The 1,153,433-nt window shown below is 40.9% G+C and overlaps 2 protein-coding genes across 8 annotated transcripts; one reads left to right on the top strand and one right to left on the bottom strand.

Moving 5' to 3' along the window:
* Nucleotides 1–85,927: 85,927 nt before the first annotated feature.
* On the top strand, nt 85,928–335,461 carry LOC132815792 (rho GTPase-activating protein 21-like). The gene is made up of 25 exons (XM_060825005.1): nt 85,928–86,315; nt 87,148–87,382; nt 195,443–195,622; nt 201,661–201,685; nt 233,045–233,137; nt 246,851–246,929; nt 251,126–251,180; nt 273,425–275,519; nt 293,838–293,996; nt 294,100–294,196; nt 294,290–294,329; nt 295,001–295,126; nt 300,820–301,116; nt 303,566–303,630; nt 304,428–304,564; nt 306,221–306,363; nt 311,910–312,065; nt 312,177–312,255; nt 316,849–316,922; nt 317,022–317,111; nt 318,904–319,029; nt 319,131–319,172; nt 321,932–322,037; nt 324,434–324,465; nt 332,705–335,461. Exons 2-25 carry the CDS (start codon nt 87,299–87,301, stop codon nt 334,499–334,501), a joined length of 6,177 nt encoding a protein of 2,058 aa, XP_060680988.1. The 5' UTR covers nt 85,928–86,315; nt 87,148–87,298; the 3' UTR covers nt 334,502–335,461.
* Nucleotides 335,462–367,059: 31,598 nt separating this feature from the next.
* si:ch211-285f17.1 (sickle tail protein) lies at nt 367,060–1,056,576 on the bottom strand. Of its 7 annotated transcripts, none has more exons than XM_060825000.1 (21): nt 1,056,332–1,056,576; nt 683,022–683,305; nt 559,924–560,119; nt 547,369–547,567; nt 515,787–515,883; nt 475,452–476,269; nt 466,731–466,829; nt 466,555–466,598; nt 459,650–459,816; nt 439,747–439,922; nt 419,362–419,492; nt 418,041–418,188; nt 408,949–409,495; nt 408,613–408,793; nt 404,956–405,113; nt 395,319–395,462; nt 381,317–381,433; nt 372,343–372,417; nt 370,484–372,205; nt 369,856–369,984; nt 367,060–369,139 (listed from the first exon to the last, which is right to left on the bottom strand). In XM_060825000.1, exons 1-21 carry the CDS (start codon nt 1,056,402–1,056,404, stop codon nt 368,636–368,638), a joined length of 6,009 nt encoding a protein of 2,002 aa, XP_060680983.1. In that variant the 5' UTR covers nt 1,056,405–1,056,576; the 3' UTR covers nt 367,060–368,635. The 7 variants fall into 7 exon arrangements, with proteins under 7 accessions (XP_060680983.1, XP_060680980.1, XP_060680982.1 ...); XM_060824997.1 differs by lacking the exon at nt 1,056,332–1,056,576 and adding an exon at nt 926,441–926,715; XM_060824999.1 differs by lacking the exon at nt 1,056,332–1,056,576 and adding an exon at nt 926,441–926,715 and having other exon boundaries at nt 372,343–372,414.
* Nucleotides 1,056,577–1,153,433: the final 96,857 nt, after the last annotated feature.

Below are 1,153,433 nucleotides of genomic sequence, written 5' to 3'. Positions count from 1 at the left end.
TGACAATCAATAACATGATCATTATTAGATACTTAATTTCAGGTTTGTTATTGAATTCAAATTCCACCATCTGCCATGGTTGGGATCCAAACCCAGGTCCCCAGAACATTACCTGGTCTACTGGATTAGTATTCTAGCAATAATGCCACCAAGTCATTGATCCCCATTAAGTTTAAAGCTGTGCTGACTAACGCACTCGTTTTGTCAGCACCAAATTATGTTAAGCCATTTACTGAATGTGTTTGCAAGAGATATCACTGTTGGGACAATATTATCACAGGACAATGAGATGGGAGACAAATAGTCAGTTTTCTTTCCTCACGGATTGAATGCATGTCAACGGAAATATTCTCAACTGTAGTAAAAAATACATTTGGCTGAATTTTCCCCAAATTTGGCTTAGTGTCAATTTTAGGGAGTTTCATGCAAGGTTTCTGCCTGTGAGCTCAAGTAGTTTTTCTTGCATAGTTTTACAATGCTCACTTCATTCCCAATGTACCATGGCTCCACTGTGCTACTCTTGCACTATCTTGTGCTCACCAGTCGTGGAAGTGTTCTCTGCTACAAAAGTGTTGTATTAACAGAGTTGCCGTTCTTCAGGCAATAAGAGTGTAAAGTTTCTTTGTGATCAGCTAGAACTATGCAGTCGCCACCCATAAGAACATTCCATGAAATGGCTTGTGTCATGAGCAGGTGTCATCTTCATTTTGACAGGCTTCCAGAAAGAGACAAAGTAAGGGAGACAAGAAAATAGAGTTTGTCTTGTGCAGCTATGATGGGCTGAATGGCCTCCTTTTGCACTGTAACAATTCTGTAATTGTTCGTGATCAAGAAACTAGTTGCAGAGAGGCAATAGCAAGATCAAGGGTGTGTTGAAAGATATCTCTATGGGAGTTTTAATGAATGGTAAAATTATCTGAGTACCAAAGGCCAATGAAATCAATGAGGAAAGAGAATTAAGGGCCAAGTAGACATTACTGAGGTGGAGAAAGTGAAGACTGCAGATCCTGGAGATCAGAGCTGAAATGTGTTGCTAAAAAAGCGCAGCAGGTCAGGTAGCATCCAAGGAGCAGGAGAATCGACGTTTCGGGCATGAGCCCTTCTGAAGATCCATTACTGAGGTGGAAAACTCATTGAATGTAGGCAAAGAAAAAATAATGGATATCTTGATCAGGAAACTGATATGGAAGAGCGCTCTCAGTTTCTACAATTATTTGATATTTTCTTTTACATGAAGAAAGTAACCAGTGATTGTTTTCCTGGATGGTTTCCCAACCTCCATCTTCTATCAACTTCAAATTATCTAACACATTGCTGCCTATCTTCTATACCTCCCAGTCCTAATTCAACTGTCACACCTAACCTCACTGTCTAATTAAGTATGCCAAACTTGTGCTTAAAATTCATCATTCATTTCCCTTCCCTATTTCTGCAGCACTCCCACACCCACAAAACTGCCTTTTCCACAGCTCGCTCCTCTCCCCCCTACACTCCCTTCCATCACACAAATTTGTCATTCCTCTGACTCCGGTTTCATACTTCAATCTATCGGCATCAGCTATTCTTTTAACTGCCTAAGTCCAACCCTCTGGAACTCTCTCTTTAAACACTTCTTCCATACTACATCCACTACTTCTTTCAGATCCTTCTTAAAACCTACTCTATTACCCGTAAAATCTCCTTCTTTTTGTAGGCATGCATTTTGTCTTGAAAAAGCTCAATGTAGCAGTTTGGTAGTTTTTTTTGTACAGATGTGCGTTGCTGCTGTAGGATCAGCAACAGAGTCTCATTAGATATCATAGAACATAGAACATAGAAAAATACAGCGCAGTACAGGCCCTTCGGCCCTTGATGTTGCACCGACCAAAGCCTACCTAACCTACACTAGCCCAATAACCTCCATATGCTTATCCAATGCCCGCTTAAATGACCATCAATCATCTGTATTTATAGAGAATGTACATTTTAGAGTCAGTTTTTGTGATGGTACAAGACCATTGACTTAGTTTCCATTAACAACAACATATTATAAGTTCCTACATCTTCATAGTTTCTGGTGAAGATGTACGGCAATAATAGCTAAAAACAGCAAAGGGTTCATTTTGTAAGGGAGCAGCTGAGAGTTTGAGAATTGGGTGTCTGCTGTGCATAACTGATTTGCAATGCACCCAATGTTTTAATGAAAGGGCAAGTAATTAGATTCTGCTACAGCCCCATGCATGGTTTCATTTTAGTATGAGAATGCTACTAATTGTAAGACTAGATTTTTGCATGCTTGGGCAAATTCTGTTCAAAATACAAACCTTGCCCATTAAAGTAAACACGGTTAACTACAAGATCAGACTCATAATAATTCTACATCATTTGCTCCATTCTAATTTTGCTAAATATTCCTGTAGTTTTGCATTCTTTTTCCACAGCTATTTTTTTTACTCTATCATTTTTGGTTCCTGTTGGTCTTCAATTGAATATATTTGTCCCTTCAAGAGAGTGAGATGGAGATAGGAGGAGCTCAAGAGGGCCAGGGGATTTTAAGAAACTGTGACCTACATTAATAAACCCCTCCACATGTACTTGGACAGACCATAGAACACTCTTCGATGAGATCCGCCTTTGCTGTCTGTGAACCTATAATAGACTGCCAAAGAGTTCTGCCATCTGCTGCACAATGACCTGCGAATGATTTTTGGATCAGAGACAACTCCTGCTGTGTAAGGTTTTCTGCAACATGAAGCTTTCATGCTAATGAAGCCTTTAAAGCCATCCAGAGACATGTGCCACAGCAGACAGTTTGCAATGTGAAGATGTATCAAGCAGGTGCTTAGTCCTATTTTTAAAAGTCAGGGCAACTTCTTCATCCCTTTTCCTGTGGAAAGGAAAGCCAGAGTTTCCAGGGATCTTAGTAAGGTGGGCAGGTGGAAAAAATTCTGTTTCTTGACAGTGGGTGAAATAATTGGTATGAAGTCCTCAGAACATTTCAGGAGGGTCGGGTTTCCTATTTGGCATTCATTGAAATGTTATGAATCCTAATTAACACCACAGTCTGCTGGAATTATGTTCATGGGTGCAATTTTGTTGGCCGAAAATGAGAAACACATGTATTCAGAAACTCAACTATATATTCAGATACCTGGCAGGGTCAGCAGCGTTCTCAGCTCCGGTGAGTAAATCATTAATCATTACTTGGCTCCTTCAAAAACAAACCATTTCATTGAGCAAACACTTCGAGTTTCAGGGCTGAAGGCAGTTGATGTTCAGCAGCTTATTAAAAGACACTTTCACATACAGTTTATTAGTGAAGACTTTTCATGTACAGCTGGTCATGAGATGACACATGCATAGGCTATCAAGTTATTGCAATGAGCTTATGACAGTGTTGGGTGTGAAGGCTCTCCATCTTCAACAGCTATTGAAAAAAAACAATAGAGAAAGCCATTTAAAGAATGTAGTTGTCAGGGGCCATGGAATGAATCTAAGGAATGGAAGTAACAAACTCTGTTTGAGAGGAGAGAGTGGAGGTAATAGGTGCAACACGGACAACAAAGAAGGTTAGCACGTCGGCCATTAGGAGAGGAGGATTGCGGAATGGGGTTATTCTTGTGGGGAACAAGAAAGACCAATGGACCAAATGATTTAGACAAGTTAAATGAATGGGCTGATACATGGCAGCTGCAGCATGATGTGTACAAATATGAAGTAATTATTTCAATGCATAAAAACCAAAATGGCGAAGTATTACTGAAATGGTGGTAGATTTGAAAATGTTGGCAACTGGGAGTCCTTGTGCACAGGTCATTGAATGAAAGTATGCTGGTGCAGCAAGCAGTCAAAAAAGCAAGAGGCATGAGTCCAGTAGTAAGGATGTCTTACTGCAGTTGCACAAGCCTTTTATGACCACATCTGAAGTACCTAAAACCACATGCAGTTTTACCTAAAAAGGGATATACTTTTAGTGGAGGGAGTGCTGTGAAGGTTCACCAGATGGATTCCTGGAGTAGGATTGTCATTTCAAGAAGGATTGGGTCAACATGGCCTAGATTCACTGGAGTTTAGAAGATTGAGAAGGGATCTCCTTGAAATGTTGACGATTCTAACAGGGCTGGCAAGGGAAATTACGGGAAATGGTAAAAGGACCAATATTAAGTGGGGAAATTGTGGAAGAGTGGAGGGGAAAAGACAAGGGCAATCACAGTAATGGGCACAGGATGGGACAATGGGTACGGTGGATTTGTATTCAAACAGATGAGGGTGAAGGGGAAATAATCAAAGGAACAGTGTACAAACACCATCTTTCCAAAGCTGAAATTCCAAATGATGGACTCTGTGAATTCGCAATATAAAAGGAAAGGGCTCTGGATTTGTATGCACCTGGTACTGCAAAGTGAACACGCACAAAAAAAGAGCAATTGAAACCGAAACTGAAATACAGATTAATTTCCTCACATTGAGACAAAGCTATCAATGCACATTAAAGACAAATAAAGTATAAAAGGTATACCATGTCCAGAAAACCAAAAGTCTTTTACCTTTCAAAAACAAAATTAGGCTTGACCATCTGTTGTGTTGGCGGGGTGTGGGTTAATCACATAGGAAAGTTGTAATCACAAATCCCCTTCATATGAAAGTCAGCAACATAGCAAATAAAACAATGATGTTTCCTGATCATTCCAATGTGCAAGGGCTGTATCAAATAAAGGGCAAATACATTTATATTATGCTATTAGGTTTGTATGAAAAACAATGTTAAGGTAAAGAGCATAACAATTTTTCATGTGGCAGCATCAGGAAGAGGGGAGAACCAATCATGAGTTATGGTAGTTGCACCTCTCCCGTACAACTGAGGGTAGGACAGGCTTTCGTCCAGGACAATGGCTGCCAAATAAAGGTCCAAATTTGCATTGAATATGTCAGAGATGCCAAATGGAAAACAAACATCTAATTCCTATCATGAATTCACAGATAAATAATTCCATGCCACACGTTTGAACTATGAATCCAACATTCTGGATTAGTGGTGCTGGAAGAGCACAGCAATTCATGCAGCATCCGAGGAGCAGTAAAATCGACGTTTCGGGCAAAAGCCCTTCATCAGGAATAAAGGCAGAGAGCCCGAAGAGTGAAGAGATAAGCTTGAGGAGGGTGGGGGTGTGGAGAAAGTAGCATAGAGTACAATAGATGAGTGGGGGTGGGGATGAAGGTGATAGGTCAGGGGAGGGTGGAGTAGATAGGTGGAAAAGAAAATAGCTAGGTAGGACAAGTCAAGGGGACAGTGCTGAGCTGGAAGTTTGGAACTAGGGTGAGGTGGGGGAAGGGGAAATGAGGAACTTGTTGAAATCCACATTGATGCCCCGGGGTTGAAGTGTTCCGAGGTGGAAGATGAGGCGTTCTTCCTCCAGGCATCTGGTGGTGAGGGTACAAGGGTGAAGGAGGCCCAGGACCACCATGTCGTCAGCAGAGTGGGAGGGGGAGTTGAAATGTTGGGCCACAGGGCGGTGTGGTTGATTTGTGCAGGTGTCCTGGAGATGTTCCCTAAAGCGCTCTGCTAGGAGGCATTCAGTCTTCCCAATGTAGAGGAGACCGCATCAGGAGCAACGAATACAATAAATGATATTGGTGAATGTGCAGGTAAAACTTTGATGGATGTGGAAGGCTCCTTTAGGGCCTTGGATGGAGGAGAGGGAGTAGGTGTGGGCGCAGGTTTTGCAATTCCTGCGGTGGCAGGGGAAGGTGCCAGGATGGGAGGGTGGGTTGTAGGGGCATAGACCTGACCAGGTAGTCACAGATGGAATGGTCTTTGCGGAAGGTGGAAAGGGATGGGGAGGGAACTATATCCCTGGTGGTGAGGTCTTTTTGGAAGTGGCAGAAATGTCGGCAGATGATTTGGTTTATGCAAAGGTTGGTAGGGTGGAAGGAGCACCAGGGCCATTCTGTCCTTGTTACGGTTGGAGGGGTGGGGTCTGAGGGCGGAGGTGTGGGATGTGGACGAGATGCATTGGAGGGCATCTTTAACCACGTGGGAAGGGAAATTGCGGTCTCTAAAGAAGGAAGCCAACTGGTGTGTTCTGTGGTAGAACTGGTCCTCCTGGGAGCAGATACGACAGAGGCTGAACAATTGGGAATACGGGATGGCATTTTTGCAAGAGGTAGGGTGGGAAAAGGTGTAATCAAGGTAACTGTGAGAATCGGTGGGTTTGTAAAAAAAAGTCAGTGTCAAGCTGGTCGTCATAAATGGAGATGGAGAGGTCCAGGAAGGGGAGGGAGGTGTCAGAGATGGTGACATCAGCGATGATGTGAGGGGCGGAAGTGATGTCACATGTGATGCATGAGGAATTGTAAGGGGCGGAAGTGTCTGTGGGAGTGGCCATGATGGGGCGGAAGTGACATCATCAATCAGCGTGCAGGTGGTAGCTGCACCAGCCACATGGCTAATGGCATCTGAGCAGTTCCAGAGGCCGGGGGAATCTTCTGGAATGTTTGAGGAGCGCTGGTTATGGAGGTGGGTAGATAAAAGTTTGTTGTACTTACAGTTTTTGATGTTTGAGATGGAGTTGAAATACTGTTTGTTGAGAGTATGAATTCTCCTGAGGATGCAGTACAGAAGGGGTCCTTTGCAATTCTGAGAGAGTGTGGCCCTCAGCTGAGGCAGGGCTGACTGTAGAGAGGTTAGGTGCCGGCGCATTGCTGCAAGCGTGGAGTGGAGGAGAACCGTTTCTGCTGTTTTTGAATCTGTAGTCTGTACGGAATCTAACAGCCCATCTAGTATTGCATATTCTAGTTATGGGTGAACAAGCAGCATGTGAAGAGAGGGATCTCAGTGATATGAAGCAACCTGCCTACAGAGAAAGGCTATACAAAAGACATTGCAACCACCTAAAGATGAATGAATGACAGTGCAGGAGATGCCACTGCAAGTCTAGGGACACTGTCGTCTATATCTGCCACTTTCTGCAGGAAGATCTTCAGCTTTTAGGTTTGATCACAGGCAATAATTCGTGGAGGCGTACATCTGCAATGCATGGAACTGTTATGACATGAACACTTTGCTCAACAGGCACGTTCATCAAATGAACTCTCCCCAACTCTGTTGTTCACAAGCCAGCCTTAGAGAAAACAAGGTGCACCTATAGTTAATATTGGTAATGAGCCCCAGACGGGTGGCGAACAGCGCAACAGTGCTGTATATCCATCCACTTTTAGTCTTGGATGCATAGATAAAGCACTTCAGCACTCACTGGTCAGTTATTTCCAGGATAGCCATTGTTTGCTGTACCGTGCACAATTTCACCCAATAACAGCGTAAGAATTTAGAAGAGGAGAGAATGGAGAAACCATCTGAAATGATTCCAGAGAGGCCAGTATCCCGTCACCAAGTCACCCTTTATTTACATATGGAGAATCCTTGACAGTGGTCCAGTTCCATCAGTGCCAACTCTGAGTGAACAGAACCTCTGTCATTCCTGTTTCTATCTGTCAGCCAGGGCTTCCTGATTAGACCAGGTTAACAGCTCCAATCAGGGAACTCATGTTCTATGAGGTCCACTTGGCTGACCTTGTTACAATCACCACATCCCTTCCCCTCTAAGTCCAGAGATGTAGGCCTGTTCTTTTTATTGTAGCCTCTCCTGGGGGCATGTTCACGGTGGGTCTAGTTCTGACTCACCTTCGGATATGGAAGGTGAGCTCAACTCTTGCACCGAGAATAAATTCATGCTTTTCGCCAGGCAGTAAAAGAATGCGATAGCCGCTGTATCCATCTCAGCCTCTGAGGTTTCTTCGACACCAGAGGGAGGGGGAGAGCCTGGGAGTTCCATCAGCCTTTCAGGCTGTTCTGAGGGGCTGGGTATGTTTTGCTCCTGCCTGGTTTGTGAGTTTGCAGCTTTCATGTGGTCCATGTGTTTGTTCAGGACCACTTCAGCAACCTGAACTTTGTAAGTCATGGCATCTGATCTTGTGTCTAACATGCAACTTACGTATGCTGGGCCATTTCCACCATTTTGGCACCAAATCTCATCCCCTGAAGTAAATTTTCTCGCTCACTTCGAGGAAGTATGTGGCTGGCACTGGCATTCCTGATGTCATTTCATCCTCACTTCCCAGGTCTCAGAAGATTGGATTTAACTTCGTGCAGAATCTTCTGCCCGTTAGCAATTTTGCTGGAGTTATCCCCGTAGTTGCATATGGGGCGGATCTCTAATCAAATAGGAACTGGAACATACTGGAATTTAGTCAAGCTGTAGCCTGTTTCCTTAAGCTTTTCTTCAAAGTTTGGACTGCTTTGTTTGCCAGACCATTGGATGATGGATGGTATGGAGCTGTCCTTATATGTCGAATGCCATTCAACTTTAGGAAACATTTGAATTCCCTGCTGGTAAACGATGGCCTGTTGTCTGTGACCAACACTTCCGGGAGTCCATGTATTGCAAAAGATGGTCGCAACTTTTCTAACATTGTCCCCATGTTTGATTAATTAACTCTCTGCACATCGAACCCCTTTGAGTGGACATCCACAATGACAAAGAAAGTTGAGCCGATGAAAGGTCCAGCATAGTCCAGCATTGCAATAAGTCCAGTGTTTACCCAAACATTCCCACGAATGTGGAGGAGCCGCTGGCAGTAATTTTGGTCCTTGTTGGCACTCTGGACACTGTCCCACCAACACACCTATATCTACATTCAATACTGGCCACCAGGCATAACTCCTCACAAACATCCTCATTTAGACACCACTGGGTAACCCGGGTGGGGTCCAGCCGGTATCTGGCAGTGGCCTTTGCCTGGGACAATGACTGTTGCTCTCCATAATATTATGCCATCCACTCTGGTGATCTGGCCTTGCTGGGTACAGAAAGATTTTAATTCTAGTTGTGATGGCCCTCTTGTTTCCCCCATTACCACCAACTGTCATAATTTTGCCAGAACCGGATCTTGTTGCTTCCACAGACGGTATTGTCAGCAGTAACCGGAAGGGTGTCCAGAAACCAGAATGGACTCTTCCAGTGGTGGCACCACTGATGGTATATCTGCCAATGGGATGTGGCTGAAGGCATCCGCATTTGTGACTTAACCTCCCAGACAGTGTTCCAACTTGTAATTGTACACACTGAGAATGAGAGCCTACTGCTGAATTTGACCTGAAGCTATGGGCAGCACAGCCTCCTTGCCTTGTCTTCTTTGAGTAGCCCTAGCAAGGATTTGGGGTCCATTATTATTACGAAATTACCATAACTTTATTGGTGGAACATTCTCGCACAAAGACGACCACCAAACCTTCCTTCCCAACATGAGTGTACTAATGCTCTGCATTAGTGAATGACCTAGATGCATAGCAATTGGGTGTTTGTCTCCACTGGGCCATTCTCTGTGTCAACATTACCCCAATTCCACAGGGGGAGGCTTTGCCTGTCAGCACCAGATCTCACTTAGTATCATAATGTGCCAACACCTTAGACGATGATAGCAATTTCTTCACTTATCTGAAGGCTACGTCTTGGCTACGAGACCATTTCCAAGGTTGACCCTTTTTCAAAAGCAGATGCAAGGGTACCAGGATGGAAGTCAGATTACATATGAATTTTTCCATAATAATTCACCAATTTCAGGAAAGACCTAAGCTTCAGTACAGACGTGGGAACCGAGGCACCATTGACCACCCTCCTCCACTGGGTGTTATCCAGTCTTGTTGACTCTATAGTCACACACCTGCCTTGGAAAAATGTCTAAGGACTATGTCCATGTTCTTTGAGCACTCTTTATTGGTGTAACCTGTTAATAGCACATCATCCAGATAAATGGTGACCTAAGGTAGATACTGTAAAATCTGCAGGTCCTTGGACTCCTCCATCGCCAGACCATAACAACACGACGGTTGGAAGAAGAGCGCCTCATCTTCCGCCTGGGAACCCTCCAACCACAAGGGATGAACTCAGATTTCTCCAGTTTCCTCATTTCCCCTCCCCCCACCTTGTCTCAGTCGAATCCCTCGAACTCAGCACCGCCTTCCTAACCTGCAATCTTCTTCCTGACCTCTCCACCCCCACCCCACTCCGGCCTATCACCCTCACCTTGACCTCCTTCCACCTATCACATCTCCATCACCCCTCCCCCAAGTCCCTCCTCCCTACCTTTTATCTTAGCCTGCTGGACACACTTTCCTCATTCCTGAAGAAGGGCTTATGCCCGAAACGTCGTACTTCCTGTTTCTTGGATGCTGCCTGACCTGCTGCGCTTTTCCAGCAATACATTTTCAGCACAGATACTGTAAAATGTTGTCCACTGTCCAATGAAAACTGGCACGGGCTGATGATACCCCAATGGCAATCACATGTATTGGTACAAACCCTTATGGGTATTAATTGTAGCATACAATTAGTGTATGAGGTCTAGCTTTGTGAAGGACAGTACACCCCCCCACCCCCATCCGCCAGCTTTATGTACAAGTCTGACAACGCAATGGATTGTGTATTTATCCAGCTGCAAGAAGTGGTTAATAGTTTGTTTAAGATCCCCATAAAGGCGAACTGATCCATTGAGCTTCACAATCAGTATGACCAGTGCTGACTATTCTGCAAACTGTATCTGTTTGATGATTCCTTTGCTTTCCAGCCTCCTCATCCCAGCCTCTACTTTTGCATTTGGCAGGCCTTGCAGAATCATGGAATTGTTTCTTCGTCAACATTCAAGTTGACCTTGGCTCATTTGATAGTCCCTGGACCTTCTGAAAAAGTCTGGATATTTAAATAGGACTTCAGTCGGGCAGCCATTTTCTAATTGAAAAATGTTCAGCCAATCAAGGTGAATTTTTCTCAACCAATTTCACCCCATCAGGCTTGAGCCTGAGCCTTTTACTATAATCAGTGGGAACTGAACCAGCTGCTTCTCACAAGAGACAGAACTGAGGTTGTACTCTTAAAGGTTTCCCAGTGTAGGTTCTCAGTCTAGCCGATAACTTACACAGACTTAAGGGTTGGAGTCCAGAGCAAATCTTGTTAAAGACTACAATCACTGATAAAGCCAGGCTGGTATCAGCCTCCATTAGAACTGGATGACCATTTAACCAGACGCTTAGTTTGACTGGTTCTGATTTGAATGTTGTGAAGTAATTTAACTGTTCCAAGCCAGATGTGTACTCATCTGGATTCAGGCCTATGAGTTCTTTTACTGAATTTAGTACTCATGGGACTCTTTTGTTCTCCTGAGTCTGCATACCAGAAGAAACTACAATGGCTTGCCGGTCCAGATCCTGAAGAAAATGTTAACTGTTTGGCCACGACTTGGCTTTGTTTTGGGGTTTAGCTGGGGGCTGACCTGGAGTCTCTCTGTTAAGGATATAACCTGAGTGAGGCTTTGCAATTGCCTCCACTCAAGTAGTGTTCCCCAAGCTCAGTCGGACAAGTGATGGTGTCCACTTCCATTGGTATACACTATAATTTATATGTTCCACTTGTTGCATTTTCTAAAGACAAAGCCAGTTGTAGTTGTAGGACCTGTTCAAAATCCAGTTGGGCTTCAGCTAGTAGATGCTTTTGCATATTTACATTATTAATCCTTCATACCAGAGAGTCTCTCAGTATCTCACTCAAGGTTAAATCAAAATCCCATGCTTCTGCCAGTCATCTTAATCTCATCAAAAATCCCAATATGGATTCCCCAGTTCTTGAACTGCTAAGTAAAACTGATAGCATATCAGATTTAGTGGTGGCTTGGGGTCATAATATTCCTTAACTAAATCCATCAACTCTCAAAAGGCTTTAGTGTCTGGTGCCTCAGGAAATGTTAGGGTCCTAATAACCAAAACAGCTGTCAGGAGAATTTCTCATCACTTTTCATCTGCCACAATGTCATTTGCCTAGAAAAACTAACATAGTCTTTCCACATACTGGGCCCAATCAAGCTTCCCAAATAACAGCATGATGTCAGAAATGTTTACCCCAATTCAATGAAGATTGTTGCATGCAAATTTCTGCAAGAGCATTTTTTTTCTCTCATCACCATTGAAACAACTCCACAGAGGCCCCCTGCTCGGACCAGGTTAACAGCCCCAATCAGGGAACTCATGTTCTATGATGTCCACCTGTCTCCTTAGAAAAAGAAGAAACAAACATTGAATTACCTGCATGGGGTGGCAGAGGGCTTCACCTCTGCACTACTTCTCTTAGTCCCTCAACTGCCTCTGAGCTTGCCTGGCATCCAGTCTTAGATGAATCATAACTTCCACTAACACAGCATGGAAAAACACAATTATTCTTCTTGACCCCTATCCTGGTCCTTATTCATAGTCTCAGATCCAGCCTATTTGCAGTCTTCTTGTCCTCCTCCTCAAAAGGAGATCTAAATCCTTTTCAATTACTTCTGTCTCTACATCACTGTCCTTCTACATAGAACACAGAACAGTACAGCATAAGAATAAGCCCTTTGACTCGCTATTTCTGCTAAATTAATCTCACCTGTAGATAGTCCATATCCATCTATTCCCTGCCTATACATGTGCCTGTCTAAATGTCTCTTAAATATTGCTATCTTATGCATTTCTACAACCTTCACTAGGAGCGCGTTCCAGGCATCTACCACCCAGTGTGTGAAAAACATACCTCGCACATCTCCTTTAAGCTTTCCCCCTCTCATGTTAAACTTATGCCCCCTAGTATTTGACATTTCCACCCTGGGAAAAAGAATCTAACTATCTTTCTTATCCATGTCTCTCATTATTTTATATATCTCAACTGGGTTGCCCCTCAGCCTCCAACTATCTAGTGAAAACAATGCCACCTCTCCTTACAGCCAATACAAACTAATCCAGATAACATCCTGGTAAAGCTCTTTCTCACCCTGTCCAAAACCTCCATATCCTTCTTATTATGTGGTGACCAGAACTGCATGCAGTACTCCAAATGTGGCCTCACTGAAACTTTATACAGCTCCAACATGACCTGCTATGTTTTAGCCTCAATGTTCCAACTGATGAAGCCAAACATGCTATACACCATCATCACCATGTCCATGCTATGGCATTTCCCCTGCTGAAGCCCTTATCATCATCATAAAACACAACTACTCAAATGTATTCTACTTTGGCTGTCCATCTTCCAATCTCCACAAATTTCAATTTGTTCAAAATTTTGCTAACCTATCCTGAACTAAGTCTTTCTCATCCATCATTCATCCACATGTTGACTGACATTTGTTCCCACCCTCAAAATATTAAATTTGACGTAATTATCCATGTCTTTAAATCATTCCATGATTATATCCTATTTTACAATCTCTTTCAGCCTTTTTCCTTTCTTCCAAACACAGTTCTAACTTTTTGTTCATTCTTTCTCCCTTCATCCTATCTTTTGTGATGTGGCTTCAGTCTCTGGAATTTATTCTTTAAACATCCTTGCATCTCCCCTTCTCTCTTATTCTTTGAAAAGAAATTCCTTCTTATTTATGCCTTGAAATAAGTTTTTGGCTCAGTGTCTTTTAATGATAATATGCAAAGTATCCTGGGGTTCTTTTCCATATTAGATATGCTTCATATATAGAAGATGTCATTTTGGAACAATTTTGGAAGGGTTCAGAGGTCTGACATTCTTCAAAAGTGCTTGAAAGCATCATAATTGTGCATGTGTTGTAGAATCACACATCAAAAATATGAGTTGTATTTCTATTGTATATTTTGTGAGTATTGGATTCACTGGTTTGAAGACTAGATTTTCACAATGATTTAATTATCACATCAAGATGACATTGAAGGAAGGAAGCAAACTGAGATACAAAACAAGAATGAATTAATAATATGAACTGAATATTGTAATTTTTATGTCAAATCTCCAATAGAATTGATCATAAGTATCATTTGAAGTAATGTTGTGTATTTTGTTAAATGCCTATTAATAGGCTCATTGAGTTCCTGCAGCAGAAACTTGAGACAGTAAATAACATTAAAGCTTGCATCAAGTATAACTGCTGGTGCCAAATGCGTATATTCACAACTATGTGCCTGACTGAAACAATTTTCTTCTTTTTAGCAATAATAACATTAAAAGTACAGATTCAAAAACATTAAAAGGAAAGAAAGGTGACATATAAACAATTGCTCCACCCTCTGAAATTCATGTCCATGTGATAGAGTGACTTTAAAAAAGAATTGGAGTGTGATATTGATGTAAGGATTTGCAAGATGTTTGATACTCCACTGTGAGCATTCCTATCAAACATAAAAATGATACGCAGCCAAAACATCTGCTATGTCTTCCAACTCATAGCTCGAACCTTGAGGAATCCTCATTCAGCTCCAGGTGGATGTTGAAAAAATATACAGATAGTCCTTGATTAATGCAAAAATAAGGTTCCTGAAAATCATTGCATTAATGAAAGCATATTACTTGAACACATATTCCCATAGAAACACATGTAAATGTTTGGATTATTTTCTCGGAACATCAAGCAATTACAATGTACAAGCAAAAGTTAATATAAAACACCAAAAAAGACATTAAAATATCCAAAAAGAATATTTTTCAATATTTCTTTTTTCAGGTACAGTATTACTTATTCAGAGGTGTAATGGTGTAGACAGTTTTTAAAATCTTACCCATTGAGGCATGCAATGGCAGAAACAAGCTGAATGATAGGAATTTGCTCAGGAATGCTGAGGTTTGGGCATACGTTTATTCCTTACTCTGCTGGGAATCAGCTAAGCGACACGTTATCATGAATTAGATGGCATTATTGGAATGAGGAGTAGTAGATAAAATACCATGTTATGGAGAAACCACATTAATTGAAACGACAGCAAACAATAACTACCTGTACACAAATCCCATAAGACTTTGTAATTTTAAGTTCAAGAAATATATCTTGACTACCACTACTTGAGCAAACAATTCTGCTCAATGATAAGAGTAGTATCCCGTACCTTTCCCTTATCTACGTCCATAGGCCTTTCAGTTATTGTGCAACTCTGGGCACTAGGTAATGGGAATTTATCATTTTCTATCAGCCAAGAACAAAGATTCCATTCTGGAAAAGAAAAAGTCCAGTTTTTGTCTATTTCCTCCCATGCAGCTTGCAAAAGCAAATGGAGCCTTTGAGGGGATTCCTTTCATTTCTTGAAAGAATAATTGCTGAAACAGGTCAAGGACCTTGGCTGATGCTGGCCCAGGATGAATGTACTCATGACTACTTTCCTTAAGCAGATTACTCCACATGACTCTCCCTCACCTCTCTCGTCCAGCTCTCTAATACAATCTTTTAAGGTACTGATGCTTTGATGGCAGCTTGGAATGAAGGAACTTATATTAACGTCCTTGACAGGGTGCTTCATGATGGCACAAGATCAAGTCCTCCATCTTGGACTTGGTTAGAGTTATGTGACCATTCCAAGGGATCCTGGTAGTCTTACCCAAACCTGCCTTCTTTCCAAGAATTCGCTGCATTTGATAAAATTGCAAATACAGCCCTTTCTTCCATATGGCAATACCAGAATTTCAAAACCAGATTTTGTGTTTCTTCTCTTCACTGACAGTCTGACAGGATTGTTGACAACTTCCCTGTTTTTTTCAAGGAGGTTTCATGGTTTGACTACTGTTTTTGATATGCTAATGACAGAGACTTGTGCAGACAGGGTATCATGTCATAATTTGCACAGGGCACGAAGCTTGGAAGCATATTGAACAGCAAGGAAGTTATCAATGGATGTCAAGAGGGGCTGGTGGAATCATTGGCACTTGGCAGATGATATTTCACATGGAGCAGAATGAGAAATGAAAGTAAATGCAAAATGGTGTAAAAGCAGATTTAGATGCATGCGGTTATGCACAATTCTTTGCAGGTGGAAGAATCTAACTTATAATTTAATAAAATAAATTAATTTTACAGTTTAAAAATCTGTTAATAAAATTTAAATAGCGGCGTAAAGTACAAATGCTAGGAAATTAAACTAAAAGATAGATAAATATTCAGGACCTGGTCAAGTGTATCCTAGAACTCTGTGAGAAGATAAGGAAATGATTGCTAGGCCTCTTGCTGAGATAACCATAGATGAGGTGCCATTAAGACTGAAAGTTGGCTAATGTGGTGCCATAACTTAAGAAAGGTTGTAAGGAAAGTCCAGGGAACTATTGACCAGTGAGGCTGACATTGTTGGTGGGTAAGTTGTTGGACAAAATCCTGAGGGACAGAATTTACATGTATTTGTAAAAGCAAGGACTGATTAGGGGTAGTCAACATGACTTTGTGCATGGGAAATCATGTCTCACAAACTTGTTCGAGTTTGTTGAAGAAGTAACAGAGGGTTGATGAGGGCGGAGTGGTGGACGTAATCTGTATGGACCTCAGTAAGACATTCGACAAGATTTGTCATAGTCGACAGGTTACCAAGGTTAGATCACATGGAATAGAGGGAGAACTAGCCAGTTGGATAGAGCACTGGCTCAAAGGTAGAATACAGAGGGTGGTGGTGGAAGGTTGCTTTTCAAAGTGGAGGCCTGTGACCAGTGGTGTGCTACAAGGATTGGTGCAGGATTTATTGATTTTCATCATTTATATAAATGATTTGGATATGAGATAGGAGGTATAGTTAGTAAGTTTGCAGATGACACCAAAATTGGAGGTGTTGTGGACAGCCAAGAAGGTTACCTCAGAGTACAACAGGACCTTGATCAAATGGGCCACTGGGCCAGCGAGTGGCAGATGGAGTTTTGTTTACATAATTGTGAGGTGCTGCATTTTGAAAAGGCAAATCAGTGCAGGACTTATACAATTAATGGTAAGATCCTAGAGAGTGTTGTTGAACAGAGAGACTTTGGAGTGCAGGTTCATAGTTCCTTGAAAGTAGAGTCGCAGGTAAATAGGATAGTGAAGAAGGTGTTTAGTATGCTTTCCTTTATTGGTCAGTGCATTGAGTATAGGAGTTGGGAGATCATGTTGCAGCTGTACAGGAAATTGGCTAGGTCACTATTGGAGTACTGTGTGCAATTCTGGGCTCCCTGCTATAGGAAGCATATTGTGAAACTTGAAAGGGTTCAGAAAAGATTTACAAAGATGTTGCCAGGGTTGGAGGGTTTGTGGTACAGGCTAAACAGGCTGGGGCTATTTCCCTTGGAGTGTCAGAGGCTGAGGTGTGACCTTATAGAGTTTTATAAAATCATTAGGGGCACGGATAGGGTAAATAGACAAGGTATTTTCCCAGTGGTGAAGGAATACAAAACTAGAGGGCATAGGTTTTAGGTGAGAGGGGAAAAATTTAAAAGGAATCTAAGGGGCAACCTTTTCATGCAGAGGGTGGTGCGTATATGGAATGAGCTGCCAAAGGACTTGGTGGAGGTTGGTACAATCACAACACTTAAAAGGCATCTGGATGGGTACATGAATATGAAGGCTTGAGAGGGGTATGGGCCAAAGGCTGGAAAAAGGGACTAGATTCATATAAGCTATTTGGTCAGCATGGATGAATTTGACCAAAGGGTCGGTTTCTTTCCTGTATATCTCTACAATTCTAAACCTATACTTATAAAATAATAGTGTATATAAAGAGAAACTGAGTTGCGAAATTGTGATGATTGGCAAAGAAACCAGAGGAAGGAAGAGGAAAATCTTTTTCACACAATGGATAATTAGGATTTGGAATGCAGATAGGTGGATTTAGATTCACTAATAGCCTTTGCAAGGAAAAGAGATAAATACTGAAGGAGAAAAACATTTAACCATTATGAGGAAAGTGCAGAGGGACTATGTGGATTACTCTTTCAAAGAGCTAATGGAGACTTGATGGGCTGAGTAGTATCCTGCTGAGCTGTACTGTTTATGAATCCAAGAGAAGGAAGATTTATCCGAAAAGCTGGGTGAGTTTAGGAGCAGACAACTGCTTCATTCAGCTAAAATTGACAGTGAGATTTAAATTTGGTTTCAGTTCACCAGCATAGAATTAGTTTCAGTGAGGTGACCTGCAAAAGAAAAATCCCCTCAGAACCCTGGGTTACCAACTGTAATGATTTACAAAGTGATTCGCAATTGTTTGATTAGGCTCTTAGAATGTGACTCCAAGTGCACAGTTTCCCAGGCTTCTTGGAACTCACATTTAAAGTTAAGACAGGAGGAGAGCAGGCACTAAGAGGCCTGAGCGATTGGCAGGGGGATAAAAATCCCCCATGGATTCACTATTCACTACCTTTTTTTAAATTATCCCATGGGACATGAGTATCGCTGGCTGGCCAGAATTGTCTGTACCTAATTGCCCTTGAGAAGGTAGTGGTGAGCTGCCTTCTTGAACTGTTGCAGTCCATGTACATTGACCCATAATTCTGTTTGGGAGGGAATTGCAGGATTTTGACCCGACAACAGTGAAGGAACAGCAATATATTTCCAAGTCAGGACGGTGAGTGGCTTGGAGAGGAACTTGCAGGGTGTGGTGTTTCCATGTATCTGCTGCCATTGTCCTTCTAGATTGAAGTGTTTGTCAATCTGGAAGGTGTTGTCTAAGAACTTTGGGAAAATTTTTGTAGTGCATCTTGTAGATCATATACACTGCCATTATTTTTCATGGAGGGAATGATTGCTTATGAATGTTGTATCAATCAAGCAGGCTGCTTTATTCTCAATGACATCAAGCTTCTTGAGTGTTGTTGGAGCTGCACTTATCCAGGCAAGTGGGCAGTACTCCATTACACTCCTGATTTGTGTCTTGTAGATGGTGGGCAGGCTTTTGCAAATCTTGAGGCGAGTTACTCGCTGCAGTTTTCCTAGCCTCTGATCTGCACTTGTAGCCAAAGTGTTATATGGTAAGTCCAGCTGAGCTTCTGGTCATTGGTAACCTCCAGGATGTTGAATGTCAAGGGGCAGTGGTTAGATTGTTTCTTATTGAAGATGGTCATTGCCTGGTATTTGTGTGGTGTGAACATTACTTGTCAGCCCAAGGCTAAACATTTTCCTAGTCTTGTTGTGTTTGAACTGTTTGTGTATCTGAGGAGTTGCAAATGGCACTGAACATTGCACAATCATCAGTGAACATTCCCATTTCTGACCTCATGATGTAAAGAAGATCATTGCTGAAGCAGCTGAAGATGGTGACCTAGAACACTACCCAAAAGAACTTGATTAGATTTCCTACAGTGTGGAAACAGGCCCTTCGGCCCAACCAGTCCACACCCACCCTCCAAGGAGTAACCCACCCAGACCCATTGCCCTCTGACTAATGCACCTAACACTATGGACAATTTAACATGGCCAATTCACCTGACCTGCACATCTTTGGATTATGGGAGGAAACTGGAGCACTGGAGGGAACCCACACAGACACAGGGAGAATGTGTAAACTCCATAGAGACTGTCACCTGAGGTTGGAATCAAACCTGGGACCCTGGTGCTGTGAGGCAGCAGTGCTAACCACTGTGCCATTGTGCTGCCCAACTTGTGCAGAAATATCCTGGAACCGAGATGACTGACCTTCAATGACCACATCATCTTCCTTTGTGGCAGGTATGATTCCAACCAGCAGAGATTTCACCCTCTATTCCCATTGATTCCAGTTTTGCTCGAGCTTCTTGATGCTGCATTCAGTTGAAATGTGGCTTTGATATCAAGGGCTGCCACTCTTACCTCGCCTTTGGAATTCAACTGTTTTCTCCATGTTTGAACTAAGGGTGTAATGGAGTTAGGGGTTAAGTGGCTGTGGCGAAACCCAAGATGGGTGTTGCTGAGCAGTTGCTGTCTGATAGGACTGTTGATCACTTCATCACTTCACTGATGATTGAGAATAGATTGATGTGGTGGTAATTGCTTGGGGTGGATTTGTCCTGCTTTTTAGTGTTCAGGACATACCTTGACAATTTTCCACATTGTCGGTTGATGCTAATGTTTGTAACAGTACTAGAAGAGTTCAGCTAGGGATGTGGCAGGTTCTGAAGCACATGTATTGCTGAAATGTCAGGGTCCATAGTCTTTGCAATATCCAGTGCCTCCAACCGTTTCTTAATATCATGTGGAGTGAATCGAATTGGTTGAAGACTGGCATCTGTGATGTGGGGGACTACTGGAGAAGGCTGAGATGGATCATACACACAGCAATTACAGCAGGAAATTGTTTCAAATGCTTTAGTCTTATCTTTTGCACTGATGAATTGGGCTCTCCCATCATTGAGGATGGGGATACTTGTGGAGCCTCCTCCTCCAATGAGTTGTTTAATTGAAAACCACCATTCACAATTGGATGTGGCAGGACTGCAGAGTTCAGTTCTGATCTGTTGGTTGTGGGATCATATAACTCTTTCCATCACTTGCTGCTTATGCAATTTGTCATGTAAGTATTCCTGTTTGGTAGCCTCACCAGGTTGACACCTCATTTTAGGTATCTTTGATGCTGCTCTTAAAATGCTGTCCTGAGTTCTCCATAGAACCAGGGTTTATTCCCTGGCTTGATGTTAATGGTTGAGTGGGGAAATACCAGGCCATTAGGTTGCAGATTATGTGAGAGTACAATTCTGCTGCTGTTGATGGCCCACAGTGCCTCATGGATGCCTAGTTTTGAATTGCTGGGTCTGTTTGATGTATGTCCCATTTAGCACAGTGACAGTACCACACAAAATGACAGATGCTGCCTGACCCGCTGTGCTTTTCTAACACTATTCTAATCTTGACTCCAATCTCCAGCATCTCCAGAACCCATTTCCACCTAGTATAACTGGAAGATGTTAAATTCATGCTTGTTACTAATGAAATGAAATGAGAGATTAGAAAATAGTGTTTTTATCTGCAAGGGAGTAAAGAAAGTCCTATCAGAAGCTAATAAGGTAATCTTGATGCTATGGTAATGGATTGAATAAGATTTGCTCATTTGTGAATGAGCACCAGAAAATGGCCATGATAGCTGTTGGTTTATAATAATGAATTGCTGACATCCTTTAGGGAAGGGTTTCAATGCCCATCTCTAATTGATTTTAGGTCATTAAGCATTTGTCTTGTTTTACACAGCCAATCTTTTAATTGACACCCAAAGACTACATTTTTTCAACTGCTATCCTTTATTTTGTTTCTATTGCTAGATCAAAATAATTTTTCACATAAGATGTACTAAATCAGAAAGCTATGGCATGACTGGGGGCAAGTTGCCACCCAGGTAAATAGTGCTGTGAGGAAGGCATATGGTGTACTGGGTTTTATTGGCAGAGGAATTGAGTTCCGGAGTCCTGAGGTCATGTTGCAGTTGTATAAGACTCTGGTGAGGCCTCATCTGGAGTATTGTGTGCAGTTTTGGTCGCCATACTATAGGAAGGATGTGGAAGCTTTAGAACGAGTGCAGAGGAGGTTTACCAGGATGTTGCCTGGAATGGTAGGAAAATCTTATGAGGAAAGGCTGAGGCACTTGGGGCTGTTCTCATTGGAGAAGAGAAGGTTTAGGGGAGATCTGATAGAAGTGTATAAGATGATTAGGGGTTTAGATAGGGTAGATACTAAGAACCTTTTACCGCTAATGGAGTCAGGTGTTACTAGGGGACATAGCTTTAAATTAAGGGGTGGTAGGTATAGGACAGATGTTAGGGGTAGATTCTTCACACAGCGGGTTGTGAGTTCATGGAATGCCCTGCCCGTATCAGTGGTGAACTCTCCTTCTTTATGGTCATTTAAGCGGGCATTGGATAGGCATTTGGAAGTTATTGGGCTAGTATAGGTTAGGTAGGATTCGGTCGGCGCAACATCGAGGGCCGAAGGGCCTGTACTGCGCTGTATCCTTCTATGTTCTATGTTCTATGTTCTAAGTTACAACTTGCAAAGAGAAAATCGATATGGCTTCCCCTTCCAATATCATGTGCTCATGTGATGCAGAAAAGCTCTTACTTTAGATATTGGTCAGTGCAGGTGCATTTATGAAGGAAGGACATTCAGACTAGCGACAGGAATGGCCCAAAGGTTCTATATACGAATCTGGTCATATGGTGTAGAGTAGTGATGTTGTGAATTTGAGAAAGGTAAGAGGTAAGAGTTTTATATTTTCAGAGTTAATCTTAAGGGTAGAATCTAGGATTGCTTACCTGCAATTTAGCATTTTACTTCAAGATCCTGTTATAAAGTCTCTTAAAGAATTGGGGCAGGAATAATCAAGCAACAAACATATCTGCTGCACAGCAGGGGACAGCAGCCAATTAAATGACTGGATTAACTGGCTTTTCTAACTGCATGTTAAGGGAGTGATTGGAATTCCAATAATTTAAAGTAGAGAAGTTAAATGCTCTGGTAGGGAGTCGTAACACTGTGAATTTGATGAAAGGGGAGTTCAGTGAACAGGGGAGGAAGACACTCTTTCCTTGTCTCCCTGTAAGTTCAGCTTCAAGGAGACCAAGAGTCAGATAGCTGCAAAAAGGGATGAGTTTGGAAATATTGAAGAGTGGCGTCACAGAGAAACCTCATCAAGTGGGACCAGGGGCCAGCATGGGAAGAGTAGGGTCTTGGTAAGTAAGAATAGGTCAATCTTTCTGCTGTCCAACATTTAAAGTAAAATTTAGTCTCAGGTATAATTTTACAATATAAGCAACAAAGTAAGACCCCTGATTTTCATTTCAGATTTGTTCGACTAAATATATGGAAAGAGAGTCATTTAAGGGAAAGTCATAACAAGACATCTCAGCCTGTCGTGGTGCTCCCCCTGTGCAATGTGGAAAGTCAGGGGCACTTCCAGTGGCCCGGGTCAACACAAATGCAGGAAGTATCTCCAATTCTGTGTCTTATGGTCTTGCTCTACAGCCACCTGATAAAGGAGCAGCGCTCCGAAAGCTAATGCTTCCAAATAAACCTGTTGGACTATAGCCTGGTGTTGTGTGATGTTTTACTTTGTCCTTCCCAGTCCAACGCTGGCTCATCCACATCATCTGTATTCTATGACCTGGCTAACGAAGGCAAACATCCCATACACCTTCACCATCCTGTCGACCTGTGCTAACACCATCAGGGATCTATTTACTTGACCCTTTGTTCCTCAGTATTTCCTATGGACCTAGTATTTTCTGTTATATCCTTCCAAAATGCATCACTTCATGCTTATTGGGATTAAATTCCATCTGCCATTGCTCTGTCCAATTTACCAGCTGATCAATATCAGACTGCAGCCTGAGACCATCCTCCTCACTATCAACAACAAGCACCAATTTTCATGCCACCTGCAAACGTGTTGATTATACCTTCTACATTCATATCCAAGTCATTAATGTAGATGGCCAAGGTTCCAGCCCCATGGTACACTGCTGGTCACAGGCTTCCGATCATAAAAACACCCTCCTCTGGTTGCCCTTTACCTTCTATGTGTATACCAATTTTGGATCCAGTTTGCCAACTTGCCTTAGATCCCATTGGCTCTTATCTTCTGGATAAGCCTTCCATGTGGGTCTTGTCAAAGGCTTTACTGAGGTTCATATAAACCACATTAACTGCACTACCCTTGCCCATATATTTAGGCACCTTTTCAAAACACAAAATTAAATTAGTCAGACAGGATCTCCCTATAAAATGTCTGTGCTGACTATCCCTGATCAATCCCTGCATTTGCAAGTGTTGAGTAGTCCTGTCCCTCAATAATTTTCCTACTACTGACATCAGGCTAACTGGTCTGTAACTGCCTGCCTATTCCTTCTGCCCTTCTTGAACAACGCAACTACATTAGCTATTCCTCCAGCCGATTGGCACTTCACCTGTGACCAGCAAAGTATTAAATACTTGCCTGGGCCCAAATAACCTCATCTCTTGCCTCTCATTACAGAATGGGATTCTTGGACAAAATAACACAACAAAAAAAGTAGCTCACCTGTGGTTAACAAAAGAAATGAAGGATCATGTCAGATCCAGAGATGTCATATAAAATTTCTAGGCAGCAGTTTAAAATTCTACAAAGGAAGACCTAGATGTTGATAAAGAGGGAAAAATAGAGTAAGAGAGTAAAGCTGCAGGGAAGTTTTAAGCAGACTATAAGAGTGTGTACGAATATATAAAAATAAATTAGTGCAGACAATTGTAAGTCATCAGAAACAGAAAAACAGAAAATAGAGAACAAGGAAATGTCATAGCAATTAAACAAATAAATACATGGCTGGAGAAACTCGCACCAGTGGAGAGAAAAGAGTTAATTTCTTCAGTCCTGTGACCCTTCTTTAGAACTCACTGTACTTGAAATATTAACTGTGCTTTCTCTCCACAGATGTTGCCATATCGGCTGAATTTCTCCAGCAATTACTGTTTTTGTTTGTTTCAGATTTCCAGAATCTACGGTTCTTAGTTTTATTTTCCCAATTAAACAATTACTTCATTTCTGACTTCCCGATGGAGACACAATAGCTTGCCAGAAATGCCAAGGATACGAGGATCTATTGGAAAGGAAAAATTGACAGACATTAACATTGGTTTTAGAAAGTGCTTAAGAAACTAATGAAAACTGATAACTCCACAGTCTGATAATCTGTATTGAGGGCAAAGTCTAAACGTGTGGTGCTGGGAAAGCATAGCCACTCAGGCAGCATCCGAGGAGTGGGAGAGTCAATGTTTCGAGCATAAGCTCTTCATCATGAATGTCAGTAGACTTCATGGTGGTTTTGGTAGGGGTGGTTCTGGCAGCAATCACGGAAGCTGTATAGTCAGCAATGGCTATTGTCTGTGGGGTGGCAGGGGGTGTAAGTGATGTTATCGTTTGCTGCGGTGGTGGTGGCTGGAGTGACCGTATGGTTAATGGTGACCAAGCAGTTCCAGAGGCTAGAAGAAGGTTCTGGGATGATCGAGGAATCCCGAGTTTGGAGTTAAGTACATGAAAGTTTGGTGTACATACATTCCTTGGTGTCTGATATGCTGGAGAAAAAGCGTTTGTTGAGTGTATGGATTCTTTTAAGGATGAAGAACAACAAAGGTCCTTTGCAGGTCTGGGAGAGTGTGGGCTGAGTTGGGGCAGGGCTGACTGCAAGGTGAGTAGGTGGCAGAGCATGGTTGCAAGCGTGGAGTGGAGGATCTGAGAGAGAACTGTTTTTGGAGGATTTGGATTTGTTGTAGGTAGTGGTTGTCTTAGTCAGGTCCAAATTGTGATATCTGAATGTAGCCTGGAGTCCATGCGGGATCAGTCAGTTCTGCAGACGGGTACTGAGGACGGAGATGCGGCTGTAGCAGCAGGTCTGCTTCAGGACGTGGCTGAAGAGCTTCAGGGCAGAAGAGATGACCTGGGGAGTGCAGTGCGAGGGAGACTCACTGACATCCTTGTAGAGGGAGGAGGAGAACTTTTCAAGGTGGGCAGCCTTGGAAGACATTTCACAATAAGGTTATAATCAACTAGGAGAAGGTGAAGACCTGCAGATGCTAGAGATCAGAGTCAAAAAGTGTGGTGCTGGAAAAGCACAGCCATCAGGCAGCATCCAAGGAGCAGAAGAGTTGACGTTTCAAGCATAATCTCTTCATCAGGAGAGCTTAGAAGCTCTTCCTGTTGAAGAGCTTGTGCTCAAAATGTTGACTCATCTGCTCCTTGGATGCTGCCTGACCTGCTGTACTTTACCAGCACCACATTTTTTAACTCTGATCTCTATCATCTGCAGGTCCTCACCTTCTCCTGTATTGAGGGCAATAAAGGCAGTGACCATGGAAATAGTGAACATGTTGATAATAAAAATTCTATGATTCTGGAACAGTCAAAGAAATTTGCAGGGTGACAAATGCAATATTACTATTTAAATAACAAGGAGAGAAGAAAACCAAGAATTATAGACCTGTTAAGCTAACATCAGTAGTAGGGATAACGTTGAAGACTATTATACACCATTTAATAACAGAATAGTTAGAAAATACCAATGGGATTACACAAAGTCAACATAGATTTGTGTGAGGGAAATCATGTTTGACAAATCTTCAAAGAGTATCTTGAGATTGTAATTTATGGAATAGATGAGGGAGAAACAGTGGATGTGATGTATTTGTACTTTCAGTAGGCTTTTGATAAAATGCCACATGAATTTATTGAGCAAAATAAAAGCACATGGGACTATTGGTAACAAATTGACACAATTGGTTAACAAACAGGAAAAAGTAGGAATAAAATGGGTCATTAATGGCAGTAACAAGTTGGATAATGCAGGGTTTAAACAGATAATACTTCCATTGACTGTAGGGTCCAGAACAAGGAGTCAAGTCCTTAGGATACACTGATACCAGTTTGAACTGAAAGGAGGACAAATTTGTTCATTGTGGGTGGTGAACTGTAGAACTCTCTTACCACAGATGGCTGTGGAGGTAATGTCATCGCATATACTTAAGATCAAAATAGATTTCTAGAAGATAGAGGAGACAAGGGGTAGGGAGAGAAGGGAATATGGTGTTGAAATAACAGTTCAGCCACGATATTATTGAATAACAGAGCATGGTCAATGGGCTGAATGGCCCAATCCTGCTTCTTTTTTCTATGTTTCTACTTTTTATGGAAACGTTTAACTTGGAGCAAATAAAGAGGACTCCTCATCCTAATACTGTCACTGAGTAAAGAGAACATTTTGGAGAAATTTGTTTCCTTGCTCAAAAAAAACATAAAATTTGTAAGAATAAATTACAGAACATTTTCACTTAAAGAATTACAGAAATTACAAAATTCAACTTGTCTCTATACAGCATGTTTCCCTCTTAAGTGGTTAAATACAACAGTAATAGTCTTAATATTTACAATATAAATTGTATGTTTCAAGGGCAACATATTTCAAATTGAAAATTACAGAACATGTAACAGAAATAAACTTTTCTCTGCACACCACGTTCTACTCTGAGCTGCCTCAATACAATTTCAAGGTGCTTGATATTCTTGATGCATACTTTTTGTTAAGCACACAGCCCAACACAAAGTATTCTACACAGTTTGCAATTGTACTACAATTGAAAAACATCAAATAGCAACCTTTCACCATTGCATGGCAGCTGCTGTGAGCTTTAGTGCATCCCTCGACAGATCACCCTGGCCTTTTGAATGTGCCAGTCTGCAATTCTGAGTTCAGTTGCACTGGATTACCAGTCTGTTTCATATAGTGTCATTTGTAAAATTAATGGTCCATCAGATACAACTAATTTGTGTGGCAATCACCCAACCTATCTCCTTTCAATTTGGAGACTGAAAATAGACTTTGTTGCAAGAACACAATAACAAACTTTTAGATAAGGAGGGAACAACAGTGCCCTCATCATTCGGGCCACCTTTGTGTGCAGCTGCTAGAGGCTGTGCACAGACCTTCAACATATGAACACCAAGTATCACCATTTGTTGAATCTCTACATGTTCCTTGTTTTGCTACCATTTGTTGTGAAATGGTCCTCTGTGCTGTACCACCTATTCCTCATGGTAAGTTTATGTTTGAACCACAAGTCCATAATGAACATGTTACAGAATTGCAGAATTGTTACTGTGCAGAAGGACGACATTTCACCCATCATGCTTGCACGAGCTTTCCAAATGAGCATCATTACCCAGTGGCAATCTCCTACCTTTTTTGCTATGCCTTTGTACAATGTTTCTATCCAAATAACGATCTGCAGCCCAACTGAATGTCTCAATTGAACATGCCTCCTCCACATTTACCAGCAGTGCATTCCATATTCTAATTACTTATTGCGTGGAATAGACCTTTTCTCACATCACCCTTGCTTCTTTTACACATAATTTTAAATCAATGCCCTCAAATTCTTGTCCCTTTCACAAGCGAGAACAGCTTCTCTATAATGCATGAGCCTCAACAGCAATAAGGCTGCTTAGTATAATCTTTTATGCAGCTCACTGGTCTTGGGGCATTTCCGCTGTAGCCTAGTACTTCTAACATAGCTTTACATGCAAAGGTTACTCTGGTTCAATCAAAGGGCTGAAACATTATCAAAAATAACTATCTAAAATTGAGAATGGTTGAGCAGTTCATGTGTCTTCCATATGTGTTTTGTTTCGAATGAAGCGTTATAGGGATGTGGTGGGAGATTGGTGTTGTTGTGCAGGAATCCCTGATCATCGAATGAAATGGTACAACAAGATCAGAGGTCCAGCAGGCTTATTCCTGCTCATCGGCTTGTGTTATATCATAGTGGCAATCGTGGTCCCATCCACCATTAAGAAGTTAGTGTCGTGTTAGAGTGGCCCAACGGTCTAAGATGCTGGTGGTATTCCTCTGCCTTTATTAGTTAGGCTGGTGGAAGCTGTGGATTTGGGAGGCACTGTTGAAGATGCCTTAGTGAAATTTCCTGGGCTTAAATGCTACATATTTGAAACAACGCTATGTATTAATGTGTCTTGTATAAGGGAATAGTGTTAGCCTATGCTGTACCTGTTGAAAACCTGGGGCTGGTGGGAAAAAAATCTCCAAAACCAAATTTCAGCTTTATTTCATTGCCATTGCACAGAAGTAGAATTTCTGTGTCCCATATTTGCTACATTATTTACAATGCTCAATTTCAGTTATCAGATATTTTAAATATTATAAATGCTGAAAACTATTTTGACACATCCAAAATTAAGTGTAATGATCAGGTTTCTTTGTTTTGTGAATTTACAAAATAAAGGCACAATTATCCATTATGAAATGCATTACTATTTTGAATTGTTTTCTTTGCTTTCTTGTTTAAACAGCAGAAGAAAAGATTTTCTGACTGCAGAACACAGGATTGTTGAAATCTGATGGAGTCAATGATGAATAAGAGGAAAGTAACAATGAAACAGAATGAGAAATGGAATTCTGATTAAAGAATATTAAGGTAATAATATTGCTTCCCCAGTGAAAAATTCTGCTGCTTTTTCTCAGACAATAAAGCGGTATTCAAAACTTTAGTCAGTAACCCAACTTACTTTGAAAGCTTTTTCCAAATAAGCATTGAGCAACAGGGCATACAGCAGACACAACACAGTTCAGGAGACAAAATAACTACAATACAATATTATATTTATGCTTGCAGTCATTAAGTTCAATGTCATTGTTGGGCGTCTGGTAATCATTTCAAGATCATATGTGGTCCCAAGATTTCAATATTTAAAATACCCAAAATTCAACTGCATATTTATGATCAGTTGTTTGATTTAATAATCCATATATTGCACAGAGCACAGGTGCAAAGTATTGATGTTCTGCTGTTTTAAAATTTTTACCAATGGCAAAGGTTAATTATCTTCTTGGCTATTTGCTAAGATTTAAGTTGCAACTAGGCCTTTGATGAGCATATATATGTATAAAGCTTCATTGTCCTGACCAAATAATACTGTGGAATTCACAGAATTACCCAACACAGTCAGCTCAGTATCAAAATTTAGAACAGGTATACCTACTTGTAATAAAGCAGAACCATTACTGGCAATAGTTTCAGTATATTATTCAATGTAAGCGTGATTGTATTAGATCTAAATCTCACTATAACGTAGCTTTGAATTTCCTTTTCAACAAGCCTTCAGTGAAAATTGTGGAATGCCATTATTTCAAGAGTCATGATAAATTTACAATGGGCAATCTGGGAAACCATAGTGAAATTCCAAGTGTCTATGTGAATATATTGATTCAGCAATCGAGGCTATGATGCTACAATGTAATATTCCCATAGGACTTTGTGCAACCTGCACGCTAAGCTAACTTATTCCTAGCTCAGTGAGGTTGTCCAAGTGGTATAGGAATGCATTTCTTATCGAGGTAGAAATTTCTGATTATCAAAGAACAGAACTTCTTCTGCAGAGCATTGCATGTTAAAGGGTCACTGTCCCTGTTTCTAATTAGTTTGCTTTCTGAGTGAAACAAATTTGCAAGGCCTACAATGGAGGATTGCAATGAATTCAGGCAGTACAGCCCCCTATTAAAAGTTGTAATTGTACCAGCCTCCCCGACTTAAAGAGAGTTTGAATATTCCCTCAGACGTTGTACAGTTATCGTGCAAATTACCGTGTTTAAAGGCAGAAATGATCAGGATATCTGACCACCACAGGCATACTCTGAATTCCTTCGGGAACTGCTTAGATACATCCACTTCAGTATGATTTCAATAGATAGACTGCAAAAAAAAAAGCAATTGGTGAGGTGTACCACAAGGGAGAAGAAACAAATAAGTTAAAAGATCTGAGACTCCAATTTGCATGAAATTCTCAGTTGTGGATTGAACAATTAAATACTTGCAATTGGATTGAAGATTGATTTCACACGACAAAATTGATTGAGTTTGTTTGAAAAAGTAATGAAGAAGATTGATGTGGGCAGACCAGTCGACGTGATCTATCTGGATTTCAGTAAGGCATTCGACAAGGTTCCTCATGGTAGATTGTTAGTAAGGTTAGATCACACAGAATAGAGGGAGAACTAGCTATTTGGATACAGAAATGGCTCAAGAGTAGAAGACAGAGGGTGGTGGTGGAGGATTGCTTTTCAAACTGGAGGCTTGTGACCAGTGGTGTGCCACAAGGATCAGTGCTGGGTTCACTGTTTTTCATGTTTATGTAAATGATTTGGATGTAAACATAGGAGGTATGGTTAGTAAGTTAGCAAATTACACTAAACTTGGAGGTGTAGTAAACAGAGAAGATGGTTACCTCAGAGTACAACAGGACCTTGATCAGATGGGCCAATGGGCCAAGGAGTGGCCGATGGAGTTTAATTTGGACAAATGTGAGGTGCTGGAAAGGCAAATCAAAGCATGACTTGTACACTTAATGGTAAGGACCTGGGAAGTGTTGCTGAACGAAGAGACCTGGGAGTGCAGATTCATAACTCCTTGAAAGTGAAGTTTCTGGTAGATAGGATAGTGAAGGAGGTGTTTGGTGTGCTTGCCTTTATTGGTTAGTGCATTGAGTATAGAAGTTAGGAAGTCATGTCGGGGCTTTACAGGACATTGGTTTGACCAATTTTGGAATACTGTGTTTAATTCTGGCCGCTATTGGAAGGATGTTGTGAAACTTAAAAGGGTTTGGAAAAGATTCACAAGCATGTTGCCAGGTTTGGAGGGTTTGTTGTATAGGGAGAAACTGAAGAGACTGGGGCTATTTTTCCTAAAGTATTGGAGGCTGAGGTGTGACTTTATACAGTCATGACGGGCAAGGATAGGGTAAATAGACAAGGTTTTTTTCCCTGGCATGGGGGAGTCTAAAGCTACAGGGCACAGGTTTAGGGTGAGAAGGAAAAGATTTAAAAGGGACCTAAGGGACAACTTCTTTACACAGAGGGTGGTGAATGTATGGAACAAGCTGCGAGAAGAAGTGTTGGAGGCTGGTACAATTACACATTTAAAAGGCATCAGGATGGGTATATGAATAGGAAGGCTTTAGAGGGATATGAGCCAAATGTTGGCAAATAAGACTAGATTAACATTGGATATCTAGTCAGCGTGGGCAAATTGGACCGATGGATCCGTTTCCTTGCTGTATATCTCTATGACTCTACGACTCTATGATGATCTGCAACTTGTGGTTCCCTAGTCATCTGATCTGTATCTGTGTGGGTTTCCTCCAGGTGCTCCAGTTTCCACCCACAGTCTAAAGAAGAGCAGGTTAGGTGGATTGGCCATGCTAAATTGTTCATAGTGTCCAGGGATGTACAGGCTAGGTGGATTAGCCATGGGAAATGCAGGGTTACAGGGATTATGTAGGGGGTTGGAGGTGCGTGGGATGCTCTTCGGTTGGGGCGGGAGGGTGAGCAAGGTGGACTCAATGAGCTAAATGGCCTGCTTCCACACTGCATGGATTCTATGATTCTATGATCCTGAAGGTACACTCAATGGTTTGGTCATGATAGATGGAGACAAGAATAATAACTCGCAATTGAATATTCTATCCATCTGATCTCCTCAAAGGGCCCTCAAATCGTCATATTGAAGAAAAGAGCAGTCAACCTGATCAAAATACAAAGTATTGACAATAACTAGGAGGCCACAGACAAAGATACAAGAGGTTATAGCTCTATCTTTAGGCGTTCATTTATCAAGGCGACAGGAAGATTGTTGATCAGTATGTGACCACATTGGTAGATTGAGTGAATCAAAGGTTGGATTGTCCTGGGCGTAAGAGATCCTGTCATGAAGGTGGAATATATACAGAAGCTCTAAGATATTTGACAGTCAGTATCTTTTTATTCACTTGTGGGACATGGACATCACTGGCTGGCCAACATTTTATTGCCCATGGAGAAAGTGAGGACTACAGATGCTGGAGACCAGAGTTGAAAAGTGTGGTGCTGGAAAAGCGCAGCAGGCCAGGCAGCATCCAAGGAACAGGAGAATCGATGTTTCAGGCATAAGCCCTTCTTCAGGAATCCTGAAGAAGGACTTATGCCCGAAACATCAATTCTCCTGCTCGTCAGATGCTGCCTGGCCTGCTACGCTTTTCCAGCACCACACTTTTCAATTTTATTGCCCATTCCTAGTTGTACCCGAGAAGTGTACTGCCTTCATGAACCACTGCAGTTCACATGCAGTAGGTTGAGCCACAATGCCCTTAAGGAGAGAATTCGAGGATTTTGATCGGGTGATAGTGAAAGATGTTGGGAAGGTGCTTGGCTTGGAGGAGAACTTGCAGTGGAAGGTGTTCCCATGTATCTGCTGCCCTTGTCCTTCTAGATGGAAATCGTCATGGGTTTGGAGAGTGTTGTCTAGGGATCTTTGGTGAGCTTGAGTGTGGGTGGCATGGTGGCACAGTGATTAGCACTGCTGCCTCACAGCGCCAGAGACCTGGGTTCAATTCCTGACTCAGGCGACTGACTGTATGGAGTTTGCACATTCTCCCCGTGTCTGCATGGGTTTCCTCTGGGTGCTCCGGTTTCCTCCCACAGTCCAAAAATGTGCAGGTTAGGTGAATTGGCCATGCTAAATTGCCCGTAGTGTTAGGTGGTAGGGGTCTGGGTGGGTTGCTCTTTGGTGGGTCGGTGTGGTCTTGTTGGGCCGAAGAGCCTGTTTCCACACTGTAAGTAATCTAATCTAAAGGGAGACCAAATGAGACTTTGTGTCAAGACATTTCAGGTCAGGCAAAGCAACATATTGGAAAAAAGGAAAGAAATATTTGCAGAGATGCCTGCAGAAAGAACAAAGCAAGAGGCAAGTGTGAATATTGTCGAGGACAGCACACAAAAGAAATGAAAACATGGACATTAATTTGCACATGAATTCTTCGCTAGAAAGACGGAAAGCAAGCTTAAAATGGTGCCTAATTTGACGATTCTGACAACACCATAAAACAATTTGGCAACATTAGATCTGAAGATGATAAAGCATTTCTGATTGTTAGAATTGTCCGTGGAGGGGAAGCATCACGTGAACATGATGTTTCATGTACACCTAGGTGGTTCAAGCACCATCATGAGCTTCATGGACCTGTGCAAAGTGGCTCCAAGTGTTGGCCAAAAAATGAAGTCTTCAAAAGTAGTGCTGAAACTATGTAATGGAGTGATCCTGATGCCGAGAACAAATGAAGCTGAGGGCCAAATACAATGGGAAGAATGACCATCTGGAGATCCATATGGTAAACATCAGGCAAAGTTCATTCATCTCAGCTGAAGGAAGTCTCAATCTTGGACTCAATCCTAAGCATGAGCTATGAAGCCATTGACTGCCAAGCAACCCTAGGAAAGTGCAAAGATATTTTAGCAGGTCTTGAACATCTTCCTGGTGATTATCATCTTGAATGTGTGAGACCAGCACAACATCTGAAAGAATGTTTCCAGCCTGAAGGAAAAGATAGAAGAACTGAAAAAGAATGAAATAATCAAAAAACTGACTTATTTTATAAGGTGATAGTGTGAAGGGATTAATGCTCATGTTACATTGGTTTCATTCATTTTACTGATGTCGCACACAGTCTGTGGGTGAAAAAGATAGAGTTACAGAGATGTACAGTATGGAAACAGATCCTTCGGTCCAACTCGTCCATGCTGACCAGTTATCCCAACCTAATATAATCCCATTTGCCAGCATTTCACTCATATCCCTATAAACCCTTCCTATTCATATACTCATCCAGATGCCTTTCAAATAATGCAATTGTACTAGCCTCTACTACTTCCGCTGGCAGCTCATTCCATACACGCACCACCCTCTGTGTGAAAAAGTTGCCCCTTAGGTCCCTTTTAGATCTTCCCCTCTCACCCTAAATCAATGCTATCTAGTTCTGGACTCCCCCACCCTAGAGAAAAGACTTTGTCTATTTATCCTATTCATGCTCCTCATGATTTTATGAGGTCACCTCTCAGCCTCCAACATTCTAGGGGAACAGCCCGAGTCTATTTAGCCTCTCCTTGTAGTTCAAATGCCCTCGCTTTCAGAGGAAGAAGATGCATTTGTACCATCGCCCTAAAGTTCTAGTAATTATGCCTCACCAAAAGTAGTTGTACTTATTGCTATCATGCTATAAAAATTATTGTCATCAAAGAATAGTGACTCTCTTGCAGATGTTCTTTAATAACGTGCCTTCTTACCTCTAACAACATAAAGGTCCAAGAAAACAGTGGATTTGTGACAGTGCACTACCTCAAACAATCCTTCCCTAAGTATCATATGCTAAGGAGTTAGGAACTAGTGCAAGGTACTGTATTATGGCTACTCCAAAAAGAATGTTCCTTAATTTGCAGAGATATATCATCCAGACATGATATACAAGCAAGAGAAATGAATTTGAAGTGCTGGCATGCTGTCAACTGCAGCACTAACACTAACTGTAAATGTCGATGATGCTAAGTCAGAGTGTGAAAACGTCGAGATTCAATTGGAAGCATTTTCAACATGCCGTTTAAATCTGTAGAGAAATTTAATCTGAAAATCTTCATTTGTTCAAATGAAACAAACTATGCAGCAAGAAGCAATAGTCTAAGTGTTGAAGGAAGTAGTGATAAAAAGATGGCATAAAAGCATCAAGAACACATCTGTCGCTATGAGAGTATATTGGACATCTGCAGGATTTGGGTGTCCCTAGAAAGGCCAGAATGTAATGCCCATCGCTATTTACACAGAGGGCAGTTAAGAGTTAACCACAGTACAATAGGTTTGGAGTGGCATGCCAGTCAGATTGGGTAAGGATGGCAGCTTTCTTCCCTAAAGGCTTGAGTGAACCAAATGGATTTTCCCTGATAATTAGCAACAATTTCATGGTGATCATGAGATTCTTAATTCCAGATTTTTATTGAATTCAAATTCCACAACTGCCATGGCAGGATTTGAACCAAGACCCCAGAACCATTACCTGGATGGTAATGATAATGATAATGTCACTAGGCCATCATCTCTCTCCCACCACCACCACCAAAGTGCTGTAGTTGCCAAATACAAGCAATACAATTAGGAACTACATCATACCATGCAGTGTTTGTAATGAGTATCAAGCTGAAGTGTGCTTATATCACATAACATTACAGACAGATCATATGTAGAACTTGAAGTCAGCATTTTCATACACACAGGAGAAATGGTTATCTCATCATTGTCAGTCACTAGTATTTTCTAATCTGCCAGTCTAACGATGATATAACACACCTCTGGAGCATTTGGGATTTGAAGCCAGATGTCCTAGCTCAGGGGTAGGGACATTACCACTGCAACACTAGAACCTTCACTGCTGACTATTATTCTGATGACTGGAAGTTAGAGCAGTTAACATCAATTATTACCAATAAGAGTGTTGAATGCCTGACAGTACACTTCAGTTATTACAATGTTCCAAACTTTGTAAAAGTGGCCCTGAATTCACAAGTGAAAATTTCAAACGCTTCATAAAAAATTGAAAAATTCAATACTGTATGATATCTCCACACTATTCCCCTTCGAACTGAAAGACAGAGACTGCAGTGAAGATCACCAAATTGATCAAAAATGAGTTGAACAAATATAGCACCAAATTGCCATAAGGCAATTCTTGAGTGGCAAAAGACAATTACTTAAGGCATGAAGAGTGGTTCAGTCCAAAGGTAAATATCACAGTGCATTCAAACTATTGTTCCAAAAGTGAAACACTACAAAATTCAGAAATAGTAACCAGTAATAGTAACAGAAATAATTAATGACAGACTTTAAGGTTTAAAACAAACCTTTCTTCCTGTAAGCTGATTTGAAATATAACATTTCAGCATTTTAAACAGTAGTCACTTATTTCCCTACTCCCTCTTTTGGTGGATTTGGACTATGTCAGGACTACAACAACATTGTTGTAAAGATGTATCAAAAGGAGGGTTTATTTCACACGTTCTTAGATTGTGAATGTGAATAATTTGCAATACAGCACATTTACAAACACACACAAAGAGAGATTGAATCAAAAAGTATAAAGAAATAATTAAATTGGGAACTTCTTAAGTACAAGACAAGTAAGGGATAAGAATTTATTAAAGCTCTTCCTTTAAGATGGAGTCCAAAAGTCCAAAGATTGAATTAATCACCTGCAATTACTTTATGGGAATGATTGATTGGCTAGCCAAGGGTTCAAAAGTCACAGATTTTTCACTTTAAAATTCCTTCAATGAACTTCTGAAGAATATTGTCGAAATGTAATTCTGGCTTTGCCGTTTTGATGAAAGAAAGTTGATACTTGGAAAGAGCACAAATACAAATTGTTGGCTGCTTCTTACAGGCCAGAGATATTTGCATTAATGCCTCTAATTAAGGGTTTTATATGATCAATAGATATTGTATGAAGCAGTACTGACCCTTTAAATCATTTCAAAACTATTTGGTTAAAAGGCAGTTGGGTTCAGCACTGTGTGTATCAGTGGTGTTAAAGCATTTACCATTTAGATAAATGTATACAATGCAAGTAAACAATTGTCTATGGCCCATCCCAGAGGTTAAGGTGGAGAGTCAATGATGCATTTGGGAGTAATGGTATCTTGCAATTCTATTGTGTAGGGATTTTTAGTTAGAGAGAATTGGTCCCTTTGCAGTTTATAATATAATTGCTAGCATTCTGATCCTAATAGGAGGTACATGAGATGTTGATTGTCCAACTGACTTTGATTTCTGAGAACCTTCTGGAATGTTGATGTTAAATCCAATCACAGGATTATGTTAGTCATATTATTTGGATGTTTAATTATATGTTAAAGACAGTTATGAAACATATATTGATATGTATTAAAATTGCTTTTTAAAAATCTATTCATGATATGAGTGAAAAAATCAGGATGAAATGATAGAAAGCCAATTCCTCATTAATAAACTGCAAAGTCATTGAGAGAGTTAAGCACTTCAATGCAAACATTCAATATTAGACATATCACATCTTGGAACTGCTATTATGCAGTTATGACCTCAATTATACATGATGAGGATGATTGACCAGACTATCTTTGCAACAATAAATACCGATGTACAACTGTGCCTACTCTGCAGGATGAGGAATACCATCTAATCACCAAATGACCATCAGTCCCAGAAGTCCAGCATTACTTAGTGACAGAAGTGGATCAGTGACAAAAGTTACTGTGGCAGCAGCACTTGTCAAGGGAATACCACTGGCTGGAGAAGGAAGATCACAATTGGAGTGGTACGAGAGAAACAACCAACAACAATGAATTCACATGCCACTTAAAGATGTACATGGTTGAAAATCTATGCATGCTGTACATCTGCAGATATTGTTTAAAGTAGAACAGATTAGTATTTAAATGCTGTTTTAATGAATTATAATATTCTTTGTAATAATGTATATTGAGTAACTTATAGAGTCATAGAGATGTACAGCATGGAAATAGACCCTTCGGTCCAACCTGTCCATGCTGACCAGATATCTCAACCCAATCTAGTCCCACCTGCCAGCACCTGGCCCATATCCCTCCAAACCCTTCCTATTCATACACACATCTAAATGCCTCTTAAGTGTTGCAATTGTACCAGTCTCCACTACACCATCCGGCAGCTCATTCCATATACATAACATCATCTGCATGAAAAAGTTGCCCCTTAGGTCTCTTTTATATCTTTCCCCTCTCACCCTAAACCTATGCCCTCTAGTTCTGGACTCCCCAACCCCAGAGAAAATACTTTGTCTATTTATTCTATCCATGCCCCTCATAATTTTATGAATCTCTATAAGGTCACCCCTCAGCCTCTGACACTCCAGGGAAAACAGCCCCAGCATGTTCAGCCTGTCCCTGTAGCTCAAACCCTCCAACCCTGGCAACGAGCTTGCAAATCTTTTCTGAACCCTTTCAAGTTTCACAACATCTTTCCATTAGGAAGGAGACCAGAATTGCGTGCAATATTCCAACGGTGGCCTAACCAATATCCTGTACAGCCGCAACATGACCTCCCAAATTCTGTACTTAATACTCTGACCAATAAAGGAAAGCATACCAAACGCCGCCTTCACTTTCCTACCTATACACTTTCAAGGAATTATGAACATGCACTCCAAGGTCTCTTTGTTCAGCAACACTCCCTAGGACCTTACCATTAAGTGTATAAGTCCTGCTAAGATTTGCTTTCCCAAAATGCAACACCTCGCATTTATCTGAATTAAAATCCATCTGCCACTTCTCAGCCCATTAGCCCATCTAGTCCAGATCCTGTTATAGTCTGAGGCAACCCTCTTCGCTGTCCACTACACCTCCAATTTTGGTGTCATCTGCAAACTTACTAACTATTTTTTATGCTCGCATCCAAATCATTTATGTAAATGACAAAAAGTAGAGGACCCAGCACCGATCCTTGTGGCACTCCACTGGTCACAGGCCTCCAGTCTGAAAAACAACCCTCCACCACCACCCTCTGTCTTCTACCTTTGAGCCAGTTCTGTACCCAAATGGCTAGTTCTCCCTGTATTCCATAAGATCTAACTTTTCTAATCAGTCTCCCAATGGGAACCTTGTCGAACGCCTTACTGAAGTCCATATAGATCACATCTACTGCTCTGCCCTCATCAACCTTCTTTGTTACCGCTTCAGAAAACTCAATCAAATTTGTGAGACATGATTTCCCATGCACAAAGCCATGTTGACTATCCTGAATCAGTCTTTGCCTTTCCAAATACATGTACATCCTGTCCCTCAGAATTCCCTCCAATAACTTGCCCACCACCGAGGTCAGGCTCACTGGTCTATAGTACCCTGGCTTGTCTTTACCACCCTTCTTAAACAGTGGCACCACGTTTGCCAACCTCCAGTCTTCCAGCACTTACCTGTGACTATCGATGATACAAATATCTCAGCAAGAGGCCCAGCAATCACTTCTCTCTCTTCCCACAGAGTTCTCGGGTACACCTGATCAGGTCCTAGGGATTATATCCACCTTTAACCGTTTCAAGACATCCAGCACTTCCTCCTCTGTAATTTGGACATTTTGCAAGATGTCATCATCTATTTCCCTACAGTCTATATCTTCCCTATGCTTTTCCACAGTAAATACTGATGCAAAATACTAATTTAGTATCACCCCCATTTTCTGCGGCTCCAAACAAAGGCTGCCTTGCTGATCTTTGAGGGGCCCTATTCTCTCCTCAGTTACTCTTTTGTCCTTAATATATGTGTAAAAACCTTTTGGATTCTCCTTAATTCTATTTGCCAAAGTTATCTCATGTCCCCTTTTTTCCCTTCTGATTTCCCTCTTAAGTGTACTCCTCCTTCCTTTATACTCTTCTAAGGATTCACTCGATCTATCCTGTCTATACCTGACATATGTTTCCTTCTTTTTCTTAACCAAACCCTCAATTTCTTTAGTCATCTAGCATTCCCTATAGCTACCAGCCTTCCCTTTCACCCTGACAGGAATATACTTTCTCTGGATTCTTGTTATCTCATTTCTGAAGGCTTCCCATTTTCCAGCCATCCCTTTACCTGCGAACATCTGCCTCCAATCAGCTTTTGAAAGTTCTTGCCTAATACTGTCAAAATTGGCCTTTCTCTAATTTAGAACTTCAACTTTTAGATCTGGTCTATCCTTTTCCATCACTATTTTAAAACTAATAGAATTATGGTTGCTGGCCCCAAAGTGCTCCCCCACTGACACCTCAGTCACCTGCCCTGCCTTATTTCCCAAGAGTAGGTCTAGTTTTGCGCCTTCTTTCGTCGGTACATCCACATCAGAAAATTGTCTTGTACACACTCAAGAAATTCCTCTCCATCTAAACCTTTAACACCCATGGCAGTCCCAGTCTATGTTTGGAAAGTTAAAATCCCCTACCATAATTATTCTATTATTCTTACAAATAGCTGAGATCTCCTTACAAGTTTGTTTCACAATTTCCTTCTGACTATGGGGGGGGGGGGGGGGGGGGGGGGGGGTCTATAATACAATCCCAAATAAGGTGATCATCCCTTTCTTATTTCTCAGTTCCACCCAAATAACTTCCCTGGATGTATTTCCAGGAATATCCTCCCTCAGCACAGCTGTAATGCTATCCCTTATCAAAAATACCACTCACCCTCCTCTCTTGCCTCCTTTTCTATCCTTCCTGTAGCATTTGTATCCTGGAACATTAAGCTGCCAGTCCTACCCATCCCTGATGAAGGGCTTATCCCCGAAACATTGATTCTCCTGCACCTCAGATGCTGCCTGACCTGCTGTGCTTTTCCAGCATCACCTCTCAACTTTGATCTCCAGCATCTGCAGTCCTCACTTTCTATTGGAAGAATCCCACTGTGAAGTAAGTCTGGGCCACAGTCCCCTTCACAGCCACTTGTTTACAAATTGCACATCTTTTGTGAAAAGCAGAATGATTAGTGAACTGGTTGTCTTGCCATAGTCAAGTGAACACTACCTCTGCTTTAAGTGTCTTTGTGTGCAATCTGAAGCAACGCACACTAATTGAAACATATGAGGCAGCCCTTTCTGCCAGTGGTCTTTTAGAAGCGTTTATCTTTTCTCCTCCTTAAGTTGGACAATGTGTATGTTTTTGCTTCATAATTGAAATGCTCACCAAACTTTGCAACCTCTTACAATTAGGCCTCTAGTCTCAATACAAGACATTGATTGTACTGCCAGTGGCTGTGAAGGGGACTGTGGCCCTGACTTACTTCGCAGTGGGATTCTTCCAGTAGAAAGTGAGGACTGCAGATGCTGGAGATCAAAGTTGAAAGCACAGCAGGTCAGGCAGCTTCTGAGGTGCAGGAGAATCAGTGTTTCAGGGATAAACCCTTCATCAGGAATGAGGGCTTAATCCTGATGAAGAGCTTACACCCAGAACGTTGATTCTTCTGCTCCTCAGATGCTGCCTGACCTGCTGTGCTTTTCCAGCACCACACTCTTGAGTGGGATTCTTCCACCCTACAAATGTTCTTTATCCATAAAAAAAATGTTAACGACTCTCCAATTAACCCATGGGATGAGTCAGAGAAAATTATTTCCAATAAATCACAGAGTCATTGAGTCATAGAGATGTACAGCATGGAAACGGACCTTTCAGTCCAACTCATCTATGCCGACCAGATATTCCAACCCAATCTAGTCCCACCTGCCAGTACCCAGCCCATATCCCTCCAAACCCTTCCTATTCATATATTCATCCATATGCCTCTTAAATGTGCAATTGTAGCAGCCTCCACCACTTCCTCTGGCAGCTCATTCCATACTTCCCTACCCTCTGCATGAAAACATTGCCCCTTAGGTCTCTTTTATATCTTTCCCCTCTCACCCTAAACCTATGCCCTGTAGTCCTGGGCTCCCCACCCCAGGGAAGTGACTTTGTCCATTTATCTTATCCATGACCCTCATGATTTTATAAACCTCTACAAGATCAGCCCTCAGCCTCTGACACTCCAGAGAAAACAGCCTTAGCCTATTCAGCCTTAGCCTATAGCTCAACTGCTCCAACCCTGACAACCTTGACCAAAATCCTGTACAGCCACAACATGACCTCCCAACTCCTATACTCAATACTCTGACCAATAAAAGAAAGCATACTAAACACCTTCTTCACTATCCTATCTACCTGTGACTCTACTTTCAAGGAGCTATGAGCCTGCACTCCAAGGTCTCTTTGTTCAGCAACACTTCCTAGAACCTTACCACTAAATGTATAAGTCCTGCTAAGATTTGCTTTCCCAAAATGCAGCACCCCATATTCAACTCCACCTGCCACTTCTCAGCCCATTGACCCATCTGATCAAGATCTCATTGTAGTCTGAGGTAACCTTCTTCACTGTCTACTTACACCTCCAATTTTGGTGTCATCTGCAAACTTATTAACTGTACCTCTTATGCTCACATCCAAATCATTTATATATATCTTGAAAAGTCTTTGTTTTTCAAGCTTTCAAGCAACACATGTAACATCTTCCATTTACAACTGCTGTATCCGTTGCTCTTTTTGCCAGCATTAGGACACTTATTGTTTGTTCTCTCTGACTAGAGAGAAGCAAATGCAGCATGCATGTGGTTTTGATAAATGACTTCCCAATGGTGCATCCAGTATATCTAAACACTGAGATGGAGCAAAGCCATAGAAAGTACCACTCATCAAAAGTATAGTTGTCTTATAACTATTGTAGACCCATTATGAAGGTGAGTGCACACTGTCCTGGCTGTCCTGGCTGCTTTAATTCTGCACCAATTCACTGTCCCTTGATTAGTTAAGTCAACTAGTCAAATCTGACAATGGCTGCTAGACAACAAAGACCATCCACCCGATGTTCATCACTCTGCTCTGCAAACCCAGGCACATGAGAGTATTGAGAGCTGTACTACAACACAAAGCATCATAGAGCAGTCCACTGAAACAATGATTCCATCCTAGCCTGCAGGTACTAGCTGCAGCATGTATCCCAATTCATGATAGTCTGTTGCACCCTCCACATTCTAGCCATCATGAGGACACAGCCCTTTTCACCAGGGATACAGTGAGATGTTAAAGAGCAGGAAGTGAAAGAAGAAAAGAAGGAGTGGCAAGAGGGGAAAGATGGAGGATGTGGGGAGGCAACCAGCATATCCTCTTACTGGCTAGGATATCCGCAAAAATCTCATTCTACCACAGAACCATTGAACACAAATCAGAATCCAAATGTACACTTTATTCTGTCATTGTTGTAGGCCATCATAATATCTTTGTGATCACAATTCTGAAAACAAGCATTCTGAAGCAGTTTTTAAAACAAGCCATCCAATATTCCATGCAAAGCTTTAACCAAGCATCTATGCATATTTCTTTAGTGTCTGCCTGCAGTGTGCCATTGCTCAGTGTGTCTAATGCTCCAATGCTGTTCTATCCCTTTGGCTGCAACATGAACAGTCACAGACTTTCAAAGGGGGAAGCTGCAGTTGGCCCTGAGCAGATAGTTGTAGTCTGAGGTATCAGATTAATGGACAAGAATAAAGACATTGGTAAAGTGGCACTGGTGAGAGCATTGGTTTTGCTAAGGGAAAAGACAACATGCTCATTTTCCACCAGTCACTGCCACTCTTTATAGGTGGCATCTCAGCAACACTGCAATCTGCGGGAGCACAGGTTACTGAAGGAATATGTATCAATGAATGTGGTGCAAGAAAACAATGTAATGCTGCACCCTCAGATCCCTTCTTACCCATCAGAAGTGAAAGACTGCCCTACAGCAACAGAAGCTTTCTATTCTTTTGGTAGGCTTCCATAGTGTTTGTTCCTTCCAAGCAGGAATCACCATAATTGATCAATGCATAAACAATTAAGTAAACAGGAACTTCATCCCTTAGTAATACCTAATGCTCCCTTGAGTCTGTTTCTGAGACTGTACACACTCATATCCAGACGTCTGCCTCACAGTGTGTGATGAAGCATCTGCCTTGCTGCCTTGTCATACTCAAGAGCTTTCCTTTCTTTGGGTGTCAGAATGGCTAGAAGTGGAACCCTGCCACTCATCTGGTTCTTTCCTTTGATATTATGGGCTCTATGTATCCTGAAGATAGAATGTACTCTTAGATGCCTGACAAGAACAGATATAATGTTTCAGTGGCTGGCTTCTAGTTATTGAATTTGGGGTTCTGGAATGCATGTGGCACTTGCCCACTCGGGAGTGGCTTAACAAGGATCTCCATGTCCTGTAACACACTTTTATTTTTTTCACAGGAAATGCTACAGTCTCACCCCATTGTCAATGACACAGTGACTCGCCTTCCCTAACAGTCATACCATCACAAGTATATGTGTTAACTCCCAAAGGACACAAGATGCGATACCACCTTGGGATAATGGAGAAGGATACTAACATGATGGCAGCACTACACCCAGGATCTTCAAAGAACTCCTTGGCTTCTGACCTCTGCTGTGACCTCTGTCCAGCTTGTTTGGTTATTCAGAGCGATCTCCTCTTTATATTGCTCAGCTAAAGGATTTTCTCCCTTGGCCAATTGTCCAAAAGAAATCATGCAGGGAGCTATCATTCAACTGTGACGCCATCAGAGATTTTTCTTCTGCCAGTTGAGAACTGCTTCATTCCTCAGTCTTTATTATGCTTTCTACGGTGACTTTTCCCCCCCTTTTCCCAATGACTGACCAAAGCTATTGGTTGAAGATCTGGAAAGACTTGACTGAAGCAGATGTGGAAGTTGGACAAGAAGTAGGCTCTTTTGATGTCTTTTCAGCTCACATCTCCAGCCAATGAATGGACATGGACATCCACCTGCCCGGTAGATGCTAGTTGATCAGCTGGTACAAGACTCTAGAGAGATCAAAAACTAGAATGGAATCATGACCCATTTCCGATCCTGCCTTCCTCATTCTGCTAATTCTTGAAATTGTTTGGCCTGGGAATAGAATTTGAAACTGCAACTTCCTGACTTTAAGGCATCAGTGCTACCAATTGATGCATGGTTGACATTTAAATAGAAACACACACAAATATAGTGCCACATTGAAACCAAAATAGGAGACTGGTGTCAGGAATAATATCGAGCCTGGTGTTGGAGGGAAATAAAGAATTTTACAAGGGGCTGATGGGTATGAGAACAGGTTTTTTTTGGAAATGAGTTGGTCATCTAGGTGATCAAGAAGCATAGACAGGTCTGACCGGCTATGTTTGAGGGACCCGAAAAACAAACACATTTTCAAACTGATATGAGATGCAGTAGCCAAACAAAACAGACCATTATGTTCCATCAATACTAATTTTATGCAAATGAGCAGTGCAAATAGATTGGACAGTTAGAATATATTTTTGATTTGATGTGGAACCAGTTTGAAAGAGCTGAATACAATTAAGAACAAAAATGTGGCCCTTGCTTCAAGACATCCAAAAATATGACTCATTGAATTTGGTGACTCACAAATTGAGCCGGTTATTTACTCAGCTGAGTCAGTAAGGCGTGCTCTCTGAATGTCTGGTTATGCTCATGTTATTTGTTCAGTATTGCAATGTAACAATTAAACAGTTCTGTATTATTTTAAAAATCATTTTTTTATTATGTAATTCAAAGAATTAGTACAAACACTAAGCTGCAGAACAGAATTCATGTAAGAATATGGAAGCAGACACAGCATCTTCTATTCAAATAAAATATTATTCTTGGAAGACAAGTCTTACATTTGAAAGGTTTATTAAATGTTTTTATTTTATTTGCCTCCAAAAGGTACTCACTAATATTGTATAAGTGATTTGTTTTTACTCTTTGTAGAGAAAGGATATCCTTTCAAAAATAGAGATTGCTGGAAGAGCTCAGCAGATCTGGCAGCATCTGTGGACAGAAATCACAGTTAACTCAGTTCTGAAGAAGGGTCAATTGACCCAAGATATTAACAATGATTTATCTCCACAGATACTGCCAGATCTGCTGTGCTTTTCCTGCAATCTCTATTTTTGTTTCTGATTTACAGCACCTGCAATTCATTTGATTTTGATTAAGGATATCCAATCACTGCCTAATTGTGGTTATTTTTTGCTTTACTCATTCAGCTATAAGCTGAATTCTAAAGGTAAGATGACAGTGATGGTCCTTAACATGTTCTTGCCCTACATTTGACTGTGTGTGGCAACAAGGGGACTGAGACAAACTAGAGTCCATGGAAATCAGGGGGAAATCTCTCCACTGGTTCGAGTCATACTTTGTATAAAGGAAGATAGCTGTGCCTATTGGAGGCTAGTCATATCAGTTCCAGTACATCTTTATAGAAGTTCCTTAAACTATATTTAATAAACAACCTGTTCAGAGATGTTATTTCACATCTCTGGAGCCGATGGAACTTGAACCTGGCTCTCCTGGGCTAGATGTAGGGACTCTACTAGTGGGCCACAAGAACCCTCCAGTTCCTCAGGCTAATGTCCAAGCCCCAAGCCCTCATTGACCTTCTTTCTATTCTAATATCAGAAACAGATATGTTCATTGATGATTGCACAATATTCAGCATCATTCATTATTCCTCAGATTCTGGAGCAGTCTATGTCCAAATTCAGCAAGACTTGGACGATATCTGGGGTCGGGGAATGACTGTCTCCAATAAGAGACAACCTAACCATTGATCCTTGACATTCAATGACATTACCATCACTGAAAGCCTCACCGTCAACATCCCGGTGGCAACCATTAACCAGAAACAGAACTGGACTGGACATACAAATGTTCTGGTTGCATAAGCAGAAACCTTGTAGTGAGCAATTTGCCTCCTGACTCCACCATCGAGAAGGCACATACTTTTTAAGCCTTCCTTCACTGGATATGGCTACCACTTTTGGGCCAGCATTTATTGCCCACGATTGCGATTTTGCCGAGAGGGGCAAGGGAGGAGCAAAGGACTTCTGGGAAGGTGAGTCTAACTGTTTAAAAACCTTACTTCAGGCTTTGGGGCCTCCATTTGCCGAGACATGCGAGGGAGGAGCGAAGGACTTCTGGGAAGTCATATATTTTTGTGGTTGTGTTACCCGAAATACAACTCGTGTAGTGTCTCCCACCCATCCTCCTCCTCTAAGCAAATAAAAAGGTTCTATGCACCAGGTTGGTAAGGTAAGGAGTTTATTTTTTATTCCTTATTTTTCAACAGTCTCTTTGGGAATTTAGAATAGTGGGAAAGGAGTTTAGGGCAGTTGAATATTCCTCCTGCAGAATGTGGGAGGTATAGTGTCCCTGCCGACTATATCTGCGGGAAGTGCACCCAACTCCAGCTCCTCGAAAACCGCATTAGGGAACTGGAGCTGGATGAACTTCGGATCATTCGGGAGGCAGAGGGGGTTATTAAGAGGAGTTACAGGGAGGTAGTCACTCCTCAGGTACAAGAGAAAGGCAGATGGGATACAGTCAGGGGATGGAAAGGGAACCGGCAGGCAGTGCAGGGATCCACTGTAGCCATTCCCCTCAACAATAAGTATACCGTTTTGGATACTGTTGGGGGGGGGGACTTACCAGGGGAAAGCAGTGGGACACAGAGCTCTGGCACAGAGTCTGTCCCTGCTGCTCAGAAGGGAAGGGGGAAGAGGAGTAGAGCAGTACTCATTGGGGACTCCATAGTTAGGGGGACAGATAGAAGGTTCTGTGGGGATGAGAGAGACTCATGAATGGTGTGTTGCCTCCCAGGTGCCAGGGTTCGTGATGTCTCTGATCGTGTTTTTGGGATCAGAGGGGGAGGGGGAGCAACCCCAAGTCGTGATCCACATAGGCACCAACGACATAGGTAGGAAGAGAGATGGGGATTTAAGGCAGAAATTCAGGGAGCTAGGATGGAAGCTTAGAGCTAGGACGAACAGAGTTGTTGTCTCTGGTTTGTTGCCTGTGCCATGTGCTAGTGAGGCGAGGAATAGGGAGAGAGAGGAGTTGAACACATGGCTACAGGGATGGTGCAGGAGGGAGGGTTTTGGATTCTTGGATAACTGGGGCTCTTTCTGGGGAAGGTGGGACCTCTACAAGCAGGATGGCCTTCATCTGAACCAGAGGGGTACCAATATCCTGGGGTGGCGGGGGGTGGAATTCGCTCAGGCTATTGGGGTGTGTTTAAACTAATCCAGCAGGGGAATGGGAACCAAAATTGTAGTTTGAGTATAGAAAAGGTTGAGAGTAGGGAGGTCCGAAATCAAGTTTCAGGGACGCAAGATGGCACCGGAAAGCAAGAAGTTGGTTTGTATCTACTTCAATGCCAAGAGCATCCGGAATAAGGTGGGTGAGCTTGCAGCATGGGTTGGTACCTGGGACTTCGATGTTGTGGCCATTTCAGAGACAAGGATAGAGCAGGGACAGGATTTAGATGTTTCAGTAAGAACAGAGAAGTTGGTAAAAGAGGGGAGGTGTGGCATTGTTGGTCAAGGACAGTATTACAGTTGCAGAACGGATGGTTGGGGACTTGTCAACTGAGGTGGTATGGGCTGAGGTTAGAAACAGGAAAGGAGAGGTCACTCTGTTGGAGTTTTCTATAGGCCTCCGAATAGATTAGACTTACAGTGTGGAAACAGGCCCTTCGGCCCAACAAGTCCACACCGACCCGCCGAAGCGAAACCCACCCATACCCCTACATTACCCCTTACCTAACACTACGGGCAATTTAGCATGGCCAATTCACCTCACCCGCACATCTTTGGACTGTGGGAGGAAACCGGAGCACCCGGAGGAAACCCACGCAGACACGGGGAGAACGTGCAAACTCCACACAGTCAGTCGCCTGAGTCGGGAATTGAACCCGGGTCTTCAGGCGCTGTGAGGCAGCAGTGCTAACCACTGTGCCACCGTGCCACCCACAAATAGTTCCAGAGATGTAGAGCTGCAAATGTGTTGCTGGTCAAAGCACAGCAGGTTAGGCAGCATCTCAGGAATAGAGAATTCGACGTTTCGAGCATAAGCCCTTCATCAGGAATAAGGAAAGGATAGCAAAGATGATTCTTGATAGGAGTGAGAGAGACAGGGGGACTTCAACTTTCCAAATATTGACTGGGAACACGATAGTACAAGTATATGGGTCAGTTTTTGTCCAGTGTGTGCAGGAGGGCTTCCTGACACAGTATGTATACAGGCCAACAAGGGGTGAAGCCACATTAGATTTGGTACTGGGTAATGAGCCCGGCCAGGTATTAGACTTGGAAGTAGGTGAACGCTTTGGTGATAGCGATCACAATTCTGTTATGTTTACTCTAGTGATAAAAAGGGATAGGTGTATACCACTGGGCAAGAGTTACAGCTGGGGGAAAGGAAATTAAGATGTGATTAGGCAAGATTTAGGAAGCATAGGATGGGGAAGGAATCTGCAGGGGATGGCCATGTTAGAAATGTGGAGCTTATTCAAGGAAAGGCTCTTGTGTGTCCTAGATAAGTATGCACCTGTCAGGCAGGGAGGAAGCTGTAGAGCGCTGGAGCCGTGGTTTATGAAGGAAGTGGAATCTCTGGTCAAGAGAAAGAAGAAGGCTTATGTTAGGATGAGATGTGAAGGCTCAGTTAGGGCGCTTGAGGGTTACGAGGTAACCAGGAAAGACCTAAAGAGAGAGCTCAGAAGAGCCAGGAGGAGACATGAGAAGTTGTTGGCACATAGGATCAGGGTAAACCCTAAGGCTTTCTATAGGTATTTAAGGAATAAAAGAATGACGAGAGTAAGATTAGGGCCTATCAAGCATAGTAATGGGAAGTTGTGTGTGGAGTCAGAGGAGATAGGGGAAGCACTAAATGAATATTTTTCGACAGTATTCACTCTAGAAAACGAGAATATTGTCGAGGAAAATATTGAGATACAGGCTACTAGACTAGGTGTGATTGAGGTTCACAAGGAAGAGGTATTAGAAATCCTGCAGAGTGTGAAAATAGAGAAGTCTCCTGGGCCGGATGGGATTTATCCTAGGGAGGAGATTGCCGAGCCTTTGGCATTGATTTTTAAATCGTCATTGTCTACAGGAATAGTGCCAGAAGACTGGAGGGTAGCAAATGTGGTTCCCCTGTTCAAGAAGGGGAGAAGCGACATCCCTGGTGATTATAGACCAGTGAGCCTTACTTCGGTTGTTGGTAAAGTGTTGGAAAAGGTTATAAGAGATAGGATTTATAATCATCTAGAAAAGAATAATTTGATTAGGGATAGTCAGCACAGTTTTGTGAAGAGTAGGTCATGCCTCACAAACCTTGTTGAGTTCTTTGAGAAGGTGACCAAACAGGTAGATGAGAGTAAACCGGTTGATGTGGTGTATATGGATTTCAGCAAGGCGTTCTATAAGGTTCCCCACAGTAGGCTATTGTGCAAAATGCAGAGGAATGGGATTGTGGGAGATATAGCAGTTTTGATCAGTAATTGGCTTGCTGAAAGAAGACAGAGGGTGGTGGTTGATGAAAAATGTTCATCCTGGAGTCCAGTTACTAGTGGTGTACCGCACGGGTCGGTGTTGGGCCCACTGCTGTTTGTCATTTTTATAAATGACCTGGATGAGGGCATGGAAGGGTGGGTTAGTAAATTTGCAGACGACACTTAGGTCAGTGGAGTTGTGGATAGTGATGAAGGATGTTGTAGGTTACAGAGAGACAAGGATAAGCTGCAGAGCTGGGCTGAGAGGTAGCAAATGGAGTTTAATGTGAACAAGTGTGAGGTGATTCACTTTGGTCAGAGTAACTGGAATGCAAAGTACTGGGCTAATGGTAAGATTCTTGATAGTGTAGATGAGCAGAGAGATCTCAGTGTCTATGTACACAGATCCTTGAAAGTTGCTACCCAGGTTGACAGGGTTGTTAAGAACGCATACAGTGTTTTAGCTTTTATTAATAGATGGATCGAGTTCTGGAACCATGAGGTTATGCTGCAGCTGTACAAAACTCTGGTGCGGCTGTAATTGGAGTATTGTGTACAGTTCTGGTTACGACATTATAAGAAGAATGTGGAAGCTTTGGAAAGGGTGCAGAGGAGATTTACTAGGATATTGCCTGGTATGGAGGGACGGTCTTTCGAGGAAAGCTGAGGAACTTAAGGCCTTTTTCGTTAGAGAGAAGAAGGTTGAGAGGTGACTTAATAGAGACATATAAGATAATCAGAGGATTAGATAGGTGGATAGGGAGAGCCTTTTTCCAAGAATGTTGTCGGCGAGCATGAGGGGGCATAGCTTTAAATTGAAGGGTGATAGATATAGGACAGATGTCAGAGGTAGTTTCTTTACTCAGAGAGTAGTAAGGATATGGAATGTTTTGCCTGCAACGAAAGTAGATTCGCCAACTTTAAGTACATTTAAGTCTCATTGGACCAGCATATGGACGTACATGGAATAGTGTAGGTTAGATGGGCTTCAGATTGGTATGACAGGTCGGTGCAACATCGAGGCCAAAGGGCCTGTACTGCGCTGTAATGTTCTATGTTCTATAAGGGCAGTTAAGAGTCTACACCACCACCACCATCTCCCACATACTCCCCACTTTTTAGGGATCAGTGCAACTCTGTGAAAACTTAAACTCCTTGACACCATCCAAGACAAAGTAGTTCACTTGATTGGCACAAGATCCACTCCCTTCATCACTGACACATTGTCGCAACACTGTATATGATCTATAAGGTGCGCTGCAGAAATTCACCACGGCTCCTTAGACAGCACCTTCAAAACCCATGACCATTACCATCTAGAAGAACATGGGCAGCAGTAACAAGGGAACACCACTGCCTGCAAGTTCCTTTCCAAAATGTGTAAATAGAAAGCTGTTCTTTCAGTGGCACTATCAAAATCCTGGAACTCTCTCTCTAATGACATTGTGAGAGTGTCTATATCAAAGGGACTGCATCTGTTCAAGAAGGCAACTCATTATTATTTTTTTGAAGAGCATCTAAGGATGGGCAATAAATGCTGGCCCAGCCAGCGAGGTCCACAAACCCTTTATGAATTTTCTGTCTAAAAATCTGTGTTGTTCAGTGTTGGCTGCAGGAGGAATGCTGGCAATGGCGTTGCAAGAAATCCTGCTCTTCATAAAATGGTACTTAGGCATTTTAACTAGCCATCTGACGAATTGTCCATGTAGGTACCAACAACATAGGTAGAAGGAGGGATAGGGATGTAAGGCAGGATTTCAGGGAGCTAGGGTGGAAGCTGAGAGCTAGAACAGAGTTGTTATCTCTGGTTTGTTACCCGAGCCATATGATAGCGAGGCAAGGAATAGGGAGAGATATCAGCTGAACACATGGCTGCAGGGATGGTGCAGGAGGGAGGGTTTCAGGTTCTTGGATAATTGAGGCTCATTCTGGGGAAGGTGGGACTTGTACAAACAGGATGGTCTTCACTTGAAACAGAGAGGTACTAATATCAGAGGTGGGAAATTTGCTAAACCTATTCGGGTAGGTTTAAACTAGCTCAGCAGTGGGATGGGAACCAGAGGTGTAGTTGCAGTGTACAGGAGGATGAGAGTAGGAAGGACAGGGACAGGATTTCAGGGTCACAGGAATGTGCTGGCAGACAGCGAAGTGGTTTGAAGTGTGTCTACTTCAATGCCAGAAGTATTTGAAATAAGGTAGATGAGCTTGCAGCATGGATAGATACCTGGGACTTCGATGTTGTGGCCATTGTGGAGATCGGAGAGGTGCTAAATGAATATTTCTCATCGGTTTTCACTCAGGAAAAGGAGAATATTGTAGAGGAGAAGAATGAGGTACGAAATTTTAGACCAGAAAGGATCGAGGTTAGTCACGAACAGGTATTATCAATTCTAGAAGGAGTGAAAGTAGACAAGTCCCCTGGGCTGGATGGAATTTGTCTGAGGATTCTCTGGGAAGCTAGGGAAGAGGTAGCAAGCCTTTGGCTTTGATATCTGAGTCATCATTGTCTACAGGTTTGGTACCAGAGGGCTAGTGGATTGCAAATGTTGTGCCCTTGTTCAAGAAGGGCAGTAGAGATGACCCAGGTAATTATAGACCAGTGAGCTTTACTTCTGTTGTAGACAAGGTTTTAGAAAGGATTATAAGAGATAAGATTTATAATCATCTAGCAAGCAACAATTTGATTTCAGATAGTCAATATGGTTTTGTCAAGGGCAGGTCGTGTCTCACAAACCTCATTGAGTTTTTTGAGAAGGTGACCAAGCATGTAGATGAGGGTAGGGCAGCTGATGTGGTATATATGGACTTCAGTAAAGTCTTTGGTAAGGTTCCACATGGTAGGCTGTTGGAGAAAATGCAGAGGCATGGAATTGAGGATGATTTAGCAGTTTGGAATAGAAACTGGCTTTCTGAAAGAAGGCAGCGAGTGGTGATTGATGGAAAATATTCAGCCTGGAGTCTGGTTACTAGTGGTGTGCCACAAGGATCGGTTTCGGGACCAATGCTGTTTGTCATTTTTATAAATGACTTAGACGCAGGCATATGTGGATGGATTAGTAAATTTGCAGGCGACACTAAAGTCAGTGGAGTAGTGGACAGTGTGGAAGAATGTTACAGGTTGCAGGGGGACTTGGATAAACTGCAGAATCGGGCTGACAGGTGGCAAATGGAGTTCAATGCAGCTAAATGTGAGGTGATGCACTTTGGGAAGATTAACAGGAAGACAAAGTACTGGGTCAATGGAAAGGTTCTTGGTAGTGTGGATGTGCAAAGGGATCTTGGAGTTCATGTACATAGATCACTGAAAGTTGCCACCCATGTGCTGTTAAGAAGGCATACGGTGTATTAGGCTTCATTCGTAGATGGATTGAGTTCTGGAGCCGCAATATCATGCTGCAACTATACAAAATGCTGGTGCAGTTCTGGTTGCCATATTTTGGGAAGGATGTGGGAGCATTGGAAAAGGTGCAGAGAAGATTTACCAGGATGTTGTCTGGTCTGGAGGGAAGGTTTTATGAGGAAAGGCTGAGAGACTTGAACCTGTTCTCATTGGCAAGAAGAAGGCTAAGAGGGGATTTGATAGAGACATACAAGATGATCAGAGGATTAGATAGGGTAGACAGTGAAAGTCTTTTTCCTAGGATGATGACGTCAGCTTGTACGAAGGGGCATAGCTACAAATTGAGGGGTGATAGATTAAAGACAGATGTCAGAGGCAGGTTCTTTATGCAGAGAGTGGTAAGGGTGTGGAATGCCCTACCTGCTAATGTAGTCAGCTCTGTCACATTAGGGAGATTTAAACAATCTTTAGATAAGCACATGGATGATTTTGGAATAGTGTTGGGGAATGAGCTGAGAATAGTTCATAGATCGACGCAACATTGAGGGCTAAATGGCCTTTCTACGCTGTATTATTCTATGTTCTATTCTACGAATGAAGAAAATGGTATGTTTAAATATTCCCAAAAAAAACACAAAATTGTGGATTCTGAAATTTGAAAAACAATGTGAAATTGCTGGAAATTCTCAGCTAGTCAGGTAACAATTGTGGTGAGGGAATCAGTTACCATTTCAAGTTGACAGCCTTCTGATGGAAGGTCATTGACTTAAATCATGAACTCTGTTTCTCCATCCACCAGAGCTGCTGAGTATTATATTTATACATCTCACCTGCTAACAATACACCACTCCCTAAATCCTGCAATGGATTTTCAGCCTGGGTTATGTCGTGAAGTTTGGAGTATAAAGATAAAGCCTGACTCAGATAAATTTGTTGCACAACAGCCACCAGACTGGCAATTTATTCCTTCTCAGTGAAATCCTATGTGACCAGCCTTCTTGAGTGATACAATATAAAACTGATGTAGGTTTTCCAGAAGTTGTGAGATCAAAATCTGCTGAGGTATTTGATGAAAAACAGTTCAATAAGTCTGGTATTTTGTGGTGTGACATCAGAAACGTTGGTTAAGAACACAGCTGACACCACAGCTTAGGATCAGCAAGTAGAATAGAATACAGAGGCAGAAGACATCATGTGTGTGGGACATTGACTGGGCAAGAAGAAAAAATAAGTTCATATGAAAGGAAACAAGTTTCATGAGTCAGGAACAGAATAAAGTAATAAATACACTAACTTTGTCTTGTGGCTCTGCCCCATACATAGGCAGTGAGTGGCCACGTAGAATCCCTACCATGTGGAAGCAGGTCATTCAGCCCATCAAGTCTACACCAACCATCTGAAGAGTACCCACCCAGCCTGTACATCCTTCGACACTATTGGCAATTAGCATGGCCAGTCCACCTAATCTGTACATCTTTGGGCTGTGAGAGGAAACCAGAGTACCCAGTGGAAACCTATGCAAACACAGAAAGAATGTGCAAACTCCACACACACACAGTCACCCAAGGCTGGAATTAAATCGAGTTCCCTGGTGCTGTGAGTCAGCAGTGCTAACCCCAGAGCAAAGCAACTACTCCTCTCAGTGTATTTTAATTAATCTGTTCAATGGCATTATTATTTGAAACAGATGAGACTTGAACCCATGTCTCCGAGCTCAGAGATAAGGACACTACCACAGTATCACCATAACCCTACTTAACTTCTCCTCTCCATGCATCCTCAACTAATGCACACTATTGGAATGCAATTAAACACACAATTAACATACAATTAACAGCAGAAGCCTAGAAAGAGTTCCTGAGTCCATTGACCACACATATATTAATTATGGGCAATTGCACCACCTTTTAGTAATTTGAAAAATCTTTTGTTGTGTTGTTGGTTGCACTTCAGCCCATGCTCCTGATCTTTGGGCATCCAGTGCCAGGGTGGGTGCAGGCAGATCAGAGGACCTTCTCATGACTCTGCTCCTGGGATTGGCCAAATTGGCTATTAGCAGGTCTAGGCAGTGGGCTGTGGAGGGCATCATAGCTACTGCGTGTCTGCCCCTCTTCCATGGGTTACATTCATGCCCGGGTGTCCTTGGAGAGGGAGCACGAGGTGTCCGCCAAGACTCTCGATGTCTTGAAAGAGAGGAGGGCACAGCAGTGAGAAAAGTGCTTTATCTCTCCCTCCAACTCCATTTTGATTCAGCCTACCCCCTCACCTTTGAGGGTCTGCATTGCCTTTTGTGTAAATTAATCAGTTGAAAAACACAAATGATTTACTAGTGGTGGTAAATAGGTGAAAAAAATAGCATGGGTGATTTGATGAGGGGGGTAATGATGAGTTCTGTGCAAGAGTACTTTGGGTATAAAGAAAGAAAGAAAAATGGTTCAGAGGAGAGTCTTTACTTATCATAGTAGGCTGAGGGAGCAAGATTTTACTATTACTGAATGCTGTAGCTGTTGATGCTAGCTCAATTGTTCATTTTAAATCTGAAATAGATTTTCTTTGTTAAACAAAAGTATTAACAAAGGCGTACAGAGTCAGATCACAGATCAGCAATGATCTCATTAAATGCCAGAACAGGATTGAGGTACTGAATGGCATACTCCTGTTCCTATGTGTGGATTTTAGGGAAATTTGCTGAGCGATTCAAAATGATGATGGCACTGGATATTTAGGGCAATTTATATTTAGGGCAATTATCTGAATCTGTTACATTAGGCAGATAAACTATAAAAAAAAGTTGTGTAAATGTAGAATCATTGACTTTTCAAATGGGCTGTCAGCTTGTGTAACAGGCGCAGATTTTGCTGCAAATATTTAAAATGGAATCAGACACATTTCCGGAGGAGGCTAACATAATTTCTCCAAGCTCTCAGCTAACCGTGCAATCTTGATACAACTACAAATCAAAAATGACAAAAATAACCATCAAAATCCTTGCAAACAGAAGGACCTGCAAGCAGCTCACATGTCTCCTATGTCCACTGATGGTGGATGGTCTCAATTCCCAACATCCCCAAATGCTGTAGGACCCTCCTTGGAAATGCAAGCTAAGTTTTATGTTTCTTTAATAGAATCAGTACAGTGTATTTCCTTCTATGGAATCCCTTTTGCCTTCATCCTCTTCTTCAACAGGGAAATAGAATTTCTAAAGAATGAATTGTCACTTACCTTAAACATAACATTGCTGTTGAAGTAACCTTTAATCTTCAATCAATAAGCAATAAAAGATTTGTAAGTTCATGAAAACACACTAAAAAACTTGTTTTGAACTGGGTGGTGCAGGGAGTTAGTGCATAGTCCTCTGTCCTTTGAGAGCCTGGCTAAAATCCAAATCAGACAAGGGTTGCAAGTTTTTTCTTTCCTTTAATTATTGCAGTGCTGAAGTGAACAGAAACTGGCCTACTTCAGTCAGGAATGATTCCACATCAGAAAAGTGCACTTCACATTCTATGAAAGTTAGCACTGCTGCACCATGTTTTTTGCAGAAACATTTACCACTCATTGTAGTATGTTACAACTGTAACTTTCAGGTATAACAGTCGGTCCACCTGATCTTTTTCATCGTGATCACAGAAGAACAACATACACCAGAACTACTGAAACATCAACGAAATGCAATTTTATTAGTGGATTTCATAAAACAAAGCTTATTGATTTTTTTGCATCATTAAAATGGCCTAATGAAAATAAATTTAATCCAGTACCTGCCACTCTGCAATACTGATGCTTGTGATGTATACATATTTTGAAAAAAAAAGTTATGCTGTCGAGCCTAATTATCCTATAATACAATGTAACTTAAGAATATGCAAAATCCTTTATTTATGCTAACTGACAGGTTTAATAAACTTCAGTACATAAAATTTAAAGACCATAAATATTATTAACATTATTTCAATTTTTAATGAATATTCTATGGGAATAGAATTGATATCTAGAAAGAGATTTATTCAGAAAATCAATAACTTGAAGATGACACAGCACCAATTGCAAAACATTACAAATCCTGAAAAATGACACCTGATATGAAACTTTTCTATCTTATGTCTTTCCAATTTTTTGAATTTCAAATTAGCTAGGCCAATGTTTATAATACACATTTTCTGAATAAGGTTTTCACTAATCACACCAAATTTATTATCATCCTTTTTATGACAGTGATATGCAATAAGCAATATAATATGTACTTGAAAACATTCACCAAAATTGTTTCCTCTTATTGATGTTATCAGTGGCCTTTTCAGTTGCTTTAAGATTTTGGGGGCGGAGGGAAGGGCTTTTTCTGTTAACTTAGTTGTGCTGTCACAAAAACGATTATCAGATCAATTGTTGTTTAAGGACCTTGCTATGCACAGCTTGGGTTCTGCTATGCTGTAATAATAACCACATAACAAAATTAGCGATGAAGTATTTTGGGATAACCTGAGCTTGTGAAAGGTACTATTTCTATGCAAAGTATTAACAGAAAAGTAGCCCATTCAGTCCATAAAGTTTATGAAGTGTTTATGCTCCATACAAACCAAGTCCAATCTTATGAAATTCTTCCTCCCTCAGGTGTAATCACCCCCAGCCTCACCATCCCTTTAAGATAATAAAGAAGCTAAAACATTATTTAAACTTGTTTTTTTTAAACAAACTTTATTGTCACTCATTACATAACTATGACAAAAATGAAACATTTTTATCTTGGAATTGGTTTGATACCGCAAGGTAGTGCATAGGGGATTAAAACTGACATCAAGAAATCTTATCAAATACTAACTTATGCAGTCATCCGTTAAAGAGTCAATTTGTCTGAGAAAGATCCAAGAGAAAGGTTCAGGAATTAATTCAAACATGAATCTCCTTGAAAGTTCGACAATATTTTTGTATTTTTAAGCTTATCAGTTTTGATTTAAGTTTACTCCATTCTGTCTTTTTCATGTGAGGGAGTCTGTTTGCACTATTCCAAGCAAGTTTGTCCACGGAGCTTTCACTGACAATGAGAAAAGAAAAGAGCCATTAAGTAAATGATTTCATAGTTCAGCACAGCAGTCGTGACCAATTTATTGTTTACTACGATGAGGAGCCAGTTACACTTCATAAGTATCACAAAAAATATGCACTTTCTTATTGTTACACTCCTTGCTTACTTATTGTTTAATAAATTTGTTTATTTATAAACCAAAGTCAGTGGCTGCTCAACTAACTTCAAGTCATAAGAAAAATGTGACTTAAAAAGAAACTGAAATAAACTGGCTTCTTTCTGTTCTTTCCCTGAGAATGCTATGACTTTATCTGTATGTTTTGCCAAGTGCCTGACAAAGAACTTCCACTGAGGTTGCACTGCCTCCTTGATATCATTCCAGAAGATCACAGAATTCTTTAGACATCATTCACTTTCTTCTCATGCTCAAACACGACTTTTGGACTTCTCACTGAAGAGGCAAAGATTCAGGAAATTTCAATCCAGTCAGTGTGGGCATATTCAAAGACAAAATTAATGATTGGAATGTACCATCTATTGCATTTCCTATAATTTGCTCTGTAACAACTTTGGGTGTGCGTTCGCCTGTATACTCCTGGTCTTCAGCATGGTTATAACCTGTGAATTGAGGGCAAGTATTGAAGAGCAGCAAGACTCTTCCAAGAGTTTACCATGACCATATCCATGCTGATCATGGCCAGGGCCCTTGGATAAATTCCACCTTCTCCCTTTGGTGGGTTGCTCTTCTGAAACAAGTGCTGATATTGAAATACCAGAATACTGGGACAAGTGGAAGCACAAAAGATGACCTGTTCAATTTTGATCCTCGATTCTTTTCATTTCAATGTAAGAATATAAGGTACAAGTATGAATATTGGCCAGTAAAATTAATGAATATCCAAGAATGTTTTGTCTCCACATTGAGAGCATGAGAATGACTAATGAAAGAGTTGGAAACGTACTTGGTAAATTGTGCCTGGATGCAGAAGATGTGGTCAGGGTTCTTACTGAGTTATTCACAAAGAATAACAGCATTGTACAGTGCAGAAGGAGACTGTTCAGCCCATCATGTCTGCACCAGCTGTTGGACATTTTGACTTAATGCCAAGTTCCTGACTTTTTCCCATAACCCTGCACTTTGTTTCTATTTCATGAATCATCAATGGCTCTCTCGAATGCTTCAGTTGAACATCTCTCCACTAAAGTTCCAGGGAGTATGTTGAAGATCCAGACCACTTGCCATGTGAAAAAGATTTTTATCACACTGCATTTGCTAATTTTGCAAAGCACTGGTTCACAATCCATTTACAAGTGGAAAAAGCTTTTCCCTCTTTCTATCTAATCTCCCACAGCAAGAAAAACTGTCCCAACTTCTTAAATGTAACTTCATACAAATTTCTCATTCTTGGAGGCCTTCTTTTAGACCTTTTTAGCACCATTTCCAATGCATTCACATCTTTCCTCAAGGCACACAGAACTGCACATAACTGTGGCTGAGGCTGAGGTCTAACCTATTTCCTATATAGGTTCAGCCTAACTTATTCTTGTACTCTATGCACTTATTAATGAAGCCTAGAGTACTGAATGCTTTATTAAAGCTCTCTAGCTGTCCTACCACCATTAATGACTGATATATAGATCCACTTATGTCTCACTGTTCCTGGACACCTTTAGAATAGGACCTTTCATTTTCTACTGTCTGTTTATGTTATTTGTACCAAGATATATCGTCTCACTCTTCTCTTCATTGAAGTTCATCTGTCATCTCTGCGTTCACTCACTATTGTTTCAACAACTTTTTGAAGTTTTATATTATCACTCGTTTACAATTCTTCTAAGTTTTGTTTTATCCACAAGCACTGGAACGTTTCCCCTGCACATTATCGCAATCATTTTTATATACATAGATACACACATATACATAAAAGGAATTACTAAGAGCCAATACAGACCGATGGGAAACTCCAATATAAATCTTCCTTCAGTCTGAAAATTACTCATTAACTATTACTGTCTATTACTCTATTATTTATATCCAGTCCCCCTTTTATTCCAAGGCCTATCACTTTCCTCATAAGTCTGTTGTGTGGTATTGTACCAAACACCCTTTGAAAGTGCAAGTACATTACATCAATAGCCATACTCTCATCAGCCCTCTTTGTTAGCTCTTCAAAAACTTGAACATACTTACATTCAACTTATCCAAACAAATCCATACAGATTCTTCATCCCAATAACCTCTTTGAGCCCTCCAACTTACCTAGACCTTTGCATTTATCCAACTCTGGCCAAACATGCATTTACCCACTCCCTTTACTCCACCATTGTCAGCAGGGCTTTAAACATCCATCTCTTGAGAATTGAAATTTCTTCACTAAATTCCTACAACATTCTCTCTCCTCCTTTAGGAATCTGCTTGGAACCTACGTCTTTCAGCAAAGTATTTGATCACTTCTCCTAAGTTCCCTTTCCAGTCTTGGGAACAATACTAAGTTGTTTGATTGGGAGGCTCAGATGTTTTACCACATTGCTACAAGATGCTACATAAATGCATTTGGTTGCTTCATGGCAACTGTCAAGTCTGTTGAAATTGGGCTGCAACTCCTTTTGATGATGGTGTCTTTACTTTGAACTACATGCAGCTCACCATCACTTTCTCCGGGGCAGTTTGGGTTGGGCAATTAATTCTAGCCTGGTCAACTTTTCTCACATTCCCACGAATGAGTAAGAAAAAATATTGTTTCATCTGCATACATGTGTAAACATGCAAACTGTGTAAATTCACTAACAATGAAAATGCAGCACGGATAACAGATCTAGACCACTTCCGGTGCTGTCAAATACAAACAGATATTTACCCAATGCCATGGAGCATTGAGATAAATTAACACTCTAACTGACCACCCTGGCATTCAAAGCTGATCGACTACAACACCCTGCATTGCAATATTCATTGTGCGTAAGTCTGGATATTGATAAGTATCAGTTGCTTTGTGTTTTTTTTTCAGAAGAGAGAAAGGGCAGCATGGTGGCTCAGTGGTTAACACTGTTATCTAAGAGCAGCAGGGACCTGGTTTTGATTCCAACCTCAGGTGCATGGAGTTTGCACATTCTCCCTGTGTCTGGGTTTCTTCTGGGTGTTCCGTTTTCCTTCCACAGTGCAAAGATGTGCAGATTAGGTGGATTGGTCATCCTAAATTGCTCATAGCATCTCGGGTTGTGTAGGCGAGGTGAGTTAGCTGTGGGTAGGTTGGGGGTAGGTCTAGGTGGGATGAGCTTCAGAGGGTCAGTGTGGACATGATGGGTTGAATGGTCTGCTTCCATACTGTAGGGAAACTATGAAATACTGTATTTTTAAAAATCAGAGAAATTTTGTATGAACGTGCTTATCCCAACAGAAATTTTTAGAATTAATTTACATTGCATCCTCATTATTCACCGATTTGCTGCCCCATTGCTCTGTATCTATACTCAGAGTCCATTCCATAAGTAAACTGAAAAGTCATATAATATTTACCACATTAATAAATAATAACATTTTCAAACATTTAATATACCGCTACTGGCTCAGCAATTGCTTTATTTCTAATGTTTTAGACCTATATTTAGTAAGTGGTAAAGCCTAATCCGCAATGGTTTACTTAATTTGAAACACGCATCATAATTGATTCTGGCTGTTGTGCGACCACTGAAAATATAATCAAGAGCTGAAAATCAGGCCACCTCCTTGTTATGTTTCCTTTCTCCTGTTTCCCCGCTCCAACAGCCAAAGCATTATAGTCCACTGTTTACATCTGCAGGATCATTATGATGTTTTGTTACTGTTAACAATTCTGGATAAAATGCCAAATGTTTTATGCCTCTTCCAATTAATTGAATTTCATTATTGTTGTTTATCCTCATACTCACAATACAAATACTGTAGATGTTAACAGATTTTAATCAAGTTGCAGAAATTTTGATTCATATAATTATCAAAATGAGAATAGCTTAGACATTATTAGTGACTGTGGCTGTACCACATTTTGTTTGGTTTCCCCATTAAAAGTAATTAAACAGGAGTACAGCAGTAATGTACTGATGAGACAGGATCTTGCTTTTCAGTACTGCAAGTTTAATTGTTGAGGTGGGTGAACCAGCCATTGTCTAGGTCAAACCGAGCTCAAACTGAGCCCAGAGTCTGGTTTGGCTTTCACAGTCGACACTTGTATTGAGCCAATTAAAAACAAAACAAAGAAAAGCAAATCCCTCTGGTAAAGAGGCTGTACTGAGACTCTGATTGGCATATTAAACCATGACTCATTCCTGGTGGGGAGAAAATATTAACTCTTTCAGAACTGCAGCACCACAACATTACAAAATGAAAAACAATTATTAAACTGCAAACAAATGGTGAGTCAAGGGCAGATTAAATAGGGAATCGATGACTGAACATACATAGGAGTGTATGAAAAAGATGGGAGAAAGCCAGGTGGAACATAAATGCATTTTTGATTCTTTTAATCATTTTGGGTGGAAGATATTATTGGAATTCATTTTTATTGATTTTTGACCAAGCTTGGTATTTTGGAGTTCTTTCAAATAGTTTTTAGAACTTGAATTTTATTCTCTATCAACAGATTTCTGACCACAGCATATTCTTTTTTAACTGAGAGGTAGGACCATATCAGTTCTAGATCTGTGTTGCTGTTGTCAGTAGACTTCAAGGCAACTGAACAACTTCATGCTTTGGTATCAATGCTACTACGTTAGTAAGTAATTAAACATACATCATGAACAGTGATGTTTGCCTTTAGAATCATCATTTTTAGATTGACATCCCACACATATAGGCAAGTCATACAATTTTAAAACTTCTTTATGAGCCTTCACTTGATAAGCTTCCTTCATCTGCCAGGGAGTGTAACACACTATTTGGCTAATCAATAAAGAGATATGTATCATGACCTAATATACTAACCATGCAGTTGCAGTTTGATTTGACTGTTCTGTATTTATGGTGCCTTTTTCTTAAGTGGATATTTGCCTGAGTGACTTTGAGCTCATGTCCATTGCCAATTTCAAAATAATGCTTATTCAGCTGTCATAGAGTCATAGGGTAATAGAGCTGGACAGCATGGAAACAGACCCTTTGATCTAACAGGTCCATGCCCAACAGATATCTTATATAAATCTAGTCCCATTTGCCAGAATTTAGCCCATATCCCTCTAAACCCTTTCTATTCATATACCCATCCAGATGCCCTTTAAATGTTGTAATCCTACCTGCCTCCACCACTTCCTCTGGCAACTCATTCATACACGCATATGGAATCCTCTGTTTGAAAAAGTTGTCCTTAGGTCCCTTTAAATCTTTTCCCTCCCACCATAAACCTTTACCATCCAGTTTTGGACCTCCCCATCCTAGGGAAAAGACCTTGTCTATTTACCATAGCCATGCTCCTCATAATTTTATAAACTTCTATAAGATCACCCCTCAGCTTCTGATGGTCCAGGGAAAATAGCTCCAGCCTATTAGTCTTATGGCATTATCCTTTCCTCATAATATGGACATTTTTCAAGATTTCACTATTTATTTTTCCACATTCTATATCTTCCATATCCTTCTCCACAGTAAACACTGATGCAAAATATTAGTTTTATTATCTCCCCCATTTCCTGTGGCTCCACGCATGGGCAGCCTTGCAGATCTTTAAGGGGTCCTATTACCTCTCTAGTTACCCTTTTGCCCTTAATGTATTTATAGAATCCCTTTGGATTCTCCTTAACCCAATTTGCCGAAGCAATTTCATGTCTCCTTTTGGCCCTCCTGATTTCCCTCTTAAGTATATTCCTACTGCTTTTATGCTCTTCTAGGGTTTCACTCAATCCCTGATATCTATATCTGACATATACTTCCTTCTTTTTCTTGACTAAAACCTCAATATCTTTAGTCATCCAGCATTCCCTACACCACCCAACTTTGTCCTTCACTCTAACAGGAACATTCTGTCTTTGGACATTCGTGATCTCATTTTTGAAGACTTCCCATTTTCCAGCCATCCCTTTACCTATGAACATCGACAGCCAATCAACGTTTTGAAAGTTCTTGACTCATACCATAATAATTGGCCTTTCTCCAATTTAGGACTTTAACTTTTAGATCCAGCCTGTCCTTTTCCATCACTATTTTAAAACTAATAGAATTATGGTTGCTGGCCCCAGAGTCCTCCCACACTGACACCTCAGTCATCTGCCCTGCCTTATTTCGCAAGAGTAGGTCAAGTTTTGCACCTTCTCTAGTAGGTACATCCACATACTGAGTCAGAAAATTTCCTTGTACACACCTAACAAATTCCTCTCCGTCTAAACCCTTAACACTATGGCTGTCTCAGTCGATGTTTGGAAGTTAAAATCCCATACCATAACCACCCTATTATTCTTACGGATGATTAAGTTCTCCTTTCAAATTAGTTTCTCAATTTCCCACTGACTATTGAAGGGTTTATAATACAATCCCAATAAGGTGAACCCTTTCTTATTTCTCAGTTCCACCCAAATAACTCTCCAGGACATATTCCCAAGAATATTCTTCCTAGGTACAGCAGTAATGTTATTCCTTATCAAAAATGACACTCCCCTTTCTCTCTTGCCCATCTTTCTATCCTCCTTATAGCTCTATACCCAGGAAAGCTAAACTGCCAGTCCTGTCCATCTCTGAGCCATGTCTCTGTGATTGCTATGATATCCCAATCCCAAGTTCCCAAACATGCCCTCAGTTCTTCTGCCTTCCCTGTAAGGCCTCTTGCATTGAAATAAATGCAGTTTAATTTATCAGTCCTACCTTATTCTCTGCTTTATTCCTGCCTGCCCTGACTGTTTGACTCGCTCCTTTTCCCAACTGTATCAGTCTCAAACTGATCACTTTCCTCATTATCTCCCTACATCCCACAACCCCAATTTACTAGTTTAAGTCCTCCCGATCAAATTTAGCAAATCTCCCTGCCAGTATATTAGTCCCCTTCCAATTCAGGTACAATCCATCCTTCTTACACAAGTTATTTCTACTCCAGAAGAGATCCAATGATCCAAAAATGTGAATCCTTCTACCCAGCAACAGCTCCTCATCCATGCTGTATCCTCCTATACCTACCTTCACTAGCTCACAGCACTGGGAGTAATTCAGATGTTACTATGCTTGAGGATTTCCTTTTTAAATTCCTGCCTAACTTCCTATATTCTCTCCTCAGAATTTCATCCTTACATTTTCCAATGTTGTTAGTTTCAATGTGTACAACAACCTCCTGCTGGTCCCTCTCACCTTTGAAAACATTCTTCAGCCTGGGTATCATTGATCTTGGAACTAGGGAGGCAACACACCATTTTGATATCTTGCTGTGGGCCAAAGAAATGTCTGTCTGTGCCTCTGACTGGAGAATCCCCATCACAATCAATCGCTCGGAATCTGGCATACTCAGTAGAGCCAGTCTCAGTACTAGAACTTGGCTGTTCATGCTACATTCCCCTGAGAGTCCATCACCCCCACACTTTCCAAAACAACATACATGTTTGAGATGGGGATAGCCACAGGAGACTCATGCCCTACCTGCCTCCCTCTCCTATCTTTCCTAGAGGTCACCCATCCACTTGACTGTATCTTCAAGTTATCTCCCTCAGGAGATAAGGAACAGCTGTTACAGCCACAATTTCTTCCGATCCTCTGTCTTGGATTATCTAGAATCCTATATCTGGGTCTGTTTCAGTGCAGTACATCTCTATGACTCTAAGTGAAATACATGTCCAGAATGCCTCATCATAAAGAGACCCTTGGTATAGACGTATAAATAGTCATTTTCAGACAATTGCTGGACCTACTCAAACCAAACTATCTTCACCTGTGACTTGTGAACATTCGTTCTTTCATGGATAAATATAAAGTCCGGTCTTGGCATTGATGAGAATCAGTATTTCCTCCCCACCCATCAATAAGAATTTTTTTCACATTCACATAGTATTTTAAATATTCACTAAGCTGAAAAACCTGATGTGAGTGACAAATAATTTTAAGACTTGAACTAGTAACTGATGGAATTAAAACTCACTATCCCTTGATTTAATCATCAAGAAAAAAATTAATATAAACCAAACAACTGCAGAGGCTGGAAACAAAAAAGAAAAACAGAAATTGCTAGAAAAACTCAGAAGGTCTGGCACCATCTGTGGAGAAATAGCAGAGTTAACATTCTGGGTCCAATGACTCCCCTTCAGAACTGTTAGTGGCTTGGAAAAGATGATTTTTGTGGTGAAGACAGGGGGTGGGGTGGGGAAAGAACAAGCAAATAAGTGGAGATGGAGCCCAGAGAGGGAGAAAGACAATTAGGCAGACAAAAGGATGGATAGTGGTAAGCCAGGAAGAAAGAAAAGCGAATAGAGGGAAATTTTGTCTCTTTTTAAGGAGTGTCCTGCCTGATTATCTGCAGAATGGTCAGTAACAAACGCCTGTCAACTTTGCCTACAGTAGCATAAAACTGTGTTGAAAATTTAAAGACTGAAACTGTGAGCCAGAGAGGGAAGGTTGTTGCCAAAAAATTCAAAAGGAAAATGTTTGTACAAATAACAAAAAGTTAAAATTTAAGTAGAAAATGAACTTTAAAATAACACAGAAGTAGAGGAGAAAATAACAAATTAAAGCTGATGAACTAGAAATAATATATTTTTATTTTTAGCCATCAACTTCGATATCTGCCTTTGTCTTACTCTAATCTTCTGTACCTGTGTATGTGGATAGCCTCTTTGTTTTCTTTGTTTCTCTTTTCCTTTCTCTTCAGATTTTGCAAACTCGGACATACACAGATGTTGCTGGCAAAGCATACAAACAAACATTGCTGGCAGATTTGTAACAAATCGCCTTGAGACGGAGTCAGTTTCTGTTACTGGGTTACACCACCAGAGTAAGCTAAAAAGTCTATTATGAATGTACACAATGGTTGACATTTAAAATGCATTCCAACATCAAATTAATGATAATTTTCAAAGAAAATATTATCTTTAACATTTTACAATCCTTCAGTTTTAAATTTGGTTTCATTGGACTTTTTCATACACATGGTACAAGACTCAGACATTGCATTTAAGTAATGACTTCAATGTTTTAAATGTTTCAAGTGGTTTCATGGAATCCCTATAGGCACAGCTGGATATCAAGTGACATAATGTACTAATAAGATCGATGACCAACTACTGGTTTAAAGAGATAGGCATTCAGGAGCTTGTTAAGGGAGAAAAGTGCTTTTGAAAGGTGGAAAGTTTTAGGGAGGGAAATATAGTTTCGGGCCTTACCAGCTGAAGAGATGATTTCCAATGTGGAGTGATTAAGATTATGTACGCACGAAGACAGGAACTCATGATATAAAGCTTGATTAAGCCATTGGTTCCTTGAACCTGCCCAGTCATTTAACAGGATCATGGCTGAAAATCTGAACATGCTCAAGAGCTCAGAATAAGGTAAGAATAGATGTTTCAAAATGATTTGGGATGTGCTGGAGAAGAAAACGGAGTGGAGAGGCAAAGCTATACAGACTCGGGGGGTGTAATTAGAAACTGGATGAGAATTTTAAAAGTACTGTACTGCTTGACTAGCAGATAGTAGATATCAGTAAATAGAAGAGTGAACAGAACTTCATGTGAGTTAGGACATGGGAAGTAGTTTTGGAGTACCTCAAGTTTATGGAATGTTAAATGTGGGTCAGCCAGCGGAGTGTTGAAATAGTCAGATCAAAAGTAAAAAAGCAATGATGGAGGTTTCAGCAACAGATGAGCTGAGGCAGAGAAGGGCAATGGTATGAAATGGGAGTAGGCAGTCTTATTGATGGCATGAATATGATCATGTCAGAAGTTCATCTCAGCCTCAAATATAACATCCATATTGCAAACAATCTGGTTCAACTTTTAGCAATTTCCAGAAAGAGACAAAAAAACCTGCAGAAATTGGAATCCAAGGTAGACAAGCAAAAGACTGGAAGAACACAGCAAGCCAGGCAGCATCAGGAGGTGGATAAGTCAACATTTCGGGTGTGACCCTTCTTCAGGACCGGGCCCCAGTCCTGAAGAAGGATTATACCCGAAATGTTGACTTCTTCACCTCCTGATGCTGCCTGGTTTGCTGTGTTCTTCCAGCCTCTTGCTTGTCAATCCAGAAAGAGACAGGCAGAGTCAGTAGCCAAGGAGAGGAGATTGTAGTGGGAACCACTGTCTTTGCTTTTCTCAACATTTAATAGGGGAGATTTCTGCTCGTGCAGAAGTGCATGTCACCTAAGAGATCTGATAATTTAACAACAGTAGAGGGGTTAAGAAGGGCAGTGATAATGTAGAACTGCACGTTGTCAGTTTACATGTGAAATAACACTGTGCTTTTGGGATGATGTCATCAAGGTGAGGTGGAAAATGTTTCCACCTTAAAAAAAAGGACAGGAAGTGATTTTTAATTTATGCAAACTTTTTTTATTTTCTGTATTTTATGCAATTCCTGCACATGCTCAATGTTTTGATTTTAGCACATTCATTGGCATGACACTAGGCTGGAAAGCTAAATTGTTGGGACAGATTGCATAAGCTAGACTTGTAAACCATCAAGAAAAGCATAACAAGTGCTTTAATAGGGTTATCAGAAAATACTTCTTTACAGAAAAATTTGTAGAAATCGGGAGCAATCCTCAGGCAGCTATTGGCTTTGATTGAAAATTTCAAAGCTGGGATTGGTGAAAGTGCAAGAGTATTAAAGATCACAGAACAAAAATGGGCAAATAGAATCAATGCACATTACAATCAGGATCAAAGTAAATGGCAAGCAGGCTCGAAGATTTGAGTAGTCTAGTTCTGTTCTAATGTAACCTAATTTCATGTCTGATAGAGATCATCCAAAAAATTATCATCTTAACATGACATTATTTCATATAGACAGTCAGAATAACTCAAATAGAGATGTGTTTTAAATGGATGTTTGAAAATCAGGTTTAATTTAATGATCTGGAGATTTGATGCTTCTGCCCTGTAAATTGCATGTGAGCGTGTATGACAGACTTTCAAAACAGCATGTACTTGGACATTCATGGCCAAATGATAAATCCTAAAGGAAAGTGTTCCACAATATGAATTGTTATTTTATTGACTGTATGTTGACAGAATTCTGAAAATAAAAAAAATCAAACCTAAAGCTTAAGTTTTACATTCTAGTCACATAAACCGCCTTTACAAACTGCAAGGCTAAAGATGTACAAATTGAAAGGATATCAGTGTTTTCACTAAGTACATGCACTACAGCTGTTTGAATTATACTGGATCAACTCTGTGTCACTTGACAACAGCTGCATGAACACTGAAGTCATCCACAATTTAAATCATGAGTGTGATGCCCTGTTCACAATGTCTTTTGCAAACTGGAGTTCTTCCCATTTCCTGCATAAGGCAATTTGTGAAGCACAGTATAAATATGTGGACTCTTCACAAAGCTGTCCAGAGTAATTTCTGTGAGACCTCTTTTTTTGCCTTAGTAGTTTACATATATGGGAGGAAATAAGATTCACTAAAACTGATTAATGCTCTTTGCATAGTTATTTGCAGCTGGATCGTTTACTTTCAAAATTGAATGTAGTTATTTAACTTTGTGCTTCTATATTATACCTGTACTCTAAGCAATAATATTAAATCATTACTATTAATAATTCTTTCAATACATTGAGTATGCAAGTTCAATTTTACTTTCTGCAATAAACCAAACAGTATGATTTTGGACAAGATGTGCGGTATCTTATGACCAGTCCCTGGGCAAGGTTCCCAAATTCCCTAACTGGTTTAGTATCTGGGTAAGGAGAGATGAACTGGTTCCCCTTTATTCACCCAGCTCCTCTGTTGGTTGCGACACGGTTAATTTAAGAAGGATACCTTGTAGTTACTTTTCTCCTTGACTATGTTCAAATTTGATATTCCAGAATTTCTGTCCAGAATTTATATTTGCAGTCACCTTGGCTGTATCCGTTCTCTTTCAAACACAGGTTTTGGAATTTAAAGGTAAATATGTCCATAGCTGATCCAGAATCATACAAGATGCATGAAATGGTTTATTCTCATTTCATTACAAAAAGAAAAGAAAAACAAAACATAAAATGGCAGACACACTCATTATTCATATTCATTCTCTTTGACTGGTCAATATTATTTCTTCAGTTCTGGACAGGGTGCCTACAGTTGTATTCAATTTCCGAGCAATGTGGGTGATTTTGACGTGATTGAAGGGATAAACCCCAATGGAATAAGCTGGCATTCTGGGTCTTAAACATTTCCACAAAAGTTATCACGCTATGCTCAGTATAGACTGGAGTCTCTCTGTATCCATTTTGCATTTTGAACATATATCACAAAGTGTTTGAGAGCCAGTAATAAACCAGGGGTTCTTTCTCTATTGTGGTATACGATCTCTAATTCTTGTTAAAGTTTCTGGTGTGATTATGCTGTCGCTTCAAAAAGGTTATTTTGTCCTTGGATTTATTTTCAAGAGAGGTCATAAAGGCAGAGGTGCCAAAATGTCTACTTTAACAATGGCAGGGGAGTGGCCAGCCTCCCAGTTCAGATTTTTTCTAGTTTAGTTTAATGGTAACAAGTGAGAAGCTACTAGTTTAGCTGTAGCAGGAGCTGCTGCAGTGCAAAAGTTTTCATGCTTCAGTAGGTGTTTCTTGACTGACTTTTCTCTCTGAAATCTCTCCTGCCTGCAAGAACCTGTATTTGAATTTACCTTTTGCCAAGGAATGTGTTTGTGGGATGTTATGGGAATTGGAACAGCTCCTTAGTTAAGTTGCTGTGTGGGGTCAGTTAAGCTTTCCAATGAGTAAGTTATTCTAAATTTGTCTTCTTATGTTTGTGTTTCAACAGTGGTGTTTAAATAAATTGTTTAGCTTAAAGCCCAGTGGTTTGACCAGGTGCATCAAAAATGGAATATCAGTCTCACATCTGCCTTTAAAATAAGAAAACGTTAAGGTCTGGGCTATCTTCTTAAAATATTTTGATGGGAGGTGGCCTAGTCAGTAACATTGGAGAAGCATCTGATTGGTGTTCCTGTTCTGGTTTTGTCTTCCTGAAGCTTTTTGGTAGTTCTGAGTCAATATTATCATTTTGTTTCTGTAGTTAGTTTGACAGCAGCACAGTTACTGTGCTGAAGTTTGGTAGAACCAGCAAATCCCTAGGAACCTCAGGATTTGTTGCTTTTTGAGGAAATGGCAAACTTGTGCTACTACCTCTAAACTTTGAAGACTTGGATAGAATTCAACTTGGATTAACTCAATGTTCGAGATAGGTCACTTGGGCCTCGGTGAACTTGCTGTTTGCATGTGTGACCACCAGGTCAGCTGACTATTTCTTTAAATGCGTCTCCCAAGTGTCACTGTACACTAGGGGGTCATGTAGGTACACAATATAATTATATAAGCCTGCCACTATCTGGTTCGTCAGCTTATGGAATATGGCTGGGATGGAAGCCAAATGCCATTACTTGACAGTGGTATAATCTGTCAGGAGTTATCAAGGCAAAGATTTGCTTTATGCATGCAGTCAAAGGAATCTGTCAGTTGCCCTTGAATAAACTACATTAGTAACATAGGCTAATCTACCTATCCTATCTATGTAGTCTTCCAGCTGGGGTTATCAGAAATTGGCCCAGGTCACTGCATTAACTTCATGGTCTTCATTGCAGAGCATTGTGGAGCCATCTGGCTTAGGCAAAAAATACAACCGTGGAGTTTCTGCTACTGATGCTCATCTCTATGAGGTGGTGTCCCAGCATGTAGTTAATATCCTTCTGGACCAGGCTTTTCTGGGCCCAGCCGATTTGGATATTGCCTTATGGGAGTAGCCCCTTTCGCATCTTGTTTCTGCGTAAGTCCTTAAATGCTGTGAGTAAATTGTTATGATGGCTCACTGCATCTAGGTAGGTGAATAAGAAGCCTCAGTTTGCTAGTATTTATCTATTAGTTAGTCATGTATTACAGAGCTCAATATAGGCCTCAACTACATCTCCTACCAATTTATTCCCATTGCTATCCTTGTCCACTAAGTCAGTGACAACATGATAGCTTATTGCATGGTTGAAATAGTGATCCTTATAATGTTGTCTCATGTTAACAAGACTGAGCCTTTGCAATTTTCCCTGTTTGGGGGAAGGGGTTTGCTGATTCATTCAGCTTCCAATAGCTGACAAAAGTGGGGCTGGGGTAGTCTGGAGGTCAGACCTCTATGTTGCAGAGTCCGAACCCCAGCTCTCCAATATCACATCCTATCTCCCCTTTGACCATGACTCCACCATGGCCCATCAGGCCAAAATCACTCACAATGTCTGTGATTTCATCACCTCCAGTGATCTTCTCTCCAATGCCTCCAACCTCATAATCCCCCAGCCCTGCAATATCCAGCCCTGCAATATCCCAAGATCCACAAGCATGTTCCCACCCCACCGAACTCATTTCTTCCTACCTTGACTCCATCCTCTCCCCCTTGGTCCAGATATTTCCCACCTACATCTGTGACATTAACCACACCCTCCACCTTTCCAGTAACTTCCAGTTCCCTGACCCCTAGTGCTTTATCTTCACTATGGATGTGCAGTCCTTTTACATATCCATACCCCACAAGGATGGCCCTCACCCTCTTCCTCTCCAACAGACCTATCCAGTCTCCCTCCACTAATGCTCTCCTCTGTCTCGCCGAATTAGTCCTCACCCTCAATAACGTTTCCTTCAACTCTTCCCATTTCCTTCAATACCAGGATGTGGCCATGGGCACTTGCATTGGCCCTAGCTATACCTGCTTCTATCTCCATTATGTCGAACAGTCCTTCTTCAGTACCTACACAGGCACTGTACCCCAAATCTTTGCCATTACATCAATGACTGTATTGGTACAGCATCTGCACTCGGGCTGAACTGGAGAAGTTCATTGACTTTGCCAACAACTTCCATTCTGCCCTTAAATTCACTCAGTCTAGCTTGAAAATCTCTCTCCCCTTTCTTGAGCTCTTCATTTTCATCTCCGGTTACAGTCTACAGACAGACATTTATTATAATCCACAGACTGCCATAACTACCAGGATTAGGCCTGATCCCACCCAATATGCTGCAAGAACTCCATCCTGTTTTCCCAAATCCTCTGCCTCCATTGCCATCTGTTCAGGCTAGGAGACATTCCACTGCCAAGCATCCCAGATATTCACCAATTTTGAACAACATGCTTTTCCCCCCTCTGTCATCCAGACAGCCCTCCACTGCACCTCCCTCTTTCCCAATTCCACTGCTCTAACCACCCCCTCCAAATGTAATAAAGGCAGAGTGTCCCTTGCCCTCACTTTTCACCCCACCAGTCTCCGCATCCAACGCATCATGCTTAAACACTTCTGCTAACTCCAACTAGACCCCACCACCAAGAACATCTTCCTCTCCCCACCCTTCTCTACCTTCCACAAGGACCATTCCTTTCACCAATCCTTGTTTGTGCCACTTTCTCCACCAACCACCCTTCACCCCCAAACCCCTTGGTACTTTCTCCTGCAACCATAAAAGATGCAAAACCTGCCCACACATCACCTCCCTCACCTCCACCCAGGGCCCCAAACAGTCCTTCCAGGTGATACAGAGATTCACCTGCCTCTCCTCCAACCTAGTTTACTGTATCCAGTGCTTTCGATGTGGTCTTCTCAAAATTAGGAAGACTAAACGTAAACTAAGGGCACATTTCGCTGAGCATCCCACCTGGGCCAGCAAGGGCAACCTGACCTCCTGGTCACCGCCCATTTAAGTTCACCTTCCTATTCCCTTTCCGATATGACCATCTTCAGCCTTCTCCATTGGCACAGCGAATCAGACTGCAAATTGGAGGAACAACACATCATCTTCCGCTTGGGCAGCCTTCAGCCCAGAGGACTCAATATTGTTCTCCATTTTCAAATAACCTCCCTTCACATCCCTCAGCTCCCTATCCAGCTCCTCCCCTCTCTTCCATTTCTTTGACTGACCCTTCCAGCCGCTGAAAATGTGTTGCTGGCAAAGCGCAGCAGGTCAGGCAGCATCCAAGGAGCAGGAGAGTCGACGTTTCAGGCATGAGCCCTTCTTCAGGAAGGGCTCATGCCCGAAACGCGACTGTCCTGCTCCTTGGATGCTGCCTGACCTGCTGCGCTTTTCCAGCAACACATTTTCAGCTCTGATCTCCAGCATCTGCAGTCCTCACTTTCTCCTTCCTTCCAGCCACCAACCAAATTCATTCCAAGCATCAACCAACCAGATCATACTCTCTACCTGTGTTCGCCTATCAATACCTCACCACTTCGCCCCCTCCCCACCCAAAACCCTCCCAACTCCCACATTTGTATTTGCAGCTCCCCTTACAACCACCCACCCCACCCCACTCCCCCAGGTCCTGAAGTAGGGTTGCACTCAAAAAGTTGACTTCTTCACCTCCTGATGCTGCCTGGCTTGCTTTGTTCTTCCAGTCTCCTGCTTGTCTACCTCCAATAGCAGTACTGCTTTTCTTTCCCATTCATCTTTTTCATTGTGTCATTTCCTATGAGAAACTCTGGCCCACTCTTCGTGGAAAACAGAACAAAGAACAGCACAGCACAGGAACAGGCCCTTCAGTCCGCCATGTCTGTGCTAATCATGATACCATTCTGAACTATCCCAGCTGCCTGCACATGGTCCGTATCCATCTATTCCTTGCTTGTTCATGTATCTGTCTTCAGTCAGCTCCAATACCTCAGATCATTACTAAAAAATCTCCGAGTACAAGTACAAGCACTGCAATAATTTCTCTTTTATCTCCTCCCCATCATACAGGCCTCCAAATTGTCCATATGTATGGGGAGTTGACCACATGGACCATCAAGTCTACTTCAAAATTCAATACATCATGGCTGATCAGATTGCTCCACATTACATCTACCTTGAAACCTTCATCCACTTATTATAAAAATATTCATTGACTCTGCCTCCATTGCCTTTTGAGGAAGAGTTCCAAAGTATCACCACTCTCCGTGTGAAAAGGTTTGTATTTATCTCTCCCCAAAATGGGCAAGTCCTTATTTTTATAAAATGAACTTTAGTTCTAAATTCTCTCACTAGGGCAGAATCATTTCTATATTTACCTTGTCAAGATCCCTTAGGATCTTATATGTTTTGAACAAGGGACCACTTGCCCCTCTAAACACCAACGGACATAAACCGAGCCTGCCCATTCCTCATTCAGCAACCTATCCATTCCTGGTATTAGTATACCTTCTCTGAACAGCTTCCAACACTTTGACATCCTTCTGTAAATACTATACTTTACACAGTATTCTACATGTGGTCTCACCATTGCCCTGCATAACAGAAGTATAACCTTCCAACTTTTGTATTCAAATCCCCTTGAAATAATATGTAATTCCAATAGCTTTCCTAATTACTTGCTGTACCTGCATACAAACCTTTTGCAAATCATGCATGATACCTAAATCCTTTTGCATTTCAGAGCTCTGCAATCTTTCACTATATAGATAATATGCCACTTTGTAACTAAACCTGCTGACAATTTCACATACTCCCATGTTGTATTCATTTTGCCAGATCTTTGCCCACTCACTTCGCCTATATATTTCCCTTTGTATCCACCTCGGGCCCTCTTCACAACTTACTCCAATTAAAAGAGGTTGCTAAGGCAACGCTATAGATCCTAGCTATGCCAATCTCTTTGTGAGATAAGTAGAACATTCCCTGTTCTATTATCCTTCTTTCATTTTGTGATTTAATCAGTCTAGTCTTCCACCCTATTAGAGACATTCCCTTTGAATCTTTTCTTCCCTTACCACTTCTGTACTGCTTAAAACAAATCTCTTGCGGCCATCAGCTTTAGAATTTTGGTTCTCTGTACACAAATGCTGCCTGACCCGCTGAGCGCTTCCAGCATTTTCTGCCTTCATTTCAGATGTCCAGTATCTGCATCACTTTGCTTCTTAATGTTATCCAAAGTGGGACATATTGTTTTTATGGGAGTCTGCTTCTACATGATTGTTATAAGACCTACTTGAATCAGAATTAACTGCAAAATTAATTCGAATCTGAGGAATGTGACAGGATGCTGTACAATTTTAAATATTTCTTTAATTATTTGCCAAGTATTGTGCAACTATAAAATAATAATTTCAAACAATTCTTCATTGTGAATTTGTGAATTAGTTAATAAAAGGGCCATTAATTTTAATAATAGTCAATATAGTAAATGACTAACTAAGCATAAAATATTCTTCTTTTGAGCTATAGCCATTCAATTGATTTGTAGAATGAAAAAAGGCAAGGGAGTGGAACTAGCTGAGTTGATCTCATGGAAACACATCAGTGATATGATGGGCTGAAAATCCACCTTCTCTGCTGCAACCATTCCATAATTCTATAATGCCCATGTAGTCCAATAATGCATATTGTAAATGTATCTGAGGTCCATGAGACAATGATTAGTAACAAGACAGTGTGATAAACAAGATTAAATTATTCATGAATCATAGATACAAAATAAAATCATTCAGGAAATTATTCTTTTTCAGCACATCTGTTTAGCAATGTTAATATGTTATTTTTTAATACAAATATCTGCATCATGCACAGGGTGGATGCTGTAGGATCTCATAATTCAATGTTTTCTTGTGAGGAAATGAGCAAAAAGCATATGTTTACGTCAATGAATTCTTAAGATGTCTCTGTGGAAACGAATGTGAAAAATCGCCATGTGTTGACTCCTTACTGAAACAAGAATTTCACAGCCAATCTGTAAGAACGTTTCACATCAACAATAAATATGAGATCATTTGTTTTTTTTAATAAGGGTAATTCCAAGATACATTCTCTCCCTTAACCAGACACAAGTTCTCGTGGAGCTGCTTCTATGTCAATGCTACGTCAAGTCAGGTGCTATGAAATGACCAGTGACGGCTCTCTGTGTGATTCCACTTCACCATAGTGACAAGCACCTGGTGTTGCTTGACATTTTCTCGCAATAACTGAGATCAAAAACTTCTACATTTTGATGCTCCAAGTTATTACATCACTGGCTTCGTTTTGTGAAAAATGGCAGTGATTCCATCTTGCCTGAAATATACGTTGTCATGAAATTAAGGGAAGAGAAACACTAATGTTAAATTGTGAAAAGAAGTAATTATCAGAGCAAATCAAGAAACAAAAAAAAAGACACTCATGGAATTTTGTTATAGGCAAAGTGATAATTATGTAGGAGAAAGTAAACATTGTCAAAATCAACACATCTATTGTAACTGAAAATTTCACAAAGATTTGTATTACGGTGACTAAGCATGAAGATTGGAGCTATGCTGCAGCTAGCTATTCAAAAAACTAAAAACTTATCACAAGAGAAAGCCTGTCAAAGTTAAAGTATAATGAATTAATTTTAAATATGAGGATTCGATTTATCTCCCTGGCTGTGAGGTACATACATATTGCAACAAATTGGTCTAAGAGATCAATTCAAATCACTAAAACAACACGTGAAGATTTGTACAGATATTTGTGAGAAATGCGTTCTAATTGTATTCCTTGACAAATAATATTCACTACGAATCTTATAAAAATATACAAATCACCCAATCTTAAAAGTTCACCCTCTCTTGATGTACAGAAGAGGCTGGAATGAAGGGAAATTATAAATTAAAACGAGGAAGAGATTTCCAAACCTATTTAGTGGTGGTAGATTTCTTGGCATGCAAAGCTTTCACTGTTGAGAGGCCAGATGTTTCATTAGCATATTTAAATCTGGCTTCCATAGTGAAATTCAGAACCTGATTAAAATCTAACAGTTGCCATATACAACCACATCCTGGTACCAGTCAGGAAACAGAGTAATTTAATGCTAAGGGCTCCTGTCATTATATTCAACAGAGACTTACTTTCGCCAGCATTTCATTGATTCACTTGCTGGCTCAAAATCCTGGATTTCTGTTCCTTATAGCATTGTAGTTGTACCTGCTCCAAACGGACCACAGTAGTTCTAGAAGGCAGTCGCCACCCCCTTCTCAAGGGTGATCAGGGATGAATGACAAATGCTGGCCTAGATACCAGTGCCCACACCCAGGTAATGAATAAAAAAATAAATAATTACTAGGTTTCCCTTGTCAAACACATGCTCCAATTCCCTCTCTGCAAGTATTAGGGTAGATTACTTTGTTTCTCTCTCTCCAAAAATGCTCCTTGGCTTGCATAGATTTTATCGTATTTTCTGCTTAATTTCAAATGTGCAGCATTTGTTTTTGTTAAAAAAAACTGCAGAACTGTACAAATGAAATTATTCTAAAAACTAATGCTGTTGTTGGAGGCCAATAATCTTAACCCTCGGATATTACTGTTGAAATTCTTTAGGCAAGTATTCTAGATATTTTTAATCAAATTGCTCAGATTTGTTATGACTTGAATGCAGGCCTTCCATCCCTGAGGCAGGGACTACCATTCTGCCACAAGAGTTCTTAGGTTAGTGTTGTAGGCCCATCCATCCTCAGTTGCTTCTTCATTAACCTTTCGCAATCAGAGGGTCAAAAGAGTGTTGTTTGCTGTTTATTGTATATAATGTATATATTGTTTACAGTATAAAATGTTATTGATTGCATAATGAGACATTCTACACACATATGAAACAAAACCTGGACCATACTGAGGCTCGGGCTATTAAAAGGCAAGTAACATATCATAGAATCCCTACAGAGTGGAAACAGGCCCTTCGGCCCAACACATCCACACCTACCCTTCGAAGAGTATCTCACCTGGACCCATTCAGCTCTCCTATTACTCTGCATTTACCCTGACTAATGCACCTAACCCATACATCCCTGAACACTATGGGCAATTTAGCATGGCCAATTTACCTAACCTGTACATCTTTGGACTGTGGGAGGAAACTGGAGCACCTGGAGGAAACCCACACAGACATGGGCAGAATGTGTGAACTCCCCACAGACAGTCGCCCGAAGGTGGAATTGAACCCGGATTCCTGGTGCTGTGAGGCAGCAGTGCTAACCACTGAGCCATTGGACCATCCTGTAATGCTGATGTAGGTTGCAGAGGAAAACAGAAATCAATGAAAGATGTTGATTGTCCATTATTGAATTACTACTGTAATATGGCTACATTCAGCCTTGTATAGTCTGCACTGGCTTTCTGCAAGAACCACTCAACCTGTTCCATCATTGAATTGAATTTATTATCACGTGTACTGTGGCACAGTGAAAAACTTCATCTTGTGAGCAATACAGGCAGATCACTGAGAAAAGGAGTATAGATAAGTAAATAATAGGTAAACAGCAGCAAAACAAAAACACAGGTACAAGCAAATGTTAAGAGTTTGTGAGCTCATTCAGTATCATAAGTCACTCCATCAGATGATGCAAAAGATCCCATGTAGTTTGGCCACTGTTTTAACCCTCAATCTGGTCACAAAACAAGATATATCCCACAAAAGTGCCAGATAATGACCACCTCAACAATAACAATTACTGAATTCCTAGCATCAATATCCTTTGTTACCATTGTCTAGAAACTTACCTGGACCAGCCATACCAAAGAGCATTACAAAGTGGATCAAGGTGCTGTGAATTCTTCAGACAATAATTCCCAGCCTAACTCCCCGAGCTCAAACTTCAAAACAAAAGGGGCAGACGTAAGATAGTTGTGAATAGAAAAGCTTTTTCATGCAGGAAGTGACTTAAGTCTGGAATGCACCACCTGAGAATGGTGGAGGAGGGTAAAATCAAAACGCCAAAGAGGGAATTAGATGATTATTTGAAAAAGAACATCATGCAGGGCAATGATGAGAAGACAGGGAAGGGGCACTATTGCTCCTTGGGGATCTGGCAGAGACATGATGGGCTGAATGGATTTTTTTTATTATAAAAGAATTCTGCAATTCAAGTTTGAAGACTTTTACTGTAACAAACTAAAAGGACTAGCAACTAAACACTATTTCAGTTGTCACTTCAGACAAAATACTTATAATCTAAACCACAAAGATCTCCATTTAATTTTTAAAATGACTGAAAATCACCAATGTTATTCTTACCATGTCCTCTTAAGTAGAACCTTCAGCTGTGGGGGTAGAGTCCTTGTGTATATTTAAGACTGAAATAGATAGATTCATGATCAGTCAGGGAATCAAAAGTTACAAGATAAGGCAGGAAAGTGGATGTGAGGAATGTTATCTGTACAGCCATGATCCTATTGAATAGCAGAGCAGATTCGAGGAGCTGACTGGCCTACTCCTGTTTCTTATGAATGAGTCCAAACCATTGTCAGCTCCCAATAGTTTGCTTACCTTTTCCTTTTGAGCCGAATAATTTCTTAAGCCCTCAACTGACTTTCATAACCAAAGCTACATAAATCTTCCAGGCTGTTAAGACCTTCATAAGATTGATCTCTTCAATTTGATCTTCGTTTCCCACTCACATTCTTCTGGACGCTTCTATCCATAAGACCATAGACATTTCTGCCAAAGTAGGCCATTCAGCCCATCGAACCTGCTCTGCTATTCAATGCTATTCATAGCTGACCCAATAAACAACAATTCAATTTGGCTGACTTTTCCCTATGATCCTTGATTTCCTTACAGATAAAAATGTCTCTCTCAGACTTGAATTTCATTATCAACCCAGCCACACCAGTCTTTTGCGGTAAACAATTCTGCAGAGAGAAATAAAATGTCCAGCATTACAGAACTAAAAGCTCAGAACAACAGACCACACTGACACCTCGTTTCCATTCCGCACTGGGCCGTGGCTCCAGATCATGCTGGGCCTCAGCTAGAGGATCTTGAGATGAGAAAATCACTTCAGACTATCATGCTGGGCCGAGAGAATGCCATGCCATGCCATGAGGACTGCTGTACCAGGTTGCGAGGTCGCCACACCAGGAGGCCACTGCATCAGGCCGGAAGACCGTTACACCACACTGAAAGGTGGCTGCACCAAGTCGCGAGGTTGCCATCCTATACCAGGAGGCCGCTACAGAAGGTCACCGTGCCACACCAGGAGGCCACTATGGGAGGTCACTACGCCACGTTGGCAGGCCGCTATGGGAGGTTACCACACCATGCCGAGAGTCACCAGAGGCTGGGAATTGCCACTGGAGGCCAGAAAAGAGAAGAAAAGGAACATTATGTGGAAACAAAGACAAGAAAAGAAGAACAGGCAGAACAGACAACATTCTGCTCCTACTACTATTGCCATCTTAGATCCAAGGCGTATTATATCTTTCCTTAGATAACAGGCCTGAAAATGTTGACAGTATTCCAGTTCTGGTCTGACTAGTGCCTCAAAGGTTTAAGCAAAACCTTCCTACTTTTATATTGCGTTCCCTTTTAAATAAAGGCCAACATTCTATTTATCTTCTCTATTACTGGCTAAACTTGGATGCTAGGTTTTTGTAATTCATGGACAAGGCCTCCCAATTCCTTCTGTCCTTTATCTTGCTGCAGACTTTCTTCATTTAAGTTATTTTCAGCTCCTTTATTCTTCCTGCCAAGGTGTACAATCTCAAACTTTCACACATTATTTCCATCTGCCAAGTTTTAGCTCAGTCATTTAATCTGTCTCTATCCCTTTGTAGACTCTTTCTGTCATCTTCAACACTTGCCTTCCCACTTACTTTCTGTTATCTGCAAACTTGGCTGTAATATATTCACTTTCCTTAAGCAAGTCATTGTACATTGTAAATAATTATGGCCCCAGAGCTGATTCCTGTGGTTAGGTAGAGGTTGCTATTCTGAAAATGCCATTATTGTCCTAAATCTCTGTCTTCTATTAACTAGCCAATTATTTATCCATCCTCTTTGGTCATTCTCACTCAGACTTATGTCTCTGAGTTTCAGTGATATTTTGTGAAATCCTGCAAACCAAAACATTGGCTTGCTATGGACTCTTTCTCTTCACAATACTCATCTCCATGGCAATGTGACTCACATTTTATTTAGTATCCAGATACAAATGCTAATTAACTAATCTCTTGAAACCCATATCAGATGTGTCAAAAAATCAGAAGTGAGTTTCAAGTATAACCATTTATAAAACCTGTCATTCCTAACAGCTTCCTGTGGAAAATGGAGTGACTGTGTACTCAAAGTTAAACCAGATTTTCTTGCAAATATGAAGGTCATACTTATTCCCAGTAAAACAATCGGAGGCCCCTTTTATCTTTGCCAATCAATCAGCCAACCTTGATGTCAGGCAAAATTCAGCCCAGTCCCATGAACCTCTTCTTTCCTTCATTACAGTCCAAAATATAACAAACTTAAACAGCAAATTTACAATAAATGCAAAAAGATATTTCAGCCTAACAACTCTTTCTATGGATTTGTATTTACAAACCACTTCATACAACTTAATTTCTTCAGTTCTGATTCTCAAATATAAATAAGTACAGGCTCAGAATAGCCACCCAAATAACTTTTTAGCCACTGCTTGCTGCACTACACTGATAAATAACCATTATGCACAGTAGACTAAACACAGAATGCACCACAGAAACTCATCAGGTCTGGCATCACCTGGGGAGAGAGAAGCAGAGCTAAACTTTGAGTCCAATAAAACTCTCTTTTGGAACTGAACAGAAGAAGGAAAATCATGAGTTTTATTTTGAAGTAAAAGGAAGTAAAGGAAGTAGAACTGAAGTGATGGTCTAAGGAAGCTTAGAGTGAGGGAGATTACAGATGCTGTCTGACCTGTTGAGTATTTCAAGAATTTTCTGCTGTTTTTAAAATGGATGTAAGTTTGCTTGCTGAGCTAGAAGTTTGGTTTTCAAATGTTTCATCAGTACACTAGGTAACATCATCAGTGACGGTCTGGTGAAGCACTGGTGTTAGTGTCCTACTTTCTATTTATGTATTTAGGTTGCCTTGAATGGATGTCATTTCTTGTGGTTGTGATTTGCTGTGATGTCATTTCCTGTTCTTTTTCTTAGAGGGTGATGAATAGAGTCCAAGTCGATGGGTTTGTTGATACGATGTGTCTGTTGATAGAGGTCTAGTTGGAATGCCATGCTTCTACGAATTCTCATGCATGTCTCTGTCTGGCTTGTCCTAGGATGGATGTGTTGTTCCAGTCGAAATGGTGTCCTTCCTCATCTGTGTGTAAGGATACTAGTGAAAGTGGGTCATGTCTTTTTGAGGCTTGTTTACGTTCATGTATCTGGTGGCTAGTTTTATGCTTGTTTGTCCAATGTTCTTGCAGTTCTTCCAAGGTATTTAGTAAATGACATTAGCTTTGCTTGTTGTCTGTATGGGTTATTTCAAGTTCATTAGCTGCTGCTTTAGTGTGTTGGTGTGTTTGTTGGCTACTATGATGCCAAGATGTCTGAGTAGTCATTTCCAAGATGTCTTTGATGTAGGGGAGAGTGACTAGGGTTTCTGTATGTGTTTTGTCAATTTTTTGGGTTTGTTGCTGAGCAATTGGCGGATTGGGTTCATTGGGTACCTGTTCATTTTGAATACACTGTATAGGTGATTTTCTTCTGCTCTTCATAGTTTCTCTGTGCTGCAGTGTGTGGTGGCTCATTGAAATAATGTTCTAATGCAGCTTCATTTGTGGGTTTTGGGATGATTACTTCTGTATTTCAGTATTTGTTCCGTATGTGGTGTTTTCCTGTAGACGCTGGTTTGAAGTTGCCCATTGACTGCTCTACTGTGTCATTTAGGAATGGGAGTTTGTTGTTGTTTTTCTCCTCTTTAATGAATTTTACGTCAGTAAGGATATTATTGATGTCTTGAAGGTTTCCTCTAACTTGTTTCGTTTAGTGATGACAAAGATATCATCCATGTAGCAGACCCAAAGTTTGGATTGGATGGTTGGCAGAGCTGTTTGTTCAAGTCTCTGCATTACCGCTTCTGCTAAGAACCCTGTTATCGGATATCCAATGAGTGTTCCATTGTTTTGTCTGTAGATTTTGTTATTAAAAGTGAAATGGATGTTAAGGCATAGGTCCATCAGCTTGACAATGTTGTCCTTGCGAATGATTCGGTGGTGTTTTGTGTATGTGTGTTTGCTTCAGCAGAGGCTCACTGATGATGTGATGAAGGGCTCTGGCCCGAAACGTTGAATTTCCTGTTCCTTGGATGCTGCCTAACCTGCTGTGCTTTAACCAGCAACACATTTTCAGCTCTGATGATGTTACCTATTATGGTGACAAAATGTCTGAAAATGAACTTTCCAACTCAGCAAGCAAACTTACATCCAGAACCTCAACATGAGCTACAAATCTTTTTAAAACTCGCTTTTTTAACAATGTCAGATTTCGAGACATTGTTTTGCTTCTGAAATCGGATGAAGCAGGCCCTTGGATTATGGAATGAATCCAAGGATGAAACATTGCAATTGTATGTAAGGAGTTAGTGAATGTGACAAATATCAAAGATTAGGAATAATTCTTTGAGAAATTAGGACTTGCACTCGATTAATACAGAGAAAGGTCACAACTCTGTAAAGAACTAGAAAGAGTTTCACGGCAAATTGTTCGAATAATAAGCATTTGTTGGAAGAAATCATTTTTTTCGGGAGATGCATAGCAAATAGAGGATTGAAAAATCGCTGAAAGGGGCAAAAACATAATAGTAATAATAGAGATGATGTAGTTCGACGGACGACTAGAAGATATCTCACCAAATAATGACTTTTAAATAATTGTGAGGGATGGTTTCGAGAATGAGCTTCACCAAGAATTACCGCCAGTACTTCAGGATCAATCGATTAAATGCTGCACAGCACTACCAAAGCTGCCTCTGTTCTGAACTATGATCGGATCGAAGTGATTAGGGAGAAGCTCTCTCTATATAAAATGTGGCGGGGCCTTTTCAAGCTGTGTAATAATTTTCCGAACACCGCAAACCACAAGTTCGACAACGGAAATAAGCGGTCAGCCAACTGGAATGACGGGCCAACAACCCCTGCGTTTCATTTCTGTGCAGTTTACATTCAATCGAAAACCATGGCATTGTACACATCCCACCACCCTCCTACAGCCTGTGTTGTTGTACCCTCGGCGTTTCCTATTTATTCCCATGAGAGAGTGTGATGTGATGGGGAGAGTAGACGCACTGGGAGGGTATAATTCTGCACCGGGCCACCGCAAGCGAACTTGCAAAGACTGGGATGCCGAAGCGGAGGAGCGCTCCCGCCGATGCTGCTCTCCTGGATGTAGCGGCCGTATGAATGGGGCTCGTGGGGAGAGCGGCAGCGCCGACGGCGATTGGCTAGAGGCGCCTCGGCTTGACGGGGGTGGGGGTAAGGAAAGCCGCTCGAGCTCATTTCCGATTGGTCAAGAGTTGGGAACGATTGCGTGAGGGGGCGGGGCAGGGTGCGCAGTGGATGTCACGTTCAGTCCGATTGGCGGAGAGACGCAGCCGTGATTGTAACCCGTCTCCGGATTGGTAAAGCGCTGCTGGCCGGCTGGAGGAGAGGTTGTATTCCCTGTCTCGGGTTTTCCATGTCTTCTCCCCCCACCCCCCTCCCTCTCTCTTCCTCCACCTCCACCTCCATTTTTCACGCGGCTTGTGCATTCGGAGAGAGAATTACGACGGGAGATAAAGGGAGAATGATGTTGGCAGAGGCAGTACCGGGCCGGGCTTCGGAGTCTGGTTAACCAGGCGCAGGAGCCGGTGGGACTCGAGGGAGCGGCGACTGACAACAATCGAGCGCGAGCGGGAGAAGGGGGAGAGAGAGAAACCAACCAACCCCCCCCCCCCCCCGAGGAGGAGAGAGACATGGCGGTGGCGGTGGCGGCCGAGCGCGGGGAGGGGTTGCTGCTGTTATTGTCGTTGTCGGAGAGAGTGCGGCCGAGACTGGGGGATAACAGCAGCCGGAGCCTCCGGGATTGAGGGAAAGCTAGGCCTCGGGTCGTTACCAGGTCTGTTTGAGGCATGCGAGGAACAGGGTCCGATATCTCTTGTTTTTTTTAAAAAAAACATCAGCCCGTTAACGGGGAGGGGCGGATGGCCGTGGTTTCTCCACTCCGTCCCTGTTGCTGACTGATGGGGAGGGAATTCTGCCCAGGCTGGGAGATGGCAGCCTGGTTCTCATTACTGTACGTGGGATCAGTTTATGTTTTTATTTTATCTTGGCGTTCTCTCCCCTTCTCCACCCCGCTTCCATACATAGTCGGTTACAGTGAGGAGGGATATAAGGAATAATTTTCACATCTCTCTTCACACACACTCCTCGCTCTGCCACTTGGGGTAATTCTATCAAACAGTGACACCCAGCCGCAAATTGTTAGTTGTCAGGAGCCATTCCCGGCACGTCGGGGAGCAGTGTTTAAAACGTGCCTCCGGACGGGCAGCTGTCCCGTCGTCTTCCTTTTTGAAACAGTTTTCCCCCGTTCCGGATATTTTATTTCAAGGTTTGTGCGAAGATTTTATTTCCTTTTTTTGTTGTTGTTTATCGGCTTTATCGGGATTGGATGAGGGGGAAAAAAAGAAAACTGAAATAAACTCGGCAGAGAGCAGGCTCCAGTGCAGATTGCATAGGAAAAGCGAAGTAAGAGGAAAATATTTTTCTCTGAAAACGGGCGTTTCCTTGTGTGATGGAAGGAGGTTGAAGCGCCTGTTGGGAGAATTGACTTGTGGTCTGTCGGTGCATTTTTTTTTGACCACTGTTTCAGGCGGGTTGATAATTTATATTATGGTACGAGTGCGATTTATTTATCGGAAACTGACGCGCTCTATTCATTTATTTCCCAGTTTCATTGAGACACGATGAAGAAGAACGGGTAGACCGGCAAGTGGTGGCTGCGGTGTTTTGTTTTGTTACTATTCATGACTGGATTTTTCAATGTACCGAATGGAGAGAGTAGTCTCCTGGTGTGGATTCGTTTTAAATTGAAATGAAATAATGGCGACACGAAGGACTTGTCCAAGTGAAGAGGAGGATGGAGATGCAAATGGGAAAATACATCCATCTGCTAGAAAGGATGAGGTACGTTTAAGACCAGAATCAGTCTCTTTAAAATAAAATCCAAGGAGGTTTAAACCTTTACATAACGCCGTGTACAAAGGGATCAGCAATTGATTTGTGGCTTTTGATTTATTGTCTGTCTTGCTGTATTGGGCGCAATGCCCGGTAGGCTCAACAGATTATACCTTAGAGGTTTAGTCAGGGCTTGTGTATTACAGCTTTAAGCTTTTCCATGTAAGTTGTCTCAGCTGTAGTTATGTACGAGGGTGATTTGCTGTCCTTGGATTCGTATTGCAGCAAATGCAAAAGCCCATCTTTCTGACTTCTGTTTTTAATTTAGCAATGTGAAAATTTAATTAAGTACTAACTATGAAGTGGTTTTAGGCTGATTCTGGTTTAGTTCTTTATAGAAAGGAAAGTTTGAATTATAACATGATTTATGTAAAGTCGTTGAACAAGTATGCTGTAATGTCTGGCAAATGAAATCGATGACATTTAAAGTTAAAGACACTTTTTTTGGTTGTTTTAATTCTTAAATGGTCCCAGAACCTGAAGATAATGCTTATTTATGTATACAAAAAGTAGTGTTCTGAGCAGTGTAGATGGTTCACTAAATGGGTTAATTATTTGTGGAGAAAATGGTACAGTAGGGTGTTACCTAGAGTCAAGTATTTTTTTACTTGGTGTAATGCTGGTTAGAAATTGGATCGTTGAGGGAATTCATTTATTGTAAAATTTCTGTTAAGATCAACCTTTGTGTTACAGCTGTGTATGATACAATGATCACCTGTATGTTCCAGAAAAGATTTCTGTTGTAATGCAAAGGTCAACTGCATCTCAGAATATACACAAGTGAAAAGCTTTCATCATTGCCATTTCATGAAATATAAATAAGACTGAAAAATGTTTGGTTTGAAAGTTACTACATCTGACTTTTGATCATGCTGTATTGTTGAAATGTTTTTAATGTAAGGTGTACATGTACTGTACTGGAAAAGTTTAATGTGTAGGTAGTGAAATGTGCCAAGTGTTTTGGTTTGGATATTTAATATTTGCTCAAAGTTTTTCTCAACTGCTTTATGAATATCCTACTTCAATTACTCAAGTAAGTAAGGCTCAAGTAAGTTCATGCACTGGTTGACGATATATAATTGGGAGATAGAGGACTGTGGATTCTGGAGACTCAGAATAGTTGATGGTCTGGAGACATACAGCATGGAAACAGACCCTTTGGTCCAACTCATCCACGCTGACCATATATCCCAACCTAATCTAGTCTCACTTGCCTGCACTTGGCCCATTATCCCTCTAAACCCTTCCTATTCATATACCTATTGAGATGCCTTTTAAATGTTGCAATTGTACTAACCTCCTGCACTTCCTCTGGTCGCTCATTCCATACCCGTACCACCCTCTGCTTGAAAAGGTTGCCCCTTAGGTCTCTTTTTACATCTTTCCCCTCTCTCACCCTAAACCTATGCCCTTTAGTTCTGGACTCCCCCACCCCAGGGGAAAGACCTTGTCTTATTTTTTTCTATCCATGCCCCTCATGATTTTATAAACCTCCCCAGCCTCTGACACTTCAGGCAAAGCAGCACCAGCCTATTCAACCTCTCCCATAGCTCAAATCCTCCAACCATAGCAACGTCCTTGTGGACTCTTTCAAGTTTCATAACATCCTTCCATTAGGAAGGAAACCAGGATTGCACACAGTATTCCAAAAGTGGCCTGACCAATGTCCTGTACAGCTGCAACATGACCTCCCAACTCCTATACTCAATACTCTGACCAATAAAGGAAACCATACCAAATGCTGCTGTCACTATCCTATCTACCAGTGATCCTACTTTCAAGGAGATGTGTAGCTGCACTCCAAGGTCTTTGTTTAGCAACATTTCCTAGGACCTGACCATTTAAGTGCATAAGTTCTGCTAAGATTTGCTTTCCCAAAATGCACCTCGCATTTTTTTCTAAACTCCGTCTGCTACTCCTCAGCCCATTGGCCCATCTGATCAAGATCCTGTTGTAATCTGAGGTAACCGTCTTCGATGTCCACTGCAGTTTCACTGCAAACTTACTCAAAGTAACTATACCTATTATGATCACATCCAAATCATTTACTAAACATAAATGACAAAAAGTAGAGGACCCAGCACAGATTCTTGTGGCACTCCACTGGTCACAGGCCTTCAGTGTAAACAACAACCCTCCACCACCACCCTCTGTCCTCTACCTTGGAGCCAGTTCTGTATCCACATGGCTAGTTCTGCCCTTATTCCATGAGATCTAACCTTGCCAACCATTCTCCCACGGGGAACTTTGTTAAACGCCTTGCTGAAGTCCATATAGATCATATCCACTGCTCTACCCTCGTCAATCCTCTTTGCCTTTCTTCAAAAAACTCAATCAACTTCATGACATGTGATTTCCCACGCACAAAGCCATGTTGACTATCCCTAATCAGTCTTTGCCTTTCCAAATATGTGTAAATCCTTTCCCTCCGGATTCCCTCCAATGAGTTGTCCACCACCGATGTCAAGTTCCCTGCTCTGTAGTTCCCTGCCTTGTCCTTACCTCCTCTTCTTAAATAGTGGTACCACATTAATCAACCGCCAGCCTTCCGGCACCTCATCTGTGACTATTGATAATACAAATATCTCAGCTAGGGGCCCAGCAGTCGCAGTATCCTACAGAATTCTCGGTGCACTTGATCAGGTCCTGGGGATTTATCCACCTTGATGCATTTCAAGGTATCCAGCACTTCCTCCTCTAATTTGGACACTTTCCAAGTTGGCATCATCTATGTGCCTACATTCTATATTTTCCGTATATTCTATATATTGTCCTTGTGGTGCTAGAAAAAGCACAGGTCAGGTAGTATCTGGGGAGCAGGAGGGTCGACATTTCAGGCAGGACCCTTCTGTAAGATTTGACTTTTATGGTTATCATTGGGAAAATGTAGAATATCAAAATCATAAAATCTGTAGTGTGGAAGGAGACCATTCAGCCCATCCATATTTCATTGACCCCCGAAGAGTATCCCATTTTGTTTTTAAATTATTCAATGAAATAAGACACGCTCTTCTCGTTCATTTTTAATGCAAGTGATATATTACATAAAGCTTTCTTGAAAGAACAAGAAATATAATCAGTTCACTCCAATTAATTATATTTTCCAGATTTAAAGTTATAAAATTGAGGTATAATCATATACCATTTGTGGATGAGGGTTTGAATTATTTAATAATATTGTTCCAATATTCAATTTTATATGTATTAGCTGCATATTTGCAATTATCCAAACACCAAAGTTTACAAAGTTTTAAGACCTACAGTTGTAAAACTGCAGCATGTAAAAGTTTTTGTGCTTAAAGCATGTAATGAAAGGTGGAGTTAAAGCAAATTATTGGGTGTGATGTCACTCTCTTGATTTTGTAGAGAACTCATGTTATCAAATAATTAGGTGGAATTACATGACTGAAATTTGAAGAGAAATGTTGTGGATGCTTAAAATGCTGGAAATACTCAAGACTAACAACCATCTATAGGTCAACTAAATATTTTCAGGTTGATATGATTTTTCTTTGAAATGTAGAGCTTAGTGGAAGTAGGCAGAGGGTGCCAATAGGGGCTGGAAACTTGTGTTCACCACCATGGTGCAGGTTCCCTTGCTGTTTTCATTGTACATTATTGACTGCTTTAGACACACTGTATGGTTTATTAGTAAGCTGACACAAATTAGCACTATTGTCAAAAGCGAGGGTAAAAACATTCAATTACACAAAGATTGACCGGCTAGTCAGGTGCGCAGAACAGTGGCTGATAGAGCCTGATCATGAGAAGTGTGAAGTGATATATTTTGGGAGAACCAACAAGGCAAGTGAATACATGAATTATGGAACTCTGAGTAGTACTGAGGGTCAGTGAGACCTTAGTGTGCATGTTCTTGGATCCATGAAAGGAATAGGACAGCTGGATATAGTGATAAAGAAGATTTAATGTGATTGTTTTGTTAGTTGTTGAATTGAATATAAGGGCCGGGAGGTTATAATGTGCTTGTATAGGACATGGGTTAGGCAACAACTGGAGTATTGTGTGCAGATCTGATCACCATACTATAGGAATAATGTAGTTACACTGGGATGGGTACCCAGCAGATTCATAGTGTTAGGAGAAAGTGAGGACTGCAGATGTTGGAAATCAGAACTTAAAAATGTTTTGCTGGAAAAGCGCAGCAGGTCAGGCAGCATCAAAGGAACAGGAGAATCGACATTTCGGGCATAAGCCCTTCTTCAGGAATGAGGAGAGTGTGCCAAGCAGGCTCAGGTAAAATGTAGGGAGGAGGGACTTGGGGGAGGGGCGTTGGGAATATGATAGGTGGAAGGAGGTTAAGGTGAGGGTGATAGGCCGGAGAGGGGGGTGGGTTCACGGTGGGTACAAGATTCGCAGTGTTGCCTGAGCTGGAGTGTTTCAGCTGTGAAGAGAGATTGCATAGGCTAGGCTTGTCCTTGGATCAGCGAAGGTTGAGGGTTGACCTGATAAGACTTGCAAAATTATACAAGGCCTAGCTATTGATGTTAGGAATAAACCTTTCACCTTAGAGAGGTCAGTTACAAGATGGAAAAGATTTCGAGTAAGGGGCTGGTGGTTTGAGATCCTTTACACCTACCAACTGCTGGGTATCTGGGGTACCCTGCGCCACAAAAGGAGCCATTACTACAGTTAAGCATTTAGATGAGTATGTGAAATGGCATAGCCTGCAAGGCTATGGATCAAGTGCGGTTGAGAAGGTGGATCCTGATGATTTTTGTGCATTATGATGGGCCGAAGGACCTGTTTCTTTGCTGTCGTGCTCTGAATCTATGACTCGTGATTTAAAGGAGCTTTTTTGTTCTGATAATTCGATTAAAAATGTATAAATCAGTATTGCTGAAATATTTTGCATAAAGTGCAATTCTGTTTCTGGTTACTATTTCCTCTTGTTTTTACAAAAAGTACATTTGAATCCCTTTGCATTCTGATTAGTGTCTAATTAATAGCTTGTGTAGCATTCACTCAAAAGAAATTGGTTGCTAAATATAATCTGGTAGTTTGAGAGATTGATTTTTTTTTGTTTTTCCCAAGATTTGGATTGCCAAACCATACAATAGAAACAATTTTTTGTCTGTTTTAAGATGTGCTTTTAAAATAATAACACTCAATAAGACTTGATTTGAAGTCTTGCATTTAGAAATTCATTAATCTGTGTCATTTGCTCATTAAAATTGATGAAGAGAAAATCTTTAGCTGGTGAGCATAGCAGAAGAGAACTTTATTGGCTAACTATTACTAACCTATATAGTGAGTAAAATTTATATACTTTAAAATTTGAAATATTCTTTAAAATTACCATAGGTACTATGCAGTCATAGCATAAACTGAATGTTGAGAGAATTTCAGCATCATAACCTGTTTGTGCATGGAGTTTATTATGAATAGTTTGGATGTAAGCATAATTTAAACACTTCATATGAAAGATCCACATCCTGCCTATGTTGTGAAATGAATTCCTTTTAAGGTATGTATTGTTTTGCTATCTATTTCATATTGAGGAACTCTCTCATGAAACCGAGCATGGAATCATTACGGTGCAGAAGGAGGCTGTTATGCCTGTGCTGGCTGTATTATCTAGTGCCAATCTCCTGCCTTTTCCTGTATCCCTGTGTGCCATACAATCCAAAAAAAACTAATATCCTTTTGAATGCTTCAATTGAACTTGCTTCGACCACATTTCCAGGCAATGCATTCCATATCCTAACAACTTGCTGTGTGAAAGTTTTTTGTTTACGCTAACCTTGCTTCATTTTCACATGACTCTTAAGTCTATGCATTCCATTCTTCTTTCCTTTTACAAGTAGAGACTGATTTGCTCTGTCTACCTCTCCATCTAGCCTGCTCATGATTTTGTAAACCACAATCAGATAATCAGATCTCCTCTCAGCAGCTTCTCCCCCCCCAGACAAGAGAGAACATCCCCAACCATTCTATGACTATTCTAGTGAACTGCTTCTGCTGTGACTCCAATACATTCAATTCTTTCTTATTAGTGGTGCCCACAATTGTACAATGCTCTAGCTAGATCTAGTTCTATGAAGTTGAATTGTTCATTTTTGATACTAAATGAAAAAACTAAACTGCAGATGCTGGAAATTCGTGACCAGACTCAAAACATTAACTCTGCTTTCTTTCCACAGATGGCAGACCTGAGTTTTTCCAGCAATTTCTGATTGTGTCCAGATTTGATCCTTGTAGAATGAGCAGCTGAAACACACTTACTCATCTTTATTGGAAATGAGATGGTTTGTTTGTATGAACTATGTAATCATTTTGAAGCTACCATTACTGAAGCAACAGTTGCGTAATTTATTTAGGCCAACGAGCTATTTTATGTCTGGAACTGAATAGGAGGATATGATTTGATGACAACTATATTTTTAAGTATCTTTGCTTCATGTGATGCTAATATTATCTGAAAAGTTACCTACTTTGCGTGCAGACTTTTAAATGGGGAATTGTCAGTCTGATTTTAGAAATCTAGTTGTTTGATATTGGCAAGTAATATTATTCTTATTTTCCTGTGACTAGCCCCTTTCTGAAAAGATAGTTTCAGAACTTAGAATATAGACTTCCATCAATACATTATTTAAGACTGTGTTTAATATGTGTATGGTAGTGTAGTGTTTATGCTACTGGACTAGTAATGTAGATGAAAGTGATTTCAGTCTTGCCATGCCAGTTTAAGAATTTGAATTCAGATTCTTTAGAAAAGAAAATTTGCAAAGCTCTTTTGGTAAAAGTGGTGATGAAGCTATCAGATGGCTTTAAACTTGCTAATGCTCTTTAGTGAAAGAAACTGGCTACCTTCATTTCATCTCGGCACTGTGATCCCAGGACCACAACAACATGGTCTTTTCATTGCCTTTAGAGGTGATCAGGCATGCTGATCATGTGCACCAAACCACTCCTGTTACTGGATTATAAAGGTTTAAGAAAACAATCCACTCAACACTCTCTCAGGATAGTTAGAGGTGGTCAATTAGTGTTGCTTTACCAGTGATGCTTAATTTCTCCATTTGCTTTTTCAGCTATATGGTGCATGACTACCCCACCACAATGGAGTGAATTTAATATCTGTAATTTTTCATCCCAGATGTTTGTGACAGTGGTTTAGATTCCAAAATTCACTGAACTGACATTTAGAATTCCAGGGTACTTTTAGAAAACAGTTTTGCAATACTGGATCTGTACTTTCAAAGTTGTAGGTAGTTGTCCCTTCCCTCTTCGAGCAAAGCTTGCATTTCTTCCATAGTGGATGAAACAGATGCACAGAGTTATGGAGTCATCAAGTCATAGATGTACAATATGGAAACAGATCCTTTGGTCCAACTCGTCCATGCTGACCAGATATCCTAAATTAATCCAGTACCATTTGCCAACACTTGGCCCATATCCCTCTTTAAACCCTTCCTATTCGTATACCCATCCAGATGTCTCTTAAATGTTGCAATTATACAACCTCTACTACTATCTCTGGCAGCTCATTCCATATATGCACTACCTTTTCTGTGAAAATGTTGCCTCTTGAATCGTTTTTCAGATCTTTGCCCCCTCATTCTGGACTCTACCATTGCAGGGGAAAGACCTTGTCTATTTACCCTATTCTTATAAATCTCTATAAGGTCACCCTTCAGCCTCTCACTCCAGGGAAAACAATCCCAGCCTTTCCCTATAGCGCAAACCCTCCAATCCTGGCAACATTCTTGTAAATCTTTTCTAATCACTTTCAAGTTTCACAATATCCTTCCTACAGGAAGGAGACCAGAATTGTACAAAATATTCCAAACGTGGCCTAACCAGTTTTCTATATAGTCGCAACATGACCTCCCAACTTCTATACTCTGTGCTCTGACCAATAAAGGGAAGCATACTAAACATAGTCTTCATTATCCTATCTAACAGCGACTTCATTTCCAAGGAACTATGAACCTGTGCTCCAAGGTCCCTTTCTGTTCAGCAATACTCCCCAGGACCTTACTGTTCTCCAGGAATGGCACAACTCTCCTGATGAAGTGGACATGAGATAAGCACAACCAAAATCTACAGGACAAAGTGAATGCTTCTGTTATTAAAGGAGATGTGTATCATCATGATATCTCTGTAGTGTTTATGGTCTCTAACTCTATCAAGTATTAAGTTATGAATACAAGCACTGTAATTTTGTTTAAACTGTACATGTTGGTACCTTGCTGTGGCTACTTGAAAAAATGCCCTTGAAAATTGCAATAGATGCAGCAACTCATTTATTAAAAGAACCACAACGGCTGATCCCATGTTACATGATCTTCAAGTTAATCCAAATGTGTCTTTTCACTACTTAAGTGCAATGCTGGTAAAGGAACAAGTGTTCCTAACTTATACTGTTACAATGAAAACATTTCCATTAGGAACTCAATACTGTATTGCTCAAAAAGGATTTGAATTATGTTGAAGATTTATAGTGCATGTGAATAATGCATAGAAAATAAGTCTCATGTATGCCATCCACCTTGTATTCTGGTTCTTGCCATTTTTGTGCTCTATTGTAACTGTCGTTGGTGTCTCCTGGTCTTGCTGCTTTACAAAATAAAGCATTCAGCCTATAGTGCAACATCTTCAATAGCGCTCACTCTGGATCTTAAAGCTTCCTACTCCCACGAGGTGTTCTTGTGACTTCAACCCCAACACGTTATTCGTTCCTTCATCAACCTCTTCCGCTGCACCATTCATAAGGGTGGTACACTGGCACAGTGGTTAGCACTGTTGCCTCGCAGTGCCAGAGACCCTGGTTTGATTCCAATCATGGGTGACTATCTGTGTGGAGTTTATATGTTCTCTCTACGTTAGTATGCATTCTCTCCGTGTGCTCCAGTTACCCCCACCTCAGTTCAAGATGTGCAGGTTAGGTGACTTGGCAATGCCAATTTGCACTGTGATGTTCAGGGATGTGCAGTGAGGTGGGTTAGCCATCATTAATGCGGGGATGTGGTGGGGATCTAGGTGGGCTATTTGGAGTGCTGAATGGCTTTTAGCTGCACTGCTGAGATTCTATAATTCTAATCTATTGGCATTAGTCGACTTATTCTTATTGATCTGTCATTCACTCTTGTTGCATTTTGTGCCAACTTCAGTTCTGCAACTTTGATACTTGAGCTTCATAACTGCTTTCCTATTTAAAAAAAAATGTTACTACATGTTGATGACTGAATAGAAGTGGGGACTGAACAGAATTGTGTGTGGTGCTGGAAAAGCACAGCAGGTCAGGCAGTATGTGAGGAGCAGAAGAAGTGGCATTTTGAACATAAGCTCTTCATCAGGAATGAACAGTTAAGTATCATAGAGCAAAATAGTAGATAATAGAGGGGCACACTCATTTGACAATGGTAATATGAGAGTTGAAGAGCAAGACAAAGGAGAGTCTGGCAATAGGAACTGTAGGAATTAGTTGGGTGACCCTGAAGGAAAATAACGAGTATTTGTGCAAGACATCTGAATTAGGGTGAAGTGGAAGATTTTAGAATCTGTAGTTGAACAGAGGGATGTTGAAGTCATGGAAATGAAAGGGATATGTTATCGAACCCTACATTGTGGAAACAGGCCATTCGGCCCCCTCCTGTCCACACTTTCCCTCACACAGCATCCCACTCACTTCCCTACCCTATCACTACAACACAACATTTCCCATGGCTAATCTACGAGCCTGCACATGCCTGGACACTATTGGCAATTTAACATGGTCAATCCACCCAACTTGCACATCTTTGGACTGGGAAGAAACCAGAGTCCCTGGAGGAAACCTGCGCAGACACAGAGAATGTGCAAACTTTATACAGTCTTCCGAGGGTAGAATTGAACTCAGATCTCTGGTGCTGCTAGACAGCAGTGCTAACCACCGAGTCGTCCTCTATGAAGGTTGCAAAGGCATTGTTGAGGAAATTGTAAATTAATCTAAGGTGCAAACCAAATGCTACTGAGAGATGTCCACAACACAAAAAAGCACAGAATTAAACCATGAAGAATTTCAAGTAATAAATGAAGCATATCAAATTTCCCATGAATATGTGCCAGAGGAATCGCTGAATGTCTTTGTATCTCTATCAATCATATGTTAAAGCTTTTGTTCGAATGGGCAGTTGTTAAGTAGCTCTCAATTATTTGGCTCATTCACTTTTTAGGGATAAATACTGCTTATGACATTTGGTGAAATGTTTGGATTGTTACTTAAATAAATTCAATCATATGTATACAAATATTTAAAATTTTAATGAACTGCTTGGAAAAGTGAAACAAGCAGACCAGTAAATGGATTTGGCAGAAAGGTGAGGTTTGGTGCAAAGCGGTCTGAATTAGTATGTTTTGGATAGAGAAAGAACAGTGCGGAGAAACCTTAAGATTAAAGAAATTGCAATCCAGGATTGCGGATAGACAAGTCTTCCAAAATTGGAATGCAGGCTTTTTTTAAACAAAGACTGGAATTCATTGTTTTCCTAATCCACTGAGTGCAGAAGAGGTGATCTTAAATTTGCTCACTGTGTTAATTAGGTTGTGGTTGATGTATTGTAAACAATTTGTAACACCTCATTGCATTGAGAATATTGAAACTTTAGAAATGACAATCTTATTATGAATAGTTACGATCATCTTTCACTAGCAGAGAAGACTAAGAAGGCGTCTTATAATGGTTCTCAAAATTGTGAAATATTTTGAGAAAGTAATCTCTCTCAGACGTTGTTTCTGATGTTTTGCAAGTTGCCAACACAAGACTTGGGACTGTCAGAAGAACAATGTAAATTGGGAATGATTTCATCCAGCTACTCATTTCAGCATGGACTAGAATAAACTTATTGCATTTAAAAAGGGCACTAGCATTTGTAAAAGAACAGCATGTCAAGGTGCAATGGAAATAGGACTAAAGGTCAGCACTGTTATGATAAGTCAAGTTGCCTGTTTCTTTAATATGACAATCCATCTTGCTGTTACTTTTGTGATGATCTGTATCTATTTACTTTCAATATATTCACTTCAAATCAAATTTAGTTTTTACTACGTAATGCTGCAGGTAACGTTTTAAAACAAAAATAGTTGTGCTAATCTGAGTACACAACTCTTAGCCATCCCTCATACACCTCTTCAATAGTTTGAAGCTAATCTTTGTAAGCAACATGCTTCATGTGATTTATTATGCAATTTTAATTTTGGGAAATAAACTGTAGAAAATGGGAGAAATGCAATTGAAGCGTATGAAAGCCTTTGGCATTTAAAGTAACATGACTCTGCTTTTGAAGAGGTTAACAGTTACAAAGGTAGAAAGGGAAGATTGAATTGAAGACTGTGTCCATATTGCTTGCAGTAATAATAGTCCACAGAGATTTTGTTTGCTTGGATTTAAAGACATTCAGTGAACATTGAAGGGCTAAAAATCACGTTGACTCTATCAAATCAAAGTTTGAATTGTAAATAAGTGATGTGTAACCTGACTTATCCTTAACCTGACCTTTAGATTAAGTCAGAGGAAGCTATGGAGGTGGGTGGAGCTAAGATACATTTCTATGGCTTCAGTGCATCTCTGTGTTCCTTGAATGGAATTTAGTTGCAATTTAAAACTGGAAGACTACAGAATTAGATTAGATAGGGTAGACAGTGAAAGATTGTTTCCTAGGATGATGACATCAGCTTGTTCGAGAGGGCACAACTACAAATTGAGGGGTTATGGATTTAAGACAGGTATTAGAGGCAAATTCTTTACGCAGAGAGTCGTAAGGGTGTGGAATGTCCTACCTGCTAAGGTAGTCAACTCAGCCACATTCGGGAGATTTAAACAATCCTTAGATAAGCACATGGATGATTTTGGGATAGTGTAGGGGACGAGCTGAGAATAGTTCACAGGTCGGCGCAACATCGAGGGCTGTAGGGCCTGTTCTGCGCTGTATTGTTCTATGTTCATGTTATAGAACATATGAATTAGCAACAAAAAGGCTATTTGGTCCTCCATGCCTGCTCCACCATTTAATACGATCATGGCCGATTTTGTTTGTGTTCCAAAGTCCACAATCTAAAGCCCCAATTATTTTTCTTCTTCCCTTGTCTTTACCAAGATTCTATCTACTCTTGCCTTCAGAAGGTCAAAGGCAAGGCGTAGGTGTAGGAAATGTTGGATGGCCAGAGAAATTGAGGTTTTGGTCAAGAAAAGGAAGGAAGTATTTGTCAGGTATATACAGCAGAGATCAAATGAATTCTTAGAATATAAAGGCAGTAAGAGGGAACTCTGTAGGGCCAAAAGAGGACATGAGATCACTTTGGCAAAAAGAGTTCAGGACAATCGAAGGGACTTTTATAAATATGTTAAGGATAAAAGGTAACTAGGGAGAGAATAGGACCTCCCTAAGATCTGCAAGGCAGCCTATGTGTGGAACTGCAGGAGATGGGGAGATATCATGGAGCATTTTGCATCAGTGTTTACTGTAGTGAAGGTAATGGAAGATATAAGATGTGGGGAAATATGTGGTGACATCTTGAAAAACCTCTATAATACAGAGGTGGTGGTGCTGGATGTCTTAAAGTGCACAAATGTGGATAAATCCCCAAGGCCACCTCGTGTCCCTGAACTCTGAGGAGTTAGGGAAGTGATTGCTAGGCCCCTTGCTGAGATATTTGGATCAGTGATAATCAGTTGAGGTGCTGGTAGACTGGAGGTAGGCAAACATGCTACTACTAAGCAAGATTGTAGGGAAAAGCCAGAAAGCTATAGACTGGCAAGCATGACATTGGTGGGCAAGTTGTTGGAGGGAATCCTGAGGGACAGGATTTACATGTACTGTATTTGGAAAGACCAAGACTGATTTGGGATAGTCAACATGGCTTTGTGTGTGGGAAATCATGTTTCACTCATTTGATTTTTGTTTTGAAAGAGTAATAAAGAGGATTGAGGGCAGAGCGGTGGATATGATCTTTATGGACTTTCAACAACGTTCCTTATGGTAGAGTGGTTAGCAAGGTTAGGTCATGTGGAATACAGGCAGAACTAGCCATTTGGATACAGAACTGGCTCAAAGATAGAAGACAGAGGGTGGTGGTGGTGATAGCGGGTTGAATTTCAGACTGGAGGCCTGTGACCAATGGTGTGCCGCAAGGATCGGTGCTGAGTGCATTGCTTTTTGTCATCTATATAAATGATTTGGATGTGAACATAGGAGGTATAGTTTATAAGTTTGCAGATGACACCAAAATTGGAAGTCTGTAGTGGACAGCAAAGAAGGTTACTTCAGAGTACAAGGGGATCTTGATCAAGTGGACCAATGGGCAGAGGAGTTGCAGATGGAGTTTAACTTGGATAAATGTGAGGTGCTGCCTTTTGGAAAGGTAAATCAGGGCAAAATTTATATACTTAATAGTAAGGTCCTTGGGACTGTTGTTGAACAGAAACATTGGAATGCAGGTTCATAGTTCCTTGGAAGTGGAGTTACAGGTAGATAGGATAGTGAAGAAGGCGTTTAGTATGCTTTCCTTTATTGGTCAGAACATTGAGTATAGGCATTGGGAGGTCATGTTTCAGCTATACAGGAAATTGGTTAGGCGATTTTTGGAATACTGTGTGCAATTCTGGTCTCCCTCCTATCAGAAGGGTGTTGTGAAACTTGAAAGGGTTCAGAAAAGATTTACAGGGATGTTGACAGGTTGTGAGCTGTAGGGAGAGGTTGAATAGACTTCGGCTGTTTTCCCTGGAGCGTCTGAGGCGGAGAGGTGACCTTTATAGAGGTTTATAAAATCATGAAGAGCATGGATAGGGTAAATAGACAAAGTCTTTTCCCTGGGATGGGGGAGTCCAGAACTAGAGGGCATCGTTTTAGTGAGAGAAGGGTAAGATAGAAAAGGGACCTAAGGGGCAATGTTTCCACACAGAGGGTGATGTGTGTATGGAATGAGCTGCCAGAGGAAATGGTGGAGGCTGGAACACTACCAGCATTTAAAATGCATCTGGATGGGTACATGAGTGAGAGGGGTTTGTCGGGATATGGACCAAGTGCTGGCAAATGGGACCAGATTAACCTAGGATATCTAGTCTGCATGGATGAGTTGAACTAGTCTGTTTCCATGCTCTACATCTCTAAGACTGTTCTAAAGCAGCACCCCCTAATTTAAAAAGTACTCCATTTTTCTGGACTCTGCCATAATAGTAGGATTAGTAGTGAAAGCAGAATTAGTGTAGGTTTGTCAGTGTAGATGCAGTGGACCAAAGAGCCTCTTCTGTACTGTATGATTGAGTAAGCATCCTGTCCAACCTGTTAAAACCAGAAACTTCAAAAACACCCCTTGCTCTTCTAAACTTCACTGAAAGTAATTTGAACTTATCCAGTGTTTCCTCATGAGGTAAGCTCCTTATTTCAGGTATCATGTAAAAAAAATCTTAAGGCAGAATAAATAGTTAAACAGAATCACTACAGCTGTTGGCAGACTGCAGTTAAAGGCTCAAGTCCCAGTAAGTGGCATCCTCATGCAATGGAAAAATATTAGAGCTAAAAAGATGCTCTCGCAGCCATAGTTCAGGTAATCTGACCAGTAGTCTTAAGGAAGTCTATCAGTAATATTTGCAGTTGGAAAAGCTGTGAGCCAAGAGGAACTCAGCAGCAACTTGGTGAAATTGTGCTGATAATTAAGGCATTTGGGAGCAGTCTTGAGTACTGGGGAATTTGGTCTCAAAAGAGATTGCACTACCAAAACCTACCAGTCTTTAAGTTGAACTTTTGGGATGTTTCAAGGCTAAAAGTTAGGAATTGGAAGCCCTTACAAGGAAGGTTTTTAATATTTGGTGATCCACTGTCCCTGACCAATTTTGGGATTTGTCTTAATCACATTGACCATTTAAGGTGCAGTCTCTGTGGTGGTTTCCACAGTTTGTCTGCTAACTCATTTGCCTCAAGCTGTAGTAATCAGGATTAATATAAACTGAACCATGATCAAACATGTTCAATATGTCTATGTACCATTGCCACTTATGATTGCAAACCATATGAGCTCTAAGTTCTAAGAAACTCTTAGCTAAATATCCAAATAAATTGAAACCAGAGAACTTGTTCTGAACTGCGCTGCACAACATAATTTGGCTTGCTCCAGGATGTCTTTAAACTGATCGTTACATTATTTGCCCAGTATTTCTATTATTTCTTATAATGAAATCGGTGTTTTATAACCTTTTTCATAATTCACTTTTTTATATGGGTTTGCGTTTTTGGAAGTTAAAGCTAAAATTGACAGAGAGAGCAGTTGTCCTGTCTTCAGCTCTTCAAACCCATTTATAGCTTTAGCTTTTCTAATTTTTATTTAAGAAAAAGTGGGCATTTTTTTGAATTGCTTTATTTGTGTTCTGGCAATTTAGTGGGGAGATGAAAGTAATGGTAAAGCCACTGGACCAGTAATCCAGAGCACAGGATAATGATCTGGGAACATGGGTTCCAATCCCACCATAGCAGCTGGTGAAATTTTAATTTAATAAATAACTAGAATTTAAAACTAGCCAATGACAACCATTTCATTATTGTCGACTTTTTAAAAAAAATTCACCTAGTTCACTATTGTATTTTATGGAAGGAAATTGTTGGTTTTATTCAATCATGGGAGATGGGCATTGTTTGCTGGCCAGCATTTTTGCCTGACCCAGTTGTCCTTGAAGTGAGCTGCCTCTTTGAACTGTTGCAATCCATGTGCTATAGATGGACCCACTTTGAGGGAATTCTAGAATTTTGACCCAATGACCATGAGGGAATGGCAATATAATTCCAATGTGTAGGTTTGCTCGCTGGACTGGAAGGTTCATTTCCGGACGTTTTGTTAACCTACTAGGTAACACCTTCAGTGGGCCTCCTGCAAAGCACTGTTGATAATTCCTGCTTTCTACTTTATATGTTTGGGTTTCTTTAGGGTGGTGACGTCATTTCCCGTTCTTTTTCTCAGGGGGTGGTAGATTAGGTCTAACTCGATGTGTTTCATAGAGTTCCGGTTGGAATGCCGTGCTTCTAGAAATTCTCGTGCATGTCTCTGTTTGGTTTGTCCGAGGATGTTGTCCCAGTTGAAGTGGTGTCCTTCCTCATCTGTATGTAAGGATATTAGTGAGAGAGGGTCATGTTGTTTTGTGGCTAGTTGATGTTCATGTATCCTGGTGGCTAGTTTTCTGCCTGCTTGTCCATGTAGTGTTTGTTACAGTCCTTGCATGGTATTTTATAAATGACATTTGGTTTTGCTTGTTATCTGTATGAGGTCTATCAAGTTCATTAGCAGCTGTTTTAGTGTGTTGGTAGGTTTGTGGGCTGCCATGATGCCCACAGTAGTCTGACGGTAATTTCTGAGATGTCTTTGATGTAGGGGAGAGTGGCTAGGGTTTCTGGACACACGTTTTCTGCTTGTTTGAATTTGTTGCTGAATAGGGTGATGAAACGTCTGGAAATGAATGTTTCAGCTCAGCGAGCAAACCTACGTGCAAAACCTTAACCTGAGCTACAGATCTTCTCAAAACTCGCAATATAATTCCAAGTTTGGATGATGAGTGGCTTGGAAGGGAACTTGCTGACAGTGATGTTCTGACATTAGCTGCTGTTCTTGTCCTTCTGAATGATAGTGGTTATGAGTTTGGAAGATGCAATCTAAAAATCTTTGAATCTCAGCAGTGCATCTTTTGGACAGTGCACACTGTTGCTACTGAGAGTCGGTGATGATGGGTGTGGATTCTTGTAGATGTTTTGCCAATTAGGCAGACTACTTTTTTCTGGATGGTGTTAAGCTTGGATGGTGTTGGTGCTGTGCCCATCTAATCAAGTGGCGAGTATTCCATCACACTCATGACTTGTGCCTTGTAAGTATGGACAGTCAGGTTTTATTCTCTGCAGTATTCCTAGCTTCAGTATTGCTAGGCTATTGAATGTCAAGGAGTGGTGGTTAGATTGTCCCTTTTTGAACATAATCTTTGCTTGGCATTTGTGGAATGAATGTTACTTGTTAGCCTGAGCTTGGATATCGCCCTGGCCTTGCTGCATTTAAGCCTCGATTGCTTCAGTATCTGAGGAGTCATGATGAGCATTGTTGATCACACACACAATATCATCACATCTGATCTTATGGTGAGGAGGTTATTGAAGCAGCTGAAGATGATGATTCAGCCTAGGACAATACCCTGAGGAATTCCTGCAGAGATGTTCTGGATCTGAGACGACTGACCTCCAACCACACCCCTCTTGCTACGTGCCAGGTATGACTTTAAATAGTGAAGAATTTGCCCCCTGCTTCCCACTGATTCCAGTTTTGTTAGGGCTCCTTGGTGTCATAGTTAGTCAAATGCAGCCTTTATGTTAAGTGCTGTCACACTGTCCTGACCTCTGGAATTCAGCTCTTTTGTCCATGTTTGAACCAAGGCTGTAATGAGGTCAGCAGCTATCATTGTTTTTAAACTACTGGAGGCGGCAGAGGCAAAGATGGAACATCAACTTGGCACTTCTGGCTGAAGATGGTTGCAAATGCTTTATCTTTGGTACTGAAGCCACCTCCTGGAGCGAGTTGATTAATTATGGTGTGGCAGGACTGCAGAGTTTAGATTTGATCAGTTGGTTTTGGGATCCTTTAATTGCCTGTCATTTGATGCTTATGCTTTTTGGCATATGAGTGGTCTTATTTAGTAGCTTCACCAAGATTACACTAATTTTAGGTATGTCAGGTACTGCTCCTGGTATGCCATTGAATGCAGTATTGATCCCTGGCTTGATAGTAATTGTTGAGTTGGGGTTATGCAGGACCGTGAGGTTGCAGATTGTGTTGGAGTACGATTCTGCTGTTGATGGCCCACAGGATCATCTGGTTGCCCTATCTTGAGTTGCTTGATTTTCCCATTTTAACACATGACCAGTGTTATCAGTATTGCTGTTGCCAAGCCACTTTTGGTGTTGGATGTTGAACCCCATCCTTGCCACCATCCATGCTTCCTCCAAGTGTAGTTCAATGTGGAAGGATACTGATACATCAGGAGATTTAATCTGATTCCTTGAGGAGACTTTATAGGGCATGGAGTTAATATTGAGCATTCCTAGGTATCTCCCTAGTGACTTTTTAACCACTGTGCCAAAACCTTTGCTGGGTCTTTACTACTTGTGGGACAAGAATATCAGTGATGGTAATGTCTGGGACATAACCATACTCATGGAACCGAACTTTGTGGATAGTATCAGGCTGTTGCTTGGCAGGTCTGTGAGAGAGCTGACCTGATGCAGTGGCATTTTCCTACCTCTGTCAAAAGGTCTAGGTTCAAGTCTCCTGTGTCCTTAAGGTGCCTTAATACTTCTGAGGTTGATTTCAAAACTAACTTCTTTTGATACGTGTAGCCTTGTCCTTAACTAAAGTCTGGTTGAAGATTTGTAGCAACTGTTCACATCAATTGACAAAACCCTAGCCAGAGAAACAATAGCCAACCTACTGGACATACATAACAGAACACAGGAGGCCGAACCTATCAACAAGGATGGCATACTTAAACTACTAGACCTGTGCCTCACCACACACTTTACATTCAACAATCAGATATACGAACAAATCAACGGAACACCCATGGGATCACCAATCTCGGGACTCATAGCAGAGGCAGTTATGCAAAGGTTAGAACATACAGCCCTACCACAAATCCAACCCAAACTCTGGATCAGATACGTAGATGACACCTTTGTAATCATCAAAAACACAGAAATAGAAAAAACACACCGAATCATCAACGCCACACTCACAGGAATACGATTCACGAGAGAAGAGGAAAAGGATAGCCAACTCCCATTCCTAGACATGTTAGTAGAGAGAACACCCAACGGAGAATTCACCACAAGGGTACACAGGAAACCAACACACACAGACCAAGTCCTAAACTATGAAAGTAACCACCCCAACACACACAAACGAAGCTGCATCAGGACACTATTCAAAAGAGCCACAACACACTGCAGTACACCAGAACTGCGAAAAGAGGAAGAGGAACACCTATACAAGGTATTCGCCAAAAACGGATACCCACGCAACTTTATCACCAGATGCCTAAAAGATAGACCACGGAACGAGGACATGCCACAACCAAAAGGACTAGCCACACTACCATACGTCAGGAGCATCTCAGAACTGACAGCCAGACTACTGCGACCCTTAGGACTCATAACAGCGCACAAGCCAACTTCCACACTCAGACAACAACTCACTAGAACAAAGGACCCAATAGCCAGCACGAGCCAAACTAATGTAGTTTATAAAATACCATGCAAGGACTGTACAAAACACTATATAGGACAAACAGGAAGACAGCTAACAATCCGCATCCATGAACACCAGCTAGCCACAAAACGACACGACCAGCTATCCCTAGTAGCCATACACTCAGACAACCAGGAGCATGAATTTGACTGGGAAAACACTACCATCATAGGACAAGCCAGACAGAGAACAGCCAGGGAATTCCTAGAGGCATGGCATTCATCCACAAACTCCATTAACAGACACACGGACCTGGACCCAATATACAAACCACTACAGCTGAAACTGACACCCGGAAACGGCAAGAACATCCATCAACAGACACATCGACCTGGACCCCACATACAAACTACTACAGCTGAAACTGACACCCGGAAGCGGCAAGAACAAACCACTATAAATACCGGAAGAAACATCGAAGCAGCGCTTCACAGGAGGCTCCAATAGCACTGATGATGTTCCCTAGCCAGGGAACGAAACGTTTGCAGCAAAAACTTCCAGCTCGGTGAACAGAACCACAACAACATGAATTTGATTGGGACAACACCACTATTATAGGACAGCCCAAACAGAGAACAGCCAGGGAATTCCTAGAGGCATGGCACTCATCCACAGATTCTATCAACAAACACATTGACCTGGACCCAATATACCAGCCACTGCAGCGGACAGCAACTGACAACCGGAAGTGGCAGAGACAAACCACTATAAATGCCGGAGGAAACATCACAGAAGTGCATCACAGGAGTCTCCCAAGCACTGAGGATGTCACCTAGACAGGGGACGAAACGTCTGCAGCAAAAACTTCCAGCTCGGCGAACAGAACCACAACATTGTCCTTAACTGGACACACTCTTTTTATTAATTTATTTTTTCTGACTTTGAGAACTGGTGCAGATGATGTGTGTTTTGCCCGACCTTTTAGATTCCTCTGAGTAGGGCTGAGTACAATATGGCCACTGATGCATCAAAGTTTCCAATGGAAGCAGTTGTAGATACATTCTCTAATGATTAGAGACTGGAGATGGTTGGTTCGGAGGGGACTGCATTTGAAAGGGCATCAAGGTGAATGTGCATTCAAGATTACTGCAGTTTAGATACATATTGTGATTTTCCATATACTTCACCTGAAATGGCTGCATGGCAAAGGTAATGCGCAGGCTTGTGGAATGAACATTAGCAGTTGGTTGACACTGTAGCCAGCTGCTTTCATATCCAGAGCTAATGCCTGTGTTCAAGCTTGTCTAACTACCATTCTGTTCTTTCCTGTCTCTCGTCTTGGTTTTGGTCAGATGTGCATCTCAGGCTCCCAAGTTGAAGCTGGGATATTCACGTTTCCATTTTAGTATTACTATACTGAGAAATGTCATAACACACTAAAACAATTATAGATCTATATCTAAAATTCACAAATAGTTGGAAGTTTTCTTATATCTTGTTAACCTTGCACATCAGTGTTTTGTAAATGTATTTATGGTGATGCTAGGGATGAACAACTTCAGAGGATAAGTGAGAAGTTGCTCTCTTTAGAGCAGGGAAGGTTATGGCTAGATTGAACACCTCTAATCAAAGTCATGAATATTGATTAGTAAATGAGGAGTGACTGCTTCTGATAGAAGATACTTCGGAGATGACGACAATGATAGAGTGTCAAGAAGGCATATGGTATGCTTGCCTTCATCAGACGGGATATTGAGTATAAGAGCTGGCAGGTAATGTTAAAATTGTTCAAGACTTTGGTTTGGCCGCATTTAGAATACTCACCACATTACGAAAAGGATGTGGACGGTTTAGAGAGGGTGCCAAGAAGGTTTCCGAAAATGTTGCCTGGTATGGAAGGTGCTAGCTATGAAGAGAGGTTGAGTAGGTTAGGATTGTTTTCATGGGAAAAAAGGAGATTTAGGGGGACCTGATTGAGCTCGACAAAATCATGAAGGGTATAGATAGGGTGGATAGAGATGAGCTTTTTCCCAGGGTGAGGGATTCAATAACGCGAGGTCACACGTTCAAGGTGAGAGGTGAAAAGTTTAAGGGGGATACATGTGGAAAATACTTTACACAGAATGTGGTAGGTGCCTGGAATGCGTTACCAGTAGATGCAGGCACAGTAAATTCATTTTAAGTTGCGTATGGACAGATGCATGAGTAGGTAGGGAGCAGAGGGATATACAGATGCTTAGGAGTTGGACTAGAGATTTAGACAACGGATTTGGATTCGCTCAGGCTTGGAGAGCCAAAAGGCCTGATCCTGGGCTGTAAAGTTTCTTTGTTCTCTGACAACAGATTTTGAGGTAATTGGTAGAGAACCTGAGAGTGGTAGATTTGTAGTTGCCTGGGAAAAACAGATACTGGATAAGGAGGGATTGAAATAAATAGTCTGAGTCCCAAGATAGGAATTCTCCACAGAAATTCTACAACTAGCCCTTTCGCATTAATGTTCGGATCCCGGCAAACTACATTTTAAACATTTTTTGCATTCTCAAGATTTGGATTTTAAAAAGAAACATTATCTCCTAACAACTGTGTGGTTAAGTTAGTGACACTGTTTTATGTTTGATTATAGTGTGGTATAATTCGGTCTGCAATTTGAGAGGGAGAATCTTGAATCAGATGTAACAGTATTACAATTGAGTTAAAGTAATCACAAAGACGTGAGGGAGGAGCTCGCCAGTATTGATTGGAACAGGATCCTAGTAGGGAAAATGGTGGAACAGCAGTGACGGGAGTTTCTGGGAGTAATTCAAGAGATACAGCAGAAGTTCATCCTAAGGAAGAAGAAAAATGCTAAGTGAAGGATGAGACAACCGTGGTCAGCAAAGGAATTCAGGGACAGCATAAAAGTAAGAGAAAGTATGCAAAGTCGTGAAGATCAATGCAAATCCTTTAAAAGCCAGCAGATGACAAGTAAAACAAAAAAGGAGAAGATGAAGTTAGGAGGGTAAACTAGCAAGTTGTATTTTAAAAAAAATTGCAAGAGATGCTTTAGATACATAAAAGGTGAGAGAGAGGCAAGAGTGGACATTGGACTGCTGGAAAGTGAGGCTGGAAAAGTAGTTATTGGAAACAACAAAATGTCAGAGGAATTGAATCAGAACTTTGCGTCAGTCTTCATGGTGGAAGACACCAGAAGCAGACTAGAATTAAGTGAGTCAGAGGTAGTCGGAGGTAGTAGTGACTACCACTAAAGAGAAAGCACTGGGGAAGATGGATAAATCATCCAGACTGGACTGACTGAACCCCCTGAGTTCTAAAAGTGATAGTTGAGGAAGTTGTGGAGGCGTCAGTTATGATCTTTTAGGAATCATTGGAGTCTGGCAGGACTGGAAAATGAGTCATGTAACACCCCTATTTAAGAAAGGAGGAGAGTAGAAGACAGAAAACTATTGACCTGTTAACGTTGTCTCACTTGTTAGTAAGTTTTGGAGTCCATTATTAAGGATGAGATTGTGGAGTATTTTACTGTGCATTTGGAGTGGTGCATGGTAAAAGAGGGCCAAGTGAGCATGACTTCATCAAGGGGAAGTCATGCATGACAAATGTTAGAATTCTTTGGGATAACGAGCAAGTTTAGATGAAGGAGAGCCAATGGGTGTGATCTATTTGGATTTCCAGAAGGCCTCTGACAAGGTGTCACACGAGACTGCTAAATAAGATAAGGGCCCATGTTAGGGGCAAGGCATTGATATAGGATTGACTCGCTGGTAGAGGGCAGAGCTTTGGGATAAAGGGTTTTTTTTCCAGAATAGGAACTGGTGGCAAGCAAAGTTTCACAGGGATTGGTTTTTGGACAGCAGCTATTGTACATTAATGATCTGCTCAAAGGAACTGAGGAGATTGTGGATATGTAGATGACACACTGATGAAATGACAGGCAGTATTGAAAAGGCAGGCAGGCTGCAGAAGGATTTAGACAGGCTAGGAGAATGGACAAAGTAGTGGCAGATGGAATGTAATGTGAGAAACTGGGGAAAGGAATCAGAAATCTGAAGCACAAAGTAACTTCATAGAATCATAGAATCCATGCAATGTAGGTAGAGGTCATATGGCTCAGTCTCCAGAGAGCATCCTATCCTAACCCTATAACCTCTCATTTGCCATATCTAATCCACCTAGCCCGCATAACCCTGGACACTTAACAGGCAATGCAGCATGGCCAATCCACCTAAGCTGTACGTCTTTGGACTGTGGGAGGAAACTGAAGCATCTGATGGAAACCCACATAGATACTAAGAGTGTGAAACTTCACACAGACGGTCACCTAAAGCTGTAATTGAACCCAGGCCTTAGTGCTGTCAGGCAGCAGTGCTTACCACTGTGCCACCCTGAGACTTAGGAGTCCAAGTTTAGGATTCTCTTCAGTTTAACATGCAGGTTCATTTGGCAGTTAGGAAGGCAAATGCAATGTTAGCATTCATTTCAAGAGGACTAGAATACAAGAGCAGAAATGTACTAGTAGAAGGGACCATGACCTCAGGAAACAGCTTCAGATGGCATTTCCTTTAGAACTGAGATGCGGAATTTCTTCAGCCAGAGGGTAGTGAATCTGTGGAACTCATTGCTGCAGAAGGCCAAATCATTGAGTGTATTTAAAACTGAGAGGTTCTTGGGTTGGTAAGGAATTAAAGGTTACTGGGAGAAAGTGGCATGATTGCATGACTGAGCTGACTTGGTGGCTCAAAGGCCTCATTCTGCTCCTATGATATGGTCATGGGTTGGGTACCCCCCCTCACCTATGTGCCCACTACTCCAGCAGTGGCTTTCTCTTGGGCTCTGATCGTTCTAGGCCAACAGGCTTATTTGAAATGGCGCACTTTCGGAGCCCCCACTCCTTCCTTCATGCAGCTAGTGAGAGAGAATACACTAAACACAATTTATAATAAAAGATCAAAGGGTCACACAACTTGTGCGAGTGTGTTGAACAAACCTAGATGGCTGTTATGTCCAATCAGTTAGAATGGAGGTGCAGGTTTTGATTTAACATGCAAATCCCTGCCCCAAGATAACTTAAGGTTTTATCAGAAGAAAAGTGACACCATAGGTCAAACATGCAGTTTAGGTGTGAGTCCATGTTTCAAGTCTGTTTGCATGTCACCCTGAAGCCACATCATGGCTCTGATACTCATGGCCATACACTTACTTTTCTCTCTTGAATTTGAATTGAAGTTTTGGGCTCCATCTCGTGGCGGAAGTCAATAAGTGCAGGTTGCCCTGCAGAGGCTCAGCTGCACAGCCTTAGATGGAGCCTGGTCAGTTTAACAGTCTGTAGAATATAACATTGGAACTATTTTTTATTTTGAAATGTTTTTTGTTTTAAGTTATTTCTTTTATCAATGCAGAAATGTAGACACGTAAAGTGTTGGTTGCACTAATTCATCTTGGAACATACAGGTCATAGAGTCATAGAGATGTACAGCATGGAAACAGGCTTTTCGGTCCAACCCATCCATGCCGACCAGATATCCCAACCCAATCTAGTTCCACCTGCCAGCACCCGGCCCATATCCCTCCAAACCCATCCTATTCGCATACCCATCCAAATGCCTCTTAAATGTTGCAATTGTACCAGTCTCCACCATATCCTCTGGCAGCTCATTCCATACCCGTACCACCCTCTGCGTGAAAAAGTTGCCCCTTAGGTCTCTTTTATATCTTTCCACTCTCACCCTAAACCTATGCCCTCTAGTTCTGGACTCCCCAACTCCAGGGAAAAGACTTTGTCTATTTATCCTATCCATGCCCCTCATAATTTTGTAAATCTCTATAAGGTCACCCCTCAGCCTCCGATGCTCCAGGGAAAATAGCCCCAGCATGTTCAGCCTCTCCCTGTAGCTCAGATCCTCCAACCCTGGCAACATCCTTGTAAATCTTTTCTGAATCCTTTCAAGTTTCACCACATCTTTCCGATAGGAAGGAGACCAGAATTGCACGCAATATTCCAACAGTGGCTTAACCAATGTCCTGTACAGCTGCAACATGACCTTCCAACTCCTCTACTCAATACTCTGACCAATAAAGGAAAGCATACCAAATGCCGCCTTTGCTATCCTATCTACCTGCGACTCCACTTTCAAGGAGCTATGAACCTCCACTCCTAGGTCTCTTTGTGCAGCAACACTCCCTAGGACCTTATTATTAAGTGTATAAGTCCTGCTAAGATTGCTTTACCAAAATGTAGCACCTCGCATTTATCTGAATTCCATCTGCCACTTCTCAGCACATTGGCCCATCTGGTCCAGATCCTGTTGTAATCTGAGGTAACCCTCATTTGCTGTCCACTGCACCTCCAATTTTGGTCTCATCTGCAAACTTACTAACTATCTTTTATGCTCGCATCCAAATCATTTATGTAAATGGCAAAAAGTAGAGGGCCCAGCACCGATCCTTGTGGCACTCCACTGGTCACAGGCCTCCAGTCTGAAAAACAACCCTCCACCACCACCCTCTGTCTTCTACCTTTGAGCCAGTTCTGTATCCAAATGGCCAGTTCTCCCTGTATTCCATGAGATCTAACCTTGCTAATCAGTCTCCCATGGGGAACCTTGTCGAATGTCTTACTGAAGTCCATATAGATCATATTTACTGCTCTGCCCTCATCAATCCTCTTTGTTACTTCTTCAAAAAACTCAATCAAGTTTGTGAGACATGATTTCCCACGCACAAAACCATGTTGACTATCCTGAATCAGTCCTTGCCTTTCCAAATGCACGTAGATCCTGTCCCTCCGGATTCCCTCCAACAACTTGCCCACCACCGAGGTCTGGCTCACCGGTCTGTAGTTCCCTGGCTTGTCTTTACTGCCCTTCTTAAACAGTGGCACCATGTTAGCCAACCTCTAGTATAATGTTTAATATTTTTCTCAGCTAACGAAAACTCTATGGCATTTATAACCAGCTTTAACATTGATTCCCATGGGAATCAGTGCTACATTAAGACTTTTCACTGAAAGTTGTTTTTATCAGGAATGCAGTCCCAACTTTGTGAGGTCACTCTGTTACCACGGAGGAAAAGTGTGATCTGGGAAAACTGTGTTTTATGCTTTCTTCACTTAGTTTATGTTACAATGTGGTGCAGGAAATCCCTGTTTTGTTTAACACCACTTGTATGCTTTTGGACTTTTTTCTTACTGAAATGTAACATGTTTCTATTGGTCCCAGTTAACTGAATAGCAATGCATCTCCTTATTGTCAGCTTCCACAACAGAATTGACCTACTGTTGTCGCATCTTGCTGGAGTAACATGCTGGAAATTTGAGGCCTGCTATTATCAGAGTCATCTCAAAAGTTAGATTTTTTTTAAAAGTATACAGAATTCTTAGATTCACTTCGATTTTTTTTCAGACCTAGTTTGATAGATGCCACAGGCCAGGTTTCTGGACTTTACAAGAAACACTTGCAAATAGTCAGACTGTAGCTACAGAAACTTTGAGTTCATTAATGTTTAAAACTCTAACCCCTTCAATCTCCTCCTTCTTCAATTCCCCCCACCTCGCAATCCGCATCCTGCATATTTTCCCACAGCTTGTCATGATCTAAAATAGTTCCTTATCATTTTCCCCCTTACACAGACTGACAAAAATGATGGTGATCTAGATGGAGTGAAAATTGGAAAAGCAATACAATTCTCATACTTTGTCCTCCTGACTGAAACATTTGCCCAGCCCTGCCTTAAAGCTGTAGAATCTAGGATGCCAACAGTCTGGTGTTGCAAAGTTCATGTGTATTGTAAGTTGGTTGCCTGTGTTGTAATTTTGGATGAAAATGCATTTTTATATATTCAGATGGTGTAAAATGTTTATTGAATGAGTGACACTGAATTAGCATTAATTTTATTCGCTTTTCTCACTTTTTTCCCACATTGAGCCTATTTTTACACTTACCAGGGCAAATATCGCACTTTTTTTTCCCCCCATATTTCCCCATATTTTATCGCTATCTAAATCATGCATAGCATAATACTGATTTCTTTTGTAAGTGCATGGTTGACTCATGGAAACTTTAACAATCCTGTAGCATCTTTTGTGTTCTCTCCCAGTTTTAATGACAGGCTTCCATTTAGTCCTAGCCATTTAATGAAGAAATTATCCCAACAGTGTATAGAGCTGCTAAAGATGTTGGTTATATTTAAAAATGAAATAATTGACTGTTTTCTTCAGAAGAAAATGTTGTAAGTGATAGTCAGGGTCTTGTAAACCTTTTATTCTGCCCCCATATAGCCTACAGGCTAACAGTGAGATGATGTGTCTATTTTCTTTTTTCCATGTCACAGCTGTAGAACAGTCATACAGTAAATCTGCCAGGGGAATAGTGAATGTGCATCTGTCCTTATATTATAGTTTTTGAGCCCTGAATTCATTTTATAGTATAACAGTGCAGCTGCATAATGTACCAATTTTTTTTTGTCAATCCCCTAAATGATATTCAGTGTAATAGACCAAAACAAATGCTCACTCCTTGTCTCGCAACCTTCTCTTGCTTTAGTTGACTATTATCATCCTTCACCGTGTCTCCACTGTTATCACTGCACTTAACCTGGTTCAATTCATAACTATCTAACACTGCCTGAGAATAACCGTAATGGCTTATCTTCCCGCTGTGTCAGTTATTTTTGGTTCCCCTCTCAATTTCTCCATGCTGTCCTTTGGTGGCATGAGAAAAAGGTATTTGTTTCCAAAGGTTTATAGACATCTCTTACCACATCCTTGGTCAGCTATTCCGATATCTCTAACTTAACAGATTGCCTACAACATCCAATACTGGAAGAGCGGAAATTCCCTGTAATTGTGAAAATCAAACCACTGTCTTCAGTTCCCAGGACAAACTCTGTTTTTCAGCCAATTGTTCAAGCTTATTTCACCTTACTGCCTTTCACATTCTGAACTTTATGATGCCTGAGCCCTTGTAGATCTCTTGCCCATATTGTTACTTAGAGTCAACCCCTGTGCCCAGTGACTTTATTGGTTGCTGGTCAAGCAAGTTCTTGATTTTTTACATTCTCATGATGGATTCCAAATCCTCATTATGGCATTGATTGTCCATATCTTTATAATCTCTCCCAGCCTTTGACTTTGAGATACTGTATTTACAGTAATTCAGACCTCTTGAGTATCCCTGATGTCAATTCTCAACATTGATCATCATGCTTTCAGCCCTAAGCCACTGAATTTCCTCCTTAAATCTCCCCTTCCCTTCCACTTTAAATTGTTTCTTTAAACTTGCCTATCTGACCAACCCTTAGTATTTGCTTTTGTGGCTTATTGTCTAATTTTGATTTGTAATGTTGGTGTGAAACAGCATGGGATCATTTTTTTATTCTGCTCCAGGTGATATCAGTGCATTGTTTCAAAACTAGTTCAATCTGCTTTATAACTGTGGTGTAAATATACAGATTCACATTGACTATGAAGTTCAAACTCAAATTTATCTAATTTGTTACTGTTGTGAAGCAAGTTAGGAAAATAACAGTATTCCTTCCAGCCTGAAAATACTTGTGTCACTAGTTGGAGCAATACTTCACCCTACAGCCCTTGCATGCTTGTAAGGAATGCAACTCATTTTCGTAATGAAAATTGTGCATTAAACAATATTTTAGCTCTTGCTTATCTTGCACTTCATAATGAGTGCTATGCACAGGAAACCCATGTAACAGTGCAGGATTATCTAATGACACACTTCCACTGGAATTGATTAATCAGTAAACATCTCCATTTATTTTGAGGTCCAGTATAATACAGATGTCACTGGGTGTAGTCAATAGTTGCATTGCAGCTGTGCAGTAGTTGGACCATTCGATCTTGGCAGGTTACCAGCCACAAAAAAACAACACTGAACGGAGGTTAGAGTATTGTACACTGTGTTCTATAGGAAGTCACAACACAGATTGAAAACTTAAAATGAATGAATCATTCCACAAATAAATGCAGCTTCTTTCTTAAACAACACATATACAAAAAACTACGGAGTGATGAAAAATTATGGATGTGAAAAGGTTGTTTCCTTTTGTGGGAAAATCTGGGACAGAGGATTACTGTTGAAAATAAGGTGTAGCACATTTTAGGCATGACAAATGTTTGGAACACCCTCCCTCAGATGTAAGAAGCAGAGCTTTTCAATATTTTTTAAGGTAGAATTCAATAGATTCTTGATGGACTAGGAGATGAAAGGTTCTTGATAGGCTATTCTCACATATCGACTCTGACTTTCGAGCACCTGCAGTCCTCACTATCTCCAAGTTGCTGAAAACCATACTGTGAAGCCTCTGCCAAGAATGCCCACCTTGAAGAGGTTTTCCTCCTCTCTCCGCAAAGGTCTCAGTGGGTCTCTCTTTCACTGTAATCCCCTGGTCATTTCCTCCACTTTGAAGCTCTTCCAACACATCCTGAAACAATCCCACTACTCCTCCTACCTGTATCCACTTATCACCATCCCACCTAATTTTCTCCCAGCCTCACCCCCTCTCTCTCTCTCTTAGCCCTCTTCCCCCTCCCCAGTGCTGATGAAGGGTTCTGACCTGAAACATTGACTCTCCTGCTCCTTTGATGCTGTGCTTTTTCCAGCTCCACACTTTATCAACTCTACTTTAACAACTGACCAACTCAATTGACAGTAAAAAGTGAGGTCTGCAGATGCTGGTGATCAGAACTGAAAAATGTGTTGCTGGTTAAAGCACAGCAGGTCAGGCAGCATCCAAGGAACAGGAAATTCGACGTTTCGGGCCAGAGCCTGATGAAGGATGAAGGGCTCTGGCCCAAAATGTTGAATTTCCTGTTCCTTGGATGCTGCCTTACCTGCTGTGCTTTAACCAGCAACACATTTTTCAACTCAATTGACAGAGCACTCAGTTGGTTAATCCAGTCCTGAATGTTAGCACTTCTGCAATCACTGTCTTCGGTCTTGCTGTACTTCATGGCCGCAATCACTGGCTTGGGTGTGATGACCCATAGATTTTGTCAGCTGATCCCACAAGGGCTTGCAACCCACAGTGTGAGAGCCCTGTTCGAGAGAGTGATAATGGGAGTTAACAGTAAAGTAATAAGGAAATGGTGGTAAAATGAACAAACACTTTGTTTCTGTCTTCAATACACAGGAAACAAAAACCTCCAGTAGTAGCTGTAAATTAGGAGACAAAAGGGAGAGGAGAACTTAACAAAATTACAATCAGAACGGAAGTAGTACTAAGCAAGCTGATGAAGCCGCAGGTTGATTAGTCTTTGGTGTAGATGGACTTCAACCTAGGGTCCTAAAAGATGTAGATCTGTTGGCTTTAATTTTCCAAAACTCCCTAGGTCCAGGAAATGTGGCACTGGGCAGTAGCCTCGGGCAATTCCAGCCTCAGGTGACTGTCTGTGTGGAGTTTGCACATTCTCCCCGTGTCTGCGTGGGTTTCCTCTGGGTGCTTCGATTTCCTCCCACAGTCCAAAGATGTGCAGGTCAGGTGAATTGGCCATGTTAAATTACCCATAGTGTTAGGTGCATCATTCAGAGGGAAATGGGTCTCGGTGGGTTACTTTTTGGAGATTCGGTGTGGACTGGTTGGGCTGAAGGGCCTGTTTCCACAATGTAGGGAATCTAATCTAATCTCAAGCAGGTGAACTTGAAACTTGGTCTCTGGCTCAGGTAGACGCATTACCACTGTCTACAAGAATCATACGAGTATGGGCAATGTTCTTCTACAATGGCCTCTGCAATGCCACATAGTCTGAGGTGAAAACCTAGCCACACAGTTTTGTCATCTTGGGTTTTTGGCAAAGCAATAATTTATGTTCTTCCCATAGGGTTTTTTGGCAGGTTAACGTAAGATGTGTATTGTGGCGATATGTTCCCAATCGGACTCTGTCTTCAGCATTATAATTGGTGACTTGTTGTCCAAAAGAATAGTACTTCAAAATAAATTCTGTTCCTAGTGAAGTCACAAAAACAGATAAGTCAGCCTTGTTTAGCAGGATGTTTACTTGCATATAGTGAGAGACGATTGCAATTTGAGTGAGTTTGAGTGTACCCATCCAGCAGAAAATGTCAGTGTCTGAGATTCTTCTCCGCTTGGAAGTTGGTAAGATATTGCTGACTGCCACCTTTAAATTGACTATTGAAAGCTGGCTGCTAAATCATTCTCTTGTATTGCTAGGGACATTTTTAAAGAGATGCACATTGGAACCAACATAATTGTGTTGGAACCTTTTTAGAGAAAGTTCACATCTTATTTAAAAACTGAAAGAACTGTGTATGCTGGGAGTCAGAAACTAACATTAATTGCTGGAAAAACTCAGGTCTGAAAGCATATGTGGAGAAAAAGCAGAGTTAACATTTCAGGTCCAGTGACCCTTGTAGCATTTATTTTGTCACTTGATTTATTCCTGGCATGAAGAGCTTATCTTGTGAATAAAGGTTGAATACTGCCTATGCCGATTGCAGATTAGAAGAATGAGAGATGATCTTATTGAAATGGATATGATCTTGAAGGGACCTTATCATCTACATACTTGTAGAATGTTTTCTTTAGCACGGGAAGGCTAGAACTAGACAAGCGGTCTTCCATTTATGTCAGCAGCAAGGACGGTTTTATCAGGATTGTTATTCAGTCGAATTCTTTTCCCCAGAAGGCAGTGGAGGGTGAGTCATTGAATTTATTCAAAGCTGACTTTGCCTTGTCTAATGACAATTCTATCCAGAATAATGGCGACAAGACATAAAAGTGGAGTTGAGAATAGAATCAGTCAGCCATGATGTGGTTGAAAAGGTGTTTTCAAAATTTAAACTGCCACCTCGTGCTTGTATGTTCTATATTCCGATGATGACATCAAAGTTTACTTGAACCTCGACAAGAATAGTAGTGTGGATTTTGCCAAGAGTATAAAGTGCAAAATGACAGTTAAAATTGTTTTGTGGGGCCAACCAAAGTAGGTGTGTCCCTTTGGTTCTTAGATGAAAACTAGCAGCCTGGACTGAAAAAAAGATACTGGGGATGCTGGAGACCTGAAGTAAAATCAAAGTACGAGAACGCTGGTCTATCACCTGAGCAGATGAAAACCGTTAACATTTCAAGCCAATTATGATTCTTGCTTGAACACCAAGCCTGACTTCTTCCCTTCTTTGAACTGCTCCTGGAACTCCCTTCACTACACTTGTCAGGGTCTACCATATGTTTTTCAAAGGCCAGCTGGTGCTGCTGCTTGGATGACAAATGGAAGTGTTTTGGGATTTAAAATAGAATGAGTTTTGAACAATGCCTGCTCCCGAGTGTTGCAAATCTAATTTGCGCTTTAAAAAATATTGAGGATTTGGTTGTTTTAATAAAAGCAACAACTTGTCAAAAGGCTGTGTCTCTCGTATGTATAGTGTGTGTGTGTGTATATATGTATGTGTGTGTATATATATATATAAAAAAAATAAAATATACTAAAGTGCTTCATGATCAATTACATACCTTTTTGAAATATTGCCTGTTATTACATTTCATAATTACAGTTGAGTCTACTTTACAAGCTATCAGCACACTCTTCTCATTCAGTTCAAATTATGGATTTTCTTTGAGATTTGGTACTCCCATTCTGTCATGATGAGTGGAAGATGAAAAGCTTCAACAGCATTTTTATTTCAGCGATGCTCAAGTCCTGTACAACCAGGCAACAACTTATATTTAAGGAGAAGTTGGACATATTTTTAATTTGGTAATAGGTTGAAGAGTTATGGGGAGAAGGCAGGAAAATGGTGAGAAGCATATCAGCCATGATCGAATGGTGGAGCAGACACAATGGGCCAAATGGCCTAATTCTGAGCACTTATTTCCTGAAATTGTAGCACAAACTACCACAAATAGCAATGTCTAGTGATATGGATTGAGAATAAATATTGACCAGATCACTAGAAAAACTCTCTGCTTTTGTTTTGAAAATCCTTTCAGTTCTATCATATCCATCTAAAAAAGTGAGGCCTCAGTTTAAACTACTTTCTGAAATATGCCATTTTGGAAAGCGTTAACAAATTTAGGACAATACCAATGAATTTTGCTTTGTGTGTTGAGCAGTATATAGTATGGATTTTCAAACAGTGAAAAGGAATCAAAAGCCCTAGAATCATGTTAGAAATCATGGGAAGAAACTTGTGGGGCATTCAGGGTCTTTCTGATGAAAGAGTTGTAATATAAGTAACCTTCCTCAAGCTGGGTTGTAAGCACCACCACTGCACCTATCACCATATTTGTTGATGGCTTAACTACCAAGTTGATGTAACAAACGGAATAAAATACAAATGAGTTGAATAGCTCGTTGTTAAGTTAGATAAATCAGGTAAAATTAAGTTTGGAATTTTTTGGAACAATATAAGTGACGAGCTGCATTCTCTCTAATTTTGTTCTTTCGCACCGACCCCCAATGACTCCTGAAACTGGAGTCAATGCTGGAAAGGTCATGGCACGCTAATCAGTGTGTTTTGATCCTCTGCGCAGCTTAGAATGTTAGTGGCAGGTAACATTCCTACGTCAAGCACCAGATAATAACCACTGACAGCAAGAGAATCTCACTATCATCTCTTGACATTTAGCATTACCATCACTGATTTTGCTATGATCAATATACTAAGATTAATATTGAGCATAAACTGAACCTGCCATATAAATACTGTGGCAACATGAGCAGGTCACACTAGGGATTCTTTGCAGAATAATTCAACTCCTGTCTCCCCAGCGCATGTCATAGTGTCCATCTACCTAGATATGTACAGTTCCAAGAATACTTGAGAAGCTTGGCAGTATTCCGGGCAGAGCAACCTGCTTGATTGGCACCTCATCCATCACTTTAAGTGTTTACTGTCTCCATGATCGAAACATTGGCAACAGTTCATACCATATTTGAGATGAATTGCAACAACTTACCAAGGCTTCTTTGACTATATCTTCCCATTCTGCAACCTCTGCTGCCTAAAGAACAAGGGCAGCAGAAGCACCTGCAGATTCCCCTCCAAGCTACACATCGTCCTGACCTAGAAATAATCTGTCAATCACCTGTGTCACTGAATCAAAAATTTGGAACTCTCTCCCTAGTAGTACTGTTATAACAGATGGACCATTGCATTTAAGGTTGGATTGCCGTCACTTTCTTGGGTAATTGGAGATAGGCAACGAATGCAGGCTTTGCTAGTGATGCCTGCAAACATGAAAGAACATTGGCACAGTAGTAGGCAATTCAGTTTGTTTGTTGGGTATACTCTGGCATGGAATATAGTCATGCCTAATGGAACACATCAGTGCTTTTTTATCCACACTATCCCCACAATCCTTTGTGCCATTGATATCAAACACTTATCAACCTTTATTTTAAATAATCTCTAAAACTGAGATTCCACAGCCCTCTGAGGTCAGGAATGCCATTGATTCACGAGTCTGAGTGTGTGAGACCACCTCTCATTCCTCAAAACTCTAGAGAATGCAGGTTCACTTTGTCCAATTTCTCTTCACAGGATAATCTAACCATCTTGCCTAAGTGAAGGAGACCAAACTGCACCCAGTTTCCATGTGAGATCTAACCAAGGTCTTATACAATTGAAACAAGACTTCAGTATTCCATGCTCAAAGCCTCTTGGGATAAATATTGTATTAGCCTCTTTAATAGCTTGCTGCACCTGCATGTTTGCCTTCATTGATTATTGACAAGGGCACTGAAATCCCTTTGTTCATCAACACTTTTCAACCTCTCACTCCATTTTTAAGAAATATCCTGCAGATCTGTTTTCTACCTAAGTGAGTAACCTCCCATTTTTCCACATGACATTCTATGTCTGCCATGTTCTTGCCCAACCACTAAGCCTGTCCAAACCTTCTTTGAAAACATTCTCCATTTTTCTCACAACACTGGTTTTTTGCTCAGCTTTGCATCATCTGCAAAGTTGGGATTACATTTGGACCCCATATCTAAATCATTGATTATAGGAAACAACTGAGGCCTAAGTGCCAATTTATTTCGTATGCCGTTAATCATCATCTGCCAATGGGAGAATGACCTATTAATTAAAAAGAACTTTTTTTTTAAAAAACCTTCCCCATGTTACCTGGAACACTCTTCAGCAAGAACCTGGGAAGCTAATCTCTCTTCTGGGATTTGAGACTTTCATATTCAAACAGTGTGGTCAGATGTTTTTACATCTATGATTGTAAATCAGTGTGGCAGTTTTTGAGTGCTTATTTTTGGTGATGTGCTACTACATTTGTATTAATTTGAAAATCACAAAGTGCTAAAACCTTGAAGGAGATCCTACTTTACTTGCTTTGGAAACTTCAGAGCTGCTGCCAACTCATTCTGAAGACATTGTCTGCATTGCTATCAATTGAGCTGGTCTGCAGTTACAGGGAGCCACATAAATGCATTCTGTCAGGTTTAAAGGGTAAAAACCTGAGATGAGTAGAAGTAGGTCAGTTGCTGCCTCTCCTCTACCCAAACCTCTCCTTCCCCCCAAAAAAAAACATGCAATCGTGGCTGGTCTAAACTTCACTTTCCTGCACTATTACTGCATGTTTAAATACTTAAAATGTCTGTCTTTGAATATACTGAATGACTGACAATTCAGTCCTTGGGGAGCTCTATACAATTGCTATCCTAGTCCTAAATAACTGATCCTTTGAGTCTCTGATCCCCTGCCCTAGAGTTCTAGGCTGAGCATCCCTGCAGCAATTACCTTATCAGACCTCTTGATCATTTTATATATTTCAATGTCATCACCCCTCACTCTTCAAAATCATAGGGAATATCGTTATTTTAAATTAACCTACTCAGACTTTTTGTGAATTACCTCTGGAGCAAGTGAGGAATAAACCCAGGCCTCTTGAGGCAGGCAAACTGTCAGTATGTCTCAAGACCCTAGTTTACCCAATCTCTGCTCATTGTGCAATCATCTTATAATAGGAATTGGTCTTTATATGAGCTCAAAGCTAGGTTAAGAACTCTTAGATTGGATACAGAACTGGCTCAAAGGTAGAAGACAGAGGGTGGTGGTGGAAAGTTGTTTTTCACACTGGAGACCTGTGACTAATGCAGTGCCACAAGGATCGATGCTGGGTCCTCTGCTTTTTGTCATTTATGTAAATGATTTGGATGCGAGCATAAGAGGTACAGTTAGTAAGTTTGCAGATGACACCAAAATTGGAGGTGTAGTGGACAGCGAATGAGGGTTACCTCAGATTTCAACAGGATCTTAACCAGATGGGCCAATGGGATGAGAAGTGGCAGATGGAGTTTAATTCAGATAAATGCAAGGTGCTGCATTTTGGGAAAGCAAATCTTAGCAGGACTTACACACTTAATGGGAAGGTCCTAGGGAGTGTTGCTGCACAAAGAGATCTTGGGTGTGCAGGTTCATAGCTCTTTGAAAGTGGAGTTGCAGGTAGATAGGATAGTGAAGAAGGTGTTTGGTATGCTTTCCTTTATTGGTCAGAGTATTGTACAGGAGTTGGGAGGTCATGTTGCGGCTATACAGGACATTGGTTAGGTCACTGTTGGAATATTGTGTGCAATTCTGGTTACCTTCCTTTCAGAAAGATGTTGTGAAACTTGAAAGAGTTCAGAAAAAATTCACAAGAATGTTGCCAGGGTTGGAGGATTTGAGCTACAGGGAGAGGCTGAACAGGCTGGGGCTGTTTTCCCTGGATCGTTGGAGACTGAGGGGTGACCTCATAGAAGTTTACAAAAACATGACGGGCATGGATAGGGTAAATAGGCAAAGTCTTTTCCCTGGGGTCAGGGAGTCCAGAACTAGAGGGCATAGGTTTAGAGTGAGAGAGGAAAGGTATAAAAGAGACTGAAGGGGCAACTTTTTCACACACAGGGTGGTACGTGAATGGAATGAACTGCCAGAGGAAGTAGTGGAGGCTGGTACAATTGCAACACTTAAAAGACATTTGGGTGGGTATATTAATAGGAAGGGTTTGGAGGGATATGGGCCGGGTGCTGGCAGGTGGGACAAGATTGGTTTGGGATATCTGGTCGGCATGGATGAGTTGGACCAGAGGGTCTGTTTCTATGCTGTACATCTCTGACTCCATAAGAAGATACTGTACATCAAGTGTGGTCTCGCTAAGGTCCTACGTCATTTCAATAAGTTTTCTTTACTCTTATGCTCCAATTCCCTGTTGTGATAAAGCATGACATACCGTTTGTCTTCCTAAATATTTCCTGTACCTGCATGTCTGAGATTCCAGGTCAATTAATACCTGCCTCCTTCAAAAGTATTCAGCTTCTCTGTCTTGTCTTTCAAAGTGAATAATTTCCAATAGTAGATGGAATATAATATAATTTGGAACTGTATTGTCATCTGTATCCTATTTTTGGTTCAGTTATAGAGTCACAGATGTACAGCATGGAAACAGACCCTTCGGTCCAACCCGTCCATCCCGAACAGATATCCCAACCCAATCTCGTCCCACCTGCCAGCACATGGCACATATCCCTCCAAACCCTTTCTGTTCGTATACCTATCCAAATGCCGCTTAAATGTTGCAATTGTACTAGCCTCCATCATATCCTCTGGCAGCTCATTCCATACACTTACCACCCTCTGCGTGAAAAAGTTGCCCCTTGGGTCTCTTTTATATCTTTCTTAACTCTCCCTCTAGTTCTGGACTCCCCCACCCCACCCCATCCTATCCAAGCCCCTCATAATTTTGTAAACCTCTAAGGTCACCCCTCAGCTTCCGACACTCCAGGGAAAACAGCCCTAGCCTGTTCAGCCTCTCCCTGTAGCTCAAATCCTCCAACCCTGGCAACATTCTTGTAAATCTTTTCTGAGCCCTTTCAAGTTTCACAACATCTTTCTGATAGGAAGGAGACCAGAGTTGCACACGTTATTCCAACAGTGGCCTAACCAATGTCCTGGACAGCTGCAACATGACCTCCCAACTCCTGTACTCAATACTCTGACCAATAAAGGAAAGCATACCAAATGTCACCTTCGCTATCCTAACTGCCTGCGACTCCACTTTCAAGGTGCTATGAACCTGCAGTCCAAGGTCTCTTTGTTCAGCAACACTCCCTCTGACTTACCATTTAAGTGTATAAGTCTTGTTAAGGTTTGCTTTCCCAAAATGCAGCACCTCGCATTTATCTGAATTAAAATCCATCTGCCACTTCTCAGTCCATTGGCCCATCTGGTCCAGATCCTGTTATAATCTGAGGTAACCGTCTTCTCTGTCCACTACACCTCCAATTTTGGTGTCATCTGCAAACTTACTAACTGTACCTCTTATGCTCGCATCCAAATCATTTATGTAAATGACAAAACGTAGAGTTCTTCGCACCGATCCTTGTGGCACTCCACTGGTCACAGGCCTACAGTCTGAAAAACAACCCTCCACCACCATCCTCTGTCTTTTACCTTTTGAGTCAGTTCTGTATCAAAGTGGCTAGTTCTCCCTGTATTCCATGAGATCTAACCTAATCTAATCAGTCTCCCATGGGGAACCTTGTCGAACGTCTTACTGAAGTCCATATAGATCATATCTACTGCTCTGCCTTCATCAATCATCTTTGTTACTTCTTCAAAAAATTCTCAATCAAGTTTGTGAGACATGATTTCCCATGCACAAAGCCATGTTGACTATCCCAAATCAGTCCTTGCCTTTACAAATAGATGTATATCCTGTCCCTCAGGATGCCCTCCAACAATTTGCCCACCACTGAGGTCAGACTCACTGGTCTATAGTTCCCTGGCTTGTCTTTACTGCCCTTCTTAAACAGTGTTTGCCAACCTCCAGTCTTCCGGCACCTCACCTGTGATGATCACTGATACAAATATCTCAGCAAGAGGCCCAGCAATCACTTCTCTAGCTTCCTACAGAGGTCACGGGTATGTCTGATCAGGTCCTGAGGATTTATCCACCTTTACCCGTTTCAAGACATCCAGCACTTCCTCCTCTGTAATCTGGACATTTTGCAAGATGTCACCATCTATTTCCTTACAGTCTATATCTTCCATATCCTTTTCCACAGTAAATACTGATGCAAAATATTCATTTAGTATCTCCCCCATTTTCTGTGGCTCCACATAAAAGGCCGCCTTGCTGATCTTTGAGGGGCCCTATTCCTTCCCTCGTTACCCTTTTGTCCTTAATTTATTTGTAAAAACCCTTTGGGTTCTCCTTAATTCTATTTGCCAAAGCTATCTCATGTTCCCTTTTTACCCTCCTGATTTCCCTCTTAAGTATACCCCTACTGCCTTTATACTCTTCTAAGGATTCACTCAATCTATGCTATCTATACCTGACATTAGATTAGATTACTTACAGTGTGGAAACAGGCCCTTCGGCCCAACAAGTCCACACCGACCCGCCGAAGCGCAACCCACCCATACCCCTACATATACCCCTGACCTAACACTACGGGCAATTCACCTGACCCGCACATCTTTGGACTGTGGGAGGAAACCGGAGCACCCGGAGGAAACCCACGCAGACATGGGGAGAACGTGCAAACTCCACACAGTCAGTCGCCTGAGGTGGGAATTGAACCCAGGTCCCTGGCGCTGTGAGGCAGCAGTGCTAACCACAGTGCCACCGTGCCGCCCCGACATATGTTTCCTTCTTTTGCTTAACCAAATCCTCAATTTCTTTAGTCATCCAGCATTTCCTATACCTTCCAGTCTTCCCTTTCACCTTACAAGAATATACTTTCTCTGGATTCTTGTTATCTCATTTCTGAAGGCTTTCCATTTTCCAGCCGTCCCTTTATCTGCGAACATCTGCTTCCAACCAACTTTCGAAAGTTCTTGCCTAATACTGTCAAAATTAGCCTTTCTTCAATTTAGAACTTCAACTTTTAGATCTGGTCCATCCTATTCCATCACTATTTTAAAACGAATAGAATTATGGTCGCTTGCCTCAAAGTGCTCCCCCACTGACACCTCAGTCACCCTTATTTCCCAAGAGTAGGTCAAGTTTTGCACTTTCTCTAGTAGATACACCCACATACTGAATCAGAAAATTGACATATTGAATCAGAAAAGTTACTAAATGATGCAATTACAATTTTATTTTTTTTGGCGACTTAAATGTCTGCAATATCTTTTGAGATTTCCTAACATGCTAGTCACAATTTTGATTTATTCAGTGTTACTTGGCTAGCACTTGTATAAATCTGCAAATGCATCAGTCCTATTAAATCAGGCACTAGAGAACTTGAGGAAGCACCATGGGGTGCCAGTCTACAGAAGTACATGATTCTGATAAAATTGACAGCTGCTTTATTGTCAAACTAGTTATTTAAAGCTAGTGTTGACTGTTAATTTGCATAACTTTGCATAAGATCAGCATAGCACTAGATGCACTGATTAAGTATGAAATAGTTTTACTCAATGAACAGATGGAAAGCCATTTTAATATTTATGAAATGAGGCTGCAAGGTATATGAAATTAGAAATTTGACATTGCTTGCTTTCAAATCTTTTGACATAAGTTAATTTCTGCTGATATGTCTCTGACTAGATTGAAAGCATGATTTATCCCACCTTTTTGAATGCTGAACATATTTTCTACTAACTTAATGTTATGCAATTGTGATTTTTATTTCCAAACTTATTTAAATTATTTTAGTATCCATTGAGTACAGTACCAATGATGAAATTACAATTGTAAGTTGTGACCAAGTGGAAAGTGTTAGGAAACGCTGCTGTTTTCTGCCTGCACTTGAGTAAAATTTTTTAAATGCATGTTTTGTGAATGTTCATTGTATGAATTTACGATTTCTGGTGACATGGAACAACTGGTAACGAAACTGGAATAGGTAGAGGGATTGAATGTACTATGTTGTAAAATTTCTAAAACTACAGGTTTTAATTGCAGATCTGTTTGAGTTTAAGAATCCGATTAAGGAGCAGCACGTTTTTAAAAAAAAAAGTGCCGCAAAAGCCCTGGTATAATTTTATTTAACGCGATTACATTTTTTATTTATTAAAGGATGTGCTGTTGTGAAAAACAAGTCTGCCAAGCCTTGATCAGAACCATCTTCCATTCCTAGCAGAATCGAGCTAACTCCGCTCTCTGGTAACAGCAATGCACTTTCTGCCATTTCTGTCTAACTAACATCAATACTTTAACTTGTTATCTAGAATATAGCAGATAAGATAAACAGGAATTCATTTGTTGGAAAAAGAGTGGATTTTGTCATCTTATCCCACTAGTCTCCTTACTAGTATTGTATAATCCATAGAGAATTTAAATCTCTTTAAAAACAGTGACAAATGTTCCAGAACCTCTTATCTGTAATACATTAGTCATTTTATACTCAGAACTTCACTTGTCTTTAAGAAATATTTATGGTCTAAACTAAGACAGCAAGCTTTTTTTTGTATTGTAGTTTTGATCAAATACTGCCTACTGCTATGTTTGGCGTCGTTTATCTGTTGCATGTATTTGGGTGTGGAGGGAAATGCTTTTATATCCAAAATCAAGATGAAGATAAATCTTCTGGGTTATGTTAAATGAAATTAATTATCTTGGGCATTGCAGTGTGAAAAATTGCCTAAGGCCAGTGGGCATTCTCACAGAACACTTCAGGGTTACTCGGAGAGTATTGATTTCATTTGTTTTGTCGGTTTCAAATTTCTTATTGCATTTTGTAGATTAGATTAGGTTACTTACAGTGTGGAAACAGGCCCTTCGGCCCAACAAGTCCACACCGACCCGCCGAAGCGCAACCCACCCATACCCCTACATTTACCCCATTATCTAATGCTACGGGATTTTGTTCAATACTGTAACAGTATGTAGTTTGAATTCAAACATAGATAATATTATGAAGTTGAAGTAGTTTTAGTGATGGAGAGAGAATGTTGGGTTGTAAACTCAGCTTGGGGTTAAATAGGCTGCACAAGTTGTGAATAGTCTGGCTCCACCTGAGCCTTAGGGGAATGGAATCACCAACCTGGGAAGGGATTTGTTGCAGTTGGGGAGGTTTAAGGAGAAAGCAATGGTCTTCCCTGTTTAGTTGAGCAGGATTTTGTTCATCGACTTCTGGACGTCTAGCAAAAAACCTCATTAGTCATCAAGAGACCTGGTGAAGAAGTAGAACTGGGTGTTGATTGATACTCATGTGGACCCAAGCTGAAGGCTTGCCCACCAGTAAAGGATCTAAAATCGGTGGTCAGGAGTCCGCATTGGGTGAGTCCAGATATCTGCGAGTGATGAGCCTGCCGCACATATTGAAGATGTGGGGAGGCCATAACAATGGGTTTGGCATGCAGCGAGAGAGAAGCATTGAAATGCTAATTAATTACTTAAAGCCACCTCAATTGGTGAAATATGTCATTCAGATGCCTAACACTAGAATCCCAAAGTGACTGTTGTACTTGGAACTTCGAATAATCTTAAAGGAGAGGCTCAGTGCTTTAGGCATGTCCTCAAATCATCCCTGAAGAGATCAGACAGTGCCACTAATTCATGGGAAACTCTGGCTTGGCTCCAAAATGGAGGTTTATGTGAGAAGGCATGAAACACACTGAGAGACTTGTTGCGAGACAAAGTTTGATAGGGAGCATGCAAACACCACATCTGTCTGACCTTAAATGCCATCTATCAAACATGTGATTGAGCTTGCAGATTGTGCATTGAAAGGATAAAATCTTGGAGAAAGGAAAGGAGGCAACAGAGGCAGCTGGTCAAATGATTTTGGCAAGTTATTGAAAGAATAACAATATTGTGCCAGGTCAGGGTGACGTGATCGTGTGCAGGAATTTTGGAGGATCGGGGGGCTTGAAGAGTTTTTAGAATTACAAAATGGCTGAGCCCATGGAGATGAGAAAACAAGGATGAGAATTTTTAAAACTAGATTGCTGCTTGCCTGTGAGCCTAAATCATCATATCGACAAAATATGACGTTGTGTCATTGAACTTGTATTCCAGAAACCTAGGTAATGCTCTGTGGAACTTTTTTAGGATGCTCCCATGACGGATGGTAGAATTTGATTTTAAAAATTATTTGAATAAAAAATTAGTGTGATCATTGGTCGTAAAAATCCATCTTGTTCACTAATGTCATTTTTTTTAAGGGAAGGAAATGTACCATCCTCGTGGTATGATTTACATGTGACTCTTAACTGTTCTCTAAAGTAGTCGAAAAAGACCATCCATTGTTTCTAACCACTAAGTGACTCAAACAAACTAGACAGACCACTTGGCATTGACTTAGCCACTGTAAATGACAATGGCAAACTTATCCATCAACACTGCAAAGTCCTCCTCGCTAACATCTGGGGCTCGTGCTAAAATTGGGAGAACTCCTCAAAGACCATTTGAGTAGTAGCCTGACATTGCAAGATATGATTTCATGAATATAACTGTTAGAATCAGCTACCAGAGCCAGTGGTGTGTCCTGCCTCACCAGTAGGACAGACCCCGCGGAGGTGGTGGCACAATGATATACAATCAGGAAGAAATTGCTTTGGAGTATTCAACATTAAGTTGGGGAATACAGATGAAATCACTGAATTGGAGTGCGATGATGAAGGTGGTGGTCTGTGAACTGATGAGCAATACCTCCAATGGCGGCACGGTGGCACAGTGGTTAGCACTGCTGCCTCACAGCGCCAGGGACCTGGGTTCAATTCCCGCCTCAGGCAGACTGTCTGTGTGGAGTTTGCACATTCTCCCCGTGTCTGCGTGGGTTTCCTCCGGGTGCTCCGGTTTCCTCCCACAGTCCAAAGATGTGCGGGTCAGGTGAATTGGCCATGCTAAATTGCCCATAGTGTTAGGTAAGGGGTATATGTAGGGGTATGGGTGGGTTGCGCTTCGGCGGGTCGGTGTGGACTTGTTGGGCCGAAGGGCCTGTTTCCACACTGTAAGTAATCTAAAAAAAAAACCTATAAAATGGTCTCCATTTGCCTGCCCCTTCAGTAATTATCTTTCAACCCTATTTTTTTCTAGGCTGCTGAAGGTTTTGTCCCTGTCCCAATCCAATGAAGTCTCATAACATCAGATCTGAAATAGGCAAGGAAACTTGCTGCAAACTGCAATGAATTGCATTGGTCTTGGGCGATAAAACAATACTCCTCGTGTCAGGCACTGCTTGGAGAAAGCACTGAGGGTGTAAAATGCCCATATTGTACTCTGAGGAAATTTAATGTTCTTAATAAAGAACAACTTGCCAATATCACTACTGACCAAGCGGTTGATTCTTAAATGACACATCTAGACTGGGTTTGCGTTTAGTAGTGGAGGAACCAATAACATGAATCTGCTTCAGTATATGAGGAGCTATTGATGCGATTGAACATTGTGCAATCATTGGTGAACAAACCTACTTTTGACTTTGATGGAGGGAAGATCATTGAAGCAGTTGAAGATACTTTGTTCAAGACACTACCCTGAAGACATTGAGCACTTGTTATCCTTGTGATATCTTTACCTCTGATCAAGTTGATTTTTCAAAAAAAAATTCCCTGAGAAATTTCTGCAGAGTTGTTTTGGAATTGATGGCCTTCAACAACCTTAACCATCATCATTGTGTTGGTTTTGATACCAACTGGCATGGAGTTTACGTCCAATTCCCATTTATTCTTAGAGTTATAGAATCATCGAGATGTACAGCATGGAAACAGACCCTTTGGGCCAACCCATTTGTCATGCTCAGACCCAATTGGTTTGCGAAATTGTCATCCCATAGCCCAAGCAAATTGCTCAGTATCCTTTCCCTGATGATTTGTAATTTTCCTGATTTCCTCTATTTCCTGACTGACATCTTGTTTTTGGGATGTTACATGTATCCTTCTATATAGTGAAGGCTGAAAGGGATGAAGCTCTGTATGAGGAAATTTCAGCAGATGGGCTGAAACAGATGAAGTTGAGAAATGTGACGGATGTGGGAATGGGTAGGTTTTTTTGTCATAAATCTGAAGTCAGGTGCTCATTTCAGGATCAATTGTGACACTAAAATTGCGAACAGATTGACTTAAATTTAGACTGTTATCAGTGAGAGAGATGGAGTCTCTCATCAGGGAATAGATTTTGGAGTAGAAGCTCTAAAGCAGTGGCTTCGGACTTCTCACTATTGATTTAATCCCCTTGATCGTTGACATTTAGAGATTTGAAAAACAGGAACATCAATGGAGGAGGATTAATTGGAGCCAGTTCTAGAATGGATGGATTAAGAATTAAAGAAAAACCAGCAAAAAAATTATTATTTCCAATTTTGAAAATTTTTCAGAATCTTGTGTATCCTGCAAAGTGACCCAATAATGTTATTTCCTGGGCTGGCAAGATTAAGCCATTGCATTTACAACTACCAAGATGTGGGCAGTTGAGGATAGATTTATACTGGACCAACTCATACCTACATCTTATCAGCAAGTTCTGGAGATTTGCTACTTATGCTTTATCTCCTTCCCTAAACTGCTTGACTTCCATTTGATCTGTATTGAGAACTTGCTATTATTACACAAGGTTTTAGCCGATTGTTTATAAACAGGCCTTAATTCTGTAGCATATCAAATCTAACTTTGGTTCTAATTTCAGCTGCAAAAAGTTGTAAACCTATTATTCCTTAGTTCTGTTTGAAGGATTTTTAAAAAATATTTTGCTGACTGCCAGTGCAGAGAGAGAGAGAGACCTTTTGTGGTTAACATGTTCTACTTGTGCAATAGTACCAAGGTGAAAGGTAAAATACTCTGGGGTAAGTCTGAAATAAAAGCAGAAAATCCTGAAAATATATACAAACATACAAAATAATATAGAAATGGGCCATTTGTCCCTTCAAACCTGTTTTGCTGTTCCAGAAGATTGTTGTCAATCTATTTGTTATAAATTTCCAGCTATTCCTGATGATCTTAGGTTCTCGTTATATAAGGGAATCTATCCATCTCCGCCTTTAAAAATATTTGGTAGCCCTCAACTGCATTTGTTTCTGAGCTGGTGTTCTGAAGTCATACTACCTTCTGAGAATAAAATCCGCCTCATCTGTCCTAAAACGGTGACCCAAAATTTAAGATGAAAACAAAAAAATGCTGGAAATCATGGCAGGTCAGGCAGCATCTATAGAGAGGGAGCAAGCTAAAGTTTGAGTCTAGACTCAAAATGTTAGCATGCTGTCTCTCCATGGATGTTGCCTGACCTGAGATTTCCAGTAATATTTTCGTTTTCAGTAAAGATTCATAAGTTCATAAGGGAGGAGCAGAATTGGCTATTTAGCCCATCGAATCTGCTCTGCCATTTGATCATGGCTGATATGCACCTCATCCCCATTTACCCACCTTCTCCCTGTAACCCTTCAACCTATTACCAATTAAAAATCTGTCTAACCCCTCCTTAAATTTACTGACCATCCCAGCACGCACCACACATTGGGGTAGCAAATTCCACAAATTGACAACCCTTTGGGAGAAGTAGTTTCTCCTCAGCCCTATTGAATTCGCTACCCTTTATCCTAAGACTATGACCTCTTTTCCTAGAATGTCTCACACGAGGAAGCATCTATTCCATGTCTATTTTCTCCAGATCTTTTATCATCTTGAATACCTCAATTTGATATCCCCTCATTCTTCTAAATTCCAGAGAGCATTGGCCTAAACTGTTCAATCTCTCTTAATGTGGCAAACTCCTCGTCTCTCGGATCAATCTAGTAAACTTACTCTAAACTGCCTGCAATGCCAGTAAACTTTCCCTCAAATAAGGAGACCTGAACTCCGCACAATACTGCAGGTGTGGTCTCGATTCCCAGATCTGGTCTGTATGTAACCATGTATCAGTAACCACAACCAAGTTGTACTCTTTGTTTTGTTTCTATTTGCACCATTAACTCATTAATTTTGTTTTGACTGTTTCATGCATTTAGATACAAAGGTTTTAAATTTGTTCCTGTAAATTTCCCTACTGTCTTATAATTCCTTGATGTATGAAGACATTCACCTGTTCTGTCCTCTACCTTTTTATTGTCTGGTAACCATCCGTCAGCAGGATACGGATTCCTAGTTCTGGACTACCAACCAGAGTAAACATCCTCTCCATATCAACTTTGCCAAGAGTATTAATGATCTTAATTAGGATCAAATCACTCTGCTGTTCTGAAATTTAGTGGAAAGAAGTCCAGTCGATCCAATTTTTCTTAAGATAATCCACTCAGTTTGTGTGTCAATCTAGTAAACCACCTCTGAACTGCTTCCAATGCATTTACATTCTTCCTTTAAATAAGGAGATCTAAAACTCTGCACAGAATTCTAGATGTGGTCTTACTAAAGACTTGTATTACTGAAGCATAAACATCCCTCTATTTATGTTCAATTCCTTCTGTAAGAAGGTAGCTTTCCTGATTCCTCTGTCCCTGCAGACCAATCTTTTGTGACTCATGCTTTAGAATACCTAGGTCCTTCTGCACCTTGGAATTCTGTAACAGTCGTCTGTTTAAATAGCGCTCTGCTTTTTCTTAGATTTCCCCCCAGAGTGAACAACTTCACATTTCCCATACACTTCATTCGTCATATTTTGGCCCACTCAGAACTGGCAGCGTCTGTGGACAGCATAACAACATTAACATTTCAGGTCTGTGACCTCTCGTCAGAACAGAATATTTCCAATTTTAGAGTCTTATTCAGGCACAAAAGTAGGTTTTTAAAGGAAAGAATGAAAAAAGATTTTAAATAGGCTGGAAAGCGAGAATGATTTAAATGACAAAAGGGATCATATTGTCATGCAAAATAGAATGATAATAGAAGAGACAAAATATCAGTCTAGTAGTACTTTAGGTCTTGCAGAAACATTGCCAGCACCTAAAGTAGGAACAAAAGTTGTGATAATGATCAGATATTATTGAAATTGATATTGGAGATTACTATAGTGCCCACTGACAAGATGAGCTTCATTGAAGGGCATAGGCTAAAGTCAGAATTTAATGACAAATAACTGACAGTTTAGATCACGTCTCTATTGTAAGTCAAACATGAAATGTCATCGGCCTGAAATAATAATGCTCTAAAGATTTCTGTCTGTTTCCAGAAGTTGTTTTTCAGTTTCCAGCATATGATTATTTTCCTTTGGTTCAATTAATCTTGCTTCTATAATCAGGGTCTGTTTGTTTCTCAAGCCATTGCAATCCCCAATCAGATTTATAAGCATGAGCATTGAGTCAGTAAGTCTGATCAGAGGTTAGGGACTTGTTATTCTCCATGTGATTTATTTTCCAGAGTGGATAAAGTCTGGAGCTTTGGCCAGGATTCCTTTCTTGTTGCTCAACTGTTGACACCAGTAGCTGCAATTTGACAACTCCTTCTGACTTTTCAACTGGTATCACAGTTGGTGAGATGGTAGGTGATAATATAACTCCCAGTTTTGGTAGATGTGCTGTAATCATTCTATGATCCTTTAGAGTCATAGACTTACACAGCACGGAAACAGAACCTTCAGTCCAACTCGTCCAATTCGACTGGATATCCTGAATTGATTTAGTCCTATTTGCCATCATTTGGTCCATTTCCCTCTTGAATCCTTCCTATTCATGTACCCAAACAGCTTTTAAAATGTTGCGATTGTACTAGCCTGCATGACTTCCTCTGGCAGCTCATTGCATACATGCACCATTTTCTGTGTGAAAAGTTGTCTCTTACATCCCTTTAAATCTTTGCCCCCTAGTTTTGGACTACCCTACCCTGGGAAAAAGACATTGGTACTCACCCTATTCATGCCCCTCATGACCTTTAAATCTCCACAAGGTCACCCCCTCAGCCTCTGACTGTTTTGGGGTTTAAAAAAAAGCCCCAGACTATTCAGCCTCTCCCTATTGCTCAACCCTCCAATCCCAGCGACATCCTTCTAAATCTTTTCTGCGCCTTTTCAAATGTAACAACATCTTTCCTATAGCAGGGGAATCAGAATTGTGCTGCAAGCAAAAATGTTGGAGATCACAGTGGGTCCGGCAGCATCTATGGAGAGAAAGCTAATGTTTCAAATTCAGATGGACCAATGGCTGAGGAGTGGCAGGTGGAGTTTAATTTAGATAAATATGAGGTGCTGCATTTTGAAAAAGCAAAGCAGGACTTGTGCACTAAATGGTAAGGTCCTGGGGAATGTTGCTGAACGAAGACCTTGGAGTGCAGGTTCAGAATTCCTTAAAAGTGGAGTTGCAGGTAGATAGGATAATGAAGAAGGCATTTGGTATGCTTTCCTTTATTGGTCAGTGTATTGAGTATAGGAGTTGGGAAGTTATGTTGTGACTGTACAGGATATTGATTAGGCCACTGTTGGAATAGTGTGTACTGTTCTGGTCTCCTTCCTATCGGAAAGATGTTGTGAAACTTGAAAGGGTTCTGAAAAGATTTACAAGGATGTTGCCTGGGTTGTAGGATTTGAGCTGCAGGGAGAGGCTGAATAGGCTGGGGCTGTTTTCCCTGGACTGTCTGAGGCTGAGGGGTGACCTTTTATAGAGAATTATAAAATCATGAGGGGCATGGATAGAATAAGGAGACAAGGTATTTTCCATGGGGTGGGCAGTCCAGAACTAGAGGATGTGGGTTTAGGATGAGAGGAAAAAGATTTAAAAGGGAACTAAGGGGCAACGTTTTCACGCAGAAGGTGGTGCGTGTATGGAATGAGCTGCCAGAGGTGGTGGAGGCTGGTACTATTACAGCATTTAAAAGGTATTTGAATAGGAAGGGTTGAGGGATATGTGCCAAGTGTTGGCAAATGGGACTAGATTAGGTTAGGATATCTGGTCGGCATAGACGAGTTGGATCGAGGAGTCTGAATCCATGCTGTACATCTCTATGACTCTGAAGAGTCAGAGTTGATGAAAAGTGAAGGAGACAGCATTTATACTATTGTGAATGGGTTGGTGTTGGTTGAAGTGCTAGGGGAGAAAGGGAACTGATAGTTAAGATTAAGTGATTGTTCTGCCATGCTCATACTCCAATGTTGCGTCTAACTGCCAGACATGTAAGAATAGACGGGCCCACTGAGGTGGAGGGAGGGGAGAGAGGGCATAGTGACAGAGAATATAACAAGCAAAGCTCAAAAGAAAGGGAAGGAATGTTTCCTAGTCTGAAGATATTGAACTCAATATTGAGCCCAGAAGGTTGTAAAGTGCCTAGTCTGAAGGTGAGATATTGCCCCTCCAACTTAACCTGTGATTTGCTGGAGCATGCAGAGAACAGACAAATGGGCATGTGAGCAAGATGTTGTTAAAATGACAGGCTGGGGGTCATGCTTGTGCAAGGACCTGAGGTGTTCCACAAAGTAGTCACCTGGTCAGTGTTTGGTTTCTCCAGTGTAAAATAGGTACAGTAGGTATAGTGAATACTGTACTCAAAATTGGAGAAGGACAGGTGAACTGCTGCTTTACGTGGAAAGATTGTTTAGGCCCATTAATGGTGAGTAGGGAGGAGAAAAGGGGCAGGTGTTGCATCTTCTGCAGTTATGTGGGAAGTTGCCTTGGGAAGGGAGGATGGTGTTGGTGGTCAAGGAATGGGGAGCAAACAATCCCTGAAAAATACAAACTGGGAGTAAGGGGAAGATGTGTTTGGTGATGGCGTTCTGCAGGTTTTTTTTGTTTTCAGTAAAGATTATGGGTGGCACAGTGGTTAGCACTGCTGCCTCTCAGTGCCAGAGACCTGGGTTCAATTCCTGACTCAGGCGACTGACTGTGTGGAGTTTGCACATTCTCCCCGTGTCTGCGTGGGTTTCCTCCGGGTGCTCCGGTTTCCTCCCACAGTCCAAAGATGTGCGGGTTAGGTGAATTGGCCATGCTAAATTGCCTGTAGTGTTAGGTAAAGAGGTAAATGTAGGGGAATGGGTGGATTGCTCTTCGGCGGGTTGGTGTGGACTTGTTGGGCTGAAGGGCCTGTTTCCACACTAAGTAATCTAATCTAATTCCAACATTTGCAGTAAATTGCTCCTACCAGAATTGAGCACACTATTCCAAAGGTGGCCTAACCTATGTCTTGTACAACTGCAGCATGACATTCCAACTTATGTACTATCTTATGCTTAAGTTATTTTGCCTTACAAAGTTCATCTATCAGAAGTTAGTTTTCTACTGTTGGGCGGACTCTATCGTGGAGCTGAATTAGGACTAGTATAAGAAGCAAGTTGAACTTTGTTTTCCCCCTTCTTTTGATGTGGATTTTGTTTCTCCACTCCCCCACTCCAAACAAAAAACGGTTGCGGTGACCAATTTTAACATGACCTGCAACAAGCTCCCTCTTTAGGGTTAAATGCAAAGTTATTTATCCATCCAGGTGCCTAATGGTTGCAAGATGCACCCAGACAGAAGCATACCAGAAAGAAGAAAAAAAGGCAATAGTACAATTAAGATTAAGTTAAACACTGAAGAACTCGATGTTTAGAGTATTAAATTGTCTGTCGGGGGAGTTTAATGTTTGGCAGTACAGAATTTCTCTGAAGTTGGTGACAACATAGCAAGATGTTTGAAGATAGGGGATCTGTCTGCTTTGTGGGTTTTTTCTTTAGAACTAGACTTTTGAGAAAGCTTGCTTGCACTTGAGGCAAGTTTAGCCTGGAAGAAAATGGGGTCAAAAAGTGTGGTGCTGGAAAAGCACAGCCAGTGAGGCAGCATCCAAGGAACAGGAGAGTTGGCGTTTTGAGCATAAGCTCTTCATCAGGAATGTGGGGGGCAGTCAAGGGGTCTGAGAGATAAATGGGATGGGTGTGGGGCTGGAGGGAAGGTAGCTGGGAATGCAATAGGTAGATGAAGGTAGGGTGTGATGGTGATGGGTTGGAGTGGAGAGTGGAGCGGACCGGTAGGAAGGACAATGGATGAGCAGGATAGTTCAAGAGGGTGATGCTGAGTTGGACCTAGGATAAGGTAGGGGGAAGGGAAATGAGAAAATTGGTAAAATCCACTTTGACCCCATGTGGTTGGAGGGTCCCCAGGCAAAAGATGAAGTGTTCTTCCTCCAGGCGTCAGGTGGCGAGAATTTGGTGGTGGAGGCCCAGGACTTGCATGTCCTTGGAGTGAGGGGGAGTTGAAATGTTCGGCTACAGGGCAGTGGGGTTGTTTAGTATGTGTCCCAGAGATATTCTTCGAAATGTTCTGTAATTTGGCGCCCTGTCTCCCCAGCGTTGAGGAGATCCTATCGAGAGCAACAAACACAGTAGATGAAGTGTTTGGAGGTGTAGGAAAATCTGATGTGGAAGGATCCTTTTGGGACCTTGGATGGAGGTGAGAGGGGAGGTTTTGCAAGGGAAGGTGCTGGGAGTGGAAGATGGGTTCATGGACCGAACAAGGGAGTTGCGGAGGAAATGGTCTCTGCGGAATATGGATGGGCTGGGGAGGGAAATCTATTTCTGGTGGTGGAGTCTCTTTGTAGGTGTTTAGCCTGGAGTCTGGCTGCTGTATTGCCACTTTGGTAATTAGACTGAGGCACAATTTCAGAAATGTATTATTAGAAGACGAGAGGAATTGTGGTCATGTCAGACCCTTGAAAAAGGCATTTTCATCTGTTGCTTTAGTTTGTAATTCTCTGACTAAGGATCTATTGTTTGCCTTCTGTCAACTGTTTCCACGTCTAAGTATAATGTGGTTCAACGATTCTCCTTTTTGTATCACTTGCTCATGGAACACTGATCCCTTTTCTTTTGTTTGTTGTCTGCAACACTCACACATTGAAAAGGTGTTAGATTCCAGAAGAAAGATGCCTTCTATTCACTCCCTCTAATTGCCGCTAAGCTTTCAGTTTAGCTACTTTGACGGTTTAGTTGGCTGGAATGAAATGCAGAGTGATGCCAACAGCATGAGTTCAATTCCTGCATTGTCTGAGGTTTCCCTGAAGGATTCTGCTGAGTCATTCCCTTTGCTTGAGGCTTGGTGATCCTTAGGTTAAACCACCACTGGTTTCTCTCTAATGAGAGCTGTCCTCTGGTCCATTAAAACTATGGCGACTTGACCTTACAACATGTCATTGGCGGTTTTTAAACCTTTTTTCTTGAGATTTATCAACCTGGCAATATGATAAATTGAGAAAAGTGCACAAAAAGCACTTACACATGAAATGAGGTGGAGGTGTCAATGCTGGACTGGGTCGACAAAGTCAGCAGTCACACGACACCAGATTATAGTCCAACAGGTGTATTTGAAATAACAAGCTGTCATGGGGCTGATGATAGAGCTGCGCTCTGAAAGCTTGTGATTTCAAATCAACCTGTTGGACTATAACCTGCTGTTGTGTAACTTCTGAATTTGTACACCTGCAGTGAGCATTTGGAAACTTTTAGATAAGGCCATAAAAAATAGGAACAAGATTAGCCATTTGGTGCCTCGAGCTTGTACTGCTTTTTGGTAGGATCACGGCTGATCTGACATTCTCACACCCACTTTCCTGCCCTTTTCTATGTATTCTTGAACCTCCTGATGACAAATCTACCTCTGCCTTAAATTTATACAAGGGCTCTGCCCCTACAGCTCCCTGTGGCAAGGAGTTCCAAACACTCCACTCTAGTGAAGAAATTCCTCCTTATCTGAGGAAAAAGCAGGTAGCTATAGGCTAAGTGGTCTAACATGTATTGCAGCAAAAAAATGTTGGAATGAAATATTAAGGAAGAGCAGAGAGGAGATAAAGGGGCAGGCATTGCAAGCACAAGAGTTGCATGGAAGGCTGGGAATTTTATCAGCAGTTATCATCGGTAATTGGCTTAGGTTTGGATTAGGAATTGGCTGGCTGGAAGGAGACAGAGGGTAGTAGTTGATGGATTATGTTCATCTTGGAGCGCAGTTACTAGCGGTGTACCACAAGGATCTGTTTTGGGACCATTGCTTTTTGTTATCTTTATAAATGATCTAGAGGAAGGACTTGAAAGCTGGGTAAGCAAGTTTGCGGATGACACGAAAGTCGGTGGAGTTGTGGATAGTGAGGAAGGAAGTGGTAGGTTACAGCGGGATATAGATAAGTTGCAGAGCTGGGCGGAAATGTGGCAAATGGAATTCAATGTAGCTAAGTGCGAAGTCGTTCACTTTGGTAGGAATAACAAGATGATGGATTACTGGGCTAATGGTAGGCTACTTGGTAGTGTGGATGAGCAGAGGGATCTTGGTGTCTATGTACACAGATCTCTGAAAGTTGCCACCCAGGTAAATAGTGCTGTGAGGAAGGCATATGGTGTACTGGGCTTTATTGGCAGAGGAATTGAGTTCCGGAGTCCTGAGGTCATGTTGCAGTTGTATAAGACTCTGGTGAGGCCTCATCTGGAGTATTGTGTGCAGTTTTGGTCGCCATACTATAGGAAGGATGTGGAAGCTTTAGAACGAGTGCAGAGGAGGTTTACCAGGATGTTGCCTGGAATGGTAGGAAAATCTTATGAGGAAAGGCTGAGGCACTTGGGGCTGTTCTCATTGGAGAAGAGAAGGTTTAGGGGAGATCTGATAGAAGTGTATAAGATGATTAGGGGTTTAGATAGGGTAGATACTAAGAACCTTTTACCGCTAATGGAGTCAGGTGTTACTAGGGGACATAGCTTTAAATTAAGGGGTGGTAGGTATAGGACAGATGTTAGGGGTAGATTCTTCACACAGCGGGTTGTGAGTTCATGGAATGCCCTGCCCGTATCAGTGGTGAACTCTCCTTCTTTATGTTCATTTAAGCGGGCATTGGATAGGCATTTGGAAGTTATTGGGCTAGTATAGGTTAGGTAGGACTCGGTCGGCGCAACATCGAGGGCCGAAGGGCCTGTACTGCGCTGTATCCTTCTATGTTCTATGTTCTAATGACAGCAATCATAAAGGTCCTTGAATAATTTTTTTTGTCGCTTTAGAAAATATTTGTGTGAAAAGTAAAATAGATTATCTTTTTCCTAGGGGTGAGATGACATGAGCACTTAGAATCCTTCTTGACAGTGACCTTCACCACTTAGATGAACAATGGCAGTAGAGTCGTGGGAACACTTTCACCATGTGAGCTTCCTCTTTTTAGCTTCTCATCACACTGACTCTGACTTAATACTATATTGCCATTCCAACACTGCTGAGCCAAAATCCTGGTTACTAGTTTTGGCCTTTCTAAATCAAGTTTATGAAGGGAGATTATAACTGCCTTCTTGAGAGTAGCTAGGGATGGGCAGCAGCAGTGAGGCTTACATTCCATTAAATAAGGGGAGATAAGAGTGTCTTTCTAAGGCATAGTAAAGTTGTGTTGTACGAAGAGTTTGAACAGATGAGTAACTTCAAAAGTACATTGTTCAGATATCTTCAGAGTTCAAAGTGCTAAGAATGCCAAGGCTGATCTATGACATAGCCACTACTATAAAGAAATATCATAACATGATGAGTTGATATGTATTATAGCTGCCAGCATAAACATTTATAATGGAAATATAACAAATTACGCCAGATTGTCAGTTTGCATTTTAAAGCCAGGCAGAGTTCTTGACTTACAGATTACTAGTTTTGGCCAAGCTTTGACTAGAATCCCTAAAGTGCAAAAAGAGGCCATTTGGCCCTTCAAGACTGCAGCGACCCTGTGAAGACTATTTCACCCAGAACCACACCGGAAGTCCAAATGAATGCTGAGGGCAAAAGGTCAAATCCCACCATGGCAAAGGGTGGAGTTTAAATTTAAGTTTAAAAAATATCTGGAAGTGAAAACTAGTTCCTATTATAGCAAAACCATCACTGATTTTTGTAAAAGCCAGTCTGATTCACTAATTTCCTTTTCTCAGATGAGGCTGCAAGGAGATCAAGACTGCGAACTAAATATCAAGAAGATGCAAACTATCAAAAGGATAGGCAGATGGGCAGGGGGACGAGGTTGCCTTGTTAGTAAGTAAATTGAATTGATAGTAAGAAGTGAGAATCAGAAGACATAGAATGTGTGGAGATAGAGTTGAGTAACCACAAAGGAGAAAAAAACTGAGAAAGTACAATCCTCCTAGCAGTCATCAAGATGTGGGGAAGAAAATCAGGAGATAGAAAAGGCACATAAGAGGCAATCTATGAGAGACAATACTTGTATCTGAATAAAATTTGAAAGAACTGTGAATGTGGGAAATCAGGAACAAAAGCAGAAGTTGCTGGAAAAGCTCAGCAGGTCTGGCAGCATCTGTGGAGAGAAATCAGAGTTAACGTTTTTGATCCAGTTATCTTTCCTCAGATCCTAGTAAGGTCATTCTGAATTGCCCAACAGCTCTTGAACCAGATTAAAACAGAAGTTGCTTTCCCTAAAACAACTTGATGGATATTTTTCTCTCCAGTTTGGAGAGTCTCCAATAAGCTTCTATTGGACACTATAAGAGGCACAAACTGGTTTAAAATCGTGGTTCTGGAAAGAATGTCCTGGTTAATTTTTAACTCCCTTCACAAGAATAGACTATAATCCATATACCACTAGTTTAAAATATAAACTCTTTTCAAAAATAAAAGTTAATTAGATTCTCTCATAGATCATGGCCTGGCACTTGTTAGTTGTCAGCCTAAGCTTGGATATTGTCCAAGTCTTTCTGCATTTGAAAATGGACTATTTCACTATCTGAGATGGGGTGAGTGGAACTGAATATTGTGCAGTCATCACTGAACGTCTCTATTTCTGACCTTGTGGTGAAGTAAAATTTGTTGGTGAAGCAGCTGAAATGATTAGCCCAAGGACACTATCCTGAGGAGTTCTTCCACGCTTGCCCTGGTACTGAGATGACTCACCTCTGACAACAACCATCTTTCTAAGTGGTAGGTATGACTTCAACCAACAAACAGATTCCTTCTGATTGCTATTGCCTCCATTTTTGATCAGGCAAAAGTGAGGATTGCTGATGCTGGAGATCAGAGTCAAGCTTAGAGCGATGCTGGAAAAGTACAACAGGGCAGGCAGCATCCGAGGAGCAGGAAAATTGATGTTTCGGATAAAAGCCCTTCATCAGGAATGAACTATCGATCAATCCATTTTTGATCAGGCTGCCCAATGCCACACTTGGTCAAATGCAATCTTTAGGTTAAGGGCAGTTGCTCTTGCCTCCCCTTGAGTTCTACACTTTGGTTTCTGTGTGAACCAAAGCTGTAATGAGACATTGGGTGAACAGATTATTTCCTAGGGAAGTGATGTTTGATAACACTGTTGATGACTCCTTCCATCACTTCCCTGGTGATTGAGAGCATAGAGATAGGGCCATATTTGGCTAGGTTGGATTTGACCCACTTCTTTTATGTGCAGGAGATACCTTGGCAATATTTCTTAGTAAGTGCCTCTGTTCTAGCTGTCCTGGAACAGGTTGATAAGGGTTCTGGCAAGTTCTGCAGCACAGGTCTTTGACACAGTTGCAGAATGTTGCCAGGGCCCAAAGCTTTTGTGGTATCCAGCACCTACAGCTGCTTCTTGATATTACATGGACTGAATAAAATTGGCTGAAGACTAGCATCTGATGCTGCAGATCTTCAGGGGAGGCTGAGATGGATTATCAACTCCTTTCTGGCTGAAGTTTTTTGGCACATGCTTTTATTTTGAACCTATGTGTTGGCACCTCAATTATTTGAGGAATGGGGAAATTTGTTGAACCTAATTCTCCAGAAGATTGTCGAATTATTAACAACTGTTCATGACTAGACGAGACAAGTCTGCAGAACTTCTGACCCATTGGTTGTGGAATTGTTTACTCTTGCCTATCAGTTGCTGCTTATGCTGTTTGACCTGCAAGAAATCCTGTGTTGTAGCTTCAGTGGTTGTCATTTTTTTGATATACCTGTTGTTACTCTTTACATGCTGTCCTTTGAACCATGGTTGATCCTCTAGCTTGATCATCATGGCAGAAGAGTGGTTGGTATACCATTCCATCAGGTTACAAATTGTATTTGATTGCGGTTTTTTGGCTCACATGTCTAAAGCATGCCGAGTCTTCAATTGCTAGATCTGTTCAAAGTTTATTCCATTTTAGCATGGTGGTAGTGTCACACAACATGGAGGGTATTGCAGTGTCAAGTTGGGATGTCACAAAGACTGTTTGTGAAGGTCACACTTATTTATGCTGTCACAGAAATATGCATGTGCCGTGGCCATGTTTATAAGAATGAAGTCATATCTTTTCCCCTCTCTCTCCATCACCATCTGATGCAGAAGCAGTCTAGCAGCTATTGTCTTTCGGCCTTTACTAGTTTGTTTAATGGTGCTGTTGATCCATTCTTGATGGGTATTGAAGTCCCCCCACTTCATTAGGATCATTCCGTGTACTTGCCAACCTCTTGTTCTTCTACCAACTTCTTTCAACATTGGAAGAGTTTTGAGTTTTTTTTCCCTCCTTTTTCTACCCCCACACTACCGCCTAACTGCGGTAGTGCTTATTATTTTTAACCCCAGCACCCATGGTGTGTGTGCGCAGGTGTGAGACACAGTGAGAGACAAGGTGTACAAATCTTTATTCAATTTCCACCACCAGGAAAAGTAGGAAAACACCCGAGTGGCCTGTGACAAGCAGTGCCCTTCACATCAAAGGACAATGCTGTGTGATCAAAACAGTGAAGGGGAGGGCAAGGACTAAATTAAAATAGCGTTGGAGGGGGAAATGATGCACTCCACTCCCTGTGGCGCCCACCTCTCCCTGAACAACTCCAGGGTGTTGGTGGACACCGCGTGCTCCTTCTCCAAGGACACCCGGGCCCTAACATAACCGCGGAAGAGGGGCAGGCAGTCGGCCCTTACGACCCCCTCCACGGCCCGCTGTCTGGACCTGTTTATGGCCAGTTTGGCCAGGCCCAGGAGCAGACCCACGAGGAGGTCTTCAGACCTGCCCTCCCTCCTCCGTACCAGAGTTTTGATTTATCAGTACGGAGGAGGGAGGGATGGTAATCAGTGGAAGATTTCCTTGACCATGTTTGACCTAATGCCATGGAACCTCTTCTGGACTGGGGTCAATATTGGAGATTTTCTAGGGCAGTCCCTTCTGAGTGTAGGTGATGATGCTGCCACCTCTGCTGTTACAACATGTCATACCAAGGATAGTGATGGCACTGTCTGGGGCATTGTTTGCAAGGATCAATTAATTAAGCATGATTATTAAGCTGTTGCTTGCCTAGCTTGAAAATGCTCTTCCAGTTGTGGCAAATCCAGATGTTAGTGAGGAGCTTTCGGTGCAGTCAACAGGGCTGAGTTAGCAGTTCTGGCAGATAGATCAGTGCGAGTTGACTTGTCTTGTTTTTAATGGCTTGATTCAACTTGAGTAGCTCTTACTTCAGACAGTGGTTGAGTCAAAACAAGTGCTGTGGACCTCAAGTCACCATAGACCAGACCAGGTAAGTTCACGGGACCCTTCAACCACCCTGCATCAACTTTGACTTCATTAGTTTCTGAATCTCTCTTATCCTCTCCTTATCCCAGATCCAACCCTCCGACTTGACACTGTCCTACCTACTCACTCCCACCCTCCCCTCTGACTTATCACAATTTCCCCCCACCTACATCTACCTATCACCTTCCCACCTTCCTTCCCCCAGCCCCACCCCATTCCCCCTATTTATCTCTCATCTCCCTTTCCCTCCACATTCTTGATGACAGGCTTATTTCCAAAATGGTGACTCATGCTTTTCGGATTCTGCCTGATCAGCTGTGCTTTTCCAGCACCACTGTATTCGACAAAGACACCAGCTTTCCCACTCGAAAGGGTGATAAATGGTAATAGTTTCATGGTAAGCATTAGATTTTTAATTCTAGATTTTAAAAATTCAAACTTCATCTGTCATGGATTCTAATCAGAACTGTCAGAGCGTTACCTGCAACAATACTGAAATACCACTGTATCTCCTTAAATAGACTAACAATAATTGTAAAAGGTCTTGCAACTAACACAGGTGATGTTACTATTAATATACGGATCCTGTCACATCTTTGTGAAGGTGACAGAATTCTTTGCAGTTTATGCAAAAAAAAGGTATACCCATTCATATCTACCTCATGCAGGAACCCATTTGCTGCAAACAAAAATAATATTGAAGCTTTGCATTTTTTTCAATATTGTGAAGAAAAGCTCCATTTTACCAAAGTATTTTGTTTTGCACTAATTAAGGCAATTTGCAGGAAAACCAGAATCAAGAGGGAAAAGATTAGTTGGCAAGTGGTCTCTGATGGAGGTGTTACTATGTAGAATCCACCGGGTAATGATGACTGACAGCTGCCAGGTTTTGTTTAAATTTTAAGCCAGCGGTTTGACCCTAATTGGTCAAGGCACTGCCATGAGAATTGAACCAGCGAATGACTCTCACTTAACTTGTTGAGCTGATCCACTGGCCAACCTGTGCTTGCAAAACCTGTAACATGTCTAACATTATATGTAATTCTTTGACTGGAAACACATCTTAGATACTGTGTGTGAAGAATTAACTATACCTTCTAGTAGCATACAAATACCACTCTGTCGAGGACTGTCAAAACCCATGATATATGTTACTCGAGGAATGCATCCAGTGAAAAAAGAACTACTTTTATCTTTGCTCAAAGCTTGCTCCCTTTTGACTAATTTTAAATCCAATTTGTTACCTTCCCCACTATATCTTCTAAAGTGCATACCATGTTTTCCTCTACTGTGGTGCCTTATTGATACTTTTCACCCTGCAATGCCTTCTCAAAGTAGAATGGGATTAATCATGATCAAAATCATAATTAACCTCCTTTTGGCCCAGCCTCCAGCAGCAGCAAAGTCTTGGTTTGATGCATAAAACAAGTACTATTATAGCAATCCCTGCCCTTTCCAGGAAAAGGTACCACTAATTTGCAGAGTACTTGCTGAAAATAGGAATTTGCTGAACCTGTTGATGCATGCAGGATGGTCACTTGAGTGAAGTCCATGAATCTCTCATTACCTAAGCTTACAAATGAGTGTAAATGAACATCTTCAGGAAATCAGGGTATAATATTTGAAGTAGCATATGGTGGATTTGGCAGTAATGCAGGAAGAGAGCAGAATTAAATGTGCTGTAAAACCTTGGTCTTTAGATTAGATTAGATTACTTACAGTGTGGAAACAGGCCCTTCGGCCCAACAAGTCCACACCGACCCGCCGAAGCGCAACCCACCCATACCCCTACATTTATCCCTTACCTAACACTACGGGCAATTTAGCATGGCCAATTCACCTGACCCGCACATCTTTGGACTGTGGGAGGAAACCGGAGCACCCGGAGGAAACCCACGCAGACACGGGGAGAACGTGCAAACTCCACACAGTCAGTCGCCTGAGTTTGGAATTGAACCCGGGTCTTAGGCGCTGTGAGGCAGCAGTGCTAACCACTGTGCCACCGTGCTGCCCACAAATGCCGTCTTATTGGTCAGTAATCTGTAGCGTCAATTTTAAATTAGCTTTTTCTGATTATTTATGTTTAAATGCACTTTGGAAAATCTAAAATATTTTTGTATGTTTCTTAAAGCATGTGATTATAGCAATTGATTCTAAGCATAATTGAAGACTTTATCCATGAAAGCTGATCAATTTTTTTTTAAATGCTAGATTACTTTTGTATTATGTTCAGTGTAAGACAATAGCTTATCCACAACTGTGTTTGTTTATTATTTCAATTAAATCTTATTCCTGCAGTGTGACAAAATTATAAACTTCTAGATTTTTGTGTCTGGGCACTTGACATTTTGCTTCAGTTTGAGTTCAGTATTAGTTTATGAGTTGCGGGCAGCAGTCAGGTGATGCACAGGGTCAGGAAATGGGTGGGGACAAAGGCTCTCTTTCAGTTAAGAATTTCATCACAGGACCGGCTCTGGTGCAGAGACGCAGACTGCAACAAGGACAAACATGGCCCAGTTCAGTGTGTTTGACTGTGTGATTAACCACAACTGGAGTTTGATTTGTAGCCTATATTGTGGCTGGAATACTCAGGTTTGTTAGTTTTATTTGTTTTGTGTTGTCAGTTTCATGGTAAGGAAATTCTGGTTCAGAAATGATGAGGGCTTTTTGCATAGAGCTGCAATATTCTGCATTGATTTGATGCACTTGCGCTGCCATGCACTGTTTTAAGCACAAGCATTTGCTCAAAGAATGTAATGAAAAGCATGTTTGTTACTGTGGAAATTAAAAAGGTCTAGATGAGCTTTGTGCTTTAAAAAAAATGGAAGTCCTTGATACATTGAATGGAATTGACAATGTTCTAGAGCTTAGTCCACCATTATTCTATTTGAAATACATATAGTACAATCTTTTTAATGATGAAGTGGGCAGTGATTTTCATGGTTACATTTACGGAGTCATTGAATATTTGTAATTAGGTCATCTTAAGTGATAAGCAATTTATCTTGTAAGTGTGGATGTTATATGAACGGACTTGTTCCAAATTTTAAGAAAGCTGTTAAATAATTTATCCCTCATTTTCTGAAGCAGTAATGTCTTTTATTCAGTCATGTGTATGGTTAACAGATCGTACATTTATTTACTTTGGGGTGGCATCGTGGCTCAGTGGTTAGTACCCCTGCCTCACAATGCCAGGGACCTGGGTTCGATTCTGGCGACTGTGTGGAGTTTGCATATTCTCTCCTGTCTGTGTGGGTTTCCTCCGGGTGCTCTGGTTTCCATCCGCAATCCAAAAATGTGCAGGTTATAGGTGAATTGCTCATGCTAAATTGCCCATTGTGTTAAGTGAAGGGTAAATGTAGGGGAATGGATCCGGATGGATTGCTCTTTAGAGGGTCGGTGCGGACTTATTGGGCTGACGGGCCTGTTTCCACATTAAGTAATCTAATCATTATTCAGAGGTAAATATAGGGTAGGGGAATGGATCTGGGTGGGTTACTCTTCAGATGGTCGGTGTGGACTTGTTGGGTCCACAATGTAGAGATTCTATAATTCTATGACCTGTGTGAATACGATGCTGGCATGGCAGAGCTTTGGAGTGAATTAGTAATCCAAGAGTATGCTTCCTGAAATACGTTCACATTCATGTTTATTTAAACGCTAACATTCTTGTTTGTATTAACTAGCATGTTCTGTAGAACGTATAGCTAGTTTTTATTCATCTGTTTTTGAGTAATGTAAATGAATTGGAAAGTGATCAAACAGGAAACACAATGTTTCCTATAAAACAACAAATGTGGGCAATTTGTTTTAAATATGCAATACCCTAAGCTTAAAATTCTTGCCTGAGTTGTGTGCAATTGGCCAGGGTGGCATGCTCATCCCTAATTAACCTTGAACTGAGTGGTTTGCTAGGTCACTTCAAAGCGCATTCAAGAGTCCTCGACATAGCTAGGGTTCTGAAGTCAGAGTCATAGAGATGTACAGCACGGAAACAGACCCTTCAGTCCAACTCATCCATGCTGACCAGATGTCCCAACCTAGTCTCGTCCCACTTATCAGCACCCGGCCCATGTCCCTCCAAAGCCTTCCTATTCACATACCCATCCAAATGCCTCTGAAATGTTGCAATTGTACCAGCCTCCACCATATCCTCTGGCATCTCATTCCATACCCGTACCACCCTCTGCGTGAAAAAATTGCCCCTTAGGTCTCTTTTATATCTTTCCCCCCTCACCCTAAACCTATGCCCTCTAGTTCTGGACAGAAAAGACTTTTTCTGTTTATTTTGTAAACCGATATTATGTCACCCCTCAGCCTCCGACTCTCCAGGGAACACAGCCCCAGCCTATTCAACCTCTTCCCTATAGCTCAAATCCTACAACCCTGGCAACATCCTTGTAAATCTTCTCTGAACGCTTTCAAGTTTCACAACATCTTTCTGATAGGAAGGAGACCAGAATTGCACGCAATATTCCAACAGTGGCCTAACCAGTATCCTGTACAGCCACAACGTGACCTCCCAACTCCTGTACTCAATACTCTGACTAATAAAGGAAAGCATACCAAACGCCGCCTTCACTATCCTATCTGCCTGCCACTCCACTTTCAAGGAGCTATGAACCTGCACTCCAAGGTCTCTTTGTTCAGCAACACTCCCTAGGACCATTAAGTGTATAAGCCCTGCTAAGATTTGCTTTCTCAAAATGCAGCACCTTGCATTTGTCTAAATTAAACTCCATCTGCCACTCCTCAACCCATTGCCCCATCTGATCAAGATCCTGTTGTAATTGGAGGTAACTTTTGCTGTCTACTACACCTCCAATTTTGGTGTCATCTGCAAACTTACTAACTGTGCCTCTTATGTAAACAATTTGGAGGTAAGTATAAGTGATGAAAAGTAGTGGACCCAACACCGATCCTTCTGGCACTCCACTGGTCACAGGCCTCCAGTCTGAAAAACAACCCTCCACCACCACCCTCTGCCTTCTACCTTTGAGCCAGTTCTGTACCCAATATGTAGATCAGATGAGTTGAAACAGCAGATTTCCTAATTTAAACTACATTAGTGGCCCAGTGTTTTGTTTCAGAGCACTGGATAGTTTCTTGGCCACCATTATGAAGTCTTAATTTCTATTCCGGTTTTTATTAATTCTGTTTAAAGTCCATCAGTTAGTGTGGTGCAATTTCAACCGGTATTCCCAGAGAGTTATGAACGGGTTGCTGGATTATTGATGCTGTTGCTATGCCACCATCTCCCCCATCGGAGAAGTTAGGACATATAACAATACAGCGCAGACAGGCCTTTCGACCCTCGATGTTGTGTCGACCTGTAAACTAATCTGAGCCCATCCCCCTACACCATCCATCGTCATCCATATGCTTATCCAAGGATTGTTTAAATGCCCCTAATGTAGCTGAGTTGACTACATTGGCAGGCAGGGCATTCCGTGCCCTTACTACTCTTGAGTAAAAAAACCTGCCTCTGACATCTGTCCTAAATCTATCACTCGTCGGTGTATAGCTATGCCTCCTCGTGCAAGCTGATGTAATCATCCTAGGGAAATGACTGTCACTGTTCACCCTATCCAATCTTCTGATCATCTTGTGTGTCTCTACTAAATCCCCCCTTAGCCTCCTTCTCTCCAGTAAGAGCAGATCTAAGTCCTTCAGCCTTTCTTCCTAAGACCTTCGCTCCAGACCAGGCATCATCCTAGTAAATCTCCTGTGCACCTTTTCCAATGTTTCCACATCCTTCCTGTAATGAGGCAAACAGAACTATACACAATATTCCAAGTGCAGCCGCACTTTGTATTGTTTTGTACAGTTGCAGCATGACATCATGGCTCTGGAACTCAATCCTTCTATCAATAAAACCTAACACACTGTATGCTGCCTTAATAGCACTATCAATCTGGGTGCCAACTTTCAGGGATCTATGTACATGGGCACTAAGATCCCTCTGCACATCCATACTACCAAGAATCTTGCCATTGACCCAATATTCTGCCTTCCTGTTATTCTTACCATCGTGGATCACCTCACATTTATCTGTATTGAACTCCATTTGCCACCTCTCAGCTCAATTCTGCAGTTTATCCAAGTCCCCTGTAACATACAACATTCTTCCACACTGTCTACCACTCCACCGACTTCTGTCATCTGCAAACTAATCCATCCATCTATACCTGCGTTGAAATAATTATATAAAAATGACCAACAGCAGTGGTCCCAAAGCAGATCCTTGTAGCACACCACTAGTAACCAGCACCAGGCTGCATATTTTCCATCAACCATCACTCGCTGCCTTCTTTCAGAAAGCCAGTTTCTAATCCAACTGCTAAATCGCCCTCAATCCCATACCTCTACATTTCCTCAAATAGTCTACCATGTGGAACTTTATCAAAGGCTTTACTGAAGTCCATGTACACCACGTCAACTGCCCTACCCTCATCCACATGCTTGGTCACTTTCTCAAAAAGCTGAGGTTTGTGAGACACTACCTACCCTTGACAAAACCATGTTGAATGTCTCCAATCAAATTGTTGCTTATCAAATTATTATAAATCCTATCTCTTATAATACTTTCCAAAACTTTTCCTACAACAGGCGTAAGGCTCACTGGTCCATATTTACCTGGGTTGTCTCTACTGCCCTTCTTGAACAAGGGCACAACATTTGCAATCCTCCTGTCGTCTGGTACTAAACCTGAAGACAATGACGACTAGAAGATCAAAGCCAAAGGCTTCACCATCTCCTTCCTAGCATCGCAGAGAATCCTCTGATAAATCCCATCTGGCCCAGAGGATTTATCTACTTTCACACCTTCTAGAATTGATGACACCTTCTCCTTACTAACCTCAATCCTTTAAAGTCCTTGTCTTGAGTGAAAACAGGTGAGAAATATTTGTTTAGCACCCCTCCAATTTCCAGAGTCCACACACAATTTCTCACTTCTGTCTTTGACTGGCTGTATTCCTGCCCTAGTCATCATTTTATTCTTCAATACTTGTAGAAAGCTTTAGGGTTGTCCTTAATTCTACCTGCTAAAAACTGCTCATGTCCCTTCTTTGCTCTTCTTACCTCTCTCTAAATCATAGCTAATCTATACCTCTCTATCGCCTCATCTGAACCATCTCGTCACAATGTCAGTAAGCCTCCCTCTTCCGCTTAACAACAGATACAATTTGTTTAGTCAAGCATGGTTACCTTGTCACTGCCTCCCTGCTTGACGAGGAGGGACACACAATATCTATCAAGAACACACAATATCTGTTCCTTAAACCAGCTCCACATTTTGATTGCCCCCATCCCCTGCATTTTGCTGCCTCATTTTATGCATCCTAAGATTGCCTAATCACATTTTGATTGCTCTTGCCCCATTGATAAGTCTTGTCCTGTCGCATGTACCTATTCCTCTCATTCGCTAAACTAAACGTAACTGAATAATGGTCACTCTCTCCAAAGTGCTCACCTACCATTAAATTTAGAACTGTCCAGAACTTTGAGAGGTCCTTATATACAAAATGAGTATCACTGAAGATATTGATTTATTCATTCACAGGTTGTGGGCATCACCAGCACAGACAGCCCAACTTTAAGGGTCAACCACGTTGCTGTGGGTCTGGAATCCCAAAGAACAAAAAACAGTACAGCACGGGAACAGGCCCTTTGGCCCACTGAACTGTGTCAACACATGCCTTTCTGGGCTCAAACCCCATTGTCTCTGCATGGTCCAAATTCTTCTTCTTCCTGCATATTCATGTAACTGTCAAGATGCCTCTTAAACATTTGAGATTACATTTGCTTTTACCATCACCTCTGGCAATACATTCCAGACACTTACTACCCTCTTTTTTAAAAAAAAAACTTGGTTCTCACATTTCCTTCAAACTTTTCTAACTACTTGCTGAGTGAAAAAGATTTTTCTCACATTGCCCTTGCTTCTTTTGCACATTGCCTTAACTCCAAGATCTCTGTCTTGTTTTTCTTTTACAAGCAAATCAGCTTCTACACATCTCCTCTATCCAGCCTCATCATTATTTTTTTTAAACCTGTAAAATATTCTCTTAGCCTTTTTCTGTCCAAGGTGAACAGTTCCAGTTTCCTCAATCTCCCCCCTCCCCCCAGATACGTTTAAAACATTAAAACAAAATTTGGATAAGCTCATGAATGGGAAAGGTTTGGAAGGATTTGGGTCAAGCGCAGGCAGGTGGGACCGGTTTAGTTTGGGAACATAGTCTGTGTGGTTTGGTTGGATAGAAGGTTTTGCTTCCGTGCTGTATGAGGTCAACATTACCTAATTTGACATGTACTCCATGTCCTTATTCGTAAAGCTGAGGACAATGAATGTTTGAGTAACTGCTGTCACCATTTATCCTCCCACCTTCAGTGATCTGTGCAATACAGGTCCAGATTCCCCTGCAGCTGTACCTCCCTTTTAGAACTATACCCTCTATTTTATATTATCCTTCCATGTTCTTCCTACCCATAGTGCATCACCTTGCACGTCTCTAGATTGAACCTTACCTGCCATCTATCTGCTCACTGCACCAACTTGTCAATGCCCTTTTTGTGTTCAGCACTCCTCCGTTGGTTATAATTTATAGGCTGTGCAGGTCCTTGGAGTGTCAGAGGCTGAGGGGTGACCTTTTATAGAGGTTTATAAAATCATGAGGGGCATGGATAGGCAATAAGACAAGGTCTTTTCCCTGGGCTGGAGGAGCCCACAATTAGGAGGCATAGGTTCAGGGTGGGAGGGGAAAGATTTAAAAGGGGCATATTTTTCGTGTAAGAGGGTGGTGCGTGGAATGAGCTGCCAGAGGAAGTGCTGGAGGCTGGTGCAATTACAACATTTAAAGTGCAGCTGGATAAGTATATGAATAGAAAGGGTTTAGAGAGATATGGGCCAAGTGCTGGCAAATTGGACTGGATTAATTTAGGATATTTGGTTGGCATGGACGAGTTGAATCAAAGGGTCTATTTCTGTGCTGTACGTTGTTAATGACTTTGAAATTGTCTCCTGAACACCAAAATGAAGATCATTTAGTGTCATAAGGATCCCAGTGCCAATCCCAGGATGCTCCATTACAAACTACTTCTGGCCCAAAAAAAATCCATTGAGCATTATTTTCTGTTTTCCATCACTCAGCCAATTTTGCACACATGTTCCTACAATTCCTTTTATACCATGAGCACTAACTTGCCTCAAGTTGGTTATGTGGTACTGTCATAAGTCTTCTGGACAAACAAAGGGTTTTTACAGTAAATGATGGCTACCACTGCTATGATCACAGAGTAGTTTCCCAGATTTATTAGTTTAATTTCCCTGCTGTAGTCATGGGAATTGAATTTATTTCCCCCAGAGCATTTGAAGTAACTCCAGAGGCTGATATCCCATCCCCAAGTCACACTTTATTTACACATGTCTCATTCAGAGTCAGGTACTAGTGTTAGTATCTCTGATACTAACCCTTTTTTAAATGTCACCTAGCGCTCCCTGATTGGAGCAGATTTACAGCTCCAATCTAGGAACTCATTGTCCAGCCGCTGACCTCATTAAGTCACTATAGCATTAACCTGGGATCTTGGTATTACTAGCCAACAGACCTGACGACTGCACTACCATTCACATTAAAAAAAAACTGTTGGGGCCATTATTTCGTATTTTTAATCATTTTTGGTTTGGAGCTGTGAAAAGTGAGCTGAAAGTAACCTTTGAACTGTGAGCAGCAGCTTGTTTTCCAGAAAGAGAACGAACAATCTGGTCAGGCCTGAAAGTTAATTGCAGATTGTTTCTTGTTGTAAAAAGTGCTCCGTGGATACTTCAGTTCCAAAAAGACCTTCTGCTCAAACAGATTGCACATTGAATGTAAACTGGCATCTCTTGGGGAACAGTCAGTCTGGCAAAGAGAAGCCAGCATTTGAACTGGTTTTTGGACTGTCTGGGTCAGGAGGATTGTGCCTGTGAAAGCTACGAGACAGAGAATTTATTGCTCCCTGGTTGTCCTCTCATCAATTTACATGTTCAGAGAATAGAATCTCAGTTATAAGAATTAAATTAATATTCTTTGGAGCCTACTGGAAGCTGGTTCATAAATCTGAGCCGGATATAATCCCATATACTGATGATGCCTATGTTCGAGACTGCTCAAGTGTACTGACGATCACATCTTGTTTATTTTCCCTTTGATTTCTTTCTTAACTATGTCTGTCTGTTCTTCTGTCTTTGTGAAAGAATGGGGTTTAGAATTAAAAAGGATTGAGTTTAAATTTTAAACGCGAACTAGAGTACATTGTGGTTTAACTTTGTTTTGCCAAAGCTACCGTATTACCAATAAACTGTTAAATCCTTTGCTTACACTATAAATCTGGTGTCTGGTATTGATTATTTACAAAGTCTGGTTATAAATAGTTGGGGTCAGTTTTGAGGATCATGGGATATTTTATTTCTACTGTATTGTGCATACAACGATAGGGAGGCTGACTTGATTTGGCCATCTGTCTCCATGGCATAACTCTGGGCATTTGAGTCGAAGACCTTTGAATGCAGACAACGAAGATTTGGATTTTAGTGGGTAATCTGATATTAGACTTATGATGTCACTGGTAATTTTTATAAGGTTCTTTGGACGTGTCAGAAGGTTCCCTGGTGCACTTGAACAGTATGAAGTTCCACCAGCAAAGTTAGGCAGCAGACTGGAAATGAAGTTGCCAGAGCAAACTTAGAAGGCAAACATTATAGATTTAATATCAGGGCAGTTGGGTCTAATAGAAATAGAGAGCCTAAATGGTGCTGGTTTGCATGGGGCCATAAGAAACATGAACAAGACTAGGCCATTAAGCCCCTTGAGCCTGCTCCAGCTTGCAATAGGATCATGGCTGATCCAACATTTTTCTGCCCTTTGCCCTTGATTCCACTACTGATCAAGAATTTATCCTTTAACCTGTGCTCAAAGCTCTCTATGGCAAGGATTCCAAAGACATTCAGCCCTTTTTGAGATGAGATTATGCCATATGGTCGTAGACTCTCCTTTGAGGGAAAACATCCTCTCAGCATTTACCCTGTCAACAATCTCCTGAAGAATCCTGTACATCTCAATGAGATCACCTCTTGTTCTTGTAAAATCTAGTGAGTAGAGTTCTAGCCTGTTTAATCTTTGCTCATAAGACAGTCTCTCCATTCCAGGGGTCATTCTAATGAACCTTCTCTGAACTTCCTCGAATGAAATGATAGCTTTCCTCATATAAGGCAACCAACACTGCTCTCAGTTCTCCAGATGTGGTCTCAGCAGCACATTTGCAGTGAGACTTCCCTACTCTAATACTTCTACCTCTTAAAGGCCACCATTTCATTAGCTTGCCTGATAATCCACTGTATGCTAGCTTTCTGTTTCATGCAGAAGTACCCCCAAATCCCTGTTCTGCAGCATTCTGAAGTTTTTTTCCCTCAATTTTTTTAAAAAACTCTGCTCTTTTTGTCCTCCCTTCGAAAATGAGCAACTTCACACTCACATTATACTCCATTTATAATTTTTTTTAACCCACTTTTGTCCATCTATACTTCCTGCTGCCCCAGGAAAGCATCATCAAAGACCCCTGGTTATACTGTCTTCTACCCTCTTGTGTTGGGCAGAAATATAGAATTTTGAATACACATTCAAACAGATTCAAGAACAGATTCTTCCCAGAGTTATCAGACTTTTGAACGGACGTCTCAAATGTTAATTCTGCCCGCTCTCGCGCCCGCTTTCTCTCCTTTTCGCTCTGTCTCCCTACCACCTCTGTGGCTGTAACTCTATTCTGCACTCAGTTCTGCTACTCTGATGTACTTTCTATGGTATGATTTATCTGTATGGCAGGCTAAACAACACTTTTTGTTTCACTGTACGTCATACTTGGGATAATAAATCAATGAATCATTCACTTAACCTCTCTTTGAACCGTTTACATCCTCTCTCAACTTGCCTTTGCATCTCTTTTTGTGTTGTCTGTAAATTTGGTTACACTCTGTTGCACTTTCTTCCTTCAAGACAGTAATAAATATTGTCAACTGTTGCAATCCTCACACTGGTCCCTATGGCACCCCACTGGTTACAGATGACCAACTTGAAAAATAACCCATTATTCTCTCTCACTGTTTCTTGCCCGTTAGTATATTGGCATGGATAGAGAATTGGCTATCTCCAGCACCACTGGCAATTATCGTGTGACCTCATCTTTTGGGAGGTACCTTGTTAAATACCTTCTGGAAGTCCAAATACAACTCATCTACTGTTTCCATCTATTCACTCTGTTTGAAACTTCCTCAAAGCTGTAATAAATTTACTAAACACAATTTTCCTTTTCTGAAGCCACAATGACTCTGCTTGGTTAGATTATGATTTTCCAAATGTGCCGCTATTACTTAAGAACTGATGCCAGTGTTTTTGCAACAATAGGTATTAGGCTGATCAGCTTAAATTACCTGATTTTTGCTTCCCTCTCTGTCTGAATAGGGGTATCACATTGTCAGTTTTTCAGTTCTCTGATACTTCTCTAGAATCCTAAGGATTTTGTAAAATTACTACCAGTGTATCCAGGGCGAGGGGGCATTATCAGCCTTTAGCTCCAGTTGTTTAGTTGACTACTATTAATCTAGTGATAATGATGCTCGATTTCTCCTCTGTGTTCTTTCGTATAAATGGAATATTCGTAGTACCTTCCACTGTAAAGACTAATGCAAGCAAACTTTAACTTCTATGCCATTTCCTTGTTCTTAATCAGAGTCCCCAGATTTGTTTTCTAAGGAACCTGTGTTAACTTTGACCTTGTGCTTCCTTTTAATGATTAGTCACTTATCAGTTTTTATATTCCTTGCAAGTTTTCTCTCATAGTTTATATTCTGTCTTTAGTATTCTTTAGTCTTCACTAGATTTTGAATTTATTCCAGTCTTCAGTGTTATCACTGACATTGGTCTCCATGAATGGTTTTTCTTTCAACTTAATACTCTCCATAACTTCCTGGGTTAGCCATGGTTTGTTTATCCCCCTCTCAGTCTGTCGTCTTTATTAGATTGTTTTTGATGAAAGTCATGAATTACCTCTTCAAATGTCTGCCATTGCTTGCTTACTGTCATTTCTAGTAACCTATCTGCCAAAACCACTTTAGCTAACTGTCTCCTCATTTCCTTTATTTCAGTTAAATGCTTATTTCCAGCCCAAATTTTTTACATGCAAACTGAATATTAAACAGAATTTAAGATTGTTGTGATCACTACCTCCTAGGGGATGTTTTATTTTAAGGTCACAAAATTAATCTGTCTCATTACCCATATGAAGATCCAAGATAGCTTGTCCCCTGACTGGCTTTATAAACCCCAGGAAGTTAACCCTAATGCACTGAATTTGTTATCATAAGTATCTAATTTGATAAGCCCAATCAGTGCAAAGATTAAACTCATCCATAATAACTATCCTCTTTTTATATGCTGCTATTATGCTTTCCTACAGTGTAGCTTGTGTTCTGGAATCTATAAACTTCTACCAAGAGGGGCATCTTTCCCTTGCTGTTTTTTATCCAAATTGACACTCAACCATTTGAGACGAAAGTGTGTGGGTGTGTCTCTTGCTCCCTCTCTCGCCCCCTTGCCCCCCTCCCTGTGTCTCCTATCTCTTATTTACAATGCTAACCCACTACCTTTCTCCTTCCCTGTTGTCCTTCCAAAAGTTCAAATATCCTTGAGTATTATTGTAGTAAATTACTGCAATGCTGTGATCTGTACTCAAAACAAAAATGCTTGAAATCAGTGGGTTACTGCAACCATTGCATAAATGCTGCTCTCTCCACACTTCATGTGAGCTCTGAAGAGTCATCTAGACTTGAAACGTTAGCTTGCTCACTCTCCGTGGATACAATCTGACGTGCTGTGATGCCTGAGTATTTATGTTTTGATTTCCTTGTAACAGTGTTTCTGTAATGGTTATGAGATCATATCAGTTTACCTCTATTTGCAGTATCAGTCCATCTTTCTTATTCTGAATGCTTTGTATGTTAAAGTACAGAACTTTTAAGTTTGATCTATTATCAAATTTCCTTCAACCTTTATGATTCTTTGTTGCAATATAACATGGATGTATTCTGTCTCTTCCTTTATTTTCTGGTAACAATCAACTCTGTGCCTAATACTCTTCCCTTCTTTAATTTTGAGTCAAATGAGTCTTGAGTTGCAGTTAAGGCAACTGGAATTGAGAAAATGGAATATTCCTCCCAAGGGAGGAAGAAGAACGTTCCAAAGTGTATTTGAACTTAGAAAACCAGAACCGGAGAGGAAATAGAGGAAAGGGAGGAAAGAAGAGAGCGGGAGAGGGAATTTAAATGACCACTGATACAACTAAAGTACGTGATTGGGACAATTTAAAGTAATGGGCTAGTCACAATTCATGGTTCACTCTTTAAGGTTGAACAAACTTTGCCAATATTAGAAGAGAAGGATGTGGAAGCATTTTTCATCATTTGAGAAGGTTGTAATCTAAATTTTCGTTGTATTTTTTTAAAAATACATTTATTCATTCATGTGATTATGTGCATCACTAGCTAGGTCAACGCTTATTATTCAGAGAGCAGTTAAGAGTCAACCACATTGCTTTGGGTTTGAAGTCACGTGTATGCCACAGCAGGTAAGGATTAAAGTTTCCTTTTCAAATGGGCAATAGTGAACCATTTTGGTTTTTACAACAACTGGTGGTGGTTTCATGAAAATTAGATTTTTATTCATTTTAAATTTCATCATCTGCCATGGTGGGATTCAAACCAGTGCTCATGGGTGTCTGGATTAATAGTCCAATGATAATGCCACTTGGCCACTGCCTTCCCATGTGGGTGGCCAAAAGCAGATTGGACTATGCCCATGCAAAAGCAATTGATTAGTACAGTATAAGATTTATGCATCTCCATCGGATAAAGGTTCGTACAGTAACAGCTTGCAAAACTAATGTTGAGTTTGAGAGAGTTAAAACAATTTTGATGGGATTGTTATGAACCAGGTCAGACCCTCGCAAAGCATTTTTAAGGAGGTAGCCCAGACCCTAACTTTTCTAGTTTTAGGTAGATGTAAGGTGGATATCCCAGGAGTGATGCAGCTGGTGAAACCACTTGGTTTCAAGTAAAATAGAATGTATTTACAAGCCACTGAATGAAACGCAAACAATAGAAAACAGAATTTAGAATACAATGATTTGAAAACCCAACTGACTCTCTCACAACTTAATGCTGTTCCAATTTCCTGCAACATCCCTTTAAACACATCCCTTGGCAAAAAAGGTAAATTCAGTCCCAGGTTCTTCCAAGAGAGATGTTAGAGAGAGGATCAGCCAGGGATCGTTTTCTTTTCGCTATAGCTGCCTCTCTGTACCCAGCACTTTGTAACTGTTAAAACTAAACCAAACTAGAAAACTCCCTGAACTGGGAAAACTGGCCACTCCTTTTTCATTGTGCAACTTTTTTTTTAAGAAATAAAAACCTAAAGGCCTTTTCCCTGATTGTTGCCTGAGGCAGTATCTGTTCCGTCCCTAAACCCAGACAAATCGGAACCGCTACCTTTTACAGCCCCTTTTTGGGGGAAAAAAAACAAGAAACATAACCTTGTCAAAGGAGCAGCATCGTCACAGATTGATGAAAGCAGCAAAAGCTGAAAATACATATGCTCTCAAACATAAATCTTTTAGAAGAATTTAAAATTTCCTTACTATCTGCAATAAGGACTCATGTAGAACAAAGAGTAGCAAGGGTACCAAAGCTACTGTACCTACTTTGAAACTTCTAATAGTTGCATGTTTATCTGTCCACTGTCACTTTGTTTTGGGAAGTTATCAGATATTCCTGTGTAATTCTGTACAGCTCCTGTTAACCTCTTGACAAATGTAGACACACACTTCAACATTGAAGATTCACTTTTCTGACTTAAGTTATCTCAAATCTGTTTTAATGATACCATTATTTCATGGAAATTAAACTAAAGTCAGTAGATTCATTTGTATAATCTCTGGTCACAATTTCAACAATTAATGAGCAGTTATAGATGAAGCATATAATTATGTAATCTACTTGGATGATATTGATATGGAAGGAATATTTAGAGCAATTAAGAAACTTGTTTATATTCCAATTGGCTTGGTTGGTATTCAATCTAGCAAAAAGTAAAATTACAGAAGGAAAGAAATACCATTCTTGGTCAAGCTGGAGGACAACAAGAGCTTCGGGCTTCCCCAATCTCGAAACAAAACAAGATGTAGATTTAATCAAAATTTATATCAAATTGTAGCACAATAGCCATACCCTTAGCCAACTTATTACTTGAACCAATGAAGAGGACGTAATCAACCGGATGCTAGGTCACCTTTGAAAAAGCTGAAAGCATTCTTAACGATCGAACGATTGAATGTTTTATTTTAGCTGCGTTGTAAAGCCAATGTTAGTGAGTCTGAATTTGTCTGTCTTGCTATGTAGTAACACTTCATATACTGTCGTGATCAGAACTGTATGCAGTACTCCCGTTGTGGTCTAATCAATATTTTGTGCAGTTGCAGCATAATTTCCTTCCACTTGCCTTTATTAGCTGAGGCATAGAGTATAAGTATGAATCTTTATTCTGTATTTCGGCTAATACAGTCAACTATTCCATATGCTGACTATAACCACCTCATCTGATTGCCCTGTTGCTTTCAACAATCTGTTGTTTTGCACATTAAGTCCCTCTCATCTTCATCCCTTCCATGGTCATACCAGTTTTGTTTCCTAAGTTTTCAAAGTTTATGTAATCAAAGTTTGGGAGAAGATTTATAGCTTGGATGCTCGTTGTTGTGGGTCTGTTTGCCGAGCTGGGAATTTGTGTTGCAGATGTTTCATCCCCTGTCTAGCTGGCATCCTCAGTGCTTGGGAGCCTCCTGTGAAGCGCTTCTGTGATGTTTCCTCCAGCATTTATAGTGATTTGTATCTGCCGCTTCCGGTTGTCAGTTCCAGCTGTCCACTGGGGTGGCCGGTATATTGGGTCCAGGTCGATGTGTTTGTTGATAGAATCTGTGGATGAGTGCCATGCCTCTAGGAATTCCATTGCTGTTCTCTGTTTGGCTTGTCCTATAATAGTAGTGTTGTCCCAGTCGAACTCATGTTGCTTGTCATCTGAGTGTGTGGCTACTAAGGAGAGTGTGTCTTACCGCAAATTCAACCCAAACTCTGGGTCAGATATGTAGATGATACCTTTGTAATCATTAAAAACACAGAAATAGAGAACACACACCGAATCATCAACGCCACACTCACAGGAATCCGATTCACTAGAGAGGAAGAAAAGGACAACCAACTCCCATTCCTAGACGTGATGGTACAGAGAACACCTAACGGAGAATTCACCACAAAGGTATACAAGAAAGCCACACACACAGACCAAGTCCTAAACTACGAAAGCAACCACCCCAACACACACAAAAGAAGTTGAATCAAGACACTGTTCAAAAGGGCCACAATACACTGCAGTACGCCAGAACTGCAAAAAGAGGAAGAAGAACACCTATACAACGTATTTGCCAAAAACGGATACCCGCGCAATTTCATCAACAGATGCCTAAGGGAAAGACAACGGAATGAGGACATCCGCCACCCAAAGGACTAGCCACACTGCCATACATCAAAAACATTTCTGAACTGACAGCCAGACTACTACGACCACTAGGACTCATAACAGCGCATAAACCAACAGCCACTCTCGGACAACTCACCAGGACGAAGGACCCAATACCCAACATGTGCAAAACCAATGTAATGTACAAAATCCCATGCAAGGACTGCACAAAACACTATATAGGACAAACAGGAAGACAGCTCACGATCCGCATCCATGAACACCAACTAGCCACAAAACGACATGACCAACTATCCTTAGTAGCCACACACTCAGATGTCAAGCAACATGAGTTCGACTGGGACAACACTACTATTATAGGACAAGCCAAACAGAGAACAGCCAGGGAATTCCTAGAGCATGACACTCATCCACAGATTCAATCAATAAGCACATCGACCTGGACCCAATATACCGTCTACTGCAACGGACAGCTGGAACTGATGACCGGAAGCGGCAGATACAAATCACAATAAATGCCAGAGGAAACTAAACAGAAGCACTTCACAGGAGGCTCCCAAGCACTGAGGATGTCAGCTAGACAGGGGACGAAACATCTGCAACACAAATTCCCAGCTTGGCGAACAGAACCACAACAGTTTATGTAATGGTTTTCAAAGACGCCCTTTCACTCATCAAACCCAAATGGCCATTAGATATCCCTCTGTTCTAATCACATTTTTTCTCACTTTTCTATGCTATGGCCTTTCAGTTGCTCATCTGTTTAGTTCTTAAATATCTTGAGAGCTCCTGCCTCTACCAACATTTTAGGCAGTGAGTTGCAGAAGCCCACAACATTCTGGGTGAACATTTCCCCTTCCCCCTCCCCCCCCCCCCCCCTCTCAAATATTGTGCAAACCTGCTGCTGCTTCCTATAAAACAATGTCCTACTTATTGACCCTGTTACTAACGGGAAAGTTTAGGACAGTGGGAACCAATATATGCCCCTTGCAGCTTTGCACACCCCAACATCCACCCTCTCCAGCCTCCATCAAGCTTTTTCTGTTCTAAGGAAACCAGCCCAAATCTAGTGTCATGGTGAATTGCACCAGCCCAAGGAACATCTTCTGCATCCTTGACCATCTGTCGTTGCTCACCTAAGTCTGTCTCTGCCAACCAGGCCACAATGGCCTATTGTTGGGCAGAGCTAGTAAGAAGTCACTTGATTCACTTTACTTTGAGTTAAGAGTTCAAAATGAAAATCTTAAACATGATAAAGGATGAAATGTTCGTGCTCAGGTTACAAGTATGCCTACATTTTGTATTCAGTAACTTAATCTGGGGTGTAGTTGATATTCCAGAAAAGTGGCTGTTGCTGCCTCGGAAATCTCAATCTCACCCTGACCCTTTGGGAGGACTTGGAGTGAGTTATTGATCTGTTTAATTGCTGTTTCATCATTGCTTTTTATGACTACAAGTATGAGTGTCAGAATTATATATACCTGTCCATGTGTGGTTAGTTGTACTTTATAGAGATTCATAATTGCTTTAGTCCTTTGGTAATGTTTTCCAAAATCTGGAGTGCTTTACCGAAGCAAAGCTCTATGGATATTGATTGAAAAACCCAAAATGCTGCAGATACTTGGCAGATGAGGTAGAACCCATGGAGGGAAACAGTTTCTGGGCTAGCCTTCATTGCACTTGAGAAGGAGGTGGAGAGCTGCCTCCTTTAACTAGTCTATTTGGTGTAGGTACAATGGCACCTTTTAGTGGCTGTTTCTTTTTTTCTAATCATTGATGGATGTGTGCTTTGCTGTCTGGTCCAGCATTTATTGCCATTTCTAGTTGCCCTTGAGAAGGTTAGTGGTGAGCTGTCTTCTTGAAATGCTGCAGTCCATTTAGTGTTGGTACATCCACGGTGCTATTAGGAAAGGAGTTCCAGGATATTGATCCAGCATCACGTTTGAGTTGGTTGTGTGGCTTGGAGAGGAACCTGCATCTAGACATGTCAGTGAAGTGAGTTGCTTTGTTATGAATGGTGTTAAACAGCTTAAATGTTTTTGGAGTTGTATAGTCCAAGCAAGTAGGGAGTACTCCGTCACACTTCTGACTTGTGCCTTGTAGGTGTTGGATAGGCTTTGTGGGGCATCAGGAGGTGAGTTACTTGCAGCAAGATTCCCAGCATCTGACTTGCTCCTGTCGCCCCAATATTTATTTGACAAGTTCAGTTCTGTTTCTCATCAGTGGTTGTCTCTGGGATGTTGATAAGAGGGGGATTCAGTGATCGTGATACTCTTTAATGTCAAGGGACAATGGTTGTATTCTCTTGTGCTATACAAGGAACATTACCAATGTTATTTGGCACTCGTTAGCCCAAGCCTGGAGATTGTCCAGGTCTTGTTACATTTGGCCTGAGACTGCATCAGCATCTGAGGATTTGTGAATGGTGCTGAACTTTCTGCAATCACCAGTGAATATGCCCATTTCTAACCATATGATGGAGAAGAAGTCATTCCTGAAACAAACTTTGGATGGGCCAAGGACATAATGCTGAGGAGCTTCTATAGAAATGTTCTGGAGCTAAGAGGATTGGTCTCCAGTAATCACAAACATCTTCCTTCATGCTAGATATGACTTCAACCAGTTTTTCCCTGATACCTGTTGACTCCAGTTTTGCTAGTGCTGCTTAATGCCACCTTGGTCAAATGTAGACTTGATGTTGAGGGACAGTCACTCATGTCACTTCTGAAATTCAGCTTCTGCATCCCCATTTGGACAAAGATTGTAATGAGGTCAGGAGTAAAGTTGCCCTTGTGGAAACTGGTCTCTAAACAAGTTATTGCTGAGTAATTGTTACACGTTGGAATTTTGATACCTTCCATCACTGATAATCGGGAGCACAGTGCACGGGGTGGTACTTGGGTGGGTTGAATTGTCTTGGATTTTGAGTACAGTTTTCCATTTGGCTGGTTAGGTGCTAGTATTATAGCTATTCTGGAAGCACTCAGCTAGTGATGCAGCAAGTTCAGGAGCACAGGTCTTCAGTATAATTGCCACAATGTTGTCACCTCTCTCAGCCTTTTGCAGTGATATCCAGTGATGTCTTGAATCCACAGTCCTTAGTGACCACTCCATCCCTTCCAAGTCGAGTGAAAACGAGCCAGTTCTCCAAAATCTACTTCAGTAAAATCCAACTTGAAAACAAAATCCAGTCTGTCCTTGTGCATCACCCAACAGAGAAATTTGATTTCTTGGATAAGGGCAATTAAATGCTTCACAAAACTGACAAGACATCCATCCTTCAGATGGAGGATGCCAGCACATCTGAGCATGCAGTGCAGAAGCTGCGAGTGCAAGCTAGATGAATGCAGCAAACTTTGCTGCTTCTGCTCCTGCTCTGCTGTTAAATGCAACAGAGCCAACTGGTTGTTATGATGTTTGCTTGATAAGTGAATCTTCATATACTTTAAATAGTCAAAAGAGAAGGTGATGCTCACATGGTTTATTGTCCACAGGAAGGCTACTGATAAAAAGCATACAGATTTCCTCTTCATTGTTGTTGACTACTTCACTTTTCATGCTCATGACTGGGGAGCTGATTGAATCTATTGGATCAGGTTGTGGAGGGGTGGGCGGTGGTCCGAAGGGGTGCTTTACTGTGAGTGGAGAAACTTTAGAGAAGATATTAGCTGCTGAAAGTATCTTTGCATTTCCCCTCTCATTCCTTCCTTGCCAAGGTTGTTATCAGTATGAAGACAGTCACACATTTAACTACACTAAATTGTTTGCCTATTTCAACACTCTTTGAATCTTTGAAGTCTGTTACTCTGTTCACTCTTTATGACATTATCAAGTTTTATACAATCCATGAACTTCTAAATTGTACTGTTTAAATAATTCAGTCAATTATAAATAAGAATCAACGGTCTTAAAATCAAACCTCTGGTACCCTATTCGGGTTATTCAAAAATTATTTTCCTTTGTTAAATTGAGACTTGGCTAATGTGAAAGTAGCCTGGCCTGCTGTGTTTTTCCAGCACCACATTTTTCAACTCTGGTACTCCAGCATCTGCAGTCCTCACTCTTTTCTAATGTGAAAGCTGTCAGGAAAAGTATTTCAAAAGTCTGGAACTGCAAGGAAACAACAATTTTTCCTGTGCTTTAGCAATTGAAGAGGCAGTTTCAATTCAAATTTAAATCTCAAATATTATTGGGAAACAAATGCTGATATTTTAAAATAGGTTCTCCAAATGAAACTTCCCAAATAAAACAGTTGGAACTAGTGTGGCAACTTTGGAAATTAACATTCCTTGAATTTGCAATATGAAGGGGGCCAATGAAGTCTTAACAATAGTTAACAGAATTAAAACAGCTCAACCTCAAGTTCTAATATTCTCTAAAGTCCTAACAAAACATCAAACTCCAAATGCACTACTGCATTAAAAACACAGAAACAAAGATATTTTAATACTATACTCTCATCTGGCTAAAACATGATCACTAACCCAGCTTTTCTTTTCAACAGGCATTGTAGAATTTCAAACAAATCAGGGGCTCAAGGAACTCAATCAATTTGTTTTAAGGTTACAAGTTTGATAATTTTAAAAAGAACATATTGTACAATTTCAATGTAAAAAACCGCCCCATTACATAGCCCACAAACCACATTTAATTGAGATTCTGATTCAAACAAGGCAAAACAGTTACTTCAAAGGGTTTTCTGAACCAGGATTTTAATAAACCAAAATTTTTCAACATCCCTCAGTATGGCACAATTTACACTGAACCTTTCCTTTTTCAACCCTGGTATTAGCACAACCTTAATTTCCGCATTTCTGGTTTTGTTTTTTGCATCCTCTCACTGAAATTATATTTAAAAGGAGAAAGGCCTCGCAGCGGACCACATTGCGCTGCAGTCCAAACCCCACACGCTCTCTCCTCTTCTTCCCCCCCCCCCCCCCCCCCCCCCCCCCCCCCGAAAAAAGACTCGCAGAGCCTCAAATTTCACCACTAGGGGACTTTAATCCCTTTCTCACTGAACTCCGCATGGGGGCTCGAACCCCAGTTTCTCAGTGTGTCAGGGGCTCGAACCTCAAGTCCCCCCCCCCCAAATGCAGTGCAGAGGACTGGAACCTTTGTTTGTCAGCGTGCTTATGAAACTGTGTCTCTCGACACAGCTAATTGCTGTTTGAGGAATCTGTAGTATAGGTAGCGATCGAATGAGGGGACTGTCTCTGGCACACAGGATTGTTGAGAGGGACCAAGGTTTAAAATCTTACCTCGTCAGTCCATCTGTCTCAAGATACCAATGTTCCTGGTGATCGCTAGTCTGATAGTCTGATCATAACTATCCATTTGGATTCTGCCATCTATGCCAATATTGCCATCCCATTCCCCACCTCAGTCGAAGCAAAACGCTCAGAGATACAGTATAGTTTTACCTCCTTCATCTTTATTCTGGGCCCAGGAGGGAGAGAGAATGATTGCCCATGCACACACGGTCATGAGTTCTTGGACTTCTCTCTCGAACAGCAGTATCTTAATGAATTATGTAGTCATTTTACAGGAAGGAACATCCCAATAAGGCAACACATTTTGATTGGGTGACCATTTATAATCAGTGAGTGTCCATAGTAAAGATTAATCCATCCGCTATACGATGAATAACTGGCTTCACATAATGAAAACTTTTCACCTTGTTAAACTGGCCTTACATAATGAATGCTTCCAATATTGTTAAATGACTCTGCATTATGAATGCTTTTCCAGTAGACTATCAAAGGTTATAGGCGAAGGCAGGGGAATAGGGTTGAGAAACATATCAGCCATGTTTGAATGCAGAGTGGACTCAATGGGCTGAATGGCAATTCTGTTCCCAAGACTTATGGTCTTATGGTGATGCTGGTGACCTCTGGAGGAGGCCAAAATAGACCATCCACTGGCTGAAGACCACTCTGACTGCTTCAGTCATATCTTTCCCATTGATGTGCTGGATTCTTCCATTATTAGAGAAGGGATGTTTGTGGAGCCACCTTCAGTGAGTTGTTTAATTGTCCAGTATTGATGCCAGATGTGGCTAGACTAGGGAAATTAAACCTCATCCCTTGGTTGTGGGATTGGTTGGTTCTGCTTATCACTTGCTTGTATTCTTTGGCAGGTGAACAGTCATGGTTTGTAGCTTCACCAGATTGACACCGCATTTTTAAGTATGTCTCATACTGCTGCTGCCATTTCCTTCTGCACTATTCATTGAGCTAGAGTTGATCCCCAGGTTTGATTGTAATGGTAGAGTAGAGATGGACAAAGAGGTTGTAAATTGTGTTGATCTGCAATTCTGCTGATTGTCCACGGCATCCCATGGACATCAAGTCTGAGTACTAAATCTGTTCAAAATCTGTCCAATTTAGCATGGTTATAGTATTACACAGCATGATAGAGGCTATTCTCAATGTGAACACCGGTCATCAACTGCACAAGGACTGTGAGACGGTCACTCTTACTGATGCTGACATGGATGGGTCCATCTGTTGCAAGCAGATGGATGAGGTTAAATGTGTTTTTTTCCTTTCTTGTTTCCTCACAATCTGCAGCAGACCCAGTCAAGCAGCTTAGACCTTTAGAATTTGACCAGGTCAGTTTGTTGTGACATTGGATAAACCCCTCTGCTGAATTAAACCTGCCACATAGAAAGGATTGGCCTCCTGCTGTAATCTTTAAAATTGGAGAGGCAAAGAACTATCCTAGAGGTCGCTATTTAAAGTAACAATTAACAACTTTAAGTCCAAAAGAGAATATTAAAACCAACAACTATTTACAACTCCTTTCTCTTCAACTTATCTATTCCTCCCACTCGACAATACTAGTCTGGTTAAAAAATCCCGATTGGGAGATCTAAGATGGCGGCGATCTGAGAAGATCACACTGCAGAGTTTCGCATCGCATCAGGAGCAGCACAGTCCTTTAACCTACCCAACCCAGGTCATCAGGATTTCTTGGGGCGTTGGAAAGTTTGTGGAGAACCAAGAAACATTTAAGAATTGACTTACCTGTATTTTCAGCTGTCCAGAAATGCCTAAAAAGGGAGGAGGAGCATCTGAGGCCAGGTCTGCAGCTCAGCCTGCAGCAGCCTCTGAGCCGATTACTCCAGGACCTGGTGAACCAGTTCTCGAAATCTCGCGAGATGCTGGGGAAACAGATTGAAAAGAAACTGGCTCCAGTCCCTCTCGTGCTGCAGAAGCACAAGCAGCAGCTGGGAGACCTGGAGAAGAGGACGGATGAGGTGGAGGCACAGGTTCACAGTGGTGGAAGCTGATGCCAGTTCATTCAAGGATGAGATCCAAGCCCTGAAGACACAGGTTCGTAATTTGCGTGACCAAGTGGATGATCTTGAAAACGGGCAGGAGAAAAAACATTCGGATCATCGGTCTGCCTGAGGGTAAGGAAGGTGAGTGGCCTGCAGAATTTGTTGAAGATTGGCTTCCGAAACTCCTTGACTTGGAGACTGACCTGAGAGCATACAAAGTTAGGTGGACAGGCAGGTAGTACTGAGGAAGTGGGGAGGCTGCAGAAGGATCTAGACAGTTTGGGAGAGTGGTCCAGGAAATGGCTGATGGAATTCAATGTGAGCAAATGCGAGGTCTTGAATTTTGGAAAAAAGAATAAAAGCATAGACTACTTTCTAAATGGTGAGAAAATTCGTAAAGTCAAAGTACAAAGGGATATGGGAGTGCTAGTCGAGGATTCTCTAAAGGTAAACATGCAGGTTGAGTCCGTGATTAAGAAAGTGAATGCAATGTTGTCATTTATCTCAAGAGGGTTGGAATATAAAAGCACCGTTGTGCCACTGAGACTTTATAAACCTCTGGTTAGGCCCCATTTGGAGTACTGCGTCCAGTTTTGGTCCCCACATCTCAGGAAGGACATATTGGCGCTGGAGCGTGTCCAGCGTAGATTCACACGGATGATCCCTGGAATGGTAGGTCTAACATACGAGGAACGGCTGAGGATCCTGGGATTGTATTCATTGGAGTTTAGAAGACTAAGGGGAGATTTAATAGAAACTTACAAGATAATACATGGCTTGGAAAGGGTGGACGCTAGGAAATTGTTTCCGTTAGGCGAGAAGACTAGGACCTGTGGACACAGCCTTGAAATTAGAGGGGGTAAATTCAGAACAGAAGTGCGGAGACATTTCTTCAGCCAGAGAGTGGTGGGCCTGTGGAATTCATTGCCGCAGAGTGCAGTGGAGGCCGGGACGTTAAATGTCTTCAAGGCAGCGATTGATAAATTCTTGATGTCACAAGGAATTGAGGGCTACGGGGAGAATGCTGGTAAGTGGAGTTGAAATGCCCATCAGCCATGATTGAATGACGGAGTGGACTCGATGGGCCGAATGGCCTTACTTCCACTCCTATGTCTTATGGTCTTATAGCGAGGGCTCCGCAGTGCGGAGGTCGGGTCTGGGTCAATGTCCTCGTCCTTTCCTGGTGCAGTTCTATCATTACTGAGATAAGGAGAGAGTCATGGAGGCTTCCAGACTCCAGGGGAAGGATCAAAGACCCTAATTTACAAGGGGTCTAAGATCATGTTTTTTTTCAGGACTTTTCAGCCGCGGTGATCCAGAAACGAAAATCGTATGATGGTTGTCAAGTGGAGACTGAAGGAGCTTGGGATATCCGGCAGTGCTTCGGATCACCTTAGATGGATCCATGAATCTCTTTGAAACATTGGAGAAGGCAAGAGACTTTATGGACAAGCTAACCTAATTTAAACAGTTATAATAATATGTACAAATATTGTTGCTTGGGAATGCGTTAATGTTTCTAAAAGAAATGGAGGAAATCCGGTTGGAGCTTTGTTTTTCCCCTTTTTTTTCCTGCATTGATGATAATTTGGTTCAAACTATGTCTGGCGGTGGTTAAGAGGTACATTTTAAATTTCTAAGTTAGGACATACCAAAGAATGGGTGGGGTCTTTATTCACCCTTTTTAAAAAAGAATGTTTTTTTATTCATATTGATATTCTATGGAGTGTTTATTCTTTTTAGCTTGTGCTTGCAATGCGGCTCTAGCTGGGAGAAGTGAAGGTGGTTGGGATAGTTAGATGCCTATTTATGGGCAGTTTGGGACAGGTAGTTGCCCTCTCCGGGCAGGGGTTAAGTTCCCCTACTCAGCGCTATTGGCGCTTTATATGTTGGTTTGTTTTCTGGTTTTTGTTTTTTATTTTTAATAATTTTGTACGTTTGTTAAATGTAGTGGTTTTAGTTTATGTAGTTTTCATATTTGGTGGGGCATGTGATACTAAGGTTCAACAATTTTGTGGTTCGGGTTCCTCCTCTCTGGAATTTAAATGTAATGGCAGAAGATTATGGCTAATGATTTGATTAAATGGTGTACCCGGAATATCAAAGGAAGTCACTCACCAGCTAAGAGGAAGAAGGTACTCTTGAGTTTTAGAAAGGAGAAGGAGGATATTGCTTTGTTACAGGATACACATTTAGCTGACGCGAAGCATCTGAAATTATAGCAGAATGGCTTTGACCGAGTTTATTTTTCATCATTTAATACCAGAAGTAGGGGAGTTGCTATATTGGTTAGGAAAGATCTCTCATTTAAATTGTTGGAATATGTTGAAGACACATACGGGAGGTTTGTAATTCCTAAAGCCTTGATAAATGGGGAAGAATATGATATTTTAAATGTTTATTGTCCTCCAGTTCATCCTGTTAAATTCTTGGTAGATGCTTTCCTAAACTGATAAGTCTCAAGTCTCGGCATATCGTTATAGGGGGAGATTTTAACTGCCTCATGGACCCCACAGTAGACAGGTTGTTTAAAGGTCCCTCGATACCCTCTGCACAAACTAAACAGTTATTGGGTTTGTGTGGGGAATTAGGGTTGATGGACATCTGGAGGTGTCTACAGGTAGGGGTTTCATGTTTTTCTCCAATCCGCATAGGTGTTACATGAGGATTGATTTTTTTCTGACCCTTGCGGTAACCCTGGATCTGGTGGCATCCTGTACGATTGGTAATATTGCCATCTCTGATCATGCTTCAGTGTATCTCATGGTTAAGATTAAGGATGTTACAGTGGATTCAAGGTATTGGCGAATGGACCCCTTTATTCTCATGGACAGTAAGTGTGTGGAGTATTTCTCTAGGGATCTTTGGGCATTCCTAGACATCAACATAGGCTTGTTTGATAGCTCATCTATTCTCTGGGAAACTGCCAAAGCTGATGCCAGGGGGGTAGTTATTTCATATTCCACCAGTAGGAAGCGGCAGAAGGGTGAGCAGCAACGTCTCCTTGAAGCACGGTTGAAGGTAGCCGAGAAGGCCTATTTTGACAGACCCTCGTTCGTCAAACCACAGAGGATTATGGCACTGCGGTCTGCACTAAATTCCGTGCTCACGCAGACAGCAAAGAAGGAGCTGGCTTTTGCAAAGCAAAGGTTATACGAGCATGGTGACAAGCCAGGCAAATATTTAGCATACCTTGCTAGAAAGAGAAGTGCCCCACAAACCATTACAGCGATTAGGGAAAGGTCTGGGAACCAAACATGTGATTCTAAAAAGATTAATGTGGGTTCCAGAGATTCTACTGTTATATCAGTCTGAGAATTGTGAGGAGGGGCAGGCCAAAATGGAATCCTTTTTTAGAGATCTGAAGCTCCTGGGTGTGACTTCTGAACAACAGTCCTTTCTCAATGCCCCATTATCAGAGCAAGGAGGGCAGGAAGCTGTGAGGCAGCTTCACAGTGGAAAGGTGCCCGGTCCTGATGGATTTTCCAGTGAATTCTATAAGGAATTTATAAGTATACTGTCAGGCCCGATATTGAATATGCTTAATGATTCATACAGTCATCATTGTCTCCCACAATCTCTGAGAGAGGCCAATATTTCACTTATCCTTAAAAAAAAGGAAGGATCCGGAAGACTGTGCTTCATACAAACCCATCTCACTCCCTCTCTAAGGCTCTTGCGTTAAGGATGGAGACTGTGTTACCCTCAATTATTAAAGAGGATCAGACTGGCTTCATAAAGGGTCGCAGATCCTCCAATAATGTTAGGAGGCTGCTTAACGTAATTCAAGCATGCCAACAGCAGTCAATACAGGGATTGGTGATTTCTTTAGATGCAGAGAAGGCATTTGACCGAGTTGAGTGGCTGTACCTTTTCTATACTTTAGACTGGTTTGGTCTGGGGGAAGTTTTCATAAGATGTGTAAAGGTTCTCTACAGTCTACCTCTCGTGGCAATCATTACCAACTGGGTACGATCAAGCAATTTTAATATTTCTAGGGGCAGCTGGCAGGGCTGTCCCCTTTCACCTTACTTTTTACGTTGGAGGTTGAACCGTTGGCAGAGGCCATACGTGGGGATCTCACTATATCGGCTCCAGAAGTGGGGTCAAAATTGCATAAGATCTCGCTGTATACAGATGATCCAGTAGTTGCCTGATACAATGCATTCACACATTTGGTGCTTTTTTCAGGGTATAAGATTAATTTTGCTAAATCAGAGGCTATGCCTATGGGTGGACTTATAAAAGAGTTGGCTTTTGAGGGTGACTATAGATTCCCATGTAGGTGGTCACAGGGGGTTTGTGCATTTGAGCATATTCATTACTCCAGTTCTGGCTTGGCTGTTCCAAGCCAATTTAACTCAGTTATTTGAAAAAATTAAACAAGATCTCCAAAGATAAGAGGCACATCTAGTCTCATGGTTGGGTCGGATAGCGCTTATTAGGATGAATATTCTCACTCGTTTGCTATGCCCTATATGGATGCTCTCCCTGATTTTCAATCAACAAACACTCAGGAGACTGAACGGTTGGTTCAGCTCCTTTATCTGGCACCGTAAACGGCCCATCATTAAATTAGGCAAACTGCAGTTGCCTCACAGATTGGGGGAGTTGACCTTCTGGACAGTAAAAATAACTAATTCATTTCGCTTTTGACCTACGTAAGTGATTGGGTTTGTGGGGACCGTCTTTCAATTTGGCTAGATATAGAAACCTCCCAGGCAAGGTGCCCCCTTACCAATTTGCTGGTTTTGGACAAGGTGAGTACAGTTAGGGAATATTGCCATACCCCAATAGTCATCAATACTGTTCAAGTATGGAAGGCAATTTGGCAGAGGGAAGGTAATATTGGCAAAACATTTTTTACGCCTTTAGTGGGTATGCCGGGTTTTCAACTGGGTATGATTCAGGATTTAAACGTTGGGCAGCTAGGGGTATAATAGAGACCTCTCATTTTTTTTCAAGTTAGGGATTTTATTCAAAAAAAGACCACTTTTGACCCATACAAATCTGACACCGAAAGAGGGGCACTAAGGGCTAAGAGTACACTCTCTGTCAGTACTTTATATCACCAATTGGGGGGTGCCACCTCAGATGAGTCTGATCGACTCTGCAAAATGTGGGAAAGAGAGCTGGGTGTTGAAGTCTCCTGAGAGGCATGGGGGGATATTTGGGAGAATGCAAGGAAGAAAGATATCAATTTGTAATAGGACCCATGCTTTACAGTTGAAGAGTCTCCACAGGGTCCACTTAGCCTCAGATCGTTTGTCAAAATTTAAACCAGGGATATCTTCAGCATGTCCCAAGGGCAAGGTCTGTACAGGCACTCTTACCCATTGTCTTTGGTCTTGTGACAGGCTTCAAACATTGGAGCACTGTGGTGGGTGCAATGGAGAGGATTTTAGGTGTAGGGGTGGAGAAGGGCCCTATTTCTCTTCTTTTGGGCCTACCCATTGTATTTCCTGCAGACGCGCACAAGAAAAAACTTTTTCAATATTCTTACGTTCTGTGCAAGGAAGAATATCTTGCTAGGTTGGATATCCGAAAAACCCCCAGGCCTGTTGAGTTGGCGGAAGATTGTTATGGAGTATATTCCCCTGTATTTTCTCACAAATATAGTACACCACAAAACTGAATTTTTACAAGACATGGCAACCCTTTTTGAAATATCTGGACACAAATTTATCTGCCACACTAACAAGGGCTTTTATATAGCCGTAACGATTGTGTTTCATGAGTCCAATATCCAGGGAGGAGGAACTGTGAATGTATGAGTGTTTTGTTTGGCTGGGCTAAGTTATTATCATTTATTTGTTTGTCGTTGGTTATTTATTTAATTAAATAGCTAGTTTAGGTTTTTTAATTTTATACTTCTCTATATACGTTGATACATTTGTATAGGAGGGTGGGTTGGGGAATTTTCTTTATTATTTGGGTTTAGTTTTGTACTATTTTTGTACTGCTTTGAATTGTATTGTTTTGTATTTGTTGTAATATTTAAAAAATCTATTTTTCTTAAGAAAAATATATTATTAAAAAAAATCCCAATTAAGATTTTAAAAAAATTCAACTTTCAAAACTAGTCAGCTGTCGAATCCTCTCTTTGTATCTTCCTCAGCAGGTTTTCCTCTGTCGCCTTTTCGATGCTCTGCCAAGCTAACTTCTTATAGACAGGTACCTTTCAGAGAGCTGTTCTGTTGGCAGTCTGAACTTGTTGGTGGCTTGGCAAGTTTCCTCCTAACTGTTCAAAATGTCGAGTTTTAAACCCCAAAACATTGGATCATTTAATTGGTTTTAATATGACCAAAATACGAAATTCAAATCTGATTGAATTTTGGCATCTTGGGCATAATTGTTAACTGGTCAAATTTGACTTTGTTTTTGTAACATTGCACTATTGGTTTCACAGTCAAATGTTGCATTTTAAATTCTTTGAGCACACTGTGTGCGTCTCTTAAAGGTACATTACACACCTACACCTTCATAACAAGTTGGGTCAGTGTTGATGCTTCCAACCCACTCTTGGTGTACACTGAAGGTTTTCCCCCCTTGACACCCTTGGTGCTTCTTCCAAGTGCATGGAGGAGAGCTAATCTATTGCGGAGAGGAGAGAGGAAGAGTGCTATATGATAACTGGCATATTATTTATCTTGATGCCATGAGACTTCATGGTGGCTTGTTAAGCACTCTTGGGGTAGCTTTTTCCAATTTGTCAGCCCTCTGCTGGGCTGCCAGTGGGATGTGACACCACCACGGATGGTGGGTGGTGTCAGTCATTAATTCTATGGGTATGACTTTCGAGCTGTTACTGTGAGACGGTTCTCTTAATTTTGGCATTAATCCCTAGATATTGGTAAAGAGGACTTGGCAGGGCTGACCGGCTTCATTTTGCTGTCGTCATTTCTGTGCCTTAGTCGATGCCAGCTGGCCCATTCAGTTTCCTTTTTTCTAGCAGTTGATGCAACTGACTGACTTGCTAGACTATTTCAGAGAGCAGTTAAGAGTCAACCACATTATGGTTCTGTAGTCAGATGTGGGTCACTCCGGGTAAGGGCATCTCCTTCCGTTAAGGCCATCAGTGAACCAGATGGGTTTTTATGACAATTGGTGATTAGTTTTGTGGTCGATAGTAGATTTTTAATTCCAGGCATTTTATGGAATTCAAATTTTACAATCTGGATTACTACCATGATACTACCACAAAACCACAATTTCCTTTTAATGGCAAGATCCTGGAAGTTGTGGATCAATTTCTGTATCTTGGGAGCCTTCTATCAGCAAAGGTAGACGCAAATGACAAAATTGATGACATTTAAGTGTGCCAGCTCAGCCTTTGACTGAGTAATGGAGAAAAGCTGTTTGAGTGCCATGATCTGAGCTTGTGGTTTACCAAAGAACAGTAATTCAGATGCTCCTATGTTTTTTGAATCTTGGATGACTAACAGCAGGAAGTACAAGTTGCACTGAAACAGCTAGTGCTTCTAAATAAACCTGTTGGCCTACAACCTACTGTTGTGATTTTTAACTTTGTCCACCCCACCCCAACCCAGCACCTCCAAATCATGGAAAAGTATCATCAGTAATGTCTCCAAGAACTTGCAAATGTGGCAAATAAGGTGCTCCAGCAGTAATGTCTTGTCATAAATCAAGTTTGAAAATGTGTTGCTGGAAAAGCGCAGCAGGTCAGGCAACATCCAAGGAGCAAGAGAATCGACATTTCAGGCATGAGCCCTTCTTCAGGAATGAGGAAAGTGCACTGAAGAAGGGCTCATGCCTGAAACATCGATTCTCTTGCTCCTTGGATGCTGCCTGACCTGCTTTGCTTTTCCAGCAACACATTTTCAGCTCTGATCACCAGCATCTGCAGTCCTCACTCCTAGAAGATTTTAACCTACTGTGAATCCTCTAGCAAGGATGCCTTCCTTGAAGAAGCTCTCTTCCTCCCTCTGGCGCTTTCCTCATTTCTGAAGAAGGGCTCATGCCCGAAACACATTTTCAGCCATAAATCAAGTTTCCCAACATAATGCTAACCATTCAAAATCAACTGTGCTGGATAGGACACATTATTGTGCCTGACACCAGATTCCTAAATGAATTGCTCTATTGGGGCTTGCTTGTGACAGGAAACTCTTTAAAGGACAGTAACTGTTTTTCAAACATACTTGAAACATGTCTCCTGACGCATTGCAGAGGCTCGCTTGTGACCAACTGAAGAGCAAAAATAAGCTGTTTTGGTAAAGCACTCAACATATTGAGAGGTTTCGTTGGAAGCGTGTGCAGCCAAAATTGAGGTACCAAAGGGAATATAAAAATCTATAAGTTGCATGACATATGGTAGAATTTGCAGATCAAGAATTACACTTAGCAGCCTCCGGTTGAACCTGAGTGAAATCAAGTCCCCCTCAATTGTTGTCACTTCCTACTTGTGACCTTTTATTGCACATCAATGCAATTCCATTTATAGGTATTGTTCACTTTTTTGATTTTGTACATTTTCATTCCACTGTGGAAGTTTTCCTGTACTCTTCTTTCGTCCCTTTACGAAATAATTGCTTGTGTGTGTGATGTGACAATGTATCAAAAGCCTTTCTGCCTTCATAGGCCTATTAACATTGACAAACTTTTTATTGTCAACGAGGTTGTCAGTTTTGGTTTTGAAGAGCTTCATTAAATTTGTTCAGCAAAAGTGAACTCTTTAAAACTCTGTGCGACGACTTATCTGTTCACTTTTTAATATACTTCATCTATCCTAGGTATGAGCTCATTATTAACCTACTGTTTTCTGGGTCATCCTGATGCTAGTTTTCATAAGCTTGGTTGAAATGTTATTTGTTTTCCAATCTTGGTTACTATTCTTCCTTCAATGTCTTAAAGTGGTGGCAAGAATGTTATTATTTTGGCATAATAGTTTGTGGTGTCCGAGCTATGGTGCTGCTTTGGGTACACTGTTAGATATGTAACACCTTTTGCCAACAATCAAACATGTTTGTCCAGATAAATCTTAAGAAAAGATGATTTACTTGTTTACTATTAGTGTTTTTATCATGGCATTCCTTAATTCTCATACAACTGTTCCATACATTCCTCATGACAAAAATATGCATGTCCTGTGACAAATCAAAAGTTTTCTGTCATCAGTGATTGAGATTTTCTTCATTTGAAGTCTGCCATTGTATTGACAAATGAGTAACATGAGAATAGTCAGGTGGATTTTGTTCAAATTGAACAAAATGATCCAAAATTATTTTAAAGTAAACATGCTGGTTCTGTAACTTTGTGCACCAACTATTGACATGTAATAGTAATTTTCAACAAAAATGTTTGCAGATCTTAACTTATGCGCGTTATTGTGTTAAACTGTTCAACATTCTGTGTTGAAAGACTAAGTGTCAGGAAGGAAATTTTGGGAAAAAAAATGCATGAAATTGAGTCATATGTATAGCTCAAGGTCATTCAACTGAACTGATGTATGCTAATATTATGTTCCACATAAAACTCCTCCTCCTAACCCTGTCAGCATCTCATTGCATTCCTTTTTATCATGGTGCTTATCTGCTGCCCCTTAAATACACCTGTGGGTGTGTCAACTGTTTCATGTTGTGACAAGCTCTGTAGTCTTGCTGCTGCTTGAGTCTTTCCTCAGTTCTTTCTTGGAAGTAGTGACTACCTTGTGTCTATGATGTCCAGTTTCACTTCACAAGTCACATAGTCACAATGAGTTAATTCCACTTGCCAAGTATCAATAATATATGTAAGTATACAGTGTCATATGGAATACCCTGTCAGTAGCCATTCTCAAATGCTTAACCCAAGTAGCTCCACTTCCTGATGAAGGGCTTTTGCCCGAAACGTCGATTTTCCTGCTCCTCGGACGCTGCCTGAACTGCTGTGCTTTTCCAGCACCACTCTCATCCACTTAACTTGAAAGTCAAGACAATTAAACCAGAAACATTTTTCAAATGTGAGTGACTTCAGCTGAATCAAAATACATCCCCAAATGCAACGAGAGTTAAATTTTATATCGTGCCTATAACCAGGGGAGCAGAATAACATTTTTCCCAATGTCCTTTATGCAGCGTTCCCTGCTTTTTGATTTTCATAAGCTGTTTTTCCGCTCACTCTAACTCATAGTCATAGAGATGTACAGCATGGAAACGGACCTTTTGGTCCAACCCGTCCATGCCGACCAGATATCCCAACACAATCCAGTTCCACTTGCCAGCACCCGGCCCATATCCCTCCAAACCTTTCCTATTCATATACCCATCCAATTGCCTCTTAAATGTTGCAATTATACCAGCCTCCACAACTTCCTCTGGTAGCTCATTTCATACATGTGCCACCCTCTGTGTGCGAAAAAGCTGCCCCTTCGGTGTCTCTCATATCTTTCCCCTCTCACCGTAAACCTGTGCCCTCTAGTTCTGGACTCCCCGACCCAAGGGAAAAGACTTCACCTATTTACCCTATCCATAATTTTGCAAACCTCTGTAAGGCAACTCCTCAGCCTCTGACACTCCTGGGAAAACATCCCCAGCCTGTTCAGCCTCTCCCTCAAATCCTCCAAACCTAGCAACATCCATGTAAATCTTTTCTGAATCCTTTCAAGTTTCATAACATCTTTCCGATAAGAAGGAGACCAGAATTGCACACAATATTCCAAAAATGGCCTAACCAATGTCCTGGACAGCCGCAACATAACCTCCCAACACCTCAATACTTTGACCAATAAAGGAAAGCATACCAAAAGCCCTCTTCGCTATCCTATTTACCTGCGACTCCACTTTTAAGGAGCTATGAATCTGCACTCCAAGGTCTCTTTGTTCAGCAACACCCTCTGACCTTATACACTAATGGTAAGTCTTGCTAAGATTCACTTTCCCAAAATGCAGCACCTCGTAGTTATCTAAATTAATCTCCATCTGCCACTTCTCAGCCCATTGGCCCATCTGATCAATATCCTGTTGTAATCTGAGGTAACCCTCTTTGCTGTCCACTACACCTCCAATTTTGGTGTTATCTGCAAACTTACTAACTGTACCTCTTATGCTCGCATCCAAATCATTTATATAAATGACAAAAAGTAGAGGACCCAGCATTAATCCTTGTGGCACTCCACTGGTGACAGGCCTCCAGTCTGAAAAACAACCCTCCACCGCCACCCTCTGTTTTCTACCTTTGAGCCAGTTCTGTATCCAGATGACTAGTTCTCCCTGTATTCAGTGAGATCTAACTTTGCTAATCAGTCTCCCATGGGGAACCTTGTCGGATGCCTTACTGAAGTCCATATAGATCACATCTACTGCTCTGCCCTCCTCAATCATCTTTGTTACTTCCTCAAAAAACTCAATCAAGTTTGTGAGACATGATTTCCCACACACACAGCCATGTTGACTATCCCTAATCTGTCCTTGCCTTTCCAAATACATGTACATCCTGTCCCTCAGGATTCCCTCCAACAACTTGCCCACTACTGAGATCAGGCTCACTGGTCTATAGTTCCCTAGCTTATCCTTACCACCCTTCTTAAACAGTGACACCATGTTAGCCAACCTCCAGTCTTCCGGCACCTCACCTGTGACTATCGATGATACAAATATCTCAGTAAGAGGCCCAGCAATCACTTTTCTGATTTCCCACAGAGTTCTAGGGTAGATCTGATCAGATCCTGGGGATTTATTCACCTTTACCCATTTCAAGACATCCAGCACCACCACCTCTTTAATATGGACATTCTGCACGATATCACCATCTATTTCTCTTCATTCTATATCTTCCATATCCTTTTCCACAGTAAATACTGATGCAAAATACTCACTTAGTATCTTAGCCCATTTTCTGTGGCTACACACAAAGGCCGCCTTGCTGATCTTTGAGGGGCCCTGTTCTCTCCCTAGTTACCCTTTTGTCCTTAATGTATTTGTAAAAAACTCTTTGGATTCTTCTTAATTCTATTTGCCAAAGCTATCTCATGTCCCCTTTTTGCCCTCCTGATTTCCCTCTTAAGTATACTCCTCCTTCCTTTATACTCTTCTAAGGATTCACTCGATCTATCCTGTCTATACCTGACATATGATTCCTCCTTTTTCTTAACCAAGCCCTCAATTTCTTCAGTCATCCAGCATTCCCTATAGCTACCAGCCTTCCCTTTCACCCGGACAGGAATATACTTTCTCTGGATTCTTGTTATCTCATTTCTGAAGGCTTCCCATTTTCCAGCCGTCCCTTTACCTGCGAACATCTGCCCCCAATCAGCTTTCGAAATTTCTTGCCTGATACCGTCAAAACACTGTCAAAATTGGCCTTTCTCCAATTTAGAACTTCAACTTTGAGATCTGATCTATCCTTTTCCATCATTATTTTAAATCTAATAGAATTATGGTCGCTGGCCCCAAAGTGCTCCCCCACTGACACCTCAGTCACCTGTCCTGCCTTATTTCCCAAGAGTAGGTCAAGTTTTGCACCTTCTCTAGTAGGTACATCCACATACTGAATCAGAAAATTTTTTTGGACACACTTAACAAATTCCTCTCCATCTAAACCCTTAACACTATGGCAGTCCCAGTCTCTTTGGAAAGTTAAAAATCCCCTACCATAACCACCCTGTTAATCTTACAGTTAACTGAGATCTCCTTACAAGTTTGTTTCTCAATTTCCCTCTGACCATTAGGGGATCTATAATACAACCCCAGTCAGGTGATCATCATCCCTTTCTTATTTCTCAGTTCCACCCAAATAACTTCCCTGGATGTATTTCCTGGAATATCCTTCTTCAGCACAGCTGTAATGCTCTCCCTTGTCAAAAATGCCACCGCCCCTCCTCTCTTGCCTCTCTTTCTATCCTTCCTTCATCTGTAAAGCAGTTAATTGTATTTTGTACCATACATACTCGTGTAAAAGTGAATTTTTTAAAGAGTATTTTAAGAGGTTCAATTTATAGGGTCGACTAATACACAGGTACTAGTTTTAAGGGCTCAAATTCATGCTGCAGTTTGAAATACCATGCTATTAGCAGAAGCTGATTTGATCACATAGCTCATCCCAGGTAAAGAAGAAAAACACAATGTGTTACGATAAAGGTAATTACTGGATAAAAGCAAGCGAAACAAGAATGAATTACTGGTAGTAAATTTTGTTTATATATATACTGGTACGAATATTTGACATGTCAAAGATTCATTGAACTCCTGCAAAATCACTGTTAGCAAGATCATGGCCTGGTACAATGGCACACTTAAAATGAAACATTTATTAAATTCTGAATGTGTAAGCATCCTGAACTTTCCTGACAAATTCTTCAGTTACCCTCCCATTTACACTTGTATGTGATGAACCTCGGCAACATTAACAAACTTGGCAAAGAATTGAAGATATGCGTAGCTAATATATCTCACTTTTATTCAGATGTAATGGTACAATTAGATTGATTAACTTTTCAACTTTAATAACTTTTGGGTGTATTGTGAACTGATAGACTTAGTACCAGTCTGAATGACTGAATCAAAACGTGCTGTAATAAACCAAATGGGCTAAGTAGAGTTATGAATGAATAGAGATGCAATCTAACAAACCAAGAGCAATGAGTAGAGTTACTGGTGTGAATGTGAGTATTTTTAAAGTGGGTTAATGGGAATGTGCAGTTTTCTTTGTAAGAGGTTTATAATGTGATTAGTAGGGTCGATTTTTGTGCATGATATATGGAAAATACAAGTTTGTTTGTTTGTTTGGACAAAAAATAAGGGGTTGACTTTACATGAGTATATACAGTATTTGTGTTCTAGATTTTCTCCTGTTTAGGTAAGAGGACAGTAGTACCAAAGACTCTGTATGCATTTTTAAAAAATCTAGTACAGGGAGACCTCGGTTATCAGAATATCAGATTATCGGATGGGGATCTCAAGGCCCCGATAGAAATATTACATCAAAAGCTGTTTCAACTCTGATCGAGTCTTTTGTTTAAAGTACAATGATTAAAAACGAACTTGGCGCACAGAATGCTGAGAACAATCCTGGACAGTCCAGACGCTGTCTCCAAGTGACTGACCACCTGTGTTCTCTCCTTTTTTTTCCTCTCCTCTGTCTCTTTCTGTCTGTCTGTCTCTCGGTCTGTCTGTCTCTTCGCACCCCACACATTCCACTCCAGCTGCTCGGTGGAGGGGGTCTGACGGTGGTTGTGGTTTGGGTGGGAGAGGACAGGGTTGGGGGGACGGGTGCTGAGCAGGGTCTCGCACACAATGTGCTGCTGCCTAGTCTCCTGAATGGAGAGCAGACTTCACAGAGAACTGAGTCTCAAAGGAAATGTGTTAACCAAATAGTAAATGGTGCCTGCCCATCTTGTTTGGATAATCAAGGTTCCTCTGTACTGTATGAGTTGCAAATGGTGCCAAACATGGAGGACGTAGAGAAATACAGCATTGAAATAAACCCTTTGGTCCAACTCGTCCGTGCCGACCAGATATCCTAACCTAACCTAGCCCCATTTGCTAGCACTTGGCCCATACCCCTCTCAGCCCTTCTTGTTCATAAACCCATTCAGATGCCCTTTAAATGCTGCAATTGTACCAGCCTCCAACACTTGTTCTGGCAGTTCATTCCATACATGCACTATCCTCTGCATGAAAAAATTGCCCCTTTGCGCGCGTTCACATTTTCCCCCTCTCATCCTAAACCTATGCCCTGTGGTTCTGGACTCCACCACCCTGGGAAATGACTTTGTCTATTTATCCTATGCATATCCCTCATGATTTCATGAACATCTATAATGTCACCCCTCAGCCTCTGATATTCCAGGGAAAACAGCCCCAGCCTGTTTAATTTCTCCCTGTAGCTCAAATCCTCCAACCTTGGCACCATCCTTATAAATCTTTTCTGAACCCTTTCAAGTTTCACAACAACCTTTCAATAGGAAGGAGACCAGAATTGTACGCAATATTCCAGTAGTGGCCTAACTCATGGCCTGTACAGCTGCAAAATGACATCCCAACTCCTATACTCAATACTCTGACCAATAAAGGAAAGCGTACCAAACACCACCTTCACTATCCTATCGACCTGCAACTCCACTTTCAAGGGTCTACGAGCCTTCTTCGTTTCAGACCTTAATGATGGAGGGAAGACTTCTGTTGAGACAGGTGCAGATGATTGAGTCCACTTCCACAGTTGCCTTGACTATACTTCCTCTCACCCTATTTCCTGCAAGGATTGCATTCCTTTCTCCCAGTTTCTTCTCCATTGTATTTATTCCAGTGATGCAACTTCCACAGGAAGCCTCAGACATGTTCTCTTTTTGCATCAGCCAAAAACCCCACCTCCATCCACTGGTTGAAATGGTCCTTAGCTGTGTCTAACTCATTTATTGCACTGCTGCCCTTATCCTGTTACATCCCTCGAGAATAAGGATGGGGCGCTCCTTGTCCATATTTTCCGCTCACCTGTCTCTGAAATCAAAGGGTCATCCTTGTCATTTCTGTCACCTGCAGGATGCCACCATTAAATAAATCTTCCTGTCTGCTTCCTTGTCGACGTCCTGTAGGGAGCATTCCTTCCGTGACACTCTGGCCCACTTCTCCATCAATGTTGAATGTATTTTCACCAAAATAGAGCTTTAGTTCAGCATTAGAGATGCAAAAGGCTTAGAGGGCTTATTTATTTCGATTATGGATGGATATCAAAGGCATGTTGAAGTAGTCTGTTTTTTTTTTGAAAACTTGATGGATTCTGTATCAGGAGTAATGTAACATGGCATCTAACTTTAATCTAACTCTGTGACTAACTGGCCAATATTTTGATCTTGTAACTCTGAAACTTTGCCAATTGATGGTCCCACAGAATAACCTGCTGCCCCATGTCTTTTGAGCACGGCCTGTAATGAATTAGTTAATGCACTATGATTGCAAAGAACACACAAACTCTCAGCAACAGTACATATTTAAAAGGATTAAAAGACTGGAACTGAAGTGTAATTGAAGACCATGGATGTATTTTGCCCTCTAATGGTGAAAAATGTATTAACTGATTTCTCTGTTGATTTTCAGTGCTATGACCTAAACTCTGTGCCATCCTAATATGTCTATAATCATAAGATGCAACTGAAATATATTTACCCAATTAATATCTATTTTTGTATTTCTGTAATAATTAGCTGATGTTTATGTGGTACCTTTCTCAATCTTGGGAGCTCCCAAAGCTGCTCATAGCCAATGAATAAATATTGAAGTACAATTCCTATTGTATTTGAGAAATCATGCATTCATTTTCTCCTGTTTGATACTCTCACTCCAGCAGAAATAACTGTGATTTATAATGAAAATAGAAGTTACTGGAGAAGCTCGGCAGCTTTGGCAGCATCTGTGAGGAGAATTCAAAGTTAATGTTTCTGGTCCAGTGATCCTCCTTCATTCACTAATTTATTTCTGATTATAATCAGTTTATTTAGATTCAAAAATAGGTTAGGAATAGAGCCTTCTATTTTCACTTTCATGGTGGGTATAACCCAAGCGCACACGGCTAGAAATTTTAACCTGGAAGCATTTGAAGTGCTCACCCGCTAGGAATTGATCATCGATTTCTAAGCTTAAGGTTACTAAAATCTAGATCAAATTACTACAAAAATAAAAACTTAGAATTTACAAACTTAATCAACTCGTGCTTATTCTCAAGATCTAGTACACTAGCAATTTGCATTGAAAATTTATCTAAATACTTGTTGTTGAATTCAAAGAGGGCAGATATGTTGACGATTACGCAGTGATTTATTTTTAGCACATCCCACACTTTTACCAGACCTTAGGGCTGATCTCAAAGGAGATGACTACACATCAGAACAATTATGGCTGAACACACTGGATTTGAGATAAGGCACAAATTTCTTAGCATATGTTCTGATAATTTCTGCAGCAGGTTACTTGCATCCAGAACCTCCTTAAGTCACATTCAGAGATCAGAAGTAATTTTACATAGAATTTTCTGCTAACACGCAGTGTATTTTACCAAGTGGATCGGATGAATTTATTTTTGAGCCTACATATTCGCAACCATATTGTATTCAAGTGATCCGAATATCTTTGTTTGTTTTTGATTAGCACCATTATGTTCAACTACATGGGTAACAACTTTTAGAAAGCTTAGGAAAGCTTTCTACTTCATTTAAAAGAACTTGCAATGCAGGTAGATATTTGTTTCTCACACAAGTGGCTTTCGTTTGGTTGCATTCTATACTGTACTAGCCAAAGAACATGATGAATGGTTTGACCTTGCATAGTACTGAGGATAGAAGGATTTTGGTGTACATGGTTCCTTGAAGACAACCGAATGACAAGTTCAACAAATAGTTATATTTGAAATTGTCTCTTTGATTTCAAGATGAAATTAAGTTATGAAGCGAAAGATAACTAACTAACATTTTCACTTGGATCTATAACCATGGTAATTTACATGGCCATAGCAATGAGCCTTGAGAAGGTAAGGGTCCAGTGAAAATGGTTGTAAATACTGCCAGAAAAAAATTGTCACGGGAATCTAAGAGAAAGACAGTAGAGAGATGGAGGCAGCTAGTTCTGCATCTGGAGTGTGTACAATGCAGTTTATTCGCTACAAGTTGTGAAGGTTGGGAGTCTGTACTCAAATTGAAGAGACAAAATTTGTGTGGGTTTAAAAGAGTTTGGAAGATCTACCCCCTCCTCTTCTCCATAACACAGCTAGGAGAAAGTTGCTTTGGAGATTAAGGGTTACCTGTTTGGGAAAAGAAAAAAAATCTGGTCACCAGGAGTCAAATGGGCCTTGGACTGATTCTTGATGAATAAAATGTTCAGTAAATTAAAGAATATCTGTGGCATTGGATTGTTAGTCATCACCATAGTTACATTGGCGATCTCTTCTGCTCAGAGCAGAAGAGCTATAGGGACAGGTTGAATAGGCCGGGGCTATTATCCCTGGAACATTGGAGGCTGAGGGATGAACATATAGAAATTTATAAAATCATGAGGGGTGCGGGTAGGGTGAATGGAGAGTAGAGGAATTCCAAAACAAGAAGGCAAAGGCTAAAGGTGAGAGGGAAAAAATATAAAAAGGACGTAAGGGGCAACCTTTTCACGCAGGGTGCTGTTTGTATGGGATAAGCTGCTAGAAGAAATGGTGGAGGTTGGTACACTTACAATACTTAAGACATCTGGATGGATAGATGAATAGGAAAGGTTTAGAGGGACATGGCCCAAATGCTGACAAATGAGACTTGAATTTCGGATATTAATTTATTGATTCCTTAATGTTGCTTATAGATTGTTATATTAAAGGTCCGTCTTGTGATCATTCCACACAGTCACTGGAAATTCAAGTAAAAGTTTTAAAATTACCAGACTTATAAGAAATTTGATTTGGCTTCCTCCAACATCTGTAATTGAGCTATTGAATATTAAGGGGAAAAAAGATCACAATATTAATCCATTCTTACCACCTGTTTACAATGTAGGCATAGTTAATTAAGCAGTTTTGTTATATTTCCTGTTATCACTTCCAATATCTCTTCAAAAACTACATTCTAGTATTTTCTCAGACTGCAATCACCAAAGATAAGTATAGTCCACTCGCTGCTTCAGTGACTGAGATTGGTTAAGCTGGCACACCAAATTCATTGATTTTGAATTGTAGAATCCCTATGGTGCAGGAAGAGGCCATTTGGCCCATTGAGATTGCATTGACCCTCAAAATGCATCCCACCCAGACCTATTCCTTGATCCTATCTCCACCTCGCCTACATATCCCTCGACACTACAGGGCAATTTAATGTGGCCAGGCCATCTAACCTGCACATCTTTGGACTGTGGGAGGGAGCCAGACCACCTGGAGGAAATCCACACAGACATGGGGAGAACATGCAAACTCCATGCACAGTCATCCAAGACTGGAATTGAAGTTGATGCCCTGGCACTGAGGCAGCAGTGTTAGCCGCTGAATCACTATGCTGCCTTTGGGACCATGAAATGCGCAAACCAGCTGCCAAATTTTCCTAGTTAGTTTTATTATATTTGGTTGATGCAAGAATAATCCTGCTTGGTGTGAGGAACTGCAAATTCTTGTCTGAAGTACAGTCTAATATTCTACATGAAATAACCTGACTGTACCTCTTAATGCACTGAACCTTTTTTATTGTAGGGGCAGGTTATGTTGAACATGGAGCGGGCATAACTTCTTCAGCCCAACATTTGGGAATATTTAAACTGTTGTCTAGGGCACAGGTACAAATGTTGCTGAACATTGCCAGAATTTTTGTTTTAGTTTGATTTTCAGCATCTCCAGTATTTTGCACTTCTGTAAATCGCCTTCACTGATTCAAGCCTGCATGGTATAAATATTTCACCTGTGTGCCTGTTTGAGTGTTATGCTTTGCTACAGGCTGGAAGTGCACTCTTTTAGAGGTAGTTCTGAGATTAATCCAAGCCAAATCATGTCTTGAGACATTTTAAGCTCTCATGTTTTTGATGGCTGTCTTTATTCCTACTGCAATGATCTCTAAGAGTTGGGCAAGAGCAAAACATGAAGCAAGTATACTGATCTGGACAAAGCCAGTCTAGTATTTGTTTATTGAGATAAGTGAATATTTTTAGTTTGCAAAGTATCTGCAATTCTGAACTATGAACCATGTTTTGGAGTTGACCTAATAGGACCCACTCCAGATCAAATTATTTGAAACGGTCTGTGTCGTGAGTGAACACTTCCACTCAATAAAATTTTCATCCGACGCTTGAAGAATGTTTTTGGTTTAATATCTATTTGACGCAAAATGTAACATTTTATGTTCTGTGTTCAAAAACATGCCTCCAGGGAGAGTATGAGTCCTGTCTTACCATCTTTAATAGCATTAACAGACGAAATGGTAGAGTATGACCTCCACATTTCTGCTATAAATCTGATATGAGGGATTTTTGATTTTGATGGTGTTTTTAGTTAGCAAAGTATCTGCAATTCTGAACTATGAACCATATTTTGGACTTGTTTGATTAGTTCACCACAGATGTTGGACTGCTTCTATCCATTTCATAGGTATCTCCCTGGTTTGACTTCTGCTAATGCCCTTTCCATGCACTTAATTAGGATATTGGCAAGGAAACCTGTATGTTAGTAAAGCTTTTGACAAGGTCCCATGGGAGACTGATTGAGAAGATTAAACTGCATTGAATTAAGGGAAACTTGATTAGTAATAAGACACAATGAATAGTGGTAGACGGCTGTTTGAGTGAAGGGAGGCCAATGTCCAGCAGTGCTCCCCAAACGTCAGTACTGGGATTCTTGTTTGTTACATACATAAATGAAAATGATGAAAGTGTGTAGGGGATTGGGTGGGGAGAGAGTATTAAGCAAATTTGCACACTTGGCTAAGATTGGTAGAGTGGTCAATAGGGAAGAAGTTATAGGCTAGAAGACGTTACAGATGGGTTGGACAGATGGGCAGACCAGTGGCAGCTGGTAATTAACCATGATATATGCAAGGTAATGCACTTTGGAAGAAGAAACAAGATGAGGGAATATTTTAATGAATGGCAGCACCCTGAGTAGCTTAGAGGAACAGCGGGATCTTGGGGTAATTATTCATAGTTCTCTGAAGAAGGCAAAGCAAATGAATAGGATAGTTAAGGCATATGCTTTCATTAGTTGTGGCATGGAATATAAGAGCAAGGTGGTAATGTTGGAGTTGTACACATTGGTTAGGCCACAACTGGAGTACAGTATGCAGTTCTGGTTATCGCAGTGGGTGGCACGGTGGCTCAGTGATTAGCACTGGTGCCTCATAGCACCAGAGACCCGGGTTCAATTCCCGCCTCAGGCAAGGGTTTCCTCCGGATGCTCTGGTTTCCAGTCATGAGAGGATATAGTTTTAGTATAAGGGGCAAGAGGTTCAGAGGGGATTTGGGCCAAACCTTTTTTCTCAGTGAGTGGTGGGAATCTGGCATGCACTGCCTGGAAAGGTAGTGAAGGCTGGAAACCTTATAATCATCATTAAAAATAAATGGATGAGCACTTCAAGTGTCATAACATTCAAGGATATGGGAAACCTGCAGGAAATTGGGATTAGTGCTGTTTCAGTGATAGTTTTGTTGGTGCTGACTCAATGGGCCAAAAAGTCTTTTCTGCATTCTCTGAATATGCCTATCTAATCTATGGACCTCATGGTCATTACCTATCGCAAGTTTTGGTTGATTAATTAGTACTCCTCCATGTTGAAAACCAGTTGGAGGATGCACCGAGAATGGCAAGCGCACAGAATGTAGTCTTGGCAGGGACATGGATATCTATCAATAGGTGTGCCTCAATAGCATCACTACTGATTCAGCTGGCTTCGTCCTAAAGGTCATAGCTGCTAGATTGGATCTGTGGCAGGTGATGAGAGAACCAACAAGAGAGTGGTTTTTTAAAAAAAAAACTGTGACCTGTTCTTGCCAGTTTACCTTTAGCAAAGTTCAGACAGTGTTGGTGAGGGTGACCACAGCCACATCTTAGTGGAGATGAAGTCCAACATTGAAGATATCCTCCGCTGTGTTGTGTGTGTCATTGTCACCCTGCTAAATGAGACAGATTTCAAACAGTTCCAGGAACTCAAACTGGTGAGGTGCTGCAGTCCGTCAGAAATTATATTCAACCAAAATCTTTAACCTCATAGTCTAGCATATCTGCCATTCTACCATTACCGTCAAGCCAGGCGATCAGCTGTGTTCAAATGAAGGGTACTAAAGAATATAGGCGAAAGTGAGGACTGCAGATGCAGGAGATCAGAGTCAAGATTAGACTGGTGCTGGAAACGCACAGCAGGTCAGGCAGCATCCGAGCAGCAGGAAGATCGATGTTTTGGGCAAAAGCCTGATGAAGGACTTTTGTCTGAAACGTTGATTTTCCTGCTTCTCGGATGCTGCCTGATCTGATGTGCTTTTCCATCACGGTAATCCTGAGTATTAAAGAATATGGCTGGAACAGCATCAACAATACTTAAAAATGAGCTGTTAATCAGGTGAAGCTATAACATATGGATTTCTTCATGCCAAACAACAGAATTAGCAAGAGAGACCTAAGCAAGCCCACATAAACCAATCAGATCTGAGTTCAGCAGTCCTTCTGCAATAAGTTTTGAATGGTGGTAGGCAATTTAACCAATTAACAAGACGGGAGAAATCACAAATTTCCCATCTTCATTGATGGAGAAGTTGAGCACATTAGTGCAAAAGACATGGCTGAAGACTTTACATCCCTCTTCTGCCAGAAGTGCCAAGTGGATGGTCAAGCTCAAGCTTTTCCCTGAGGTACCTTGCATTAAAAGTGTAAGTATGGAACCAATACATTTCACTCTGGTATCAAGAAAGAACTGAAGACTATTTGGATATTGCATATGCTGTGAGACCTGATTAATATTGAGGACCACTCAGCTCCTGACTCTCATTACAGCTTCATTCACATTAGCACAAGTGCTGATTTTCAGATGTGAGATAGAGTTGATAGCCCTTGTCATCAAACCATCATTTGACTTGAGAAAGGCATCAAGGTGGTCTTGCAAAACTGAAGTCTGTAGGAATTAGAGAAACTTGTTTGGAGTCATAGCTAGTACAAAGGAACATGGTAGTTGTTAGAAATCAGTCATCTCAGTCCCAGGCAGGATTTCCTCCAAGTGTTTTAGAATCAACTATCTTCAACTGTTCCATCAATGACCTTCCCTCCATCTGAATTCAGATCAGAATTAGGAATATTTGTTGAGAATTGCACAATGTTCATTATTATTTGTGACGATTCAGCTACTGAAGCAGTTTTGTGCACATGTGCAGCAAGATGTGGACAATATATAGGTTTGAGCTGACAAGTGACAAATAACATGAATTTCAAAACAAATTTGCTACAATCTCAGTTTAGGTTAGAATATCGGCATGAGGGATGAAAGGTGGTAAAATGGTGATGAAATATCAGCACTGTCCCCTTGACTTGTCCAGACATGTCCTACCTGCCTATCTCCTTTTCCACCTATCAACTCCACCCTCTCCTCCCTGACCTATAACCTTCATCCCCTCCCCCACTCACCTATTGTACTCTGTGCTCCTTTCTCCCCACCCTCCTCTAGCTTATCTCTCCACACTTCAGGCTCTCTGCCTTTATTCCTGATGAAAGGCTTTTGCCTGAAACGTCGATTTTGCTGCTCCTTGGATGCTGCCTGAACTGCTGTGCTCTTCCAGCACTACTAATCCAGAATCTGGTTTCCAGCATATACAGTCGTTGTTTTTACCTTGATGGTTGACTTTCAATTAAATCAATCAGCATTCTTCTCTCATGCAATATAAATACTGTTCATTTCCTCCTTTTTGTATTCTTGTCAAATGTCCTAATGAGTGCAAGGTTAAAAGTGTTTTTAAAATATTCATTTTCTTTTGTGAATATTCTTTTCTAGCTTTTGAGGAACAAATGAGAATTCTGGTAAACACCAGAGACTAGTATCCAGATCTGGAATAATCTGTGCAACACTTTTTGCTGTAAGGGAACCTTTTTTTAAAAAAAAGACTGCTGAATCTGCAATGGATGTGTACTTTTGGTAAAGAAGAGAAAGAAACTTATGTTCGGAAGGAAAGCTTCTTTACTGTAAATATTTTAATGATTCTTTATTTGTATTCGAGTAAAAATTGCTGTTGACAGATCTTAATTGTTTTCTTACCATAGGGAAAAAACAAGAAGAATGGAAGTCGGCAAGTTGACGCCATCTCTCCATTGGTGGAAGACATTTTCTCGTGGCCAGGCCCAAAAACTATTCGTCTACGACGAAATTCACAAGGCTTTGGATTTACGCTGAGGCACTTCATTGTCTATCCCCCAGAGTCTGCTGTGCATACCAATATAAAGGTTAGATACTTTAAAGTAATAAGCAGCTCTTAGTTACTTACCAAAACTATTTTGTTGAAAACTTGTATTTCCTTTTCATTTAGTATTTTAATTGAACAGAGTTATGTCAATAACTACAAATCTGATTAGAATTTTAAGTTGCTGTGGACAGCTTTTAAGCAACTTAATGTAATGTTTAAAATTGTGTTAACAAGTTGTATGCACTGAGATAGAAATGTAACGCAAGCTGTTTTTGGAATAGTCTGTAATGGTTGTAACAACAGTTGTATGCCAACCTGTGCTTCTACGTTGAAACTTTTTGTAATTTGTGGTTGTCTTAAATTAATCCTTCATTTAGCAATGAAGTGATGCTTGCATCTATAGCATTTCAAAGCTTTATTTAAATACATTAAACATTTTTGTGGTTCTTTAAAGTTTTTAAGGATTTTACTAATTGTGAAAAAAAATTCCGCTTTCTAATTGATGGTTTAGTTGTTTAAGTTCAGCCTCTTAAGTTGTGATACACTTCATTTAATATTCTGGCTTAAGTTAAGGTGTCAGTTGATTTTCTTTTCTGGTCTTAGTATTTGTAAAAACTGGCATCCATGGTAGGTGGTGCTCATGTTAATGAATCATTTCAGAATGTTTGATATGATCCTTCAATTCAACTACAATATATAGGTTATTGGAAAGTCCTTTGTTCTTTTAAATGTTCACAATTGTAGTTGTATTTTTGATTTCTGTTTTAGGTCTTGAGGTGTCAAAGCTGAGGGCTGAGTGCTTCAAATAGGAAAAGAATTGCTTCCTTAATAACGCAGCTGCTCAATTTTCTTTTAAAAGAGAAATGTCCTGAACTTGGGAACAAAATTATGCCATTTAGCACCTCCAGCTACAGTGGCTGTTGATTCTGTCGTAACTCTTCTGCAATTTAACCTGTTTTTGCCATATATACAATGATCCCTATAATTTATCCAAAGTTTTCATTCTGAATGAATAGATATCTTCTGAACTAGCATTAACTACCATTTCCAAAAGGGTGTTTAACTCTTATAGAATCATTTCTAAGTTTCCTCCTGAATAGTCTGGCTCTGATTTCCTTTGGATGATTCCTTTGTGGTTTAGATTCCCCAGCCACTTGAAATAGCTTCCCACTATGTACGTAATCTGTTGTTCTTAACAGATTAAGTTTCAGTTACAGTGGAACCTCGATTATCCAAATGTGATGGGCAGGCACTATTTCGTTTGGATAATCGATTATTGGGTTAATCGGTTAAATGCCTTTCCTCTGGGGCTTGGAGTTTTTAAAGTCTGCTCACCTTTCAGGAGGTAAGGCAGCATGACAGCGCGCAAGACCTCGCCCCAACACTGTCTGTCTGACACTGCCCCCAACCCCATCTGACACCCCCCCCCCCCCCCCCCGTCTCCACGCATTGCCCACCCCGCTATCAATCCTGTTTGACACCACCCCCGCCCTGTGCAACACTCCCCGCCCCCAACCCTGCCTGACACCACCCTGCCCCCAGACCTGTCTGACAGTGGCCCCCACATCATCCCCTGCCCCAATCCCGTCTTGACACTGGCCCTACCCTAGACCCCCCTGCCCCCAAGCATCATCCCACGCCCCCAAACACACCTGACACTGCGCCCCCAGCCCCGTCTGACACTGTGCCCCCCCCCCCGCAACCCTGCGCACACCCGGACACACTCTGGGGCAGCTGGACTGGACACCAACGACAAGACCACTGCAGTTGCGTTTGTGGGGTAAGTCTCCAAATAGCGCACACGCACAGCTATGCACGCACACAACTTTTTCCTGGAGCCTTTTGGCAGGTTTCGCGCTTGCCCTGTACAGGACAATGCTGGAGAGATTATTTGGGGAAGAGGGATTTAGGATACACCCCTCTGGAACTCCAGGGAAAGTGTGGGGAGAAAGAAGGTGGGAGGTCAGTCATTTGGAGACAGTGCCTGTTTAATCACTGTAAACAAAAGACGCGATGACTGTTGGAAACACGTCTTTGATGTAATGTTTCCATTGGGACCTAGAGATCATCTTCGGATAATCCGATTTTTGGATAATTGGTATTCGGATAATTGAGGTTCTTTTGTATGTGCAGTTGACTTTTTAACTGCTCTATGAAGTACTCTAGCAAGCCACTTTGTAACAAGTAATGTGAAGTCTAAAGAAAGGAATGAATCAGTTGGGCTGCCTGACATCAAATAACGCACTGGAAAGGAAACCCAAAATTCACAAACCCGACTGCCCCAGTCGACCCATCGTCTCAGCCCACTCCTGTCCCACTGAACCTATCTCTGGGCACCTTGAGACTGTCTTGTTCCCCTTGGTCCAGGAACTCCCAACATACATTCGAGGCACCACCCACGCTCTCCATCTGCTCCATGACTTTTGTTTCCCTAGCCCCCATGCCACATCATCTTCACCATGGACATCCAGTCACTGTACATATCCATCTGCCATGGTGAAGGCCTCCAAACCCTCTTTCTTCCTCTCCTGCTGACCCAACCAGTACCCCTCCACCGATACTCGATTGGCTGAACTAGTCCTCACCCTCAACAACTTCTCCTTTGAATCCTCCCACCCCCTGCAGACCAAAGGGGTAGCCATGGGCATCTGCATGGGGCCCAGCCTTGCCTGCGTCTTGGTCAGATGCATGGAATAGTCTTATCATCTGTGGTTACACTGGCACCATTCGCTACCTTTTCTTACAGTCATCAACATAGCTTATCAATGCCACCTCATGCTCACACGAGGTTGAACAGTTCATCAACCTCACAAAAACATTCTATCCTGATCCAAGTTCACCCGAACATCTTGGATACATCCCTCACCCCTCCGTCTCCATTTCCAGTGACCATCTCAACACTGACATCTACTTCAAACCCACTGACTCCCACAGTTGCATCCAACTTGACACTGCCCTCTTGAATTATCCCAACTGTCTGTCTTCCTTTCCATCTATCCGCTTCACCCTCCACTCCGATCTATCACCGTCACTCTCCATCTGCATCTACCTATCGCTTTCCAAGCTATCTTCCTACCCCCATCCCACTACATCACACATTCCTGATGAAGGGCTTATTCCCGAAATGTAGACTGTCGTGCTCATCCGATGCTGCCTGACCCACTTTTCGACTGGAAAAGAAATTGACAATGCATTGTCATTCTTACTAACATCTGGAGGCCAATGCTGAAATGAAGAGTGCTGTCTCACATGCTAATCAAGGAACAGTCTGCCATAATTGTACTCAGAATTGCAACATACTGTTTCATGGAGTAACATTTTGTATCACCATATTTGAGTTTGGTTGCTGAATCAGAAAGCCACCATGTTGAACACCACTTGAGGATGCACTGGAGACAGCAAGAATGCTTTGAGTGAGGAATCTTTTGACATTACCAGGAGTGGCTCAGCAGCATCCTATGGGCCAACGTGGTCAAATTCTAAAAAGGACATAGCTGTTATACTGGGTTTGCATCAGGGAACCATCAAGAGGGAAAGACACACTTGATCTATCCTCAACGGTCTGCCTCCTGCAGATGTCCCTTTTCACGACTGGATCAGTAAGAATGGCTGTTGCGCATCAGAGCCAAAGACCCATTTTCACTTTGAGGATATCATTGTCGTGCTAAATGGGATACACTTTGAACAGATCTAGTAGCTCATAACAGGGCAATCATGAGCTGCGGTGGGCCATTAGCAGTAGCAGAATCGTATTCCAACACAATTTGCCACAATCTTCAATTCACCAGCATCGTAGATGGTAATTTTCAACCAAATTCATTCAGTGATATCAAGAAATGACTGGAAGCAGTAGAGACTGCAAAGGCTAAGGGCCCTGACAAATGTCCTAAAGATTTATGCTTCAGAACTTGCTGCACCTTTGTAAAGCTGTTACCCAACAGCTGCAAGACTGGCATCTACCAGTGGAAATATGGAAAATTGTTCAGGTATCTCCTGTACGTGCAAATAGATCAAATCTGACCCAGCCAAATACTATCCTTTCCATATACTCCTCATTAGTAAGGTGATGGATGGTGTCATCAACAATACTATTAAATTCTATTTAGCAATTTCCTCTACCTGACACTTTGGGTTCCTCCAAGACCAATTAACTCTTAACCTCATTACAGCCTTGGATCAGACATGGACAAAAGAGCTGATTTTCAAAGATGTGATGGCTGTGACAGTCCATGACCATCAATGCTACATTTGATAGTTTGTGGCATCAAGGAATGCTTTGCAAAATTAAAGTCACCTGGAATCGTGAGTGGGAGAATGCGAGTTAACCTGGTACAAAGGTAGAAGTAGTTGTTGCAGGTCAGTCAACCAACTCTTGGACCTCTTGTCGGGAGTTCCTTAGGGGATTGTCATAAGGTCAAGCATCTTCAGCTGTTTCATTAATGAACTACTTTCTATTATAAGATCAGAAGTGGGGATATTTGCTGCTGATAGCACAATGTTAAGCATTATTAATATACTGAAGCAGTCCTTCCCCAAGAGCAGGGCACCCTAGACCACAACCAGGTTTGGATAAGCAAGTAACCTTCATGCCCCACAAGTGCCAAGCAATCACCATTTCCAACAAGAGAAAATCTAATCATCACCACCCCTTGATATTCAACAACATTACTATTTCTGAAGTCCCCACTGTCATCATCCTGGGTCAGACTGTTGATCAGTGGATGCACTGCAGAAATTCACCAAGCTCCTGCGATAGCATCTTTCAAACTCATGGCCACTACCATCTCGAAGGACGATGGGAGCAAATACATGACAACACCATAACTTGCGAGTTCTCCTCTCAGCCATTTGTCTTCCAGACTTGGAAATACATTGCAATAACCATCAGTTTTGCTAAGTCAATATCTTGAAATTTCATCCCTAATGACATACAATAAATGGATTGTAGCAATTCAATTGATCAGACCACCACCACCTCAAGGGAACTGGAGGTTGATCAACAAATGCTGGTCCAGCCGGCAACGTTGACATTCCATGAGTCACCAAAAATAAATGAAGAAAAATAGTGGGACGTGGTAAACAAAGCCACATATGGGAATTCCTAGAGGCCTGGCATTCAAACCGGATCTCATTAACAAGCATATTGATTTGGACCCCATTTACCAGAAAAGAACTGGAAGTGATATCACCCACCACAACAGACCAAGACAGATAAATAGCAAGTGGGACAGAATACCAGTGCTTTGTCGAAGGCTCGCTGTTACCTAAACGAAATTTCTGAGTACAAATCTACCAGCTCAGCAAGCAAGTTTACAACTAATAAATGGCTGTTAATTTCGAAGTTCTAATAAATACAACTTCATTTTATGTAATCTTGTCTTGTATTTTTAGCCTTGGAAGTCCATGTATCATTCTGTTTGTTCTGCTCTTTATTCCTTGCAAGGCTAATATATCTGTCCTAAGATATAGAACTCAGCTCTGCAGTGTTCAAATATGATGCAAAGTCCAGCAGCCCATAGCTCTATTGATTATTTTCAGTACAATTTCATAATGTCATAATGATTCTGTCTCTGGAACCCTGAGGTTCTTTGAGCCTCTATTGTTTCTAGCTTTTCAGCAATTATTAAATGAGCTGTTTATCCTTTTTAGGTCCAAAGTAGATTATCTCATTTGCTTACGTTAAAATTTATTGGTTTTTGTTCTTTCACTGAATCTATTAATAACACTTTTTTTTTGCGCCTCGTGACACTATGATTGGACCAAATCTTTCCAGAAGTTATGCTATTGCTGTTTGAGTTAGCTGATAATTGTTCGTAGAGTTCTAAGTAACTTGTCCTCTTGTATCACTTAATGATGAAGGTCATGACTTGTAGTTTATGCAAGTCTTCCATTTAAGGAATCTGAGGTATGAACTTGTGTGGGAAATCCTCGGAAACACACCAGGATAATTTTATGCTGTACTTTTTGGAGTACTAATTTATTGTTTTTGTGGGCTAATGGAAGTGTAATCTTGGCAGTTTGCTTACAGACATTACTGTTGTTCAATACTGTATAAATAATTGTAATTTTTTTTGTCAGGATGAAGAAAATGGAAATAAAGGGGGTGAGTATGGCTGATCTTATTCAGGTATAGTTTTGTAATCCCATTCATAGCATTATGCATTAGTTTTAACATGACTACTTCTGTTCTAAAATGCTGAAGTTTGTAAGAGAAGTCTGAATAAAACAAATGAATTCTAAATTGGTGTGTACTTAAGGCTGGCAGCGCGTGGATGAAAAAGTTCAATTAAATATGAAAGAAAGATTTTTAGTGTATTTATGAGAAATTTAGCATTTTATAGGACTAAGTAAAAAGTGAAAATGACTTGTGACAGTATGACTTCCGAGGAAAGTTTGCAAACGCCCAATGTCGTGTGTACTTATTATGTTGTCCCATGAAGTATTACACACAATTTCTAAGAGGTGTTTTTGACTTGTTCTAGTTGACTATTTTTTAACAACAGCCTCAAGTGAATGATATTTTAAAGATCCAAACAACATCCAACAAACCATTTTTTAAAGATATTTGATGCCCAAGAAACAAACCTCTGAGGAGTGCACTAATTAATGTTCAATTCCTGTTGCAATACATAGCTGTATAAAAAGCTTATTTAACATAAAACTAATTGTGCCTTCTGTTGCCCTAGCCCCCCCCACACGCACTCTAGACTTTGCTTCCCAATTACTTTTTAGGAATCTTAAATATTCATGTTAAAATTGGAGCACATTCAAAGTGACAGTTTTTAAATTGGCACTAAATTTTGCTGATCCCCCTAGTTGCTTTACTCTCGAACTGTATTGACAAATGTGTTGCTGGAAAAGCGCAGTAGGTCAGGCAGCATCCAAGGAGCAGGAGAATCGACGTTTCAGGCATAAGCCCTTCAGGAATGAGGAAGATGTGCCAAGCAGGCTAAGATAAAAGGAGTGGAGGAGAGACTTGGGGGAGGGGTGTTGGGAATGCTATAGGTGGAAGGAGGTTAAGGTGAGGGTGATAGGCCGGAGAGAGGATGGGGACGGAGAGGTCGGGAAGAAGATTGCAGGTCAAGAAGGCGGTGCTGAGTCCGAGGGTTGGGACTGAGATAAGGTGGGGGGGGGGAGGGGGAAATGAGGAAGCTGGAGAAATCTGCATTCATCCCTTGTGGTTGGAGGGTTCCTAGGCAGAAGATGAGGTGCTCTTCCTCCAGGTGTCGTGTTGCCATGGTCTGGTGATGGAGGAGGCCAAGGACTGCATGTCCTTGATGGAGTGGGAGGGGGAGTTAAAGTGTTGAGCCATGGGGCGGTTGGGTTGGTTGGTGCGGGTGAACCAGAGGTGTGCTCTGAAACGTTCCGCAAGTAGGCGGCCTGTCTCCCCAATGTAGTGGAGGCCACATCAGGTGCAGCGGATGCAGTAAATGATGTGTGTGGAGGTGCAGGTGAATTTGTGATGGATATGGAAGGAAGGAGGGGGGAGGTGTGGGCGCAAGTTTTGCATTTCTTATGTCAAGTCCACTCCCCCCCCCACCAACCCAACCTCCACTCCTGGCACCTTCCCCAGCAATCCCTCTCTCTAGAGCTGCATTATCCATATGCTTTAATCTAGTCTTGTTTTTAAGTTTCTACTTCAAGGATAGAAACTTTAAAACATGTCATCATTTCTGTATCTTGTTGCAATCCAGTTACCTCTGAAATCTGTTTTTCACGATGATTAACTACATTCATTGCCTCAATAAATATTCTCCATTCTCCCATTGATAGAATTAGTTGCACTCCGTATTGGGTCACTGGTCCAGTTTTGGCATCCAGCTCTGGACATTGGAATGGGCAATGACAGCCTTTTTTTTAAACAAAATGGTGGCGTTTCTATGAGGTGGAGGATGTTAATTTAACATCTGTCAGTCATTTTCCTGGGAGGATGGGAGGTGCAGCCAAAGATATTTGTTTTGTGGCTCTCGCTTGAACCTTTAGTTTTTGAGGAGTGAAATGTAAAATGCCTTCTGTTTTCAACTCCTAGCTTTTTGACTTTCAGTTAGCAAGAGTATCTCATCTGTTTGTTTAGAAATTGAGACTCTTTTATTCAAATAACTGGTTTAAAAAAAAACCTGGTGTTGTATGCTGTGTACATTAAATGCTGTTTCATTGCTGTTAACTCTTCACCATACTTCGGGATGAAGCAAAAAGCTAATAAATGATTTGGCAGTATTTCTTACGCTAGATATCTGAAACAGGGCGAATGCCAGCTCCGTGCAGTAACATCTATGGAGAAGACAGACCATTTCAGTATTTGAATCAGCCAATAAAGTTTGTGCTGCATTTTGTGAGCAGTCGGGTAGATTCTTTCTAAATGGATAAATCGAAAGGGACCAATGGATGGCACACTGGATCACCTAGGTTGCACTGTTGTCTCACCATGCCAGGGCCTTGAGTTCCATTCCAGCTTTGGCCGACTGTTTTATGGAGTTTGTGCATTCTCCCCATATCTGCGAGAGTTTCTTCCGGGCCCTCTGGTTTCCTTCCATAGCCTGCTCATCTTTGAACTAAGTGGATTGGCCATGGGAAGTGCAGGATTAGAGATAGGATAGAGTGCTGGGTGGGTTGATGTTTGGCGGGTCGGTGTGAACTTGATGGGCTGAATGGACTGTTTCCACACCATAGGGATTATTACATTTGTGATCTATATCTTGTAAAATCTTCTGCAAATGCAGGAAATCAAGTACATATTGAGAGCTCAATTTGCACTCCTTTTTAAGTTATACATCAAACTGACTTGAACATGTCTTGCTGCTATTTTTATTTTAGCTGGGCCAATATCTGAGAGCTTCCTACTTAACACCAAAGCAAGCCATTGTCAGAAGAACTGCAATGATTCAGTGAGAGAATCCCCCGAATTCAGAATGGGCATGAAACATTGCCTGACCAGTTATCTTGTCTGATATCTTGTAAATTGTTTTTTTAGATGAAGTTTGCATTTAGAAAAATGAAACTGCAGTAGTGACTTGGAAACAGGTGAACATTGCAATTTTTGTCTGCTGATGCCAAGCATCTCAGTGTTTGGTCAACTCCACAGATACAGTCTTCTGCAGTTATTCTGAAGTATAGTTTTAATTGCCATATACTGTGTATTTCCTCAGCTCTTTCTGATATGGTATAATTTGCAACTAATTGTTTTTTATGATTTTCAGATATTCCTATTATCGTGACTTGTTCTGTTTTATCATGGCTAAATAATGATATTAGGGCTCAGGAGCTCTAAATCAACCATGAATGGAGGAAAGGACTTGATCAAGATTGTCGATGCTTCACAAGTGTATGGATGATTTTTTTAATACATCCAGGGCTCTGTGTAGTAATTATTTCCTCCTTGCATTTGCTGCAACAATCTAAATCTGATGTACATAATATTCAAGTAACTGCCTCAAAACTCTCTTGAGTTAGAAAGTCATATCCTTTTTCATATGTTCCTAAAAAAAATGGCAAATCATAATTAAAGTGCCAAGCTTGAGGTCAAAGTGGGAAGCTACATTTTTTAAAAACAATTAATTCATGGGGTGAGGAGGTTGCTGGCTGAGCCAACAATTGGTGTGCATCCCAAGTTGCCCTAACATGCTAGGGTTAGAGCATGTGCAATGGGTAGACCTGCAATGCCATTAGGGTGAGAATTCCTGTATTTTGAGCCGAAAGAAGCAGAAGGAATGGTAATGTTTTCAAGTCACGATGTTAAGGGACTCTGAGGGCAACTTGCAATGGTAATTTCCCATGTATCTGCTGCCCTTGTCTGAGATGAAAGTAGCTGTAGACTTGAATGGTTAAGAGGCTTTGGTAAATTTCAGCAGCATCTACAAGATGCACTGCAACTGAGTGTTGGTGGTGAAGTAGTTGTTCATGGATGTGAGATTCTGTGGATGTTGGACTCTGGAATTCAGTCAAACAGGCTGTTTTACCCTGGATGTGTTAAACTTAAGTTTGTTGGAGCTGGGTTCATCCAGGTAAGTGGAATCTATTTCGTCGTACTCCTGACATGTCTTGTAGATAGTTGACAGGCTTTGGGGAGTCAGAAAGGGAGTTATTCACTGCAGCATTTCTAGCTTCTGACCTGCTATTGCAGCACTGCATTCATATGGTGAATCCAGTTGAGTTTCTGGTCAATGGTAATGCCCTGGATATCGACAATAGAAGATTCAGTGATAAGTAATGCCAATGAATGTCAAAATGCTATAGTTAGATAGTCTTTTACTGGTGATAGTCATCACTTGACATTTGTAAGGTGCAAATATTACTTAGTACATTTCAGACCAACCCTGAATCTTGTCCAGGTTTTGTTGCATTTGAACATGGACTCTTAGGAGCCACAAATGGTGCTGAACATTGTGCAATCATTGGTGGCCATTCCCAATTCTGACCTCTATGATGGAGGGAAGTTCATTGATGAGGCGGCTGAAGATGGTTAGGCTTAGAACACAACCATGAGGATTACCTGCAGAGAAGACCTGGAACTAAAATGATTGACGTCCAGCACCTTTAATCGTCTTCCTTTGTGCTAGGTCTGAATCCAACCAGTGGAGCATTGGACACTGATTGCATTGACTCCCGTTTTACTAGGGTTCCTCAATGCTAAACTCTGTCAAAAGTGGTCCTGTTGTTAAGGGCATTCATACTCGCGTCATCTCTGGAGTTCAGTTCTTTTGTCCATGTTTGAACCAAGACTCTGAGGTAAGGAGCACAGTAAGTTTTGCGAAGATTCGTGGCTCAGATTGAGGTTCTGGATGTAAGTTTGCTTGCTGAACTAGAAAGTTCCATTTCCAGACGTTTCTTCACCGTACTAGATAACATCTTCAGTGGGCCTCTGGGCGAAGCACTATTGATAATTCCTGTTTTCTGTTTATATATTTGAGTTTATTTGGCTTGGTGAGATCATTTCCAGTTCTTTTTCTCAGGGGGTGGTAGATGGGGTCTAGTTCAATATGTTTGTTGATAGAGTTCTGGTTGGAATGCCATGCTTCTAGGAATTCTCGTGCATGTCTCTGTTTGACTCGTCCTAGGATGGATGTGTTGTCCCAGTCGAAGTGGTGTCCTTCCTTATCTGTATGTAAGGATACTCCTAAGAGTAGGTCATGTCTTTTTGTGGCTAGTTGATGTTCATGTATTCTGGTGGCTAGTTTTCTACCTGTTTGTCCAATGTAGTGTTTATTACTGTCCTTGCACGGTAATTTGTAAATCACATTAGTTTTGCTTGTTGTCTATATAGGGTCTTTCAAGTTCATTAGGTGCTGTTTTAGTGTGGTGAGTTTGTGGGCTACCATGATGCCGAGGGGTCTCAGTCTGGCAGTCATTTCTAAGATGCCTTTGATGTAGGGGAGAATGACGAGGGTTTCTGGACGTGTTTTTTGTCTAGTATTCCCTGGTGGATCTCATTGGGGCTGGTGATCAAGTGCTACTTAACACCACTTTTGATGACACCTTTCGTCGTTATTGTAATGTTTCAGTCCAACTGGGCAATAACTGGCTGAGTTGGGTTTGTCCTGCTTTTGTGTACAGGACTTACCTGAAATGTTCCACATTGTTGGGTAGTTGTTAGTATTGTAACTGTATTAGAAGGGCTTAGCTAGGAGTATGGCAGCTTCTGGAGAAAATGTCTTCACTACTATTGCCAAAATGCTGTCAGAGCCCACAGCCTTTGCAATATCCAGTGCTTCAACTGTTTCTTGATATGTGTAGTAAATCAAATTAGATGAAGACTGGCATCTGTGATGCTGAGAAATGGATCATCCACTCATCGCTTGTGACTGAAGATTGTTGCCAATAATTCAGCCTTATCTTTTGCACAGATTTGCTGGGCTCTCCCATTGTTGAGGATGGGTATATATGTGGAGACGTCTCCTTCGTTAAGTTTAATTATCCACCATCATTCCATGACTAAATGTGGGAGGACTGCCAGTTGTGGAATTGCTGAACTCTGTCTATTGCTTGCTGTTTTTGCTGTTTAGGTTGCAAGGACAACTGTTTTATAGCTTCACCGGATTGACATCTCATTATTAGCCTCATCTTGCTGCTCCTGGCGTGCCCTCTTGCACTCTTTATTGAGCCAGGACTGATCCTCTAGTTTGGTGCTAATGGTAGAGTGGGAGATTGTGCTGCTGTGCAAATATTGATGCTGCTGATAGCCCACAGCATTTCATGGATGTCCAAAATTGAATGGCTGGATCTGTTTGAAGTCTGCCCCATAGAGCATGGTGATAATGCTGCACAACACATTTTCAATACAAAAGTGTGACTTTGTTTCCACAGAGACTATGTGATGGTCACTGTTAATTATGTCGTTATGGGCATTTGTGCCTGTGACAGGGTGATCAATAAGAATCAGTTCAAGAATGTTTCTTCCATCTTGGTTTCCTTACCACCTCCTGTAGACCCCATCTAACAGCAATATCCTTTCAAACCTGAACAGCTGTCAATAATGTTGCTTTTGAATGTTGGATGTTGAATTTCCCACCCAAAGTACATTCTATGCCCTGGCCACGCTCTGTGCTTCCTCCACATGGGTTCAGCATGAAGGAGTACCGATTCTTCAACTGAGGGAGGACAATATGTGGTAATCAGCAGATGGTTTCCTTGCCCATGCTTGACCAGGTGCAGTGAGACTTCATAATATCCAAGAGTCAATGCTGAGAACTCCCAAGGCAACACACACTCAACTGTATGTCACTGAGAGGCAGGACCTGTCCATGGATGATGCTGGTGACTCTGAGGCATTTTAAGGACTAATTGAATATTTCGATGTTGGGCTGTTGTGTGGTTACTCTTGTGAGACACCTTTTGGTATTAACCTTCAGGTATTACTAAGGACGGCTTTGGAGATGTGAGGTAAGAGTGACAGCCCTTGATATCAAGGCTGCATTTTACTGACCATGGCATTAAGAAGCCCTAGCAAAACTGGAACTGTGAAATGGGACAAACACTCTACTGGTTGGAGTAATGACTGATACATACCATTTATACTTGTGTATAGGTTGATCTCATGTACAGGTTGACCCCTTATTTTTGGCCAAAAGGTTTTTGGTATTTTTCATATACCCCATGCATAAGTCGACCCTAGTTTTTCAGGGGTCTCTTTCTGACCATACATGCAGCCTGGATGACTGGAATGAATTATTCACTGGTGCAACTGATTAGGGCAGTGAATTTGAAGGATTGTAATGGACTTTTGCATGTACCAGTAACTTTTGTTTAAGCAGCTATCCCATAATATTTGTGATCTACTGCGAGAAGAGTTATTTGCTGTGAATATCGTTTTTTTTTATGAAAAGTGTTTATCGTATATTATTAACGATTTCATGCAGTGGTCTTATAATAAAATACAATCAGAATTGTTTTTGTTTTTTTTTACTGCTGTGTTTTATTTCATGAATTGTGTGTTGCACAAATACCCCTGGTAGATGGCCTGACCACCTGTTGGTATGTCTGTTAACCTTTGTACATATGTGTAGCCATACATGGACTTTACATACTGGCAACTAGAATGCAGTATGACAGTACCGTTCTACTGTGGCAGAAAGAATGGAGATAATTATTTTGTAGATAAGTATTCAATAATGGCCATAATTCTTTTTCCTTTCACTGTTTACTTTATATAGTGATCTGGCTCTTGTATGTCCTTTTTGTTTTACTCATGCCAAGCATGAATTTCATCCCCTCAAAAACAATATTTGTGTATAAGTCGACCCCCTAATTTCAGCTTAAATAAATGATCTTCAAAACTCTCTCTATACATGAGTATATACAGTCAGATAATTATGGTTATTTGAAATCAGTCATTTCAGCTCCAGGTCATCTCTGCAGGACTTTCTTAGGGCAGTGTCCTTGGCCCAACCCTTTTCAGCAGCTTCATCAGTAACTTTTCCTTCATCATGTAAGAAGTGGGATATACGCCAATAATGGCAGAATGTTCAGCATCATTTGCGATGACTCAGATACTGAAACATTTTCCAGGACTCGTTGCAGTTTGAAAATGTCCAGACTTGGGCTGACAAGTGGTGGATAACATGCGCAGTACACAAATGCCAGGCTATGACCATTTCTGGTTGAGACAATCTAATTACTTCCCCATTGGCATTACTATTATTGGATTCTCCACTATTAACATCCTGGGGTTACCATTGAACAGAAATGCAACTTGACTAGCCACATAAACACAGTGGGTATGACAGCAGATCAGAGGCTAGAAATACTGCAATGAACAACTCACCACTTGACACCCTAAAGTCAGGGGTATGATGGAATACTCCTCACTTGCGTGATTGTGTGCAGCTGCAATAGCATTCAAGCTTGACACTATCCAGGACAAAGCAACCTGCTTGATTGACCCTATATTCACATGCATCCACTCCCTCCATCACTGGAGCTCAAAAGCATTGTGTACGATCTTCAAATGCATTGCAGAAGTTCACCAAAGATCCTTGAGCAGTACCTTCCAAGCTCATGACCACATCTGCCTAGAAGGACAAGGGCAGCAGATAGATGGGAACACCACCAGTTCTCCAAGTGACTCACCATCCTGATTAGGAAATACAATGCTGTTCTTTCACTGTCAGTAGGTCAAAATCTTGTAACTGCCTCCCTAAGGGCATTGAGTCTGACTGCAGCCAAGAAGGCAGTTCACTCTCTACCACTCCAAAGCAACTAGGGACAGGCATTAAATGCTGGCCCAGCTAGTGATGCTCATGCCCCACAAATGAATAAAACATGGGCTGGCTTTACACTGTTGTTTCTAGTGTCTTTGATGCCATGTGATGCACCAATAAACAATTAAATGTTGGGCATGTGGCAGTGTGATAGTACAGAGACACCTCTGGGTTCAGGTACATAATTCTTTGAAGTTTGCATCACGTAGAGATAAGGTGGTTAAGGCATTTACCATGCTTGCCTTCGTTGCTTAGACCTTTGAATATCGTAGTTGAGACATTATGTTGAGGTTGTACAAGATGTTGGTGAGGCCCCTTCAGGGGTACTTTGTTCAGTTCTGGTCACTGTCTGCTCTGCTATTCAATCATAGCTAATATGCTCCTCACCTCCATTTTCCTGTCTTCTGTCTATATCTCTTCAACCCATTATCAATTTCTTAAAAAAACTGACTTGACCCTCCTTCCCAGCATCCACCAGACTTAAGATGTTGCTGGGAATGGAGGATTTGAGTTAAAAGGAGAGGCTGGGACTACTTTCACTGGAAGATGGGAGGTTGAGAGGTGTACTTTTATAGAGGTTTATAAAGTAGTGAGTCGGATAGATAAGGTGAATAGCAGGTGTCTTTTCCCTAGGGTAGGGAAATTTCTAGACTAGGGGGCACATTTTAAGGTAATTGAGTGTGGCTCCTGTATGGGATGAACTTCCAAAGGAGATGGTGGATTCGTCTACAGTTACAATATTTAAAAGACATTTGGATAAGTACATGAGTAGGAAATGTTTGGAAGGATATGGGCCAAATGTAGGCAGTGGGTCTAGTTTATTTTGTGATTATGGTTGGCATGGACTAGTTGGATGAAACGGTCTGTTTCCATGCTGTTTGACTCTAAGACTTAGTGGCTGAGTGGCTTGCCATTTCAGAGGGCAGTTAAGGGTCACCCATATTGCCGTGGGTTTAGAGCCACGTGAGCTAGACAAGGCAGTTTCTTTCACTTAAAAAAAAATCAGGTAGGTGTCTTTGACAGTAAACTTGACCTACCCTTAAGAAATAAGACCGGGCAGGTGACTGAAGTGTCAGTGGAGGAGCACTTTGGAGCCAGTGACCATAATTCTATTAGTTATTAAAAGAGTGATAGAAAAGGATAGACCAGATCTAACAGTTGAAGTTCTAAATTGGAGGAAGGCTAGTTTTGATGGTATTAGGCAACAACTTTCAAAAGCTGATTGGGGGCAGATGTTCGTTGGTAAAGGGACAGCTGGAAACTGGAAGCCTTCAGAAATGAGATAACAAGTATCCAGAGACAGTATGTTCCTGTTAGGATGAAAGGAAAGGCTGGTAGGTGTGGGGAAATTGAAGGTTTTCTTAAGAAAAAGAAGGAAGCATATGTCAGGCATAGACGGAATAGATCGAGTGAATCCTCGGAGTATAAAGGCCGTAGGAGTATACTTAAGTGAGAAATCAGGAGGTCAAAAAATGGACTAACACAGCTTTGGCAAATAGAGTTAAAGAGAATCCAAAAGGATTTTATTAATGTATTAAGGACAAAAGGGTAATTAGGAAGAGAATAGGGCCCCTCAAAGATCAACAAGGCAGCCTGTGTGTGGAACAGTAGGAGATGGAGGAGGTACTAAATGAGTACTTTGCATCAGTGTGGAGAAGAGGATATGGACATACACTGTGGGGAAATAGATGGTGCCATCTTCAAAAATGTCCATATTACAGAGGAAGAGATATGGATATCGTAAAATGCATATAAGTGGATAAATCCCCAGGACCTGATCAGGTGTACCCTTGAACTCTGTGGGAAGCTAGGGAAGTGATTGCTGGGCCCCTTACTCAGATAGTTCTACATGTTATTTATATCATTGATAGTCACAAATGAGTTGCCAGAAGACTGGAGGTTGGCTAACATGGTGTCACTGTTTAGGGCGGCACGGTGGCACAGTGGTTAGCACTGCTGCCTCACAGTGCCAGGGACCTGGGTTCAATTCCCGCCCCAAGCGACTGACTGTGTGGAGTTTGCACATTCTCCCCGTGTCTGCGTGGGTTTCCTCCGGGTGCTCCGGTTTCCTCCCACAATCCAAAGATGTGCGGGTCAGGTGAATTGGCCATGCTAAATTGCCCGTAGTGTTAGGTGTAGGGGAGTGGGTCTGGGTGGGTTGCACTTCAGCAGGTTGGTGTGGACTTGTTGGGCTGAAGGGCCTGTTTCCATACTGTAAGTAATCTAATCTAATCTAAAAGGAAGTAAGGAAAAGCCAGGGAACTATAGACTGGTGAGCCTGACGTTGTGGGCAAGTTGTTGGGGGGAATCCTGAGGGACAGGATTTACATGTATTTGGAAAGGCAAGGACTTTGTGCGTGGGAAATCATGTCTCACAAACTTGATTGAGTTTCATTTAGAAGAAGTAATGAAGAGAATTGCTGAAGGCAGAATGGTGGACGTGATCTATGTGGACTTCAGTAAGGTGTTCGACAAGGTTCCCCATGGGAGACTGATGAGTAAGGTTAGTTCCCATGGAGTACAGGGAGCTCGAGCCATTTGGATACAGAACTAGCTGACGGGGTGGTGATGGAAGGTTGCTTCTCAGAATGGAGGCCTGTGACCAGTGGTGTGCCCCAAGGATCACTGCTGGTCCAATGCTTTTTCTCTTTTGTATAAATGATTTGTATGTGAACATAGGAGGTATAGTTAGCAAGTTTGCAAATGATACCAAATTGGGAGTTATAGCAGACAGCAAAGAAGGTTTCCTCAGTCCAACAGGATCCCGATCAGTGGCAGATGGTATTTAATTTTGATAAATGTGAGGAGCTGCATTTTCGAAAGGCAAATCAAAGCAGGACTTATACACTTAATAATAAGGTCTTGGGGAGTGTTGCTGAACAATAAGACCATGGAGTGTAAGTTCATAGTTCCTTGCAAGTGGAGTTCAGGTAGATAGGATAGTGAAGAAGGCGTTTGGTATGCTTTCCTTTATTTGACAGCGCATTGAGTATAGGAGTTGGGAGATCATGTTGCAGTTGTACAAGACGTTGGTTAGGCCACTTTTGGGATATTGTGTTAAATTCTGGTCTCCTTCCTATTGGAAAGATATTGTGAAACTTGAAAGGGTTCAGAAAAGACTAACCAAGTATGTGTCAGTGTTGGAGGGTTTGAGCTACAGGGAAAGGCTGAATAGGCAGGGATTGCTTTCCATGGAGTGCTGGAAGCTGAGGGGTGATGTTACCGAGGTTTATAAAATCCTGGGAGGTTATAATAGGATCAATAGACAAAATCTTTTCCCTGGAGTGGGAGAGTCCAGAACTAGAGGCATAGAATTAGGGTGAGAGGGGAAAGATATAAAAGAGACCTAAGGGGCAACCTTTTCATGCAGAGGGTGGTGCGTGTATGGAATGAGCTGCTAGAGGTGGTGATACACATTGGCACAATTACAGCATTTAAAAGGCATGTGAATGGGTAAATGAATAGGAAGGATTTAGAGGGATATGGGGGGGGGACATCCTCAATGGCGGTGATCTGAAACATCTGCTCTGCTGGGGTCTGCACCACAATGCAGGTGAAGTGGTGCTTTTGTTCTCCGCACTTCAATTATTTAGGAAAAATTCTAGAGTTAAACAGTTGTGAAATCATTATGGGGGTATGGGCCAAGTGCTAACAAATGGGATTAGATTAGGTTAGGACATCTGGTCGACATGGACGAATTGGACCCAAGGGTCTGTTTCCATAGTGTACATCTCTGTGGCTCTAATAGGATTAATCAACAAGGCAGCATTGGTCAGGGTTAGCACAGATTTGTTGGAGGGAGATCCTGTCTGACTAATTTAATTGAGTACTTTGAAAAGTTGAGGGTAGTGCACTTGCAGTGGTTTACGTGGATGTCAATAAGGCCTATGAAACGGTCCCACATGGAAGGCTGGTCCAGAAGGTAAGCACCCATGGGATCCAAGCATTGGCAAACTATCCAAAATTGACTCGCAAACAGGATGCGATATGAAATAGTAGAGGGTTCTTTTTTTATTAGAAACCTGTGACCAGTGATGTACCACAGGGATGATGCTGGGACCTTTTGCTGTTCGTCATGTACATTAGTGACTTAGATGTGAATGCAGAAGGTATAATTAATAAGTTTGCATATGACACAGGAATTGTTGATTATTGAGTAGGATGATCTCAGGCTGATATTGATCAACTGTTGAATTGGCGGATCTCTGACAGATGGAATTTCATCCTGATAGATGTGAGGTAATGTATTTTGGGAGGCCTTAAGGATTTACACATGGATGGAGGTCCTTTGGGCATACTGAAGAACAAAGGGACCTTAGTGTACAAGTCTATAGAGCTGTGATGTCAGCATATATTACTATGGTGGTGAAAGCATACATGTTGCTTGCCTTCATTGCCAGGTCACAGACTATAGGAGTAAGGCAGTCTTATTATGACTGTATAAAACATTGTTTAGACCACGATGTAATACTGTGCACGTTTCTGGATATCACACTATCAGAAAGACGTGATTGCACTGGAAAGGGTGCAGAAGAGATTCACTAGATGCTGCCTGGAATGCAACATCTCCATTATGAGGAGAACATGGGTAGACTGAGTTTGGGTTTGCTTTCCTGAAGCAGAGGATGCTGAGGGTGGCGGAGGCAGTGTCTGATTGAGGTATACAGAATTATGAAAGGCATAGATTGGGTAGATCGTGACAATTGTTTCGCCATGGCAGATGTGTCTAAGACCAGAAGGCGCATGTTAGGAGGTAAGTAGTTTAGAGGGGATATAAGGAACAATTATTTCACCCAGAGGGTGGTAGAAGTTTGGAATGCAGTGTCTACATGGGTGTTGGAGGCAGGTACTCCAGCAATATTTAAGAAGCATGTGGATGAGCACTTAAACTGCCAGGGCATAGTCGGCTAAGAACTAAGTGCAGGTAAATGTGACCAGTATAGTTTGGTGTTTGTTGGTAAGTATAGACATGGTAAGCTGAAGGACCTTTTTCTATGCTGTATGATTCTGACTGCATGAGCTAGTTCATCCTAGAAGTGGCTAAAATGTCAGTCTTACTCCTATTGCCTCTCAGTCAGAAGATTGTGCACTTAAGTCTTGTTCCATAGACTTAAACAATTACAGATAATCTACTTTTTATTTCAGTGCAGTGCTGATGGAATGTTGCATTGCCATGTGTTGTCTTTTAGATGAGGTATCAAAACCTCTGGTCTCATGTTTTCATCCTCATGAAAATGCAATTTTCTATCACTAGGTATTCTAATTTCAGCATGTTTTTGCACAATCTGTAAGATTATACAGAAATAAGTGCCATGTATAATTACATGAAATTCTTTTATAAAGGGTCTTTAAAACCACCACACCACTTGGTCACACGTCATTGTTGGAGTCAAAGTGTGGTGCTGGGAAAGCACAGCAGTTCAGGCAGCATTCGAGGAGCAGGAGAGTCGACGTTTTGGACATAAGCATTCATTAAGAATGTGGAGGGGGAAGGGGGCTGAGAGATAAATGGGGGGTGGGTGTAGGGTGGGGGCAAGCTAGATGGAATGGTGATAAGTGGATGCGGATGGGAGGTGATTGTGATAGGTTGGTGGGGAGGGTAAAGCGGATAAGTGGGAAGGAAGATGGATAGGTAGGTCAGGTCAAGAGGGAGGTGCTGATTTGGAGGGTTGAATCTGGGATGAGGTGGAGAGTGGGGAGATTTGGAAACTGGTGAAGTCAGTGTTGATGCTATGTGGTTGTCGGGTCCCAAGGCATATGATGAGATGCTCTTCCTCCAGTTGGCGGGTGGCTTTGATATAATGGTGGAGGGAAATACCCAGGATTTCCATGTCCTTTGGGGGGGGGGGGGCATTGAAGTGGTTGACCAATGTTTTGAAGATGTGGGTGTATTGTACCTTTTTTTTTAAGAGAGTTAAAAGCTAGCAGAACTACCTGACAGCACCAAGTGTTCTGAATAAGAGAATGCGACATGTGACCCAGCAGCTAGAGGAGCTGGTTGCCTGGAGACACACACATTTGAATTAGGTCAATTAAATTATACCCCCAAAAAAACCAAACTACAATCAAGTTTGAATTTAGTATATTGACAATATTAAAATCCGATGACACAATTCGATGCTTTGGGAGTATAAGACTGGGAAAAATTGAACAGTTGGGAGAGAGCTGCCAAAAGACCAACAGATGTATGCTTCTAATAAGAACTCCGAAATGTACCTATCTAGAGAAGGAGTTTGCACAGATGTTTTTTAAAAAAACATTGACACTGATTTGGAGAGCAAATCTACTAAGGAAGATGCAACAGCTGGCTGGTTTTGAAATTTGAATCTTTTTGGTAAATGTTACTTGGGGTTTTTATCAGATTAGTATTATAGAAAGGAAAGTAAAAGATAGGTTAGAGGAAGCAAGACTTAATTGTACTAATTTGCTGTCATTTGTTGAATAGTTGGATTATCTGTTACCTTGATAGTGACTATTACAGTTATCTGTAATTTGTGCAACTAAAGTTTATGAAATTTGAATTGATCCATCAGTGCCCAAAATGTATTGTTCAGTTTTAGTTTTTTGGGATGATTACACAGTCATTGTATCGAAGCATATGGAAGGGATTCTTGCTGCATGACAGTATATTCATGAGCTCCAACCTTTTAATAAAATTGTCCCATCAGGTTGTTTCATCTTCTCACAGGTAAAGGAAACTTTTTCACAAAAGAAAGAAAAAGGAGTCACAGGGGTTATTTCCTCTGCTGAAGGGTATGCAAGTACTGCATGAAGTAGAGAAATAAACTGCCCTTATGGGATTAATTTATCCTCCATATTCAAGCATATATCGTAACCAGTTTGGTTTGGCTTGTACTAGTTGGACCCACTAACAGCATCCATCCCTTGCAGCTCAAGTGACTTTTCAGTAAAGATGCTAGCTTAGGTTTATGTAGTGATGTCCTGGCTGATAAGCTGATTTTTGAAGGCACTTTAATGTATTTTTCCCTTAAAGTCTCACTTCTGTTTTAAGCACAGACCTGCTACAAGCCACAATCTTTTTTGTGCATGTTCATTTCGCAGGAAATTTAAATTCATCCTATTGTATTCTCTTGTGCTTTCGAAAATTATTACACTCTGCTAATTTGTAAGCATGTGGATAGTTTGGAAAGTAAACACAAACAAAGTTTTTGTGACAGCACAGATGGTTCATCACTTTGGTTCTGATTTAATTTTAAAAAGTTCAAATTGTTTGGAAGCAATATTTTTCTCTACACGTGTTGCTTGTGAAGCTACACAACTTGTTCAATTTGAATTGTTTTTGAGATTGCACTACAAAGCTGAAACACTAACCTGCTTATGTTCAAACTATAAAATTTTAACTAAAGTTTGCCTACTATTACCATTTAAATTTGAGTTGCAATTGACATGTAACTAATTTTTTTTTCCATCTGTTTCAATCATGTACTTGTGATGTGAGCTAAATAAGTTATACATTGGCAAAATAATATTGAGTAATTTATACAACAAGTGTGCAGAAGACATGGAGTTATGGAATTAAATAGAAGATATGCCTGTTAAAGATCCATTTTCCTGATTGGTTATAACTGAATGAGATTCAACAGGTGAAGTGAATGCTCTTAAATCATGGAACTTCATTGGTTTCATATTCCATGTAGTGATGTTAATAATCATGGAAAGAGCTCAAGAAACTTGTTTTGCTTTAATTTCCATAACTCCTCTTTCTAATTGACAGTAATGTGGGCGGCACGGTGGCACAGTGGTTAGCACTGCTGCCTCACAGCGCCTGTAGACCCGGGTTCAATTCCCGACTCAGGCGACTGACTGTGTGGAGTTTGCACGTTCTCCCCGTGTCTGCGTGGGTTTCCTCCGGGTGCTCCGGTTTCCTCCCACAGTCCAAAGATGTGCGGGTCAGGTGAATTGGCCAAGCTAAATTGCCCGTAGTGTTAGGTAAGGGGTAATGTAGGGGTATGGGTGGGTTTCGCTTCGGCGGGTCGGTGTGGACTTGTTGGGCCGAAGGGCCTGTTTCCACACTGTAAGTCTAATCTAATCTAATATGACTTTGAAAATCCAAAAATGTTTAATACTATATCAAGTTAAACCATGGCTGAACATAGAGATGCCAAGCCTATTGCTCTTTTTCTTTTTAATTTATTCTATTCATTGTGTATATTTATGTTGCATGTTTTCTTTTGCCTAACATATGTTAGTATGGTAAAAAAATCTTCTGTCAAAGAAGAAACCAGTCTCTCTCTCTCATTGGTTTTATTTACACTCTTCAGTATGTCTTAAGTGCAGACGCTATTATACAGAACAACCTTCCAAGGTGGAAGCTAGATATTAAATTGGTACCCTGCTACTCATCAAGAAGTCATTGGATCGACTGGCATGCAGGACTGATTTCTACCAGATATCTGGGAATCGCTGGGAGGCAGAAAGGCTGCCAAAATGATTCAAGAACGTGTATAAATGGAATTCATGGCAATTAAAAGATTGCAGCATCTTTGCATTTGCATGGATTTTAATGGCACACCTTCTGGATTTCCAAGTTTTAGTTGTACATGTGCAGATGCTGTCTGTATCATAATTATAGGAACTGTTTCACTACCATTACAACAGCAAAATCCAAGCTTGTGTAAAACGTTAAATAAATGTGAACAATCAAACCATGATGATGAGATTTAAGCTTTATAAAAGAGGATAGATGTGGACACATAACATTTTAATGAATGGACCGATCTGTCTGGGTGTTTAATATGAGGTGTCCAAGCATTTTATGGTGAAAATTTGCTCTCTGCCCCCAACTATCAATGCCACAACTCCATACCCAATCCATGAATTGGATAGGTTGTGGGCAAGTTAGAATCTCTTTTATTTTGTGATTGCAGCCCAGTTCAAACAAATGCACTCAAGATTTAGTGGTGGCTCATTTGTATACACGAGTGTCCTAGTCTTCACTGTCAGAACTTTGCATGCAGGTACTTTTTGTAGCACTTAACATCCTTATCACATGTGTGAGGATTTTTGTGCATTGAATTTTGCTAAGCTTAAATTTAACATCTCCAGCATGAATTTTCTGAAGCTCAGAAGCCTGAATTGTTGTTCAGATAGATATTTAAAGTTGTGATCCTGCCATCTAAATAAAATGCTCAGCAAAAGTTTGGAAAATTCCTGTGATTTTCAGAACTTTGGAGTAGTCCGTATGGAAGGCAAATTGAATGTTTTTAATACTACATTGGAAGAGAAGTACTCTCACTTTTGGAGCATCAATTACAAGCTGTGATATGATCAGGCGCTCAGGAGGGAGGTAGTCATTGCAGGGGATACTGCCTGCATTATAGGGTATAGCAACAAACGCTGAGCTTCTGCAGTTCCTGTAGAATACCCAATCCATTAGACCTGGTATTCAAAGATTATCAGTTGCTCTCAATTTAATTTTTTTTGGTTTCTTTTTGAGTGCTACCAGGGATTTATCATGGCATATGGAGGGCATTTGAAGGCTGTGGGTCTGTGCTCAGTGGAGTTTAGAAGGATGAGAGAGGAAATTCCATTGACATTTAAAGAATATTGAGAGGCCTGAATAGAGTGGACGTGGCGAAGATGTTTCCACGTGAGACTAGGACTCAAGGGCGCAGCCTCAAAGTGAAGGGATGACCCTTTAGAACTGAGATGAGAAGGAATTTCTTGAGCCAGAGGGAGGTGAATCTGTGGAACTCATTGCTGTAGAAGATTGTGGAGACCAAGTCATTGAGTGTAGTTAAGACAGAGCGAGGTTTTTGATTAGTAAAGGGATCAGAGGTTACAGGGACAAGGCAGGAGATTGGGTTGAGAAACACATCAGCCATTGAATCGTGGAGCAGACTTAGTCATAGAGATGTACAGCACGGAAACGGACCCTTTGGTCCAACTCGTCCAGGCCGACCAGATATCCCAAACCAATCTATTCCCATCTGCCTGCACCTGGCCCAAGTCCCTCCAAACCCTTCCTATTCATAATCTCATCCAGATCCCTTTTAAATGTTGCAATTGTACAAGCCTTCACCACTTCCTCTGGCAGCTCATTCCATATATGTACCACACTCTGCGTGAAAAAGTTGCTCCTTAAGTCTCTCTCATATTTTTTCCATCTCACCCTAAACCTGTGCCCTCTCGTTCTGGACTCCCACACCCCAGGGGAAAGACCTAATTTTGCTCCAGTATCTTATGGTTGCACATAAATGCATTAGACACTTACTGTAAGTTTTAAACTATATTTCAAGTCTCCGGTAATGAGTGGGAACTCTGATTCACCTTTCTAGGTGAGAAGCATCACCACACCTAGGTACAACCATAAGAAGAGGTTGAAGCAGCTATGGATCAGATTTCCTGGGAACTGTCATGAGGAACGACGTTTCGGGCATGAGCCCTTCTTCAGGAATATTCCTGAAGAAGGGCTCATGCCTGAAATGTCGACTCTCCTGTTCCTTGGATGCTGCCTGACCTGTGCTTTTCCAGTAACACATTTTCAGCTCTGATCTCCAGCATCTGCAGTCCTCATTTTCTCCTGACTGTCATGAGGGACTCATACTATGGTTGTGTAGCATTCTAAATTTTTCATTCCAGGAATTAAACGTGAGGATTGCCCTTGGAAAATGAGAAATATGCTCCCTTCCGATTGGTTCATAACACCTGTGAGGTGCCCTGCCACTGAGGCAAAGCAGTACCAAACAATCATCAGCAACATTGCAGAACAAGCTGTCAGCTTGGTGCAAATGTGCTTCTAGGGTTACCGTTTAGTCCTCACTAGTGAGGGTGCCAGGAGTCCTCATGATTTGCCACATCGTTCAGAAGGAAGGATTGTAGTTTGTGAAATTTGAATAGGGTCATCAGTTATCTTCAGAAGAAGAGGAACATGAAAATAGGGAACCTGTGAGATCAGCTATGTACATTGCTACGGTGGGTACCATATTACTGCAGAGATTCATAAATAAAATCATATGACTTGTCCCATCACCAGCATAAACCCACCATAATTGATTGCACTCAGCAGTCCTTTAGCCACACATTGTAGGCTGATGAATTCTCAATGAGTTTTTAATTTTTTTCCCATGGAATGTGGGTTTTGGTGATTATCTTTCACTCATTTTATATGAATACTGAGTAGATACTTGATGCAATATTTTGCAAGACATATAAATGATCTCACTGCACCATTTTTATGAAAAGGAACTTCAACAAAACATTGTCAAATTCCCAAGTGCATATCCTTGGTGAATTATCAGTTTTCTCTTCTACTTATCTCCTAAATTGTGTAACCCCTGTCGAGGTGAATGCCAGCTGCTCTCTTCCTCTTTCTGCTTCAACAACTGAAATTCTCAAGGACCTAGACCATGCAGGCTTTGGAGCCGCTGAGGGTCTTGAAAGATCACTAAATCTGAAGCAGTCGGTCAGTGAGAGAACTAATTGTATGTGGTCTTCAGTTGGGGTGAGAGATGGGGGCCATTTTGCATGTAGTCCCCACTTCCATGACCCCATTTCTGTCATTAACATCCTCCAAGTCTAGTGATAGTGCATCCTCCTGTAATGTAGCTTAATGGTTGTAACGCCATAAATAATGTATCTATAATCCTGTTTAAGAGGACCCGTTTTTGACATCCAAATTCTGCACAACCTGCAATCGCCTGCATGGATTTATTTGAGGACTGTGACTTAAGCTCCATGGGTATAGATTCTATGATAACTGTGAGGTCCTGAAAGTCAAAAGAAAGAAGTATAAATTAGTTGTAACGAAAACTACTGCCTTGATAATGTTCTGTATACTCATTGTTCAGTCATTGATATAGTGTGTTTAAGATTTATGTAGTTCTGACACCACCTGTGAACTGGTTGTCAGAATCTGGTTGTCATTTCTGATCTGTTCTTGATACAGGATAGGGTGACCAATCAGAAATGACAACCAAACTCCTATGACCAATGCGAGTCATGATCGCACACCAACAACATGCAGGACCAACATAATATAAAAATCCTGTGTAATGACTACAATAAACATTACATTGGACAGAGCGGCAGAAACGTAGCTTTCCAAATACATGAACAGAGCAGCAAAACGGCATGATCAACTCTCCTTCATCTCAATGCAATCAGACCAGGAAGGCCATCAATTTGACTGGGACAGTGTGACCATCCTAGGATAAGCTAACCAGAGACATGTGCAGGAATTCCTAGAGGCCTGGTTTTCAACTCTGGATACCATCAATAAGTATATAGAAGTAGACACCATATACAAACCACTGCAGAAAAAAACCAGAAATAACAACACCCATCTTAATGGACAGATCATATAAATATCAAGCAGAGTAGAACAGCAGTGCTTCATGAAAGTTGCACTGATGATATTGTCTAGTATGGTGACAAAAACGTCTGCTTGACAACCCACTAGCTTGGCAAGCAAATCACCAACCACACTAAACACCCAGGCGAAAGTGATGGTGGGCTGACTTTTTGAACTGTTTGGGAGTCCATAAGACATAGGAGTAGAAGTAAGGCCATTCGGCCCATTGAGTCCATGGGTGTGGGACACCCACAGTGCTGATAGGAAAGGAATTCTAGGATCTTGACCCAGTGGTAGTGGAAGATTGGCGTTATCGTTCAAATTGGGACGGTGTGTAGCTTGGAGACAATCTTGCAGTTGATTATGTTCCCATGTTTCTACTGCTCTCTTGTTTCTAGGTAGAGGTCGTAGATTTGGAAGGTATCGTTGAAGGATGCTTTTGAGAAAGACAGTTTCAAAGACGTATGAAACACAAAAGAAAACGTCTCCGTTCTGTCTTAAATGGGTTCCCTTGATTTTAATTCTGGCGCTAAATCTTCTCAGAAGAAGAAACATCATCTCCATGTCTCTTGTCAAGCCCCACACAATCTTGTGTTTCAATCAAATGACCTTGTACTCTTTTGAACTGATGGGCCAAGGAGTTGCAGATGTAGTTTAACCTAGATAAATGGGAGGTTCTACATTTTGGTAGGGCAAATCAGCATAGGACTTGTACACTTAATGGTAAGGTTCTGTGGAGTGTTACTGGACAAAAGGACCTTTAAGCACACGTTCATAGTGCCTTGAAAGTGGAGTCACAGTTGGACAAGGTACTTGCCTTTCTTGGTCAGTGTATTGAGTATAGGAGTTGGGAAGTCATGTTGCAGCTGTTCAAGACATTGGTTAGGCTACTTTTGGAATATTGCATTCAATTTTGGCCTCCTTGCTATAGAAAAGACATTGTGAAACTTGAAAAGGTTTAGAAAGGATTAACCGGGGAATGTTGCCAGGGTTGGAGATTTTGAGCCACAGTGAGATGCTGAATAGGCTGGGGCTATTTTGTCTGGCATGTTGGAGGCTGAGGGATGATCTTACGAAAGTGTGTAAAATCATGAGGGGCATGAATAGGGTGAATAGTCAAGGTCTTTTCCCCAGGGTTGTGAATTCCAAAGCTAGGGGGGATAGGTTTAGGGTGAAAAGAGAAAGATCTAAAAGGGTCCTAAGGGACAACTCTTTCATGCAGAAAGTGCTGCGTGTATAGAAAGAGCTGCCAGAGGACGTGGTGGAGATTGGTACAATTAAACATTTAAAAGGCACATGGATGAATACATGAAAAGGAAGGATTTAGAGTGATATGGGTCAACTGCTGGCAAACGGGACTAGATCCATATAGGATATCTGGTTGGCATGGATGAGTTCGATCGAAGGGTCTGTTTCCATGCTGTGCATCTCTATGGCTCTGTAACTTACTTTTCTACCTATCTTTGTGTCATCAGCAAATTTAGCAGCCTTGCCTTCCATCCCTTCAAGTTTATTTTTATAAATTATGTAAAATTGAGGCCCCAGCACTGATCCCCATATCCCTCTAAATCCTTCCTATTCATATACTCTTCCTATGCCTCTTAAATGTTGCAATTGTACCAATCTCCACCACTTCCTCTGGCAGCTCTTTCCATACATGCAGCACTTTCTGCATGAAAGAGTTGTCCCTTAGGTCCCTTTTAGATCTTTCCCTTCTCAACCTAAACTTATGCCTGCTAGTTTTGGAATTCACAACCCTGGGGAAAAGACCTTGACTATTCACCCTATCCATGCCCCCCATGATTTTATACACTTTCGTAAGATCATCCCTGAGCCTCCAACGTGCCAGGCAAAATAGCCCCAGCCTATTCAGCATCTCACTGTGGATCAAACTCTCCAACCCTGGCAACATCCTGGTTAATCTTTTCTAAAACCTTTCAAGTTTCAAAATGTCTTTTATACAGCAAGGAGGCCAAAATTGAATGCAATATTCCAAAAGTAGCCTAACCAATGTCCTGTACAGCTGCAACATGACTTCCCAACTCCTATACTCAATACACTGACCAATAAAGGCTAGTATCTTGTCCAACTGTGACTCCACTTTCAAGGCACTATGAGCCTGTGCTCCAAGGTCCCTTTGTTCAGTAATACTCCACAGAACCTTACCATTAAGTATACAAGTCCTGTGCTGATTTGCCCTCGCAAAAGACCCATCTATGTGTACTTTTTTTTACTGTTAGCCAGCCAATATACTACTAATATCAAAGATCAGTGCTGGGACCTCTGTTGTTTTTAATGTATATAACTGACTTGGATGAAATTATTGTTGGTCTGATTGGTAAGTTTGCAGACAATATGAAAATTGATGGCATTGTGGATAATGAAGGTTGTCAAAGGATGTAGCAGGATATCTATCAGTTAGAAAGTTGGATGGAGAAACAGCATAGAATTTAATTCAGACAAGTGTGAGTTGAAGCATTTTGGAAGGTCCAATGCAAGAGGAAAATGTACTATAAATGGACGTACCCTTAGGAGCATATACAGAGGAATCTTAGCCTGCAAGTTTATAGCTCCCTGAAAATGGCAACACAACTAGATAAGGTGGTAAAGAAGGCAAATGGCATACTTGCCTTTATCAGTCAGGACATTCAGTATAAAGTTTGGCAAGTCATGTTGCAGGTGTATAAAACTTTAGCTTGACCACATTTCAAATAGTGTGTGCAGTTTTGGTCTCTGGCCCAAATAGATTAAAAACTTTTGCTTAACAAAAGCTTATCTATCTCAAATTTAAAATTAACAACTGATCCAGCATCCGTTGCTGTTTATGGAGGAGAGTTCCAAACAACATCTACTCTTTGTGTAGAAGTGCTTCCTAACGTCTTTCCTGAGTGGTCTCTTCAATCAGTGGAATAGTTTTTAATTATTTCCTCTGTCTTTTCCTATTGATTTTCATGAAGACTTTGATCAGAACACCACTTAACCTTATAAATTCTGGAGAACACAGGCTTGATTTTTTAATCTCTCCTCATAATTTAAACCCTGTCAAATCCCTGTATCAGTCTTGGAAACCTATGTTGTACTCTCTCCAAGGCCAATCTATTCTGGATGTAGGTTTGCTCGCTGAGCTGAAAGGTTCATTTTCAGACGTTTCGTTACCTTACTAGGTAACATCTTCAATGGACCTCACACAAAACAATGCTGAAAATTCCTGCTTTCTATTTATAAGTTTGGATTTCTTTGGGTTGGTGATGTTATTTCCTGTGGTAAAGTCACTTCCTGTTTCTTTTCTCAGGCGGTGGTAGATGGAGCCCCCATTCTTCCTAAAGTGTAGTGCTGAGTTCTGCTCTCACTACTCCAAGTAAGATCTAACCAGTGTTTTTGATAACTGCAGCGTAACATCTGCACACTCAAGATATAAAGGCCAGTTTTCCATTAACTAGCTTGATTACTTTCTGTAGCTGTCCATGGCATTTTGAAGATCTAAGCCCCCAAGTCTGTTTGGACATCAACTATTTAACTTGGTAGCATCAAGAAAGTACCCTGATCTATACTTTTTCAGTCCAAATGAATAATCTCTCACTTGCTTACATTGTACTCCATAAACTACAGTTTACCTATTTACCTGGTCTATCAATATGCCCTTATATATTTATGCTATCATCTACATTGTTTACAATGCTGTCTAACTTGGTGTCATCAGCAAATTTGGATAGATACTTTTCTATGCCATTATCCACGTCATTCATAAATAATATGAATAATTGAGACCCTAACACAGATTCTTGTGGGACACCACTGGTCACATCCTGCCAATTTGCACACCTACCCATTATCCCTAACTTCTGCCTACCACTCGATCAATTTCCCAGCCATGTCAATAATTGGTGAGTTCTGTGAGCTTCTACCTTAGTTAGTAACTCTTTTGAGGGACTTTATATCGACTTGCAAAAGACATTTGATAAACAACGTCCATGGACATTCCCCTATCCACTACCATAGTCAACGCTTCAAAAATAAATTCAATGAGGCGTATTAGGCAAGTGCTGTTAACAAGGCATACGGTGTGTTGGGTTTTATTGATAGAGCGATTGAGTTCTGGGGCCATAACGTCATGCTGCAACTATACAAAACGCTAATGCAGCTGCACTTGGAATATTGTGTACAGTTCTGGTCGCCTCATTACAGGAAGGATGTGAAGCACTGGAAAAGTTGCAGAAGAGATTTACCAGGATGTTGCCTGGTCTGGAGGGATGGTCTTATGAGGAAAGGTTGAGAGACTTGCCTCTTTTTCTCATTGGAGAGACGGTGGCTAAGAGGGGATTTGATAGAGATGTACAAGATGATCAGAGGATTAGATAGGGTAGACAGTGAAAGTCTTTCCTAGGATGAGGGGGCATAACTACAAATTGAAGGGTAATAGATGTCAGAGGCAGGATCTTTACTGAGTGGTAAGGGCATGGAATGCCCTGCCTGCCAATATAATTAACTCAGCCAATTAGGGAGATTTAAACAGTCATTAGATAAGCACATGGATTATGATGGGATAGTGTAGGGGGACGAACTGAGAATAGGTTCACAGATCGGTGCAACAATGAGGCCTGAAGAGCCTGTTCTGCGCTATATTGTTCTATGTTCTATGCACCGTTCATGAATCCATGCTGACTCCCTGATCAACTGAAAGTTTGAGGTGTTCAGTTACCTCCCCTTCGATTATAGACTGCAACAATTTCCCTACCACAGATGTTAGGCTAACTGATCTGTAATTCCCTGGTTTTCATTTTTTTTGTCCCTTAAAGCAGAGTGACATGTAATTTTCTAATCCAGAGGGATGACACCTGTATCTAGGAAACTATAGATGCCTTAAGTATAATTTTCATTGTGCTCCCCTACTTCTTTTAACATCCTCAGAAGGAAACTGTCACATATTGGGAATTTATCTCTCTTGTTAGTCGGAGTAGCAACAGCATCAGCAGCAACAACAGAAAAGGAGAGGGGGTCAACAGCAGCAGTAATAGGATAAATACCTGAAGTGGTGGCCTAGGTCGAGGTCAGTCCACACAGTGACAGCAGCAATAACAAAAGTGCGCAAACTTTAGGGTGAACAGCAACAGCATTAGATAAATACCTGAGGAATAGAGGTCAGTCAAATTTGAGTGTGGATCTGAATCGAGGGGCGACAGCAAAGTGGCTTGACTGAAACCAAGTGTGCAGACAGTGAGCAGTGTCTGGAGAGAAACTACTGTTTGTAGTTGTGGCCTGCTAGTATTGGAGAGTGGGAGTGAGAGACCTGAGTTTGGTGACTGGGGGCATTATGTTGTGTAATCAATTTCTGGAATATTGTCTGTAGTTGATAAAGTAGATTTAGCTGAAAAATGTGTTGCTGGAAAAGCGCAGCAGGTCAGGCAGCATCCAAAGAGCAGAAGAATCGACGTTTCAGACATGAGCCCTTCTTCAGGAATGAGGAAAGTATGTCCAGCAGGCTAAGATAAAAGGTAGGGAGGAGGGTCTCCTCAATTTCCCCCCAGACGTGATCGATGATGCCCTCCACCGCATCTCCTCCACTTCCCGGTCCTCTGCCCTTGAGCCCCGCCCCTCTAGTCGCCATCAGGACAGAACCCCACTGGTCCTCACCTACCACCCCACCAACCTCCACATACATCGTATCACCCGTCGTCATTTCTGCCACCTCCAAACGGACTCCACCACCAGAGATATATTTCCCTCCCCTCCCCTATCAGCGTTCTGAAAAGACCACTCCCTTTGTGACTCCCTCGTCAGGTCCACACCCCCCACCAACCCAACCTCCACTCCCGGCATCTTCCCCTGCAACCACAAGAAATGCAAAACTTGCGCCCACACCTCCTCCTTTACTTCCCTCCAAGGCCCCTTCCATATCCGCCACAAATTCACCTGCACCTCCACACACATCATTTACTGCATCCGCTGCACCCGATGTGGCCTCCTCTATATTGGGGAGACAGGCTGCCTACTTGCGGAACGTTTCAGGGAACTCCTCTGGGACACCCGCGCCAACCAACCCAACCACCCCGTGGCTCAACACTTCAACTCCCCCTCCCACTCCACCAAGGACATGCAGGTCCTTGGACTCCTCCATCGCCAGACCATAGCAACACGACAGTTGGAGAAAGAGCGCCTCATCCTCTGCCTAGGAACCCTCCAACCACAAGGGATGAACCTAGATTTCTCCAATTTCCTCATTTTCCCCCCCCCACCTTGTCTCAGTCAAATCCCTCGAACTCAGCACCGCCTTCCTAACTGCAATCGTCTTCCTGACCTCTCCGCCCCCATCCCCACTCTGGCCTATCACCATTGCCTTGACCTCCTTCCACCTATCGCATTTCCAGTGCCCCTCCCCCAAGTCCCGCCTCCCTACCTTTTATCTTAGCCTGCTGGACACATTTTCCTCATTCCTGAAGAAGGGCTCAAGCCCGAAACGTCGATTCACCTGCTCTTTGGATGCTGCCTGACCTGCTGCGCTTTTCCAGCAACACATTTTTTAGCTCTGATCTCCGGCATCTGCAGTCCTCACTTTCTCATAGTAGATTTAGCTGATAAGGTTTGAAATGGCAGGAGCACTTGGCCTGTGGAATACCGTGGAATTAATTTAGAAAGACATCATGAATTGGCGCTGGTGGGCTGAAGGGCCAATTCCTATGCTGTACTGTTCTTTGTTCTTTGAATTGCATTGATTTCCTAATTCTTGATATTTTATCTATATTAATTTTATTCTTTCCCTGTTTCCAATACTTACTTTTCTTAGGGCTTCTGGCAAACTGTCCTCCTGTCCTACTGTAAATACTGAGGAAAAGTTATTCATCAAAGTAGTTTCCTACTTTTGTCTCCCTTTCTGAAAAAAGTGTTAGCAATACTATTTTAGAGTCATTGAGACATACAGCGCAGAAACAGGCCCTTCGGCCCAACTAGTCCCATTTGGCTACATTTAGCCCATATCCCTCCAAACCTTTCCGATTCATGTTCCTGCCCAAATGTCCTTTAAATATTATAATTGTACCTGCCTTTTCTGGCAGCTTGTTCCATGTACAGAGGAACCTCGATTTATCTGAAGGATACGGGCAAGGGGTATTTCATTCGGTTAATCGAATGCTGCACGACATAGTTTAGCCAAGCATTGGAACCTTGCGATCTTGACGGATAATCTGAAATTTGGATAATCGAATGCTGGATAATCAAAGTTCCTGTGTACACATTACCATCTGGGTGAAAAAGTTGCTCCTCAGGTCCCTTTTAAAATCTTTCCCCTCCTACCTTAAAGTCTATTCCTTATAGTGTTAACTCCCCTTCCTTGGTGAAAAGACCTTGGCTATTCACCTTATCTATGTCCCTCATGATTTTGCAAACCTTTTATAAGGTCACCCCTCAGCCTAAGCTCCAGAGAATAAAGTTCCAGCCTCTCCTTGTAACTCAAACCTTCCAGTATCAGTAACGTCATTGTAAATCTTTTTTCTTTCCACTTTAATAGCGATCTTGCTATATTAGGTCAACCAGAATTGTATGTAGGAATCCAAATGTGGCTTCACCAGAGTCTTGTACAGCTAGAACATGACTTTGCAACTCCTGTACTCATTGCTCTAACCGATAAAGGCAAGCATGCGAAACGCTACCTTCTCCAACCTGCCTACCTGTGATGCCACTTTCAAGGAACGATGTACCTGCATCCCAGGTCTGTCTGTTTGACAACATTCCCCAGAGTCCTACCATTAATTGTCCTCATTTGTCTTACCAAAGTGCAACACCTTGCATTTATCTGAATTGAACTGCATTTGCCATCCCACTGGCAACCTAATACTGTAGAACTGTTCCTGAATCTATAGTATGCTGTATGTTTCTGAAACATTTTGGAAGAAATAAAACCAATTCATGAACCACCTGACTTACTGACTCCTTTTAAGAGGTTCAGATGAAGTTCATCAGGACTCAGTGGCTTAGTTTGCAACTAGGACATTTTCCTCAGCACTACGTTCCTGTTGATTGCAATTTTCCAGAGTCTGTCACTTCCTCTTAGTTCATAATTTAACAGGTATTTCTGGGATTTTACTTGTACCTCTCGAGTGATGACTAATGCACAGCCCACATTCACCAAATCTGCTTCCAGCTCCTTTTCCACTAGTAATTCTCAGGCTCACTTTCCATAGGAAAAATACTCCTGGTGATAACTTTTAAAAAACATTTATAGACACACCACATTTCTAGTTAGCTTTCTCTCAAACTCTATTTTTCCTTCTTGATTAATCTTTTAGTCATTCTTTGTTCTTATATTTGTCCAATCTTTCTGACCTGTCACGTGTCTTTGCTTTTTAAGTTTGATTCTAATTTGATACAAATCTGATACTAGAAATTTCCTTGAATCTGAATTCTAGTTCTCAATCCTTGTACTAATGGGAATCGTTTCTATCTATATACTTTGCCCAGTGCCCTCATGATTTTAAATACCTCTGTCAGATCCCCACGACCTTATCCAAAGAAAACAATCCTGAACAAACCCCAACTTTTCTAATCTATGTAACTAGTCTCAAGGATGACAAACTTCATTCTCATGGATCGGTTCTGCACCCTGGCTCATGTCTATGTCTCCTTCCTAAAGTGTGCAGCCCAGAACTGGTCAGAATGTTACAGTTGAAACTGAACCAGTGTTTTATGCTAGTTGATTGTAACTTTTTTGCAGTTTGTAATTGATGCCTCTATTTATAGAGTCCAGCATCTTGTGTGTTTTATTAATCTCTCACTCAACCTCTCCAGCTAGCATCACTGGTTTGTGCACACCCTATCCCCATATCCTTCCTTTATGTTGTCTCTTTGTATTGTTCTTGTCATTGCAAGTTATTTTACACTTATGCATTTAATCATGCCCTTGTCCTCCTATTTCAGCAACTTGTCTGCATTTAAGTCCTACGCGGTCTTGTTGGTTACAATATTCTAAACTTTGTATTAGCAACAAATATTGAACTGTGCCCCATGTCTCTGGTTTCCTCCCACAATCTAAAGATGTGCAGGTTAGGTGGTTTGGCTGTGATAAGTCGACCATCATGTCCAGGGATGTGTAGACAGGTGGGTTAGCCATGGGGAATGCAGATTTATAGGGGTAGGGGTGGGTCTGAGTGGGATGCTCTTCATAGGGTTGGTATGCACTTGATTGGCTGAATGGCCTGCTTCCACACTGTAAGCACTCAGTGAAAAAAGACACTTGCTGTTAAGCAGTCTATTTTTACATTTGTGACTAACTTCCTCTCATGCATCAATTTATTTAACCTGATTAAACCTTTTTGTCATTCTTTTAGGGCTGAGATAAAGGAAAACTTTTCTCTTAAGGTTGTGTAATGATTTGGAGGTTCCGGTATTGGACTGGAGTGTGCAAAGTTAAAAATCACACAACACCAGATTATCGTCCAACAGGTTTATTCTGATGCATTAGCTTTTGGAGTATGAGAGTTTGGGTTACAATCTTATGAAGATGATGAAGGAGCAGCGCTCTGAAAGGTAGTGCTTCCAAAAAAATCTGTTGGACTACAACCTGGTGTTGTGAGATTTCTAAGGTTGTGTAATATTGCAATCATGTCTGTTGAGGTGGAGGTCACTAAATATTTTTAAGGGTAAGAGAGTGTCTAGTGAGGGCAGATGGTGGTTCTGTGGTAGTGCTTTTGGAGTAGTAATCTAGAGACCCAGACCAATGTACTGGGGATGTTAGTTCAAATCTTACCAAGGAATTTGAATTCAATAAAATTCTGAGCTGAAAATCTAGCTTGATATCAACCATGTAGCCACTGATGATTATTGTAAAACTCACCAAGTTCTTTAATATCCTTTTAGAGAAGGAAATTTCTTATTTTAGCCTGGTGTTGTCTATCTCAGACTGCAAAGCAATGGGCAGCATTGGGCAATAGGTGCTGGCTTGCAGCAGTACTGACGTCCCATAAATAAAAAGAAGTCAAAGGTAACCAAGGAGAGATGGGAATGTGGAATTCGGAACTTGTCTTATTATGGAGCAGGTTGAAGGACCAAATTGCTCACTTCTGGTTCTAATTCATATGTTGGGGTTGTTGTTGCAGGCATTGGAATATTTACAGTTTACCAAGAGCAAATAACTTGATAACATTGTTTTGCTGTGCGTGTTTCAACAGAATTATTTTTGGTGGGTTATTTTTGAACTCTATTAATCTGTAAACCTTAAATCCTCATCAAGCCAGAAAGCAGCTGATGTTCTGTGCCTGATAAGGTTTTGATTACTGTTATTTAATTATTCAGATGAATCCCCTTAACTTTGATGTTAGACGGAATTAAGTGGAATTTGTTTTGAATAGTCTTGATATTAATTAATTAATTAATAGTTTAAAAAAAAATTTTCAGCTTGAAAATTTCATAGTCTAGTGTGAAACAAGCTCTCTTAAATTGACTAATGAGCCTTCCTCTTTTTATACAGGACAAACTAGAGGCAAGCTGGAGCCCATGGACACCATCTTTGTTAAACAGGTTAAAGAAGGTGGACCAGCGCATGGAGCTGGATTATGTACAGGTACTAAGATATTTGTTTAAGAACACAGTTCATGAAATGAGTGTTATGTACTGGGCTTTTAGAAATGTTTAGTCAGTTTCATATTTAAAGGCGTAGCTAGGGCATACAGAATATGGAGTCATAGAGGTGTACAGCATGGAAACAGACCCTCCGGTCCAACCCGTCCGTGCCGACCAGATATCCCAACCCAATCGCCAGGACCCGGCCCATATCCCTCCAAACCCTTCCTATTCATATACCCATTCAAATGCCTTTTAAATGTTGCAATTGTACCAGCTTCCACCACTTCCTCTGGCCGTTCATTCCATACTTTGAGGAAGCATTGTGGCTCCTGTTCTGTTTTCCTAAGATCTATTCCCTGAACGACAGGTCATATCTAATGATACTGTAGTTGTGCTGGCTGTTGCACAAAGGTAGTCATGCAAAATTTATTTCCTCTACCTGAATGTCTTTTTAACCAAACTCTTACTATATATCAATCCACTTATTGCTTCTCACATTTTCAAGAGTACCATTTTCTGTTCCTGGAATTCATCATTTTTCATTGGGTTTGACATATCATTTGGCTTTTTAATGGCCTGAATCATAGAGCGAACAGTGTTCTGATGTAGGATGTGGGATTTAGGTTGTCACTGTTTCAACTCTGCACTCTGAAATTTGTAGTTTGCAAGAGGTATTTACATCAATGTTTGAGATTACTGTTTTTAAAAAAAAAGACTGGGGTACTGTGTTGCCCATTGTGGGGAACTGGTTGTGACCCCCTGTCAGTTCCAGGGGGGCTGCTCAATGAAATCCTTAGGCCCCCACTTTGCCTTCCTGGTAATGAGGTCCTTGCCAGTCACCATCCTGCCCTCTGAAAGTTACCAATGTTTCAGTTCCATTGTGTCAACACCTACAAAAGGTGTAGAGAAGACAGGATCATATCGTGAGTGGAGGCAATGTGTGAGGGAGGTTAGGTGGGTTAGAAGCAAAGGCTTTCAGCAGTGTTGGTAACAAGGAAACCTAGGTCAGTTCTTCTGCCCTCTGACTTAATCCCAGGGAAATTTTGTTGCTGATGAGACATTGTTTCAGGACCTCCTTCACAATTAAATGAGCCTCCCTGTCATGTCTCCTGCTCTGACAGGCTCCATTGAATCTAGCCCAATAGTTTGGAGCTTTCATAATTTCCCAAAACAGCTGAACTTGTTTTTTTTTTGAAAAACACACTTTTAAATTCAAGTTGCAATGAGTGTCCCTTGCATTTTTGCATTCCTTTAGAAATGTCTTTAAAATGCCCTGGACCTGACCAAGTTGAAATGAGTGTGATAAGTTTTTACTGATTGTGCCTCTTTGCAAGCATTTGAGGGAGTTTCCAGACAAAGATACTGTTGCAGGTTTCAAATTAATAAAGTGCATTAATTTTGTTCAGAAACTAACTGTACAGTAAAGTTAGGAGAATGATCCTAAAGGTTTTTTCAAAGTAATTTTCAGTGAGGGTATGCATTATCATGTTGCTTAGCATGATGCAGGGTGCAAGATGTATTTTTTTAAGAGGTCTTTGTGAGGCTTTTTCAAATGACATATTTTTGATTTCAGTAACTTAAGTTTTGACTATCAGAGTTTTTTCTTTCATTCTCACCTAATTTACTTGGTATGCAGTCACAGGTTAATACCCTCTGAATTTGTGATTACTTGTTAGATATTTGAAACATTGTTTGAATCATCTGTTCCAATCAAGTCTGTTTTGCCATTCACTTAGATCATGGCTGCTTATCTATGTTAATAACACTTTCCCTTAATTTTATTAATCTCAAGAAATCTATTGATTTCTGTCTTGAACAAGCTCAGTGCTTCAGCTTTATCACCATCTAGGATTCACCATTCTCCAAGTGAAGAAATTCATGTTCATCTCAGTCTTAATCTCAGAAAAAAAAGTATATCATTTATGTTCCCTGATTTTAGATTCGCCCGACAAGGGAAACATCGTATCAACATCCACCCTGTCATGGCCTATAAGAGTTCTGTTGGTTTGAATGAGTTACCCACCTTCTGTCTACCCACTTGGGGATGTAGACCCAGGATCCTTAAGCTCTCTTCATAAAACAATCTGGTGAATTTCTCTTATGTTCCCTAGATGACAGGTATATCCTTTCTTAAATAAGGGGACCAAAACCATAAGGAATGCAGCAGATGAGGTTTCAGCAATCTCTATATATAACTGCAGGAAGATATCTTCCTGCCTGTACTCAATCTCTTGGCAATGAAGGCCAGCATACCATATGCTAATTGTTTGCACCTCATGAACAAAGGCATCCAGGTCACTTTGGGCGCATACACTTCCTGACCTCTTGTCATTTTAGAAATATTCTGCTTTTCTGTTTTTTTTTCTACTAAAGTTCCATCTGTCAGGTGCTAGTCCATTCACTTAGCCTATCTGAGGTCTTCCTTAAAGTCTTCTTGCATCCTCCTCTAAACATGTGTTCTTACCCAGTTTGCTGTCACCGTCAAATTTGAAGCTAAAACAACTGGGCCTCATATCCAATTCATTTATATAGCTTGTGATTAACTGTAAACTTAGCAATTTTCCTTATGATATCCAACTTGTAATAGCTTGCTGTATTGAGTAATCAGTTTATTCCTTCTCTCTTCTTTCAGTCCATTAACCAATCCACAATAAAATAGAACAAAGAACTGTGGATGCTGAGGATCTGAAGCAGAAACAAAAATTGCTGGAGTTACTGTGCAGAGAAAGCAGTATTAATGTTTCAATTCCAATGACATTTCTGAAGAAGCTTTATTTGACTCAATATGTTAACTCTGTTTTCTCACCACAGATATTGCCAAAGTTTCTTCAGCAACTTCTCTGATTTTCTTTCAATCCATACTAGTATAGTTTTCCCAGTCCCATATACTCTAATTTTATTCACTGGGATCTCATCATTCCTGATGAAGGGCTTATGCCTGAAACATCGATTTTCCTGCTCCTCAAATGCTGCATGACCTGCTGTGCTTTTTCGGTGCCACATTCTTTGACTTTTATGAAAAGCCATCTGAAAAATCCAAATACACTGCATTCTTTTGTCAGCGTGACAGGTAGTATCCTAAAATGAAACTCCTATTGGGTTTTGCAACCATGATTTTCCCTTTTATAAGTCTGCTCAGTCTAACTTTGCAAACCTACTGTCTGGTTATCGCATTTTTTAATAATTGATTCTCACATTTTTCGAAGTGCTGATATCAAACTGACAGTCCTATTGTTCTTCACTCTCCTCTTTCTACTCTACAGTGGAATTCACTATCACAGAAAGTGGCTGAGGCAAAATCATTGTGTTTTTCAAGGACGCAGTATATACAGCTCTTGTGGCTAAAGGGACAAAGGGCTATGAGGAGGGCAGTATTAGGATATTGAGTTTGATTTTTCGCCATGAATGGCAGAGCAGGCTCAAGGGGTCAAGTGGTCTACTCTTGCTCCTATCCACTACATTATACATAAATAGTTACGTTTTCTTTCCACTTGCACTTCTCAGCCCCTAGGAAACATTCCAGAATGTAATGATTATTTGTTTGTTGTACAGAACTTGAATATTGCTTGAAGGAAAAAGCCACATCTTGTCACAACTTTACACCTTGCATTCATCAGGGCAATTTGCAAGACTTGCAAGATAAAGAATCACAACAATGTATCTGTTTTTAAGCAATGAGCTGAATAATTTTGAAAGCTAACAACCAATCCATATACCAGCTCTCCATCCACCACCTTCAGTGTTATAGGACTGAATTGGTCTAGTGGTTTTATCAACTTGGTTCAAGTACTCTTCATGAATATGAATTTCTTTTAATTTCTCAATTTCACAGCGCCTGTGTTTTTCTAGTATTTCTGAGATATTTCCTTTACCTTCTGTGAAAACAAAAGCAAAGTTACTGTTTAATGTAGTGTTTCATCAGTAGCGAATAGCCTACCAAGGAGATTAGTCCCAGTTCTAGTGAGATGCAGTTTGTCCATCGTGTACAGGTCCTACTTGCCCTTTAACTGGGCAGAAAACCTCACAAAAATTGCTCCACATTTATTCTTCAGCCACATGGTCAATCGCTGAGTTCTCCCATTTCTGTGCTCACTAGGCCATTAGACTAGAAGTAAAGATTAATGCTTTAGATATCCTGCTTTCATTCCTACCTACTCAAAATTAGCTTTTGGGGCCTCATTCAACTGATCACTCGATATTCACCAGGAGAATACCCAGCAGCAACTCTGAGGCATCCTTTGTTCCTATTTTCGCCAGGAAAGTAACAGACCATCTTGGAGTTATCGAGTCATTCAGCCTGAGAGTCTAAAAAGCTTGTCCATTCCCCTAACTAATGAATCCTCTATCATTACTCCACTTGTCTGTTTCTTTCTCCCTTCCTGTACAGCTGAGCAACTTGGCTTTGACTGCACTCCTCTGACATGACAAACCGCTGAGCAAGCATAAACTAACAGGATTTCTGCATCAGGACTGGCACATGGAGTTTATTTACATAAATGTAAGGTGCTGCATCTTAGAAAAGCAAATCAGGGCAGGACTTAGAGACTTAATGGGAACATCTTAGAAAGTGTTGCTGAACAAAGAGACCTTGGAGTACCGGCTCATTGTTCCTTGAAAGTGGAGTTGCAGGTAGGTAGATTAGTGAAGGAGGAGTTTGGTATGCTTACCTTTATTGGTAAGAGCATTGAGTATGGATGCTGCCTGAACTGCTTTGTGCTTACTTATCGAACGGCCACATGAACTATCAACAGTTGCCTCAGTTTTGAGTCAGTTTCTCTGTAGCTACCAGGACATATACTAATAGTAGGTAAGGCAGGTGAACTTAGGGCTTGGATTAGTATCTGTGAGTATGATGTTATGGCTATTACTGAGACTTGGTTGAGGGAAGGGCATGATTGGTAACTAAATATCCCAAGATATCGATGCTTCACGCTGGATCAAGAGGGAGGTAAAAGGGGTGGAGGAGTTACTGGTCAAAGAAGATATCACAGCTGTGCTGAAGGAGGGCATTATGGAGGACTCGAGCAGTGAGGCAATATGGGCAGAGCTTAGAAATAGGAAGGATGCGTTAACGATGTTGGGGCTGTACTACATGTCTCTGAATAGTGAATGTGAGATAGAGGTACAAATATGTAAACAGATCATGGAAAGATGGTAATGGGTGATTTTAATTTTCCCAACATTGATTGGGATTCACTTAGTGTTAGAGGTATGGATGGAGCAGAATTTGTAAAGAGCATCCAGAGGGTTTTCTAGACCAGTATGTAAATAGACCAACTTTGGAAGGGGCCATACTGGACCTGGTGTTGGGGAATTAGCACGCCAGGTGTTTGAAGTTACAGTCGGGGATTAATTTGGGAATAGTGACCACAATTTCATAAGTTTTAGATTGCTCACAGACAAAGCGAGAGTGGTCCGAAAGGAAGAGTGCTAAGTTGGGGAAGGCCAACTATACTCATATTCGGCAGGAGCTGGGGAATGTAGATTGGGAGCAGCTGTTGGAAGGGAAATCGACATTTGATATGTGGGAGTCTTTTAAACAGAGGTTGATTAGAGTTCAGACGAGATATGTTCCTGAGAAAATTTTTTTTATTTCAAAAATATACTTTATTCATAAAATATTTTGATGGTCTATACAGTTGGTCATGCCTTACATATGTAAACATTCCATTTCTTTGCATACAGAGATCAGAATTGATCATTTGTATATACAGGTCTGTACGTTTATCAATCATATGCCCATATATTTAGCTGAGGCGTCAGCAGAGCCCAAATGACTGTGTGGGCCCGCTGTTCTTAGGCAGGCAGATGTTACACGGTGGTCTTTCCCCACCGTGCCTTGGCAGCAGCTGCCCCAATTTTCAGCGCGTCCCTCAACACGTAGTCCGGGACCTTGGAATGTGCCAGTCTGCAACACTCAATCGGGGTCAACTCCTTCAGCTGGAAGATCAACAGGTTTTGGACCGCCCAAAGAGCGTCCTTCACCAAGCTGATGATCCTCCGGGCACAGTTGATGTTCGTCTCTGTGTACGTCCCGGGGAACAGACCGTATAGCACGGAGTCCCACGTTACGGTGCTGCTTGAGACGAACCTCAAAAAACACCACTGCATTCCTCTCCAGACTTCATCTGCATAGGCACGTTCCAGAAGGAAGTGTGTGACAGTCTCGTTCCCCCCGCAGCCGCTTCGAGGGCAGCGTGCGGTGCGGCTGAGAGTCTGGCCGTGCATAAAGGATCTCACAGGCAGATCCCTTCTCCCCACCAGCCAAGCCATGTCTTGGTGCTTGTTGGAAAGTTCTGGCAATGAGGCATTCTGCCAAGTGGCTTTGACAGTCTGCTCAGGGAACCGCTCGATAGGATCCGCCCTCTCCTTTTCCTGAAGGGTCTCAAGGACACTACGTACTGACCACTTCCTGATGGACTTGTGGTCAAAGGTGGTTTTCTTCATAAACCTCTCCACGAAGGACAGGTGATACGGAACGGTCCAACTACACAGAGTGTTCCACGGCAGCGAGGCCAGGCCCATCCTTTGCAACATCGGGGACAGGTAGAACCTCAGTACGTAGTGACACTTGGTGTTTGCGTACCGGGGATCAACGCACAGCTTGATGCAGCCACACACAAAGGTGGCCATCAGGGTGAAGGTGGCATTGGGTGTATTTTCTTCCCCGTTTCCCAAATCTTTATACACCGAGTCCCTTCGGACCCGGTCCATCTTTGATCTCCATGTAAATTAGAAGATAGCCCGGGTGACTGCAGTAGCACAGGTTCTGAAAGTAGACCAGATCTGTGCCACGTGTAACAGCAGTGACAGTGCCTCACACCTGATGACCAGGTTTTTTCCTGCGATGGAGAGCAAATGTAGCTTCCATCTGCCCAGTTTCTGCCTCATTTTGCTGATACACTCCTCCTAAGACTTGACGCACGCCCCAGCCCCTCCCGAACTAAATACCCAACACCTTCAGATGGTCGGCCCTGACAGTGAAGGGGATCACGGATTGGTCGGCACAGTTCCCAAAGAGCATGGCCTTGGTTTACCTTGGTCCCCTAGGCCCGTTCGAAATGGTCACATATGCACATGACTCTATGCACGGACAGCAGATCTGAGCAGAAAATGGCGACGTCATCCATGTACAGGGAGGCCTTAACCTGCAGGCCCCCGCTGCCAGGAATAGTCATCCCTCTCAGGCTCGCATCCTTCCTAATGGACTCGGCAAATGGCTTTATGCAGCACACAAACAAGGCAGGAGAGAGAGCACAGCCCTGCCTGACTCCAGATCTGACTGGGAAGCTATCTGATTCCCACCTATTGATTGAGACTGCGCTGACACTGTTGGTGTAGAGCAGTCTGATCCAGTTGCAGATTCCCTCCCCAAAGCCCATTTTGGAGAGAACATCTCTCATATACGTGTGTGATATCCTGTCAAAGGCTTTGTCCAGCCCCCTGTCCTGCACGTAGGCGATTGTATCCCTGAGGTGTGTGAGACTCTCAGTGATCTTCCTGCCCGGTACAGCACAGTTTGGTCAGGGTGAATCACCGACCCCAGAGCAGACCTGACCCGGTTGGTGATTACCTTTGACAAAATTTTATAATCCGCATTCAATAGTGAGATTGGTCTCCAATTTCTGAGTTCCTCCCTCTCCCCCTTCTTCTTGTAGATGAGGGTGATGATGCCTTTCCTCATGGATTCACTCATGCTACCTGCCAGAAGCATACTGACATAAACCTCCAGCAGTCCTAGCCAGTCAAGTCTCACAGAGCAGAATAGAGCTCGACCGGTAAGCCGTCGCTTCTGGGAGTTTTATTCTTTTCGAAGGACTCTAGGGCCTTGGTCAGTTCATCCAGAGATAGCGGCTGGTCCAGCCTCTTCCATGTTCTGTCGTCTAAGACCTCCGTGATAGAGGACAAGATCGACTGGGAGGTCGCGCTGTCGGTTGGCTTCGCGTCATACAGACTGGCATGGAAGGATTTGCTGATCCTCATGATGTTAGCCTGAGATGACTATATCGAGCCATCTTCTTCCTTCAGGCTGCTGAGCACGGAGCTCTCTTTGTGCACCTTCTGGAAGAAGAAAGGTGAGCACGTCTCGTCCTGCTCCACCGAGCGGACCCTGGACCGGAAGATTATCTTGGAGGCCTCTGAGGCAAAGAGCGAGGCTTGCTGGCCCTTCACCTCCTTGAGGTCCTCCGTGACATCGACCCCTATCGTCTGTAGCAGGAGCAGGTTCCGCATACTTTCCTGGAGCTGGGACAGTGTTCCCCGCCTCTCCTTCCTGTGAAAATTAGGAATAGAAATGGCAAGATTAGAGAGCCATGGATAATAGGTGAAATTGTGAGGCTAGGTAAGAGGAAGAAAGGATGCATACATAAGGTCTGGTGACCGAAGACAGATGAAGCTTTGGAAGAATAAAAGGAACATAGGACCAGTCTGAAATGAGGAATTAAGAGCGCTAAAAGTGATCATGAGATATCCTTAGCGAGCAGGGTTAAGGAAAACTCCAAAACCTTTTATTTATATGTAAGGAGCATGAGGGTAACTAAGGAAAGGATTGGCTCACTCAAGGACAAAGGAGGAAAGATCTGCGTGGAGTCAGAGAAATTGGGTGAGATTCTTAATGAGTACTTTGCATCGGTATTCACTGAAGAGAAGGGACCTGGCGGATGTTGAGGTGAGGGATAGATCTTTGATTGCTCTAGGTCAAGTTAACATAAGGAGGGAGGAAGTATTGGGTATTCTAAAAGGCATTAAGGTGAACAAGTCCCCAGGTCAGGATGGGATCTATCCCAGGTTACTGAGGGAAACGTGAGAGGAAATAGCTGGGGCTTTAACAGATATCTTCGCAGCATCCTTGAACACAGGGGAGGTCCCGGAGGACTGGAGAATAGTTAAAGTTGCCCCCTTGTTTAAGAACGGTAGCAGGGATGCTCCAAGTAATGGCAAACCTTGTAAGCCTGATGTCAGTGGTAGGGGAGCTGCAGGAGAAGATGCTGAGGGATAGGATCTATTCTCATTTGGAAGAAAATGGGCTAATCATTGATAGGAGCATGTTTTATTTTGCAGGGAAGGTGATGTTTTATAAACCTGATAGAATTCTTTGAAGAAGTGACAGTTGAGGGAAGAGATGTAGATATCATATATAAGTACTTTCAGTAAGGTGTTTGATAAGGTTTCCCATGATAGGCTGATGAAGGTGAAGTTGCATGTGTTCCAGCTAGAAGGATTGAGAACTGATTGAGCAACAGCAGACAGTAATAGTAGAAAGGAGTTTTTCATAAGGAGACCTGTGACCAGTGGTGTTCCACAGGGATCCGTACTGGCACCACTGTTGTTTGTGAGATACATAAATGGTTTGGAGGAAGGTGTAGGTTGCCTCATTAGCAAGTTTGCAGATGACACTAAGATTGGTGGAGTTGCAGATAGTGAAGGATACTGTCAGAGGATAGAGCAGTATATAGATTGGAGAGTTGGGCAGAGAAATGGCAAGTGGAGTTCAATCCAGACAAATGCAATGTGATACATTTTGGAAGATCCAATTCAAAAGTGAACTATACAGTAAATGGAAAATTCTTGGGGAAAATTGATGTACAGAGGGATCTGGGTGTTCAGGTCCATTGTTCCTGAAGATGGCATTGCAGATCAGTAGAGTGTTCAAGAAGGCATACGGCGTGCTTTCCTTCATCGGACTGGGTATTGAGTACAAGTATTGGCAGATCATGTTACTGTTGTATAGGAGTTTGGTTTGACCACATTTGGAATACTGCATACAGTTCTGGTTGCCACATTCTCCAAAGCATCCACATCCTTTTGATAGGGTGCAAGGAGATTCATCAGGACGTTGCCTGATATGGAGGGTGCTAGCTGTGAGGAGAGGTTGAGTAGATTAGGATTATTTTCATTAGAAAGACAGAGGTTGGTGGGGGGAACCTGATTGAGGCCTACAAAATCATGAGAGGTGTAGACAGGGTGGATAGCAAGAAGCTTTTTCCCCAGAGTGGAGGATTCAGTTACTAGGGGTCACAAGTTCAAAGTGAGCGGGGGAAGGTTTAGGGGAGATAAGTGTGGAAAATTCTTAACGCAGAGGGTGGTGGGTACCTGGAACATGTTTCCAGCGGGAGTGGTAGAGGCGGGAACCATAGTGCCATTTCAGATTTATCTAGACAGATACATGAATGGGTAGGGAGCAAACGGATACAGATTCTACAGAAAATAGGTGGCAGGTTGAGATAGAGGATCTGGATTAGTGCAGGCTTGGAGGGCCTAAAGGCCTGTTCCTGTGCTGTAATTTTCTTTGTTCTTTGATGCCCAAGTGGTCAGTTGAGGTGAGTGAGAAGGCTGTCTGCCAGTAGGTTTAAGGAAAAATTGTATGTTTACTTAAAATTCATTTACAGTATAAAGTACACTAGTGATGTGCATATCCCATATTACATTTCTATTACTTAGTGTGTGTTTTTACGTTGAACATGTGGATCTCTTGCTTATCTGGAATATTTGATCAACTGGCACGCTCCTGCTCCCACAGGTGCTGATAATAGGATATCTACTATATCTCTTTCCCTGTACATTAAGTTAAATTACCTTGTTTAAATTCAGTTGTAAGTTGTGAAACCTATGTTTGACTCTTAATTTATATTTAAAATGAAAAAGACTCACCAGAATTTACATTTGTCCTTAATTCACTGCTGATTTGAACTGCGGGTCACTTGGACATAAGTCTCCTGACCGTGCGTTAGTCTCCTTATTTTGAGGAACGATGTTCTGTTTGTGGAGAGTGTGCAACAAAAGTTTACCAGACTGATTCCTGGGAAGGCAGGACTGACGTATGAAGAGATACTGAATTGTTTAGGACTATATTCATTGAAGTTTAGAAAAATTAGGCGAAGTCTCATAGAAATCTGTAAAATTCTAACAGGACTAGACAAAGTAAATGCAGAAAGAATGTTCCTGATGACTTGGGAGTCAGAACCAAGGGTTACAGTCTAAGGACAGGGGTAGGCCATTTAGCCATTTGAGATGAGAAATATCTTCACCTCGGGAGTGGTGTGTCTGTGGAATTCTCTGCCAAAGAAGTTGGTTGAGGCCAAAACATTTAATGCTTTCAAGAAGCAATTAGGTATAGTTTTTAGGGCTAGGGAAATAAAGGGTTATGGGGAGAAAGCAGAAACAGAGTTCTGAGCTGGATGATCAATTTCGATAATATTGAATGGTGAAAGATAATTGAAGGGCTGAATAGCTTACTCCTCCTATTTTCTACATTACTATATGCTTTAACTGACTGCAGAGGAACCTCAATTATCCAGCATTCAGTTATCAGAATTTTAGGTTGTCCGAACAAGATCGTAAGGCCCCGATGCTTAGCTAAACTGTGTTATACTCATTTGGTTATCTGAACAAAATACTCGCTACCCTTGTTGTTTGGATAAATAAGGTTCCTCTGTACTTGGACTCAGAAGCAGAATTCATCAGTCTCCTTGACATTTAACAGTCCTCCATTAAACTTAAAGCCACACATTAGGAAAGCATTAATTTCTTAGACACTGAAATTGGCACAAGATAATAAATGCATAAATAAAATAATTGATGCACACTTCTGCACAGAATCACCATTCTTCTACAATCTGGCTGAAGTTAATGTGTTTCCATTATAATAGTACAGTGCCAGAAGATTTTAAACAGCCATTTAATGTGATTTTGATTGCACCTCAGATCTCAAACTCATTTTAGTACCATTCATTACACTTTTCCCAGTGTAGCTCCTGAACATGTGCAGACTAAACTGGGGCTTCCACATTCCGTTTCAAGTAATTCATAATGTCAGGAATTTTGTGATTTTTTAGCTCCTATTTATTCCTTTGACAGATTTAAAATGGTTTGTCATTTTTGCAGCCTCTCACTTCTTCCTCGCACTCTGCACATTCCCCAGTGTTCAGCCTTCCTTTTCTCTATCCTACTTTATTGACCCCTGGCAACCTCTTCCATCTGCTCTCCCCCCCCCACGACCCACGTTGCAGGCTTACTTTCTACACATCTCATGCAACCCTGTTCCTCACCACCATCAGTCCTCCATTTACTAGGAGCTTCCTTCTGTTTGAGGGAAAAAGTTCTCCCAAATGCAGCAGACAGTATACTCAGCTCAGGTAAAAGGTTTTCCAACCTTGGCTTTTACAACAATTGCTCCTTGGCAAAACTCTTTCCCAATTCACTCACTTGGGTACTTTCTTACAAACCATTTTAATTGTAGGCTTGCTCTTTCTTGCAATTGCTGCTGATAGGTTGGCTGAACAAGAGACATCCATGTATTAGCTGGAGGAAAGATTCCTCAGTGAATCTCCCTTCTACTTATGAAGGAGACTTTTCTCTGAATGTCCCCTTGATTGAATTTTCTCAAGTATTTTCAGTGCGTTCAGATCTGCCTGCTGTCATGTGTTTTCAGCCATGGTATGATGTATCATTTAATAACCCCTCATTTCCATTCACATGTTGGACCCATAACAGCTTTTGAGTGACATCTATGTCTGCTGACTATACTCATTGGAGCTATTGCTCCTCCACACTGACCAGATGACTGTGGACAAAAAAAAAATCAATTTTTAAGGATTACATTGTCCTAACTGTATTAGACTCACTATATTTCCAAGTCTTGAGATTGGCATCGCCTACCTTAACTGGTGATTTGACCAATTGCTGAATATTGCAGGGCCTCCAATTGACCAAACTGTATGTAAGTCACCCTGCCTGGCTTTTGGAGTCCTGAACTTTTTATATGCCAGGAATTATTAAAACTGTAGTGGTATGATTGAAGCATACTGTACTGGGTCCAGACTTGGACTGGCTCTGGAATCCAGTTCCCATCTCCTCCACAAATCCAGTACCATGTCTATAACATCAGGTTAACAGTAAAGATTGTTAAAGCAAACCATTCAACTTAGCTCGTGAATCTGTCAAAGCATTTATCCACCAATTGAGCAAAAGCTCTAATCTTGTTTGATAGTATTCTTGTCAAGTACTTTGGAGTGTTTAATTGCATTCAGTGCTATGTAAATGCAAGTTATTGTCACAAAATTTGCAAGTTGTTTTCCTATCCCTTATGAATGAAAAGAAAGTTGAAAGGTATAAAAAACAGACTTATGTGAAGAATAAACACCAGTATGAACTGTTGAATAAAATGGCCTATTTCCATGCAGTACCCCACTATATTTGGATCTAAAAATGTCAATTGTATTAATTATTAATATTAGTTATCCTGGATACCAGTCTAATGTTCTTGGAACTTGCATTTAAATTTCACATTGGAAAAATAGTGATTTTTAAATTCACTGAAAATCTAGAAGTAAAAGTTAGCTTAATGGCACCTATGATTGGCAAAACTCTTGTTACAAACCCATGCAATTCCTTGAGGGAAGGAGCTTCATGTGACTTCAGATCCATAGACATTTGGTTGAATCTTAGGTCAATGAAGGTTGATCAATAAATGCTGGTCGAGCACTGCTGCCAGAAATGTTGACATCACCTGAAAAAATAAAATAACCTGCTAGGTAAAACATAATTCTATCCATAGTGTTTGAAAATCAATGCAATAATTATTCAAACTGTTTTCACATATCTTCTAAGCAGTTATTCAGGCTGATTTCAAAAATTATGATTTGTTATAGCTTCTGGTGTTTTCATAATTGCATCAAATATTTGACCGATACTCTTTCTTTCTGTAAACCAGGTGATCGGATTGTCAAAGTAAACGGGGAAAGTATTATTGGAAAGACATATTCCCAAGTTATAGCCTTGATTCAAGACAGGTAGGAATTGTGTTTATTTTTGTAATTCAACATGCTTATCTCCATTGATAAAGCAGAAATCTCTAAAAAGATGAAATGTTCTACAGCTGTTGATGCTATTGCTACCAAATGAGCATACATCAGGGCCAGGTGTGTATGCGCTGGCAGCCACAGTCCAGGTCAAGTGCGCAAGTGCAACTGGTTCTGATGTCTTCCCAGTTGGTGACAAGAGTTGATATTTTTGTCAATAACTATGTTTAAACAGACCACCTGTAGGATTTTAATATTGCAGTAAAGAGACAAATTGTCAGTTGACAACAAGTACGAATGTAGATGCTATTTTCTTCAATTGCTCTTTCTTTTGAAATGTCCTTATGAGTGCAAGATAAACAGCGTCAACAAAATATCCTTTTCCAACATTACCCAAGTTCTTTACAACCTAACGATTATTGGGTTTAAGAGTATGATTTTATATTGAACTAGATTTAGTCCTTTAACTGTATAATAGTCGCAACAACTTATTCTATGCTTAGTGCAGCTGAACAGTTGGAGAGACATGAAAGTCTGTTCTAATAATAAAGACTATTTTCTGTAGGAGTTGATTGAATGTTATTTCTGCCAATGTGCATAAACTTCATAGCTTTCATAATGCTTGTAAATGATGTTCTGATGTCTTCAATCATAATATGTCAGAAACAAATTAGTGTTAGTGTTATTTCATAGCAATCTGAAATATGATTATTGCCATATTTTTGTTATGTATTAAAGTAAATGTGGTACCTCTTCAAAGTTTGCAGCAAAGTATGTTCTGAGTGGGTTAATGTCATAGATTGCATTAAGCTCCAACCCATGTAGTGGTGCCATACTGACTTGGGTGGGGAAGTTCCGTCACATAGGTTGTTACAGAATGAAGACCTATTTCCAAGGTCTCATAGAGTCACACGGCATGGAAACAGACCCTTTAATCCAACTCCTCTGCTTTGACCAGACCTTCTGATCTGCCTAGTCCCATTAGGCCCATACACTCTAAACTTTTCCTATTCGTATTCCTATCCATATACCTTGTAAATGTTGCAATTATGATTAGATTAGATTTCCTACAGTGTGAAAACAGGTCCTTCGGGCCAACAAGTCCACACCGACCCTTCGAAGAGCAACTCATCCGGACCCTTTCCTGTACGTTCACTCCTGACTAATGTATATGACACTACCGGCAATTTAGCATAGCCAATTCACCTAACCTGCACATCTTTGGACTATGGGAGGAAACCTGAGCACCTGGAGGAAACCCACGCAAACACGGGGAGAATGTGCAAACTCTACACAGACAGTTGCCCGAGGCGGGAATTGAACCCGGGTCCCTGGCGCTGTGAGGCAACAGTGCTAACCACTGAGTCACTGTGCCGCCCATCTCTGTCCAATCGTTCCACATATGTACCACGCTCTACGTGGAAAAGGTTACCCCTCAGGTCCTTCTTTAAATCTTTCCCCTTTTGCCTTAAACCTATGCCCTAGAGATTAGATTAAGGCTCCTTCACCCAAGGGAAAAGACTTGGCTAGTCACCCTATCCATGCCCCTCATGATTTTATAAATCTCTATAAGGTCACCCCTCAGCCTGCGATGTTCCAAGGGATAAAGCCCCATCTTATCAGCCTCTCATAGAACATAGAACATAGAAGGATACAGCGCAGTACAGGCCCTTCGGCCCTGATGTTGCGCCGACCGAATCCTACCTAACCTATACTAGCCCAATAACTTCCAAATGCCTATCCAATGCCCGCTTAAATGACCATAAAGAAGGAGAGTTCACCACTGATACGGGCAGGGCATTCCATGAACTCACAACCCGCTGTGTGAAGAATCTACCCCTAACATCTGTCCTATACCTACCACCCCTTAATTTAAAGCTATGTCCCCTAGTAACACCTGACTCCATTAGCGGTAAAAGATTCTTAGTATCTACCCTATCTAAACCCCTAATCATCTTATACACTTCTATCAGATCTCCCCTAAACCTTCTCTTCTCCAATGAGAACAGCCCCAAGCGCCTCAGCCTTTCCTCATAAGAGTCTTATACAACTGCAACATGACCTCAGGACTCCGGAACTCAATTCCTCTGCCAATAAAGCCCAGAAAGACACTTGGGGAAGTTTCACAGAGTTTAATGACAGAGAGCCGGGTTGTGGGTAAAGTTCACTCCACAAGGAGCCGAGAATCCAACAATACATTAAGGAATTTCATTAGCATTCCTGTAACTGACTAGTAATGGGTAGGTTCGCTAAACTGGAGACCCTAAACCCAGTTTCTCCCATAGGCCCCATAACTTTTATAACTCCCTATAACTCAAATCTGCCAGTCCTGATAATATCCTTGTAAATCTTTTTTGCACCTCTCAAACTTAACAGCACTGTTCCTGTAGAAGGGTGAACAGAATTCCTGATGAAGACCTTATGCTTGAGGCATCGACTGTCTTACTCCTCAGATGCTGCCTAACCGGCTGTGCTTTTCAGCACCACACATATTGATAGAAGTCCCTCCTTGTAGAAGGGTGAACAGAACTGTATGCAATATTCTAAAAGTGGCCTCACCAATGTCCTGTATAGCCACAACATGACATCCCAACTTCTTAAATTCTGTGCTGACCAATAAAGGCAAGCATACCAAATGTCACCTTCACCACCGTGATAACCTTTTGATTCCACTTTCAATAAACATTGCTGTTTATATTACTAATGTAATTTTCTATCATGCAATAAATGCATCTTCTTTAAGACTAGAGTCTCTTCTTATTAAGACTCACGTCTTTGTGATTTCATTGCCCAAAGTATTCTAGAGTGAAAGAAGATCTCAAAATATTATGAACGTTAAAAAATTAAAGTATAACTTTTATTAATTTGTTTACCTCAAATTTGTCTTTTTGGTATAATGTAACCTGACCTGACAATGGCTTCCATTGTTGCCCTCCATGGCAGAGGGAAACACGTGCTTTGTATCTAACTAGAAATGCTTAATATTTATTTTTTAATCCTAGGTCCTTTTTATCCTAGAAGTAAATTGATATTTTACAGCATCACTCTTTATAACTTTATACCTAGAACATCTTTTTAGAACTTTGAAAGCTTGGATTACACATTGTTTAAGTTTACAGTGTTGTCATTATTTCCAAACCTTGAAAAATACGCAACAAATAATTGGGCCCCTTCAATCTCTAACAACTAAAGAATCTAAATCAACATTTTGGCAGCAAAACAAAAGCAAAGTATTGTGAATGCTGCAGATATGAAATTTTAAAATAAAAGCTCTTCAGATGTGGTAGTATCTGTGGAGAGAGAAATAAAGTTAATGTTTTGAGTCCAGTGTGACTTTTCATAGAAATTGAGAGTTTATGCATTTGGGGTGAGTTGTATTTGGGGAAATCCAGTGAGGCAAGGGAATACATAATAAGTGGTAGAATACTAGGAAATGTAGAGCAACAGAGACCTTGGAGTCCATGTCCACAGACACTCATGCAGATGGCTGGATGGATAGATAAAGTGTTGAAGAAGGTAAATGTAATGCTTGCCTTCGTTATCTGAAGCTTAGCATACAGGATCAAAAAGGCTCCAGTGAAACTATATATGACATTAGTTAAGCCATAGGTGGAGGTTTGTTAATTTTAAGAAAGATTTGATAAGCTGGGGCTGATTCCTTTGAAACAGAGGAGGCTGAGGGAAAATCTGATCAACATATACAACATTGACACTAACTGGCATGGATAGTAAACCCCTCTCCCTTTGGTTTAGCACTGCCTCAGTACCGGCTGAGATTGCATTCATATCTCTGGAATGGGACATGAACCCATGGTACTTGAATTCAAAGCAGGTATGTGATACTCATTCAAATGTGATGCCCATTGAGATGTGACTGACCCCAATTAATGCCTTCATGTAGCTTTGTGATAGTGGCCTTAACTGTTTACTTCATGCTTCCATGACTAAGAGAGGAAGTCACGGTTGAATGAACATAAATGAATGAAAACTGTGTTTGTGTTCCTTCCCTCGAAGTAGGACATTTGCTTCTGAAAGGGCTCCATTTAGCAGCCCAGATGGGGAATGCCAGTTGTGAAGTTGGAAACAGAGACCTAGAATTAAATATCCACAAACTCATCTATTACGCTGCTTAACATTGACAGACAGAAGTAATGAATACAATAGTGTATCCTGTTTTTCTTTTACAGTGATTCTGTGCTAGAGCTTTGTGTTATGCCAAAAGATGAAGACATCCTGCAACTAGTAAGTTTACTGTTTAATTTGTTGCTCGCAAGCTGGATTTAATTGAGTTGAAATTACATTGTTTTACAGATTTCAGAATTAGCAGATTATTCAGATTTTTGGTCTAAACTGAGCTATTCCCAAGCTCAAGCTTAACATTCAATATTCATCTTTAGCTTTTTTATTATCTTTATTTGAACATCCAGAATCCAGCTTTATATTTCAATCATCTCAAAATGTCTTGTGAATAATGGGGAATTAGGAGGAATTGGGACTGGAGTAGATTTTCCTTTAGCTTGCTTCTGGTTGACTAAGAGCACCCTGATACATCTGTTTTCGGCTCTAGCGGTTAGATTTTCCATAATACTGAGAACCAGCAACAAATCTTTTCATTGGAGTGGAAGTAAGCCATTTATCCTTTCAGTCTGTTCTGCTATTCACTCATATCCCGGCTTGACCTATACCCTAATTGAAAATACCTACCTATTGAATCTTTGAATTTTGTTGTTAAAATTGACTGATTAAGAATTAGTTGTTTGCAATAAAGAATTGCAGATTTCAATCAGCCTTTTTGTGTGCAGAAGTGTTTTGTTGTTCATCCCCAAAAGGTTTAGGTCTGATGTTTCAACTATGCACTATTGTTTTAAACTCTCCAATCAACAGAATTAGCTTATTTATATCTGCTGTCTTTGATATTGTACAGACTTCGATCAAATCGTCCTTTAAACTTCTAAATTCCAGGAAATACAATCCAGGAAATGGGATCTTTACATAATTCTGGTAAATTGACTTTGCACTGCATCCAAGGCCAACTTACTTTTCCTGAGGTGCTCTGTGTAGTCTAACCATGGCTGCGTATTGCTGAGACATCTTTTACCTCATATTTTAGTCCACCAACCAGAAAGGCCAGAATTCCATAGCTATAGTTTTGTGCAGTCATCTTAATTTATTAATTGTCTCATTGTAATTTTGAACCTATTTACACTGTTTGCAGCGGCACCTTTTTTTATTCTTGTCAACCTTTGAGATGTGATTTTTCCATCTCGTTCGAGCTTCTAATAATTACACTGAATAGTTCACGCCCAATGCATGTTAGGCATCAAGTCACCGAGAACCATCCCTTAACCCTGTTTTCCAACTCTTGCTAAGTATCATTTCCATTTCCTAATTGATCATTTGCCTTCATTTCGATGAGATTTAGCTTTAATGGGCTGTTTCTTATGAGATACTTCATCAAAAACCACCCATGGATATTCCTTGATTCCTCTCTTTAGTCACTTCTTTATTAGGGATGATCTACTTTTTACAAACCTGTCCTGGCACTTGCTGATCAACCACCAATTTTTGAAGTGTTCAGTCAAACTATTCTTAATTGAAGACTTTGTTAATTTTCAAACAGTATATAAGGCTAACTGGTTTCTAGTTCACTGGTTATACTGCATCAGCTTGTGTACATCAGAGTGAGATGTGCTGTCTTCCATTCCAAAGATCAGTTGCCAAATTATAAGAAGTTTGGAATCTTCAAAACCTTTCTTTGAAACCTTAGTTCGGAAAGCATTTTGGCCCGAGGGAAGAATTTCTGTTTAATACCATTATTTTCTTTTGACATTGTTGATTTACGTATCTTAATTTTGTTGAGTATGTGTCTCTGATTCAATATTAATTGCCTTGGGTTGATGCAAAGTAATTATTCAACATAGCTGCCATTTCTCGATTTTGGTATATGACATCACCATATGACATCACTCTTTTCAAGGAATTCACTTTCCTCACAAGTACTTTTGTTGTTGTTAATGTAATTGTAACAAAAAATATTGATTCTAATACCCCATATTCTCTTGTAAATTTTTTAAGCTGTTTTGTCACCCTTTGTGGATCTTCCCTTTCACTAGGATCTGTTTTTATGCTCTGTTGTTTAGTTTTAAGTTGCTTTATCTCTTCAGTTATCTATCAATGGTTTTGAGGAGTAGATGAGTAGAACTCTTGCCCCTTTGAGATATTGTCCAATTTTATATACAGGTCATCCTGGTATAATGTATGTTTTGTTAACGTGAATTGGCTATAATTAGATTAGATTACTTACAGTGTGGAAACAGGCCCTTCGGCCCAACAAGTCCACACCGACCCGCCGAAGCGCAATCCACCCATACCCCTACATTTACCCCTTACCTAACACTATGGGCAATTTAGCATGGCCAATACACCTGACCCTGTGGGAGGAAACCGGAGCACCCGGAGGAAACCCACGCAGACACGGGGAGAACGTGCAAACTCCACACAGTCAGTCGCCTGAGTCGGGAATTGAACCCAGGTCCCTGGCGCTGTGAGGCAGCAGTGCTAACCACTGTGCCACCGTGCCGCCCTGATGCGATTGATGAATTGTGGACATTGTTTGGATAACGCAAGCGTTCTACTGATTGGGTATAGTGGTTTTCTGTGGTGGTTTTTGATGGAGCGAGGTTACAGAGGAATGTCATGTTATAGCACAACACCTTCATTCTTGAACACCTCCAATTGAATTGCCCAAATGCCAGTTATATTTTGAAATCCTAATCTTTTACATCTGCTTTACTTGGTAGTTTGTTACAAATAATAGAAATTTGTAGTATGGAAGCCAAGACTTCTGAGACTAAAATTCCTGAACACAAACAATAGTTTAAAATTTCCCATCTTGTATCTTCAGCTGTCCGTTTTCTGCCATTCTTGTTCCTTTTTTAAAAACAAAATGTAGAGTTTCTGCTGAATCCTTCTTTGTGGTTTTCATTTTTTTCTTGGATTCATGGACACAAAAATAAGTCTATTACCCTTTCCCTTTTAGTTTCTTCTCTGTATCTCCAAAGCAAGGCCGTCTTGGCATTGAATACTTCAAATATGCTGTGCACTGTATGGGTTCACAGGGACTTTCATTTGTTTGCTTATATACAACCTCTACAGAGGCTGTAGAGTCATAGTCATAGAATCCCTACAGTGTGGAAGCAATCCATTCAGCCCATTGAGCCGACATCAACCCTCTGAAGAGCACCCCACCCAGAACCACTTACATCTCTGTAACTCTGCATTTCTTATGGCTAATCCACAAATCCTATTAATCACCGCACACCATTGGGCGATATAGCTTAGTCAATGCACCTAACCTGCTCATCTTTGGACTGTAGGAGGGAATCAGAGCACCCAGAGGTAACCCACGCAGATGTGGGAAAAATGTATGAACTCCACACAGACCTGTGAGGCAGCAATGCTTACCACTGAGCCACTGTGCAGCGCAAAAAGATTAGATTAGATTACTTACAGTGTGGAAACAGGCCTTCGGCCCAACAAGTCCACACCGACCCTCCGAAGGGCAACCCATCCGGACCAATTCCCCTACATTTACTCCTTCACCTGCATGGCCAATTCACCTGACCCGCACATTTTTGGACTGTGGGAGGAAACCGGAGCACCCAGAGGAAACCCATGCAGGCATGGGGAGAATGTGCAAACTCCATACAGGCAGTCGCCTGAGTCGGGAATTGAACCTGGGTCTCAGGCTCCGTGAGGCAGCAGTGCTAACCACTGTGCCACCGTGCCGCCCATGCCAACCAATCCATGCCAAACATTCTCACTTGCTTGCCACTGACCCATATCCCTCAAAACCGTACCTATTTATTTACTGATCTAAGTATCTTTTAAACATTGTAACTGTGCCTGCATCTCCCACTTCCTCAGGAAGTTATTTCCACACACAAACCAGACTCTGTAAAATAATTGCCCCTCTTGTCTTTTTTAAATCTCTCCTCTCACTTTAAAAAATTTGCCCCCAATCATCAAATTCCGCATCCTAGGGAAAAGACACTTACCATTAACCCTATTTATACCTCTATAAAGTCAAACTCTCAACTTCCTATGCTTCAGTGAAAAAAAACTCCTAGCTTATCTAGCCTTTCTTTAAACTCAAACCTTCCATACCCAGCAACATCCTACTAAATCTCTTCTGAACCTTCTCTATCTTAATATCCTTTCTGTAACTGGTTGACCAGAACTGATCACTTCATCAGAAGAGACCTCACCAATGCCCTGTACAACCTCATCTCCTACACTCAAAGGACTGAGCGATGAAGGCAAGTGTGCTCATGCCTTTTTAACTGCCTTGTCTAAACATGATGTGAACTTCAAAGAATTAAGTACCTGAACCCCGAGGTGTCTCTGTTCTATAACCGAAGGGCCCCCATTAATTGTAAAAGTCCTGTTCCTGTTTGTTGTACCAAAATGCAATACCTTGCATTTATCCAGTTATCCTCAGTGAGTTTGTTTTCAAAATCGCTGTTGGATAATGTACTGATGAATTTACTGTATTTTTCATGATTGTCGCCAAGTCATCTTCCGTAATGTAATCCATAACTTGTCTATCTCCCTATCTCTTCTCCCCACCCCAAAAACAAAAAACACCTTGGTATAATTGAACAACTTCCTGGTCCTATCCCCCATATCCCTCTCCCTATCTAAATCCAATCTGTATTTAGAGTCATGGAGATGTACAGCATGGAAACAGATCCTTCGGTCCAACCCGTCCATGCCGACCAGATAGCCCAACCCAATCTAGTCCCACCTGCCAGCACCCGGCCCATATCCAAATGCCTTTTAAATGTTGCAATTGTACCAGCCTCCACCATTTCCTCTGACAGCTCATTCTACATGTACCACACTCTGTGTGAAAAAGTTGCCCCTTAGATCTCTTTTATATCTTTCCCACCTCACCCTAAACCTATGCCCTCTAGTTCTGGTCTCCCTGACCCCAGGGAAAAGACTGTCTATTTATTCTTTCCATGCCTCTCATTATTTTGTAAACCTCTATAAGGTCACCCCTCAGTCTCTGACCCTCCAGGGAAAATAGCCTCAGCCTGTTCAGCCTCTCCCTATAGCTCAAATCCTCCAACCCTGGCAACATCCTTGTAAATCTTTTCTGAATCCTTTCAAGTTTCACAACATCTTTTAGATAAGAAGGAGACCAGAATTGCACACAATATTCCAACAGTGGCGTAATTTATCTATTGTTTCCTGTTTTCTATTTCTCTCTCTTTTTTGGTAAAGGTATTAAATTGGTTATTTCCAATTCACTGAATTCTTTCAGAATCTAAGGAATTTTGCAAGATTGTAACCAATTGACTCAATTGTATCTGTGCTCATTTCTGTTAAAACTCTAGGATGTAGATCAGCTGGTCCTTGGGACTCTTTAGCCTTTAGGTCTGCTAATTTTGTTTGGCATTGTTTGCCTGGTGATGGTAATTGCTATCTCCCGTTCTCCTCTTGATTTTCAAGCATCATTGGGAAATTTTATGATTCTGGTATGGTAACCACAGACTCAAAATACCTGTTTAACACCTCCACTATTATCAATTGTTTGCTATTGTTAATTTCCCCAGACTCGCTCTTGAGAGAATCAACAGTAGTTTTAATTGCTAATTTCCTATTCAACTACTTGTGGAAACTCCTATTGTCTGTTTTTATATTATGAGCCGGCTTAGTCTCTTCTTATTTTCTCCCCTTTTTAGTCATCCTATACTCGTTCTTAAAATCTGTCCATTTATCTGACCGAGCGACTAATCCTTTCTGATTAGTACAATATTTCTTACGATTTGACGTTATCCCTTGTTTAGCCAGGCATGATGCATCCTTTTCAAAGAATCATTCTTTTTTGCGGGAATAAATCTTTGTGGGAAGTTATAGAATATTAAGTCTGCATTTCTACTGTCCTAATATTTCTGTTTTTCAGTTCACTTTAGTTAGCTCTGCCTCTTTGATGTCCTTATTAATTCAGGTTTCTTTGGATGCTTGATTATTTTCCTTGCTTTGATGCTTTCCACTGTTAGATGGCAATGTTATGGATTTATTTCTGTATAAATTTGCATTGCATTTGTCTTTTTTGAAATGTGAGGCTATAGTTCTTCAGTTAAGCCCAATAAATACTTCTGAGGATGAGTGTTATTTCATCGATCAATTCTTAATGGGTAGTTTTGAGAGAAGTTGCAAGCTTCTTATTATATAATCTTCCTGTTTATGTGAATTCATTGAGTGTTATATAGACATAATACAGCCATAAGATGTTCAAATAATGTACTCCTCCATAAGAACTGCATTCAGACAATGGTCACTAGAACCTTTGAATGAATTTACATCTTGATCCAGTTCAGTGTCAGCTTTTTAAATATGCAGATTGTGATATAATATGGGAGCAAGGAAATAAATTTTGAGACAAATAAGGAATAACAGTATGACTTCAGTATATAGATGCTAAAGTTTGTAAATTAATAGAAACCTCGAGGCTCAAATGCAATTTTGTGACCGTGCAAGCACAGCTAAAGTCTTAGTAAAGAACTGGAGCATTTTGGGCTTGAGAAGTAGAAGAATGCAACACAAGACCAAAGAAGTAATCATAAATTTGAACATAATGACATTCCTTTAGGTGCCCTATTATAGAAAGAGTGTCAAAATAAGAGAATATCTCTAAAGCTTTGACAAAGGCTCAAATCATGCATCTAAAGAAATTATTATTATTTCTCTATTTGTTTATGAATAATTTGATTTCCTCTTCAATTATTCAACATGATTGGTTTTTATTTAGTTTCTTTGCGGTTTTAGGTTGTAACTTTTCTCCTGCCTCTTATTTGTGTGTCTGATTTTTAATCCTTTTGGTTCTGTACCTGAGTGATTGTATATGGAGTCCAACTCGATGTATTTATTGACTGAGTTCCAGTTGGAGTGCCAGGCTTCACTCTGTTGTCTCTGTTTTGCCTGTGCTAGGAAGGTTACTTTGTCCCAGTTGAATTCGCTTCCTTCGTTGTCTGTGTGGTTGGATAGTACTGGTCATGTCTGACAGTGGTGAGCTGACGTTCGTGCACTTGTATAGTCCCCTTCCAGGACATATTAGTGGAATGCACACCTACCAGTGAACTCCAGACCAGTGTGTGCAGGAAGAATACCCATACAGATCCAATATTGAATTATATCCACAACCATCCTAAGACTGACAAATGATGCTGCATTTGAACACTGCAAGGACACACTGCAGTAACCCAGAACTCCAGAAGGCAGAACAGGAGCACCTATTCAAGGGATTTAAACAAAACAGGTACCCCAAGAGCACTATCCCCCAGTAGTTAGGTAATAAACCTCTAGAAGAAAACACTACACGACCAAACACAGAGACCATACCATACATCAAAGACCTATCAGAAATGACTACCTGACTACTCAGACTCCTAGGAATCTTAGTGGCCCATAAACCAGTAGACATCTTTCATCAGCTCCTTGCAAAGATTTAATTCTCGACACCCACATCCAGCATCCAAGCTACCCTCTAAGGAATGTGAAAAACCACTACATAGGAAAAATAGGAAGAAAACTGACCATACGAGTGCACAAAACAGATAACAAAGGGCATGAATTCAACTGGGACAATGTAACCATCCTAGCACAGTCAAAACAAAGACACCCAAGAGAATTCCTTGAAGCCTTGGCACTCCAACTGGAATTCAATCAATAAATACTGAACTGGACCCCATATACAAGCCACTCAGACACAGAACTGGAAGGACAAAAAAAAGATAATTACCAGCCGGGACAGACTGCCAATACTTTATCGAAGACACACTGACGATGTCACCCAGCGAGGCGACGAAACGTCTGCAGAAAAACACACCAGCTTGGCAAATGATTCTATGACCATATCCACAACTCGAGCTACAAGTCTTTTCCAAAACTTAAGAGTAACTGCTGTCTGCTGATGGTTTTGGATTTTTTTATTGGAAATATTATAGCAGCTGGTATGATTTATAAAACGAGCAGTAACACAGAGCTTGGAGATGTGGTATAATCTAGGTAATAGGGAGGCTGTGAAAGCTATGAAAATTTTGACTCCTCACAATTTGTCATAAATGAGCCATATTTTCTGGGTTAATGATTTAAAGCCACAGCACGCCAGGTTATGTTACAATGAGACTCAAAATAGTAAGTATTATGCTTGATACATAATTCTTAAGCTCACTGGCATCTTCCATAGAGAGTAGGTATATTTATAGCTTGCTGAATCCAGCAGCATCATGACAGAATATTCTGTCACTGTATGAATTAACCAGCTTGTGCTGTGATTCCTTTCATTTGGCTATTTACAGGTTGTAAAGACTTACAACAGTGGTAAGATTGCAAGAGGAATTTTTTTTAGTTTGTTAAATTTAAAGTTTTTTTAACATTGCAAGCATGTCTTGAATTGAAATAATGCCCTTGATGTTTCCTTTGAGCTGGTAAAAAGCAAATGGGTAGCTTTGAATGGTAAACCAGAATTTTAAAGTTCCTCTCACCAGAGGTGAGATGATAAAGAACTAGAAGACTGCAAATGTTGTCTCATTATTTAAGAGGAGGAGAGGAAAGGACAGTCCAGAAAGTTGTAGATTAATCAGTCTAGCATTGTTGGGGAAGTTATTACAAAGAGTTTGCAGAACAGTTTATATATGTATTTGGATAGACACTGACTAATTGGGGATAGTCAGCATTAATTTGTTAGAGCAAGGTTGTGTTTGACAAATTAGCAGGCTAGTCAAGAAAGCAAGAACCTATAGTATCCCAGGCAAAGTGGCACCAAGGTTCCAAAATTTCCTTTATGGTAGGAAACAGAGTAGAGAGATGTTTCTGTGACTGAAACTCTTTCCAGTGAAGTTCTACAGAGCTCTGTGCTGGGGTCCATATTGTCTGTGTGTAGATTAATAATTTGGACTTAAGGAGTATGATTAAGAAGTTTCTCAAAGATGTGCAGAGCAATGACAAATGGAATTCAACCTGGGAAAGGTTGATTCTAGAGATGAGTGTATTGTCTTATGAAGAGAGATTGACCAGTTTAGGCCTACACTTGGTAGAATTTAGGATGAGTGCAGATCTAATTGAGGCTACAGGCTGTTAAAGGGAATTGACAGCAGAGACATAGAGTGGATACTACTACTTGTGGGGCAGTCTAGAACAAAGAGAATATAGGTTAGAGGGTAGCAGATTTTAAACAGAAATAGGGCAAAATAAGTTGTCTCAAAGAGTCATAAATCTGTGAAATTCACTGCCTTCGAGTATAGTGGATGCTGGGACATAGAGTAAATTTAAGGAGGAGATAGATTTTTAATTAGTAATTGAAAGATTATTGAGAGTGGGCAAGAAAGTGGAGTTGAAGCTGAGATAAGACCAGCCATGATTGTATCAAATGGCAGAGCAGCTTTGAGGGCTGAATTGGCTACTTCTACTTCTGGTTTTTATGTCCTTGTGTAAAAGGAGAAGTTAATGCACCTGGGAAGGCTAATAGGGCAAGGGATTATACTTTGAACAGTTTGGACCCATGGAAGGATCTGATGACTTGAAAGACCTTGGTGTGAACATCTGGCAATCCCTGAAGGAAGCAGGGCAGGAAGACAAAGTGGTAATAAGACCAATTGGGTAATTGCCTTTATTAGTACAAGTGCAGGGAGGCTATGCTGAAATTATATATAATGTTGGTTGGGCCATGACTGAAATCCTGCAAGTTATTCTGGTTACCAAATTCAAGGAGGGATATGATTGCACGAGATTGGATGCAGAGTCAATTTACTCTGGCTGAGCAATGAGGAAAGACCAGACAACCTTGGAGAAGCAAAGTTTGAGAGGGGACCAGGTAGTGGTGTGTAAAATTGAGTGACATAACTGGGATGACTTTTTTTTAAAAAAGGCATTTTTCCATGAGTCCAGGAGTCATTAATCAGGTTGCATAGATTTAAGGTACGAGCTAGAAAGCTAAGAGTTCTCTTAGCCTTCTGTCTTTTGGTCTCCCTGCTAGAGGAAATCTGTTATTAAATTTGGAAGGGTTCAGAAAAGATTTGCTAGGATGTTGCCATGGTTGGATGGCTCAAACTGTAGGGAGAGGCTGACTGGCTGGGGCTGTTTGCCCTGGAGTTTTGGAGGCTGTGGGGTGACCTTATAGAGGCTTATTAAATCATGGGGGACATGGATAGGGTGAACAGTCCTGAGGTGCGAGATCCAAAACTAGAGGGCATAGGTTTAAGGTGAGAGCGGAAAGATTTAAAAAGGACCCAAAGGGCAACGTTTTCGCGCAGAGGGTGGTGCATGTATAGAATGAACTGCCAGAGGAAGTGCTAAAGGCTGGTATAATTGCAACATTTAAAAGTCATCTGGATGGGAATATGAATAAGAAGAGTTTGGAGAGATATGGACCGGGTGGTGACGGGTGGGACTAGATTGAGTTGAGATATCTGGTTGGCATGGACAGGTTGTGTGCTATACGTCTCTGAGACGCTGACTCTTACCTTAAATCAGTGCCCCTTGGTTGTTCACCCAGAGGGTGTTGGGAGCCTGAGATCACTCTCAAGTGTGCTTGAATCAGAAGCTGTCATAATATTTAAGCAATATTTAGGTATTCACTTGCGTTGCCATATCCTTTGGGCCTGTAGCCCAAGAATGGAAAAGGAAATTAGTGCAGTTAATCCTTGTTTACTGGCGCAAGCACAATGGGCTGAACGGCCCTCTTATGTACTGTAAATATCTAAATCTGAGCCTAATTTCATGAGGATGTTGGTTTTACATTTTTTTCAACAATCTTCTGGCCCAACAGCCATCCAAGTTGGGAGTTCTGGCATTGTGGGAACAGGGAGCTTATGGTTAAAGATATCAATTATAAAATGTGGATGAAACGGGATGGCGTATCAATTAGGATATGACGTTTGGTGGTTGGGATTAGGGGTAAATTTTCATAGTTTGGAATGGGGGCGGTGGGGGGAGCGGGAGAATGTTGTCTGATGGGGTCTGACAAGATTGACCTAGGCCTATGGGAAATAATTCTTGTCCTTCTGGTCCACAAACAGTGTGGTTTAGGCATTTGCCTGATGTTTTTGGCCTATGTTTCCTTTTCTTCTCTGCTGCAATTACTGAGTTTGAGGTTCGCGTTTCCAAACACACTTACAATGCAAATGCAGCTACCATTTTAAATAGATTTTAGTGACTATATCTAGAAGATATTAATTGCCTGTATTGAAACTGGAATTAGTTATGCTAGTGTAGGATTTGAGAGAAGGAATAGGCTTTTTGCTCCCTCCACATTGATGTCTAAACTTCACCACCTTGCTTGCATCTGTAACCCTACATTTCCCCCTGCCCCAATAATCAAACTTGAACATATTCAATGATCCAACATCTACTTCTCTTGGGATAATGAGTTGAAATTCCCCCTCATGTACATCTTTTTATTATGGAACAATACCTTCTAGTTCTAGGATCTCTGTAAGCAGAAACATCATCTCGGCATTTACCCTTTCAAGCTCCATCTGAATTTGATGTGTTTCAAAAAGGTTGAATTCTTGTACATTCCAATAAGTCATGGCTCAATCTTTCTTCATGAACTTACTCATTCATCCAGGAACAGCCTGGTGAACATTTCTGAATTGCCTTCAATGCAAAAGTATACCTGGAGTAAGAAGACCAAAACACTCTGCAGTAATCCAAGTGCAATCTCATGAATGCGCAGTACAGATTTAACAAGAATTTCTTGAAATTTACTCCACTTTTTTGCAATACATGCAAGTGTTCCATTTGCCTTCTAAATAAACTATGGTTTCTGCATGCTGATGATTTGTGATGCATGTTATGAGGAGACCCAAATCTCCCTTCATTTAAGTCTGCTATTCGAGTCTTCTGACCAAATTCACACTTCCTATATTATAATGGAATCTACCAAATTGTTGCTAAGTTATTTAAATCTTTATCCCCTTGCACACTTTAGTTTTCCTCAAACTTAGCTTTTCTACCTATTGTATTGTCAGTAAATTTGGTAACAATATAGAGTGCTCTTTTTAAAAAGACAATAATATAGTTTGTAAATAGTTCAGGACCCAGCTGAGCTAAAATTATCCATTTATCTCAACTTTGTTTTCTGTTGGTTTGTCATTCCTCTAGTTACGCTCATTATTGAGCATACTATGGCCTCTTGTGTAGTATCCTCCCTGATTATTACGTCCTCAAAATGCTGTAGTATTTTCTTTTCATAAACCATATTGGTGCTGCTTGATTTTTATCATTTTCTAAATTCATCTTGCTACTTCCTCCTTCATGCATTTCAACATTTTGGAACGGGAGTGACACGATGGCTCAGTGGTTAGCAATGCTGCCTCACAGTGCCAGGGACCCAGGTTTGAGTCCCACCTCATGTGACTATCTGTGTGGAGTTTGCACATTCTCCCCATGTCTGCGTGGGTTTCTTCCGGATGCCCCGGTTTCCTCCCACAATCCAAAGATGTGCAGGTCAGCTGAATTGGCCCATAGTGTTAGGTGCATTAATCAAGGGTAAATGTAGGGTAGGGTTAGGGGAATGAGTCTGGGTGGATTACTCTTCGGCGAGTCGGTGTGGACTTGTTGGGCAGAATGGCCTGTTTCCATACTGTAGGGAATTAGTCTAATCTAATTTTTCCAATGATGGAAAAGAGACCAAATGGTTATAGTTTCTTGATTTCTGCCCCTTCTCCTTTCTTAAATTGAAGTGTAACATTTACATTTTCCCAATCAGCTGAGACCTTTACAGAATCTAGGGAATTTTGGAAGATTATAATCAATTAGTTTTCTGTGCAAACACCTTGTTTAAGACCTTGGGTTGCAGGTCAATGTTTCCAGGGCACATGGCATTTTTTCCTCCAGTGATTAAATATTTAAAGTTATTTCTTTCCATTGCCTCTTGAATTTCTACAATGCTGGAAATACCTTTTGTTCTTTCTACCATGAAGATGTATATAAAATACTTGCTTAGTATGTCTGCTATTTTCTTGTTTTCCATTATGAATTCATCAGTCTCATCCTTTTAGGGTACCAAGATTTAATTTTTAGCTACTCTTTGTATATGCATGTGGAAACTTAGGCTGTTTTTATATTTTTTGCGAGTTTACTAATTTTAATTTTACTTTAAGACATCCTTTACTGTTTTCTAAAGACTTTCAGATATTCTACAATATTTGCAGTATTGTAATTTTTTTAAAAATTTGATTTCATCCTTAACTTCCTTAGTTGCCTCAGTGTTTCCATTTTAGAATCATAGAGCCTCCAGAGTGCAAAAAAAGGCCATTTGGCTCATCTAATCTGCACTAACCCTCCTCAAACTCTGTATTTACTGCGGCTACACCCTCCTTTCAAAATGGGATGCATATTCATTGAACATTATGAAATAAATCCTTAATTATCTGGCACCTATTATTTATCCATCTTGTGTTAGCCTCATTACCCAGTGAGTGCATTGTAGCAAGCTCAATCTTCTGTAATCTTATTTATTTTAAAACTAGCTATTTGGTATTACAGAATTTGAGTACTGTTGAATAAGGACAGATTTTTGTCAAAATGTTTCAGTGCAACTGTCTTTGCACTCAGGACATTTGCAAGAAATACCAATGTAAAGGAATAGCAATATTTCAGCTCTTTCAGCACAGCTGGAACATTGACAATTACCTGGTGATATGGAAAAATAGATTTGAAAGATGCTGTGTCAAAGGTTATTATGGAAAATAATAATTCATGGTATATGGGATAACACTTTAGTATGGATAAAAGATTGGCTGGCTGGCAGAAAATAGTGTATGCAAAAGGATCCTTGTCTGATTTCCGGTATATGTCGAGTGGAGTCCTGCAGGAGTTTACTGCGCCTCATTGTTCCACAATTAATGTCAATAACGTAAATGAGGACAATAAAAATATGACAGCTAAATTCGCAGATGATACACAAGTAGGAATGTATATTGTGAAAACATGAGTTTTCAGACATGTACAGAGGAATCCCGATTATCTGAACGAGATGGGCGGGCAATATTTCATTTGGATAATCGATTATTCGGTTAGTTAGAATCATAGAGATGTACAGCATGGAAACAGACCTTCAGTCCAACTCGTCCATGCCGACTAGACATTCCAACCCACTCTAGTCTCACGTGCCAGCAACTGACCCATATCCCTCCAAACCCTTCTTATTCATATATTCATCCAGATGCCTTTTAAATGCTGCAATTGTATCCGCCTCCACCACTTCCTCTGGTAGCTCATTCCATACATGTACCAACCTCTGCGTGAAAAAGTTGTCCCTTAGGTCTCTCTTATATCTTTCCCCTTTCACCCTAAACCTATGCCCTCTAGTTCTGGAGTCCCCCACCCCAGGGAATATTTATCTTATCCATGCCCCTCATAATTTCGTAAACCTCTGCAAGGTCACCCCTCAGCCTCCAGCACTCCAGGGAAAATAGCCCTAGCCTATTCAACCTCTCCCTACAGCTCAACTCCTCCAAACCTGGCAACATCCTTGTAAATCTTTTCTGAACCCTTTCAAGTTCACAACATCTTTCCAATAGGACGGAGACCAGAATTGCACACAATATTCCAACACTGGCCAATGCCCTGTACAGCCGCAAAATGACCTCCCAACTCCTGTACTCAATTCTCTGACCAGTAAAGGAAAGTATACCAAATGCCTTCTTCACTATCCTATCTACCTGCAACTCTACTTTCAAGGAGCTATGAATCTGGACTCCAAGGTCTCTTTGTTCAGCAACACTCCCTAGGACCTTACCATGAAGTGTATACGTCCTGCTCAGATTTGCTTTCCCAAAATGCAGCGCCTCACATTTATCTGAATTAAACTCCATATGCCACATCTCAGCCCATTTTCCCGTCTGATCAAGATCCTGTTGTAATCTGAGGTAACCTTCTTCGCTGTCCATTACAACTCCAATTTTGGTGTCATCTGCAAACTTACTAACTGTACCTTTAGTGCTCGCATCCAAATCATTTTATGTAAATGACAAAAAGTAGAGGACCCAGCACCGATCCTTGTGGCACTCCACTGGTCACAGGCCTCCAGTCTGAAAAACAACCCTCCACCATCACCCTCTGTCTTGTACCTTTGAGCCAGCTCTGTATCCAAATGGCGAGTTCTCCCTGTATTCCGTGAGATCTAACCTTGCTGAGCAGTCTCCCATGGGGAGCCTTGTCAAATACCTTACTGAAGTCCATCTAGATCACATCTACTGCCCTGCCCTCATCAATCTTCATTGTTACCACTTCAAAAAACTCAATCAAGTTTGTGAGACATGATTTCCCACGCACAAAGCCATGTTGACTATTCCTGATGAAGGGCTTTTGCCCGAAACGTCGATTTCGCTGCACTTCGGATGCTGCCTGACCTGCTGTGCTCTTCCAGCACCACTAATCCAGATAACCCTAATCAGTCCTTGCCTTTCCAAATACATTACATCCTGTCCCTCAGGATTCCCTCCAACAACTTGCCCACCACTGAGGTCAGACTCACCGGTCTATAGTTTCCTGGCTTGTCTTTACTGCCCTTCTTAAACAGTGGCACCACGTTTGCTAACCTCCAGTCTTCTGGCATCTCACCTGTGACTATCATGATACACATATCTCAGCAAGAGGCCCAGCAATCACTTCTCTAGCTTCCTACAGGGTTCTCAGGTACATCTGATCAGGTCCTGAGGATTTACCCACCTTTAACCGTTTCAAGACATCCAGCACTTCCTCCTCTGTAATCTGGACATTTTGCAAGATGTCACTATCTATTTCCCTACAGTCTGTACCTTCCATATCCTTTTCCACAGTAAATACTGATGCAAAATACTCTTTTTGTATCTCCCCCATTTTCTGCAGCTCCACATAAAGGCTGCCTTGCTGATCTTTGAGGGGCCCTATTCTTTCCCTCATTACCCTTTTGTCCTTAATATATTTGTAAGAACCCTTTGGATTCTCCTTAATTCTATTTGCCAAAGCTATCTCATGTCCCTGTTTTTCCCTCCTGATTTCCCTCGTAAGTATACTCCTACTTTCTTTATACTATTCTAAGGATTCACTCGATCTAACCTGTCTATACCTGACATATGTTTCCTTCTTTTTCTTAACCAAACCCTCAATTTCTTTAGTCATCCAGCATTCCCTAAACCTACCAGCCTTCCCTTTCACCCTGACAGGAATATACTTTCTCTGGATTCTTGTTATCTCATTTCTGAAGGCTTCCCATTTTCTAGCTGTGCCTTTATCTGTGAACATCTGCCTCTAGTCAGCTTTTGAAGGTTCTTGCCTAATACCATCAAAATTAGCCTTTCTCCAATTTAGAACTTCGACTTTTAGATTTGGTCTATCCTTTTCCATCACTATTTTAAAACAAATAGAATTATGGTCGCTGGCCTCACAGTGCTCCCCCACTGTCACCTCAGTCACCTGCACTGCCTTATTTCCCAAGGTCTATTTTCTCTGGTGTTTAGAAGAATGAAAGGAGGTCAAATGGAGGAATGTAAGGATACATAACATCAACTAGACAAGGTAATTTTAAAAAGGATGTTCCTGTTAGTGGGGCAATCTAGAACAAGAGATCATAATTTTAGGATAAGAGATAGCAGGTTTTAATCCTTTTTCTCAAAGCATCGTGAATCTATGGAATTCACTACTCCAGAGTATGGTAGATGCTGGGACATTGAATAAATTTAAGGAGATTGAAAATTTTTAATTCCAAATGGGATGAAGGGTTATGGAGGGTGGGCAGGAAAATGGAGTTGAAGCAGAGACTGTGACCAGGCATGATCAGATCCAAAGGTAGAGCATGGTCAAGGAGCTGAATCGCCTATTCCTGCTTCTAGTTCTTATGTTCGTATCTCATAACTTTGCTTTTTTGTCATGGATACTGCTGTACATTGCTAACTTTTTCATTTTATTTATTGCTGTACAATATTTGAGAGCCTGTTATAGACCGGTGAGCCTGACATCAGTGATGCACAAATTGTTGGAGGGAATCCTGAGGGATGTATATGTATTTGGAAAGGCTAGGATGATTAGGGATAGTTAACAGGGGAAATCATGTTTCATTAATTTGGTTGAGTTTTTGAAAGCAGTAACAAAGAATATTGATGAAGGTAGAGTGGTAGATGTGATAGACTGGTTAGCAAAGTTTGATCACATGGAATACCAGGAGAACTAGCCATTTGGATACAGAACTGGCTCGAAGGTAGAAGACACGGAGTGGTGATGAAGGGTTGCTTTCGGACTGAAGGACTGTAACCAGTGGTGTGCCACAAGGATCAGTGCTCAGTCCACTGCTTTTTGTCATTTATATAAATGACTTGGATGTGAGCATAGGAGGTATAGTTAGCAATTTTGCAGATGACACCAAAATTGGTAATGTAGTGGACACGAAGAAGGTTAGAGTTTTGAGAAGACTTGTAGCTCGGGTTGAGGTTCTAGATGGAGGTTTGCTCACTGAGCTGGAAGGTACATTTTCAAATGTTTTGTTACCACAATAGGTAAAATCTTCAGTAAGCTCCAGGATGAAGCACTGCTGGTGTTTCCTGCTTGCTATTCATCTGTTTGGATTTCCTTGGGTTGGCGATGTCATTTCCTGTGATGACATCATTTCCTGTTCTTTTTCTCAAAGGGTGGTAAATGGGATCAAGTCAATGTGTTTGTTGATAGAGTTCCAGTTGGAACCTTTCTAGAAATTCTCGTGCATGTTTAGTGCAACCCTAGCCGCTCCCCCCACATCAAAATCATTTTGGAAATGGCTGCCAGACTACTCAGACCCCTTGGCATCATGGTAGCCCACAAACCCACCAACACACTAAAATGGCAGCTAATGAACTTGAAAGACCCCGCACTGATAACAAGCAAAACTAATGTCATTTACAAAATACTGTGCAAGAACTGTAACAAACACTACATTGGGCAGACAGAAAACTAGCCACCAGGATAGATGAACATCAATTAGCCACAAAACGACATGAGCCTCTTTCACTAGTATCCTCACATACAGATGAAGAAGGACACTATTTTGACTGGGGCAACACATCCATCTAGGACAAGCCAGGGACACGCACAAGAATTCCTCAAAGCATGGCATTTCAACCGGAATTCTATCAACAAACACATTGACCTGGATCCCATTTACCACCCCCTAAGGAAAAAAACAGGAAATGACATCATCAACACAAGGAAACCAAACATATAAATAGAAAGCAGGACACACTTGCAGAGCTTTATCTGGAACTCACTGAAGATGTTACCTAATATGGTGACGAAATGTCTAGAAATGAATCTTCCAGCTTAGTGAGCAAACCTACATCCAGAGTAAAGAAGGTTACCTCAGAGTACAATGGGAACTTAATCAGATGGGCCAGCGGGTTGAGGAGTGGCAGATGGGGTTTAATTTATATAAATGTGAGGTGCTGCATTTTGGAAAGGCAAATTAAAGCAGGACTTTTACACTTAATGGTAAGATTCTGGAGAGTGTTGCTGAACAAAGACACCCTGGGAATGCAGGTTCGTAGTTCCTTGGAAGTGAAGTCGCAGGGAGATCGGATAGTGAAGAAGGCATTTGGTATGCTTTCCTTTATTGGCCAAGGCATTGAGTATCGTAGTTGGGAGGTCATGTTGCAGCTGTACAGGATGTTGGTTCGGCCACTTTTGGAATATTGTGTGCAGTTCTGGTCTCCCTGCTCTCGAAAGATGTTGTGAAACTTGAAAGGGTTCAGAAAAGATTGACAAAGGATTTTGCCTGGGTTGGAGATTTTGAGTTATAGGAAGAGGCTACGTAAGCTGGGGCTATTTTCCCTGGAGCTGAGAGGTTTATAAAATCATGAGGGGCATGGATAGGGTAAATAGACAAGGTGTTTTCCCTGAGGTGGGGGAATCTAAAACTAGCGGGAATAGGTTTAGGGTGAGGGGGAAAGATTTAAAAGGGACCTAAGGGGTAAATGTTTCACGTAGTGGGTGGTGCATATATGGAATGAGCTGCCAGAGGAAGTGGTGGAGGCTGGTACAATTACAGCAGTTAAAAGGTATGTGGATGAGTATATGAGTAGAGAGGGTTTAGAGGGATATGGGCCAAGTGCTGGCAAACGGGACGAGTTGGACCGAAGGGTCTGTTTCCGTGCTGTACATCTCCTATGGCTGTAAGTGATATGGTAGAAGTATGAGCAAAGTTGTATTTGATAGCCTCACCCAGTTTTGGAGATCCCTTAGATCCGTTGTCATGTCTACAGTGAGTGTGTTTTGGTTACTAACAAGCTTAAATGATGGTTGGGACATGTTTTTGGATGATATCTGTGCATGTTGGGATTTGAACAGGAAACTATGTAACCAGAAGCTATACCTCAAGTGAATTAAGAACGAAGTTTATTTTGTTCTTATGGTTGGACACAGTGATTTTATCAGTATATTTGCATATTAACATAGATCAAAGTAGGAATGCTCAAGTTTGTTTGAATTAACAAACCATTTGTTAACTCTTTGTAAATTTCATGTTTGATTTAAAATGATTAAGGTTTCCTGTGCAACAAAAAAAAATTTGGCAACAGTTTATCAAAGGAACCAAACCTTGAAACATAATGTAGATGAATGCTACTATTAGTTAGAGATTTTCCACTTCGTATTTCATATCCTGTTATTCTCTGAGAGACATATTCTTGCTTAATAATAAAGCAGTTTTACTTAATTTAGAAATGAAAAGGGTAAACATTTGAGATGTTTTGTCGAAATCCTGGAGATCAGAGCTGAAAAAGTGTTGCTGGAAAAGCGCAGCAGGTCAGGCAGCATCCAAGGAACAGGAGATTCGACGTTTCGGGCATAAGCCCTTCTTCAGGAAACCTTCTTCATTCCTGAAGAAGGACTTATGCCCGAAACGTCGAATCTCCTGTTCCTTGGATGCTGCCTGACCTGCTGCCCTTTTCCAGCAACACATTTTCAGCAACAAAAATATTTGGCACTTATAAGTAGTTTTGTAAATTATTCTGCAAGTGGAAATAAGATTTTAACCATTTAATTTATTCTGCAACCTTTGATCATCACTTTTTGAATGAACCCAGAGCATTTTAGCTGTATTAAGGCAGCCAGTAGCTTCATCTACAGTTTGGCTCAAGCAGATAGTGGCTTAGTGGTAACTGGACTAATAATCTAGAACACCAGTCTAATATTCTGAAGACATGAGTTTGTTGTAGACCAGATCAATCCCTCAAAATATGAAAAGATAGCCTAGACCCTAACTTGTTCTTATTTTAAAGGTAAGTGTCAGGAGCTGCATACCAGATGCAATTCGATTGATCAAGCTACCAGTTTTGAAACCAAATGCACATTATTCATACACTATAATTAAAGTACAACAAAAGAAAGATGAAATTAGAATGACTTCACTAGAAGACATAATAGAATAATGGATTATTTAATTATTAAATATTACTAAATATTTAATTACTATGTTCCAATATAATAACATCCCACAAATACATACTTGGTGAAGACAAATTCAGTAATAAATTATCTTACATGACATTCTACAACAGGAAGAGAACCCCCAGCTTTTAGCTGTAACAAGAAAATCAGCTTCAGGACCCCAGCAGCAACTACTACTGATGGCTGAAACTTAAAGAAAAAAAAGTCCTGATTCTGTGGGAGTATGACCTCACCCATTCAGGCTCCTATTGTTCCAACTTTTGCAAAAAAAAGGTCCAAGACTTCACAAGCTGTTGACTTTACTAGCTTTAGGAGCAGACTGCTCACTGCCTCTGTCTCAACCCAACCTTCCTTCAGTTAAGAAAAAAAAGTAGTACCAAACACACCACCTTAAAGGTACCAAACATACCACCTCCTGCTCCTTGGATGCTACCTGACCTGCTGTGCTTTTCCAGCACAGCACTCTGGACGCCTCCTTAAAGCCATAGAATTGTCAGATGTTTGGCTAACCGCTATCAATTGTCGCAAAACTTCGTCTTTCAGGGAAGGAAATCTGCTATCTCTACCTGGTTTTCCCTACATGTGTCTCCAGACCCACATTTGTAACTCCTAACTGTCCTCTGGCCAATCACAAATGAGCAATAAGTGTTGTCCTACCCCAAAAAAAACCCACTCCCCTGAAGGAATATTAAGAAAAAAACAAAACTTGTGTCCAAAGTTTAATACCTAACTTGCACTGGAGTTCTTTAAGTTGCTGACTTAAATTTAATAGTTTAGTATTTCATTAAGGGAGGGATTGAATCACAACGGTAACTTGGTTTCCCCTTTACAAGCATGCCACTGCCAATGGCAGAAATTTGTAATTCTGAGAAATCTTGTGACAACCGTTGTCCTGGTTGAAACAAAAGCAAGATAATGGGCTTTGTTAGTCTTAATAGAAAGTAGAGGGCCAATAATGCAAAGGTCAGCTTATTCAAATAAAACTCTATAATTCAGGTGCATAAATTTAGGAAACACCCTTTAACAAGTAGCATAATATATATTGATATTGGCTTCAAGCAAAAATCTATTGCATTCTTTTTTATTTTAAAAATAAAGCTTTAAGAATATTAATGAAAGTTGATAGGTAAAGAATAAAGGTATGATATCGAATAACGAGTTTGATTCCTGTAGTAGCGGAGCAATAAATATACCATATGTGGGATTCAAGAGGTCAGGATAAATTTATAATGATACCTTGCAGTTTAACTTCGGTAGCTTCAGGAATAAATTTAGGCTCTAATATTTACGAAGAGAAGGCAGTGTTCGATAATAGCTGAAGAACTCAAGTTTGTAGAAAACATCTTTGCTTTTTTGATCTGTTTTCTGGGCAGCTGCGTACACAATTGGGAATATTAGAAGGAATACTAGTTGTCAGGAATTTCTGCTTGGCTCCTTGAGTGGTTCTATGAAATGAAGAAGTTAAAGACTACAAACAGGAGGGCTGGGAGTTGTCACCAGTTAGTTTAGGGATTTGAGGGATGGCTTAAGGATTCCTTGAGGGATCTGTGAACTAGGAGGAGTACACTCCAAGGAGTGATCAAAGAGTTGCTGACCCTTAGAACCAGAGTCTACCACCGAAATTTCACTGCCGAATTTCTAAACCCTTGTAAAACCAGAGTAAATTTTAAATTGGAGCCCCTTGTTAATTGCTGTGGAATAATTGGCAGGTAACATAACCATATTTCACTTGACAAACTCTCCACCTGCAATAGGTTGAGGGCAAGGGTGGGTCAATATCAGTAATATTAGAGCTTAATACCTCAGGAAAGTGATAATCTCTGGCAGAATCGTATTAAGGGAACTAGGATGAATATAAATTTAATGCTTCATGTTCTTTAATTTGTGGGACATAAAACAGTTTGATAGCTGTTTCCATTATGATTCACTGTTTTCATTGGATCATGGTTGCTGAAATGAAATGGTGCCTGTTGTATTTGTTTATTTTCATAATGTATTATATATTTCATCCTTTTCAGGCATATTCCCAAGATGCCTACTTAAAAGGCAACGATCCATACACTGGCAATGCCCACAATATCCCTGAACCACCACCTGTTTGCTACCCTCGATTGAACAACTCCAGTTCACCTGGGGCTCAGCCCATGGAGGTTTCACCACCAGAGCCTTCTCGAGGGAGACAACAAATTAATAGGTCGGTACGAACCGTTGCTGCGTCCGATAGAGGATGTTGGACCGAAGTGCAAGTTCCATCTTCAGATATTGCAAAAACTAATACTGCTGTGTGTGTTTGCAATGAAACAGTAAGGACTGTTATTGTGCCTTCAGAGAGGGTTGCTGATTTTGCACCTGGTAGAATTAATCATTCAAGTCCAATTCTCAGAACAGAAGAAGTACATTATGGCTTTACTGACCATGCCATTGAGAAAGCAAGAACGAGGACAACCTCCTCTTCAGCTGTTTTAACTAGTAATACGATTCATCAAGTTACAAGTGGTAGGGTAAAAGACACTACAACAACTACCTCTACCACGAATGCTGGTAAACAGACAATCTATGGATCATATTCAGATGCTATTTGCAGTAAATCTACACCTCAAACCACAGACTCTTCGATCCCAAATCACCATTCACCTTCAACTGTTACTTCGCACCAAAATATAGACTGGCGTAATTATAAAACTTACAAAGAATATACAGAAAATAGACGTTTGCACATGTATGGTAGTAGGACAATACAGGAAAGATTAGATAGTTTGAGAGCAGCAGCTCAAAATTCAACAGATTATCAACAAACCTCTCCAACCTGCATAACAACTCCAGCAAGACGTCGGAGCACATCACATGATCGATCTTGCCAAGCTGCACCAATGAGATACCGTAGTGTGTCTCAGGAACGGTTAGGAGAATCTGTTCTAATGAAAAATTGGCCACGAAGTGCTTCACAGGATGCATTAACATCACCAGTAATTGGACCACAGAATCATAGGACACGGTCCTGTGACTATCTGGGAAAACAACCGGAAATGTTGGGCAGTCTACCTGCAGATATTGGAACAATAAATTCACACGATGCAGCTGAGAATGGGGTGCAGCGCATATTTAATCAAACAGCTAGAATTAATGAATTGGATAACAGGCTTTATTTACGTGAAGGATTCCGGCATCCTGCGAGACACGTTGGGCATTCAGCAACTCTCATATCTACCAGTAGTACGGCACAGTCTCAGAACAATAGTCTTCCTTCAAGTGTTCCCAGCACTGATGGTATAAAGGTGCGATCCAACGTTCGAAGCAGTGCACGTTCTAGTCCTGCCCTGCCAGTTTGGAAGGTTGCTACTGATATGAAACCTATTCCGCATTCAAGGGATCACCAGTCCATTTATACAGGGCAGCAACCTCTGGTTCCTTCTCAAGAAAAATCTTATTTACCAATGTCCTTTCAAACTACCCTGCCAAGTTCTTTGTTAACCACCACTGTCCCCTGTGCAACATCAGTTTTTTCTCCTACCCAAAGTATTGGTATTGATGCATTAAAAGATCCAAGAATGGTAAATCATAGTAATCTATGTGGCCAGCATTTGGAGTCGAGGACAAGAGCTGAAAGTGTGCCTGATCATACAGCAGAAATTGCTGTTGCTGTAAGATCAGCTTCATGTTCAGCACCGACATCTGCACAGCCTTTTGTGCAGACTAATAGGATATTAAAGGCTGCTGCTACCTCCAGTGTTACCAATGCATCAATTAGACAAAAGAATAAAGAATTGGAAAAACTGAAACCTGAAAGTAAACTAGAAGAGAAAGTTAAGTTAGATGAAGAGAATTGTCTAGAACAGATTGATCTTAGATCTGGACTTAAAGAACAGGATCCTTCAGACATAAAAGAGACTGTGATTTTGAGAGAAAAACTTGCCTCAAGTAAATTAGCACCACAACCACTAAGACATCAGTCATATATTTTAGCTGTAAACTCACCAGATACAGCAGCAGACCCGACCTGCTGGCTACCTAATGATACACGTCGCGAGGTAAATATTAAACGGATGGGTGATCAGAGGAAAGCATCAAGTTCAAGCCCACAGGATGACTCATTGGCCTCTATCCCCTTTATAGGTAAGATCAGAAACCGACTTTCTCGAATAAGTTAAATGTAAAAAGTTCATTCTACCAAAATATCAGAGCAATATTTCAGGAGAAAAATTAAAAATTGTACTTGTTTCATAATATTATTATGTGTAGAAATAATTTATTATAAAATAATCTTTCATACAAATCGTAATGATTTTGGCAGAAGTAACTTGAATATAATTTGCAATTTCAATACCTTGGTTTCTTTTTTTCATCTCACCTTGAATTGTTGCAAGTATTATAAGTTGTGATATTTTTGGGAAGGAATAATAGTGATTCTTCGTTCTTGTATAGCTTGAATGTTAAGCGCAAATGCTGCCCTAAATAAAAATATGGAAGTGAAAAAAATAAGTTTAACAGAAGATATTTTCATGTAGATTTATTGAGCTGGGAGTGTTTTCAGGTTTACTAAGCAGTACCAGAACGGAGCCTAGATGTGTATTAAGCATTTGTACTTTCCAGGAAACATGTTTTCTGCTAATTGCCTGTTGCAGCCATACAGTTGTACAGCATGGAAATAGATCCTTCGATCCAACTCATTCATATCCCAAATTAATCTAGTCCCGTTTGCCAGCATTTGATGCATGTCCCTTTAAACCCTTCCTATTCATATACCCATGCAGGTGCCTTTTAAATATTGTAATTGTACCAGCCTCCACCACTTACTCTGGCAGCTCATTTCACATGTGCACCACCCTCAGCATGAGAACGTTGCCCCTTAAGTCCCTTTTAAATCTTCCCCCCCCCACCTTAAACCTGTGCCCACCAGTTTTGGACTCCTCCACTCTTGCGGGGAGGGGGTACCTTGGCTATTCACCTTATCCATGCCCTTCATGATTTTATCAACCTCTATAAGGTCACTCCTTAGCCTCTGATCTCCAGGAAAAATAGCCCCAGCCTATTCAGCCTCTCTGTAAAGTTCAAATCCTGACAACAACACTGTAAATCTTTTCTGAGCCCTTACAGGTTTAAGAACATAGTTCCTACAGCAGGGAGACCAGAATTGCATACAGTATTCCAAAAGGGGCCTAATCAGTGTCCTGTAAAGTCACATTATGACATACCAACTCCAATGCACTGACCAATAAAGGCAAGTGTACCAAACACTGCCTTCACTATCCTGTCTACCTGCGATTCCACTTCCAAGAAACAATGAACCTTGCCCCCAAGGTCTCATTGTTTGGCAACACTCCCCAGGACCTTACCATTAAGTTTATAAGTCCTGCCCTGATTTGCCTTAACAAAGTACACCACCACCTATTTATCTGAATTAAACTCCACCTGCCATTCCTCGGCCCCTTTGCCAATCTGATCAAGGTTCCATTGTACTCCGAGGTAATCTTCACTGTCCACTACACCACCACTTTTGATGTCATCTGCAAACTTACCAACTATACCTTCTGTATTCACTTGCAAATCATTTATATGAATGACAAAAAGCAGTGAACCTAGCACCAGTTCTTCTCGCACAACGCTGATCACAGGCCTCCAGTCTGAAAAATAACCACAACCCTTCACCACCACCCTACCTTCAAGCCAATTTTGTATCCAAATGGTTAGCTCTTCCTGTATTCGATATGATCTAACCTTACTAACCAGTTTACCATGTAGAACCTTGTCAAACATCTTGCTGAAGTCCACCGAGAAAATGTCCACCTCTTTGCCTTCATCAATTAGATTAGATTACTTACAGTGTGGAAACAGGCCCTTCAGCCCAACAAGTCCACACCGACCCGCCGAAGCACAACCCACCCATACCCCTACATTTACCCCTTACCTAACACTATGGGCAATTTAGCATGGCCAATTCACCTGACCCGCACATCTTTGGACTGTGGGAGGAAACCGGAGGAAACCCATGCAGACACGGGGAGAACGTGCAAACTCCACACAGACAGTCGCCTGAGGCGGGAATTGAACCCAGGTCTCTGGCACTGTGAAGCAGCTGTGCTAGCCACCCTGTCGCCCACATGGTGGCATCAATCTTCTTTGTCACTTCCAAAAAAAACTTTAATGTTGGTGAGACATGATTCCAGTCTTATCACATCAAACTTGACTTATTCTTAAACAAGTGACCAAAAATTGTTTATTTTCTGGTAAGGTTCAAAACAATTCATAGATTTAAGTGCAAACTAGTTTGTTATAGCTTTATATCATAAGCTAATTGTTGTTATACATACTTAAATTGAGTGCCTGGTGAATTATTTTGATTCTTTGAACCCTTTGAATGTACATTACTGGTTTAATGCAATTAAATATTAGAACATGTCCAAGAAAACCATTAACTCAAAAGAAGTATTTCTACTGCCATTTTGCTATTAATGGATGCTTGCAGTACTTTTTAAGGAAGTGAAAGACAGTAATTAATTTTTTAACAAGTACACAAATGTCTAACCCAGAGATGTGGAAAATTTTAAAAACCAGCAAAGGATGACTGAAAGAAAAATGTGGAGGAAATTAAAATGAATGAGCTACTAGAAGATATAAAAAACAGATAATTATAACAGGGATATAAACAAGGAAAGGAGTACCTAAATGTTGGAGGATGAGATTAAAGCATGAAAAGAGGGAAACAAGGGCATGGCGAATTCTTTTGAAAAGTATTTTGCACCTATCGTTTTGGTGAAAGCATTCCAAGAGAGAGAAAATCAAAGGGCAGAAGGAGGGAGAAACTCTTAAAAGAAAATTTTATAAAATTTTCGAGGAAAACTGATGGTCTAAAAGCAGACAGGTGTCCTAAAATTGATTACTTGTATTCTAGGATCTTAAAGGGAGTGTCTGCAGAGATGGAGGATGCACTCCCTAGATTCTCTATTCAAGAAAATAGGGTGACAGCAAGCAATAAACAATAGGCATCTGCTACCCAAATTGATAAGTTATCTGATTGTCATCTATATTCTGTATACTCCATACCCTTAGATTCTTAACATACAAGGCAATCAACCTAACTCGACCTTAAAATGTTCAATGACCCTGCCTCTTCTACCCTCTGCAGAAGAGAACTCTACAGACGAGTGACTTTCCGAGAGAAAAGTTTTGTTTTTCCTCCCCTTAAATGGGATGCGCCTTGTTTTTAAATTCTCTTCTTGGTTCGAGTCTCTCCTGTAAGAAGAAACAGTATTTTAGTGTCATTCTGTCAAGTCCCCTCAGGGCCTTTAATGCTTCATCATATCACCTCTCATTTTTCTAAACCTCATTGGACATGTCCTTTCCTCATTAGACAACCCCTTCAAGCAATCAGTTGTAGACGTTATCTGTTTGCTTTTAATGCGGTTATATCCTTTCCTATGTAAGTAACTGAAAACTGTACACAGTACTTCAGATATCATCTCAGCAACATCTTGTACAACTATGGCAAGACTTCCCTGCTACTCTAAAGAAAAAAAACTGCAGATACTGGAAATCTGAAACAAAAACAGATTTGCTGGAGAAACACTGGTCTAGCAGCAGAAAACAACGTTCATGTTTAGGGTCCAGTGACCGTTCAGAACTTATCCTCTTTGCTCTGTTTCTGGTTAGTTAACTTTTTATCTATGCTAAAATGTTATCTCTACACCACAAGCTGTGATTCTTATGTAGGAATCTTAAAGCACCTTGTCAGATATCTTTCGGAAATTCAAATGCAGCACTTCTACAGGTTTTCTTTATCCACATTTTACATCACTGTTTGCTAGAGGATTGCAATGAATCAATCAAAATACGTTTTCCTCTTCACAAAATCATGTCACATCATAATGCAACACTGCAGTGGTTCAAGAAGATGTGTCCTTACCACTTTTCAAAGGCAATTAGAGATGAGCAACCCAGCAATGCTCTCATGACATTAAGAGAGCATTATATACTAGGTACAAAATATATATCAGTATCTTTAAGCAATCAATATCATAAATAATGGTCATATTTTATGCAAAAACCTTTTAACCTTCCAGTTAGTCATTCTAATCCTAATTCTGAATTTTTGAATTTTTTTTCATAACCCTTTTTAGCAATTTATCAATCAATGGAAACAGTTTTCCTTAGTAGACCTCAAGCTTTCTATAATATTGAGCACCTGTAGCAGTTTTTATTTTTAGTTTTAATTTGGTATAGTCTAATCCTTTACAATTCCATTATTTTGTCTGTAAAAATTTAATTATCTTTGAGCAAAGTACATAAAAATGTAAAAAATTAGAACTATGTTTTCAAATATCAAATGGAATATGCAACACTGAATTGAAAACATTCTTAGTTTAAAAACTGGCTGCATTCTTTGATGTTGTTTTGGCATGGCCCAGTACAATGTATTGATTTGCTCTGCAGCTGAATCCAGACAGTTTTCAGGAAGAACCAGGCCAGATCACAGAAACAAAGAGTCAGAATTTGCTATCAAGGTAACAGTAAGGCTACTTATGCTGCTGGTATTTGTGTAAATAATAAAGCAATTTCAAACCTGAGGAAGATGTAGTGTTAAATACAAATATCCTGTTCTTGCAGCCTGAGTTGCGCCATTCTACCCTGTCATTCACTTAAGAAAAATCAAGTCTTATTTTCCCTTCTCCCCTTTCAGATACAGTGCATTTTTGTTATTCATTCGTGGGACTTTAATGTTGCTACTGAACAGCATTTATTACCCGTTAAGTACCCTGTAAATACGCTGGGCAATTAGAAACGAAGGTCACCCAGAATAGCTCCAGAGCCAGTGATGCTCATTGGGCTTTGTATTGAGATCTGGGGACCTCATCTTGAACAGATGGTATAGAAAACATCTCCTTCACTGATATTTGCTACAATGTTCTACATGCCTGGTATTTCTCCATATTTGTCTGCTGAAGAGGAAAAAAAAGATGTGTACTAATAGCACCCTCATGGAGCAGTGGAAGCATCCTACCTTTTGTGTTCCATCTATTAGAGATTTTATTTTGTTCACTCGTGGGACTTGGATGTCATGGCTGGCTTGCTGGTAAATGGGACTTGATTAATTGAGGATATCTGGTTGGCATGGATGATTTAGACCAAAGGGTTGTTTTTTCTGTGCTGTACAACTCTCTATGACAGTATTTATTGTCATCCCTAATTGCCCTCGAAGGTGGTGGTGAGCTGCCTTCTTAAACTGCTTTAGTCCACATGCTGTGGTTTGATCCACAATGCCAGTAAGGAGAGAATTCCAGGATTTTGGACCCAGCAACAGTGAAGGAAAGGCTATCTATTTCCAGGTCAGGATGGTGAGTGGCTTGGAGGGGAATTTGGTTTTGTATCTGCTGCCTTTGTTTGACTAAATGGAAGTAGTCATTCGTGATAGTACACACCGTTGTTACAGAGCATTGATGGTGGAGGGAGTGAATGCTGTCATGTAGTGCCAATAAAGCAGGCTGATTTGCCCTCAGTGATGTCAAGCTTCTTGAGTGTTGTTGGAGCTGCACTCATCCAAGCAAATGGGATATTATTCCATCACACTCCTGACTTCTGCCTTGTTGATGATGGACAGGCTTTGGGGAGTCAGGAAGTGAGTTACTTGCCATAGTGTTCCATGTTCTGATCTGCTATTTATATGGCAAGTACGGTTGGTTTTACCATTGACCAGAAACTCAAGAATCTTGATTGTGGGAGATATTCAGTGATGGTCCATGGTTGGTGGAGGTCAGTCATCTTAGCTCTGGGACGTCTCTACAGGATTTCAACATGGTAGTGTCCTAGCTCCAACCATCTTTAGCTGCTTCAATGACCTTGCCTCAATAAAGTCAGAAGTGGGGATGTTCACAATGTTCATCACCATTTGTGGCTCCTCAAATACAGAAGCAGTCAATGTTCAAATGCAACAAGATCTGGACAACATCCAGGCTTGGGCTGACAAGTAACATTTACATCACACAAATGCCAAGCTATGACCATCTCCAATAAGAGAGAGTCTAACCACTGTCCCTTAGCATTCAGTGATGGTAAGAATCTCAGTTGTCAGTAAGAATGATAGGGTGGTAATGGTAGAGGAGTTTCACTTTTTAAATGTATGAAGGGTTTAGATGGAAGGGAATTTAAGTGTGCAAAAGGAAATTTTCTAATTCAGTATGTAGATATATCTAGAGCAAAATTTGATGTGCTCTTGGGAAATAAGGCAGGGCAGATGAAGTGTCAGTGGGGGAGCACTAGGACCAGAGACCATAATTCTATTAGTTTCAAAATAGTGATGGTAAAGGATAGACCAGATCTAAAAGTTGAAATTCCAAACTGGAGGACGGCCAATATTGACAGTATTAAGCAACAACTTCGTGGGCGGCACGGTGGCACAGTGGTTAGCACTGCTGCCTCACAGCGCCTGGAGACCCGGGTTCAATTCCCGACTCAGGCGACTGACTGTGTGGAGTTTGCACGTTCTCCCCGTGTCTGCGTGGGTTTCCTCCGGGTGCTCCGGTTTCCTCCCACAGTCCAAAGATGTGCGGGTCAGGTGAATTGGCCATTCTAAATTGCCCATAGGGGTAAGGGGTAAATGTAGGGGTATGGGTGGGTTGCGCTTCGGCGGGTCGGTGTGGACTTGTTGGGCCGAAGGGCCTGTTTCCACACTGTAAGTAATCTAATCTAAAACTTTCTAAAGTTGATTGGGGGCAGATGTTTGCAGGTCAGGGGACAGCTGGAAAATGGGAAGCCTTCAGAAGTGAGATGACGAGAGTCCAGAGACCGTATATACCTCGTATGAAGAGAGTAAAGGCTGGTAATGCTGGATGACTCGAGAAATTGAGGGTTTGATTAAGAAAAAGATCGAAGTATATGTCAAGTATCGACCGTAGAGATTGAGTAAATCCTTAAGAGTCTAAAGGCAGTAGGAGTATACTTAAGAGGGAAATCAGGAGGGCATAAAAATAACATGAGATAGCTTTGGCAAATAGGTTTAAGGAGAATCCAAGGGGATGTTATAAATACATTAAGGACAAAACGGTAACTAGGGAGAGAATGGGGCCCCCTCAAAGATCAGCAAGGCCGTGTGTTGAGCCGCAGGAGAATCGGGGAGATACTGAAGACGATTTTGCATCAGTGCTTACTGTGGAGAATGACATGGAAAATATAAAATGTGGGGAAATAGATGATGACCTGTTTGAGAGGTCATAGCACTGAAACAGATAAGTGAATAGTTTTAAGTATAGCCATGATGTAAAATCTACAATAGTGAGTAGAGTGGGTTCTTTCTTGATTATATGTTTTTACTGGGATCTGTCTCTTGATTAAATTTTAAAAATATAAACCATAAGTATTAAGTTAGTCTGGAGCAATGTTTTGTGGAGCAATAAGATGGTGCTGTTTTCTGGGTCTGTCGAATGATAGGAGTAAAATGGCCTTTAGGAGAGTGATCTGCTGCTGTTGTCGGATGTTGGCGTTTTGGGAGAGTTTAAGGGTTACTGAGGATTATATCTGCAATAAATGTCGTTTGTTGTAAATCCTGTCAAATCGAATGGATCTGTTGGAGCAACAGTTCGAGGTATTGAGGAGTTTTCAAGAGCTAGGGGGTGTGATGGCAGTTATAGGAAGGGAGAAAGGCTGCAGATACAGTTAGGTGGATGGGTTAACTCCAAGAAAGGTAGGAGAGGTAGGCAGGTAGTACAGGAGTCTTCTGTGGCTATCCCTGTTTCAAACAAGTATGCTGTATTGGAAAATGTAGAGGTGATGGACTTTAAGGGGAATGTAGCACAAACAGCCAAGTTTCTGGTATCAAGACTGGCTCTAATGAAATGAGGGACACATAGGGTTCATAGTGATCGATTGTGTTAGGGGGCTCACTGGTCAGAGAGACATTTCTGCGTCCAGCAGCGAAAAGGTGGAATGGTGTTGCCTCCCTCGTGCCAAGATCAAGGATGCCTCAGAGGGTGCAGAATATTCTCAAAGGGGAGAGGGACTGGCAGGAGGTCATTGGTACGAACAACATAGGAAGTGAGAAGGAGAAGATTCTGATGGGAGAATATATTAAGTTAGGCGGGACTTTAAAAAGGAGGCCCTCGTGGGTGATAATATCTGGATTACTCCCAGTGCTACTCCTGGTAGTAGTGAGGGTAGGAATAGGAGGATAGGGCAGATGAAGGCATGGCTGAAGAGCTGGTGTATGGTAGAAGGATTCACATTTTTGGACCATTGGAATCTCTCCTGGGGTAGAAGTGACCTGTACAAGAAGGGTGGATTTCACCTGAATTAGAAGGGGACTAATATACTGGTAGGAGATTTGCTAGAGCTGCTCATGAGGATTTAAACTAGTAAGTGGTGGGGGTGTGGATACACTGAGATACTGAGGAAGGAGATCAATCTGTGACTAATACAGTTAAGAAAAGCAGCGATTTATTTCAATGCAAGAGGCCTAACAGGGAAGGGAGATGAACTTGGCATGTTCGGAACATGGGACTGGGATATCATAGCAATTACATAGATTAGGTTATGATATCTGCTCGGCAGTGACGAATTGGACCAAAAGGTTTGTTTCCATGCTGTACATCTCTGCGTCTGACTCTATTCGAGTGACTTCTAGGCAGGAAAAGTGTCCAGAATAGAGAGATGTTTGTGCTAACTTATAGATTTACAGTAAACCCCAAATTAGGATGGTGTGTGGCTTGGAGTCACACTTGCTCTCAGTTGTGTTCATGTGCGCCTGTTAATCTTGCGTTTTCTGGTGGTAGAGGATTTGAAAAGTGCGTCAAAGGAGACTGGGGGAGTTAGTGCATTGCATATTTTAGATGTTGCACAGTGCTGTATTGTGCTTTGATGGCGAGTTGGGGAAGGGGAATGGTTAGCGGATAGGTGGAGATGGAAAACACCCGGAGGGAGAAGATGAAAGGAGTAGAAAATAGATTTCAGATAGCAGGCCAGCACAGGAGAAAAGTTGAATATGAGCTAAGGTTCGGAGAGAATGGGTAAGCTACATTGAAAGGAACCCATATAATGTTATAAATGGTGTACGAGCAGAAGCGAATGAGTGGCTGTGCTAAAAAGCTACTCGTGTCATGACAGGACTGGCTTATGGGGTGGATAAAAGACATAAAGGTATGGGATCAGACTCAAGTTATTGAACTCAGTGTTGAGTCCAAGAAGCTGCAGGGTCTTAGTGAGGAGATGTTCTTCGAGCTTGTGCTGAGACTTGCTAGAACACTGCAGCAGGCCTGTGATGCAACTGTTGGTGTGTTGAAGTGGCAAGTGGAAGTTATGTCTGTCTCTTGTGGGATAGGTATTCCAATCCTATTTGTGTCCCTCCCCACAACTTTTTCTCTGGTACATCATTGTCATAATCAGTGCTATTTCACGCTGTTGTTCTGAACTACAAGATTCCTCGCCTCTAATCTGCTCTTGGAGTCAACAGTTTCAGTTCAGTGATCCTCCTTCAGAACTGACTGTTTTGAGAAGAAATTTGAGAGCTTAGCTTCTTGGCAGCTGAAGACATCATCTCCAAAGGTGGAATACTTAAAAATTGGGGATATTGTAAAAGTCCAAATAACTGGGAGGGTTTTAAGGTTGGAGGTGATTACAGAAGTAAGGAGGGGGTGAGGCCTTGAAGCATGGATAATAATTCCTAACTGAGAACTAATATAGTTAAACTGACTGAACAAATTGGTTCAAAGTTGCTAACTATTAAGTTTAAGAATGTTTGTGAATGAATGGATTTTTTTTTGCCAGATGATAGTGGGATTCAGCAGTGTTTGAATACCTTTTCTATGCACAATGAAAATTAAAACTGATTGCTATCTAGGCAAAGTTCACTGTTGTATATGATATGCAGATTTTCTAAGTTTGGGTCATTAATTATTTTGTGATCTTACAAAACCAGTTTTATAATGTTAGACAATTAACAGATTCTTAATTATGGTAAGTTTCATGCATTGGTTTTGAATTTGCAGCATTATTTTACTTTACTTGTGAAAACTGTTTTGGTTCCATATATTTTATATGAATTGAACAAGCCCATATCTTAATATCATGTCATAATTTCTGCTTTTGTTTTGAATCTAATAAATTTCTTTTACTGTATTTTTTTTTGGAGGGGGGGATGTGATATTTTGAGAGTTCCTTAACTTCCATGTCACAAGCCATTCCAACCAGCAAGCCAGTGTGCCTTGCATCTGTGTTTTACTTAGTACCTCGTACACCAAGTATTGTTTAAAGGGTGAAGAGCTTTTGCCTCAATTTTGCAACTTACTGGATGTATCATGTACTCTCATGAACTAACATATAATCTCTGGTTTTAAACCAATGTGCCTAATATTTGACATGTTGGTTTCCTGTGCAAGATTGTTTGGTCAATTTGTAGGAAGTGAGATGTGAGAAAAAAACTAGGCAACAAAGAAGGTGAATTAAAGTTGGATTGTATTAAGAAAGAAATAATTCGGAAATGTTTGGATGAAAAGGGAGAAATGGAAAAATGTGCCAATTTAAAATTTAAACTTGTTGAAATTATAAAGAATTTGCTACTTTCTTGTATGAAATCCATCAGTTTAGATCACTTTTGGATCAGATTATTCTCGGCAGGGTCCAGGGAATTGGTGAAAACAATGAACAGGATGGGAGAAGTATAGAAAGGGTAAGACTCTTTCACCATTCCTTCCCCATTACTCCCCTGCTGTCACAACAACAACAGATGTACAGAGAATGAGAAAATTGGGAGTGATACTGTGTTGGAATTAGCAGCCAATTCTGGTAACTTGCAGGAAAAAATTGTAAAAAACTGGGATGAAGACTAGGAACAAGAATGGTAGGAAAAAAGTTGGTCATAAGGAGTTGAAACCAGCCAACAAATGGTCATAAATCATCACAAGAGACTATCTCATCCGAGGGGGTGATCTTTTAAGCATTGTGCGTTTGTCTGCTTTTTGAAAGTGTTATCCAATTAGTCCCATTCCTATGTTCTTTCACCACAGCATTGCCATTTTTTTCCTTTACAACTATGCATGTAGTTGTCTTCTGAAAGCTAACTATCATGCAAACCTTAATTGGTCCACCATTGCTGGTCTTGCCTTTAGCTGCATTGGAAAGGCAAAAACAGGTGAAGCTTGAGGTGGCTTCTGGAAATGCTTCGTGTTGGATTTATAAACTTTTTATTTTGGTTTTGGGCCTTAGATTAGATTCCCCACAATGTGGAAACTGGCCATTTGGGCCAACAAGTCCATACTGACCCTCCGAAGATAACCCACCCAGACCCATTTCCCCCTATCCTATATTTACTCCAGACTAATACATCTAACACAATGAACAACTTAGCATTCACCTTACCTGCAGGTTGCAGCATGTCCTTGGAACACAAAGGACTAGCCACACTACCATACATCAAGAGCTTTCCCGAACTGACAGCCAGACTACTGCAACCACTAGGACTCCTAACAGAACACAAACCAACAGCCACTCACTAGAATGAAGGACCCAATACCCAGCATGAGCAAAACCAATGTAGTGTACAAAATCCCATGCAAGGACTGCACAAAACACTACATAGGACAAACAGGAAGACAGCTAACAATCCGCATCCATGAACACCAACTAGCCACGAAACGACACGACCAGCTATCCTTAGTAGCCACACATGCAGATGACAAGCAACATGAGTTCGACTGGGACAACATTACTATTATAGGACAAGCCAAACCGAAAACAGCCAGGGAATTCCGAGAGGCATGGCACTCATCCACAGATTCAATCAATAAGCACATCGACCTGGACCAATATACCGGCTACTGCAGCGGACAGCTGGAACTGACAACTGGAAGCAGCAGAGACAAACTACTATGAATGCTGGAGGAAACATCACAGAAGTGCTTCACAGGAGGCTCCCAAGCACTGAGGATGTCACCTAGACAGGGGACAAAACGTCTGCAACACAAATGCCCAGCTCGGCGAACAGAACCACAACAAGCAAAACAGTTTAGTTCAACAACTATTTGAAAGCCTAACTGACACGATATCCCTCGCAACTTAACAAAGAGCTGTTCTGATTTCTCGCAACATCCCATAAACACACTGCCTTAGCAAAAAGGTAAATTCAAACACAGGTTCATACAGGAGCGGGAGATTACAGAGAGGATCCGCCAGGGATCATTGGCTAAAACATGGAACCTCTTTTTTTTTCCCCCAGCAGCTTCTTGGGGCCACCAGCTAAAAACTAAACCAAACTAGAAAAATCTCTGAACTGTGAGAACTGGTCACTCCCCTTTCATTGTACAAGTGCATTTTTTAAAGAAAACCTAAAAGCCCTTTTCCCTGATTGTTGCCTTAGGTTGTTTCTGTTAGCCAAAATCAAAATGGCCAAACCCAGACAAATAGGAACTTCAGTCTTTTATAAGCCCTTTTGAAAAACACCAAGGGCTACATAACTTTGTTAAAGGAGCAGCATCATCACAATAGTTCATTAGAAGTGGAGTTGTAGATAGATAGGATAGTGACGAAGGGATTTGGTACGCTTGCCTGCATTGGTCAGTGCATTGAGTATAGGAGTTAGAAGGTCATGTTGCGGTTGTCCAGGTCATTGGTTAGACTATTTTTGGAAAACTATGTTCATTTCTGCTCTCCCTGTTACCGGAAAGATATTGTGAAACTTGAAAGGATTCAGAAAATACCTACAAGGATGTTCTCAGGGTTGGAGGATTTGAGCTATAAGGGGAGGTTGAAAAGACTAGGGCTGTTATCCCTGGAGTGTCAGAAGATATGGGGTGACCTTTTATAGGGGTTTATAAAATCATAAGAGGCTTGGATAAGGTGAATAACCAAGGTCTTTTCCCTATGGTAGGAGATTCCAAAACTAGAGGTCATAGTTTAAGGGGAGAGGAGAAAGATTTAAGACAACCTTTTCATGCAGAGAGTGGTGCATGTATGGATTGAGTTGCCAAATAAGTTGGTGGAGATTGGTGCAATTACAACATTTAAAAGGCATCTGGATGGGCATGTGAATAAGAATGGTTTGGAGGAATATGGGCCAAATGCTGGCAATTGAGACTAGATTTAATTTAAGATATCTGGTCGGCATGGATGAACTGGATCAAAGGAACTGTTTCTATTGCTGTACATCTCCATGAGTCTGTGCTATTGTACAATATTTAGTGTAGTATTTTAAATTTGCATGTGGCCCCCAGCATGTGGGAAGCTCCAACCTTGATTCTCCATATTTTCCTGGGATTCAATATGTAATGCACTGTAGTGCATGGAATATGAAGTGAAACAACAACAATTTGTAATTTATTTCAAAGATAATGCCTGCCAGAGTTGCCAAAACCCATAGTTGTTATACACAGTGCTAAATTAAAATTTAAAAACAGGAATATTATGTTCATAAAGTATGGACCTCTTGTTACCTGCAAGTTTGTGCATGTTGTGCTATGGATCCAGAGAGCTACTCAAAACCATAATCATTGAAATATGTAGAAAGATGAGAAATTAATCTCAAGTGCAACATTTAATGAAGGGATTGGAACTTACTATATGACCTGTTGTGTTACAATCATGAGACATCAAGCTAGGACAAAATAATTCAGCTCATGAGTTTTTTCATGTAGCTGAAAAATATTGTGATGTAATTGTCATAAATAAAATTTATCATAATAATCCTAATATGGCCAAATATGTGTCTGCCCTTAATCATTCACTAGCAAGTAACCAGAAAACTAGCATGAGTTGAGAGAAATGGCTTCTGTTGCTGTTCTCATTAGTAGGTAGAACTGCTGTAATTAACATTTTAATGGTTTTACTGAAGGTTTCAGAGGAACATGATCAAGGAAACTTGGTAACTACAGTGTATACTAGTTGAAAAGCTGCTAGAGCTTCTGCACTGAAATATAAGCTAAGTCTGCCATTAGTTTGGTGCAAAATCAGAAAGTGCAGGGAAACCTCAGCATGTCTGGCAGCATCAATGGAGAGAAAGCAGAGTTAATGTTTTGGGTTCATTGACCCTTGTTTGGAACTGATTGTAGTTGAAAAACAGTTAATATAGATGCTAAAGTTTGGAGGGATTGGGGAAGGAGTAAATGGCAGTTGGAGAAGGAGCCCAGATAGGAAACAGTTGGGCACACAAAGGAATGGATAAATGGGAGAACAAATAGCTGCTAATTTGGACCATTAGAGGGTTGTGTATGGGAGCAGTCCATGTGATGACTGCCCTGTGTGTAGAGGTTTGGGTAAGGAGATGGGCAAAGGTGCTCGGGTGCCAAAATTATTAAACTCTGTATCAAGTCCAGAAGGTTGCACATTTCCCAATTAGAAAATAGGGTGGTATTCTCCAGCAGTGAAAATGGCTGCTAATGATCCTTTGGATGTAGATGTTGGTGGGATGGTAGGTGAGGATGAAGGGGACCCTACCTTCAGGAGGGAGGAGAACTGGTTTTTCTCCAGGAGTTTGGGAAAATTAGACAAATGTATGTAATATTTAAGTCAGGATAATTTTTAAATCTTGCGCATGTGGGAAATAGTTAAACCTTGTTTATGAACACATCTAGTACAGTCTGGCAGGAATGTCTGAAATCAAACTAAACTAGGGAATAAATAAGAGTTATGTGTTAATAAATAAATAATTGGATAATAACTGTGGGAGCAGGTGCCCAAGGGAACAAATAATTGTTCTCCCTAAATTCTTGTGCTCCCTAAATTCCACCAGCATGTGACGAGAGGGGAGAACACGGGAGATCTCAGTGGTAGATTACACAAACATCCCCAATGCATACAGGACAGAGACCCAGCTCCTCGGGCCATATCTCTGCTCTGCTAATCCCAGCATACAGACCACTAGTCAGTCATGTCAAACTGGTGAAACAGTGAAAACATGTCCAGCAGGGACCATTTCTGCTCTCCAAAACTGTTTTGAGCGCACTGACTGACGTATGTTCAAAAGCAGCAACCAATGGTGATGCCATCAACTCAGAGGAGTACACAGCAATGGTGATTTGCTACATTAGCAAGTGTATTGACGACATCACTGTGTCCAAGACAATCACTTCTCGCCCCAGCCAGAAGGCGTGGATGTGCGCTGCTGAGGACCCGTGATCCTGCCTTGAGAACAGATGACAAGGCAGGCCTAACAATAGCAAGGGCCAACCTGACCCAGGCCAGCAAAGAGGCAAAGCATGCACACATACAGAATGCACAGCCACTTTCAGGACAGCGCCGATACGCCGAGCATGGGGAAGAATATTCAGGCCATTACCAACCACAGAACAACATTGCGTGCTTGTGTTAGTGATGCCTCCCTCTTGGATGAGTTGAACAACTTTTATGCATGGTTTGAGGCATGAAACAATTTGGCAGCGGAGAAATCCATAACCCCTCCCAATGACCAGGTGCTGTGTCTTACCAGGGACGACATGATTAAAAACCCCTATGTTGCGTCAACCCATATAAGGCTGCTGGACCAGATAACAACCCTGGCAGAGTGCTTAGGACGCTTTGATGTAGTGGTGGATATTCTCACAGACAGCTTCATCATCTGATTAGTTTTGAGAGATTTGTAGCTCAGGTTGAGGCTCTGGATGTAGGTTTGCTCGTTGAGCTGGAAGGTTTGTTTTCAGACGTTTTGTCACCATACTAGGTAGCCTCTGGATGAAGTACTGGTAGTATGGCCCACTTTCTATTTGTGTTTAGGCTTCCTTGGGTTGGTGATATTACTTCCTGTGGTGACAAGTTTCCTCTGGTGATGTCATTTCCTGTTCTTTTTCTCAGGGGGTGGTAAATAGAATCTAAGTCAATGTGTTTGTTGATAGAGTTCTGGTTGGAATGCCATGCTTCTAGGAATTCTTGTGTGTCTCTCTGTTTGGTTTGTACTAAGATGGGTGTGTTGTCCCAGTCGAAGTGATGCCCTTCCTCATCTATATGTAAGGATACTAGTGAGAGTGGGTCATGTCTTTTTGTGGCTAGTTGACGTTCATGAACAGACACGCACAAGAAATCCTAGAAGCATGACTCCAACTGGAACTCTTATCAACAAACAGTGGGGCTGCTCAGTGGTTAGCACTGCTGCCTCACAGCACCGGGGATCCGGGTTCAATTCCCCCCGCAGGTGACATTCTCCCCTTGTTTGTGTGGGTTTCCTCCCGGTGCTCCGGGTTCCTCCCACAGACCAAAGATATACAGGTTAGGTGAATTGGCCATGCTAAATTGTCCGTCGTGTTAGGTGCATTAGTCAGGGGTAATTGTAGGGGAATGGGTCTGGGTGGGTTGCTCTTCGGAGGGTCGGTGTGGACTTGTTGGGCCGAAGGGCCTGTTTCCACGCTGTAGGGAATCTAATCTAAAAAAAAATCTTTTTTTAAAAAAAAAGCATTGGCTTGGATTTCATTTACCTCTGAAAGAAAGAACAGGAAATTATGTCACCAACCCAAGGAAGCCTAAACACGTAAATACAAAGCAGCTGATGTCACCATTGCTTCATCCAGAGGCTCACTGATGAGGTGATCCAGTATGGTGACGAAATGTTTGAAAACGAACCTTCCAGCTCAGTGAGCAAACCTGCATCTAGATCTTCAACATCTCCAACATGCTTCAAGGCTGCTACCATCATCCCCGTGCGGAAGAATTCTTCAGCGTCCTGTCTCAACAAATATCCCCCCTGTGGCACTTACGCCCATCATCATGAAGTGCTTTGAGAGGCTTGTAAGAGCCATGTTAAGACCCTACTGATCCCCTCACTGGACACCCTGAAGTTCGCATATCGATCACACTGCTCAGCAGATGATGCCATTTCCACCACCCTCCATCTGGCCCTCACCCATCGGGAGAAGGGCACCTACGTCAGACTACTGTTCATAAACTTCAGTTCTGCATTTAACACTATCATTCCTGAGTACCTAATTAGAAAGCTGCGTCTGCTATGCCTAAATACCTCCTTTTGTAACTGGATCCTGGAATTTCTGACTGGGATACTCCAGTCTGGATCGGGAGCAACATCTCGAATGCCATCACACTGAGCATGGGGAGCCCACCAGGGCTGTGTACTCAGTCCACTGCTGTTCACCCTGCTGACACGTGACTACAGTAATGCACAGATCAAATCACATCATCAGCAAACTTGATGATACGATTGTAGTGGGCCTCATCAGTAGGAACAGGGTCAAGATTATAGTGGTGCTGGAAAAGCACCGCAGGTCAGGCAGCATCCAAGGAGCAGGAAAATCGACGTTTTGGGCAAAAGCCCTTCATCAGGAATGAAGGGCTTTTGTCTGAAACATCGATTTTCCTGCTCCCTGGATTCTGCCTGATCTACTGTGCTTTTCCAGCACCACTCTGATCTTGACTCAAATCTCCAGCATCTGCAGTACCCATTTCCATCATCACTAGGAATGATGAGTCAGTATACAGAGAAGAGGTGCAGTGGCTAATGGACTGGTGCAGAGCCAACAACCTGTCTGAATGTGGACAAGACGAAAGAGATGGTTGTTGACTTCAGGAGGGCATGGAGCTGGACATCGATGGCTCCCCAGCGGAGATCGTGAAGAGCACCTAATTTCTTGGTGTACACCTGGCACAGAATCTCACCTGGAGCCTCAACACCAGCTCCATAGCCAAGAAAGCCCAGCAGTGTGTCTACTTTCTGTGCAGGCTGAGGAAAACTCACCTCCCTCCCCCAGCCTCACCAGGTTCTACAGAGGATTCGTTGAGAGTACCCTGAGTTGCTGCATCACTGCCTAGTTTGGGAATTGTACAGCCTTGGATTATAAGGCCCTATAACGGATAGTGAGGACAGCTGAGAAGATCATCAGGGTCTCTCTTCCATCCATTGCAGGCATTTACATCACACACTGCATCTGAATGTCTAAGAGAATTGTGGAATACCCCACACTCCCCTCATTCAAACTCCTCTTCCTTCTGCCATCTAGCAGGAGGTACCAGAGCATACGGTCTCTCACAGCCAGACTGTGCAGCAGTTTCTTTCCCCCCAAGCCATTAGGTTTCTTTAACACAGTATAATTGGACTCTTTCCCATCTGAAATTCTTTAGTGTTGCTGCTAGAAAAATGTCTATTATTCGTCATTCTTCTGTTACAGTGTAACTTGCATGTTTTGCACTTTAAGCCATGTACAAGTGTGTAGTTTGTACTGTCCATGTAGCACCCTCGGTAATGGGGGTAGAATTGTTGTATGTGGTAGAAATGACAAATAAAAGCTCCTCTATTCTACTTTCTACTTCAATCGGGCTTTTGGACCTCTGTGATTAAAAATTTAAGTTGAAATAAAACCAGAAAAGTTAAATCTTTGCATTTAGTACTTTTGTTGGCAAGTGTATATTCTTTACAAATCAATTTTGTAATACTTTATTTCTGGTAAATATGAAATAATGGTAAATATGTCTCTTTATGGTTAACAGTAGGGATTTAATGATTGACATTAATTTACTTCCTAGATGAACCCACGAGTCCTAGTGTTGATCATGAGTCTACCCACATTCCTGCATCTGCAGTAATTTCAGCCGGAATGTCTGAAATACTTGCAATAACTACAGTACCCGCTAGTCCTACTAAGCCATCCCCTCTTATTCGTCGTCAGTTATCACATGACCAAGGTAGGTGCTTAAGTACAAATTTGAACTTAACAATTCTAGTTTACATTCAATAGACTACATACCATGACTAACTTCTTATAATTAATAATGTAATAATCTTCAGATGCCATTAGAATATCTACTGAATCTCAGCCTTGTGCAAAAACTGAGCGATCAAAGTCATATGATGAAGGATTAGACAACTACAGAGAAGAAAAATTGTAAGTTGCTGATTTGCATGCTTTGTCTTTTATGCATATTAATTTTCTAATTAGCTATTTACTAGATTAATTAAAAATGTTCTTTTTCATTAGAAAATCAATGAAGCCAATGCCGAGCCTGCAAGGGATGAAGGTTTGTAACTTTTTTTGTGAAATAATGTACCTGTCATTCTTCTCAATCTCTCTTCCCAATTTGTTAACTACATAGGGAAGCTTCAATCTACATTCAGATCATCGGTACACTTGAAATTCAATTAGTAAGCAAATAAGACTTGTTTAAAGCAAGCTGACCTTTTTAAATTAATGTTTGTTAACTTTCTATTATTCTTTCAGCTTTTTATCCCTACTGGTCAGAATATTTCTTGGAATTAACTTTTATAAGTATATATGTAAATGATTACGCTTGGTATCTGATGTTTACAGTAACAAAGGCCTTTCAGAAAGTAAAACAAGGTTCAGTATCACAGTGGTGTCTATGTAGGCAGAATATAGCGCCACACTGTAGCAAGTGAATGCAATGCCAAACAATCTTTGCAATATTAATTTAGTAAAAACATTACTGTAGTGTGCTGGTATGTTCCTTGCATGGCTAATTCCAGCCAGTTTTGTTTTATAACTTGAGCTAAAAGTCTATCTGGAAGCATGATGTGCAGTTATTGTATTATTCTTTAAGTTTGAAACATATCTGCAGTAATGTTTGTGGTAAAGTGATTGTTGGACTCATGCTCTCTTTATCAATCCATTCAAAGTGATCTGTGAGATTTGCAGTGGAATGTGTTGCACTGTAACTCTGATTTTCTCTAGGCCCCAGACAGCCTGAAATTTTCGGTTGATGTGAGCCCAAGAAGGGACTCCTCATCAGACAGCTTTGGTGATGCTTCAAAGGAAGGATGGCTGCAGTTTCGTCAGATCCTTCCAGAAAAGGGAAAGGTAATAAATTTTAAGTGGTGCTCTTAGTTTTTTTAAAAAGTGATAAATTATTTAATGGTGTTCATAAAATCCTTTAATGTTAAAAACATTGGCTTAGCAATGTCATCTAGTGGGCACTTGTTCAGAGCTGTAAACAATTAACAGAAGAAAGTGTTGTTTACCAATTATACTGAATCCATCAATCATTTAACTTGTTTCAAAACATTGTGAATTATTCGTTCCATTTGAATGCTGATATTTTCAATTTAACATTAAAAACATTGTCAATATAGTGAGGTTTAGAATGGCCTTAGTCCCCAATGCCAAATATTGCAAAAATGTTCTATTTGCCTATTCCCCTTACCCTGTTTGCATATGAGCAATTTGCTTTGCAAAGGACCGAGAGTGTATTGAAGTGAGAGTCCATGTCAGAATAGTGTTGATCTCATCAGCAATTATGTAATTCAGAATGTTTGTTTTACTATGGGAAGCTGCGCACCATTCATGATGCAATTTCAGTGATTTTGTAAGGGCTGGTACATTTGAATTGATTCCTTTAGTTTAGAGTAGTTGGAGTAGGATCATTTCTTCTGCATGCTTGTGCAATTGTATGTATTTTTGGAGCTGTCCTATATTTGGAATAATTGTAGAATTGAAAGGGAGAAAGTTAATGCTGAAATACTTCTGTATTCTTTTATAAGTTTGCTTCTGGACACGGAGCACCTGTGAGGGCTATCTTTGCAAGTTGAGCTCATTTCAGTGCATTTCAAATCAGACTGTTAGAGTAGGACGATAGAGATAGTGGTTCTCAGCAGGTTGACTTATCCGCCTGAGATTTTTAGGGAGCAGTTCTCTTGCCTCAGCTCAATGAAGACGATCATTTGAGATATCCTCCATTCTTATCAGCAATTATGGCTACAATTTGCCAACTGTGGAATTGGGAATAATTCCGCAATTGATATGTTAATCTGCATGTCCTTGGCGAAGTGGAAGGGGGAGTTGGAAGTGTTCAGCCACAGAGCGGTAGGGTTGGTTGGTGCGGGTGTCCCAGAGATGTTCTCTGAAACGATCCGCAAGTTGGCATCCTGTCCCCCTGATGTAGAGGAGACCACATTGGGTGCAATGGATAAAGCAGATGACATTGGAGGTAAGCTAAATTTCTGTCGGATGTGGAAGGATCCTTTGTGGCCTTGAACGGAGGTGAGAGGCAAGGTGTGGGCGCAGGTTTTGCAGTTCCTGCGGTGGCAGGGTAAGGTACCTGAAATGGGATGTGGGCTTGACGGGGGGCATCTGTTCTGTCTTTTATGAGCGTGGCATAGTTAAGCGATATTCTATGTTGTCGAGTAAATGCCAAGTGTTATAGCCATAAAAGAATATCTCCTGCAGCACAAATCTTCAGTGTTACTCGGTGTTCTTAGTCTTTTATCTTCACCCCTTCCCCTTACACCTCCGTCACAATATTTTGTGCAAGCTGCCTTGTCAAAAGTATATTGCAGAGTATTCCACATTTATGGGTGGATGTGAAGAGAGGCCACTAAATCATGTAGTTTATCAGGTCACTGTCTTTTACTGCAGCAAATGTGGCAAAGTGCAATGTCAGAGTGGGGCTTCTGATCCACATCAGGAAGTACTTAAGATAGAATTGATTACGATGGCACAAACCATCATTTTAGAGATGGAAGACCAACAGTTTAATCTTCTCTTGTAGATATACAAATGGGATAAAATCTGTTTGTTCTGATTGGGTGGTTTCTTTCATTTTTTTGTATACACCTTTGTGACAAGCTTACATTACCATATTAAACATAATTTGCAACAATTCAGTTTTGTCTGTGAAAGCTTTAGTAAACTTTTTGAGGTAACTTCAGTAGATGAGTAGAATATTAGCATTACTTACATAGCATTTCACAATTCATTTAATTATAGTGTGGAAGCAGGCTAATTCAGCTCATAAAGTCCACACCACCCCTCTGAAGAGCATCCCACCCTCTATCCTATCCCTGTAACCCTGCATCTCTCATGGCTAATGCACCTAGCCTGCACATCCCTGAACACAATGGGCAGTTTAGCATGGCCAATTCACCTAACCTGCACATCTTTGGACTGTGTGAGGGAACTAGAGCACCTGGAGGAAACCCGCATAAACATGAGCAGAATGTGCAAATTCCACACAGACAGCCAACCAAGAATGGAATAGAACCTGTGTTCCTTGGGCTGTGAGGCAACAATGCAAGTTTCTTATTCAAAAAAAAAAATTAGCTATAATTGAAGTACTTGGAATTGAAGGCAAGAACTGACTTGATTGGAAAATGATGAGTGGAGGAAGTCTTAGTGTAGGGATAATATGTAGATACTCAAACTGTATCATTAGTGGTATCATAAGACGGTCTGTGTTTGGAGTCTCAACTGTTCAGCATATTTCTTTGCAACTTAGGTGATATAGAGAGCCAAATCTAAATTCGCAAATGGCACAAAGTTCAATGGTAAAACATAGCTGAAACAGAGAGAGTCAATACAGTGCAGGAAAAGGCTACTGGACAATAGACTTATCCTATTGTCCAGGCCCATTTTCTGTTCATTTTCATGGCATGATAATTATCAAAGGTCTTTTAGATGCTGCCCTGTATGTTTGGAGACCACACTGCAAGGGGGCACTTATCATATTTCAGATATACAATGCCCTAGTTGGATCAAACTTGAAAGCAATTGTGGGCACCACATGTTAAGAAGGATTTGTTGACCCTGATGGATGTAAGATTTACTGTTTGATAGTTAGACTCATAGTTAAGTTACAGTGCGAGATTGTGCAAACTAATATATTTTTCCTGGAATTTAGAAGGTTAATGGGTGATTTAATTGAAACTTTCAACATGTTCAGGGTTGAGATTGTTAGAGTAGAGAGAGAGAAATTGTTCTAAGTGCTGTGCAGTTTTAATGCTTTATTTTATTCTTTAAGACTGAGAACTAGCTCTTTCAGAAGTGAAATTAGAAAATTATTCTTGATGCAAATGGTGGTCGAAGTTTGGAACACACACTCAAAATCCTTAATTTTAAAACTTGAGGTTGATAGCCTTTTTATTAACCAAAGATGTTAAGGGAAAAGGGTCAAAGACAAATGGAGATGAGTTGCAGGTCAGCAATGATTATCATGATTGCCAGAAAAGTTGTGAGGGGCTAAATGGCTTATTCCTACTCCTTTTGTTCTTGCTGTATTTGGTCAAAGTGAAAATTTGTCAAATCACATAGCTTTTATGCTTAATCGTGCTTGCTAATTTTAGTTATTTCATGTGGAATTGCCATGATGCAATTTCATACTTAAATGGTTGTCTAATAATCCATTCATGTCCAAGCTACTGTTGAAAAGTATTTGGCAACCTTGTGAATAGATACCCCTTTTTCCATTTTGTCAGACATTGACCAATATAAATTTTAGTTTAAAGTTTGACTAATATTTCAATATAATCTAAACAAATGCAGTTCCTAAAAACTATAATGCATCAGTGTGTGTAATGTACATGAAATAGAAGTGAAATATATTTTTATTTTAGATTTTATTCATGAATAGTTACATTATTCTTTATTTCCTACAAATCTTGGGATTGTATCCTTATGATTGAGTATTAATTCCAAATTTCAGAAGCCAAATACAAACTATCATTGTTCATGATTTTCTTGCATGGTGGTAAAAGTCAAGGGGGAAACTGAACGCAATTGTTTGTTCAATTTGGAGCACTTAGATCAGGACTTTGTGGATGGTGGTCTTTCCTGTTCCACCAGCTGAAGAGTCAGTAAGGAATGTAACTCCATAACCCAAACTGGATCTGGGAATTCTATCCTACACTTAGATGCAAGACCTGCCTCAAACAAAAAGCAGCTAATCTGATTGACTAATAGCTCTGTGATTGCAGTACAAGTCATTACTAGGACTGGAAACAGCCCCAAGATTCTAAGCTCCTGAGTTTGAGACCAGGTAAGCATGGGGAAATCTCATGGTAGGAAGAGGTGGTGAGATTCGGGGGGTGGAGAAAGAGGAATTAAGCACTGTGAAACCACGATGACGGGGAAGGCACATCAGATGCTAGTTTTGGGGGGACATGGTTTATGTGGGTAAAACCCAGGTGGAAAGGGACCCTTAAGAAATGACCCCCAGTTCTTCCCATTCGGGACTTAAGTAGGGTGACATTTCTGGCTTCCTTCTTGCACTGAATTCTCCCTTCGCACTCAAAATTGAAGCTGGGCAGCAAGAGGCCTTGAGGGCTTCATTCAGGGTGAAGTGAGGGCAAGCTGCCTATGCTTTGTCTGCCTATATAGAATTATGAACAGGCTGAGGGCTAAAGCCACCACCATGTAGATAGGAAATCATAAAATTCTTCCCTTGTAAACTGTTCATGTAAATTTGCATTGTTTATTTATTTTGTAAGAAGCTTCTTGATGGAATGCCACAGGAATCAGTTCTGGGGCTACGCTTGGAAATGATTTTACTATTGCCAAGTTTGTGAATGTCAGTGATGAAGATGACAAGAGTCTACATAGGGATATAGACAGGTTAAGTGAGTGGGCATAAACTTGTTAGATGGAATATAATGTGCAAATATAAGAGGTTAGGCACTTTGAGAGAAAGACTGGAAGAGCTAGATGTTATCTAAATGAGGAAAGGGGGTCTTTATACATGAATCTCAAAGTTAACAACAGGTTCAGTTGGTAATCAAAAAGGCAAACAGAATATTGGATTTTATTTCAAAGGGAATGGAATATAAAAATACTGTTGCTAAAACTGTACTAGGCAGTAATCAGACCATGGAGCAGGAGAATAGAGGTTTTGGGCATGAGCCCTTCTTCAGGAATGAGGAAAGTGTGCCCAGCAAGCTAAGATAAAGATAAAAGGTAGTGAGACCTCCCTACTTTTTATCTTAGCCTGCTGGGCAAACTTTCCTCATTCCTGAAGAAGGGCTCATGCCCGAAACATTGATTCTCCTGCTCCTTGGATGCTGCCTGACTTGCGCTTTTCCAGCAACACATTTTCAGCTCTGATCTCCAGCATCTGCAGTCCTCACTTTCTCCTAGTAATCAGACCACATCTAGAATGCTGTGAACATTTTTAAAAATGTTAATAGGAAAGATATACTGAGGTGGGAGACAATCTAGAGAAGGTTTACGAAGTTGATTCCAGGCATGGAGGGATTTTCTTATGAAGAGCGGTTGAGAGATTGGGCATGTAGTCATTGCAGTTTCGAAGAATGAGAGGAAAGCTTATTGCAACATAAAATTCTTAGCTTGACTGGGTAGATGAGGATAATCATTTTGCCTTTTGGGTGCATTTAGAGCCAGAGGGTATAACCTCAGAATAAGAGGTCACCTGTTAAAGAAAGAGGTGACGAGGGCTGTAGAGGCTGGATCACTATGTATATTTTTAATTAGTAAGAAAATCAAGGATAATGGGGATGAGTCAGGAAAATGAAGTTGAGAATTATCAGATCAGTCATGATCTCATTGAATGATGGAGCAGACTTGATGGGCTGAATGGCCTACTTCTACATCTTATGGTCTTGTACTTGCTGGAGCTTTTCTAAGAAAACAAAAGTCAGGCTTAAACAAACCCACAGATTTTTTTCATTTATTTTTTCTGAAGGAATATAAAATGTTAAAATAATGTTTTACAAATGCAAAAGTAAAGTGATCAATTTCTATTGATTCTTCATTTTTAAATATTACAGCGTGTTGGTGGTAGCATTCGGCCATGGAAGCAAATGTATGTGGTTCTTCGAGGATCCTCCTTATTTCTGTACAAAGATAAAAAGGACAAGGTCGTTCATGCATCTTGCCCAAATGAAGAAGAACAACCAATCAGCATCAAAGCCTGCTTGATAGACATTTCCTATAGTGAAACCAAGCGCAAGCATGTATTTCGATTAACCACTTCTGAATGTGAATACCTCTTTCAGGCTGAAGATCGGGAAAATATGTTGGCATGGATTAAATCCATACAGGAAAACAGTAATCTAGATGATGAGGTAAGTGAATAGTGGAAAGTGGCAATTTAGTAAAAGAAAATGAGTAGCATTCTATTGCTGCATATCTAAATCTTCAAAAATAAGTATATGATGTCTAATTGTTTCAACTTTAATTTGTACTTTACATCAGAAGCAGCCATAATTTATTTAAATTTATGTAAAATGATGGCACTGAATAACAATCATTGTTTTAACTGGCAAGCAATGTTTCATAAAAGTCTATCAATGTAACTGGATGCAACATTTAGCTAAATTTTGTTGCAAATAAAGCTTCAATGCTTTATAATGTATTATAATTTTGAATTTTGTCAGTTTACAATATATTGTTTACTGTAGAATCATTATTATTTTGTTTCAGTCATTTTTAGACCAACATTATATAATTGAGTCCTTTCAACTGCCATGTTCAATTTCACCTTAGCTTAGTTGGTGATATTTTATCTTAAATCCACAACCACAGATACAATTCTCACTCCCAAGGTTTGGGTGTTAATTAGTTGGTCGTGAGATTGCACAACAATAAATGAAAAGACTGGACTTTGCAGGAGTGAGTCATTCGCTCATTGTAAATGAATTTCTTGTATGCCTAATTATACTTTCCCCTGGATCCTTGAGCAAAATGTATTTGCTGTTAGTTGCTGAAAGTGCAAGGCAATAACAGCACCAGAAGGACAACAAAGCGTCTGAGACTTTGATATATAGGTGAGGCAAAGCTGTATCTTATTAACCAATTGGATTTCAGGATCGAGAAATAAATAGAAAGAGTTGTTGGGAGGAGTGTGCATTAGGTTAATTCAATATTTAATTTGAGAGTGTGATAATCAAGAGATTTCTGTTCAAAATCAATGAATCAAAACAGAAATGGTTTGGAGGTACTGGTGTTGAACTGGACGGACAAAGTCAGAAGTCACATGACGCCAGGTTATAGTCCAACAGGTTTATTTGAAATTACAAGATTTGGAGCACTGCTCCTTCATCATGGTGTTGTATGACTTCTGACTGAAAACAAAGTTTGTAAAAGTAGGGAAGTATAAAAGGCACTAGTTTACTTTAAAAAATCTGGAATTTGAAGGTAGTCTCATTCATGGTGATCATGCCAATTGTCATTAATTTGTAATAAAAACATATCTATTTTGGTTTGGGGAAGGAAATCTGCCATCCTTACCCACATGTGACTCCAGAACCATGGCTGTATTTTTACTGTAGAATGCCTAGCTGGACACTTCAATCAAGGTCAGTCAGTGATGGCAACTAATGTTGACATTGCCAGTGACACCAATATCGAATGAGAAAATAAAAACAACTTAACTTTTGTCTATTTTCTACCCATGTAATGCTACGTATAAAGTGGTTTATCCTTTTTTGCTGTCAAAAATATCTTGCATTGTACTTGCATTATATTGTCATAGCTCCCTCAGTGGAAACAGTTGCTTTTATGTACTCTCTGAGCTTATATGGTTTGATTAAGACTCGAGATTAAAGCTGTTACTCCAAACTATGTAGAGTTTTAGGAATGTTGGGGACAATTGCAAGATCTTCGAGTAAAAAATGAGGTCTGCAGATGCTGGAGATCACAGCTGCAAATGTGTTGCTGGTCAAAGCACAGCAGGCCAGGCAGCATCTCAGGAATAGAGAATTCAACGTTTCGAGCATAAGCCCTTCATCAGGAATAAGAGAGAGTAGCCAAGCAGGCTAAGATAAAAGGTAGGGAGGAGGGATTAGGGGGAGGGGCGATGGAGGTGGGATAGGTGGAAGGAGGTCAAGGTGAGGGTGATAGGCCGGAGTGGGGTGGGGGCGGAGAGGTCAGGAAGAGGATTGCAGGTTAGGAGGGCGGTGCTGAGTTGAGGGAACCGACTGAGACAAGGTGGGGGGAGGGGAAATGAGGAAACTGGAGAAATCTGAATTCATACCTTGTGGTTGGAGGGTTCCCAGGCGGAAGATGAGGCGCTCCTCCTCCAGCCGTCGTGTTGTTATGTTCTGCCGGTGGAGGAGTCCAAGGACCTGCATGTCCTCGGTGGAGTGGGAGGGAGAGTTAAAGTGTTGAGCCACGGGGTGATTGGGTTGGTTGGTTCGGGCGGCCCGGAGGTGTTCTCTGAAGCGTTCCGCAAGTAAGCGGCCTGTCTCACCAATATAGAGGAGGCCACATCGGGTGCAGCGGATGCAATAGATGATGTGTGTGGAGGTACAGGTGAACTTGTGGCGGATATGGAAGGATCCCTTGGGGCCTTGGAGGGAAGTGAGTGTGGAGGTGTGGGCGCAAGTTTCGTCATTTTCCTTTAAAAATAAACCATGCAAGTGGAATTATCCTCTTTACAAGTCCTCATTTAGTAATGCACTCTCAAAAGAACTTGTCAATTATAATTTTTTATTACAACCTGTTGTATGCAATTTTAATGCACAAATGTCCATTTGCAGAAACAAAACAAACTTGCTTTGTTTTAACTTGTAGGACACAGGAGTTACAAGCAGAGATTTAATTAGCAGAAAAATTAAAGAATACAGTACCATGATGAAGTAAGTAGTATTGATATCCTTTGCTTAGACTGTGATTTCAGAGTGGACCAACACCCAACTTTAAGAAAAAATTCTAAGCAGATGGTACATCATATATTGTGCTTAGAGATCCAAATTTTCTCCTTTGGTGTTACGTATTCAATCGGGATTGTTGGGAACTAGTGAGAACTGTACTGTATTTATTGTTGACATTGATCTGAAATTCATTGAGCATGATATAGGGAAGGGAAGAAAATCTAATTTTGGTCTTAGTTTAGGAGTGTTTGAGTACGCAAGCAATAAATCTAATGAGTTTTGAGAAGATTTGTAGCTCAGGTTGAGGTTCTGGATGTACATTTGCTCACTGAGCTGGAAGGTTAGTTTTCAGACGTTTCATCACTATACTGGGTAACATAATCAATGAGCCTTTGGATGAATGACCTGTTTTCTGTTGTGTTTAGGTTTTCTTGGGTTGGTGATGTCATTTCCTGTGGTGATGTTACTTGGCATGGAAACAGCATGGCATTCCAACAGGAACTCTATCAACAAACACATTGACTTGGATCCCATTTACCACCCCGTGAGAAAAAGAAACAGAATGGCATCACCACCAGAAATGACATCACCAACCCAAGGAAGCCTAAACACATAAATAGAAGGCAGGCCATACCATCAGTGCTTCATCTGGAGGCTGACTGATGATGTAACCTAGTGTGGTGACGAAACGTCTGAAAATGAACCTTCCAGCTCAGTGAACAAACCTACATCCAGAATAAATCTAATAAAATGACCGTTAATTGGAATTTCTTTTGTTTCAGTACTTCTGGCAGTAAGACGGAACCATCTCCTAAAACACCTCGCCAGACACTCAGTATTAGACAGACCTTCTTGGGATCCAAAACTGATCCAAAGAGCCCACATTCTCCAAAGCAAGAGCTGGAAAGAAAACTTATAAGTAATACTTCATTGTGTAATCACAGCTGTTAAATACTGATTTCCTTTTAAAAAATTCTCTATTGTACATTCATTTAATTTAAGTTGGTGCTTAATAATAGATTGATTCTGATAAATTGGTCGAAATTAACTTGTCCATTTAACCTGTGCTATTCTATTAATATAGAACGTTGACATACATTTTATTATGTTTTTCTACTACTAACTCTTACTTGTTGTTATACTTTGCTTTTACATTGAGGTATTGCAGTAATATTAGCAAAAGATGTGTTAAGTACAACTTAAAAATTTGCAGTTGACACCTTGGTGGGAGGTTTAGTCACTGCAAAGGAAGAATATAACAAAATCCAGAGTGACATATTGCAGAATGGATATATATTTGGTCAGTGAATTTCAATATTATTAAACGTGAGATGGTATATTTATTCAGAATGGAGCGAGGCAACAAAAGGATCTCGGGATACAGCTAGTTGGTTTAATGTCTGTCATGGGGAAGTTAAGAGTCAATGATTAAGAAGCATATAACCAGGCATGGAGAAAAAAACTCTATAATCAGGAAGAATCAGCATGATTTTGGGAAAGTGAAATTATATTTAATAAATTTATTGGACGTCTTTGAAGGAGTAACATGGAGACATTATGTACTTGTGTGCCACAAAATGTTGTGCAAGGTAGGACCTTTTCACACTGTTTCAGAAGCTCCAAACCCCATTCAATCTTTCCTGTTTGTGATGCTGGTGTCCCCAAGGGAGAAAGATTCATGTTGGACTTGATATTAGCTCTTCAGAACAATTGAATGATACCTAGACTCAGTGGGATTTCTTTTGACAAGAAGGTTTTACAGACTAGGTTTGCCTCAGCTGGAGTTTAGAAGAGTGAAGGGTGACTTGATTGAAGTTGGGAGTCCTGGTGGATGTGAAAAGGATGTTTCCTCTTGTGGGTGTATCTAGAACTGAAACTGTTCAAAAAATTAAAGATTGCCTTTTTAGGACAGAAGAATTTATTGAGTGTTGTACAACTTTGGAATTCTGCCTCAGAAGACAGTGTCAGTGAATATTTTTAAGGCAGAAATAAATTGATTCTTAATAGGCAGAGGATTCAGATGTATCTGAAGTAGATGAGAATATAGAATTTGAAATACAAATCAACTGTGATCTTGTTGATTGGAGGAACAGACTTGAAGACTGAATGGTCTATTTCTGTACGGGAGACCAATAACTCATTAGTTAAAATTCAATACATTACTGGTTAAATGAAAATTTAGGTAAAGTTTTACAAGCCATACAACTGACTTAGTTGAGGTTGTGTTGTAGCACTTGCTGTGCATCACTTAGGAATCTTCACTGAAAAGGTTTTAAACCTTTCTGATGAACTAACAAGATGTACCAAATATGTTAATTCATCAACTAATAATGTGCGCGTGCAATTTAACCACTTTCTTGAAAGCACATTGATTATAAACATTTTTATTACCGCCAAGAGCATAGCTAGTATTATTACTGAAGTTATTTATTTTCATAAGGATCTAAACATAAATTAAACCCGCAATAATTATAGCCTATTGTCATTTTAGATAATTCCTGTTAATTTACAATTGTTGGCAAATAATCTTTTTTTTAATGTAATCATACCAATGGAAAATTGTTTTGCCATTCAGATGACACAAGTCCACCAAAAGACAAGGGAACATGGCGAAGAGGCATTCCTAGCATAATGAGGAAAACCTTTGAAAAGAAACCAGGTCCTGGTGTAACATTTGGTGTCAGGCTAGACGATTGTCCACCAGCTCTTCACAATAAGGTATACTGAGTCCAGTGAAGAATCATGAGATGTGCAAGTGCAACTTTAATTTGATTAAATGACTGAAGTAACAATATCTTAGTACAAAGGACATTATTTGTTTCATAGATCCTCTTGAAAATGGGATCACTAACATTTTGCTACCCCTATTTTGGGCATTTGAACTCCTTTTCAACCATAGAAAATTGTGAAACTCAAATTACTTAACACCCTTAGTTCCAACCTAAATCCACGAATGTCATTGTGGCTTTAGACCTCTCACATGCGTGCAATTTGTGCACACGCACACACATACATTTGTTCTCATAAATTTGCCGGTGCAATTATTCAGTCGTTTTAATCTCTTCCATTCCCCTTGAGAGAAGGAAGTAATTTAATCTACGCAGCTTGTTGCATCTTGCATCACAATTGCGCAAAGTGGGAAAATTTCAAGTGTTTTTCTATTGGATAGTTGCTTCTAATACTTTTACATTCATAGATGTCATCTGATTTATAGTCTATTTTCACTATTAATTTTTGGTGTGTTCTTCTACATTGGTGTGGTCTTCTGTCTTGGACTTTCCCTTCTTGATCCTAATATACAAATAATAACAATCCATTTTAACACTTCATATTTTCAGGACTAACTTTGCAACCTTCCATTTGCATTTCTTTTTTTCAAAGCTTCTTACTCCCACCCCCTCTTTGAGTTAGATTTTCAGATGGGTCTGCATTTGTCCAGGAGCGGGATTGGCGCATCAGTCTCTTGAGAGAGGGATTTCTAATTTGTAGCCTCCAAGGTATTACTTATTTGGGTGTCACTTGAAGCCTAGTCAAATGACACCAGCTGCAAGATCCTCTGTAGTCCTACTATGACAAGTTGATGTTGGATTTGGCAAATCAGAGATGTTTTGCTAGCATTGAATAGGTAAACTGCATCTAGACTGGAAAATCTATTGGAATAGTGGTGAATATTCTGTACTTGAATTAAGCTCAGCTGCGACTGTGGTCTGTCATTGTTGTGGCCCCATCAATGTGGCTTGGAACCCCCAGCAAGCGCCAGTGTAGTTATAGCACTGAATTGGAGCCTTAGGCAACATAAGTGTTTGCCCATTTTGGACTGGCAGCCAATTCTAATCTCTCAAATCTCCCTTCTTAAGTTCCCAAAATGCACCTCCTGGTGTTGTTTTTTCTCTCAATTTTCTTTGATCCTTCCTTACAGTCTTAATGGTATCTTGGAAACTATCTTCAGTTCTGATCCTTTATGCTGATTTTTTGTTTAAATGTGTTCCTAATTGGGAGACCTTTTTTACATTGACCTGGATCTTTTGAAGAGCAGCAATGATAGCTAGACTGCCACTGCACTTGAAAAGTTCCCTGATTTGAATCTGCTGCACATTTGTTTGGGGTAGGGTGGTCTTTTGAGCTCTTTGCACAAAAATTCGCAGCACATCATCCATTAGGAACTCCCTCAAAGTTTGGGGAGTATGAGATGGACCGTTCTTTCGTGGCATTGGATATTAAATAATAAGTTTAGATATCCAGTCTGAATGATAGTTGATGGATGAAGACAAGGATGGTGCAATTGAATGGAAATGGGCGTGATGAAGTCAGTTGTGTCGTTACCCATATATAAGATTAGATTTTGATCTAACATTTCCCATTGCCTATCGATTTAAGTACTACAGAACTGCCAGAGTTTCTTAATCTAATGCAGAGGAACCGGGGTACAGAGGATTTATCCCTCAAAGTTGAAACTTTCAGTGCACTTCCCAAGTATATCCATGCATCAGGATTTGGACCAAGTCCTAATGATTACCTTTGGTTGTACATCTGATCTGCAACCATCTAAGAGTTTCATTAAGATCTCGCTCCATATTTTTATTGCATTTTTAACCTGAAAACTGGCTCCCCAACTGCTACATCAATGACCTTTTCTCCATCATGAGGTTAGAAGTGGGATGTTTGCCAGTGTGGTGATGCTGCTCTTTTAACAAGATTGTGTTGTCCTTGATTTTTTTAAGAGAGATCGTAAAATACACAGAATCCAAAATGTCTTAAGTTTGAAGGGTTTTTGGGCCAGTTTCTTGATAGCTAAAAGATACTGCCTCAGGCAAAGGCTTTGAAGTTTAAAAAAAGCACTTTACAATGAAAGGAGAGTGTCCGGGTCTCTCTGCTCACCTTTCTCAGGTTTGATTTGGTTTTGGCAGTCTGGCTGTTTACTGAAAGCAGTCAGGCAGTTTTGAGACTGCTGATCCAAGAAACAGCTACACAGAAGAGGGTGTTCCACGCTGCCATCCCTGACATATCTCCTGCAAGATCCTGTGTTTGATTTTACCTTTTGTGCCAAGGGGTGTTTATGGGGATTGTTGCAAGTATTAGGAGCAGCATCATTAATCTGATTTAATCTGTTGGGTTTTCAGAAAAGATAAGTTACTCAATTATTCAGCTCAGCACCATTCTCATGACCTGTCCTATCTGCCAATCTTCCTTCCCACCTATCCGCTCCAACCTCTTCTCTGACCTATCACCTTCATCCTCACTCCCATCAAACTATTGTACTCTTTGCTACCTTCTCCCCAGCCACACACACCCTCCCATTTATCTCTCCACCCCGGAGGCTCCCTGCTTTCATTCCTGATGATGGGCTCTTGCTTGAAATGTCGATTTTCCTGCTCCTCAGATGCTACCTGACCTGCTATGCTTTTCCAGCACCACTCTAATCTAGATTCTGATCTCCAGCATCTGCAGTCCTCACTTTTGCTAAGTTATTTAGTATTCTGTCCTCTTTTGTCTCTGTTTCATTTGGTAATCTTGTAAATAAATTCTGTTTTGTTTAAAAGTATGGTTTGACCAGCTGCATCCCTCCTGAAATGTCCACTTACACCTGCTTAAAATAACTAGCAAAGTTAGGGTCTGGGCTACCTTCTTGAAATGTTTTGAGGGGGTCTGGCCTGTTCCATAACACTGATGATTGTACAATATTCAGCACCATTTCTGACTCCTTAGATACTGAAGCAGACCATGTTCAGATGCACCAAAATCTGGACAATATGCAAGTCTGGACTGAAAAGTGACATTTGTGCTGCACAAATGCTAGGCAGTGACCATTGTCAATAACAGACAATCTAACTACTGTCCCTTGACCCTCAATGGCATTACCATCACTGAATCCCCACATTCCATATCCTGAGGGTTACTATTGAACAGACGCTCTACTGGACTTGCCAAGTAAATACAGTGACAGTGTGTGATGGAATCCTCTCCACTTGACTGGCTGAGTGCAGCTCTAATAACACTCGAGAAGCTTGACATCATCCAGGACAAAGCAACCTGCTTAATTGTGTACTGTCCATAGAGTGTAGTGCTGAAATTTGCCAAAGATCCTTAGGTATTTAAGGAACAATGTGCTGACCTTGAACTTGACCCAGATACTAGGAAAGAAGAACTTTTTGTGTGAGGAACAGTTGAGGACTCTGGGTCTGTACTCAGTGGATTTTTGACGAAAGAGTGTGGGGGATCTCACTGAAACTTACAGAATGCTAAGAGGACTGGATAGAGTGAACACAGCTTCAAGAATGGCTCTTCAGAACTGAGATGGGGAGGAATTTCTTCAGCCAGAGAGTGATGAATCCGTGAAACTCATTGCTGCAGAAGGCTGTGGAGTTCATTCGGGTAGCTGACTCGATGGGCTGAATGGCCTTATACTGTTCCTGTATATTATGGTCTGAGACCTTCCAATCTCATATCCACTCCTCCCTAGAAAAATAAAGGCAATAGATATATGGAAACACCACCTGAAAGCTCTCTTCCAAGCCACTCATTATCCTGACTTGTAAATATATTGCCATTCCTTCACTGTCACTGGAATTCCCTCCCTAACAGAATTGTGGGTCTACCTACACTAAATGGACTTCAGTTCAAGAAGGCAGCCAACCACCACCTTCTCAAGGGTAACTACAGACTAGCAATAAATACTAGTCCAGTCAGTGATACCCACATCCCATGAGTGGATTAAATAAAAGGCTTCGTAATGTGAATTAACTTTATACAAAACAAAAGACTGTGGATAATGTGTGATAATCTAGTATGGTAATTATTTTTGATGGTCTTGATTCTGCCTTGGTTTTTCTATCAGAACTGACATCATTACCATTGACTTCAGGGTTTGGCAAAAAGATATTCTTGCACCACCTTGGAGTAATTATAAATTAAGAATAAATGTGCTTTTGCTAGCATCATGAACAGAAAAAGAAATTACAGATCGCCTAAGTATTGAATGAACCTTGGTAGTACAGAATTTGAGGACTGGCTTGGGGGATATGAACCATATTAACATTTTTAAAGACACTTATCAGGACAGAGCATGAGAATACCATTTTTCAGAGAGAATACAAGAGGTGCTGATTGGTTGGCAATATGGACTCTAACAAGCTCTGTGATATCGAATGGCTGTTATCTTAAGTTTTTTTTTAAATCAATAAAGGTGCAATGTTTGGGCATGTCCCTTCTCTTTGCAAAGGAAAGGACATGTAAATATGTGTTAGCGAGCCATGCTGAGAGCCTGACTGATAATCTTAAATTGATTGGTGTAATTCTCAGCATAGTTGAGATTGTTGAGCACGTCTTGACTAATTGTGGAATCATATCTCATGTTGGACATCACTTAGTCTTTTCATAGTAGTAATAGTAAGCAAGTACACAAAGTTTATTTTCAAATAATATTTTCCCACAAATGATTGGGTCTTGGACAAGAAGGCAAAGTCCTGGAATAAAGGGGCACCAATTTAAGACTGAGATGAGAAGTTTCTTCTCTGAGGATTGAGTCTTTGGAACTTCTTGCTGCAGAGAGCTGTGGGGGTGGAGTCCTTGCATATATTTAGAACTGCAATGTATTCTTGATCAGTCAATAAATGCGGATTATGGGAAAATGCATGAAAGCGGAAAGAGGAATATTGGATCCTATCAAAAGGGTAGAACAGGCTCTAGAGGCTGAACAGCCTACTCCTATTTCTAATTCTTACGGCCTTAAATTAATGTATTCTGCAATTTATGGTAAGTTAAAGTTGGTAAATTCTTTTCAGCAATATTCATACTTTAATATATGAAGAATTGTGGAAGTGAGCCACAGTGCAACTGAGTAGCACTGAAATGGTTTTAGATTAGATTAGATTACTTACAGTGTGGAAACAGGCCCTTCGGCCCAACAAGTCCACACCGACCTGCCGAAGCGCAACCCACCCATACCCCTACATTACCCCTTTACCTAACACTATGGGCAATTTGGAATGGCCAATTCACCTGACCTGCACATCTTTGGACTGTGGGAGGAAACCAGAGCACCCGGAGGAAACCCACGCAGACACAGGGAGAATGTGCAAACTCCACACAGTCAGTCGCCTGAGTCGGGAATTGAACCCGGGTCTCCGGCGCTGTGAGGCAGCAGTGCTAACCACTGTGCCACCGTGCCACCCACAAAAGCGTGTCAATTTGTTACTTGGACTAAATACAAATAGAAAAGTCGTGTGGCATCTTTATAAAAAATTATTTCATTTTTTGTTTTCTAGTATGTACCACTGATAGTTGAAGTTTGCTGCAATTTAGTTGAAGAGAAAGGACTTGAGTACACTGGAATCTACAGAGTCCCTGGAAATAATGCTGCTATCTCGAGCTTACAAGAGGAGCTGAACAAGGGAGTCACTGATATTGACCTTTTGGATGATGTAAGTTTTTTCAACACGTCTCTCTTGAATGCCTTTGGAAATATTTGTATTAATGTGTTTTAAAATTAACAGATATAAAATTGTTTCCATTTAAAATGTTTTAAAATACAGAAATGGCGTGATCTGAATGTTATCAGTAGTTTACTGAAATCTTTCTTCAGAAAACTTCCAGAGCCCCTCTTCACAAATGGTGAGTAAATCACTGACTGCTGTCATTTTTTCTTCTATTTTGATGTACAAGGATATTTCTTAGTCATAGAGGCTACATAGGAAAATTAAAATAAGATCCATGATCTTTCTTTTATGGATGACACCAAATTTGGTGGGAAAATGGACAGTGAAGAAGGTTATCTAAGATTACAAAAGAATCTTGATCAATTGGGCCAGTGGGAAATTTGGATAAATGCGAGGTATTGCGTTTTGTTAAAACAAACAAGGACAGGACTTGTACAGTTAATGGAAGTACCCTGAATAATGTTGTCAAATGGAGAAACCCAGGGGTTCAGGTGCATACTGTTACAACACGAAGGTCAAACCCCTTGGCTAATTAAAACAAAAACACCCAAGAAAGCTCTCCTTACTTAGTAATTTGCTAAAAGGGTGAGTGAAAAAAAACCTGATTTCCACAGGAAAAATAACAACAATTTCCACAGTAGTGATTTGATTAAATCAGTCACCATTTAAACATTTCTCCTCTCACCTTAATGATCTAAGCAATGAAGGCAAGCATGGTAAATGCTTTAACAACGTGTCTATCTGTGACGACACTTTCAAAGGACTATTGTTACAATGTTGTAAGAGTACTCTTAGGTGCCTTTTCAAAACTGAGAGATTGTGACAGCACGTGTCTGTGAGTAGCGAACAGGTGCAGAGTGCGTTGCAAATTGTTAATACGTAACAATCGGTTTGGGGTTATGTTTTGATGTTAATAGTCCATCACACTGCAATGGTAATGTTGGGCACAGTTTATATCAGGAAATTAAAGATGCAGTAACATGGGTCATACAGTAATGCTGGTTGTCTTCAGTTTGCATGATGACTGTTTTCGGGTTTTCCATAGCATGGTCTTCTGCAGTGCGATTTCTACAGCGGTTTCCCATAGCGCGAAGTTGCAGAGGAACACATCTGTTGCATTATAGCAGAACGAGCTGTACATTGTCTGCAATAGATGTCCATTCCACTATAGTACAGACACTCAAAAGGGAAAAGTAAGGAAACTGATCGAAGGAAATGGCAACCTGAGGATAGGGAGCAGGACAGACAAGCGTAGGAAGACAAGCAACTGATGAAACAAAATTTAGACTGAGATGATTCACAGTCAGCACTGGAGTGAGGCAGTCTGGGAAGAGATTGCCATGAAGCAGTCTGGGGAGGAGTATGTGCCACCTTCAGAATCAGTGTCCTGTTGCAGCATTGCAGTGAAGCAGTCCAGAAAGGGTTTTCTGGAGCAGCATTGCAGCTTAACAGTCTGGGAAGGGAGTGTCCAACAGTCAGCATTGCAGTCAAGCACTCTGGGAAGAGTATCCAACAGTAGATATCGTAGTGAAGCCAAAATTGAAATTGCTAGAAAAGCTCAGCAGGTCTGGCAGCATCTGTGGAAAGAAAGCAGAGTTAGCATTTTGGGTTCAGTGACCCCTCTTCAGAAGTCCAGAACTTGTAGTGAAGCAGTCTAGGAAGTGTCATTAAGTGATGCAGGGCAAGAAGAAGCAGCTGATTAGGTGAGACGTCTTTTATGTGCTGTAACCATTCCATGATTCCATTCAATGGCATTTACCCTCTTTATTTCCAGCGGTTATTTCAGTAATTGGTCATTAGGTGATCAAAACTCCTATTTCACCTCTACAATTTGAGGACACTTGATCTAATGCTGACGTGCAGTTCAGATAAAGATTTATTAATGATATAAATGCCCTTAGTTTTAAATTGTTGGGGATCTCCTTTTGAAGCTTTTCAAAGCGTCAGTTAATCAGCATGGATGCAAGCAGTTTTCCAAATGGGGATTAAGTAAAGTATTTCACAGGGACACCATAATGAAATACTATTGCTTTGGTGTTCTGCATGTGGAGGTCTGATAGGTACATTCAGTCACCATTAAAAGCTAACTTGACTATTATTAGTCTTCTCACTGGTGTTTGTTTAAGAAAAGTCATGAAGGGCCAATGGATTGAGGAGTGACATTCAGAGTTTAATTTAGGTAAATGTGAGGTGCTGCATTTTGGAAAGTCAAATCAGGGTAGGACTTATCCACTTAATGGTAAAGTCCTGAGGAACGTTGCAGAACAAAAAGAACTTAGAGTGGAGGTTCATGGTTCTTTGAAAGTGGAATTGCAGGTAAATAGGATAGTGAAGGAGGTGTTTAGTATGCTTTCCTTTATTGGTCGGAGCATTGAGTATAGGAGTCGGGAGGTCAAGTTGCGGATGTGCAGGACATTGGTTAGGCCAATTTTGGAATATTATGTGCAATCCTAGTTTCCATCCTATAGGAAGGATGTTGTGAAACTTGATTGGGTTCAGAAAGGATTTACACGGATGCTGCCAGGGTTGGACGGTTATAAGGAGAAGCTAAATAGGCTGGGGCTATTTTCCCTGGAGTGACAGAGGCTGAGGTGTGTCCTCATAGAGGTTTATAAAATCATGAGGGGGATGGATAGGGTAAATAGACAAGGTCTTTTCCCTGGGTTGTGGGAGTCCAGAACTAGAGGGCATAGATTTAGGGTGAGAGGGGAAAGATTTATAAGGGACCAAAGGGGCAACTTCTTCACACAGAGGCTGATGTATGTATAGAATGAGTTGCCAGAGGTACTGGTGGAGGCTGGTACAATTACAACATTTAAAAGGCATCTGGATGGGTGTATGAATAGGAAGGGTTGAGAGCGATATGGGCCAAATGCTGGCAAGTAGGACTAATTGAATTAAGGATGTCTGATTTGGCATGGGCCAGCTGGACTGTAGGGTGTGTTTCCGTGCTGTATATCTCTATGACTCTATATTAGGCTTAGAATTGCTGAAGGGGTGTCAGTGGCTGTGATATGTTTGAACCTTGAGAAAGCTTTTGATAATCTTCCATGACACATTTTGGCAAAATAAAACACATGGGAAGGAAGTTAATGTACTGGCATGGATTATAGATTGGTTAACTGACAGAAACAGTAAATTAAACAGGTCATCCTTCCTTGGCAGACTGTGACAAGACAAAATTATTGGTCAGTGTTGAATATCATAACAAGTACTTTGGCCTCAGCTGTTCATGTTCATTATATATATCAATGGATTTGATGTGGGGATTCAAGTCTCATTATCTCCAGAGGTGTATAATAATATCACTGAATAGGTATTTTAGAAAAATAGGTTAAATTAAAGAAAAAACTTGGATGTGAGGATTGACTTAGTGAGTAGGCAAGAACATGGCAGATGTAATAAAATGTGAGTTTATCACTTTTTGTTTGAAAAAGAGGTGTAAACCATTTTTCAAATAATAAGAGGTTAGAAAGTGTTGGTGTAGAAAGAGACCTAGGTTCTCCATCAGTGAGTAACTGAAAGTTAAAATGCAGGTGCAGCAGGCAGGTAGAACAGTATATTAGCCTTTATTGCACAGCAGTGACACAACCTACAGAAGTTTCTTGGGGGATAACTCTTTTAATGACCGAGTGCTTAATTTAGAGAACAGGAATGGAATAGAGGACTGGTTGCTGAAAGCCAACTCCTCCTCTGCCTATGCCTTCTCTACCTCTTCCCTCTTCCTCACACACACACACCCACACTCTCCTTGTCCCTTGGCAAGTGGGATATCTGCCCGTGGGTCTTGAATCCTGAGGGAGATCTGTTAGTTACCTGACAGCTGTATAGTCAAATCACACCTTTCCCTCCAGCACAAAATGGGTTCTGCAATCAATGAGCTGAGCTCTTGTCAATTACATTCAACACCTTCTACGCTGTTTAATAGCATCAAGTCTGTTTACTGGACTAGTAAGACATTTCTCTTTCCCTTTCTGTCTTTTCATATGTTTGTTTTCTACTACATTGTGTAGTTGTGCAAGTTTATCTGCAAATTTATAAGTAATGCACCACTATTTTATTCTCGTGTAATATTTGTCTTCATTTCACCTTAATAAAAACAAATGTTTTCATGGACGTCTTCTAATCAGAAATCTGTTGAAGAAATTTGATTTTTAGTGCTTAAGTTACCAAAAGCCCTATTTAATCAATTATTTTTGCAAAATAGCCATTAGGTTCAAGTAAAGCTCCTACTCTGAAACATATAATGCAGCATTTCAACTGAAGAATCATTCAAGTACTCTTTTACCTTCAAAATCCAATTAAATTATTGAACTTGCAATTTGAGCTTAATTTTAGTTCAGTGAATTGCTTTCTAAAGAAAATGTGTTGGGATTCATGACTCGGTGGAGCCAGTGTTGGACTGGGGTGGACAAAATTAAAAATGGCACAGTGCCAGGTTATAGCTCCTTCATCACCTGATGAAGGAGCGGTGCTCCAAGAGCTAGTGTTTCCAAATAAACCTGTTGGACTATAACCTGGTGTTGTGTGATTTTTAACTGTGATGGAATTGTTATTTCAACTGTGGAAAAATTGATCAAATGTGGTCCAGACTATTACGACCTTTCCCACAAATTCACAACAGGTGTGTAATTCCTATTTACTCTCGTCTGATGATTTCAAAATTGGAGAATTCTTCAAAGAATATGTATAGGCATTGTCTTTGGCACCACATTGCCTCAATTTTACTATATATTTATAATTGACACCCTCAAACAATCTATTACAGACAAATATGCTGACTTCATAGAAGCCAACAGAAAAGAGGATTCAGTGGACAGACTCAGGACCCTAAAAAAATTGGTAAATTCTCATTCATGACTGGTATTAAATTATATATATAATTAATATTAAACCTGTTGTCCATATCTCATTTTTTTATTGATGTTGAAATTATTTCAGATCCGAGATTTACCAGATCATCACTACGAAACATTAAAATTTCTTTCTGCACATCTGAAAACAGTAGCAGAAAACTCTGAAAAGAACAAGGTATCTCTTCAGATTCATCAATACATTGAATGTTTGTGTATATTTTTTAAAACGTGAAAATTAAAATGCGATTTCTGTTGCTTGAGAATTTAATTTGTAGCAATGATGGTCAACTTGTTGCCAGTGATTAGAATTCATTTTTTAAAAAGTTCTTTTTATTCGTTCAGTGGATATGGGCTTCACTGGTTATGTCAGCATTTATTGCCAATCCTTAATTAACTGAACTTGAGAAGTGGTGGTAAGCTGCCTTACATCTCTGTAGTGTATCTGGTATAGGTACACCCACAGTACTATTAAGAAGGGTACTCCATGAGTTTGATCCCGTATTAGCGAAGGAGTGGCAGTATATTTCTAATTCAGGATGGTCAGTGGCTTGGAGGAGAACTTACAGCATTGGTGGCATTCCAATGTATCAAACTTCCCTTGTTCTTTTTGGTGGTATTTGCCTTGGATTTTAAAGATTGTCTAAAGAGTTTTGGTAAATTTCTGCAGTTCATCCCGTGGGTGGTACACACTGCTGCTACTATGCATCAGTTGTGGAGGCAGTGAATGTTTGAGGATGTTAATCCAATTAGGCAAGCTATTTTGTTCTGGATGGTGTCAAACTTCTTGTGTTGTTGGAACTGCATTCATCCAGACACATTTCTAACTTCTGCCTTGTATATGATGGACAGGCTTTGAGGAGTCAAGAAGTAAGTTACTCACTGCAGAATTCTTAGCCTCCCAACTGCTCTTGTGGCCAAGGTATATATATGACCAGTCGCATTCAGTTTCTGGTCAATAGTAACCCCTGGGATATTGGTAGTAAAGGATTCAACAATGATAATACTATTGAAATCCATAGGGCAATGGTTAGATTATCTTTTGTTAGAGATGGTCATGTGCTAATGTTATATGCCATTTGTCAGTCCAGGCCTGGATACAATCCAGATCTTGCATTTGGGGTTGGACTTTTTCTGTACCTGATGAGTTGTGAATGGTGCTGAACATTGTGCAATCATTAGTAAACATCTCAATTTCCGATCTAATGATGGAGGGAAGTAATTGAAGGTGGTTGAACCTGGGTGACTACCCTAAGGAACTCCTGCAAAGATGCCCTCGAGCTGAGATGACTTCAACAATCATGACCATCTTCCATTGTGCTTAGTATGATTCTAACCATTGGGGAACTTGTCTCCGATACCCATTGACTTCAGTTTTGCAATGTCTCCTTAATGCCACATTATGTTAAATGCAGCCTTAATGTCAAGGGCCATCATTTTCACCTGTCCTCTGGAGCTCAATTCTTTTGTCAGTGTTTGAATTAAGCCATTGATGAAGTCAGGAGCTGAGTGATCCTTTCAGAACCCAAACTAAGCAATAGTTAACAGGTTATTGCTCGGCAAGTGCTGTTTGCTTGTACTATTGATGGCCCCTTCCATCAGTTTACTAATGTTTGAGAGCAGACTGAAGCTGTAATTGGCCTGATTAGATTTGTCCTGCTTTGTGTGCATACCTGCACAGCTTTGCATCTTGTGGGATAGATGTCAGGGTTGTAGGTGAAAGATGTGCTGATGAACAAATTAATATCTTGCAATGTAACTCATTTTAACCATGGCAAAATGTTATATTTAGATATGTAATTGTACTTCCTTGTTTCTAATGATGTTCCAAATTATGAAGTGCATACATTGTGATTTTCAACAAATCATTTATCATTAATTCAATGTGAAATTGGTGTGACATGATATTGTGCTGCAATGCTTTCATGTTGTTTGTTGCTTTGAAATATGTAAAAGTATTATGTCCTCAGATGGAGCCCAGAAATCTGGCCATTGTATTTGGTCCAACCCTCGTCAGAACATCAGAGGACAACATGATGCACATGGTTACTCATATGCCGGATCAGTACAAAATTGTGGAAACACTAATACAACATGTATGTTTATTTTATTTGTTTTACTAAATGTTATAATTGGACTTCTCAAGATTTTTTGAATTGGCAATTAAACTAAAACAAAAATTGGTTTCCCATTTCAGTATGACTGGTTTTTCACTGAAGAAGGTGATGAAAACGCAACCGTAAGTAGTAATAACTTCAAGGTATACCTAAAGATGTACAACTGAACAAATGGAACTGGTGTCAATCCCACTCAGTATCCTTATTTATAATAATGGTTTTAGTAACTCTTTTCCAGGTTTTTTTTGTTAGTGGTTTTTATTATAGATGAGTTTATTTTGTTCTTTTTAACACAGCACACTGTTATACTTGTGACAGCAAGCTAATAAAACTGAATTTCAATCAATGTAATGTTCCCTCAGTACCTATATTAAAAATATAAATGTTTTGATATTGAAATTGACTGGTTTGGAATATATGAGTCATTATAACTAAATCAAGTTTGGAAGTACAAGATCTATTAAAAATTCAAAGTTGCAGTGCTGCTGTTTGTAAATATAAAGGCAATATGAATAAAATGAAGATGTGCTAGACCAGTTAAGGGAGAAACTTGCAGCATTCATTGGTTTGGTTTCTAATTTTCCAAATTTGAATGAGCATTATTCAGAAAGATGATCATACTGGCCCTGAATATGCAATTTATACCTTAAATGCACATTGATACAATAGAACACTGATTTTGTGTACAGCAAAGGGATGAGGAAATTTTTATTAATATTATTTGAAATATTATATGCATTATATGAAATTACAAAGCCTAATAAAGCTAATAACTTCCTTTATATGAATAATAAATTGAGAGTTATGGGGTTATTAAAATCTGCTTGTTCTACTGTACATGTTCTCAACTGAAATCTAAATGAAATCCCTTGCTGCATCTTTTTAAGCCATGCTTTGATCTTTTCCCTGTCATCAGTATTAATTATCAATGTGTGATGCTTCACTGTGAGAGAAAAGTAAGCTTTTTATTAAACAGACTGTCATTATTTTGGAAGAATTACTTACAAACAATTGTGATTCATGACTTCAATTGAAGCAAAATGACTTGTACAAAATCTGAAAGCCAAAGGTTACAAGCATTATAAAACTTTGTTTCAAAGTGCCTCATTCTTATTGTGGTGGCAAAATCAGTAGCAAGTTAATAAGGAATGCAATCCTGGTGCTACTTGTGGCATCATTATCTAACATTGGCTACAAAGAAACATCATATAATTATAAACAACTGTTCTAATGCTTTTGGGGTGTGAGAGGATGGAGTAGAGAGATGTGGAAGGTAAGCCACCATCTTGAAAGTGAGTGCTTGATAATCAGCTCCACAGTTTAATAATCATTAAGTACCATGTTGGATCTGAAATCTTTCCCCAGACTGGAGAAAATTAGGAATTTATTGGTGAGACAGTTGAGAAATAGTGCATCAGGCCTTCCTTCTAGCTAATTTCCTGGAGGCTATGCTGTTCACAAAGCAGTTCACTGCAGCATTGTCACTATGCAAACTGTCAATCAATCTTGCATGTTAATAAATGTTATAAATGGTCTGCTGAAAAGACAGAGTTGTTTCCAGGATTAGAACCAGTCCTTAAAACTTGACAATTGGGATCACTGCTTTGATCTACATTAAATAGGTGAAAGAATTTAAAACTTGATACAGTGCACATCTGGGCTGGAGAAATTGTAATTTGCACAATATCAGTGCCAGATTTTTTCAAAAAAAAATTTAGAAACCGAAAGCATATCCAGTCCAAATTAGTAATTCCATACTAATTAAAGGTGCATTTGTGCATTTTCATGTACAATAAATTGATTTAGCAGCCATCTCAAAGCCCCCATTTCAAATTTGATATCTAAACTTGGATTAGAATGTATCTATTAACGTCATTGTTGCTAGAGAATGAGTTTGCAAGCTAGTGAGCAAGCATGTATAGTATATTTCAAAGCTTATTTTAGTTCCACCCCATTTCCCACAGCCATATTATCATCTTCGTGAAATTTGTTCAGAAATCTATATTTTCCATTTCATGTGTAAATGCTGTCATTAAGTAAAAAGTGAGGTCTGCAGATGCTGGAGATCAGAGCTGAAAACGTGTTGCTGGTTAAAGCACAGCAGGTTAGGCAGCATCCAAGGAACAGGAAATTCTACGTTTCGGGCCAGAGCCCTTCATCAGGAATGAGGAGAGTGTGCCAGGCCTGCCTGGCACACTCTCCTCATTCCTGATGAAGGGCTCTGGCCCGAAACGTCGAATTTCCTGTTCCTTGGATGCTGCCTAACCTGCTGTGCTTTAACCAGCAACACATTTTCAGCTCAGTAAATGCTGTCATTCCCTAGTATGGAGTTAAATAACATAACTGACATATTTATCTTTTCTGGTTTTAACTTCAGCACCGTTGTCAAAACCAAAGATGTTATGTTGCTAATTGGCCATGTGTTTCCGATTGGAAATCTTGTTTTGTCAGCATGCTATAAGTTTAGTTTTAGCATAGTAATGGAAATATCCTGTTTGTCAAAAGGGAGTGGGTGTTTGCAGAATTCAATACCAAATGCATTAGAAAATGCTAAATTTAATTTTGGAAAGTTGGCTTTTAGAAGACAAATGAAAGTGGACTTCTGATAATAAATACCCCAGAGGCCCTTCTCAGCTGTCAATTTACTTATTTGTGGAATAAACAATCACTTAAGGTTTAGTTATTGCTTTAAAAGACAAGCAACCTACCTTTTCGAACTTTGGCTGGGGTATTTCATTGATGGAGATGTACTAGCAAGTAACAATCTTACCATATTAACCAATGTAGAAGTTTAGTATTCATTTAGACTTGGGTTACTGGTGTGTTTTTTTTCCAGTAAAAGGAAAACAACTTTCTGATCTTCTTACTCTTGTGAATGTAGACACCAGTCCAGGAAGAAAGCACAGTTGATACACAGCCAGTGCCAAACATAGATCATTTGCTAACCAACATTGGGAGAACAGGAACTACTCCAGGAGATGTTTCAGGTAACTGCCTGAACAAGACACTACAGAGTCCGGTAACAGACAGTGTCATTGTTACTGACCAGCTTCCTACAGAAGTAGACAGTTCACGATTGAAATGCTTGTATTTGCCCATTCAAAGCTGCAAATACTTGTAGGGGGGGAAAAAAATTGCTGTATTTTGTGGAACAACTATAACCTCAAATGATTTACATAAGTGTTCTTCGTTATCCATGAATATAGTTTTTTGAAAGACAAAAGGTTTTTATAGTACTGTAACATTGATTTTCTATACATAAATCTATATAAATCTATAGTGAGCTATGCACATTTTTTAACCATAGGACTGAAATGTTTTCAGGAGTTGCAATTTCATTATGTACGTGGTGACACACTTTATTGGTCGTTATTGCAATGCTAACAGAAAAATTAGCTTTTCATTTGAAGTCTAAAAAGTACAGAGCTAAGACTTTGTGGCTGGATGGTTTTTTTTGTACTTTTGTCTAATCTTGTTTGTGGAACTGTGTGTGAATGTGTTGGACAGTAACACTTTTTTTTGTCATGTCCTGAGCTGAATTTAAATTATCATGTCAAATCTGCATTCTGTTATTTAATTTCCATTTGCCAGCCTGTCTTAACCTAACTGAATCAAATAACTCTTATTTTGGACTGATGATTTCACTGAGTTTACAGCAAGTGAAAACAAAACAATAGAAATCTAAAGCACTTTTAAATGAATATTATATTTATTTAATGCTGAAATGCACAGTGCAGTTGGAGTGAGAAAAGAGATGCTATATTTCAATCAAGCTATAAATGCAGTTGAAATATTTGATTCAAGTAATGTGATCCCAGCTGAGCTTTTATCAGAGAAATGTTAGATAATTTATATATGAAAATGTGCAAGTTTTGTGATCGTATTCTATAAATTGTTATTAAAATTGCACAATAATTTGTACTTTAGTGTGATACTTTTTAGTGTATGCTCTGCCATTTCTTTTTATCTTCTGACCTTGCTTTCAATATCATTAACCTAGGCCGGTTTGGAGGATGTTTTTGTCCATTAGTGTGACCTTGTCATCTACTCACTGTCGAACTTACTAACCCAGCATGTTCTTTTCCCAAACTTGTCAACTTTGTCACATAGCTCCTGTCTGAGTGTTAAAGGGTTTTTTCCAGCATTTACACAATACTGATCTTGAAACAGGCGAAGTTGGAGGAGTCTATCACACTGTGATGTCACTGATGGATTCTGTGATGTCACTGATGGACAGCTGGAACTGTAGGAAGGAGGAGGACTGTTGCCCTCATTGTAGCTGCCTAGTCTGCAGAAACCCCCGTTTCTTGTAAATGGAAAATTATCGTCTGTGATGTAAATTTGCTGTTACGATTATTTTAAAAAGACCAGTACTACTTTCTTAAAGTCTTTCTGCTGTTTCTTATCATTTCTGAAGCAGACCCTGAGGAGAAATAGCATGGTATGGTCTATTAGTTTTTATAGTCATGTAGCATAAACCATGTTTCAAAAGGGGTGTGGCTGGGGGCTTAGCTCTTAGTCTGTCTCACAGACTTGCAAAGTGAATTGCAGGAATAGTTTTAATCTATAGTTTTAAATATTGAAATAAATTGTCAAAAATAATTGGCATTTTGCTAGCCCCTTTCTGCCCCCTCTCATAATTTTATAGCCTCAGCTGTTGCCCCATAGTGAATCTCTTTTTGCAGCTTTCATTCTACATTTCATGCCCCTCTTATTAAATCCAAGTTAGATGCTCTTAGATGGATTATAAGTAATTCAATTGAATTTGTATGGAATAGTTCCATTATAACTAAAAAGGCCAGATGATTATTTTTGTGTTTGAGTTCTGTGCATTTTTGTTTACTCTGCAATTGTTTGCCTTACTTTTCTTTGATGTGTAATGGTCATATAGTATCTTTTCATGTGGCATTTTACAGTTGCAAACCCCTTAGACTGTTAACTGGTATTTGAGTAGACGTAATTCATAAAATATGAATTGAGGGGGTATGAGTGCATAATGCATATAACAATCATAATTAGTTTTTAATAAAATGAAAGAATGAGTTCTGCAAATGGATACAAAATAAATTGTTTAATATGTACTGATGTTTAATTAGTACTGATGATTAATTAGTATTTATCTTTTTTTAAAGAGAACAGGGTCCCTTTGCCATCCCTCTCATTGAGCTGGTTTTACCCACAATTTCACAGCATACTTTCATGGTGGTGGCTGTCTGTGCTGCTTTTCATCTCAGTGAGCTATAATTCTCCACTCTGTGCCCTTTTTTTCTATTGCAGTCATACAATTTTCTATGAATTATAATTTGCTCCATAATTGCAGTGAATATTTCTGTATTAGATTGTGTGTAACACAAAGTAACGTTATTTATCTTGTCTGTTTTAGATTCAGCCACTAGTGACTCAGCAAAATCTAAGGTGAGAAGTTTAACTGTATTGAACAAAGTAATAGAAACTAATTTGGTAATTAGCAGTTATTACAGCAGTGCACAACAAGAATGTGTGGCTACAATTTTTATTTCACAACTTGGGCATTTCTCTGAAATTTATTTATATGTACTGTGTCCCCAGAGGCAGGCGTTTAGCTCATTGCCTGCTGATAGTTAATCCTGAGCTGTTTTCTAAGTCATTCTCATAAGTGGTGGTTTATCATTGCCATCCACACTCTAAAGCAGGGAAGCAGGTCCCAGGTCTTCCTCTGCCAAAACAAGAATTGAATCTTTGTTGACATTATTTAACGGTGAGCAGTATGGTTCTCCAATGTCCAGGCCAAAGTTATTCACAGCCAACATCATTAACTCAGGCTATTAAGTCATTTCTATAGATTTTTGTAGAAATTCGTGCAGACATTTGCTCTTAAATTTTCCGGTTCTGTAATTGGGGCAAAACCTTGTTAAATGACTTAAGATATTGTAAAACATGTATGAAAATCATAGAATCCCTACTGTGCAGATCGAGACCATTCAGCCCATCGAGTCCGCACTGACCCTCTGAAGAGCATCCTATCTTATTCCCGCAGACTTTACACTTGCCATACTTGACCTACCTAGCCTGTACATCCCTGAACACAGTGGGACAATGTAGCATGGCCATTCTGCCTAACCTGCACATCCTTTGGCCTGTGGGAGGAAACTGGAGCTATTGAAGGGAACTGACGCAGACACCAACAGAATACGCAAATTCCACATAGACAGTTGTCCAAGGCTGGAATCAAAGCTGGGTTCCTGGCCCTGTGAGGCAGCAAGCTAACCACTGTCACCATGCTGTCCTTGAATAGTGGTATAAAAGCTTTTTTTGAAGAGTCATTTGAGGATTCAAAAATAACAATGTATTCTTTTCATCCAAATGTAGCCATTCGATTTCATATCCTTGCTCTTTAAAAGTCATTAGCAGTTGCTATTCTCTGGCATTGAATTCAAGGATGTAATGTAAATATTGTTCTTGACAACCGTTGATATTAGGGTTAGGTTCAGTATTATTAGGTTTTATGTCCACCCAGTGCCTGCATTTGAATTTGAATTTGATCTTTTGTTCCAGTAACACTAAGAAGTGACACAAACTGCTTATACAGGACTCTTTCTGATTATCCCTGCTGCCTAAAAATGGTCTGGGTTGAGAATGGACTGTTCCCAAGTTAGCCATTCAGTTTATCAGGCCTGATTTCAGTTAGAACAGAACTGATCTTGATTTCAACTCCATTAATATGTACCTTTGATATGTATTCCTTAATACCCTTACCTGATAAAGATCTGTCAACCAGAGTTCTGGAAACTTATTACTAAAAATCTACAATAGTTTGTAGATTTGCACAATCCTTTGCATGAGAAAGTATATCTAAGTAACCTAACACTTCCTGTGGATGTCTCCACCATAAGAAATAACTTTTGAATTGCTTTATTGTTTTGGTGTAGAGGTGTCGGTGTTGGACTGGGAAGGACTAAGTTAAAAATCTCACAACACCAGATTATAGTGCAACAGGTTTATTTGGAAGTACTAGCTTTCAGAGCGCTGCTCCTCCGTCAGGTAACTAGTGGGGCAGGATCATAAGACACAGAATTTATACCAAAAGATCACAGTATCATGCAATTAAAATGATATATTGAATAAACCTAGATTGCTGTTAAGTCTCTTATCTTTTAGCATGGGTTGCAGGTTTTGGTTCATTAATATGTAAATTCCAGAATTACATTTAAGTCACATTCTCAAGATAATTCTGGTTTTATAAAATAAAAAGTTGACATCTCAGCTCAGACAGGCTATTAAATGTGTGAGGTTAGAGTCTGTCTGTATCCCAATCTAGAGTCAGACTGGTTCTATTTCCAAAGTAGGAATTTATAAAACGTTATGTGAATTAACTGCCTGCAGGTTGTGTGCTGTTTGAGCAAAAATAGAGTGTATCTGCAAATACAATTCTGCAATTGCAGATTCACCTCATAGACTTGTGTGTGTGTGCGCGCACGCGCGTGCGTGCGGGATGGAGTATTAGCCTGTCTGGGTGTGTGTGTGTGTGTCTGAGAGAGACTGTGCATATGAAAGAGGGTCTGCGTAAGTGTGTGTGTAGTATAGTGGGGTCACCTGTAGTGTCATGAGCCCAAGGTCCTGATTGAGGCCACCCTCATGGGTACCAAACTTAGCCAAATTCAGTACTCATGAGGATGGCCTCAACCAAGACCTTGGGTTCATGTCACACTACAGCTTTGCCCCACTACACTATTTCCTCCCTCCCTCTGTCTTTCTCTCTGTCTCTCTGACATACGTATACATATGTTGCCTCTCAGATGTACAAACACGCCCTCTTGCAGGCTTATACTCTGTCACACTCTCATGTGCTCACGTAAGTGCACTCACGTGTGCACACACACTCTCTCTCTCTCTCTCTCCCCCCCACCCCCCATGCACGTGCACACAAGTCTGTGGGGTGAATTTGCATTTGCAGATACTTTCTATTTTTTGCACAAAAAGCACACAACCTACAAGCAGTCAATTCATATAACATTTATAAGTTCCTACTTTGGAAATAGAACTAGTCTGACTCAAGATTGGGATAGAGACAGACTCTAACCTCTAACCTCACACCTTTAATACGTTGTCTGAGCTGAGATGTCACTTTTATTATAAAACCTTAAGTTATCTCAAGAATGTGACTTAAAAGATGTTCTGGTATTTAATATCCTATTGAACCGGAACTTGCAATCCATTCTAAAAGATGAAAGGCTTAACAACGATGCAGGCTTATTCAGTATATCATTCTAATTGCATGACACCGATCTTTTGCTATAAATTCAGTGTCTTATGATCCTGCCCTACTAGCTACCTAATGAAGGAACAACGCTCTGAAAACTAGTACTTCCAAATAAACCTGTTGGATTATAAGCTGGTGTTGTGTGATTTTTAATTTTATTGTTTTAAACATCTTTATAATCTCGTGTCTATACTGAATGGACTGCAAACCAAGACTTATGCAGCCTGTCCTCCATATTTTAATCTTTTAAGCCTTGGCATATATCTCTTGAGTCCATGCTGCTTTCACTCCTGTTCTACAAGACCATACACCCTACTCCCCCAACTCCAATACCAGCCAGGTGTGACAGGCCACCTTGGCACTCAGTTGGGAACCTTCCTGCCTTGAGTCAGAACATTCTGTACACTAGTCATATGCTGGAGATTTGAGCACAACATGACACTTCAATTAAGTACTGTAGAAGGTGCAGACCTTTAGATGAGACTTCAAGCAAAAGCATCCTGTCAGGGAGAAATAAAACGTACCATGGCACAAATTGTAACTTTTTAATTTAATCTGTGTTTTTTATCAACTTGTTTAGAGATGTTATGACACACCTCTGCAGCAGGTCAGACTTGAACCTGGGCTTCTCGGTCCAGGGGTAAGGACACTTCTACCATGCCACAACGGTCCCTTCTCCACACTAATTTTTTATAATTTAATCTTTTTTTTTCTAATCAACCTGTTGAGAGACGTAACTACACACCTCCTGAAGCAGGTGAGTCGAACCCAGGACTCCTTGTCCAGGGATTGGCATGCTACCAGAGACTACCCCCTCCACTATTTAAAAGTTGAGGAAGCAAATTCTTCCAAGTGTCCTGGCAAATCCTTATTGCTCAATTAAGTCTTTTTTTTAAATATTTAGTCCTTAACATGTTGCTGTTTGTGGAGCTTGCTCTGTGGAGATTTGTTGCCATGTTTCTCATCCTAAAACAATGGCATGTCTACAAAAGTACTTAATTGGCAGTAAAACATATGGGAGCCTTAACATTATGAAAAGCACTATATAATGTAAGTTTCTTTTTTTTCTCTTTCCTGATCTCATGCTTGTTATTAATGTTAATAGCTCCCTCTGCCCAGCTGCTTGACTGCCTTCCTTACATGTCTGCCTTCATCCCAGGCAGTTCTTTTAGTTGCTTTGGATCAAGAACAGTATTAACTACCCATCCCTAATTGCTCTTTTGGAGGTGGGAGCAAGTCCCTTCTTGAACTGCAAGCTATGTGTAGGTTTACCCAGAATGCTGTTAAGAAATGCAAGGATTTGTACTAGTGTCAACAAGGTGATTTGATTCCAAGTCAGGATGGTGTGGGATGTGGAGTTGAAATTGTAGGTGGTTCTGTTCTAATATACCAGCTGCTTTCTAAGCCATAGAGGTTTGAATGATGATATCTTGCTTAGTTTCTTTCACGTCTGTTCAGTCATTTTAACAGTTCAGTGCAATTATCTCCCTTTCTTCTTCTCCTCCATCAACATTTCTGTCAATTATTTGGATGAAAGGATCAGAGTTATGGTTGCTAAATTTGCTGTTGACATAAATATAGGTGGGAAAGTAAGAGAGAAATACTGTGAATGTAAAAACAGGAAGTGCTTGAGAAGCTCACCAGGTCCTGTGGCATCTGTGGAGAGAGATGCAGGGTTAATGTTCAGAGTCTGATACGTCATTTGAAGAAATGTAAGTTATGAAGAAAACATGAGGCTACAAAAGGAGTGAACAAGTCGGGCTGGTGTGAGAAAATCTGTCCATTTTGACAGTAAAACAAAAATTATTTAAATTGAGTCATCTCCAGTACAGAGAGATCTGGGTTTCTTAGTGAATGAATCACAAAATGTTGCTATACAGGTATGGCAACAAATAACAAATAAATTCATCATTTATTATGAGGGGAATTGAGTACAAAATAGCAAGTTCACATTTTAGCTGTACAAGATATTGCTTTTTAATTTATTCATGGAATGTGGGCATCATTGGCTGGGCCAATATTTGTTTCCAAGCCAAGTGTCCATAACGTTACCCAAATTTTGAGTGTCACCCAAAATTTAGGGTACATAGGAACCTGTAGTCTGATTTGTATAATTTCCATTATTTAGCATCTATTTCTAATTAATCAGTGTAGAGATGTTGGTACATGTGTCTGGAGCAGGTGGGATTTGAAGCTGGGCCTCTTATACCAGAAGTAGGTACACTCTCATCTATGGTCATGTTACTTTACCATTAATGGTCTGCTGGTGTGGTGAGCAGCTGTCAATTGAAGTCAAGATTAGAATTGTGCTGAAAGAGCACAGCAGGTCAGGCAGCATCCGAGGAGCACAAAAATCGATGTTTCGGGCCGTAGCCCCCCTCAAGGAATGAGGCTGGGAGCCTCAGGGGTAGAGAGATAAATGGAAGGGGGTGGGGCTGGAGAGAAGGTAGCTGAGAGTGCAGTAGGTGGATGGAGGTGGGGGTAAAGGTGATGGAGAGAAGAGTAGAGCGAATAGGTGGGAAGGCAGATTGGCAGGTGGGACAGGTCGTGAGGGCAGTGCTGAGCTGGAAGGTTGGAACTGGGATAAGGTGGGTGGAAGGGAAATGAGGAAACTGGTAATGTCCACATTCTTGCCCAGAGGTTGAAGGATCCCGAGGCGGAAGATACGGCATTTTTCCTCGGGTGTCGGGTGGTGAGGGAGTGGCGATGGAGGAGGCCAAGGACCTACATGTCCTCTGCAGAATGGGAGGGGGAGTTGAAATATTCGGCCACGAGGTGGTGGGGTTGATTGGTGCGGGTGTCCCAGAGATGTTGTCTAAAGCGCTCTGCAATATTGTATCTGTTGCTCCCGATGCAGTCTCCTCTACATTGAAGAGACTGGATGCCTTCTTGCAGAGCACTTTCGAGAACATCTCCGGGACACCCACACAAATTGACCCCACCACCCCGTTGCTGAACATTTCAACTCTCCCTCCCACTCTGCCGAGGACATGCAGGACCTGGGCCGCCTCTATCGCCACTCCCTCACCACCCGATGTCTGGAGGAAGAACACCTTATCTTCTGCCTTGGGACCCTTCACCCCAGGGCATCAATGTAGACTTCACCAGTTTCCTCATTTCCCCTCCCCCTACCTTACCCCAGTTCCAACCTGCCAGCTCAGTGCCACCCTCATGACCTGTCCCACCTGTCTATTTTTCTTCCCACCTATCTTCTCACCCTCCTCTGACCTATCACCTTTACCCCCACCTCCATCCACCTATTGCACTTCCCAGTCCCACTCCCCTCCCATTTGTCTCTCTACCCCCAAGGCTCCAGCCTCATTCCTGATGAAGGGCTCCAGCCTGAAACGTTGATTTTCCTGTTCCTTGGATGCTGCCTGACCTTCTGCGCTTTTCCAGCAACACACACTCAGTCCTTATCTTAATACTCCATTCCCTTTGAAATAAAGGCACACATTTGATTTTCCTTCCCTATTAAACAGATGAACTTACATACTAGCATTTCTGTGTTTCATACACTGACATCTAAATCCTTCTGTGCTGCAGCTATGTGCAGTCTTTCTCCATTTAAATAGTTCTTCCTTGGCAAAGTGCATAACCTTACATTTTCTGATATTATGTTTCATCTGCCAAGTTTCTGTTAACCCATTTAACTTATCCTTATCCCTCTGCAGATTTGTGTCATCCTCACTACTTGACATACTACCTATTTTTGTCATCTAAAATATTGGCATTAGAGCATTCACTTCATCCATCCATAAATTATTGTAGCCCCAGTACTGACCTCTGTGGCACTTCTTTATCTCAACTTTGTCTTCCATAAGTTGGCCAGTCCTCTGTCTATGCTAATATACAATCCCAACACTGCAGCCTCTGATTAAGTAGTTAACTTATTTGTGGTACCTTATCAGAATCTTTTGGATATCCAAATATAATTGCATCTACTGGTTCTCTTTCATCCACCCTGCATTTTATCTCCTAAAGAATTAATATAAATGTCTTCGGTATGATTTCCCCTTCATGAAGTCATGCTGATTCTGCTTAATTATATTATGTGTTTCTAAATGCTCTGCTATTGCATCCTTTTTAATGGAATTAACAGTTTCCAAATGATAAATACGATTCCTGTTAACTGGACTAAATTTACCTTTTTTTTGTTTTGATACCTTTTTCGATAAGATGTTACATTATCTACATTATAATTTGCATCATTGTGTACATCCTAAACTCAAGTATAAATAGTGTGATCTGTAAGGGCCAATGCAGTCACGTAGGAGCCTCCAGATCATGTGCAAAATTTGAACGTGTTTGAACAATGCAGAAACTTGGATTGCAAACGCAAATCAAGTTGAGATGTTGCTTTTGCAAAACTACCTTTTGGCACCAGGTTACGAATTATTAAAGGGCTATCCAAAGCTAATGGGGAAATATCAAGCTTCCGAATTTGAAACATTTGCAATGTCATCTGTTTGTAACATGAGTCTGTAAAAGTTCCACAATTTTAAGTTATCTTCAAAGGTTTAAGTAAAATTGTTTTGCCTTAATCAGTTCATTTCTGTTCAATTGTAACTTTATTTGGAAAGGTATAATCCAGAGTGTGTAAGAATTAAATATTGGATTGTCAGGGATGACGTGGTGTAACTGTATCTTCTGCATCTATTTATAGTTGATCCCTGGAGCTAAATTTGGTCCAAATAACTGTCTTGTATATACTGTGACCGTTTCTATAAACCAAGAAACGCCGGAAAAGTGCTCTTGCTTCTTTCCTTCCTCTCTCCTCATCCTTTCATCCTTCCCTCTCCAAGCTCCAACATGTGGGCAGCACAGTGGTTAGCATTGCTGCCTCACAGCGCCAGAGACCCGGGTTCAATTTCCGCCTCAGGCCACTGACTGTGTGGAGTTTGCACGTTCTCCCTGTGTCTGCGTGGGTTTCCTCCCACAGTCACAAATATGTGTGGATCAGGTGAATTAGCCATGTTAAATTGCCCGTAGTGTTAGGTAAGATGCAAATGTGGGGGTATGGGTGGGTTGCGCTTCAGCGGGTCGGTGTGGACTTGTTGGGCCGAAGGGCCTGTTTCCACACTGTAAGTAATCTAATCTAATAACTGACTCTTCAGTTGCTGCTTCTGTCACTGGTGTATTCAAATTAAAAGAATTACACAACACTTAAAACAAAAAGTAGAAACTGGGGCTGGCTTCCATTGCATTCTTGCCTATCAGAGAATTCTAAATTGTGTTTTTTATTCAATGTGGCTGTTAGGACAATATTTATAACCATGGTTGTAATATGTTTGTAAAATGCCATTGTTTAGTATGCCTAACAGTGGAGAAAGGTTGATTAATAAATTTCAATTTTTGTCTCTCCTTGACCCCCCCACCCAACACCCAAAAAAAAACGGCCTTTCCATTTAACAGGGTTCTTGGGGATCCGGGAAGGATCAGTACAGCAGGGATTTGCTTGTGTCATCCATCTTTGCTGCAGCCAGCCGTAAAAGAAAGAAAAAGGATATAAAGCCACAACAAAGCAGTTCAGATGATGAATTGGAAAATGTATTTTCCAGGAAAGAAGTATCAAGCCATTCCAAAATTGCTGCAACTAAGAAACCAGGGAGTAAAGGAGGATCTGAAAATGAAATTGACTTTGCTGAACAGAAGGAAAAACAAAATGACTGGTACGTTGAGCAGCAAGAGAAAGACAGTAAAGATGATAAGAATCGGACCTTTTCTATGGCCTTGATTGAAAAGTATGGAATGAGAGAAGAAGTCACAGTAGATGAAACAAGCCCAAGAAAGCAAGACTTCCCAGCATACTGCCAAAAATGCACAGATTTGCCTAATGTTAGTTGTCTCAGTTCACAATTAATTTCAAGCACAATGCCTATTTCTACTGCTGAGGTTTCTGCCAGTAATATGAACTCTCACATTGATATGACTTTCTCAGCTTCCACAATCAGCAATTCATCTCTGGTCTCTCTGCAGCAAGCTTACTTAAGTAAGTCAAAGAAGTCAGAAGTCAAAAACATTGATGCAGCATCTGCGGATGTAAGTTCCATCACATCAGACTATTCCACAACTTCTTCTATAATGTACCTTCCAGGTATAGACTCCCACATACTGAATGCAGAAGTCCAGTCAGTGATAGAAAGCAAAGGTGATGAGGCTGACGATGAAAGAAGTGAACTTGTTAGTGAAGGACACCATGTAGAAACAGATAGTGATAGTGACTTTTCTGTTTTTGCTGCAAGTTGTGCACCTGAAAATGTTCTACATATAATGAAACATAATACAGCAATGAATATCAGGAGAAACTCTGAAGGAAGTGATAAGACTGGAACAGAAGAAAGTTCAACAACAGGGCTAGATGCTAGGACAACATTCAGTTCACATAAGCTAATTGAATGTGATACACTATCAAAGAAAAAGTCTCTTCGATTGAAGGGTGATAGCGAGGTAACAAGTGATACAAAGGAACAGAAAGAGTCAACTAGACCATACAAAATGTTTGATGTGATGAAGAAAGGGAAATCTACAAGCAGTCTGGCTTCATTCATAAAAAATGAACATGATAAGGTCGAGCCTGCTTGGAAGTTGAAAATCACAGAGCGTTTAAAACTACGGCTAAAGACCTCTGCAGATGACATGTTTGGGGTTGGCCTACAAAAGTCAAGCTCTTCAGAGACCAGTAAAAGAAAAAACATTAGACGAAGACACACCATGGGAGGAAATAGGGATTTTTCAGAGCTCAGTGTTCTAAATGCGTGGAAAGCACAAGAACAGTATTCTCAAAGTAGTGCAGTGAGTGGGGGGGATGAGTCACACTTATCAGCAGTGGACCGTCTGAAACCAAAATGCCAATCCCAGGATCTCTCGATTACAGAGTGGCTCGCACGTGAGCGCTTACGAACTAGCACGTCAGATTTGCACACAGAAAAGGCCTCTGAGCCAAGAACTGTGGACATTAATTTAGACAAAGGAACAAACTCAAAGTTGCATGCATCATCCAAAGAAGATGCAGGCAGCTGTAGTAGTTTGCCCCAGCTCAGCCAGCCTTCTCCTTCGGCATCATCGAGCCCACTACCTTCAATAGGCCAAGTGAACGGTGAAAGCCTCCAAAGCAAGGGAAAAAGCAATTTTAGTACAACTGTTGATGCTCATCCCCACAAAATATCCAGTAATCAAGTAGTCAAGTCTCGCTTCTATCAGTACTTGTAGGTCTGCAATTATTTATGTCTAGTGCTGCGAAAAATTGTACAGCAAATTGCTCATCAAACAGTATAGTGATTTTTTTATGACTCCTGTACATATTTCTCTACTTGAATTCTGAAATGGATGCTCTGCCTATAATACAGGCTGGTTTCTGTGCTGGATGCTGTGGAAGCTCTTTACAGCAGACACTGATGGCTAGAAAAATGATAAACTTTTGTATAAAATGAATTTATGAATTCAGTACAAAAGAGCATCAAGTGCTGAAACCTTCCAGTGTAAAGTTCCATAAACTACTCACAGCATGATCAGTAATTCCTACATTCATCCTACGTGCTCTACAATTGGATACTGCTGCATATATTTTACATCGGCTTATAAAGGCGAGCAAATCAAACATTTATTGGAACTTAATTGTTTGAACTTCAGTTGCTTAAGAAAGTGCCTCATCTCACAAAAGAAAATTGGTTTAGATAGGGTGCCATATTGTCTTTTAGTTCAAAAATACTAGAAATCTACTGTGAACAAATGAAGTTTTATCTATAAACAAGACAAAAAAAAATTAAGATAATTTTCCAGATTTTATTAACCGAACAAATAGAGCTTCCACATGATAGGCATTCCAATTGAATCTTAACATTTTTTTTAAAATCAGACTTTTAATACAGTCTTTGTATTGGACTTGAATTTTTAAAGTTTCTGTAAAGATACTTAAATGTGTATATAATTTCATGTGTAGCTTTTTCAAATTTGAGATTTGATAAAAGCTTTGTAACATAGGCATGTAGATAGTGGTCTCTGGAGAAACTGCTCCCTTGCTCATTTTTCATCATCTCCAAAGAGAGTCTTAACTGTGCATGAGAACTGTTTTCTCAGATTCAACATTGTATTTAGCCTGTGTACAGATAGAGACAAATGGTTTGTAAATGTCCCTGGAAGCACTGGAAATAAATTTTTTGTTTCTGTGGATTTGGTTTTATTGGATTCAGAAGCACACTTTCTTGTTTAATTTCTTATTGTTTGTCTTAATAGAACTTACTGGTCATTCCTGCTTTCTTCTTCTGATATAGGTTACTAAAATGGGTAATCATGTGGTAAAGTGTGAAACGATTTACTTTTGTAGGTAAAGGAATATAAAATATAGGGTACAATTCTAAAGTGGATGCAAGAACTGAGGATGGTACACGTGCCTATTTCATTGAGTATGACTCGAGGTTGAGAAAGTGTTTAACAAAGTATATGGTATCTTGGGCTTTGTCAGTCGGGGTATCGAATTCAAAAAGGTGAGGAAGTTGTGATCTGAAAAATTTTGTACAGTTCAGGGCACCATACTTCAGAAAGGATGTGAAAGTATGAAAGCGTGCAGAAATTAATCTCAAATTGCTCCAGTGGTGAGGAACTCCTATCTAACAATAGATAGAAGTTGAGGTTGTTCCTCTTGAAGAGAAGTTTGTGTGTATTTGGTAGAGGTATTCAAAATCGTGAGAACAGAGCAGGATAGAGAGGAATCATTGCCATTGGTGGTTGAATTGACGACCAGAGGATACGATTTAAGGTGATTTTCAAGAAGGAATGGTAACATGGGAGGAAGACTTTTAAGTAAAAAATGAGGTCTGCAGATGCTGGAGATCACAGCTGCAAATGTGTTGCTGGTCAAAGCACAGCAGGTTAGGCAGCATCTCAGGAATAGAGAATTCAACGTTTCGAGCATAAGCCCTTCATCAGGAATAAGAGAGAGAGAGCCAAGCAGGCTGAGATAAAAGGTAGGGAGGAGGGACTAGGGGGAGGGGCGATGGAGGTGGGATAGGTGGAAGGAGGTCAAGGTGAGGGTGATAGGCCGGAGTGGGGTGGGGGCGGAGAGGTCAGGAAGAGGATTGCAGGTTAGGAGGGCGGTGCTGAGTTGAGGGAACCGACTGAGACAAGGTGGGGGGAGGGGAAATGAGGAAGCTGGAGAAATCTGAATTCATACCTTGTGGTTGGAGGGTTCCCAGGCGGAAGATGAGGCGCTCCTCCTCCAGCCGTCGTGTAGTTGTGTTCTGCCGGTGGAGGAGTCCAAGGACCTGCATGTCCTCGGTGGAGTGGGAGGGGGAGTTAAAGTGTTGAGCCACGGGGTGATTGGGTTGGTTGGTTCGGGCGGCCCAGAGGTGTTCTCTGAAGCGTTCCGCAAGTAAGCGGCCTGTCTCACCAATATAGAGGAGGCCACATCGGGTGCAGCGGATGCAATAGATGATGTGTGTGGAGGTACAGGTGAACTTGTGGCGGATATGGAAGGATCCCTTGGGGCCTTGGAGGGAAGTGAGTGTGGAGGTGTGGGCGCAAGTTTTACATTTCCTGCGGTTGCAGGGGAAGGTGCCGGGGGTGGAGCATCCAGGACCTCATCACCTCAGGGGATCTCCCATCCACCGCCTCCAACCTCATAGTCCCACAACCCCGCACCGCCCGTTTCTACCTCCTGCCCAAAATCCACAAACCTGCCTGCCCCGGCCGACCCATTGTCTCAGCCTGCTCCTGCCCCACCGAACTCATCTCCCAATACCTCGACACGGTCCTGTCCCCTTTAGTCCAAGAACTCCCCACCTACGTTCGGGACACCACCCACGCACTCCACCTCCTCCAGGATTTTCGCTTCCCCGGTCCCCAACGCCTTATTTTCACTATGGACATCCAGTCCCTGTACACCTCCATCCCCCATCACGAAGGACTCAAAGCCCTCCGCTTCTTCCTTTCCCGCCGCACTAACCAGTACCCTTCCACTGACACCCTCCTTCGACTGACTGAACTGGTCCTCACCCTGAATAACTTCTCTTTTCAATCCTCCCACTTCCTCCAAACTAAAGGAGTTGCCATGGGCACCCGCATGGGCCCCAGCTATGCCTGCCTCTTCGTAGGATACGTGGAACAGTCCATCTTCCGCAACTACACTGGCACCACCCCCCACCTTTTCCTCCGCTACATCGATGACTGTATCGGCGCTGCCTCGTGCTCCCACGAGGAGGTTGAACAGTTCATCAACTTTACTAACACCTTCCATCCCGACCTGAAATTCACCTGGACTGTCTCAGACTCCTCCCTCCCCTTCCTAGACCTTTCCATTTCTATCTCGGGCGACCGACTCAACACAGACATCTATTATAAACCGACTGACTCCCACAGCTACCTGGACTACACCTCCTCCCACCCTGCCCCCTGTAAAAACGCCATCCCATATTCCCAATTCCTTCGTCTCCGCCGCATCTGCTCCCAGGAGGACCAATTCCAACACCGCACAACCCAGATGGCCTCCTTCTTCAAGGACCGCAGATTCCCCCCAGACGTGATCGACGATGCCCTCCACCGCATCTCCTCCACTTCCCGCTCCTCCGCCCTTGAGCCCCGCTCCTCCAACCGCCACCAAGACAGAACCCCACTGGTTCTCACCTACCACCCCACCAACCTGCGCATACAACGTATTATCCGCCGCCATTTCCGCCACCTCCAAACGGACCCCACCACCAAGGATATATTTCCCTCCCCTCCCCTATCAGCGTTCCGCAAGGACCACTCCCTTCGTGACTCCCTTGTCAGATCCACACCCCCCACCAACCCAACCTCCACCCCCGGCACCTTCCCCTGCAACCGCAGGAAATGTAAAACTTGCGCCCACACCTCCACACTCACTTCCCTCCAAGGCCCCAAGGGATCCTTCCATATCCGCCACAAGTTCACCTGTACCTCCACACACATCATCTATTGCATCCGCTGCACCCGATGTGGCCTCCTCTATATTGGTGAGACAGGCCGCTTACTTGCGGAACGCTTCAGAGAACACCTCTGGGCCGCCCGAACCAACCAACCCAATCACCCCGTGGCTCAACACTTTAACTCCCCCTCCCACTCCACCGAGGACATGCAGGTCCTTGGACTCCTCCACCGGCAGAACACAACTACACGACGGCTGGAGGAGGAGCGCCTCATCTTCCGCCTGGGAACCCTCCAACCACAAGGTATGAATTCAGATTTCTCCAGCTTCCTCATTTCCCCTCCCCCCACCTTGTCTCAGTCGGTTCCCTCAACTCAGCACCGCCCTCCTAACCTGCAATCCTCTTCCTGACCTCTCCGCCCCCACCCCACTCCGGCCTATCACCCTCACCTTGACCTCCTTCCACCTATCCCACCTCCATCGCCCCTCCCCCTAGTCCCTCCTCCCTACCTTTTATCTCAGCCTGCTTGGCTCTCTCTCTCTTATTCCTGATGAAGGGCTTATGCTCGAAACGTTGAATTCTCTATTCCTGAGATGCTGCCTAACCTGCTGTGCTTTGACCAGCAACACATTTGCAGCAGGAAGACTTTTAAGGCAATGAGTGGTTAGGATCTGGAATGCACTACCTGATAGTGTGGTGCAGCCATATTTTGAAGGAGAATTGGACCATTAACTGAAGAGGAAATTGTGCATTTCTCTCAAAATTGTGCATTCCTCATTCTCTTTCACAAACATGCATGTCTGCATAACTACACCAAGAGTAAATCACGAAACGTAATGTCATTGAGCACACTGCATCATAATGATTATTGACAGTGTAATAATACATAAGATCACCAATAACTTTCAGGAACATAAGGTGCCTCATGTGAGTAATATTGCACATTATAATGCAAATTTTGTCTCCTACTCATCTTAGGAAAAATTAAAAATGTAAAATTAAAACAGGAGGTTCTATAACACAGTAGTTTAATTATTCTCTTGTAGTCATGAAACACCAGAGAAGCTATTATTTAATAGTTTATTCAACCTAAAATTTCCCATGCGGGTTTTGGAAAGAAATTTGGCGTTTCCGGGTGTTATTGTCCCATCCCAAATAATTTTAACTGGTCCTGCCTGTTGCCTGTGAAAGGTTATCATTAGACTTGTATCATCAGCCTGATCACAATGGGAATTTTCTAATGGAACATTTTCCTCAACAGTAAACATGTTGGGATCTTTTATTACTATAATATTTAAATGAATGACCTGTCTGGACTTTTGAACATAAGCATTTCTATCCTTAAACTTGTCTGCCCATATCCTTTAAACATACATTAAAGCCTACTTCTTTGATCGTACATTAGTCACTTGTCCCAATATCACTACCAAAATTTCAGATTATTCCATTATAATGATCCTGTACAGCATTTTGGGACGTTTCACCACCTTCAAAAGTTGTATAAATGTAAGTTATTATTGAATTTTTTTTGCAGTTGTGTTAACAACATGAGAGGCAGTTAAGATGCTCTGGGTGTGGGACAAAATTTGAATAATTTTTCAACAGCGAGCTGCAGGAGGAGGCCTAACAGGCAATTGTGCCTCTGATGCAAATGATACTACAGGCCCAAAAACAGCAGTTTATATCGAGATTTTAACATAGTAAAACATTCTAAGGTGCTTCACAAGCATTGTCAAAATAAAATTTAACAGTAAGCCAAGTGAAATATTGGCGAAGCTGACTAAAAGCCGAGTGAAAGATGGGTTTTAAAAAGTGACCGACTTAAACCAGAGTAGGGATATGGAAGAGGTTTAGTTTTGCAATTCCAAAGTTTAAGGTCGAGGCAGCTGAAGGCATAGTTCATAATTCCTAATATGGGTGATATTTAGGAGGCTAGAGGAGGACCGATATCTCAGGGTTGTAAGGCTGGAGGAGGTTGGAGATTAAGGAGGTGACAAGGCCATTAAAGAATTTTAAAATGAATCAATATTTAAAATTGTTGCTTAATTTTGAACCAATGTAAATGACACTTTTCAACTATCTGATTGGAAACCAATTTCCTTTCTCAATTCTATGATAGTTGTTCTTGTCAAAAATCATCTTTTTAAGGCATTATCTTCCTCTTAAAACTGGCTGCTACCATCTTGCAAAATAGACAAAGCAACTTTGTCCTATGAATTTCAGTTCCTTGGAGCTTTTATTTTTCTCTCTCATTCTAAAGTCCCTGGTTTTGAGTTGTAACCTTGTAGCCCCATCCCTTTTATCTTTTCAAATTTTGGGTTTTGGTTCTCTTGGCTGTTCCTTGCCTCTTAGATCCTTCATTCTATCATTCAAGATTCAGTTGCCCATTACCTCAGCAGTAGTCTTCAAATCTAAATTTGTCCATATTTTAAATCCTATCCCTTGTGAACCCATTTCCTGACCAAACTGTTCCACCCTTCCTAAACTGTTGTTTCACGGCTTTTCTGTTCTGCATTATATTGTCATTAACATATCGTTCAAGACACTATTTGAAATTGTTTTTAAGTAATTGTATTCACCTCACCCACCCTTCCTCATAGAATTCCTGTTGTCCATTCTCTGCTACAGTTGTGGTCAAATGCTCAGCTGCCATACACTGCCCAAATATGAAGATTGACTAAAATATATAGTGTGGGCATCCATTTAAAGATAATCAATAAATGCTTGTGTTGCTCACATCTCCTGACTGAAAACTTTAAAAGTGGCACTTGTGGTTTAGGCCTATAATACTGAAGTAACCGTAGTAAGTTAGGGAAGGAGCTCCACAGCTACTAATACACCCTAACTTTAGCCCGTTATTCACAAAGGAGCTATTTCATAATGATAAAAATTTAATCAATACCCTGTGGGGTTAATGGTCTAGTCCCTCCTGTATTTTGAAAAGTCCAAAATCGTTCTCTCTCTCTCTCATTGAGCTGGTCTCAATGCACAGGGCTGTCTCAAGGGTTTCTGGAGAGCTAATCGATCGTTTGCACTTGTTGTCATTAGCACAGTGGAAGGGTCTAATAGTTTGCAGCAGCAGTAGATAAGATGGAACAGCCTCAAGTTGAGCAGCTGTGAGATGCTGATGAAGGGGCTAGGTCTGGTGAGAAGTAAAAGAAAACACACTTCAACCAACAGTCCCACTCCTTACACATTCCGTGTCCTTGAATCCATTTGCTAGCTTTCAAAAATAAGTTGGTTTCAGCTTTTGGCACGGTGATGTTAGAAACAGACCCAATGGCTATAGAAGCAATTGGCTGAAAGCATAAATAAAATATTGAAAAGTGACGTCTAGCAGACAAAGTAAAACAGTGGCCACGAGGGGAACCAAGATGGTGGTGTTCTGAGGTAGATCTGTCTTGCTGAGCTCTGCACCCAACCGAGCAGTAGTGATATTTTAACGCGCTTCCCCCACTCCCCCTCCCCATACACGTGCACACACTACGTTTTTTTGAAAAAAGTTGATATAAAACAGTTATGACACCGTTTAAATCCATTTGCAGTGGAGCCTTGATTGAGCAAGGTGGGCGGGGAGTTCAGGAGGCTGGAAACATGGTAATCCACGAGTGCGGGATGTTTAAGTGTCTCTAGATGATCTGGCAATTCACATCATGGTGCCAGTTAGCTGATTGAGTGCCAGTTATTGAACAACTCTTGGTTATCTGGCAGTGCATGTCATAATGCCATTTAACTGATAACTGAATGATGGGTTGCCTGGTGCTACTTTGGGCAGGGCCTTGGGACATTATTCAGATGGTCCAGGATTCGGATGGTTGATGTTCATATAGTAGAGGTTCTACTGTAAATCCTTTTTGAGCGAGCAGGGGTGACAAAAGGAAAGCATCTAACAACGGTTTTAAAAGGGAGAAGAACAGACAGAGGAAGCACATGGTGAGGACAGTGCAGAGGAGAGAGAGAGAGAGAGAACCTGCACAGTTATTGCCTTTGATGTTTGAATTCATGTATCGCTGGACATCGGAGTGCAATTGGGAAAATTAACAAACAGTGAAATTCACAACTGATCTTGGAGGAACTGTTGTGTGAAGTTCACAGCACAGAATCGTACATTTCTGGTCTCCTTCCGATCGGAAAGATGTTGTGAAACTTGAAAGGGTTCAGAACAAATTTACAAGGATGTTGCCAGGGTTGGGGGGCTTGAGCTATAGGGAGAGGCTGAACAGGCTGGGGCTGTTTTCCCTGGTTCGTCGGAGGCTGACGGCTGATCTTATAGAGGTTTACAAAATTATGAGGGGCACGGATAGGGTAAATAGGCACAGTCTTTTCCCTGGGGTTGGGGAGTCCAGAACTAGAGGGCATAGGTTTAGGGTGAGAGGGGAAAGATATAAAAGAGACCTAATGGGCAACCTTTTCACGCAGAGGGTGGTATGTGTATGGAATGAACTGCCAGAGGAAGTAGTGGAGGCTGGTACAATTGCAACATTTAAAAGGCATTTGGATGGGAATATGAATAGGAAGGGTTTGGAGGGATATGGGCCGGGTGTTGGCAGGTGAGACTAGATTGGGTTGGGATATCTGGTCGGCATGGATGGGTTGGACCGAAGGGTCTGTTTCCATGCTGTACATCTCTATGACTCATACAGCCAAGCCCCAAAACAAGGGACACTTGCCAAAGACATTGGGCAAACCCGCGACTGCGAATGCAGCAGCTGGTCTCTCGGCAGCTGAGGAAGAGGTACCTGCGCAGCGGAATGTCACTGAAGAACTCATGGCGATCTGAGGAATGATCAAGGAGTTGTTGGAAGACAATCGTACTCGGCTAGGGCTGATTTCAATCATGCTACAAAAGCATGAGAACAAGTTGAAGAGGTTGAATGGTGGGCCGCAACATCTGAGACAGAGGTCAAGTCCTTGGCATGGCAGATCAAGACCCTCACAAAACAGGTCTATGCCTTGACTACGCAGGTCGATGATTTGGAAAATCGAGGTCGGAGGAAAAGAATCTAGGTTGATGGGGTGTCTGAGGGAGTGGAAGGTGGGCAGCTAGCAAGCCTTTTTGAAGACTGACTGCCAGAGGTTCTTGGCTGTGATGCCGAGGCAGACCGGGTGAAGGTTGACAGAGCTCACCGGGTTATGGTGCACAGATCAGGTCTGGATCAGTGCCCTGGTCCTGGTACAATTTCAAAGTTACAGGAGCAAGCAGAGAGTCCTGGAATCTTCGTCATAGAGATTGAAACAAACCCTTCAGTCCAACCCGTCCATGCCGACCAGATATCCCAACCCAATCTAGTCCCACCTGCCAGCACCCGGCCCATATCCCTCCAAACCCTTCCTATTCATATACCCATCCAAATGCCTCCTAAAGGTTGCAATTGTACCAGCCTCCACTACTTCCTCTGGTAGCTCATTCCATAGGAGAAAGTGAGGACTGGAGATCAGAGCTGAAAAATGTGTTGCTGGAAAAGCGCAGCAGGTCAGGCAGCAGACAAGGAGCAGGAGAATCGACATTTCAGGCATAAGCCCTTCTTCAGGAATGAGGAGGGTGTGCCAAAAGGTAGGGAGGAGGGGCGTTGGGAATGCGATAGGTGGGAGGACATTAAGGTGAGGGTGATAGGCCGGAGAGGGGGTGGGGTCGGAGAGGTCGGGAAGAAGATTGCGGGTCAAGAAGGCGGTGCTGAGTCTGAGAGCTGGGACTGAGATAAGGTGGGGGGCGGGGGGAAAATGAAGCTGGAGAAATCTGCATTCATCCCTTGTGGTTGGAGGGTTCCTAGGTGCTTCCTAGGAAGATGAGGCGCTCTTCGTCCAGGCATCATGTAGCCATGGTCTGGCAATGGAGGAGGCCAAGGACTTGCATGTCCTTGGCGGAGTGAGAGGGGGAGTTAGTGTTCAGCCATGGGGCGGTTGGGTTGGTTGGTGCAGGTGTCCTAGAGGTGTTCTCTGAAATGTTCCGCAAGTCGGTGACCTGTCTCCCCAATGTAGAGGAGGCCACATCGGGTGCAGTGGATGCTTTGTTAAAAAGTTGCCCAGTAGGTCTCCTTTATACCTTTCCCCTCACCCTAGACCTGTGCCCTTTAGTTCTAGACTCCCCCACTCCAGTAAAAAGACTTTTGTTTATTTATCCTATCCATGCCCCTCATGACTTTATAAACCTCTTTAAGGTCACCCCTCAGCCTCCGCTCCAGGGAAAACAGGTCTAGCCTACTCAACCTCTCCCTATAGCTCAAATCATCCAATCCTGGCAACATCCTTCTAAATCTTTTCTGAATTCTTTCAAGTTTCACAACTCCTTTCCGATAGAAAAGAGACCAGAATTGCATGCAATATTCCAACAGTGGCCTAACCAGTGTCCTGTACAGCTGCAACATGACCTCCCAGCTCCTGTACTCTGACCAATAAAGGAAAGCATACCAAATGCCTTCTTCACTATTCTATCTACTTGCGATTCCACTTTCAAGGAGCTATAAACCTGCATTACAAGGTCTCTTTGTTCAGCAACACTCCCTAGGACCTTATCGTTAAGTATGTAAGTCCTGCTAAGATGGATGGGGAAAGATCCACAGGCCCTGATTTATCAGGGAACTAAGATAATGTTTTTTCCAGGATTTTTCTGCGGCAGCGATCCAATAAAGGAAATAATTTGATGAGGTCAAGAGAAAATTAAAGGACCTAGGTATTCAATATTCGATGAGATACCTAGAAGTGCTTTGTATTATTAACGAAGAGATGGAGTGATCGTTTGACTTCTTAGAACAAATTAAAAACTTCTCACACACTTTAAAATAATTTGGATGGATTTATAGACATGGAAAATGATTTTTTTTCTTTCTTGTTATGTTTCTTGTAATGTTACCCTTGAAGAAGCTGTTGGTGTGTTTATTTTCCTCGGATTAGAATTGGTGTTGGTATATAGCTGGGGGTGGGCAGAGTGGCCCACTGACCTCTACACCGCTGAAGCCAAACGCCAACTCGAGGACACCCCCTTGACCATGACCCCACCCCCCCAATCACCAAACCATCATCTCCCAGACCATACAGAATCTCATCACCTCAGGAGATCTCCCACCCACAGCTTCCAACCTCATAGTCCGGGAACCCCGCACTGCCGGTTCTATCTCCTTCCCAAGATCCACAAGCCTGACCACCCTGGCCGACCCATTGTCTCAGCATGCTCCTGCCCCACTGAACTCATCTCTACCTACCTCAAAACTGTCCTATCCCCCCTAGTCCAGGAACTCCCCACATACGTTCGAGACACCACCCACGCCCTCCACCTCCTCCAAGATTTCCATTTCCCCGGCCCCCAACGCCTCATCTTCACCATGGATATCCAATCTCTCTATATCTCCATCCGCCATGACCAGGGCCTCCAAGCCCTCCGTTTCTTCCTCTCCCGACGTCCCCAACAGTACCCTTCCACTGACATACACATTCATTTGGCTGAACTGGTCCTCACCCTCAACAATTTCTCCTTTGAATCCTCCCACATCCTGCAGCCCAAAGGGGTAGCCATGGGCACACGTATGGGCCCCAGCTATGCCTGTCTCCCTGTCGGCTACGTAGAACAGTCGATCTTCTGTAATTACACCGGCACCACTCCCCATCTCTTCCTCCGCTACATTGATGACTGCATTGGCACCACCTCGTGCTCCCGCGAGGAGGTTGAGCAATTCATCAACTTCACCAACACATTCCACCCTGACCTTAAATTTATCTGGACCATCTCTGACACCTCCCTCCCCTTCCTGGACCTCTCCATCTCCATTAATGATGACTGACTTGACACTGACATTTTTTACAAACCCACCAACTCCCACAGCTACCTGGATTACACCTCTTCCCACCCTACCTCTTGCAAAAATGCCATCCCATATTCCCAATTCCTCCGCCTCTGCCGTATCTGCTCCCAGGAGGACCAGTTCCACAGCAAAACACACCAGATGGCCTCCTCCTAGAGACCGCAATTTCCCTTCCCACGTGGTTAAAGATGCCTTCCAACACATCTCGTCCACATCCCGCACCTCTGCCCTCAGACCCCACCCCTCTAACCGCAACAAGGACAGAACGCTCCTGGTGCTCACCTTCCACCCTACCAACCTTTGCATAAACCAAATCATCCACCAACATTTCCTCCACTTCCAAAAAAGACCCCACCACCAGAGATATATTTCCCTCCCACCCCTTTCCGCCTTCAGCAAAGACCTTTCCCTCCTTGACTACCTGGTCAGGTCCACGCCCCCCTGCAACCCACCCTCCCATCCTGGCACCTTCCCCTGCCACCGCAGGAATGCAAAACCTGCGCCCCCACCACCTCCCTCACCTCCATCCAAGGCCCTAAAGGAGCCTTCCACCTCCATTAAAGTTTTACCTGCACATCCACTAATATCATTTATTGTATCCATTGCTCCCGATGCAATCTCCTCTACATTGGGGAGACTGGATGCCTCCTAGCAGAGCGCTTTAGGGAACATCTCCAGGACACCCGCACCAATCAACCACACAAACCCGTGGCCCAACGTTTCAACTCCCCCTCCCACTCTGCCAAGGACATGGAGGTCCTGGGCCTCCTTCAATGCCGCTCCCTCATCATCAGACGCCTGGAGGAAGAACGCCTCATCTTCTGCCTCGGAACACTTCAATCCCAGGGCATCAATGTGGACTTCAACAGTTTCCTCATTTCCGCTTCCCCCACCTCACCCTAGTTCCAAACTTCCAGCTCAGCACTGTCCCCATGACTTGTCCTACCTGTCTATCTTCTTTTCCACCTATCCGTTCCACCCTCCCCCGACCTATCACCTTCATCCCCTCCCCCACTCACCTATTGTGCTTTCTCCCCACCCCCACCCTCCTCTAGCTTATCTCTCTACACTTCAGGCTCTCTGCCTTTATTCCTGATGAAGGGCTTTTGTCCGAAATGTCGATTTTACTGCTCCTCAGATGCTGCCTGAACTGCTGTGCTCTTCCAGAGTGCTTATTTTGTCTGTTTCCTTCTATTGCTTGGGTCTGGGGTACGGCTTGAGCTGGATGGGGGAATGGAGATGTGTAAGCACCTTTTGTAGTTAGTTTAGTGCTCTGTTTTTTCATAAATAGACTTTGAGTCTTTTGTAAATGCCCAGCGTGCTATAAGTTGAATTCTTTCCTCTTGGCAGGTCAAAGGTGGTTGGAAAGGATCATGGCTAGCAATATTCTTAAATGGTGCACCTGAAATATTACAACAATCAATTCGCCAGTTAAAAGGGAAAAGTGCTGTCAAGCCTTAAAAAGGAATGCATGGACGTTACCCTGTTGCAGGAGACTCTCCTTAATAACAAGGAACACTTGAAGTTACAGCAGGGTGGGTTTGATCGGGTGTTTTTCTCGTCCTTTAACATGGGGGTGGGGGTGGGGGGGTTGCTGTATTCGTTGGGAAGATTCTTCCATTTAATATTTAATAGATTGTCTTAAAGATGATTATGGTCGGTTTGTTATTCTTGAGGCACTAATACATGGCGAGGTATATGGTCTTTCGAATGTCCTCTAACCCAACCTCTTAAATTTCTGACTGATGCACAACTAAGCTGATAGCCTTTGCATTGCGGGATATTATTATGGGGAGGGACTTTAATTGCCTTATGGATCCTGTGCTGGACAGAAGGCCCAAAGGCCCCCCAAAGCTTTTTCCACAATTTAAACAGTTGGGTGATCTATGTGTGGAACTGGGGTTGGTAGACCTTTGGAGATGTTTCCACCTTACAAGCAGGGACTTTTTGTTCTTTACCAATCCTCGTAAATGCCACAAGGATTTTTTTTCCCCGAACTCCTGCGGCTCTCCTGGATATGTTTGTATTTTGTTCGGTTGGAAATATTGCCATCCCTGATCACGCAGCAGTATATTTCGTGGTCGAGATTAAGGGGAATGCAATGAGCTCACGGTACTGGCGAAGGGATCCCTTCGTCCTCAACGACAGCATGTTCGGTGAGTACTTTTCTCGGGAATTTGAAGCAATTTTGGCCACCAACTTGGGTGCAGCTTGTAATCCGTCCATTCTTTGGGAGCCTGTTAAGGCTGATGCTAGAGGGATGATCATCTCATACTTGGCCAGTCAGAAGCAACAGAAGGGTAACTGTCTGCTCGAGGCACGAATGGAGGCAGCTGAGACAGAGGGCAGTCAGTGACTAAGCTGCAGTGGTTCACAGCCCTTTGATCCACCTTAAACTCCATGCTAATACATACAGCTAGGAAGGAACTTTCCTTTGCAAAGCAAAGATTGTTTGAGCATGATAGGCTGATAGGGTAAATATTTGGCATATCTGGTTAGGAAGAAGAATGCCTCCCAATCTGTTGCTTTTATAAGGGAAGGGTATGGGACTCTGCATTGTTCTTTTTAGCATTACAAGTAAGTGTTTCAGAGGTTCTATTCTGAACTGTATCAGTCTGAATATTAAAAATAGATGGGATAAAATTGAGTCTTTTTTTCAGGAACTTGGATCTTCCGGGGGTGTCTGCTGAGCAGGCATCTCTCTTTAGTGCTCCATTAACAGCACAAGAGATACAGGAGGCAGTGAGGCAACCTCAGAGTGGAAAGACACCCAGCCCTAATGATCTTCCCAGTGAGCTTTAGAAAGGATTTGTAAACATACTGTCAGGAATGATGCTAGACCAGTATAACTACTCATGTAGCCGTGACTGCCTCCCGCCATCCTTGAGAGAAGCTAATATTTCTCTTATCCTCAAGAAAGGGAAGGCCCCGGAGGACTATGCTTTTTATAGACCTATCTCACTCATAAATTCTGATTATAAAATTTTGTCTAAGACTTTGGCATTGAGATTGGAAAGTGTGTTGCCCTCTATTGTTAAAGAAGGTCAGACTGGCTTTATAGAGGGTTGCAGACAAGCAGTGGTTCACTGGTTAGCACTGCTGCCTCACAGCACTAGGGACCTGGGTTCAATTCCAGCCTCTGCTGACTGTGTGTGGAGTTTGCACATTCTCCCCGTGTCCGAGTTTCCTCCGAGTGCTCCAGTTTCCTCCCACCATCCAAAGATGTGCAGGTTAGGTGAATTGGCAATACTAAATTGCCCATAGTGTTCAGGTATGTGTAAGTTAGGAGCATTAGTCAGGGGTAAATATAGGATAGTAGGGGAATGGGTCTGGGTAGGTTAGTCTTCAGAGGGTTGGTGTGGGATTGTTGGGCCAAAAGGCCTGTTTCCATACTGTAGGGATTCTTTTAAAAAATCCTCTAATAACATTAGGTTGCTTAGCATGATTCTAGTGTGCCAGCAGTGACTGGTTCAAGGATTGGTGGTCTCCTTAGATGCATTTGATTGGGTGGAATGGCTGTATCTTTTTTTATACCCGAAAGTGCTTTGGCTTGGGTGAAACGTTTAGATTAGATTAGATTAGATTACTTACAATGTGGAAACAGGCCCTTCGGCCCAACAAGTCCACACCGACCCGCCGAAGCGCAACCCACCCATACCCCTACATATACCCCTTACCTAACACTACGGGCAATTTAGCATGGCCAATTCACCTGACCCGCACATCTTTGGACTGTGGGAGGAAACCGGAGCACCCGGAGGAAACCCAAGCAGACACGGGGAGAAGGTGCAAACTCCACACAGTCAGTCACCTGAGGCGGGAATTGAACCCAGGTCCTTGGCACTGTGAGGCAGCAGTGCTAACCACTGTGCCACCGTGCTGCCCATGGGTAATAGTTTGGCAGCAGTTCTCACCAATATATAAGGTCTGACAATTTTAGTGTTGGTAGGGGCAATTGGCAAGGCTGTCCCCTTTCACCTTTTGCTTTTCACATTGGTGATTGAGCTGTTGATGGAGCCATTCGTGAGGGCCCTAATATAGCTGCACCAAAGATGGGCTCGAAGGTGCATAAGGTTACATTATATGCAGATGACATTCTTGTTTTTCTCTTGAACCCACTGGTCTCGGTGCCCTGTTTGATACCCTGTATTAATTCATTTTGTTCTTTCTCAGGTTAGAAGATCAATTTTTCAAAGTTGGAGGCGACGCCTATGGGGGGTCTTGGGGGGGGAATACCTGATGTGGAAGGTGGGTTCCCTTTTAGGTGGGCACAGGGAGGTTTTCTTTACTTGGGCCTCTCATCCATATTTTGGTCAGTTATTCAAGGCTAATTTTGTTAATTTGTTTGATAAGATTAATCAAGACCTTCAAAGATGGGGGGTCCTTCTAGTATCGTGATGGGGTTGAGTCGCTCTTATCAAAATTAATGTTCTTCCTCGCTTATTGTACCCTTTGCAGATGCACCCTTTGCTCTATGTTAGGCAAGCATTCTGGAAACTGGCTGGTTTAGTTCTTTTATTTGACTACTATAAGCAACCCCTTATTAAGCTTGCGAAACTGTAGTTGCCCCAGGGATTGGGGGGGAGGTGGACCTCCCAGACATTAGAAGATTTTGACTGAGCTCATCCTATCTTTTGTAAATGACTGGGTCTGTAGGGACTTGATGTCGACATGGTTGGACATTGAGGTCTCCCAGACAAAGTGTCCTCTTATCAACCTATTGTTTTTACATAAAATGAGGACTGTTAAACATTGCGGTAACCCAGTAATTACTAATACTGTCACAGCATGGAGGGCAATGAGACAGATGGAGGGTACTATGTTTACAACATTTATTCTTACTCCCATAGTTGGCATGCTGGTTTAACCTTTGGGCAGATAGGGGAGTCTCTTGTTTGGGTGATCTGTTTGAGGGTGAAATGTTGATGTCATTTCATCAAATAACTCGGAAATATGAGTAGGAACTTTTTCCATTTCTTTCAGATTAGAGATTTTATCCGAAAGGAAACCATGCTGTTAACTGAGTGTTGTAGATCTAATAGGAAAAGAGGGTGCTTCAGGCTAAGAGCACTCCTTTAGTGGGTACTGTCTATCATTTGTTGGGGGGAGGTTCCTCGGGTGAGATCGAGTGTCCACATGAGGTCTGGGGGAAAGAGTTAGGAGTTGAGATCACTTTGGAAACACGGGAAGACACTTGGGAGAATGGGAGGAGGATTTCGATTATGTAATAGGACCCATGTTATGCAGGTAAAATTCTTCATAGGGCTCGTCTGGCCCCAAATAGCTTATGAAAGTTAAGCAGGGAGCATTTTCAATGAGTGAGAGTACCCATGTTTGTGGTCCTGGTACAGGCTCTGTGCATATTGGAGTACTGTGGCAGGAGTAATAGAGAGGATCTTGAGGACCAAAGTCAAGGTGGACCTGGTCTCTTTGCTCCTGGGTTTGCCGAATTTACCTCCCTTAAATGAACATGGGAAAAAGCTTTTTAACATTCTCACTTCTTGTACGAGGAAGAACATCCTGATGTGTTGGATGTCTGAGAACCCCCCCTGGGTCTGTCGAGGTAGCGTAAGTTAATTGTGGAATACATTCCTTTAGGCTTTCTGACAAATATGGTGCACCAGAAATCGGACAACTATACAAGACATGGCAGCCCTTTTTGAATTATTGGGAAGCAGATTTATCCGCTGTTTTGATTAGGACTGATGTTTTGGTCTGATAAACCTAATGTCATGAGGGGAAAATTTTCATACAAATGTGGGTTTAATAATTGATGGTCTCGAAGGTTGAGAGCTATGGTCTTGTTGCGCTGAATGATGTTATTTATTTATGGATTTGTAATAAGTGTAGTTTTGATTTCTTTTGTAGAGTAGTAGGTTTATTGTTTTTGATGTTATGCTATATTTTCATATTTTTGTAACGTTTTAATTTTGTAACAAAAAATTTTTCAATAAAAATGCTTTTTTTAAAAAAAAACAGTAGGCCACAAAAGTTGAAAAGTTCAGAAGTAACAGGGACCTAAAACAGAAAGATTTCTGATAGGAATTTGGAAATCAACCCATGAAACTTGTTCAAGGCTTGGGGCAAAGATATATTCCAGGTGAGGAAGAAGGACTTGAGGGAAGGGATAAATCATCATGGTAAAACAGGGAACTTAAGGGTAGCATATTGGGAAAAAAGTGGAAAAGATTAGTATTAAACCAGAGGATTGTGAAAGGTTAAAATTATAAAAGTGAATAATAAAATACAGGAAATAATAAGCTTTGAGGCTGAACTTGCAAGTTATATCAAGATGGATAACAAAACCTTATTAAAATTCATGAAACAGAAATGAGATTCCACATAGGTTCCTTAGAGACCAAAGCTGGGATAATAATGGGAAACTAGCAAAGTGCAAGCAGTTGAATAAGTACTTTGCATCAGTCTTCATAGCAGACAATGCTAGCATTCCAAATTTACTAAATTGTTCAAGGATGAGAGGAAATAAATATAACTGCCACCAGACAACAAGTGCAAAGAAAACAAAGGGACTAAAGACTGACATCCTATGGACCTAATAGGATGTAGCCGAGGATATTAAAGAAAGTAGTTACAGAGATGCTGGGATGCAGTGGTCCTTCACTGGAAAAGTCCCAGAGGATTGGAAAAACTTTATTCAAATAGGGAATTACCTGTAGGCCAGTTAGCTTAATGGCGGTTATTGGGAAAATGTTTGGCTCTTGTGGTGCAGTGTTTGAATCTGGAGGTCTGAGTTCAAGTCCCATCCTGCTCCAGAAATTTGTAATATCGCTAAGCAGGTTGATTTGAAAATATCTGGAGTCTAATATAAAGGACGTAATAGCTCAATTGACTGGATAGCTGCTTAACAATGCAGAGTGATAACAACAGCATATGTTCAGTTCCTGTGCCAGCTGATGTTACAATGAAGGTGAAGGTCTCTCCTTCTCAAGCTCTCCCCTATCTGAGGCATGGTGACCCTCAGGTTAAACCACCATCTCTCTTTAATAAGAGAGCAGCTTGATGGTTCCAGGATTGTGACTATTAATAGCACAAATATATATTAGAAATATATAATGTGATCAGAGGTTCAGCATGTCTTTGAGAATGGAAAATCTTGCTTGATGAATTTACTAGGATTCTTTGAGGTAACCAGCAGGATGCGAGGAGGTGATGACATAGTTGTATTAATACTACACTAATTATCTAGAGACCCAGATCATGATGTGGGGACCTGGGTTTGAATCCCACTAGTAGAATGGTAGAATTTAAATTCCAGATTTTTAAAAAATTGAATTAAGAGTCTAATTGTGACCACGAAACAGCCAATTATCAGGAAAAACCCATCTGTTTGACCAATATCCTTTTAGGGAAAGAAATTGGCCATCCTTACTTCATCTGGCCTACCTGTGACTCCAGACCCACAACAATATGGCTGACTCTTAAGTGGCCTCTGGGCAATTAGGGGTTCATAAGAAACGCTGGCTTAACCAGTGATGCCCACATCCCAAGGATGGAAAAAAGGGAAAGGGGAAGCTGTAGTTAAGTTTACTTGGATTTTCAGAAAGTGTTTTAAAAAGTATCACATATTAGGCTACTTAATACAATAATAGTCCATGGTTTTGGAGATAGCTAACCAATCCTCTAGTCATGCTTATATAATGACAGAAGACAGAGATGACATGGGGGTGTTGATGCATTTTCAAGATTGCAACAAGTAAGTAGCACACTGCTACCACCATAATTATTTACAATATATAATGACTTGGACAAGGTAAGTGAAGATACCATAGTCAATTTGGCAGATGACACAAAAAGGGATGGAAAGGCAAGTGATGAAGATACCAAGTCTGCAGAGAGATTAGATAGGTTAAGGGAGTGAACAGAAATCTGGCAGGTGGAATGTAATGTGAGATTATGCACTGTGGCAAGAAGAGTAAAGGCGGTGAATGTTATTTTAATAGAGAAAGAATGACAAATCTAGGAACAGTACACTTTGGAAGTCATTGTGCCCTGAAGTCACAAAAAAACCAACATCCAAGTTCAGCAGGTAATAAGGGAATGTTAGCCTGGATGTAAGCTTGCTCGCTGAGCTGGAAGGTTCGTTTTCAGACATTTCACCATCATACTAGGTCATATAGGCAGTGAGCCTCCGGCTGAAGCACTAGTGTTAGTGACCCACTTTGTCTGTTGGGTACAGCCAGGGAATTCCTAGAGGCATGGCACTCATCCACAGATTCAATCAATAAGCACATCGACCTGGACCCAATATACTGACCACTGCAACGGACAGCTGGAACTGACAACTAGAAACGGCAGATTCAAACCACTACAAATGGCAGAGGAAAGATCACAGAAGCGCTTCACAGGAGGCTCCCAAGCACTGAGGATGCCACCTAGACAGGGGACGAAACGTATGCAACACAAATTCCCAGCTCGGCGAACAGAACCATAACAACGAGCACCCGAGCTACAAATCTTCTCCCAAACTTTGGTGACGTTATTTCCTGTTATTTTTCTCAGAGGGTGGTAAATGGGGTCAGATGGGGTCAGAGTTCCAGTTGATATGCTATGCTTGTAGGAATTCTTGTGCGTGTCTGTTTGGCTTGTCCTAGGATGGATGTATTGTCCAAGTGAAAGTGGTGTTCTTCCACATCTGTACGTAAGGATACTAGTGAGAGTGGGTCGTCGTTTTCTGTGGCTCGTTTATGTTCATGTATCCTGGTGGCTAGTTTTCTGCCGGTTTGTCTAATGTAGTATTTGTTACAGTTCTTGCAAGGTATTTTGTGAATGATATTAGTTTTGCTCATTGTCTGTATAGGATCTTGCATATTCATTAGCTGCTGTTTTAGTGTGTTGATGAGTTTGTAGGCTACCATGATGCCAAGGGAGCTGAGTAGTCTGGCAGTCATTTCCAAGATGTCTTTGATGTAGGGGAGAGTGGCTAGGGATTCTGGACACATTTTGTCTGCTTGTTTGAGTTTATCACTGAGAAATCAGTAGACTGTTCATTGGGCACCCATTCTTTTTGTAAACACTGTATATGTGATTTGCCTCTGCTGTTAGCCTGTATTTCAAATGGAATGTAGTTGTAGAAAACAAAACTCCTTTTGTACTAAAGAAGGTACGAGTCAACCCACGGCTGGAATGCTGTGAATAATTTAGGACCTTTTCGAGAAGATACTGGGCTTGGAGGCAGTCCAGAGAATACTGATACCAGGTTGGTGGTCATACAAGGAGAAATTGTGTAGGTTGGGCCTGTATTTAACTGGAATCTAGAAGGATGTGAGGCAATCTTGTTGAAACATACAAATAAAACAGGGTGTGACCAGCAGGATTTGGAAATGTTATTTCTCTCCCTGTAGGGGAGTCTAGGACCAGAGGGCATAATCTTACAATAAAGGGTTACAGGTTTATAACAAGGAGTAATTTCCTCTGAGTTTTGTAAATCTGGGGAATTCTTTACCAGAGGGCTACTGAGGCAGAGATAGATTCTTTTAATCAGTAAGAGAATCAGAGGTTATTGGAAAAAAAGCAGGAAAGAGTTCAGGATTATCAGATCAGCTGGGACATTGGCCAAATCGGCTAGGTCAGTGATAGTTCGCCCACACTCAGGACATGAGGCACGGAGCATGCGAGAAAATTGGCAAGGAAGTTTCACTTTATGATAAGCTGATTTCTGTGGCTGGGTCATCCCCATAGCTCTGCGTCTGCGACTTATGGCAGAGGGAGAGGACTTGTTATATTCTTTAATAACTTGATCTGACTGTTCCCCCACCCACTTACCTGAAAGGCTTTGGAGCTTTAATCCTGTTAGCATTAAAAGAGGAGTCTGTCATGGTCTAACTTTTCTCATGCACGGTATGGTAATGACGACTGAATATTCTGAAACCCCTTCAATATAAGTAAGTGCAAGCATCACTGATGCAGTACTGACGCTTTTGCTAGAGTCGGCATAACCACTAGAGGGTGCACACGGCCCACAGCTAGAAATTAGCCGGCCTTGTATTTGCAACAAACCAAAATCTGTGCACTGTGAACCCACACAGAAACAGAAACAGAAACAGCTGGAAGAAACTGAATGCGAAATGTTACTTCTGCTTTCTCCTCCGTCAGATGCTACCAAACCTGTTAAGTTTCGTCAGCTATTTGTTTTTCTCTTTCCAGCATCCTCAGCCCTTCATGTTTTTTGCAGTGAACCCAAACCCACTCCAGACGCATGTAATATGACTGGTTTTTAAAAAATATTTTAATATCAACCAAAGAGTAACTATTTCATCTCAGGCTGGATGTGACATTTGGGGGTTGGGGGGGGTGGGGGGGGGGGGGGGGGGGGGGGTGGAGGTTAAGATCTGGCAGATACAGTGGCCAAATTGTTTCCATCTGAGTTATAAACATCATTTTATAAATGACCTGGAGGAGGAGCTAGAAGGTTGGGTGAGCAAGTTTGTGGATGATACGAAAGGTGGTGGAGTTGTTGACAGTGAGGAAGGATGTGGCAGGTTACAGCAGAATATAGATAAGCTGCAGAGCTGGGCAGAAAGGTGGCAAATGGAGTTCAATGTAGGTAAGTGTGAAGTGATTCACTTTGGTAAGAGTAACAAGAAGATGGGGTACTGGGCTAATGGTCGGATACTTGGTCGTGTGGATGAGCAGAGGGTGGATGTGTCCATGTACCCAGATCTCTGAAAGTTGCCACCCAGGTAAATAGTGCTGTGAAGAAGGCATATGGCGTACTGGCTTTTATTGGTAGAGGAATCGAGTTCCGGAGTCCTGAGGTCATGTTGCAGTTGTAAAAGACTCTGGTGTGGCCACATCTGGAGTATTCTGTGCAGTTTTGGTCGCCCTACTATAGGAAGGATGTGGTGGCACTGGAACGGGTGCAGAGGTGGTTTACCAGGATGTTGCCTGGTATGGTAAGAAGATTGTATGAGGAAAGGCTGAGACACTTGGGGCTGTTTTCATTGGAGAAAAGGTTTAGGGGTGACTTGATAGAGGTGTACAAGATGATTAGGGGTTTAGATAGGGTTGACCATGAGAACCTTTTTCCACTTATGGAGTCAGCTATTACGAGGGGGCATAGCTTTAAATTAAGGGGTGGTAGGTATAGGACAGATGTTAGGGGTAGATTCTTCACTCAGCGAGTCGTGAGTTCATGGAATGCCCTGCCAGTAGCAGTGGTGGACTCTCCCTCTTTATGGGCATTTAAACGGGCATTGGATAGGAATATGGAGGATAGTGGGCTAGTGTAGGTTAGGTGAGCTTGGATCGGCGCAACATCGAGGGCTGAAGGGCCTGTACTGCGCTGTATTTTTCTATGTTCTATCCTGTTCTTACAGCATGCAGGATTGGTGGCATGATGATTATATTATTGGTTATCTGAAAATAGGAGTTCAAAATCATCAGTATCTGGACTAAAAAATTCTTTTAATCAAATCAATACTGACCAAGTAACTGTCAGACTATCATAAATGGAGTGAACGTTCCCAAGGAGAATTATGTTTCAGTTGCACCAGTGAAGTCACATTTAAAAAAAACTTCAATGGGCAGAAATTAAACTCCGAAACCTCCAACAGTGCAAAAACAAATGTTAAGAGGATTATTTGATATTCTTAACTGAAACCAGTAAAGGGTATGATTATTTTGAAATGTCAACAATATGACTGTAAATAGCACATTTTTCATTTCATTTGTGAGAATGTGAAAGAAAAGCAAACAGTCTCTCCACAGTCTATCCACCAGCTGACTCAACCAATGAAAAAAAATCAAGCCCTTTCACAAACAAACAGCCACAACTTTATATCCTTTTACTCCTCCTGAAAAATCCCAAGAAACTTCAAAGAGATGTCATTAAAAAGCATATCAAGCAAGAAAAAAAACGATTAGACAATAGGTGCAGGAGTAGGCCATTCTGCCCTTCGAGCCTGCACCACCATTCAATATGATCATGGCTGATCATCCTCAATCAGTATCCTGTTCCTGCCTTATTTCCATAACCCTTGATTCCACTATCCTTGAGAGCTCTATCCATTTCTTTCTTAAACGAATCCAGAGACCGGGGCTCCACTGCCCTCTGGGGCAGAGCATCCCACCACACTCTGTGTGAAGAAGTTTCTTCTCATCTCTGCCCTAAATGGCCTACCCCTTATTTTTAAGCTGTGCCCTCTGGTTCAGGACTCACCCATCAGTAGAAACATGTTTCCTTCCTCCAGAGTGTCCAATCCTTTAATAATCTTATACGTCTCAATCAGATCCCCTCTCAGTCTTCTAAACTCAAGGGTATACAAGACCAGTCGCTCCAATCTTTCAACATAAGACAGTCCCGCCATTCCAGCAATTAATCTCATGAACCTACGCTGCACTCCCTCAATAGCCAGAATGTCTTTCCTCAAATTTGGAGACCAGAACTGCACACAATATTTCAGGTGTGGTCTCACCAGGGCCCTGTACAGCTGCAGAAGAACCTCTTTGCTTCTATCCTCAACCCCTGTTGTTATGAAAGGTCAGCATGCTATTAGCGTTCTTCACTACCTGCTGTACCTGCATGCCTGCTGTCATTGACTGGTGTACAAGAACACCCAGATCTCTTTGTACTGCCCCTTTACCTAACTTGACTCCATTTAGGTAGTAGTTTGCCTTCCTGTTCTTGCCACCAAAGTGGATAACCATACATTTATCCACATTAAACTGCACCTGCCATGCATCTGACCACTCACCTAACCTGTCCAGGTCACCCTGTAATCTCCTAATATCCTCCTCACATTTCACCCTGCTACCCAGCTGAGTATCATCAGCAAATTTGCTAATGTTACTATTAATACCATCTTCTATATAAATAATATATATTGTAAAAAGCTGCGGTCCCAGCACTGATCCCTGCAGTACCCCACTGGTCACTGCCTGCCATTCCAAAACGAGTTGTTTATCACTACTCTTGGTCTCCTGTCAGCCAATCAACTTTCAATCCAAGTTAGTACTTTGCACCCAATACCATGTGCCCTAATTTTGCTCACTAACCTCCTATGTGGGACTTTATCAAAAACTTTCTGAAAGTCCAGGTACACTACATCCACTGGATCTCCCTTGTCCATCTTCAGAGTTACATCCTCAAAAAATTCCAGAAGATTAGTCAAGCATGATTTCCCCTTCATAAATCCGTGCTGACTCTGACTTTTGATAAAGTCCCACAAAGGAGGTTAGTGAGCAAAATAAGGGCACATGGTATTGGGGGCAAAGTACTGCTATCCAGGTGTGTCATAATTTCATCCGTTATAATTGACTCCAGCATCCTTCCCTCCACTGCGGTCAGACTAACTGGTCTATAATTTCCTGCTTTCTCAAAAAGTGGTACAACATTAGCCAGCCTCCAATCTGCAGGAACTGATCCTGAACCTATCGAACTCTAGAAATCGTGGATGCATTGGTGATTATTTTCCAGAGCCACCTCTTTCAGTACTCTGGGATGTAGACCATCAGGCCCCGGGGACTTATCAACCTTCAGACCTAACAGTCTCTCCAATACCAATTCCTGGCAAATATAAATTCCCTTCAGCCACTGTTACCTCAGGGAGATTGCTTGTGTCTTCCCCAATGAACACAGATCTGAAGTACCAATTCAACTCTTCTGTCATTTCTTTGTTCCCCGTAATATATTCCCCTGTTTCTGTCTTCAAGGGCCCAATTTTAGTCTTAACCATTTTTTTGCCTTTCACATACCTAAAAAAGCTTTTACTATCCTCCTTTGAGGCATGCAGTTGGCTCTAACACTTGGCTGCATTGACCCTGAACACAACCATCATAAATGGCATTTGTGAATTAGGTGAGGTTTTAAGGGAATGCAATGTGAATAGATACGTCACTGAACCAAATAACTGGGCAGGTTATGTGCTTGCACTGTAATGTGTGGCAGTTTGTGGCCAATGAAACTGACCTCGGAAAGTATATTTGCAGATGCCCTCTCCATCTTAAATTTCTGCAAGTAGCATCAACAATGTCAAATGGATGCTTGCTGGCCTGTTGCCAGTACTTCTAAAGCACATTTGATCTGAAGCAATATTAGAGGGGTAGGCAGATAATTCAATTGCAAGGGGAAACAACAATTGGGTATAGTAGAAAAACAATCCTATTTGGACAGTATCAAGACCCAAGAACTGAAAAAAGTAAGAGGATCTCCAGAGACATTGAGCAACCTTTCCTGTGGACAACAGTACAATGAGAGTCCCGAGGCTCCACTTGCCAACAGCAGTACCAGAACTTTGGGGTGGATTACTCACAGGGTTGGGTGTTTGGGAGCCAGTTTTTGAGGGATGGTGCCTCTCTCCCAGATTGCGCCCTGATCCACTTCAGGGAGGCAGTCGCCATACATTGCAGGGTTGCATTTTCACCTCTGAAAAAATACTGCAAGCTGGTACCATTGTCCTTGACTGGTGTCTTAAATATCTAAATTGGCCACGCTGGTGTATATAGCCAACACACAGTACTACCCACCTGTGGTGAAAATGCTTCAGACTTTTGTTTGCTGCAGCTCACTGATTCTTTCCCAGCCATCCCTCTGCTACCACCTTCAACCTGCCTTCTGAAGGCTAGGAAAATTTAACCCTTAATAACCAAATTATTACTTGAACCATATGCAAACTTGGTAGGGAATATGGAGGTGAATAGAACATAGAAAAGCACAGCACAGGACAGACCCTTCAGCCTACGATGTGCTGAGGATTAATCCTAATGTAAAATAAAATAACCTAACCTACGCACCCCTTGATTCACTGCTGTCCATGTGCATGTCCAGCAGGCACTTAAATGTCCCTAATGACTGCTTCCACCACCACAGCTGGTAATGCATTCCATGCATTCACAACTCTGCATAAAGAATCTACCTCTATGCGTTCCTCCTAATATCTTAAAACTATGACCCCCTCATCCCAGTCAATCCTGCCCTTTTTGGGGGGGGGGGGTCTCTGGCTAATGACTCTATCCATGCCTCTCATTATCTTGTATTCCTCGATCAGGTCACCTCTCTGTAGTCACTTTTCAGATCCTCAATCCCTTTCCTGGCTATATCATTGCTGCCAATATGTACCACGATGTCTGGCTGCTCACCCTCCCCCTTCAGAATCTTATAAACCTGATCGGTGACATCCCAGAGGCAACATACCTTCCATGAGTCCCGTTCCTGACCACAAAGTCTCCTGTCAATCCATCTAACTATCGAGTCCCCTACCACTAGCGCTTTTCTATTCTCCCCGCTTCCCTTCTGAGCTGCAGTGCCAGACTCAGTGCCAGAGAGCTGACAACTATGATTTTCCCCTGTAGGCCGTCCCCACCAGCAGCATCCAAAACGGTACACTTATTGCTGAGGAGAACGGCCACAGGGGATCCCTGCCATATCTGTTGGTTCCCTTTCCTTCCCCTGACTGTAACCCAGCTGTCCTCATCCTATGTCCAGGGAGTGATCACCTCCCTTTACATCCTCAATTTTTTCCTCAGACACCCGCATGATCCGCAATTCATCCAGCTCCAGTTCCTAACACTGTTTTTGAGGAGCTGAAGTTGGGTGCACTTCCCGCAGATGTGGTCAGCAGAGACATGTGTCGTACCTCTCACCTCCCACATTCTGCAGGAGGAACATGCAACTGCCCTAACAGCCGTACCCTGCTAATCTGAAAGCCCACACAGGACGAAACAAGAGAAGGGGGGAAAAAAAAAAGAGAAAACCTGAAAACTTACCAAGTTTACAGACTCTTAGCAAGGTTAGAGGTGGTGGGTGGGAGGGAAGCCCTATCGTGTAGGATCTCAGGTTTAGATCTCACCCACTTAAAAACTTCCCAGCAACCCTTGTTTCTCTCCACCCTCTCTCCTCACTGCTCTGTTCAAAAATTTTGTTTTTTTAAACTCACCTTTCCAGTAGCTCTCCACTCCTCAGTCACACTTCTCAGTGAATGGAGGCCCCGACGCCAGAGGTAAGTATTTTAAACTGTTACACTCACCTTCCCAGCAGTCCTCCACTCCTCGCTCGCACTTCTCAGCAAATACATGACTGGAAATGGAAGTGAGAAAGAGAAGTTCCATTTCATGGGACATTGGCACCAGCAGTGGGACAGCAAGAAATTGGGAAGTGCTCAACCTGATCTACAGTAAGACCACAAGGTAAAGCTGGAGGCAGCAAGCAGAGGGACTCAGGTACTAAACATAGTAGAGACATGAAGCCAAATGTTTTTCATCTAGCACTCAGGAGTAAAACTCAAGAAAAAATCAAGGGTAGAAAGGAAGCAACAATTTGTACAGCACAAAAGGACATCACAATCGATTGAATAATGCTTGGCATGGAGAGCTGTAGAAACTCTTAATTGTATTATTTAACTAATAAAATTTAAACCAAGCAGGTTGGCTGATTGGTCAAGGCTTTATCATGGTGGTGCAGCAGAGATGGATAGTCTCCACACCTCCGATTGGTGAAAAGGGTGTCATGTGTGGACACATTCTTCGCCCAGGGCCCAGTGTGAAAGTAAATAGACCTTTTAGCACACATAAATGAATCACATTGCTAGCCTGACAATGTTAGAATTACACCAGAACAAAATTTTAAAAAGTCAAGATTACTTTGTAGGTATTATCCAACAGTTGAATCAAATCGTACAATAGATACAACTTTGTGTTTTGCAAGCAGAGATGGATTGAGCCCCATACTGTATATGAAAAGAAACTTGCTAATGTTTTTAAAGTTCAAATTCCACAAAATACATGAGGTACAAGAGGGTGGTGAGAAATTGGTTTTGGTGATGTTGTCCATGATAGACAGAGCTATGTGGTCATGCAATCAAAGGAGAAACCAAAGCTCTGTCATGTGGCCCATATTCAGTACTGAAATGTGGTGGACAAAGACCTAACCAGAGGAAAAGGCTCTACAAGTATTACAAACCTCAACAATGGATTAGGTCAGCACAAATACTGAAGCATTTGCAACTACCTTCTACCAGACCTAATAATCAATGATCCAGACACCTCCAGCATCACAAATTTGATTCACTCTGATATCATGAAATAGCTAATCCTACAAGATAGAGAAAAAGCTATAAGCTGTAGTACTGAAGGCCGGAACTCTAGAACTAGCCACACCACTATTCAATCTGTTCCAGTACAATTACAAAACTTGAATCAATAACAAAGGGAAACATTGATGAGATATGATCTGTCCACAGAAATCAACACAACATAATCCCATCAAAAGGATTCTGGGTAATCCAAGATGGAGGATGGGAAGAATTTCTGGCTGTAACAGCTGCTCCTTTATTGAGGTGCTCTCGGTGTTGGAGGTGATTTCCTTGAATTCCTGGAGCAGCAATTACTATTGTATATGGTGTTGCAATGTTTTGGAACTTTGTTGTTTGAATTTGTGTATTGCTGGACATCGGAGCGAGTCTAGTAAAAATAAAAAGTGACATTCAAAACTGATCTTGGAGGAACCGGTTTGGGAAAGGTCACAGCACAGAATCAGACAAGTGGATTTTAAGTGCAGCCTTAAAATAAGTCTGCACTAGTGAGTAGAGTAGGTTTTTTCTTGACTATGTTTTATTGATTTATGTCTCTTGATTAAACTTAAAATATAAGCCAGAAGTATTAATTTAACCTGGGGCAATGTTTTGCAGAGGAATAAGACAGTGCTATTTTCTGGGTCTGTAGATTGAAAGCAGCAAAAAATAGCCCTTAGTAGTGAGATGCTCTTTTTGTCAGATGTGGGAGTTTAGGGAGAGTTTATGGGTTACTAAGGATTATATCTACAATAAGTGCCATTGGTTGCGAATCCTACCAGATCGAATGGATCGGTTGGAGAGGCAATGAGGAATTTACAAGAGCAAAGGAATGTGATAGATGGCAGTTATAGGAAAGGGGAGGGTGGAGTCTCAGATAAAGTCACATAGATGGGTTAACTCCAGGAAAGGTAAAAGAGGTAGGCAGGAGTCTTCTGTGGGCAAGGAGATAGTGAGGAAAGATTCAATCGGACACTGGTACAGTTGAGAACAAAGGTGAGTCAACAGTCAGGGCAGGCAGGAACAAAACAGAGAACAAGGTAGCACTGCATTAAATTGCATTTATTTCAATGCAAAAGGTCCAAAAGGGAAGGCAGATAAACTCAGGAATGTTAGTCAGGAACATGGGACTGGGATATCATAGCAATTACAGAAACATGGCTCAGGGATGAACAGGACTGCCAGCTTAATGTTCCAGGATACAAATGCGACAGGAAGGACAGAAAGGGAGGCAAGAGAGGAGGGGGAGTGGCATTTTTGATAAGGGATAGCATTACAGCTGTACTGAGGGAGGATATTCCCAGAAATACATCCAGGGAAGTTATTTGGAACTGAGAACTGAGAAATAAGAAAGGGATGATCACCTTACTGGGAATGTATTATAGATCCCCTAATAGTCAGAGGGAAATTGAGAAATAAATTTGTAAGGAGATCTCAGCTATCTGTAAGAATAATAGGGTGGTTATGGTAGGGGATTTTAACTTTCCAAACATAGACTGGGACTGCCATAGTGTTAATGGTTTAGATGGACAGGAATTTGTTAAGTGTGTACAAGAAAAATTTCTGATTCAATATGTGGATGTGCTGACCAGAGAAGGTGCAAAACTTGTCCTACTCTTGGGAAATAAGGCAGGACAGGTGACTGAGGTGTCAGTGGGGGAACACTTTGGGCCAGCGAGCATAATTCTGTTAATTTTAAAATAGTGATGGAAAAGGACAGACCAGATCGAAAAGTTGAAGTTCTAAATTGGAGGAAGGCCAATTTTGATGGTAATGGGCAAGAACTTTCAAAAGCCGACTGGGGGCAGATGTTTGCAGGTAAAGGGATGGCTGGAAAATGGGAAGCCTTCAGAAATAAGATAATGAGAGTCCAGATAAAGTATATCCCTGTCAGGTTGAAAGGAAAGGCTGGTAGGTATAGGGAATGCTGGATGACTAAAGAAATTGAGGGTTTGGTTAAGAAAAAAAAAGGAAGCATATGTCAGGTACAGACAGGACAGATCGAGTGAATCCTTAGACGAGTATATAAACAGTACGAGTACACATAATAGAGAAATCAGGAGGGCAAAAATGGGACATGAGATAGCTTTGGCAAATAGAGTTAAGGAGAATCCAAAGGGTTTTTACAAATACAGTAAGATCAAAAGGGTAAGTAGGGAGAGAATAGGGCCCCTCAAAGACCAGCAAGGCGGCCTTTGAGTGGAGCCGCAGGAGATGGGGGAGATACTAAACGAGTATTTTGCATCAGTATTTAATGTGGAAAAGGAGAAGTGAGAAGTGGCAGATGGTGTTTAATTCAGATAAATGCAAGGTGCTGCATTTTGGGAAAGCAAATCAGAGCAGGACTTATACATTTAATGGTAAGGTCCTAGAGACTTGGAGTGCAGGTTCACAGCTCCTTGAAAGTGGAATCGCAGGTAGATAGGATAGTGAAGGCGGCGTTTGGTATGCTTTTCTTTATTGGTCAGAGTATTGAGTACAGGAGTTGGGAGGGTGGGTGAACTATGAAGAGGATGCAGAAATGCTTCAGTGTAATTTGAACAAGTTGAGTGAGTGGGCAAATGTATGGCTGATGATACATAACGTGGATAAAAGTGAGGCTATCCATTTTAGTTGCAAATTCAGGAAGGCAGATTCACAAGTAGTGGTGATAAGATTAGGAAAAAGGAAGGCTCAACAAGAGCTGCTTTTCTTGCATAACAGTTGGTGAAAGTCAGCAGGCATACGTAGCAGGTGAAGACAACAAACGGTATGTTGGCCTTTAGAGCAAGAGGATTCAAGTATAGGAATAGGCATACCTTGCTGCAATTTACAAGGCCCAGGTGAGACCACACCTAGAGTATTATGTGCAGCTTTGGGTTCCTTATCTGAGGAAAGATGTTTTGGCTATGGAGGAAGTACAACGAATGTTGCCAAACCGATTTCTGGAATGGCAGACTGTCGAATGAAGAGTGGCTGGATTGATTTGCACTATATTTACTGGAGCTGAGAAGATCAAGGAAGGATCTTAGAGAAGCCTATAAAATTCTAAAAAGACGCAACAGGGTAAATGCAGGAAGGATGTTTCCAATGGCCAGGGAATTCAGAATCGGGAGTTTCAGTTTAAGGATACAAGATAGACAATTTAGGACTGAGCTGAGTAAAAACTTCTTCACCCAGAGTGGTGAGCCTGTGGAATTCTCTAACACAAAGCAATTAAAGCCAAAACACAATGTTTTCAAGGAGGAGTTAATGAGAACAGGCCTTTTGGCCCAACCAGTCCACTGACCATCTGAAGAGTAACCCACCCAGACCCATTTTCCTCTGACTAATGCGTCTAACACTACGGGCAATTTAACATGGCCAATTCATCTGACCTGCATATCTTTGGACTGTGGGAGGAAACCAGAGCACCTGGAGGAAACCCACGCAGACACTGGGAGAATGTGCAAACTCCACACAGACAGTCACCCAAGGCTGGAATTGAGCCTGGCACCCTGGTGCTGTGAGGCAGCAGTGCTAACTGCTGAGCTACCATGCCGCCCCTTTTAATCTTTGATCCATTTACTTGATGAACCAAGAGGAGAAAGCAGGAACAGGGTACAGAGTTGGATGATCAGCCTTGGTTATATTGAATGGCAGACCAGGCTCGAAGGGCTGAAAGTCTACTCCCACTCCTATTTTCTAAGCTTGTGTTATTGATTTAAAGGATAATCAAACTTATTGGGATCAGTTTACTTCCATTAAAGTAAATTATCACTTTGTAATATACGTTATGGGTGCTTTCAAAGCCTTTCCAACAATAGCAGCGACATGTTGATGCTCTGTTGTATCTGTTGTTATGCATTTATAATTGGAAATCGATTTTCCCAAAAAGTGCTGAATATTCCCTTCCCAATTGTCAGATTCAATAGGATAGTAGTAGTATTTCTGGAGCAACTTGCCTAGTAAGTCACCTCAAACAAAAATACCAAAGCAGTCAGATGTAATAACGATTATCTTTTATCTGCTAACCACAAGCAACAATTATAACATCCTTCAAAAGGAAATTTGCTAAGTTTATTATTCATCAATAAAAGAAACAGAACTACAAGCATGCAGCCTTTTATTTCATTGCTTCTTCACAAGGCTAGAGTCTGCAGTTCACCACAATGCTATATTTTACAATATAATATGTTTTACAAATAACAAAACTTTGTACAAAAACCTCTGGATGTGCAAACATGCCCCATCTTATAGATCACATATACCCATTTGTTTCTTAAAATATATCTTCTAATAAAAAGGCATGCAAATAAACAAACTTTGGTACTAGAGTGAAAACTATAAGCATCCCTGCAGATTTATAAGCAGATATATGTGTGTATGTATATATTTATATATGTATAGCTCAATATACACACACACACACACACACACACACACACAAAATATACCAGTTTTACAACTCTCAGTGTGGGTTAACAATCCTTAATAAGCAACTGCAACTAACAAACTATCATTGACTTTCCTGAAAAATAGGCAAAATCAGTTTTAGAAAACAATTTTACAGCTAGATTTTAAAGACTATTAAATGGGGTAGAAAAACACAACTTTGGAGAAATTAGAAAGTAAAGTCAGTTATACATAAACATTGATGCAAAATAGGGAACAGTTTTTCACCCATCACTCTTAAAAAAGCAATAATTATGTCTTTATTATTTATTGAGGGAATGGCAGTACAGGAGAAAATATCTACAACAATACACTAGTCTCGCATTCATCCAAATCATGTGTGTAAACTGCATTACCTGCCCCTTTTCATTGCCATGTGAAACATTAATTATTTATAAGCACTTTCAATCATGGAAATTGCTGACTTATTTGGAATATTGATTACTTTTTTGCCTCAAGTGAAATGTGTGGCTAAGTATGGTTATTAAAAAATTGCAAAAGATCATACATTAAGCAACAGGCAGCTACTCTTGACCTAGTATTCTTAGCTGCAGAGGAAATGCAACTGCCAACGGTTAAGAAACAACCATTAAATAAAAGTGTTTATACCATATTAATATAGTGAGATATCCAATAACAAATATGTTGAGTAGGTATAATTCAGTGCAAACTATGTATGTGCAGTTACCTTTTCACCTTTAGACCTATACTGAATATCATCTTAAATCTGTTACAATTCTTCAGGTTTTTCCATCAATATTCTTGAGGTCTTGGTGTGGAATAGTTTATATATGTGAGTCTTGAGTCACCACCCCAAATGTTCATTATTCAAACTTTATAATAGTCAAAGCAATATCAACTGTGCAAATTGAAAAAGTACTCTGTATTCAAAACAATGTGTTTGAAATAATATTGCCAGCAGATGAATGCCTTCGCTATTAGGTTCATAATGTCTTAATGTGCAACTTTTTATTATACCACCTGATTTTAAATCTGATTAGGTAGAACAATTATTTACAAGAGAAACAATGCAGGTGTCCTTCACAATTCCTTGCATGATTTCAAGGAATATCAATTGGCATTTGCAGTGTACAAAGACCTGTTAATTCTGACTCTGCTGAATGCACACTGAGGAACTTTACAAAATCATAATGAAATTAGTAGCATCCTGCTGCAAATGATTGAAAACCAAAAGAAAATGAAAGATGGATGGGTTCCAACGTGCTGCCTCTATGCCGTTTCTTTGACAGCGGCCATGGTGAATTTGCTCTGGTTCACGTTCTGTTGCTTGTAGCTTGCGAAGCTAGCGGTATGGATTGTCCGGATGCTCTTTGCACCTTGAGTCAGTGAGGTGGGAGAAACTGGGGAGGTGGAAGGAGATGAAGATGATGGAGAGGGCCTACCATTTGGAGTGTGTAGCGGGAATGAAAGAGGTTGACCTCTGCCTGTTAAGGCAGAGTTCTGAGCATGAAGCTTAAGGGAGCCATTAGATGTAGAAGGGATATGGGACACAGATGGAATTTGAACGTTACGGCCAGCAGTTGGAGCGACAGAATTAGCAGTAGATAAGGGATATTTACTGGAAGTATTGAGATGGTTAGTGTTGTCATTGCTCGGACCAGGCACAGAGCTACTTTTCCCAGAGCTAGAAGATAGGGCAGGGATCTTAGAAGCAGGTAAAGTAGGAGAGGTAACCTTACTCTCCCCACCAGCTTTCTTAGCACTTCCATTAGCCTGCAAACAAAGATGGCAGGAGATAAAGTTTGTCAGAAAGCCAGCAACATTTTAACCATGGGGCCTCCACAATAACCCCAGGCAGACAAAAGAATTAACAGTGCAGAACCTTATTATCCTCGTGAGCCTTGCAGGAGTTTAACGGACCTGGTAAATCCCACAACATATAAATGTGGAAAGAAAGAAAATAAAAGAAAAAGTATGAATATTAAGGATTATTAAAACCATGCTTTTCTACTATTAGAATGCAGGCATGAAAAATGTCTAATTAACCAGTAATTCATACTCTAAATCATTCATTTGATATAAATTTCCACAGTAGTTAGTTCAGATGAGTCAGTACTGGTTATGGTCCGGTTAATTCAGCCATTCTAATTACATGCTCAAATCCTCTTAGAAAATAAATTGGAAACATTACAATAGCAAAATAGCAAGTTACTTGTTAAATAGTTTACTGCACAGAAGGATACAGACATACATCACCAAGAAGTTACTGACAGAGGAATGGGAAGGTACAGTATTACAACAATGACACAGAACATTTCACAGAGTTCAGCAGGATTAAGAAGCTGATACCAGGTCCGGGTTCATAATTTAATTCAACAATTGAAATGAGATATAACAACATGGAAATTTAATATCAACAGATATAATTAAATTGACAAGTATTATAATTGCTTCATTATTTTCTGGACAGATGTCTAGAATAAAACTACCTGTCGGAACTGTCGCTGGGGGTCCTGAAGCTTCTGTTTTGTCACCTTTTCGGTAGTTCCTTGTTGATGCCTTAGTTTTGATCCTACGGAAACTGGCATTCTGCTGCTTGGGGACATCAGGTGTGAACTCTGGAAGAAAGTTAAACATAATATTAAAATATGGCACAGTAGACTCTTACTTCTGTGAACTTTTATGAATCACAATGAGGATTAGCAGATGTCCAGAAGATCAGAAAACACAAAGATTGGTTATCTTGTAGTATCTACACTGATCACCATTATCCTGTTAGGAAAAACAATTTACCTTCACATGCACAGTGAACAGAGTTACAGTCCCCATCTCTACCAGATGTAAGCTTGATTAGAGGGTGCAGAGGCAGAAAACCAGAAGTTATTTTATAAGAAGCTTACATTACCTGAAGTTCAAACACCCAGTTAGACCAAAGCGTCAAAATACTTTGAAAAATCAACAAAAATCAAATTGCAATCAGATTAATTAATTAACAATAGCTTTTCCCAACACCACTGTCCACCAAACCATTAAACAGTTATGCTTCAGCTGTTAGATGCCAGAAAGTGAAGTCACATCACCCGCATGAAGCAGATAATAAAGAATGCGATAGGACACCTGTGGTTCACTGGTTTTTGTGGAGATTTTTGGAAGTAGTGGTGGTTTGGTCTTGGTGTTTTGAGGTGCCTTTGAAGAGGAAAGCAATAGTTGATCAGTAGATTTGATTTCATTCCATGACATAGCCCCTTGAGATAATTCAGAGCTTTGAGAAGGGCAGGTTGTGTAGTCTTCTTCCTGTTCTGCTATCTTTGGACTCATTTCACTGATTGTTGTTTCTAATTGTTTGATAGTTTGTTCAAGGCTGTCTAAGGTCTTGTAAGTATTCTTTCGAATCTGATCGGTTCTGAAAGAATTAGGTATCACATCAGTGGAGTTATGTTGCTTTGATTGCATGGTTTTGGTAGAGGTTTCATCTTTGCAATTTGCTTGTACAATCTCAAAGCGTTTAGCTTCTTTGTGCTGTTTCACTGTTCCATCAAGTTCTTCTTCATCTTCATAAACCACTACCTGCAGGGTTTTCTTCCCAGTCTTTGTACCAGTTTTAATAGCTTGGGTCAGAGCTGCAAGTTGTTTTTTAGGGAATTTGAATTTAAACTTCTTTTTGTTATCTGCCTTATTTGTAAGCAAACTTTCTGCACAATCTGATTTGGTGTCATCTCTTTCAATTGGATCAGATTTACTTTCTTTCGGTGCATTAATTTCAGCAGAACTACGTTGGATATCGTGGTCGTGACCACTGGATTTATTACATACTGAATTATTTGCCAAATCCAGAGTGGAAGAAATTCTGTTTGAATATAGTTCATCATTATCCATTCCAGATTCGGATAATGTTTTTGCATCACTGGAGTGTTCCGCAACTTCACTCTCCTCTTCTATTCTCTCTTCTGCCATCATCCTCTCTAAATCTTCATCACATTCCTCAAATACTGTTGACAATCTTTTGTAAGCTGATCGGATGTCCATTGGTTCATCAAAGATAATGATTACTGGCTTTTTGTCTGTGAAAAGCATGGAGTCTTCACACCCGGCCTCCTGACCTGCTGTCATTTCTCTATTTGCATCCACATTCAGAGTCTGTATATCTTCTCCTTTCTTATTCACTAGATCAATGACCTCTCCACTGGACAGAGCCTGGACCTCAGTGTTTGTAATCATAAATGCTATGTTATCACTTGATGGTGAATCTTCTCCAGAGGAACTTGAGGAATCAACATCTTCCAAATATCTGACAGTACCTTTGTTCTTTGGTCTCAATATCACCTGTTGGCTGTAACTTTCCTTCTGATAACTCGGGTCTGCAGATGGCATTTCCCATCCTTGGTGACCAAACTTATTAGAAACTGAATCATGCTGGTCCAGAGTTGTAGTGCAATGTTGTACCGCGGGTACTGTCATGTGTGTTCTCATAAGTGGGGAGAGAATGTTCTGTCCAACAACCTCCTCAGATGTTGAAATATTCACCTGTGGAGTGGACAGTTTGGTACATGGTGAAATAAAATGTTTGAGCTCACTTTCTGTTTTAAAATCTGTATCAGATTCTTTTTTTTCCGCAGCAGGCACGTACTCTCTCTGTGGAGTGGAATCTTGCTCCTTTACAACAGATTGATGAACACGCATTTTGTTTGGCATAGGTCTCTCTTCATTTTCTAGGCATTTTGATGTATCCTTTGGGTACGTTGAAGGAACATAAGTGTCATTGTGTGACTGCAACTCTATTTGAGAATGAACATTATGAAATATGAACACGTTGGAAGTCATCGGTGCATCATTAGGAATCTGAAAAAACAAAGAGAAAGTCTACAAATTCAAGAATATTTTGCATTTTCTTCCAATCAAAATAACTATGGAACATAAGAGATTAGTAATTTATAATATAAAAAATTTCTTAAGTATCACCATTTTAAGTTACTTACCACTGTAGAATCCAGCAGTGCCTGGTCTTCACTCTCTGTGGGTATGGCTTGTTCATCGACAATGCCTGATCTCTGCTAGGATATTTCATTTTAACAAGTTATTGCATAACAAATGCTCTGTACTTTAGACATTAACTGTACTTAAGCAATGCAGCTTACCTACAATTTAAGGTCTGCAATGCATATTGGACAGCCAGCCACTTATAACACACCTGTTGTGCTTCACACTAAATGCATTACATCACATAACTGAAAATCTCAAACCAACTAACAAAAATGGCATAGTGCCATTATTCTTTTAGGCATGCCAGAATAAGCATGTGAATTAAAATTGGTGTTGCAAAACAGGTATATCATAACTGAAAACCCCAAAATTATGTAAAGACTAGCAAAAATCAGTGATTACAGAATAAGCAAGTCTTTCATTAGCCACCGCAATCCAAAATCCAAACAGCCCTTAGCATTAGGTCTTTAATACAATGGCAGCACCAAATATCACCAGTAGTCAAAGCTCTGAAACCAAAACAATAATAGTAACACCTTGGTGCTCAACTACCAAGCTAACAGAAGCAAATAAAACAAACTTCCTTTAAAAGTTACATTTTGTAATAGGCCATCTTCATAGAAATTTGTATAGTACCACACACAGCAAGCCAAATATATGATGCAAGTTTGAAAAATTGTTAGACATCTGTGATAATACTTTAAAATAAAATTGAGTCCTTTAGTTTACAAATGTTTTCCTATTTAATATTGGTTAATCATTTTATCGTTATCTACATTACCTATCACCAGAAATGTAGACAGAAATCAGTAATCAGTAAATGCATTGGTAGACTAATCTAACACAGCTGATAGTTATTCTTCATTTTGGATGAATATCATTGAATTTTCTGTAACAAATCAATAAAACCTGGTTTTTAGGCACCCAAAATCCTGCCTTTGCATTTTCTATAGTGACTGCACGTCTTACAGCAGTAATTTTATACAGCAAACATAGAGGCTTGAATAGAAGCATCTTTTAATGTCATATATATGTATATAATAAAACATTAAAATACTTCAATTTATATTCCAGCATCTTATATAAAGTTTGTTCAAAATTGAAAACACAGATGTTTAAAAATACATTACAAATGCAAAATTCCACACTGAGATCAAACAAGCATCATTCTAAATGCCCATTATCTGAACTAACAAAACAACAAAGTTAAGGTTTTGTTTTGAATATAAATGTGTAGGCTTCCAGAATTAGATTCAGGAAGCTATTTTGTAATACAACTTGAACGCATGCTGTGCAATACAGCACTGTCATGTTCTTTCAGATAAGAGGCATTGCATTGAATTAGAAGCAATGATTATCACTAACTTCCCACAAATTGCAACAAGGAAGTATAAGAATCAAAAGTAATGTGTTTTTCTTAGATTAAAATTGAAACAGAGAAACCACAGACAATACCAGTTTTATAGTATAGTCTCCTATTGCATACTTCATTTAATTCATTCAGCATTTGTGCATGGTTTTACATTTTATGCAGTTAAAATTGAGCTAAAACACATTTTGATACACTAAGGTGTTTGATTTCTAGCATATTTACTTGTTTTATTTTGAAAATCTTCACTTTCTCATATTACTCTTCTGATTCGCATGAGACAATCAGCATTTTTTGCTAATGCCTGGAGTACAAGACTCCTCTACATCATTACCCATGATAGAGTGGTTCATATGAACATATTACTGTAGAATTTAAATTATATAAACTGAAATGTAAATCAGTTTTATGTACATTTTATCAACGTTCAAACTCATTTAATAATGAACGACTGGTGCCTCTATCTTTCAGTGTTTATAACAGACAAATTGGTTCAGAAAATAAGCAAACAAACTTTATTTAAAACGAGAAGGTTAATCTGATGTGCATTTCCAGTATAAATCTGGAGTGGACCACAAAAGAAGAGATTGCCTGATCAGCCAGAAAAATCAAGGTTGTTTCCAATATAAAATTACCCCCAATTCATACAGCTTCCTTGGGATTATAGGAAAAGAATTTCAAACTCTATAGCACATTGGCCAAAATAAGAATTTATTTTAGGAGCAGTTTAGTATGTTCTACCATTCTAAGGCATTAGAAAACAAAGGGCTAGTGCAATTAAATGTGCATGCTTGCAATGGAATGTGATTCACTGAGAAAACCAAAAGCAAAGATTGATGTTGATACTCAGCATTGCTCATTTTTTGATCCCACAAAATCTCAAAAGAGCACTGGCAATAAAGGTACAGTCAGCATGAGCAAATGAATTGTCTCAAAGAAGTATAATGATATTTTACACACCCTTAATTAAATCATCCATGTTGGAGATTGTCATAAGAATGCCTCAAAATATTTGCTTTTGTGTAACATTTAATCCTTGATGTGTATTATGGAATTAATATATCACAGTTATGATATTCAAGAAAATACTGCTTGCTTTGAAAACTGGATGCTTTGAACTCATGTAAACATTGTGCTCCATGATTGGAGCCACAGTATTCCAAGGGTTCAATAATGTACAATATTTCAAAGCAAAACAATGTCTTGGATGTTTTACTTGTAAATACCACATCTTTTACTATTTTTTACTTTGATTACTGATTGGTTTATGCAATCCGGTTGCAGATGCTAGAAGTGGTTAGCAAGGTGACAAGCCTCTAACTCCTGGGTGAAAGGGAGGACTGCAGATGCTGGAAACCAGAGTTTAGATTAGAGTGGTGCTGGAAAAGCACAGCAGGTCAGGCAGCATCCGAGGAGCAGGAAAATCGATGATTCGGGCAAAAGCCCTTCCTCAGGAATCTGGTTCCTGGGCAGGTGAGTAGCTTGTGTGTTTACAATACAGGGAGAGAAACCTTCAACTGCAAAGTCAAGTCTCTCTTTCTCTTCGACCTGGAAGGTATCTAGATATTCAATCCTGCCAATTGATACAAGAACAAAAGAACTAGGAGCAGGAGCAGGCAATTCAGCCACTCTAAACTGTTCCACTATTTACTGTGATCAGGGCTGACCTCCGGTTGGTCTCAACTCCATTTTTCTGACTGCTTCTCCTAACTATGCAATCCACTGCCAATTAAACTTTATTTATTATTCCACTATGGATGTTTTCATTTTTTTTAAATGCTCAAACAGCTCATTGATAAAGTAGAGTCACCACAGAGCAGTTGCTCTCTCATTACACAGAGATAACTGGTTGTGATTTAACCTGAACCAGTGTGAGAATTGAGCTCATGCTATTGATACCAGTCTGTATCTCAAACGAGCCAATATGACTGAATGGATCCCCATGCAGAGTTAACAATAAAAGGCTACATCCTTGCTGATGAGCTACAAATGAGGAAGACTAAAACTACTCACATGGAAAACCTTTAGTTGTTAGTATTTTATGCAATTTCACAGAAAGTGGTTTGAAGTAACTAATAATTGATTGCTAGAATAGAATGTAAGTACTGTTGAATAAATAAATTTTTTTGAAATTTTATGTTGTATACATCAGGAGAATTCATTGATATTTCTTATGAAAAGAGACCAGTGAGTTTTATATTCTAGGAGAAGAATGTTTTGATTAATGGCAAGTGGACTATTGGCAAAGGTCTTGCTATGGAGGATACATCACTTAGATGATGACTACAGTTAACTACCAAACTTTGTTCAAATTTAAACCTGGCACATTGGCTCTGATTGGTAAAAGGATTTAACCTACATGAAGGAATATTGGTGCAGTTGTTGGAAGTCAGTCATCTCAGCTCCAGTACCTCACTGGAGCAGTTCCTTAGAGTAATATCCTAGCCCCAACCATATTCAACTGCTTCATCGTTAACCTTCCCTCCATCATTAAGTTAAAAGTAGGGATATTTGTTGGTGATTCGACAAAATTCAGCTCACAACTCATGCTAAAAGAGTTAGTGTACAAATAGACAATATTCAAGCTTGAGCTAACGAGTAGTAACATTTGCACAACACCAGTGCCAAACAATGACTGTCTCCAAAAAGAGAATATCTAATCATCATTTCTTAAAATTCAATGGTATTGCCATTTCTGCATCCCCCCTCATCATTGGTTAATCATTGACCAAATATTGGACTGGACTAGCTATATACACTATGGTTAGAAAAGCTGAACAGAGGCTGAATCCTGCAGTAAGAATTCATTTCACGGCTTACAAAGGCCTGTCCACATCAATAAGGCACAAGTCAGGAGTGTGATGGAACATTCCCCACTTGCTTGGATTACAGCAGCTCCAACAACACTAAAGAAACTTATACTATCCAGGTCAATGCAGCCCATTTAACTGGCACTATATCCACAAATATCTAAACTCTATCACTCTACTCATTGTGAGTTCAGAACGATGCAAGGTGATTTAATTGAAACATATAGGATTTTCAAGGGGCTTGACAGGGTAAATGCCGAGAGGATGATTCCCTTCATGGGTGAGTCTAGGACCACAGAATATAGTCTCAGAAGGGGAGCCAATTTAAGACTGAAATGAGGAAAACTTTCTTCTCAGAGGATTCTCTCTCTTTGGAACTCCTTGGCACAGTGAGCCTTTAGGGTGGAGTCCCTCTGTATACTTAAGGCTTTGGTCATTAGATTTTTGGAGATCAGTGGAGGAATTAAGGGTTACAGGGAAAATGCAGGAAATGGATATGAAAAATGTCATCAGATCAGCTTTGATCCTATTTAATGGTGGAGCAGCTCAAGGAGCCAAATGGCCCACACCAGTTCCTTTATTGAAATAGTCTTATCCACATCCTTTGCTGTTATTAAGCATCAACTATAATATGTATTATCTAAAAGGTGCACTGCAGAAATTTACCAAACCCACGTCCACCATCTAAAAGGTGTCACGGTGGCTCAGCAGTTAGCACTGCTGCCTCATATTGCTAGAAATCAGGGTTCAGTTCATGCTTGGGCAGCTATGCGGAATCCAGTGTCTGCATGGGATTCTTTCGGGTGCTCCAGTTTCCTCCCACAGTCTAAAGACATGCAGCTTAATGGATTGACCATGCTAAAGTGCTCCACAGCACTGATTTGATTTGATTTGATTTCATTTGATTTGTTGTTGTCACTTGTACCCAAGCACAGTGAAAAGTTCTGTTTTGATAGCAGTACAGGCAGATCATAAAAAACAGGTACATATTGATCATAGGGTGCTTAGACTCAGCTGGGCCTACAAGGTTACGACTGCACAGGAGATACACAAAAGCAAGGTTTGAAATTAGAAAGTGTGTCCAGGTTAGTGCAGACAAGGTAGGTTAGCCAAGGGTAGAGGTGTTTGGGTCTGGGTGGGATGCTCTTCAGAGGATTGAAATGAACTTGACGGGCTGAATAGCCTCTTTCTACAATGTAGGGATTCTATGATTCTATTCTATTCTATGACAAGGACAGCAGATACATGGAAACACCACCTGCAAGTTCCCCTCCAAGCCACTTACCATTCTGATTTAGAAATAAATCACCATTTGTTTAGTGTTACTTGGTCAACATCCTGAAACTCCCAGAGTAGACCAGCACAAAATGGACACTAGCAGTTCAAGAAAGCAGTTCACCACTCCTTAATGGCAACTGGGAGTTGGCAATGCAGTGCCAGCCTATGATGCCCACATGCTGTGAATTATAGTTGAAAAAAGTTAATCAGAGATTGGCTGTCCCCTGTTTTGTGGAGCAGGAACAAACCAATGTGTGCTTGTCTTTTCTCCCTTCTGTCTACAGAGTAAACATTTTTAGCACACCCAATTTAAGACCTTCAGTCAGGCTCATAGTGTGGTGCACTTGCTTGTAGTGGAAGCTATTATATTAATTCACACAGTCCTCTCCTTTGCAGAGAGAAAGAAAAGGTCACACATTGTGAATATATTTCAACTCATCAAAACAGGGATTAGCCATTCCCTGATTCATTTCACCGGGTAACGCATTGACCAATTAAAGATAAGTCGTCTATGTGAATTCAAACCAAACTTGGCAATCTAACTGAAGCATTTTCCATGGCAATACCTCAGTTAGAGAGTCAATTTGCCAATTAGCTCTTTCTTCAAATACAATATCAACATATTGTTTTCTCTTTACTGAAAGCAACAATTGCTGGAGATAACAGTGGGTCAGACGGCATTCATGGACAGAGAGCAAGCTAATGCTTAGAGTCTAGACCTGTTATCAGAGCTGAAGGGAAGTGTGGAAGGGACAGCGTTTATGCTACAGTTTGAGGCAGGGATGGGAAGAGTGGTGTGACAATAGAGAATATGTAGGGTACTGCTGGAGAAGGGATGTCGATCATTTCAGATTAACTAGCTGGAATGTGAGAAATACAGACCAATTGTGTCTCCTGCCAGACTGGCAAGAACAGTAACTGGGCTGGGGGGAGGGGTGGACATGCTAATAAAGCTAAAAGTAAGAAATGGTTCACAATCTGAAGATGTTGAACTCAAAAATAAAAGTGAAGGTAGTAAAGTGCCTAGTCTAAAGATGAGATGTCGTTCCTTCAATTTGCGCTGTGTTTCACTGGAACACTGCAGAATGCAGTTGTGGGCAAGCGAGCAGGATGCTGTACTAAAATTACCAGTTATGAGAAGGCCGCTGTCATGTTTGTGTACAGACTGGAGATGTTTTGCTAAGCGGTCACCCAGTCGGCGTTTGGTTTCTCCAATGCAGAGTAGGCCACATAGGGTGCAGTGAATACAATGCACAAGATTGGAGTGCTGCTTCACCTGGAAAGGCTGTTGAGGCACTTGGATGGTGAGCAGGGAGGTGGTAAAGGGGCAGGAGGTTCATCTTATGCAGCTACATGGGAAGGTGAAGTGGAGAAGGAAAATGATGTTGGTGATTGTGGAATGGGCTTGGGTGTCCAGGAGGGAATGATCCCTGTAAAACGCAGACAGGGGGAGTGAGGGGAGGATGTGTTTAGTGGTGTCGTTGTACTGGAGTTGTCCAAAATGGTAGAAAATGATCCTTTGAACGCAGAGGCTGGTGTGATGAAAAGTGAGGACAAGAGGGACCTGATCATGGTGTTGTGAGTGATGGGAAGGGGAAAGGGTAGAAGCATGTTTGATAGATTGGATGTGGTCAACCACAGTGGGCAGGAAACTACAGTTATGGATGAAATAAGCCATGTCAGCAGCTCGGTTTTGGAAGGTGGCACCATCTAAACTGATGTGACACAGGCGAAGGAACTGGGAGAGTGGGATAGAATCCTTGCAGGATGTGGGTGGGAACAGTTGTAGTGAAGGTAGCTATGGGGGTCAGAGACTTTGTAGTGGATGGCAGTGGACAGATTATTCCCAAAAATGGACACAGAGAGGTCAAGAAAAGGAAGGGATGTGTCAGAAATGGACGATGTGAAAGTTATAGAGGGGTGGAAATTCGAGGCAAAATTAATGAAGTTTTCAAGGTCCTGGCAGAATCCATGTGGGTGCTCATAGCCACTTGTTTGACTTGGCAGAAGTGAGATGAATTAAAGGAGAAATTGTTCAGTGAGAGAATAAGTTTAGCCAGGCAGAGGAAAATAGTGGGGGATGGGCAGTGCTCAGGTCTCTGGTCAAGGAAGAAGCTGAGAGCCTGCAGATTGTCCTGGTGGGGGATGGAGGTATAGAGGGATTGGACATCCATGGTGAACAGGAAACAATTAGAGTCAGGGAAAGTAAATCGTCAATATGGTGGAGTGCCCATCGGAGGAATTGCAGATGTAGGTGGCCGAGGTCTGGACAAGTGGAGAGAGGATGGAGTCAAGTAAGGAGGAAATGAGCTCAGTGGTGCAGGAACAGGCTGATACAATGGGCCGACCAGTTGCAATCCAGTATGTGGATTTTGGGAAGGAAGTAGAAACCGGATTTTTGGGACTGGGTGACTACAAGGTTGGAGGCAATGGGAGCGAGATCTCTGGAGGTAATGAGGTCAATGACAGCCCTGACAACTTGGCTTGATGTTTGGAAGTGGGGTCATGGTCTGGGGGGGGAAGTGGGGGGGGGGGGGGGGTGAACAGTAGGAAGAAGCGTCTGAGTGTTGGTATTGACCCTCCGTTGGAAAAACATATACGTGCTAGACTACAACCGCACCACCTTTGTTGGGGGGTTTGATAACAAGGTTAGGGTTGGACCTAAGAGTGAAGTGCAGCAATTTCAGAAGGGGACAGGTTAGTCTGGGTGAGAGCAGCAGATAAATGATACAACCAATGCCACGTGAGCAGCTTTTAATGAAGAGGGATTGGTTATTTCTTGCAAATTGTCTAATGAGTAAAAGATGAACAGCTTCAACAGAAACAACTAAATGCATATTCAATAGTGTTGGACGTTTTTGGTACTCAATAAATTAATTCTATTTTAATAGACCTAGAGAAACTTCTACATTCCATTTTGCAATTACTGCACCGTTTCCTTTTTTTTTAAAAAGATGAAGGATGGGAGTAGAGAGCAATAAGACCGGGAGCTTCCTTGTCTTACCACCATAAGGGATTACAAGGCAAGTATAATCTGCTACTTACGTTTGTAACATAAATAAAATCAATGTAACTGATTGAAGGGAAGAAGGTGGAAGAGAGAAATGGGTTCATGCAATAGATTTTACTTCCCCAAACCCACAGAGCTGGGCTAACTTCTACCTTCTCAGCAGTATCATTTTCTGCCTCAATTTGGAAATTTGTTTCTCTGGCCAGTGTTCAGAATTAAAGTAAAGCATTTAAAATCATTTTATTTTAGTATTTAACTCAATTTTAAAAAGGAGAAAATTTTAATTAACACTTATTAGAAAAAAAATTATTATCTGGTAAAGGGTAGCATTACTCAGCATTGAAATGTACACAAATCACCTTAGAGCTTATTTAAAGCATATAGGAAAACATATAGGGTTCAAAGAATGTTAGAAATCAGAGCAGAGAGATGATATTTGATTAGTATTGAAGCAGAAGAGATTGGAGCACAGCAAGATCATAATCTGTAACCATTGATGTTACCTTCTTTTCTTTGGCTGATAAAGCTGTGGACCTTACATCTTTGGCTTGGATTTCAACTTTCGGTTGTTCAACAACTGTTTTTGAACTTACATCCATAACTGAACATTTCTGGAAAGCCTGAGAGATTAAAGTACATGATGTTAGCTAAAAATCATATCATTTTAGTGCAGAATCTAGGAATTTCACTACTGAAGCTCAGGCACACAAAAAAAATCAAAATCTGAGGTCAAATCCTTGCTGTGAGGTTAAAAGTTACACCCACTTCAAAACTTAATCAACAAGCACAGGGTACGTATCACCAATTCAACAACAGACTGCGCATCGTCAATGACCAAGTTTGTGAAAAGTTTAAATGCAAAGATAGCTGTTTTAAGTTTACTGAATACCAACAAAGTCTGCAAATGATGTCAGCTGTGGCTCAACTGGCAACACTCAGAAGATTGTGGCTTTAATGAAGTTCCTATACAGCAAATCAGTTCTCATTATTTGCAAGAGATAGAAGCAATGGACTTCAAAAGGTATCCCTCCTATGTTGTGCAAAAGACCAAAGCAGGTCAGATGAAACAAGAGGAACTTCAAAAATAAAGGTGGGGGGGGGGGGACCTTGGGGTTTGGGGCCAACATCCTGAGTACACAGATATGTGGGTAACAAATTAGCAAATAATGAGTACCTTAGCTATGGATAGATGACTGTATTGTTGGAGGTCACCTCCTTCAGTGAGATGTAAAACTGAGCCTCTGACTGTCCTTTCAAGTGGATGGAAAAATCCCTGTGACTTTTATCTCTACTTTCCTCTCTAGTATTTATCAGTTAACCAGCAACTCTAAAACAGATAAAGTGGCCATTACAGCATTGCTGTTTGGGAGCAGTTATGTCCACATTTGCTGATGTGATTCCTGCATTACAACAACCCTTCAAAAGTACTTTAAGCAAATGTATAGCACTTTGCAGTAACCTGATGTCATGATAGATACTATATAAATGCATTTTTTTCCCCAGAGATCAACTTCCAATTGGCAATTACTTTTAATAAAAAGGGAATGGAACACAAGCTTTGGGAAGGTTCACTGCTACCAGAGAGTGTGTTGTTGAGTAATGTGCAAGTTTTGGCTCTTCATTGGGGAAAAAATAAAACTGCTTTAGAAGGAGTTCAGAGAAAGCTCACTCAGATTGTTTCTGTGATGAAGGGTTTATATTTAGAAGAAAGGTTGAAACAGATTTGGCTAATATTTACTGGATGTGACTGTTGATCTTGTTGTAAACTAAAAGATCTTGAAGGTACTAGATAAAATGTATCCTAGAAGGATGCTTCCTCTTGTTGGGCACGTTAAAACAAGAGGACATAACATAAAAATGAAAGGTCTTACTCCAAAGTTCATTACATTTTGGAATGCTCTTCCTCAGAAAGTATTGGAGGCTGTGTCTTTAAATATATTCAAGGCAGAGTCAGATTTTTAATGGACAAGGGAGTCAATGTCTTTTGGGTGCAGACAGGAGAGAATGAGCGGAAACTAAAACCAGACCAGCCATGATCCTATTGAATGGTGGAGCAGGTCTGAACTACTCACATCCGTACAATTTACAACAGACAGCAGGGCAAATTTAAAGTTTGCCTCAAAACTACAATTTGTTTGAAAAAAAAACGGATATCACAAATTGGTGGAAAAGCTGTACAGGGCCCTGGTGAGACCACACCTGGAGTACTGTGTGCAGTTCTGGTCTCCAAATTTGAGGAAAGACATTCTGGCTATTGAGAGAGTGCAGCGTAGATTCACAAGGTCAATTCCTGGAATGGCGGGACTACCTTATGCTGAAAGACTGGAGCGACTGGGCTTGTATACACTTGAGTTAAGACGACTGAGAGGTGATCTGATTGAGGCATAAGATTATTAAAGGATTGGACACTCTGGAGGCAGGAAACATGTTTCCGCTGATGGGTGAGTGCCGAATCAGAGGACACAGCTTAAAAATAGGAGGTAGACCATTTAGGACAGAGATGAGGAGAAACTTCTTCACCCAGAGAGTGGTGGCTGTGTGCCATGCCCTGCCCCAGAGGGCAGTGGAGGCCCAGTCTCTGGATTAATTTAAGAAAGAGTTGGATAGAGCTCTCAATGATAGTGGAATCAAGGGTTATGGAGATAAGGCAGGAACAGGATACTGATTAAGGATGATCAGCCATGATCATATTGAATGGTGGTGCAGGCTCGAAGGGCAAAATGGCCTACTCCTGCACCTATTGTCTAAAAAAAAGTTACTAAACAGACAGGTTCGTCCTTTCATTCGTAGGATGTAGGCATTGCTGGCTGGGCCAGCATTTATCACCCACCCCTAGTTGGACTTGAGGTGGTAGTGATGAGCTGAGCTATCTTCTAGAGCCATTGCAGCTCATGACTGTAGTGGGTTGGAAAGGAGAAAGTTACCATTTATAGAATACACCAAGTTGCTGAACTAAGTACCAAACAATGTTAAATTCATGTAGGAGCGCTAAATGGGTCACCTTCTTACAACAGATTTGTACACAAATAGAATTTATGCATTAATGTTACATTCAGAACTTCACAAATTCTGTTAAACATTTTATTTTTTTAATGGTACAAAATGTACATAGGTGTAAAATGAGATACTTGGCAACAAGACCGAATAACAGTCTCTATAGTGAGGTAACCCTTTATGGCAACAAATAGAAATCACTCCACAATGATTCAACTCTGGTTCATTCATAATACTTCAAGCTTTTAGTGTCACAGACACTTGTAAATATTGTCCAATCTGTAAATGTTTGCAGCTATTCTAAATCAGCATACCCTCTGACTCATCTTGAACAACATTTTTTTTTAGATTAGATTAGATTACTTACAGTGTGGAAACAGGCCCTTCGGCCCAACAAGTCCACACCGACCCGCCGAAGCGTAACCCACCCATACCCCTACATTTACCCCCTACCTAACACTACGGGCAATTTAGCATGGCCAATTCACCTGACCCGCACATCTTTGAAATGTGGGAGGAAACCGGAGCACCCAGAGGAAACCCACGCAGACACGGGGAGAACGTGCAAACTCCACACAGTCAGTCGCCTGAGGCGGGAATTGAACCCGGATCTCTGGCACTGTGAGGCAGCAGTGCTAACCACTGTGCCACCCAAATATGGGATCACATTGAAAAGCACTGCACATAGGTTCGCTAACATCTCTCCCAAGCTGACCCCATTACTATGGGATCTGGAGAGTCGTCTTTGAATTCCACGTTTACATGTTCTATAGTATTTTCTACACAGGTAACAATTTAGCTTTAGATTAAAAAAAAATCACCTTACAAATTGAAATATAGATTAAATTTGTTCAGAATTATTCTTTTAGAAGTGAATAAGATTTCTGAAGTCCACTATGAACACATGTTGTTACCACATCTGATCAGGATACAAAAAAAATGTTGCCCTCTCCCTCACCCCTCACTTCATACCCATTGCCTGGAGCTCAAAAATTCCTCAAGTGCACAGATTGCCTTCTGTGCAGGACTTTTGTAAGCTCTTTAAGTTCAATAAAGAGAATTAAGTGTTTTTTAATATAAGCAGAGAATTAACTGAAACAAGTGTAGAGTCAGAGTCATACAGCACGGAAACAGACCCTTCGGTCCAACCAGTCCATGCCAACCAGAATCCCAAACTAAACAAGTCCCACTTGCCTGTGTTTGGCCCATGTCCCTCCAAATATTTCTTATTCATGTCTTTTAAACATTGCAACTGTACCCACATCCACCATTTCCTTTAAGTTCATTCCACATACAAACCACAGCGTAAAAACAAAATTGCCACTTACGTCTTTTTTAAAATCTTTCTCCTCTCACCTTAAACACATGCCCCCTAGTCTTGAAACACTCCAACCTTGGGAAAAGACACCTGCCATTAACCATCAACACCCCCCCGATTTATAAACCTCTATAAAAAGTGACCCCTCAAATCTCCTACGCTCCAGTGAAAAATGTCCTAGCCTATCCAGCGTTTGCCTATAACTCAAACCTTCCATTCCCAGCAATGTCTTGGTAAAATCTCTTCTGAACCCTCTCCAGCTTAACAACATCCTTCTTATAACAGAAAGACCAGAACTGGACATGTACTCCAGAAGAGGCCTCACTAACACCCTCTACAACCTCGACACAACAACCCAACTCCTATACTCTAAGGTCTGAGCAGTGAAGGCAGGCATGCTAAAACACCTTCTGCAATGCACCATGTACATGTGATACAAATTCTTTAAAGAATTATGTACCTGAACCTCTAGCTCTCTGTCCTACAAAATTACCCAAGGCAATACTTTTAAGTGTACAAATCCTGCATTTTCGTGTTTTCCAATTACCTCATATTTACTCAAATTAAAATCCATCTGCCACTCTTCAGCCTAATGATCCAATTGATTAAGATGTCTTCATAATCTTCAAAAACTTACTTCAATATCCACTACCATCAACCTTGGTGTCATCCGCAAACTTAATAACCACGCCTCCTATATTCTCACCTGAATCATTTACATAAATGACAAACAACAGCTGATCCGGTACTGATCCCAGTGAAATACCACTAGTCACAGGCCTCCAGTCTGAAAAACAACCCTCCAAGGCCATGCAATGACCTTGGTAAGTAGGGTTAAAGAGAATACCAAGGCATTCTATAGATACATTAAAAACAAGAGGATAACTGGGGGGAAGGTAGGACTACTCAAATGTAAAGGAGAGAACTTGTGCTTGGAGGCAGAGGACGTGGGTGAGATTCTAAAGGAGTACTTTGCATCGGTATTCACCCAGGAGAAAGACATGGCAGATTGAGAGATGTGTGTGGAGCATGCTAATATGCTTCGTAGATCAAGAAAAGAGGTATTGGCTCTCTTGAAAGGCATTAAAGGTGGATGAGCCCACACAGCCCACTGGTAACTACCCCAGGTTCTTGACAGAGGCAGGAGCGGAGATTGCTGGGGTCTCGACCAAGATCTTTAAATCCTCATTAACCACTGAAGGGACCTGGAGGACTGGCAAGTAGCTAATGTTGTACCTCTGTTCAAGAAGGGAAATAGAATAATCCAGGAAATTACAGACTAATGATCAGTGGTTGGGAAGCCATTTGAGAGGATTCTTAGGCATAGGATTTATGCACATTTGGAAAAGCTTGGCCTAATTAGAGAGTGTCAGCATGGCTTTGTGCAGGTCAGGTCATGTCTTACTAACTTGACTGTCACCTCCTCGAAAAATTCAAAGGTGATCAATGAGGGTAGAGCGGTGGAAGTTGCCTACATGGGGTTGAGCAAGGCTTTCAAGAAGGTCCCTCACGGTAGGCTCAGCACAAGATTAAGATGCATGGGATCCACAGTGTTTTGGCTGCGTGGATTCAGAATTGGCTTGCCCACAGAAGGCAGAAGGTTGTGGTGGGTGTTATTCAGGCTGGAGGTCTGTGACTAGTGGTGTTCCACAGGGGTAGATACTGGGACCTCTGCTGTTTGTGATATACATAAATGATTAAGATGAAAATGTAGATGGGTGGGTTAGTAAGTTTGCAGATGATACAAAAATTGGTGGAGTTGTGGATAATGTAGTAGGTTCTCAAAGGATACCGTGGGATATAGGCAGATATTGAGGTGCTACACTTTTGGGAGATCAAATGTCAAGGAAACATATACAGTTAATGGCAGGACTCTGAACAGCATTGATGTACAGAAGGATCTTGCGGTTGAAGTCCATAGCTCCCTGATAGTAACCACACAAGTAGATAAAGGTGGTAAAGAAGGCATAAGGCATGCTTGCTTTATTGGTCAGGAAATTGAGTACAAGAGTCAGGATGTCATGTAGCAGCTTTATGATACACTGGTTAGGCCACACTTGGGGTTCTGCATTCAATTCTAGTCACTACATTATAGGAAGGATATTGACGCTTTGGAAGAGGTGCAGAAGTGGTTTAGCAGGATGCTGTCTGGAGTAGAGGGTATGAGCTATAAGGAGAGGCTAGAAAAACTTGGGCTGGTTTTGCTTGAGCGGTGGAGTCTGAGGGGGAGACTTGATAAAAGTCCATAAAATTATGAGAAACATAGATAGATGGACGGTCAGAATCTTTTGTTAAAATCAGAGTTGAAATGTCAAATGCATTTAAAGGTTAGCAGGGAAAATTCAAAGGAGTCGCAAGGTGCACTTTTTTTTCACACTCAGGGTCTGATAAGACTCTGGAATGCATTGTCAGGGTGGTGATGGAGGCAGATACATTAAAAGGACTTTTAAATAAGCACATGAATATGCAAGATATGGAGAGATATGAATCAAGGACAGGCAGAAGGAATTTGTTTCATTTGGCATCATGTTCAGCACAACATTGATGAGCCCTTTCCTGTGCTGTACAGTTCTCTATTCTACATTCTATCACACTGTCTGATTTTGATTTGGAGATGCCGGTGTTGGACTGGGATGTACAAAGTTAAAAATCACAACACCAGATTATAGTCCAACAGGTTTAATTGGAAGCTCTGAAAGCTAGTGTGCTTTCAATGAAACCTGTTGGACTATAACCTGGTGTTGTGAGATTTTTAATTTTGTCTGATTTTGTTAAGCCAATTCTGCATCTAATTAGCAAACTCACCCTGAATCCCATGTGATCTAACTTTACTAATTAGTCTACCAATTAGTCATAGGTTTTACTAAAGTTCAAGTAAACAATGTCTACCGCTCTGACCTCAATCTTCTTGGCTAAGTGGGAGGGAAAAAATGCTAGAGTTTTTTAATATAATTTGGGGTGGCACAACAGCTCAGTGGTCAGCACTGCTGCCTCACAGCACAGGAGACTCTGGTTCAATTCCACCCTTAGGTGACTAAATGTATGGAATTTGCACATTCTGTGTCTGCATGGGTTTCCTCCGGTTACGCCAGTTTCCTCCCACAGTCCAAAGATGTGCAGGTTTGATGGATTGGCCATGCTAAATTGCCTATAGTGCCCTAGGTGAGTTAGCCATGAAAAAATGCAGCAGTAGAGGGATGGATCTGGGGTGGGATGCCCTTTAGAGGATCGGTGTGGACTCGATGGACTGAATGGCCTGCTTCCATACTGTAGGGATTCTATGATTTCTATGAAAGTAGAAAATAGCACTGCAGATGTAAGGCCTCATTTGTGCCACAAAAGGTAAATCCATTTCTGTATAGTTCAGGTTTTATGACAGTGAAAAATGTTAACTACGTGGATTATTTGAATGACACGGTCTTGTGAAAGTTTTTGGAAAACTTCACTATCTTCAAATAGGTTAGGTAAATTTAAATTGTTGTGCATTGTCCTTTGTCTGATTCTTCCAGATGTAATATGAAAGCTTCAAGTGTTAGTAGTTTGCAGATCAATCTTCTAAGACAATGTAAATTTATAATTAGTGAACACAAATTCAATATTCAGAGAAAAAGAATGAAAATTGAATTTAATACAAACAAAAATACCAACACAAAGCATAAGAAATGCAAATCTGACACACAAATCAGGAAAGCATTAGAAGTCATACATAGATTACAATCATACTGCACTGCATTTGGTGGAACTTCTAGAGAGGTTCCATCTAGGATTACAGTATTCTAATGAATAGCTACACTTCTCTTTGTGTTAGGGTTACTGCAAAAGTTTTTTCCCCAGCTGCCTGTGAGCACTTTAAATCAGTCTTGACAACACTTTTCACCAAAATGATACTATTTGAAAGGAAGGATTTTACTTTTAAGACAACGTGAATACAAAGGCTCCATTATCTTTGTTCATCCATCGAATTGTTGGAATCAAAGTCTGCACAGCTTCCAGTCAGTGATACTTTTGTCCAAGTGTTTTGCTTTGCATTTTGAACGACAGCCATTTTTATAACATCTTTTCTCCAATTTTTATATTTTGAAATAATTATATTCGTCTGTAGTTCATTTTTTTGCTCCAGTTTGATGATCATGTTATTAACCTCTGAATCGACAAGATCACTGGGTTAGCTGCCTAACCTGTTTCTGGGCATCATCCAAAGCGGCTTCAATATCAGTGCTCAGAATCAATGGCTGACTTCACTCCCTGTGGGCAAAGAATCTTTGTCTACTCAATGCCATCAAAAAGCACAGCTTCCTGGAAGAAATCCAAATCTGTGGAGATACTGGCACTCTCCCGTTAGAGTACCTGCGCATTTTAAATTAGATTAGATTCCCTACAGTGTGGAAACAGACCCTTCGGCCCAAAAAGCCCACACTGACCCTCTGAAGAGTAACCCACCCAGACCCATTCCCCTCTAACTAAATGAACCTAGTACTACTGACTTGTGTTTCTTGCCATTTCTAACTCTCCAGCTTCTGGTCATCTTGACAATTCGTCAACTATACAGATTGGTTTCAGTGACTTTTTTTTCAAACATGCATAATACGTTTCAACAGTTCATAAATTCAACCTTCATAGAAAAAAAAATTTTGCCAGAAGCAAGGCGTGGACTCATGTCACAACTTGGCAGGTTATACAACAAAACAAACTCTCACTGATCAAGAATATCATTTTTCAAAGCTCTCAAAGGCATCAATGCATAACCTGCATTTAAATTGTTTTTCAAAAGATATTTCTATATCCGCAAAATGGTAAAGTAATTATTTTATTAAGTAGGAGTTGAAAACCCTCTTTAATGACTTATTTTAGAACATTTAAGAGAATTTTGCAGTCTGGGTGAACTCCCCATACAGTCTGTGCAGACTTGCTTCTCAGTCTTACAAGAAACTTTTCATCACATCATTCACTGTTTTTGATTTTGGGATGAAATCAGAAATAAAACACACTTGTGTATATTCTAACCATAAATCCCAGTGTTGCTAAGTACTTCAAAAGGCATTAATAATGTGTATTGTTTGATATCTTCATCATATGTAGAAACGAGCAGCACAATGCTAATGAAATGCTACCAAGTCATTTATTAGATTAACTCAACCATAAGCATTCATTCCAGCTTCTCCATACACAGTGCAAAATAGCCAGTTGAGACTTTATTCACACCACAATTTGGCTTTCTTTACGAAAGCATTATGTACCTAGTACACTCAGACAGACAGGCATAACAATTTTGCCATCAAAGTAAAGAAAAGGGATACAACACAACAGGTGCTGCAAACTTCTTATTCACATCAGCCAATACACCAAAGACCCACTGCAGGTAAATTGGGCTGACAGGCATTTCACAATACAGCATTCAAATGGAGGTTCCAGCTTTCCTTGTCATGTTAAGCAGCAAACGGCACTTGTCAAGCAAATCGCAGCACATGTGCCAGGAAGAATAACGTGCAAAAAAAGTTTGTGAAAACATCCATGAATAATTCATAATGATGTTGCATCAAGTGTGATCAAGTAACCAGCTGACAAACAAGTTCTGATGTGGACATCCTTTCAAACACATAGCTAATACAATGCCCCCACTCTAAAGTTAGACTGTACCAAAACTACTCAATGTACTGACATTTCTTTGGAAGCACATTTAAACAGCACAATTCATCATTCACAAGCAGTTTGCTTTTCTCAAACTACCAGCGCAGTGTCTGACTGAACAAAGGAAGATACATTAATAAAAATTTGCAACTGAGGAATAACCAGTTTTTTTTTTAAATGTAATGTCTGTAAGTGAACATACTAGTTGCACTGGAGCTCCATTTTGAAATATACAAGACCAATCACATCACTCATGTCTCTTTCACAGGTTTCACAGTTTCTTCCCTCTTCTAGGAAAATGGAGCAGTTACAAAAGCTTTTCTTTTCCCTTTCCCATATTTTATCATTCTAAAACCTTACTAATACCTATTTTCATTATTGGACTGTCTATATTAGAAGATGGTTCTTTGAAACAGGCATACAGGATTTACAAATACAGGTCAGAAGCAAGGAAGTTACAATAAATGTTTTGTATAACACTTTCAGACTCAAATCGGCAGATTTTTTCTGACTCTGGGCATCAGTCGTTCAAAAGGGTGAGGCGACTTTAGGAAGTGTTCAGAGAGATTGATGGGAATGAAAGAAGGGGTGAGAGTGTGGGTACACAGCAAAGGCTGGGGCTGTTGTTTTGAGGAAAGAAGGTTGAGACAAGATTTGACAGATGTTCAAATTAATGGAGGTATCTAGATGAAATACACAAAGATAAACTGTCCCTACTGTCAGAAGGATCATAAAGACAGTGGAAATTGACTCAAGGTTAAGACCAACTTTTTTTAATGCAGAGAATCATTAGGTTCCAGAATATACTGCCTGCAAGCAAGGTGGAGGCAGTGTCAACTATACTTATCAAAGAGGAATGGGATCAGTTCCTGAAAAGGAAATTGTTGCAGGGATATCAGGAAAGGGTGAGGGAGTAAGATTGAGGTGCTTGTGCTGACGACCGTCTTAGACATGACAGGCCAATCAGTCTGCGTCGATGCTGTATCCCTTCAACAGTTCTACGTGACCTATTGTTTTGCTGTTAAACATATGATTTATATTGCAAAGAAAACTCAGCAATGATGGATTAGTTGTGCCTCAAAGTAGCAAAGCAATCACACCAGCATAGAAAGTCAGCATTCTAAGTTCATAAACATGACCAAAGACCCTTACTTGATGTTAGTGAAAGATTATTTGCGGCCAGCCCATTATTAACCTAACCCAAGATCCAAACTTGGCTGTCATCATGATTTGGAGATGCCGGTGTTGGACTGGGGTGTACAAAGTTAAATCACACAACACCAGGTTATAGTCCAACAGGTTTAATTGGAAGCACACTAGCTTTCGGAGCGTCGCTCCTTCATCAAGTGGTAGTGTGTTAGGATTGAGCCCTCCACTACCACCTGATGAAGGAGCGATGCTCCGAAAGCTAGTGTGCTTCCAATTAAACTTGTTGGACTATAACCTGGTGTTGTGTGATTTTTAACTTTGGCTGTCATCAGTAATTTATGATCAAAAGGGACCCCAGGATGCTACCCACTAATAGTTGTTTTGATGCCTTCAACAGCTCTGCTATTGGTTTATTACACTGCTGGTTTGCTTCTATACCCCTGATGAAGGGCTTATGCTCGAAACGTCGAATTCTCTATTCCTGAGATGCTGCCTGGCCTGCTGTGCTTTAACCAGCAACACATTTGCAGCTGCTTCTATACAGAGACTGCTTGGTGCACTTCAATTTGATACTTTGGCTGTTTCTGATCCTGAAGTCTTTAAAATTCAACACATCTACACAAAATCAAAGCAAATTATACAGGAGAATTCATGGTAAAGCACAACATTCCAGGGGCCACATATGACTCCATGTGTGTTCAAATTGATGCAGTTTAGCACTTAGTTGCCATTTATACACCCAGACAGCCGCTCTAATGTAAATGGCAATGAAATGTAGTGAATTACTGATGTGATCCCAAGAAGGTGATGTGCACATTTGGCAGCATTACCTCCTTTCTTTTCACAAAAGTGAGAAGAACAGGGTGTTAAAATGTTATGCCAACTATGTTTGTTAGCTGAGTCAGTTGAATGGTTTAACCTTCCTATCTAGCCTATCAATTTTATCCCAGTTACCACTGAATCCAATTTGCTAAAAATAAGCATGCCCATGTAAACTTATTTCTACTCTATTCTCTTGTTTTCAGTTAACTCCATTGCAATGGATTTGATTGTTCATCTATACATCAGAATAATTTCCACCACACTATGACCTGAGACACGACTGCAAAATAAAAACATTATCAGCTGCTGAAATAGCAATGTTACTTTAAATCTTCTAAAGACCCATCATGAAAAACAGTATAAATGATTTTATGCATAAATACAATGACAATGTTTTTCATTTTATTAATTTCAGGATAAGTTGCTTTTGTTTTGCCCCTTTGATCACCTCCATGGACCAACTGAGATCGATCACTTCTCAGCCTGTTGTCAATGCTATTCCCAAACTACCTGTATGAAAGCAACCTTCCCCAATTTCTTTTAGTGCTCTTTATTCCCACGTTTTGTCTCTTCTACCAGGTGCAGTCCACAATGCTAGAACTGACACTGGGAATTTGAAAACCTTCTGTCTAGCTTTGGATTTCGATTATGCAGCATCAGATTAGAACATAATTGCGCAGAACAGGGCCTTCGGCCAATCTGCAAAACCAATCTAAAAACCTCATCTAACCTACACTATTCCATGGTCATCCATATGCCTATCCGATGACCATTTAAATGTCCTTAAAGCTGGTGAGTCTACTACTGTTGGAGACAGGGCATTTTGTGTCCTTACTACTCAGAGTAACGAAACTACCACTGACATCTGTCCAATATCTATCACCCCTCAAATTAAAGCTAAGTCCCCTTGTGCTAGCCATCGCCATCTGAGGAAAAGTCTCTCACGGTCCACCATATTTAATTCCCTGATCATCTTGTATCCCTCTATTAAGTCACCTCTTAACCCTCTTCTAATGAAAACAGCCTCAAGTCCCTCAGCCTTTCCTCATAAGACCTTCCCTCCATACCAGGCAACATTCTGGTAAATTGTCTCTGTACTCTTTCCAAAGCTTCCACATCCTTCCTATAATGCGGTGACCAGAACTGTCTGAAATAATCCGAGTGTAACTGCACCAGAGTTTTGTACAGCTGCACCAGGACCTCATGGCTCCAAAACTCACTCTACCAATAAAAGTTAACAGACCATGTGCCTTCTTAACAACCATATCAACTTTCAGGGATCTATGCACATGGACTCCGAGATCTCTCTGCTCATCCACACTACCAAGAATCTTACCATTAGCCCAGTACTCTGTATTCCTGTTGCTCCTTCCAAAGTGAATCACCACGCTTTTCTACATTAAACTCCATTTGCCATCTCTCAGCCTAGCTGCGCAGCTTATCTAAATCCCTCTCGAGTCTGTAACATCCTTCAGCACTGTCCAAAACTTCACCGACCTTAGAGCCATCTGCAAATTTACTAACCTATCCTTCTACGTCCACATCCAGGTCATTTATAAAAGATGACAAACAGTGGACCCAAAACAGATCCTTGCAATACACCACTAGTAACTCAACTCCAGGATGAACATTTCACATCAACCACCACCCTGTCTACCTTCAGTTAGCCGATTTCTGATCCAAACTGCTAAATCTCCCTCAACCCCAATGCCTCTATTTTCTGCAATAACCTTACCAAACGTTTACTGAAATCCATATACACCACATCAACTACTTTAGCCTCATCCACTTGTTTGATCACCTTCTCTAAGGACTCAACAAGGTTTGAGAGGCATGACCTACCCTTCACAAAACTGTGTTAACTATCCTAATCAAATTATTCCTTTCTAGATGATTATAAATCCTCTAATAATCCTTTCCAAAACTTTGCCCACAACAGAAGTAAGGCTCACAGTTCTATAATTACCAGGACTGTCTGTATTCCCCTTCTTGAACAAAGTGACATTTGCTATCCTCCAGTCTTCTGGCATTATTCCTGTAGACAATTCCAACATAAAGAGCAAAACCAAAGGCTCTGCAAACTCCTTCGTAGCTTCCCAGAGAATGCTACGATAAATCCCATCTGACCCAGGGGACTTATCTATTTTCACACTTCCAGAATTGCTAACACTTCAATTCTGGAAGTGTGAAAATAGATACGTCCCCTGGGTCAGATGGGATTTATCCTAGGATTCTCTGGGAAGATACCTTATGAAACCTCAATCCAGTCTAGTCTAGTCTAGTCTAATAGCCTGTATCTCAGTATTCTCCTCAACAACATTGTCTTTTTCCTGTGAATACTGACAAGAAAAATATTCTTTTAATGCTTCTCCTATCTTTTCGGACTCCTAGACTTACAGTAATGTTTTCTAGCTAGTTGGTCTTATCATTAAATGTCTAAATTATCCATAATCTCAAATTCATCATTTGCATTGCAAAAAAGCTGAGTACTCCAGGAAAAATTTTAAGCAATTTGACAACAGCTGCACTAGTTTCTTAAACAGGTTACAAAAAGTTTTTGCACTGTTTTATTTCTACTGATAGTTATTATTTACCTGTAGTTCTGCCATTATCCGGTCTCCCTCATCCTCATCTTCCTTGACAGCAGAAGCTTCTACTGGGGCAGAAGTCAAAGCCAATTCTTTCACTTCCACGGGACTTCTTGGTGACTTCAGGGGTGCTGAACTATTCTCTTCAGGCTATCAAATAATAAAAATAACAATGTTCTATTGGAAATTGCCACATGCAACAATCTTACTCGAAGACATTAAGAATGACTGGAATGGAAAGTATCAGAGGTGCATGAGGTGTTGCTCTTCTGAAGTTAGATCTCAGGTTCACAGTACTGCAGCAAGTTGCAGGAGCTTTACTCTGCATCTAACTACACTCAACTCTGGATGTCTGAACTGGATGTGCTTACTCCAGTTCACCAGCTCCTACATATCTTTGCCTAATAGCACAAATTTCACAGCAGAAAACAAAAAGAACATTTCAAAATGAAAACACTTTCAATCATTTTTCACATTACCATATCTATGACAGTTCTATGGTACACTCCAAAAATTCAACAAATCTATATCCTGAACAAAACGCTGAAGTTAGAAAAAAATGGCCCAGAAACAGAAAATACTAGAAAGACTCAGCAGATCTGGCAGCATCTGTGAAGAGAGAAAAACAGTGATCATTTCAGGTCAATGGCCCTATATCAGTAGGTTGTAGTGTTGTGTCATCACCCTGGAATACTAACTTGGTTTTTTTCTCCACAGATGCTGCCAAATATACATTACTACAGAGGATGCTATAAACATTAGTCATAGAGGTAGTCAATGTTACCCCATTGCTTAAAAAAGATAACAAGGATAACCTTGAAATTACAAGACTTTGAGCCTCAGATCAGTGCCAAGAAATTATTGGAAAAGAGTCTCAGGGACGAGATCTATATGTATTTTGAAGTGAATGGACTTCTTAACAATAGACGGTATGGTTTTATATGAGAAAGGTCATACCTCACGAACATGATTGCGTTTTTTTGAGGTGACAACGATGATGATTGATGAAGGAAAAGCAGTTGTTGTTGTCTACATGGACTTTAGTAAAGCCTTCGACAAGGTCCCTCATGGCAGACTGCCACAAAAGGTAGCATAGTATCGGGGTGAGCTGGCAAAATGGATACAGAACTGGCTTAGCCATAGGAGACAGAGTGTAGTGGTGGAAGGATGCATTTTGGAATGGAGTGTTGTGACTAGTAGTGTCCCACAGGGATCAGTCCTGGGACCTTTACTGTTCATGGTCTACATAAATGATTTGGAGGAAAACAGTCTAATTAGTAAGTTTGCAGATGATACAAAGATTGAGGGAGTTGCAGATAGCAAAGAGGATTGTCAGAAGACAGATCAGTTGGAGGCCTGGCCACCAAAACAGCAGGTGAAGTTTAATCCAGACAAATGTGAGGTGATGCATTTTGGAAGTTCCAGTACAGGTGGAAATTATACAGCGAATGGCAGAACCCTTAGAGTACTGATATGCAGAGGGGAAAGGGCTGAAAATGTGTTGCTGGTTAAAGCACAGCAGGTCAGGCAGCATCCAAGAGCAGGAAATTCGACGTTTCGGGCCAGAGCCCGTATGCAGAGGGATCAGGCCGTGCAGGTCCACAGATCACTAAAGGTGGCAGCGTGGGTAGATATGATAGCAATAAAAGGGCTATGGCATGCTTGCCTTCATTGGCAGGGGCATTGAGAAGGATAGACAAGTTATGTTGCAGCTTCACAGAACTTTAATCAGGCCATACTTTGAATATTGTGTACCGTTCTGGTCACCATACTACCAGAAGGAATGTGGATACTTTGGAGAGGGTACAGAAAAAGGTTTGCCAGTATGTTGCCTGGTAGGAGGGATTTTAGCTATGAAGGAAGGTTGGATTAACTGGGTTTGCTTTCACTAGAATGCAGGAGGTTGAGAAGCAAAAAGACATGCAAGGCAGAGTGTGTCTGGAATTCACTGTCACAGGTGGAAGCATACACAAAGGCAGCATTTAAGAAACACCTGGACAAAAACATAAATAGGAAAGGAAGAGAGTGATATGGATCCTGCAAGTGAAGACAGTTTTAGTATGAAAGGGCAAAACGTGTTGGCGCAAGCTTAGAGGACTGAAGGGCCTACTCCTGTGCTATATTGTCCTTTGTTGGTAAATCACGAAGGAGGGAGAGGGGAGATAGGTGAAATTATAAAATCATTAGGGAAGTGATACTGAGCAAACAATGGAAGTGCAAACTGACAAATACCCAGGAGTGAGTGATTTTATCCTAGAGACTTAAGAGGGGTAGCTAATACAAAAGAAGATGTGTTGGTGTAAATCTTCCAAATATCACTAGATTTGGGAAACGTTTCATTATGCTGGTAAGTAGAAATATAAGGTAGCAATTTATGAAGGGAGGAAGACAGAAACTGCATATCCCTGTTAGTATGATGCTGTCATGAGGAAAGTATTAGAATAGATCATCTAGGAGTATATGGCTGGGCACATTAACAGAAAAACTCAAGTTAATCATGAAGGAGTCAGTATGGTTGAATGCAAGGGAAATCATGTTTAATTAATTCATTGGAGTTCTCAAAGAAGTAACTTGTGCTGTAGATAAAGGGGAACCACAAGACATATCGTACTTCGATTTCCGAATGTTTCCATCAATAGATATTATGGAAAGTGACAGCTCATTGTGTAGGTGGTAACATATTGACATGGAAAAAAGGTTTGTGTGTGGTGCTTGAAAAGCACAACTGGTCAGACTGCATCTGAGGAGCAGGAGAATTGACATTTCAGGCATAAGCCTTTCATCAGGAATGAGGCTTGTGGGCCGGGGGGCTGAGAGATAAATGGGGGTTGGGTGGGGGGGGGGGGGCGTGGGTTTGGGGGAAGAGGTAGCTCCGAATGCAATAGGTAGATAAAAGGGTGGGGGAGAAGGTGATTAGTCAGAGAGGAAAGTGGAGCGGATAGTTGGAAAGACGATGGACAGGTCAAGAGGGCAATGCCAAATTGGAGGCTTGGGACTGGGATAAGGTGGAGGGAGGGGAAATGAGGAAACTGATGAAATGCACATTAATCCCATGTGGTTGTAGGTTCTCAAGGCAGAAGATGAGGTATTCTTCCTCCAGGTGTCAGGTGGTTAGGGTTTGGCAATGGAGGTGGCCCAACATCTGCATGTCCTTGGTGGAGCAGGAGAGGGTGTTGAATTAGGAAAGTGAGCTATGAAAAGGATGTTAGGAGTCTTCAAGGTAATATAGAAGCTCACAGGATCCCTAGTGTGGAAGTAGGCCATTCAGCTCATTAAGGTGACTCAGTTGAAACACACAAGATCCTGGAGGGATCTGACCAGGCAGATATTGAAAAAGTGTGCTTCCTCTTGTGGGACTATCTAGAACTAGGAGTACTGGTTTAAAAATAGGGAGTTTCCCATTTAAGATAGAAGAAGAAATTTTATTTGCTTCCAGACAGATGAGTCTCTTTGAAATTTGCTTCTCCAAAAAGGGTAGTGGATGTAAAACTTTTAAACATTTTTAAAGCGGAGGTAAATAGATTCTTGATCACCATGTGGATAGAAAGATTATCAAGGGCATGCAGGAGTGTAGAATTGATGTTAAAATCAGACCAGCCATAATCGTATTGACTGGTGGAGCAGGTTTGAAGGGCTGAGTGGCCTATTCTTATATATGTTCACGTGTAGGCGAAATTTATAGTAGACAAAGATAGGTAAAAAAAATAATGTTGTGAGGCTACATGATGGGGATACAGATGGATATAGATAGGTTGGGTGAGTGGATGAAATCTGTCAGATGAAGTACAATGAGGAATATGGAGAGGAAAACTTTGGTAGAAAGAATTAAAAAATGTATTACTTCAACAGAGAATGACTGCAGAATTCTGAAGCGCAGAGGCATTTTAAATCTTTGTGTGCAGGAGACAATGTTAATCTGCAGGTACAGCACATAAGCAAGATGACTGATTGGATCAAGGGATCAAAGGTTATGGGGAGAATGCAGGACAATAGGATTGAAAAACCTATTAGCCATGGTCGAATGGTGGAGAATTCTTGGGCTGAATGGCCTAATTTCAGCTCCTATGATCTTATGTTAGCCTTTATTACGAGAGGAATTGAACAAAAATGAAAGGAAATTATGCTTCAGTTATACAGGGCATTGGTGGGAGCATATCTTGAATATGCTTCACAGGTGTGGCCTCCTTATTTGAAAGGTCTAAATGTAAGGGAGATGGCTCAGAGGTGGTTTACTAGATTAGTATCTCAAATAAGCAGATTGTCTTTAAGGAATAATTGGACAGACTGGGCCTGTTGTTACTGGAGTTCAGAAGAGAGCGAGCAACTTGAGTAAAGGATATTAACAGCTGTTACAAAGTTGACATAGAAAGGATGTTTTTTTTTAAGTACAGAATTAGGGAGCATTCTTTTAGGAGAGAGATGAGAATAACTTGGAACACTCTGCCTCAGGATAGAGTTGTGATGGGGTCACTGAATATTGCTCAGGCAAAGCTAGATGGTTTTGCATTAGGAAATGGAATCAAAGGCTATTGAGAATAGATGGGAAAATGGAATTCAAAACATAAACATGACCTTATTGAATGGCTGAGGGGCTCAAGGGATCAAATGGCCCACTTTTGCTCCTAATTTATATGTTTCAATGTTTTGAAATTAACTGGATCTCTGTACATTGAATGCAGATATTAAGCGAGAGCGCTAACCAACTGGTCTAAGGAGCAAGGTCTTGCATGATGGAAATACTCATGTCTTTCATTTTTGAATGCCATGGTTTTCAATCTAGTCCTGCTGTTTACATATTTGATGTGGTGTGATAAGTGAATAGATTCCTAAATCTGTAATGGAAAAACTGCCACTTCAATTTGGAAGTTACCCTTTTTGAGGCTGAGCATTCACATGACAGCTTGAGAAGGAATGAGACACACTAACAAATTTCCATTTCCCACAATTTTTCAGATCACTGTGAAATGCAATATTCACAATGAAAACCAGCTGTGCACAAAACTTTTTCAGTAAAACCACTTGGAAAAAGCTGAAGCAAAATTGATTTCGTTTGAGAGGAGAATCTGTTCGAACAGTTAGCCAACTTTGGATGTCAGTGTATAAAAAGTCAAAACTTTATATGCATAAGTGCAAGCCTCAGTGTTTGCATGTTAAGTGTATTGTGTAGTAACTGCACTATTATGGTTCCAGCTTTGGTTCACAAATTTGGTGAATTGCAAGCCCTGGTCAGCCATCTGTTTTGCTTTGTCATTCCCACTGGGTAGCTCCTTGGAACCTGGCCTTCTTATCCAGAGTTGATATTCTGTTTAATTTGATTATTTTAACTCTTGTTATCTTCAAGTTTTATGTTTCAAGTTCAACGTAACTCTTCTTTGGATCCCAATCTGAAGAAGAATCATATTTGACTTGAAACATTAACTCTGGGATGGATTTTAAGTAGTTTCGACCAGGATCTGGAAAGGTTAGAATTAGGGTTAGCCACATAGATTTTTCAGGACAAATTATGTTTAACTAATGGAGTTCTTTGATGAAGGTTAATATTTCAACCTACTGAAAATCCCTGCTTTCAATGAAAGAAAGAAAACTAGCATCAACTCAGAAGATATGATTCAACAACAAAAATAATCAGCTAATACATCAAGGCGTGCATGATAAAGAGTTTAATCTAACAAAGCGACATCTTGCCATGCTTCTGTTCAGCTAGGGATAGGAAAACCCAAAAAAAAAGTGTGCCCCAAATATGCAACCTGTTCGTTAAGATGGCGGTGGAATAGGACACGCCAGCCGGAGCTGGTCTGCTCCACCCATTCTTTTTCTTTATTTTCTCCCTCTCTCCTCTCGGACTCTGACACCCAGCCCCAGCTTCTGAAACAGGCTCGGCAATTGGCAGCCCAAAACAGTGATCACAGCAAATGGAGCCGGTCCACTGGTGACCAGCAGCCCGAGTGGGAACATTGCAATCAGAGCAAGGAGGCCAGAGCCAGCAGTAGTCAGTAGTCAGACCATGTGGAGGCCTCCCATGTTGGTCTGCAGCAGAGAGACATTGGAGAGACACTGATGTTTGTCTTTTTAATTTTGCTTCTTGTTTTTCTGATCCATATACTGTGCTTATACTGCGTATAGCTGTAACTTTTTTTTTCATTTTTCTATTCTGTAACTAAAGGTTGTATCTAAGATGGTGCTGCAGGTGGTGACTTATAAACTTTTCACTGTACTGAGTACGTGCCAATAAAGCAAATTCAATTCAATTCATTACATTAACGTGGTGTATAAGGATTTCCAAGAGGCATTCGAGAAGGTGCCACAATACAGACTTGTGGGCAAAGTTTGAGCTAAAAAATTTGGCAAATGGAATTGGCTGAGTGGCAGGAAACAGTAGTGGTGAACAGTTTTAGAATTTTAAACGTTTTAAAGGAGTTCCCCAGAATTAATGTTAGGAATTCAGTTCTTCCTCATAATATATTAAAGAGATTAATGAACAGTGCAAAATTTTAAGAATTTGTGGATGACATTTGGGATGGCACGGTGGCTCAGTGGTTAGCACTGCTATCTCACAACACCAAAGATCTGGGTTCGACTCCAGCCTTGGGTGACTGTATGCATGGAGTTTGCATATTTGCCTTGTGTGTTTGGATTTCCTCCCACAGGCCAAAGACATGCAGGTTAAGCAGATTGGCTATGCTAAGTTGTGCAGGCTGGCTGGATTGGAGTCATAGAGACGTCCAGCATGTAAACAGACCCTTTGGTTCAACCCATCTGTGCCGACCAGATATCCCAACCCAATCTAGTTCCACCTGCCAGCACCTGGCCCATATCCCTCCAAACCCTTCCTATTCATATACCCATCCAAATGCCTCTTAAATGTTGCAATTGTACCAGCCTCCACCACTTCCTCTGGCAGCTCATTCCATACACATACCACCCTCTGCGTGAAAAAGTTGCCCCTTAGGTCCCTTTTATATCTTTCCCCTCTCACCTTAAACCCCCTCTAGTTCTGGACTCCTCAACCCCAGGGAAAAGACTTTGCCTATTTAAAGTTTGAGAGAAGATTTGTAGCTCGGCTGCTCGTTGTTGTGGTTCTGTTTGCCGAGCTGGAAATTTGTGTTGCAGACGTTTCATTCCCTGTCTAGGTGATATCCTCAGTGCTTGAGAGCCTCCGTGAAGTGCTTCTGTGATGTTTCCTCTGGCATTTATAGTGATTCAGAGGTACGATACTTTGTCTCACTGTTTGTTGTGTCTCTTCTGTCAGTCCATTGTTCCGGAGTGTGCATTCTAGTGCTGCTAGGAAGTCTGCTGTCTTGGCGTCCCTGTGGTTGTAGTTGAGTCCCTTGGCCAGTATTGTTCATTCAGTGTCTATGAGCTATCTGTGGGAGAGGTTTCTAACCCAGGTGCGTGTTGTAGTGTCCTCTCTGTTGTGTGTTAGTTTGGCCTTTTTTTTCTTTTAGTGCTGTTGTTTTGCAGTGTGTGGTCCTGTTCTGTTCTATGGTGATGGCCTGTTCTATGGTCTGGGTCCATTCCCGATTGGTGGTTTATGAAATTAGCGATTTTTGGCGTGCAATTTCTTGTCTGTATTTGTGAAGTCTGTAGTGAGCGTCTGTAATCATTACCTGGATCATCCTGAATCTGTTCTGTCTGGCTTTGTCCCTGGCTTGTGGGTTGTTGACTGGTGGTCTGTATCTAAAAAATGGTGGAAGGATTCGATTCTTTCGGCATTCATGCAGGAACTGGGAGTTGTTTGTATCACTATAAATGCCGGAGGAAACATCACAGAAGCGCTTCACAGGAGGCTCCCAAGCACTGAGGATGTCACCTAGACAGGGGACGAAACGTCTGCAAGAACCACAACAGCTTTGTCTATTTATCCTATCTATGCCCCTCAGTTTTGTAAACCTCTGCAAGGTCACCCCTCAGCCTCCAACACTCCAGGGAAAACAGCCCCAGCATGTTCAGCCTCTCCCTATAGCTCAGATCCTCCAACCCTGGCAACATCCTTGTAAATCTTTTCTGAACCCTTTCAAGTTTCACAATATCTTTCCAATTGGAAGGAGACCAGAATTGCACGCAATATTCCAACAGTGGCCTAACCAATGTCCTGTACAGCCGCAACATGACCTCCCAACTCCTGTACTCAATGCTCTGACCAAAAAAGGAAAGCATACCAAACGCCTTCTTCACTATCCTATCTACCGGTGACTCCACTTTCAAAGAGCTATGAACCTGCACTCCAAGGTCTCTTTGTTCAGCAACACTCTCTAGGACCTTACCATTAAGTGTATAAGTCCTGCTAAGATTTGCTTTCCCAAAATGCAGCACCTTGCATTTATCCGAATTAAACTCCATCTGCCACTTCTCAGCCCATTGGCCCATCTGGTCCAGATCCTGTTGTAATCGGAGGTAACCCTCATTCGCTGACCACTACACCTCCAATTTTGGTGTCATCTGCAAACTTACTAACTGTACCTCTTATGCTCGCATCCAAATCATTTATATAAATGACATCATCCCATAATTAGCCATGGGAAACGCAGAGATACAGGGGAGGGGCTAGGTGGATGCTCTTCAGAGGGTCGGTGTGGACTTGATGGGCTGAAAGGCCTGCTTTCACATTGTAGGGATTCTAAAAATAAAGTGTTTCCCGAAAGAATGAAGTAGTTAGAAATTGTATCTTTTTCTTTATCAGTATTGTTTTTGATTTGTTTGATAGTAAATGTGACAAAAGTGGGCCTATTGTTCTTAAATACTGTTTGAGAGAAGTAGCACAGCCAGGACCATCTTCAATATTTAGAAACCATTAAGACTACTGGTAATTTATTAGTTGGGAAACTCTATATATAACTGTTGCTGAGACGTGTTGGATACGTTTATTTCCACACTTTAAAAATATTGGTATGCATTGTGGCACTGTACAGATGCTTAGGCAAGATGAGTGTGGTGCTGGAAAAGCACAGGAGGTCAGGCAGCAGGAAAATCGATGTTTCGGGCAGGAGCCCCTCATCAGGAGCCTTCCTGACTAAGGGCTCCTGCTCAAAATGTCGATTTTCCTGCTCCTCAGATGCTGCCTGACCTGCTGTGCTTTTTACAGCACCACTCTAATTTTGTCTCTGATCCCCAGCATCTACAGTCCTCACTTTCGCCTGTATAGGTACTTACACTTCCTAATAGAATGGTAGGGTGTTGCAGCTACATTACCTTCTCGAGATGGTTCTCAAATCCAGCTGGGGAGTGGAGAGAAATCTTTAAGCAAAGACTCCCACGAGGGAGCAAGAAATAGATTTTGTCAATACTTTCAGATGGCCTAATGGCCAACCAAAAGAAACAATGACTGAATTGAGAGCAGATTACTTGCAAATTCTGTATGAGAGAAAGATGAAACCACACAACAAAGGGGTTGAAAGTACATCTCTTCAGGTGTTACAGACTTAACAGGAGATAATTATAGTTCGTTTCGAGAGGTTCCCTGGAGTGAAAGACAGAAATATAATAGTTTGAGTCCTCATCTATGTGTGATATATAAACACTCAATAGAAGCATCTGTAATTGGATTGAGATTGCTTTCATGCATCAGGAATTTCCCCACCCTGTTCAATCTTTAATAAATAGTTCGATTCACAGAATTATTTGTTACCCAGAAGCAAATACCTACAGTAACAGGGTTGCCTTCTTTCCTGGCTGTAAATATAACTTCTCCTGATCTTGTAGTCGTCAGGCCAGAACCAGGTGGATAGAATCTGCGAGGGGGTGGAGGTGGTGGTGGAGATTTCATGGATTTCTCATTTCCTAGTTCAGGCAGTATTATCTCTTCTGCAAAAGACAACGCAGAAGGTGTCATTATACTAGATTCAAAATACTTCAAAATCAGTACTGACTGCAAATAGGCAGATTGACGTCAAGAATCATCATCCAGGGGTCAGACTAAAACAGGCTTAAATATTACCCTTTGTTGTTGTCAGGTCTTTAAAGACTTGGAAAATAAGCAGTGCTATCAGTATGTATCCTGTGCATCACCAGTTCTTGAGATTATTTCAAACCTTTATTTACTTCCAACTGAGGTAGATATTAAAGGAAAGTAGGGTAATTTTATTTAATGACACTTTATTACTTACAGCACAACTTGTTACTACTCTACTCGGGACCTTATCCTTTAATCAATTATTATTTCTGTGAACAGGTCAGTGACTTTGATGTTGACTATTCTTAGATTGTGTTCAGGAAAATTTCCTCCAGTCGAACAAAGGGGGCTAAGCAGATCAAAGTGTCAGTGGGGGATCAATGCAGAAACCGTAACCAATGAATCATAAGAAAAAGAAAAATGGGCAATGCAGAGTGAGTAGTAGTAATAGAATGGAGGCTCAGTGGTTAGCACTGCTGCCTCACAGCACCAGGGACCCGGATTTGATTCCACTCTTGGGCAACTGAGAATGTGTAAACTGCACACAGACAATGTCTGTGTAGAGTTTCTCTGGATGCTTCTGTTTTCTCCCACAGTTCCAAAGTGTGTAGCTGAGGTGGATTGGCCATGCTAAATTGCCCATAGTGTCCAGGGATGTGCAGACTCGGTTAGCTATGGGTAGTGAATTCTGGGTGGGATGCTCTTCAGAGGGTTGGTGTGGTCTCGATGGGTTGAGTGGCCCACTTCCATATTGTAGGGATTCTATGGAATGTAACTGGAGGAGAGCCAACTTCAGTAGGGCAAAAACAGTTAGATTAGATGGATTGGAGCCAAATGTTGACCAGAGATATGGTAGCTTATTAATGGGCTATCTTCAAAGAAGGCACAGTCAAAGAATACGCCCCCAAAATGAAGAGATAGGATAAACATATCACAAACTTTGCGGATGACAAACGAGTTAGAAATTAAGTAGAAAAATTACACTTACCACAGATGACAGGAACAAAATAGAATTGAGAACCAAGCTGAACACAATGCTCAGCAGGGAAGTGAGAAAACAAATAAGAGCAGCAAAGAGGGGTTTTGAATAAGACTGGCAGCCAGCAAAGGAGAATCCCAGTCTTTTTAGGCACATGAATAATGAAAAGATATATAAAAAAAGGAGCAATGCTGATTAGAGACCAAAAAGGAGATTTACACTTGCGGCTGAAGTATTAAATCAATATTTTGCATTGTTTTTAAACAAAGGAGCAGATGTTATCCAGGCCACAGCACTAAGGACAAAACTCAATCAGGTGAAGGGTTCAAAGCTGATAAGTAGAAAACATTAACTAAGTTGTTGGCACTTATAATTAACAAGATATCTTGCCCAGAGGAGATATGTCCAATTATCACATGGACATACTGTATATACTCAAGTGATAGTCAAATTTTTTTGACTTCTTTTTAAGGTTAAATTTGTGGGGTTGACGACTACATGGATCCTACTTTTGAGGGACTGAAATTCACGTCTGTCAAAATTCATATCATGTCATTAGCAGAAGCCCATTTGATCTCTAATAATAAAAAAACAAATTATGGTGTTCCACTCTGGGTTTTCAGAATTACAACAGCCAGCAGACTGGAAGACCAGGAGCGGATTGGAACAGAACAACCGGCAGACTGGGAAGCTGGAGTGAGATGTGATGGCCAGCAGACTGACTCAAACATTGATCTGTTATCTGTGAAGAACTAGGGTCAACCTTTACATGAGACATGGAAAATTCCAAATACAGGTAATGGCCAAAAATAAGGCGTCGACTTTTACATGAGATTGTGTATTACTTGAGTATATACAATATGAGTGTTATTTAGGGATCCAGCATGGATTTTTTTTCAAGCAAAATCTGGTTTATCCATTGGGAGTTCCATGAAGTGGGAAACAGAGGGTTGATGAAAATCATGCTGTTGATGGGATTAGCATGAACCTATAAAAGTCATACAATACAAAGCCACAAAAAAAGGGGTAAGTGAGCACTGCAGCTGCTGGAGATCAGGAGAGAGAGATAGAGAGAGAGATAGAGAGAGAGAGATAGAGAGAGAGAGATAGAGAGAGAGAGATAGAGAGAGAGAGATAGAGAGAGACACACACACACACACACACACACACACACACACACACACACACACACACACACACACACACACACACACACACACACACACACACACGAAAAGCACAGCAGGTCAAGCAGCATCCGAGGAACAGAATCATAGATGTTTCAGGCATAAGCCCTTCCTGATGAAGGGGTTATGCCTGAAACATCGATGCTCCTGTTCCTCAGATGCTGCTTTACTTGCTGTGCTTTTCCAGCGCAACAGCCTCGACAACGAAAGCCACACAAAAAACTCAAAAAGCAAAAGTTCATGTAATTAAATAACAAGATGGATGCAAAATTGACCGAATGATAGAAAACAGAATAGTAGATATTTTTCAGTCTGGAAGGAGGTTTGAGGCGGGGCTCCCCAAAGATAGATATTAGAAGCTTTGCTTTTCCCGTGATATATTAATTATCTAGATCGTGTGGAGGGGACAATTTCAAACTTAATGGATCATACAACATTTGGAAGCATTGTAAACTGAGCGGAGGATAGTATTAAACCTTTAAACAGAAAAGTATAACGTGATACATTTTAGTGCAAAGAATCTGGAGAGACAATATACAATAAAAGGCATAATTCAAAGGGTGTACAAAAGCAGAGAGACCCAAATGTATACGCGCATAAGTTATTAAACATGCAGGAGAACATTATAGAAAAGCATGTAGTAAACTCAGCTCTATTTATAGGGGTGTGGAGTCCAAGAGCAGGGATGCATTGCTGAAGCTCTACAAGATGTTAGTTGAATGGCTTTGTGTGCACAGGTCTGGGTATCACACTTTAAGAAGGATACAAATGTATTAGAGAGAGTGCAGAAAAGGTTTATGAGAATAGTTTCCAAGATGAGAAACTTCAGTTGAAGGGAGATTGGAGAAGTTAGACAGAGGAGACAGGGAGAGAAACGTTTCCTGCCAGTGAAATGATCAAGAGCAGGGGAAACAGATTTAAAGTGATTTGCGAAAGTAGTTAGTACAATGCAAGAAAACTTTATGTAATGACTGCTTCAGTTTTGGAATGTACTTCCTGGAATTGTGATGGAGCCAACTTCAATCAAGCATTCAGAAGGGAACTCAAATGATTACTTAAACATAAGTAAATGCATTGGGTTACAAGGAAAGGACAGGGAAACGTACTAAGATATGATGTACATATGGAGAGCTATTTCAGACACAATGGATTGAATGGCCTCTCCTACAACACAACAATTCTGAGATCAGCTAATTAAAACACCTCAATCTACATTTTTTTCAATCAAGATGTCAATCTGCATACCTGGCTGTTTGACCCCATCTGGTTCCTCTAGCTTTGTAATTGATTTCTGTTCAGGTTCTACTTCCAAGCTTGGAATTCCTTTCATCATGTTTGCCTGTGCCTCCTCTAGGAGTCGCTCAAATTCTTTTTCATCGTACTGATTCATATTTTGTCTTTTTTCTTCCCACTCTCTTTCTGCTGCCTATAGTCATAAGTAAAAATGTAGCTTCTGAGCTTTAAGTACAATTCAACTGGGTTAAGAATATACAATGATAAAGCAAAGGAAAAAAATGCAAAAAAGGTCCCACAAGGTGGAGGCCATTTAATAATCAATTCAGAAATTAATCACAAGAATACCTCTATGGTCATTTTCCGGTGAATGCCCTTTTTGGTACTTGCAGCATGAATTTCATCAATGAAGAGATTTTGACCAGAAGAAACTTGAGTAGTTGATGATGAGCTCTGAAACTGGTGACCTGGAGCACTTTGGATTGGAGGTATTCCATCTGTTGATTCTTGGGATCGTTTTGTCACAGCTGGAGAGGATTGAACCTGTTGAACGGTAACTGGTGCATTTTGGGATTGTTTGGGCATAATCAGAGGACCCTGGGTAGGGTGCAATAACACTGAGGAGTGATGAGATTGGTGAATTTGGACAGGAGAACTTTGAACCTGATGGACGACCATGTGTGACTCTGATTTCACCACAGAATTCTGCACCTCATGCAGTGATCCTGAGGGGCTTTGAGGCCCAGTTGCTTGTATGAAATTAGTATGCTCCTGAACTTGCAAGGGAGGATCTTTGGACATTTCGGACTCCGACACAGTGGTCACAGTTTCTGTGATGCTTTTCTGCAATGAAGGTTTGGATTCTGTTCCTCGCAAAAGGTCTTCAGTTACAAGTCTACGAACAAAGTGAAGCATTTTAAGACCTATGCATTTGGTTCAACGTACATTTACACAAAACAAATGAAAAAAAAGACAGACATTCTTAAAAGAATACTGTTGACTCCCTTAGGGTGCAACTTCAACATAATCATTTAAACAGTGAAGTGATATCTATTGTATTTCTTTCAACCCACCATAGGTATTGATGGACTAATACTTTACTCAGCATATGACAATTGCCAATGGTTGTGTTCAGTTGAACAACTCATTGAGGGAACAGGTTCTACAAACATCCTCATCTTAAATGATAGGAGTGCCCAGGACATCAGTGGAAATATCAAGGCTGAAGCATTTGTCAGGAAGATAAACCATCGTGGTCCTCAGCATTACAGATGCCAGTCTTCAGCTAATTTGATTCACTCCATGTGATGTCAAAAATGGCTGAAGTCTCCAGACACTGCAAAGCTACAGGCATGATAACATTCCAGTAACAGTATGCAGATTTGTACTGCTGAACTAGCTGCATCTCTCGTTAAACTGTTCCAGTTCTGATATGACATTAAACCTAACCAACAATGTGCAAAAGTGCCCAGATATGTCACGTCCATAAAAATCATGACAAATCCATACAGAATTACCATCCATCAGTCTGTTCTCAAACCTTAAAATGATGGAAGGTGTCATCAACAGAGCTATAAATGGTAGTTACACAGCAGTAATCTGCTCACTAAGGTTCAGTTTGGGTTCTGCCAGGGCCACTTGACTCCAGTCCAAATACTAATGCAAAAGCTGAACTCCCAGAGGGGAGATGAGAGTGAGTAGCCTTGACATCAGTGGATCATTTAACTAAATATGGCCACAGGACAGCCTGAGCAAAACTGAAGTCAATATGATGTGGGAGAAACTCCCCAATGTTTGAAGTTATATCTAGCACAATAAAGGATGACTATGGTTTTTGGACTTCAATCAAATCCACCCTGAAATCTAACTGCTTCCTCAGGGTAGTGGCTGAGGACATACATCTTCAAACACTTCATCAATTATCTTTCTTCCATCAGAAGTGGGGGTATTCTCTGACAATTGAATAAGTCTCAGCACCATACACCATTCCTCAGAAACTGAAGCACTCCATGACCACAAGCAGCAAGACTAGGACAACATTCAGGCTTGCACTGATAAGTGGCAAATAAGATTTGAGACACAAAAGTACCAGGCAATGACCATAATCAATAGGAGAGAATTTAATCATCTCCCCTCGACTCTCAATGGCATTACCATTACTGAATCCTCTCTGGTTAACATCCTGGGGGTTATCATTGATCAGAATCTGAACTGGACTAGTAACAAATTCTGTGGCTATAACAGGTTGGAGGCTGGGAATTGTGGGTCAAGTAATTCAACTCCTAGCTCCCCAAATTCTGTCCACCATCTTCAAAGAATAAGTCATGGAGTATGAAGGAATAGTCCATACTTGCCTTGATGAATGCAACCCTTCAGACTCAAGGTGGTCAACATGAGTATATTAACACACAAGAAAGAAAATCAAATTTGTAACCCAATGAGCCTAAACAGTACAGCATCTAACCAAGTTAGTGGCTGCAAAGAGGATGTGTTCCTCCACAAAATAGGCAAGAGGCTAATTTATGTAATACTCCAGGACTCACTCTTCAACGACCTGGTTTTTCATAGGAAACAACATAGAAAATGAACTTGCAACTAATGCAACGACTGTGTTTAGAAAACATTCAATACTTAGAATATAAAAAAAAGTGAGGAACTGTTGGGCGAAGTTCACAGCACAGAATCAGATAAGTTAATTGTTGTTTTAAGTGTGGCCTACAGAAAGTCTGCAGTAATGAATAGAGTGGGTTCTTTCTTGATTAAATGTTTTTGGAGATATGTTTCTTGATTAAACTTAAAAATATAAGCCATAAACTATTACTTTAACCTGGGGCAGTGTTTGTAGAGGAATAAGGGGTGTTATTTTCTGGGTCTGTAGATTGTGAAGGAGCAAAAATGGCCTTTAGTAGAGTGATGTGTGCTTCTTTTCAGATGTGGGAGTTTAAAGAGTGTTTAAGGGTTACTGCGGATTATATCTGCCATAAATGCTGTTGGTTGCTAATCTGATCAGATTGAATGGATTGGTTGGAGACACAGTTGGAAGCAATGAAGAATTTGCAACAGTATGTGATGGATGGCAGTTATAGGAAGAATGGGGGGGGGGGGGGGAAAGAGAGAGAAAGAGAGTCTTAGATACACTACATAGATGGGATAGCTCCAGGAAAGGTAAGAGAGGTAGGCACCTAGGGCAGCAACCTTTTGTGGCTATACCCATTTCAAACAGGTATGCTGTTTTGGAAAATGTATGGGGAGATGGATTCTCGGAAGGACGTAGCATGAACAGCCAAGTTTCTGGTATCGAAACTGGTTCTAATGCAACGAGGGGTACGTCAGGTTCCAAGAGAATTGTGTTAGGGGACGGTCTAGTCAGAGGTACAGACAGAAGTTTCTGTGGACAGCAGCGAAAAATCAGAATGGTATGTTGCTTCCCTGGTGCCAGTATCAAGGAGGTCTCAGAGTGGGTGCAGAATGTTCCCACGGGGGAGAGGGGCCAGCAAGAGGTCATTGTCCACATTGGAACCAACAACATAGGAAGGGAAAAAGGTTGAGATTCTGAAAGGAGATTACAGATTTAGGCAGGAATTTAAAAAGGAAGTCAAGAGTGGTAACATCTGGATTACTCCCAGTGCTACAAGCTAGTGAGGGCACGAATAGGAGGATAGAGCAGATGAATACATGGCTGAGGAGCTGGTATATGGGGGAAGGATTCACATTGTTGGATCAGTGGAATCTCTTTTGGGGTAGAAGTGACCTGTACAAGAAGGACAGATTGCACCTAAAGTGGAAGGGGACTAATATACTGGCAGGGAAATTTGCTAGAGCTGCTCAGGTGGATTTAAACTGGTAAGGTGGGCAGTGGGGGCGGGGTGGTTGGTTTGGGACCCAGGGAGATATTGAGGAAAGCGATCAATCCGACACTGGTACAGTTGAGAACAGAAGCAAGTCAAACAGTCAGGGCAGGCAAGGAATAGGTACGACTAATAAATTAAACTGCATTTATTTCAATGCAAAGGGAAGGCAGATGAGCTCCGGGCATGGTTAGGAACATGGGACTGGGATATCATGGCAATTACAGAAACATGGCTCAGGGATGGGCAGGACTGGCAGCTTAAATGTTCCAGGATGCAAATGCTACAGGAAGGATAGAAAGGGAGGCAAGAGAGGAGGGGAAGTGGCATTTTTGATAAGGGATAGCATTACAGCTGTGCTGAGGAAGGATATTCCTGGAAATACATCCAGGGAAGTTATTTGGGTGGAACTGAGAAATAAGAAAGGGATGATCACCTTATTGGCATTGTATTATAGACCCCCTAATAGTCAAAGGGAAATTGAGAAACAAACTTGTAAGGAGATCTCAGTTATCTATAAGAATAATAGAGTGGCTATGTTAGGGGATTTTAACTTTCCAAACATAGACTGGGACTGCCATAGTATTAAGGGTTTAGATGCAGGGGAGTTTCTTAAGTGCGTACAAGACAATTTTCTGATTCAGCATGCGGATGTACCTACTACAGAAGGTGCAAAACTTCACCTATGCTTGGGAAATAAGGCAGGATAGGTGACTGAGGTGTCAGTGGGGGAGCACTTTGGGGCCAGCGACCATAATTCTATTAGATTTAAAATAATGATGGAAAAGGATAGACCAGATCTGAAAGTTGAAGTTCTAAACTGGAGAAAAGCCAATTTTGACGGTATTAGGCAAGAACGTTTGAAAGCTGATTGGGGGCAGATGTTCGCAGGATGGCTGGAAAATGTGAAGCCTTCAGAAATGAGACGAGAGTCCAGAGAATGAATATTCCTATCAGGGTGAAAGCAAAGGCTGGTAGTGTAAGGAATGCTGGATGACTAAAGAAATTGAAGGCTTGGTTAAGAAAAAGAAGGAAGCACATGTAATGTATAGACAGGCTGGATCGAGAGAAAACTTAGAAGAGTATAAAGAAAGTAGGAGTACACTTAAGAGGAAAACCAGGAGGGCAAAATGGGGACATGAGATAGCTTTGGCAAATAAAATTGAGGAGAATCCAAAGGGTTTTTACAAATATATTAAGGACAAAAGGGTAACTAGGGAGAGAATAGGGCCCCTCAAAGATCAGCAAGGCGGCCTTTGTGTGGAGCCACAGGAGATGGGGGAGATACTAAATGAATATTTTGCATCAGTATTTACTGTGGAAAAGGATATGAAGATATAGACTGTAGGGAAATAGATGGTGTTATCTTGAAAAATGTCCATATTACAGAGGAGGAAGTGCTAGTTGTCTTGAAGTGCATCAAGATGGATAAATACCCAGGACCTGACCAGGTGTACCCTAAAAATCTGTGGGAAGCTAGAGAAGTGATTGCTGGGCCTCTTGCTGAGATATTTGTATTGTCGACAGTCACAGGTGAGGTGCTGGAAGACTAAGCTGGCTAACGTGGTGCCACTGTTTAAGAAAGGTGGTAAGGACAAGCCAGAGAACTATAGACCACTGATCCTGACGTCAGTGGTGGACAAGTTGTTGGAGGGAATCCTGAGGGACAGGATGTACATGTATTTGGAAAGGCAAGGACGGATTAGGGATAGTCAACATGGTTTTCTGCGTGGGAAATCATGTCTCACAAAGTTGACTGAGTTTTATTTGAAGTAGTAACAAAGAAGATTGATGAGGACAGAGTAGTGGACGTGATCTATATGGACTTGTGAGGCATTCGAAAAGGTTCCCCATGGGAGGCTGATTAGCAAGGTTAGATATCACAGAACGCAGGGAGAACTAGCCATTTGGATACAGAACTGGTTCAAAGGTAGAAGACAGAGGGTGGTGGTGGAGGGTTGTTTTTCAGACTGGAGGCCTCTGACCAGTGGAGTACCACAAGGATCGGTGCTGAGTCCTCTACCTTTTGTCATTTACAGAAATGATTTGGATGCGAACATGAGAGGTACACAGTAAGTTTGCAGATGACACCAAACTTGGAGGTGTAGTGAACAGCAAAGAGGGTACCTCAGATTACAACAGGATATTGATCAGATGGGCCAATGGGCTGAGAAATGGCAGATGGAGTTTAATTCAGATAAATGCAAGGTGCTGCATTTTGGGAAAGCAAATCTTAGCAGGACTTATACACTTAATGGTAAGGTCCTCAAGAGTGTTGCTGATCAAAGAGACCTTGGAGTACAGGTTAATTGCTCCTTGAAAGTGGAGTCGCAGGTAAATAGGATAGTGAAAGCGGCTTTTGGTATGCTTTCTTTCTTTGGTCAGAATATTGAGTACAGGAGTTGGGAGGTCATGTTGCAGCTGTACAGGACATTGGTTAGGCCGCTGTTGGAATATTGCATGCAATTTTGATCTCCCTCCTATAGAAAAGATGTTGAGAAACTTGAAAGGGTTCAGAAAAGATTTACAAGGATGTTGCCAGGGTTGGAAGATTTGAGCTATAGGGAGAGGCTTAACAGGCTGGGGCTGTTTCCCTGGACCGTCAGAGGCTGAGGGGTGACCTTATAGATGTTTAGGGTGAGAGGGGAAATATAAGAGACCTAAGGGGCAAATGTTTCACACAGAAGGTGGTACGTGTATGGAATGAGCTGCCAGACGAAGTGAAGGCTGGTACAATTGCAACATTTAAGAGGTATTTGGATGGGTAAATGAATAGGAAGGGTTTGGAGGGATATGGGCCAGGTGCTGGCAGGTGGGACTAGATTGGCTTGGGATATCTGATCCAACCCATCCATACTGACCAAAGGGTCTGTTTCCATGCTGTACATCTCTATGATTCTGTAACACCCATATAAGCTTCATAATCCTGTAGAGTAAGTAGTAAACTACCAGTCTGCTTCATTTCTGTAGTCAGTGTATGTACCTGCAAGTGGTCATAAGTGACTGAAGGGAGAGAGCAGATCACATGCATTAAACTATGGAAGATCATGATTCAAGTCTAAGGGAGTTGGGAGATGGGAAGATGGGAAGATGGGAAGATGGGAAGATGGGAAGATGGGAAGATGGGAAGATGGTATCAGTGCTGTCTACAAACTCAGGAGTGTTGGTAAAAGCTGTTCTGAAATCATTAGTGTTATTACTGTGCCTGTCTGAACTCATTAGCCTCCTCAATAATAACTCAATTAAGTTACAATTCTTAAGTGCTAGGATAGCGCGACCCTCAGACATCCTGACAAAGATTAGATCTACTGTTTCCAATACAGAGGAAATAGATGCACTCAGGGTTGCACAAATGTCTTGAAGATCTACTTTTAAGATTTGATGAAGAAATTCTATAGTCAAGTTTAAAAGCTGTATAACACAAGATCAGCATAAACACGTTCATGGCTATTAAAAGAGTATAAAGACTTAAGATGAGAAATAGCAGTTTTCATAAAGACCAGAAATAGGTAAATTCGAGGGAATTATTAGATGCTGGAGTTCGTGAGCAGGGTTGGGATCAAAGACTAGCTACATTTTTTAACACACAATACTCCTTCCAAAGTGAATCAGCTCACACTTTTCCACACTAAACTCATTTGCCATCTCAACCCAGGTCTGCAGCTTATCTTTGTCCCTCTGTAACCTGCAACATTTTTTGGCACTGTCCACAACTCCACCGACATTAGTGTCATCTGCAAATTTACTAACCTATCCTTTTACACCCTCATCCAGGTCATTTATGAAAATGACAAACAGTGGACCCAGAACAGATCCTTGCAATACACCACTAGTAACTGAACTCCAGGATGAACATTTCCCAACAACCACCACCCTCTGTCTTCTTTCAGCTAGCAAATTTCTGATCCAAACTGCTAAATCCCCCTCAATCCCATGCCTTTGTATTTTCTGCAATACGCTACCATGGGGAACCTCACCAAATGCTTTACTGAAATCCATATGCACCACAAAGGCTTTACCCTCATCTGCCTGTTTGCTCACCTTCTGAAAGAACTCAATAAGGTTTGAGAGGCACAATCTACCCTTCACAAAAGTGTTGACTACCCCTAATCAACTTATTCCTTTCTAGATGATGGTAAATCCTATCTCTTATAATATTTTCCAACAGTTTACCCACAACTGGAGTAAGGCTTACTGGTCTATAATTACCAGGGTTGTCTCTACTCCCCTTCTTGAATAAGGGAATATTTACTATCCTCCAGTCTTCTGGCACTACTCTTGTAGACAATGATGACAAAGATCAAAACCAAAGGTTCTGCAATCTCCTCCTTAGCTTCCCAGAGAATCCTTGGATAAATCCCATCCAGCCCAGGGGTATTAACTATTTTCACATTTTCCAGAATTGCTAATACCTCCTCATGAGCTTCAATCCCATCTAGTCTAATAGCCTGAATCTCAATTTCCTCCTCCACAACATTGTCAGTATTCGCACAGGAAAAAGACAAAAAAAATTCTTTAAGAACCTCACCTATCTCCTTGGACTCATTGGACAAAAACTGACCCATCTAAAAGTGCTCAAACTATTTCCAGTCAATATTTGGAAAGCTAAAGCCCTCATCACAACTACCCTGTACTTTCGCTCTAATCTAGAATCATCTTTGCAATCCCTTTCTCTACATCTCTGGAATTTTTCGGATGTCTACGGAAAACTTCCAGCAGGATGACCTCTCCTTTCCTGTTTCTAACCTCAGCCTATACTACCTCAGTAGAGTCGTCCTCAAACATCCTGTCACTGTAACATTGTCTTTGACTAATGCCATACCTCCCCCTCTTTTACCACCTTCCTTGTTCTTAGTTAAACATCTAAACCCCATAACCTGCAACAACCATTCCTGTCCCTGCTCTATCCACGTCTCCAAAACGGTCACAACATCCTTTTTGTGACAATGCACAAAAAAGTCATCAGAATATATATCATTCTTCGTAGCTAAGTCTTCACAATATAGAAGGACTCAAAAGACAACTAAACAGGGCAATCAATAGTCAAATAAAAGCAAAATGCTATGGATGCTGAAAAATCTAAAACAAAAGCAGAAAATATTCAAGATAAAAATTAGCAGCTCTGGCAGCATTTGTGAAGTGGAAAATGTTTCAAGTCTTCAGAACTAAACAGTGCAAGAAAATCGTGATTTTTATGCTGCTGACAGAGAGGGAGGAGCAGCAAGTGGAACAACTGGTGAGGGTACCCAGACCACAAGACAAGGGAGGTATTTATGATGGTAAAGGCAAGTTGCAGATGTAAAATAACTGTGTACAGGAGAATCTTCCACCTCCTATCTATTTTTCATCTCTCCCTCTATATTAACACAAGCTTTGCCTTTGGCTTTTGAGGTGGCACTGACTAGCTGCTCCTCAACTGCAGAAAAATTGCCATTTCCCAGTCCTCTTCAGATATGAAGCACTATATCAAAATGTTAATAAACAGCCTGTAATCAAATAGCAATATTTCTCGACAAATGAAAAATATTTTGTTAAACAACGATGACCACAATACAATAAATATAACAAAGATTTTGTTCTTTTAGCAGTTACCTTCTTAAACCTGTGAGCACCTCCGTCATACTTTTGACTCTCTTTAGTAGACTCTCCAACTTGTGAGGCTCTTCCTTTAAGAACTTCACTGCTTCTACCTCCACACGGAGTACTGCCCGCATTTTATTCTGTAAAGCTGGGAACTCGGCTGGAATAAAGACACAAGCCGAAACTTTCAAACTGTACGTACACAAGGAACATTTCTGGTACCTTACAAACCAAGAACAAGGTCAAAAGAATTCTTATTTGCAGCTGGTTTTCTGCCTTCCCAACATTAACAGTTGTCTTTACCCAACTATTCTGCCCAGAGCTTGTGGGCAGAATGACCTGTTTCTGTGCTCCAAGCACAATATAATAGTATCAGAGATGGTGCAGCTTATTGATAAAGCAGGATGCCAATAGCTACTTACCACTATTACTTTGGCAACAGCACAACAAAATATCACAAATGATATTTGATGAATCACAATGTTTTACAAATTTTGACAAGGTCCTTTTCGAATGCAAGTTGTATTTAGAAATAAAGGAGACAACACCAACAATGCAAGCAACTGTACATATTAGTGGGAAAAAAGTACAAAACAAACTCAAGAGTTTGCAGATACTGAACTCTATAATAAAAGCAAAGTGCTGCGGACACTCAGCAGGTCAGGAAGCTTCTGTTGAGAGAGTTAACATTTCAAGTCGAATCAGACAATACTTCAAATCCAGATTTGAAGAAGTAATACTCAACTTAAAGTGTTAATGGTTTCTCTCTGTATTGATGCTGCCAGACCTTGTTTCCCCAGAACTTTCTGTTTCTAAAAGAAACAAAAACAGTCATCTACCTAATAGAATTCTAAACAATTTAGGACATGAAACATGGTTAGAACTTGAATTTATAGAATACCTTTGACATAGAAAAACATCCCAATGAGTTTAATGAAAGCATAATTATAGGAGGCCAAATTGGTTCAGGGCTGTTTGTTAAGGATGCTGGAATTTTGGGAGTGGGTGGTTATCAGCAGTGGGACAAGATAGAAATTGAAATCCAACACATGAACCCTATGAAGCTGATGCATAACTACTACCAGTGCAGTGAAAGAAGTATAAAAGGGTTAAGAAAGAAGAATACTGTGGAGGTTGTTGTCCAGGAGGAAGGGAGTGGTGAAGCTATGAAATAATTGAAATACAAGGCTACTTTAAACACTTCTTGTGTTTTGGCAGAGATATTGGCAGATCAGGCATTGATGTAGGTCAGCAATGAACGGTGTGGTGGGTATGCATCATTTTACCTCGTTGCTTTTGTCAGCATTCCCAATGTTCTTATATAGTACCTTACCTTTTAGGCCTGCCAGACATTCTCCAACCTGACGCAGAGCAACTGCACCCTCCTCCACATCTTTTAATGTGATTGTTTGCTGGGTTGAAGAGGCATCCTTACTCAGGCCATCTATGGATTTCTCTAAACCACTGTACACACACACAAAAAAAAATTAGAGCAGTAATAATTCTGCTTTCCAACTTTTGATAGTGAAACTGCTTCGATGTTCTTGTTGCCCATGTGAAACATTTTCCCGCCATGTGCAGCAAGTCAGTGGTTTCATGGAATGTGAGAAAAAGTGGTGTGTTTTCAGAAGCCTTCAGGATAAAACCATTAAGGTTCCATGTTTAAAACACTACTTGGTCTGTTTTCTTCACAGACACTGCCTGACCACCTAAGTGCTGAGTACTTTGTGTTTTTGATTTTCAGCAGTTGTGGTTCTTTGCTATTGGTAAAGAGATTGACCATTCTGGCACTAAAGTCATTCGGAGGTAGGAGCATCTTGACCAACCACATAGAAGTATTTATAGGAATTTATAGGAACCAGAGTTAGCAACTTTGAGGGAGAAAATCCAAAGAGGAGAAAGTAAAATTTTTCATTGAACACAAGAGGGCAGCACCTGATCAGAAATAAATCTGAACTCAAATGGTGCATTTCAACATAAATAAGGAACAGGCAAACCCTGATGCAGACTAGCCCTAACTGCAAAGTCAACTTTAACCATTCTTAACTGTATAATTTGTTGGCTAAATTGATGCAGTGATTAGATAGTGAAATTTCCATCTACAGGAACTTTTTTTTTCCCTCAATTTGCTCATTATCACAACTAGTGGGCTCTGCCTTCAAACACAATGCTCTGATACCTGTTATTTGCTGAAGCTGGTTGATAACCAGTTCCTTCCAAGGGATATATTTCACTCAGTAGGCATTCCATTCTGTCAATTTTAATAAAGCATCACTCTGAGCAATGTCCCATCACATAGAGACAGCATTGATTTCTTTGGGAAAAGTCTTATTTGTAAGCATGACTGTCCTTCACTTACATCTGGCTCTAGCTCCATGTCAGTTGAACTTAATTAAAATTCTGCTCAGCTTGGAACTACTTCAAACAAGGTTATAATTTGCTTCATTTAGCACACACCTGTTATTTACAGCAGGATGGGAGGGTGAGGATTGGTACTTTAAGTTTATAATTCAATTTGTTTTAAAAGAGCTATATCGTTTACTTTAAGAGACAATTTTACGCATGGAGCTTATTCAACTGGAAATTGATCTACACAGCTAAGATAACATCACAGACATCCAGTTTGTCCCGAGTCCAATAACTTGAGTGAGGATTCTGGGCAAAGCAATTGGTCTCATCTCCCCTCTTGCCTTTTTTTCTGCTGCTCCCATTCCAGTCCCAAAGAGCAAAACACAACTCAGGTTGGGCTCCCTCTACTGGTCACTATACACAAACCCTGGTCAGAAAGTACATATAGGCACATGCAAAATATCTGAAAGGGCAGGCTAATGTCCATGCTGCTAGTCATTGTCAAAGCTCAAACATAAATAACTGCTTGCAGTTGGCAGTGGTGGGTGGAACACAACAATGAATCAATATTGTCAGAAGGAAATACTATCAAGAGTAAAAAGTACCTCTTATTTGTACTTGAATAGGTTTTATTAATTATATCAGCCGGAATAGGCCCAATATTTGCAACTACTAGTATTCATTTGTTCTTTCACGTGCTTGGTTAGTTTACATATAAAGTCTTCAAGCATAGAGAACACAATGTTTGTCGACACAGCAGCTTTATTCAATTAACGCTATAAAACAGAGACAGTGCTGTTATTAAAGCTCCCCTTAGTTCTACTTAGAAATCTCGACTTTGACAGCAAGGACAGAGTGAGCGGTACATTGATTGCAGGCCTCTTTCTGGTTGACTACGTTTCACAGGGTTATGCTCTGTGACCCAGGAACATTGGAAAAACATCCCAGGTCATTCTCTGGCAACAGAGTTTGTAAAACAGGCATTTGAGTCTGTCATTAGTGTCTGAAAAGGGCCCCAACATTGGTTTTAGCTAGTCTTTGAGAATGGAGGCTGCTGTTCATTGACTGTATCCAGACCCAGACCAGATAGAACGCTGCATCACTCAGATTTTACACAGATGCAGCCTGGTCAATGAAATGACAAGTTGCAAAAGGTTTCTTGTTAAAATCACAGAGCCAAATTGATCAGGAATGTCCCTCCTAATCCCAAAATGCTCCTCTTGCTAGTGAATGGACATGATCCCCAGCATTTACCAGAGAGCTGGCAAGCAGAGTGATCCAGAATTAACATGCTGCAAATGGTGCCAACAGTTTATCCAAATAAGTAAAATTCAAAAGGATCAATTTTACGTTGGCCTTGGGCTTCCCAGTTAGTTTTTGTGCTTTTTGTACAGCAACAATTCTGTGTGTTGGGGCAAAGAGGGTAGAATTTGAAATTTGCCCCAATCACCTTACCACGTACTCAAAAATGTCATGATAAAAAATACTCCAGTAAATACATTGTGTAAAAATGGTAGGGATAACATCAAAGCATACCAAGATTAGAGCACAAAGCATTCAGCTGGGAAGCCACACATTTTATTTGATGGAAAAAGTAGGCTTAAATCACAGATTTAGACTTGTAAAAAAAAATAACATTAGTTGAAATGCACCTCAGATTAGCAAAAGATTCCAAGCTCAAAATACAGGATAAGTGAACTGACTAAAGATCAAGAATGTATTTTTAATATAAAATCACATGAGATAAAAAAGTCCATTCATCTCATCCTAACTGACCCATACAGTAAGATCATAACATACCCTCTTTGCAGCATCCAATGGTTGCATTATTGCAGAGATACCCTCCAGAATGGCATGCATTTATCTCCACGTATTACCTGATGCAATGATTATGTTACGCCCGTATCATAAGTGGGACTGGATACTGTAGTACTAGTGAATTCAAAGACATTTACTACAACAGACACACAAGTGTCTGTACCAAGAATAAGTGATTATGTTTACAGCAGAGAAGCCACTTTCAAGCGAGAGTAACGTTTCAAATGATCAGAGGCAAGATGGATATGAGATATACAGGTCATATGCTATGACACATGAATGATACCTCTTAAAAGGTAGACTGACATTCTGACTGTAAGACACAACACAAGAGACCAAACTTGTGGAAATTAAGGACTGGATTTTCACAGCCCACTATAGCTTAGCAGACAGCCTCTAGACTTGGCTCAGTGGTAGGGACAAGGACTCCAAGCAAGCCCCACTGAACTTGTCTGGGATCAGGATCATTCATAAGGTTTGCTGCGTATGGTGACTTATGTTGGTTGCCAGGCTGTAAAATCATTTATATGTAGAAAACAAGAAAGGTTGGAGAAATGGTATCTTCATCTTGACATGCCACTTCTCTAGCTTTTTTTTAAAAAAATGAACATTACATTCTGCTGCTTCTGTCACACTGGAAGATCTGAGATTGCTCGATTCATGTCTGATTAATTTATTGAGTTCTTTTAAGAGAGTTTTAACCAGAGTAGATAAAGGGTAACCAGTAGATGTGTTGTCCTTAGACTTTCAGAAGGCATTTGCCAACGTATCTCACAAAAGGTCTGGTGATAAGAGAAGAGCCCATAAGGTTAAAAGTAGTAAATTGGCACGGATGGAGAATTGGCTAACAGGCAGGAATTAGAAAATGTGGACAAGAGCTTCTTTTTCAGGCTGGTGACCTGCAAGCAGTGGTGTTCCACAGATACCCATACCTGGCTTCAGCTACTTACAATAAATATTCATGACATGGAGACACGGAGTGGACACACTACAGCAAAATTTACAGACAATACTGAAACAAGTGGAAGGGCAAGCAATGAGGGGAATACCAACAGTTTACAGAAATACATTGATGGGTTAAATAAATGGACAACAGATTGGTAAATAATATGTATGGTGGGAAAATGCAAATTTGTTTATTGTGCGAGGCAGAACAAAAGAACAGAATATTATGTAAATGGAAAAAACTGCAAAAGGCTGCAGCATCAAAGACAGGAAGCTCGCACACGGGGGTAACAGGTAATCAGGAAGGCTGATGGAATATTGTTTGGAATGTAAGAGTTGAGAAGTTCAACTGTATAGAGTGCTGGTGAGACCACATTCAGACAACTGTGAGCAGTTTTCATTCCCTTATTTAAGGGAGGATAAAATTTCATTGGAGGCAGTTCAGAGAAGTTTAACTACAAAGATCTCCAATATGGAGGGATTATTCTACAAGCAAAACTAAAACAAAGACTAACGGGATTTTAACAAGAATGAAAGGTGATTTCATTAAGGCAGACAGGATTCTTAAGGGGCTTGATGCAAATGCTGAAAGGCTGTTTCATCTCATTCAGAATCTAGGACCAAGAGCACAGTGCCAGAATAAAGGGGCACCAATTTAAGACAAAATTATTCATTCACAGGATGTAGGCACGACAGGCCGGCATTTACTGCTGAACCTTAATTGCCCAGAGGGCAGTTAAAAATCAACCACATTGCTATGGATCCAGAATCACATAAGCCAGACCAGGTAAGGATGGCAGTTTCCTTCCCGACAATCTGTATTGGTTTCATCAGTGGACTGAAAATGTGTTGCTGGAAAAACACAGGTCAGGCAGCATCCAAGGAACAGGAGATTCGACGTTTCGGGCATAAGCCCTTCTTCAGGAATGCCTGAAATGTCGAATCTCCTGTTCCTTGGATGCTGCCTGACCTGCTGTGCTTTTCCAGCAACACATTTTCAGCTCTGATCTCCAGCATCTGCAGACCTCACTTTCTCCTTCATCAGTAGACTCTCAATTTAAAATTGAATCTAAATTTTATCTGCTAAGGTGTGATTCAAACCCAGGTCCCTGGATCATTAGTAAAAGATGGGGCAGAAGAGACGACCTGGGTGGGTTGCTATGTTTTGCACCGCTTGCAGTGGCAGTGGAAGGTACCAGGAAAAGAGGGTGAGTTGGTGGGGGACGTGAGCTAACAAGGGAGTGGCGGAGGGAATAGTCTTTCTGGAACTCAGATAGGGATGGGAAAGGAAATATATCCCTAGGGGTGGGGTCTGTTTACTGGTGGCAGAAATGGTGGAGGATGATGATGTAATGTATCCGGAGGTTGGTGGGGTGGAAGGTGAAGACCGGGGGGTTCTGACCTTGTTACAATTGGAGGAGTGGGGTTCAAGGGTGGAGGTGTGGAAAGTGAAGGAGATATACTGCAGGGCATTGACGACCATGTCGGATGGAAAGTTGTGGTCTTAGGAGGCGGCCACCATCTGGGGTGTTCTATGGTAGAGTTCATCCTCCGAGAGGCAGAGGAGTTGGGAATAAGGGATAGCATTTTTACAGGAGGCATGGTGGGAGGAGGTGCAGTCCAGGTAGCTGTAGGAATTGGTAGGTTTGAAGTAGATGTCCATATTGAGTCGATTGCCGGAAATGGAAACGGAGAGATCCAGGAAGGGGAGGGGAGTGTCTGAAATAGTCCAGGTGAACTGGAGGTCAGGATGGAAGGTGTTTATAAAGTTGATGAACTGTTTAACTTCCTCGTGGGAGCACGAGGCAGTGCCAATACTGTCATAGATGTAGGAGAGGAAAAGGCAGGTGTGGTGGTATAGCTGTGGAAGATGGACTGTTCCACATACCTGACGAACAGGGAGGCATAGCTGGGGCCCATGACTATCTCTTTGGTCTGGAGGAAGTGGGGGGATTCGAAGGAGAAAAATTGTTGGAGGGAGGGCCAGGTCTGCCAATCGAATGAGTGTATCATTGGAAGGATACTAGTTGGGTGGGCGGGATAGGAAGAAACAGTGGGCTGAGAGCCCTTCGTCATGGCGAACAAAGGTATACAGGGACTGGATGTCCATAGGGAAGAGGCATTGGGGGCCAGGGAAATGAAAGTCATGGAGGAACTGGAGGGCATGGGTGGTGTCCAAAACATGCATGGGGAGATCCTGGACAGTGTCAAGCTACGCAGAGGTAAGTTCACACGCTAAACAACCCCACTGCCCTGTGGCCAAACATGTCAACTCCCCTACCCACTCCACCAAGGACATTGCTGGGCCTCTTCCATCGCCATACTCTAGCCAGAATACTTCATCTTCTGCCTTGGGTAAAGAGATCCCCACAGCACCTTCGTAGCTGCTTTCCTTCATCCAACTGTTCCCGTCCAGGTTTAAATCGGTCCTGTGTCCAAAATAGTCAGGTATTGCATTGCTCTGCACTAGTGGAGACCTCCTGCCACAAATCAGGGGAAAAATGCAGAAAACAAGATCTATAACTAGGAGAATCATTATAAAGGCAAGTAACGGTACATTAGCAGGTTAAAGGATAATTCCAGCTAATTATTTTCAAGTATCATGATCACTGTTCATTTCTCATTGGAATCTCACTAGATTACTGCCTCACAAGCCTGCCAACAAGGAGACCTTCTTATAAATAGCTGCACTGCCAGTTACAGAACTAGAATGCTACAGCTAAATTATATTTTGAATGCATATAAATATTTGCAGAAAAGTGCATGTAAACAATGCAACAAAACACTTAACTTTAGTCAAATAATTACCCAGATTATTCTCAACAAGTGACCAACTCAGAACTACAAACTCCAATTTTGACAATGATGTGTATTGAACTGGGGATGGTCACTGTTACAATGCATTACTTGGTTCCTAATATTTTCCATGTTGCTGTGGGAAGTGATGAACACAAGTTTCCCTCCAGAGAGTGGAGAGCAAAGGCAGAGCTGTCCCAATCGCCAGTTAGTGGCACCATTCTTTTCTAAATTAATTGATCACTATTAGTACTTACGAGGTGAGGATATAAGATCATGGTGGCCTGGCCAGAGAACACCAAGTTAAGCTGGAATAAAGTATGTTCAACTGAATAAGTTTGGACTGTGGGAGGGAATAGAATACGTATAGGTTGGCACAAGATGCGACTAACCTACTGGGTAAAAATGGGTAAATGGGTAAAATCATAATTCTTCGAATAAAATGCCCGTGGATGTTAAAGTTTTTAAATTTAGACTTCCAAAAGTACTCATTTTATCTTCCAATTCAGCTGTTTAAAAGCAAGCAATAGGAGATATTTTTGAGAAAAGGCTAGAATCATTTCAGTTTAGTTGTATTTTTGCTCACAATTGTTGAATCATCTTTGGATATGCCTTTTGCATTTCTGGTTCCTCCTTTTCCCTCAAGAACACTTTTCAACTAATACTCCCACTAATGTCCTCCATTTGAGTGCTCATCTGCTGCATGCCTCACTGATGTCCAATTCAAAATGTTTTTCAACCCCAAATCCCACGTCTCTTGGATCTGTTACCTAATTGCCAGCATATGTTTATGTGCAGATTCCAGCTGTTCTCTTAACTGAGAAAGCTTTTTACATCAAAAGCATTCAGCCATCCCGTCATTGACACTGGAATGCACAAGTGGTTGCAAAAGTGAGAATAGTGTTAACATCTTCTATCAAGTAAAAACAGGGTAAAAGGCTGAGCCTAGTCATATGATGCTGAACAGGCTTGGCTCCCACTGGTCTCCTAAGTTCAACTTTCCTGGCTCCACCGAGTTCCCTTCTAAATACTCCCAAATTGCAAGCCACTATTTATACATTTAAAATGTGAGACATGGTAAAGTATAAAAGCATTTTACATTCATTTGTTTCTTGAGCTAAATAAAACTGAGACACTAATTGCAGTTAGGTTAAGATGTTGAGGAAAAAAAGGTTTTATTACAATTTTTATAAAAATCACTGAACAGAGTAAATTTTGTGCACTTGCATCCCAATTAGCTAAAGTCACTTATTTCTCTGCAGCTCCCAATTCTCCTCCTCCCTAAGAAACTCGACTGCACTATCTCCCTACATGGCAGCTGGACTGGCTACCTGATGGCAGTAGCTCACCATGTGTTTCTCTGGACATTCAGAGAACTTCACCTTCTCCATCACTTTCTGGCATGTTGCATGGATGCCCCATCCTCTTCCAGCCCTCATACCTGTAAGTCAGCATTGCCAAACCATCAACCTCACCACATTTTCATGGCTGCTTTCAGACCGACCTTTGCACTAAACTAGCCCAACAAGGCTTCACTTTGGAGCACCGGGACACTTACAATTTATATCCTTCTGCCAGGTTGCTTCGCTCACAAGTGCATCTCATTGTAACCATACTGACTGCATCAGATTCGTGTTTTTTGGAAACTACCAGCCTCTATGTCTTTGTATTATTTTTTAGTACAAACGGAAAGGCAGGCAACTTAGTACAATTTGGAATGCTGAACAGTCAAAAGGAAAAGGATATGCAGCTGTAGGGTTGTTGCAATATCAATTTCACATTTACAGGACTTGCCAGCAACTCACTTAGCAAAAGCACAGCATGTGTTTCAAACAGCTGCCCATGTCTGAAAGTCAATGATCAGTCCTTGGTGCAGTCAAGGTGCAACTAGTCAGTTAGATAAGGGGTACCATCACAGTCATTAAACTCCAGTCCAGAGTTCAGCTACAGTCAGTCCTGCAGGTCAGGTGCAATTGATCCCGGTGCTGTGGAGACATCAGTCAGGGTGTAAGGCAATGAAAACACTTTTTCCTGCAAAGAGATGCAATGGATGGAGGAGCAGTTAGTGGTGCTGATGAGCACAAGAGATAGTGAAACATCTCCACTGAGCAAGTAGGAAGTGCAGAGGCCAGGAACAATTTATTAATTGGGAAAATGAGGTTTGCAAGAGCCATTGAGCAGAGGTATGCATACAATAGTGAGAATATTGTTTGAGAGTCTTGGTGAGATGAATGGGCAGTGGCAAAGTTAGAGTGAGTGGGCACCTGACGAGAAGCTGGCAGCACTTACTGTTACAGGGGACTGAAGTTCTTAGACCTTCTCTCTGCAGGACACTGCCCTGACCTAGGCTGCCATCTTGGTCCAGACTAGCTAAGTCTGGTAGCATGGTCTCTTTCAACAACCAGTAGGAGAAGCAGCATCAGCACCTTCAGATCGGTGTTGGTGAGCTGAGGAGCTAACTTCTCTGTGCCATTTCCTTGGGGATAACAGTACAGGACCATAGCATGTGGGGCAATTCCTGGCTTGCAGTGTTTCAAGTGCTGCGGAGCTGGGGTGTTGGATGTGATGCCAGCAACATGAACATCACAAAGCCTGATCTTCTGCAAGCACTTCCATCTCTCGTGCCACACAATTCTGAGATATAGACATCGCACAGCACTGGTGCACAATGAGTTGAAGAATGAAGAATTGAATGAGAATAGATGGCATGGGTCATGAAAGACAGCTCACCATGAATTGCAATAAAAAGAACAGTTTGCCAGAATGAGAAAATGACACCGCCAGTTTGGAAATTATAAACTCAGAACAGAAGTTAGTGAACTCATATGGATTTTCAAACCCTCACTTCAATCAAACACTGTGTAAATCCATTTTCCAACACGATGCTGAAATAGATCAGGAAGGACTTTGGTTGAGGATATAATTTTCAGTGAATTAGCAAACCACATGTGAAACAGCTACTGAGTTCTCCACCTGGCATCAGTGCCACAGATGCAGAATCTATGTTCCTGAATTTTAGAGTGATACCTGCTGGAGTGCATTTGACATTTGTGTGTGCTTATTAATACTGGTTTGGGGTGGAAGTGGTGTTGATAGTGTTTGGGGTAGGTTGGGGGTGCTGGGTGGGGAGAGGTTAAGTATAGGATTGCACACAGTGGAGCCTGCCGTAGTGCAATAGTGTGCTAAAACAGTCTACGGTTCTTGTGAAAGAATGGTTGCTTGGGTGAACTTTGCCAATGACATAAATAGACCAGAGCAGGAAGTTTTTAGTAAATGAGAGAATAGGGAGAGGAAAATTAAAGGGAAATCGCATTAACACGTGAAAAGGATAAAAAGATGTGAAGAAATGGAGTTGTACCTTCATTAAGAAACTTGTACAAGAACTAAAGCAGAGGTGGTAAGAGTGAAGGATCAGATCAATGGAGTGCATCTCTCATAATTATGGTTTCTCAGGTACTCAGCACTAAAAAGAAAACAAGCCAGCCAGAACTGCATGACTCAACAAATACAGAAAGGGAGAGACTGACTGATGATATAAACTTCAATCTTAGTAGCTCACTTCAAAGCAAGATGGAACAAAACCAATTGGCAACACAGAACAAAGTCTGGGAAGTCTGCCGAACCTCCTGTGTATTAGCCACAGAAGGAAATACTGCACCACCCATCAAATGTTTGAGTGTGCAGCATTTTGAAAATTTTCATCAACATCCTGGCACATCCCACAACCTGAAGTCATTTTCATTGTTTCCGAAATAGACAAACAAACAATAGGCTTTACACAGCAGCTTTCTGTAAAATTGAGCTCTCATACATGGGCAACTTTTATAATCTCCAAAGTCTGGTGGTGAAGGATAGAATGGAAGCTAATCTTTATAAACACTAAGTATTTACATCAAGGAGAGGTAGACCTTACAAAAATTCCTACCCTAACTCACCAGTTTCAGCGTGTTTCTACTGGCTAAGTATAAGTGAAACCACAGTTAATGTCAACCGTCTGTATACAACTAAAAATTGACTCACTTGATTTCTAATATGCTCATTCTATTCCTAGAAAGATGGTTATGTTTAGCTTTCGCATTGATTTATTGTTGTCTTTGCATCAAAGTTTCTAAAATTACAAGAGTCGCTGTCAACTCCTACCCAAAACCCACTGTTGTCAGTGAAATTTTTAGTATAGTGAAGAGCTTTTGTTGACAATGCTATCTGTCTGTCTCCCCATTTCATCTGGTTTAGATTGGGGAAAGATTGGAATTCATATAATCTTGGGTCATTTTTTATTAAAATAAATTAGTGATTATACTAGGGCTTAGGGAGTACAACATTGGAATTTGCAGCAAAATAATTTGCATTTGGATAGAAGAGAAGGAGGATTGTTAGAGATTCCAGGAGAACATAGAAAGTGGAATGAGAAATGTGTTCCCGGAAATTTTAAAAAGGTACCAATTGATACAAAGGCAAGTCATAAAGTTAGACAAAATAGATACAAAGATAGAAAGACAAAGCAAAAATGATGTAATTATTAAAAACAAGTAATGGTAATTGAAAGGTGTAGACTACAGGAAAAACAGATTGAGGGATACTTACAAGAGGAAGCAAAAGACAGACATCATTTAGAAAAGAGATCCATACAAAAGATCATAAAATTTGAGATGCAAAAACAAACAAGTGTCAATTTTTAAAATTGAACCCTGATCTCCCATGAAGAGGTAGAATAATAAATGATTCCAAGAAAGCTGGATGTGCACTTGCAGGAAGAGTATGTACAGGGCTACAGATATCAGGCAGGACTGTAGTTTTAAAGAGACTGCTCAATGGAGAGAAATATTGACTTGCGTTAAGTGATCTCCTTCCAAGTGCACAACCAAAATTTCAAAACAAAGAAAAGATCTTCCGTTCATTCTTTGCAAGCATTGCACTGGGAGACATCTGTCTTCTTAAATGCTCAGCAACTTGCTGTTTCTTTTGCAAATTGTACAGTGCAAATTGAAACTGCAGCCATCCATTTAAATGAAGACGAGATTTCATTTCACTAAAGCATTTGTTTCAAGCCAGCAGTCAATCTATCACCTTTTTCTCATGTCCATATTTCATTGGGAGTCTTTTATGCCACAATGTGTGCATTCAGTGCCTCCAGTATGTGGCATCTCACCTAAAATAGATCTAACTCCTCTCACCACTGTCTCCACAAGTGCCAGTATTTCATTCACTAAAGTACTTTTAAACAGTCTCTTTACTATCCTAGCTTTTTAAGTTAAGGATAGCCTTTTGCGTTCTCACTCCCATCCAAAATATTGTGGAACCAGCTGCACTATGATATGCAACAGGAAGCATATGATGTATCATTAAAAATGATTAGACGCATATTTTTTGAGACTTCCAGGAGCAGGAAGGTAATGACACATTTCTGTAGATACCACCTTTTTAATGCTTGTTTACCCCGAAAATATTCTCTACTTTAGAGGATTTCATCATATTTAATACCAACACATCAAACTAGCAATTGGCCTGGTCAACAAATTCACACCCAATTGAATTGGCAAAAGTGTGCAATTGTTATCTTTTCCTTAAATGCAACAACATATTTCCATGATGATCTTGAATAACTAAATGGGTTAATACTGTTACAAACATTGTTGTAAAAATTTTCCAGATCTGATTAACTATATAAAGCTACAAATTTCAAAACACAAAAGCCTAACTTCAAAACTTAATTTTTGTTTTAATCTAAGATGACATTTTTCAAATTCCACAGAACCAGCCAATAAGTAATCTTCAGCATGCACCAGGCAGATGCCTGAAACTTTATTTCATGATACCAATTAAAACAAAAGTAGGATCTTTTGTTCATTAGACATGACCTTTTGTTTAAAGGCAATGCATTTCACTGAAAAATAACCTATTATCGAGACCACAGACCCATTTGTTATGTTTCAATTAATTTCCTTCTGCATCTGTTGCCTTTGTCAAGTTTTACAACAACTTCACTCTAAAATACTGTACAGAAATGCACCTTTGTTCATTGACCTGCATCCCCAAAAACACATGGTCAAGGGGCTGAAAAGATTTTTAAATTTACATTTTCAACAGTGGGAGAAGCTACTAAAATCTGCATCATTCAGTCACTGTTCAAACCACCTAATAACTAGCTTGGCTTTAGCCTTTTAAGTCCAATCTGAAAATACTTTGTCAGCACAAATTCATTGATGAAACATTATCCAGTAACTACGAATAAACATCAGACTCTCTCCAACCTTAACTCCCTTTGTTTCGCCTCTCAGTTTAACCTCAAGTTTGTTGAAGGCATTCTAAGTTTCATGGTTATGAAGACTTTGAACGCTAGTTCTGTTCTAAAACTTTACTGTGACCTTGTTGCTATCAATGAAATAAATTGATAATTGACATGATTCCTTTCAAAGACCATCATGAAATGACTTTCAGCTGTGCTGTTCATGACCACAATGTTCATATTTTCACACAAGACTCACCATGGGCTAATTTCTCGGTTATTATTCAGAAATTGCACCAGCACCCCAGGCTAAGATTTTGTTTGTAATGATCATTTTATTTTTGCTTTCATTACTGAAGATGCTTTTCCAGCAACAAACTCAACTCTGATCTCCAGCATCCACAGATCTCACTGTCTCTATACTGAAGATGGACCTGATGACCATATTTAGTCTATCAGATGCAGGATGAAAATATTCCCATTTTTGTATGACAACTTTCCACCCATTGTAAATACCTCATTGAGGTAATATGTCATTGGACCACTTACAAAGTTCACTGCACTGGGATTTGATACTACTTGTTTTATACAGATTTCACATTTCTTTTTTTAAAAAATCTCATTAGCCTCATACAATCTTAATGCATCACACCTGCATTTTCTATCAGGCTATTTAACTTTTGAAAGTGAGATATTAAGTAAGCTTTCATCATCAGTCAAGGAAAATTGTTTTTTCTAATTCTCTTGGAGATATGGAAAAACTGAGGATAATAGAAATAGAAATTGACAGAAAAGGAAGTTTGTTGGAATAGATATCATTAAAAAGATATATTCCTGGTAAAATAATTATTCACTTCAGTCCTCAGGGAACAAAGAGATACTTTGCAGTAACACAAGAAAGGAAGATTCAATAATAACGAGCTTTTAAAAATGCCCAGCGACTTAATGATGACAAAAATATTATGGACACAGATACACTGAATGAGAAAGAAAGCAACTTTAGCTGACTGACTGTTCCAAAAATGAATGCCTCATCATACTCCATATCAAGTCATAGAGCCATACAGATGTATAGCATGGAAACAGACCCTTTGGTCCAATTTGTTCACACCAACCAGATATCCTCAATTAATCTAATCTCATTTTCCAGCATTTGGCCCATATCCCTCTAAACACTTCCTTTTTTTGTACACCGATCCAGATGCCTTTTAAATGCTATAATTGAACCAGCCTCCACCACTTCCTCTGGTAGCTCATTCCATACATGCACCACCCTTTGTATGAAGATGTTGACCTGTAGGTCCCCTTTAAATCTTTGCCCCTCTCACCTTAAAGCTATTCCCTCTAGTTTTGGACTCCCCTATCTATGCCTCTCATGATTTTATAAACTTCTAAAGTCACTCCTCATCTTCCGATGCTCCAGGGAAAAGAGCTCCAGCCTATTCAGCCTCTCCCTATACTCTTGTTATAGCTCAAACCCTCCAGCCCTGGCAACATTCTCGTAAATTCTTGTGCCTTTATCAATATTCAACTTAACTCAACTCAGAAGAGACTATATTGTGACTTATAAAATGGCTAACACCAACTACTGTATATTACATGAAATTACAATGTTTTTTAGAAAAGTGTGCTATCAGAATACCAGAGCAAATAGTACTTTTATATTACTTACCTTGCAGTGATCTTTACAACATAAATCAAATCAACATCAGCATTGTAATCAATTTGCCCCACATACTGTTAATGTACAAGTATTATCCAGTACTACATAGTTAAAGTAGTTCACAAATAATATTCACCACAGGACTAAACTCATTATGACTCGTACAATTTGACCAGATTCATCATTATCTTCAACCACTTCCTCAGAATTCTTTTCCTGGATCTTTTCAAGGGTTTCTATTTGTTTGCTCTAGGCAAATCATTAGCTATTCTATGGACATTCCTGGGATTCATTTCACTTTTATTTTTGTTCCAGCTTTTCTTTCTGCTGCAACAGCCGATGAACTGAAGTTGCTTTCCTTCTCATTTTGTCTATCTCTGTCCATGACATTTTTTGCCATCATTAAGCAGCTGGCAATTTTAAAAGCTGGTAATTAGTGAGTCTTCCTTTCTTGTGTCACTGCAAAGTATCTCTGTATTCCACGAAGACTGAAGTGAATAATTATTTCCCCAGGAGTATTTTTTTAATGATATCTATTCCAACAAGCTCTCCTTTCCTGAGAACTGAAGCCAGTTCCAACCAGTTGCCTATCTCGTAAGTATTGTAGCAAATTCCAATAATTTAAATGCCAGTACCAAGTCATGGATCTCAAACTGAATTTAAAAAATAAACAAAATTCAATTTGATGCTCATTATATGTTCTTCTGTGGAATGGCCATGTTTCCAAAATCTATCAAATACTGATCATGCCTCATTCTCATTTAACAAATCATTCTTGTAGATTTCATCCATAACCCCTCATAAAAGGCCCTGATCTTAATTATTCACTTGACAGGCATCTGCCTCAAAAATACTTTATTTCCAATTTCTGATCAAAAAGTGACAATGTCAAAGTTGTAATGAATAAATAAAAAACATGGATGCTGAAGAAATCCTTTTTCTCTCCATAGATGTTGCCAAATCGGATATAACATTTTGAGTCCAATAACCTTTCATCATTTGTAGAGAGGTCACCCATGTTTCATACATACCTCATTTCTCCACTGGACTTATCTTACAGACTTGGAGAATATTGGACAGTAATCATGTCCAGACATTTTACACTGGCTTTAGCATTTTCATTTGCCAATAGGCAGGGCTCTCTTCTGCCATATTCTAAACCAGAAAATCAGGTGGTGCAGGATTGAATGAGAAGTGTTACACACATGAATTTTTTTTAAATAAACAGAGTAACACTGTATAAACATCCACTTCCAAACCCAAAAACTGATTTGTTTATTTCTATATTTGGGAGCATTAATTAATCCCACATTAATGTCTGCAATCTGTAAACAACTAAATACAATAAATAAATAAATAAATAAATAAATAAATAAATAATTAGTAGATACAATTAAATGGATAAGGAACAGAAGAGCAAAAATTGTGGATAAAAACAAAGTTACTTTAGAAATCTATTCATCTTTAACATTTCAGTTTTTGTTAAGTGCCATTGACAGCAAACATTAATACTAATTCTGTTTCCAAGGATCTGATACCTGCTGAGTATTTCCAGCATTACATTTTTATTCAAAACGGACCTATGGAATGTATGCTGAAGATACAAATTAAATCAGACTCCTGTTTGATGACCAGAGTTTTGATTTCTTTTTGCCATTTCAGAAGTAGCATGGGATCACTGAGCCCCAGCCTTTTAAGTAACTATGGTTTTGCAAAGGTGAGGCCCAAGTATACTTTCATATCTGGTCAATTCCAATACAGTAGCTTGGTCAACACATTGATAATGTTGATTATATTGATCAGTCTCTTCCCAACGTGGTTTCTTTGCGAGACTGGCGGAATAATGTTAGTAACAAAAGGTAGAATGTGACCAGAATGGGAGATAGACAATTCAGTTATATTCAAAACTCAAAAGCAACAAAATACGTGCTTTGAGCACGACTGAACAGGCATTTTAAGCCTCCAAATAAAGAGAGCATATTATATGTGACCCAGTAGGCACATGGATTACCAACAGGAAATCCCACAATCCCAGAAAAAAATAGATCAACATGCAAAAGATAATCTGAACAAGCAATAGAGATTCAATGTTATACAAGTTCTAAATAATAAATAATTAAAAACTGCTACTGAAGGCACTTTTTTCTTTGCCATTCCATCATCCACAATGACGCCTGCTGCTGATGCTGACCAGCTGATTGTGTCTCATAATCCCCACCCCCAGGAAAAGGCAGACATTTTGATTGATAACTGAATTCAAAACTTGGAGAAATCTTCACACATCACAGGAGTATGTCATTTAATAAAAATCAAGATTTAGCAACCATGGAAATGCTTAAATGCAACAAATAAATCAAGGTTCACTGATGTTTGGAGCTTCACAAGTCTGTCTTTGTTCAAGTCTAACATTTACACAGAATGTTCTTTTTTTTTTACATGCACTTCAATTAGAAGCACTTGCATAAATAGCTTTAGTTGATGTGAGTATAATAAGATTATTTGTCCGATGCAATAGAGGAAATGTAGATGGGTAAAGACCAATGCCACTGCTGCAAATCATCTTCTCCAAGTTATCGTGCTTAAAAAAAGTTACTAAAACACCACATTTCCTTTTTTGAAACTGACTTTCAATGGTTTTTAACAGCACCAAGTTATACCTAGAATTTAATAAAAAATAAAGCGAAAAGATGAACTCAATTATATTACTTTGGCACTGTTTGCATTGTTAGCAGCTTTGTGGGCAAAAGGTTTAAAACTTCAACACAAAAACAAGTCTAATTCATACAATACAATTCAGCACAGGAACAGGCCCTTTGGCCCACCAAGCCTGCACCGATTCCTTATCCTCATTTAAACCCACTATTTTTTGCCAATACATGGTATCTATCCAGCTGTTCGTCTCCCGTTCAGGTGTCTATCAAGACATGTTGCTAACGTACCTGCTGCCACCACCTTCATCTGCAGTACATTCCAGGCACCCACAAGCTTCTGTATGAAAACATTTACCCCTCTTAATTTGAACCTGTATTGTTTGGTAATTAACCTTCAGACCTTAGGAAAAAGCCTTGACTATCCACTGTACTTATGCCTCTCATAATTCTGTAGACTTACTATCAGGTCGCCCCTCAGCCTCCATCTTTCCATGGAAAACAACCCAAATTTAACCAGCCTCTACTCATAACTAAAGCTCTCTAGGCATAACCAAAGTTACCAGGCAATACCCTGGTAAACTGTGCCATCTCTGAAGCATCTATGTATTTCTGGTAGTGTGGTGACCAGAATTGCACAGTTTTTCAAATGTGGCCTAATTAAAGATTCATTTGGCTGTAACATAACTCAGCCAAAGTGAGGACTGCAGATGCTGGAAACCAGAGCTTAGATCAGAGCGATGCTGGAAAAGCACAGCAGGTCAGGTAGCATAAGAGGAGCAGGAAAATCTATGTTTCGGGCAAAAGCCCTCCATCTGAACCCTGAATCCATGCGACTCTACCATGAGGTACCTTATTAAGATGTCTTACTAAACTCCATGCAGACAATAGCCACTGTCCTTTCCTCAATCATTCTTGTCACCACCTCAAAACATTCAATCAAGTTGATGAGACATGACCTTCCTCACACAAACCCATGCTGCCTGTCACTAACAAGTCATTCTCTGGCCACTGTCCAGTCCTATGGAATCTTGCCTGAGGCCAAAGTGGGTGCAACGATATCTGTTAAGGCCCTAGCTGTTTCCTCCCTTGCCTCCCACAGTATCCTAGAATAATCCCATCTGGCCCTGGGGACTTGTCTACCTTAATACTTTCATGACACCCAACATTTCCTCTTTTGGTTATGACCACCAGCCCAAGTATTCTCACCTTTTCCTGACCTCATGTCTCTCTTTGATAAATACGGATGTAACACATTCATTAAGGATCTCACCCATTTCCTCTGGCTCCACACACAACCTCTTTCCTTTATCCAGAGTGGGCCTCCTCTTTCCCGAGCTACCCTCTTGCTCCTAAATAAACATATAAAATGCCTTGGGAATCTCCTTAACCCTGCCTGCCAAGGAATTTCACCCTCTTAATTCCCCATTTGAGCTCCTTCTGACCTTCTCTATATTCAAGGACTTGGTCTGTTTTTAGTTGTCTAGACCTTAGGTAGGTTTATTTTTGACTAAGCTGATAAATTTTCTGTGTCATCCAAGGTTCCCGAATCCTGTCACACCTGTCCTTCATTTTCACAGGAACATGCTTACCATGCACTCTAATCAACTGGACTTTAAAAGACTCTCACATGGCAGATGTGGATTTACCCTCAAACAGTTGCTCCCAATCCACATTCTCCAATTCTTGTGCAATTTCGTTATAGTTAGCCTTCCTCCAATTTAACATTTTCATCCAAGGTCCACTCTTGTCCTCATCTCCCCCAGACTTAGATCACGCCCCAGAGTTACATCTTTCCAGAAAAGTCTAGCCAATTATATCAGTCATTCTATCTTTTGATACATTCAATTAGCACCAAACACCCTGGTTAGATTTGTAAATAATACACCAGATAATATGGCTAGAAAACTATCACTGTAATATTCCATTGTTAAAGGCAGCCCTGCAGTTTTCATAACTACAAACAGCACTTGAGAAGAACAGTGAATCCATTGTGTTATAACAGGAAAATTTGCATCCTATTTCAAAGATACAAGGAAGCATATATGCATATGGATTAACATTTAGTATTTTCACCAAATCCAACTGTGCTCAGTAAATGTGAAATTGTTATTTTCAGCAACAAAATTCTGGCTTTGACTAAGATTAAGATCACTAAATTCTTGCAAAAACAATGCATGTGGCTTGTTTAGTTTTGAACAACTTCAATAGAAGGCAATATAAAGGTCACAACTACTTGAAGCCAATGATCTGAAGAGAAGTAATAATTTTCTTTGATGTCAAATATGTTACTCAAACTTTATGTTAACTAGGGAGTTTCAGTTTCAATCTCCTGTTCCCCCACCAACTGCTACATTTTCTTTTCTTTCTTGATTCCTACTAGAATAGGCCTCCTCAGTTTTCTGATTGCTACCTCAACAATGAAACATCAACCACAAAACTAAAAACTAAATCCAGAATCTTGGAGATTGGCTTAAAGTCAAACTCTAAGTATCACGAGGCTCGCAATTCTGCTGTTGGAGATGCTGGAGATGAAACACTAAACCTAAACAGTATCTGCTTTCCTGGGTTGATATAAAAGATCCCATTGAACTACTTCATACAATAGTGGAGCACTAATCCCTGATGCCTTGGTGAATATTTATTCCTTAATAAGCATCACAAAGATATATTAGCTGTCAGCATTAGGCTTTTATTTGTGGGAGATCACTGTGTGCAAATTAGCTGTTGCTTCTTACATTAGTGAAAACACTTCAAAAGTTCATTGTTGGCTGTAAACTGCTACAAGTCGTCATAAAAACTGCCAAATAAACACAAGCCTCTTTTTCTCTATTCCCATCTGAAATTGAAGCAGAGCCCAGATGTTCTTCAACTTAATTCAGGACAATAAGACCAGTCAAGGCATCCATATTCCGATCCCATTATCGAATCAGCTAATGAGGCACAGACCAGATATTGAACAGGACCGGAACCTCATCTTTTCCCCTTTTGCCTAGTTCGAGCTCCACAAGATTAGGTAGTTATTCACTGTCACTTGTCACTTCAATCTCAATTCCATTATAGCAATAACATATTCCTTCAAATGAAATTTAGGCATTCATGAATTTAAATCAAAAGTATAATCTCAAATTTGAAGCAAGAAACACCAACTCCCACATCTCCAAAACAATACAGGATAGGGTGCAAATAATTTAAAAACAAAGTTTAAAACAAAATGAGGGAACATCCTAAAACACAATGCAATTATAAATGACTGACAACAAGCTGACATACCATAGTTGCTGTACTATTTTCTCCTCATCAATCAAGTACTTCTGTCTCTCCTCTTCCACCATTATACGCTGTCGCTGTAGTGGATCCTCTGTTCTCTTCATTGCTTCAATAACTCTGCTGTTGATTTCAGACTCTGCTTTCTTGAACATTGCTCTGAGCGTCTCCTGGTTCTCGAGCTGTCAGCAGAAAAGAATTCAGTTCAATTTTCTCTGCCTGCCTAATATCACTGAAAATTAAATTGCTTTACTGCCCCTAGAAACCAATCCTAATGAGCACCCACTACAGTTGGATCTTCATTTGATTCACACTCTCAATTGAATTTGTATTTGACAATTCTACGAACTCAGAAGCCACATGGCCATTTCACTGGTAAGAACTGATTACTAGTCAGATTAGTTTACAAATGTCATGTCAGTAATTAAAGTTGACACCTATAATTCTGTTTCATTCAAGTATTGGAGTCCCCTGTCAAATTGATTAATTAGTCTTAGTTATTATAGGTGTACTGATGAGAGAGGAAGCCAATATTGGATTTGTAAAGACAACACTCATGGCGAAAACTGCTTTCCCAAACCCCAAGATCAGAAATTTAGTTTTCTCAAATTTTGCACAATTCCAGAAATCATTTGAGTATTTGCTTCACATGCAAGCACACCAACTGGCCACCTGTTAGCAAACAGGATTTTCATAAAATGAACGGGGAATATTTCTTATTCAGTTTTCTAAACAAACAGGAAAGATCACCAGACCTGAAACTTTAACACTGATTTCTCTTCACAGCTGCTGCATTTTTCCAGCAATTTCTGTTTATGATAAAACAGGTCTTTTTAAAATCAACCAAACAAGGATTGCTATAATGCGTATTATTTGAGACACACTGATTCAGCAAGTGAGAATATTTTAAAATGATAACTCAGTATTCAGGGCCTAGTGTACTGCAAAAGATACAAATCAGCAATGATTGTCATGGTTCACATGAATGGTTCATAAGTCTTACTTAATAGCATAGCATTTAGGGAACTCATCACAACATTTGACACTGACTAAAAATAAAAGAACAGCTTTTCCTATTGCTAGATATAATTTTAAATGCAGCACCATAAACCAAGCCAGAAAAGCATTAAATGTTATCTTAAAATAATTAACCTTTCATTATTAGTCTGAATGGCTACATGAGCCACAGTGCAGCCCCTCTGTTAATCTGATGATTAAGTAAAGGTGAAGGAACTGCAATATAAGAATTTTTAGAACAAGCAGAGGGGTTTATGTGATTTCAATGGCAGCTTACTTCCAGGAAGCCAGTGCAAAATCCCTCAAGCCAGAAAGAATCAACCCAGGCTGACACAAGCAAGCACATCAGCGAGACTTAGAGGTATTTATTTGGAAAATGAAATACTTGCGCAGGTACCTTTAGGTGTCACACCTGCCCATGGCATATTTTTAAAAGCTTATCTATGAAATTAAAGGTTTTCAAAATAGAATTATTCTTGAAAATATAATGAGACATTGAATCTCAGAGAAACCAGAAATGACAAGAAAATACCATGATTGGTTCAACTAATTACCATCCTTTCAGTTCCCAAATACTGCAAAAAGAGACCATTTGACCTTTCCAGTCTACATTGACCTGTCAAGGAGCATCCCATCCAGGCCCAGTCCCCACCTTATCCCCAGAATCCCACGTTTACCAAGGCTGAGCCTTTTAATCTGTCTAGAGGCAGTCGAAGAATACCACATGCTTGTGCTTTATGGCTTTCTTAATTTAAATGCGAGACATTTTTTAAGGGGTATTGTTTGGAAATTTGCTTGACAAAAAATGACTGGGTAATTGTGAATGAAGAGCATCGCTGTTGACTCCAAGATGATATTGATGGTTGATGGACTGGGCAGAAAAAGGGGCAAATAGAATTCAGTCTGGAGAAGTTTATTTGAGATGGCCAAAAACAAAACAAGGGAACACACAATCAAGGAAAGGGTTTGAGGGAGGTAGAAGAAGTGAGAGACAGTCAATATGCCCACCCTGAAGGTGGCAGGACAGGTAGGTAAGGTGGTAAAATGAGGTGCGTGAGATGCTTTACTTTATTGGGTGAACTATTGAACACAAAAGCAGGGATGTAATGTTGGAACGATATAAGACACTGGTTAAGCCACAGCTGGAATTGTGTTCATACTTTTGGTCACCTTACAGGAAGGATGTCATGGTCCTCTCTAGAGCAAAAGAGATTTACAAGAATGTTGACAATGTTTAAAAATTGCAGCTATAATGAGAGAGTGGATAGACCACGGTGATTTTCCTTAGAACCGAGGTGACCTAGGGTGACTTAATTGAGGTGGATAAAATACTGGAGGAGCTTAGAGTGGATGGGAAAGGTGACCTATGGTGGGGCAAAGATTTAAAACAGAAGGGAGTTGAAGATAAGCCTTCAGGAGGTTGGGAAGAGTCTGGAATTTGCTGTTCAGTTGATGGCTAAGTAGGAAACCCTGAGCTTATTTAAAAGGAACCTGGATCTGCACCTAAAACAATGTAAACTGCAAGGCAATGGTGCAGATCCTGATAAATTGGATTAGAACAGGTGGAAGTTTATTCAACCAGTACAGACACAACACATTTAATAGCCTCTTTCTGCACTGCAACTGTTTTATGGTTGGATTTCATTAAAAAAAAACTTTCCCCAAGTCACAATCAGCAGAAATAAACTGCAACTTTTCTAATGCTTTCTGCCAACTCCATTTTGAACAACAACAATATTAGGAGAGATTAATTGTGTTCTTTTCCTAAGTCATGGTTAACATTGTAATTCCATGTCATGCTTAATTATCCCATTTACAAGCCAAGGTTTCCATTGAAAATCTACAATTGAAATGAATTTTTAACTAACCATTGATCGACTTCAAGATTTGCTGCTATGCTGACTGAAGTGTATTCTAATTATTTGTTCCTGCAGATTGCAGTGTGAATCTGGCACTGAAGGATCAAGAAAAATAACATGCTGTTTGCCACAAATTTCACCACTGCAGCAATTTCCAGGTCAATGCATTCAAATTCCTACTGACATTAAAAAGCTACCATTCACAGAGTAACTTTTTTTAAAAAAATCAAATTGTTTAATATTTCAGCTAGCTGGCTCAGTTAAAAAGATCGAAATTAGAGCCAAATTGTCTTCATAACATTTTTCAACTGGTCTATGAACTGACCATTTTGTTACTGGTTGTCATTGAACATGTAACATTTGGAATCAGTATTTTGACAGGCTCTAGTGATTTTGCTCTTTTTTTGCAGCTTTTCTTTTCCTGTAATATACAAGTTACTTTTTCAGCTGTGCAAATGCATTTGTTTCAGCCTCTCATGTTTGAGTGCCTTTGGCATTTCCATAATTGCTGAGCCAAATCTTAATTAAGCTAATCCTCCTACAAATAGTATGGCATTTATTGTATTAAAATGTTGTTGTTCTGAGTGCTCGACAGTGGCAGAGAGACATATGGTACAGAAACAGACCCTTTGGCCCAACTCATCCATGCCAACCCATATCCTAAGTTAATCCACTCCCATTTGCCAGCATTTGGCCCATATCCCTCTAAACGCTTCCTATTTATATACCCATCCAGATGTCTTTTAAATGTTGTAATTATACTAGTCTCCATCATCTCACCTGGCAACTCATTCAATATGCACACCACTCTGTGCTCCTTAGTCCCTTTTAAATCTTTCCCCTCTCACATTAGACCTATGCCATCTAGTTCTGGACACACCCACCCCAGATGAAAAACTTGTCTGTTTACCCTATGCCCCTCATGATTTTATAAACCTCTCCAAAGTCACCCCTCACCCTCCAATGCTCCAGGGAAAACAGCCTCAGCCTCTCCCTATAGCTCCAACCCAGGCAACATCGTAGTAAATCCTTTCTAAACCCTTTCAGGTATCACAAAATCTTTCCGATAGGAGAAATACCAGAATTGCACACAATATTCCAAAAGTGGCCTAACCAATGTCCTGTACAGCTGCAACATGACCTTCCAATTCCTATATTCAATGCCCTGACCAAAAAAAGGCAAGCATACCAAACGCTTTCTTCACTATCCTATCTCCCTGCAACTTCACATTTAAGGAACTATGAACATGCACTCCAAGGTCACTTTGTTCAACAACACTCCCCAGGACCTGATCATTAATTGTATAAGGAGAAAACGAGGACTGCAGAGCAGAGTCGAGAGAGTGGTGCTGGAACAGCACAGCACGTCAGGGAGCACTCAAGGAGGAGAATCTACACTTTAGGTATAAGGCTTTCATCAGGAATGAGGCTTGTGGGCTGGGGAGGCTGAAAGATAAATGGGAGGAGGTGGAAAGGCAGTTGAGAATGCAATAGGTAGATGAAGGCGAGGAAAAAAGGTGATGGGGTGTGGAGCAGATAAATGGAAAAGGTGATGGACAGGTCAGGAGAGCGCTGTCAAGTTGCAGGCTTGGGGTTGGGGGTGGGAGGGAATGAGGAAGCTGTTGAAATACACGTTGATCCCGTGTGGCTGCTGGGTCCCAAGGCAGAACATGAGGCTTTCTTCATCCAGGCATTGGATGGTAACGGTTTGGTGGTGGCAGTGGTCTAGGACCTGCATGTCCTTGATGGAGTGGGAGGGAGAGTTGAAGTGTTCAACAACGGGGTGATGGGGTTACTTGGTGCAGGTGCCTCAGAGATGTTCTCTGAAACAATCTGCAAGAAGGCATCCTATCTCCCCGATGTTGAGACGACCACATTGGGAGCAACAGAAATAGTAGATGACATTGGTAGAGGTACAGGTACATTTCTGTTGGATGTGGAAGGATCCTTTGGGGCCTTGGACAGAGATAAGGGGAGTGGTGTGAGCGAAATATATCTCTGGTAGTGGGATCCGTTTGTAGGTGGTGGAAGTGGTGGAGGATGATGCGATGTTTACCTTTCCCTTCTATCTGTCCACCCCCCTCTCCGACCTATTACCTTCTCAGCTACCTACCCTCCCCCACCATCCACACACACAACCCCTGGCCCACAAGCCTCATTCCCGAGGAAGGGCTTATGCCGAAATGTCAATTCTCCTGCGCCTCAGATGTTGCCTGACCTGCTGTGCTTTTGCAGCACCACGCTCTCACCATTAAGTGTATAAGTCACTTGAAAGCATACAAGAAAAGCAGAATGGGTGAGCAAGTTGCGGAAAAAGAATACATGTGGGCTAGTTTGCGTTCCAAATGCTGTCAATTTATACTCTGAACTGAATCATAAATGAGAGTTTGACTGGAGTAAAACTAGATCAACACTCCAAAGTTCTGAGCTGATTGTTCAAATAGCTTAGACTTACAAATGAATCCAATCACCATTTGCCACATAAGTAGAGCATCGAGTTCCAAATGGGCTGTAATTGATACATGAGTTACACTCCTCGTGTATACTAACTGCAAGATAAATTCTCCGTTGATATGACAACTTGTTTACATATGTCCAAATAACAGCATCCACATGGAATGCCACCCATCTTTGAGAAATTTCACAGTTGGGTTGTCAAGGATAAAATGTACCTTAAACCCTTAAAATTGAGAGATCCAAGATGGCGGCGACTCAGCAAGTCTGAGTTTACAGTGCTCTTCCCAAAACCTGGGTAAAGTGAGTTACTCACCCCCACCACACTTACCAAACCACCCAAAAAAATTTTCTAACCTTAATTAGCTGTTTACTATTATATTTAAGCAGTTTAATATTAAGTGGATAATGAGTAAACCAAAGGGATCCCGCAGCTCTCAGAAAACAAAGACCCCTCCCCCACCCTCCTCTCCTCCTCCGGCTGCAGCTGATGTAAAAACAGGCCTTGAAGAGATGATTGCCAGGCTGGAAACGACACTCGTCAATTTCATTGTAGAATCCAGACAGAGATGGAATGCATTCGAAGAAAAGCTACAAAAGCACAGCCAGGCTCTCGAGGAATTGCAGGGCCGAGTGGAGGGGGCGGAGCTAAAGGCCACGACCTCCGAGGCTGCAGCACAAACAGCTGCAGAACAGGTGCGAGCTCTGGAGCAGAGAGTCCGGGCCTTTGAAATCTACATGGATGACCTGGATAATAGAAATCGGAGAAAGAATATCCGTCTTTTGGGCCTCCCTGAACAAGAAGAGAAGGGACAGTTAGTAGTATTTCTGGAGCGATGGCTGCCCCAGCTTTTAAACCTGGGGGCTGAAACTGACCGGGTAAGAGTGGAGTGGGCCTACCGGGTCGCAGTACGCGGATCTGGCCCAAACCAGCGCCCACGCCCGGTCCTGTTCCGGCTGCAGAGTTATAGGGAGAGGCAGATACTCCTGGACGCCTCCAGAAAGCTTGGAAAGGATCCTAAAGCTATGATTCATGAAGGATCCAAGATTATGTTATTTCAGGACTTCTCCCCGGCTTTGGCACGAAGGAGGAAGGCGTTTGATGAGGTGAAGAAATGTTTAAGGGACTTAAATATTCAATACACCTTACGCTACCCAGCGACGTTATGCTTTAACCACGAAGGATCCGAGTATAATTTTAGATCACCAGAAGAGGCTAAGGATCTTTTAGACTCGTTTAAATAAATCGTAAGAGACAATTTATGTTGGCTTGCCTCTTCCACACTCCGTGGGGAGAAATGGATACTTTACTCTACTTTACTTTTACTTCTGGGAGCAGGGTTGTCTTCCCTTGCTATTTTATGTTATTATACTTAACTGTAATTTGTTGGAGTTGTAATTTTATAGTTATGTGTGTTTGTACGTGGCATTGATGCTATCAGATATACTCAGGTATGGGTGGGGAGGGGTGGGGGTGGGGCGCTCACTGTTAACTCTAGCTCGGTATTATATCTAAATCCTATTAAGGAGCGCCCGGGTCAAGGGTGGGACACTGTTTGGGAGAGGATATGGTGGACCTTTAGAAAGGAAGTAAGGCCCCCTGAGAACAAGGGGGAGGATCTCCATTCAAACATGTTTTTTTTTGTTCTTATTGTTTGGAAATAGTTTCCTTTTTATTATACTGTTATGAGTGTATTAGAAAACATTTTCTCTTGTTTGAAGGATGTAAGTGACTCAACTATACACTCTGGATAATTGTGGATTAGATTAGTAGTTAACTGAGTTTCATTGTTTTTCTTTCTTCTTTAGTATCATTCCTTTGAATTTTGATGATTATATATTTAAGATCTATTTTTATATTAATGTTTGTGCTTGAAAGTTCTGTTTATTTTTGTAAATCTGTCAAAATATTAAATTTCTAATAAAAATATCTTTTAAAAAAACCCTTAAAATTGTGCAATTTTCAAGATTTGCTTTGCTCAAAACAAACCACATCTCCCAATTTGTCATGGAATGCTGTCACAATCTAAAATATAATACTGTCAGACTATCTCTCTCCAAGCATATTTAAAACGATGTACACATCAATTCTATTGTTAAAACAACCACCGACACAGGCTGCAGATGATGAAATACCATTCTCACACAAGCAAAGACTTCATTGCAAATTTCACATCTTGTATTACTCTACATTGAAACATGTTGCATTTCTAGTCAAGTAGAATCGAAAGCACCAATACAAGGTCATTAAATGTGTTCAGAAAAGTACTTGCAAAATCATTCTTGGCCCTAGTTAGCAGAGTTCTGTCTTAATAAAGATCTGGAATACTCAGGAACATGACTGACTCTACATTTTTTTTGCAAGGCTGTCATTACATGCTATCTGAATGCAAATCTCTCCAGTGGCTACCAGCTACAATTAACTGAATTAAGATTAGAAAAGACGAGATCTAATAGTTCAATTCCATTTCTCATCAATACAATGATTAAATTCACATGATTGTTAAACTCGGAATTTGGAAAGCATAACTTTATATTTGTGTAACTTTATATTTAACTTGGAATGATTGATTGCAAAACTTACTTCAATTTAGCCTTTGGTCCCACCGGAAATTGATCTTTAAATAAAACTTTTATGACAATATTGACGATGATTGTATTTATATAGCACCTTTAACATTATAAACTGCTCCACAGAGCTTTATAGAAGCAATTATCAAACATAATCTGACACCCAGCCACATAAGATAACAATAACGCAACAGTTGGCAGTAGTCTAGTCAGGAGCAGGTCTTTAGGAACTATTTTCATTTAAGGAAATGACAGGATCACTTGTAAGGGCAGCATGTATTGTCCATTTCTAATTGCTCACAAAGTGGTGGGAAGTTGGCTTCAAAAATTATTGCAGTCGAAGGGGTGTAAGTGCACCTAAAGGGCTATTAGACATAGAATTCCAGGATTTTGACCCAGAGATATTGAAGGACAGTAATACAGATTCAAGGCAGGATTTTGTCAGTTCAAGTGGAATTTGCATGGGCTTGTGTTTTCACACACTGCTTGCCCTTGTCCTTCTAGGTGATTTTTGGAAGTGCTGTTGAAAGAGTCTTGGTGAGTTGCTACAATGCACCTTGCAGATGGTACACACTACTGCCACTGTACATCAGTGTTGGGGGTAGTACATGTTAAAGATGGAGGATGAAGTGCCACAAAGCAAATTACTTTGGCCTGGATGGTATTGAGCATTGTTGAAGCTTCACTAATAAAAACCTGTGGAAAGTATTCAAATGCACTGTTTGTTTCAGCACCCAAGTGGTATGGAATGGTACTGATACTCCACATCAGCAAACATAATCAGTTAAGATAATATGTTGGAGAGATAGTCATTTATGAAGAGCCTTAAGATAATTCAGCCTGGGACACTATCCTCGGGTGAGATAGCCTCAGTGGTTGAAGGCCAATCATTTGCCTGTGCGCTAGGAATGATCTGCTAGATGGTACGATGATAAAACATGTTCCCAGAGTAGAATTTTGCTCAGTTCCTTGATAGCATGCCTGGTCAAACACTGCCTTCATATCAAAGGCAGTCACCTTTACCTGACCTCAGAATTCAATTCAACAACTGGCAAATGCCAGATGAATGCCTGAGTGCATGCTATTCTATAGCATTACTGATAGCATTTATTGCAATTCCTTATTGAGTTTGAATCGAGTGGCTGTCTGGGCCTTTTCAGAGGGCAGTTAAGAAGCAATCACATTTTTGTGGATTGAGTCATATGTAGATCAGACCAGGTAAGTACAGCAGATTTCCTTCCCTAAAAGGGCATTAATAACCAGATGAATTTATATGATAATGGTTAAATGATCATGATTTGGCCAACTTTTATTCCAGATTTTTAGAGTTCAATGTTTACCTCTCTGCCATGGTAGAATTTGAAACTACACCTTTAGAACATTAGTCTGGGTTTGGGGTTACTAGTACGGTGACAATACCGCTACACCATCACCTTCCTCCAAATGATTTTCCTGAACAGTGTCAATGCTAGTTTTAATAATGGAATAGTTTGTTTAATGGGGCAGCCAGAGATAGAGGCACTTAGGCAATGGTTTTCAGAACTTAGGCAGATGAAGACAACCACCAATGGCAGAGCGAATACAGGAATGAGTGAGAGCACACAACTGGAGGAATGTGAAGATGTTGCATGTTTGTAGAATTGAATCAGGTTGTAGATGGAAAGACAATGCCAAAGATAGAACAGAATACCAAGATGATTGTTTTTTAAAGCCATGTGTTGTCAGATCAGGACCCAATGTAAATCAGCAAGTACAGACACTTCTCAAAATAATACAATAGAAATTGTAATTCATTGGTTGTCATAATTGTTTGGGGTACACCAAGGACATGAAAGATGTTGAACAAGTATTATTCTCTACACAGCACATATTTTTCAAAACAGCTATTTCACTCCACATTTGTATGGTTTTGTTTAAAATTCTCTCATGGACCTGTGCATTTCTTGCCTATCTATAATTTCCCTTATGATGGTGATCAGCCTTAACTTCATTTTTCCTTGAAATTCCCTTGTAAGAATAGTTCTGTATTGATCAAAGGATAAACCTTTGACTTAAAAGGCAACCACTTTCAGATTTATAATTCAGCATTAATTGCACTGCACAACTCAAACAGGTTAAAGTTAATGAAGAATTATTGTGGTCATCATTTGCATCCTAATGCACATTATGAAAAGCTTGTCAAGGGTTGACATTCAATTAGGTTAGCAAATATGCCAAAGGATTGTTAACATTTATTACAACAGACAGCAAGGTGAATTAATGAACTGATCACAGTGTCAGTTGGTTATTGATTTCACAGTACAATTTAAAGTAATTAAAGAGCAGTATGTTGCAAAAAAGGATAAGGTCCTTAATTTTAACAACTGGCCAACATTTCACTACATGCGTTATCACCATTTCAGAATTATTCATAAGCAATTACTAAAAAGTTAACCAGCCATAGCCTGTAAGATCACAACAACCAAGGACAAAAAAAGACATGAAACCCAGACACAGTTGATTCAACAGCATGTGATGAGCTAAAAGTATTTTACTATTCATTCATATGCATTATTGCTTTGTTTTCACTAAAAATATTTACAATAGTACAGTACTCATACTCAGAAAACAATGCATTTGACCTTGCTATCTTACGACTTATCAGATTTTGCAGTCCAAACATGGCAGACATCATTGATTCATTCATACTAAACATAAAATTCCAGTTGAAGTATATAATCAAATGTAATGATTTCTCTCCTTTTTGACTCCAGTTTAAAGTTTAAGATTTTTCTAAGGAGTTTATAAAGAGTATAGGACTATGTTAACTTTGAATGCAACAAAATCATTTTAAACTGAAAGCCAGAGTGCTAATGGCAAGAAATTATTGCTGTATTTGAAAGTTGTTTCACCTGCCATAACATCCTTACAAATAGTTTATAACAACAACAAATCTCAGGTTGATCAATTTTCTTATTCTTCAATTAAGTGGCAAATTTGCATAATTGTCAAATCGATAACAAGTAAAATTATGTAACACATTTGTAAAACAATTACTTTTGTATTTTGATTTTCTCCAATCATCTTCTACCATTGAAATTTGAGATGAAGTCAATGCAACTAGTTTCCCTCCGCGTGCACCCAACTTCATTCCTATCACTCCTGAATTTTCATGCAGTTTTACTCTTTGCTGGACAGCCCAGTAATGCTTCATAGTTACAGTGTAATGCTTCTCATTTCCAACCTAAATTGCCTACCTTTTATTCGGAGACTGCAGCCTCCGTTCTAGAGACTCCACATCCACACCAGGGAAAACAACTTTCCAGCATCTATGCTGCACAGTCCTTGAAGATATTTGTTTGCTTCAATGGGATCACCTCATTCTTCTGAACTCAAAAAGAATATATAGGCCCTGTGTCGTGAAACTCTCAGAACAATCTCATCTTTGCAGGAATCAATTCAATTGTTGCTTTTTTTAAAATATAGACTGAAAGCCAAAATACAAAGGCTGTTCTGGAAATACAAAGACCATCACCCAAAAGGTTAATATCACTACAGATGCACCCTGACCGACTAAACATTACCAGTTCCTCCTCAAAATTGTTTCTTCGGAATTTTTGAAGTTTCTGTAGCATCAATTGCAGTGAATTGTAGAGGTGAAACAAGAGTTACTTACCTTGATGTCAAGGCAGCATTTGACTGGGTTTCACATGGCGATGCAGTGGTTAGCACCGCTGCCTCACAATGCCAGGAACCCAGGTTCAATTCCACCTTTGGGCAACTGTGTGGAGTTTGCACATTCTGTGTGTCTCTGTTTCTTCCAGGTGCTCCAGTTTTCTTCCACAGTCCAAAGATGTGCAGGTCAGGTTGATTGGCCATGCTAAATTGCACATAGTATCCAGAGGTGTGCAGGCTAGGTTGATTAGCCAGGAGAAATGCAGGGTTACAGGGAGAAGAGAGGGGTGCTGGGTAGGATGCTCTTCGGAGGATCAGTGTGGGTGGCACAGTGGTTAGCACTGCTGCCTCACAGCGCCAGAGACCCAGGTTCAATTCCCGCCTCAGGTGACTGTGTGGAGTTTGCACATTCTCCGTGTCTGCGTGGGTTTCCTCCGGGTGCTCCGGTTTCCTCCCACAGTCCAAAAATGTGCAGGTTAGGTGAATTGGCCATAGTGTTAGGTGCAGGGGTAAACATAAGGGAATGGGTCTGGGTGGGTGCACTTCGGTGGGTGGGTGTGGACTTATTGGGTCGAAGGGCCTGTTTCCACACTAAGTGATCTAATCTAATCAATGAGCTGAATGGCCTGCTTCCACACTGTAGGGATTCTATGAACTTCTATCATCTTTTTCACAGCTCAATTTCCTACTTATCTTTGTGCCAACAGAAAATTCAGCTACTATATTTTCATTTCATTCATCCAAACCATTTATCAATTGTAAAGAGTTGAGGCCTGAATATCAACCCCAGAGCCATGCCACTAGTGATATCCTGACAGGCTGAAAAAAGATCCATTTATTCCTACTCTCTGCTTCTAGTTAGCTAATCAGTCTTTTAACCATGTCAACAAATAGGGTAGGGTGGTGCGATGCTCCTCAGAGCACCGGTGTGGACTCAATGAGCTGAATGGCCTGCTTCCACACTATAAGGATTATATGATTCAAGCAGTCAGATCAAAACTGCAGTCAAATGTGAATCCAGGAGAAAGTAGTTTACTGGAGTCATAATCATCAGAAAAGTAGTTATGATTGGTGGAGGTCAATTATCTCAGCCCACCATATTGTTGCAGAGTTAGAAAAGTCATTACCCCAAGTAAAGATCTTCTGCTTCTTCATCAGTGGTCATCCCTCAATTGCACAATCCTAATTGAGGAGGAGAAAGTGAGGACTGCAGATGTTGGAGATCAGAGTCAAAACGTGTGATGCTTGAAAAGCACAGCCGGTCAGGCAGTATTTGAGGAGCAGGAGAATTGATGTTTCAAGCACAAGCTCATCAGGGATAGGTGCTGGCTGACTGGCTGTGCTTTTCCAGCACCACAATCCTAGTTGATATTTGCTAAATGATGCACAATGCTCAGTACCATTTACAACTCCTCTGACATTGAAGCAATTGTTCATACAAAGCAAAATGTTAAGCAATATTCAGACTTCAAATAACATTTGTGCCCAGGTAATGAATGTTTACAAGTCAGAATTTAACAATCTCTTTAATGATCAAGTACTTTATGGAATCCTTTACCACTAACATCCTGGGGTCACTGAAAACTAACTGGACCAACCAAATAAATACTGTGGCTACAGGAGCAAGTTATAGGTTGGAAAAATTTGTGGGGAGTACCTCCCCTCCTGCTCCCCAGTTCTTTACACCCTGTTCAAGACACAGATCAAGTCTTAATACAATACCCGCTACATTCTTGGGCAAATGTAGCTCCAACATTCAAGGAGCTTGACACCGCCCAAGATGAAGCAGTTCACTTCAAAAGCACACCATCCATTGCCTGCAATACTCACTTCCTTCACAACCAGCACAAAGCATCAGAACTTTTATCTACAGGTAAAGTTGCCATAGTTCCACTGTGTCATAGGGCAGCTCTCTCATTAGAGAGAAGTTGTAGTGGTTTAACCTGAGGGTCACTGCACCTCAGGAAAGGGGAAAAGTTGAGAAGGACCATTCTTCAGGATAACCTCACCTCGTGTGGGAATTAAACCCACACTGTTGTTTTCACTCTATCAAAAACCAGCTATTCAGACAACTGAGCTAACCTACCCCTAACATTATCTACAAGATACAATTTACCAAGCTTCCTTCACAGCACCTCCATCTTCCAAGCCTATGACCCTGATGGCTTTGTAGGACAGAGCAGCACCACATGGCAACACCACCATCTGCAAATTTCCTTCCAAGCCACACACCATCCTGACTTGGAACTATATTGCCATACTCTGGGTATCTCTACAACACCAAACTGTTGCATTTTGAGAAAGATCATTATCATCTTAAAGGTGGGCATAAAATGCTGGTCAGGCCAGAAACTGTCAAATCTTAAATAAAACAGGGAAAAATATCTAATCAAAGATAAATGTACAAAAGCATCCATATTAGAAAATATAAGATAAAGAATTAAACCATTCAGGGAGTTCTGAGTGATGCACTTTGCTTGCTTGAGAGCATTCATAGCACTTCAACTATTGCACAGAACCTCGTCACTCCTCCTCAATTATCCACAAAATCAGGAACCTACAGATGCATGCATGACTAACTTTGGCTAGTTGCAGTCAGGTATCTAACACAAAGTAAAGAACGTGTCAGCCTGGTTATCCACTTAAATGCTTTCCAATACTGCGCTGATCAGTCCAAAATATTCTAACAAGTTAAAACTCAGTGAAAATAACCATGGAAATGATCATTGTTGGCACTCAGGCCACTTGGCAACAGCAAGAAACAAGGTAAAAACAATGATTGCAGATGCTGGAAACCAGATTCTGGATCGGTGGTGCTGGAAGAGCACAGCAGTTCAGGCAGCACCCAACGAGCAGCGAAATTGACGTTTCGGGCAATAGCCCTTCAGCAAGAAACAAAACAGGAATGGTCTACCACAATTCTCATATTTCATCTTTCTTCCACAATCTAATGGTGATTGGCATGTTGCATATTTTGGTTTCAATATTCCAAGGAGTTAATGCATCATGTGTTGCGATACAATCCTCACTATTTAACTATTTCAATCTACATGGCTGTCTTAGCAGCACACATGTTGTGACTACGTGTAATACATAACAGACAATTAGGGACAGGATGTTTAATAGCCTATTCACTAGCCTTACAAAACTGATTCTAAACCTATCAAATTTAATGTTATTTAACTGCTTGAAATATCGAAATGCTGTTGATCAGGAAACACAGCTCATCAATGAGTGAGATGTTATTACTATACAAACAAACCAATGTGATTATGGTCTTAAGACTCCATACTACAAACCATATGTATGCTCTCTGGAATAATCGGATAGTTTGAGAATAGCTGTGATTTCAAACAAAAGCAGTAATGTTTCACCTGAGGAAGGAAATGAATTTTGCCACCATGAAACTGTACACTTACATATATTTAATGCTAGACAATTACAATTTGCTAATAACAGAGTGGTTAGGATCTGGAATGCACTGCTCAACAGTGTGATAGAATCATGTTCGTTGCAGACGTACAAAAGTTGAAAACAGAGACGGAAGAATGTGCAGAATTATGGCACCAAGCGAGTTGTTCATTCAGAGAACTGGTGCAGAAATGATAAGCTAAACAAGTCTGTGATTCTGAGACACTTTTCGCTAAATTTTCTACGAAGGATTTTGAGGGCGGCCTTTGATTGCAGAAGGAAAAGTGATCCACCACACAATACCTAGGCCTTGTGACAAATACCACCATTACTGACTTCCAGGATAGCCACTCAAATGTTACAAACAATGAATATCTATACACAGGCAAAAATACAAACAACTCAGTAAATCAAACAAAATGACAAGGAATAGAAAAATAGCAACATGACCTCCCAACTCCTGTACTCAATAATCTGACCAATACCAAACGCCTTCTTCACTATCCTATCTACCTGCAACTCCACTTTCAAGGAGTTATGAACCAGCATTCCAAGGTCTCTTTGTTCAGGAACACTCCCTAGGACCTTACCATTAAGTGTATAAGTCCTGCTAAGATTTGCTTTCCCAAAATGCAGCATCTCGCATTTATCTGAATTAAACTCCATCTGCCACTTCTCAGCCCATTGGCCCACCTGGTCCAGATCCTGTTGTAATCTGAGGTAACCCTCTTTGCTGTCCACTACACCTCCAATTTTGGTGTCATCTGCAAACTTATTAACTGTACCTCTTATGTTCACATCCAAATCATTTATGTAAATTACAAAAAAGTACAGAGCCCAGCACCGATCCTTGTGGCATTCCACTGGTCACAGGCCTCCAGTCTGAAAAACAAACCCCCACCACCACCCTCTGTCTTCTACCTTTGAGCCAGTTCTGTATCCAAATGACTAGTTCTCCCTGTATTCCATGAGATCTAACCTTGCTAATCAGTCCCCCACAGGGAACCTTGCCTTACTGAAGTCCATATAGATCACATCTACTGCTCTGCCTTCATCAATCTTCATTGTTACTTCTTCAAAAAACTCTATCAAGTTTGAGAGACATGATTTCCCATGCACAAAGCCATGTTGACTATCCCTAATCAGTCCTTGCCTTTCCAAATACATGTACATACTGTCCCTCAGGATTCCCTCCAACAACTTGCCCAGAGGTCAGGCTCACCAGTCTATAATTCCATGGCTTGTCTTTACCGCCCTTCTTAAACAACCTCCAGTCTTCCGGCACCTCACCTGCGACTATTAATGATACAAATATCTCAGCACGAGGCCCAGCAATCACTTCTCTAGCTTCCCACAGAGTTCTTGGGTACACCTGATCAGGTCCTGGGAATTTATCTACCTTTAACTGTTTCAAGACATCCAGCACTTCCTCCTCTGTAAGCTGCACATTTTGCAAGATGTCACCATCTATTTCCCTACAGTCTATATCTTCCATATCCTTTTCAACAGTAAATACTGATGCAAAATATTCATTTAGTATCTCCCCCATTTTCTGTGGCTCCACACAAAAGCCGCCTTGCTGATCTTTGAAGGGCCCTATTCTCTCCCTAGTTACCCTTTTGTCCTTAAAATATTTGTAAAAACCCTTTGGATTCTCCTTAATTCTATTTGCCAAAGCTATCTCATGTCCCCGTTTTGCCCTCCTGACTTCCCACTTCCTTTATACTCTAAGGATTCACTCGATCTATCCTTCCTTCCTTTTTCTTAACCAAGCCCTCAATTTCTTTAGTCACCCAGCATTCCCTATACCTACCAGCCTTCCCTTTCACCTGGACAGGAATATACTTTCTCTGGATTCCTGTTCTCATTTCTGCAGGCTTCCCATTTTCCAGCCATCCCTTTACCTGCGAACATTTACCTCCAATCAGCTTTTGAAAGTTCTTACCTAATACCATCAAAATTGGCCTTTTTTCAATTTAAAAATTCAACTTTTAGATCTGGTCTATCCTTTTCCATCACTATTTTAAAGCGAATAGAATTATGGTCGCTGGCCCCAAAGTGCTCTCCCACTGACACCTCAGTCACTTACGCTGTCTTATTTCCCAAGAGTAGGGCAAGTTTGGTTGAAAAATGTCGTGCTGGAAAAACACAGCAGGCCAGGCAGTATCCAAGGAGCAGGAGAATCGAGGTTTTGGGCATAAGCCCTTCTTCAGGAATCCTGGCGTGCAATTCTGGTCTCCTTCCTATTGGAAAGATGTTGTGAAACTTGAAAGGGTTCAGAAAAGATTTAAGGATGTTGCCAGGGTTGGAGGATCTGAGCTACAGGGAGAGGCTGAACAGTCTGGGGCTGTTTTCCCTGGAGTGTTGGAGGCCGAGGTGAGACCTTATAGAGGTTTACAAAATTATGAGGGGCATGAATAGGATAAATAGACAAAGTCTTTTCCCTAGGGTTGGGGAGTCCAGAACTAGAGGGCATAGGTTTAGGGTGATTAGATTAGATTAGACTTACAGTGTGGAAACAGGCCCTTCGGCCCAACAAGTCCACACCGACCCGCCGAAGCGCAACCCACCCATACCCCTACATTTACCCCTTACCTAACACTACGGGCAATTTAGCTTGGCCAATTCACCTGACCCGCACATCTTTGGACTGCGGGAGGAAACCGGAGCACCCGGAGGAAACCCACGCAGACACGGGGAGAACGTGCAAACTCCACACAGTCAGTCGCCAGTGAGGGGGGAAAGATATAAAAGATGCCCAAGGGGCAACTTTTTCATGCAGACAGTGGTACATGTATGGAATGAGCTGCCAGAGGATGTGGTGGAGGCTGGTACAATTGCAACATTTAGGAGGCATTTGGATGGGTACATGAATAGAAAGGGTGCGAAAGGATATGGGCCGGGTGCTGGCAGTTGAAACTAGATTGGGTGGTCGGCATGGACGGTTGGACCGAAGGGTCTGTTTCCATGCTGCACATCTCTATGATTCCAAGTCAAATCCAGAGACTTTTGCATAATTCCATTCCAGTAGAGCATGAAATAACCACATGATATCAGAAAGCAATTACATCACTACGACTTATTTCATATAATTTTTAATGCAAAGTCCGAGGAATTCAACAATAGGTCAGAATCTGCCTTTCAGGTGACTAACTACTTATTTCATACTGCCGGCTTGGTTTGGAATTAGGATAAATTACATAAATTTATCCTTTCAATTTAATCTCAAAAAGAAAATGGCAGAGGTATATTTTTTCTCAACAACTGCATTGAACAAGACTTTTTGTCCAATTTTAGTTTTAAGGAAATCCAAATAAATCCATGGATACAACAGCAAAAATATGGAGACACAGGCATTGGCTTCATGCTTACACCCATTCTAAAATAGCAGCAACTCATTTATATCATACCTTGATATAATGAAACATGCAAAGTTTTTTAACAGTAGCATTATACACTGAGCCCCTGAATATCAAGTTTAATCAAAGAGGTAGGTTATATTGAATGTTTTGAGTATATTGTTGGAGGCAATGGCATGGAAGGAATTGAAAATTGTAATAAGACTTTAAAATCAAGACGCTGCTCAACTAGAATAGAAGACGAGAAGAATAACCAGGTATGTATCGCAAGGGAAAGCATGTTTATCAAATTTATTGGCATGCTTTGAGGGAGAAAAGGTGTGCCGTGGGTAAAAAGGGAACTAATGGAGGTAGAGTGCTTCGACTTCCAGAAGACATCAGGTACCACAAAGGCTTATTGCAGAAAATAAACACAGTGTAAGGGTAACATATTATCAGATATAGGTGTCTGACTAGCTAACAAAACAGTAGTCATAAATAGGTCATTTACTTTGGTTGGCAAGACGTAACCAGTGACACACCACAAGAATCAGTGCGGAGGTCGGGCTTTTTTTTCTGTTTACAATTTATATAAACTTGGATGAGGGCTCTGAAGGTATGGCTACCAAATTTATTGGTGACAAAGATGGGTAGGAAAGTAAATCATTAAAAAGGATATAAGGTGGCTACAGATGGACATAGATTAGGTTAAAGGTGAGTGGGCAAAGTCCTGGCAAATGGAGTAGAATGTAGGACAATCTGAAATTGTCCCATTTTGGCAAAAAGCATAAACAAAATGTCTGAATAGTGAGACTGCAGAGCTCTGAGATGCAGAAGAATCTGGGTGTCCTGTTGCATATAATCATAAAAAGGTTAGTCTGTAGGTACAGCAGTAATTAGGAAGGCCTCATGGAATGTTATATTTTAGAATGGGAATAGAGAAGAAAAATATAGACCTTACATTCCAGTTACATGGGGCAGAGAGACTACATCTGGAGAATTGTGTATGGCATTGGTCTTAAGAGAAAGATATCACTGCATTGGAAGTAGTTCAGGGAGGATTTTCCACACTAATTAGAAAAGGTTGGAAAAGTCAGGCTTGAATCTGGAGTTTGAGAGAGTAAACATACACAATGCAGGTGCAGAAAGAATGTTTTCACTAATGAGAGAGAATAGAGCTAAGACACACTATTTAAAATTAAGGCGTCATCGATTTAAAAGAGAGAAGAAAGATTTCTCTCGAAAGGGTCATTAGGCCTTTGAAAACTCTCCCTCAAAAAGGTGATAGATGAAGAGCCTTTGAATATATTTACTGCAGCAGATAGTATTTCACCCGTCAAGAATCTATCTTGGATAGGCAAGAATGTGGTGTAATTGAATCAGGCATGATCTTATTGAATGGTGAAGCAGGCTCGAGGGACACACAGCCTACTTTTCTGCTTCATATGTTCGTATGTGATATTTCTAGCAAGCATATTGGGCACAAAATGCAGTACAATATACATTCTTAATATCAAAACCATAATTTCATTGCAACCAAAAAAAACAAAACTGTTAAACACGGTAGCATAGTAACATCTATTCACTTAGAAACTGAACAGATACCTGCGACTGTCTCAAATGTTGAAGCTGCTGCCGCAGATCAAAAATATTTCTCCGTAAATCAAACACATTGTTTTGAATTTGCTGCTGACATGACGGAGAAGGTTGGACAACACTGGAAGAATCTGAAGTAACCCCAGAGCTCTTCAGTGCTATTGCACTTGTTGCACCTGCAGTGAAGATCACCTCATTAGCATTAACAAACCTTTTCAGGAAAAGATTTAAGTATGGCTGTTAAGGATTACAAATTTGATTCATAAAAGAAATCATAACTGTCTAAAGGAACACATCCACTTGGATGCAAGTTCCAATTTATCATTAATCAAATATAAAATTAAATAATCAAAGCACAAACATCCCTTTAAATGTCAAATGTCTCACCAGACTACAGAACTAGGTCATAATTCAAATCGCTCAGTTAGAGTTGAGAGTGACATTTCGTAATGCAACCCATTAGGAGAGGACATTGCTTTATACCTTACATGGAATTACACCTAGTGACTGAAATAATTAGTACCCAAAATGTTACATTTGTAGATATTTTGAAGTAACAATTGGAATTACTTCAACACAGTAACATTCTGAACTAATCTCATGTGCTCAACATGATACTAAAAGATTTTATATGCCATCTAAGACTCGGAAATAATTTGTAAATCTTGCTCAAGCATGCAAGACTTAACCATGTCAGATTTTGGAAACAACTAAAATGGAAAATATATTTCATAATGATTTATGATTGGAGAATAATATCAAAATTAAAGCACCATCATCGCAAGCACTCTTCAATCAGTTTTACCGTTATATGATAATCATGTGAGGCACCTGAGCTTCAAACTAATCCAGGCAGAAAGTCATCGATCTCTTTCTAATGGCTGCTAAGATTCCCAAGGAAAATCAGTTTGGCCTAGAAACCCTTCATGAGCTCGAGCCCTCAGCTCAAAATACCCATAAGTCTAATATTATGTTACATTTAGTCTCATTGACAAATTTACAAGGCTGTTGAATCAGGAACTGAAAATACAACAATGACAGCAGAGCAAAATGAAACTGGATCTGGTTTATATTATCTCACATGATGTGATGGGGAGAACATTTGAGACATTAAAGTAGTCTCTCACTCGGGTAAACAGGACAGTCATGGAATCAGAGCTATACAGCCCAGAAACAGACCAACCCAGCCACACTGATCAGACATCCTAAATTAATCTAGTCCTATTTGCCAGAATATGGCACATGTCCCTCTAAACTCTTCCTACTCATGGACCCATTCAGATGCCTTTTAAATGTTGTAATTGTACCAGTCTCCATCACTTCCTCTGGGAGCTCATAATTTCACCAACTCTGTATGAAAACTTTGTCTCTTAGGATCATTTTAAATCTTTCCCCTCACCTTAGAACGATATCCTCTAGTTTTTGGTTCCCTTACGCTGGGAAAAAGACTTTGGCACTTCACTCTATCCACGCACCTCATGGTTTTATTAGGTCACCTCCTCAGTCTCAGTTGCTCCAGAGAAAAACAGCCCAACCTATACATCCTCTCCCTATTGCTCAAACCCTCCAACCCTGGCAACATCCTTGTAAATTTTTTCTGAACCCTATCAAGTTTCACAACAGCTTTCTTATATCAGGGCGACCAGAATTGAACACAGTATTTCAAAAATGGCCTAACCAATGTCCTAGACAGGCACAACATGACATCCCAACTCCTACACTCAAGTCACTGACCAATAAGGGCAAGTGCACCAAACACCTTCTTACCCTGAGTACCTGTGACTCCACTTCCAATGAACTCTCTTTGTTTGGCAACATTCCTCAGGACCCTACCATTAAGTATTTAAGTGCTGGCCTGATCTGCCTTTTCAAAATGCAACAGCTCACATTTATCTAAATTGCACTCCATCTGCCACTCCTTGGCCCATTTGATCAAGATCTTGCAGCTTTATCTTTTTAAAAGAATTGTCTTAAATACATAAAATACACCCACTTTAAGCCTCCACTCAGACTCAGATGAACTGCACAGAAAGAGACCCTTCAGTCCAACTTGTCCATGCCGACCAGATATTTAACCTAATCTAGTCCCATTTCCCAGCACTTGGCCCATATCCCTCTAAACCCTTCCTATTCATATACCTTCCTATTCAGATGCCTTTTAAATGTTGTAATTGTACCAGTCTCCACCACTTCCTCTGACAGCTCATTCCATACACACACCATTGTGTGTGAGAAAATGTTGCCCCTTAGGTCTCTTAAAATCTTTCCCCTCTCACTCTAAACCTCTGCTGTCCAGTTCTGGACTCTTCCATCCCAGGGAAAAGACCTTGTTTATTTATCTTAACCATGCCTCTCATGATTTTATAAATCTATAAAGGTCAGCCCTCAGCCTCCGACGCTCCAGAGAAAACAACCCCAGCCTATTCAGCCTCTCCCTATATCCCAAATCCTCCACCCCAGCAACATCCTCGTTAATCTTCTCTGAACTCTTTCAAGTTTCACAACATCCCTCTGATAAGAAGGAGACCAGAATTGCACACAATATTCCAAAAGTAGCCTAACTTTCACAATCTAATGGAACATACTTGTTTGCATTTATGATACACACTTCAAAGACCCACACCTCAAACTATCTGCTAGTCAGTAAATTAACAGCAAATCTTTTACTCATAATGCAGTGAATGGCAATGGTCACTTCTAAAAGGAGTATAAATGAATATACACAAACACAGAGAAACTGACACGTCCTCCCATTAGAGTAGGATTAGGAATAAATCAAAGAGGCATTTCAAAGGGATTTAGTAGGGCAAATAGGGAGCTGGGCAAAACCAAGTGATGAGTCAGTAATTGAAAGACAAATACAAAAATCATCATCCACAGAATGAAAGGGGAATTCAGCAGGATTTTATTTTATCTATGTTTGTACATGGACATCCTATTAGGAACAGTGGTGGAAGCAGAATACATATGACTTCTAAAAACAAGAATAATTTGATATTATAGAAAGAAAGAGATGCGTACAGGACTAAGTTGGTAACCTCACTCCTGACGGGCATGAATGGTGAAGTGATTTACCGCCTATACTGAACAATTCCATAATTACAAGAAAAACAGATTATTGAACCCATCAGATCTGTGCTGTATTTCCACCCCCCCCCCACCTCCCCAAACAATTGTTGTACTCTAATCGCAATTAAAAATATAAATAATGTTTCTTTGGTTTCCAAGTCCAGGTGAATTGTGGTAATAATAACTGAGAAAAATCTCAATCCAAGACCCCATTTAATTTTAAATCATGTCATTTTCACCTATATCTTTTGACTTTTGTTCTCCACTTATCTCCATATTCATGTGACCCTACATTAACTTCAATGCATCACTACGCCTGTTACAAGTCTCTCATTTGGGACATTAATAATTTTGAAAATACATCCACTACATTACCCTCAATTAGATTTCCTACACTATGAAAACTGGTAATTTAGCCCAACAAGTCCACAATGACCCTCCGAAGAGGGACCCGCCCAGACCCAATCCCCTACCCGATACTTATCCCTGACTAATGAACCTAACACTATGGGCAATTAAGCATGGGAAATTCACCTGACTTGTACATCTTTGGATCGTGGGAGGAAATCGGAACACCCAAAAGGAAAACCACACAGACATGGGGAGAATGTGCAAACTCCACACAGACAGACCCCCGAGGCAGAAATTGAACTGGGGTCCTGGTGCTGAGGCAGCAGTGCTAACCACTGAGCCACAGTGCCAAACACTGAGCCACAGTGCCACCCTGCATCTATCCTCTGTTAGAGTCAAAAGGTGTGGCACTGGAAAAGCACAGCAGGTCAGGCAGCAACTGAGGTGCAGGAGAAACAACATTTTGGGCACAAGCCCTTCATCAAGGCGGCTTTTGCAGAAACATCGACTCCCCTGCTCCTCGGATACTGCCTGACCTACTGTGCTTTTCCAGCACCACACTTTTTGACTCTAACTCTCCAGCATCCGCAGTCCTTACCTTCTCCTATGCCCACTGTTATTTCAACAATGAAACCTCAATAATGAGGCAATCTACCTCAGCAAAACACTGCATAACTCTACTTGAAGAAAAGAGTACTTGAACTAGTCTTTCACTGATCCAATTATTGTCCAATTGCCTGACTCTTTTACTCCATTTGTGGGGCCAAGGATCACCACGTCTCATGACAATGTTGTAGCTGCAGATTCTTAGTTTTCCCATGGGAATAAAGTTTACAAGTAAACATAAATCTATGGATCTTATTTACTAAATGTAAAGGATATTGGAAACTTAGCAACAAACACGTATACAAATAAATTAGCGTTCTTCCTATAAATAAATCAAAACAAAGTGCCAAGCACAACCAAACTTTGGACAATATTAAATACTTTCATCCCAAGCCAGAAAAACAAGACAGTAATTTATGTTGTACTTTATTACATTTTCAGTTACTGTCATCTGCATGTTTACTAATTGTGCTGCAGTGTCAAACAGGGTGAACAAACAATGACATTTTGGGCTGATTTCAATGTCATGGAAGTAACCTAGGCTTTGACCTGGTCAAATTCCGAGACACTTCAATAAAAACTGATGCTCAAATGAAGAAAAAAAAAGTAGTTTCACACAAACAGTGCAAAAGCATCTCTGCAACATACAATCTTGATTTTATTTTCTTTAAAACCTTGGAGGTAGCCCATTTCCAGGATGGGAAGTCTTGCAGAGATGCTTGAGACTGTTAGGGATGAGGGATAAAAAGGAATGAGGACAAAATTAGAACATGAGGTTTGCACTGACCTCGACGCCGCTGAAGCCAAATGCCAACTCGAGGACACTTCTTCCTACTGCCCCCTCGATCATGACCCCACCCCCCATCACCAAACCATTATCTCCCAGACCATACAGAACCTCATCACCTCATGAGATCTCCCACCCACAGCTTCTAACCTCATAGTCCGGGAACCCCCACACTGCCCGGTTCTACCTCCTTCCCAAGATCCACAAGCCTGACCACCCTGGCCGACCGATTGTCTCAGCATGCTCCTGCCCCACTGAACTCATCTCTACCTACCTCAACACTGTCCTATACCCCCCTAGTCCAGGAGCTCCCTACATACATTTGAGATACCACCCACACCCTCCACCTCCTTCAAGACTTCCGTTTCCCCAGCCCCCAATGCCTCATCTTCACCATGGATATCCAATCCCTCTGCACCTCCATCCGCATGACCAGGGCCTCCAAGCCCTCCGTTTTTTCCTCTCTAGACGTCCCCATACAGTACTCTTTCACCGACGCACTCATTCGTTTGGCCGAATTGGTCCTCACCCTTAATTTCTCCTTTGAATCCCCCCACTTCCTCCAGACCAAAGGGCACACGTATGGGCCCCAGCTATGCCTGTCTCTTTGTTGGCTACGTAGAACAGTAATTACACCGGCACCACTCCCCACCTGTTCCTCCGCTACATTGATGACTGCATTGACGCCACCTCGTGCTCCCGTGAGGAGGTTAAGCAATTCATCAACTTCACCAACACATTCCACCCTGACCTTAAATTTACCTGGACCATCTCTGACAACTCCCTCCCCTTCCTGCACCTCTCCATCTCCATTAATGACGACCGACTTGACACTGACATTTTTTACAAACCCACTGACTCCCACAGGTACCTGGATTACACCTCTTCCCACCCCACCTCTTGCAAAAATGCCATCCCGTATTGCCAATTCCTCTGCCATATCTGCTCAAAGGAGGACCAGTTCCACCAAAGAACACACCAGATGGCCTCCTTCTTTAGAGACCGCAATTTCCCTACCCACGTGGTTAAAGATGCCCTCCAACGCATCTCATCCACATCCTGCACCTCCACCCTCAGACCCCACCCCTCCAACTGTAACAAGGACAGAACGTCCCTGGTGCTCACCTTCCACCCTACAAACCCTCACATAAACCAAATCATCCGCCGACATTTCCACCACCTCCAAAAAGACCCCACCACCAGGGATATATTTCCCTCCCCACCCCTTTCCGCATTCCGCAAAGACTCCTGCTCCTATGTTCTATGGTTTTGATGGGTGTGTATATATTTTTCATTAAGCGACCAAATCTTTTTATATAGTTTACTTGCCCAACTGGAAGAACATACCTAACCTGCACAATTGTGCGTGATGTTTTGACAACTACTGTCAAGTTCACTCAGTTAGTTACACTTGAAATTCTTTTAGGATTTCAGCACAGAATTCAGCCTAACGCTTCAATACAATACCATGGGGAGTACCAGATTATTACATCAATAATTCTCAAATGTTTCATTAAACTAAAACCATGTCACCCAGCTCTGGAGATTTAGACAAAATAGTTGAATATTTCAGATATATTTGTACATGGGATGTGGATGTCACTGGAGAAGCCCTGGAGAGGGTGGTGATGAGCCAATTTCTTGGCCGCTTTGATCCAATAATAGCGAAGGAAGGATGATATAGTTCAAAGTCAAGATGGTGCGGCTTTAGAGGGGAACTTGCAAGAGATGATATTCCCACGTATCAATTGCCTTTGCCCAACTGGTAGTGCTTGCAGTTTGGAAAGCTCCAACAAGCTTTAATGACTTATTCGATGATTATGAACAAGTGTTAGAAGATAGTCCAATGACTGCTGTCAACCTGAAGTACTAACAATATTTCTCCCTGCTGCCAGTCCTATTCTGTATTTTCAGCATTTTCTGTTTTTGTTTGATCATGTTCATCGCCTGCATTAAAATTATTAGCTCTAAGTTTTAACCAGTCCTGCTTTCATTGGGATGCACAACAATGCATTTACTCATGTTGAACAATACCTATACAACATTACAAACATTTTTGAAAACGTGTAGCTTTAAATATTGCAGAATGAAGAAAAAATACCTTTTGCCTCAGAACTGCTAAGTGGTGTAGCTTTTATCTTCTCACTGAAACAGAAAAAGGGACACAAATTGATAGATCAGTTTTATTTTATGTCAACATACAATTGTCACAATTCTTTAAGGCGTGGGAATCATTACATAAACAGCAAAATGTACAAAATCACTCCATTTTCTTACCTAGGAACTTCTTTGGCATTATTACCCCCTTTGAAAAGCGCAGACTGAACAAGACCAGTCAAACTGGCAATCTGCTTCTCCATAGCCTTCATTCGCTCTCTAAAAAGAAAACCATGATATAGTTCAGCACTAACAGTACAACAGTTAAATAAGTATGATACCCATTTGAGACTACAGTCTATGAAAAGACCTATCCCACGAATATATATTTACATTACAATTTTGAATAAAACATTTGAGCAACAAGTTTAAATTATAAGTCATATTTTAAACATGATTCAGAATGATGTGATACCCTGAACAAGTAAAGCTCATAGGCTTTTGTTAAAATATATAAAGACAGTTAAGATGCAGACAATCGAGTAAATCCTCATTTATTATTTATTCATTCATTCACTGATTGAGAGTGGTATCAGTTAAGTCAACATTTATTGTCCATCCCTAATTACGCAGAGAGCAGTTAAGAGTCAACTGTGGATTTGAAGGCACATGCAAGTCAGACCAGAGAAGGATGACAACTTCCTTCCTGAAGAGCAGTAGTGACCAGATGGGTTTTTCTGACAATTGACAATGATTTCAAAGTCATTAGATTTTTAATTCCAGGTTTTTATTTTATTCAAATTCCACCATGAGGAGGGAGGGATTCAAATCCAGGTCCCTACAATATTATCTGGGGTCTGTGGGTTAATATCCAGTGGTAATGCAACTAGGCCATCACCTCCCATACCTCTAGCTGCCTTGAAGTTAGTAGCATTTCCCTTTTGAGTGCTGGTACTGATGGTATTAATATGATAGGTAGTGCTTGGAGCAAAAATAGATCTACAAGTCTAACTGGTTGATAAAAGCACTGAGTTTGTAACTTTGTTGAAAGAAGCAACTCAAACTATTCAGAGTATAAACAGTAGTCAGTTCATTGCATGAATATTTTAGCAAAATGTAGCAAAAATACATGAGGTAACTCAATTGGGAAAGCTGTTACATATATGACAGGCAACAGAAAGGAGAAAAAGGTTGAGCAGCAAAGGACAATCAATATTTAAACATAAAAATCTCTATGCAGGTGTTACTTCAAACAATGATAGTTGAAAAAAGTATTAGGATGATGGAGATGGGTCATAAGAAAATCCAATCACAGCTTGAAAGTAATAGGCCTTTCATACTTCTGAAATCATAATATAAATCAAGTCGATCCCAGGGAAATCCAATCATGTGGAAACAGCCCACCTGTGGGACATTGGTCTGATGGTTTATACTGTTTTATAATAGAATTTTGTACACTTTGGCTGGTCAAGATTAATTTTAACTCTGGGAAGTGATTTTGAGTGAGTTTAATGCCTTTGACAAATGGAGAAAATTGGTGGTTTACTGCAAGATGCAAAGATAATTGACAAATCCAGATTCTTTTATAGGCATTTATGCCAATAAACATTACGAAAAGATAAAGCAGGAACATCACCTGATTTGAAAGTGTGTGTTCATGTCTATAGTCTGCTCAATCAAAACCTTGGAACTGCCTCCCTAATGGCACTGAGAAGTATGCCTCCACCAAATGGATTGCAATTGTTCAAGTCAGCAACTCACCAACATCTCAAGGGCAACTGACAATGAATGCTGGCCCAGCCAGTGATACCCACATTCCACGAGTGAATTTAAAGAATCACATTTTCAAAAGAGCAGAAAAATTGAACATCCTACCCAGTTTTGTTTAATCTAATAACCAAGAATCAATACTTTTCTAATTTTGTTTTTAATTCATTCATGGGATGTTGGCATCACTGGCTAGACCAGCATTTATTGCCCATCCCTAATTGCCTGGGGCAATTAACTGGAAACCTCATAGCAGTGGGTCTGGAGTCCAATGCACAGCAGACTAGGTAAGGCAGGCAGTTATGGGTTTTTTGACAATCATATTATAGTCAGAATTAGACTCTTACTTCTGAATTTACTTTTGTTGAATACAAATTCACCATCTGCCATGTCTCTACAGTATTGCAAAAACAAATTGCTGGAAAAACTAAACAGGTCTGTGGAAAGAGCTGAAAAATGTGTTGCTGGAAAAGCGCAGCTGGTCAGGCAGCATCCAAGGAGCAGGAGAATCGACGTTTCGGGCATAAGCCTGAAGAAGGGCTTATGCCCAAAACGTCGATTCTCCTGCTCCTTGGATGCTGCCTGACCTGCTGCGCTTTTCCAGCAACACATTTTTCAGCTCTGATCTCCAGCATCTGCAGTCCTCACTTTCTCCTAGGTCTGTGGAAAGGAAACAAGCTTGTTGTTTAGAGTCCAGTGATGCTTCTTCAGAAGGAGAAAATGTTTTCCAAATCATCCTGCAGTGAGGGAGATAGAAATGTGCCTTTGCAGTAATACTCATTCTCTACATCTGACTGCTGACCACATAGTGGGAGCTCGATCTAAGTTGCCTCCATCAAAAACATCCAGGTAGCAGATAATTATTTTTGCACTCTATGCACTTAATCTAACTCCTTCCTACCAACTATGGTTGGATTAAACTCAAGGACCTTGTATCTGAATTACAATATACACCATCGCATATGATTGGTAATTGCCCAATGAACATTTATTGCTCACCAGACAGTGGTTTATGCAGAGACATGCTCACCACTTATTCACGTTCTCCATGTATGTCATGGATTATTAAAACTTTACTTCCTTGAACTAAAAGTTTATTTTCAAAAAAAGACTAAGATGAAAGTAAAGGATAAAACAAAATGCAATTTGGGAAACAAGACACACCCGTCATTTTAATACAGCTACGATTATACTGCACAAAACATAAAACTTGCCTGGTTCCTCCTATGGTTTGACTCATTATTGTGCTGACTTCAAGGTCAAGGAAAAGTTGATCAACTGAACAATCTTTTGGGTACTATTATTCTGGGTTGTCAGCATACCAAAACAAAGGTTATGACTCCTCAGATCACATTTACTAAACAAGAAAATAAAAGCTGATAGAGAATCAGAAATTGTTAATACAAAGTGAAGGAACTCAAATCCATTACAAATGGAAACAGAGTCAAATTTATCAAAGATGACAAAGAAAATTTAGTCTTAACTTGGGAATGAAGACTAATCATACATCTAAGTATGTTCCTCTTGACACTGCTGGGTGATAGTTTGGAGGTTTGGACCATGCCTCAACTATCAATGGTTCTGTTCCACAAATGCCAGAAGGTACAAGTCTAGAATGCAAAATAAGTCTGTTCAGTGATTTGGTATATTTTTCAAGTTATGGCTAAGGAGCAGAAAATTCCCTCATGGAATCTCACCATTAGATTGCATAAACTCAGCAAAAGAAGAAATGGAAGTGGAATGATAATGTCACTGGGATAGGATCAAGGCCCAGGCTAATTGATCTGGAAACATGCGTTTAAATCCCACAGCAGCTGATCGAATTGAAATTCAATTACTACAACCTAGAATTGAAAACAAGTCTCAATATCAGTGACCATGAGAATACTGTAAAGGAGGCGCTTGCGGTGTAGTGGTACTGACCCTCTCAGTCAGGAGGGTGAGGTTCAAGTCCCACCTGATAAGAGGAGTTATAACATCTCGCATTAGGTTGAATAAAAATAATCAAAGCTATCACTGACTTTTGTGAAAACCCGTCCACTTAATATCCATAAGGGAAGAAAAACTGACCTTATCTGGTTTAGCCTACACGCGATTCCATCTTCTTGAGTAATGTGGTTGACTAGTAAACTTTTGGCTGCCTTCTGCAAGTCAGCTAACTCAAAAGCAATTAAGGAAAGGTAACAAACATTGGGTCTTACCACTGATGTCTACATTCCATCCAAGAATAGAAGAAACAAACAAAAACCTGATACAACTCAGCATGTTAGTCTCATCAATAGCTTGCACTAAATCCCCTTTATACTACTGAAAGCTTCTTCACGTCCTTTAACTGGAACATTTATTTGAATTGGGACCAGTGTCATTGCCTTCTTTTACCTCAATCATTAGAACATATAATATTGCATTTATCACTTACATGTTGAGAAACACTCCGCAGTGTAGGGATTCTATTATATTGAAGACACAGTGACTGCATGGTGTGTAGACAAAGGAAGCCTCATGTTTGTACCCTGATCTTTGCTAAGTTATTTCATTTATTCTACAACAATGGTGATGGTGCTACCAATTGACTCAGTGTCCCTGAACTGTTGAATAAACAAAGGCAGGTAAGGTGGAGGAGGAATCAACGTGTTTCTGCTTGCTGAAATCCAATGATTGTGTTGGAGTGCATTGGTCTGTAACTCAGCTATGTACAGGATCAATTCACTGAAGCAACCATTGGGAAAACTTAAAAGATCTAGTTCAGTGAAGCTTGCAGCCCATCAAATCCAATGACTATATCATTTAAACAATTCATCAGTTGAGCACTTGCATGCAATTCTCCACATGATCGTCCAAGTTAAATTCAAGCATCTTTAAACCAAGAATTTGAAACAATACTAAAATAAAATCTTATGAGGCCATGAGTTCATCATTTATATTGCTGAATATTTTATACTTCATTCTCTCCTGAAGTATGCAAGAGATTTCCCAATTTATTTTAGTTTAGAAGATGCTGTTATGGATTTTCATATGGAAAAGTTTATAGCACACAAATACATTAAGTAGTTGAAGCAACATTGATAGAACATTTATACTGGCTAGACTGTCACTTATGATTAATGAGCTATTAAATGGCTTTCTTTCAGTGAACTTTTATGAGCATGGTTATTAATCTCCTGAGCTATTTTTGTGCATACTTGAAACTTGCCGTCACCATTATTTCTTTCAACAGACTTCAGAGAAGTAGGAACAGAGGTTTTTATGAACCTACACATTGCAGTATCAGCATTTAAATCTCAGCCAGCAGTGACTTACATTTGGCCTGAGTGTTTTCTTCCTAGTACAATATCAAGACACGAGAGAGAAAACAATTTATCAGCTTGGTAGATTTATCTTCATCCCTTTCTCCCTCACTAAGTGCATAGTTGCATTTAGAGATGTTAATGCTTTATTTACTGCATTTCATGAGGATAAATTTAGAGTTTGTCCAGAGTTAAATAAAGATGATGAACTCTGGGATATTGTTACAACACTAGTGTACATTCCCTCATAGCTACTAGCTCAACTACAGTAAACTTCATTTAAAGTTCCACGACTGCATGCAATTTTGATTTAATATTGTATCTTTTACGTTCCACATCCCCAATTCAGATCATATTCCCCTCTCAACATCTGCCGCTTCCAGGTTGTGTGCACATCATCAGGAATGATAGCAAGGTCAGACCAAATGATTACACCGGCAACACCAGGCCTTATGATTCAATTATGTAATCAAGGAACCTTCTGTTCTCAGAAAAAAAATTTCTGCAGGCAAGAAGTCTACCTCTTTGATTCACCCTTCTTCGCTGACACTGATTTGGATTGTGGGTTGCACACAGATGAAATGAATTTGCTTTCCTTGTCTCGGTGCTTGGTTGAGTGATAAATAACAGTACTTGTTTGCAGCAGGTGAACCACAGGAACCATTTTAAAGTAAGTGAGACAGCAGGAAAGACAGAGGAGGTATTTCAAAGCCCTAAACCAACACTTGATTTAGTGTTACAATTCCTTTTGAACAAAAGCCAAAAATGCCCAATGAACCAGGTGCTTCAAACAAAAAGATCAAGGAAAACCATCATCCTCTCAGTTTTAATATGTTTTGAAGCAGGAAAATGAATAGTTAACACACACTACCCCATGGAGAGTTAAAACAATCCATAGCAATATTCACAAAATCAAGAAAAGTGCCAAGTGTTATACCTTTTAAATGCTGGCAAGGTGAGTTGCCTATAAGCAGGAAGAATATCATGGCAAGATTCTTGGATTTTTGAATCAAAGATCAAAACAAGTGGCAGACTCTTTTTGATTTGATGGCCAAAAAAAAACTCACTTGAGGGCAACTATTAAAAGGTGGTTACATAACGAACAAATTTACAATGTTAACGAAACAGCCTTTTTTGGGAAACACATGTCACAGAGAATGGACATTTCACAAGAGGAGGCTAGGACCATAAGATACAGGAAGAGTAGAAGGTCATTTAGCCCATCACATCTGGTGTGCCATTCAATGAAATCATGCCTGATCTGATTGTCCCCAGCTCTGCTTGCCTAACTTTTCCCCACTACGCTCAATTCCTTTACTGATTAAAGATTTCTAACCTTAGCCTTGAAAATACTAATGCCCTAGCCTCTAAGTCCGCTGCAATAAAGAATTCCACAGAGCCACCACCATGTGAGAGGAGAAATCCTTCTTTATTTTGGTCATAAACGGGCAACCCCTTACTGAGATCTTGTCCTCTGATTCTAAATTCTCCCACAAGGGAAAACAACTGTTTTGCAACTATGTTAGGTCTCCTAAGCACTTTGTAAGCTTCAACAAGGTCACCTCTCATTCTTCTAACCACTAATTAGTTCAGGCCCAAACTACTAAACTTCGATAAGAACACCTAAATTACAAGGACACTCTCTCAAAAATGGTTCTCTTTCTTAAGGGAATATTGTGCCAAAGAAAATTTTGCCTTCAATAATTTGCTCCTATTGGATAATTGCAAAAATCACCCCATCAGAGATGTCTCTTAAAATAGTAAGTTCCTTCCATTCAATATGACTTAAGTCTTAAGTCTACAGTTCACGGATCAGAGAGCCTGAGCAGTATGCAAGGTCTACTACCTTTGATGAGAGGAGAGAACATACAGCAATGATGAGAATGCATGTCCAGGAATTTTGGCTTTGTTACAACATCCATAATGATGTTGCCAATTTCGCTAATTCTCGAGATTAAGTCACATAAAATGTGACTGAACGGCACATAGTAGAGATTGTAGCCAGAACATGCCAGTGGCCAAGAAGAATGTCATGATGCACTCTCCCTGAGGATAGCTACGTGTTGATGGTGCTGTTGAATCTACATGAAGAAAAATTACTGAAGAGTGACCGAAGTGTTTTCGTCACATGGTTCAAGTGGTTCAAGTGGTTGACAGGACCACCGCTGGTGGAGATCAATGGGCAGTTTGTTACCCCATCCAAAACCATTACACCAAGATAAAGTAAATAATACTTTATGGCAGAAATAAGTTAAATTGTTTGCTTAGCACTCTTGTCTATTAAAAGTAGTTAAAGGAAAAAGTACAAACTACCCAAACTGTACACAATGTGATCTAGTCAGTGTTCTGACTTTCAAAGTAATTACACGTCACAAAGTTTCACTGTACGTTATGATTTGGGTAAAGGTTCTTGGTAATTATTTGTTTCTTCTGATCTGGAAGATGAAGGTGTAATGCTACAATTAAACAATTTGGTGGTGATCAGAGACAGGACACAACACTAGGCACACATTCTACAATCAAAAGTTCCAATCTTAGTTTAATCAAGGTTTGACCAAAAATTTATTTATAATATTGGATAAGGCTAAAGATAACAGGAACTGATAAGAGGCTTTACATTGAGTTGTGGGTGGAATTACGCTCAGTCATTCAGGTCTGTTAGGAGTTAAAACTACAGGTAATCAGTAACTGCTGTTTCTACTAAATAAAGCATGCATTTGGACAAAATATTCAGAATTGGTCACAAATAATTCCAAATTAGGCAAACACTTGGCACAGACACTGGTGTATAAAGCAACCCAGAAAACCCCTGATTGTTGAGCAAAACTTTAAAGATTAACGCTGCAAGTACCCCATACGCCAGGAGGTATGGTAAAGACAGTCTAGCAGATTCCAGCCTGGCCAGCTGCCAACTCTCCCGGATAATAACATTTGGGGTTAGTTACAAAAATCAGGGTGGTGAAAGACAGTGGTTGAGATATCTCTGGCAGTTAAAAGTGTGTTTTTTTTAAAAAGAACTTAATAAATTAATTGCGTTTTATACAGATCTAAGTGTCTCTGCTATATCTTCGTGCATGTGTATACAGTTGTCCCTTAGAGACAGGCAACAATAAATAAACTCCGTGTTTTGCTTGCATTTTATAGTTAGTCAGGGATTTTAACAGAACTATTTGCGAATGTGTATTCCTAGATCCATTTGCCCTCCACCTTAGAAACTTATACAGCAAGGCATAGCCTTCTTTTCATCCCACTGAAATATATTATCCCACACTTGTTGACATTGAAATTCATTTGCCCATTCTGAACACTTACAAATATATTGCTTTTTGTTTCAGTTTTCCTCAATATTGACCAAGCCCCTCTAATTTGGTGTCATTCACAAATATTAAAACTATATTTATGAAACCCAAGTACAAATCATTTATGTAAAATTAGTCAAAATCACCAATCCATGCAAAATGCCGATTTTTAAAATCAATTCATCCATGGGATGTGGGCAATGCCAGCATTTACTTTTCATCTCTAGCTGTAGTCCATTTGATACAGATATATCCTATATTATATTTGCTAATTTGAGTAACTAATTTTAAACCCTTTTTTTTGTAACCGGCTTGCCAACTACTCTTTACACTGCAATTTCTCACCTTGATAACACAGTCAACTCAAGGGTCAGGATTACATTGCCATCATTTAGTCTGTGTCTTCTTGAATCACAGTAGTAAAGAAAAACTAACTTGTTTTGTTAATTTATTATTTCACAATACATCTGCAAGCATGAAATTTACCGAATCACAGCAGTCATCAGCTTGAACAGCTTATCTGCAATCATTTATCTGTTCCCCCTTACCTGGTTTCTGGGTCATTCGGTGTTGCAGAAGTGCTGCTGTACCCAGACATTTGCTTGTCACCTGAAAATGGGATGACGTCTGAAACAGAGGGCGAGGAAGCAGCACTCCTCGCCTTGATGGCTGCTGCTTCCATAGCTATGGATGTCCCAGAATCCTTCCTAAGGGAGCTCCGTATGGAAGAGGACCTATCAAGTTGAACAGGATGACTCAGATGGGAACTCTGTCCATGAATATCCATGATTCGCATTTCACTGATCTTCTGAGGAGAAGGTGGGGGTGTTTTGGAGACAATTGACGGAATATAACTGTCAGAATATTTTCTTGGCTTTATTCTATATAGCGACTGCTCCATTAGGTCAGCCTGCACATTGGTGCTTGGATATGTATTGCCAGACCTCAATGAAGAGCGGTGATATAGGATATGGTCTGGTACATCCCCAGGAATTCCAGTGCTGGATGAAGCAATACTCATTCGCCCATCAAGATACATATACGGATCAGCATACAGACCTTCATTTCTGAAAAGGGCAACATTTTTACTGCTTAAATCCTCATCTGGTTTTACATCTCTTCTTTCCAAGATGGCACTTGGGCTGGGGGAGATGGACCTTGATGGTGGCATATTGGACAGTCTGTCCCTGGGAACAGTGGCACTGCCTGGCATAGGTATGGTTCTCCCTCCATTATATGGAATTCTAGATGGAGATGGCGGCATTGATTGAGGTATTGGTGGTGAACTTGGTGGTCCATGAGGAAGAGGCACATGGTGTCGAAAGGATGGAGGGGCATCTTTTGTGTGAACCATTTCCCTTTGCATCTGAAATAAAAGAAAATACATAATTTAGCTTGAGATAAATCTTTCTTCCATTGTGTGGCAGGGAGATTTTATTCAAAAGAAGAGAGGTGTTGAAGGGTTATATGACACACAGCTATTCTTGTAACATACAGTATGAATGGATGCAGATTTGAAGCCTGGTCATATTTCAGTATGACCTGCAGCAAGCAGGATGCAACATTTACCTAGTTGCACAGCTGCCCAACATAATGTGAGAAAATTAAAGCAGAACATAGTAAGGAAATTTCTGAAGTAACAGGAAGTATCAGAAACATTTAAAAATATTTGTTAAACTGGCTATGGGCCTCAACCATTGATTGGGGACATCATGAACGTTGGAATACAAAGGGCATTAAAAACAAAATCCACACTGTCTAGTATCCTCAGCAACCCTGCACCAAATTCTCCCAGCCTCAAATTTTTTTCTCTAGTTCTTTTCCATCAAATACAATTTAATCAGATGCTACATCTCAAATTTCCATAACTGTCCAACTCTGGTACCTACCACAAAGGTTTTTCCCCTCCCCATGACCCAAACATTTACATGCACTGTCATTCATTTAGGTTTCTCTACATTACTGCTGCCACCAGGTTCCCTTCAGTGTTAGTGTGCCCAAACATCTTCCTACAATGTTGTTGAAACCCAGATCATCTAACATCCATCACTCCAATTTCCTGAGACATCACCTCCTTGCCTAATAAGATTTCACCTTCCACAAAAGAAAACAGCCATATCACAAAAGTCTTCTAGTAATACTTCAGATTCTGTCCCAGTGGTACTAAACGCTAAGCTCTCCTTACAAATCACACCCCAATGCCAACCTCACCCATCAGATTTGCTTAATTGCTCCAGAAGTCAATGCATATGTCAGTGATCAAATAGCAAATTCCTCAATTTCCTCCAATTTACTTGTGTGTTACAGCTTGTGGAAAACTTGAAGTAAACATGGGCTCCATGTTTGCTCATTCATAGTCATAGTCAATGGGGGAGGCAGCACAGGAGCTTCTTCAAATAGCAATCAGGAGCACATTTACAAGTTACCCAAAATCAAAATTATATGAGAAGATTCCCAAAAACTAAAGCAGCAACTCTAGAATCCTGCTTTTTAGCACTGAATTCACCTTTTCTAATACAGAGGAGCATATCAATGACGTTGTGACTTTAACAGCTTCTTGATATAAACTATCCTCTGATTCACTAAAATCACGTCAGGAAATTCCATAATAACTTAAAGCGTTTAATCCACATGACAAATTAACCATAATTCTTGTATCACAGTTCTTATGTATCATTCGTCTGTGATACTTTAAAAAAGTGTTGTTCGCTCATTGACACATGCTCCAGTTTTTTTCTAAAACGAGACGACAGGAAAACTTCATGGCAATTGAAGCACATACAAATACCTCAGCAAAAAGAAGGTGAACCATCAAGATTTACGGATTCATGGCTTAAAAAAATGTATTTCAATCCACCTTTTCCCCATTTCATTTTGTTAGCTACAGACTCAAATGACATTTTCTGACAACAGAACAACAGTAAACATATACATTTCAAATTAACATTATAGCATTTGCATGCCTTTGATCGTGTTGTACTTGGACGTGGGATAACTCAGCATTTTAAATAGCATTGTTTGCAATGTTAAGAATAATCAAATTTGTGAAAATTAATTCACAAGATGAACATGTAAAAATACAATGTTGCTTATATTTCCCTTTTTAGATAAGCAGGAGACTGGAAGAACACAGCAAGTCAGGTAGCATCAGGAGATGGAAAAGTTAACGTTTCAGTTGTAACCCTTTTCCAGGACTTGACCAGAATATTGACTTCTCCACCTTCTGATGCTGCCTGGCTTACTATGTTCTTCCAGTCTCCTGCTTGTCTACCTTGGATTCCAGCATCTGCAGTTTTTTGGTCTCTAACCTCATTCCCTTTTGGCAATAGTGAAAAGACCTCGTGTATGAACTATCATTCCCATGGGTATGTTCGACAGGTACAGGAGGCAGTTATGCCAAACAAGAAATATTAAATTTTGGCAAATTACAAATGATTACAGCCTACAGAAAATATATTCTTCTCCTAGCTTGGACGTTGAATTGCCTTCATGTTTTTAACAGTATTTGCATCTGTTTTAACAGATGCTTTCATAACCAGCCAGAATAGCTTTTTTGGTATTTTGATTTCAAAACCACTTCTGAACCCTTTTTAAGTCAGGGTTTAGCTCATTAACACAAAAGTAACTGATTCACAAAAGCACTGATGCTTTCATGTAGAATTGCAAAACAATGATTTACATACAGTTTTAATTACACAGTTGTACTATTTCATTGCACCAAATCTACAAAAGAACAGAAGAAAAACATTACATTGTATCATTAAAACTTAAAAGGTTATCAGGGCTTTGTGAAGCTTTAAGACCCGGTCTCTCAAGCTGAACAGGATATGCTTAAATCTAAATGAACCGAACATTTGAAAATGGTGATGTTACTTAAAGCTCATTACCAAATATAGAAATTATATTACTAAATCTTGTAATGATAGTCAAAGAAAGGAAACCACACTGATTATGTATATTGTTATTTTAACCTTTATAATTACATGAAATAGAATACCTGGCAGAAATTATATTGGAAGCTAGCTTAGTTATCCTGAATAATTTCATCAAGAACTTGTAAGCGTGTTAAATGACAGGTAGACTTAATGAAACTTAAATGTTCATATGATTCCAACTATTTTAATTGGTATTGACAGTCTAGGAAACTACTTCAACTGGTCAATTAATCAGATTCTGTAAGTGTCAAGATGCATTTGCATTCAAGGAAAGATAACAAGGAGGGGCAACATTAAGGCATGGGAAGGCTGATTCCTCAACACCTGTCACTTTGTTGACACTTACCTATAGTGAGCCAACCTGCCAGCTCAACACCTTCCTCATGATCGGTCCTACCTGCCAATCTTCCTTCCCACCTATCTGCTCCACCCTCCTCTCTGATCTATCATCTTCATCCCCACCTCCATCCATCTATTGCACTCTTAGTTACCTTCTCCCCAGCCCTACCTCTTTCCCATTTATCTCTCCTGATGAAGGGCTTTTGCCCAAAACATCGATTTTCCTGCTCTTTGGATGCTGCCTAGCCTGCTGTGCTTTTCCAGCACCACTCTAATCTAGACACTGATTCTAGCATCTACAGTTCTAATTTTTGCCTTTAGAGAGCTCCTCATGCCAGCTCATGATCCGGTGGGAGGGTCGATCATCACTTAAAGCATCTCCCTCAAAAATGTTCAAATAAATCAATGTGAAGAATTGCTCTTTGCCACTAATTTCTTAAAGTGCTTCATTAGTTAAGCACATTGGTAGGAACTCATGCCCAACACCATATTCTGTAGAACTGGACAAAATAAGTGTGTACAATTCTATGCAGATTGGCACAATTTGTGGGATAGAGAAGTATGTACAACCATTAGAATAGATACAAACATCTTCCCAATGTCAAGCTTAAGTCACATGAAATATGTGACGTTAAAGGCAGTGTGTATCACCACATGCATTTATAGACTATTCCAGCAAACAGTTGGTGATTGTAGTAAGCCTCAGCTTGTGATCATACACCTTGCTGTGCCCTGGAGTGCAGAAGTAAATTGTTTTCTCTGCTGCATACTAACCTCCTGTTGAATAAATACTTGCTCAAACCAAGATTTAAAGCCCGTTTTACACCCGGATGAGCTCATCAGATTACTTTGAATCAACAGTTAAGTTTCATGCTTAGTATCTTTCCTCAGTGGAAGAACAAAAACAAGCCTGTCACAGTTCAACAAACTAATTCTAGGAGCTTAGACATTCCACAGTGCTTTCTAGCCAATGTTATAATACACAAAGAAGCATCACAGCAAACACCCACAAGCTACAGTGCAACAATGATCAAACTGATTTCTTTTAAAGCACTAATGCTAATTAAAGATGATCATTGACTATGAAACTGGGCTCATTCCCTTGCATGTCTTTGAAGAACTGCCATGACATTCTTCACGTTGACACAAGTGGACCTAGGTTTGAAATTTCATCGGAGAGATGGCTCCTCTGACAGCGAAGCACCTAGCGCACATCAGTCCATACTTCTGTGCTCAATGTAACAAGACTTGAATGTGCAGACTTCGGACTCAGTTGAGGATGCAACCAACTGAACATCAACTAGTAGACAGAGTGCAGTAGTAATGTTGTACATATTTTTGGTAGTCAAAAAGTATAATGCAATTGTAAAACAAGATGTGCAGAGACCACAACGACATGGCTTTTACACTATGTTTGCTTTACTGGAAACCATTACCTAAGGGTTTTAACTATTGTTAAATTTAAAAGAATTGCTTAGTGTTATTTATTTTAAAATTTGTTGATACTGTGTAGGCAATACAAGCAAGGCCAGCGTCCATTGGAAGTCCAAGTCAAGATAGTGTGCAACTTCAAGGTGATGGTGTTCCCATGAATCAGTTTCCATTATTCTTCTGAGGGGGTAGAGGTCAAAGCTTGGAAGCTGCGGAAGGCAATTCCTGCAATGCATCTTCTAGGTGGCACACACAGCTGCCACTGTACCTCAGGAGGTAGAAGTGAATGTTGAAAGTGGCGTATTGAAGCATCAGTATTTCCCATTTATATGTAGAGTTCCAAAATAATAATTTGCATATAGTTTTAATTAAACAGCTGTACTATTGCACTACATCACAGCCCAAAATCTTCAAAAGAAGAGAGGAAAAAATATTACATAATACAATTAAAACTTAAGTTTTTTTATGGCTTTGTAAAAGAAACACAGTCGGTTGCACCCTGGATATTTCAAGCTGCACTCATGTAGACAAATGTAGAGTATTCTTTCACACTGCTGTCTTATGCCTTGTAGTTGGTGGACAGGCATTAGGGGAGACAGGTGGTGAGTTACTTGTTGCAGAACTTCTTGCCTCTGACCTGTTCCTTCTTGTAGTCAGTGCATTTATACGAGCGATCCAGTTCAGCTTCTGCTCAAATGGTAGGTCCCAGATTACTAATAGTGGGGGTTGCAGTACTGCTAATGCCAATGATAAGATTTTCTCTTGATGGAGACAGTCATGGTCAGACACTTGTGCAGCATGAATATTATTTGCTATTATCCAGATGTAGACTGATATTTTCTAGGTCTTGCTGCATATGGACATGAGCTATTTCAGTCTTTGAGAAGTAGTAAATAGTGCTGAAATAATACACAATCAGCAAATATTGATACTTCTGATCTTACGATGGAGGGAAGGTCATTGATGTAGCAGTTGAAGATGGTTGGGCCTAGGACACTACACTGAAACTCCTTGGACTAACATAATTAAACTCCAGCAGCCACAATCATCTTCCTGTCTCCAACCAGAAAGGATTTTCCACCCGATTCCTACCGACTCCGTCAGCTAGAGCTTCACCATGTCATACTGTCAAAAGTAAACTGGATATCAAAGCAACTCCTCTCTCATCTCAGGAATTCAGCTTTTTGTCCACAATTGGCTCAAAGCGCTAATGAGGGGACATGATGACTGGCCCTATCATGTTGATTCCAGGATAGATAGTAACCAAGTCATTGGGGATAGTTTCCTTGCTCTTCTTCAAAACAGTGCCCAAGAGTAGCAGCTAGGGTCTCAGTGTTATGTCTTATCTGAAAGAGTGCACCTCAGACACCCTGTGGATTGCACTGGGCCACAGAGGACACTTAAAAAGGATCAGTACTGTGAGTTGAACAATTACTTTCCAGAATTCAAATTTCTGTATTGGAAGAACATATTCATGGTGGAAGACATGGGCTCCTTCAACAGCACCTTCCAAATCCATGACCTCTACCACCTAGAACAAGGGCTGCAGATACATGGAAACACCGTCATCAGCTGTGAAGGAGAGGAACTCCAGCAGCAGCAGCAGCAGCAGCAATACCAGCACCAGTACACTACTCCACCCCAGCCCTGGGTATCCCATTAAGCGAGGAGCAGGTCCTCTGCTGAGTCACCCAGCCCGGACTCTCAGGTTGGGCTGAGGCTGCGGTTCTGCAGCTAGGTCCGGACACCTGAAGGAGCAGAAGCATCAGCGAAAGGGACAGACTGCGATTGGCAGCAACAGCTGGAGGACTGTTGAAGGGGAAAGAAGAGGTTTCTGTTGCCCTGCAATGAGGTGGCTTCCTGTAGCTGGAGTGGCAGTCTCATCCCAACTGCATCTTCAGGGTATCCCATCATTCTTTAAATCGGCTTTCCCCAAGCCCAGGAACTGTTAACTAAACAGTCATGAACTTGTCCTAATTTTACTCGTTTTCCATAATGTATGACTTCTGTCATTAATATAGGTGTCATGGTGTGACAACCTGAAAAATAGTGAAAAGTTTTATTTAAAATACATGTGACAATAAATTTCTATTCGATAATACCTGCAGGTTCTCCTCCAATACACATCTCGATTTAGAATCTTATTGTTCTTTCTCCATCACTGGGTCAAAATCCTGACACTTGCTTCTCAAATTGATCGAGGGGATATCCCTGCACCCCAGGACTATGGCAGTAATATGGGTAGAAAATACAAACCCTGAAATGATACCTACATCCCAAGTATCAATTTTTTAAAAAGTTATACAAAATTGATTGCCCATTTCCCTCATTATAATCTTTAAGAGCATTCCATCAGCCATAAAGTGGTTTTGGACATCCCAAGTTCATGAGTGATGCAAAATAAATACAAAGCTTTATTGATTTTTGGTCCATTACTCAGTAGAACAGTACAATGCTTATTAAATACCCTTAAAGTGAAGATATGTAAATTTCATATTGTTTAATATAAAATACCAACACTCAAAAAGAACACAAATTAACGTGCAAGTTGAGAGAGTGTGCAAAGATTGCAAAGTGATGGGAGAAAAGCTGGTCCATTTTTTTTTAAGAGCCTACTTGAGTGGATTGAGAATATCAATAGTTGGCAAACTTTGTGGTAGAGAATTCTGAGTTCCAGCCCTTTCAGTGAAGAATATTTTCCTCATCTCATTCCCAAATAGATACCACCATTACATTCGCGCCCCCCCCACCCCACCCACCATGCCATCTTTAAAATATAGCCAGATCTCTATGCTCCATCATCCTCTTCAGAACTGTATCTCTTATTTCGTATTTTTGCCCATGTTCTTCCTATCAAAACCCATCATAGTACACTCATTGGCATTGACGTTCATCTGCTACCTATCCACCCACTTCAAAAGTAGTTAGACAAGTTTGGAGGAATTCCACACTGTTCTTCTCTCAGTTTATAATGCTTCTAAGCTTTCTACCATTTAGAAACTTTGAAGTTGTTCCCTGCTTACCAAGATCTAGATCATTCATATAATCGCAGGAGTAGCAACAGATTCAATGCCACTCCCTGGGGAACTCCACTACAAACCTTTCTTCAGCTCAAAAAATATCCATTGGCCATTACTTGATTTCCTATTAATCAGCAAATCTTTTATTCATTTTGCAACTGTCCCTTTATTCCATGGCTTCTCATTTTTCTCACGTTTATGAAGGTGGAGAAGTGTACTGTACCTTTAAGAGTGTTAGAAGCTAGCAGAACTACCTGACAGCATCAAGTATTCTGAACTAGATACAATGTAACTTTTTGGTCCAGCAGCTAGTGTAGTTGGTTGCCTGGAGACAAAAATAAATTCTAATTCAATCACTTTAAATTGTACCCACAAAAATCCAAAACTCCAAATCAAGTTTTAATTTAGCATACTGACAATATTAAAAACCAATATCACAATTTGATGCTTTGGGAGAATTTAAATACCCTCCAACCCCACGATTGCTGTATTATCCATATTATATGTGCCCCTAATTTCCTGATAGTATCTGTGGTGTAGAACAGTACCTGTCACGAATATCTGAACAATAACCATCAGGTTCTGTCCCATTTTGATAAGTAGGAGAATCATTTTGATTGACACCTAATTTCCTGATCAAAGATCCTTTCTCCCCACTGTCATTATCCCATTCACTATCATTAAGTTCACCCATCATCCTTTTCCAGTTTGCCCATCTCTTCTAAAAAAAACCATTTACTTTCTGGAATATGCAATTCCTAAACTTGGTCACTCTGCAGCAAGTTCTCACAATGACTATTAGACCGAATTGATTCATTTCTAACAATTCTACCAATTACTAGAGAAGGTGCAAAACTTGACCCACTCTTGGGAAGTAAGGCAGGGCAGGTGACTGAGGTGGCAGTAGGGGCCAGTGACCATTATTTTAAATCTAATAGAACTATGATGGAAAAGATCTAAAAGTTGAAGTTCTAAATTGGAGAAAGACCAAGTATTAGGCAAGAACGTTTAAAAGCTGATTGGAGGCAGATGTTCACAGGTAAAAGGGATGTCTGGAAAATATGAAGCCTTCAGAAATGAGATAACAAGAATCCAGAGAAAGTATATTCCTATCAGGGTGAAAGGAAAGACTGGTAGGTATAGGGAATGTTGGATGACTAAAGAAATTGAGGGTTTGGTTAAGAAAAAGAACGTATATGTAAGGTATAGACAAGATAGATCGAGTGAATCCTTAGAACAGTATAAAGGAAGTGGGAGTATACTTAAGAGGGAATTCAGGAGGGCAAAATGGGGACATGAGATAGCTTTGGCAAATAGAATTAAGGAGAATCCAAAGGGTTTTTACAAATATATTAAGGACAAAAAGTGAACAAGGGAGAGAAGAGCGCCCCTCAAAGATCAGAAAGGCAGCCTTTGTGTGGAGCCGCAGAAAATGGGGGAAGATACTAAATGAGTATTTTGCATCAGTGTTTAGTTTGGAAAAGGATATGGAAAATATAGAATGTAGGGAAATAGATGGTGACATCTTGAAAAATGTCCATATTACAGAGGAGGAAGTACTGGATGTCTTGAAACACAAAAGGTGGATAAAACCCCAGAATCTGATCAGGTGTATCCTAGAACTCTGTGGGAAGTTAGAGAAGTGATTGCTGGGCCTCTTGCTGAGATATTTGTATCAAAGAATAGTCACATGTGAGGTGCCAGAAGACTGGAGGTTGGCAAACGTGGTGCCACTGTTTAAGAAGGGTAATAAAGTCAAGTCAGGGAACTATAGACCAGCGAGCCTGACCTCGGTTGTGGGCAAGTTGTTGGAGGTAATCCTGAGGGAACAGGACGTACATGCATTTGGAAAGGCAAGGGCTGAGTAGGGATAGTCAACACGGCTTTGTGCATGGGAACTCATGTCTCACAAACTTGATTGAGTTTTTTGAGGAAGTAACAAAGGATTGATGAGGGCAGAGCGGTAAATACGATCTATATGGACTATAGACAAGGTTCCCCATGGGAGCCTGATTAGCAAGGTTAGATCTCATGGAATACAGGGAGAAATAGCCGTTTGGATACAGAATTGGCTCAAAGTTAGAAAATAGAAGGTGGTGGAGGAGGGTTCTTTTTCAGACTGGAGGCCTGTAACCAGTGGAGTGCCACAAAGGATCGGTGCTGGGTCCTCTACTTTTTGCCATTTACACAAATGATTTGGATATGAGCATAAGAGGTACAGTTAGCAAGTTTGCAGATGACAACAAAATTGGAGGTGTAGTAGACAGCAAAGAGAGTGTTACCTCAGATTACAACAGGATCTTGACCAGATGGGCTGAGAAGTGGCAGATGGAGTTTAATTTAGATAATTGTGAGGTGCTGCATTTTGGGAAAGCAAATCTTAGCAGGACTTATACACTTAATGGTAAGGTCCTAGGGAGTGTTGCTGAACAGAGACCTTCGAGTGCAGGTTCATAGCTCCTTGACAGCAGAGTTGCAGATAGATAGGATAATGAAGACGGCATTTGGTATGCTTTCCTTTATTGGTCAGAGTATTGAGTGCAGGAGTTGGGAGGTCATGTTGCAGCTGTACAGGACATTGGTTAGGCCACTGTTGGAATATTGCATGCAATTCTGATCTCCTTCCTATCGGAAAGATGTTGTGAAACTTGAAAGAGTTCAGAAAGGATTTACAAGAATGTTACCAGGGTTGGAGGATTTGAGCAATAGGGAGAAGCTGAACAGACTGGGGCTGTTTTCCCTGGAACGTTGGAGGCCGAGGGGTGACCTTATAGAGGTTTACAAAATTATGAGGGGCATGAATAGGATAAATAGACAAAGTCTTTTTCCTGGGGTCGGGGAGTCCACAACTAGAGGGCATAGGGTTAGGGTGAGAGGGGAAAGATATAAAAGAGACCTACGGGGCAACTTTTTCACACAAAAGGGTGGTACATGTATGGAATGAGCTACCAGAGGATGTGGTGGAGACAGGTACAATTGCAACATTTAAAAAGCCATTTGGATGGGTATATGAGTAGGAAGGGTTTAGAGGAATATGGGCCAGGTGCTGGCAGGTGGGACTAGATGGAGTTGGGATATCTGTTTGGCATGGACAGGTTGGACCGAAGGTTCTGTTTCCAAGCTGTACATTTCTATGACTATGATACAATGCCTTAAGACTGGATGTTTCTCTAATTCTCCCTGACACTGTCTTAACTATTAAACAAAGAAAATGTACAGACCAGGAACAGGCCCTTTGGCCCTCCCAAGCTTGTGCCAATCCAAATCCAGTCTAAACCTACCGCCCAATTCCTAAGGATCTGTATCCCTCTGCTCCCCATTTACTCATGCATCTGTCTAGACGCACCTTAAATGAATCTGTTGTGCCTGCCTCTACTATCTCTGCTAGCAACATGTTCCAGGCACCTACCACCTTGTAAAGTACTTTCGCGTGTATCCCCCTTAAACTGGTCATCTCTCACCTTGAATAAGTGACCTCTCATTATTGAATTCCTCACTCAGGAAAAAGCTTCTCTCTATCCACCCTGTATATCCTTCATGATTTTGTAGACCTCAAATCAGGTTCCCCCCATCCCAACCTCCTCTTTTCTGATGAAAACAATCCTAACCTACTCAACCTCTCTTCATTGTTAGCATCTTCCATACTAGGCAACATCCTCATAAACCTTCTCTGCACCCTCTACCAAAATGATGTAGACGCTTTGGCAACGTGGTGACCAGAACTGTACACAGTATTCTAAATGCAACCAAACCAAAGTCTTGTACAATTTTAATATGACCTGCCAGCTCTTGTACTCAATACCCCGTCCGATGAAGGCAAGCATACCATATGCTTCCTTGACCAGTGTATCCACCTGCACAACCACCTTCAGGGGTACAATGGACCTGAACTCCCAGATCTCTCTGCTCATCAACTTATCCCAAGGATCTTCTGTCTACACTTTTTTGTTACACTCTCTGCCCCTTCCTGACTCTATTAGTACCCAAAGTATTGCTCTGTTTTAGAGCTTTGACATTTCCTTTAATTTTGAATTTTTTCCCGAATCTCCTTTAAAAAAGTTTAAAGCTGTGTCTTCCCTAGGAGGGGGCAAGGGGATCTTGGCTAAAAGTTACAGATCTGCATATTTCTCTTCTTTCAATTTTAACCTCTTTAATCCAAGAGTCTAAAGCGCTGGTTGGTAAAGGATTAGAAGACAACGTTGAGCTATTGACCAGAGCAGTTAGATGGAAGTAGAGAGACATCAATAAAAGTGATGCTGGGATTGGGCCTATCAAAAGATACAGGCCCAGTTATAAATCTCAGGGAAGGGAATTAAGAGTTTTTCTGATGTCCTGTATCTGGGAAATGTGAACTAGGTAGAGGAATACTTGTCCTATTGAGCAACATACAACATTCTCTTTCATGATTTACTCAAGATGAATATTGGGAAATTAATGAGTTTTTTTCCTATGACAACACCTCTACCACGCCATGCACCACCACACGCATAATCATGCGAACACACATACACACACAGTGTCAGAGGTTGTGTACACTTTAGGAGCTGGCTCTGAGCTAGCTGAATCAGTAATTTACTATGCACATGTAAAGAATGTTTGTATAGGATAAGCTGTATAGTCACTTGTTGATGAGGATATCAGCCTTTGTGGAGTTGTTTCACTTTCATAATGAATTGATCACGGATAGTGGTTATAAAAATGAGAAGGTGTGGAGGATTTTCTTGGCATTATTCCAAATTTTTCATCCAGTTCAAACTTGGGCACCTAAGGTACTCATGCCTACTGATGAATGGATCAGTCACTTAACATCACAGAAAACCCATTTTGTTAAGCAGTCACTTAAAATAACTGACATTTAGTGAAACCTTGCAACAACAGTAGTGGCCTCTGTACCTGGAAATTCATACAATCACATATGTTAATACATATTTCAGAAGGTATGTTTGGTTTAGAAGATGCTACTTTACAGCATCAGTTTTGCCACCGTTGTTGGGAGTTCTCCAGCACCAAGGTTCTTGCTGTAGGTTTTCCAATTCTCCACAGCATCTACGGGAATTACTACTGCCTGGTAACAGTGACCTTAATCCTGAATTTTAAATACACTTTTCCTCAGTTGGTCAAAGTTGTTCCATTGGAGATGATAATGAATTGTGTCATCTATATCTGCTTCTAAGGGGAACTCCCAAGGTATGGAAATTGGTCCATGCTTTCTTGAATATCATTTTAGATCGCAAATCAAAGGAAGACATGCTGAGCTCTGGGCTGAAAAATGCGTTGCTGGAAAAGTGCAGCAGGTCAGGCAACATCCAAGGAGCAGGAGAATTGATGTTTCGGGCACAAGCCCTTCTTCAGGAATCCATGTTGAGCTGTGGGAAATGGTTTGAAGAGCCCTTTTGTAAAAGGCTTATTTTTTTCACTTATCTTCGAGAAAGAGTTGCTAATGATCTGGAACTCTACTAGAAAGGATTGCAGCTTGCAGGTCATTTAGAAGACAGCCAAGTATAGGGAGGATATTTCACAAGTTCTCATGTTGACAGGGTCAAAGGCTTTCTTGAGGTTGTAAAAGCAAATATAGCAGTTTGTACAATTCCTTACACAATGTGAATTTACTGTGCAGCAACAATTGCGTTAATGGCATCTCTTGGACTGTGACTGCAACTCTGGAAGGACCTCTTCAGCCATTGGGATAAGGCAGTGGAGAGGATCTTCAATGATCTTCCCTCAACAGACAACAGGGTGATTTCTTTATTGTTACGATAACCATACTTGTCTCTTTTCTTGAATATAATCACAAATTACAGCTCCTCAAAATTCCTAGCAGGAGTTTCTTTACCCAGGTGAGGGACATGAGGTTGCGTCGCCCTACCCAGCGCATGCCTCTGCCAACACTTCAGCATTTTGACTATACCAATTGACACCTACTCAAACTCATGTATTATACCTCCCTAAATTTAGGGTCAATGAGACAAGGCATAGAAGATTTCTTTCCAGCATTCATTAAAACTAGAATGCAAAAAAAAAGGAAACTTGAAAAAGGGGCAGCGTTTTATCCATAGATTCTCTACAGAGTGGAAGCAGGCCATTTGGCCCATGTCCATACCAATCCTGCAAAAATGTATCCCATCCAAACCCACCCTATCCCTGTAACCCTGCACTTTCCTGGCTAACCCCCATATCTCTGGCCAATTTAGCATGGCCAATCCATCTAGCCTGCAGATCTTTGGACTGTGGGAGAAAACCGGAGAATTGGAAGAAACACACACACAGATACAGAGAATGTGTAAACTCTACACAGTTGACCAAGGCTAGCATCGAACCCAGGTCCTTGGCGCTGTGAGGCAGCAGTGCTAACCACTAACCCACCATGCTGCCCCAATGTATAGCATGAGAAGAGTATATTGATTGACTGGACAACTATTGCATGAAGATTCAACAAGAATAGTTAAAAAGTTCATTTCAGCTCTCAGACCAGACAGGTTTGGTCAGGCTATCACCATGAAATGCAAAGATTACTGTCTACAACAGCAGAGTTCTACTGCAGAGACTGTATAAGGCCTTGGTCAGAAACACTTTGGGCCCCATATCTAAACAATGATGGACTGGCACTGAAGGTTTACAGAAATGATCTTGAGAATTAACAGCTTGTATTAGGAGGAACACTTCCAGACCCTGGGTCTGTAATCGATGGAGTTTAGAAAGATATGGGGAGAGTCTCATGGAAACTGATAGGCCTGTATAGGATGTACATGGAGAAGATGTTTCCACTAGTAAGAGACTAGAATCAGAGGACATGGCCTTAGAGTGAAGGGACAAGCCTTTAGAAAAGAGGGGAGGAGGGATTTCTTCAGCAAGAGGATGGTTAATCTGTGGAACTCATTGTTTCCATAGCTTGCTGCGGCAAAATCATTGAGAGCGTTTAAAGCAAAGATAGATAGGTTCTTGTTTGGGAAGGATTACAGGAGAAGGCAGGGGAATACGTTGAAACATATCAATCATGATCAAATTGCAGTGAAGACTCAATGGGCTGAATGGCCTAATTCAGCTCATAGTTCTTATGGTCTTATTGCACAATGGTCTGGTTGAATATGAGCTGTACTCTACCTATTAGGAGCGAAGGAACATGCTGCTTGATTTGTCAGCTCCAGCCTACTGTTGGGACAGATGGCTTACATACCTGGAATCACATTGGTACACACTAATACGTAACATTGCTCACTGGTGTGGTAGGCAGATGTATTTTTGGGCTGAAGGCAGCTTCGTGCCAGTGGAAAATATCATTTGGATAGCCATTACACAGTAGCAACTTGAAACAGCTTCATTAACTCATGATTCAAAGTTTTGAGATCCATTGTCACACCAGTGTAACCTGAATAAAAACTGGGTACGTTCAGGTTCAAAAAGGTGCTTAAACCATACTTCTACATTTAAATCCTGCTTTACTCTAGTTTCAGATCCTTCACATTTCTCATGCAATCAGCAATCTGTGTACATACTAATACATCAGTGAGATAACAAGGTCTACATTACTCTCAAGTTCAAAACACCTGTTTTCAAAAGTAGCTTGGAGTCAAATGATTTAACCCATAACATGGAAGATTGACTGAATTCTTATTTCTTGGTCATAAATTACTGTCATAAATTAATTATAATCTTCAAAAGTAGTTTTTACAAAATGTTAAATCTTTAATATAAACACCAGCTATTAGTTTTGAAACAAGTTTGATGATTAAATGGAATACATAAATTATGCCAAAACACATGCAAATTCAAGTCCTTGTAAATGTGAAAGGATTTCAAACTAAATGCCAGTAGCTGGAAAGGTGAAGTTTTAGAAACCCACTGTGCCATAAAATGAGAAAAAAAAACCAGACTGAACCAAAAGGTGTGGGTTTTGGCAAAATTGCTTGTCTGTCTGAAGGCAGCAAATTTTGGCAAAAGCTGCAAAACGACAGCCAGAAAAATTAATGGAACTGGTCCAGCTTTATACTGCAGTGATAACTAGAATCACACCACAAAATATATTGTGACCTACAGTACATTCATTACCAGAAAGTTTTAATAAGCTTGTCACTCAATATGTCCTTGAACAAAAGAAGCAACCATGGCATAAGCAGGCAACTGTTAATACAAAACATGAACATACAGCAAGACTTATTGCTTTGACACTGTCAAATTTTGAAAGGTATCAAATGAAGAAATCTTTAAAACTATGCAAAACAATATTAGCTTCAATGTTTTCAGAGGGAGGAAGAGCCTGCCATAGCCTAATTAGTCCACATAGCTTTTTCTCCAAAGCCCTGCACGTTTATCTTTACTCTCAATTTATTTTCAAAATCACCAATAGTGTCAGTGAATTCCAGGTCATTACCAAACTCCCTCAAAATATATTAAGGTGGTAACTTAGGTCCTAATGTTTTCTTATTTTAAAAAGGTAAATGTAAGGCATAGCATTCCAGATGCAATTTGATTGTATAAATTCGAGTAATTTGGCCAAAGTTAAAAATCACAACACCAGGTTATAGTCCAACAGGTTTAACTGGAAGCCCACCAGCTTTTGGAGTGTCACTCCTTTATCAGGTGATACCCCAGTCCAACACCGGCATCTCCAAATCAAATTTATGCAAAACACTTTATTTTGTTAAAACACTGATAAAAATAACACTCCTTTAGAAGAATTAGCTTGGTTGTAACTATCAAAATGCTTAACACACGAATAATATATATTACATTAACTGTTCCAATGTAGTAACATCCCACAAACCAATATAGTAACACCCTTAGCAGAAGTAAATTCAGAAAAAGACATGTAATTCTATCAGCAGAAAGAGAATGCCAGCTTTTAGTTGTAACTCTTATATGGAATAAGAGTTTCCATATCCAACCTCAAGATCCCAGCAACTGCTGTAAGTTAAACTAAACATCCTAGTATTGTGGGAGTTTGATCCCACCCATTTAGGCTACTTCTATTGTTCCAACTTGAAAAAACCCAAGGCTCACAAGCTGCTTACATTTTTGGCTTGGAGCATACCACTTGTCACCTTAGTCTCAACCGTTCTTCATTTAAATAAAAAGGACAAAATATACCTCTTAAAGCCACAGTATCACAGTTGCACAAACAGGTTATTTTGCATTCCCCATATTAGAGGTGCATATTGCTGGCAAGTCCAGTAATTTTTGCCCAGCTAGAACTACCTCGAATCACATGACTTGCAAAATAGACAGCAATTAAGGGTCAACCTCATTGCCATGGATCTGTTTTCACATGGAGGCAAGACCAGATAAAAATATTAGATTTCCTTCCATAAAGTGAACTAAATTGTTTATGACCATTATTGAGCCTGGCTTTTAATTTCTGATTTTACTAAGTTCAAAATCTGCTGTGATGGAGCATGAGCCTATGGATCACTAGATATTACACGACATCACCAGCTTTCCTATTGCTCTTGCCCAAAACTTTAAACCCTGATGTCATACCACTAACTAATAGCAATAGTTTTTCTCTGCCATCTCAAGCTTCATAAATAAGCTTCAGCTCCAGTAAAAACAAAATTTTACTGGAATTTTGCTGCATTATATTAGCTATTGGCAAGGATATACGTGGAAGACTAGGCATAATATATGAAACTGAGTCACAGTGCCAGGCAGGAACAGAACATACATACACAGACAAAGGGAGGGGTCAGTGGGAAGTTAGGGAAGAGATTGCTGGGCTCCTTGCTGAGATATTTGTACATTTGATACTCACAGGTGAGGTGCCAGAAGATTGGTGGCTGGCTAACATGGTGCCACTATTTAAGAAAGGGTGGTAAGGACAAGCCAAGGAACTATAGTCCGGTAAGCCTCACATCAGTGGTGGACAAGTTGAAGGGAATCTTCAGGGACAGGATTCACATGGATTTGGAAAGGCAAAGGCTGAATAGGGTTAGGAGATAATGAGGACTGCAGATGCTGGAAATCAGAGTAGAGTGTGCTGTGGTCAGGCAGCATCAGAGGAGCAGAAGAATTGACATTTCAAACATAAGCTCTTCATCAGGAATCTAATGCCCTTTGTCTGATTCCTGATGAAGAGCTTATGCCTGAAGTACCGATTCTCCAGCTCCTCCAATGCTGCCTGACACTGAATGGGGATAGTCAACATGGCTTTGTGCGTGGGAAATCAAACTTGATTGAGTTTTTTGAAGAAGTAACAAAGAGGATTGATGAGGACAGAGCAGTAGACATGATCTACATGGACTTCGGTATCGCGTTCGACAAGGTTCCCCATGGGAGACTGGTGAGCAAGGTTAGATCTCATGGAATACAGGGAGAACTAGCCATTTGGATACAGAACTGGCTCAAAAAGGTAGAAGATGAAGGGTGGTGGCGGTGGTGGTGGTGAAGTTTTGCTTTTCAGACCGAGGCCTGTGACCAGTGGAGTGTCTCAAGGATCGGTGCTGGGTCCACTACTTTTCATTATTTATATAAATGACTTGGATGTGAACATAAGAGGTATAGTTAGTAAGTTTGCAGGTGACACCAAAATTGAAGGTGTAACGGACAGCGAAGGTTACCTCAGATTTCAACGGGATCTTGATCAGATGGGCCAATGAATTGAGGAGTGACAAATGGACGTTAATTTAGATAAATGAGGTGTTGCATTTTGGGAAAGCAAATCTTAGCAGGACTTATACACTTAATGGTAAGGTCCCAGGGTGTGTTGTTGTACAGAGACCTTGGAATGCAGGCTCATAGCTCCTTGAAAGTGGAGTCACAGGTAGATAGGATAGTGAAGGCGGCGTTTGGTATGCTTTCTCTTATTGGTCACAGTATTGAGTACAGGAATTGGGAGGTCATGTTGTGGCTGTACAGGACACTGGTTAGGCCACTTTTGGAATATTGCGTGCAATAATCGGAAAGATGTTGTGAAACTTGGAAGGGTTCAGAAAAGATTTATAAGCATGTTGCCAGGTTGGAGGATTTGAGCTATAGGGAGAGGTTGAGTAGACTTGGGCTGCTTTCCCTGGAGCATCAGAGGCTGAGGGGTGACTTTGTAGAGGTTTTATAAAATCATGAGAGGCATGGATAGGATAAATACACAAAGTCTTTTCCTTGGGGGGGCGGGGGGAAAGAGAGCAGAAAGAGAGAGAAAAAGAGTCAAGAACTAGAGTTCATTGATTTAAGGCAATAAGGAAAAGATATAAAATAGACCTAAGGGGCAAAGTTTTCACGCAGAGGGTGGTACATGTATGGCATGAGCTACCAGAGAAAATGGAGGCGGCTGGTACAATTACAACATTTAAAAGGCATCTGGATGTGTATATGAATAGGAAGGGTTTGGAGGGATATGGGCCGGGTGCTGACAGGTGGGACTAGATTGGGTTGGAATATCTGTTCGGCATGGACAAGTTGGACCGAAGGGCCTGTTTCCATGCTGTATATCTCTATGACTCTGACATGAAAGAAAGAAAGATGACTATGAGACAGAGAGAGGTGCAAGTAGGAGTGAATAAAAAAAAGGTCCAAAAGCAAAACAAAAAAGAGAGAAGATCTCTGGAATAGTGATGCCTGATATGGTCTCGCAAGATAAGTCTAACATGCCAGACCTTCAGCCCATCAAGCATCATAGTAATAATGTAAATGAAAAGGTGCTAACAGGTTTTCCAGAATTAAAACCAAAACTGCAATAATAAACCAGGTGGAAATAATAAACTTGCTTCCATTTGTGGATCTCTCAACCTTAAAAAAATGTCCAAAGCACTTTATGACCAATTAAGTGCTTTTAAAGTGTAGCCCTGTAGCAGAGACCTACACCACATTTTATTTAACACATTCAGACAATCAATCAATCAGTCTTAATCAAATTTAAGATATGCTAACACAATAGTTCAATTTCAGTCAGTGCAACTGGAGTTAAACTGTTAAATGTCAAATGAAGTGTGTATTTGTAGGGAAAGGTGGGTGGGGGGGGGGGTGGGAATCCATAGCAAAAGAAAATTCCTCGGTAATGTACTTAGTTTGCTATCTACATTATCATATTAATTCCTGGATTTTTGAGTGAGAAGGAACACGAGGAACTCTATCTGAAAACTCAAACTGTGAAAACTTAAAAAAGGTAGAATTGTTATCTCTGAATTTGCTGTTATTTCAGCAAAAAAAACTCTTTGATACTCTAGATGTATATTATGAGTCATACTTCAATGTTCTAATAAATTTGTGCATATTTTTGTGAGCACCTCAAAATCTCAAACCAAAAGATGCAAACCTCAAAACCGATGAACAGACAAATAAATCTATCCTACTTCCTGAAGTGCACTTATCCACTATTGCTGCTTATTTTGCAGTTCAGTATATTGGATTTTAAGCATTGTAGAACAATTCTAATACATCCTTCATTTATCAGCAAGAGACAGAGAGCGCGAGAGAGCAACAGGCAAGCACACAGTCACAGAGACAAAAAACATCTCCTTGACCTATCCACAATAGCTAGCTACTGTGTGCTAGCTGGCAGTACAAGATCAACTATTGGAATTTTTGCTGCATATTTCTTGCTTCAGTAAAACTAAAAGTGAGATTCAAAAGAACCACCAAACTGTTCAAATGTAATCTTGGATCAAAACATTGCAGTTACTGCTCCACGATCCCTTGTTCCAATCTCTAACAGTTTATTCCTCCCACATTTATTCCTCTATCTCCATGGTGATGGTGATTCATACCGAAAATGGTTTTACAAGTATTGACAACTGTTCCGCTCCTTTCCAAAGTAAACATTGTTCTAGTGTGAACGCATACACTAAAAGGTCACAAATGTATACCACCCACCCCAGCAATGGTCACTGGCCACACATCAAAAAGCAATGGCTGAGCAGATATGCCCCCCTCCAAAGCTCAGGGTCATGGAAGTCATTTGCAGCAAGTCATCTGTTGCTGCACAAAAAAAATAGCTAACTTAGAACAGACCAGAGTTCCATGCTGGGACACTTTGGCTTCTATAGCTTTATACTGTATTATTCACCACCCCCTCAAGGAAACCACAAGTACATTCAATAAAAGTTTTTGAATACTTACATTCTAGTGACCCTCATCTCAAAAATACATAATTTTTCAGCTTAAATTGAATTCCCATCATTTTGACAAGTGTACCTGGGGTTCTAATATGTATTGAAATCAAACTGATGTAGTACATTTATTCTCTAGCACTCTAAGTTAAGCTGATGAATTTAGTATTTATAAATCAGTGGCAATGTAATGAATCCATACACAATGTGGCTCGCTGCCTGCCAGAAATGCGGGCTTGGAAATTTGGACACTTGCCGCCCATGATTTTTCCATGTATTAATAGTACTACAAAAGTTGTACTTCCAGGTGTAATATCTGTAAAATAACTCCACCCCCCCCTTGAGTTGTGCTTTAAGGGTAAGAAACCTATGATCAGTAAAATTCATAACTAGCTTCAAAAAGTTTGATAGAAATGTGCACAGAAGAATTTTACTATAAAAAGACAAAAGCCGATACAAATGTAGATTTCAAAAGAAACAGATGGAATTCTCTCCCCAGAGACCAACAGATTCATAGCATGACTTAGTTTAGTGGATTGGACCATTCAAAACAAGTTAAGTTGCAAGAGAGGCAGTGCCAGATGAACTGCAATGAGCCAAGAATCCCCCAAACCAGACAAATGTTTGGTATTGGCTACACTTTAATTATAGTAAATATACCAAATTATAGAATTGAACAGGAAACTATTTAGCACTTTGTCATTCCAAAGTGAACAGATTTCAAGTGGCAAGCTAATAAGTAGGCTTTGGGGTACCAGTACAAAGATGATTGCTACAGGTGGCAATTAGGGGGATGCATGCCACTCTGCACTACTCGATTAAATAAAAAAAACTAGTAATATAAAAAAATAAAATTATCAGCTAACCATTCAACCCAACTAGTCCTTGCCAGTATGCACACTCCATTTAGCCCCACCCAGCTCTGGAGGCAAAACCTAGTTTCTTTTTTGTGTATGTATTTTTCCTATAAATCAGTATGCCATTGATCCTATCTATTCCTTGTGATGGTGATTTCCACATTTCAATCAGTCTTTGGGCAATTATTAATGGATTTATTAGTTATCAACTTATTATTTATGCCATCCACATAGACCCCCAGCACAGCCGTCCAAACTCAAGCCCTCTAGGCATAAACTCCAGCACTTTATTTGCATTTTCTAATGAGTTCATTAATCTATCTTGCTCGTTTATGATGTTTACATCTGAACCTTTTGATCTGTTGCACTCAGCACAGATAGGAGAAGAGTTGTCAAAAGGATGGATGGAGGGGTTTTGGCACAATAAACAAAACGTCCTTGTGGCTGTATGGCTGAGGTATTCTGCATCTGTCTTCCCTAGAAATAGGATTTTTACTGATGTAAAAGAAGAGGCAGAAGTGACACAGGATAAAGGCAAAAATGGATGAGAAGAGACACCTAAAAGGTTGATAATCCTCAAAGTTGAAAAGTTTCAACTGAATCATTTGAAGATTAAAAGATAAGAGAGTGTGTGGAAATTGCAGAAGTGCCAGCTACTATACTGCAATTCTCCTTGGATGTGGGGGTGGCGAAGGAGCATTGCAGAACTGCTTTGTCACACTTTTTATAAATAGCGGGTAAGGAGGATAAATCCAGCAGCAAAAAGGTGAGTAAAACTGCCATCATTGATCGGGAAATTCCGACAATAACCCAGAACAAAATTAATTCGTACTTATAAATGCATGAACCAAGAAATAAAAGTCAGTGTGGATTTATTAACAGGCAAATTATATTTGATTACCTTAACTATTCATTAAAAGAATGGAATCAAGTCAATCGATGACAGTGCAATTTATACAAAAGCAAATTACTTCAATTCTTGGAAATCCGTAACAAAAGCAGAAGAGGAGATAATGTTCCAGTGTTAATGACAATGTTACTGAATGGGAGACATGGCTGAAACACTAACATTGAATTTAGAGGGTGCTTGTGGTGCAGTGGTAGGATCCCTACCTCTGTGTCAGAAGGTTTGGGTTCTAGTCCCACCTACACAGGAAGTGTATTATAGCATATCGCAATAATGATAATCACAGAATCAGTACAGTGCACAAGAAGCCATTTGGCCCATCGTGCCTGCACCAGCTCTTTAAACAAGTATCATAATATCCTACCTTTTCCCTATATCCTTGCACACAAGAATAAGAATAGAAAATGCTGAACTCACTCAGGCAGCAAAGTGAACTAAGAAACAGAATTAATATTCTTGTTCAGAGACTTTTTAAAATCAGAATTATATTCATGCAGTCAATATTTTGGCTTTCACTTGATGGAAAATTTAACCCCCTAGTAGTGGAGAGTGAGTGGCTAAAATACAACACAGAGGCACTCCAAGAGATTGAAGTTATGACCACTCAATGGCAGGAACAATTTTGTTTTACTTCATTAGTGGAGTATTAACTGGACCAGCATTTATTGCCCACCATGATAGCCATTGAGATGATGATGGGAACTGACTTCTTGAACAATTGCATTTCTGCTGGTGTAGAAATAGCCACAGTGCTGTTAGAAAGGGAATTCCAGGATTCTAACCCAGCAACAATGAAGGAACTGCAAGATAGATGGGACGCCAATCCCGTAGACTGATTTGTTCTGGATAGCATCGAGTTTGACGTGTTACCCATCCAGACAAGTGGAGAGTTCCATCACAGGCACCTGCCTTGTAGGTGGATAGGCATAGGAGAGACAGGTTTCTCATTGCAGAATTCCCAACCTCTGACCAGCTGTTACAGTCATAGCATTCATGTGGTCAATGGTTACCACTAGGATGTTGATACCAGGTTTTACTATTGGATATGTAGAGGATAGTAACAGACTTCAGAAAACTGATAGATTGATGAAATGAGAAACCCTTGGCAGATGAAATTTCATGTAAGGAAGAATGCAGTGGCATTCAAAGTAAATGGTAACATTTCACAGGTATTCAAGAGGGGAGGAAGTTTCCATTTGTACACTGGTATTGTTAGGTCCCAGTGGCAAACCTGTTGTTATGTCTCAGTGAAAATGTCAGTGTTCCTTTAATGGATCTGTTCACAGTATCACGTTTGTCACATTTGAGTTGTGTGCATAAAAGATCAAACTCCATCTTAGCTTAGATCACTTGAAGCAAGACTCTAGAAATCACACTCCCTACTGTAACATAATAACCTATTAGATCAGACACTTATCAGAAGAATGTTTTGTACATTACAGCTGTAATAAATATCTGATGGATTTTTCAATTTCATGTTCACCATTATGTGGAGGTGTTGGACTGGGGTGGATAAGGTCAGAAGTCAGACGACACCAGGTTATAGGAGAAAGTGAGGTCTGCAGATCAGAGATGAAAATGTGTTGCTGGAAAAGCGCAGGTCAGGCAGCATCCAAGGAACAGGAAATTCGACGTTTCGGGCATAAGCCGAAGAAGGGCTTATGCCCGAAACGTCGAATTTCCTATTCCTTGGATGCTGCCTGACCTGTTGGGCTTTTCCAGCAACACATTTTCCACACCAGGCTATAGTCTTGCAGGTTTATTTAAAGCTTGTTAGACCATAAACCTGGTGTTGCATGATAAACTGAGTGTGTGGTTATGATGTTACAGGAAACAAAACAACCTCTACAACAGTTGTATGAATACTAGATATATAGAAGACAGTAAGAGACTTCAGGCAAACCATAGGTGGATCAGTGAAATGCAAAACACCAGGCAATAAAACTAAATGCAAAGTATGCAATGGCACTTTTAGGAGGAAGATAAGAATTCGATGATTCAAATTAAAGAATGTTTAAAAGAGAATACAAGAACTGAGGAATACTGTACTTAAGCATTAAAGCGACATATTAGCAAGGTTACTTAAAAAGCATCTGGGATTCTAACTTCTAATAAGAATGAAGAAAGTGAAAAATAAAGATTAGTTTATAGTGGAATAAGGTGTTCCTTTATAAGCAGCATATTCAAACGAGAATGTCAAAGTGTAAGAGATTGTTAAAAAGTTTGGAGTAGATTGGTAACAGGCACAAAAGAGTACAGCAGAGCACTTAAGGAGATTTGACAAAGATCTTCAAAAGCACTTTGATTTTTTTTTTAAAATCTACCGTTTCCAGGCGGAGGATCTTTGGTAACCCGAGGACACAGGATCAAGGTGACTGACAAAAAGAAAAAGAATCAGAAGCAACAAGTTTTTTTGTTTTATATAATAAACCTGGGTTTAGGAATGCACTGCCCGAAAGGTCACTGGGTACAAATTGAAATGTTACATTCAAAAACCAATTGGAAAAATATGAGAAAGCATCTTAAAATAAAGGGGCTATGGGGCAACAATGAGATTATTGGATGTAATTGGATAGTTTTCTGGAAAAGGTGGGATTGGCTGCGTCATTCTATGAGTCAACCACTGACCTTTAATTTCAGTTCACTGTTTTTGTCAGCTTGCCTTCATTATTGTTGTTGTCACCACCTAAATCCAATTGATTTAGCTTTGATCACAGTTTTACTATTTTGAAAAAATACTACTGTAGTCCCCTGTCGGTCAGGGGTTAGATAGTATATTTGGATGTCAAATAAAGCATCATTGTCTTGCCCCTTTTTTCTATCATATGATGAGGGCATTGATGGCTAGGCCAGCAGCCACTAGCCATCCTTAATTGCCCAAAGGGCAGTTAAGAGCCATCCACCCTGCTCTGGAAGTGGAATCTCAGTCCAGACTAAGCAAGCAAAGCAGATTTCCCTCCCTAAAAGACAGATGGGTATATCTTGCGTCAAGTATCAGATGGTCTCTGCACAGACAACAAGCTCAATCTTGAAATCACATCGGGTAAGATTGGTCAGTAGGGAAAAATAATAAAGAAAAGCTGTTTGTTAGCTCGTGCCACACCCGGAATAGAAATGTGTGGGTCAGTGTTGAATTGGGACTGCCTAAAATTACATTTCATGGGACTGTCACACAATTGCCATGCGAGTATGGGTTGTGGATTTGAATCCAAATTATACAGGTGAAAGCTTGGCCAATGCACTGCTCAGCTCATTAATAGCAATCTTTAGTGATTATTTTAATTAATTATTTTAAAACTGGCTTTGACCTATATCGATGATAATGTCTGTATTGTGTGTCATTAAATGCTTGCAACAGCTTTGGGCCTCCCTAGGGTCAAGTTAAAGCAGTATAAAAATGCAAATTCTCTCATTCACACATCACTGTGTTTAAGTCCAGAACACCAAATTAGTTCAATTCCACCTCTAAATCATTTCATCTATTTGTTGCCATGAAGTGCCATTCATTCCTGAGTATATTTGCAGTAAAATACTTAGCCAATTGCAGCCAGTTCCATATAAGCTGGTCTGACATGAAAGGTTGCACTGAGATTCAATACTTTGATGTTTATACAAGTCTTATCTTCTACATCTGGACTAAATTCCTATTGCCAAGAGTTGTAACTATAACATAGCAGCACTTTTGCACTGAAGGCTCACAGTCCAAATATTAAACTACATGTTATACATTCTGCATGCCCTGATTACATTTTAAACTTTTGAATATGGTGTTTCTCCCCCAGCATTACAAAAAAAAAGCATTTGGTTAGTCTAAAATTCTGTTCAAATTATGTCAAGCAACATTAAAATTCAACACAATTCCCAGACAATTTGCTGGCCAGCACTTTTAAAATCAAACACCACCACTACTGAGCAAATCCAACCAAAATCCAATTGAAAATACAACAGTAAATATATTAAAGAAAATCATACAGAATCCATTCCAGGGCACAGACAGATGTTTCCTTCAAGAAAATACTCTACTTCAATATTTGGTCGAGCAAATACACCAGGTTTTTCTGTCAAAGTCAATGCAAGTTTGTGTCAGTGTAGAACTTTTCATACCTCTGCTGTGTCAGGTGAAGTCACTTTTCCCATCCATAATAATAGTGTCATTTTAGTTTCATCAATGCTAGCTGGTAAGTCACATCTGTTCTGCCATCATACTTGTTGATTGTTAGAACACAAAATCAATGCAACAAATGAAAAGAAATAAGAATGCAAACTGATTAAAGGCTAGTTAAGTTTGACAAAAGCAATATAATGATTGAAAGGCGAAAGTGATGGAATTATTTAGAACCAAAAGTAATAACTGAAAAGGGAAGGACTGCAGGGAAAACAGAAGGAAGGGACAGTACAATGGCTCACAGTGCCTGGGACCTGGATTCAATTCCAGCTTTGAGCAACTGTTTGTGTGGAGCTTGCACATTCTGCTTGTGCAGGTTTCCTCCGGGTGCTCTGGTTTCCTCCCACATTCTGAAGATGTGCAGGTTAGGTGAATTGGCGATGCTAAATTGCCCAATGTGCAAACTTGGTGAATTACCCGTGGAAAATGTAGGGTTACGGAGATAAGATGGATCTGGGTGTGATGCTCTTCGCAGGTAGAGTGTGAACTCATAGGACATAGAACAATACAGCGCAGAACAGGCCCTTCGGCCCTCGATGTTGCGCCGACCTGTGAACTATTCTCAGCTCGTCCCACTACACTATCCCAAAATCAGCCATGTGTTATCTAAGGATTGTTTAAATCTCCCTAGTGAGGCTGAGATGGGTCAAACGATCTACTTCTACACTTTAGGGATTCCATGGTTATGAGAGAGGAGGAATGGAGATTGTGCAAAAAGGGGAGAGCAAGCCTGGAAATTTTCAGAGTCACTGTCTTAAAATATAGTCAAGTCTCATTTGCATTAAACTGAAATTCACTGGAAGTTTAAGTTTCTTCCACTGAGGAAGCTGTAATTAGTTAGTTAGCTAGTTTAATCCAATTTCCATTGCTTTTCTTCAAGGTTCAGGTAATTGGGAAAGCAGATAACATATGGTTATGGATTAAGAATTAGTTAACTGGCAGAAAACAAAATAGGAATAGAAAGGTCATTCTCAGGATGGCAGTCTATTAGTGGATACTGCAAGAATCAATCCTGTACCACATGATCATAATATACTGTTATTCAAGAAGGGAGCAAGAGATAAATAATGAAACTACAGACTGGTCAAGCCAACCTCAGCTTTGTGAAAACTATTGAAAGCAATTCTGAAGGACAGAATTAAGTTGCACTTGTAGATTCAGAGATTAATTAAGAAAAGTCAGTATGATTTTGTAACTTGATTGAATTTTTCGAAGAGGTGACCAGGAGTGTAGAGGAGGGCAATGCATTCGACAGTCTACTTGGATTTTAGCAAGGCTTTTGTTAAAGGTCTCACATGGGAGACTGATAAAGGTAAAAGCCCATGGGATCCAAGGAATTTTAGCTAATTGGATTCAGAATTGGTCGAGTGGCAGGAAGCAGAGAGTAATTGTCAAGAGCTATTTAGGTGACTGGATGTCTGTCTAGTGGGGTGCTGTAGAAATCAGTGTGGGGCCCCTTGGTGTTTGTCACTTATATGAAAACTTGAAACATAGGAGGGCTGATCAGCAGATTCACAAATTAGTTGGATGGCAAATAGTATGAAACATAACCTTAGATGACAGAAGCATATAGACAGATTGGGCAGATGGACTGATCAACAGCAAATGGAATTTAATCTGGATAAGAATGAGGTGATGCACTGGGCAGAACAATCAAGGCAAGGGAATACATGATGCACAATTGGATTCTGGAAAGCACCCAAGGATCAGAGGGAGCTTACTGATCCCTTAAGGTAGCAAGTCAGGTAGATAAAGTTGTCAAGGTGGCAAATGGGATACTTGCCTTTATTAGTCGAGACATAAATTGTGAAGAATTGAGACCCCAGTACCAATCCTTGCAGTACACCATTCATGACATTCTGCCAGACTGAAAAAGACCCACTTATTTCTATCCTCTGCTTCTAATTAGTCAACCAATTTCTATCCATGCTGGTGTGTCACCCTCAATATCATGAACTCTTTTTCTCGCCACAATTAACTTTGACGCAGCCCTTATCAAATGCCTCTCAAAATCTAAACACAACACATCTGCTGATTCTGCTTAACCTACAGTGAAACTTACTTCTTCAAAAGAACTCTAATAAATCAATTAAAACAGGATTTCCCCTTGACAAGGCACTGCTGAATAGCTTGATCTTATCCAATTATTCTGTTGTAATGACTTTAATAATAGCATCTTATGTTTTCCCTAACGTGGTATGTTGACCTTCATTGTAAGACAGCTTGAGTACATGAGCAAAGAGGTTTTGCTGCAATTATATACAGCCTTGGTACACGCTGTACCCAAAACATTGTACGTAGATTTATTTTCCCCTTATCGAAGGATGCACCTTACATACAGGAAGTGAATGTTCAGACTAATCCCTGGAATGGTGAGACTTCTTATGACAAGAGGCTGGGGGAAAAAAAAGAGCCTGTGTTTGCTAGAGCTTTGAAAAATAAAGGGAGGTGATCTCGTTGAAAGTTACAAAATTCTCACAAGCTATGACAGGTGATGTAGATAAGAATTTTCCCAATTGATGAAACACAACCAGAGGACATAGGCCCAAGATAAGGAGTAGGCCACACATAACTGAGGTGAGGAAAAATTTCTTCACGTAGAGTGGGGTATCTTTGAAATATCCACCTCAAATTTCAGACCATGCTTGAGACAGACATTTAACATATTTCTAAATACCTGTAACACCACAGATGTGGAGTTTGTGCTGAAAAGTGGAATTGAGGTAGATGATCAACTATGATCTAATTAAATGGCGGAACAGGTTCAACAGGGTAAATGGCCAACTCCTACTTTACTCCTCAAACTAGAGAAGATCTATAGTATACTGTAAATTGGGAAAGTGAAATCAGGGGAACATTCAAAAAAATTGTTGAACACTGGCCATCCAGAGCTGGTGGGAGCACAAACAATGATTTCACAAAGAAACTGGATGGGCACTTTAATAAACATATGCACAGGGCTACAGACATCAGGCAAGTGAATGCAAATGACTGGATTTCTCTATGACAACTGGCACAGACGCAACGGGATGCATGTCCTCTCGCCCTGCGGCAAGTGAGTCTAAGAGAAAGAAAACAGTAAATTGCTTCCAAAGATGGTATGAATACAGCAGAGGTTAGTACCTAATCAACCTGCAGAATCCTCCTCACTAACATCTGGGGGCTAGTGCCAAGCTTGAGAAAGCTATCTCTCAGACTAGTCAAGCAATAACCTGACATATTCATACTCATGGAATCACACCTTACAGACAATGTCCCAGATACCACTATTACCATCCTGACAATGTTCCAACAGAGTTCCAGGACAGATCCAGCAGAGGTGGCAGCTCAGTGGAATAAACAGGAGGGAGTTGTTCCTAGAGTCCTCCGCATTGAATCTGGACCTCATGGTTTGAGGTTAAACATGGGCGAGGAAACCTCCTGCTAATTACCAGTACTGTGCTCCCTCAGCTGATGAATCAGTACTCCTCCATGTGGAGGAAGCACTGAGGGTGGCAAGGGTGCAAAATGTACTCTGTATGGGGGATTTTAACGTCCATCACCAAGAGTGGCTCGGCAGCAGCATTACTGAGTGAGCTGGTTGGTTCCAAAGGACAGTGCAGACCCAATCTAGCAGCAGGTGGTGAGAGAAGCAAGAGGGAAAAAACATTTCACCTCATCCTTAACAATCTACCAGCTGAAGGTGCATGTTCCCATGACAGCAATGCTAAGAGTGAACACAGTACAGTCCTTGTGGAGATGAAGTCCTGTCTTTACAATGCTATATTGTGTGACATTCCCACTGTACTAAATATGACAGATGTCAAACAGATCTGGCACACAAAACTGTGTATCCAGGAGGCATTGTGGGCCACCAACAGCAGAATTGGACTCCAGCACAATCTGCAACCTTATGGCCCAGCATATCCCCCACTCAACCATTACCATCAAGCCAGGGAAACAACCCTAGTTTAACAGAGTGCAAGAGGGCAGGCCAGGCCAGAAGCAGCACAAGACATACCTGTGGATGAGGGGTCAATCTGGTGAAGCTACCCAACAGGATACCAAAACAGCATTAGCAACAACTGACAGACAGAGCTAAGTGATCCCATAACCAACAGATCAGATCTAAGCTCTGTAGTTCTGCCACATCCAGTCGTGAATGGTGGTAGACAATTAAACAACTCAGAGGCGGCGGCGGTTTCACAAACATCCTCATTGATGGAAAAGCCCAGCACATCAGTCCAAAAGATAATGCTGCAAATGCTTCAGCCATCTTCAGCCAGAAAGTGGATGATCCATCTCAGCATCCTCCAGTAGTCAAGTAAAAAGTGAGGTCTGCAGATGCTGGAGATCAGAGCTGAAAATGTGTTGCTGGTTAAAGCGCAGCAGGTCAGGCAGCATCTAAGGAACAGGAAATTCGACGTTTCGGGCAAAAGCCCTTCATCATTCCTGATGAAGGGCTTTTGCCCGAAACGTCGAATTTCCTGTTCCTTAGATGCTGCCTGACCTGCTGCGCTTTAACCAGCAACATATTTTCAGCATCCTCCAGTAGTCCCCAGCATTACAGATACCAGTCTTCAGCCAATTCAATTCACTCCACGTGTATCAAGGAATAACTGGAGACACCAGATACTGCAACGGCTACATTCCAGCAATAGAATTGAAGTCTTGTGCTCCAGAACTTGCTGCTCCCATAACCAAACTCTTCCAGTACAGTTACAATACTGAACTTTATCTGACTGTGGAAAATTTCTCAGGTATGTCATGTACATAAAAAGTAGGACAAATCCAATCCAGCCAATTATTGCTCCGTCTACTCTCAAAGTGATGGAAGGTGTCATCAATTGTGCTATCAAGCAGCACTGGCTCAACAATAAGCTGGTCAGTGATGCCCAGTTTACTTTCCACCAGGCCACTCAGCTCCTGATCACAGTACAGCCTTGGCTCAAACATTGGACAAAACAGCTGAATTCCAGAGGTGAGGTGAGAGTGACAGTCCTTGACATCAAGGCTGCATTTGACCAAGCGTGGCATCAAGGAGCCCTAGCAAGACTGGAATCAATGGGGTTCAGGGGCAAACTTTCTGCTGATTGGAGGCATGGCACATAGGAAGATAGCCGTGGTTTTTGAAAAGGAGTCATCTCAGCTCCAGGACATCTCTGCAGGAGTTCCTCAGGGTAATGTCCGAGGCCCAACAATGACCTTCTCTCCACCGTAAGGTGGGGATGTTTGCAGATGATTGCACAACAATGTTCAGTAGCATTCTTGGACTGCTTCAGTATCCAAGGAGTCATGTTCAAATGCATCAAGATCCGGACAATATCCAGGCTTGGGCTGATAGGTTGCAAGTAACTGTCAAACCACAAAAATGCCAGGCTAGAACCATGATCAGAGACTGAGACAATCTAACCACCACCTCTAGACATTCAATTATGTTACCATCACTGAATTCCCCACTATTAACATCCTGGTGATTACGGAAACGTAACTATGCCCGCAATATAAACAGTGGCTCCAAGAGCAGATCAGAGGCCAGGAATATTGTGGCAAGTAACTCTCCTCAAAGCCTGCCCACCATCAACAAGGCACAAGTCAGTAGTGTGATGGAATACTCCCATTTGCCTGAATGGGTGCAGCTCCAACAACAGAAGAAACTGGACACTATCCAGGACACAGCAGATAGTTTGATTGACACTGCATCCACAAGCATTTACTGCCTTCACCATGATACGCGGTAACACCCCAGCATGTACTACCTACAAGATGGACTGCAGAAAGCGCTTCACAGAAGGCTCCCAAGCACTGAGGATGTCACCGAGATAGGGACCGAAATGTCTGCAACACAAATTCCCAGCTCGGTGAACAGAACCACAACATTTACCAAAGATCCTCAGACACCACCTTCCAAACCCAGGACCACTTCCATCTAGAAGGACAAGGGCAGCAGATACATGGGAACATCACCTCCTTCAAGCTCCCCTCTAAGCCACTCACTATCCCGATTTGGATGTATATACGTCATACTTCTTTCACTGCCACTTTTGATCAAAATCCTGGAATTGGGGGCAATATGGATACATCTGCAATGTCTTCTTCCTCATTGCCCAGGTTCAGGATTTACTTTCCTGGCACTCTGGACATTGTTAAGACAGGTGCCCTCATACTCCCACAGAAACAGTTGCTATAATCTCCCAACAGACATTTAGTGAAGAAATGAAAATCTTACACAAAGTATTATTTAAAACAGAAGTTGTACAGATTCAGTTTAATTACAATATATTAATTATTAGTTAATTGCCTTCAAACATATCTTTTCCAAAAGCTTATTCACTGTGCACGGACACTACTCTATGTAACTTAGGGAAATCGCATGACAAGACAACTAGACTTTGATGAGAGCAGAAGGAGTTAATAATATCTGAACCTAAAACCAATTCTATTGGGCATGAAGGGATGAGGAATACAGAAGGGAGATTAACCATGATGAAACATACCTCATAACTCACAACAATGACCTACAAACATACTAGCTTATAACAGAATTGTGCCCTTATAAAAGAACACAAGTAGTAGGTGGAGTAGATCATACAGAGTCATACAGCATGTAAACAGACCTTCGGTCCAATTCATCCACACCGACCAGATGTCCCAACCCAATCTAGTTCCACCTGCCAGCACCCAGTCCATATCTCTCCAAACCCTTCCTCTTCATATACCCATCCACGTGCCTTTTAAATGCTACAATTAGAGCAGCCTCCACCACTTCTTCTGGCAGTTCATTTCATACACGTACCACCCTCTACGTAAAAATGTTGCCCCTCAGGTCTCTTATATCTTTCCCCTCTCACCCCAAACCTCTGCCCTCTAGTTCTGGACTCCCCCACCCCAGGGAAAAGACTTGTCTATTTATCTATCCATGTCCCTCATGATTTTATAAACCTCTATAAGGTCACCCCTCAGCCTCCGACACTCCAGGGAAAACAGCCCTAGCCTATTCAACCTCTCCCTATAGCTTAAATCCTCCAACCCTGACAACATCCTTGTAAATCTTTTCTGAACCCTTTCAAGTTTCACAACATCTTTCTGATAGGAAGGAGACCAGAATTGCATGAAATATTCCAACAGCGGCCTAACCAATGTCCTGTACAGCTGCAACGTGACCTCCCAACTCCTGTACTCAATACTCTGATCAATAAAGGAAAGCATACCAAGTGCCTTCTTCACTATCTTATCTACCTGCGACTCCACTTTCAAGGAGCTATGAACCTGCACTCCAAGGTCTCCTTATTCAGCAACACTCCCTAGACCTTTCCATTAAGTGTATAAGTCCTGTTAAGATTTGCTTTCCCAAAATGCAGCACCTCACATTTATCTGAATTAAACTCCATCTGTCACTTCTCAGCCCATTGGCCTGTTTGATCAAGGTCCCGTTGTAATCTGAGGTAACCTTCTTCACTGTCCACTACATCTCCAATTTTGGTGGCATTTGCAAACTTACTAATTATACTTACGCTTGCATCGAAATCATTCATATAAATAATGAAAAGTAGTGAACCCAGTACCAATCCTTATTGCACTCTACTGGTCACAGGCCTCCAGTCTGAAAAACAACCCTCTGTCTTCTACCTTTGAGCCAGTTCTGTAACCAACTGGCTAGTTCTCCCTGTATTCCAGGAGACCTAACATTGCTAATCAATCTCCCATGGGGAATCTTGTCAAACACCTTACTGAAGTCCATATAGATCACGTCTACCACTCTGCCCTAAATCCTCTGTTACTTCTTCAAAAAACTCAACTTTGAGACATGATTTCCCACGCACAAAGAAATATTGACTATCCCTAATCAGTCCTTGCTTTTCCAAATACATGTACATCCTGTCCCTCAGGATTCCCTCCAACAACTTGCCCACCACTGACGTCAAGCTCACTGGTCTATAGTTCCCTGGTTTGTCCTTACCACCCTTCTTAAACACTGGCACCACGTTAGCCAACCCACAGTCTTCCAGCACCTCACCTGTGACTATCTATGAAACAAATATCTCAGCAAGCGGCCTAGCAATCACACCCCTAGCTTCCCATTGAGTTCTAGGGTACATCTGATTAGGTCCTGGGGATTTATCCACTTTTGTGTTTCAAGACATCCAGCACTTCATCCTCTGTAATATGGACATTTTTCAAGATGTCACCATCTATTTCCCTACATTCTATATGTTCCATGTTCTTTTCCACAGTAAGTATGGATGAAAAATACTCATTTAGTATCGCTCCCATCTCTTGCAGCTCCATACAAAGGCCACCTTGCTGATCGTTGAGGGGCCCTATTCTCTCCCTAGTTATCCTTTGGTCTTTAATGTATTTGTAAAAACCCTTTGGATTCTCCTCAACTATTTGCCAAAGTGATCATCATTCTCCAATATTCAACACAATTATCGTTAATTGTGTACTCCAACGCCACTTTCTGGTCAGCTCCACATATGCCTCAATTCCCCAAGAGATCAAAATTCTGTCTATTTCAGCCTTAAATGCATTAATTGGAGGCAGTATGTGGTAAGGTTAATCTGCTGTGGATTTGGGTTTGAATCCTAATCTGCACGACACATGCCATTTGGCACATGGCTCCACTAATAAACAAATATGGTTTCCTTTGATGGTCAGCATTTTAATTTGGAACCCAACTCAAATTCTCAACCAGAGCATCATTGCTAGTTTGACATATATCAAGGTTGCCCACAGGGACCATTACAATTGGAATGGGACAGGGAGGATCCAGGCTCCTCTCCAGCCTGAAGCTCTAATTTTGGAACTGGACAGATGGTCACATTTACAGAGAACTGTACTCATCTCTCTGATCAAAATGTCTCCTAACGTTGTCACCTTCCTTTTCTGTCCCCTCAGTTGCAAAGAGTCTTCTACCTTGGTGTTCTGGTCAGTCATCTTTCCACCCAAAGATTCCCCTCATTCACAAAAGTAGCACACAGTGTGTGTGTACTGAATACAAATCGGGGATCGAGGTTCCTCTATCACTACATACAGAGGAACCTCGATTATCCGAATACTAATTATCCAAAAATCAGATTACCCAAATGAAACGTTACATCAAAGACGTGTTTCCAACAGTAATCGCATCTTTTGTTTACAGGGATTAAACAGGCACAGTCTCCAAATGACTGGCTGCCTGCCCTCCCTCTCTATCACACTTTCCCTGGGGTTCTACACAGGGGTGTATCCTAAACACCCCCCTTCCCCAGAAAATCTCTCCAACATTGGCTTGTACAGGGCAGAGGTGGAAACTGTCAAAATGTTGCAGTAAAATGTTATGTAGGGGGACTGTGGCTGTGTGCATGCACTATTTGGAGACTTACCCCACAAAGGCAGCAGCAGCAGTCTTGTTGGTGCCCAGTCCAGCTGCCCTAGAGAGGACACGGGTGTGTACAGGGTTGAGGGGTGCTGCTGCTACTCTCCTGGCTGGGGAGCAGACTTTAAAACTCGAGTCCCAGATGAAAAGCATTTAAATCGATTAACCAAATAATAGATTATCCAAATGAAACAGGGCCCGCCCAACATGTTCGGATAATCAAAGATCCCCCTGTACAGGTTTCCCAAGTTGGCATGGCTCAAATACTCCAGTCACTCACCACTGACCAACTCTGAAATTCTGAGTAACCTGAGGGGCTCAACTGTCCCTGGAACAACGTTTTCCAGTAACTCTAGTCATACCCAATGGCCAGTTAAATATGTATTTCAGACTCTAGCTCAGCAACTGAGCCAAAATTACAAAAGCTGCAGAACTTTAATGCAAATTTAATTGCAGTGCATTCCATGGATTCCCACATTCTGCAGTCACAGTACACCACCACTCCTGCCGGATTTCCCTAATCTTATTTAATTCACCATTTGTCACAAAAAACCTACACTTTACTGTATTGTATGAAAGTAGAAAATGCCCAAACACTGAGGTCTGGCAATATCGAGTGAGCTTTTCAACTCATGATTTTTCATAAAAGCTGGGAAGGGTAGAGTGATACACAGGAGGGTGAAAATGAGACAAGGAAAGTTTATCATAAGGCAGGACTTGAGATTTTAAATGATAAGACAACTGTCAAGGCAGAGGCAGGTGGGAGTAGCAATTAGATAAAGAAATAAAGTCAGATCCAGAGGACTTAGAAGTGACAGGATAATGAATAGCTGACAACTGAAAGCAAAACAAAGCATAATCAAGGTCGACACATGCAAAGACTACAGAACAAAATGGCGGCGTGAGAGTTATGCACAGATTATGTCTTCAATTTCTGGTCCAAAGGCAGTAACAGTGCCACATCAAAAGATGAGACCTGGCTCCCTCAGCTTGCAGATGTCACCTATCATTTTTCTAATGACTGTCCTTTCCTTTTCATTTTCTCTTTTCCACTCCCCATTTCACCTACTTCAAAATTTCTCATTACGAAAAGTCAAAACCCTTAACTCTTGAGAGAGAACTCGATACTGCCAGACCTTGAACTTCAAGTTTCCATTTTAAATTTCCAACTTTAAGCAGTCATTGCATTTTGCTTTCCTTTTTACTACAGACTGGCTTACTAATTAGTTATTAACTAGCCAAAAAAATTTCAATTTTAAAATATATCACAAGCCAAAGTAAACTTGCACAGTAAGCATCTAATTTACTCAAATTCTGAAAAAAGACTCTGCTTATGTTGCCAACTAGAACCTATCCCACTGTACGACAATGCATTTGAAATTTCACATGAAGAAATCAGTATGATGAAGAATAATTCTACACAGCGAGGATCAAATTGATATCAGATCTCCCTCAAGGACTTTGCAAGTTTAGCAAGATCACAGCTGAATCACAGACTGGGGAGGTCCATGTGTTGATTTATGCTGAGCTACTAAAATTCACTTGCTGCAAGATTACTGTGATTGGATTTTATTCTGCCACGGTCAAATACTATTTGCTGATGCCCTTGTGAAGCATCTCGCGATGTTTTACCAGGTCATAGATACTTGCATAAATGCACATGATTTTGAATAATGGAGCAAGAGAATTAAACAGACGACTATCTCAGTTAATATTCATTACCCAGGTCCAAATGCAAAAAATGGCCACTTGAGGGAAGCAAGAGAGCACAACTAGGTATGTTAGAGTTAATGTATTTAAAAAGGGCTAAAAATTGACAGAGTATTAATAAGAGTAAGAAAATCATTAGTCTAGATTCAACCTAGTACTGAATGTCTGCCAAATGAGACATCCTGCCAACAATGTTAGAATGTTAATACAATGTGATTTCCTCTCTTTCCCCCCCCCCCACCTTAAAAAGCAAGTCACCAAAAAGACAAACCAGGAACATTTCAAAGGAGCATAAAGTAATTTTACTTTCTCCTTGTCTCATTTAGTTCAACTTCTTCAACTGAGCGCATGGTCTGTTAAAGAACTCCTACATTATCTCTTCAAGGTATTTACATTGATGACAATCTTGCAAAAACAACAAATCAAAAATAACATCAACTATACCAGCTGAACATAAATTGAAAATATATCTCAAGTTTTAATTCGAGTTGTTAGTAAACTTCACAAGGCAAAGATTTCAGCATGAGAACCACATACAGATACCTTGACAAATTGTTGTTAGCCCGGATCAAAAGACATTCATGATGACTTTAATTTCTCTACAGACTCTTGTGCAGGTACTGCAACAATCCACTGCTACTGCCAAGCCAATGTCAATATAGAGACTATCATTCAAACAGATTTATTTAACCTTGCCACCCCCTCAAAACAGAAACATCAATTCGGTTTTCGACAACTGCCGATTTAATTTCATAACTGCACATACCTTCACTGACCGGCTCTTCTGGCTGCTAAATCTTCATTTTAAAATGGACTGCAGATGTAAAATGAAAAAAAGTGTTTGTTCTTTCACAACCAGATTGCGTAGGAACAGATTCCAACAATAACTTCTGGAATGTTCCTTTCAGAAAACACAATCAAGGTTGTGGTAAATGTGCAGAAAACTCACCTCTGAAGCCAGCCGATGAAAGCAGTTCACTGCTGCTTACCACATATGAATACAAACATGGAGCAAGAAGAAATGATATGTTTATGGTCTTGAAATAGCTACAAGACCACACCTAAAATCTATTGCTGAACACACATTTAAAAAAGCCAACGAGCTCTGACTGCTCCACATGTTTCTATCTGGCAAGGAGTATCAGTACATGCAATATCAGAGAACACAAGGGCATTTGTGAACTCAATACACACTGATGTAATCACTTCGGATTCTGATGAAAAGAAAACCTGCATACAGTGCTGCTGGATATATTAAAGGGGGCCTTTGGCTCTGCTTGTTAATTAATTTTGTTAAAATCAGTTAGCAAATTATATTTAATTTGTTAACAAAACAACCTTAATTGATTTTTATATGGAGAGAAATATTGACAAGTTCACATACACAAGTTACAAAACAGTTGTCAATTAGGCAAGCAAGATAAAACTAATTAATACATTGCCAGCTAACACTGCACTCTGGCAGCTACTACACAATGTCTGAAGATATATTGTTTGCCACATTAACTTACAGTACTGTTATTAACCTCAGTACTATTATCAAATTTCAGAAAAGTCTAGTGGAAATTACCCTTAAGGTTAAAAGTGGGCAGTGATTGCTAATGTTATTTGCTACACCTTGTCTAGAACAATTCAAACCTCTCACTGTCCTTACTTCCCCTTCACTGAACAGGTGGCTGACCTATCAACTAGTTTATGTAGTGCTTTGTAATGCTATGACTCACAGGACTAGGTGTTAGTGTAAAATCAGTGGCATTCAAAACTAGATAAACTTAAGGAAACTTCTTTTCATAAATGGCATAAACTAAAAAGATATGTCTCTCTAATAGCTCCACCAGTTAAAAAAGGAGTAGTTTACAAACCAGTTTGCTCTCAACAAAAAACCTGTTATCATTATCACAAAAGTGGAAACAGATGCAGTGGGAGTGAAGTTACACAATATCCAAAGGACGGAGAAAGACCAAAACTTGCAAAATGATATTTTTGCATTGCCCAGTCAACCATTCGCACATAAATACAATCTTGTGTGAACTTTTAGCCAGCTGAACTTCACACAAACATCCCAATGAGATCAGTCATGAAGTTTAAGCAAATATTTCTCTCTCAGGTGTACAAACACATTAGTTATATAACCACAATTGTACTTACCCTTACATCTCCATTGACAGCCCTCGAAGAATGATTCAAAGAAATATGGGCAGGATCCTTGTGGTAAACCTTTAAAAGCGCACGATCTTGAATGCTCCTAAAATCAAATACATCAATTATTATGGAAGATGACAGAAGATAGATTTCTGTCATTGAGTTTTAGGTTTTTGAAACAATTTCAATACAAAATGGATACCACAATAACATACTTCACTAATAAAATATTTTATTAGAAATCCACACTCTCTTGAGCTGTAGATAGAAAAATTCTACCTTAATACACTTCTCCACCCACCAGGTCACATGGGAATTATGACTAAACAGAGACTTAACAACACAGCAAGTAATTCCTGACTAGGTTCCAATGTCCACAATAAATAGACAGCAATAACCAGCAGACATAGTGCAATCCTTTGAGTAGCAATACACTTACCATTTTTTAACAATGCTTAAAAATGGCACAATGGCAAAAAGCAGCACCAGAAAACCAATAAGATTTGGATATTTGAGTGGAAACACACAGTAACTTTAAGGATAAGCATTCATTAAACAAAACAGGTGGGGATCTGACAAATTGCCCCAATCACCCACAGACTGCCCATTAGTATAACTTAATTGGTACATTTGTTAAATAATGCGAGTAGATAAAGTGGAAGAATTATTAGCAAAAAGTTATCCAAAATAAAAACCACCTCTAAAAGAACTGCAATTTTAGAAAAGAGTGGCAACTGTTAAACCAATCATGGGGTAATTGTTTGTGCAGAGCCATGAGCGCGCACACATTGACAGTGTACACCACTAGTATGGTCCTGCATGTGATTTTTTTTTTAAAAAACAGTACTCATCAAGTAGCTATCAATCTCCTTGGCTGTTGTTGTATTTGATTCAAGTTTTTTGCACCACCAGGTCACCATTACTAACCTTTGCACTCCCATATTAACATTGCACTAAAAAGAGAAAATGACTGCTATAAGATTTTCTTTTGAGGCAATCAACAGTCAGAAAATGCAACCTGAACAATTAAAGGAAATTCACTTGCTTACCCAAAATGGTAACTTTTTTAGCCTCTTGCTCATCAAGAAACCATGTACCTCTTCCTTAAAATTATCTAGCCGTAAAACTCCATTGCCATTTTAGGACACATTCCAAAGATCCATGACCTTCCAAAATAATTTCTCCTTCTCTCTTAAATTGGTGACCCCTTATTTTTAAATAATGATCTACAATTATAAACTCTCCCACAAGAGGAAACATCTTTTCCACATGCTTCCTGTCAATACTCTTCAGTATCTTATAAGTTTCGATCAAATTACCTCTCACCTGTTCTGAATTCCACAGATACGAGCCTGTCTACCTTTTTCTCATAAGGTAACCTGCCCTTTCCAGATATTAGCCAAGTAAACCTTCTCTGAACTGCCTTAATCCCTCCTTAAATAAGGAAACCAATGCTGTAAAAACATTCCAGACCTGACCTCATCGAATGTCCTGTATAAAAGAATAAACTTCCCACTTTTGTATTTAATTCTTCCTGTAATAACCGATAACATTTTATTAGCTTTCTTAACTACTTGCTGAACCTGCATACCATTCAAACATGAGGACATTCCTTACTCAGATCAGAGAGATTGGCAATATCCCACCATTTCATTAACATACTTTTTTTTTATTCTTCCTAGTAAAAATGGACTATTTCACAATTTCCCACATTCAATTCTATTTGCTACATCACTGCCCACGCACTTAATCTGTTATATCCCAACATATCCTCTTTATATCTTGTTCACAACTTACTTCTGTACCCATCTTTGTGTTAACAGGAAAGTTAGCAATCATACCCTCAGTCCTTTCATCCAAGTCATTCATATAAGTTGTATGAAGTGGAGGCCCCAGCACAGATCCCTGTGGCACAATTTTGTTCCATCATTTATGCCTACTGCTTCCTATTAGCTAGCCAGCCAATCAATCAAAGATCACTTCCCACCAAATTATAAACTTTCATTTCCTGCAATAACCTTTGATGTTTAACCATGTCAAATGACTTCTAGAAATCTATGTACAATATAACTGCTGGTTCTACTTTGGGCAGAGATTTTACTTAGAGCCATCGAGTTATATAGCATAGCAGACCCGACCAGCTACCCTAAACTAATCTAGTCCCGTTTGCCATCATTTGGCCCATATCCGTCTAAACCCTTCCTTTTCATGCACCCATACAGATGGCTTTCAAATGTCAGAACTATAAATCAAAAGAACTCCAGTAAATTGGTTTAACATTATTTCCCTTTCACAAAACCATACTGACTCTGCTAAATCAGATTGATTTTTTTTAAGTGCCTTGTTACAAAGGATTTGATATTAGCTTACTACATCTTCATGATAGAGATGGTAAGATAGCTGGCCTGCAGTTTCTAGCTTTGCCTCCATTCCTCTATGTTAAAAAGGAGTCCATTTTCTATTTCCAATCCAATGTAAACTGCCTCAAAATTAGAAATTTGACAAATTAAAATCAATGGAGAAATATTTACGTTTGTCACTTGTTTGAAGGTTGTAAGATGATATTCGTCAGGGCCATGGGACTTGTCCTCACAGCTCCAACAATTTGCATTGTACCACTTCTTTGGTGATAGATCTTATTGAATTGTGCCCTCCCTTCTAGTTCCTGACTTACAGGTATTTGAGATATCACTTATATTCTCTACGCAAAATACCTATTCACATGCCATCTCCTTACTTACATTATTAATCCCCAGACTCACTTGCAACACAATCACGCACACTTCAGTAGTCATTCTTTGCTTTTTAAAAAGTATATATCCCACTGAATCCCCTAACCTGCCCAATCATCTTGACACAATTATTTGGTTTTTCTTGCAGTTTAATATTATCTTCAATTTTACTAGTTTACCAAGGATGAAAAGTTCTCTTGATAGAATTTTTAAATCTCATTGCAAGGCATCCATTTGGGGTATTCTGAATTATCTTGTGAAATGTCAGCCAATGCATCATTGTGGATCCATCCATCACTTAACTTGCCAGTTCATTTTAGCACACACTAATTGTTCCTATTTAAACTTAAAACATCAGTTCTGTATTCACTGTTTGTTCTCTCAGGTTAAGTGTAAAATTCAATCTTTTATGATTATTGTTACTTAGGGCCTTAATGCCTTCATCAGAATATCTTTACCGTATCCAATCTCATTGACAATATCAGGTCTAGTACAGCGTTGGCTCCAGACAATGCTGCACCAAAAATCTGTCCAGTAAACATTTTATGAGCTCCCCATTTAGATTACCTTTGCCTTGTGATTTTTACTCTATTTGTAAAATAAAACCCCCAATGATTATCACCATAAAGTTCTGACAAGTTGCCATTATTTCTTTCTACACCATTCTACCCTGTCATTAATGTTAGGGGTCTGTACACCATTCTCATCAATGAAAAAGACAAGAAATCCTTATCTCAACCCTAACTGTTTCCACATCTTAGTATCCGGAACTTGGGTCACTCTTCACAACTGTGCGAATACCCTCAGAAAATACCAGAGCTATCCCCCAATTTTACATAGCACCCTATCCTTTCTAAATGTACCCTTCAATATTCAGGTCCCAATCTATGTTACCCTGCAGTCATGTCTCTAGTGCTGATCTTCCTTCCAGTCATTTGTACCAGTAAATGTTACCCCGTACAACATTGGGGGGGGGGGGGGGGGAAAGAGTGTTGGAGAAAGAGAATTAAATACTGATAATATGAAGTACAAAAAAAACTGATCTTTGATTCTGTGGGAGAAGACATCATGCAAATCTTCAAACGCACAACTGCATTGCAGGAATCTCACAGCTATATTATTATGTACATAGTTACTGAGTACATATAAGAGAGCTTTTAGTTGCGTCCCTGTAAACATCAACACTAGTGCAGCTTAAAGCAACCCAAAACATTTTAGATGGATTTAAAAACTTACCAAATTTGCCACAATACAGTCAACTGAAGCAGTCATCTGGGAAAGGCTTTAAAGCTTTAAACAGAAATCTGCCTTGAAGACCAACATGCCTGCTTGTGCATTTGCCACTGTACTTATCGGAGTGAATGATTCCCTTTTAAAGGTGGGTTGAACTTTCAGCAGTAATTACTTAAAAAGCAAGTGAAATGCAAAATTACAGGGTTGGCAAGCACATTCCTTCTCTACCCTTCAAGATGAATTATAGGATTGCTCTCAATTATCTGCCAGTCAGAACATGCAGTTGCCTACAGTAATAGTAAAAACCCAATCCTGCAAAGTACATACATTAACACATCAAAAGCACAAGTACAACTATATTCTGGCAGGAAATCAAAGGCAGATGCCACTTGCGAGAAATTGTTATGGATGAACTCAACCAGCACAGACAAAACAATCCTGCAAAATTCTACAAGTAAACGTGATGAAGCGAAAGTAGTAAGGTGAAGCACTGAGCAAAAGTCACGTTCAAACCCTGTGGTCTGATCATTTCAGCTGTAGCTGTAAGACATTTTAAAATTAAAATAATTTGCACCAATTTTTCAAAAAGAAAATCAGCTTCAGACAAAAATTAGAGCCATCCCTAAACTCAGTAGCCTTTACCTGCCTTTTAATCTGCTCAGGAACACCAAAGAGTTCCGGCTCATTACTTTCATTGGTAACTCCTGCAGTTACTAATCTGTAAACATTCGCATCAGACCAAGCTGTTCACACAGAAATTTATTTAGTTATCAGAGTATTGGGAAATAATATGAAAATAAAGTTGAGAGAAAATCTGAAGAATCAGAGTCATTGAGGTCTACAGCACATGGACATGTCTTTCGGCCAATTGAGTCTGCTTCAGTCAAAAAACTTAACAATTCTAATCCTTATTTTTCAGTGTTTGACTCATAGCCGTGTATGGCTTATACTGCAAACGTAAATCTAAATACTTTTAAAATGTTGAGAGTTTCTACAGCTACCAACCTTATAAACAACAAGTTCCAGATTCCCACCAACCTCTGCAGGAAAAATAATAGAAACATTGAAGATAGGAGCAGGAGGTGGCCATTTGGCCCTTTGGGCCTGTTCTGCCTTTCATCATGATAATGGCTGATGATCCAACTCAACAGCCAAACCCTGCTTTATCCCCATAACCTTTGAACTCATTCACTCCAAGTGCTATATACTTAGCTGCCTCTTGAATATATTCAATGTTTTGGCATCAACTATTTCCTGTGGTAATGAATTCCACAGGCTCACCACTCTTTGGCTGAAGAAATGCCTCCTCATTTCTGTCCTAAATGGCCCACCCCAAGTTCTCAGACTGTTACCCCTGGTTCTAGATGCACCCACCATCAGGAACATTTGCCCTGCATCTACCCTGTCCAGTCGTGCTAGAATTTTCTAAGTCTCGATGAGATCCCCCCTCAAGCATCTTGGTACGTGTGACAATAAATTCAATTTAATTCAATACAAAACTCCAACAAAAACAAATCTAATCTTGTCAATCTCTCCTCATATATCAGTCCTGTCATTCCCAGAATTAGAGTAAAAAGTGAGGTCTGCAGATGCTGGAGAGCAGAGCTGAAAATGTGTTGCTGGTTAAAAGCACAGCAGGTCAGGCAACATCCAAGGAACAGGAAATTCGATGTTTCGGGCCAGAGCCCTTCATCAGGAATGAGGAGAGGGTGCCAGGCAAGCTAAGATAAAAGGTAGGGAGGAGGGACTTGAGGGAGGGAAGATGGAGATGTGATAGGTGGAAGGAGGTCAAGGTGAGGGTGATAGGCCGGAGTGGGGTGGGGGCGGAGAGGTCAGGAAGAGGATTGCAGGTTAGGAGGGCGGTGCTGAGTTCAAGGGAATCAACTGAGACAAGGTGGGGGGAGGGGAAATGAGGAAACTGGAGAAATCTGAGTTCATCCCTTGTGGTTGGAGGGTTCCCAGGCGGAAGATGAGGCGCTCTTCCTCCAACCGTCGTGTTGTTATGTTCTGGCGATGGAGGAGTCCAAGGACCTGTATGTCTTCGGTGGAGGGAGAGTTGAAGTGTTGAGCCACGGGGTGGTTGGGTTGGTTGGTCCGGGCGTCCCAGAGGTGTTCCCTGAAACGTTTTGCAAGTAGGCGGCCTGTCTCCCCAATATAGAGGAGGCCACATCGGGTGCAGCGGATGCAATAGATGATGTGTGTGGAGGTGCAGGTGAATTTGTGGCGGATATGGAAGGATCCCTTGGGGCCTTGGAGAGAAGTAAGGGAGGAGGTGTGGGCGCAAGTTTTGCATTTCCTGCGGTTGCAGGGGAAGGTGACGGGAGTGGAGGTTGGGTTGATGGGGGGTGTGGACCTGATGAGGGAGTCACGAAGGGAGTGGTCTTTGCGGAACGCTGATATTCTATTCCCAGAATTAGCCTGGTAAACCTTTAATGCACTCCCTCCAGAACAAGAGCAACCTTTCTTAGAAAAGGTGACCAAAATTGCACATAATATTCCAGATGTGGCCTCACCAATGCCCTGAATACCTGCAACAACACATTGCTGCTCCTGTACTCAGAACCTCTCGTAATGAAGATCAACATACCATCTGCCATCCGTACTGCCTGCTGCATCTGCATGTTTACCCTCAGCGATTGGTGCACAAGGACACCCAGGTTCTGCTACACACTCCCCTCTCCCAATTTATAGCTATTCCGGTGATAATCTGCCTTGTTTTTGTTCCCAAAGTGAATAACCTCACATTTATTAAAAAACTTACACTGCATCTGCCATTGGGTTGCCCACACATCCAATCTGTCCAGATTATGCTGAAGCATCTGCGCATCCTCATCACAATTCACCCTCCCACTCAACTTAGTATCAGCTGCAAACTTTGAGAAGTTACATTTTGTTCCCACATCCAAATCATTAATATATATTGTGAATAGCTGGAGTCCCAGCACCGATCTCTGTGGCACCTTTCTAGTTACTGCCCGTCAATTTGAAAAGGACCCAGTAATTCTTAGCTGAAAATGTGTTGCTGGTCAAAGCACAGCAGGCCAGGCAGCATCTCAGGAATAGAGAATTCGACGTTTCGAGCATAAGCCCTTCATCAGGAATGATTCCTGATGAAGGGCTTATGCTCGAAACGTCGAATTCTCTATTCCTGAGATGCTGCCTGGCCTGCTGTGCTTTGACCAGCAACACATTTTCAGCTGTGATCTCCAGCATCTGCAGACCTCATTTTTTACCCAGTAATTCTTACTCAGTTTCCTCTCTGCCAACCAATTTCCTACCCTTCTTACTTGCCCCAATCCCATGTGCTTCAATCTTGCACAATAATCTCTTAGAATTCTCTATGTCCCCTGTAAACCTCCTGCCCTTTATCTTAAATCCATGCCTTTGGAGCGTATTGCTCATGCTCTGAACTCTGACCTGCAATACCTGGGTTCAAGTCCCATCTACTCTAGACATGTGTAATGACATTGCTGATCAGTTTTATTAGAAAATATCTCCCATATACTATCTTAACCTGTTCTGCTACCTTGGAGGAACTAGTGGACATGCTTACCAAGGTCTCTCCTAGGTGCTTCCTGACCTCACATGTATTTCCTTGCCTTGTTTGTCCTTCCAAGAACAACAGATTGAATTCCAATTTCTACTCATCAGTCCATCTGACCAGATGACTAGATCCTCCTGCGTAATTTAAGACAAACATCCTCCACTCTCCACCAAATTTCAGATCATCCGTGAACCTACTGTGACAGGCTCCCAGTCACAAAAACAGCCTCAACCATCACCCTCTGCTTCCCCAGTCAATTCTGGATCCAATCAGCTGGATTTCCTTGGATCGCATGGGCTCTTCCCTTCACTATCTTACTTCCATGTGGGACTTTAACAAGAACCTTGCTGAAGTCCAAGTAGACTACATTTGATGTGTCGCGCTCATCTGCACATCTGGTCATCTTTTCAAAAAAATTCAAATAACTTGGTCAGATAGGAACTCCCCTAAGCAAAACCAGCCAATGCTCCATCCACCCCTTCCCATGACTACCACCTCCCCAGTCTGACAGAGCCAACGGTAGCTGCATTGATCTATTCAGTCACCTATGGGCTCACACAGAGTGGAAGGGAGTCATCCACTTCTGCGAGGGACCACTGACGGTTCGTGATTGGTAAGGGGATGAAGTGTTATGGGGCGAGGCAGCAAAATAGGATCAAGAAACATATCAACCATGATCAAAACGGTGGAGCAGACTCAATTGGCCGAGTAGCCTAATTCTGCTCATATTTTTTTTTTTAAGTATAGTCTACCTATGCCCTCTGGTTCTACACATAATACTATGGTGATCCTAAATGGGCCCTACTCTATAACTAATCTAGTTATTCTCTTATTCTTAATGTTCTTCAAAATTAATTAGGATTTTCTTTTATTTTACCTTCCATTATTCTGTCATTCCCCTTTTCACGTTTTCTCTTGCACATTCTATATTACTCAAGGGCTTCTGCTGTTTGAAGCCCTCAGTATCTGCTATAAACCTTCCTTTTCATCTTTATCCAATCCTGTATATTCCTTGATATCTAGGGGTCACTGGATTTGCTAGCCCCACCTCCTTTTTATTCATTGGACCACGCTGACCCTGTCTCCTTATTTCATTCTGGACTGTGTCCTACTGTTCTGACACAGACTTATCCAAAAGTATCTGCTCCCAGTCCACTGTGGCCAAATCACACCTTATCAGCCTTCACCCAGTTTAGAACTTTGATTGCAGGCCCATCCTGGTCTTTCTGCATGATAATCTTAAATCTAACAGAGTTATGATCACTGTCTGCAAAATGCTTCCAGATTGATAATGTAACCAGGCAAGTGGTTGAAGTATCTAAAATTACCATGACTTTGTTGGACCTTATTTTAAAAAGCTCTCCTGGATACATTTTAAGCATTCTGGTCCCTCAACCTTTTACCCTGTGACTACCCCAGTTCATGTCAGCAAGGTTGAATTCCCTTACTACCTTATTACTTGTACACTTCTCAAATTTGGTTGCAGATCTGCACATCCCTCTCTTGGACTGCTAGAGCCTATATACACTCCCAGCAATGTAACTGCTCCTTTTTAAGATTAGGTTCTACCCATATGGTTTCATTTGAGAAGCTTTGAGAAATTATCCCTCATCACTGCTGTGATCAATTCGCTCATCAATATCGACATACCCTCTACTTTGAACTCCTTCCCTGTCATACCTGACAATCCTTTATCCTGAATATTGTGCGGCCAATTCCGCCCCTCTCTCAACCAGGTCTCAGGAGATAGCAATTACAACATACCAGCATGTTTTAAATAGTGTCTCATTTGCCTTTAAAACAAATGCAGCAAACCTTTTATTAACTGACACTTACAGAACCAGAAGTGTGCCATTTGATCAAATAATAAATCGAATCAGTCCATATAATCAATGGAAAACACACACTACATAATAGAAATGTAATGCAGAGTGTACATACACTAATATACTTTACTTGCAGGATAAATTACTTAAATAACAACGCAACTTTGTGTTAAATATTACCAGCAGAGAGCTTTCATACTTGCACCCTCAGCTGACTACTCAGACATCACGGAGTCTGCGATAATACAGTAAACCTCTGGTATTTCAGATATAATTTTTGTCAGTTTGAAGGATAATGACATGGATGTGAACATTGGAGGAATGATTAGTAAATCTGCATTATAGGAAGGACATCGAAGTTTTGGAAAGGGTTCAAAGGAGATTTACTAGGATGTTATCTGGTATGGACGGAAGGACTTATGAGGAAAGGCCGAGGGACTTTAGGCTGTTTCCGTTACAGAGGACTTTGCGATGTGACTTAATTTAGACAGAAACAACAATCAGAGGGTTAGATAGACAGTGAGAGCCTTTTTGCCATGGATGGTGATAGCCAGCATGAAGGGACGTAGCTTTAAATTGAGGGGTGGCAGATATAGGACAGATGTCAGAGGTAGTTTTCTTTACTCAAAAGGGGTGAGCAACAGTCGTAGACCCGCCAACTTTAAGGAAATGAAATAGTGCAGTTGAGATTGGCTTCAGTTTGGTTCCACAGACAACATAGAGGGCTGAAGGGCCTGCACTGCGCTGTAACGTTCTATGTTGTTTGTAGATGACACCAATATTGGTAGTATAGGGGGACGGCAAAGAAAGTTACCTCAAGGGTACAATAAGGCCTTGCTCAGATGGGCAAGTGGACTGAGGAGTGGCAGATGGAGTCCAGGGCATAGGTTTAAGGTGAGAGGGGAAAAGATTTAAAATGGACGTAAGGGGCAACATTTTCATGCAGAGGTTGGTGTGTATGGAATGAGCTTCCAAAGGAAGTGGAGGCTGGTACAATTACAACATTTAAAAAGCATCTCAATAGGTATATGTTTAGGAAGGGTTTAGATGGATATGGGCCAAGTGCTGTGCAAACAGGAATAGATTAACTTAGGATATCGGATCGGCATGAATGAGTTGGACCGAAGGGTCTGTTTCCATGCTGTATATCTGAGTCTATGAATGCAAGATGCTGCACTTTGGTAAGAAATCAGGGCAGGACTTATATACTTAATGGTAGGGTCCTGGGGATTGTTGCCAAACAAAAGGACTTTAGAGTACACATTCATAAGATTACTTACAGTGTGGAAACAGGCCCTTCGGCCCAACAAGTCCACAACGACCCACCGAAGCGTATACCACCCAGACCCATACTCCTACATTTACCCCTTCATCATGGCCAATTCACCTAACCTGCACATTTTTGGATTGTGGGAGGAAACCGGAGCACCGGAGGAAACCCACACTGACACGGGGAGAATGTGCAAACTCCACACAGTTCCTTGAAAGTAGAGTCGCAGGTAGATAGGATAATGAAGGCAGCATTTGGTAAGCTTGCCTTTATTGGTCAGTGCACTGGAGTATGAGAATTGGGATGTCATATTACAGCTGTACACGACATCAGTTAGGCCACTTTTGGAATACTGCGTGCAAGTCTGGTCTCCCTATGATAGAAAGGATGTTGTGAAAGTCAAAATGGTTCAGAAAAGGCTTAAGGACGTTGTCAGGGTAGGAGGATTTGAGCTATAGGAAGAGGTTGAGTAGGCTAGGGTTGTTTTCCCTGGAGCAGAGGCCGAGGGGTAATCTTGCTGAAGTTAATAAAATCATGAGGGGCTTGGATAGGGTAAATAACCAAAGTCTTTCACCCCAGGTAGTTTCAAGACTAGAGGGCATAATTTTAAGGTGTGAGGGAAAAGATTTAAAAGGGACCTAAGGGGCAACATCTTCACACAGACAGTGGTGCATGTATGGAATGAGCTCCCGGGGTGGTGGTAGAGGCTGGTATAACAACATTTAAAATGCATCTGGATGGGTATATGAATATTTTACTCAAATATTTGCAATTTTGCCCGCATTAAAAATGACACTACATTTCAGATAATTGCAGACCATTTTAGAAATGCCCCAAAAGGTAAGAAATAGTAAGTTTGACTTATTTCCCTACTTTTAGGATTGAAGATAATCCTCCTCAAAACCTGGTTAAGAGTCCACAATCATCCCTAATAGCAGAAAAATAAATCCCAAGTCAAACAGTTTACAGATGTTTCCATCGTTGTCAGTGGTTTCTTGACATATTAGGTACCATGACTCAAGTGTGCAAAACAGTGATGACCAGAACAATTCCTCAAGTTGCCCAGACAACAGTGGAAAAGTTTACTCTAATAAGCTCATTAGCAAATATGATCTCTGCCCCATTTCAGTCTCCTAACTTGAGGAGAAATATTCCAGCTGCAATCTCATGTTACCAGATCTTATAAATATTTAGATGTGAACATTATTCTTAATTGCTTTGTAAATTAGTACAAAGTATCCAGGCTAGATTTGACACAATTTATATTTAGCACACCTATGTTCAGGTAATGCAACTATTTATACAAATTCTAATCCACTTTACTGATTGCACCATCGCATCCCCTTCCCTCGCCACAATCCCAAACCAAACATTTAGGTTGATTTTCCCCTCAATCTCGTTTCTGTATTTCCCCAATACTCTCAATCTCACTATTCTACTGGACCTTGAACTGAGGTTCGAATCCTGTATCGTCTCCATCACTCAGACTGCTCACAGTTCTGTTTACCAAACAAACCATTAACATTAAGAAATTTGAATTTCTACTGAAGAGCTGAAAGGAAAACTCAAATTTGACATTAAAAGATGTCTACCATTAAAAAAAAGCAAACTTAAGGCAACATTAGCTAAACATTGCAGTAAGCAACTTACATTCTAAATTACAGAAACTACCCTATTTTTAAACATTGAAACTGATCAAAAATCTGCTGCTGCAGTTATACTTTACTTTCCTGCATGTCCTGGAAAGCAAATCTCAACTCTTCAGGTATTTTCCCCAATTCCTTAATCAGCCTGGCAACTCTTAAATCAGTGCTAGCTATCAGTGCAAGAAAAATGTTAAGATTCCTCCAAGTAGCTAAAGCTAGACAGATTTTCCAGTCTTTTTAATCTTCATAAACTTGACCACTTCAATCTGAGCATGCACTTCCATCCTCATGGTAAACCACAAAGACTGGCTGGCTCACTCTTCCCGAAAACCTGGAATACTGATAGGTCCATGAAATTCAATGATATCCTCTCAGAAGACTATGCAGTCCAACAGTATCTTACGTATGCCTCAATCTAGATTCTCCAAGAGAAACCATTTTCCACATTCGCCTGGTCAAGTCCCCTCAGGATCCTTCTGTTTCACTTATGTCATCTTCGACTCTAAGCTCCAGAGGACTAGGTATTTCCTCATCCCAGGTAATAGTATAGTAAATCTTCTGAATAGCTTCCAACACTTGTAAGAACTGTGCCCTGTACAGCACGATACTCTAGATGCAGTCTTACATCTGTATACCAACATCAACGAACTGACCACCTATCAAGGGCTGAGATGGCCTGGACACATCATCCGCTTGATGAACAAGAGACTCCCCAAGTTGGTGCTCTACTCCCCACTTCAAAATGGCATGTGAGCCCCAGATGGACAGAGGAAGTGCTTCAGTGATACCCTCAAGGTCTCACTGACAAAATGCAGCATGCCCAGAGACACCTAGAAATCACTGGTCCACGACCATCCAAAAGTAGAGCAGCATCTGGGAAGATATGAAGTATCTCAAGACATGCTGTTGACAAAAAGTGGAAGCCAGGTGTAAGTAACAGAAGGGGTACACAGCCACTCCAATGCTCCACCCACCCCTTCCCAACATCACCTGCCCCAAATATAACAGAGCCTACAGAAGCTGCATCGATATGTATAGCTACCGGTGGCCTCATCCTGAATTGAGAGAGTCATCGCCAATGAGAGGGGGACTGCTAATGACAACTGATTGTATAACTGAAGCATAACTCCCCATCCTTGCACTAACTCCCCTTACAATAAAAAAATTCAGTTAGTTTTCCTGATTACTTTCTATACTTGCATACAAGCCTATTAGAATACTTACACCCCTCTGCATTTCAGACTTCTGCAACCTCTCAACATTTAGATAATAGGCATCTTTATTATTCTTCCTTCCAAAATAAGTGATCTCCCATTTTTCTACACTGATCTCCATTTGCCAGATCTTTGTCTACCCAACCTATTGTTAAGATCTTTATTTTTATTTTTGGTTTGGAACTGTGAGCTGCAGTTGAAAATTGAACTTTTAACTTTGAGCAGCAACTTGCATTAAAAACAGAGCAAACAAACTGATGTTTGTTTATGAGAACTGGCCTGGAAAGATAATTGCAGGTTAATTATTGTCCGAAGAACACGACAAGCGTTTTGGCTGAGACGTTCCATACTCAGAGCTGGCAATGATTGGTCAATCAAGGTCAGGTTGGTGCTGGCCAGCCAACTACACAACATTAGTAGAAGAGAGGAAAAAGAAGAGAGTGAACCAGTTTGACTGCGATTTTGAAGCCATGAATGTGCTTTACAAAAGCTTCTCGATAGTTCTGCTGTGTTTTGCTCTCTATTTGGTTTTCACTGCAGTTGTCTACTCGTTAGTTGTTTGGATAAGAAAGTACCCCTCTAAGCAGTGGTGAATAATCCTGGAAAACTACAGTTTTGCATGAATTGACTTTGGAATTCAATCATAACCTAGAGTTTGAAATAAAACTACAGGAGAAACTCAGGTCTGGCAGCATCTGCGGAGAGAAAGCACAGTTAAGTTTTTGAGTTTAGTGACCCCTCTTCAGAACTCTAAGAAGGGTGACTGGACTCGAAATATCAACTGTGTCAGATGCATCAAGGTTCCCCACCAGTTTCTGGTTCTGTTACAGATCTTCAACATCTACTGTTCTTTATTCTACTTTAACACCTAGAGAGTGATTTACTGCAGAATTTGGATAGCATGTCATCAGAAAGCAGGTTAGTACATCTCCTCTAGTGAATGCTTCTAAAAATATTTACTATTTCAATTAATTAGTTTATTTAACTTATCCAAGTACTTTCACCTGCTTGCAGGAAGCAAACAGCAACTGCTTCATTACTTCACATTTATATTGTCTTTGATTTATTGGTTAAAAGTCGCATTTTACAGAAACTGGTGAAGGGAAATAAACTGGCTTCTTTCAGGGTCGAGGCATTTTGTTTTACCGCAAAGAACTAATGGAGCTTTTCTTTTCCAGAGGTCTGGTGGCTTCTGCGCAAACATCCATACTCACAAATGATTCAACTGTCTGGGAGGCAGAAGGCTTTTGTGTTTGATAAGTGGTCACCATAACAGATTAATCAGCTACATCTTGCCTGCCAAATCTTAACTTTGTATACACCTGCTAACTTCAGCACCATCTGCAGTCCTTCTCCCATAACTGCAGCAAGCAAAGGTCTGAACAGCATTTAAAAGTTAGGTCACTTGCTGCAGTTTTTAAAAAGCATGTCCAACAGCCCTTGGTTTTCAAAACAATTCTTTTCCCATTTCAATTCACAATCAAAAATAGACAATATTCAAAGTTATGGTCTTCATGACCTGTAATTTTAAAAAAAAGTCTAATAGTGACCATGTAACTATGTTAATTGTTGTAAATACGCATTTGATTCTCTAGTATCCTTCAGGGACGGAAATGTACTGTCCTTACCTAGTCTGGTCTGCAGACAACTCCAGACCCAATACCAAAAACCCTCTGAAATAGCCCAAACAAGCCACTGAGTTCAAGGGGCAATTAGAGAAAGGCAATGAATGTAGATCCGGTCATCAGTAGCCAAATCCATGAAGAAATATTGAAAACAACTGATCGCCCTAGACTGTCAACTTGATTCTCCTGTTAGGAGCACACTGCTTTTCTTATAAATTCAACTTTGGATATTTCTGACTGAAGACAAAAGCTAATCCAATGGCCTCAGAGCTGTTGTAAACTCAGTATTCATTTTCCATCCATTAGCACCATCGTATCCTGTCAGACATCTGACTGAAGTCACATGCCTTACTAGAAATGACATTTACGTCACTGTACTAAATGACTGACCCTTTTAAAAACAAAACAAAAATCACCTTCACAGTTGACCTAAACCTATCTGCTCATCTTTAACATCCAAATTATATACAAAATAAAGTTTTTATAGTTACTTCTACACTCAGCTATTCCACTGCTGGCTGACCTCCCACACATCACCTTCACACTTTGAAATCATTCAAAACTCTGCTCCTAGTATTGTAACTCACTGCAAGTCCTGTTTCCTTGTGGCTTTAGGGGTCTTCATTTAAAAATTCTTATTTTTGTTTTCAAATCCCTCCATGACATCGCTTGTTGCAATCTCTGCAGTCACATCGAAACTCAATATTCACCAAGGTATCTGCACTCTTCACTGTAACCCTGTGTGCATTTCCAGTGTAACCGCACACTAATGGTATCCACTCTGTTAGTTGCCCATGCGCTAAGCTCTGGAATTCCATGTCTACACCACTTTACTTGGTCTCATTTAAGATACTTCTTTCAACTAGCTTCTTGACCAAGCGACCAATATCATAAAGCTCAGGTGATGTCATGTTTTGTTTTACAATGCTTCTGAAAGGCATCATGGGATGTTTTATTACATTAAAAAAGTGCTATTCAAGTCACTGTTGTTATTGTTAACATCCAGGATCTTCTTGATACTTCTATCCTTACAAACCAGTTCAAACAGATCCTCTTATAGAGTCAGATGTACACCATGGAAACTGACCCTTTGGTCCAACCCATCCCTGTCGACCAGATATCCCAACCCAATCTAGTCCCACCTGCCAGCACCCGGCCCATATCCTTCCAAACCCTTCCTATTCATACACCCATCCAAATGCCTCTTAAATGTTACAATTGGACCAGCCTCCATCACTTCCTCTGGCAGCTCATTCAACACACATACTACCCTCTGCGTGAAAAAGTTGCCCCTTAGGTCTCTTTTATATCTTTCCTTTCTCACCCTAAACCTATGCCCTCTAGTTCTGGACTCCTCCACCCCAGGGAAAAGACTTCACCTATTTATCTTATCTATGCCCCTCAATTTTGTAAACCTCTATAAGGTCACCCCTCAGCCTCCGATGCTCCAGGGAAAACAGCCCCAGCCTGTTCAGCCTCTCCCTATAGCTCAGATCCTCCAACCCTGGCAACATCTTTGCAAATCTTTTCTGAACCCTTTCAAGTTTCACAACATCTTTCCGATAGGAAGGAGACCAGAATTGCATGCAATATTCCAACAGTGGCCTAACCAATGTCCTGTACAGCTGCAACATGACCTCCCAACTCCTGTACTCAATACTCTGACTGATAAAAGGAAAGCATAACAAACGCCTTCTTCACTATCCTATCTACCTGCGACTCCACTTTCAAGGAGCTATGAACCTGCACTCCAAGGTCTCTTTGTTCAGCAACACTCCCTTGGACTCCCTAAGTCCTGCTAAGATTTGCTTTCCCAAAATGCAGCACCTCACATTTATCGCTTTTATTTCTTCCCTCAAGATTCTATTTTGTTTACAATCAGCCTCATCATCCAATCCTTTCATTTCACTCCTTATCTCAGTCTGAAGAAAATGTTAATCAAACCTACTTATTCGTATTGGCAATTAAAAAAATTAATGGAGTAGACCCACTAGCCTGGGTTCACATTGCAGCAGGCAAAACAAACCCTTTCAGTCCAGTAGCAAACACTATCCAAAGAACTATACTGCACATCAGATCTGATTGTGGATAGTTTCAGAAACAATTTAAATCTTTGCTCATTAGCATAGCCATTGTATACTTATATGGAGATTAAGTCAATGTACAAGTGTTAAGGCTTACTGAAATTAGAGTACTTGCCAATTTACCCAGGCCCAAAAATTCAGGTACTTTCCAATTTACCCAGGCCCAAAACAGAATATCGCAAGTTCAAATTCCTCATCGTGTGATAACCTCACAGCACAACTGGTTATGTGCAAGCACGAAATCTCCAATACACCTTCTAAAAGGATAATATATTCAAGTAAAAAGCGAGGTCTGCAGATGCTGGAGATCAGATGAAGGGCTTTTGCCCGAAACGTCGAATTTCCTGTTCCTTGAATGCTGCCTGACCTGCTGCGCTTTAACCAGCGAACACATTTTCAGCTAGGATAATATATCCCAATGTACCTGGCTCAGAGTATGAGACTCAGTTATTCCTCACAGTTTGATTATAATTATTTTACTCAACATCACAGGCAACAGATTATTTCTCATCTGTAATGAGAAACCTTGGCTTCAGTTCAATTTCAGAAGAGTCACACAGTGCTCAATGAAATGATATTCAAGGCAAAGGACATCAAATCTGTTTAAATACGTCTATGCTTTTGAAATCCAGATATTTTCACATAAATAATGTAGAAATATTTAGGACTTTGTCACCTAAAAAGTTGACAAAATACTTTTAAGCTGTGAATATCTGACAGGATTCTAAACATTCAAATTATGATTAAAACAAACATTTTTTTGCAGAATGCATAGCTAGGTGTCCAGTGATTAGAATCTGTTTCATATAGGGTTGAGTAATGCTGTGTCACTTCATGACAAATAAACAGCCTTCTGATAGTCTTCCTATACGTTGTTCATAACATGCACAACTTACTTTAAAAACCTTAACGGACAGTATTGGATTTCACAATTTTTTATATTAAAGTAGCAAAAATTAATCTCAAATTTTCCTTTCTGGGTGGTCATGACTTAAACTAACCTCAATTATGCAAGGAGATAAAAAGAGGAAAAGAGTTTCCTACTGAGGAAAATTAATTCTTAGTTTTGGTCAAGTACATATCAGAATAGGCTTATGGTGTTTGTCTCTAATTTAAACTACTTATATCAATGATAGATGTTAAAAAGCAGATATTACATGTCACTGCAAATATAACTCCGGTCTACAAAGAGGGAGACAGAAATTAGGAAGCTACAGGATGGTTCATCTAACATTAGTCACAGGAAAATGCTGGAATCTATTCTTAAGGATGTTAAAGCAGGGATGCTTATTGAAACAAAATCAGGCAGAGTCAACATGGTTTTGTGAAAGGGAAATGGAACTTGACAAATTTATTAAGAGCACTTTGAAGTAGTTACAAGCAAAATGTAAAAATAGTGTACTTGAAGGCATTTGACTAGATGCCACACCAAACGTTAATTACTAACCAGAATAAGAGCTTTTGGTATAAAGGATAATGTTACCATGGAGAGAAGATTGACTCTTGTTTCTTGTTAGCTAACCAGGGTGTTAATTTGAGTCAGAATAAGTTGGCAAGATGTAATAAGTAGAATGCCACAGGCATCAGGGGATTCAACAATTTACAATCAACAGCATAGATAGGATAAGTACACAAATTCTTTTCCCTGGGGTTGAGAGTCCAGAACTAAGGGGCATTGATTTAGGGGGAAGAGGAGAAAAATATATAAAAGAGATCTAAGGGGTAACGTTTTCACACAGAGGGTGGTATGTGCATGGAATGAGCTGCCAGAGGAAGTGATGGAGGCTGGTATAATTTTAATATTTAAAAGGCATTCTGGATGGATATATGAATATGAAGGGCTTGGAGGGATACTGGCCAGATGCTGGCAGGTAGGACTAGATTGGGTTGGGATATCTGGTCAGCATGGACAAGTTGGACCGAAGGGTCTGCTTCCATGCTGTATATCTCTATGACTCTATAACTTTGTTGACTGAGTGGCAACTAAACTGGCTGATGTCAAAGTAGAAAAGTAAGTTGTGAAGAGGACATAAAGAGTCGATAAGGTGAGTTAGAAAGATTAAGTGAGTGAGCAAAGATTTGATAGTGAAGTAATATATGGGAAATGTGAACTTGTCTCACTTTGGCAGGAAGAATAGAAAAGAAAAATTAAATTTGGGAGATACTGCAGAACTGAGGTGCAAAGGGATCTGGATATCCTGGAGCATGAATCAGAAAAAGTAAGCATGCAGATGCAGCAAGTGATTTGGGAAGTTGCTAGTTATTACAAGGACAATTGGATACAAAAGTAGGATGCTGTACAGGGCAATGAAAACACAACTTGAATAACGTATACAATTTTGTTGCCTTATTTAAGAAAGGATATTTTTGCATTTGAAGCAGTGTGGAGAAGGCCCATTCCTGTTATGTGGGCAATGTTGGGCAGGTTGTGCTTCTATCCAGTGGAGCTCAGAAGAATGAGAAGTGATTTTATTGAAACGCACAAAATCCTGATGAGACTTCACATGGTAGATGCTGAAAAAATAATTTCCTATCTGGGTTGCCAGAACTAAGGGGGACAGTTTAAAAATAAGCAGAATCTCATTTAATACAGAGATGAGAATTTGTTTTTGAGGGAGCAGAGACTAGAAATTCTTTTTCCAAAGGATTAGTAGAAGGGCAGAGGATCGTTGAATATTTTAAGACAGTAGATAGATTTCCTAGTTAGTAGATTCTAGATTAGAGTGGTGCTGGAAGAGCACAGCAGTTTAGGCAGCATCCGAGGAGCAGGAAAATCGACATTTCAGGCAAAAGCCCTTTATCAGGGCTAGATTTCCTAGTTAATCAAAAATACAAGGATATTGAAGGTAGGCAACAAAGTGAAGGCGAGATCATCAGACCAACCATGACCTTGTCAAATAGCACAGTAATCTTGAAGGGCCAAATGATGAATTTTTGCCATTAACGTGTACATGTGTACAGGTTACATATTAAAACACAATGAATTGCCCAACCAGCCAGTTCAAATTCTCCAACATATTTTCTGAAAAAAAACTGCAATCCATTGTAAGCATGCATTCCTGTGTCTATAGAGTTAACCCTGTAAATTAGAAATACAGAGCAGATTAGAGGACACAATATGCATCAGAAGAGGTTCACTTAGTTGTCAAGAACATGAAGTTGGACATCCAAAACTTTGTTACAACTTGTGCAGCTTCTAGAGCTTGGCAATAGCATGGTGAGAAGCTGAAGGATTTGCAAATAGGAAACAGGAAATCTTTGAAAATAATTCAAGTGATTGAGAAGGATTGGATAAAGGTTGGAAAAATGGCTGCACCAGAGCAAAGAGTCTCAAGGCTTAGCAATACCTCCCGAAAGTAGGAGGTAGTCGTTTGGTTTTGTTACATTTTGCTGGGAATCTTGGAATTTGCCAAGACTGCAGCGCAGACAGTTTGTCAGTACTGTGAACACAGAAAAATGAGGTAAGTATTCCATGGGATCCAGCAGTAGTGATGGCCTAGTGATTTTATTGCTGGACTGTTAAATCCAGAGATCCAGCTAATATTCTAGGGATCCAGGTTTGAATTCTACCAAGACAAATGGTGGAACCTGAATTCAGTAAAAGTCTGGAATTAAGAGCCTAATGGTGACCATGAATCCATTGTCAATTGTTGGAGGTTCACTAATGTCTATTAGAAAAGGAAACTGCCATTCTTGCCTGGTCTGGGGTGCCTGTGACACCAGACCCACAGTAATTTGGTTAACACTTAACTAGCCTCTGGGCAGATAGGGCTGGGCAATAAATGCTGGCCGAGCCAGTGATCCCTTCATCATGTGAATGATTAAAGGAAAAGATCTAGGAACTTTGTAGGGGAATGAAGAGGAACAATTTCAAAACTGGACTTTTTTGTGAAAAATTGTATAAATAAATTATTTTGAAAGACACTACTAGGAATAGGGGACCAGAGTGTGGGATCACGGACAGCTTTCATAAAATAAAATACGTACACAACTCTAGCTCAAGCTATTCTTAAATCAGAAATGTTGCCTCAAAAAAAATTCTCAATTTCATCCTTGAAACAGTTTCTATCAAGTGCTGCAGAATGAAAGGGGAAAAGAGAGATGCCCAACTTCAGTGAAAGAATTTGTTTTGGAAGTTGCATTCCCTTTAGCAAGAAAACTTCATTAAGCTTAACAAACTTAGAAACAATCTGACAACCAAACAGAAAATATATTCATATTTTGTAGTAGTTTCTTTGAAATTACTTTACAGTTTTCCATTTTACTGGGAGGTCCAGGGATTCAAATGCAAAATTGTACTTAATAAAGTCCAGATTTTCTTTTTGAAAGGCTGATGCCTGAAGCTGAAAATTTAGGAGGATACTAAAAATAAACAAAAGAATTCCAAATATAAATACGACAATGATGTTGTGAAGAAATGTTTAATATGCAGTAATTAAGTATTACTTTGGACATTTTAAAGAATTTAACTAGGTAAAAACAAGACTGCAGATGCTGGAAACCAGATTCTGGATTAGTGGTGTTGGAAGAGCACAGCAGTTTAGGCAGCATCCGAGGAGCAGCGAAATCGACGTTTCGGGCAAAAGCCCTTGACCTCTTCATTTCCAACCGATTACCTGCCCTCAACCTCTTCATTACCAACTGCCACTGGGACATTAACCGCCTCAATCTGTCTACCTCCCTCGCCCACTCCAACCTCACACCCTCAACGTGCAGCCCTCCAATCCCAACCTCACCATCAAGCCAGCAGATAAAGGGGGCACAGTGGTAGTTTGGCGCACTGACCTCTACACCACTGAAGCCAAACGCCAACTCGAGGACACATCTTCCTACTGCTCCCTCGACCATGACCCCACCACCCCCCCCCCCACCCTCGCCATCACCGAACCATCATCTCCCAGACCATACAGAACCTCAACACCTCAGGAGATCTCCCACCCACAGCTTCCAACCTCAGTCCAGGAACCCCGCACTGCCCGGTTCTACCTCCTTCCCAAGATCCACAAGCCTGACCACCCTGGCCGACCCATTGTCTCAGCATGCTCCTGCCCCACTGAACTCATCTCTACCTATCTCGACACTGTCCTATCCCCCCCTAGTCCAGGAACTCCCCACATACGTTCGAGACACCACCTACGCCCTCCACCTCCTCCTAGACTTCCGTTTCCCCGGACCCAACGCCTCATCTTCACCATGGATATCCAATCCCTCTGCACCTCCATCTGCCATGACCAGGGCCTCCAAGCTCTCGTTTTTTTCCTCTCCAGACGTCCCCAGCAGTACCCTTCCACCGACATTCTCATTCGTTTGGCTGAACTGGTCCTCACCCTTAATTTCTCCTTTGAATCCTCCCACTTCCTCCAGACCAAAGGGGTAGCCATGGGCACACGTATGGGCCCCAGCTCTGCCTGTCTCTTTGTTGGCTACATAGAACAGTTGATCTTCCGTAATTACACCGGCACCTCTCCTCATTTCCTCTCCCGCTACATTGATGACTGCATTGGTGCCACCTCGTGCTCCCACGAGGAGGTTGAGCAATTCATCAACTTCACCAACACATTCCACCCTGACCTTAAATTTACCTGGACCATCTCTGACACCTCCCTCCCCTTCCTGGACCTTTCCATCTCCATTAATGACGACAGACTTGACAATAACTTTGTTTTTTTACAAACCCACCGACTCCCACAGCAACCTGGATTACACCTCTTCCCACCCTACCCCTTGCAAAAATGCCATCCCGTATTCCCAATTCCTCCGCCTCCACAGTATCTGCTCCCAGGAGGACCAGTTCCACCAAAGAACACACCAGATGGCCTCCTTCTTTAGAGACCGCAATTTCCCTTCCCACGTGGTTAAAGATGCCCTCCAAAGCATCTCGCCCACATCCCGCATCTCCGCCTTCAGACCCCACCCCTCCAACCGTAACAAGGACAGAACACCCTGGTTCTTACCTTCCACCCTACAAACCTTCGCATCAACCAAATCATCTGCTGTCATTTCCGCCACCTCCAAAAAGACCCCACCACCAGGGATCTATTTCCCTCCCCACCCCTTTCTGCCTTCCACAAAGATCGTTCCCTCCGTGACTACCTGGTCAGGTCCACGCCCCCCCCCACAACCCACCCTCCCATCCTGGCACCTTCCCTGCCACCGCAGGAACTGTAAAATCTGCACCCACACCTCCTCCCTCACCTCTATCCAAGGCCCTAAAGGAGCCTTCCACATCCATCAAATATATTTTACCTGCACATCCACTAATGTAATTTACTGTATCCATTGCTCCCGATGCAGTCTCCTCTACATTGGGGAGACTGGGCGCCTCCTAACAGAGCGCTTTAGGGAACATCTCCGGGACACCTGCACCAATCAACTATACCACCCCGTGGCCCCCTCCCACTCTGCTGAGGACATGGAGGTCCTGGGCCTCCTTCACCGCCGCTCCCTCACCACCAGACGCCTGGAGGAAGAACGCCTCATCTTCCGCCTCGGAACACTTCAACCCCAGGGCATCAATGTGGACTTCAACAGTTTCCTCATTTTCCCCTTCCCTCACCTCACCCTAGTTCCAAACTTCCAGCTCAGCAGTGTCCCCATGACTTGTCCGGACTTGTCCTACATGCCCATCTCCTTTTCCACCTATCCACTCCACCCTCTCCTCCCTGACCTATCACCTTCATCCCCTCCCCCACTGTACTCTATGCTACTCTCTCCCCACCCCCACCCTCCCCTAGCTTATCTCTCCACGCTTCAGGCTCTGTGCCTTCATTCCTGACAAAGGGCTTTTGCCCGAGACGTCGATTTCGCTGCTCCTTGGATGCTGCCTGAACTGCTGTGCTCTTCCAGCACCACTAATCCAGAATAGAGAATTTAACTGCTGAGGGGAAAACAATGAAGACAAAAGGCAGTTGTATGCACAATATGGTTCTTTCCTTTTGGATTCTAATTGGTCATTTGGATCTAATTATTTTCAGCTCTTAAGTGGCTTCTCAATGGCAATTTTTTTTAAAAGGCAGTTCTCACATTTGCAAACCACCTCTACCACTAATTGATTGGTGCTTTATTTTGAGCTGTGGGTAGAATAGCACAATAGAGAAATTGAAAACAACAAACTCTGCACTATATGCAAGTCTTCACATTGCATCAATTAACCTACCATGGAATTACACTAGGAGTCTTGGAACAAATCTGACTTTCAAAACAAGCAGAGTTAGAGATTAATTGGACAATGACAAGCACATGAATTTCAGAGATGATGATTTGAAGGTTGCAGCATAAGGAAGAGTACCTTTGAAGGATTTATTGGCGCAGCGGTAGTGCCCCTACCTCGGGTTCTGCTTCAGACACGTGTACTAACATCTCTGATCAGGCTAATTAGGTAATATCACCTAAGCCTTGAAGTCACTACTAATTGTCCTAGATTTTTAAACTCCTTTCATACAAGGAGTTGATTTTACTTATTCTACTACAGGACAAGTCTAAACAGGTAGTTTCCATTATAATAAAACAAACAATTGCACATGCCAGAGATCAGAAAACAAAAAAATAGAAATTGCTGGAGAAACTCAGAAGATCTAGCAGTGTCTGTGGACAGAAAACAGAATTAATAGAGGCCTTCTTCAGACCTAGAAGCAGCTTTAAAAAAAAAGGTGTTAAAAGGAGAAATAAGTCGAGACAGGGCAAGAACAAATGGTAGCCAGTCAACCTGGGAAGAAGAGAAACTAGATCGATGATAGTGGGGTGTATGAGTAATTGAAAATGGGTTGGGTACTTTGAAAGCAATCCATCCATGATGGGACCTAGGGTCATGGGTATAAGTCATAGACAATGAAGGGAGGGGGGCATTCATGCTCTAAAATTGTAAGGTCATGAAGCAAAGGATTACATGTTGGTCTTCCAGCTGCTCAGAAATACATTGAGAACATGCAAATATTACAGTTGCATCATCAAATACCCCAAGGTTCCCCTCATGAAAAAAAGATCTGATTAGAACTTGTGCTCAGCCTGGTAAGGAAGCAGGACATAAAGGCAATTGAAATGTAAAAAATTAAACAAAAAGTCAAAGGGACAAATATATAAACTAGTGAAAAGGTAAAAATTGCTTGATATCACAATATTCTTCTTTAGTCAACATGACTAGCATACACAACATGCATCCAACTGCAGTGATGTAGATTTGATAATACACCAAAGACCACAGGACCTTCATAAAAGAATGAATTTAGTTGGGCCAAATCGATATCCTTTTCTGTAACTTCATTAACACAAATAATTGAACACTTTGATGTATGTTGAAAGTCATTAAATAATTCACTACATTATTTTTCCCACTTATTTCAAAAGCCATCATGTACCGGAAGGTACTCAGAAGGATATCAGTAAATTCAAGTCATCTGTGACAAAAGTTGATAGAATTTTATAAAATGGGTAATACAAACAATGGTTTGTTGAGTAGCAATGTTTTGTGCTACTCTAGATGAATCATTTCATCAAAGAAAGCAAGATACAGTTATGCCTGCCAAAGCTGAAGAAATTCTAGGTGATGAATGATCAGACAAAATGATGAACTAGTCATTCCCAAATTGAAGCCCTGTGAATTCTGAAGTAAAAGAGAAGGGAATAGCATTGGCAGGTGAGAGTGTGGCAAGGGACAGCAGAGGTAAACAACAGTGATTGATTTTGTGGCAATGGAAGAGGTGAGGGAATAATGGAATAGCTGAAGTGTTGTTTTGAAAGGGTGGAAGAGGGGAGGAGGCGGGAGGAGATGGGGAAGAGCAAGCTAGGATTAAGAATTTATGAAAAACCAAAATGAATGCAGTTTATAACAATCCCCCATAGGTAGGCTTTCTCATGCATCAGGAACAAATCTCTAAGTAGGAACATACAATCACAAGTTTTCCATTGTTCATATTTAAAGAGTTCAGGAAGTGAGACAAAGTACATAGGAATAGCTTGAGGCTATAATCAATTCCTCATCCCTCTTGAAGGCAAGGGTGTGAGGAGATTTTAAGAGCTATGGCTGGTCTTAATTTACCAAGTTTGATCAACAACTTCGCACATGGGAACCAAAGGTCACGTAACACACTGTTGTGTGTCACATAGTTCTGGGTTTTATCAATTCATAAAAGTAACTAATTTGCATTTTTTTTGCACTCCATTTTGTCACACAGCAAAAGTCAGTACTAAACAGAACAGAATAATCTCAAAAAATTCCTATAGTCACGGATACACTTGACTTGTAGAATTCAATAACTCAAATAGTATATTTCCCTAACTAAGCAATTTAGGAATACAAAAATTCAAATCTTTTGTCATGTTTGTTAATTCTTCCTTTATATAGCTTTTTAATAGAAAACAGATGGCAGCACAGTTTCAATAAGATACCCAGGAAGCCACTGAAAGTATTTAGAATTCGCTGATCATGAGCGTGGGTGTGTTGTTATTCAAATAGACACACCTGAACAAGAAAAGTTTGCTGAAAGTATCCAATGTGTTTTACATGGAATCATAGAATTTTACAGTATAGAAGGACTGTCTGTATGAGCTCCTGGAAGTACTACCCAGCTAGTTCCATTCTCCAGTCTTATCTGTGGCCCTCTTAATCCAATACTTTCAAATATATATCCAGCTGTCTTCTGAAACCTCCTATGGAATCCACCTCTACCACTCTCCCATGTAGTGAAGTCGCCCGTAGCTCTCTTGCTGAATCTTGAAATTGTGACGTCTAGTCACTGACAATGAGTGGCATCAGAACTGTCAAAACTGTTCATAATTGTGAACATCTCAATAGGTCCCCTCTTAATCTTCTCCACTCCAAGGAAAATAAGCTCCATTTCTCTAATCTTTCCTTGTATCTAAAACCCCAAATTCCTGGCATCATTCCAGTAAGTTTCCTTTGCATTCTGCCCAGGTAGCATGGTGGTTCAGTGGTTAGCACTGCTGGCTCAGTGCCAGGGACACAGGTTCTATTCCCACCTCAGGCGATTATCTGTGTGGAGTTTGCACATTCTCAGTGTCTGCATGGGTTTCCTCTGGGTGCTCACATTTCCTCCCACAATCCAAATCTATGCAGGTTAGATGAAATGACCCTGCTAAATTGCCCATAGTGTTCAGGAATGTGTAGGTTAGGTGCATTAGTCAAGGGTTCTGTAGAGTAACGGGGAAGGGGTTTAGGTGGGATACTCTTCAAAAGTGTCAGTGTAGACTTGCTGGGCCGAAGAGAGAGTGTTTCCACACTGTAGGGGATTCTATACGTTCCTATTTAATGTAGGGATTCTTTAAGGCCTTTAATGTCCTTCCTTAAATAAGATACTGAGAACTGAACACAATACTCCAAATGTGATGTGACCAATGACTTGTAGAGGTGTGGTCTCACATCCTAGCTTTTGTACTTTCTAACCTATTCATAAAGCCAAGGATCTTACAAGCTTTCTTAACAACCATTCCCATTTGCCTGAGCACTTTCAGCGAATTATACACATGAACCCCACGGTCCCTCTGCTCCTGTACTCCCCTCAATTTTGTACAATTGAGCCTGTACTTTTAATCAAAATGCATTATCCCACATTTCTCTGCATTGAAATTCATCTGCCAGGTGTCTGCACATTTGGACAATTTGTCTAAGTCCCTCTGAAGGTGCTCAGCATCAGACTCACAATTCACTATTCTCCCTCGCTTAGTATCTTCTGAAAACAGAGATCTTAACCTTCAGTACCAATCTGATTACATTCCCTACAATGTGGAAACAGGCCCTTCGGCCCAACCAGTCCACACTGACCCATTTCCCTCTGACTGATGCACCGAACACTATGGGCAATTTAGCATGGCCAATTCACCTGACCTGCACATCTTTGGACTGAACAAACCAGAGCACCCGGAGGAAACCCACACAGACATGAGAACGCATCTGTGTGGAGTTTGCACAATCACCCAAGGGCTGAATCAAACCTGGAACCCTACCACTGTGCCACCGTGCCTTCTAACTTATAGAAAAATGCTGTAAACATTGGTTGGAAATGTGCTGAAGCCAGTGAGATTTGATGGATATCCCTATTCATTATACCACTACCTCTGAAAACCTCTAAAATATTAAGATGTTCAAAAATAGTTTCCATTACATGGAAAAATATTTATAACCTGCTGCGACTGTAACATTAACACCATATGAATGGTTTATTAGCAAGAGCACACTTTGTGTACACAACTTGGTCTGTGCTACACTAAAAGTCCTATACTTCAGCTGGAATCTCTACTGTTGGCCCAGATTCCAGGACCATCTGGAAGTGATGTTTGAAAGGGTTCCTACTTAAAACAAACTGTTGAATCAGATGAATATAAGGAGGCTTAGAGTGTTAAAGTATGTACTCTAGGGTGAATCTAGAGTTTCTGACTTCCGTTTGTTTACATGGGGTTTTATTTGTTTATTCTGCAATTCACAAGCATTCATCAAAGCTCTATTTATGAGGGGTTTGGTCTCTCACCCTTATGTCCAAATACATGCAGTGACTTGGACATGATGGTGGTCAGAGTGTATTTACATCTTAATGGAACTTTTACAAAAACAACTTGTGTTAACAGAGCACTCTGTACATCTTTACAAAGCAGTGAATAAGATGCAAGGAAAATAAATTTCCCCTTAGCTCCATTCTGCTGAGTAAAACAAAAGCTTAGCAAGCTTTTGAATTGTGTTTCTGTGCAGGGTACAAACACCAATGGTTGTGTAAACTTACAGGTCATACACACAGGAATGATTATGGTACTGAGAGGGGACAGGAAAATCATACTGATGCAGCAAAGCTTTTTATTAAAAAAGTGAAATGGAAGAAGGTTTTGAAAGTGAATTAGTAGTGGCATGCATTAAAGTCCTGGTGGCAATGCTGAAGAGATTGAACTCAAATGTGGCTAACTATTGAAAGAAGAAAGTTCTGTTCACAAAAGCTGTCAGAGATGCCTGAGATTCAGCAACATGTGCAAGTCCAGATAAGATTACAAGGTCAGGTGGTTGCTTAATCAAGAGCCAAATACAAGCAAACAGGAGCCATTGGGATATCTTCAGTGGGGCTACCCTGAACTGAAAACATCTTTACCTTCACCTGTAAATTCTGGACAGCTGTCCTCAAAATAGGCACCTAAAATTCTATAAACCCCGGTGCTGAACAATTGTAAACAGTAAAGGGAAGGAAGAGCACCCAAGACAGAGGGGGATGGAGGTGGGAGGAATGGGTAAAGGTCATCTTGGAGAATGAATAGCTGCTCATAGGGACCATTAGTACCTGACAGACAAATGAGTTGGTTATTGTAGCAGCCCATGTGATGCCCTCACTGCATAAAAGGTTTGAGGTAAGGACATGGGAGAAGGTGCTCAGGCCCCAAAATTAGGGAACTCTATATTGAATGTATCAAAGTGGCATGCCATACTGATTGGTGCTAGGCCCACTGCTTTTTGCCATTTATATTAGTGGTTTGGATCGGAATATAGGATGTACAGTTAGTATGCTTACAGATGACACCAAAATTGGCAGTGTAGTGGACAGTGAAGGAGGTTACCTCAGAGTAAAAATTAGAAGGGAAAATGGGTCAAGGATTGACAAAGGAGTTTAATTTAGCTAAACACGAGGTGCATGTTGGTATGGCAAATCAGGGCAGGACTTGTACACTTACTTTTAGGGTCCCAAGGAGAATTGACAAACAAGCGTTTGAGCTACAGGGAAAGACGGAATAGGCTGGGGCTGTTTTCCCCTGGAGCATAAGACAATGACGGGTGAGCTTATAATGGTTTAGAAGGTCATGAGGGGCATGGATAGGGTCAACAGCCAAGGTCTTTTCCCCAGATTAGGGCAGCCAAAACTAGATTTAAAGGTGAGAATGGAAAGATTTAAAAAGGGACCTAAGGAGCAATTTTTTCATGCAGATGGTGGCATGTATATTAAATGAGCCACCAAAGGAAGTGGAGGAGGCTGGTACAATTACAACATTTTAAAAAACATCTGGATGGCTACATGAATGGAAGGGTTTGGAGGAGCATGAACCAAATGGTACTCGACTAATTTAGGATATCTGGTCACCATGAAGGAGTTGGACCAAAGGATCTATGACTCAGTCATGAAGCCCTTAGGGTCCACAAGCAGAAAGTCTGATGCTGTTCTGCCAGCTTGCACTGGCTTTGCTGAAGCACTGCAGCAAGACCAAGTCAGAAATATTGGCAGGGAACAGAAAGTTCAGGGTCATTTTTGCTGACAGAACATAGGTACTCTGCAAAGTGGTCAGTCTATGTTTTGTTTCCCCAATGTAGAGGAGGCTACATTGTAAGCTGCGAATATAGAAGGTTAGATTGAATAAAGTGCAGGTAAACCATTGCTTCATCGGAAAGATGTGCCTGGGGCATTGGGTAGCAAGGAGTGAGCAAGTAAATGGGACCCCCAGGCCATGAAGATGAAGTCAAATATTTAAGCACTTTCTTTTTATTCTTTTATACTTGAAAATGGTGCCAGATTGTGGTGACAGAACACTCTTCTGCTTTATCGCCCTAGTCAAATGTAACAATCAATCATTCATTGATCCCCAACATTTTTAGGATGCTACTCTTGTACTCCATTGTGAAGCCAGAACCAAAATATGTATTTAAAAGTTGCCGGCATCACTTTTCTCCCCCATTGTAACTTCCCTGGTTCCTGACAGCAAGGTACCTGAATTGTGACTAGAGGTAGTACAGAAATATTGTCAATTTTAAAGACTAAGAAGATTTGTTTAATTCAATTGTTTACTGAGGGTCCTATGCAAACATAATCTATGATATCATAGGAATTCCAAAGTTTGGGACATTTATATTGATAATGTTTAAAAAAAAGGAAAATTATTGCCTCACTGTGCTAAAGCTGATTAAAGGCTTAGTTAAAACAGATTCCAAATGTAAACCATTGCAAACAAATCCCAGAAACTTCACATTCAGCCTCAAATTGTTACGTTTTCAAGCTATGCCAAAATCAGTTGATTCTGGTTTAGTGTCTTAAACTACAGGATCCACAAAAGGTTAACACTTCACCAAAGAAAAGGTACTTTGCAGCTTAATACAGTCGGGGGATACTTCGTCACAGTTAAATGCAAATAGACTTTGGCATTAGTTCTTTAAATTATGCTATGACAGCTCTGGAAACTTCAACTGAAATTTCTAAAAATAGGTCAGACCAGTTTGATCAAAATAAATTCCTACTTGTGTATCGAAAGTTTTCATATACATAGGAAAACTTCAATAATGATAAGCGAGACAACCGAAGCCAAGCGACAATAAAAATGCTTTTCCTAACATTCAGATGCTGCTTTCATGGCCTGAATAGCATACTTCAAAAGATTGCAGCATGTCTGGATGTGTATGTTGTATCCTCTGCAAACAAAAACATTTGACACCATTTGCTTACCTTAAATCAGATAGTTCATAGAAGACATTTCTGGCCTCATCCTTAATATATACAGCTACATTTTGAGATTCCAGCATTTTCATTGTGAGCTGCTTAGGGAAGGCACGTACGAAGAGTGCATGAACTGTATCCATAGTTGTGATTTCATTTGGCATTGCAAACTGTGTCACTTCATCTCCGAATTGAAGATACAGCACACCTAAAAACAAAAAGGTATTAATCATGTAGATTGAGTCAAAAATAGGTACATTTTAGTTGTTCAATTCCAGTACTGTTACAAGTGAACAGCAGTAAAAAAATAAATATTTCACAAACTGATGGTTCAGCCGTGGAGCTTAAAACACTGAACTGCACGAAAAGAAGACGACCCTAAATTCCAACTTGTAACCTACTCTTTTTCAGCCACAGTTTACATTTGAATTTCAATAGTTGGCTTTAATTTCCTTTAATAAAAAGTGAGGGAAGAGAATGGTCTATGAAGAATCCGGCTTTCAGTAGCTGTCCAATTAGCATGTGGACAGGGGACTTGCTTATCTAAAATGTTACATGCATTCAATATGATCTGGCAGATAGCAGCTGTCACATCTTAGATCTCACAAATGCAAGTGTGGCTAAGATACATGCTGTAAATCCAAAGACTATTTTAATTTCCTTCTCTGACAACTTTTAAACAAGAAACCTTTGAGTGAAACAAGATGCTGGAAATACTTAGCAAGTCTAGCAGCATCTGTGAAAAAGAGAAAGAGAGTTAACATTTCAGGTTGACTGCTGCATGAAATACAGAAATGAAAATACATATTTATGAGATAAACTGAAGCAGCCCATTCTGATACATAATGTGCACTGTGTGGACCATCAAGCAGTTCAGTCAGACTGCTCTGACATGCAGTCTCTTGATGGAGATGCAAGTATCTTATTAACTATTGCTTATGACATAAGCAAGCCTAAAAGTTTGTGCAAAATACTTTCATTTATCAACACGAGTTTCTTCTGCAGAGATGGATGTATGATTCATCGTCTACATTGACACTGAATAGCTCCCTATACTGAAACATAGGGAGGATGATAGGTGGCAGCCAAGTATAAACCATCAGTGGTTTAGAATCATAGAATCCTTACAATATGGAAGCTGGCCATTTGACCACACTGACCTTCCAAACAGCGTCCCAGCCAGACCCACCACTACCCTATTCCTTTAACCCTGCATTTCCTATGGCTAATTCACTAACCTATATGATCCTGGACATTATGGGCAGTTTAGCATAGTCAATCCACCTGACCTGCACATCTCTGAATTGTGGGAGGAATCCCATGCAGACAGATGAAAATGCAAGCTCAACACTGATAGTTCAGAGGCTGGAATGAAACCCATGACCCTGGTGCAGAAAGACAAAAGTGCTAACCACTGAAAGCAAGTATCTCAGAACCGGTCTGACCTGAAATCATATGATATTCTGATAAAAAGTTATCAACTTGTTTATCTTGCAATCACAGTGTGCTTACAAATTCCTGATTGAATTGGCTTGAACTAGTAAACTGGTTTAGTTGCTATTAAAACCAAGTGATTGCGCAATTTTCTTCTGCATCATCTAATGATTAACATAGATTTTTTTTATTCCGTAATTCTACACCCAATCTGACAATGCAGTAAAAAGGAGGTGTGTGGATAGTACTGCATCTTGAAGGAGCCAGATCTAAAATCTAGATATCCTCAGAGTTTCTAACTCTAATTCGATTAGATTAGATTACTTAGATGACTTACAGTGTGGAAACAAGCCCTTCGGCTCATCAAGTCCGCACCAACCCTCTGAAGAGCAACCTACCCAAACCCATTCCCCTGCATTTACCCCTTCACCTAACACTACAGGGCAATTTAGCATGGCCAATTCACCTAACCTGCACATTTTTGGACTGTGGGAGGAAACTGGAGCACCCGGAGGAAACCCACACAGAAATGGGGGAAGAGTGTGCAAACTCCACAGCCAGAGGTGGGAATTGAACCCGGGTCTCTGGCGCTGTGAGGCAGCAATGCTAACCATTGTGCTGCCCTACATCTTGCCTAACAGCCTCCATTCATTAGACTGCATGGTGGTTTTTCTCAAAACAGGAGACAAAGCAGGTGTCTCAGATCCTACAATTCCTCACTCGAAACATAAAAGAGAACAGTGACAGCAAAGCTAACTAATGGTGACCAAAGGTTTTGTTAGCTCACACAATAAAAAGGTGCCAATGGTGAGTTGCTGAGGATTGAATTTAGCTGTACTGTTGTGACACCATTCACTGATACAGGATGTAGTATGGCAGTCCCATGACTCTGCACTCAATACTGCAGCAGTCTTAGAGGACAGACATGTGTACATAGCCTCCTAGTTAACACTGTGTACACTCTTATTTTCAAATAAGATACAAATATCGTTCAACTAAAAATCACATAACTGGTAGTGTTAGCAGAGGAATCAGGTCATTTAGTCCAATTGGTCTTTGCTAGTTTTAATCATCAACATCAGCCACTTCCCAACCTGCTTGTCCTAACGTGATCAAAATACTCTCCAGTTTGTTTCTCCTTGTGTTGATCTCACTTCCCCTCAAGTGCATTCATGCTATTTGCTTTAACTACCCCAGGAAATTAGTAGGTTCCACATTTGAAGCACACTCTGAATAAAGGAGTCCATCCTGAATTCCTTACTGGATTCATCAGCAGCTGCCACCTTGATTCCTAGTTTGGACTCCCCACAAGTAGAAACATTTTCTCTACGTCCGCCATACCCTGTTACAACTGGATGAAGAGGGTGGAGTGAACTCGCTCTTCCTTTCAGAGAGCTGGAACAAAGGCTTATCTTCTTTTCTCACATGTGGTTATACCTCTCTCCAATTAAAACAATTAACTAAATGGTTCAGCAGCAGTAAGAAATCCATTACAAGGTTTTCTTGAAGAAAGGCCAGTTTTATTATCTGGTAACCCAGAACAAAATGTCATGCCACATACACAAATGCAGGTGCACAGTTAAAAAGGGATAGCGTCCAGTAAGGTTAAAGGAATGTACAGTTTAAAATCCCTAAGGCACCCTTGTGATGTCAGGTATTAACCCGAAACTACAAAAGCTTATTTAGTATTCTGGATCATCATCATCAGTGAGTGCTACAGTTACAGGAGCTTCAGTTCTACAATTACAAAAAGAACTTGCCTGCTCCGCCAAAAACAGTTCTTTGAAATACAAGTTTGTTTTTGTGCATTTCATCTGTGGAGGTTCTTTTTACAGTTTGATAATAGAACCTTGCTTACAATTCCAATATCTGAAAATTCCCATCAAGACATAAATCAAATAATGAGGCCATTCTTATTCCTGATTGAGAAGATTAGTTTTTGTGTCCTTAACTAAAATGTTGATTTTAGTTCAGATTGATTTCATGATGCTTGACTGACCTGTGGGATCAGGCAACTGCTATGGTCATTTCAAGTTGGTTTTGTCCCTTTCAAAAACCATGGCAGACTAAGTTTTTATAAAACATATGATCAAAAATCAAAAGATCTATTTTTATCATCGTGACAGTCTTAAACAATTCCAATAGGTCAATCTTGCCTGACAAGAATTACTTTGCTGTCCAGGTATTAAACTTATGAATTGTTTTGGTTATGTTTAGAAATTAACCCCAGTGCTTCTATTTCATCATCTGTATTAACCCATAATCTGAATAATTTATTTATCCATACCCTGGATCCTTCTGTTGCACTAGTTCACTTGTTTTTCAAAGACATTTCCTATTAGATCATTTTCTAAATTCTTGACTTTTGTTACAACTTCCTTAGTATTAACTAAACCTCAAATTTGGAAACTCGAGGTACTGATATAACAAATTATTGGTGACAGCAGTTACAATCCAAACACGTGCCAGATACCTCTGCTTTCTGCAGAAGAGAAAGAACCCTTTCTATTAGAAATCATCAAATATGTGAATGCAGGGAAAACATTAGTCATTTAATATTACACGCACACACTAAAGATGGTCTCTCAAGGGACTATTAAAAATCACCAAAACACAGCACACTTTAGGTGAAATTAATATTAAACAAACACCAAATAAATTGCTGTGATACTAGAAATTGAAAATAAAAATTCAAAACTTGTGAACTTGTCTGAGTCAAGCACCATCCATATAGAAAGAAAAATAAAGCTATAATTTTTGGTAAATAATTTTATTCTGTATTAGTATTTACGGGATGTGTCACCAGGAACTTACATAAGAATCAGGCAAAAGGTACGAGATGAATTGGTGCCAACTTGATAGTGGAGCTTTGCAACTTTTGCTGCAAAGGATTCATTTCAAAAATGCAGCCTACTGAAGCCAACTTATGGGCATATAATCAAGCATTGTTAGGTGCATTGTCTCAGATTTCTCTGGGTAGGCTGGCAAATGTTGCAGAAAATCCATTTCCTACTTGTATCAAGATATCTTACAAGCATAGAGACCATTCTGTCCAATGAAGTAATTTCAGATGGCTTTCATAGTGACTGTAAAAGCTCAGGGGAAAATTACTGTTGACAAGAGATTATAAAATGTCACCTCACTCCGGCATACTGCTTTCAAGCAAAACTGCAGCAGTGCTGGGGCCCAATCTCAGAAGTATGAACTTTCCACAGAAGAGGTACCTTGGACAGTTGTGCCTGGACAGAGTGCAGGGGGAAGTGTTCCCCAAATAGTTGCTGTGAATTTGCTTCTTGCACAATGGCCTCCACCTCCTCTCTCTTGTGGCAGCTGCATCTGCTCTATTCTTTACTGTTTCTGCTTGTCATCCAGCCCTCAAGATAACTTAATGAGACCACCCATGAGTCCAGTCAAAGTATTTATGAATCAGCAATCAACAATCCAACAATGCAGACAAATTGTACTTTCGAGAATGACAAAACACAATGCGATATCCAGAAATTAACCAGCAGTCTGAAAATGACAGGACAACTAAACCTTCCAGTTGTGCACATTTTAAATATCTCTAGTGACAAATTGCTCCTCCAGATGTCAGTGTGCAAGTTCAACATGGAATGAGGCTGGAAGAGACATTAAAATCAGGGTAGTTCCTGTGTACATGACATTCTATGTTTTGAATACAAATGCTACTGGAGAGACGCGATTCATTACGACGGATAACATCTTGCCAGCCAAAATGGACATGTTTCCTGCCCACCACATTTGAGGCAAGGGAATTCATCAGGTGCCCAAAACATGGATGCATCGCCTTGGAATTTCTAGGCCATTGTTCTGATCACCTGAGTGGTCTTCATTCCAGATTGTTGTGCAGTTTCACATTCTATATGGAAGGAACAAATGTACATGCCAATGGCAGGCTTCCAATTTGTACAGAGGGACATGAAAGTCTTTAATCAACTTAAATTAATTCCAGCTTATGGAATCTTCCTCTTCTGAATAACTCCCCAAAATAGTGCTCCCCCAAGTCATCGTCAAATCTTCATTATGTACATAGCAATACCAAAAAATGTAAAATATTTGGAGGAATTGAGAACAATTTGTTTGATGTGCAAGCATGATGTTGCTGTGAATAATAAGTGACAGTCTCTGGCTTTAGGCAGGCTTCCAAAAATGATAAGTACATTACTGAATTGCACACAATAACTAAAAATACCCAGTGGTCTACATAACTTACCTATACATCATAAAAGGCCAGAAGTGATGTTCACTGTTTGCAGAGTTATTTCTTTAGAACTTCTCAGATCATGAAGTAGTCCACATCTAAATACAGCGAGATCAGCATGAGCCTGCATTTAATCCAAATAAATGCAGAGAAATATCTGTGCATTGCTCTTCTCCAAAGAGATTAACAATTTCCCCTTGATATTTAATGCCACATTTATTTGTACTGTTAATGTTAAAAGGTGGCATCTCTTCATCTCCTCTGTCCAGGCCCCTTAATGATGTTTAATGCCTTTTTCGCCTCTCCGCCTCCTTCCCCCCCCAAGGAAAATACTGGCTTCTCCCAATTATCTTTGTAACAAAATTCCTAATCTTTGCAAACACTTTTTGAAGTGATTTTGCACTCTCTCCAAACCTTCATATCCTAACAAAATGCAGAAATCAGAGTTGGATATAATGCAAAAGAGGCTTAGAGTTTTATGCAAGTTCCGCATAACCTCCTTGTTCTTAAACTCCATTCCCATTAACCTTCCCATTACATACAGTTTATTAACTACTTTCCCAATTAGGCCTGCCACAAAATGGCTTGCCTATAGAGGGGGTCAATTTAGAATGGAAATTAGGAGATATTTCTTCAGCTAGAGAGTAGTGGACCTGTGGAATTCACTGCCACAGAACGCAGTGGGACGTTAAATGTCTTCAAGGCAGAGATAGATAAATTCTTGATCTCGCAAGGAATTAAGGGCTACAGGGAAAGTCCAGGTAAGTGGCGCTGAAATGCCCATTAGCCGTGATTAAATGGCAGAGTGGACTCGATGATCCAATAACCTTACGGTCTTATATACAATCAGGCCAGTGTTCTTGACCTGCTTTGGAGAACTGCACTCTTTAATATTGCCATTCAATTTTCTTTCAACCAAAATAAAGCATTTCATGTTACTTTGTATTGAACTTCATCAGCCAGCATCAAGTTAGTGGAATTTGTAGCATTTGAATTTGAAATGCAAAACCTGCGTTCACACCTCCCCTTTTACTTCCCTCCAAGGCCTCAAGGGATCCTTCCATATCTGCCACAAACTCACCTGCACCTCCACACACATTTACTGCATCCACTGCACCCGATGTGGCCTCCTCTATATTGGGGAGACAGGCCGCCTACTTGCAGAACGTTTCAGAGAACACCTCTGGGACACCCGGACCAACCAACCCAACCACCCCGTGGCTCAACACTTCAATTCCCCCTCCCACTCCACCAAGGACATGCAGGTCCTTGGACTCCTCCATCGCCAGACCATAGCAACACGACGGCTAGAGGAAGAGTGCCTCATCTTCCACCTAGGAACCCTCCAGCCACAAGGGATGAACTCCGATTTCTCCAGTTTCCTCATTTCCCCTCCCCCTCCCCCACCCTGTCTTAGTCCCAACCCTCGAACTCAGCACCACCTTCCTAACCTGCAATCTTCTTCCTGACCTCTCCGCCCCCACCCCGTCCTATCACCCTCACCTTTACCTCATTCCACCTATCGCATTTCTAACCCCCCCCAAGTCCCTCCTCCCTACCTTTTATCTTAGCCTGCTTGGCACACACTCCTCATTCCAGAAGGGTTCATGCCCAAAACGTTGATTCTCCTGCTCCTTGGATGCTGCCTGACCTGCTGTGCTTTTCCAGCAACACATTTTCAGCTTTGTATTTATTATGCCTTTCATGGCCAGTTAGAATGTTAAATTGTTGAGCCAAGAAATAGAAAAGACTTAGGAGTCTTAATAAACTCAGTGACAAAAGCTAATTTGACCAACGAAACCAATGCACAGTTAAACGACATAGCCCTTCCAATGTTTTCTTTTATTTTGACTATGATCAAATTGTATGGTTCTGTCAGATCATACCTTGAATGGTATGTCTCATTTGAGATTGTTGAAACACAAGGGATATGCACGATGTTGCAGAAGGAGCTGAGGTTGATCAATAATTTCAGGGACCTGGTTTTTGAGGAAGCACTTGAATAAAAGTTTTAGCTGGAAAGATGGTGGCAATTCTCATGAAATGGATTCAGATTTATAATATATAACTTTACTCTTCTGATCTTTTCTGCCACGTGGGCATTCATTGCCTATCCTTAATTGCTTATGAACTGAGTGGCTTCCTAGGCCATCTCAGGGGACACTACAGAAATCAACCATTCTCTAATGGATCTAGAGTCACATGTAGGCCAGATCAGGTGAAAGTGGCAGTAAAAGGCATTAGTAAACATGTTTTTTTTTAAAAAACTGTAATTAATAATCAGTTTAATGGTCACCATTACTAATGCTAGCTTGCAATTTCAGATGGCATTTATTTAATGCTGCTCTAGGCGTCATGGTGGAATCTTGAACCAATGTCGTCAGATCATTGCCCTCCATCTCTGAATTATTAGTCCAGTGACAGTACCACTATTTCACCAATTGCCCTATTAAAAGTCCAAGACAAGGAGGCAAGTTTGAACAGATTTTAAATAATTAATGTTTAATGTTTAAGCTATTATTAGGAAGTTCTTACTTAGTGCATGATCAGTATTCAGAGTTGGGCTTCTAGGTAATGGATTTATTCAATGTATGAGCATCACTAGCAAAGACAGCATTTGCTGATTGAGAATTGAAACTTCTAGAATGAGGGTCAGAGTTGACTTGGATAAAATATTGGCTTAAGGAAGACTTCTCTACCTCCTGATGTTGCCCGGCTTGCTGTATTTTTCCAGCCCCCTGCCTGTCTATTATAGTACATAAAAGCAAATAAAATAGTTATATCACCAGTTTCTGTTTGTAGATTTTACAGGTTTGAATAATAATAATTAAAAATGAAAAAACATCACCTGGAGCTCTCAAAGAAATGACACCAATGGGCTCAGTTTAACTGTCATACTATGGTTATAAGTTTACATTCAACGCACACTACTACGTTTTTTTTAACGTATAGCTTTACCTGCATTTTCTGATCCTTTCAAATTTGAAGTTGAAGACACAGGAAATCTATGCCACAGCCACTGTTTTGGTGTTGTTTAGGCATGTAAAGCTTATTCAAGCACCAAAGAAAAAAATCTTAAGAGCTTACTTTGTCATAAGACATTGCATTACCTTCCTAATTTTACTACTTTTGAAAAGATGTTAAAATATGTATTTGCATTTTGTTGGACCATCTATTTGATATTAACAAAAACAACTTCAGTTGGAGAAAATCTCCAAGTGCAGGTATTTATGCAATTTCAAAGTATTTATAGTGAACTCTACAAATTGAGTGCCCCCAAGATGAATTGCTCCATGACTGGAGATGTATGCTTTGATGACATACCCCAAACACTGGAGTTGTGTTAAAACTATGATCTGCCTGGTCACCTCTTTTCCCGTTTAATACATTCCTTAAAAACTAATTCTTTGATAAACATTCAGTATCAAAGTCATAAGTTGAGAGCTTCAACTGACAAAGTTTAAAGACGAGTCAGCGTTTATTCTCATTTTACGTACAATGATTATCTTTATAATAGGCAATTAAATATTTGCACATTTTCCTGCTCATCGATGTTCCTATTTACTGTTGTCAAAATGCTAACAAACAGTCATGAAAGGACAAGTATTACATTATCACCTGGAAGCCACTAAAAACAGCACAACATGAATCAGGCTCACTTCAAATACCACATCGGAGTTACAGATTTATTTTCAAATGATATTCGATAATGCTATGTTGCACTTTAGGACATTTTACTACATAAAATATGCTGAATGTTGCTGCTATTGAGGAAAAACTGCACATTAATCCCAAACATTTAAAAATAGATTTTAAGACATTACTTCATACTTAGGTTCTCTTCATACTTTTCAATTTTAAGAAAAATGTTGAGTTCATTCCCCCAGCGAGTAAGCCAACAATTCAGAAATAGTGAATTAGTGTCAAATCAGTATTAGACCGCATGCCCTAGGAATCAGGCCAAGACTAAACACACTTCACTCAGAATCCTTTCAGAATGAATCCTGTCTCACATACTTTTTTTTCAAAAAGAGAAAGGTCTAGGCCTGAAAAATGACAAGCAATGCTGTAGCCACTAAACGAACCAATTATCAAGAAAAAAAGAATATTTTTACCACATTTTTAAAATCAACATGTATTAATTAGTATCCTAGTAACAAGATATATTGCACCCTCAAACACTGAGATGTTTCAAGTTCTCTAACTGGGGCCAGAAATTGTGTTTCTCATCTGTACAGAGACATTGATTGTTTTACCTCTGCATCCTTTCCCAGAACAAACTGCACGTTTTACTAGACAGCATCCCAAGGATGAAAGCCACAACTAATGCCTGTTGATTTCAAAATAAATAATAATCTCAATGCAATGGTGTAATCTAAAGACAGGCAACAATCTAGACTGAGTTTTCTAGACATGAAAATATTCACCTCTCTTCCATGGTTGCAAGCTCAGACTACACAGAGGGTTGCCCAGGATAGAGGGGGTTGGCGGCTGGGGTGGGGAGAATGGGAGTTCAGAACAACTGTCCATCAAGCATCAAGTGGGCGGCACGGTGGCACAGTGGTTAGCACTGCTGCCTCACAGCGCCTGAAGACCCGGGTTCAATTCCCGACTCAGGCGACTGACTGTGTGGAGTTTGCACGTTCTCCCCGTGTCTGCGTGGGTTTCCTCCGGGTGCTCCGGTTTCCTCCCACAGTCCAAAGATGTGCGGGTCAGGTGAATTGGCCGTGCTAAATTGCCCGTAGTGTTAGGTAAGGGGTAATGTAGGGGTGTGGGTGGGTTTCGCTTCGGCGGGTCGGTGTGGACTTGTTGGGCCGAAGGGCCTGTTTCCACACTAAGTCTAATCTAAAAGCATGACCTATACTTTTATAAAGATCCTGGCTGATCTATTCAGGTCTCAAGTCCTCTTTCAGCCTAGCTCCTCACAGACCTCAATCCCTCGGTACTTCAAAAGATTACAATTCCATGAGAGTTTGGGTTAAAAGCAACATTGCAGTATAAATCACAGAGAGGTTGTGAGAAAACATATATCCTGAAACTGTATACTTCTCACTCACTTCAGATTGTTGGATTCAAAGCAATTCAGTTGAATGATCCCATCTGGAAAGTATCTGTTGACTTTTCTGTACTCACTGCCTCTAGTGAAACATGAAGCTACCCACCCAATTAAACGTTGGAAAATACCTTATGGGTTAATGTGATCTGCTAAGCACACTTTTAATCTCCAAAGCGGATTTCAGATCCAATTTAATTTTAAAGTTTAATTTCACTACATTAGCTACAAAGATTTCAGATGAAGTGAGCTTAGCACTTTAGCACCTTACTAAAAAGGAAAACTTCATATATTCACATCTTGTTCGAGCAAGATTACCACAAATAGTTGGAAAGTTCTTGGAACACCACTTTTCTACATAGTACTTCTATAACAGGAGATAACCGGAGTCATGTCATTAAGCCTCTGGTTATATTTCCCAATAAAAGTCTGCATTTTAATTGAGACAACAGGAGTGTCACCTACTGGCTTGTGAGAGTTGACAAAAGCCCTGCATGTCTCTTTCAAGACAGGTACACATGAAGTGGCCTCTTCACTGCAACAAGAAAATCAAGGGTTTTTATATGACTATCCAATTCATCACCATGTTTATGTAACTTGGAAACAAGACAAACAACTTCTGAACATCATACACTGTCAGAAGTTACAGTATTTCATGTTAATATACCTGCAGCCTTGCTCCTCAATCAGATACAATTATTATCCTTTTGAAATAATCAGGATTGGGGGGGGTGGGGGGGGGGGAGAAGAAGAGAGAAAGAAAGAGAGAGAGAGAAAAAGAGAGAGAAAAAGGAGAGAGAAAGAGAGAAAGAGGGAAAGAAAGAGAGAAAGAAAGAAAGAGAATGGTCTTCTGTCATTAAAATGACCTCCCCGCTTCAATTTCACCATAGGACAGGGATTTCATATTGACCAACAACTCTGTTTAGAAAGTCAAATAAAAAGATTTAGTACAACAATTAAACTTGTGAAATGAAGGTCAAAGGCATGTCACAGGTGTCAGTTACCAAGCTTTGCTGTTTTTAGCTCTCCAATGACATCTGGCATCAATCAAAAAAGGTTTCACTCTGCATCAGTGTTACACAAATGTCCTTCCTTCCTTCCTTCTCTAAGCAGCCTATATAAAACCCAACACTAAATTTTTCAGAAGGCAGGCAGGTTCATTGGGATAAAAATATAGTCAATTAAAGAGGACATCCATGCTTAAATGTGGAGTGCAAATTTAAGGCATGGAAAGGCATGACCAGGAACAGGAACAGTGTAGCACAGAATGAAAATTCAAACTGAATGCAAAAATATTTTGCTATAAAAATTCTCAACTCATTATTACCCACTTTCCCAATTTGTATTTGGTAGTATTGGTCCAACATGTTACTGCCACAACAGGTTTGCTCTTTTAGTAAATACTACAAATAATTAAAATTAATGACTTGAGAATAGGCAACGCCTTCAAAACCTATTACTATAACATACTAACATTAACATCTTTCTTTGAGGATTATTTTCAGTCATTGCAATGGACAATACTTAGTCCTAACATTTCAGTTACATTAGACTTAAGATAGTCATAGATCTGTAGTAACATTACAGAACTTCTCAATTTGAAGAAAACAATGGCATCCATCCATATAGGGTGCAGAATCCAAATTACACCCAATCAGCATTTTGCACAACTTGCATGGAATCTAGTAATACAGCACCCCGTTGGTTTAATCCTGACTATGTAACAAAGAATCATTGCAAACATGCAATACAATATTTTCAGCTGTCATGATGAACAGTGGTACATAATTCATCTCAGGTGGAATGGCAAATAAAAATGCACTACACAGAGCTTGATCTACAAAAGAAACCTTACCCAATGATCTGTCCTTTGTCTGATTAGTTGACCGAACAACTGGTAGACTTGCTCGCAAACGGGTCCCTCTGTTAAAGGTGTTTAACGCTTCTGGTTCCGCCATTGCCTCGAAGGAATCTGCTGAGGCGACAGAGAGATGTTCAGCCTGGTCCCCGAGACCAGACTGGGAGCTTCTTAAATGTTTTGGGCTTCTACTCTGCAAGAAGATAAACAGGGATTTTTTTTTAAACATTACTATAAAACTCACACCACAAAAGATCTTCATGTAACCAAAGTTCAGATTACAAACCTGAAAACAAGACAAGCACAATTTCTGAATACCATGCACTGTTAGAAGTAACAGCATTTCATGCTAATCAACCAGCAGCCATACTCCTTATTCAGATACAACTGAAATATTTTTTGAATGGATACATTTTCACAATAGCCAGACAGCAACTTTGGCAAGGAATGTAGCAGAGTTCAGACCTTACACTAAAATCTGCAATAGCAAATCCATAATCCAGAAGTACCATTACTTAAAAACCAAATGCCCTTCACCTTTACTGGGATGAATTGGTCTAATGAGTGAAAGGTGAATGTTATAAATATTGGGGAGTATGCTTACACATTAGTCTATACTCCCCTGTAAGACTAATGCTTGATTGAGCATTTGAATTAACTTTATGAACTGTGAATCTCCAATCTAGGCAAAGGATCGGTGTAGTGATTGAAATGAGATCAACCAGGTAGATCACATAGATTTAGATTAGATCAGGTTAGATTGCTTACAGTTTGGAAACAGGCCCTTCAGCCCAAGCCCACACCGACCCTCTGAAGAGCAACCCACCCAGACCCATTCCCCTACACCTAACACTACAATTGGCAATTTAGTATGGCCAATTCACTTAAAATGCACATTTCTATACTGTGGGAGGAAACCAGAGCAAACCCACACAGACACAGGGAGAATATGCAAACTCCCGAGGTGGAAATTGAACCTGGGTCTCTGGCTCTGTGAGGCAGCAATGCTAACCACTGTGCCATCATGCCGCCCACATGAAATAGGAGTTCCCTGGTGCAGGGTGTTAACTTGGTTCAATTAGGGAGACCTAGCTAACAAATATAAACAGGAGCATCATAAATATGCATAAACCTTCTGTCTTTCACTGTCTCTCACACCTGCACACACATCATGGGTGCTGGGGAAAATATAAGTACTACCACTGTTAGGCGGTGGTGTGGGGGGGACAAAAAAAAAGGTATATAACTAGGAGATAAAAACAAAAATGTATAAACAGGGAGTCTCAGAGGTTCTACCCTCTAGGTGCCAGCTAAGGTAGCCGGGGCAATGCACTTAAAAGTGAAAGGTGACTTGGTGTTGGGATACTGGCCTTTGAGGAGTTATTTCAGATAGCAAGACTAAATAATAATGGAAAGACATATTTCTACAATCACATGGCTTTGTTTTCCTGCTCTTTTCATCAAAAGAAACTGAACCATTAAGAAAGAATGGAATAATGAACTACTACATCTGGACATCTCTGAATGCCATTTTGAAAGCTGTTCAACAGATGGTGTGCATGTAGTGCGATTGACCTTGGCTATTATCTTGTTTCTCTATTTTCAGTAAACCATTTTCAGCAACTGCATGGACAATCAGATTATTTCTCATATTTAAATTAGTTCATGAAATTTTAAAAATTGTTCAATTATATTTTCATTATTGTTACACAACTATTGTGTGTTTCCAAAATAGAGCTTTACAGCTTATTCATATAGGAATAACCTTTCTGAAGGGCAATTCTCTCCACCTTTTACCAGGACTTCAGTGCAAACAATTGTTGTTGCAGAGATTCACAACTGGATAAGTGTACACTTCAAACAAAGTCACACAACATCACAACATGACAAGTTCTCATTTAAAAGGGGACCTGCCTTGCTCTCAATTATTCTGTAAATACAACGGAGTCAGTGTGGCATGTTCAATCTGTTACGCTTAAGTAACATATACCCACAATAGTAAGCACAAAACCAGATGATAGACAGGTCTGAGATATTATAGGGGTACTATAGAAATGCAAGTTGTTGCTAATAAACTTCAAGACACTTGTCTCAGTCATGAACTAACAAAGGGCAATACTATCATCCTGACAGTTTGGCATAAACGACCATTAGCTTTTTTTTGCTGAAATTGTAGTGGGGTGATGTGGAGGAGGAGAAAGAAATCAGGAATAGAAATTCCAAGCAACAGTATTTATTCAGTACATAACTCAGTTGACAATTACAGCCTCCAATTCATCACAACCATAGTTGGTGTTAGAAAGTGGACTGTTTTAACATTTTCTGTTCAAGATGATCAATGTTGGATACACATAATTGCATCCAACACAAACTGGGAATGGGAAAATCAATTAAAAATATCTTGCCTAGCATGTTGCAAATTGTCATTCATTCATCCATCCAGCATTATTAGAATCCTCAACTACTGTTTGCGCCTAAGTAACTTTTAAAGAATGAAATGACTGTGAAAGATGATCATGTCGGTTCAAATAATAACTAAAGATTCTAACTGAAAATGTGTTGCTGGAAAGGCCCAGCAGGTCAGGCAGCATCCAAGGAGCAGGAGAATCGACATTTCAGGCATGAGCCCTCCTTCAGGGTTCCTGAAGGGCTCATGCCCGAAACATCAATTCTCCTGCTCCTTGGATCTGCCTGACCTGCTGCGCTTTTCGAGCAACACATTTTTAGCTCTGATCTCCAGCATCTGCAGTCCTCACTTTCTCCTACAGATTCTAACTAAGTTTCACCAGTATGAAAAAAATTGAAGGGAACAGGACAATGATTCAACTGATCTACTTATAATACATTGCCAAGAAACAATGGCTATTGAAATGAAAATATGGATAGCTCTTAAAACAAATTTTAAAAGTCACTCAGAATCTAACTCCTCCTGAGGCCAATTCCAAAAGAAGCAAGCAAGCAAGTTTAAACTCTCACATGCATCTCAACACAAAAATCAGATCACTCATGAGTCATATCATTCATGTTTAGTAGGTTAAATTAGTTAGGATTAAAAAGAGAAAACATAACACTCCTCCTGGATTTGAATTATAGTTTGGAACTACAAAAGGAAGTAAAGATGTGTCAGTCTGAAATATAATATTCCCTGTTTTGGTTCAAAATACACACTTGGCTCCTCCCCCCCCCCCCCCACGCCATAGCTCAAATGACAACACTACGTTGGTGGTAAAATTCCTCCAGAGTTTGCTGCTGGCTAGAGCACCAGCATCAGACAATTCCTTCCCATCTTTCAGTCTACCACTCCGGGTAATGCCTGGTCCCCATACGGAATGCTAAGCTGACAGCCCAGTTGGAATTTGAGAAATCCACAGGTACAAATCCAAAACTTCTAATCCATTCTAAGTTAGAGTCCCAAAATTAACTGTTTTATTCTTACAAGTCCAGTTTTAAAACTGAAGTGTTTCAATTTATTTTGCAAAATAAATCAGACCATTGAAGGCTGCAAGTTAACTTGCCAGACATTAATGTAATCCTGTGGAGCTTACATCAGTCGTTAGGCTCCAATCAGACAAGCAGACAGTTCCAACCCAAAGTGCAATTGTTTTGACAATTTTAAACTGTGTTAGGAGATGCAGGCACACTTGCTGTCAACTGAATGCAAAAAAAAGGAAATGAAATACTAACTCGCTGAGATATCTCAATTTTCATCAAGAACTTTTGTATATCAAGCTCTGACTGAAGGGAGGCCAACATGCATTGCAAAGTCTGTGATTGACAAAAAGAATAAAAATGAGGGTTAGGCAGAAAAACATTTCTAAAATTAAATCTGAGAAATTAATCCTGTATAAGTGATTTTAAAAATGTAATATGTAACAAATGTATCGTGCTTCACATCAGCTTTTTGTACAGCACTTACCTACACACAGTCTAGATTTTTATAAAATTTAGATTCACAACCAAAATACTAAAAGATTTTGTATTGCATTATTAATTCTATTAATTGAACAGGTGAGCACAGAATGTGCTATATTGAATAAAAACAAAATGGAACCAAATGCAAAAGTACAAAAATGGAATCAAGAAAGTTATTTTCCCTGAAATACAATCAAACTTTTAGGAAATGACATTTCAATAGAGATGGGCACAACAAACAAAAACTCTCCTTTTGACAATAAGAATTCAAGTTATCCAGCAGAACAGATACTTAAATAATACATATTCTACCAGGTCACAAGTCTGTACAAGGAAAATTTAATTAAGCAACAAAATTTCAACACATACTTTTGCAAACAGATGGTTAAGTCAGTTAATACACAGTGTCTCTCTGCATCAATAACAAGTTTAATCAAAATATTACAATGATTTTCATGGGAAAAGATATTACTTATATAATTCAGCCTGCATAAGCTTGTACACTTAAAACATATGGTCTATGAACTTTGAATCATGTTTGCATAGAATTAAATAGATGCCTGCACAAGTCTTTTCTTGAGAACTTTTTTCCTCAATGGGAATAATGTCAAGTTCTGAACAGTGTATGGATGACAATTAGTGTTACAACCAATAAATTAATAGATACAATGATAGCAAAGTAACCTTGAGCATGTGATGCGGACTGTCTTTCAAAATGCATTCACTTGATTAATCATCCTACCTGCCTTGAGAGCGTGATGATCTTTGGTCTAAAGCTGGATATAACCAAACAACTTGCTCAGCCTCAGCGGGCAGTAAAAAGCAAACAAATTTGATTTGATTTATTGTTGTCACATGTACTGAGATACAGTGAAAAGAATTGTTTTGCATTCTAACCATACAAATCATACCTTACATAAATACATAGGGTAATAGAACAGAATGTAGGATATAGTGCTACAGCTACAGAGCAGGTCTACTCCAATAAAGGAGATCTGTTCACAAGTCTGAAAACAGATGGGAAGCTGTTCTTGAATCTTTCAGTTGAACATATTCATGTGGAATTCTACAAGCCCCAATCTTTCACATGCTAACAACTGATGTCTCGTATACCCTCCATATGTAGTCTGGTTTAAGTATATAGTTGAGTTGATGCAACATTTTTTTTGTCACTTCACACCAGCAATGTCAGTTTTATATATAAAAAAAGCAATTTAAAACACAAATGATGCAAATGTATATTTAACCAAAAACAAAAATGCCAGAGATCACAACAGGTCAGGCAGCATTCTATGGAGAAAAGCAAGCTAATGTTTCAAGACTAAATTACTCTTCATCAGAGCTGTGATCTCCAGCATGTTTGGTTTTCATTCAGATTTCTGCACCTGTAATAGTGTACACCTGCATAGTTAACTAGTCAGGTTCTCTGATCCATTAACAACCACTCAACTACCATACCACTTTCAATATCATGCTCTTTAAGTCAGAGCTATCATTCTCTAATGTAATGCATTTAAAGAAATGTGCAATTAAGTTAAGAATAGGAGTGGACAATTCACCCCATGAGTCTGCTCTGCCATTTAATTAGTTCACAGCTGATTAATATCACAAATCTACCTATTACCTTTACATCCAGCAAAAAGAAAGAACTTAGCCTTAAAATTTCAGAGCAAATTTCTTGGCAATTGCACAAATTTCATCATTTGGGATACTTCTAATCATCTGACAAACATGCACAAACAGGAATGAGAGTAATTTGAAGAAACTTGTGAATAGATCAACTGAAAACTTGTTTAAAAATTGATTCAGTATAAAATAACCCAGCAATGTATTTTGTATTGAAATGGCAGGCAGGAAAAGCCCATCTAATCCATTTCCTTGCCTGCTGTACACCTGTGATGGACGGAGCAAACAACCAGTCACTGCAGTCACTGTCATCACTGCTCCCCCCCAATGTCAGTTCTCATACCATCTGCCAGGAGACAAAGAAAAACCCAACATCAACATTCATTTGCTTGCAGGATGTTTGCACAACATAGGGACATTAGCAAAAGAATGGTGTTATTGTGGTTAACAGAATCAGAGCTACATGACAGGTAGAATACTCTGCAAGTACACGATGTTCATAATGCTGCAGTACTTTTGTTAGATATGCAAACAATGCATGGTTTCAGAATATAAAAATAGTGGATAAATCAGGTGCTGATGTAACGTATCCCAGAAAGTCATGGGAAGTAAGGGAGGAAATTATGAGACCTCTCACAGAAATATTTGCACCATCTATAACTATGGAGGAGGTGTCCGATGACTGGAGGGTGGCTAATGTTATAGCTTTATTTAAGAAAGATTGCAAAGAGAAACTGGAGAACTATAGACCTACGAGCCTGACTTTGGCTATGGGTAAATTGAGAGAGGTAATTATAAAAAGGTAGGATTTACGGACAATTAGACAGGCAAAAATTGATTAGGGATAGTCAGCATAGTTTTTGGATAGGAAAATCATGTCTTACAAACTTGACTGAGTTTGTGAGGAAGTTACCAAAAAAGATTGATGATGGCAGAACAGAAGATGTTGTTTATGGGATTTTAGTAATGCCTCAGACAAGGTTTTGCATGTTAGTTTAATTACTAAAGTTGAGTCAAATTGGATTCAGGATAAGCTTGCCAATTGGATATGTAATTGGCTTAATGACAGAAGAGCATAATGGTGGGGGATTGCTTTTCAGACTGGGGGCCTGTGACTAGCAGTATTCCACAGTGACTGGTTCTGGGTCCACTTTTGTTTCTCATTTATATAAATGATGTGGATGAGAACACAAGGCATGGTTTGCAAATGGCAGGGTATAGTAGATGGTGAAGAAGGTTTTCTAAGATTACAGAGGGATCTTGATTAAGTGGGTCAATAGACTAAAAAAAAAGGCAGATAAAATTCAATCTAGATAAATGCAAAGCAAAAGCATTTTGACACAATAAACAGGGTAGGGCTTATACAATTAATGGTAGGGCCTTTGGTAATGTTGCAGAACAGAGGGAGGAGGAGTGTAGGTGCATAATACTTTGAAGTTTCCAGCACATTTAGACAAGGTGGTGAAAAAGGAATTTGGCACAGCTGCCTTCATTGCCCAGTCCTTTGAATACAGCTGTGAGAGTCATGTTGAGGTGGTGCAGGACATTGGTGAGGCCTCTTCTGGAATACTGTGTCCAGTTCTGGTTGCCCAGTTATAGGAAGGATATGATCAAGCTGGAGAGGGTTCAGAAGAGACTTACCAAGATGCTGCCGGGTATGGAAAGTTTGAGTTATAAAGAAATGTTGGATAGGCTAGGACTTTTTCCACTGGAGAGTAGGAGGTTGAGATGCAACCTTATTAGAAGTTTATAAAATAATGAGAGGTATAGATAGAGTTGAAGGTGAGAGGAGAGAGATTTAACTTTGCTTGTTGTCTGCATGGGGTCTTTCAAGTTCATTAGCTGCTGTTTTAGTGTTTTTGGTGCATTTGTGGGCTACCATGATGCCAAGAGGTCTGAGTAATTTGGCAATCATTTCTGAGATGTCTTTGATGTAGGGGGAAAGTGTCTAGGGTTTCTGGATGCATTTTGTCTGCTTGTTGAGGTTTGTTACCAAGACATTGGTGGACTGTGCTCATTGGGTACCCGTTCTTTTTAAAATGCTGTATAGGTGATTTGCTTCTGCTCTTCGTAGTTCCACTGTGCTGCAGTGTGTGGTGGCTCATTGAAATAATGCTCTAATGCAGCTTCATTTGTGGGTATTGGGATGATTGCTTCTGTAGTTCAGTATTTGGTCCACGTGTTGTTTTCCTGTAGATGCTGGTTTGAAGTTCCCTATTGGCTGTTCGCTCTACTGTGACATCTAAGCATGGCAGTTTATGGTTGGTTTCCTCTTTAGAGAATTTTATGCCAATAAAGGATATTATCGACAGTCTTGAAGGTTTCCTCTAATTGTTTTGTTTAGTGATGACAAAAGTTTTATCCATGTTGCAGATCCCAAAGTTTGGATGGTTGGCAGAGCTGTTTGTTCGAGTCTCTGCCTTAATGCTTCTGCTACGAACCCTGATAATCGGAGATCCCATGGGTGTTCTGTTGGTTTGTCTGTAGGTTTTGTTGTTGAAGGTGGAGTGGGTTCTAAGGCACAAGTCCACTAGCTTGATGATATTGTCCTTGCTGATGTTTGGTGTATGTGTCTTTGGTTCTTCCAATAGTGTAGTTAGGGTTTCCTTGGCCAGGTTGATGTTGATGGATGTGAATAGGGCTATTACATCAAAGGAGACCATTATTTCATCCTCCATCTTGGTGTCTTTGGTCTTCAGGTCGGTGCAGATGGAATGGCATGAATCTTCTACCAAGTGTTTTAGTCTTTGGTGTAGCTCCTTGGCTAATCTGTACATTAGTGCTCCAGGTAGTGAGACTATGGGTCTGAGGGGGGGCTCCTGGTTTCTGAATTTTGGGTAATTCATAGAAGCGTGGTGTGTTGGATGTGTCTAATTCCATTTTTTGGAAGCCCGTCTTGTTTCTGAATTTTTATTTTGAGTAGGGCTGTAATTTAGTTCCCTAGCTGTGGGGCCAAGCCTATCACCACCTGTAGAGTAAAAAGTGAGGTCTGCAGATGCTGGAGATCAGAGCTGAAAATGTGTTGCTGGTTAAAGCACAGCAGGTCAGGCAACATCCAAGGAACAGGAAATTCGACGTTTTGGGCCAGAGCCCTTCATCAGAAAAGATGAAGGAGGGGGGCTCTGGCCCGAAACGTCGAATTTCCTGTTCCTTGGATGCTGCCTGACCTGCTGTGCTTTAACCAGCAACACATTTTCAGCTATCACCACCTGTAGGTAAGTGTTCATATCTGCAAGCAGTGCATTTGCTTTCTCAAGGTAGTCTCTCTTTGGTTTAAAATGACTGTCAAGTTTCCTTTGTCCACAGGTAGGATAACAATGTTTTTATCTTATTTGAGTCCTTCTAGTGCTTTCCTTGAGTCTTGAGTGTGTTTCCTTTCTTTTTACTGGTGCGATTGTCTGTCTAACCTTTCTCTCTCTCTCTCTCTCTCTGGGATCCATCTCCAGATATCATTTCTCCTCCGGCATAAACACACCATTTCCTTGCTACCTTCAGTTCTGAAGTAGAGCACTGGATCGAAACATTAACTCTTTCTCCACAGATGCTGGGTTTATCCAATTTGTTTTTCAAAAAGCAGATTTCAAATAACGAATTCACTACATTGAAAACAATACAGCACTTAAATGATGTTTGATGGTGTGAATACACATTACACTCACATGTCACCTCTATAAAAAGGATGGGCTACACCTGAACCTGAGGGGCACCAGTATCCTTGGGGGGAGGTTTGCTAGTGCTCTTTGGGAGGGTTTAAACTAACTCCGCGGGGGCATGGGAACCAGGACTGTAGCTTTAGGGTTCAGGACCTTGAGTGTAGGGAGGTTAGGAATAATGCAGCGATCTCTAAGGAGGGTGCCTGTAACCAGAAAGGTGGATTGAAGTGTGCATAGTTCAATGCCAGAAGTATAAGGAATAAGGTAGGTGAACTTGCAGCATGGGTTGGTACCTGGGACTTCGATGTTGTGGCCATTACAGAGACGTGGGTAGAACAGGGACAAGAATGGCTGTTGCACGTTCCAGGGTTCAAATGTTTTAGTAGGATCAGACATGGGGGTAAAAAAGGGGGAGGCGTGGCATTACTTGTCAAAGACAGTATCACAGCAGTGGAATGGACGATGGAAGAGGACTTGCCATCTGAGGTAGTTTGGGCTGAGGTTAGAAATAGGAAAGGTGAGGTCACCCTGTTAGGTGTTTTCTACAGGCCTCCTAATAGTCCTAGAGAAGTAGAGGATAATATTGCGAGAATGATTCAGGAAGAGAGTGAAGGTAGCAGGGTGGTTGTTATGGGGGACTTTAACTTCCCAGATATTGACTGGGAGAGCTATAGCTCGAGTTCATTAGATGGGTCGGTGTTTGTACAATGTGTGCAGGAGGGTTTCCTGACACAATATGGTCGACAGGCCAACAAGAGGGGAGGCTATATTGGATTTGGTTCTAGGTAATGAACCAGGCCAGGTGTTAGACTTGGAGGTAGGTGAGCACTTCGGGGACAGTGACCACAACTCGGTGACTTTTACTTTAGTGATGGAGAGGGATAATCGTGCGCCGCAGGGCAAGAGCTATAGCTGGGGGCAGGGAAATTATGATGCAGTGAGGCATGACTTAGGATGTGTGGATTGGAAAAACAGGCTTCAAGAGAAGAACACTAATGAGATGTGGGGATTGTTCAAGGAGCAGCTACTGCGTGTCCTCGATAGGTATGTACCAGTCAGGCATGGTGTAAAGGGCCTTGTGAGGCAGCCGTGGTTTAGTAAGGAATTGGAGTCCCTTGTGAAAGGGAAGAAGGCGGCATATGTAAAGATGAGGCGTGAAGGTTCAGTAGGGGCGATTGAGAGTTATAAGGTAGCCAGGAAGGAGCTAAAGAGGGAGCTAAGAGAAGCGAGAAGGGGACATGAAAAGTCTTTAGCTGGTAGGATTAGGGAAAACCCAAAGGCTTTCTATAGGTATGTCAAGAATAAAAGGATGACTAGGGTAGGTATCGGTCCAGTCAAGGATAGTAGTGGGAAGTTGTGTGTGGAGGCGGAGGAGATTGGAGAGACATTAAATCAGTACTTTTCATTAGTATTCACTCAGGAACAGGACACTGTTGCTGATGTGAATATGGAATCACAAATAATTAGAATGGATGCCCTGGAAATATGCAGGGAAGAGGTTTTGGGAATATTGGAAAGGATGAATATAGATAAGTCTCCTGGGCCTGATGGCATTTACCCCAGGATCCTATGGGAAGCTAGGGAGGAGATAGCAGAGCCATTGGCCTGGATTTTTATGTCGTCATTGTCAACGGGAATAGTACCAGAGGACTGGAGGATAGCGAATGTGGTCCCATTGTTCAAGAAAGGGAGTAGGGATAGCCCTAGTAACTATAGGCCAGTGAGTCTGACTTCAGTGGTGGGCAAAGTCTTAGAAAGAATGGTAAGGGATAAGATTTATGAACATCTGGGTAGGAATAACGTGATCAGGGATAGCCAGCATGGTTTTGTGAAGGGCAGGTCGTGCCTCACAAACCTTATTGAGTTCTTTGAGAAGGTGACTAAGGAAGTGGACGAGGGTAAAGCAGTAGATGTTGTGTATATGGATTTTAGTAAGGCGTTCGATAAGGTTCCCCATGGTAGGCTAATGCTAAAACTTCGGAGGTATGGCATTGAGGATACATTAGAGGTTTGGATTAGGAATTGGCTGGCTGGAAGGAGACAGAGGGTAGTAGTTGATGGATTATGTTCATCTTGGAGCGCAGTTACTAGCGGTGTACCACAAGGATCTGTTTTGGGACCATTGCTTTTTGTTATCTTTATAAATGATCTAGAGGAAGGACTTGAAAGCTGGGTAAGCAAGTTTGCGGATGACACAAAAGTCGGTGGAGTTGTGGATAGTGAGGAAGGAAGTGGTAGGTTACAGCGGGATATAGATAAGTTGCAGAGCTGGGCGGAAATGTGGCAAATGGAATTCAATGTAGCTAAGTGCGAAGTCGTTCACTTTGGTAGGAATAACAAGATGATGGTTTACTGGGCTAATGGTAGGCTACTTGGTAGTGTGGATGAGCAGAGGGATCTTGGTGTCCATGTACACAGATCTCTGAAAGTTGCCACCCAGGTAAATAGTGCTGCGAGGAAGGCATATGGTGTACTGGGCTTTATTGGCAGAGGAATTGAGTTCCGGAGTCCTGAGGTCATGTTGCAGTTGTATAAGACTCTGGTGAGGCCTCATCTGGAGTATTGTGTGCAGTTTTGGTCGCCATACTATAGGAAGGATGTGGAAGCTTTAGAACGAGTGCAGAGGAGGTTTACCAGGATGTTGCCTGGAATGGTAGGAAAATCTTATGAGGAAAGGCTGAGGCACTTGGGGCTGTTCTCATTGGAGAAGAGAAGGTTTAGGGGAGATCTGATAGAAGTGTATAAGATGATTAGGGGTTTAGATAGGGTAGATACTAAGAACCTTTTACCACTAATGGAGTCAGGTGTTACTAGGGGACATAGCTTTAAATTAAGGGGTGGTAGGTATAGGACAGATGTTAGGGGTAGATTCTTCACACAGCGGGTTGAGAGTTCATGGAATGCCCTGCCCGTATCAGTGGTGAACTCTCCTTCTTTATGGTCATTTAAGCGGGCATTGGATAGGCATTTGGAAGTTATTGGGCTAGTATAGGTTAGGTAGGATTCGGTCGGCGCAACATCGAGGGCCGAAGGGCCTGTACTGCGCTGTATCCTTCTATGTTCTATGTTCTATGTCACAATGTTCCAGACTCCACTGCAGGATTCCAATTCATTTCCACAGACTTATAATTCTGGTGTGCTTTCAAGAGGTTTCCAGAACACTACATCGCTAGTCATAACATGCAAATGAGGAGCAGAAGTCATTTGGCCCTTTGAGACATTCAAAAGCATCATGGCTGACCTGTTGACTTTCAAAATTCACACTCTCAAAATTCACAGTCTCTGATTCTTCTGCCTAACAAGAATCTAGCTCAGCATTGAAAATATTCAATTACCCTGCTTCCGCTATCTTCAGAGGCAGACTACAGAGGAACCTCAATTATCTGAATTTCTGATTGCACAAAGCTGATCTCAAGGTCCTGATGGAAACACCTCTTTGATGTAGTGTTCCTAACACTGATCGCATTTTTTGTTTACAATGATTTTTGCTTCCTGAAATGCTGCTGAGAACAGTCCTGGACATCAATGGGAACTCAGGCACCATCTCCAAGTGTCAGACTACCTGTCCCCACCCCCCCCCCCCCCCCCACACTTTCCATGGGCTTCTACACAGGGGTTTAACCCTAAACCACCCTTCCGCAGATAATCTCGCCAACAGTCTTGTGCAGGGCAAAGGTGGAAGTTGTCAAAAAGGTGCAGTAAAAATAAAGTGTGTATGTGTGTTATTTTGAGACTCACCCCTCAAAAAAGGCAGCAGCCATCTCACAGTTGGTGTCCAGTGCGGGAAGGTGGGGGTGGCAGCAGGAACACATGGGGTTGGACAGATTGCGGGGGGACTCACACGCAGTGTGCTGCTGCCGCCGAGTCTCCTGAATGGGGAGCGGACTTAGCAAGTACTCACTGCATCAATCCCATTGAATTGACTGGGGGGGTGGTGGTAAGGGAAAAGGAAACTTCAGAAAACTGAGCCCCAATAAAATGGACAGGCATTGAATCAATTATCCAGATGAAATAGTGCCCACTCATCTTCCAAATTCCAGAATGTGTATTCCAAAATCACAGACAGAAAGAATTTCCTCTTATCTTTGTCCTAAAAAATTTAGGATTTAAATAATGCCTGTAGTTCTACATTGACCCATAAGAGGAAACATCATTTTCCAATCCATTTTGCTACAACTGTTCAGGATCTTACATATTACAATGAAGCCATCTTCACTCTTCTAAACTCCAGTGAAAACATGCCCAGCCTGCTTAACCGAACCTCTCTAGACAACCTGTGCATTTCAAGACACTAGCCCAGATCTTGAGCAATGGCTACGTTCATTGAATTACCAATACACGTCTAGTCCAGAAATGTGATCCATGGCATTCCTGTGGAGAATCTGATGTAGTGGAAAAGAGCTGAGGGGAAAAGAGGCCATGCCCACTTTTTAAGGCTCTACTTGGCATATGGTAATCACAGATGTGTCATGGATGGTGGCGTAGAGGTTTGACACAATCATACAGCTACACAGATTAAAAGAAACTAAATTTCCTTGTTAACTACCAGAGTTAAATATTACAGAACTGTCTGATATTGCAGACTTTAGTCTGGAATAGGGGACATTTGTGGAATGTCCATAAAGCAGGGGAGCCTGCTCAACAGAATTTTAAACTTGCCAGGTAGTTCCATCATCAGGGTTCCCAAAGTGTCCTATTTGGTCATAGTTCCAGTCTCCAAAGGATCCATAAAACAAAATGAAACATTTGCCCAATACAAACATATAGTTCCCAACCAATCACAAATGTGACTAATTGTCTCTCCAACACATGCCCACCTGCAAACACAACCTTTATTTATATAATTTGCATTTGCTTCTAGCCCTAATTGAAGCTCTCCTTTTATTACAAACTCCATTCAAGCTGTGGTCTCTACTTATGTTTGATGCGTTTTGAGATTCCTCTTTGTGTTATAGCTTTTCTTGTGCAAGAATCACTCAGACACTGTTAGCACTCTCACATTCTTACTGTCCACTCTTGTATCCCATTCCATCTGTCCATGGATCTCACTTATTGGGTAAATATTCAAGATGATGGTCAATGTTTAAATTACCAATAGCATTTCTTAGAAAATTCTTGGTACTCTCATCCCTCCATGCTCTTATGAAATATATATCACACGTTCCACTTTAAGCAAATGGCCTTTGGGCAATGATAGCCCTTTCTATGGCTGAGTTGTCATGATGCAGTCAGTGATCCATCGTACAGAGAGTCTCAGAATCTGAATAGCTGGTAGGAGGCAGAGTTTGTAAGCAATCTCAATTAATTAAGGGAAACAGTTTAATTACCATGTTGGATAATTACTACCTAACCATCACATCCTATTAAAAAGTCCAGTTAAAAAAAATGGAATAAACAATCCCCTCTCAGGCAGGGATCAATCACCAAAATATAGATGATCATTTGCGATCTTTCCCAAAGACTAATTGTTAGGGCAAGTGTTCCTAAAACATTAATCATGATGTGATTTTGCAGCGAAGAGTTCCAAGGCAATGTCGGCTACCAAACAGATCAGACTGCATGTTAACAATGGTGAGGTTCCTTTAAATCCTAGTGTTTTTCTAATGGAAGGCATGTCTTACATGGACAGAACATTCAAGACTGATTGCTGTCATGAAAAGGGAGATACTTGTTTTAAAATAAAACATGTGCAATTTAAACAATTCCTACCCTGCTAAATGTCTCGGTCTCACTGACATCCCATATTTAGCAGCTGAAGCAATTCTGACCATGTCCTCCATCTCCCCCACCCCTTTCCTGAAGTCACATGAAGACTATCCTCTAACCACCTGAAACAAATCCAACTGCCTGTGCCAGTGCAGTCATTAACTTGATCTGGTAAGATTTTTATGCAGTATTTCATCCATCACATTACTCTTTGTGAATATTGCAACAGAAAGTCTTTTCATGAAATGAATTTTAAAACTGCAATGTTCATGTTTTCACAGGTCTCTGAACTTGCCATTAGTAAATTTCCCCTCCATGAGTAAGAAACTCAATCTGGACTCAATCCATTGCTCCATTACCATGTTTTGCTGCAGAAAAACTAAATTTTGTTGCAACTTTTTAAAGTGTAAAGTGAAAGCATTTGTATTTCACACCATTAGATAATGACAATGCCTTCATTCAACACATTTCCATTGGAAGCCTTACAATAGGAGATGGCCACGTCCCCTGATCATTTTTACATAGACCTTCTTTAAACTTCTTAAATTTTCCAAGTTTAGGCAGCACAGCCTTAAGATTGGATGCAAGAGGGTGTAAAAACAATGGCACGATTTGTTTTTCCCCACCACCAAATCACACTGATACTTTTCAATTATCCGCGACCATTAAAATAATTAAAATGGATGGCAACCTGAAGGTTGGTTAGTGCATACAGAGCACTAATGCTCCATGAACTAGTCCCAAAGTCTGCATTTGGTCGCCCCGACATGGAGGAGACCACATCTGGAGTAACGAATGCAATAGGTGATGTTGGATGAAGTGCAGATCTCTGTCGGATCTGGAAGGATTGTTTAAAAAGGTCTTGGATGGAGGCGAGGGGGAAGAGGTGGGGAGGCAGGTGTTGCAACTCCTGCGGTTGCAGGGAAAAGATACCTGCTGCCCGAGAAACAACAACCACATTCTACATGTACACCAAATGATATTACCCAAATTTACTCTCCCAACACGTCAATTTCCTCCATTGCTTCATATTTGCTCATCTGACAGAATACTGAACAATCTGACAATCAGAAGCTCTCCTTCAACTAAAATGTGAAGGAAAAATAAAAGGCATAATCTTCTATTGATACCACAAACTCAGCTCCCGAGCCAGTGACTCTATCTGCGTTCTCCAGCAAACGTCCAAATGCTGAACCAGACTCCTTACAACATGTATTTAACAAAGCTGAATTACCAACCACATAATTGCTATCCCCTCATAAAAAGGTTACTTATTTCCACACCTTTAACACATCCAATTTTACTGCTACCTCAGCTCAAATGTTGCCAAAAATCCTCATCTAGTCTTGGGTCACATCCAGGCTCTGCAGGTTCAGTACAGTGCTGACCAACCTTCCATCTTCAAACCTCCAAACTGGAGGTCATCAAAAATACCCTGCCTACATCTTAATCATAGCAAGTCCCATTTTACCCTGTGCTTGCTATCTGCAGTGGCTCAACAATTGAGGTATTGCTGAACTGTAAAGCAGGTGCAGAGTGGTTAACAAAAGGAATCAACATATACAGGGTAACCAGGGGAAAGAAAATGGTCAGGGTCACAGACAGATCAACCAAAATCTTATTGAACAGCAGAACAGGCTCAAGGGATCAAATATCCTGTTCCTAGCTTGTGTGTGTTCGAGTGTCAAGTGTCTGTCTTTTGAAATAAAAAATTATCCAGAATAAGTTCAAAGATCCAAACTGGTTATCGATATACTTAACTGATACATACATCAGTAAAATGTTTGAATAAAGTGCCCTTATGTATCTAATGGAAATCTATAATATGCATTTCATGATTGTTTTCCTTTAATTCATTAAGGATTACATTATATACACATTAGAAAATCTGAAAAATAATCACATCTGGAAATATGGAGTTTGCACTGTAACAGATGAGCATTTATTAAACTCCAATTGTTAATAAGAATTCAAACAACTTCACACTAAGAATGAAACAATATTATTTCAAAGTAGCAGACTTCTAATTCAGAAAAGTCTCGGAAATTAACAAGTGTACTAACTGCACAAGCAAAAACTGAACATACTGGAAATCATAGGAGTAAGAAAATGTGAAATACATAGAGATAGAAGCAATTTTACAGTTCTGCCCAACATCACAAGTCCCTGTACTTCTGATCAGCGTGCTGCATCTTAGTGACATATTTGAGGTGCCAAGATTTTCCAAATGTCTGCAGACAATATTCAGATCCTCCTCTTCACCACTTCTTGCTCATTTCACTTCAAAAAGTCACGATGCTTTACTGACATGCCTTACTGGACAAGTAGAACTTTCCACTAATTAAATATTGAGAAGGCTGATTTTTTTTTTCAGTCCACATCAGAAACTCATTTCCACAGCTCTTGAAACTGAGGATTAAATCAGGCTATTTACAATCTTAGTAGTATTATATCTGACTTTGCAGAGCTCCTGACTACATACCTCTGAGGAACTGCCCTGTCTCAAAACACCGGTTGTCTCATTTGTATCTTTGCTCATCAACTTTACTTCTGGCTGACCAGAGACAGTCTTTGAGTTTCGATTGTCCAAAACTCCACTGTTAAATTTTTTTAAAGATTCATTCGTGGGAAATGGGTGTTGTTGGTTAGACCAGCATTTGTTCTCATACCTATTTGCCTTGAGGCCTTCAGTGGCCTTCTTGAACTGCTGCAGTCCATGAGCTGTAATGCCATTACCAAGTGACACAGAAGGAACAGCAGTAGATTTCCAAGCCAGGTGAATGGCCAGAATGGGAAATAAACAGATGGTGGTGTTGCCACATATCTGCTGCCTTTGTCTTAAATGGTACTAAATGAGGACTGCAGATGCTGGAGATCAGAGCCAAAAACGTGTTGCTGAAAAAGCGCGGGTCAGGCAGCATCCAAAGAACAGGAGAATCGACGTTTCAGGCATGAGCCCTTCTTCAGTAATGAGGAAAGTGTGTCCAGCAGGCTAAGATAAAAGGTATGGAGGAGGGACTTGGGGGAGGGGTGTTGGAAATGCGATAGGTGAAAGGAGATCAAGGTGAGGGTGATAGGCCGGAGTGGGGGTGGGGGCGGAGAGGTCAGGAAGACGGTGCTGAGTTTGAGGGATTTGACTGAGACAAGGTGGGGGGAGGGGAAATGAGGAAACTGGAGAAATCTGAGTTCATCCCTGGTGGTTGGAGGGTTCCTAGGCGGAGGATGAGGCGCTCTTCCTCCAGCCGTCGTGTTGCTACGGTCTGGCGATGGAGGAGTCCAAGGACCTGCATTGTCCTTGGTGGAGTGGGAGGGGGAGTTGAAGTGTTGAGCAATGGGGTGGTTGGATTGGTTGATCCGGTTGTCCCAGAGGTGTTCTCTGAAACGTTCAGGAGGACCAGTTCCAATACCGTACAACCCAGATGGTCGTCTTCTTCTTCCAAGACCGCAATTTCCCCCAGATGTGATCGACGATGCCCTCCACCGCATCTCCTCCACTTCCCACTCCTCAGTCCTTGAGCCCCATCCCTCCAATCACCACCAGGACAGAACCCCACTGGTCCTCACCTACCACCCCACCAACCTCCATATATATCATATCATCTGTTGTCATTTCCACCACTTCCAAACGGACCCCACCACCAGAGATATATTTCCCTCCCCTCCCCTATCAGCGTTCCAAAAAGACCACTCCCTCCATGACCCCCTCGTCAGGTCCGCACCCTACTAACCCAACCTCCACTCCTGGCACCTTCCCCTGCAACCACAAGAAATGCAAAACACCTCCTCCCTTACTTCCCTCCAAGGCCTCAAGGGATCCTTCCATATCCGCCACAAATTCACCTGCACTCCACACACATCATTTACCGCATCCACTGCACCCGATGTGGCCTCTGTATTGGGGAGACAGGCCGCCTACTTGCGGAATGTTTCAGAGAACACCTCTGGGATACCTGGACCAACCAACCCAACCACCCCGTGGCTCAACACTTCAACTCCCCCTCCCACTCCACCAAGGACATTCAGGTTCTTGGACTCCTCCATCGCCAGACCGTAGCAACACGACGGCTGGAGGAAGAGCGCCTCATCTTCCGCCTAGGAACCCTCCAGCCACAAGGGATGAACTCCGATTTCTCCAGTTTCCTCATTTCCCCTCCCCCCACCTTCTCTCAGTCAAATCCCTCAAACTCAGCACCGCCTTCCTAACCTGCAATCTTCTTCCTGACCTCTCCGTCCCACCCCCACTCCGGCCTATCACCCTCACCTTGACCTCCTTCCACCTATCGCATTTCCAACGCCCCTCCAAGTCCCTCCTCCCTACCTTTTATCTTAGCCTGCTTGGCACACTCTCCTCATTCCTGAAGGGCTCATGCCCAAAATGTCGATTCTCCTGCTCTTTGGATGCTGCCTGACCTGCTGCACTTTTCCTGCAACACATTTTTGGCTCTTAAAATGGTAGTAGTGGAGTTGGAACGCTATCTAAAAAGCTCTTTGGTGAATGTCTGCAGTGAATTCACAGACAGCACACACAATATTTTAATTCTCACTAAGTTTCACATTCCTATTACTCCCACGATTGCTTATATACATGGGTTTTCAGTCAAGCAGCACCTAAAATGGACACTAAGGTGACAAAGTATTTGCGTTGAGGAGTGTGGTGCTGGAATAGCACAGCCACTCATGTAGCATGAGGAGAATTGATGTTTTGAGCATAATCCCTTCAATGTTCCTGATGAAGAGTTTATGCCCAAAACATCAATTCTCCTGCTCCTCAGATGTTGCCTGACCAGCTGCGCTTTTCCAGCACCACACTCTTTGACTCTGATCTCTAGCACCTGCAGTCCTCACTTTCTCCAAAGTATCTGTGTTGCCAAACCCAAGTGCCAGGATTTGTTAAATAATTTTTAGATTAAAAAAAAAAGCAATATAAATGTAATTCAGATGTACTAAAAGAAAATCAACTTGTGACAAGCAGGTGTGTATTGTGTGCGTGTGTGTGCACGGCAGGGAAGCAGGGAAAGGCATGCAGTAGCTTCATGAATTAGAAATTGTGAACAGGGGCTGGGAGAGGGGCTAAGTTGTGCTTCCTCTCAAATCTTATAAAATTCACAACTTCCACTCCAGAACATATGACCTTCATGTGAAGCAGTCTCCAGTGGTCCTTTTCAAGAAAGCTGGATTAGTCATCATTAGTTGGCATTTAGGGATCGACCAGATACAGCACATAGCACAAATCCAAATAGGATTCAAAGCATGGCGCAGAATTCATTTAAATATGGAAAGGTGTCTACTGTACAGAGTGTTCATTTTTAAAAGTCAACATAAAAATTGTGTCACAAACATTGGGCTTCCATGGTGCCCTAATTGCTAATCTTCCCCTGGTAGGTGCATTCAGCCAGTATCCCAGAAGTATCATTGAAAGTAGACTGTTGAATAAAACTTCATTGTTTGTACAGTGCTGAAAACAAACTCGTTCTTCCTTTGGTAACTTTACTTGTTGCTATCTCAGACAAGTGTTTTGACTACAAAAATCGACAGTGCAGATTAATGAGGTTCTCCTGGCTTGCATCATCCACCAGTGTTTGGTAAGGCTATTTCAGAACAAAGATGCCAGAGAGAAAAAAAAAGTCACAAAAAAGAAAAAAAAGCACAAAACAAGAACACCCTGCCCAAATGGCCCACATTTGTAATTATACAAGACCCCTTTCATCCTTCATTTAATTCTAACGTATCCTTCAATCTGCATAGGATATCAACCTGGAAGTAGTAAATTCAATATTCTAAATTGCTCTGCATAAAGGATGCTGTACAAAGGCTTCAAGAGTCTGGAGAAACCTTATGTCGTCGTCATGGGGCTGCAAATCACTGAACATAAACAGCATACAAAAGGCAATAATTTGTTTTTTTTTACATATCAAGACTTAGCAATGGAGTTATGAAAGTCTATTTTCTTGGCAACATTATGGCAATATCTTCACAAGTCTTCACTGGAGCTTATTAAGTGAAGACATCAAGAAAGTTCTACCCACAATTCTTTTGGAAACAAAATATCTTCATTCATCTCTATTAAGACATTTTGTTGTTCCTTGATCAATACACTTTTACTCTGAAAACAGCTGAAACATTTAAACAGTTTTCAGTCCTAGCATTGCAATGTTTTTATTTGTTCATGGGTTGTAGGAATCTCTGGCTAGGCCAACATTTATTGTCCGTTATTAATTACCCTTGAAATTGGTGGGTAGCTACGGCACAGCTAGCAGATGGCAGGGAATCTCTGTAGTTAGTGCAATTTGTCTAGCTTCCTTTCTTGAAGATGGTCACAATTATGGAATCTTGGAGGCATGGAAGCAGTCTGTATTTTGTCCAGCTGAGGTTATACAAATATTCCAAGCGTGCTTCTCTGCCATATTTTAAATATTCCAGCAGGAATTCCATCTGTGCTGGTAATCTTCTTGGTTGTCTGCTGCTGCTAGGTGGCCTTTTCCACAGCCTGCTGGGATAGGGTCGTGTGGAGGTGGCGACAGGTAATGTATGAGGGAAGTGTTGGAGAGCACCCACATAAACGGCTGATTCTTTACTGTGGTGACATTTAACATGCCCCCTCCCTGCCTTTGACAACTCCACACTGTTCTTATCTCTCAGTGGAGAAGGTCCTTGCATAGTTCAGCTGTGAACAGACTTAATCTGGGGAGATTTAAAAAAAAACGACTCATGTCATGGCGGTTGGCTAGTTTCTAGATTTTGTGCGATCTCCATCCACCATCTGTTCTTTAGGAGAATGAGTTTCATTGGATCTTGATACTTGTCTGGAACCTGTTTTCCTTTCTTTGCACGGGAAGGTCATTAAGATTTCTCACAATTACCTCTCAGTGATCGAAAAGATTCCTCTTGGAGTTGCAATGCAGATTGAGTAGACATTATCTTCATAACAAGATAAGCCAAGCGAATCCAAGCAAAGCGCAGAAAGCAGTAGCAATCTACATGGTTTTATTAGGTCAAAAGGAGGCCAATATCAACTAGGAGGAACTATGGACCATTTACCTCAAATTTGGCTGCTTGGAGAAATTAGTCACAATCTGTGCAATAGCATGCAAGTTAGGATCCCTACCAATTCGTCCACCATTGACACTGAATACAAAACTAGAATCAAATAAGACTGGGTCATCAAACCTCTTCTGCAAAATTTCCCTATGCCCATAATGATTCCTGCTGGAGTGGAATTGATCTACAGGATGTGGGAAGCTATTCAAACTGCACTGCCTCCAGTCCAGAACCAAGATCATCCCAACCTCAGTCATGTTGTAATGTGCAGATAACACTTGCGCGCGCACACCATGGCAGAAACATAGTCAACACATTCACAAATGTATAATACAGAATGCTAAACAAACATCCAGGAAACAAAAAAAAGTCTATCAGGCTATTCTCATGGCACCTCAGCTACCAACATCACCTGGCATCAACCTAGGCACCAGAAGAGACAACAATGAACAGTCCCGTCGATCCTGCAAAGTTGTCCTCACTGGCATCTGGGGGCTCATACCAAATTGGGAGAAATGTCTCACAGGCCAGTCAAGCAACAGCTCGACAGTCATATTCCTGGAAATACACCTTACAGACAATATTTCATATCCAGAGATAGTGATGGTGGGGTCTATCTTATCCCAGGTGGCAGGATGGACTCAACAGAGATAGATCCCAGTCAGGAGGGAGTTGCCTTGGGAGACCTCAACTTTGACTCTAGATCAATCTGGTCAGGTCCTTAAAGATATAACTGTTACAGTCAGTCTGTAACAGGAAGTGAGAAAATCAAAGTGAAAAACATACCTGACCTCACCTTTACCATTCTGCCAGCCATTGATGCATCTCACCATGACAACATTGATCAGAATGACCATCTCTCAGTCCTTGTGGAGATGAAGGCCGACTTTTACATTGAGAATAACATCAATTGTGTTGTGTAGTACTATCATAATGCCAAGATGTGATAGATCTGTTTGAAGTCTAGCAACTCAAGACTGGGCATCAACAACACTAGATTTGTACTCCAGCATGATTTGCAATGCCATGGCCTAGCATATCCCACATTCAGCCTTCATCAAGCAAGGGGTTCAACCCTGGTTCAATGGAAAAAGCAGGACAGCATATCAGAAGAAGTATCAAGCATACCTAAAAAATGAAGAGTCAACCCAGTGAAGCTATCAAACAGGCCTAGTTGCATGCCAAAAGGATAAGTAGTAGACTTAGTTAAACACTTAATAGACACAAACAAACCAAACAGATTAGATCTAAGTTGTGCAGTCCTGCCACATCCAGTCAAGAATAGTGGTGGACAATTAAAGCAACTGATTGGAGGATGTGGCTCCACAAATATCCTCAATGATGAAAACATCCAAGACATCAGTACAAGACATGAGACTGAAGCATTCATTGCAATCTTCAGTCAGAAATGCCACGTGGATGATCCCGCTTGGCTCCTCCAAAGGTCCCTAGCATTACAGATACCAGTCTTCACTCCATGCGATATCAAGAAAAGTTTGGAGGCACTGGATACTGCAAACACTATACGCCCTGACAACATTCCAACAGTAGTGCTAAAGACTTGTGCTCCAGAGCTTGCTGCACTTCTAGGTAAGTTGTTCCACTACAGTTACAACACTGGCATCTACCTTACAACGTGGAAACTTCCCCAGCTAAATCCTGTCCACAAAAAAAGGACAAATCCAACCCGGCCTGTTACCGCCCCAATTACTTTGACCATCAGTAAAGTGGTGAAAGGTGTCAGGAACAGTGCTGAGCAGCATCTGCTCAGCAATATGCTCTCAGAGATGCCCAGTTTGGATTCCGCCATGGTCACTCAGCTCCTGACTTCATTGTTGCCTTGGTTGAATCATAGACAAAAGAACTGAATTCAAAGGAAGGAAGAGAGAGTGTGAAAGCCCTTGACACCAAGGCTGTATTTGACAGTGTGGCATCAAGGAGCTGGAGCAAAATTGGAATCAATGGGTATTGGTGGCAAAGTCTCTGCTAGCTGGCGTCAAACCTGGCATACAGGAAGATGGTCATGGTTGGTGGGAGGTCAGTCATCTCAGTCTGCAGGAGTTCCTCAGGGTGGTGTCATTGGCTCAACAGTCTTCAGCTACTTCAATGACCTTCCCCTTCCTTCCACCAGTAAGAGAGATAAAAAGAGAGGATGTCCAGTTCAGACCCATTTGCGATGACTCAGATACTGAAGCAGTCCATGTTCAAATGCAACAAGGGCTGGCCAATAGCCAAGTTTGGGCTGACAAGTGGCAAGTAACATTCATGCCACACAAATGCCAGGCTAAGACAAATCAGCAATAAGATAAACTACTGCCCTTGACATTCAATGGTGTTACCATTATTGAATCCCACACTAACATTTGATGATACCACTGACCAGAAACTCAACTAGACTTGCCAAAACACAGTGGCAACAAGTATAGGTCAGAGGCTAGGAATGGCTACTGTGAGTGCTTCATTTCCTGACTCCCCAAAGTATGTCCATCATCTAGTCCTGATTTGCTTGGATAGGTGCTGCTCCAACAACACTCAAGAAGCCTGTTACCGTCCAGGACAAAGCAGCTCACTTGATTGGCATCACATCCACAAACCAACTTCCTCCACAACCAACACTCAGTAGCAACAATACACACTATCTATGCACAGCAAAATTCGACCAAAAGATTCTCAGACAGCACCTTTTCAATCCATGACCACTTCTACATAAGAAAAAAAGTTACACATAGCAGATGGACAGAAAGGCCACCACTTGCAAGTTCTGCTCCAAGTCAATCACCATCCTAAACTTGGAAATATACTGCCATTCCTCAGCATCATTGGAACTAAATACTGGAATTCCCTCCAAAAGGGCATTGCGGGTCTATTGGCAGCACATGGATTGCAGCAGCTCAAGGGAATCCAAGGACAGGCAATAAATGCTGACCAGCCAGGGAAGTCCACATCCCATAATTGAATAAATTAACAAAAAAAAACAAACATTCAACCCAGAGACCATCTGAATTACAAATGGAAAAGTAAATTTAAAAGGCAGCTTATGAAGCCAACGTGAGAAAAAGCATTTCACTTTTTCCAATACTAATCCATAGCCTAGGAATGCGCCAAGCATTTGTAAATACCATTGTAGATACTGTTCGCAAGTTACAAAGAACATTACCAACAAGTCACATTCATTTTTGTGGCAACAGTCAAAACACATTTGATACAAACATTAAATAAAGCTTGTATAACATTACATCATTTAAGGCATTTTACTAGTGTCCATAAAAATTCCAGCACATTATAAATCAAAGCATCCAAATGTGAATGACAAAGAAATTAAATGATATTCATTTGTCCTTTCTTATTTCATACATAAGTATTTAAAACATACCAGACACCAAAGTAAACCCTTCCCTGCAGACAGGTACTTCAACACGAATAGTTCTTTGCTTGCTGCAAAGAAATTCCAAGTCCATGGTTTTTACAAAATTAATTCAAAACTGTTGACAAACAACAGCCAGAAATGGTGAAAATGCTTTCAAAACTAATCCCATGATAATCAGAAACTTAAAACATACAACTTAATGTCATGGTGAGAAACACTATACAGTTCAAATAGAGAATAGAAATTCAGGTTCGGAGGAACAACCAGCTCTCAGAGAATTACAATCTCCTTTTATGGTGTGATACCCAGTCAGCCCAGTATTTAACTGTTGAACAGGGAAGATTTATAACTAATATTGCATCATATTACATAGTACATGGAAGCACTGTTAGGGAAGTCAATGGTTTAAACACCTTCAACGCATAAGACAATTTCTGTTTTCCCTTGCATATAACTATACAAATCTAAAGGAGAAAACATCCATCTCTTGTTTACCTTGCCCTAAATGCAACTGTTAGTCTAACATAGGCATTGTTTAAATTGAGCTTCTCTGGGATACATTGCTCATTTAGCTTCTGTACAGAACAAAACAACATCCTTGCTGGTTTCAATTTCAACTTATTAATGCTGCCATTTTTCCTTTGATTTTACTGCCTACCTGCTTGATCTTCAAATTCTCCATCTATACAAACTTTCCTAAGCCTTGCTCATTGACAATGACTTATCTCTGACCACCCACTCCTATTTGTCACTATTCACATCCTTCTAAACCTACATTTTGCATTCATCCCAAATTACAACATTTTGAATCCAACTTGTGGCATTCTGTTAGCAAGGTACAACTGCAGTTAATGATGTCCTCAATTACTCCCTTTGAAATCCTTGCAACCAGTAAAACCTTACTCTTTCCTGTTTATTCTCAAACATGCCACCTATCTCCATTTCTTCACATCTGGAGGCACAGAAACTGCAGTGTTTGACACAAAACTGGTATAGCAATCCAATGCCCATTTGGCTGGATATTGAGTATCATCACGCAAAAAACTGTCAATTATTCCAAGTTCATCCTGGACAGTAAAGACACCATAGTTCCATAAGTAATCATCATTTCCTGCTGCTGACGCATTTACCTCCAAGAATCATATAGGCATCTTTGCCATCAAGATGCAGACTATGCATTCAAGTTTCCTCTGGTTCACTCACCAATCTACCATGAACCAGCATCCTTCTCATCTATCTTCTCTTATCTCCCAGTAAAGCTCATGAAATCCACCTGCTGCTAGCCACTCCATTCTGAATTGTTCATCTTGTCCATTACTAGGTTCCTTACATTATAAAAGGAGCCCATGCCTCAGGCAAGAACATACCCTATCAAGAGGGTCAGCCTTGCTCAGAAAACCTTTGATCTGCATCATCCCCAAATGGACTGCTTAATCAAAATCATACTGTGACCAAAATATATCTGCATTTTCCTTCCAATTCCACATTCAAACCACTCCAATCAAATTTCTGCTGAGACCATGGCTTTACTTCAGTTCAAAGCAAGGTTCAAGTTTGCAGCCATCATAAAAGATCGGTGGAGCTGTGGATAGCGTAGAAGGTTGGCAAAGGATACAGCGGGATATAGATCAGTTGCAGATATGAGCGGAGAAATGGCAGATGGAGTTTAATCTTGGTAAGGGTAAGGTGCTGCACTTTGGGAGGTCAAATGTTAAGTATACAGCTAATGGCAGGATCCTGAATGGCACTGATGTACAGATAGATCTTGAGGTTCAAGCCCATTGCTACCTAAAAGTGGACACACAAGTAGATAGGGTAGTAAAGGCGGCATATGGCATGCTTGTCAGGGAATTGAAGGAGAGTGAGGATGTCATAATGCAGCTTTAGGCCACACTTAGTATTGCATTCAACTCTACTTGCCTACAGGAAGGATATGGAGGGTTTGAAGAGGTTTACCAGGTTGTTGCCTGGATTAGAAGATATGAGCTATAAGGAGAGCCTAGAAAAACATGGGTTGTTTCCTCTGGAGCAGAGGAGCCCGGGGGGGGGACTTGATAGAATGCCACAACATTTTGAAATACAAAGAGAGGGTTGATGGTCAGAATCTTTTGCTCCTGAGTTGAAATTCTAATACCAGGGGCATGCATTTAAAAGGAGAGGTGGAAAGTTCAAAAGAAGATGTGACTGGCAAGTTCTCTTTTTAAAACAGAGTGGTAGGAGTCTGGTATGTGCTTGTCAGGGGTGGTGTGGCAGATACAACAAGGGTATTTAAGGTACTTTTTGATAGGCACATGAATATGCAAGCAATGGAGGGATATGGACCAAAGGGCAGAAAGAAGAGACCAGTTTAATTTGGCGTCACGTTCAATACAACACCGTGGGCCGAAGGGCCCTTTGTTGTGCTGCACTACATAGAACATCACAGCACGGTACAGGCCCTTCAACCCTCAATGTTGTACCAACCTTTTATCCTACTCTAAAATCAAACTAACCTACACACCCTTTATTTTACTATCATAGATGTGCCTATCCAAGAGTCACTGAAATGTCCCTAATGTATCTGACTCCATACCACTGCTGGCAGTGCATTCCACACACCCACCATTCTCTGTGTAAAGAACCTACCTCTGACAGCTCCCTTAAACCTTTCTCTAATTACCTTAAAATCAAGCCTCCTTGTGATAGCCATTTCTGCTCTGAGAAAAGGTCTCTGGTTATCCACGCTATGCCTCTTATCTTATACATCTCTATCAAGTCATCTCTCTTCCTCCTTCATTCCAATCAGAAAAGGCCTAGCTCCCTCAACTTTTCTTTATAAGTCATGCCCTCCAGTTCAGGCAGCAACCTGGCAAATCTCTTCTGCAACCTTTCTAAAGCTTCCACATCCTTCCTATAAATGAAGTGACCAGAACTAAGCACAATGTTCTAAGTGTGGTGTAACCAGGGCTCTATAGAGCTGCAATATAACCTGGCTGCTCTTAAACTCAATCCACCTGCTAATGAAAGCCAACACACCATATGCCTTCTTAACAACCCTATCAACTTGGGTGGCAACTTTGAGGGATCTACGGACATGGACCCTGCCTTTAACCTTGTATTCTGCATTCAAATTGGACCTTCCAAAATGAATCACTTCACATTTTTCCAGGTTGAACTCCATTTGCCACTTTCAGCCCAGCTCTGCATCTGTCAATGTCCTGTTGCCACCTACAATAGCCCTCCATACTATCCACAACCCCAGCTGTTCTATGATCTATGTAAACAAAGTGTCAAATGATAGCAACTTGGGCTACTATGCACAACCCCTTCTCTTTCGGTTAACCACTTTTCAGCATTTCACATTGCTAGCAATCCTTCACCACATTAACTCCATCTCCAGCTTAATGGGACACATCTTGTTTGTTTTTACATTTAGATAATCATAGTCAGCATATTTCCACCAATTATCCCAAACATTTGTTTATCTCAGTCTGTGAAGGATCTGTACTTGACAATGCTTTTCCCTATCTTTGTTTTTGGATGATATTGAACAGAGAATAGAGCGAAGCACAAATGCTCAATACTCAGCTCCATCTGTCCATGATGTAGTTCATCAAATGTATGTGTTGACAGCCTGGTGGCCCAATATCCTATACTGGAAGGTTGCCACACCCTTTAGTTAAGCAGTGAAGAAAAAAAAATTACCTTCAGCCTTTCGCAAACTCCACATTGTCAACACTGCTTGCATCGCCATACATGGTTACTATCATACATTGAACCAGACTATGTGTAGCATCAGAAACCAAATTAACTCAAGCCTCAAACCTCATATCCTTGCCAGAAAGAAAGTCAACTTGCATATCTGTAATATCATCCAACTCTGCTCAAAACCTAAGTTATTCTGCCATTGAAACATTGATCAGGACGTTGATCTCTTCCTTAACTGTTTCAATGTCTCCATATTAGCCTGCTCATTTCTAAATTTGAGCTCAAAATTCTCCTGCTCACATCCTTCCAATTGCTGCTGGATGACTAAACTGTAACTGGACAGTAAATGAAGGAAGGAAGTGATGCCATGTCTCACCCGGTCTCAGATTTACAGGCATAGTGTATCTGTTGTGGGCGTTCATGTTACGGAGAATCCACAAATTCACTATGAATTGTCTGACTCCCCGTGACTCTAACACAAGGAGTAGATCATATAATACGGACACAGAGTAGCATACCTGTCTTCACTGATTTACATGGTCAGGCCCCCAGAGCATCAATTTTGCCATCATACCAGTTATGTTTAAAACCACACCCTTTCCTTACTCTAATGTTTACCAGCCTTACAATCTTCTGAAAGCTACAGTTTCACTAACCCTAACCTCAAGTATGCCTCAATTCTTTTATTTTTCGTGGACAGTGAATGGCACAGTTGTCAAAGTTCCAAGCTCTTCAGCTCACTTCCTAACACACTCTACCACTAAAACCTCCTTATAACACACTGCTTTGACCAACCTTTTAGTCAATCTTAATAATATTTTTAAAAAACTGATCGCCATCCCATTACACTCAGGACCTTTGGCTATATTAAAAGCTGATATTTCTGTTTTGTTGCATGCAAATTTAGAAAATGTTCTTATTCTGTGCCCAAATAGCATATCCTATAGTAAGCCAAGACAGAATTTCAAAGCAGTACAATTACACACAAAATCAAAATTAATTTATGCTCTAAAAGGAGAGAAACAAGAAGTTATAAAAGATGCACCCTTCAAATAACAGTGGATTTCAAAAAAATGGTACAGACATTGCCTTCATTTTGTATGCACCAAATCTTCAAAGAGGTTTCAGTACATAAATTATGATCATTTAGTGCTTGAATGTCATTTTTATTGGCAGAAAATATAACAGATTGCTTTCATTACTCTCTTATACCAGGTTAGCTTGATTTATTAAAAACATATGAAATTTGTAATAGGAGTGTTAAAAGCAGAGGCTGATATTATGCTCAATTCTGGGTAACACCTCATACACTTATTAGTTACTATTGTGGACTATTTACAAAATGTTGTGCTCACAGCAAAACATAATATACGGATGTGTAAATCGATGTGTAAACTTTTTTTTTGAGCTTCACTAATGAAGAGGTAAGCATACCAAACAAATGTATTACTCCATAAAGAGCAATGTTTCCCAACTATTTTCTCTCTGACCCCATTTCAAAGCTTCAAAATTATCTCAGTTTTTTTGGGGAGTGGGGTAAAGGGAAGATGAGGGGGTGGATGCGGCAGAGGGAGACCATGAGAGAACACAACCTCAAGTCTGCTGGACCACTAATAATGATGATGATGTGGTTACTTGACATTTCTGTCTATCTTCAAAAATTTTTTAACCTTTAGCTTATAAAGAATCTATTAAAAGTATTCACAAACTTTGTTCCTACCAGCTTGAGGAGAGAGTGCCAAATCATGTCACCCTCTGCAAGAAACAATTTCCCTTCACTTTTGTCTTAAACAGGCTAATCTTGCTTCAAAATTCCTCTTGTCCTAAACTTTACCAAAAGCCAGAGCATCATTTCTATCTACCCTGTCAAAGCTCTTCAGTCTTACAAATTTCAATCTTTCCTCATAAGGCAAGCCAACCTTTCCACATATTAATCTAATAAACCTAATCTAATAAGTAGGATAAAAAGGTAGTTTTAGACACCCAAAGCCCTCTGCAATCTTTTAGTGTTGAAATAATATGCTTCTTTTTTATTCTCGTCAAAAATGGACAACCCACATTTTATTTCCAAATCTTTGCCCATTCATTCTCTCTCCTTTTGTAATAACCTTACATCCTCTTCACAGCTTAATTTCCTGCCTTTGTGTCATCAGCAAATTTAGTAAATGAACCTTTGGTCCCATCATCCAAGTAATTTGCATAAATTGCTAAACTTTGAGACCCCAGCAGAGGACCCTGTGGCACACCATTACTAAAGCCTAGCCTATCGAAAAGACCCTGCTTCCTGTTAGTACAACCAGCCCATTACTTTCTCAAAGAACTCCTATAATTAAACTTGAATTAATTACCTTTCTTAAAACCATGTTGACTCTACCTAACTACCTAAATTTAAGGGTCCTGCCAAAATATTTCTCATAACAATTTCTAATATTTTCCCTGTGACATGTTAAAATTAATTGGTCTTTAACTTCCTATTTTCTGTCTGTTCCTTATTGAATAAAAGGGAGTTGCATTTGGTAATTTCCAATGGAGCTTTCCCGAAAAAGAAAGAATTTTGGCAAATTTAAACAAATATATTAACCCTCACTAGCCATGTCTTTTAAGACCCTAAACTGAAGCCCATCAGAGCCCCAGGGGCTCATCAGCCCACAGTTCCAACAATTTGTTCAGAATCACATTTTTGGTGTATGTTTTTATGCAGTTTTCTTTCCCTCCCATTTCCTGATTTACAGTTATTTCTGGGATGTTACTAAAGTCCTCCGCTAGTGAAGCCTGCTGCAAATTGTCCTAATTTTCCTTTGTTAATTCCCCACATTCATTTGATAAGATGAATGTCCCTTCTTTAAAAATGAAAAGATTTAAACAATCTTTAGAAACTCGTACTGTTTTAAATATTTCCACCTATCGTTTGCTCAATTTTTCCCCTTTTGGTTATTCATTGTTTTTTACATCATGTCTAATCTTCTGACATGTAAAATGATTTATCTTTCTTTAAACACAATTACTTTTTAAAACTTTGTTTGACTGACTATGGATGATACAATGTATTTATTCTTCATTTTCTGAAATACTGCTATCACATCTCAAATTACATAGGGAACTGACAAATTAAGTAAAGCCCTTTAGGTAGCTCTGATTTGATGCCCTTAGAATTGTCCTTATTCAAATTTAAAACATTAGTTTTGGACACTCTTCTGTTCCTCAAATTTGAACATATAGTTTCAATTATATTGGATTGCTGTTACCTGTGAGATTATTACATATCATACCTTACTACACAATACCAGGTCTAGTACAGCCTGCTATCTGTTTGGCACCACAACATGCTATTCCACCAAACTATTCCAAACACAAACATTGTATGAACACACCTAGACTACCTTTGCCCATTTAGGTTTTTCCAGTCTATTGGTAAATTAATATCCCCCATGATTATCACTGTCCTTTCTGACAAACCCCATTAATCTCCATCTGACAGAGTACTTGTTGTCAGGGGTCTGTACATGAGTGGCTTCTTGTTTTTATTATTTCAGGTATATTTCAGATAGATATCAGATTTCAGTAAGATCAAAAAAAATTGGTTTGACAATAGGAGATGCAAGCTGAAAATGTGTTGCTGGAAAAGCACAGCTCAGGCAGCATCCAAGGAGCAGGAGATTCGACGCTTCAGGCACGAGCCCTTCTTCAGGAATGAGAAAAGTGTGTCCAGCAGGCTAAGATAAAAGGTAGGGAGGAGCAGCATTGGAAATGCGATAGGTGGAAAGAGGTTAAGGTGAGGGTGATAGGCCGGAGTGGGGGTGGGGGCGGAGAGGTCAGGAAGAAGGCGGTGCTGAGTTCGAGGGATTTGACTGAGACATGGTGGGGGGAGGGGAAATGAAGAAACTGGAGAAATCTGAGTTCATCCCTTGTGGTTGGAGGGTTCCTAGGCGGAAGATGAGGCGCTCTTCCTTCAGCCGTCGTGTTGCCATGGTCTGGCGATGGAGGAGTCCAAGAACCTGCATGTCCTTGGTGGAGTGGGAGGGGGAATTGAAGTGTTGAGCCACGGGGTGGTTGGATTGGTTGGTCCTGGTATCCCAGAGGTGTTCTCTGAAACGTTTCGCAAATAGGCGGCCTGTCTCCCCAATACAGAGGAGGCCACATTGGGTGCAGCGGATGCAGTAAATGATGTGTGTGGAGGTGCAGGTGAATTTGGGGCGGATATGGAAGGATCCATTGGGGCCTTGGAGGGAAGTAAGGGGGGAGGTGTGGGCGCAAGTTTTGCATTTCTTATGGTTGCAGGGGAAGGTGCCAGGAGTAGAGGTTGGGTTGGTTGGGGGTGTGGACCTGATGAGGGAGTAGTCTTTTCGGAATGTTGATAGGGGCGGGGAGGGAAATATATCTCTCGTGGGGTCCGTTTGGAGGTGGCAGAAATGACGACAGATGACACGATGTATATGAAGGTTGGTGGGGTGGTAGGTGAGGACCAGTGGGGTTCTGTCCTGGTGGTGATTAGAGGGGCGGGGCTCAAGGGCAGAGGAGCGGTAAGTGGAGGAGATGCGGTGGAGGGCATCACCGATCACGTCTGGGGGGAAATTGCGATCTTTGAAGAAGGAGGCCATCTGGATTGTACAGTTTTGGAACTGGTCCTCCTGGGAGCAGATGTGGCAGAGACGAAGGAATTGGGAATATGGGATGGCATTTTTACAGGGGGCAGGGTGGGAGGTGGTGTAGTCTAGGTAGCTGTGGGAGTTGGTCGATTTATAGTAAATGCCCGTGTTGATTCGGTCGCCCGAGATAGAAATGGAGAGGTCTAGGAAGGGGAGGGAGAAGTCTGAGACGATCCAGGTAAATTTGAGGTTGGGGTGGAAGGTGTTGGTGAAGTGGATGAACTGTTCAACCTTCTTGGGGGAGCATGAGGCAGCACCGATACAGTCATCGATCTAGCGGAGGAAAAGGTGGGGGTGGTGCCAGTGCAGCTGCGGAAGATGGACTGTTCCACATATCCTACGAAGGGGCAGGCATAGCTGGGGCCCATGTGGGTGCCCATGGCTACTCCTTTGATTTGGAGGAAGTGGGAGGATTGGAAAGAGAAGTTGTTCAGGGTGAGGACCAGTTCAGTTAGTTGAAGGAGGGTGTCAGTGGAAGGATGCTGGTTGGTACGGCAGGAAAGGAAGAAGCGGAGGGCTTGGAGTCCTTCGTGATGGGGGATGGAGGTGTACAGGGACTGGATGTCCATGGTGAAGATAAGGCGTTGGGGACCGGGGAAGCGAAAATCATGGGAGGAGTTGGAAGGCGTGGGTGGTGTCCCGAATGTAGATGGGGAGTTCTTGGACTCAGGGGGACAGGACCGTGTCGAGGTATGCGGAGATGAGTTCGGTGGGGTAGGAGCAGGCTGAGACAATGGGTCGGCCAGGACAGTCAGGTTTGTGGATTTTAGGCAGGAGGTAGAAATGGGCGGTGCGGGGTTGTTGGACTATGAGGTTGGAGGCGGTGGATGGGAGATCCCCTGAGGTGATGAGGTAATGGATGGTCTGGGAGATGATGGTGTGGTGGTGGGAGGTGGAGTCATGGTCAAGGGGGCAGTAGGAGGTGGTGTCCGTGAGCTGGCGTTTAGCCTCAGTGGTGTAAATGTCGGTGCACCAATAAGAGATACAAACTTTACTCATCTCTCTTTTTTGAGATTATTCCTCATTTTTCCACAAACAGGGCCATCCTTCCAGCTTTCCTATCCTTTCTAAATTTCATGTGTTCTTCAGTATTCAGGTCCTAATCAAGATCATCCACAGGTATTTCTCTGTAATGGTTCTCAGATAAATTTTATTTCTATTTGCATTAGTTATTCATCTGTTTCAAATATTACCTGCATTCAGATACAGAGTCTTTAGGTATTTTCTAGATTTTGTAACTGTGATGCTGTTCCTTTAACAAGGTTATGTTGCCCTCAGCTTTTTCTTTTCCCCAGAGAGATCGTAAAAGGGTTTTAGGGCCAGTTTGATTATAGCTAACAGATACTGCCTCAGAAAAAAAAAGGCTCGAGTATTTGAAAAAAAAAGCCCTTGCACAATGAAAGGAGAGTGGCCAGTTCTCCCAGCTTAGCTTTTGTCTGATTTGATTTGGTTTTGGCAGTCTGGCTATTCACTGAAAGTAGTCAAGCAGATGTGAAGCCGCAGGTCTGGGGCAGCACGGTGGCTCAGTGGTCAGCACCGCAGCCTCACAGCACCAGGAACCCAGGTTCGATTCCAGCCTCAGATGATTGTCTGTATGGAGTTTGCACATTCTCCCCGTGCCTGCGTGGGTGTGCTCCGGTTTCCTCCCACAGTCCAAAGGTGTGCAGGTTGGGTCAATTGGCCATGGTGTTCAGGGATGTGTAGGTTAGGTGCATTAGTCAGGGGTAAAACGTAGTGTAACAGGGATTGGGTTTGGGTGGGATACTCTGAGGGTCGGTGTGGATTTGTTGGGCCGAAGGGCCTGTTGCAACATTGTATGGATTCTATTAAATAACCTGCAGCCTTATATTGGTTTTCTCTAGATTGGAACAAGAAGGAATGGAAACTTCCAATGTGTTTATCACATCCCTTACAAATGAATCTTGCCTTATCTCTTCTAATTTATTACATTCACCAAATTTGATCCTTTGCTCTTTATTTTCAAACCCTCTTTACTTGAGTATTTACATGGTTCAATAGGTAAGGACTATTTAGGGACAGTCAACATGGCTTTGTGCAAGGAAAATTGTGTCTCACTAACTTAAATGAATTTTTCGAAGTTTGAAGAAGATAGTGGTAGAAGTTGTCTTTATGGACTTCAGGAAAGCATTCAACAAGGTTCCACATGGTTGGCTGGTTATTCAGGTTAGATCGCATGGGATCCAGGGGGAGCTCGCCAATTGGATATAAAATTGTCTTGAAGGTAGAAGACAGAGGACAGTGGATGGTTGCTTTTTGAACCAGAGGCCTGTGACAAGTGGTGTGCCACAAGGATCGATGCTGGGTCCACTGTTTTTCATCATTTATGTAAATGATTTGGATGTGAATTTGGAGGTATGGTTAGTAAGTTTGCAGATGACAAAAAAAAACTAGCACTGTAGACAGTGGAGAAGGTTAAGATTATAACGGGACTTTGATTAGATGGGCCAATGGGCAGATGGAGTTTAGTTTAGATAAATGAGGCAAATCAGGATAGGACATATACACTTAATGGTAAGGCCCTGGGGACTATTGCCAAAATTGGAGACTCAGCAGTGCACGTGCACAGTGGAGTTGCAGGTAGACAGGGTGGTGAAGGTGAAATTTGGCAAGCTTGCCTTCACTGGTCAGAAGATTGAATATTGGAATGGAGATGTCATTTTGTGGCTGTACAGGACATTGGTGAGACCCTTTTAGAGTACTGCATATAATTCAGGCACCCTTTTATAAGTTGTTGCTGCACTTGAAAGGTGCAGAAAAGATTTACAAGAATGCTGGTGGGACTGGAGGGTTTAAGTCACTGGGACAGGCTGAATAAAATGGGGCTTTTTCTCCCTGGAACTTGGGAGGCTGAGGGATGACCTTATGGTGGCTGAGGTCATGAGGGGCATGGATAAAGTGAATAGTCTTACTCTAAGGTGGGGGGGGGGGTGGGGTGTGGAAGAGAGAGAAGGGAGTCCAAAACTAGAGGGGATAGGTTTAAAAGGTGAGAGGAGAAAAGATTTAAGACCAGACAGACAGGTTTTATTTTTAAAACAAAGATGGTGGTGGGTGTATGGAATGAGCTGCCAGTGTAAAGTGGTGGAGGGGTCACAATTACAACTTTAAAAAGGCATCTGGATTGGTACCTGAAGGGTTTAGAGGAAATGGAAATAGATCAGATTGGGATGTCTGGCCAGTGTGGACAAGCTAGGCTGAAGGGTTTGTTTCTGTGCTGTGAGACAATATAAGAAAACACTAACCTCAGCATACTTCAAGTACAGATCATCCCATAGGTATAGGCCTCATTTTCCCCAAGGATTGCTACATCTGCCCTATAAACCAGAATCCATTACTCCCAGTCTTTGAATCATACATTCATTTCTCTAAATCAGACTTGCCCAATGGCAATTGACAAGTGGTTCAGGTAATAATCTAGAGATTCTGACTGTTGAGTGCTGACCGCTGACCGCTTAATTTGGCCATTAGCAACTCATACTTCTTACATAGAACATTTTCCTTGACTTGCCGAGTGTCATCAGTACCTACATGAACCATGTTGATTGGGTCCTCCCCTATCTACTCCAAGTTCCTCTCTAGCCATGAGCAACAATGCCTTCTGGACTCTTGCTCTTTGGGGAGAGGAGAGAATGGTGTCAATACCCCTATTGGACTATCCCCTGATACCACCACATTAAATTTGCTCCCCGATCTGCATGAATGTAATACCATACAGGAAACCAGTTAAAATAGTTCATCCAAACAACTTGAAAGAATTTCAAACTTATTGATCAGTTGCAAAAGTTTGAGGCTCCTGCAATCCTGGCCCCCTCAGCTGCTTCACTAAACCAGAACCCCTGGTGTCTACTTAAATACCATCTCATGACAACTCAGAACATTTCAAAGGGTTTCAGATTCAATTAATTACATTGAGAGTAATAAAATATTGAAGTGTGAAAACAGACCAGACAGTTTTACATACAGAACATGAACTTTTTTGAAACATCTGTTCGGAGGTGTTGACAGAGGTCACAAGTGAATTTAAAAAAACATACACCATTATTCTGTACTAGAACTACATTGCTGTCCCTTCACTTTGCCAAAGCAAGAGTCAGACTGTAAAGTTAACTCTGTTCCTCTCTCTGAAGATGAGATTGGAAGTGACATGGCACCAGGTTATATTCCAACAGGTTGGACAAAACCTTGTGTCATGTGACTTTGGACCTTACCCACCCCAATCCAACACCGGCACATCATCTCCAAAGATGCTGGCAGTTCCTTTGAATTTCTTCAGCATTCATGTTCACTTTTAAAATACTTGTTAACTTATGTTAAAATGATATTTTTTGGGTTTCCTGGAATGATGACATGATGTTTCCTCTCATGGGAGAGTCTAGGACAAGAAGACAGTCTCAGAATAAAGGGGCGTCAATTAAGACTGAGATAAGGAGGAATTTTCTCTCTCAGAGTTGCACGTCCTTTTTGGAACTCCATGTCACAGAGATCTCTGGGGGCAGAGTCCTTCCATCCCAGAGATGGATAGATTCTTAATCAACAGGGCAATCAAGAGTTATGGGGAAATTGCAAATATGGTCTTTTAATACGAAACAATTAGTAATGAATAATCAGCTATGTTGCTTCAATTACGAATCTTACACCAATCTTGCAAAAATTAAAAATCTTTTGGGATTAATTTACATTTGAAATATAATTCAGCCTGTTAGAGAAGGGTCAAAAGAACAATTTTTATAACTGTATCCAAAAAATTAAGTGGTTGCAGGGTAATCAACCTTTCAGTTCAAAAACCAGTAATCATGTTAACTCAGACTTATGTAGGCTGTTATTACTCGTTAGCCATCATAAAGAGTACAGCTTCAACTGAAGAATTAGTGATGGAAATTAAAGTATCATACTCTGCACCACTGGGTTAATTTTGTTTTCAATCATGCTTTGTGATCTCCAACCACAGATTTAAATGAAAAGCAACTGCCTAAAGAGAAACATGAAATAGGTTCCTGATGACTTAAGTGAGCACATGTACCACCCAGTATGATACTAGCTCACAGATTACACAGGAGCAGACTCTATCCCTGCACATTAGCTGAGATTTTAGCAATATTAGTCTTGTTGCCCCTCTAGTATACAGTACAAGAAATCCAAGTTTTCTACTCAACTGAAAAACAGAAGTTCATGATGAAAAATGTACTAAATGGATTAGGCTGGACTATGATATTCCTTCATCTGGATTAGTGGTGCTGGAAGAGCACAGCAGTTCAGGCAGCATCCAAAGTGCAACGAAATCGACGTTTTGGGCAAAAGCCCTTCATCAGGAATAAAGGCAGTGAGCCTGAAGCGTGGAGAGATAAGTAGAGGAGCCATGGAATTTTGACGTTGTAAAATTCATTATTTAAGAAAAACATGAAAAAAAGCCAGGAAATTAAAGAAGTGTCAGTTCAAGATCTCATGGGGAAGTTGTCAAAAACCTATAATTAAGGAGAGTACATATCCATGAGACATTAAAGTTAGATCATGAATTGTTTTAGAAGCTGTACATTCTTGTTTAAATTTTAGAACATATTCTGCTGGTCTAAACCTTTGTCACTGGCACAAGTTGACTGGAATTTCTGGAAAGTTCCAATCAGCAGATAGCAGGATACAACTAAAACCACAATCCTCCTGCATTGCATGAACCATACAATCAAAAACTAAAGACAGTAGTGTTTGGAAATGAAACCACTTTAAAAAAAGTCTGAAGGTTTTCTAAATTTGGGCATTTCAAGGTGCTGTGCTCCATTATTGCTTTGCTAGACTATACAGTTCTTATACCATACAGATGATATATGAACTCAGACAGTTAAAACAAGCACATGACAGGCAAGCTCAATTTTCAGTTCAAACAGTATGTTTGAGCACACGTTTTGCATTAGCCAAGGGTCATATTTTCAAGATACAGAAAGCTGGACTTCTTTTACATTTGAAGCTACAGAGAGAGTGTGTACCACCTGCATTCCTTCAGTAAAGTATCTAGATGGATTCTACATTTTATATTGTAATTAAATTAAACCCTTGTAAATAACTGATACTAAAACGCTTTCTTGAGCACATACCAGAGGGGGAAAAAAAAGGAAAAAATCAGAAATGTCAAGCAGCAATGTGCAATTAGTAAAATAGACTTTCATACACGAAAGACTACATAAGATTAGTTATCTGTTGCAATTTAACGTCACTGCACTGCAACCACACCTGCCAATTTTTAAATGAAATTTAAACAAATGTTTCTTTCAGTACAATGGCATTTACCCTGCACGCTGTAAGCACTGAAGCCCATGATGTTAAAAAAAACTGCAGCTCAGAAGTTGTAAATCCTCCTATTATGCACATCCACATTTCATGCAGCCTGGAGACTTGTACAAAAACAGAAGTATCACAGCTGTCAGATAAATCACCTACCGGCTTATAGCTCCACCAAGGAAATACCAGACTCAACATTTTATAGGAATGGGGATATTAGCTTGGAGGCTTAAAACATGTGGACAAAATACCAGAAGTAACAAAAGTATCTTTCCACAAACCAAAAACATCACTGGATATACGCAAAGTTATTCCACGAGATCTTAACAGGACAGAAGGTGACTATTTAATCCATCGAGACAATGTTACATCTTTGAGAGAGATATCCAACTAACCCCATTTCCCCACATTTCTCCATAGCTATTTTCAATTACTTAGCTTCCTTTTGAAAGGAATGACACATTTTCCACCCAACAGGCTGCATGAATTACAATAACTCAACACTGCAAAGGAATTCTCATCTCCCTGTCGGTTCTTTTGAACAAAAGCACTGCTTAGCAAACTTTGCCAGAGGCAACCATTTCTTCTTTTTTGCCCTCTCAGAGCTTGAGAATTTTGAAAGTCACTTCATTCATCTTTAACATTTCCTGCTTTCAGAATAATCCCTGCTGTTCTGATCTTTCCACATAGTTGATGCCCTATCCATCTGAGAAAAGGAAAAAACACTAGAAAATGTTCAGGAAGCCAGGCAGCACCTCTAGAAGACAGAAACAAAGTTAAATGTTGCAGGTGGGCAGGCTGTATATTATTTGACTGACATCAGAAATACTTTGAACCTGTTCAGAGATGTTATTACATTTCTGGAGCTTGAACCCAAGCCTCCTGAATCAAAGGTAGGGAAAATACCACTGCTGCCTCACAAGAGCCCTTAAGTGACATCTACAACATGTTTCAGGAAATCACAGCCTTGTTGCCCCAAATTGCCCATCTATCAACTCCAACTACAAGACAAGACATTCTCAGGTTACAAGTGGTGAGGAAGTGTTGATAATTTGACTTTAGCAGTTAAAGGGACTTAATTTAATTTTGTTTTCACATCAGTTAAGATGAGAAATGATCTAACACCCACAAGATATAGTTAATCATAAAATACATTTTCATGCTTCTGCACAAAGAGTCCAAGATATGAATTAGGAGTGAGAGTAGACCATTCAGCCCCTCTTGCCTGCTCCACTTCAAAACCACAACTAATTTGATTATGCAGCCAACTACACATCCCCCACCCTCAATAAATGCTTAGATCAAAAAGGTAGCATTAGAGTTATTTATGCCTCACTGAAAATTAATCATAATTTGAAAAACCATGGGTTAATATTAAACACACATTTGCTAAAAGGCCTGCAATAACCAACAGAGGTGGAGGTTGCTGATGTAGTGTAAATGGCATCAGGTATAGACATTCAGAAAGCATTTGACAAAAAACATATAATTAAAGTTTAGGCCTAGAATCTATAGCAAAACATTCCACTTCATCTGAAACTCAAAACAAAATATGAAGTTCATCTATTAGTACATGTAAATTCATTTCATCCCCCACACAGGATTAAAAAGTAAACAGATGCAACCATTCTTCATTTCTTACAAGGCAGGATTCATTTGACCACAACTTACCTCTTACCATTTACAGGTCAGACCACTTTCTTGCTGATACTACCAGTTCAGGCAGACCTAAGTTTTTTAAAATAGTTTTTACATCTCCAAACATAAGTTCAAACCAATGAGAAATCATTGCAGTGAATTTTTTAAAAATCCCAAAACAAAGAGGCTTTTTCATGCCACCATTCCAACACTACTAATCCCTGAAACAACTATGAAAATTCACATCATTCAAACAAAGATACCCATTATTACAACAGGTTCTCTTTCTCCATCTGGGGAACAGACAACACACATCAGGTGACAACAAATCAATGATTATGAATGCACATGGTTGATCCAATGGAAAGAATCCAATTACCAGATCTGTTGGCTGCTCATCAAATGAACCCAGTCACAGACAATTCATGAAGACAAGAAGTTACGATTGCTATTTCTGCATTAAAATATGTTCAACAAATTTCCTCTTAAATGTAAAACATCCAAACACTAAAATATATTCAATAACCTGTCCATATAAATTACTTCCTTGAATCTTTTTACAGATTTTTAATGAAATGTTCAAGTTCATATAAAAGTACATCAGTAATTGTATGCGTTTATCATTTATATTAATTCTTATGTGTTGTCTATAAGTGAGAAACTTGTTTAGCAATGTTATTTTACACTCAATGTTAAACAGAATGTTCAGTATCATGAATACTGTGAATAATTCCTCCTCAAGGCTGGAGTTAGGTTTCCAAACCACTTGCATTAACTCTCCAACTTTGAGCAATTTCAGTCAGTTATCTGGTAATCATTCATTTAACAGTGATGATACTACTTTGCGATTCAGTGAAATGACCATTCAAAAATATCAAAACCTAGTAAAAGCTATCTTGCTCATGTCCAATAAGGAACAATTAATGTATTAACATCATAATAATTTCATTAAGAAGGCTGTTGCAGAATATTCAATTTTTTCTTCTAAACTTGGATTTTTCTTGATATGCACAGATGATGGTAACACGATCAAATTGAGAAGGTGTGCAGACTTTAGATTAGAGTGTGGTCTTTGTGGGCGGTTGAGTGTATTCAAATATTCAAATAACAGGAATTAGCATCTCATTGGTCAACAAGGGCTTAGGTTTCAGTTCCTTCTGAAACATTGGAGTACACATTATGCTCTTCGAAATGATATACATATCTCTAGATAGTACAGCAACCAATTCACATCCTTAATACATGACCTTTCTGACAAAAAAAGTTGAGCAATCATCTTAACTAGCACCAAGTCCAGTTCACCATCACTGCAGGGCTTACTGATCTATATTGGCCCCCAGCCCAACACCTTAACTCTGAAATATTTGTCGTTAAGTTCAAACTTCCTCATGGCCTCATTCTGTCTCATCTCTGTAAACCCCTCCAGCTCTACAACTCATAACTGCACCCATTTAGTTCTGGCATCTTTTGCATCCATGATTTTAATAGCTCTATGGGTGGTTATGCCTTCAGCTGCTGAGGCCTAAGATCTGGACAAAAACAAAGAACTGCAGATGCTGGAAATCAGAAACAAAAACTGAAATTGCTGGAGAAACTCATCAGATCAGGCAGCATTTATGTCAAGAAAGCAGTGTCAAAATTTTGAAAGGCAGGGGTCAACGTTCTAAAGATTGGTCACTGGACTTAAAACATTGATTCTGTTTTCCTCCACAGATGCTGTCGGAACTGCAGAGCTTCTCCAGTCAATTCTGTTTTGTTGCTTAAGCTCTGGAGTTTCCTTCTGAAACATCTAAGCAAATCTAATTTTCATTGCCCCTTTAAGATGCATATAGAAATGCAAATCATTACTTCTATTATTCACAAATTATATGTTAATTCCATGACAAGTAAGTGTACAGTAAGTACTGTACTGGAATGAATAATATAACTAAGAAGAATATGAGATGCTTTCCTGTTGCCTTCCTCACACATATTTAAAGGAAGTACAATTCCTCTGCTTGGAGGTTCCTCCATTTGTAAGTAGCCACAGTCACTTGATATTTTGACACTTCCAATATTATCATTGAAAATCCATGGCTTCCAATTCTGGCTATTGCTCATAACCTTGAACTTGGAACCTTTGCATGGACCTAGGCATATTCAAAAAGGGGCAGAGACAATCATTACCTCAAAGTCTTAAATGATTGTAACAATCTGACTTGCTATATATGCCCTGCAGTAATCGATCTCAAATAGCATATTCTTTCTTGTCTTTCTGCAACAAATTACAGTTTTTTCTTCATAGAATGTGGGCAAGGACAGTGTTTGTTGCCCATTTCTAATGTCCCTTGAGAAGAAGTAGAGTGCTTTTTTAAATCAAGAATTAATAATGTTATTCTGGGTCGGGAGTCATACAAAGTCAGACAAAGGATTGTTGCCGTGCTTTCAGAATGTACCAAGCGGAATTTTATGATAATCGATAAGAGTTGCATTATCACTATTACTGAAACAAGATTTTAACTTTGATTTATTTAAATAAAGTGATTAATATTGAAACTCAATTTCCTCAGCTACCGTGGTAGAATTTGAATTAAAGTCCTAAAAGCATTAAACCAGCCTTCAAGTCCTTGTTGGCCTGAGCTTTCAAATCCCCTTTCAACTATACAGTTGATAAAAAAAAACAAATAACAGAAAATACTTTAACTATACTAATATTGACAGGGTTTCTAACAAATATGAGGGGCAATGTGGTTCTTTGCTGTGCTGTCAAGGCAATTCCTTTCTGAGGGGGACATGATGGCTCAGTGGTCAGCACTGCTGCCTCACAGCACAAGGGACCCAGGGTTGATTCTAGCCTTGGGTGACTGTCTGTGTGGAGTCTGCTTCTTCTCCCTGTGTCTGTGTGGGTTTCTACCTGATGCTCTGGTTTCCTCCCACAGTCCAAAGATGTGTAGCTTAGGTGGATTAGCCATGTTAAATTGCTCTGTAGTGCGCTAGGTTGATTGTCCATAGCAAATGTGGGGTTAGGGTGGGTTGCTCTTTGGAGGCCCAGTGCAGACTCAATGGACCAAATGCCATCTATATGCACTGTAAGGATTCTAATTGAATCATATTGATGGTGTCTAGAATAGCCTGAGTTTGAGGTTCAGTTGAGATTTGCCTAGGACTTAAGGGTCAGGCTCGGTCAAGTAGGGATAATAAATATGCTTAACTATTTCTAAACTAAGTTATTAAGGAAATCACATTACTTCTTCCTATACTCATTTACTTAGACATTAATAATTAGGCTGCTTGGGGCTAAAGTTACAAGACTCACAAGTTTGCTCAAGAATTCTGAATACTGTTGAAATTTAACCAGGGGATTCCCGCCACAGGCTTGAAACATTGCAAGAGCAAACAGCTCTGCCCTTGAGTTTTATTCAGTTGGGATCTGTTTTAAGATAAATATTCAATGTCGTGTATTTCAAAGAAGCACCTTTCTTGTGGGTTTTTGCAAGTACTGAAGTAAAGGGCTTGCTTTTGTCAGAGTTGTGACACCACAGAACAGAAAAGATCAGGCTAGCCTCTACAAGCAAATGCCTGCACTGAAGCTTTTGTTTCTCCCCTGTCTAGACAACCTAGAAATTGTATTAGGATGAACTACATATATATTTCCTGCAACAAAGCTTAACAACCAGCTGTATATGTAGCAGACAGCCATCTAACAATCCATGCAATATGGTCAAATTTTAAAATTATTTTCTATGAAAGCTTGGCACTGTCTTTAAAAATGAACTGTTATTGGCAAATCAATTAACACGTTCCTCAACTATTATTCTAGATTGTGAAATAACATACTCTTAACAATTAACTACTTAGACACCTCTGAAAAGTCTTTTGTTTTCTCTTCAGATTCTCTTTGATCTCATCAATTGGAGTGGGCAGCTTCCAAGTTTCTGCCACTGGTGATCTATGACTAACCACTAGGAGGTGCAAAAGAGCAGTCTGGAATCTTGGTCGTTAATTTCCCCCTTCCTAGATAACTTACAAAAAAGGTATTTGAAAATCTGAGCCTACCTGCCTTGTCTGACATTAATCGGCTAGCTATGATTGAAAGTTAACAGATTCAGTTGCCTCTCCATGCCAACCAGGCAGCATCCTCTTCTCATACTGTATATGTTGGGGTTCCCTTTCAAAGGAGAAAAGTGAGGACTACAGATGCTGGAGATCAGAGTCACTGGACAAGCACAGCTGGTCAGGCAGCATTCCAGCAGCAGGAGAATTGATGTTTTGGGTATAAACCTTTCATCAGGAATTCCCTTTCAAACTTTGTTTCTTGAATCCTTATCCTGATAAATGCAAGAATACATCTCTTTTTAGTGATGTCTATTCACTCTTTAAAAAATATACACTATTGTCTTGCAAAAGTGACCACTTTCCAAAAACATTTCAAAGTCTACAAGTGGAGGGAACAGAGTTAAAGGAATATTGGAGATCATTCAAAATTCCAGGGATGTGATGATAGCACACAAACCTGAAGATCCAAGTATTAGCCATCCAAAAAAAATCAAGACACATGATAATTTGATTTATAGGATTTATTAACTTAATTTATAAACTACGAAAGTCAATATGTGATCTGACACAAACTCATTGCCTTTCTATTCTATTGCGACAACTGTCATCAGCTGGTTCCAAGCTCACCTAATCCTCATTTCTCTGTTGGAATTCCATTAATCCAGTTTCTGCCCTTCAAACAGCAGTAAGGTGACTCTGGTTAAGTCACCAAACATTGTCGTAAATATTGGCCACTATTCACCTCAGCGTAGCATTTGTAATAGTAGACCTCTATGTTCCTCCATCACCACTCATCCATGGTTCACTTGCTTCTACCTGCTCCAAGTCAGCCAGAATATCTTCAGAATGATGAAATTCTCCTCCCTGCACATTTATACATAAAAAACATTGGTGGGCTCTCATTTATATGTTGCCCCATAGGCATATAGTTGATTATTATCTACTATGAACTTTCCATCAGTCTTCCTTTCACTCTACAGCCTCCGAGGGCATCCATCCTTGATCAAATATAAGTCTACAGAAGTTATAAGCAACATATTGATGTAGATATCTTGGCAAAGTCTTGAAATTCAAATAAAGTTTCAGTGTGGACCAGTGTTTACCTCTGGAATTCTGCTAAGAATTCTGCCATGAAACAATTAATAACAGGTTTACTATCCAAACAATTTTTGATTTACAAAATAATTTTGGCAATAAGGATCCAAAGCAGAATTGGCAGGGCAATGTTGTAACGTTTATTAATATGCCCACAGGGGAACATGCATCACTTCTTGAAATTCCCCACCACGTGAATCAAAAGTGCTCCTCTGCAGGGAATAAGAGATTCAAGTAAAATATTCCATGAAACTAAAGAATTCCCCAGTAACTAGCTATAGAGACATGCTGGAGAAAATTAGAAAATAAAGTAAAAAATAAATTTGAGTAATTGTGACTAAAGCCTAATCTTATACTTTGTATACAGTAAACAACAAGATGAATTTGAGAGCTTCACCCCAATGAGTAAAAGCACTCATGAAGATAACACCAAACCACACGAACGTTGTTCAATTCCCAGTTTTTTCAAGGTTTGTTGATCTCAGCTGTGTTGGCAGCAATTAAGCTACCACAATTGGTTGCTCAGATAAGGAGAGGGGAAGAATCTAGCAACGTTTACTGCTTCTGATCATTATCTAATAATCCTACTTAGAACTAGTTTTGTGATCAGTGGATCAGCAATGATATCTTTAAATGCCTGAAGAGTCTCTACTTTTCGAGTATCATTGTTCTCATCTGAACCTAGACTCATTCTCACTAAATGGGTTGTGGCCCAAATCAGAATATCACCAACTGGAAATCGAGGATTCACTACAAGTTGAGGCTCATGTTTGAAAAATTACACTAGGGTTGGTGAATTGATGGATGGAGCTACAGTTTAGCAAGAGCTAGTGGCTTCAGAACAGGTGTAAAAGAGGGAGGAGAAAAGTCAAATCATATCATTATTTCAGCATCTAAATTTGATCTGAAAACAACCTTAAAATAGCTTCAGACTAAGAAACTAGGTCTTGGCTCAGCAGTGCAGGTGACTCACACTACTAACTCCACCCCCTAAGGTTATCAGCACACAGGAGAAAACATCCAGAAACAAACAACGAATCCACCTGAGCCTTTGGTTTCACTCTTTCCCTTCCCATCCATTCCACCACTAACTCTGCACATACACCCCTCTAATCACACCTCCCAGTAGGAATGATACTCCTGGCCCGAAAGTACCATCTTTCCTGTTCAATTTTTGACTACCTTAAGTCAGGCCAGACACATGGCTCCCACATAAGGTGAAGAACAACTTCGTTAACATTCAATTATTGCAGTCTATAACATTAAAAAACAATTATACACTTAGGATATTCCTTGCTGTGGGCTATCTGGCAACAGACCCAAAATGGAAGCCATGGTAATCATTAAATATCTGCATCTCTTTGAACTCCTTTTGATCAGAAAGATGAAGAGGACTGCTTCCCCCAAGCCCTTATGATGGTTTTGGATCTCCTCAGTCCTGGCCTCCTACCAATTGTGCTGGAACTCCAAACCTTGATTGCCTGCAAAGCCTTCCTTCCACTAGCTGACGGGCTCCTAGCTCTGTCCTCATGGGTTCCTTGCTGCCATACCTGCAGACCACACAATGTGTCTGGCTGCATTCAGTTTACTATATACAAACCATCTTCCCTCAAAAACAATTAGTATTTATGTTCGTATTAAACTATAGTCAGATAGATATTGATGCCAAACTGAAGAGAAGAATACTAGAAGACATATATAAAAGCTTCGCAAAAGAAAGAGCAAAGACATTTAGGAAGGACATGAATAAGGGTCTCAGCAGCAAATTGACTGTGGCAAGGACAGTCCTGGGTGATGTTACACAGTTGTAAATTGATAGTCTGTCTTAGCGAAAGGATATGCAATCAGAATCTCAATGTAGAGTTAGATAGGAAGCTTGAAACGTAATGTGGTCCAGTTCTGTCTTACAGTGATCAAGAAAGTGACAGAATCAGTGTTTAGGTTATGAAATTTGTTATAGGAGTCAAAGGTGATGATTTTGCTCTTCTGAATCTTTAATTGGAAAATTATGCAGCTCATCCAGGGCTGGATAGCCAACCCTCAGGCTGACAACATGAGGCAGCAAAATGTTCAAAAGATGTGGAGGAGGGATACATTTGGGTGCCATTGCTTGACCCCATGTCTCTGAACAATATCATAGATGAGCAAGTGGAGGGAAAAAAGGGTAAGAACCTTCTGATATTCCAGAAGTGGAGGCATGGGAGAGAAGAAGAGGAGCCATTGCTGCAGTTAGTCTAGCTGGGTTTGTATTGAGAAAGGGAAACCAAGAAAGGTCAGTCCCACTTACTATACAGAAGAGGAAAGGAATTTAAGGAGAGAAATATGGTCAACCTGTGAAGAGGTGGATTAACAGGAATGATACATCAAACTACGTATGATTAATTTGTGACTTGAACATATGAACATAGATGAAAATGTACAAATTAAAAAGATTAGGCTATTCAGCTCCATCATTGAATAAGATTATCGCTGATCTAATTGTGATCTCAGTTTCACTTTCCTGCCCATTCCCCACACCCTACGACTCTGCTTTTAATCAATAACGTAATTCTGACTTTAAAATATTCAAGACCCAGCCTCCACTGTTCTCTAGAGAAGAAACTTTCACAAACTTGCAACTCTTAGAAATAATTACTCATCTCCCATCTAAATCAAAAAGCCCTAATTTGTAAACTGCCTTCTTTTCCATTCTTTCTCGCAAGATGAAATATTTTTCAGCATCGACCTTGTCAAATTTTCTCAGGATCTTTTACTGTACATGTTTGAACAATATTATTTCTCATTAATCTAAATTAATATAGACCTAAATTGTCCACGCTTCCTTCAGAACATAAACCCTTCATACCAGGAATCGGTTAAGTGAATCTTCTCGCAAGTGTGAGGTCTTTTACTTTGGAAAAAAGAATACAGGCATGGATTATTTTCTAAACAGTGAGAAAATTCATAAAGCCAAAGTACAAAGGGATCTGTGAGTGCTAGTCCAGGATTCTCTAAAGATTGGCTTGCAGGTTGAGTCTGTGATTAATAAAGCAAATGTAATGTTATCATTTATCTCAAGAGAGTTGGAATATAAAAACAGCAATGTGCTACTGAGATTTTATAAAGGTCTAGGTTAGGCCTTTTATAGAATACTGTGTCCAGTTTTGGGCCCCACACCTCAGGAAGGATGTACTGGCACTGCAGTGCGTCCAGCAGAGAGTCACAGGGATGATCCCTGGAATGGTAGGTCTAACATACGATAAACGGCTAAGGATCCTGGGAATGTATTCATTAGAGTTTAGAAGGTTGAGGGGAGATGTAATAGAAAGTTATAAGATAATGCATGGCTTAGAAACGATGGACGCTGGGAATTTGTTTCTGTTAGGTAGGGAGACTAGGACCTATGGGCACAGCCTTAGAATTAGAGGGGGCCAATTTAGAATGGAAATGAGGAGACATTTCTTCAGTAGTGGGCCTGTGGAATCCATTGTCATGAGCACAGGGGAGGCCGAGACGTTAAATGTCTTCAAGGCAGAGATTGACAAATTCTTTATCTCATTAAGAATTAAAGGCTATGGGGAGAGTGTGGTTAAGTGGAGTTGAAATGCCCATCAGCCATGATTGAATGGCAGAGTGGACTCAATGGGCTGAATGGCCTTACTTCCACTCCTATGTCTTATGGTCTTCTCTGAACTGATTCTCTAGAAATGATTAGCTTTCTCAGAACTGCACACAATTGTGTAAATGTAGTCTCACCAATGCCTGGGATTAAACAGCCTTCTCTTCTTCCTATGCTTCTAGAATCAAAGTTTTGGCTTCAGATTGTAGACATGAATTAGATTACCTAGTTGTTTATCTGTACTCTGCTAAAATTACATTATTAATAATAAACTTCTAATTTTTGTTTAAATTATAAACTTGGTGTCCAAGTTCTACTATTCATAAAGTCTGGTTAGGAACAATTGAACAATTTTGAGGGTCATTGAATGCTTTAATTTCACAATGTTGCAAATCCAATGATAGTGAGGTTGATTTGGTTTGGCTTATGAATGGCAAGTATTTAATTTTGACTGAATACCCATCTGCAAAGAAATTCTGAGATAGGAGGAGATGTCATGGTGGCAGAATCCAAGAGGAGAATGATGAATGGAGTGAATGGAGCAAGCCAGGAGTCATCAAGATAATCCCCCACTCAAATGGAGGGATGGGGGAGATGTTGAACAGAGAAAGGATGAAGGGCAATTGGTGATGATGTCAGCAAGGAAGCAAGGGGAAATCCAATGGCCTTTGGAGAACTCTAAGAGAAGTACAGAAAAAACTTCAGATTTAATCCAGGAGAATTCATACCAAATATAATTTTATTCAATAAATACAGTACTGGAAACACTAGAGAGAAGAGGAGAGGAATTTAAGGAGAGAAATATGGTCAACTGTAAAGATGTGAATGAAGAGGAATGATACATCAAACCAGAGAAGGTTAACTTGTGATTTGTATTTAATTATTTGTAATCAATAAACACTGGAAAAATTAAAAACTCGGAACATAGCAGTAAATGGTGCCTCTGGATAAATGAAAAGTAATAGGTGCATTGTGTAGAATTCTCAATATGCAATTATCAGATATATAACCCATCTTCCACTTGCACTTTTGCCTGATGTTTATCAATTTCATTCCATATTTTAATAACTTTCTATGAATAAATTTTACATTCTTGCTCACCCAGCATGGAGCCTTGCTTCACAAAAAAAAGGCCAGATGAGACATTCAAGCATAGTGCTGTCAATTAGGAAAAATGGGAGGATTACAAATCACTCTTTTGTGCCTGACTGCAAAATTCGCCCTCTATTGATTCAAAACCCAGCCCAAGGGCAATAGCTTACAAATATTCTTTTCCCACAAAAACAGTTGTATACATCTGATTATAAAACCCTATTGATTCAATAAGCACACATGAAAACAAGATGCTATACAATACAAAAAGAAAAGAAAGTTGTTCAATTTTAAAAAAATCTAATCCAATGAAGGGCAATCACTCATTAACAAGTACAGTTGCCCACTGTGCCATTGGTCATGGGTTCTATAGGTCCTTGAGTGACCGATGAGCCTGATCCTACTGCTGCTCCTCTGATGCAGGGTGTTTCTGAAGGGTGGAATTGGTCCTTGGCCTTGAAATCACTGCCATTCCTTTTTCTGGTTGCTTTTCCATATTTCCTCTTCCTCAAAGAATTGTACCCCTTCAACAGGAGCATCCTCCAAAGTCACTTTCATCTGAACGAGGGTTTCCCACATTAATGTTGCATTTCTTAACTGAGGCCTTCAGGGATCTTTGAAACACCTTTTTCATCCTCTCATTTGTGTGCTTTCCTTGAGCTGGGCAAAGAAAGTTTGTTTCTGGTGTTGGAATGCAGGTGTCTAGCGCAACAGGGCTGCCTTCAGATGAATTATGGCCTCAATGCTGGTGATGTTGGCTCCTTCAAATACACCATTTATACACCACCTATAATACACCAGCTGATGCAGAGAATTCTTTTCAACGGCCTTGACATGGAATCTATATAAAATTGATCCTCTTTCGAAGCCATAATGAAGACTTGGACAGATAATTTCCCTATACACAAGGATCATAGTATTAGCATGGAAGTCATAGTCAAAGGCGCTCATCGTTAGGTGAGTCCATAAGTGATGCTGGCAGTTTGGACACAGCTGAATCTCTGTATCAAAGTCAGCCTTAGATGAAAGGAAGTTCCAAAGATACGCCAAGAGTTGGCCGTGAAATGCTATCCTCCTTTTTCACATTATAGGTGCTAACTGATCTGTTGCACTGCAATATTTTGTTCTTGCTTTGATTACCCTCCAGACACAAGTAGCAGTTTCAGGCGTCAGAAGCAACTTGCTGATAGGAACATTTCAGACTGATCTGTCATTCCTCATGTCTAGCAAGCAGCAAAATAAGTCAATTTCTTCAACACTTAAAATTCTCTTTTATCGCTAGGCTTAGCTACATGTCAAAACATTTCAACAGATTCCATTCAAAAAATACTGAAAATCCATTTCAGGTCTCAATCTAATGAATGATCAGCTCCCGGCCCATTTCAGTTTTTTTTTACTTATTGTACCATTTCATCAACCCAATACCATCGAAACAAAAATATCACTCACCAACTGCCTTCCAAGACATTAGTTCAACTGAACATGTATGTGGAATGAATAGATAAATTATAGAAACTCTTATTGACACTTGCCATTTATGCAAGGAATAGTAAATAGCCTTGTAGACTGTAGCTTTACATCAAAGTATTCAGTAAATTCAAAGTCAGAATAAACAGTAAGTAAAGTACACTTCGTCCTTTACAAGTTATTGAAACACACTAAAAAGTGAGAGTTGAATCTAATGATACTTTATAACATGAAGATAGAAGTCACAGCCAGCTGCTGTCCGTGACCTTATCGCTCTTTCACAACTTTAAATGTAAACAGTTCCATTACCGAGAGCACTAGGGTGCCAATTATATCGCCCTCACTGCTGTGTCATAATGCTGACGAGCTAACGATCATTTATTCACATTCACAAAATTCACCTTCTCATAAATGTAGCAAGATCATCTGTTTATTCTTATTAATGGTCAATCTTATCCAAGAAAAGTGCTCTCTATCCCTTAATCCTTTTGAGCTGACCCCTCTAGTACAGAGGACAGGCAGCCCATTGCTAAGTTTTTTTCTGATGCTGCTTCCAGCAAGGTACTTTCACCTGATTCAGCAATATTTATGTAATCTCTTGTAGTATAATAAACTAGGTTTAAGATTTGCAGAAATATCTGCATCGTCTATAACTATGGGCGAGGTGCCTGATGACTGGAGGATGGCTAATGTTGGACCTTTGTTAAGAACGGTTGTAAGGAAAAATTGGGGAACAAGAGATCTCTGTGAGCCTTGACTTCAGTTGTGGATAAATTGTTGGAGGTGATTCTAACGGACAAAATTTCTAGACAGTTAGGCAAAAATTGATTAGGGAAAGTCAGCATTGTTTTGTGCAAGGAAAATCATGTCTTACAAACTTGACTGAGTTTTTTGAGGAAGTTACCAAAAAGATTGGTGATGGCAATTGTTTAATTGGACTGGAGTAAAGCCTTTGACAAGGTTCTGCATGGTGGACTAATTAGTAAAGCTAGGTCACATGGAATTCAGAGTGAGATATATAATTGGCTTAATGGCAGGAGTCAGAGAGTAAGGTTGGAGGATTGCACTTTAGACTAGAGGCCTGAGACCAGTGGTGTTCCACAAGGATCGATTCTGGGTCTCTTTTATTTGTCAGTTATATAAATGATTTAGATGAGAATATAGAAGGCATGGTTAGTAAATTTGCAGATGATACCAAAATTGGTGGCATAGTAGATAGTGAGGAAAATTATGCCCGAAAACGTCAACTCTCCTGCTCCTCAGGTGCTGCCTGACCTGCTGTGCTTTTCCAGCACCACACTTTCCGACTCTGACTCTCAGTATCTGCAGTCTTCTTTTTCTCTTATTGAAGAAGGTTTTCCAAGATTACAGAGGGATGTTGATCAAATGGATCAATGGACTGAAAAATGGCTACTGGAGCTCAATCCAGATATATGTGAAGTATTGCAACAAGGGCAGGACTTATAGGATTGGTAGTAGGGCCTTGGGTGATGTTGTAGAACAGAAGGACCTAGGGGTATGAGTGCATAATTTTTTGTAGTTTGTGTCACATATAGATATGATGGTTGGAAAGGATTTTAGCACACTTGCCTTCACTGATCAGTCCCTTGAGTATTGGGGTTAGGAAGTCATGTCCAGGTTGTAGAGGACATTGGTGAGGCTTCTTCCAGTTTACTGTGCCTAGATCTGGTCTCAGTTGTAGGAAGGATATTAAGCTGAAGAGGGTTCAGAAGAGATTTACCAGGATGTTGCCAGATATAGAAGGGTTTGAATTATAAAGAAAGGTTGGATAGGCTGGGACCTTTTCCACTGGAACACAGGTGGTTGAGAGGTGACCTTATAGAGGTTTATAATATGTACCTGAATTTGTACCTGAGGCACTTTAAATGGCAAGGCTATGGACCAGGTGCTGGAAAGTAGGACAAAAATGGGTAGCTAATTTTTTCAGCCCAGACATGGTGGACTGAATGACCTCTTTTGGTGCTGTATTTTGTCTGTGGTTCAATGGCTCTAAGCACTAACCCAACTGAAAGCAATCTCATTCCAGATGAACTCGTCAACACCAGTCCTGCCTTTTGGTGTCTCTGAGGAGCCCAAAAGGCTGCTCTTAAAGTTTATTAAAGTTACACAATCAAGATGGTTAGTCCTCAGCTCTTCTCTAAACAACATGGTTAAAAACAAAACTTACTCAAGCACTGCTAGCTTGTAATTGTTTAGTCCATTATTGCTATTGAGCTATTATACAAGATTAGTGCATAAAAGTTTATGTAAAACAAATATTCAACCTTCAGGCAGCATCCGAGGAACAGGAAAAATCGATGTTTCAGGCAAAATCCCTTCATCAGGAAAATCGACGTTTCGGACAAAATCCCTTCATCAGGAATAGATGAAGGGCTTTTGCCCGAAACGTCAATTTTCCTCCTCCTTGGAAGCTGCCTGTCCTGCTGTGCTTTTCCAGCACCACTCTGATCTAAACACTCTGATCTAAACTCTGGTTTCCACCATCTGCAGTCCTCACTTTTGCCTAAGTATTCAACCTTGTCTCAGTTTTCAGTGCACCAACATTAGGAAATAACATATACAGCATTTGCCCCAGAGGTGCACCAACTTATCAGGTGTATTATGGATGCAGATACACTAAAACTGCACTGGAAGTGCTGCTTTATTGCATTAGAGTAGAACTGGAGTTTGGTGAAAGTGGGAGAGAGGAAGGTGATCAGTACACCCTCTTCTCTTATTGGTTAAAACTTCTGCTCTTTCATATCCATGAAAGGTCTCAAGAGAATTTGAGGTATAAAGGAAAACAGAAGCCAGCAGGGGTGGGTACTGAGATGGAGCAGGAAATAAAAACAGAGATCATGGCTCAGGCCTACAAATTTAATGAAATCCCAGCGAGACAGAGACAGTGAGGTGGCAGAGGCAGAAGATGGGCTGGTGGACAAGTGACTCTGGGATGAGAAACAGTGTAATGAAACAAGGATTGACATCACAGAGAAGTTGTACGTTCATTGATTGGTAACTAAGTAAGTAGCTATTCTAAATTGCTTTCAGATTAAAAGGTAAATTGCAGAAATATTTTACAGCTTAAACACTAAAGATGAGTAGGGAATTTATAATTACAAATTAAAAATGAATTAAATAATTTGGAGATGTTGAGCCAGGCAAGCTGGTGTACTCGATTGTGGTGCATAGTGACCAAATCAGTTGTGGATGTTGGTTATTCGAGAAATTCCGGCTCAGTTAATGCGCTCAAGTCTGAGCTTTGAACACTGTGATACATCAGGGACAGGGAGAGTCACCTGGATGCTATATTTCAAGAGGGTATCACACCCTGTAAGTTATGTACTTTAAATTAAAAGTGGAGTCATAAGAGTTGTGCAGCACAGAAACAGACCCTTCGGTCCAACTCATCCATGTTGTCCAGATATCCTAAATTTATCTAGTCCCATTTGCTAGTATTTGGCCCATATCCCTCTAAACCCTATTCATTTCCCATGTGGATGTCTTTTAGATGTTATAATTGTACCAGCCTCCACCACTTCCTCTGGCAGTTCATTCCATACTTATACCATCGTCTAAAAAAAGTTGCCCCTTAGGTCCATTTTATATTTTTCCCCTTTCTCGTTAAACCTATAACCTCTAGTTTTGGACTCCCCTACCCTGGGAAAAAGAACTTGGGTATTCACCTTATTCATGCCCCTCATTATTTTCTAAACCTCTATAAGGTGACCCCTCAGTCTCTGACACTTCAGGGAAAATAGCCCCAGCCTTTTCAGCCTCTTCCTACAGTTCAAACCTCCTACTCTGGCAACATCTTTGTAAATATTTTCTGCACTTTTTCAAGTTTAACATCTTTCTTATAGCAGAGACACCAGAATTGAATGCAGTAATGCAAAAGTGGCCAAATCACTGTCCTGAACAGCCACAACTTATATCCCAATTCCAATACTCAATGCACTGACCAAGAAAGGAAAGCATACCAAATGCCTTCTCTAATACCTTGCCTATCTGTGACTTCCCCTTTAAGGAACTATGAACCTGAACCTTTAGATCTCTTTTTTTCTGTCCCCTTCATTTAACTTGCTCATTTTCACCTCAGAGAGACTGACTAATTTCAGGCATGATCTTCCCTTGATGATCCATCATCTGCCTCCCTCCCTTTTTAAATAAGCGATTAGCAATTTTACAGTCCTCTGGGATCCTCACTGAAAAGTAATAGCGAATCTGAACACAGCAAGGTCCCACATACATTAATATTATAATGATCAGATAATCTGCATTTGTGATCTTTGCTCAAGAAATAAATATTGGTAAGCATTAAAATTATGCCACTTTACAGTAGGACCTGTCAGAATAGTCAAGAGACATAATTTGCCTATTGCTAAGAAAATACATGTCTTTTATTATTGGAAGGCAGATTGTTTTGATTTATTGTTACATATATACGATATAGTGAAAGGTGTTTTGCGTGGTGTACAGGCAGATCAATCGATACAAATGAAAATTGGTTCAGGCTCAGCTTTAAAGACCCCATCATCAAATAGCCTGCTAGTCTGTACAATCTCACCTTGATACAGTCAAAGTAAAAAGTGGCCACAACAACTAAACAAGGATCAAAAGAATCAGCTACTTGTTGAATCCTACAAAACACAAAACCTTTCAGAAATGTTGGAATAATCAAGGAAAATGTGGAGAAACTAAAATCCACATTGCCCATCATTTGAAAGCTGCATGCATTTTATCTGTTAAACACTCTTAACACCACAGTGAAAGCCAATGACAAACTTACCAACAATTAATCAATCATTCATGTAAGTTGTCATGTACTCATTACTCAGTAAGCAGTAACAGTAAAAGGGAATGACTTGTCCCAAACACAAGCATAGTGATTCCGTAACTACAGCGTCCAGTCACTGATTTCAAACTAGTAATTCGATGGTACAACACGTTATGTATAATGTACATTACAGCAGCTTTACACGGGACAGAAAATGCAGTCATGAGGAGACAATAATTTTTAACGTATGGATTATAAGGCAACAATTCAACTGCAGCAGAATGGTACCAAGACTGACCAAGTAGAAAGTAACAAAATAAATCAAATAACTGCGATTATGAGATACATGAAACTAAAACAGAAATTGCTGACGAAACTCAGTAGGTCTGGCAGCATCTGTGAGAAGAAAGCAGAGTCTGGTCTGAAGAAAACTCACTGGACTTGAAATTTTGTCTGTGCTTTATGTCAGTGGGACATTTTAGATACCCCAATATTTGGCATCCCATGTGTGGATTTCTTGCTGTTGGGTTTCCAATATCTGAATATTTTGCTACCACCTTACCTTCACAACCTGTCGAGATGTGCTTTCTCTTGGGATGAGTATTTTGTTACATTCTAAAACCAAAGCAGAGATTGCTGATGAAACTCAACAGGTCTGGCAGCATTTGTGGGAAGTTAAAATTTTAAGTCCAGTGACTCTTCATCAGACCAGACTCTGCTTTCTTTCCACAAATGCTGCCAGACCGGCTGAGTTTCATCAGCAATTTCTGCTTTGGTTTTAGAATGTAACAAAATACTCATCCCAAGAGAAAGCACATCTCGACAGGTTGTGAAGGTAAGGTGGTAGCAAAATATTCAGATATTGGAAACCCAACAGCAAGAAATCCACACATGGGATGCCAAATATTGGGGTATCTAAAATGTCCCACTGTAACTTTGTGTTCCAATAGTCAAGACCTCCAACTCACCCTACCCCAAGCTGGTGTAAATGGAGCCATGTATAGGTCAGCCCAGCCAAGGGCAGAATATTTCCTTCTCAGACCTGTTAGTAAATCACCTGAAATGCTTTGTAGTATTTAAGAGATAAATCTAGATGTTATACAAAAAGTAAATTTCTTTCTAAAATTAAACAAAGTTAGTACCTACTTTGATGCCAATTGATATACCGTATTTCACAAGACAATTCTAATCATATCTATTCTAACTTAATTGTTGCTGGAGGACAAAAACATTCCTCATTATTCACTACATGGTATTTGCTGCTATGAAGGAAGATCTTTATTTATTACTTAGCCCTTTTTTTAGAATGAGTGACAGATAAAAAGTGCAATCTGAATTTTTTGTCACTACAGTGGAGATTCTATGAAAATGAATAGACCTCTGTTATAGCTGATCCTCTGTTTAACACTATACAAGACAGGAAATAGGTACACTTTGGAAGAACAACTGTCTTCCTTTGTAGCTTTTACAGTTAAGTGATTATCAGGAAATGTTTCTTCCTTTTTAAAAAAAAGTACTGACACTTCTGAGTTCCATATGCTCCATTAGTTTCATTACATGAGAGGTTCCAGTGAGTAAAATGGACATCATGATACTGTTAACAGACACACTTGACAACAGTAGAGCTCTAAAATCTAATTATTTGATTAGACCATAAACATCATTTGCCTGAACTCATGGGTAAATATATAACTGTAGATCTGCAATTCACAACACTCACTAACAAAAGAATGTTTTAAATTGCTAGAATATTGAATGAAAATGGAAACGCTTATTTCCAATTTGACTTCTGAACTATATTCATAACTATTAGCAAGAGGTGTCCCAGTTTGGGAATGAAAATTCTAATTCTCTTCAGGGATTTGCTTTGATGTATATTAGAACAAAGGACAAAGAAAATTACAGCACAGGAACAGGCCCTTTGGCTCTCCAACCCTGCACTGATACAGATTCTTAATCTAAATCTATTTTCTAAGGATCTGTATCCCTCTGCTCCCTGCCCGTTCATGTATCTGTCTAGATACACGTTAAATGATGCTATCGTGTACACCTTGATCACCTCCATTGGCAATGCATTCCAGGCACCCACAATCTTCTGTGTAAAGAATTTTCCTGGCAGGTCTCCCTTAAACTTTTCCCCTCTCACCTTGAATTTGTGGCCCCTAGTAATTAATCACCCACTCTGGGAAAATGCTTCTTGCTACCCATCCTGTCTATACCTCTCATGGTTTTGTAGACCTCAATCATGTTCTCCCCAATGTGGCCTCCTATACATTGGGGAGACAGGCCGCCTACTTGCTGAATGTTTCAGAGAACACCTCTGGGACACCCGCACCAACCAATCCAACCGCCCCGTGGCTGAACACCTTAACTCTCCCTCCCACTCCACCAAGGACATGCAGGTCCTTGGACTCCTCCATCACCTGGAGGAACAGTGCCTCATCTTCTGCCTAGGAACCCTGCAACCACAGGGGTTAAATGCAGATTTCTCCAGCTTCCTCATTTCCCATCTCCCCACCTTTTCTCAGTCCCAACCCTCGGACTCAGCACCGTCTTCTTGACCTGCAATCTTCTTCCCGACCTCTGCGCCCCCACCCCCTCTCCGACCTATCACCCTCACCTTAACTTCCTTCCACCTATTGCATTCCCAACACGCCTCCCCCAAGTCCCTCCTCCCTACCTTTTATCTTAGCCTGCTTGGCACACCCTCCTCATTCCTGAAGAAGGGCTTATGCCCGAAATGTCAATTCTCCTGGTCCTTTGATGCTGCCTGACCTGTTGTGCTTTTCCAGCAACACATTTTTCAACTAATGTTCTGGAGACCCACTATGAATTCAATTTTAAAAATTTGGAATTAGGAATCTACTGGTGACCATAAAACCATTAATGATTAAGGAAAAACTCCACCTGGCTCACTGATGTCTTTCAGGGAAGAAAATCTGCCACTCTCACCTGGCCTCGCTTACATGTGATTCCAGGCCCACAGCAATGTGGCTGATTCTCAACTGCCCACTGAAATGGGCTAGAAAGCACCCAGTTGTATCAATCACTACAAAAGACTCGACAACTAAATGAAATCCTACAGACCACTTGGTGTCTACCTAGGCACTGGAAAAGATAATGGCAGAAACAGCCCCGTCAACCCTGCAAGGTCTTCCTTACTAACAGTTGAGGGCTAGTGCCAAAATTGGAAGATCTGTCTCACAAGCTAGACAAGCAATGGAGTTTAAAAGTGTGGCACTGGAAGAGCACAGCAGGTCAGGCATCATCTGAGGAGTAGGAGAATTGACATTTCGGGCATAAGCCATTCATCAGGTCATTCCTGACGACTCTCCTGCTCCTTGGATGCTGCCTGACCTGCTGTGCTTTCTCCAGTGCCACCCTTTTTGACTCTGTCTCTCCAGCATCTGCAGTCCTCACTTTCTCCTAGTCAAGCAACAGCCGGCATAGTCATACTCACTGTATTATAGCTTGAAGACAATGTCACAGATACCGCCATCACCATTCTTGATATGTCTTGTCCAAATGGCAGGACCAGCAGAGGTAGCGGCATATTGGTATACAGTCGAAAGGGAGTTGCCCTTGGAGTCCTCAATATTAACTCATGACATCTCATAGCTTCAGATTAAACAAGGGTAAGGACATCTCCCGCTGATTACTATGTACAGTCCTCCTTCAGCTGATGAATCAGTACTCCTCCAAGTTGAACAGTGGCAAGGACACAAAATGGACTCTGGTGGGGGTTTTCAATGTCCACCACCAAAAATGGCTCACCAGCAGTACCACTGATTGAGCTGGTTGGGTCCTAAAGGACGTAACTGTTAGACGAGATCTGCGGCAAATGATGAGGGAACCAACAAGACGGAAAGGCTTATCTGACCTCATCCTTACCAATCTGCTGGCTGCAGATGCATTTGTCCATGATAGTTTTAGAAAAAGTGACTACCACGCAGTCCTTGTAGATTCAAAGTCCGCCTTTACATTGAGAATAACCTCCATCATGTTGTATGGTACTATCACCATGCTAAATGGGACAGACGTCAAACAGATCTAGCAACTGCAGACTGGGCATCCATGAGACGCTGTGGGCCATCAAGAGTAGAACTGTAACCAGCACTGACTGTAAGCTCATGGCGCAGCATATCTCCGATACAACCATTACCATCAAGCCAGGAGATCAACCTGGTTCAATGGAGAGCCTGGGAGAGCTTTCCAGAAGGAGTACTAGCCAGACTCAAAAGTGGAAGGGTCAACCTGGTAAAACTACTCACCATGACTACTTGCATACCAAACAGCATAAACAGCAGATGATAGACAGAGCTAAGCAATCCCATAATAAAGGATCATGTTTAAGCTCTGCAGTGCTGCCACATCAGGTCATAAATGGTGGCAAAAATTAAATAACTCAGTGGAGGAGGAAACTCCTCAAATCCCCATCCTCAATGATAGAAAAGCCCAGCACACAGTGCAAAAGATAAAGCAGAAACATTCATTGCAATCTCCAGCCAAACATTCTGAGTGGTAATCCATCTTGGCCTCCTCCAGTAGTCCCCAGCATTACAGATATCACTCTTCAGCCAATTCAATTAACTCCATGTGATATCAAGAAACATTTGGAGGCACTGGATAGGGCAAAGGCTATGGGCTTTGACCACATTCCACCACAGAACTGAAGACTTGTACTCCAGAAGTCACCTCTCCTCTAGACAAGCTGTTCCAGTTCAGTTACAACATTGGCACCTATCTAGCAATGTGGGAAATCATCCAAGTATGTCCATACATAAAAACAGGACAAATCCAATTCAGCCAATTACTGCCCCATTAACCTTTACTTGATCATCCTTCTTACTAACAGCTGAGGGCTAGTGCCAAAATTGGAAGATCTGTCTCACAAGCTAGTCAAGCAATGGAGTTTAAACGTATGGCACTGGAAGAGCACAGCAGGTCAGACATCATCTGAGGAGTAGGAGAATTGACATTTCGGGCATAAGCCCTTCATTAGGTCATTCCTGATGACTCTCCTGCTCCTTGGATGCTGCCTGATCTGCTGTGCTTTCTCCAGTGCCACCCTTTTTGACTCTGCAGTCCTCACTTTCTCCTACTCAAGCAAGAGCCTGACATAGTCAGTAAAGTGATAGAAGGTGTCATCAACATGGCTATCAAACAGCACCTGTTCAGTAACGTCCAGTTTGGGTTCAGTCAGGGCCACTCAGCTCCTGACCTTATTACAGCGTTGGCTCAAACATGGACAAAACAGCAGAATTCCAGAGGTGAGATGACAGTGACAACCATTAACATCAAGCCCACATTCAACCGAATGTGACATCAAGGAGCCCCAACAAAATTGGAATCAATATGAATCAGGGGCAAACTCTCTGCTGATTAGAGTCCTACCTGGCACATAGGAAGATGGCTGTGGTCGTTGGAGGTCAGTTATCTCAGCTCCAGGACAACACTGCCAGTGTTTTTGTCCTAAACCATCTTCAGCTGTTTCATCATTGACTTTCCCTCCATCTTAAGTTCAGAAGTGAGGACGTTCATCTATGATTCAGCACCATTCACCACTCCTCAGATACTGAACCAGTCCATGCTCAAATTGCAATGAGATTTGAACAACATCCAGGCTTGGGCTGAGAAGTGGCTGGTAAAGTTCACACCACACAAATCCAGGCAATGACCATCAGCAATAAGAGACAATCTAATCTCTCGACACTCAATGGTGTTACCAACACCAAATCCCCCACTAACAACATCCTGGTAGGTAGGGTTTGCCATTGACCAGAAACTCAATTGGACTAGCCATATAAAAACAATGGCTACTACAGCAGGTCAGAGGCTAGGAATACTGCAGCAAGTAACTGTGACAGCCCAAAGCTCATCCACCATCTACAAGGCCAAGCCAGGAGCGTGATGGGATACTCTCCACTTGCCTGGATTAGTGCAGCTCCAACAACACTCAAGAAGCTTGACATCATCAAAGACAAAGCAGCCTGCTTGATTGGCACCACATCCAAGCAGCTGAAAATGTGTTGCTGGTTAAAGCGCAGCAGGTCAGGCAGCATCCAAGGAACAGGAAATTCGACGTTTCGGGCATAAGCCCTTCATCAGGAATGCTTATGCCCGAAACGTCGAATTTCCTGTTCCTTGGCTGCTGCCTGACCTGCTGCGCTTTAACCAGCAACACATTTTCAGCTCTGATCACCAGCATCTGCAGACCTCACTTTCACCACATCCAAGCATCCAACGTTCATTAACAGCAGTGTGTATTATCTCCAAGTTGCACTACAGAAATTCACCAAAGAATGTTAGGCAGTACCTTCCAAACCCATGACCACTTCCACCTAGAAGGACAAGGGCAGCTGATACTTAGGAACACTGCTATTTACAAAATCCCCTCCAAGGCATTTACCATCCTGACTTGAAAATATATTGTTGTTTCTTTACTGTCACTGGCTCAAAATCTTGGAAGAGGGCAGCTCACCAACACTTTCTCAAGTACAATTAGAGACAATCAATAAATGCTAGCCAGCTAGTGATGCCCATATAACACAAACTAACTTCCCTGGTTAACCAGTGTTGGCTTATTCCCTTCCTAGGATCCCCTGCCTAAATGGAATATGTCTTTACTGGGGAAATGAGCTATTTTCATAAGAGTCTGTCACTGTTCCTCAACTATCTTTGTCGCGAAACTCATTTTCCACTCCATCTGCTCTCATTTCTTTGTAATTAGTCTTATTTAACCTTAGCACAGTTGTTTCTAACCTATGTTCCTTCCTCTCAAACTGATCGAGATGCTACCACATCATGGTCACTTTTTCCTGTGGGATATTTTACTCTGACATCATCTATTAAACTTGCCTCCTTACACGTAACCAGATCTAAAATAGCCTGATGCCTGGTTCGATCCACAACTTATTGTTCTACGAAATTGTCCTGAATACACTCTTAAGAATTCTTCCTCTTGCTCTTTGGATAAGATTTTTTATATCTATATACACATTGACATATTTACAGCCCAGTGGAAAACAACAGCCCTCAATAAAAATCTGCATTTCAGTTAGTTACTTTTGCAGACATGGTCATTATTTATAATTGGAGATGCAGACAGGGTTTGTCACCATACAATTTGAAAACAGATAGTTGGGATTCCGAACCGGCCATTCACAAGCATCTAAAATATAAAATCAGATACCAAAATGTCTGCTTTGGAAAATAATATCCTATTATTTCTTCCCACATAACCATTTGCCTTATTACAGGGATACATGCAAGCTCAAAAGGTGAATATGATTTTCTATGAATTTTCATCAGCAACAGAGTAAAGCTCAGAATCCTTCCTCCATCTTGCATGGCTTTAGACCTGGAAAATCCATCAAACAGAGAGTCGACACAATATCCTTTGCAGAGCCTTTGACATGAAAAATATCACTGAGCCTCAGCACTTTAATTATGTTTTTGCTGGAGTCAGGGAAAAAATAATCTTTGAAGTCTGATGATGGGCATTGCAGATAAGCCACGCTGTTCATACAAACCATTTACATCAAAACAGACAAGGTCATTGCATGCAATTCATCATGATACACATTTCATTTAAATAGATGCTTTTATAAACTATATATTCTACACAATGGCAATATAAAAACTTCATTAAAATTCCAACAGAATTGCAAGGAGCTAAAATTAGCAGTTGAACAAATTTAGTATAAAGTGACCTCTGCTCTAATCTGAAAAAGGTCCTCATCAAAAACATCATAACTTATGTTTGCTTTTAATAGATACTAACCAAAGCAGCATATTGCATTTATACAGTGGGTTAACATGATAAATATGGGACCTTATAGAAGTGTTGTTAGGCATAATTTTGACACTGAACCACATAAGGGGATCAAAATCTTGCAATGCATTTTGATCGTTTTGTACATTGTGAAAAGAAGATTTATCTTAAATCTGTGTTTCCCCTTGTATCTTGGAGCATCTAGGTGGCTAATTCCCCAAAGATACTAACAAACATGAAGAAGCCTGCAGTTGGTTTTGTCTTAGACATCACTTCTTTGCCTGAAGGTAAATATCCCATTCAAAAGGTGGAACAGAGTCATCAATGCTGGATGCGAGACCTGCATCCGTAAATAGATAAGGGAAAGTGTACATAGGCTTCCAGGTGGTTCATGATCATTTAACTCCAGATGCTGCAGTGCTTTACATATTGTTCATTACTTAAAACTCACAGTTATCCAGGTAAATACAATGTGTAATTTGCAAAAAGGAAGATTTTACTGACAGAGATGATTGACCAACTAATCCGTACTTTTCTTTGGCGATGTAGGTCCGTTAGTTATATCGAGTACATCTGTGTTATCATGGTTATCAATAACATAAGATGCAAGGTAAAACGTGCAAGGCTTTTCAAATTTTAACCTGACAGTCAAAACATAGTAAACTGGTGAGAATCCAGATTCATGAAATTTAATTAAACCACACTTGCTTGCTGCTGCAATTGAATCAAGTATTAACTCAGCAGTAATAACTGGATTAAGAAGCTAAGGTAATCATACCTTAATATACAAAGAATTTGTTGAACAGCTCAATCTGTCCAAACTAGCTTCTGTTTTTAAAGCCATGCCTTTGTCACTCCCATAAATGATTGCTGATGAAGGGCTTATGCCCGAAATGTCGACTCTCCCGGTCTTCGGATGCTGCCTGACGTGCTGTCCTTTTCCAGCGCCATACTTTTTGACTCTGGTATAAAAACTGTCTTCACTATTTGAGGGACGAGCACTAGAACAATTATCTGCTACTTTTATACTTACAGCTTATAGTTCTAGTGGAAATATTAATTGACACAATACCAAAGAGGGAAACAGGTGACATGACCATCAATGGCAGTGGTGTCTTTCAGACATCTGGCACCAAAGTTCTCTGGATAGCAGCAGGAAATCCCAAGTTCTACTTAGGTATTTTATTTCTGAATGGTCTTAACAAGGTGGATATGGAAGTGGTGTTTCCTCTTAAGGGGGAGTCTAGAAATGGAAGGCATGGTTTTAAAAATAGGGGTTGTTCTTTTAGGCAGAGTTGAGATTTTTCTTTGACATTTGAAATACTGTCTCAGAAGGTGGTGCTGGCAGGACTACTGAGTATTATTAAATGGAGATAGGCAGATTTTTATTCGGCAGGGAAATTAAAGATTATCAGGGATAAATAGGAACATGGAATTTGAAACACAAACAGATCAGCCATATCTTATTGAATTGCAGAGCAGGTTCAATTTTCTCCAACTAAATGTTGGGAAGACTGAAGCTATACCCTTCACAATCCATCATGGAGCACACTCCCTCGCCATGAAAATCATTCCTCTCCTTGATAACTGCCGGAGGCAAAACCAGATCATTTGAAAACTCTGTCCTGTATATGACCAAAATGATTTCCTGACAACCTACTGTTCCATCACCAAGATTAGAGATACTCACCTCCATAGTATTACCCAAATCTGCACTGCTTCAGCATCACTGAAATCCTCACCTATTCCTTTGTTACTTCACAATTTCCATATTCCCCCTAGCCAACACTTTGTTTACATCCGACAAAATCTGAACTCTGCTGCCTGTACTCTATCATACACTTGAGTCCCATTCGTTTATCACGCCTACACTTACTGACCTACACTGGACCTTGGTTGAGTATTGCCTCAATTTTAAGATTCTCAACTTGGTTTGGTTCTGTAACTTTGCCTATTTACTGTAGTTATTACCTTCTCCAACTCCACAATCATCTGGGATCTCTACATTCCTCCAATTCTTGTGCACTTTCTGAATTTTAATTGTTTCATCATTTGCACCATGCCTTCAGCTGGCGAGACCTTCAGATCTGGAGTTGGGGAGGCAGTGGTGTAGCATTATTGTTGCTGGACTAGTAATTCACAGACCAGGCTATGTTGAATGAATTTTGGTTTCCCCAACTAAGAAAAGATATACTTGTAATAGAGGGAGCAGATGTCCACGAGGCTGAAAGAACTGTCTTATGAAGAGAGATTGGTTCAACTGGGCCTGTATTCAAAAGGCAAACATGAGGACTGCAGATGCTGGAAATCAGAGTTTAGATCAGAGTCGTGCTGCAAGGTCAGGCAGTATCCAAGGAGCAGGATAATCGATGTTTCGGGCAAAAGCCCTTCATCAGGAATCCCTGTAATAAAGCAAATGGTTATGTGGAAAGAAATAATAGGATATTATTTTCCAAAGCAGACATTTTGGTATCTGAATCCCATACAATTTTAAAACAGATAGTTGGGATTCAAAACCGGCCATTCACAAGCATTTAAAATATAAAATCTGATACCAAAATGTCTGCATTGGAAAATAATATCCTAATATTTCTTTCCACATAACTAAATTAATCCAGTCCCATTTTCCAGCATTGGGTTCATATCTCTCTAAATCCTTCCTATTCATATAACCATCCAGATGCCTGTTAAATGTTGGAATTATACCAGCTTCTACCAATTCTTCTGGCAGTTCATTCCAGACATGACTACCTCTGCATGAAAATGTTGCTCCTTAGGTCCCTTTTAAATCTTTCCCCTCTCACCTTAAACCTATGCTCCCTAGTTTTCCCCAACGTAGGGAAAATATTTTGACTATTCACCCTATCCATGTCCTTCATAATTTTATAAATTCTACAAAGGTCACCCTTCAGCCTCCAATGCTCCAGGGAAAATAGCCCCAGCCTATTCAACTTCTCCCAAAAGGTCAAACCTTCCAACTCTGGTCACATTCTTGTAAATCTTTTCTGAACCCATTCAGTTTCACACCATCTTTCCTATAGCAAGGAGACCAGAATTGAATAAAGTATTCCAAAAGTGGCCCAATCAATGTCCCGTACAGCTGCAACATGACATCCAAACTCCCATAACTTCCATCACTATTCTGAATGCTGCAAAGGCAATAGGCATTGAAAAAATTTCGGCAACAGTGCTGAAGACGTGTGCTCCAGAAGTGGCCACAACATCGCCAAGCTCTTCCATTAGAGCTATAACACTGGTATCTTCAAAATTATGCGGGTATGACCAGCACAATGAGTAAAATCCAACTCAGCCACGTATCAGCCCATCAATTTACACTCAATAATCAATAAAGTGATGGAATATTTCCTCAAAAGTGCTATCTAATGGCACCTGGTCAGCAATATTCTGCTGTCTGACCTTCATTTTGAGTTTCTCCAGCTCCTGACCTTATTCTAGCCTTGATTCATATGTGGGCAATAAGCCAAATTCCAGAGATGAGGTTAAGAGTGACAGCCTTAGACATCAAAGCCACATTTTACCTCATGTGGCATAAAAGGAGCCTTAGCAAAATTGGAATTAATGGGAATTGGGGAAAAAGCTCTGTACTGGTTCAAGATATATCTGATACAAAGGGAGATGGTTGTGGTTATTGAAGATTAGTCCTGATGCTGAGGTGACATCTCTGCAGGAGTTCCTCAGGATAATATCTAACCATCTTCAGGTGCTTCATCAATGACCTTCCTTCCATAGTAAGATTAGAAGTGGGGATGTTCACTGATAATTGTACAATGTTAGTCACTATCTGTGACTCCTCAGTTACTGATGCAATCCATTTCCAAATGCAGCAAATGGACAATATTCAGGTTACAGCTGACAAGTGGCAAATAACATTCGTGCAATACAAGTGCCAGGCAATGACCATTTCCAACAAGGGAGAAACCAACTATTGCCTTTGACATTCAATTGCATTGCTGTCACTGCATTCCCCAATATCAACATTTTGAGGTCACTATTGAACAGAAACTGGACTGGATTAGCTATATAAATGTGACTACAAGTACAGGTCAGAGACTAGGAATTCTGTCACAAATAAGTCTTCTCCCAACTGTACAAAGCCTGTCCACCTTTTGAAAGGCACAAGTCAAGTATGTGATGGATACTACCTACTTGTCTGTAACTTGAACAATACACAAGAAGCTTGACACCATCCTGCACAAAGCAGCCCACTTGATTAGTACAACATCCCCAAGCATCTACCCCCAAGTCTCAGCAGCAGCAGTATGTGCCATCTACAAGATGTACTGCAGAAATTCACCAACACTTCTTAGACCATGTCTCCCAAGTCAGTAACTATTACCATTTACAAAATGCAATGCATTAACTCACCCAGGTCACTGTAACTGCACCTTGCAAAATCACAACACGTCTACCATTTGGAAAGATAAGGGACCATATACATGGGAATATCACATCATGCAAATCCCCTTCAAGCTGCTTACCAACCTTATAACTTGGAAATTACAACACTGTTCCTTCAGTGTCACTGGGTTAAAATTGTGGAACTCCCTCCCTTTGTGGGTCTACCTACTGTAGTGGTTTATCACATAAGGTTGCCTTGGCTGCTGAAGCCAACCTTCTGAGCTTGCACATAGGTTTGGAGGAAGCAAGACAACATTTGCAAGAAGAACTGAGTTCACCACTACCCTTGCGAGGGCAGTCAGGAATTGTTACTAAATGCTGGCCGAGCAAAATGAAGTCCATATCCCATGACTGAATGAATGAATTAAAAAAGTAATCTCCTGAATCGTTACTCCTTGTGAATGCTCCTTAAATCTGCACAATGGCAAACTGTCCTCATACTTCCTATGTGCCTTAATGTCAAGTTTTATTTGATACAGGCCTCTAAAAACTTTTGGGATGCTTTATGAAAGTTGTTGTTGCCACAATAACAATGATGCATTCGTTACTGTAACCTGCAACATACCAATGGTAAATGAAAGCACAGTACAAATTATGACTACATGACTCAGTAATATATTTAATGTAAAAGCAACAGCATTTCTGGTTTCACTACAGAATGGCAAGAGGTCCCACAGCTAACCCTGTGTAGCGAAAACACTCTCTTTTTAAAACAAGGGGGTGCCAAGATAGTGAAATAATCAGATCATTTGTGTGAAGCCTTTTAATTTCACTATCAGGGCCATTGGCTTAAAGAGGCAATCTTCCCAACTGATTTTGAGAATAAGTCATTTCATATAAAATTGCTAAAACCATTTTAAATATTGCTTTAATGCCAATAGTTCCCAACATGCAGTTCTTACTCAGCCAGCCACAGCAAAATTAAGGTACAGATTCACAAATGCACAACTTCCAGTTAGAACCAATTGAAAGAAAATGATGTTGTGGTTCTGTTCACCGGGCTGGGAATTTGTGTTGCAAACGTTTCGTCCCCTGTCTAGGTGACAGCCTCAGTGCTTGGAAGACTCCTGTGAAGCACTTCTGTGATCTTTCCTCCGGCATTTGTAGTGGTTTGTCTCTGCCGCTTCCGGTTGTCACCTAGACAGGGGACGAAACGTTTGCAACACAAATTCCCAGCTCAGCGAACAGAACCACAACAACAAGCACCCGAGCTAAAATCTTCTCCCAAACTTTGAAAGAAAATGATATTTCTAGCCCAACGCTAGGTTAATCCAGCTTTAGTCGTGCTGAAGAATGTGCAAAAATTGCACATAGACCAGACCCATAACAAGCCTGAGAGCAATGAAAGTACCTTAAACTAACAACTGCTTGATTGTGACTGATCATTCAATTGCTATTTTTACACTTGTTGTGCAGTACATAGAGCTAAAGGCTGGCCTCACCCACGATTATTTTAAAAAATGCTTTCTGGAAATGACTCAAGAAAAGCTTCATACATCTTCACCATGTTTATAGTCAATGCCGTCCCTCCCAAACCGCACCCCGCCCCCTCCTCCCCCCCAACACACACAAGAAGATGGGCCCAATGTTTAGACAGGCAAAAATGAAGATTATTGCAGCAGCAGCTCAAATTTCAAGAAACAGGTCTGGAATTGTTTCCCTGATCTTCACCAAACATTAACACTGAACTCTTGAGCAATCTAGTCTTCTGCTTTCTTCCCTCCACTCAAAATTAAACTTGTCTATCAAAAATGATCAAAACCACTTAAGCCGCAAGAACTGGAAGAACCAAACATTCAGAATCTTAGAACGACATAATTCTAGCATCTACATTTTCAGACATTCAGGAGCCACAAAACATCGACAACAATGGGACTTTTTATGCACACACTTGTATGAGGAAATATTTTTATCAAAAATAAAAGGGCAAACAATACATGCATATATATATATATATATATACACACACACACATACACACACACACAAGAATGTTTACTAATTCATTTAGTTCCCCACCCATAGCTTGTCCTTCTTGCAGTCCAGCATTCCTTCCACAGCCGAGCTTTAATCTCTGCATTATTCTCCAGCATATGACCAACTTCCTTCTTCACCAGCCCCACTGCTTGCAAACATGCACCTGGACAATGACAGACTCCATGCCTTGCTTCCACTGTTGGAACACCCTCTGTTTACATCAAGAAGTGCATTGTATTTAGGTTGCTGCTAAAAGTTTTGCATTCACCTCCTAAAACCTCAAAGCCCATCCACCATCTCTAAAGGCACACAACAGGAGTGAGATGGAATTATCCCCACTTGCATGGATGAGTGTAGCTCTAAAAACACTCAAGAAGGTTGATATGATCCAGGACAAAACTGCCCACATGATTGGATTCACATCCATAAATATTCAATCACTCCATCTCGACGCTCTGTACCAGCAGTATGTTCTTGCAGAAATTCACCAAAGATCCTTAGCACCTTCCATTCCCACAAACTACAAGGGCAGTAGGTATGTGGGAATACCACCACCCGCAAGTTCCCCTCCAAGCCACTCACTATCCTGACTTGGAAATATATTGCTTTTGTTTCACTGTCACTGGTTCAAAATCATGGACCCCTCCCGGCCGGCATTGTGGATCTACCTACAGAACATGGACTACAGCGGTTCAACACCGCAGATCATCACTGTCTTCTCAGGCGCAAGAAAGCACAGCAATAAAATCCTGACCCAGCCAGCGATGCCTACTTCTTATGAGGGTTTTTAAAATTGCATCTGTTGAACACTTAACGAATGAACAAATCACAAATACAAGAAAAATAAAAGGATTCCAGGCACAACTCCAAACAGTGTGTGGTAGACAATCAATTTGCTACAATCACTTTAAAACATGGGGTCACCCCATCAACTGTACATTCATCTTTCTCACTCCATTCACGGCAGCATTGGCCACTGCAGCATATATTCCATGAGGCCTGGTTGGCCACTTGGGGCAATACTAACCTTTCCCAGCTGGAGGAAACACAGCAAGGGGACAATGAAAATGCACCAGTTCCATTTGCTGCTAATGTTCAAGTCTGGTTTTGGCAGTAAATGCAACTCCATCAGGAGTTCCAGTAATAAATGAAAATGACAGTTCTGCCATGGTCTGCATGTCACCCCATATGGCATTTCAAATCACTGCCAGCCCTCTGATAAAAACTGGCAGGACATTGAAGAATCCAACCAGAAATCCAAGATAAAAACACTCATGTTCAGACACCACAAAGCAAATCCACTTTGTTACCACCACAGGCACTTCAATCACATTCTCCCCATCCCTAGCTATTACGTCCACAAAACATTCCTCTCACACCATTCTTGCTGTGTATGTCACTTCCTTTACAGCTGTGACAAAAACTTCCTCCAAACAAATACTAGGAATATCGAAGCCATTACCTTGTCCCTGCTCCAGACCCCACTTGCTCGATACCAGTTCCATGCACCCTCCTAGCAACCACCCGAGGATAAAACCAGACTGTTCATAACCCTGGTGTCACATTTGACCCAAACAAGACCTTCCAACCACACATAACATCACAACCTACTTCCATTTCATAGCATCACCCAATCTAGTCACTGCTTCAGTTCATTTGCAGCTGAAACCCTTATGTGTTCCTTGTGTTATTTCTAGACTAGACTATGCCCAATCAGTAAAAACTGGATTCCTATATTTTGCCTTCTAACTCGAGGTTTCGAAACCTTAACTGCCTGTGTCCTTCCTCAATCCAAGTTCCATTTACCTATCATGCTTATTTCACTAATCTAAACTATCTCCTGGTCAAGCAATGTCTTGCTTTTTAAACTCTTTTTCTCATTTTCAAATCTGTCCAAGACCTTGGCCTCCCAATCTCTATACTCCTCTCCCAAAATATCTGCACTCCTCTCACTCATTCTGCCCTCTTGTACATTCATCATTTCAATTGTTTCATCCATGGAGGCTGTGCCTTCAGCTGTCTAGGTATTAAGTTCTGGAATTGCCTACATAAACCTTTCATATCAACTACCTCTCTTTCCTCTTCTAATAAGCTATCTCCAAATAGTTGGCTACCTTGCCAAATATTTCATTATATGACTCAGTGTCTAATTTTGCTTTGTGAAACTCTAATTAAATATCTTGTCACATTATATGATGTTATGCGACTATCAAGTAAATGGTTGCTTTTGTGGACAATGGTATCTTTCCATTATTAATATTCAGTTTCTCATCCACATAAGTTTGGTACAACCCCACAACTTCTTCATTAACGACTTGAAGGAGTTTTCTTCCAGTCCTTCATGATGACAATAACTTGTCCATCCATTTAATTTACCTCATATGTTCCAACACCTTAATGTTGACTCAGAGCAGTATAGAAAGGGAAAGTAAGCAACACCATTCTGCACTACCGATTACATAACATATATATATTTTAAAAAATCTTGATCAATTGGGTCAATGGACTGAGGAGTGGCAGATGGAGTTTAATTTGGATGTATGTGAGGTATTGCATTTTGGTAAAACAAACAAGGACAGGACTTATACAATTAATGGTAGGATTCTGGGTTATGTCACAAAACAGAGAGACCTAGGGGTTCAGGTACATCATGTTTTGAAATTTGCAACACAGATAGATGAGGTAGTTAGGGCATTTAGCATTCCTGCTTTCATAGCTCAGATCATTGAGTATAGGAGTTGGAATGTCATGTTGAGGTTGTGGAGGACATTGGTGAGGGCTCTACTACAATATTGGATGCACTTAGCTGTTATAGAAAGGATATTATTGAACTGGAAAGGATTCAGAAAAGATTTACCAGGATGTTACTGGAAGGGAGGGTTTGAGATGTAAGGATAGGCTGGGACCTTTTTCATTGGAGTGTAGGATGTTGAGGGGTAATCTTATTGAGGTTTATAAAATCATTAGGGGCATAGAGAAGGCAAATGACAAGGATCTTTTCCTGAAGGTGGGGCAAGTTCAAAACTATGGGGCATATCTTTAAGGTGAGAGAAGAAAGATTTAAAAATGACATGGGGGCAACCTTTTTACACAGAGAGTGGCTCATGTGTAGAATGAACCTCCTGGGAAAATGGTGGATGCAGGTACAATTACAATGTTTAAAAACATTTGGATAAGTTCATGAATAGGATAGGTTTGGAGGGATATGAGCCAAGCGCAGGAAGGCAAGATTAGATTATTTTGGGAACATGGTCAGTGTGGATTGGTTGGACCAAAGGATCTGTTTCCATGCTGTATAACTTTATGACTCTATATCCTGTTTCATGCACCCAAAGACTCATATGAAGAAACATGGTAGAAAACTGCAAACCTGGCTAGATATCATTCTTGAATCAAAGGATAAGAAATTGCAACAATCTTCCACCAAAAATGGCCAAGCAGTCAAAAATTGTCAGGACTCTTGAATCAGTCTCATGCTGGATTGTTATCCGCTCCCACCAGAATTAAGTTAATTCATTATGTTAAATTCAGTTCTTTCATTGGTACCAAGTTATTTCATTAGGTTTACAATTGCAATTTGATGCTTGAATAACAAAAGAGAGGCCTTGCTCCATTATGAATGTGATTATTTCAAGAATTTATAGGTAGGAAACTAAGTTGTGAAATAAGTTGCAAACAAGACACGAAAAAGGTTATAGAAAGGAATAGATAGGTTATAGGAGTACACAAAGAGGTGACAAATGGATTATAATGTATTAATGCATATCATAGTGAGATACTATAGTGAGATAGTCAGCTATCAGATCTCACAGCTCTGAAATGCAGATGGATTTGAGTGTCTTTGTGCATGATCTGCAAAAGCATAATGTGGAGTTGTAGCAAATAATTAGGAAACCTTGTAGAATGCCATCATTTATCACAAGGGTAACTGAATTCAAAAGTAGGAAGGTTATGTACAGAGACATCGGTGGTGGGCAAGTTGTTTGAGGGAATCATGAAAGACAGGATTTACCTGTATTTGGATAGGCAAGAATTGATTAGGATAGTCAACATTGCTTTGTGCATGGGAAATCATGTCTTACAAACTTGCTTGAGTTTTTTGAAGAACCAACAAAGAGGATTGATGATGACAGATTGGTGGACGTGGTCTATATGGAATTCAGTAAGGTGTTCAACAAGGTTCCTCATGGTAGACTGGTCAGCAAAGTTAGATCACATGGAGTACAGGGAGAACTAGCCAATTGGATACAGAACTGGCTCGAAAGTTGACGACAGAGGGTGGTGGTGAAGGATTGTTTTTCAGACTGGAAGCCTGTGACTACTGGTGTGCCATAAGGTTCAGTGCTGGGTCCGCTGCTTTTCATCATTTGTATAAATGATTTGCATGTGAACATAGAAGGTTTGGTTAGTAAGTTTGCAGAGGGAAAAGTTTTAAAAGAGACGTAAGCAATAACTTTTTCACACAAAGAGTGGTGCATATATGGAATGAGTTACCAGAGGGAATGGTGAAGGCTGGTACAATTACAACATTTAAAAGGCATCTGGATGGGTATATGAATAGGGATGGTTTAGATGGATATGGGTCGGGTGCTGGCAAATGGGACTAGATTAATTTAGGATATCTGGTTGGCATGGATGAGTTGGACTGATGGGTTTGTCTCTGTGTTGTACATCACTATAACTCTATGACTATGACCACTCATGAGAGCACATTTGCAGTACTGTGTACAGAATTGGTCACCTTATTGGTACAAGATGTGATCTAAGAAGGATGTGTTCTATCATGCTTCTTTTCAAAGCAAATGTTGTAAGCTTGAAGCAGAGCTGTCTGCTCTGAGCCCAGCCAGCTTGTATTGTTTTTAAAGTTAAAACAATAGAAGAAGCATTAAAGAGTAGGGGTCAAGGTCCCACAGAACTAGGATTTCAATTTTAGCTTTCAGCAGTTTCTGGAGTCTTGAAGCTGGATGTGGAAGTTGTTATTCCTTTCTTTGTTACAGCTAAAAGCTTGCATTCTATTCTTGTTGCTAAAATTACATACGAGACAATGTTTTTTACTGAATTTCCCTTTGCTATGGGTATATTTACAGGATGTTACTGTATTGGAACAGTTGCTGTTTAGCGATTAAATTATCTATTAGTCTGTTAAGATTTCCAGCAGACTTAAGTTATTCCAATTCTTCTTTCTATTGTTTGTATTTTAACCATTGTGTAAAATTAATTGTGTTTTGTTTCAAGCCGGTAGTTTGACCAATTGAATTGCATCCAGAGCACAACACCTTACATTGTCTTAAAAAATAAAGTAAGTTTGGGGTGTAGGCTATCTTAGAAATGCTCCTTTATTATTAGAATCCCTACAGTGTGGAAACAGGCCCTTCAGCCCAGTAAGGCCACACCGCCTGTCCGAAAAGTAACCCTCTTCTTAATATATTTTGAAGAGTTTTGTTCTGGTCCATAACATTATTTAAGGAATAACGTAAATAAGTCGTAAGCAGCTCAGAGAAGATTTAGTTGACTAATACCTGGAATGGACAAGTTGTTTTATGAGGAAATTTGGACAGACTAGGCTTGTATTCACTTATTTAGAAGAGGAAAAGTAAGAGATGACATGCTTGGAACATAAAAATCCCGAACTGTCTTGATAGAGTAAATCTGGAGAGAATATTTCTTATCGGAGAATCTAGATCTCGGGATCACCAAAAAATCAAGGGTCTTTGTCTCCACCATTCTTTCAGGAAGAGAGTTTCAGAGTCATTGAATTTTTTTAGGCTGTGCTTGCTGACACCAGCACTGTGGGTAACACATGTACACTCAATAGGATCGCACAGTTCCAAGCATCAACATCATCATGTAGACGTATGTATCAGCAAAAGCAGCTCATTCTTAAGGCTGAGGTAAATAGATTCTTGTAAACAAGTGGTTGAAAAGTTATCAGGGGAAAGAGGAACATGAATTTTGAGGTTAAAATCAGATTAGCAATGATCTTATTGAATGGCAGAGCAGGCCTAAGGGGCTAAGTAGCCCACCCCTTTCTTAATTTGTATGTTCATATGCCCTACAAGCTGTTTTTAAATATTGCAAATGTCATATAAATGAAATCAAGTGTTCCAACTACAGCAACTGGTGTGAAGATATTTAATGTACCTTTTCTCACATTCATAATTTATCTCTTTGAACACTCTCCTATTATGCAAGTGATCATCACATATATCTCAGATGTATGCCTGTACAGACATGCTAACTTTTATAAATAACTAACACACAATACTAGTAAGATGGGTAATTTGGCAGCTACATCCTTGTTTTTTTTTCACTTTTTTCCCCATGTGATATACACACCCATGTAGATCTGTGATTATCTGCAGAGTTTTGTAAAGAGCAAAACAAAATACTTGAAGTGTAAAATTAAGTGAAATGTTCATCCCAGTCTCCACACTGACAGCGATTTACCAAATGGCTTAGATAATTATAGCCTACAACTAAGCCTTTTGATTTTAGGGTTAAGGGAAAAAAATAAGTTGACTGAATACCTTGAGCACATTTCAAGACTTCCCAAAGTGCATAAAAGGGACAGCAGTTTTGTGTTTTATCACTGTTGTGATTTGAAGGAACTTAGCAGTCAATTTAAGGACTGAAATATGCCAGAAACAAGAACGCAATATATTATCAGATTATTATTTTTTAATGCAGTTGATTGAGGGTTACATGTTGGACTGACACCTACACAACATGTCTATGGGGAGTGCCTTGGGGTTTTTTCCACATTAGGTGCAAGGGGGCATCTGGCAGACAGGGCAGACTGTTTAAAACTTTTTATGAAAGAAAGATGATTAATATTAACAACTGATCTCTGAAAGATAAACTCTAAACTTGGAACTTAGTAAGTATTTGGGGAGATGCTGGCATAGCGGTAATGTCACTGGAACCCAAAGGATTAGCCTGATGCTCTGGTAACTTGGATTCAAATCAGTCCATAGAGATTAAATTCAGTTGATACATTTGGAATATTTGCTCAATAATGATGGCATGAAACAATCATTGATTGTTGTAAAAATCCAACTCATTCACGAACGTATTTTAGAAAATGAAATCTGTCAACATGACTTGGTTTGGGGTAAGTCTGACACCAGAACCACACAATATTGCTGACATTTCACTCCCTTTGAAATGGCCCAGCAGCCAAGGCAAGTAGGGATGAATAACAAATGCTGGCCTTGCTAGTGTCACCCTCGTCATCTGAAAGAATTTGAAAAAGCCAGCATTTTGAAAATATCCATTTCATTAATGTCCTTCAGGAAAGGGAATCTGCTTTACCTAATTTGGTCTACACGTGACTCTAGAACCATTACAATATGTTTGATTCTTAACACCATCTAAAATTGCCACATCATCTCAAAGTCCACATCATCTCATTAAAGGTATGATGTGGAGGTGCCGGAGTGGACCAAGCCAAAAATTACACAACACCAGGTTACAGTCCAACAGGTTTATTTGGAAGTACAAGCTTTCAGAGTGCTGTTCCTTCAACAGGTAGCTAGTGGTTCAGGATCATAGGACACATAATTTATCATAAAAGATCAAAGTATTCTACAACTAATCTAGGTTTGTTCAATACATCACATCAGTTGCATGACACTTTGATCTTTTACTATAAATTCTGTATCCTATGATTCTGTCCCACTAGCTACCTGATGAAGGAGCAGCGCTCCGAAAGCTTATAATTCCAAATAAATCTTAGACTATAACCTGGTGTTGTGTGATTTTTAACTTCATAAAAGATAACACAAGTTTATGAGGACTGCATTTAATTACTGTACAGATTAGAGAATCCGTATTGACGGTGAAAGCCCTTCTACACGTCAGTTCATCCACAAACATGAGTGGAGTCAACAAATCATTTAGGGGAAAACAAACAAAATAAAACATATTTGCAATTACTTTCACAAAATATAATATTAAAAAAGGAGCTGGACAGCTGTGACATTCCTTATTTTTGAGCAAGGGACATCATCACTTTCTCCCTGTTTGACTTACAGCATCCAAATGGAGCATACCTTCATTTAGTTGAGAGTAAATTTCCTTGTGTGTGAGGGTGCTAAGAATGCAGCATCATCTCATTTTAAGACCATACTTTTTGAAATTAAGTGTGTTTCGGTTTCACTCAACTTCCAAAAAAACTTGTACACCTTCCAAAAGAATTTTTGCTGACTACAACCAAAAAACATCGATTACCAAACATTCACCCTAAAAACATTTAGTTTGTCCCTGACTGATTTCACAGTTCTTGACCTGAATGTCAGAATGTCTGTTTACTATCACTTTTGGTTTTCAAATATACATAATAATCAAATGCACCCACACAAGGTCTCTAGCTATGTATTCGATTTCCTTTGTTACCATAAGGTTTAATTCAAAGCTTTGGTGAGCATCAAATAGCACTGAGGCTATTCTAAATCAGACACTTGGACTGAATTAAAACAGAAATGAAATTTCACAAAAGGCTGGGCTGTCATGTGCTTTCAATTGCTGCTGCCAGATTCACAGCTTGTGCAATTAGTGCAACAGTTTGTGAGGGAGAATTAAAAAAACAATGTGTGCAGTCAAGAGACACAGATGGAGAGAATATATGGACAGAATAGAGGGACAGAAAAAGAAGTGATAATACTTTTTTGTTCATGATATTTCAAATGTGAGCATGACTCCAATGTCAACTTTACGCATGGTTTTCGATTCTGTTGATATTCTGCTGCTCCCACCTACCACTCTTGATGTTACTTCTGATGGTGACTGGTGCAGCAAAGGTGAGAGGTGGAGGATACAGCAAACATAATCTTTTATTGTGTAAATAAGGCCTGAAATAAAAGTAGCTTTGGCCTCACACTGAGCTCCCATGGTGGCTTTTTATATCATCTGTCAGAACATGTTCCCAGTTAAAATCAAGCTCATTGTTCTTACTTTCTGTGATAAATTGGCATTCTCTAGCAAAACAAACAAACAGTCTATATTCCCATCTCCAGCACTGCTAATTAAAAATGAAAATAATGAAGACTAGTTCTTACCCTGTAATTAGACCGCTTGACAGAATAGGAGAGAGCAATGAAAGATGATTTAACAGTCTGCAAAATTAATGTTGAGAACAAAAACATATGTGTTCACATAAACAAGGTTAATAAAAGGGCCATTAATTATAAAATACTGTTCTCAGAGAACATTGAGAAGCTATCATGTCATTTAAAAATAAAAAAAGTGTAAAAGTGTATGTGCCATTCAATATTTGATATTAACAATGGTACACTATTACATACAACGTTGCTTGGACGGATGTATATGACCACACCTAGCATGGCCTGAGAAGCATAAAACTTCAATTCATATATATTCTTGTTTTCTACAGTTCAGACTATACAAGTACAGGCCCCACTGCAGAACTAAGGAATACAATCCATACAGACACTTCAAAATATTGCTCCTACATTGCAGGAGATGTTATCATTCAGATGAAATACTAAATGGATGTCTTATCAATTTAATGGGTCTACACAAAGAGGAGCACTGAACCTTCCTTCAACAATTTCAACAATTATTTGATCCTGAATTTATATAGCACTATTAGCATGGAAGTGGTATCCTGATGCATTTTACAATCCCATTGGCAATTCTGGAATGGGATGATTCAAGGAGGAAATTCGAGAGAGTGCAAACTGGGTAACTGAAGGCATGGTTTCTGATGGTGGGAAGAAAAGGTGGGAGAGGTACAAGAGCCCAAACTCACAGGAATGGATAGTTGCAAAAGAAGTAAAGAGGGCTGCAATGGAAAGGAGGACATGACAAGGCTGCTCATCCATTATTACGTGAGGCAAGTTCAAAGGACCAAAAGGGATACTCTTGCCTATCAACTTTGAATGTTCCAGTGGGATTGAAAATTTTACACTAGAATAGTTAGCAGAAAAGAAGTTAATGGAGCTTAATTTGAAAGAATAAAGGCATAGGACTGTAAATGTCAGTGCAAAACTAAATAAAGGTGGGAGTTTTCCTGGAGTGAGAGTTATGGAGGACAAAAACTGATAATTTTAGAAAGACTGTTAGAATAATTGATATTAAAGGTGATGATTTCAGGATGAACATTTCAAACACTAATGAGCTGAAGTGGGAAATGTTATGGAGATGGGTATAGGCAAGCTAAATGGTGGCGATGAAATAGGGTCAGAAGCCCAGCTCAGGCTGAAGTTTGTAAATAGTTTGAATGAATGAGATATGGGTGGAGATTAGGAATGGAATCAATTGTCAGGTCATGCTAAAAAATTTTGCTTCAATCCTTATAATAGGTATATGATAAGTTGGCTCAACTGGGCTGAATGGCCCAAACCTGTTCTTATTTTCCTATTCAGGATTGGATGTCAGACAAGCAGTCTGAAACTGTAGATGTAGTAGACAGGCCCAAATAGAGGCAGAAAGGAAAAATGAAAAGAGAAAATGCTAGAAATATTCAACAGATTGGGTAACATCTTTGAGGACAAAGCTGTTCTAATGAAAAATCATCGACCTGAAACATTAACTCTCCTTTTCTCTGCACAGTAATATTCAAACTGTAGTGATTTTAATGAGGTCATCTAGATGGACTTCATAGAATGAGTTCTCAGTTAGCACCAGATTAACAACCCCAATCAGGGAGCTTTGGTTGACAGACATAAACAGGAGTGTCAGACATCCTGTTCACACTGAGATCTGGCTCTGAGGCTGCTGGACCAGTGTCAAGTACTATTTCATGTGAATAAAGGGTGACTTTATTCACAGATCTGCTCAGTATTTCCAGCATTCTGGATGTAGGTTTGCTTGCTGAACTGCAAGGTTCATTTTCAGACATTTCGTTACCATACTAGGTAACATTATAAGTGAGTCTCCAGATGAAACACTGGTGGCATGGCTCTCTTTCTATTTATATGTTTAGGTTCCTTGGGATGGTGATGTCATTTCCTGTAGTGACATCATAACCTGTTATTTTTCTTGGGGGATCCAAGTCAATGTGTTTGTTGAAAGAATTCCGATTGCTTCTAGGAATTCTCATACATGTCTCTGTTTGGCTTGTCCTAGGATGGATGTGTTGTCCCAGTCGAAGTAATGTCCTTCCTCATCTGTATGTAAGGATACTAGTGAGTGTGGTTAATGTCTTTTTGTGGCTAGTTGATGTTCATGTACCTTGGTGGCTAGTTGTCTGTCTATTTATCCAATGTCTTGTTTTTTACAGTTCTTGCAAGGTATTTTGTAAATGACATTAGTTTTGCTTGTTGTCTTTAATCGGGTCTTTCAAGTTCATTAGCTGCTATTTTAATGTATTGTTAAGTTTGTGGGATACCATCATGCCAAGAGGTCTGAGTACTGAATTGGTTAGCCAGCATTTTATTGCCCATTCCTTGAGAAGTTGGTGGTGAGCTGCCTTATTGAACCACTACAGTCCATGTACTGTTGACAGATCCACAATGTCATAGAAAAGGAATTCTAGGATTTTGATCCACCAACAGTGGAAAGAACAGTGATATATTTCCAAGTCAGGATGGTTAATACCTTGGAGGGAAACTTGCAGGTGGTGATGTTCCCATCTATCTGCTGCCCTTGTCTTCTAGATGGAAGTGGTCATGGGTTTGGAAGGTGATGTCTAAGGATCTTTGGTAAAGTTTTGTTCTGCATCTTTTAGAGAGTACACATTGCTGCTACTCAGCATTGGTGGAAGAAGGAGTGAATGGTTGTGGATGTGGTGCCAATTAAGCAAGCTGCTTTGCTCTGCATGGTGTCAAGCTTCAAGTGTTGTTGAAGCTGCACTCATCCAGGCAGTATTCCATCATACACGTGACTTGCACCTTGTAGATAGTGGACAAACCTTGGGGAGTCAGAAAGTGAGTTACTTACTGCAGTATTCCTAGCCACTGACATGGTCTTCTAGCCATAACTATCTCTTATTGAAAGAGATGGTTATTGTCTGGCACTTGTGTGGAGCGAATACTATTTGCCACTTATTAGTTCAAGCCTGGATATTGTCCAGTAATTGTTGCATTTGAATATGGACTGCTTCAGTATCTGAAAAGTCACAAAACATGTTGAACATTGTGCAATCATCAGTGAACATTCCCAGTTCTGATCTTATGTGATGAACGGAAGGTTATTGATGAAGCAGCTGTAGGTAGTTGGGCCTAGGATGCTATCCTGAGGAAGCTCTGCAGAGAAACTCATTCCTATCTTCTTCTGTGTCAGTGTAGAGTTTGCACCCTGATTCACACTGATTCTAGTTTTGCTAAGGCTCTTCAATGCTACACTTGGTCAAATGTAGCCTGGATGTCAAGGGCTGTCACTCCCTCATCACCTCTGGAATTGAGCTCTTTTGTTCATGTTTGAACCAAGGCTGTAACCAGGTCAGGAGCTGAGTGGGCCTGACAGAAATCAAACTGGACATCAGTGAGCAGTTTATTGCTGAGTACATGCTGCTTCTTTGTATTGTTGAAGCCAACTTCCATCACTTTACTGTTGACTGAAGGAGACTGAGGGGTTGAATTTGTCCTGCATTTTGAGTACAGGACATACCTGGGCAATTTTCCAGAATGCCAGGTACATGCCAGTGTTGTGACTGTACTGGAAAAGCTTGGCTAAGGGAGCAGCAAGTTCGAGAGCATAAGTCTTCAATACAGTTGCAGGAATGTAGTCAGGGCCCAGTATCCAGTGACTCCAAACAAACTGGCTGAACACTAGCATCTGAGATGCTGGAAACCACTTGGAGGCATAACCTGCAGACATACTTTCAGCGACTGGTGCATGAAGAGACCCAGTATAATGTAGTTCCTAATGGAGCTTTCCTCACTCTCAGTTTAAGCCCATCAAATAATCTCCCTTCTTATTTTTGCTACTGAAGTGGGTAACCTCACATTTATCTACACTACACTGTACCTATATTCAAAGACTTGGAAGAGGAAAGGAAGATTAGACATGGAGGGGTAGTTTGTAAGAACACAGAATTCATAGTCTGATGATGATAGTTTGGAGAAAGAATGGTCAGTAGCTTAGAAGAAGGAGCCATTGTTGATTCCTGATGAAGGGTTTTTGCCTGAAACATTGATTTTCCTGCTCCTCAGATGCTGCCTGACCTGCTGTGCTTTTCCAGCACCAATCTAATCTAAACTCTAGTTTCCAGCAAATGCAGTCCTCGTTTTTGCCTAGCCATTGTCGAGGCCAGGATCTGAACTTGGAATGGTCAGCAGTTGAGTAGGTAATGGGAATATAATGCTACTAAATCACATATAAAATGAAATGCATATTAAATCTTGTCCATATAGAAGCATTCATTTTTAGACTATAGCCAAAACAAATTTTGCACCATCAATGTTACAGCAGGTCATATAGGCCAGCATTTCACACTGGCAGGCAACACTCAAGGGCACAGTGCATGTGACAATGTTAGTTAAGAGAAAAACACCTTGTCATTGATGATGATGTTCCTCTTTACCAAAGCTTTTTCATACCCAAATCCTTTTGCCACTGGAAATGTTTGGAAGTTTTGTGCTGCAAATAGAAAATCTTATTGGAACATTGACCCAGAACCATTTTCTTCAGCAACTTCACTCAGATTAAAGCTGCAACAGGGAGACAGCAGAGAAAATGAATGGCATGAAGAGGAGGAAGAGCATGACAAATGCTAGGATTGATGATTTGGGGGACAGGGAAACAAAATCTGTGCATACCAGGAGAATGGGGAGGATGGAAATACAATGAGACTAAATGAAACAGCATCTCCTTACAGAGAATGCAAATGTTTCAAGTTCTTGAATCTGAACCACAGTATAACATAGTTCTCAATTCCTGATTCAGGGCAGCATTAGTGAATGCGAAGCACAGGACACCTGCTCGGGTGCACCTGTTGGTTGAGGCAAAGGGCAGCAGGGAGTATGTACTGGAACAGAGATATTATTCAACAATTAGGAGGGAATATCACAGAAAGTTAACATAGATCTGGCAGGCAGAAAAAACACCTCAAGAAGGTCCTTTTGTCAATTGCATCAAAAAGACCATAAAACATAGGAGTGGAAGTAAGGCCATTCGGCCCATTGAGTCCACTCCACCATTCAATCATGGCTAATGGGCATTTCAACTCCACTTGCCGGCACTCTCCCCATAATCCTTAATTCCTTGCAAGATCAAGAATTTATCACTCCCTGCCTTGAAGACCTTCAACGGCCCGGCCTCCACTGCGCTCGTGACAATGAATTCCACAGACCCACCAGACTTTGGCTGAAGAAATGTCTCCTTCATTTCCATTCTAAATTGACCCCCTCTAATGTTAAGGCTGTGCCCACGGGGGAGCAAAACAAAATAACCAGCCTACAAGTGCAACATAAAGAAAATAATCATGAGACAGTCAACACAATAGAGACAAAATACGGAAAAAAATACATTGAGTGAAATCCAGCTCCAAGAACGAAACCATGACAAAAATGACATATTTTAAGAAATCAATTTTAAAACAGATAATGAATTGAACCGTGAAACTGTTGAAGTCCTAAACATACTGATTACTTAAGCGTAAAATTGTGTCTTATCTATGAGGCAAGAGCATTCTTGATTGCATTTGCACCAAGTAACTTAAAGAAAAAGCAACTTACATGATAACTTTGCCTGTGTCTCATTAGTCTTGACACAGACACACCCAGCAGAGAGAGCTTCCTACGTGAACTGTGAATGTGTACTCGACTGTGCAAACTAACAAGGAATGTTGTTACTCATTGCTGACTAAACAGAACACCACCTCCACAAAGGGTTCAATCAAACTGTGTCTACAGCCAAAACAAACCTGTGATAGAAGTAATGAGATTACAAAAGGCAACAATGTGCCTGGTATAGTGGATTGGTGCAGTCAGCTAGTGACACACACAAGCACAGAAATAGGTTCTCATCACACTGATCTGCTTTTATTATTTCTCAGAATAAATACAGATTGAGGCAAGGGAAACCAATCCTTGTAAACATACTTTTTCTGACAAGCATGTGCACTTCCCGAGTGCAATTTCCTGCACTGAACTGGTTTTACAATTAAGGTCACACTTAATCCAGATAGAGCCAAGACCAGTGGGAATTTAACTGAATCTGGTAAACCCTCGCAGCACTGACAGGCTTTACTGTGCTCAAAGTTTAATCCAAGCTGTCACGTAACACTTTAATGAAACAGATTAAAAGGGACAGTTCTCCAAGAATTCTAGTATTAAACAGTATAAGGTGGAGGCTTTAATTTAGTGGTGGACTGTTACCCCTTTGCAGTCTTTATTACAAGAGAATTTAAGTGGATACTTGCTCAAGTACAGGTTTGCAGCCAAACTGCACTTCTCCACTATCTTCCGCAGCACTAAATCAGTGATATGAGCATGGTAATCTCTTAGGTCGCTTACAATGCCTCAATGTTTATTCTAATTGTGCTGACTTCCCAATCTCCACTGTTTTGCTCTGTCTTCAAAAACCATTCCAAACTGAAGAAAGCATCTAATTAACTGCAGGTCAATTCCTGATGTAGAGCACAGGTACAAACATATATTCTAACATCCCTCACCTTTTACACATACTGTTGACAGGTATTTAAGATAGTTAAATTTTTAGCAGTTACTTTTTTAGTGTTGTAGAGGCTTCTGTGACATTTTTATAGTAATTATCATTTCTGCAACAATGCCAAAATTCTTGATTAAAAGTAATAGCAGTCTTGCCTTTATCACAGTCCTGCTTGTAGGAATGTAACAGAGATATCTGACTCCCTGTGCTCTAAACTTATAATTCTCCTGAGACAGTTAGATTTGGACATTTTTAACGTTTGGATGGACCTAATTTTATTCAAGACTGAGTAAATGCTGTAAACTGTTTAAAAATCCTTTGTTCAGACTAGGAATTGATAAACAGAAGAGTTGTTAGTGGCAATAGCTCCACCTTCACCAAGCTTCTGGTTTTATATGCTATGCAAGAATGAAGAGAAGCAAGATGTCCAACTCTTTTGGTAGCCACTCCCTTTGGCGTGTCTAAACTGCTGTGAGTAGAAGTCTTGTCTTACAATTCTGCTCAGGAGAAGAACTAACTGGAAGTGCAACTAATGTAAAAGAAAAAATGACAACAGAACCTGGTTTAAGTTAATTGCAATCTGTTAGAGTTGTGACACATGTCAATGAAACAATTTAGTCAATCATTTAAAATATTTTTAGCACTCCCCAGGAGGGACAACAAACTGGGACATTAGCTTATGACCTTGACATTTCTTCTGTTCCCATCTCCTGTTTGATTTTGCCTTTTGAATCCTGAACTTCCAAAGTCCACATTTGCGCTATATTCTAAGATCTGCAGTACAGATCTGAAAATACCAAATTCTGCAGTTCTCCTGTGATGAATAGATTGAAGTCAAATCCAGGTAATGCTGCTAAGTGGCAATGATGAAGGTTGCAATACTGAAGGTTGTGTGTGAATGCATACTGCATAAGCCATGAAAAGTAATATGTGAAGCAATGAATGAGTACCTCAGAAAATTAACTCTTTTAGATGTGGTGAAAATTTCTACTATACAGGAAGTTAAATTAAAATTTAAGTTACAAGCAGAGAAAATCAAACAAGGCTTAAATGACAAGATCCATTTGCTCCGAATGACAGTGTCTTCTTATAGTCTTCCATTTTTGGCTCATCTAGGTCAAAAGACATTGGATCTGCATGCAGTTCACAAACAGATACCTCTTAAAAGCAAGCAAGCAGCGTTTGGGGATCACTAAAGCTTGCAACTAATGAATGGTTTATACAGTGTCCTGTGCCATCAGGTCTGCCAGTATCACAAAACTGGTTTACCAAGTTAAAAATTACACAACACCAGCTAGTGTGCTTCCAATTAAACCTGTTGGACTATAATCTGGTGTTGTGTGATTTTTAACTTTGTACACCCCAGTCCAACACCGGCATCTCCAAATCCTGGTTGTACCAGTTTGATTCCCCTAAATGTATTGGTAAAGCATGGGTACAGCATGGGGGATGGGTGGTGGGAAGACATTAAGAAAACAACTTAATGACGGGGTAAAAGAGGAAATTCAATAAGATAGTGGCAGAAAGTATGTTAACCCAAAAGACATTCATTCTTGTTTAACTTGCTAGATGTGCTGGTCACATAGACAGTAAGTGTCTGTAAGGTGTAATCACATCTAGAATTGTGATAGACATCACATTAATTATTTCAGATGCCTAGTAAAGAGGAGCTGTTTGGAGCAAGAGGAAGATCTGTTTTTACATGCATTTGATGGGGAAAAAAATTTAAAAGCTTTTTTGCAGGCTTTAATGCAGTCAGAAAGTTTAAAGCCAAATACAGCTGCTTTGTTCTCTTCACTCAGTGTTAAAGGGACACCTGTCCAGGTGCATCCTCTATGCATCATAGAAACTAACCACCATAAAAGTTAGTTCAGTTCAAATGTTTCCATTCAGTTCTGCGGCACAAGAACCTTTGAACTGCTTATTTACAGGCATTTTAGAGGACTGTTTGACTAACTGAAGAAGGTCTTTTCAAAAGCAAATTTTGAAAACATATGTAAGCAATAGTCTGGGCCTCATTTTTTAAAAAAAATCACATTCAGTTCAATGTATTTTGTTTGGAGGAAATGGCTGGAGGGTTGGAGGGAACCCAGGATCAGAGAGTTGGCAGTTCAGCAGCACTGGCAATTGAGGTGGCATCTTCTTGAGCTTGCCATGATATGGAGGAGCCGGTGTTGAACTGGGGTGGACAAAGTTAAAAATCATGCAACACCAGGTCACAGTACAAATAAACCTGTTGGACTATAACCTGGTGTTGTGTGATTTTTAACCTTCTTCTGAGGTTACAAGAGGAATAAATATTGGAATTTCCATGTTGAAGTTCCCTTGCAAGGGACCCTAACTCTAACCCCAACCCAAACCTGATGGCTTAGCAGTAAAATTTCTATGACCGTGCTATGGTTAATACTTAGAAAGTATGTTTGAAAATGAGAGACTCTCAATAGTAGTTTTAACATTGGTCACTACACCACTAAGAGACGAAAATGAGGACTGCAGATGCTGGAGATCAGAGTCAAGATTAGAATGGTGCTGGAAAAGCACAGCCGGTCAGGCAGCATCCAAGGAGCAGAAAAATCGACGTTTCGGGCAGGAACCACATCACTAACAGCCTTGTAAACACTGATTTGTTGCACTGCTGGACATTGAGTTCCCATTGAACCAGAATCATGAATACTGTCTGAATCCATAATATTCCATCAAATAACTGTCTCTTCACTCCAAAATTACTAAATTGTCTCAACACACAATCAGGCAAAAATCAGATCATAATTAAAAATCAAAACAATTTATAAAATAAAAGAATGTTTTGTGGTTGATCTTACAGATAACTGTTCTACAGCATTGACTGGATATTGCAAATATTCTGTGTTTCATTATTGCTTGTGTTCCATCTGCTCCCACAATAATGATTTATAGCTTATAGATACAGACTATAGACAATAGGTGCAGGAGTAGGCCATTTGGCCCTTCGAGCCACCAACACTATTCATTATGATCATGGCTGATCATCTACAATCAGTATCCTGTTCCTGCTTTATCCCCATAATCCACTATCTTTAAGAGTGCTATCCATCTCTTTCTTGCAATTATCCATTGCCTTCTGGGGCAGAGCACTCCATATATCCACCACTCTCTGGGTGAAGAAGTTTCTCCTCAACTCTGTTCTGAATGGCCAACACCGTATTTTTAAACTGTGTCCTCTGGTTCTGGACTCACCCATCAGCAGGAACATGCTTCCTGCCTCCAGAGTCTCCAATCCTTTAATAATCTTATACATCTCAATCAGATCCCCTCTCATCCTTCTAAACTCAAGTGTTTACAAGCCCAGTCGCTCCAATCTTTCAGCATATGATAGTCCCGCCATTCCGAGAATTGATCTCATGAACCTACGCTGCACTCCCTCAATAACCAGAATGTCCTTCCTCAAATTTGGAGACCAAAACTGCACTCAATTCTCCAGGTCTCACCAGGGCCCTGTATAGCAGAAGAAGGACCTCTTTGCTCCTATACTCAATTCCTCTTGTTATGAAGGCCAGCATACCATTAGCTGTCTTCACTGCCTGCTGTACCTATACAGGAAAAATAATGTCTCAGACATGAGACAAATTCTATAAAATATTTGTGAAGCTGTAATTGTTTTATTATGACAAATCTCAGCAATTGAGGCATTTCAAGTTGGGCCTTACTGCGAATTCTGAAAAGAGGTCAAGGCAATTCATATTTTTGTACCTGGATTTTTTTCAACTTCATAATTAATTAATAATGTAAATCCAAGGAAATAACAACTACCATTTGTCAGCATATTTTCTAATCTTGAAACAACCTGAAAACTAGTAAGTGACTTTCTGTTATGACAACATACATTTCCCTACAGAAACAATTCACAATAAAACGATTATGTCTTCTTAATTTGATTGTCAGTACAATTCAGAAAATGGACCACTAAATGTGCTTTGTGTTTGTGTTGAAAACAGTTGACCTCCAGTGCTTTTGAACAGCCAATCCATTGCCAACATTTTAACAATTAGATAATGCAGAGAACAACTCAATATTGTTTGCAAAAAATAAATTGCATCTTAGCAAAGCACAATTCTTCTAGTTCAATGCATATATTCCATATGATTTCAACACCACTTGCCAGTGATCCTAGCTCCCACTAATTCATATTAACATGATTAATAAAGATTATTAATAGAGTATTCTAGGTGGAATGCCCTACAATTGTTTTAATTACTACACACTAATGTGTGAGTGGAGGTTTAACGTTTTTTTTGTATTTCTCAAATCTAGTCATAAGCCTGGGGCATTGAAGGAGCACATTTTGGTGGTCAGCTTCCATTCTCTGCAACATAAACTTCTCTTCTTTTCAAAACAACAACTAGGAACTACAAATGAATACAGGAAAGTCAGCTTTAAATCTTTAAAGATCATTTCTCCAAGTGTCAGGCCCAGTAACAAAATAATCAAAAACAATTTGTTAAATTAGGAAGGGCTTACTCTTACAAATAAAGAACAGTATAGCAAAGGAACAGGCCCTTCAGCCCACCAAGAGAAAGCTGACACACGATGCCTTTCTAAACTAAAAACTTGTTGTCTCTACACTTTTTGCAACCCTCTGTTCCCTGCCTATTCATTTTTTCTGTCAAGATGGAACTTAAACATTGTTATTGTATCCATATCTACAACCTCCTTTGGCAGCGCATTTCAGGCACTTACCACCCTCTGTGCAAAAAAAACTTGCCTCTCACATCTTTAAATCTATCCCCTTTTACTTTAAACCTATGTCCCCTAATAAATAACATTTGTACCTTGGAAAAAAAGGCACTAACTACACATTCTATCCTCACCTCTCATAATTTTGTAAACTTCTATTAAGTTATCCCTCATTCTTCAACATTCAAATAAAAACAAACCAAGTTTGTCCAATCTCTCCTCATATCCAATACCCTCCAAACCTTGCAACATACTGTTTCTGTACCTTCCCCAAAGCCCCTGTGGCAACGAGAACTGTACACAATATTCCAATTGTGGCCTAACTAAAAATCTATTCAGCTGCATCATGACTCGCCAACTTTTGCTATATGCTCTGCCTGATAAAGGCAAGCACGCTATATGCCTTCTTGACCACCTTATCCATTTGTGTTGCTTCTTTTAGGGAACCTGCATGCCTAGATGCCTCTATATGTTGATACCATTTGCATGCGTATTTCCCATCTGCATTAGATCTCCCAAAATGCTTCACCTTACATTTGCTCAGATTAATTTCCATCTGCCATTTTTCTGCCCAAGTCTCAAGCCTATCCATATCCTCTGGCAATCCTTCTAACAATTTGCATCACTCCCAGTCTGCATCCACAAACTTCCCAAACAGACCATCTATATTCTGCTCCAAATCATATTATATATCCATATACTATTACCAACAGGGGTCTCAGCACTGATCCCTGCGGAACATCACTGGTCATAGGTTTACAATCTAAAAAACACCTTTCCATTGCTATTTTGTCTTCTAGAAAGTACACAAAATGGTGAGGGTTAGTGGGAAGTTTTTAAAAACCAGCAGAGAGAAAAGCAATAAGGGAGAGAAGATGAAATGTGACCGTAACATAAACAAAATTGCACAAGTTTTTCAAAATATATAATAAGGTAAGAAAGAGGCAAGAATAGACATTGGACTACTTGAAAATGAGGCTGGAGAAGTAGTAATGGAGAACAAATAATTAATGGAGGAACTGAGTAGTTGCTTTGTGTCAGTTTTCACAATGGAAGACATCAGCAGTATAGCAAAACTTCAAGAGAGTCAGTAGAGGGGGGGGGGGGGGGGGGGGGGGGGGAATGAGTGTCATGGCCATCACCAAGGAGAAGTTGGTGGGGAAGCTGAAGAATACTCCCCAGAGTTCTAAAGGAGATAGCTGAGGAGATTATAGAGGCATTGGTAGTGATCTTCCAGGAATCCGTGGAGTCAAGGAGGGTGTCAGTGGGCTGGAAAATGGCAAATCTAATGATTCTCTTTAAGAAGGAATGGGGGAAGAAGATGGAATACTATAGGCTGGACAGCCTGACTTTGGTCATGGATAAGGTTTTAAAGTTCATTTTTAAGGATGAGATTGTGGAGTACTTTGAAGTGCATGGTAAAATTAGGCTGAGTTGGCATGGGCTTCCTCAAGGTGAGGTCATGCTTAACAAATCTGGCTGAATTCTTTGAGGAGGTAACAACCAAGTTAGACAAAAGAGAGTCAGTGGATGTGATTCCCAGACCGTCTTTGACAAGGAAAACTGGGTTGAGAAACATATCAGTCATGATTGAATAGCAGAGCACACTAAATTAGCCAAATGACCTAATTTTGCAATGACATCTTATGGGTCTTACAAATAAGTCAAATGAGTTGAGGGTGTTAATCAACACCTGTTGTACCATTGCTATCACAGAAATAAATTTGTGGGACAAGACTAACAGCTCAATATTCTGGTACACAGGCTTTGGGCAAGATTGAGGGTGGGACGTAAGGAGGATTGGATTGTCACATTACTGATCGAGGAGTCAATTACCACAGTAATGAGGGATGATATCTTATTCGTTAAGTGAGGCCATATGGGTACCACTTAAAAACAAAAAGAGTGCAATCACTTTACGAGGGGTGTGGTATAAACCCTAAATAGTCAGGTAGAGTCTAAAAGACAGGTATCTAGGCAAATATCAGGGAAGTGTAAAAATATTAGGGTAATAATCATAGAGGATTTCAAATTTCCCAATATTAACTGGGATAGACTTAGAGGAGTGCACTTCTTAAAATGTGTGCCTCATGGGAAAAGTCTAGGACCAGAGGGCATAATCCCAGAATAAAGGGGTGCCAATTTAAAACTGAAATGTGGAGGACTTCCTCCTCAAAGGAAGTCAAGGGTTCTGGGGAAAGGGCAGGAAAGTGAACGTAAGGAGGGTCAAATTAGCCATGATCCTATTGAATGGCAAAGCGGGCTTGAGGGGTCAGAAGGCATACTTCTGTTCCTATTTTTTATGGCCTTAGGAGATTTTTTTTTCTGCCAACATGTAGAAAGTCTTACAACAGAGGGAGCAATACTAGACCTAATTATAGGAAAAAAAGTCAAGCAAATTGGGGGAGCATTTCAGTGATAGTAACCATAAATCAATAAGATTAAAGTTAGTTATGGATAAGGATAAAGGTTCTAATTTGGGGAAAGCTGATTTTAATAAGGTAAGGCAGGGTCTGGTCAAAGTGGATTTGAAGCAGATACTTGCCAGAAAATCTACATTAAAATAACTGGTGGATAACATTATGGCAAGACCACAGACATTTTAGAAGTATATGAGGGACAGGAGAAAACCAGGGAAAGAGCAATGCTCCTTAGGGTCCAAAACAGGAATCACCATAGTGCCAATTTTTATGCTACCTGTGAACTGAATAATTGTGGAGCTCGGAGACAGAGGTGAAGTTTTAAATGAATACTTTCCATTTATATTCATAATGGACGAGGTCGGTTGGTCTAGGAATCAGGGAGGGGAACTGTGATATACTTGAATAAATTAACATTGAGAAGGAAGAGGTATTAGCAGTATTGGCATAGGCACAATAGTGATATCATAAATATAGATGACAATGCTTTTTCTTTTAAAAATACACATGTACTACATGATATCATCTGCAATGAAAATTGTTAAGTTTTCAAATCATGTCTCTTCAACCCTTGTCACTGCAAGCTAATATTGACCATCGTTTGAACAATCTAGTCTCTGTATTAGTATCCAATTTCTTAATAAGTCATCAAAATATATCAATTGTAACTCACTGCCCGATATTAACTGCAATGTACTCTTACAGTGATAGTTTTGCATTACTATTGCTTTCATGATCGCTTATCATACTGACCAGCTTACTTACAAACAGAGCACCTACTGCTTTCAGAGACATCTCCAGTAATATAAAGACACCTACTGAATTTTAAAAATCCAAGATTTTAAGTGGAACAATTTTTATTGTTATAACAACTGCAAATTAGAGCAGCTAATTGAAAAGCAAAATGTCAACAAGGAATCTGTGCCTACACTAAACAACAAAAAGCACAGCCTCTCACCTTTCATTAATTCAGTTCAATCAAAGTATCGCATTAAAACATGCCATTTGAATCTGAAATATAGTTCTCAGGTTAACAGCATACAACCAAAAAAATCTAACAGCCTTTTCAATTTTACCTGATCAGTCTCAGTTCTGTGATACAAAACTAACTGACTCAGAACAGAAACCATAAACTTACTTGAAGCCAAACAGCTGAACACATCCGCAGATCATCAAGTGACCTCCCACTGCAGAGGAAACAACTTACTTATTTCCACAAACAGCAGTTTTCTAATCAGAAAAACACATGAAAGGAAGGAGCAAAAGCTCACAGGAGTCCCTCTTTGTTAAAAATAATCAAAAATACACTATTTTATCACCCAATCCACTACAAAAAACAAGTCCACCATATTAACAAGAACATCATTGATCTTGCAAAGGAACTGAACCATTTTTGTCTTGTCTTTGTTTTAATAAGTAACAAAATTTGCTGAGAAACTGAAATCAACGTATCACATTAAGATACGCAATAGTGAATTTGAAATATTGTTCTCAGGTCAGCAGCTTACTTTGCACATCACATGAAACATGCCATTTTAAACTGAAGTAATATGAATAGGCTTAGATATCAGGAAGCTCCAAAACATGCTAGATTTTGATAATATTTCACAAATTCACTATCAATTCTAAAATAATACATTTCCAAATGTGTAAATTGGCCACACAACACAGACTGTGGAGGGAATTGAAGTATATCTTTGTAAATGGAATCCTAATTGGACTGAAATATAATCAGAGCTGCAGCTGTTCAGTTTTTAGGTCATTGATCAAATCCCATAACTTAGATGGAATCTCTGACTATCCGTATAATCACAAAAGATGGCACCAGCCTAGATCTTTTTACCACTGCCAGACTTCAAAACAATCCTGAGACAGCTGTTTCTATGAACTTTACCACTGAAAAAATATTACTTGTGACTTATTACTATCACTATCTTCAATTCATCCACTTTTAACTTTAAGCAAGTCTAAGTGAAGTTAAAATGGCTAAAATACGTGGCATCAATCCAGGCACTCACCTCGGGGAGTTTGCATACTGCTGATCAAATTTCTACATGGTGTTTCTACTCCACAGGTGTCTGTAAACTGACTTTTTTTTATTTTAGAACCTCAGTTATCTATTGCTCGACCCTAATTACTCAAACACCTACCATTTGGCCTTGAAGTAACCTTTTTACACAATAACCAATAGAGTTAACACTCCAGCACAACTTATAATCAGAATTGCCCAGTAGGGCTTCATCACTGGAATGAAGTTGTTAGCTTGTTGTGAATTCGAGTGGTAAATGAGAAACGCAAAAGGAAAGTCATTTAACATTTCTAGTTTCTACTTAACTACAGAAAGCAGTTTACTTTTGAAAAAACAGTGATGTTACTTTGTCTGTAAGCACAGCTTGAGACAATAAATCCAAATGTTGTTGAGAAACATCTTCAAAAGGACAGAATGCAAAAAATGTCTAACAGAAAAAGTGCCTGAAGTACTTCAAAGCAAGCAAATTAATTATACTTCAAAGCACTAACAACCAATCTCTCTATACCTGTAACTTCTTTGTGATATCCTGATTGATGTTCTGTATCTCCAAATGCTTCAGAATACTTCCATGTATTTCAGGGTAATCCTACAGAGGACAGAAATTTCACCTACTACATGCATGAAACGAACTAACTACTTTGGCAATCTGAAGGAACATGCTTGTATTAACTTCCCTCCCAGCCTATAGGGCTTCCTCACAGGCACATATGCAACAAACTGCACCAACATGCCCTTTCAACTGTGACATCAGCAGAATCCATGGTTACTAGCACTCCTCTACCTGAGTGCATGCCAAAGCCTACCTGTCAGACCTGCTTCTCCACTTAAATGACAAAGCACACTGTTGAAAACAAGCTGCACATCCTCTGTCTTTTTACCCTGCAGAATAATATTATCAACTCAAATTGAAAGAATTGTTCTATTATTGCAAGCAAGTTAAATAAACAAGTTTTGCATTTTGGTATCGGATAGTTTTGGATAATTCAACACCTAGTGGGAAATACATAGGTGTGTGAGAAAATTAACATGTATTACTTACACTGATGTTGGACAGCTTGTCATAACTTGTGGAAGTGATTCTGGTTGGAGCTATGATGAGCTGGTGGATAATAGGGGATTAATTTTTTTGAAAAAAATCTTTGCTGCCTTTTAGAAACAATAATGAACACATTTTGTTAATACAAAATTTTGCTCTGGAGAGAGGTATTTTCTTAAATTAAGCCAAATAATCAAACAAGCTTCTTACCAAACCTCCTCATAAATAGTCCTTCAATGGCACATGCTGATCTGGCCACTTGAACCTGCTCTGCCATTCAATAAGATCATGGCTGATCATTATGTGGACTCAGCTCCACATACCAACCTGCTCACTCTACCCCTAATTCCTTAACTGTTCAAAAGTTTATCCATCTTTGCCTTAAAAACATTCAAGGAGGTAACCTTAACTGGGCAGGGAATTGCACAGATTCATAGCCTTTTTGGAGAAGAAATTCCTTCACAAGTCAGTCCTAAATCTGCTCTGCCTTATTTTGGAGCTCTGTCCCTGAATTCCAGTTTCATGCGCCATTGGAAACAACCTCTCTGCTTCTATCTTGTTTATTCCCTTTATAATTTTATGTTTCTGTAAGACTCCCCCCCATTCTTCTAAATTCCAATGAGTATCCTCCCAGCCTACTCAATCTCTCCTCATAAGACAGCCTCAACTTTGAAACCAACCTAGTCAACCTCCTCTGCTCCCCTTCCAGCGCCAATACATCATTTCTCAAATAAGGCGACCTAAATACCACACAGTAGTCCAGGTGTAGCCCACATCAGCATTCTATACAGCTGCTGTACAACCTCTGTTGTTATATTCCATCCTTCAAGCACTGAAGGACAAAATTTGTCTTGTTAATTATCTGCTGCAACTGCAAACCATGTTTTTGAGAGTGATGCACAAGGACACCCAGGTCCCTCTGCACGGCAGCATGCTGCAATTTTTTAACCATCTAATTATTAGCCTATTTTGCTGTTATTCCTACCAAAATAGATGACCTGTATATTGGATATTGAAATCCAAGTCAAAAATCTCAGGTTAGTATTAAACACATTGGGCTGAACCTTTTGACAGTCATTTTCATTGGGTTTCATGGAAGCCTTCTCTCCACTAAATCTTTACTTGCATTATTGTTCTAAATTTGCCTCATTATCTACATACCCCAGCTTCATGGCATTTCTCTCATCCGATGCTAGCTTGATTGTCTCACTCAGCAGAAGTAATTGTACTGCCAGGATATCCTGTTAAGTGAATGAGCATCAAGTGAACAACCTTAAATGCAGTCTGAATGAATCTGTGAGGTGGGTACCTGTCATAGGGTCATAGAGACGTGCAGCACAGAAACAGACCCTTCGGTCCAACTCATCCATGCTGACCAAGATATTCCAAAGCAATCTAGTCCCACCTGCTAGCAACCAGCTCATATCCCTCCAAACCTTTCCTATTCATATACCCATCCAAATACCTTTTAAATGTTGCAATTGTACCAGCCTCCACCACTTCCTCTGGCCGCTCATTCCATACATGTACCACCTTCTGCGTGAAAACGATGCCCCTTAGATCTCTTTTATATCTTTCCCCTCTCACCCTAAACCTATGCCCTCTAGTTCTGGACTCCTCGACCCCAGGGAAAAGACTTTGTCTATTTATCCTATTCATGCCCCTCATAATTTTGTAAACCTCAATAAGGTCACCCCTCAGCCAATGACGCTCCAGGGAAAACAGCCCCAGCCTGTTCAGCTTCTCCCTATAGCTCAAATCCTTCAACCCTGGCAACATCCTTGTAAATCTTTTCTGAACCCTTTCAAGTCTCACAACATCTTTCCGATAGGAAGGGGACCAGAATGGCACACAATAATCCAACAGTGGCCTAACTAATGTCCTGTACAGCCGCAACATAACCTCCCAACTCCTGTACTCAATACTCTGACCAATAAAGGAAAGCATACCAAACACCTTCTTCACTATCGTATCTATCGGTGACTCCACTTTCATGGAGCTATGAACCTGCACTCCAAGGTCTCTTTGTTCAGCAACACTCCCTAGGGACCTTACCATTAAGTTTATAAGTCCTGCTAAGATTTGCTTTTCCAAAATGTAGCACCTCACATTTATCTTAATTAAACTCCATCTTCCACTTCTCAGCCCATTGGCCCATCTGGTCCAGATCCCGTTCTAATCTGAGGTAACTTTCTTTGCTGTCCACTACACCTCCAATTTTGGTGTCATCTGCAAACTTACTAACTGTACCTCTTATGCTCACATCCAAATCATTTCTATAAATGACAAAAAGTAGTGGACCCAGCACCGATACTTGTGGCACTCTACTGGTCACAGGCCTCCAGTCTGAAAAACTACTGTCCTCCACTACCACCCTCTGGTTTCTACCTTTGAGCCAGTTCTGTATCCAAATGGCTAGTTCTCCCTGTATTCCATGAGATCTAACCTTGCTAATCAGTCTCCCATGAGGAACCTTGTCGAACACCTTACTGAAGTCCATATTGATCACATCTACCGTTCTGCCTTAACAATCAATTTTGTTACTTCTTCAAAAAAACTCAATCAAGTTTGTGAGATATGATTTCCCACGCACAAAGCCATGTTGACTATCCCTAATCAGTCCTTGCCTTTCCAAATACATGTATATCCTGTCCCTCAGGATTCCCTCCAACAACTTGCTCTCCACTAACATCAAGCTCACCGGTCTATAGTTCCCTGGCTTGTCTTTACCACCCTTCTTAAACAGTGGCACCATGTTAGCCAACCTCCAGTCTTTTGGCACCTCACCTGTGACTATCGATGAAAGAAATATCTCAGTAAGAGGCTCAGCAATCACTTCCACAGAGTTCAAGGGTCCACCTGATCAGGTTCCAGGGATCTATCCACTTTTATACGTTTCAAGACATCTAGCACTTCCTCCTCTGTAATATGGACATTCTTTAAGATGTCACCATCTATTTCCCTACATTCTATATCTTCCCTATCCTTTTCCACTTGCAGAAACGTTCCAAAGATAATTTCTGCTACGCTCCAAATTGTTGTAGTAAAGTGCAAAGCCATACTGTAAGTGGATTGGAGATGTGCTATGATAATATGGAAAGGATACAACTCAATCGATGCCAGTGTCCATGGACATGGTCTATCTGACCATAGAACATGCCATGATAGGCTGGTGCTGAGTATCCAAGATGGAGATCATAAATGACCACTCTCCACTGGACATTGACAGTTACCCCGTGGAGATTGTGAAGAACACCAGATTTCTTGGTGTCCATCTGGTGGAGAATCTCACCTGGGGGTCTCATCATAAGCTCCATAGCCAAGAAAGCCCAGCAGCATCTCTACTTTGAGTGTTGACTGAGAAAATCCCACCTCCCACCCCTAACCTCACCACATTCTACAGAGAGTTCATTCAGAGTACCCTGAGCTGCTGCATCACAGCTTGGTTCAGGAATTGCACCATCACAGATCGTACAACCCATAATGGATAGTGAGGACAGCTGAGAAGATAATCGGGATCTTTCTTCCCTCCTTTACAGACATTTACACCATACACTGCATCCAAAAGGCTAAGAGCATTGTGGAAGACCCCACACACCCCTCATTCAAACACTTCTCCCTCCTGCCATCTGGCAGAAGATACCGGAGCATTCAATCTTTCATGGTCAGACTGTGCAGCAGTTTCTTCCCCCAAGCCATAAGGCTCCTTTAACACTGTGTGATAGGACTCTTATCCATTGGAAATTCTTTGCACGACTTTGAACTGCTGTTTAAACAATGTCTATTGTTCTGTCATTTGCATGTTTCACACTTCTTATGCATATTATGCCACCCTGTGTATGATCATGTAGTTTGCGTTGTCCATGTAGCACCTTGATCTTGGAGGAACGCTGTCTCGTTTTTTACTGTGTCAGTTGTATATGGCAGAAATAACAAATAAAAAAAATCTACTCTCTGTAAAAAGAAAGTAGCAAGTGTTGAGCTGGAGTCAGCAGGTAACTACACTGACTTTCACATTCAGAAAGCTTGACACCTAGTTTTATCCAGAACGTGGTAGAATATAAGAGTGCATATTCATGAGGTGAGATAAATTTGTGAGCGGCACGGTGACACAGCAGTTAGCACTGCTGCCTCACAGCGCCAGAGACCCAGGTTCGATTCCCACCTCAGACAACTGACTGTGTGGAGTTTGTACATTCTCCCCGTGTCTGCATGGGCTTCCTCCGGGTGCTCCGGTTTCCTCCCACAGTCCAAAAATGTGCAGGTTAGGTGAATTGGCCATGCTAAATTGCCCGTATTGTTAAGTGAAGGGGTAACTATAGGGGAATGGGTCTGGGTGGGTTGCACTTCGATGGGTCGGTTTGGACTTGTTGGGCCAAAGGGCCTGTTTCCACACTGTAAGTAATCTAATCTAAAAGTAGTAAGTGGGGTGATAACAGGCAAAAATCCCTGTTAATGTTTCTCAATGTTCACGAGATGAGAATCTCATCTCAATGTCCATAACTTAGTTGGAAATGTGACTTGTATTTCCCAACATTGAGAAAGAATTCTCCCAAATTTCCCACCATACCCAATATCATTCAAAGCCTAGGAAGATGCTAACCAATATGTGTATTCGCTTAAGGACCAGGGTTGGGACAATAAGCAAAACTGAGCCCCAGCTTTCCTTTTGAAAGCACTTCTATCTTTGCTGGATTTCAAATTAATCCTACAGTGATTCACAGCATTACAACATCATCAGATTTATAGTGGAGATACAGTCCATTCAGTAAAACTGGTCTGGGCCTTTTTTAATGTAGCTCATAAACCACCTCTCACCCAGCTTAATCTCAAAATATCTGCCTGACATCATTTATTTTCAGAGACATAGGGCTAGAAGTCGGGCATACCGTCTTTGAGCTGGTTTAATCTTTCACTGAAGTTTCGGCTGAGCTGTACCTATACTCCAGTCATCTGCTCCGATTCATAATATTCCTTAATATCATGGTTGAACAAAAATCAAGCAACTTCAGTGTTGAATCTTTTAATTGGAAGAGTCTCTTGGTAGCTTGTAGGGACAGTCTTTCAAATTTCCACTACCTACTCTGTTAATAAATGTTTTCTGATACGAACCCTTAATAGGCTGGCTCTAACTTGAAGGCGCTGTCTGTTCTGAAAACACACACACACACGCACAGAAAATAATGTCATTCTATCTATCCTATCAAATCCTTGAATCATCCCAAACACTTCCATTAGATCATCCCTTAATCTTCTACATCCAACAGAATACAAGGCTTGTCCAGGCAACTTGTTCAGATAATTTAATCCTTTTAGCAACAGTAAATCTGCATTGAATCCCCCTGTAAAGGTATACATGCCATTTGCCTCAATAACACCATACGGTAGCAAATCTAATATTTTAATCATTTACTGGGTGAAGGAGTTTTTTAAAAATCTCTTATTGGATTTATAAGTATGACTTCTAGTTTCAAACTATCTCACCAGTGACTTCTCTTTGTCTACCTTTCAGAATTTAAAAGATAATGAGACTGTTTAAGGCAATACATGCATTATGAGAAACTTCAATCTGGATGTTGATTGAAATAGTCAGATTAGTTGAGGAAACCGTGAGAAAGAACTTAAACTGTTTCCTAGAACAATATTGTGGATCCACCCAGGCATCAAGCTATTTTGCATCTGGTGATATGTAATAAGGCAGATTAAATAAACAATATCAGAATAAATGATCCTACAGGAAACATTGACCATAATATGGTAGAATTTAGCATTCAATTTGAAAGGGAGGCACTTGGGTTAGAAACAACTGGCTGAGCTTAAATAAGGGTAATTGCAAAGCTGAGCTGGCTGGAGTTAACTGGGAAAGGAGTTCAGTAGCAAGAGAAGTAATGACAGATTTTTTTATGAAAATAGTTTCATTCCATCAAATACTTGAATGATCCAAAACATTTCATTTAGATCATCCCTTTTCTCACTGCAAAGACATATTCCAGTGAGGAAGAAGGAAGTGAATGACCAACCATGGTTCATCAGGCAAGTTAAGGATAGTGCCAAATTGAAAGAGAAAAACACACAATTGGGCAAAGATTAGTGGTAAGCCAGAGGATTGGAAATGTTTTAAAAACCAATAACAGACAATAAAAAAAGGGAAAAAAGTAACCTTTGATGGTAAACTTGCAGGAAATATCAAGAAGGATAGCAAGAGCTTCTTTAAATATAAAAGAAGCCAAAGTATACATAAGGCTTCTAGAGAATGAGAATGCAGAAATAATGGAAAACTAGGAAACTGCAGAGGAGCAAAACAAACACTTCGCAACAGTCTTCATAATAGCTTTCGAAAATGATCAAGGGGCAAAAGTGGTCAAGAAATAAATTCAATAACTGTCACCAGTGAAAAAATAAAGTGCTAGGGAAAGTAATGAAGCTAAAGATAGATAAGTACCCTGGACCTAATGAGATATATCCTTAGATATTAAAGGAAATAGCTCCAGCGATAGCGCTGCCCTGATTGTAAGTTTCTAGGAATCATTAGATTCTGAAAAAGTCAGAGAGCATTGGAAAACTTTCAAGATCACATCTTTATTTAAAAATGAAGGAGATTCAGAAAAATAGTTTAAGCCAGTGAGTTTAATTATTGGGAAATTGTAAGGGTGTAATGATGGAGCATTTAGAAGTGCATAATATGATCAAGCAAAGACAGCATAGCTGCATGAAGGGGCAATTAGACTTTATTAGGAAAGTAACAAACAGGATCGATAAGGGGAAGCATCGAATGTAAAACATTTGGATTTGCAGGTGGCTTTTAACAAGATACCACACATTAGGCTATTTCATAAGATAAGAACCCATGGTGATGGAGGTAGTATATTAGTCTAGATAGAGGATTGGCCAATTAATAGGAAACTGAGCTGAAATAAGAGGGGCATTTTCAGGATGGCAACCTGTAAATTAGTGGATTGCCACAGTTATCAGTGCTGAGGTCAGAGCTGGAGATCAGAGCTGAAAATGTGTTGCTGGAAAAGCGCAGCAGGTCAGGCAGCATCCAAGGAGCAGGAGAATCGACGTGAAGAAGAGATCATGCCCGAAAAGTCGATTCTCCTGCTCCTTGGATGCCCTCATACAAAAAGCAAGATCAACATTAGATTGGAAATTTGAGAGGCCATTCAATAGTCTCATAACAGCAGAGAAGAAGCTGTTCTTGAAACTGTTGGTACATATATTTAAGCTTTTGGATCTTCTTGGAGAAAGTGAGGACTGCAGATGCTGGACATCAGAGTTGAAAAGTGTGGCACTGGAAAAGCGCTGCAGGTTAGGCAGCATTTGAGGAACAGGAGAATTGACATTTCAGGCATAAGCCTTCATTGGGAGTGATGAATTCCTGATGAAGGGCTTATGCCCGAAATGTAGATTCCCCTGCTCCGTGGATGCTGCCTGACCTGCTGTGCTTTTCTGTCATCACACTTGTCCACTTTTGTATCTTCTGCCTGACAGAAGAGTTGGAAGAGATTATAATTGGGGTGGAAGGGGTCTTTGATGATGTTGGCTACCTTTCCACAGCAACGAAAAATGTAGGTGGAGTCAATGGATGAAGGTTGGCTTGTGTCATGGTCTGGGCTGTGTTCACCACTATCTGTAACTTCTTATGTCATGGGCGGAGCATTTGCCGTACCAAACCACGATGCACCAGATAGAATGCTTTCTGTAGTACATCTGTAAAGATTGGTGAGGGTCCTTATGGATGTGAAAAATTTCTGTGCCATCTTGACCATGGCATCAACATGGGAGGTCCAGGACAGATTGTTGGTGATCGTCACACCTAGGAACTTGACGCTTTCGACCATCTCCACCTCAGCTCCATTGATGTGTGTCCTCCTCCTTGCTTCCTGAAGTTGATGATCAGCTCTTTAGCTTTTCTGACATTGAGAGAGATTGTTGTCATTGCACCATGTCACCAAGCATTCTTTCCTATATTTGGTCTCTTGATTGTTTGATATCTGTCTACAATGGTGGTGTTGTCAGTGAACTTGTAGATGGAGTTTGGATGACATTTGGCCAGAAAGTCTTGAGTATACAGGGAGTACAGTAAGAGGCTGAGTATGCAGTCTTGTGGGGTGTCAGGACTGAGGATTGTCATGGAGGAAGTGTTGTTTCTATCTTCACTGATTGCAGTCTGTGGGTCAGCAAGTTGAGGATCCAGTTGCAGAGGTGGTGAGGAGACATAGGTCTCAGAGTTTAGAGATTAGTTTGGCTAGGATTATAGTGTTGAAGGCGGAGCTGTAGTTAATAAGTAGAAGCCTGACGTAGGTATCCTTTTTATCCAATGTTCCAAGGAATGAGTAAAAGGCTAGGGAGATGGTATCTGCCATAGACCTGTAGCAACAGCAGGCAAATTGCAAGGAGTCAAGGCAGGCTGGGAGGCCAGAGTCGATGAAAACAATAACTAACCTATTGAAGTACTTCATAATTGTGGAGATCAGAGCCACCGGGCAGTAGTCATTGAGACATGTTACATGTGTTTTCTTTGGTACTGGTGGTCTTCTTAAAGTAAGTTCAGATTTCATGTTGTAGTGAGGAGAGATTAAAGAGCTCAGTGAATACAACCATCAGCTGATCCACACAGGATCTGAGTGCACAGCCGGGGACTCCATCTGAGCCAGTCGCTTTCCATGGGTTCACTCTCAAGAAGGCTGATCTAACGTCTGCAGCAATGACTGAGGGAACAGGTGCATCTGGGGCTATGGGGCAGGTGACACTGTCTCACTGACCTTCTGCTCATACTAAGCATAAAAAGCATTAGATGCACAAAGGAAGATGTATTTTTGACTACTACTCTGGGTTGGGCAAGATAGTGAGAGGGTAGAGAATGGTTTAGAAATGGAAGACTTATGAAAATGGAAGGTGGAGAAGAAAGAGGGAGGGTATTGGGAAGGAGAGGGAGGGGGCTGGGGTTAGAGAATGTGAGGGATAGGGATAGAGGTGGATGTGGCAGTCAAGGGGATAGTAGAGAAGTGGGGGTGAGGGTTGGGAAGAAAGGAGAAGGGAAGAGGAGAAGCAAAGGAAGAGCTGAGGGTGGTGGGATGAGTCAGGCAATGAGAGGACTAAGTGGGAAATGAAGGAGAGGAGAAAGGAGAACACAGAGCAGATTGGAGGTGGATAAGAGCAGGATGGGTGAGAAAGCAGAGGGTCTGGGGCTCAGAATTTGAAGGATGGGAGGGATGGCAGAGTTGGATGGTGAAAGGGGGAATAGAGCAGAATGGGTTAGGATGAGAGAAAGGGAATGGAGGAAGAGAGTGGGAAACAATGTGGGAGAAAAGGGGAGGAGAGAAAATGTGGGTTCAGGACAACAGAGGAACTGGAATGGATGGGGGGGTGGAGTGAAGAAGGGAGAACTATAGCAATACATAACAATAGAAACACTAATATATAATAACTAAATATAGTAGTTACAGAAGGCATTGTAACTAATACTAACGACACTATAATGATTACTGCAGTGATTTGTTTACATTAAACAATTACACTTACAACTGGGACTTAGAAAAATGTTGGACACTTGTTTATGTTCTTCCATTTCATGCTTAAATCACAACTATGAGTCATAGCTACAACTTGAGAAACATTCTGATCACTGAATTTTCTTCTCTTGATCGCTTAATCATTGATCAAGCTTTTGTTTCAACGTTCTTTTTCTCTAGCTGAGTTCTAATTATTTTAGTTGAATGCAATAGAGCATGTAAAAGCAAAATAAATGTTTGCAATTGAATATCTTTGGTATACAGTGTGATGTCATTTTGTGGTCATTGATTTCAATAGATCACTACTAGATGTCAGGTAATCAATGAATAAATGCTTTGCATCTCATATTAAATGCTTTTGAATCACAAATAAGTACTATGGAGTGAAAAATGATGTCAATTTTTTCTGGTGGACTTCATACACAGAACTGAAAATGTGTTGCTGGAAAAGCGCAGCAGGTCAGGCAGCATCCAAGGAGCAGGAGAGTCGACGTTTCGGGCATGAGCTTCCTGAAGAAGGGCTCATGCCCGAAACGTCGACACTCCTGCTCCTTGGAAGCTGCCTGACCTGCTGCACTTTTCCAGCAACACATCTTCAGCTCTGATCTCCAGCATCTGCAGTCCTCACTTTCTCCTAGAAGATTCATACACAGAATACCTACTAAAGATGCAGAATAAAAGCCGAATGAACGGCGGATGCTGTAAATCAGAAAGAAAAACAGAAGTTGCTGGAAAAGCTCAGCAAATCTGGCAGCATCTGTGAACAGAAATCAAAGTTAACATTTCGGGTCCGATGACCATTCCTCAGAACTGACCATAGACTGGGTGACTGCTTCACATTTACATTCTGCCCACAAAAGCTTCCAGTTGCGTGCCACTTTAACGGCTTTTGCCCGAAACGTCAATTCTCCTGCTCCTCGGATGCTGCCTGACCTGCTGTGCTTTCCCAGCACTACTCTAATCTTGACTCTAATCTCCAGCATCTGCAGTGTCCACTTTCACCCATTTTAACACACCACCCTGTTGCCTGGCCATTATATCTATCTCAGGCTTTCTACGGTGCTCCAGCGAAGCTCAGCGCAAGCTGGATAGAAAGCACACTTCATTTTCTACTTGGGGACCCTGCACTCCTCTGAATGCAATATTGAGTTCAATAATTTTAGGGGCTGTATTTCTCCAGCACTAAATGTTTTTATTTCAGATTCCTAACATCCACAGTACTTTGCTTATATGCCAATGAACAGATACTATCCATAATTTTAATGCAGAGAATAGGAAGCAGTCATTTCCTAATGCGTGTTACAAAATATACAACCTACACACGGGCTTTAGCAATCTTACACAGCCTACTTCTTTTCTGTTCTGGTTACACTTCTTCTGCAATACGAGCTCATATTAAAAAGTGATTAACTAATGGCTAGCTGATAAAGTGGGGCAAGAAGCCCAACAGCAATAAAATATTGACTGCTGTTGCTTGGGTGCAATTTAAGATAAGTCAAATTAAATCTTAGTAAGAGACACTGACATTATTAAAGTCACCTTCAATTTGGACTAAAAATCCATCATGAGTTAATTTTAAAATTTGTAATTGAAGATTGCATGGGAACATTAATTACACCAAAACACATCCAAATTTACAATTCCAAGTTACTCTTAGTCCAATGTGCTTTTATCATAACTGATGATGATTAATGCAAATGGAAGCTTGAAAACTGGTCCAAACCATAGACCTTTATCATCTAGTAAAGGGATGTGTAATTTACAGCCCACAGACTGCATGTTTGAACAATTTACAGCTCATTCACAGATTTTGCAAGGAGCTACCCCTGCAAACAGAAACCCTTTCTCTCCCTTATGTGCTGCCCCATGCTTATTATGAGCCTATTACTGTCGAAAATCTAGGAGAGAAACAGTGTGTGACGGCAGTGAGCAGCAGGAGACTTGGAGCTGAGGTAGTAAGACTGTAGGCAGGCTCTGATTTCTGGTTTTGTTTCAGATGTCCAAGGGTCTCTTTATTTCACAGACGAAAAAAGAGTAAGATTTGGAGCTGGAGGGGGTGGTCCTCTCACCCAGATCATGCTTGTCCCTGGGCACCTTCATGAGACAGTTGTTTAGGGGCAGATTGTGGAAGATGGGGGTTCCGCCAACCCACCTTGCCCTTCTTACTTCCTGGGAAGTTCTTGGGCACATAGTGCATGAGGGTCATCTTGTCTGGGATGTCATGGATAGCCACAACAATCAGAGTTGAGTAAGACCAAAGGGGGCTACTCCAGCTTAAGCAGCTTTTCTTGACTGGTCAAGGACAGCCAGCCCAGATCATTGCCACTGCTGAAAGCCAAAGATGAGTCGGGCAGGAACTACTTCCAGGGGCTGCCACTGGAAGGGGCCTGGCCTTTGGCTGTGCAGAATGGGCAACCCAGTGAGGGTCGGCAGCTCGTGGACACTTGCCTAGCAGGTAGTCAGCCTGGTGGTACATGTTGAAGTTCATGCAGCAGACTGCTAGATCGAGGACCTGTGGTGTTGTCATGGTACAGAACTTAGGCTGCAAGGCTTTTTCAACAACTTCTTGAAGCAGTTTTGTTGTTAATGGACATTCATTTCCCTAAAGAGATTTGTTTTTGAAAAAAAGTTATTTTTAAGATGAGTGAATAAGACATAGTGAAAGGGTTAAGAGAGAGGCAGAGGGAAATAGAGATGAGGGAAGCAATGAGAAAGAGAGAGGAAGGGTTAAGAGTATGGGTGAGGGAGCGGGAGAGGGGGAAAACAGACTGTGGGAGAAGGGATCACCAAGCTGAACGTCAACTTACTTTAAATTCCCACTTCCATGTGAATTCCAGTTAGGCTAACTTACCAAAGGTGACATAAGATCTATGTTAGTTAAACTTAACTTCAGAGCTCAGCACTGTCTCTGTCCCCTCCACAGTGATCATGAATGTGGGCTGATTCTCTTTCTCTCTTTGGCTCTGCTTCTTAATGTGTCTAAGACCGGAAGGCAGACATTTAGGGTGATGAGTAAGTGATTTAGAGGGGATCTCAATGTTTCTACCCAGAGCATGGTAGAAACATGAAACACACTGCCTGAGAGGGTGGGAGAGGCAGATATTCCTGCAACATTTAAGAAACATCTGGACGAGCACTTAAAATGCTAGGACGTTGTAGACTGTGGACCAATTTCAGGCAAATGAGGTTAGTACAGTTTGGTGTTTGTTGGTCGGCATAGACATGGTGGGTTGAAGGGCAATTTTGTATGCTGATGACTCTATAACTCTAAAAAATGCAAAACTTGGCTTCATTATTAATATCTGGTACTTGGTAATTTTTAATGGTCATTTCTATCAATTACTTATTTGCTTTATCAATTTCTTGGTTTTGAATTTTTTTTGATCAAGTTCACATTTCCTGATGTGATCCTGGAGGATGACAGAACTTCAAATTACCCAGCTCCACTTCCATGCAAAGATTGGCCATGACTGACTTAGAAGGATTGGGAGAGCAGATGCATGGGAACAGCATCCACAAGTTTCCCTGCAAGACACATGCTATTCTGACTTGGAGTTCCATTGTTGTTCTTTCTCTATCACTGGGTCAAAACCATGAGACTTCCCTTCCCAAAGGTACTGTGGGTGTACTTCAGGGACGGCAGAAGTTCCAATAAATACAGGTTTAGTGAGCATTGCTTATATCTATTTATTGGGCAACAAAAAACACCATATTAAAGTTAACATCACATTTTGACTAAGTTGTTAACTTTATTTATAATTTCATTATCGCAGAAAGGAAATAACTTGCTCAATGGATAACAAAAATTACTAGCAACAGAGCTTTATCCCAGGAACGCTTTGGCAGATGTTCAAAATTATAGACTTTTTAAATCAAAATACCACTGAATACCACATGGACTGATGATTAGTGATCTAGACCATTTCTGATTATCCCTAATAAAAGCAAAATATTACAGATGCTAGAAATCTGAAACAAACACAGAATGCTGAAGAAACTCAGCAGGTCTGGCAGCATCAGTGGAGACAGGCAGTTAATATTTCAAGTTCAGTATGACTCTTCTTCAGAAGAGAAGCTGAAGACACGAAATGTTAATTCTATTTCTCTCTCTACAGAAGCTACCAGACCTGCTGAGTTTCTCTGTCTTCATTCGCTTTGTCTTCATTCTCCTTACTCTATAAGGAATTTGTGTACTAGACAAGTTGATGAGGGTCGAGCGGTGGATGTGGTGTATATGAACTTCAGCAAGGCATTTGATAAGGTTCCCCATGGTAGGCCCGATCAGAAGATCAGGAGGAATGGGATACAGGGAAATTTAGCTGTCTGGAAACAGAATTGGCTGGTCGACAGAAAACAGCAAGTGGTAGTGGAAGGAAAGTATTCTCCCTGGAAGTCAGTGGTGAGTGGTGTTCCACAGGGCTCTGTTCTTTGGCCTCTACTCTTTGTAATTTTTATTAATGACTTGGATGAGGAGATTGAAGGATGGGTTAGCAAGTTTGCAGATGACACAAAGGTTGGAGGTGTCGTTGACAGTATAGAGGACTGTTGTCGGCTCTAGCGTGACATTGACAGGATGCAGAGATGGGTTGAGAGGTAGATGGAGTTCAACCTGGATAAATGCAAAGTGATGCATCTTGGAAGGTCAAAATTGAAAGTTGAGTACAGGATAAAAGACAGGATTCTTGGCAGTATGGAGGAACAGCGGATCTTGGTGTGCAGGTACATAGATTCCTTAAAATTGCCACCCAAGTGGACAGGGTTGTTAAGAAAGCATATGGTGTTTTGGCTTTCATTAACAGGGGGATTGAGTTTAAGAGCCGTGAGATCTTGTTGCAGCTCTATAAAACTTTGGTTAGACCGTACTTAGAATACCGTGTCCAGTTCTGGTCGCCCTATTATAGGAAAGATGTGGATGCTTTGGAGAGGGTTCAGAGGAGGTTTACCAGGATGCTGCCTGGAATGGAGGGCTTATCTTACAAAGAGAGGTTGATTGAGCTTGGATTTTTTTCATTGGAAAAAAGAAGGAAGAGAGGGTACCTAATTGAGGTGTAAAAGATAATGAGAGGCATAGATAGAATTGATAGCCAGAGATTTTTTTCCCAGGGCAGAAATTGTTAGCACGAGGGGTCGTAGTTTTAAGCTGTTTGGCGGAAAGTATAGAGGGGGATGTCAGAGGCGGGTTCTTTACGCAGAGAGTTGTGAGAGCATGGAATGCATTGCCAGCAGTTGTGGAAGCGAGGTCATTGGGGATAGTTAACAGACTGCTGGTCATGCAAATGGTCACAGAAATTTGAGGGTTCATACATTAGGTTTACCTTACATGAGGATCAATGGTCGGCACAACATCGTGGGCTGAAGGGCCTGTTCTGTGCTGTACTGTTCTATGATCTATGTGTAATATTTGAGCCTGTTAAAGACATTGATAATGTTAACATCAAAAACAGAAATTGCTGGAAACACTCAGCAGATTTGGCAGCACCTGTGGAGAGAAATCAGAGTTAACATTTCAGTTCCAGTGACCGTGGGATGGGGAAGGGGGTAAGGACTTAATGATAGGTAGGATAAAGCCCAAAGAGAAAGAAGACCAGTTGGATGGACAAAGGAGTAAATAATGATCAGGCTAGAAGGGTGAATAGCTGTTAATGGAGACTATTAGTGGCTAACAATGTGTGATGTGTAATAACAGACTATCTGGTAACAAGGCCTAGGAAGGATTGGCATAAGGACATGGGAGAAGCTCAAACCCTAGAGTTGTTGAACACGATTCAGAAGAACCTTGATTATCCAAAGGACACAGACGGGGAATATTTAGTTTCATTAATTGAATGCCGGATAATCGAATGCCGGATAACATAGTTTAGCCAAGCATCGAGACCTTGCAATCTTGCTGGATAATCTGATATTCGTATAGCGAGGTTCCTCTGTATTAAGTCCAGAAGGTTGTAGAGTTCCTAAATGGAAAATGAGGTACTGTTCTTTCAGCTTGTGCTGAGCTGAGCTTCACTGGAGCGCTGCACCAAACCTGAGACAGAAATGTTGGCCAGGGAACAGGGTGATGTGTTAAACTGGCAGGCAACTGGAAGCTCAGGATCTTTTTTGCAGACAAAATGTGGAAGATCTGTGAAGCAGTTACCCAGTCTATGCTTTATTTCGCTAATGTAGAACAGAACAGAGTGTAAGCAGCAAGTGTAATAGACTGGATTGAATGAAGTGCAGGTAAAGGATTGGGCCCTTGGATACTGGGGAGGGAGGAAGTAGACGGACGTGTTACACCTTCAGTGGTTGCAGGGGAAAGTGCTATTGGGCTGAATGGAGGGTGTTGGGAGTGAAGGAGGAGTGGACCAGGGTTTCCCAGAGGAAACCGTCTCTGCAGAAGGCTGACAAGGGACATAATGTCAAAATCCAAAATAATTATTCAAAGAAGAACAGTAGTATGCAAATATTGTCATGATTAACCATGTTTACTAGATATTTAAATTTTCTAATCTTATACTACACTATTTGCTTGATTGCATTCTTTCTGGAAAATTGATGTATTCAGTTTATGTACTTTATAGAGTCTGACTGTAAGTCAAAAAATAGACTAAATGCTAATTTAAAAGGGAATTGAGTTAAAACCTGAAAGAAACTTGCAGCTTAAACTGAAACTCCCTGCACGTCTACACACTAACACACACAGACAAATGATCATCCTCGATTAAATTAGTTCATAAACTTTCCACAGATGCTACCTGACCTTGAATATTGTCAGCACTTTCTGTTTATATTGCAGATTTCCTGCATCTGCAATATCTTCAGAGTCAACACTATATGAAAGTGTAAATGTCTGAGATAGAATGTCAGGAAGTCATAGCTTTTCTTTCCATACAAGTTAGTAGAAATCAAGTTCAAACTAGAGAGTTTCCCATAATGTGATTTTATGTGCCTTGGGTCAGAGAGGTAACCATACCATTGGTTCAATGAAGATATAAGCCTCCCAGGAGGCTTATATAACCAAAGAAAAAGAAGACACAATATTAAGTTAGCCAAGACTACTGAACAAAAACCAGCTAATATAAATTTTAAATCTCTATACACTCAGTAATGTTGTTTAACATGTAAATATTCAGCTTACTCCTGATTGCAGTTAAAATTGTATGATGTGCATACTTGAAACCTATCTCCTGAAGCTACCTCCTCTCATCCCACTATATGCTGCCCCTTAGTGACATCATCTGAAATCACAATCTCAGGTTCCACATGTACATTCTACTGTCCCATACTACCATCTCTCTCTACCATCCAATGTTTTTAAACCATCAGACTGCTGGTGCTGGGTTCAAAACTCAAGGAGGTAAATTTTCTTCCAACTCAATATTGGGAAAATTGAGGCCAGTGTCATTGCTGACTCCAACCCTCTGCCTGGCAGTTACCTGAAACTGAATCAGACTGTTCACAGCATCGGTGTCATACCTGGATTTGGGATGACTTTCCTATAAATACTTGCAATCATCAGGATCATGCTATCTATAAACATTGCTGAAAATATGTTGCTGGTTAAAGCGCAGCAGGTCAGGCAGCATCCAAGGAACAGGAAATTCGACGTTTCGGGCTAAAGCCCTTCATCCTGATGAAGGGCTTTAGCCCAAAACGTCAAATTTCCTGCTCCTTGGATGCTGCCCTGACCTGCTGCACTTTAACCAGCAACACATTTTCAGCTCTGATCTCCAGCATCTGCAGACCTCACTTTTTACTCGAAGATCTATAAACATTGCTCAACTATGTTCTTGCCTCAGCTTGTCTGCTGTTAACACACCCATTCATGCCTTTGTTCAGTCTGGGTATGACTATTCCGATGTTCTCCTGTCCACTTCCTATAACCCTGAGATCATTCAAAGCACTGCTGCCCACATCCTAAATTGCATCAAATTGCATTCACCCATCATTCATTCGCTGATTTACCGTGGCTCCTATTCATCACGACCTCAATTTTCAAATTTTGTTTTAAACTCTGTTCTGAAGAAGTCCTACTGGACTTGGAAGCTTAACTCTGTTTCTATTTCCCCAGATGCTACCAAACCTGTTAAATTTCTCTGGCATTTTCTGTATTGGTTTAAATTTTCTCCATTGTTTTTAAATCCACGAAGGCCTCACCTCTCCCCATCTCTGTGATCATCTTCAACCCTGCCACCTGCAAACATATTTACACTCCCTCAACTCTGGCCTTCTATGCATCCTCTATTTTAAATCCTCCACCTTTGATCTCCAGGCTTCAGCTGTCTAGGTCCTAAAGCTCTCTAAGTCTCTATCCTTCTCTTCAAATATAAGCCTTTCTTTAAATACTAACTCGTAGATCAAGTTTTTTTTAAAGTTACACCTCTAACCTCTAAGTTACGCCTTGTAAATGGTTCCGTGTCAAATTTTGTTTCAGAACTTTTTTTCAAAGTGCCTTGGGACATTTTAGGATGCTAAAGTTATGACATAAATAAAAACTGTTGCATTGTAGAAAAAGATGAATAATAAACATCCAATAAGATCCAGTTAGATTGCCAGAAAATCAATTCTGCCTCTTAGCTTGCCTTCTGGCTAAATAAGGAACAATGAAATCAACTCATAGTATAACTGACAACAAAAGCAAAAACTGTGGGAATTGGAATAACAACAGAACACACGTCCTTAATACAAAGAAACGTTCAATGTTCATTCCAAAAGGGACTGAGATGCCAGGTGACAGTTTCTAGTAGAGTTCAGGAAGGTAACAAAAAAAATGCCTCGAAGAAGCAAAATTTGAGAAAACATTTGAAGGTGAGAGAAATGTAACAAAATGGATATATTTGGGAACATTACTATAGAATGGACAGTGAAATAGTTGAAGGCACTAACATCAAGGCTGAGGTGCAGTACAGAATCAAAACAGAGGGAAAAAGTGAGGACTGCAGATGCTGTAGATCACAGTTGAGAGTGCAGTGCTGAAAAAGCACGGCAGGTCAGGCAGCATCTGAGGAGCAGGAGAATTGGCATATTGGGCATAAGTCCTTCATTCCTGATGAAGGGTTAATGCCTGAAACGCCGATTCTCCTGCTCCTTGGATACTGCCTGACCTACTGTGGAGATACAAAACAGACCCAACATTGGAAGACTGAAGGCCGAAAGCAAAGAATTAGGACGAAAACAGTTTGCAGAAGTAGGATGGTGCAAGGTTGTGACATTAATTTTGCATCTGTCAAAAATGTCACCGGGTAATCTTTTGTTTGAACTTAAACGAACACCAGAGTTTTATATTTGTTAAAAAAAAACTGTTAGGAAGCTCAAATTATTAGGTAATTTGAAATAATGAAGCAGTGAATTCTCATGTCTTCAGTTCCTTGTCTGTTAAAATATTTCAGGATGTTTTCCAAAAGAAGGGTATTAGATATTGAGTCATTACTGTATTGGGCAAAAAGTGAGGGGAAATGTTTTCTCTGTCATTTACTTCTGTTTTATTTTTCTGTTTCTCAGAGCATTCTCAGGTCATTCAGTAGGGTTCTTCAGGGTGCCAGGCTGAACACAGAGATACTACAGCTCAGTCTGGTTCCATTCCAATATCGGAACAGCAGACCAAAAATTAATTTTGTTAGTAAAGAATGGATTTGTTTTCACTTAAAGGTTATTAGTTGCATTTGTAATTGGAAAAGTGGGGACATGCATATTGCCTCAGCCTTGATGTTAGTGCCTTCAACTATTTCACTGTCCATTTCTGGTTTTATTATTTGGAAAGAAACTTATGACTAAATATTGAAGAAAGATCATATAAAAGGCATTGATTAGGAATGTTGTGAAAACTATTTAATGGAGAAAAATAAACCCAGATAAATATCACAACAAAAGATAATCCAATTTGGGGGGGGGGGGCGGAAATCAACATTTTTAAAACCACCAACTATGTCAGTCATTCTTTCAAGTTTTCATGCAGCCTTTTTAAATATGCAATATGATAAACCCAAGTACTTGCCATTTTAGATACAAATAGGAATATCTTGTATAAAACTTGTCAACATGGGTGAGGTGGAAAAAATAATATTTAGCACAATAAATATAACTTAAAATGAAAGCAAAATATTGTATTTCTAGTCTGAGTTTAAGTAGCCATTTTGTAGTTTGACCCCTCAGCCAAGCTTAAAAGTTCACAGTACTTCTGTTTTGCTTTGCTGCTTAGCTCAGATTCAAAGCCAGAGTCTAGATTAGAGTGGTGCTGGAAAAGCACAACAGTTCAGGCAGCACCCAAGAAGCAGGAAAATCAACGTTTCGGGCAAAAGCCCTTCATTAGGACCGAAGGCAAATACAAAGCCAGTCTACTTGTCATGTTTGACATCTATGATCAGTCAAAAGAGGGCATGTTGCTGTATGGCACTGTGCAATGACAATCTCATACCTATACCACGTTCCAGCAACCTACGAGGCAAATACACAGCGTATGCTTCAACCAATGGAGATTAGACCTCAGACAGCCCAAGGGAGACAGCCTTCAGTCAGGGGATCCAGACATAGCAAGTGAAAGACAGCATCCATTATCAGTTCAGGGGCTTGGACATGGTGAGTTAGCTTAGACAGTCAGGGTCACAGAAATTTACCTCTACATTCTAGGACTGGGCTACAATCATTCAGGGAGTTGAGTACAGGTCAATCAGGGGTCTGGTCAGTCAACAATCAGGGCTGTTCTTTCAAATCAGTCCAGGTGGTGGGGCACAACCACTCCTGGTGATCAGGTCAATCTAAGTCAAAGGGGGTTAGAGGTGGGAGGGGAGGGTGATAGTTACAGTGGAAGTGGGGATCATTGATGGTCACATCTGCTCAGGCTTTGACAGGCTGGCTGTGGTTAGAATAACTAAGCTGTAGGTTATACCGAACATTGATAGTAGAGTAGTACTTATGCAGGGTTAAGAGATGGAATGAGGGTAAGGATGGGTAAGCTGTGTAGACTGTTTCTTAAATAGCACTTACATTTGCAAATGTGCACTTGCATTTGCAATGCATTATCATCTGTGCCATCTTTCTACCCTCAGAAGTATCTTGTATTTGTTTCCCTCCCACTATGTGCATGGTGAAGGGCAACTCCTAGCTAGCAGTGTTTGACCTTCTGCTCAACTGAGCTTTAAAAATGTGCCATGGCCAAGAATTCCAGGAAGTCCAGACAGTGGCATGTGGAAAGGGAAGACAAATGGGGCATGATAGATAATGAGCTGAAAAATATGTTGCTGGAAAAGCGCAGCAGGTCAGGCAGCATCCAAAGAGCAGGAGGATCAACATTTCAGGCATGAGCCCTTCTTCTTCCTGAAGAAGGGCTCATGCCCGAAATGTCGATTCTCCTGCATTCCTGAAGAAGGGCTCATGCTCGAAACGTCGATTCTCCTGCAATTCCTGAAGAAGGGCTCATGCCCGGAACTTCGATTCTCCTGCTCTTTGGATGCTGCCTGACCTGCATTTTTCCAGCAACACATTTTTCAGCTCTGATCTCCAGCATCTGCAGTCCTCACTTTCTCCGCATAGATAATGAGGCAAGTTTTGGAGAATTGCGAGAGAAAGCCCACTAAGACCCACGAAGAGATATGCTCCAGGAAACTTACCAACTTTGACACAAAGCCAAATTCTGGCAAAATTTACCTTGTAAAAGAGGTATTGTTACACTTTACATGCAGATGCACAGAGTCCACATTCTCCTTTAAGTTTTATCCAAGTCAAAATAAATAAGCATAGCACATGTCACTAAAACAAAACTATTTGCAGGAAATGTTTGCAACCTTACTGATTATTTTAAAATGACATATCATATTAATCAAGTTTGGAATAGTCCTTATGTCACAACTTCACTGGTTAGAGACGTTCATAGGTGGTGGAGGGGGAGGGTGGGGGCGCAGGCACATTCCAACACCAAGAAGGGGCCCAGGAATAAACTTCCTAATATCTTCAATAATCTAATGAGCACAGACAAGATAGAGATGACTAGGTGTGGAGGAGTCACAGATTCTGCAAGTAATAAATTGAGAAGGGGGTTAGTAATACATCAGTACAGACTGTAGCATATTTCTGAGTGACTGGTGAGAGAGGATTGTTCGAGACTTTCAGGTGTTCAATTTTCTGGATGCAGCTGAAATTTAATGAAATAAGAGAGATAATAAAGAAAAACAAATGAATGTAAGAGTCAGAAAATAATAGACAAAAAACAGTATGACCATGGTAGTTTTGATTGTAAAAATCAATCATGACATACAAACAGTGCTTACAGGGAACAAAGTGTTCTGCAGTAAGGTGTCAATCCAGACTTGTTACCTGTGAACAACACTTTCATCACAATTTTCACTGGAACTTGGCAATTTTGAGCATAGACTGTTGAGAGGTCGTATTACTCATCTCTGATTTGGTAAAGAGAACCTTTTTTTGCTTTGGTTTGAAGGCAATCCAACATTTCAAATGCATCACTTAAATGGCCAAAGTCTTTGAACCAATGACTGCTCCTAGATCCACACTTGGCTTGAACTGAACATGAAGATTTTTGTTACTATGAATCAAATAATCCATTCCTTTGTATTAGAAACAGTATACAGATTGGTCAGACAAAATAATATGGCAGCCACTCAATCAATTACTCAATAGTAAAGTGAAGTTGTTGTATATCATGTGTGATTTCTTTGTTTTAATACAAACATATCCTGTTCACTTGGTAGCGCATCAGAAATTTCTCCATAAACCTGGTTGGATGAATTCTAACAGTCAAAGTTAACCTGCTTTGTTTAATAGAAATTAGGCTTTCTCAGGATTGATCCCCAGTCTGTCAAGTTACCTGACATCAGCCAGAATAATGCCAGTTCCACAACTATAACTGAACTGGTGGCCATGTTGAGAAGGAGGAAATTGGTCCCCACTACTGGTCACTATACAGATATAAATTTATAAACATAAGTAATTCACATTTATTCTGCTATAAAACAATCTAAATAACAAGAGCTGTCACCGGACCTCCATAGGGAAGTCAAGATAAGTAATGAAAGGCTTGATTGCAAAGATAAAGAAGGGTCATAAACATAAGCAGTAAAGTAGTAATAAGGTTTGCTTTTGGGAGGAATCTCCACAAAGCAGGGCCATAAAATCTGCAAAAGTGGTGAGGGTGAGAAAGCACAAGATGAAGCAAAAGCCATGGATCAGGGGACACACGAAGGAATATACAACAAGTCAGGCACAATTCAGAAATTTGTGAAGCTTGTGTAAACTGTTTCAAAACCCAAACACCCAGAAAGAAAAACAGTTACATTCAAGCAGCAATTCTCACAATCGCAGAAGATCTCAAAGTGTTTCATGGTGAATATGGTTATTTTGAACAAGATTGTTGAGGGATCCAAGAGGGCATTGGATGATTATTTGTATAGAAATAACGTTAAGGTTATGGGGAGAGAAAGCAAGAGGTTGGTAAGAGATAATGATGCTTGTTTGAAGAGTTAGTGCAGGCATGATGCAGCTGGAAGCCAAATTCTTGAAAGGCTGGAAGAAACAACTCTACACTTAGTACTCAGTAACAAACAGGCCTATTAGAAGCTAGGAATAATTTCAGATTGGTTCCTGTGATGACTATAATTCTGTAGAGAATGTGAAGTAACATATAAATGGGAATTGGGACATTAGTCATGTTAAGAATGAAAGATGTCTTTGCAATAATATAGAATTTTATTAGCAGTACTACATAATGTTTAGCTGATACAGATTTTATTTTGTTGGTTACTTGAAACTGTTTTGTTCAATTCATTTAAGCTGGTCACTGAGTTCAATTTTCTTTTTAACTGGTCTCTATGGGGATTGTAATAACATAGACAACAAGATAATTGTTTTTATAATATTGTTTGACTGATCAATGCTGACTGGATGCAGGGACTCCACTCAATGTCAAAGTGACAGATGTGTGAAAATGAGTTTCAGGATCAGGTAAGTGCTGTGCAGAGTAATGTTGCAGTGAGAGAAGTAAATGACAATAAAAGCAAAATACAATGGATTCTAGAGATCTGAAGTAAAAACAAACTGCTCATCAGCAGATCCATCTGTGGAGAGAGAAACAAAGTTAATGTTTTGTGTCAAATATGACTTCCACAGAATTGAGTGAAGGGAGAAACAAGAAGAGTTGAATGTGTGGGGAGGGGAGGAAGAAGAACAAAAGTAATGATGGCCTTGGATAGAGTAGGCAGCAGGAAAGATTAAATGAGAAAGATGTCATGGAACAAGGGGACTGGCAATGGATGTAGTAAAACAAAGCAAAGCATTGGTCTGGAGTAATTGAGAATAGCAGAGTAAAGAACAATTCCTCACAAAAGCAAAACATGACAAATAAAACTCAGAATGGCACATGGCAAATATAAAGAAAAATAGTAGGCAAAGTTCATGGTCTGAAATTGTTGCAATCAATGTTGAAGTTAGAAAGCTGTAAAATTTCTAAACATTTCTATAAATCGACCGACTCCCACAGCTACCTAGACTACACCTCCTCCCACCCCGTCCCCTGTAAAAATGCCATCCCATTTTCCCAATTCCTTCGTCTCCACCGATCTGCTCCCAGGAGGACCAGTTCAAGTACCGAACAACCCAGATGGCCTCCTTCTTCAAAGACCGCAATATCCCCCCAGACATGATCGACGATGCTCTCCACCGCATCTCCTCCACTTCCTGCTCCTCCGCCCTTGAGCCCTACCCCTCCAATCGCGACCAGGACAGAACCCCACTAGTCCTCACCTACCACCCCACCAACCGCCATTTTCATCATACCATCCGTCGTCATTTCCACCACCTCCAAACGGACCCCATCATCAGGGATATATTTCCCTCCCCTCCACTAACAGCATTCCGAAAAGACTACTCCCTCCATGACTCCCTTGTCACCCCCCACCAACCCAAACTCCACTCCTGGCACCTTCCCCTGCAACCGCAAGAAATGCAAATCTTGCGCCCACACCTCCCCCCTTACTTCCCTCCAAGGCCGCAAGGGATCCTTCCATATCCGCACAAATTCACCTGCACCTCCACACTCATCATTTACTGCATCCGCTGCACTTGATGTGGCCTCCTCTATATTGGGGAGACAGGCCGCCTACTTTCGGAATGTTTCAGAGAACACCTCTGGGACACCTGGACCAACCAACCCAACCACCCCGTGGCGCAACACTTCAACTCCCCCTCCCACTCCACCAAGGACATGCAGGTCCTTGGACTCCTCCATCGCCAGACCATAACAACACGGCAGCTGGAGGAAGAGCGCCTCATCTTCCGCCTGGGAAACCTCCAACCACAAGGGATGAACTCGGATTTCTCCAGTTTCCTCATTTCCCCTCCCCCCACCTTGTCTCAGTCCCAACCCTCAAACTCAGCACCACCTTCCTAACCTGGAATCTTCTTCCTGACCTCTCCGTCCCCAACCCCACTCCAGCCTATCACCTTCACCTTAACTTCCTTCCACCTATCGCATTTCCAATGCCCCTCCCCCAAGTCCCTCCTCCCTACCTTTTATCTTATCCTGCTGGACACACTTTCCTCATTCCTGAAGAAGGGCTCATGCCTGAAACGTCGATTCTCCTGTTCCTTGGATGCTGCCTGACTTGCCGCTATTTTCCAGCAACACATTTTCAGCTCTGATCTCCAGCATCTGCAGTCCTCACTTTCTCCTAGAAAATTCCTAAAGGAACTGATCTTACTTTTCTATCAAATGTGAGATTGCCATTCAAGTCTGAGTTGAACAAGACACCAAGGCTGTGTACACTCATTTACATCAGTAAATAATGAGGGTGGATTTTGGAGTCTGTGGCATCAGTGCATCACAGAACATTTTTGGTGAAAAAATAAGTTTGACAAATAGCTTGCTGATGATTGCCATCAAAACTGATACACATACAATAATTAATTGGACAGATCCTGGAGGGAAATTGGCACCATACCTCAAGGGGAAATTTGAGCCTTCAGAGGGAGGGGGTGTGGAATACTGAAGGAAGATAATTAGCAATAAAGTGGACAGTGTTTTTATACCTGTTCTTTAAGGCGTTCCTGTTGCCCCATGATTGCATTTGCATGATGGGGATACTTCTGTTTCAGATGTTCCAAAAAAGCCTCTCTTTTCCTATCCATCTCTGATGGCTGCATTCCTAGTATTTCTTTTGAACTGCGAGCTCCACCTACTGTGTGTCTTCGTGGGATGTTTCGAACAATTTTAGTACTTGAAGTACTGTTATTTCCATTAGCAAAGTTTTGCTTTGCTTTAATGCGTTCAGCGTCATCTGCTGATGTTACACGCAAATTTGTCTTCCCGTGATCTGAAAAATAAAAGGAACATACTTAAAATAATAAGCAACAGCACTGTTAATTTTCTCTCAGCTACAAAGTACTTGTCGTTTGTCTCTTCTCTCATGTTTAACCAGAACAGATATTATTTGCGCATTCCAAAGATACTGTTCTCACTGTGGCATCCTTGACACCACTCCATCATCACCAGCATCTGCCCCCACTTTCCATGGTACCTGCCTGTGTAAGCACATACAACAGCACTTACTCTTACACCTTCTCCCTTCTCATCGTCCAAGGCTTCACACACTCCTATCAGATGGAAACAGCAATTTATTCTGCTTCCTTCAGTATAATAAACTCCATTCATTGTTCATAATGCAGTCTTTTTTGGGAGACAAAGACAGATTGACTAACACCAGATCAGTTTGCTAGAGTAATCCCAAAGGTCTGGTTCTGTCATTTTAATCTTCCATTTCAATCTAATTCTTAATTCTCAGGAATCAATCTCTTACTCAACAGAAGCTTGAAGATGACCACATTTTATTGTATTTAGACATTTTGTTGTTACAAACCTCTAGAATCATTATCAAGTTTAATAATTTCAGATTATAGCCATTGCTCATGATTTTTTGGGACAGCAGGTCATTGGTATTGATTCTGTTGTTTATTCAGCTATTTGAACCTTCCACCCTATCACAAATCTTTTGTCTTTTTTCCTCCTTCTGTGTCAGACTTCCTCCCCCTCACAACCTTATGTCTCTGTGCTTGTTTAAACTCTATTCCATCTGTAATATTTTCAAATGCTAAAGAAATGTCACCAGCCTGAACTAATAACTCAGACTCTCCACAAATGTTGCCTTACCTGCTGAATATTTCCAACATTTTCTGCTGAGATGTTGTATATACTGAGAGACGAAGTGTTCCATTCTCAAGAGAAGAATCTCATGTGACCACATTTTAGTCCCATCTCCCTCCCCTCAAAATTTGTCTTGGGTGTAATACAAGTTCCTGAAGGTGTCAACACCAGTTGGACAAGGTGATGAAGAATGCATATGAAATGCTTGCCTTCATTAGCCAGGACACAGAATATAAGAGCAGGGAAATTTTGTTAAAACTTAATAAAACAGATGGAACACTGTGTACAGTTCTGGTCACCACATCCTTCCAGCCCCCAGTTTTGTCTGAGAAAAGTTTGGGATGGTGAGGGGATCGGATGGGATTGTTCAGATTGACTGGGACCTCGTTCTTGCCTCTGTGGGTGGAAGTTAGTGGGCGAGGGGTTTGCTGTAGGGTCTGGGACTGGAATGGGATGGGGGTGTTAGTTATCTTGTAGAAGGTGCTGAAACTGCAGGGTTTTATTTTCCTTCTTAACCTTCAGGGTGAGGATAACTCCCCTTTATTTATCATTGCTGCTTGTGGGATATCATCCAGACGGAGAGAGAGAGAGAGAGAGAGAGAGAGAGAGAGAGAGTCGCAGAGTGAATGTGAGTGGGTTGGAGGGGAGAGAGAAAGCTCTAGACAAAGAGAGGGAGAAAGAGCATGAGACAGAGAGAAAGACTCCCACAATGGTTCCAGAATGAGAAACGTCAGTGATGAGGATGGATTGGAAAAGTTGGGACTGTTGTCCTCAGGGGAGAAGGAGGCTGAGAAGAGTTTTCAAAATCTGGACAGAGTAGATTGGAAGAAGCTGTTCCTGGTTAGAAACGGACTGAGAAGCAGAGGTATAGATTTAAAGTGATATGCAAAAAAAAAGGGTGAAGTGAGGAAAAATACTTTCATCCAGCGAATAGTTAGGGTTTAGAATGCACTGCCAGAATTGTGGTGGGGACAGATTCAATTGAGGCATCCAAGAGGGCATTGAATGGTTATTTGGACAGAAATAGTGTGCAGGGACATGGGGAAAAATGCCAGGAGATTGGCAATAGGTAACAATATTCTATTGAAAAGTCAGTGCAGGCACTATAGGCATGATGGGCTAAGTGGCCTCTTTCTGGGCACTTGGGAGTGTTGTTGATCAGAGAGACCTAGGGATTCAAGTACATCATTCCTTGAAAATGACCTCACAGATAGACAGGGTGGTATGGATGCCCAATGATGATATCAATGGCATTAACTTCCTGTTCACATGAATTGGTAAGAAATACACCCTTTAAGCAAACAACGTTTACAATACCAGACTTAAAAAACAGCAAATATTATACATAATATATACTAACATCCAAGATTAGTATGAATTAAACATGAATTAAGAGGTTATTTATGGTCAAATGTAAACTACAAATTACCCTTAAATGACAGACAGGTAGATATTTCAAATTGAATCAGCAGTGCACTTAGATCTTCCTAATTCATGGTGATTAATAAGTCCTTTAAACTCTGTATTCCTCATGAAGATTTCATGATTCCTCTGATTTCCCTTTGAGAGCAGCTGTAACACAGCCTGGGGACCCTCTTGTTTCTTGTACCTACAAGGTGCTATCAGGAAGCTTTAATTGAGTTCCACTAGTTTACTCCACTCATGAAACTGAAGGACCTCAAGTTCCTTTCTCTGGTGAATTTCTTATTTTATGTAATTGATATCTATTTTGACATGACACATGATCCAAAATAGATATTACTGTCGGATTCAATGTATTATGTGCCAGTTTCAGAAAATGGGCAGATTTTATTAATTAAACCAAAGGAAAGCCTCCATTCGCAAACTATGACATTAGAAGAGTTAGTTTGAGAAACCAGGATAAAAGGTAGAAACCCACAATGAAAAGCAATATCAAGACCACAAGTCACAACATGTCAGATTAGAAAATAAGGTGCATTTGTTCTCGAGAATTTAGAAGGTTAAAGGGTAATCTGATTGAAGTCTTCAAGATATTAACAAGGAAACTCAGAGTAGATAAAAGAGAAACTATTTCTTCTGGTCGGGGATTCTGGAACATTGTCTAAAAACTAGAGCCAGACCGTACAGGAGAAATGTTAGCAAGCACTTCTACACTCAAAGGGTGGGAGATATTTAGAACTCTCTTCCTCAAATGCCAGATCAATTGTTAAGTTTATATCCAAGGTAGAGAAAATTTTGTTAGGCAAAGGTATTAAGGAACATGGGCCAAAGGCAGGTATGTGGAGTTTAGCCACAGATCAGCCATGGTCTCATTGAACAGCAGAACAGGCTGAAGGAGCTGAATTGCTTACTCACATTCCTATACTCCATTTTGCTTCCAGCAAGCAAGTGTACTTACCTAACACGGCAACGCTTACGTTAACCTAAAAACCTGACATGAATAACATTGTGTTGAAAAATCCAGCATTTATTACAACTCACAAGACTATTAATCCAGAATCTCTGCTAAGGTTCAAATCCTACCATGTCAGAAGGTGGACTTTGAATTCAATAAAAATCTGGAGTTAAGAGTCAAATGATGACCATGAAACCATTATCAACTGTCAGAAAAACCCATCTGGTTCATTAACGTACTTTAGGAAGTGCCATTCTTATCTGATCTGGCCCACTTTAGTGACTCCAGATCCACAGCAATGTGGTGGACTCTCAACTTTAATCTGAGCAATTACGGATTGATTTTTTTTAACAAGTACAATCACAGATACATCAGGTGTCTGGGTTTATATCAAATTATTCAGCTAAAAATTGCAGAACATGTTTTGTAGCATGTGTGTCATGCCTCAATGTTAAGATGAAACATGCAATCTATATATCCTCAGGTCACATGCCATGAAACAGGAGTATCATGTAGGAGTGATAACAGTGAGGAAAAGAAAACAATAAAAAGGAAAGAGCTTCCTGAAAAACCTTGAAAAATAACAGAGGTGTGGATTTCCAGCTGGTGTCAAAGATTGTAAAGCCAAGAGTATTGAAAGAGGGCAAAGAGGTGATAATTGTTTGGTTATTTCTGAATAAGACAGGAACAACTTGAGTTTGTAACAAACTGAACAAAGCAAGATTTTCACTGGCCTGCTGTTAAATATGGAGTCGAACAAAACAGTTAATCAGACTAAATACTTCGAGATCATTGGAGCTCACAGCCACTGATCTGAAGGAATTTGAGTCATGTAAATGCAATAACCATTAAAAGAATAAACAACATCATACAGGTTGTTCTGCTAAAATGCATGTTTCATTAACACGACTAATCAATTGAGGAAGTAAAAACAATGACTGCAGATGCTGGAAACCAGATTCTGGATTAGTGGTGCTGGAAGAGTACAGCAGTTCAGGCAGTATCCAAGGAGCAGCAAAATCGATGTTTCCGGCAAAAGCCCTTCTGATGAAGGGCTTTTGCCCGAAACTTCAATTTTACTGCTCCTCGGATGCTGCCTGAACTGCTGTGATCAATTGAGGACACTGTTTCTAAAATGCAAACTTTTAAAAATATGTTGGCCAACAATTAAAGCGCAATTTTTCTATAATGCGGGGTTACACAAGAACACAACCACCGTGTTATAGAAGAACTACCTGTATAATAAACAGGAGGCAAAATTGATTGAGGGGATCAGAGCAGGTGGGGAAACAAGGTAGAAAATAAGTTAGCAACCAATGCCCACAATTTCAGGTAAATGGATGAACATAAACATTGATGAGATGACTTGTGATGGTAAGTAACTTATCTCTTCACTCCTCAGTGGGTCCAACATCTACAAAGACATGTCAGGAATGGCATGGGCAGCACGGTGGCACAGTGGTTAGCACTGCTGCCTCACAGCGCCTGAGACCCAGGTTCAATTCCCGACTCAGGCAACTGACTGTGTGGAGTTTGCACGTTCTCCCCGTGTCTGCGTGGGTTTCCTCCGGGTGCTCCGGTTTCCTCCCACAGTCCAAAGATGTGCGGGTCAGGTGAATTGGCCATGCTAAATTGTCCGTAGTGTTAGGTAAGGGGTTAATATAGGGGTATGGGTGGGTTGCGCTTCGGCGGGTCGGTGTGGACTTGTTGGGCCAAAGGGCCTGTTTCCACACTGTAAGTAATCTAATCTAATCTAATCTAATGTGATGGTATATTTTACACTTGCCTGGATGGGTGCAGTTCCTACAACACTCAAGAAACTCAACACCATTCAGAACAAAGCATCTCATTCGAATGGCACCTCATCTACTATATTGATCATTCATTCCTTTCACTACTGACATACAGTGTCACCAATGCACACCATTTAAGTGATACATTGCAGCACCTCATCCAGGCCAATAGATGCATGGGAACACCATCTTTGCAAGTTCACACCAAATGACACATCATCTTGACTTGGAAATATATCAACGTTCCTTCACTGTCATTGGGTAAAAATCATTGTACATGCTCCTAACTGCATTGTGAGTTTACCTGATGTGCTTTCTGGCTTTTTCATTTGTTAGTCTGCATAATATACCCTAGAGGGAGTCAGCTTGTTTTTGAGACAGATGTCTCAAAGTTTATTGACGATACTAAATATTTACACAGTTACAGAGTCATTGACCTAGAGATACAGTTTGGATTCTGTGCTGACTAATGTTACTGAACAGGCAAAAGTGAGGACTGCAGATGCTAGAAACCAGAGTTTAGATTAGAGTGGTGCTGGAAAAGCACAGCAGGTCAGGCAGCATCCGAGGAGCAGGGAAATTCGATGTTTTGAGCAAAAGCCCTTGTGGCAGATTATGCTGTTACAGAAAGAACATCTGAAAGAAAAGCAGATACCTTTATACCAGAAGGTCACACATTGTGATGTCATGTAACAATCTTAAATATGCAGGTCTATCAGGCCTGAAATCTATGCCATACAATATCAGTACACACACTCGAAGGACTGTGGCGGTTCCAGGTGTCAGCTCACCACTACCTTGTCAAGGGCAATTAGAGATAGACAATAACTGCCAGCCTAACCAGTGATAACCCTATTCCATGATTTAAAAAAAGAGTCGAGGAATAGATTTCCAATTAAATGTCTCTATGTTTTAAAAAAGTGATTTGAATCAAATTATCAAAAGGATGAATTTTTTGATTTCCAAGTTGAGTGGGCAAATTGTAACCTTTGGAACTGGTGAAGGATATACTGCACACAAATGTAAAATCTGAGGTCTTTACACTGAAATTTTCCTCAATTCACCTTTGATGAGTAGGAAATATAAATTCTCAGAATCTTGCTTTAAGAATAGACTGGGTAGACATTTCAATAAACAGGTTGTCTGCGGCTTTCTGTATTAAATTTCAATAGGAAAATTCAGACTTTCTTTTTGGATTTTTAAAATAAAACATAACTCTATGATCTTTGCTAAACTTTGTTCTTCCATCTAATGAAAACAGACATAGGAGAAGCAGATCTCTTTCAATACATCATTCATGTGACCATTTTACCCCATGAAATGATATATAAACAACCTAGTTGAGGTATTGCTTTTGTATAAATATTGTTTTCAATAGTAACTTACCAGATATTCAAAGTGAAATTTGGTTGGAGACTACTTCCTTCAATATTTCCATTAAAATAATAAAGGATTTAATATTGGAATTTTAAAGCTCTGTTGTTGCATGCAACTTACTGGAGCTGGTTCAGAAATATTTCTGTCATTTGAAGCTTTTCGTTCATGAAACAAGATTGCATTATAGAATGTCCAATGCTTTTCAACATTGAGATAAAGGCGTTTTAGAGGCCATGGATAATGGATTGCTGGGTATAGAATGGACTGTTCTGGCAGCTGTGTTTGCATTTGTGCACCTGGATGCAGGGGGAGGGGAAGAAAAGAGAATGATTTAACTCTGTTAATGAAGTGAATATAGAGCAAATGGCAAAAGAAAATGGGGGACTGGTGATAAAGTACACCATGTCTTAAGGAAGTTATTTGAAAAAGTGTGTAAACCTGATCAGTAGTATATGAACATTGTTACAATTCATGAACTAGTGAATTGTGAACCAAAATAATCAAATTTACCAGAAAGACCTCCACCATGCAACAATTTAAGAAATTACCAACAAATTTTCACACTTTCAAACATTTATTTAACGCAAGTACAAATCAATTTAAATTAAATATTATTTAACAAGTAACATAGAAATCAAACTACAGATGGATTTGCAAAGGTAACATCGCACGATCTTACAAGCATTTGCATCACTTCTCACATATATATGACACCACGTGCAACCTCAGTCTTTCAAATTTGGCTTCCAATACATCAGGTTTCTCACTCAATGGAATTGGTCCTCAGGTTATCTGCAACAGTAACTCCACTCCTTCAGAGTTCCTCAGAGACAACCATCACTCAAACTGGGCACTCCTTCAAAATCTCCTTAGCCGAAACATTGATTTTGCTGCTCCTTGGATACTGCCTGAACTGCTGTGCTCTTCCAGCACCACTAATCCAAAATCTGGTTTCCAGCGACTGCAGTTATTGTTTTTACCTGTCAAAACAGCCTTATTGGGGCAGATTTCCCAAAGACACCTATATCTGACTTTTAAAAATGGTCTGATTGCTCTGAAGCGGAGGCATGAAATTGTCCAATTCACAATCTTAGCTTTAATCCTATTTTCTACTTTTTGTCTTGCTTTGATGCATCATACACACAAGAGTTTCTTGTAAATATACCTTCTCAGTTATCTTTCTACTGCCCCTCAAATCTGCAGCTCTCTCTACTGGTGAAAACGGCAGCAATATCTCAGTTTCCTGCCTGTTGGTCATAAACTTTGGATCAGTCTGATGAGAGGGCATTCTCTCCAACAAAGAAGTTGATGAGAATGATATCTGAAACCATAAGGTACAGAAGAAGCAGACCATTCAGCCTCTTGAGTCTTCTCCAGCAATCAATTAGGTCATGACTGAACTGACAATCCTCAACTCTGTTTTCCTGCCTTTTCCCCATAACCATTGATTTCCTTATTGATTAAACATCTGTCTGTCACAGCCTTTATATATTCAATGAACCAGACTCAACAGCCCTCTGCAATAAAGAATTCCCTACCTCCAGATTCATTACCCCCAGAAAAACAATCTTCATCTCTGTCCTAAATGTGTGACCCCTTCCTAACATTGAAGAAGCTCTGCCAATGTAATTCAAGGCAGATCAAGCACAGAATATTCCCAACTCAGGTTTAATCCAGCAGGAAAGGAGTTGTTCCAGCAAAAGAGTTGGATCACCTGCAGCATTGGATGGCTGAACTGATTTAAGACAAGGCACAGCGTCATCCTCTGAGTGGAACGTGGGGAGGGTGCAACAGTTATGGCAGGAATAACAGATGATTAGGCAGAAAAGTGGTCCCCAGGCAACTTGAACAAGCAAGGAACACTTCTATCATTTATTATTATTTAACCAGAGCACTGTTCAATGTTTAAAGGTGAAATGAGTAATGGAGGAAAGCAGAGCAAGAAGAATGCCACTACTATGGTCAGTACCACGCTTCATAATTTTTCAATCCATTACTAATTAAACATCTGTCCATCTTCCTCTTACATTTGTTCAGTATCTTGGAAGCAGTAGTGAATTCTACAGATATATGACGTTTTAAAATGGATTAATTTCTCCTCATTTCTGTTTTAAACCTGCCATCTCAAGCCTAAAACTATGATCTCCCATTCTAGATTGCCCCACTAAGAGAAATGCCTGCTTTACGTCTACTCTGTTAGTCCCCTAGCATCTTATGTACCTCAATTAGATCTTTCATTCTTCTAAGCTCTAGTGAGTATAGGCCTGACCTGCTCGGTCTCTGCTCATAGAGGTTATAGATGTTTATAAAATCATGAGGAATATGGATAAGGTAAATAGACAAGGTCTTTTGCCCTGGGTTGAGGGAGTCCAGAACAAGAGGACATAGGTTTAGGGTGAGAGGGGAAAGACGTAAAAGGGGCCTAAGCGGAAACATATTCATGCAAAGGCTGGTTCCATGAATGGAATGAGCTGCCAGACAAAGTGGAGGAGGCTGGTATAATTACAATACTTAAAAGGCATTTGGATGGGTATATGAACAGGAAGGGTTTAGAGACATATGGGCCAAGTGCTGGAAAATGGGACTAGATTAGTTTAGGATATCCGGTCAGCATGGACAAGTTGGACCGAAGGCTCTGTTTCCATGATGTATATCTCTATGACTCTAAGGCAAGCCTTGGGATCTGGAATTGTTATCTGGGTTTAATTCTTAGCTCTCAAAAATCACTACCAATGGATCGGGGTGATTAGCAATCTTTAAACCTACTACTCAAGGCAGCTAATCTCTCACACTGTTGAGATGATTGATAAGAATCAAACGTACAACCCTGGAGAGTATGATTGGCCAGAGGAAGACGCTGACAAAACCATAACTACCAACAGCTTCTGCTATGCTCTATCCAAACTGACATCAATTGTGCAAGACACTGAGGATGAGGAGGATCACAGTGATGCAAACTAGCCTGATATTGAGGCTTTCTTCCCTCACCTGTTCATGGCCAAACCTCAAAACTCCAGCAAGAAAACCATGGAAACTGAAACCATCGTGACACCACCACCAGTGCCATGACGACTCAGTGATCAGCAATGCTGCCTCACAGTGCCAGGGATCTGGGCTCAATTCCAGCTTTGGGCTACTGTCTATGTGGCGTTTGCATGTTCTCCCCATGTCTTCATGGGTTTTCATTAGATGTTCTGGTTACCTTCCGCAGGTTAGTTGGATTAGCCTTGATTAATGTGAGGTTATGGGGACAGGATGAGGATTGAATCTGACTGGAATGTTCTTCACAGGGTCAGTGCAGACTCAATGGGCCAAATTACCTCTTTTCAAACTGTAGGGACTTAATAATTCTACCATACACCACACAGCGGAATTAGGATAGACAAGGCAATTGTAGATGCAACAGCTCTTCAGCCAAGGAAATTAATTATCCTGAATTGTTCAATGAATGCCCACTCACTTGCCCGTCCCAAGCTAAAGCTGCAAAATCTCTAGACATGCTGCAGCACAAAAACACAAAAAAGATATTGGTCCTGCACTGATGATATGGTGGACTGTACTGCATTCATTTGATGGCAGCACTCGAAACAATAAAAAATTACTGAGTTTCTCCAGATAACACTCAACATTTTTCAAGATCTTTCTTTTATCACAAGATTAATGTGTCTTTGCAATTTCATTTTTTTTGATGCGAAGATACTGGTTATAGTCCAACAGATTTATTTGAAATCACAAGCTTTCGGAGCATGGTCCCTTTGTCAGGTGAAGTGAGAGGGAAACACACAGACACAGAAATTATGGGCAGAGAGATCAAGGGCAGAAAGAGCAAACAATTATACAAAAGGTGTGAGTGGACTGTCAAATAATACTTCTCTGCAAGTGACCAAGAGTGTTAGACGGTGTTGATTTAAGTGTCAATAGCTGAAACAAAGTGAACAGATGACCTACAATCTGATTAGATAGGGCAGAGAGATAATTACAAAAGATTAAAAATAAAGTGGTGCTGGAGACAGAGAAGCCGCTGAAAAGACCAGCAGTTAAGGCAGAATCCGTGGAGAAAAACTAGAGGAAGGGTCACCGGACTAGAAATGTTAACTCTGATTTTCTTCACAGATGCCACCAGACCCCTGAAACCCTGAGAACCCTGATCCTGATTTACGGCATCCACAGTTCTTTCGGTTTTTATCTAACTGGAATAACATGATAGGTATAAGAGTCGCATGCCAGGGGACTAACCAAAGCAAAATGTAATCCAAAACTGTAGAAACTAATTAAGGTAGATAGATCATAATAATTTATCAAGGTAGTGGTGTCAGAACAGGACAGTAGAGTCATAGAGATGTACAGCACTGAAACAGACCCTTCGGTCCAACTCGTCCATGCCAACTAGATATAGATTAGATTACTTACAGTGTGGAAACAGGCCCTTCGGCCCAACAAGTCCACACTGACCCTCCGAAGAGCAACCCACCCAGACCTATTCCCCTACATTTACCCCTTCACCTAACACTATGGATAATTTAGCATGGCCAATTCACCTAACCTGCACTTATTGGGCTGTGGGAGGAAACCGGAGCACCCGGAGGAAACCCACGCAGACATGGAGAGAATGTGCAAACTCCACACAGACAGTTGCCTGAGGCAGGAATTGAATCCGGGTCTCTGGCGCTGTGAGGCAGCAGTGCTAACCACAGTGTCGCCCCCCCCCAATCTAGTACCACCTGCCAAACCCTTCCTATACATATACCCATTCAGATGCCTTTTAAAAGTTGCAAGCATACTAGCCTCCACCACTTCCTCTGGCCAATCATTCCACACATACCACTCTCTGCGTGAAAATGCTACCCCTTAGGTCTCTTTTATATCTTTCCCCTCTCACCCTAAACCTATGCCCTCTAGTTCTGGACTCCACCACCCCAGGGAAAAGATTTTGTCTATTTATCCTATCCATATCCCTCATGATTTTATAAACCTTCATAAGGTCACCCCTCAGCCTCTGACGCTCCAGGGAAAACAGCCCTAGCCTATTGAACCTCTCCCTGTAGCTCAAATTCTCCAATCCTGGCAACATCCTTGTAAATCTTTTCTGAACCCTTTTAAGTTTCACAACATCCTTCCGATAGGAAGGAGATCAGAATTGCATGCAATATTCCAATAGTGGCCTAACCAATATCATGTACAGCCACAACATGACCTCCCAATTGCTGTACTCAATACTCTGACCAATAAAGGAAAGCATACCAAATGCCTTCTTCACTATCCTATCTACCCGAGACTCAACTTTCAGGGAATTATGCATTCCAAGGTCTCTCTGTTCAGCAACACTCCCCAGGACCTTACCATTAAGTGTATAAGTCCTGCTAAGATTTGCTTTCCCAAAATACAGACCTCACATTTATCTAAATTAAACTCCATTTGCCACTACTCAGCCCATTGGCCCATCTGATCAAGATCCCATTTTAATCTGAGGTAACCTTCTTCACTGTCCACTACACCTCTAATTTTGGTGTGATCTGTAAACCTACTAACTATACCTCTTAGGCTCACATCCAAATCATTTCTACAAATGACGAAAACTGGTGGACCCAGCACTGATGCTTGTGGCACTCCACTGGTCACAGGCCTTCAGTCTGAAAACAACCTCCACCACCACCCTCTGTCTTTTATCTTTGAGCCAGTTCTGTATCCAAATGGCTAATTCCTCCTGTATCCCATGAGGTCTAACCTCACTAACCAGTCTCCCAAGGGGAACCTTGTCGAATGCCTTACTGAAGTGAGGAAGAACTTAATATGAACACTGAGTAGGTTATTTGACTTATTGTAATGTACGAGTCCAAAATATTATTTCAGTCTTGATTGCTTTTACCGATTTCTGCTCATTTTCTATGGTTTTTTTGTTCTATTCTATACTAATGAGCATCTTCTGAAATATTTCTTGAGACCTCCACATCAAAAAGAATTCTTTCACATCTTCCTGATTTTGCCATGAACAGGCCAAGCTTCATATCTCTCCACAACCATATAGTACAATGTGGCTGAGTTAGTAACAACAAATTTCAGTATCGTTAGATAACAATTGGGAAGAAGAAAGGAAGGTCTCTACAAATGATAAAACCGGTTTAAAAGGAAGAGCAAAGGCATGTTAACTCAGGCTAGTCACCTTTAGACATACATTTGGTCAACTTTGATTTATGTTGACACTACATTCCAATTGGACCCTTTTTGCCAAAAGGTCTCAGCTTTCTTAACGACTTGGGTTTCCAATTGCTTGTCTCATATTACACGCCTATGGTTTCACTCTACTATTGATCTTTGCCTTTATTTACTGAATTTGCAGTTCTTTGGGTGCTTGGGGAGTGTTATATTAGCTGATGAAAAATTTTATTCAGTGATCAACTAACTGAAAGCAGAAGTATCAGACGTGTTCTTTCACCACTGTTTGTAACATGGATACTGATCACACGATACCAAGGTGCACTTGGCTCTGCATAATGCTTTAATAAAAGAAGTATGTTAATTATGGGATGGCTGTTGCAGCTACAAAACGCTCAAAACTTTTGCTGGCAGGGACCGTCAGTCGACTGTCAATCAGGTATTGTGCTTTAATTCTACAGTCTACATAGTTATTCTGTTTTTTGCCAATGTGAAGACTCTGGATACAACAAATACAGTAGTATACGTCCTGGGCTCTGGAATGCAACGACCAGAGTCATATTCATTTTTTCAAACTGGAGTCCTTATTCAATTCACACTGGAACCAAAGAATCTAAAAATGTATTTTAACCAAATATTTATGTTGGGTAGATAGTGTGAAATGCTCTCAGCAAGCGCAACTCAATTTCACAAACATCGAGATTAAAACTAAATCAGAATTTAGATCAAACAAATTTTTTTATGTATTAGACAAAGGTAACAAATAACTCATGAGAGGACCCCAGCATTCTCAACTTTCAAACACAACCTCATGGAAGTATTGTAATATGATGCCTTTCTGTGTGGATTTAGCTGCACTGAAAATAAAAATATTCACCGTTATGACAACATCCAGTTACACCAGCTGCACAGATTAAAATACGCCTGAAGAGAAAATGCCAATGAATTTTCTGGTTTATAGATTTTATATAAGAATCAAATGTTCTTCAAATAAAATGCATTAATTCTGTGAGTCAAATATTATCAGTAACTCCAAGTATCACATGGCCAGATGGAGTTAAATAGTTTACCCAACTTTCCAAAGTTGATATGGTGCACCACCTACTGGACCTTGCAAAATATGTTACTGACTGGAATACAAAATCTACAATTACATATAATCTACAGTATAGTAAACCACTCATCTCCTTTCCTCTCCCAAAGTTTTTCAACATGTTTTCATCTCTCAAATTCATGCTCAGTTTCTCTGAATGTCAAGTCGAAACCCACTAATCAAGATGTCCATTATTACCACAGTTCCAAAAATGCTCACATCAAAGCCATAAATGACATATGATATGACTGTGCCAAAAGGTAAACCATCCCTCCTCGTTCTTCTTGAACTGTCAGCAGAATTTGACATGGTTGATCAGCTTTCTCCACTGACTCCCTGCCCTTTCCAATCCAATAGTGCTGCATTAGTTTTGCTTCATTCTTATGTATTTAACTTGAAGAGAATCACTTATATTTGCACTTTTGCATGATGCCAAGCATCTGTTTGTTTCTTTCCATGTTTTCTCTCAGCCATAGGGCTTCTCTCTTGTTAGACAGAGTTGACTGTTGGTAGTTTAACACAAAGGTCACCACGCCTCAGACAAGGAGAGAGATTGAGGAGGCTCCTTCATGGTAATCTCAGCCCTTGCAAGGGTTGAAACCATGCTGCAGGCATCACTCTGCTTTGCAACCTGGTCATCTTTGAACTGAGTTAACCTACCCCTGTTCCATCTGACACAGAATCAATTTCCACAGATACACTCAATATGAAATTCTATCACTCCACTACCTCTCTAGAACTGGAGGAACAATAATCTCCGCTGAAAATGTGTTGCTGGTTAAAGCACAGCAGGTCAGGCAGCATCCAAGGAACAGAGCCCTTCATCAGGAATGAGGAGAGTGTGCCAGGCAGGCTAAGATAAAAGGTAGGGAGGAGGGACTTGGGGGAGGGGTGATGGAGATGTGATAGGTGGAAGGAGGTCAAGGTGAGGGTGATAGGCTGGAGTGGGGTGGGGGCGGAGAGGTCAGGAAGAAGGTTGCAGGTTAGGAGGGCGGTGCTGAGTTCGAGGGAATCGACTGAGACAAGGTGGGGGGAGGGGAAATGAGGAAACTGGAGAAATCTGAGTTCATCCCTTGTGGTTGGAGGGTTCCCAGGCGGAAGATGAGGCGCTCTTCCTCCAACCGTCGTGTTGTTATGTTCTGGCGATGGAGGAGTCCAAGGACCTGCATGTCTTCGGGGGAGTGGGAGGGGGAGTTAAAGTGTTGAGCCATAGGGTGGTTGGGTTGGTTGGTCCAGGCGTCCCAGAGGTGTTCCCTGAAGTGTTCTGCAAGTAGGCGGCCCGTCTCCCCAATATAGAGGAGGCCACATCGGGTGCAGCGGATGCAATAGATGATGTGTGTGGAGGTACAGGTGAATTTGTGGCGGATATGGAAGGATCCCTTTGGGCCTTGGAGAGAAGTAAGGGAGGAGGTGTGGGGGCAAGTTTTGCATTTCCTGCGGTTGCAGGGGAAGGTGCCGGGGGTGGAGGTTGGGTTAGTGGGGGGTGTGGACCTGACGAGGGAGTCACGAAGGGAGTGGTCTTTGCGAAACGCTGATAGGGGAGGGGAGGGAAATATATCCCTGGTGGTGGGGTCCATTTGGAGGTGGCGGAAATGACGGCGGATGATACGCTATATACGGAGGTTGGTGGGGTGGTAGGTGAGAACCAGTGGGGTTCTGTCTTGGTGGCAGTTGGAGGGGCGGGGCTCAAGGGCGGAGGAGCGGGAAGTGGAGGAGATGCGGTGGAGGGCATCGTCGATCACGTCTGGGGGGAATCTGCGGTCCTTGAAGGAGGAGGCCATCTGGGCTGTACGGTATTGGAACTGGTCCTCCTGGGATCAGATGCGGCGGAGACGAAGAAATTGGGAATATGGGATGGGAAGGAATTGGGAATATGGACTACACCTCCTCCCACCCTGTCCCCTGTAAAAACGTTCCCTAATTCTCTAATCCTCTCCAGTTGCCTATGGATTTGAAATGGTCAATATAGAGATGTGCCATCTGCACACCAATATGGTGATGTCACATGGACTTGCATAGAACACCATAGGATCTAAGGAGTGAGATCTAATTGGTCTTACTCAACTTCTCTGTAATAATCAAGAGTGTGGTGCTGGAAAAGCACAGCAGGTCAGGCAGCATCCTAGGAGCAGAAGAATGGACGTTTTGGGCATAAGCGCTTCATCAGGAAGGACTGATGAAGGGCTTGTGCCCGAAATGTCAATCCTCCTGCTCCTTGGATGCTGCCTGACCTGCTGTGCTTTTCCAGCATCACACTCTCAACTCCAGTCTTTAACATCTGCAGTCCTCACTTTCTCCCATCTCTGTAACAATAGCTACATATCGACTAAATCTATAATTAGTTGCTCACGTGCAATAATCCATATCTGGTTAGCTACAAAAGACTCTTTTAGTTAGACCAGTATGTCATCTCCTCTACTGCATTAAATTGAGCAGGTCTTGCAATTTCCTACACTTAAACAGGGTGGTGGTAGCATCCTGCAGTGTGAGAAGTTCATACAGAATAAGCAGGCGGGCATGACCGCACAAAAACCCTCTGATATCGCACTCCTCCAATTCTGGTGCCCTGAGCATCCACAGTTTTAGTTGCTCCATCATGGACAGCCCTTTTCGTTAGCGTAGCCCTATACTCCAGAATTCTCACTACATCTCTCAACACTGCTTTCTTCCTGTCAAACAATAGTTAAAAACTTCTTCTTCAACCAAAATCTTGGAATTCCCTTCCTAACAGCAATGTAGGTGCACTGATCCCAAATAGTCTGCAGCAGTTGAAAGCCGTGGATGACCACCAACTTCTCAAGGGGCAATTAACAATTAACAACCTCACATCAGTTTCAAAAAATAGCATCTCCTCCATATAGCCTTTTTTGGTTTGGTGCAAAACTTTGGTTCATACTCATCCTGAGAAAAGGCTTAGATGTTTTCCTAAATTAAAGGGGCTACATAAATATTACAAAAATATACGTTGTTTTTGGACAATCTCTATTTCATGAGATCTCACTGATACCTCAAAATTATTGGCTGTAAAGATTTTTGGGATGACGTGAAAGCTGTCATATTAATGCAAGTCTTGTGTCTTATCTTACAGAACCAATAAAGTAGTATGCTTAACAAAGGAAAACAGAGATTTATGAGAACCATTAGCTTGGTGTTAGAAACATAGAATCCCTATGATGTGGAAGCAGGCTATTCGACCCATTGGTTCCACACCGACCCTTCAAAGAGTATCCCACCTCGACCCACCCATTCTGTAATCCTGAATTTCCCATGGCTAGCTTGCACATCCTTGGACACTTTGAGCAATCCACCTAACTTGCACATTATTGGACTGTGGGAGGAAGCTGGAGCACCCAGAGGAAACCCATGCAGACATGGGGAGAATGGGCAAACTTCACATAGACAGTTGCCGAGGGTGGAATTGAACCCAAGTCCTGATGCTGTTAGGAAGTGGTGCTAACCACTGAGCCACTGTGCCAACCAATTGGTTATTTCAGATGTATTGAATACTAATTGAGACATATTGAATGAAAAATTGTGAGGTATCTTACCCATAACTGAATTGTTTCAGTTTTTTGGTGAGTAGTTCAATATGACATTTGTGGGAAAGGAACAATCTTATGTCTTTTTTAGGTCTATTTAGCTGTCATGTAAGTCTCTAGTTAATGACCATCTACCTCACACGGCCTCACTTCTACACACTACAACAATCATGGTAAAGCCTGTCTAGTGATTAAATCTTTGGCCTTAAACAGTGAAGAAGAGTGTTCACTTAATTATGAGTATATGGATTTAAAAAGTATGATTACATAAGTGATTGGAACATACAAAATATAAAAGAAAAGCTCAATCAAGTCTTATAAATCAAAATCCTCTCTTTTAATATCACCGATCAGGCTACAAAACTATTGATCTGTAATTTCAAGGCATTAGAGCTTTTAATTTGATGTGGAGTGTAGGTTTCGGTCTTTTTAAGTTCAAGTCTGGTTTCAGTTAAAAATGAAATTTGCTGATAACCCACTGATAGCTACAGGAATGTTTTTGCTTTTGGTAATCTTAGATTCCTCTAACAGTGCCCTATGGCAAAAATTCAGAAAAAAACAGCATGAGACAAATTATAATGCAATGTTTATTAAAAGGTCAGAAAAACTGCCAAGCTTCAGGAGGGCATTGTGAGCTCTCAGTCAATTCCTCAGCACATAGAAAGTTTCTTTAAAAAATCAGAATCAAAGCAATCAGTTGTCAGATTGCTGGAAAATAAGGACTGGTTAAAGCCTCTCTGCACAAAGGGGCATTTGAGGTGGCTGGCCATAAAATTAAGGTGTTCTACAAGAACCTTCTTTGCCTATGGAGAAGGCTGTCAGTACTGCATGGCAATATCCAAACGGAATCCATCATATCTGCTGTTCATTCTGTTTGCTAGAAAATGTTAATGAAATACCTTATTGAAAATGTTTGTACTGAACCCTGCCCTGATGAATCAATATTGTACAACAAGGCATGCTACTGAACCCATAAGGTCATGAAGAAAAGGGAGGCAGTCATTTGACCTCTTGTGCCCAATCCACTATACTCAATAAGATCACAGCTAATTTAATTGTGGCCTGAATTCAACTTTCCCACCTGCCCCTCATAACCTTGACTCCCTTGTCAATCAAACGTTGAACATATTCAAGGTAGTATTTGACAATGACCTGGCCTCCACTGGAGTAAAGAATTTCAAAGTCTATTGGATTCTCAAGAGCAGGGATATATTCCTCATCTCCATATTAAATGGGAACCCTGAAATAAAAATAGAAAATGATGGAGAAAATTAGCAGATCTGGAACATCTGTCAAAAAAAGAGTAAGAGTTAACATTGTAAGTTTAATGTGATTGTTCTGTTTTTACTTCAGATTTCCAGCACCTGCAGTGATTTGCTTTTGGTTAAAGTGTGTTATTAAACTCTGCCCCAGACTGTTCTGGACATACACTCAGTCTTTTCATCATGCCATTCATTCAAGCTGTGAGTAGATGAAGCCCCAGCACTAATCCCTGTGACACTCCCCTACTAAATTCTGTAAATCCAAAAGTGACCCATTTATTACGTGCCACTTCTTCAGAATTGATTTTAGCTACAGCATGGCTGATATATATGCTGAAGATGGGGTGAAGGGAGGAAGGAGCAGTAAACAATATGTGGAGATGGAGCCCAGAGAGAGGAAAACTAGTGGGGCAGACAAAAGAATGTGTAAAAGTCAGTCTGTGAGAATGAATAGCTGCAAATGGGGACTATTAGTGGCTGACCACGGATTATTTGTGGTAGTAGCCCATATGATTAGATTAGATTCCCTATAGTGTGGAAATGGGCCTTTCAGCCCAACAAGTCCACACCTACCCTCCAAAGTGTAACCCACCCAGACCCATTTCCCTCTTACTAATGCACCTAACGCTATGGGCAATTTAGCATGGCCTATTCACCTGACCTACACATCTCTGGACTGTGGGAGGAAACTGGAGCACCTGGAGAAAACCCACGCAGACACGGGGAGAGTGTGCAAATTTCACACAGACCGTCACCCAAGGCTGGAATTGAACCAGGGACCTTGGCACTGTGAGGCAGCAGTGCTAACCACTGAACCACCGTGCCACCCAAAAGCCTGAGTGTGGGGCTTGGGTTAAGAACATGGGAGAAGATGCTCAGGCCCTAAAATTATTGAATTTAATATTGAGTATGAAAGCTGTGAGGTTCCCCAAGTGGAAATTGAGATGCTGTTCTTCCAGTTTGCACTAAGCTTTGTTGGTGCACTGCAGCAAACCTGAGACAGAGATGTTGACCAGGGAACATGATTGTGTGTTAACGTGGGAGGCAACAGAAAGCTCAGGGTCATTTTTGTGAACATCACAGACGTTCTGCGGTCACCCAGTCTACATTTTGTCTCCCCACTGTAGAGCAGATCACATTGTAAGTGTTGAATACAGTAAACTATATTGAGTGAAAAGCAGGTAAATTGCTAGTGTACCTGGAAGGTATATTTGGGGCTTTAGATGGTGAGGAGGGAGTAAGTAAACAGGCAGGTGTTGCACCTTCTACAATTGTATGTGAAGGTGCTGTGGATTTTGGGGACAGGTTGGGAGTGCACTAGGTGTAGACCAAGATGTCCTGAGGGAAACATCCTTGCAGAAGGCTGACAATGGAGAGGAATTTGTGGCTGGTGGTGGCTTCCCATTGGTGGTGGCAGAAATGGTAGGTAATGTGGATGCTGACGAGGTGGTAAGTGAGGTCCAGAAGGAGCCCTGTCACTGCTGTGGGAGGTAGACCTAGTGTAGACATGGAAAAATTGTGATGCATGTTCAGGGTATGATTTCGCCACACATTAAGTATATTTAAGCCAACTTTAAGGACATTTAAGTCGTCATTGGACAACCATATGGACATACATGGAATAGTGTAGGTTAGATGGGCTTCAGATTGGTATGACAGGTCGGCACAATATTGAGGGTCGAAGGGCCTGTACTGCGCTGTAATGTTCTATGATGAAGGGCTTTTGCCCGAAACGTCGATTTCGCTGCACTTTGGATGCTGCCTGAACTGCTGTACTCTTCCAGCACCACTGATCCAGAATGTAATGTTCTATATACTATAATAACTAAATTACGTTGTTTCTAATATGTGGAATTATTATTCCACATTCAAAGTAAACAGTGCTTATTTCAAGTCAAAAATCACACAACTCCAAGTTATAGTCCAATAGATTTATTTAAAACACCAGCTTTTGGAGCGCTGACCCTTGATCTCGTCCAACCCAGTCCAACACCAGCACCTCCACATCTTGCTTCATTCAGGCAAATGCCTTGGATACTTAGAAGTTTTTGGCTTTCAGTCAGTGGTGAGTGCACTTTTGGGGAAGTCAGGCCTGAGAATTCACAATCTGACTTTATCAGGGTATATCAGACTTTATCATCCAATCACGGTAGCAGTAATATATACACCTACAAGATGCACCGCAGCAACTCAACTAGGCTCCTTTGATATCATTTCCAAACACAAGATCTCTACCATCTAGAAGGACAAGGGCATCAAAGGCCTGGGAAACCATCACCTACAGATCCCCCCCAAGCCACATACCATCCTGATGTAACAAGAGATTTGAATACATGGACTGCCCCAAAATCATGAAATAAGGATTCTTTATCAGACTGGAATCAGGCCATTACAAGCATGAAGGGAAATTGAATGTAAACAAGGAAGTATTTACATGGAATGAAGCCATGGGCTGAGGAATCCCTAGTCTGTCTGACCCCTTTTGCTATCAGCCCTTCTTCCCAAGAAAGACATCTTTTATTCCAGTGAGGGTCCATTTGACTTGTTGTGTTACCCTTCCTCACCATTGCCACTGGTTAGTGAAGGTTCTGACAGCTGCTTGAGCTTCACACACAGTGCCCTCCTTCACCAGCACCACCTGCTGCTGGAGATCACGTTAAACTAATTCAGAATTATACCTCTGCTCCTTCCTAACATCACTGTCGGTATTCCTACACACAGAACAGCAGATAAGCACTATTTTATTCAAAGTAATTACAGCTGAGCAATAAACGCTGATATTGCCAGAATTACCCACGTTGTCTTAAACACACAAAAGAAACTGAAAAACTACTCAACTTTTTATTCATTCATGGAATGAAGGCATTGTGGGCTAGGGCAGCATTTATTGCCCAGTTTAGAGTTAACCATATTGGTGTGGATCTGGAGTCACATGTACACCAGCAGTTCCCTTCCCTGAAGGTCTTTAGTGCACTTGACAATGAATTCGTGGTCATCTCTAGACTCTTAATTCCAGATTCTGTTTTCATTGAATTCAAATGCCACCATCCGCCATGGTGGGATTCGAACAATTATCCGGGTCTCTGAATTAACAGTCCAGCTATAATAAACTAGGCCATTGCCTCCCTTTGACCTTATGTGATTTGTAGTTTATTTTTTGCACTAGCCATCCTGTTGGATTTTGAATTTATTATTTAATGGCTGGTTTGTTCCATGGATCTGTTTCTGCCCGGAACTATACTGAATCTTTCAAAAATAAAGAGCTTTAGATCCAAGTTTTGTTGAATATGAAAACTTACACCCTAAATTACTTATTCTATTAAATTTTCATTGGAATTGTGCACAAAGAAAATGTATAGTATCTTTCTTTGAAAAGCAGCTGAACTATATAGTTATATAATCATGTGAAGATTTATTTTATTTGGGAGTCACAAAATCCTGCATTATAATTGAATTTGCTGTATATTGATCCATGTTATATTGAACTTGCAGTGGGAAAGGAAGCAAAAGCAAACACAAATAAACACTTTTTGATACAGCAAGTGGTTAGTGTTTGAAATGCATTGATTGAGACTGTGGTCGAGGCAAGTTCTACTGAAACATTCAAAAGGAAATTAGACTATTATCTGAAAAGGAACAATGTGATGGATTTTAGGGAGATGGCAAGAGAATAGAATCAAATGCATTGCTCATTTAGACAGCTAGTGCAGTCATGATGGGATAAGTGCTACCACTTCAATGAACATTTTACACCAAGCTGCACAGTGACATATTAAACTGGGGGGGGGGAATCGAAGCAGAGAGGTTTAAAGAGGGCATTGCAGAACTTAGGATCAAGTTAGCTGAAGGCAGAGTCATCATTGCTGGAATGATTAAAGTTGGGGATGCTCAGGGGGCCTGAAGTAAAGGGATGTAAAGGTTTCGGAAGGCTTTAGGGACCATGGAAGGATTAGAAAGTAAGGATGACAAATTTTAAAATCAATGCATAATTGGTCTAGGAGCCAAATAACATTAGTCACACATAGCTACCTAGAAACATTATTTTTCTCCTTTCTTGTTTTTGCAAAAATTAGCCAGAGTATGACCAGCTTTTTGAATAAGGGGGAAATTGCAATGTGTTCCTGTTACGATAGGGTATTTCCAAATGTAGGAGTCACAGCCACTTGGCACCCCAGATTTAGACAGCTATTACATACAAGTGGGGAGGGGTGAATCAGCTTCCCTTTTTTCCAGTACTTTCAGCTAGCTGCAGCATGATTTCTATGTTAAAAAGCAGCAATATCACTCTTTAGCCAAAACGTAATACTTGTTCAAATTAAGGAGCCAATAATAAGGTTTGCCTGAGTGAAAGAAAGAGGAATTTTATTACTAAGTACATAAAGATAGAATTGTCACAATGCAGGAAGCCATTCAGGCCATCATGCCTGCATTGGTTCTTCGATGTGTATTATCTTACTCCAAGAAAAATGATAAAATACAACACCAAAAGCAAACAAAGATTAAGTTTAAGAGGGGGAGGAGTGTCTAGTACAAAATAACAGATCAAGAAATGTACAGTACCTTTAAAAACCCCTCAGAGTCTTTCATGTGCTGTATTTTAATCTGAGGCTATGGTTATTTAATTGATGACTTGTGCCCTCAACAGTGGCAAAAATTGTAAATTCTTTTGAGTTTTCAGTGAATGGATGTTTGTCCAATTTTCGTCATCACAAAGTGTTAGAGGGAAGATACAGGAGGAGGGATGGCAGTGGGGGGGAGGGGGGATAGGAGGGATGCTAAGAGGGGGAAGGAGGGCAAGAGAGAGGGAGGATAGGTGAAAGAAAAAAGGGGGAGATGGAGGCAAGGAGGGGATGTTGGAGGAGGGGACAGAAGGGTAAAGACAGACTGAGAAAAGAGAGCAAGAGGGTGAGAGAGAGGAGAACAAGGGTGAGAAGAAGAGGAAGATGAGAGAGAGGGTGAGACAGAGAGAGAGAGGGAAAAAGAAAGAAGGTGAGAGAGAAAGCAAGGTCTAGAGTGAGTGGCTGAAAGACAAAGGCTGAGAGACAGATGGGGGGAGGGTTTCAAGAGAGGGGGAGGATCAGAGAACACAAAGGGAATGCCAGGCCTATAAGTGACTCCATGTCCTAAGTCACATCCAACGGGAGTTAATGGCCTAATGGTATTTTACTAGACTATTAATCCAGGAACTCAGGTAACGTTCTTGGAATCTGTAGATGGTGAAATTTGAATTCAATAATAGTCTGGAATTAAGAATCTACTGGTGACCGTGAAACCATTGTCAATTGTTGGAAAATCGCACATGGTTCACTAATGTCCTTCAGGGAAGTAAATCTGCTATCGTCACCTGCTCCGGCCTACGTCATTCAAAACCCACAGAATACGGTTGACTCTCAACTCACCTCTGAAATGGCCTGAGTAAGTCACTCAGTTCAAAGGCAACTAAGGACGGGCAATAAATGCAGGTCATATGAATTTAAAAAAACTAATAATGATTAACTCTCAATTGAGTTTTTGGCAAAATCTAGCATGGCAACATGGCAAATTGGATCTAAAATTGGCTCAGTGCAGGATTCCTTGCTGTTTACACTGTATATTAATGAGCTAGACATGAATACAAGAGGTTTGATTCATAAGCTTGCAGATGACATCCAAGTTGGTAAATTGTGAGGATGAAAGGCTTAGACTACACATGATACAATCTGAGCTGGTCACAAAGCGTGAACTGTGGCAAATGGAATTTAATCCTGAAAAGTGCAAACTGATGCATTTCAGGACTAACAAGGCAAGAGAGTACATGTTGAATAGTAAGACCCGTGGAACCACAATGTTTCAGGGGCCCTTGTTGTGGACGTCCGTAGATCCTTAAAGGAAGTAGGACAGGTTGATAAATTGGTTAAGACATTTGGTGTATTTGCCTTCATTAGTGAAGGCACTAAATTCAAGAACAAGGAAGTTATGATGGAGCTATATATGATGTTTTGAAAGCAAAATGCTGAAGATAATGGAAATCTGAAACAAAACAGAGAACACTCGAAAAATTCAGCAGATCTGGCAGCATCTGTGGAGAGCGAAACAGAATTAAAGTTTTCAGCCCAATAAGACTCTTCTTCAGCGCTCCTCCTGAAGTTACATTAGATTCAAAACATTAACTCTGTTGCTCTCCACACAGATGCTGTCAGCAATGCTGAGTTTCTCAACGTTTGTTGTATATAATATTAGTCGCAGCTAGAGAACTGTGTGCAGTTCCAGTCACCAGTTCTAGGACGGATATGACTGCACTAGAGATGGTGTTGACTGGGCTGCAGTGATTGAGCTATGAAGAGAGACTAGAGTCATAGAGATAAACAGCATGGAAATAGACCCTTCAGTCCAACTCGTCCATACTGACCAGATATCTTAAATTAATCTAGTCCCATTTGCCAGCACTTGGACCATCTCTCTAAAACCTTCCTATTCAAATACCTGGCCAGATGCCTTTTAAATGTTGCAATTATACCAGCCTCCACCACTTCCTCTGGCAGCTCATTCCATAAACACACCACCCTATGTGTGAAAAAGCTGTCCCTTAGGTTGCTTTTATATCTTTCCCATCTCATCGTAAATCTATGTCCTCCAGTTCTGGACTCCCTCAACCCAGGGAAATGACCTTGTCTACTTACCCTATCCAAACCCCTCGTGATTTTATAAACTTCTATAAAGTCACCCCTCAGCCTCCGATGCTCTAAGGAAATCAGTTCCAGCCTATTCAGCCTCTTCCTATAGCTCAAGCCCTCCAACCCTGGCAACATCTTTGTAAATCTTTTCTGAATCTTTCAAGTTTCACAACATCCTTCCGATACGAAGGAAACCAGAATTACACACAATATTCCAAAAGTGGCCTAAACAATGTCCTGTATAGCCGCAACATGACCTCTCAACCCCTGTAATCAATGCTTTGACCAAATAAAGTAAAGCATACCAACGTCATATTCACTATTCTAACTAAATGTGACTTCACTTTCAAGGAGCTATGAACGTTCACTCCAGACTGGGGTGTTTTCCTCAGAGCAGAAAGGCAAAAGGGGAATCTGATTGTGGTGGCACGGTGTCCCGCCATTGCCATGTGGAGCCAGAGCCCAGTGCAGACTAGAAGCTCAGGGCCAGCGTGGTCTGCTGTACTGAACTCTTTTCTGTAATGCTGGGCACTTTATTTCTGTATTGTCTAAAATCTTGTAACAAAAGAAGCTGTGCCGAGATAATTTTGTTGGTGCTGTAATTGGCAATATATAAACTTTTCACTATGCTCATGGAGTATATATGACAATACAGGCCATTCAATTCTACTCTATTCTGAGGGGCATAGATAGCATAGTTAGGGAGAACTTTTCTCTTAACTAGTGGGATCAATAACCAGACGACACGATTTTAAGATATGGTGCAGGAGTTTTGCAGGACAATTGAAGAAATATGTTTTCACCCAGAGGGTTGTTGTTAGCTGAAACTCAATATCTCAAAAGGTAGAGATATGTACCCTCAAGACATTTAAGAACTGTTTAGAGGAGCACTTGAAACACCATAGCATACAAGTCGAGGAGCCAAATGTTAGAAGTGGGATTAGAATTGATATGTGCTTTAATAGCTGACATGGACACAATGGACCGAAGGGCCTTTTACCATGCTATAACACATCTATGACAAGACATCCAGTTCTGTTCTTACAAATCCACTTGCTTCTGACTGCTTTTCCCCAAAAGCTGGTGCCTAAAGTACAATTTCTGTGTGTTGCTGTGCCTCACTGGGACAGCACTTTATTCTCAGAGTTATCACAGAAGTTGAAGACTTTAAAAAATAATTTTAAAAGACTTTAAATAACAGAAAATATCATAGAATAATAGAATCCCTACAGTGTGGAAACAGGCCATTTGGCCCAACAAGTCCACACTGACCCTCCAAAGAGTACTCACCCAGATCCTACCCTGTTACTCTACATTTACCCTGACTAATTCACCTAACCTACTTTGGATAGTGGGAGGAAACTGGAACACCTGGAGGAAACCCACACAGACATGGGGAGAACGTCTTGTAGAGTATGCACAGTCACCCGAGGCTAGAATCAAACCTGGGTCACTGGCGCTGTGAGGTAGCAGTGCTAATCACTGAGCCACAGTGTCATCCATAAATCCAAGAAGCTGGGCTTTCCTTAAGTACCCTGAGCCTGACGCAATTTGAACAGGGCTGGAAGACTTACTATTAATTACAAACAAATGGACTCTAGCTACAGGTAAACAATTATTAATTATATCCCACAACCAATGGATCACATCTAAGCTCTGAAGTCCTGCCATCTCCAGTTGTGAATGGTGGTGGATGATTAATAATTTGTGGAGGAGAAGGCTCCACAAATATCTCCATCCACAATGATGGAAAACTCCAGCACAGCAGTGCAAAACGAAAGGCTGAAGCTTTCACAGCAACCTTCAGCCCGAAGTACCAAGTGGATGATCCACTTCAGCCTCCTCCATGATCCCCAGCCATACAGATACCAGTTTTCAGCCAATTCGATTCACTCTACGTGATATCAAGAAACGATTGGGGTTGCTGAATACTACAAAGGCTACAAGCCCTAACAACATTCCAGCAATAATGCTGAAGACTTGTGCTTCAGAACTTGCTGTTCCCCTAGCCAAGCTGTTCCAGTACAGTTACAACACTGACATCTCCCCATACTTGCAAAATTGCCCAAGTATGTCCTGTACATAAAATGCAGGACAAAGCCAACCCAAACAATTACTACCCCATCAGTCTACTGTCAATCATCAGTAAAGTGATGGAAGGTGTCATCAACATGACTATCAAACAGCACCTGCTCAGCAACAACCTGCTCAGTGATGTCCAGTTTGCGTTGTATCATGGCCACTCAGCTCCTGACTGCATTACAGCTTTGGTTCAAACATGGAAAAAAAAAGCTGAATTCCAGAGGTGAGGTGAGATTCACAGTCTTTGACATCAAGGCTGCATTCAACCAAGTGTGGCATCAAGGAACCCGAGCAAAACTGGAATCACTGGGTATCGGGGGCAAACTCTCTGGTGGTTAGAGTCGTACCTGAGACATAGGAAGATGGTGGTGGTTGTTGGAGGTCAGTCATCTCAGCTCCAGGACATCTCTGCAGGAGTTCCTCAGGTACTATCCTCATCCCAACCATCTTCAGCTCCTTCATCAATGACCTTCCCTCCATCATAAGGACAGAAGTGGAGATGTGCACCAATGATTGCACAATGTTGCGGACCATTCACAACTCCTCAAACACTGAAGCAGTCCATGTTCAAATGCAACAAGGTCTGAGAAGTGGCAAGTAACATTCACGCCACACAAATGCCAAGCTATGACCACCACGAATAAGACACAATCTAACCCCTGCCCCTTGGCATTCAATGGTGTTACCATCACTGAATCCCCCATTATCACCATCCTGGGGGTTATCGTTGACCAAAAACTCAACTATATTAATCACATAAACACAGTGGTTACAAGAGCAGGTCTGAGGCTAGGAATACTGTGGTGAGTAACCTACCTCCTGATTCCTCAAAGCCCATCTACCATTGACAAAGCACCAGTTAAGAGTGTGATGGAATGCCTCCCATTTGCCTGGATGAGTGCAATCCTAACAATACTAAAGAAGCTTCACACCATCCAGGACAAAGCAGCCTACTTGATTGGCACTCGATCCAGAAGCATCCACTTCCTCTACAACCAACGCTCAGTAACATCAGTGTGTACTATCTACAAGATGTACTGCAGAAATTCACTAAAGATCCTCAGACAGCATCTTCCAGACCCATAACCACTTCCATCTAGAAGGACAAGGGTAGCATATATTGATTATGGAAACACCAAGTTCCCCTTCAAGCCACTCACCATCCTAACTTAGAAATATATTGTGTTCCTTCACCGTTGCTGGGTCAAAATCCTGGAATACCCTCCCTAATGGCATTGTGGGTTAACTCATAGCAGATGGACTGCAGTGTTTGAAGAAGGCAGCTCACCACCACCTTCTTAAGGGCAATTAGGGACAGTCAAGTGCTGGCCAGCGATGCCTGCATCCCACAAATGAATAAAAAAACACTTTGAATGCATAACACTACTAGTTAAAACTCTTAATCCCCTTATAACCTTCCTCTCCATACACACTTACAAATAAAACATGGGTGATATGAGGGGGGGAGGGGAAGAATGGAAGGGTAATTCAAATGTCCCTAACTCATGAGGTTGATGATGACGACATGATTCTTGTGCTGATCAGAACATTGCTTCTTGGTCTTAGTTCTCGAGATGCTTTCACTGGTTTTCAGGGGATACAGGGTGACTGGTTCACGTTTATAAAAAGGTCTCTGACTTGTTATTTAAAAGTCAGAGTTTACAGCAACTGCTCAAGGAAAAATCAACTGATTTTCTTCAGGCTTAAAGTTTTTACTGAAGAAAACAATGACAGCTCCGAAAATGAAGATCTGATGGCTTCATGAGACCATAAGGCCACACAATATCAGAGCAGAATTAGGCTATTTGGTGCATTCCATTATGGCTGATATGTTTTTCAACCCCATTTGCCTGTCTTCTTTCCGTAACCCTCAATCCCCTTACAGTACAATAAACAGATGAACCAAATCTTTATTCACAGCATTTTGTGAAGCAAATTTGCAACAAATTCAGGATCACTAGTATGCAGTTCTATCACTGTGGGGTATGTTACATGGTCACTACTTCACACAGCTTGTTCCTTTCCCTTCCTTTCTAATTTTGTATATCTGTAAAAAAATTGAGATAACCCTCAAAGAAACTCAAACTATTTCCTTCATTGGTGGAATATAATCCACAATTCTTAATTTAACAAATCTGTATAAACTGCTTCATAAACTATGCCTCATGCCTTGGGACATTTTGCTACATACAGAAATTCAAGCAGCATCACTACTTTAGATAATAACATTTTCTTCACTCGGTATAATAAGTAGGTCTAACATTTCAAGTATTTTAAATATTAAACAGAATTTCTTTACTACTGTGTAGATACAAAATTATACACACAATGAAATGGCTCCAGACACAAACTTCAAACTAGCTCTGCTGATAGCATTGTTAGTAAAACTTAAACCAGAGTCCCGAAAGTAGAAACCCTGGTCACAGATCTTTGCCAAATTAGCTATTCTCAACTAGAGATATATGCTCAATGACCCCAAGCTAAAGAAAGAAGGGGAAATAAATCTGCCAAGCTTGTATTTCTAGTCATTCCTGCTAGAAATTACAAATAACTGGCATTGCTCACCCCCACATTTACATTCAGAGACAGTGGGCTGAATTTTTACATTTTTTAGACTAAATCCAAGTTGCATCAAGTATTTGAGGATTTTTCACTGCGAGGCTGAGAAAGTTTTCTCACCAAATCTCACTAAACACATTGGTTAATTACCTACTAGGCCTCTATTTTAAATATCACACAGGTATCCCGCCCCATTTTGCTATGCACCGTTCCCAGAGCAACCCACCACTCTCTTCCATACTATGCCACATGTGTGGCAAGTGATATTTGAAGAGGCAGGTAAGTAAGATGCTCTGGATTTCAAGCACATCATATGGTTTAATGCTTAGTCACCATCTGAGCCTGTCAGAAATGTTTGAAATGGTTAGCATCCTCACGGATGTTTCTTCTCAAGTTTGGGTTGGCTTAGGCAAGAGATTTTTTTCAAGTCAGTGAAACAGTGCAGCTCTGAGGAAGCCCTTGAAACATTTCCTTTGCCCTCCCAATAACAGTATGTGTTGTGAAGCTTGTAGTAGAAAGCTTGTTTTGGAAGTCTTGTGTTAGGTATTGGCCTATCCAATGCAGCTGATTGACAGTAGTCATTGCCTTGATGCTGGGGTTGTTAGCCTGAAAGGGGGCATGGATAGTGGAATGCCTATCCCACCACTGGATTTGCAAAAGTGTTGCTCATGATGGCAAGATCCACCATGCCACTGCAAAACTCATGGCTCAAGCATTAGAAACCACTTTTAGCTTTGAGCACAGAGAGAACCCAACCATCACAGAATTCAGCTTCCTCCATTTTGATTAATTCCTCATAACAGGAAACAGCTGAGTACACTGGATACAATAAACACAACAGACACTGATAACGTACTGGCAAAAGTGCTGAATATGTGTGCTCAAGAACTAGCTGTGTTTCAAGCCACTTCTTCCTGCACATCAAAATACTGGTGTCCCTACCCTACAAAATGAAAAATTACCAGCTTATGATCTGTCCACAAAAAGCAGGTAATATCCCTTTACTGAACCAATGGACCATCCTTGATCATCCGCAGTATGGCAGTTTATGAGAAGTTGACAGCAAGAATGTCATCAATTGACATTTACTTCCCAATGGTTTGTTCACCTCTGCTTAGTGACAGCTGTGCTAGGACCAAGCAGCTGCAAATGTCATTACCACCTTGGACCTAGCACAGTATGGACAAAATAACTCAATTCCAGGCATGAGGCAAAAATGATTGCCATTGACCCAGCTTGGCACCAAAGAGAGCTAGTAAAATTTATGCTCACCAAAATTAAAGGGTAATACATTCAAACTGGCATATTTCATCATAATGTAATAAAAGATTACTATAGTTTTTGGTGATCAATCAACTTGTCTTAGAATATCACTGTAGGAGTTCTTCAGAGTTGTGTTCTAGGCTCAAATTTCTTCAAATGCTGTATCAATAATCTTCCTTTCAACACACGACCAGAAGTGGGATGCATTTTGTTTCCATTTTGCATATCAACAGGTAATGGAATCTTCAGAGATTGCATCCGACAAGACTTAGACAACATTCAAGCTTGGACAGATAAGTGACAAATAATATTAATTCCACACTTCATGACCATCTCCAGCAAGAAGAAGGTAGCCACCTTCATTTTATGTTCATTGGTACTACCATCATTAAATTCTCCTTCACCAAAATCCTGGACACACCATTGACAAGAAACTTAACTGCATCAACCACATAAATGCTATAGCTACAAGAGTACATCAGAGCATGGAAACTCAGCATCACCAGATTCTTCAAAGCTACTTCACAGCAATTCCAACAGCCAAGAAACACAACACCACACACAAAAGGAGCCCACTACATCGCTGTCCTCTCCATCACAGGAATTATGCACTCCGTCCATCACTGGCACATGGTGGCAGTAATGTGTGCAAGATGCAGTTCAGTAACTTGCGAAGTCTGCTTCTACAGCACTTGCCTATCCCTAGACTTATAGTGCTGACAAAATAAGGGGAGCAGATACAAAAGGACCACCAGCACATGAATAATTCCCTCCAAGTCAAACATCATCTTAGGTTGGTAATAAATCACCATTACATCATGGTAGCTGGATCAAAATCCTGAATTTCCTCCCACACAGCAAAGTGGGAATAATGTTCACCGCATAAGACTGCTGCAGTTAAAGAGGTTGGCCTACCACCACTTCTCTGAGTCAATTAATGAAGGGCAAAAAATGGTTGGCCTTGCTGGTGATGGCCATATCCCATGAGTGAATTAAATAAAACACAATAAATGTTACTGCACTCTATTCAGTTCAGTCTAGGAGTAAGTGTGTGCATTTATTAGGTAAAACTGTACGAATCTTTATTTTGCACAAACATAAATTAGCTGAATCTTGTTCGTAGTTTGAAGTTAATATTAAACTGAAATCTAAGTTCTGCAGTTGCAGCCTTAAGTAAAGGTTTTAGATTAGATTAGACTCCCTAGAATATGGAAACAGGCCCTTTTGGCCCAACAAGTCCACACCGACCCTCTGAAGAGTAACCCACTCAGATCCATTCCCCTAATCTATATCTACCCTAACTAATGCACCTAACACTATGGGCAATTTATCATGGCCAATTCACCTGACCTGCACATCTTTGGATTGTGGGAGGAAATCAGAGCACCTGGAGGAAACCCACGCAGACACGGGGAGAATGTGCAAACTCCACACAGAGAGTCATCTGATGCAGGCGCCATGAGGCAGCGTGCTAACCTCTGAGCCACCTTGCCATCCCAGTTTTATTTCCAAGTGTTCCAGAGAAACAGCAGCTTAATGAAGAACCCAATGAAATTGGGTCTTCATTGTCACTTGGATAGACCTTTTGTATTGGGAGCAATATATAAGTAGCCAACAAACCTGAATTTGACTTACAATAGAGTGCTAGGGTTGATCACCTCAAGCAAGAAGGAAAGAGGTGGTTGATTGCTTTTCTCTAATCAGAATAGGATTGGTGATTACTGATAGACATTAAAGCAAAGTATTGTCTTTAGGTGGGTTCAGGTGTCCCACCTTTATCTTCTCTCTTTTCCTAAAAATAGCTTGCAGTTTCAGAGTGAAAAACTTGGGACAGAAACAACTGTGCTCAATTTAAATATGGTTAACTTTAGAGGTGTAAGGACAGAGTCAGTTGGAGTGAACTGGGAAATCAGTTTAGCAAAAAAAGACAGTAGAAAGAACATTGACAGCCTCTTAAGAAAATAGCTTGTAGTGGTGAGGAATAAAGATTCTAGGAAGGGGATAAAATAACTCTGGTGAACAAAATTATGGATAATATCAAACTGAAAGCAATAACACACATTCTGGTAAAGGACAATAATGAGCCAGAAGATTAGGAAAGTTTTAAAGATCAAAACAAGATGACAAAAAAGAAACAGCAAGAAAATAAACTTTGAGGGCAAATTAGCAAGTAATATAAAAATAGACAGTAAGAGTTCCTTTAAATATCTAAAAAAGGAAGAAAATGCTCAAAGTGAACATTGGCCCCTGGTAGTATAAGGTTTGGGAAATAATAATGACGAACTATTAATGGCAGGGGAGTTGAATAAACACTTTGCATCAGTCTTCATGACATGAAAAACTAATGGCATGCCAAAATTACTAATTAATCAAAGAGCAAAAGGAGGAGACGCAATAAATGCAATGACTAATATTAGAGAAAAAGTATAGGGGATGCGAAAGATGTTAAAGGCTGAAAGGACCTCTGGACCTCATGAGGTGCACTCTAAGATATTAAAGGGAAATAGCTACAGAGATAATGGATGCAAAGGGAACGTTTCACCGACCATCTCAACTGGACTTGCAGGAGCTGACCGTACCTCCCAGTCACTGCCCATTTCAATTCCCCTTGCTACTCCCTTTCCAACATTGCCATCCTTTGCCTCTTCCTTTGCCACAACGAATCAAACTGCAAATTGGAGGAACAGCACCTCATCTTTCGCCTGGGCAGCCTACAGCCCAGATGACTCTAATTTCAAACCAGAGGAATACCTCCTGGATCAGGGATGTCTGAAAGATCATAGTTAGGGCATCTACAATGTACTCCCCTACTTCCTAACACCGTCGGATGGAAACTGCCAGGTTCGGATGATTTGTCACTTTTTAAATTAGATTCGATACCCTTCAGTATGGAAACAGGCCCTTCGGCCCAACAAGTCCACAGCGATTCTCCGAAGAGTAACCCACCCAGATCTATTATCCTACCCTAAATTTACCCCTGACTAATGCATCTAACACTGTGGCCAATTCATCTGACCTGCACATCTTGGATTGTGGGAGGAAACTGGAGCACCCAGAGGAAACTCATGCAGACAATGGGAGAATGTGCAAACTCCGCACAGGCAGTCGCCCTCATTATTGATGTTTCACTGATGTCAATTTAATTTAGTCCCTGTTCTTGATTAAATTCCTCAGGGCTTCCAGCAAGCTATCCTCCTTTTCTATTGTTAATATTGAAGCAAAGTAATCTTTCAACATGTCTGCCATTTCCCCACATGCATTGACTTGTCTATATGCCTTTGCAGACTCATTGTGCCACCCCACCATCACTTTCCACCGATTTTTGTGTCATCTGTAAACTTTGCTACTGTAAATTAAATTTCCTCACAAGTCATTAATATATGCTTCAAATAACTGTAGCCTCAACTCTGATCCCTGTAGCATACCACTAGTTATAAGTTGCCATTCTGAAAATGCTGCCCGTAGTCCGAACTCTGTCTTCAATTAGTTAACCAATCCATGATTATATAATAAAAACCGAAAGAACTGCGAACACTGGACATCAGAAACAAAATAAAATTGCTAGAAAGACTCAACAAGTCTGGTAGCATCCGTGGGGAGAAATCAGAGTTAACATTTCTTCAGAACTGATGGTAGCCAGAAAAGGGTTGGTATTTATGCAGAAGATAGGATGTGGCGGGGGGGGGGGGGAGAGGAGGGTGAGAGTAAACAATAGGTAGAGATAGAATCCAAAGAAAGAGGAAAAACAGTTGAACAAAGGAATGAGTAAAGGGCAGTCTAGGAGAATGAATAGCTACTAATTTTAGTAGTTGAGAATGGGTTGTGTGTGACAAAGCCTGGGGAGGTGGAGGGGGGAGGCGGTGTGTGCTTGAGCCCAAAAACTGTTGAACTGGTGATTACATTCAGAAGACTGCAGACTTCCCAAAGGGAAAATGAGGTGCTGTTCTTCAAGCTCATACTGATTTGCGCTGGAGAGTTGTTGGCCAGTGATGTGCTGAAATGGCAGGCAACTGGAAGGTAAGGGTTTTTATGATAATATACTGCCTTCAAAACAATGGGCTGTTTTCTTGTTATGTAGCCTAATGTGTGAAGCCTTATCAAAAGCATTCTGAAAATCCAAATATATTAAATTCATTGCCTCTTGTTTAGGTACCCTGCTTGTTACCTCTTCAAAAAAAAATTGCTGGTAAATTTGTCAGGTATGATTTTTCCCTTCACGAAGCCATGCTGACTTTTCTTATGTAATTCTCATTTGCCCTGCTATCATATCCTTTACAATACAATATATACTCGTGTAAAACTCAATCTCATGTAAAAGTCGACCCCTTATTTTTGGTCAAAAAATCTTGTATTTTACATATATCTCATGAAAAAGTCGACCCTACTATATCGAACTGTAAACCTCTTACAAAGGAAACTGCATGTTCCTATTAACCCACTTAAATGAAATAGCATTCATTCACACTGGTAACTCTACTCATCGCTCTTTGTTTACTATTGCATCTGTATCCATCCATTCATTCATAACTCTACTTAGGCATAAAATCATAGTGATGTACAGCACGGAAACAGACCCTTCGGTCCACCTCGTCCGTGCCAACAAGATATCCCAACCTAATCTAGTCCCACCTGCCAGCACCTTGTCAAACGTCTTACTGAAGTCCATGTAGATCACGTATACTGCTCTGATCTCATCAGTCCCCTTTGTTAATTCTTCAAAAAACTCAATTAAGTTTGAGACATAATTTCCCACGCACAAAACCATGTTCACTATCCCTAATCAGTCCATGCCTGTCTAAACATATGTGATTCCTGTCCCCCAGGATTCCCTCCAACAACTTGCCCACCACCTACGTCAGGTTTACCAGTCTATAGTTCCTTGGCTTGTCCTTACCACCTTTCTTAAACAATGGCACCACAATAGCCAACCTAAAGTCTTCCCGCAGCTCACCTGTGACTATCGATGATACAAATATCTCAGCAACAGGCCTAGCAATCACTTCCCTAGCTTCCCTCAGAGCTCTCCAGTCCACGTGATCAGGTCCTGGAGATTTATTCATTTTCATGCATTTCAAGACATCCGACACATCCTCCTCTGTAAATGGATGTCAACATCTATTTCTCTAAATTGTTTATCTTCCATGTCCTTCTCCGCAGTAAACACTGATGCAAAATACTCATTTGGTATCTCCCCCATTTCCTGTGACTCTCCACAAAGGCTGCCTTGCTGATCTTTGAGGGGCTCTATTCTCTCCCTAGTTACCTTTTTATCCTTAATGTGTTGGTAAAAGTCCTTCGGATTCTTCTTAACCCTATTTGCCAAAGTTCTCTCTTCTGTGGCCATTCCCACTTCAAACAAGCATGCTGTTTTGGAAAATGTAGGGAGTGATGGATTCTCAGGGGAATGGCGACGAACAGCCAAGTTTCTGTTATTGAAAATGGCCCCAATGCAATGAGGGGTACGTCGGGTTCCAAGAGATCGATTGTGTTAGGGGATTGTCTAGTCTGAGGCACAGACAGATGTTTCTGTCGCCAACAGAGAAAAATCAGAATTGTGTGTTGCCTCCCTGATGCCAGGATCAAGGATGTCTCAGAGAGGGTGCAGAAGGTTCTACAGGGGAGACGGACCAGCAGGAGGTCATTGTACACGTTTGAACCAATGACATAGGAAGGGAAAAGGATGAGATTCTGAAGGGAGAATATAGAGAGTTAGGCAAGAATTTAAGAAGGAGGCTCTGGAGAGTAGTAATATCTGGATTACTCCCGGCGCGATGAGCTAGTGAGGGTAGGACTAGGAGGATAGAGCAGGTGAATGTATGTCTGAGGAGCTGGTGCAGGGGAGAAGAATTCACATTTTTGGATCATTGCGAGCTCCTCTGGAGTAGAAGTGACCGGTACAAGAAGGGTGGATTGCACCTGAATCGGAAGGGGACGAATATACTGACAGGAACATTTGCTAGAGCTGTTCGGGAGCATTTAATCCAGTAAGATGGGAGGGTGGGACCCAGGGAGATAGTGAGGAAAGAGATCATCCTAAGACTGGTACAGTTGGGAAAAGGAGCGAGTCAAACAGTTAGGGCAGGCAGGAACAAAGCACAGAACAAGGTAGGACTGATAAATTAAACTGCATTATTTCAATGCAAGAACTCGAACAGGGAAGGCAGATGAACTTAGGACATCATTAGGAACATGGGACTGGGATATCAATTACAGCAACGTGGCTCAGGGATGGGCAGCTTAATGTTCCAGGATACAAATGCTACAGGAAGGACAGAAAGGGAGGTGAGGGAGGAGGAGATGGGGGGTGGTGTCGGTGCCATTTTTGATTAGGGATATCATTACAGCTGTACTGAGGGAGGATATTCTTAGAAGTACATCCAGGGAAGTTAATTGGGTGGAACCAAGAAATAAGAAAGGGATGATCACCTTATTGGGATTGTATTATAGATCCCCTAATAGTCAGCAGGAAATTGAGAAACAAATTTGTAAGGAGGTCTCAGTTATGGGTAAGAATAATAGGGTAGTTATAGGCAATTTTAACTTTCCAAACATAAATTACGACTGCCATTGTGTTAAGGGTTTAGATGGGGAGGAATTTGTTAAGTGTGTACATTTCTGATTCAGCATGCAGATGTACCTACTAGAGAAGGTGCAAAACTTGACCTACTCTTGGGAAATAAGGCGGGGCAGGTGACTGAGGTGTCAGTGGGGAAGCACATTGGGACTAGTGACCATAATTCCATTAGCTTTAAAATAGTGATGGAAAAGGATAGACCAGATCTAAAAGTTGAAGTTCTAAGTTGGAGGAAGGCTAAATTTGATGGTATTATGCAAGAACTTTCAAAAACTGACTGGGGATGTTCACAGGTAAAGGGACAGCTGGAAACTGGGAAGCCTTCAAAAGTGAGATAACGAGAGTCCAGAGACAGTATATTCCTGTTAGGGTGAAAGGAAAGGCTGGTAGATATAGGGAATGCTGGATGACTAGATAAATTGAGGTTTTGGTTCAGGAAAAGAAGGAAGCATATGTCAGGTATAGAAAGGATATATCGAGTGAATCCTTAGAAGAACCTTAAAAGACAGTAGGAGTATAATTCAGAAAGAAATCAGGAGAACAAAAAGGGGACATGAGATAGCTTAGCTCACTTGGTTTACTACAGCACGTTTTGATTCATTGTTCATTCAGACCGGGACTCAGTCTATCGGTACATATCGCACTTTGGTCACTACACGTACAAAAGGTAATATCATTAAAAAGTGAATCATTTTAAGTATGCCATTATATCTGGATAAAAGTGAGACATATTAACCACACATATCTTTAATTCTTTGACAAATTTGTTAAAGTTGCTGAGGTTCATGACATATGAGTAAATGGGAGGGTCACAGAATTTGGCAGGAAATTTCAAGATGCTTACACATTCAGAATTTAATAAACGTTTCCTTTTTCGTGTGCCATTATACCAAGCCATGGCGATGTTGAACAGTGTGATTTTGCAGGATTTCAATTAATCTTTGACACGTTAAATTTTCATACCAGTAATTCATTGTTGTTTCTCTTGATTTTAACCAGTAATTACCATTACCGTAATTCATTGTATTTTTCTTCTTTACCTGGGATTAGTTGTGTGATCAAATCAACTTCTGCTAAATAATATGGTATTTCAAAATGCAGCATGAATTTCAGCTCTCAAAACTAGTATCTGTGTATTGGTCGACCCTATAAATTGAACCTTTAAAAAGTCTAAAAATTCAACTTTTACACCAGTAAATATGGTAGATTTTAACATTTTTTCAATAACAGAAGTTAAGCTCACTGGTCTATAGTTATTTCTTTACCTCTCCTTCCCGCTATTATTACATTCGCAATTTCAAATTCCTCTGGGACATTTTCAGAATCTAAGGATTCTGAGAAGATTACTGCCAGTACATCCACAATCTCTGGAGCTATTTCCATTAATATTCCAGGACATATTCCATCAGCTCCAGAAGACTTAATGATCTTTGTACACATTAGTTTCCCCTGCACTTTTTCTCTAAGGATGGTTATCCTTTTTGTTTCCTCTCCTCCTTTTGCCCCTTGAATATTTAGTAATGTTGAAATGCTGTTAGTTTCTTCTACTGTGAAGGCTGATAAAAAGTATTTATTTATTTAACTCCTTTGCCATTCCCTGTTTTCCAATATTATTTCCAGTCTTCATTCTCTCAGGAACTTTTACTTCTAATGCACTTAAGGAAGCTTCTGTTGTCCATCTTGAAACTACTTGCAAGTTTACCCTCAAAGTTTATTTTCTCTCTTTTTAGTATTTTTTGGCCGTCTTTTGTCGTTTAAAAATATTTTCCCAGTCCTCTGGTTTACCGCTAATCTTTGCCAGGTTAGGTTTCAATCTGTTGCCTGTCCCTAACTTCCCTGGTTAACCATAGTTGGTGTATCTCCTTCTGAGAATCCTTCTTCCTCACGGGATTCTATCTTTGCTGTGAGCCATACTATTTTTGTAAAAGTCTGTCATTGTCCCTCACGTTTCCCAGTCCACTCCAGTCAGCTCTGCTCTCATTCATTTGTAATTACCCTTATTTAAGCTTAGCACAATGTTTCCAAGGTTTGTGCGAAGATTTGTAGCTCAGGTGCTTGTTGTTGTGGTTCTGTTCGCCGAGCTGGAAGTTTTTGTTAACATTTATAAATACCGGAAGAAACATCAAAGAAGCGCTTCGCAGGAGGCTCCAGAGCACTGATGATGTCGCCTAGCCAAGGGACGAAACGTTTGCAACAAAAACTTCCAGCTCGGCGAACAGAACCACAACAACAATGTTTCCAACCTAAGTTCCTTCCTCTGAAACTGAACGCTCAATTCTATGATGTTATGGTCACCACTGCTGAGGAAGATCTTTTACACTGACATCATTCATTAAACCTGCCTCATTACAAATCACCAGATCGAAAATCACCTGATCCCTGGTTGGATCACAACATACTGTTCATGGAAACTATGCCAAAAACTATGAATTCTTCCTCATGTCTCCTCTGCCTATCTGACTATCTCAAATCTACATAAAGATTAAACTCACCCGTGATTAATGTACTGCATTTGTTACAGTTTTGTTCCTTTATTTGGCATTGGAGGCAGCCCAGAGAAGGTTCATGAGGTTGACATTGGGTAGGGAGGGATTTTCTTTCTGGGGAGAGGTTGAGTAGGTTGAGCCTGTGCACAAAGGAATTTAGAATACTCACAGGTAACCTTAATGAAGCATAAGATTTTTAGAGACCTTGAGAGATAGACATAGATAGGTTGTTTTCCCTTGTGGGAGAGTCTAGGACCAGAAAACATAATCTCAATTTAAGGGATCACACATTTAAGACAGAGATGAGGAGGAATTTCTTCTCTGAGCATAGTGAATCTGTAGAATTCTTTACCAGAGCATACTAGATGCTGAGACACAGATTTTTATTAGTATTGGAATCAACGGTCATAAGGAAAATAGCATTGTGCATTACCAGGTCAGCCGTGAGTTCATTGAATCCTAAAGCAGATTCGATGGTCCAAATGGCTGTTTGCTCCTACGCTTTATGGTTTTACCAAAAGTACATCCAAAATCTGAAACTACTACCAACACATCTAAAAGGATATAATGTGTCTGCTGAACGGAATAGAGTATAAGATTAAATGTTTAAATCAGGTTTAGTGTATTAGGAATGTAAACCCAGATTTAATGGAGCCACTCTGCTCCTCCAGACTACAAAATAAACCAGTAAATTCTTTGGCACTAGTCCAGGTGAAGCTCAGTCACAGCTCTACTTGTGTTGAAAAAGATTTCCCTGATTTTATCATCTTAGGTTGGAGCATTGGTTACTGTATTCATTCGCATGTCACATAACGCACACGATGCAATGCAATAGTTAATGCTGACTTCAACTGCTCACTTTCCTTTAGTTTGGAACGCACAGCCACTGCTCACTATCTCATTTGCTGTGCATGTTACTCAATTTACACTCTGACATCACCATGAACATGCCATATACCGTTCAAGCTATTTTAAGATAGCTTCCTACTACACAAACAACTCTGGCATACAGCTAGAATCCGTAATCAGCAAATTACTAGTACTTTTGAAGATCATTTCTGAATTATGTAGTACTGAACTTTGGTGCTTACAAGAAAAATTGCTAGTAGCATAATACCGTAGTCTATGCATATAGGGAATTGCTTTCTTACCCACAACGTGTCTGCAGTCTGGCTCTTTCAGACACTCCTTAGGCTCATGGTTTGAATTCTGCTCCATTTTGTCCAGACTGGAACAAATGTTTTACGGAAACCTACACCTCAGAAACATAGTTTACTTTTCTCAAGCACTTTATAAACATAGCACTTCGTCAAACTATCTGACCAAACATGTAAAATAAACTGGCTATCGGCAGTAATAAGTATCCTTTATTTAACAGTAATGGCCCTCAGTGGAATAGTTGGCTTCAGTATTACTGAAAGAAGCTACTGGTTGACTAATCCCTGTGCTGCTCTCTGTTAGCTGTGCAACAGGTGTCTATCTTTTCAACACACCCAACTCTTTCCTGGTTTCCCACAGCAGTACCTCACAGATCAACAATCAGTCTTGCAACTTGAACAGCAAAAGCTAAAGCAAAGTCTGCCTTTAAACGCAGTTAAGAAACAAAAGTACCAATTAGTTGCAACACACTAAACGGAATGAAGAAATTTAAAAGGCTACTTTGTCACGTTCTGAACATAAGGCTTATGTCGATTATCTATGACATGTAAAATGCCAACTGAAGTAACTCCAGCACAACAGGTTTATGTGTGAACTAAAGCCAATGTTACATTTGTTCAGTCCTATTACGCTTTCCTGACAGACAAACTGCATTCTTCTTTCAGGGTAACCATGTTTTTTGCATTGTCAACATTTATTTTAGTTTTGGCAAGAATGGAACATTTCTTTAGATTTGAGTCAACACATGGAATAACTAGAAATAAACACAACTGCATCACAATTGCAGCTCATAAAATTATAATTTGTGACTAAATGAAAAGGAATATTTTTTCAATCATCTTATATGAACAGATTGCCTTAGCTGCATAGAAATAATTTACTGCTTTTCAGAAAGTATTCCTGCCAAATTATACACTTTTTGGGAATATTTCCTTTGTGCATTGTGTGTAGCTAAATTATAAATTGCTTAATGGTCTCTTGCAATTTCCCCCAATGTATGAGTAGACTTTTGAAAGATGGACCTGACCAATAAATTGGAGGATTTAAAGTTAGAAGTTAAAATTATATTAGGCTTTTAACAGAGTTATTAGAAATTGCATTGTACACAGTTGCAATTAAATCTCCACTAAAAGAAAGCCAAATCATTTTCGATGAGAATGAATGCTTTCCTGCAAATTCAGTTCCATTTTCTCTTTTAGAATCTGCATCCACCCAGCAGGCAGTGATTTCCTCTCAGAAAATGTAAACAATATGTGGTTTTGTCATTAAAGCATCTGGTTGACATCATTGGAGTTTGTAAGTTGCGCATGTAGTTTACCTATGGTCCCAAAGCAGTAATTAAGCGTTAATGGACTGAGCAGTGCCCACATTATATGCTCGTTTATGGCTGAGGCTGTAACAAGCAACCATCACATGTGCAATTCCATTGAACAGTAGCTTCTTATCATATATACAGAATCATTTCCTGACTCTTAAATGGGGAAACTTCAACACTCTCCTCCATATATTGACAATCATCGAGAATTGTTTCATCAACGGAAAGGGGTCATTCTCAGGTTGGCAGGCTGCGACTATGTAGTATTACAAGAATCATAAGCAGATGGTGGCTAGCGATTTACAACCTATATCAATATTGTTGATGTAGGGAACAAGCATTACACTTTAAAGTTTGCTGATGGTGCAAAACTCTCTGGAAATATGAGTGGTGCGGAGGATGCAAAAGGTTTCAAAAGAACTTAGACAAGCTAAGTGAGTGGCCAAGAACACTGCAGTTAGAATTCAAATTGAAAAAATGTGCCGTTGTCTGACTTAGTACAGAAAATAAAGCTGCAAAGGATTTCTTAAATGGTGAGAAACTGAGAAATGCTGATGTCTAAAAGAGCCGGGTGTCATTCTTCACAAGTCTCCAAAAGGTAAAACACAGGTGCATGTATAATCCTAAATCTCTGTCCCTGCATCTCTTTGAAAATTAAGACCATTTAGTTCATATTATCTCTCCTCTTTCTTCTTCCTAAATTGTTTCATTTTACACCTCTCTATATTAAATTCTATCTGGCATGTATCTGTCTATTTCACCAGTTTAGGTCCTCCTCAATTGTTACAATCCTCCTCACAACTAACTTCTAGTTTTTTTCAGCATTCCCTCCCATCTGCAAGAAAACATCATATGTGCAATGCCCAGAAATGCAAACAAAACTAGGCCCTGAAAACAAAGGCCTCAAACTTATATCACAGAACTACAAGATGGTTCCATGCTGTTCACAGCACATTTTGAGTTAGCAGGATGTGGCTGCTTTCCCTGCGTGTAGCGAGTTTTGCATTAAGAGACAAGATTGCAGAATTTGCTATTTATTTCCAATATTATTTCAAGGCACTATTAAGTATGACTCCAAGCAACCGTCATGTACCTGACAATGTGCGTCCTGCAGGCTCATGGAAAATGCTAGGTGATGGTCTTAACTGGTCTCTGAATGAACTTAAGCCCAGCTGCTGCTTGCAAACAGGTAGCCATCCAACCTGACATCAGAGAAAATGCTTTGGAGGGTGTAATGATGCCTGCAAACCAGCACACAACAAAATCATGCGACTGCCTGAGTCCACTCTTTCCACTTACCTGGTTAAAAAAATCAGACCCTCATTCACATCGTAAATGGTGCTGTCCCAAACCCTCCATTGTGCTCCAGCTGGAGCTTGTCCACCCCTTCTGTTTATTTCTCGTTTCAATCCCTTTTCCTTTCTTTTTCTCTTGTTTTCTTCCTTACCTCAGTGTGGATTTGGTGAGGCACTCATGGGGGTGTTTCCGCCTGGTCTTTTGGCAGCTCATGGTGTTATGTTGACCCAGTCTCTCAGCAGCTTAAGGCAAGTCTCAGCCTTATCTCTTGATGGCTCGTGGGGTTATATCAGCTTGGTCTCTCAATGGCTCATGGCAAGTCTTGGCCAGGTCTCTTGGTAGCTCATGGAGGGTCTCAACTTGGTTTTCGGTGGATCTCTGCCTGGTGTTTCGGCGGTGTCTCGGCTCAGCGTGCAAGTGGGTCCTCCCTGGGCACATTCCCGAGGTATCTGCAGAGACTATGAAGGCTGCAGCTTCAGTAGCAACAGCGAAGGCATCGCATCCCAACAAGGGCAAGCAGTGAGGGAGGTCCCCGGTACCTACGGTGACAGTGTCGAGAACAGGCAGCTGAGGTCACCCAGGCAGTAAGATAAGTGAGGGACTCAAAAACTGCTGAACTTTTACTTTAATTCCTTTATTAACTAGTTTAATAGAAGGCTTTAATGTTAACCATTACCTTTTTTCTTTTTTTTTTCTACTTATTCGATAAAGGTAATGCTTTACTTTTTAACTCTGCTTCTAATACTACTTTGAACTTAAGCTGTTTGTTCCTCAGTACCTTTGCACATAAAATAGTATCTTGTGTGGCAACATTATACACTTTTCACTATACTCCTGTACTTCAGTATACATGACAATAAAATCTAAACTTAAAAATCATTACTGTCGCCAAACGTGGATAAATCGGTGGGAAAGTAAATTCACAAATGCATATGGATAGGTGAGGTGAATGGGCCAAAAACTTGCAGATGGAGTATAATTAGGATAAATATGAGATTATCTATCTTGGTTGGAAGAATAAAAAGGCAATTTATTACCTAAATGGAGAGAAACATGGAAATGTTTGAGTGCAGAAGGATCTGGGTGTCCTTGTGAATGAGTCATAGAAAACCTGTATGCGGGTACAGCAGGTAATAGGGAATTTTGGTCGTAATTTAGCAGAGTAGAAAAGCAGAGAAGTATTGGTGCAATAGTATAAGAAACTGGTGAGACTGCATCTGGAGTATTGCGCAGTGTTTGTCCCATTACTTGTTGAAGGGTGTTATTGCATTGGAGACAATTTAGAGAAGGTTCACTAGATTAATTCCAGAGATGAAACACTTGACTTATGAGGAGAGATTGAGCAGTTTAGGCCCATACTCGCAACAGTTTAAACAATGAGAGGAGATTTAATTGTGGTATATAAGAAACTAAAGTAGATTTAACAAATTAGACAAAGAGTGGACATTTGTGGGGCAATCTATAATGAGTGGTTATAGTATTAGGCTAAGGGGTAGAGGATTTCAAACAAATAATAAGGGAATTACTTCTCTAAAAAGGTCTGAATCTACCTAAGGAGGAGATAGACAGGCTCTTAATTAGTACTGTGTTAAAAGGTTGTGGGGAATGGACAAAGAAGTGGAATTGAGACCAAGATGAGTTCAGCCATCATATTAAATGGCAGTGCAGGCTTGAGGGGCTAAATTGCCTATAGCTGCTCCTAGTTCCTGTGTTCTTATTTATCTTGCTAGTTACCTCCTCAAAACACTCTAGCAAATTTGCCAGGCATGATTTTCCCTTCATGAAGCTAAACTAACTCCATTTGATCATATTGTGCATTTGTAAATACTCTGCTATTATATCCTTTATAATAGTGTCTAACATTTCTCAGAGTTAATTTCCACTAAATTTGTTGAGATGGAATGACATACTTCTGGAGCAGGTGGACTTGAGCCTGGGCCTCCTGACTCAGATATAGGGACTGATTGTATCACAAGAACCCTAACCAGCCTGTGGTTATCTGTTTTTGTCTCTTTCCATTTTTAAATAAAATATCCTCGTGACGGTTGTGATGAACTTCCTTCCAGAATGACTGCAGTTCATGGAAGGTGGCTACATCATAGTGCTGTTAGGAAGGGAATTCAAGGATTTTTACAAATATCAGTGAAGGAATTACGATACAACACCAAGTCAAGAAGGTGGTGGTTTGGAAGGAGAATCACAGTTTTTGTTTTCCCCCTTCACCTGCAGTCCTTCTCTTTTTAGGTGGTATTTGTGCTGTGAAGCAGCTTTGGGGTGAGTTGCACAGTATCATCCAATCTTGATCTTAACCTATCATATCAATAAAGGTCACGTACAATTTAACCCGGCAGGAGGTCGACATCCAAGACTTCCACAACAGAACTGGGGATTACATGACACTATTGTAAGGTAGGATAGGCCACTGAAGGATATACACATGTGTGTAATAAACAATTTGATGACTTTACATAGAAAAGATCGAGTGATACCATAATCTTGTGTTCTCTTTGATCACTGATTTTAAATTTGAATTCACTCGTTCGAATTGATGAATTAGATATCGTAAATGCAAAACAGAATTTACATTATATCAAACTAAGCACCTACACTAAAAATAATCAAAGTCTTCTGTATACTTACAAGATAGAATTTTTACTTTAGGTACAATTCTTAAAAAGTGAACAGTTCAGTGCCTTAAAAATGGTAAAACAGAATTGTGCTGCTGCTTGCCAACAGGGGTCAAATGACATGCAGAGAAAGGCAAACAATCCAAAATTGCATCTGGTCTCTGTGCTATATATGTCAGAGAGCAAAGATTGCAGGAATTTTAGTTTAGGAAACTCTTCTAGTTACTCGGAAGTTGAAATCACAGTGGGTTTAGTTTATGTGTATTGGTTACCATGGGAGGAGATATTACCTGAAGTCAAAAAATGTATCTCGGGACTGCACAGAAATCTGTCAAAAGGAAACATGTGGCAGTTGTACCAGCCTTTGCCCAAACAAGGAGTTTTAGTGTGGAGAAAGTGGTAAATTTTCAATGAGATTTGGATGTTTGTAAGGATATTGCTGGGACAAAAGAAATAATGTGATTTGAATCCTTTTCTGATATCTATAATGAAATTATTCCAATCTTTGTGAGTAAGTATGTTTTGTTTTGTCTAATGCAATGTAATTCCTAAAAGTATAGAAACATAGCAAATACAGTAGAAGGAGGAGTGGGCCAAATGGCCCTTCAAGCCTGATCCACCATTCAATAAGACCATGACTGATTATCCAAATCAGTACCATCTTCCTGCTTTCTCTCCATATCCTTGGATCCCTTTAGCCCTATGAATAATATCTATCTCCTTCTTGAAAACATTTAATGTTTTTGGCCTCAATCACGTTCTGATGAAACGAATGCCACAGGCTCACCACTCTCTGGGTGAAGACATTTCTCTTGGTGAGAAATGTCTTTTCATGTTTTTCTTGTATAATAAATGTTTTATTCTGAGCATTAAATGCACAAAGGGAGCCTGTTGTAAATGTATTCAGTATCCGACCTCCACAATAGAAAATAAAAAGTTCAGATCTAACAAGTGAGGTTTCATTCTAGGATCTGACCTGTCCAATGTTAACATAAGCGGGGTCATAATATTATGTTCCAGAACCCAAACCAAAAATGATACTTTTAGACAGACTATTCAAACGGCATATTTTTAAAACTGAGCAGAGTTCTTTTGAAAGTTCCGAGAGGCAAACAAGTTTTATGCAATAAATCAGACTTGCCCACATTGAATCATGAATAGATTTTCTGTTAAAAGAAATCCTCACATTGAAAGCTCTCACAAAACATAAAGAAAACCTTGGAATAAGCGAACATTTATTTCAAAAAGTAAACTGATGCCACTCAGACTTACTTCTAGCCAGAACTGAAATCAAATACTGCAACCCTAATTCTAGGACTTTCAAAGTCCAGTAAACTGAGTGCAGAATTGGGTGCAAGGATCATGACTTTCAAGGGAAAAGGTCATGAAGAACCATTAACCCTAAGTAAACCTGATCTTCGGTGCTGCAAGTCACAGCACATGGTGAAGCTTCTCTGCCAGAAGTTACAGCAATTCTGTGTGATGATCAAACAGTTGTATGTATGATGATTATGGCCAATTTGTTTTTGATATGCAAGGGGAAGAAAGTTTCACAAGGATTTGTGTGCTTGAACTTTCAAATTTTTATATTCATGTTAAACATGCTTTTTACATTCAAAGGAAATGCTACTGATCCGAGTCAGATCATAGCAGTGGGTGAGGAGTCTGAGCGACCTGGCCTACAGTGAGATATGTAGCAGAATCAGGCAACACATGTGACAAGACTCATCCCAATACCTTACACATGTGATGCAGTGAGACATTCACTAGGCAGCAGCAAGATGCCAAATGACAGGGATCATTGCTTGTCAAACACCCTTTTAAGCTCCACAACTCAACTCATTAATATTCAGACTCCTTTGTTGCCAAACAAGCTAGGCGTTGAGAAATCTCGACAAGGAAACCAAAGTGATCACCTGGTGCATTCAACTCATCGGTTGCTCCAAATGACCTCCATCGTGGAAAGTGAGCATGGACATTTCAAAGGATCTCCATGGGAACAGGCCACATGCACCATGTCCATGGATATTGGCATCTGACCAGATGCATCCTCTAACATCACTCATGGCATATCTCTATCAACTTACAGGTCACTTCTGTACCTCAATGCTGCAACTGGGAACTATAATTGAAATGCTTCAGCAAGGACTTGTGCACTCATTACCATGCATCCAGTTCATGGACTGGATCAAGTCATATCTCCAGGTTCTTTGCTTTCTGTCATGGTACTCACTCACTCTGCACCCACCTGAACGCTAACAGCATCCTTACATTGCTTTTTTGCTCTTTACCCCTTCACCTAGATATACCAGGCCCTTATTTCAGCTATTGTGGCTGGCCATTTGATGCAGACAGAAAGCTAGAAAGCATATCATAGCTGTCTGCAGGCCTCAATCAAGTCAAAGTGAATAACCATGATGTAGAGTAGCTGGTGTTGGACTGAGGTGGACAAAGTTAAAAGTCACATGACACCAAGATACAGTACATGTTTATTTGAAAGTACAGTTGCTCCTTTGTCAGCTAGCTAGTGGGGTAGGATCATATGACACAGAATTTAGAAATAAAATATCACAGTTGTCATACAATTGATGCAATGTATTAGACAAACGTAGATGGGTGTCAAGTCTTCTTTAACCACTTAGAATGAGAATGCAGGTTTTGATTGATTAATATGTAAATCCCAGAACTTCTTTCAAGTCACTGCCCCTGAGATAACTTAAGGTTTTTTCAGTATAAATAAAAGATGACATCTTAGCTCAGGCGATGCATCAAAGGTGTAAGGATATTCCAGCCTGGAGACAAATTGGTTTTATTTCCAACATCGCATTAGCTACCTACAGATTGTGTGCCTTTTGAACAAAATAGAATAAACCTGCAAATAAAACTCTGCAAATGCAAATTTACCCCATAGACTTATATATTTCTTACACACACACACACACACACACACACACACACACATATAAGTTTATGAGATGCATCTGCATTTGCAGAATTGTATTTGTAGATACATTCTATTTTGTTCAAAATTGGTAGGCAGTCAGTTAATGTGCCGTTTTATAAATTCCTACTTTGGAAATGAAACCAGCCTGACTCCAGATTGGGAAACAGACAGACGCTAACCTTACAACTTTAATGCATTGCCTGAGCTGAGATGTCATCAATTTTTTATAGTACTGAAGAAACCTTATGTTATTTCAGGGGCAGTGACTTGAAAGAAGTTCTGGGATTTACATATTAATCAATCAAAACCTGCATTCTCATTCTAAGTTATTAAAGACTTGACAGACATCTAAGTTTGTCTAATACATCCAATCAGTTGTATGGCACTTTGATCTTTTACAATAAATTCTGTGAACTATGATCCCGCCCCAATAGCTACCTGATGAAGGAGCAGCACTCCAAAAGCTTATACTTTCTAATAAACCTGTTGGACCATAACCTGGTGTCGTGTGAATTTTAACAGAATGAGTAGCTTTTCCGCTTGAAATGAAAGAAACACATGAATATATGCAGATGAAAATGGCTGATGAAAATGAAAGTGCTCATCTTTGAAAACTGAGATAGTATTTGTGTAACTAATATAACCCATGAATGTAGCACAATAAAGTGCTCCAACGTCATCAGCAAATTAAACAATTACAAACACTTAACACCTATTACCAGCTTTAATCATCCCCCAAATATTCATATTTCTTCAGAACCGGCTACAGTTTCACTTCTTGGTGTCACTTAAAATCTTTTTTATGATTTGGCATAAAATGAAATATGACTTTGTCTGAAGAATCAGACATTTAGAATGCTACTTAGAATTTAAACGCACACGGCTTCCCCTCATTGCCAGAATGGTTCCTGAAAATATTTATAAACTGTACATACTGAAAATGCCTCAGGAAGTGCCAGAACTGAAACAACTATTGCTCTTTGCCAAAAGAAACTCAACAATTACTATGAATAGAGATATTTAATTCTATGTTAACCGTTACCTCTTCATGACCTGTGTTGAATGCATAATTAAGTGGTTATTATTTCACAATTTGTGCAGACCAAATTTCAAGTAATAGTGTGAAAGTCAAGTTCATGGAATGCAATGAAGGTAGGTTTTTATAATCGGTTTGTCAAGGAACTCACAAGGAAACAGGCTATTTCAAATCAGGTGGGTGGCCAGATTGTCTAAGCCCTGGTGTGTCAAAAAGTTCAGAGAGATAAATAGCATTTTTACTGCCAGAGACAGCCCACTCCTAATTCTTACTGCTATGGGTCAGGATAGGGCTGCACAACAAATTAAGGCCGTATTCTTACTAGGACGATTAGAAGGTCAATAGCTGTCATGGCAAGAATAGCAGAGGCAGCACTATTCTACCATTTTAATAATTACTCTAACTCTGTTCTAAACAGGTGATTCAGAGTGGGTATTAAAAGTAATGTCAACCAAAAGCCAGCCTGGTCTTTGTAGAGCTCTTGTCAAAATAGCACATTTTAAAATACCAAGACAAATCACTAATGATTAAGTCATTTAATTACAATCAACTATATTAGTCTTCTGGTAAGCCGTCCAACTCATCACCCAAACATCTCAATGTTAAAAGGTCAGCATCCTACAGTGTATGTTAATAATTAAATTAAAACAGAATTAAAATACTTGAAATTATGTAAACTCCACCCATCATGTCAATATTCGCTGTTTCATAAAGATTTCAAAAATTAACCCCATTGCTCTGACTCTTCTACAATGGGAAATGACACAATATTCAACAAAAGTCACGAATGTGGCTTGGGACCCTGAGAAAGCCCCTTCGCTGCACACTGACAGTATTTGTGCAGAATGTTTAAATCATCTGCTGGCTAGCTTCACTGTGCTCAGGCTGCATGACAAATGAGATTAGACTTCCAGAGCCGTGGAAATTTGGGCTGTTTCCTGTAAATGTATCTGGCTTTTACACAGCTTTACTTTTCCTCGCAAAAACATAAGTTGCTGGAAAAGCTCAGCAGGTCTAGCAGCATCTGTGAAGAGAAATCAGAGTTAACATTTTGGGTCCAGTGATCCTTCCTCAGAACTCACTTTTACTTTTCCTAGACCTGTTGAGTTTTTCCAGCAACTTCTATTTTTGTTTATTTTCCTAGAATGTGTATAGCTCGTTGATGAGCACAACCTGAAGTAAGTTAACCAGAGTTGACATTGTCAAAGGACAATGCTGACAGTGACTGCCCTGTGCAACAATACTCATGACCAACCCTGCTCCATACAATGCTCATGCTTCCAAATCCATCCTCTTCTTGACTGTGGGTTCCCCCTTCCAACTTGTCTACTGGAAGCTAAGTTACTATCCAGCTGATGTTGTAAACATTAGCATTGTCAGAGTGTGTAAGAGGTGAGCAAGACAGTGAACACAGTTGGCTAGCATGCAGGGAGAGGATTGACATTATAGGAATTACAAGTAAGAGGGCTAACATTGTTTCAATGTTGGGGGAGGGGGTAAGGGTGTGGTGGTTGCCCAAAGCCAGAAGGATGGGGTGGGAGAGGTTAAACTGTAGGGAGTTACAGAGATAACAGCCTGGTGTTAGAAGTGTGGAGGAGTAGCAGTGAGAACCACCAGGATGTGAGAGGAAATGGCTGAGAATTGCAGGGAGTTCAGAGGAAATACAATGCCATCAGGGTGACCAGTCCACACCAACCCTCCGAAGAGTAACCCACCCAGACCAATTTCCCTCTGACAATGCACCTAACACTGTGGGCAATTTAACATGGCCAATTCACCTGAACTACACATCTTTGGACTGTGGAAGGAAACCCACACAGACCCAGGGAGAGTGTGCAAACTCCACACAGGCAGTCACCCGAGGCTGGAATTGAACCTGGGACCCTGGTGCTGTGAGGCAGCAGTACTAAACACTGAGCCACCATGCCGCCCTCAGATTTGATGACTTACAGTGTGGAAACAGGCTCTTCGGCCCAACAAGTCCACACCGACCCGCCGAAGAACAACCCACCCAGACCCATTCCCCTACATTTACCCCTTCACCGTGGGCGGCACGGTGGCACAGTGATTAGCACTGCTGCCTCACAGCGCCTGAGACCCGGGTTCAATTCCCGACTCAGGCGACTGACTGTGTGGAGTTTGCACGTTCTCCCCGTGTCTGCGTGGATTTCCTCCGGGTGCTCCGGTTTCCTCCCACAGTCCAAAGATGTGCGGGTCAGGTGAATTGGCCATGCTAAATTGCCCGTAGTGTTAGGTAAGGGGTAAATGTAGGGGTATGGGTGGGTTGCGCTTCGGCGGGTCGGTGTGGACTTGTTGGGCCGAAGGGCCTGTTTCCACACTAAGTAATCTAATCTAATCTAACACTACGGGCAATTTAGCATGGCCAATTCACCGGACCTGCACATCTTTGGACTGTGGGAGGAAGCCGGAGCACCTGGAGGAAACCCACGCAGACACGGGAAGAATGAGCAAACTCCACACAGACAGTTGCTGGAGGCAGGAAATGAACCCAGGTCTCTGGCGCTGTGAGGCAGCAGTGCTAACCACTGTGCCACTGAGTTCTTTGAGAAGGTGACCAAACAGGTAGATGGGAGTAAACAGGTTGATGTGGTGTATATGGATTTCAGCAAGGCGTTCGATAAGGTTCCCCACAATAGGCTATTTACAAAATGCAGTGGAATGGGATTGTGGGAGATGTAGCAGTTTGGATCAGTAATTGGTTTGCTGAAATAAGACAGAGGGTGGTGGTTGATGGGAAATGTTCATCCTGGAGGCCAGTTACTAGTGGTGTACCGCAAGGGTCGGTGTTGGGTCCACTGCTGTTCATCATTTTTATAAACGACCTGGATGAGGGCATAGAAGGGTGGTTTAGTAAATTTGCAGACAACACGAAGGTCGGTGGAGTTGTGGATAGTGACGAAGGATGTTGTAGGTTACAGAGAGACATAGACTGAGAGGTGGCAAATGGAGTTTAATGCGGACAAGTGTGAGGTGATTCACTTTGGTCAGAGTAACCGGAATGTAAAGTACTGGGCTAATGGTAAGATTCTTGGTAGTGTAGATGAGCAGAGAGATCTCGGTGTCCAGGTACACAGATCCTTGAAAGTTGCCACCCAGGTTGACAGGGTTGTTAAGAAGGCAAACAGTGTTTTAGCTTTTATGAATAGAGGGATCAAGTTCCGGAACCATGAGGTTATGCTACGCTGTACAAAACACTGGTGTGGCCGCACCTGGAGTATTTTGTACAGTTCAGATCACCGCATTATAAGAAGAATGTGGAAGCTTTGGAAAGGGTGCAGAGGAGATTTACTAGGATGTTGCCTGGTACGGAGGGACTTAAGCCTGTTTTCATTAGAGAGAAGAAAGTTGAGAGGTGACTTAATAGAGACATACAAGATAATCAGAGGGTTAGATAGGGTGGACAGGGAGAGCCTTTTTCCAAGTATGGTGACAGCGAGCATGAGGGGGCATAGCTTTAAATTGAGGGGTGATAGATATAAGGACAGATGTCAGAGGTGGTTTCTTTACTCAGAGAGTAATAAGGGTATGGAATACTTTGCCTGCAACGGTAGTAGATTCGCCAACTTTAAGTACATTTAAGTCGTCATTGGACAAGCATATGGATGTACATGGAATAGTGTGGGTTAGATGGGCTTCAGATTGGTATGACAGGTCGGCGCAACATCGAGGGCCGAAGGGCCTGTACTGCGCTGTTATGTTCTATATTCTAGGGTGTGAATAGTGTGGGGAGGGAGGAAAGGGCAATGAGCACTTCGAGGTTGGTGGGGTTAACAGTGATGGCAGAGTGTGTACCATCAGATTGCGAGAGGAGAGAATGAGCACCGCCAGGAAGAGAATATGATGAACAGTGTTGGTGAGATTAGACCATATGTCCATCAGAAATGTCAGGAGGAGACCATTTAGTCCCTTGAGCCTGCTCATCTATTCAAAATGATTATGGTTGATCCAACATTCCTCACGTCCACTTTCTTGCTTTTTCCCCGCAACCCTTGATTCCCCTATCAATCAGAATCTACCTCAGCCTTAAATACTATATACAGAGGAACCTCAATTATCTAAATGAGATGGGCGGGCACTATTTCATTCAGATAATTGATTCATCATTAATTGGTTCAATGCCTCTCCTCTGGGCTTGGAGTTTTCTGAAGTTTCCTTTTTCCTCGCTCTGCCTGCCTTGCTCCCCCTTTGTCTCAGGGTTTGTTTTTGAGCAGACACACACTTTCGTGTAAGGGACCAGCGGCATTGCTGAAGCCTCTCTTACCCCCACCCCACATCCCATCTAGTGCACAGGACAATGTTGGAGAGATTATCTGGGGAAGGGGGTTTAAGGTATACCCTGTGTAGAACTTCAGGGAAAGTGTGGGGAGAGAGAGGGGGTGGGCAGTCAGTCATTTGGAGACGGTGCCTGGGCTCCCATCGATGCCCAGGACTGTTCTCGGCAGCATTTCATTAAGCCTGGTAAAGTTTAATCATTATAAACAAAAGACGCGATCAGTGTTGGAAACATCTTACTATTTCTATTGGGACCTTGAGATCTTTGATGGATAATCCAAAATTCGGAAATTGATATTTGGATAATCAAGGTTCCTTTGTACACAAGGACTCTGCCCCCACAGCTCTTCGTGACAAGGAGTTCCAAAGATTCTCAACACTCTAAAAGAAAAAAATTCCTTCTCATCTGAGTCTTATATTGGCACCCATTTATTCTGAGACTATACCATCTAGTCCTAGACTCTCCAATGAAGGGGAACATTCTATCACCATTTACCCTGTCACACCTCTAAAAAATCCTATACGTTTCAATGAGATCACCACTTATTCTTCTGAACTCCAGTGGGGAGAGTCCCAATCCATTTGACCTTTGATATTAAGACATTCCCTCCATACCAAGAACCATCTTAGTGAACCTAATGAATTGATATCTTTGCTTAAGTGAAGGGACCAGAATTGCTCACAGTACTCCAGATTTGGTCTCACCAGAACCTTGTACAAATGCAGTAAGACTCGCAACTCCTATATTCCAATCCTTTTGAAATACAGATGAAGGGCTGATGAAGGGCTCTGGCCCGAAACGTCGAATTTCCTGTTCCTTGGATGCTGCCTAACCTGCTGTGCTTTAACCAGCAACACATTTTCAGCTTTTGAAATACAGGTCAACATTCCATTAACCTTCCTGATTACCTGCCGCACCTGTGTGCTAGCTTTGTGTTTCATACACAATTCCCCCCCACCCCCCACCGAGTCTCATTGTGTCGCAGCATTCTGTAGTTTTCTCCATTTTAACAATATTCTGTTCTTTTGTTCTCCATTCCAAATTGAACAACTTCGCATTTTCACATTGCCAACTTCTTGCCCACTTAGTTAATCTATCAAAATCTCTCTGTAAACGGTATCCCTGTCACAACCTGCCTTTCCACTTATCTTATGTTGATCCTGAATGATCCTGCTGGAATTTTAAAAGCCTTGATGAAACTCCTCCCCCCCCCCGGCCCCCCCATATTTGCCTGAACTCCAGCGAAAACACTCCTAACCTCGTCAATCTCTCCTCATATGTCAGTCCTGCCATTCCTGGAATCAGTCTGGTAAATCTTTGCTGCATTCCCTCGAGAACAAGAACATCCTTCCTCAGAAAAGGAGAGCAAAACTACACACAATATCAAGGCTGTGTATAACTGCAACAATACATCCCTGCTCCTGTATTCAAAACCCCTCACAATGAAGGCCAACATACAATTTGCATCCTTTACCGCCTGCTGCACCTTCAGTAACTGGTGCACAAGGACACCCAGGTCCTGCTGCATAGTCTCCTTTCCCACTCACTATTTCTAATCATAAGCCAATTGTCTATCCATGCCAATACATCACTTCCAACACTACAGAATCTTTCCTTGTGACTTGACCTTTTGGATGGCACGGTGGCTCAGTGGTTAGCACTGCTGCCTCACAGCATCAGGGCCCCAGGTTTGGGTTCCAGCCTCAGGTGACCATCCGTGTGGAGTTTGAACATTCGCCCCATGTCTGTGTGGGTTTCCTCCTACAGTCCAAAGATGTGCAGGCTAGGTGAATTGGCCAAGCTAAATTGCCCATAGTGTTAAGTGCATTAGTCAGAGGGAAATGGGTCTGGGTGGGTTACTCTTCGGAGGGTCGGTGTGGGCCGAAGGGCCTGTTTCCACATTGTAGGGAATCTAATCTTATGAATGCCTTCTGGAAGTCCAACTGCACATATCTATACATTTCCCTCTGTTCTCTCTGGTTGAAACTTCCCGAAAAAACCCTAATGTGATTTGCCTGTGTACTGATATGGTGCTGAGTACCTTATCTCAACTGGACTGTCTAGGAAGGAGATACTAAGAACAGGTGAAGATAACATTTCTTCCAGTAAGTTAAGCATACGTTGAAGTTAGAGAAGGTTAAAATTCCTTAAGGTCTATTTCAAGTGTCAGATGTGGACTCCTGAAATTGAACCAAATTCTTCATTAAAGCTGCTTGGATGAGCTCCCAAGGAGACAGTCACATTCTATTGATCTTTTAGATTAACTAGTTAGAGGCTATCATATAAATAGAAATCATTATTGTGAGATGTGTAATCTTGAAATCTTAATTAATTAAATACAACTTGCTTTGGACCAGCCAGATATTGTCCCCCACCCCCTGCCAACTCACCCACCCAAAATAGTAAAGAGATAGCCTAAACCTCAACTTTTATATTTACTTAAAGAGAAGTGGAAAGTCCTGTTCTCCAGATGCGATTCAATTGGTCCATCACTAGGCTTTAATCACACCATTTTTTATGCTTACGACACTGTTAAAAATAAGAAAAGGAATTTGCATAACTTTAATTCTATTTAAATACTTAATGAGATTATGTAATAATTAACTACAAATCATCAACTGTTCTAATATAGGCAGCACCCCATAAACACAACGTCAGCAAGGTATTTTGCAAAACGGTTAAGATTCTCCTGTGCTGCCTTTCTCCAGTCCAGCAGAATGAAACACAAAGTAACAGACTGTCTCTCCTTATTTCTAAGAGGAAGCCTCTGGTCTAAAACCCTAGCAGTACAGAACTCAAGCTATTAGCTCAGCAACAGAAACCTTCTCACTCACTAAAAGCAAAAGTAAACACGTTCCTGCGTGTATGTGAGCCCTGACTCCACCCTCTCATGTTTCTTTTGCCTAATTAAAGAGAAACATTCTGGGATAACTCCAAGCTGTCTGAAGCAGACATCCCAGTACCACTGTGGAAACACATCTCTGCAAAAGGAGCTGCACAAAAAGAACAGCTCTCTTGAAGGCACAGTACCATCACCAACGTAATGAATATAGTAAGGCAGAGGATGTGTTGCAACAATAATATGTGGGATTGCTGGACACCACTGTGATTCACATAAATACAACTTAATGTGTTTGTAGCTCAATGACCTTAAACTCCAAGTTAATGAGCTGGAGTCTGAACTTCAAACATTATAATGCATTAGGCACTGGAGCCAATATTGGGGAAAGACAGAACTGTACCACTGAGTGGTCCTTTATGTCTTCATTAGTACTGCCCAGGGATCCAGGTTAATAATAAGCCTGGCTTTCAATCCAAAAGCATGAGATCGGGCAGGGTTCACATAAGAGGAGATTTTAGCGATTTAAAGAGAAAGGAAATGACAATACAGCAGAGTAGCAAGAGCTGTAATGGTAACCAGAATATAGCATGAAGGGACAGAGCAAGAATAGGAATGTGCCAGCAATTTGAGTCAGAGTAGAAAAAAATGGCAAAAAGACACAATATAAGGCACTTTATGAATGTTGCATGTGTTCAGATAAAAAGATGGATAAATTGGCTGCACAAACTGAAATTAATGGGTATGATATGACGGCCATTACAGAGACTTGGTTGCAAAATGATAAAGGTTGCAAACTGAAAATTTTGGGGTATTTGATATTTCAGAAAGATAGAAGGAAAAAGAATGAGGTAGGATATCTGTTTAGAAGGAATGTGCCAAAACATTGGAAAATTACAAATATCATACAGTTCAGGAAAGTAGGGAGGCAAAAAGCACAAAACATTTGACCAGATGCCTTAACATTTGTTATTGGAAAATGCTAGAATTTGTTATTAAGGTAGTGGTAGCAGGACATTTAAGAAAAAAAACGCTGTGGTGCAATCAGGTAGAGTCAACCTAGTTTTAGAATTAGAATCCCTACAGTGTGGAAACAGGCCATTTGGCCCAACAGGTCCACACCAACCCACCAAAGAGTATCCCATCCTGACCCCTACATCAATTACTCTACATTTCCCCTAACTAATGCACCCAGCCTACACATCCCTGAACACTATGGGCAATTTAGCATGGCCAATCCACCTGACCTGCATATCTTTGGATTTTGGGAGGAAACCAGAGCACCTGGAGGAAACCCACACAGACACAGGGAGAATGTCTGTGTGGAGTTTGCACAGTCACCTGAGGCTGGAATCAAACCCAGGTCCCTGGAGCTATGAGACAGAAGTGCTAACTATTGAACCATTGTGCCATCCCTTTTATGGAAGGTAAATAGTTTTTGTCAAATCTGTTAAGAGTTCCTTGAAGATGTAACATACAGGGTTGATAAAAAGCAACTAGTAGTTACAGTGCACTTGGATTTCCAAAAGGAATTTCATAACGTGCTACATGAAAGGCCACCATATAAAATAAGAGCTTCTGGTGCAGAGCGTAATATATTAGCATGGATAGAAGACCAACTAATATAAGTAAACAAAATCAGAACAAATGGGTCATTTTCAGGTTGACAAACTATAACTTGTGGAGTGTTATAGTGATTAAAGCTGGGCCACAATGAAGGAGTTGGGTATATGGTAGTTACATTTGCTGAGATATTTGTATGAGATGGCACACTTTGGCAGGAAGAATAGAAACCCATGGTACAGAGGAAGCCAGGTGTCATGTTACATGTCACGGTGGCCCAGTGGTTAGCACTGCTTCCTCACAGCACCAGGGTCCCAGGTTTGATTCCAGCCTCGGGTGACTGTCTGTGTGGAGTTTGCACGTTCTCCCTGTGTCTGCATGGGTTTCCTCCGGGTGCTCCGGTTTCCTCTCACAATCCAAAGATGCAGGAAGTGAATGTTAACTTTTTGGCACAACATCAAGGGCTGAAGGGCCTGTACTGTGCTGTAATGTTCTACGTTCTATGTTCTAAATTAGTCAGACATGTCTTCCTGACTCTGTGATTAGATTATGATTTTCCAAATGGTCTATTATGACTTTTTAATGATTGATCCCCAAATCTTTTCCAACAATAGATGTTAGTCTAATTGGGCTATACTTACTTGTTTTTGCCCCCTCCCCCACTTCCAGTTTCACTAGGGGGGTCACATTAGCAGTTTTCCAATTCTCCAGAATCCAATGATTTTTTTGGAAAATTATAACCAAAACATCCACTATGTCTGTTGCTACCTCTTTCTGGTGCTAATTTTACATTTCAGCTTACATATCTTCTCAACTTTTACCTTCCTCCTGGGAAAAAACTGTCAGTTTATTCCACATACGAACCCACCCTTTACATGAGAAAGTTGGCCCTCAGGTCAGTTTTAAATCTTTCTCTTGTCATCTTAAAAACATACACCCTGGCTTTGAACTCCTCCATCCTCTGGTAAAAGACCTTTGCTATTCACCTTATCTATTTGACTCCTGATTTTATATAACTCTATAAAGGTCACTCCTCAATCTCCTATGTTCCAGTGAAAAATGTCCCAGCTTCTCCTGATAACTCAGACACTCTAGTCTTGGCAACATCCTGGTACATCTTTTCTGAAGCATCTCCACTGCAAATAATCTACCAAACTGGACAAAATGTAAATCCTTCATGTTTTACAAAGGCCAATGATGACTCCTCTGAGCCTGTCTTTTCTCTAACTCCAGTAATGCCTATTATCCTGATGCCTTGATTACCAAGACAGGATACATCATTGGATAAGGAAAGGGGAGACAGAGTCTTAACATTCCAGTCATGTAACAAATACTCAATACAATACTCCAAGAACTGCTGAGTCAAATGCTGATGCAGCTTGAGTAGGTCTTAACATTATGTTAACCTGTCTTTGTAATGCGCTTTAAAATCATATTTGCCAATCCAATGCCCTTGTCCTGATAATTAAGAATCAAAACATGCAGCTCAAGAAAATATGTTCTCCCTTTTAGTTTCCTTTGGTCTGGCACTGCAGAGGAACAGAGATTGAGGGCAGATGATAAACTGCTGCCTGGCCTCTGCTAAAATTGTTGATACCAGCCAAAAGGAATTGCTTGCAGACATTCCTCTTCACTATTCATCTCTCTTCACAGGGGAGCCTGACTCACTCTTGCATTCCAATTTGAATATATTAGAACATCTTACTAAACTGAAAAGCACAATCAATCAAAAAGATAACTAAAATATTTATCAATTCACAAAAACTCAAGTATACTTCAACAGAAAGAAACCGTGGGGGCGGCATAGTGGCTCAGTGGTTAGCACTGCTGCCTCAAACGCCAGGGATCGAGGTTCAATTCCAGCCTCAGGCGACTGTCTGTGTGGAGTTTGCACATTCTCCCCGTGTCTGCGTGGGTTTCCTCCAGGTGCTCCGGTTTCCTCCCACAGTCACAAAGACAAGCCGGGGAAGTACAGACCGGTGAGCCTGACCTCGGTGGTGGACAAGTTGCTGGAGGGAATCCTGAGGGACAGGATGTACGTGTATTTGGAAAGGCAAGGACTGATTCGGGATAGTCAATGTGGCTTTGTGCATGGGAAATCATGTCTCACAAACTTGATTGAGTTTTTTGAAGAAGTAACAAAGAAGATTGATGAGGGCAGAGCAGTAGATGTGATCTGTATGGACTTCAGTAAGGCATTCGACAAGGTTTCCCATGGGAGACTGATTAGCAAGGATAGATCTCATGGAATACAGGGAGAACTAGCCATTTGGATACAGAACTGGCTCAAAGGTAGAAGACAAAGGTTGTTTTTCAGACTGGAGGCCTGTGACCAGTGGAGTGCCACAAGGATTGGTGCTGGTCCTCTACTTTTTGTCATTTACATAAATGATTTGGATGTGAGCATAAGAGGTACAGTTAGTAAGTTTGCAGATGACACCAAAATTGAAGGTGTAGTGGACAGCAAAGAGGGTTACCTCAGATTACAACAGGATCTTGATCAGATGGGCCAATGGGCTGAGAAGTAGCAGATGGAGTTTAATTCAGATAAATGCAAGGTGCTGCATTTTGGGAAAGCAAATCTTAGCAGGACTTAATGGTAAGGTCCGAGGGAATGTTGCTGAATAAAGAGACCTTGTAATGCAGGCTCATAGCTCCTTGAAAGTGGAGTTACAGATAGATAGGATAGTGAAGAAGGCGTTTGGTACACTTTCCTTTATTGGTCAGAGTAATGAGTACAGGAGTTGGGAGGTCATGTTGCGGCTGTACAGGACATTGGTTAGGCCACTGTTGGAATATTGCATGCAATTCTGGTCTCCTTCCTATCGGAAAGATGTTGTGAAACTTGAAAGAGTTCAGAAAAGATTCACAAGGATGTTGCCAGGGTTGGAGGATCTGAGCTACAGGGAGAGGCTGAACAGGCTGGGGCTGTTTTCCCTGGAGCGTTGGAGACTGAGGGGTGGCCTTATAGAGGTTTACAAAATTATGAGGGGCATGGATAGGATAAATAGAGAAAATCTTTACCTTGGGGTTGGGGAGTCCAGAACTAGAGGGCATAGGTTTCGGGTGAGGGGGGAAGATATAAAAGAGACCTAAGGGGCAGCTTTTTCATGCAGAGGATGGTATGTGTATGGAATGAGCTGCCAGAGGTTGTGGTGGAGGCTGGTACAATTGCAACATTTAAGAGGCATTTGGATCGGTATATGAATAGGAAGGGTTTGGAAGGATATGGGCCGGGTGCTGGCAGGCAGGACTAGATTAGGTTGGGATATCTGGTTGGCATGGACGTGTTGGACCGAAGGTTCTGGTTCCATGCTATACATCTCTATGACTCTATGTGCAGGTCAGGTGAATTGGCCTGCTAAATTGCCCATGGTACTAGGTGCATTAATCAGAGGAAAATGGATCTGGGTGGGTTACTCTTCAGAGGGTCTGTGTGGACTTGATGGGCCGAAGGGCCTGTTTCCACACTGTAGGGAATCCAATATTTTAAAAAAAACCTGGATTTCCCTCCCTAATGGGACTGTGGGTGTTACTACGCAATGTGGACTGCAGTGCTTCAAGAAGACACATCATCAGCACCTTTCCAGGGCAATTCAGAATGGGCAATAAATGCTTACCTAGCTAATGACACCCACATGCCATAAAAAGGCTCCACATGTACACTGATTTCATTTGGTTTTAACCCAAGTTCCCTCCTCTTGACCCCTCCACTCTCTTTAAATTGACAAACTGCTTGTCCAACATCTAGTAATGGGCCATCAGAAACCACATCTCACTAAATATCAGAGGAGCCAGTTGTAGTGAGAACTGTGTCTGTGTGTCCACAGAGACAGGATACCTGAAAGAATCTTCCAAGGCCATTCTCATGTATCTTGCTTGAATTGAATTGAAGTTATTGTCACATGTACCAAGGTACAGTGAAAAGCTTTGTCTTGCGAGCACTACAGGCAGGTCACAGAGTTCAATAGCATACATAAGTAAATAATAGGCAAACAGCAGTAAAAACAAAAATACAGGTACAGGCAAATGTTAAGAGTTTGAGAGTCCATTCAGTATTCTAACAACAGTAGGGTAGAAACTGTTTCAACACCAACTGGTGTGTGTTCAGGCTTCTGTGACTTCTCCCTGATGGTAGATGTTGTAGAAAAACATTGCCAGGGTGGGATGGACCTTTGAGAATGCTGGCAGTCTTTACTTGACAGTGGACCTGGTAGATGGATTCTATAGATGGAAGGGTGGCCTTTGTGATTGTCCATGCTGAGTTCACCTCTCTTTGTAACCGTCTCTGATCTGGAATGGTACAGTTGCCGTACCAGATTGTGATAAATCCAGACAGAATGCTCTCGATAGCACACCAATAAAAGTTGGCAAAGGTATTCGCTGTCATGCCAAATTTGCTCAGCTGCCTGAGGAAGAAGAGATGTTTTGGGCCTTTGTAAGCAGTGCGTCCACATGAAGAGTCCAAGAAAGTTTGTTGTGGATGACCACTCCTCACATGACCTGCTAAAAGCACCTCCATATGTTTTATTTGGTCAACCAACTCATTTTTGAATCTCCAATACTTTAGTTAAAAATGTCCATTGATATAAAATAATTTTCCTTTGAGTTATCTCAATATTTGCTCATAGTGATATTCAAGAGATCATCCTTAAATTCCTGTAGATTCCAGGAAAATCTCACAAGATTGGCAACTCCAATAAAGCTGGCATAGTAAGTTGAATAGAGAAAATATTAAGTTCTTCACAAAAAGAATCCTTTTTGAATCCTGAAATTCCTTTTTTGTTGCAGGTCTAGGAAAACTTGTAAAAGAACAGAAGGTAGTGTGCAACAAGCTGCATTTAAATTGGTTTTGTAGTAGCTCTAACTGACTTGAGAAGCCCCTAATTTCCCATCCTTTCCAGCATTTGTTTTCAGCAATTACTTTCTAAAAATAGATAGTCCATGGGTGCAGCCAAATCAAAATGTATATTTGAAATGGAAATTTAGTCGATGTACAAATCAATAATTGACTTCTGGGTAACATTTTGCACACAGATAAAATCATTTTAACAGAAAATAAAGTATCCTTTATATTAAATCAAAATATTTCTTTTTAAAAAGCAGTACATGTGGCTGTTTGAAAAAGGAGTATATACACGAGGATGTTCTTCATAAAACCCATCTCCTGCACATTGCAAAACATTACATTTATTTCTGGAACAGCATAACACATTAATTTAGTGTTAACCATGAATTTAATAAAGTGAAAATATTTTTGAATTGCAATGTCTGTTTGTGCTTATTCACCAAACAAGCATAAATAACAGATTTCAAAAGTTCACATTATTATGCAAAATATTTATTGTATGTGTCATATAGGAGAACAACATATTGCTGCTATGGCCTTTTCACAACCACTCCAAATATTGTCTATGAAACTTCAAGTGTCTGATTTTGCAAAGCAATATTTAGTCGAAATTACTATTATCTGCTCACTATAGTGTACCATTACATTGAAATTATTTTCATTATGTGGATGCTGCTGGCAAGGCATTTTTTTTAACTAAGAAAAACAAAAATTGCGGGAAAAGCTCAGCAGGTCTTGCAGCATCTGTGGAAAAAAATCAGAGTTAATGTTTTGGATCGAGTGCCCCTTCCTCAGAACTGATGTAACTAGGAAAATGTCAATGTTTATGCAGAAGATAGGGTGGAGGGAGAGGGTAAGGAGTAAACTGATAGGTGGGGAAAGACCCCAAAGAGAGAGAACAGTTGGCTAGACAAAAGAAGTGGATAACGATCCACATAGGAGGGTAAAAAAGCTACAGTCCCCATTAATAGCTATTCACCCTCCTAGCTAGCTCATTATCCACTCCTTTGTCTGTCCAACTGTTCTCTCTTTGTGGGCTCTATCCCCACTTATTTCTTAACCCTCCCCACCTCCCCCCCTATCCTTTGCAGGTAAAGTGACATTTTCCTACCTACCAGCAGTTCTGTGGAAAGATTACTTGACCCAAAATATTAACTCTGCTTTCTCTCCACAGATGCTGCCAGATCCGTTTAGCTTTTCCAACAATTTCTGTTTTTGTTTCTGATATACACCATCCGCAGTTCTTTCAGTTTGTATTTATTACTGAGCCCTGGTTATGCTATAGATAATGATGGCAGGCCTTCGTAAATGTTGCAACTCATAAGAACGTTCCAAGATGTTGGTGCAGTGATAAAAAAATAGCAGTATACACCCGAGTCATAGTGGTTTATGGTTTAATGGGGTACTTAGATTTGTTCCCATCATACGCCGGTACTTGCTATTTTAAGTAGTATGGGTCAAAGGCTTTGGAACAGATAACCTTGTTAAGTTTTGGAATGAATCATGTCTATAGTGCACACTGCAGCAAAAGTACGCTACTGGTAGACACATTACTTCATTGCTATTTTGCAGTAAGGTACCGTTAAGGTACAATTTAGCACTGTGACATCAAGGAACCTCAGTAAACCGAAGTCATTAATAAGTAAATGACTTGAATTCATAACTGATACAAAAGAAGATGGTTGTTGTATTGTTGGATGCCAATTATTGCTGCCTCAGGAGTTCCTCCTGACAGGGTCAAACTTCAATCATCTTCAACTGCTTCATCAATGTCCGTCCCATCACAAGATGAGAAAAACAATACTTACTCGTGGTTGCAGGATTCAGATCTAGCTGCAAATCTTCAAACAATGAAGCAAACCTTACTGGCAAATAAAGGCAAAATACTGTGGATGCTGGAAATCTGAAACAAAGACAGTGAATGTTGGAGAAACTCAGCAGGTCTGGCAGCATCTGTGAATGGAGAAACAGTGTTAACACTGAGCCTGGCATGACTTGAAAACTTCTTCTGTTCGGAACAAGTCATAGCAGACTCAAAATTGCAACTCTACCTCTCTCTCGCTCTCCCTCTCTACAGTTCCTGCCAGACCTGCTGAGCTTCTCAAGGTCATGCCCTCATTCCTCCAAACCTTGCAAAGTTCACCATTAGATTGATAAAGTGGCAAATAACATTTACACCACATGAGCAATGGGCAAAGGCCATCTCCAAAGAGGTTTTTAAAGAACTGTCTTGACACTTGTTAAGATGGTGTCTTTTTTATTGTTGTATTTTTTAATAACTGTGGACTGAAATGAAAATGAACTTTTGCTGCAGTTTTCAAAGCAAGTAACCCAATGGCAGACATTATAAACAACTGTTATAACAAACAGTAATGGAGGTTCACCTTGCAAACAACCTGGAGCTGAGTGCATGTACTGATAGAGCTCATGGGGTGGCATGGTGGCTCAGTGGTTAGCAATGCTGCCTCACAGCACAAGGGGCCCAGGTCTGATTCCAGCCTCGGATGACTGTCTATGTAGAGTTTGCATATTCTCCCCATGTAGAGCAGAAGGGGAATGGGTGTAGGTGGATTATTGTTCAGATTGGTAAAAAGAGGTTGATTGGTTAATAAGTCTTTTATCATTGCATTAAATAGAATCATAGAATCCCTGCAGTGTGGAAACAGGGCATTTGGTCCAATGAGTTAACACTGACCCTCTGAAGAGCAGCCCACCTAGACCCAGACCCAATCCCTTTCCTCTCTCTGTAACCCTGCATTTCCCATGGCTAATCCATGTAGCCTGTACACCCTTGGACACTGTGGGTAACTTAGCATGGCCAATCCAGTTAACCTGCACATCTTTGGATTTTATTGGACTGTGGAAGGAAACCAGAGCACCTGGAGGAAACCCACATAGGCATGGGGAGACCATGCAAACTCCACACAGTCATCCGAGGTTGGAATCGAACCTGGGCCCCTGGAACTACGAGGCAGCATTGCTAACCACTGTGATGCCCCATCTAGACAGTAACAGTTATCAATGACAGTGACATTTTCCTTGTCAACAACTGTTTTTGGCTGAATATCTTCAAGTTGGAAATAAGTTATAGAGACAAAGAGAGAGAAAAGGGAGTGTACAGATCTTGTCTCAGCACAGAAGATGTATCTGCTCTGCAGTCAAAAACTCAGTTTAAGCCTGAAGAAACTAGTGACCTTTTCAAGAATAGTTGCTGTAAGATGTGACTTTTGAATTGGTAAGTCAGTGACATTTCCTAAATGCATTAGTTACACTGCACTTCCTACAAACTGTGGAAGCATCCAGTGAAAGACATCTAAACAACAAGGGGGCGAGACAGCTGAAAAAAGATCATCTCAACACTGGAACTGGGAAGCCAAGATGACTGAACTGATTTTTTTATATTTCTACTTCCAGGAATAATCTATTTTCCCCATTTGTTTACCTGTGAGTATCTGTGTATGTAAAGGGAACTTATAAGTGGATTAGAGCTTTAGTTAGTAGTGTTGTATACCAATGGTTTATATCTGATTACCTGCAGCAATAGTCTAATTACTTGAAATAAATAATAATTTTTGGATTGTACAGAAACCTGGCCCATGCTTTCTATCAATCTTGGTCAGAAAGTCAGGAAAATTGGAATGCATACGCATTTAAAATCAAACTTTAGTATTTGGTACAACTCCAGGATTGCTGTGGCTCGATTTATGGCATGCTACTCCAATGAGTCGCAATAAAATGTAGCACTTCTTGACCAAAATTATATTTGGATTTGCATTGGAATCTGATACAAGGATTTGGGTGTGACATTGTAAACAATACAGATGAATTAAAATACTAGCTTTTGTACTGCACTCAGAAATGACAATAGAAAGGGCAAAGGATTTCCTGTAGATGGCAGAGCTATTGCTGGTAGTCTTAAAGGGGGTTAAACTGGAGGTAGCATTTGCCTGGCAGAGCTAGAAAGAGATGATAATTAAGGTATGGAACAAGGCGCTTGGGTTTAGAAGAAATACAAAACGAGACCAAGTACTTTGGGAATTAACATTTCAGAATCAGGTGATAATCAGTTACAGTTAAAACAGCATGAACATGAGAGAATGAAGAAACTAGAGATGTAAGGAAGGGACAAGGAAAAAACAGAAAAAGATAAAAAGGGAATGGAACTGAAAAGAATGAAAATGAGAAAGCTAGAATTAGAATTGCAAAGAAAGGAGAAAGTAAGAGAATATGAAAAGAAGTTTTAACGTGACAGGTGAAACAGGAGTTATCAGATGCTGATGCAGGCTTTGCTGAGGAGAATCTGTGCCAGAATTTGAAATTCAGTAAGGAAATGTTTAAGTTTGTACAGGCTATACCAAAACTTGACAAAAAGGAGTTGGAGACATCCTTCATGTCTTAGAGTCATAGATATGTGCAACACAGAAACAGACCCTTCAGTCCAACTCGTCCATGCCGACCAGATATCCTAACCTAATCTAGTCTCAATTGCCAGCACATGGTCCATATCTCTCTAGACCCTTTCTATTCATATACCCATCCAGATCATTTGAGAAAAATAACTAGGCAAATGAAGTGGGCAAAGAAGAACAAGACATTGCTTATGCTGAGAAAGTCGACAGGGAAAACACAGGAAGTTTATGTTGCACTGTCAGAGGAATTCTTTTGGGATTATGACATAGCGAAGAAGATTATATTGGCTGCATACAAGAATTTTAATACCTGTTCATGGATTGAAAGAATCAACTAGATAAACAGTTACATGCAGAAAGCAGGAGCAATAACTCTGTCTGGAATAAAGTATTAACAACAAGGGCCAATTTATATAGGAATTGAAAACAAGTAGCCATGTCTTGAAAAGGAGGGAGTAGGAGATTACATAAAAACTGCTTCAACACTTCCTTGATAAACTGGATACTTTATAGTTACAAAGGACAAAGATTGCTGTGCAGAAGAATTTAAGGAGTTTACTGCAGAAAGGCTGTTTCTTTGAACAGTTAAGGCCAAATGTAACAAGGAACAAAGAAACTGCTTCTGATAAGAAGGCAAGCTGCAGACTTGCAGGAATTTGATGAAAGGACTTTTAAAAAAATCACCAATAATATCATGCATTGATCTGTAGGATAAAAGTCTGTGCAATAATTGAACACCAGAACTCCACCTTGAGCAGAACTTTGAAGAACAACACTGCTCAAGGATCGAACCCTGGACACTTCCAGACACAGACACTGTTAATTAGAATCATGGCCAAATTCTTCCATTGATCAGATAATAGCCAAGTTGGGTTGTGAGGCTTAACATGTTTATTGAGGGATCTTATTTTGATTGCTACATACAAAGTTTAAATCATTATTTCAGTACTTAATTGTTTGTGAGATTTCATAATAAGTAACTGAAATAAAGATGGTTTATAAGATTTACTCACAATACCAAGTTAATGCTTGAGGCATGTAAATAAACGTTCCGGAATTTAAGGAAGTAACCTAGGCATTAAATTCAACAAGTGTGGCGCTGGAAAAACACAACAGGTCAAGCAGCATCGGAGAAGCGGGAAAATCAACATTTCAGGCATAAGCCCTTCATCAGGAATGTGGCTTATACCTGAAACATTGACTGTCCTACTCCTCGGAAACTGCCTAACCTGCTATGCTTTTCCAGCACCGCATTTTTTGACTCTGATTCCCAGCCTCTGCAATTCTTATTTTCTCCTAGGCAGTGAATTCAAAAGTGTTAGGCAGAGCAATTTTGATGGTAGACAAAAGAATTAGAAGCTGTCTGAGAAATTATTCTCTTTGAGGAATTTAAAAACTCACTACCTTCTGTAATAAAGAACCTCATATTGAGGACAAAGGAGTTGCAGCTCCAACTGACAGGCAGTAATAATGTTGGATGATTACGAGTTAATCCATAAAATTAAACCTTTTGCCATCCCCTTAAATTCCACAGTGATAGAAAATGGAAGAGTGAAAGGAAAGCAAGCAGCCAAGGTAAGGAATGGATAAAAACAGAATATGCCAATATCTTCTCAAATCAAGAAGGAAAGTACTGACAGTGGAAGTGAAAGCCAGAAGCCAAAATGTTTCCACTGGTAATGTCCTGGGGAGTGTTGCTGAACAAAGAGACCGTGGAGTGCAGGTTTAGAGTTCCTTGAAAGTGGAGTCGCAGGTAGATAGAATAGTGAAGAAGGTGTTTGGTATGCTTTCCTTTATTGGTCAGGGCATTGAGTATAAGAGTTGGGAGGTCATGTTGCAGTTGCACAGGACATTGGTTTGGCCACTTTTGGAATATTGCGCGCAATTCTGGTCTTCTTCCTATCGGAAAGATTTTGTGAAACTTGAAAGGGTTCAGAAAAGATTTACAAGGATGTTGCCAGGATTGGAGGATTTGAGCTATACGGAGAGGTTGAATGGGATAGGGCTGTTTTCCCTGGAACATCAGAGGCAGGGGTGACCTTTCAGAGGTGTATAAAATCACGAGGGGCATGGAGAGGGTAAACAGACAAAGTCTTTTCCCTGAGGTGGGGAGTCCAGAGCTAGAGGGCATAGCTTTATGGTGAGAGGGGAAAAATATAAAAGAGACCTAAGGGGCAACTTTTTCACGCAGAGGGTGGTATGTGCATGGAATGAGCTGCCAGAGGAAGTGGTGGAGGCTGGTACAATTAAAACATTTAAAAGGCATCTGGATGGATATATGAATAGGAAGGGTTTGCAGGAATATGGGCCGGGTGCTGGCAGGTGGGACTAGATTGAGTTGGGATAACTGGTCGGCATGGACAGGTTGGACTGAAGGGTCTGCTTCCGTGCTGTAATTATCTGACTTTATGACTCTATGTAATGAGGTGGGTCACATTCTGATACAACTGATCTGTAAAATCCACAAGCTACTAAGTAAACAAAGCTAAAATCTTTACTGAACCTCGCCTACATCAAGAAACACTTCAGAGAATTCATACCACTGTCCTTCAGAAGGCCAAGCCTGCTTTTACACTATTTTGGAGTGATCCCACAGATTCAAATGTCTTGCCATTTGGAAGCACCCAGAGAGAACAGTAACAGAGAAGGTATCAAACGACAGCCCATTTCTCTTTTTCAACTAAGCATGATGACTGTAGAAACTCAACAATTCAACAAGGATTTTCCTGGGAAGGAACCAAGGGATCAGTTAAAGTGTGCTTGCTTTAACGCAAGGAGTATCAGGAATAAAAGTGATGAACTTAGAGCATGGATCAGTACCTGGTGCTATGATGTTGTGGCCATAATAGAGACATGGGTTTCTTAGGGGCAGAAATGATTGCTGGATGTTCCAGGGTTTAGAGCATTTAAAAAGAATAGGGACGGGGGGAGGGGGGGAAGAGGAGGGGGTGCAGCACTACTAATCAGAGAGGGTATCACAGCTACAGAAGCTTCCATTGTTGAGGAAGATCTGCCTACCGAGTCAGTATGGGTGGAAATTAGGAACAGTAAGGGAGCAGTCACCTTGTTAGGGGTTTACTACAGGCCCCCCAATAGCAGCAGGGAGATTGAAAAAGCATAGGTCAGCAGATTTTGGAAAAGTGTGGATGTAGTAGGGTTGTTGTAATGGGTGACTTTAACTTTCCCAATATTGATTGGAACCTCCTTCGAGCAGAAGACTTGAATGGAGCTGTTTTTGTCAGGTGTGTTCAGGAGGATTTCCTAACTCAGTACATTGACAGGCCGACGAGGAGAAAGGCTATTCTAGACTTCGTGCTCGGAAACGAGCCAGGGTAGGTATCAGATCTTGTGGTGGGAGAACATTTTGGTGATAGTGACCACAACTGCCTCACATTCTACATAGCTATGGAGAAGGAGAGGATAAGACAAAATGGGAGGATATTTAATTAGGGAAGAGGAAACTATGATGCGATTAGACATGAGTTAGGAAGCATGGACTGGGAGCAATTGTTCCATGGTAAAGGCACTATAGACATGTGGAGACTGTTTAAAGAACAGTTGTTGCGATTGATGAATAAATATGTCCCTCTGGGACAGGCAAGAAGGGGTAAGATAAAGGAACCTTGGATGATGAGAGCGGTGCAGCGTCTCGTCAAAATGAAGAAGGTAGCTTACATAAGGTGGAGGAAGCTAGGGTCAAGCTCAGCTCTGAGGATTACAGGCAGACGAGGAAGAAGCTCAAAAATGGTCTGAGGAGAGCCAGGAGGGCACACGAGAAAGGCTTGGCAGAATGGATTAGGGAGAACACAAAGGCATTTTACACTTATGTGAGGTATAAGAGAATGGTCAAAGAAAGTGTAGGGCCGATGAGGGATAGCATAGGGAACTTGTGTGTGGAGTCTGAGAAGGCAGGGGAAGCCCTAAATGAGTTTTTTGCTTCTGACTTTACAAAAGAAATGAACTTTGTAGTGAATGAAACCTTTGAAGAGCAGGTGTGCATGCTGGAATGGACAGAGATAGAGGAAGCTGATGTGCTGAAAATTTTGTCAAACATTAAGAACGACAAGTTGCCAGGCCCTGATCAGATTTGTCTTTGGCTGCTTTGGGAAACAAGAAATGCAATTGCTTCACCACTTACGAAGGTCTTTGCATCCTCGCTGTCTACTGGAGTCGTACCTGAGGACTGGAGAGAGGCAAATGTAATTCCTCTCTTCAAGAAAGGAAATAGGGAAATCCCTGGCAATTACAGACCAGTAAGTCTCACGTCTGTTGTCTGTAAGGTGTTTGAAAGGATTCTGAGGGATAGGGTTTATGACCATCTGGAAGAGCATGGCTTGATTAAATGCAGTCAACACGGCTTTGTGAGGGGCACATCATGCCTCACAAACCTTATTGAGTTCTTTGAGGATGTGACTAGAAAAGTTGATGAGGGTCGAGCTGTGGATGTGGTATATATGGACTTTAGCAAGGCATTTGATAAGGTTCCCCATGGTAGGCTCATTCAGAAGGTCAGGAGGAATGGGATACAGGGGAACTTAGCTGTCTGGATACAGAATTGGCTGGCCAAAAGAAGACAGCAAGTGGTAGTAGAAGGAAAATATTCTGCCTGGAAGTCTGTGGTGAGTGGTGTTCCACAGGGCTCTGTCCTTGGGCCTCTACTGTTTGTAATTTTTATTAATGACTTGGATGAGGGGATTGAAGGATGGGTCAGCAAGTTTGCAGATGACACAAAGGTTGGAGGTATAGCTGACAGTATAGAGGGCTGTTGTAGGCTGCAGTGGGACATTGACAGGATGCAGAGATGGGCTGAAAGGTGGCAGATGGAGTTCAACCTGGATAAATGCGAGGTGATGCATTTTGGACAGTCAAATTTGAAAGCTGAGTACAGGATTAAGGATAGGATTCTTGGCAGTGTGGAGGAACAGAAGGGTCTTGGTGTGCAGGTACATAGATTTGTTATTCTGGATTAGTGGTGCTGGAAGAGCACAGCAGTTCAGGCAGCAACCAAAGTGCAGTGAAATCGATGTTTCAGGCAAAAGCCCTTCATCAGTAATAAAGCACAGCAGTTCCCTCTTTATTACTGATGAAGGGCTTTTGCCTGAAACATCGATTTCACTGCACTTTGGTTGCTGCCTGAACTGCTGTGCTCTTCCAGCACCACTAATCCAGAATCTGGTTTCCAGCATCTGCAGTCATTGTTTTTATCACATAGATTTCTTAAAATGGCCACCCAAGTAGATTGGGTGTTGAGAAAGCATATGGTGTTTTGGCTTTCATCAACAGGGGGATTGAGTTTAAGAGTCATGAGACCTTGTTGCAGCTCTATAAAACTTTGGTTAGACCGCACTTGGAATACTGCATCCAGTTCTGGTCGCCCTATTATAGGAAAGATGTGGATGCTTTGAAGAGGGTTATGAGGAGGTTTACCAGGATGCTGCCTGGACTGGAGGGCTTATCTTATGAAGAGATGTTGACTGAGCTCGGACTGTTTTCATTGGAGAAAAGGAGGAGGAGAGGGGACCTAATTGAGGTATACAAGATAATGAGAGGCATAGATAGAGTCAATAGCCAGAGACTATTTTCCAGGGCAGAAATGGCTAACACGAGGGGTCATAGGTTTAAGCTGGTTGGAGGAAAGTGTAGAGGGGATGTCAGAGGCGGGTTCTTTACGCAGAGAGTTGTGAGAGCATGGAATGCATTGCCAGCAGCAGTTGTGGAAGCAACGTCATTGGGAACATTTAAGAGACTGCTGGACATGCATATGGTCACAGAAATTTGAGGGTGCATACATGAGGATCAATGATCTGCACAACATCGTGGGATGAAGGGCCCGTTCTGTGCTGTACTGTTCTATGTTCTATCTGTGTTCTATTCTGAAAAACAATCATGGTTTGACTAATTTGTGACTTCTGTCTAACAGACATGAGATTGACTCTCTTACTTAATTAGGAACAGATAACAAATACTGATCTTGAGGATGGCACATATTGCTGCTACTGAACTTGAACACATCCCAATCATGTATCTCTAAGAATGAACAACATCAATTCATCATATGTTTGTGGCTGATTTGCTGAAGGTAACAAATGGTGAATGAAAAAGGCAATACTGTTCTGGAAGAGGCCTTTGCCTCTATAATGTTACATTCACTTTCCAGTATTAGCAGTAAGCCTCTGCAGGCTGCGCACTTACCTCTTAAATCAGAATTCAGCTGCCTGACCTCTAACTCACTCCTTATGTGGCAGCTGGCCAATTATATGAACAATTGTAGTGATGACTGCCCACCCAGCATGGATCTCTGCTAGATAATTTCCATTAAATGTGCATGCACAAATAACAGATGTGAACCCCTGCCGGAATTGTCTCTGTATGTTAATCAATTTGACTTAAGTTAATAAGGATAAAAATCTTCATAGATGTCCCACTCAGTTCTGGAGCGCAAAGAGATGGCTCCTGACTGTCCAAATGGTTTCAGACCCAATAAAAATGGTGTTTAGAATCCTGGAATATAATTCTGCATCAAGACGATCTTATTGTATAAACAGAAAATTGTTCCTGTGCAAAACAGATAGAACTCCCAAAAACTTGTTAAATAGTTGCATTTACCTCAGGTAAAGTCACCATTGTGCCAGAGGACAAAAGACCCAGTCTCTCATTAGCGAGAGACAACTAGTAGTGAGTTTAATTTGAGCATCACAATGCCTCGGGTGAAGGTGAGATTGAGAAGTCATTTACCTAAAGCCAGAATAAAGGGCAAATATCTTTCATGTAGCTTCCACTATAAGCCTACTCTATAGAACAAACTCACGAAATCTACTGGATGTAGGAATCATAGATACTCAGAAAAGCATTTGTTTCCTGTGGAAAGAACTGGCCAGAGAAATGGAGAAAGTACAGCCTTTCCAAACTTGATCCAGCAATACCACCATGCAATTAGATCACTATAAATTAACAGCTGTCAAATCTCACTAGTCCATGGCCTCCGTTTCCAGCCACTTGGAAGAACATTGTCATAATTACTGCAGCCACTGAGGATGTTTTATAACCATTAGTTCTAGGCATGTGGAGTACTGTTCTAAAAATAGAACCAAAGCAAAAATAATTCAATATTACATTTAAAAAACTTCAGCATCAAATTAGGTCAAAAGAATAAAAAGAAAATGGCATTTCACCTGAAATATTGATGCAGACATAAATGCATTTCAAAATAGCTAATATTTATGATTCATTTATCAAAATATACCAATACGAAATCACAAGTTCAGATATTCCAGGAACTCTTAACTGAAGTAGTTGATTATTTTAACTTTAAAATCCATTGCATAATTTCTTACAACAGTGGGTCACATAACAGAACATTTGCTACAGTGATACAAGCTTATTGCATTACAGCAATTGGACAAGTCAAACAAGAGTACTGAGGACAGGAGTTGGGAGGTCATGTTGCAGCTGTACAGGACATTGGTCAGGCCACTGTTGGAATATTGTGTGCAATTCTGGTCTCCTTCCTATCGGAAAGATGTTATGAAACATGAAAGGGTTCAGAAACGATTTACAAGGGTGTTGCCAGGGTTGGAGGATCGGAGCTACAGGGAGAGGCTGAACAGGTTGGGGCTCTTTTCCCTACAGCGTCAGAGGCTGAGGGGTGACCTTATAGAGGTTTACAAAATTATGAGGGGCATGGATAGGATAAATCGACAAAGTCTTTTCCCTGGGATCGGGGAGTCCAGAACTAGAGGGCATAGGTTTAGGGTAAGAGAGGAAAGATATAAAAGAGACCTAAGGGGCAACTTTTTCATGCAGAGGGTGGTACATGTATGGAATGAGCTGCCAGAGGATGTGGTGGAGGCTGGTACAATTGCAACATTTAAGAGGCATTTGGATGGATATATGAATAGGAAGGGTTTGGAGGGATATGGGCCGGGTGCTGGCAGGTAGGACTAGATTGGGTTGGGATAACTGGTCAGCATGGATAAGTTGGACCGAAGGGTCTGTTTTCATGCTGTACATCTCTATGACTCTATTTTTTGACCAGAAGAAGAAAACAGCAATATTTTAGAGTTCACATAATGAATTACTGGCTTGTGAATAGTGACATGAATTTTAGAAATGTATCAAAATTTACAAAAATGACCATGATTTAGGAGTAAAGAAAATAACATCTTTCCCTTCACTTCTTTGTCAGGATAAATTTAGATGTCTTTCCATTAAGTACTTTGTGGATATAATTGCAGAGAGAAGGCAGAGAATCATAGAGATATATCGCATGGAAACAGACCCTTCAGTACAACTTGTCCACGCTGACCAGATATCTTAAATTAATCTAGTCCCATTTGCCAGCATTTGGCCCATATCCCTCTAAACCCTTCCTATTCATGTACCCATCCAGATGCCTTTTAAATACTGTGATTGTACCAGCCTCCACCACTTTCTTTGGCAGTTCATTCCATATGCGCACCATCTTCTGCATGAAAAAGTTGCCCTTTAGGTCCCTTTCAAATCTTTCCCCACTCACCTCAAACCTATGCCCTCTAATTTTGGACTCCCCCAACTCCAGGGGAGAACGCCTTGGCTATTCACCCTATTCATGCCCATCATAATTTTATAAACCTCTAAAACATCATGCCTTAGCCTCCAATGCTCCAGGGAAAATAGCCCCAGTCTATTCAGCCTCTCCCTATAGCTCAAATCCCCCAATCCTGGCAACATCTTTGTAAATCTTTTCTGAACACTTACAAGTTTCACAACATCCTTCCTGTAACAGGGAGACCTGAAATGAATGCTGTATTCCAAAAGTGGCTTAACCCGTGTCCTGCAACCCAACTCTTATACTCAATACTCTAACCAATAAAGGAAAGCCATCAAACATCTTCTTCACTATCCTCTCTACCTGCAACTCTACTCGCAAGGAACTATGAACCTGCACTCCAAGGTCCCCAGGACTTTATTCTTAACTGTATAAATCTTGCTCTGATTTGCCTTTACAAAATGAAGCACCTCACATTTATCTAAATTAAAATCCATCTGCCACTCCAAGAAATTGGAGAACTCAATGTTCAGTCCTCCGGGCTGTAGGCTGCCCAGTTTCACTGTGGTAATGGAGGAGGTTGAGGGTGGACATGTAGGAAGAGGATGGGAAGAGGAATTAGAATGGGCAAAAGCCGGGAGATCTGGCTGACCCTTGCACGGGCCTGTCTGAGATGCTCAACAAAACATCCTCTTAGGTTATGTTTAGTCTCATTGGTGTAGAGAAGACCACATCGGAAACGCCAGATATAATAAGCTACATTGGAGGAGAGGAAGGTGAACCTCTGTTTCACCTGAAGGATTGTTTGGGGTTTTTCACTGTGGCAATGGAGAAGGCTGAGAGTGAACATGTCAGACAGGGAGTGGGTAGGGAAATTAAAATGAGCAGTGACTGGGAGGTCAGGTTACTCCATATGAGCCCGGCTGAGATACCTTGGCAAAACATTCCCTCAGCTTACGTTTGGTTTCATCAATCATTTTGCACTGTGGCAATGGAGGAGGCCGAGGATGGACATGTCGGAGAGGGATATTTTTCAGTGTGGCAATGGAGGAGGCTGAGAGAGGCTGGAAGAAGAAAAATTCTCAAAACATATTAAGCACAAATTTTATGAATATCATGGATGTGCAGTTCCATTAACTTGGTCTTTGTCAACTTTGTATGTCAAATTGTAGAAAAGAAACACCTTTTGACATCTTGTGTACTGTTACCACTATGACTTTTGACAGAGGTTAACTTGATAGTGAGTCAGTTGGACTCCTTTCGCAAAACCATTCCCTATTTCTATTTCTGAAACAGTTTGCTCTTTGGACCTTGTCAAAGAGATTATGTTTGCGCACTTGAAACAAAATCATCAATCATTTTAAAAGAAACAAACTCATGAAAATAGACAGGAGTGCTAAATTTACGCTTCTAGTTTCCAGTTTGTAGTCTATTATATACCTCACCAGTTTCTTGCAGATGTTGACCAAGCTAATATGAATTTTATATTCTATCCTCAATTACTGCATTGTCAGAGAAGGGATTCCATTACAAATGCAATCAAAAATGAAAAACATGTCTCAAATTTACAGCAACAAATTGACCACTGGTACAAATTTCATACGACACGTGTAACTTATCAAGTTAAGTTTGACAATACTTCAGGTATAATGACCTAAACTGTGGAATCCACATTCTTTCTGCCTTTATGACATTCCTTAAAATCTACTTCTTTGACCAAGTTTTTGGCTATCTACCCTTGCATCTCCTTCTGTGTTTCATTATCATATTTTGTTTTATAGTGTTTCTATCAGGCATTCTTGTGATGTTTAATTACATTATGGACATATTTAAACAGAACTTCTTGTTGCTACCATGTGATAAATGCTACATACCAATTTTAACCACATTTATCCATTGGATATTTGGACATTTCATCCAAAGATGTTCAAGTTAGGTGGATTGGCCATGGTTAATTACCCAGTGTTCAGGGACATATTCAGGGTTAGGTGAATGAGCCATGGGAAATGCAGGGTTACAGGACAGGGTCGGGGGATGGGTCTGATGGGATGCTCTTCAGACGGCCAGTTTGGACTCGTTGGGCCGAATGGTCTGTTTCTACAATGTAGAGATTCTCTTATGTGAAGCTTGGTTATGAATCTCTAGATTAAAAATCACAGATCCAATATTTGCACAATACTAATGGTTCTGTCAAAATTACTTTTCCCATGTAGCCCTATATCACAGACTCATTGTATGGAAAAAAAACACAATAACAAATTTATTAGTGCAATAGAATAGTTTTTTTTTAGAGTAATAGGGCTTAGAGGCAAGAAGGAGCAAGCTACCTTGGATCTGGTAATGGATAATGATATAGATTTAATGGATTACCTCAGGTTAAAAGATCCACAAGGAAGCCGTGATCATAACATAATAGAATTTAATACTCAGCTTGAGAGTGAGACCCTTGGTTCAGAAATACTTGTGTTCAACGTAAATAAATAGTATTGAATTGAAAAGGGGATAGAGTTAGCAAATGTGAGCTGGTCAGATAGATTAGCAGAAATGACGTAAGCAAGCAGACATTTAAGGAGGTAATTCGTAATTCTCAGCAAAAAATACATCCGAGTAAAAATGAAAGATTCTAAAAGAGGGATAAACCAATGAACTATGGCTAACCAAGAAAGAGAGTATTATGTTGAAAGGAAACGTATTTGTGGAGGACAAAGTCAGTGGTAGCCTTGAAGACTGATATAAATTCAGAATCCATCAAAAGATGACGAAAAGATAATAAGATACAGAAAATGAACTACAAGGACAAACTAGCAAGGAATATAAAAACTGACAAGACCTTTTTAAAATATATAAAAAGGAAATGAAAGGTCAATGTGAACATTGGCCCATTAGAAAATGAATCTGGGCAGATGGTTATAGGCAACAAGGAAATGTTAGACATGTTAATAGATATTTTGCATCAGTCTTGACTGTGGAAGATCGAACATACAACAGTAAATCAAAGGAACAGGTCCTTTAGCTCACCACGTCTGTGCTGATCATGATGTCATCCTCAACTAACCCATCTGCCTGTACATGGTCCATATTCTTCCATTCTCTGCTCATTCATTTGACTGTCTAAATGTCTTTTAAATATTGCATTATATCTGTTTCTACCACTTCCTCTGGCTGTGTGTTCCATGCCCCTACTGAGTAAAAATACTTTTCACGCATCTCCTTTAAACTTTCCCCCTCTCACTTTAAACCTATGCCCCCTAGTACTTCACAATTCTACCCTGGGAAGAAGACTCCTACTACCCACCCTATCCATGCCTCTCGTAACTTTATATACCTCTGTCAGGTCACCCCTCAGCCTCCAATGTTCTAGCAGAAAAAATCCAAGCTTGTACAACCCTTCCTTACAGGTAAGCCAGGCAAAATCCTGGTAAACTTCTTTTGCATACTCTTCCTACATCCTTCCAAAGTTCTGGCAACCAGAACTACATAAAATATTCCAAATATGGCTGAACTAAAGTTTTGTACAGCTGCAACATGACTTGCCAACTTTTATACTCAATGCCTCAACTAATGAAGGTAAGCATGCAAAAGCCTTCTTGACCATTGTATTGAGTTGTACTGCCATTCTGGGAGCTACGGGCCTGTACCCCAAGATCTCTCATGTATCAATGCTCCTAAAGGTATATTTTCCTCTCGCATTTGACCTCCCAAACTGCATCACCTCATATTTGGCCGGATTAAAAGCAATCTGTCATTTTTGCAACAAACTTTCCAACAAATTGTATCCTTGAGCAACCTTCCTTACAATTCCATCAATTTTCACATTGCCCACAAACTTATCAGACCACCTTCATTATTATCCAAATCATTCCTATATTTTATATATATATATATATATATATATATATATTACAAACTACAAAGGTCCCACCACTGATCTTCGTTGACATTTCAAATATCCCATTAATACTAAAGAATACAGCAGAGGAATTAAGTACCACTACCATCACTAAAGGAGTTATATTAGACAAATTAATGGATCTAAAGGCAAACAATTCCCTGGCCCTGATGCCTTACATCTTAGGATCCTGAAAGAGAGATTTTACAGAGATAATAGAAGCATTGCATGTAATTTTCCAAAAATTATGGGATTATTGAAAAGAGGATTGGAAAACTGATAATGCAACACCCCTACTCAAAACAGGAGAGAGACAAAAAGCGGGTAACTGTGGGCCAATTAAGCGAATATTTATTGTTGGAATCAATTATAAAGGAAGGAGTAGCGAACATTTGGAAAATCTTAACCTAATCAAGCAAAGTCAGCATGGTTTCATGAAAGGGAAGTCAGGTCTGTCTAACTTAATAAAGCGTTTTGAGGAAATCTCAACTGGAGTGGATAGAGGGGAACCAGTAGAAGTGTTGTATTTGGATTTCAAAAAGCCATTCAACAAGGCACCTCATGAAAGATTAATCCTGTGATAAAAGCCCATTGCATTGCAGGTAGTATGTTATATGGATAGACAATTGGCTCATAGGCAAGAAACAACAAGAAGGGAGAAGAGATTCTTTTTCAGGTTGATGAGCTGTGACTGGTGGCATCTCACATGGTTCAGTGCTGCGACCACAGCTGTTTACAATATCTATTCATGACTTAGAGGAAGGAAGTGATTGTCGTGTAATCAGATTTGCAGACAATACAAAAATCAATGGAAAGGCAGGATGCTAGACAGAGACAAATATTTTACACAAAGATATCGATAAATTAGGTAAGTGGGCAAAACAGTTAGCAAATGAGGAATAATATGAGAAAAAGGGAAGTTGTTCATTTTGAAAGGAAGAACAAAAGAATGGGATATTATTTAAATGGAGAAAAACTGAAGAAAGCTACAGCACAAAGGAACTTGGGGGTACTTGTGCACGAAACACGGAAAGCTAGCTCAAAGATTCAGGAAGGCTAGTGGAATGCTGGACATTATTTCAAGGGGGCAGGGGTAAGGAAGTCTTACTAAAACTGCACAAAGTGCTTCTGAGACCATATCTGGAGTACTGTAAGCAATTTTGGTCCCCTTATTGAAGGCATTACATTATTTTATTTCAAACAACAACAAAATAAATGCTGTAACTGAAATGTTAACTCATTTCTTCCCACAAATTCTGCCAGACCTATTCTGCTATCAATTTCTGTTTTTATTCAAGACCTCCAGAATACGCAGTGCTTTGTTTATTCTCATTTCATCGGAGGCAGTTCAGAGAAGGTTCACTGGGATGATTCCTAGTATTCCTGATGAAGAGCTTATGCTTCTTGGATGCTGCCTGACCAGCTGTACTTTTCCACTACCATACTCATTGGCTTTGATCTCCAGCATCTGCAGTCCTCACTTTCTCCTGATTCTTAGTATGGATGGATCGTCTTATGAGCAAAGGCTTATCAGGTTGAGACTCTACTCACAGGAGTTTAGAAGAATGGGAAGCAATCTCGTTGAAACATTGGATTCTCAAAGGGTTTGATAGGGTAAATTCTGAGATGACTTCTCCCTTCATGGGAGAGTCTAGGACCAGAGGGAGAGTGTCCGAATAAAGGGGTGCCAATTTAAAACTGAGATGGGTCTGGGTGGGTTATTCTTCGGAGGGTCGATGTGGACTTGTTGGGCTGAAGAGCCTGTTTCCATACTGTAAGGAATCTAATCCAATCTAATGAGGAAGAATTGCATCTCAGAGTTGAGAGTCTGGAACTCCTTGCCAAGGAGAGCTGTGAGGGGGGGGCAGAATCCTAGTATATGTTAAGGCTGAACTAGATTGATTCTTGATCAGTAGGGGAAATTGACGATTACAGGGAACGGGCAGGAAAGTGAATGTGAGGAATGTCAGATCAGCCATAATCCTACTGAATGGTGGAGTAGGTTTGATGGGTCGAATCGCCTACTCTGGTTCCTATTTCATATGGTCTTATCCATTCAATGATATACTAGCCAGAAAGGCACAATACACAATCTAGTGGAGTGAGCATTCACAACTCTGCTCACAGTTGTGTCCTAACTTTAATATACATTGCAACCTATTTTTCAGAGAAGGTTTGTCACTTATCATAAAGGCACAGGAACAAAACACTAGAAAAACGAAGACCAGAGTGACTAGTACTCAAAGTGATAACATTTTCAAGAAAGGAACAGACAAGTGGAGAACAAATGATGAAAACAAATCAAGTTAGTGACATGAATTCAACAGGATAACTGGGTCTAACAGTAATTAAAAATCTTACAACAATTGAGCTGAACATGGTCAACAGAAATAAAAATGCTATAAGTATGCTGTAAAATTGCATTGTGCTCTTGCTGTCACAGCACAGGGAGAATATTTTGAATTTGTTGTCACGTGTACTGAGGCACAGTGAAAAGCTTTGTCTTGTGAGCAAGACAGGCAGATCACAGAGTTAAATAGCGTAGACAAGCAAATAATAGGTAAACAGCAGTAAAACAAAAATACAGATAGAAAATAAAAGTGATTAAGTTTGAATAAAACATAAATCATGGAACAGAAGGGAGACCCCATTTGTGGGACTATGGGATAAGAATTAATCGGAATGTTTGCAAATATTCAACTGATTTCACAGTTTGCCCTTTGTGACTGACTGCTACTTGGCCACTGTAGTTGCTGACAGAGCCAATCATGGCCCAAGTGCCTAAACAAATTGTCCGCTGCCTGCACCACTGGGAACACAGTCCCGTGCTCCAAATTCTAAGGGTGCCATTCACATATACATATGTATAGAAAAATGCACTGCCTTCCAGTGGGTATTTAGTCTGGAGCTGTGGTGCAGAGCACTTCTGAGAGATTATGACATTCTGTACTTGGACATGGTGTGTGATTTATTGCTGATTTTTAAAAACCAGCTGACAGTAGCCAGCACCGTCACCATGGTATACAAAGTAAATTTTTAAAAAATTCTTGTCATAACATACTTTTCATGTGACATTTTCTTAAATGGGAAGGGAACCTCAGAAGCAAAAGAAATTGCTCATTATTTTTTGAAAGCATACACAGATTCAACTATCAATTAATTCTGTTAAAAAATCTTTCACTATTACCAAACTTGTAAAAGAAAAACAGTTATCCTTCCCAACATAAACAGGTTGTTGCCTGAAGTAAAACTCTACCACAGATTCAAAACATCTAACTGCTATCTCCTCAGCTTTTACTGTTAAATCTAATATTCACCGTTAACCCAGGTATGCAGCACTACGTTATTAAAAACTATATTATTAAATGACTCCTTATGAAATCATGTTTGTATATCATTAGTCACTATAGTTCAGGATTAATGAGGATTATCCATTCAGTATGCCAAGTTTTAAAATTACCATCTGCATTCAATATCATTTCAGTTGATTAAACAACATAGGTTTTTTATTTATCACCACTGGTCATACAATATCATAGTGCTCCAGAATTAAGCAATTCAAAGTATCAGATTTTCAAAGCAATATTTGAAGCAGTGAAGGGCATAGGACTTGGAGGAAAGAACAAGACAGCAGGATTAGTTTCGGATTGCTCACAGAATCAGTCCAAAAATTATTTAGCTGTGCAGATATTTAAAATCAAATTCAGGACGCATTGAAAAAGATAGGGGAAAGCTTGGTCCCATGTTGAGAAACCAATGGCAGGAGTCTGGGTCACGTTGTAATGTAGGGGGTCAAAGTAATTTTCCTTTCAAGGACTTCTCTTGAGAATTTCATGCAATATTTCTTTGATTTTCAGGAGCTACCTTTTGATTGAGAATTATTTTTTCATTCTCATAAACTCAATTAACACATAGGTAGTGTTCTAATATTTTTTGTTGATTCATTGATGGATATGAGCTTTTCTGACTGCGACAGCACTTGCTGCTCATCACCACTTAAGAAGTTGGTGGGGATGAACTCCCTTCTTGAACCACTGCAGTCCATTTGGTGCCTGGCCAGATCGCATGATGATGATTTTGTAGATACCGTTGAATACTCACAGTAATCAATTACATTGTATGTCATTGTTAAGGACAAGATACTGGAATGGATACAGGATTGGCTGACTGGCAGAGAGTCAGTAAAATTAGGACCTTTTTAGGATGGCAGCCGGTGAATAGTGGGGTTTCGCAGGGGTCCATGTTGGGACCATAGCAGTTCAAGTTATACATTAACAATCTACTCAAGGTAATTGGCAATGGCCTAGTAGCCTTATCACCAGAATATTAATCTAGAAGCTCAGCTCACGTTCTGGGGATCCAAGTTTGAATCTCATCATGGCATATGGTGTAATGTGAATTTTACCAAAAAAATTCTGGAATTAAGAATCTACTGGTGACTATGAAACCATTGTCAATTGTCAGACAAAAAAAATGTGGTTCAGTAATGACATTCAGGGAAGGAAATTTGTCATCCTCACCTTGTCTGGCTGAATTGTGACTCCAGACTGCAGACGCACAGCAATGTGGTTGATTCTCAACTGACCTCTGAAATGGCCAAGAAAGCCACTCCCTGATATCAATTGCAATAAAGACTCAATAAAGAGATAAAACTAGACAGACCACCTGACATTGACCAAGGCACCAATAAAGACAATGGTAGAAACAGCCCTGTCAATCCTGCAATATTGTCCTCATTAACATCTGGACTAGTGCCAAAATTGGGAGTGATGTCTCACAGACTAGTTGAGCAACAACCTGACACAGGCACACTCACAGAATCATACCTTACAGATACTAACATCACCATCCATGGAAATGTCCTGTCTCACTGGCAGCAGAGGTGTCAGCGCAGTGGTATACACAGTCAGGAGGGAATTGCCTGGGTGTCCTCAACATTGACTCTAGCCTCCATTAAGTCTCACAGCTTCAGGTTCAACAGCAAGGAAGCTGCCTGCTGATGAATCAATACTCCTCTATGTTAAGTACCACATGGAGGACGCTGTGGAGGGGCCAGGGTGCAAAATGTACTGGGTGGGGCAGGGGGTTCAGATTTCAAAGTCCATCACAAAAATGGCTCAACAGTGTACTACTGATTGAGCTTGTTGCGTCCTAAATGACAAAGCTGCTGGATTAGGTTGGCTGTAGATGGTGAGGTAACCAACAAGAAGGAAAAACATACTTGACCTCATCTTTATCAATCTACTGGCTGCGGATGTATCTTCCATTACAATATCCATAACAATAAGCAACGTAGTGTTCTTGTGCAAATGGAATTCTGCATTTCCATTGAGAATAACCACCACTGTGTTGTGTGGCACTATCACTGTGCTTAATGAAACACTTCAAATTGAACTAGAATGCAAGATTGGGCATCCATGAGGCACTGTGGGCCATGAATAGCAGCAGAATTGTAGTCTAGCATAACCTGTAATCTCATAGCCTGGCATATCCTCCACTCAACCATCATTATCAAGGAGGCAGTCAACCCTGGTTTAACGGAGAATGGAGGAGGACATGCCAAGAGCAGCACCAGGCATACCTAAAAATGAGGTGTCAACCTCATGAAGCTACCAAACAGGAGTAATTGTATGCCAAACAGCATAAGCAACAAATGATAGACAAAACTAAGTGGTCTCACAATCAATGGATCAGATCTGAGTTCTGCAGTCCTGCCATATCCAATCATGAATGATGGTGGACAATTTACCAACTCACTGTATGAGTGATTGCAGTTTCAGGAATGTAAAAAAAAACATAGATACAGGTAGATAATGAGTTACTTCTAGGAAAGGTAAGAGAGGTAAGCAGGTCATGCAAGAGTCTCCTGCGGCTATCCACATCTCAAACAAGCATGCTGTCTTGCAAAATGTAGGGGGTGATGGACTGTCAGGGGAAGTAGTACTGACAGCCAGGTCTCTAGGTCTACTGCAATGAGGGGTATATCAGGTTCCAAGCGACTGATTGTGATGAGGGACTCTCTAGTCAGAGGCACAGACAGATGTTTCTGCAGTCAGCAACAAGAAATCAGAATGATGTGTTGTCTCCCTGGGTCAAGGATGTCTCGCAAAGGGTGTAGAATATTTCTAAAGGGAAGAGTGACCAGCAGGTGATTGTTATACACGTTGGTATCAATGACATAGCAAACGAAAGGGACAAGGTGCTGAAGAGAGAATAGAGGGAATCAGGCAGGAGGTTAAAAAGTAGGTCCATGAGGGTAGTAATATCTGGATTATTCCTGATGCCACATACTAGTGAAAATAGGAATAGTAGGATAGAGCAGATGAATGCATAGCTGAAGATCTGGTGCAGGGAATAACAATTCACATTTTTGGATAATTGGTATCTCTTCTGGAATAGAGGTGACCTGTATAAGAAGGACAGTTTGCACCTGAATTGGAAGGGGACCAATATCCTGGTGGGGAGATTTGCTAGTGCTACTCAGGAGGCTTTAAACTAGTTGGGGCGGGGGGGGGGGGACGGTTGAGACCCAAAGAGACAATCTTTCTGCACTAAGTCTGAGGCTGGTACGGTTGGGAAGAGGAGCAAGTCAAATAGTCAAGGCAGGAAAGAGCATGGCAGAGAAAAGGCAAGACTGATAAATTAAATTTCATATATTTCAATGCAAGAGGCCTGACAGGTAAGGCAGATGTCTTTAGGGCATGTTTGGGAACATGGGACTGGGATATTACACCTATTTTGGAAAAGCAATTAATGTTGTATGTGGGCACTTTTAGAAGAGCTCATCCTTAAGAACTCCTTGTGCTGAATATATACAATGTTGTGACTATGCATGGCAGTTAGTCTGCTGTAGATCTGCATGCTACACACATAGAAACTAGTTGGCTTACTGTAATATTTGCTTCATAATTTTTAATGTGATTTACTGTTTTAAATAAACTAAACCAGAATAAATCAAAATAAAATGGAAAAGAGGAGAAGACCAGGACATTCAAACTGTTTTTAGGAAATTGTTGGGATATCAGGTTATTTAATTAAAAGCCATGGCCATCCCAGTAAAAAAATGATTTCTGGTCATCCCAGGAATGATGAGCCAACGTCTAATGTGTTTCAATATTAGAACCAAAACACTTTTCCCCTTACATATCCAAGCAGCTAATCTTTTGAGATTTACGAAAAATAATGCCTTGAATATCTTCTACAAGATGAGAGTTAATTTTGTGGCCTATCTCCCTGAACAGACTGAATAAAGCACCTAGGCAATTAAAGAAATTTTAAAAAGAACAAACCTCATGCAAAATGTTACACAAGCTGTAAAATGCAGAATGAGGCAACAGACACCATAATGATAAATTATGCTAAGGAGCTCTACAGCAATATCATAACATCTTAAGTCAGATTCCAGGTGTGGTTTACAGCAATCCTTACATTCGCATAAATCAACTTTCAAAAGGTAGTAAAGAAACTGCAAGCCACCTGGCCCCTTGTCTCCGAGAAAGGAAGATTTAAATTGGCAAAAAGCCCAATTTTGGAAAAGATTGGTGGATAGAAAGTGTGGTGTGACAAGGTAGAGGGAAAAAAATCTTCTGTAGACAAAAAGACATATGTCTACATCAGGAATTAAATGTCAGATCATTATGTATAATAAATATAACTTGTTTCCTTTTCATTTAGAACTATAAATCATCTTTTTCCTCCTCCAAAAGATAAATTTCATACATTAAAGTGGTGTCTAAAAGAAGCTATTCATTACTTTTTAAACAAAGCAATGTTCAGACTTTCTGAACACTTCTCTCTGTCCAGCCACTTGCTATTGTGCAAAATACACATGTGAACTTTCTCAGTGTTCTCTACTCCAAAGCAGTTCTCCACAGAGAAGTGCTTTTCATGTGTTATGTGTAGCTAAGCCCCACACAATTAGAATACCAAGTTAGAATTTTTTTTGCTTCCCAATAGATAATGCATAGAGGAATTTCCATCCCCTATGTCTGTATTGCCTCAAGATAATTCTGGATAGTTGATTTCACAAAAAAGGAGAAAAATTAAAACTGTGTAACTAAGTCTACATCTCACCATCCAAAAACAGCAAATCAATAAAATTACTCAAAAGCTGATCTAATGTGTTGATATTGGTTTACTATATTACTGCAATAAACAATGAGCCATAATGTGTGGACCTCATAGTTAGAGGTGTATCTATATTTTGTTAATGTTTCGATTTCAGCTAGATGTCCTCAATAACCACCTACTCATCATACTTGTGCAATTGGAGACTTTTTTTTAAACAAACTGCATGTGTTTAGAGGAATTTATTTGAACAGAAGGTGGTTTAACACAAGAGGAAACAATTTAACTCATCAAACCTCCTCCACCCAGAACCCCATAATTATTCAATCTGGCTTCCGAGCCACACCACATGTTACCCACTTCTTCACAGAAGGAATTTCCTTCCTGGCTGCCTAAGAAATTGTTTGAACAAAGTCAAGCAGTGTTAAATATTTCTATAATCCTCAATTCTATCTCAGAACAAATATCAACACTGTTGCTTTGTAAAAGGTATCAATTAACTCAGAAAGCACTTAATTCAGTTTGTTGTACATATTCGCTCTTCAGCAGGAGAGAAAATGGTTTCTCTAATCACTAGCTGTGCCAATGTTTCTGAATTTCCCCATTCAAGATAAAAATCCAAGGATAAAAATTTGTCAATTCCACCTTATCCATTCATTTCACTATTTTCAAACCTATCACATTTCTCCTCACTTTAAAATGTGTTTAGTCACAAGCTTAAATGAACATAGAAGAGGAAAAACACAATTTATCAAAATGCCTCCTCACATCTCACTTGAGAGATGCTATAATTCTTGTCAATGAAGTACCGGACTTGGAAGGTGTAGATAGACAAAGTTATTTTATGACACTGTACGTTCATATGTAAATGATGATGGCTCCAAAAAATATAACATGACAGTTTCTGTCTGTAATATTAGACAACTTTCCCACAGCTCCCTGCTAAATGTCAAATGAAAAGTTACAAATGGCTTCCAAAGAATATTTTTCCCGTATTCTACCACCTTTAGTACCATGTAATGGTTTGAAGATACATCGACATTGTGGTCATACACTTTGGAAGAAGAACTGGCTCTACTTCTAATGGCATATTCAGGAAAAATTCAAAATTACAGTTCTGAGCACATCAGGTTAATTCCAAAAAGTCCCATCAACAATGTATTGCTGTCCTTCAATTCAGGATGATTGGTGTGGTTCATGTCCATTCTGACCTCCACTTCTATCCCTATCAATGTGTTGAAAAATGTTGTATAATCTAAGGTGGTCACATATTCTTTAGCCACTGACCTTGGTCAGTGGTTGGTCAGAATATCAATAACATTTTCAATATCATTCTTAAATCAAGGATGGAGTGTGTACTCCATTTAATCTAAATAGGTTAATTCCCAAAGTTCTGTGGCACAATCAAAATTCATCAGACATTGTCAGTGGGTAGGCAAGTCAATACCTCTGCTGCTCTCTACTCCCTATCACCTACAAATCCAAACTAATCAGTAATTACTAATTATTATGAAGTATCATGGATGGCATGTCATGCATATAATTAGTCTAAATATACTATGCAATTTACTTTAACTAAAATAGCAATGAATAACTAATAGCATAATATTGTAGCAAATTGTACTGACAACTAATTGCTTTCTTGCTCACCTTTGAGGTTTTAAGTATTCTATCTCAGCAAACTTCAAATCTCACAGTACAGAAAATTATCACCGAGAATGATTTAGTGGTTGCCCAGAGACAGGGCTGCTGCTTTTTACATATGGTTTAATTCTTATTATGGCAACCTGGGTGACATAAATTCAGTAAATTAAAATTAAAATCTGAAATTAAGGATATAATAAAACCGTTCATCATGTATTGTTGTGAAAAATAATTCCTCTCTAGCCACAGGTGAGATGCCAGAGGACTGGAGAACAGCTAATGCGCTTCCACCTTTCAAGAAGGGAGGTAAAGATGGACCAGGGAACGAAACAGCAGTGAGTCTCACATCAGTAACAGAAAAGTTTATGGAGAAAATTCATCTCCATTTAAAGAGGCCAGGTTTGATCGGGGTAATCAACATAGCTCTGTCAGAAGGAAGTCATGCCTAACATATCTCATTGAATTTTGAGGAGGTGAACAAGTTTGTATATGAGTGTTAATGTAATGTATATGCATTTCATCAAGACCTTCAATAACGAGAACTTTACAGGAGATCATTGAAGATAAAAGCATCCTGGATCCAGGGTAACTTCGAAATGGAATCCAAAATTGTTTTTGTGGCAGGAGACAGAGGGTGGTTGGTAGTGAGTGGAAGGTTGTTTGTGCAAGTGGAGACCTACTCTCCAGTGCTGGGTCCCTTCTTGTTTGTGATATATATAAACAATGTAGCTGAGAATTTCGGAGGCATGATAAGTAAATTTGCAGGCGACACAAAGATCGGCAGGTGACTGACTGACAGTGAGAAAGAAGGCCTTTGGATACAAGAGGTATAGTAAGTGGGCAAAAAGTTGGCAAATGGAGTATAATGTGGGAAAACATAAAGTTGTTCATTTTGGAAGGGAGAACAGCATATTACTTAAATGGTGAAAACTGCAGACAGCTGCAACACAAAGGGTCATGGGTGTATTTGAGCATGAAACACAGAAAGCTAGCACATAGGAGTACTGGCACTTATTTCAAGGGAGTTGAAGTAAAGGGGTAGGGAAATCTTACCGTAACTGTACAAGGTGCTAGTGTTTTGGTTCCTCTTTTTAAGGAATGATAGCATTTCATTGATGGCTGTTCATAGAAAGTTCACCAGGATGATTACTGGTGTGGAGGGACTTTCTTATCAGCAAAGGCCAAATAGTTTGGGATACTACTCACTGGAGGTTAGAAGAATAAAAGGTGATTTCATTGCAACATACAGGATTCTTAATGGGCTTGACAGGGTAAATACGGAGAAGATGCTTCCACTAATGGGAGAGTCTAGGAGCAGACAGCATTGTCTCAGACTAAAGGGGTGATAATATAAGACTGAGTTGAGGACTTGAGTTGAAGAAAAAGGGTTGAGAGTCTTTTGAAGACCTTGTCACAGAGAGCTGTGGGCACAGTTCTTGTGTTTATTTAAAGTTGAGATAGATAGATTCTTTATCAGTAGGGGACTAAAAGTTACAGGGAAAGGGCAGGAAAGTGGACACGAGGAATGTAGGATGAGCGATGCAGCAGGCTTGAAGGGCTGAAAGTTCCAATCCTGTTTTTATTTCATATGTTGTTATGTTCTTTTGGGATATAGTAAGATTGATCAGATGGGCATAGAGAACTTAACCCTGATAAGTGTGATGTGATGCACTTTGGAAGAAATAACAAGCCAAGGGAGTATTCAATGAATGGCAGGACACAAGGAAACTAAGAAGAATAGAGGGATCTTGGAGTGCCTATCCACGGATCCCTGACTGGCAGGGCAGGTAAATAGGGAAGTTAAAAAAGTGTACCGAACACTTGCCTTTATGAGTGAAGGCATAGATTATGAGAGCAGGGAGGTTATGTTGGAGCTGTACAGGACTTTCATTAAGCCACAGCTGGAGTACTGTTTCTGGTTTTGGTCACCACATTATAGGAAGGATGTGTTTACACTGGAGTGGGTGCAGAGGAGATCCACCAGGACATTGCCTAAGATGGAATATTTAGTTATGAAGAAAAGATGGATAAGCTCAGGCTGTTTTCTTTGGAGCAAAGAAGGTTGAGAGGGGACCTGATGGAGATGTATAGGGTTATGAGAGGCATGGGTAATAGGGTGAGGTGAACAGAATGGTGATCTTTATTTGAAAGGAAATGATATATGAAAGTAGGAAAGAATAGCTAAAAGATACGAAGCGCCAATTAGCCCACATCCAGCTTAACGTGAACGGTTCTGGTCCCTTTATCGAAGGAAAGTTAAGGCATTGGAGATAGTCCAGAGAAGGTTCATTAGGTTGATACCAGGTATAGAGAGATTTTGTTATGAGTATTTTGAGCTTGTACTCTTTGAAATTCAGAAGAATGAAAGGTATGTTTGAATAAGGTCACAAGGTTGTTCGGGGCTTGATAAGGAATACGCAGAGAGTCTGTTTCCCCTTGTGGGAAAGTCTAGGGCCAGAAAAGACAATCTCAGAGTAAGAGGGTCACCCAGTTTCTTCTCACGGGGGTAGTAAATCTTTGGAAGTCTTTTCTGCAGCTAGCTGTCAAGAGATAGATTTTTAATCAGTAGGGAATCGAGGGTTACGGGGAGAAGGCAGGAAAATGGAGTTGAGGACTTAGATCAGCCATGATCTCACTGAATGGCAGAGCTAACTCATTGGGTCAAATCGCCTAATTCTGCTCCTACGTCTTTTGGTCACTCTTCTGTCTTGATTTCATGCATACCAAACCATTGAATGGGCACTGACAGGTCTCTTGAAAATGTTGCTTTCATTGAAGAGACATTTCTGACAGAGTGCAAACATGAAAATGATTCTTATTACAGTTTTATAGAAAGGCAGTTTTAGTTCTCCCTTTTCCGATCTGGACCCTCATTCATTCACAGTAAAATGCTAAAAATTCAAAACTTTCAGGTATTCCACCGCCAACACCACCTCCCCCACCCCCCACCATTTTCCACATACATAAGCAAGAACTTGCAATACAGATATAGAAACATAAAAATTGACAAGACAGTGTGGGGATTAATATCTTGTGACCTCCACTGTCAGACTACCCTCAATCTGGTGGAATTTTAAAAATACTGCTTACTGTTATTTTCATTGCATCCAATACAAATAACATGGCTTTGACAGAATAACAATGTGTGCACAGTTTGAATGTTCCAAGTGTTATGGAAAATCAAAAGCATCGTAAATTGTACTTTATTTTACGATCATTTAATGGTTTCTCTGCACAATACCCAGTTACCAGATACAAAAGATGCTCAGGGCAGTCAAGGATGCAAGCATCAGGAGAAAACAAGAGAACAAAATAATCTTTACCTTTCAGTGATCACTTGCCAGAATCTTATAAAATACAGTAATATGAGGCTTGAGAATGGCTGTGTAGTACAAGGCAATACATTTTTCTTTCCTTGAGTTCGGGGAAACTCAAAGGAAATCTGGTCAAAGTTACATTTTGTTTGTACCTTGCAGAAAGTTTTGGTTGACATAAATATTGTAACAATTTTCATAAATGCTGGCAGATTTAGCACATAAAAATTATATATTCAGAAAATCTAATTTAGCATTTCAAAATCTCAATTTTGAAGTAGTTTCATGCTATGACTACTACACATGTAACATAAAACCAATTTGCCTTTTCCCTTGAATTATAGTTTTAATAAAATATAAAGATAGCCCTACTTGAGTTAAATCATAATATTTAGTGGCATGTTCACTACTATTTACAACAGCAACAACTCATATTATATAGCTTTTTCATATTGTTAAACAGCCCAAGATGTTTCACAGGAAAATTATCAAACACAATTTGACATCGAGCACAAGGGGGATAGTAGGAAACCTAAATATGAAGGTTTTAAAGGAGCATCTTAAAAAGGGGAAAGTGACTCAACAATGATCTTTGGAAGTAATTCCAGAGCTTAGGAATTTTGTGGTTGAATGGATGGCTGTTGAAGAAATCAAAATTAGGATGCTCAGGAGGCTAGAATTTTTAGGTTGAAATCTACAGATTTGATTGACAGCTCAGTTGTGATATGACTAAATATCTTTTCACAACCTAAAAAAGGTCCATAAATTCATACGTTCACAGATTTGGAGGCCATATAACTATTGGAAGGAGCATTTACTTTTGCAATTTTGTTCTGTAGAACGGCAGCTTTTAAGTAAATTTTCTATTTTCCCTTTGTAGTCTAGTATTTGTCACTTACAAAAGAATTCAACTTTTGATCCTGGAAAGCAGATATCTATGTTGCATGTGCTACAGTGTAATGAAAAACATAGGAACACGGAACAAGAGTACATTGTACAGCCCTTGAGCTTGTTCTGCCAATCAATGAGAACACAGTTCATCTGTGACCTAACTTCACATACCTCAAGTGACCTGTACAAGAAGGACAGATTGCACCTAAATTGGAAGGGGAACTAATATACTGGCAGGGAACTGATATACTGCTAGAACTGCTTGGGAGGGTTTCAACTAGTAAGGTGGGGGGGTGGGACCCAGAGAGATAGTGAGGAAAGAGATCGATCTGAGACAGGTACAGCTGAGAACAGAAGTGAGTCAAACAGTCAGGGCAGGCAGGGACAAGGTAGGACTAATAAATTAAACTGCATTTATTTCAATGCAAGGGGCCTAACAGGAAAGGCAGATGAACTCAGGGCATGGTTAGGAACATGGGATTGGGATATCATAGCAATTACGGAAACATGGCTCAGGGATGGGCAGGACTGGCAGCTGAATGTTCCAGGATACAAATGCTACAGAAAAGATAGAAAGGGAGGCAAGAGAGGAGGGGGAGTGGCATTTTTGATAAGGGATAGCATTACAGCTGTGTTGAGGGAGGATATTCCTGGAAATACATCCAGGGAAGTTATTTGGGTGGAACTGAGAAATAAGAAAGGTGTGATCACCTTATCGGGATTGTATTATAGACTCCCCAATAATCAGAGGGAAATTGAGAAACAAACTTGTGAGGATATCTCAGCTATCTGTAAGAATAACAGGGTAGTTATGGTCGGGGATTTTAACTTTCCAAACATAGACTGGGACTGCCTTAGTGTTAAAGGTTTAGATGGAGAGGAATTTCTTAAGTGTGCACAAGACAATTTTCTGATTCAGTATGTGGACGTACCGACTAGAGAAGATGCAAAACCTGACCTGCATTTGGGAAATAAGGCAGGGCGGGTGACTGAGGTGTCAGTGGGGGAGCACTTTGGGGCCAGTGATCATAATTCTATTGTTTTAAAATAGTATTGGAAAAGGATAGACCAGATCTAAAAGTTGAAGTTCTAAATTGGAGAAAGGCCAACTTTGACGGTATTAGGCAAGAACTTTTGAAAGCTGATTGGAGGCAGATGTTTGCAGGTAAAGGGACGGCTGGAAAATGGGAAGCCTTCAGAAATGAGATAACAAGTATCCAGAGAAAGTATATTCCTGTCAGGGTGAAAGAGAAGGCTGGTAGGTATAGGGAATGCTGGATGACTAAAGAAATTGAGGGTTTGGTTAAGAAAAAGAAGGAAGCATATGTCAGGTATAGACAGGACAGATCGAGTGAATCCTTAGAAGAGTATAAAGAAAGTAGGAGTATACTTAAGAGGGAAATCAGGAGGGCAAAATGGGGACATGAGATAGCTTTGGCAAATAGAATTAAGGAGAATCCAAAGGGAATTTACAAATATATTATGGGGAAAAGGCAACTAGGGAAAGAATACGGCCCCTCAAAGATCAGCAAGGCGGCCTTTGTGTGGAGCCACAGAAAATCGGGGAGATACTAAATAAATATTTTGCATCAGCATTTACTGTGGAAAAGGATATGGAAGATATAGACTGTAGGGGAATAGATGGTGACATCTTGCAAAATGTCCAGATTACAGAGGATGAAGTGCTGGATGTCTTGAAACAGTTAAAAGTGGATAAATCCCCAGGACCTGCTCAGATGTACCCGAGAACTCTGTGGGAAGCTAGAGAAGTGATTGCTGGGCCTCTTGCTGGGATATTTGCATCATCGATACTCACAGGTGAGTTGCCGGAAGACTGGAGGTTGGCTAATGTGGTGCCACTGTTTAAGAAGAGCGGTAAAGACAAGCCAGAGAGCTATAGACCTATTAGCCTGACCTCGGTGGTGGGCAAGTTGCTGGAGGGAATCCTGAGGGACAGGATGTACATGTATTAGGAAGGGCAAGGACTGATTCGGGATAGTCAACGTGGTTTTGTGCATGGGAAATCATGTCTCACAAATTTGATTGAGTTTTTTGAAGAAGTAACAAAGAAGACTGATGAGGGCAGAGCAGTAGATGTGATCTATATGGACTTCAGTAAGGCATTCGACAAGGTTCCTCATGGGAGACTGATTAGCAAGGTTAGATCTCATAGCATACAGGGAGAACTAGCCATTTGGATACAGAATTGGGTCAAAGGTAGAAGACAGTGGGTGATGGTGGAGGGTTGTTTTTCAGACTGGAGGCCTGTGACCAGGGAGTGCCACAAGGATCGGTGCTGGTCCTCTACTTTTTGTCATTTACATAAACGATTTGCATGTGAGCATAAGAGGTACAGTTAGTAAGTTTGCAGATGACACCAAAATGGGAGGTGTAGTGGACAGTAAAGAGGGTTACCTCAGATTACAACAGGATCTGGACCAGATGGGCCAATGGGCTGAGAAGTGGCAGATGGTGTTTAATTCAGATAAATGCGAGGTGCTGCATTTTGGGAAAGCAATTCTTAGCAGGACTTACATAATTAATGGTAAGGTCGGAGGGAGTGTTGCTGAACAAAGAGACCTTGGAGTACAGGTTCATAGCTCTTTGAAAGTGGAGTTGCAAGTAGATAGGATAGTGAAGAAGGCGTTTGGTATGCTTTCCTTTATTGGTCAGAGTATTGAATACAGGAGTTGGGAGGTCATGTTGCGGCTGTACAGGACATTGGTTAGGCCACTGTTGGAATATTGCGTGCAATTTTGGTCTCCTTCCTATTGGAAAGATGTTGTGAAACTTGAAAGGGTTCAGAAAAGATTTACAAGGTTGGTGCCAGAGTTGGAGGATCTGAACTACAGGGAGAAGCTGAACATGCTGGGGCTGTTTTCCCTGAATCATCAGATGCTCAGGGGTGACCTTATAGAGGTTTACAAAATTATGAGGGGCATGGATAGGATAAATGGACAAAGTCTTTTCCATGGGGTTGGGGAGTCCAGAACTAAAGGGCATAGGTTTAGGGTGAGAGGGGAAAGATATAAAAGAGACCTAAGGGGTAAATTTTTCATGCAGAGGGTGGTACGTGTATGGAATGAGCTGCTTGAGGATGTGGTGGAGGTTGGTACAATTGCAACATTTAAGAGGCATTTGGATGGATATATGAATAGGAAGGGTTTGGAGGGATATGGACCGAGTGCTGGCAGGTGGGACTAGATTGGGTGGGGATATCTGGTCTGCGTGGACAGCTTGGACCGAAGGGTCTGTTTCCATGCTATACATCTCTATGACTCTATGACTTCATAACTCTTAATACTTTTGCTTGAGAAAAAAATCCTCAAATTCAAAATTAACAACTGACCTAGCATCCATGACCAATTGTGGAAGACTGTTCCAAATACCTACGGCATTTTACATTTAGAAATGCTTCCAAACACCTCTCCTGAATAGTCTTACCCTAATTTATAAGTCTATTCCCACTAGTTCTAGAATCCCCAACCGGTGGAAACAGTTTATCTTTACCTACCCTGTCTTTTCCTATTATTCCTGCATTTCAACTTTGTCTACTCAACAGAACTATGAATGAAGACTTTCCTTCCTACTGAAGTCATCAGAATGTAAAGTTGGACTGGAATGTATAACGGACGGCCAAATCCATCGTACTAAGTTTTACACCTACATTCAAGATGAAATATTTATTCTCTATTTGCCAAAAAGGAATCATCTGGAATTAGCTACTTCTAACATCCCAAAAATGCACTATCACAACTACCCAGCCACATGACCTGGGCTTTTATAAACAAGACTGTAATTCACACACAAAACTAAAACAAGGTGACAGTCACCAACTGATCTCTGTGCCATTATTAATAAGCATCAATACCAATTTACACAGCACCTTTAAGGCAGAAAAATTGTTTAAAACAATTCAGCGGAAGAAAGGAACAGGCGCCAGTCAGTGCAGGAAAATTAGGAGTTATCAAAAGCTTGACTGGAGATGAGATTTTTTAAGGCTTTGGAACACAGGCACAGTTAGCAAAGCAAAGGGATGCACAGAAACCATTTCCGTTATTGCCACCTTGATCCCTTGCCTCATCTTCTCTTAATTAATTAATTAAATCCTCCAAAACTTATTCCCTCCCCTCTACCTCATTATTTTGAATCAAGTCCTCTCAACTGCTCTAGTTATACAACTTGTCAGAACAACAGCTCAGGCAAAGACCATCCCAATCATACAGATCCCTTGTTCTCTGCTACTGCTTTCAGTGTTCCAAGAATATTTTTACTTTTGTTTATTTACTTGTGGTATTGGGCGTCACTCGCTGGCCAGCATTTATTGCCCTGTCCCTAGTTGCTCTTAAATGATCCAACTGAGTGGCTGAGCTGGCTAGGCCATTTCAGAGAATATTATTTTTAATAAATATATTTATTAACAAATTTTTTAAAAACTTTACAAACATATAAAATTATTGAAAAATATAATCAATAACAAATATCAATATAATAAAAAGAAAACAGACGCAAAAACAATACAACTACTGTCTCCTAACTATTAGCCTACTCTCTAATACAAATCAAACCTTAACATTGTGCAACACCAAAAAAAACCCACAAAATTCAGAACAGCTATGCTCGGCGCAAAGCTCCCAAACAGAGGAATGGGAGAATTGTATATATACTCGTTTTAACTCAGGAGACTCCCTCCAGGCTCAGGGTCTGTGGGCGGCATGGTGGCATAGTGCTAACACTGCTGCTTTACAGCACCAGAGACCCGGGTTCAATTCCCACCTCAGGCAACTGTCTGTGTGGAGCACATTCTCCCCGTGTCAGCGTGGGTTTCCTCCGGGTGCTCCGGTTTCCTCCCACAGTTCAAAACTGTGCAGGTTAGCTGAATTGGCTGTAAGTAATGTAATCTAAAAAAAATCTAATCATCCTGGTTAAACAAACGACAACTGATAAATCTGTCACCAAATAACTCAAATAGAGCTGCAATGTCTTATAAAAATGGTCTGTTGTGTGGTGCACCATGTTTGTAAAACAGTCCAAGGGAATGTGCTCCATAATTAATTTCTGCCATCCCAGCAAGACCAGCGGGTTCTCAGACACCCAGTTCATCAGAATATTCTTCCGTGCACAGTATGCAAGAGCATTAAATAGTTTCTTCTCATGTCCGTCTAAAGATGGTAAAGTTGGTAGACCTAAGAGGAGAGATATCGGGTCTACTTTGACTTCAGTCCTCAATACCCTCCCTATCTCTCCCATCACAATGCTTCAGTAAACATGGAGCCAGTGGCATGTCCAGAAGCAATGGGTAAGAGTACCTACACTTATTTTACATTTGGTGCACGCTGAAAATGCCCCTTTTTTAAACTTCGCCAAACGGTCTGGTGCCAGATGAGCCCTGTGCAGAACTTTTAACTGTGTAGCGCATGTCCTATTACAGATTGAGATCTTTCAAGTATTCTCCCATATGTTCTCCCATGTTTCAGAAGAGATCTCCACTCCTAGCTCTTACTCCCAGACCTCACATAACCGGTTAATATCCTGCCAGGCCCGGCTACCCAGCAGGCAATAGAGGACACTAACCGAAAGAGTGTTTGTGGAGCGTAGCAACAGCCTCTCTGTATTGGGCTTATAGGGCTTAGTGAGAAGCGTAGTCTTCTTCTGGATGAAATCCCTAACCTGGAAAAGTAGGAAAAGATCTCTGCTGGGTAATCCGTATTTGCGGCTCAGTTGCTCAAAAGACATCATAACCTCCCCCTCAAACAACTCTCCCAAACTAGAAACTCCTCTCGCTGCCCATTGTTTGAACCCTGAGTCCATCATACCTGGTCGGAACCCTGGCATGCCAACTATAGGTGTAAGTGGCGAAATCTTGGATAAACAACCCTCACTCTGATGCATCATCCTCCATGCCTTGACTGTACTAATGACAATGGGGTTCCGGCAGTGGTCCATAACTGTCCTCATCTTATCCATGAACAACAGGTTAATCAGAGGGCTCTTATCTTGGGAGGCCTCAATATCCAGCCATATTGAGTTTGGATCGTTACCTACCCAAGGACAGCAGGGAACTCAATTGATACCTTCTGATGTCTGGGAAATCAACTCCTCCCCTCCTTGAGGCAACTGCAATTTAGTAAGTTTGATGAGGGGCCGCCCACGATGCCGGACAAAGGAACCAAACCACCCAATAATGTTCCGTAACATTGACCTGGGAAACATTATAGTGAGCATAAGCATAAGATAAAAGCAAAAGAGGAAGAACATTCATCTTAATGAGAGATATTCGGCCCAGCCGTGAAATTGGAAGAGCCTCCCATCTCTGGAGATCTCACCTAATATTGTCGAGCAAGTGAGCAAAGTTAGTCCAAAATAACGGATCAAACTTGGGGATAATAAAAATGCCTAGGTACCAGAACCCTGTCCGTGACCACTTAAAAGGGAACTTAGAGCCACCTTCAACTTCTGGCACATCCTTAAGGTTCCTCAAAGGCATTGCCTCTGATTTTGCCAAGTTAATCTTCTATCCTGAAATAGCCCCAAATGAATTGATATGTCGCGCCAAATGGGGTACAGAGGTCATCAGGTTCGATAAAAACACGGTGGCACAGTGGTTAGCACTGCTGCCTCACAGCGCCTGAGACCTGGGTTCAATTCCCGACTCAGGCGACTGACTGTGTGGAGTTTGCACGTTCTCCCTGTGTCTGCGTGGGTTCCCTCCAGGTGCTCCGGTTTCCTCCCACAGTCCAAAGATGTGCGGGTCAGGTGAATTGGCCATGCTAAATTGTCCCGTAGTGTTAGGTAAGGGGTAAATGTAGGGGTATGGGTGGGTTGCGCTTCGGCGGGTCGGTGTGGACTTGTTGGGCCGAAGGGCCTGTTTCCACACTGTAAGTCTAATCTAAGTCTAATCTAAAGGACATCTTCCACATAAATTGAAATCTTGTGTGCCCTTGATCCCACTTCTGGAGCGGTTATGTGGATATTCTGATGAATGGCCTCTGCCAGCGGCTCTATCACCAACGTAAACAACAACGGTGAGAGGGGGCAGCCTTGCTGACTACCCCGACCAATTCTAAAATTCCCAGACTTCATCCCATTGGTGATGACTGCGGCCAGAGAGTAGCAATATAAAACCTCCACCCATCTAGCAAAGACTCCACCCAACCCAAACTGTTCTAAGACATAAAAAAGATATGGCCATGCCACCCGGTCAAATGCTTTCTCTGCATCTAAGGAAATCACCAACCCCTGAATCAATCGTTGCTGACAAACTTGAAACACATTCAGCAACTTTCTAATATTATTAGAGGACCTCAGCCCCTTATAAAGCCTGTCTGGTCCTCTTTAATAATATGGGGCAACGCCCTTTCCAATCTCAGCGCCAGGATCTTGGACAGAATCTTGAAATCTGAACTTAATAGAGAGATGGGCCTGTATGAGGCACAATCCTCAGGAACCTTCCCCTTCTTAAGAATTAAGGAAATATTAGCTTCTCTCAAAGATGGTGGTAGACATTCATGCATGTAGGAGTGATTGTACATCTCCAACATCGGCTCTGACAAAATCCCTATAAACTCCTTATAAAACTCACCCGGAAGACCATCAAGGCCAGGTGCTTTCCCACTCTGGAGTTGCCTAGCTGCCTCCTGTATTTCCTGAACTGTCAACGGGGCATTAAGCAAAGAGGCCTGTTCCAAGGTTACCCCTGGGAGGTCCAGGTTCTTAAAAAGGGTCTCCATTTTAGCCCTCCTGTCTTTGCAACCTTCAAACCGGCACAATTCAGAGTAAAAGTTCCAAAATGCCTCATTAATCTTTTTAGCGTCATATGTAAGGACCCCGGCGCTGTCTCTGATTGCAGTAATGGATTGGGGAGCACGCTTTTTCCTAGTCAGGTACGCTAAGTACTTCCCTGGCCTAACCCCATATTTGAACAGCCTCTGTCTAGCAAAAGCAAGTTTCTTTGTGTTTTGTGTCAGTACTGAATTCAAGGCAGCCTGTAGCTTAGTCACCGTGCAAAATGTCAAAATGTGCTGCCTCCGTGGCTTTCAACTGCGTCTCAAGTAGACGCTGCTGTTCCTCCTTTTGTCATTTCCGGCTAGCTGAATAGGAACTAGCTAATCCCCTAGCAAAGGCCTTAACAGTCTCCCATAGCATGGACGGTCTACTAGCCATGCCTGAGTTGATAGTCAAGAATTCCTGAAACTCCTTCAAAAAGTATTCCACAAATTTGGAATCCTGAAGGAGAAAAAGGTCCAAACGCCAGTGCCGCAAACCTAGCCCTTCACTCTTGGCCTTAACCTCCAAATATATTGCCGCGCGATCAGAGATAGCTATATTCCCAACTTTACAACTCATGATCAAATCCAGAAGGGCCGAGGGAGCCGGAAAGAGGTCAATCCTCGTTGACATTTATGTGATTTTGAAAAAAAGGTGAAGTCCCTGCCGGTAGGGTGAAGACATCTCCAAATATCGACCAGCCCCAACTCCTCGCATAAAGTCAACCACCTTCTTGACCTGCGAAGAAATAGTTGGGGGCCCATAAGGCAACCTGTCCACTGTCAGATCCAATAGACAATTAAAATCCCCCCCGCCTATAAAAATGTGCCGTGTTCCAAAAGCACTCAACTTAGAGAAAGTACTAATCAAAAATTTAAAATGCCATATTCCTCCCCATGTATCAGGGCTTTAGGTATCACAAACCGTCCCTGCACATCTTTCACCTGCTCTAATAATGTGAACGGAAGATTTTTCTGGTTAAGTACCACCACTCCCCTACTTTTAGTAGTAAAGGATGAAAAGAATACCCGGTCATAACCCCCTTGTTGTAATTTCAAGTGTTCCCATCATCAAGATGGGTTTCCTGCAATAAATAGCCTTTCCCTCTTAAGGCTAGAAAGCATTTTTTCCTTTTAAAAGGCGAATGACTTCCCCTAATGTTCCAGGTGCACCATTTAATAAGACACTTAGCCATATCCCCTTTCAGAGACTCTTGAACCCCTCGGAGGGAAAATCCTGCTTACAAAGCGCCGAACATAAGTAAATAAAGACTCATAGAATCAAAAAACTATATATACAAAAAACTCTATGATAACTACAAACAACTATTACTACCCAAAAAACTACAAAGAAAACCAACTAGAAAACCTTGAATGGAAGACTCTTCCCCCTGCCCATAGGGGGAACTCACCCTACCCATCCCCTCCTTCACAGCTCCTTCAACCCCAGACTGTGTCCCAGCCTTAGGCCAGAAACAAAAATAAGGAGGTGATCCTTAAATCAACAGAAAAAAAGACAAAGTCAGGATGAGCACTCCACCCATCCCTGGCTTCATGTCACCTACTTGTGACTAAAAGAGAAGCAGAACAGACAAAAAAAAAGGAACAACTTATTCCAAAGTCTTTTTCCCCTTTTCCAAAAAGGAAATTATTAGGGAGAAAGAAAGGAATAAAAAAAAGGAAGGGAAAACATGGGGAAAGATAGAAAAGAGAACAAACATTAACCATATTCTTCAGGCCAGCCTGTCTATTTTAAAGTGTCCACAAAGTTTTTAGCCTTATCCGCCGAGTCAAATGTATAAACTGAAACAAAGCACTGTGGGGTATCTCATGGAGTACTGGATGTCCAGGTTCCTCAGCCTCTTTTTAACTTCATTGAAGGACTTCCTCTTTCGAATTACAGCTGCTGAAAAATCCTGGAAAAACATGATTTTTGACCCCTTGTACAGCAGTGCCTGTGGATCTTTTCCCAGGGATCTGGAAGCTTCTATGACTTTTTGCTTGTCCTTATATGAGTGGGAGTGCACTACGATCAGGCGGGGGTGCTGCACTGGCCTTGATCTGTGCACTGTAACCCGATACGCCCTTTCAATCTGCAGCCTGCTGGACTCAATGTGTAGGCCCAAAAACTTCGGCAGCCAGTTTTCAAAGAAGCTGACTGGCTGCTCACCTTCCTCACCTTCAGGGAGCCCGACATTTCGGAGATTTATCCTCCGATCTCGAAAATCGAGGTCGTCCATATGGTTTCGATTGGCCCGCACCTCTCGCTCCAGCACCTGGATCCAACTGGTTGAGGACTCCATTGCAGCTTCCAAAGCCTTAGCTCAACCTTCCACCTCCTCCAACCTCTCCCCGAGGCCCTGGATCTCCTGCACATGCTTTTGCAACAGGTTGGACCTGGGCACGGATCTCCCCACGGATTTCCTCAATCGCAGCCACAACTTTCAAGGTAAGTCTCTCCATCGCCGCGGCCAATTCCTGTGAGTCTGCCAGTGAACCTTATGTTTTTTTGCCCAAAAATTGACAATGGTTTCATCGTCATCAGGAAATTCGCATTAAGCTCACTGATGTCCTTTGAGGAAGGAAATCTGCCATCCTCAACTGGTCTTATCCATGTTACTCCAGACCCACAGCAATGTGGTTGACTCTCAACTGCCCTCTGAAATGGCATACCAAGCCACTTAGTTGTTTCAATCACTGTGAAGTCTCAACAAACTAGGCACCAGTAAAGGTAATGGTGGAAACAGCCCTATCGACTCTGCAGTGTCCTCCTTATGAGAGAGCTGTTCCATAGACTTGTCAAGATAAAGCCTGACATAGTCACACTCTCAGAATCACCTGACAGACAATGTCAACACCAGGACCACCATTCCTGAATATGTCCTGTCCCAACAGCAGGACAGACCAGCAGGGGTGATGGCACAGTGCTATACAATCAAGAGGGAGTTGTCCTGGGAATCCTCAACATTGACACTGAAGCCCATGAACTCTCATGGCTTCAGGCCAAACATGGACAAGGAAACTTCCTACTGATTACCATGTACTGTCCTCCCTCAGTTGATGAATCAGTGCATCTCCAGGTTGAACAACACTTGGAGGAAGCACTGAGGGTGGTAAGTGTGCAGAACATATTCTAGGTGAGGAATTTCAAGATCTACCACCAAGAGTGGCTCAGCAGTAGCATGACTGATTAAGCTGGTTAGGTCCTAAAGGACACAGCTGCTAGACTGTGGCAGATGTTGAGGGAACCAACAAGAGGGAAAACTATACTTGATCTCATCCTTGACAAACTGCTGGCCACAGACACACCTATCCAGAACAGGATCAGTAAGAATGCTCACTGCATAGTTGCCGTGGAGACAAAATCCCACCCTCACATTAACAGCATGTGTCGTATAGCACTGTCATAGAGTCATAGAAATGTACAGCATGGAAACAGACCCGTCGGTCCAACTTGTCCATGCCAACCAGATATTCCAACCCAATCCAGTCCCACCTGCCAGCACCCAGCCCATATCCCTCCAAGCTATTCTTATTCATATACCCATCCAGATGCCTTTTAAATATTGTAATTATATCACTTCCTCTGGTAGCTTATTCCATACACCACCCTCTGAGTGAAAAAGTTGCCCCTTAGGTCTCTTTTATATCTTTCCCCTCTCACCCTAAATGTATGCCCTCTAGTTCTGGACTCCCCCACCCCAGGGAAAAGACTTTCTCTAGTTATCCTATACATGCCCCTCATGATTTTATAAACCTCTATAAGGTCATCCCTCAACCTCCGCGCTACAAGGAAAACAGCCTCCAACCCTGGCAACATCCTTGTAAATCTTTTCTGAACCCTTTCAAGTTTCACAACATCTTTCTGATAGGAAGAAGACCAGAATTGCACACAATATTCCAACAGTGGCCTAACCAATGTCCTGTACAACCGCAACATGACCTCCCAACTCCTGTACACAACACTGACCAATAAAGGAAAGCATACCAAAATCTTCTGCACTATCCTATCTATCTGCGACTCTACTTTCAAGGAGCTATGAACTTGCACTCCAAGGTCTCTTTGTTCAGCAACACTCCCACTGTGCTAAATGAGACAGATTTTAAACAGAGCTAGCAACACAAGACTGGGTATCCATGAAGTGCAGTGGGCCATTAAGATCGTTCGCCAGCACATTCTGCAACCTCATGGACTATCATATCTCCCACTCAACCATGGATAAATCCTCATTCAATGGACAGTGCAGGATGGCATGCCAGGAGCAGCACCAAGTGTACCTAAAAAGGTGTCAAACTGGTGAAGCTACCAAACAGAACTACTTCTGTGCCAAACAGCATACACACCAAGTGATAGACAGAGCTGAGCGATCCCACAACCTATCCATCAGATCTAGGATTTGTAGTCCTGCCACATTCAATCATGAATGAAGTTGGACAAATAAACAACTCACCAGAGGATGAGACTGCACAAATATCCCATCCTCAATGATGAAGTGTCCAACACAAAAGATGAAGTTGAAGCATTTGCTGCGATCTTCAGCCAGAAGCGCTGAGTGGGTGATCCATCACAGCATCATAAACACCAGTCTTTACCCAAATCGATTCACTCCATGTGATTTCAAGAAAAGCTTGGAGGCACAGGATGCTGCAAAGACCATGGACCTTGACAACATTCCCAATAGTAATGGGTCAAAATTCTGGAATTGCCTCCTTAATGGGTTTGTGGCTCAATTTACAGTATGGAGGCTGCAGTGGTTCAAGGCACGACCTTCTCAAGGGCAGCAAGGGACCAGCAATAAATGCTGGCCAGCCAGCTGTGCCCATGCCATGAGAGAACAAAAACAAATTCTTAATTCCAGAATTTGTTTATTGAATTTAAATTCCACCATCTGCTGTAATGGGTTTCAAACATTGGGCTCTAGAACATTAGCTGAGTTTCTGGATCCTGATGAAGGGCTTATGCCCGAAACGTCGAATTTCCTATTCCTTGGATGCTGCCTGACCTGCTGTACTTTAACCAGCAACACATTTTCAACTGTGATCTCCAGCATCTGCAGACCTCATTTTTTTACTTTTCTGGATTAATGGTCTAGTGATAACACTGCTAGGCCATAGCCTCTCTGATTGAAAACTATTTCTGCCACACTGGTGCTGAGCCACGCATGCTCTCTTAACATATATACTGTAAGCCATTTTGCACGTGACGCAGATAATAAAGCAAGTATTATTTACCTTAAAATTCTGCCTTTTAATGTACCCTTAGCTGCTCATGTTCTCTCTCTAGGACCTCGTTCTTTGATCTAGCCATCTCACTGGTACAATGACCATATACTGTACTATACTATTCGTACTATATTATTCATACTATATTGTACTATGACCACTGTATTCACCCCCTTCCACTGCTTTCATCCATAAAGGCAATAAGATTACTTCAAACCTGATGGTCAAATGCAGAGTCAAATGTTGCCCCATTCTGACATAAACAACCCTCTTAACTGGCTCATTTGTAGTTGCACCCTCCTTTCCCCAAACATGAAACAAGTTAGAAGACCCTATTTTGAAGGCTATGACTGGGAATACAGTCTCTGGTGTTGTCACACTGTTTATGAATCTTTACTGCAGTCCTCATTAATCTCTCAGCTATTGAAAATATCTACAAGTTTCTCTCTTGTATACAAAATATATCTGACCCTTTCCTCATTACTATTGCATTTTAGAAAACTATTCAATGGCAATCTGCATGTCTGTTTAAACTTTTGAAATACCTCCATGACGTCAATTTGCCTCCCAATTCATCTTGGGCTCGAGCTGCGCACTTAAGTGCTATAGCCATTGCCTTTGCATTTTTGCACAATTCATTATTTTTCCTTTCTAGCATGAATTCGGATTGATTAAAACAGCATGCTGAGGTAATGCACTCTGATTCAGCCTGAGTAAACAGCAAGGGATATCATGAAATTGAAGGTTTGATTTTTAATGAGGAATGGGAAGGGGCAAGCAATGGCTGCATTGAGTGCGAAACATAAATTTACTCTAGGTGGGGATTTCAATATCCATCAGCAAGAGTGACTCAGAAGCAAGATTAATGAACTAAAGGACATAGCTGCTAAACTGTAACTGCAGCAGGCGGTGAGGGAACAAAAAAAAACCTCACTTGACTTCATAATTTATCTGTTATAGTTCATGTTTATTTTTCTGGGATGTGGATGTCACTGGATAGTCAGCAATTACTGCCCATTCCTAATTGCCCAAAGGGCAGCTATGAGTCAGCCATATTGCTGTGAATCTGGAGTCACATTTAAGTCAAATCTGGTAAAGGGCACTTTAGTGAATCAGATGGGCTTTTCCGAACAATTGACAATGGACTTAAAATTTGAATTTCAGATTTTTATGATCAAATTCAAATTCTACCATCTCCATTGGTGGGTCTCAAACCTGGGTCACAGGATTAATAATCTAGTGACAATACAAGAAGGCCATCACCATCTATCTAGGACAACATCAGTAAGAGTGACCACAGCACAGACAATATGGGAATAGCCTCCATCATGGGCGGCACAGTGGCTCAGTGGTTAGTCATGCTACCTTACAGTGCAAGAGTGCCAATTTTGATTCCACCCTTGAGTGACTGTTTGTGTGAAGTTTTCATGTTCTCCCCATGTCTGTGTGGGTTTCCTCCCACAATCCAATAATGTGCAGGCTCGGTGGATTAGCCATGGAAAATACAGGGTTAGAGGGATAGGATAGGAGGTGGGCCTGGATGGGAAGCTCTTCAGAGGGTTGGTATGAACTCAGTGAGCCGAATGGCCTGCACGCACATTGTAGAGATTCTAGACTTCTATGATCATGTTGTCTCGCACTACCACTGTTGTGAATGGAAAGACTTAAAACAGATCTAGCAACTCAAAATTGTACATTCATGAGATGTTGTGTGCCAACAGCAGCTTTGTACTCACCACAATAGCCGTATTACCAAGCTGACCAAGCTGAAAAATCAATCCTGGTTCAGTGAAGCATACTAGAGAGCTTGCCAGGGACATCACAGGCATACCTAAAAGTAGGGTATCAAGCTGATCAAGCTACAACATGGAATTACTTGCATAAGCAGTTGAATCAGTTATGGACACAGTTAAGCAATCCCACAATCAATAGATCAGATCTAAGCTCTGCAGTGTTGCCACATCTAGTATTCAATGGTGGTGGTCAATTAAACAAATAACAGGAATTGAAATGAATTCAATTGAATTGAATTTATTGTCATGTGTACTGAGGCACAGTGAAAAGCTTTGTCTTGCGAGCAATACAGGCAAATCACATAGTTAAATAGTATAGAGAGTAAATAATAGGTAAACAGCAGCAAAACAAAAACACAGGCGAATGCTAAGAATTTGAGAGTCCAAGAATCAACTTCCATTGATAGTCTTGTCCTCACCAATAATAGAGTCCAGCACATCAGTGTAAAACACAAGGCTACAGTATTTCCATTCATCTTCAGCCAAAAATGGCAAATGAGTGATCCATCTTAGCCTCCTACAGAGGTCATTAGCTTTACAGATACCAAGTTGATTCAAAATGTGTTGCTGGTTAAAGCACAGCAGGTCAGGCAGCATCCAAGGAATAGGAAATTCGACGTTTCGGGCATAAGCCTGATGAAGGGCTTATGCCCGAAACGTCGAATTTCCTATTCCTTGGATGCTGCCTGACCTGCTGTGCTTTAACCAGCAACACATTTTCAACTGTGATCTCCAGCATCTGCAGACCTCATTTTTTACACCAAGTTGATTCACTCCATCTGATATCGGAACAGCTAAAGGCACTGGACACTGCAACTAGTACTGAAGATTTGCACTTCAGAACTACCGATGCCCTCAGCTAACCTGTTCCAGTACAGTTACAAAACTAGCATCTACCTAACAATGTGGTAAATTGAAGAGGTGTTTCCTGTGCACAAAATGCAGGACAAATCAAACCCAGCCAATTACCACCCTATCAGCTGTCAAAGTGATGGAACAGATTATCAACACTGCTTTCAAGTGGTATGAGCAAAGGGAATCACTGACAGTCCTGGTTCCGTCAGGATCACTCAGCCTTTGAACTCATTTTAGCCATTGTTCAAATGTGGACAAAACAGCTGTAATTCAGAGGTAATATGAGTGTTTGTCATTGATATCCAGGCAACATTTGAACAAGTGTGGCATCAATAAACCTAGCAAAACTGGTGGCAATGGGTATTAAGGGGAAAACTTGCTGCTGATTGGAATCATACCTGCCAAAAAGAAAGGGTGGTTATGGTTGTTGGGAGTCAAACATCTCGGCCTCAGGACATCATTGCAGATGTTCATCAGAGAAGTGTATTTGATCCAACCACGTTCAACTGGTTCATCATTGACCTTCCCTCTATCATAAGTTCTGAAGAAGGGTCACTGGACCCTAAACATTTGCTGATTTCTCTCCATAGATGCTGCCAAATCTGCTGAAATTTCCAGCAATTTCAGTTTTTGTTTCAGTTTTCCAGCACCCACAGTTTTTTCATTTGTTTCTCCCTCTATCATAAGGTCAGAAATGGGGACTTGGTCAATTATTGCACCATGTTCAGCACCATTTGTGATTCCTCAGATACTGATGCAGGCATGTCCTGTTTGTCCTTTTTAACAACACTGTAGGTGTAACTACAACTCAAAGTCTGCAAGGGATCAAGAAGACAGCTCACTATCACCTTGTCTAGTGCAACTATGGATTGACAATAAATGCTAGCCCAGCCAGCTCATATCCCAAGAAAAAAGAAACACTGACCTCAGTAGCATGAAAGCTGGCTGATTTTAATTCCCTGCACACACCCCAGTGATTTGTCTATTTGAAGTAACCAAGAGCTGTAACATAACCTTGGGCAAATGGAGATGATATCATAGGCAATATACTTAGAGGAGAGCCTCACTGTCTTCAGAGTGGCTCTCTTGTGTCCCTTTCAGTGTCACGCACATAATGACAATGGACATACTGTTGTAGGAACTGAGACTTGGTAGAGGTTGGTGTCCTTATCATTCATATAGAAAATGGATATCATGTCATTGAGCAGCTGTGTAAGTAAGGAAAACCCTGGACCAAGGAGACCTTACAGATTGAGCAACGATCCTCTGGGAAGACCTTTGGGATTTGAGTCCAAAACCAGTACAAAGTGATGTTATAAATGTTTGTCATATCACTTGTAAAGGAGTTCAGAAAGACCAATTGACTGGTGTGGGAAAAGTATCAAGTGTGACATGGCAGGTAGGGGATAGGAGCGGGGAGGTTGAAGTGAGTGCACTGTTAGGTTGGATTTGAGGTAATTTTCTGGGGTAGAAAATAAAAGAACCTTCGTCTGTAGAATAACTCCACAAAGGCTGGTATCCCGTTACCCTGTATTTACATGGGCATAGTACGTGATACTGACCCAGCTAGTTCAGAACTGGCTCCTACTGCGAGCAGAAACCCCGACACTCCTGTTTATATCTATCAGCCACCTCTCCCTGTTTGAACCAGATTAACAGCCCCAATCAGGGAACTCATATTCTACAAGGTCCAACCTGACTGATCTCGTTTCAATCACTACAGTCTGCATCTCCCACTGCTGAACCTAATCTAGGAATTCTTTAATGAAAAATGTGTACCTAAATAGATTGCATAACTCAAGGGCAAATAAAAGTTTAAACAAAAAACTTTACACTTATGCCTCCACAGTCAACATCTATTAATCCCTAAAATTTAGCCTCCATTATCATAACACATTATGCTGACTCTAAATTCAATTATATATCTTGCAAATGGTTCTTTGATTGCACTTAAAAGAGAAGGAAGATTATTTCTCCATTCAGGTGTTATGGGAAATGGAATCAGATGCCAACCACCATCAGTCTCTCCAATGAACACAAAGAAGGTACAGCAAGCATCTGCTGCAAAGGTGCAATGTTCCATTTTTTGCATGAGAAATTTGCAGGCATGGTTAAATTAAAAGCTACAGGAAACAGATGTTAATAAATTCACTTACTTTTGAGATAATGAAATGCTCGAGTAAAAAGTGAGGTCTGCAGATGCTGGAGATCAGAGCTGAAAATGTGTTGCTGGTAAAAGCACAGCAGGTCAGGCAGCATCCAAGGAACAGGGAAATTCGACGTTTCGGGCCAGAGCCCTTCATCAGGAATGAGGAGAGTGTGCCAGGCAGGCTAAGATAAAAGGTAGGGAGGAGGGACTTGGGGGAGGGGCGATGGAGATGTGATAGGTGGAAGGAGGTCAAGGTGAGGGTGATAGGCTGGAGTGGGGTGGGGGCGGAGAGGTCAGGAAGAAGATTGCAGGTTAGGAGGGTGGTGCTGAGTTCGAGGGAATCGACTGAGACAAGATGGGGGGAGGGGAAATGAGGAAACTGGAGAAATCTGAGTTCATCCCTTGTGGTTGGAGGGTTCCCAGGCGGAAGATGAGGCGCTCTTCCTCCAACCGTCGTGTTGTTATGTTCTGACGATGGAGGAGTCCAAGGACCTGCATGTCCTCGGTGGAGTGGAAGGGAGAGTTAAAGTGTTGAGCCACGGGGTGGTTGGGTTGGTTGGTTCGGGCGTCCCAGAGGTGTTCCCTGAAGCGTTCCGCAAGTAGGCGGCCCGTCTCCCCAATATAGAGGAGGCCACATCGGGTGCAGCGGATGCAATAGATGATGTGTGTGGAGGTGCAGGTGAATTTGTGGCGGATATGGAAGGATCCCTTGGGGCCTTGGAGAGAAGTAAGGGAGGAGGTGTGGGCGCAAGTTTTGCATTTCCTGCGGTTGCAGGGGAAGGTGCCGGGAGTGGAGGTTGGGTTGGTGGGGGGTGTGGACCTGACAAGGGAGTCACAAAGAGAGTGGTCTTGGTGGAATGCTTTTAGGGGAGGGGAGGGAAATATATCCCTGGTGATGGGGTCCGTTTGGAGGTGGCGGAAATGACGACGGATGATACGCTGTATACGGAGGTTGGTGGGATGGTAGGTGAGAACCAGTGGGGTTCTGTCTTGGTGGCGGTTGGAGGAGCGGGGCTCAAGGGCGGAGGAGTGGGAAGTGGAGGAGATGCGGTGGAGGGCAACATCGATCACGTCTGAGGGGAGTCTGCGGTCCTTGAAGGAGGTGGTCATCTGGGCTGTACGGTATTGGAACTGGTCCTCCTGGGAGCAGATGCGGCGGAGACGAAGGAATTGGGAATATGGGATGGCGTTTTTACAGGGGGCAGGGTGGGAGGAGGAGGCAGCGCCGATACAGTCATCGATGTAGCTGAGGCTTCCTCAACTACACTGGCAACAGTCCATCTTCCGCAACTACACTGGCACCACCCCCCACCTTTTCCTCCGCTACATCGATGACTGTATCGGCGCTGCCTCGTGCTCCCACGAGGAGGTTGAACAGTTCATCAACTTTACCAACACCTTCCATCCCGACCTCAAATTCACCTGGACTGTCTCAGACTCCTCCCTCCCCTTCCTAGACCTTTCCATTTCTATCTCGGGCGACCGACTCAACACAGACATCTACTATAAACCGACTGACTCCTACATCTACCTGGACTACACCTCCTCCCACCCTGCCCCCTGTAAAAATGCCATTCCATATTCCCAATTCCTTTGTCTCCGCCACATCTGCTCCCAGGAGGACCAGTTCCAATACCGTACAGCCCAGATGACCTCCTTCTTCAAGGACCGCAGATTCCCCCCAGACGTGATCGACGATGCCCTCCACCGCATCTCCTCTACTTCCCGCTCCTCCGCCCTTGAGCCCCGCCCCTCCAACCGCCACCAAGACAGAACCCCACTGGTTCTCACCTACCACCCCACCAACCTCCGTATACAGCGTATCATCCGCCATCATTTCCGCCACCTCCAAACGGACCCCATCACCAGGATATATTTCCTTCCCCTCCCAGCGTTCCGCAAAGACCACTCCCTTTGTGACTCCCTCGTCAGGTCCACACCCCCCACCAACCCAACCTCCACTCCCGGCACATTCCCCTGCAACCGCAGGAAATGCAAAACTTACGCCCACACCTCCTCCCTTAATTCTCTCCAAGGCCCCAAGGAATCCTTCCATATCCACCACAAATTCACCTGCACCTCCACACACATCATCCACTGCACCCGATGTGGCCTCCTCTATGTTGGGGAGACGGGCCGCCTACTTGCGGAACGCTTCAGGGAACACCTCTGGGATGCCCGGACCAACCAACCCAACCACCCCGTGGCTCAACACTTTAACTCTCCCTTCCACTCCACGAGGACATGCAGGTCCTTGGACTCTTAGATTACTTACAGTGTGGAAACAGGCCCTTCGGCCCAACAAGTCCACACCGACCCGCCGAAGCGCAACCCATCCATACCCCTACATATACCCCTTACCTAACACTATGGACAATTTAGCATGGTCTATTCACCTGACCCGCACATCTTTGGACTGTGGGAGGAAACCGGAGCACCCGGAGGAAACCCACGCAGACACGGGGAGAACGTGCAAACTCCACACAGTCAGTCGCCTGAGGCGGGAATTGAACCCAGGTCCCTGGTGCTGTGAGGCAGCAGTGCTAACCACTGTGCCACCGTGCCGCCCTCCATCGCCAGCAGATAACAACACGACGGTTGGAGGAAGAGCACCTCATCTTCCGCCTGGGAACCCTCCAACCACAAGGGATGAACTCAGATTTCTCCAGTTTCCTCATTTCCCCTCCCCCCACCTTGTCTCAGTTGATTCCCTCGAACTCAGCACCACCCTCCTAACCTGCAATCTTCTTCCTGACCTCTCCGCCCCCACCCCACTCCAGCCTATCACCCTCACCTTGACCTCCTTCCACCTATCACATCTCCAACGCCCCTCCCCCAAGTCTCTCCTCCTTACCTTTTATCTTAGCCTGCCTGGCACACTCTCCTCATTCCTGAAGGGCTCTGGCCCGAATGGTCGAATTTCCTGTTCATTGGATGCTGCCTGACCTGCTGTGCTTTTACCAGCAACACATTTTCAGATAATGAAATGCTGCTTTGTATCATGGGTAGACCGTGCTGATGGCAGTTAGCACTACTCAACCCCATCTTTGTCTAGTACAGAAAATGCACTACTCCAAATCAGCTCTGAGAACACATTAATGACAACTACTCAAGAATAGGGTGAATACCTGAGGTGTTTTTCCCAGAGGAGGGGAGTCCAAAACTAGAGGGCATAGGTTTAAGGACAAAGGGACCTAAGGGCAACTTTTTCATGCAGAAGGTAGTACTTGTATGGAATGAGCTGCCAGAGAAAGTGGTGGAGGCAGGTATAATTACATTTAAATGGTGGCTGGATAAGTACATGAATAGGAAGGATATAGGCCAAATGCTTGCATTGGGATTAGAATAAGTTAGGATATTTGGTCAATATGGATAAATTGGGCCGAAGGGTTTGCTTCCATTTTCTATAACCCGATGACTCGTTGTCCTTAAATAACTAACACTGCTAATTTGACTATGCCTCAGTCACAACTGCCTTTCCCCAGGCTCCAGCTCTATACTGTACTCTAGCCACTGTCTTGTGGCTAACCTCGATCATTCACAACCCTGCTGTCCTATTTGGCCCAAGATAGGCTCTATATCTGCTTCAAGACCGAAACCACATTCTTCAACCTGCTTAACATGGCTCTTTTCTGTCTAAAGTCAATTCTTCTGCTACTGAAATTCTCATCCTTTCATTCATCAGTTTGATCATTCTAATGTTCACTTGGTCAAACATACGTTTTCCAATGTTCACAAACTACAGCATACCCATGACTGTGTTGCCTTCATCGGTGTTGCGGCATGGTGGTAGTGGGCGGCAATTCCCACCTCAGGCGACCGACTGTGTGGAGTTTGCACGTTCTCCCCGTGTCTGTGTGGGTTTCCTCCGGGTGCTCCGGTTTCATCCCACAGTCCAAAGATGTGCAGTTCAGGTGAATTGGCCATACTAAATTGCCCGTAGTGTTAGGTAAGGGGTAAATGTAGGGGTATGGGTGGGTTGCGCTTCGGCGGGTCGGTGTGGACTTGTTGGGCCGAAGGGCCTGTTTCCACACTGTAAGTAATCTAATCTAATCTTAAATCGAACCAAATTTACTCATCCATCATCCTGGGCTCACACTGTCATCCAAAAACCAATGTCCCAATTTTAAATCCTCTCACCCTGGTCTACAAATCCCCCTATGACATCCCCCTCTTTGTAATCCCTCCCAATCTTACAACCATTGGAAGCCTCTGTTCTGCTTCTCACCTTGAAGTAATTATGCGGTTAACACGATCCTTGGATACTAAGCTTGCAAAATGCAAAAGCAACAAAGCGATTTTATTGCAGACATGATTCACATGATTTGTTCCAATAACAAAAATCACAAACATCTCCTGTGGACATCCTGCTAGTTATTTGGCTTTTAGCACTTGCTTTGATCTTGAAAATCTGTTCTGGACAGACACTCAGTACTGATGTTGTTTCTAGAACTGAAACAGTAAGGTAAGATATCCCTGGCGCACAGCTGATCTTAGAGTCATAGAAATGTACAGCGTGCAAACAGACCCTTCGGTCCAATCCGTCCATGCCGACCAGATATCCCAACTCAATCTAGTCCCACCTGCCAGCACCCGACCCATATCCCTTCAAACACTTCCTTTTCATATACCCATCCAAATGCCTCTTAAATGTTGCAATTGTACCAGCCTCCACCACATCCTCTGGCAGTTCATTCCATACATGTACTACCTTCTGCGTGAAAATGTTGCCCTTTAGGTCTCTTTTATATCTTCCCCTTCTCACCCTAAACCTATGCCCTCTAGTTCTGGACTCCCTGACCCCCTTAAAATAAAATATTCTTCCTCCTTCTTGTGACTGAAGTGAATGGATGTTGCCTGGAGTATTTGGTTGTGACAATGGCATCCTCTATTTCTCACTTACATTACACGGTGGTGGTTATCCCATGCCACTGTTGTTATGCCCTAAATTCCAGTCAGTCATTCTTAATAGTACCAATCCTGTTGGAGGCCCCACTGTCATTGTAACACAATTAGAACAGTATTTAAAACTGCTTGAACTCTTGGACTGTTGAAGAAGGCTCCTGGTTTACCAGCAGAGGTTGCCTATCCACTGATATTAAGTGAAGTCTGCTTGACATTTCAATGAAAGATCCTTTGTTTGAGATTGGTTTAAAATAATAAAGTATTTTAGAGGTGCTATACAAATATAAGTTGATATAGTCTGCCTGCACCCCAGGATAGAAGTTCTCTTGCAGTCTCTTATCTTTCCCGTCTTCCTGCAACACACTGCTATCCAATGGTAGTGCTAGTTTTAGATGAAGGGAGCCCCTCTCTTCAATGCCTCCAATTCCTGTACACTACTCCATCCTAAACCTCCACAAATCCACTTTACAGTTTATCCATTCCATTGCTTATTGCACATTTTCCCTCTTTCGCCATCTTCAGTAGATTAATCTATTCCTTATTTCTATAGGAGATAATCTTCAGATCCTGTCTTATTAGACAAATGGCAGTTTTCATCCTGCACAAAAACACTTCATTATTTTGAAACGTCTAGAAGATGATTAAACTATCAGAAGTTTGCTACATATAAAAGCATGGCTTATAAAAGGAGGAAAAGAAAAACCAATCTACCTACGGCCAAATAAGTTGTTGCAAGATTCTGTTTCTGTTTACTCTATTCATAACTTTCTGAAGAAACCATTACAATGATTCAAATACACCCATGCAAGGAAATTATTTCAAGAGCAGAGGGGTACTGTAATTTATCTGATCACAAACAGTAACTCTAAAAATTCTAAAAAAGGTCACTGGATTCAAAACGTTAACTCTGCTTTCTCTCCACAAACGCTACCAAACCTGCTAAGTTTCTGCAGCAATTTTAAAAGCAGTAACTCATCTAACTGAAACCTTCTCAGCCTCTCACAAGAAGAAAGAATGAGATACGTGAATGTGATAACTTGTGTGCAGTTAATTTCATTAGACATAGGTATTTATGCAGTACTTTTCATGACCTCAGCATGTCCAAAATGCTTCCAGCTGTTGAAGTATTCTGAAGTGTTGTTGACATTATGAAATAGAAAATATAATAGTTAATTTCCCCACAGCGATCTCCCAAAACAAAATGGCATTGACCAATAACAGGTCAGAAAGCAGAATTAGTTTAATTGTTTAATAAGTACACATTACGTATTGTCTCAAAGAATATAATTACTCAGATATTCACCCATTAATATGGTGTAGCGTAGATATATAGAAAAATGTTAAAATTCTTCCAGGAGGCCATGCCAACATTGAAAACACTCCCCTATCCTAATTTCAACAAAAAAAACTATCCAAAAGAAAACAGAGCTATAATTGCACAAAATACAATGGATAAAATGCATCAACAAAGTATGCATTTTTAAAATAATTACCGGGCAATTTTCCTGCTTCCCTTCACATATCGTCATCTAACTTAGAGTCATTGGACACTTCAATAATACTTAATAGATAGCTACCCAGGATACATTAGATTTAAATCTAGTTCAACGCCTGGGCAACTTCACACCCCCAGTCAAACCCACAACCCTCTTTTCATCTCCACCACACCCTGAACTTACTACTCCACCTGACCAACTACCCACCGTAGTAACTAGCTCATCTATCCCATACTAACTCAAATCTCCACTCACCCATCACTCATTCATTACCATTCAAACACTGCAACTTTAAACATACCATAGAGCAACTGATGCCATAAACAGCGGGCATGTTCTGTCTTTTTCTTGACTCTGCTATGCTCCAGCAGAGTTTCCAGAGGGACGTTATGCTGGTTATTTCTGTGAAAATCAAGATTGGAAGACCCTGCACGAAATGCATGGCAGTGTTGAGTGGGGAGAATTTAAGAGTACATGGCAATCTACTTGTCATTTCTGCTGCTTGGAAGATTCATGCCATTCAGTAATCAGGCACCATTGAGGAATCCATGCTATTCAATTGCATAAAATAGCATGAAGTCTGACAAATCTACCACCATGAGTGCAACTACACATTGCAGCCTTAATATCCATACCAGAAATAGGTGAAACAAAGCAACCAAAGAAACATCTAATAATTCTAACATTCACTTGTAACCTCAAGCCAGTGAACTGCAACTATCATTGGAACATTTTGGATCAGAGAATGCTATCAGAATTCACAAGGCAAGCACCAGAACTCATGGGACTTGCTGACTCATCTGCTGTTTGAAAGACTTGTCTGATTTGATGAACATAATCATTACCAGAGCAACCTTGAGGGAAGAAATAATCATAAACGAACTGAATTCCAACATCTATTTCAAGGATTGCCCTGGAAGGCTGATGAGAAGTGTTTTTTGATTAGAAAAAAATGCAGTCATGTCATTTGTAATTCCCAATAAAACTAAGAAGCTCATTATAAAACTATAAGAGTGCAAATATTAAAGCTATCACTTAAATATCTGCATCACACAATTAAAAAGTACTTGCATTTACATAACATTTTGCATAACCTCCAGGTGTCCCAAAGAGCTTCATGCGCTTTTATAAATTAGTCACTGTTGTGGAGAGATTCAGAACTCAAGATCCCAAGAACAGCAATGTTCCAGCCAAAAGAATTATATTCTTGTAACAAAAACAAATATTGCTGGAGAAGTTCAGCACATCTATCAGCATCTGCTCAGAGAAAGTAGAGAGTTAACATTTTGACTCTAGTGACCTTCTTCAAAACTGATTGTTGATAGAAAAAATGGTATTAATGCTGAAAACAGAGGGTGGAGGTGGTAAAGGAGTGAGAGGATCAGTGGAGATGGAGCCCAGAGAGAGACAGAAAGTAAGTGAGGCAAACAAAGGGATAGTTAGCCATGGAAGTAGATAAGATGCTAAAGGCGATAGTAAGTAGGTGAAAAGGGGTTGGCTGTGGTGAAAGCAGCCCAGGGCTTGTCCACAAAAAAAGACCCTGAGCTGCCAACTCATCACACCATACACCACTGTATTCCCTGACCAACATTTCTGTCTCGGGCTGCTGCAGTGCTCCAGTAAGGCTCAGCACAAGCTGGAAGAACAGCATTTCATTTTCCACTTGGGGACCCTGTAGCCTTAAAAACTCACGATTCAATTCAATAACTTTGGGCCTGAACTCCTTCTTCCATATCTGTTACCCATCCCTACACCCTATCATGACATGGGCTGCTTTCAATATTTTCAATATTGACACCATTAGGGAAGGAGTTTCAGAGTTATCAAAGAGGCTCCATAATCAGCTTTTCTCCTTTGCTGACTCACTATAAACCATCCTTTTAATCTACCTAACCTTCTCGCTCTCTGGGCTCCCTGTCTCCTCACTCCTTTTCACCTTCACCCCCATCATCAGCATAAATGCCACCTTTTTCTCACCATTATCAGTTTGAAGGAGGGTCACTGAACTCAAAACATTAACTCTGCTTTCTCTTCGCAGATGCTGACAGACCTGCTGAGTTTCTCCAGCAATTTCTGTTTTTGTTTCAGATCTTTAGCATCCGCATTTGTTACATTTCTTGTAACATTGGGTTCAGGAATAAACGCTAGTACGAACACCAGGAGTAAAGCCTTACTTTCAATTGAGTAGTGCTAAGGGATATTTTACAACAGTTTTACAATTAATCTTTTACAGCTTGTTGAAAAGACTGCATTCTTAAAATGCAGCACTCTCAGTGTTATAACTTCACCAGAGCTCATGTGCTTAAAATTTCTTGAATGGGAATTAAAACACTGGCTGAGAGCTAAGAATTACTAAAACTGAGTGATGGGCAATGCTGGAAATCAGAACGTGATATGTCCTTATACTTTAAGAGATGCCATTTATCCACAGATAAATATCTTCACTTTTCCACCTCCTTCCCAATATTTCCAACTGACAAGACATCCCAGCATATAGTCTCCTACCAACTTGGATTTGAAAGTTTGGAACCTCCACAAAATCACATCAAATTGATAATTAAGTTGGATACTTCAATTCACTCAAATACATGCAAAATTACAATCTTCACCCTTTGGTGCCATTATTATCATGGGCTGTTAGATTAAGCCATTCACTTTAGTTTACATGACTTGTTTTAATGCAATGGTTGGAGAAAAAAACAACCCTCATTAAACAGGGTTACATTTCACCCTTTCACCACTTCAAATTGCACTTACAGAATACTTACATGATTCATACCAAGTCACCTCCCAGTCATGATTTGGAGATGCTGGTGTTGGACTGGGTTGTACAAAATTAAAAATCACACAATACCAGGTTATAGTCCAACAGGTTTATTTGGAAGCACTCGCTTTCGGAGCACTGCTTCATCATCAGGTGGTTGTGGAGAATAAGATTGCAAGACACAGAATTTATAGCAAAAGTTTACAGTGTGATGTAACTGAAATTATATATTGAAAAAGACCAGGATTGTTTGTTAAGTCTCTCATCTTTTCGAATGACCATGTTGGTTTCAGTTCTTTCATATGTAAATCGCAAAACTTTTTTTTAAAAAAAAAGTTACATTGTCAAGTGATCCATAACAATTGGTGTCATGTCGGCCCAGATAATGTATTTAAGGTGTGAGCTTCCCTGTGAGATTGTCTGTGCCAAAAATGGTCAGACTGATTCTAACCTAAAAATCGGATTTACAAAGTCACGTGGATTCATGTGTTTTTTGAGAAAAGTAAAATGTAATTCTGCAAGCACAAATTCACCCCACAAACTTATATGTGTTTGTGTGCAAGTGGGTGTGTGTGTGTGTGTGTGTGTGTGTGTGTGTGTGTGTGTGTGTGTGTGTGTTGTGGTTATGAGTGTCTGTGAGTGCAAAGAGGTATAGTCTGTGAGAGGGTGTGGGTGTGGAAGTGTATATGTGTGTATGAGAGACCGTCTGCATGAGTGTGTGTATAGGTGTGTGTCTGTGTGTGTTTGTGTGTCTGTATAATACAGTGGGGTCACCTATAGTGTGACATGAACCCAAGGTCCCATGGATATCGAACTTGGCTATCAGCCTCTGCTCAGCTTTTCGTTGCTGCCTGTCCCAAAGTCCGCCTTGGAGGTCGCTCACCCAAAGTACTGAGGGTTGAATGTCCCAGACCACTGAAGTGTTCTCCGACTTGGAGGGAACACTCCTGTCTGTTGATTGTTCTGTGGTGTCCGTTCATCCATTGCTGTAGCCTCTGCTGGGTCTCGTCAATGGACCATGCCTCAGGGCATCCTTGCCTGCAGCACATGAGATAGACACCGTTAGCTGAGTTGCCTGATTACGTGCCACGTACATGATGGGAAGTGTCTCCACATGTAATGGTGGTATTCGTATCGACATTCTGACACGTCTTGCAGCATCTACCGTGACAAAGTTGTATTGTATCGTCCTGAAAGCCGGGCAGTTTGCTACGAACAATAATCTGTATTAGTTTTGGTGGTTGTTTAAAAGTGAGAAGTGGAGGTGTGGGAAGGTCTGGGCAAGGTGGGGGATTCTGGCATAGAGCGATCAACACCAGCATCCCCCACAATGACGGCATTGCGGCACCAGCCTCAGTACTCAACACCAACAACTGCCGATCTCCGAGCACCGTCCTACAGCTCATCTGCTTTATCCTCGATCACATCTTCACTTTGACAACCAGTTCTTCATCCAGATACATGGAACAGCCATGGGGACCACATTTGCACCCCAGTATGCCAGCATTTTCATGCAAAGGTTTGAACAAGACTTCTTCTCTACACAGGACCTCCAACCAACACTATACACTGGGTACATTGATGACATTTTCTTTTGCTGGACCCATGGCGAGGAGTCACCAAAAAAACTACACAGTGGTATCAACAAATTTCATCCCACCATCAAACTCACCATGCGCTACTCTGTATTATCTGTCTCATTCTTGGACACATGCATCTTCATCAAGGATGGGCACCTCATTCTTCCGCAAACCCACAGGTAACTTCACAATGCTACACTTTTCCAGCTTCCACCCGAAACATATTAAAACAGCCATCCCCTATGGACAAGCCCTACGCATACACAGGATCTGTTCAGATGAGGAGGAACATGACGGGCACTTGGACATACTCAGGGATGCCCTCATAAGAACGGGATACGATGTTCAACTCATCAACGGCATATCTGATGTGCCACAGCGAGGAACCGTAATGACCTCCTCAGGAGACAGACACGAGCTGTAACCAACCGGGTCCCTTCATTGTCCAGTAATTCCCAGGACCTGAAAAACTATGCCATGGTCTTCGCAGCCTGCAACACATTATCAATGAGGATGAGCACCTTGCCAAGACCTTCCCCATACCACCACTTCTCGCCTTTAAACAACCACCAAACCTCAAACCGATCATTGTTTGGAGCAAACTGCCCGCTTTCAGGATGATACAATACAACCTTGTCATGGTAGATACTGCAAGATGTGTCAGAATATTGATACCTCCCATCGTGTAAGTGGCAGATACTCATGCAACTCAGCTAATGTTGTCTATCCCATATGCTGCATGCAAGGATGCCCTGAGGCATGGTACATTGACGAGACCAAACAGAAGCTATGGCAACAGATGAACGGACACCGCAGAACACTCAACAGACAGGAGTGTTCCCTCCAAGTCGGAGAACACTTCAGCAGTCTGGGACATTTGACCTCGGACCTTCGGGTGACCGTCCTCCAAGGTGGACTTTGGGACAGGCAACAACAAAACGTGGCTGACCAAATGTATAACCAAGTTCGGTACTCATGAGGATGGCCTCAACCGGGACCTTGGGTTCATGTCACACTACAGGTGACCCCATTGCACTATACCACACACAGACGGACACACACAGACAGATGGACACAGACACACATGCACACACACATACCTAGAGTCACACACACTCACGCAGACCCTCTCTCATATGCTCACACATATACTCCCACACACACCCTCTCACAGACTTATACCCCTTTACACTCATATAAAACACACAATCTCTCACAGACACTCACAACCGCCGCCGCCACCCCCCACGTACACATACACATATAAGTGTGTGGGGTGAATTTGTACATGCAGAATTACATTTTACTTTGCTCAAAAACTGCATCACATCGCACAGTAAACTTGTGCTATCAATTCTGACAAAAGGGTAACTAGGGAGAAAATAGGGCCCCTCAAAGATCAGCAAGGCAGCCTTTGTGGGGAGTTGCAGAAAATGGGGGAGATATTAAATGAGTATTTTGCATCAGTATTTACTGTGGAAAAGGATATGGAAGATATAGACTGTAGGGAAATAGATGGTGACACCTTACAAAAATGTTCAGATTACAGAGGAGGACGTGCTGGATGTCTTGAAATGCATAAAAGTGGATAAATCCCCAGGACTTGATCAGGTGTATCCTAGAACTCTGTAAGAAGCTAGAGAAGTGATTGCTGGGCCTCCTGCCTTGAAGGAGTTTTCCTCCTCTCTCTACAAGAATCTCAGGGAGTCCCTCTCCCACTGCAAATCCCAAGTCATTTCCTCTGCCCTGAAGATCTTCAACCATGTCGTGAAACAAACATGCTACCACAGCCACATTTGCTTACTTTATACTACTTTCTCCCCACCCCCACCCTCCTCTAGCTTATCCCTCCACGCTTCAGGCTCTCTGCCTTTATTCCTGATGAAGGGCTTTTGCCCGAAACGTCGATTTCGCTGCTCCTTGGATGCTACCTGAACTGCTGCGCTCTTCCAGCACCACTAATCCAGAATCTGGTTTCCAGCATCTGCAGTCATTGTTTTTACCTCTTGTTGAGATATTTGTATCATCAATAGTCACAGGTGAGGCGCCAGGAGACTGGGGTTGGCTAACGTGGTGCCACTACTGAAGAAGGTGGTAAGGACAAGTCAGGGAACTGCAGACCAGTGAGCCTGACCTCGGTGGTGGGCAAGTTGTTGGAGGGAATCCTGAGGGACAGGATGTACATGTATTTGGAAAGGCAAGGACTGATTAGGGATAGTCAACATGACTTTGTGTGTGGGAAATCATGACTCACAAACTTGATTGAGTTTTTGGAAGACGTAATAAAGAGGATTGATGAGGGCAGAGTGGTAGTTGTGATCTATATGGACTTCAGTAAGGCGTTCAACAAGGTTCCTCGTGGGAGACTGATTAGCAAGGATAGATCTCATGGAATACCGGGAGAACTAGCCAATTGGATACAGAACTGGCTCAAAGGTAGAAGACAGAGGGTGGGGTGGAGGGTTGTTTTTCAGACTGGAGGCCTGTGACCAGGGAGTGCCACAAGGATCGGTGCTGGGTCCACTACTTTTTATCATTTACATAAATGATTTGGATGCGAGCATAAGAGGTACAGTTAGTACGTTTGCAGATGACACCAAAATTGGAGGTGTAGTGAACAGCGAAGAGGGTAACCTCAGATTACAACAGGATCTGGACCAGATGGGCCAATGGGCTGAGAAGAGGAAGATGGAGTTTAATTCAGATAAATGCGAGGTGCTGCATTTTGGGAAAGCAAATCTTAGCAGGACTTATACTTTAATGGTAAGGTCCTAGGGAGTGTTGCTGAACAAACAGACCTTGGAGTGCAGGTTCATAGCTCCTTGAAAGCGGAGTCACAGGTGGATAGGATAGTGAAGAAGGCGTTTGGTATGCTTTCTTTTATTGGTCAGAGTTCTGAGTACAGGAGTTGGGAGGTCATGTTGCGGCTGTACAAGACATTGGTTAGACCAATGTTGTAATATTGCGTGCAATTCTGGTCTCTTCCTATCGGAAAGATGTTGTGAAACTTGAAAGTATTCAGAAAAGATTTACAAGGATGTTATCAGGGTTGGAGGATTTGAGCTATAGGGAGAGGCTGAACAGGCTGGGGCTGTTTTCCCTGGAGCATCGGAGGCTTAGGGGTGATCTTATAGAGGTTTACAAAATTATGAGGTCGTGGATAGGGTAAATAGACAAAGTCTTTTCCCTGGGTCCCAGAACTAGAGGGCGTAGGTTTAGGGCGAGAGGGGAAAGATATAGAAGAGTCCTAAGGGGCAACTTTTTCACACAGAGGGTGGTACATGTGTGCCAGAGATAGTGGTGGAGGCTGGTACAATTGCAACATTTAAGAGGCATTTGGATGGGTATATGAATAGGAAGGGTTTGGAGGGATATGTGCCGGGTGCTGGCAGGTGGGACTCGATTGGGTTGGGATATCTGGTCGGCATGGACAGGTTGGACCGAAGGGTCTGTTTCCATGCTGTACATCTCTATGAATTAATAAACCTGTTGGACTATAACCTGGTGTTGTGCGATTTTTAACCTCCAAGTCATGATTCATATCATTTGGCAGCTTTGTTCCTTTCAAGTCAAATGTGATCTTTCTTCTGTACTGAAAGGGGTTGGACCGCCAATTCTCCCCAAAATCTTGTAGAGTCCTACTCTGGTGATGTTGAATGCTTTATTGAGATATAAAAGTTAGCTCAAGTAGTATAGCTGGTTATCTGCACTTCTCTTTAGAGAAGTTGGCTTATGGTGAAGATCGTGCCAACAGTAAATCTGCTGGCATGAACTCTGCAGTGTGCTTCCAAATACACTTGTTCTTTTAAGAGTGATTCTTTTGAGTAAGATCCTTGCAAAATAAACTCCCAGTGATGCTAAAATTCCTAACCCGTGTTAATGGGCTGCATCCTACTGTGTGGAATAACGTGCTATAAGAATTACAGCTCTGAGATGAGCCATTTAAACAGCCTGCACTGCAGGTGAAGAAAAGGGAAACACCTCCATCTCACTGGCTGTTAGCTAGTCAGCCACTGCCAAAGAGAAGCAGGACACAAGAGTTTTAATCAATCTACAAAACCAAGAATCTCAAAATTGGCTGTTCAATTACCAACTTCAATATGACCAGTTACATTCATTCCAATGGGTAAACTGTTCGATTATCTTCAACTTCATGGACATTTCAAAGACTGAGCTGTATATATTTTTAAACATTTTTTTTTGATTCACCCCTTATTTCTTGTGTGTATGTGTGAGATGTTGCATTATTACTTCTAGCATTTATTAATTAATAGGCTAACTATTTTTGAATAGCTATATTGAATATAAGTTTATTGCTTGATTTTATAGCAATTGAATTAAGCTTTCTTGTTTAGTATTGTTTGGGCGTTCAGATAAGTGGGGTATGGATGCTAGGGCAGTTGCTTGCTCCTCCTGCAGAATGTGGCAGGTGAGAGACATGACACATGTCTCCACTGGCTACATCTGCGGGAAGTGCATCCAACTCCAGCTCCTTGAAAACCGTGTTAGGGAATTGGAGGTGGAGCTGGATGAACTGCGGATCATTCGGGAGGCTGAGTGGGTAATTGAGAGGAGTTACCAGGAGTTGGTCACTCCTGAGGCTCAGGATAAGGATAGATGGGTTACAGTCAGGAGGAGGAAAGGGGACAGCCAGACAGTGCAGAGATCCCCTGTAGATATTCCCCTCAACAATAAGTATATCATTTTGGATACTGCTGGGGAGGAATGACCTACCCGAGGAAAGCCATAGTGGTTAGTTCTCTGGCACTGAGCCTGACACTGTGGCCCAGGAGGGAAGTGGGCAGAATAGAAAAGCGCGAGTGGTAGGAGACTTGATTGTTAGGAGAATTGACAGGAGATTTAGTGGTCAGGATTGGGATTCCCGGAAGGTATGTTGTCTCCCTGGTGCCAGGGTCTGGGACATCTCCGATTGGATGTATAACATTCTGAAAGGGGAGGGCGAACAGCCAGAAATCGTGTTACATACTGGCACCAATGATATAGCCAGGGAAAGGATTGAGGATATAAAAAGTGATTTCAGGGAGTTAGGGTGGAAGCTGCAGAGCAGAACAAACAGAGTAGTGTTCTCGGGTTTACTACTGGTGCCACGAGATAGCGAGGCGAGGAACAGGGAGCAGGCACAGCTTAACACGTGACTGCGCAGCTGGTGTCAGAGGGAGGGCTTCAGATATGTAGATAATTGGGACGCCTTCTGGGGAAGGTGGGACCTGTACATGAAGGACGGGTTGCACCTGAACTGGAAGGGGACCAATGTCCTGGGTGGAAGGTTTGCTCGAGTGGTTCAGGAGGGTTTAAACTAGTACGGCAGGGGGGTGGGAACCTGACTGTATACCGGTGGTGAGATTTTATGGAGATGAGGCAATAGCAGAGGTAGTGCTGCCAGTGGGAAGGAATTTACTGGGAAAGAACCAAGGGATCAGTGCACGGTGGCACAGTGGTTAGCACTGCTGCCTCACAGCGCCAGAGACCCGGGTTCAGTTCCTGCCTCAGGCGACTGACTGTGTGGAGTTTGCACGTTCTCCCCGTGTCTGCGTGGATTTCCTCCGGGTGCTCCAGTTTCCTCCCACAGTCCAAAGATGTGCAGGTCAGCTGAATTGGCCATGCTAAATTGCCTGTAGTGTTAGGTAAGGGGTAAATGTAGGGGTATGGGTGGGTTACGCTTCGGCGGGTCGGTGTGGACTTGTTGGGCCGAAGGGCCTGTTTCCACACTGTAAGGTAATCTAATCTAATCTAAAGTATGTTTGCTTTAATGCAAGGAGTATCAGGAATAAAAGTGATGAGCTTAGAGCATGGATCAGTACCTGGTGTTGTGATGTTGTGGCCATTACAGAGACATGGGTTTCTCAGGGCAGGAATGGTTGCTGGATGTTCCAGGGTTTAGAACATTTAAAAAGAATAGGGAGGGGGGGGGGAAAGAGGAAGTGGTGTATCACTGCTAATCAGAGAGGATATCACAGCTACAGAAGTTACCATTGTCAAGGAGGATCTGCCTACCGAGTCAGTATGGGTGGAAATTAGGAACAGTAAGGGAGCAGTCACCTCATTAGGGGTTTATTACAGGCCCCCCAATAGCAGCAGGGAGATTGAAGAAAGCATAGGTCGGCAGATTTTGGAAAAGTGTGAATGTAGTAGGTTGTTGTAATGGGTGACTTTAACTTTCCCAATATTGATTGGAACCTCCTTCGAGCAGATGGTTTGGAAGGAGATGTTTTTGTAAGGTGTGTTTAGGAGGGTTTCCTAACTCAGTACGTTGACAGGCCGACGAGGGGAGAGGCCATTTTAGATTTGTTGCTCGGCAATGAGCCGGGGCAGGTGTCAGATCTTGCGGTGGGAGAGCATTTTGGTGATTGTGACCACAACTGCCTCACATTCGACATAGCTATGGAGAAGGACAGAAGCAGGCACAATGGGAGTAATTTAATTGGGGAAAAGGAAACTATGATGCTATCAGACGTGAGTTGGGAAGTATGGACTAGGAGCAATTGCTACATTGAAAGGGCACTATAGACATGTGGAGACTTTTTAAGGAACAGTTGTTGCGAGTGATGCATAAATGTATTCCTCTGAGACAGGCGAGAAGGGGTAAGATAAAGGAACCTTGGATGATGAGAGTGGAGATGCTTCTCGTCAAAAGAAAGAAGGCAGCTTACGTAAGGTGGAAGAAGCAAGGTTCTTGCTCAGCTCTAGAGGATTACAGGCAGGTGAGGAAGGAGCTCAAAAATGATCTGAGGAGAGCCAGAAAGGGGCACAAAAAAGGCTTGACAGGAAAGATTAGGGAGAATCCAAAGGCATTTTACACATATGTGAGGAATAAGAGAATGATCAAAGAAAGAGTAGGGCCGATCAGGGATAGCATAGGGATATTGTGTATAGAGTTTGAGAAGGTAGGGGAAGCCCTAAACGAGTTTTTTGCTTCTGTCTTTACTAATGGAAAGGACCTTGTAGTGAATGAAACCATTGAGGAGCAGGTAAGCATGCTGGAACGGATAGAGATTGAGGAAGCTGATGTGCTGAAAATTTTGTCAAACATTAAGATTGACAAGTCGCCAGGACCAGACCAGATTTGTCCTCGGGAAGTGAGAAATGTGATTGCTTCGCCGCTTGCGAAGATCTTTGCATCCTCGCTCTCCACTGGAGTTGTACCTGAGGACTAGAGGGAAGCAAATGTAATTCCTCTCTTCAAGAAAGGAAATAGGAAAATCCCTGGCAATTACAGACCAGTCAGTCTCATGTCTGTCATTTGCAAGGTGTTAGAAAGGTTTCTGAATGATATGATTTATGACCATCTGGAAGAGCATGGCTTGATTAAATGCAGTCAGCACGGCTTTGTGAGGGGCAGATCATGCCTCACGAATCTTATTGAGTTCTTTGAGGATGTTACTAGACAAGTTGATGAGGGTCGAGCATTAGATGCAGTGTATATGGACTTCAGCAAGGCATTTGATAATGTTCCTCACGGTAGGCTCAGTCAGAAGGTCTGGAGGAATGGGATACAGGGAAATTTAGCTGTCTGGATACAGAATTGGCTGGTCGACAGAAGACAGCAAGTGGTAGTGGAAGGAAAGTATTCTGCCTGGAAGTCAGTGGTAAGTGGTGTTCCACAGGGCTCTGTTCTTTGGCCTCTACGCTTTGCAATTTTTAATAATGACTTGGATGAGGAGATTGAACGATGGGTTAGCAAGTTTGCAGACGACACAAAGGTTGGAGGTGTTGTTGACAGTATAGAGGGCTGTTGTAGGCTGCAGCATTTCATTGACAGGATGCAGAGATGGGCTGACAGGTGGCAGATAGAGGTAAAAACAATGACTGCAGATGCTGGAAATCAGATTCTGGATCAGTGGTACTGGAAGAGCACAGCAGTTCAGGCAGCATCCAAAGTGCAGTGAAATCGATGTTTCGGGCAAAAGCCCTTCATCAGGAATAAAGGCAGTGAGCCTGAAGCGTGGAGAGATAAGCTAGAGGAGGGTGGAGGTGGGGAGAGAGTAGCATAGAGTACAATGGGTGAGTGGGGGAGGGGATGAAGGTGATAGGTCAGGGAGGAGAGGGTGGAGTGGAGTTCAACCTGGATAAATGTGAAGTGATGCATATTGGAAGGTCGAACTTGAAAGTTGAATACAGGATTAAAGTCAGGATTCTTGGCAGTGTGGAGGAACAGCGGGATCTTGGTGTGCAGGTAATGGATCCCTTAAAATTGCCACCCAAGTGGACAGGATTGTTAAGAAAGCATATGGTATTTTGGCTTTCATTAAACAGGGGGATTGAGTTTAAGAGCCATGAGATCTTCTGGCAGCTCTATAAAACCTTGGTTAGACTGCACCTGGAATACTGTGTCCAGTTCTTGTCGCCCTATAATAGGAAATATGTGGATGCTTGGGAGATGGTACAGAGGAGGTTTACCAGGATGCTGCCTGGAATGGAGGGCTTATCTTACGAAGAGAGGTTGACTGAGCTCGGACTTTTTTCATTGGAAAAAAGAAGAAAGAGAGGGGACCTAATTGAGGTACACAAGGTAATGAAAGGCATAGATAGAGTTGATAGCCAGAGACCTTTTCCCAGGGCAGAAATTGTTAACATGAGGGGCATAGTTTTAAGCTGTTTGGTGGAAAGTATAATAGGGATGTCAGAGACGGGTTCTTTATGCAGAGAGTTGTGAGAGCATGGAATGCGTTGCCAACAGCAGTTGTGGAAGCGAGGTCATTGGGGATATTTAAGAGACTGCTGGACATGTATATGGTCACAGAAATTTGAAGGTTTGTACATTAGGTTTGCCTTACATGAGGATCAATGGTCGGCACAACATCGTGGGCTGAAGGGCCTGTTCTGTGCTGTACTGTTCTATGTTCTATCTATGTTCTTCTATGTTCATTAATTTAAGAAAAGCTGGTTGAAGTGGCTCCTTTCAAACCTAAAAGAATGAGAGGAAACCTTACTAGGGGTTGACAGAGTAGATGAGGAGATGTTGTTTCCCCTTGTGGGTGGGACAAAGTCTGGAGAGCATAATCGCAGAGTAATGATACATCCGCTTAAATCAAAGATGAGGAAAACATTCTTCTCAGAGGCGGGGTGAATCTGTGTAATTCTTTACTGTGCAGAGCTATAAAGATAGGGGTGTTCATCTATTTCAGCCTTGAATATACTTACTAATCATTAAGATTAAGGAAATCAATGGTTATGGAGTAAACTGGGGAAGTGAAGTTGAGGATTATCAGATCAGCCAAGCTCTCATTGAATAATGGAGTGAATTTGATGGACCAAATGTCCTATCTCATGAAAATGAATAATGAGAATACCTGTAATCTATAAATCACCTTCAGTAAATACTGAAATGTCGGAGGCTGAGGGGTGACCTTATAGAGGTTTATAAAATCATAAGGAGCATCGATAGGATAAATAGACAAGGTCTTTTCCCTGGGGTGAGGAAGTTCAGAACTAGAGGGCATAGGTTTCGGTTGAGAGGGAAAGATATAAAAGGGACCTAAGGGGCAACCTTTTCAGAGGATGGTGCATGTGTGGAATGAGCTGTCAGGGGAAGTAGTGGAGGCTGGTACAATTACAGCATTTAAAAGGCATACGAATGGGTATATGAATAGGAATGGTTTAGATGGATATGGGCCAAGTGCTGGCAAATGGGGCTAGATTAGGTTGGGATATCTGGTCGGCATGGATGAGTTGGACTGAAGGATCTGTTTCCGTGCTCTACATCTCTATGACTCTATGACTCTAAATACAACTTATGATTTAGTTCAAGTTATTGCATTCATTCTTTTCTTGACAATATTCTTAACATTGCACAATTAATTCTGGTCACTTTTACTCCAGCATCTCCTCAATATTATTCAAGACTATAATTTTTCAGAATGTATTCTCCTACCTAACAGCATTGACGTCAAAACCAACATTTTTAGATTATTTATTTCTCATCAACTAGTATTTCACACAACTTTAAGATAATATAATAGCACAAATCAATCACTTGCCTTTAAACATATTTGAATACATTAATCAGATTTTGAGAAACAACCAACAATATCTGATTCTAATAACTACAAAAAGCCATTTCAGATGTACATGTCAAATGAGATTTAATTTGTTGAATTAAAGTCTTCACAATAGAAGAAAGTTAAAAATCACACAACACCAGGTTATTGTCCAACAGGTTTAATTGGAAGCACACTAGCTTTCGGAGCGACGCTCCTTCATCAGATGATTGTGGAGGGCTCGATCGTAACAGATTTTATAGCAAAAATTTGCAGTGTGATGTAACTGAAATTATACATTGAAAAAATGATAGTTTGTTAAACCTTTCAACTGTTAGAATACAGTGATAGTTTCACTTCTTTCATGTGTAAATCACAAAACCATTTTTTTTAAAAGTTGCATTCTCAGTTTAGCTGTTAACAATGGACAATATGTTGAAGGTGTTAGCCCCCTGTGTTCTCTGTCTATGACCTGATGTTTAGATTGATTCTAAGCTAAAAAGTGAGATAACAGAGTTTTACAAAAATTCATGCAGTTTTTGAGCTCAGAGTTCTACATGAATGTATGCAGTTTTTGAGCAAAGTGCAATGTGTGTGTGTGTGGTGGGTGTAGAGTGTCTTAAGTCTGTGAGGGGGTGCATGTGAGAGTGTGGGTGTCTATAAGGGTGTGTGTGGGTGTCTATAAGTGTGTGTGTGTGTGTGTGTGTGTGTGTGTGTGTGTGTGTGTGTGTGTGTGTGTGTATTGCAATCATGATAATAGAAGAAGCCAGCCTGTGTTAAAGGAAAACTTTACCTAAAGAGACCATCTCTAATTTAAGTTTACAAACCAATCTATTGTAATATCAAAGAAAGCCTTTGAACTTAAAGTGAAGGTGTTAAACTCTTCAGTATCAATCCGGAAACCAAGAAACTTTCCACAGATCACTGAGGTTGATATAAGCAACTAAAAATTACTCAGTTGAAATGATATGGTTTCCATTCTTACCCTCTGACAGTGATACTTCCCTTGCGCCAGAGTGAGATAGAGTTGTATGAAGATCGTCATATAATCAATCTTCAAAAGGTTAGAATCCAGTGTATAATCGAACAACTCCCTTTTTAAGCCAAGTGCCATAGTTTCATCTAAAACCAAAATGGTTTTATAGAAGTATAAACAAAGGGACAGCTGTGTTTGGAATTGTTAAATCTATTTCTCAGATTTCAATGCAAACCAAGCCATTTTTCTAATTGCTATCAATGCTAACACTGGTTGATTTGTCTTGCTGCTAATTTGAAAGCAAGTCCACATATTCAGCAAACCATATGCTTTGCATTCAACTTTTCAGTCACAAAATGGAGCTATAATTGGCAAGATACTTTCAAAGAGAAAGGGAAAAATCATGAGGGCAGCATATGCAAACAGTAGGAGTACATTTTCAACATACAAAGGGCTCTTTTCCAATTTAAAATCATTCATTTCAATATTGTTGAAAGGGTGTAAGCAGACGCAATCGTTTAATTCTAGGAATATTTGTTAGGGCTAATCACTGGATTTTCCCAAACTATTCCAGTACAACACTAACATGAACTCAACAATGTGGAAAATTAACTTGGTATGTCTTAGACACAAAAAGCAGGATAAATAAAACACAGTATTTGTAAAGATCTAATAAAACATTGTCCAAAGAGTACTCTCAATCCTTAATAAAGTGGTGAAGGGATCATTATTCACTTGTTAACTTGATAACTTGTTCACTGATACTTGGCTTAACAAATGAGATCATTACAGCCTTGGTTCATAGATGGATAATTGGACTGAAGTTTAGGTGGCAACAGCAATTGTCCCAGATATCACAATTGCACTTGACCTAGTATGGCATCAAGCAGACCGATCAAAACTGGTGCCATTGGAAATCTGGGAGAAAACTCTCCACTGCTGGAGTCTTTCCTGACGCAATGGAAATTTTTTGAGACTGTTGGAGGTCAATCTACTCATTTCCAGGACATCTGTACAGCAATTCCTCAGGACAGTACTCAACTTCAGCTACCTCATCAATGACCTTCCTTCCATCATAAAGTCAGAAGTGGGGATTTTTGCTGATTGTACAATGTTCAGCCCCTTCACAGCTTCTCAGATGCTGAAGCAGTCTATGCCAATTCCTACAACACCTGGACAATATCCAGGTTTGGACAGACAAGTGATATTTGTGCCACAGAAGAATCAGACAATGACCATCTCTGACAAGTGAGAACGTAATCATCACCCCTTAACATTCAGTGGCATTACTATGGCTGAATCCCCACTATCAACATTCTGGAGGTTATGATTGGCAAGAAACAGAACTAGATTAGTCATATAAATATTTTGGCTGTAACAGCAGATCAAAGGCTAGGAATTCTGCAGTGAGTAACCCACTTCCTAACTTACCAGTGTCTGTCTACCAAAGTCAAATAACAAGTTAGGTATGTGATGGAATACTCCACACTTGCTAGAATGATTTGTACCTCCAACAATATTCAAAGCATTACACTATCCAGCACAAAGCTGCCCACTTAACTGGCACTACATCACAAATACTCATGCCCTTCATCACCGATGTTCAGGAGCAGCAGTTCACCACACCTTCACAAGGCCAACTAGGGATGGGCAATAAATGCTGGCCCAGCCAGCAACATGCAAATCCCTAAATGAATAAAAAAGAAAACACATTTAATATAAGGTGAAGTGATTGTGGTGAAAAAAATCTTATTTGATTACACTGAACAAATTTTCAGCAATTTAACTCACTTTCAAAAGTGAACTACGTTATTTTCTAAACATGGACAATGTTACCAATGTCTTTGGTTCAAAAGTTGGTTGATTGCCATCTAGGCAATCAAAACTAATATTCACATTGATATTTCAAAATTATGTAAGAGACAAAAAATTACTGGGGACTCCAAGAAATTATTTTATTTGAACCATCTTGCTTCTCAAAGATATCATTACATTTTGTCTTTATTATTTAAATGTTCATATTTACCCTGCACAATGATGACATTTTCTTAAGGGAAGACTAAACTCAGCTTCCAATAGCTCCATATAAAGTTATTAACGTTATGGTGAATTCTTATTTGAATTTCAAAGTAATTGTGTTTCATTTCTGTGAGATAATATTTGTCCTTTTTACTAGTTTCTGGGGAGCGGATAGTCCAAATGGATATAACATTCTAGAAGAGCAACATATTTTCCTGACTTCAAATATTCCTTTTAAAAATAGTAAATATTAATCAATTTTTCATGTTTCTGTGACAAGGATAGTAATAATCTTCAAAAAGATAATGGGGGCTGGAAGCAGTAGTCAGGTGACAAATAAAATTTAATGCAGAAAATTGTGAAAAGGTAAAAGATGATGTGAAGAATGAGAGGAAGTAGTATGAAAGGTACAATTTAAAATGGGGGAAAACAGAGGGAATCAAGTGCAGGAGTCATCGAAGATAGCAGGGCAGGTTGACAAAGCAGTTAATAAAACATAAAAATTCCTGGACTGTAAATTAGGGTGTAGGATGGAAAAGAAAAGTTACAATGAACCTAAGTAAAATGCTGCTTGGACCACAACTTAAGAGTCAAAGAGTCATAAAGATGTACAGCACAGAAACAGACCCTTCAGACCAACTCTTCCATGCCAACCAGATATCCTAAATTAACTTAATCCCATTTGCCAGCACTTGGCCCATATCACTAAATCCTTCCTATTTATATATCCATCCAGATGCCTTTTAAATGTTTCAATTGGAATAGCCGCCACCACTTCCTCTGGCAGACATGCACTTCCTCATTCCAGACATGCACCACCCTCTGCGTGAAAAGGTTGCCCCTTAGGTCCCTTTTAAATCTTGCCCCTCTCACCCTAAACCTATGCCATCTAGTTCTGGATTCCCCCTACCCAGGAAAAACATCCTGTCTATTCACCATATCAATGGCCCTCATGATTTTATAAACTTCTTTAAGGTCACCCGTCAGTGTCCAATGCTCCAGGGAAAACGGTCCCACCCTATTCAGCCTCTCCCCTGAGCTCAAATCCTCCATCTCTGTCAACATCTTTGTAAAGCTTTTCTGAGCCCTTTCAAGCTTCACAACATCCTTCCAAAATTCACTTCTGGAATATTGTGAGGCATGCAATATTCCAAAAGTGACCTAACCAATGTCCTGTACAGCCGCAACATGGCCTGCCAACTCCTGTACCCAACGTTCTGACCAAAAAAGGAAAGAATACCAAATGCTTTCTTCACTATCCTATTTACCTGCCACTTCACTTTCAAGGAACTATGAACCTGCACTCCAAGGTCTCTTTGTTCAGCAACACTCCCTAGGATGTCCCCATTAAATGTATAAGTCCTGCTCTGATTTGCCTTTCCAAAAATGTAGCACCTTGCATTTATCTAAACTGAACTTCATCTATCACTCCTCAGCTCATTGGCCCATTGGCCCATCTGATCAAGATCCTGTTCGCTGTCCACAACACCTTCAATTTTGGTGTCATGTGCAAACTTACTAAGTAGACCTCCTATGTTCATCTCCAAATCATCTACATAAATAATGAAAAACAGTGGACCCAGCACCAATCCCTTGTAGCACAGCACTGGTCACAGGCCACCAGTCTGAAAAGTAACCCTTCATCACTACCCTCGGTCTTCTGCCTTCGAGCCAACTCTGTATCCAAATAGAATCATAGAATCCCGACAGTGTAGAAACAGGCCCTTCAGCCCAACAAGTTAACTCCAACCCTCTGAAAAGTAATTCACCCACACTCATTCGCAAACATTATTATCCCATATTTACCTCTGACTAACATACCTAACCTACACATCCCTGAACACTAAGTGCAATTTAGTATGGCCGACTCACCTAACCTGAACATCTTTGGACTATGGGAGAAAACCAGATCACCCGGAGGAAACCCATATAGACACAGGGAGAATGTACAAACTCCACACAGACAGTTGCCTGAGGCTGGAATCAAACCCGGGTCCCCGGCGCTATGAGGCAGCAGTGCTAACCACTAAGCCACCGTGCAATGTTTATGGACCCTTGAGTGTGGACAAGGGTGATGCACACCTGGAATATCCCCCACAATCAATGGACCAGTTGGATGAGACATCACTGGTAGACCACCTCTGTAGAACTGTACCTTGGGAGAATAGTCAATGTCACAGAAAGAGAGGAGGTGGTGGAAATGAAATGAAATAAGTCTCATATCTACATCCACAATCTGGTACAAACCCGCTGGTAATGTTATTTTAAACAAGAAATGTTAAACAATACTGAGCCAAGTTAGCAGTCACAATAGTACAACACAATGTATATTAATTACTGGGGCTATTCACAATTCCATTGTTCACACCAAGTTTTCTCTAGTTACCAACAAGAGCTTTTAGAACACTAGCCCATTATGACCTTTGGTGTCTTGATTTCCAAGTCTGAAAGCCCAATTATGCATTGCCACAGCATGACTATGAAAGCAAAGATCGTGGAAACCGCCATGGCTAGATTTCCCTGTATTTCGTGTGATCTAACTTGTGAACCAGTCAACCATGAGATACCTTGACGACCACCCTACTGAAGTCCATTTAGATCACGTCCACCGCTCTTTCCTCATCATGAGGATTGCTTGCAATTTTAGGCACCACATTTCAGCTATGGTATGAAAGTATTAGAGACAGGATGGAGAAAGGTTTCATTATAATGGCTCTAGGGATAAGGAGCTTCATTTACATGGAAACTTTAAAGAAGCTGGAGCTATGCTCACAACAGAAGATTAGTAGAGTGAAAACAACAAACACTGGAGATCACAGTGGGTCAGACAGCATCCACACAGAGAGAGCAAGCTTATGTGTTGAGTCTAGATGACACTTCATCAGAGCTGATCTGAAGTGTGGAGAGGACAGCATTTATGATACGGTTTGGAGGGGAAGGGGTGTGGGCATAGTGGATGTTGGGTGCTGGTGGAGAAATGATATCGATAGTTTCAGATTAAGTGACTGGAATGTGAGAATGACAGAACCGTGGTGTGTCTCCTGCCAGATGGAAAGGAGACACAGTCCCACTGGGATGGGGGTAGAGGAGCGAGGGCATGATAATAAAATGTAACTAGCTAAAAGAAAGGAAAGAAATAGTTCATAATTTGAAGGCGTTGAACTCAATATTATGTCCAGTACGCTGTAAAGTGCCTCGTCTGAAGGTGAGATGTTGTTCGCTTGTGCAAGTGTGGTGTATTCCGTCACACACCTGACTTATGCCTTGAAGTTGATAAACAGGCATTGGAATGTCAGGAGGGGAGTTACTCACTGCAGAATTCCTAGCCTCTGATCTGCTATTGTAGCACAAGATTTATATAACTAATCTAGCTCTGTTTCTTGCCAACTACCTCCACACCCTCATCCCCAACCTATAGCAGAAATGCTTCCCCTTCCATATGACATTTCAGCTCTGATTAAGTCATCTAGACTCAAAACGTTGGCTTGCTCTCTCTCTCCGTGGGTGCTGTCTGGCATGCTGTACAGATTCTAGCATCTACAGTAATTTTCTCCTAAAGATTAGTAGGGTATTTCATTGATGTTTTCAAAATCATGAGGAGTCTGGAGACATGCGATATAAAGAAACAGCCCCGATTGGCAAAGCGTCACTACAGAAGGGTCACTAATGGCTTAAGACAACTGGCAAAAGAAGAAACAGTGACATGTGGTTAGGATTTTCCCAGTGTGTGGTGGAGGCACATTTAATGAACGCCTTCAAAAGCAAATTGAATAATTATCTGATGGATACAAAGTTGCAGGGCTACAGGGAGAAGATGGGGGAATGGAATTAGGTGAGTGCTCTTGTAAATAGCCTCCTTTCATACAGAAATATTTTTATAGTTCTATAAATAAGAGCACGAGCAACAGGAGCAGTTTCCTTTAAAAACCCCTGGATGCAGGCCAACAAATCCTAGCAACTTGCCTGACTTCAGTCTCATTGACTTGAAAATTACTTTGTGCCTTCTGATAGGGGCTATTACACAACCTTGGTTTTCATTAGCACCTTGCTCATCTGATACCTTTGGGATGTTTACAGTGTTTTCTACCATGAATGCCAATGTAGAACATTGGTTTAAATTATCTGCCATTTCCCCATTATTAATTCCCCAGTTGTATCCTCCAAGGGCCCCACACTTTAGCTATGCTCCTGATTTAGCCAGTGAAGCTCTTCCTGTTCATTTTTATCATATGAGCAACGTGCTAATGAAAACAAAGGTTGTGTAACACTTGTGGAAGGTAACAGAAAGATTGAATATCCATTAACACATCGTCAGAAAATTGAACGAGTTAACAGTGCTGGAGGCGACTAAGTTTCCACACAAAATACTATACTTTGCGGAAAGCTCACTCATTTCAATAATCAGATTACCAGTCACTTTTAAAAACTGCAATCGTTAATAAATTCTAGCCCTGTTGCAACAGTTACTATAAATTTGCAATGTTATATTTCAGCTGCACTAGCACATTCCCAAACAATTTTTCGAAAACAAGACTGAATTTATATGCAGCATCTGTTGCTAATATCCCTATCTAGCTTAGACAATCTGATTTATAGATTGCACACGTTGTTCAGAATAGTGACACCATGTCTCTACTCATCTTAATTAGATCTTGGCATAACAAAAGCTGAAAAAAAATGCTTTCTGTATATTTTCCCAAAGGAAGACTTTCAACACAGATTTGGTAATCAAATTGTACACTGCACTGAAGGTCTTGCTGTTCTGTTCAGTAGTAAAAGCTGAGAAAGATACTTTGAGGCAGATTTGTCTACGTGTGTCAGGTTTAAAAAAAAGAGCTGAATACACTTAATTCTTCAGTAAAACAAAATGTTTTACAATTACACCACATTTATAAAGGGACCAAACAAATACTATTGAATCAATAGTCCTCACATTATGCTAGGAGAAACCATTTCTAGGGGAAAGTGAGGATGGCAAATGCTGGAAAGTCAAAGTTAAAAAAGCATGGCACTGGAAAAGGCACAGCAGGTCAGGCAGCATCCGAGGAGCAAGACAGAGCAATAACTCTTCTTCAGGACTGGGGAAGGGGACGGGGGCTAAAAAAAAATGGGGTGTGGGGCTAGGGGAAAAGGTAGGTGGGATAGTGATAGGTGGGCAAAGGTAGGAGGTGATTATGATAGATGGGTGAGAAGGTGGAGCAGCTAAATGGGAAGAAAGGTGCTCAGGTAGGTCATGTCAAGAAGGCAGATCTGAGTCAGAGGGTGGGATCTGGGATGGGGTGAATTTCCCTCACCTCTGTCTGCGATCCCCATCCCCCACCCTAACTACAACAAGAATAGAATCCCCCCTCGTCCTCACATTCCACCCAACCAATCTCTTTTCATTATACACGTGGAACAGTCCCTCTTCCATAGATACACTGGCACCATCCCCCACCTTTTTCCTCCTCTACATCGATGACTGTATCTTGGAGTCCACGAGGAACTTGAACAGTTCATTCACTTCACCCACACCATCCACTCTGACCTCAAATTTACCTGGTCCATCTGCGACACCTCCCTCCCCATCCTGGACCTCTCTGAGAGATTTGAAAAGTGGTGAATTCAATGTTCATGCCATGTTTTTGTAGGCTCCCAAGATGGAAGATAAGATGTTCATCCTCCAGTTTACAGGTGGCCTTGTTTAAGTGGTGGAGGCGGCCCAGAATGGACATGTCATCAGGGAAGTTGAATTGGATGGCCACAGGAAGGTGAGGTTGGTTGGTGCGTACAGATCAGAGATGTTCCTTGAACCATTCCACGAGTTTGTGCTTCATCTCTCTGACCTAGAGTAGACCACATTGAGAGCATCATAGCAATAAATGAGGTTGGAGGATGTGCAAGTAAATCCCTGCCAGGTTTGCAATGATCCTTTGGGACCTTGGACAGAGGTGAGGGGGGAGGTGTGAGCACAGGTTCTGCTCCTCTTATGGCAGCAGGGGAAGGTGCCAGGTGTGGAGAGGGGGTTGGTGGGGAATGTGGACCTCATGAGGTAATCGTGGAGGAACCAGTCCCTACAGAATGCCATTAGGGGTGGGGAGGGAAATCTGGTTTTGTTGGTGGGAATCTGAATGTAGGTGGTGAAGATGGTGGAGGATGATGCACCAGATTTGGAGATTGGTTGGGTAGAATGTGAGGACGAGGGGGGATTCTATTCTTGTCGTAGTTAGGGTGGGGGATGGGGATCGCAGACAGAGGTGAGGGAAGTAGAGAAGACACAGTTGATGGCACTATTGATCAAATAGGAGGAAAATTATGGTTCTTGAAGTAAGAGAACATCCGGGATGTTCTGGAGTTGAATCGCTTATCCTGCGAGCAGATACTGTAGACGCAGAGGAATTTGTAGTAGGGGGATCACATTTTTACACAAGTGGAGAGGGAGGAGTTGTAGTCAAAGTAGCTGTAGGAGTCGGTGGGTTTGTAGTAGATGTCACCATTAATGGTGAGGTTGGTCGCTAGAGATGGAGACAGAGAGGTCCAGGAAGGGGAGGGAGGTGTCGAAGATGGACCAGGTAAAGTTGAGGTCAGAGTGGATGGTATGGGTGAAGTGAATAAACTTGACTCCAAGATACAGTCATCGATGTAGAGGAGGAAAAAGATGGGGGATGGTGCCAGTGTATCTATGGAAGAGGGACTGTTCCACGCATATAATGAAAAGGCAGGCACAGCTGGGACCCATACAGCTACCATAGCCATTGCTCTGGTTTATAGAAAGTGGGACAATTGAATAGAGAAATTGTTAAGGGTAAGGACTAGTTCTGCCCATTGAATGAGTGTGTCAGTGGAGAGGGATTGGTTGGGTAAGTGGAAGAGGAAGAAATGGAGGCCTTTTAGGTCTTCCTCATGGGAGATGCAGGTGTAGCGGGACTGATGTCCATGGTGAAGATGAGATGTTGGCGGCCAGAGAATCGAAAGTCATGCAGGAAGTGGAGGGTATGGATGTTGCCTTGAATGTATATGGGAAGTTCCTGGACCAAGGAGGACAAGACAGTGTCGAGATAAGTGGAGAGGGTTTAGTAGGGCAGGAGCAGGTGGAGACAATTGGTTAACTGGGGCAGTCAGGTTTGTGGATTTTTGGCAAGAGATAGAACCAGGCATTGTTGGATTGGGGGACTAGGAGATTGGTGGCTGTGGATGGGAGATCCCTAAAATGATGGTTTGGTGATGGGAGGGGAGGTTGTGGTTGCACAATAGGAGGAGATGTCAGTGACTGCCGCCTGGCTTCAGCAATGTAGAGGTTGGTGCACCATACTACCACCGCGTCTCCATTGTTGACTAGTTTAATGGTGAGGTTGGGGTGGAGCAGAGGGAGTGGAGGGCTACACATTGCAAGGGCGGGAGGTTGGAGTGAGTGAGGGGGTGGAGAGATTGAGGCAGTTCATGTCGTGATGGCAGTTGGAGATGAGAAGATTGAGGGCGGGTAGGAGGCTGGAGCAGGGTGTCCAAGAGGCTGGAGTATATTGGAACAGGAGAAAGGGTCCTTGGAGGGTGGGGGGGTGGTTGCCACCGGAAAAGTAGGCATGGAGGCTGAGGCAACAGAAAAATGAATTCAACATCGCGGCGTTTAAAGAATTCGTTGACATGGGGGCAGAGAGGATGTGAGGACAGACCGAATTTCTCGCATGATATCCATTTGTTGCTATCGTATTTATTCGAATGCATATCAGCATTGATACTCAATCACCCTTTCCTTTCTGACCTGTCCTTTCAAAGAACTACATAGTCCTGAATATTTAGCTTTTTTTGTACTTGTGCCCTTAATTCATTTATTTTTATCTGAATCTAGGCTCATTCAAATAAAGAGCAAATAATTTTGCCTTTTCACAATTCCTCCCCCTTTTGACCCCATTTATTGGTATTTTTCTATGTTTGTATGCTCTGTCCCTCCCTGTAGCACTCTAAATATCATTCAAACCGTTGTAATGTAATATTGCCATATCCTTCTTATATCCAAGCATGTAAACGCAGGTTAATGGGTATGATCCTGGAATCATTTCACAAGTATGGCTCCAAGTACATGAAAGCCAGAAAAGCTAAATATTAAGGTATATGTGATTTTTCAAAAGGGCAAATAGGAAGAAAAGGGTAGTGAGATAGCATTGTTGGTACAGGATGAAGTGATACGATAGTAAGAAATGATCTTGAATCAGAAGATGTAGAGTCTATGTGGATGGAGGCAAGAAATAAAAAAGGGTAAAAAGACTGTTGGGGGTAGTCCACCCCCAACATCAGCTGTATAATAGAACAGAGAATAAGTCAGGAGATAATGTGGGAATGTAACAAAGGCAGTACATTAATCATTTGTGAAGTTAATCTGCATGTAGATTGAGATAATCAGTTGGGAGAGGAAGCCATGAAAAAGAATTCATAGACTGTATTCAGGACAATTTCCTGGAACAATATGTTGTGGATCCAACCAGGGATGAGACCAGCTTGGATCTGGTGATGTGTAATGAGAGAGGTTTAATAAATAATACAAAAGATTCCCTTGGAAATGGTGATCCTAAGATGGTGGGTACTTAGCATTTAATTTGAGAGGGAGGAACTTAAGTTGGGAACAACTGTGCTCAGCTTGAAAAAAATGATGTCAGTGGGGGCTGGAGTAGACTGAGGGGGAGGGTTAGCAGCAAAGATATTTGAGAAATAGTAGCAAATGTTAAGAAAACAGTTCTTGGCTCATAGTAAAGACATACTCCCCTAAGGAGGGAGGATTCTCGGAAGATAAGTCAACCATGGTTAAACAGGAAAGTTAAAGGTAGCATCAGACTCAAAGAAAAGGAAACATACAATGTGACAAAAATTAGTAAGCCAGAGGATTTGGGAAGAGTTTTGAAAACCAAAAGACAAAGACATTAATAAAGAGAAAAAACACTTTGATGGTAAACTTGTAAGTAATATCAGGATATTCAAAAGAGTTTCTTAGATGTATAAAACTTGAATATTTATAAAAAGGAAGAAAGAAGCCAAAGTAAACATACGCCATTTGGAGATTAAGGCTCGAAAAAATATAATGGGGATCTAGGAAATGGCTGAGAAATAGAATAAATACTTTGCATCATTCTTGGCAGTAGAAGATACTATTGGCATTCCAAAATTGTTAAATATTAAAGGGCAAAAGGACAGGAAATCAATATAATATCCATTACCAGTAGAAAAATGCTAGGGAAACCAATGGGGTTAAAACCATTAGGATATTAAACAAGATAGAACACAGAACAATACAGCGCAGAACAGGCCCTTTGGCCCTTGATGTTGCACCAACCTGTGAACTATTCTCAGCTCATCCCCCTACACTATCCTATCATCATCTATGTGCTTATCTAAGGATTATTTAAATATCGCTAATGTGGCTGAGTTGACTACCTTAGCAGGTAGGGCATTCTACACCCTTACCACTCTCTGTGTAAAGAACTTGCCTCTGACATCTGTCTTAAATTGATCACCCCTCAATTTATAGTTATGCCCTCTTGTACAAGCTGATGGCATCATCTTAGGAAAAAGTCTTTCACTGTCTACCCTATCTAATCCTCTGATCGTCTTGTATGTCTCTATCTAATCCCCCCTTAGCCTTCTTCTTTTCAATGAGAACAGACCCAAGTCTCTCAGCCTTTCCTCATAAGACCAGGCAACATCCTGGTAAATCTCCTCTGCACCTTTTCCAATGCTTCCACATCCTTTCTGTAATGGGACGACCAGAACTGTACACAATATTCCAAGTGTGGCCGCATCAGCATTGTGTATAGTTGCAGCATGAAAAGGTAGTTACAGAGATGGTGAATACAATGGCAGGAATCTTCCAGGTCTCCTTAGATTCTGAAAAAGTTCAAGAGGATTGGAAAACAGCCAATGAAACACCTTTATTTAAAAAGGGAAGGAGTCAAAAACAGGTAGCTTTTGTTATAATCTATTATGAAGGACATAAATAGCAGGGCATTTAGATATATAATCAAGCATGGCTTCATGGAGAGGAGATTATGACTGACAAATTTACTCTAATTCCTTGAGCAGATAACAAGGAGGATAGATGTGGAAGCAGCAGGGACTGTAATATATTTGGATTCACAGAAGACATTTGATAAGATGCCACACATCAAGCTACTTCATAAACAAGAGCACAGTGGGTTGTAGATAGTGCATTTGTATGGATACAGGGTTGGTTAACTAATGGGAGAGAGGGAGTTGGATAAAGGAGGGGGGGACGAATTTTCAGCACGGTAACCTGTAACTAGTAGTGTGCCACAGGGTTCCATCATGTGGCCACAATTATTTACAATACGTATTCATGAGTTGGATGACAAAAGTGAATGTACTATAGCCAAAAATAGTGAGAAGGCAAGCGGTGAGGGTGACACAAACAGTTGACTGAGTGATATAAACAGATTACACAAGTGAGCAAAAACATGACAGATGCAATATAATGGGGAAATGTGAGGGTTATTCACTTTGGTAGGAAGAATAGAAATGCTGAATTTTATTTAAATAGAGGTGGACTGCAGAAATGCATGGAACAGTAGGATTTGGGAGCCCTTGTCCATGAATCACAAAAAGATAACATCCCTGTGCTTCACGTAAAAAGGAAGGCAAATGGAATGTTGGCATGTATTTCAAAGGAAATGGGAGTCTGAGAGCAGGGAGGTTTTTCTAAAATTTTACAAGGCACTACTTGGATGACCGCTGAAATACTGTGAATGGTTTTGGTATCCTTATCGAAAGAAAGATGTACAGATATTGGTGGAAGTCCAGAGTAGGTTCAAAAGGCTGCTGATATCAGTGATTGGAGGGGCTATTTTATGGGGAGAGGTTGAGTAGACTGGGCCTGTACTCATTGGAATATAGGAGAACAAGTGTGACCTCACTGAAACAAAGAAGATTCTGATGGAGCTTGACAGGATAGATGCAGAAAGGCTGTTTCTCCCTTGTGGGAAACTTGAGCAGCAGAGGGCATGATCTCAGCATAAGGGAACACACATTCATGACAGAGTTGAGGAGGAATTTCTTCTCCGAAAGGGTGACGAATCTGTGGAATTCTTTACCATAAAGGTCTGTTGAGGCTGTGTTGTTATGTAAACGTCTATCTGGAATAGATAGATTTTTAATCAGTAAGGAAATCAAGGGTTATGAGGAAAAGGCTGGAAAGTGGAATTTAGGATTATCAGATCAGCCATGATGCCACTGAATACACAGCAGATTCAAAGGGCTACGTCTGTTTCTTTTTCTTCTGGTCTGTGTGTCGCCGACACAGCTCAGATCCCTGTACAGTACAAGAGTATGATGACAACATCTTCTCAGCATACCTAGAGTTTTCTAACTTGTAGAGGTCTTTACTGTCACAGTTTGTAAAAAACTGAACTAGCTGCCCCTCCACCACCCAGAGTAGAGACTTTGTCTATTTATCCTATCCATGGTTAAAAATCACACAACACCAGGTTATAGTCCAACAGGTTTAATTGGAAGCACACTAGCTTTCGGAGCGACGCTGCTTCATCAGGTGAGCGCTCCGAAAGCTAGTGTGCTTCCAATTAAACCTGTTGGACTATAACCTGCTGTTGTGTGATTTTTAACTTCTAACAGATGAAAGGCTTAACAGACAATCAATTTTTCAATGTATAACTTCAGTTACATCACACTGTAAATTTTTGCTATAAATTCTGTGTTACGATCGAGCCCTCCACTATAACCTGATGAAGGAGCAATGCTCCAAAAGCTAGTGTGCTTCCAATTAAACCTGTTGGATGATAACCTGGTGTGTGATTTTTAACTTTGTACACCCCAGTCCAACACCGGCATTTCCAAATCATTCATCTGTTAGAATAGTGATAGATTCACTTCTTACATATGTAAATCACAAAAACCTTTTTTTAAAAGTTGCATTCTCGGGTTAGCTGTTAACAATGATGATAGCTAGACAATATGTTGAAGGTGTTGGCCCCCCTGTGTTCTCTGTCTATGCCATGATGTTTAGATTGATTCTAATCTAAAAAGTGAGATAACAGAGTTTTACATAACTTCATGCAGTTTTTGAGCTCAGAGTACTACATGAATGTATGCAGTTTTTGAGCAAAGTACAATGTAACACTGCAAGTACAAATTCACCCCACAAAATATATGCGTACATGTGGGTCTTTGTCTGTCTGTGTGTCTGTCTGTCTGAGGTGGGGTTTGTGAGTGTGAGAAAGTGTATGTGTGTGTGTGTAGTGAGTGCAGAGCGTCTTAAGTCTGTGAGGGGGTGCATGTGTGAGTGTGTCTATAAGGGTGTGTCTGTGTGTACCTGTGTCAGTGTGTATGTGAGAGTGAGTGTGTGTGTGTGTGTGTGTGTATGTAGTGCAATGGTGATCACCTGTAACGTGACATGAACCCAAGGTCCCGGTGAGGCCCTCCTTATGGGTACCGAACTTAGCTATCAGCTTCTGCTCGGCCACTTTTCTCTGCTGCCTGTCCCGAAGTCCACCTTGGAGGATGGTCACCCAAAGGTCCGAGGCTGAATGTCCTGAACCACTGAAGTGTTCCCCAACTGGGAGGGAACCCTCCTGTCTGTTGATTGTTGTACGGTGCCCATTCATCCGTTGTCGTAGCCTTTGCTCGGTTTCCCCAAATCATATCCTATCCATGTCCCTCATGATTTTATAAATCTCTTAAAGGTCACTCCTCAGGCTCCTACGCTGCAGGGAAAACAGCCCCAGCCTATTCAACCTCTCCCGATAGCTCAAATCCTCCAATCCTGGCAACATCCTTGTAAATCTTTTCTGAACCCTTTCAAATTTCACAACATCTTTCCACTAGGAAGGAGACCAGAATTGCATGCAATATTCCAACAGTGGCCTAACCAATGTCCTGTACAGCTACAACATGACCTCCCAACTTCTGTACTCAATACTCTGACCAAGAAAGCATGGCAAACACCTTCTTCATTATCCTATCCACCTGCAACTCCACTTTCATGGAGCTATGAACCCACACTCCAAGGTCTCTTTGTTCAGCAACACTATTTGAGAATGGCTTGTAACTCTGGTGCAGAGTCAGCTATGAAACTGCAGTCATCTGCATACTGTGGATCATGAGAGTCTATTGTGAGCAATTGTGTTCTGGCAGAAAGAAGACAAAGATTAAAGAGTGTTACATCTAAATCTGTTTCAGTACTCCCACTTAATGCAGTTGCAGTCATATCAAGAAACAATCATAAATTTGCCATGAAGTTTGTTGCACATCTAAATCTTTGGAACACAATCATCAAGGCCTCAATTTACTTATTAAGGTTAATAAATTTAACTAAGAGTCTCTTGTGTGTTTCTTGACATTTTGCTTGGATTTTACTGACAACAAACACCAAGTCAGAAGGTCCTTTGGAAGGTCTAAAACTGCATTCTGAAGCAACAGGAAATAGATATTCAGGAGAACGTGCGTTAGGATTTTCACTGCTATGAACAAGAAGGATAAACCTTCATAGTTTCCACAATATGATTACATTCTCTCTTGAATGCTAATTTTCTTTCTGAAGATAGGTCCATAAGCATTCAAACAAAAATCCTCCAGAGTAAAATTTAGTGGACTAGAAACTGCAATTGAAAATCTGAAAACCATCTACTCCACCAGGTGCATTCTCTCAAAAGTCCAATGTCACAGGGAGGACAAAGAAAATGCTTCAAAGACTCTCTTGAACTCTCTTTGAAAGACAATGGCATGGAGTTTAATGACCAGGAGGAAATGGCTACCAACAAAAATGGCAGCTTGTCCAACAAATTGTATCAAACATCGAGTTGCATAGCCCTACTGTTGAGACAAAAGTGATGACAGAGAAGGCAAGAACCGGAAAGGAAGGAAATCTGGCAGCTTAGATCCCTGTATCCTGTGGGCTACCCTGCCCTTGTTCCCTTGAGTCAAGAATCAGTCTGTTTCTTTAAGTGAAAACCCAGGTAGAAACTCTTGACCCTGAGGAGGTAACATTCTCAAATTACGGGACAGCTGACAAATTAATATAATATTAACCGACCATTTTACCAACTAGAAGAACTGACAAGTTTTGGCAGTGTTTAAAACATGAACACAGCACTCAAATGCACCGACAACAGCTTCAAGTTCTATTGGGTAGCATAATCTATTTCGAGAAATGCAAACCATTAGTTAAAGTGGCAGAAATCTTGGAAAGATGATAGAGTTAGGAGAAAGTATACTGTGACTCTCCCCTCAGAACATCAGTTCTTAAACATGTTCATTCAAAGCAAAACAATAATTCAAAGAGTTTATGACAATCCTACTACTTGCAAAGTCAAGCACTAAAATAATAAAACAAATGTGCTACTCACTGCTGAAGCTGAAAAGGTTTGTAATTAAATGTTCTGGTTCCATCAAAAAGTTAAATATTAGCACAGTTGGACAATTTGCAAATAATCAAAGCTAAGAATCTTAATGTGCTCAAAGGGGCATGCAATTCTAAATATTTCTGTTAACTAGTCGACAACATGCACAATGACAATATTCGCATCAATTACAAATTGCTTGACTGGAGCCAATTCTTAGTGCTTGCTGCCCAGTCTTGACTAATGTTTGATGGTTAATTGTACATTCCATGCATGCAATAAATATGCAGGGAATGTATCCCTAATGTGAACAACTTCTTCCTGTTCCCCTTTATCATGCTGAGAGCTCCTCCCCCATCCCACAACACACACTGCACTGTTCCCTGTTTTACATCCTCAAAGACAGAACATTCTACTCAAGAGATTTCCTCAAGAGATTTAGCTCTCATTAGGCACAGCATTCCAAGGCTGTGTCCCCTGTTAGCAAACATAAAGAAATGTGCTGGAATTATACATATTTCCTGAAAAAAACAATTCAAGCCCAGCACTTCATTTACATTTAATTTGTGACACAAAAGGCTGCAGAACAAAAAGATTTCCTACAGTGCATTCAAACATAATTTAACGTGCTACATCCTTTATAGATAGTAGGATGGAATGGTACATTCAGACTCTCAAATTCCAGTTTATTACTCCATCAGCTTAAAAGATCTGTAAGGCAGTAGTCCACAGACAAATTACAGAATAATTATACATATGCCCTCTCAAAGAGTTCCTGGAACAGCAGTTTAGAAATATACTTTTTTTTCCCAAGCCTATATCAGTAATGCAATCAGATTACTTACTCATCATTTCTGCAGAATTTGCTTTATGCTTCGACTTGCAGTCAAGCTCCAGTCACTGCAGGATTACTAGCAGTTTTTATGCCGTTGCTGTGAAAGTCACATGTAAGTGCCAGTAAAAGCAAATTTCAGGAAGGTGAATTTCTACCTCAGTATACTGCTTTTCTATCTTTAACTGGCAACGGAGTCTTCATTGTCTGCATTTTGAAACTTTATTACAAAGCCTTTAAACCACATTAATTTGGTCGCTAACTTTAGTTATATTTACTCCTTTGCATTTACACCAGCTGAAAATAATTACATGCAGAATGTAATTATAGGTTAAGCCCAAAACAGTCAAGACACTCCTCTTCATAAATAGCTAACAACTAGGTTGATGAGGCAAGTCTTCAAATAAGTAAGCCGATGGAAGCATGCCTTATGTCTCACTTTCACAGGCTGCTTTAGTTTCCATTCCACGTAAAGGATGTCAGTAGTTCTGGAAACATTCCTGGCAAAGCTAATACCAGGGAGCTCTGTTTAAAAGCCTGGACAAATCAGACAGGAAGCAAGATTTTTTTGGGGGGGTGTTTCTGGCAATGCAGTCTGTGGAAGAAATGCTGTCTCATTTAAAAGTCTGAGTAAATCCAGATGATGTGCATAACTGAAGGCCTTTGCGAGCATCACAGAGAAAAATAAATACACTATGCCTGTTCAATCATTGTACAAATATTTCAGCGGAAGAAAGAATGCAAGTTTTAGTCAGGTCATCGGCAAGAATATAAAAGGCTAAATAGATTAATTACATACCCACATTCCTGGAATAGTTTAAGAATATAGCAGACAAGCTGACAGCGTTTAACTTCCACAGCAATCTGGAAATGATCCCCAAAGACAGATTTTCTGTGCACTTTGAAAGGACCACAGGGGCAAAAGATTACAGATTTCTTTTCGTCTGGGGCTACTATTACAATCAATGTTGTTACGCAGTTGGTTAAATCAAACTTCATTGAACAAGGTCACCATGCCCCTTTGAAACTCTTCCTTCTGACAAGATGCATTATTATCCAGATAATATTAATTCACAGCAAATAAAGTAACTTTAAAGGAACATAAAAGGTCCTTGGGAACTCAGGTTAGAAGGACCACAGAGGATTTCACTCAGTCCTTTCCCATGAAGGCATAAATTGGAATAGGTGAAATCTGTGTGTTAAATTCCTAAATCCACTGGTTGTAAACAACTCAAAAAGGAGGACCCGCTCCAGATGAATAGGCTCATTAATGCTTTCCAATCTACTGATCACATCCACCATGAAACAATTGCTGATCAAAGATTTACTCTTGAGACTACAAATCTGACAGGAAGCAGGTTGAAGGCATCTATTGTTACTTTGGCTTTGAGGTTGAAGTTTGAAACTCTATTTGAGTCAGACTCTAGTGGGTGACTCATTAAAGAGGCACCAGGCAAGCCACAGGGGAGCAGTTCAGATAGGTTATTTTTGTCATGTTGGAGTTTAAAATACAACAATGTATTTTAGACTAGGGTTTCTATACTGCAGCATTTGAAACAAAACAAATATATTCATAGGTTTACATAAATCTGTATTGAAACTGTTATTATAAAACAAAGGGTGATGATAATTTCACGAATATTTCCCATTCTTTACTGATGTTACAAGCAATTTGTCATTCATACAAATCTCAAATAACTCCTGAAGTTCATACAAATTCAGCTACGTGAACCAACCTTTCATACACAAACACATTTTAAGTTATTTTGGCAGGAAAGTTGTAATTTTTGAGACATCATGAATTTCTTTAGAACTTGCTGACACATTTTCTATTCCAAGCCCCTATGTTAATACGAATTATTAGACCACAACGAAAAGTGAAAAAACTTTATTCTAGAACAAACCACTGCTAGTGACACAGGAAGACATTTCTAAGACAATAGGTCAAACTGCAGGGTTAAATGAAGGGGGTTGGGGGAAGCAGCGCAGACACCAGCAAGTGAGCTGTAGAGTCTTTGCTTAACACAACCGGAATCAGGACAAGCAGGAGGCTGGAAGAACAAAGCAAGCAAGGCAGCATCAGATAACATAACCGAACGCTGACAAAGGCAAACCAGTATTTCAAGAGACTACCTTGAATGACAAAAGAAATGCATTCCTGTATATGGGGAACTCAAATCATTAGCTGACAAGAATATATATTCTAAGGGTGGTATCTCCAAAACAAAGTAGCAACAGGAGTTTAATCAGTATGGGAATTAGTTGCAGATGGGGAAAGGAAATGGTACATTACATAAATAAAGGAGCTACGGTAATTAATCAGAGACCCAAGAAGCATGAATACAGTACAATTGTGATAAGCACATGACAAGATTTATAGAGAAATCTTGAAGATGCAAAGTCACAACCAGCCTAGAGAACAGAACCTAATGATTATTTACATGTAATTCAGGATAAGCATTTAGTTTGCGATTTTAGAGAAGATTTGTAGCTCAGGTTGAATGTTTGCTCACCATGCTAGGTAACATCATCAGTGATGTCTTTTGGTGGCTAGTTGGTGCACATTTATTAACCTCTCAGAAAAAGAACTGGAAATGATATCACCCACCACACCAAACCAAGACACATCAATAGAAAGCGGGACAGAACACCAGTGCTTCATCGGAGGCTCACTGATGATGTTACCTTGCATGGTGATGAAACTTCTGAGAACAAATCTACCAGCTCAGCGAGCAAATGTACAACCTGATATTCAGTGCTTACCATCACCAAAGTATTGCATTCAGTGGTTCTGTGTTTTTAATGATTAACTGGTACTTTAGTGGTCAGAATTTGAGTGTTTAGCTAAACATTTAGCTGAACAATTTTAAAATATTCTGGGTCAAAATCCTGGAATTCCCTCCCTACAGGTGTTGTGGATCTACCTACAGCATATGGACTGCAAGTTCCAGAAGGCAACTCACCACCACCTTCTTAAGGGCAACTAGGGACAGACGATAAATGCTGACAGAATCAGTGATGCCCACACTCTAACATGTGAACTAAAAAAATGCATTTAGCTATTGAGAAGGCACCTGGAACAATGTATACAATTTTGGCTTCTTACTTGAGGGAGATAGTTATATTTGAAACAACTTAGATAAAGTTCATTAGGTGTCCTTGGATGAAGGGATTGTTTCATGAGAAATTATTGAGCAGGTTGGGTCTATACTGATTTAAATTTAAATAAAGAAATAATGAGATGTCATTGAACCATATATGGTACTGAAATGGCTAAACAAGGTAGATGCTGAGAGGATGTTTTCTCTCATAAGGGAATCCAGAACAAAAAGATACAGTTTAAAGTAAGGTGTTTCTTATTCAAGACACGGATGAAGAGGACTTTCTTCTGTCAGAGAATTGTTCATGAAGAAATAAATGTAGTATGTAAGAAGGGTTCTATAATAAGGCTGGGTTATATTAATAAAGTTGTACACTGGATAAATCAAATTGATAATTGTAGCCTGAAAAATGAGTTCACAGAGCACATTTGAGACAATTTCATCACAACAGCAGAAGGCCATACAGTCCATCAAGCCTACTCCATATATCAAATGCATCAATAAACTTGATCAGTTCCTGGAGATTTATACCTTAATGTTATTTTTACAACCTCCAGCACTTCCTCTTCTGTAATGTGGACTGTTTTGAAGGCATCAAATGTATTTCCCTGAGTTCCCTTGCTTCCATTTCTTTCTCCACAGTTAAAACTGATGTGAAATATTTGTTTAGTATATCTCCCCGCTCCTGTAGTTCCACACATTGATGGACTTGTTGTCTTTAAAGCACCCTTTTCTCTCTTTTGCTCTTAAGGAACTTATAGAATCTCTTTGGATTATCCTTAACCTAATCTGTCAAGACTATCTCAAATTCCCATTTGCCCTCCTGATTTCCATCTTAAGAATGCCCCTATAACCTTACACTCTTCAAGAGATTCATTTGATCCCAGTTGTCTATACCGAATGCATGGCTCCTTCTTATTCTTGATCAGATTTTTGCCTCAATATTTTGATTTGGTTTATTATTGTCACATGTACCTAGGTTCTGTGAAAAGTTTTATGTGCAGTACAAGCAGATCATAACATACAAAGATCATAGGGTGGTTGAACAGACCGAAGAATACAAAGTTACTGCTGCAAAAGAGATGCACAAAGACCAAGATCGTATTAGATTTGAAATTTGAGAGGACCATTCAGCAGCCTAATAACAGTGGGCAAGAAGCTGTTCTTGAACCTGTTGGTACATGTGTTTTAGCTTTTGTATCTTCTGCCTGACAGAAAAGCTCAGAGAGATTATAACCAGGGTGGGAGGGGTCTTTGATGACGCTGGCTGCCTTTCCAAAGCAGCAAGAAGTGTAGATGGAGTCAGTGGATGGAAGTTCGGCTTGCGTGAGGGACTGGGGCAATGTTCACAACTTTCTGTAGTTTCTTACAGACCTGGGCAGAGCAGTTACTGTACCATGCCACGATGCATCCAGACAGAATGCTTTCAATGGTGCATCTGTAGAGGTTGGTGAGAGACCTTATGGACGTGCTGAATTTTCTTAGCCTCCTGAGGAAGAAGAGACGTTGCTGTGCCTTCTTGTCTGTTGTATCTACATAGGTGGTCCAGGACAGAACATCGTACCTCGGAACCTGATGCTGTTGACCATTTCCACCTCAACTCCATTGATGTTGATAGGGCCATGCCCTCCTCTTTGCTTCGTGAACTCAATGATGAATTCTTTAATTTTGCTGACATTGAGGGAGAGGTTGATACCTCTATACCACATCACCAAGCACTCTCTTTCCTGTATTCTATTTCAAAATCTGTAGTCATACATTGTTCCCTACTTGTACCAGCCTTATCCATCACTCAAACAGGAACATAATGTCTCTGAACTCTCATTATCTCACTTTTGAAAGCAGACTGCTTGCCAATCATCCCTTTAACTGTGAACAGTCAATTCCAATCAACTCTTGAAAGTTCCTGTCTCCTACAAACAAAATTGCCTTACTCCAATTAAGAGCTTTAACTTTTATACAAGGCCTATCCTTTTTCATGACTATTTTAAACTAATAAAATTATGATCACTAGCCCCAAAGTGCTCTCCCACGAACAAGGCAGTCACTTGCCTTGCCTTATTTCCTAAGGGCATGTCTTTCTCCTTCTCTAGCGACATATTCATAAAGAAAATTTTCTTTAACACATTTAAGAAATTCCTTACCATCCAAGCCCTTAACATTACGGCATTCCCATCTATCCATGCTCTATCATTCTGTGACCCTATCTACTTCAAGTCCACTTTCCAGGACTCTCTGTATCCAGTGATGTCATTACACATACTTTGTGGGCAGCACAGTGGCACAGTGGTTAGCACTGCTGCCTCACAGCGTCAGAGACCGGGGTTCAATTCCCGCATCAGGTGACTGACAGTGTCGAGTTTGCACATTCTCCCCATGTCTGCGTGGGTTTCCTCCAGTGCTCTGGTTTCCTCCCAGTCCAAAAATGTGCATAGTGTTAGGTGAAGGGGTAAATGTAGAGGAATGGGTCTGGGTGAGTTGCGCTTTGGCGGGTCGGTGTAGACTTGTTGGGCCAAAGGGCCTGTTTCCACACTAAGTAATTAAATCTAAATATTTGAGACTCCACAGTCTTTTTGAACAGTCATCTCCCTCCAAATGAAGAAATTCTTCGTCATTTCAGTGTTAAATCATCTACCGCTTGTTCTGAGGTTATATCTCTGATTCTCAACACAGCCAAGGGAAATATCTGATCTATACCCTATCTGATCCTGTAAAAATCTTTACTGTTCAATAAGATCACCTCTCATTCTTATTACGAACTCTCGGGAACACAAGTCCTCAGTTCTCAATCTCTCGTCATAATCTAAGAATATGGGGTAGGTAGTTTAGGACTGAGATAAAGTGAAATCCCTTCATCCACAGTGAGCCTGTGGAATTCTCTGCAACAGAAGGTGGTTGAAGCCAAAACATGGAATGTTTTGAAGAGGATGTTAGGTATAGTTTTTAGGATAAAAGGGATCAAAGAGTGTGGGGAGAAAGAAGGAACAAGGTACCGAGTTAATGATCAGCCATGTACATATTGAATGTTGGATCAGGTGCAAAGGGCCAAATAGTCTGCTACTGCAAAAATGTTTCTATTCTGAATGTTCTTAATGCAGTTGATCCTGAGAGGATGTTTGCTCTTTTGGGGGAGTCTAGAACTGGAGAATATGTAACCCAGACCAGGTAAGGATGGCAATTTCCTTCCCAAAAGCACAATACTGAAACAGACAAGCCTTTTTCCTGATAATCACTAATGGTCATTAGACTCTTGGTTCCAGATTTTTATTGAATTCAATTTCCACCATCTGACTTGGCAGCATTTGAACCCACGGCCCCAGAACATAATCCAGTCTCTGGATTAATAGATAGTGTTAATACTGGACCATCACCTCCTCAATGGTTTCCAGATACAGCCCATTCAGTGTCTGCTAGATACACACATGAACCTATACTCCATCACCCTAGTCATTGGTGTTCAACAACTCATATGATACAGGACCGTGCCCATGGTTCAAACATACATTGAACCAGGATTTGTAGTCTGCACAGTAGTTTAACATCTAAGGTTCTCTTATTTAATGACTTTTACCTGTACTATATGACCATATGTTTAATTCTATTGCCATTTGAAGGGCCCCATGTTGTTCCAAAGTAAGACACACTCCCTCATATTGTTAGAATGAAACAGCTGACCCACTTGGGTATAGTTGCAGCCATTTGGAGCTCCATTGCACACTATCACGTTTCACACTGAGTCTCAGGATCAACCTCTTCACAGTTAGAGAACCTCCATTTGCTTCTTGGGAGCATTCCCTGCCAAACCCATTGGTTTTGCACTTCCCCACATTCCAGGTCAACCTGTCAACTACCCACTTTACCCTTTAGCCCTAGCATGCCATGTTGTCATGCCAGGCATAGTAGTGCACTGTCCCTCTCCATTAAAGCAAGGGTGGTCGATGACTACCATTCTACCGTATTAAAACTTTCCCTTGTATGTTGTGTTATCATCTTCTCCCATGTTCTTATCCCAAGCCCCACACTAGGACTTTTGGGCAGCACAGTGGCTCAGTAGTTAGCACTGCTGCCAGGGTCCCAGGTTCGATTCCAGCCTCAGGCATCTGTCTGTGTGGAGTTTGCACGTTCTCCCTGTGTCTGCATGGGTTTCCTCCAAGTGCTTCGGTTTTCTCCCACAGTCCAAAGATGTACAGGTTAGGTGAATTGGTCATGCTAAATTGCTCATAGAGTTAGGTGCATTAGTCAGGGTGAATGGTCTGGGTGGGTTACTCTTCCGAGGGTCGGTGTGGACTAGTTGGGCTGAAAGGCCTGTTTCCACATTGTAGGGAATCAAATTTAATAGTGAGTAGAGTGGGTTCTTTCTTCATTATATGTTTGATTGAGATCTATCTCATGATTAAATTTTAAAAATATAAACCATGAGTACTAAGTTAGCCTGAAGTACTGTCTTTTACAGCAAAAAGATGGTGCTATTTTCTGGGTTTGTGAATTGTGAAGGAGCAAAGGTGGCCTTTAGTCGAGTGATATGCCCTTCCTGTCGGTCGTGGAAGTTGAGGGAAAGTTTCCATATCAGTGATGATTACGTCTGCAGGACGTGTCTTTAGTTGTGATCCTATCACATGAATTGCTTGGAACAGCAGTTAGAGGCAATGAGGAATTTTACAAGAGCTAGGGAGTGTGATGGATGGCAGTTTTAGGAAGAGAAAAGCTATAGATACAGTCAGGTAGATAGGTTAACTTCAGGGAAGGTAGAAGGGTTAGACAGGTAGGGCAGGAGTCTTCTGGGATATCTCCATTTTAAACAAGTCTGCTGTTTTGGAAAATGTAGGGGTTGATGGACTTTCAGGGGAATGTAGCATGAACAGCCAAGTTTCTGATATTGAGACTGGCTATAACATAATGAGGAGTACATCAGATTCCAACCGATCGATTACAATAGGGGACTTTCTAATCAGAGGCACAGACAGACGTTTCTGTGGCCAGCAGCAAAAAATCAGAATGGTCTGTTGTCTCCCTGGTGCCAGAATCAAGGATATCTCCGAGAGGGTGCAGAATGTTCTCAAAGGGGGGAGGGACAGCAGGAGGTCACTATACACGTTGGAACTAATGACATAGGAAGGGAAAAGGATGAGATTCTGAAGGGAGAATATAAAGTTAGGCAGGCATTTAAAAAGGAGGTCCTCAATGGTAGTAATATCTGGATTACTCCCAGTGCTATGGGCTAGTCAGGGTAGGAATAGGAGGATAGAGCTGAATGTGTAGCTGAGGAGCTGGTGTATTTTTGGATCATTGGAAACTCTTTGGTGTAGAATGACCTGTACAAGAAAGACAGATTGCACCTGAATTGCAAGGGAACTGACAGGGAAATTTGCTAGAGCTGCTCGGGAGGATTTAAACTAGTAAGGTTGGGGGTGGATGGGGACCTAGGGAAATAGTGAGGTAAGACAGAACAGAGAACAGTGCAGCACTGAACAGGCCCTTCAGCCCTCAATGTTGCACCGACCTGTGAACTATTCTCAGCTTGTCCCTCTACACTATCCCATCATCATCCATGTGTGTTTAAATCTCCCTAATGTGGCAGAGCTAACTACATTAGCAGGTAGAACATTCCACACGCTTACCGCTCTCTGCATAAAGAACCTGCCTCTGACATCTGTCTTAAATCTGTCATCCCTCAATTTGTAGTTATGCCCCTCATACAAGCTGATGTCATCATCCTAGGAAAAAGACTTTCATGGTCTACCCTATCTAATCCTCTGATAATCTTGTATGTCTTCATCAAATCCCCTCTTAGCCTTCTTCTTTCCAATGAGAACAGACCCAAATCTCTCAGCCTTTCCCCATAAGACCTTCCCTCCAGACCAGGCAACATTCTGGTAAATCTCCTCTGCACTTTTTCCAATATTTCCACATCTTTCCCGAAATAGGGCGACCAGAACTATACACAATATTCCAAGTGTGGCCGCACTAGCGTTCTGTATATTTACAGCATGATATTGTGGCTCCGGAACTCAGTCCCTCTACAAATGAAACCAAATACACCGTATGCCTTCTTGACAGCACTATCAACCTGGGTAGCAACTTTCAGGGATACATGTACATGGACTCCAAGATCCCTCTGCTCATCCACACTACCAAGAATCTTTCCATTAACCCAGTACTCTGGCTTCCTGTTATTTTTCCCAAAGTACATCACCTCCCATTTAGCTGTATTGAACTCCATTTGCCACCTCTTTGCCCAAGTCTGCAGTTTATACAAGTCCCCCTGTAACCTGTAACATTCTTCCAAACTGGTAAAAACAATGACTGCAGATGCTGGAAACCAGATTCTGGATTAGTGGTGCTGGAAGAGCACAGCAGTTCAGGCAGCATCCAAGGAGCAGCGAAATTGACTTTTCGGGCAAAAGCTCTTCATCAGGAATAAAGGCAGAGTCAATTAATTTAATGCACGCCCCCTCCATCCACACATCAATGAATTTAATACACGCCACTCCAGTTACAGGTTCCGCCCCACTCCTAGCTCCACACCCACACCAGATCCCAGCTCCCAGCCCTGCCGAGTTTTCACCATCCCTCCAGACCTCCCCCTCACTGAGGACGAACGATCAGTTCTCAGCAAAGGACTCACCTTCATCCCCCTCCGTCCATGCATCAATGAATTTAATACACGCCATGACATCAAACAATTCTTCCGTCGCCTCTGCCTCCGAGCTTACTTTACAATCAGGATTCCCACCCACCTTCCGAGGACCCCTTCGCCCACCTCCAACACACTGCATCCACCTGGACACCCCGTGCTGCCTATTACCTGCCCTCGACCTCTTCATTTCCAACTGCTGCCGGGACATTAACCGCCTCAAGCTGTCTACCCGCCTCCCCCACTCCAACCTCTCATCCTCACAACGCACAGCTCTCCAATCCCTCTGCTCCAATCCCAACCTCACCATCAAGCCAGCGGATAAAGGGGGTGCAGTGGTAGTCTGGCGCACTGACCTCTACACCGCTGAAGCCAAATGCCAACTCGAGGACACCTCTTCCTACTGCCTCCTCAACCATGACCCCACCCCCCATCACCAAACCATCATCTCCCATAGCATACAGAACCTCATCACCACAGGAGATCTCCCAACTACAGCTTCCAACCTCATAGTCCGGGAACCCTGCACTGCCCGGTTCTACCTCCTTCCAAAGATCCACAAGCCTGACCACCCTAGCCGACCCATTGTCTCAGCATGCTCTGCCCCACTGAACTCATTTCTACCTACCTCAACACTGTCCTATCCCCCAGTCCAGGAACACCCCACATATGTTCAAGACATCGCCCACGCCTTCCACCTCCTCCAAGACGTCCGTTTCCCCGGCCCCCAACTTCACCATGGATATCCAATCCCTCTACACTTCCATCCGCCATGACCAGGGCCTCCAAGCCCTCCGTTTTTTTCCTCTCCAGATGTCCCCAACAGTACCCTTCCACCAACACTCTCATTCGTTTGGCCGAACTGGTCCTCATCCGTAACAACTTCTCCTTCGAATCCTCCCACATCCTCCAGACCAAATGAGCACATGTATGGGCCCCAGCTATGCCTGTCTCTTTGTTGGCTACGTAGAACAGTTGATCTTCCGTAATTACACTGGCACCACTCCCCACTTCTTCCTCCGCTACATTGATGACTGCATTGGCGCCACTTTGTGCTCCTGCGAGGAGGTTGAACAATTCATCAACTTCACCAACACATTCCCCCCTGACCTTAAATTTACCTGGACGATCTCTGACACCTCCCTCCCCTTCCTGGACCTCTCCATCTTCATTAATGATGACCGACTTGACACTGACATTTTTTACAAACCCTCCAACTCCCACAGCTACCTGGATTACACCTCTTCCCACCCTACCCCTTGCAAAAATGCCATCCCGTATTCCCAATTCCTCCGCCTCCGCCGTATCTGCTCCCAGGAGAACCAGTTCCACCACAGAACACACCAGATAGCCTCCTTCTTTAGAGACCGCAATTTCCCTTCCCACGTCATTAAAGATGCCCTCCAACGCATCTCGTCCACATCCTGCACCTCCACCCTCAGACCCCACCCCTCCAACCGTAACAAGGACAGGACGCCCCGGTGCTCACCTTCCACTCTATCAACCTTCGCATAACCCAAATCATCCGCTGACATTTCCGCCACCTCCAAAAAGACCCCACCACCAGGGATATATTTCCCTCCACACCCCTTTCCGCCTTCCGCCAAGACCGTTCCCTCCGTGACTACCTGGTCAGGTCCACGCCCTCATACAACCCACCCTCCCATCCAGCACCTTCCCCTGTCACCACAGGAACTGTAAAAGCTGCGCACCACACCTTCTCCCTCACCTCTATCCAAGGCCCTAAAGGAACCTTCCACATCCATCAAAGTTTTACCTGCACATCCACTAATATCATTTATTGTATCCGTTGCTCCCGATGCAGTCTCCTCTACATTGGGGAGACTGGACGCCTCCTAGCAGAGCGCTTTAGGGAACATCTCCGAGATACCCGCACCAATCAACCACACTGCCCCATGGCCCAACATTTCAACTCCCTCTCCCATTCTGCTGAGGACATGGAGGTCCTGACCTCCTTCACTGCCACTCCCTCACCACCAGACGCCTGGAGGAAGAATGCCTCATCTTCCGCCTCGGAACACTTCAACCCCAGGGCATCAATGTGGACTTCAACAGTTTCCTCATTTCCCCTTCCCCCACCTCACCCTAGTTCCAAACTTCCAGCTCAGCAATGTCCCTATGACTTGTCCGGACTTGTTCCACCTATCTCCTTTTCTACCTGTCCACTCCACCCTCTCCTCCCTGATCTATCACCTTCATCCCCTCCCCCACTCACCTATTGTACTTTCTCCCCACCCCCACCCTCCTCTAGCTTATCCCTCCATGCTTCAGGCTCTATGCCTTTATTCCTGATGAAGGGCTTTTGCCCGAAATGTCAAATTCACTGCTCCTTGGATGGTGCCAGAACTGCTGTGCTCTTCCAGCACCACTAATCCAGAATTCTTCCAAACTGTCTACTACTTCACCAACTTTAGTGCCATCTGCAAATTTACTAATCCATCCACCTATGCCTCCAGCTAAATCATTTATAAAAATGATAAACAGCAGTGGTCCCAAAACAGATCCTCTTGGCACACCACTAGTAACCGGACTCCAGGCTGAATATTTTCCATCAACCACCACTCACTGTCTTCTTTCAGAAAGCCAGTTTCTAATCCAAACTGCTAAATCACCCTCAATTCCATGCCTCTGCATTTTCTCCAACAGTCTACCATGTGGAATTTTACCAAAGGCCTTACTGAAGTCCATGTACACCACGTCAACTGCCCTACCCTCATCTACATGCTTGGTCACATTCTGATCAATCTGAGATTATTACAGTTGGGAAAAAAAAACAAGTTAAACAGTCATGACAGGCAGGAACAAAGCAGAGAACAAGTATGACTGATAAATTAAACTGCAATTACTTCAATGCAAGAGGCCTAACAAGGAAGGCAGATGAACTCAGGGCATGGTTAGGGATTGGGATATCATAGCAATTACGGAAAAATGGCTCAGGGATGGACAGGACTGGGCACCTTAATGCTCCAGGATACAAATGCTGCAGGAAGGATAGAAAGGGAGGGAAGAGAGGAGGGTGAGTGGCATTTTTGATAAGGGATAGCATTACAGCTGTACTGAGGGAAGATATTCCTGGAAATACATCCAGGGAAGTTATTTGGGTGGAACTGAAAAATATGAAAGGGATGGTCACCTTATTGGGATTGTATTATAGACACCCCTCATAGTCAGAGGGAAATTGAGAAACAAACTTGTAAGGAGATCTCAGTTATCTGTAAGAATAATAGAGTGGTTATGGTAGGGGATTTTAACTTTCCAAACATCAACTGGGACTGCCATAGTGTTAAGGGTTTAGATGGAGAGAAATTTGTGAAGTGTGTACAAGAAATTTTTCTGCTTCAGTATGTGGATGTACCAACTGGAAAAGATGCAAAACTTGACCTACTCTTGGGAAATAAGGCAGGGCAGGTGACTGAGGTGTCAATAGGGAAGCACTTTGGGGCCAGCGACCATAATTCTATTAGTTTTAGAATAGTGACCAGATTGAAAAGTTGAAGTTCTATATTGGAGGAAGGCTAATTTTGACGGTATTAGGCAAGAACTTTCAAAAGCTGATTGAGGGCAGATGTTCACAGGTAAAGGGATAGCTGGAAAATGGGAAGCCGTCAGAAATGAGATAATGAGAATCCAGAGACAGTATATTCCTGTTAGGGTGAAAGGAAAGGCTGGTAGGTTTGGGGAATGCTGAATGACTAAAGAAATTGAGGGTTTGGTTAAGAAAAAGAAGGATGTATATGTCAGGTACAGACAGGATAGATTGAGTCAATCCTCAGAGTATAAACGCAGTAGGAGTATACTTAAGAGGGAAATCAGGAGGGCAAAAAGGGGACATGAGATCACTTTGGCAAATTGGCAAGGAAAATCCAAAGGTTTTTATGAATACATTAAGGACAAAAGGGTAACTAGGGAGAGAATAGGGCCCCTCAAAGATCAGCAGGGCTGCCCATGTGTGGAGCCACAGGAGATGGGCATGATACTAAATGAGTATTTTACATCAGTGTATTTTACTGTGGAGAAGGATAAGGAAGATATAGAATGTGAGGAAATAGATGGTGACATCTTGAGAAATGTTCATACAACAGAGGAGGAGATGCAGGATGTCTTGAAACATATAAAAGTGGAAAAATCCCCAGGACCTGATCAGGTGTACCCTCAAACTCTGAGGGAAGCTAGGGAAGTGATTGCTGGACTCCTTGCTGAGATATTTGTATTCTCAATTGTCTCAGGTGAGGTATCAGAAGATTGGAGGTTGGCAAACGTGGTGCCACTATTTAAGAAAGGTAGTAAGGACGAGCCAGGGACTATAGACTGGTAAGCCTGACATCAGCGGTGGACACTGGAGGGAATCCTAAGGGACAGGATGTACATGTATTTGGAAACGGCTGAAAATGTGTTGCTGGTTAAAGCGCAGCAGGTCAGGCAGCATCCAAGGAACAGGAAATTCAACGTTTCGGGCACAAGCCCTTCATCAGGAATGAGGAAAGTGTGTCCAGCAGGCTAAGATAAAAGGTAGGGAGGAGGGACTTGGGGGAGGGGCGATGGAGTTGTGATAGGTGGAAGGAGGTCAAGGTGAGGGTGATAGGCCGGAGTGGGGTGGGGGCGGAGAGGTCAGGAAGAAAATTGCAGGTTAGGAAGGCGGTGCTGAGTTCGAGGGAATCGACTGAGACAAGGTGGGGGGAGGGGAAATGAGGAAACTGGAGAAATCTGAGTTCATCCCTTGTGGTTGGAGGGTTCCCAGGCGGAAAATGAGGCGCTCTTCCTCCAACTGTCGTGTTGTTATGTTCTGGCGATGGAGGAGTCCAAGGACCTGCATGTCCTTGGTGGAGTGGGAGGGAGAGTTAAAGTGTTGATGCAATGGAGGGCATCGTCGATCACGTCTGGGGGAATCTGCGGTCTTTGAAGAAGGATGCCACCTGGGCTGTACGGTATTGGAACTGGTCCTCCTGGGAGCAGATGCGGCGGAGACGAAGGAATTGGGAATATGGGATGGCGTTTTTACAGGGGCAGGGTGGGAGGAGGTGTAGTCCAGGTAGCTGTGGGAGTCAGTCGGTTTATAGTAGATGTCTGTGTTGATTCGGTCATCCGAGATAGAAATGGAAAGGTCTAGGAAGGGGAGGGAGGAGTCTGAGACAGTCCAGGTGAATTTGAGGTCGGGATGGAAGGTGTTGGTAAAGTTGATGAACTGTGCAGCGCCGATACAGAAAGTATCCATGTATTTGGAAAGACAAGGGATAGTCAACGTAGTTTTTGTGTGGAAAATCATGTCTCATAAATTTGATTGAGTTTTTTGAAGAAGTAACAAGGAGGATTGATGAGGGCAGAGCGGTAGATATGATCTATATGGAGGCTTTTGCCCGAAATTTAATAAGGTGGATTTTCCTGCTCCTCGGATGCTGCCTGACCTGCTGGGCTTTTCCAGCACCACTCTAATATAGACTATGATCTATATGGACTTCAGTAATGCATTCAACAGGTTCTTCATGGTAGAATGGTTAGCAAGGTTAGATCTCATAGAATACAGGGAGAACTGGCCATTTGGATACAAAACTGGATTGAAGGTAGAAGACAGAGGCTGGCGGTGGAGGGTTGTTTTTCAGACTGGAGACCTGTGACCAGTGGACTGCCCCAAGAATTGGCCCTAGGTCCATTGTTTTTCTACGAATGACTTGGATATGAACAAAGGAGGTATAGTTAGTAGGTTTGCAGATGACACCAAAATTGGAAGTGCAGTGGACAGCGAAGAAGGTTACCTCATCACAATGGGATCTTGATCAATTGGTCAATGGACTGAGGAGTGGCAGATGGAATTTAATTTAGATAAATGCAAGGTGCTGCATTTTGGAAAAGCAAATCAGAACAGGACCTATACACTTAATGGTCAAGTCCTAGGGAATGTTGCTGAAACAAAAAAACCTTGGAGTGCAAGCTCGTAGTTCCTTGAAATTGGAGTCACAGGTAGATTGGATAGTGAAGAAGGCGTTTGGTACGTTTTCCTTTATTGGTCAGAGTATGAAGTAGAGGAGTTGGGACGTCACATTGTGGTTGTACAGGACATTGGTTAGGCCACTTTTGGAATATTGCGTACAATTCTGGTCTCTTTCCTATCGGAAAGATGCTGTGAAACTTGAAAGGGTTCAGAAAAGATTTACAAAGATGTTGCCAGGGTTGGAGGATTTGAGCTATAGGGAGAGGTTGAATAGGCTGGGGCTGTTTTCCCTGGAGCATGGAGGCTGAGGGGTGACCTAAAAGAGGTTTAGAAAATTGTGAGGGGCATGGATAGGGTAAAGAGACAAGGTCTTTTCCATGTGGTGGGCAAGTTCAGAACTAGAGGGCATAGGTTTAGGATAAGAGGAGAAAGATATAAAAGGGACCTAATGGCTAACCTTTTCACACAGAGGGTGGTGCATTAATGGAACGAGCTGCCAGAAGAAGTGGTGGAGATTGGTGCAATTACAACATTGAAAAAGCATCTGGATGGGTATCTGAATAGGAAGGGTTTAGAGCAATGTGGGCCAAGTGCTGGCATATGGGACTGAATTAGGTTAGGATATCTGGTCAGCATGGACAAGTTGGACCAAAGGGTCTATTTCCGTGCTGTAGATCTGTATGACTCTATGTTGCTAGTGATGGGCAACAACTGCCTGCCCATATTTGTCTCTCCATGTGCACAGTGACCTTTTAAATTTAACGAATTCTGGATTTTCAGCGGATATCGAGGAACAGCAGGTAGTAAAGTGGGGATAGAATCAGATATGAGGGATGCTATAGGGCTGAGTAAGTTACTTAATGAGGTGGATTTTGTAAGATACAGCCAAAAACTCATTTGTCCACACAGCAATAAGCCTTCCAAAAACTCAATGCAACAGGCACTGCTTACAGTTTCCAATTACTTAAAATAAGTAGGAAACTTTCTCTAAAATTATATACTCTCAACCTCAACCATTCCCTGTAGCAAAAGGTTCTATTGTCTGAAGTTAAATTTATATAGCATGGTGAACCCATGTTGTAAAGCACTTTGCAAAGGCATTAAAATTGAAGTCCAAACCAACATGTGAAGGCATGAAACAAGCGAGAATGGAAAAGAGGTGAAGTCAAGAATGTTTTGCTTTATATGATGAGTGATGAAAGGAAGAGAATTGTACTTTTGTAGATATACAATGACACCTAGCATGTGATGAGGAAGGGAAGTTAGTGTTCAACAATTTAATGTGAATAGGGTTAAGCAGGTAACAAGTCTGATTCAGGAACAAAATGAATTCAGAGAAGCCATATGGTTAGGTAAAGAAAACATCAAAAAAGGTGCGAGTTTAGATGTAAGGCAAAAGGTAAATTTGTTTAGAAAGGGGAAGCATTGTTGAGAGACTGATTATATTCCCTACAGTGTGGAAACAGGCCCTTCAGCCCCACAAGTCTACACTGACCCTCCGAATAGTAACCCACCCAGACCCATTTCCCTCTGACCAATGCACCTAACACTATGGGCAATTTAGCATGGCCAATTCACCTGACCTGCACATCTTTGGACTTGTGAGGAAACCGGAGCACCCAGAGGAAACCCACACAGACACAGGGAGAATGTGCAAACTCCACACAGACAGTCACCCGAGGCTGGAATTGAAACTGGGTCTCTGGTGCTGTGAGGCAGTAGTGCTAACCATTGAGCCACCATGCCTCCACATGGCAATGGGTCCTGCAAGTAGGAAACATTCCTCTCAATAGGACAGCTACTTATTAATTACTTATATTGCTTTCTATTTTCTAAGATAAGAAGAGCTTGCCTACCATTTTGTTTAGAAAAGCCATTGTTTCAGTAGGGACACTCAGATCTTTGAGCTGAGACTTGAAAGTTCAGGTTTAAGTCAATCCAGGTCCACACTGCAGGCAGTAATGAGAAAGTAAAGCACTGTTGGAAGTGTGTCTGTCAGTTGAGATATAAAACCGAGGCTCTACTGAAAAGGAACAAAGGAGAAAGTGAGGACTGCAGCTGCTGGAGATCAGAGTTGAAAAGTGTGGCACTGGAAAAGCACAGCAGGTCAAGCAGCATTCGAGCTGCAGGGTAATCGACATTTCGGGTAAAAACCCTTCATCGGGGAATGTGGTGGGAGGGAAGGGGGCTGAGAGATAAATAGTAGGGGAGTGGGCTTGGGGGAAAGTAGATGGGAAGGCAATAGGTGGATGCAGGTGGGGGGGGGGTTGATGGGGATAGGGCGGAGCAGAGGGTAGAATGGATAGGTGGGAAGCAAGATGGACAGGTAGGACGGTTCAAGAGGGTAGTGCCAAGTTGGAGGGTTGGATCTGGGATGAGGTGGGAGAAGGGAGATGAGGGAACTGGTGAAATTGACTTTGATGTCCAAAAAAAAAACTGATGCCATGGAATGAAGATTGCAAATGAGGAAAATGAGAAAAGATTTTTTAAGCTGGGGCTGTTTTCATTAGAACTGTGGAGGATGAGAGATGACTAGTTGGGATGTACAAAACAATGAGCAGGCAAGAAAGAGTAGGCAATAAAGACTCCAAGTTGAGAGATCAATCATTCAGAGCATTGGTAGAAGAATTAAAGGGGAATCAAGGAAGAAGCTTTTTACCCCAGGGTGGTGCGTTTCTGGAATTCACTACATGGTTATTGTGAGAGAGGCAGAAACTCAGTTCATTAAAATAAATCCCAGGATCTGCACCCAAAGTATTATCATATGCAAAACCACAGACTAGGTAGATGGGATTGGAATGGGCGGCTAGATGTTTTTCAGACAGCACAGATGATGGGCTGAATGGCCTCTTTCTGTGCCACATCTTTTCTATCATTTTGATCATTTTTCTGATGTTTTGTGGTGGGAGGGAAGGGGGCTGAGAGATAAATAGTTGGGGGGGTGGGCTTGGGGGAAAGTAGCTGGGAAGGCAATAGGTGGATGCAGGTGGGAGGGATTGATGGTGATAGGGCGGAGTGGGGGGTAGAGTGGATAGGTGGGAAGCAAGATGGACAGGTAGGGCAGTTCAAGAGGGCAGATCTGAGATGTGTTGCCTCTGGGTACTATGGTTTTCTCCCATAATCCAAAGATGTGCATGTTAGGTGAATTGTTCATGGTAAAATTGTCCATTATGTCCAGGGATGTGCAGACTGGTGTGTTAGCCATGGTAACTCCACAACCAAGATGTGTTGCCAGAGAGTGTAGATTTTCAAAAGGTTGAGAAACCACTAACATGTTCGAAGTTACACAGCTCCATGAAAAATGCCAGTTGCAGAACACAAACCTCTGCACCATGTGGGTTGACTTAACCAAAATATTTCACACGGTCAGCATGAGGAACTGTGGAAGCTATGAAAAAATTAGCAACCTCGAGAAATTCATCATAACAATTTGGCAGTCTCATGCATGTCCTGGATGTTGGTGGTTTTTCTGATCAATGTTTCAGTTACTGAAGAACTTAAACACAGTTGCATGCCACATTAACTTTCTTCAGTAGGTTTTTCTCTGCATGCTCTCTGACGCTGTCATCGAAATCAGATATTATAGTTACAGGAAGCAATTCAATCTGAGAATACTCCAAGTAAAGGCCAATGATTCCCAGGACAAACTTTGCAATTTCCTGTTTGCTGATGACTGCCTGTACACAAATCAGCAGCCAGGACTTAACATAGCATGAACTTATCTTCAGTGCATGTGACCACCTCAGCCTTTTGATAAGTACAAAGAAAACTGTACCAGTCAGTTTACTCTGCTCTGAGCAAGCAAGACTTGGACTGTGTACAATCATCATGTCAAGAAGCTCAACTAAATTCACTTGAGCTTCCTCTCAAAGCCTCTGAAGATTGGCTGGCAGGACAAAATACCCATACACTGAGATGCTCACTTCAGCTGGCCTGTCAAATGTCCACACTGTACTGAAACTATTGCAACTGAATTGGGCTGGTCATGTAGTCAGAAAGACTGATCTTGGTTTACAAAGTAAATTCCTGTGGAAAGTTTTAGTGTGACGTGCACTCTGATGGTAGTCAAAGTGAATGCTACAAGGACATTCTGAAGGCTTCTTTTATAAATTTTGGTATTGACTGAGTCTTGGAGAAAATTCATCCAAGATTGCTGCATTTGATGCATACAAATAAAAAAAACACAACAACCAGTTATGTATCTTTTTATTTCTGTAGTTTCTTAGAACTGTGGACTTAAATGAAAGAAACTGTTTAAACTAAGGATTTGGATGGATGGCTGCATGCTTTGCAAGCAAGCAATTTGACATCTATTGACAAACTGGAACCAAGGGGTTGTTTACATGTGAAGCAGATTGATAACTGTTACTAGCCCACAATGGTGGCTTAGTTACCACTGCTGCCTCACAGCACTAGGGACCTGGTTTCAATTCCAGTTTCAGTTGACTGTGTGTGGAGGTTGCACGTTCTCTCCATATCTGCCTCTGGGTACTCTGGTTTTCTCCCACAGTCCAAAGATGATCATGTTAGGTGGATTGTTTATGGTAAAATTGTCCATTATGTCCAGGGATGTGCAGACTGGTGTGTTAGTCATGGTAACTGTGGGGTTATGGGGATAGGATGGGAGGTGGATTTGGGTCTGGGTGGGATGCTCTTCAGACAGTTGGTGCAGACTCGATAAACTGAATGGTCACTGTCAGGATTTTATGATTCTAATGGCAAAGGTCCATTGCCTGCCAACAACATGATTGGGTGTCAGGGGACATCACATCTGACGGCTTTGAGTGAATTCTTTTGAGGAGGTGACTAGGTATGTGGATCAGGGTAGAGCAGTGAATGTAGTCTACATGGACGTCAGTAAGACTTTTGTCAAGGTCCTAAATGGGACATGGGTCAAGAAGTAAACAGCCCCTAGGATCCATGACAATTTGGCAAATTGGGTGCAAAGCTAGTGTAGTGGTAGAAGCAGAATGTAATGATTGAAGGTTATTTTTGAGTTTAGAAACGTTATGTCCAGTGGAGTACTGCAGGTGTTGGGTCCCTTGCTGTTTGGTGCATATTATAATGATCTAGATATGAACATAGAAGCTTTGATCAGTAAATTCGCAGGTGACAGAAAAATTGGTGGTGTGGAAAAAAGCAAGGAGGAAAGCCGTGGACTACAGAACGATATAAACGGGCTGGTCAGATAGACGGAACAGTCACAAATGGAATTTATTCCTGAAAATTGAGAGATGATGCATTTTCAGACGATGACAAAGGCAAGGAAGTACAGAATAAATGGCAGACATTAGGAGGCACAAAGAGACAGAGAGACCTTGGTTTCCATCTCCACAAATTCGTGTGGATAAGGTCATTTGTAAGTCATACAGAATACTTGCCTTTAATTGTCAGGCACTGAATACAAGAGCAAGGAGTGTTTAATGAAACAGTACAAGATGTTATTTAGGCCACTGCTGGAATAATGCACATTTTGGTTGACACACATTGAAACAATAAAAGTATACTGGAGAGGGTGGAGAAGAGAGTCACCAAGTTGTTGCCTGGATTGCGTTTTTCAGATAAAGCAAGATCAGATAAAATAGTGTTCTTTTTCCTACAGCAGAGAAGGCGAAGGGAGGGTGTGACTGAGAAGTACAAAATTATGAGCTACATAGATAGGGTTGACAGGGAGAAACTTTTCTCCTTAGTAATCAGATCAATAACCAGAGGGCAGAGATTTAAGGTAAACTGCTAAAGGTTCAGCGGGAATTTAAAGAAGTATGTTTTCACCCAAGAACTTTCTTCCTAAAATAGGAGAGAAGCAGGAAGCATAACAATATTTAAGTATTGACATGATCACTTGAAGTGCCATAACATTTAGCCAAGTACTGGAAAATAGGACTAGAGTAGATAGGCACTTAACAACCCTCACAGACATGATGGTCTGAAGGGCTTCTTTCTGTGCTGTAAAAATCTATGACTCTCATGCAGTCTCCTTTGAAAGCAACCTTTACCAGAGGCAGAGAGAAAGCATGAGATGAAATCACAAACCAGCAACTCATCCAAAACCCAACCATCTGTACTCTGCTGCCTTATGTTCAGAAGAACACTACAGGCACAGATTAGCCTCAGCAGTGCAGAAACATTACATAAATATGTAAAGTTTACATACATAAGTAAAATTATATTATAAATAAATTGGTCATACATACATAAATCAATTTGCAAACATTTAAATAGTTATGCAAGTGAAAATTCAATCGGTTAGGAAAACGCTCCAAAATCAATTTAGTGATTTTTAAAAAACCCAGAGAACTGCAGATGCTGGAAATCGGAAACAAAAAACAAAAATTACTGAAAAAAACTCAGCAGGTCTGGCAGCATCTGTGGAGAGAAATCAGAGTTAATGTTTTAAGTCTAGTGACCCCTTATTCAGAACTCAGCTTGCTCCTTTCTTTCCATAGATGCTGCCAAACCTGCTGAGTTTTTCATACAACTAGTGAAGATGTACTCCAAATCAAATGTGAAGCACAAGCATCTGCCAAAACCATGGTTTTAATTCAACTGATGTTTACCAGCAGACTCTAGCAAAGACCACAGCAACATTTTGATTTGATATGCCTCATTGTATTTACTGCCACAGCTAATATTAGCAAAACACTCAATCAAATGCCAATTTGTGATTATAGGAAAAGAAGCAGATTAATTTAATTAATATTGATTTAATTTAGTTCAAGAAAAATTAAGCATCATAAATGATACAATTCTAATTGATACAATATGCTTTCTTCCCCAAAGATTAAAAAGCAATAAACATAGGAAGAACACAGTTCCTAGCTTCTTATTATTTAAAATGGACATTTGAAACATCTAGGTCAGAAATGAAGAAATGTTCTTCCCCACTGAGGAATCAAAATCCTGTTGCCAGAGGCCTAATTAAGCTATATCAGTGAAAAAGATTGGAAAATATTGAGAAAATGCCCTACATAACAGTCACCAAGCATACTTCAACTGTAACCAAGTGTGAAGGGTTTTCTGACATTTTGGCACAATATGGTGCTTTTGTATGTAGATGAAAGCATTTGTATAATTACTGAATAAAGGTAACTGGAACTATATCAATCTATTTTAGTCTTACATATACTCACATTCAGGAGGGAAAAAGTGAGGACTGCAGATGTTGGAGTACCAGAGTTGAAAAATGTGTTGCTGGAAAAACACAGCAGGCCAGGCAGCATCCAAGGAGCAGGAGAATTGACGTTTCAGGCATAAGCCCTTCTTTCTAAATTCGTCAATTCTCCTGTTCCTCGGATGCTGCCTGGCCTGCTGTGTTTTTCCAGCACCACATTTTTCAACTCATATACTCACATTCAATCAAGTAATATTTAGTTTCTCTAGCATGTTGTGTCACATTATTCAGGTACTTCAGCTGTAACACTGAGGGAGTGCTGCACTGTTAGAGTTGCTGTCCTTCGGATGAGATACCAAACCAAAGCATCATCTGTCTATTTCAGAGGATGGAAACGTACATGGTTCTATTTTGAAGAGCAAGCAAATTATCTCCAGTGGCCTAGGCAGTAGCTATCCCACAATAAACCTCAGGTAAACAAAAACAGAGTTTCTGGGAATAATCATATCGTTGTTTATGTGCATTTGTTTAAACAACAGCTTATCTGGAGCTGTTGAACTAAAGCACTATATAAATAGAAGTCTTGATTCATTTTACTTACTTCTAACTGCATTGCCAAAATTAATGCATAGAAGACAGAGGATGGTGGTGGAAGGCTGCTTTCAGACCGAAGGTCTCCAACCAGTAGTGTGCTTTTTGTTATTTTATATAAATGATTTGTGTGTGAACATAGGAGGTATGGTTAGTAAGTTTGCAAACGTTGGAGGTGTAGTGGACAGCGAAGAAGGTTACCTTAGAGTACAAACTGATCTTGGTCAGATGGGCAAATGGGCAGATGGAGTTTAAATTAGCAAAAATGTGAGATATTGCATTTTGAAAAGGCAAATCAGGGCAGGACTTATACACTTAATGGTGAGGTCCTGGGGAGTGTTGCTGAACAAAGAGACCTTGGAGTGCAGGGTTATACTTGCTTGAAAGTAGAGTCACAAGTAGATTGGATAGTGAAGAAGGCATTTAGTATGCTTGCCTTTATTGGTCACAGCATTGAGTATGGAAGTTGGAAGGTCATGGTGGAACATTGGTTAGGCCACTATTGGAATACTGCATGCAGTTCTAGTCTTCCTGCCATAGGAAGGATGTTGTGAAATCTGAAAGGGTTCAGAAAAGATTTACTAGGATGTTGTCAGTTTGAAGGGGTTGAGCTATGGAGAAAGGCTGAATAGGCTGGAGCATTGGAGGCTGAGGGGTGACCTTGTAGAGGTTGGTAAAATCATGAGGGGCATTGGTAGGGTGAATAGCCAAGGTCATTTTCCCAGGTTAGGAGAGTCCAAGACTAGAAAAAAGGGAAAGACTGAAAAGGGACCTACGGGGCAACTTTTCCAAGCAAAGAGTGGTGCATGTATGGAATGAGCTGGCAGAGAAAGCTGTTGAGGCTGGTACAATCACAACATTTAAAGGCATCTGGATGGCTATATGAATAGGAAGGATTTAGAGGAATATGGGCCAAGTGCTGGCAAATGGGACTAGATTAATTTAGGATATCTAGTGGACATGGACAAGTTGGACAAAAGGGTCTGTTCCATGCTGAACATTTCTATGACTCTATAAACTCATAGCCAGTGACAATGACTTACTTGACAGGCTGCACTGTTGCATCTTCAAAAAGGTGGCGGCACTATCTACACCACTACCCATTTCAAAATCTCCTAAAAACTGGCCACAAGGTTCCCTCTCCCGCCATTGCTATCTTTCACCTTTTGTGATGTCTGCTTGCTCAACCATGGTCCAACTCCTACCTCAAAGCCCAAGAACCACTAATACCCTCCATAATGACAAAAGTGATATTCTGAGATATTGCCCCGAACTGGCCACTAAATTCGAAAATGGCTTTGATTCTCCAGAAAGACAGAGGATCAGAAGGTTCCAAAGTCAATTGTTGGAGTAAAGGGAGAGGAATACCATTTTGGAAAAGGTAATACATGGAAGGCCAATGGAAATACCAGTTATTCAAATAAAATTCACAGCATAATTAAATACTATAGGCTTCCCCAACTCATTACTCAGAAAACCTAAAATGCTAGATTTTACTGTAAAAATGTCTACAACAGTGAGCACCGATATTGCTTCCTCCCCTCCCTCTTGCCACCAACACAATGATGGTCAGTTTGTTTTTCTCCTATGACTAACTTCATTGAGAAAATCTCCATTACCTTGTCATTGAGAAAATCTCCATTACCTTGTCACCAGACAAGTAATTTCCAGAGACAAAATTTCAAATCCCACCATAGAACATAGAACATAGAAAAATACAGCGCAGTACAGGCCCTTCGGCCCTCGATGTTGCGCCGACCAAAGCCTACCTAACCTACACTAGCCCAATAACCTCCATATGCTTATCCAATGCCCGCTTAAATGACCATAAAGAGGGAGAGTCCACCACTGCTACTGGCAGGGCATTCCATGAACTCACAACCCGCTGAGTAAAGATAACATGGCAGCAGATGGAATTTAAAATCCAATTGATTAATTAACCAGGAATGAAAAGTTAGTCTTAGTAATGGCAGCCCTAACACCATCAGGTTTTGTTTTAAAAAGAACCATCTGGTTCATTAATGCCCTTCAGAGAAGAGCATTTATAGTTCTTACCTAATTTGGTCAAAGTGAAATTTCAGCAATGTGGTTAACTACCCAACTTCAGTTCGGCAAAAGTGAGGACTGCAGATGCTGGAAACCAGAGTTTAGATCAGAGTGATGCTGGAAAAGCACAGCAGGTCAGGCAGCATCCGAGGAGCAGGAGAAATCAATGTTTTGGGCAAAAGCCCTTCATCAGGAATAGAGGCAGGAAGCCTCCAGGGTGGAGAGATAGTCTTCCTGCCTCTATCCCTGAAGAAGGGCTTTTGCCTGAACCATCGATTTTCCTGCTCCTCAGATGCTGCCTGACCTGCTGTGCTTTTCCAGCACCACTCTGATCCAATACCCAACTTCAGTTGTCAACTATCCACCATCCATCACCAACTGCTTCATCAATGACCTTCCATGTCCATTTTCAGTTAGACCTGGATAATAGTTAGGCTTGGGTTTGTAAGTGACAAGGAACATTCATGTGATGCAAGTGTCAGGCAATGACAATCTCCCACAAGGGAAGATCTAAGTCAACCCCCTTGACATGGCATTACCATTATCAATATGCTGAGAGTATCAATGAACAGAAACTGAAATGGACCAGCAGATAAACACTGTGGCTAAAACTGCAGCTCAGAAACTGGGGTACTTGCGGTGAATAACTCACCTCTTGTTTCTTCAAAGTCTGTTCCATGCACTGAACATTGATCAAGTGTGTGATGGAATACTCCCCACTTGCCTGAATAACTGCAGCTCCAACAACACTTAAGAAGCTCAATGCCATCCAGGATAAAACAGTTCATTGATTGGGACCCAATCTAACACCTTCATCATTCACTCCTTTCACCACCAATACAACAGTACCAGTGTGCCTCACCTACAAAATGCACTGCAACTCATCAAGGCTCCAAACCTGTAAAATCCTACAGCTGGAAGGACAAGGGCAGCAAAGAAAAGGGACACGCTCCAAGACACACTCTATACCAATTTAGAATAATATTGCTTTTCCTTCACTGTCACTAGGTCACAATTCTGAAACTCCCTCCCAAAAAATAAAATGGGTATGTCTAACAACATGGATTGTAGTGATTTGAGAAGACAATCTACTACCACCTATTAAAGGGCAATTAGTGACGCACACTTAGAGTTGGCTGAGCCATGTCACAGGCTCCTCATAAACAATTACAAACATGAACAATCAAACCAGCTGCAATGGCACACCACAGACAGTGTACTGATATAACGAAAGCCAACTCATCTCAGACTTTATCTAAAACAAACAAAACAGTGCCCAGTTCTGAAATTTTAACAAAATGCTCCATTCCTATCTTGCTCTGGTGATCTGACCCATCTCAAATCACAATACCATCTAGTTCTAATCTGATTCAAATCTGTCAAAATGATACCCATGAAAACTACAACAGTAGAAATGGATGTAAAATTTTGATGACATTATTTCTAACTGATAATGATTTCATAACTTAACTCCAACTATTGTTGAGATGTGTTCAAATAGAGTAGATAATTAGATCATATTGGGCTTTTCACAGGCTGAGCTGGGAAAGGTATTACCTAAGGAGATGACAAAGTTCAGCTGTTGCCTCTAGCTTTTGGGACTAGCTTTTTTTCTTTAAGAGACAAATGGTCATAATTTAAATTAACCTTCCTTCTCTGAAAAATATGCAAATTACAAGGATAATCACAAACAATTAGAGAACTACTGATGTAACTGGAAATTCTTTGCTATTCTTTTTTTCTGCACGTCACCAATTTCATTAGGTTTCCATGGAGATGTCACTAAATGCACCATCAGGAGGATGTTGCACTGAAAAACAGCAACTGAAAAGAAAATGAGGTCTGAAGCAATTACCTCCAGTGCTAAAAACTAGAAACAAATTGACACTTTACCCAAGGGAACCGGAACTGCAGTTTTGCATTAAAGGGAGTGAAGCACGTTGTTCAAAAAGACACACAGGTATAATCTGATATTATGCAACCAATCAAAGGCACAATGTGACCAGTATGCAGAAGTAGCAGCTTGGGAACTAATTATGAATGAATTTGTGAAGGAAGACATAAAAGCACTTTCCATTTAGTGGTTTAACATGGTTTGTTGCGGAAAAAAAAGAGAGCTTCTGGACTTTACAGCTAAACTTTGTAGAAGATTTGAAGGTATATTCAACTCAGCATTATCTTTTAACAGCAGGTTCCCTTCTGGGCTATATATTTCCTTCACTTGATATTTCTGCATTAAATTTGGTGGATTAGCGCTAATTGATGAATTACGGCTAAACACCGCATAGGGTAACCTACCAGTATGCAGTAACTGTTATTGCCCAAGAGTGCAGAACTTTCCACATCCTACAAAAACCAAGAAGGTAAGTCCCAACAAGTTGTAGATATCCAATACTCCTGTCAGAACAGGGAAGATCATGCGAGAATATAGACAGGAATATGCAAATAGCTAGGCTATGCCATATTGGTATATCTATTCTAAGTCCTTTATAGTAACTATTTATGTTTTTTCAGGATTTCCTTAGAGTTCAAATCTGATTCTTCAAAATAGCACCTGAAGAATTAATATAGCTTCCATTACTGCACTTACCACCCTTCACATTCAAGCTCAGAAGGTTCAGATAAACAGCAGAAGTGTCAATGTCCTAAATTTAAATTTAATTTATGTGACAGTTGATCAGACCAGCTATGTCCCCATCTTAGTACTTAATTATGATCCATTTCACTTGCAGGAAACGGATAAAAGGAGGAGATATTGTAGATCCGAAATAAATAACAGATGCAACATAAATAGTTCATAAATTGCTACCTATTCATCAGAAATACACAAAAGTAGAAAATAAAGATTTTCTCCATGTCCAGTAAAGGAATCTTCTTTAAGGTTTCAGATATTTACAGTCAGAAAGTATATTGTAAAGCTGCAGGAAAATTCTGCATCCAACCTCTGTTTAATATAACTAAGGTGTGCACAAGTTAAAATTATTTTGCAGACTATATGTAGCTTTCTCGATAATCTGTTCACAACAAGGCAGAGGAAAAAACAGTTGTGATATGTTTCATGGCCACATAAAAGGGATTAAAAGTGTGCCATTGGTGCGCGTGTGTGTATTTGTGAGTAATTATTTGAGAGAGTTTCGGGCTAGTTCAACAACATTACAAATGCTGAATCTGCTATGAACATCACCTTGGAGGTTACCACTGACTCAGAATTGAACTGGTCCAAGCGTATTGATATTTGGACTGCTGCATTAGTGCATAGTGCTTAGAAAGGCACTACAACTTTAAGACAGCAAGATGTCATCACAGTATTCAACATTCTAGTATAAGTGGCTACCATCATACTTTCCAAACATTCAATAAGTCAGCAGGCAGTCAATGAGTTATCATGTCAGCCAGTCAAACATACGTGTAGTGTAATAGTAATCTAAGACAAAAGAGAGGACTACAGATGTTGGAAACCAGAGTTTAAATCAGAGTGGTGCTGGAAAAGCACAGCAGGTCAGGCAGCATCCGAGAAGCAGGAAAATCGACGTTACAGGCAAAAGCCCCCAATGAAGGACTTTTGCCCGAAACGTCGATTTTCCTGCTCCTTGGATGTTGCCTGACCTGCTGTGCTTTTCCAGCACCACTCTGATCTAAACTAATAGTAATCTAAGTATGTCTATCACCCAGACTCAAGCTCAGTGTCAAAAGACGTGGAGAAAAGCTTCCTGGTCAGAACACTGAGGCCAAAACACAATGTTTTCAAGAAGGAGTTAGCTGTAGTTCTTAGGGGATTAGGGGAGAGAGCAGGAACAGAGTAAAGTTGGATGATCAGCCATGATCTTATTGATTGGCAGAACAGTCTCAAAAGGGTGAATGGCTTACTCCCATTTTTTTTTTTAAAAGTCATCTTCACTTTAGTGTTCAACAGATAGCTAATAAAGGTAAATAGGCAGTCAAATGTCTTAGTGCTTTGGGAAACAAAGGGTTGCAAAGAATCAAACCCTCCGACCAATTATCCAGAGTCAATTTCAGGATAAACAGACTGGTGTTCAAGTCATACCAGCAACAGCCAGATGAAACCATTGACCAATTCAAAGCAGAATGTTGTCAGAAATGGATGAATTCAGATTCAATAAAGCCAAACATACAACATAGAAGCAGAAGTAGGTCATTCAGCCTGAGTCAATGTTGCCATTCAATGAGATCATGGCTGGTCTGATCATTCTCAAGTGAAATTGCAATATAATTCTCCAGAGCACCATGTAAAAAGGAACCAAACAAGGAATGATGTCAAATTTTCATCCATTGCATGCAAGTCGTATTTGAGGTTCAACTGTTAACGATAATTTTACAGTTTGTAGACTCCAACCTGACAGTACACGTATTCAATTTAACACAACTCTTCATATGGTGCCAGAAAAGCTGAAGTTTGTGATTTGATTTAGTTTGATTTATTTATTGTCATGTGTACCAAAGTACAGTGAAAAGCTTTGTTTACAAGCAGTACAGGCAGATCATAGTAATCAGTGACGTACAGATCAGAAAGACTTCGATAGAGGCACACAGGCTACATTGTACAGGGTATGCACTAGGTGAGAGTAATGTTAGCATGGTCAGAATTATTTGAGGCTAGAGAGTCCATTCATCAGTCTAATAATGGCTGGGAAAAAGCTGTTTCTGATCCTGCTGGTGTATGTGTTTTCGGGCTTCTGTATCTTCTGCCTGACAGCTGGGTGCAATGGATCCTTTATGCGGCAGTGAGCTGGATAAATGGAGTCCATGGAGGGGAGGTTGGCTTCTGTGATGGTCTGGGCTGTGCACTCCACCTTCTGTTGTTTCTTATGGTCCTGGGCAGAGCAGTTGCCATACCAGACTGATATGCACCCAGACAGTGTGCTTTCAATTGTGTATCTCTACAAGTTGTATTCAGATATGAACAAATATCTCGCTCTATGCTACAAATGGATATTGTTAAATTTGAGTTAGATTAAAATCTTCATATTGATCTGTAATTACAAAGCTTGTATTTTTGAGATGGATCCTAATTGAAAAATGAACATTGATAAACAAACACTGGCCCTCTCAAATTTTAAGAAAACCTAGTCTCTGAACCAATTCTTGTTAAAACTGTACAAATCGTGGCACGGTGGCACAGTGGTTAGCACTGCTGCCTCACAGCGCTTGAGACCGGGGTTCAATTCCCGACTCAGGCGACTGACTGTGTGGAGTTTGCACGTTCTCCCCGTGTCTGCGTGGGTTTCCTCCGGGTGCTCCGGTTTCCTCCCACAGTCCAAAGATGTGCGGATCAGGTGAATTGGCCATGCTAAATTGCCTGTAGTGTTAGGTAAGGGATATGGGTGGGTTGCGCTTCGGCGGGTCGGTGTGGACTTGTTGGGCCGAAGGGCCTGTTTCCACATTGTAAGTAATCTAATCTAAAAAAAAGTCGAGGCAGAGCCATCAGTGCTTAACAAATGATCATTGCAGTGCAGTATTGAAGAGAACAGGATAGATTCCAGAAGCTGAGCATAAGCAAAAATATAGTTGATGGAGCTGCGCTTTACTTGAAGATAATATTGGTAGATCTATATCATCCAGAAATCATAAACAAAGTTCTATAGACATGTGCTATTTGCGGTGAAGACTGTATTCATGTTTTGAGGGAATTTGTGACCAAGACTGATGTCATACATGGTGTTGACTGGTGAACCAATTCGTAAGATCAATCTTAGTTGTGCATGTCATTAAATGTGTAATGTATCGTTTATCAACCACCACAAATTTATCTGTTAATTAATTTTATCTCATTCTGATCTAATTTCAAGCTAATTCTGGATTTTAGATTATAGGAAGTACCCAAGGTAGTATTTAGTATTCCGAAACAAAAACAAATTGCTGTAGAAACTCAGCAGATCTGACAGTGTTTGTGGAGAGATAGCAGAGTTAATGTTTCAAGTTCAGTGACCTTTCTCATCAGATTTAAAATGTTAACTCTGCTTTCTCTCCACAAAAACTGCCAGACCTGCTGAGTTTCTCCAGCAATTACTGTTTCTGTTTAGATTTCCAGCATCTGCAGTTCTTTGTTTTATTTTCATACTTAGCATTTGCTTTGTTCAAATCTCATTATCTCTTTCTTGATTAAGCATGGAATCTTGAGGCTTCATTCTTTGAGGAGAAAGTGAAGACTGCAGATGCTGGAGATCAGAGTTGGGAGTGTGGTGCTATAAAAGCACAGCAGGTCAGGCAGCATCCAAGGAGCAGGAGAATCGATGTTTCAGACATAAGCCCTTCATCAGAAATCCCTTCATTAGCACTAGCACCACCACCACCACCAACAACAACCCCCCCACTTCACTCTTATAGTAAATAATTGAAATTTCAAAGTTCAGTTTTTTTAAGGCGTTATTGCTCTCAACTGAGATCACAAATTTATTCTTTTACGTTTTGAAAGATGCGATCCAAATATTAATTAATATACTTATGGCTCCACATTTTTTTTTGTGAACTTTTAAACAAAGGACAATTTTCTAAGTAGGCACTGGATACTACAGGAATAATATTGTACCTGCAAGGAGCATGGAGTATGCATTAAGTCCTGCCTGAAGAAGATTCAGAGAAAGATCATAAGGCTCAGTTTGAGAGTGAGATAAGACTATTACATTAAAAACCAAAAGAACTCAGATGCTGTAAATCAGAGACAGGAGTAGAAATTGCTGGAAAAGCTCATGGAGCTTTTCCAGCAATTTCTACTTATGTCAAAGAGTATTGCATTTTTGAATTCAGTAAGAGAGAAATTGAGACCTGCCTGAGAAGAAATAGAATGCAGCACAGCAAAATTTAAAATGAAGATATTTAAACGTAAGGGGTTCCCATTTAAAAGAGGATTTTTTTTATCTCTGTCAATCATGAGTCTGTGGAACTATATTCCACAAAAGACATTCAAGCACGGTCTATGAATATGTTTAAGACATAGGTAGAAAGTTTCTTTATAAAGATAGGGATAGACCAGAATTTGGAATGATCAGAGCAGCTATGGTCTTAATGAATGACAGAACAGGTTTGAGGGGCTGAATAAGCTAAACCCACTTAATATGCATGTTCTTATGAATGTAACAACTCACCAAGTTCATTACAACAGTGGAGAGCAGAGTGGTATGTAATGTTGAAGAATAGCACTGACTTTGAGTGAATGTGGTGTAGCATAATTGGCAAAGTTACAGAGAAAAGAAAAGATGGAGTAGAGGTGCTAGATGCGATCTTAATGGGAAGGGCAATTGTAGGATTGAGGAAGGTTACCAAAAGAGGATTGGAGGAAGGGGTGTCAGACAGAGGCAGCATAATGAATCCAAGAGTATTGGGATTAGAATTTTGAATATGGTAGTTGTTGGAAGATGGACTTGAGTTGCAAAAACACAATGTGATAAATGGCTGCATTTGGGAGGATTTCTTATAATAACAATAAAGGACTAGATTTTAACTAATACCTATTTCTCAATTATTTGTTCCAACAACTTAATAATTTATTCCCTAATTGCAATTGTGAAGTATTCAATTGCTGGAGAAACTATATAATTTGAAGTAGTTCACTGTCCAAAAAGTCTTTCTTTTTGAGTTGTCTTGAACAAAGAACAATACAACACACGAACAGGCCCTTCAACACTCCAAGCCTGCACCGACACATTTTGCCCTCCTACATGAAAACTGTCTTCACTTACAGGATTTGTATCCTTCCATTCAAGTATTTGTCCAGGTGTTTCTTGAATGCTGCTGTTGTGTTTGCTTCCATCACCTCCGCTGGCAGTACATTCCAGACATTCTCCATCCCTTGATTGAAAACCTTCCCTCACATATCTCTGTTAAACCTCCTACCGACGCATTGAACCAGTCATTAAAGGCACAAGTTTTTTCCTTTTTCTGTGATATTTGAAGCTAAGAAAGGTTTCACTGGACAGAAAGATAAGACTCCTTGAATGACAGCTAAAACTAGAATTCATTTAATAACAGTTAAACCAAAGTTCTTTTGTTATTTTAATTTCTATCGTTCAAGTAACATAACAGATAATAGAGATATAACTTGATGGAACATTGTTTAGCATTGTACAAACCTTCAAGTAGTTATTTATACACAAAAAAGTAACAGCATTGTGCAGGGATAACATTCCGATATCAAGTCTTTAGTTTTAATCTGACGTTCTATCATTTGCATTGTGCTTGATTGGTTCATTAACAAAGAAAATGACATGAAAGCTTTTGTTCACTCCTATACACATATTTCCATTTAGAGTTGATCACAAGGTTTGATAATATTGTTGGTCATACAATTGTACCTAAGTATTTAAGTGACTAATTTAATATGCTCCTAAGCACCAGAAACAATTACTTTCTATTAAAAAATAATTTTTAACTTTTAAAATCCACCATGTATGCAGTTAGCATAAGGATTCTCTCAGATTCAGATTCAAAGGTTAACAGCACAAAATGAATAAGCAGTGAATGAATAAAACTCCTTTAGTCAACCTAGCCTTTTCACTTTGAATAACATTCACAAATTTACAGGGACACCCAAGAAATGCTGGCCAGCCAGCGATGCCCACTTCCACAAATGATGAACAGGAAAAAAAATCATCTGATTTTATCCTGTGCTATCATTTGAAACCTCCTCCAATACAGGTGGTTTGTGAGAGATGAGTGGTCATTGCATGTGCTCTAAAATAATCAACTTAAATAAGGATATTCCTGACAAAAATGAGGGAAAGTAGGGTTATTTTATCTTTTTAACCTATTTATCAAATCAACCTATTCAGAGATGTTATTACATGCCTCTGCAGCAGATAGGACTTGAACCCAGGCCTCTCCAGTCCAGGGGCAGGGATAATACCTTTGTACCACAAAAGGGTCCTCTTCATCGTTATCACAATCGAACAATGATTGTGTGCACCTGTGCCTTGTTCATTTGATAACTGAAATTCCACCTGCACCACACGGTCATGCAGAATACAGCATTTTAGAGTCTTACAGCATAGAAACAAGACCTTTGGTCCACCATGTCTATGCCAACCACAACCACAAACATCAAACTTCATTGATCCCATTTACTTGCATGTAATCAATTGCCTAAATTGCCATGGCATGCTAAGTATTCATCCACACGCTTCTCAAATGTTGTGAGAATACCTGCCTCCACCATCTGCTCAGGCAGCATGTTCAGTACATTTGAAAATGTTGCCTAGTGGTATTGTCACCAGACTGTTAATCCAAAGACCCAGGTAATGTTCTGGGGACCTGGGTTTGAATTCTGCCACTGCAGATGGTAGAATTTGAATCCAATATAAATCTGGAATTAAGAGTGCAATGATAACCATGAGTCAATTGTCAGCAAACCTTATCTGGTTCACTAATGCTCTTTAGAGAAGGAAACTGCCATCCTTACTTGGTCTGCCCTACCTGTGACTCCAGACTGATAGCAATGTAATTGCCCACTGGGCAATAAATGCTGACCTTGCCAGTAGTATCTTTGTCCCGTGAATGAATTTAAAAAATACATTTACCATCCACTGGGTGATAAAAAACCTTTCCCCAAATCTTGTTTAAAAGCAAAGGGGATGAGGTTAGGGTGAGGAGTAAATGGTTTAGACATGTCTGCCAATTGGACAGAGATTCTCATGATTTACTCTGTCTGTACCTCTCTTAATTTTGTATACCTCAATTAGATCCTCCATCAGCTTCCTCAGCTCCAAGGAAATCAAACCCAGTCTCACCTCATAACTGAGATTTTTCATCCCAGGCAACATCCTAGTGAATCTCCTCTGCACCCGCTATAGTGTAATCATATCCTTCCAATAAATGTGGCAACCTGAACTGCATACAGTATTCCATCTGTGGACTAACCACCATTTTATAAAATTATAACAAAATTCCCTTGCTCCTATATTCTACGCTTTGGCTAATGAAGGCAAGTTTCATGTGTGTTCTTCACCACCCTCTCTACTCGAACTGCCACCTTCAGGGATCTATGGACTTGTACGCCAAGGTCCCTTTACTTCTTAGTACTCCCTCAGCACCTGCCATTCCAGTGTATATCCTTCCCATATTAGACCTCCTAAACTGCATCACTTGCATTTATTGAGATTAAATTCCATCTGCCATTGCTCTACCAATTTATGACCTGATCAATGTCAGACTACACCTTGAGACCATCCTTCTCACTATCAATGACCCCCAATTTTCATGTCATCTGCAAACTTATTAATTATACAATCTACATTCGCATCAAGTCATTAATGCACATAACAAACTATAAGGGTCCCAGCACCGAACCCTGTGGTACACCACTGTTCACAGCCTTCCAATTACAAAAACAACCCTGTACAATCACCCTTTACCTTGTATTTAATTGCCAATTTTGGACCCAGTTTGCCAACTTGCCTTGGATCCCATGGGCTCATATCTTTTGGACTAGTTTTTCATGTGGGATTTGTCAAATACCTTAATGAAATTCATATAAACCATATCAACTGCACTATCTTCAATCAAGATATTTAGTCACATTTTCAAAAATTCAATTAAATTAATCACACAGGAAATCCCTCTAACAGATCCATGCTGTCTATCCTTGATCAATCCATTTCCAAATATTGATTAATCCTGTCCTGGTTGGCACGGTGGCTCAGTGGTTAGCACTGCTGCCTCATAGCACCAGGGTGCCAAGTTTGATTCCAGCCTCAGGTGACTGTTTGTGTGGAGTGTGTACATTCTCTCTGTGTCTTCGGGTACATCAATTTCTTCCCACAGTCCAAAGATGTGCAGGTCAGGTAAATTGGCCGTGCTAAATTGTCCATAGTGTTCATAGAGGTATAGGTTAGGTGCATTAGTCATGGGAAATGTAGGGTATTGGTTAAGGGGATGGGTCTGGGAGGGATACTCTTTGGAGGGTCGGTGTGGACTTGTTGGTAAAATGGCCTGATTTCAGGTGTTTTACGCATTTTCCAATAATTTCCAGACCACTGACATCAGACTAACTGCAAGTACCTGACCTATCCCTGCTGCCTGTCTTACGCAAAGAAACCACATTAACTATCCTCCAATCATCTGGAACTTCATCTGTAGCAGCAACATCATAAATGCATCTGCCAAGGCCCCAGCAATCTACTCCCATGCCTCCCATTGCAGCCTGAGATATATCTCATCAGATCCTGTAGTTTTATGCATATATATACCTGCTAAAACATCAAATACCTCCTTCTTTTTATTCTTAACATGTTCTTGAACCTCACCATCCTAAATGATATTCCCCAGCTGCAATGTCTCACTCATCTGTGAATACAGATGAGAAGTATTCATTTAGGACCTCACCCATGTTAACTGGCTCCATAAAGGTTGATCTCTAATATATCCCACTCTTTCCCTGGTAGTCCTCTTGCTTGTAATATACTTAGAAAAAGCCTTGGGCTTTTCTGGAACCCCATCTGTTAAAAATATTTTGTGGCCCTTCTTTCCCCTCCTAATGTCCTTTATAAGCAACCTGCTGTATTTTCTGTACTTTTGAAGGATCTACTCTTTCTTTAGTGAACTGAAATATGTTTCCATCTTTTTCTTTATCAAGCTCTCGATATCCCTTGATATCCAGTGTTCCCTTAAGAGGAACACACTGGCCCTAAACTCTCAGTATAGACCGTAAGATCATAAGACATAGGAACAGAATTAGGCCATTTGGTTCATGAAGCTTGCTCTGCCATGTGAACATGGTTGATAGGCTATTCAACCTCATTCTTATGACTTCTCCCCATAACCCTCGATTCCCTTTTCAATTAAGAACCTTTCTATTTCTGATTTAAACACAGTCAATGATTTGGCTTCCACAGCTTTCTGTGGCAATGAGTTCCAAAGATTAACTACCCTCTGGCTGAAGAAATACTTAGAACATTACAGGGCAGTACAGGCCCTTCGGCCCTCGATGTTTCTTATTTCAGTTCTAAAGAGTTGTCACTTCACTCTAAGGCTGTGCTCTCAGATCCTCATCTCCTTACAAGTCAAAGCATCTTCTCATCCACTCTGTTCAGATCCCAACATACCCTTCTAAACTCCATCAAATACAGACCCAAAGTCCTCATCACTCTTCATATGACAAGCCCTTAATTCTCAGGATCTTTCTTGTAAACCTCCCCTGGAATCTTTATCATGACAGCACATCCATCCTTAGATACAGGGCTCAAAACTGCTCACAATATTCCAATTGCATCTCTTCTCCTGTATTCCAGCTCTCTTGAAATGAATGCTAACATTGCATTTGCTTTCCTAATTGCCAACTGAACCTACTGCACAGGAAGGGGGGGGGGGGAGAAAATTCACCAGGATGTTGCCTGGGATGGAATGCCATGGAAAGAGGGCTGGAAAAGCTCGTATTACTGTCTTTGAAGCTGAGAAGGTTGAGGGGGAAATCTATTTATAGAACATACATATAGAACATAGAAAAATACAGCGCAGTACAGGCCCTTCGGCCCTCAATGTTGCGCCAACCGAATCCTACCTAACCTACACTAGCCCAATAACTTCCAAATGCCTATCCAATGCCCGCTTAAATGACCATAAAGAGGGAGAGTTCACCACTGCTACTGGCAGGGCATTCCATGAACTCACAACCCGCTGTGTAAAGAATCTACCCCTAACATCTGTCCTATACCTTCCACCCCTTAATTTAAAGCTGTGTCCCCTTGTAACAGCTGACGCCATTAGCGGTAAAAGGTTCTCAGTGTCTACCCTATCTAAACCCCTAATCATCTTGTACACCTCTATCAAATCTCCCCTAAACCTTCTTTTCTCCAATGAGAACAGCCCCAAGTGCCTCAGTCTTTCCTCATACGATTTTCCTACCATACCAGGTAACATCCTGGTAAACCTCCTCTGCACTCGTTCCAATGCCTCCACATCCTTCCTATAGTATGGCGACCAAAACTGCACACAATACTCCAGATGAGGCCGCACCAGAGTCTTATACAACTGCAACATGACCTCAGGACTCCGGAACTCAATTCCTCTGCCAATAAAGCCCAGTACACCATATGCCTTCCTCACAGCACTATTTACCTGGGTGGCAACTTTCAGAGATCTGTGTACATGGACACCAAGATCCCTCTGCTCATCCACACTACCAAGTAGCCTACCATTAGCCCAGTAATCCATCTTCTTGTTACTCCTACCAAAGTGAATGACTTCACACTTAGCTACATTGAATTCCATTTGCCACCTTTCTGCCCAGCTTTGCAACTTGTCTATATCCCGCTGTAACCTGCCACATCCTTCCTCACTATCCACAACTCCACCGACTTTTGTGTCATCCGCAAACTTACTCACCCAGCTTTCAAGCCCCTCCTCTAGATCATTTATAAAGATAACAAAAAGCAATGGTCCCAAAACAGATCCTTGAGGTACACCGCTAGTAACTGCACTCCAAGATGAACCTATACCATCAACTACTACCCTCTGTCTCCTTCCAGCCAGCCAATTTCTAATCCAAACCTCTAATGCACCCTCAATGCCATACCTCCGTAGTTTTTGCATTAGCCTACCATGGGGTACCTTATCGAACGCCTTACTAAAATCCATATACACAACATCTACTGCTTTACCCTCGTCCACCTCCTTAGTCACCTGCTCAAAGAACTCAGTAAGGTTTGTGAGGCACGATCTGCCCTTCACAAAACCATGCTGACTATCCTTGATCACGTTATTCCTATCCAGATGTTCATAAATCTTATCCCTTACAATTCTCTCTAAGACTTTGCCCACCACAGAAGTCAGACTCACTGGCCTATAGTTACTCGGGCTATCCCTACTCCCCTTATTGAACAAGGGGACCACATTCGCCATCCTCCAGTCTTCTGGTACTATTCCCGTTGACAATGACAACATAAAAATCCAGGCCAATGGCTCTGCTATCTCCTCCCTAGCTTCCCAGAGGATCCTAGGATAAATGCCATCAGGCCCAGGAGACTTATCTATTTTCATCCTTTCCAGTATTCCCAAAACCTCTTCCCTACATACTTCAATGCCATCCATTCTAATCACTTGTGACTCAATATTCACACCAGCAACAGTGTCCTGTTCCTGAGTGAATACTGACGAAAAGTATTGATTTAGTGTCTCTCCAATCTCCTCCGCCTCCACGCACAACTTCCCACTACTTTCCTTGACTGGACCGATACCTACCCTAGTCATCCTTTTATTCGTGACATACCTATAGAAAGCCTTTAGATTTTCCCTAATCCTACCGCTAAGGACTTTTCATGTCCCCTTCTCGCTGCTCTTAGCTCTCTCTTTAGATCCTTCCTGGCTACCTTATAACTCTCAATCGCCCCAACTGAACCTTCACGCCTCATCTTTACATATGCCGCCTTCTTCCCTTTCACAAGGGATTCCAATTCCTTATTAAACCACGGCTCCCTCACAAGACCCTTAACTCCATGCCTGATTGGTACATACTTATCAAGGACACTCAGTAGCTGTTCCTTGAACAATCTCCACATATCATTAGTATTCTTCTCTTGAAGCCTGTTTTTCCAATCCACACATCCTAAGTCATGCCTCACCGCATCATAATTTCCCTGCCCCCAGCTATAACTCTTGCCCTGCAGTGCACACTTATCCCTCTCCATCACTAAAGTAAAAGTCACCGAGTTGTGGTCACTGTCCCCGAAGTGCTCACCTACCTCCAAGTCTAACACCTGGCCTGGTTCATTACCTAGAACCAAATCCAGTATAGCCTCACCTCTTGTTGGCCTGTCTACATATTGTGTCAGGAAACCCTCCTGCACACATTGGACAAACACCAACCCATCTAACGACCTCGAGCTATAGCTTTCCCAGTCAATATCTGGGAAGTTAAAGTCCCCCATAACAACCACCCTGCTACTTTCACTCTTCTCCTGAATCATCCTCGCAACACTATCCTCTACTTCTCTCGGACTATTAGGGGGCCTGTAGAAAACACCTAACAGGGTGACCTCACCTTTCCTATTTCTAACCTCAGCCCAAACTACGTCAGATGGCAAGTCTTCCTCCATCGTCCTTTCCACCGCTGTAATACTATCCCTGACAAGTAATGCCACACCTCCCCCTCTTTTACCCCCATGTCTGACCCTACTAAAACATTTAAACCCTGGAACCTGCAACAGCCATTCTTGCCCCTGTTCTACCCACGTCTCTGTAATGGCCACAACATCGAAGTCCCAGGTACCAACCCACGCTGCAAGTACACCTACCTTATTTCTTATACTTCTGGCATTGAAGTATACACACTTCAATCCACCCTTCTGTTTACAGGCACCCTCCTTCGAGATTGCTGCCTTGTTCATCACCTCCCTACACTCAAGGTCCTGTACCCTAAAGCTACAGTCCAGGTTCCCATGCCCCGGCGGAGTTAGTTTAAACCCTCCCAAAGAGCACTAGCAAACCTCCCCCCAAGGATACTGGTGCCCCTCAGGTTCAGGTGTAGACCATCCTTTTTATAGAGGTCCCACCTTCCCCAGAAAGAACCCCAGTTGTCCAGAAACCGGAATCCCTCCCTCCTGCACCATCCCTGTAGCCACGCGTTTAACTGCTCTCTCTCCCTGTTCCTCGACTCTCTATCACGTGGCACGGGTAACAAACCAGAGACAACAACGCTGTTTGTTCTAACTCTGAGCTTCCAACCTAGCTCCCTGAAAGCCTGCCTGACATCCTCACCCCTCTTCCTACCTATATCGTCGGTGCCAACATGGACCACGATCTGGGACTGCTCCCCCTCCCCCTTAAGGACCCGGAAAACACGATCAGAGACATCATGTACCCTTGCACGTGGCATATAAAATGGGAATGGTCGGTGGGGAGCTAGAAAGGGTGGTTAGAAAGTAGATATTTCCTTAGTTGCAGAGTCAGTAACAAAGGGACAGTGGCTTAGTGGTTAACACTGCTGCCTCACAGCACCAGGGTCCCAGGTTTGATTCTAGCCTCGGGAGACTTTCTGTGGAGTTTGCACATTCTCCCTGTGTCTGCGTCGGTTTCCTCCGGGTACTCTGGTTTCCTCCCACAGTCCAAAGGTGTGCAGGTCAGGTGAATTGGCCATGCTAAATTGTCCATAGTGTTAGGTGCATTAGTCAGAGGGAAATGGGTCTGGCTGGCTTACTCTTCAGAGGATCGTTGTGGACTGGTTGGGCCGAAGGGCCTGTTTCCTCACTGTAGGGAATCTAAATTGCCCGCAGTATTAGGGGCAGGGGTAAATGTAGGGGAATGGGTCTGGGTGGGTTGCGCTTTGGCGGGTCAGTGTGGACTTGTTGGGCCGAAGGGCCTGTTTCCACACTGTAAGTAATCTAATCTAATCTAAAGGGGTTAAGAGGGAAGGCAAAAGGTTTAGAGTGGATTTGAAGAACATTATTTTCACCCAGAGGTCATGGAGTTCTGGCATGCACTGCAGGTAAATGCTCAACATTTAAAACGTATTTTGCTGAGCACATGAAACATCAATACGTCAGAAAGTGGGCCCTTTGTAGATTTATGTAGTTTAGATGGTACAGAATTGATGGGCTGAATGACCTCTTCTGCAATGTATGATTCTGTGAGTTTATGAAAGTTCAAAGCCAGAACTGTTCATTTACTTTTAACTGTGAAAGCAAAGTATCACTATTATTTCCATTACCTATGTATTTCAAGTCCAGTGAGTCATCCAATGCTCTCCACCCAACTCTGAACCTCAAATTCGGAGTATCAAAACAGGCTGCATTAGCTAGTGTAAGCTTCAAAACTGGAAACTGTATAGTAGTTTGGTGCTCCTGTAATCACCAGTGGCATACTCTATTAAGCTTTCATACAGTCAGCAAATTTAGTGACCCCTGCAACTTAAATTTCAGCAGGGTAGAGGACAAATAAAGGAATAGCACGTATAGTATCAATGGCGTGTAAACTCAGTTCAGCTATAAATTTAATCAGCTTTCTGTGCAGTTTGCAAAATGATTGGATGACATCCTTTATTTTCTGTAATGTACACATTAAATAAATTGAAGTCACAGTAGCAAAGGTTACCAACGAATATCTAAGATTTGGGTTCAGGAGGACAGTGTGACAGACTTCCTCTGCACAGATGGCCACATAAAAATGTCACAAGAAAATTGAAATGGAAGACATTAAACAAGAAAGAAACTAATCAGTACTTAATTTACCAAGGACTTCATGATTTATATTGCTGACTCAACTTACATCAATAAAAACAAGAAGAAAGATGCACAGATCAGACAGCAGTTCTGGAGAGAACAGGCAAGATCTCAAAAGGGTTGGTCTCTGAAGAACTGACAGTCTATTGTCTCTATAGATGCTTCCTGACTTTATACATATTTAAACATTTCTTCAAGCTTCTGTTTGTTTCAGAGTTTTCAGCATCCAGACATTTCACTTACATTTTGTTAACACAAAAGCTAAACTACTAATGATCCAGCAAAGGATGAACATATAAGTAACTAATCACACTTGCTTGTGTTCGGAGGTGGATTTGAAAGGGAAAGTAAAATGCTGCATAGATGCAAACAAACAAACCTCAAATCCCTATTCCTGCCGACTTCTTATAACCTTTCATCCTCATTTTTAACAAGAACCTATCCATCTCTGCTTTAAAAATATACAAGGACTTTGTTTCCACTGCCTTTCAGAAGAGAGTTCCAAAGACTCTCAACCCTCAGGGGAAAACCTTTTGCCTGACTGCTGCTTCCACTGACATTGAGGACCACATGACTGCAGGCGTCATCGGCCACCAGGTTACTTCTGCTTCTGTTCATGCAACTCCTCCAGCTCACACACCCACTCCAGAGAAGTCTCCACCCCTGCTACTGGCCCTAGCTCCACGCCCAAAACCTGCTATCCCCACCGGACCTCTCCCTCACTAAGGCTGAGCAGTCAGTCTTCAGTAAAGGGCTCATCTTAATTGCCCTATAGCCACACTTAAACGAATTCCACACATGTCACAATGTTGAGCTCTTTTTCTGCTGCCTCCGTGCCTACATTTTTGAGCGGGAGTCCCACTCTCATCCTCCCTTGACTCTGTTCTTTCCACTTTGGTCCAGGAACTCCCTACCTACATTCGAGACACAACTCATGCCCTCCACCTCTTCCATTTTCCGGCCTCCAACACTTCACCATGGACATACAGGCCCTTTACACCTGTATCCCCCACACGTAGGGCCTAAAAGCCCTCCGTTTCTTCCTCGTCCATAGACCTAACCAGTTCCCCTCCACCAACACTCATTCGCCTGGCAGAACAGGTCCTCACCCTCAACAGCTTTTTTTATTTGATTCTGCCCACTTCCTACAAACCAAAAGGGTAGCTATGGACATCCACATGGACTCAAGGTATGCCTGTCACTTCGTAGGATTCATGGAACAGTCCCTCTTTCACAACTGCACTGGCACCATCCCACACCTCTTCCTCCACTATATTGATGACTGCTTCGGTGCTGCCTCGTGCTCCCATGAGTTTGAGCTGTTCATCAACTTCTACCCCACCCTCAAATTCACCTGGACCATTTCTGATATTTCCCGCCCCTTCCTGGATCTCTCCATCTCCACCACTGGAAACTGACTCATCACTGATATCAATTTCAAATCCACGAACTCCCACAACTACCTTAACTACACATCCTCTCACTCACCGTCCTGCAAAAATGCTATCCCATACTCCCAATTCCTCTGCCTCCGCTGCATCTGCTCCCAGGATGAGGCACTCTACTCCAGGATATCCCAGATATCCTCCCACTTAAGGGACCGTAGTTTCCCTTCTTCAGTAATTAAGGATGCCCTCAATGGCATCTCCTCCATCTCCTGCACTGCTGCCCTCAAACCCCTTTCCCCAACAGCAACAAGGATAGAGTTCCTTGAGACCTCAAGTAGCACCCCACCAACCTCCAAATTCAATGCATCATCCTCTGACATTTCCGCCATCAAAAACATATTTCCTTCCCCACAGGTACCACTCACTCTGCAACTCCATCATGAAATCTACACTCCCCACCAACTTCTTTACCACATCTGGTATCTTTCCCTGCAACTGCAAGAGGTGCAACACCTGCCCCTACACCTCCCCTCTCACTGCCACCCAAGGCCCTAAACAATCCTTCCAGATCCGACAGATTCACCTGCACTTCATCCAACATCATCTATTGCATCAGTTGCTCCTGATGTGGTCTCCTCTATTTCAGGGAGACCAAAAGCAGACTTGGGGACTGGTTTGTGGAGCATCAGCGCTCTGCACCTGCTAACAAACTTTCTGCTTGCCATCCACTTTAATTCTCCCTCTCACTCCCCCGGCGACATGCCCCATTCTTGGCCTCTTCCACTGTCAGAGTGAGACCAAATGGAATCTAAAGGAACAACACATTTTATATTTCACCTGAGAAGCTTACAGCCCAAAGACCTCAACATCAACTTCACCAGCTTCAAAATGCCAACTCCCCCAGCCTTATCCCATGTCTAGCCCCATTCCGCCCTTACCTCCCTGACCTGTCTTAACCTGTCCATCTTCAAATCATCTATCCGCTCCACAATAACGCCCTACCTCCATCCCACCTATCCTTCCCCCTGCCTCACACCACCTCTCTCACCCTGAAGAAGGATATCGGCCCAAAACGTTGACTTTCCTGCTCCTCAGATGCTGTCTGATCTGCTGTGCTTTTCCAGCTTCACATCTATTGACTCTGACTTCCAGCATCTGCAGTCATTACTGTCTCCAACTTTTGCCTCATCTCTGTTTTAAATGGGCAATCCTGCCTTTGAAACAGTGACCTTCAGTTCCATTTTCTCCCATTTGGAGGAAACATCCTTTACACACCTAACTTGTCAAGATCTCTCAGGATCTGGTATTTCAATCAAGTCATCTCTCTTCTGAATTCCAAATCTACAAGGTACAAGCTAACCTGTCTATCTTTTCCTCATAAGACAACATGTCCATTCCAGGGCTCAGTCCAGTAGACCTTCACTGAACTGTTGCAAATGTGTTGCTGGTCAAAGCACAGCAGGCCAGGCAGCATCTCAGGAATAGAGAATTCTTTTTACTTCACTGAACTGTGTTCAATGCAGTTACATTCTTCCTTAAGTGAAAGAAACCAATACTGCACACAATAGTCCAAATGTTATCTCACCAGTGCCTTGTATAACCTCTTAACATTTTTATTCAATTCCTCTCCTAATGATTGTAAGGATTCAATTAGATTTCCTAATTACTTGCAACTTGCACACTTGCTTTTTTTGAGATTTATGTACTAAGAAACCCAGAACTTCCTACATCCCAAAGCAATGAAATCTCTCACCATTTAGACAATATGCTTCTTTTTCATACTTCCAGCCAAAATAGACAATTTCATATTTTCTCATATCATCCAATTGCTTTGACCACTTACTTATCAATATCCCTCTGTAGCATCCTATGTCCTTTCACAATTTACTTTCTTACCTATCTTTATGTCACCACATACCTTTGTCTCTTCCTCTCAGTCATTTACATAAGGTGCAAGCAGTTGGAGTCATAGCACTGATCCTCATCACATGCCACTTGTTATATTTTGCCAACCTGAAAAAGACCAATTTATGCCTAATCTCTGTTTCTTGTTAGCTAGTCAATCTTCTGTGCATGCCAATATGCTGCTCCCTACATCATCATATTTATTTTCTGCAATAATCCTTGATGTGGTACCTTATCAATTGCCTTCTAGAAATCTCAACACAGTACATCAGCCATTATCCTTTCATCCAATGTGTGTTATTGCCTCAAATAACTCCACAAAAATGGTTTAACATGATTTTCATTTCATAAAACTGTGTTGATTCTGCCTGATTACCTTGAACTTATCCAAGTGTCCAATTGTGACTTCTTTAATAACAGTTTCTAAAACTTTTCCTATGTCAGATGTTAAGCTAACTTGCTGGTGGTTTCCTGATTTCTGTCTCCCTCCCTTTTTGAATAAAAGAATTACATTTTCTATCTTCCAATCCAACGAGTTTTAGAAAGTTTAAAACAATGCATCAACTGTCGCATTAGTCACTTCTTTATGACACAAATGAAGTCCATCTGGACCCTGGCACTTATCACCATACAGTTCCAGCAATTTAATCAGTACCACTTCCCTGGTGATTGTCATATTCCAAAGATCATCCTTCCCGTCCAATTTCTTAGCTGCTTCTGGGATGCTATCCATATTCCCTATTGTGAATTGAACAGGTGTTTTGCAGCTGTTTTGATTTGCCCATTTTCCATCAGACCAATATTCATTTTGTAACTCTTCTCTTTAAATGTTTACAGAAACTCTTAATTTTTTTATACATCAGGTCTGCTTTTTCTTAGATTTTAATCTTTCCCTCTATTAATTTTTCATTGTCCTTTTCTGTGCTTTTTATATTATATTCAATATTTTGACCTATGAACTTTCTTTGCACATTTATAGGTATTTTTAATCAACTTGGCCAGATATGTCAAGAACAAGTGGAACCTGAACCCCCAGACCTTCCGGTTCAGAAGTAGGGATACTACTTCTCATTTGATTTGATTTGATTTATTGTTGTTACATGTACCTAAATAGTGAAAAGTTTTGTTTGGTGTGCAGTACAGGCAGGTCATAACATAAAAAGACATACAGATCATAGTGTGTTTAAACAGAGCAAGGCATACAAGGTTACAGCGACATAGGAGATTCATAAAAGCAAGATCAACATTGCATTTGAAATTAGAGAAGCCCATTCAGCAGTCTAATAACAGTGGGAAGAAGCTGTTCTTGCACCTGTTGGTACATGTGCATAAGCTTTTGCTTTACAGAAGAGGTTGTAACAGAGTATAGCTTGGCTGGAAGGAGTTTTGATGATGTTGGTTGCCTTTCCTCAGCAACGAGAAATGTAGATGGAGTCCATGGATTGGGTGGGGGTGGAGGTGGGGGGGAACCAGTGGGGTTGCTTGCATGATAGTCTGGGCTATGTTCACAACTTTCTGTAGATTTTTACGATCCTGGGCAGAGCATTTGCCGTATCAAGCCATGATTGCATTTGGATAGTATGCTTTCTATGGTGCATCTATAAAACATTGATAAGGGTCCTTATGGACATGCTGAATTTCCTTAGCCTCCTTGTTGTTGTGCCTTCTTGACTGTCACATCTATGTGAAAGGACCAAAACAGATTGTTAGTGATATTCATTCTTACGCTGTCAACCTTTTCCACTTCAGCTCCATTGGTGTCGATGGTGGCATGTCCTTCTCCTTCCTTTCTGAAGCTGATGATCAGCTCCTTAACTTTGTTGAGAGAGAGATTGCTATCTTTGCACCACAAAACCAAGCATTCTATCTCCTTCCTATAATCTGACTCCTGATACCGGCCTCCAACTGTGGGTGTTGTCAGCAAACTTGTAGCTGGTGTTTTGATGAAATCTGGGGACATTGTCATGAGTGTAGAGGGGATACAGTAGGGGGCTGAGTGGGGTTGAGGGTTATTGTGAAGGATGTGCTATTATCTATCTTCACTGATTGCATTACAAGTCATACAACACCAGGTTATATTCCAGCAGGTTTATTTGAAATTACAAGCTTTCAGAGCGATGCTCCTTCATTAAGTCACCTAATGAAGAAAAGCACAGTCCTCAAGAAATTTGCTCACAACAGTCATCTTTGCATTGAGTTCAGCATTTCTGACATCATCCAATTATTTGGAAAGATTGACTCATTTGATCCTGATGTTGAAGGCTGGGACCAGTGTGTGGAAAGAATGCATCATTTTTTCCAGGCAATAACATTGGGGCAGATGAAAACCAATGAGAAATTCTCCTGACAGCTTGTGGACCTGGAGCTGTTTCAGTTATTAGGAGTGTTACTTTCCCTGAGGCACCAAATATTAAAACCTTTGAAGAGTTGACGGATTTAGTTAAGGAACATTACAAATTGGCAAAAGACAGAGGGTGATGGTGGAGGGTTGTTTTTCAGACTGGTGGCCTGTGACCAGTGGAGTGCGACAAGGATCGGTGCTGGGCCCTCTACGTTTTGTCATTTACATAAATGATTTGGATGCGAGCATAAGAGGTACAGTTAGTAAGTTTGCAGATGACACTAAAATTGGAGGTGGAGTGGACAGCGAAGAGGGTTAACTCAGATTACAACAGAAACTGGACCAGATGGGCCAATGGGCTGAGAAGTGGCAGATGGAGTTTAATTCAGATAAATGTGAGGAGCTGCATTTTGGGAAAGCAAATCTTAGCAGGACTTATACACTTAATGGTAAGGTCCTAGGGAGTGTTCCTGAACAAAGAGACCTTGGAATGCTGGTTCATAACTCCTTGAAAGTGGAGTCGCAGGTAGATAGGATAGTGAAGAAGGCGTTTGGTATGCTTTCCTTTATTGGTCAGAGTACTGAGTACAGGAGTTGGGAGGTCATGTTGCAGCTGTACAGGACATTGGTTAGGCCTCTTTTGGAATATTGCATGCAATTCTGGTCGCCATCCTATTGGAAAGATGTTGTGAGACTTGAAAAGGGTTCAGTAAAGATTTACAAGGATGTTGCCAGGGTTGGAGGATCTGAGCTACAGGGAGAGGCTGAACAGGCTGGGCCTTTTTTCCCTAAAGCGTCGGAGGTTGAGGGGTGACCTTATAGAGGTTTACAAAATTATGAGGGACATGGATAGGATAAATAGACAAATTCTTTTCCCTGGGGTCTGGGAGTCCAGAACTAGAGGGCATAGGTTTAGGGTGAGAGGGGAAAGATATAAATGAGACTGAAGGGGCAACTTTTTCACACAGAGGGTGGTATATGTATAGAATGAGCTGCCAGAGAATGTGGTGGAGGCTGGTACAATTGCAACATTTAAGAGGCATTTGGATGGGTATATGAATAGGAAGGGTTTGGAGAGATATGGGTTGAGTGCTGGCAGATGGAACTTGATTGGATTGGGATATCTGGTCGGAATGGATGGGTTGGACCGAAAGGTCTGTTTCCATGCTGTATATCTCTATGACTCTATGACCTCAAGCCTCCTCTATTTCTGAGATGCTTTCAGTTTTACTTGGGAACCAGGGGAATCTGTCTTGGAATTTTTGACCAGGTTAAATGATTGGCAGAGACATGTGACTTTGGTTTAACCCTTAATAAGATGCTGACAAACCATTTGGTACGTAGGATTAATGATGTAACCAGGTAAAAGTGCCTTCTAGTGAAGGCTGACTGGACTTCAAACAACAACTGGCTTAATCATTGGAAAATGCGGCAATTGAGCATATGAGTTGTAGGGTGGAAGTGGACACCCTCGCCTGTCTGATTGAGTTTGGGGATCACTACTTGAGAAAAAGCAATTGCATAGCCTCACTCAGAACATATCCTGGGGTATTCGAGGTTAGCCCACAGCAAAACCCCAAAACAAAGCCAAGCCTTGGCCAAATAGTTAATATTTTCTTCCGGATCCGGGACAGCAGGCCATTATTGTTGCTACTCATACATGGATTTGAGTGTCCCACTAGACACAAATTATGTAAGAGAACTCAGCCAGTGTCAGGGAGAGTGCACACTCTGGAAAGCTCACCTACATCTGGATTGGAACAGTTAAATTACTTAGCAACATCCAAATCAGAACCAAAAATAAACGTCTGGTTAATTGGTCATCCGGTTCTAATGGAGGTAGATATTGGCATGGCCGGTTCTGGTTCTGCGATCACTGTGATTTACAAAATTTGCTCTGGATTCCAGCCCTTAAGACCTTGGATGATTGAGAACCTATACCGGGGAACCTTTACAGAGTAAAGACAAAATTTCATTTCCAGTCACTTATGAGAAGCAGCTGGTTCAGCTACCACCGATGTTAAAGTCCTGAAAGCATACACTATTAGATGTTCCTCTTCATATATGAACTATACTACCCTGATGCCATACGGTGAGGCATCACGTCAATACCAGACTTCGCTTGGGATATACTGTGCCAACACCTTAAACAATGATAATTGTTTCTTCACTTCCCTGAAAGGTCGAGCTTGGCTATGTGACTATTTTCAAGGGGAAGAGGGTGAACGGTGTCAGGAAAGCCAAATGTCAGATACAAGACTCAGCTAAGCAACACAGACAGTTTACTTGACATTTGATGTAGGAACAATTGGAATGGCACCACATGGGTAAGAGCATGGTCAATGTGAGGTCAGATCCAGAGATGTATAAAATTCGGGTAGGTGTGATGGTCCTGGACAAGCATGTGGGCCAAATGAAAGCTGAAAATTTGCAAACGGTGAAGGAGCAGCATGTGCCCGGCTGCTTGGCAGCCTTTCCAACTGCTCTAGAATCATTGGGTTTGCCCTCTCCCTCGAGGGTTGAAGAGATTGCAGAATCTGAGATGGATATGGCAGATGTTGCCACCTCAATGCCTTTGCTGCCTGAACAGGATGAATTTCTTCCAAAATGCTCAGGGCCCAAGAAGCAAGCCACTGCGCCTTGTCACCCATAACAGAGGCAGAGTTGGAGGAACCTGACCCGGTACTAAAATGCGCCTGGAGAAGCTATAAAAAAAGAACTGATCCATGTCCTTGGACTCAAAGGGGGAAGAAATGTAGTGAGTGTAACAAGGTTAGCCAGGTGGACCTTGCAGAATATGCATTTTGCTGATTGGACCAGATTAACATTCCCAATCAGGGAATCCCTGGCTGACAGATAAGAATAGGAGTGTTGAAAATACAAGTACTAATGAAGGAAAAAAATGAAAAAGAAGAAAAAAAAAAGAATTTTTTTTAAAAATTAAAAAAAAAACAGGAGTGTTAGCATTCCTGGTCACTCTAAGGGAGCTGTATAAGTGTCAAGGACTCTCCACATGTGAATAAAGGTTGCATTTGTGATTGGATACTGGCCTCTGTGGAGTTATTTCAAGATCCATTTGCATTTCTCCTTTTTAAATTTTAATGTCATTCTCACATTGGCAGGCAGCAACTAGTGGGGTACCATAAAGATCATAAAGACTTTGCTGTTTGTAACATACAGCAATTATTTTAACATGGGGAACTAAATATACTTCCAAATTTGCAGGTGATACAAAGCTAGGTTGGAAATGGGTTGTGATGAAGATACAAAGTGAGTCATAGAGTCATAGAGATGTACAGCATGGAAATAGACCCTTTGGTCCAACCCGTCCATGCCGAACAGATATCCCAACCCAATCTAGTCCCACCTGCCAACACCTAGCCGATATCCCTCCAAACCCTTCCTATTCATATACCCATCCAAATGCCTCTTAAATGTTGCAATTGTACCAGCCTCCACCACTTCCTCTGGCAGCTCATTCCATACATGTACCCCCTCTGCGTGAAAGATTTGCCCCTTAGGTCTCATTTATATCTTTCCCCTCTCACCCTAAACCTACTAGTTCTAGACTCCCCAACCCCAGGGAAAAGACGTTGTCTATTTATCCTATCCATGCCCCTCATAATTTTGTAAACATCTATAAGGTCACCCCTCAGCCTCCAACACTCCAAGGAAAATGCCCCAGCCTGTTCAGCCTCTCCCTGTAGCTCGGATCCTCCAACCCTGGCAACATCCTTGTAAATTTTTTCTGAACCCTTTCAAGTTTCACAACATCTTTCCGATAGGAAGGAGACCAGAATTGCATGCAATATTCCAACAGTGGCCTAACCAATGTCCTGTACAGCCACAACATGACCTCCCAACTCTTGCACTCAATACTCTGACCAATAAAGGAAAGTGGCTTCAGGAAAATTTGGACTTGCTTAGTGATGAGCAAAATCATAATAGATACAATATTATGTGGTAAAATGTGCATTAATCCACTTTGGCACATGGAACAGATGTATAATGTAGTTATTAAATATAAGAGATTTGAAAGTTTTAATGTACAAAGGGTCCCAGATATCCCTATCAATAAATCACTGAAAGGTAGAGTGCAAATGCAGCAAGCTATTAAGAAGGGAAAAGAATATTCACCTTTATAGTAGGAAGATGAGTACAGGATGTGAAGTCTTGCCTCGATTGTGTAATGGCTTGATTAAACAGCACCTGGAGTCCTGTGTACAGATTTGGTCTCTTTACATCAGAAAAGATATTATTGCCATAAAATGAGTGCATCTGGACTGTCCTATGAAGAGGGATACAACAAACTGGGCTTGAGTTCTCTAAAGTTTCAAAGAAAGAGAGGCGATCTTATCAAAATCTACAAAATGCTTAAAGAGATATTCAGGGTGGATGCAGATAAGATATTTCCACTGGTTGGGGATTCTAGAACCATGGACCACTGTTTTTGAGTATGTTGAAATAGAAATTGATAGATTTCTGATGACCAATGGCATAATGGTTTATGGAGACAGTGTTGATAAAAGGCATTTGATTAGCCATGATCGTATTAAATGGCAGAACCAATTTGAATGGGTTAAAGGGCCTTCTCCTATCCCTGTGTTCCCACGAATAGTTTTGACAGAGTAAGCAAACAGAAACAAACTTCTAGTAACAGAAAGGCAAGAGTTAAAATGATTGACAAAACAAGCAGAAGTAATGAAGATTTTATTTTCAGCTCCACATAATATAGCCTTGAAACATTAATTCACCACCTAAATTAGCAGATCAATCTCAGCATGTAATTATGCTCAAAGAAATCAGCCTTGCAGTAATGATCTATCTGATCTTCTGGAGGAACTGGCAGCAAATAAACTGAAATTAGACTTGCTTGGTTGCATTGTGTCCATATTACAGTTAAACCCTTGTTATTGCTAATTCATGGAGAACAGTAAAATATTTTTCATTTGTTGATCTTTCCATGGTTTGAACTACCCTACTGTAGTCAATTGCCAGCCCGGAACAACTGCACAGCTGTTTTAATGAATTAATAATAGTTTTCGACTGTGTGCACATTTCTGGATAACTTCGTCGCTCCTAATATTTTCTTCTTCCTCTCCCTTTATATGCAATGTCAACTAAACCCCTCTACTAAATGGGAATTTTGAGAAAAAGAATTAGCTGCCATCAAGTAACTTTGGTTAGAGGTTTATGTTCTCCCAGTGTCTGCGTGGGTTTCGTCCGGGTGCTCTGGTTTCCTCGCACAATCACAAAGATGTGCAGGTTAGGTGAGTTCGCCATGCTAAATTGCCCATCATGTTAGGTGCGTTAGTCATGGGTAAATATAGGGGTAGGGGAACGCGTCTGGGTGGGTTACTCTTCGGAGGGTTGGTGCAGACATGTTGGGCTGAAGGGTCTGTTTCCATACCGTAGGGGATCTAACTTAATCTAAAAAACCTAATCTAGATTCCTCAAAACAATTTATAGTATTCAGCTCTTATTTTTCATCTGACGTTTTAAATGTAAAATTTAAAGGTAGTAGCTCATGTATTAAGTGCCTTTGCAGCAGGACTGCAGTCTACACTTTGATGAATACTGGAAAATTTAAAACTGGCCCAGACAATGGTCCTTCTACAGCTCACCCTGACACAGAACTGAAGTCTTCTACACTTGCTCATGTCTGGTAGTGATTGGTGATATTAGGTACAGGAAAAACTGCAGTTACAGTTCCTTATTAGAACCACTGACTAATAAATGTTGAAACTAAAATTAATTTGGCTAACAGACATTTATTCATTCAGAACAATTTGCAGAATTGTGAATTTTTAATGGAATTTTTCAAAAAGTAATTTGCAATCAGTACTGAGTGATAAAGGAAAAGTTAAGACTTAAAATAAAGTGACATGCCTTTTGATTACAAAGCCCATCTTGTCACTTTGAATGCATGCAATCAACATAAAGTCTGTTCTATGAATGATATTAATGATTATAAAGCCAATATTCGACATAGATTCAAGCTAATATGAAACATGGCAATTATCCAAAGGAAACATAAAAACATAGAAAACAGGTACAGGAGTAGGCCATTCAGCCCTTTGAGCCTGCACCACCATTCAATATGACAGTGGCTATCATGCAATCTTGGTATCCCACTCCTGCTTTCTCTCCATACCCCTTGATCCTTTTAGCTGCAAAGGCGAGATATAGCTCTCTCTTGAATATATCTGATGAACTGGCCCCAACAACATTCTGTGGCAGAGAATTCCACAGGTCCACAACTCAATAAGAAATTCTTCTTCATTCATGCCTGAATGGCTTAAACCCTTATATTTAGACTGTGACACGTAGTTCTGCACTTCAACAATGAGAACATACTTCCCACACACAACCTGAACAGGATTTTATATGTTTCTATGAGATTGCCCCATATCCTTTGAAATTCCAGTGAGTACAAGTCCTTTCAATCTAATCTTTTTTCATGTGTCAGTCCTGCCATCCCAGGAATCAGTCTGGTGAACATTCACTGGATTCCCTCAATAACAAGAGTGTCCTTCCTCAGACTAGGAGACCAAAACTGCACACACAATATTTAAGTTGTGGCCTCACCAAGACCCTGTACAACTGCAGTAAGACATCCTTACTCCGACACTCAAATCCTCTTGCTATGAAGACCAACATACCGGGAGCTTTCCTCACCACCTGCTGCACCTGCATGCCAACCTTCAGTGACTGTTCCACCATGACAGGCAGGTCTCATTGCACTTCACCTTTTCCTAAACTGCTACCATTCAGATAATAATCTTCCTGTTTTTGCCACCAAAATGGATAAACTCACATTTATACACATTATATTGCATTTGCCAAGTTGAAAATATAAGCATACATGCCCTCTCAGCTGGCTACAAAACTATAAGAATTAGGAAAACGAGTAGGCAGTTTGGCCCTTCACGCCTAGTCTGCCATTCACTAAGATAATGTCTGATCTGACATTCCTCCTATCCACTTTTCTGTCTTTTCCCCATAACTCTCGATTCCCTACTGATCAAGAATTTGTCTATCTCAATGTTAAGTATACACAAGAACTCTGCCCCTACAGCTCTCTGTGACATGGAGTTCCAAAGAATCTCAACCATCCAAGAGAAGAAATTCCTCCTCACCTCCGTCTTAAACTAGCACATGATGATAAGATCTGATCTGAGATTCTCCCATGAGTGGAAACATCCTCGCAGCAGTTACTGTGTCATTGACATTTCTCTGAAATGCCGATCCAATTTCCTCTGCACTTTCTATTACCATTACTTTGCTGGTCCCACTCTCCCGCTATGATTATGATCCCAGCTGTTGGCACTACTGGAGATGGATGTAAGTTTGCTCGCTGTTCTGGAAGGTGCATTTTCCGACATTTCGTCACCATACTAGGTAACACTATCAATGAGCCTCCGATGAAGCACTGGTGTTATGACCCGCTTTCTATTTATGTGTTTAGGTGTCCTTGGGTTGATGACGTCACTTAATCTGGTGATGTCATTTCCAATTGTGATGTCATTTTCTGTTCTTTTTTCCAGAGGATGATAGATGGGATCCAAATCGGAGTATTTGTTGATAGAGTTCCGGTTAGAATGCCACGCCTCTAGGAATTCTTGTGTGTGTCTCTGGATGTCCTAGGATGGATATGCAGACCCAGTCGAAGTGGTGTTCTTCGTCATCTGTATGTAAGGATACTAATGAGAGTGGATCATGTCTTGTTGTGGCTAGTTGATGTTCATGTATCCTGGTGGCTAGTTTTCTGCCTGTTTGTCCAATGTAATGTTTGTTATAGTTGCAATTAGCTTTCCGCCAGTTTCACATTTTCACCCAAGGACCAGTTTTATCCTTTTCCATACTCTCATAGAGATGTAAAGAATGGAAACAGACCCTTCCGTCCAACTCATCCATGCCAACCAGATATCCCAACCTAATCCAGATATCCCAACCTAATCTAGTCCCATTTGCCAGCACTTCTTGCAAGGTATTTTGTAATTGACGTTTATTTTGCTTTGCGTCTGTATCAGTTGTTTTAAGTTCATTAGGTGCTGTTTTAGCGTGTTGGTGGGTTTGTGGGCTACCATGATGCCAAGAGCTCTGAGTATTCTGGCAGTCATTTCTGAGATGGCTTTTATGTAGGGGAGCGGCTAGGATATCTGGAGGCATTTTGTCTGCTTGTTTGGGTTTGTTGCTGAGAAATTGGTGGACTGTGTTGATCGGGTATCCATTCTTTTTGAATACACTGTATAGGTGATTTTACTCTGCTGTTCGTAGTTCCTCTGTTCTGAAGTGTGTGGCGGCTCTTTAAAATAATGTTCTAATGCAGCTTTGCTTGCGGGGGTTGGGATGTTTGCTTCTGTAGTTGATTATTTGAGAAAACAACACATACAGACCAAATACATAACTACAGAAAGTGGGTCATAACACCAGTGCTTCACTGGAGGCTCACTGATTATCTTACCTAGTATGGTGACAAAACGTCTGAAAATGAACCTTTCAACTCAGCAAGCAAACATACTTCCAAAACCTCAACCTGAGCTACAAATCTTCTCTAAACTCGCTAACTGCTGGAGATGTCAGATCCCAGAATGAAATCTGGCTCGAGATATCTTTTAAAAGATTTTATAGCTGGTCACTTAAAATCCTTCATAGAAATTATTCACATTCACTGACACCATGGTAAAATTTACCTTCCAAAGGTATGAATGATATATCTTTCATCACACTAACCGTTGGACAAAATGCTTGCATTTAATGCCTATACTCCCTATTCTAAACTTGACCCTGTACAGTTTTTGTGGCATATCATTGATAGGGTAAAATACAAATGCTTTGTTTCTGAACCTACCAGAAATAACTCTTAAAAAAAACTCTATATTCAAACTATTAACATAAAATGAGATGGTTAACAAATACATTCCAATGCTCATGATTGGAGATGAAATTGTCATAAAATTAAATAAAATAGTCTGGATGGGAAAAAAAAAGCTGAAAATATTAAAAGTCTTGATATCATAATAAATAAGGTTTATTATCTATATTAGTAATTCTTCAGATTAAGCTAGGGGAAACTTCCATCCAAAAGAGTCAGTAATGCCAGAATAAATTTAATTAAAATATTGAAATTCCTAGAATGTAAGGGAATTGAACATTTTGCTTTTTTCTGTTAATACAGAGGTTTAATTTCATAATTATAGAGTGTACTTTATTTCATAGAATGCCAAATTCCCTCTCCTCCAATCAGCTAAGAATTCCACAATACTATTACTCACTATATGTTCAGGGAGTATTAAATTTAATTATTGAAAAGTAGAATCTGGAAAGAATATTGGTGACACATTTTATCTAATTCAGCAGTTAGCCCACTGATGATCAGTATTAGAGCCTTAATTATTTGGTTCATTGTCATCCTGATATACTTAGGACAATTAATAGTAATAGAATTAAATAAATTTCATAATGTTAGTGATAATGTAATGGTAATGGTTATGTTGTTTAACAGTCTTTGAAAGGTTTTGATCTACTTTTCAAAACCACATTTTGGCACAGATCATAATGAGTCAAAATTTAATCACCATCCAATTTCGTATTCTTCCAGCAGATGGAGAAATTCAATTATTCTATCACAAATTTGAAAAAACACAACCAATAAAGCAGCTAGAAAATTCTGCTTGTGAAATACTGCAGTGCCAGTTATTCTACTGAATTTAGACTAAAAATATATTTAAAATGCTGCATGATAACAACTTTAAGCACAGATTTAAGAAACTGATGTCAACCATTATGTGACAGTAGACAGACACTTAGATATGATTAGATTAGATTTCCTACAGTGTGAAAACAGGCCCTTCAGCCCAACAAGTCCACACCGACTCTCCGAAGACTAACCCACCCAGACCCATTTCCCTCCAACTAATGCACCTAATATTATGGGCAATTTAGCATGGCCAATTCACCCGATCTGCGCATCTTTGGACTGTGGGAGGAAACCAGAGCACCTGGAGGAAACCCACGCAGACACGGGGAGAATGTGTAAACTCCACACAGATAGTCGCCCGAGGCTGGAATCAAAACCGGGTCCCTGGCACTGAGGCAGCAGTGCTAACCACTGAGCCACAGTACTGCCCCAAATGCTGTGCATTCAAGCCCAACTCTAATAACCTACGCATATAACATAGACAGGAGCTTGAGGAACAACACTAAGGGAGTGCTTGGCTTTTTCAGGTGAAATCTTTTGGATAAGATGTAAAGCAAAGACCTAATTTTCTCAGATGGATGTAAAAGACGCAAAGAAAGTATTCAAAGAGGAGTGTAAAACTCTTCAGGCCAACACATCCCTTAAATCAACATTTAAAACAAATAATTTGGTTGCTTATTTCATTGAACTTTGGAAGGAGTTGGGTGTATGCAAACTGGCTATCACATTTCTTACAATAGGAGCAATACTTCAAAAGCATTTAATCATAAAGAACTTTGGAGCATAACAGTTCTGAAAGGCACAGCATAAATGCAAAATAACTGCAACTTCTGCATTAGAAACAATTACAAAATGCATTCTACTTTCTTATTACCAACAAGAACATCAGGAAATATATGAAAGAATGGAATGTCGTACAAAATATAACAATTACTAATCTAAGAATATTTCCAAACATTTGTAAACTAACTTACATATTTTGGAATGTTTATACAGAAATGTAGTGCTTTTAAGCACACTTCTTAAAGTAACTATAATTCAGCTAGAATTTAGACTCTCATTCTCAGATATTTTATATTTTAGAGTGAATTTCACAGCATGAAAACAGATCCTTTGGTCTAACTCATCCACTCCAAACCATGTTCCCAAGAGGCACGCATGGTCCACGATGTCAGCTGGCTGTGACAAGCAGCAAAGATCAACAAAGGGTTGCCAAAAAAAGTAATAAAATGAGCAAAGGTAAATTATGGAAGAAAACCAGCGCGAAACACAAAAACAGAGAGCAAAAGCTTCTGTAAGTAAATGAATGGGAACAGTTTAGCTAAAGTGAATGCTGGTCCCTTGGAGGATGACACTGGGAGTTAATAGTGAGAAACACAGAAATGGAGGAGACACTAAATCAGTATTTTGCCGCAGTTTCATGGTGCCATCCCAATAGGAACAAGGAATCCAGAGGTTATAGATAAGGAGGAACCAAAAACAAAGTCATTACTTGGGAAAAAGTACTGAGCAAATGAATGACATTGAACAGACAAGTTCCCAGGACCTGATGGCTTACATCTTAAAAGAAGTGGCAGCAGAGATCATGGATCCAATGCTTACAATATTCCAAAATTCCTTGGATGCTTAAAAAAAACTTCAGTAGTTTGGAAAAATGCTAATATTATACCTAATTCAAAAAGGGAGGGAGGCAGACAGTAGGCAGCTATAGACCAATTAGCTCAACGTTTGCCATTTGGAAATTGTCAGAATCCATTGTTGAGGAAATAATAACAGGTCATTTGGAAAATCAAATCGTAAGCCATCAGAGTCAGCACAGATTCATATTTCACTAATGTGCTAAAGTTCTTCAAAGATATAACTAGCAAAGTGGACAATAAGAATCCTGTAGATGCATTATAACTGGACTTCTAGAATACATTTAATAAGGAAGGCGTATATACAAGATAAATCACATTGGGTTGGGGTAATTTATTAGCTTGGACAGAGAATTGGTTAATCAATGGAAAGTAGACACTCAGGATATGTGGGTCTATTTCTGTATGGCAAGGTATAACTATTGGGATGCCATAGGATTCGTTCCTCAAACCCAACTATTTACAATCTATATTAATAATTTGAACGCGGGGATAGAAGATATTATAGCCAAATTTACAGGTGACACTAAAATAGGTGGAAAAGTAAGTTGCAATAAAACAAATTCAAGTGTTCATAGACAGGTTAAGTGAATGGGCCAAAACTTGGCAAATGGAGTTTAACATGGATAAGTGAGAGTTTATCCATTTTGGTCAGAAGAATAGAAAGATAAATTAATATAAATGGAGAGAAACTTGAATGTTTCAGTACACCGGGATCTGGGTGTCACTGTGCATGAATGTCCGAAAACTAGTATGCAGCTACAGCAAGTAATAAAGGAAAGGAAATTGAATTTTGGCATTTATTACTAAAGGAAGAGTATAAAAGGAAGCTGCAGTTGTACAAAGCATTAGTGAAGTTGCACCGGGAATACTGCATTTGTTTTGGTCCATTTAGTTGAAAAGGGATTTATGTTTCATTAGAGGCAGTTCAGAGATTCCCTAGATTACAACACATAGAAACAGAAATTACAATATTCAGCCCATTGAGTCTGCTCCACCGTTCTATCATAGCTGATAGGTTTTTCAACCCTATTTTCCCGCTTTCTCCCGCCCTTGGCAATCAAGAATTGATCTATCTCTGTTTTAAATATACTCAATGACCTGACTTCCATAGCTTCTGTGGCAATGAATTCCAAAGATTCATCATTCTCTGGTTAGAGACATTTCTCCTTATCTCCATTCCATAAGGTCTTCCCTTTACTCTAAGACTGTGCCCGTGGCTCCTCACTTCCGGACAAAGGAAACATATCCCAATGCCCACTCTATCCAGGCTGTTAAATATTCTGAAAGTTTCAATCAGATCCTCCCTCATCCTTTAAAACTCTATGAAGAATAGACCCAGAACCCTCAAACGTTCCTCATATGTTTAAGCCTTACATCTCTGGGATCATTCTCGTGAACCTCCTCCTTCCTGTGATATGGGGCCCAAAATTGCTCACAATACTCTAAAAGTGGTCTGACCAAAGCCGTATCAAACCTCAGAAGTACATCCTTGCTTTTATATTCTAATCCTCTTAAGATGAATGACAACAATGTATTTGCCTTCTTAACTATTGACTTAACCAGAAAATTTACCTGAAGAGAATCCTTGACTAGGACTCCCAAATCCCTTTGCAATTCAGAATTCTGAATTTTCTCCCCATTTAGAAAATAGTTCATGCCTCTTTTCATCCTACTAAAGTGCATAACCTCATGCTTTCTCATGTTGTATTTCATCTGCCACTTATTTGCCCACTCTCCTAACCTGTCTAAATCCTTCTGCAGCCTCCCAGCCTCCTCAATACTACCTGCCTCGAACTATCTTTGTATCATCTGCAAACTTAGCCAGAATGGTCTCAGTTCCTTCATCCAGATCATGTATGTAAGAAAAGTTGTGGTCCAACACCGAACCGTGTGGAACTCCACTAGCTATCATCTTCCATCCGGAGGTGGGGGTGGGGGGGAGGTATGTGAGGTATGAAAATTGTAGGATCTGAAGGAGTTGATAAATGTAGAGACAGAGGATTTGAACAGGATTGAGTCCAGAGCTGAGGAGCTTGTCTTATAACGAGAGATTGAGCAGTTTAGGCCTATGCTTTCTAAGAATGAGAGGAAATCTAATTGAGGTTTACAAGGTATTAAAGCTGTTTGACAAAGTAAATATAAAGCAGATGTTTCCTCTTGTGGGAAAGTCTCGTCATAGCTTTAGGATAAGGGGTTGCAGATTTAAAACAGAGATAAAAGATAACACATCTCACAGAGAGTCATGAATCTGTGGAATGCACGACCTCAGCATGAGGTGGATGCCAGACACTGAGTTAATCTGAGGAGGAGATAAACAGATTATTTAGGGTTGAATGGTTATGAAGAATGGACAGGAAGATGGAGTTGAGGCAGAGATAAGATCAGCCATGAGCATATTAAATAGCGGAGTAGGCTCAAGGACTGAATTGCTCAGGGTAGTATTGCTAATCAGAGAGTGTATCACAGCTACAGAAATGAAGGTTGTTGAGGAAAGTTTTTCGACTGAGTCAGTATGGGTGGAAGTTAGGAACAGCAAGGGAGCAGTCACCTCATTGGGGGTTTTCTACAGAGCCCCTAATAGCAGTAGGGAGATTGATGAACTCCTAGGCTGGCAGATTTTGGAAAAATACAGATGTAGTAGGGTTGTTGTTATGGGTGATTTCAACTTTCCCAATATCGACTGGAACCTCCTTGGATGGAGCCGTTTTTGTCAGGAGTGTTCAGGAGTGTCCTTATACATTAAGTAGACAGGCCAACAAGGGGACAGGCCATTTTGTGCTCGGCAATGAGCCAGGACAGGTGTCAGATCTCACTTTGGTGACAGTGATCACAACTGCCTCACATTTACCATAGCCCTTGGAGAGGGAAAGGAGCAGTTACCAAGGGAAGACATTTAATTGGGGGAAAGGAAATTACGACACTAACAGACAGGAGTTGGGAAGTGCAGACTGGGTGCAATTGTTAAACAGAAAAGGACACAGCAGACATGCAAAAATTGTTTAAGGAGCGAATGATGCACAAATTTGTTCCTCTGAGACAGGTAATAAGGGGTAAGATTAAGGAGCCTTGGATGATAAGAACAGAGGAGCTTCTTGTCAAAAGGAAGAAGGCAGCTTATGTAAGGTGGAGGAAGCAAGGATCCAGCACAGCTTTAGAGGATTACAGGCTTACTAGAAAGGCACAAGAGAGGATTAGGGAGAACCCAAAGGCATTTTCCTCATTTGTGAGGAAGAAGAGAATGATCAGGGAGAAGGTAGAGCCAGTCAGGGATAGTGTAGGGAACCTGTACGTGGAGTCTGAGCAGATAGGGGAGGCACCAAATGAGGTTTTTGCTTTGGTTTTCATGAAGGAAAGGGACCTTGTTGTGAATAAGAACTTTGAGGAGCTGGGATACTAGGCTTTTCCAGATCAAGATTGATGAAGTTGATGGACTGGAAATTTTGGCGAGCATTAAGACTGATAAGTTCCCAGGGCAGATCAGATTTATCCTAGGCTGCTCCGGGAAGTGAGAAAGGAGGTTGCTAAGCCACTGGCAAAGAGTTTTTCTTCCTCACTCTCCATGGGAGTCGTACCAGAGAATTGGAAGGAGGTGAATGTTGTTCCTCTTTTCAAGAAGGCAAATTGGGAAATCCCTGGCAATTACAAACCAATCAGTCTTATATCTGTAGTCAGTCAAGTTTTGGAAAGAATTCTGAGGGATAGGATTTATGATTATTTGGAAAAGCATAGTGTGATTAAAGGCAGTCAGCATGGTTTTGTGAGGGGCAGGTCATGCCTCACAAAGCTTATTGAGTTCGTTGAGGAGGTGACAAGACAGGTCAACGAAGGTCGAGCAGTGGATGTGGTGAATATGGACTTCAGCAATGCATTTGATAAGATTCCCCATAATAGGCTCATTCATAAAGTTAGGAGGTATGGGATACAAGGAGATATGGCTATCTGGATTCAGAATTGGTTGGCTGACAGAAGGGAGAGAGTAGTTGTAGATGGAAAGTATTCCGGCTGGAGGTCAGTGTTGAGTGATATCCCGCAAGGCTCTGTTCTTGGGCCTCTGTTCTTTATAGTTTTTATAAATGATTTGGATGAGGAAGTTGAGGGGTGGGTTAGTAAATTTGCAGATGACACAAAGGTTTGAGGTGTCGTTGATAGTATCAAGGGTTATTGCAGGCTGCAGCACGACATTGACAGGATGCAGAGCTGGGCTGAGAAAGGGCAGATGGAGTTCAACCTGGATAAATGCTATGTGATGCACTTGGAAGGTCGAACTCAAATGCTGAATATAGGATTAAAGGCAGGATTCTTTGCAGTGTGGAGGAACAGAGGGATCTTGGTGTTCAAGTACATAGATCCCTCAAAGTTGCCACCCAAGTTGATGGGGTTGTGAAGAAAGCATTTCATTAACAGGAGGGTCAAGTTTAAGAGCCTTGAGGCTTTGCTACAGGTCTACAAGTCCCTGGTGAGACCACACCTGGAATATTGTGTCCAGTTCTGGTCGGCCTACTATAGGAAAGATACAGAGACTTTGGACAGGGTGCAAAGAAGGTTTATCAGGATACTGCCTGGACTGGAGGGCTTGCCTTGTGAAGAGAGGTTGACTAAGCTCAGACTTTTCTCTCTGGAGAGAAGGAGGAAGAGAGGTGACCTGATCGAGGTACACAAGATAATGAGAGGCATGGATAAAGTCAATAGCTAGAGACTTTTCCCCAGGACAGGACTGACTGACACGAGGGGTCATAGTTTTAAGATATTAAGAGAAAGATATCAAGGGGACATCGAGGAATGTTAATGCATGGAATGCTTTGCCAGCAGTGATGGTGAAAGCAGAGTCATTAAGGATGTTTAAGCAACTGCTGGATATGCATATTGATAGCAGTGAATTGAGGGATGCGTAGGTTAAGTTATTTTGTTTTACATTAGGATTAATCCTCGGCACAACATAGTGGGCCAAAAGGCCTGTTCTGTGCTGTACTTTTCTATGTTCTTGCCCCTAGTTCTCATGTTCTTATTGAATCAGATCAAACATGGGCAAGGAAACTTCATATTGAATAGCCACCAACTGCAGAATCGCCCCATCACTACCTACACACACACACACACACACACACACACACACACACACACACACACACACACACACACCTGATAATCAGATTTCCTTCATGCTGAATATGGAGATGGCAAGAGCATAGAATGTACTCTAGGTGGAGTCTTCAAAGCCCATCATGAAGTATAGCCCTGTAGTACCACTACTGACAGAGTTAGCGGAATCCCAAAGAATATAGTTGCTAGACTAGGCCTGCAGCAGGTAATGAAGAACCCACCAAAAGGGAAGAACATAAATTCTCATCCCCACCAATCTGCTTGTAGCAGATGCATCTGTCCATGATAGTATTTGTAGGAGTGCCTACTGTACAGGCACATTGAAGGTACTCTCTGTGTTGTGTGGGAGCACCACTATGCTGAACAGAATAGATTTCAATCACATTGAGCACCTCGAGACTGAGCATCCATGAGGAGTTGGGGGCTACCAGCAGTAGAATTGATGTTCAACCTCAGTAGGTAATCCCATAGTCGCCTGAAGACCCGGGTTCAATTCCCGACTCAGGCGACTGACTGTGTGGAGTTTGCACGTTCTCCCCGTGTCTGCGTGGGTTTCCTCCGGGTGCTCCGGTTTCCTCCCACAGTCCAAAGATGTGCGGGTCAGGTGAATTGGCCATGCTAAATTGCCCGTACTGTTAGGTAAGGGGTAATGTAGGGGTATGGGTGGGTTTCGCTTCGGCGGGTCGGTGTGGACTTGTTGGGCCGAAGGGCCTGTTTCCACACTGTAAGTCTAATCTAATCATAGTCAGGAGATCAAACCTGGTCCAATGAAAGGTGGAAGCCAAGCAAGGAGCAGCACCAGGCAAACCTAGGTATAAGAGCCAACTACTTACAGTCATAGAGTCATAGAGATGTACAGCATGAAAACAGACCCTTTGGTCCAATTTGTCCATGCTGATCAGATATCCTAAACTAGTCTCGTTCCATTTGCCAGCACTTGGCCCATATCTCTCTAGACCCTTCCCATTCATATACTCATACAGGTGCCTGTTAAATGCTATAATTGTACCAGCTTCCTCTGGCAGCTCATTCCATACACGTACCACCATCTATGTGAAAACGTTGCCCTTGGGTCCATTTTAAATTTTTCTCCTCTTACCCTCCAGTTCTGGACTCCACCACCCCAGGGAAAACACTTTGTCTAATTACCATATCCATGTTCGTCATGTAAGAATCTGTAAAACCTCTAAGATCACCCCTCAGCCTCCGTCACTCCAGTGAAAACAGCCCCAGCCTATTCAGTCTCTCCCTAAAGCTCAAATTGTCCAACCTTGGCAACATCCTTGTAAATCTTTTCTGAACCCTTTCAAGTTTCACAACATCCTTCCTATAGCAGGGAGACCAGAATTGCACACAGTATTCCAAAAGTGGCCTAACCAACGTCCTGTACAGCCTCAACATGATCTATCAATTCCTATGGCTCAATGCTCTGACCAATAAAGGAAAGCATACCAAACACCTTCTTCACTATCCTGTCTACCTGTGACTCTGCTTTTAAGGAGCTATGAACCTGCGCTCCGAGGTCTCTTTATTCAACAACATTTCCCAGGACTTTACCATTAAGTATGTAAATGCTGCACTGATTTGACTTTCTAAAATGCAGCACCTCACATTTATCTAAATTAAACTCCATCTGTCAATCCTGGCTCATTGGCCCACCTGATCAAGATCCCATTGTATTGGATCCCACTGTCCACTGCATCTCCAATGTTGCTGTCATCTGCAAACTTACTGGTGAACAATCTAAGCAGAATGAATAGATAGGGATAACTGATCAGGTCTGACCCTACTGAGCTGTCACTGCAGTCATGAATGGTGGTGGACAATTAATAATTAACAGGAGATGAAGTTGCTACAAAAGTACCTCGCCACATTGATGAGGAAGCACAGCATATCAGTGTAAAAATCAAGGCTCAAGCATCAGGCAGAATTGAAAAGTGGATAATCCACTTTGGCCTTTTCTGGAATTCCCCAGTTTCATAAATGCCAGACTTTAGCCAACTTGATTCACTTCATACAATAACCAGCAATGATTAAAGGCACTGTATGCTGCAAATATTATGGGCCCTGGCATAATTCTACCCATGGCACTATGAAACACTTATGCTTTGGAGCAAACTACACCCCTAGCCAAACTGTTCCAATACAGCTACAATACAGCATCCACAACAATGTTGAAAATGGGCACAAAAATGCAGGATAAATCTGACCCAGCCAATCCTTGCCCTGTCAGAATACTCTCAATCATCAATCAAGTGAATAAAGATTTCATCAATGGTGCCATTGACGAAGTTATCCATTTCTGAAGAAGGGTCACTGGACCCAAAACATCAACTCTGATTTCTCTCCACAGATGCTAACACATCTACTGAGCTTTTCTGGCAAATTCAGTTTTTACTCCCAGCTCAGAACTGGTCAAAGAACACCAGAAGACTAGCAGAAATATTTCAACGATACCCTGAAAGCTTACTTGAAGACTGACTTTGACATCAACATCTGGGATGAGGTGCAGAGGGCTGCCCACACATGCAAAAGAAGAAGGATGGAGATGGACAAGCAAGAATGCTCAAGAGGGTGAGTAACCTCTCATCATCCACAGACTAACCAACAGACTAATTAATGATCACTGCTGATGCGGAATATGGGCTCTGAATTTTTAAAAGTCAAAATACTTTTACTTTCCATTCTTTTTCATTTGCTTTACACCAATCTCATAAAACAGGGAGAACTAGCCATTTGGATACAGAACAGGCTCAGAGAGTGGTGGTGGAGGGTTGGTTTTCAGATTGGAGGCCTTTGATTAGTGGAGTGCTACAAGGATCAGTGCTGGGTCCATTACTTTTCGTCATCAAAATAAATGATTTGGATGTGAGCATAGGAGGTATAGTTAGTAAGTTTGCAGATGACACCAAAATTGGAGATGTAGTGGACAGTGAAGAAGGTTACCTCAGGTTACGACGTGATCTTGATCAGATAGGTCAATGGGCTGAGGAGTGGCAGATGGAGTTTAATTTAGATAAATGTGAGGTGCTGTATTTTGGGAAAGCAAATCTTAGCAGGACTTACATTCTTAATGGTAAGGTCCTGGTGAATGTGACTGAACAAAGAGACCTTGGAGTGCAGGTTCATAGCTCTTTGAAAGTGGACTCATGGGTAAATAGGATAGTGAAGGTGTTTGGTAAGCTTTCCTTTATTGTTCAGAGTATTGAGCACAGGTGTTGGTAGGTCATGTTATGGCTGTACAGGACATTGGTTAGGCTGCTTTTGGAATATTGCGTGCAATTCTGGTCTCCTTCCTATCAGAAAGATGTTGTGAAACTTGAAAGGGTTCAGAAAAGATTTACAAAGTTGTTGCCAGGGTTGGAGGATTTGTGCTCTCGGGAGAGACTCAACAGGCTGGGGCTGGTTTCCCTGGAGCGACGGAGGCTAAGGGGTGACCTTATAGATGTTTATAAAATCATGAGGGGCATGGATAGGGTAAATAGACAAAGTCTCTTTCCTGGGGTGGGGGGAGTCCAGAACTAGGTTTATGGTGAGGGGGGCAAGATATAAAAGAGACCTAAGGGGCAACGTTTTCACTCAGAGGGTGATACATGTATGGAATGAGCTGCCAGAGGAAGTGATGGAGGCTGGTAAAATGGCAACATTTAAAAGATATCTCAATGGGTAAATGATTAGGAAGGTTTTGGAGGGATATGGGCTGGGTGCTGGCAGGTGGAACTAGATTGGGTTGGGATATCTGGTTGGCATGGACGAGTTAGACTGAAGGGTCTGTTTCTGTGCTATACATCTCTATGACTCTATGGCTCTATTCTCCCTTTGCCTTTCTCTCTCTCTCTTTACTCAGGCTCCATGGTAACCATCAATCTCACACCAAGGAACCTACAAGAGAAAAAAAGGACAGGATAGATGTAGAATGAATCCATTATAAATACAGGCGTCATTAATCAATCCAAAAGTAGAGAGAAGATACATTCTTTACAAGCTTGAAGTGGAACACATGCATGGTTAGAATAAATAGCTTAGATACTTTCAAAAGTAAATTCAACAAGTTCATGATAGAAAAATAGATAAATATATACTGAAAGATGGGGACAAGACAGATGGAATAGGTGAATAGCACAACAGTTGGATGCCTGATTGGCCTCTTTGTGCTGTGTCTTCTATGTACACAAGAGTACAAGATAACAACTAATGTAATTACAGACAGGAAAGTTAAGACCAAACATAGTTATCAGGCCACAACAGCAGATCGGAAGTTCGGAATTCTGTGACAGGGAACTCATATCCAAGAATGCAGTGTTCAAGAAAATAGTGCACCACCAAGGTCTTCAGGGAAATTAAGGATAGGCAATAAATGCTGGCCTAGCCAATGACACCCACATCTCATGAAAAAAAAACTGTAAATTAGGTTGAAATCAGAGGATAGTTAAAACAGAAAGAAAGTGTGACTAGGATCCTAGAAGCCAGAACTTTGACTTGGCAGCAAATCACGTCCAGTCAGAGGACAACTGAACTGTCCCCTCTAGCAAAACCTCATGCAAAGATTCCCTATGAACAATGAGCAAGTACAGATGGGACCATCCTCAGGTTGCAGGAGAATGGTGGAATTCTGGTTTGTCTTCTCTGACAGTTGTAAGGAATGTAAATGGAAGACAAAATTAACAGTTTAAAATCAATTCAAACACAAAATAATGAGACAGTGGAAGTGACAAATAGCTTAAATTAGGAGATTCTTTTGATCAGAAAAAAACACACTTACAGAACCAGGTCGCGTTTTTAATCTACAAACTCCCGTTAAGATAAAAGCTGCAAAGTTTGACATTCTAACTAGCTTCAAGAGAAAAGGTCTACAGTGGACATTCAAAACAAATTAAATGCAAGGTTCAGCTTTTCAATTTCCTTGCCTGACCCATCTCTAGATTTATGCTATATCGTACAGAATAAGATGTTCTGCCACAGTTCAATAATTTGTGAAAGGCTTTAAAAATGCTCCAAGATGCATTCTTTAATCACTTTCTGTGGAGAAGTCTCCAGAGGACAAAATACTGCAAGAATGGATCTTGGGAAACTTAATGTGTAAAACATGAAGGTCACTCTAAAAAAGCATTAATGAACAAGTTGAAGATAGATTAAAATTAACATAATGCATGTATTTTGCACTGGTAGCAATGGTCTAGCAATGAAGATGCATTTCTTTGAAAATTCAACAAGATTTTGAAAAATTATGCTTGGTAGCTGTTGACAGTTTAGAAAATCAGGCCATACTCTTCATAGATGATGATTGGATGTTTGGAAAATAATTGCCTGATTAGACAGAATCAATGTGGATTTAAGAAAACGTTAATACGTTTGATAAACTTGACACACTATTTTGAGGATGTTGCCAGCAGAATTGATAAGGCGTGTGGTGTTGGGGGTGCAGGAAACAGTGAATGTGTTGTTTTTGATAACGACCCACAGCGAAGGTCAGTAAATAAAATTAAAGCATGTGGATTGAGGGTAATATACTAACATGCATGGAGGATTGGGTTAAAAGGTTCAAAGCTGAAAATGTGTTGCTGGAAAAGCACAGGCAGCATCCAAGGAGCAAGAGAATTGACGTTTCGGGCAATAAGCCCTTCTTCAGGAAAAATTCCGAAACATCAATTCTCCTGCTCCTTGGATGCTGCTTGACCTGCTGCGCTTTTCCAGCAACACATTTTCAGCTCTGATCTCCAGCATCTGCAGACCTCACTTTCTCCTTAAAAGGTTGAAAGCAGAGAATGGATCACTCTCAGGTTGATAGGCTGTTACCAGTAGAGTACCATGAGGATCAGTGCTTGGGTTCGACCTGCTAACAATCTAGATCAATGATTTGGATATCAGGGCTAATTGTAATATTTCCAAGTACACAGTAGATCCAAAGCTTTGTGGGAAGGTGAGTTGTGTGAAAGATGCAAAGACACCTCAAGGAGTGCTCAAGAGCATGGCAATGGAATATAATGTGAATATTAATTCATTTTTGGTGAGAGTGAAAGTGTAATGTATTTCTCAAATGATGAGAAATTGGAAGATGTTTGATGTTCAAAGGGACCAGAGTGTCCAAGCTCATAATTCACGGAAAGCTAGCATGTAGGCATAGCAAGCAATTCAGATGGTAAATGTATGTTAGTCTTTATTGAGAGATTATTGAAAGACGGGAGCAAGAGTACGTCATTTGTACAGAGCACTTGTGAGGCTTCATCTGGGGTATTGTGTCCAGCTCTGGTCTCCTTGTCTGAGGAAGGACATACTAAACCATAGATGGAGGATACAATGGAGGTTCACCAGACTGATTCCTACCACGATGGGATAGTCCAACAAGCAGAGATCATGTAAACTGGGCCTGTATTTCCTGGTGTTTAGAAAAATGGAAGGTGATCTCAGAGAAACATACAACATTCTTAAAAAGATAGATTGAATAGATTCAGAAAAGATTCAACCTCTAGTGTTGGAGTCTATATTCAAGGGGGACAGTATCAGGATAAAAGACCAATCATTTTGTAATGACAGGAAGAATTACCTCTTTACTCCGGTGATGATGAATCTTTGGAATTTTCTACCCCCAGAGGATTACGGAGGGTGAATCATTAAGTTCAAGACAGAGACTGATATATTTCTAATTACTAACGACACCATGGTATATGGGGATATTACAAAATAGGGTTCTAGAATGGTTTACTCCTGTTTCGACATTTCAATATTCCTAGGTTTCTGATTTCACTGAAGTCTTTGTGGGTTGAACATATCTTCAGCTTGAATGAATAATCAGGAGAGAGAATTGATTGGTAACACAACTCAGTTCATCCTTGCAAATTTGAATCATCAACTATAGCAAATGATAGAATGCCTAATGTGAAAGAACATACGATAAACAATCATTTCAAATGGGCATGTGCGTGTTTTCAAGATTTTTTTTAACATTCCTCGTTGAATGCCATAACTGGATCAGTTAAAAAGTAGATTTAGCTTCATACTTAAATATTTGTACAGCCTGTGAATATAAGTAGCAACTTGATTGAAAAAAACACACACAGAAGACAGGAAAACTAAAATTAAATGTCAGTTTTTTTTTATTCAGCTATTTGTTTCGGAGTCCAAATTTGAATCATAGTACAAATATCAAACTAGTGACTCTGTATTCAGTAAGTTTAGCATTCATTACCCTTAGAATGCAGCCAAAAATATCTATCGCAATGGTTTAGTAGCTTCTCAGGAACAAATTGAGTTTTGGATTTTTGTATTAATAAAAATACACAATTATGTTAAAATAATATATTTTCTGCTCGAATCATTTCTTATCAGACCATTATGGTACTATTTTTATTTTCATGCTCCATTACCTTTGAAGTAATGACCAAAATTCCATTTGTCTCCCCTATTATCTGCTAAACTTGAAAACTAGCTTTTTGTGATTGATGCACAAAATCCCAGTATTGCAGTATTCTGCATCTTTCCCCAATTTAATGATATTCAGTTCCTCCATTCTTCCTGTCAAAGTACATAACCTCAACGGTTTCCTGCAATATATTCCATCTGACAAGTTATTGCTCACTCAACTAATCTGCCTATACTGAGGAACCTTGATTATCTGAATTTTGATTTATCCAAAAAAGATTTCAAGGTCCCGCAAAAATGTCACAAAGAGGTAAGTGTAATTAATTTGCCTGTACTGAAGAACGTGTGAAAACACTGGCAAAAACAAAGAAACACAAGCAGCTCAAGCACCAGCGACTGGATACTTTTTAGGTAAGGGTGGTTACACAGCCTTTTGCAGAAGTAAGTGTTTTACAAGGTATTCCCGTCACTTTACTGGGCCATTCATGAAAAAAATGGCTGAGAACGTAAACACATGTGCAATGTGGTGCTTCTGCCTTTCTATCACGACACTGAGTTCCCAGAAACTGACAAATGCTCTTACGATTGTAGAAGCTGTTCGGGATCCTGTTTACAGGTAATTCACTAATCCTTGCCAAATGCTAACTACTGCTGCATTTTTAAGAAGTTTTCTCATGTTATCATTGCTTTACTTTGTGAAATTTGTGTCATCTTGAGCTAAATACATTAAAATTATAGATTTAAGCACATTCTCCAGTACAGCCCAGCATTAGATCAGTATGGCTTCCCTTGTTTAAGGTAAAATCGATTATCTGAAGAATCAATTATCTGAATGAAATAGTGCCCGCCCATCTCGTTCAGATAATCAAAGTTCCTCTGTATTCCTCTGCAGATTCTTTGTCATCGTCACCACTCACCTTCCAATTTATTTTTATATCATCTGCAGACTTAACAATAGTACATTTACAACTCTCATCCAAGTTACAAATACATATTGTCAATAATTAGGGCCCCAGCATTGATATCTATGATATTTCATTAATTACAGTCTGTTATCCTGAAAATGCCTCCTTTATCCCAACATTCTGCCTTCTATTAGCTAGCCAATCCTCCATCAATGCTGAAGTATGAACCTCAACATCATGGGCTTTTACAAGGCACCTTTAGGGCGGTACCTTATCAAATGATAAGTATTGCATTAGATGCATATTTAAGAGCATTACAGCCAATCATCTTTCAGAGATCAGTTTTCAGCACAACATTTGTTTTTATGTTTTGACTTACTGCCATACTGACTTTATCTCTGCTCCCACCAAAACATTTAGTCCACTTTTTTATTAATGAATCTGGGTCTGGGTGGGTTACTCTTCAAAGCTGATTATAAAGCACATCACTCATTGTGAGCAAACACCTCAGCTTTTATTAACATAAGAGGGTTATAACAGACTGAAGAAATGAAAAACTCTCCTGTTGCTGCTTGACGATTTTGTCTTATTCATTTATGGGAAGTGAGTTTCACTTGCAGAATTTATTGCCTATTCCTAGTTCACCTTGGGAAGCTGTTGGTGATAACCTTCTTAAACTGCTGCAGTCCACTTGGTGTAGGTACACCCAACCCCTTTAGGGAGGGAGTTTCTGGATTTTGACCCAGTGACGCTGAAGTAACCGGGATATAGGTCCAAGTCAGGATGAGTCAGAGTGAGTGTTTTGGAGGGGAATCAACAGGTGTTAGTGTTCCCATGTTTCTGCTGCCTTTGTCCTTCCAGATGGCAGAGGTCATGGCCTTGGAAGCTCCTGTCTTAGAGAGCCTTGATCAATTTCTGCAAAGCATTTTGTCAATAAGACACTTTGCTGCCACTGTGCTTTAGCGGTGAAGACAGTGAGTTCTTGTGAATGTGGTTCCAAACAAGCAGGCTGCTTTGTCTTCAAAAATGAAAAACATCTTGTATATTGTTGGAGGATTTAGCAAAAAATGGGTTATTATTCTTGTCTCTCTCTGAGTTTGGTGGTTGAATATGTCCCCTTCTGGATATGGTGGTGTTGATCTGTCCAAATGTGAGTTCCAGTGGCAGATGGATAAATATCTGAGGAGCGGGGCCTCAACCAAGGTTAGTCCAAGCAGCATCAGCATCAGCAACAGTGCAAACGAAAGAAAACCTGGGCTTGAGTAGCAGCAGCAGCAGCAGGATAAATATCTGTGGAGTGATGTCAGTCAGAGTAAATGGGGAGCTGAATCTAGGGATGGACTCCAAAAAGTGATATCATGACCCAAAAGTAACATAGGCTTGGCTGCTCAGGAGCAAGGTTTGCAGATTGGATGAATAGCGTCTGGAGAAAGATAAAGTACTTACTTTTTGTAGTTGTAGTCTGCTAGGAATAGAGTGGGAATGAGAGACTAGAGTTTGATGACTTGTGGATCGGGTTGTGTAACCAGTTCCTGGATTATTGTCTGTTGTTGGTAAGGTTGATTTAGTCAATGAGGTTCAAATTAGCAGGAGAATTTGGCCCATGGAATGCATTTTGTGGGAAATCAGGCACACTTCCACTGTCCATGGTGACTACATATCCAGGAAGTGTGTTCAGCTGCAGCTCCAGTTTTAGCTGCATGGAGCACCTGGAGGTGCAGATTGACTTACTATGAAGCATCCATGAGGCTGAGAATGTTACGGATAGCAGGTTTAGTGAGTTGGTCATGCTACTAGTAAGGGCTACACAGATAGAGATCAGTTGGGGGACGATCAGGAAGACAAGAAATCACGGGCAGCTAATGCAGGAGACTGTTGAGGCCATTTCCCTCTCAAACAGATATATCATCTTGGATACTGTTGCGAGGGTGCGAATGTAAAAGAGTTGAGGGAGTTACATTAATGATAATGGGAGAATATCACAGCCATACTGGGATGGGCACTTTGTAGGGCTCATCCACTTAGCCCATAAAGGTAACAGGAAGGGTGAAATCACTTCTGATGGGATTGTACGATTGGCTTCCCAACAGCTAGCAGGTGATAGAAGAACAGATATGTTGACAGATTATGGAAAGAATGTGAGAACAAAAGTGTTGTCGTGATTCGCGATTTTAACTTCTCCCACATTCACTGGGATTCACTTAGTGCCAGTGGAATTTGTTAGGTGTCCAGAATGAATTTTTGAATCAATATGTAAATAGTCCAATTAGGGCAGGGACCATAGTCAACCTGGTATTGGTGAATGAGGTGGCCAGGTGATTGAAGTTTCAGTGGGGAAGCATTTTAGGAACAGTGACCATAATTCTAAATTTTAACTTACTTGTGGACAAGAATAAGAGTAGTCCTCCTGCGAAAGTATTAAATTGGAGGAAGGTTCACTATGACAATATTAGACAGGAACTGGGGAATGTAGATTAGTGATGGCTGTTTGAAGATAAATCTACAAATGGCTTGTGAGAATCTTTTAAAGGCCAATTTATTAAGTTCAGGACCAGCATGCTCCTGTGAAGGATAATTTCAGCAAGATTCAGGAACTTTGGATCACAAGAGAAATTGAGAGCTTTGTCAAAAACAAAAGGACACATATATAAGGTTTTGAAAACTAAAGGCAGACATAGCCCTCAAAGGTAGCAGGAAAAGACACAAATAAGGAATTTGGCAAAAAGGGGCCATGAAATGTCTTTGCAAACAGGATTAAGGAAATCCCAAAGTATCTTGTATATATACAAGGAGCAAGAGTGTAGCTAAGGAAAGGGTAGGTCCAATCAAGGACAAAGGAAGGAATTCATGCATGGAGCCAGAGGAAGTCAGTGAGGTCCTTAATGAATACTTTGCTTTGTTATTCACAAAGGAGAAGGGCACTGTAGATGGTGAGCCTTGGGAGGATTATGCTACGGTATTACAATACTAAAAAATGGCATAGGGTGTTTTGAAAAGCATTATGGTAGACAAGTCCCCAGGGCATAATAGGTTGATCTCAGAATGCTAAGTCAGGCAGGTGAGGAAATTACTGGGGCTTTACTGAGGGCGGCACGGTGGCTCAGTGGTTAGTACTGCTGCCTCACGGCACCAGGGACCTGGGTTCAATTCCCACCTTGGGCAACTATCTGCGTGGAGTTTGCACATTCTCCCCGTGTCTGCATGGGTTTCCTCCGGGTGCTCCGGTTTCCTCTCACAGTCCAAAGATATGCAAGTTAGGTGAATTGGACATATTAAATTGCCTATAGTGTTAGGTGCATTAGTCAGGGGTAAAAAAAAAATAGGGTAGGGGAATGGGTCTGGGTGGATTGATCTTCGGAGCATCAGTGTGGACTTGTTGGGCCGAAAGGGCCTGTTTCCACACTGTAGGAAATCTAACCTTTATATGAAATCCCTGTATCCTCTTCTGTCACTGACATGGTCGAACAGGACTGGAAAATAGCCAATGTTTTTTGTTTGTTTAAAGAGGGCAATAGGAATAATCTGGGGAATGAACCTTATGTCAATGGTAGGGAAATTACTGGAGAAGATTTGTAAGGATAGTGTTTACTCATTTGGAAAAATATTGACTTATTAGCAATAGGTAGCATGGCTTTATGCAGAGAAGGTCATGTCTCACAAACTTGATTGAATTTTTTGAAAAAGTGACCAAGATAATTATGAGGGTAGGGTGATAGATGTTGTCTATACAGACTTTAGCAAGGCCTTTGACAAGGTTTATCATGGAAGCTAATACAAAATGTGAAATCACATGGGACCTGCAGTGAGTTGGTAACATAGATACAAAGCTGGCTTAAATTGGAAGACAGAGTGGCAGTGGAAGTGTATTTTTCTGAGTGGAGATCTGTGACGTGTGGTGCTCCATGCAAGGATAATGCTGGGACTCCTGTTAATTGTAATACATATACAAATGAGTTGGAGGAGAACGTAGGTGACCTGATGAGTAAGTTTGCTAACAATACAAAAATTGGGGGAACTGCGAAACACAAGGAAGATTGCCAGAGGACACAGTAAGATATAAATAGGCTGGACACCTGGTAGAGAAATGGCAGGTAGAGTTTAATATGGACAAATGCAAGGTGATGCATTTTGGAAGTTCTAATGCAGTTGGGAAGTATATAGTAAATGGCAGAACCCTTAGTAGCATCAACATACAGAAGGATCTAAGCATACAGGTCCACAGTTCCCTTAAATTGGCAACACAAGTGGATAGGAGAAAGTGAGGACTGCAGATGCTGGAGATCAGAGCTGAAAATGTGTTGCTGGAAAATAGCAGCAGGTCAGGCAGCATCCAAGGAGCAGGAGAATCGACATTTCGGGCATGAGCCATTCTTCAGGAATGAGGAAAGTGTGCCAAGTAGGCTAAGATAAAAGGTAGGGAGGAGGGACTTGGGGGAGGGGCGTTGGAAATGCGATAGGTGGAAGGAGGTTAAGTTGAGGGTGATAGGTCGGAGTGGGGGTGGGGGCGGAGAGGTCAGGAAGAAGATTGCAGGTTAGGAAGGTGGTGCTGAGTTCGAGGGTTGGGACTGAGACAAGGTGGGGGGAGGGGAAATGAGGAAATTGGAGAAATCTGAGTTCATCTCTTGTGGTTGGAGGATTCCTAGGCGGAAGATGAAGTGCTCTTCCTCCAGTCGTCATGTTGTTATGGTCTGGCGTTGGAGGAGTCCAAGGACCTGCATGTCCTTGGTGGAGTTGGAGGGGGAGTTGAAGTGTTGAGCCACGGGGTGGTTAGGTCGGTTGGTCCGGGTGTCCCAGAGGTGTTCACGGAAACATTCCTCAAGTAGGCAGCCTGTCTCCCCAATATAGAGGAGCCCACATTGGGTGCGGATGCAGTAAATGATGTGTGTGGAGGAGCAGTTGAATTTGTGGCAGATAAGATAGTCAAGAAGGCATATGGCATGCTTGCCTTCATCAGTTGAGGTGTAAAGTATAAAAATTAGCATGTCATGTTGCAGATGAATAGAAATGTAGTTGGGCTATATTTGGACTTGTGTACAGTTCTGGTCACCACATTACTAGAAAGATGTGGTGGCCTTGGAGAGAGCACAAAAATGGTTTACCAGAATGTTGCCTGGTTTGGAAGATAATAGCTAAGACAAGAGATTGGACAAATTTGATTTGTTTTCACTTGAACATCAAAGGATAGGTAGCAACCTGATAGAAGTTTACACTATTATGAGAGGCATGGATAGAATAGATAGCATCAGACTTTTTCCCAGTGTAGAAATATCAAGTACTTGGTGATATAGATTTAAGGTAAAAGGGAATAAATTTAAAGAAGATGTGAGAGGCATGGATTTTTACTCAGTGGGTGCTAAGTGCCTGGAATGTGCTGCTAGAGATGGTGGTGGAAGCAGATACAAAAGAGGCATCTCAACAGAAACATGAATAAGCAGGGTTTAGTGGGATATGCACCGCGTAGAGGCAAAAGTTTTTAGCTTAGGAGGTATCATATGTTGATGTCATCTTGCTGTACTGTTCTTTATATTTTGCGTTTCAGGTTTCTCTTCCTCACTGGCTGGTCCCTCTTTTCATATGAGCTTATCTTTCCAATTGAGTTTATGTAATAAATGTTATGACAAAATCATCAATGGCAACAAAACTATAATGGTAACTGGTATCTACAACCTCAATCCCCCATCACCCATATTTTGCTTCTTATACTGTCACATCTGGTACCAAGTGTGGTATCGACTTTGCTACAGAGTTGAGGACAACTAATTGGATTTCTTGACCACATCCTGCAAAACCATCTCTTTCACCTGGATTCACATGTTCCAAACATAAGCCAACAAATTGTAGCTCATCATGATAATGGATCACAGCTCTGAATTATTGACAGGCATATTGAACTTCAGTAAAATATGCTATTTTAATTTGCTTTTAAAAGGAACTTTCAAACCAAAAATGGCTGAGGATAAAATGCAGTGATTACCTGAAAAATTCCTTTGTGGATTACACTTAGCTTTGAAAGAGACCATGGAACATCACACTGAGAACCCAAAATTTCTAGACCAGCTGGTTAACTACCAGAGACAACACAACCCAAGCATCCAACTTAACGGCAGTAACATTTCACCATCTCCTCCACATGAACAAACCAAGGATTGATGTGTAATCATTTTTAGCAATTATATTTTTACTCACTTCTCATTTGCAATTTGTGCATATCAAATCTTACATTTCCTCACGTTTTGTGCATAAACTCACTGATGCTCTAACTCAGGAAAACCGGGTTAAATTGTCTTTTTTAAAACGAATACTGTATATTTTAATTGTGAAAGGTATCCATAGGGGAAGGGATCCTTTGCTTTAAGTTGACTTTATTGTGATTGAAAAGAGAGGGAAAAATAAAGAAAGGGAACCAGTTCCTGCCTTCTTATTTGGGGTCATGATGAATTGAAGTCCCTCATCTGTGCAGTAATAATAACATGATTCATCTTTGTCTTTGTCCAGCCCTAACTAGTCAATTGCCAACCCGTCCTTTTAGCCTTTGTGTTCCGCTCCCAACCATACAGCAGCAGACAACTATCTTAGCTTAATGTACATAATTTTGTCCATTGCTTTTTTAAAGCATTGTTCACAGTACCTTCAAATGTACTTTCGTCTCTTCCTAAAATGGCAACTCTGGAACACTGACAACTAATGTCCATTGCACAAGATCACTAAAAGCATGTTTGTTTTACATTTCAATAGTCAGCATTTTCCTTATAAATGCTTTCAGATCATCCCACTTCAAAGCTGAGATAATTTATTCATGATCAAGGAGTCAGACACCATCCAGCACAAAGCACCTCACTTGTACACCATTTTAAAAATCTAATCACTTCACAACCAGTTCACAGTGGCAACAATGCTTACCATATATAGCATGAATGCGGCAAATCACCAAAGGCTTCTTTGGAAGCACCCATCTAGGCCAAGATCCACAGACAGGATTACCACATCCTGTATGTTCTCCTCCAAGACTGAACTGGGAAATAAATCACCATTCCTTCACAGTTCCGGAGTTCAAAACCTCAAATGTCCTCACTAACAGCATTGTGGGTGTACCGACACCAACAATAGGTCATGATGGAACTCGCCACTATTTTTTCAAGAGCAATTAAGAATGGGTGAAAATTGTCAGCCTTGACAGAGATACACATATTGCGTAAAGGAACAGAAACAAAAGAAGATAATCTTCTTAAGCACTTAAATTCCTTTAACATCTGTAATATCGATAACTTTAATATTAACATCGGTAATAATGATAACTTTAATATTAACTATAATATCTATCAGAAAGATGATCTATTCTACTGCTGTAAAATCATCCACCTCTATTCCTTCCTCACACACACAAAATTGTATACACTTATATCCAGCAGTTACACACTAGGTGGGTATGATATGCTGTGTAGTAATAAAATAAATACAACATATATATAGATCTTGAAGGGTAAAGGACAGCACTGCAAGAAAAAAAACAGAGCTGACTATAAAGGCCATTCCTGTATCATTAATCTTGGGCATTAATGGATGGAACAATAAAAAGATGATTCAGGAAAGATTCCAACAAATTGGAAAACCACAAGTGTAACACCACTATTTAAAGAAGGGAGAAAGACAGAAAGAAGGAAACCAAGGGCAGCTAACCTAACATCTGAATAACTGTTAGAATCAATTTTTAAGAATAGTCACAGGATATTTTGAAAATCATTATATGATCAAGCAGAGTCAACATGGTTTTATGAAACAGCAATTTATTAGAGCTCTTAGAGATTACAACTGGCAGGGTGAATGAATGGGAACCAGATGTAGAAGGACATGCTTGCACAAAGATATAGATAGTTTAAGCGAGTTGACAGAAATTTGGCAGATGAAGGTTAATGTGAGAAACCATGAGGTCAGAGGGAATAGTAGAAAAGCAGATTATTCAGGTAGTGAGATACTGCAGAATGCCACACTGGAGAGAAATCTGGGAGTCCTCAGCCACAAATCACAAGACATTAGCATGCTGATACAGCAATAATTATGAAGGCAAATGGGATTGCCAGCTTCTATTGCAATATGGATAGAATGTAAAAATAAGTACTGCTCTTGCTAAAACAGTATAGGCCATTGGTGAAGCAACAGCAAGGTACTGCATACAGTCTTGAAATATTCTTTACTTAGGGATATGGTTGCATTGGAGATAGTTTAGCAAATGCAAAAAATTATGCTGTATTAATAAATGTTTGCCAAGCATGTTTTCAAATTCACTATAAATGTGCAAAGCATGATAAAACGTTACTTCTCAATATGATATGAGAATTAATCAGCTCAAATTATTTATATCATCTGCTTCAATGACATTCAATGTATTCAATAAATAATCCTTTTTGAGTAAATGGAATCCATCTGATTTTCCTTATTACTCAAGCTTTCTAATGTTCAACTTGTGTTATTTCCATTATTTGCACACTCCAACATCTTTTGCTATTAATACTACATAATTGACTGCTGTACATTTACAGGTCAAGTACCTTCTATTTTTAGTGAGCAGTGCTCAATGTAGTCTTTTAAACAAAGCTCCTCTGGTTATGTTTTGAAAACACTCACCGCAGTAAGATTTCAAAGGCCAAGTGCAAGACCATATTTACCAGAATCAACATTTGAAATGCAGGCACAAGCTGTAAATATTTTTCTGTTTGTTAATTCTAAAGGATGGAAATTTCGTGGCAGCAAATGATCAAATTTCTATAACATGCCCCTAGCCAGTGTAATTCTTGTGCTGGGATGTTGAAAAACATGTCAAACCACACTTCAAAATATCAAGAATTTTAAGAAGAGGGAAAAGGAAGGAGAGGGAAAAGGAGGGAAATAATATCGTTAACCCGAAATCAAAATCAAAAAGTACATTCCAATCTGTAAAACCTCACTCAAAAATAGCAAAACAAATACCTTTGCTTACAAAACTACCTTGGTTTTCACATATTTGAGGATTACAAAAAAAAGACTTATAACACAATCTTGGTTAAACTATCATGACTGTGGTCACAGTTGTTCTAATAAACCAACAGGTTTAATTGGAAGCACACTAGCTTTCAGAGCGCCGCTCCTTCATCAGGTGATAGTGGAGGACACAATTGTAATGCACAGAATTTTATAGCAAAAATTTACAGTCTGATGTAATTGAAATCATACAATGAAAAATATCTTGATTGTCTGTTGAGTCTTTCATCTGTTTGAATACCATGATAGTTTCACTTCTTTCATGTGTAAATCACAAAACCTTTCTTTAAAAGTTGCATTCTCAGGTTAGCTGTAACAATTGGTGTTAGCTAGACAATATGTTGAAGGTGTTAGCTCCATGTGTTCTTTGTCTATGCTATGGCATTTAGATTGATTCTAATCTAAAAAGTGAGATAACAGAGTTTTACATGAATTCATGCAGTTTTGAGCAAAGTACAATGTAACTCCGCAAGTACAAATTCACCCCATAAAATAAATGTGTGCATGCGGGTCTTTGTGTATGTCTGTGTGTGTGCCTGTCTGTCTGGGTTGGGGATTGACAGTGTGAGAGAAAGTGCATATGTGTGTGTAGTGAGTGTAGTGTCTTAAGTCTGTGAGGGGGTACATGTGTGAGTGTGGGAGTGTGTGTGTGTGTCTGGGATGGGGGATTGTGAGTGTCTGTGAGAGAGAGTGTATATGTGTGTGTATGAGTGTAAAGTGGTCTAAGTCTTGCCAAGACATTGCCCACACCTCCACTGCTTGCCTTTAAACAACTGCCAAACTTCAAACAAATCATTGTGCGTAGCAAGCTGCCCAGCTTTCAGGACAGCTCCAAACAATCCTGTCACGGTAGGTGCTGCAAGATGAGTCAAAGTGTGGACATGGATACCACCATTAAACATGGGGACAACTCCCACCATGTACGAGGCAGGTACTCATGCAACTCAGCCAACGTTGTCTATCTTATACGTTGCAGGCAAGGATGCCCTGAGGCATGGTACATTGGGGAAACCCAGCAAAGGCTTTGGCAATGGATGAATGGGCACCGCACAACAATCAACATACAGGAGTGTTCCCTCCCAATTGGGGAACACTTCAGCGGTCCAGGACATTTGATTTCTGACCTTCGGGTGACCATCCTCCAAGGCAAACTTTGGGACAGGCAGCAGTGAAAAGTGGCCGAGCAGAGGCTGATAGCTAAGTTCCATACCCATAGGGAGGGCCTCAACCGGGACCTTGGGTCCATGTCATACTACAGGTGACCACCATTGCAATATACACACACACACAGACACTCCTATACACACACACACACACACACACACACACACTCAGAGACTTTGACCACTTTACACTCATGCACACACATATACACTCTCACTCACAATCCACCTTCCCAGACACACACTCTCACACTCACATGTGCACCCCCTCACAGACTTAAGACACTCTACACTCACTACACACACATACACTCTCTCTCACACTCACAACCCCCCCAACCCAGATAGACACACACACAAGCAGACACAAAGACCCGCATGCACACATATATTTTGTGGGGTGAATTTGTACTTGCAGAGTTACATTGTACTTTGCTCAAAAACTGCATGAAGTCATGTAAAACTTTGTTATCTCATTTTTTAGATTAGAATCAATCTAAATGCCATAGCATAGACAGAGAACACAGGGGGCTAACACCTTCAACATATTGTCTAGCTAACACCAATTGTTACAGCTAACCTGAGAATGCAACTTTTAAAGAAAGGTTTTGAGATTTACACGTGAAAGAAGTAAAACTATCATGGTATTCAAACAGATGAAAGACTCAACAGACAATCAAGGTATTTTTCAATGTATAATTTCAGTTACATCACACTGTAAATTTTTGCTATAAAATTTTGTGCCTTACAATTGTGTCCTCCACTATCACCTGATGAAGGAGTGGCGCTCTGAAAGCTAGTGTGCTTCCAATTAAACCTGTTGGACTATAACTTGGTGTTGTATGATTTTAACTTTGTACACCCCAGTCCAACACCAGCATCTCCAAATCACGTCCCAATAAATCTTCAAGATGTTTAATAACATTTTTGAACAGGTTGACTTGAAAATATCTACAATTTCTGAAGAAAATCAGTCTTGTTATATGCTTATTGTTTGACAGCAAGGCTGTAGCTAGGGAATATAAGCATAGATTATTGGAGTTTCACATTACTCTTTAGGTTTTCTACTTCTAATTTGATGTGGTTTAATCTGTAAATCCAAACCTCTACATCTTAGCTATAAAAACGTTCAACTTATCAGCTGACTGAATTTACTTTTTAGCAAATCATTCCTTCTGCCTTTGTAGACAGGAATACCATGCTGTCAACCCTCCCTTAGCTCAAGAAAATAGCATGGCATGATTATGTTATCTCAATAAAAATAGATAGGACTGCAGGAACAGAACTGAAGACAAGTTGCTTAATGAAACGATAAGACATGATGGCTGCACACACACAGGAGTATTCTTTAGCTTTCTCAATAGTTGCTGAAATTCTGAAAGTGGTTGTTAACGCTCAAATTATTCATTAGCTTCAATGTTCTTGCATGGCAGGAATGATTAGCAGCACATCTTTCAGCACTGCTTATCTTACTACCTGTGTTGCCCATTTTTTCTCTGATCTCTCATGCCTGTGAGTCTTCCACATTATAAAACTTGGCACATACATTTCCCCTTAATGTTATTATATGCTGCCCAATTATCTATTTTCCACTCAAAGTTTCCGTTGTTGTGCCTGCACAACAAATAATCATGTTTTTGGAGTCTAGCTGTTCATTTTGAACCAAGGAGGTCTGTGCTTATAGGTGTTCACAGATGGAGTTAACTCTTTGCAGTTTGATATGGATGAATACATGCTAGTTTTTATGTAAAATTAATTCATGAGCTGTAGGTATCATTGGCAAGGTCAGCATCCCCAACTTTAATTTGCTTTCAGTTACCAAGGAACCTAACGCCTGGAATTCCCTCTCTCAATATCTCTTCCTTTTTTTCAAGGATCTTAAATACAACCCTCTTTCCCAAATCAGCTCTAACATTTCCATATCCAGCTGGGTTTCTTTTTTTTTAAATGATACCTACAGCTCATGAATTAACTTTACATAAAAACTAGCATGTATTCATCCATATCAAACATTCGTAACACTCCTGTGAATTACGTTTGAAGGTTTTACTTTGGAACATTAAAGACACTATATAAGTGTCATATCTTGTTGTTTTAATTTAGAATCAACCAGGATGGAGCCACACATGTACGAGATAAGACAAGCTGTAGGTTTCCATGTCTAACACACATTTTAAAAAAGTTGTTTCACGAATTACACTCGGACAACTGCGGAGTAACTTTTGGTACCAGGGTTTGCTTCATTTTGTTTTAGGGTTTCCAGCAGTAACTTGTAACAGTTAGAAAGGGCACAGAGCAAGGAGGTTTGAGCAGGAAAGCAGACCCTGTGGAACAAAAATAGGCATCTTTACAACAAGAAGATTCATGGAGAGTGGGAGAGCAGATAGATGACTTCTTCAACCAGATGGAAACTACAGGCTTAATTCCATAAAGGTTCTCTGTTTTCCTAGCTTAGCCTTTTCTTTCCAAGCATGAAGGGAAATTATGATTCAAGTGGAATAACAAAACCTTGCTTTATATTCTTTGGGACATCTGTAGGCTTAAATCATATATTACATTTCAAAATGGAATTCAAGTTCTCTAAAAATGGGATTTGAACTTACATTTTCTGTGATATTTGTCCAAGACTATGAAGAACTTGTACAGCATCAAAATGACATGACTGAACACCTGACCCATCATCCTTCCCTCTTTCCACGAACTTCTGAAATTTCATGACTGTATCTCCTTTGTATAAATGACAAACTTTATTCATTATCTGGTCCCATTTTGTTTTAAAATCCATGACCTTCTTTCAAATCACATGTCCTTAATGCTTGAAAGACCTATTCTTCTTATAAGCAAAAGGGAAATTGCCACATTATGATCTTCTCGCTGCCTCACACATTTGGTAGTTGTAAAATCCATTTTCAGTTGGTGATTCCACCACTACTCCTTCATTTATTATTCTTAGTCCTTCTATTCCTGTACCCTCAAATCAATCTTCAAACTCTCCATTATCTATAAAGCTACCCCAGTTATAGGAGAAAATGAGGATGACAGATGCTGGAGACCGGAGTCGAAGAGTGTGGTGCTGGAAAAGCACGGCCAGACAGGCAGCATCTGAGGAGCAGGAGAGTCTATGCTTTGAGCGTAAGCCTCATTCCTGATGAAGAGCTTATGCCCAAAACATCAATTCTCCTGCTCTTCTGATGTGCTTGACCAGCTGTGCTTTTTCAGCACCACATTCTTCTACATCAGTTATAGATCAGAGGTAGTAGCATAGTGGTAATGCCGCTGGACGAATAAGCCAAAATCCCAGAATAATGTTATAGAGTCATAGAGATGTACAACATGGAAAGAAACCATTCAGTCCAACTTGTCCATGCCGACCAGATATCCAAAATTAATCTGGTCCCATTTGCCAGCACTTGGCCCATATCCCTTCAAACCCATTCCACTCATGCACGCATCCAGATGCCTTTTAAATGTTGTAATTGCACCAGCCTCCTCCACTTCCTGTGGCAGCTCACTCCAGACATATATCACCCTCTATGCGAAAAAGCTGCCCTTTAGGTTATTTTAAAATCTTTCCCCTCTCACTCTAAACCTATGCCCTCTAGTTCTGGACTCTCCCACCCCAGGGAAATTATCTTGCCTATTTACCCTATTCATGCCAATCATGATTTTATAAACCTCTAAGGTCACCCCTCAGTTTCTGACATTCCAGGGAAAACAGTCCCAGCCTATTCAGCCTCTCCATACAGCTCAAACCCTGGTAACATTCTTGTAAAGGAAAAAGTGAGGTCTGCAGATGCTGCAGATCAGAGCTGAAAATATGTTGCTGGAAAAGCGCAGCAGGTCAGGCAGCATCAAAGGAACAGGAAATTCGACGTTTCGGGCACAAGCCCTGATGAAGGGAATGTGCCCGAAACGTCGAATTTCCTGTTCCTTTGATGCTGCCTGACCTGCTGTGCTTTTCCAGCAACACATTTTCAGAAACATTCTTGTAAATCTTTCTGAACCCTTTCAAGTTTCATAATATCCTTCTGAGAGCAGAGAGACAAGAATTGCATGCAATATTCCAAAATGGTCCATCCAATGTCCTGTACAGCTGTAACGTGACCTCCCAATGCCTACATTCATTGCTCTGACCAATAAAGGAAAGCGTACTAAAAGCCTTCTTCATTATCCTATCTACCTGTGACTCCACTTTCAAGGAACTATGAACCTGCACTCCAAGGTTTGTACAGCAACATTTCCCAGTACCTTATCATTAAGTGTATAAGTCCTGCCCTGATTTGCCTTTTGAAAGTGCAGCACCTCATATTATTCTAGGTTAAACTCCATCTGCAACTCCTCGACCCATTGGCCCATTTGAGTAAGATCCCATTATACTGAGGTAACCTTCTTTGCTGTCCACTACACCTCTAATTTTGGTGTCATCTGCAAACCTACTACCTATACCTCCTATGTTCTCTTTCAAATCATTTATATAAATGATGAAAAGCAATAAACTGAGCAGCAATCTTTGTGGCACACCATTGGTCACAGGCCTTCAGACTGACCGGTAATCCTCCACCACCACCCTCTGTCTTCTACCTTTGAGCCAGTTCTGTATCCAAATGGCTACTTTTCCCTGTATTCCATGTGATCTAACCTCGCTAACCAGTCTACCATGAGGAACTTTGTCGAACATCTTACTGAAGTCCACATAGATCACGTCTACTGCTCTGACTTCATCAATCCTTTTTGTTACTTCTTCAAAAACTCTCAATCAAATTTATGAGATGTGACTTCCCATGCACAAAGCCATGCTGACTATTCCTAATCAGTCCCTACCTATCCAAATATTTGTACATCCTGTCCCTCAGGATTCTCTCCACCAACCTGCCCATCACAAACGTCAGGACTACCAGCCTACAGTTCTCTGGCTTTTCCCTAAATCTTTCTTAAGTAGTGGCACAACATTAGCTAACCTCCAGTCTTCCGGCATCTTACCTGCGACTATCGATGACCCAAATATCTCAACAAGGGGCCTAGCAATCATTTCCCTAGCTTCCCACAGAGTTCTAGGGTACACCCAATCGGGTCCTGAGATTTATCCATCTTTGTGAGTTTCAAGACATCCAGCACCCCCTCCTCTATAATATGGACACTTTTCAAGACATCACCATCTATTTTCTCATGTTCTGTATCTTTCATGTCCTTCTCCACTGTAAACACTGATGCAAAATACTCCTTAATATCTCCCGCAGTTCTACACATACGCTGCCTTGCAGATCTTTGAGGGGTCCTATTCTCTCCCTAGTTACTCTTTTGTCCTTAATGTATTTTTGGAATCCCCTTAGATTCTCCTTAACCCTATTTGCCAAAGCTATCTCATGTCCCCTTTTGGCCCTCCTGATTTCCCTCTTAAGTATACCCCTCCTGCCTTTATATTTTAAGGATTCACTCGATCTCTGCTGCCTATATCTGACATATGCTTCCTTCTTTTTCTTGACAAAAACCTCAACTTCTCTGGTCATCTAGCATTCCCTACACCTATCAGCCTTGCTTTTCACCCTAACAGGATTAAGAGTCTTTCTTTCTGAAGGCAGGAATAGATAGAATCTTGGTATGATAAGGGAAGAAAAAAATTAATCGGGGCTGTAGATTGTGGAATTTGGAACACAAACAAAATCTGCCATGATCTTATTGAATGGTGGAGCAGGCATGAAGAACCAAATAGCCCATTTCTGTTCCTAATTCATCTGTTCTGTAGTCTTCCAGTTTTAAACTGCAACTAAATTCCACCCAAAGAACACATATGTTCTGGGAACATGGATCCAAATCTACAATTCAAAAAGCTACCAATGGCTACCACACATTGACGTCGCTAAAAACCCATTGAGTTGATTAATGTCCAATAAGGAAGAAAACCTTCCATCCTTACCTGGTCTGGCCTATATGTGTTGCCATATGCATATCCATTTTGGTTATCTCTTAACTGTCCACTGAGATGGCCTAGCAAGCTATTCAGTTTGATGGGAATTAGGGATGGTTAACAGCCAGTGCACTGACATCACATTCATGAATTTTACAAATGCTGTGAAACTTCATGGTTAAAAGCACAATTCCATTCAAGCTCTCAATCTTCATGTCAGGTCAGTGAAGCTTATGATAGGATTAAAATTCAAACCCATCATGCAATTGCTTTCTTACTCAATCTCTGGTCTCAAGTTTCACTACTTTGCAAAAGTCTCATTTATGCACATCTTAAGTTTATGTTTTTTTTCCAAGTTGCAAACATCCATTCCACATACTCCTCCGCTTTTCAATTTCTAAGATGGTACCAGCATGGAAGGTAGGGGTCATCAGAACCCATCACTCCAGGCCAGCAGCATCGGTTTCTCCCTGTAGCTTTTGTGTTTATACTTTTCTTTTTCATTTCTTCATCGTCTTCGAGGCTGCAGTGGTATTGGTGGGGCAGTGGCTGCAGCATCAGCAGTGTGGACCCGGAATCCTGGTGATGCCCAGAGCATGGACCTCATGCAGCATAGGCCCAAAGTGTTGCAGTTCCTGGAGTGGGGACTCCTTAAGGACCAGAACAGCTTGCAGAGACCTTGTAAAAGCCCTTGAGCCATTAGATTTGATTAGATACCCTACAGTGTGGAAACAGGCCCTTCAGCCCAACAAGTCCACACCGACCCTCCAAAGAGTCATCCACCCAGGCCCATTTCCCTCTGACCAATGCATCTAATGCTATGGGCAATTTTTAATATGGTCAATTCACCTGACTTGCACATTTTTGGACTGTGAAATCATATCTTTTTATCTTTATTGCATTTCAAAATGGCATCAGATTGTGGCAACAATACACTTTTCACTGTATTTTTGAAATATATGTGACAATAAATAAATCATTATCTCATTCTTCATATTCTTGCTATAACAGAATCACGACTCATCACAGCATTTTCTACTCTGCCGTAGGGTAGAGCCTGATAAGTATGGAACTCCTCACCCTTCTAAAATATTTAAGGTGTTAAACAGCAAGCAATACACTATCTAACTAACTACCATTTCTTTAATCTGATTTCAGTTGTTCAGATCATAGCGTCAATCTTCTGCACTCTTCAACTATTTTAAAACTTGATTACTCTTTTTCTATCCCAGTTCAACATGCTCATCCATTCTGTTCGTATTGCCCCACATTAGGTTCATTTGTTGCCACGAAGTTTGAGGTTACTTTAATCTTAAATGCCTCCTTGCCTCGGAGCTACTAAACATCTTCATTTCCTGAACCTGCTGTACCGGCTTAAAAGAGACATTTTTAATAGATCTTCATTACCTCTTTTCCTTATAAATCTATAAACACTTTTAACACACAATGCCCTCAAAGTTAATAAATAAATGAAAGTGGGTGCTGTTTTTCAAAGATTTCAGCGTTGGAACTTTTCAGCATTACAAGCCTGGCTCTTTGTTAGATCTTTCAACAAACAGTTTGGGCAATTTTCATTTTAAAACCGATGGATTGTGATGGACCAATTGCTTCGTACAGTAGAAATTGTTCCATAAAATGATTGAATATTGCTGAAAGCATTCATCTAAGATAGTCACAGCAAGTTTAAAATACCCCTAGACGATAACGACTTCATACATTTTAACCATTCAGTATGCATTTAAGTTATATGCAAGAGTATGTTTAATTTCAAACTACTCTTGGATCAACTTGTGCAACTGCAATCAATTATGAGGTGCATGTGGAAACAGGGCATAGGTGAAACATATTTAAAATCCACTGAAAGTAACAAAGTTTAGATAAACATACTTTAAATTTAATTTTATACTTAATAACTTATCATTGTTAAATTGATGGAAAACTATTTGGAAGTACTTATTAACATGCCACCAAAAATGAAAAAGATCCAAAGAGCCATTTGATGATTCAGCAATAACTCATAAATGAATCTCAAAGTGAAAGGTATAATTAAATAACTTCTCTGTTCAATCTAAAAATATTTTTTGTGAAAGAACAGAATTATCTTTTCGCCTTTAAAGTTTCAAAGATAAAAACCTATGTAAAAAACACTTCATTAAACAAGCAGCATAGGGCACTTGCCTAGATTCCTTATAACAGCAAGTTTAAAATATTGAGTTACTAAAATATGTTGCAGCATGCTAGCATTCCTCAGTGTTGTGAAATACATTTTACATTTGTAGTGGGTCTATTCAACAAAGAAAATCGCCAGTCTTTCAATACAAGTTAATAGAAAATCCACTGTCATTCTATGTAGTTATAAATAAATGATCAATAATTCTGATCAATTCCTTATACTCACACAATCAACTCTATCAAAGACTGCTGTCAAACAACTGTGTGAAAGGGAAGAATTTCCAAATTATCCAGTTTACTTCGTAAATATTATTAAGACGTATTGCAGTTGAACCTCTTAATGAATTATGATGTATACTTACATCAATTAATATTCATTTACTGCAAAATTCAATTATATTAATACAGTTTGACTATGTCTATTCACTGGCATTTTCATCTAGTTCCACAGAAATTAACTTATCTTAAATATTAACTTCTAAATATCTTTAATCATCTTCAAAAGGTAATTCTGAAAATGACCTCATTCTCTCCTTCCTTCCATTTCAACAATTCTACCTTTTAGAATGCAACTTTTCTTCTGTGCAGTAACATGTGTTACTTGCACTTGCTGTGCTTTATTCAGGGTACCTTCACTCCCCGTCCTCTGCAGCTTTTCACCCAAGCTGCCTGTCTTTGATCTGTAGCTGGAATCTTCTTTATTTATTGCAGATAGCTTAGAAGTTGTACTGACTGATGAAGGTCTGGCCAGTCGTGATGACTTGGACATTGTCCTCTGTCCTACTACTTCTTTCCTTCAATATGTTCTGTATACAAATTTTACATCCAGAAAAAAATTCTGCAGGCATCTGCTAGATGCAAGCCATCAGCGTAGTGTGTATGGTTCAACTGAGCTGAAATGCAGTGCAACAGTTCAACATCACTAATAGAAACAAAAAGGCACTGTGTGATTTCACAGACAGTTTATCAGACCTGTGGAATGTGGATGTATTGAGATGAAGCCGATGACTTGTCTACTGTTGGTGGGTTTCACCACGTACCACGAACAGATGCTCTGTCAGATATTATTAAACCCTCCGACAAGTAGAGACTAGACACTGGGCAGCAACAAAGCATACCAGAAATTTCACCTTCACCGGCCTCCTCAGGTACGACAGGAAAAATAAACCAGATGTAAAGTCAGAAAGCAATGGATCATCATTTATTTTGACAGTCCAGCTCTCACAATCAGCGACAAAGTTGTTCAAAATATCTTCTGTTTCTGTAATTGGCAGTTAGGATTTAGTCTATAATTATCAAATGCTTGCATCTGTCAAGATTCACTTGCTGACAGTCACACAAATGCTACTGAATGTAGCCACACTAGTCATTCCAGATCAATTGAAAACATTTAGTCAAAACTATATGCAGTTAGACTTTTAAGACAAAGAATCAAAATTGTTCTACTGATCACACAATTATTTTCGTAATGATCTGCTGTGCGGCACAAAAATCTCTTGGAATACTTAAAGAAAGTTGCAAAATTACAGAATTGCTATCACATAGAGGGAGGCAGTTCAGCCCATCTAGTCTGCACCAGCTCTCCTAATGAATAATTCTCCTTCTTTCATCCTGTATTCCTGAACATTCTTTCTTTTCAGATAAATGTAGCGTCCTTTTGAATACTTCGGCTGGAACTGCCTTTACTAAGTTGTCTGGCAATTCAAGCACTCTGAATTTCTAAACTTTTGACACAAGGAATGTCAAACCATCAAAAGTAACAGTTTCATCATAAAGCCACAACTTCATACACCTATATTGTATCTATTAATAATATGTAAAATTAATAACAGCTGTAAATTCATGGAAAATGAATGATTGTCCAAAATTACCACAGTGACAAGATGGGCTTCATAATAATGTAGTTCAGCAAACTGTATTGCAAACTGTTGAAAACCAACATCATCATCAGTGTCTTTCCAGATAGCTTCAGAGTGCCATCTGGTTTCCAATAGTCAATTTTTACTTCAAGGCTTCAGAAACACATAAATAAAATAAAAACTATTGTTACATAAAATATTATATGAACATCTTTCAGTAGAGAGAGTTTTATTATTTGTGATTTTTTTGAGGAAAATAACGATCCATGTTTTTTGAATAACAACATTGCATCAACTTTAATGTTTAACTTCTATATTTTAATACTGCACCAATAGTTTGCTTTAGATTAGATTCCCCACAGTGTGGAAACAGGCCCTTTGGCCCAACAAGTCCACACCGACCCTCTGCAGAGCACCCCATTCCCCGACATTTACCCCTGACTAATCCACCTAACACTACAGGCAATTCACCCAACCTGGGGGTCTTTGGATTGTGGGAGAAAACCAGAGCACCCAGAGGAAATCCACGCAGATGCGGGGAGAATGTGCAAACTCCACATAGACAGTTGCCCAATGTGGGAATTGAACCTGGATCCCTGGGACTGTGATGTAGCAGTGCTAACCACTTAGCCACCGTGCCACCCTAAAGTAACTAGCATTGATTCAGCAATCCAGTACAGACTGAAATGCTGGTTTCAGATGATGGGGCAACAGAAGCAAAGAAAATCATAATTCACACAACGTGTTTTGAATTCACTGAAATCTCAAAACTAAGTTTCGAGACTAATTTTCATTTATAGTCATTAAAATACATCAATCTCAGCTCCTTATATGAAATACTGCTTTTGTGAGGTGTGGAAGGTAAACTTAAAGTCCAATATAGAAAAAAAATTATACTCCCTGTTTAGTTTTAAGAAAACATAACTTGAAAGGGGAAGAATGGTTTTTTAAAAAAGCCACAAATGTAAGAATACTAGCTTTTATCAAATGCACTGAAATGAATTGCTGCCTTCCTATGCTGCACCAGAAACTTGTCATTGCACATTTAACAATCATAAATGTATTTTTAAAATTGTTTTGCATGTCAAGTAGATGTTTGATGAATACTAATTGAAAACTGGCCTCTTTCGACCTTCCATGACTATTTTCAAATATTTTACCAGGGAAAGGTCACAGGAGCAATTCCACCAAATAGGATGTGACTGACTAAATTTTAAGAACCACTGTTGCATGAAGATAGAGAAACTAATTTATTTTGTAACAGATTAATGTTGAATCTTGGCATGATTGCACAAGAATGTTCATAAAAGTCAATAACCTGAGCGATTTCCTTGTCATCAATATTAGCATGACATTAAACGGTCAAGACAAAAATATTCCACAAACGTGTTTCCATGCTGTACATCTCTATGACTCTATATGCAAATCAATATAAACTTAGACCTGCAAGCACAAAGACAGAAACATGAATGAACAGCTGACAACTGACAATGGATTTCTGAGGGTTTTACGCACGCAGCCTTTTATCATTAGTTTGAAGGGCTGCCAGGACTTTTTTTAATATATCGTTAAATGAACCAATAAACTGTATTACTGGAGGGATGCAGAATGTATGATTGACTGCACAGCAACCATTCCTTCAAGGGTCAGGACAGAGCAAGAGTTAATGATGTAAATACAGGTTAATGTGCTTTCCTTTCTGAAGATGAACAGCACCTCTAAATGTATTAGAAATATGCTTTAAAAAGAAAACCCATGACATTAGTTAGATCTTAAAACTATTCCAAGTATGTCCTTTTAAATAAAGCAGAGAGAATGATCTTCAGAGCTGTTCCTTTGCAAGCCAGCATTATGTTTTGGAAAATGATCAACTTCTTCTCCAATTAAAAAAAAATCAAATATTTACCCAAATATTATTTTATAATTATTACTAATAAGGCGGCATATTTTCCAATGTGGAAAATATAATGTTAATTCTGACAATGGTAACTTAACATAGAACATTACAGCGCAGTACAGGCCCTTCGGCCCTCAGTGTTGCGCCGACCTGTCATACCAATCTGAAGCCCATCTAACCTACACTATTCCATGTACGTCCATATGCTTGGCCAATGATGATTTAAATGTACTTAAAGTTGGCAAATCTACTACCATTGCAGGCAAAGCATTCCATACCCTTACTACCTCTGACATCTGTCCTATATCTATCACCCATCAATTTAAAGCTATGTCCCCTCGTGCTCGCCGTCACCATTCTTGGAAAAAGGCTCTCCTTGTCCACCCTATCTCACCCTCTGATTATCTAATATGTCTCTATTAAGTCACTTCTCAACCTTCTTCTCTCTAACAAAAACAGCCTCAAGTCCCTCAGCCTTTCCTCGTAAGACCTTCCCTCCATACCAGGCAACATCCTCGTAAATCTCGTCTGCACCCTCTCCAAAGCTTCCACATCCTCCTAATAATGCAGTGACCAGAACTGTACACAATACTCCAAGTGCAGCCGCACCAGTGTTTTGTAGAGCTGTAGCAGAACCTCATGGATCTGGAACTCGATCCCTCTATTAATAAAAGCTAAAACACTGTTTGCCTTCTTAACAACCTGTCAACCTGGGTGGCAACTTTCAAGGATCTGTGTACCTGGACACCAAGATCTCTCTGCTCATCTACACTACCAAGAATCTTACCATTAGCCCAGTACTTTGCATTCCAGTTATTCCGACCAAAGTTAATCACCTCACACTTGTCCGCATTAAACTCCATTTGCCACCTCTCAGCCCAGCTCTGCAGCTTATCTATGTCTCTCTGTAACCTACAACATCATTCATCACTATCCACAACTCCACTGACCTTAGTGTCGTCTGCAAATTTACTAACCCACCCTTCTACACTCTCATGCAGATCATTTATAAAAATGACAAACAGCAGTGAACCCAACACCGACCCCGTGCGGTACACCACTGGTAACTGGACTCCAGGATGAACATTTCCCATCAACTACCACCCTCTGTCTTCTTTCAACAAGCCAATTACTGATCAAAACTGCTATATCTCCCACAATCCCATTCCTCCGCATTTTGTATAATAGGCTACTGTGGGAACCTTATCGAACGCCTTGCTGAAATCCATATACACACATCAACAGGTTTACTCTCATCTACCTGTTTGGTCACCTTCCCAAAGAACTTAATAAGGTTTGTGAGGCATGACCTACCCTTCACAAAACTGTGCTGACTATCCCTAATCAAATTATTCTTTTCTAGATGATAATAAATCCTATCTCTTATAACTTTTCCAACACTTTACCAAGAACTGAAGTAAGGCTCACTGGTCTATAATTAACAGGATTGTCTCTACTCCCCTTCTTGACCAGGGGAACCACATTTGCTATCCTCCAGTCTTCTGGCACTATTCCTGTAGACAATGACGATTTAAAGATCAATGCCAAAGGCTCGGCAATCTCCTCCCTGGCTTCCCAGAAGATCCTAGGATAAATCCCATCTGGCCCAGGGACTTATCTATTTTACACTCTGCAGGATTTCTAATACCTCTTCCTTGTGAACCTCAATCTCACCTAGTCTAGTAGCCTGTATCTCAGTATTCTCCTCGACAACATTGTCATTTTCTAGAGTGAATACTGTCGAAAAATATTTATTTAGTGCTTCCCCTATCTCCTCTGACTCCACACACAACTTCCCACTACTATCCTTGATTGGCCCTAATCTTTCTCTCATCATTCTTTTATTCCTTAATTACCTATAGAAAGCCTTAGGGTTTTCCCTGATCCTATCTGCCAACAACTTCTCATGTCTCCTCCTGGCTCTTCTGAGCTCTCTCTTTAGGTCTTTCCTGGCTACCTTGTAACCCTCAAGTGCCCTAACTGAGCCTTCACATCTCATCATAACATAAGCCTTCTTCTTCTTCTTGACCAGAGATTCTACTTCCTTCATAAACCAAGGTTCCTGCGGTCTACAGCTTCCTCCCTGCCTGACAGGTACATGCTTATCTAGGACACACAGTAACCTTTCCTTGAATAAGCTCCACATTTCTAATGTGCCTATCCCCTGCAGTTTCTTTCCCCATCCTATGCTTCCTAAATCTTGCCGAATCACATTGTAATTGCCTTTCCCCCAGCTCTAACTCTTGCCCAGTGGTATACACCTATCCCTTTCTATGACTAAAGTAAACATAACAGAATTGTGATCGCGATCACCAAAGTGCTCATCTACTTCCAACACCTAGCCGGGCTCATTATCCAGTACCAAATCTAATGTGGCTACACCCCTTGTTGACCTGTCTACATACTGTGTCAGGAAGCCCTCCTGTTAAATATAAAAGGACTACTCGCTGCTAATGTAAAAAATGACCAATATAGTAAGAGCAAATAGTAGTTCTCATCAATTCATGGGTTAATTTCATGTGCAATAGGAACCTACATTTTTGTTTGTCAAAACAGGGCTGAGTTCCTCAACAGCACTAAGCATCCACAGCACCATTCTGTATAATCACACTGTTGACTTACATTGATATAAAGGATGTCACAATAATGAAACATAGAAATGTAAGCAATTTCAGCTGTTTACAGCAAGTCATCAATGAGTAGAATTTTTAACATAGTACAATGTTTTAGTTCATAAATTGATTTTAAAAATTCAAATAACGTATCATTCTATTGGATGAACTACAAAAAGTAATTACAAGCAACTGAACAAATTGCATTCTCTTATGGAAAGCATGGCATGAAAACAGAAGCTAGTATAAAGTGGGAAAGTAATGAGATGTTCTTTTCAGAATCTTCCTGTAGGCTACGAAGAGAAGAAAATCCCCATGGACTTTGCTTCTAACAATAATCCTTGTACATAGATTAATGGAAGGAAAATCCTGCTTCGCCCTCAGTCAACCTAGCAGAAGTAATTGAACATACCAAGAATGCATTACAAATTTAAGATCATTATGCTTCAGTAGGAACCTGACACAAGTCACAAATTTACCTTGGTTTCCAACCAGAAGGAAAGAAACACACAACCACAGAAAGCAAAACTGAAACTGTTTTAAGTAAATCTGGTGGATGGATTGAATGCTTTTCCTCACCATTTTGTTAAAGGTAATCAGAAAAATAATTCATAGCAACTTGTTCTATTATTAGGTCACAGAGTGTAGGCATAACTGGCTGGGCCAGTATTTATGCTTATCTCCAATTGCCCTCGAGACAGTAGTGGTGAGCTGCCTTCTTGAAAGACTATAGACATACAGTGCTGTCAGAAAGGTAATTCCTGGATTTTTACCCAGAGTGAGAGTGAAGAAATAGTGATACATCTCCAAGTCATGGAGGGGAACTTGGTGATATTCTCATGCATTTGCTGTCCTTGTTCCTCTAGGTGATAGAAGTTGCTGGTATGGAAGGTGCTGTCAAAGTAGCCTTGGTGACTTGTTTTACTGCTTCATGTAGCTGCACACTGCTGCCACTGTGCATCAGTATTGGAAGAAGTGAAGTTTGAAGCTATTACATGATGTGGCAATTAATTGGGGCTGCTTTGCTCTGGATCGTGTTAAGCTTCATTCATCCAGGCAAGGGGAAAGTATTTCATCACAATCCTGACTAGTGCCTTGCAGATGAGTTGTGGGTAGCCTTTGAGGAGTCAGGATTCCTAACCTCTGACCTTTCTTGAAGCCTCAGTATTTACACAGCTGACAGACTTCAGTGTTTGATCAATGGTAACCCCCAGGATGTTGGGGATTCAGTGAATGCATTGCCATTGAATGTCAATGGGTGATGGTTAGATTCTCTCTTGTTGGAATTGCTCATTTTGCCCAGGCACTTGTACAGCAAATATTTCTTGCCACCTGTCAGGCCAAACCTAGATATTGTTCAGGTCTTGCTGTATTTGCATATCAGTTGCTTCAACATCTGAAAAATTGCAATAGCACTGAACATTGTTTAATCATTAGCCAACATCCCCATCTCTGACCTTATAATGAAGGTAAGGTCTTGTAAAGCAGTTGAAGATGGTTGAGCCTCAGACACCAACACTAAAGAAGACTAGCAGTGATGTCTATGCCTGAGATGATTGATTACTAACAACCAGAACTATCTGCAATCATGGAGACTTGGCTGAAAGAGGGACAGGACTGGCCGTTGAATGTTCCAGGATTTAGATGTTTCAAGTGTGATAGAAGGGCATGTAAAAAGGATGGGGGGTGGATTGCACTATTGGTAAAGGAATATCTCATAGTTGTACTGAGGAAGGATACATCAGAGGATTTGTGCAGCGAGGCAATATGGGTAGAAATCAAGTATAGGAAACATGAAATCATAATGTTGGGGGTGTACTACAGGCCTCCCAACAGCAAGTAGGCGATAGAGGACAGGATATGTAGACAGATTTTGAAAAGATGTATAAACTGCAGGGTTATTGTGGTGGGTGGTTTTAACTTCACCAATATTGACCAGGACTCACTATGTGCTAAGGGCTTGGATGGGGCAGAATTTCTAAGGTCATTCAGTAGGAATTCTTGACACAATATGTAAACAGTCCAATCAGGGAAAGTGTTATACTGGACCTGGTTTTGGGAAATGAGCCTGGTCAGGTGAGTGAAGTTTCAGTGGGGGAGCATTTCAGGAGTAGTGACCGTAATACTGTCAGTTTTAACACACTCCTAGATAGGGATAACAGCAATCCTTGGGTGAAGGCAAACTATAACAATATTAGGCAGGAATAAGAGAATTTTGATTGGAAGCAGCTGTTTGAGGGTAAATCCACAACGGGCATGTGGGAGTATTTCAAATGACAGTTGATAAGAGTTCATGAGTGGCACATTCCTGTGAGAATGAAGGATAGGTATGGTAAGTAATGTGAACCTTGGAGAACCAGGGATATTATCACCCTGGTCAAAAAGAAAAAGGAAGCATGCATATGGTCTCGGAGGATGGGAACTGACAAAGCCCTTGAAGTATATAAGGAAAGTGGGAAATAACTTAATCAAGGAATTAGAAGGGCTAAAAGGGGTCATGAAAAGTCATTAGCAAACAGCATTAAGGCAAAACGCAAGGCTTTGTGTACATATATAAAAAGCAAGAGGGTAGCCAGGGAAAGGGTTGGCCCACTCAAGGACAAGCGGGTATCTATATGTGGAGCCAGATGAGGCAGGTGAGGTCCTAAACAATACTTTTGGCAGATGGGTATATGAATAGGAATGGTTTGGAGGGATATGGGCTAGGTGCTGGCAGGTGGAAATAGATTGGATTGGGATACCTGGCTGGCATGGATGAGTTGGACCGAAGGGTCTATTTCTGTGCTGCACATCTCTATGACTTATTCACCAGAGAGAAAGAATTGGTGGAGGATGATTTCAGGGAAGGGAGTGTGGAATTTCTAGCCAAGTTGCTATTAAAATGGAAGAGGTGTTGTGTCTGAAAAAATATTAAGGTAGATCGGTCCCCAGGCCCTGATGGGTTCTATCCCCGAACATTGAGGGAGGCAAGAGAACAAATTGCTGGAGCTTTGATAGACATATTTGTATCCTCTTTGATCACAGGTGAGATCCTAGAGGACAATGTTATCTCATTGTTTAAGGAGGCTAGCAAGGATAATGCAGGAAATTATACACCTGTGGAGTCTCATGTCGGTGGGAAGGAAATTATTGGAAAGGTTCTCATATGCATTTAGAAGCAAATAGACATATATATTAGTGATAGACAGCATGGTTTTGTGCAGTGGAGGTTGTACCTCACTAACTTGGTCAAGATTTTGAGGTGACGAAAATGTTTGATGAGGGAAAAGTGGTTAAAGCATCTACATGGATTTAAGTAAAGCCTTTGACAAGGTCCTTTGTGGCAGACTCATACAAAAGGTGAAGTCGCATAATATCAGGGGTGAGCTGGCTAGAAGTATACAAAACTGGCTTAGTCATAGCTGACAGACAGTAGCAGTGGAAGGATGCTTTTCAGAATGGAAGGTTGTGACTAGTGGCGTTCAGCAAGGATCAGTGTCGGAACCTTGACTGTTTGTAGTCTACATAAATGGTTTGGAGGAAAACGTGGCTGGTCTAATTAGTACGTTTGCAGATGATACAAAGATTGGTTGTGTTGCAGGTAGTGAGGAGGATTGTTAGATGATAAACCAGGATGTAATCCAGTTGGAGGCATAGGCAGAGAAATGGCAGATTGAGTTTACTCCAGCCAAATGTGAGGTGATGCATTTTGGAAGGTCAAGTACAGGTGGATAGAAAGTGAATGGCAGAACCCTTAGAATTATTAATATGCAGAGGGATCTGAGTGTACAGGTCCACAGATTGTTAAAGGTGGCAGCGCAGGTAGATAAAAGGTATTTAAAAAAGAAGGCCTAGAGCGTGCTTGTCTTCATTGAAAGGAGCATTGAGGATGAAGATATGGAAGTTATGCAAAAGGTTTATAGAACTTTAATTAGGCCATGCTTGGAATATTGTGTACAGTTCCAGTCATCACACGACCAGAAGGATGTGGATGCTTTGGAGAGGTACACAAAAGGTATACCAGGATGTTGTCTCATATGGGGGATTATAGCAATGAAGAAAGGTCGGATAGACTGGTTTCAGTTTTCACTTGAATGCAGGAGGTTGAGGGTTGACCGGATAGAATTTTATAAGATTGTGAATAACATGGATAGAGTGGAAAGTACGTGGTTTTTTTCCAGGATGGAGGAGTCAATTACTGTGCTCAACATCTTCAGCACACATTACATTGCTTTATATACAGACATCGAAATTTATTTTTCCTATATACAAGTCTGTACATTTACTATCCAGCTCTTCTGCTGAGACGTCAGCGGAGCCCAAATGATTGGGTGTGCCCCCTGTTCTTCTTAGGTAGCAGATGTTACACGGTGGTCTTTCCCCACCGCACTTTGGCAGCAGCTGCCCCAAAGCTTCAGCCCGTCCCTCAACACGTAGTTCTGGATCTTGGAATGTGCCAGTCTGTAACACTCAGTCAGGGTCAACTCCTTCAGCTGGTACACCCACAGGTTTTGGACCGCCCAAAGAGCATCCTTCACCGAGTAGATGATCCACCAGGCAAAGTTGATGTTCGTCTCGGTGTACGTCCCCCGGGGAACAGCCCGTAGAGCATGGTGTCCCATGTCACGGCGCTGCTCAGGACAAACCTCGACAAACACCACTGCATTCCTCTCCAGACTTCCTCTGTGTAGGCACACTCCAGAAGGAGGTGTGTGACAGTCTCATCCCCCCCTGCAGCCGCTTTGAGGGCAGCATGCAGTGCGGCAGAGAGTCCGGGCGTGCATAAAGGATCTCACAGGCAGAGCCCTTCTCACCACCAGCCAAGCCATGTCTTGGTGCTTATTGGAAAGTTCTGGCGATGAGGCATTCTGCCAAATGGCTTTGACAGTCTGCTCAGGGAACCGCTCGATAGGATCCGCCCTCTCCTTTTTCCGAAGGGTCTCAAGGACACTGCGTGCTGACCACTTCCTGATGGACTTGTGGTCAAAAGTGATTTTCTTCAAAAATTTCTCCACGAAGGACAGGTGGTACGGAATGGTCCAACTACTCAGAGCGTTCCACAGCAGAGAGGCCAGGCCCATCCTTCGCAACACCGGGGACAGGTAGAACCTCAGTACGTAGTGACACTTGGTGTTTGTGTACCGGGGATCCATGCACAGCTTGATGCAGCCACATACAAAGGTGGCCATCAGGGTGAGGGTGGCATTAGGCGTGTTTTTTCCCCCAATGCCCAGGTCTTTATACATTGGGTCCCTTCGGACCAGTCTATCTTTGATCTCCACATGAAGTGGAAGATGGCCCGGGTGATGCAGCAGCACAGGGTTCTGGGAATAGGCCAGACCTGTGCCACATATAACAATACTGACAGAATTTCACACCTGACGACCAGGTTTTGTCCAGCGATGGACAGCGACCGTTGCTCCCATCTGCCTAGTTTCTGCCTCATTTTCCTGATCCACTCCTCCTAGGTAATGGCGCACTCCCCAGCCCCACCGAACCAAATACCCAGCACCTTCAAGTGGTCAGTCCTGACAGCGAAGGGGATAGAGGATTGGTCAGCCCAGTTCCCGAAGAGCATGGCCTCGCTCTTGCCTCGATTTACCTTGGCCCCCGAGGCCCGCTCGAACTGGTCACAGATGCATATGAGTCTGCGCACGGACAGCGGATCCGAGCAGAAAACGGCGACATCATCCATGTACAGGGAGGCCTTAACCTGTAGGCCCCCACTGCCAGGAATAGTCATCCCTCTCAGGCTCGCATCCTTCCTGATAGAGCCATTTGCCGTGTCTATGCAACACACAAACAAGATCTTACTCTATGCTACTTTCTCCCCACCCCTACCCTCCTCTCATTTATCTCTCCACCCTTCAGGCACTCTGCCTGTATTCCTGAGGAAGGGTTTTTGCCCGAAACGTCAATTTTACTGCTCCTCAGATGCTGCCTGAACTGCTGTGTTTTTCCAGAATCTGGTTTCCAGCATCCGCATTGTTTTACCTAGTTGATTTTAACCCTACTGTGAATATTCTTGTAAGTATGCCTGCCCTTGAAGAAGTTTTCCTCCTCTCTCTCCACTGCAACTCCCAGGTCATTTCCTCTGCCCTGAAGATCTTACTCTTACTTTCTCCCCACCCCCATCCTCCTTTCATTTATCTCACTATCCTTCAGGCATTCTGCCTGTATTCCTGATGAAATGCTTTTGCCCGAAACATCGATTTTGCTGTTCCTTGGATGCTGCCAGAACTGCTGTGCTTTTCTAGCACCACCCTACTCCAGAATCTGGTTTCCAGCATCAGCAGTCATTGTTTTTATCAAGGAGAGAGGGGGCAGCCCTGCCTGACTCCAGATCTGACTGGGAAGCTATCTGATTCCCACCCATTGATTGAGACTGCATTGACAATGTTGGTGTAGAGCAGTCTGATCCAATTACAGATTCCCTCCCCAAAGCCCATTTTGGAGAAAACATCCCTCAGATACGGATAAAAGCAAAGGGTCAGTTAGACTCGAAACGTCAGCTCTTTTCTCTCCTTACAGATGCTGCCAGACCTGCTGAGATTTTCCAGCATTTTCTCTTTTGGTCCCTCATATATGTATGCGATATCCTGTCAAAGGCTTTCTCCTGGTCCAGGCTGATGAGGCAGCTGTCCGCCCCCCTGTCCTGCACGTAGGTAATCATATCCCTGAGGAGTGTGAGACTCTCAGCGATCTTCCTGCCCGGTACAGCAGAGGTTTAGTCAGGGTGAATCAACGACCCCAGAGCAGACCTGACCTGGTTGGCGATGGCCTTTGACAAGATTTTGTAGTCTGTATGAAACAGTGAAATTGGTCTCCAATTTCTAATTTCCTCCCTCTCCCCCTTCTGCTTGTAGATGAGGGTGATGATGCCTTTTCTCATGGATTCACTCATGGTAGCTACCAGAAGCATACTGACACACACCTCCAGCAGGTCCTGACCAATCAAGTCCCAAAGAGTAGAATGGATTTCGACCAGTAAGCCGTCGCTTCCGGGAGTTTTATTCTTTTCGAAGGACTCGAGGGCCTTGGTCAGCTCATCCAGAGATAGCAGCTGGTCCAGCCTCTCTCGTGTTCTGTTGTCTAAGACCTCCGTGATAGAGGACAGGAACGACTGGGAGGTCATGCTGTCAGTTGGCTTTGAGTCATACAGACTGGTATAGAAGGATTTGCTGAGACTCATGATGTCAGCCTGAGATGACGTTACCGAGCCATTTTCTTCCTTCAGGCTGCTGAGCACAGAGCTCTCTTTGTGCACCTTCTGGAAGAAGAAACGTGAGCACGTCTTGTCCTGCTCCACCGAGCGGACCCTGGACCGGAAGATTATCTTGGAGGCTCCGAGGCAAAGAGTGAGGCTTGCTGGCCCTTCATCTCCTGGAGGTCCTCCATAACATCGATCCCCATCATCTGCAGCAGAAGCAGGTTCTGCATACTTTCCTGGAGTTGGGACAGTTTTCCCCGCTTCTCTCTCGCCTCCTGAACACCTTTGAGGATAAAGAAGCTCTTGATGTTCCCTTTTACTGTTTCCCATCAGTCCGCTGGGGACTCAAAGAGGGGCTTCACGGTTCTCCAACCTGCGTAATCCTTCTTGAGCTCCTTGATGTTTCCCGGGGTCAACAGCTTAGTGTTCAGTTTCCAGGTTCCCTTACCAGCCCGCTGCTCGTCCTGTAGGTGACAGTCGGCCAGCAGGAGGCAGTGGTCAGAGAAGAACACCGGCTTAATGTTGGTGGATCTGACCGAGCGCATTCGGAACACAAGCAGGTAATCTATCATTGAGCGGATAGACCGGTCTGCCCATGACCAGGTGTATCTACGTTGCACTCCGTCTGCAGGTATGCTGAAGACGTCGTGCAGCTTGACATCTTTGACCATTTCCATCAAGGCTCTGGATGTGGCATCCAATTTACTGTCCCCCCCCGCCAGATCGTCCATCTGCATCAATGATACAGTTGAAGTCTCCAGCCAGAATGACTGGCCTGGACATAGCCAGCAACAGTGGAAGCTGTTGCAGGACGGCCAATCGTTCACTCTTAACCGCTGGGGCGTACACGTTGATTAGTCTCAAGGGAGCGTTTCTGTACCTAGCATCAGCGACGAGGAGGTGCCCGCCCACCACCTCCTTAACCTCGAAGATGGTGAAGTTGCCTCCTCGCAACAGGATACCCAGGCCTGAGGAGCAGTTACCTTTGCCCCCCCGACCAAACTGATGGCCCGTGAGCCCACAAGCTCAACCATCTCCTGTAACTGCTGAGGTGTGGTATGCCACACTCCTGCAGGAACAGGACATCGGCTTTGATGTTGGCGAGGAAGTCAAATGTTGAAACACATCACACAGCAGATTTTATGCTGCGCACATTAACACTTGGGCAGGCCTTGTACATGAGGCCCGTCTCTCCGCACAGATTGCAGTTCTTGGCCTCCTTGCATTCTTTGGTCGGGTGACCCTCCTGCTTGCAGTTCCAACAGATTGTGACCTTCCAGTCTGCCACCATGTGGCCTGAAATCCCGCAGGTTCGGCACACTTTCGGCTGCCCTGCATATGTCAGGTACCCTCTGCTCCCTCCGATAGCAAAGCTAGAGGGTGGGTGGAGGATGTCCCTTGACCTGTTGTTTGCTAAACCAGAACCCGAAAGGGTCAACCACATCAGTGCTTTCTCCCTCAACCCGCACAAATCTTCTCAGGAACGTCAGGACATCGGTTGCTGGAACATAGGGGTTGTACATATGGATCGTAATAACCCACATAATGCACAAACACAACGGGACCGCTGACAAGATGGAAAACAGTGGCTCCCCTTCCTTTTCTTTGAAGACTTTCAGGAGCTGCTCGCATTGCTTCACGCTCCTGCAGGTGAAGTAGCCTGCCCCAGGGAAATCCTGCAGGCAGTACACGTCCGCTGCGGCGAACCCACAGCACTCGAGCAAAATCTTCTCAACGAACACCGTCCAATCGACAGATGTACGCTCCTCCACCTTCTTGATAGTCACCCTGACTGTGTTGCGAATGCCCTGGCCAGGCTGTGGGCAGCTGCTGAGGCCATAGCTCTGAGGTTGGCTGGTCCCTGAATTGGCATTAGGTCGAAGCCAGCATGAAGATCCACCAAGAGCAGGTCAGAACAACCAAACAATCCTCCAACCTCCAATCATGATCCAGCGATGATCTCCACTAGCACTGATGACTCGCAACTCAACACCTATCCTGATAAGAACAGACACTTGATCTTAGCCAAAAGGCCTTTAGATAGAAGATGGACTAGGAGAAGAAGAAAATGAATCAAGCAACGCTTCAGCTGAAGGCAAGGTAACTGCCTCCAGCATGTCATATACTTTTCTGTCCAATTAACTAATGCATCATCCAATCAGTGGGTGTCCTTGGAGAGGGAGCACACCAAGTCCACCATTATACTTCAGATCTACCTTGTTCAGAGAGTACCACAGGGGCTGGAGTACATTATTTCTCCCTAAATTGTGTGTTAAATTACCAAGTTTATTTTGATATTTAGATTTTCATTACAGTGGCCTATAGGGTTTTATTAGAATCATCGAGTCATAGAGATGTACAGCATGGAAACAGACCCTTCAGTCCAACCCGTCCATGCCGACCAGATATCCCAACCCAATCTAGTCCCACCTGCCAGCACCCGGCCCATATCCCTCCAAACCCTACCTATTAATATACCCATCCAAATGCCTCATAAATGTTGCAATTGTACCAGCCTCCACCACTTCCTCTGGCAGCTCATTCCATACACGTATCACCCTCTGTGTGAAAAGGTTGCCCCTGAGGTCTCTTTTACATCTTTTCCCTCTCACCCTAAACCTATGCCCTCTAGGTCTGGACTCCCCAGCCCCAGGGAAAAGACTTTGTCTATTTATCCTATCCATGCCTGTCATAATTTTGTAAACCTCTATAATGTCACCCCTCAGCCTCCAATGCTCCAGGGAAAACAATCCCAGCCTCTTCAGCCTCTCCCTATAGCTCAGATCCTCCAACCCTGGCAACATCTTGTAAATCTTTTCTGAACCATTTCAGGTTTCATAACATCTTTCTGATAGAAAGGAGACCAGAATTGCACGCAATATTCCAACAGTGGCCTAACCAATGTCCTGTACAGCTGCAACATGACCTCCCAACTCCTGTACTCAATACTCTGACCAATAAAAGAAAGCATACCAAACGTCTTCTTTGCTATCCTAACTGCCTGTGACACCACTTTCAAGAAGCTATGAACCTGCACTCCAAGGTCTCTTTGTTCAGCAACACTCCCTAGGACCTTACCATTAAGTGTATAAGTCCTGCTAAGATTTGCTTTCCCAAAATGCAGCACGTCGCATTTATCTGAATTAAACTCCATCTGTCACTTCAGTCCATTGGCCCATCTGGTCAAGATCCTGTTGTAATCTGAGGTAACCCTCTTCGCTGTCCACTACACCTTCAATTTTGGTGTCATCTGCAAACTTACTAACTCTACCTCTTATGCTCACATCCAAATCATTTTTGTAAATGACAAAAATTAGAGGACCGAGTACCGATCCTGGTGGCACTTCACTGGTCATAGGCCTCCAGTCTAAAAAAACCACCCTGCACCACCATCCTCTGTCTTCTACCTTTGAGCCAGTTCTGTATCCAAATGGCTTCTGTCTCTGGACTTTTGAGATTACACTGTTAAAAGCCTCCCATTTGCCAGTCATTCATTTTTCTTCAAACAGACACACCCAATCGACATCTGCTAGATCCTGCCAAATGGTCCCAAGACATCCTAATGGACAAACCACAGCTGATAGCCTAGAAAAAACAGCTGCAGATTTAGTAGAGGGCTGGCTGGTACAATGTGCTATTCTTTGACTCAGCAATACTCCACTACATGAGCAAGCTCAACTCGAGGGTATCAGCGCAGGTAATAAATTATTTTGGACTGGCCATGGAAAAGAACAGTGCAAACCTAGTGTAGGCTTTGTTGACATGAATCATTTTGCCAGTAAAATGGCTTGCTTTTCCAGTGTGTTCACAATGAGCTGATGGTATTTAACTGTGTTGAGTAAAAAGTGAGGTCTGCAGATGCTGGAGATCAGAGCTGAAAATGTGTTGCTGGTCAAAGCGCAGCAGATCAGGCAGCATCCAAGGAACAGGAAATTCGACGTTTTGGGCTAAAGCCCTTCATCAGGAATTGAAGAAAATAAAATCGACTGAGACAAGGTGGGGGGAGGGGAAATGAGGAAACTGGAGAAATCTGAGTTCATCCCTTGTGGTTGGAGGGTTCCCAGGCGGAAGATGAGGCGCTCGTGTTGTTATATTCTGGCGATGGAGGAGTCCAAGGACCTGCATGTCCTTGGTGGAGTGGGAGGGAGAGTTAAAGTGTTGAGCCACGGGGTGGTTGGGTTGGTTGGTCCGGGCGTCCCAGAGGTGTTCCCTGAAGCGTTCCGCAAGTAGGCGGCCCGTCTCCCCAATATTCCTGATGAAGGGCTTTAGCCCGAAACGTCGAATTTCCTGTTCCTTGGATGCTGCCTGACCTGCTGCGCTTTAACCAGCAACACATTTAACTGTGTTGGCAGAGCAACAGGTTAATAATTTTCATTTGTGTGTATATCTCTACCATGACCAGCAACACTGAATAATAAATTCTAGGATGGCCTTTGCTTCTTGATCGCTTACATGGCAAAAGTCAAACAAACTGATCTTTCTTGATGCCTTCACTCAAGAGTATATGCAGATTATCAGACTTGTGCAAGAGTCATTGGAAAAAATGCACTTTGTGGTTGCGACAATGGTTTCTCCTGCTGAAGATGTGCACAAAGTCTGAGCTCTTAGAGTCACATATTCAGACAGCATGGAAACAGAGCCTTCAATCCAACTCATCCATGCTGACCAAGTTTCCCAAACTAAACTAATCCCATTTGCCTGTATTTGGCCCATATTCCTCTAAACATTTCCTTTTCATGTACCTGTGCAAATGTCTTTTAAATGTAGCTCTCCTTGCAGCTATCACTTCCTCTGGCAGTTCATTCCACATTTGAACTGCCCTCTGTATAAAAGTTGCCCCTTTTAAATCTTTCTCCTCTCACTGGAGAAGATGTCCCCTACGTTTGAACTCGCCCACCCTAGAGAAAAGATCTTTGCTATTCACCTTATCTATGACCCTCATGATTTTACAAACCTCCTACACGTGAAAAAGGTTTCAGCCTATCCTTATAACTCAAACCCTCCAGTAATATCCTGGTAAATCTTTCCTGAACTCTCTCCAATTTAATAATATCCTTCCTATAACAGAGTGACCAGAACTGTTCACAGTATACCAAAAGTGGCCTCACCAACATCCTGGACAACTCCAATTCACCTCCCTAATTAAATGTTTTGACATCTGGTCAAGAACCTTTCCAAAACACTTCACTGTCAAAATTTCTTCTCTCATCTCTATTATTGATTTATTAAAGGGGATTTCTATCCTAAACTTTGCCAAGTGACTGTCATGCATGTCTCCCTCATTTTGTTTCATTTTAATGTGGATTATTATCGCTATTGGAGACTTGTGGCTATCATTTCTGCTTTCCTTTAATTCTTTATTTTTGCCCATCCATGGCCAATTATTTTTCTTTTATTGTTATGCTTCCTTCTATTTCTTATCTCTTCAAGTAATCTCTTCCACTCCTGAACCCCACAGTCCAACCAGAAGTTCATCCTCCCTAAACCACTTCAAATGACTGCCTTTTTGTCGATGAGCAAGTTCCTTAATACCTGTGGTCACATGTCCTCTATGACAAATGTGACTCATGCCAGATGTTGTTCAATAACTTTTTATTGTCATGCTATATAAAGCAAAGTCATTGTTAAGTTGGACATTCCACGCCCAAACATCAAACAGATGCAGCATATCACAGGCACAAGTAGAGTCATGATTTTAAAAGTTTCTATAAATCTCAACCTTCAATGCTCGAGGGAAAATAGCACCAGCCTATTCAGACTCTCCTTGTAGATCAAACCCTCCAACCCCAGCAACATCCTTGTAAATCTTTCCTGCAGCCTTTTAGGTTTCACAACATCCTTCCTGTTGCAGGGAAACGAAAGCTGAATGCAAAATTCCAAAAGTGGCCCACTCAATGTCAATCAAGTACATGTTGTCAAACCATTGGACCCACATGATAGTCAGCATCAGATTCCCAAATGATGAATGGGGAGTATAAAGTAACAAACACAAAGAATTCTGGAGAATCTCAACAGATATGGCAGCATTTGTTGAAAGAGAAACAAAGTTAAAATTTTTGAATCTGGTATGAAAATGTTTTAAATATTCAACATCCACAGTATTTTGTTAGGGGAATATGAAGGTGACACTTGCAGATTGGAGTCCATTATTATGATGGGATTGCAGAGTACTTAAAAGTGTATGGTAAAATAGGGTGGAGTCAGATGGCTTTATCAAGGGGAAGTCATGCCTGACAAATCGGAGGACTTAAGACAAAAGGGACAGGATCTATTTGGATTTTCAGAAAGTCATTGACAAGATGCCACACATGAGGCTGCTAAATAAGTTAAAAGTCCATGGTGTTAGGGGCAAGTTACAAGTATGGAGAGGAGAATTGGCTGACCAGCAGAGGGTAGGGGATAAGAGGTCTCTTTCAGGATGGCAGCTGATGACTCGTGAGGTTTTGTAAGTGTCAATATTGTGACTATAACTACTTGTGTCATACATTAATGACTGGGATGAAGGAACTGAGGGCATTGTTGCTAAGTTTGTAGATAATGCAAAGCTAGATGGAGGGGCAGGTAGTGTGTTCGAAACAGGGAAGCTCCAGACGGATTTGGCTCTAAAAAGATAAGGGACTTAATAAACATTCCAGGTCTTTTTCAACATATAATTTCAGTTACATCACACTGTAAACTTTTGCTATAAATTCTGCGTCTTACAATCTTATATACCACAACCACCTGATGACGGAGCTACACTCTGAAAGCTAGTGCTTCCAATTAAACCTGCTGGACTATAACCAGGTGTTGTGTGATTTTTAACTTTGGACAGGCTAAGAGAGAGGGTAAAGAAGTGGCAGATGGAATAAATGTGGGAAAGTGTGAGGTTGTACTCTTTGGTAGGAAGAGTAGAAGCACAGACCATTTTCTAAACGGGGAAAGGCTTTGGAAAACTGAAGCACAAAAGAACTTAGGACACATTGTCTTATGGTTAACATGCAAGTTCGGTTATACTTAGGAAGGCAAATGCAATGTTTGCATTCATTTTAACAGGGCAGAGATGTACTGTTGAGGTTGTACAAAGCTCTGTTCAGACCGTATCTGGAATATCGAAAGCAGTTTTCAGCCCCATATCTAAAAATGGATGTGCTTCATTGATGAGGGTCCACAGGAGGTTCACAAAAATGATCTTGGGAATGAAGGATTTGTGGACTGAGGAACAGTTGCGCACTCTGGGTCTGTACTTGGAGTTTAGTCGGATGGTGGAGGTGGGGGATGTGGGAATCTGATTGAAACTTACAGAATATTGACAGGCCTGGAAAAAAAGGATGTGAAGACGATGTAGGAGAAACTAGGAACTGTGGGCACAACCTAAGAGTGAAGATTTTTAATTCATAAGGGGATCAGGGTTATGGGGAGGAGGCAGAATTGGTTGAGAAACATATCAGCCATGATCAAATGCTAATTCAGCTCCTGGGCCTAATGTTTTTACATTGGATCTCTACATAGATATCAGCCTTAGATGAGAGGTGTCTCCCAGGGTTGGGAAAATCTTCCACATTTGGGAAGATTTTTCCTTTGATGTTAATGGAGCAGTGGACCAGAACTTGTCCTGGGATGTATTAGCAAAGGATTCAAGTCTTTGAACGTCAGACAGAGGCCAAAGGATGAGAATCTGTGATGACTGTGATGTGTGCTGATTCCAAGATCCTTCTTCTATATGGCTCTGAAACTAGGACTACATTTAGACACCACCTCAAGGCCTTTGAGAAGTACCATCAACACTGTTTGAGATGGGTTCTCTGCAACATCCAGGAGGACAGGTGTACTAACATCAAGGTCATTGAAGGAGCAATAGCACCAGCATTGAAGTCATAGTCATCCAAAACCAACACCACTGGGACTTCGGATGCCTGCGTTGACTCCAAAAGCAAATCTTCTTCACCCAGTCAAGGGAGACATTCAAACGAGAGAAGAACTAACGAAGCACTTCAAACACTCCTGAAGGCTTTCCTCAAGGAATGAAACATAGATATCAACACATGGGTCAGCCACTTCCAGAAGAAACTGACTTGGAGGAAACCTCTACGTGAAGGGACACGATTCTTCAAGAACACATGTCAGCAAAAGAGATTATCTGAAAGGAACTGGAGAAAGGAATGCCAATGATCTCAAAGCTAAGGACCTCCTGGAAACTCCTGCCAACAGTGGGGTTGGACATATGGCTCTAGGATCAGGCTCATCAGCTGTACTAGGACCCAGAGATCCTATGACCAGTGACCTGGAACTTCCTAGGCAGACAAACGTACTCACAAGCGAGTGATTGCTAACAATGACAATTGTGTTCATCTGAAATTGAGCTGCTGGTAGTAACTGTAAAAATGCAAGATCTACATTCGTGACTGAACATTTATACTCTTTACTGAACCTACTCTATACAGAAGTTAGTAAGCAAGGATATCTTACCTGAGGAATCTTCTCTGGAACCCAACATATTCATGTTCCAGTTTCACGCAAACTGACATTGCTATAACCTAGCTCAATGCTTCCACACGTGCTCAATAAGTCAAAATTACAGATGTACAGTTCCCTTCTCTCTACAATGCACATAGAATCTCTACAGTGTGGGGATTCCTACAACTCTGTACAACGAGTACACACTGACCTGCAAAGAGCATCTCAGCCAGGCCCATCCCCCCTACCATATCCCTGTAATCTTGTTTTTCGCGTAGCTAATCCTGCACATTTCTGGACACCTTGGATAATTTAGTATGGCCAAACCACCTAAGCTGCACATCTTTGAATAGTGGGAGAAAACCCACACAGACAGAGGGAGATCTCTAAACAGTCACCCAAAGCTGGAATCAAATCCGGGTCCCTGGTGCTATGAGGCAGCAGTGCTAACCCCTGAGCCACTGTGCTGCCACAGTAGTATTGGCTTTCTGAGAATGGTAAGGGATCGTGGCACCTCTATCTGGAATACATTTTCATGCACAGTACTAGGGTAACTGTTAATGTTTTTGGGCCCATATGGATTTTAACATTTAATTATGTATCAGAAGACAAGTATGAAGCATTTCATGTTACTATTCTTAAAAAAGGATGTCAGAGCAAAATCAGTCAATTCACTGCCTAGTTGAACAATAATGTATGTTCTGTGTTCACATACACTGGAAAGTGTGGAGACTGCCTCAGATGATACCACGTAAAGTCTTTTAACAAAGAGGAAAATATGTTAGTTCACATTGGTTTGGAGCATAGGTTCCTGCTACATAGTCTCCCGATGTTATTATTTTAACAGCACTATATGAATTTTTTAAAAAATTGATTGTAAATTTTTTATTCCCAATCTGCCAGAAGACAGAGATACATAATTTACATTCTAATAAGTCTAAACTATACAAGAAAAACAGTCTAATGACTGTGCAAATCAATAAATAACCAAACATATATATTGTACCTCATTACATGCTGGAATAAAACAAAAGCTTGGCATCACTGGTATGCTAACAAATAGATCACCACTTCATTAGGTGCAACAGTTAGAACTCCATGAAAAGATAGGTGGCATAAAAATAGCAAGAAAACAAGATATGATTAAGATTCAACTGCTTTCCTCTTCTATTCATACTCTAACAGTTAAGATTGAAAATTAATTATATTGTCACAGTAAATTATCAAAGTACAAATTTTGAAAGATTTCACTTGTTGGATTTAGAAATAGATCTGCACAACTATGCAGTTATAATGAGATCTTGATTACCACATGCAAACTAAGTCTGCTGCCTTTAATGATTTTAAGTTGATTTGACTTTAAGCAGCAGCTATTGCTTGATGTCCTGAAAAAGGTGACAATAAAGGCAACAGCTAAATACTGTAACTAAATGTATCAAATTGTCTATTTTACCTGCTGCTCTTGATATTGAGTATGCTTGTACAGTTGCATGAGAACAATCTAATAAGATAGCTAGCAATCTCTAGTGGTTTGATGCAATGTCAAAGGGACTTTCAGGCATTCAGCAACAGTTGACGTCAAAAAGCAGAGTGAACAGCCCATCATGACATGGACTTGACAAAAGCATTCTTAGACAAATAATCAGGAAGCAAAATATATAACAATATTAATAAGCTAGAGAGGGTTCAGATAGGGTTTAACAGGATGTTGCTGGTTATGAAAGCTTTGAGTTATAAAGAACGGCTGGATACGCTGGGACTTTTCTCACTGATACAATAGGAGGTTGAGAAGTGACCTGATAAAAGTTTATAATGAGAGGTATAGACAGAGCTAATGGTAATCAGCTTTCCTCTAGGATGGGGGATTTCAAGACTAGGGGAGTACGTTTTTAAGGTGAGAGGAAACAATTTAAAAAAACATGTACTACCCTCTTTACACAGAGGGTAGTACATGTTTGGAATGAACTTCCTGACTCTATGACTCTGTAAAAGTGCAGACTAGTCAATGTATGAAATAAATGATGGAAGTAAACACATAGGATGAAGGTAGAATCTGAAAATATCAAACTTTTAAAAACAATTTTATAAAAGTACAATATATCAGAATGGAAACATTTGACTGTCTGCAACTAGGGAGGTGATGACCTAGTGATGTATCACTTGGCTATTAACCCAGAGATCCAGGTAATTCATAGAATCCCTACAGTATGAAAGCAGGCCATTTAGCTCAAACAAGTCCACCCAGACCCATTCCCCTGCCCCATTATTCTACATCTTCACTTGACTAATGCACTAATTCTAGGAATCTGGGTTTGAATGCCACCATGACAGGTTGTGGAATTTGAAGTCAATAAAAATCCAAAATTACTAGTGATACTGATTGTTGATTGTCAGGAAAACCTTAACTAGTTCACTAATGTCCTTTAGGGAAGGAAACTGCCATCCTTACCTAGTCTGGCCCACATGTGACTTCAGATCCACAGCAATGTGGTTGACTCTTAACTGCCCGATGTGCAACAATTACTGGGTTAGCCAGCATAGCCATGATCAAATGAACAGAATAAAATGATAAGATTTTCAGAGCTGGAGAGCCTGTTTTGAAGTAACTATGAGCTCTAAATGTCATTGGAAGCTCGGCTGCACTTCACTCAGCAAAAGGTAACTTTTTTCAAAGATTGTTACAACAAAACTAATAAATAAAATGGCAAGTTCTCATCAATTTTAATTTATAACTTGTTGTGTACCCAATGGAAAAAAATAGAATCATGATACTGCAGCAACTTCTGGATTTCTAGATTTAATTTTATGTGGTCATCAGTTATGCCAATTTGCTTTATAGACAAAGTTTATGAAAGGTGTAATACAAATACAAGTTCATACTTTACATAACTGTTTTCATGCTTCTTACTGCAGGTTCAAATAGTGAACTTTACTGTAAAAAATAATTTGTATGGGTAGGTGAAGACAACAGTACTTAGAGCATAGGAATAATTATAGCATTACATTATGGGAAACTGCAAGATAAATCTCCACTCTGGTGTATCAACAATAGCAACATAGATGCCAAACCACATTTGCACATGTTTGGTGAGGGGAGGAGAGTGGGCAACTACATATTGTGGCTTCTGCAAAAGCAGAAAAGGGACAAAGAACAGCAAAAGGAAATTGGCTTATCTAGAAATAAAACATACTGAATTGGTCAGTTGGTATGGAGCATAACTTAAATATGAACAGAAGTACTGGTAAGGAGATAGTGACGAATGACTGTACAGTTTAAATGATACCATTCTTTTTGCAGCTGCACACACTGGTTTTACTGAAGAATAAAATTCAAGGTAGACATTAAAGAAAAAAGATTCCTAAAACTCAGACAAACGTATAGATGCCAGAAAAACATGGCACATTTCAACAGATGCAACTCAAAATAATGCAATTCTAAATTTAACAGGTCCATCTGTTGAAGCAGTCAATCAGAAATATTACCAAATGGTTAGGATAGCATTTGTGCCCATGAGCACGTGAATCTTAATGAATCAGTCAAACATGTTACATAACTTTTTTGAACAATAATATATCAATGCAAGTTCTTTTATACTAAATAGATACACTATATTGTATTTCAATTACTTACATTTTGAATACAGATTAGTACATGCATGGAATTAATATTAGTTGTAGAAATGAAGCAACTAAAACTCAATGTTATTAAATATGAACATTTATTTCTTGCAATCCTATCTGCAAGGTTCAATAATTCTAAATTGAAAGGCTTTTAAAGATATCTTAATTAAGTTTTGGCCAACCTGGTTATTGATGAGGGTCAAAATCAGGTCACTTTGAAAAGCAGACCAGGATGGGTGAGTGGGAGAAGGAAAGGAAAATATATGCTTCTTGTCACAAGTTGCTCAGAACATGAAATTATAGTTTCTGCTTTGTGTTTTTTGTTACCAACTTATTCATTACTGACTAGAGGAATTTTACTGCTAATGATGACTGATCACAAACATTGAAGGAATTTGTTTTTCAGGACATTCTGGTCTCCTATTCTGTAATTGAGACTTAGATTTTTTTTTGCCAGATGTAAAAGTATGTTTTGAGAATCAGTTAAGGTGGTGAAGGCTACATGGTGGATTAATTGCCAAGGAAGAGTTAAGTGTAAGAACTGTCACCTCTAAATAAAAATCACATTTGTACTAGTAAATCAGCCAGATATTCTTCATTCAGGTGAACAGATGAATTTTTAAGAAATTGCTCCTGGGCTCAACATGCATGTGCATATACAAAGTACTATAGAATGGACACAGCATAAAATGAGATCACTCCGTCTTTTGTTCCAGCTCTCTGCAGTAACTCAGTTAGATCCATTGACCTACCTTCACTTCCTTTCTTCTTTAGATATGATCCAATTAATTTTTTAAAGCCACAGTTAAATCTGATGTACTACACTCTCGGGCTCTGCATTTCAGATCCAAACCATTCACTGCACAAACAAGTTTTCCTCACATTGCCTTTGGCTCTTTTGCTATTTACTTTAAACAGGTGACTTCTGTTTTTGAAATATTTGGACAACGTAAACAGTCACTTCCCGTTTATCCTATCCAGAGCCATCATGGTTTTGTTCACCTGTACCAAATCTTCAGTCCTATAAGCGAAAGCAACCGCTGATTCTCCAGTCAAAATACCCAAACCCCCTTATCTTTGGAATCATTCTCTCTAAAGCCTCTTCCCAAAGTATGCAGCCTGGATTTGATGCAATACTCCAGTTAAACCAATGTCACATAAAAGGTGACCATACCTCTTTGCTTTGGTTCTCTGACCTTCCATTAATAAAGCCAGGATTCCATATGCCTTTTTACTTGGTTCCTCTACCTATCCTGATGCCTTCAATAAATCATATACAATTACTCGTGGGTAAGGTCCCTCTCCTTCTGCATCCTATCCAGAACTGTTTCTTTTACTTATTGGCTAGAATCTTATGTAAGATCTGATGAAGAGTCACCTAGACTTAAAACGTTAGCTTGCTCTCTCTCTGTGAATGCTGTCTGACCCACTGTGATCTCCAGCATTCATTGTTTGCAGTGGATTTGAGAAACATGAGTTATGGCAAGGCTTGTGGTAGAATTGGGTGAAAAATCCTAAGAGGTCTCTCTCATCTTCAGGAACATCTCACCATACCTTTTATGCATTTGCTATGGAGCAAGGAGAGTTGATAATGAAGGAGGATGAAAGTTTCTAAAACACAATAGATGGAGTAACTCACCTCATTAATATACAGCTTACTAATTTACAAAATGCGTTATACAAGCCAGACATTGAGTATTCTTGACATGGCAACGAGAGTGTGTACCCAGTGACTTCAACTCACCACTGGCTGAGGACCCTCGATGTTGTTCAGCACCAAACAGCATCTCAGGGCAAGACATATGGCCAGCAGTCACATGCATCTCTCATCCACAGACACGGACCACTGACAAATGCAAAAAGCACACAAATAACACTCCTCCAATCCACTTGCTGGCTGTTTTTTTTAAAAAAAGAGTCCTCTCATAGAATGTGGGCATATCTGGGTCACTAGCATTTATTGCCTATCCCCAGTTGGCCTGGAGAAGTTGGTAGCAAGCTGCCTTCTTGAACCACTGCAGTCCATGTGCTGTTAGTAGACCCACAATACTGTTAGGTGAGAATTCCAAGATTTTGACCCAGCAACAGAGAAGGGTATGATTAGTTCTTAAACTTGCTGCCAGCTTGGCAGCATTTTAACCAGTTTCAGAGTTTTCCTGTACCTGCTGTGCCATTATCAGGAAAGCTGATAAATTGGGGAATTTTACTACTTTGATAAAACTTTTAAAGACTGTGATGATTGAGAATAGCAGGATTTTATTTCCAGTGCACTATCCCAGCAGGCATGACAATTGTGAAATTTAAAATCAGTACTGGATTTAAAATTTACACTATCCCAGTCAAGCAGTGTTTTTTTTGTGAATCAGAAACTTATATTGATAACAATTAAAAAACAGTGATTTTCGTTTTAATGTGATTGACATTTCTTTATCAAACATTTCAAAAATGGCCTGGTCGGCTGCCAGGTTGGGTATATGAGACAAAATGCTATTTTACAAAATGATTGAAATATTAAATGGAAAAACAATATTTTGTGATACTTTTAATATTCATTCTTCCAACTCCTCTTGAACCAGGATTTCAGTTTGTAAAGAAGATGGCTTCTATATTTTCAGAATCAGAATTACGGATCTGTGGATCAAATTCTTTTCAATCAATATGAAGTCACTACTATCTTGGCTTTGTCAGGCCTTGTGAATCATCCTTGGGATGTTAGAAAATGGAATAATGAACATGGGAATATCCTCTCTCTTAGGTGATCAATAGGCTGTTGGAGTGAGACTACTCAGCTGTTCCAACGACTACAGCAAAATATTAACCTTTATTTCTAAAGGTCACCATTAGATTATTCTCTGAGTAACTTAATATTTCAAGGGTGCACTAAGAACATGGACATACATCAGTGAATAAAATAATGTACTTCACCCCTGTTGAAGCTATTTCCAAGAGATTCTGCTGTGCTTAAGTATAAAGTTGTGAAGGTTTGGCATGACTGCATCAATTCTGTATTATTCTGTATAAAAAATTGAAACAGAATCTTGTTGCTGAGCATTTACTCTTCTGAATATCTTGTTTATTTTTCCTTACTTGTTAGCTCTTGATTGTTAACTTGTTCATTGAGTAATAGTGACATTGCTCAGTATTCAAGACCATTCAGTTTCCAAATGGTAGATTCAGACACATTTTGCCCAAGTCCCTGGAAGTGGATGCAATAGTCAGGTTGGTGTATTTTATCTTGTCACCTGTTTTAAAAATGATGTCCTCTTCTGAGGAACAATGTAAGTTAGATTAACTAGAGACCTAGTCAACTCTATCAGCAAGGAATGATTGATTGTTGTAATCAGAAATAAAAATCTCATGTTGCATTTTTGCCTTAATGTAAACATTCCAGCAGTCCAATGATAGTTGGATTTCATGGTTTTTGAAAGCAAAGACTAATTTGCAAATTGGAGGGTAGGATGTTTCTTTCACCAAGGAAATTCAATTTCCTAGTTTAACTGGAGCCTACTTACTGAAACATCTATGATCTCATTCCTGAGAGAGTTTCCTTTTGGTCAAAACAATTCGATTGGTTCTGAGTTTTGATGCAAGTGCCAACAATGGTACATCCAATGGAATTTGATGTGAAGACATAGCACAATACAAGGCTAAATATCATAAGCGTAAATCATTGTGATAATTGATTTTATTGTTAATTTCAAACAATTTAGTCATGCTTCCTTTAAGATAGTGCACGAAATAAGCGTTCAAAATGAACAAGATTAGATTAGACTGCTTACAGTGTGGAAGCAGGCCCTTCGGCCCAACAAGTCCACACCAACCTGTCAAAGCGCAACCCACCCATACCCCTACATTTACCCCTTACCTAACACTATGGGCAATTTAGCATGGCCAATTCACCTGACCCGCACATCTTTGGACTGTGGGAGGAAACCAGAGCACCCGGAGGAAACCCACTCAGACACGGGGAGAACGTGCAATCTCCACACAGTCAGTCGCCTGAGGCGGGAATTGAACCCGGGTCTCTGGCTCTGTGAGGCAGCAGTGCTAACCACTGTGCCACCATGCCGCCTACATTGGATTGATGCAGTGCCTTTAGTGTGGTGGATATGCCAAAGGAACTTCAAAACAGCAAGGAAAATGTGACAGAATCGCAGGGCAAATGATCAATAACTTATGGTCAAAAAGGATGATTTTAAAGAGAATCCTAAAATGATGAAAGAGAGTAGCTAGGTAAAGAGACTTACAGAAGAAATTCCAGAACTTAGATCCTTGGCAGCTGAAGACAACGCCGCCAATGCAAGCAAGTAATAATTAGGGATAATCAAGATACCATAATTACAGAATGCAGATGCCATAGAAAACTGGAGAGCTGTAGGCTAAAGATTAAGGGAGGAGACAGGTTATAAGTAGGTACAAAAGTACTGTTTAAACTTCAAGGCAATCCCTTGAAAAATGAAGTGTTAAATCCTGTCTCACAGATCAGTGAATTGACAGGATCCTACTTATTCACGAAACGTTTGCATGCAATCCTTCGTAAGTTAGTTAAAGCAACAGTTACCAGTTCAGTTCTGAGGCACAAAGCAATAAATCCAATTCTTTAGTAATAAACATGTTTACTGCTAAGGTGAAACTTTGTGCTGCCACTGAAATAAGCACTGTCTCTCAAGGGTTGGCACCTGACCTTCCATATCACCTCTCAGCTTATTGGCGATATTTCTTTGCCATGATTAACTGCAAGTCAAAAAACATCATCCTTTGAAGTGACTGTGGCAGATTCACTTATAGGTCCATTAAGAAAGTTCAAATTTGAAAACAGATATGAAGTGGAGCTTTGAGCTAGACATCATAATGCTTCTCTGGTTGCAAAATGTTGCAAGGATTTATGATTGGAGTTTATTCAAAGAGACCAGTTATATTAATAGTCAGACTGATGATTTCAAGTTGTATTATTACCTGCCAATAAACAAACTTTACCATTCGCATGAACTTTTCTGGCATAATTCTAAATTTTCTCACAGCAAAGATATTTTTTAAAAAAGTATTTTGTCATTCATCAGCCTTAATCGGTGCTAATGAAATCTTTCAAACATATTCGCAAACTAATGTCGTGCCACAAAGGTAGAAAAGAAGGGAAAATACATCCATATAGGAGCAGAAGCACAAGTTCAATGAAGGACTCTATAGGAATGTAGAATATAATCAGGATGTCCACAGAATCAGATATTCAAGGGTTTGAGTGAGTTGGCAACTTTAGATCTTGAAGTATTAACCAAAGGGGTTTCTACATCTGCACCTATACTTGTTTTAATGAACTGTTGTGCAAGGGAACCAGGACTTTGGGGCAACATAGTGATGCCGCAGAGCTGCAAAATTACTGAGTATAATTAGCAATAAGGGCAGAGTTAGAACACATTAGATAGTCTGGAAGACACCATACCAGTATACAACATGGACACAAAGATAGCTAAATTAATCATTACCTAATGTAACTATAAGACAAAGACAGGTATATCTAGGATTACAATGTATAGCAGTATTTAGTACTAAGGAATAACAAATAGTCCTACTTGCAACCTAAGCCTGAAAATCTTAACGTTGCTTTCTCTTCAACCTGTCTGTCACAAATCCAAATTCAGTGTGGCAGCAAGCTATGTGTTTAAAAAAAATCACAAATTTAGTTTCCAGTGATTTCTAAACAGCGATCACAACTATAAATACAAACTCTTACAATTCGCCTGTTTGAATCAAAATAGTAGCTGATGATGGGTTAGAACTGGTGACAAACATGGGAGTTTTTAGTGAGGACCTAGAAATGGGTCTATCTTTTCAATGTTCAATCTGAAGAAACTGTGGCCCGCTTTAGCATGGACTCTGGACAACTTTGGAAAGATGTTGGTGAGACAGAACTTAATGTTGCCACCATTCATCTGGTACCATGCAGAGAATGTGACTGAGGGGCAGAATAGAAATAAGAAGCAAGAGAATGCTTATGGAGATATTAAGAGAAGCAACAATAAAATTCAGGATTTGGAGATGCTGGTATTGGTCTGGGGCACATAAAGTTAAAAGTTACACAACGCTAGGTTATAGTCCAATAGGTTTATTTGGAAGCACGAGCTTTCAGAGTGATGCTTCTTCATCAGGTAGTTGTGGAGTAATCAGATCATTCTCAATTGATAGAATACATTCTGAACCTTTTCATGATTGAACTTACAGTTAAGATTTTATTCCAAATATTAACCTTTGGTTTAGTGTCTCTGATCAACCACATTGGCAAGCCCCATCAGTCATACTATGGAATTTTCTGCTTGATGTCTATGTGATGTACAGTAACTAAAGATTTCCATCTGTAAATCATTACTGTATTTTGGCTAAAATAACCTTAAGGAACTGCTGATTCTGAAAATCAGAAACTGCAGGAAAAACTCTGAAGGGTTCTGAAGAAGGGTCACTGGACATGAAATATTAACTCTGCTTTCTCGCCACAGATGCTGCCAGACCTGTTGAAATTTTCCAGTAATTTCTTTTTGTTACTTTATTTTGTCTATTGGTTATACCATGCATTTGTATCATCAATAGTCACAGGTGAGGTGCCGGAAGACTGGAGGTTGGCTAACATGGTGCCAGTGTTTAAGAAAGGTGGTCAGGACAAGTCAGGGAATTATAGACCCGTGAGCCTGATGTCGGTGGTGGGCAAGTTGTTGGAGGGACTCCTGAGGGACAGGATGTACATGTATTTGGAAAGGCAAGGACAGATTAGGAACAGTCAACATGGGTTTGTGCATGGGAAATCATGTCTCACAAACTTGATTGACTTTTTTGAACAAGTAACAAAAAGGATTGATGAGGGCAGAACGGTGGACATGATCTATATGGACTTTAGTAAGGCATTCAACAAGGTTCCCCATGGGAGACTGGTTAGCAAGATTAGATTGCATGGAATACAGGTTTTGGAAAGGATTATAAGAGATAAGATTTCTAATCATCTAGCAAGCAACAATTTGATTCCAGGTAGTCAACATGATTTCGTCAAGGGCAAGTCGTGTCTCACAAACCTCATTGAGTTTTTTGAGAAGGTGACCAAGCATGTAGATGAGGGTAGCGCAGTTGACGTGGTAAACATGAACTTCAGTAAAGCCTTTGATAAGGTTCCAGATGGTAGGCTGTTGGAGAAAATGCAGAGGCATGGAATTGAGGGTGATTTAGCAGTTTGGATTAGAAACTGGCTTTCTGAAAGAAGGCAGCAAGTGGTGGTTGATGTAAAATATTCAGCCTGGAGTCTGGTTACTAGTGGTGTGCCACAAGGATCTGTTCTGGGACCCTGATGTTTGTCATTTTTGTAAATGAGTTAGACGCAGGCATAGGTGGATGGATTAGTAAATTTGCACACGACACTAAAGTTGGTGGAGTAGTGGACAGTGTGGAAGAATGTTACAGGTTGTAGGGGGACTTGGATAAACTGCAGAATTGGGCCAAGAGGTGGCAAATGGAGTTCAATGCAGCTAAATGTGAGGTGATGAACTTTGGGAAGAATAACAGGAAGGCAGAGTACTGGGTCGATGGAAAAATTCTTGGTAGTGTGGATGTGCAGAGGGACATAGATCCCTGAAAGCTGCCACCTAGGTGGATAGTGCTGTTAAGAAGGCATACAGTGTATTAGGTTTCATTCGTAGAGGGATTGAGTTCTGGAGCTGCAATATCATGCTGCAACTATACCAAACGCTGGTGCAGCCACACTTGGAACATTGTGCACAGCTCTGGTCCCCATATTTCGGGAAGCAAGTGGAAGCATTGGAAAAAGTGCAGAGGAGATTTACCAGGATGTTGGTCTGGAGGGAAGATCTTATGAGGAAAGGCTGAGAGACTTGGGTCTGTTCTCATTGTAAAGAAAAGGGCTAAGAGGGGAGTTGATTGAGACATACAAGATGATCAGAGGATTAGATAAAGTTGACAGTGAAAGTCTTTTTCCTAGAATGATGATGTCAGCTTGTACGAGGGGGCATAACTACAAATTGAGGGGTGATAGATTTAAGACAAATGTCAGAGGCAGATTCTTTACACAGAGAGTGGTAATGGAGTGGAATGCCCAACCTGCTAATGTAGTCAACTCAAACACATTAAGGAGATTTAAATAATCCTTAGATAAGCACATAGATGATTTTGGAATAGTGTAGGGGGATGAGCTGAGAATAGTTCACAGGTCGGCACAACATCGAGGGCCGAAGGGCCTGTTCTGCGCTGTATTGTTCTACGTTCCATGTTCTAACTAGCCATTTGGATACAGAACTGGCTCAAAAGTAGAAGACAGAGTGTGGTGGTGGAGGACAGTTGTTTATCGGACTGGAGGCCTGTGACCAGTGAACTGCCACAAGGATCGGTGCTGGATCCACTACTTTTCATCATTTATATAAATGATTTGGATGTGAGCCTAAGAGGTAGAGTTAGTAAATTTGCAGATGACACCAAAATTGGAGGTGTAGTGGACAGCGAAAAAAGTTATCTCAGATTACAACGGGATATTAATCAGATGGGCCAATGGGGCTGAGAAGTGGCAGATGGAGTTTAATTTAGAGAAATATGAGGTGCTGCATTTGGGTAAGCAAATCTTAGCAGGACTTATATACTTAATGGTAAGGTCATAGGGAGTGTTGCTGAACAAAGAGACCTTAGAGTGCAGGTTCATAGCTCCTTGAAAGTGGAGACACAGGAAGATAGGATAGTGAAGAAGGCATTTGGTATGCTTTCCTTTATTGGTCAGAGTATTGAGTACAGAGGTTGGGAGGTCACGTTGCGGCTGTACAGGACATTGGTTAGGCCACTGTTGGAATATTGAGTGCAATTCTGGTCTCCTTCCTTTCAGAAAGATGTTATGAAACTTGAAAGGGTTCAGAAAAGAGAGGTTGAATAGGCTGGGGCTGTTTTCCCTGTAGTGTCGGAGGCTGTGGGGTGACCTTATAAAATCATGAGGGGCATGGACAGGATAAATGGGCAAAGTCTTTTTCCTGGGTTGGGTCAGTCCAGAACTAGAGGGCATAGGTTTTGGGTGAGGGGAAAAGATATAAAAGAGACCTGAGGGGCAACGTTTTCTCGCAGAGGGTGGTACGTGTATGGAATGAACTGCCAGAGGAAGTGGTGGAGACTAGTACAATTGCAACATTTAAAAGGCATCTGGATGGGTATATCAATAGGAAGGGTTTGGAGGGATATGTGCCAGGTGCTGGCAGTGGGACTCGATTGGGTTGGGATATCTGGTCAGTATGGATGAGGTGGACCGAAGGGTCTGTTTCCCTGCTGTACATCTCTATGAATCTATGACTCAAATATTCCTCAACTTCATAAAATCACAGAATAAATACTTAATTCGCCTTAGCTTAGGTTATAAGCTGATAAAAGATTCAGTAAGCAGTAGATATACGAGGCAGAGGTAATTACACGCTTCGTTACAACTAACTTGAACTTTTTGGGAGGTTTCTGTTCTTCTGTGAGATGAAATACACATCTTCAAGCTGTTATTTTCAGAACCCACAGTAGATATGATGACCAGATACTAGTGTTCAACTGGATAGGTATTTATCAGTAGTTGGAAAAATCAGAGAGTAGACATTTTCATCTCAAAATCATACCATATAGTCATAAACTTTCTTGTGAATAAACTAATGGTACTTTAATCAGACCAAAGGAGTAGCCATGGACACCTGCATGGGCCCCAGCTATGCCTGCTTCTTTGTAGGAGATGTGAAACAGACCATCTTCCGCAGCTACACTGGCACCATCCCAAACCTTTTCCTCCGCTACATCGATGACTGTATCGGCGCTGCCTCGTGCTCCCACGAAGAGGTTGAACAGTTCATCCACTTTACCAACACCTTCCACCCCAACCTCAAATTTACCTAGACCATCTCAGACTCCTCCCTCCCCTTCCTAGACCTCTCCATTTCTATCTCGGGCAACCAAATTAACACGGACATTTACTATAAACCGACCGACTCCCACAGCTACCTAGACTACACCTCCTCCCACCCTGCCTCCTGTAAAAATGCCATCCCATATTCCCAATTCCTTTGTCTCCACTGCATCTGCTCCCAGGAGGACCAGTTCCAATACCGAACAACCCAGATGGCCTCCTTCTTCAAAGACCGCAATTTCCACCCAGATGTGATCGACGATGCTCTCCACCGCAACTCCTCCACCTCCCGCTCCTCCACCCTTGAGCCTGCCCCTCCAATCGCCACCAGGACAGAACCCCACTGGTCCTCACCTACCACCCCACCAACCTCCACATACATCGTATCATCCATCGTCATTTCCGCCACCTCTAAACGGACCTCACCACTAGGAATATATTTCTCTCCCCTCCCCTATCAGCGTTCCGAAAAGACCACTCCCTCCGTGACTCCCTCGTCAGGTCCACACCCCCACCAACCCAACCTCCACTCCCGGCACCTTCCCCTGCAACCGCAAGAAATGCAAAACTTGCGCCCACACCTCTCCCTCTTACTTCTCTCCAAGGCCCCAAGGGATCCTTCCATATCCGTCACAAATTCACCTGCACCTCCACACACATCATTTACTGCATCCGCTGCACCCGATGTGGCCTCCTCTATATTGGGGAGACAGGCCGCCTACTTGCGGAACGTTTCAGAGAACACCTCTGGGACACCCGGACCAAACAACCCAACCACCCCGTGGCTCAACACTACAACTCCCCCTCCCACTCCACCAAGGACATGCAGTTCCTTGGAATCCTCCATCGCCAGATCATAGCAACATGACGGCTGGAGGAAGAGCACCTCATCTTCCGCCTAGGAACCCTCCAATCACAAGGGATGAACTCAGATTTGTCCACTTTCTTCATTTCCCCTCCCCCCCCACCTTGTCTCAGTCCCAACCCTCGAATCAGCACCACCTTCCCAACCTGCAATCTTCTTCCTGACCTCTCTGCCCCCACCCCCACTCCGGCCTATCACCCTCACCTTAACCTCCTTCCACCTATCGCATTTCCAATGCCCCTCCCCCAAGTCCCTCCTCCCTCCCTTTTATTTTAGCCTGCTTGGCACACTTTGCTCATTCCTGAAGAAGGGCTCATGCCTGAAACTTCGATTCTCCTGCTCCTTGGATACTGCCTGACCTGTTGTGCTTTTCCAGCAACACATTTTCAGTACTTTAATCAGATTCTAGTATTAATACTTCAACTTTCAATAGAAATTCACTTTTCCCAAAATAATCTTAAAACATACACTCATTCAATATTTTTGAAACATTTGAAATAAAAGCTTTTGACATTTGAATTGGCCTTCAATTTATGATTTGCCTTATGTTAGTAAATGGCTCTAAATACATTGAATTCTGCTGTGCTTAAACAATCCAGTTCCAACATTATTCCCCTTGGTTTGTACTTAACTGATGTCCACAAGGTCATGTTTTACTGAACTAATTCAGACTTGTTTTCCCTACAGACACGAACAGAATGACCAACATGACCCCAATATGCCTCAGTGATCACAGAGAAAAAGGCAGCAAAGATACTCACTCAAACCAGTAACAAATCTATCTTGTTTTAAAGGGGTAGACTTCTCTTAAATATTTCATGTCCAGACTAATAAATCTGCATGATAAGAATGATTTCATACTTGGTCGTTTGTACTTTCAAGTGCAGACGTGGAATAACTTCAGATCAAACAGAAATTTGTACCTGCTCAGAATGAGTTACAAGTCTCCATTAGAGGTGCAGCTCCATCTAGTGTAATAAGAAGTAAACAGTCTTCAGTGACTTTCAACACTGCCTTCATAGACGAGGTGAGAGTAGAATTAGCAACCATCTCAAACATCTCATAGAAGCTTGAAGACTTTTCATTCTAAATTGACTAAACCCAATAAAATGAAATTCAAGTCAATTTTAATTTTGAAAATGGTTCACAGGTCATTCACCATGAAGGCAGATTTGAAGTATTAATTGTTTCCACCACTTTTTGTCAAAAGACCTGAGACAACTTTTTCTCCAGAGATGCTGCATGAACTGATTTTTTCCATCATTTTGTTTTCAATTCAGAATTTGAGCACCCATGGTGTTTTGTTTTTTGTTAACTAATTTTAATTCCACTTCATATTTGAGAGTCAAAATTGTCTCATGACTATAAGGTCTAAATAAACAAGCTTGTGATTGGTGATAGATTTTAATAGTTAAACAAACATATTTTCAAATGCCATTGAGCAAATGACTTGACACTATTTGGGGAAGAACATTTCAAGTTTAAAGTTGAGTATTGAATAGAAAAGCTACTTTTGAAAAATGTTTTCTGGAACAAAAACTGTAACCTCAGAAATCGTTGCTGGTAAATTTAACTAAATCTTACATCAATTTATAAACATTGGTTCTCCCACAGTATACAAGTACTAACTGAAGATGATGGATACAATAGATCTCTGTTCTTCAGTTACAGTCTTCTGCTTTGAATGTTGTGAATTTCCACCTCTCCCACAAACTTAGCCAGCAATCATTTACCTACATTGTAATGAATATTTAACATTTGGTGACAGCTCTAAATTAAAATGCTTTTAAGACATTTCAATTGAATAAGTATGAACCTCAGTGAGCTACAGATCATGCTACTTGGCTGGTGAACTGTAACAGTGAAAACTATTTTTGCACATATAAATGAATATTACATCTATCTATTGGGTTCATTTAAGTTCAAAATAATAATTAAGGCTATTCATGGAAAGAGATTTGTATCTCAGTCTTTCTGTCGTAACTTGATGCAAATTATGCATAAGCAGGCAAACCTGCAACTGCATTATATTTTCATTCCATAAATATAGCTATATGAGGAATCGCTTAAAAGCTGCGCAGTTTGTAATTAACATTTTCTTTAAAAATAATTAATGGACATACTTCACTTCCTGAGTAAAATAAATTGACACAGCATTGGTAGTACACAGCAAATGAATGAATAAAAAAAAATTAAAAATATACCTAAGTCTGGTAAATTAATTCGCAGCAAAATACTGAGGTTGCTAGAAATCTTGAATAAAAACAGAGAATTCAATAAAATGTGTGCAGTTCTGATAGCATTTGCAGAGAAAGAAACGTAATGAATATTTCAAATCAATTAATTTCCACTATCCACAAATGCTGCCTGATTTGCTGAGTAGTTACAACATTTTCTGGTTTGTTTGACACATATGCAAATTTGTCTTTAAAATGGTAAAACTGGGAAAGGAACACACACAGATCAAAACTATATTTGTACTGCTTCTGCAGAGGCTTCAGAATAGGTTCACCTTACAATTTAGTTCAATTTGATGTATTATCAGTTAGCTAGTGTGGATGCCAAGTTTTGTTTCACTTGTGCTCAGCTTGCTGTTTCTAACGCATTGGTAATGCAAGTAGCCTGCTGATATCATTTGGGTAAAGTAAAATCCTAAACGTTAGCAAGGTTCTTTTTAAATTAAATCTGCCTGTGGGGAGGAAAATTGATACTTAAACTAAGGAAATCAATTGACAGAATTCCAGGGAAGATTGGAAAATTCAAGGCTATTTAAATATTGAAAACAGACTATACAATGAAGTCATTCCTCTGTAAAAAGAACATCATCTCTGGCTGTGATCCTGATTCTAGAAATTGCACAGAAGTCACAAATTATTGTTATTTTTAAAATGCAGCATGGTTGCTCAATTGGCACATCATAGCTTTCTTCTGAATTCAAAATTAAGCTGTGTTTTGCTTGAGGTTGGGAAGGAGATAAAGATCTCATTTTTCTAGTATCTATTAACTACTTTGTTCAGTCACTCGAGGTGGAAGGCAGCCGGTCATGAATAAGGTCAACATCCAAGTAGATTAATGTTTAACTTGTGGGATAGTTGAGAGAAGTTTTATGCTTCTAGGTTAATGGTTTTACCAAACACCGAATTCTATCTTTTAATGCATCAATTTTGCATATCAGACCACCAGTAGAAGATCAAAAATTGCTCCTAAGCAGAGCAAGTGCATTAAAAAAAAGATTGAAAAAGTGACAGGCATATTCAGCAAGTCACTGTGAAGCTAACATTCTTAGTGACCGAACATAGCAGCAACAAATTTGTTCGATTGATTGTTAATTTCTCTCAACTCAAACTCTACAGGACTTGCCATAGAAATACAGTCGCTATAAGTGTAGAGCAGAGGCTAGGAACACTGATGAGTAATTCACCTCCTGGTGCCCAAAATCTGTACACCATCATTTACAAAGTACAAGTTAGGAATGTGATGGAATACTAGCCACTTGCCTGGATGACGGCAGTTCTAACAATGAAAGATATTAGAGTCATAGAGACATACAGCACGGAAATAGACCCTTTGGTCCAACCCATTCATGCCAACTAGATATCCCAACCCAATCCTGCCAGCACCTGGCCCATATCCCTCCAAACATTTTCTATTCATATACCATCCAAATGCCTCTTAAAATGTTGCAATTGTACCAGCCTCCACCACTTCCTCTGGCAGCTCATTCCATCCACTTACCACCCTCTGCGTGAAAAAGTTGTCGCCTAGGTCTCTTTTATATCTTTCCCCTCTCATCCTAAACCTATGCCCCCTAGTTCTGGACCTTACCATTAAGTGTATAAGTCCTGCTAAGATTTGATTTCCCAAAATGCAGCACTTCATATTTACCTGAATTAAACTCTATCTGCCCATTCTCAGCCCATTGGTCCATCTGATCGAGATCCCGTTGTAATCTGAGGTAACCTTCTTCCCTGTCCACTACACTTCCAATTTTGGTGTCATCTGCAAACTTATTAACTAAATCTCTTATGCTCACATCCAAATAATTTATATAAATGATGAAAAGTAGTGAACCCAGCACTGATCCTTGTGGCAGTTCACTGGTCACAGGCGTCCAGTCTGAAAAACAACCCTCCAGCCCCACCCTCTTGTCTTCTGCCTTTGAGTCAGTTCTGAATCCAAATGGGTAGTCTTCCCTGTATTCCATGAAATCTAACCTTGCTAACCAGTCTCCCATGGGGAACTTTGTCGAACGCCTTACTGAAGTCCATATAGATCACATCTACCATTCTGCCCTCATCAATCCTCTTTGTTACTTCTTCATAGAAACTCAATCTAGTTTGTGAGACATGATTTCTCACACACAAAGCCATGCTGACTATCCCTAATCAGCCCTTGCCTTTCCAAATATATGTACATCCTGTCCCTCAGGATTCCCTCCAACAACCTGCCCACTAAAGATGTCAGGCTCACTGGTCTATAGTTCCTGGCTTGTTCTTACCATCTTTCTTAAACACTGGCACCACTTTAGCCCACCTCCAGTCTTCCCGCACCTCACCTGTGACTATTGATTACACAAATATCTCAGCAAGAGGCCCAGTAATCACTTCCCTAACTTTCCACAGAGTTCTAGAGTACACCTGATCAAGTCCTGGGAATTTATTCACTTTTATGCGTTTCAAGACAGCCAGCACTTCCTCCTCTGTAATCTGGACATTTTGCAAGATGTCACCATCTATTTCCCTACATTCTATATCTTCCATCTCCTTTTCCACAGAAAATACTAATGCAAATTACTCATTTAGTATCTCTCCCATATCCTGCGGCTCCACACAAAGGCTGCCTTGCTGATCTTTGAGGGGCCCTATTCTCTCCCTAGTTACCCTTTTGTCCTTAATATATTTGTAATAATCCTTTGGATTCTCCTTCACCCCAAAGCTATCTCATGTCCCCTTTTTGCCCTCCTGATTTCCTTCTTAAGTATACTTCTACTGCCTTTATAGTCTTCTAAGGATTCACTTGATCTATCATGTCTATTCCTGACATATGCTTCCTTCTTTTTCTTAACCAAACCCTCAATTGCTTTAGTCATCCAGCATTCCCTACAGCTACCAAGCTTTCCTTTCACCCTAATAGGAATATAAAGTCTCTGGAATCTCATTATCTCATTTCTGAAAGCTTCCCATTTTCGAGCAATTCCTTCACCTGCGAACATCTGCCCCAATCAGCTTTTGAAAGTTCTTGCCTAATACCATCAAAATGGGCCTTTCTCCAATTTAGAACTTCAACTTTTCGATCTGGTCTGTCCTTTTCCATCACTATTTTAAAATTAACGGAATTATGGCCGCTGGCCCCAAAGTGTTCCCCCATTGACACCTCAGTCACCTATCCTGCCTTATTTCCCAAGAGTAGGTCAAGTTTTGCACCTTCTGTAGTAGGTACATCCACATACTGAATCAGAAAGTTTTCTTGTACACACTTAATAAATTCTTCTTCATCAAAACCCTTAACACTATGTCAGTCCCAGTCTATAGTTGGAAAGTTAAAATCTCCTACCATAACCACCCTATTATTCTTACAGATAACGGAGATCTCCAGACAAACTTATTTCTCAATTTCCCTCTGACAATTAGGGGGTCTATAATACAATCCCAATCAGGTTATCATCCCTTTCTTATTTCTCAGTTCCACCCAAATAACTTCCCTAGATGTATTTGCTGGAATATCCTCCCTCAGCACAGTGGTAATGCTATCCTTATCAAAAATGCCACTCCCCCTCCTCTCTTGCCTCCCTTTCTGTCCTTCCTGTAGCATTTGTATCCTGGGACATTAAGCTGTCAGTCCTATCCATCCCTGAGCCATGTTTCTGTAATTGCTAAAATATCCCAGTCCCATGTTCCTAACCATGTCCTGAGTTCATTTGCATTCCCTGTTAGGCCCCTTGCATTGAAATAAATGCGGTTTATTTATCTACCTTGTTCTCTGCTTTGTCCCTACCTATCCTGACTGTTTGACTCGCCTTTGTTCTCAAACATACCAGTCTCAGATTGATCTCTTTCTACACTATCTCCCTGGGTCCCATCCTCCCACCTTACTCGTTTAAATCCTGCCGAGCAGCTCTAGCACATCACCCTGCCAGTACATTAGACCCCTTCCAATTTAGGTGCAATCTGTCTTTCTTGTATAGGTTATTTGTACCCCAAAACAGCTTCCAATGATCCAAAAATGTGAATCCTTCTCCCATACACCAGCTCCTCAGCCACGCATTCATCTGCTCTATCATCCTATTCCCACTCTCACGAGCTCGTAACACAGGGAATAATCCAGATATTACTACCCTCGAAGACCTCCTTTTTAAATTCCTGCCTAATTCTCTGTAATCTCCTTTCAGAACCTCAATCTTTTCCCTTCCTGTATTGTTGGTTCTAATGTGTACAATATTATGAATGAATATTTTCCAAACAGACCAAAGCACCTGCAAATTGTTATTGAACCATACAGGAAGCAAAATATGAACGAGTTGCACCTCTTTTCAAGTTGGCTGACATCAAGACTGACATCAGCAGCAAGTCATCCAGAATTTCATGTGTGGATCTCAATATCTTATTTGACAGGTACCCAGGAAGTAGACATCTTTCATAATTTGCATAATTTAATACGATGGTGAACTGACTTAACTGCTGGGTGTAGATTTTTGCTGAGCCCAAGTGACTTAGGAGTCATTTAAAATATGCAGACAGTACCTGATTCTGAGATTTCCTCCTATATTCAGGGGAAAGTTTTCTGCTGCACCTCATCCAAATGAAAATGGCTGAGTTTGCAGGAGTTCAGTCATCTCAGCTTAGGGAAATCTGTGCAGGAGTTATTCCTGGTAGTGTCCTAGTCCCAAACATCTTTTGCTGCTTCTTCGCTTACCTTCTCTCCATCATAAAGTCAGATGTGGGGATGTCTACTGATCACTGCAAACTGTTTAGTGTCATCTGTGTCTTCTCAGATACCAAAGTGGTCCATATGCAAATGCAATAGAACCTGGACAATATCCAGGTCAGAATTGACAATTGGCAAAAAATGTTTACGTTGCACAAGTGCCAGGTAATAAGCATCTCTAATAAAAGAGAATCTAACAATCTTCCTTGACATTCAATGGCATCACTATCGCTGAATCTCCTGCTATGAATATCCTAGTGTCATAATCGACAGGAAACTAAACTGGACTATCTATATTAATACTGGCACTACAAAATGAGATCAAAAACCAGGAAAACTGCCATGAGTAGTTTCCACTCTGATTCCACAATACCTGTCCACTAGCTATAAGTTTCAAGTCAGAAATCTGATTTAATACAGGAATGGAAGGTTTAAGCTATAAAAATAGGCTGGATAGGCTGGGACTTTTTCCCACTTGAGCAGAGGTTTATAGAATCATGAGGAGCATAGATAAAGTGAATAGAAAAGATCTTTTCCCAAGGTGTGGCAATTCAAAGCTAGAAGGCATATTTCTAAAGGAGAGGAGTAAAATTTTAAAAAGGATATGAGGGGCAACTTTTTTTATACAGACAGTTGGTTACTGTGTGAAATGGACTGCCAGAGGAAGTGATGAATGCAGGTACAGTTACAATCTTTAAAAGACATTTGGATAAGTACATGAATGTGAAAGATTTGGAGGGACATGGGTCAAATGCAGGCAAGTGGGACTAGTTTACAGGCATCACAAAACGTGGCTGCAAGAGGATTTGGATTAGGAGCTGAATATTCAAGGAAATCAATCCTATGGAAAAGGTAGGCAGGTGGACAGAGGGGTTGGGGTCGCCTTATTAGTAAGGAATGAAATTAAAGCAACAGTAAGAAACAAATTAGAGTGAATTGGTATAGGATCTGTGTGGATAGAACTGAGGAACCACAAAGATAAATAAACCATAGTTGGAGCTATATACAGGCCTCCAAACAGTAGTCAGGAGCTAGGGGGCAAGATCCACCAGGAGATTTTAAAAAAGTGTAGAAAAGGCAAAGTCATAGCAATCATTTCAAAATGTAGGTGGACTGGGAAAATCAGGTCGGCAGTGGATGGCAAAGAAAGGAATTTGCAGAATGTCTATGAGATTCTGCAGCACGGTGGCACAGTGGTTAGCACTGCTGCCTCACAGCGCCTGAGACCTGGGTTCAATTCCCGATTCAGGCGTCTGACTGTGTGGAGTTTGCACGTTCTCCCCGTGTCTGCGTGGGTTTCCTCCGGGTGCTCTGGTTTCCTACCACAGTCCAAAGATGTGCGGGTCAGGTGAATTGGCCATGCTAAATTGCCCGTAGTGTTAGGTTAGGGGTATTGGCGGGTCGGTGTGGACTTGTTGGGCCGAAGGGTCTGTTTCCACACTGTAAGTAATCTAATTGCTTTTTTGGAGCAGCTTGCGGTGGACCCCCCCTAGGGAACAGGCTTTACTGGATTTAGTGTTGTGCAGTGAGACAGACTAGATAAGGAAGTTCAAGGTGGAGGAATCCTTAGGAGGTGGTGATCATAATATGATAGCATTTACTCTGCAACTTGAGAGGGGGAGGATAGAATCAGGGGTAATGGTATTATAGCTGAATAAAGGCAACTACAGCGGCATGAGGGAGGAGCTGGGTAGACTTGACTAGGAGAGGAGCAACGGCAGGAGTTTCTGGAGTAATCCAGGAGACACAAATTCATCCTGAGGAAAAAGCAGCATGGTAAGGTGGGGATGACGCACTCATGGCTGACTAGGTAAGACTAGGTAAGTCAAGGAATGCATAAAAGCAAAAGAGAAAGCATATAATGCGGCAAAGGGCAGTTGGAAACCAGAGGATTGGGAAACTTACAAAGACCAACAGAGGGCAACGAGAAAAAGAAATAAGGAGGCAGAATATTGAATGAAGGTAAGCTAGCCAATAAATATATAATAAGACTGTTAAGACTTCCTTTAGATATAAAAAGGCAAAAGAGAGGCAGAAGTGGAAAATAACACTGAAGTGATATTGTTGGGGAACAGGAAATGGCTGAGGAATTCAATAATTACTTTGTGTCAGTTTTCACTATGTAATGTCCCAAAAATTTAAGAGTGTGAGGGGGGCAGAGCTGAGCATGGTGGCCACCACCAAGGAGAAGATGCTAGAAAAACTGAATGGCCCGAAGGTGGATAAATAACCTGGACCAGATGGACTACATCTCAGAGTTCTAAGGGAGATACCTGAAGAGATAGTGGAGACATTAGTGGTGATTTTACTGGAATTGCTAGAATCAGGGAGGGCCCCAGAGAACTGGAAAACCGCTAATGTAATGTCCCTGTTTAAAAAGAGAATAAGGCAAAAGACGGAAAATTACAGACTGCTGAGCCGAACTTTGGTCGTGAGCAAGGTTCTGGAATCCATTGTGAAGGATGAGATTTCTGAATACTTGCAAGTGTTTGGTAAAATAGGGCAAGGCCAGCATGGTGTGATGCTGCTGCTTCTTTAACAAGGTTATGATGTTATTTTTTTTTCAGGAGGTTATAAAAGCACAAGTTCCAGAAAATCTGGAGTTGAAGGGTTTTAGGGCCAGTTTGATGATAGCTAACCAATAATTGCCTTTTGCCTATTGCAGTAAGTTTGAAAAAAAAGCACTTACACAATGAAAGGGGAGTGGCCAGTTCTCCCAGTTCAGCTTTTTTCTCGTTTGATTTGGTTTTGGCAGTCTGGCTATTCACTGAAAGCAGTCAAGCGGTTGTGAAGCTGCTGGACCCAATGAAGCAACTCCATGTTGATCCTCCTCTCTCTCTGACATCTCTCCTGTAAGATGCTGGGTTTGATTTTAGCTTTTGTGCCAAGGGGTTTTTATGGTGATAATTGCAAGCATTCGCAACAGCATCGTTAAGTTGGGATGATCTGTTGGGTTTTCAGATAGATTAGGTTATTAGGTTTATGGTTCATTCGGTAATCTTGTAAATAAATTCTGTTTTGTTTGAAACTGAGTGGTTTGACCAACTGTACCCATACGGGAATATTCGCGTTATACCTACTTAAAACAACTGGCAAAGTTAGGGTCTGAGCTACTTTCTTGAAATGTTTTGAGGGGGTCTGGCCTGGTCCATAACAATGATTTCATCAAGAGGTCATGAATCTGCTAGAATTCTTTCAGGAAGTAATGAGCAGGTTAGGCCAAGGAGAGCCAATGGACTTTATTTACCTGGACTTCAAGAAGGCCTTTAACAAGGTGTCACATAGGAGGCTACTGATTAAGATAAGGGCCCATGATGTTAGAGGCAAAATGCTAGCATGGATAGAAGCTTGGGTCTCTTACAGAAAGCAAGAGTGGGGATAAAATGGTCCTTCTCAGGATGGCAGCCTGTGACAAGTGGTGTTCTGTAAGGCTCAGTGTTGGGACCACAACTTTTCACTTTATACATTAACGATCTAGATGAAGGAACTAAGGGCATTCTGGCTAGGTTTGCAGACAATACAAAAGATAAGTTGAGGAACCAGTAGCATTGAGGAGGCAGGGAGGATATAGACAAGTTAGCGGTGTGGACAAAGAAGTGGCAGATGGAGTACAACACGGGGAAGTGTGAGGTCATGCACTTTGGGAAGAAGAAGAGAGGCATGGACTATTTTCTAAATGGGAAGAAAATTCAGAAGTCTGAAGTGCAAATAGATTTGAGAATTCAAGTGCAGGATTCTTTCAAGGTAAACTTGCAGGTTGAGTCAGTATTAGGAAGGCAAATGCAATGAAGGCATTTATTTTGCGTGGATTTGAATATAAAAGTAGGAATGTACTTCTGAGGCTCTATAAGGCTCGAGTCAGACCAAATTTGGAGTATTGTGTATTGTGTGCAGTTTTGGGCCCCAAATCTCAGGAAGTCCTGGGGCACGTTCAGAGGAAGCTCACGAGAATGGTCCCAGAAGTGAAAAGCTTATCATGTGAGGAATGTTTGAGCACTCTGTGTCTATACTTAATGGAGTTTAGAAGGATGGACGGGATCTATTTGAAACATACAGAATACCAAATGGCCTGGACAGAGTAGATGTTGGGAAGACCCAAGGGCACAGCCTTTGTGTAAAGGGAAGACCTTTTAAAACGGAGATAAAGAGAAATGTCTTCAGCCAGAGAGCAGTGAATCAATGGAATTGACTGCCACAGAAAGCTTTGGAGGCCAGGTCATTGCATCTTTTAAGAATGAGATAGATGAGTTCTTGAATATCAAGGTTTTTTTTTAAATTAAATTACTTACATTGTGGAAACAGGCCCTTCAGCCCAACAAGTCCACACCGACCCGCCAAAACACACCCACCCAGACCCATTCTCCTACGTTTACCCCTGCACCTAACACTACAGGCAATTTAGCATGGCCAATTCACCTAACATGCATGTTTTTGGACTGTGGGAGGAAACCAGAGCACCCGGAGGAAACCCACGCAGACACAGGGAGAATGTGCAAACTCCACACAGTTAGTCGCCTGAGGCGGAAATTGAACCTGGGTCTCTGGCGCTGTGAGGCAGCAGTGCTAACTACTGTGCCACCGTGCCACCCTGGTTACTGGGAGAAAGAGGGAGAATGGGGTTGAAAAACCTATCAGCCATGATTGAATGGTGGAGCAGACTCGATGGGCTGAACAGCTTTATTTCTGATCCTATATATTATGGTCAAGTTTGGGAACATGGTCGGAGTGGGCCAAAGGGTCTATTTCCATGCTGTTTGACTCTATGGCTCTATAGCACACAAGATACTGGGCACTATTCAGCATAAAGCAACCCTGCTTGATTAACATCACATCCACAAGCATCCACTCACCCCATCATGGATGTTCAGTGTGTACTATAGGGCGCATTGCAAAACTTCACCCATGTTCCTCAGACAGAACCTTCCAAATCCATGACCCCTTCCATTTAGAAGGACAAGGGCAGCAGATATATAGGAACATCATCACCTGCATGAGCCCCTCCAAGCCACTCACCATTCTGACTTGGAAATATATTGCTGTTCCTTCACTGTCGCTGGGTCAAAAGTCTGGAATTGTGGGTCAACCTACAGCACATGATCTGCAACAGTTCAAGAAGGCAGCTCATCAGCACCTTTTCAAAATGCAACTAAAGATTGTTAATAAATGCTGGCCAACCAGGGACACTCACATCCCATGAGAGAATTTAAAAAATTGGTATACTCAAAAAGTGGCTGGCTCTACAGAATAAAGATAAAATCATAATAATGATATACATTTTGAAACGCATTTGAAGATAAACTGTTTTTTTAAGAAATGTATATATCAGGTAAGAGACAATGTATGATTGTGCTGCTATGATGCAGATATGTTTAATGTATTATGGTGCCTCCGTGCACAATGTCTACTGTATTAGGTAAGCATGAGCTTATTGAGCAAAAGGTCAATTACCACTTAATCTCTGTTGGTGAAGGAGACCTGGCAATTGGAATAAACATAATGGAATTTCTATTCGTAAAATAAAATGGTTGAGGGTGCTTGTGGTGCAGCCAGGAGACCCAGGTTCAAATGCTACCTGCCACAGAGGTTTGTCATAACAGATCCAAACAGGTTGATTAAAAATACGTAAAATGGTTGAGGGCTGTTATTTGTGTTAGCAGACCTAGGTTCAAATCCACCTACTTGATTGATCAGAAAATATCCAAAATAAATTGGTTCTCGACCATTTTGCTACTTAGCACCTCTTCCCACATCACAAGCCTGCAGTGTCACAATTTTTTTTCCTTGTACACGAGTTATACTATTTTTTAAAAAACAGCATTGCTTGATGATATATATTCCATGCCTTGAAAATTTAATGCATTTGTAATATGGAAGGTTTCAAAAGATTCATTGGTTAGAAATTATGCCAGTGCAGGATCAATGGGCCAAATTGTTTCTTCCCACCACTGTTCTTTAATTTGTAGCAAAAATTAGATCTTGCAGTTTAGGCCTACCTTCACTTCCAGTACAAGCAGAATTAAAATCCAGGGAAATGTCTTCAAATTTCCTGAATTTACGGAATTAATTGCCATTTTTATTACAAACCTTTCACATATCTGATTAACCTTGTTCCTCTGACTCACAGTACTACAAATTTCTACAGAATCACAACACAGAAGTAATTCATTCAGTCTCCTGTGTCTGCAACATTCTCTATAGTAATAATGTACCACATACCCCTTCTCCAATAGCCCAGTACCTTCCACTCTTTTTGATACTGTGAAAAGATGGCAAGATAGTGGAAGTGGCAATGTCACTTGAACTAGTTATCTAGACACTCGGGTTAATGCCAGAAAGGTCAGAAGTTGTATGACACCAGGTTATAGCCCAACAGGTTTATTTGAAAGCACTAGCTTTCAGACTGCTGATCCTCCATAAGGTGGTTGTGGAGGTTAAAATCATAAGTCACAGAATTTATAGCAAAAGCTTACAGTGTGATGTAATTGAAATTATATATTGAAAAAGCCCTGATTTGTTTGTTATGTCTCTTATCTTTTATAATGAACATGTTGGCTTCAGTTCTTTCATATGTAAATCGCACAACTTTATTAAAGTTATATTCTCAAGTGAACTTTAACAATTGGTGTCATGTCAGCCAAGATAATGCATTGAAGTTGTGAAGTGCTCTGTGTGAGACTGTCTGTGCCATAATGTTCAGACAGATTCTAACAAAAAATATTTACAGAATCTGACATGGATTCATGCATGTAATTCTGCACGTACAAATTCATCCCACAAACATAAACACTTGTGTGTTTGTGTGTGTGTGAGAGTGTGTGAAGTGCAGTGCAGTGGGGTCACTTGTAGTGTGACAGGAACCCAAGGTCCCGGTTGAGGTCATCCCCATGAGTACCGAACTTGGCTATCAGCCTCTGCTTGGCTACTTTTCGTTGTTGCCTGTCCCAAGGAATGCCTTGGAGGATGGTCACCCAAAGGTCTGAGGTCGAATGTCCCAGAACGTCCATTCAACTATTGGCGAGATCAAGCAGAGGTTATGGCAATGTACCATGCCTCAGGGCATCCTTGCCTGCAGCATATGAGATATAAAACATGAGTACCTGCCACACACATGGTGGGAGGTGTCCCCACGTGCAATGGTTGTATCTGTGTTGACATTCTGACATGTCTTGCAGGTTTTATGGTGTCATCCTGAAAGCCGGGCAGTTTGCTATGAACAATGATCTGTTTGAGGTTTGGTGGTTGTTTAAAGGGGAAAAGTGGAGGTGTGGGGAAGGTCTTGGCGAGGTGCTCATCCTCATTGATAATGTGCTGCAGGCTGCGAAGAACATGGCGTAGTTTTTCAGCTCCTGGAAATTACTGGACAACGAAGGGTACCCTGTCGGTTGCAGCTCCTGTCTGTCTCCTGAGGAAGTCATTATGGTTTCTCACTGTCGCACATCAGAACTGACATTCAATGAATTGAGCATCTTACCCCATTCTTATGAGGGCACCCTTGAGTACATGCCCATCATGTTCCTCCTCATCTGAACAGATCCTGTGTATGTGTAGGGCTTGGTCATAGGGGATGGCTGTTTTAATAGGTTTTGGGTGGAAGCTGGAGAAGTGTACCATTGTGAGGTTATCAGTGGGTTTACGGTAGAATGACGTGCCCATCCTTGATGGAGATACGTGTCTAAGAATGAGACAGACAGCAGAGAGTAGTCCATGGTGAGTTTGATAGTGGGATGAAACTCATTGATATCACTGTGTAGTTTTTTCAGTGACTCCTTGCTATGAGTCCAGAGAAAGAAAATATTGTCAATGGCCATGGTGTATAGTGTTGGCTGGAGGCCACACTTAGAGAAGAAGTCTTGTTTGAACCTGTGCATAAAAATGGTGGCATATTGGGGTGCAAATTTGATCCCATGGCTGTTGTGTGCGTCTGGATAAAGAAATGGTTTTCAAAGGTGAAGACATTGTGCTGAAAATGTGTTGCTGGAACAGCGGAGCAGGTCAGGCAGCATCCAAGGAACAGGAAATTTGACGTTTCGGGCATAAGCCCTTCATCAGGAATCATGAAGACATTGTCGTCAAGGATAAAGCAGATGAGTTGTAGGACAGTGCTCAGAGATTGGTAGTTGTTGATGTTGAGTACTGAGTAAAAAGTGAGGTCGGCAGATGCTGGAAATCAGAGCTGAAAATGTGTTGCTGGTTAAAGCACAGCAGGTCAGGCAGCATCCAAGGAACAGGAAATTCGATGTTTCGGGCCAGAGCCCTTCATCAGGAATGAGGAGAGTGTGTCAGGCAGGCTAAGATTAAAGGTAGGGAGGAGGGACTTGGGGGAGGGGCGATGGAGATGTGATAGGTGGAAGGAGGTCAAGGTGAGGGTGATAGGCCGGAGTGGGGTGGGGGCGGAGAGGTCAGGAAGAAGATTGCAGGTTAGGAGGGCGGTGCTGAGTTCGAGGGAATCGACTGAGACAAGGTGGGGGGAGGGGAAATGAGGAAACTGAGAAATCTGAGTTCATCCCTTGTGGTTGGAGGATTCCCAGGCGGAAGATGAGGCGCTCTTCCTCCAACCGTCGTGTTGTTATGTTCTGCCGATAGAGGAGTCCAAGGACCTGCATGTCCTCGGTGAAGTAGGAGGGAGAGTTAAAGTGTTGAGCCACGGGGTGGTTGGGTTGGTTGGTCCGGGCGTCCCAGAGGTGCTCCCTGAAGCGTTCCGCAAATAGGCGGCCCGTCTCCCCAATATAGAGGAGGCCACATCGGGTGCAGCAGATGCAATAGATGATGTGTGTGGAGGTGCAGGTGAATTTGTGGCGGATATGGAAGGATCCCTTGGGGCCTTGGAGAGAAGTAAGGGAGGAGGTGTGGGCGCAAGTTTTGCATTTCCTGCGGTTGCAGGGGAAGGTGCCGGGAGTGGAGGTTGGGTTGGTGAGTGGTCTTTGCGGAACGCTGATAGGGGAGAGGAGGGAAATATATCCCTGGTGGTGGGGTCCGTTTGGAGGTGGCGGAAATGATGGCGGATGATATGCTGTATACAGAGGTTGGTGCGGCGGTAGGTGAGAACCAGTGGGGTTCTGTCTTGGTGGTGGTTGGAGGGGCAGGGCTCAAGGGCGGAGGAGCGGGAAGTGGAGGAGATGCGGTGGAGGGCATCGTCGATCACGTCTGGGGGGAATCTGCGGTCCTTGAAGAAGGAGGCCATCTGGACTGTACGGTATTGGAACTGGTCCTCCTGAGAGCAGATGCGGCGGAGACGAAGGAATTGGGAATATGGAATTGGGTTTTTACAGGGGGCAGGGTGGGAGGAGGTGTAGTCCAGGTAGCTGTGGGAGTCAGTCGGTTTATAGTAGATGTCTGTGTTGATTCGGTCACCCGAGATAGAAATGGAAAGGTCTAGGAAGGGGAGGGAGGAGCCTGAGACAGTCCAGGTGAATTTGAGGTCAGGATGGAAGGTGTTGGTAAAGTTCAACCTCCTCGTGGGAGCACAAGGCAGCGCCGATACAGTCATCGATGTAGCGGAGGAAAAGGTGGGGCGGTGGTGCCAGTGTAGTTGAGGAAGATGGACTGTTTCACATATCCTACGAAGAGACAGGTATAGCTGGGGCCCATGCGGGTGCCCATGGCAACTCCTTTAGTTTGGAGGATTGGAAAGAGAAGTTATTCAGGGTGAGGACCAGTTCAGTCAGTCGAAGGAGGGTGTCAGTGGAAGGGTACTGGTTGGTGCGGTGGGAAAGGAAGAAGCGGAGGGCTTTGAGTCCTTCGTGATGGGGGATGGATGTCCATCGTGAAGATAAGGCGTTGGGGACCGGGGAAGCGAAAGTCATGGAGGAGGTGGAGGGCGTGGGTGGTGTCCCGAACGTAGATGGGGAGTTCTTGGACTCAGGGGGAACAGGACCGTGTTGAGGTATGCAGAGATGAGTTCAGTGGGGCAGGAGCAGGCTGAGACAATGGGTCGGCCGGGGCAGTCAGGTTTGTGGATTTTGAGCAGGAGGTAGAAACGGGCGGTGCGGGGTTGTGGGACTATGAGGTTGGAGGCGGTGGATGGGAGATCCCCTGAGGTGATGAGGTTATGGATGGTCTGGGAGATAATGGTTTGGTGGTGGGAGGTAGGGTCATGGTCAAGGGGGCAATAGGAGGAGGTGCCCGCGAGCTGGCATTTGGCCTCAGCGGTATAAAGGTCGGTGCGCCAAACTACTACCACGCCTCCCTTGTCTGCCGGTTTGATGGTGAGGTTGGGGTTGGAGCGGAGGGAGTGGAAGGCTGCACGTTCTGAGGGTGAGAGGTTGGAGTGGGTGAGAGGGGTGGACAGGATGTTGAGTACTGAGGCTGTTGTCGCAATGCTGTCATTGTGGGGGATGCTGACGAGGAATTTTCCCAGTTCAACAGGATATCCCTCCACTTCACCTGAAGGAGCAGCTCTCTGAAAGACTAAAATTTCAAATAAACCTGTTGGAGTACAACCTGGTGTTGTGTGACTCCTGACTTTGTCCACCCCAGTCCAACACTGACACTTCCACATAATGTCCTGAAAACATGGATTCAAATCCCATCATTGTAGCTGGTGGAATTTGAATTCAATTAGTAAATCTGGAACATAAAGCTAGTCTCAGTAATGATATCAATGGCAATTATTAGTTGTTAATGATTATTTTGAAATAAAAACTCATCTGGTTCACTCATGTCCCTTTCGGTGGACAACCCTCCATCCTTCCTTGCTTAGAGAGAGATGTGATTCCAGAACAGCAGAAGTGGAACTGATTTTTAAATGCCTTCTGAAACAATGTAGCAAACTGTTCGGTTCAAGGATAATTAGAACGGGGGAAAAAAATGCTGACACCAACATCCCATGAAAGAAAATAGATAAAGCATATTGTAAAATCTGGGAATTCTATATAGGGCAGCCTGGTGTCACATTGGTTAGCACTGTTGCCTCACACTGCCAGCAACATGGGTTCGATTCCAGCCTCAGGTGATTGTCTGTGTGGAATTTGCACATTTCCCTGAGTCTGTGTGAGTTTCCTCTGGGAGCTCCAGTTTCTTTCCACAATCCAAAGATGTGCAGGTTAGGTGAATTGACCATGCTAAATTGTCCAGTGTTCAAGGATGTGTAGGTTGGGTGCATTAGTCAGGGGTTAAATATAGTGGAATGGGTCTGGGTGGATTACTCTTCAGAGGGTCAGTGTGAACTTGTTGGACTGAAGGGCCTGTTTCCACACTGTAGGGATCCTATGTTTTGCTTTTAGCATCTAACAAGCTCTCACCCCACCCTCAAACCCCACCCCTCCAACCGTAACAAGGACAGAACCTCCCTGGTCTTCACTTTACACCCTATCAACCTTTGCATCATCGGACGACATTTCTGCCACGTTCAAACAGACCCCACCACCAGAGATATATTTCCCTCTCCACCTCTTTCCGCAGAGACCGCTCCCTTCCTGGCTATCTGGTCATGTCCACACACCCCCAGCAAACGACCCTCCCGTCTTGGCATCCTCCCCTGCCACCGCAGGAATTGCAAAACCTACGCCCGCACCTCCCCCTTCACCATCATCCAAGGTCCCAAAGGAGCCTTCCACATCCAAAGTTTTACCTGCACATCCACCAATGTCATTTATTGTATCTGTTGCCCCCGATGTGGTTTCCTCTACATTGGGGAGCCTGGATGCCTCCTCGCGAGCGCTTCAGGGAATATCTCCAGGACACCCGCACCAATCAACCCCACCACCCCTTGGTGAAACATTTCAACTCCTCATTCCACTCTGCCGAGGACATGCAGGTCCTGGGCCTCCTCCACCGCTGCTCCCTCACTACCCAACGCCTAGAGGAAGAACGCCTCATCTTCCACCTCGGAACACTTCAACCCCGGGGCATCAATGTGGACTTCATCAGTTTCCTCATTTCCCCTCCCCCCACCTTACCCCAGTTCCATCCTTCCAGCTCAGCACTGTCCCCATGACCTGTCTTACTCACCAATCTCCCTTCCCACCTATCCACTCCACCCTCCTCTCTGACCTATTACCTCCATCCCCATTCACCTATTGTACGCTTTGCTACCTTCTCCCCAGCCCCACCCTCTTCCTCCCTCCCCCCATTTATCTCTTCCCCTCTGGAGACTTCCTGCCTCTATTTCTGATGAAGGGCTTTTTCCCAAAACATTGATTTTCCTGCTCCTCAGATTCTGCCTGACCTGCTGTGCTTTTCCAGCACCATTCTGATCTGAAAAGTGATGAGACCTGTCTTCATGAACTGCTGCAATCCGTTTGGTGTCCATAGACCCACAGTATCATTGCGGATGGAATTTCAAGATATGGAATCAGCAATAGTGAATAAACGCAAGCCAGGACAGCAAGTGGTGTTCCCGTGTATCTGCTGCCCTTATCCTCCAGATTGTAGTGATCATGGAGTTGGAAAATACCATGTAAGACACCTTAATGAATTTCTCCAGTGCATCTTGTAGATAGGATACACTGCAATGACTGAAGAGTGATGGAATTAAAAAATGCTTATGGATGTGGTGCCTATCAAGCAAGCTTTTTTTTTAAGATATTGTCAAGTTTCTTGAGTGCTATTGAATCTGCACTCATCAAGGCAAGTAGCAAGTTTTCCAACACAGTTCTGACCAATGGACAGGCTTTGGGAAGTCAGGTGGTGAATTACTCACTGCAGGATTCCTAGCCTCTGACCTGGTCTTGTAGCCACTATACTTATATGGCAAGTCCAGTTCAGTTTCTGGTCAATGGTAACCCCTGTATGTTGACAGTTGGGCATTCAGTGACAATAATACCATTAAATGTCAAAGAGAAAGAGTGAAACGATCTCTTGTTGAAGATAGTTAGTGCCTGGCATGTTGTGTAGCTTTGTTCGTTTATATGTACTGTGGAATGTTGAATTCGAGAAGGGATATCACCATATTTTGGTAGGGTAAAGTAAACATATTACTTTCACCAAGATGTTACTGAACCTCTTGTTATCTGTTTGACCCTCAAGTTAATCCCTACTTTGTAGTTTTCAGCTTTATGCATCCTTTACACCAGTTAATAGACACCAGCACAAGAGGAATACTATTAAAGTTTGCAAATACTAAATTAGACAGGCACACCAACAAGCTTGGTTCATGAGTGGCAGGTACAGTCCAATGGAACTGCAGAGAACGGAACTGTAAATTTCAGGAATGATCTGGCAATTCTTTGTTGTTTAAAAAAAAACACAGCGTAATTACAAACCAATGATGATTTAATATTTCAAAGTACATTGAAACTGTTCTTTGCTTCCAGTAATTTTATGCTTGCTGTGAGATGCCTTTTAAAAATATTAATGTTAAGTTGATTTGATTTATTCAATTATAGAGTGTCTTTGGCAAAGAATGAAGCCCTTCAGTGAATTCTGACAAATGCATAATGAATCAAACCTTAAAACTGTTTCACTCCCACTCTCTTACGACAACACTTCCTCTAAAAATTGTCCACCTAATTGATTCAATTGCTATGAAATGAATCACAGCCTTGTTGGGAAATGCTTAGTTCAACAAATCAGCCAAGACTTGTAGAAAGGAATGGTGTTAATAAAATCTGCCCCAAGTACACCCCAACAGCATATGTTGATGCTTAATATATTGTGCTTGTATGAAGCAGTGTGCTGGTCATCCATTTTGCAGAAGATTCCCTGTGCAATAAAATGTTAATCATTGCTGAAACAGTAGTCTGTTGAATGTTACGTAAGTTTCTCCCTGCCATCTTTGGTTTGGATCTGGTCAGTGAAGCAAGACAATCCAGAAGTATCTAGCTGTGCAACATTTGAAAAACTCTTTTTCACTTACATCCCATTCCTCTTCATGAATTGTGATTGCCATTAATTTATCCCCAGTAGTTATTGTACAGCACAAAATATTTATGCTTTAATGAAACATATTCATAGAACACTTCAAAATGGTGGAGGCGACAGAGTAGGCGGTTTTTGGGTTCTCAGCCTGACCGCTCTCTTCTACGTGACCGATTGCATCCATTTAGTTCAATTTTTCTTCATTTAATTTTTGAATCAAATTCATGTTTTCTTCTTTCTGTGACTATGGTAGTGGAAAGAGGTTGCAGGGAATGGTTATGCAGCGGATCCAGTTCAGTCCTTGTGGCTACGGCAGTCACAGGCTGAGCAACTGTTTCAGCACTGATAGATTGGGGTTGATTCTTTTGCAAGTGTTTCAGTGGTGTTTGCAATGGCAATGGAGTGAATGATCCCTCAATCCTCAGGAGTTAATTTGGATGGTCCATTGACCCAACTCTGGAGGACCAGTCTCCTAGTTATGATGGCAGTTGGCATTTCGGTGGCGATGAGCTTTGGCAGAGGTGACATTCTGGGTCTGGTCAGCAGCAGCGGGGCCTGCTTCAGCGTGCTTCCTCCTTAGTGTTGCAGCCTCAGGGACAGCTTTGATGGCTGTGGAGCAAGGAATGTTCCAGACCCACTTATGAAATCATGGTTGGAACAGAAAAAGTGAAATCTGAACTTTGAGTTTTTATTTATAATTAATGTAATTAAAATTATGCTGGATTAATTATGGTGACAAACACATTACTGTATTTTCAAAATTACATGTAACAATAAATTACTATGCTATACTGGTTAAAAGAAAACCCTCCTTGAACAAACTCCGAGAATGCATCCACCACTGTGGTTTGCCTGTAGTATTTGTAGACTGAAGTCAGCCAGGATTACTGTAGCACTCTTGTTACTTCAAGCCTTAATTTCCTGTTTCAGATTATCCTCTGCCATACAACTCCCATCTGAAGGCCCAAAGGCAACATCGATGAATGCCTTCCACCCCTTGTGGTTTCTTAGCTCCACATTTACATTTTAGAACCAAGATAATTTCTCACTCTTGCACTGATTTTATCCTTTAATAACACATGTTAACTCACCTCCTTTTCCCTTTTGCGTGTCCTTCTTAAATATTGAATATCCTTGAATATTCAATTCTCAGTCCTGGTCATCCTGCAGGCATGTCGCCATAATCACAATCATATCAGTCATTTATAACTATTTGTGCTGTTGATTCTTCCATTTTACTTTAAATGCTCCAGGCATTGGATATTTACTCTTAGATTGATTTGTCTGAACACTTTTGCACTTTATGCAGTATCACTCTATTTGCTGCTAGCTCTGATTTCCCCTGCTTTCCATTTTTATTTAATTTCCATCCTTGTTTCCCTCACTCTTGTCCCCATACTCAAGTACCTATACCCTCTCCCCGCCCCACCCCACCCCCACCCCCCCAGCACTCTGGCATAAACCTTTTCTCCTCAGTACTTGTGAATATCCCTGCAAGGTTAATGAATCTGGTGCTGACAGGATGCAACTCTTCCAGCTTGTTTAGGTCCTAGAATCAGAAACAATGCCTCAGGAATTTAATCCCAACCACCTATATCATCTCTCCAAACACTATTCTATTACAGCATGTGACTTTGGCAGTAATCCTGAGATTACCATCTTTGAGGTCATCATTTTATTTTATTCTCTTGCTCATGAAACTATGCTTATAGGGGTTCCAAGAGATCAATTGTGTTCGGGGACTCTCGAGTCCAAGGCACAGATAAACGTTTCTGTGGCCAGCAGCGCAAAATCAGATGAGCTGGTGTATGGGAGAAGGATTCACATTTTGGATCATTGCAATCCCTTCTGGCGTAGGAGTGACCTATACAAGAAGGATGGATTGCACCTAAATTGAAAGGGACTAATATACTGGCAGGAAGATTTGCGAGAGCTGCTCAGGAGGATTTAAAGGAATAAGTTGTGGCGTGAGACCCAGGGAGACAGTGAGGAAAGAGATCACTCTGAGACTGGTACAATTGAGCAAAAAAGTGAGTCAAACAGTCAAGGCAGGCAGGGACAAAGCAGAGAACAAAAGGTAGGACTGATAAATTAAACTGCATTTATTTCAATGCAAGAGGCCTAACAGGGAAGGCAGATGAACTCAGGGCATGGTTAAGAACATGGGATTGAGATATATAGCGATTACAGAGATGGACAGGACTTGCAGCTTAATGTTCCAGGATACAAATGCTACTGGAAGGACAGAAAGGTAGGCGAGAGAGATGAGGGGGAATGATGTTTTTGATAAGAGATAGCACTGAAGGAGGATATTCCCGGATATACATCCGGGGAAGTTACTTGGATGGAACTGAGAAATAAGAAAGGGATGATCACCTTATTGGGATTGTATTATAGACCCCCTAATAGTCAGAGGGAAATTGAGAAACAAATTTTTAAGGAGATCTTTGTTATCTGTAAGAATAATAGGGTGGTTATGGTAGGGGATTTTAACTTTCCAAACATAGACTGGGACTGCCATAGTGTTAAGGGTTTTGATGAAGAAGAATTTGTTAAGTGTGTACAAGAAAACTTTCTGATTCAGTGTGTGGATGTACCTATTAGAGAAGGTGCAAAATTTGACTTACTCCAGGGAAATAAGTCAGGGCAGGTGACCGTGATGTCAGTGGGGGAGCACTTTGGGGTCAGTGACCATAATGTTATTAGTTTTAAAATTGTGATATAAAACAATAGACCGGATCTAAAAGTTGAAGTTCTAAATGGGAGGAAGGATAATTTTGACGATATTATTCAAGAACTTTCAAAAGCTGATCGGGGCAGATTTTTGCAGGTAAAGGGATGGCTGGAAAATGGAAGCCTTCAAACGAGATAATGCGAGTCCAAAGACAGTATGTTCTTGTTAGGGTGAAAGGAAAGGCTGGTAGGTGTAAGGAATGCTGGATGACTAAAGAAATTGAGGGTTTGGTTCAGAAAAAGGAGGAAGCATATGTCACTTATAGACAAGTTAGATCACATGAATCCTTAGAAGAGTGTAAAGGAAGGAGGAGTATACTTATGAGGGAAATCCGGAGGGCAAAAAGGGGACATGAGATAGCTTTGCAAATAGAGTTAAAGAGAATCCAAAGGGCTTTTACAAATACATTAAGGACAAAAGGGTAACTAGGGAGAGAATAGGACCCGTCAAAGATCAGCAAGGCAGCCTAAATGTGGAACTGCAGATGATAGGGGAGAGACTAAATGAGTATTTTGCATCAGTATTCACTGTGGAAAAGGACATGGAAGATATATAATATAGGGAAATAGATGGCAATATCTTGAAAAATGTCCATTTTACAGAGGAGGAAGTGCTGGATGTCTTGAAACGCCAAAAGTGGATAAATCCCTAAGACCTGATCGGGTGTACCAGAGAACTCTGTGGAAAGCTCAGGAAGTGATTGCTGGGCCCCTTGCTGAAATGTTTGTATCATTGATGGTCACAGGTGAGGTGCCAGAAGACTGGAGGTTGGCTAACGTGATGCCACTATTTAAGAAAGGTGGTAAGGACAAGCTAGGGAACTATAGATCAGTGAGCCTGACGTCAGTGGTGGGCAAGTTGTTGGAGAAATCATGAGGGACAGGATGTATTGTGCATGTATCTGGAAAGGCAGGGACTGATTAGGGATAGTCAATGTGGCTTTGTGCATGGGAAATTATGTCTCAAACTTGATTGAGTTTTTGAAGAATTAACAAAGAGGATTGATGAGGGCAGAACGGTGGACATGATATATATGGACTTCAGTAAGGCATTTGATCTAAGGTTAGATCTCACAGAATACAGGGAGAACTAGCCATTTGGATACAGAACTGGCTCAAAGGTAGAAGACAGAGGGTGATGGTGGAGGGTTATTTTTCAGATTGGAGGCCTATGACTAGTGGAGTATAACAAGGATCGGTGCTGGTTCCACTACTTTTCGTCATTTATTTAAATGATTTGGATGTGAGCATAAGAGGTACGGTTAGTAAGTTTGCAGATGACACCAAAATTGGTGGTGTAGTGGTCAGCAAAGAAGGTCGCCTCAGATTACAATGGCATCTTGATCAGATGGGCCAAAGGACTGAGAACTGGCAGATTGGAGTTTAATTTAGATAAATGTGAGGTGCTGTATTTTGGGAAAGCAAATCTTAGCTGGGCTTGTACACCTAATGGGAAGGTTCCGGGGAGTATTGCTGAACAAAGACCTTGAAGTGCAGGTTCATAACTCCTTGAAAGTGGAGTCTCAGGTTGATAGGATAGTGAAAGTAGTGTTTGGTATACTTTCCTTTATTGGTCAGAGTATTGAGTTCAAAAGTTGACAGTCCAGCACAGACCACTGTGGCATTCCACTCATCCAAGGGTTAGTCAGTAATGGTAATGCTATTGAACAAAAAGGACAAAAAAAAAAGTTTGGATTCTATCCTAGTGGGAATAGTCATTGGCTTATACTAGTATGGAATGAATTGCCATTTATCAAATTAAATCTCAATGTTGAATGGTCTTGCTACATTTGGATATGGATGAAGGAATTGTAAAAGGGGCTGACCATTGTGGAATAATCAGTGGACATTGGCACTTCTGACCGAAACCTTGGAGGGAAGGTCATTGATGAAACAGTTGAATATACCTCTCTAAACCCCTCAAAATTGTGACTTGAAAATACATCATTCCTTCAGTGTCATTGGGTCAAACTCCTGGAATGCCCTCCCCAAAAATATTCTGGGGTTGGCTACAGAAAAAGAATTGAGCAACTCAAAGCAGCTCTCACCACCACGTTTGAGGACAAGCAATGAGCAATATACATTATCCCAGCCAGCAATGCCCAAGTCCTATGAATGAATCGAAAAGAAAAAGTGAAGAGAGCAGATAGGCCTGGGACACTACCCTGAGGAATGCCAGCGGTGATGTCCTTGCATGGAGATGGTTGACATCCAACAATCACAATCTTCTTTCTCACTGAACATGAAGACTTCATTTAGTAGTTAGGTCCACACCCAAGTCCCATAATTCTCATTGACTTCAATTTGGTTAGGGGTCCTTGATGGGATTAAGTGAGGACTGCAGATGCTAGAGATCAGAGTCAAAAAGTGTGGTGCTGGAAAAGCACAGCAGGTCAGGGAGCATCCAAGGAGCAGAAAGTCGACATTTTGAAAGATCTTCATCAGGAATGGGGGGGGGGAAAAAAGAGGGGGACAAGGGGGCTGACTGATAAATGAGGGGCCTGGGGGGAAAAAGTAGCAGAGAATGCAAAAGGTAGATGAAGGTGGGGGACAGTTCAAGAGGGCATGCCAAGTTAGAGGGTTGGATCTGGGATAAGGTGGAGGAGGGAGGAAAGAAGGTGAAATAAGGAAACTGGTGAAAACCAATATTGATGCCATACTCTATGAAATGCTGCCTTGATGTTGAACGCAGTCACACTCAGCACAACTCTGCACTTCAGATCTGTTGTCCATGTTTAGACCAAACCTGCAATGAGATCAGTAGTTAAGCAACCCTGAAGAAACTCAGTTGATTGAGCAGCATCTGGGGAAAGAGCAACAGAGGTAACTCAGAGCCCAATAATCACATTTTCAGATCAGTGAGCAGGTTAGTCCTTCGTAAATACGGTTTGATAGGATCAACAACAGTCCTTTCCATTACGTTATTGATGATCAAGAATACAATGAATGGGTGGTAATCGGTTGGATTGGATTTGTCCTGCTTTGTGTGCAGAACATGCCTGAACAAATTTTCACATTGCTGGATACCAGTAATGTATTTTGGATCCAGGTCACAACTGTCTCTTTTATTTCATGGATTATAACTTTGCTCATAAAGATCTATTGCACAGTACTTTAATTATTACCTGGAGAAACTTCAAGTTAGTTAAACACAATTTGCCTTTTAATTACAATGAATAACTGAGGTGATCAGCATAGTTGCATGTCAGGGAATGTTAGATAAGATCACAAGGGAGAAAAGGATATGTTTATGGGTTTGAATGAATAAGGGCAGATAGGTTGTTGAGTGACAGCTGTGAATACCCTTGAATGATATCTAATTGTTCAATGGATTGTCACAGACAAGGAAGAATGGGGCAAATTGAATTTATGATAGTTTTGAAATTACAATGGGAAGATGGACGTATTGTTTGATCTCATCCTTTCCCTTTTCACTTCTGTTCTTTACTGAGGTAGGTTGAAATCCTGGTTTTCAGATTTTAGATTCCAATTTTTGAAATAACTCCACAGCAAAATGCTTTACAATGAAAAAAAAATAGCATTTATTAAAAAGTTGAAAACATAAACGTGCTTTGGTAGTCCATTCACATGTACAAGCCCTCCAGAAATTCAAGGATGAGAGGACAGGAGATAGGTTGCAAATTACAAATGTTGGTAAATGCAGTTAAAAATCACAACACCAAGTTAGAGTCCAACAGTGTTGTTCAGAAGCGCTAGTTTTCAGAGCACCACTCCATCAGTGGTTGTGGAGGTTAAGATCATGAATTTATAGCCAAAGGAGTCCAGTGTCATGGAGATGTGATATAGTAAACAATCTTTGATTAAAACTTTCATCTTTTATAATGGGATATGTTGGTTTCTTTTCTTTGATATGTGAATCCCAGAACTATTTTTAAATTACATTCTCAAGATAGCTCAGCTTTTTAAACAATAGGTGTGAAGTTTGTCTGTAAGAAACACGTAGGGACACCTCCCACCATGTATGACAGAATACTCATGTGACTCAGCCAACGTGGTCTACCTCATACGTTGCAGGCAAGGATACCGAGAGGCATGGTACATTGGTGAGACCGAACAGATGCTATGACAACTGATGTATGGACATTGCAGAACAATCACCAGGCAGGACTGTTCCCTCCCAATTGGGGAACACGTCAGCTGTTCGGGACATTCGGCCTTGTACCTTTGGGTAACCATCCTCCAAGGTGGACGTCGGGACAAGCAACAACACTGAGTGGCTGAGCAGAGGCTGATAGCAACATTAGGTACCCATGGGAATGGCCTCAACCAGGATCTTGGATTCACTTCATACTACAGGTGCACCAACTGCACAATACACATACACATACACATACACACACAACCATCTCTCGTATGCACACACATACACCCCCACACCCCCTCATACATATCCCATCTCACACATGTAACCAAGCTTACACACATATTACCGCATACTATCACGTTCACTCATACCCACGCGCGCACACACTCAATCTGTCACTCCTACATGCACACATATATAAGCTTATGGGGTGGATTTGTTTTTGTAGAGTTACATTTTATTTTGCTCAAAAACTGCATGAATCCATGTGAAACTCAAAAACTATAAGAGGGTTTGTCAGTCTGACACAACATTGGGACACAGACAGATTTCACACCTATTGTTTAAAAAGCTGTGCTATCTTGAGAATTTAAGTTAAAAGTAGTTCTTGGATTTACATATCAAAGAACAGAAACTAGCATATCCTATTATAATTCTGTGAGCATGATCTTAACCTCAACAACCACCTGATGGAATGGCACTTGAAAAGCTAGCGCTTCCAAATATACTTGTTAGACTATAACCTGGCGTTGTGAGATTTTTAACTTTAACCACCCTAGTCCAATACTGGTACATCCAAGTACTGGAAAATGCAATGGTATTTAAAATTAATTCAATGAAGTTAAAATTTCAGAGGCCAGTGTCCAATAATAACTTCCTCAATTAGTTTTAAATCCAAGAGGTCGTTGTCCAATAGATTCCTTGTTGAACTGGGCCAAGTTATTTTCCTTCTACAGACAAAGTGAAGGCTTCTTTCCAGCCAGCAGCTTGGAGACAGATGTAGGATCTGCAGCAGGGTGCCAACTCAGCTCCTGCTCTCTCTCTGGAGAAGAAACAGCAACGGACGTAGAAATCTAGAATTGGATGCTTAAGTCATTCAATTACAGAAGAACCTCGATTAGCCAAACAAAATACTCCTCGCCCACGTCCTTCAGATAATCGAGGTTCCTCTGTCTATCAGATTTCAGTGATCAGACAAAGACAAGCACATCATGTATACCTTGTAGACCAATTGGAAAGTCATTAAGCTAACAGTGTGGCTTTACCTCCCTTATTAGGCATTCCATTATGAGGTGAAGAGAAAACTAAGCATCAGCACTCATTTTGGCACAATGAATCTTGATGTTTACCATTGTCCAGAGCTGGCTATAAGCAGAAAGCTCAACTGCAGCCCCTTTGACGAAGGGGATTGGGGATTACAGACAAGAGAATGGGTTGAGAAAAAAATCAACCCTGTGTACAAAGTTAAAAATCACACAACACCAGGTTATAGTCCAACAGGTTTAATTGGAAGCACAACCTGATATTGTGTGATTTTTTTTATCTTTGTACACCTGAGTCCAACACTAGCATCTCCAAATCAACCCTGTGCATTGATTGTAATGAGGTCAGCCAGGTGGACCTCAGAGGATAAGAGTGTCCTGATTGGAGCAGATTAACAGTCCCAATCAGGGAGTCCTGGCTGACAGACAAAAACAAGAATGTCAGACATCCTGACACTCAGAGCTGACTGTGAGGGAACTGCACCAGTGTTTCCACGTATAAATAAAAAAGGTAACTTGATGACAAGATATCAGCCTCTGTGGAGTTATTTCACCATGACCAAATGGCACAGCAGAATCAATGGGCCAAATGGCCTAACTCTACTCCTATATCTTATGGAGTTATGAATATCTATGCAATCTAGGGGCTTCAGAAACGTCTAAGAATACAATCATTTGATTAGCTTCATCTTTGTGAGATCATTTTAAAAAAGCAACAGAATCTAAGCCTAAAAATATAAAAAAGGAGAATGTTGTTTTCTTTGGGATTTCTCTTGGTGCCCTCTGGCCATGACAGGATGCATTCATGGATTATGATGGTCTTATTCAAAACATACAGACAAAAGATGTTGAATTCTGCTGATCTGTAGTAGAACCTGTTGTCCACTATGACTGCCTAAGGTGCAAAAGTAGCAGCAATTACTTATTGTAACTCACATTCAAGTACAGCAAGAGCCTTTCATTATTGCAAACTTTAAGCAGTGTGTGATAGCATCAGCTCAATATTCAAACATCTATGTAGCAGAACACATCCATTTTCAGTGTATAATATTAACCAGATTTTGCCAAATCTTTAGGTCTGCCATTAACAACAGCACAGAGAGAACAGAGAGAAGACATGCCATAAAATGGCACTTGACAGTAGTAATTTTTCTACATTGGGAGTCCTTTGAAAAAATGAAAGGAAAGGAGAATTCAGGAGGGGTTATTAAAGTCTCCAACATACAAACCAGGAATCAAACTTCAAGCATGCTGGATAAACAAATGACAATGAGAAGAGGGACGGTCAATACAGGACTGAAGTGGTTGTATTCTGCACACATTCAGTGACAAGATAAATGAGCTTGTGCCGCAGATCAAAATTGGCAGGAAAGATGTAGTGGGCATCACAGAGACATGGCTGTAAGGGGATCAGGATTAGGAATCGAACATCTCTACTTTTGGTCATTTACATAAATGATTTGGATGTGAGCATAAGAGGTACAGTCAGTAAGTTTGCAGATGACACCAAAATTGGAGGAGTAGTGGACAGTGAAGAGGGTTACCTCAGATTACAACAGGATCTGGACCAGTTGGGGCAATGGACTGAAGTGGCAGACGAAATTTAATTCAGATAAATGCGAGGTGCTGCATTTTGGTAAAGCAAATCTTAGCAGGACTTATACACTTAATGGTAAGGTCCTAGGGAGTGTTGCTGAACAAAGAGACCTTGGAGTGCAGGTTCATAGCTCCTTGTAAGTGGAGTCACAGGTAGATAGGATAGTGAAAAAGGCATTTGGTATGCTTTCCTTTATTGGTCAGAGTATTGAGTATAGGAGTTGGGAGGTCATGTTGTGGCTGTACAGGACATTGGTTAGGTGACTGTTGGAATGTTGCATGCAATTCTGGTCTCCTTCCTATTGGAAAGATGTTGTGAAACTTGAAAGGGTTCAGAAAACATTTACAAGGATGTTGCCAGGGTTGGAGGATTTGAGAGGTTGAATAGGCTGGGGCTGTTTTCCCTGGAACGTCAGAGGCTGAGGGGTGACCTTATAGAGGTTTACAAAATTATGAGGGGCATGGATAGGATAAATAGACAAAGTCTTTTCCCTGGGGTCAAGGAGCCCAGAACTAGAGAGTATTGGTTTAGGGTGAGAGGGGAAAGATATAAAAGAGACCTATGGGGCAACTTTTTCACAGAGCATGGTACGTATATGGAATGAGCTGCCAGAGGATGTGGTGTAGGCTGGTACAATTGCAACATTTAAGAGGCATTTGGAAGGGTATATGAATAGGAAGATGAAGGGCTTTTGCCCGAAACGTCGATTTCGCTGCTCCTTGGATGCTGCCTGAACTGCTGTGCTCTTCCAGCACCACTAATCCAGAATCTGGTTTCCAGCATCTGCAGTCATTGTTTTACCTATATGAATAGTAAGGGTTTGGAGGGATAAAGGCCGGGTACTGGCAGGTGGGACTAGATTTGACAATAGACAACAGGTGCAGGAGTAGGCCATTCTGCCCTTCGAGCCTGTACCACCATTCATTATGATCATGGCTGATCATCCTCAATCAGTATTCTGTACCTGCCTTATCTCCATAACCCTTGATTCCACTATCCTTGAGAGCTCTAGCCAACTCTTTCTTAAACGAGACTGGGCCTCCACTGCTTTCTGGATCAGAGCATTCCACATACCCTCCACTCTCTGGGTGAAGAAGTTTCTCCTCATCTCTGTCCTAAATGGCCTACCCCTTATTTTTAAAGCTGTGTCCTCTGGTTCGGGACTCACCCATCAGCGGAAACATGTTTCCTGCCTCCAGAGTGTCCAATCCTTTAATAATCTTGTACGTCTCAATCAGATCCCCTCTCAGTCTTCTAAACTCAAGGGTATACAAGCCTAGTCGCTCCAATCTTTCAACATAAGATAGTCCCATCATTCCAGGAATTGACCTCGTGAACCTACGCTGCACTCCTTTAACAGCCAGAATGTCTTTCCTCAAATTTGGAGACCAAAACTGCACACGATATTCCAAGTGCAGTCTCACCAGGGCCCTGTACAGCTGCAGAAGAATCTCTTTGCTTCTATACTCAATCCCTCTTGTTATGAAGGCCAGCATGCTATTAGCCTTCTTCACTACCTGCTGTACCTGCATGCTTGCCGTCATTGACTGATGTACAAGAACGCAGATTTCTCCAGTTTCCTCATTTCCCCTCCCTCCACCTTATCTCAGTCCCAACCCTCAAACTCAGCACCACCTTCCTAACCTGCAATCTTCTTCCTGACCTCTCCGCCCCAACCCCCACTCCAGCCTATCACCCTCACCTTATCACCCTCCCCTTAATCTCCTTCCACCTATCGCATTTCCAATGCTCCTCCCCCAAGTCCCTCCTCCTATCTTTTATCTTAGCCTGCTTGGCACATTTTCCTCATTGCTGAAGAAGGGCTCATGCCCGAAACGTTGATTCTCCTGCTCCTTGGATGCTGCCTGACCTGCTGCGCTTTTCCAGCAACACATTTTCAGCTCTGATGTACAAGAACACCCAGATCTCTCTATACTGCCCCTTTACCTAAATTGATTCCATTTAGGTAGTAATCTGCCTTCCTGTTCTTGCCACCGAAGTGGATAACCATACATTTATCCACATTAAACTGCATCTGCCATGCACCTGTCCACTCACCTAACCTGTCCAGGTCACCCTGTAATCTCCTAACATTCTCCTCACATTTCACCCTGCCACCCAGCTTTGTGTCATCAGCAAATTTGCTAATGTTACTATTAATACCATCTTCTATATCATTAATAAATATTGTAAAAAAGCTGCGGTCCCAGCACTGATCCCTGCGGTACCCCACTGGTCACCACCTGCCATTCCAAAAGGGAGCTGTTTATCACTACTCTTTGTTTCCTATCAGCCAACCAATTTTCAATCCAAGTCAGTACTTTGCCCCCAATACCATGCGCCCTAATTTTGCTCACTAACCTCCTATGTGGGACTTTATCAAAGGCTTTCAGAAAAGTCCACATACACTTTATCCATTGGATCTCTCTTGTCCATCTTCAGAGTTACATCCTCAAAAAATTCCAGAAGATTGGTCGAGCATGATTTCCCCTTCATAAATCCATGCTGACTCTGACCTATCCTGCTACTGCTATCCAGACGTGTCGTAATTTCATCCTTTATAATTGACTCCAGCATCTTTCCTACCACTGAGGTCAGACTAACTGGTCTATAATTTCGTGCTTTCTTTCTCGCTCCTTTCTTAAAAAGTGGTACAACATTAGCCACCCTCCAATCCGCAGGAACTGATCCTGAATCTATCGAACTCTGGAAAATAATCACCAATGCATCCACGATTTCTAGAGCCACCTCCTTCAGTACTCTGGGATGTAGACCATCAGGCCCCGGGGACTTATCAGCCTTCAGACCTAACAGTCTCTCCAATACCAATTCCTGGCAAATTCCCTTCAGTTGGGTTGGGATATCTGGTCGGCATGGACGGGTTGGACCGAAGGGTCTGTTTCCAAGCTGTACACCTCTATGACTCAATGTATACATTCTATCAAAAAGACAGGCACGTGAGCAGAGGGGGTGGGGTTGCTTTATTAGTAAGAAATGAAATTAAGTCAATTGTAAGAAACTAAGTAGGATCAGATGATGTAGAATCAGTGTGGGGAGAGTTAAGAAACTGAAAAAGGTAAACAAACCAATAGTTAGAGTTATGTACAGGCCTCCAAACAGCAGTCAGGATTTGGGGCACAAGATACATCAAGAGACATAAAAAGGCATTTAAGGTAAGGTTACACTGAGCATGAGGGATTTCAATAAGCAGGTAGACTGGGAAAATCAGGTTGATAGTAGATCTCAAGAAAGCGAATTTGTGGAATGTCTAAGAGATGGCTTTTTGGAGCAGCTTATGGTAGAGCCCATTAGGGAACAGGCATTTCTGGATTTAGTGACGTGCAGTGAAGTAGACTAGATAAGGGATAACCTGGTGTTTTGTGATTTTTAACTAGATAAGGGAAGTTATGGTTAAGGATTCCTCAGAGGCAGTGACCATAACATGATTGAATTTACTCTACATTTGCTTCCACCTTCTACTTCTCAAATTGCAATGGTATTACAATTGAATGAAGATAACTACAGAGACATGAGGGAGGACCTGGGTAGAACTGACTGTGAGAGGAGCCTTGCAGGAAAGACAGTGGAACAGCAATGGCAGATGTTTCTGGAAGTAATTCAGGAGCCATAGCAGGAGATTTATCCTGAGGAAAAAGAAGCATGGTAAAGGAGGATGAGGGAACCATGGCTGACTAGGGAAGTCAGAGAATGCATAAAAGCAAGAGAAAGCTTAAAATGTGGCAAAGAGCATTGAGAAGCCAGAGGATTGGGAAGCTTACAAAGACCAACAGAATACAATAAAAAAAGGAAGAAGATTAAAGATGAGAGTAAACTAGCCAGTAACATAAAAGATTGCAAGAGTTTCTTCACATATATAAAGGGCAAAAGAGAGGCAGAAGTGGACATTGGACTACTGGAAAATGACGCTGAAGCAGCAGCAGTAGGGAACAAAGAAGTGGCTGAGGAACTGAATAAGTACTTTGCATCAGTCTTCACAGTGGAAGACGCAAGTAATATCTCAAAACATTGAGAGATTCGGGGCAGGTACAGTGGTCATTATCAAGGAGGTGGTGCTAGAAAAACATAAGGATCTGAAGGTGGATAAATCACGTGGATGAGATGGGCTACAACCAAGACTTCTGAAGAAGATAGCAGAAGAGATAGTGGAGGGTTGAGTGGTGATCTTTCATGAATCACTGCAGTCAGGGAGGATCCCAGGGGACTGAAAAATCACTAATGTAACCCCCCCTGTTTAAGGGACTTTAGTAGAGTAAAGGGTGGATACTTAAAAGCCACAAGCATCTGTGGAACTGGATGCCAAAACAAATTGTAGCAATGGAGAGGCCAGTGCATTATTGACAGCATTTATTGTACAACCCTCATGAAGCTTCTATAAAACTATTAGCTACGATATTTATAACAGCAATTTAATTTCAAACAAAAAGAACGGAAGATCATACATCACAAAGGGGTAGCAAAAATGTACATTATTTTGGTTTAGAAATGCCAACACTATGAAGTATTTTTACTCCACTGGTTGTGTAAGAAGCTTTTACATCTATTGTTTGTATTCGAGAATTAATTTCTTGTTACTGATAGTTTAAGTGCGATTTAGAAGGCAGGTTTTAGAAATGTACCACCCAATGGACTGGCAGATTCATCTTATAATTTCCTACATAATACACTCTTACTTTTAAATCTTATTTCTTTGCTCCGAAGGCACAGGAAAAGGCGAGTAAGGAATTACCATTGTATATATTTTAAGTGCTAGTTCAAAGGTGGAACTAACAGAAATAGATGGCAATTCCTCAGTTCATCTCTTGCGAACATGGGATTAATTGCAATGTATGAGCTAAACAACCTGCATCCAAACTTTTATTATCTCTACTTACAAATGTACAGTGTATTCTAGATGTTAATACTACTGGAAGTGGTGGTATTGTTATTTTGTCATGTAGGTTAAACACAAACATAAATATTGGACATGGGGAAAAAAGCTAAGCATAATGGACTGCAGTATATACAAGGAATACCAGAGAACTATAGACCAGCGAGTCAAACATCAGTGTAGGGAAGCGATTGGAGAAAATAGTGAAGGAGAAAATTAATGTCCATTTAGAGAGGTAAGGTTTGAACAGGGATTGTCAGCATGGCTTTGTCAGAGGGAGGTCCCACCTAACAAATCTGGTGGAAGTTTTTGAGGAGGTGACTAAATGAGGGTAGGGCAACTGGCATCGTTTATATGGATTTCAACATGACCTTTGACATGGGAAACTGATGAAAAAGGTAAAAGTTCATGGAATTCAATAACTTGGTGAGTTGGATCATTTAGTGATGGTGGTGGTGGTAGTAGAAGGCTGTTTGTGTAACTGGGGCCTAGTTTGTGGTGGAGTACCCAGTGCTGGGACCCTATTGATTGTGATATTCATAAATGATGCAGGTGAGACTGTGGGGGTGACGGAAGTAGTAAAATAATAAGCAAGTTTGTTCTTGACTCAAAATATTGCTTGAGTAGTTGACAGTGAGTAAAAGATATTAGGTTACAGGAGAAAATAAAAAGATTAGTCACATGGCTAGATCAGTAGCAGAAGAAACTTAACTCTGATGAATATGATGGGATGAACTTTTGAAGAAGGAACAAGACAAGGGAATACTCAACAAATGACAGGACACTAGGAAGCACAGAGGAACACGGGAATATTGAGGTGCTTGTTCAAAGATCCCTGAAGGTGGCAGAACAGGTTAATTGGGTAGTTAAGACAATATACAGGACACTTAACTTTAAATTAGTCATGGCATAGATTATAAGAACAGGGAGTTCACACTGAAGCTGTACAGAACTTTGGTTAGGCCAACAGTTGGAGTACTATGTGCAGTTCTGGTCACCACACTGCAGTAAGGATATGGTTGCATTGGAGGGGGCACGAAGGAGATTCACTCTGATGCTGCCTAGGATGATGCATTTTACTTATAAAGGGAGGCTGGATAAGACTATAAGACATAAAAGCAGAAATTAGGCCATTCAGCCCATCGAGTCATTCCACCATTCAATCATGGTTCAAGTTTCTCAACCCTATTCTCACGTAACTCTTGACCCCAGTGATACCTACTCTATTCCCGATGAAGGGTTTTTGCCCGAAACGTCGATTTTCCTGCTCCTCAGATGCTGCCTGACCTGCTGTGTTTTTCCAGCACCACCCTAATCTAGATACTAAAGAATCTGTCTATCTCCATTCTTAAATATACTCAATTACATGGCCTCCACTGCCTTCTGTGGCAGTGAATTCCATAGATTCACTATTCTCTGGCTGAAGAAGTTTCTCCTTATCTCTGTTCTAAAGGGTCATCCCTTTACTCATAAGCTTGGATTGTTTTCTTTGGAGGAGAGAAGGTTGAGGGGGAACCTGATTGAGGTGTACAAGATTATGAGGGGACCAGACAGGGTGAATATAAAGCAGCTGTCCATCTTAGACAAAAAGGTCAATAACAAGGGGGCATAATTTTGAAGTGAAAGATAGAAGGTTTAGAGGGGATTTGACAAAAAAAATCACACCCTTTAAAAAACGTACTTGGCTGAGCAGCCGAGCGCATGAAGTGTCATAAGATTCAAGGCAATGGGCCTTGGGCAGGGAAGCTGTACAAGAAGGTGGCATCGTATTTTCGGCAGTACAGTTTCGATGGTACAAAGGGCCTCTCTTGTATCATATGATTCTCAGTTTTATAGACAGAATCACTACAAGAAACAGAGTGCTGATATTCTAATCTAAACTGAAATAGAAACTCCTTTGCAGTAGTTATTCAATTTCTACTGCAGATTTTAAGCTATCTAATGTTACATACTAGAAAGCCAGTTGGCGAACAATACTAATTTTTTTCCTCAGTCTTAAGTTTATTTATAGATAGAAATATTACAAGCATACACCTTGCAACTTAACCCCCACCAAGAGTATTTGAAGTCTGTGACCTTTAAAAACCTGAAACATTCATTCGGTTTTCCTCTCCTTATTTGCCGTCCAAACCCAAAACACTGTTTTACTTCAAATTGCAGTATGTGCAATATTTTTTAGTGCTTCTATTTATAATTCTTCAATGTATGTTGTTACTGAAATGCACAAGTAAAACAATTTAATCCAATTTAACAGTTGACGTACAAAACCCTGCGAGTTCCATTTCATTAATGAAGGAAGCCAAAGTGTAGGCTTCTGCAGAAATTTCAGTGGATTAATCTACCCAAACTTTTAACTGGAAGAGAGATCATACTAATTACAATAAGTAATTAGTTATCATGGGACGCGCTGACCATATGAATGGGATAAATATATTAAATAACCGCAATCATGTAGGACTAGAGAAAGCAATGATTTCAGTGCTTTTGTTTATTCACAAAATCAAAGTTTAAATGCAATTCTAGAGCTGTAACTGAAATGCAGTTACTAATGACACTATTGAATTGAATGTTGTAATACTGTAATACATTTTGGATTTCTCTGCTGCGTATGTTATTATGCCTCAATTGTCTTAATCCAATTAGATTAACATCTAAAACATTCTTTATGTTAGACTAATACTTTAAGCATACTTTAAGCACAAAGACCCTTTCCTTTGGCAATTTATCTTTGTCAATGAGGCATGATTACATTTTCTCACACACATTCACTTTTGTTCACTTCATATTCCTGAGCTTGAAAATTGATGCTCTGTTCTTTCTCCACTATAAATTATTTGATGAATTTTTGCACAACTCACTTTAACACATCAAGGAGGTATCATTTCAATTTTCATCCATGTGCTAAAGACCATTATTTCTGCTAGTGCATTTGAACAGTTTTCACACTTTTTTTAATTAACCATTAAAAATTTAAGCAACTTGCAATGATTTCTTCGGCATGAATTCACCAGCCTTGATAATAAAACTAAAAAAAAATCACAGCTCCAAGCTGGTGTCATAAATTTTTATTGTCAAAAGTAAACATTCCAAATGCACCACATGCTATAATTTCAAGAAAAGTGAACACTTTGTAAAGCTAAAATCATGCCTTCTTCAAGTCTGTATAGTTGTGAAAATGTCGAAGAATTTTTAAATACATTTTCCTAAATTCACACTCTCATTCTCAGAATCAAGAATGAGATGAAAAATGTCATGAAAGGTTATTATCATATATGAAGAAACTGTTGTCAGGTTTGTAGCTAACCAGAGCACAGATTTAAGAAAATTCACACAGCGAGTCAGCAGGATCAGCATATCACTATGTGAATGGATGACAGAAACTGATTCATTAATAACTTGAGGGGAAACTGAATGATTGCTTTGGGTAGTGTTTAATAGCCTGCCCCGAGGGAGTTTAGATGCAGATGGAGACCTATGATCAGTTTGCAGGCTGCAACTTCCTGCATAAATGCCAATTGAGGCCTTTTAACTTTGCAAGTAATGCACACTTAAGGGCCTTATCCCAGTGCCATTGGTATTCAATCCCCAGTAGCAGGGAGAGGATTCCCACCAAGCAGGAGGCCATCCAAGAAACCCTGGTGAGTTTGCTGGTGGCCTAATGGTTGGGGAAGGGGGGCATGGGGTTCATTCAAAGCTATTCTGGCCAAGGGCACCAGCCCCAAGAAGAGGGGAAGCCTTTTGACAGTCAGCCCATCTTGTCCTATAATTATTTCTCAATCTCCAACAGCATCTTTTACCTCCACGACCCGTCCTGTTCTTGCTTACCTTTCGTCCCAGTTCTGACAATGATACCTGGCCCTAAGGAGTGAGCAACAGCAGCCACTGCTCCTGATGGCACTGCCAGAAATAAACAAACACTCAGGGTAGGGACCCCTGCCCCACTGAGGGATATGCAGCACTTCAGTGCCCCACCCCAGCTTTTCCAGAGACAGAGACATAGTGTCCAATGCCAATTAGGGACTTAATTGCTGAAGGCTCCCATAAATCATGTCAGCAGGAGCACTGCTGGATTCGATGGCAGTCATCAGCTTCTCACCCACATGAGACAAGTTGCAACATACATATAAATACGCTGAGTTTAAAGCAATACCCAACAGTCCCACAATCTCAAAAATCTTATGAAGGTAAATTACGGTCTGTTGGGATGTTTGTTGGAAAAAAAGGGCTTGCATTTATGTCTTGCATTTCAGAAGTATTGAGCCTCTCAAAGAGCTTTACAGTTAATTACCAAGTTTCAGCACCTTGTAATGTTGACATTGTGGCAGACAATAGGGGTGGCATGGTGGCTTAGTGGTTAACACTGCTGCTTCACAGCGTGATGGAACTGGGTTCGATTCTAGCCTCGGGCAACTGTCTGTGTCCATTTGGATTTCCCCCACAACCTAAAGATGTGCAGGTTAGGTGAATTGGCCAAATTGCCATAGTGTAGTTTAGGTACATTAATTAGGGGTAAACGTAGAGTAGGAGTTGAATGAGTCTGGGTGTGTCCCTCTTTGGAGGGTTGGTGCGGACTTGTTGGGCCAAAGGACCTGTTTCCACACTGTAGGGATTCTACGATTCTAATTGTTACAACTCAAATAATCACAAATGTTAAACCACATCTTTAGTTAAAAGTAATTGCAAAGTTTATTTCTTTACAACAGAGTTTTATTTGATCATGAGAAATTGGCAATGCTGGTTAAGCCAGTATTTATTAGATTCTCGCTTTTGGTGATGGTCATTGCCCATTATTTATATGGCACAAAAGTTATTATTACTTGGCAGTCTGAGCCTATGCTGTCCAGGTCTTGCTGCATTAGAACAGAGACTGTTGCAGTATCTGAAGTGTTGCAAATGGTGCTGAACATAGAGTTAGGGATATTCACTGCAATCTCATGATGGAAAGAAGACAGTTGAGCCGAAGTAACTCCACTAGTGATGTTCCCAGACCAAGATGACTGATCTCCAACAACCACAAACATTTTCCTTTGCGCTAGGTTTGACTCCAAACAGCAGAAATTTACTGCCCGACAACCGCCCCCCCCCCCCCCCCAAAACCCAGATTCACATTGACTCGAGTTTTGCTAGGGCTCAATAATGTTATACTCAATAATGTCATACTCAATAATGTCTGCCTTGATGTCAGTGAGGAGGTTATATGACTGATGACCCCCTTCCAGCTTTTTGTTGATGATCAAGACTAGACTAATAGGGCAGTAGTTGACCAAGCTCAATTTGTATCAAGATTAGAGTGGTACTGGAAAAGCACAGCAGGTCAGGCAGCATCCAAGGAGTAAGAAAATCAACGTTTCAGGCAAAAGCCTTTCATCAGGAATTATTTTCCTGTTCCTCGGATGCTGCCTAACCTGCTGTGCTTTTCCAGCACCACTCTAATCTTGACTCTAATCTCCAGCATCTGCAGTACCCACTTCTGCCAGGTTTGATTTTCCTGCATTACATGCACAAAGCATATATAGGCAATGTTCCCATTGTCTTGGAGTAAACAACATCTTAGCTGCACTGGAACAGCTTTGCTAACACCTTGGCTATTTCTAAAGCCCACGTCTTCAGCACTGTTCCTGGAATGTTGTCAGGTCTACAACTTTTGCAGCATCCAGTGCCTTCAACAATTTCTTGCTATCATGTCAAATTGGTTAAAGACCAGCATCCGTGATAAAACAAAAGTAAATACCAAGAGAAGGAACCTAAGCAAAGCGAAATGCAGTAACAAATAGAATACAACTTTAAACATAAAATTGATGAAAGTGGTTCAACTTTTGCTGCCTGAAACCTTTGGAGACCCTGAAGCATTTTCAGATTCTGATGTAAACGGAATATAATGTAATAAACAGTGCTCATTGATCATCAGGGGAAACATAAATGAGTCACCCAGGAAAGTTAGCAATTCAAAGTGGGAGGACAAAAGAGCATCAAAACTAAGGTGTTGCCTAACTAGCAGCTAGCAATGAGCCATAACCATTCCTGCTCCCTCTGACCCCACAAAGACTCCCAAGAAAATGTTCAATAGCAATTACCAGTGATCCTGAAAGGGACCATTGGTTTGACTCTACAATTAAATGTTTCTTTAAATGATCAGTGAGATCTGTCCCATTCTATCTATAACAGCATTGAAGTTAAGCTATTAAAAATTTAATACTGCAGAGTCCCATTAGTCCACTCCCTTCCCACACAACCCATAATCCCACTGTGCAATGTTACTAGCTACTAGTGATCTTTGGAGGATTGAGGAGAGCAGAGCAGTGGATGTGTTTGATATGGACTTCAGTAAGGCATTCGACAAGGTTCCTCATGGTAAACTGCTTTGCAAGGTTAGATCACATTGAACACAGGGAGAACTGCCGTTTGGTTACAGAAAGGGGAATCCCTTTGAAAAGGGATCTAAGGGGCAACGTTTTCATAGAGGGTGGTGCGTGTATGGAATGAGCTGCCAGGTGAAGTGGTGGAGACAGGTACAATTACAACATTTAAAAAGGTATCTGTACGGGTGTATGGATAAGAAGGGTTTAGAGGGATGTAGGCCAAATGATAGCAAATGGGACTAGATTTATTTAAAATATCTGGTCGGCATGGTCAAGTTGAACTGAAGCGTCTGTTCCCCTGCTGTACAGCTCTCCAACTCTGTAACTCTATGACTCCTAAGCTTGATGTGACCACTTCATCAGTACCAGAGGGAATAACTATTATATGGGGGTGACAGGCATTTTTCAGCAATTTTCCTTCTCCATGATCCAAATCCTTGATTTTTGTACAGGTTGGAAGGTGGCTTTACATGACTACTAGGACAGAGAGCATGATCTACAAACCATCCAGACAAAGTGAAAACAAAAATACAGCACACCTTCGGAAAAGCACACAGCTGACATCGTGCTAGTCACTTGCATAGAATTTCAGCAAAGGCTCATGGATCATTTCTCCCATATCTGTAGCTTGTTCTTCTCAAATGATTAATTATCAAGCAAACTATAGTTATGGAACAATACGTCAAATACCCACTCTTGATCACACAAAAAAAAACATGCTGCTGAAAGAGGTTAATAAATTCTGTCATTTTGGGTCCATGGTGACCAAAAATAAACTGAAAGCATACAAGCAGCCACCATCTTTGGAGGCCTGGTGAAACACGCATGGAACGATCAAGCTGACTTTTCGGACAACCCCGTCTGACTACCAAGTATATATGATCTACAGCTCAAATTCCACCTTTCCTACAGACAGCAAATTCATAATATCTGATGAAAGGACAATGTCAGGAGTGCAGCAATCCTCTCAAAAGGCAAAGTTATCATGTATCTTATCCAGTGAAGGAGACTTTGCACTCTTGGTCACACTTACAGAAGGGAAAGGGTTGCATATGTAGAAATTTGCTTTGTAACCAGAGCCAGAAGACAAGTAGGATGTCCAACAGTTCAGGCAGCATCCAGGAGCAGCGAAATCGACGTTTCGGGCAAAAGCCCTTCATCAGGAATAAAGGCAGAGAGCCTGAAGTGTGGAGAGATAAGCTTGAGGAAGGTGGGGGTGGGGAGAAAGCAGCATAGAGTATAATAGGTGAGTGGGGGTGGGGATGAAGGTGATAGGTCAGGGAGGAGAGGGTGGAGTGGATAGGGGAAAAAGGAGATAGGCTGGTAGGACAAGTCCAGACAAGTCATGGGGACAGTGCTGATCTGGAAGTTTGGAACGAGGATGAGGTGGGGGACAGGGAAATGAGGAAACTGTTGAAGTCCACATTGATGCCCTGAGGTTGAAGTGTTCCGAGGCGGAAGATGAGGCGTTCTTCCTCCAGGCGTCTGGTGGTGAGGGAGCAGGGTGAAGGAGGCCCAAGACCTCCATGTCCTCGGCAGAGTGGGAGGGGGAGTTGAAATGTTGGGCCACGGGGCGGTGTGGTTGATTGGTGCGGGAGTCCGGAGATGTTCCCTAAAGTGCTCTGCTAGGAGGTGTCCAGTCTCCCCAATGTAGAGGAGACCACATCGGGAGCAACGGATACAACAAATTATATTAGTGGATGTGCAGGTAAAACTTTGATGGATGTGGAAGGCTCCTTTAGGGCCTTGGATAGAGGAGAGGGAGGTGGTGTGGGCGAAGGTTTTACAGTTCCTACAGTAGCAGGCGGAAGGTGCCAGGATGGGAGGGTGGATTGTAGGAGGGCGTGGACCTGACCAGGTAGTCACGGAGGGAACGGTCTTGGTGGAAGGCGGAAAGGGGTGGGGAGGGAAATATATCCCTGGTGGTGGGGTCTTTTTGGAAGTGGCGGAAATGTCAGCGGATGATTTGGTTTATGCGAAGGTTGGTAGAGTGGAAGGTGAGCACCAGGGGCGTCCTGTCCTTGTTACAGATGGAGGGGTGGGGTCTGAGGGCGGACGTGCGGGATGTGGATGAGATGCATTGGAGGGCATCTTTAACCACGTGGGAAGGGAAATTGCGGTCTCTAAAGAAGGAGGCTATCTGGTGTGTTTTGTGGTGGAATTGGTCCTCCTGGAGCAGATACGGCGGAGGCGGAGGAATTGGGAATACAGGATGGCATTTTTGCAAGAGGTAGGGTGGGGAGAGGTGTAATCCAGGTAGCTGTGGGAGTCAGTGGGTTTGTAAAAAAAAATGTCAGTGTCAAGTCAGTCGTCATTAATGGAGATGGAGAGGTCCAGGAAGGGAAGGGAGGTGTCAGAGATGATCCAGGTAAATTTAAGGTCAGAGTGGAATGTGTTGGTGAAGTTGATGAATTGCTCAACCTCCTCGTGGGAGCACAAGGTGGCGCCAATGAGTCTTCAATGTAGCGGAGGAAGAGGTGGGGAGTGGTGCCGGTGTAATTATGGAAGATCAACTGTTTTACGTAGCCACGGTTGGAAAATGGGAAGCCTTCAAAAATGAGATAATGTGAGTCCAGAGACCGCATATTCCTGTTAGGGTGAAAGGAAAGGCTAGTAGGTGTAGGGAAAGCTGGTTGACTAGAGAAATTGATGTTTTGGTTAAGAACAAGAAGGAAGCAAAAGTCAGGTTGAGACAAGAGAGATTGAATGAATCATTAGAAGAGTATAAAGGTAGTAGGAGTATGCTGAAGAGGAAAATTAGGAGGGAAAAAGGGAACATGAGATAACTTTGGCAAATAAGTTTAAGAAGAATTCAAGGGCATTTTATAAATACATTAAGGACAAAAGGGTAACTCGGGAGAGAATAGGGCCCCTCAATGCAGAGTTCCAGGTCGATAGGATAGTGAAGGCGGTTTTTGGTAAGCTTTCCTTTATTGGTCAGAGTATTGACTACAGGAGTTGGGAGGTCATGTTGTGGCTGTACAGAACATTAGTTAGGCCACTTTTAGAATATTGCGTGCAATTCTGGTCCCTTTCCTATCAGAACAATGTTGTGAAAATTGAAAGGATTCAGAAAAAATTGACAAGAGTGTTGCCAGGGTTGCAGGATTTGAGCTATAGGGAAAGGCTGAATAGGCTTGGGCTGGTTTCCCTGGAGTGTCTGAGGCTGAGGGGTGACCTTATCAAGGTTTATAAAATCATGAGGGGCATGGATAGGAAAAATAGACAAAGTCTCTTCCCTGGGATAGTAGAGTCTAGAACTAGAGGGCATGGGTTTAGGGTGAGAGGGGAAAGATATAAAAAGGGACCTAAGGGACAATGGTGGTCCGTGTATGGAATGAGCTGCCAGAGGAAGTGGAAAAAGCTGGTACAATTACAGCATTTAAAAAGGCATCTGGATGGGTATAGAGGGATATGGGCCGTGTGCTGGCAACTGGGCCTAGATTAGTTTAGGATATCCGGTCGGTATGGACAAGTTGGTTTGAAGGCTCTGTTTCTGCGCTGTACATCTCTATGACTCTATAAACATCAGTCGTTGGATCCTCACCTACATCTCCTTTCAGGATTGTGTTTCTTCAATTAATCCTGCCACCTCTCTCCATTCTTCCCTCACTATCTCTCCCAAGCACATTTTAGCTAGAAAGAGTTCCTAATATTCTCCTTTTTGGAGCCAGCTTTGTTCACAAAATTAAAGTAACGCATAGCGATCCATACCCAGCACATTTATCACATTGTGTACATTAACATACATGTACTCAACCATTTTTACTTCCTTGCATTTGCCTCTTGTCTACTCCCTCTGACAATCTGAAAATGTATTTAAAATTTATTTACTCTCGGGCTATTTTTCTCTCTCAGTTTTCTATGCATCATGAACATCCTGTCAAGTTCTATTCTTGTGCCCATCCCCATGGCAAATTGGAAAAAAATAGCAATTGCTAAAGAAACTTAACAGGTCTGGCAGCACCTGTGGATAGAAAACAATGTTAATGTTTCAAGTCTGTAACCCATAGCAAATTAGCAACCTTCTCCACTGTGTCAGGTAGCTTCCTCACAGGGAACTAGTTTCCAGTTCTAAAGGCACAACTTGTTCAAATTGGCCAGGTCTCTCCTGTCCCAGAAAGCTTTTTTCCTTTCACCACTGCCGCAAACATCTTTATTTTACCTTATTTCAGTGCTCCTATATTACCTCATGTTTGCGAAGTAATGGCCTTGAAGCTGTATATAACTAATTGCCCCTCTTTAATGGAAAGGGGCACCAGCATTCCTTTGTAAACAATGACCAATTACAAAACAACACTCAATCTTCACTAGCACATTGCAAGGGGATGAATCCAAGAATTACTAGGTTTGGGGTCCAATGTTTTAAACCTCCTCTCTAGTACCCAAAACTAATTTGCAGGATCCAATTCTTTTTTCTTAGAAAGTCATTAGTTTGAATGTTTGCCAGAGAGATTAGCTGCTCTCCATTAAAATGTTCTATTTTAATTACAATGCTGTCCTAGAACCAGGTAAAAAATGAGGTCTGCAGATGCTGGAGATCACAGCTGCAAATGTGTTGCTGGTCAAAGCACAGCAGGCCAGGCAGCATCTCAGGAATAGAGAATTCGACGTTTTGAGCATAAGCCCTTCATTATGTAGCACGTAACATGTATATCAGACACTGCAGAACACCCTGTCTGTCTGTCTCACCTATTGAATTGCCGAGAACACTGCATTCCTATACTATTCTATCCCTCTGCATAAAATAATTTACTCAAGGTGCCCTACGGACTGCAATCCTTCAAGGCAGAGTCACGCTCACATCAATAGTGAAAATCAGTTAATAAACATCATGTTCCAGTAGGATTCCTGAACTTCTTGCCACCTCCTATCCCTCAAAAAAATAAGCTGCTTACTTCTGGTCCTGAACACTTTATAGATGTGGGTTGTCCATCTCAGAAAATGCACAGCCTGTCTTGCAAATGATCTCAACCATTAAAACTCAAACTTAAGGTGAAGTTCAAACAACAGGAGGCATTTATTGCATACATGGATATACAATTCCCATACAGTTTAGGATTTGCAGGGATTGATCTCAAACATTCCACCAATTTATGGTGATTCAAGGTAAAAAAAAGCATTATATATACCAGCAGAAAGATTCAAGCCTCAAAAGGAGCAAAGCAATTAAAAACAAATGGATTTGCACCCAAAAATGTCAAGTCACAGTAAATGAATTTCTTTTAAAATACAGTCAATGGTTTGTAGGTATCCATGGCAGCTAGCCCTCACAAATACGATGCAAAACCAGATAACTTTTCTCAAAAAAACAAAATGTGTTAGTTGAAGGTGAATATTGTCAAAGATTCAGAAAAACACCCGCTGTTTTTAAATTGTACTATAGATACCTTTGCCTACACCTGTACAGACAAACAGGATCTTGATTAAAGAACTCACATGGAAGATAAATTCCTACCCAAAAGATGGAAGATATGCATATCTATTCTTTATGAAATTTGCTTAAGCACCAAGTAATTTTTCTTCCCTTCTAAAGCATTGAATTTTTCACTCATTCTGAAGTATTTATCATTTGATCCATTTTACCCAAGTAGATTTGCTGTATTTTCCGTATTTTTCCTTCAACTTTCCTCTAGAACTAGGTGACACATTTAAAAAAAAGGATTCTCCCTTTCTAGATGAATACCAACAGAAATATTTTCTGAGAGATCATTCCTTTATTGAATTCTCTTCCCCAAATAGTCTTTTAGGCTGCTTCATTGAACTAGAGGCTGAGTTAGAGAGATTTGTTTGAGTGGTAATGGTATGGAGAGTCATGAGGGGCAAACAAGAAACTGCTGTAGAGGCCACAATCAGATCAGCCATGAAGTTATCAAATGGCAGAGCAGGCTCTTGCTTTTTTTTGGTGCAGTGGTTGCATCCAATATTATAGTTTCAACCATACTAGAAACCCCATTGACTGAAATGGTGTTTTGAACTCATGGGTTCTCAGCATACAGGCATTTAATTAATCATTAGATTGAGTGCAGTACTGTTGTTTCTCCTTTTGAAAGCAATCTCTTATGAAAAATCAGCTTCAAGGACAAAAGAATATCACTGAATTATTTAAAAATCATTTTCCAATGCATTAATTCTCCCACTAAAGTTGCAGTGATATGAGAACCTCAAATTTGTAGCTAAGTCTAGCCTTTTGCGAGAATAATAAATAAATAAAATAAAAATAAATTGCTGGAGAAACTCGAGATCTGGCAGCATCGGAGAGGAAACAGACCTAACATTTTGAGTCCAGTGACCCTTCTTCAGAACAGCTTGTTACTGTTAGTTGAAAATGATTAGTCGTAAACGGACTAACACTATCATTTCTGCTTCTGTTGTGAGGAGGATGTAGCGTAGTGACCTCTACAGTAGCAGTTATTGATATTTGTAGATCATGGCATGCCTTTGTTTGCCTAAAAGTAATCTTCTGCTCCAAGATCTGACCATTGACCTTAGTCTACAGGTGCTGTGCTGTGGCATCTGATTGGAAGTGGAAGGTACTGTGGTGCACGTTTATTGAAGCACCTAATATGAGTGGGTAGGTGGCAGAAGAGATTCAATGCAGAGAAGCGTGAAGTGATTTACTTTGGTCAGAAGAACATTAAAAGACTACAAAATGGGGGTACAATTATAAAGGGTTGCATGAACAGAAAGACTGGCTGTATATATGCACAGATCATTGAAGGTGCCAGGACAAGTGGAGTCAACAGTAAATAATGCATAGCATTCTTGACTTCGGCAATAGGAACAGAGTGTACAAGAGCAAGGAGGAGATGATATTGAAATTGTAAAAAATCCTTACGTCAGCTTGAATATTGTGTGCAGTTGTGGTCACCACATTATAAGAACGATATGAATATACTGGAGAGGGAGCAGAAGCAATTTACAAGGATGGTTCTGGAATTGAGAAACTACAGTTATGATATTAGATTGAAGAATTTGGGACTATTCTATCTAGAGAAAATGCATTTGATGGGAGATCTGATAGATATTTTTAAAATCACAAGCAGGCTAGATAGAATAAATAAAACTTTTTCTCAGTGAGGAATTAGGATATGGAATGCACTGCATAGAAATGCTGTGGAAGCAGGTTCAATTTAGGCATTTGATAGGGCATTGGATGATTATTCAGATGGAAATAGTGTGCAGGTAGTTGGTTGGCATCAGATAATAGAACCAAGCAAACATAACGGGCTGAATGGCTTCCTTCAGCACTGTAACTACTCTGTGATTCTATGTCAATTGCAATTTTAGGCTGTTTTTTGAAAGCATCACTATAAAGCTGTACGGCTCCTGATCGAGTGAATCCTTAGAAGAATATAAAGGAAATAGGAGTATATTTAAGAGAGAAATCAAGAGGGCAAAAAGGGGACATGAAATAGCTTTGGCAAATAGAATTAAGGAGAATCCAAAGGGATTTACACATATATAAAGGACAAAAAGGTAACAAGGGGGAGGAATAGGGTTCCTCAAAGATCAGCAAGGCGGCCTTTGTGTGAAGCCACAGAAAATGGGGGAGATACTAAATGAGTATTTTGCATCAGTATTTACTGTGGAAAAGGATATGGATGATATAGACTGTAGGGAAATAGATGGCGACATCTTGCAAAATATCCACATCTCAGAGGCGGAAGTGCTGGATGTCTTGAAATGGGAAAAGGTGGATAAATCCCCAAAACCTGATCAGGTGTACCCTAGGACTCTGTGGAAGCTAGAGAGGTGATTGCTGGGACTCTTGCTGAGATATTTGTATCATCGATAGTCACAGGTGAAGTGCCGGAAGACTGGAGGTTGGCTAACGTGGTGCCACTGTTTAAGAAGGGCGGTAAAGACTAGCCTGGGAACTATAGACTGGTGAGCCTGACGTCGGTGGTGGGAAAATTGATGGAGGAAATCCTGAGGGACAGGATATACATGTATTTGGAAAGGCAAGGACTGATTAGGGATAGTCAATATGGCTTTGTGTGTGGGACATCATGTCTCACAAACATGATTGAGATTTTTGAAGAAGTAACAAAGAGGATTGATGAGGGAAGAGCAGTAGATGTGAGCTACATGGACTTCAGTAAGACATTCGACAAGGTTCCCCATGGGAGACTAATTAGCAAGGTTAGATCTCATGGAATACAGGGAGAACTAGCCATTTGGATACAGAACTGGCTCAAAGATAGAAGACAAAGGGTGGTAGTGGAGGGTTGTTTTTCAGACTGGAGACCTGTGACCAGTGGAGTGCCACAAGGATCGGTGTTGGTCCTCTACTTTTTGTCATTTACACAAATGATTTGGATGAGAGCATAAGAGGTACAGTTAGTAAGTTTGCAGATTACACCAAAATTGGAGGTGTAGTGGACAGCAAAGAGTGTTACCTCAGATTACAACAGGATCTTGACCAGATGGGTCAATGGACTGAGAAGTAGCAGATGGAGTTTAATCCAGATAAATGCGAGGTGCTGCATTTTGGGAAAGCAAATCTTAGCAGGACTTATACACTTAATGGTAAGGTCCTAGGGTGTGTTGCTGAACAAAGAGACCTTGGAGGGCAGGTGCATAGCTCCTTGAAAGAGTCGTCGCAGGTAGATAGGATAGTGAACAAGGCGCTTGGTATGCTTTTCTTTATTGGTCAGAGTATTGAGTACAGGAGTTGGGAGGTCATGTTGTGACTGTACAGGACAACGTCAATTTTCCTGCTTCTCGAATGCTGCCTGACATGCTGTGCTTTTCCAGCACCACTCTAATCTAGACTCTGGTTTCCAGCATCTGTAGTCCTTGTTTTTACCTGTACAGGCCATTGGTTAGGCAACTGTTGGAATATTGCATGCAATTCTGATCTCCTTCCTATCGGAAAGATGTTGTGAAACTTGAAAGGGTTCAGAAAACATTTACAAGGATGTTGCCAGGGTTGGAAGATTTGAGCTATAGGGAGAGGCTGAACAGACTGGTGCTGTTTTCCCTGGAGCACCAGAAGCTGAGGCATGACCTTATAGAGGTTTACAAAATTATGAGCGGCATGGATAGGATAAATAGACAAAGTCTTTTCCCTGGGGTCGGGGAGTTCAGACCTTGAGGGCATAGGTTTAGGGTGAGAGGGTAAAGATATCAAAGATATGGGGCAACTTTTTCACACAGTGGTAGGTGTATGGAATGAGCTGCCAGAGGAAGTGGTGGAGGCTGTCACAATTGTAACATTTAAGCAGCATATGGATGGGTATATGATTAGGAAGGGTTTGGAGTGATATGGGCCGGGTGCTGGCAGGTTGGACTAGATTGGGTTGGGGTATCTGGTGGACATGGACAGCTTGGACCGAAGGGTCTGTTTCCATGCTGTTTACATGCTGTGACTCTATGACTATTAGTTACAGGACTATTTCAAGTACAAATACGTTTTCACAAGTTTTATAGAATCTATGCCAAAGTGAACGTAGATTCCCCAGAGAATGAGGCTCGGGAAATGAAATGGGGACTCAGAAAATGGTATAAGAATTTTTGCAAAATATTTTGCATCAGACTTCACAGTTGAAGATAATAATAGCATTACAAAATTACTATATATTCAAAGGCAAAAGGAATAGAAGAAATAAATACAATAGCTATCACTAAAAAACGTGTGAGGAAAACTAATGAGGCAAAAAACTGAGAAATCCCATGGACCTGATAGGATACATTCAAGGATATTAAAAGGAATACAAAAATAATAGCAGCACTGGTACAGATGCATAATTCCTTATCGGAAATGCTCAGGACCAGCTGGTTTTCGGAATTCAATTTTTCAAATTTCAGACAGTTTCATAGTCAAATTTTTAAAACCTTGCTAGAGGAGCGGAGCAGACTCACTGAGTAAAACAGGCCCTGAAACAGAATTAAGGCCTGCCAGTGCTAGGCCATGCCCACCCACGTCGCATCTGATTGGCACGCATCGAGTGGGTGTCAACTTGGTTTAACTGTTTGCACTCCAAACAACCATGAGTTCGAACTCAGCACCACCCTCCTAACCTGCAATCTTCTTCCTGACCTCTCCACCCCCACCTTGACCTCCTTCCACCTATCACATCTCCATCACCCCTCCCCCAAGTCCCTCCTCCCTACCTTTTATCTTAGCCTGCCTGGCGCACTCTCCTCATTCCTGATGAAGGGCTCTGGCCTGAAACGTCGAATTTCCTGTTCCTTGGATGCTGCCTGACCTGCTGTGCTTTAACCAGCAACACATTTTCAGCTTTATTTCAAAGGGAATGGAATATGAAAATAGGGAGGCTTTGTTAAAGCTAGTCAATGCATTAGTCAAATTTGGGTCCATTAACTGAAAGGAAGAATATACTAGCATTGGAGGCAGTCCAAAGAAAGAAGGCTGAGTGGATTGTATCTATACTCATTGGAATAGAGAAGAATGAGAGGTAACCTTATTGAAACATACACAACTCTGAGGACTTGACAAGGTAGATCTAAAAAGGCTATTTCACCATGTGGGAGAGTCTCGGACCAGTAGGCATAATCTCAAAACATAAAGGTCACACCTTCTTAATAAAGATGAAGAGGAATTTCTTCTGAGGTTGTGAATCTGTGGAATTTTTCACCACAGAGTGCTGTTGACACTAAGTTGTTACGTATATTCAAGGTTGAGAAAGATGTTTAATCGGTGGAAAATGGAGGGTTATGGAGAAAAAACAGCAAAATGGAGTTGAGGAGTATCAGATCAGCCACAATCTCATTAAATTTGGAACAGACTTTATTATATCAAGTACAAATGGAATGATAATGTATGAAAGCACGGCATTCTGCTTAACCACTTTGGGGTGCTAGTTTGTGACACTGGATGACTGGGCACAGGTCTCCCGCTCTGTTGATTCATGAGTGAGGACTCCAAAATTCTCTTTTTGTCTTCTCATGCATCAAACTGTTAAAACCTATACATATTAACCCTAGGCACCCACTGCCCTCTAAGAATGATGAGGCATCTTGAATTATAATTGGCTTATTAGTGTATGAACTCAGACAATCTTGTAAAACCAAACTCTTGCAAATATTAGAAACCTGAAATTTAAAAAAAAATGAGAGGTAATATAGAAGAAACTTACCAGTCCTAGCATTTGCAATAGTAATCAACAATTTGGATGAAGGAATCAAATCATGATTTTTCCAAAGTTTGCTGATGACACTAATCCAAGTGAGATTGTGAATGATGAGGAGGATGTAGAGTTCAGGGTGATTTAGACAGATTGAGGAGTGGGTATTCACTTCTCAGATGTCAGATAATGTGACTAAGTGAGAAGTTGTCCACTTCAGGAGGAAAAAGAGTGCAAGAGTATAATACGAGATGTTGAAGTACAAAGGGACCCTGGTGTCCTAGTGCATCAGTCACTGAAAGGAAGCATGCAGGTACAGCAAACAGCTGTATTTAGGAGAAGAAGAGGGGATCTCTCAAACATTTAAAATTCTGACAGGACTGGATAAAATTGACAGAGATAATGTTTTCCCTGGCTAGGAGGTCTAGAACAAGAGGCTCGGTCTTGGGATTTGCTATATGCCACTGTGGACTGATTGGGAGAAATTTCCTGACTCAGAAGATCGCTTACCTGTGGTATTCTATACTGCAAAAGGCTGTGGAGGCCAGGTCACTGACTATATGTCTAAGAAATAGATACCTGAAATCTGTAACTGTCATGGCGTATGGACAGATTGTACCCCCTAGTTTGTGAAGTCTTTTAATTGCCATATTGAATGGTGGAATGGGTTTGATCGGACGTCTCGTCTTCTCCTGCTCCTATTTTAAAATGTTTCTATTTTTAATCTGTGTGTCGAACTAAGTAGAAAGAATTCTAGCTCCATGCGCAAGTATCCCTTTTTGTTTCCTTCTACACCACGGGATTTCTAATGAATGTTGCTACCTGGTCAATCTTGAACAGGGGTCTGGAGTATTGCAAATTGTTTATTTCAGATGATTACAGTAGCGTTTGACCTCAGCTCTAAATCTTCTATCATCAGTCATGTCCAAGCCAACCTAATGCTGTTTATGTATTAGCAGGTATCATTGGTGACCAGACAACTGAAAAATGGAGATAAGTGGGTAGGTTGAGAACAAATTTTGAGGGACTGCTGCATAAAATGTAAGCATTTTACTTGTTTCTATCCAAACATGGTGAAATGGCAATTCATTAGCTGGAACTGCAAATTATCAATGATAATTTTTCTCTTTGCCATCCCAATAATGGACAATACTAAACCTTGAAAATATGATTATATTCTTTTGCAGAGTGCACAAAACTGTCTCAGACTCCAGAGACTGCTTGTTTTTAAAGGGGCGTTCTAGACATGGACATCTCATGATATTTATGATTACTCTCCAGTTACCTAAATATGCTTTTAGGTGCTTGATGGTAGGTTTATGGCCCTATCACTGTTTGGAACACCATACATATTCTACTTATTTGCAACGAAGTGCTTCACTAAGGCTTTTCTTTTTATAACTTTTTTGCTGTTCCACCTAAATGTGTTCCTACTATGTACTGCTTAAGAGGAAAATTGAAATTCAATATAAATCTATAACAAATCTGAAAAGATAATATTGACTGTAGCTTTTGAGAAAAGTGGACTGATTCTTCAGTGTAAATTGAACCATCCTCCCACCATCTACCTGTCAAGTCCACTCAGGAATTTGGCATTTTAAAAAGATCACATCCCCATCTTCTAAACATGAAGGAGTATCAGCCAAAACTTCTCAACCTTTCTTCAAATTAACTCCTTAATCCCAGGATTCATTTGACAGCCTTCTCTAGATGGCTTTTAATGCAATTACTGCACATCCTTTCTTAACTAAAGGTGAGCAAAACTGCCAATAGCAGTTTGGATTGTCTAAGACCCCGCACAGTTGTCGCAAATCTTCTCCAGTTTAATTCTATGATATAGTGAGGGTTCTTATCCATGATAATGTCCCTTCCTCTAAGACAGGATGCCTGGTTTCAAATCCCATCTGTACAATAACATAACTGAGCAGGTTGGTTAAAAAATATATTTTGTGGCACAGTGATAGTGTACTTAGTTCTGGACTAAAATGTTCAGACACAAGACCAATCTGCCTCTGACAGTTGTCATAATATGAAAAAACAGGTTGGTTAAAAAAAAATTAACCTCTTGCACTTTCTTTGCTATAAATGATAACATGACCTTCCTAATGTGCATTGGAAGATGGTCGTTGTTGTAGGAGGTCAGTCATCTCAGCAGGAGTTCCTCAGGGTAGTGCCTTCAGTCTAGTCATCTTTAGCTGTTTCATCAATGAACTTCCCTCTATCATAAAGGTCAGCAGTGGGGATATATTTTCTGATGATTACACAATGTTCAGCACCATTTGCGACTCCTCAGGTACTGAAGCATTCCACATTCAAGTGCAACCAAGATCTGAATTACTTGTCGCCTTGGGCTGATAAGTAATATTCACGCCACGCAAATGACAGGCTATGACCATCACGAATAAAAGACAATCTAATCACTGTCCCTTGGCATTCAATGGTGTTACCATCACCGAATCCCCCACTTGCAACATTCTGGGAGTTACCATTATCCAGAAACTCAACTGGAATCATTACGTAAACAGAGTGGCTACAACAGTAGGTCAGAAGCTCAGAACACTGCAGTGAGTAACTCACCTCCAAATTCCTCAAAGCATGTCCACATCTAGGGGACAAGTCAGGAGTGTGATGAAATACTCCCCACTTGCATGGATGAGCACAACCCCAACAATACCCAAGACACTTGACAGATATATGGGATCAACACCAACTCCAAGCTCCCCTCCAAGTCGCTTACCATCATGACCTGGAAATATATTGCGCTCGCTGGGTCGAAATCCTGGAATTCCTTCCCTAATGGCACTGTGGGTCAACCCACAGCAGGTAGACTCCAGCAGTTCAAGAAAGCAGCTCACCACCACCTTCTTAAGGACAACTAGGGAAGGGCAATAAATGTTGGCCAGCCAGCGATGCCCACATCCCACAAAAAAATGAATTTAAAAAGAAAAAAACACTTGCTGAGCCTGCATACTAACTGTTGTGACTCATTTAATTGTTCACTTCTGTACTATAGATTTGTGATGTTCTTTCCATTCAAAGGATACTGCTTTTCTACATTTTTTTTCACTAAGGTGGATAAGTTCATATTTTTCCACATTCTGCTCCATTTGCCAAAATGTGCTTATTCACTCAACCTAATTAAATTTCTTTGCAGACCCCTTATACCCTCTCCACAATTTAATTCATCCAAGGTCATGTGATGACTGGTGCCCTGGCCAATATTTATCTTTCAATCAACACCCCTAAAAGACTATCTGGTTTAGTTTAATTTGCTGTTTGTTGAAGCTTGCTGTGGCAATAATTGTGTGTCTTTTAGTACAACTGCAGTTATACTCAAAAAGTGTTGCAATGAAGAATCACTAAACATGAAACATCAACTCTTTCTCCCCACAGATACTGCCAGACCTCAGCTTTTCCAACAATTTGTTTTAATTTCAAAGTTCTCAATTACTTTGAGACACCTTGAAGTTGTGAAAGATATTACTTAAATGCATGTCCCCCTACATGTCATGCGAATTTTTTTATTTGAAAGATAAGCAAGGAACCAAGCAACAATTTTAAAATTTTATTAATCAAATCCAGCTGTATAACAGGTATTCAAAGCTGGCACGAAGTGAGGAGTTTTCAGATGCTTTAAATGAATTTGATTTCTATCAAACTAACATAATCTATAGGAGCAAAATCAGTTTCCATATCCTTCAATATCTGGCTCCACTTTATCACCATTTTAAAAGTTCACCATCACCATTGTTCAAGGTGATGACATGTCCAACATAATCAAAGTTATTTTGTTAAGCTCCTGCTAAAATCTCAACACAAATAGCTCAGGCTGAACAAGACAAGGAGCAGTCTCAAATGCCAAGATCCCAACCCAATTCATTGTCAGCAGCATCTAACACCGGTTCTGCAACATTACCTCACTATCACTCCATTCAAATCACCACTGAACCTCTCATTGAATCTCTAGAACTTCCTCAGCATTCCCAGATGGAAAGACATATGCTTATTAATGTTATCACAATTGAAATGATGTACCTTTAAAAGATCAATATACAAATGAGTCAAGTCCCCAAATGTTGTAACATGCCACAGGCTTTCTGCACTGCAGCACTTGAGCACAGACTTCTTATGGAGACTACTCTGTATTCGATGTACTTAGTTTAGCTGCAAAAAAAACCTACTAGAGATCTTCAAGTAAACATAATCTACATACCTCATTCGTATTCCATTTAAATTACACAAGAAAATTATTACAGTGCTTTCAGCTAGTGTAGGAACAGGTTAAACACAAGAATTCAACTAAAGCCCAAGGTGATATTCATAGCCTACCCATGTCAACTTGCTCAGCATTCAACCATTTTATAACTTTTGAAATATTAAATTCTCAGCAGTGACAAGTAACTAAAATAGTTGAGCTATTAAGACCACTATTTAAAATTTCAGAACCAATATATAACAATTGCATAATGCTTATATGTTCATACTGGACTTTTCATTTGACAGTTATTTCCTAGTGTGAGCAGGCCGTTCTTGCAGTGAATAGGAGACTAATTCTCTAATCATTACACACTGAAAAAAAATTTACATGCCAGTGAAGTAGAAATGAATTTACATATCATACATATTTAAAAAGGAAAATCTTTCACAAGCACTGAATTACAGAACTGTGTCATGAGCATTACTATCCCGAAGTACAGGATAATTGTTTTTAACTTTCAATTTAAAAAAAAGAGGGCTGATACAGCTAAAAGTGGCTGTGAATATAAATTAAGTGGTTGTCTGGACAGAGAACCCCATGGAGTATATAGCCTATGGATGCAAAGTGAACATCAAACAACAGCATTTTAAAAGGTGCAGCAGGAGGAGTGAGAGAGAGAGAAGACAGCCGAGTCAAAATAGACTGAATTGTGATCTTGCGAATGCAGAGATAATGAAGGGCTACTGACACACTGCTCAACAGCAAGCCACTCCCTGAGGATTATTTTCCAAAATACAAAACACATTGTGTGTTTTCTTTTAAGAACAGGGATTAAAGCATCAGTTTCAGTTCCACTACAGAATGCTAGTGGACTGAATGGCTGTGTGCACCAGCCTGTATTTGAGCATTATTGTGCGGTGAAAGTCATAGGTGAAGAACTATCCCAAAGTCACCCACATGGCAGACTCACTCTCAATGCTAAAAGTAAGCTAACTAGCAGTCAGACGAGAGGAAATAGGCCAAAAGGACTTTTTCCCTCAGCCTGAATTCAATCATTGTCTCTAAGTTCATAGAACATAATAGCACATTACAGGACCTGCGGTCCTCAATGTTGCACTGACCTGTGGAACCAATATGAAGCCTATCTATCCTACACTTTCCATTTTCATCCATATGTTTATCCAAGACCATTTAAATGCCCTTAAACTTGGCAAGTCTACTACTGTTGCAGTAAGGGTATGGAATACCCTGCCTATGCTTAGTAAAGAAGCCACCTCGGACATCTGTCCTATATCCATCATCCTTCAATTTAAAGCTATATCCCCTCATGCTAGCCATCACCATCCAAGGAAAAAGGGTCTCACTGTCCACTGTATCTAACCTTCTGATTATGTTTTATGTCTCGTTTAAGTCACCTCTCAACCTTCTTCTCTTTAATGAAGAAAGCCTCAAGTCTCTCAGCCTTTCTTCATAAGACCTTCCCTCCATACCAGGCAACATCCTCAAATCACCTCTGAACACTTTCCAAAACTTCCACATCTTTCCTATAATGCAGTGACCAGAACTGTATGCAATACTCTGTTTAATGCCTTTCCTCTCATTACCACTTGGGGATCTATATACAGCCCCCAATGTCATTTTCTGCAGCTTGATATTTCCATGCCCTATCCATACAGATTTCAGTTTACTAAAGAACCAACATGACCAAGGATCACTAAGTACCAGCTAAGTTTCCTGCTGATCACTAAGAATTGAATACTTCCTGAATGAAAGTTCTACATCTCTCATTCCCTCCAACAGCTCACCACGTGTCTCTAATGACTAGCTAAAACATGAATGTAAGGCAGGTTCCAAGTTCAATTCTGACTGCTGAATGTTGATGTCACGGCAGCTGGTAAGGGACATTAAATCAGTAGCAGCTCCCTTCAGTTAGGAAATAGAGCAAGGAAGAAAGAAATGAATATAAGTACTAATATTCCTGGTACCAAACAGTAAGATATAGGAGCAGCCCATCAAGTCTAACCTGATAGGTTCTTTATTGGCAATGGGATCATGGGTTAGGGGGAATGGGTTGAGAAACCCATCTGTTTTAAATATACTCAATGAACGCTCTTTTGCAATGAGTTCCACATATTAACACCTTTTGGCTAAAAAGATTCTTGGTCATCTCAGTTCTAAAGGGTCATCCATTCACTGAGGCTGTGCCCTTGGGACCTAATCTCTTCTCCAATGGAAATATCTTCTCCATGTCCACTTCACTCAAACCTCTCAGTATTCTAAGTTTTTATCAAATATATACCCAGATCCCTCAACCACACCTCAGTGATAAGCCCTTCACCCACAGGATCATTCTTGTAAGATGGGCCAATGGGCTGAGAAGTGGCACATAGTCTTAGCAGGACTTCTATGTTTAATGGTAAGGTCCTACGGAGTGTTACTGAACAAAGTGACCTTGGAGTGCAGGTTCATAGCTCCTCGAAAAATAGAGTCACATATAGATAGGATAGTGAAGGTGACATTTGCTATGCTTTCCTTTATTGGTCAGACTAAAGAGTATAGGAGTTGGGAGATCATGTTGTGGCTGTACGGGGTATTGGTTAGGCTGCTTTTGGATTATTCCATGCAAATCTGGTCTCCTTCCTATCAGAGAGATGTTGTGAAACTTGAAAGGGTTCAGAAAATATTTACAAGGATGTTGCCAGAGTTGGAGGATTTGAGCTATAGGAAGAGGCTGAATAGGCTGGGGTGGTTTTCCCTGGAGCACCAGAGGCTGAGGGGTGACCTCATACAGGTTTATAAAATCATGAGGAGCATGGATAGGATAAATAGGCAAAGGCTATTCCCTGGGATAAGGCAGTCCAGAACTGGAGGGCATGGGTTTAGGGTGTGAGGGGAAAGATATAAGAGAGACCTAAGGGCAACTTTTTCACTCAGAGGGTGGTACGTGTATGGAATGAACTGCCAGAGGATGTGGTGGAGGCTAGTACAATTGCAACATTTTAAAAAAGGCATCTGGATGGGTATATGCATAGGAAGGGTTGGGAGGGATATGGCCAGGTGCTGGCAGGTGGGACTAGATTGGGTTGGGATATCTGGTTGACATAAATGAGTTGGGATCAAGGTGCCTGTTTCCATGCTGTACATCTCTACGACTCTATGATCCCCTTGAATACCAACGCATCCTTCTTTAGAATTGGGGCCTAAAACTGCTCGCAATATTCCAAATGCAAACTGACTAGTCCAATGAGCTTTGATAGAATTGTACTCACATGTGGACATTAAGCAAGGGTTGGACTGAGCTTAGCTGTGATTCCCTCATGACAAAATGTATGAGGGATGCACAAGTTTAAACATGCAATATAACTTTTTTTCTACTCATGGGACATGGATGTCACTAGCCAGGCCAGCATGTATTACTCATCGATAGTCACCGTTGAGAAGGTAGTGGTGTTCCACCATTGTGAATCACTACAGTCCCTTGATGGTGGATTTCAAAGTCAGGATGGGGAATGGCTTGGAGGTGACTTTGCAGGTGGTAGTATTCCTATGTGTCTGCTGCCATTTTCCATCTAGATGGACATGTTCATCAGATTGAAAGTGGTTGTCCGAGGAGCCTCTGAATTTCTACAGTGCACCTTTTAGATGGTACACACTGTTGCTACTGAGTCAGTGGTGAAGGGAGTGGAAGTGGTGTAAATCAAGCTTTCGGCAAGATAACAGAGATAGCATCTAGTTGTGAGGCTATATTCAATTCAAAATCAATATTTTGGAATGGGGAAGCAAGAGAGACAAGATAGTAAAATAATGACAAACACATCATGGAGGTACACACCAAGTGTGCCAATTTTGCTTTAGTCATAATGCTAGACATATCTAGAAGACAAAAATGGACAAGAGCAGCATTCTATGGAAACACCTGGGAAATGCTTATACAGTTCAAATAAATACATTGAGAAATGCAAACCCAATTACATAAAGTGTCAACATTTATTTTCTACATAGTATAACCTCTAAAAAAAAAATTCTAATACTTTGCAAGCAACTAATAAAACAAACAAGTGATGATTCATCGCAATATGCTCAGTATTTGTTCCAGTATAGTTTTCTCTGGGGAAGTATTAGAAAACAGCTGTTCAACATTAGGGCCTCCCAAATCAGAAAATGGATGGCGATGAACCAACTTATATAAACTGGATGAGAGGCATGAAGTTTACATCATAAATACATTGGTGTCTATGCAAAATAGCTGTATGATTCTTCAATGTAAATTTTGGAAATTTCTAAACCCAGTTATTGAAAGAGGCAAGTTCTCAGCATAGAAGTTCCAAAAGACCTTCCAGAATAAACAAGATCCTCAAAAAATAAACAAATTTCATGCATCTTCACAATTTATCAAGGTCAGGTTGGCATAAGACATTTCAGAGCATCTTCGGTTCTTGTCCTTCAAAAGGTGGTGAAGGTCAGTTGTTTAAGGATACTTTTGAAATAGCTGTAGTTGCTGCATCACATTTTTAAAAATTAATATACAAAGGAGAGACTGAACTGAACATGTGGACTACTTTGAATAACGCCAAGTGTCTAGAATACTGTCACAGCTACACTCACCTAGGCAAGTCAAGAGTAATTCATCATATGCCTGACTTTTGATGAGTGAATGGTTAAAAAGTCACAAGGAAGTGACAAGTGAGCCATGGAGTAATAGCGACATATGCATGGAATAAGACCCTTCCGTCCAACTTGTCCATGCCGACTAGATATCCTAAATTAATTTAGTCCCATTTCCCAGCACTTGACACACATCCCTCTAAATCTTTGCTATTCATATACCCATCCAGATGCTTTTTAAATGCTGTGATTGTACTAGCATTCACCATTTCCTCTGGCAGCTCATACCATCCACGCAAGATCCTCTGTGTGAAAACGTTGCTTCATATGTCCCTTTTATATCTTTCCCCTCTCACTCTAAACCCATGCCCTCTAGTTCTGGAATCACCCACCTCAGACAGAAGATCTTGTCTATTTACTCTATGTCCCTCATGATTTTATAAACCTCCGAGTTCACCCCTCAGCCTCTGACATCCAAGGGAAACAGTCCCAGCCTGTTCAGCCTCTTCCCCCCCCAACTCAAATCCTCCAACCCTGGCAACATCACTAAATCTTTTCTGTACCCTTTCAATATTTATCTAAAATTAAACTCCATCTGCAACTCCTCGGCCCATTGGCACACCTGATCAAGATCCCATTGCACTCTGAGGTAAGCTTCTTTGCTGTACACTCCACCTCCAATTTTGGTGTTATCTGCAAATACACAAACTATTTCTCCTATGTTCACATCCAAATCATTTATATAAATGACAAAAATCAGTGGACCCAGCACTGATCCTTGTGGCACACCACTAACCACAGACCACCAATCTGAAAAGCTACCTTCCACCACCATCTGTTTTCTACCTGCGAGCCAGTTCTGTGTCCAAATGGCAAGTTCTGCCTGTATTACATATGATCTAACCTTGCCAACCAGTCTACCATGAGGAACCTTGTTGAAGTCCATATAGATCATGTCCGCCACTGTTCACTCATCAATCCTCTATATGCCAGAGTATTCAATCGCTGACCTGTTGTTGTCATTAAATTTCTGTAACTGTTTTCTTCATCCTTTGATCAGTGGTGTCATGTTGGATATTGATGGTGGGAGCTTGGTGATGGTAATGTCACTAAATGTCAAAGGATTTTAGTTGAGTTTTATTGCAGGAAATGGTCATTGCCTGAAAATCAAGTGGAAGTAACATTTATAACACTAATCTCAAGCTTGTGCAAGACAAAAGAAAAAGGGAAATTGTCTTTTTTTCCTGCAAATCAATGGTCAGATGTTGGTCCGGAGGTCTGTTACATTTTAATGAATGAAAGATGCGCTATGAATAGGTACAGAAAGTTTCTTTGCTAGCTTCATGACCTACAAGTGTTTACATTTAAAAACATAAAAGAAAACTTTATTCATAAAAGCAAACAAAAATCACAAAAGTGGAAGCATACAAACGCACATGGTGAGAAAAACAAGCTAACACAAAGCATTCCAAACGGACAACAAAGAAACATCTACAGATTATTTTGCACACTCAAAGTCCCATAAATCCTTTATAGCTGTGAGGTACTGTTGTAGCATATTTACTGTATTAACTTGGGAAAAACAGGCTAACGTTTCAGTCAAAGTTCCACAAAGTAATAAAGTAACAGACCAGATTGTCTGTTTCAGATGTTAGTTAAGCAATAAATTTTGGCCAGCACAGAAGAAAAATGCCCGTTTTTTTGTAAACAGTACCAGGAAATAGTTTGTGTTCACCCAATAGGGCAGACAAGCTTTGGTTTTAAATGTTTAAATCAACTCTGGCAAGTGCATTAGTGAGTGATTGCTGCATGAAGTGTCAACCAAAATTATGTGCCAAGTCTCTTGAAAAGAATTTAAACCCATAACTTTATGATTTATGAATGAAAGAGGAACTCCGGAATGGTGAGCAAAATTTTTTTAAAAAGTGAACTTCAATTCATTGAAAGCCTGAGATGCTATGCCAATTTCACTGTGCATTTCTTTACCAGTAAGAATGACATCATGCAGTTTCAGCAAAAAACAAACTACAGTATTCCTCTAAGAACTTACTAACCCAGTAGTGGACAGATTGCAAAGTATTAAGTTACAAAATTCTGAATAGTACTGAATTTTTGCAGAAACATTTTTGAATGGTGTGCATAACTAGATCTGAAGTCAACTTTGTTTCCCAGAAAGGAAACAGAAATGCTGGCAAGATCATAACAGTTAAAAGGAATAATTCATGATTATCCTTCCCCAATGATTATAGTCAATTCTTAAAAACAAACTCTTTGCATATATAATTTTTAGCCAACTTTTTGTGCTTCACACACACAGGCTAGTTGGCATCTTTAAATACAAAAGATAGCTTAATATTTTAGAAATATACATTTCACAATTTTAATGTTACTAGTTGCAGGACCAGCCCTGCTTATAATACAAACTAATCTTGTAACTTCAAATTTCCTTGAAATTAATTAAAGGTCGCATGTCCCATGGCCTGTAGAGAAATTTGTAAAAGGCTTCTTCGATTTGCTCATTTGCACTCAGTTGGCTTAAAAACCCACAGAAAATGAACACAAACAAAATAACTAAATGGAAATTTCTGTGCAGCTTAAAAATTGAGTTCAGCATGCATCTTCAGGCGTAGATTGGGGAACAAATTGATTGGAGGGATCGTGCATAATTCTCATTTTCTAATACTACTGCATGTCTCAACAATACTACTGCGATGCTTGTATAGCAACTGACCATACATTCGCAATCTGTACCAAAGCAGCAGCTCTACATCAGGAAGAATGCTCAACATTCCAAATGTAGACCTCCAATCTTTCCATGTTCAAAACTAAAGGCAGACATGGTGCAGGAATCATCTTGCACAAATGTAAATCACGCCATCTGCAGGGAATCTTCACAAAATACAAACTCCCTCACACACAAAACTCTTGATACTGCTGCTGGAAAAGAGTTGAACAACCTCATTAGGGTTGACTAGTGCTTTCTCCCCTCCCACTCTTTTCCCATACTTGTGACCAGATACACTGACTCTTAGACAGTGTGGATTATTCACCATAGGAATAACAAGTATAGTTTGTCACCTAGTTGTCATCCATTTCTTTGATTTTCTTCACTGCAAAAATTAAAAGGTGGCCAAATATTAAGGCCAACAGTTTTATAACAACCTCTTTCTCATCAAGTTTTAACCTTGGATGATCCTTGGGTATTAATTGAACAATAAGTGGAATAAATACCCTTTCATGCAGACTTCATTCAATCTTGAACTTAAGCATCACTGGCAACACCAGCATTTATTACTTATCCATAATTACCCTTGTGGTGCTGGAGATGGGCCAGCTTATTGACCATTGCTATCCAATGGTCCATGTGCACCTAAAGTGCTCTTAAAGGAGGGAGTTTCAAGTTTGAGCAATGACTGTGATATCTCCAAGTCAGAGCAGCGAATGACCTGAAAAGGAACCCTAAGCTGGAGATGTTTCCTTACATGGGTGGATACCTCTATGCCATATAGATGGCTTGCACTTGATTATTGGGAAATGAACGATCCCATAAAGTTGTACAGTCCTATCCATACTAGACTTCTTGCTCCACTGAAGTTTGTGAGTCTAACTACAGCGCACAATGTTGTTCGGGACAGAGTTCCAGTATTTGACCCAAAAGGAATGGTACTATGGTTACAAGTCAGGATGATCGGAGGCTTAGAGGGTGGTGGTGAGGTTCCCACTATCTGCTGCTTCGAGATGGAAGTGGTTTGGAAGATTTTGTTTAAGGAGCCTTCAGGAATTTCAGCAGTACATATTGTAGATGGTATTAATTGCAGCGGAGTGTCAATCATGGAGGAAGTGAATATTTGTGGATGTGGTGGCCTGTTTTATCCTGGATGGTTGTTGGAGCTGCACTCATCCAGACATGTGGGCAGTACTCCATCACAATCCTGACTCATGCATTATTGATGCTGAGGAGTTAGGAAGAGTTAATTGCTGCTAAATCTCTAGCCTCTGATCTGGCCTTGTAGCCCCAATATTTACACAGTGAATACAGCTCATTTTCTGGTCAATACAGTTCATTTCTGGTCAATGGTAACCCCCATGATGCTAATACTAACTTGAGAGCTTAATGATAACCTGACACTGATCTGAATGCAATGTCTGTACGTGACTTTTAGCTATAATAGTAACAAGTGTTATGGAACTTTAGTTTCATGATACATGGTTTTGGGAATATAACTTTTAATTAGATAAATGAGAAAAAGCTGGGTAAGAAAATACGAAACACCACTAAGTTAATTGCCTGGCTTACTATAACACATTGCTAATTGAGATGTAAGTATAGTAAACAATAAGTTTCATTTTATTAATAAATCTTTAGTAATAATATTTTCATCTAAATTTATGTTACCTAGGGTTGCTACATCAAAATATTGGAGGCATCTTAAATGCCATACCAATGCATGAACAGTATTTGATTACTTTCAAATTGACTAGCCAATGTGTGATTAGGTTCTTAAGAGTTCAAAATTATCTTACTGATATCAGTTCCTATTTTCTCCTGGTTGATTCTCCAAACTGTCATTTTAAAAACAGCATCATCTTTTACAGTCTTCCTTTGTCCTCCAGAGGTAGGTATCATATAACATGAGTTTCCTCAACAGACTAGACCACAATGTCAGGAATCAAATCTTACCAATTGTCAATCTAAATTAAGAAATTATATACAGCTAATTATATAATTTAAATATCAAGTATTGTTGTTACAAAACTAAACTAATTTAAAAGTTTTTCTCCAAGACAATTTTTACGTCAAATGAATTGTAAAAAGCAAGTTTCCTTCAGCACGGAGTCTATTAACCTGGGGCCACATGATCTATCCTTTCTTTGACAACACACAGCCACAGGAAAAAGCCCACATGCTTTTGACACCAGCATGTTTTGTTTGCAGTTGAACGAATATACAATAAGCCCTTTCATGCTTAAATGTGCCACATTACTAAATTCAAGCTTGCGAACATGCTTTAAGAGAAATGCAAAATGACTAGTGGAATACAAAAGCTCTTTGAGTCATAGAGCCATAGAGATGAACAGCATGGAAACAGACCCTTTGGTCCAACCTGTCCATGCTGCCCAGATATCCCAACCCAATCTAGTCTCACCTGCCAGCACCTGGCCCATATCCCTCCAAACCCTTCCTATTCATATACCCATCCAAATGCCTTTTAAATGTTGCAAACGTTGCAACGTCTCTTTTATATCTTTCCCCCCTTTGCCCTCTAGTTCTAGACTCCCCGACACCAGGGAAAAGACTTTGTCTATTTATCCTATCCACGCCCCTCATAATTTTGTAAACCTCTATAAGGTCACCCCTCAGCCTCCGACGCTCCAGAGAAAACAGCCACAGCCTGTTTAGCCTCTCCCTGTAGCTCAGATCCTCCAACCCTGGCAACATCCTTGTAAATCTTTTCTGAACTATTTCAAATTTCACAACAACTTTCCGATAGGAAGGAGACCAAAACTGCACGCAATATATCAACAGTGGCCTAATCAATGTCCTGTACAGCTGCAACATGACCTCCCAACTCCTGTACTCAATACATTGGTCAATAAAAGAAAGCATACCAAATGCCTCCTTCACTATCTTATCTACCCGCGACTCCATTTTCAAGGAGCTATGAACCTGCACTCCAAAGTCTCTTTGTTCAGCAACACTCCCTAGGACACTCCCATTAAGTGTATAATTCCTGCTAAGATTTTCTTTCCCAAAATGCAGCAACTCACATTTATCTGAATTAAACTCCATCTGCCACTTCTCAGCCCATTGGCCTATCTAGTCAAGATCCTGTTGTAATATGAGGTAACCCTCTTTGCTGTCCACTACACCTCCAATTTTGGTGTCATCTGCAAACTTACTAACTGTTCCTCCTATGCTCACATCCAAGTCATTTATGTAAATGACAAAAAGTAGAGGACCCAACACCGATTCTTGTGGCACTCCACTGGTCACAGGCCTCTAGTCTGAAAAACAACCTTCCACCACCACCCTCTGTCTTCTACCTTTGAGCCAGTTCTGTATCCAAATGGCTAGTTCTCCCTGTATTCCATGAGATCTAACCTTGCTAATCAGTCTCCCATGGGGAACCTTGTGAAAAGCCTTACTGAAGTCCATATAGATATTGAGGGTGGCACGGTGGCACAGTGGTTAGCACTGCTGCCTCACAGCGCCAGAGACCCGGGTTCATTTCCCGCCTCAGGCAACTGACTGTGTGGAGTTTGCACGTTCTGCGTGGGTTTCCTCCAGGTGCTCCGGTTTCACCCCACAGTCCAAAGATGTGCGGGTCAGGTGAATTGGCCATGCTAAATTGCCCGTAGTGTCAGATAAGGGGTAAATGTTGGGGTATGGGTGGGTTGCGTGTCGGTGTGGACTTGTTGGGCTGAAGGGCCTGTTTCCATACTGTAAGTAATCTAATTAACATCTACCGCTCTGCCCTCATCAATCCTCTTTGTTACTTCCTCAAAAAACTCAATCAAGTTTGTGACACATGATTTCCCACACACAAAGCCATGTTGACTATCCCTAATCAGTCCTTGCCTTTCCGAACACATGTACATCCTGTCCCTCAGGATTCCCTCCAACAATTGTTCACCACCTACGTCAGGCTCACTGGTCTATAGTTCCCTGGCTTGACCTTACCACCCTTCTTAAACAGTGGCACCACGTTAGCCAACCTCCAATCTTCCGGCATCTCACCTGTGACTATCGATGATACAAATATCTCAGCAAGAGTCCTAGCATTCACTTCTCTAGCTTCCCACAGAGTTCTAGGGTACACCTGATCAGGTCCTGGGGATTTATCCACCTATATGCGTTTCAAGACATCCAGCATTTCCTCCTCTGTAATATGGACATTTTGCAAGATGTCACCATCTATTTCCCGACATTCTATATCTTCCATATCCTTTTCCACAGTAAATACTGATGCAAAATACTTGTTTAATATCTCCCCCATTTTCTGCAGCTCCACACGAAGGCCACCTTGCTGATCTTTGAGGGGCCCTATTCTCTACCTTGTTATCCTTTTGTCCTTAAATGTACTTGTAAAAACCCTTTGGATTCTCTTTAATTTTATTTGCCAAAGCTATTTCATGTCCCCTTTTTGTCCTCCTCATTTCCCCCTTAAGTATACTCCTACTTCCTTTATACCCTTCTAAGCATTCACTCGATCTATCCTGTCTATACTTTACATATGCTTCCTTCTTTTTTTAAAAGCAAACCCTCAATTTCTTTAGTCATCCAGCATTCCCTATACCTACCAGCCTTTCCTTTCACCCTAACAGGAATACACTTTCTCTGGACTCTTGTTATCTCATTTCTGAAGGCTTCCCATTTTCCAGCCGCCCCTTTACCTGCAAACACCTGCTCCCAATCAGCTTTCGAAAATTCTTGCCTAATACCGTCAAAATTAGCCTTTCTCCAATTTAGAACTTCAACTTTTAGATCTGATCTATCCTTTTCCACCACTATTTTAAATCAAATGGAATTATGGTCGCTGGCCCCAAAGTGGTCCCCCACTGACACCTCAGTCACCTGCCCTGCCTTACGAAGAGCTCATGCCCGAAACATTGACTCTCCTACTCCTTGGATGCTGCCTGACCTGCTGTGCTTTTCCAGCAACACATTTTCAACTCTGATCTCCAGCATTCGCAGTCCTCACTTTCTCCTAGGTTAACATCCCAGACCATAACCATCCTATTATTCTTACAGATAGCGGAGATCTCCTCACAAGTTTGTTTCTCAATTTCCCTCTGACGATTAGAGGGTCTATAATATAGTCCCAATAAGGTGAACATCCCTTTCTTATTTCTCAGTTCCACCCAAATAACTTCCCTGGATGTATTTCCAGGAATATCCTCCCAAAGTACAGCTGTAATGCTATCCCTAATCAAAAACGCCACTCCCCCTCATCTCTTGCCTCCCTTTCTATCCTTCCTGTAGCATTTGTATCCTGGAATCCTTCTCTCATACACCAGCTCCTCAGCCATTATTCATCTGCTCTATCCTTCTATTCTTGCCCTAATTAGCTCATAGCACCGGGAGTATCCCAGATATTACTACTCTTGAAGACCTCCTTTTTAAATTCCTGCCTAACTCTCTGTAATCATCCTTCAGAATCTCAACCTTTTCCCTTCCTATGTCGTTGGTTCCAATGTGGACAATGACCTCTTGCTGGCCCCTCTCCCCCGTGAGAACGTTCTGTATCCTCTCAGAGACATCCTTGATTCTGACATCAGGGAAGCAACACACCATTCTGCTTTTTCCCTGCTGGCCACATAAACATCTGTCTGTACCTCGGACTAGAGAATTCCCTCACATAATTGATCTCTTGAAACCCAACGTAACCTCATTGCATTACAGCTAGTCTCAATACCAGAAACTTGGCTGTTTGTGCTCCATTCCCCTGAGAATCCGTCACTCCCTACATTTTCCAAAACAGTATACTTGTTTGAAATGGGTATAGCCACAGAACACACCTGCACTGGGTGCCTACTTCTCTTACCTTTCCTGGAGTTAACCCATCTATGTAACTGTATCTGAGACATTCCCCCTTCCTATAACTGCCATCCATCACATACTGTTGCTGTTGCAAATTCCTCATTGCTTCTAACTGTCTCTCCAACCAATCCATTTGATCTGACAAGATTCGCAACCAACAGCATTTATTGTAGATATAATCCGCAATAACCCTTAAACTCTCTTTAAACTCCCACATCTGACAAGAAGCACATATCATTCAACTATAAGCCATTTTTGCTCCTTCACAATCTATAGACCCAGAAAATGTCTTAGCCCCCTCAAAACACTGTCCTAGGTTAGATTAATAGTTATGGCTTATATTTTAAGTTTAATCAAGAAACAGATCTCAAAAAACATTCAATCAAGAAAGAACACACTCTACTCAGTACTGCAAACTTTCTGTAGGCCACTTAAAATAATTAACTTATCTGATTCAGTGCTGCGAACTTCACCCAAACAGTTCCTCCAAGAGCAGTTGTGAATTTCACTGTTTGTTAATTTTCCCAGACGCACTCTGATGTCCAGCAATACATGAATTCAAACAGCAAAGGTAGTACTGTGCAGGTTCACTGTAGTGTCAGTTTCTTTCTATCTCTCTCTCTCCTGCATTGAACTCACCATGTGCTTCCTTTGTCTGTACTTCTTCAATTTAAAACTGCTGTTGTTTTGACTTTTTTTCCCTCAAAGTTCCAAACAATGCAACAGCATATAAAACAGTAATTACTGCTCCTAGAATTTGAAGAATCACCTCCAGCACCTAAAATACCTCAAAAAAGGAGCAGCTGTTACAGCCAGAAATTTTTCCCGTCTCCATCTTGGATTACCTCCTCCATCTTGGATTATTTGATGTGTAACATCTAACTTAAAGGCATGACATAAGTTTTGCTAACTGCTGAAGATTGTATATGACCCATCCATCACAATCTTAGTCCCTACCCCAACAGTTGAAATTGTAGATGGTTACAGAACAGAAGACAATGCTTCCCACTGCATCTGTGCTGGGTTGCCAAAGGAGTAAATCACTTGATGCGGTTTTTCAACTTTTTATCTTTAAACACTAGAAACGTCTCCTTTTTTGCCAACAACTAATTTCTATTTGATAGCCTCAACTAACTGTCTTCATCTATCTGGGCATCGCACTCCAGATCCTAACCATATGTGCACGAAATAAAGTTTTTCCTCATGTTATCGTTGGATCAAGAATCAATGACATGAAAATGTGTGCCTTCTGGTTCTGCATTCTTCCACTAAGAAGCAAAGCTTTTCTCCCTATCTACTCAATTCAAACCCTGCCTCCCCCCATGATTTTCAATATTTCCATCAAACCCCCTCTCCTCCATGGAGGACAGTCTCAGTTTTTCCAATCTTTCTACATAACTGAAGTTCCTGATCTCAATTAATTCTCATGAATCTTTACTGCACTCTGTTGAACACAAAGCTTTTTGAAAGCATGTTTCCCAGTGAGTGTTAACATTCTGGCCCTTTTATTGAAACTCAGATTATTAAATATTTTATTAGATGCTCTCAATCAGACTTCCAATCTTCAAAGGTTTAAATGATATGCGCCAAAGTCCCTCTGTTTGAACCTATGATTTCAAGGTGAGAGCATTAACACTCCCAATTAATGGACTTAAGTTTGCCCACTGAGCTGGAAGGACCGGTTTCAGACATTTTATCACCATACTAGGTAACATCAGTGAGCCCCCTGTGAAGCACTGGTGTTATGTCCCACTTTCTATTTGTGTATCTGGTTTCTTCAACACACTGCAGCACCCAAGAGCCATGAACAGAAGAAAAATACCCACACAGCATATTCAAGAAGAACAGGTTCCCAATAAACATGGTCTGCCGATTTCTCAACACCCAAACAAGCAGATACAATGCGCCCAGAAACTCTAGCCATATTACCTTACAAAGGCACCTTTGAAATGACTTTCAGACTACTCTGACTCCTGAGCATCATGGGAGCCCACAAACCTACCAACATGCAAACATTAACTAATGAACCTAAAAGGATCCCATAGAAACAACCAGCAAAACAAATGTTATTTACAAAATGCTAGGACTACATGAACAGCAACCAGCCACTAAAATGACATGACCCACTATCACTAGTATCCTTACATACAGACAAATATGGACACCACTTTGACTGGGACAACACAACTATCCTTGGACAAGTTAAACAGAGACACGCACAAGAATTTCTAGAGGCCTGGCATTCTCACCAAAACTCCATCAATAAATACATTTACTTGGACCCATCTACCATCCTCTGAGGAAGAACCGGAAATGATATCACCCACCTTGAGAAACCATGACACAAAAATAGAAAGCGGGATATAACACCGTGCTTCACAGGAGGCTCACTGATTATGTTACTTAGTATGGTGACAAAACATTCGAAAATAATCCTTCCAGTTCAGCGAGCAAACTTACATCCAGAACCTCAACCTGAGCTACAAGTCTTCTCAAAAATAGTTAATTCCCAATTAACTCCTGAAACAGTGGCACCACAAAATGCCACATTTTAAACTTTGTTTTTTTTACTGTAATCAGAATTACATAAGACTAGTAATATTTTGATTTAACATGACATTTTGTTAACATATTTCAGCACAGAACGTTTAACGTATCACCACTTTGCATTTGCCTCATTAGTTTCCCTATATATTCCAGCATTGAAGAATGTGTCCCTTCCCCTGGCGCAAGGTGTGGTGGAACTCTCAAGAATTCACTGCTTCTCTTCAGTTATCCAATTGTCTTAAACTTCCAGAGATCACTTTCTCTGCAAGGATTCCATTGTTGATCTGTGAATTTGGATCTTAATTTTACACATGGACCTAATAATAATTTCTGCTTACCAAATTTAACTCAGGAAGTTTCGAATGGCCTTTATACCCCTTGGCCTTGGCTGCTGGAAGAAACAGCCTCCTCAGTCTTCCAACCTTGCCTTGCAGGGAAAAAAAACACGATAAACCCAAAATAATACTACTTCTATGTACCTTGCACTTCTCTGCTTTAAACTCCAGCTACCACTGGTCTGTCTAGTCAACCAACCTGCTTATGCCCTCTTGAAAGTTTTGTACTATCCATCTCACAGTTCATAATATTTCCAAATAATTTAAAGTACCATATCATGTGTGCTTTTTCAGCACCACACTCTTACTCTGATCTCCAGCATTTGCAGTGCTCACTTTCTCCTAGTGTCTTCCTACCTTGAGTCAGAGTTTTCTCCCCGGTCCAGTCCTTGCCCATATAAATCCATGATTCCTCTTATGCTTTATGCCATTTCCAGAAGTTCCAGTTTGCAGACTCCAGCAGCCTCCTCTTTACAATGGATATGCAATCCCTTTACACATCCATCCCTCACTAGGTGGGTCTCAAGGCTCTCTGCTTCTACCTGGCGAAGAGGCCTGAACCGTCCCCATCCACCATCATCCTCTTCCACCTGGCCAAGCTCAGGTCCTATTCTGGCCCCCACCCACCCACAACTCTTTCTCAGATATATTGATATCTTGAGTGCTGCTTCTCTCTCTCCTCAAATTAGAAGGGTTTAATTGAATTTGCTTCCAATTTCCAGCCCGCCTTCACTTTCACCTGGTTCATCTCGGATTCCTCCCTTCCTCAACATTTGTTTCCATTTTGGAGGATAGACTAGTCACAAATATGCACTATAACCCCACTGACTCCCACAGCTACCTGGACTATACAGGAAATGGGGTACAAGGATGTAAAGACTCCATTCCATTCTCCCAGTTCCTGTTTCCATCGAACATGTTCTCATGAGGCCAACTTCAACAAGGGAGCCTCTGTGATGTCCACCTTCTTCCTCAACTGAGGATTTCCCAACACCATTGCCGACAGGATTTGACCCATCTCCTGCACTTCCCCACCCCCCCCCCCCCCTCACCCATTGTCTTCTCTGCTGCAACAGTGGAGGGATTCCCATTTTCCTTAGCTACCATATCCAGAAGATCATCAGCCACGCCACCACCAACAAGATGTCACCACCAGACACATATTCCCTCCCTCTCCCTTGTCTGCCTTCTGCAGGGGTGTTCTGGTCCACTCTTCCCACACTCCCAACACCCCGTAAAAGCATCTTCCCCTGCAATCGCTGAAGGTGTAACCCCCATCCATTTATCTCCGACCTCCTCTGTATCCATGGGCCCAATATACCTTCCACATGAAGTAGTGCTTTACCTGCACTTCTCAATCTAGTCTACTACATTCACTGCTCACAATGTGGTCTCCTCTACATTGGGGAAACGAAGCCTAGACTGGATGACCGCTTCGCAGAACATTGATATTCTGTCTGCAAAAAAAGACCCTGAGCTTCCTGTTGCCTGCCACCTCGTTCTCTGGCCAACATCCCAGTCTCAGGCTTGCTGCAGTGCTCCAGCGAAATTCAGTACAAGCTGGAAGAACAACACATCATTCAATAATTTTAGGGCCTGAACTACCACACATACCAAGCCTTGTTATCAGAGTCTGCTATTGCACACCTCCTATTGTTAGCCACTAACAGTCTCCATTAATAACTATTCACCCTCCCAGCCAGATTGTTACCTACCCCTTTGTCTGTCCAACTGTTCTCCTCTCTCTTTGAGCTCTAACCCACCTATCGTTTACTCCTTATCCCCTATCTGCTCCATATAAACAGACATCTTCCTAGCTACCATCAGATGAACAAGGATCACCGGACTGAGACATTTCCTTTGATTTTTCTTCACAGGTTGGCAAGCCTGCTGAGCTTTTCCAGAAACTTCTGTTTTTGTTTCTGATTTATAGCATCAGCAGTTCTTTCGGTTTTTATTACAGATGGTGATGCTGCCTTTGACCTTCAAAATGGAAACGGTCATGGATTTGAAAGTTACTGTCTAAAGGAGCTGGATGAATTTCTGCGGTGCATTTTGTAGCTGGCACACACTGATGCTATTGTGCATCGATGAATGTTGGTAGATATGGTGCCAATGAACAAGCTGCTTTGTTTTGGATAGTGTCAAGCTTATTGAATGTTCTTAGAGCTGCACTCATACATGCAAGTGAGGAATATTCTATCACATTCCTGACTTGTACTCTGTAGATTGCGGATAGACTTTGGGAACTTACTCACTAAGATGCTTAGCCTTTGCCCTACTTTTGATTCAATTCATGTTTGGGTCATTCATGATCACCTTTACATTTCCTGGGGGGTATGTGCCTCCTACCTTGGTTGCTGTCACAATGCCTATATATTGGAGCACTCTCTTGTAGCTGTGTTCGAGGGTCCAGGTGTCTTATAAGGATAAGGGCTGCCCACTGCAATCACAGATCTGACACTAATTGAAACAAAGTGCAGATACAATATGTTGCTGATGTTTCGACTAGGGCCATGATGGAGCAGATAATTGGGATGCTGAAGAGGCAGTCCTACTGTTCTGACCAGTCTGGAGATAGGCCTCCACAATAGTCTAGAAAAAGCCTCTAGATCCTCCTCGCATTTTGCTCACTCCAATTGTGCGGGACACAACAAGGCGATCTGTGTTGAGGAACTGCAAGGGGAACATTCTCCTCATTAGAAGACGGAGAACATTGTCATTGGACAGTACAAGCCAGGCAGTACATGATTGAGAGGTGCTTCTAGTAGATGCAAGCAGAATATCATGGGATGTGAAATAATACTTAGTCAAGTATTTGGTCTGCATTGTGGACAGGACTTGCAGCCTCTATTCACTTTGTTTTTATTTACTTTTGCTGGCTGTAAATAAACGTTCCTGTTTGGAATTGACCATCTGTTTGCCTGAATATGATATGTTCCCTTATTAGACAATGACAAGATGTGGGCTACGGGTAAGAGACAGTGTAGTAGGGACGTAGACAGGGTGTTTAGTTGAAATGTAGCTAATGACAGATAAAATGTCTGGTGTAATGATTAAAACTAATGCCCTTTAGGGAAGAAACTGCCATCCTTACCTAGTCTGGCCTACATATGACTCCAGCTCCATAGCAACATGGTTGACTCTTAACTGCTCTCTGGGAAATTAGGAATGGCCAATAAATACTGACCCAGCTGACAATACCCTCGTCCCATGAATGAATGAATGAAAGAAAGCACTGACAAGGGTGGGAGAATAGGGCTGTGTGTGTGTGTGCAAGTCAGCCATGCCAGCTATGTGCCACAAACAGAGTGACATTGTGATTGAGTATCATTATAATGCTGGTGATGGGCAAAAATAAATTGTCAACACTTACAAACAGTGCTTTTTAAAGATAGAGCAGGCACAAGGGATATTAGTCTTTCAGAGATCTTGTGAGTGGCAAGTTCTTTCAGGAATTGCACGTGGTAAGGTGGGGATAGAATCGGATGAGAAGGGTACCATACCAATATGGTAGGTTCTTCATGAGATGAGTTTGCTGAGATCCAGAGAGTTTACTCAGTCATAGGGATGTACGGCACAGAAGCAGACTTTTCAGTCCAACTCGTCCATGCCGACCAGATATCCTAAATTAATCTAGTCCCATCTTCCAGCATTTGCCCCTTATCCCAATCAACCTTTCCTTTTCATATACCCATCCAGATGCCTTTTAAAATGTTGTAATTGTATCAGCCTTCACCACTTCCTCTGGCAACTCATTCCATACATGCACCACCCTTTGAGTGAAGATGTTGCCCCTTAGGTCCCTTTTAAATCTTTCCCCTCACCCTAAACCTATGCCCTCGAATTCTGAACTCCCCTACGCCAGAGAAAAAAAAGATGTGTTTATTTAACCTATCCATGTCCATGATTTTACAAACTTCAATAAGGTCATCCCTCAGCCTCTGACACTCCAGGGAAAATAGCCCCAGCCTAATCAGTCCCTCACTATAGCTTAAACCCTCCAACCCTGGCAACATCCATGTTATTTTTTTCTGAACCTTTTAAAGTTTCACAACATCTTTCCTCAAGAAGGGAGACAAGAATTGCACACTGGGTTTCATGGCATGATCCCTCCAAAAAAACTCAAAGCAATTGCACTTAAGGAAGCACAAACCCATGAAAAATTGATACCGAAGTAAGCCATTTGACCCCTCGAGCTTGCTCCACCATTCAAGATGATCATGGCTGATTTGACCATCCTCGTATCTACTTTGCTGCATTTTCCCCAAAACCTTCCCCTACTGATCATGAACGAATGTTGGACCTATTATTTCTCTGATTGAGCAAGTCTTAGGCAGTTAACATTAGATGACTTCTGTGCTGGAGATTCCAACATAAGGGCCTATTGTTACGAACTGGTCTAGGAATCCACCATTTCAGCACTGAAAAAAACAACTATGGAAACAATACCAACTTTGATATCAATAATGCATCATATTCTATGATTTCAATGTCCAGCAGCACAATAATGTTGACAATTCCTGTGAAAGGAAAAGTAAAGCAAATGTGGGATGAGTTTGCCAGATAAGTGGCTGAATGCTTGGAGTTTTCTTTAAAAATCATTCAACGGATGAGTGCATCACCAGCCAGCATTTATTGTCCCCATCCCTAGTTGCCCAGAGGCTAGTTAAACACCAATCATATTGTTGAGAGTCTGGAGTCACATGTGAGCAGTTTGGGTAAAGATGGCAGTTTCCTTCCCTAAAAGGACAGTAGTGAACCAGATGGGGTTTTTTCCCAAACAATTAACAATGGACTCATGGTGATCATTAGACTCTTAATTCCAGATATTTATTGAATTCAAATTCCACTATCAGTCATGCATTTCAAATCTGGGTTCTTAACATTATCTGGGTATCTGGATTAACAGTCCAGTGATAATTCCATTAGGCATTGCCTCCTTGGTGGTGTGAGACCAGCAGAATTGAGTAGCTATTGAGGCCAACAGCATGGGATGACACGCAGAAGGATCAGGTTAAAAACCATCCCAGGACAATGTGGAATTCTGTTTGCTGGGGAACGGGGATCTGGTCAGGAGGATTATTGTTAGAGGTCACTAGAGGGTGTAGTCAGGGAGTGATAGCAAGTGGGGTATTCAGTTCAATAGTTACTCAGGAGATACAGTAAGTTTTGTAATCCTCTAGCCTTTCCTGGATAACTACTTTCTTAACTGAATTGGAACTCCGCAATTTTAAACAGACTTTCTTGGATGGTTCCAAAAACAAGCGAGTTTCCCTTTGGAATCTCCAATGCCTGGGAAATTCCTATGGAGTCTGCTACAGGGATTCTGCATAGTCCCAATGCATAACGCTACTCCAACAACTGTTGCCATGGCTTTTATAGCAGATTATAGAAGAGTTTGGAGGGGTTTACGAGGGGGAATTCCAGAGCCAAAGGAAATCAGCTGAAGACATACCATTAGCTGTGGATCAGTTGATATTACTTACCTGAGTCACAATGTTCAAGCCAAAGATGGACCAATATTTAATGGGTAAGGGAATCAAGGGTTTTGGGGGAAAAGGGCAGGAAAGTTGAGTTGAGCATTATCAGATCAGCCATGGTCTAAATGAATGGTGCAGCAAATGCAATGAGCCAAATGGCCCACTTCTACAACTACATCTTACGGACATAAGTTTACTTTCATTGCAATTACATAGAATGTCATTTAAGATTGTCAAAAAAAACTTTTGCTGCTTATTCTGAAATGATCCAAAGCAGCTGATTTAAAGTAAAGTTAATAGTTTTAATTTGAACAGAAATCAAAATATTTATGGAATTCTATACAGAACATAATTAAGTACAGGGATGAATAAAACACTTGTCTTTTGAAAATATGTACAGTTTTACTTTCAGAACTGTTTTCAGGCTCTCTGTGATGCTCGTGTTTAAATTACCTTAAAGTTAATCCTGTTGGTTCATTAATTCATAACTCAAATAGACACATGCAATGTACAGTCACGGCGTTTATTGTTCAGGTCAACAGGAAAGATTCAAAACCACAAATGTAACCAGGATGTATTAAAAAAAATCATGCCACTACCACATGGCTATTTTTGATTTTGCTTTCATACTGCATAACTAAATTATAAATCCTTATTGAACACTTAGAGACTTGTACCAATGCAGTTATTGACTAAGATAACAGAAAAAAGATTTAAAATCTGTTTAAACTACTGACAACATAACTTAAAAAGATCAAACAACCCATTATAATATCAACAAGATTTATTTTAAAATTAAGAATCATGAAGACTTTAAAAAGTGCTCATTTGTTAGATACGCTCTGCTAGAAAAATGCCATGGGGTTGGGCTTTTCCTGGATGCAAATTAGCAGTAACTTCTCTATCTCCACAGACTAATCTTATTCCCATGACAACAAGCAGTTTTTTGTCAAATGAAATAGGCAGTTTAACAAATATGACAGTCAGACCCTGGATATTCTTGAAATCTGCATACAACTCCCTTTCTTTTCTCTTAGTAGGGCAGAGGATGAATTACAAATGTCCAATGTGTTACAAGTCAAATAATGAGCCATTCCATATGTCAGGATAAGTGAAGTCTATTTCCTGAAATGTATCATCAACAACAATAGATAAACATTATTGAAAAGTCCCCATTTGGAAGCAAAGTTAGCCCTTTCTATTAAAAGGAAAGGGAATGCCTTTGTACATCATCAATTCAACAGGACTTTAGGCCAGAAACTATTATATCTTGGTGAAAATTTCTCAAAAATAATATAACACTGCAGATAACGTACTCCAAATATTAAATGTTTTGTAAGGGCTGCCATACCTGCTGAGTTTTTCCAATAAACAGATTACCTGACCAGTCATATTTCCATTTACATGAAGTTGCCATATGCAAATTAGTTGCTGCATTTGCTCCATTACAACAAAACATTCTGTCATGGACAAAATGTGCTTTTGCTTACTGTGAAGAACGTATATTAAGTAAGGGGTGTTATTTCCTTGTCCTCAGAGTGACTGTCAATTAAATAATTTACAGCAGAAAGCTTAACTTCCAAGATTTAAAAAAAAACACACATGTTTGAACTGTGATACCTTATTCAAAGTATCACAAAATTAGATCCCAATGACTTTAAAAGAGAAGTTATTAGTCTCTTTTGTGGCAAGCTTGTAGTTTTAGTTAATGGTTAGCATGAATCATTTTGGGCCAAAGGGCCTGTCTCCGTGCTATAGGACTCTAAGATTCTAATGCTTTAATTAAAGTGAATGATCTTTTAAAGCAGACAAGTATTAGTAAGCCACAAGGCTTTTAGTAGTTGAATTTCCAAGAGCATGATTTATGGGTGAACTCAAATTTGGAACAATTTGAGGTGGGGTTGGGGTGGGAGGGGTGAGATGGTGTAGTTGTGGGAAAGGAAACCTTTCTCCTGCTCTCAAGGTATTACTGTTCATTTACTAACTTGTCTAACCTTCGATGTCAATGATGGAACTCCATAGAGCAGATTATTGCTTTTACTTTAAAAGCAGGCAACAAAATGACTCTTCCTGTGACTTGTAGAAGTTCATAGTCTTTTAACTCCATAGAGCAGATTATTGCTTTTACTTTAAAAGCAGGCAACAAAATGACTCTTCCTGTGACTTGTATAAGTTCATAGTCTTTTTCCCAGAGGAAAAAAAACTAGCGTATAGATTATAAATCCTGTGCTGACCTTCAACAGTTTGCAGTTCACTCAATCTAGATTAGTGGAGGGAAATCACCATAAATACGTTGAGTTTTGATGTTTTCTTTGTCCATGATGAAACAGAAAAATAAGCCAGCTGGTATATTGTATCACTTTTGTTTCCTGGATAGGTCACCAAAGATAGGTGCGAATTTCTCAAATGTGAATGTCTCCACTTAAATTAGGTATTTGCCAGAGTCTCAGGACTGTTAGAAGCTTCGAATGCCGAAGGAGGGCTCTTGTGGTGCAGTGGTAACATCTCTACCCATTGACTAGGAGGCCCGGGTTCAAGTTCCATCTACTCCAGGAGGTGAGTAATAACATTCTGAACAGGTTGATAAGAGAGAAAAAAAAGGAAAACTGAAGGACCTGTAGTTAGAGTAGTCATTTTATTCAAAATGTTAAAGTACTAACTGAAAATTCAAAATGGACTGGAACAGTATACTTCAAGTAGTATTTTCTCGGCTGTACTATGCTTGGAATGTTCCGTTCTTTTCCAGAGGTTTCACACACAAGGTACAATATGCACACACCAACTTCTGCAAACAGTTAAAGTTTATTCAAGCTTGTACAAGCTGGGTGACCCCTTTGACCCTCTTCGTAGCCGTGTGAAGTTGAGTCAAAGAGGCCCCGAACATAGGAAACACATCTTCTTTAGACAGGTCAGTTGGTAATGCTCACAGATATTCTGGCCAGCTCCACCCCCACCCCCCACATAACCACGTTACCCCAGGTATAATGGTAGGATAAGGTCATCCTCAGAGATAATATAAATGTGAATGCCCTAGTCCTGGGGAATCATAATGCAAACAATTTCCTGACTCAGTGATTCCTTAAGACAATGTAAGTGTCTTCATGTCCACTCTATTCACATCTCTCAGTATTCTGTAAGTTTCAAAAAATTATAGAATCAAAGTCAAAGAAGTCTACAACATAAAAACAGGCCCTTGGCTCAAATTGCCCATGCCGCCTGGATTTCGCAATTTAAACTAGCCCCATTTGTCTGCATTTGGTTCATATCCTTCCATATCTATCCCATCCACGTACCTGTCTAAGTGTTTGTTAAAATGACAAAACTGTATTCACTTCCACCACTACCTTCGACAGCCTATTCTAGACATTTCTCATACTCTGCATGAAAAAACTGCCCCTCTGGACCCTTTTGTATCTCTCCACTTTCCCCTTAAAACTTACACCATCTAGATTTAGACTGCCCTACCATATGAAAAAGCTGCTGGCTATGCCTCTTATGATTTTATCGACCTATACAAGATCACCTCTCAATGTCCTATGCTCCAGAGGAAAACAAATCCCAACCTGTGCAACCTCATAACTCAAACTTTTCAGTTCTGGGTAGCATTCCAGTAAATCTTCACCACCCTGTCTACCCGTGGCTCCACTTTCAAGGGGCTATGAAACTGCACCCTTCTATCTCTGTTTTTTAACACTCCACAGGACCTTGCCATTGACTATATAAGTCCCACCCTGGTTTGCTACGTCAAAATGGAACACCTTGTATTTATCTAAACTAAACTCCATCTGCCAATCCTCAGACCGCTAGCCAAGTTGATCAAGGTCTCACTGCATTCTCAGACAACTTTCTTCACTGTCCGCTATCCCACCATTTTTGGTGTTATCTGCAAACGTACTAACCATATCTCATAAATTCTCATCTAAATCATTTTATATAGATGATGAATAACAGTGGACCCAGCACTGATCCATTTGGCTCACAGGCCTCCAGTCTGAAAAAAAAACCCTCGCCCACCACCGTCAAGCCAATTTTGTATCCAATTAGTTAGCTCTCCCTAGATTCTGAGACTTAACCTTCCTCAATAAATTTACCATGCAGTACCTTATCAAAGGCCTTGCTAATGTCCACATAGACATTGTCTACTGCACTGCCCTCATCTTTCTTGGTCACCCCTTCAAGAAGTCTCAATCAAATTCGTGAGACAAGATTTCACATGCACAAAGCTATGCTGACTATTCCAAATGAGTCCTTGCCTCTCTAAATGCCTAAAGGTCTTGTCCCTCAGAATTCCCTTCTAACAACTTATCCACCACAGACTTTAGGCTTGCCAGTGTGTAGTTCCCAGGCATTTCCCTGCAACATCTCAAATAATGATAACATTAACCACTCTTCAATTTTCACCTGGGGCTGTCAATTATAAAAATATCTCTGCTAGGGGCACCCCAATTTCCTCCCTAGCTTTCCACAGGAGCAATACACTTCATCAGGTCACGGGGATTTATCTACCTTAATGCATTTTAGGACTTTCGGCAACTCTTCTGTAATGTAGACTCTCTTCAATGCATCAGTATTTATTTCCCCAATTTGCTAGCATCCATGCCTTTCTTGATGATAAATACTAACAAGAAATATTCATTTAGGATCTCACCGATCTCTTGAGGCTTCATGCAGCCTACCTTTTTGATTTTTAAGTGGCCCTATTCTCTCCCTGGTTTCTCTTTTGCCCTTCATGTTCTGGAAGAATCTCTGGATTCTTCTGTATCTTATTTACCAAAGCTCTCTCATGTCCCCTTTTAGCCCTCCTGATTTGTCTCAAGAGGACTTTGACATCATCTATATTCCAAGGAATTCACTTGATCCCAGCTGCCTATACATATCAAGTGCCTCCTCCTTTTTCCTGACCAGGGCCTCAATAACTTGAGTCATCCGAAGTTCCCTACTCCTGCCAGCCTTACTCCTCACTAAGAGGAACATGCTGGCACTGAACCTTCATTAACTCACTTTTGAAAGCTTCCCATTTACCAGAAAACCTTTGCCTACAAACAGCCTCCCCCAATCAAATTTTGAAAGTTCCTTTCAGAGACCATCAAAATTGGCCTTGCCCCAGTTTAGACCTTTAACTCACGGGGCAGACCCATCCTTTTAGTCACAGAGTCATAGAAATGTATAGCACAGAAACAGACCCTTCAGTCCAAATTGTCCATGCCGACCAGATATCTCAACCCAATCTAGTCCCATCTGCCAGCACCCGGCCCATATCCCTCCAAACCCTTCCTATTCATATACCCATCTAGATGCCTTTTAAATGTTGCAATTGTACTAGCCTCCACCACTTCCTCTGACAGCTCATTCCACACACATACTATCCTTTGCGTGAAAAAGTTGCCCTTGAGGTCTCTTTTGTATCTTTCTCCTCTCAACCTAAACCTATGCCCTCTAGTTCTGGAGTCCCCCACCCCATGGAAAAGCCTTTGTCTATTTATCCTATCCATGTCCCTCATGATTTTATAAACCTCTAAGGTCATTCCTCAGCCTCCAATGCTCCAGGGAAAACAGCCCTAGCCTATTCAACCTCTCTCTATAGCTCAAATCCTCCAACTCTGGTAACATCCTTGTAAATCCTTTCTGAATTCTTTCAAGTTTCACAACACCTTTCCGATAGGAAGGGGACCAGAATTGCACGTCCATAGCTATTTTAAAACAAATGGAATTACAATTACTGGTCCCAAAGTGTTCTTGCACTAACACTTTCATTACTTGCCCTGCCCTATTCCCCCAAAAGTAGTGTCCCTACCCCAGTCAAGCCATCCATATACTGCGTGAGAAATTCTTCCTGAACCTGCTGAACAAATCCATCTCCATCCAAGCCCTTAATACTATGGCAGTCCTAGTAGATGTTAGGGAAGTTAAAATCCCCTATTACAACCTTATTATCCTTCTAACTATCACTGATCTCTCAATATATTTGCTCCTCAATCTCCTGTTGACTACTGGGGGGCTGTCCGTGATCTCTACCTTTTTTCCCCCAACATCAGTTCTACTCATTTACACTCAGTGGAAAAACTCCCAAAAATTTCTTCTCTTCGTACTGCCGTGATGTTCTCCCTAATCAAAAATGTAACTCCCCCCTCCTCTCTTGCCTCTCCTTCTATCCTTCATATTGCATCTGTATCCTGGAACATTGAGCTACCAGTCCTGTCCCTCTCTTAGCCATATTTCTGTCACAGCTACAATATCCCAGTGCCATGTATTCATCATGCCCCAAGCTCATTTGCCTGTCAGGCTGTTTAACCCAGACTTCCCTTGCTTCCTGCTGTGCTCTTGCCTGCCCGGTCTAATACAAGGATCACCAACACTACCTTTATTGTTTAACTTGCTCTCATTAACCTCTGAACTGTCCTGAACCGTCTCTTTTGTCTCCCTATTGCTTTGGGTCCCACACCCCCTACCAAACTAGTTTAAACTCTCCTGTGGCTCTAACAAATCTTTCCACTAGAATATAGTACTCCATTCAGTTTAAGTGCAACCCAGGTCACCTCTATACCAGAATAGAACTGAATGATCCAAACATCTGAATTCCTGCCCCCTGCACCAGCTCTCATGCCACACATTCACCTGCCAAATCGTCCTACTCCTACTCTCACTAACATGTGCCACCAGACGTAGTCCCAAAACTACTACGCTTGAGGTCCTGCTTAAACCTTTTGCTTAACTTCCTATAATCACTCTTCAGGACTTCATCCCTTTCCCTACTTATGTCATTGTATATGTTGGTACCAATGACCTCTGGCTGCTCACCCTCCCACTTAAGAATTTCATGCAGCCACTCAGATATCTTTGACCCAGGCACCTGTGAGGCAACTCTCCATCCTTGGGTCTCAATTGCGGCGACAGAAGCATCTCACTGTGGCCCTGACTAGCGAGTCCCTGATTAATGCGTGCTTAGATTTTTCCTGACTCTAGTCTACAGAAGAGCCCTGGCTACTGCTCCAAACAGTATGGAATATGGTAAACCATAAAGCAGGGAACAACCACAGGAGACTCCTGCACTATCTGCCTGCCTCTTCTGGCAGTCACCCATCTACCTCACTGAACATGTGGTTTGACCAGATCACTATAACTAGTGTCTATCACACTGTTCCCTGTATGCTCCTCTGGGTCCAACTGTCTCTCCAACCAGAACATGTGGCTGGTGAGTAGCTGCAGACATAGTAGTCAGGGACACTGGATTTCACCCTGATCTCCCACACCTGGCTGGAGGACCATGCTGCTGCCCTAACTGCCACCTCTGGCCCTTCACAATAAGCCAAAGAGCTGAATTTTACCTTAACACAATCATGAACTAGAGAAACTCAGCAGGTCTGGCAGCATCTGTGAACAGACAGACTTAATGTTTCAAGAGGTAGGATAATTTTCTTTAAACATGCAGATGCTGAGTTGGAAATCATGGGAGATGACGTGGGTCTTTTTCTTGTCCTCTGCCATATTGGCAGCCAACTCCAGGAACTCAATAGCAGTCAACTAGGTAGGGACAGCACCCTTGATATACTGACTCTTGTGCACTAGCCAATGAATGTAGATGTGCAGGTACTAGCTGCTGAGGTTGCTGTCAGTCAGGGAGGAGCTGCTGTTGGCTCCACATTCTGTCCTGCATTTGTTCCCTTGCCAAATTTGTTCAGTGACTTTGTACTTTGAATTGACATTTCTAACAAGCTGCCATAAAGCACAACTGATTGACAAGCATGTTATATGAGGAAAAAAAATCCAAGTTGTCAGTGACTTTCTGAATTGGAATACAACATGAAGTCTCATTCCTTATGTTAACTTTTTTTGTAGATTTTACACCATGCTGTTTTGCTTATAGCGGAGCAATTTATGTTTCATTGTGTCAAATAGTTAGAATTTGAGATGAATCTGATCTTAGTTTATTATTGTAAACTGGAAAATTTACTTACAATCCAAATTTCAGATAACCTATGAAAGAACTAGCGGACAAAATAGTATTATGGACAAAATAATATTTAAAAAGTCCCAAAAACCAAAAGTAGCTCTCAAGAAAACCTTAAGCATCCTTGGGGGAAAACCACTGACTCCTGCTCTTTTACTTAAAAAACAGTTACTACACTTTAGAATTAATCCATTGCCTAGGAAGCATGTTGGTACAGGTTAAGGACCTGACAGCAATATAAATTAACATGATTTATTTCAAGTAATTGCAGATTCTAAAAGGAAATCCATACATTACTGATCTGGTTGTGGTCTCAACTCCACTTTCTTCCCTGTCTTCATTTAGACCTAGACTCTCTTGTAAATAAAAATAAACTAACTCTGCCTCTGCACTTTTTTTATTATTCATTTACGAGATGTGAATATTGCTGGCTGGGCAGCAGTTATTGCTGTTGAAGTGATGACCTGCCTTCTTGAACTGCTGCAGTCCACCTACTGTGGGTTGACCATTAGGGAAGGAATTCCAGGATTCTTATCCAGCAACAGTGAAGGAATGATGGTGAGTGACTTGGAGAGGAACTTAAACGTGGTGGTGGTGTCCTCAGGTACTTGCTGCCCTTGTCCTTCTAGATGGAAGTGCTCATGGGTTTGGAAGGTGCTAGCTGAGGATCTTGGGTGAATTTCTGTCGTGCATCTTGTAGCTAGTACATAATGCAGCTACTGAAGTGAAGGAAGTGGATGCTTGTGGATGTAGTGCTAATCAAGCAGTCTGCATTGTCCTGAATGGTCTCATCAAGGTGTTTCTGGGCGTTGTTGAGGCTGTACCCATCCAGGTAAGTGGGGAGCATTCCATCACACTCCAGACTTCTGCTTTGTAGATGACTGACAGGTTTTCTTTGGGGTGGAGGTGAGTGCCAGGTACTGGCATGGTATTTGTAGACTCTGACCTGCTCTTGTAGCCACTGTGTTTATGTGGTGAGCCCAGCTGAGTTTCTCGTCAACAGCAACCCTCAGCATGCCGATAGTGTGGAATTCAGTGATGGTAATTGACCATTGAATGTCAAATTGCTGTGGTTAGATTATCTTTTATTGGCGATGATCAAAGTCTGGTATTTGTGTGGTGTAAATGTTACTTGCCACTGGTCAGTTCAGGCCTGGATATTGCCCAGATCTTATTACATTTGAACATGGACTATTTCAGTATCTTCAAGTAAAAAATGAGGTCTGCAGATGCTGGAGATCACAGCTGAAAATGTGTTGCTGGTCAAAGCACAGCAGGCCAGGCAGCATCTCAGGAATAGGGAATTCGACGTTTCGAGCATAAGCCCTTCATCAGGATGAAGGGCTTATGCTTGAAACGTCGAATTCCCTATTCCTGAGATGCTGCCTGGCCTGCTGTGCTTTGACCAGCAACACATTTTCAGCTATTTCAGTATCTGAGGAGTCATGAATGGTGCTGAACATGGAACATGGAACATAGGGCCTGTTCTGCACTTCGGCCCTCGATGTCGTGCCGGCCTGTGAACTAATCTAAGCCCATCCCCCTACACTATCCCATCATCATCTATGTGCTTATCCAAAGATTGTTTAAATGCCCCTAATGTGGCTGAGTTAAATATATTGGAAGGCAGGGCATTCCATGCCATTACCACTCTGAGTAAAGATCCTGCCTCTGATATCTGTCTTAAATCTATCACCCCCTCAATTTGTAGTTATGCCCCCAGTACAAGCTGATGTCATTGTCCTAGAAAAAAGACTTTCACTGTCTACTCTATCTAACCTCTGATCACCTTGTACGTCTATATCAAATCCCCTCTTAGCCTTCTTCTGTCCACTGAGAACAGACCCAAGTCTCTCAGCCTTCCCTCCAGACCAGGCAACATCCTGGTAAATCTCCTCTGCATCTTTTCATTGCTTCCACATCCTTCCTGTAATGGGGTGACCAGAACTGTACAAAATATTCCAAGTGCGGCTGCACCAGCGTTTTGTACAGTTGCAGCATGACATTTCGGCTTTGGAACTCAATCCCTCTACCGTTAAGACCTAACACATCGTATGCCTTCTTAACAGCACTATCAACCTGGGTGGCAACTTGCAGGAATCTATGTACATGGACTCCAAGATCCCTTTGCACAACCACACTACCAAAAATCTTTCCATTGACCCAGTATTCTGCCTTCCTGTTATTCTTCCTAAAGTGCATCACCTCAGTTATCCGTGTTGAACTCAATTTGCCACCTCTCAGCCCAATTCTGCAGTTTATCCAAGTCCACCTGCAACTTGCAACATTCTTCCACACTGTCCACTGCTCCACCGACTTTGGTATCATCTGCAAACTTACTAACCCATCCATCTATACCTGCGTCCAAGTCATTTATAAAAAAAAAATGACAAACAAACAATACTGGTCCCAAAACAGATTCTTGTGGCACATCACTAGCAACCAGATTCCAGGGTGACTATTTTCCATCAATCACCACTCGCTGCCTTCTTACAGAAAGCTAAATCCTAATCCAAACTGCTAAATCACCTTCAATCCCATGCCTCCGCATTTTCTCCAACAACCTACCACATAGGGCCTTATCAAAGGCTTAATTGAAGTCCATATCAACTGCCCTACCCTCATCTACATGCTTGGTCACCTTCTCAAAAAACTCAATGAGGTTTGTGAGACATGACCTGCCCTTGACAAAATCATGTTGACTACCTGCAATCAAACTGTTGCTTGCTAGATGATTATAAATCTTATCTCTCATAATCCTTTCCAAAACCTTTCCTACAACAGATATAAGGCTCACTGGTCTATAATTAACTGGGTCATCTCTACTGCCCTTCTTGAACAAGGCACAACATTTGCAATCCTCCAGTCTTCCGGTACTAAACCTGTAGACAATGACGACTCAAAGATCAAAGTCAAAGGCTCCACCATCTCCTCCTTAGCTTCCCAGAGAATCCGGTCCAGGGGACTTGTCTACTTTCACTTCTTTTAGAATCTATACACTTCCTCTTTACTAATCTCGATCCTTTTAGTCTAATTGCCCATACCTCATTCTTCTAATATACAATATTCTCTTTTTCCTGAGTGAAAACCAATGAGAAATATTCATTTAGCACCTCTCCAATCTCCACAGAGTGTACACACAACTTCCCACTTCTGTCTTTGACTGGCCCTATTCCTACCCTAGTCATCCTTTTATTCCTCACATACCTATAGAAAGCTTTAGGATCCTCTTTTATTCTACTTGCTAAACACTGCTCATGTCCTCTCTTTGCTCTTCTTAACTCTCTCTTTAAACACTTCCTAGCAAGTCTGTAACTATCCATTGCCTCATCTGAACCATCTTGTCTCAATGTCACATAAGCCGCCTCCTTCTGTTTAACAAGAGATGCAATTTCTTTAGTAAACCATGGTTCCCTTACCTTATCACTTCCTCACTGCCTGACAAGGACATACCTATCAAAGACACACAATATCTGTTCCTTAAGCCAGCTCCACATTTCAATTGTCACCATCCCCTGCATTTTGCTACCCCATTCTATGCATCCTAGGTCTTGCCTAATGGCATAATAATTGCCCTTCCCCCATCTATAACTCTTGCCCTGTGGCATGTACCTATCCCTTTCCATCGCTTAACTAAACATAACCGAATTATGGTCACTCTCTCCAAAGTGCTTACCTACCATTAAATCAAACACTTGGCCTGGTTCATTACCAAGCACCAGATCCAGTATGGCCCCCACTCTTGTTGGCTCTTTGACATACATGTCAGGTAACCCTCCTGCAAACATTGGACAAAAACTGATTCATCCGACGTACTAGAATTACAGCATTTCCAGTCAATGTTGGGGAAGTTAAAGTCTCCCGTAATGACCACCATGTTCCTTTTACTCCTAAGCAGAATAGTTTTGATGATTCTCTCATCCACATCCCTGGAGCTCTGTGGAGGCCTCTAAAAAACTCCCAACAGTATGACCTCTCTTCTCCTGTTTCTAATCTCAGCCCATAACACCTCAGTGGATGAGTCCTCGTCAAAAGTTCTTTCAGCCACTGTTATACTGTCCTTGACTAACAAGACCTCGCCCTCTTTTACCACCTACCCTGTTCTTCATAAAAGATCTAAACCCTGGAATCTGCAACATCCATTCCTGACCCTGCTCTATCCATGTCTCCAAAATGGCCACAACATCGAAGTCCCAGGTACCTATCCATGCTGCAAGCTCACCTACCTTATTTCAGATGCTACTGGCATTGAAGTAGACACAAACCAGCTTGCTATCAGTCAACACATTCCTGTCCATGCCCTCCCTATTCTCACCCTCCTGTGCACTGGAATTCCACCTGAGGTTCCCATTCCCCTGCTGAGCAATCATTGGCAAACATCTCCAGTTTTTTACCTTATAGTGGAGGGAAGGTCATTGAAGCACTGAAGATGATTGGGTCTAGGACACTATCCTAGATGGCCTGGAGGTGAGATCACTGACCTCCCCTACCATCTTACTGTGTGCCACATATGCCTCCAACCAGCAGAAAGTCAGCCCCGATATCTAATGATTCCAGTTTCGCTTCCCAGACAAGCCCTCATTTGGGTGGCATGGTGGCTCAGTGGTTAGCACTGCAGCCTCACAGCACCAGGGACCCAGGTTCAATTCCAGCCTTGGGTGACTGTGCAAACTCCACATAGACATTCTCCCCATGTCTGCATGGGTTTCTTCCAGGTGCTCCGGTTTCCTCCCACAGTCCAAAGATGTGCAGGTCAGGTGAATTGGCCATGCTAAATTGCCCCATAGTGTTAGGTGCATACGTCAGAGGGAAATGGGTCTGGGTAGATTATTCTTCAGAGGATCGGTGTGGACTGATTGGGCCGAAGGGCCTGGTTCCACACTGTTGGGAATCTAATCTAATCTACAGCTTCTTGATGCTATACTCATTAATCTTGCATTCAATGTTAAGGGCTGTCATTCTCATCTCTGGAATTCAGCTCTTCTGTCTATGTTTGGACCAAGGCTGTAATGAAGTCAGGAGCTGAGTCGCTCTGGTAGAACCGCAACTGGGCATCACTGAGTAGGTTATTGCTGAGCAGGTGCTGATTGATAGCACTATTTTGGATACCTTCCATCCCCTTACTGATGATTGAAAGTAGACCAACGGATCAGTAACAGGCTGGGTTGGATTTGTCCTGTTTTTTGTGTACAGGACATACCTAGGCAATTTTCCACTTTGTCAGATAGATATTAGTGTTCTAATGGTACTGAAAGAGCTTGGGTAGGGGAATGGCAAGTTTTGGAATGTCATCAGGGCCTTTGGATTTGCACTGGTCAGTGCCTCCAACCAGTTCTTGATATCACGTGGATTAATCTCCTTGAATTAACTCAGTGACGCCATTGCTTTCTAGGGAGGAGAATTCCACATATTGATGATCTCATTAAATAACGTCCCCATCTCAGTCAATAAAGTGAGGCCTGTTATTTTAATCTGTGTCCTCAATTCTAGTTTTGCCATCAGTGGAAACATCTTCCTGATATCCACTCTAACAAGATCCTGAAATTTAAATGTTTCAATAAGTTGCCTCTTATTCTCTTCGCAACAATGCGTGCATACCCAACTTGTTCAAGTCTAATCCCAGGAACAAGTCCAGTGAACCTTCTCTGAACTGCATCTAATGCAATTATTCTTTATTCAAATAAGGGAGTCAAAACCATGCATGGTACTCTTGACATGGTCCAATTCTTTACATATTCCTTCACTTTAAATCATGGGAAATGGCTGGCATTACAATCACAGCTGCATAAATAAAATAATTACTTCCAGTTGGAGTGATCAGTCAAATGGATATTAAATGTGAGATGAAAAATAGTATGAAATAAGACAACTATATATTTCAATATTTGAAATTCTTGAATCTCCTTAAAAAATGTAGTGTTACAACATTTGAAAAAGACATTTAAAAAGTACATGAAAAGTACATTTTGGAGGGATATGGGCCAGGAGCAGGCAGGTGAAACTAGTCAAGTTTGGGATTATGCTCAGCATGGACTGGTTGAACCAAAGAATCTATTTCCATGGAGTATGACTGCATGACTATGACTGTATGACTTATTGCTGGTTGTTTAGCAGTTCAAAATACAAAGTTTTAAAAGCTTAGGTAAAAGGTAAACTCAGTAATGATGAAGCTGGTATGGAGTTAATTCTACACGTAAGCACAAATCATTGAACAATCTCATTTCATTTCTTCATTATCTAGTCTTAACTTGTCCAAATAATAATATATTAAACTTTATTTTAGGTTCTTATCAGAAGAAAATAAAACATTTCATTATAATTCCAATAACTGTTACATACCACTAGTACAGGACCATAATAGTTACAAGCACCATACTGACTAATAAGTATTATGTCAATACATTACACACCACATTTTCTCACCTTAACACTCAACAGTTATATGATCATGAGTGACACATGCAACCCACAAGAGCAACTTCTTTCTGTACTTCAATGTTATAAATAAAAATAAAACATTCACACCAAATTCCAAATTCCATTCACCCATCAGCCCTGTACTCATTGACCTGCAGTAGCCTTAGTGAAACAATACATCAATTTTAAAATTGCTATCTCAGTTTTCAAATCCTTCGTGGCTTCACTCTGCCCCAACTCTAAACTGCTTCCATATCATAACCTCATATTGGCACTCCTCTGAATGTGGCCTCTTAAGCATCCTTGATTTTAATAACTTCACTATTAGTAGCTATGCTTTCAACTGCCAAGGTCTGAAGCACTGTAATATCCTTCCTGAACCTTTCACTCTTATTTTAAGATACCCCTGAAAATCTATCCATTTGAGCAAGTTTTTTTTATACCCACTGCAATACTGTGTTGTTACTTGCCGTCAAATGTTTGTTTGCAGTGATCCTGTGAAGTACCTTGCAATATTACTATGTTAAGTATTGTGTAAAGAAGTACAATTTGGTATTGTTATTGAAACAACTTTAACTTACAACAGTCACACAATATTTGGGAAGGCATTTTTTTTTCTTTTTCCATTTGGGAAAAAGTGGCTACACAGATACAGAAGCTATCGAAAGAAATATTGGCAATTTGAAGCATAACTTACCAGGCTGTTTGTTGTTGAATGTGCATCAATCACAGGGGAAAAAATTATGCAGATTGGCATAGATAAACAACATAGAAAAGGAACAGTCCCGGAAATGAGGATAAAATACCTTATGTTTTGTTTTCCAATAAGCTTAAATTTGTCAAAGAGAGAATAAACTAATGTAAAATAAATGTAAAACGTGATAAAATGTGTAACTGGTACATTCGGTACAGTAAATCATAGGGCTGAGGACAGATATAAATCTTAAACATTGGAATTTAAACAGCGTCTTTGAAAAGACCAGAACGCAGTGACAGACTGTTCAGTGTTAAAGCACTGAAGTAAAGTTAGAAGTAGCTCTCGGTCGATTAAGTCTGCAAAAGCTCAATAAAACACAATATCCTAAAACACCACCATTCCTTCAACCCAAATCCACTCGCTAAGGATGCGAGAAGGTCACAGGCAGGATTAACAGTGTTCTTTCTGCCAATAAAACATGCCTAAACTCAGAATAAGACAAAACTTTATCTTCCCCAAGAAAATACACTTACGGGCTACTCCGTGGCGATCCTGTGCATCTCTCGGGGGTGGTAGTCCTGCGAACTGAACCCGATTTCCAGACATGACCGTGTTGATTTTCAATATATATATATATCACGGAAAAGTCGAGTGTTCTTCCACCCCGTCCTTTTTTATACGGTATTAAGTGTATGTGGGTATTTGTGTGGGGTGTCAAGTCAGCAAGAAGCGAAAGAAACGCTTTGCGGAACTCGGGAGAATGGCAGTCCTGTCATCCTCTCACGTTATGCCTCGTTTGGTCTCATTCCAGGAGCGGCTGCTGTCACAGTGCAGCGCAGCGCGCTCGCTTCACGCTAGGACTGCAGTCCCAGGCCCGCCCATTCAGCTCGCCGCCCGCTGCCCTCCGGAAGCTGCCTTCATTCACCTGGCCAGCTGTTCACAGCGAGTGGGTTGCATAGATGGGGGCTTCGCGAGGTACAAGGGGGGAGGTGGGCTCTCGCGCTCTGATCAGCTGCGTGCTCTCACTAATTATTAATAACAGGATTGCAGTTGGACTGCGTCACCTTTAGACCAGTTGCTGTAAGCTTGTTCTACGTAAATACAAAAAAAGGGCCTAGATATGTGTTTTTAAAAATTGTTTTTAATGTGCCTTTATTAAAATGTGGAAAGGAAGAATGTAGGGCGTGTCTTCAATGAGGCAGACAGTATGCATATTAAGTTTCTAGCGAGATAGCACGCACTTTAAAAAAAACTCTAAGTAAAATTGTCTCATTACTGTTCATTTTGAAATCTTAACAGTCGTTCCGTTCAAATGAATGTATTCAGTAATTTCTATCGAAGGTGTCATAATTTTTTTGTGTGAATACTGTTTTGGCCTTTTGTTTGTTTTCTTTTGGTTTTGTATTACTGTGATTAAATTGTCTTTCCTTCCATTCCGACTGTGTTCACCCAACTTCATTTTAAACATCAATCCGTTATTCATCTTGCTACACAGTACAGCTTAAAGGAAAGGAATATCAGGATGAGTAAGCAGAAGAAACCAAGTTGAGAGAAATGTCAAATTCTAAATTATTGTATGTTCAGGTACCAGTGCTATCCCATTAAATAGTATTCTGCAAATATACATGAGGTCGAGCATATAAAATGTAAATAAAAGTTTTTGTATTGTTTATCTATTAAATGCCATTTGGTGCAGTTTCATTTTCAATGTATCATATTCATCACTGAAATTGTTTGACATTTTTGTAATGTTCCCATGATTCAAAATGATTTGATTCAATGTTATTATTTCTCTTGAGGAAATGCTGTCTCAACAAAGTTGTGCTGTGCTTCTGATATCTTTGTTATTAATGGTCATCCAAAATTATTTGAGGTCAATAATTAACTCTAGGTTCATACAATAGATTGGCATTAGTTTTGTTTCTTATACCTTTTAAAGAATACTGACATAATCCACTGTTAAGTTGCAAATTTTTGTTTCTCAATTTTAAAATACTTTTCTGTACCCTTCACCCTCATTTCTAAAACCTTATGAGATGTTCATGGATTTCTTTACCATGAAGTTTAAGACCAGCTAAGATTCTTCTGTCCACAGTTGCTTTTATTCTTAACTTTTATCCCTTCAAATCAAAACTTCTTCCCTTGTCTTTTTTACTTTCCCCATTCTTTATTTGCTTCATTCCAGTTCCTACTTGCTCTAGCTCTCCTAGAATAGTCTTCTAGTTTCTCTCACTTATCTTCAACCTTGTCTAGCCCATTTTCTATACACAGGTATTATTTTAGTTCATTCATAGAATGTGGGCATCACTGGTGGAACCAGCATTTATTGCCCATCCCTAGTTGCCCTTGACAGGATAGTGGTCAGCTGCCTCTTTGAACTGCTCTAGGTAGACCTACAAAGTCTGGAGAGGGAGTTCTAGGTATTTGACTCAGCAAAATTGAAGGGATAATATCAGGATGGTGAGAGGTTTGGAAATGAATTTGCCATGTATCTGCTGCCTTCTTCTACACGGAAGTAATCATGGGTTTGGAAGGTACTGGCTAATAAGTCTTGATGAATTCTTACAGTGTATCTTGTTAAAGATATATACTAATTTGGTGGCACAGTGACTCACTGGTTAGAACTGCTGTCTCACAGTTCAATTTCAGCCTTGGGTGACTCTGTGGAATTTGCATGTTTTCCCAATGTCCAAATGGGTTTCCTCCAGGTGCTCCAGTTTCTTCCCAGTCCAAAGATCTGCAGGTTAGGTGGATTCGCTATGACAAATTGCCCATGGTGCCCAGAATTGTGCAGGCTGGATGTGTTGGCTATGGGAAACGCAGCGTTATGGGAATGGGTAGCGGGAAGTGGGGGGGGGGGGGGGGGCTCGATCTGGATGGGATGCTCTTTAGAGGGTCCATGCAGACTTCATAGGCTAAATGGCCTCTTTCTGCACTACAGGGATTCTATGCTGAGTGTCAATTTTGGAGGGAGTGAATGTTTCTTTATAATGGAAGTTTGGCTAATTGATCAGTAACGAGTATCAGAGTTCTTATAACTTCAGAATTCTCAGCTATAGAGAGAAAACAATCATTCCTGGGCAATATACCATCAATTGGCATGGCAAATTGCAGACGCCAAAAAATGTTTTTCAACTGGTGTGCTGGGATAAGGTGTTAATGGGTTGCAAAATTTTTGGAAGCGGCATTTTATCTGAGTGTTGAGGCTTCCATCTCCTCTGGAGCTTTCGTTTCTATTAGAAAGGTAGTATCAGCTAATACCAAGGGCCCCTATCAACTGTCTATGCATGAGCCTCCAGAGTCACGCATGTATAGACTTCACGCATGTATAAACCACACATGCATTATGATAAAAGCGAATGCACTGTGACATTGTTTGTCTCACTGAAGTGTAACTTGATATTGAAAAGGTTGGGAACCATTGATCTAGGGATGAGTGTTTTTTCTCAGTAATGAGGGAACTAGGTACTTTGATTGTCCAGGTTGCTTTCGTGGATGCAAATGAAAGCAAAACGTTATGGGTGCTGGAAACTGAAATAAGAACAGAGAAACTCAGCAGATCTGGCAGCATCTGTGGAAAGAATAACAGAGTTAACATTTAGAGTCTGATATGAGTTTTCTTCAAATCTAAGAACTTCTTTGTGGCACTTCTGAGTCAGCCTCCTTACTAACGAATAGTCATACTGCATTCAAACTGTTAACTCTTTGTCTACCCATGGATGCTGCCCAATCTGCTGAGCTTTTCCAGAATTTTCTGTTTTTCTTATTTTGTTTCTCAGAGGCCTTTTTCATCTGGACTACCAACTGGAACTGTGTGGAATGAGCATGGGTGTCCCATTGAGTGCTAAAATGGCACTTCGCAGCTTAAGGAATGTTTGCCTGACTTGTACACCATTTAACCAGAATGGCAGCAGATTCTTTAACTATGACAATATTGCAGCAGAACCTGATCTCATAATCAAAAAAAGACCATCGACTAAAAATGAGAAGCATGAATTAATAAGTTGCATGACAATTTTAGCTGTTTTTAGATCTGTAATTGACCAACATCCTCAGTAAGACTCTAACCAGGTTAGTTAACTTAGTATAATGCCAAATAATAATTAGAAGATAGAACATCACAGCGCAGTACAGGCTGTTTGGCCCTCGATGTTGCGCCGCCCTGTCATACTAATCTGAAGCCTATCCCACCTACACTATTCTATGTATGTCCACTTGCCTGTCCAATGATGACTTAAATGCACTTAAACTTGGCGAATCTACTACCGATGCAGGCAAAGCATTCCATACCCTTACTAATCTCTGAGTAAAGAAACTACCTCTGACATCTGTCTTAGACCTATCTCCCCACATTTTAAAGTTGTGTAATATTTTTAATCAATCTTTTTGGACATGTTATGACTTGCTTCCAAGCAATGATGCTTAACATTGGTCTTCTGGCCCAGAGTTCAGAATGCTACATCTACACCATAAGAGTCCTGTTAACAAAGGGTTATAGATATTTATAATCAACCTGTCCAAGTAATTCTCTGGAACAGGTGAACTTGAACCCAGACCTTCTGGTCCAGAGGTAGGGTCATGAATACCACATCATAAGAGCCAGTTGAAACCTGGTTATATCTGGGTTCTAATGAGTCCATATGGTTAAATACCAGATAGATTACTATTTTCCCAATGGAACCACTAAAAAATAAACAATCAAAAGCCTTCGAATGAACAATTCATTCCAAAGGAAATACTTTCCAGTTGCAATTTTTAAAAAAAATATTTGGTTTCAGGTTGGGTGCTGTGCCTAAAGGACTGAAGAAATGTACAATTGTTTTGATAATTTCTTGTGAATCTCCTGGTATTTCAATATATGTAACATGTCAAGTAAATGTGTGTGGAATTGATTTAAGTTAAATTGACATTTTACTGAGCAGAAGTTTGACTCATATTAAATATTTGTTGAAATTAGATTATTGTTCTCAGCAACCAAAGGAAGGATTCTGGAAAATATATGTATATATGAATTTAAAGAGATAAACTGATTAATTTGTGCAATCATTAGTATTACAAACTAGTGATTGTTATTGTACATTTATGACAAACTTCTGAAATCCATAAACTGAGCTTTTTGAGTTCCATATACATTGAAGAACAATAGCATATTAAACAATGCTTATGATCCCTCTAATAGAGCCAAGCAATTTTGTTTTGATAGGTTATTTAGTATGATCAATAAACAGCAAATTGAATTCATGTTTTCCTTTATTACTGTAAAACAGCTTGGAGAGGAAATTGGGTGAATGTTAGTCCTTTGTTGGGAGCATTTGAACAAGGGATTCAAATCTAGTTGGAGCTCTAAGACTATTTTAACTTTTGGAAAGGAGGTCTAGAAGACCAGAGGTAATTATGTTTGATGATGCAGTGAAATTTGCAGATGAATCTTATGTTAAATCTTGAAAAATGGGAAGCCAATGTCATTAAATGAGGGAGAGGTGATGAATGAACAGGATGAAGGTGGTGGAAATATGAATAAACAAAATGCCATGGAAGTTAGAAGTTGGCCAAACATTGGATTAGCATTTAAATGCATTATAGTTTTAATGGCAATAGGATGAGCACTGTTGTGAAAATATGTAGAATGACTTAGTTCAGTGGCAAATGGAATGGTTCAGCTGTGGAAAGTAGTCAAGGAGGTGTGTGGAATCAATCTTCCTGATAATCAGTTAAGAAATTATGGTTCATCCATGATTTAATGTTCGATAGATGGGCTGACAGAGTGAGGTTGATTTCAAAAAGTGATGAAGTAAGATTGGCTGTTTTAGCAAAATATGAAGTGAGGCCCATGTTTTTGAATTGTGTCACTGAAGGGGATGAATTGCTGAAGTTGGAAAGGGGAGCTCATAGCTTGGAGGTATTTATATTTTCAATGAATTTGGACAAAATGGAAGGTTAAAGACTGTACAAGTTCAGAGTTACTACTTTTTTGGGGAGGAAGGAGGCAGAAATAGAGGGATGATGGTTGTTTTAAAAGTGACTGTCAGATGGGCACATCGCACAGTCCTGGATCAAAGCTAAGTAGTTAGATGATTAGATGTTGGTGTGGAAGCGCTTCTTAGAATTAAGTTTGAGAGGGAAATGTGAGATGAATTGTAAAGTAGCAGGGATCAGGAAAAGGATTGCATTGGCATTTTGGAGGTGGGCAGGTTGGATAATGTAGATAATCTGAGATAATTTTAGTGTTTTGGAAAATACATTTTTTTAATATGTATTACTTCTTAACTTTAGCAATGAACAGTTGGTGTTGTTCTCCAAGTTACTTGTGGAGTAACCAAAATATTTGGCTGTGAAGAAGAAAGTGTGGTTGTGCTTTACAGGATATTACCAAGTTTGGTGTGTACCAATTCCATAGCTCTTGGGCTTAGTGTATAAATGCGGAGGCGCCAACTAATGAAAACTTGGAGTGAGAGATGGTGAGTGACTTGCTTGAAGTGAGGGTTTGAATGAGAGAATGTTTATAGAAGGCCCATTATGGAAATGCTGTCAGGAGAGTTATAAGGTAAATGAGGTATGGTGGACATGGCCATTTAACTGAGGCATGGAAAGATTGATGGCAGTGACAAGCAGAGAGAAAAAAACTGCACTGATTGGTGTCAAACCTAGCACAGAGGAACATGGTTGTGGTTGATGGAGACCTAACCCTAGGCCCAGGACATCACTGCAAGAGTTCCTTAGATGTTGCATTTCAGGCCTAATCATCATCAGAAACCTTTCCTTCGTCATAAGAAAATGAGAGATTTACAGTGATAAAGGAGGAGCTCTTTACGGTAGTTGTATCACACAGATTTGCTGCAAAAATATCAGACCATTGACCCCAGATTCAAATTAATGCATTTTATTTACATATTTGATGAGACTTAATAACTTGAACCTCTACTGATGCAGTTATTTTCACACAAGAATTATGCTCTATTTAGTTTCACAACTTATGTAACGAAATAATTTACAAAATTCAACAACCCCTTTGTCTTTTTCTTTATTCATATTTTATCTTCTTCAATCTCAATTCTTTCTGTCACCTTTTACTCCTCAATCTGTTTTTTCTCTTTTCCATCTCTTGATGTTCTCCTCTCTCAAAATCAAAAGGCAAGAAACATCATTCCTAGTTTTATTAAAACCCTGGAAACAAATTTTTAAGAGAAATTGAGACCTACAAATTTTGTGTGACAATGCTGCTTCGTTAACAAGGTTATATTGTCCTTGGTTTTCCTTTCAGCGCGGTCGTAAAAGACACAGGATCCAAAAAGTCTAAGTTTGAAGGGTTTTAGTGCTAATTTGATTGCAGCTAACAGATATTTCCTCAGGAAAAAAGACTTTTAAGTTAAAAAAAACACTTGTACAATGAGAGGGAATGGCCACTTCTCCAAGCTCAGCTTTTCTCTGCTGAAAAATGTGTTGCTGGAAAAGCGCAGCAGGTCAGGCAGCATCAAAGAAGCAGGAGAATCGACGTTTCGGGCATAAGCCCTTCTTCAGGAATCTTTTCAGCTTTTTTCTGGTTTGATTTGGATTGGCTATTCACTGAAAGCAGTCAGGCGGTTGTGAAGCTGCTGGACCCAATGAAGCAACTCCATGTTGATCCTCCTCTCTCTCTGACATCTCTCCTGTAAGATGCTGTGTTTGATTTTACCTTTTGTGCTGAGGGATGTATATGGGTATTGTTGCAAGGATTTGGAACAGCATAACTGAATTGAGATAATCTGTTGCATTTTCAGATAATTCTGTATTCTGTTCTCTTTTTGTCTTTCATTCAGTAATCCTGTAGATACATTCTGTTTTTGTTTAAAACTAAGTGGTTTAATCACACTCCTGGAATATCCATGTTACACCTGCTTAAAATAACTGGCAAAGTTAGGGTCTGGGCTACTTTGTTGAAATGTTTTAAGGTGGTTTCTCTATCTGGATTTGAACTCAGGTGCCCAGAGCATTATCAGGGTCTCTCTATAACATTTGTCAAATCTTTTTTATGTTTCTGCCCGAACAATGTTTCATTTTATATACTGTCTCCAAGATAACAGCATAATTTTTCCACTTACCTACCTTCCAGATTTCTTCCACCTCCTTACCATATTACTTCACACACGTACATATATATGCACCCATACACATATGCGTACAAACATACATTCAAATTAGAAATTCAAACTTACAAATTTGTTTGGAATATTAACAAATTCACTGCAGCTTTATCTTTACCAACAGTAAACCGCTTGCAGATGGGAACTTCATTTTTTATTGATTCAAAGGATGTGGGCAGCTCTGTTTTCATGTCTTGTTTTTTAAGTTCGGCAGTTTTGCACATATAATTTTCTATTTAAGGAGGCTTGTCTATTTGAGTGCGCCAACTAAAGATGGCAAAAAACTATCCTATGAAATATAAGTTCAAGTAAATGTGGTTTGTTACATTGCCTACAGAGTCATTCCTGAAGAAGGTTCATGAAGAAAGGCTTATGCCAGAAACGTCAATTCCCCTGTTCCTTGGATACTGCCTAATCTGCTGTGCTTTTCCAGCAACACACTTTCAGCTACAGAGTCATTGCAAGTATTTCTGTTGATTTAATTGTCTCATTTAATAATTTTGTATTGTTAGAGTATATGCAGACAAATACAGTTTTTTAAATCAATTCATGGGGTGAGGGTATTGCTGACTGGGCCAGCTTTCAGTGTCTATCCCTAATTGCCCAGAGGGCAGTTAAGAGTCAACCAGATTACTGAGAGTCTGGAGTGACACATAGGTCAGACCTAATAAGGATGGCAATTTCCTTCCCTAAAAGGACATTAGTGAATCAGATGGCTTTCTCCATCTGGGATTTGAATTCAGATCCTCAGAGCATTACCTGGGTCTCTGGATTAACACTCTGGCGATAATACCACTAGACAACCAGTTCCTCTAGGTACATGTATCAGCATCTGGCATATTGAACATGCTGCCTTTTTGTGTTTCCTTATTTTGAGAATATACTTATTTAAGTTCAAAGTTTCATCAATGATGGATCAATTCTTTTTGTGTTGAAGGTTTGATATAAATAGAGTGTTGCAACATTAGTTACACTCATTTATCAGTATTGGATGCAGTCATGGAGTATGTTCTGTGGGCGACAAGAGAAGAAAGCCTTTGAGTCCATGAAAATACAAGAAATCGGACGCAACAGAGACCGGAACTTGAGAAGGCCAGAGGAATGGAGCCCAAATTGTTCTTGACGCTTTAGGACAATTTTCTACTCTTACATTTTGAGAATTCTGCATCATTAGGTATTCAATCAGTGTATTTCATACCCTGAGCTTGCTATTGTACTTACAGTACTATCTTGATACTTTGTCTGTATTCCAACTTGTGGAATCCTTCATGAAAATGAGTTGCCATAAACAAACTAAAATTTCAAAGCAATCGTTTATTTAGACAATGTATACAAACAAATACATATTTAAGCATGTAACGTCTTTCTCAGCAGAGGATGGTTTTTGAAAACAATATGCAGGTTGTAAGTTTGCTCACTGAGCTGGTAGGTTTATTCTCAGATGTTTCATCACCATGCTAAGTAACATCATCAACGAGCCTCCGGTGAAGGACAGGTATTCTGTCCTGCTTTCTATTTGTGTGTCTTGGTCTATTAAGGTGGGTGATATCATTTCTGTTTTTTTTTCTCAGAGGTTGGTAAATGGGGTCCAAATCTATGTGTTTATTGATGGCATTCTGGTTTGAATGCCAGGCCTCTAAGAATTCCTGTGCATGTCTCTGTTTAGGCTGTCCTAGGATGGTTGTCCCAGTTGAAGTGGTGTTGTTCTTCATCTGTGTGTAAGGACACCAGTGATAGTTGGTTATGTCTTTTCTATTACTAGTATCACTTAGTATCCTTACACACAGCTGAAAAAGGACACAAGTTCAACTGGGACAACATTTCCATCTTAGGACTGGCTAAACAGAGATACACACAGGAATTCCTTGAGGCCTGGCTTTCAAACTGGAACTCCATCAATAAACACATCATTTGGACCCCATTTGCCAACCTCTGGGAAAAAAATAACCCAGCAATGACATTGCCGACCATAACAGACCAACACACATAAACAGAAAGCAGGACAGATCACCAGAGCTTCACCGGAGGCTCACTGATGATGTTACCTAGTATGGTGATGAAACGTCAAAGAGCAAACCTACCAGCTCAGCGAGCAAATTTACAACCTGCATAAATTGCAGTATTTTATGCCTGTGTCAACCAAAAGAAATCCAATTCCTGTAGAACCTCAATTATCCAAATTTCGGATTATCTGAACACAATCTCAAGGTCCCGTAAAAATGGCATCAGGGAACTCAGCATTCAGTTATCAATTCGATGGCATTATGCAGTGCATTGCCGTATAACTGAGAAATGTTCAATAACCTACACTCAAATTACTGCTTGTTTCCAATAGATCAGTTATCGGTTAAACAACGTTATGGCATGCATTGCCAGAAAACCGAGAAATGTTCCGATAGCTGGCACTCATAAATTACTGCTTGTTTCCGGTAATCCGAATGGTCAACTATCTGAACAAAATCCTCCCCAACCGTCTTGTTCAGGTAATTGAGATTCTACTGTATTCATTTTCAATTTCCAGCCAGTTTATGTCAAAGACTAGGAGAAGGAAATTAAATATGATGACTTTTTCATTAAAGAAAAACAGAATATGTGCTTGTTCAAATTCTTTTATTTTGATCTATAAATGTCAATGAAATAATCCAAAGGTGTTAGTAATGACCAATAGTGTACAGTTTATATTGGGAAAAAAAGGTGATGTATTAAATTTTAAATGTCCTTGAAAGAAAGGGTGTTTTGCAGTCTCTTAGGAAAAGAAAAAGATCTTTGTCTGTCCCAATCTCAACATTTCAAAGTTCTACTTAATTCAGAAAATTTTCTATAAATCACAAGTGCATAAATGCATTTGAGAAATTTTCAGTTGTTCCGTGAGAACAAAGCTTTGGCTTTGGTGACAGGTTACAATCGAAATAAAACACTTAGGAATATCTTTAAAAAAGACAAGTCAATTGAATAATTAAATCTAATTTTATACTGTGAAATATTTAACAATTTTGTTCAAATCATATTTTAGGCATTAGGTGGCTCAGTTACTGAGAAATTGGCGCAATTGTTTCAGTAAAAAGTGAGGTCTGCAGATGCTGGAGATCAGAGCTGAAAATGTGTTGCTGGTTAAAGCACAGCAGGTTAGGCAGCATCCAAGGAACAGGAAATTCGACGTTTTGGGCCAGAGCCCTTCATCAGGAATGGGGAGAGGGTGCCAGGCAGGCTAAGATAAAAGGTAGGGAGGAGGGACTTGGGGGAGGGGTGATGGAGATGTGATAGGTGGAAGGAGGTCAAGGTGAGGGTGATAGGCCGGAGTGGGGTGGGAGCGGAGAGGTCAGGAAGTGGATTGCAGGTTAGGAGGGCGGTGCTGAGTTCAAGGGAATCGACTGAGACAAGGTGGGAGGAGGGGAAATGAGGAAACTGGAGAAATCTGAGTTCATCACTTGTGGCTGGAGGGTTCCCAGGCGGAAGATGAGGCGCTCTTCCTCCAACCGTTGTGTTGTTATGTTCTGGCGATGGAGGAGTCCAAGGACCTGCATGTCTTCGGTGGAGTGGGAGGGAGAGTTAAAGTGTTGAGCCACGGGGTGGTTGGGTTGGTTGGTTCGGGCGTCCCAGAGGTGTTCCCTGAAGCGTTCTGCAAGTTGGCGGCCTGTCTCCCCAATATAGAGGAGGCCACATTGGGTGCAGCGGATGCAATAAATGATGTGTGTGGAGGTGCAGGTGAATTTGTGGTGGATATGGAAGGATCCCTTGGGGCCTTGGAGAGAAGTAAGGGAGGAGGTGTGGGCGCAAGTTTTGCATTTCCTGCGGTTGCAGGGGAAGGTGCCGGGAGTGGAGGTTGGGTTGGTGGGGGTGTGGACCTGACGAGGGAGTCACGAAGGGAGTGGTCTTTGCGGAATGCTGATAGGGGAGGGGAGGGAAATATATCCCTGGTGGTGGGGTCCGTTTGGAGTTGGCGGAAATGACGGTGGATGATACGCTGTATACGGAGGTTGGTGGGGTGGTAGGTGAGAACCAGTGGGGTTCTGTCTTGGTGGTGGTTGGAGGGGTGGGGCTCAAGGGCGGAGGAGCGGGAAGTGGAGGAGATGCGGTGGAGGGCATCGTCGATCACGTCTGGGGGGAATCTGCAGTCCTTGAAGAAGGAGGCCATCTGGGCTGTACGGTATTGGAACTGGTCCTCCTGGGAGCAGATGCGGTGGAGACGAAGGAATTGGGAATATGGGATGGAGTTTTTACAGGGGGCAGGGTGGGAGGAGGTGTAGTCCAGGTAGCTGTGGGAGTCAGTCGGTTTATAGTAGATGTCTGTGTTGAGTCGGTCGCCCGAGATAGAAATGGAAAGGTCTAGGAAGGGGAGGGAGGAGTCTGAGACAGTCCAGGTGAATTTGAGGTCGGGATGGAAGGTGTTGGTAAAGTTGATGAACTGTTCAACCTCCTCGTGGGAGCACGAGGCAGCGCCGATATAGTCATCGATGTAGCGGAGGAAAAGGTGGGGGGGTGGTGCCAGTGTATTCGCGGAAGATGGACTGTTCCACATATCCTACAAAGAGACAGGCATAGCTGGGGCCCATGCGGGTGCCCATGGCAACTCCTTTAGTTGGGAATTGTTTCAGTATTTTGAAAGTGAAACACACATCACATCTACTAACCCGTTATTCTTCCTCAGTATGAATAACAGAGCTCTTTTGTGTCTTTAACTTTTACAAACATCTAAACCAATGATTAATACTGTCTGAAATTGTAGCTTTGCTTCACTGTGTGTTTCACCACCTACCTAATGGACATGGTTCGAATGTATTTTTTCCTTTCACCTTCAGTTGAACATTCTCTGTATACCTTTGCAGTTACATCCTACCTAAGCCTGATAAGCCAAAGGACTAAATTGCTGGTCAGAAAGTCCTCCCACTCTCATATTCCAAATAATTCCAGAGGTTGGAAACCACCATCTGCAAGTTCCCATGCAAGCCACTCATCATCCTAACTAGGAAATATATTACTGATCCTTCACTGTTGCAGGACCAAAATTGTGAAACTCATTCCCTCATGGCATGTGGGTCTATCTACAGCACATATAGTAGAGCAATTCAAGAGGCAGCTCACTATCACCTTCTCAAAGGCACCTAGGGATGGGCAATTAATTCTGTCCTTGGTAGTGACGACAGCACCCCACAAATGAATAGTGAATGGCATTCAGGGACTAATGCAAAAAGAAATTACTCTTTAGTTAATCATGGGATGTAGGTGTTGATGACTAGGCCAGCACTAATTACCTATCTATAATTGCTCAGAAGGCATTTAAGAATCAACCCACATTGCTGTATTCTGGCATGGTAGGGATGGCTATTTCCTTCCCTAAAACATATTAGTAAACCAGCTGGGATTTTCCCCTGCCAATTATTAATACCTTCATGGTCATCATTAGATTCATAATTCCAGAGGTTTATTGAATTCAAATACCACAATCTGCTATGGCAAGATTTGAACACAGGTCCCCAGTGCATTAGAAGGGACTTTGAGTTAATAGTCTCATGATAATATCACTAGGCTTTGCTACCCTGAGGATATAATCAATCAATCAGTTCAGACTTGTTATGACACACCTCCGGCACAGCTGGGTCTTGAACCTCAAACTTCTGAACCAGAGTTTGAGACACTACAACTGCACCATGAGATCTTTCTAAAGGGGTAATTCAAAATAAAAGGTATTTTAATGAAACTGTTTTGATGCACAACTTTAGCAGGTAGGTCTTGAACCCAGACCTTCTGATCAAGAGGGGACACTACCACTGTGCTGCTCCCCAACACCTCTGCAGGAGAGGGAAAACACAGTGTCTAACTGTGTACTGGAGCTTCCATGACAATAGATTCTGTAGAGGCTGGAGTGAATTGTTAATAGCAGGAATGGTATTCTGATTTGACATGTTTCCTTTTATAATTTTCTTTCAATTGCTGTCGCATCAAAATACCAGTTAAAGAGATCAGCAATATTTATGTTTCTATATTTGATTATTAGTCTTTTGAAGAGACACTTATTGACATTTTTGGTTGTAATGTTAAAATATTTACATTTGTAATAATTGTCTGTGAAGAAATTTAATACTGAATAACAATTGACTTTAATCTTCTCCACCAACTCACTGTCATAGGTTTAACAATGCAATCTGCTAAACATTCTGGTTTTTGTCATCAATTACAACACAGACTGCCTGCCTGAACTGCTAAAAAAATGTCAATAGCTGCAAAAAAGGGAACCTTACGTTTCAATGACAAATTTGTGTACAGTGAAAACAGCATTTTAATGTGTGTTACTATTACTTCTGTTAACAATCTTTGGATCTCAAGTAATGATAAGCCTTTATAATCCCTTTACGCATTTATTGCCTACAATATTGCTGAGCGTATAATGAGATACTATTAAAGTTACCCAGGAGTATGGTATATTTTCTTTTAAATTAGAAAATTAATTCAAATGTAGTAGCGGAGCATTAAAGAGAAGGAGCAAGAGGAATAAAACTTATTAACTGGTTGACTTGACAATTGACAAATGTTAGTGAGCAACTTGGATTGCATGGATTGAATATCATAGCAGATTATGGCCCTTCTTTATAGTATGATGATAAGTAACAAAAATGCTTCGACCAGAAACTGTACTGATGGATAGGTTGTGAACTGAATGTTTTTGTCCTCCACAGTGTTCTACGTTCTTGGTGTTCCCAACTCCAAGAAAAGCAAGAAAAAGAATCATGGAATTGTGCTCCATTTAACTTTAGGTCTGCAGGTTTATATTTAAGACATAGCTCAATAATTAAACTATGTGCCTAATTTGTCCATTCAGCCCGTATAAATAGACCATTCGTCAACAACCAGTTATTTAGTTCTTTTTGTTGATTAAATGTTGTTGTTATTTACATTTATTCACTTAAAAAATAAGCCTAAATTATCCTTGCAATTTGAAGTGATTCTGAAATGAAGTTTATTTATTCTTATGGAATAGATATTTGATTTCTTGTCTTGCAAAAGCTGTATTCAAATAAAGGAATAAATTGTCATTGTTATTGCTGTGCCTCATTCATTCATGAGTGCTCTAACCAAAGGTAATTCTTTTGCTAATTGTCTACTGACGCTTTTGAACATTATTTTTGGCAGCTTTGTAATTAGTGGCTTACCATTCTTTTCCTCACCCAGAACAAGAATCAAACCCTTGCTGTTGATGATATTCAGAACCACATATGTGCCATCCAGCGAACCAGAACCCTAGTGCACTGCCTGTCCATGAACTAAATTTCACCTTAAAGGTTGATTACTTTTCAGTGTTCCTTGAGGCTCATGGCATGTGTTTGAAATTGCATACATTCTGAAATCTTCAAAGAACCCAGCTGGCATTTTGTAGTACTCTTCAGCAGACAGAAAAGACGCCCTATATTGAATATCATCTGATTATAGATCATTTGGTAATATGGTTAACATTTAAATTATTTTGGAGAATGCCTGATTTCTTTGTACTCCTCACTAAATCTGGAGCCCAGTGAACCATCTACATCTTCCATAGCTTTTGAGGTGATCTCTTGTCAATGATGGGAATAAACTTCTTGTTATTTTAATGGCCAGTTGCTTCCAGACCAATCAGAATGAAAAGACCCATACTGATGCTTGTTTTATCATATCCATCATAAATTATGATGTTCAGAAGGAACTCTTAAATGTTTTATACTTAATTTCAATTGCTAAAAATAAATGGCAAAGAGTTCATTTTGAAATGCATAAAACAGCACTAAGTAAAAGTAAACTTAAAAACCTAATAAGCCTAATCCTCTTTGTAATCAGTATATAATGTAGAGAACATAGTGAGCGCCTGTCCTTTGTTAGTTAACAACATTTCATCTTTTAAGTTTAACTTTCTTTCATTTTATTGCAATCACTAGAAAAATAATAAGTTTTAAACAGACATATTAGACTTCAAGTGACCAGGCAATGTATTATATTGGAAGATATCACATTTTAAGACTTTGACTATAAAGACAAATTGAAATCAACATTAACTGGATATTATTTAGTTGGTAACTAATGCAATATACTACAGAAAATGTTATTTGTCAACTTAATACCAACAATATGATGCAGGAAGCCTAGTGATGGGAGATAAGGAAATAGCAGGAGAACTTAACAAGTACTTTGCGTCAGTTTTCACAGTAGAAGACATGAGTAATATCCCAAAAATTAAAGGGAGTCACGGGGCTGAGTTGAGTATGGTTGCCGTTACGAAAGAGATAGTGCTAGAAAAGTTAAAAAGTCTTGAAATTGATAAATCTCCTGGCCCCGATGGGATACACCCTAGAGTTCTGAGAGAGGTGGCTGAGGAAATAGCAGAGGCATTGGTTGAGATCTTTCAAGAGTCACTGGAGTCAGGAAAGGTCCCGGATGATTGGAAGATGTTCAAGAAAGGATCAAGACAAAAGATGGAAAATTATAGGCCAATCAGCTTAACCTCGGTTGTTGGTAAAATCTAGAATCCATCATTAAGGATGAGGTTTCTAAATTCTTGGAAGAGCAGAGTCTGATTAGAACAAGTCAACATGGTTTTAGTAAGGGGAGGTCATGCCTGACAAACCTGTTGTAATTTTTTGAAGAGGTAACAAGTAGGTTTGACCAGGGAAACCCAGTGGATGTGGTCTATCTAGACTTTCAAAAGGCCTTTGATAAGGTGCCACACGGGAGGCTGCTGAGCAAGGTGAGGGCCCATGGTGTTCGAGGTGAGCTGCTGGGATGGATTGTGGATTGGCTGTTTAACAGAAGGCAGAGAGTTGGGATAAAAGGTTCTTTTTCAGAATGGCAGCCGGTGACGAGCGCTGTCCCGCAAGCTTCAATGTTGGGGCCACAGCTATTCGCATTATATATTAATGATTTGGATGAGGGGACTGGGGGCATTCTAGCAAAGTTTGCCGATGATACGAAGTTAGGTGGACAGGCAGGTAGTACTGAGGAAGTGGGGAGGCTACAGAAGGATCTAGACAGGTTGGGAGAGTGGTCCAGGAAATGGCTGATAGAATTTAACGTGAGCAAGTGTGAGGTCTTGCACTTTGGCAAAAAGAATAAAAGCATAGACTACTTTCTAAATGGTGAGAAAATTAGTAAAGCCAAAGTACAAAGGGATCTGGGAGTGCTAGTCGAGGATTCGCTAAAGGTAAACGTGCAGGTTGAGTCCGTGATTAAGAAAGCGAATGCAATGTTGTCTCTTATCTCAAGAGGGTTGGAATATAAAAGCAGAGATGTGCTACTGAGACTTTATAAAGCTCTGGTTAGGCCCCATTTGGAGTACTGTGTCCAGTTTTGGTCCCTACACCTCAGGAAGGATATACTGGCACTGGAACGTGTCCAGCGGAGATTCACATGGATGATCCCTGGAATGGTAGGTCTAACATATGAGGAACGGCTGAGGATCCTGGGATTGTATTCGTTGGAGTTTAGAAGATTGAGGGGAGACTTAATAGAGACGTATAAGCTATTACATGGCTTGGAAAGGGTGGACGTTAGGAAATTGTTTCCGTTAGGTGAGGAGACTAGGACCCGTGGACACAGCCTTAGAATTAGAGGGGGTCAATTCAGAACAGAAATGCGGAGACATTTCTTCAGCCAGAGAGTGGTGGGCCTGTGGAATTCATTGCCGCAGAGTGCCGGGACACTAAATGTCTTCAAGGTCGAGATTGATAGATTCTTGTTGTCTAGAGGAATTAAGGGCTATGGGGAGAACGCTGGTAAGTGGAGTTGAAATGCCCATCAGCCATGATTGAATGGCGGAGTGGACTCGATGGGCCGAATGGCCTTACTTCCACTCCTATGTCTTATGGTCTTATGGTCTAATATCTCCATTTACATATGCATTATGTCACTGAAAGATAGTCTTGTTTTAACATCTCAAACTCTTCCTGGCTTAATAGTATCTCTACTCCCTGTTCCATCATCTTGAATCTTCCATCATCATTTTAAACAAAGTTCCCCTCAGCTAACCCACTGTAGCATGATATCCACTTGTAATTCTGTGGTAATTAACTTTCTGCAATGCTTGTTTCCTTTAACATGGGATCCTTTCACACCAGCCTTTTGAGAGGCGATTAACTCAAAATTAATCCTTTGTTTTCCAATTTGACATAGCTGAACATGCTGTAAATCATAACCTTGGTGACATCTCTCAATGTAACAGAATCTAGACAGCAATATAGTCAGTTGCCACTTCCTTTGTGTCAAGGCTTAAGAGAAGAGGTCAATTATTTATAACTGAGATGTGGACACCCCATTTCTGAATACAGTTAAGGTTGGGAATGACAGGTTTTTGGTATTACATAGAATTGAGGGATATGGAGCAATGAGAACATGGAGTCCAAGGTTAAGATCAGCCATGATCATATTGAATGTTGGAGTAGCTTCGAGGAGCCATATTATCTACTTCTCCGACTTGTGTTATTTGTATCTGTCTTCGATATGAGTTTCAGTTTGAATTCCCTTCTCCTTTACAATTAGCACAACTCACAATTAGCTTGACTCTGGACAGATCATGTAGACATGGCATCTGCAGTCCTCACTTTCTCCTCTGGACAGTCATGTAGACGTTCCCATCCCAATCTCTAACTTACTCTATTTTACCTTGAATTAATGAAGACAGGTTAAAACTGAACTGTCTTTTATAATCCAGCATTCACAACTTAAAACTGTGTTTTGTTCTGTGATACTTTGTCCATTAATGTGTGATTTCTTGCTTCACTATTTATTTGCTCTTGCATATTTATGCATTGAACTGCCAAATGGAACATGTTATTACTTAAAATAATTTACTGAATACTTGTACACTGTGTGGGATGAATTTGACAAGGCTTGTTAAAAGTGAAGTGTTTGCAGAGTACAAAGACAGCATGATTGGAATTAGAGGGCACTAAATAAATATGTATACCCAAATTCATATTAATTTAAACCTGTACTTTTTTAAAATGGCAAATTGTTACTTGCCTGAACAAGCAGCAGATTTATACTTCCTTCAAAGTTTATTACAGATTAGCAAGCCTGTAGGGAAATTACTAAGTACAACAAAGAGACAAAATAGCAGGAAATCATGTAAAAAAAGTATTAAAATGCATACTTTGCATAAAATGCTTGTGTTTTCTCAATCCAATGGAGATTAGTAAATTCTTGTGAGGAAGGATTCATGATGGTGCCAAATAAAATGGGTATTGATTTTTGAATTCCATTGACTGAATTTAATTCCTGCTGCTTTAATCAATTGAAATGGTTTTGATAAAATGACAAAACATTTAAAATGGCTACAGCAATCACTTGACCACATGTTAGCAAAACCTCATGAAACCAATATGGAATAAATGAAATTGTATGAACATTTATTCAAAGGACACAAACATATCCACACTGTCAGTCTTGAGAAAACCCTCATTGCCTATTTTGTCTGGCAGGTTTAAAATATTAGAGATGAAACATCACCTATTATTATCAAGATTGGAAGAAACAATGCCCTCAGACATGGAAACCAGCTTCTATTTATACCAAATACAAAATTAATACTAAATTTATTCACTCAGAAAATAGTGAGCCTATGGAATTCTCTGACATGGAAAGCAGTTGTAGCCAAAACATGACATGTTGTTAAGAAGGTATTGGACGTAGTTCATAGAGCTAAAGAGATCAAAATGTATTGGGAGCAAACAGAAATTAAGTACACAGTTGGATGATCAGGCATGCTCACAGTGAATGGAGGAACAGGCCTGAAGGGATGAATGGCTTATTCCTGCTCCAATTTTTATGTCTATGTTTTAAGGAATTTGTTTTGGTAGTGCAGGGAGATAGATTTTTAACTGCAGTTAAAATCATTGGAGAAAGTGTTCTCTTGGCTTCTCAAATAGGGAAAATCCCCAGTAATGAAACTGAATAAAAAGAAACATCATCACAACAGGAACTCAAAGGACAACTGTAATGTTAGCTATTGCTGATGGTTGGAGACATCAATTAGCAACTGTTATTCCACAACAAACTCTGATACCTTAAAAGCATCAAAAATTTTTAACTCTATATTCCTTTAATTTTCCTTTTTAATGAGTATTCTTTCACACAAAAACTTTATAACTGGCTCCTTACTGTTACAGTAGACATTGGTTAATTACATTTTTATTCGCAAGAGGTATAGTCTTGTATTCAAAAAGAACAGTGACATGGTGGCTCAGTGGTTAGCACTGATGCCTTACAGCATCAGGGACCCGAGTTCGATTCCAGCCTTGGGCGATTGTCTGTGTGGAGTTTGCATATTCGCCCTGTGTCTATGTGGGTTGTGTTGGGTGCTCTGGTTTCCTCCCACAGTCCAAAGATGTGAGGCCAGGTGAATTGGCCATACTAACTTGCCATAGTGTTAGGTGCATTCGTCAGAGGGTAATACTTGTGGGTGGGTTACTCTTCAGAGAGTCGATGTGGACTCCTTGGGCCAAAGGGTCTGTTTCCACACTATAGGGGATCTAAAAAAAAATAAAATCTTTGTTGCAGCTTAACGGAGAGGTTGAAAGGGCGCAACTAAGGGAGCAAGGAGAAAGCAACTTGACTAATTTAAATCTGGTACTGAAAGCCAAACTTACTCTGACCTAACCTAATTTTTTTTCTTATTGTCTCTGACTTCTGATCATACCTTGTCCAAACTCCTCTCACCAATGAGACCTACCTCCTGATTTTACTAAACTGCTGACAACTCAACATTTGTGCTCAAAACCCATTTTTTATGAAGCCAAAAATCTACACTCTGGATGCCCTGTAACCTTTGAATATTAATACATGTACATTCTTAAATCCCATTTTGCCTCTCCTTATCACTTCAGTCAGAATATATCACATCACACCTTTCTGTCCTAAATTCTAATCCACCTTGAATTTTTGTATCTTCAGTGAAGTTTGAAATCTTACTCTGTATTTCAGTATCCAAATTTTATTCATAGGATTTGGGCATCAGGGTTGGTCCAGCATTTATTGTCCACCCCTAATTGCCCAGAGGGCTGTTAAGAGTCAATAGCATAGAATCATATGTAGGTTAGGATGCAGTTTATTTCTCTAAAGGGCATTAGGGAACCAAATTTTGTTTTTAGCCCCCGACAATGGTTTCTTGACCATTATTAGATTTCTAATGCCAGATTTTTACTGAATTCAAATTCCACCATTTGCCATGGCAGGATTCAAACCTGGGTCCCCAGAACACTACTTGGGTCTCTGGATTAACAGTCCTGTGATAACACATTTGGCCATTGCCTCCTACTGAACCATGGATACACCATTACTTAACATCCTTCTACCTAAAAAATAATAATTTGTTATACTTTTCTTCAACTGAGCTGACATTTATTCTGTTTTTAACATCTACTGTGGATCAATGCTTTGTCACTTCTCTCCAACTATTACCACTTCCTTTGAGCTTTGTCTATGGCACAGTTTATTTTACTTTTCCCCCTGCCACCCCTTTTCCTTCACTTCCCATTATTCAATCTACCCCACTACTATATTTCAACACCTTAAAGCCATCATGTTTCCAACTCTCTTCAGATCCTAAGAGTCCTACTGGATATGAAACCTTAACTTGTTTTCTTACTCCATGGATTCTGCCAGACATGTGTTTCTCCAGCACATTCTGCTTTATTTTTCACAACTTGTTATTTTCTGAAATTGATACAACTTCAATTCCATGCTGACACTGGCTTATACTCTATGTGTTTCAATTTTGTAGATGAGCCTTTGGTATGGTATTTTGTCCAAGGCTTTCTTAAAATCCATAGACAACATGTATTACAGTGCCTTCATTAAACATGTCTCTTATCCCATCAAAAAAATTAAGTTAGTTAAGCATGATCTAGTTTTATCAAATCTATTAAAGCTCTTGTTAATTAATATACCTTTCATTATTAACTGGTGATTCGACCACCCGTGATTGTTATTTCGAAAACCTTAATCACTGGTTTTAAATTAACTAGCCTGTAACGAGTAGGAATGCTCCATCTCAAATGAGTGTGTCATTTTCCAGCATGTCATTCCTATCAATTTTCAATCAATACATTACTTCTACCATCTCTATTTCTACCAATATTTTGTTAACAGCACCCACACAAAACATTCATTAAGCCTTGCCTTGCTCTTCTAAACATGCATTCCCAGTTTACTATTTAAAAACCAGTAGAATATATTTTAGCTCCCTTTTATTTTAACCGCCATTCTATTATACTATTCTCCCTTCTATTTCATCTTTGCCAGTCTTCTTTTCCTCTTCACTTCCCTTTTTAGCTTGATATTTTTTTACCTGGTATTCACTTCAGGAACTTATCTGACATAATAATACACATTTACATTTGTTTCATCATGTTCTCTGTTTTCCTTGTCATCTAAGGAGCCCTAGTTTTGGCTCTCGTATTTTTCTCCCTTGTTGAAATATATCCAGACTATACCTGAATCACCTCCTTAAAGGTCACCCATTGCTCCATTATAGATTTTCAATTTAATCTTTATTTCTGTGCCATTTGGATTAGATCTTTTGTCATTATGTTGTCGTTATCACTTACAATTTAGAAATTCTACTTTAGATATTTACTTTCTCTTCTCTTCTCGCCATCTAAACTTATGATGATTACTCTTACTCTATTTTTGACCCAGAGACACTCTGTCAACTCATCCTATCTCATTCCCCAGCTCCAGATGTCTCCTTTCTACTTGAAAAGAATGCATAATGGCCATGAAAGTTTTTCTGAACACATTTCAATGAGTTCTTCTCCTTCTTAGCCTTTTCCATAGTATTGTCCGTATTGATATATGAATAATCCTCTGCATTTGTTACTCTATCTCTCATTATTTAGAGGCTTATAGAATATCACCAGTAATATGATCATAATATTTTTGCTTCTCACCTCTAACCAAGTGCACTCTGTTCTAGCCCACTCAAAGCTATTGTCCTTCCCAACTTTACAACAGCCAACATTTGCCTCTCTTTATTCCTTTCCTATCTTTTCTGAACCATTAATATCCTTGAATATGTTAAAAGTTCACCTTTTATTATTTTCAATCCATGATTTCATTATTGCCACTACAGAATATTCACACATGGCTATTTGAGGCTTGACTTTATTAAACTTTATCAACTTTATTCAGTTAAAAATCACACAACACCAGGTTGTAGTCCAACAGGTTTATATGTGTAACCATATTCATGATCTATCCCTGGAAAAATGAGATACAATTTCAAAATTTGTAAAGCATTGCAAGCTATGAGAACAGTAGTGATAAACTTCAGGACATAGACCATATAACCAGAGAACAACAAAATACCATGCAAACCGTGCCACCTGAATAAAGCTAGTGCTTCCAAATAAACCTGTTGTACTATAGACTGGTGCTGTGTGATTTTTAACTTTGTTCATCCCAGTCCAACACCAGCTCCCCCACATCAACTTTATTCAGCACACTTGTGTGTTTATATACATGCAAACAGTCCTTCTTAGTCTGCTCCTATTTAATGATGAACTATTGCCTTCTGTAGTACTATCCAATGCATTTACTTTTTTATACATTGTATTCCTCCTTTTCTGATTTTATATGCTGGTGCCCAATCCCTGTGCCAATTTAGTTTAAATCCTGCTCAGCCTTTTTGATGCACCTTACCACAACCATTAGTGCCCAATTATTTGGATTTCCATATTTGAGTCCCTCTGGTTTCCATCCCTGCTAAAGCATCAAAGCAATACTTATCAAAGTCACAAATTACATAGTTGGTGATGGTGACAAAGGAAAAGCATACCACCCCATCTTTATTGATCTGTCTGCAGCCTTTAACTTTGTTGTCCTTCAATCTTCCTTTGATATGATGCTGCTGTGAGAGGGCTGAAGAAGTGAAATCTTAATCTTATTCTAAAAAAATTTAAAGATTTACCCAGCAATTATAAGACAATCAGTTTGAGGGCTATAGTGGGAAAGCATCAAGTTAAAGTTGAATTGCAACTAAATCAATTGAGTTTTTGACAAAGATGAGATGTTTGAAAGGGTGATATTGTGATGTTATGTACATAAACTTCCTAAAAGTCTTTTGACGAAGGGGCTCTATCAGCTGAGTGACAGGAAAGAAAAGTACAGTCATGATGTACAGTTGTTTTTCATATTGTAGAAAGCTGTACAGTTACTTCCTCAGGAGTCTTTGTAGGACCATGGTTTTTCTTTATATATATTCGAGATCTATCCTTGGATGTATGAGTTACAACTTAAAAATTTGTAAATGGCATGAAACTTAGGAATATTGCAAGCTGTGAGAGCAATAGTGATAAACTTCAGGAGGACATAGACCACAGAACAATAAAAACCCACACAAACCATTGTGTCTGTGCCATCTGAATAAATTAACTATCTGTTCTAATTCCATCTGCTAGCATCTGATATGTAGTCTTGCATGTTACAACATTTCAGGTGGAGATTCAGGTTTGCTTTAAAGGCAACTCATCACCACCTTCTTAAAGGCAACTAAGGATGAGTAATAAATACTGGCCCAATCGGTGATGTTCACGTTGCATGAATGATTTTTTTAAAATGTTGTGAGTTTGCACGTCAGCTGCCAAACTGGGTAGCAAATTCTGGATGTCCACGATCCTGTTGGTGAAAAGATTTTTTACCTCATTTCCCCTGAAAGCCTTCGACCAGTTACCTTCAATCTGTGCCCTCCACAAGGGGAAACAGGTCTTCCCTGTCCATTCTATCCAAATCCCTCATTATTTTGTACACCTTGATTAAGTTACTGTCAGTCTCCTCTATTCTGAGGAAAACAACCCTAGCTTATTTGGTGATTAGATTCCCTACAGTGCGGAAATAGGCCCAAGTCCACACTAACCCTATTCACCTACTCCTAACACTATGGGCAATTTAGCATGACCAATTCACATAACCTACACATCTTTGGACTGTGGGAGGAAATCTACATAGACACAGGGAGAATGTGCAAACTCCACACAGACAGTCGCCCAAGGCTGGAATTGAATCTGGGACCCTGGAGCTGTAAGGCAGCAGTGCTAACCACTGAGCCACCATGCCGCCCATGTTTGGACCTATGTTTGTTCATAGCTATGATTTTCAAGACCTGGCAAGATTCTTGTAAATCTCCTTTGCATTCTTAAGCAATATGTCCTTCCAGTTATGTGATCAATAGAAGTTTTATATAGTTCCAGCAGTACATCTCTGTTCTTTTATTCAAAATCTTGCCCAATGAAAGAAAGCAAGCTGTCTTTACCACCTTATTTACTTACCTTACCACCTTAAGGAACCAGTGGGAATATACTCTAAAGTCTATCACATTATTTACCACTTCCAAACCAATCCCCCCGCCTACCCTCATTAATTGTGTATTCCATTGCCTTAGATTGAATTTGACTCTTTTCCACCCACTCAACCAAATAATTAATATCTCTTTGTAATTGACGCCTCTTTACTATCACCTGCCATTTTTGTTTCATCTGAAAACTTCTCAATCATTTGAGTATAAATTTTAATTGCAAGGGACCTAACACCAAGCCATATAGAACACTGCTGGAAATGTTTTCCATTCATAAAAACTTCAGTTGATGCTGGGACCATTTTGTTTACTGGAGCATAGGAGGTTGAGAGGTGACCTGATAGAAGTTTATAAAATAATAAGAGGTATAGATAAAATTAATGGTAAGTGTCTTTTCCCTCAGTGGGGTGGGGGGGTTGGGAGGGGAGGGGGTGGAGGGATTGGGGGGGAGGTTGGGGTGGGTTGAGGGGGGTGGGGGGGTTGGGGGGGAGTGGGCGTGGGGGAGGGGGGTGGGGGGGCAGGGGGTGGGGGTGGGGTTGGGGGTGTTGGGGGGAGGGGGGTGGGGGTGGTGGGAGGGGGTGAAGTGTATTATGTTTAGGGGACATATTTTTAAGGTGAGAGGACAGAGATTTAAAACAAGACCTGAGGGGCAAATGTTTTACACAGAGGGAGGTTTACATCTGGAATGGACTTCCTGAGGAAGTGGTGGATGTGGGTACAATTACAACATTTAAAAAACATTTGGATAGGTACATGAATAGGAAAGGTTTGGAGCAATTTGGGTCAGGAGCAGGCAGGTGGGATGAGTTTAATTTGGGATTAAGTTCAGCATGGACTGGTGGCACTGAAGGGTCTGTTTCCGTGCTGTATGACTTTATGATCTATGACCTTTGTTTCCTGTCACTGGGCCAATTTTGAGTCTAACTCACCACATTCCTCTATCTCCCAGGGCTTTAAATTTTCCTAACTTTCTGCCACAGCTGACAGGCTGGTGGAAGACATAGCCATCAGGCCCCTGAACTTTAATGCAGAGAAGTAAGTCACATATTTTGGTAGGAAGCAACATAAAATTTATTATCAGGATGATATGCTATGGTGCCACATCCAAATCACATAATAAACCTGGGCAGATATTACTATTCATCTGGATCCCACAGGGCTGTATATAATCAGGACATCATGCAGTTGCTCAATGTCAAAATGAGGAAGTTAGTTTTTGTTGTATTTTTGACAGTGAATATGTAGAAAGAAAAATATGCAATGATTAGACAAACTTCTGCAACTAGAAAAATCCCTCACTTGTTACTGACTTTAAGTGTTGTCAAATGCAAGTTTGCTAAAACGGACCTTTTCAGAGATGGAAATTTGTACAATACTGCATCTTAAAATTTATCATAATTTTTGTAGTTTTTCAAAGTAAAAATGTAGTTCAAATTATTTTCAATGTCTCGAGGAAGCAATAGATCTTATTTAAAATTGCAGCATAGAACTACAGCAATACATTTCACAATAATAATCCAACTCTGGTTAATTTTCCTTTCTAACTGAGCCAAAACTGTGTTGTTTTTACATAATAGCTTTGTTGAGACTGACATGTTTTGTATAAGTAGCATAAAGTGAAGACATCTCTATGGAATTCCTTCTAATCTCAGACTCTTAACAATGAATCACCTTGCTTTTCAGTGTCACAAACTTTTATAGACCTTATTGCTCTTGTTTTTTTATTTCCTTTTAATAAGCCATTAACATCATTGTCATATTCCTGCATTTACACATCAACTGATGTGTGTTCCTTCTCTGGAAAACTTACATCACCTGGGTATCTGAGGGAAATTCCAGTTCTTCTGGAATTCTTCTAGATAAATTGGCTCCTTTTAAAATACAAATTCGTTTGGTCTGGGAGAAAGACATCCACACAAGGGATTTTTTATAAAAAAAAACTTATAACCAAACAAGGAGGGGTAAGTGAATAAAAAGGGGAGCTAGTTTATCCCACCTCACTCAGGAATGTATTTGGGGTATCCTGTCTGGAATCATAACCAACTGAGAAACCTCACCCAAGGTTGGTTGTAACATCAGTTTAGTTTGGAATTAAAGCTTAGCTTAGCTTGATTGCAGCCCTACCCAGTTTAGAATTAAAGCTAAATATTCTACACAGTAAAAAAGACAAAGAAGCAATTCAAAAAAAAAGAAAAATTAGTGAGAATTATGATATATTTCTTGCTATCATTACAGGAAGCATTTGTGCATGATTCTGAGCAGTGACATTTTCTTTATTTTGCAGCTAAGGATATCCGGGCATTTATATTCCCTAACTAGCATTCACCTTCCATTTCTGGTAAGTGTCAGCTGTGGCTCAGCTGGTAGAAATCTCACTTGTGAGTCAAATGATTTGTGTTCAAGTTCAACTTGAAAGGCTGGAGCACGTTTAGGCCACCACTCCAGTGCACTGCTGGGGGAGTGCTGTGTGCACTGATCAAAGAAAAGCACAGAGATTCTGTCTCTGGTGTCCTAGACAACAGTAATTCCTCAACCAATACTTGGTAGTTATTATGTTATTCTTTATGAACCTTTGCTTTGTGCAAACAGATGATTGTTTTTCCCACAATAAAACAGTAACTATACTTCAAAAGTATTCCAGCAGCTTTAAAGTATTTTGAAACATCCTAAGATTGTCAAGAAATTATGTTGTCACTTCTCATGATAATCTGTTTTGCCGAGAATCTCATTCGGATATATTTGTGGACAAAATCTGTTCATGATGCAACTGGCAGCTGATTTTATAAAAGACTTTATCACTGAGTATCATTACATTCTTGTTATCATTCTTAAGAAACAAATGCTGCAACCACCCTTTTTAGGCCATCTAAGCTGTCTGACATTTGTTGTAATGCCAATGTCAGTTAAGGTTTTGAGTCTATGGTAGTGAACGTGCTCTTGATTTCTTATGGCTATTCTTATAGTTATACATGATCCAACAGTTGTAAGAAATTTAAAGTGACACTATATTTGGTTCCTGTCTTCATCTTGTGTATATTGCTTTGTTTACTTAATATTTTTGAAGCAGATTAATAAAGTTCACCTTCTGGCCAGCTCAATCTACTGGTTTATTGGCTTCAGGTTAACTATGATGATACATTTGCGACTGAGTAGCATGGACAGCATGTTCCATTGAGAGGTCACAAATGATTCAAAATGCAAACAATGTAGAACAAAAGACATTAAAACTTATTTACACAAAGCTATGAGGTTGTACTTCTAAGATTGGTGGTTGAATCATCCTTGTTCAACAATGTGTTTCTTACTGTGAATAGAACTGCGCATAGTACTCCAGCTGTGGTCCAATTCGTATTTTATACAGATCCAATATAACCTCTCAGCTTTTATTTTCTGTGTGTTGGCTAATAAGGGTGAATATTGTATACAGCTCCTTGCCTATAATAGCCACATTCCAGGATCCAACATACACAACAAAGTACCTCTATTCCTGTGCAGTTCTCACTATCTTACCACTTATTGTGTTTTTTCTTGCCTTGTTAGCCTTCCACGAATGCATTACCTCATACATACCTTGACTCAAATTTATTTGCTACTATCTCATCCATCTGACTGATCTATTTATATGTTTCCTCAGCCTTTAGCTTTAGAGTCAGAGTTAATCACAGCAAAAGAGGAGGCAATTTAGCCCATCAAGTCCTTGCCGGCTTTCTGCTCAATCTTTGTAGTAATATTTAGTCCACCTGTTTGGCCATATTATGCACATCTCCAGGTTAGTTGAGACATGAACCTGGTCTGCACCTCTTGGTCTAGATGTAGAGACACTACCATTGCACCACAGATCCTTTCTACCCTGCAGTTCATTTCTTTCAGGTGCCTATCCAAATTCCTTTTAAAATATTTGTTTTTGCTTCCACCACTGTTGTGGGTAGTGAATTGAAGGTCATTAGCATTCACTGTGTAAAATTGTTCCTCCTTAGTTTATCTCTGCAGCTCTTGCACAAACCTTAAATCTGTATTTTCTCGCCCTTAGTATTGTCAACTAATTGAAACTATATTTCACAATGTACCTTATATAAACTTGTCATAATCTTGTACACTTCCATTATATCTCCCCCAATTTCCTTTGCTTCTCAATTATCAAGTATGTGGCCTATTTTTGTATTGTCTTCAAACATTTTCATTGTATGCCTACATTCAAATCCAAAACTTTGAAACATGTCACAAAAAAGGGACGTTAGTTGTAATTATATAGAAATCAACTGGAAATAATAGATGTTTTTGTAACTGTAAAGTTAAGAACATAAGACCATCAGGAATAGCAACAGGAGTTGGCCATTTGGTCCCTCAAGCCTATTCTGCCATTCAATAGGATCACGGCTAATCTGATACTTCTCACATCCATTTTCTTGCCCTTTCCATATAACCTTAGCTTCCTGATCAATAGGGAAATCAATCTATTGACAATTCTCAAGAAGATCACTAGACCTGAAACATTAACTCTGCTTTCACTCCACAAATGCTGCCAGATGTGCTGAGTTTCATAGAAACCCTACCATGCAAAAGCAGGCCATTCAGCACTTTGCGTCCACACTGACCCTCTGCAGAGCATTCCACCCAGACCCACCCTATCTCTGCAAAAGCCTTTTGCCCGAAACATCAATTTTCTTGCTCCTCAGATGCTGCCTGACCTCCTATCCCATCTAGCCTGTACACTGCAGGGCAATTTAGCATGGCCAATCCACCTAACCTGCACATCTTTGGATTGTGGGAGGAAACATGAGTACCTGGAGGAAACCCACACAGACAGAGGGAGAATGTGTAAATTCCACAAAGACAGTCCCCTGAAGGTGGAATCAAACCTAGCTCGCTGGCACTATGAGACAGTAGTGCTAACTATTGAACCATCATGCCACCACATGGTCCAGAATTTTCCTGCAGTTTCTGATTTCCAGCATCCACAGTTCTGTGTGGTTTATCTTTTATCTATTGACAATTTTTGTCTTCTTATTTATAAGTCAATTTGGCACACAACATTTTTTTAAAGATTAGATTAGATTCCCTACAGTGTGGGAACAGACCATTCAGCCCAACGAGTCCACAGCGACTCTCCGTAGAGTCCCAGACCCTTCCCCTACATTTACCCCTGACTAATACACCTTACACTATGGGGGATGCTGCCTGACCTGCTGTGGTTTTCCAGCAACACAATTTCAGCTCTGATCTCCAGCCCTCACTTTCTCCTAGCAATTTAGCATGGCCAACCTAAACTGAACATCTTTGGACTGTGGGAGGAAACCCATGCAGACACGGGGAGAATGTGCAAACTCCACACAGACAGTTGTCCGAGGCTGGATTTGAACACGGTCCCTGGCATTGTGAGGCAGGAGTGCTAACTACTGAGCCACCATGCTGTCCCAATGATCTCAAGGACTTTTACTTTATGACCAGATTACACATGAGGCCTTATCATAAGCCTTGCTAAAATTCAACAGACTAATCAAATGCATTACCCTCATCAATCTCACTTGTTATTTCTTCAAAAATATTTTTTAAAAATACTGGACCATTCCTTAAATAGTGCTGACTGTCTTCTCACAAGGAAAGACAGCTGTGTGAGGTTAGTGGGTGATTAGTGCCTGTGGAATTGCACCTGAGCAGCATTTTCAAAAGGTGACAGAGGGAGGAAATTTAGACATGCTATTTAAGTATGCATTAAAGGATATTACCTACTTTTATCATTGTGATTTTATAATGGAAACACTGGAAATAGGTCAATGAAGAGAATAAAAAATTCAGTTGTTTATGATGTTTAGGACAATTCTTTTATTTCATAGGAATTTCAGGACAATCCTACAGAGTTGACACTTGTACTTTGTTCAAGTAGAATAATCATTGGAAGTTGTGCAATCAATTGACTGGAGATGGTTGGAGGAGAATGAAGGTTAAAAATTAAAGAGAGAATTCTAGCAGAAGAGCTGCTTTCCTACCCCTTTTCCCTCAATCTTAAATGTTGACTACCTTAGTGGAGTTTCCAAAACTTTACTGAGTTTCTGGGTTTATTAAACTCATTTGAGATACATTTTACTAAGATCACAATCACAGCAACATTTTTTTGCATGTCACGTGAATACTTTGAAAAGAGTGTAGAAGTGTGCTAAGTGTTGTTGTCATGTCTTTAACCTTATCATACAAAATATTTGAAATGTTTTGGTTTTATTAATGTTGATTACTTTTGTCAATTTACAGCATTGTTCTTTAAAACATTTTCCGAACTAAAGCAATGATATCGACAACTGAAGAGCTGTTTTCTAGAAATACATCTGTACTTAACACTAGCATTTAAATATATTTTCTTATTCAAAGTTGTGGCTTAAAAATAATTTGTGTGTGATTTGAAAAAAAGGGCTGCAGTCATCTTATTAGGAGGTGATGTATTGCAATTTATGTTTTGAATACATCCAACTCAATTATTTCAAAACAATGGAGATTGTTTGAGCTAATACATGTGCTAAGCAGTGTGAAATCTCAAATGTTTAGAACTTACAAAGGAAAGAAGGTCATTCTTCATATATAATTAAAGGAAAGAGTCCAGAGGGCAAATGAGCAACTCGTCTCTTAATATCACAAAAGCAACAGACTATATATACTGAAAATTTGAAACCTAAAATAGAAATAGTCAAAACACTCAACAGGTGAGGCATCTTGTAATATTCTTGCATTTTTCAGATCTGTAGAACTTTGCTTTCACATTGTCCATCATATTAACCTAGCATTATTGCGCTGAGATAGTTACATGTTCTAATCTTATTCTACTTTCCTCTGGCTACGTTACTCACGTGACTCATACTCCAACTCTAGTAAATGAACAGCATGATTGATGGCACATGAAATTTAATGTCAATAAGTGTGAACTACACAGTGAGTAAAAATGGTGAGATGCCTACTCTCTGTTAAAGTTGCCAACCCTTCTAGACTGTCCAGTGATTTCCTGGAATGGATAATTAACTTTCTGGATATTTATTGCTGGATACTTGAGGAAATAAAATACTTGAAGTTCAAGTTTGCAGCTGGAAAGAGCAAATGTCAATGAAATGTGATACAAACTCCAACAGTAGAGTATAAATCTGCAGAGGTTATTTTGTAAGAACATATATGAAAGCAGGAATAGTATTTGTGTATTTGAAAGCTCAATAAACCTTTTATTACTGAAGGAGATGTAATATCCTGTACTAAGCAAATTAATGAGGTAGAAAGCAGAAATTAGTGGTAAATAGATTAAACTCTGTTAGAGGATTGGTGACTTAATACATTTGTACAGTTGTCTTGTGGATAAGAAAATCTTCTCAGAAACACAATGTATCTTTAGACCTTCCAGAGGAAACTCCAACATGGTCTTTGTTACCAGCAAATCTAAGAAAAATGTCAAGAACAACACAAAGATATATTCCATCATACTGGACTCAAATCATTCCTGATGAAGGACTTTTGCCCGAAATGTCGACTTTCCTGCTCCTCGGATGCTGCCAGACCTGCTGCGCTTTTCCAACACCACACTCTCGACTGAAAACATTAACAGATGTACATTTGAAAGAGGAAAGACAAGTGGAGTGCTGAAGAGCTTTAGAGAAGAAATCACACGGCTTGAGGCCTTGGTTTCCGAAGGCACAGCTATCTGTGCTCGAATAATTAAAATCAGGGAAGCTCAAGAGTATACTTCAGTACTCTGAATCATTAGATATCAGCCCATTCTCCAGGCTTTGGTAGCTGTAACAGGAGTCCCTTGTATAAAATTCATAGGTAATGATCCAAGACTCCACATCAAAAAGCATGATTGCAAAAATGGCTTTGATGAGGACCTGCAGACTTTGAAGCACTTTCACAATAAACTATTGTTGTTTCTTCCCCTCTTACCTGTGTCTCACATACTTGATTTTTCCCCCACTTCTCTTAATTGCTTAAAGTGCCTTAGTAACTCATTAAATGATTCTAGGATTATCTTCTATTCAGAAGTCTCTTCTACCCAATGATGTGCAGTTTTTAATATTTAATTTTAAGTTAATGGAGCAGGACTTGGATCAATCAATTTTTGTTGTTGCAAGCAATGGAAATAAGTCTGGTAGATTGAATTGAGTGTCAGAACAGTCTTGAGGGGCTGAATGGCTGTTTCCTAGTTCCTAGTAGGTTCTAACTAGTTCTAATGTAGATAGGCCAATTAGAGGGGAGGCCATATTGGATTTGGTGCTTGGCAACAAATCATGCCAGGTGTCAGATCTCTCAGTGGGAGAGCATTTCAATGATAGTGATCACGACTCCCTGATCTTTACTGTAGTCATGGAGAGGGTGAGGAGCAGATGATATGGAAAAGTATTTAATTGGGGGAGAGGGAATTACAGTGCTATTAGGCAGAAACTGTGAAGCATAAATTGGGAACAGATATTCTCAGGAAATGCATGACAGAAATGTGGAGGTTTGTTTAGGAAGCACTTGCAAGTGCTGGATAGGAAAAGAAGGATGGTATAGTGAAGGACCTATGGATGACACAAAATATGGACCATCTAGTCAAGAGGAAGAAGGACGCTTACCTAAGGTTGAGGAAGCAAGGATCAGACAGGGCTTGAGAGGGTTACAAGGTAGCCAGGAAGGAACTGAAGAATGGACTTAGGAGAGCTGGAAGGGGGCATGAAAAAGCCTTGTTGGGTATGATTAAGGAAAACCGAAGGCATTCTACACTTATGTGAGGAACAAGAGGGTGGCCAGTGTGATGGTAGGTCCAATGAAGGACAGTGGAGGGAACTTGTACCTGGAGTTGGAGGAGGTAGGGGAGGTCCTTAATGGATACATTGCTTCAGTCTTCACTAGTGAGAGGGAACTTTGTGAGGACAGCATGAAACAGGCTGATAAGCTCAAAAGGCTGATGTTAAGAAGGAGGGTGTACTGAAACTTTTGAACAGTATAAGGATAGATAAATTCCCTGGGCCAGATGGGACATATCCAGGGTTACTGTGGGAAGCGAGGGAAGAAATTGCTGCACCTTTGGTGATTATCTTTGCATCCTCACTGTCCACTGGAGTATTGAGAGATGATTGGAGGGTGGCAAATGTTATTCGCTTGTTCAAGAAGGTGAGTTATAGACCAACCAGTGTTATGTTGGTGGTGGGCAAATTATTGGAGAGGATTCTGAGAGACAAGATTTATGATTATTTGGAAAAGCATAGCTTGATTAGAGATGATCAATATGGCTTTTTGAGGGTCAGATCATGCCTCACAGGCCTTGTTGAATTCTTTGAGGATGTGAAGGTAGAGCAGTAGATGTAACATATATGGATTTTACCAAGGTTCGCCATGGTAGGCTCATCCACAAAGTAAGGAGGCAAGGGATATAGGGAAATTTTGTTGTCTGGATACAGAATTGGCTGACCTGCAGAAAACAGAGGGTGGTAATAGATGGAAAGTATTCAGCCTGGAGCTCAGTGACCAGTGGTGTTCCACAGGGATCTGTTCTGGGATCTCTGCTCTTCTGATTTATATAAATGACTTTGATGAGGAGTGGAAGGGTGGGTTTGTAAGTTTGCCGATGACATGAAGGTTAATGGAGTGGTAGGTAGTGTGGAGGACTGTTATAGGTTGCAACTGGAATTGGCAGGATGCGGAGCTGGGCTGATAAGTGACAGATGGAGTTCAACCTGGAAAAGTGTGAATTGATTCATTTCAAAATTGAATGCAAAATACAGGGTGAAAGCAGGATTCTTGGCAGTGTGGAGGAACAGAGGAATCTTGTGGTTCATGTTCATAGATCCCCCAAAGTTGTCACCCAGGTTGATAGCGTTGTTAAGAAGGCATATGACATGTTGGTTTCAATTAGCAGGGAGATTGAGTTTAAGAGCCGTGAGGTTATGCTGCAGCTCTGTGAAGCCCTTGTTAGACCACACTTGGAATATTGTATTCAGTTCTGGTTGCCTCTGAAGGATATGAAAGCTAGGGCTTTCCTCATTGGAGTGAAGAATGATGAGAGGTGACTTGATAGAAGTGTACAAGATGAGATGCATAGATAGAGAATGAATAGCGAGAGACTTTTTCCCAGGGCGGAAATGTTTATCACAAAGGGGTATAATTTTAGTGTGCTTGAAGGAAGGTTCAGGGGAAATGTCAGAGGTTGGTTCTTTACAGAGAGTGATGGGTGTGTGCTGTGCACTGCCAGCAGTGGTAGTGGAGTCAGATACATTCGGGACATTTAAGTGACATAGGTGATAGTAAAATGTAGGTTAGTTTGATCTTAGAGTAGGATAAAAAAGTCAGCACGATATTGCGGGCCGAAGGGCCTATTCTGTGCTGTACTCTTCTATGTTTTAAGTAACCTGATGTTAAAAAAAATCTTGCCCCTGTGTCATTTGAAGTGTTCTCAAAATTGTTGTGGAACTGATGCATGCTCTTCAAGTAAGTATGATAGAACTGGTAATCACAAAAAGTAGACACCAATGCCTTTTATTTTAATGGCGCTTTGCCTGCGATTGCCATTTTTAATATATATTAAATTGATTGGTAAAAGATTTATCAAAACAATGCCATTCAGCAATAGTACATACATTTAAAACTATTACACATTATCCACTTCAATTTGTTTACAATTGTCATTTTCTAATTGTCGTCAGCTGGCAGGGTAACAGTTGAAAGAGGATTTGAAAGAACCATTGGGATTCTGAAAATACAATGTGAACGCTATATTTTAAAGCTGTGCCTCTTACAGATTTTCCATTGTATTTAAGAAGCGACAAAGGCATCATCCTGGTTCTTATATTTGATCCCTCGTATTTAGGAGAGGAGGAAGACAACTTTTTATGTCTGTACTTCAAATTTATAATTGCATTGTCATCAATTCATACTCATATTTGGCTTGTTTCTGTACGTTTGATTTTTGGAAATTGAAATATAAGTATCCTCTTTGACAACCAGATGATAATTAAGATTGAATGGACAAAACATTCTTTTGGAAACATGAGTTTATTGTCGTGAGTTTGGTGTTATTAATCATTTAAAGTTGTTAAATGACAGATTAATTATAAATACGCCCAAGGTCAGCAGATTATTGGCCTGAATAATATGCTGCTCCTATAGAGTGATTATACATTATAACAATTAGGATTTGAAATGTTTTGAAATAGGCTGGGTATGTGGAGTCAATTTGGCTTATGCTCTGAATGATGAATGTGCAGCACCAAATATTTGTTTGATATGTCTTTTTCTATTTCTTTGGAATATTTAATTGGTCAGCAATAAAGTACATCCATGCAGCCATTAGAGTTGCACAAGCCAGATAACAACCCTCAAGATTCTTGTTTTTAATTGATGATCTCCAGTCAAGTTGATGTCAGATTTAACCTCAAATAATGATAAGTATTTTAAGCTCCACTGTGCTTACAGCAGAATTAAACTCACTAAGCCCACAAGATATAAGAGCAGAGTTAGACCATTTGAGTCAGCTCTGCAACTCAATCGTGGTGGATAAGTTTGTTTGTTTATTCATTCACAGGATGAGCTCAATGCTGGTTAGGCCAGCACTTATTGCCTATCACAGAGGGCAGTTAAGAGACAACCATATTGTTGTAGGTCTGGAGTCATACGTAGGCCAGATCAGGTAAAGATGGCAGTTTCCTTCCCTAAAGGACATTAACGACTCAGATGGGCTTTTCCAACAATCGACAATGGATCATGGTCACCATTGCATTCTTAATTCCAGATTCGAACCCAGCCATCCAGAACATTACCTAGGTTTCTGGATTAACAATCCAGTGATAATACCACTAGATGATTACCTCTCCATTCCTCACCCCATTCCTTTGCCTTCTCCCTGTAACCTTGACCTCTTTCCAATCCTAAATACAGAGCTGAAAAATGTGTTGCTGGTCTGGCAGCATCCAAGGAGCAGGAGAATCGATGTTTCGGGCATAAGCCCTTCTTCAGGAATGAGGAAGGTGTGCCAAGCAGGCTAAGATAAAAGGTAGGGAGGAGGGACTTGGGGGAGGGGCATTGGGAATGCGATAAGTTGAAGGAGGTTAAGGTGAGGGTGATAGGCCGGAGAGGAGGTGAGGGCAGAGAGGTCGAGAAGAAGATTGCAGGTCAAGAAGGCAATGCTGAGTCCAAGGGTTGGGACTGTGAAAAGGTGAGGGAAGGGGAAATTAGGAAGCTGGAGAAATCTGCATTCATCCCTTGTGGTTGGAGGGTTCCTAGGTGGAAGATGAGGCACTTTAACTCCCCCTCCCACTCCGCCAAGGACACGCAGGTCCTTGGCCTCCTCCATCGCCAGACCATAGCAACACGACGCCTGGAGGAAGAGCGCCTCATCTTCCACCTAGGAACCCTCCAACCACAAGGGATGAATGCAGATTTCTCCAGCTTCCTAATTTTCCCTCCCCCCACCTTGTCTCAGTCCCAACCCTGGGACTCAGCACCGCCTTCTTGACCTGCAATCTTCTTCCCGACCTCTCTGCCCCCACCCCCTCTCCGGCCTATCACCCTCACCTTACCCTCCTTCCACCTATCGCATTCCCAATGCCCCTCCCCCAAGTCCCTCCTCCCTACCTTTTATCTTAGCCTGCTTGGCACACCTTCCTCATTCCTGATGAAGGGCTTATGCCCGAAATGTCGATTCTCCTGCTCCTTGGATGCTGTCTGACCTGCTGCACTTTTCCAGCAACACATTTTTCAGCTCTGATCTCCAGCATCTGCAGTCCTCACTTTCTCCCAATCCTAAATACACTCTACGATTTGGTCTCACAGCCCACTACAACAATGATTTCCACAGATTAACCACCATCTTGTTGAAAAGATTCCCCTCAAGTCAGTTCTAAAGGGCCATCTCTTCACTTTGAGGCTGTGCCCTTGGAATCTTGTCTGTCCTATGACTGGAAACATCTTCTGCACGTCCATTCGAGCCAGGTCTCCCAGTATTCTGTATGCTTCAATCAAATACCCCCTCATCCTTCTCAACTCCATCGAGTACTGATCCAGAGTTTCAACCGATTCTCATATGATACACTCTTCATTGCCAGCATCATTCTTGTAAACCTGCTATAGACTCCCCCAATACCAATACATCCCTCTTAGATTTGAGGCCCAAAACTGATCACAATATTCCAAATGCAGTCTGACTAGACCCTTTTTCAGCCTCAGCAGTAACATCTCTGCTCTTGTATTCTAACCATCTTGAAATAAATGCTAACATTGTATTTGCCTTCCTAACTGCTAATGAACCTACATGTTAACCTTAAAAGAGTCTTGAATTAGGACTCCGAAGTACCTTTGTGCTTTAGAATTGCAAAGCCTTTGCCCATTTAGAATATATTTGCACCCTTATCCTTCTTACCAAAGTGCATAACCTCAATTTCCTACATAATATTCCATCTGACACTTCTTTGCCCACTTTTCTAGTCTGCCCAAGTCCTTCTGCAGCCACCCACTTCCTCAACACAACCTACTCCTCCACCTTCTTCATATCATCTGAAAACCTAGCAGTAAAGCCTCAGTTTCTTCATTCAGATTGTTATGGTATAACATGAATAATTGTAGTCCTAAAATGGTGGAATTCCATCAATCACTAGCTGCCATCCTGAAAAATACTCCTTTATTGCTACTCTGCTTTTTGTCAGTCAGCCAATCCTCGATCCATGCTAGTACTTTGCCTCTTTCAGCATGGGCTCTTATCTTATTTAGCAGTTTCCTGTGCAGCACCTTCTCAAAGTCGAAATAGATCATGTCCATTGGCTCTTCCTGTTTGTTATCTTCTCAAAGAATGTTAACAGATTTGACAAAGCTGTGCTGATTCAGCTTTATTTTACCATGCACCTTCAAGTAGTTTGCAATCTCATCCTTAATAATGGATTCTAAAATCCAACCAACAACTGAGGTCAAGCTAACTGGACTATAGTTTCCTGTCTTGCACCTCCCTCCTTTCTTAAACAGAGGTGTTACATTGACCATTTTCCAGTACTCTGGGAAACCCCATGACACCTATAATTACTGAAAGATCATCACAATGTCTCCACAATCTGCTCAGCTATCTCCTTGAGAACTCTGGAGTGTAGTCCATTTGGTTCAGGTGATTTATCCACCTTCAGCCCTTTCAGCTTCCCTAAGACCTTCTACTTAGTGGTGGCCACTGCACTCACCTCTAACCCCAGCCTCTCTTGAAGTTCTGGTATGCTGCTGATGTCTTCCAATGTGAAAGCAAATGCAAAGTACCCATTCAGTTCATCTGCCATTTCTTTGTTCCCATTACTACTTCTCCAGCCTCATTTTCTGCAATTCAATGCCCACTTTTGGCTCTCTCTTACCTTTTAATTACCTAAAAAAACTCTTCTAATCTTCTTTCATATTATTAGCCAGTTGACTTTCATATTCTATCTTCTCTTCCCTTAATGTTTTTTAGTTATCCTCTGCTGGGTTTTAAAGGCTTTCCAATCCTCTGACTTCCCAATAATCTTCACCACATTGAATGCTTTATCTTTTGCTTTTTTGCTGTCCCTGGCTTCCTTCCTCATGGTTGCCTTGTCTTCCCTTTAATATGCTTCTTTTTACTTTGGATGAATTTCAGCTGTGCTTCCTAAATTACTCCCAGAAACTCTTGCCATTGCTGCTCTGCTGTCTTCCCTCCTGGAATCCCCTTCCAATCTATCCAGGCCAGCTCTGACCTCATGTCTTTGTATTTATCGTTACTCAATTGAAATACTATTTCATCTGATTCTAGCTTCTCCCTCCCAACTGCAGGGTGAATTCTATCATATTATAGTCACCGCCCCTTTGGAGTTCCTTCAATGTAAGCTCCTTAATCAAGTCTGCTCATTGCACATCACCAAATCCAGAAATGGCTGCTCCTAAGTGAATGGTATCACAAGCTGCTACAAAAGACCATCTTGCAGACATTCCATGATTTCCTTTTCTTGAGATCTGCCCAAACCTGATTTTCCTAGTCCACCTGTATATTGAAGTTCCCTGTGATTATTGTACTGGTGCCTTTCTTATGTGCCTTTTCAATCTCCTGATCATTCCTATGCTACATCCTCCCATGCCATCCTGGTAAACCTTTTCTGTACTGTCTCCAAAGCATGCACATCTTTCTGATAGTGTAGCAACCAGAACTATACACAATATTCCAAGTGTGGCCTAACTGAAGTTCGATACAGCTGCAGTATGACTTGCTTGCTCTTATATTCAATGCACCTTTCAATGAAGGCAAGCATGCCATAGGCCTTATTTACAAACTTATCTATCACCTTCAGTGATCTGTGGACCTGCACACACAGATCCGTCTTCATATCAATACTCTTAAACGTTCTGCTATTCAGTCTATAATTTCCAACTGGACTTGACCTTTCAAAATGCATCACCTTACACTCTATCTGCCATTTTTCTGCCCATGCCTTCAACTGATCGATATCCTGCTGTATCATCTGATGATCCTTCTCACTATCCAGAACTCCACCAATCTTCGTCTCGTCTGCAAACTTACCAATTACAGCAGCCATGTTTTCTTCCAAATCATTTATGTAGATCACGGACAGCAGATGTCCCAGCAGTGATCTCTGTGGAGCACCACTAGTAACATCATTTCATTCTGAAAAGCATCCTTCCACTGCTACCCTCTATCTCCCAAGACTAAGCCAATTCTGTACCTATCTTGCCATCTCACCTCTGACACCATGTGACTTCACCTTTATACCGGTCTGCCATGAGTGACCTTGGCAAAGGCTTCACTGAAGTCCATGTAGGTAACATCAACCACTTTTCCCCCATCAATCATCTTTGACACCTTCTCAAAAAACTCGATCAAGTTAATGAGGCACGATCTCCCCTGTATAAAACCATGCTGTCAATTGCTAATAAGTCCATTTGCTTCTAAATGCATGTAGACCTGTCCCTGAGAGTCTTTTTCAATAATTTCCCAACCACCAACATGAAACTTAGGTCTGTAATTTCCTGGATTATCCCTGCTACCCTTATTAAATAATGGGACAACATTGGCTGTTCTCCAATCCTCTGGGACTTTACCTGAAGCCAAAGAGGTTACAACTATGTCTGTCAGTGCTCCAGCAATTTGTTCTCTTGCCTCCCTCAATATTCTGGGATAGATCCCGTCATGACCCGGGGACTTATCTACCTTAATACTTTTTAAGACGCATAACACTTCTTTCTTTTTAATAGCAACTTGGTTTAGAAATTCAACACTCCCTTCCCTGAGATCATCCTCCACTACTTCCTTTCTCTTTCTCTCTATCGACACAAAGTAATAGTTTGGGACCTCACCTACTTTTTCTGACTCCCTCCTTTGTCCTTGAGTGGGCTAACACTTCCCCTGTCTTATATATATATATAGAAAGTTGGGATTCTTCTTAATCCTGTTTGCTAATGACATTTCATGACCCCTTTTAGTGCTTCTAATTCCTTGTTTAAGTTCTTTCCCACTTTCCTTATATACTTCAAGGGCTTTGTCAGTTTCCATCCTCCTAGACCTTATGTATGGTTACTTTGGCTTTTGACCAAGGCCATAACATCCCTGGTCAACCAAGGATCACCTAACCTGTCATAATATATACTACATTCTTGCAGGAACTCTTATCAACCGCCATTTAAAATATTCCCACATGTCCGATGCGGATTTACCCTCAAACAGCTGCCTCCAATCAAAATTCTCCTGTTCTTGCCTAATATTGTTTGAAGTTCACCTTCCCCAGTTTAACACCTTTCACCCAAGGACTGCTGTTATCCCTATCAATGAGTATCTTAAAACTTACAGTATTATGGTCACTCTCGATTAAGTCGCTATATGTGCAATTTTTATGTTTCTAGCACCTTCTCTGTATGCTCACACAGTGTTTTTGCAGCACATCATAGAGTTTATTAAAATAATCTTCCAATAGAAAGTCAATTTAAAGAATTTTGATCATATAAAGTGACTTTCCTCAGAATTGATGAATATTTCTCTAAATTATATTGCACAACTAAATATATGATAGAGCATCTATTAAGATTCTAAACTGAGGGCAGTGAAAAACTATTTATTCTAAAACTGCATGATTTAGTTTATCAGTCCTGTAGCTTCCTTTTGTGGTGACTGATATTTTGAATGTTTTTATATGTTGCTTCAACATCTGGCTATATGTGGTAATTTTCACTGTCCCCCCAGTCCGTGCAATCCTACAGGTGTTTGTGTTTCCTTAATTGTATGTGGTGTAACCACCATAATTGACCAATTAAGATATATATCACTCTTCATTATGGCAAACAACAATTGTACAATGGCCAAATTTTAGATTACATTAGATTCCTGACAGTGTGGAAACAGGCCATTTAGCCCAACAAATCCACACCAAGCCTCTGAAAAGCAACCTATTCAGACTCAGTTCCCTCTGATTAATACACCTAACACTATGGGCAATTTAGCATGGCCAATTCACCTGACTTGCACATCTTTGGACTGTGGGAGGAAACAAGAGCACCCAGAGGAAACCCACACAGACGCAGGGAGAATGTGCAAACTCCACACAGACAGTCGCCCAAGGCTGGAATCGCACTCGGGTCCCTGGCACTGCGAGACAGCAGTGCTAACCACTGAACCACTATGCTGCCCCAATTGTTATCTTTATGTTGGTTTAGTCAGTTGGTCCAGTATATTCCTGCCCTGACTGCACAAAACTGCTTGATTTCCCCAAATGTGTTGGACAGATACAAACACAATAATCTTACTGTCAGTTCTGCCACACTCCATAATCCTGATGGCCACTACCATCTGATGAAGGAGCGATGCTCCGAAAGCTAGTGTGCTTCCAATTAAATCTGTTGGATTACAACCTGGTGTTGTGTGATTTTTAACTTTGTACACCCCAGTCCAACACCGGCATCTCCAAATCATCCATAATCCTGGATAGCTATGAGTTCTAATACGATTGGTCAAATTTTGACCACATGACGCTCAGAAACTGAGCAAATTTTAAATAAGTGTAGAAGAAATTAGATTTTTAAACAGATTGTCAATGGAACTAACAGTCTAACCCAAAGTTCTATGGAATTTTTCATCAACTTAATGTCCCTAATGCAATGTACATTCTGTGTTTATATACCCTTGTCTGCAATTAGACTATACATGAGACATGCAAGTCTATAGCAAAGAAAGAAGTTAAGTAATTACATGATATAAATTGAAACAGAGTGCATCCAATTAATACTGGGAAGATTTTTGAGAGTCAGTCTTTAATTTTAAGTATTATAAATGTTAACATTTCCTCTTAATTTCCTTATCAGGGATCATGAGCTTCTGCTTGGGGTCTAGAAACATGGTTGACTTGCCCTCAGATACACCACTTATCACACCTCTCTAGCGCTGAGGTATTGGGCTATTATAACACTCATTATCAGGAAGGCTAAGTCAGCTAGTTTTGCACCAACTAGGATTGAATACGGGATTTCTGAGCTTTCTGGGTCAGTCAATTAATGTGACAAATGGGGAACAGCAATTATTTTTTGCTGATCAAAATTTATTCATGGTTTATTGAAATGAACAAAAGATAGAGAAAACGAGATGTTTACACATTGTACCAAAGATTGAACTCACTATATTTTATTAGGTTGCTGTAAATGTGTCAGATAAACTATGTGGTAAAAATAAGAAGTCTTAGAGAGAATTGTAAGGGATAGGATTTATGAACATCTGGATAGGAATAATGTGATCAAGGATAGTCAGCATGGTTTTGTGAAGGGCAGGTTGTGCCTCACAAACCTTATTGAGTTCTTTGAGAAGGTGACCAAGGAAGTGGACGAGGGTAAAGCAGTAGAGGTGGTGTATATGGATTTTAGCAAGGCGTTCGATAAGGTACCCCATGGTAGGCTACTGCAAAAATTATGGAGGTATGGCATTGAGGGTGCATTAGAGGTTTGGATTAGGAATTGGCTGGCTGGAAGGAGACAGAGTGTAGTAGTTGATGGTAAAGGTTCATCTTGGAGTGCAGTAACTAGCGGTGTTCCACAAGGATCTGTTTTGGGACCATTGCTGTTTGTCATTTTTATAAATGACCTGGAGGAGGGGCTTGAAGGCTGGGTGAGCAAGTTTGCGGATGATACGAAACTCAGTGGAGTTGTGGACAGCGAAGAAGGATGTGGCAGGTTACAGCAGGATATAGATAAGTTGCAGAGCTGGGCAGAAAGGTGGCAAATGGAGTTTAATGTAGCTAAGTGTGAAGTCATTCACTTTGGTAGGAGTAACAAGAAGATGGATTACTGAGCTAATGGTAGGCTACTTGGTAGTGTGGATGAGCAGAGAGATCTTGGTGTCCATGTACACAGATCTCTGAAAGTTGCCACCCAGGTAAATAGTGCTGTGAAGAAGGCATATGGTGTACTGGGCTTTATTGGTAGAGGAATTGAGTTCAGGAGTCCTGAGGTCATGTTGCAGTTGTATAAGACTCTGGTGCGGCCTTATCTGGAGTATTGTGTGCAGTTTTGGTCGCCATACTATAGGAAGGATGTGGAGACACTGGAACGGGTGCAGAGGAGGTTTACCAGGATGTTGCCTGGCATGGTAGGAAGATCGTATGAGGAAAGGCTGAGGCACCTGGGGCTGTTCTCATTGGAGAAAAGAAGGTTTAGGGGAGATTTGATAGAGGTGTACAAGATGATTAGGGGTTTAGATAGGGTTGACAGTGAGAACCTTTTTCCGCGTATGGAGTCAGCTGTTACTAGGGGACACAGCTTTAAATTAAGGGGAGGTTGGTATAGGACAGATGTTAGGGGTAGATTTTTTACTCAACAGGTTGTGAGTTCATGGAATGCCCTGCCAGTATCAGTGGTGGACTCTCCCTCTTTATGGTTATTCAAGCGGGCACTGGATAAGCATATGGAGGTTATTGGGCTAGTGTAGGTTAGGTAGGCTTCGGTCGGCGCAACATTGAGGGCCGAAGGGCCTGTACTGCGCTGTATTTTTCTATGTTCTATGTTCTAAATAGGTGATCAAAATAATAAATATAAAAGATAAATTATTTTGAATCCCTTGTTAAACAAAAAGTAAGTATTGACATTTAAGAGCTTGTTCTTATCTGACATTCAGCTGAATCTGAACAACCTCTTCCTCACCTCCCCAACTCCATTATTGAGTTGAGCCCCAAAGTCCACTGGATCCTATTTCACTGGTGGATATGAATTGATGTCCACTGACTGATGCGCACCTCAAATTGCAAAGATGTGACTATTTTCATGCTGGATTGGAACCATCGACAATGAAAGGTATTTAACTGTTTCAAATGTCTTCCTCTCATTTATGGTATTCAGGATACCATAAATATGACAAAGCATGCTGCTGTGAGGTCAAGTAGAAAGCCAATGCTGGAAGGTGAGAATGACAACTTGTAGGGAATTATATCCAATAATACAAGTATGAGATTTGTAAAATGCTATGTATCAGAGACTGGAAAAAATTTGCAAGATTACATAGGCTAATCAGCTTAGAAAAAGACCATTTGGCCCAACCAGTGCAAGATAGTGTCCATGCTCTACTTGAGACACTTGCCATTTTCTCTCATAACCATAGTTCTCTAATCCCTTTTCCCTCATATGCTTGCCCAGTGTTTCTTTAAATACATCTATGCAAATTGTTTCATCCATGCCATGCGATAGTGAGTTCTACATAACACTCATTGTATTTTTGTAGCACCATTATGACAAATCTATGTCTGATCTTTCTTTGTATGAATATCAATCACTACCAAACAACTAAAGAGAATCAAAATAAGCAAGACAGCCATTTCACACTAAAATTATTTTTAAAAATGACTTGGAAGAAGATGAATACATCAATCTAATTGGTAGATTTATTTGTGTTTTCCATCTCTGGGGCACTGAAAATTTGTTTCCTCAAGCCGTTATAGGCACTTTCTTGATGAGGAGAATCAACAAATCACCTAACTACAAATTGTGGAATGCTATCATACCTACCATTCCCTTCATGTTTTGAAATGAGTGATGGTAAGATTGGCTGTTCACTTTTAAAGATTCGATCTATATTTGCACTAATGGATAAGCACTGACTGCATGAAATAATCACCTTAGTTCTACAGCTGTGCTGAGTACCTAATGCAAGAACAACAATTCTGACACCTCAGGAATGCCCCCAAAATTCCAGGGCAATGTGAAAGGAACATATTTGGAAAATATAGTCCACGGTCCCTTTTCCTGATCGTATCTACCAGGGAAATGAACAGTCTCCAGGGACAAAGGCCAAGAAAATTAATCTTTACATTTTGAGCATGGGTAATATGTTATTATTCTGTTATTCATGAAATATGTGGCTTTAATAAATTTGCTGTATTATAGCAATATGTAACTCATAATTGTATCAGGCTACTTAGAATCATGGCTAAAAATCAAAAGATTGTGCTCCAATTAGAAATACTATGACTATCGCCATATGTGAACTACAAAATGATGTAGTCAGCCACGCTTTGAAAACTGAATGTTTTTTTATGGAGATCTCCACAGATAACAGATGGTTACTGATGTGGATAAGAATATGATGATTCATAATGCTACAGGAAACATGAAACATGTGTACACAATGTGGTATCCATTAGCAAATGTGGAAAAAAAGACTAGGTGATTAATGTTGACAGATCACTTAAAGTTTCCAGTCAATATGATGCCCTTGTTAATAGATAATGTCAAGGCCAAAAATCAGCTAATAAAATATAAATTGTTCATGTAACAAGTAGCATATGTCAACATGGGAATGCAAAATAGAAGAAAATAAAAACCTTGTCCCAGAAGCATGACACTAATTACGCACCTGCGCTTCCACAGTTCTCCAGTGAAGTAGAGCTCAGTGCCCAAAAGGAAAGCAAGTAAAGCGAGTGAATAGCACACACTGGTCTAACTCATCATGTGTATTTCAAACTGGAGCTTCAGGAGGACCAGCTTATTAATTTCTAAGTATTGCTAATTCTTTTTAACTACTTTTCTTTCAGTCAGGGTGGGCAACCCCACAAGAAAATGAAATAAGTATCTGGAATTTCACACCATTTACCTCATTAAATGTCTTCATTAAATGTGCAATGTAAAAGTTAACTGTATGTAATCTAATACACTTGGATTGATTGTAAGAAGGATATTTTATCAGAGACCCATCTTCAGTCCTAAAACGTTGCTCCTTTTCTTGTAGCATTACAGAACACTACAATCAAAAAAACATGTCTTGTATGAATGTTACAAATTGAGCATTTGAAAGTATTTCAGAAATAATTTAATAGCAATTACAGCCAAGACGAAAGCCGATTTGAAAATAATGTGAAAAAATATGCAGCTAAGCACTTTGGCAGATAGAGGAGCTAAATATGATTTAAAAGCAGAAAGCTGCACTACAGAATGTTTCGGGGCTTCTCGCTTGAATGACAAAACACTAGTACAGTATATAAGTTCAGTGGCTTTTAGAGAAGGCAAATGGAATGTTGGCCATTATATCAAAATGAATGGAGTATCCAAAACAGAATATCTTGCTAATGCAATAAAAGACATTAGTTGGACCACAGCTGGAATAACTTTATTTTCATTCACTTAGGAGACATGGACATTGATAGCTGGGAGAGCATTTATTGTCCAACCTAGTTCTTTATTCACTCGTGGGAAGTGGCTAACATTCATTTCCTGTTCCTGGTTGCCCTTGAGAGATGGTAGCCAACTGCCTTCTTGAACTGTTGCAGTCCATCTATTGTGGGTTGACCCACAATGTCCTTAGGAAGGGAATTCCAAAGTAATGACCCAGCAACTTTGAAGTAATAGTTTGATAAGTCAGTATGGTGAGTGGCTTGAAGGGGAACTTTCAGATTGTGGCGTTTCCATGTACCTGCTGCGTATGTCCTTCTAGATGGTAGTGGTCTTGGGTTTGGAAGATGCTAAAGATCTTTGATGAATTTCTACAGTGCACATTACAGATAGCACATACTGCTGCTTTTGAGAGATGGTGGTGGGCAGAATGGATGCTTATAGAAATGATGCCAATCAAGCAGGCTGCTTTGTCCTGGATAGAGTCAAGCTTCTTGGAGCTGCACCCATCCAGGCAAGTGGGGACTACTCCATCACATTCCTGACTTGTACTTTGTAGACAGTGGATAGGCTTTAGGTGAGTTACTCGCTACAGTATTCCTAGTCTCTAACCTGCTGTTGTAACCATTGTATTGATATGATGAGTCCAGTTGAGTTGGTAAGCTCCAGGATGTTGAAAGTGGGGGATTCAGTGATGGTAATTCCATTGAATGACAAAGGACGGTGGTTAGATTATCTATTATTGGAGATGGTCATTTCCTGCTTTTGTATGGTGCAAATGTTATTTGCCACTTGTCAGCCCAAGCCTGAGTATTGTCCAGGGCTTGTTGCATTTGAACAAGGACTGCTTTAGTATCTGAGGAGTTGTGAATGGAGCTGAATATTATGCAATCATCGGCAAACATCCCCACTTCTGACTTTATGATGGAGCGAAAGTCATTGATGAAGCAGCTGAAGATCGTAGAATCGTAGAATCCCAACAGTGTAGAAGCAGGCCATTCAGCCCATTGAGTCCACACTGTTCCTCCAAACGGCATCGCACCCAGATCCAGTCCCCTCACCCTATCCCTGTAACCCTGCATTTCCCATGGCTAATCCACCTAGTCTGCACATCTCTGGACACAATGGGCAATTTAGCATGGCCAATCCACCAAACCTGTTGTGGGAGTAAACCAGAGCACCTGGAGGAAACCTACGCAGACTTGGAGAGAACATACAAACTTTGCTCAGACTGTTGTCTGAGGCTGGAATCAAACCCAGGTGCCTGGTTCTATGAGACAGCAAGATGGTTGGGCCTTGGACACCACCCTAAGAAAATTATGAAGACATATCCTAGAACTAACATGACTGACTTTAAACAACTACAACAATCTTCCTCTGTGCCAGATATGACCCTAACCAGAGGAGGGAGTTTAAACCCAATACCTATTGATTCCAGATTTGCTAGGGCTTCTTGATGCCAAATTCAGTCGAATGAGGCCTTGATGTCAAGGGTGGTCACTCACTTCACCTCCAGAATCCACCTCCTTTGTCCACATTTGAACCAAGGCTGAAATGATGTCAGCAGGTGAGTGGCCCTAATGGAGCCCAACTGGGTATCACTGAGCAGGTTATTGCTGAGAAGTTATTGGTTGATAGCACTGTTAATGCCCCTTCTGTCACTTTACTGGTGACTGAGAATAAGCTGATGGGGAAGTAATTGGCTGGGTTGAATTTGTCCTACTTTTTGTGAACAAGACACACCTGGGCAATTTTCCACATTGTTGGGCGGATGCCGATGTTTTAATTGTACTGGTAGAGCTTTGCTAGGGGAGTGAAAAGTTCTGGAGTACAAATCTTCAATATTATTGTCAGAAGGGTGTCAGGGCCCACAGCTTTTGCACTGTTCAGTGCCTCTAGCCATTTCTTGATATCACATGGAGTGGGCCAAATTGGCTGATTACTGGTACCTGTGATGGTGGAAACCATTGGAAGCAGCCGAAATGGATCATCAACTCAGCACTTCTGGCTGATTGCTGCAAATGCGTCAGTCTTATCTTTTGCAGTGATCTGTTAGGCTCTTCCACATTGAAAATGGGGTTCATAGAATCCCTACAGTGTGGAAGCAGGCCATTCAGCCCATCAAGTCTACATTGACCCTCTGAAGAGCATCCCAACCTGACCCACCTCCTTACCCTATCCCTATAACCTCACATTTCCCATGGTTAATCCACCTAGCCTCACATTTTTGGACTGTGAGAGGAAACTGGAGCAGATCAATGTAGCCAAGGGGAGAACATGAAACTCCACACGGACAGTCATCCGAGGTTGGAATCAAACCTGGGTCCCTGGCGTTGTGAGGTGGCAGTGCTGACCACTGAGCCACTGTGTATCTGAGCAAATGACAGGGAGCATTTCTTTTCAGAATGCTGTCAGCCCAATGACAGATTAGATCAGCATGCACACAGTATGAAATACTGGCAAGATACTCAAAAAGGGAGCTGAACAAGCTCCTGGGAGAACACAATATAATGAGAATAGCTGGGATTAGCAAAACTCATGAGTTACTATGGTATTTGCTTGCGTTCAGGAATGAGGAAGAATTTCAATATTGTCTTCCTAAATTGACTTTAGATTTTTTCCCCTCAGCACCAGAAAATTGCACAAATGCAAGTCCTAGGGATGATGGCCCTATTTCAAAGGCTATACAATTCTGAATAGAAATGTTTTGGTGGGACAAATGTTCTTTTCCCATTATTCTTTTCCATTTGCAGACCTGTAAATGTATATACAATTATACTTATTGTACTTGAAGATTATGGATAATAGGCTAACAGTATAAAATTTAAATTGATTTCAACAAGGTTTTTCATGGTAAGAAAATTGGCTGCTGGAAGTATTGGCAATACAGCTTCCCTCAGATTATCTCTTGCGTTCAGATGTTCCAATTGCAACCACGTTCAAATGGAAAGACAGTTGTAGCAAGGAGAAGCTAATTATTGCCAAAGGAGGGGGGTACAGGAAAGAGGGGAAAAGCTTTAAATTTTAAAAATTAGATGACATATCAATCTACAATATACTAGAAATCTTTTACATTCCCTGAGAGTAGAATACTGTTTCCACATGCATGGAAATGCCACTCAAGTCCTCGTACTGCATGTAAAGTTCCTGCAATTTTTGGGAAGGTGACATTATTATTTAAACAGCACAACTATTATTTGTGGAGCTTCCTTTTCCAGGGAGTTGTTCAATTGTGAATCACCATTAAAGACTGGATGTAGAAGGACGTCAGAGCCTAGATCTAATCCATTGATTGTAGGAATTCTTCACTCTATCGTTTGCTGTTTACGCTATTTGGCATGCAAGTAGTTCTGTCTGGTGGCTTCATGACGTTGACACCTCAATTTTAAATATGCGTGGTACTGCTCCTGACATGCCCTCCTATCCTGTCCATTGACCCAGGGTTGATCTGTAGTTGAGTAGGAGATATGTCAGGCTATGAGGTTACAGATTGTATGGGAGTACAAATCTGCTGCTCTTGACAGCTTACAGTGCCAAGTCTCGGGTTGCTAGATCTTTTCAAAGTCTGTTCCAATTTTTACTGTAATAGTGCCACACAACATTCTCAATGTGAAGGGTGGGACTTTGTCTCCACAAGGACTGTGCGGTGATCAACCTTATTGTTACTGTTGTGGACAGACGCATCTGTAGCTGCCAGATTGGTAAGGATGAGGTCGAGTATGTTTCTCCTCTTGTTGGTTCCCTCACCAATTGCTGCAGGCCCAGTCTAGCAGTTATGCCCTTTAAGGCCCGATCACTTCCACTTGGCTAGTGCCAAACCACTTTTGGTGGAGTACCTTGAAATTCCCAACCTTTGCACATGTTGCACACGTGCCACCCTCAGAGCTTCCTCAAGTATTGTTCAACATCGGAGAGTACTGATTCATCAGCTGAGGAAGGACGGTACATGGTAATCAGCTGGAGGCTTTCTTACCTTTGTTTAACCTGAAGCCATGAGACTTCATGAGGTCTGAAGTCAAATGTTGAAGACTCCCAGGCAACTCCATTTCAACTGTATACCACTGTGCTGCCACCTCTGCTGGGTCTGTCATACTGGTGAGACAGGACATATCCAGGGATGGTGATGGCAGTGTTTGGGACATTGTTTTTAAGGTGTAATTCCATGAGTATGACTATGTTAGGTAGTTGCTTAGCTCAGCTGAGAGACAGCTCACCCAGTTTTGGTACTAACCCCCAGATATTGGGAAGGAGGACTTTGCATGGTTGACAGGGTTTCTGCTGTTGTCTTTCTAGTGCCGAGGTCGAGGCTAGGTGGTCCATTCATTTTGTTTCTTTGTTGAGTCTTTATCACAATTGGTACTAGTGGGAAGCTTGCTAGGCCATTTCAAAGGGCAACTGAGAGTCAACCACATTGCTGTGGGTCTGGAGTCACATGTAAGCCAGACCAGTGAGGATGGCAGATTTCTTTCCCTGAAGGACATTAGTGAGTCAGGTGGTTTTTTCCAACAACTGTTTCATGGTCATCAGTAGCTACTTAATTCCAGATTGTTTTTTGTTTAATTCAAATTCCACCATTGGCTGGATTTGATCATGGGTCCCCAGAGCATGAACTGAATGCCTGGATTAATAGCAATAATACTGCCAGGCCTTTGCTGCCCCTTAAGAAAGCGATGGTGATCTACTTTCTTGTGTCCACATACTGTAGGTGGACCCACAGTGCCATTAGGGAGGGAATTCCAGGATTTTAACCCCATGATACTGAAGGAACAATGAAATATTTCCAAGTCAGTGTGGTGAGTGGCTTGGTGGGGAACTTGCAGGTGGTAGTGTTCCAAAGACCTCCTCCACATCCACATCAGATCATACTTGCAACACCACCTGCCCCTTCTAAATGAATCCATTTGCAGAAAGTGTTAACAGGTGTAGAAGTTTGAATTCTGGGTTTCAGAGCTTGAGCAATGGCTGCAGTCACTGAGGAAGTAGAGAGCTATGTAGCTAACACATTCACAGATTGGGCAAAATACAGGTTCTGGACAAGCAGGCAGGTAGGATATGAGTCACTGCCAGGCAGTCCAAGAGAAACAGGCTACTAATGCAGGAGTCCTGAGAGGGCCCATTCACTTACCAGTTTTCTGTTCTGAAAATGGTGAGGATGGTAGATCCATGGAAAAGTACAGTGTGGCATATCTGTGGCCCCATAGGCAGTCCAGTTGTACAGGAGTGGAAGAGAAAACGTAGAAGGGCAATACTGATAAGGGATTCTTTTGTTAGGGGAACAAATAGGCATTGTGCAGCTGTCCATATGACTCCAGAATAATGTCTTGCCTCCATAATGCTGCAATAAAGGATGTTATAGAATGGTTGTTCAGGTGAGCGTTTGGGGGACAGGGTCGGGGTTGGGGGGGTAAGGGGAACAAACAGACAGAGCTCATTCTACATCGGTAGTAACAACATTGGTAGGAAGGAATTTGTAATCAGAAGTTAAGAAGTTGGGTAGAAATATAACAAATAGGATGTCAAAGATAGTAATCTCTGGATTACTCGAGGTGTCACATGCCAGTGAGTACAGAAATAGGAAGGTAAGAATGTGTTGCTGGAAAGATATTGCAGAAGGAAGGGCTGAGGCTCTTGGGTCTGGGTCTGGCGAGAAGGCACCTCCATGAGCTGGACAAGTGACATTTGAACTGAGCTGGGATTGAGTTCATTGTAGTGCATTTTGCTAGTTTAGATTAGATTACTTACAGTGTGGAAACAGGCCCTTCGGCCCAACAAGTCCACACCGACCCTCCGAAGAGCAATCCACTCAGACACATTCCCCTCTTCACCTAACACTACGGGCAATTTAGCATGGCCAATTCATCTTTGGACTGTGGGAGGAAACCAGAGCACCCGGAGGAAACCCACGCAGACATGGGTAGAATGTGCAAACTCCACACAGACAGTTGCCTGGGGTGGGAATTGAACCCGGGTCTCTGGCGCTGTGAGGCAGCAGTGCTAACCACTGTGCCACCCCATTTTGCTAGTGCTGTTCGAGAGGGTTTAAACCAATTTAGCAGGACAGTGGGAACCAAGACTGAATATTAGAAATTAATACCAGGATACATAAAACACTGGGGAAGGTAAATGGTATTGGAATTAAGAAAAGTAAGTTAATATATGGGATTGACATAAGGGAGCGGATAATGAAGCCAAATTCAGGGTTACACTGAATGCATGTGAATGCATAGAAAGTACTTAGTAAATTGGGGAGTCATAAGCATAGCTTGCCTTTTGAGATTATGAGTTGTGATAATAACAGGATTATAAGACATCCAGAAAAAAATAGGAAAGGAGAAAAAGAGACAGAGTGGCATTTTTGGTTTGGGAGGGCATTGTAGATTTGGAGAAAGAGGTTATTTCAAAGGGTTCAAAGAACAGAATTGATTTAGCCAGAGCTATAGAAAAGAAGGATATAATTACATTCCTTGATGTAATCTAAAGACTACTAACTAGTTTGAACAATGTAGAGGAATGAACTTACAAGGAAACTACAGAGAGTTGTTGTTAGAAGTCCCAAGACCACAAGAAACTGTCGAGAGTCATGAACACAGCCCAGTTCATTATGCAAACCAACCTTCCATCCACTGATGCCATCAATGCATTCCACTGCTCTGGGAAAGCAACCTATATAATCAAAGACCCCTTCCACTCTGGTTACAGACTCTCACACCCTCTTCCATTGAGCAGAAGATATAAAAGTTTGAATTCCCTTACGAACAGATTCAAGAACAGCTTCTTCCCTGCTGTTATCAGATTTTTGAACAGACCTCTCAAATGTTAATTCTGATATTTCTCTGTACCTTCTCTATGGCTGTAACACTGTTTTTGGCACTCTGTTCTGCTAATATGATGCATTTTGATTGGTACGATCTGCCTATATAGCACACAAAACAACACTTTCTACTGTATCTTGATACATGTGACAACAGGAAATCAAACTCAAACTTTGTTTCCTCTTAAACCAGATAAGACTCGGGCTTTTTTTATAAAAAAATTCATGCATCCGTTGAGAGAACGTATCAAAAAAAGGTGCGCAACTCAAATCTTCATCACAAGACCAAAGGTTTTATACCATTATTACAGACAAGAAGCTTCTAATTGACAACTTCTACACTTTTCACTTTAATATTTGTCCAACCCTGGCTGCATAACTTGCTCAAGGTTTGCATAAGGATTTATAGCTCAGGTGTTCGTTGCCGTAGTTGTGGGTATGTTTGCCGAGCTGGGAAGTTGAATGGCAGACATTTTGTCCCCTGTCTAGGTGACATCTTCAGTGCTTTGGAGCTCCTATGAAGGGCTGCTATACTGTGTCTTCAGGAATTTATTTGGAATTCCATTCTTGCTGCTTCTGGTTGTCAGTTCCAGTTGTTCATTGAAATGGTCGGTATATTTGGTCTACGTCTATGTGTTTGTTGATGAAGTCTGTGGACGAGAAATTCTCTGCCTGTCACCTGTTTAGCTTGTCTTATGATTGTTGTGTTATCCCAGTCAAATTTGTGGACCTTGTGTATTACAATCAGTACAGCTGGTTGAGGTATTTAGTGGCTAATTGGCGTCCCTGGATGTGGATTGCTAGTTCTTTGCCTGTTTGCCCTATACAATATTTTGTGCAGTTTTTACATGGAATCTTGTAAATTAAGTTAGTCTTGCACATGATGGGTACAGAGTTTTTTTTGGTCTGGTGAGTTGTCTGAGTGTGGCTGTCGGTTTATGGCCTGTCATGAATCCAAATGGTCGGGGATATCTGGCTGCCAGTTCTGTAACATTTTTTATATAAGGTAGAGTGATTAGTGTGTTAGGTCATGGCATGTTCTCATTGCTTTCTTTCCTAGGCATCTGCGGATGAGGTTGCGAGGATATCTGTTCTTGGTGAAAACTCTGTAGAGATCTTCTTCTTCTCTTCACAGGTTGGGAGTGCTGTCCTGTGTTGTAGCCTTTTGAATAGGGTCCTAACGCAGCTTATCTTGTGTGTTGCTATTGTAGTTCAGGATCTGGTCCATGTGTGTAGCTTTTCTGTACCTGTTTGCTGTGCGTTCCCCATTCTGTGTTCTTTCCACCATCACATCCAGGAATGGGAGTTGGTTGTTGGTTTCCTCCTCTCTTGTAAATTTGATCCCTGTAGGCAAGATGTTGATAATCCGGTGTGTGCTCTCAATCCTTTTTCTCTTAATTATTACAAAAGTGTCATCCACAAACCTGATCCAGAGTTTGGGTTGGATTTGTGGGAGGGCTGTTTGTTCCAGTCTTTGCATCACTGTTTCTGCTATGAGCTCAGAGATGGGTGAGCCCTTAGGTGTCCCATTGATGTGTTCACATATTTGGTTGTTGAATGTGAAGTGTAACATCAAGCACTAGTCTAGCAGTTTCAGTATGCAGTCCTTGTTGATAGGTTCCCCATCATATCACCTGTTTTGTTTGTCCAGGACGTTGGCTGTGGCCTCTCAGACTAGAGTTTTGTCAATTGACAAAAGCATGCTCAAGCTTATACATGTGATGACATTATCTAATCATATTAGTACACGTTGGCATCTCATATTGTTAACATGTACTTGTTGTTACAGGAAACCTATTCTATCTATTTTTGCCTGCTATTGGTCCCTTCTATTCTTCATTTTCAGTTCCTTTCTGTTCCTCATTTTGGCCCAAGTGGACCAAATACGGTTCCTAATACTATGAGGGTATTCCTCTCCTAAATGTGAATGGGGTGACTTCAAATACTTTCTCACCATCTGCATCTTGGTCATCGAAAGCCGTTGCTTACTGTTTGTTTCTTGATATTTTCTAATCAACTTGTTTAGGAATGTTATTACACATCTCTGGAACAGTTGGGATATGAATTCATGCCATCGAGACATAGAGACATGGCCACTGCACCACAAGCACCCTAGTAATTCTTTCCAAGCCACAACGCACAACATGATCAATTACATAATTATACCCTGATAGGCCTAAGGTAAACATAAATTTAAGAGTGATGGACTTTGACTGAATTCACACCCCATTCTCTCTTGATAGACTCCCTAAGCTGTCAATTATCTTTTCATCTTTATTGTGACTTTAACAATGAAGCAAAGAATATTTATCTTAGCAAAGAGAAAGAGATTTCAATAAAATCTGGATTCAAAGATTGTTGTCTTGAGCTCATGTCTCTATCCTTATTTAATTGGAGAACTTTAGATCGAGTCAGACTCTTAATTAGTTTTTCTCTGGTTTGATTCTGCTGTGCAGTTTATACTCCTTACATACTTTAGTAGAGAAGACCATAATATTAACTTTGAGAAATTGTTATAAAGTTTATTGATCAATTTTAATATAAAGGTTACATTTAGTCAATGCCCTTTTTATAACTCCTTGATAAAGCTGATTAGCTTGACAGCGTCATCTCTCTTATTTGATCTTGGAAGGTCAAATAAATACAATCTCTCAGTCTTGTATCCACATTTCTAACTAACTTCCCAACATTTTATCTTCTATTTGCATGCTGTAGAGCACAGAAACAGACCATTCAGCCCACTGACCCTCCAAAGAGCATCCCAGATCTCTCCCCTATCCCCATAATCCCACATTTACCATGACTAACACATCTCGCCTATGCATTCCTAGACACTATGGACAATTTTACCATGGCCAATCCTCCTAACCTGCATATCTTTGGGCTGTGGGAGGAAGCCAGAACACCCAGAGGAAACCCACACAGACATGGGGAGAACATATAAAGTTCACACAGTCACCTGAGACTGGAGCAGAGAAGCAACAGCAATGATTCCATTGTGGGGAGCATGGAAGCAGCCATGCATCCTGAGTAGTGTTGGGTAGAGGTCCAGTGCGTGGAAATGGCTATGGGCCTGCACCCAACATGGTTAAAGTGAGCCTGATGTGTCAGTGAAGGAGGTGCCCCAGAATCTGTGCTGTCAAAACCAGGAAGCCAGAGAGAGCAAGCCAAAGCAGAGGACACCCTGCTCTTGCAGAGAGAACACTTAAGAAAAACTGTTGAACTTTTACCTTTATTTTCCCATTTAATGTTAAGAAGGACTGTCATGTTAACTTTTAGCTTTATTTCTTTATTTTTCTACTTATACTAAGAACACGGTAATGCTTTACTTTGAACTTTGTTTCTCTATGTTGCTACTTGTTCCCAAGTTTTGTTCGTATGTACCTTTGCACCTAAAATGGTACTGTATATGGTGACGGTGTATACTTTTCACTGTACTCCTGTGCTTGAGTACACATGACAATAAAGCTTAAATCAAGTATTAATGCCTCTAAGGGTTTTGCTGTTTACAGTATGCTTCCTTCCTGCATTAGACCTTCTAAAATATATCACCTTGTATTTGTCCAGATTAAATTCCATGTGCCATAACTCCACCCATTTCTCCACGATCTTTGAATAACATAGATTCAAATTTATGCTCCTTTATTTGATTTGTTATCCTCTAGTTCTCTACCTACCGATCACTTCACTTAAGAACATTAAAATAATATCATACATGAACTTAAAATTCTCCTGTTCTTTCTCAACAATTTCCCTCTCAAGAATACTTCTTATAACATGATCCCATTCCAAAACCCTGGGTTGTTCAAATCCATTTTTTTTTCCTTTTTCTACTTTTGCTCTCTTCAACATTATAAATTTGTTAATTCTATCCTAATTGTTTTGAGGTCAGTTTCTCCAAGGAGTAGGTGTCATTAAAAACCACCAGTGCTGGAGATCACAGCAGGTCAGACAGCATCCATGGAGAGAGGGCAAGCTAATGTTTCGAGCCTAGACGCCTCTTCCTCAGAGCTGAGATAGGTGTCATTGTTCTGTTAATAAGATGTTCTCTTACTTTACTGGCCACATTAACTATTTCATGCCGTACTGTTTGTCAAGTGATTGAAACCCATTCCTCATTGCAACATTTCTCATCTGTTGTACCAGTCTATATTGAACATGTTTCGGCATATTCTTACACACTTATGCAATTCATTTACTTGCTGATCTTTGATTGGTTACCCATTTGCAATTCATTTAATCTGTAAATTTAGTACAATAAGAATATCATACATTTCAACTGAATAAAAGGAAAAGTAATTTTTGAACATGTCTGCACAAATAGAGTCAGCATGTTTAAACCTGAGTCTTGTATGAGCAGCACTCTGCAGCCCTGTGGGACATTCATATTTCCAATACACCACATTTTTCTGCTCTGTGTTTTTGTTACTCTGTGAACCAAATCCAAAACAAGATTCTGCTGTACCATAATACCTTTATGATGCATTTAGTTTCCATTTATTGAAGTTAACACACTGTAGATGAAAAGAGATCATTTAGCTGTTGAGTGAAGTAGCAGATGTGCTGGTGCATTTATCCAGCACTGATGATAATAAAAGTGAAAGTGTATGTGCAAACGTCATCCTGCCCAAGGCCACATTGACAAATTGGATTCAGTAATATTTTATAATTAAGAACAAACAGAAGCAACCTATATCATTCATAATCCAGAAAGTGTTGGTCATTCCATTGTATTTTTCTGATGTTATTTTTTTTTTAGCAATTGTTCTGATTTGATAAATTTATCTAACACGTCACTCCCATTCACTTTGCACCCCACTCAGGTCTCTCACCTACCCTCCATAAAATTGAATCTCATGCTGTTGTTAGGAGCCACTTGTCTCCAAAACTTAACCCCATTCCTCAAGTGCAGACTTATGTGAAAAAGTGGTTTATGAATAAGTCAGACTGAATACAGGATCCTGGAAATAGCGAGGTACCAGAGGATGGATGAGAAGTAACAGCCTGGAAGTAACAAACGGCAACCAGATCTGATTCCTTCACATACCACAGCGACAAGATCACATTGATGTATGGCTGGACCCTGTCAGTTGCTGCCTTTCAAAATGGACAACATATCAAGTGTAACAGGAGTAGATCAAACAAAGTCTGGGATGAAGTCCCATTAGTCTATTAGTGTTCTCCTCAAGTTAGCACCTTCTGGCAACTCCTGCAATTGACTAGGCCAGATTCATAGCTTTTTGTCTTTCCTGTGGATACTAAACTGTGACGTCAGGGATGGGGAAGTGGTGAGGTGCAGATGCTAGACAAGTCTGCATTACCAGAAACCATGCCTGGGACCCACAGTAAACACAAAAAGACAAGTTGTTTATTTGAAAAATGATACATGAGGACAATATGCTCTACAGGTATAAACAATCATCCATGATCTACATACAGTAAGCAGCATAACATAAGTATTGAAATTGCCATTCTATGTGAAACCAGATTAGCTGCTACAGGCTTTTTTTGAAACGTTAAATCTATTCACAGGGAAAGAGTGCTGAAGACTATCATGAATTTGGTGCAGGTTTCAATGTGATCAACCATCTGACAGTCAGTTAAGCAGTGTATAACAAACTCTACCTATCATCCATATTTGATGGATAAGCAATCAATATGACATCAGCCTTTGCACCAACTCTATGTGACAGCATGTCTGACTAAAAACATTTGTACAATTCTCTCGATAATGATTTGAGAGTGTTCCAAATAGTAAGAGGCCATCCATCCTGGGTAACTTTAATACACATGTGGAGGCAGTCAGTGATTTGTGGTGGATGAGTCATATTATTCATGGATTGGGCAACATCAATAATAATGGGTCATGCCTTCTTGAGCTTTGTGCTCTGAATGACCCCTTCATCACCAACACCAGACATTGCAGCAAGGGATCATATGTTGACACCCAATGTTTAGGCATTGGTATCTACTAGCCTTGGCCAACATGACAAGGCATAATCTATCCAATGTTCTCCACACCCTCACTTTCCACAACACAGATTGCAACACCAATCACTCCCTAGTCAATGTGGTCTGCACTTCACCTGACAAAGTAGCAGTGCTCTGAAAGTTTGTGATTTCAAATAAACCTGCTGGACTACAATCTGGTGTTGTGTGACTTCTGACGTTCTTCAGTCAACAGCAGTAAAGATGCAGCCCCAAAAATTTCATATTTCAAAATGCAAAAGCCCATCACGCTTAAACAGTTATTTACACAGCAAAAATGCAAAATACCAGCATTTTGCATTGCTGTTGGAATGATAGTTACCACTAAAGACTTACCAGGGAATGTCAATGCTGGTGTCAGTGAAGATTGTAAGTCACTGAGCTCATCTTTGAAGTAGAAGAACATCATTTGGTAAAGGTCAAACTCACAAGGATGGTCAAAGATCTATGCTCACCTGAATAGCATCAGTCATTGATGCAACAGCTACAACCTACATGATGCATAGCATAAACCAAAAAGCTCAAACACTGCATGTTCTGAAATTAGCCATGACAGCCATACTAGAGTAGAAAATGTGATGCAAAAACATGAAACAAACATAAAATTAACTTGAGTTAAGAAATCCAAACTACCTGCAATAATGCAAACCTATGAAATATAAGATAAATATATACAAAAGGATCAGCCACTCACCTTCCTATCCCCTGAAATCAGCCAATGGTGAGGTTCTCAATATCAGAAGTAAACACATGACTCATTGGGTCAAACATTTCTGTGAATTCTACTCCTGAAAGACAGACAGTTCCCAATCTGCACTTAATGCTCCCCTGAAGAATCCAGTCATAAATAAATTAGATGATGAGTCCTCTTCACTTGAACTTGAGAAGACCATAAACACTTGCAATCAGAAGGGCACCCAGAAAGGATGGACTCCCAACTTAATCATTGTAAGTGTCATCAACCCTACTATGCTATTTAATATGACCATAGTCATTTGAGTGCTTTTTATCTGCACTATCCACATAGTGCCCCTTGTTGTTTTTTACTTCCCTCAAAACAGATTCCAAATTTTCTTACAGGGATCCATAAGTTTGAAAGAATCTAAGTGACATAGGCTATGGCAAGATATGTGGCAGAATTATATGGTACATCCAGTGAGGTCTGCCTCAACTTTGGAAGCATCTCACCCCATTTTTCATGTTGTGACCGAGTGATTAGGAGAATTTCTCACCAAGCAGCAGTGAGTTGCCAATTAAAGGGAATTACAGCTTGTTATAGCCTTGCTAATGGCCCAACCCACCTCTTTGATATTCAACTTTCTTTCTTATCGAACTTGTCAAACAAGCTTAACATTGAGAGCCTTTGACATTGACATCAGAGCAGGTACTTGGCAACACAAACCCACACTGTCTGTGAGGACCACCATGTTTCTCAGCACCAAGCAGGTACTAGCTGCATGCACTCTCCTTCATAGATATTGGCATTTGACACTCACTAATTCCTCACAACTTTAATGGCATCTCTCTGATACATTTGCAGGTCAAGCATCAAGATCTACAATCTAGCAAGATTGAAAGAGAGGACAAAAACACATTAAATCCTAATAAGGAAGCTCCTCTAATCTGACAATGCTGTGCCACTCATTCACAAGTAACTCAACAAAAAAAACTTCTGAATTATCTGTCCTATAACTAAACCCTGACTAATTCCAGTAAACTGTGTTTCATATCCTTCTTGATCACACTAAATAACGCCCAACTGGAAGTAGTTAACAAATTCTGCTACTTGTTGAGATGGTGATGGAAAATCTGGCTCCTGTTGCAGTGCTTGATACACCCACAAGGAAAGCACCTTCCACTTTTGGCTAATTCGCGAAATATATTTAACTTGAAACTAAGCCTTAGGATCCAGCTGACATTTATGAGGACTGTGTTATCAGTATCTTGCTGGATAGCTGTGAAGCATGAACAGCTTCCAAAAAGCAATGTTCAATGATTCCTATCCTTGCTGTCTGTAGGTATTATGGGCTTAGCTTGGCACGACAAAATGTGCTAGTATTCTCAAAGACAGAGCTTTCAAGTGTGTTAAGACTAATCAGAAGTGTGTTGGCAGTAACAAACAGAAATAAGTAGCTCGGTCCATTTGCAAGATGGAAATAGTTGCATACCCAAAGGCCTTGTGTTTAGTAATGTAGCCAGAGACAAACAACCAGTAAGGCATCCAAGGCTCTGCTCCAAGAATGCTCACACTAAGGCCCTCATCATTGATTGTTATACCAAGGAGTCACTTGCTTGTAGAAGAGGAAAATAACAACATCTCCTGTGAGTTGGCATTCTACCAGAAAGATTTGTGGCTGTGGGAGTTAGGCAACAGATGCCAATGCTGAAAAGCCCAATATCATTTGGCAACTTCATATTTGGAGCTTGTGGCAGAATCTGTCTTTCAAGGATTGACATTCAACCCATCAGCACAGGTACACCAAATGGAGGCACCTCACTTAAATGAATTATTCGTTGCATGTCCATCATCTCTAAGTAGAAGGATGCCAAAACATACGCACCTTAATAATAGGCAAGAAAATCTACTTGCCCTTAAAACTGGCAGCCTACAGGCACCAAAAGCACATCCCAAAGCAGCACAATGGTCAAGGTCTGAAAAGGTTCAGTCAGCTCAAAGGTCAATCCAGACGTTAAATAGGTCTGAGAGAAACACAGGCTGGGAATTGAACTGAAGCACATGATGGGATGGGTGGAGGTGGTTGGTGGTGGTGCATGAACCCATGGTGACCTGCAGTACCAAAATGCAATCCAGAGGAAAATTCCTAATTTTATTTTGTTCTAGAGAATATAACTTGCTAAATATTCTGTGCCCACATTTAAGTCACTTCTCGTATTCACTATTAGAAAAGCAGGTTAGGTAAGTTAAGCTCTTGTACAACTAGATGCAGCTTGAGGCAACTCCTGCATCTATGTTGATTACACCCAACTGCACATATTTTTCTGTACAACATCAAGTCTGGATCATGTAAGAATTCACTTTAGTTCATAATGAAAGCCATATTTCTCTACTCTAAATGAGTATTTATGTACAAGTCGTTCTTATTCCAACAACAACCACAGTTGCTGGTATAAATTCGATCCAATGGTGCACATGTTCGGCATATTTAACTCATGGAATTTCAGATGCACCATTCTCGGTGCTCCAGACCTTTCATCCAAGTGCTCATATCAGTTCTTTCTGAAACTTGTACCCCTTTTCCAATCCCAGGATCATCATCTCCATGTTAGCAAAACTGATGACCGTACAGTGCCTAGAATCTGTCCCATTCTAATTGCAACCTGGAACAACTTCCTTACATATTTCTCTGTATCCTTGGCTTTCACTTTTAAAAAGAAATTTGTGGTAATATTAACAACATAAATCACATTTTAAATAGAAATCATTACCATTGATTTACATTTTCCATACAAATGTGTGTACAATCACATAATCAAGATTTGAATATGTTGATAAGTCCCTGTAATAAAAATGCAATTTAATGCCAATCGCATTTGATTTTCTTTTGATAATGTTCTTTCTGGTGTAACTGCTTGCACTGGAATGTTCACCATTTATAGAACACCATTTTTCAAAACAAAAATCACTGCTACTGTGCTCAGATATACGCACCAACTGAAGGGATAGCATAGTTCAGAATGGCTACTGGATTTTAGTTCCCTTAGTTGACTGTGGACTCACTGAATGTCAATAGAGTAGTATATGATCAAGCTAAAAATTATGGTATGTGTGTACACACATCCACCTGTCTGGTAGATGTTACCTTATAATATCACAGGAGCTATACAAGTGGATTTTCAGTTCCATAGATTATTTTGTCCCCATCTCCTCATAACTTTTCTGAAAAATGGCAAAGGCAGAGGAAGATCCTGCTAATTCAATTACTCTAAATTGTAACCATGCACATGAAATAAAATTAAATATGTGCTCTGGAATCAAGGAGATACCACAGAAGAATTAAGTTTTGCTTTATACTTCATGACAACTTGGTAAAACCTATTGCATGTTGATTTTCAGCTAAGTGATGAGCCACTGAAAGGTACGGGCAAATTTTCAGTCACATTCTGCCCTCCAGTCCCATCACTTTTATTTGTTTTTGTTTGGATCTTTTCTCAATGAGCTTTCTTTTCATTTCCCACAACAATAGCAAATTCACTAGTGACCTTTAATGACTGATAGAACAGAGCAGCGATCCAGTACCTTTAGGCATTTTTGCAAAGTTAGTGACATGTAACTGAATGTTGTGTACTGATAGGAAACAAGATATATGTGAAGGATCAAGAGCAGTCCTGTTCTAAAAAATGTCTAAACAGATTCATGGTGCATTGAACTGGGAAACCAATTTTAAAACATTTGAAGGTCATTCGTTATATAACTTGCAATGTCTAGGTGATTTACATTGAACACTTTGAACCAATGTACTGTGCTAAATAATGTTTGCTCATTTGTCTCTTTTCTCCTTCAGCAAAATCACAGCACCATACAGTTGTAAAGGACTGAAGAATTTCATTTGGCCCATCATAGCGATGCTATCTCTTTGCCAAACTATCCAATTCATTCACCTCTTTTGCCCTCTGGTTTGGAGAATGAAAGGATTAATAGGAATTTTGCTGTACTGCACAATATGGGTTCTATTTGGTTCATTCCAAGCATTTCAGTAGGTTTCCCACTTCCTTTGTTTGTCTTTGTGGGAAAGTGAGACTATTGTAGGTAGCATTGTATTTTTGCCAGGACAGACTCGATAGGCTGATAGGTCTCTTCTGTATTGTATGATTCTATGATACTTTAAATAACACCAGAAAGAGTGATTGGCTACAGCCTGGAAATTTTTGAGGTTTATTCTTTAATTGTAAGTCTTAAGTTCTCTTTGCTTCAAAAAATTTTCAAAAGCATTTCTGCTCTCATTTCTCTTAAAAATTAATCTTTCATACTATTACCTTCTACCTGTATCTAGATGGTTTCACCATCCCTTTAACATCGCTTCCTTCATTTTGCATTATATGGCTAATTGCCTTATGAATACTACTGGAAAGGGATGTTTTCCAAGAAATTTATTTCATACTTTCAACATTTGTTAAAACAGTGTGTATTTACTTGCAAATTTAACTTTCATTAAAACAAGAAGTCTATCTTGTTTAAACAAAATTGTGAGGAACATGGATAGGATAAATTGACAAGTTCTTTTCCCTGGGATCTGGGAGTCCAGAACTAGAGGGCATAGGTTTAGGGTGAGAGGAGAAAGATATAAAAGAGACCGAAGGGGCAACTTTTTCACACAGAGGGTGGTACGTGTATGGAATGAGCTGCCAGAGGGTGTGGTTGAGGCTGGTACAATTGCAACATTTAAGAGGCATTTGGATGGGTATATGAATAGGAAGGGTTTGGAGGGATATGGGCCAGGTGCTGGCAGGTGGGACTAGATTGGGTTGGGATATCTGGTCGGTGTGAACAGGTTGGACTGAAGGGTCTGCTTCCATGCTGTACATCTCTATGACTCTATGACTCTATCTAAACTGAATATTTTAGCAGTCTAATAACTTAAACACCAGCAGGGTTTGTGGAATTTTCAAATTGAATTTCTCCAGTCTTGAATATAATCTACTGAATTCCATATATGTTCTTTCAATGAAACTATCTTCACACTTCTTGAATTTGTCAAACTATCTCATAAGCAATTAGAAAATCATTTATTAATATGATTTTTGAAAGTTAATAATTAAAATCATCTCCAATTCTGAAAACAACACATTGCTATTTATCATTTAATGGCAGCAAGGAACTGAGGCCATACCTTATTTCTTCTTTAGTAAATTAGCAACACAGGTCCAGATGACTTCTCTACTCTATCACTGATCATGTTTGCATTCAGAAAATAGGGGTGAGTAATCATATACCTCTACTTTAGGTTAGTTAATAATCTTTTGCTACCAATATTAAGTACCAGAGATGAAATGTTGATTAGTACAGAGTGTAGTTAAATACTTTCCTAATCTTATTCTATTCCAGCTGTAAGAAACCATGTATTTTTCTTTCTTGGGCTTTAAACTGAAGTGGAAGTTGAACTGCCACAACTAAAATACTAGGGAGGTTTTGTGGCTTGAAAATTAAGTATTTTTTGAGATGTGTGACAAAATGTTGTTGTTTCTGTTTGAGACAGAGTGGCACAGAGATTCTTCTAAACTGAGTACATTGTACCTGACAACACTTCTGATTAGATGAGTTGCAGTGTGTTAAATAAAACCAAGTGCCAATGCAGTAGCAGAGGAAAACAGCAAACAGAGAGCCTACAGATTGGAAGTATCCATCTCTCCTGCTCACTCTGTGTGGGAGAAATATATACTAGGCCCCCCTGCCCTTTTAGCTTAGCCTGCTGGACACACTTTCCTCATTCCTGAGGAAGGGCTTATGCCCGAAATGTCGAATTTCCTGTTCCTTGGATGCTGCCTGACCTGCTGCACTTTTCCAGCAACACATTTTCACCCCCCCGATCAATCATTGAATTAAAGAATGACCATCACTCTTGAAACAGCAGCGTGTCATCATACTAAAGTTAAAAGGACAATGAGAAACTCTTCTCTTTTTGGGCTGCATTTTTAAAATTTAATTTATTGTTGTCAAATGTACAAAAATACAGTGTATCACACCTTACATTAATACACCAGCCTAATAGAACAGAATGCAGAATATAGTATTACAGCTACAGAGAAAGATCAACTCTAATCCATGACAGATCCTTCCATAAATCTGATAAAAGTTGGGAAGAAGCTGTTCTTGAATCTGTCAGAACATGTTTTTAAACTTTTGCATCTTCTGCACAATGCAAGAGGATAGAAGAGAGTATCACCAGGCTGGGAGGAGTCTTTGATGATGTTAGCTGCTTTCCTGAGATAGTGGGAAGTATAGACAGAGTCAGTGGAAGGAAGGCTGATTTTCTTGATTGACTGGGCTGTGTTCACAACTCTGTAATTTCCTGGGGTCTTGGGCAGAGCAGTTGCCAGACCAAGCTGTGATGCATCTGGATAGATGCTTTCTATGGTGCATATATAAAAATTGGTAGGAGTTATTGTAGACATGTTGACCTTTAGAATTGCGTTTATCTTGTCCACTTTTTTTTCACCATAATAAGCTATTTATCTTTTGTCTGTGTTAACTATGATTGCATGCTTGTGTGTTTGGGCTTTTAAAGGTTTTAATGTTTAAGCTGCATAGTCGTAGGATTAGAAATACTGTATTTTCTGTCTTTGGTTAACATGAAGTAGGATTACAATAAATTGAATTTTTTTTTATATTGACAAAAGCTGTTATAAATTGTTTTTTCCCTAGTACCAGTAGGGAAATTATGCATTTTAGTGATCTCATTGGGATTTAACATAATTATGCCTTTTGTGACAGCTTGTAGAATATGAGTATCAGTACACCACTTTCCAGTTATGGCATGGCAGAACTCATTCATTACAAAACTCCAAGCCAATGATTATTTGTTTCCAATTACACCAAGGCCAGTGCACACCTAATAATTCCTTAATTAGCTCCATTTGGTCTCACGTATCCTTGGAAGAACCAACTAAATAATAACCCTTGTAAATAATCACCCTTTAAACTTCTTGTTCAGTGGTCATGGCTGTATTCGATTTCCTTTTGGTAAACATCTGCATTCACTCATAGAGTCATGGAGATGTACAGCACAGAAACTGACCCTTCGGTCTAACTTGTCCATGTTGACCAGACATCCCAATCCAATCTAGTCTCACCTGCCAGCACCTGGCCCATATCCCTCCAAACCCTACTTATTCAGAAACTCATCCAAATGCCTTTTAAATGTTGCAATTGTATGAGCCTCCACCACTTCCTCTGGCAGCTCATTCCATACATGCACCACCTTCTGTGTGAAAAGGTTGCCTCTTAGGTCTCATTTATATCTTTTCCCCTCTCATCCTAAACCTATGCCCTCTAGTTCTGGACTGACCCACCCCAGGGAAAGACTTTGTCTATTTACCCTATCCATGCCTCCCATGATTTTGTAAACCTCTATAAGGTCACCCCTCAGCCTCCAACGCCCCAGAGAAAACAGCCTTTTCAACTTCTCCCTATAGCTCAAATCCTCCAACCTAGACAACATCCTTGTAAATGTTTTCTGAACCCTTTCAAGTTTCAAAACATCTTTCCAATAGGAAGGAGAGAAGAATTGCAAGCAATATTCTAACAGTGGCCTAACCAATGTCCTGTACAGCCGCAACATGACCTCCCAACTCTTGTACTCCATTCTCTGACCAATAAAAGAAAGCATACTAAATGCCTTCTTCATTATCCTATCTACCTACGAATCCACTTTCAAGGAGGTATGAACCTGCACTCCAAGGTCTCTTTGTTCAGCAACACTCCTGAGGACCTTATATTAAGTGTCTACTTACTGCTAAGATTTGCTTTCCCAAAGTGCAGCACCTCACATTTATCTAAATTAAACTCCATCTGCAACTTCGCAGCCCATTGGCCATTCTGATCAAGATTCCATTGTATTCTGAGATACTGTCTTTTTCAGTTAATGTCTCTGCATGGCACTCCTAAACAAACTGCTAACAAAGTTCAAACGTGTTCTAATAATCAGACATTTAACAGCATAGTAGGATGCCCTCCCCTCTGATGCCATAAAGCTTTTTATCTTCTGCAGCTTTATTCTTATTGACCTTTAAACCAAACAAGACTTCTTTTCGGCCTGAACTGATTTCCAGACTGCTAAACTACACTGCTACTTTTACAAGTCTTCTCTCTGAATCACCTACTTGTCTCTGAAAGACACCTGCTCACTCAGTAATTTTCTGGATGGTTCTGCATCTCTTTATAAAGGAAAGCTTGTTTATCTCTCCGCATCCCCAAATCATAAAACACCATTTATAACAGCCCATTTGTTTTCCTTTCTTCTGATCTAGTTTTCTAAAGCACTGAACTTTTCATCTTCGGTGTTTTTTAAAGGCCTCATTTGAATACATGTAAGCTCATTTCCAGATAACAGAACACCATTCACAGAAATGTTAGCTAAATTAAAACTACTCCCTTCCTTCGTAGCACATATAATACAGAAGTACAAGTCAAACTTAAACCTATTTATGGTTGTTTCCACTTTAGAATCTCAGTTTCCAAAAATAGTAATAAATCATGAATACTCATCAGAATTGAAGTTAAAGTGCAGCTGTTCATCTCAGGAATTAACTGATCAAAGACTTTTTTAAATCCACTTGTGGAATGTGGGCACAGCTGGTGACATTTATTGTCTATCCTTAGTTGCCCTTGAGAGGTTGGTGCTGAGCTGCTTTCTTAAACTACTGCTGTCCATGTACAGATATAACACTGATAAGGGAAATTTCCTTAGATCACATTACTCAAGTTCACTCAAACTTTTTTTTTGCAGATTAGACATATCTTCATAGAACACTGCTGGCTGAATTTTCAGTGTACTTGTTGCTGGTGCCACATTTAAAGCTCAATTCCATACCAGTTCAAACGCTGCAAATTAGCATGTGAGATCTCTGAAAGATAAGGCTATTTGAGGTGAACTGGCACCCCACTTTGTCAACAGGTACATAGAAATTCTGGTGGATAGAGTGGTGGAGAGAACTCTAATCTTGACTCTAATCTCCAGCATCTGCAGTACTCACTTTTGCCTCGTGGAGAATTGTGCCATTCCTTTTTCAGAGGAATACCAGATGAACTCTCAGCATCAGACTCTGTCAGCCTGGTCCAAAGTTGCTACCCAGGATCGTGTTGTTTCCACATTCTGGATGAAAACCTGCCAGTGCATGAAGAAGGTAAATGACAGATTCAGGGATAAGCGCCACCATCTTCTCTCTATTACCTCCCACTCTATCTCTACCACTGCACTTATCTTCTACCAAGGTCTACCACCCTTACTATTGCATGCAGCATCTTGCCTCAATGTCTCTCAATCGGCGCATTCCCCCACCGTCCCCCCATCCCCCATCCCCACCAACCTATTAACCTTTTCTGTTCTCTGTGTTTCTTACTTATTTATTTGGGACACCTCACCACCTTTTCTCTCACTTGCACCAAAATTAACAGCCTCAGCTACTTTCATCTCACTAGCAAGCAACAATAGAGATTGCTGATGTGGTGATGCTGAGATTTCCATGTCCTGACAAACAAGTAAGTTCATTGTCAAGTGCTGTGCTGCTTTCTCATTACCACCACTGTGAACATTTGTTAACAAGCTCAAGCTTCTGTTCCTATTGTGCAACTCATTTCCTTTCCTGTCTTCTGAAGGTATAGTGGCAGGCACACAGTTTCTGCCTCGAAGAGAACAGAGCCTCACCCTGCCAGTTTCTGATGAAGAAGGCAAAGATCCTTCCAAAGAGGCAAGGCTGTCTCTTGTACTCTCCATCAGCTCAAATACTGACACCTCTGGATACTTTAGCTAGATTAGAATCACGAACACATTCTCATGAGAACATCACTGCCATGTCTCCACAGCTGGCCACGAAAGAAAGGCACAGATCTCTGGCATTCAGAAAGTCGCTGGAGAGCAGGCTCCCTGGTGTCAGTCATTAATAACTTCATTAAAATGCACAAAAAGAGAGACAGGAGAAGCAAGTTCGTCGAATTTCTCAGGAAAATAGATCAAACTTTGGAGGAGTCCATAAACATGCTAGGTATCATGCTGATTTGGAATGATGTCTTCAATGACAGGTTAGTGGCTACATTCCCTCTAATTTTGTTTCTCTTCTGCACAGACGTCCAAGCTCCATGCATGGCAACAACTTCCAATGCTGGAAGTCAATGTTGGGAATGGTGTCAGGACATCAATCAGTGATCCTCAGAGTGGCCAAGCGGATGCTTGATCATGCAGCTAAGAGGGAACACCTTATAGCAACTGCCACAGACGGTCACATTCAGCAGGATACCTGTTGGCTGCCAGGGATACACACAGACCTGCACTCCATCTCTGTAGCCATGCGTGGTTAACATCATGAACAAAGTGACAGGGACACCATCTGTTCCATCCTCACAAGGAGTCAGCCAAGTGCCAGCAGGCACACAGCTGAGGGAGAAAACACAGAGTCCAGACAAATCTCTTCTCAAAGAGATTGGTTCCTGGCCAATTTACCTTCATAATGTCTGCGACTCTCAACCGTGAAGGTAAACCTGCATCTGGGCAGGATACTGGAATTTGTCTGGGCTCCTTAGCCATAAATGCCTCCAGGCCATCTGCTGAAAACTGCGAGGTAAACAATCTTCACTTTAGGGAAGGCTCCCTCCACTTCAGTTGTGGACCCTGAGACTGCACTTACACATAATGTGAGGGAAAGAGAAAAGAAGTGCTTCTAAGGACACCCTTCAATATAAGTGGAATAACACATTTGTGAAATATATTTCACGTTACATTACTACCTGTTTGATCGAATGCTATTTTAGCAGTGGCTACAAGAATGATTCTAGGTAAGCTACTTTCCTTTATTTTAGAACCCTGTGTGAAGGAGTGCTGCTTTTTCTCTAATGCACATCATAATGTAAGATATTGTCATTTTTGAATATAAGAGCATGATGTGAAATACTGACAGTTGAATGCATGAGGAAAGCAACTCAAGGGCCTTGGGGAGCCTATGAGACCTTGGAATGTGTTTGCAAATTTTATAGGTGACATTTTATCAGTCACCAATAGTTACGTCCATTTCACAGAGATTACTACAATTAATTGGCTGTCAGTAATACCATGGCCAAGATTGCTTCTTCCCATGATTTCTGATTGGCAAGTTGGTCACCACATGAGATACACATGCAGAATTTTCTGATTATAGATGTCATTAACCCGTAATCTGTAAGTGCTTTATTCATGCAATTATCACTTGATCGACTTCATATAATCACAACTGGAGCTCATTCTGTCAGACAAAAGAAAACGTACTCTGAGTGTGTTGGCAGTCATTTTTAAAAATTTCATTACACTGTTGTGACTTGAATGAGCATGGAAGGTAACACAGCTATCGCTCCAGAGAGTGCACTTCAGACTCAGCATGTCAATCTAAGGATTTCTGTCTTGGGTTTTCTGTCTACCCCATCAAGTTTGAGCCTTCCCACATTCCCATTCGAGTCTTTCATTTAACTCTTCATCTCCCACTTTAGCCTGAGCCTTAGGCCTTCAGCTTAGTCATGCCAAACACTGTTATGACACCTCCCACCAAAGCCAGGATGGTGTTGACGAAAGATACCACCCCTCTTGGAACCCTATACTCTCCTAGACCAAACCTTCTCCCACCCCTATATTGAGTCACTCCTACGTATTTATTGTCCCCTTTGCATCTCAGTATGTTGCCTCCAATCACCACACTTAACTTTCTCAACTTAATTACCACAGAAGAGGCAATGGAGAAGCAATGGCCTGGTAGTATTGCCACTGGACTGTTAATCCAGAGACCCAGATAATGTTCTGGGGACCTGAGTTCAAATCCCGCCACAGCAGATAATGGAATTTGAATTCAATAAAAAAAATCTGGAATTAAGAGTCCAATGAGGACCATGAATCCATTGTCACTTGTTGTAAAAACCTAACAATCACTAATATCCGTTAGGGAAGGAAGCTGTCATCCTTACCTGGTCTGGCCTACATGTGATTCCAGACCCTTAGCAATGTGGTTGACTCTCAAGTCCCTACTGGTCAATTAGGGATGGGCAATAAATGCTGGACCAGATGAATAAAAACGAACTGGCCCTTGATAACCCACCATGTCTGCTTTGCACAGACTCCCTGGACAGATCATGGGCCAGCTCCTGATTGATTTAGGACAACAGCCCAACTGATCATGGACTAGACTAACAATTGATTGATTAACTGCTAATCCCCAGATTGGTTGAACTTGACTTGCAGGACTGAGCATGGCCCACTCCCTGCTCAATAATGGCGTGGATTCCCTGATGTTGAACACACCAAGAGGCAAAGTGAATGTGTCCAGTCTCTGGACTGAGAAGCAACTATGCCTTTGGCTGTCTGTGGCAGCATCCTTTGATTAATCAGAGTCCGACTTGACTGCTCCCCTTAGGTTTTGAAACATGGCCATTTGGTTGAAGCACATACAATGTGTTTCTACTGAAGCTGCTGGTACGTGTTGCAGGTCTGACATTAAAGTAGCATGGTGCCATAGAGCAACATGTCCACCTTCTTGACTGGTCATTGCAGACAAACATATCCAGCTGCTTGGCTTTCTGTCTGTGCAAAAGGTAGTTCAAGATAAAAGTACCATCTATTTGTAAAAGTTAGCTGTAGTTCTGTACCAACATTGATAAAAAAAATTCCATATATAATGGTAATAATTAGTATTTTAAATATTCTCAAATTCTAACCTAAGTACCATTAACAAATTATTTTAATCTATTTTGCATGTTTCATCACAAGTTTTCTTTCCTGAATTTCAATTAGTTTTTTTTAAATCTTCTCTCCGCTCCAGTGTTCCTGCATATGAGAAGTCCTTGATAGCATTTACTGTGACATCCATTTTTGTTGCTATAAATGCGTTATCTTACTAAGTTACAATCAAATATGAAAGATGCTAACAAAGTTAGGGAACATTCAGTTTACTTGCTAAGATGTATCAACTTGTTTTGAAGGCTTTGTATTTGTCTTCTACTGACACACTTATTAGGCACAATTAAGTTCCACATTATTGGTTGAACTCTGTAGTGCTTCACATGGAAGCAATTCCTCAGTCTGAGTCTTATTGAATCACACACTCACTTTTCATCTACAGTCAGAGATAATTCAATGTTGCTAAATTATATCTTGACACAAATCACAATGCAATTGTGAAAAACATGGTTCATTTGACAGACTGTAAACACTGGTCCCATTCAGGTTTCAAATACAACCACTGGTGCATATTTAAAAGATACTCGAGTTACAGTATAGACCAGCTGTGTTTTGTGGTATAATGCTCTCTGTTAAATATTTATGCTAGAAATAGCAGATGCTAGTTGAGCAGATCAAACCAATGTAAGAAGTATCAATATCTTTCAATAATCTTGTTTGATTAAATTTCGCAGGTCGAAGTCACAATTTGGAACAGTATAATTGAAGTGCAACTTTCAGTAATTTATGGGACAGAAGTGGTTAGAAACATCAGAATATAGAATATAGAGCAGAAAGAGGCCATTCAGCTTGTTATATCTTTGCTGATCCTTTAAAAAACTAATTTACTTGAAGCCACTCGCCTGCCTTCTCCATGTAGCTCTGCAATAGTTTCCTTTTTAGATAATGATCCAATTCCCTCTTGAAAGCCACCACTGAACCTGCCTCCATGACATGCAACACATTCCAGATCCTAATCACTCACTATGTCATGTTACTTTTGACAATTACCTTAATTCTGAAGAAGAGTATTATTGCACTTAAAGTATTCATTCTGTTTCTCTCTCCACTGACGCTGCCAAATCTGCTCAGTTTCTCTGCCACTTTCTACTTTTATTTCCTTAAATCTTTGCCCTCTGACTTTCTATTCATCCTGGGACCAGTTTCTCCCTGTCCACACTGTGCATATAGTTTGTAGGTTTGAATATCTCTGTCAATTTGCCTTCTGTCCCAACTTACCCAATCTATCAACAAAACTGAACTTCATTTCCATGCAACCAATCTCATGAATCTTTTATGCACACTTTCTTATGCCATCACAATCCTTCTAAAGTATTGGGCCCAGAACTAGACATAACACTCCATTTGTGGCTGATCGATGTTTTATAGAATTTTACTGTAACTTTTTTGCTTTGGTATCTATGTCCCTATTGATAGATCCCTGGGATGCCATATGCTTTAACTCTCAGCCAGTCTTATAATAATTTATGACTGTATACACCCAAGTCCCTTTGCTCCTGCACCCCTTTTTAATTATACACTTTATATTACATAGTCTCTCAGCTTTCTTCCTATTGTGTGAAGAGTACATCTTTTTATTTTACTTTATTTCTGAATGTGGATTGAGTTGAGGAAATGACTATGTTACAACAAAGGACTGAGGAAGAAGTGGTGTATTTTTAAACAGTAAGTTATTGAAACTCATTCTAAGTCACATTAAATTGTTGTTTTGCAAACAATGAGGGAGGTAACACAGGTGGCACATGGCTGCAGCCTGTGTATAAAGTGAGTTTTGGCTCACAACAGTAAATGATTAGATTTGGGCAATGGTGACTAGTCAGGGATGCCTAAGATTATCACTCTCTCAACAACCTTCTGGTTGCTGGATAGTTGAATGGCTTTTGGGTGTGAGTGATACAATGAGAAGCACTTGGACCCTTGGAAGAGGCGGTGCAGTATATTCTCTCTCACTCTCTCGTTCCAGTAAAATGCCTGAAGCTAGAGAAAGCCAGTTGCTGAAATCTTGCTTTTAATCAATAAGTCTGACACTTTATCATTTGTGTATCAGTTGCTCTATGCCTCCCATGGATAAGTGAAAGAACCTGGAGGAAAATCTTGGAGATGTGAAGGATTTGGAAAACAACAGGAACCGCTCCAACAAATCATGAGCATGCTGCTATTAAACTGTTTCCCCAGTATTTTTTGCTCCTCTACCAATAACAACAAATTCCTTTGTCTGTGTGTGTGTAGGAGGGGTTTAGAAGGGAGTTAGAATTTTAGCCTGTAGAGTTATATGTCAACACTTCATAGTTCTTTATCTATAGTTAGAACTTATTTATTAATAAATAGCTATTCTTGTTAAGTACAGTAATCTGGTCCATACTTTCTGTCAACTTGCTTCTAAAAGATGGGTAAATTGGGAAAATGTAGGTACTTTTTAAAACCATATTTTTTATTTTGGCTCCAGGAATAGTGAGGCTTGATTTCCAGTGTACTGCCCCAGTGAGGCATGACAAAAAATAAATTACTTCACAATTCTTGCAATAAATTTCATCTGATGCTTGTCCATCCTTTCCACCAATCTGTTTGTTCTTTCAACGTCTACATTATCCTCCTCATCGTTCACAATACTTACAAAATTTTGTATAATTTGTAGATTTTGAAAGTGTGCCCTGTACAGATTTATTAAGAACAGCAGAGATCCTAACACTGATTCCAAGGGAATTCCACTTAAAATGCCTTTTTCCTATCAAAGAAAATATCAGCCATCAATATTCGTAGTTCTCTGTCACAGCCAATTTCATATCCATTTGCGAATGTAACTTTTATTTATTGAGGTCTAATTTTGCACACAGATCTTAGATTAGATTACTTACAGTGTGGAAACAGGCCCTTCGGCCCAACAAGTCCACACCGATCCGCCGAAGCACAACCCACCCATACCCCTACATTTACCCCTTACCTAACACTACAGGCAATTTAGCATGGCCAATTCACCTGACCCGCACATCTTTGGACTGTGGGAGGAAACCGGAGCACCCGGAGGAAACCCACGCAGACACGGGGAGAATGTGCAAACTCCACACAGTCGGGAATTGAACCCAGGTCTCAGGCGCTGTGAGGCAGCAGTGCTAACCACTGTGCCACCGTGCCGCCCAGATCTGTTGCACAGCACTTTGTCAAATGTGTTTAGGAAGTGCATGTGCACCATCTCAACAGCATTACCCTCATCTAACTGTTTCTGTTACCTCTTTAAAGCGCTGCCTGGAATTGGAGTGGAAAAGGAGAGTGATTTAACTATGTCAAAATAATCAGGGTGGTCACTTTGTTTTCACTTTCTTACTCAACTCTATCCATTTTTATCAACTCCATTTTCAATATTTTATCCTCCTGGAATATCTCCTCATGTAGCACTTACACTAATGTTTTGGTTTTGTTTGCCGAGCTGGGAATTTGTGTTGCAGACGTTTCGTCCCCTGTCTAGGCGACATTCTCAGTGCTTGGGAGCCTCCTGTGAAGTGCTTCTGTGATCTTTCCTCCGGCATTTGTAGTGGTTTGAATGGCTCATGAGCAAAACCAATATAGTGTACAAAATCCCATGCAAGGACTGCACAAAACACTACATAGGACAGACAGGAAGACAGCTAACGATCCACATCCATGAACACCAACTAGCCACGAAACAACACTACCAGCTATCCTTAGTAGCCACACACGCAGATGACAAGCAACATGAATTCGACTGGGACAACACCACTATTATAGGACAAGCCAAACGGAGAACAGCCAGGGAATTCCTAGAGGCATGGCACTCATCCACAGATTCAATCAATAAGCACATCGACCTGGACCCAATAGACCGGCCACTGCAACAGACAGCTGGAACTGACAACCGGAAGTGGCAGATTCAAACCACTACAAATGCCGGAGGAAAGATCACAGAAGCACTTCACAGGAGGGTCCCAAGCACTGAGGACGTTACCTAGACAGGGGACGAAATGTCTGCAACACAAATTCCCAGCTCGGCGAACAGAACCAAAACAATGAGCACCCGAGCTACAAATCTTTTCACAAACTTTGAACTTACACTAATGTAAATGATTGGCTAAAATTACACATTTTGTGCATATGAGAAGCAGTTGATAAAATACATGATATGCAAAATACAAAACATTTCTTTTCCATTAATAAGCTTTTCATCCAATATGTTTGACATCAGTTTCAGAAAGCATCACGATGTGTCACATTCAAATTATCTGTTGTATTCATTGACCCTAGCTTAAAAATCTAAGTTCCTTAAGGAAATTCCATGTCATTTTTCAGATGGCTTTGGTACGTCTGTTGTTTGTGATGTTGATATGAGATGTATGAAACTGGAAAACACACATTTGATGATGTTAACATCCATTTTGTCAATCACAAAAATAATTTTGAATAAGAGGCATAATCTTATGTTTGCAAGGTAGGCAAGCTTTGAGATAGAAACATAGAGAATATGAACAGAAGTAAGCCACTTGGACCGTCAAACCTGCTCTATCATTCAATACAATCATGGCTGATTAGTAGCCTATTCTAGTTTTCATCCAAATCTGTTGATCCCATTGACCCTAAAAACTATAATTAACTCATTCGTGAAAACATTCAATATTTTGACATCAGCCACTTTCTGTGGCAGAGAATTCTACAGGCTCACTGCTCTCCAGGTGAAGATATTTCTCCTCATCTCTGTTCTGAATGGTGCTGATCCTTAAATTGTGATCCTTATCAAGTCCTGACAGAGATTCGTAGGTTTCTGTCAGATTCTCTCCCTGATTCTTCTAAACTCCAGTAAATATAGTCCTAACCAATCCAGTCTCTTTTTATACATCAGTCCTGCCATCCCAGAAATCAGCTTGGTAAACCTTGCTGCAGTCTCTCCAGAGCCAGAACATCTTTCCTCAGATAAGGAAACCAAAACTGCACTCCAGGTGTTGTCTCACCATGGCTCTGTACAATTGTAGCAAAGCATTCATTCTTCTGTACTCAGATCCTTTTGCTACGAAGGCCAACATATCATTTGCCTTCTTCATTGCTTGCTGCATTTGAATGCTTACTTTCAATTACTGATGTACAAGAACACCCAGATCTCATTGCACCTTCACCTTTCCTAATCTATCACCATTCAGATAATAATCATCTTCCTGTTTTTGCGAGAGAAGTGGATAGCTTCACATTTATCCTCATTATACTTAATCCATAATGCATTTGCCCACTCACTCAATCACATTGAAGCATGTCTGCATCCTCCTCACAGTTCACCCTCCCACACAGCTTTGTGTCATCTACAAACTTGGAGATATTACATTTAATTTCCTCATCTAAATGCTTAATACAAATTGTGAATAGCTGAGATCCAAGCTCTGATTTCTGCAGTACCCTACCGGCCACTGACTGCTGCTCAGAAAATGACCTGTTTATTCTTACTCAACATTTCCTGGCTGCCAGCAGTTCTCTATCCACATTAGTACACTACTGATGTCAAGCTGTTGCTTTTTAATTTCTGTTTTCTTTCTACCTCCTTTTTTAAATAGTGGGGGTCACATTAACTACCTTCAATCCATAGGAACTTTTGTTGAGTCTGCAGAATCTTTAAAGATGTCCACCAATGCACCCACTATTTCTGGGGTTACTTCCTTAAGTACACTGGGTAAATTATCAGGCCCTGGTGATTTATTGACCTTTAATTCCTGTAATTTCTCCAACACCACTTAGCTACTAATGGCAATTTCCTTCAGGTCCTCTCCCTCACTCGATGCAACATTTTTGGGACATTATACATGTCCTCCTTTGTGAAGACAGAATCAAAACAAATTACACCCCAAACATGTTGGAGAGCACACAGCTACTTAATCAGATGGAGTGGCAGCAAACCTGAACCCAGACATCTTTCCACCCCCTTTGAAATTAACTTCGGGGTCTACAGTTGGCCCTCAGCCCTGCCAGAAATTGAGGACATTGAGTGATCAATTAAGAATCACCCAAGGGCCTTTGCCCACTGCTGGTTCAACCAAACTACAGGCATACCTTTCACTCCTGACAGATAAATCTGAGAGTTGGCATAAGTTGGGAAACATTCTGCTGACAGCCAAACACTTGCTTCCAATCCCTTTACCCCTTCTCCCTGTGATCCTAACCCTCAAAACAAACACTACCACAACTTATCTCACATGTTGCTAAACTAGGTATCTTTCCAATAGCTGTCATGCCTACATATGTGGTGCTGATGAGTGTGAGAACTGTGAGAATTCAAGACTAAGAGCATTCAGTATCCTTGTTTATGTTTGGTTGGCCAATGGATTTGGACAGCCTTGCCATTAGGAGTCTCCTGCAGCACTCACCAGCTCTCGAGCTGTGTGCTGGGAACTCAACTTCCTCAAGAAGATTCTGTCTGTGGTTACAATAAAAGAAAAGAAATTAATACACATATTTGCAATAACAAACATTAGAAAAACTAAGCAGAATGCATGATTATTTAAAATATTTACACCATGATGCATATTGCAATGGATGACTTGTCAACAATTGACTTGGTTCAAGTAAAAAGACAGCAGGTCAGGCAGCATCCGAGGAGCAGGTGGTACTCCCCTCAGATGCTGCCTGAGCTGCTGCGTTTTTCCAGCACCACACTCTCGACTCTGATACTCAAGCATCTGCAATCCTCACTTTCTCCTTGGTCCAAGTAAATATTGTTTCTTGAAACATATATTCCTGAGGGTACACTGTACATAAGAAATTTCTCCCCAGGGTATAATTCTTCTGTTGGCAACATAATAAACTGAAATGAAAGCATGAACTGAAACAAAAATGTACATTAAAACCTTATGATGCCAAATCCATGAAGGTGATGCAAAGACTTCTGTCAACAACTTATTATTGGTATCTGGAACACCACATGATAAGGCTTCAGAACCATTTTTATTTGTTAGTGTGCCAGAGAGTATTTTAAAAAGTGCAAAAATGTTTCAATTGTTTGTCAATTTTCAGCATTTTTACATGATCTTGTGATTTCTTCCTTTTTTATATTCGTTTTGCGCTATAGGAACTAACAATTGGGAATCATTATAACATTCAGGGAACACTCAGTCCCAGAAGGTGACTATATTTGACTGTAAACATAATTGCAAATAAATAATAGTAAATCATAATGAGTAATTATAAATAATAATAAATAAATATTAGCAAAATAAAAGCAATAGGAAAATCATCCAATGTGGTGAAGATTCATGGGAAGCTAAAGAATTCAGAAGCCTTTGAAAACCAACAAAGAACAACTGAAAAAGCAATAAGAGGGGAGATAATGAAAAATAAGGGTAAACTGGCTAGTAATGTCAAAGGAGATTGTAAGTTTTTTTTTGGATTTTTGAAACATGAGAGGTGCTAAGTGGACATTGGATCAGTGGAAAATGAGGCTGGAGAAGTAGTAATGGGGAACAAAGAAATGGTTGAGGAACTGATTGGATACTTTGCACCAGTTTTCGTGGTGGAAGACACCAGTGGCATCCCAGAACTTCAAGAAGCTCGGGGGCCATCACTAAGGAGAAGGTGCTAGGGAAGCTGAAAGATCTGAAGGTGGATAAATCACCCAGGCTGGATGGACTACATAGGGTTCTGACAAAGAAAGCTGAGGAAATTATAAAGGCATTGGAGGCATTCTTTCAGTAATCACTGGCATCAGGAAGGTCATAAAGGACTGGAAAATGACTATTCTAATATCCCTTTTGAGACGGGAAGGATATCAGACCAGGAATCTGTAGACCAGTTAGCCTGATCCTGGTCATTGGTAAGATTTTGGAGTCCGTTATTAAGGATGAGCTTGCAGATTACTTGCAAGTGCATAGTAAAATACGGCTGAATCAGCACGGCTTTATCGAGAGGATGTCATGACTAACAAATCTTCCAGAATTCTTTGAGGTGGTGAGTACAGGTGATCTATTTAAATTTTCAGAAGCCTTTGACAAAGCGTTGTATAAATGAGATAAGAGTCCATCATGTTTAGGGTATGGTACTGGCATGATAGAGAATTGGTTGACTGGCAGAGAGTGAAGATAAAGAAGTCTTTTCAGGATGGCAATTGGTGACTTATGGATTCCTCAGGGGTCAATGTTGATCTGGACGAAGGAACTGAGGCCATTGTAGCTAAGTTTGCAGATGACACAAAGATAGGTGGCGAGACAGGTAGTGATGAAGAGGTGGGGAGGCTACAGAAGACCTTGGACAGGCTAGGACAGTGGGCAAAGAAGGGACAGATGGAATACAATATGCGAAAGTGTGAGGAAGAATACACGTAACTATTTTGTAAATGGCTTATGATTTGGAAATCTGAAGCATACAGAGAGTTGAGAGTCCGAGTTCAGGATTCTCTATTGGTTAAATGTAGGTTCAGTTGGCATAGAAAGACAAATGTAATGTTGGCATTAATTTCAAGTGGGCTAGAATACAAGAGCAAAGACATGCTGATGAGGCTATATAAGTGCTGGAAAATGTGTTGCTGGTAAAGCACAGCAAGTCGGGCAGCATCCAAGGAGCAGGAGAATTGACGTTTCAGGCATAAGCCCTTCTTCAGGAGCACATTTTCCAGCGACACATTTTTCAGCTCTGATCTCCAGCATCTGCAGTTCTCACTTTTTCTCGAGGCTATAGAAGGCTCTGGTCAGACCACGTTTGGAATAACATCAGCAGTTTTCGGCCCTTTATCTGAGGAAAGTTGTGCTGGCCTTAGAGGGGTCCAGAGAAGTTTTGCAAGAATGATCCCAGCGATAATGAGGTTTTCACATGAGGAGCAGTTGTGGACTCTGGATCTGTACTCAATGGAGTTTAGAAGAATGGGGACACTAAAGGCCTGAACAGAATGGATGTGGAGATGCTTCTACTCATAGGAAAGACTTCGACTCACGAGCACAGCCTCAGAATGAAGGGATAGATCTTTAGAACTGAGATGAGGAGTAATTTCTTCAACTACCGCAGTGGTGTATGTGTGGAACACATTGCCACAGAAGGCTGTGGAGGCCAAGTCATTTAAGACAGACATCAATAGGTTCTTGATGAAAAAGGGGATCAAGAGTTACAGGAAGAAGACAGGAGGACGGTGTTGAAAATCATATCAGCCACGATCAAGTTGCACAGTCAACTCGATAAGCCAATTGGCCTAATTCAGGTTCTCTATCTTATCGTGTTATGGTCTGAAATTGCATACTATCCTGTCTGTGAACAGGGGTGGGGTTTATTGCAAAGTTTTGAATCGGCCACTCAAAATAGTTTAGAGATCAGTGAAAAGAAGTTCCAGGGCCACCGTCAGTTGGAATTAGAAACAGATAGAGAAAGAAGAAAGTTTCATGCAGAAAATAATTGTTGGAATGCTGAAAAAGCAACAGAATTGCATAGTGTTTATGTATTTGGGAACTTCGTAAAAAGGCAAGAGCAGTTGGATAACTTGGTTCATTCAAAACTCAGGAAGTGGTTGTAGGAGTCAGTAGGTGTAGCTGCATGTTGGAGTTAGGGATAAGGAAATGTTAGTGAGTTTTGAGAAGATTTGTAGCTCAGGTTGAGGTTCTGGATGAAGGTTTGCTCGCTGAGCTGGAAATTCATTTTCAGATGTTTTGTCATCATGCTAGGTAACATCATCAAGCAGCCCCTGGATGAAGCAGTGGTTGCATGGCCCACTTTTTATTTATGTGTTTAGGTCTCCTTGGGTTGATGACATAATTTCCTGTGGTGATGTCATTTCCTGTGGGTGATGTCATTTTCTGGTATTTTTCTCAGGGGTGGTAAATGGGATCCAAGTCAATGCCTTGTTGAAAGAGTTCTGGTCGGAATGCCATGCTTCTAGGAATTCTCATGCATGTCTCTGTTTGGCCATCCACCCGCAAACAGCTGCACTTCCTGCATGAATGCCCGAGGAAACATATACTACCTGAATGACTTAAATACAAACCTCCCCTTAACACCCCACTAGCCAAAATAATAGCAGAGCAAAATGGATCAGCATGTTTAGAGAAATTACTAATGATGCCCACAACAGGCCTCATAAATACAACTAGGAAATTTCCTCATTAATGCAACAGACCATGAATGGATAGACACAGTACAACAAGCCATAGACATTAGACAGCAACAAACACAGAAAATGAAAAAACTAGACCTGTGAAAAAAACTAGACAAACTTACAAAAAGTAACAACACTGACAACACAGAAGCATGGTTAAAAAAGTTATCTGACCGCCCCTTAACAGACACTGAAAAAGCTGTCTAAGTAAGAGGATTAAATTACAATTTCCAGGATGCGGACAAGAAAGATTTCTTAGCAGCATTAAAAACAAGACAACCAACTCACAGAGAAAACCCAGCAAACCATTAGACAGACAGTTGCACCAAAGGAAGGAAACACACTCAATACACAAGAAAGGAAAGTGCTAGAAAGACTAAAAAAAGATAAAACATTGTTATCCTACCTGAAGACAAAGGATGCTTAACAATCATGTTAAATCAAAGAGACTACACCGAGAAGGCGAACGCGCTACTTGCAGATGCTAACACTTAACAACAAGTGGTGATAGACCCGACCCCACAACTAGAGAATCAAATCACAGCCCTACTCAAAAACGTCAGAAATCTGGAGAAATAAATAAACCCAACTTCCAAAAAATGAAACCAGACAGATCCAACACACAACCCTTTTATGGATTACCCAAAATTCACAAACCAGGAGCCCCCCTCAGACCCATAGTCTTGCTACTTGGAACACCAACTTACAGATTGGCCAAGGAGCTACACCAAAGACTAAAACACTTAGTCAAAGACTCATCCCACCTCCTTCTGCCTCACCCATCGAAGACACCAAGATAAAAGAGGATGAAATAATGGTCTCCTTTGATGTAACAGCCTATTCACATCCATCAACATCAACCTGACCAAGGAAACACTGACTACACTATTAGAAGAACCAAAGACACATACACCAAACACCACCAATTTCATCAGCAAGGACAATATCATCAAGTTAGTGGACCTATGTCTTACCGCCCGCTTCACCTTCAACAACAAAACCTACAGACAAACCAACAGAACACCCATGGGTTCTGAGCAGAGGCAGTAGTGCAGAGACTCAAACAAACAACTCTGCCAACCATCCAACCCAAACTTTGGGCCTGCTACGTGGATGACACCTTTGTCATCACTAAGCAAACAAATTAGAGGAAACCTTCAAGACCATCAATAATACTCTTACTGGCATAAAATTCCTTAAAGTGGAGGAAAACAACAACAAACTGACATTCCTAGATGTCACAGTAGAGCGAACAGCCAATGGAAAACTTCAAACCAGCATCTACAGGAGAACAACACATACTGACCAAATACTGAACTACAGACGCAATCATCCCAACACCCACAAATGAACCTGCATTAAAACAGTAGTTCAACGAGCCACCACACACTGGAGCACAGAAGAACTACGCAGAGCAGAGGAAAATCACCTATATAGTGTATTCAAAAAGAATGGGTACATAATGAAAAAAGTCCACCGATTTCTCAGCAACAAACCCAAACAAGCAGACAAAACCCTTTCAGAAACCCTAGCCACCCTCCCCTACATCAAAGACATCTCGGAAATGACTGCCAGACTGCTCAGACTTCTTGGCATCATGGTAGCCCACAAACCCACCAACACACTAAAACAGCAGCTAATGAAATTGAAAGACCCCATACAGACAACAAGCAAAACTAATGTCATTTACAAAATATCTTGGAAGAACTGTAACAAACACTACATGGGACAAACAAGCAGAAAACTAGCTACTAGGATACATGAACATAAATGTGTCACAAAAAGACATGACCCACTCTCACTAGTATCCTTACATACAGATGAGGAAGGACAGCACTTTGACTGGGACAACACATCCATCCTAGGAAAAGCCAAAAAGAGACACACGTGAGACTTCCTAGAAGCATGGCATTCCAACCAGAACTCTATCAACAAAGTTAAAAATCACACAACACCAGGTTATAGTCCAACAGGTTTAATTGGAAGCACACTAGCTTTCGGAGCGTCGCTCCTTCATCGAGTGATAGTGGAGGGCTCGATCGTAACACAGAATTTATAGCAAAAATTTGCAGTGTGATGTAACTATAATTTCAGTTGCATTACACTGCAAGTTTTTGCTATGAATTCTGTGTTACGATCGAGCCCTCCACTATCACCTGATGAAGGAGCGTCGCTCCAAAAGCTAGTGTGCTTCCAATTAAACCTGTTGGACTATAACCTGATGTTGTGTGATTTTTAACTTTGTACACTCCTGTCCAACACCGGCATCTCCAAATCATGACTTCTATCAACAAACACATTGACTTGGATTCCATTTCCCACCCCCTGAGAAAAGGAACCTGAAATGGCATCACCAGAGGAAATGATGTCACCAGAGGAAATGACAACACCATTCCAAAGAAACCTAAACACATATATAGAAAGCAGGCCATGCCACCAGCGCTTCATCTGGAGGCTTATTGATGATGTTATTGAGTATGGTGACAAAACATCTGAAAACAAACCTTCCAGCTCATCAAGCAAACCTACATCCATAAGGAAATGTCTTCAGATCTGTGGGGACTTGGAAAAAGCTGTGTCATTCACAATTTAGTGCAACTGTGAATAAGAGTGAAGGAAACTCATAGGCAGTAATTACTTAGTGCAAAAGAGTTGAATCAGAGATCAGGCAGCATACCTAATGACAATACAGAGGAATCTCAAATATCCAAATTTTGGATTATCTGGACAAATTCGTTAGGTCCTGATGTTTGGCTAAACTGTGTTATCTGGCATTTGATTATCTGAACATTCGATTATCTGAACAAAATGTTCCCCACCCAAGGCATTGGGATAATTGTTCAACTGGCTTGGTGATTTACACAGTTTGAGAAAAGCTGCAGTTGTGCTATGAGAAAGTGCTGGATTACAATTTCAGAATCCAGGGAAAATAATCTCAGAAAAGGAAGGAAAGCCACCAGAAAGTGAGCAGTCAATGAGACAGTCCACAATGAAAAAACTAAAGAGAATTTGTGAAAAGTGAAGAATCAAAAGCCCTTGTAGAATTTAATGAAATTTTTAGTGGCAGGACTTTTTTTCAATAACCTAGTTATTCCTTGTTAACTGAAAAACAAAACTGGCTGAATTGTTCATAATACTAAACCAGAAACAATTTAAAACCATTGGCCGTTTCACCAGCCTGATAAAATGTAAAATTCGTTCTGACCAGTAGACTAGTGGCTACACACTAGTTCAGAGACTGGGAATTCTACAGACTGTAGAATTCTCCTGACTCCTCAAAGACTGTCCACCATTTAGAAACCATGACTCAGGAGTGAGATGGAATACTCTCCACTGGCCTGGTCAATGCAGCTCCAACAAACTTCATGAAGCTCCTTTGATAGCACCTTCCAAACCCATGGCCAGTATTACCTAGAAGGATAAGGGCAACTGATACATGGGAACAGCACCACCCATCCTGGCTTGGAAATATTTCCTTCAGTGCCACTAAGTCAAAATCCAGCCAGTCCCTCCCTACTGGTACTGTGAATATATCTGTACCAAATGGACTCCAGTGGTTCAAGAAGACAGCTTAGTTTCACCTTCTGAAAGGCAACTAGGTATGAACAATAAAAGGTGGCCTAGCCAGTGACACCTACATTCCATGAGTGAATAAAAAGAATTCTGACCAGAAACAAGGCACTTTTCAAAGATAATTAGGGAAAAGTAATCAACAAATGATTCTACAGTACACTTATAGACATTCCAGCATTACTTGAGAACGGCAGTATATAGAGGTTTGGGGTAGACTTGATAAAATAGTTTAGGAGGACAAGATAATTCATCACACAGACAATTCATATATCTGGGCAACGGAATTTTTTTATCACATTTACCCCACACATATATTAAGTATTTCACATATTTTAATCCCAATCAATGAAACTCCTGGACAAGTAAGAACCCAGATGAAATCTTTCCTGATAGGTAGTAAATGTTTTCTTGCAGTTGTCTACTGTGGGAGTTAGTCACTGAACGTATTCATCCGAGGCTTCAAGTGTTGTTTTAACACAAGAAACCAACTTATTCAACAACACACAAAAAAAATTGAGTTGAGTTTAATTAAGTCTAGTGGCAGCATCTCAATTTCAGGGTATTTCTTTTCACTTCTAAATGTTGAGTAAATGCTTTAACGTGATCATTACAAGGTCCTCCTTCTGTTTCTGCCATCAACTTGTCTGTCAATTCTTGTCAAAAGGTTCCAAATAACCCATTGTTATGTTTTCTACTCCCAAAATTTTCTTAGTAACAGTCAAAAACTTTTTAAAGTCCAACATGTAATAGAGTTCAGAACAACTCCTATTTTTGTGCGTAGTGCCCCCACATACTTTAAAATTTCACAGATTTATCTTAAATTCAATGAATTCCTCTCTTGGATGAGCCCCCCACTTTATGATCCCAGCTGATGATAATACTAAACAGCTCAAATCCTAAAATGAAACATGGCCTGATATGTTATATTTCAGTTTTGCAGTTGATCACTGTGGTGTTTAGTAGCTAGTAATATTTGTACTGCCAGTGCTCTTTTAGCGTAATAATTTAAGTTTATTCATTAAAAGAAAGAAGATAAAAACAATATATGTGTGAAAGTCAATGTGAAAAAATCCATTTTTCATAGCAACATCCTTTTCATATACTCAATCCCATTGAAACATTATTCTTTATTTTGTTTCTTAACTGATTCATTCCAGCTTTCCTTTTTGAACTGCTGATCATTACAAGATGGGTTTAAAGACTTCCTTCCAATTTTGATGATCTGTTTCCTTTTCATCCTGAAGGGCTGGATTCCTTTTCAGTTCTGACAGCGAAGAGATATCTACAAATTCTCACAACCAAGAGAATCTGCCTTGCTGCTAAGGCAAAGCTGTTAATCTGAATCAAAAATGCTAGAGAGTCTTCTGCAAGAACGGAACTGTTCTTCTGCTAAGATGAAGCAGAATCCTGATTCCTATGAATTGAATTCAAACTAATCTATCAGTGTCTCCGATCTTTTGTTTCATCTGTATGCCGTGAACACCTAAATGTAAGCAATTCATCAATTAACATCAGAGGTATCTAAGTCATGATTTTTGGAAATGATGTACTTAGATAACTTTTCCAAATGAAATTTTTATCTCTTAAAGATCATGACTGGAAGCTAAAACCCAACAATCCCTGTTTTAAAAAATTAAATTCTTAAATGCTCATAACATATTATTTAACCTTATCTCACACATCAGGTACAGAAATGATTATGCAATGATAAAGGTGCTCTATCATGGTGGCTCAGTGGTGAGCACTGCAGCCTCAGAGCGCCAGGGACCAGGGCTCATAGAACATAGAACATAGAACATAGAAGGATACAGCGCAGTACAGGCCCTTCGGCCCTCGATGTTGCGCCGACCGAATCCTACCTAACCTATACTAGCCCAATAACTTCCAAATGCCTATCCAATGCCCGCTTAAATGACCATAAAAAAGGAGAGTTCACCACTGATACGGGCAGGGCATTCCATGAACTCACAACCCGCTGTGTGAAGAATCTACCCCTAACATCTGTCCTATACCTACCACCCCTTAATTTAAAGCTATGTCCCCTAGTAACACCTGACTCCATTAGCGGTAAAAGGTTCTTAGTATCTACCCTATCTAAACCCCTAATCATCTTATACACTTCTATCAGATCTCCCCTAAACCTTCTCTTCTCCAATGAGAACAGCCCCAAGTGCCTCAGCCTTTCCTCATAAGATTTTCCTACCATTCCAGGCAACATCCTGGTAAACCTCCTCTGCACTCGTTCTAAAGCTTCCACATCCTTCCTATAGTATGGCGACCAAAACTGCACACAATACTCCAGATGAGGCCTCACCAGAGTCTTATACAACTGCAACATGACCTCAGGACTCCGGAACTCAATTCCTCTGCCAATAAAGCCCAGTACACCATATGCCTTCCTCACAGCACTATTTACCTGGGTGGCAACTTTCAGAGATCTGTGTACATAGACACCAAGATCCCTCTGCTCATCCACACTACCAAGTAGCCTACCATTAGCCCAGTAATCCATCATCTTGTTATTCCTACCAAAGTGAACGACTTCGCACTTAGCTACATTGAATTCCATTTGCCACATTTCCGCCCAGCTCTGCAACTTATCTATATCCCGCTGTAACCTACCACTTCCTTCCTCACTATCCACAACTCCACCGACTTTTGTGTCATCCGCAAACTTGCTTACCCAGCTTTCAAGTCCTTCCTCTAGATCATTTATAAAGATAACAAAAAGCAATGGTCCCAAAACAGATCCTTGTGGTACACCGCTAGTAACTGCGCTCCAAGATGAACATAATCCATCAACTACTACCCTCTGTCTCCTTCCAGCCAGCCAATTCCTAATCCAAACCTCTAATGTATCCTCAATGCCATACCTCCGTAGTTTTAGCATTAGCCTACCATGGGGAACCTTATCGAACGCCTTACTGAAATCCATATACACAACATCTACTGCTTTACCCTCCTCCACTGCTGGAGGCTCAATTCCAGCCTCCAGCAGATGTCTGTGTGAAATTTGCACATACTCCCTGTGTCTGCATGGATTTCTTCCAGGTGGTCCAATTTTCTCCCACAGTCCAAAGATGTGCAAGTTAGGTGGATTGGCTATGCTCAAATTGTAGGCTAGGTGGATTAGCCATGGGAAATGCAGAGTTACAGGGATAGGGCAGTGGGGAGTGAGTCTGGTTAGGATGCTTTCCAGAGAGTCGGTGTGGACCCATTGGGCCAAATGGCTTGTTTCCACACTATTGGAATTCTAGGAATTTATAGTCCACAATAACTTGTCTCTAAATCAATATAACATAACCCTCAAATTCCAAAATAGCCCCCATCATTCAATGTTATCTCACTATTAACACTCGTGATCATGGACTTTCTGATGATAGTTACCAATTTATTTATAATTAATGATGCATTTGCAGTCATCATATACTCAGGACCTCATAACCTGGTGAGAAGTTTAGCATCATACAAGGAGAAGAGGACCATTTTGATTTCATGAATTGGACCAGGTGTAAAGAGAAACTTGCTAATCTTGTGAATCACTCAAATTCCCCTTTTAAATAACAGTTTCTTGATTAAGGAAATCATTCAGTATGGTATGGTATGGTGCTGGTTCATACAGAGCAGAAGAGATTCAAATCTGATTTTTGCTCTTTGTCGAGTTAATAGCTCTAAATATTTTAGTTAGTAAGTTTGAGGATGACACCAAAATTGGTGGTATAGTCAACAGTGAAAAAAGCTATCTAAGATTACAAAGGGATTTTGATCAGTTGGGCAAATGGACAGATGGAATTTAATTTGGATAAATGCAAGGTATTGTATTTTGGTAAAGTGAACAAGAATAGGACTTATACAGCAAATGGTAGGACCCTGAGTAGTGTTGTCAAATAAAGACACCTAGGGGTTCAGGTACATAGTTTTTGGAAAGTTGCATCACAGATAGACAGAGTGGTTAAGAAGGTGTTTACCATGCTTGCTTTCATTGCTCAGACGATTGAGTATAAGAGTTGGGATATCATGTTGAGATTGTATAGGCTGTTGGTGAGGTCACTTTTGGAGTATTGTGTACAGTTCTGGTGGCTCTGCTATAAGGATATTATTAAATTGGAAAAAACGGTTTACCAGGATGCTACCAGGATTCGAGGGTTTGGGTATCAAAGATAGGCTGGATAAGCTGGGACTTTGTTCACTGGAACATAGGAGTTTGAAGGTTGACCTTATACAGATTTATAAAAATATGAAGATTAGATAAGGTGACGAGCAAAAGTCTTTTCCCTAAAGTGGGGAGTTCAAAACTAGGGGACATATTTTTTAAGGTGAGATGGGAAAGATTTGAAAAGGACCCGAGGGGCAAGTTCTCCCACTGCGGGTGGTACATATGTGGAACGAACTGCCACAGGAGGTGGTAGGTGCAGAACCAATTACAACATCTAAAAGACATTTGGACACCTGCATGAATAGGACAGATGTAGAGGGATATGGGCCAAACGCAGGCAAGCTAGACTAGTTTACATTGGGAAAATTGGTTGGCATGGATGAGTTGGATTAAAGAGTCTGTTTCCATGCTGTCTGATTCTTTGACAATGACTCTAACTGAGGACAATAGTAAAGAGATTACAATATGCTTCAGTACACTGAGATAGGGCAGTAGAAGGCTATGTTTGATTTTGATTATAGTCTGTAGCCTCATGTGAGAAACTGTGTATATGCTAGTGAAGAACACAGATGACAATAAGGTTAGGCTTACCCTGCATTAATTAGGCTTACATGCAAAAATGCGATTTGTGTGAGAAATGGAAACAACATTTTTCAAAGTTCTTTAATGAGATGTGAATGTCAATGGCAAGGCCAGCATTTGTTTTTTTTGTTCATCCTTAATTCCCTTCGAAAAGTCATGGTGAGATGCATTATTGACCTGTTGTAGTCTCATGGTATACCATGTAGAGGGGGGAGAACTGAAAGAAAATTAGATTAGATTACTTACAGTGTGGAAACAGGCCCTTCGGCCCAACAAGTCCACACCGACCTGCCAAAGCGCAACCCACCCATACCTCTACATTTACCCCTTACCTAACACTACGGGCAACTTAGCATGGCCAATTCACCTGACCCGCACATCTTTGGAATGTGGGAGGAAACCGGAGCACCCGGAGGAAACCCACGCAGACACGGGGAGAACGTGCAAACTCCACACAGTCAGTCGCCTGAGTCGGGAATTGAACCCGGGTCTCAGGCGCTTTGAGGCAGGAGTGCTAACCACTGTGCTACCGTGCCACCCACAACATACTCATTCCTTGATTTGACATATAAGCCCCCCATCTCAGTGAGCCTGACGTGATTTGAACACGCAACCTTCTGATCTGGAGTCAGACACGCTACCGTTGCACCACAAGCACACGGTTAAAATGGTAAAGAAAAGAAAATGGTAAGTGGCTCAATTCCTAAGAGTACATGGTTATGAAATTTTAGTATGATTTTCAATTTCCATTCAAGATCATTTCAAGGCTCATGTTTTCTAACTTAGTTTATTGAGCAAGAAATTAAATATTTATATATAATTGATTCATTCAGTGAACTCATGCACTCAAAAGTGAAAGAATACTTGTTTTGGTATATAATTAATGGCCCACTAATAAACTGAATGGAATTTAATTTTTTTAGTGTGAGTCTTTAATTACAGAGAAAAGTAATCATTGTGTTTCTCTTTGCTTAATGGGACATTTGGGTCCTTTTATTGTGGAAGTGAAATTGGTTTTTATAGCAAAAACTACATCCCATTATGAAAGAGCAATCTATCAATATTACTTTGCCCCATACTGAGCTGTTTCCAGACACTGAGAATTATTGTTTCAAGGGGAAAATTGAATGGTGTACTTGCTAATGAATTGGCAACCTATTTGATAAAGAGTCATTGATTATATTTTATGCTTTTAAACTGAACATTTGCAACACAGAAGCAGCCCAGGTTATTCAAGTAGGCTGTCCAAACCTAATTCTACTTTCCAGTTTTGGATCCAGTCTTTTAAGTTCTCAGACTGCATGTACATATTCAAGATTTTTTAAAAATGTGTTGAGGGTTTCTATCTCAACCATACTTTTAGGTAGTGAATTCCAGACTCCACCACTTGTTTGATGTAATATTTCTCCTCTATTCTAATCCCTTTATCTATTACTTTATATGTCTACCCCCTGATTATTGACCTCTTTGCTAATGTGAACAGATTCATCCCACCCATTCTACCTGGGCTCCCTACAATTTTATGCATCTTGATTAAATCTCCCACAGTCTCCTGCGTTCCATGTTCTAACTTATTTAATCTATCTGTTCTGCTATTTTCAGGGACCTGTGAATATGCACTCCAAGGTCCCTTGGTTGCGTTACATTTCTTGGCATTCTGTCACTCATTTTGTACTGCTACACTGTGCTTAGCTTTTGCAAATACTCAGCTCTGCACTTCATGGAATGGATTACCTTTGTCACCTTTCTGCCACCTGACCAGTCTATTAATATGTTCTTGTAGTCTACATTTTTTTCCTGAATATTATTTGGGCAGGTTTAGTATTATTTGCAAATTTCTTAGTCATGTACTCTACATTTAAATCTAAATTACAGTAATGTACCATGAATAGTAAAATCCCAGTACTGAGTCCTGTGGAACTCCACTGATAACAGCCACTCAAAAAAAAGTCACAGAGAAATCTAGCTAAAAACAGGAACTGCAGATGCTGGAAACCAGAGTCTAGATTAGATTGGTGCTGGAAAAGCACAGCAGGTCAGGCAGCATCTGAGGATGCTGCCTAACCTGCCGTGCTCACAGAGAAATCTGTCAACAATGGGGAGGAAATGGCCTCATGGTTTCATCACTATACTAATAACCCAGAGTCCCTGGTAAAGTTGTGGAGAAATGAGGTCAAATCCTGCTGTGACAGATGGTCAAATTTGTATAAAGTAAGTATTTGGCATTAAGAGTCTAACGATGACCATGAAACCATTGATGATTGTCAGGGGAAAGCCCATCTGGTTCACCACTGTCCTTTAAGGAAGGAAATTTCCATCCTTACCTGGTCTGGCCTACATTTGATTCCAGACCCACAGCAATGTGGGTGACACTTAACTGCCCTTAATTATGGATGGGTAATAAAATGCCAGTTCAACTAGTGATGTCCATATCTATGAATGAATAAAAAATTACTTTCTGTCTCTGTGCCAATTTTGGATTCAAATTGTTCCTTCTTTTGGTTTGCATGTTCATTATTATGTGATCTGCGTATTTGGTGGGGCATTGCTGAAATCTATATAAATTGTGCCAAATGTGCTACACTCATCAACTATTTCTTGTGTTTCCTCAACAATTCAATCAAGTTGGTCAGAACTGACCTTACCTTACTAAATCTAAACTGACGTTATTTGATTACTCCCTATCTTTTAAAATTACTTTTGCTTATCCTCAAAATTATTTCCAATAAATTTTCCCACCGTTAAGGTTAAATTGACTGATCTATGATAACTCACTCTATCTATTTCTTCATTTTTAAATAATCTACAATATTTGCAGTTGTCCAATTCTCCAGTACCACACTTGTAATCAGAGACAATTGGAAAATAATGGTCAAAGCCTTCATTATTTTCTTCCTTGCTTTACTTAACAGTTTGGGAAACATTTCATGTGACCTTGTAGCGTTAACTACTTCAAAAATACTAGACTATTTAATATTTTCTCTCTAACTGTGCTTATTCCATGCAAATATTTCAGACCCTTATTCCTTACCTACAATATCTATATCAAACAATGTCACCCCGACTCATTTTTGCCAGAGCGTTCGTAAAAATAAGCTTTGTGGTGCCACAGATATTAGTGAAGATTAATTTCAAGCAAATCTTTGTCCCTCTGCTGCCTTTGTCCTTCCAAGTTGTAAAGGTCACAGGTTTAAAAGGAACTGTTGAAGGATCCTTGAAGAGATGCTGCATATCAGATTGCCTGTGGGACATATATATCTGTCACTGTGTATCAATGGAGAAAGGAGCCAATATTTAAAGTACTGGATGGTTTTTTTAAAAATAACGTTGAATGGGATATGTTTAATGATAAAGCCAGCATCTTTTGCCCAGTGAAGGAATCACCGATCATTTCAAAGGGCAGTTCAGAATGAACCACAATTTGTGGGTCTAGAATCACATGTAGGCCAGAGCAGATTGGAACTTCAGAGACAAATGTGGAGGTAGAGGTGAAGATGGAGCTAATGGGAAGTTGTCTCCTCTTTCTGCACCTGCTGAAAAGATCTGCAGTAGAGGACCATGGAGCAGACTATCTTGGATCTGGTGAGACAGGTTGAATAAGTGACTTCTGAGTAAAAGATCCCCAAGAAAGTAATGATCATAACATGCTAGAATTTAATATTCAGTTTGAGAGTAAGAAACTCGGGTTGGAAATAACTTTATGTTAAATAAAGAGAATTACAATGAATTGAGGATCGAGTTAGTTAAAGCAAACTGGGCAGACAGATTAGCAGCAATAAGAGTGAGCAAGAGGCAGCAGACACTTAAGAAGGTAATTCATATTTCTCATCAAAAATACATCCCAGTAAGGAAGTAAGGGTCTCAGAGAGGGATAAACCAACCATAGTTAACCAAGGAATTTTAAGGAAAGTATTACATTTAAAGGAAAAGATTTTAAGGAGGCTAAAGTCACTGACAGCCCTGACTGGGATAAATTCAGAATCCAGCAAAGGAGGACCATGGGCGGCACGGTGGCACAGTGGTTAGCACTACTGCCTCACAGCGCCAGAGACCCGGGTTCAATTCCCACCACAGGTGACTCTGTGTGGAGTTTGCACATTCTCCCCGTGTCTGCGTGGGTTTCTTCCAGTATTCCGGTTTCCTCCCACAGTCCAAAAATGTGCAGGTTCGGTGAATTGGCCATGCTAAATTGCCCATAGTGTTAGATGAAGGGGTAAATATAGGGGAATGGGTCTGGGTGGGTTACGCTTTGGCAGGTCGGTGTGGACTTGTTGGGTCAAAGGGCCTGTTTCCATACTGTGAGTAATCTAATCTAAAAAAGTAATAAACACAGAGAAAATAAACTACGAGGGCAAACTAACAAAGTATGTAATAACTGGCAATAACAGCATCTTTAAATGCAAAAAGGAAGAGAGAGGTCAAAGTGAACATTGGTCCCTTAAGAAATGTATCTGTGGAGACAGTTTTGGGGGCCAAGAAAATTCCAGAGGAGTTAAACATATTTTTCATCAGTTTTTACGGTGGAAGCTGCTTTGAACACTCTACTAATACTAAAAAATATGGGGAAGAATTTATGTACCATTGCCACAGTGGTGTTAGACAAACTAATGGGGCAAAAGGAGGATATGTCCCCTGGACCAGATACCTTTCATCCTAGGATCCTAAAAGAGGTAGCTACTGAGATAGGGGATGCATTAGTTGTATTCATTTTCCAAATTGCCAAACATTGTTGGATTCTGGAGAAGTATCAGGGGACAGGAAAACTTTAATGTGACATTAAAGGGAAGGAGGCTTATTAGCCCAACATCTATTGTTGAAAAAGTGTTTGCACCAATTATTAACAAAGTAATAGCTGAAGGATTGGAAGATCATAATTTAATCAAGCAGAGTCAGCAAGGTTTCGTGAAAGGAAAATCATGTATGATTAACTTATTAGAGTTTTTTGAGGAGGGCTCAACTAGAGTGGATAAAGGAGAACTAGTAGATGTGATGTATTTGGATTTCAACAAGGCATTCAACAAGATACCCCACAAAAGAC

The sequence above is a fragment of the Hemiscyllium ocellatum genome, chromosome 5 (assembly GCF_020745735.1).
Source record: "Hemiscyllium ocellatum isolate sHemOce1 chromosome 5, sHemOce1.pat.X.cur, whole genome shotgun sequence".
NCBI classification, from domain to species: domain Eukaryota; kingdom Metazoa; phylum Chordata; class Chondrichthyes; order Orectolobiformes; family Hemiscylliidae; genus Hemiscyllium; species Hemiscyllium ocellatum.
This window is presented reverse-complemented; position numbering and strand designations above follow the sequence as displayed.

Coding starts and splice junctions, on each gene's coding strand:
- LOC132815792 (XM_060825005.1), top strand. CDS start 87,299: ATGGCGACACGAAGGACTTGTCCAAGTGAAGAGGAGGATGGAGATGCA. Junction 303,631..304,427: donor GAATACAGTACCATGATGAA/GTAAGTAGTATT, acceptor CTTTTGTTTCAG/TACTTCTGGCAGTAAGACGG. Junction 306,364..311,909: donor CACCAGCTCTTCACAATAAG/GTATACTGAGTC, acceptor TTTGTTTTCTAG/TATGTACCACTGATAGTTGA.
- si:ch211-285f17.1 (XM_060824997.1), bottom strand. CDS start 926,651: ATGTCCAAGTCATCACGACTGGCCAGACCTTCATCAGTCAGTACAACT. Junction 439,923..459,649: donor AACATTTGAGACAGTCGCAG/GTATCTGTTCAG, acceptor TTCTGCTGACAG/CTCGAGAACCAGGAGACGCT. Junction 418,189..419,361: donor ATGTCTGGCAGGCCTAAAAG/GTAAGGTACTAT, acceptor TCTTTATTCCAG/CCGAGTTCCCAGCTTTACAG.